At 42.0% G+C, this 1044172-nt stretch overlaps 10 protein-coding genes and 1 pseudogene across 11 annotated transcripts; 4 read left to right on the forward strand and 7 right to left on the reverse strand.

The window, feature by feature from the left end:
* Positions 1 to 28997: 28997 nt before the first annotated feature.
* C10H15orf40 (chromosome 10 C15orf40 homolog) lies at positions 28998 to 36744 on the reverse strand. Its single transcript, XM_065411753.1, has 4 exons — positions 36598 to 36744; positions 35962 to 36088; positions 33763 to 33890; positions 28998 to 30578 (listed from the first exon to the last, which is right to left on the reverse strand). The coding sequence occupies exons 1-4, from the start codon at positions 36694 to 36696 to the stop codon at positions 30486 to 30488; spliced, it is 447 nt and encodes a 148-aa protein (XP_065267825.1). The 5' UTR covers positions 36697 to 36744; the 3' UTR covers positions 28998 to 30485.
* Positions 36745 to 39861: 3117 nt separating this feature from the next.
* On the reverse strand, positions 39862 to 66685 carry BTBD1 (BTB domain containing 1). Its single transcript, XM_065411754.1, has 8 exons — positions 66333 to 66685; positions 55303 to 55459; positions 54558 to 54663; positions 49088 to 49285; positions 48622 to 48814; positions 47950 to 48037; positions 45755 to 45901; positions 39862 to 43238 (listed from the first exon to the last, which is right to left on the reverse strand). Exons 1-8 carry the CDS (start codon positions 66683 to 66685, stop codon positions 43080 to 43082), a joined length of 1401 nt encoding a protein of 466 aa, XP_065267826.1. The 3' UTR covers positions 39862 to 43079.
* Positions 47390 to 47469, reverse strand: LOC135885211 (U4 spliceosomal RNA; annotated as a pseudogene).
* Positions 66686 to 83458: 16773 nt separating the features above from the next.
* TM6SF1 (transmembrane 6 superfamily member 1) lies at positions 83459 to 116634 on the forward strand. Its single transcript, XM_065412159.1, has 10 exons — positions 83459 to 83586; positions 88629 to 88732; positions 90334 to 90431; positions 94902 to 95005; positions 96108 to 96190; positions 97594 to 97715; positions 103015 to 103119; positions 105958 to 106050; positions 107561 to 107680; positions 116267 to 116634. Exons 1-10 carry the CDS (start codon positions 83495 to 83497, stop codon positions 116456 to 116458), a joined length of 1113 nt encoding a protein of 370 aa, XP_065268231.1. The 5' UTR covers positions 83459 to 83494; the 3' UTR covers positions 116459 to 116634.
* Positions 116635 to 120154: 3520 nt separating this feature from the next.
* On the reverse strand, positions 120155 to 171563 carry HDGFL3 (HDGF like 3). The gene is made up of 6 exons (XM_065412221.1): positions 171480 to 171563; positions 139049 to 139125; positions 134651 to 134789; positions 131153 to 131311; positions 128962 to 129108; positions 120155 to 121488 (listed from the first exon to the last, which is right to left on the reverse strand). Exons 1-6 carry the CDS (start codon positions 171561 to 171563, stop codon positions 121483 to 121485), a joined length of 612 nt encoding a protein of 203 aa, XP_065268293.1. The 3' UTR covers positions 120155 to 121482.
* Positions 171564 to 217604: 46041 nt separating this feature from the next.
* On the reverse strand, positions 217605 to 311220 carry BNC1 (basonuclin zinc finger protein 1). Its single transcript, XM_065412383.1, is given in 6 exon segments — positions 217605 to 218289; positions 221340 to 223264; positions 224490 to 224725; positions 224882 to 224984; positions 311060 to 311082; positions 311085 to 311220. Coding segments are annotated over 6 exon segments (3108 nt in total).
* Positions 311221 to 379037: 67817 nt separating this feature from the next.
* On the forward strand, positions 379038 to 459812 carry SH3GL3 (SH3 domain containing GRB2 like 3, endophilin A3). Its single transcript, XM_065412119.1, has 9 exons — positions 379038 to 379083; positions 442142 to 442210; positions 443520 to 443592; positions 444808 to 444951; positions 447604 to 447737; positions 449822 to 449980; positions 451693 to 451796; positions 452783 to 452910; positions 459607 to 459812. The coding sequence occupies exons 1-9, from the start codon at positions 379039 to 379041 to the stop codon at positions 459810 to 459812; spliced, it is 1062 nt and encodes a 353-aa protein (XP_065268191.1). The 5' UTR covers position 379038.
* An 8279-nt stretch (positions 459813 to 468091) lies between these two features.
* Positions 468092 to 486770, reverse strand: LOC135884374 (lamin-B3-like). Of its 2 annotated transcripts, none has more exons than XM_065411698.1 (11): positions 486403 to 486770; positions 481847 to 482003; positions 480375 to 480500; positions 479059 to 479229; positions 477395 to 477520; positions 477008 to 477228; positions 476096 to 476324; positions 473435 to 473542; positions 472034 to 472150; positions 471819 to 471932; positions 468092 to 468133 (listed from the first exon to the last, which is right to left on the reverse strand). In XM_065411698.1, the coding sequence occupies exons 1-11, from the start codon at positions 486768 to 486770 to the stop codon at positions 468092 to 468094; spliced, it is 1779 nt and encodes a 592-aa protein (XP_065267770.1). The 2 variants fall into 2 exon arrangements, with proteins under 2 accessions (XP_065267770.1, XP_065267771.1); XM_065411699.1 differs by lacking the exon at positions 468092 to 468133 and adding an exon at positions 471641 to 471679.
* Positions 486771 to 500289: 13519 nt separating this feature from the next.
* On the forward strand, positions 500290 to 779448 carry ADAMTSL3 (ADAMTS like 3). Its single transcript, XM_065412052.1, has 30 exons — positions 500290 to 500364; positions 541426 to 541545; positions 618789 to 618916; positions 623171 to 623216; positions 630349 to 630585; positions 653779 to 653905; positions 672412 to 672486; positions 681856 to 682013; positions 685792 to 685903; positions 689309 to 689447; positions 691437 to 691487; positions 695508 to 695712; positions 696969 to 697116; positions 699669 to 699753; positions 707298 to 707584; positions 716380 to 716509; positions 717869 to 718061; positions 718737 to 718916; positions 720172 to 720325; positions 724773 to 725865; positions 730228 to 730355; positions 730680 to 730808; positions 758352 to 758534; positions 760833 to 760952; positions 762709 to 762921; positions 766368 to 766551; positions 770393 to 770597; positions 771912 to 772021; positions 778588 to 778802; positions 779339 to 779448. The coding sequence occupies exons 1-30, from the start codon at positions 500290 to 500292 to the stop codon at positions 779446 to 779448; spliced, it is 5340 nt and encodes a 1779-aa protein (XP_065268124.1).
* Positions 779449 to 787095: 7647 nt separating this feature from the next.
* Positions 787096 to 791147, reverse strand: SAXO2 (stabilizer of axonemal microtubules 2). The gene is made up of 4 exons (XM_065412719.1): positions 791143 to 791147; positions 790726 to 790905; positions 789765 to 789967; positions 787096 to 788087 (listed from the first exon to the last, which is right to left on the reverse strand). The coding sequence occupies exons 1-4, from the start codon at positions 791145 to 791147 to the stop codon at positions 787096 to 787098; spliced, it is 1380 nt and encodes a 459-aa protein (XP_065268791.1).
* A 15390-nt stretch (positions 791148 to 806537) lies between these two features.
* Positions 806538 to 973958, forward strand: EFL1 (elongation factor like GTPase 1). Its single transcript, XM_065411755.1, has 20 exons — positions 806538 to 806588; positions 807895 to 807997; positions 809546 to 809613; positions 809765 to 809849; positions 814815 to 814948; positions 815631 to 815768; positions 816715 to 816929; positions 822946 to 823069; positions 824133 to 824209; positions 824351 to 824487; positions 825956 to 826078; positions 836116 to 836215; positions 862167 to 862318; positions 863409 to 863584; positions 867262 to 867397; positions 919056 to 919187; positions 925121 to 925268; positions 934378 to 935390; positions 950976 to 951160; positions 973770 to 973958. The coding sequence occupies exons 2-20, from the start codon at positions 807907 to 807909 to the stop codon at positions 973956 to 973958; spliced, it is 3423 nt and encodes a 1140-aa protein (XP_065267827.1). The 5' UTR covers positions 806538 to 806588; positions 807895 to 807906.
* The last annotated feature ends 70214 nt before the right edge of the window (positions 973959 to 1044172 follow it).

Raw genomic sequence — 1044172 nt, forward strand, 5'->3', positions numbered from 1 at the left:
CAAGTCAATGGGAACTAAGATGCCCCTCACCTGGCAGGACCAGGCCCACATAGTGCAACTTATGCAGAGGAAGCCAGGCTACTCTTCCATTTCATAGCCTGGAGTGGCGTGTCAAGGGGGATACTCTGCAGCCTGAGTGGAGGGAGTGGATTTTGCATTGTCTATTTGTCTGAGGCCCATCCACTTTATTAGGTAGATTTATCCAATTTCACCCATAGTGAATAAAAAATTTGGGTAGGGAAAACTAGATAGCTATGATGCAGTTGTAGATGTAATTAGCTCAACCTATTATTATTTTATTTTAGTGGAAGTCTGTTTTGATTTTGAAAGATTAGTAATCCTTTTAGTAACAATTTTAAACCAGTAGTTATTTGGTTGAAAAGTGTTTTAATAAACCCCTTTACTGGATTCAAGTGCTAGTAACTTTTTTTTCCATTTTATAGAATGGTTCTGCCAATAATCCCTACACACATGAACAGCCAGTCTGTAAACATGTTTAAATATTTCAAACTTGACTCAGTGTGTCATACCAGCTAAGACCTCAGCCCAAACAGCCTTGGCGGAGTTAAATGGATGTCCTGATACCACAGTTAGGTTAGGAAAGGGCAGGTACTTTCCACCAAACTCTGGTCGCTTTTGAACCTTGTACTCACCATTTATCCTGCAGTTCTTCCTCTTAAAGAGAGGCAGGTTCACAAGATTTTAAGTTTTTCTAAAAGATATGCTCAAAACGTGATCCCTTCTGGCCATGGAAACTATGTAGAAAATCCAGCAAGGCCCAGAGTCATCTTCTACTCCATACAATTCTCTCTTCACAACTGACAGTTATGATCTACTCCCTGAGTAAATAGTAGGCAAATTTTCTGAGGGGAGCTGATAAAGTCTCCATTGTTTTTCTGGGTGCTTCCCCCCACACTGTAAGAATTAGCTGGATTGATTTCAGCTAGACTTCATTCAAGCAACACTCATTTTGATGTAATTTGAAAATATCAATCCTTAGTTCTAGGTGCTTGTTTAATTAAAAAACACAGAACTATCCCATGTAACCTCCTTGGTCCAGTGATCAGGTTGTCAATATAGAATGCTTTGAAGAACTGATAGTGCTTTACATCTTCAAACTGCTATACAACAGTTAACCCTCACAATATTTAGGTAGGTAGGTAGCTGCTGTTACCCTATTTTATAAATGGGGAAACAGACAGAGACTTGGTTAAAAATCACACAGTAAACCACTGGCTGAGCTCAGGAGTTCCTGGGCATAGGACTGAGATCCAATCCTCTAGATCCTGCTGTCTCCTTGTTCTTGTTTTTACAGATCTGAATAGTGTTATTCATATAACTTGCTTCAGCATTAAAGCTCTTGCTGTGTTTCAGAAGTCAGAGTAGAGAGTAAATGTCTGTGTGCTTTGAAAAGCTTCTGTAGAATAATAGTGCTGAAATCCAATTTTGTGCATGAATAAAACATTTCAGAACAAATACAGGCCAGCCTCACACTGGACTGAAATATAATTGGGCCTCATCTAGGCCTTAGCATCTTGAGATTAGTTTATTGGCAGCAGGGCCCCTAACATGAGTGAACGTTTGTGACAGAATGCAGTCTCTCATTGTTTTCTTTCTCTATCACATTAGATACATCTAGGAAGTTTGCATTGTGACAAGAGCATTTCTTCCCCCTCTGCTTAGGTTATGTTACTGCAGATGAAACTCGGTACTGGCATTTTTTAACATGTCTGGCAACTTCAGATACTAAAGATAAATAGTGATAATTAGTGTTTGTATAACACATTGCCTTAACTATGCCATAGGGTAAACCTGAGATACCAGTGTCTGGAATCTAATTTTCAGAGAGGCCTGCCTTATAGACCTTTGTTCAGATGTCTGGGAGGAAAGTAAATAAAAACTTGTGCAAAAGAAATAAAGAAAAAGCAAACACGTATACGTAAATGTATATGTTTAGTGCAAGTGACCTAATGCCATATTATACTCAAGAATTTAGACACAATAGGCTGGAAGTTCAAACTATGGCTCCTACAGCAGTTACACCTCTACCCCAAGATATAATACGAATTTGGATATAACATGGTAAAGCAGCGCTCCGGGGGGGGACTGCGCCCTCCGGCGGATCAAAGCAAGTTTGATATAACGTGGTTTCACCTATAACGCAGTAAGATTTTTTGGCTACCGAGGACAGCGTTATAGCGGGGTAGAGGTGTATAACTGCCCCTTTGCACATATGTAATAATTGGAAAATATTTATTCTCCAAAATATTGTATAATTGCAATGGTGCCCTATTATAGGCACTGAGAGAACTATAACATTGACTTCTCTGTTTTTTGTACATTTCAGTTGTTGACTGTAATATTAAAGATGAAAAATGCCTTCAAAGCTCTTCCAAGCTGGAAGAAACCGAAAGGCGAGAGAAGGCTTGTAGATGCTTTGAGAGCTACAATTATACAAGTGTTCTTTGCTATTTAGCCTCTGTTGCTTTTATATTCTTTGGATAAACTGCAAGTGGCTGTGATAATATGCAGACATGCCTGGGAAGTTTAGCTAGGAGTTGACATACATTTTTGTGGACTAGAAGTTGAAGTGTACCCTTACATAGAAACTATGAGTGGAACAAAAATGACTTCCAGCATCCATATCTGAAATCTTTGCTAATGTGCCTCTTAAAAGTATTTGAATTGTACGCTGGAATCATTAGCTTGCTGATTAAGTGTTCTCTTGTCAGTGAGTTTATTGGTTAGCTTACTATCCAGAAAGTTTTACTGTCTTTCATTGGACTGGTTGGGGGAGGAGGACTATTTGTTTATATTAAGTTGAAGTTACTTTAAGAAAAATTGTGCTGTTTTTCTAGTTCGTTTATTTATTAAAGGGATTCCCTGGATGTTTTTAAAGGCTCTTCAAAAATATTCTAAGTCCCAGATAAAATTAATTTTCATGTAAAATATCCTATAAGCCAGCATGCAACTACTGATCTACAAATAACTGTTTCCTGGCTACTCACAAACAGAAGGCTTTTAGTCTTCGTGAAAAAGTTGCAATGCTACTTCTAGGAATAAGTATAGGAAATTCTGTGGTGAATGAAATCCTTAATTTGTGTCATTCTTCAGAGTGAGAAGTTGCGTGATGCCTATGCAGTTTAGAATTTGCATAATGAAATTAACAGTGACACCAAAATTACCTTCATTGTGGAAAAACGGAATAAAGAGTTTATGAAAATTAATTTGACTTGCCAATAGACAAATGAACACGTAGTTCTTGTATTCAAAGGTGTAGCTGAAATTAAGCAGTATGTAAATCAGCCGACCACTATCATCATTAGTGCTGTATTACAGTTCTAACTATGCAGGTTCAGTGGATAATAACTTAACTTTCCTTGATGATCAAGAAAACATGCTATATCCTGCCCTCATGTCCCTGTTTTAAAGCAGAGAGCTGCATAACCCTCCGTTTAAATTATGCATATCTGTTATTCTGCCAGTCACCAAATAAGAAAGATTATAGGGCAGATTAGGTGTCCTTCAGAGTGCCTAGGAAATATGCAGCCTGATCCAGGACACAGGCACATAAATCCAAGAGATCAAAACAAGGTCCAATGGCTCTGGAATTGTCACTTAAGTACAGTGATGCATAATGGTCTTTTTCCTCTCAAGTGGATTATTTTTTCATTATGCCTTGCAGACCTGAATTTATTTTAATATTTACCATAGAATAAAAAACATGCCAAAGCATTGACTCTTGGTTGTCAGTACTCATTTTGTTCCACTTAATGTAGATGCCAAAATGCTATTTTTATACAACTGATCCCTTGACTTCTGTTCTATTAAATGCAAATTTACTAAAAAGGATGGTGAAAATTGTTCAAACACATTTGTCTTTTGTCTGCTCATAGCACAAACTAGTATAAACCAGCATTTTCTCTATCTGGTAACATTTTATTTTAGATTCCTCTTTTGGAAGAGGAATATAAATTTTATGCTGTGTTTTCCTTAAAGTACACTTTGTTAATTTTGTCTTAATAATTCAGCTACATGACATTTTTCCATAAATAGTCTCCTTTTATTTTTCATAATTTGCCTAAATAATCCCAAACTTTCTTCACTAATTAAAATAAAAGATGACATAGTACTTCAGCACCTACTCTTGTTCATCGTAATATGAGAAAGATAAGCTAATTATTTAAATAAAGTGAAATTTTAAAAAATTAAAAGTAACTGCTGAGTTATTTCATAGAGAAACCCAAAGAATAAACTCTACAGATTAAAAAAAACCACTTGTAACAAAACAAGTAAGGGGATTGAAGTGGGGAAGGAGAGAGAGGATTTCAACTAAAATACAATGCAAGATAGACTACTAATTAGGATATTAATCTCTTTCAAGGGGAAACATCTTGTCAATTACATATACAGCAAGACAATGAATTAAATTAAATACAGTATTTAAATAAGATTTAAATTTGTGTTTGGATAAGGATTAATACAAGACATTCAAACAAATATACTATATGATTTGTTTATATAACTGTGGAACATCACCCTCCAAATGTTGAAGTGTACAACAAATATTAGAGCTGGTTAAAAAATGGATATTTTTCTCATAGAAAGTTGAGAGTTTTAATTTGAAAAGTTAATGTTTTGTTTTGTGTTTGGCTGACAATCTACTTTTTTTTTTAAATTAAAAGTCTACATTTTCTGCAGAAAGCAGACACTTTCTGTGAAAACTTGTTTAATTAAAAAAAATTCAACCAGCCCATATAAATATATAAAACACCTATTTTACAGGTTAAAAATATTTAATATAACATTTCCCCCCTATTTTTAAAGAGTCCTTTATTAGGGGAAAACGAAGCTGTTGAACCAAAATGAGTTTGCATGTCCAAGTTTTAGAATGCATTTTCAGGATGCATTTGGTAAACATACATTAATTTTAAAGCTACTACCTGATTTCTTTTCAATTTGGCTTGATTTATAGATCTCATTGATACCTAAAAATTAAGTTAAGTCTAAGAATATTGTTTCAGCAGTTTTATTGGCATGACCATTTAAATTCATCAAATGGAAACCGTTGGGTGCTTAAATCTGCACTGCGGGGGCTGTAGCTAAACTGCTCTAAGAGGCTTAACCTTGAACTGCTATCAAGGGCAAATCATATTTCTCCCACCTTGTGGTTGCAGAGGGCACTCCCTGCAACAGAATGATGGTAGTTCTGTTTAGGGGTCATGGCACTCAACTGGGTTTGGGAGACCCAGGGTCTAGTCCAGAGGTGGGCAAACTACGGCCCGTGGGCCACATCCGGCTCATGGGACTGTCCTTCCCGGCCCCGAGCTCCTGGCCCAGGAGGCTAGCCCTGGCTCCTCCCCCACTGTTCCCCTTGCCCCACAGCCTCAGCTCGCCCGCTCCGGCGCAATGCTCTGGGCGGTGGGGCTGTGAGCTCCTGGGACAGCGCAGAGCCCGGCCTGACCCGGCGGCGGCGTGGCCCAGCTCCAGCCTGGCGGCGCGACTGTAGTGCCACCAGCCACTGGTGCTCCAGGCAGCGCGGTAAGGGGACAGGGAGCAGCGGGGGTTGGATAGAGGGCAGGGGAGTTCAGGGTGGTGGTCAGGGGAACAGGGGATTGAATGGGGGCAGGGGTCCTGGGGGGGCAGTCAGGAAGGAGTGGGGGTTGGATGGGGTGGCAGGGGGCAGTCAGGGGACAGGGAGAAGGGGTGGTTGGATGGGGCAGGGTCGGGGGGCCGTCAGGAATGAGAAGAGGGGTTGGATGGGGCGGTGGAGGTCCGGGGGCGGTCAGGTGACAGGAAGCGGGGTGTGTGTGGATGGGGCAGGGGTCCTGGGGGGGGGCTGTCAGGGAACGGGGGGGGGGGGATGGGGCAGAGCAAGGACTAGACCGGGGTGGGCAAACTTTTTGGCCTGAGGGCCGCATCAGGTTTCGTAAATTGTATGGAGGGCCATGACCCCCTCCCCTAACCGGCCCTCCATACAATTTACGAAACCTGATGCGGCCCTCAGGCCAAAAAGTTTGCCCACCCCTGGTCTAGTCCTTGCTCTGCCCAGTTTGGAGTAGGGATTTGAACCTGGCTCTCCTACATCCCACTGGGCTATAGAAACAGTGGAGCTGTTCCACTTTGTATAAAAAGTCATTGGGACAGAGAGAAAAAGAGAGACTGACTCTATAGGCCAGCAGTTAGGGCACTTGCCTACCATGAGGAAGACCCAGGTTCAAGCCCCTGTTCCAAATCAGGTAGAGCAGGGCCTAGAGCTTGAGTGTTTCCCAGCTCAGGGGAGTGCCCTAATCACTGAGCTATTGGCTATTCTGGACAGAGGTGCATTTGCTCTGTCATCCCTATCCTGGACCTGAGAGATGTCCAGCAAAAGTTTCAGCAGTGTGGAGATAAAGAGGAGTTATAAAGTTCATGCAAGTGCTTTGTTCTCCCTGCATGGTGTGCAGCCCAGCTAAGTGAGAATTTTTGGGGCAGAGGGACAGGAAAAGGAGCTATTGCTTCACAGATCCAGTGGCCATTTCTTCCGGCACCCTGAGCCCTTCACAAGAGTGCAGCCTCGGAAACGGGGTTAGTGGCCATCAAGTGACTTTACTGCCACTCCACAGCCTGTGGGAGGAAGGAGAGATTACTTTCCGCTCCACAGACTCCAAGGAAATCCCTAACCTGCCGCCCATCTCTGCACTGAGGGCAGGATTTGGGCCTAAAGACTTTGGAGCAGTTAAGCAGGGAGCTTTTCTGTTTGACTTGCAGAGTTTACAAGGTCTTACATAAGGGTGGATGGGCTCAGGGGATGGATAGCAAATAGCTACAGATCACAGAACTTAAAAGCTCTCCAATGTGAATAGGTCCAATTGAAAGACTCTCCATAAGTTTCACTAGCAGAGCTTGTGAGCTCTGCACGCAACATAATTAGAATGTGGCCTATTTACCCCTTTAAAAAATAGGGGAATTAATTGCACCAAACTTGTCAGTGAAACATTATGGCTGGGAAGGGGGGAGTCCACTAATGATGTAATGAATGCTCAGCTTAACCCTGCCTTCCTTGTGTACATGCTTTAAAATATATTGGGCTATTTTAAAACTCTAAAAAGACTTCATAATACTACAAGTTGTTGGGATATAGATATTCAGGCCTGCCTGTAAAGACCTATACTTTAAGAACTTGGGTGTATTTTTATCACTTAGCTGGTTATAGAGGTATAAAACAAAGAATCAAAATCACAGTCCGCCTGTGTATGGGCCTTCTCTCACTAGGATAGTCTGAGGCCTGGTTCTTAGCCGAAGGCCTTGCTTAAACAGCAGAGGCAGCCATAAGCTGGGAAGCGTACGGTCACATCCTCACATTCCAAACTAGTCACATTGAAATAAGGTGGTATTGGGCTGTTAGGAATACAATCCTGTCCTGATAATGCCTATCACCTCCAGATAAAGATGGTTAAAGAAAACTTAGTTTGATAGCATCCTGTCTGGCAAGAAATCACTTCTCAATAGTTGTGGTTGTGAAACCCTCATTTCTATATATTTTATCTTTATGGCCCCCACTTTTCTACTGTTAATCTGTCTGGTTCTCTAATTGCTTCTGCCTGCTGTATAATTAATTTTGCTAGGTGTAAGTTAATTAGGGTAGTGGGATATAATTGGTTAGAGCAGAGGTCGGCAACGTTCGGCACGCGGCTCGCCAGGGTAAGCACCCTGGCAGGCCGGGCCAGTTTTATTTACCTGCTGACGCGGCAAGTTCGGCCGATCGCGGCCCCCACTGGCCGCGGTTCACCATCCCGGGCCAATGGGGGCGGCGAGAAGCAGCGCGGGCGAGCGATGTGCTGGCCGTGGCTTCTCGCCGCCCCCATTGGCCCGGGACGGCGAATCGCGGCCAGTGGGAGCCGCGATCGGCCGAACCTGCCGCGTCAGCAGGTAAATAAAACTGGCCCGGCCCGCCAGGGTGCTTACCCTGGCGAGCTGTGTGCCGAACGTTGCCGACCCCTGGGTTAGAGAATTATGTTACAATATGTTAGGATTGGTTACATAGATTTCAGTAAAATGATTGGCTAAGGTATAGCTGAGAATATTACTATATAAATTAGGGGCAAACAGGAAGTAAGTTGGGATTTGAAAATAAGGAAAAAGGAACTTGGAATTAAGCTTGCTGGAAGTTCACCCCAATAAACATCTAATTGTTTGCACCTTCAGACTTCGGGTATTGTTGCTCTCTGTTCACGCGAGAAGGACCAGGGAGGTGGAAGGGTGAAGGAATAAGCTCTCTAACACAAGTTATCCCTATTGTATAAAAGACTCAAATAGAAAGAATGATCCTGTGGATAAAGCACTGGACTGGGGATCTGGGTTTAATTCAGTTCAGCCATAGACTTCCTGTATGACCTTGGGCAGGTCACGTAATGCCTTTGTGTCTCAGCTTCCCATCTGTAAAACGTTGATGATAATCCTTCTTTTCTCCCACCCTTTGTCTGTCTTCTCTACTTAGACTGTCAGCTCTTTGGGATAACGACTGTCCCAAAGGTACATGTACAGAGCCTACTACAATTGGTCTCTAATGCTAATTAGGGCCTTTAGGCTCCACCATAATACTAGGAGGGAAATTTTGGGGGGGGGGAAATTGCTACTCTATATTTCTCAACCCCTACCTGAATGCAAAACAATGCTTTGATCTAAATGCAGTCTGTCTTACACTGTAGTATAGCATGTAATTTACAGCATGTGCATGGCAGATAAGGGCTTGTGCATCTATGATTCTGTAGCCAGTGAATTTATTGCCGAATGCATCACTTCCTGCAGAACTGTGCCACCGAACTAGGCTTTCATTAAAAAATAACTGTGAAAATAACTTTAAAACCACAGAGTGTAAATCAGTGCAGTGCTGTCTCCAGGCATCTGCAGACAGCTTAAACAGTAGCTGAGAGGCGGGAACGGACACATTGGTGATTAACTGAAAACTAAAGCTAGGGATTTGTGTCAACATTGACTATATTTCACTGCTGGTCATTTTAGCAGAAACATCATAGTAGTGTGAATATCCCATAAACCCAAATGGTCCCCTCCCCCCCCCTGGTGCTAAAAGTCCCAAACTGCCAATCCTCTACCTTAGCTTCTCCTCTTCATTCCCTCAATGAAGAGGCGAAGGTATAGTGGCCACTCAGATTCATTTCAGCATTGTCAATACAAACAAGTGTGGCATAATGCAGACTGAAAATGTGACCGGCATAAACAAACTGAAATTAATAGCAATGGAAATAACAGAGCTTATTGAATCGATTCTATTATTCATTTAAAATTTATATGACGCTGCTGCAGACGCTACAGTTCTTGCCACTGAGTTTAGTTCCAGCTTGTTGCAGAGTTCATGGGTCCTTGACTGTAATATTGTATATAATTTCCTGCCTGTATTGCATTATTATGACAATTTTAGATAACTAGATGCAAAAAAGCATGCTAATGCAACATGTTAAGTTTGCACAGTTAAGCACTCAGGCGTCAGCAGTGTGAAAATTAAGACTGACCTTTGTCTCCTTGGCAAGTAGAGGGAAGAGTTAAGCTGGTGGGTGAGGGAAGACTTGGTTAGAGAAGAGGGGAGGGAAATGAAAAACAGGAGAAGAGAAGGAGAGAGAGAAGGGTGATGGAGATCCAGCACAGCAGAAAAACAGCCTCTTGCCAGAAAGATAAAAAGCCCTGTCTCTGGGAGAGGCTATTGCAAGGTCAAAGACGTGTCAGGAGCAGTGGGGAACATGGAATCATCTGACTGAATGTAAAATACAAATCTGTTTAAAAGCCAGATATGAAAGAGGGATGGTGTCATATTGCCTTGGCATGAAAACCCTTCCAGATTGCATCTATTTTTCATGAATGCTCTGGGGGAGGTTCCTAGACTTCCCACCCGTTCCCACTGTGACTTGGGATTCAAAACCATCCACAAATTCTGCTGCTCTTTGGCACATCTCCACTTTCATCTCTCTCTCTCTCACCTCATTACACACATACACAGCACATGGCAGTGACACAGGACAGTTAAGGTTGCTCAAATGACAAATGTCCATTTCCATATTTGCAGACTCTACACATTTTTAAAGGCAGTAGCCTGTGAGTATTCCTGGGGCTTCGTGGCTATGATGTGAGTCTCTCAGTGCATGCCTCAGGGAGCCTGCTGGGGACTAAGCAGGGCTCCTAGAGTTTGTATAAACACTGCAGTTAATAACTAGAAAAAGTTCACAAAAAAGGAAGCTTCAACAAGCTGATATTTTGGATTCATGTGTCCCAAATTATGTCTCAAGCTCTCCAGAAAATTTCTAACCTGGAGTAAAATACAACCGGTAAATTTCAGGTGCCTTCATTTAGTTTGGCAAAGGTAGTGCAGGGATTTTCTTTCTTTTTTTCTCATTTAAAAGAAGCTTATATTTGAAAGATTGCTGGACACACAGAGAGAGACTAATGAGTCCGTAATTTCTAGTCAATGATGGACTGGGCTAATTGGCTCACTCACTAACACAAAATTTAAGTCAGCTTAAAGGTGTGACTTTAAAACAATTTAGTTCAACCACTGCAAAAGGCTGAGTGTAGGCTATTATTTTGTTTTAAACCAAATTTCTCTCGTCCTCCAGTGGATTTCACTTTTTAAAAAACGAGGTTTACGTCCTTGCAGTTACAAATTACTGGTGTTCTAACCCCTGCAGCAGACCGCTTTGGAGTGAAAAGGCATTTTCATAGTTCTGGGTTTTTTTCTCCCAGTGTACAGGGGCCACAATATGACACAGTATTGTCCTCTGTCTGACCGCTCCTCCCAGACACATCATATTCACTGCTTCATAAATACAGAATAGTCTTTATTTGCTGCAGCTGGGTCCAGTTTTCCCTTTTGCATTCTCCGCAATAAAATAAGCCTCTGAAGTAAAGTACTGCTTGCATCTCAGGTTGGCTCTATTGCAGAACTCTTCAGACAGGGAAGAAGCAGGTGTTCATAGGTTCTCGCAGTTGTATAGCTCTAAATCTAAAGTTGCTGGGCATAGCAATAAAACTAAAAAAACCAAACCAAACAAAAAAAAAAAAATTGAAGCTACAGAAACTTGAAGAAGCTACTGAAGCCTAAAGAAAAAAAAAAACTCTTCTGCCTAAAATTTTCCTCTCTCTTTTTAATGTTCTTAAGCACCTTAGTTTCCTGAGCCTAAAGGTGTTTGTTTAAAGTCAAACAAAAATGTCTGAAGAAAATGCCACTTCAGATTTGTCTGAATTCACATTGGTGGCAGCTGAAAAATCCTCTGTTTCTAATGTGCCCATCACAATGGTGTCTGTGTGTCAAGAAAACCCAGAGTGGTCTAAGTAACCCAAAAGTAGCCAATTTGCCTTCACTATGCTCTCCATTACTGCAGGAACATTGTGCTCATGTTCCCAACTATTTGTTTCCTCACTACACAGTCCCGGTTTCTTCAATCTTTCCTCAGAGGGAAGGCTCTTCCTGCCTCTTATTTTTGTTGCCAGTGTCAGCAACATAGAATTAGAAGGGGTGCAAAGTGCAGAATTTTATTATTTTAATTCTGATGATGGGTTAAATTGCTACATGACATTTTTCAGGAAGGCTAGAACTTAAATATATAATACTGAAGCCAATCAGCCCAACGCGGCCAGCTGGATACCTAAATGAACATTACAATGCACACGATTACAACAGTGCCCACCACTGCTCTAGACCCATCACTCTTGCCTGGCTTCCAGGCTGCACTCAGATTGCCCCATCCCCAACTTCATCATGAAGCTGTAGGACTACAACCAGACTGGCTGCCTGTCTGCCTTGTTCGACCATCTCCCAATATGCTCAGCCCTTCAGCAAACCACTTGATCACACTGTCAGGCTACCTTGTACCGCCATTCACTCTGGGCAGCTTGGAATTTAATCTTAAGAGTGTTATTGAAGGGAAAATGGCCTGGCTCATGGAGCGAGGCTACAAGCATCTTACAAAACATATGTTCAAGGCTTTGGCCTAGTTCATCAGTCTTGGGTCCAGGCAAAACAATTTCCACTCCATTCATATGGAGTCTCTTGTGTATTTCATATAACAGCTGCATCACAGAGTTGGGAAGTGCCGTGGTGGCACTACCCTCTTGCTCAGACCAGTGATGTCCTTGCTCACCTGTCTGATGCTGATGGCTGGGAGGCAGCACTGTTGACTGAAGAATTATATAATGGGGCCAATTATCTGCGAGATGAAGCTAAATGCAGAATTCCAACACAATAAGGGCAACTCCTTATATTTTAAGTTTATGGTCTAGAAAAACATTTTAATAGAATGATGTTTATTTTTATGATTTTATTTAATGAAAGAATTTATACTTCATTTTGTGTCCTTGACTTACCCAGTTTCAGCTTCCTTTTATTGTATTACATCACCTGTGTTACAGCCTGAATACTGGTAAGTGCTCGAATGGGGTTAAATTAATAAATGACTTTTCAGTTCCTCTCCGTTGGCCCAATGCCATGAAACTCAACTGTAAAAAATTGAAGAGGAGGGGAACTAAAACTCAGCAATATTTAAAAAAACAAAACCCTACACCACATGTTTGGAGGAGCCATTATAATGGGCATTTTTAATGAATAGAGGTAACCTTCAGGGAACCTTAAAGCAGTATGGGCTTTAAATAATATTTGTTTTGACCAACAGTCTTTTCTCCTTAGGAAGTGTATTAATAGGCAACTAAAAAAATAGAAGGAAAATAAAATAGCATTTTTCATGTTTGCCATGAGGCTGCACTTTAACTGTGCAGTGCAAGACGTGTGCAACATTTATAACATGCTGCTGTCCTATAGAAACTGTTTGAACTTGTGCATTAGAGCAGTGGTTCCCAAACTGGGGTTCGTGAACCAATGTTACAGGGGGTTCTCGGGGAAAAAATTCCCTAATAGCAGGACAGACCTGTCCGTAGGGACCCCGGGTAGCACGGGCCAGCAGCCTGGAGTCTTGGGGACTTCCAAGAGCTAAGCCGGGGGTCGGCAACGTTCGGCACGCGGCTCGCCAGGGTAAGCACCCTGGCAGGCCGGGCCAGTTTTATTTACCTGCTGACGCGGCAGGTTAGGCCGATCGCAGCCCCCACTGGCCGCAGTTCGCCGTCCCGGGCCAATGGGGGCGGCGAGAAGCCGCGGCCAGCACATCGCTCGCCCGCGCCGCTTCTCGCCTCCTCGCACTGTTTGCCTGGACTGCTCCAGATCTGAATGCTTGTGTAGCAGGAACTCTTTGAGTTGGCTTCTTAAATACCTTCATGCTGTTTCACATCAGATACTCCTTGATGAAACATAGGAGCCAGAGGTGCCAATGTGGGGGGGCAATGAGGGTCAAGTGCCGCCCTCATGTCAGCACGCCCCCCTGTGGGTCCCTGACCTTTTTTTCCAGTGGCCCCCGTGGGGCCCCCCCTTTTCTGGCAGTACCCCCCCAAGCCCCAGCGTGCATGGGGGGCCTTGCCCCTGCCCCCTTTTTTCTACTGGCACCTCTGATAGGAGCCTTGTCTTATAACAGGCTTAATTCATAATGATCTGGACAAATTGGAGAAATGGTCTGAGTTAAACAGGATGAAGTTTAACAAAGACAAATGCAAAGTGCTCCACTTAGGAAGAAAAAATCAGTTTCACACATACAGAATGGGAAGAGACTGTCTAGGAAGGAGTACGGCAGAAAGGGATCTAGGGGTTATAGTGGACCACAAGCTAAATATGAGTCAACAGTGTGATGCTGTTGCAAAAAAAGCAAACATGATTCTGGGATGTATTAACAGGTGTGTTGTGAGCAAGACACGAGAAGTCATTCTTCCGCTCTACTCTGCTCTGGTTAGGCCTCAGCTGGAGTATTGTGTCCAGTTCTGGGCACCGCATTTCAAGAAAGATGTGGAGAAATTGGAGAGGGTCCAGAGAAGAGCAACAAGAATGATTAAAGGTCTTGAGAACATGACCTATGAAGGAAGACTGAAAGAATTGGGTTTGTTTAGTTTGGAAAAGAGAAGACTGAGAGGAGACATGATAGCAGTTTTCAGGTATCTAAAAGGGTGTCATAAGGAGGAGGGAGAAAACTTGTTCACCTTAGCCTCTGAGGATAGAACAAGAAGCAATGGGCTTAAACTGCAGCAAGGGAGGTCTAGGTTGGACATTAGGAAAAAGTTCCTAACTGTCAGGGTGGTTAAACACTGGAATAAATTGCCTAGGGAGGTTGTGGAATCTCCATCTCTGGAGATATTTAAGAGTAGGTTAGATAAATGTCTATCAGGGATGGTCTAGACAGTATTTGGTCCTGCCATGCGGGCAGGGGACTGGACTCGATGACCTCTCGAGGTCCCTTCCAGTCCTAGAATCTATGAATCTATAATCAAAAGTAATACAAGCTACAGAAGTGAGATCTTGGAAGAGTGTTGCCGTTTTCATAATGTAATACAAATACTGTCATGATAAATAATAATTAATAAATAGTGTGTAATAAGCATGCCATAAAAACAAATTTTATATGTCCAAGATCACTGCTTTTATAATTTATGCTGAGGTAAGGGAGAAAATCCATGGAAATATTTATTTTTGGGGGGGGGGGTTCATGAGACTTGACATTTTAGTGAAAGGGGTTCGCGGGTTGTTAAAGTTTGGGAACCACTGCATTAGAGAATCAGGTATCCAAATTTTGGTTCTTATAATAAGCCTTTCTCATAGATGGAGGTGGGAAGCATTTCACTGCATGTTCTGTAGAACAAGGGCCTGATCTAGGCTATACAGTTCGGATGGCCTGTGGCCCACTCAAGATAGGCCCTGTAGGATGATTCTAGTTTTGAAATGGGCTGAACTGTCCAAGGAAAATCTCATATTTAGAGTATACCACCCATAGAAACCCACCACTTCCATAAAAGAGGTGCAGAGGGAAAGGATGCAGCAGTTACTGCTGATTTTCAGACATCTGCCTCCTGGCACCAAATCTGGGAGTGCATGTCCTGCAGGAATTGCATTGCCTCTAGCACTCCACAACAGGCCTGAGTGGCATGCTGGGGAGTTCCTGCTGAGCGTTGGAGCCAGTAGTTTCTTTCATTTTAAAGAAGGGGGAAATCCCCTTTCTGGGTGTGCATGTGAATTTAAAACTCATGACAGACTTACCAGACTGAACTGCTGCCATGGAAGGAACACCCCTGGTACGAAAAGCAGTTCAGTGACATCAAACCCCAACCATTCCTTGGCTCCTCTTGTGTGATTGCAAACAAGGGTGCCAATTAATTAATCTTTTCTGGAGCAACAGGTTTTGCAAGGTAGACACCGAGAACTGGATGGAGACCAAAAAACCATTGCAGTGGCCCATATGGACAGCTACCAAGAGAAATGATTTTGGTCATTGCCAGCTCAGGATGTATTTGAATTGGAGCCTTGAGGTAAAAGGCTTTATATCCTATTACCAGCTACTTGAACTGGCCAGTCCCCCAGGTTAGAAACCACCCACTTTAATATCTGGCTTCTCTCATCCAGGAACACCAGCCTGTGTGTATTGGGGGTTGGGTGAAGCTGCTGTTGTACTGTGGAAAGGAAAGGTCACCAGTCATGTCTATCAACAGGTAGTCCAGAAGGAACCACTTCCCAACTTTGCTGTTTCACGTGGTGGAGTGAACAGGCTGGCACTCAGCCTGACAAGCTGCTTCCATCCAGTCCCTGGTTGGGAGGCACAGATGTTCCAGCCAGGGTAAACCTGAGTTTCTCTGACTGACCATTGTTTAGGGAGCTAATAAAGAACTCCCCTCTAATGAGGGCAGAGGGAGTGGGAGGGTCCCTTTGACTTTTCAAATAATCATATTTGGCTCTCAGGCTAGATGGAGGGAGAGTCCACCACTTAAAAGGGGACAATTAAAAGGATGCTATTTAATAATACTGCTCTACAGCAGCTACATACACCTTGAAATGAGAAGCAGTTTCACATCTGTGGTTCTTTCTCAACTCAGCAGCTCCATGATCTTGTTCTGGCTGTGTTTGACACCGCTTTAGCTTAGACAGTGACAGGACTCTGACTGTCAACATACAACTGAAAAAAGCCAGCCTCCATTTAACTTTTAGCCTACAATTAAAGAGTTACTCTTGTTTTTTCCGCACCAAAGTCTAATCTCGTGAATGGTTTTATTAACTCTAAATCAAAGGAGACATTGAATTGACAAAGGAATTAAGATGAACATCAGGAAGGATGTTACACGCTGCAGGAACATTTTGTTCTATCTGATGCTTTACTACACACAAACAATTTGAACGACAATTGGCTTATTTTTCTGTAATATACACTTCCTTTCCCTGCTAGTTCTACAGTATAAATACCAGCTTGTTGGGGCCACCAAGCCCTCCAACGAAAACTGAATGGTGTGAAAGGCTACAACACAGGGTACACAAATTCCATGAGGTAACTTGGTATAAGCACCCAAGACAAGCTCAGACGAACACAACAGAATCTGCATAGAATTAAACTACGCACAAGCCCTCTTAGACTAGAACTTAGTAGGATCACAGTCTTTTAGTACCTGACTTCTAGGTGTTTACCTTCCTTACTCTCAACACATGCAATGAGTCTCTAATTCACAACATAGCTTTTGTACAAGTCAGCACATTTTAAAAACCTTGTTCAAGGGTCGGGAGAAAAGCAACCTCAATGTGTGATGGCTTTGGGCTGGCTTACACATGGCCCAGGGGCAGGCCAGTGGTCTTCAGTATCAAAACAGCCAAGTCAGTCAAATTTTGTAATGAAGACATGGCCCTAGCTGTGTAATGTCAATGGTTACACAGAAGTCTTCCCATGTTCAAAATGATTTTTACCTGGGCACTACTAAATGCGGAGACAACGGCTTCCAAAAATGCTGAGAACTAGGAAGACATTTTTGAGTCTGTAATCCCTTCTTGTTAGAACAGCTTAATATCTCCCAAGTGAATAACTAGCTATGTTATGTGTGGTCCCCTTGGCCCAGAACACAGAACAGCTGATCTAGGCCCCAACCTTTTGAAAATGATTCAAGGTTGTTTTCCATGCCATGCAGCCAATGTTTGTGTAATAGAAGAATGCCAAGAAGGAATTTCAGCTCCTTCCTAGAGTCCTATGATTTGCATTTACTTATTTTCAAATGACTTAATGGCATTATAATTACTGTAAGTCCCTAATGTTCAGCATCAACACAAAACTAATACAGCCTTGATTATGGTCTTATTATTAATAATTATTTGTATTACAGTTGTACCTAGAGACTTCAAGGCCGTGCTGTACACAAAAAGAATAAGAGCGCGTGTCTCAAAGTGCTTATAATCTAATTAAGGACGAGACACCATACGGGGGTATAAAACTGTAGAGAGGAACAAGGGTGGGAGGTCAAAGTGGGCAGTGAGTTGCCATCCATTTTATATGCTCTGATCCTCTCACTGCTGACTTTTAAAATCCTGCTGTGGGAACAATTCCATCCTTCATGAGGTTGGGGACAAAGCTGATCAACAGTTCCGGTCTCTGAAACCTGCTTGGAATGCATGGTTTAAAACAAGCTCTCCTTCAAGGTGCATAAATGAAGAGTAATCGCCCTTGCCGCCAATTCAACAGTTTATAGTAGACTCACAGCTCACAGTCTGCTGCCCGTTCTGCCAGCTATCCTCATTGTAGCTCAGCTGGTCAGACCCTTTTCTTGTAGCCAAAAAGTCACGGCTTAATTTCCCATACACAGATGTGGACTCCTACCGAGAGCGACACTGAACCATAGAATGAGGACAGGGACTGCACTAGGGGATGAGCAGCGTTTTGGATGAGGCACTAAACCAGTGTCGTTCCTGCTTAATACTGTCCAGGTGGAAAACAACGTGAAAGAAAACTGGTCTCTGATCTACTCTAGGGCAACTGGGATTATTTCAGGAAGCAAATTCATCCCAAGACCTGAGGTTACCATTCCTCAGGGACTTCACCTTAACTGTGGAGTGTAGTCACCTTTTGCTATTTACTCTTGTGGTAAAGGGGAGGGGGGAGATTGATATAGTAGAAGGGTGGGTCCAAAACTGGTTGAAGAAGTCAGTTTCGTAGTAAGATTCCCAGTGCTCTGCTTTATGATGAGAGCCGGGAGGCTGCCTTTTCTGACGCAGGCTCTGAACTGAGGGATGCTCCCGTTCTATAGCAATTTTTTTTGGAACGTAGTCCAAGGCTACGTGCCCCCTGCCGAAAGGGCTCTCACTGCGCCCACTGAACTAAATCAGCACTTCGGGAGGCAGCTCTTCCCTCTGCCAATGGCTGGAGGCACTTCTGCCAGAGCTGCCAATTTAGCACAATGGGAATCTGCAGAAGCTTTCGCAACACTTTGCGGGCAGCGAGACGAGACCCTAGAGATGCAGTGGGCTGGCTTGAGCGGCAGTGGGATGCGCCAGCCTCTCACAGCAATTACAGGGTGTTAGACTTGCCTCGCTGTGCAAGATAATAGTTGAGCCAGGAAAAAAAAAATGGGAAAAACAGTAGGCCGTAGCAAACAGCAGCCACCTTGCACGAATCAAGCAATTTAGATTGGGGGGGGGGGTGGGAACTATATCTGAGGGGTCACAAACCTTTCCCCCCACCCTTGTAGTTTAAACCACATACTCCTATACTAGGCCAGCACAAGGAGATGGCCTTTTATTGGTATATGTACATTGCCCCAGATTGTCCTCCTCCCCCCTGCCCAGGAGCTGCACCCAGATTTCCCCCTGCGAAAGGGTGGGCCATAGGCAGTGGAAGGGCCAGAGGGGACTCTCATCCTTCTCCCCTCCAACCCTGTGGAGTTTAGACAGAAAAGTGGCAACACACCCTTGGGCTATATTACGTTTTCCACAGAACACCCCTTGCAAGGTCTCAAGGGCTGCCACAGCTAAGGGGACCCCAGTAGAACTGCACTGCCAGGGAGAGTGCAGAGGCATACAGCCAGTGCTGACAGCCTTGGGGAGCTACTGGGTCTGCAAAGACACAGCTGTGGCTACATCTACACTACAGGGGGGGGTCGATTTAAGATACGCAAATTCAGCTACGCAAATAGCGTAGCTGAATTCGACGTATCGCAGCCAACTTACCCCGCTGTGAGGACGGCGGCAAAATCGACCTCCGCGGCTTCCCGTCGACGGCTCTTACTCCCACCTTCGCTGGTGGAGTAAGAGCGTCGATTCGGGGATCGATTGTCGCGTCCTGACGGGACGCGATAAATCGATCCCCGAGAGGTCGATTTCTACCCGCCGATTCAGGCGGGTAGTGTAGACCAGGCCTTAGGTTTCCGGGGGATCACAGGTGCTGTAACAGGCCACATGGAAACAGAACATAAAACTTCATACAAAACACCTCCATTGATGTCCCTGCATTGCGCCCACTTACTCCTGCAGAGAATTCGGCCCTTAGACTGGAGATTAACAACAGCTGTTGAAATTGGAAAGTTTTTTTCAAATTGCGCTTGTATGGTTCTCTCACTTTCTTTCCACAGATGCCTATACTATGGGCATAGGGTAATAGGCACCTATATAAGACAAAGGCCCAAATATTGGGACTGTCCCTATAAAATCGGGACATCTGGTCACCCTATATGGGCAAGGCTGATAGCACTGCCTCTCATTAAGGTGGCCAACACTTCCCATTATAATACCCTGTTTTCAGTTGCTTATAACTTGGTCAAATTTTAAATGTTTGCATTGAAATTTCCCAAGCCGGGTGTCTGCCTCAGGCTGAATTCTTTTGGCAAATTTCAGAACAAATGATTCAACCATTTCTGAGAACGTGGCTAGGCTAAAATACATTGTTTTGTCCGGGTTAAACAATTATGGAGATCTTTTCTGAGAAGATCTAGTGCCTCCATTCTTTGGAGCAGGGACTTGAGATTTGGCAGGACATGGGCTTTGTTTCAGGGATGTGCCTTTTGCTGTCCCTGTGAAAATCCGCCCAAATCCAGCCAATTTATCAGCCTTTGAAAAAAAACAAACCAGAGTTTCCACAGACTCAATAGAGACCGGTTACACCTTCACAGCTAAATTCTCCAAAATTTATGTCCACACTGGGGATGCTCCAGCCAGGGGCTGAGCAGGATTTTCTCTGCAATTGCAGGTCTGGGCTGCTGCAGGCCACACAACAGAACTGAGAGGATGGAGCCGGTCTGTCCTGCTCATGAAACAAATGACTGTATCAGAATGCCTATGTTGCCTAAAGGGGGCCAAATTAAGGTTGCAGAGGCAACCTTACTTTTGTTTTTCCTAACTTTTGAGGGCTTGACTTTGCAACCCTGATCATATTCTTTTGTATATGCAATAAACAATTGCACTGTAAGTCTGACAGAAAATATTTCCTAATAAGATCTTATACCCCAGAAGATGCCTGTCCATATATCTGTCAATCAAAAAGTTAATCTAGTGTTTTTCCATATTTCTGAGTTCAATGTCAACCACTGTTTGAAAGTCAAAGGCATTTAGATATGACATAGTGTGAGCAGAGTGTTATGTCCATTTGGTTATATAAATGGGATATTAGCATTCTAATCACATATCCATAAAGCCAGTTGATCAAGCACTATAATCAGCACAGAGTTGACTGACACAAATGGTCATTATCCTTTTTAAATGGAGAATATGTATAAAAGCAACCTACTTGATGCTGAAGTGAGTTACTAGATTTACAAGGCCACTGAAAACATGACTAGAAACATGTTATTCCCGTGACATGTTCTCTTTCTCCCACTCTGACTTTACTGTCAAACAGTAACTCGGATACTATAAAACATTTATTTACATTCTATCATGTCACCTGTACTGGGCAGATTTCCCTCTGGCACAGTGCAGACAGAGCAACATGCAGCCAATGCAGTAAAATGACCTCCAACAAGCCAACCAGAATTGCTAGTAGCCCAATCAGCTGGGAGCTAGGAAAAATTCTAGCCACCCTAGTAAGGTGTTACGTTTCTTTAAAGTTTAAACCACACACTCCTACACTAGGCTAGCACAAGTAGATATCCAAAATCAGATTCTCGTGGCTTGCTATAAAGCCTAATGAAGTTAACCCTTGCTGGGTACGATGTATTGCAACAGGAGCCTGGAAATCACTAAGATTTCATCTAAAGAATGAAGAAAGATGAGCATCTTTAATTTAGCTTGGAGCTGCAAGTTCTTATCCCTGTGAGCAATTATTACTCAAAAAAGGTGACATCAGTTGGCCTGCTTAATGCCTGGGGACTACTTAAATGAGCCCAGTGAGTAACGGTTTGCAGCTCTCGACCTAAATTATCCGTGTTAGCAACACAAACATATGCAATGGACAGAGCAAGTGTCTCCATGTTCAGATGAATATTCTTCTGTATTAGTTATTGATAAAGTGGAGCATCCAACTTAATATGGAAAATTTGTGATTGTGTATATATAAGCACTTCTTAGATGGCTTTGGTAGGATATAATTTGAACCATTTATTTTAAAACCTTTAGGCTGCCAGTTTGTGAGAGTTAGTTAAACACTAACTATAATAGCAAATCAAACCACCTGAGAACTTTTAGACTGGAGCTAAGATTCTTAGCCTGAAATCTGGAAATTCTCCAGAACAGTGTTTCCAAAAACCACATTTCAAGGCGGTATAGAGTTTTGATGATACCTGATTGTTTTAAAGTGGATTTTAGCTCTTGTGAAAGGGATTTGACAGTCTGGAGCTGTAAAATGGGAATAATAGTTATCTTCTAAGAGAGGCTTCTGACATCTAAAATCCAGTGGTTTTTTTTTTCCTCCAGATTTCACCTCTGGTAAATCTCATCATCCCCATTTTCCAGATGGAAAGACAGAGGCTCAAGGAGGTTAATTGCCTTGGCTAGGGAGCGCTAATGGATTATACATAGGGATGGAAGCCAGAATTAACCCTTGTTCTGACAAGAACCTTGGACACACACAAATGCTCTGACCTTGTTTCCCCATCTTTAAAATGGGGATAGTGATATTTACCTACCTTGGGTGTCACGACACCTAACATTTGTAGGGGCTAAGTGTAAATCATTCCAAAGGCCAATGAATGGCAGAGAAGAGCTCCCAGCCCTATGCTTTTCTGCTAGACCACGTGGGCGCTAGGGAGCTCCTACCACCTTCTCAAGCCTCAAGGGTGTGGTTTCTTAGCAACGGTGGTCTTTCAGTTCTTCCGGCAAGAGAGCAGAAAATATTTCACATGAAATTTAATCACCATTTTTTAAAAATTTGCTCCAATTTCCAGGAAGATTTGAGAACAGGCCAATTTAAAAAGGGGCCTAATCTTTTGCAGGAAATTTTTGCCCAACCATAGTAGCATTCGCATAGATTGTCTTTATCACAAGTGTAACTTTTTGCTAACTGACATTTGCTCTTTAAAGTAGAGGTAGTTATGGTATTTTTCCCCATTCCCAGTTTGGTTTCCTAAAGAAAATACATAACAACATTGCTTTGTTGAAAGCTAGAGACAGAAACGAAGATCTCCCAGACACAAAGGGAGTAGTTTCACAGCCGTAAAGGTAAGTATTAGTAACTAGTTCATTTCACAAGTTTCCTCCCTTTGCACTAACTGCTTTAAAAAGACTGTAATAAACATAAGATTAAAACTCCCTGAGGAATATAATGTTATGGTCTGATGACATCTCAGCATGGCACCACCCAATGAACATCTGCTTGAAAGCCAAGCTTCCTGGCTTTTATTTTAAATAATTCAAAGGACACCTTCTAACCTCAAAACCACATTGGCCTGAAGATTTTTTTTACCTGCTATTGTTACACATAATGTTTAAAGAAACTACAAGTGAAAGACAGTAGAAAAAAATATGTCTTTCTTACACTTTGTTCCTTTGCAGACACTTTGTAGGCTGTCTCACTCTTCTTGATGTATAATAGAGATGGTCAGAAAATTGTTTCTCCCTGCAGAAAATTTCTGCTTTACACTGAAAAACAAAAAATGTTTTTGTTTTCAGTTGTTTTGACTAAAAGGCAAATTTTCCCATGGACAGGAGATACTTTTGGGGGGGGAGGAAATTATTGTGTAGGAAAAACAACAATTTTCCATCCAAAATGGTTTCAATGGTGATATTTCAGCCAGTCTGGCTGTAAAGCTAGTGAGTTAGTCAGTTTCCCGTGTTGTCTGAGTGCATCTCTCTGATAGTAACGGGGAGAAAAACCAATAAAAAATAAATAAAAAGAAAACGTGATAGCAAATCCACAAGAATTGGCAGAAAGGCTTGCAGGGAGGTCTGGTACTTGGACAATAAAATACAATGCAATAAAATAAAGAGTTTAAAAAGAGTTCCATGTCTCTTTAGCAGCATACACCCACACACACCGAGCAAGTGCTTTCACGGAAATCTTAGAAATATATTCAAACCACTACTGAGCTGCATGTAAATTAGATATTAGAGCCCTTCCCTGCTTATTGCACGCACAGATATTTGGATACTGAATGACTGGCCTTAACTGTACACAGCTTATTAAATTGACAGCTATAATCAAATTAATGTTTTCAAATGCTCTAATTTCACACTGGAGACCCTTTAACTCTGGTTGTCAATAATGTTGCATGTCATTACCATGTATGGAAAGTGAGTCAGATTTGAACTGATACGAGAGGAACAATCACCAAGACATTACAGAATCAGGCAGGCTGAAGACATCATTATAATTTGCTAATTATCTTTTTAAAATGTTCTACTCAAAACTCTTGGGTTCCTTGGGTCTGCTTTAGCTTCAGTAGCTTAAACTGAACTTGGTGATGAGGGGACTGAGCAGAATGAGACATCCTTATTAAACAGAAATTACCTAAGTAAAATTTGCCTAACTGGTCCCATATGAATATTAGTGCTGATGCTTTTTCAATCAGTGATGTGCTCACTTATGGTCTTCAAGCTAAATGAAAATCCATCAAATTTATTAAGAACAGACTTGCATTTTCACTATAAAAAGGCAGCCATGAACCAGCTAAGATACGGAAGAAAATTCTCTGCTAAGAAGTAAGTGAATCATAGTAGCTAATAGCAATTTTTCTCACAGCGGGAAACTGACCTCACATGCGCTCAGGATTATGGCTGTGAGAATTGCTGAAGGAGGCATTTTATTAAAAGGGCAAACGCTAAGGGGCTGCAGATCCTCTACATGAAACCCTGCCAAAAGGAATGAGGCTGCCCTGTGTTTGCAAGGAATACATTGTATGGCGATGTCTTCCTTCCACAGGCAGAGCATTTCAAAATGCTGTTGGGCCTAGAAAACTGGATAGCAAAAATAGGCTTTACAAATATGTAAACATTTAGAGGGCACGAGCACCACCTGTAACACTGAAAAGATAGCAAAGGATGGGAAGGGCTATAGCAGCTTACAATGCAGTAATCAGGCAGGCCCTGTCAGAGGGTGTTTTTACCTGTAGCAGCAGGAACAACTCTAAGAGGCAGCAGGCAGGTAGGTATGTGCACAGAGGAAGCGGAGATGGCAGGAAGAGGGAGGGTTAGCTAGCCATGTCTGGCATTGTTGCTATCAAGTTTATGCTTCCGAGCTCAGCAGCTGACCAGCCAACCCTCAGAGATTTTAAGTCCTGCCATTTATAAGGGGGCCCAATTAGAAAATGAAGCTTTTTCAAATTCGTTGCTTTTTAAAAATTCAGGCTGATGGTGCTTCTTTAAAGTAGGCCACATTTGGGACCTAATTCACTGACACTGTTTCTCTAGAAAGTGAACAGTGTCAGTGAATTAAGTCCCTCTTCTGGTGCCTTGACTCCTGCTGACTTACCCCTCCCTCCTCTATGGTAAGTAATGGGGAGTGGGAGGCGTAGAACCAACTGTGCCAGATTTATACCAGGAGACCCTTGCTGTTCCTTTAGGGTAACTTTCCTGCTGTCTTACCTGAGCAGCACAAAACAAGGTTCTTGCCCTTTCTTTTTAACCTCCCTGTCACCCCACAAAGCGTTATCAATTGTCACAGTGCATCTATAGAGACTGAATGCTGAGAGGAAAATCACCACATTTGCATTACACTTTCTGGCTGTTTTATTTGGGTCTAGGATAGCAGTGAAAAGCCAATATATCATTTAAACAATGTTCCAGAAAGCAAGCCCCAAATTACAGCTGCCTGGCAGTTTTAGAAGTAGCCCATGGTGGGCTCCTTTAAGAATCTCCCTCTCAAACCACTTCACTCAAGGTCTCCCAGCTTTTACACAGACATACCGATTAAAGGGAAACCTTGCGGTGGCTTTTTAAAGACTCCCTGAACAACTGAAAACCAAAGGTGGGAGAGGAAAGGACTTCACAACAGCAGTCTCAGACTCCCACGTACAGCAAGTGTTTTTTTTCTTAAATGCTGCTGTTAGTGCTTACAATGCTGGGGTGAAGGACTCTGATATTAGCAGCACTTTCTGAAAGGCTGCTGCACTTTGTAGCAGAGAGTAATGAGCAGCACATGCTTTACAAGCAAGTAAGGCACTATGCTCCCAGAGGGAGACTGAGTGGTGCATTTCCATACTGACTAATATGGCAATGGATCATCCTACTGAGATAAAGGTTAAAAACAGTAAGAGGGGAGATACAGTAGGTAGGGATAAACAATTGGGTCTCAGCTGGTTCAGGTTTTACATACACACCAAAGCAGCATGAGAGGGGAAATAATGAGGGCAAGAGGAGTGTGAAGTAATGAGGAGAACGATCAGGTGTATCTATCTTCCTGGAGGCTAGAAGAAGGAAGATATTAAACTGCACTTTCTGGTAAATTGCCACTGCCAGTTATTGACAAAGCTGTCAATTATACAAGACTATTTAGATTGATGAAGGCAGAGGGAATGTGGATTTAGAGACACATGGGACTATGGGAAGAGTAGAAATGAGTTGCAGATGATAAATGGACTGGACTTGAAAGGAAAAGAGCAAACAGGCCAGCTAGAGAACGTATAATTAAATATCCTTAATTAGCAGGTTAGAGCAGGATAATATAACTACACACACCCCTTCAAAGTCAGATTCCAGAAAGTAAATCTTATAGACTCAGAAAACTGAGAGCATATGGCATGGAAGACAGAGTTCTAGAGAAAGCAAGACAGTTGTATGTAGTAGGGCTGCTGGCATGGTACTCACTCAGGGAATATAGTCCTTACATTACATCCATGTTTAAATAACTTTGAAAATGCCATTCTGCAGTAGCTAGTCAGCTCTATAACTGCTAAAATACTATTTGGCTCATGATTGTGTGACAAATATCTGATATTTGTCAAACAATGTTAGGAAAAAAATGACTATTTATTTAAGTGCATGCCTAACTTTAAGCAGGTATTCAGTCCTACTGCTTAAACCCTCAACTGAATGGCATCCAGGCATTGTTAACCCTGAATAGTAGCTGCTGTACAAATTTTACAAGTTGCTTCAAAGACAGGTTGAGACACAATATTTATAAGGTGCTTTGAAGTCCTTGGATGAACAATTGTTCAAGTGTTACCCTACTGAAGAATTTACCCTGGTGGAAGCTTAGGGAATGTTTGCTGCTGGTTTCTCCCCTCCCCATATGATGGAAGATGTTTAATTCTGGTAAAGTGAGTATGTTCTTCTATTTCATGCAAAAAGTTTGATACTGCAAGAGGCTTTCTTATATTAGACAAGACGACACACTCTCAATGTTATGTATTCTATTGATTTCTAAAAACATGTAATTTCATTTACTGGTGCCAAATAAATCTTCTATTCACAGAACAAGTACAGGGTGGGTAGCCACATTACAAGCTCTCCCACACTCTCATCATGGGCATCTCAATCTCGGGCAGGAGAAAGCAGTCTTAAGGACAAGAAGAGAATTTAGTTTCATGTCTCTGCTGAGACGGTGCCATTTGTCATGGCTCTGAGACACCAGGACCTGCCCTCAGGCCATCAAACAGCCTGGATTTGAGCAGTAGGAGCTTGGGCCTAGCATACAGCCTGATCTTTTCTTCTTGCTAAGAGTGGTGTGAATTGTGGGGTGAACCTTGTCTCTGATACTGTGTCACTATAGCAATGATTCCCAAACTTTAACAGCCTGTGACCCCCTTTCAATAAAATGTCAAGTCTTGTGAACCCCCTCCTAAAAATGAATATTTCCAGGGATTTTCTCCTTTACCTGAGTATAAATTATAAAAGCAGTGATCTTGGAATATAAAATTTGTTTTTATGATATGCTTATTACACACTATTATTAATTATTTATCATTAGAGTATTTTTATTACATTATGAAAACGGCAACACTCTTCCGAGATCCCACTTTCGTAGCTTGTATCACGTTGAATAAGCCTGTTATAAGACAAGGCTCCTATGTTTCATCAAAGAGCATCAGATGTGAAACAGCATGAAGGTATTTAAGAAGCCAACTCAGAGTTCCTCCTACACAAGCATTCAGGTCTTGAGCAGTTCAGGCAAACAATGCATGTTACAACAAAGCTTAAACTTGTTCTTCATAATTTTAAAAACAATCCTAGCTGCCTATTTAATTTAAAAACAGCAAAAAATGTCCACCTCCCTTTCCATTTCTTATGAGTCTTGAAGTTTAAATCTCCTCCATGTGATAGATATGCTTGCTTTGATCTGCTTACCTCTTGGAAATCCAGGGGCTCCGGGTTGCTGTCCCCGGGCCCCTGGGGACAGCTCTGTCTGCCATTATGGAATTTTCCCCTGAGAACCCCATGTAACCCCAGGGGTATCATAGTGACCTGACTAATTAAACTGATTCTCATACAGTGGTACAAAAACAGTGTACAGTGGTACAAATACACACTAACTAGAGCTTTTGAAAAAATGGTTTACGAAATCCTGTTACTATATCATACAACGGAGAACAAACAGTATGTCACACCAGGCATGTCTACACTAGGAACATAAGTCGACATAGGTTAGGTCAACTTACAATCACCGCAGTGGTTCAGGTCCATGCTACCCTCTTGTCAGTGGTGCATGTCCTCACCAGGAGCGCTACCACTGACTTAAAAGGGACAGTGTGTGGGGCTGAGAGCTTGGTAGGTGAGAACAAGGAGCTGCATAAGGAAAGGGGAAAATGGAACAGAGAGCAGGGCGGAATGCTCATTTCCCAAGGACTAATAATCTTCCCTGCTGGATAGTGCAAGTCTGACTGACATCAGTGATCAACATGATATCATGTGTCAGACCCACCTTACATAAACTGGAGAGTGTGATACCTAAGGCACCTTTGCTGTATTCAAGTCACAGAAGACAGAGCCTGACTGATTGGAAAGAAGCAATCCAGAATGCCAGCTTGAGTTCAGGAAACATTAATTCTCCCCAGCAGAAGCTGCTGAAGCTCTTGGACAGAATAGATCACTTTCAGAAAAAAGAGGGGTGGAGGCTCGTGTTGGTTAACGCTGCAGTGGGAGAACTGTTAAAAGATTAATCTCATTATACATTACTTGAGTTGGTCTCCTTCCAAGACTAGATACAGCTTTGGGGTCATAAAAGTGGTGGAAAAATGTAACATGTTAAACGAGGAGTTTGAAATAATGGTGTATAGCTGCTGCCCGGGAGATTTTGGTCACTCTTTATAAAATAGTGTGTAGGTGCCCATACTGGATAAATTCATATATTCAAGCTGTAAGTCACTACTGGAGTGTTCCTTGTGTTTCTTCCTCTTCTGGGAAACTCAGACATAATATATTTAGCAAGATAAGTAGTTGAGAGTTAGGCAGAGGGAACCTCCTAATTTTTTTCTGGCTAGGGCATTTCCACTTCACCCTCGGCAAATGCTGAGCAGCTGAATGAACACTCCACCCAGAACACGAGTATGTAGCACTAAGGACTACAAATGAAAGCAAACATGCATGTTTTTAGTTTCCCCTTGATCAAGAGAGTGAAGCCCTCTGCTGGGCAAACCAGTTGGAACAGTGAGAAGCATCAACGTAAAGCTAAGGAGTAGAATGCCAACTGGGCTAGGAGAAAAGCAATTGATAGCCAAAATGTCAGCGTGTCAGGACTGTGAAGTGGGAAATGAGGAGATGCCCATACACTGCTTTATGTGTATCAGCCTGAGGAAGCAAAACATGACCTAAGCAGCAAATATTTACAGCCTTTATTCCTCTAGCAATTAACCTTATTAGCACATAGCTAGTAGAGAGAAACATCCTGATAGAACCATTAGCAACATCTTTTTGCATAGCTGAAAATGGAAGGGATGGGAGAGACCTGTTTATTGACTTTTAGGCATTAAAATTATAAAATCACATTTACACATTACAGCTGTTGGATAGAAACAACGTAGAAAGTAACACAATCTAACCCGTAACAGCTGCAACCTAAGAGGATAGCTGAAACAGCCGAATATAGTGACATCACATATATTAGTGGGGAACACAAGTGTGCATTCCAGTACTTTGTCAAGAGCGATTAAGACAAATACATCTACTTCTCCCATTTCCTCTCATGTACAATCTTTGCACTCTTTTTAACACCACTCCATGTATTACTTCACTTTGCTCACTTTTCTATGGCTGGAAACTGATTCTTGACCACAACTCATTTATTTAGATCAACAGAATGTCACCAAGAACAAACAAAATTGCTGCTAAGACTGTCTAAAAACAAATTAATTTTGTTTTACTAGTCAAGTCACAGCTAGAAATAATCCGTTCTCATTGAAAATACAAGAACTGTGGATGAAACTTAGTGCTGTGTTTTTATTAAACAAAACAAATTGCTACATTTGGCATGTAAGGTGAAGATACTTTTGACCACTCTATAAGAAACTCTACCTTTATTAGGCAACTCCGATTATAGGCTTCCTAGTGAATCAAAGCAAGCTTTTGTGTACTTGCTGCTTAAGGACTGTATCAATTTCTCATATTGCAGACTCAATTCTTTTGACTGCTTAAGGGAAAAGTTCTGCTCCTATGTAAATCCAGGGCAATGCCACTGGCTTCAAAAGCCACTGGCATTACTCTGGATTTAAAGTGGTGTAGACAAGAGTAGAATTGGACCCTGCGCATGCCACTATATATTACACTGATTGCTCTTTTAGGCTCTCACTTCTAAATTGATTTTTCCTTCTGCATCATATTTCTCTTGACATTGTTCAAGTGCTTTATCAGAAGCCTGTCACTCCAAGCCTTTTACTTTGTGAACCAAAAATAATTATGCCTGCATTCAAAAACATTGCCCAAATACTCATCAGGACTGGGTTTACGCTTAGGAGACTATTTTGAAAATAACTATAGAAAAGGAGCCCTGTCATGCTGAATTCATGATGTAGATTCAGGGTTTTAGCTTTCCTATCCAGCGATAAATCCTGCTTCCACTTCTAGCTTGGGCCTTAGTTCTGTGGGATTATTTAAACGAAACGTTTCGAGTATGGAAGAATAGGGAAGAGATTTGTAATTTACAATGTACTTAAATTTATCTACACATTTACACAAAATAATCTTTGTTTCTCGTAAGTGACCCACAGCCTGCATTTGTGTGCTCTCATTGACGAATGTCCCTCCTCCTCTTTACATCCAATGAAAGATTTTCAAGACACATTGTTCCATTTCCTGCTTTTGTTTGGTCTCAACTGGTAGCTTCTTTTTTCAGTTTCTCTAAAACCTCATCTGGAGTCATCGACACCAAAATCTTCACCACTTTTTCACGAGATTTACCACCCTGTTTCAACACAAAAAAGAATTCAGAGAATTATTTCTTTACTTCTAAGTACACATTTTAAAAACGAATCATGGTGCCAATAGAGTGGGTACTTTGTAAATAGTACTAAGGTTACATACAACCAACAGTAGTGAAAAAAGGTTAGTCACCAGTAACTCTAACCAGAGTTATTTCCTCTGCATAGTCAAATTTGGGAGAAAACATCCTCTAGTGCCATGGTGCTTCAGAGACCGCATGGAAAGTACTGTGCATAGGGATTCTGTGAGCACCCTCTTGTGGCACCACACATTCTAAGTTGAGGTTATAAGACGGCCATGGAGCTGAAGCAGTCACAATTGCTTCCACCATACCACAGAGGACGATGGGCAGCTAGTATAAAAACACAGACACCACCCTCAAAGTTCTAGGTTTACTGTTAAGTAACATTTTTCTTCTTCGAGATGCTTTTGTCTGACTTGTGCAAGTCTAACAAGAGGTAGAGCTCCTGAGAAGGCAGACTGGGGTGTGCAATTAAGCAAGAACTGCAGAATTACTCTTCTCTTCTGAAACAAACATTGAATCTAGATGAGAAGAGGACTCTGAGTAAATGTGTGAATGAGCTGCAGATAGCAGCCCTGCAATGTCTAAGATTTCTCTAATGTTCCAGAAGCAGGCCCTGGATGCCAGCTTGGCCATAGCAGAGTGAGCCTTAAGACAGGCCTTAAAAACCCACTTACCCACTCATGTGCTTACCCAGGAAGAAAATAATCTCTCCCTGGATAAGTGGGCTGAGTGGGGCCAGGGACCCAATATCATCACTAGTTATTCCTGGGGTGGGAGGGAGCAGAGTCACTGGATCTGCTACATATTTCAAAGTAGGCAGGCAGGTTTTAGTGCATGCCCTGAGCTGCTGCTCTTTCCATCAGCTGGGAGGGGGAGTGAGCAGCAGGATGCTCCCCAAGCTCAGCAATGCATCCTGCACGTGGGACTATGCAGATGTCACGTACAGATGTTACCATCTCTACTTTATTGAAATCAAGGCATTCTTTAAACAATAGTTTGGCCAACTGATGTTTACTTCTTATAAGGATGCGCTAACAAAATGTTTCCTCTCACGTAAGAGTCCAGTAGCTACATTTCTAGATTGAATTAAGATCCCAAATCTAGAATTACATTTACAGTACATACATAAAAGTTCCATTGAAAGCACAAATTAGCAGCTTTCCATCTTAAGAGGCTGCCCCACAGTATCCCAAAATCTACTGAGTACAATTTCTCCACCTTTATTAGAAGATAACCACTGTTAAGAAACTGCTTTCAGTTTCTCAAGTTGTGGCTTAGTCACGTTGCACTGTATTACAGGATTAACATTCTGTAAGGCAAGATAAATAAGACCAACAAATGTAGTTCTGCATTTTCAATTTTAGCTTGGCTCTCCTTTCCCAGCTGAGAATTGATTATATAGCAGCTGGGAGGCAAGGGAGAATGCTAGGTAGCAGTTAGCATATGGTATTAGCCTTGTACACCTAGGTTGAAAATCTGGCTGGAGTCACAAAACAGACCCACTTCACAATTGAGGCACAGTTCAGAATGATTGAAGGTCTGTGGTTGACAAGTCCTAATATAAAATAGCCTGGGTGCTGCAGGTCAGACTAGAATTACCAGAGCTGACTAGAAAAGGTTGAACAGTGCTGCTCCTCATTATGCCTGATGCTGCTTAGCAATTATATAGTGCTTTTCAAGAGCAATCTAATTAATTCTCAACATGACTGTGAGGTAAGTAAGCAAGCGTTACCCTTGTTTTATAGATGGGATAAACTGAAATAAAGGTTAAGTACATTGTTCAGTCTGCAGCAAAGCCAAGATATAAATCTTTGAGTTCCTGTCTACCAGCCAAATAGTGCTCAGTCCATTAGACAACGTAGCCTCTAATAGCTGTTTTTTAAAATGTATGTATTTAGATTTATGTACAACATAAAAAAGCATCCATCCCAAGCACTCTTCTTATCTTCCTGGCCCTATAAACGAATACATTTAGTAGATGGCTCAGACTTCATCCACTTTTCATATATGTCATACAAACATGATAGTAACATAAGCCAAAGACTAACTGGTAGCCTTCCCAAAACAGGACACAGACTGTTCTATTTCCTCTCAATGTCCCTTCTGCTGTTGCTGCCACCCTAAATGAACAGACCACTGTTGGGTAGCAGAATGCTGACTTCCCAGTGTGACTGTGACAGAAGTTAACCCCACTTCTGCTACTTGCTGTTCTCTTAATTTGCTTGTATACTGAAGTTCTATTGGCTTCAATGGGTTAAGATTTAATACTTGTTTTTTAAAAGGATAATGAATTTAATCTTTTCAATCACAAACATCTACATAAACATGTAATTCATAGAAGTTGTCATTGTCCAAATCTGATCTTAATTGTAAAAGAGAGATATTGGAGAAAACGGACTTTAAACAAAAAGACACGAGAAGAAATAAATGCAATTTCCACCTGTTTAATCATGCAGAGTAATCATTAATGGAGATATCCTATCTCCTAGAACTGGAAGGGACCTTGAAAGGTCATCGAGTCCAGCCCCCTGCCTTCACTAGCAGGACCAAGTACTGATTTTCCCCAGATCCCTAAGTGGCCCCCTCAAGGATTGAACTCACAACCCTGGGTTTAGCAGGCCAATGCTCAAACCACTGAGCTATCCCTCCCCCCTTTGTAGGAGTTCTGATGTTACTACTGTTTTCGCAATAGAAGCAAAGCTATCTAGGAATTGATATGCTCATCACTGTGTATTCGAGTGACCCAACAGAGATCTTTTACTCAAATATAAAAATTTCTAAAGAAAGTCACTTGTAAGGTGTTTTGTGCAAGATATTCTAACTTCTTAGAAAATGAGACTCAGTATGAAGAATACTTTAAAGGTCACAGAGGACATGAACCAAACACTGACTTAGAAAATACCAAGAAAAAGTAGCAGCACATTTGATTTGGGCCACTGAGAAACAGATTATTTTGAGTTAGTAATTCAAAGACTAAAATACGTTATTTTTCCATAACTGAGGTTACACAACTTAATATATCTTCATACTAGTATTTTGAAAAATAGAAACTTGGTCTGCTGTATGTGGAAAGTGGTCTCTATTACAATGTAAGTTTCAGAAATCTAACTGTAGCAGAGCAGAAAAAGAAAAAGTATTGTACCTTATCTAAAACAACTTCGCTCTTCTTCACTTCTAGAACCTTAGAAAGGTAACGACACAGCTCTGCATTTGCCTCCCCTTCTGATGGAGGTGCAGCAATAGCTACACCTACTGCCTCAGTTGTCACATCTATAACAAATATTTTAGGATTTTTATTTTCAAAGCATTAACAGTGCCTAGTTTTTTACTTTCATATTTTTAAAGAATGGTTTATTTGAAACCAAGTAGACAACTCCTGGAACAGTCCAGCTGATGATAGATCTTATGACTTTTACTGCATCAAGAACATCCACTTAATTCTACCACTTGTTTTTTCCACTTTACCAACAAGGCTAGTCAATTCCTCAGATGTATGCATTAATAGATAGTCCTTATAAATAGGGAAGAGTGGGCCTTAGATTCTAGAATGTGATGCTTTTAAGAATTAACAAGTTTCATTCTGTAGTTATCTGGATCCTGTTCCATGAGTTTGGTGGATACAGTGAGGCTTTGTCAGGCTGCAGACTCTGCATACTTTTCTCCCAAGTGTCAATGTGAGGTACTGGGCCCTTCACATCCACTTCTACTACCGTCCCTGCTTCCAGACGTGAGGTTAATCTACAATTTGATTTTGAAATTGTGGTTAATGTCCCAGTAGTTTTTATGCAGTTTTGATTATCATCTCTTTTGTAACAATGCCCACTAATGTCCCTTTAAGATGAAATATGTGCTGAACTATCCTACAGATAACAGACCCATCTAATTAGTGTAGTGCGCATACCTACATAATGAATGCTTCTTGTTTGCATATAAACATGAAGATGATGGCACCATCCAGACTTGTATTAGTTGCTTCTTGGTTTAAAGCATTTGTAGATTTTAAAAACATTCTGTCTATGAGCATTTAAATTGTGTTTATCACCATAATAACTAAGCACAAACAAGGCATCAAAAGTGATCTGCAAAGGAAAAGTTTGTCTTTTGTTTATTTTAAAGAAAGCCTGAAGGATATTTTTGTTTGTTTGTAATTCCCTGCTTGTTTCACTATAGAAGTTCAAGTTTTGACTACCTTGGGGGACTTTCCAATTCAGATTATCACAAGTCTCTCATGCTGAGTTTTACTACTTTATTTATATCTGACTCTTCCTGTATCTACAGTGGAAGGAAAGAGAACGTGTGTGTATACCAGGGATCGGCAACGTTTGGCACGCGGCTCGCCAGGGTAAGCACCCTGGCGGGCCGGGCCAGTTTTATTTACCTGCTGACGCGGCAGGTTCGGCCGATCGCGGCTCCCACTGGCCGCAGTTCGCCGTCCCGGGCCAATGGGGGCGGCGAGAAGCGGCGCACGCGAGTGATGTGCTGGCCGCGGCTTCCCGCCACCCCCATTGGCCCGGGACGGCGAACCGCGGCCAGTGGGGGCCGCGATCGGCCGAACCTGCCGCGTCAGCAGGTAAATAAAACTGGCCCGGCCTGCCAGGGTGCTTACCCTGGCGAGCCGCGCGCCGAACGTTGCCGACCCCTGGTGTATACCATTCATAATAAGGATCACAAAGCTTGTAGTTTTATAACAAAGGATGGTTCACTACAAAGAGATCAGATTTGACTGAGCTTTTTGTCATAAATGGTAAATAGGCTCCCCCTGCTGAACAGAAAAGAAATTTTCCTTTGTCTTTACATAAATGCCTGTACTGTTCATAAGAGGATGGAACAAATTATATATACACAGATGTGTAAAATAGATTATTTCTTGCTATTCAATCAACATACTTGCTACACAGGTCAGCTTTAAAAAAACCCAACAACACTGGATCCTGTCCACTATAACAAGTCTTTTGCTTTGCACTCATCTGAAGATAGACTGCAGCATTGGAATATTTCACATAAGCAGTTATATTGGAATATAGCTAAAATCAAGAGATTACCCAGGATTACTCTCCCTGCTTGCAAAAAGGTGGATTTACTCCAACACATCTTTCCAGTTTTACCAGTGCAATCAACTACACCTAGTCAAATGGAGCACAAGGAACATCAGGTCATTTTGATATAATGAAGGTTGTGAGGCCACATTTCACTATCACTTGGACCTCTCTGCAGGACCATAAACTTGTGCAAAGAAATGGGTGCAGGGAGAGGAGGAAAAAAACTTGCCTTCCCAAATAGCTTTGTTTGTTTAATTACATGAACTATTTCCCTCATACTTACACTTTTCATTGGGATATACCTGTTATAGCATTTTGTTTGGATCCAGGTTTGGCATGAATAGCAATAGTGACGGAACCACGTTTGTCAGTTACAACCGGACCTGACGGAACAGGAGGTTTTACTGGGTCTTTACACTTTTCTTTTCCCTGAACAAAAACAAACAAACAAAAACAAAAAACCCAGCAGCTGTTAAAGTGACATTGCAAATCTGAAATCTAGCCAACCAATGCGAAGATTAAAACTAGTTCCAGCCTCTACTCTTGCTTCTGAGTCTCCCCTCCGCTCCCAAGCAACGAGAATGGTTTTAGAATCACTGTTTTCCCCTCCTGGTGCCGTGTGACCGACCCAACCACCAGGTGTGGGGGTGTGTGTGTGTGGGGGGGGGGCTCCCCACGGCGCCGGTGTCGCAGCACGAAGCCGCCCGGCAAACGCCCGGGGTAGCAGACGGGGCGAACAGGAAAGGCCGTTTCTCTCCTGCCCCTCGGCGGCGCAGGAACCCAGACCGCTGCGGTAGTTTAATGGCGCCAGGCCAGGGCCCGCTGACCCGGCTTACAAGGGCTTCACCCCAGCGGAGGCGAGGCGAGGCGCTCTCTTCCTTCCCCGCTGCCGCCCAACGTGCTCCGCAGAGCGAGCGGCCCCGGCCCAAGTCACTGACCCTCCGTGGCATGGCCCGGCTCCAGCTCCGCACGCAGGCACTGACGGGACCCTGCTCCCAGCCGCCCCGCCGACGGAAGCCGGCCAGGGCCACCAGCATCACACAGACCGAACCGTGGGCGACTCTGATCCGCACTTCCGGCAACACCAGAACACCCCGCCCCGCGGGGCCTGCAGGGAAACCGTCCGGCTTCCCAGTTCCGGGGCCAGGCAGAGTGCTGCGCACGCGCAGGTTGAACAGGCGCTAATTCATTCGATTCCATTCTAATCCAGGCGGCGAGCGAGGGGCAGAGCCGCCAGCCAGGTGTCCTCGTGCTTGGTCTGGTCCCGACCTTACCGTGGGCTGCAACCCCCGCCCCCCACTGTCCTCGCCGGCATCGAGGGCCCGTCCCTGCTACGGCACCCGCCCGCCCCTGGCTTTTGCGCACTCCCGTCCTGCAGCTAGGGGGCCAGCTCCGCGGCACAGCGGGGTACTAGGGCCAACATCAGCTGTACGGCCCGGCGCGGCCCAGCACGCCGCGTCCGAAGGGCCGGTGGCTACACCGGTCCTGCCTCGTGCAGAGCACAGCTGAGGCCTTCCCATGAGTTACATTAGTGCGGGGTTTATGCAGTTTGTAGCAGGAATAAAATGTGTAGCGCTTTTTTTGGACTGGATGGAAAGGGTAAATACGCCTCCCCCAAATTGATGCGAGGGACGCAGCGTTGATCCGTAGTGTTGAAGTATTTAGTCTAAAAAACGTGCACCCGGCCTGTGACCCTGAACAGTAATAGGAATAAACAAGCAAGCAGAGAGATCTGGCAGCAGCCCCCCACTCCAGATCTTCGCCCAAAAAGCAACTATCCATGGGTCTGTTGGCATCACTAGGCATAGCTACCAGGTAACGCGGGGGGGTGGGGGGGGGTGTGGAAGGCCGTAAGTGCCGATGAAACTCCCCTGTTCTAGGTCTAAGTGAGCCACAGTAACTCCATCTTGTGAACTTTAACCAGCCTCCATGCTAACCAGCCTAAAAGCAGAATATGTAACGGTCAGCTTTTCTAGCAGACAGCTGCTGTTTCGCTCACACTAGCAAACGTAGTGATGGGGGGGGGGGGGGAAGACTGCGTGCGCACAGGCCTACAAGGCCGAAGATAAGCATGCGGACGAGAACTTTTCTAACATGCCACAATGGAATGCCTGCTGTAACTGCTGTCAGGAAGGGAGGGGTAGGGGAGGAACAGAACAAAGGCTTGTACACAAACAGCTTGGAATATAAAATGGGAAACTTGCTTCTATTTGCTGTGCTTGATTTAAGACATGCTGGTCTCCTAGTGCCTATTCAGAGCTCTGGAATAAATCTGGTTTGCTTCTCCACGCTGGTGTGTCTATTGGTACGACACACACTGGGCAACGAACCCTGTTGCCCCCTTTGGGCCCGCAACAGGTCTGTGCTGCTTTTCAGTATCACAGTACAACTGATTGCCCACTCCTACAGCATGGAGCTAGGGCCTGGCCCCTGCATTCAGAATCTCCCATAAATTGGGTAGCTGTACCACTGCATGCGCTGTTAGAGCTAGCTAGATAAACCACTCCATTAGCCTTATGCTTCCCCTTTAACCAATGCTGGTTACCTTCTTGTAACCACTCTTTACACAGAATTTTCCCTCTCTTAACACACCTTACTGACAGACAGTTACAACAGCATAAGGGCTGCCCCTGAAATTAGTTTTATCCCCATATTTTAGCAATAATTACATGAAGCAGCTAATACACAGGGGCACTTGCAAACCATAAGTAAAATATGCTGGGTAGCTGCTGCTGCAACAAAGCTTTGTCCTTTTTAAAAATTTATGTGTTTACTATAGCCCTGAGACTCCCTAGTCCAGTATTTTTTATATCCTTGCAAGACTGGTAGCTAGTGGAGTGGCCTGCTCTTTATTAGTCCTACCTAGAGTCCCCACTCAAGGATCAGGTCCCCATTCTGCTAAGCATGATACAGACATAAAGTAAGTCCCTATTGCAAAAAGTTCTCACTCAAATTGGCATGGGGGAAAGGGGGGAGAATACATGCAAACTTTGCATAGAAAACAAAAGTCACACTTTGAAACCTAAGTAATCTGAAAAAGGATGGAGTAGTAGGAAAAGGTGTGCAGAATGCACCGTTGGTCTGTGGTAATTTTTTATGACTATATGACTAAACTATTAAGATAGTTAATACATAGCTATGTGGAGTTATTGGACTGTATTAATGTATTGGTGCAGTTTAAGGGGAAGGCAAAATAATAACCTAGATAAAGGAACAGCAAAACAAACAGCTCAGTTATTTTATCAGCTATGAAAAGGCAACAGCCAGGTTCCAGAACCAAGAGAAGAAAAGGACTTAATATGGTTAAAAGGACACGTGAAGAACCAGGTTACATAGAATTTACTAAAACTTGAACAAAAATTACGTTTACTTAAAATCAGATGGATTTTAGACTTAATTTTCTGCTTGCTGTGTACCTTTGGCTGAATAAACAATACATTTGATTTGAAGAAACGAATTGGTTTTGAGTCACTTTATTCAGCCACTGGTCACAGAGGGAAAGTTTCTTGTAGGTGCTAAATACAGTCAGGCCTGTCAACTTATCACTGTTGGAAGATGGTCTATAACTCAGGGAATCTAGTCTACAAGTGGCTAAATCAGGGACCAGGGGAAGGGAATTAAACAAAACTTATTAAAAGGTGCATTTGAAAAAGATTGCCAAGGGAAAAAGTGTAAACATTTTTCAGAGAAGCTGATTATTAGGTGGTAAGAAACGGAATGATAGTTGAGCACAGGTAGTAGTCACAATAAGTTAACAGAGGAAGGAGGTGGAGCACAGCCAACTCATGAAGGAACTCAAATGTAGACAAGCTGTTGGACAAAAGAAGACAGTGGAATGGGCGGAAGGTGACAGAGTAACAGACAGAAAGGAAGTAGAAGCATTCTAAATAGACGTGAGGGGGGCAAGATTACAGTAGCCAGGATAGAAAGGAAGAGGTGGCTACAGAAGTGAAGACATGAGATGAGCCATGGTGTGCAGCATAATAAATACAAAGCTGGCAGGAGTTTGCTATACTTAATACTACCCAAGTGGTTGTGCACCAGTTTACCCATTTGTAAAACTGGCATATAGCATCTGTGACAAAAGCAGAAAGAGGCTGAATTAATTAACATTTCTAAAGCACTTTATCAGATGAAAGACACTTTGGAAGTGCACTAAAGCCTGGTGCCCACCCCAAGAATTATCTCATACCAAATGAGCACAGGTGGAAAACAGATTTTAATTACCAGGTAGCAGTAATCATAGGCTTAAACATGTTTTAATTTTCTACTGTAATGCCTATATGGTGCAGGCATTAAGTTATATTAGTCACAGAAGAACCACTGCAAAACTTACTAACAGTCCTCAACAAATCATCCAGAAGATCACTAGCAATAGTCTTTATCCTACTCACCAGCTAAGCCTTGAAGATTTGGAAAGAATAAAAGGAAAGATGACTCCCTCTACACCAAAGGCTTCCTCTAGAATACATAAGCACAACTTTGCTATTGCATTCTACATGCATGATCATTTAACTCACAAAATAGATGCAAGTGGATTTGTCAAAGTTGGCACAAAGATACTCAGGTGGGTAACTAAGAGGTATTTACTATTTCAGTAGCAGACCATGACAAGCATTAGAATAAAGGTATGAGAAACAGTACTTGTGACTGGCATACATGGATTTATTTTTAATTCAATACTTAACCCTCTATTTTGCATTAACTTTTAAGGTTTTTTTTCTTTTCTTTGTTTTTGCGATCTTCAGCTAGGAACCACAAGAAGATACATACACTTAAGAGTTGGGGCAATAGAACAAAGAATACTGAAAACTTTAGTAACCCACTTTACAAGATGTTTTGGTCAGGTTTTTTAAGCTAACTAATGACTCATAGGAGAAATGACACATTAGCTCTTATATTTAATTTCAGTGCCAAATAATGTACTTAAGTAATTCATCACTTGCCAGACAGGAAAATAGAAATAATTCAGCTAATAGATTATCAGAGAAATAGGTATTGACGAAAATACATTTTTTAAGTAGTTACTGTCAGCATGATAGAACTAGATGAGATTTCTTAGCACTTCTCAGTGATTCATCTTTCAATAGCTTATTACGTTTCAAGGTAGGCTAATGCTGAATATTCAACATTATCCTATGGTTCTACTCTAGATGCATTTTCTCCAGTCCTGAACTGTACATATTAATGACTTATCTTTGTAAGTAATAAGAGTAACACTAAGGAGGAAGGGAAATTTCCAACCTGATAATTAGGCTTCTGTGAGTTCTTCTATATCAGCCTAACATTTTTCCATCCAGCAGCTAGAGAAGGAAACCCCACTTTTGTTAATGTCTCTGCCTCTACATAGCAGGCTGGCTGCTTGCATGTTACCAATTATATTCACCACTGCTAAAAATATTATGATTTAAAGGACAATTAAAAGGAGATCTAATAGACACTCACCGTTTTCCATACCCTAGCATAGGAAGTCTGAAAGAAAACTGATGTGGTCCATTCTTATTACTCACCACCAAACTAAAGAACTACCAAGTCAATACCAGCTCCTTGGCTCAGCAGAGCTTTGTAGTAATGATCAAGGACTGAATATAGTAAGTCTCAGCTCAGGTGTATTTATCAGTACACCAATTATTTTTAAAAGACAGTATAATTTGAAAGCAACTGTAGAATGCTCTCCCCAGCTCTAGCTGTCAGGCCTGTAAATACAGGTTAGACCAAAAAAGGTGAAATTCAAGAGCACAAAGGTAACAGAAGTCATGGTTCACACAGTTACTGTTGCATTTCTCTTTTCGCCTAATATAGATTGGCTAAGGCAGTGACAACTGTTTATTAGTATGTCACAGGACTTCAGTGACTTCAAATATCTATATCTAGACATATGGCACTAGGAACAGCAATCTAAAGGAAGTTTTTCTTTTAAGTTCAACTGACATGCATTTCACTTAACCACAAAAAAGCTTATTTAAACTAAAGAACTGAACGTTTTTTGAAGAACCTTTATTTACACTACATAGTTTAACTGAAGTCCTCTTACATTGCTATTAATGCCATTTCAACTTTAAAGCTGCTCTAATTCTACCTCAGTGGTTACTGTATGTATTTTAAAAAAATTACAAGACTTTTGTGCAAGCAAAAAATGATACAGTATTTCACTTATTCTAAGCTCACTTTAAAATAAACATACTATATGATCTAAATACTCCTTATTTATCTGCTCAGATAACATTAGTGGCATTATAAATAAAGTCAAAAGTAAGTGTACACTGTACCATACCTATGCTAGTAATGAGAACATTAGGGAAACAGTCATTGCTTTCAACTACATACTAATTTCTTGTGGTATGGTTTGTAGGAGTGTACAGGATCCTGTGGAGTGAATGGGAATTTTCACACTCTGGCTGTTTAAACAACTGCAGAGAATGCTGCAGAGTATACTGACTGATCATCTATGTACATTTATTGCACCTTTCAATTGGCTGCACTGCCTCATACCCACTTGTAGATATTCTCTGGAACTAAATGCACAAACAGATAACGTTAAATCAGATCAAGATTTTAGTGTTGGTTAATGCTTGAGCATCCAGGTCCTAGAATACTATGAATAGAAGTCTTATATTTTCATATCTTCACATTATACATTTTTGCAGGCATATTTATATACAATAGTCATCACCATACCAACTTACACGCTCCAGTACATTACTATAAAATACACATTTATGAATGAAACCAAGACCACTGAAGTATTGTACATTGCAGATCTCAGCTATAAGTATGTGCTATATTTCTTTAATACAATTCTAGATACTGTTTACAGTGTTAACCCAGGTATTTCTTCATGGCTCTTTTTTTTTTTTTTTTTTTTAAATTAAAAGTATAAATCCAGTTTTGTTGCTGTAATTAAAAAAAAAAAAAAGTTGTCACTTGAGTCCATAATGGTCATTGCAAGAGTATTTTAGAGGGAAATGCAAGTTTGGGACAAAGTAATATAGCTATTGCATTTTTAAAGAAGAAAAATAATATACCAAAATTCCATAACAAACAAGGAGATCAAGGGAGAATTTCACCAAATGCTGAAGACAATGTAAGGAGTCAGGAAGTAAATAAACCAACAAAACACAAAGATAATGTTTAAAATACCTTTACAATATAGAGTACTTCTTACTTTCAATGTTTTGTGAAGGTAAAAAGGAACTACATCTGTTAACTTATTGATATCCTGCCAATAATCATGGCGAGAAAAATAGATTTTTCTGGTACCTCCTATAAGAAATGTTCTAGTTTCATAGTACACATGAAGAGATTATATATTTATGTAATTTCTTAGAATTTAATCATTGCCACCAATAGCAAGTACTTTATGTCAATGTCAGTCTATACATTGCTACTTGTATTATCTGAGATGAACTATTCTGTGTAATTATGTATAAAATATTATTTCCGGTATTTGTCCATCTTCTATCGATGTACCATTGTTGTTACCGGGTGAACTAGAGAAGGAAAAGCAGGTTTTGCTAGCAGTGGGAGATTCATGGATTACTTTCTTCAATCCTTTCGTACCATAATGGGAATCAGGACCCTAATATAAACAACAAAAGTAGTTAAGTGAATTGGAGAAAATGTAGCTATTTATTGAGCAGAAAGATTTAATTTATATATATATATATATAAATATATATATATATATATATATATATATATATATATATATATATATATATATATATATATATATATATATATATATATATAAATATAAATATAAATATAAAGGTTATAACAAGCTCTAGCATTCCTTTAGTCTGTGGTACCTCTGGAGAACCTTGAATTGTATTAGTCTAGCATGTATTACCTAATACAATTCAAGGTTCTCCAGAGGTACCACAGACTAAAGGAATGCTGGAGTTTGTTATTACCTTTGAAAGGAGAATTCAGACACCAACTTGTCTGCTCTTCATCTGGCAACTAATATGCCAGAATGTTTTTACTGTGTGTATTTACTATGTAAGCCTATACTAATATTTAAAGTGTTTGAAATTTCTGGTATGCAGATTTGTGAAATTTCATACAGTAACTCCTCACTTAATGTTGTAGTTATGTTCCTGAAAAATGCAACTTTAAGTGAAACAATGTTAAACTAATCCAATTTTCCCATAAGATTTAATGTAAATGCGGGGGCGGGGGGATTAGGTTCCAAGGAAATTTTTTTGGGGCAGACAAAAGGCATTATATACTGTACAGTACTGTACTGTGGTGGGGAGGTGCCCCTGGCTTACCCCACACAGGCACTGCCCGCTGCAGACAATGAGGCAGGCAAGGACGCTAGGAAGCACCTTGCGCAGCAGCAGCTTCCCCCCAGAAGAATACGTGCTGACTTTGCCAGGGGATGCTCCAGGCCTGCCTCTTCCCACCGCCACTCCACCTCCTCCATGGAGCATGCCGCGTCCCCACTCCCCCCCCTTCCTCCCAGCGCTTCCCTGCCACCAAACAGCTGTTTGGCAGCACCTAGGACTTCTCTCTGTCCAGCTTTGAAGGGGAAAGCGCCGCTTCTCTCCGGACGCTGGCTGCATGGCTGCCCCTGCTCCTCCTGAGTCCTCCGGCCCGTGCTCGCAGGACGGCATTCCGAAAGAGGATTTAGAGCTGCAGGCCAGGTCCTGGGGCCCCCTTAGCCCAGGGCCCTGCAGCCCCTAAAGCCCCTGCGTTCCGGGTGGCCCTGCCTGCCGGGGAGGGGGGCAGCTTCCCCGCTCCCTCCCTCCCAGAAAGTCCTAAGAGCCGCCAAATAGCTGTTTGGCGGCAGGGGAAGCGCTGGGAGGGAGGAAGGGAGGAGGCGGAGAAGAGGAACTTGTGCAATGCTCCCTTGTAAAGTCAGCCAAACGACGTTATAAGGGAGCATTGCACAACTTTAAATGAGCATGTTCCCTAATGGAGCAGCGACTGAACTTCGAAACAACATTAAGCGGGAGGACGTTAAGTGAGGAGTTACTGTATTTGATTTTTGGATAGAGAATTAGATTAGCCCCCCCCAACATGAACTCTTAGTAATGGACAAAGCAGCCGATTATGTTTAATGGAGGACTTTTAGACGAGATAATACGCATAACAGCTAAACCTGAGCTTAAGAAAATTTAAAACATTTTTTGAAGTATATCATTGATTAGAAGGAAGAAAAATACAGTTAACACAAAGGATAGATTCGAGTTTTGATGCAAATTTCCACTAATACTATATTACAAATGCACATTTTCACCTCTGCAAGTAAACTAATAGCTTCAAAATTGCATCCAAAGTAACATTTTTAAACAATAAGTCACAACTAAACCGCCCCCCCCCCCGCAAAAAAAAAAAAAAAAAAAAAGGTGCACCTCCTAGGAGATTCCCACCTTTATTCCAGCCCCAGTACGTCAAGTACAGAGTTGTGTAGAAATCCCAGGTCTGGCTTAGGGAAGAAATTCCCCAATGCAGGCACTGAGGAAGACAGATGCAGGCTGTCTTCCAAGAGCTCTCTCACAAACCATGATGTAGGGGGCATGCCACGGATGGGCTGGGAGCAGGAGAGAGGAGCTGCAATGCTGAGAACGTAGGTCAATGGTTCTCAAACTTTTGTACTGGTGACCCCTTTCACATAGAAAGCCTCTGAGTGCGACCCCTTTTTATAAATTAAAAACACTTTTTATATATTTAACACCATTATAAATGCTGGAGGCAAAGCGGGGTTTGGGGTGGAGGCTGACAGTTCGAGACCCCCCCATGTAAGAACCTTGTGACCCCCTGAGGGGTCCCGGTCCCCAGTTTGAGAACCCCTGATGTAGGTAGTGCTGCTGCCCATAGGCAGTAGGTGATAGTTACATTGGGATCTGCTCTGGTTCCTGGATCAGCTCAGCTTTGGGAAAGCATAAAGCCACAACAGCTCCACCACCCCCTTGAAAGCCAATTCAAAAACAAGCACTTCAAAAGCAAAACTAGACAATTAAGAAAAAGAGAGAGTGAGAGACTTAGAGGATGTTTCCCTACCAGATAGTTTAAAATTTGGGTAAAATATTGGTTCCAAACAACTTTCCATTATGTTCATTTCTACGCTCTCTTAAGCATGCTTACTTTGAGTGTTGCACAAGCTGTGTAGGAGACCGTTGGCAAAATTTCTATAGGTTCTTTGAACATAACTCTGAATGTATTAGCAGTTCCATCACAACTAAATCCAGTATCATTTTGTCCCAGTGTTTGATTTTTTTCATATTCAATTATCTGCATAAAAAAAAAAAAAAAGTGTCTTTTTACCTGTTAATTAGTTTACAATTTTGAAGAAAACTCTAGTCACAAAAAACCCAACCAAGCATCAACATATATAAGTGTCACATTCTTGGGTACTATTCAGACCAGTGAAGGGTTTTGTCGCTGCCTGCCCTGTAATCCTGGGTGCCTCACAATGCTTTGCTGCTGTAGTTCCCAACTTGGGCCGCTCACAACCAGCCTACCAACATGCAGGTCACACCCTCAGTGTCTGTGTATAGCTGCAGTCCTGGTCCAGCAGCTCTGACCCCAGCTGCTTACCAGCAAAATGCCAGTCACACACTGGCTTCCACCAGCCTTGGTTACTACTGGCAGGATGACCCCAACGAACTCCCAAGTCCCAGATTTTTCCCAAAAATGTGCATTCTGTAATGTCCAGCCCTTTCCTGGACAATTCAGATATTAAGGTTTGTTGCTCCTGTAAGGAGTTAATATTCAACAGTTTTGTTACTTTAACTGGAGTTATCAAACAGTCTTGGAATAAAACAAAAAACAAGATAGGATTTTAAGTGAATTCAAGTATAAGTGATAAAGCTAGAAATGGATACAAGCAAATAAAAATGAAAACGTGTCTAAAGGCCTAAATCTTAATCTAGCAAGTTTGGTTCAAGGCTTTTGTTCAAGATGGCCTTTCTCACTCACTAGTTTGCAGCATGATGGTAACTGACCCTGTCCTCGGTCACGTTCTCTCCTAGTGGCCCACAGGTGCTGGCGCCTTTGTCTTCTTAGGTGAAAGAGAGAACTTCGCGTTCTCTGCCCCTTTCTTTTATATTTCAATGAACGTTGGAAGTAGATTCTTCTGAAGGTTACCATTCAGTGTAAAGTTTATCCAAGCAGTAAGGAAGGCGACATGGGAGTTCAATGGTGAAGGAGGCTCCATGCTTTCTCCCCCGCCCCCACTTGTTTTTTGCTGAAATGCAAATTGTTCTGTTTCCTGCCACCTCTTCCCCCTGCTGTTGAGGACCCTGATTGCTACTTGTATGTAAACTGAGGTAAACACACATTCCTTCCTTTATGATAGGCCTATTTAACAACTTTGGCCTAGACAGGCTATCATCATCATACAGGGGGAATTCATAACTTCACATATACTGTTAACTAGATACATTTCACCATGATATTATTGACCAGTGAGTTATTAGTTTTCCCATGGTACCCACAAAGCACATTTTGTACAAAGATTATTACAATGGTGTGTCAGGTGTGAATACAAAGTTGCTTTCAGTCACAATAGGACTACTTACATTAGAATAAGCATTACAGATAACAACAGTTCCCTGTTCCATCCAATTTAACACAAAGGGTAGTACAACCTCAGTAGGGGAAGGCGTGTACCATCTGCTTGTGACACAATTAACATCTGGAATTTTAATGAATGGGAATTCACCCCATCATGCACTGGAAGTAAGAACCAGGAGTGTTGCTCTATTACAAAAAAATACCTCCTGGAGAAATTTTCAACTAGCAATAATCACGCCTCAGAATAACTTCATTAGCTATGATACTGCCACTAACTTTTAAGTAAACCTATACTGCTGTCCAAGACACCTTTAAAGAATAAATATCTTCATAAACAAACAGGTGCTCACTGAAAGATCTAAAAAACACATCACTGAATTCTTCCAAGAATGTAGCAATACCTATAGAACTTTATGACTACACAATTCTGTTTTATGTTCATTTTACCGATTATACTCCGACTACAGATTCTATTAATCTCACCGTTCCCATGTTAATTTTAAGGGGAGAATAGGAATAGCTTGCTAAAAATAAGAAAGTAGGACTCAGAAGTTTAACTTTCTATCTCAGTCACACCCAAGGGACAAACAATAGAATCATATTGTTGAAGTTAATTCACATTTTTATATGCAAATGTGTCATGATCTATCTGGACTGAATAATTGCTCCATCCCAAATCAAATTCATAGTAAGCCTTATTTAAGTATTGTTCCTTGTACCAAATTTAGTTTCTACTAAGCGGTTTAATTAAAAATATACTATACCTGTATATTGACTTGATAATCTGTGGGTCCATGAATAGATCCATACAATCCAAATCCCACTATGGAAATTCTTCTATTAACTGTGAACCTGACACAGGAGAAAGGCGAGTTATAAATATCACATTTCAACAATAGTCACAGGGCCCTGATCTTGCTCCCACTCAAGTCAGTGGAAAGACTCCCATTGATTTAAAAGGTGCTGGATCAAGCTCAGGATATAGTACTATATACAATTTAATAAAGCAAACCAGGCTTACTGTAAAATGAAGTTTTACTAATGAGATCGCATCCTAAGACCTCAATTTTACAACTAAAGGCCCCAGTATTCCACAAGGATCATTCTGAAGGACTCAGTATACTGAATAACAAAAATACCTCTATTTTGACCAGCTCTGAAAGGAAACATTTTAACGGATCCAATTTTAAATGTGGCAATACATGTTATCATTAATAAGCTATACTCTAGAATCCACCTAAACTATTTTTCCAGAATTTCCCTTTATTCTCTTTATTTTAAATGCTTTTATCTATGAGTGGTGCGCACAGTCTACTTTTTAAATAGACAGTGCAAATGTTGTATCCGTGGTAAATCAGTATGTTACTGCTTTCAGTACTACGAAGCAGCATTTGAGTCACATGTTTTTTTCTCCTTGGACAACTCATGACCAATACCTGATTCGGTCACTTGTTCCGCTGTACCCCCAACGGCTCTCCACTTGCTGGAACCTGTTTATGCTGCATTCTTTTCCTCGGAGGCAGCATCTCGGTCGGTCAATATAATCAACTCTAGGTTTAGGATTGACCGTAAAATGCAAAAAGAGATTTACCACTTCCCGATCTGACAAAATTCCAGACTGAGCAGGACCTAGGAATAGAAGAAGCATGTTTCTGAGAATATGATATGCTTTAACATTTTAATTCTAAATTGTTGTATTTAAATAAACAGTGTAAAGTCCATCATGATTTGTCTCAGACCAGCACAACTTTTGCAAGGTGACTGTTTTGATAGGAAGGAGTGAAATGCATTTGTTACTAACAGGGTAGTTGTGAAAGGTTTGTAAAGTTAGTCCATTATTAGCATAGTGTGTTTCTCTGAATTACATTAACATATTAGTAAGATAAAGTAACCCACAGTTACCTGCTGCAAACTCTTCAATAGTCATTAGTGGAAAACGGATTAGAGATAGAGCTTTTCCAAGCACTTTCTGTTTGTTTCCTGACGTCACAGGCAGCTGCTGTCTTTGACACTCTGCTTCTGCCCAGCGAACAACAGCTCCAAAGAGTCTACTTTCTCGAATACTAAGTGTGTCTCTTTCTAGTACTGCACACAGTGTGTCTAAAAAAAAAAAAAAAAAAAGTTACTAAAATGTAGGTCAATTTTCTCCTTTCATAGCAATTTCTGTCTTTACATATGTTAAGTCATCTTAAAGTAGTTTTTAAATTATACAACTTCAGTTAAGAATAAACTATTTGATTAAAGAGCCCAAACTACTTTAATATAATAGTAAGAGATTGAATATACATGTAAGAGATCTGTTTAAGGACTAAATAAATTTATTGCAAAAAAACCCACCACAGATAAGACAGTTTTGTCTTACGTGTAAATCAGTCTTCTGGAACAGTGTACAGCATCCAATCCAACAGGTTTTGTCCTGCCCGCCTCCTTCTATAAAACAGCATATGAACTTTCTTCTTGATTCCTAAGACTAGGACTATATATAGGTATAGATATATAGTGCCAAACTGCTGCTCTCATGTCCCAAAGAGTATTTCCAAAGCTAGAGCAAGATCAAGAAAGGAAGTGATCAAGCAGATTGGTGAATGTACAACTATGGGAAAGCCAAATTACTCATAATATAAAGTTGTCCTCATTTGAGTGTCCATCTGCCAATCTGGATCAACTATTGAAATGCAACAACCAGCAGAATGCACAAAAAGAAAAAAGTGACAGTGTAAGGATATATTAAAGTGATCTTTTAAACAGATAGACATATGGCATCCAAAAAATTAAAAGCAGTACTAAGTATTCCAACTCTTTTTATATACACATCTCAGATTTAGTGAAGATCAGTGGGACAATTTAACTCCTGGCTTTGCAGACCTCTCCACATGAAAGTCTGTTGTTCTTCACATAGGACCTATTAAAATAGATTTGTGCCTATGTCAGGAATCTTGCTGATACTAGAAAAAGCTGCTCTGATTGCCATCTAACATGTGACCATAGATAACTTGTCCTTTTTTTGTAATCTCTGTAAATGAGACCACATCCAATTTCCTAAAGAAAAAACTGTTTCTGTGGAAAAGGGTAATCACTTGACATCCAGAGAATGTAGTTGCATCTACTTAGACTGGAAGAATGTCCTGATTTAGTTGGAAAGGCACATTATTTATTATTTATACTGTAGTAGAACCTGGTAATGGACCAGGCCCCCATTGTGCTAGGCGCTGTACAAACACAGAACAGTTCTGTAGAGAATTTCAAGAAACATTTTCCTGTAGTCTTGATATGATTTAAGGTTTATATGAACCTAGCCCCACCAAGAATAGCAGCAGTAGTTGAGATTCCAGAACCTAAAGATGACTAGAGGTGTTCCCAACTGAGATTCTTCCTTCTAGTCTACTAACTAGTCATCCAAAGTAGGGATTTCACGATCCAATCGGGAAGGAAGGATTACCTGGAGAGGGACTCCTAGCGTTCACAGCTGAGCCCACAAAGACTTGAAGAGGGTGCAGAACAGATAACTGGACAATATCTAAACCTGAGAACATAAGACTGAATAGTTGAAGGCCCTGACAGTTATGTATATACTATGTAGGAGTTCTCAAACAAACTAGAATGATTGAAACAGCTCTGTCTAGAGAAGAGAATGAGGGAGACAATGATATGAAAACCAACCCCTGGGTGAGAAAGCCCTGCCATAAAACAAGGGAGTTTTTTTTCCTAAAGTAATTTACACAAAGAAATTTACGATTTTTTAAAGAAGTTAAACAAATTTTCTTCATTGTTTACCCAGCTTTGCACTTTATGAATAGGACCTGTGAATTTTTTCTAATAAACTATTTGAAAATTTACCCAGCTCTCCTCCCCGTTTATCAAAAAAGACACACCAGGTATGTAGAACTGATGTTTTGAACAAGATTTATTGGAGCTGTTTCTAACTGTTTGGACTTGAAAGAAGTGGAAAAATCAGATTACCTTCCTCCTTAAGGGCTGTTATTACAATACCCTGAGTACGGAGAAAACATTGTAGGTGCTAGATGGAAAGGATCATGTATTGGAAACAGTCCCCGTCCAGGTAGAATGAAAGAAACTTGTGAGAAGTTGGAATGAGCACAAGCAAGCAGTTGCACAAATCCAAACACAAGAAGTTTAAGGAGAGGGTGGTGCAATTTTCTTTTTCTTTTTTTTAAAAATAAGGCCAGACTATCCATCCTCAATCTGAACTTTCTTCTTTGCATTCTAGCTGGTTTTGAAACAAGTCTTGGACATAAATTCCATCATGACTGTCTCTCAAACTGGATTGACAAAGCAGCTGGATCCTGAGTGAATACCGATATAACTCATCTCTGGCCAGATCATGCCTGCACATGGGAGACTGTAGGCCACAAAGGGTATGTTTAAACCACAATGTACGCCCTGGATTAGCAGAACTTGAGTCAGCAGACTTTGGCTTTGTTAACCTAGGGCTTGAGCATCTACACACTCATTTGTAACCCCAGATTAAGAACAGTTGAACCCTGGGTCTCCAGCATCTATGCTGCATTATGTGGGTTTGAGTCCAGCCATCCATATCCCAGACTTCCTAGCAGGGCAGGAAGTATAAGGGCCGGGCCCTGCAGCTCAGCTGGGTTCAGACCAGGGAAGGAGCCAGATGTCCTTTCCAGGGAGCTGAACTACCTGTGGAGCCCATGGTTAGCTGCAGCAGACGATGATGACATTTCTAAGCCAGCCTGGAGAAAAGGCAAGCCATAGTCCCAGGAGATGGAGGAACCGGGAGAGGAAGCACAGAGTGAGCCGCCTGGCACAGAGAGGGGGAACCAGGTCCCAGTCACTGCAGAGAACAACCCAACCAGACGCCAGTAGGAAGCAGCCCAGGAAAACGAGACTTTGGGTCTGTTGTGTTGCCGGGAGACGAGGCAGTGACCTCATGTTTCCCTGGTGGCCCCACGATGGGATCACCGGTTGCTCCAAGGGTCCTGGGCTGGGATCCGGTGGAGCAGGGTGGGCTGGGATCCCCCTACCCCCAGCCACGCACTCAGGGCTGGGCAAGCACTAATCCCTAGGCCAAGGGGCCTAAGCCATTGCCTGCTTGTTTGCTCACCCTATGCCCAGAAGGCCTGAGTCCTTGTCTATTTAACAGTTTAGCCCTCAGGCAGGAGCCCCAAGCCACAGACTTCTTACTGGCCCAGCCCCCATCCTGGAGACTGGAGCTACCATGTGCCAAGGGACTCAGCTGCAAACCAGGATGACTGGTTGCCCGCATTCAAGTTTGAGCACCAATTCCCCACCGCCAAAAGGGTACCCTGGAAGAGATCCAAGGAATCTTACGCCACCAAACTCGACTGTCCAAGGAACAAAAAGTCAGCGTTTGGGATTGTGGAATACTTTTGGCAGACTCCCAGAGCATTAGTCCAGGGGGGCTGCGTCTACATTGCAACGCAATAGGGCTGGAACCCAGGGTCCCAGCTTGATTTAGGCTCTAACTCTCCACCCCTGTGGGGTCCAGGACCCTCAGTCAGAGCCCTGAATTAGGGCAATTTGCATGTAGATGGACGGATGTTAGGTTTCAGCCTGAGTTCGAACCATGAGCTTACATTGCAATTAGATGCATTTCAAATGTAGGGCAGAGAAAGAGGCAATTAGTAAGAGAGGAAACCCTGTAGTTGAAAGTTAGCAATTTTCAGCAGTAGTAAGTCAAAGTCTGAGAAAGCATGCAGCTGCACTAGCTGCAAAGGCAGGATTGTATTTATACAGCACTCAAAGGCATGCTGTGTGCTTTACAGACAGAAAAGAGGAAAGGTTCCTGTTCCAGACAGTCTGCATGCTAGACAGACAACATATAAACTATGGCCAGCAGGATAAAAAGATGCAGACAAGAGTGTTATGTTCTTAGCACTTATTTTCTTGTTTATAAATGTATCCCTTAGTTTTATATGCAAGTGTAATCTGAATCAATTTGAACCTCATTTACTCACTGTTTAATCTTTTTCTGAATTCCAATTAATCATCTATTCCCCCACTCCAAGAAAAATACATGAGTTAATCTTAGTATAGAGTCCCATTTGTTTCTTCCTTCCCTGGCCTCTAGCAAAATAAGCTTTAGTCCCATCTTTTTCTTGTGTACCTCATACACCATGGTTATTTCCTCTCCCTTACCTCTACACAGACACTCTTCTTAACGCTTTGCTGAGGTTGGTTGTGATGAAGTCAATGGTGTCAGGTAATGTACTGCTTCTCCTGCCAATAGTCTGTTCCCTCCTGGGAGTCTAGGCTCGAGCCCACTCATAGGTTGGAAGCTGATGTCAGTCTGGGCTATTTACAGTACTAAGTTTAGTCAAGAAGAATATACATATGCTGCTTTCATAGCTGAAAGTAGGCAGGACCAGCCCAGTAGTTGAGCGGGATTGGCAAATGGACACTCGAAGAAGAGTAATTTAACCATAATGCTTCAACTAAAACTGAACATGCAGCAAAGGTATTTACAAAACCAATTTCTCTTTTTTTGCCATATTGGCAGCAATTTTTTGGTAAATCCAATGATGGGCAGTACTAAATCACAGTAGTGACCTAAAGCAAAATTAGAGACAGTACTATAAATATGGCATATATAGTTAAACAGGACCAAACCAGATAGAAATCTGGAGTGTTTTCAAGTCAACAGACACTCAAGCTTTTTTTAGTATTTTCTCAGATTTAATCAGACATCACACACAAAGTATTATTGTAACAGAAATGTATAGTGAAAATTCAGAAAAATTCTTCAAAGATACCTGAAGATGCAAAAGTAACAACATTCGCAATAAGGTAAAACTGATTTTTTTTATGCATTTAGATCTTGTATTCAAACTTATGTTACTCAGTGTTTCTTCTGCAGCGATAAAAAAAAATGAGTGCATTACAGTGGCCAAAATAATACTGTACCACTAAAATTCCTACACTAATTAGACAATATAGACTAGCATATAAAAATGTTTGCTTCATCTTTCAAAATGGTATTGAGGTAAAATCCTTGTACTTTTAATAAAGTTCTAACTAGTTCTAATCAATGTGAGCATAGATTTTTAAACCAAAAATCTGATCCTAAACCTGTCAAGTTAAAACACCAGTTTCAACATTATGTGATACCTGTAAACCACTATGTTACAAGAGGGTCAACTATTAAAATGGTCAAGTTAAACAAGTCAATTGGGACTAATTTATTTGTTTAGATGGCTAAGCCTTTTAGCAGAGTACTCTAATGTGATGATTTTTATATATGGGAATCTTTTAGAGCCTATATATTGTACATGTTTCAGTGCAAGCTTTGGGTACACCGTTTAACAATGCAAATCAATACAGTTCTTTTACAAAGTTTAAATACATATTCTGGTAATAGAAGGCAACTTACCTATGTCAATATCAGTAAAACCTTCTGCACTTATTGCATCCATTGTACTTTTGTCTATAGTGTCAAGACAAAGACTAGCAAGCTGAGGTTCATCAAATAATCGAGCCTATGGAGATAATATATTGTTAAACAGACAAATGGTATGACTGTGGTGTTGCAACCAACAGATTTATGAAGTAACCCAAACAAACAAGTTTTTACTCCAGAATAATGGATACATTCTATTTAGACAGCCTCAATTTACCTTTCAAGTATTCCTTGAGTTTGTGTCAAACAGCCCTTGAATGATGTACTTCATTAAGAGTTTTTGTATCAGATTTCTCCAATTCTCCTTCCTGAATAATATTATTACACTGCCAAAGATAAATCTCTATATTTGAAATTGCAAGTCAAAACTACAATACTGGATCAAAATAGACGATGTTCTCAAAGAGCCTCAGATTAATTCATTAGAATATTAATATTAATAGCACTGAAGAGAGAACAGACCTCATGTTTATATGATGTTCCAATAACTATATAAAAATACGTTTATTTACAAAGCCCTTTTCCTTTATATTATTTCATACTCAAGAAGCTGAGTGACAAAGCTGCAATAAGATGCTTGCAAAAAGACTGATATGCTGCACAGATATTTCTACCACAGACTAAACTACCTAGACATCTAACATTGTGTAAAATATTAGCTCTTGGGGGGTGATTTATTAAACAATATTTTCATAAGCCAACATTTTATTCAGGTTACCTGGGTAAGAAGCATAAAGGCATTATCTGCTCTAAGGTGTTTAGTGAGAAATTCCACACAATGTGCTTCCAAGGCTGGGACTGCATACTTCTTGGCAGTGTAGAGAGTAGTCATAACTGTTTCAGGACCAATCTGAACTTCATCTGAATAAAGAAACCTGGAAATAATACAAAAATACAGAAGGATAAAAGGGATATAACTGAGGCAGAGCTGAACATACCAACTAAATTTAAGAACATGATTAACAGCCTCTTTGTACTGACAAAACAAATTAAAGAAGTGCACTAAAAAAGTTTGGTACTAGTTAAGATGTGGCAGCATGTTAGTTTATGAAAGGCTAATGCCATTAGATCTGCATAAGAAGTGTAACACTCCCTAAAACTAATCTTGCTGTACTGGTTTATTAGATATGTACAGCCAGTGAAGAGTAGCTGAGCTGGCAAAATTACTTTTAATTCAGATCTGGCTCAATAGCAAGAACATCTTCAATTTGAATATCAATACCTCTATTCCTATACCACTGCTCTCAATTCAAAGAAATTGCACACTATCCATCCAGCCACGAGGGGACACAAATCAAGGACTTCCACTGCGATAACATCTTAATTCTAAGTCAGCATTTTCCCTCTGCAGGAAACTAATATTTCAGCTAATGACCTCTATTTTTTCGACAGAGACTGCCACAGGCTGAAACTCTGACCTGCCTCCATTGTTTTTGAGAATGCAGGATAGATTGGTGTTTTAATGGTAGCAATGAATCAAGAGACAAAAAGTATGCACCAAAGGCAGCAAAGCCAGCTTTCCTGAAAGCTGTTACTTGTTGAGATGAGACAGGAGTATTGATTCTAAGATACCAATCACTGGGGGTGGGAATTGTTTGTTTTTTAAAATCTGTTATTGACCTGAAGAAAGTATTTCCAAGTCTGTCACTACTGCATCTCTAATTTCCAGGAAAGTTAATCAAAACTGCTCTATTGGTTACAGAAATACACAAAAAAGATTTCTGTATATTACAAGTTATTAAAAAACCCACCAATATTGGTTTAAACATAATAATTAAGAGGCATACTAACAGAGGCAGGAATTCCTACGTCAAGACTGAAGACTAGTCTGCACTAGAAGTGCTACAGCAGCGCAGCTGCACCGATGCAGCCATGCCACTGTAGTGTGTCCGGTGAAGATGCTCTATGCCAACAGGAGAGCGCACCATCAATATAACAAAACCACCTTTTGACTGGTGGTAGCAATGTCTCCTGCCAACATAGCGCTGTCCACAGTGGCGCTTAGGTCGGTGTAATTTACATCACTCATGGGCTTGGCTTATTCACACCCTTGGGAAACAAATTATACCGACATAACCTGTAGTGTAGACAAGCCCTAAGCCTCCTTTTTCCCCTCGTTATTTTGGTTTCATTAAATATCCATTATTTTACCTCACGCACTATTCTGAGACTCCTGCAACAATGAGGCACAACAAGGTGCTAAACCTAGAACGTAAGCAGGTAACGTAATTCCCAGGCTTTGTCACAACCATAATAATCTAATCTCCTTGTTTAAAAACCAACATTTTGTCCCTCTTAACATATTTTTCAATGTACTTAAAAATATACAATGCTTTTCTGGTGCTTACTTTAATATAAAAAGTGTGAGAAAGAAGCAGATAGGTTCCTATATTGTGTATACAAACCTGAAAGTCTATGGGGCCTATGAAAAAGTAGTTGAGAACTGTTGGCACTCATGAAACTAACGTAGCTGCTACCATGTTCTAGATCTGTAATTTGATAATTTCTTCATGGGTAAAAGGTGTCAAAGGGATCAACAGGTTACCCCATTTCATACTGGTTTTAGGTCAACATGTAGCAACTGCTAAAAAATCCAGACTCTCCAACAGTAGGCAGCTATCTAGTAATACCATTTGATTAATAAACTTAAAAAAGGAGACTGCAGAATTGATGGCCCCATACTATAGCCACAGAGCTAATGAAAAATGGACAGCACACATCTTAGCTCGTCCTTTCATGTCTGCTTATATGCTTTTAATAGGTACTAATAAAAGCATGATTTGAATTAGTCCGTAACATAGGCCATGTAGGGCTAGTCTACACTACCCGCACGGATTGGCGGGTAGAAATCGATCTCTTGGGGATCAATTTATCGCGTCTCAACAAGATGGATAAATCCATCCCCAAATCGACGCGCATACTCCCACTTCGTCAGGAGGAGTAAGCGCCGTCGACGGGGGAGCCGCGGCGGTCGATTTGCCACCGTCCTAACAGCGGGGTAAGTCGAATAGGATATGTCAAATTCAGCTACGCTATTTGCGTAGCTGAATTTGCGTATCTTAAATCGATTCCCTTCCCCCTCCCCCAGTGTAGACCTAGCCGTAATAAAACTTTGGAGTTATTTCATAAGCACTGTAGACAGATACTTTTGTATATATGATAAAGATTTGGCAAGCCAGTTGCCAGGAATGGTGGAGAGGAAGGGGATGATTGGAACAAACGGTTTGCTGTGCTGTGCAAAGGGGGAAGATAGCGGGAGCAAGGTAGCAACCTGGAATTTCCCCGTGTCATGGATATATTTCGTTACTGGGACTCAGGGCCCTAGGCTAGTACCCTGGTTGAGGGATTATGTCAGAAGGAAAGGGAAACAGCTGGAAACAAAGAACAGCTGAAAATGATTTTGGGAAACAGTTTGACTGATTTTGTACAGGAGCAGGATAATGGTCTCTGGAAGCCTGAGAGCTTTACTGGTCCTGGAGCATTCCTGCAGCTTTGTAAGGAGATGGTAGTGATGGTAATAAATAAAGAGAAAGATCAGTTAAAGGCAGAAAGAGAGGAGTTAAAGAAAGATAAAATTGAGAAAGACAAAGACATCCAGGCTGAGTCAGACACCTTCTGTGCTCAGATAGTGGCATGGCAGACGCAGGGGTGTGACAGTGAGCAAGAGAGTAACAGGCTGGAGCAGGAAGTGTCTGGATTGAAACAGCAGACAATGGAGAGTGATAATAAGAAGATTTTAAACTACAAATTAAGCAGCTGATTTTTTAATTTAAAAATAAAATAGCTCATTTTGAAAAATCCTTCTAATAGGATGTGGATTTTTTTTAAATGACTAATATCAAGCTTATACAAAAGATTTTAAACTTTAGCAGATTTAAATATTGTGGTGTTAGTGAGCATTACTGTAACAGAAAAAACATTTTGGGTTACTCATTTAGTACAGCTTCTATAAGCACATTCATTAAGTCATGGCTGGCTTGGGTGTATATTTTTTAACTTTACTGCTTAGAGCTTTATCCACATAACACAAGAGTAAGAGTTTCATATCAGCTTGGTAGACTTGGGCCGCTCTGAGAATATACTCCTAAGAATCAGCCACCATAGTCCAAAAAAGAATTCAGCAACTTGTAGCAATGAAGCATCCAATATAACCAAATACTTTTAGAGTGAGGAAATTTAATCCACACTAGGATAGAAATGTCAACATGCCAATATATGATTTATGCTTCTTTGTCTTGTCTATATTAGGAAAAGTTGGGTGCATAATTGCTTATCTGAATGTTTCTAGTGTGCACATATCCCTTTATATCTAGAAAGTCTTTTTTTCCCCCATCACAATGCCTTTTGTGGGATTTTCCTGAGACAAGCAATAAAGCATTTTGAATAAATTCTTAATGTTCAAAAATGCTGAGTTAGAGAATAAAGAGGCAGGCACAAGAACTATTAAAAAATTGCAAAACAATGAGTCACTTGAAGATATGGGTCAATGATCCTGGAGCATTTCCACAGTACCCCTCCTTTTCCAGAATGGGAAAATCTGTCTGAGTGGCTTGCTTCTGAAGAATCCCTCTGCTTGTGTGTGTAGGGCAGTAGTTCTGAAACTTTGTATGTTGCAGCCTTCTGTTTGTTACAGGTCTGAACTTGCCCTCTGCATATCCTTTTCTGCCTCTCACCTGTCTATAAATATCTTTCTTTTTCTATCCATTTTCTACGTACAAAAAATTTTCAGAGAAAATTGTATTTCCTCAATACCTCTACTTTTCTCTGCCTCCAGTTTTCAGCCTCTCTCTCGCAAAGTTCTCTCCTCATTTGCCCTCTCTTCCCCAGGTCCTGCATTCTCTCATTCCCTCTTTCCCGGTTTATACCTTATTGTCTCTTCCTGTAAGGCTTCAATGTCAATTTTCTCTCCCCCAGTGTATAGGTAAGAATGTGAGAAAATGTTCAGAGGCAATTATTTTATAAAGGAAGCAATTGAGATCACTAAGTCCCCCAGACCAGATCATTTCCTTAAAGAGAACCTCCCCCGAAAATTTTTCAAGGGAGTTTATTAGGCCCCCAGCAATCAGTTCTGTGGACACTGGTGAATTTTATCTTCTTAGAACGCAAGAAAAAAAGCAGAGAACCCTACCTAAACTCACCAAGATGCACACAAAATCATCCCAATGGTCCCCCAACCACTGTAGTTGCTTTGCAAGAACTCTTTTGGTCCCTGTTTAAAAAACCCTACAGTCAAGAGAAATATTGGATGGTAAGTCAACAAACAAAGAGCAAATCTACACTACAGTGCTACATTGGTACAGCTGCACCGTTGCTCTCCCCTTTGGCATAGGTATTCCACCTCCGTGAGAGGTGGAAGCTATGTCGGCGGGAGAGCATCTCCAGCCGACACAGCATTGGTGTGGACAGTGCTTAGGTTGCTGTAACTTTTTCACACCCCTGAGCAACGTAACTTACATTGACTTAAGCCAGGGGTCGGCAACGTTCGGCACGCGGCTCGCCAGGGTAAGCACCCCGGCGGGCCGGGCCAGTTTTATTTACCTGCTGACGCGGCAGGTTCGGCCGATCGCGGCCCCCACTGGCCGCGGTTCGCCGTCCCAGGCCAATGGGGGCGGCGAGAAGCCGCGGCCAGCACATCGCTCGCCCGCGCCGCTTCTCGCCGCCCCCATTGGCCCGGGACGGCGAACCGCGGCCAGTGGGGGCCGCGATCTGCCGAACCTGCCGCGTCAGCAGGTAAATAAAACTGGCCCGGCCCGCCGGGGTGCTTACCCTGGCGAGCCGCGTGCCGAACGTTGCCGACCCCTGACTTAAGCAGTAGTGTAGGCCAGCCCAAAAAACAGTTATTTTATTCCTTAAACCACTGTTTCCCAAACTTGGGACGCCGCTTGTGTAGGGAAAGCCCCTGGAGGGCCGGGCCGGTTTGTTTGCCTGCCGCGTCCGCAGGTTCGGACGATCGCGGCTCCCACTGGCCGCGGTTCGCTGCTCCAGGCCAATGGGAGCTGCTGGAAGCGGCGGCCAGTACGTCCCTCAGCCCACGCCGCTTCCAGCAGCTCCCATTGGCCTGGAGCAGCGAACCGCGGCCAGTGGGAGCCGCGATCGGCCGAACCTGCGGACGCGGCAGGCAAACAAACCGGCCCGGCCCGCCAGGGGCTTTCCCTACACAAGCGGCGTCCCAAGTTTGGGAAACACTGCCTTAAACCTTTGAGCTCAACCAATAATAGGTTGTTTTTTTTCCCAGAATGGTTTTTCCCTCAGAGATAAGTCCTCAGTCTCCTCCTTTATCTATTTGGTTATAATCTTGATTGCAAAAAGTAACCCACAATAAAATCATATTTTAAAAAGTTATTACTGAAGGAATAATTCTATTTATTTATATATTTTAAAGTAATACTTTAAATGTAAGCTTGAATGTCAATACCTTCCTTCCAACATCTCTAAGCCATTTTCTAAATACCTTAATACTTTTAGGGTTTGGCTTTTTGAACCATCTATCAAAGATCAACAACTCTAATAACCAATATAAGCAGTTTTCATTTAGACAAAAATAAATTTTCACAAAGGAACAGGAAAATACTTAATTACTGCATAAAATACCTAATGAGCAATTGTTTACACTGTTCGATTACTTATGGGTAAGGCTACGATTTAGTCACGGAGGTTGTGGAAGTCACAGAATCCATGACTTCCAGCAACCTCCATGACTTCAGCCTGCTGTGATCGGGAGCTACACAGTCCCCTGACGCCTGCAGGGGCAGGGAGCTGCAGGGTACCCCCGCCATCTCTGGCGGCCCCCTGAGCTCCAAGTCTCTGCAGGTGGTGGGGTACCCCGCAGCTCCCAGCGGCAGGGGAACCCCCAAGCTCCTGTCAGCTGCGGGTCCCTGGTGCTGCGAGCGGCGGCGGCATCCCGCAGCTCCCAGCCCACACGCTGCAGGTATACTTTGCAGCCCCCAGCTGCTGCAGGCAGCTCCTCGCCCCTGCTCTGCTGCCCCGCTTCAGGCGCTGTGGGGACCCACAGATCCCCATTTTGTCAGGGATATTTTTAGTAAAAGTCATGGACAGGTCACGGCTTCCGTGCCTTTTTCTTTTTTGCCTCTGACCTGTCCGTGACTTTTACTAAAAATATCCCTGACAAAATCTTAGCCTTACTGATGGGCATTATGTTCTTAGTAATCTCTACACTTTTTCCAGAAAACAGAGCTAAAAATAGACTGTTTCAAATGGAATGGACTAACCTTCATGCTGCTTATTTCCTCTGCTTAAATTTGTTATATGTAAATATGTTTAAATTTTGTATTTTAATAACTCTCTTTCCGCTCCCCCCCATATTAAAAGCAAGCAGAAAAGTTAGAGGCAGACTTTCTTAAATTCTAGAAACTGATGTAGATTCCAGTTGCACATGTAGACCTCCAACAAATAGCATTTTAGGAAAAGGGAGAACTGACTTCTTGTTTTTAATCTGATTTCAGAGTTCAGTAATCTGTACTTCTGCAGGAAGCAGTAAAGAAGAGTGCCTTACAAAACACAGACAAACTCCAGTCTCTGTAGGTAGATAAGAGGGAATTAATTTCCAAGTTCTTTGTTTGAAATACTACTTGTAATTTAAGTCCTGTACATTTCCCCAACAAAAAATAACTAACTTCAACCTTACAGTGGTAGGGGGAAGAAGCACAGTTCAGACTGATTTGGGGACTTGACGTGAGAATTTTCTAAAGGCTTGGTATATACCTGGAAAGTTTTGCTGGCATAGTGTATGTCAGTTAGAGATAGTTTGGTTGGTTGGGGTGGGGGGGTTGGTCAACATAGCTATGGTAGCAAAACTTCAATGCAGATGTAGTTATACCGTCAAAAAAAAAAAAATCCTTTTGCTGGTAACAGCTTATTTCACTTGGAGATCTGGTATAAGCTGTTCCAGCAAAAGGACTTTTTTTGCTGGTGTAACTGCATCTACATTAAGGTTTGCCAGTAGAGCTTAACAGGGAGACTTTCCACGACACAAAAGTGTAGGCTGGTGCCCAATATCAAATAGTCACTTAAGGTCTCAACAACAACCTCTTCTTCACCCAGCAACTCATTTGCTTTACATAGGCAGGAGATCACTACCCGCTTCATCCCCTGCCACTCCAGTTTCATTTTTGTCCTCTTGGATATTTATTACAATGCAGGCTTGTAAAAGAACACTAATTTTAGTAAATTTGCCAATAAATGTAATATTACGTACAATCATTGCAGTCTCTTCCAGTATGCATTGGGAAATGGGGTCATTTTAACTTTTGTATTCTCAGTTATAATACTGAAATCAATTTTCAAAAAGTGTATAGTAGGAAGAAAGAAATGTCAAGTATTTGTTTGTATTAAAGTTTTCAGTAGGATGGGTGTTTTTTTAAAAACATACTGAATTTATATTTTGTGCTTATGTTGGCATATATAGAATTCAGGCACATTCTAATGGCGTAGGTGTATATTTCCAGACCAAATGGCTTCCAAGATATGGTAACCTTTAAAATATCACGAACCCCTTAGTCTGCCAGTGCTTTTATATATATATTTATATGAGCTAATATAGTAATGCCTTGGATCATTATATATTTTTTCTTACTATAATACTCAAGGGCCCCAAGCAGCCCACTGTGCTAGTAGCTCTACAAATACACAATGGCTTCTATCACATTCTAAGGCCCCTATCCTTCGTCCATTTTCCCCCCCATAATGTTCAAACTGTAGCCTCTTTTTTAACACATATTCTTAATTTTTTAAAGTTAAGAAATTAGCTTAAGAATTTAAACGTAAGTCTTTAATCCTAAACTTTTTCTACTTAAATTTGACCTCTAACTATGGCTGTTGCTCTTTTAAAAAAACCTTGCATATACATCTTTTTCCATTCTCTTAACATGAGAACCAACATTTTGTCTGCAACATACACCTTTACCTATTCCCTGTACACTAGCGCCTACCCAGTTTTGCCATTCCCTCATGACTAAGGCTAAGATTTTGTCACAGATATTTTTAGTAAAAGTCACAGACAGGTCATGGGCAAAAAAGGAAAATTCACAGAAGCCCGTGACCTGTTCCTGACTTTTACTAAAAATATCCATCACAAAATGGGGAACTGCTAGGCAGCTGCGGGGACTGGCTGGGAGCTCCAGGGGCCCCAACCACCCATGGGGGCTTGAAGCTCCAGGGGCCCCCTCCCCCGCTGCCCTGAGCTGCGGGGTCCCCCGCCACCAGAGGCCGGGAGCTGGAGGGGGGCCCGGCCAGGAGCTTTGGGGTCCCCCCCATGGCCACTTAGAGCTCCCCAGTGCCCAGGAGCTGCAGGAGCTCCCCCCCCCCCCGCCCACTGCGGCTGGGAGCTGCGGGGTACTCCCGTCACCTCAGAGCCCGGAGGCTCCGCTGTCTTGGGCGGCAGTGGGACCCTGCAGCTCCCAGCCACCTGTGGGCTGAAGTCATGGAGGTCTTTGGAAGTCATGGATTCTGTGACTTCCGTGACCTCCATGATAAAATCGTAGCCTTACTCGTGACTGGAGTTTAGGGCTATAAGCCCAAGTCACTTATGGAGCAGGAAGGGGATCTGCTACTAATATCCTCAAGTGAATGAGGAGAGCAAAGGTCAGCTGTTGCTCTACTCTGCTGTTCCTCCCAGGAGATGGGGCTTTTAAAAGTCCACACCTGGCAGAAGGAAACTCCTGGCTAAGAGTATGGGCAGGTGCCCCATTCTCTTCACCCTTCATGGCTTGTCTCTATTGGTTCCTAGTGTAAAAGGCAGGATGTCCCCACTCTACTCTAGAGGTCTTGTACTACTTCAATGGAGAAGTCTCTGGAGGGTCCTAAATCAATAACTTTCTCTCCAAAACCTTGACTGTGAAGGAGGACCTACACCAGCTCCACTGTATTCCATTACAAATAGATTGAGGGAGGACCTGAAAACACTCTCAAAATTCTTAAGGGCTCTTACAAAGCAACAGTAATTGATTTCTCCACATCTACTGAAGGACAAGAAGTAATGGAATTAATCTGCAGCAAGGGAGACTTAGGTTAGATCAGGGGTGGGCAAACTCGGGGACCGTCCTGCCCGGCCCCCGAGCTCCTGGCCCGGGAGGCTAGCCCCTGGCCTCTCCCCTGCTGTCCCCACTCCCCCACAGCCTCAGCTTGCTCGCTCTGCCGCCGGCACAATGCTCTGGGCCGTGCGGCTGTAAGCACCAAGGGCAGCACAGCGGCAGAGCCCGGCCTGACCCGGTGCTCTGTGCAGCGTGGTGGTGGCAGCAGCCGGGCTAGCATTGCCAGACACCAGTGCTCCAGGCAGCGCGGTAAGGGGGCAGGGAGTGGGGTGTTGGATAGAGGGCAAGGGAGGTCACGGTGGTGGTCAGGGGATGGGGGTGTGGATGGTGGTTGGGGGGGGAAACAGGGGGTTGAATGGGGGCAGAGGTCCCGGGGGGCAGTCAGGAAGGAGGGGGGCCATCAGGAACGAGAGGAGGGGTTGGATGGGGTGGCGGGGGTTCGGGGGCAGTCAGGGGACAAGGAGCGGGGGTGTGTGGATGGGGCAGGGGTCCCAGAGGGGTCTTCAGGGAACGGGGCGGTTGGATGGGGCACGAGTCCCGGGGGGGGGGGTAGATAGGAGGTGGGGGCCGGCCCACAACCCCCCATACAATTTATGAAACCCAATACGGCCCTCAGGCCAAAAAGTTTGCCCACCCCTGGGTTAGATCATAGGAAAAGCTTTCCAACAATTAAGGATGGTTAAACTCTGGAATAGGCTTCCAAGGGAGGTGTGAAATTCCCATCATTGGAGGTTTTTTTAAAAACAGGTTGGACAAACAACTGTCATGGATGGTTTAAGTGTACTAGAGATCATAGACAGCGTATGGGTGAATAACCACTTAATAAACAAGAATAGCAGCAAGAAAAATGATGATCTGACACCAAGAAGCATTTTTTTTACTTGACCCAAGAAGAATCAAATCAATGAATCAAATCAATAAACAACACAGTATAGCAGACTCAATTCTTCCTTTATGCATTATTTAGAAATAAGTAATTGCAACACACACAGAAGAGATCTATTATTAAACTACATCTCCCACTGTCTTGCTTCAAAGGCAATCCCTTTGTAAGGACACGTAATTCTCTTGAAGTGAGCATTTTCTTCGTGGGGACGGTATAAGAATAATTTGCACAACGGGCAACTCCAAATAAAGCCTAAGGAGGGTCCAAAACTAAAGACGAGTCCAAAACCACAAAGTTCTTGTGCAGGGAACTGACAGTTTGACCTTGTTTGCCAGACCACACGATGGCTGTGCCTGGTTTCTATCTGTTTTGTGCCAGGTACAAACAGGTCACGAATACATTAAGCATGCTGAATCAGTGACAAGAGAACAAAGGTGTGTGTGGGGGGGGGCTGTGGAGGGCGAAGGAAAATGCAGCAGCAAGCAGGCATAGGTGCAAGATGGAGAGAGGGCAAGAGGGCCAGGCACCAGCAGCCATGAGGGGATATAATTAGGGCTTCTGCAGCCGGCTGGTTTACAAGCAATGTCACTCACTCCTCAGCCCCACACAGCGATCAGAGAGGGGCGTGGGCCAGTGCAAGGACACACGCATCAACCCGCCAGCTGCTGTCGGCGCTCAGGGCAGCAGCATAAGATGAAGACGCAACGCCAGCGGCTAACCCGCTCCAACCCGGCACTAGGGCAGCCCCCCGCCTTTCTCCTCAGCCCCCGGTCCCACCCCCGCCGGGTCTCTCCCACCCCGCCCCGGCCTGACCTGAGCAGCGCCAGGAAGGCGGCGGGCTCTACGTCGGGCAGCTCGATCTCGGCCGAGGTGGTGGCCATGCCACCGTTGAACATGGCGTCGAAGACGGCGCTGCCGGCGGCCAGCAAGAAGCGGTGGGCGGGGATGCGCTGCTGGCCGGGCCCGGGGGGCCCCCCGCCGCCGGGCTGCCGCGGGCCGCCCTTGCCCACCACGAAGCGCACGTCGCTGAGCAGCTCGTTGGTGAAGAGGAAGGCGAAGCGCTCCTGCAGGGAGCCCTTGGTGGCCTGCCAGTTATACACGGGCTCCCGCTGCAGCGCCGCGGGGGCCGCCTCCGGGGGCCCGCCCGAACCCCCCGCCGTCGCCATCGCCGCCCCGCGGGCCGCTCACTCCGCCCCAGGCACGCGCATCCCCGCCGCCGGGCCTCCTACACTCGTCAGTGTCACAAACGGCCTTCCGTCAGCGCAGCGGGCGCTACTGCGCATGCCGCTCCAGCGATCTGCGCATGCCCGGTGCGATCGGCTGAAGGCCTTGCCCTGACGTTGCCCTTCCTTGCCGTCACGATCTGCTTTGGGAGCTGCGAGGGGGCAGCACGGGTCCAGGGGCCAATGGAGATGGAGGGGGCGGGAGGAGAGGAGGGGGGAGATAGGCGACGGCAGGGACAGGGTGCGAGAGGGTGTTGAGAAGGGGGAGAGGGCTGCCAGGGGGTGGCAGAGGAGAGAGACCCCAGGAGAGAGAGGGGCAGAGCGGGTAAAAGTTACTGTACATGGGGTGAGCCCTCTGCAGTGGTGGCCAGGATAAGGCGCATCGGCGCAGGTGGCAGAGGGGCTGCGTTCCTCATTGCATGGTGCATCCCACCCAGGGCTTAAGAGCTGTCCCGAGCGGAGCTCCAGGAAATATTTTCAACCTTCCTGGAGGGTTTTTTTTGGTAGCATGTTGGGGGCGGGGGCGCTCTGGGAAATTCTCTATAAGAATTTAAGCCCTGATGTCAGCATTCCCTTCTTACAGCTGTGTGGGAAAGGCACAGTGTAGTGTAAAGCCCAGATGAGGCTGCCCTTCTCTATCTGAAACAATGCACTGAGATGTTGAAAGAAACTTGATTCAGTGAAATATTTCACACACACCTCTCCTAATGTTGGAGGGGCTGATGGTAAGAAAGGGAAAAAGGAGAATACACCCCCCCACACACACATATAATAGAGCTGTTAAGGAAACATAAAATGACTTCCTAGATTAAAAACAAATATGATGGTCAGTAACATATAGACACGGTGGAATAACCTGGATAAGGATCAGGCTTGTGGTAATATCACCACACGAATAAATACCTCACATACATCTGTAAGAACCATAATGTGATTACAGGTTATAGCCATCTAGAAAGTGAAATTCATAGAAATTAATTCTAGCCAATGTTCAGTAAAATAATATTATTTTATACTCATGTATGAATTAAGTTAAATGTTTTTTTGAATAATTAATAAATTAAAATGACTGACATTGCACTCCATATGCTTTATGGAAATATGCTTATGAATATGACATAACTGGAATATGCTTTTTGTATGGTGTCATTAGAAAGCTTGTAATCTACTAAGTGTGTTCATCCTATTTGTTTGCATGTATTATTTCTATATCTGGAGTTAGGAGAATAAGATATAAACTTGTACCACTGATATAAACATATTAAGTGGAGGCCATTAAGGATGCTGCAGAAACAATCAGTTGTAAATGGCCTTAGTTACTTGAAAGCCTTCCTGTGTACATGTGGGCCAGCCCAGGGGGAATGGAGACTAGGGATCTTACAGTGACATGTGACTATGTCACCTGATAATGAAATCCATTTTAAATCTGGTACTTTTCCATTTAGAAGGAGGGGTGGGGACCCAGAGACACAAAATATTCCCGCCTTGTGCCAAAGCTATAAAAGGGGGTGGAGCAGGACAAATAGGTGGCAGTCATGAGAAAACCCCTGCTTACCACCTGAGATCTTAGATGCCGACTCCGCCCTGGAGCACCCACGGGGGTGTGTGTGGGGGGGGAATTAGCAGGTGCTTAGCACCCACCGGCAGCCAAGCTCCCCTCACCCCCTCCTTGCCTCCTCCTCCCCCGAGCGTGCCACGCTCCACTCCTCCCCCTCCCTCCCTGTTTGGTGGTGCTTTGGACTTTGGGGGAGGAAGGAGGAGGAGCAGGGACGGGGCACGCTCAGGGGAGGAGGCGGAGAAGAGGCAGGGCAGGGTGGGGATTTGGGGGAAGGTGGTGGAATGGGGGCGGGGACTTGGGGGAAGGGGCGGAATGGGAGCGGGGCAAGGGCTGTGCGGGGGCGGGAAGAGGCAGAGAAGGGGTGGGGTCGAGTGCCCACCGGGCAAAGGGGAAGATGGCACCTATGCCTGAGATGTCTGCTGGATCTAACAAAGACTGTACTGGGGGGAAAGGATTGGGCCCAGACTAGGAAGGAGTCTAGTCTGTGAAAAGCTTATTGGAAAATCTCTGAGAGTGAGATATTACCTGTAATTAGTTTCTTAATGTAGTAGGCTTAGACTTGTGTGGTTTTGCTTTATTTTGCTTGGTGACTTACTTTGTTCTGTCTGTTATTACTTTGAAACCACTTAAATCCTACCTTTTATACTTCATAAAATCACTTTTGTTTATTAATGAACCCAGAGTAAGTGATTAATACCTGGGGGAGCAAACAGCTGTGCATATCTCTCTATCAGTGTTATAGAGGGCGGACAATTTATGAATTTACCCTGTATAAGCTTTATACAGAGTAAAACGGATTTATTTGGGGTTTGGGTGCCATTGGGAGCTGGGTGTCTGGGTGCTGGAGATAGGTAACTTGCTGAGCAGTTTTTAGTTAAAGTCTGCAGCTTTGGGGGCGTGGACCACACCTGGGTCTGTGTTGCAGCAGGTTAGTGTGTCTGGCTCAACGAGGCAGGGTTCTGGAGTCCCAAGCTGGCAGGGAAAACAGGCTCAGAGGTAATTTCAGCACGTCAGGTGACAGTCCCAAGGGGATCTCTGTGTCCGAACCCGTCACAATGACACCTGACTACTTTTCTAAGGTAGTGTATGAATCCTGCAATTGGGCACATGTCCTGTCTTCTGGAGAGAAACACTCAAAATATCACCTTAAATAATAAGTGGAAAAAGTACAACTGCACAAAGTGTACAGAGTTGTGATAGCTATAGAAATGTATATTGTAATACACATGGGACTGAACAACTCAAATTTACTGTTTAATAATTTTAAGATAAATATTTTTTCAGTTTCTTGAAATTCTGCACTTGAAATATAAATTAATGTTTACCAAATTTATATTTTAATGTACCTGTGACAAACAACATAAAACTTTAAGTTTAATAATTATTTTAGTTAAAATATTTTGTACATTTTTTAAATATTGAAATAGAAAATATTATGCACTTCTGAAATTAAAATCCAGTGAATACAGCTGAGGGTTGCAAATGCTGGCACGGAAGCTACCATCCAACAGGATTTGCAACCCCTGGATCAGCGATATGGAAAGATGAGGTACAGCAAATTCTGACATTTACTTAATTTACTACCCTTATGCCCATGAAAAAAGGAATGCATGTTTTGATTGGGAGACAAAAAATGGTACATTCTCAGTGTCAATTTCTGATGGGAAGCCGTTTCTGACACATCCTGTGCTCACTGTACTCTAGTTCAGCCGCACGCCACAATGCAGCTGTAATGGACAGGAAGGCGAGGGGTAATTATATTCTGCCTACCTACCATTCCCCACATAAATTCAGTTCGATAAAATGTCCTTTACAAGATGCCCAACTAGAAAGATATATATCAGTAAGAATATGGAATAAATTGTTTGGAAGAAGCTATATTAATTCAAGATCATTAGCACAATAGTCTGGCATAGAAGTATCAGGTGAGAAATAATCTGGATCCTTTTGCCATCTGCTGGAGTTTTGCTGTAAGTACAACAGCAATCTTAAATTACTTGTGGCACTTGATACCATTTATCATCTCTCATGGCTTGGCAGGCTTTGTGGGAGCATGTGCTTATCAGAGGAAAATAATATGTCACCATCCTGTGTGCAGGTTTATAATTAGGACAAAACTAAGACAGAACAAGAATGGACTATTCCACTGAACAGAAGACCCTGGAAAAGGCAGAGGCAATTTCAATGTGATAGGCAAAAGCAGGAAAGGACACAAGGAGAAATAGCATAGCAGTCACTGGCCAGAAGTAGCACTGGACAGGGAATCTATGTTGAAAATGCAATCACTCTACTCACTTAAGAGAATACAGCTAGAGAAATCATCACCTCTGTGCTTCTCCTGATCTGTGGTGCAGCTGGATGGCACATGGGTCCTCAGTTACACTTAGAGTAGGGCTGTAAATGCAACTTTTAACAGGAGTATGCCCCCAAAGATCAAGAGGGTGAGGATCCCCCCTACCCCACTCCATCCCACCAGAACCATTCTAGTGGAACTGAAGGCACCAATACTGTGCCCTTATTTGACAATTCATTTGTGGGAGTCAAGAGCCAGATTTAAAGGGGAAAAAGGAGTTAGTTGCCATGGAGAAATGGTACAAGCCATGGAGAGAAAGAAGGAAGCTGCAAATGAGAGCTATGAGGCTATACAGGAGACCAATCTTTATTTTCTAGGGATGCTTTTTCAAATCAACAGGTGATCTGGGCATCACTTGGGGGAGGGGTTATGGGCATTTTTATTTCCCCCTCTTCCCTTTTAAAAAGAAAATAACCTAAAATTCACCAGAGCACCTGCAGAACTGTCCATCAGCTGGGTGCCCTAGCAGCCTCCAGACCTCCTGCTTATTAAAATAATTCTCCCTGGTAAAATGTATGCAAATTGCCAGTTATGCACCAGGAAGAGAGGAGAAAGGAGATGGGAGGGGGGAGGAGAAGAGAAAGCAAAGATAGGGCAGTGAACTAGGGGAAAGGAGAGACGGAGGGAAAGGAGAGAAAAATGCGGCTGGGGCTGGAAGATAGAGAAGCAGAGACAAGGTGGGTAACTGCAGAGAGAGAGGGAAGGATGTGCAGGAGAGACAGAAGGGAAAATAACTTTGAGACAAGCGCAGAAGGAAAGAAAATTGATAAGGAAAAAGAGGGGAGAAAGGAATGAGAATGAAAATAATGTAAAAAAAATCACAAATACACAGGAGACAACAAAGGAGAAGAGAGACATAGAAAGGGAGAGAAAACATAGGTATATGCAGCAGCAATCCACAGGGCTAAGAAAGAGAACTGTTATCACAGCTGTCTTTGTCAAACTTGGCTTCCCTGTATGTGAACACTGAGGATCAGACATTTGTTTTACCTTGTAATCTTTGTGCCAGCTCCCTGGTTCAAAAATGTTGGCCAGTTTTCTTTGGCAGTATCAGCATGTGGATCACAGCCATTTTTAAAGGTGATGTCATGGGATTGTACTTACCCTGCACAAATCAGAAATAGCACACAACACATTTCCCAAAAGGGGTACAAGTAAACGTTACTAAACCCTCTTCTGTTCTTTGCTTTCTTAGTACACTCAGTTTCTATCTAGGAAGTGCAACAGAAATTAATAAAGAGGAAAGTGTTTATATGAAACATACAGTATTAATTGACCAAGAGCAACTTTTCATTTGTTTTCATTATGTATATGGAATGGCTCAGCTACAGATAAAAGACTACAGACAAAGTTCAACTGGGTTATATCATATGGATGAGGTGGTTTTGCTGATCACTAGCAAGCACTACAGAAGGTCAAAGTGTGACAGAGCGTTTGAGATACAAGCTTCTGAAGTTTGAACAGTAGCTTAAGCCAGCACAGGCTGACCACGGTGCCTTTCTTGTTAAAGAAACCGTTGGGAGTAGGTCTGACATTACCCTGCTGTTATCTGGACCGGTGATCCGCTAGGTCACTCCAATCCTCGACTCTGGGAGCCAGCCTTACTCTGCTTTGCTGTGAGAACCCCCACTCCTGGGTTGTTCACGCACAGCCTCTAGGATGTAAGCTGCTCTCAGCACGTGAGTGAGCACTTTTGGCCAGCCACTGCTTGGATTCTGCAACCGAATGACCAGGGCCGGCTTTAGCAGGTGCGGGGCCCCACGCCGGGACGCGAATTGTCTCGCGCCTCCCCCCCCCCAACTCCACCCCGACTCCGCCCCCTCTCTGCCCCATTGGATCCCTCCCCAAATCCCCGCCCTGGCCCCGCCCCCAGCCCCGCCCCCTCACTGCCCCATTGGATCTCTCCCCAAATCCCCGCCCTGGCCCTGCCTCTTCCCCAAGCACGCCGCATTCCTCCTCCTCACCCCTCCCTCCCAGGCTTGTGCTGATCAGCTGTATGGCGGCGCAAGCGCTGGAGGGAGGGGGGGGAGAAGCTGGACGCGGCTTTTTTTTTTTTTTTTTTTTTCGCTCCGCCGGCAGCCCCGGACGTTGCGGGGCCCCCTTAGGCGCGGGGCCCCATTCCGGGGAATCGGCTGAATCATCTTAAAGCCAGCTCTGCGACTGACACTAGCCAATATCTCCGGTTCCAGACACAACCCTGGGAACCTCCACCTTGCAGTGTCCAGTTATGCCTGCTGGACGCTGCATGATTGATGTACCAGGCTTGTTATCCCAAGGGGAGTCTCTGACATGCTTCAAACCAAATGCACTGCTTCAGGAATAAACAAACAAATTTATTAATCACAAAAGATAGATTTTAAGTGATTGTAAGTCAAAGCAAAAGTCAGATTTGGACAAATGAAATAAAAGCAAAACGCGTTCTAAGCTGATCTTAACACTTTCAATGCCCTTACAAACTTAGATGCGTCTCACCATAGGCTGGCTGGTTGCCCTTCAGCCAGGCTCTCCCTTTTGATCAGCGCTTCAGTCGCTTGGTGGTGGTGTCTGTAGATGTAGGTGGAAGAGCATAGCAAATGTCTCTCCCTTTTATCATGTTCTTTCTTCCCTCTTGGCTTTGCTCCCCCGCTTCAGGGTCAGGTGAGCATTACCTCATCATAGTCCCAAACTGACCAAGGGAAGGGGGGTGACTCACTGGAGAGTCCAACAGATCCTTTGTTGCTGCCTAGACCAGTGTCCTTTGTTCCTGTGAGGCTGGGCTGGGTTTGTCCCATACATGCCCTGATCAGGTGTGAACTGCCCCTCTGTTCCTGGAGAGTTTTGCCTGGGCTTGTTTTAAGCCATGAGGACACATTTTCAGCCTCATAACTATATACATGAAATTACAACCTATAACATCTCTATAACATTACTATAACAACAATGCTCAGTACATCATGAGCCTTCCGAAGACACCCAACATGACAAACGTTGCATTGGATACCACACAATCATATTATAAGGATGAACATGGGGGTGCAGGGTGTTCCCCTGAGATACAGAGTGTCACAGTGGGACATTCCCATGATGGGCTTTCCTTTGATTCCTATCAGGGTTGGGGTGGAGGAGGAGGTCTATTTGCACATGATACAGAAGAAGCAGAAGATTCAGCTCTCATGCCTCACAGATTCCTGAGATACGCACGATTCTTGGGGATCTACCAGAAGCACAAAGATGTCTGCCAAGTGGCCTTGTTCCACTTTACTGGCAAGTCAAGCCAGCTCTGTAACTGAGATCTCAGAAGGTTTCTGTTGAAAGAGGGTATTGTTTTCAGCCATTTGTTCCTGGAATTATTTCATTCTCCTCTCTTATGGATCTTCTCAGCGCCTCGCTTTCCCCACAAGGGTTCAATTTTGTGTGCGTGTACTCAGTCAATGTTTGCTGTTCTGATGCGAGTTTTGGAACTGGCACATATTTTTAAAATGATTACAGATTGTTCCGATAAGCAGTCAGCATCCTTCTCCCACTACCGAAACAGAGAGAATGCTTCATAGCAAATAATGTATTTGTACTTTATTGTGTTCCATGGTTAGGAATAATATTAATAAACCTAGCTTTTATATAGTGTCATTCATCAGTAGAGCTGAAAGCGCTTTACAAAGGAGGTCAGTATAATTGCAAAGGAGGTCAGTATCTGGAACCATTTGATGGAGAGTCCTTTCCTTTTCATATTCAGTTAGATGTTTATAAACATCTATGTATCTGATGGATGTGATTGTTGTAACTGGCAAAGGAAGACATTCATGTTGCCATCCTAACAACTCTTACATTACACAATTCCCACAAGTTGTCAGTTTACAATAACAATAATTTTTAAAAATGATAAAGTTATCCCTTCCTTTAGAACTCTCTGTGTGTCCTCTCTTCTCTGAGGCACTGCTCTTCCACTAGAGTCCAGCCAGGCAGCCCTCTGCAGCTGCATGGAGCCTACATTAATTAGTGGGGTTCTAAGACTTCTGCTTGTGAAGAGCCAAATGCAGAATCAGGGCCTTAGATTCAGGGCTCTTAGGGCAGGGACTGATTTTATCTTTGTGTCTTGAAGAACGCCAAGCACAGTGTCAGTACAAAAAAATTAATTGTGCTTGGATCCTGTTTCCCTGGGCAGCCCTGCTGTAACTGTATTGAGTGGAGCTGTGGCCAGTCTGGGTTACTGCAGCCACACTGCAGGTGGATTTTCTGCTACTAGACCAGGGGTGGGCAAACTACGGCCCGGGGGCTGCATCCGGCCCTCCAAATGTTTTAATCCGGCCCGTGAGTCCCTGCCAGGGAGTGGGGTCAGGGGCTTGCCCCACTCCGCACGGCTCCCAGAAGCAGCAGTATGTCCTACGCATAGGGGCAGCCAAGGGGCTCTGTATGCTTCCCCCGCAGCTCCCATTGGCCAGGAACCGTGGCCCATGGGAGCAGCAAGGATGGCGCCTGCAGACAGGGCAGCGCGCAGGGCCGCCTGGCTGTGCCTCCTCATAGAAGCCAGAGGGGGGACATGTCGCTGCTTCTGGGAACTACTTGAGGTAAGCGCTGCCTGGAGCCTGCACCCCAACCCCCTCCTGCACCTGAACCCCCTGCCCCAGCCCTGATCCCCCTCCCTCCCTCCAAACCCCTCAGTCCCAGCCCGGAGCACCCTCCTGCACCCCCAGCCCTCACCCCCCCCCCATATCCCTACCCCCAATTTTGTGAGCATTCATGGCCCACCATACAATTTCCATACCCAGATGTGGCCCTCGGGCCAAAAAGTTTGCCCACCCCTGTACTAGACAGACAGGCAATGAAACTGCTCCCTACTCTTTAGTGGATATTTGCTCACCACACTGTTTCCCATGATTGGGACTTTCTGCTCTAGGGTTGGAAGAGGGCTGGAACAGCAAGGGGTGTCGCTTGACAGTATTAAGATGCCTTGGCAGAGCAGTGATGGGAACTCTTGCCTGCACTGAATCTGGCTCTAGCCCATCCACCAAAAGTCACACAATTTAAAATAAAAAAAAAGCTATAGAGAGATTTATTTGTACATGATGATGAAAGCCAAAGAAATTCTTCTGACCCACAAAAATCTATCTGTTCTCTGGCTCTAAATGGTCAACAGCTTAAGAACATAAGAATGGGCATACTGGGTATGACCAATGGTCCATCTATCTCAGTATCCTGTCTTCTGACAGTGGCCTATGACAGTTGCTTCAGAGGAAATGAACAGGATATGGCAGTTATCGAGTGATCCGTCCCCTTGTTGTCTAGTTCCAACTTCTGGCAATCATAGGTTTAAAGAAACCCAGAGCATGCGGTCGCATCCCTGACCCTCTTGGCTGATTGCCATTGATAGACCTATCTTCCATGAACATATCTAATTCTTTTTTTGAAACCAGTTATATTTTCAGACTTCACAACATCCCCTGGCAATGAGTTTCACAGGTTGACTTTGCATTGCGTGAAGTACTTATGTTTGTTTTAAACCTGCTGCCTATTAATTTCATTGGATGACCCCTCATTCTTGTGTTTTGTGAAGGTGTAAATAACTTTCTTATGCACTTTCTCCACACCATTCATGATTTTATAGACCTCTATCATATCCCCCTTTAGTAGTCTCTTCCAAACTGAACACTCCCAATCTTTTTAATCACTCCTCATATGAAAACTGTTGCATAACCCTAATAATTTTTGTTGCCCTTCTCTCTATTTTTTCCCATTCTAATAGGGCTTTCTTGAGATGTGGTTACCAGAACTGCACACAGTATTCAAGGTGTGGGCATACCATGGATTTATATAATGGTATTATGATATTTAATGTCTTATTTTCTATCCTTTTCTTAATGGTTCCTAATATTCTGCTAACTTTTTTAACAGCCACTGCACATTGAGCAGATGTTTTCAGAGAATTATCCACGATGACTCCAAAATCTCTTTCTTGAGTGGTAACAGCGAACTTAGACCCCATCATATTGTATGCATAGTTGGGATTATGTTTTCAAATGTGCATTACTTTGCCTTTCATCAACACTGAAATTCAAGTGCCAGTTTGTTGCCCAGTCACCAATTTTTGTGAGATCCTGTTGTAACTCTTCACAGTCAGAGTTGGACTTAACTGTCTTTAGTAATTTAGTATCATCTGCAAACTTTGATACCTTACTGTCTATCCCTTTTTCTAGATAATTTATGACTATGTTGAACAGCACTGGTCCCAGTACAGATCCTTGGTGGATCCCCCTCTCTCCACTGTGAAAACTGACCATGTATTTCTACCCTTTGTTTTCTTTCTTTTAACCAGTTACTGATCCATGACAAGATCTTGCCTCTTATCCCATGACTGCTTACTTTGCTTAAGAACTTTTGGTGCGGGACCTTAAGCAATAATATTTTCCCTTGAACTGGTAATTTGCTATATATGTTATGACCCACCCTTTACCTTGGTTTGCAGCTTTGAGAGCTGTGTGTGGCTGAAGTTTCTCATGCATGTAAAAGTATTTTCTGGCTTATGCATTACTTTATTTTGGGACAAACTAAATATATTTTGTTTAAAACAAGTTTTCCACACTTAAAGGGAAAGTATCAGGTTATAAAACAATTCAAAATATAAATTTCCTTATCTATTTTGCCTAATAAGATGATTGATTGCTAAAACATAAAGACTTTTAGAACTCTCATTTACTTTTCACCATTCTTACCATTTGTTGAACATAGGAATTGCCAGACTGGATCAGACCAGTAGCCAATCTAGTCAAGTATCTTCTCACCAACATGGCTGCTTCAGAGGAAAATGCAGAAAATCCTGTATGATACAGTTATGAAATAACCTACTCACAGGAAAAGTTTCCTCCTTATGCCATTACTAGCGATTGCCATATATCCTGAAATAAAGAATTTTGGGGTTTTTTTTATCCTTGCTATTATAACTCTGGTTATAATCTATATAACCTTCCCATGATCCTTTCTTGAATCCTGCTAAGCTCTTGGCCTCAATGACTTCTAGTGGCAATGAGTTCCATAGGCTAAATGTCCCGTGGACAGAATATTCCTTACCAGTTTTAAATATGCTGCCTTTCAATATAATTGTCTAGTCCCTTTGACTTTGGCCTGGTCTACACTAGGAGCTTATATCGAATTTAGCGCCGTTACATCGAATTAACCCTGCACCCGTCCACACCAGGAAGCTACTTAGTTCGAAATAGAGCTCTTTTAAATTCGACTTCTGTAATCCTCGAAAACGAGAGGAGTAGCGCTAAATTCGAAATGGCAATATCGAATTAGGCTAGGTGTGGATGGAAATCGACGGTAATAGCTCCGGGAGCTATCCCACAGTGCACCACTCTGTTGACGCTCTGGACAGCAGTCTGAGCTCGGATGCTCTGACCAGCCACACAGGAAAAGCCCCGGGAAAATTTGAATTCCTTTTCCTGTCTGGCCACTTTGAATCTCATTTTCTGTTTGGACAGCGTGGAGAGCTCAGCAGCACTAGCAACGATGCAGAGCTCTCCAGCAGAGTTGGCCGTGCAATCTAATAGAAAGAGGGCCCCAGCATGGACTGATCGGGAGGTCTTGGATCTCATCGCTGTGTGGGGCGATGAGTCCGTGCTTTCAGAGCTGCGCTCCAAAAGAAGGAATGCAAAGATCTATGAGAAGATCTCTAAAGCCATGGCAGAGAGAGGATACAGCCGGGATGCAACGCAGTGCCGCGTGAAAATCAAGGAGCTGAGACAAGGCTACCAAAAAACCAAAGAGGCAAACCGACGCTCCGGATCCCAGCCCCACACATCACGTTTCTACGAGGCACTGCATTCCATCCTAGGTGCGGCCGCCACCACTACCCCACCAGTGACCGTGGACTCCGAGGATGGGATATTGTCCACGGCCGGTTCCTCCTCGGAAATGTTAGGTGACGGGGAAGATGAGGAAGGAGATGAGGAGGACGAGGCAGTCGACAGCGCTTGCACCACTGATTTCAACGACAGCCAGGAGCTCTTCATCACCCTTACCGAGATCCCCTACCAACCGTCCACAGCCCTTACCCCGGACACCGAATCAGGGGAAGGATCAAGCAGTGAGTGCTTTAAACATCTAAACATTTCATTTTAACATAAGTGGAATATTTATATTGTTAAGAATGGGCTTTTCAGTCACTCAGTTAAACATAGAAACTTTTATTAATAACAAAACAGGAATAATAACTATATCAGTAATTTATTGTTCATGATTTAGTTGGCTTAGTAAACTTTTTTCTACTAACTATGTATAGAAAATCAAGTACTGTCCGGATATTCATGATTAGTCCACAACACGGCCCCTCCACTCTGTAGTCCGTTATGCTCAACTTAAAGGAAAAGGCGGTCAATGTGCCCGGGAATGGACAGACAGTCCTCCTGTGATAGCTCCGCATAGCTCTCCTGGAGGTACCGCTCCAGCATGCGCACGAGGTTCAACGGCAGGGCAATCTTGTTTGGTCCCCCGTGGTAGCACACGTTCCCACGCCATGAGTCCATGAGGTAGTCGGGGATCAGTGCGCGGCACAGCATGGCGGCATATGGCCCAGGCCTCTGCATGCATTCACGCAGCATCCTTCCCCTCTCGGTCTCCGAGATCCTCATGAGGGTTATGTCACACATGACGCCCTGCTTTAAATTAGGGAGGGGAATGTTAGTATTTGGACTGCTTTACAGCCACGCGGTGGAGGCGGCAGAGGGGCAGCATACAGGGATCTTTCCCGGGGACAGCCGCGAGGTGGTGGGACAGGGGCAGAGCTCATGCTTCCCTGATTGCTGCCAGCAGAGAGTGGCCTTGCATTCAGTGCGAAAGGAGCCCAGTGCTACTATTACATGTTTAAGCTGCCACAAGTCTACGGCTTACCATGTTTTCCCGCAGCAGAAGTAGAGGTGTCCTGCAACGCTTCTCTGATTGCAACTGCAGGACCCCAGACACATAAGGCGAGGGCCGAAAATTCGACCTTGTCCTGAGTGCGCATGTGAAAGGTGCAGTGCATGGTGTTGTTCACAGAGAAAGACTATGCTCTTTGTTAGCAACTTCATTTATCTGTCTCAGGAATTTACTCCCTTTTTCCCATTCCAACAGACACATCTGCGACTGTCTCCCAACCCAGCCTGGCATCACACTCCCAGAGGCTAGCGCAGATTAGAAGAAGGAAGAGAAAAACTCGTGAAGACATGTTTTATGAACTTATGGAGTGCTCACGAGAGCAGGCAGCCCAGACGACACAGTGGAGGGAGAACTTGTCACAAATGCACAGAGCAGTCATGGAACGGGAGGAGAGGTGGCGCCAGGAGGACCAGCAGGCTACTCAAACCCTGCTTGGACTAATGAGGGAGCAAACGGAGACGCTCCGGCGCCTAGTGGATGTTCTGCAAGACCGGAGGCAGGAGGACAGAGCACTGCTGCTGTCTATCTCTAACCGCCCTCCCCCGCCACCAAGTCCCACACCCCCCTCACCAAAAGTACAAAGAAGGAGGGGCGGCAAGGGCCGTTAAAACTGTCAGTCGGCCACTGCACACTGCTGCAGCAATGGAAGGCTCTCGTTCCAAAGTTTGAAAAGTCCTTTCCTACCCATCTCACACTAGCCCATGTCCAAGTTTCCTTCCCCCCCCCCCCTTTTCATGTGCGGTTCGTAATAAAACATCGGTTTCTGTTAAGTACTGTTTCCGAGAGTGTCTTTTGGAGGGGATTCTGTCTGAAGGGGGGGAAGGGGTTTGTTACTTGGACAGGACAGTCACCTGTAGCAGGCTACAGAGGCAGGGGCAGGTCCAGCATCAGGACACATACACAGCACAGTCACCAGTTACCCTGGTCAGTCTGGGAGGCGGTTTTCTTGTTCTGGGGTGCGAGGGGGTTGATCTGTGACTTTGTGTCGGGGGAGGGCAGTTAGAGATCCTATGCCGCGGTCCTTATCCTGGATCACAGAGCCACGCAGCAGGGGATCTGTTACCCTCCGCCCCCTGCCAGAAAGTCACTTGGCCGACACATACATCCAGTCCCGCCCAGGACTGCTGGCAGGCTGCGTTGAAACAACCAATGCAGCACTGCGGAGCCTGTCATTCCCGGACTTTAGAAGCATCATTTGCATCAAAACAGTAAGCCCGCCCCCCGCCACAGTCTGCGTCCCCGGTTTAAAACATTCCCGCGAAAACAGTAAAAAAGAGAACCTTGTTCATTAACAGAACAGAACAGATTTTATTTGTTGGGAAGGTGGGGAAGGGGGTATGTAACTTGGAAGGATAGTCAACAGTAACTGGGTAAAGAAACGGGGGCAGGTTCAGCATCTGTGTCCACAAAGTAAAAAGTCACTGGAGACCCTGTTCAGTCAGGAACCTGGCTTTCAAAGCCTCCCTGATGCACAGTGCGTCCCGCTGTGATCTTCTAATCGCCCTGCTGTCTGGCTGGACGTAATCAGAAGCCAGGCTATTTGCCTCAACCTCCCACCCCGACATATAGGTCTCCCCCTTGCTCTCACACAAATTGTGGAGCACACAGCAAGCAGCTATCACAATGGGGATATTGGTCTCGCTGAGATCACAGCGAGTGAGTAGGCTTCTCCATCTGCCCTTGAGACGGCCAAAAGCACACTCCACCACCATTCTGCACTTGCTGAGCCGGTAGTTGAATAGTTCTTTCCCTGAGTCCAGTGCGCCAGTGTAGGGCTTCATGAGCCAGGGCATTAGCGGGTATGCAGGGTCCCCGAGGATGACTGTAGGCATCTCCACATCCCCAACAGTTACTTTGTGGTCCGGGAAGTAAATACCTTCCTGCAGCCGTCTACACAGACCAGAGTTCCTGAACACCCTAGCGTCATGAACCTTGCCAGGCCATCCAACGTAGATATTGGTAAAACGTCCCCGATGGTCCACCAGTGCTTGCAGCACCATGGAAAAGTAGCCCTTCCGGTTGATGTACTGGCTAGCCTGGTGGTCCGGTGCCAGGATAGGGATGTGAGTCCCATCTATAGCCCCACCGCAGTTTGGGAATCCCATCTCGGCAAAGCCATCTCTGATGAGCTCCACGTTTCCCAGGGTCACTACCTTAGATAGCAGTAGCTTGACGATTGCCCTGGCTACTTGCATAACAGCAACCCCCACGGTAGACTTGCCCACGCCAAACTGGTTAGCGACGGACCGGTAGCTGTCTGGCGTTGCGAGCTTCCAGAGGGCTATGGCCACTCGCTTCTGGACAGTCAGGGCTGCCCGCATCCGGGTGTCCTTTCGCTTCAGGGCAGGGGACAGCAACTCACACAGTTCGAGGAAAGTCCCCTTCCGCATGCGAAAGTTGCGCAGCCACTGGGATTCATCCCAGACCTGCAGCACTATGCGGTCCCACCATTCCGTGCTGGTTTCACGGGCCCAGAATCGCCGTTCAACAGTATCAACAAGACCCAGTGACAGCGAGATGTCCTGGGCGCTGGGTCTCATGTTCTCAGAGAGGTCGGAGCTAGTGTCCGACTTCATGCCGTCACGGTAGTGCCGTAGCCTCCTCTCATGATTGATCTGCAGCTGCCTCTGGTACAGGTGGAGGAGAAGCTGCGAGGCGTTGAGAACTGCCACAACTGCAGCGATGGTCGCAGCGGGATCCATGCTCGCACTGCTGTGGCGTCCGCGCTGTCAGTAATCAGAAAAGCGCGCGAACTGATTTCCCGCCGGCGCTTTCAGGGAGGGAGGGAGGGAGGGCTTGAGTGACGGACGGATGACGACAGGCGCCCAAAAGCACCCTCGACACATTTTTTTACCCAGAAGGCATTTGGGGCTCGACCCAGAATTCCAATGGGCAGGGGGGACTGCGGGAACTGTGGGATAGCTGCCCACAGTGCACCGCTTCCAATGTCGACGCTTGCCCCGTTAGTGTGGACTCACAAAGTCTCACAAAGTCGAATTACTGTCCTTAGTGTGGACACACACGTTCGACTTAGTAATATCGATTCCACATAGTCGAATTAACTAAAATCGAAGTACTCTCGTAGTGTAGACAAGGCCTTTGTGTGCTTCACTCAACTTGCTGGAAGAAAACAGGCAAGTCGGTTTCACTTTTGTTTCTAGTCCAGTCAGAGAGCTTGCTTGTGAGTTTCCTGTATTCAGTGCTTCAACGAGAACACTGCTGAAGTCCAAGCCCAAGTCTGGTTTTACTCACATTTTGTTAAAAAAAAAAAAAGAACGTGAAAAGATTTCTATACCGATTGTTACAAACATGGGGAGAAAGGGGAAGAGGGCTCTGTTCTAAGTGGCTCTTTAACCACGACAGCTGGAACAACTGCCTTGCACACTCACTTTCTCCTTGGGGACTCCTTGCTCCAGCCCACTGAGCTAATAACGCCCCGCAGTAGTTCGCAAGGGCAGCCAGCCCGGGACGATGAAGACCAGTGACGTTTCCAGGCGTCCCCGCCTTGATCCCCCAGAGCCCGGCCTCCCTGCCGTAGGGGACCATGTGCAGCAGGGGGTGATGATGGCTCTTGGCTCGCTCGTGCCAGCCTGGTCACAATAGATCTCATGCCGCTGGCTCCGGGCGGAGGGAGAGTCCCGGGCGGGCGGCTGTGGAATGAAGCGAGGCAGCCGCAGTTGTCAGTCCCGTCACTGCTGCTGGAAGAACAACGGGGGGCTCCAGTTTCTGCCGCGGCGGGCGGCGTTAACCTTTGCGGCGCGCAGCCTGCCAGCGACGGGGGCTTTTGCCCACCAGCAGCGGGCGATGAGCGGCGCAGCCGGGCTGAGCCGCGGCCGCGCAGGGCAGGTCTAAGGGGCAGAGAGCGGCGCTCGGCCGGGGACCGCTGAGCTGGGCCATTGTCTCTGACCATGCGAAGCGCCCTGTGAGCGGAGCTGCTGCGGCCGCTGCTGGGATGAGCGCCTCGGCTGCCACCGGGGTCTTCGTCCTGTCCCTCACCGCCATCCCCGTCACTTACTTCTTCAACTTCTTAGCCGCCAGCAGCAGGTGAGCCGCGGGGGGGGGGGGGGTCCCCCGTGCGCCCGGGCTGGGCTGGGAGTGGGGAGCCGAGCGCCCGGGGGGGCAGTCAGGGCGCGCTCCCAGGCGTCTCACTGCGCAGCGTATTTTTAGAAGTTGGGCATGGAAAGGACAAACGTGGACCCGAGCGAGGTACAACAATAACCGGCGCCAAGGGAGTGGGCGGGCGAGGCCGCCCGGGCTGGGAGCTGAGGCCCCGGGGGGAGCTGAGTCCAGGAGGGTTGGAGGCTGAGAGCTTGGGGGTGGGAGGTGGGGTTAAGCTGGGACCAGGACAAGTGATTTAGGCCGGAAATGGGTGCAAAAGGCTGAGAGCTGGGATCTGGGTTTGGGCCTGGGGAGCTGACCACTGGGGCCCTGGAGCGGGCTGGGGTGGTGGAGCAAGAAGTTGTCCTTTGTTGGGGCAAAATATCTCAGGTAAAGCAAAAACAACGAGGAGTCCTTGTGGCACCTTAGAGACTAACACATTTATTTGAGCATAAGCTTTTGTGGGCTAGAACCCACTTCATCAGATGCATGGAGTGGAAAATACATGAAAGGATGAGAGTTGCCTTACCAACGGTGAGGTCAGTCTAACCAGACAATTCATTTAATAGCAAGACATCAAGGGAGGAAAAATAACTTTTGAAGTGGTAATGAGAGTGGCCCATTTCAGACAGTTGACAAGAAGGTGTGAGTAACAGTAGGGGGAAATTAGTATTAGGGAAATTAAGTTTAGGTTTTGTAATGACCCAACCACTCTCAGTCTTTATTCAGGCCTAATCTGATGGTGTCCAGTTTGCAAATTAATTCCAGTTCTGCAGTTTCATGTTGGAGTCTGTTTTTGAAGTTTTTTTGTTGAAACTGCAGAACTGGAATTAATTTGCAAACTGGACACCATCAGATTAGGAGTGGTTGGGTCATTACAAAACCTAAACCTAATTTCCCCAATACTAATTTCCCCCTACTGTTACTTACACCTTCTTCAGAGGGGTAGCCGTGTTAGTCTGGATCCGCATGCGTCTGAGGAAGTGGGTATTCACCCACGAAAGCTTATGCTCCAATACATCTGTTAGTCTTAAAGGTGCCACAGGACTCTCTGTTGCTTTTCACACCTTCTTGTCAACTGTCTGAAATGGGCCACTCTCATTACCACTTCAAAAGTTATTTTTCCTCCCTTGATATCCTGCTATTAAATGAATTGTCTCGTTAGACTGACCTCACACTTGGTAAGGCAACTCCCATCCTTCCATGTATTTATATCTGCTCCTGTATTTTCCACTCCATGCATCTGATGAAGTGGGTTCTAGCCCACGAAAGCTTATGCCCAAATAAATTTGTTCGTCTCTAAGGCACCACAAGGACTCCTCGTGGTTTTTGCTGATACAGACTAACACGGCTACCACTCTGAAACCTGTCATCAGGTAAAGCAGTGAGATTAAACAAGAGGCATGGGATGACATAGAAATCCTATATCAAGTTCTCAGGTATCAGCACTGTGGCTGTGGGAAGGGGTGGAGGAGAGATCTTGGGTGGAATTCTCTTTGGAAACTGCAGATCCAAAGCCAGACTGGATACGTTCTTAATGGGTTTTTGTGCCCAGCCACAAAAATCCTTCAGGGTTTTTCCCTTTCAAAACTGTGGAAGTCACCACACCATTCATAGTCAGTTCCAGAGTCATCAGAGCCTACGGTCACCCCATAGAAGTCAGTTAAGGGTTTTGCTATTGACATCAGTGGGTGAAGAATCAGGTCCTAAGTCTTACTGCACTGGAGTAGTTTCAATTTTTCTGTATCTCATCATCCAAGGGAGAGTTTCCTCAACTGTGCCCAATAAGAGGTCCCTGAAGACTTTCCAGTGTTTTACAAAGTTCTACAAAAACTTGAGATAAACTTTTGATTTAAAATGTAGAAAAGGATCTTAAGAGTCGCCTCTCTCTTAAGAAACTTCAGGACTAAAGGAGTGTAGGGATCCAGTTAGCATCAGACATGTCTGTATGCTCCACTGCCTAAAAGTTTTTCAAAAAGTCAGTGCACGTAATAGACTGTGTTGCTGGTTTGGGTTGGAAGGGTCCAGGTACTTCAGAGGTTTTTGTAAATATTCAGTGAGCAGATTTCTAAAAAGTTAGTGCATGTTTGATTCATTGCCAATATTTCTTTCTAGTAGGTACACACCATTGTGCAGAAAGTCTGCATTTTATACAACTGAAGTACTCAATCCTTCAATCTTTACTCAGTAAATAGATCTAATGCAAGATCCACTAAGGCTGAATAGCAGAATTAAGATTGAAGGATCAAATCTGAAATGTAAAACAATTTTTAATTTCTTGTCAGTTTTCATATTGTTTAAATATAACTATCTAATTTATTTTCTTGAGGAGAAAAATCAGACTTGTAATTAGTGTATCTTCTGAAACCATATCCGGATGTCTCCAATATTCAAAATACGTTTTTTGCAAAACCTTATGGTCAGGGCCGGCTCTAGCTTTTTTGCCGCCCCAAGAGGCGGAAAAAAAAAAAAAGAGAAAGAAGAAAAAACGGATTGAGATGCCGCCGAAGAGGAAGAGAGGGACTGAAGGACCCGCCGCTGAATTGCCACTGCAGACCCAGACGTGCCGCCCCAATAACGGACGGAGTGCCGCCCCTTTCTATTGGCTGCCCCAGGCACCTGCTTCCTTCGCTGATGCCTGGAGCCGGCCCTGCTTATGGTTTACCGAATTCTCCCCATATTATTTTGTATATAAGTGCAAAGGGGATGGATGGATCTCAAGAATCTGTCCTAAAGTGAATTTAGCACAATTTGCCAATCTAGAGATGTAAATAGATTTTAAATGAATTCTATTGAAATATTTTTTTTTCTTGGGGAGGCTAATGTTTTCCTCTTTTCTCTCTGCGCCTTGAGTATTCCATCATTTTCCCACCAGCACTTTACACACCCTTTAATATGCATCCTCCAGGCCTTGTATTACGGCCCCCATCCTTATGGAAAAGGAGGTCCTCCCTGCAGAACCCATCAACTCTATTTGCAAAGCATTCACAATGAGTCACACATAGCACTTCTCTCCAGAGCCTGAGAACACTTCTATAGCATTTCCTGTCCCTGGCAATCAGAAATTGAACCCAGAGCTATCATAGATTCATAGATTCTAGGACTGGAAGGGACCTCGAGAGGTCATCGAGTCCAGTCCCCTGCCCGCATGGCAGGACCAAATACTGTCTAGACCATCCCTGATAGACATTTATCTAACCATCTCAGAGATGGAGATTCCACAACCTCCCTAGGCAATTTATTCCAGTGTTTAACCACCCTGACAGTTAGGAACTTTTTCCTAATGTCCAACCTAGACCTCCCTTGCTGCAGTTTAAGCCCATTGCTTCTTGTTCTATCCTCAGAGGCTAAGGTGAACAAGTTTTCTCCCTCCTCCTTATGACACCCTTTTAGATACCTGAAAACTGCTATCACGTCCCCTCTCAGTCTTCTCTTTTCCAAACTAAACAAACCCAATTCTTTCAGCCTTCCTTCATAGGTCATGTTCTCAAGACCTTTAATCATTCTTGTTGCTCTTCTCTGGACCCTTTCCAATTTCTCCACATCTTTCTTGAAATGCAGTGCCCAGAACTGGACACAATACTCCAGCTGAGGCCTAACCAGAGCAGAGTAGAGCGGAAGAATGACTTCTCGTGTCTTGCTCACAACACACCTGTTAATACATCCCAGAATCATGTTTGCTTTTTTTGCAACAGCATCACACTGTTGACTCATATTTAGCTTGTGGTCCACTATAACCCCTAGATCCCTTTCTGCCTTACTCCTTCCTAGACAGTCTCTTCCCATTCTCTATGTGTGAAACTGATTTTTTCTTCCTAAGTGGAGCACTTTGCATTTGTCTTTGTTAAACTTCATCCTGTTTAACTCAGACCATTTCTCCAATTTGTCCAGATCATTTTGAATTATGACCCTGTCCTCCAAAGCAGTTGCAATCCCTCCCAGTTTGGTATCATCCGCAAACTTAATAAGCATACTTTCTATGCCAATATCTAAGTCGTTAATGAAGATATTGAACAGAGCCGGTCCCAAAACAGACCCCTGCGGAACCCCACTCGTTATGCCTTTCCAGCAGGATTGGGAACCATTAATAACAACTCTCTTAGTACGGTTATCCAGCCAGTTATGCACCCACCTTATAGTAGCCCCATCTAAATTGTATTTGCCTAGTTTGTCGATAAGAATATCATACGAGACCGTATCAAATGCCTTACTAAAGTCTAGGTATATCACATCCACAGCTTCTCCCTTATCCACAAGACTCGTTATCCTATCGAAGAAAGCTATCAGATTGGTTTGACATGATTTGTTCTTTACAAATCCATGCTGGCTGTTCCCTATCACCTTACCACCTTCCAAGTGTTTGCAGATGATTTCCTTAATTACTTGCTCCATTATCTTCCCTGGCACAGAAGTTAAACTAACTGGTCTGTAGTTTCCTGGGTTGTTTTTATTTCCCTTTTTATAGATGGGCACTGCACTATGCTACCCCTAGTTCCGGGCCAGCTGATCAATTTGTTTTTTTGTAATTTTACTTTGCAAACATGTCCTTTCACAGATAGGTACTTTTCTGTGGCATGTTCATAATGGTCCTTTCTGACCTAAAAATCTATGCATATATGACTTTCACAGCCTATTTGTCTTAGTTTTTGCTAATGTCAGCATGGAAACTGAATTTAGTCTGACAAGCTAGCTTTCTGGACTAGTTGTTTATAAAGCTATTTTAGTATTTTCTTTTTATAGATGATCACATGTAACAAGAAGGCATGGAAGTGCTGAGAAACAGTAAAAATGTATAATATTGTAAACTCTGCAAGGATTTTAAAAAGCAAAATTTGTCATTAGTAATTGCATTTAATTTAAGATTAAGGGGGTACACTTTTGCTTTTGAAAAGTGATCCTTTTGAGGTTAGCTGATAAGAAAAACTGCAGAGTTGAAGGGGGCAAGTGAGCGCTTGTTTTTAATTCCTTATTTTTTTTAATAATTTCAGTTCCTGGGCAATTGTAGCTGTTGGATTCCTGATTCTGATTTTCGTTGCTCTAGTAGCCCGTACTCTGGTCAAAAGAAAACCTCCAAAAGACCCACTTTTTTATGGTATGTATTAGTATAATCAAAGCTAATTAAGCATTTATTCATTGGTTTGAAAGTTACATCTCACGTGGACATACTTTATGGCTGTTACCATTTGTGTCTATAGAAAGGTAACATGCCTTTAACCTGATAGAAACCTCTTAATGACTTTGGGCCCGATGATGTAGGGTGCTAAGTGGATTTCAACTTCCACTGGAAGTTGAATGAGCTCAGCAGGGGTTGAAATAGGGGATGAGGGGAAAGGTAGTGCTAATCTTCAGCCTCTGCCAACAAACCAACTCCACCACTTGAAAGCCAAAATGAGATACTCACAGTGGACTGTAGAAAGGTTAAAAATATGCTCTGCTGGGCCCATTCAGTTTTGTTCCCCCTTGGTGGAGCTCAGGCGACACAGTGGACCTTACTGAACATGTCAGGCCTGGCTCTTCCTCATTGGGACCCATTCTCCTACTCAGCTCAGTGGGCTTCTTTGGGGTTTGTGCCCCTGCAGGGGGTTTGGATTCCCCATTGGGCTCCATAGGGTTGGCTGCCCCTAGATAATACAGATTGTCATAATCTGATCATCTCTCTTCATTCTTACACAATAAATATTCCACTAATAATATCTAATAACCATCACTAGGCTTCAGCGTTAACACCGAAGTGTGATGAACGGGGTCGTTCTCACCTCTCAGTGCTATCATTTTAGGCTGTCCAAAGACTCAGGCAAGCATCTCGGCATCAATACACTCTTTTCATATTTGAAGGTTATTGTCACAACCATAAGGCCGGGGAGATGTAATTGTTTTTTAAGTGAAATCTTATATTCTGGAGCACCATATGGCAACCTACAGGAAAAACTACTGGCTCATTTAGCTGCCTCAAGTTCCAGCCCTAGACCCCTCCACAACTTGCAGGCAGAGCCCATAGCCCATACCTACTGTGTATTTTTACCCTCTGCTACTCATCCCATACCCATACACTTTTATCCTCCAAGGTGCTGCGTATGTTGCGTGGTGCTGACAACTCTTAATTCATAAAAGGCACTCCCTATGGAGTCACTGAGCACCTTGCAGACTAGGTTTCCTACGTGGTCATGGCTCATGATGGCAAAGCAGGTTCACCTTGCTCCACCCCAGAAAGGGCAAGTCACATTTTCCTTCCTTTTTCTGCCAGCCCCTCCCCTTCTTTCTTCTGAGTATAACTGGAATGTTCAGTTTTCCTCAAGGAAGAGCAGATGTTTGCAATTGAGGTTGTCTACATTATATGATAGTTTCTAAGGGCTGTCCAGTCCTCTTCATGTGATGCCGATCACCCACTGAGGTCAATAGGAGCTGTGCATGTGGATGTATGGAGTACATGTCATTAAGTATAGCTATCTTGAAGAGTACACTTTGTGGCAAAATATTGGTATCTTAAAATATTTAAACTAGGTATTGCTAAGTAACAAGTTATATTGTCCCTTAGATATCTATCTGGATGTTTTCCTCACAACAGATAAATCTCCCCCCAGTTAGATGTTAATCTCTTAACAGTTTAATATTTCAGACTATATATTGACAGTCTGTGATTTGCAAGCCTTTTTATATACAGTAATTTCTTCTTTTCTTTTCATATTACTACAGTTTATGCCGTATTCGCTTTTACCAGTGTAGTGAACCTTATAATAGGACTTGAACAGGATGGAATTATTGATGGATTCATGACCTACTACTTGAAAGAGGTAAACAATCATTTAGCTTATGAATTTAAAATCTTTACTATTGATGATTGAATAAAAGCTTTATTATAAAAATGCCCCTGGCAGAAAAAAGCCATTAGAAAGTTAACAGGATATGAAGTTCAGTATTATAATTTATTTCATATGCCTTGGACATTGAAGAGGAAGATACTGTAATTTATTTGTTTTCATATAGGCTATGAAGTACCACTGCAATTTGGCTTTTCTCTTAATAATATAAATAAGAGTACTTAATGTGTCCAAAAGAATCTTCTTGGGTTTGATTTTACTCTCATTAAAGTCACTGATAAAGCTTTCATTGACTTCAAGCCCCAGTTTATTATTTCATTTAGTTGCAATAATACTGTTATAGTGGACTTCTATGACATTAGTGTAGTTAATGCATACATTTCTACTGAACTAGTTAATGCATGCATTTCTGCAGAACTCAATAGAAATTCAGCAGTCATTAATGGAGAGTTAAAGTGAAATATTACAAAACCTGTAAGCTTAGCCTAGAAGAAAAATAATGAATCTTGTGTTTTTGCTTAATCCTTTTAATAAAAGGAACCAAATAAAAGGAACTTCAAAATAGAGTGAAAAACCTGATAGTGCCAGATATCAAGTTAGCAGAATCTGTTCCCTGCTGAATCTCAGTGTCCACCAAAAATAGCACAATGAGGGCCTGATCCAACATTCACTGGTGTAATTGAAAAGACTATAGACTTCAGAGAAATTAGTTGGGCCCTATGAGCTTAAATATCACCATCATTAATGTGCTCAACACTATTGTTGGATCTCTAGATTGTTAAATATATCTTTCTTAATTAAATCAAACTGTCTTTACATTTCATCACTGATATATATGTCATAACTTCAGATTTTTGAACATCATTTTTTTTTAGAAACAGGAATTTCCCATAACGTTGCAGAGCAATGATTGCTGTTTCAGTACTGTGTCCCCAAATACTGAAGAGCAAGGCATACCCTCCCCACCAGAATGCACCTAATTTTGCAATACTATAAAGCAGGGATCAGCATCCTATGGCATGCGGCCCGTCAGGGAAATCCACTGGCGGGTCAGGACGGTTTCTTTACCTGCAGCATCTGCAGGTTCGGCCGATCGTGGCTCCCACTGGCCGCGGTTCACTGTTCCAGGCCAATGGGAGCTGTGGCAAGCGGCGGCCAGCACATCCCTCAGCCCGCGCCGCTTCGCACAGCCCCCGTTAGCCTGGAACGGCAAACCGCGGCCAGTGGGAACTGCGATTGTCCAAACCTGCGGACACTGCAGGTAAACAAACCGTCCTGGCCCGCCAGCGGATTTTCCTGATGGGCCGGGTACCAAAGGTTGCCGATCCCTGCTCTAAAGGGTGTGTCTATATGGAAGTTATTTCATCCTAACTCCAGATAATGATATGGATGCCTTGAAACATAGAATCATAGAATATCAGGGTTGGAAGGGACCTCAGGAGGTCATCTAGTCCACCCCCTGCTCAAAGCAGGACCTAATCCCCAACTAAATCATCCCAGCCAGGGCTTTGTCAAGCCTGACCTTAAAAACCTCTAAGGAAGGAGATTCCACCACCTCCCTAGGTAACCCATTCTAGTGCTTCACCACCCTCCTAGTGAAAAAGTTTTTCCTAATATCCAACCTAAACCTCCCCCACTGCAACTTGAGACCATTGCTCCTTGTTCTGTCATCTGGTACCACTGAGAACAGTCTAGATCCATCCTCTTTGGAACCCCCTTTCAGGTAGTTGAAAGCAGCTATCAAATCCCCCCTCATTCTTCTCTTCTGCAGACTAAATAATCCCAGTTCCCTCATCTTCTCCTCATAAGTCATGTGCTCCAGCCCCCTAATCATTTTTGTTGCCCTCTGCTGGACTCTTTCCAATTTTTCCACATCCTTCTTGTAGTGTGGGGCCCAAAACTGGACACAGTACTCCAGATGAGGCCTCACCAATGCCAAATAGAGGGGAATGATCATGTCCCTCGATCTGCTGGCAATGCTTCTACTTATACAGCCCAAAATGCTGTTAGCCTTCTTGGCAACAAGGGCACACTGTTGACTCATATCCAGCTTCTCGTCTACTGTAACCCCTAGGTCCTTTTCCGCAGAACTGCTGCCTAGCCACTCGGTCCCTAGTCTTTGCAGTGCACTTGTCCTTGCTGAACCTCATCAGATTTCTTTTTGCCCAATCCTCTAATTTGTCTAAATCCCTCTATATCCTATCCCTACCCTCCAGCGTATCTACCACTCCTCCCAGTTTAGTGTCATCTGCAAACTTGCTGAGGGCGCAATCCACGCCATCCTCCAGATCAGGGGCGGGCAAACTTTTTGGTCTGAGGGCCGCATCTGGTTTCGGAAATTGTATGGAGGGCCGGTTAGGGGCGGGGGTCGTGGCCCGGCCCCCACCTGCTATCTGCCCCCCCCCCGGGACTCCTGCCCCATCCAACCCCCCCTGTTCCCAGACGCCCCCCCCAGGACTCCTGCCCCATCCACACACCCCCACTCCCTGTCCCCTGACCGCCCCCGGACTCCCGTCCCTGACTGCCCCCTGCCGCCCCATCCAACCCCTGGTCTCATTCCTGATGGCCTCCCCGGGACCCCTACCCCATCCACCCGCCCCTGCTCCCTGTCCCCTGACTGCCCCAGGAACACCTGACCCTGACTGCCCCCGGCCGCACCATCCAACCCCCACTCCTTCCTGACTGCCCCCCCGGGACCCCTGCCCCCATTCAACCCCCTATTTCCCTCACCCCGACCCTATCCACACCCCCGCCCCCTGACCACCACCCCGAACTCCCCTGCCCTCTATCCAACCCCCCCTGCTCCCTGCCCCCCTACCGCATTGCCTGGAGCACCAGTGGCTGGCAGCGCTACAGCCGCACCAGCCGGCTGGAGCCGGGCCATGCCACCGCCCCCACAACCACCACCACGCAGCTCAGAGCACTGGGTCAGGCCCGGCTCTGCAGCTGCGCTGCCCCAGGAGCTCACAGCCCCGCCACCCAGAGCATTGCGCTGGCGGCGGAGCAAGTGAGCTGAGGCTGCGGGGGAGGGGGAACAGCAGGGGAGGAGCCGGGGGCTAGCCTCCCGGGTCAGGAGCTCAGGGGCCAGGCAGGACGGTCCCGCAGGCCGGATGTGGCCCATGGGCCATAGTTTGCCCATCTCTGCTCCAGATCATTAATGAAGATATTGAATAAAACCGGCCCCAGGACCGACCCTTGGGGCACTCCGCTTGATACCGGCTGCCAACTAGACATGGAGCCATTGATCACTACCCGTTGAGCCTGATGATCTAGCCAGCTTTCTATCCACCTTATAGTCCATTCATCCAGCCCATACTTCTTTAACTTGCTGGCAAGAATACTGTGGGAGACATTATCAAAAGCTTTGCTAAAGTCAAGGAATAACACGTCCACTGCTTTCCCCTCATCCACAGAGCCACTTATCTCATCATAGAAGGCAATTAGGTTAGTTAGGCATGACTTGCCCTTGGTGAATCCCTGCTGACTGTTCCCGATCACTTTCCTCTCCTCGAAGTGCTTCAAAATTGATTCCTTGAGGACCTGCTCCATGATTTTTCCAGGGACTGAGGTGAGGCTGACTGGCCTGTAGTTCCCCAGATCCTCTTTCTTCCCCTTTTTAAAGGAGTCCAGGAGAGCTGGCTGTATTTTAAAGAAGCCTTATTGAGATTGCAGGAACAAATCATCCTGATGTGTAGAAAGAATAGTAAATATGGCAGGCAACCAGCCTGGCTTAACAGTGAAATCCTTGCTTATCTTAAACACAAAAAAGAAGCTTACAAGAAGTGGAAGATTGGACAAATGACCAGGGAGGGACAAATATTGCTCAGGCATGCAGGAGTGAAATCAGGAAGGCCAAATCACACTTGGAGTTGCAGCTAGCAAGAGATGTTAAGAGTAACAAGAAGGGTTTCTACAGGTATGTTAGCAAGAAGAAGAAGATCAGGGAAAGTGTGGGACCCTTACTGAATGGGGGAGGCAACCTAGTGACAGAGGATGTGGAAAAAGCTAAGGTACTTAATGCTTTTTTCCCTCTGTCTTCACGAACAAGGTCAGCTCCCAGACTACTACACTGGGCTGCACTGTATGGGGAGGAGGTGACCAGCCCTCTGTGGAGAAAGAAGTGGTTCAGGACTGTTTAGAAAAGCTGGACGAGCACAAGTCCATGGGGACAGATGCACTGCATCCGAGGGTGCTAAAGGAGTTGGTGGATGTGATTGCAGAGCCATTGGCCATTATCTTTGAAAACTCATGGCGATCGGGCGAGGTCCCGAATGACTGGAAAAAGGCTAACATGAGAGTTGACAGCCAGGAAAAAATGGATCCCTAGACTGAATGAACACCAGTCACTTTACTCCAGCCTGTTTACCTGCTATTCTTAATACACTTCTAAGGTTTATTGAATCTCCTTTGCCATTGCACTGTTTTAAAATCCATTTTCTTTAGGGCGAGCCTCATCTGAACACTGCTTATGGCCATGTGATCTGCTATTGGGATGGCTCTGTGCATTATCTGATGTATCTCTTAATGGTGGCAGCTATTTCGTGGGAGTAAGTCAGTCTGATGTTTGTGTACCATTTGTTTAGCTTTCCACACCCCTGTGTAAGCCACAAAGGAAATTCATTTCCTGTGGTTTTGCAATGTTTAGATGTTTGAGTTTTTTAAATAGTATTTTGTGCTGTGTAAATTCCTTGGGCCAAATTAAGCCCTACTGAAATTCCATTACTCTCTGCAGAGTTAGATCACAACTGGATTTGGCCCTTGTTTCAGATGCACAAGGGGGAGCCAATAAAGAACCTGGGTTCTCTCGCCTTTGCACTATAATTCAAAATGGACACAGTTAACTAGTTTGGTTAATGAGTGTTTTGTTGATGGTGTTGGTTTTATTAATTATTGCTGAACTTGATGTAGGCAGCAGAATAAAAATTCTACCATGACTTTTATCTGGAAGATTTACTGTACAGAGCAAAACACAGTGCATTTGTACAATTTATATTAGCTAACCAGAAAGTGGAAATCCTAAAGAGAATGCATGTTCAGACTCCATGGTATCATTATTTCAAGAGAGCAGAACAGTGTCTTGGTCAAGACTACATGGTCTTCTTTCTTTCATTTCTACCTGGAAGTACTGTGTAGATAAAGAGGTAGTAATAATTTCTGGAATATAAGAGTCTTATGTTGCTTACTCTTGTGGAAAGAGTTAAAGAAAATAATTATTTAAATGCACATTGCAGGGGAAAATATTTCAAAATATACTGTTTTGAAACATCAACCTTCTGGTAACACAAGCATTAAAGCAAATTATTTTCAAAGCCTTGTGCAACAGGTGCCCACTCAGCCCTTCTGTGAGTAACACCTCCCACAAAACAGGGAATTAAACATACAATCCCATATTGCTCATATAATTATCTTGTTTATACACAAAAATGCAGAGTTTCCCCCCATAGGTTTGTTTCTATCACTCCTCTGTGTCCACCATTCACCACCACATTAGGCCCAGATCTTCAAAGGGTGCTAGGCACCTAAATACCTTTGAGGATCTCAGCCTTCTCTCTTAAGATGCTACCAGCAGAAATCAGTATAATCTCTGAGGGCAGTTTTTGACAGTAATGTTCTAGGGATGGTGCATTAAATCAATTATTTCTGTTTCAGAGAAAGTTACAGAACCATTGGCCTATACTGGTTAGGATCCATTGTCATGAGCATTATTGTCTTTATGCCTGGAACTATTGTGGGTAAGGAGATAATTCATATAAGCAACTTTCCCATGTGAAGCATGAAAATTGTTTTGTTTTCTACTTCCTATACGGGGTTAATAAAAAATAAGGCTACCTAATCTCATAACCAAAATATAGTATATTGCTCCTTACTTTAATATAACTTTGGAGGGACTTCAGGAATATAAACAGATCAGTTAACCAGATACCAAGGATTTTTTTACTTTGGGAAGTGTGTGGATTTACCATTCCATGCCGACAAGAAAAAGTTTATCATCTTATTTTGCTATCGGCAATAAGGCCCTGATCCAAAGCACACAAGTCAATAGAAAGATTCTCATTGACTTAATGTGGTTTATTTTGGGATATGAGAAAACAACTATATCTGTTTGTTATTAGTGTTTAAAAATTGTTCATTTACGGATTAGCATAAAGCGCACTTGTTGCTTTACAGTACCGATGTCAAGGGTCAGGCAAAAGGCATCCAAAGGCACTTTTGGACAAATGAATTTACAGCTGCTGGGGCTTGAGAAGTTGTTATTAAATCATGTTTATGTCATGCAATTGTTAACTTGAAGTGCTTTAAACTTTTCTTACATAAATAAATGATTTCCTTCTGGCAAAAAGCCTAACATTATGATTTTTCAAAGATGAATGGGGGAGAGGGAGGTTAGACACACTACTGCCATAAATTAATGTTAATGTGTTTACAACCATTAGTTGGCTTTGAAAATCTCAGCTCAGGTATTTATAGCTAGGATGGAGCATTCATGGTTCAGCCTGATCAGTCCACACAGAAGCTCTTCACCTCTCTCCTATACAAGCTCAAGATCTCTGATTTTCAGGGAGTCCTCTCTGACACTGATTTTGACCAGATCCTCAGCTGATATAAAAAGCACAGTCTCCCCTGATTTATAGCAGCTGAGGATCTGGGCCAGAATTTTTTGGGGTTTTTTTTGTGACCCTTTTTCCAAGCATTGTCACTGCCCTGCATTAGAAACCAAGATTTAGTAAGCAGAGCATAATATCAGACTTAAAAGTGTCAGTTTTTCTTTTGTGGAAGATGCCTTTATCTAGAGCAGGTTGTATTAACAGCGTTCGGAGCTCTTCCATCCCTGTGGGTATGTAGCAAAGAGGTCAGTGGCTGAGGCAGCTGGCTGTCACAAACAGAAAATCTCATCTTTGAAACAACACACCATACTGTATCTAGTTGTTACCTGCTTGTGTGTGGCTCTTCCATTTGCCAGCACAGGCTTTTCCACCAGATTTGTATGCTGGGTTGCAAGCATTTAAAAAGCTTTTTACATCCAGCATTATCGTAGCTGTTTGGTGTGGATGCTCCATCAGATATGCTGTAATTTTCTCCATATAGAGTTAGTATACAAATTCTTCACATGTTTTATGATTATTTCTTTTAATAGGTAAATATGGAGCAAGAATGTGTCCTGCTTCTTTCTTAAATGTACCATATATTTGTCTTCCTATATGGGCTGGGTTCAGAATCTATAATCATCCTTCAGTGACTTACAATACTCCCGTCAAGGTAATGTTACTGTATTAAATGTAAACTACTGTACTAATAGCATTAAAAAGACTAAAAATGTGCTCATTATTCCTGCAGAGTTTTAGTGGAGTGCACTGTAATGATTTATTATGTTTGTAATGGAGATTGATGGAGGATCATGCAGGCACAACAAAAACATCCCTGCCACATTCTTCATATAAGATAATATTTTAGTTAGTTTAATTGTGGAGTGCAGAGGGAAGCAAGTTGATTAGGTGGTTAGAGTGAAGGACTACGGGTGAGGATGTGTATATTCTGTTCCTGACTACCATTTACTCAGGGCAGATCTACGCTTAAAACGCAGCAGTGGTGCACGGTAGTGCTTCAGTGAAGGTGCTACTACGCTGACGGGAGAGCACGTCCTGTCAGTATAGTTAATCCACCTCTGCCAGAGACAGTAGCTATGTCAATAGGAGAAGCCCTCCTGCTGACATAGTGCTGTCCACACCAGGGTTTAGGTAGGTATGACTGTATCGCTCAGGGGTATGGATTTTTTTTACATAGTTTTACTGACGTAAGTTTGTAACATAGACTTGGCCTCAATGTATGACCTTTATAGTCCCAGTGCCTCAGTTTCCCCATCTATAAAACATGGATAGTGATACTTCCCCAGCTTTGTAAAGCTCCTTATGATATTAAGATAAAGGTGCTATATAACTACAGATATTATGTAGATATTGTGAGATTTCATATCATTGAACACCTGCTTGCTTTTTAAAATCTTTGCATTGCTTGCTATTGCGTTTTATAGCTGAGATATATTATCATGTTAGGTAGTAAGGAAGTGATTTTGTGTTACCCACCTTACACCTATCCAAAGCTCATTTTTACAATCATCTTCATCTGCAGGAATGGTGTCTACTCACAAACTAGCTAGACCTTTTCCCTAGGACTCTGTAATTGGGCAACAATAGGATTAGTTGGGCAGCCACAATATGCAACATTTGTTTATGCACAATTTCATGCATTGAGAAAAAAGGTTATCTGAAAAGTAGAGCAAAGAATGACATGATGTTTAGCTATTTGTGGCTAGAGGGAGCCAGGCTTACTGCCAGAGCACATTCCAAACCCATTCTGAGCGTCAACATATAATGTATTAATAGTATTTGTATTACAAAAGCATCCTGAGGCCTCAGACAGGTCCATTTTGTGGTAGGCACCATATATATGGATAATAGGAGACAGGTCCTACCTCTGAACATTCAGAAATCTAACAGGCTCTCTGTGTACAGGTGATCTTGCAGGACACAATAGTTGAAGAAGATGCACTGGAAGATTTTCAAGAAGCTTGTGAAAGACCCATCAATAATGGTTCTATTGCAGTAAAGGAGGCACTTCTGAATAGCTTTTGCCTTATAAATTAGGATTCATTTCCATGGAAGCCAGATAGGGGAAAGCTCAGTGAATCATCCAAACTGAAACTGTAGAGAGGATTTGAGTAATATGTAAACAGAACCCTCAGAAATCTAATGAAAGGCATAAAAATGGGATAGAGTCAAGCTATCTGGACCAAAGTGCTGTTTGGTCATGTTGATGGTTGCTTCTTATGTAACAACATGTATTAGTATGGTGTTTGCGTAGAGATGGATAAAGGTTTCGATTTGCCCTCCTAGCCCCAAGAACTGTACAGAAATTGCTGCCTATAGCTAAAATATGGTAGCTCATTTGCAGAAGCATGGCCAAGCTTCTTATGTTTATGAGATTGGTAATCACTACTACTTTGTTAACCAGATTTAATGTGTCACATTAATGCATGTTTCAATCAAGCTTAACTTTTAAAAAATTTTGTTCAAAAAAGGCAAATGCATGGAAAGCAGGTGTTCTAAACACTTTTTTTAATTTCAGGTTTTACTGAACAGCTCTTTTGTATGTAAAAATTGAGCCTTTTAGTTTCTATTCTCTGAAGGTCATCATAAGTCCTCAGTGTAATTCTAAATATAGAATCTTTTCATCCATGCTTTAGATTTTTTTCATGAAATTGCCTTTCCTGTGGGAAAATAGAACTACATCTTCATAGCTAATTTATGATCTGTAGAAGACAAGAATAGTTGAGAATCTAGCACACATACTTATGTTTAGTAACTGTGTACTTCAAAATTCTGTAGAAAATGAAATAAAACCAATTGTAATATTTTAGGCAATCCTAAATGCAATCTAGTTTTCAGAAAATAGTTGTGTGTTATTAATACTGATTTGTTTAATTAACAATTAACCATACTAAATCCTACAAGGATTTGGCCCCTTTTCAGCAGATCTTTTAAATATTTACAATCAGCTTGAAAATCCAATTTTAATTTTTGAACTAGCGTTATATAGAGACAATAAGGGAGTTAGGAAACAAATGGCATGATAGTTCTTAAAAATGTACAAATATATACAAAGTACTTACATGAAAACATTATTGGAATCAATTTATATAGTGTCGCGTAAGCCATTCATTGTTATAGACTTACTACAAACCAGTTAAATACATACACTTGGATAACAGACAAGCTTCAGTTGTTTTCAAAGCATAGAGGCATGGGGGCGTTATGCCACAGTTTAGAATCAAACTGAGCTGTAATACGGTATTTACAGGGCTTGGTGGATAGGTCTATAAATGTACTAGTAACTCAGGGAACAGTCTCAAGTAATTTAAGTTCAGGAAAAGTTAATGAGATGGAGGGCAAAGCATAAATTCAGCTTTGCACACGAATTCTGGTGGGACCGGTTTTGTTGCATTCAGCCTGTTGACACTAGTAGATTGTTCTGAGCCCTTAGAGCCTGAGCCTGGGAGGTGCCCCAAACAAGGCACTCAGCATGGATTAGGGAATTGGGAGAAAATTCTAATTGCACCTGCAGACTCTCTTCTGACATACAAAACAGCAGCGCCAGCAAGACTTGTGAGGAGTTGGTTTGTTGTTTTCAGCAGAAGGGAAGCCAGCAGTGGATCAACTTTGACCTGACAGGAGCTGTTGTTGCATTTAATTCATGTCAGGGTACATTGGTATGACTTTGCTGTATTAAAAAGAGAAAGATGGGCACAATAACTCAGTAGACAAGGTATTTCAGTCCAGCACTAAGCCTTTGCACAATGTGTTGGCCTATCTTTCTACTTTCTTTAGAGCTTTACATTTGCATTGCCTTTATGTAAATATATACATACTGTACAGAAAAGGCATGAGTTCTCAGTATCCCTATAGAAACTTAACAGACAAGTTCTATTGGGTAGGTTTGTCCTCATTGTCACCTTGGCTAATCATTCTAACTGCTCTGTATATAACACAGGGCTGTGGTTTCGTGTCACTCATAAATATGTATGTCAGGTTACTGTTTCCTTTTAGAAAAAGGTGTAACATATACATTTAAAGTTCAGCCTTTGCGCAGTAGTAAAATGGAAACAATCCATTGACTTTACAATTATTCTTTTATAGTTCCACCTTAAAAGTATTTGTAACATTACTCCCTTGTTTTTCCCATTAATACTATTGGGTTAAACACATTCTTTGCCTGTGACATTGTAAACACTCCTATAGTAGCAGGCTTTGATACCTTAAATATTATAGAGCAGTGTTTCCCAAACTTAGAACGCTGCTTGTGTAGGGAAAGCCCCTGGCGGGCCGGGCCGGTTTGTTTACCTGCCGCGTCCGCAGGTCCGGCCGAGCGCGGCTCCCACTGGCCGCGGTTCGCTGCTCCAGGCCGATGAGAGCTGTTGGAAGCGGCGGCCAGTACGTCCCTCGGCCCGCGTCGCTTCCAGCAGCTCCCATTGGCCTGGAGCAGCGAACCGCGGCCAGTAGGAGCCGCGATCGGCCGGACCTGCGGACGCGGCAGGTAAACAAACCGGCCCGGCCCGCCAGGGGCTTTTCCTACACAAGCGGCGTCCCAGGTTTGGGAAACACTGTTGTAGTGTAACACAGGTCTAAATCATACTTGTCTTACTCACATGAGCCTACCTAGTGATCTAGCATGAGGAAGCAAGAAGAGGACACAGCAGAACTGCCTCAGAGATCTGTTTCTGAAAATTTACTCGTTTTAACAATTTTATGAAGTAAACAGCCCTACATATAGGAAGTGTTTTTAATTTTTGTTAAACTATGAGCCAAATTCTGTAGTCCTTGCTTAGGAGTTTTGCCTGGAAAATACTTTCTTCTGTTCTGTCATTTGAACATGAATATTTATAATTATGTCATTGTACAACATATTTTGAGACAGTAATGCAATAATATATAATAAGGAAATCCGTTTTGTAGGAGGTCTTTTTGTTGTGTGCCTATCAATGCATGGATTATCATTCAAAAGGGAAGTGGAAATGAGTGAGTCATATAAATGCAGTGCTTTTAAATGAAGAAGATGACTTGTTCGCTCAATTGCAAGGAGATTGCATCTGGTGTGTATGTTGGGCAAGAGTGCATAATGGTGAAAAAAAAATGCATCCCGGAATGAAGGTTTGAGTGAAAACTCTGCAGTGAGTGAGCTCTCGCAATTGCCCCAAACCATTTTTTAATCTGAGGTACTTATACAGCTTCCATTACATCAGCATGCCTCACATATTTACCCCCACAACATTCCTCTGAGGGAGGGATCATCTCAGTTTTATAGCAAGAGAACAGAGGCTTATGACAACGAAGCAACTTGCCCAGCATCTCATAGGAAGTCTGTGTCAGAATAGGGAAATGAAACTGGGTCTCCAGTGTCCTAGGCTACCACTTTAGCCACTGGGCCATCCTTCCTCTCTTAGTCAGCCACTTGATAAGTAAATATTGGATATGTATTTATGATTATATAATACATTTTCTTATGAGCCCACGTAAATGGGTATGCGCTATGGTTTTTAGAAATAAAATGGGCATATGTAAAATACTCAGTGGAGCTAGTGTGGGTATGAGGAAGCCATTTTATTATCTTTGTGTAAATGACCATGTAAAGTGTCACTGACTGATGAAAGATAAGCCATTCAACATGAAGATTGACACTGATCCTCACTCAGGTGGACCATTAGAGAATCTTCTTAAAGTGTGGGTTAGCTTTAACTTTGAATGGTAGGGGCCTGATTCTGCTTTCTGTTATATCATTGTAACATTGTTACATCATTATATACAGAAATGCTGCTGCTCCCACTTATACACTCAAATCAATAGAGTGACTCTGCATTTACATTACAGTAGCTGAGAGCAGATGTTGTCCAACTGGCTCCTATCAGGGTGTTTCACCACCTTAACTTTCTTTAGAGACAGATTTGAAATTAAATACATTTAATGTAGAATTTATGATCTACTCTTAACCCTATATTGTATTGTAGGTGGTTCAGAAAGTCCAGAAGAAAGGACTCCTGAGAAGACCACTAGATCTAATGCTGGCTATATATCTCATCCTTGCAACTGGGTTTTGCATATTTAGGGGCATGGTAAGTGTAAGGGGCAATAAGAACCTGGGATCTCTGAGTTTTAGTCACAAAGCTTTTACATCTGTTGCTTTTCAAAAGGAAGAATTTTTGTGTGTGAGAAAACATATGTACTATATGCAAACCAAGGGCCCAGTCAGCTCCCAAGTAAATGGAAAACTTCTCACTGGGAGCAGGACTGGGCCCTAAGAATATGAAGGAGAAATGAAGTGTCTGTGGCATTATTAGAGAGACAAGGTGGATGAGGTAATACCTTTTATTGGACCAACTTCTGTTGGTGAAAGAGATAAGCTTTAGAGCTTACACAGAGCTCTTCTGTAAGCTCCTCTCTCTAACCAACAGAAATTGGTCCAATTAAAGATATTACCTCACCCCCCTTATCTCTGTAATATCCTGGGGCCAACACAGCTACAGCACTGCATGTGGCATTATTGCAATTACTGTAGCTTTGCCTCTCCGTTTGCATTGTGTGAAATTGGTTTTCTGAAAGGGACTAGCTATATGACCCCCAAAGAGCTCAAATGACCTAAAAAGCATGTCATTCGTTGTTTTTCTGGTGGTCAATAGCATGGATGCACACAAGCTAAATTAAATCTGCATTCATGTCTTTCTAAAACATAGACACGTAACTAAACTCACATAGAAAAACATGCAGCTTGCATTATGAGTGAGAGAGTAGAATCTTTTTATCTGAGAACTATGTTGGGTTTATCCCAAGTCTCCTGAAACTGTAAATGTCTCCTTCTTGCCTATCAAGTATAGATTGTTTTAAATTAACTTTATCTATGGATTTATAGCACATTTGATAGCTTTGAAATTTCAGAGGGAATCACACAGAATTTAAAATACTTGCTTCTTGGAGCAGTGGTAAACCTACTCCCAGTGTCAGCTTTGAAGTATTTGCTGCCCTAGGCAAAATGGAAATTGCACATCACTGAGTAAACAATCACTAAACATTTTGGTGCCCAAGACAACTGCCTGGTCTGCATATTTGGTAGAGCTGACCCTGTCTAGACCTTAATTCATATATTAGGTGATCAGAAGTAACTTTAGCAGCAATTTGTTCTACTTAGTGCATGTCACTCTTTTGTAGGTCTGCTGGCTTGTATTACTGCTTTATTTCTGCTCTCTAGTCATATTTCTGAGAAAATTTGCCTTCAGAAATCTTTTAATTTTTGTTTACTTCTGTCTTGTTACTGGCATCTTCATTTGTTGCAGCTCGGGGCACTCCCTAGTACTGTTGGTGCTGGCTAACTGAATAAATCAAAGCAATGTGGAAAGAGATGACACATTTTTCATAATGTAATCTCTTGCCCAAGCACCCAGCTACAGGCTGCAATGCCATTTCCTCATTTTTTCTGAGCTTCTTTTCCTATCCCATTTCACTACCCGGTTCCTCTCCCATTGTCGGAACTGTTTCAGTGACATCATTTTCTCAACCCTGGATGGAATGAACAGCTTTCTGTTAAGCTCCAGTAATTGTGGCAATATGTTATTGGCCAATAAACTGTGGTTCCTTAGTACAGACATACACCTGTTTCTCAGATGTTTCTCCCTCTCCAAGATGTGCCATTGGCATGTACAGTGGGAATCTTTGTATTCTTCCCAAACCCAGACTTACAAATGCCAGTGCAGTTGGCTGCTGCAATACACCCAGCTGGACCTTGTCAGTAATTTAGACACCAGCAATGCCTCGTGGGAAAGCTCTTGTTAAGCTGCTGTTGAAACTGATGAATCGTTTTAGAAAAGTATTGCGTACTTTGTAGTCATTGCTTGTTATCATGAATTCAGTTCCTTGACATAGTAGTTGGGTCACCATGGAGTTTATTGGCAAGTTTATTCTTTACAGGAGATAAACATCCAACAATCTCTTTTTTCCTCATTACATTTTTTTATAGTAGCTGGTTTTGGAGTTCGCATCATTCTCCACTATTACCTTATTGCAACACAGCTCTTGTTTAAATCCCTATATAAACTCTACAGTATATGCTTACCTGATTTTTCTACTATTGGGTGAATTTCCATTAGGCATTATGGATTGGGTCAAAGCCATTAGTTGTCAGCACAAATAAAAGAATGTTATACATTTATCACAGTGTGGACCACACATACCTGGTATACTAGCTTAATTACTTTCCAGTGAAAAACTAAGACTGCTAATGTTGGCCTAGTAGCTAGAGCACTAAACTAGGACTCAGAAGACCTACGTTCTATTCTAGCCTCGGTCATTGGTCTGCTGGGTGACCTTGGGTAAGTCATTACCCCTCTGTGTCCCAGTTTTCTCATCTGTATAATGGGGATAATGATGCTCACCTTCCTTTATAAAGTGCCTTTGAGATCTATTGATGAAAAATGGTATATAACAGTTAGATATTATAGTCTTGCTCTATGAACCGTTCAAGGGACCTGTGAGGCAGGCAAAGGGAAGACTACATTTCAACAGTGACATCAGCCCATTTCTATAGTGGTGACCAAGTGGATTTTTTTTTTTTTTTAAATGGAGATATCCTATCTCCTAGAGCTGAAAGGGACCCTGAAAGGTCATTGAGTCCAGCCCCCTGCCTTCACTAGCAGGACCAAGTACTGATTTTGCCCCAGATCCCTAAGTGGCCCCCTCAAGGATTGAATTCCCAACCCTGGGTTTAGCAGGCCAATGCTCAAACCACTGAGCTATCCCTCCCCCCCCGGATCACCTTGGCAAAGGATCCAGTCCCTTCTGGCCTGTAAGCAAGCCTGTATGGCAACAGCGAGCACAGTTGTAGAGCCCACAATAGCAAGGGTCAGGTTAATTTGTTTTAGAGTGACTTCTTTCATCACACGCAATTTTTAACATCTCTGTAGATTGCTTTGGATTGCCCTGCTGAACTCTGCCGGTTATATATTCAACTTCACGAGCCCTATATCAAGGATCCTGCTGCTTATCCTAAACTTCAGGTAAAGAACTATTAAGTATGGGATGTTATAAAATGATGGGTGAACAGGCACAAATATGAAGCCATAGGTTTCACTGGGCCTACCAATGAGGGTGCTAACTGTGATGTGGCATCTGTCCACTGGGAGTGAGACTGAGACCATCGTGCATTTCACATAGGCCTCTGAATAGGGTGACCAGATGTCCTAGTTTTAAAGGGACAGTCCCATTTTTTGGGACTTTTTCTTATATAGGCACCTATTACCCCCCACCCCCTGTCCCGTTTTTTCACAGTTGCTATCTGGCCACCCTACCTCTGAACAGCCATGACAAGATAACATTTCTTTATCATTGAGCTGGGTTGGATTCAGACTGGGGACCTAGCAGTGATGGGTTACATATTTTATCACTTGACCACCCAGCCTCCTTTTCATATATTCCCCAGGCCAGATCCTTAGACCCTCTTTAGTCCCCTTTGTGCTGCTCTGGGTGTGCAAAGTGGACTTAAAGTTGCTTTTAAGGCACCAAAATGAGGATTCCCCTAGTACAGGGGTGGCCAACCTGTGGCTCCAGAGCCACATGCGGCTCTTCAGAAGTTAATAAGCAGCTCCTTGTATAGGCACCGACTCCGGGGCTGGAGCTACAGGCGCCAACTTTCCAATGTGCCGGGGGGTGCTGACTGCTCAAGCTCTGGCTCTGCCACAGGCCCTTCCTCCACACCACCCCTTCCCGGCCCCTCCCCTGAGCCTGCCATGACCTTGCTCCTCCCCCCCAGAGCCTCCTGCACACCACGAAACAGCTGATTGGGAGGTGCAGGGAGCGAGAGGGAGGCGCTGATTGGCGGGGCTGCTGATGAGTGGGAGACACTGGGAGTGGGTGGGGGAAGCTGCTGGGGGGCTGCTGACGTATTACTGTGGCTCTTTGGCAATGTACATTAGTAAATTCTGGCTCCTTCTCAGGCTCAGGTTGGCCACCCCGCCCTAGTGTAATACCATCCTCAACAGGTCAAAGGGTGGTATAGATAGGAAATCTAGCCCTATATTTACCATTTCTCTTCTGTATCACCACTGACACATTCCTCTTTCCTGTAAAACCACACAGCATCCTTTGCCAAGCCTGTTTACTTGAGCATCGCACGAGGGTTGACCTGAGGGTTCTTAATACCCACAATATTTCTTTTTTTTAAAAATGACAAACATTGAGATGCATAGTGTCATTTACGGGGAGGCAACCAAATGAGTAAACCTCAAATGAAGAATTGACCTTTTCTGTGAGAAATACATTCTGGCAACAAGTTGAACGAAGAAACTTCACTCTGGAAAGTGGTGGGGTTCTGGAGTATTATGATTTCACTATTTGGAGAATCTATGTGGAGTGTTCTGTTCATCTACAGGGATATCTTTCATCATCTGCAAACATCCCTGGAGAGCATAATCTTGAAATATTCCAATTTCTCAGTCAGCAATTGGCTGATTCCTAAATAGACCTCTCTCTGAAAACACAAAACAGCTAATGTTTTTGTTTAAAATGCAGATGCTGACATACATGTTCTACTCTGTGCCTTATTATACGATCGCACTGTATGGCCTATTGGTGCCTGGTTGTTCTTGGATGCCTGACTTAACCCTTATACATGCTGGAGGACTAGCCCAGGTATTATAGTTATTTCTTTGTAAAAATGTTCATTGGTGAATTTCTAGTTGAAAATGCTGTAACTAGAGAAATATCATATAGGTAAGGAGCTCCAATTCACCCCCAATCCACAACCTTATGCTGGTTTTATGCCAAAGTAATTCAGTTGACTTCAACAATTACACTAGCATAAAACCACCATCAGGGAGTGGAGAATCAGGTTCAATACATGCGTCTCAGATGTTACATCATTGCCTTGGAAGACAGTTTTTTCTTTAGCTGCATATTTTATCTGGCTTGTTTGTATTATTTAAGCCTTATTAAATGCTGTGCATTTCCCAAAAGAAATCAAATATTTGGGGTAGCATGGGGTGGGGGTGTTAAGCCATAGCATCTACCCACTTTTTAAAAAGACAGTTAAATACTCTCATTGAGCCACTCAATGTTTTGGTCAAGTGGATGGTTTAAAAAGAGTCTCATTGGTAAGAATAGCTGTTAGTCGCATGGTGGACAATATCGGTTATTTTCTTAGCATTACAGCTACTTCTACAGCACAGGGGAGCTTCCAGTGTCATTTCTAACATATATTCACGTTCATCTCCAAACTTTCATGTTCTTCCCAAGGCCCCACACTTGCACAACTCATTCCATCCTGATTTTGTTAAATAAACAGTTATGATTAAATGGTGACCTATATAACGATGTGCAATAATAATTCATGAACACTGGTGACACAAACTGTAAGACAAAATAATTTACCAAAAAACAAAAAATTCCACACAGGTAAATTGCCCTGGCCTAGAGTGCACGTATGGAGCTATTTACCATTTGAGACAGGACATTTATAGAAAGTCTAATATGACACATCTAATTGATTTGCCCTATATGTGGCAAAATGAAGGACCCCTAAACATTTAGAGGATGCAGAACATTTGGGTGTGAAGCTGTAACAACAACTCAAGGATAGTGTGAGATACAAAGGTATACAAAGATAAATGTCATGCTGTTGGGCTAATTGAGATTCTTGAATGGCCTGGTGCATCTGGGCCACAGATGAATATCTGTGATTACACGTTTAGATTATACATGCTTATATATTATTATATGTGCAGATTACAACACAATTTAACTACCTAATATGGTGATAAGAATTGTCTTTAGCAACAGAGTAGTAAGACTTTGTCTCAACTACAAGCAGTTAGTATACAGTCCAAGATTACCTGCCTGAGCCCTGCTGCGCCGGGGCCCCCCTTAGCCCAGAGCCCTGGGCTGCAGCCCCTAAAGCCTCCGTGTTAATCCAGCCCTGCTCATAGGTCATGTTTTCTAGACCTTTAATCATTTTTGTTGCTCTTCTCTGGACTCTCTCCAATTTGTCCACATCCTTCCTGAAATGTGTTCTCTTTTTTTGCAACAGCATTACACTGTTGACTCATATTTAGCTTGTGGTCCACTATGACCCCCAGACTCATATTTAGCTTGTGGTCCACTATGATCCCCCAGTACTCCTCCCTAGGCAGCCAACTGATTGTTCCTTTCTAAATGGAGTACTTTGCATTTGTCCTTATTGAATTTCATCCTATTTACTTCAGACCATTTCTCCAGTTTGTCCAGATCATTTTGAATTTTAATCCTATCCTCCAAAGCACTTGCAACCCCTCCCAGCTTGCTATCGTCTGCAAACTTTATAAGTGTACTCTGTAAGCCATTATCTAAATCATTGATGAAGATATTGAACAGAACCGGACCCAGAACCGATCCCTGCAGGACCCCACTCGTATGTCCTTCCAGCATGACTGTGAACCACTGATGATTACTTTCTGGGAACGGTTTTCTAACGAGTTTTGCACCCACCTTCTAGTAGCTCCATCTAGGTTGCATTTCCCTAGTTTGTTTATGAGAAGGTCATGCGAGACAGTATGAAAAGCTTTACTAAAGTCAAGATATACCACGTCTACCACTTCCCCCCATCCACAAAGCTTGTTACCATGTCAAAGAAAGCTATCAGGTTAGTTTGACATGATTTGTTCTTGCAAATCCACGCTGACTGTTACTTATCACCTTATTATCGTCTAGATGTTTGCAAATTGATTGCTTAATTATTTGCTCCATTATTTTTCCGGGTACAGAAGTTAAACTGACTGGTCTGTAATTCCCCGGGTTATCCTCATTTCCCTTTTTATAGATTGGCACTATATTTGCCCTTTTCTAGTCTTCTGGAATCTCTGCTGTCGGGGAGAGGGCTGGGGGGAGTTCTCCTCTCTGCCCCCCCCAGCCCTGGGGCAGCCTGCCTGCTGTACCCCAAACTCCTCATCCCCGGCCCAGTGCCACGCCCCGCACCCCCTCCCACACTCCAACCCTCTGTCCCAGCCCAGAACTCGCACCCAGCACCCAAACCCCCTCCTGCACCCAGCACCCTAAACTCCCTCCCAGAGTCCGCACCCCTCCCACACCCAAACTCTCTCCCAGAGCCTGCACCCCAAACCCTCTGCTGTACCCAAACTCCCTCCCAGATCCTGCACCCCTCCCACACCCAAACTCTCTCACAGAGCCTGCACCCCAAACCCGTCCTGCACCCAAACTCCCTCCCAGAGTCCACACCCCCTCCTACACCCCAACCCCCTGCCCCAGCCCAGAGCCTGCACCTAGCACCCAAACTCCGTCACAGAGTCTGCACCCCAAGTCCCCTCCCACACCCAAACTCCCTCCCAGCGCCTTAGGCGAGAGGGCGGGACTTGGATCTGTTCTGGGCACCATCAAAAATTATACAAGCCTGCCGCCCCTGTCCTGGTTAGGTAGACTGTAGTAGACCCCTACCATGACATCACCCTTGTTTTTTACCCCTTTTATCCTTACCCAGAGACTTTCAACAAGTCTGTCTCCTATTTCCATCTCAACCTCAGTCCAGGTATATACATTTTTAATATATAAGGCAACACCTCCTCCCCTTTTCCCCTGCCTGTCCTTCCTGAGCAAGCTGTACCCTTCTATACCAATATTCCAGTCATGCATATTATCCCACCAGGTCTCTGTGATGCCAACTATGTCATAGTTGTGTTTATTTACTAGCATTTCGAGTTCTTCCTGCTTATTCCCAGAGATATACCAGAGATATATGACAGCCACGTATATCGTAACTCATATATCAGAGTGGAATTTAGCAAGATTTGTAAATGGAAAGAACCAGAGAATCAAAAGAATTGATGTTATATGCTTGACCTGCCACAGCGACTGCATTAGGTAAAACATAACATCAAAAACCACAAGCAAGTTAATATACCGAAGCCAGTGTCAACACATCTAGCAAAAGCGTATCAGTAACGTGGATGTGGATCTTTTAACAGATTACTCAGGTTTCACCCATTCTTGGGGAAGAAACAACTTCTTCAAACCTTATTTACCATGAGGAAAACGAAATCAAAAGTCAAAACACACGTTGTGTCTTACTATCATAGCTCTCCATCAACTTCGCCAACATGTGCAGACATCAGAGTGAAACATCACCATATGTTTCTCACAGCAAATATAACTTCTGTATGTATCTGTGTTATTAAGTCATGTGCAACATTTTCTTGCTGAAGTCCGAAGAACATTGTTTAATCTCACTTGTGGTCTGGCCAAAGGACACGGCTGATTTATAAATGGAGAAAGAAGAGGGAAAGCCACTTGCAGCCCAGAACTGAGACTTACAGATTTCCTTTTTAGTCTTTTAAACAAATCTGGGACCCGAGAAAAATTCTGCTGATTGATAGCAGTAGCTAAACCATTTGTCAAAAGTGATACACATTGTAGCATAGCTCCCAAACTCTTCCTTTCCCTACCCAAGAACGAGAACACATGTACTAGCTTGCACAGCATTTAAGCAGTAGTTTGCAGTTGCCAATACACAAAGGCATTTCCTCTAAATGGTTTAGTGCACTGCAGAGTGAACTCAAATCATTGTCCAACTAAAAGCAATTACTTTGATTTAGTCTAGTGCCCATACATGTTAATTACTCAGGAAGAAAATGAGAGAGACAGGTTGTCTTTTAAAGGAAGTTGGGGGGAGGGGGCAGAAAGGGGTGTCATCTTCCATCTTTTTTGGTCTTTTTAATACAAGTGACTATTTCAAGAATTGTATTTGCTAAATTTAAAACACCTGTAATTATTAATTAAAACTTATGGTTTGTGTTCTGTTATGGACAAAGAGCCCCTCATCCCCCCCCCACCCCAAAGTAGAAAACTAAAGATGGCAAGCCAAAGCATTTTATCCCATGGGAATCTCCCTGGTGAGAACTCACACGCTGCTACTAAGTAGGAGACTTTTTTATTTCTGTCCTTTTGCAACGTATGTGTTTTTGCAAACGTAAATCTCAGAATAGTGTCTCCTGCATTTAAAAAAAAAAAAAAAAAAAAGGGAAAAAAACTTCTGAAAGGGCCTAGCCATTAGCATGGGAGAGGAGACATCTTTCTCAGAACCCTGTCATTTTAAAAGTTATGTAATGGCCCTCAGACTCCAAATATGGGTTATGACCTTCTGGGGTCACTGATCCTGTGACGCTACTTAACATTCACAAGAGTAGCACTTTAGGAGCCTTGATTTTACAAAGACTGTAGTTATCCTCTAAGACTTTACTAAAACAGTTATCTATATGAGAAACTGAAGACAGGACTTACATGTCAAGTGATGAAAGGTTCAACTTCTGTGCTGCAGCAAAACCGTTCCCCTCCCCACCCATACAGACATAGCCCAAGTAATTCTCCCTCCCCAGATCTGAGCTGCAGGAAGTTTCTCTACAGGTTGCTAACCAGGCCCAGCTGAGGAGTCTAGAGGCCAGGCCACATCCTCCTTCCTCCCTCAGCCTGTCTAGCTCACTGAGACATAGAAAAACCTGGCCCACTCAACCCCCACTGCTTCAGTGGCTAGTCTATAGGTTCTTACCTAAATGAGAACACAGGTGCTCAGAAGGGTTCGCTTGGTTGCCACATATCTCCAGTCTTTCCCTGCTGACTTTCCTTGGCCTCACAGAGCTCAAAGAGCCTGATGCAACCCCCTTGGAAATCAGTGACAGTGTTTCACTTATTTTAGTTGGCTTTAGATCAGGCCCAGGATGGTGGGAGACCTGCCCCTTCCCCTTGTCCAGCCCAGCCCAGCCCTCTTTTCCTGTCTCAGACTGCTTTGTTGGCTGCAGAACAATACAAACACCGAGACACCCTCCAAGCAGCATTCGTAATAGGTCTGCAGCCAAAATGTGGGTGAAAAGGTGAGACGCTTTATTTGTGACTGACACCTGCATCCCTGGCATTTAGCAGCTTAGAAGTTGCTGTGAGCTTCAGTGACCAGCAGATTAGTAAAGGCTGAGATATGGCCCTCTTGGTAATAGGGTGACCAGATGCCCCGATTTTATAGGGATAGTCCCGACATTTGGGGCTTTTTCTTATATAAGTGCCTATTACCCCCACCCCCGTCCCGATTTTTCACACTTCCTATCTGGGCACCCTAATGGTCCAGCGTGGGCTTCAGCTCTAAAGGGGTCTCCATGTTAAACTCCTACATTCCCCATTCTAAAGGTTCGATATAAGAGGGTTCCTAGGAATGGCTTATTCCCTGATGGCATATGATTATAGAAATCCTACATAGCAAGGCAGATCTTGCTCTCAGTTATAGGAGTGCCAGCCCATTGGCAAGACATGCACATCTGCTGGATGTCCCTGCTAATGCACTGCGTACAAGGGGAGAGCTAAATTTTCATCATCTCTATTGGAAATACATCCTACACACAAAAAGGACATGTTATTACCCTCTACGGGGACATGACATGTTCATGAGGGGAAATCCTTTGTGCGCATGAATGTACCCCATAAAAAATGGGACATGGCACAATGGCACTCTTAAATTTACACAATCGCCCCTCCTCTCTGCTCCTTCTCACTTGTCCAAATCCCTTCCCCATCTAAAGGATTTTTCCCCATCCAGTCACTCACAATTCCTCTGTCACCCACCCCTCCACAGAACCTTCACCTTGTGTGGCATAGATTTGCCAGCATTATATGAAAACCCTTAGCCATAAATGGAAATCTGGCCCAAGCAGCCCTAGATTTTCTTGCCAGCTTGGTGCTAATGCAGTTGTCAATGCAGTATTTAACGCCCCACCCCCAACCCCTGCCCCTGTTTCTAGTTAGAGAGCATGGGTGAACTCTGGACCCCAATGGAGTGAAATCTCCCTTCCTGCAAACTGGGCTTCTGCAAAACAGATACAGTAATCTGGATTGACACATTTCTTGTCATCTGAGCACTAATCTGGCTCCCAGTTGAAATCAATGGGATTCTGCCCATTGCCTGTAATGACAGCTAGATCAGGCTCTTGGTGCCTGACAGGCAAATAGAGCGATGTGATTTTTTTTTTAAAGGAGAATTCCACTATCTGAATTGATAGCAGAAATAGAAAAGGTCCAGAGCAGAGCAATGCAAATGATTAGAGGTATGAGACAGCTTCCAGACGAGGAGAGCGTATAAAAGCTGGGAGGAAGATGAGTAAGTGACACAGTGGAGGCACGTAGAGTAATAGGGAGAGCAGAGCTGTCGGGTGCGCCCGTTGATCCTCTCTGCTAATACAAGAAACAGAGGAGCCACAATGAAATTGAAAGACCACAAACCTAAGACTGAGAGAAATAATTCATTTTACATGATGCATAATTAGTCAGTGAAACTCAGTCCATGGAGATAGAAATGAAGCCAAAGATAGGATCCAAATTCTATTTTTGCGAATAATAAAAATAGCCAAAGTTTCATTAAGCTCGGATAAAAATGTAGAAGGGTTATAAACCCTTGTGTGTCAAGCACTCACTGCCTGAGATGAAGAGGAATATTCTCCCATAGACGTGAGTGCATAGCTGTTCATTACAGAGACCATACACTGTGAAGCATTGGGTACTAGCACTGTCAGAGACAGGATATTGGATTAGTGGGCTCATTGGGCCAACCTAGCATGGCAATTTGTAGGATACCCTTTCCACCTCCAATGTTCTTCTCTGGACCCCTAGATACTTCGGAGTGGCCATAAGTGCCTACACAGACAGGCCCACGCTAGATAGCAGAGAGCCTTCTGCTCCTTACCTCTGCTGCTGGTGTTTTCAGCACCTTGCCCCTGGCCTTTGCTGCCTGCCCCAGTGCAGTTACCAGTGTGAAGTAGGAAGTGGGGGTGGCGATCCCAGGAACAATGGGAGGTTGAGCCATGTTCCCAGCAGTGGTGAGCTGCCACCGGTGGGAGCTAGGAGTGTGGAGGAGACAGAATGAGTTGCTAGGCTGTTAAAAAAATGCAATATATGGAATGCCCCTGAGCGTTGCTTGCTGGGTAACAAATACTTAGGGAAATACCAAGAGCCACTCTGCTAACGTGGGTTTGCATTTGATTTCTTTGATTACTCTGCTTCCTGACTAGGGCTTTCTAGAGCAGCTCTCCCATCAGCTGGGGTGGTTAAACATACTGAAACCACTAGTTCCTTTTCTGTTTTAATGCACATTCTCTAGGTAACCTCCTTGCAGAAGATGGTGTATTAGAACAAGCACACAGACTGTATGCGTCTTGTGCCCTTCTGCTTTGGTAGCCAAAGGCAAAATTCTCTGCTTTGGGACTCCTGGATAACTCCTACTGACACCAGCAGAGAGCAGGGTTTGGCCCATAGTCTACTACTACATTAGGTTCTGGTGTGCCTTTCCCCCACTGTCCCCTCAAAATCAAGCTGATGTTTATCTTCCCCAGTTCCTCCTGCTGCCAAATCATCAATTTGGGCAGACGATAGTTAATTTAAATGAGATGTTGCTTGATATAGCAGATAACAGATGGAGACAAAAGACAGCAACTATCCGAAGTGCTTCTCTATTGCTTCTATCTATAAATGTTTCTTTATGCGAAAAATATGTTTCAGTGCAGTGAGCTCTCACCTGGATATAACCGTAGCTGTACATTTAAGCTATACTCCAACAACTCCCAGCTCAGTAGCCCTTTCGGGCCCGATTTTGCAGAACTACAGAAATCAACAGGAGTTTTACCAAAGTCAGGTGTGCAGGCCTGGGCCAAAACATATTTTAGTGAGACTTACTTAGCTCCTTAGTTTTCTTATTTTCTAACATTTTTATACAAACTAAGGGTCAGATCCCGCACACATTGGTGTCAACAGCAATATTACCATTGATTCCTATGGGTGTGAGGCAAAATCTATAGGCTTGATACTGCATTGGGATCTATTAGCACAGACCTCTGTGTCCATGAGGACTTCACTGGTACTTTGCGTAGGTCCACGTCAGCGGCCCCTGCTGAATGAATAGGGTCTAAGACATATGGGAGACTGGCAGAGAATACTGAATGTTCACAAAATACAGCTGCTACTATCACATGGGAGGTACCATTTATTTTTATTATATCAAAGCAAAAATGACATCAGATCAGAGAGTATTTTTATACTGCAGTCCTAAAGAATGATGGAGAATTGGGATTCAGGCATAAAGTGGGTTGCTCAAAAAATGTTATTGGTAATGTGTGCATGTGAATATAGTAATGCAGATTATGCTGTCATTCCAAAATGTACATCATGCTTACCCATTCTTTTATATATATTTATCTGCCACAGGCTCAGTTTTCCCATATTGGTGCTTCTCTTCATGCTCGAACGCCTTACATCTACAGAGTCCCCGAAGAGGCAAAATTCTATTTTCTAGTACTGAACATAGTGTATGGAATCCTTCCCCAACTGCTGGCTTATAGGTGTGTCAACAAACCAGAGTTTTTTATGAGAGCAAAAGAAGAAGAAAAAGCTCAATAGAAAGATTGCTTCCACCTCTTCTTTTTTGCTATGTATATAATTGGTTTTTGAGGTAACTGGACTCTCTTATAGACTCCAAATGACATGTGGTTTATCAAAAATGTGTAAGATTGCCCAGTCCGCTTTGTGTATCATTACTGTAAAGAGAGAAAATAAAGGCAACTTCAGTTAACACTTCTCAACATTTTGCTTTTACTCTGTCATGGAGATAATTTCTAAAGCTATTCTTGAGTAAGTAAGCGGTTTGAGTTTTTTTATTAATACCACATGGAGTGAAGTAATAATTATTTCAATGTTCTGCCTGCACAGACTACTCCTGGGGGAATTCTGCGCAATGCAGAATTTTGCAGAAATTAATGTTGTGCGTGCAGAATTTCCTTTCTTCCCCACAGAAATGGACTGCAGAGCTGTTGGCCGTCACTAGGGTTCGCTGAACCTGGCAGAGCCCCGCTCACAAACAGAAGACAAGGCTGGGGGAGAGGAAGGGAACTGGAGGGTTCCCAGCAGCTGCAATTCCCAGCATGCCCTGAAGGAAAGAAGCGGTGGCACGCAAGAAACTCCGTGCAAGACCGGGACCCAGCATCAGGCTTTTTCTCCCTCTGTATCCCTAGCCTTTGGGGGGGAGAGGGGGTGTGAGTGTCTGGGCTGGGGAGGCATGGCTGGGTTCTGGAGGGGGACAGAGGGTGAGAGTATTTGGCCCCCCAGTTGGGCTCTGGGGGAAGCGGGCAGAGTAACAGGAACCAGGTTGTCATAGGCGTTTCTTTAATTCTCTACTCCTGTTACAGACATACTTGCTAACAGGTATTTTGAAATAAATTACCAAAATAATTGAAACTGGTGTGATTATATAGTATTATTTTGACCAATAAAATTTGCAGAATTTTTAATGTGTTGGTGCAGAATTCCCCCAGGAGTAACAGACTGGATTGTTTCAGCATTACCAACTCTCATCAAACTAGGGTGGATTGTTTGGGTTAATATTTGGAAGTGTGAACAATTCACATACATCACTTGGTTACGTACATGTTTTATTGATCAAAAAGTATTTCTTGCAGGTCAGTCCTGTTAAAAATCCTGAGAAATCTTGTAGAGAAGACTCTCTACATGTGAAAGGCAAATCATGTGGTTGTGGAAATGCTGTTTAAGCGTTCAGTCCTGTTCAGTGCTGAGCCCTCCAGGTCTCATCCAGCAAAGCATGTATGCACATGCTTACTCATTGAAATTGACAGGACTGTTCACATGCTTAACGTTAAGCACATGGTTAACTGCATTGGTGTAGGGGTGGGGGTCAGAGAGCTCAGCACTTTGGAGAATCCAGGCCTTAAACATTTCCGGGTGTTTTCAGAATGGAGTTTTTCCACTGAACTTCTCTACACAGCTGCTTTTGTTACTGATATTTTGCCATAAACAAGTAGCAGCTAATATAGAATTTAGTAAGGTCTTGGCTGGTGGGGCTTACGTTTCTATTTGCAGTTAGAAGTATTTCTATTACATCTGAATATCTTTATACTAAAATAGTACAATTCTGTCTCATTTATGGATGAAAATAGAGGATAAACTTAACTGGAAACATTTCATGCTTGGGTATTTTAGAAGTTCTAAATTTGGAGGGTTCTTTTTTCTTTTTTATAGTCTAAACACAGATTCGGCTCATCCATGTGCATGTTTCAACCTATACGGGGGGATTTTCAAAACAGGAAGAGATTCATACAGTAACTCCTCACTTAAAGTCATCCCGGTTAACGTTGTTTCGTTGTTATGTTGCTGATCAATTAGGGAACATGTTCGTTTAAAGTTGTGCAATGCTCCCTTCTAACGTCGTTTGGCAGCCGCCTGCTTTGTCCACTGCTTGCAGGAAGAGCAGCCCGTTGCAGCTAGCTGGTGGGGGCTTGGAACCAGGGTGGACCGGCAGCCCCCCCATCAGCTCCCTGCTCCCCTAAGTTCCCTGTGCAGCAGCTGCCCAGCAGGCTAGCAATTGCAGCTGTTCCTCCCCCACTGCCATGTGCTGCTCCTGCCCTCTGCCTTGGAGCTGTTCCCCCAGACTCCTTCTTGCTGTCTGGTGGGGAGGGGAGGAAAAGGGGGGCTAATGTCAGGGTGTCCCCCTCCCCCCTGCACCCCGCTTACCCCATCTTCCATAGAGCAGGGGGGACACACGGCAGGGCTCAGGACGGAGGGAGCTTGTTGGCAGCAGCTGCAGCTGAGGTCTCAGCAAGCTGATCTAATTAACAAGGCAGTGTACTTAAAGGGGAAATGCGCATCTCTCTCTCTCACACACACACTGTGTGTGTCTCTGTCTCTGTCTGCGATGCTGTCTCCCCTTCCTCCATTCCTGCTGCCTTCTAGAGTGTGAGAGTTAACCCTTGAGGGCTCAGCCAATTGCTAGTTCATCATTTAGCAGTAAGGCATTCCCTGGAAATATCCCACCCTCTGACTCCTCCACCTCAACCAAGCTTCACAATCATCATTAGCGTGTACCAGTATTAAATTGTTTGTTTAAAACTTATACTGTGTGTGTGTGTGTGTGTATATATATATATATATATATATATATGTAGTCTTTGGTGAAAAAAAAGTCCCTGGAACCTAACCCCTTTATTTACATTAATTCTTATGGGGAAATTGGATTTGCTTAACATCATTTCGCTTCAAGTCGCATTTTTCAGGAACATAACTACAACGTTAAGTGAGGAGTTACTGTACTTTAACAGGAGAATGTCAAACTCTGAGGGGAAGTTCACAGCCGTGGTCAGAAGAGGGCATCTGTGCTTTAGAACTCTAGCCAAAAGGGCAGGATTCAAGACTCCCAGAGTATGTGTTGGTTGCAGTGTTGTTGTAGCTGTGTTGGTCCCAGGGTACGAGAGAGACAAGATGGGTGAGAAGCTCTGTGGAGCTTCAAAGCTTGCCTCTTTCTCCAATAGAAGTTGGTCAAATAAAAGATATTACCCCAGCCACTTTGTCTCTACCGTAGCACGTCAGTCACATAGGCACCGACTCCATGGGTGCTCCAGGGCTGGAGCACCCACAGGGAAAAATTAGTGGGTGCTCTGCACCCACTGACAGCCAAGCTCCCCATACCTCCCGCCCCACCTCCTCCTCCACCCGAGTGTGCCGCGTCCTCGCTCCTCCGCCTACCTCCCAGCGCGTTCCGCCCATTAGCATGCTCCGGGAGGTGGGAGGGGGAGGAGCGGGAATGTGGCGCGCTCAGGGGAGGAGGTGGGGCCGGGGTAGGGATTTGGGGAAGGAGTTGGAATAGGGGCAGGGAGGGGGTGGAGTTGGTGCAGGGACTTTGGGGAAGGGGTTGGAATGGGGGCGGGGAGGGGGTGGGGCCTCATGGAAGGGGTGGAGTGGGGGCAGGGCTGGGGGCAGAGGGCGGGGGGGTTGAGCACCCACAGGAAAGCGGGGAAGTCGGTGCCTATGGTCAGTCAATGTTTGACTGGCACAAAGGAGCTCAAAACATTTATTTCCTCCAGAACCCAAACTTCCTGGGTGTGGAGTCCTCCCTTATATATTTGAATTCAGGTCAGCTCCATCCCAGCACATTCTCCCCAAGAAAACAAAAAAAGAGCTGTTCAGCCGTCGTAGGATATACTGTCTCACAAACAGGTATCACGCCCCCAATGTTTCCTCTAGTGCTTTCAAAGAAACTTTGAATATGGTCAAGGTGAATTTAATAACCTCCTGTTAGCCAGGAAAAAAAAAAGCAATGTACAGAAAAAAAAAATCTCACCTGGACTTGTATCTATTATTGTCAACTCAGTGTTAACAGAATGTTTTGCTTTAATACTTGAGTTACATTAATACCTCACATTATTACACGTATGAAGCCAAATATGACGCTAACTTAGTTGCTTACAACCTCAAACCTTACTCCCAATACACATTCCAATAAATTTATTCTGTAAAAACAATACATTTTTTTGTTTTTGTTTTTTTGTTTGTTTTTTTGTTTTGTTTTTTACAGTAAACTTGTCAACTACAAACCTTGAATACGCAAAAGATGTTCCAAGGACAAGCATAACAAGGATTGATAAAACCAGACTAAATATGTTTTCACAATAAAAGCTGGCATAAAAATAAATAAAATTCTCTATTATCACAATAGCAACAATAATGTACACAGAATAATGGTTTTGGAATGTTTACTTCCTAGTCTAGATCTATTTCCAAAATTAAAAACAAAAAAACAAAAACCAAAAACAGAAGAATGACAGGATCCTTTTTTTAAGCCTTTCAATACTGAAAATTCGATGTTTTGGTTTGGTTTCATAGGGTTTCTGTATCACAATAAGCTTAGAAATGGAACGCATCCAAATGAATGAGCTCAAATTGTGTTGGCATTGGAAAAAATCCTTGTATTAATCTAAAGAAACACAAAAAGACTTTCACTAACTCCACATATAGGTACTAAGCCAGATAGTGTACATTACATCGTGATTTTGAGAAATATTAACGAGTATAACTAGCTAGGTACTTCTAATAAGGAAAGATATTTTATTACAGTATTGACCTTTGCAATGATCTCAGCTGAAGAAGGATTTTTCTTTTATTTTGTAAACGGATCAAAAAACAAGAAAAGATGGATACGGCGTAATTTAAAGTTATGTTTGTAGGTGGAATAGATTCTTGTGGTCTTGTATGTAGGGGACTAATTCCTAAGGTTTGCTTGTTTTACAAAAATGCAGATTTTGAACGATTTAATTTGGAGTTTCTGCCTTTTCTCTTTAGAAAAGGCTTCTACCACATGTACAACTCTGCAACGTCTCCATAAACCTCAGTCACTGGAAAAGGGCAACTCCATGCAACCAAATAATATGAAAATCAAAAGATATCCCTTAGAAAAAGGGTAAAATGTCATTTCTGCAAACACAACAGATAGGAATGTGAATAATGTGCATACAAACTGGGATGCTGTTGATGATACCAATGAATAGATGTGCTGACTCATATCAAATCCAAGAATATTAGACAACCAAACACGTAACCTTCTTGTGTTTTCCCTTCATGTCCAGCAGTCATTATGTTGGTTAAGTCTGAAAGAGAGAAAAAAAAATTGTATTTAATGTAAGATTTAATGCATCAAGCTGCAGAGAACAAGATTCAAATGAATGCCTTATCTTTACATTTCAGAGCTACAGTTACACTAACTTCATGGTACATTGCAATGGCAAGATTTTTTTTTTTTTAAGGAAACAGTTTGTGTTGCATCATAAACACACACTATCACATTAAAGAACCTGGCTTGAGCACTTAGGGCTTTATTCAAATAAAACGCTTTGTTCCATTTATGTTGGTAGATTTTGTCATCCCGCCCCATAATATCATTATGAAAGGTACAGGATACACCAAACACAACCAAGTTCTGTAGTTTTCTGTTTCATCAAACCTTTGGTATGCATCACGCAAAAGGTTAGACCACTGCTCTGTCCACAGGAGCTCCTGGGCCTTGCAAGAAGTCACTAGAAATGGCTGTGTGTTCTGCTCAAGCAAATGAACACTTGCCCACAACGAAAGAAATACAAAAACGGAGGGTGTGTATGTTATTGCTGAAGATATAGCCTGGCTTGGAGCTCTCCGTGGGATGAAAAACATAGGAGGAAGAAACTCCCATGTTACTACTGAGTCAAGGCCAGCTCTTGCGCCCATTAACATTAATAGGAGCATAATCCGTCCCTTTCTGTGTGGTCATGGCAAGTCTCTTGTCTTCATGTCTCAGTTTCTCCATGTAAAACAGAGTTACCTACCTCACAGGGATCCATTAATTTTTGTCTTTCACACGGAAGATGCTGTATGAGCACTGCACACTCAGGTGGGGTTTCCCTTTGGGGACTGTTCTAGAAATCACTTGTCAAGAAAGGATTCGGAGCATTACCTGGCCTATCCACCCACCCACAAATTACTGACGGAAAGAACCACACCACACACAATCAATGTGAAGCAATCAACAATATCTTTGTTTTTGTTCATTCTGAAAAAAACAACATCAGGAAAAAGGGGGACAGAGGGTGAATCCACAGGGAATAGTGCGGTTTTCATTTTACACAGGATCTGGAAGAGAATAGGAGAAAGAAAACATTTTAACACTGTAGCACTAGCAGCTCCCTTCCTGAGCTCTCGCCCTGTACAACCCCCTGCGGCAGTGTTATTCATCAATCACACCATGGCTGGGGGTGAGCATGTCTCTCTGACCCAAGCAGTTCAGCTGACTACTGCTGCCAGCTAAGGGAGCTCACTAGCACAATCGACCCCCAGTCCGGTTGTGGCCTGTAGCTGCTTATGGCTCTTCAGGACAAGGACCGTCTTTTTGTTCTGGGTTTATACAACAGCTAGCACGGTGAGGGCCAGGTCTGTGACCAGGGCTCCTAGGCACTCTGCAATACCAATCTAATTAGTAGAGCGCTGTGCTTTTGTTCCTGGTTTCCGTCCCCTATCCATGGTAGGGGTTGTTACAAAATACGTCCCATACCGCATGCCCAATGTCCTTCACGGCCCTTCCCCATCCAGTTCCCAGGGCAGTGATGCTTTGCTCTCCAAAGCTCCCACACTAACTCTCTGCTCTCTCCTGTTTATGCGTCGCTCGCTAAGGTTATACTTACAGGTGCTTCGGAGCCTTTGCCTGGAGAAGCTCTCACTGCTGTTTTGCTTCCTTCCGGAGGGAGGTGCAGACACCCGTTAAAACAATTAAAGACCAATTGGTCAACCAAATCCCGGTTGCCTTTTACTACAAATCCCTACTGACATGTCGTTCTCCCGCATTAACAAGAGAGGCGGGGGCTGCACTGGTCAGTCCCTACAATAAAAACGTTACATTAACTATACAAACCTATCCCACCGTAGTGTTAAGGCTTTGCTCTTGCCAAGGCTAACGTGCCCATGGGGTTGAACTGAAGGGGCAGTGGTGGCAGCCACTACTTGCTAGGGCTCAGTTGCACGTTAACGCTGCAACTCCTCCTCACTGCCCAGAATTACAACTTAAGTGCTGGGCCATAGCTTAGCACATGAGATGGATAAAGACGAAGGGGTCAGATCATCCCCTACCTGGCTGCTGCTGCACAGGCGACAGAAATGCAGTCGGATACAGCCCCCCGCCCATCACAGGGCACGTCCTGCCTACTCGAAAATGTAGCAGGGGGTTTGGCCCCCAAGCCAGCAGCTCCCCCGATGGTCCACACTGCCCTCAAGAAATCTGCAGGGACCCTGTGCCTCTGCTCGGGTTCCTTGATCTACCCACCGCTCCTGCTGAAGCCATGCTGCCAGGCTCCCCCACTGGCTGCTGCCCCAGAATCCGCCTTCCAGAGCCACTCCACTGCATTGATGGGGCAGAGGTTACGTTAATGCTGATGCTAGCAGTGTTTACATACTTGCTAATGTCCTATGGGTAGGGCCCTCAAATTCACGGCCATGAAAAACACGTCACAAACCATGAAATCTGGTCTCCCCCCCCCATGAAATCTGGTTGTTTGTGTGCCTTTACCCTATACTATACAGATTTCACATGGGAGACCAGCGTTTCTCAAATTGGGGGTCCTGACCCAAAAGGCAGTTGCAGGGGGGTCGCAACGTTATTTTAGGAGGGTTGTGGTATTGCCACCCTTACTTCTGCGCTGCCTTCAGAGCTGGGCTGCCAGAGAGTGGCGGCTGTTGGCCAGGCGCCCAGCTCTGAAGACAGCGCCTCTCTAGCAGCAGCGCAGAAATAATCATGGCAATGGCATCCCATGCCATCCTTACTTCTGTGCTGCTGCTGGCGGCGGCTCTGCCTTCAGAACTGGGCTCCGGGCCAGCAGCCACCGCTCTCCAGCTGCCCAGCTCTGAAGGCAGTGCCGTAAGGCAGAAGTAAGCGTAGCAGTACCACAACCCTCCCTACAATAACCTTGCGACCCCCCCTCCCCCACAACTCCTTTTTGGGGTCAGGACCTGTACAATTACAAAACTGTGAAATTTCAGATTTAAATTGAAATCATGAAATTTATGATTTTTAAAATCCCATGACTGTGAAATTGACCAACATGGATTGTGAATTTCGTAGGGCCCTACCTATGGGACTTGCGGGTAGTGGTGGTCATGATGCTGCAGGGAGCAGCCAGCACCACAGATCTGATCAGAGAGCCCCATCCCCATGGAACTGATGAACAGAGGATTATGATGCTGGGAGGATGGCTATCCCCCTGCTACCCTACCCTGGTATCCACCCTGCCCCAGATCAGCAAGGGTTTCATTCCTTCAACAAGACGGTGTCCACACAATGACAGCGACAACTTTGAGTGCCTTTATTTGTGTTGCTTTGAGTCAATCACTCATCTTGCTAGTAGACTGCAAAACCACCCTGGCACTGAAGCAAACAAAACTGGCCTGAAAATCAGGGAGCTGAAACCAGCTCCCTGCTGCACCACCATTCCTGTTGCACCTACTGGAAACTGGGCACAAGAGAATCTGGCCTCCTGTAGGTAAAAAATATGTGTGGAGTCAGGAAAGTTGCACATGTAAGTACGGCAGGAGAATAGAGAATCCCGTCACAGAGGCTCTAGTGGCCTGGGCGTAGGACTACTGCCAAGTTTAAATCACAGTGCTGACACTTCCTCCCTGTGTGGTGTTAGGCAAGTCACTTAATCTCTCCGGGCCTTAGTTTCTCTACTTGTAAGATGGGAATAGTGACATTTGTTTACCTTCTTCATACACGTGTTGTGACAAATAATTGCGCATCAATTTTGAGGTCACAATGATTGCAGAATCCAACCCTTAATAAACATGCTGCGACACAAGGTTATTATTGTAGTAGGAAGAGCTCCTGGCAGCTATTACTGAAGTCTACGGATTTGTTATATTTCACAGGAGTCACTAGAAATGTTGGTCTTCCACAAAAACACCACCGTTAACAAATGTCTCAGCCACCAGCTCTTTTGAATATGCTCTCTCAGTAGTAATGGTATCAGATGATAATCACTCTGGACTGGATTGTAACTACTTACCTCACACTAGCATGAGCAGTTACTCCCATGAGTAGTTCCACTGCCTTCAATCACAGTCTCTGATCACCACTGTGAGTAAGGAAAGCACCTTTAAACCTGAGAGTCCCTGGGCTGTATCAGGGGAAACCCCAGCTGTTTTACTTCACACTAATGCATTATTTTTCAGAGTCCATAGAACTGTCCACCCCCTGAATGGTGACTATATTCATCCTCACACAAATGAAAGGATGCAAAGCCTGTGCCTTGCTTTTGATTAAAATCAATTCCATATATCAGTACGTAGTCTAAAGTCCATCACACAAGCCAAGCAGTGGCACTGACATTCAAATACATCCCGCCACAAAACATTTAGGAGTGTGCTTCACAAGAGTCTCCAGAGTAGTAAAATGGAAAAAAAAAATGTATGTCTCCAGTTACATTTAAGAGTCATAGCAGCCGAAAACCAAAAACACAACTCACAGGAGGTTTAGATATGCAATGTGAATCTGCTTTCATGGATTCACTCATTTACCAGCTCGTTTTATACTGTAAAAGCTAAATGCAATGAGAAATGTTACACAGGAATATTCTGCTTAGAAGGTATTTTGAGGAAGCCTAAGCATAGGTACGCAGCTGAGTATTTAAAAGCAAAGGACTCTCTATCCAATGGGCAAGCAGTCTCAGTGGCTGCTAGCTTATAGAAGCTCTGTTAAGATCCATATTAGCCAATAGACTTTTGAGGTTCAGGTACAAGATGCAGTAATTCTGGGGTACCGTTTTGGAGAGGCAGCCATGCTAACAGCAGCAGCCAGGCAGGGGAGCCAGAGGACCCTGGGAATAGCTAGGAGGCTAGTATGAATTTAGCAGCAAGCCTACACGAGGAGCTGAACCTCTGGGCTGGTGTGATAGCCAGCAAGCCTGGCTTATGTTCTAACATCAGGGTGGTGTTTCTCTGGCTAAACAAGGATCAGTCAGATGGCGAAGGTTTTTAAAGGGCGCTATGATCCAAAGGGACATGTTGATCTCCTACCTCTCAGTCAAAGCAATGATGATTAAAAGACAAACCCTGTCCCCTTTGAAGATGGGAGAGGTGCCTTCAGCACACTGGAAAAGCATCCGGGCACTATATAAATGGAGTGACTACTGTGCTATTATGGGTTACTCATGCATGGCCACAGGAGGATGCATGCTGGGAGCACCAGAGATATGGGGTCTCATCTGCAAAAGCTCTCCTCCCCTGGGCAGTGCTGCAGTTAAGTTGAGATGACTGTTTTTAGGCCTCCCACCATTCTAGCAGGTTTCCATGGCCTTCCAAAGCTTGGGAAGCCATGAGGCTAGGCAGGGATCCCTGCATGGATCCAAAATGGCGGGGCTGACCACGCACATTCCAGAGAGCAGCGTTAAAGGGGCCGTTTGTTATGTATAATTAGAGGTGCCAAAGTCAGCATCTTTTCCACACTGAAAACTGTAACAAAACAACTAATTTTCTAATTCCAGTCTTGCACAGGACCCTGAGCTTCCCTGTGATGAAAAGAGCAGCTTAAGGTATATTTTTGTATTATGTTCCTGGCACCTTCTTATGACCAGATAAACCCACTGAGCTTGATTTTCCTCCCCACATAAACCAGGTTTAAGTTCACTGAGGTAAAGAAAGTTGCATTGGGGTAAGTGAGAAGAGGAGCAGGCCCACTCTGTTCAAGTTGCGCATTACTGTTCAAATGTTCTTTCATAGATTTTAAGGCCAGATCATTAGGTCAGCTAGTGTCACCTCTGGGTGAAATTCTTCGGTCTGTGATATATCAGTTCCCTTGCCTTGAGCTCTGTAACTTGTGTTTGACTAAAGTACATCTTCTAGAAAGGCATCCAGTCTTGATCTGAAGACATCAAGAGATGAAGACTCCATCACTTCCTTGAAACAGAACTTTAAGAGCTACTGGAAAGCTCCAAAGAGAAATCCCAAGGAGGACTGAGGGTGAAATTTACTCAGTGTACAGGGGCGCAGAAGTCCCTTAGCACAGCAGAACCACAGTGGTTCCACTACATATGAGGTGGGCTGCCACTAAGTAAGCATGACTGGGGACGCCATGCCCCCAGTGCTCTTTATCAGCCCCTCAGAAACTGTGGAGTGGCAGTGTCTGTAGTGGCCTGGGGACAGCTGTGAGTGAGTGATTACAGTGCTTATAAATCCCCATGGAGGAGGTGTGCTGGGATTGTGGACCCTATTTCAGCACAGGGCTTGGAAGTGCTGCAGGACAGCGCCTCTCCCTGTGTGTAGGTTAGGGTGGTGGATTCCATCCCACTCCAACCTCCACGGAGTTATAACTCTCTCACACATTTTATGCCATAGTTACTCACTGAAACTGGTCCTTAAGTATTTCAACCCTGACCAAGAGAGACTAGGTACCCAATCCTGAAATTTGAAAATTCATCCGGTCTTATTACTACGAGCAGGCAAAACTCCATGCATGGTAGCACCTTCCGACCATACTCTGAAAATGGGATGTAGCCTACCGCCATGTTACTCTCACAAGTATGTGTCTTGGAGTCTGACCCAAGCATTTGGCATACGCTTTGCACCAATCACCACCCCTAGGATCAATGCTGACTTAGTGTTCCGTATGCAAGTGACAGAGCCAGCCCCAGTGTACCGGAGAGCATGCCCAGTGGTTAAAGGGTATAACCATGACAAACCCCACACAATCATAAAGAACTCTGAAGGGGGAGGTCGGAAGATACATTTGAGTGTGCGGTGTCCCACTGCATCGTTCCCCACAACCAGGCCTGTTACCTGTGCAGTGTGAACGGCTTAGGACAATACAGAGCAGGAGTAATTGTTTTTTTAAAGGTGGCTGCTGTTCGCCCATTTGGACAGGCCAAGATATGATATAAACACATCAAGACACATCCGTTCTCCTGACCAACACTCTCCCTGTCTGTTGCTGGGCTCATAGTAACAATGCGAGGGAGTGCAGCGGGCACAAGTGTATGTGGATAAAGCTTGTGAGGGATGTGCAGGTTATTTTTTTGTGCCAGCTGCCGTGCTGCTCCGGGGCACAATGCCATTATATGCCCCCTTCAGCATAGTGAAACCCAAAGCAGGATCAGCCCAGGAACCTGCATGCACACGGCCTGATTCTCCTCTGACTTACGCCTGTGTGAATCAGAAGCAGCTCCAAAGAAACTGGCAGAATTATGTAGGTGTAAATCACGTGAGAGAACAAGCAAGCCCACTGCATTTAGTAAGTCACAGTACGGCATGCACAGGCCCCGATTCTGCTCTCACCTCAGTTTTATATCAGTGCAACTTCACTGGAGCTACTCCTGATTTACGCTAGGGTCAGTGAGAGGCGAAATCATGCCCACAGTGTTTGCTAAGGCTCGCCCACTCATATAGGTTGAAATTCATCCCCGTGCAGGGCCAACGCCACTTACACCCTCACAGCAGGAGTTGAGCAGGACTTATGCAGTGTGTATATGCCTCTGCACAGGGTGCACTTCACCGCTGAGTCTGGGATCTGTGGTAACAAACTGCACACAAAGGGAATGTGAACGGAAGATTACCCCTTCACTGGTTTTCTGCAAATCTGAAGAAGTGTTTCTTGTGTCATTGCCTGCGTCTCCCGCATCAGAGCTGCTCTTATTTTCTTCCTCTTTGCAGTCCTTATCATCTTCATCTCCGGGAGATTTCCGTGACTGCTTGGAGGATTTCTAAACAGATCAACAACACAGTTAACAAACAAAAAACAAACTTCAGAGCGAGAAAGACGTAGCTTGTGTTTTACAATGCACGTGCGAGTCCATTCTTCTTGTCCTAGCTCATGGGCCCCTGTTTGAAGCTCTTCCTAGATACAGTCAATGGGGGTGGAAAGCATAGGTTGGTTTCAGTGTTCAGAGTTACAGCAACCGATGAAACAAGAGGCGAAATTAACAGCTGACATAGGTGGGTAGCACTGCTAATCAGAGGTAGAGATGGTAACAGGAGAAGGGTCATCTGTAGGTTTGGTAGTTAATGAAATTATGGTGCCAGATTGACAAAAGTTTTGATTAAACACAGAGGTGCAAAACGAGAGCAGAACTGACAGAGCTGCTTTCCATACTTTCTTAGTGCTGTCAGTTTTAATATATTAACATTAAAGCCACATGGAACCAATACATCTTTCCTCTTCCCTTTATGTTATGCAATTCTCCAGCACAAAGGGATAGATTGTGGTTTTAAGCCACCATCCTACTAATTCTCCATTCGTCCAGAGTCTTCCGGAAAAAAAAGAGGGTAGATAAGACCTGAATTTCTAACGTGAAACACACACCGGGGGGGGGGGGGGGGGGGGAATCTTTGTATGTGTTTTTTTTTAAACCTACAAGTTCCTGAGTGCTGAGATCTAAGGTTTTTGTTCAGGTCCCAGCCCATCTCTAATGCAAAGCTCAGCAAATCTGAAACTAGCCCCCAAATAATTAATGGAATATTTTTCAGTGACATTGTAAGAGGCCAGATTAATAAGACAAAATAAATCAAGCACTAATTCTTATAGGGGATTCTTTCCCTTGATTTCAGTGGGCTTCAGATCAGGCTCGTGATTAAACCAGGTTTAAAAAAGAAGAAGAAGAAGAAGAGCAAAGCCATCTTGAGCTGTTCTTGAGAGCACATTAATCAAAACATGACTGTTCTGGCAGTTTCATCTTACACGCGATTATAATCAGTGCCCATGTATTCCACAATTCTACAGTCATAGATTTTTGCTGTGGAATCCAGCCCTTGTTGCAGAGTCATACTCCAGAACCCAAGATTTCATTAAAAGAAAAATATGGGCCATATTGTGCTACCGATTTTTAACTCTCTGGGAGCTCTGCTTAAAACCGATGGCATGATATGGCCCTATGTTTCTAGTTCTTATGGTTGTGAAAATAACCTTGAAATGTGAACTGAGTGTAAATCAAAGCAGACAGCTTAAAATAAGAGCTCAGAGAAGGGTGAACTGCCTCATTCATCCCAGTGCAGAGTTAGTTCTGAAAACTGAACATGACAATTCAAACGTTGACCTTGTTAAATGTTTCCCTCATCTTTATCCTTATTTATATTTACCTTATATAAATGTGCTTGTCCCACAACCCCAGCTGCCTCGGTCCCAACTCAGCTGCCAATGCCTGAAATGCCCATTACACAGCTGCCAACCATCCAGCTTCCCTTCACCACCACGAATTTCTCTGATCTAATAAAAATAATAATCCGGGAAGTGTGTAAAATATGTTGGGGCAGATCCACAGCTGGTGTAAACTGGCATTGCTCTGTTGGCTTCCATGGAGATGTGCTGATTTAAACCAGCTGACAATCTGCCCCACTGAACAATACACTGTGCTGACAGACAGACAGAAATATGAAAATGAATTATAGGATCTCAAATACTTACGTGGCTCCCATTACCACAGTGCCTGAGTCCCTGGCAAGCTTTAATGTATTTATCCTCCCAGCACCCCTGTGAGGTAGGGAAATGCTATTAACCCCATTTTACAGATGGGGAAGTGAGATGCAGAGAGACCAAGTGACTTGCCCAAAGTCATACAGTAAGTCTGTGGCAGAGCAGGAAATTGAATCCAGGTCTCCCAAATACCAGGATAGAGCCCTAACCTCTAGACCAACTGTCCTCTCTAGTTCAATAAACCCCACTATTTTGGAACAGAAATCTCGACACTGCAGAAGGCAGGGCTAAACTGCCATTACAATGCACAAGTGACAATGGAAAAGCTCCTGGATCACCTTTGAAGTGTAGGATTTTTTTCGTTTTGAGCCTGCTTTTTCATTCTTTCTTTTGCCTTTTCCATCCTCTTCTACCCGATCACCTTCCTCCTCGCTGCTCGCATCGGCCGTATTTCCTCCTTCTCCCTCAGTTTCTGACGAGCTCTGTTGCTGGATTGCCTTTGAAATAATAAATAATAATAATTATTATTAACTAAAACTCCTCCCAAATAATTAATTTTTGCCATGTCCCATGTTGCACAGGGAGATCCTAAGAAGAGAGAGCTTGCACTTTAATCATTTTACTCAGGAATAAATTAGCCTGATCTTACAACCATCAAAATAGAGGGCTGGCAGGGGCAATTTCCTCAGTAGCCACTTGAAAACAGTTATCAGATGCATTTTCTGAGATGACACGCTCAGAAAGGTTTACAGTAGGGCTGTCAAGTGATTAAAAAAATTAATCGTGATTAATCACATTGCTAAACATTAATAGAATACCATTTATTTAAATATCTTTGGATGTTTTCTATATTTTCAAATATATTGATTTCAATTACAACACATAATAAAAAGTCTAGAGCGCTCAGTTTATATTTATTTTTGTTTACAAGTATTTGCACTGTAAAAAACCAAAAGAAATAATATTTGTCATGTACTGCAGTGCAATCTCTTTATCATGAAAGTTGAACTTACAAATGTAGAATTGTGTAAAAAAAAAAAACTGCATTCATAAATAAAACAATGTAAAATTTTAGAGCCTGCAAGTCCACTCAGTCCTACTTCTTGTTCAGCTAATCGCTCAGACAAACAAGTTTGTTTACATTTGCAGGAGATAATGATGCCTGCTTCTTGTTTACAATGTCACCAGAAAGTGAGAACAGGCGTTTTCATGGCACTGTTGCAGCCAGCGTCGCAAGATATTTACATGCCAGATGCGGTAAAGATTCATACGTCCTTTCATGCTTCAACCACCAATCCAGGGGACATGCGTCCATGCTGATGACTGATTCCGCTCGATAACAATCCAAAGCAGCGTGGACCGACGCATGTTCATTTTCATTATCTGAGTCAGATGCCACAGCAGAAGGTTGATTTTCTTTTTTGGTGGTTCGGGTTCTGTAGTTTCCGCATCGGAGTGTTGCTCTTTTAAGACTTCTGAAAGTATGCTCCACACCTCATCCCTCTCAGATTTTGGAAGGCACTTCAGATTCTTAAACCTTGGGTTGAGTGCTGTAGCTAATTTTAGAAATCTCACATTGGTACCTTCTTTGCATTTTGTCAGATCTGCAGTGAAAGTGTTCTTAAAATGAACAACATGTGCTGGGTCATCATCCGAGACTGCTATAACATGAAATATATGGCAGAATGCGGGTAAAACTGAACAGGGGACATACAATTCTCCCCCAAAGAGTTCAGTCACAAATTTAATTAATGCATTATTTTTTAATGAGCATCATCAGCATGGAAGCATGTTCTCTGGAATGGTGGCCGAAGCATGAAGGGGCGTACAAATGTTTAGCATATCTGGCATGTAAATACCTTGCGACGCAGCTACAAAAGTGCCATGAAAATGCCTGTTCTCACTTTCTGGTGACATTGTAAATAAGAAGAGGGCAGCATTATCTCCTGTAAATGTAAACAAACTTGTTTCTCTTAGTGACTGGCAGAACAAGAAGTAGGACTGTGTGGACTTGTAGGCTCTAAAGTTTTACATTGTTTTGGTTTTGAGTGTAGTTATATAACAACAAAAAAATCTACATTTGTAAGTTGCTCTTTCACGACAAAGAGATTGGACTACAGTACTTGTATGAAGTGAATTGAAGAATACTATTTCTCTTGTTTAACATTTTTACAGGGCAAATATTTGTAATAAAAATAATATACACTTTGATTTCAATTACAACACAGAATACAATATATATGAAAATGTAGAAAAACATCCAAAATATTTAATACATTTCAATTGGTATTCTATTGTTTAACAGTGTGATTAAAACTGCGATTAATTGCAATTAATTTTTTGAGTTAATCGCGTGAGTTAACTGCGATTAATCGACAGCCCTAGTTTACAGAGTCGAGGGCGACTGCGGAGATCCCAGCGGCGGCTTGCCTCTGGAGTGTGGGGCCAACATTGGCGGTGCTCCTGGTACTGGCATGGACATGATGTCCCAGGCCGCCTGCAGGGCCTCCGGCATGGAGAGCATCCGGACATCCGGGGAAGCCTGCTCTGACTGGGCCGGGCTACTCTGCTCGACTTGAGTCAGAGGCCTAGAGGCCGATGGGGATCGAGGACTGCCCAACACGGGTCTAGTCTCTGCCCCAGATTTACTACGGTACCACGGCGGCGTAGGCCTCATCTTAGCCTTCTTGGCGTGCCCCGTGAACGGGGAGCAGTGCCAATTAGTAGATGGCGCCCGGGAGTTACCGCACACCGACATAGCGGTGCCCAGTGCCGACTTGGAGCGGCGCACTGAAGTCGGGGTCAACGCCGACTCCAAGAGGATAGCCCGGGGCCTAATGTCTCTCTCTCTCTTGGTCCGAGGCTTAAACGACTTGCAAATCTTGCAGCGATCGCTGAGATGAGTTTCACCCAAACAGCTTAGGCAGTCCGCATGCGGATCACTCACTGGCATCGGGCACCTACAAGTGTCGCACGACTTTAAACCCGGGGTGCGGGGCCTGCCCCGGCCCGGGCGCACAACTAAACTAAACTAAAACGAATTGAGTACTAACTACAGGTCACATACACTGAACAAACAAGAGTTCTGGGGACAAGCTACAGCAAAGCTGGAGCAGAGCAGTTCCAAAGCACCTTCCCTGGCGGCAAGAAGGAACTGAGGGGGGGGGGGGGGAGAGCGCGCAGCGCCCCTTATACCGCGCCATGGAGGCGCTACTCCAGGGGTCGCGAGGGGCGCTCCCCTACGGGTACTGCTAGGGGAAAAACTTCCGACACCGATGCACGTGGCGAGCACGCACACCTATTGTGGAATACACATGAGCAATCACTCGAAGAAGAACATATGATAGGGACAACTGTTAAATGCAGTCACCGCTCCTATCAAAATCTCCTGCTCTGCCTTCTCCCCTCCCCAAACTTCTATAATGCTGTTAATCATTGTCAATGCAAAAATCCTCAGCCCATTGTCAAGTTAGAGGGCAGCACAGTGCTATAAAAATAAACAACAAAAGGAACTGCGCACCAAATATTCATGTTTACATAGAATTCAATAAACACACTCTATTTTTTAATTCACCTATACCTGCTGCAGAATTTTCCAGACTACTGCACAGACCGAGGGGCTGTGCTGTATAATTAAGATTCCATTTGTTACAGAGTATGGGATCATGCTTATCTTTATGTTATTCAGTTACATTCCCATCACCAGCTCAGAAACCCTTCAATACTATCCAAACCACGGCCTTCTAGCACCAGCTACCCAGTTGTTACACGGATAAGACACCCTCAAAAGGAATATAAGTAAGATAAGGAGGAATGGAAGGGAAGCTGTCATTTACCTGGTATCCAGTAAACTTGACTCCAGGGTTGTTTTCTATTTCCCACAGTCCTTCGTTAAATCCTTTTCGTTTGTTCGACTTCCCAAATTTATCTTTATATTCTTTATATGGGAAGAGGTCTTTGGGCCCCAGGAATGCACTGCATTTTAACAAAATTGACATTCAAAAAATATTGTTAGGATTTTTTCCCTGCAAGTTAAACACATATTGTAGATGTGATGCCTATTCTTTTGTTCATCGCATTAAATCATTACACTCTGGCTGATTTTGTGTTAGTGCTGTGAATCTGAATTTACAGATTTTACAGTCTTGATTCAGGACCTCAACTTTTGAAGTTTTGAAATCATGCTGTGCATCTCTAAAAACAATTATTACTTAGTCTCATGTATTATATTAATTACTGATGAGAATTCTGCAAATCGGGAACAGACTAAAAATAATATTGTATAAAAAATTTAAGTGCATGGAGAAATGCTAGAACCCATGAGCCAAAACCTACCCCTTTGTTATGTGGTCATAATGGCTGTAGTATTTATTATTATTACCTTAGGAGCTCCATTGTGCTAGGCAGTGTACGAACACAGAACAAAAAGATGGTTCCTACCCACAAACGCTTACAACTAAGTATAACAAGAGACAACAGATAGGGGATACAAGAAAATAATGGGACGATATTGGTCGGCATTACTAGCAGTGCCATCAACACATCAGGTGCCTAACTGTTGCCAGGGCCGGCTCCAGGCACCAGGCAACCAAGCACATGCTTGGGGCGGCACCTGGTAAGGGGCGGCGGGGAGAGCGCGGCGCGGCATTCCGCGGGGGGGGGGGGGGGGGTGTGCTCCGGCGGCGCGGGGCTTGGCGGGGGGGGCGGCGCGGGCGCGGCGCGGGGGGGGGGGTGTTCCGGCGGCGCTCGGCGGGGGTGGGCTCCGGTGGCGCGGCGCTCGGCAGGGGGGCGGCACGGGGCTCGGCGCTCGGGGGGGTTCCGGCGGCGCTCGGCAGGGGGGCGGCGGGCTCCGGCGGCGCGGCGCTCGGCGGGGGGGGCGGCGCGGGGCACGGCGCGGGAGGGGGGGGCGGCACGGCGCTCGGCGGGGGGCGGCACTTTTTTTTGCTGCTTGGGGCAGCAAAAAAGTTAGAGCCGGCCCTGACTGTTGCCAAGTTATTTTGTAGGCATCGCAGCTAAGAGACTTAGCACTACCCCCTTTCATAAAGCAGCTCTGCCGCAGGTCAACCAGTCCCAAAAATGGACATCACGATGCAGGGAGGAAGAAATAAAATTAGCAAGAATTTACCTACAAAAACTATGGCTATAATTTGATTAGAAAATCCTACTCACATTCTAGGCGATTCCTGGCATAAACAAACTTTGGAAAATAAACCAATAATTTCATACATAAAACCTAAAACAACCATCATTTCTTCTTCGCTGACTATTTCTCGAAGACTGGTATTTTTACACTTCCATGGCCAATCATAATTTGTATTAAGCATGATGGGGCAGAAGCTATGAGCTTCACCATTAGAGAAGCTTCTGCCCCATCAAAATAAGCTCATAGCTACGCAACCACTTTATCTTTTACTGTAACCCTTTTCCTACCTCCTACGCACTTTTATGGCGCCCATCACTATAGAGTCTCAGAGCTTCACAATCTTTCATGTGTTTATCCCCACCACACCCCTGTGAGGTAAGGCAGTGCTAATATCCCCACTTCACAGATGGGGAATGGAGGCAGAGAGAGACTAAAAGACTTGCCTAAGGTGGCAGAGGGGGTCTGTGACAGAGAAAGGAATTAAACGAAGATCTTCATCGTCCCATGCTAGTACCTTGACTGTTGGACCATCCTTCTTCCGACTTGAGCAGCTTCAGTTGAATTCAGCCTTGATCCTTTTAGCACTTATACATGTGAGTAACTTTATTGACAAGTGGTCCCATTCCCTCAGGGGCCTGAGAGCATGGAGACAGCTGCTGTACCGAGGCCTTAAACTGTAAGCTCTTTGGGGCAAGGACTTGCTCTTACTATGTGTCTCTAGATCATCTAGTACAGAGGTGGGCAAACTACAGCCCGCGGGCCACATCCGGCCTGCGGGACCGTCTTGCCCGGCCCTTGAGCTTCCGGCCGGGGAGGCTAGTCCCCGGCCCCTCCCCTGCTGTCCCCCCACCCCCGCAGCCATGCCGCTGTGCGGGCAGCACTCTGGGCAGCGTGGCTGCGCGCTCCTGCAGGGCAGCGCGTCTGGCTCCGGCCGAGCGGCGCGGCTGCCAGACATGCTGCTCTGAGTGGCACGATAAGGGGGCCGGGTGTGTGTGTGTGTGTGGATAAGGGGCAGGAGGTTCCGGGGGGCAGTCAGGGGACAGGGAGCAGGGGGTTTGGATGGGGCAGAGTTTTTGGGGGGGCAGTCAGGGGACAGGAAGCAGGGGGGGTTGGATAGGCATGGGAGTCCCAAGGGGCCTGTCAGGGGACGGGGGTGTGGATAGGGGTAGGGGCAGTCAGGGGACGGGGGGGGGGTTGGATGGGGGTGGGGTCCTGGGGGGGCAGTTAGGATTGGGGGGTCCCGGGAGGGGGTGGTCAGGGGACAAGGAGCAGGGGGGGTTGGATGGGTCGGGGGTTCTGAGGGGGCAGTCAGGGGACTGGAAGTGGGAGGGGGCGGGGGCCAGGCTGTCTGGGAAGGCACAGCCTTCCCTACCCGGCCCTCCATACAGTTTTGCAACCCTGATGTGGCCCTCGGGCCAAAAAGTTTCCCCACCACTGATCTAGCACAATGGCACCCCGATCTGATGTGGTCTCTGAGAAATCCACACTTATACAATACTACTACTACTGTGGAGAATGTACATTTACTTAAAAGCTAACGAGTGATCTCCCAACATACACATGATAAAAGTGACATCAGAGCAAAGAACTCCAAGAAGTTAACTTTCCTTTATCTCTAAGAAAGTATTCCCTAATTTTGCTGCTACTGAGAGATGTCTCTTCATATGGCCAAGGGCTCACACCAAAGCTATACGGAAAACAATTACAGAGCATCATGTGAAACTCACCCTGACACATCTGAATTTATCTCATCCATAACATATGGAAATTTTAGTTCAGTTTTTACACACAAGGTAAAAAATAAAAATCATCCCAACCTGGGTTTGAGATCTTTGCAATGTCCTTCGTGGAGGAGGATAGTTTTCACTGCTCTGCCGTAACAGAGCTAACGAGACGCACTCTGCAGTTTATTATTAGTTATTCTGTATAAAATATGGAGATAACTGCAGAATGCGTTTCTGTTCCTGAGGTAAAAATCAGATCACAGGCTAATAATAACTCTGAGGCAAATGAGGTCATTAGCCCAAAATTAAGCCACTGCAGAGTTAACAGTAAGCAACGTCTAATTAATATTATTCTTATTCTAAGATGTGGTAATTAACTATTTAGAGACTCTTTACTCGCACCCATTTCCCCCCCCATGGCCCGACCCAGCTCAGTTCTTCCACCATCCCTTCTGTTCCACCTCCTCCACCCCGCAACATAGAAGAATATTTATTTTAAGCACTAAGTGGAAATAGCGTGAGACTCCTGATTCAGCGTAGCTCTTTTTCCATTTGCCCACCACCAACCTTCTCACCCTGTCCTGTTCTATGTTGATGCAGAAATACAAGCTTACAAGGCCAGATTATTAAAAGTATTTAGGTACCTCATAGGATTTTCAAATGCATCTAGACGCCTAAGGTCCCACTGATTTCAATGGGTTTTAGGTGCTGACAGGCTTTTGAAAATCCCACCAGGTGCCTAAATACCTTTGAAAATCTGGCCCATAGTCAAGAGAAAATCCTTGCTCTTTCACTGACTTTGAGTCAGTTACTCCCCCCAAATTAATATTAACTTGAGCTAAAAATTAGAGCCACTCAAATTTCAATTAAGAAAAAACACTTTCTAAACCCCTCTTTATTGCTGAAGGGACAAATTCTGACCCCAGTGAAGTCAATGGGAGTTTTGGTACCAGCTTCAATGGGATCGGACTGAGCCCAAAAAGGTGTTTGAATATAATACATTCATCTTGGTTAGCTCAAGTATAATGTACTTTTATCATAGATCTGGCTCCTGGTGATCCATTAACATAGTCATGTCAAAATGTGTACATGCAAGAAACATGGGCCCTGATTCCCATTGACATGCAGGCCCCGATGCACCACCCTGGCCCTGTAGGGTGGCATTCACAATCACACCCACGTTAAGGCTCCTTTACCCTACTAGAGCCATATTCAGGCCCATAGTATCTACTTCTAGTCTTACACTGGTTTCAATCAAGATTTACTCCATTAATGTCAATGGAGAGACACAGGAATAAGAACAGTTTGAGTGAAAGGAGATTCAGGCCCACACATTTCAAAAGAAACCACCATGTTCATTCACTTACGTTTCATGAGTCCCAAAAAAGAAGATAGGGTACTTATTTGCTGGAGGCTTCACAGCTCCCTCAGGGAGTTCATCAATCTGTGGGATAGAAAGGGACAAAGGACTGTTACCATGTTCCAGCCAATCTCAGAAGCCAGACAAACCACAAAGGTGTGATTGGAGATTTCACGACTTCTTGGAGGTCCCATTCTGTGCTTGGGGCTTGTTTATTTTAATTAGTTTATATTTTATAACAAGTGTATGTGTCTGCGAAGCACCTCAATGGCAAACCTGAAGAGTCAATTCCTCCATTTAGCCACAGAACAGGTACGTTAGGGGAAGCCATATGGCAACCTTCTACCACCCTGCACTACCAATGTATCTACCTATGGTACTTATCTGGCCCCCATAACCACAGTATCTGAGGGCCTCTCAATCGTTAATGTATTTATCCCCACAACACCCCTGTGAGCTAGGGAAGCACCATTATCCCCATTTTACAGATGAGGACCAGACAGACTAACTAACTTGCCTGAGGTCACACAGGAAATCTATGGCAGTGGAGGGACTAGCACATAGGTCTCCTGAGTTCTAAGCTAGCACCCTAACCACCGGACCAGCCTTCCTCTCAACCCTCTTCCAGAGAAGCCATATCTCCTGTTCACCTGCACTGGGAATGATAACTTCATCTCCATGCTCATTTGGCCCCTGGTCTCTGCTGAGGCTACCAACAAGGCTACCAAGGAATGCTCCTTGTGCTGGGGGGTCTTGTGAGGTGTGAGCTTATCTCCCAAGAACTGGACAGAGACCACCAAGCTCATGTCACACAGGTCACCAAGCAGACAGATGGCAACAATTTTCAATACAGAACTAGGGCCAGATCCTCAGCTGATGTAAATCAGAGTAGCTCCACTGACTTCAGCCCAGTGGTGCCACATTACATCAGCTGATGATCTGGCTTCTGAGCTAGCAAGGAACCTGACTGTCTAAGACATTTCATGAAAACTTTTCAAAATTGTATCTACGCTAATGTAAGTGTTAGGGATCTTATCTAAACTCATATAAAGGAAGAGCAAAGAGTGACTGAGAGTCCAGACTAGTAGCAAGTCCTTAGCTGAACTCAGTATGGCCACAGGCAAGAACTTCACGGCTATTCTGTGCATTCTTCAGTACCAGAAACAGATGGAGGGAAGGTTGTCCAGGATGTTACCTGAGCCCCCGTTTTCAATGAAATTCATAATATGTTTTAAATGAGCGCCCACCAATCAGATTATTTCCTGGTTAATTCCTATTTTAAATACAGGTACCCGACTGTAACTGCAGGAAAAAGAATGTGGAGGGAAACATTCAGACCCTGCCACTCACTCACAAATGCAGATTGGTAGCAAGTCAGGGTTTCCATGGCTTTCAGACTGCAACAAATGTTATGCCACTTAAAGCTAGAAGTGTCTAAACTTCATAGTAACAAGGTCTATGATGATAGTTTACCAGGAGCCTGGGGGATGCACCCAATTTGCAGGAATGGGTCTAGGGTGACCAGATGTCCCGATTTTATAGAGACAGTCCCAATTTTGGGGTCTTTTTCTTATATAGGCTCCTGTTACCCCCCACCCCCATCCCGATTGTTCACACTTGCTGTCTGGTCACCCTAAATGGGTCATACTGCAGTCACCCTCATCTTCAGTATGACCAGGAGAGAAACTAGGTCCAGGATGGGCCAGACAACGCGGCTAAAGGGATCACTGAACATGGAATCACAGTGGCAGTCTCTGTGGGCTACAGCTCCATATTAAATTTGAAGTCCAGCCAGGGCCGGCTCCAGGGTTTTGGCCGCCCCAAGCAGCCAAAACAAAACAAAACAAAAGCCGCGATCGCGATCTGCGGCGGCAATTTGGCGGGAGGTCCTTCGCTCCGAGAGGGAGTGAGGGACCGTCCGCCGAATTGCCACCGAATAGCTGGACCTGCCACCCCTCTCCGGAGCGGCCGCCCCAAGCACCTGCTTGCCAGGCTGGTGCCTGGAGCTGGCCCTGAGTCCAGCCATGGACTGCACTGTAGAAAGATGTGGTGTACAGTGCCAGTGGAGTTTCTCATGGAATGAAACTAACAACTGCAAATCATCTGAGGAGTGAAGACTGATACTGGGGAGTGAAGAGATGCTTAGTGTGGAACGCTGACCAGGAGGAACATTTCTTACACGGAATCCCAAGGAAGGATATTCACATGACCCTGAGACTAGGGGATGGGGTGTTATATCAGATGATGTTCTGGACTCTGCAGGAGTAAGGATCCTCCCTCCAGCACTGTCTGCAGTGCAGTCAGACCACTTGCCCTGGCAGGTTCTGTTGCCAGCTGTGAATAGCAGCAAGGAGGTGTTGAGTTCTCTCTCTGTCTTGCTGCTCACCTGTTGTCTATTCCTCAGTAAGTTCATCCATTGACTGACCACCCCACTGCCTTTGTGTCATTTGAGGAAGTCATCAAAGTGCTTTTCACTGCTCTAGAAAATTGTGCACACCATAATCTTTGTGAAAGTTATTAAACATAAATCTGCACTGGACAGCTCCAGGATGGGCTTGTGAAGCTCCCACTGCATTACATGTACACTCCAACCTCCCATTGTGTTGCCGAGGACCAGACACTTCCTACCTTCACTGACAGGGCTGTGACCCACACCCTTCAGATTAATGTCTCTAGATACCTATGGGGGTGGAGTCAATCTCTAAGGGTATGTCTACACTGTGATAAAAAACCTGCAGTACCGAGTTTCAGAGCCCAGCTCAGGTGACTTGGGCTCGCAAGGCTCAGGTTGCAGGGCTACAGAATTGCAGGGTAGACGTCTGGGCTTGGGTTGGAGCCCGAGCTCTGAGACCGCGCAAGGGGGGAAGGTCTCAGAGCCCAGGCTCTGGCCCAAGTCTGAACGTCTACAGTGCAATTTTACAGCCACACAGCCCGAGCCCTGCGACCTGAGTCAGCTGACCAGAGTCAGCCGTGGCCATGCCACGGGTCTTTTAGCGCAATACAGGCATGTCCTTAGTGTCATCCTGTTACTGCTGAACTCAAAGGCAAAATCTCCATTGAGGTTAGGGCGAGCGGAGCACAGTAATACAGAAGGTTCTCTGTTCTTTTTCTGTTCGATAAGACTCTGTGCAGCCTGCCCACATGAGACTATTAGGGGAAAACCTGCATGACCTACCATACAAAAGAGAAACATGTCGGGCCACTTTTGATTGACTGCTGAAGTGTAAATGCTGATTATTTAACTAACTGAATAACCTCAGCGCTCCCTGAAAACGACTACTATTTTCCACAAAGGGATACTTAGGAGGACAGCAGCCACGCTGCCAGCTCCCTGCTGCTGAGCTCAGCTCCAAATCACTGCCATCCTCCAGGATGTTTTGGTTAAATCCACTAAAATTTGGATCTGATACTTCCCTCAGTGCCAGCAAGATCAAAGCAAGGGGGGGAAACCCTGAGTAGCTCAAACCAGGAACAAAAGAGATAAGTGCACCCAGGCTAAGATAGTGGGCTATAGTCACAGAAACATAGCGACCGACTGGGGCATCTGTCTCCTACACCGCCTAACTGCTGCTTCGTTTTGCTTCTAAAAGGAAACAGACAGATTTTAAAGTGCCTGGTATAACCTGCAATCAGATCGGTGGGGTTTTCTGAAGCAAAACAGATGGCGCGCTGGATCTTGAGCCACCCTGTGTGTGAATCTGATCTGTGCATCGATCACATCATAAACATTCATTTCAATTACCCCTAAAATAAAGCAGGTGGTTTCAGATTTCCAGTTTCCTCTCCTTTACTTCTGTTGCTTTCATCTGCTTAATGAAGAACAACTGCTTTCTATATAATATAACTAAACTATTGTCGTATGTAAAGTAAACAAGGTTTTCAAAATGTTTAAGAAGCTTCATTTAAAATTAAATTAAAATGCTAATCTTATGCCGCCGGCCCGCTCAGCCCACTGCCAGCCTGGGGTTCCATTCACCTAGGCCGGCAGCGGGCTGAGCGGGGCCTGCAGCCGGGACTCCGGCTGGCATGTGGCTGGGAGCCAAAACCCCAGACTGGAAGCAGGCTGAGCGGGACCAGCAGCCGGGGGACCCCAGACTGGCTCAGCCCGCTGCCGCTCAGCCCGCTGCCAGTTTGGGGTTCCGTCTGCCGGCTCCTGCCAGCCAGGGTCCCGGCTGCTGGCCCCGCTCAGCCCGCTGCCGGTCTGGGGTCCCGGCCCTGCCCACATAGACTGGGTACCTACCTTCTCCCTGGTTTTAGCCCATTCTCTTCCTCTCTCTCTGCACTGAGCTGACGGTGGGAGTGCACTGAGCACAGGGCTGGGGGTGAAGGAGTAGGCTGGGGGTTGGGGTGTAGGGTCTGGCCAGGAGCTAGAATGAGGGAGGGGGCTCAGGGTTGGGGCAGAAAGTTTGGATGTGGAGCGCTTACCTGGGCAGCTCCCATTTGGTGTGAGGGGTGCAGGTGGGAATGTGTGTGTGGGAGGGTGCAGGAGCTTCTGTTTGGTGCTCAGGGTGGGGGTGGGGATGTGGGGGGTGCAAGAGTCAGGGCATGGAGTGGGGGGGCTGGGTATGTGTGGGGGGTGCAGGAGTCAGGGCAGAGGGCTGGGGGCATGTGAGGGGGGTGCAGGAGTCAGGGCTGGGGTCATGGGGGGAGGGTTCAGGGGTCAGGGCAGGGGGTTGGGGGTGTGGGCTGGAGTCGTGGGGATGCTCCCAGCCCCCTGCCCTGAGTGGCTCAGGCGGCCGGGACCCCGGCAGGCAGCAGTGTGCCATTAAAAATTGGCTCGCGTGCCATAGGTTGCTGACCCGACATAGAATATCAGAGTTAGAAGGGACCTCAAAAGGTCATCTAGTCCAACCCCTTGCTTAAAGCAGGACCAATCCCCAGACAGATCTTTGCTCCAGATCCCTAAATAGCCCCCTCAGGAATTGAGCTCATAACCTTGGGTTTAGCAGGCCAATGCTCAAACCACTGAGCTATCCGTCCCCCCCAATGTCTAATACCATGCCTTTCTTCCCAGAGGATCCCAAAGTACTTCACAAATCATGAACATATTGCTTTAGTGAAATGCAATCACCACTACAGCTTCACCAAATGTCGCCTTCCTTGCATCTTGTGCTATGGAGGGCAAGTCTAAGTAATCATGCAAATACCAGTTTTGCATGGATATAATTTGTATGTAGCATACTTTGCATGCAGACCTCCATCTCCATTATTTGAAACTTTGGTCCAACAAATGTTTTCCATCGCTAGTTTCTATTATCCTAATTCTGTGGTATTTAAATCAAGCCAAACTTCCACAGAAATTGCCTAAGAACTGCAGAATTTGGCCCGTGATTTTCAAGACTGCATGTCACTTTAACCACAGACTAATTCTTCCTCTGCTGTAGTTCATACCCTAAAACTACAAGTGGGCGATGCTGACACATGCACATTTTTCACCAATTTAAAAAAAAAAAAACTTCACAAAAGGGTGGGACTAGAAACAGAATCTAACAATAAAAAATAATTGCTCTGCTCTAAAGGTGGGGAAAAAAATGACTCTAGGCACGTGAAAGTAGAATCAGCAAAAAAAAAAAAAAAGATGAAAAAAGAGCAGTGGCATCTCTGCTGCTGGAAGTGACTGAAGGCTACTGTACAGACAGCAAGAAATGACAATATAAAGGCATCCATCCTTCCTTTGCTTCTGTGCACGCTCAGGACCACGACAAGATTTAAAGAAGACAATGAAGGGTTAAAGGAAGCCCAAATAATCCAGGCGGGCATGGCCTTGCTAAGCAGGAGCAGCAGTCCTGCAGTTGCATACGTCTCTAATTAGCATCATATTTACAAAAAACCCAAAAGTTAAAACTTATTTATGGCTGGGTTGCCTTTGTCTTCAATATGAAGCTTGGACCCAGGAGCTTATGACTCTGATCCAACAAACGACTTAAGCACATATGTAACTTCAAAGCCAACAAGACTATTTATGTGCTTAAAATTATGCACATGCTTAATTTTTTTGCTGGATCAGGACCCAGCAAATTACTACGTTGATCCAGATGGTCACGTAAAGGCAGCTGCAAATTGCTCCATTTTCTGCTATCCCCAGCAAGCTCTCAATGATGTTTTTGCAATATTACTGTTAGCCACCAGGTGGCGCGATTGCTAGGTCTGTTTCTTTGAACGTATAGGAGTTGATTTTAGAGAAATCTTATTGCCAACTTTGCAGGTTGGTTAAAACAACAAGTAAGCAGAGTAGAGTTTGTTGTGCCTGAATTTCTCTGTCTGACTGAATCGCTTCTTAGATGCAGACACATGGCCTGCAGGTTATATCGACCCAAGCAAACCAAACTTTACATGTTCAGTGGTTTGAGCATTGGCCTGCTAAACCCAGGGTTGTGAGTTCAATCCTTGAAGGGGCCATTTAGGGATTTGGGACAAAAATCTGTCTGGGGATTGGTCCTGCTTTGAACAGGGGATTGGACTAGATGACCTCCTGAGGTCCCTTCCAACCCTGGTATTCTATTTTGCCAAAACAGGAGGGTCCTTGACTGGGCAAAATTTGGCTACCCTGGTTTGTGGTCTTACCCCTAAAATATAAATGTTTGTGAATCCTGAGTAAAGGATTAACGAACTTGGTACTGGCCCACACAGAAAATAAAAACCAATTCAATTGGTTCAAAGTTGTTGAAACAACAACAAATGAGAAATTTTAGGGGCTGCATGAGCACAACTACCTCCATTCTCTCCTGCTAGCTTCATTCTCATGAGCCAATGGGAGATTAAAACTGACAAAAGTCCTGCTCTCTGCTATGCTTAGAGATCAAAAATTCTGCCACGTTCTACATCATGTCTGCCCATAGCTGTCGGGAAGGGTGGCCTGAAGGCATGACATGCTCATTCACAATACTGGGTTTGTTATTGTTGGGTTTTACAGTGTTGAAACTGCGATTTTATTACTTTACTGCGGGGGCAGGGATAAAGTGGGAAATGTCAAATCAGGCTGAATCAAATATTTGGGCTTGTCCGCTCAATCATAACCCTTTCATCTACATGAAGAGTGCTTAGAGGGTGGACCTTTGGCCAAACACATCCAACCAAATTCTTTAACCAGAGCCTCATGCGTTCCACACCCCTGTGCTCCAGAATCCAAGCTTTCATTAAAAAAAAAACCAAACCCAAAAACAAAAAAAACATTGCTAGCCCTTACAGTTGTGAGGGTAACCTCGAAAACGTGAACGGAGTGTAAACAGGTTCTGTGCTGCGATCTGCGGACTGACTTTTACTAATCATTTTCAGATTTAATTCATTTTAAAAAATCCCTCCATTTTTTAATATGGGCCTGCCACACCATTTCCAATCTGCCACAGCCGATGTCGGGAGTCTTGCTGCAGAGTTTCAGTTCAGCTTACCGCAGAATACACAAAGCCTTGTATATCATATGGCCCGGAACCAGCCCTATTTGAGAAGGCAATGGGACCTGGGGAGACTGCAGGTACCAGAATGCCGAATGGAGCTGGCAGATCCTAAAAGATGTAATATTAGAGGCTCAACATCAAGCTATTCTGACGCAGAGGAAAGATAAGAAGAGCCACAGGAGAACAATATGGCTGCACTAGAAGCTTTTTAGCTATCTAAAAACCAAAAGGGATACATACAGGAAATGGAAGGAGGAAGTTTACATGGGAATAGTGCAAGCGTGCAGGGAAAGAATCAGGAAAGCTAAGGCAAAGAATAAGTTACAGCTGGCAAGAAAGGTTAGAGACAACAGGAAGGGGTTCTACAAATATGTCAGACAAAAAAGAAAGATCAAGGATGGTGCAGGTCCGCTGCTCAATGGAGAAGGTGAGCTGGTAACAGAAGATGATAGGAAGGCAGAGATGCTCAATGCCTACTTTGCTTCAGTCTTCTCACAAAAAATAACATGTGACTGGATGACTAGCGAAGTTACCATAGACAATAAAGGGGAAGGGATGCAGATCAGGATAAGTAAAGAACAAGCCAGAGATCTCCTGACTAATTTGAATGAATTCAAGTCAGCAGGGCTTGATGCTACTCACCCCAGGTGCTGAAGGAATTAGCTGAAGATATTTCAGAGCCATTGGCAATAATATTTGCAAACTCATGGATGACAGGAGAGATCCCAGAACGCTGGAAAAGGGCTAACGTAGTGCCCATCTTTGGAAAAGGAGGAGCCGAGGAACTACAGACCAGTCAGCCTGACTTCGATACCTGGGAAGCTACTAGAGCAATGTATAAAACATTCAGTTTGCAAATACCTGGAGGATGAAGGGTGATCATGCATTTACTAAGAACCAACCATGCCAAACCAGCTTGATTTCCTTCTTTGACAAGGTAACTGGTTTGGTGGATAGGGGGAATTTGGTGGACATAATATACCTGGACTTTAACAAGGCTTTTGACAGTCCCACATGACATTCTCATAAGTAAGTTGGGGAAATGCAGGCTTGGTAGAACTATCATTAAATGATACATAATTGGTTAAACAACTGCAAACAAAGAGTGACTATTAATGGAATGATGTCAGATTGGAAGGAGGTCTCAAGTGGGGTTCCACAGGGATGTGTTCTGGGTCCGGTGTTATTTAACATCTTTATTAATGACCTGGATGTAGGAATAGAGAGCATACTGATCAAATCTGCAGATGACACAAAGCTGGGAGGGGGGTTGCAAACACTTTGGAGGATAGAGCTAAAATTCAAAAGGATCTGCATAAATTGGAGAACTGGGCTATCAACAACAAAATGAAATTCAACAAAGACAAATAAAAGGTAGAAAAACCAAATGCACAAATACAGAATGGGAGATAACTGGCTTGCTACTGAAAGCACTGCTGAAAAGGATCTGGGAGTTGTGGTGGATCACAACCTCAACATGAGTCAACAATGTGATGCTGCTGCAAAAAAAGCAAATGCAATTTTAGGTTGCATTAACAGAGGTGTAACATGCAAGTCACGGGAAGCGATAGTACTGCTCTATTTGCCCTCGTTAGGCCTCAGTTGGAGTGCTGCGTGCAATTCTGATCACCGCTGTATTAGAAAGAATGCAGAGAAACTGGAAAGGATCCAGAGGTGAGCGACAAAGATGATCAAAGGGATGAAATGCAAGCCATATGAGCAAAGGCTGAAGGAACTGGAGATGTTTAGTTGGGAAAAAAGGCGAGTAAGAGGGGACATGGTAGCAGTCTTCAAATACTTGAAAGGCTGTCATAAAAAAAGATGGAGAAAAATTGTTCTCTCTTGTCAGGCAGGAAAAGGGAAAATAGGTTCAAACTACAGCATAGCAGATTTAGATTAAATCTCAGGAAAAACTTTCTAACTGTAAGAACAGCTGGACAATGGAACAGACTGCCTAGGAAGGCTGTGGATGCTCCTTCACTGGAGGTTTTCAAAAGGAGGCTAGATAGTTGGTTGGTTGGTTTAGACACAACAAATCCTGTATCTTAGCAGGGAGTTGAACTAGATGACCCTCAGGTCCCTTCTAACCCTATGGCTCTATGATTCTAATGCGATGCTCCACTTAGTTGTGAATGGACATGAACATACTAAAGACAAGGGACGGTGCAATCTGCTCCATTTTCTGCAAATTAAATGCAGCCCCAAGGCTCCAGCCAGTGTGGCTCCCAGATTGACACTCTTGTTGTATCAGATGCTATTTGGGGCTTTGGTCACACACTTAATTTTATTCCTTAAGGAAGGTGTAACACAAAATATGCCTGCTCGCCCCTCACTTGCCTGGGTCTTTAGTGCACGCCGTATAGCTATAGAGAATGCTGCTGGGATTACTGAAACACTCTTTTTAACTGCTTGCAGTTGAAGAAAATGCTCCTACCTTGAAAAAGAACATACAATTTCTGTCCCTCAAAAGCACTGATTACAAGAAAGACCCACGATAATGGAGCGTTTCATTCTTCAGTGCATCTCCCTAGAGGTGGATTCAATACTCAGCGTCGAGCAAGCAGACTTTCTGAGAGGTTGGAGCACCTAAGATCAAGTGTTAGCTTTGACAACATTAATCGAAAATGGTTTTCAAAAAAACCTGAAGATGGGAGCCATATTTCTGGACCCGACAGCAGCATATGACAGTTTGGCACATGGGGCTCTTAGTCAAATTGTCAAGAGCACTCCTAGCATGGGTAGTCATTGACCTTCTCCGCAGCAGACATTTCTGAGTGCGCACAGGAGACAGAGTTAGTGTGTGGAAAAGACAAACCAATGGTCTACCTCAAGGCTCTGTGCTGCCACTGACCCCTTTCAGCCTGTACACAAACAACCTTCCGCTTACCGAGTCCTGCAAGTTCACGTACACAGATGGCATTTGCCTTAGGTGACCAAGCACCATCACTCCCAGAACTTGAAGATGCCTTAAACGCTGACTTGATTAAGATGGCTGAATTCTGTAGTCAGTGGCATTTACAACCAAGTATAACCAAGACAGTTTTGAGTGGGTTCCACCTTTACAACTCCAGAGCAGCCCAAGAACTGGATATCTTTCTCAATGGACATCGCTTGAAACACAAATCCCACCCAGTTTAACACAGAGCAACCCCTAGATAGATCTCTTACATGTTTAAGCACCTGAGGAAAACTGCAGCTAAGGTGAGGTTTCATAACAACCTTCTAGGCAAATTGGCCAGCACTTCTTGGGAAGTAATTGCTCAAACTCTCCAATTATCCAGTTTAGCCTTCTGTTACTCTGCAGCAGAATACTGTACTCCGTTCTGGCTCCATTCTTCTCACATCAAGTTGGTTGACAGACAACTATATTCAACCATGAGCATCAAAACTGGGACAATTCGACCCACACTAGTCCTGTGGCTCCCCATGTCAAGCAACATCACTCCCCCACACATCCCCCATGAGGATGCTACAGCCAGAATGGCTGAAAAGTTCAGGCCAAACCCAAGCCTACCACTATACACAGACCTCTTCTATCACCCCAAAACATGCCTATCATCGAGGCACCCATTGTGGGCCTACTCGCCCTACCTAGATTTCTCAGTGACATCGATGTGGCAAGAAGAATGGTCCGCAGCTGATGTCAGAAACCAGTCTCTTATAACTGACCCAACTATGCGTGTCCCAGGTTTTGATGTGCCATAGTGCTCATGGGCCCTTCTGAACTGATTTTGAATGGGTCAGGGTCAGTGTGCAGGCAGTCTTCACACGTGGGGCCAACAAAAAGATCCCACGTGCGTCTATGGCCAAAGGTAGTCATTGTCTCACATCACTGAGCACTGCCCTTTGACCAGATCTGATAGTGGGCTGAGGCCTGTGCATTTCGCTAATGAGTCTACCACAAATTGGCTTGACAAGCTCTGATCCAATAAGATGACAATGAATTACAACATTTTTAGTGCCTTGCAATGCAATAGTGTTTTGATATCAATTCTACTTCAACACTACAGTGTATTCCAGGGGTGTATTTGTCATTCCAACAGGAGTGGACAGACACCTAACAGACATACGATGGGTATCAGTGTTTTGCAAGGGCCGGTGTAGAGCCTACTGATTTAAAAGCACAGGTGCAAATGACCACACCAATGTAGCTGTTTGCAAGATCTGGGCTATTGTTAGTTTCACAGTTCAGTCACTTGGGTCACATTCTTTATACTCCTATTTACTAATTTGTGTAATACCTTTAACGAATAAAGGTGTTAGTAGCCAAGGGTGAAATTCACTCTGGAGACAAAGGCACTCTGCACCAGATGGAGCAGTGCGGAGTCAGTCGAGTGGCCATGTAAAGGGGTGGCTTCTTCAGCCCCTGGATGTTATGGAGAAAGTCTTTGCACTGCCCCGTACAGACTTGTGTTGAAGACAGGCTGGGGGAGGGGCCACAGGATTCACAATGACATGGCTCTCATGGTCCTAGTGTCCAGTGTGGATGGTGTGGATGGCCTGCAGCTGTTATTCCATCCCAAAGGTTGGAGTAGTGACTCCAGGGGAGGGAGGAGCCATGTATTGTAGTCTTGCGTTCTAGCCTGGGGGGGGCAGGGGTTGCAGAATGGATTTTGCCTCCCAAATTAAAGTCTCCCCATAAAGCCCAGTTACTCTTGTTTATTTGCAAGTAAAGTGAATTGCCCCAACATGAACCCAACCTGGAGGGAAAATTATAAACTCTAACTGAATAACAATGAAATTGTAGAGTGAAGTGTGATTACGTTTAGCTTAGATCCAATGATTCCTTCTTAGCCTCACGGTAAACTCGAGTGGTAAAATTAAGCATATGCTTAATGGTTTGGAAGATTGGGATCTTAATTTGCAGTCCTCCTCCCCTCTAAAAACATTAATATATTTATATTTTCCTACATAAAATACATGTTATGTTATATTTATGCAACCTGACTTCATACAGCCTTAACTCAATCTAATTTGTTGTTTTTCCATGCATGTTAATATTAAATATTATAATTATTTTCCCTTTAAAATAGAAATGACATACATAGTATGCAAGAGAGCTTGGTTTTCACCATGCTGCTACCATAGTAGCTGATCAAAAACATGTTTTACATCAGTTTACTATTTCGTTTTCTACAGCAGCTGTGAAGAAACAGCATATTACACTGACTCATCTTGTGCAAAGGACTAGGCAAAGGCAAATACATAGAGAAGAGGGCATGGTTACGAAGATATATGTTTGGAGCTAAGAACATCAGGGAACACTAAACGTATATAATTCATGCTGGGGTCCAAGTACTATGCTGAATTAGACCTCATGCATCTCTATGGAGTTCAAAAGTGGGCCTGTATGTCTCCTTTTACCATTTTAATCCCCAGTGTCTCTCATTTTGCTACTGTAACCCACTGGTGAGTGTGTGTTACAGGTCCTCCTCTGTGCCTTTACAGAGAGTATACAGAGCCAGGGGCACGTTAGCTCAAGCTGTAACAAATTATGCTTTTTAGCTCTGGAGATCCCCAGTTCAATTCTCCGTGTGTTGGACAAGATGGCGACCATCTCATTATGTTGGTTTTCCAGACTATAAACTTTGGGGCAGAGATTATATTGATATTTATGTCATGTACAAGGCCAACCCTATTGTTGGTGCGTGACAGGTAACTAACAATAACAATAATCATCATCTAGCTGCAACTGTCGTAGAAACTAACTTCCAATTGAACCAACTCTTTCAATACCTCTAAGGGTATTGCCACTCTGGAAGATGAGATGTAAGTTGAGCAATGGCACAGTGGTTCATCTCTCTAAAGAGACTGACCTCTCGTCATCACCATCTTCTTCTAGCCTTAGTCCCATCTATATGGGGATGGCTCTTTGAGGGGTTGGTTCCTTCTCCATTCCAGTCTGTCTTGAAAAAGTTCCTTGGAAAATCCACAGCAAATCAGATCCTATTGTATAACATCCATCCATCTAGTTTGGGGTCTTCCTACCCATCATATTATTATTATTACTATTTATTTGCATTACTGTTGTGCCTAAGAGCCCCAAGCATGGATCAGGAACTCCTCACAATATATTGTCCCTAAAATATTTATTGTCTTGGTGTAGCGGGGTGAACGCCCGCTCCAGCCCTGAAGGGGTTGGAAAAGCCCTGCAGAGGGCTGGGGCTGGGTAAAAAGGAGCAAAACCCCGGCTGATTGGGGAACTGGCTGCAGCTGGGGCCATGCCCCAAACTGAGCCACTTAGCCTTATAAGAAGGCCAGGGTAGTCAGAGCAGAGGAGTCTCCCTCTGACTGTAGAGAGAGGCAGGCCTGGCCGCAGGGAGCTCACCGGGGACCTAGAGTAAGGCAGGGCTGGGGAAAGGCCTTGGAGGGCTGGGAAGCCATAGGCCAGCAACTCCCCAGGCTGCAGGGCCTGGTCCCAGGTCCATATAGGTATTGGGGTTGCAGAGAGGCAACCTGAGGGTGGGTAAAGGCAGCCAGGCCAAACCCCTTGTTGCCGGTGATGATTGGCTGATAGACTGCAGTCTGCCCCAGGGCGCGGGGGCTAGATGGTGACTGGCAGTAGCCACAACTGAGGCGACATTGGGATAGGGGGTGGGGGTTCCCCTGGGAGGGGAGACCCAGAGAAAGAGTGGGGTACTGCCAGGGGGGCAGCACCTAAGCCAAGGGCACCGGGGTCTGGGAGGGACATGGGGCCAACAACAGGCGGAGCACAGGCCTGCAGAGGGCGCTCCAGAGGCTGGAGAGCTAATTCCCTGGATGACCAGCAGGAGGCGCCGCAGGGGTGAGTCCACGCCTGATTACACTTGGCTTTCGAAATCCTTACAAGCACTGCTGAGCACAGGGCTTCATAGTATGCACCAAAGTGATAGTAAGTATTTGCAGGATCAGATCCCCTCCAGAATAATAATGTGGCAATCATAGCAAGAGAATGGATTAATTCATGAGGCATGATATTGTATAAGAGGCCTTGCAAAATATCGGCACAAAATGTTAACAGTGTTTTAATGAAGAGACGATGTCTGATAAATACATTCTTTCTAATGTTTTCACCTCTTAATGTAGGAATTTGTGTCATTTCGACAGAAGCGCCCATTTAAAAAAATCTCCTCCTTCAGAAACCTGACCCAAATCCTCCACAAAAACAAAAGCTCCAGGACAGACTCATTCGAACAAATGCAGGTAAATCAAAATCTTTTTAACCTACAAAAGAAGCTTGTTATCAGTGATACATAATTGCCATTTCTTAGTTTTCAACCACAAGGCTTAATAACTTTCTTCAAGCTATGAGCATATGGCAAAGAAACGTTTGCATTTGCCATCAACAGGGCAAATAGAAATAAGAAGTGTTAACAACTGGTAAAGAAGGAAGACCCTGGAAAAATAACTATTGTTAAAGAGCTGGTAAGGGAATACCTGAACAATGTGAACATGTATGAATCAGTTGGTCCGGATGATACACAAAGGGAACCACCATCTATTGAGTTTGCTGGACCACTGACAATTATTTCTGAAAAATCATGGGTAGTTGGAGAGGTACTGGAATAAGCAAATGTCATACTGATTTTCAGGAAAGGAAAGAAGAATGGGTCCCTTTTAGGCTCCAACTCTGCAATACATATGCAGAGCCTGGCACCTGCATGCAGCTCCATTGACTTCAATGGAGCTCTACACAGGCAGTGCGGTCTGCTTCCACAGGCAGCATTGCAGGATCAGGTCCTTAGACTATAAATTCCCTGGGATAAGCACTGTGTTCCTTCCTCCGTATGGCTCACAGTGCCTAGCACACTAGGGCCCCTCTCCTGCAAACGGATCTGCCCCGACTGAGCACTATGCATGCATGAAGGTCTGGGTAAAATAATGGAAGAGGTAAAAAAAATCAACAAACATCTGGTGGGATAATGGAAAAATGAATAATAGGAAGCATAGGACTATGAAAAGCAAGACAAACATGAGCCCCTGATATTGCAAACACTTCCACATATGAGTAATCCATGAATGGATGTAATCTAATTTGACTTTAGATAACAGCACCTCATAAAATCCTCAGTGAAAAATGAATTCACATTGGCTCAGATAGAAACAGTGGCATCTGGACTGAAAACTGACTAATAACTGATTGATTTACGAGAATGATAATGATAAAAAATAAAATAATATATTACTCAGAGGAAGTGTCTGCCTTGGGTGGGTTCACTGTTAGGACCAGTCTCCTTTAATAGCTTTACCCAGTTCTGGAAGAGGGAGTAAGTGATAGTACACTTGGAAAGTTTGCAAACACCAGTGAGGACAAAGACTTGATTCAGTTCTCACACCAGCATAAACATGGAGAAACTCCACTGAGGCCAATGGCATTAGCAATAGTGTGAGAGTAGACTCAGGGCTCTTGACCAATCAGAACTGTGGGCTGAAAACAACAAAACAGAAATGTTGTTTCGAAAAGTGAAAGTGAAGGCAATCGGACACCATGCGAGGGAGATATCTGGGAAGCAGCAATGCTGAAAGGGGCTTAGCAAAGATAGCAGAGTGCAGGTTAGACATGAACTGGCAACGTGATATGGCTACAAAAGAGGCCAGCGCAATCTGGGCTCATTGTGCAGACACACAACCTGTCACAGAGCAGGGAGTGTGACAGGGTGTATCAACCCCACACTGGTGAGGCGAGGGTTAAGGAGCTGCTCTGGACGAAGGAAGCCACGCCCCCTCATCTCTGCTGGGCATGCTCCCAGTAGTGGGAGCATTCAAAAGGGAGCAGCTCAGCTCAGTCTGGGCTGACCGAGGAGGGCAGTTGGATGCAGCAGCCTCCTGCCGAGATGCCGCTGAGACGCCAAGCTGCCGGGACCAAGCCTACTAGCCAAATTGCCGGAAGCCTATCAACTATGGGAGCCAAGGGCGACGACTCGCTATCGCCAGGGGAAGGGGCTCCAGAGATGAAACAGGGAGGGAGCCAGGAGGGATCCTAAGACCGAGCCGTGGCATCAATGGATGTACAGGAAACGGGTAGGAAGTGACCCAGGGAGCATGAGTAAGGATACCAGACCGTATGCTATGTATATGGCCTACTGCTTTGTAGCACCCTGGGTTGAAACCTGGTGGTGTAGGGTGGGCCCGGGTTCCCCCCGCCCCCCATTGGGACAATAGCCCCTAGGCAGAGCAGCCCTGGACTCTCACCGTTGGGTGACGCTACCGTGAAATGTAGCTGCTAGGCAAGTGGCCCTGGACACTCACCACTAAGTGGTACTGCCAGCCTGGGGCACACAGGCTGCTCCCAGCAGGGAGATGACAGTTATGCTCTCTGTGGCCTTGCTGTGACCACACCTAGTACACTGTTCCAGCTCTGCACCACAACAAATTGAAGGGAATTTACAGAGCAGCAGCAAAAGCAATGCAGGGGCTGAAGAAATTGATAAACATGCAATAATTAAGGGTGATCGTTATCCCAGTGCAGAGGGACCACGTACGGTTGTCTGCATCACTTCCGCTCTTGGGGGCAAACCGCACCTCTGCTTTCATAGCCTGGAGGCTTCCTTGGCAGAACTGGGGTGGTCTCATGGTATAAACTGAAAGGAGGGGAGGGGATAAATCATATATCTCCCCTGTAAGGCAGAGACCAAAGCTTCTTGGGAGCATCATCCCTACGTCTAGAGTTTTCCCCAAATGTCCCAACAAACCAATTTATAGGTAACATTAGGTCTAACATATTCTCCTAGCTCCTCAAGATCCATTTGCAACCCCCCCCCTTCCCCCATTTACTGCTTTTCTTAGCTTATCACCATCTCCAGCCTTGCCCAGACACCTGCGCAGGGTCATAAGAACATAAGAAAGGCCGTACTGGGTCAGACCAAAGGTCCATCTAGCCCAGTATCTGTCTACCGACAGTGGCCAATGCCAGGTGCCCCAGAGGGAGTGAACCTAACAGGCAATGATCAAGTGATCTCTCTCCTGCCATCCATCTCCATCCTCTGACGAACAGAGGCTAGGGACACCATTCTTACCCATCTAATCAGACTAGGGTATGTCTGACTCAAAGCACTTTCACACTTGAACTTTCATTTTGGGTTAGGATTCATACATATTTATGAATGCATTTTTCTCTCAAAACAATACCCATGCTATTTATACTTGGGGAGCTATACAGTGTCCTGGCTAGTAATAATAGAGACCTTGAAAACCCACCCCACACACTGGAGCACTAGAGTGCGAGGTATTCATGGAAACAAAATGGTGTCCACGGTTGTCCAGTCCATGAGCAGCCAGAGACCCAGGCACAATCCCAGTGTGACACAACACCCCATATTCTTCACAGTAATATTATTATACGAGTATGGTATAATTATGATGTATTTCATGCAATATAAGGCATGTGAGATATCATTGAAAAGGTTATGATTTACTGAATCTGATTATCTTATTTGTATGCATGTATCATTTTTGTATCTGGAGTTAGGAATATTGACTGTGTATCTGCAGTACAAATATGTTTACACCTGGGGAACGCCCACCAGCCAGAATGCACTCAGTCTAGGTGGTTGGCTGGGAAGGGCCATTAGCTTCTTCTAAGGCCTATTGTTTTCTCTAATCTCCCACCAGGGAGCCTTCCTGAGGATGCTACAAATAGCCTCCAAGACATGGCTGCTATGACTCTACAGGGGCATGTGACCAGATCACCTGGTACTGGACTCCATCTTGGAATACCAGTGTTTTTCCACTGACTGGGTGTGGGAACCAAGCTCGGAGACAAAGGGTTCCTGCCCTATGCAAAAGCTATTTAAGGCAGGGGAGTGACATCATCGTGGTTCTTCACTGACTCCCCACCCAAAGGAGATTCTTGGAAAGACCTGAGGAACAAAGACTGAACTGGGGGGAAGTGCTGGACCCAGGCTAGAGGGATTTCTAGCCTGTGAAAGGAATACCTGGGGTTTTAAGCTGAAAGCAAGTGCAGCTTGCCCCTTAAGAGCCTGCAGCAGCTTAAATCATCATTTAGGATGCAAATTTGCTACTCATATCCAATCTCTTTAGTATATTAAGCTTAGATTGTGTTTTTGTTTATTTGCTAGGTAACCTGCTTTGATCTGTTGCTATCCCTTATAATCACTTAAAATCTATCTTTTGTAGTTAATAGATTTATTTTTGCCTTGTCTAAAATCAGTCATAACCTGGGGCAAAAAGCTGTTGTACATTTCCTCTCCCCGTTGAGGGAGGGGGCAAATTTCACGAGCTTACACTGTACAGATCTCTGTGCAGCACAAGACGGTATAATTTTGAGTTTACCCTCCAGAGCAGGGTGTGCACTTGAGTAGTTGAGCAGTTCCTTAGCTGAAGCCTTCCCATGCAGAGCTGATCTCAGCGACTGTATGTAGCTGCAGCTGGGTGAGTTGCTGCCTGTATGTGTGCTGGAGGGGGCTTGAGGGCCTGTCACAGCAGTACTGTGTAAAGGGAGCCCAGGTGGGCTCAGTGGTACCCCAGTTCCAGGTGGCACCCCAGGGGGAACCTTTAGTAAAACAAAGGTATCCATGGTTCACCAGAATACTCCACATACTTTGTGCTGCTCCAGTGACACAGATCAACTGCAAACCCGACTTACCTGGCCAGCTAAGCTGAGTGATGGCTGCTGTGTGTCACAGAGCAATGCAAAACTGCCAGAGCTTACCAGTTAATCAGGGCCAGTGTGTGGATCTCCTCAATAATGGACTCTGACAACCCTCAGCCCATTAGCATCTCTTCTGTCTTTTCTGAACGGAGCCTCTCAGCCCATTTGTTCTCATTTAAGGCCCTCTGTCGGTGAGCGACTGAAAGCAGACTGACTGCACTGTCCTGGTGTGATTCAAAGGAATCAAAAGCTGCTAGCCATGAAAATATGGATGGACCTGGTAGCCCAAACTGTCTCACTGCCTTGCCAGTTGGCCTCTTGAGTAGAGCAGGTGTGGGGACAGAAAACAACTCATCACAAGACAGCCTATGGGGCAAATGTGCAATTGCCCCAACACCATCCTCTGGGATCTCTCTGACAGGAAAAAATATAGAAAGTGGTCTTGGTTATAGATAGATGGGAATTTGTAGAAGAGACAGCCTAAGAACACCTGTCCTCAGGCCAGAAGCTCCCTGTGCTATCTCATTGACTTCACTGGCACTTCATGGGGGAGAGGGGGGAACTGAAGGAAGAGTTTTGCCTACTGAGATTGTTTCTTTTGTGTCCCTTGCATGTTTTTCTGTTTAACTAGCTACACTGGTGCAAGCTGGAAATTAGCTGTACCTTTTGGTAGGCTGAGAGTCCTCTGCCCCATAACGTGATATCTGAGTCTGTCGGTTGCTGATGTGTTCCCATGCATTTCTGAAGTACTATTGCTTGCTTGCTTTTCACCTACCCCACACTGTCTGGCAATACGTTCTTAGGTTTTTGACAAAAATCTCCTGCAGTTCCCAGTACATGCTACTCCATCACTTTGGCCCTGATCCTGCAAACATTTATGCATATGCTTAAATTTAAGCACGTGAGTAGTCCCTTCAAAGTGAATTCATAAGGATCTGTAGGATAAAGGCCTTTGCTTGCTGGCTGTAGCTAATATGTATTTATTTTTGGTAAATGTAGTAACAAACTCTGATATGGGTCTGCTCCCCATTGCTGTTTGCATTAACTGCGTGTCTCTTACATTTTCTTTTACCCACTGCCTCCATGGGTTTTTTTTCTGCAATTGCATTTGTAAGTAGGCATGCATTACCAGGTCCTAAGAGCGAATGCAAGTGTACTGGCTTCCTGGGTTCAAACATCCTTTTATGATTAGCAGCACTGGCTTCCCAGCAGTCCCAACCAGGTCACTGCAGTCTGGTACCTTTTCTCCATCTCATGGTTCATCTGACTTTTTTCCCTTTCTTCCCTCACTGCTCACTCACTCTGGCTGTGTGTTATATATATACACACATTGCTTTGTTAACTTATGGTCTTAAGGAAATTCCTTGGTGTATATAACATTCACGGTTTGGCTTTTTCTCTCTGGTGTTATATGGTGCCTTCAGTTCAAGCTGCTAAACTGAAGCTGGCAGCTAGCTTCTCTCTAGGCTTTTACATGCTGCTGCAAGGCAAAATAACCTGTTTCCAGTCTGTATTTTTAGGGCTGCAGCTGTACGCTAATTCTCTCTCCACGCTGGTGTAAGAGGCTATTTAAAGGGATTTAGGGATATAATACATTTTCATAAACCATGAGACATATTCTCCAGACTTATACCCCTTCAACCTTGGGGGTTTGTATTGAACATAACACTGCAGCATGTTGTCTCCAATCTTTTATACCAGCGTTTCCCAAACTTGGGACACTGCTTGCGTAAGGAAAGCCCCTTGCGGGCCGGGCCGGGCCGGTTTGTTTACCTGCCACATCCACAGGTCCGGCCGATCGCGGCTCCCACTGGCCACGGTTCGCTGCTCCAGGCCAATGGGAGCTGCGGGAAGCGGTGTGGGCCGAGGGATGTACTGGCCGCCACTTCCTGCAGCTCCCATTGGCCTGGAGCAGCGAACCATGGCCAGTGGGAGCCGCGCTCGGCCGGACCTGCGGACGCGGCAGGTAAACAAACTGGCCCTGCCCACCAGGGGCTTTCCCTAAACAAGCCGCGTCCCAAGTTTGGGAAACACTGTTTTATACTGACTTCTGAAGGCATTTCTAGACTTTACGGAGCTCTTACAAAGGGCTGGGAGATGAGTATTAAATCTTGCTGAAATCCAAGAACGTTCTGTGTCGTTTGGGATCAGCAGTGATGCAAAAGATAATATTTGGGTTGACCCCGGATCATTTGGAGTATGTGGGACTTTGGAATGGAGAAATGGCCATGGAAGTCTGCTATTTTATGTTGCTGTAGTATTTATTCTAATTAGTTACTTTCTTTTTGTTTGTTTTCAGTACAAGGAAAAAAAAAAACAGGTTTATGCGGGTCCTTCAGCTTCCCAGTCAGACAGTAAGAGGAAAAAAAACAAAGCAAGACTGGAAATGAATCTGCACTTTATTTCCAATTTCTGTATCAGGTTTAGAACTAACCGTTACAAAAAATTATGTAAAACACTCTGAAAAATCCAAAGCCAGTAATACAGAGCCTTTTCTGTGAGTAGGAAATGAGGGGAGGCTGGATCGATTTCCTCCTTTAAGTTTTAGAAGGTTTACCTCATGAAACTACCTCTTCTGCCAAGTATTTCTTGGACTCCTTTAAAATACTGTTTATTCTAGTTGCTCCTCTTGTGAATCATCCAAACTACTGGAGCCTTTTTTGTTGATGCTGCCTCTGGTCGGAGTGCACAGTTAAATGGTGTGCTTTCATTGCAATGTGCACCACCTAGATTTTAGGCTTCTGTCTCTGGTATATGTCACTAAAATATTTTTCATAGACCCATAGAGGTTAGAGACGTAAAGGACCCATTAAGTCATCTAGGGCTAGATCTGTAAAGGTATTTTGGTGCCTAGAGATGCAAATAGGCTTCCAGGTACTTTTGAAAACCTCACTAGGTGCCTATCTGCATCCTTAGGCATGTAAATATCTTTAAAAATACGGTCCCTAGTCAACATTTTGCCAGTGAAGGAGTGTTCCATATAGTGTATTTTCTAGTTGTTGTTACCATTTATTATGCATATTCAAGTAGCACTTACAGGCCACTGTTCTAGCCCACATGTAGAAAAGGTCTCTGCCACAAAAGGGCTTAAAGTTCAAATTAAGATTTAAATCTCCAAAGCGAGTTGCTTCTCCATCACTGATTAATCCATATCACTGTCAGGAAGCCCTCCTGATCTTTGTTCAAAGGACAGTCATATATCGGTTGAAAGTGTTCATTATTACCAGTTTTATTGTTGCAAGCTATTATAAACATATGTTTCTATATGTTAACACTCGTCTTTCTACATTTAGTGTAACACAACATTAAGGTTGGGAAATCAAGCACTCACTAGCAGGAAATGCAAAGTTAAAGTTGAAAGCACAAACCTTAGCGTTGTTCCCTGCGTTTATATCAGTTTGTACGGCAGTTAGTGCCATGGAGGCTAATCTCAGTTGGAGCCTCTAAAAACTACTTTAATGCAAATAAAATACACTAAGAAGAGGAACTTATACTCTGCCAGTATCATCATACATTATTTGTCAATTAATAGAGCATATGTCAATTATAATATAAACTAGCAATTTTTATATTTCTGTGGAATGAGTTATAATTAAGTACATACAGTTTTGAGAACCTTATTCACTGCAAGTTTCACTTAGGAGACAGATTCACCACTAGCATAAGCAAGATTTCCATGGGATTGTGTCCACTTACAATAATAATGGCTTTGACCTGAAATCCATAAAACAAGCAATGATTGATGAACACCTGTTCAGTAGCTTTAAAGTTATGAGGAAAAAAATAAGTCCAACAGAAAAACTTAGTGCTCATGTGCAAAAAACTTTCAATACTCAGAGCTTCAAAATTACTGAACCAATATCCTGCATTCTTGCCTATTCCTTAAATTCACTCAGATTTACAAAAAAACATTCCATGGTTAAACAAAATACATTCAGCTACTGTTATTTGTGTACAAAACTCTCACCTGAGCACTTGGAGATGGTTGTTTAATATAACAACAAGCCATTGAATTAAAAAAAAAAATGATGAATTTTGCTGAAATTTCCCTGGAACAGTTATGTCTGGGCTGAGTCTAAGCATGGAACATTTCAGCCCAAAAGGGAATTTGTCTGTCAAAAGTTAAAAGCAATTTGAAAATGGGGTTTATCATGAACGTTACATTAAACCTTAATTATAACAGTCACTGCAGTCCCTGCCATGACCCTCAGATGAATTCTGTTTTAAAGCATGCTTCCAAACAGAGCACAAGATAAAGAGCGTGAGATGAGAGGAGATCCCAAACCCCCCAAATACAGGGAAATTTACACTTACATTTCTCATTATTACTTTTGGAAAATGAAGGAAATAGTACATGATGTATTCAGCTAACAATATTAACTATCAATACAATGAGCCACTGAAGTCAATAAAAGAGCATCCTCTTACATCTGCTCCAATATCTGCAAATAAGGCTTAAATTCAGATTATCTAAGCAAAATGTGCAAAAAGTCTTGAAGGTAAGAAAGGGTTCCATGACGGGAACTATATTTCACATGTAGAACATCGGGTGTAGCCACAGGAGTTTTGCATGCAGAACCCCTTATAAAGCAGGAGCTTAGTAGCTGATCATGAAATCATGGCACAGATTGATCCAATATGACAAACTAATGGAGAAAGCCTACCAGGGAATACTATTTGCACAATTCTGATAGTGACAAAAGCATAAGATAGTGTGACAGGGTACTATTAGCAGCACCCTGGACACTGGGTTTGCTGCAGCACAGGGAAGAGTACAAGCTCAGTTGAAGCATTAATACACTTTTTGTTGAGGGGCTGTGAGCACCTAGATCAGGGGTCGGCAACGTTCGGCACGCGGCTCGCCGTCCCGGGCCAATGGGGGCGGCGAGAAGCCACGGCCAGCACATCGCTCGCCCGCGCCGCTTCTCGCCGCCCCCATTGGCCCGGGACGGCGAACCGCGGCCAGTGGGGGCCGCGATCGGCCGAACCCGCCGCGTCAGCAGGTAAATAAAACTGGCCCGGCCCGCCAGGGTGCTTACCCTGGCGAGCCGCGTGCCGAACGTTGCCGACCCCTGACCTAGATGATCATCACTGAGCTAATGAGGTATTTGGAAGGATCAGGATACAAGTGGGAGGAACAGGAAGCAAGGAGCAGCTCAGAAGGTGAGCCTAGCCGGAGGAGTGAAGGTGGCATGGACGCCTCTCCTTGCTGTAAACCTGCATGGTCTTAATCTGGAAGAAAAGAACACACACACACACACGTTGGTGAAAGATAACAACCTGGTGTGTGTTTGTGACCATGAGTCCATGCAAATTGGCCAGGCAGTGGAGTACGCTGAGTAGTGGCAGAGGCGCCCTGTGATGCGTGGGGGTTGGTCCAGGATTAATAATTCCCTCAGCTGATAAGGAGCCTTGAGGGAGACCTGTGCGAAGGCAGGAGATCCTGATGCTGTGCTGGTTAGTGGAACAACAACAGGAGATGCAGAAGACCCAGCAGGCAGGGATGCAAGCACTTCTGAGTTGGCAGGTGCAGCCCCAGCAAACGATGCTAGCACTCATCAAGGAGCAGGCCCAGGTAGAGGAACAGCTCCTTTAGAGTTTGGTGAGCTCCAGTGAGGGGACTGGAAATTGAAATGTGGGCCTGGGACTGTGTAAGACAGTCCCGGGGGATGACCCCGATGCCTTTTTACTACCCTTTGAGCAGGTGGCTACTAGCCCCAAATACAACAAGGGTGCATGGGCACTTGGGCCAACCCCTTATCTAGGCAGTGAGGCTCAGGTAGCCTATATGGCCCTAAGCAAATACACTAGGCCAAAGACTATGATACACTGAAGACTGCTATTTCAGACAGGGTCGGCCTGTCTGAATACCGCCAAATATTGATAAATAATGCCAAATATTCAGGGCAGCCAGCTGGAACAGTGGGATATGTCCCAGGGCCTTTGCATATAAATGATCAGACTAGGCCACTGGATGGTTGCATACAGCTGGATAGACAGCTCAATCGAGACCCCAATGGACTCCATTATTCTGGAGCAATTTAAACAGCACCTCCCTGCAACTACCTGGGTCTGAGTTTGGAGGAACCAGCCAGAATCATTACAGGTGGCGGTAAAATTAACAGAGGAGTCTGTGGAGGCAAACTTTCCACAGAAAGAGCTCCGTACCCCCTATAATCAAGGGTGGGGGGGGAAAGGCTGAAGAACCTCATACAGCAAAGCCTGCGAAGGGGATGCAAAGGGCAAACAATGATGCCCCAGCCGCCCGCGCAGTAGTCTGCTACCAGTACAAGGGCCAAGAACACATAAAGAGAGACTGCCCCTGCATGGACTGTGGGTTTGTGGAGTTCTGTGGGTGGACAGGCCTAAAAAGGGGACCTGAGATAAGAACAATTCCAGCTGAAGTAGGCAGAAGAACGACAAGGGGTGTTATGAAATCAGCTGCAATGTGTTCCCTCATACGGAATACCTTGGTTAGGCTGCAGTGGCAACAAGAGAGGTTGATGATAACTATTTATTGTATATGTGGGGAAAAGAGACCTTATCCCTTGGCGGTTATCCCATTGGAAGTAGAAGGAAAGTGTAGATGGCAGTGAGTAGGGCTAGTAAAGTCTTTGCCTTACTCAGCAATGTTAAGAACAGACTGGATCCCATTCCTTTTATGTAAAAAGAGTTGATGATGGGGGGAAGGGACCCCAACCAGTGGGTCTGTGCAAAAAGCTCACGAGTGTCGATCCTTCCAGGTCCAGTATGTGACAAGCTTAGAAAGACGAAACACACTGGAGGACTTGAGGGGAGGAGGAAAAGTTGAGAAGGGGAAAACGAAGCAGGGAATGCTAGACCAGGGACACCTAGAGAAGGAGGATGGAGGCTCAGCCAACTTCCAGCAGGAACAAGTCCTGGGCAAGGCTCAGGATGGAGAACAAGCTGAAGAGAGAGGGGGGTCCCAACAAGGAAGCCTTGTGAACCTACCCCGACAGTCCCAAATCAGGGCCAAGATAAGTCAGGGGAAGAGAGGGATCCCGAGAATGGGGCTCTAGAGGGACAATTCATGCAGGTAGATATAAACCATGAGCCAAGTAAATTGGAGGAGAGATCAGTGAGGTGTGACTGGTGCAATGACCTATGGGCCGAGGTGGAGATGTGGGGAAAACCTCCACCCTCAAAGTGTCCTTTTTGTTGGTGGAAGGCAGGAGACCATCACCAGTAGTCCATGGAAGGCCAGCTGCAAAAGGAACAGGAACCCCTAGTAGAACCCCAGCCCCACAAAGAGGATGGGGCATGGGCAGCAAAGAAGACCTCTTCCAGAGGCAAGAAATTTCTCAGGAGAAATAAGTGGCTAGGTATGAGACAGGGCACAACTAGTAGCACCCTGGTCACTCGGTTTGCTGCAGCACTGGGAAGAGTACAGGCTTAATTGAAGCCAATTATACACTGTGTTGGGGGACTGAGCACCTGGATAGTAATCACTGGGCTAATGAGGCAATTTGGGCGGATGTAAGTGGGATGAACAGGAAGCAAGGCTCAGCTCAGAAGGTGAGCCTGGGCTGCAGAATGAAGGTGGCACAGAAGTCTCCCATTGCTGCATGCCTGCATTACACTTGTTACTTTGTAAGAAAAGAACAAACACACACCTTGGTGAAAAGGTAACAACCTGGTGTGTGTTTGTGACCGTGACACCACACAAGCTGGACAGGCAGTGGAATACACTGGGTTGCACCAGTGGTCCCCTGTGACAGATAGATAATGAGAGGGAGGAAAAGTAGGAATAGGCTGAGAGTGATGAAGGAGGAGGAGATATGAGAGACTCAGATTTAGCAGCAGGGCAAAAAGTGATAGCAGAAGACCAGAGCAATACCAGGGGAAGGATGGAGAAAAAGCACAGAGTGATCTTTAAGCAAATGGGAAAGGACTGGACAAGTCCCAAATGGCCAAAGAGAAAAGCTCATAGATTGCAACTGGTTTTGGCATGAAAATATAGAGAAAGATCTGCTGTCTGTTTTTGATGGGCTCTTTGAAGTTTTCTGAATCTAAACTGATTTTTGTCTGTCATTCTTTGCCAAAAAGGATAAACTCTGCCAGGGAAACCCTACCTCCTCTTGTCCTTTGTCCAATAAGAAAACAAATGGTCTCTTTAAAATATCAAACACTTTAAAATGTAGAACCGTACTTCCATGATTGTTTGAGGGATCAGTGATATTTCCAAGATGCCATACATACAAATTTCAGTTATAAGTTGTTGTTAGTTAAGTATCTAGCATATTAACTTACTGTGTCAAAACCAGGGCCCTGGTCCTGCTCTGGAATCCATCAGTGAAGACGCTGTGATCATGCACAGTCCTGTAGAAGTTCACATTAGTGGATCCCAATTCAAAATCGGGGTCATAATTTGTTTCTAAAATTTCTGTGCATGTGTCTTAAATGTATTTTTCCACACTGTTCTTCCCTGTTTTATTGAAGAGTGAAAATTAAGACTGCTGGTATTATTTCACACTTTGGTAGGTTATTTTTTTTTTAAGGTTCTTTAATACAGTACCATAGTATTAACAGTGTTACTCTTCTAGGCAACAATCAAACAAAGCACATGGTTAACTTCAACTTAAGTTCCACATTGGGATTACTCAGTGTTTAAAGTTAAACATGTCTTACGGGGGTTGTTAGATTGGGTCACAGTTAACAATAATTTTTAAATGTTTTGGGCTGGAAACTATCAGCCTACCCTTGTATCTTATGTTCAGCTGCAGAAATTATTTTAATATCACAGACAGTGGTCCCCATTACAATGCCAGAGTTTACTAACAGTTACTGGCAAGAGGTATCAGATCACATATTGATTCCCTAAAATATATAAATACCTCAGGAAATCTTTTTGTGGTAATTGCTGGCAAATGTTATCTTCTTTAAGTGTGACTCTTGTACATTTACCAGGCAGCATCACATGTGCTGTCAAACATATCTAACAAATATGACATACAAGGCACTGCCAATATAAAGCTGCAGCAAGGAATTATAAGGGAGAAGGAGCTAGATGTGGGTCTAGAAGAGAAGACATTCAGATTTCCAAGAGACTGTAAACTTTAGATTAGTTAGTGTAACATCATAACTCTAAGGGACATATTTTCACCTGAATGAGAAGTGAAAAGCATCTTTCCAAACCTTTTGAGTGTGGCAAATTAAAGTTCACTGCAATATCTGTTTAGATCTCTTTTGTACTGTTCCAAACCAACTTAACCATCCTTGCACAAGCTATCTGAGTTTACCCAAATCTCGTTCTCTTATCCCAAGCCACATTATGTTACATTTTGTTCGGTGAATTGCATAAATCACTTACCTGGGCAAACTCCTACATTATTCAGGTCATTCAGAATTGTGTTCCTCTCTTTACATTTGCATTAACGGTCTCCTTATTTTTTAATCACCCACACATTGTGTCATCTAATTGCTTATTATTTCTTCAGGGACACTGATGAAATGAACACAATTATTGATTTTTTGTATTCTTCCTTTCATTTAATCTTAAGTGGCTAACCAATGGCCAATATTCACCCCTTCAACAAACTAGAATATAATATCTGGAAGGTGCAATGAATATTTTTCTCTGTTTCTAGGTAATGATATGGCACCCATCTTGGTAGTAGCTGAGCAAGTCACAAACGCTAATGACTTTACTGACACAACACACTTGTTAGGTAGGGAAGTGTTGTTGTTCCTGTTTTACAGACAGTGAACTGAGGCCCAGAAAGACTGCGTAACCCAAGGTCGCACAGGTAGCCTATAGCAGAGCTGGGAACCAAACCTATATTTCCTACTCTCAGCCTAGTACCTCAACCATCCGAGCATGCTTCCTCCATGCATACTAAATGCCTCTTCTGACTATGCAATCAATGTACTGTCAATGGAACTTCACTTGTTTACACCAGCAGGGGTTCTGGCCACTTAGTATTTATCTCATGGCTTTGAAAAGCACCTTTGGATACATGGAGTATCAAAAGTGCTACATGCATCTTACACCAAACTGCTACTCTTCCTTTTGACACAAGATAGTACTTGATCCACTCACATAAGTCACCTTGGATACCAAACTTACAGACTTTGGCCCAATTCCTGCCATCCCTACTTATTAGCCTACATTGGGGCCAATGGGAGTTTTGTCTTTGAGTAAAGACTGCAAGATCAAAACAGAGAGAAGTCAATATGACTTCAATGACATCTTTCATATTCCAAATATCCAAAAGTGCCTAACAAAGACGGGTTTTGTAAAGCGAGTCTTTCCAACAGAGCATGGAAAGACCTGAATGACTGTCAATTGGAGTTTTGACTAAGGACTGCAGGATTTGGCCCTTTGTAAGTTATTAATTTGAGATGATGCTCAATATCATAAGCTAGTGAAGCTCACGAGTCATAGCGTGCCATCTATTTTTAAGCAGCGCTCCCTATTGGTTTCTCTACACATCAGCCACTTTCCACCTCTTCTCTCACTGTTCAGAATGTTGCTCTTGCCCACACAGGGCTCGATCTTCTTCCTGCTGAAGTCAATAGAATTAACGGCAGATTCATATTGGTAAGAAGTGGCTGGCTTAGTGTCAAAGCTGGCTACCCACTTCCTGTCCTGCTTTAATACTGCTCCACTTCACTAAATACAGGTAACTATTTTGCCCTCCTATAGCACTTTCCTGCCAAGGACCACAAAGTCTCAACACGCCCGCTGTGAGGGGCCATTGCAACAATAAATTATTTAAATGCAACAATAAATAAACTCTTTGGATTACTAAACCAGTATTTTTAAAATAAAATATGTTGCTTTTTTTATATGTGAGGTTAAGGATCAAGCATACAAATGGTTTATAAATGTTATATTGCGGTATATACACATCTGAACTTTGATCATACAAATTTCTTCGGCCTAAGCAAAACCTCTTGATAACTGGGGTTCAGTTAATCAGGGGAGCTGACTTGCCGTCTCACCTGCAAAAATCTCTACTTCTCTCCTCATCTACATGCCACAATAGTCTTCTTGGAGCACAATGAAGATTAGTGTAAACCCTGTGGCCTTGTCTTCGCATGGAAAAAAGGTGTGTTAAATTGTGTTCGCTAACACATGGTTCCTGAGGAACCTGTATCCTGAGGAACATACCTTTGACTAGCCTGCTGGACACATAATCAAAGATGTGCCCATCTGCGCTCAGTGTATGATAAAAAATAAATAAAAGTTTGCTGAAACAAAGAGCCCTATCCTATTTTCCATTTACTTCAATTAGTTACCATATGTTAGCTAACATGAGTTAACAACACTCCCTTTTTACTCAAGAGGACAAGGCCACAGGGCTAGTATTCACTATACTCGGAGGAGAATGTTGTTGCATGCAAGTGAGGAGAAGAGTAGTGCTTTTCTTAGTAAAGTCAACAGGAGTTTTGCCATTGACTTCAATGGGAGCAGGATCAAACCCAAAGCTGGAATGATCTGAGTTGTTAAAGTCACTTGCTGATCCATTTTCAGATTAAATTAAACCATTATTGATGTAAGAAAGAAATTGATTTACAATAGACTCCATCGTTCTACTGATGTGAATCATCACCTTTAACATGATGTTGGCCATCACAAGCAGATATAAGAATATAAATGCTGATCAGAGACATTAATTACAAATACAATGTGAAGTTTAGACATGGATCACTTGATAATTACCTGTTCTGTCCATTCCCTCTGAAGCACCTGGCACTGGCCACTATCAGAAGACAGGATATTGAGCTAGATGGACCTTTGGTCTGACCCAGTATGGCCATTCTTATGCTCTATGTTCTTATGCCTATTCACAAATGAATTTCAGCCTGCTCTGCCAAAGCAATTGGGCGTGCTTCCTTATTTCTGTTCCCTTTAATATTTAGCATCCTTTGATTTTTCCCTTCTCTATCAACCTTCATTTAAGCCTCTGATACTGGTTTTCCCTCCTTGTACTGTGTCTGCAGCGCAACACTCACACTCTCAGTCACACTCACAATGCCCCTTGCTTCACTTTTCAGCACTTACACATACCCTTTTCTCATCGCTTTCTCAAGGGCAATGGTAAAGTCCATGGTACCGTGACCCTGCTCTCCTGTACTTTCTTGCACAATGTATACAACACTTTATAATGTTCAAGCTCTCACAGATCATAAACACCAACAACTTTCTTTTACTTGTGAATGAAAACAGAATGTAGCACTGAATAGTTGTAATTTCCCCCCGGGAGGATGGAATGGACAATGAATAAACACAGACTGGCACTGGATGATGCCTGCTGGGTAGATCACACAACAAAGTACACCGTGGTGAACAAAAAAGGGGGAAGAGAAGGCTGTAAGTATGCTGTGGTATCAGGTCGTCCCTGGGAACGCCCTGCTCTCTTTTGGGGCCCTAAAGAATATGGATATTAAATATACACTGGGATGCTGATTTGATTGCCAAATGCCCATGATGCTTTGGGTTTGATGCCATGATCCAACTCAGTTATTTCAAACCAGTTTATAATCAAAGATGGGAAAGGAACAATAATAAAATAAAAAATCCACAACCCCAAACCACCACAAAATAAAAACAGCCACTGTCTCACAAGCCCAGAACTTCTCCACATGATCAGCCCCCCAATGTGCCTGCATTTGGAAGGGTACATGGAAAAATGGAGGCCATGTAGTCCAACTCCTCCTCTCAATTAATAACTTGCATCCCTCAGGACTGTGTCCATGTTTATCACTTATCTCTTTGTAGTAGACCATGCCTCCTCCGCCCACTACAGCCCCAAATATGGTGTATTCTGTGCATCAGGCACCCTGCAAAGAGTTGTTGCCTACATTCTAGGCCTTGCTCTCCTCCCATGTGTGTTTCCCATGCAGTAGACACTTCCTGGGCTGAGAGAGACACAGATCTGGCCTTCTGATGGCTATGCCTGTTTGTCTCTTTCTCTCCCTCTGTGGCTTCATATTGTGGGCAAAGGCAGCTTTTCTGCAACTGCCTGGGAATGTGCATGTGGGAAGGCTGGCGGGAGCCCTCACTACTGGCAGGGGGGGCAGTGAGAGGGGAGGGCGTATAATAAACAGCATCATTATCATGCAGAGCTGCCAACTCCCCATAATAATAATTCAGGTACAATCCCCGCACGCCCCCTCCTTCTCCCGGGAAGGGGGGGGGGGCGCGGAGAAATCTGCACAACCAAGCAAAGATGCACAATAATCCAGCGGGGAACAGACCCCCTGTCTCCCCCCAGCGCTAGGCTCCCCGCCGGGGTAGGCATGAAGGGCTGGGGGGTGGGGCTGTGTCTGCGGCTGGGCTTGCAATGGACCCAGCAGCAGCCGCCACACGCCCCAGGAGAAGCAGAGGAGAAGCAGCGGGGAAATGGTCGGGCCGGGCGCTGTGCTGGGGGGGGGGGGGGGATCGGGCTCCCTGCATTGCCCCCCACCCAGCCCCGGTCCGCACTCACCCTGGCCGGCCAGTGCGGGTAGCCTTTCATCTTGGCGAACACCAGGTCTCCAGCCTTGTACTCTCGGGGCCTCGGACGCGCCATCGGGAGCTTCCCTCCTCCGCCTGCCCCGCGCCCCCTGCACCCAGCTGCCCCTCGCGGGGTGCGATCCGCACAGGCAGCGGCAGCCGCAGCAGGGTCGGGCCCCAGGCACCAGCCTCTGTCCCCGGCGGCGGCAGAGGTGGGGGGCGTGTGTGTAGCGGGGGAGGGGGAGGCCTTGGACTCAGCCCCACCGGCCCCCAATTGCTGGGATCCCACTGCCGGCGGGGCAGCGCCCGGGCCGGGGCCGAGGCCGGAATCCCCCTGCGGGCGGAGCGAGCCTGGCCGAAAGGCAGCCCCTGGGCGAGCCCGCTACACGGCCCGCGCCCCGCGCTCCATCCCCGGCGCCGCAGCCTCGGCAGCAGCAGAAATATGGATCCTTCTCCTCCAAATTATTCCTCGGGCAGCGACCGAAAACAACAGGATCTTCGTGTGTTTTTTTCTCTCCCTGCTTTCCCTTCCTGTTATTTTCTAGGTGCACGGATCCGTTTCTAGGAAAAACAGCAGAGCTCAGAGCGGCTCAGTCTGCTCGCTGCTTGCCTCCCCGGCTGAGGCGCGGGGCTCTCTCTTTATGCACCGTTTCCACGGGGGGCTGAGGAAAAAGGGAAAAGCCGGATCTACATGGATCCTGCCAGATTCTTGCAGCCAACCCTCCCCAAATTCCACCGCTTAAATACAAAACATGTCCAACCCTTTCCTACTGCACTAAAATAATCTGGACAGCCCTCCCCTCCCCCGTGTCACAAAGATCTGGATCTAGGAAATGGAGCCTGTTGGTGGTTGGGCTTGAACCCCCAAATTCCACCTCCCAAGTATAGAACACATGCAACCATTCCTACTGCACCAAAATGTCAGGACCTCAGCGCTGCAAAAACCTGGATCCAGGACATGGAGTATGGCACCCCTGCCCCACACAGACTAAATTCACAAGAAATCCACCCCATTCTAGTGCACCAAAAAATTCCAGACCCCCATGTGTCCCAGCACAATAGCACTACACAGGCCTGGATCTGGGACATGAAGTCTTGGTGGACTCTTCCCCATTTTCACCAAAGCCCCCAAATCCCATAACCTAACTACAAAACACATCCAACCCCTATTAGGGCACACACAAAAATTCTAGACTAGAGGATTCTAACTTTCCAGCATCTTGATGCCACAGAGACCTGCTCTGGGATCCTGCTGGATCTTGCAGACTTTTGTGCTCCGACCCCCAAATTCTATTGTCTGAATACAGAACAAACCAACTGCTCCTACTTCACTATGAAGTTCTGGACAGCAGCATGTCCTAGTGACGCAAGGACCCAGATTGGGACATGGATCTTCATGGATCCTGCTAATTTTTAACTGCAGTATCCTACATTCTACTCTATAAATAGATGCACAATGCACCAGCTCCTAACACATCAAAAAAATTCCAGACCTTATTGCAAACAGACATGGCAGTATCACAAGATCACCAATCTAGCACCTGGATCCTGCAAGTTTTTTTTACCCCAAAATTCTACCAGCTAAGTAGCAATTTGCAGCAATTCCAGTTCCACTTGATTACTGTTGATATTTATTATTTATATTGTGGTGGTGTCTACTTGAGAATCTATAGTAAGGTGTTGCATTTAAAATGAGCTTAAAATGGGTATGAATTGCTGGCCTTCTAAAAATAGATGGCCAGTCAGTGCAAAGTTTCACACAACATTCGTTTTTATGCCCTTTGAATTTTCTACATGGTTTTTGTGTAGTTTCTCTTCAAAACTATTTAACAGGAAGTCTCTGAATTTGGCCTCGGTCTGGAATTTGTTCTTGGCAGTCCTACTTTTGTTTATAGACTCATAAACTTTAAGATCAGAAGGGATCATCATGATCATTTAGTCTGACCTCCTACACATGGCAGGCCACAGAACCTCACCCACCCACTCCTATAATAGACCCCTAACATCTGGCTGAGTTACTGGAAGTCCAATGTCTCCTAAAAATCATTGTCTAATGACTGCACAACACTTGGCAGAGAGGTGAGCTTGAGTAGATCTGGTGCAATAAGTAGTTTGGGGTTGTTTTTAAATGTTAGGGGCAGGGTAATTGAAAGTCATTGTTCATACTAAACAGAAAGTTCATGTGCTGTGCATACCAACTTGATTTATTGAGGCTGGGTGCATATATACTTGATGGCGGGGCAGGGCATATATTAAGCCTTCTGCACTTTTCTGTATTATTTTATTCTAGAGCAGGGAAGGATACATGGACAGCTGTTGGTAGATGGGGGTGCATGTGCAGCGGTTGATGGGTAAAATATTCTCCATCAGCACTTGAATTTCTGTACCCCACTTGGCCAACCCCATGACCAATTAAGCCTTAAAAAAACCATGGAAACTAATACGCAAAAATCTTCATTGTGAAGGTTGCTACATAGATGCCTCAGCGCAGGGGGAAGGACTAGATCAGTGGTTCTCAAAGCCAGTCCGCCGCTTGTTCAGGGAAAGCCCCTGGCGGGCCAGGCCGGTTTGTTTATCTGCCGCGTACGCAGATTTGGCCGATCGCGGCTCCCACTGGCTGCGGTTCGCTGCTCCAGGCCAATGGGAGCTGCGGGAAGCGGCGCAGGCCGAGGGATGTGCTGGCCTCCCTTCCCGCAGCCCCCATTGGCCTGGAGCGGTGAACCATGGCCAATGGGAGCCGCAATTGGCCAAACCTGCGGATGCGGCAGGTAAACAAACTGGCCCGGCCCGCCAGGGGCTTTCCCTGAACAAGCAGCGGACCGGCTTTGAGAACCAATGGACTAGATGATCTCTTGAGGTCCCTTCCAGCTTTATATTTCTATGATTCTATACAAAACATTCCCAACACAAACCCAGAAAATCAAGGAAAGTGAAAAGTTAAGCCACCCAACAAGGCATACTCTCTACTCTTCCATCTATGAGCTCACCCCTTATCATTACTGCAACTACCATACCCACAAACCTCACCACAATCTGAACTCTGCACCCTTTCACCCGTCTGCACACACACATTTGCTAAATCAAAACTACTAGTGTTGGGGGGGAAATAATTTGGTAAAGGGGTACCTGCAGGAGGGCAGTTAAAGAGGACCATAGGAGGCTGGCATCTCTAGGGGGCAGTGTTACGGTTGTGGTATGGAGAATATTTTATCCATCAGAAGCTGTGTATGCTTACATCTCGGTCAGCCTTCTTCAAGCTATGGGTGAGGATGATAAAGTATGAGAAGGACAATTTAAGAAAACAAGCACTCGTCAAACACAATTGATTACAGCATGATGGAGCAAAACTCATTGGTCCCAATGAAGGAAAATCACTATATAAACAGGGTGCCTTGCCATGAAACTTTGGGTTTGTCCTGCCAAGACTTCCCCAGAGCATCGTGTCACGACTGACGGAACCCGGCTCCTCCCTACAGTGGCCACTAGGTTGATCTGGACTCTGGATTGGTAACTATAACATCGACTGGTGGGACAGTGTGTGTGTGTGGTGTGATTGAATGCATATGCTAATTGTTGTATCTTCAATAAACGCGGCATATTGCCTTTTCCCCTGAAAAAGATCCTGTGTGCTTCTTAGAAGCATAACACTACTACATTATAACAGGATACAGATAAGTGAAAACAATGCAGGTAATGTCCCATTAGTTTTCATGAAGTTTAAACACCAACTACATTCTTATATATTTAACAATCACTTTGATCTATACAAATACACAAGTGAATTAGCCTGGGGCTTCAGCATGAGCTGGCACCTGGTCTGCCAGCATCACACTCACAACACAAAACTGGTGTATGAAGGGGTGTACTGACATTTTTCTCAATAAGGCATCAGCCACTACATTCTCCTTTCCCTTGATATGAATTATTTCCGTCAAATTCCTGTAGGGCTAGACTCCAACAAAGTAATTTAGAATTGGTTCCCTTAGCATCCCCCAAAAGGTCCAATAAGTCCTCTATTTGGGGTGCGGAGTACGGGCCAGACTGGGTTATAGCATGTAGTTTCCTGTAATCCACACAAAATCTCATGGTTTTGTACTTTTTAGCTACCATTACAATAGGAGATGCCAAGGGGCTTTTTGACTTAGTGATTACCCCCATTTCAAGCATGCTCTCTACCTCCTCCTGGATTTGCTTCTGCATTTCCCCTTTAGCCCAATATGCTCTGCTAGATGCTGGGTGGGGCCCTGAGGTTTGAACAGAGTGTACAATCTTGTTAGTAAAATACCTGTTTGTGGTGCTTTAAAAGGGCCAGCATTTCTTGCTTTTGGGTAGGATTTAAACCCTCCCCAAACTCAATGCTTCCCAGAGGAGTTTCTTCCCTGCTCTCTTTGACCAAATCAATTAAAGGGGTGGAGAATGTTTCCTCATAAGGATAACAAATCATGTTTTCTGCCATCTCCCTTTCAAGGTAAGCTTTTAATCTATTGATTTGCATGGTTTGGACAGCTCCTGTGCCATTGGGCTTCCTTACATCATGTAACTTTATTCACTCTTTCAATCACCTCAAAAGGTCCTTCCCAAGAATCCTGCATTTTGTTTTTCCTTACATGAATCAGAACTAACACCAATATCAAATGATCTTTCTTCAGTATGCTGATCATACCAAACTTAATACGAATGACGTAGTCCCCTACCAGCTGTCCTGCTTCCTCAATACTGCCCACTCAAGAGCCTCAGATCAAATCTAGGGGTCCCCTCACTTGTATCTCATACAACAGATCAAAGGGGGCAAAGCCAGTAGACTGTCGGGGAATACTTCTGTACGCACATAGAAAATAAGGAAGTAACATGTCCCAGTCATTCTCACTCCTGGAGACATATATTCTTACCATAGCCTTTAAAGTTCCATGTAATCTTTCCACAAGCCCATTAGTTTCTGGGTGATGGGGAGCAGCCTTTATATGCTTCACTCCACATAATTCCCAGAACTTTTTAAAGACTACAGATAAAATTTGCACCAGTCTGTCAAGATTTCTCTGGGAAAACCTACTCTGTTGAAAATGGTGAATAAAGCTGTAGCCATGGTTTCATTTTCAATATTAGACGAGGCTGTGGCTTCAGGGTACCTGGAGGAAAGTATATATCTCTATCCAGTCCTGGAAGGTTTAGTGAGAGGTCCCACAATATCTACAGACACGCTAGCAAATGCCTCTTTAATAATGAGCAAAGGCTGCAGTGGTGCTTTGCAAGGTCCCTTTAATCCCTTACGCTTCTGACTAAAGTCATAACTCTTCCAGTAATCTTTTACTGTCTCAAATATGCGAGGCCAATAGGAATTCTGTTTCAGACTGTCACAGGTTTTTTCCACTCTTAAATGTCCTGCAAATGGACAATCATGAGCTACTTGGAGCAATGCTCTCCTGTATTTCTCAGGCACAACTACCTGCTTGCAAACCTCACCAGGACACCTCTAGGAGCCTCTCTAGACAACAAACCTTCTACAAATAAATAAATAAATAAATAAAAATCTACCTTTTCCTTCCCCGGCTGGGGCATTATTCTCAGCTGCAACCCTCTCTTGCTCCAGAGAAGAGTCAGCTTGTTGGGCAGTCACAAACTCCTTTTGCGTTTCACTTAAGCTCAGAGCAGACTCTGGCATGACAGAAGACTTTGCAAATTCCTCCTCAGAAGGCAAGCTGCTACTGAGGGTCATTTCCCCTCCCCTTCACAGCCTTCCCTGCTGACCACAGACAAAGCAGGTGAATCAGATCCGTACTTTCCCTGGGACCTGGTTATAACATTAATATGCTTAGTCATGGCTAAAATGTTATTACCTATTAAAATATCAGCAGGCAGCAAATTCCTGATGCCAACGATGACATCACCCTTAAAATCTTCCCACTTAAGCTAGAGGTACAGTCACAGAAAATTCAGCAAAAGCTAAAACATTTAGACTTTTCCAGGAAGTCTGTCTTCTTCCCTTACCAAACTTTCTTTAACCAAAGTGACTTGTGATGTACTCTCTCTCCACCCTGTACATTGGATGCCATTCACTCTCACACTCCTGATAAATTCTTCACTACCTTCCCATAGGGTGACCAGAGGGCAAGTGTGAAAAATCGGGATGGGGGTGGGGGGTAATAGGTGCCTATATAAGAAAAAGCCCCCCAAATCGGGACCGTCCCTATAAAATTGGGACATCTGGTCATCCTACCTTCCCAAGACTCAGTCCTAATATTGTTTAGGAGGCCATTCTCCTCCCCCACAATTTCCTTTGGAATCAATGCGGTAGCATTGGCACTCATGGTGGAGGTTGTGGGTGCAGATTGTGGGGTGACCTTAAGTTTTGGGTAATTTGTTTTTTTATGGCCAGGAGCCCCACAGTGATGGCAGACTGACTGCCTTCCCTTCGGGTAAGAGGTTTTAAAATCGCAGGCTCCTTTGAGGTTTTTAAACAAAGTTGGGGTTAGGTTTATTCCTAGACCCCTCATCTCTTTTAACCTGGAGAGCGGAGGGATTGTCCTTCCACTGGGGTTTGTGCCCATCATGAGCCCTTGACAAAATATATTCATCAGCAATTTCTGCTGCCTCCAAAGCTGTGGAAGGTTCTTTGTCACAGATGGCCACTTTTACCTCATCAGTGACTGTTCACGATAATTGCTCTTGTGCCACCAAATCAAATAGCTACTTTCAGCCCCTGCCCCCTACTACCCATTTTTTCCATATAATTTTACATTTTATGCACAAATTCCACATGAGTGACATTGTCAAAGATTTTAAGATTTCTGTACTTCAATAGGACCAGGGGTGATCTTAAACCTCTCCAATATATTTTCTTTACATTTCTTATACACCATAGCATCATCCACCTCCATATCATTAAAAACTTGTCTGGCTTTCCCAATCAACCAGGTTAAGAGGATAGGCATCCATTTATCCTCTGGAATCTTATGGGTCCCACACAGTCTCTCAAAGTTGAACAGGAACGCCTCAATGCAGTCAATCTCTTGATAAATTGGGCAGGCTTTCTCCCACTCCTGGCTGTTGAGAGGAGATGTACTCACAGTCTGAGGCTGCTCCTTTTGCTGCTTCAGGACCTTGAGCTGCAGTGCACGAGTTCTCTCCTGAGCTGCTCCATGCATCTTTGGTGGACTTCCTCCTCAGTTTTAGTGTTGGCTTTGCGTCTTTGGTATGCTCTCACTGCAGCTTCCTCAGTTTCTTTCTTCTCCTTGTTCCAGAATTCCACCATCCTTTTTTCATGCTCACATTCTTTCTCGGCTTCCAGGAGCCTCAGCCGAACTAGTTCTGATGCACGGGTCTCTCTGGCACCTTGGGTATGGGGATGCTCAGACCCTGCTCTTTGGTCAAAGTCTATGAGCAAAGGTCTCAGTTCCTGATCTTGGGCTTTCTTTTAATGGGATAGTCCCCTATTTTTACATAATTTTTCAAGGTCTTTTGTGTCAAGACCTTCATATGACTGTGAGACACTCATTGTAACTAATGGTTAACACTTAAGACTCTCAATATCAAACTTTTGACAGCGTTGGGTTATAATCTTTAAGCCCAATTGACCTTTGGCATGTGAATCCTGTCACAACTACGACAACTGTCATGCTGTCTGAGGTAGGCACTCACACTTGTGAGTTACTCCTGACAGCATGACACCTGCCAAGTCGTAGCGAAGGCTATCTCGCTGCGGCTGGGATCCGTGCTGGCGGACGTGGTCCACCCCGAGCTGACCTACACCATCCCAGGCTGTACCATCTTTGATAATCTGTACTTGGTCCGGGATCTCTTGGAGCTCAGGTGTAGGGATGGTCTGTCGTTCGCCCTTCTGTCCCTGGATCAGGAGAAGGCGTTCAACACGGTGGACCATGGGTATCTCCTGGGCACTCTGCGGGCATTTGGCTTCAGACCCCAGTTCGTGAGTTTTCTCCAGGTGCTGTACGCCTCCGTGGAGTGTGTGGTCAGGCTTAACTGGATCCTGAACGAACCGGTCAGCTTTGGGCGCGGGGTGTGTTGGGGTGTCCGCTGTCAGGCCAGCTGTATGCTCTGGCGATTGAGCCCTTCCTCTGTCTCCTCCGTCGGAGGTTGACGGGGTTGGTGCTCCATGAGCCGGAGTTGTGGCTGGTCCTGTTGGCATACGCTGACAACGTACTCCTTGGGGTCCAGGATTCGGGTGACCTGGTGCAGGTGGAGGCCTGCCAGGCCATCTACTTGGCAGCCTCCTCCGCCTGGGTCAACAGCTCTGGCCTGGTGGTCGAAGACAGCTGGCAGGCAAGCTCCCTCCCACCCATGGTTCAAGCCATCCGGTGGAGCGCGGGTCCACTGCTCTATCTTGGCATTTATCTTTCTGCCATGCATCCTTCTCTGCTGGAGAACTGGCTGGGGTTGGAGGGCACGGTGTCTGAGCAGCTGCAGAGGTGGACGGGACTACTTCGGTGCCTCTCCCTGTGAGGGAGGGCACTGGTGCCTCTCCCTGTGAGGGAGGGCACTGGTGCTCAACCAGCTAGACCTGTCCATGCTCTGGCACCAGCTCAACACCCTGGTCCCGGCCCCGGGTTTCCTGGCTGATATCCAGAAGCTGGTTCTGGGGTTCTTTTGGCCAGGACTGCACTGGGTCTCTGCAGGGGTCCTTTACCTTCCCCTGGAGGAGGAAGGGCAGGGCCTGAAGTGCCTGCGCACTCAGGTACATGCCTTCTGCCTCTAGGCCCTGCCAAGGCTCCTTTAAGGTGCAGGTAGTCCAGCGTGGAGTGCAGCCTTCCTGCGCCGCTTCCGAGGGCTCCGATACGACTGGCAGCTCCTTTATCTCCATCCGAGGGGTCTTCTGCGAGACTCTCCGGGCTGCCGGTCTTCTACCAGGACCTCCTCCAGACCTGGAAACTGGTCTCGGAGACCAGGTCCGTGGCGGCCGCCGAGGGGGCGGATCTCCTTGCGGAGCCCCTGCTACACAACCCCCAGCTTCGTGTGCAGGTGGCGGAGTCCCCCTCGGTGTGACAGAGGCTGGTCCTGGCAGAAGTCACCAGAATCGGAGACCTCCTGGACTACGACCGGGGAGACTGGCTGGATCCCCTGACGCTCGCTCAGCGCATGGGGCTCTCCAGACCTCGTACTCCCCGGTGCGTACTTTAGGAGGTGAGGGCCACTTTACCGCCCACTACTTGGGCCTACCTTGACCGTGTCCTGCGGGAGGGTGCCCCCACCCACCCTACACTCCAGGCCCTCCGGACCTTCTCATCAGGCTCCTGTCCCGTGGCCCCACCCAGCCATCCGACCCCTTCACCGTGAGCCGGCTGCACGAATTGCAGCCAGCCCGTTTCTGGACCATGTCGAGGAAACATCTGTATACGCTCGTGCTTCACACCCTTCATGTCTTCACCCTCACGTCCTGCCCCAGCACGAAGTGGCAGGACCTCCTACCACCTCTGGAGGGTGAAGAACCGTGGTGGGCCAGCCTATATTCCACCCTGATCCCGAAGCCCACCAGGGATATCAGTTGGCGGCTCCTTCATGGAGCCGTGAGCCCGGGCGTGTTCTTGGCGCGGTTCACCCCCATCCTGAACATCTGCCCCTTCTGCGGCGTGAGGGAGACCCTGGCACACATGTATCTGGAGTGCACCAGGTTGCAGCCCTATTCTGGTTCCTCTTAGATAGCCTGTTACATTTTTGGCTGCACTTTTCCCCTTACCTCCTTATCTACGCCCTTCCTATCCATGGCCCCACAAAGTCGCGGGACCTCCTTGTCAACCTCCTCTTAGCACTGGCCAAACTGGCCATCTACAAGACCAGAGAGAGGAGGTTGGCTGATGGGGTTTCCAGTGACTGTGGGGCCTATTTCTGATCCTCCGTCCCCTCACGCATCCAGGCGGAGTTCCTCTGGGCAGCGTCCGCTGGCTCCCTTGACGCCTTCAAGGAGCAGTGGGTGCTATCCGGGGTTCTCTGCTCGGTGTCCCCGTCTGGTTCCCTCCATTTAGCCCTGTGACCTAACTCCTGTCCCTGTTATATCTTTAGTTGTCCCATAATTAATTGAGATCCCGGACCTTGTGGATCCTCCCCTTAGGCTGGGGAAGGGTCCTTTGCAGTGGGTGGGCGGAAGCCCACTTCCAGGATCCCAACAGGACACCTGCCAAGTCATTTTAGTCTCTTGCTGCCTCCTTTTCCCCATCTGTAGAACAGGGATAATAACCACTGTTGTAAAGCTTTTTAGGAAAGGTGTGCAGTAGTACATAAGAACGGCGATACTGGGTCAGACCAAAGGTCCATCTAGCCCAGTATCCGGTCTGCTGACAGTGGCCAATACCAGGTGCCCCAGAGGGAATGAACAGAACAGGTAGTCATCAAGTGATCCATCCCCATTGCCCATTCCTAGCTTCTGGCGAGCAGAGGCTAGGGACATCATCCCTACCAATCCTGGCTAATAGCCATTGATGGAGCTATCTTCCATGAATTTATCTAGTTCTTTTTTGAAAGTAGTTGTGTTTATCATGTCTACACATATATTCTGCTACTGAATTGGGATTAAACTGCTGGATGCAGGGCCGGCGCAACCCATTAGGCGACCTAGGTGGTCGCCTAGGGCGCTACAATTTGGGGGGGCGGTGACCGCAGCGGTATTTCAGCAGCGGGACCTTCTGCCGCCTCTGTGGGGGGCAGCATTTCGGGGCCGGACCTTCCGCCGCCTAGGGCAGCAGAAAAGCTGGCGACGCTGCTGGCGACGCTCCTGGCTGGATGACACCAGAAAATACTCCCCCACCCTCCAAATGCAGGCCAAAGACTATACTTCCTACCCTGGACCCTTCATAGAGCCATGCTCACTGCGATCCCAGAGAAAGCAAAAAGGTCTGCAGCATTGTGTGCCATGTTGCATGCATGTGACTGAGTGCAGGCCACACACCTGCTCTTTGGCTGTAACATGTTTCCTAGGCTGGGCTGTGTCACTGCTGTCTTGTGACATGGCACATCCAAGAAGCAGGTGTGTGACATGCCTGTCACTTCCCAGACATGCATGAACCATGGCACAAAAGGCAGGAGCCTTCTCACACAATGTATGGATGATTTTTTTCCTCTTCTGCTGTTTCATGTCATACAACGTGATACCAGTCAGCTCTGTGTTCTTGGGGAGCCAGGGCACAGTATCCAGCCTGTCTGACTCAGGAAGGACACCCCTCACCCCCAGCCTCTGCTTGAACCAAAATCAATCAGAGAAAAGACTTGCAGAGAGCAGTGAAGGGCAGTGGGAGACACACCTAGACCCCTCCTGACATGAATGACAAGATTAAGGCAACTCCCCTAGTCTCATTTGCCTCAAAGCTGGGACAGGGAGGCATCTCTATTTGCATACAGAATGGAGAACAGAGATTCCAAGGCAAGAACCGCACTGAACTCTGGGACCAGGGAAGCACTGCATGCTGGGGGATCTCTGCTCCAGATGTTAGTGAACCTACGCCTGCACACACCCAGCTCAGCAGTTATCAGACCAATTCTAGTAATAAATCCTCAATTGATAACCAAAATACTGAAGCAGCCTAATTGCATTGTGAGCTCCCTGGAAGGAACACCACCCATAGCTAGGAATGATCAGCCCCTATTGTCTAGCCCAGGGGTCGGCAACCTTTCAGAAGTGGTGTGCCGAGTCTTCATTTATTCACTCTGATTTAAGGTTTCGTGTGCCAGTAATACATTTTAACATTTTTAGAAGGTCTCTTTCTATAAGTCTATAATATATAACTAAACTATTGTTGTATGTAAAGTAAATAAGGTTTTTAAAATGTTTAAGAAGCTTCATTTAAAATTAAATTAAAATGCAGAGCCCCCTGGACTGGTGGCCAGGACCCGGGCAATGTGAGTGCCACTGAAAATCAGCTCGCGTGCCGCCTTTGGCACGCGTGCTATAGGTTGCCTACCCCTGGTCTAGCCTAAAGAAAACCCTTGAGTCATCAGTTTACCCATAAACAAATCTAGTGTTCTCCCTTGAACCATTGTTGTTTCTCTACAAAAACCCCTACCCATGTTCAAGTAAGTGTTCTGATCGAAACTGCATCAATTCCACAGGGATTTCATCTTCTCCTGACTGATCGCGCTGGGGGCTCTGCCTGTCTCCAGCACTCAGGACCCTGAGCTACCACCATCACCTGGGAACCCCAACCAGTTCAAGCTTCATGGAAGTGGTGAGATCCCTCTCTCTCTCTGCTTTCTTTTCTACCTCAGGTATAACTTTCTAACCCTGACTTGTTTGATCAGGTATAGTTTTCTATATATGTCTTTTGTAACCTTTAATTGTAACTTTAGCGCCCTCATGACCAAGATGGAGTCTGCTCTGCACGCAGATCTGGTCAAGAGAGGGCGCGCGCAGGAATGCAGCAGGAAAAATCCCTTCCACCCAGGGGCACCTGGTCCAAACCCCCCAGAGTGAACATACTCACCCACAGAAAAAGTACAATGGATATAAGAAAGGGAGATATTTATTTACAGAGGGATGAGAGGAGAAAAACAACAAGGGGAAATATAGGGGGAGCAGTAGAACAGGGTTGCATCCAAACCAAGGCCCCACAGGCCCAGTGGTAGCACAGTCTGGAAGGACAGACACCGAACAATGTGTCTGCACAGAGTTCAGGAGTCCTGAGCAAAGTTCCAGTCCAGGGGTGAGTCTTGGGTGCTCCTGGTCGTCTTCAGCACCAGTGAACTTTCCCCCAACAAACCCCTCCGGTGCCCTCTTTTGCCGCTCTCTGCAAAGCCACACAGAGCGACCACCTCCCCACTTAACTAGCTAGCAACCTCCCTCCTTCTTCCCAATGCAGAGTCACAAGCCCCAGCACTCACAGCCCCATGCAGCTCTGGGCAGCAGTGGGTCCAGCTCCAGCCTGTCCTTCTCCAGCGATTCCTCCCTGGCACAATGCTCCTCCTGGCTCCTGTCCTGGGGTGTCACCAATTGGCCACCCTGTCCTTCCCAGGCTTCCGGCAGGTTCTCTGCTGCTTCCCTTCCTGAGGGCCTGCGGGCTGCAGCCCTTCTCTCCCCCAGAGCTCCAGAGCCACATCCCCGAGTTTCCCTCCTTTCTCTCACTGCTCCCCCTCCCCCCAGGAAAAAGATTTAAAGGGGCCATGCTCTCTAAACCCCAAAGGGATTACATAATAATGTAACTTATGTTGGTTTAGGCTCTCCTTGTGTAGTTATCACTATTATTCAGTAAATAACTTTTATGGTTAAGCTGGTTGCTTCCCTCTCTCTCTCTGAACTTTACTCTTCTGTGTTTTTAGCTTCCCCATTTACTCTGCAGCAACACTTCTCTTACCCAAGCTAAAGATTCCTGTAGCGCCCAACAATACTGTGGGGTTTGCTCATCAAGTGGATAACATGAAAGTGGGGATAGGAATGTGCTGAACCTGTGACATACGAGGGTGGCAGCTTGGAAGTGCTGCTCGACCCAGACTATTGAGCCCAGGGGCATATAAGGGGTCAGCTTGAAAGTGCTGATTGACCCAGTACACTCAGACTTGCCCTGTTAGTGTGTGTGTGTGTGTGTGTGTTCATCTGGTTCTGGGGCTGGAGGAACCCAGTCCTGGGGAACCTAGGTCCTGCAGGATAGCTCCATTGGGAAGGTACTTGCAGAAGGGATAAGTAGAGCTCCATATGAAAACACAAGTGACACAAGCAGTATATTGATAGAATTACAGAACACCTCTCTCCCCCCTCCCCCAGAAGAGCAACCCTAATAAATGAGCGTACCCGAAAGTAACAGGCAAATCTGGCAACAAAGGGGCCAGATTCACTCTGGGAATTGCACCTCCGTGTGCCAGTCTAGCCCACTGTGCCTTATGGGGCATTCACCCAAGGGAGGGCAGGCAGTGGTCTCACCACCTGCCTTTGTGTAGCATTTCTATTAGGGGAGAGCGGATTTCATCTCAGATTAGGTCTACGTAGGAGTCCTGCTTGTGGAGGCTACCAAGGGAAGCACTGAATTATCACATCCCTGGATGCTCCAGTCACATCTCCCTCCTGACTAGCCAGCTCCACACATTCTTGGGTCTCCAGGAACCCAGGCAGGGAGGTTTACAGAAACCACGGCAGATCCCCTTCCAGGTGGGCATCTGCTGCTGGGGGACCTGGGACAGGATGTTATCGCAGACCCGGAGTGACTCTCACCTGTGGCAATCAAAAATACAAAAGCTGTGCCCATTAGGCTTATCCCAGAAGCCTGCAATTTCACCAGCTGATGCCAAATGGATTTAATTCTACATTTCTGAGTTTATGCTTGCTGGACGATTAGAGTAGCTATTATCACTGATCGCTTAGTGCAGGGGTCGGCAACGTTCGGCACGCGGCTCCCCAGGGTAAACACCCTGGCGGGCTGGGCCAGTTTTATTTACCTGCTGACGCGGCCGGTTCGGCCGATCGCGGCCCCCACTGGCCGCGGTTCGCCGTCCCGGGCCAATGGGGACGGCGAGAAGCCGCGGCCAGCACATCGCTCGCCCGTGCCGCTTCTCGCCGCCCCCATTGGCCCGGGACGGCGAACTGCGACCAGTGGGGGCCGCGATCGGCCGAACCTGCCGCGTCAGCAGGTAAATAAAACTGGCCCGGCCTGCCAGGGTGTTTACCCTGGCGAGCCGCGTGCCGAACGTTGCCGACCCCTGGCTTAGTGAGTCGGTCTGAGGAGAATGAGTACAGTTTCCTTTGAGGTAGTGTGAAACAAATACATGCAGCATCATAACTGCCTCAAGTGGCCCACATTATATTTGTATATTCTTTGCCCTGGGACTAGCCTATTTGCAATGACAATTGTTTATACAGGTCTGTCGCATCTTACGTGAATTTAACATGCGCGATTTCAACTTTACGCGGTCGGCAAAAAAAAAAAAAAAAGAGAGAAAAACAACAATTTTAATACTATACCTGTAGTGCGGGTGATTTTGCCCGCCATTGAACTCAATGGGATTTTGGCTATACGCGGTTTTCGCTTTACGCGCTAACTGCATAACAGAACCCCCGCGTAAGATGAGACAGACCTGTACATCTGTGCAGTCCTGTCTAGTGATACCATATCAGAGGTGGAAGAGGGTGCATGTCAGTTTCCCACAAGGAGGAAAATCTAAATATACACATGTATTTTGCCTGCAATGCCTTACTGTGCAGCCAGTGTCAGGACAGCAGAATCTGAAATATTTGACAAACATCTTTCACCAAAATACACCCCTTTTGGAGATCCACTGTGCCAGTGCAGGTGTGTGCAGGAGGTATAGGAAGCATAAGGTGGATAAATGTTTCTGCGGTGGAGTGAAGATAATCCTTTATTTGAGCTATTTGGACCTGATGAGAAGATGTAGCCCTGATTTGCTTTCATATTTACTGAAATAGGTGGAATTGCCACCAATTTAAGAACTCTACTAACCTTAATTAACTCAAAACAATTCTAAAAACTTTGAAAACCTGTCTTCGTAAGCAAGGCCTCTTTCAACACATTATTAAGAGCATGGGTGGGGATAGGAAGAAAAGGAAGGCAGACACTTCTGATAAGTAAAAACCAGACAAACCATTCAGCAAATATGAAGCACACAAATATTTCTGCTGATGCACGGAAAACCCAGCATAAACAGAAAAGAAGCTCTGTGTGTTTAGCGGCTCCTTAGTTTGTATAATAATATAAGATCTATCATAGGCCACTGACACCACCTTGAGAAGTTTGCAAAACATTCTGCTTAGAGATAATTCTGCTGCTATATCATATATTGTATTTATTTCTCTTATGCTGTTACTAAGGGGACTTTATTTGCTGCTGCCAGGGCACAAGCAAGAGTGGGAAGGAGAGTGAAGGGTGTAAGGAGCAAGGTAGGATCATAAGTGTGCTGGGAAGGGGCACTTGCTAATGCTCTGACCTGACCGTAAGTCCTTTGAAGTTAATGGAGCCTCACCCATTTGCACCTGCAGAGAATTTGGCCCCATAACTGGTTGGACATTTTCATCAAGAAAGATTCCAATTGACTTCATTAGGCTTTGGATCAACCTTAAGAGAAAAGTGTATGGACATCAAAGCCTATCAAAAGCAGCGTCTGAAGTCATGACTGTAATTTTAAGCACACAGATTTTTTGTGCCTGAAACGTTCCATGATCAAGTTTTATCACATACAACTTGGATACTGCATTCAAAGTAGGTGTCTACTAGTGTGACATGGAACTACCTAACCCGGGAGCCCAAGTTCCAATATAGCGTAAGCATGTCAGTAAATATGATCATTTTGTAGAAAGTTAGTGAGTACATGTTATTGCTCCTGGGGAAATTCTGTGCCAAAAATTAAAAATTCTGAACACGATATTTTAAAATTCTGCAAAATTCTGCAGATTTTATCTGCCAAAGTAACGCAATATAATCACGCTGATTTCAATTATTTTGGTAATTCATTTAAACTACAATACAATGGATGGAGAATGGGAGTGGAGAGCATTGGAGAAAATCCCAAAGCCCCCCTCTGTCTAATAGTAATGTAGCTAGGTTTGACCCTTTATTTCTAGTTATTAGTCAACAAATATATACAGCCATATGCTCAGTGTTACATCATAGGCAACTGAAGAGCAAGTGAGGGCTGGGGAATCAAACTCACAATTTATATTGGCTACCTTCCATCTCCAAAAAGGTCAGTAGCGAACAGTTCATGGAGCACATTTTGATAGGAACTATTTTCAGTCCAAAAATTTAGATCAATTCTAATCACTAAAGCACCATAAGTATTTATAAGGCCATACTGTCCTTTACACCACTCTGGCAATGTAAAGGAGCCTTAAAACTTTATACTTGTTTTATACTCCTGGGGAAATTCACAAAGACAATGGGGACAATTCACTACGCAGACAGGCTGCTACATTCTGCTCAGCCTGAGGGGACAGAGCCTGCCCCACGTCCACCTCTTCAGAAACCCGGCCCCTCCATGCCGAGCGTGCTGCAATAGCGAGCAAGAGGGACAGAGTCTCTCTCTCTCTCTCTCTCTCTCTCTCTCTCTCTCTCTCTCTCTCTCTCTCTCACACACACGACTGCCCAGTCCCCTCCTCCCAGTGGTGATTTATGTCTCTACTGGCTGCTTTAGGCACCAGAACTGACCTGCTTGCACTGCCGGGGAGGGGCGCATGACTGCTCTTGTGGCTTCCCTTTGCTTTCCCATCAGAAGTCATTTTTCTGCAGGGAAGCAAAGAAATCTGTGCGGGACATGAATTCTGCGCATGTGCAGAGACGCAGAATTCCCCCAGGAGTAAAATTATACAAATTATTGTTATATTCCTCCCTGAAAGTCTGTCCTTAGCCATCTCTAGTGGTTTGCTACCACTTTTCTGTTTCCCCCTTGAATCCTCTCTGAAATTATGCTGTAAACTCTAGGGCAGGGACCAGGTTTAATGAACCTTTCTGTAAGGTGCTGAAAAACAACAAATATTGATACTTTTATTTTAAAATAATTGATGAGCACCTCTGCCAGAACTGTCTAACCCTGATTTTATTGTCTTTCCCTCTGCACCTCCTTTTCCTGCAGGGAAAAATATGTCTGTAATGACATAGATTGCAATGTTTAGTATTTTGCTTATGTCCACAATAAGTTACTGATTGTCTGATAAATATTTTAATAGGAAATTGTTCTGGACCACAATTGTACCATTCCCTTCTGCAAGGCAAGTCTGAAAGCACTATTTGCAATTACAGAACTACTTCATGTCAGGCAAAAAGAGTTCATGATGTTATATGTCCATCCCAACATGCACAGAAAGGCACTTACAGTGCCCATTAGGATACCCTTAATCACTGGGAAGAGGAAGTTCACCAGGGGATCTCAAATATTCTCTTTCATAAGCTTGGGAGAGAGGAGGGTGCATATCACAGCAGGTGCAAACTACATAGACTCAGGCACCTTTTTATGTTACTAGTGCAATCTACTAGGTACCCTAGAGGTTGATGATAGTGGTTACTTTGCGTGTTACAGATTTTGTGTGTGTGGCTATGTCTGCACTAGGAGCTAGGGACATGATTCCCATGCTCATGCTATTCAATGAGGGCTAGTGTACTAAAAATAGTAGTGTAGCCACGGTAACATCGCAGTGGTGGCATGAGCTATCCATGCCATGTCTATACCCAGGGGGGTCTGGCAGGTTGTACTCAGCTTGGCTAGCACATGCCACTTCTCTCCACTGCCTGTGGTACCATGGAGGGGACAAGAGCAGAGCGGGATAGGAACAGGGGGAATCGGAACAGAAGAGGACAGGCAGAGAGGATCAGGCTAGGGGACAGGGGCAGAAAAGGTAGACAGAAGCAGAAGGGGCTATAACTACTACAACACACTGTCTTTCAGAACCTAGAATACAATCCAGGATTCCTGTGTCCAAACATTTATTTGCTGTCTAGCAAATATCTGTGAAGCCCACTGGCAAAGTGCACATCTCATTCTTGTTTAGTGGCTGCTTCACACAGAGGATAGCAGCCTACTATTCTGCTTACACTTATCCATTAGCTCAAGTGACAGTGGCTCTAAAGGTTCCAGTCCCGCCTATCACTCATGTGGGAATCAGTATGGCTACACACAAGGGAATTTCTGGGTTTCCCAATTTGTTTTTTTTTACAACCTAGGAAAATACATGGAAAAAAAGCTGTGTGCAGAGAATGTTAAGATAGCAAAGTCAAGCACTCAGAAGTTAGGAAATGCCTGGACAAAGGTTGCCTGCGCAACATTACTTCATCCCCTTTGTGAGCATGCATATGGTGCAGACTTTAATTACATGATTATGTATGATTTGGTCCACACACGCTCCTTCCTCATTCAGAGCGCAAGATGGATGGGTGTTCACTGAATGAGCAGGTATTCCATAGCTCTTTTTATCCTCATCAGTCAGCATGTGGCCCCCATGCATCATTCACTGCACACCCTCCAAACCGTGCACTGAATTCAGAATTATTCATTTCCTCATGGGCTTTTCTATTATGCTTATCATTATCATACCTGAGTGCTTCTTACGCTTCACAAATGTATCTTCACAATACTCCTGTGAAGTGAGGGGGTATTATCCCCATTTTACAGATGGCAAACTGAGGCACACAGAGATTGTCCACTAATTTTGGGTGCTCAGTTTGCAATGCCTATGGCTTGATTTTTCAGAGTATTTAGCATTATATTCAAAGCACAGCTCCCATTGAATTCATCTGCAGCTGTGAGTGCGCAGCATGTCTGCAAATCAGATCCCAGGGTCTCAAGTTAGGGCACTCAGAACATGAGGAACACACAATTAGTGACACCTGTGAAAAGTTTGGTTTAAGTGACTTGGCCAGCACGACATAAGAACTCTGTGGCAGGGATAGAATCCAGTTCTCGAGGGCAGCATTCCACTACCTTAACCATGAGACCATGGCCCTTTCTCTTCCTGCAGTGCCATGCCTTATTTATTACACACATTCCAACATCTGCAACAAATGAAGCAAGGGTCCCAAACAGTCTCTGTACTGACTGACACAAGGGTTCTGTGGAAAAAGCAGTATGTGATCATGTAATTAAATACTGCATCATAATTAATATGCACAAAGGGACAAAGTTGCAGAGCCAATATTAATTCCAGCATTTCATAACTTCTGAGTACTTGACTTTGTGAAGTTAATGTTCTTGTAATGTAATTTTTTCTGAATGCAATAGATTTCAGTTTGTCATGATCATTGCAAATATGCTGTGAAGCACATATCACAAACTGGTAGCTTCCGCTAACATAACCTAAATGTAGTCACCTGTGCTACTAGGATTATCTTGTAGGATAGATTTTGTGCAGCCATTCCCTTTAACATCCCTGCTCCCTTCCTTTTAACTTTCTGTTTGGTAGAAGCAGCATTCATTAAATTAAGTATTCTCATCTGTATTTGCTATGCCGATCTATAAAATGCCATGTGACTTTATCTGATAAAATATAACCATGTAGATCATTGTTGCTATCACGGTTATATAATTGCAACAAATCTTGTACAAATTATGTCACGTAAGGTGTCAAGGCTGTATCCCCACTTTGAACTTTAGGGTACAAGAGTGGGGGCCTGCATGAGGACTTCTAAGCTTAACTACCAGCTTAGTTCTGGTCCGCTGCCACCATTCCCTACCCTGGGAAGCTTTTAGAAACCTCTCACCAATTCCCTGGTGAATACAGATCCAAACCCCTTGGATCTTAAACAAGGAGAAATTGACCCTTCCCCCCTCCTTCCTTTCACCAACTCCTGGTGAATACAGATCCAAACCCCCTTGGATCTTAAAACAAGGAGAAATCAATCAGGTTCTTAAAAAGAAGGCTTTTAATTAAAGAAAAAGGTAAAAATCATCTCTGTAAAATCAGTATGGAAAATAACTTTACAGGGTAATCAAACTTAAAGAGCTCAGAGGACCCCCCTCTGTCTTAGGTTCAAAGTACAGCAAACAAAGATAAACACTCTAGTAAAAGGTACATTTACAAGTTGAGAAAATAAAGTAAAACTAAGACGCCTTGCCTGGCTTTTTACTTACAAGTTTGAAATAAGAGAGACTTGTTTAGACAGATGGGGAGAACCTGGATTGATGTCTGGTCCCTCTCAGTCCCAAGAGCGAACAACCCCTTAAAACAAAGAGCACACACAAAAGCCTTCCCCCCCCGAAGATTTGAAAGTATCTTGTCCCCGTATTGGTCCTTTTGGTCAGGTGTCAGCCAGGTTACCCGAGCTTCTTAACCCTTTACAGGTAAAAGGATTTTGGAGTCTCTGGCCAGGAGGGATTTTAGTACTGTACACAGGAGAGCTGTTACCCTTCCCTTTATAGTTATGACATAAGGTGTCTATGGAAAGGTTATGATTTGCGGAATATAATTATGCTATCTGTATGCACGTATCATTTTTGTATTTGACGTTATGAACATTGGCTCTATACCTGGATTTCAAATGTTTGCTCCTGTGGTAACACCCACAAGGTATTTAGCCTGCACATCTTGAAGGGACTATTCAAGTTAAGTGGTCCATCGAAAGAACACTTAACTCACAATGGAAGACACCCATCTACACTGACGGACTTTCCTGTGAACGTTCCTTCTGAAGTATAAGTAATGGCCTCTGTTGTGACTAAGCTAAATCATGCATGGACACGTGACTTGCACATGTGACTCCAAACACTCTCTTGCTACCTGTAATTTTCCACTAGCTGTGCTGAGGGCTTTGTTTGAAACAATGGAGTCCCCTCCACATGGCGGAAGCTATAAAAGGCCCTGGAAACACCTCTTTCCTGCTCAAACCTCTGGACTATGAACTTACACTAATGGGAGCATTCTAACCAAGGGACTGAGGACCATCCAATAATTTGGAAGCAACCAGAGATGTAACAAGCCAGCAGTTTATTCCATCACTGCTACAAGCCTGATCCAAGAACTTTGCCATTACTGTATGTATTTAATTCCTTTAACCAATTTTAACTCTCACCTTTCTTTTTATAAATAAACCTTTAGATTTTAGATACTAAAGGATTTGGCAACAGCATGATTATTGGTTAAGATCTAAGTCAGGGGTGGCCAACTGAGCCTGAGAAGGAGCCAGAATTTAACAATGTACATTGCCAAAGAGCCACAGTAATACGTCAGCAGACCCCCATCAGTTCCCCCCCACCCCGCTCCCAGCGCTTCCCACCCACCAGCAGCCCTGCCGATCAGCGCCTTCCTCTCCCTCCCTCTCCCCCTTCCCCACCTCCTGATCAGCTGTTTTTTTGGGGGGAGGGATTGAGGGCATGGCACACTCAGGGGAGGGGGCGGGAAGTGGGGGGAGTGGGGGCAGGGCCTGTGGCAGAGCCAGGGGTTGAACAGTGATCACCCCCCAGCACATTGGAAAGTTGGCGCCTGTAGCTCCAGCCCCGGAGTCGGTACCTATACAAGGAGCCGCATATTAACTTCTGAAGAATCGCATGTGGCTCCGGAGCCACAGGTTGGCCACCCCTGATCTAAGTTATATATTGACCTGGGTGTGTGGCTGGTCCTTTGGAATCAGAAGAACCTTTTGTTTGATGAAATTGGTTTTAAATAACCACTCATCATTACGTCTAGTGTCTGGGTGTTGAATCCAGGACTGGGATGCCTAAGGAAGCTGCTTTTCTGACTTCTTGTTAGCCAGTGTGGTGAAACAGAAGTTTACCTTTGTTGCTGTTTTGGTATATCTCCTGGGAGAATAACCACCCTGTTTATCAGCAGTTTGTCCTGAATTTGGTCTTCTCAGTTGTGACCCACGGAGGCACGGTTATATGCCTCTTAAAGCATTCCCACTTGCAGCCATGTGACACTCCACCCCTAAAGTTACAAAGCCATAGTGCCTACGAAAGAAAAACTGCAATAGAAGTTTCTCCTCAGAAGAAGAATTTTTAAAATGTGTAATCTAAAGCTATGGAAATTTACTGGGTGAGAAATACGTTGAGAGCTGACAGGAACGGTCATTTAGTGCCAGATGCATGACGCTTGCCCCATCATATGTTCCTCTCATAAATGCTGGAGGAAAGCATTTCTCTACACACCCTATGGTAAATTCATCAAAGTGCCTTTCTAAATGTGACTTAATGAGTACAGTAATTATGTCCTGAAGTGGACAGCAGTACATATATAAGAAGTGCTGTAACTTCACTTTTATGTCACCTGAATGACCATATCAGAAGATGGGGAATAGGAAGAAACTGTGTGATTTGCAGGTAACCCCTTGGATTGTCTTTGTCTCACTTAGACCATAATACCATATTCAGAAATAATGGTCTGGGATATGAATCTAGCTCACCTACATCCATTTCTAGGCCTGCAGCATCCTTCATCCAGTTCTGCATCTCATCATTTGTACAGCACCTAGTCCAAGCTAGTTATGGACTTCAGGAACTGCCACAATATAAACACTAAATTATATTATTATTATTATTATTAATAATAATAATCCAATCTGCTACCTGCTCCTTAATCTCTTGTCATCAGCAAAAATTTAACATGGCCAAAACTGAACGGCTGGAGTGAAATCCTGGCCCCATTGACTTCATCCCAATCTTTCCTTTCAAATCTTCTCCAAGCCCACATTCTCTGTTGTTGCAGACACCAACACCATCCCTCCTTCCAGTAACTCAAGCTTGTCACAAGGGTGTCATCTTCAACTCCTCCCACCCCTGGCCTCACACATCCAGGCCTTGCCCAAATCTTGCTGCTCTTTCTCTCAAAACATTTTAAAGATCCAATCTTTTTCTCTATCGGGACCCTTATTCCCCATTATGAGTACTATAACCTCCTCCTCTGATACTCACATGGCCTCTCTGTAGTTCACACAAACCACAGTTGCTCAGATCATCGCCCATTGTTCTGACCATGACAGTCTTCTTGGAATCCCTCCCCTAGCTCCCCCATAACCACTACATCAAGATCAAGCTTCTTGTGATGCTTTGCAAGGCCCTACATATCGCCACCACTTCCTACTTATCTAACCTTGTCTCTTATCATGTTGCAGCCACATGGTAATCATAGAATATCAGGGTTGAAAGGGACCTCAGGAGATCATCTAGTCTAACCCCCTGCTCAAAGCAGGACCAATCCCCAACTAAATCCCCAAATGGCCCCCTCAAGGATTGAACTCATAACCCTGGGTTTAGCAGGCCAATGCTCAAACCACTGAGCTATCCCATGTTTTTCTCTTCACCAGCAATGCCAGACTCAGCATCCTATTTGTCCACTTCTCCCAGAACCATCTCAGTATTTTCTTCCACACCACCCCTCTACTCAGGGAATGTCCTTTTTGAGCGGCTCCTCAAAATCATCACCTTATCCTCTCTTAAATCCTTCTCAAAGACATGGTTCTTTCATGACACCCATAAGAGATGGCTAAGTTGTCTACTTATCCAGGGTTTAAGTGTTGGTAGGTAAGGGGCGTAAGGACACTGGAATGAGAGCTGGAGGTTAATGGGGCAGGAAGACAAGGAGGATGAATGGGCAATGGTGGATGGGAGGAGGGGAAATTAGTGCATATTGCTAATAACAATTACTACAAACATGTAACTAATATGATATGTATCTATCAGCTCCCTGATCACTTTTCTATACGCTATATCCCTTTCCCTCGCCCGGAATCTGATGTTGTCTTTCTACCCTTTATACACTCTTCAGGGCAGGGATTGTTTTTTTGTTGATGTTTGGAAAGTTACACAATTATAAATAATAAATAAGAGTAATAATAATAAATCAGGGCCACTGCACTTACGAACAAAGGGCCAATAATCACAAAGCCCTTGGAGGTTAATGAGCCCAATGCTCTTCTTGGTTACATCAGTTTAACTCCTTTGGATACAATGAAGTTACTCCTGATTTACATCAATGCGAAGTGAGACAAACCCCCAAACCACTTTCGTAAAGTATTGAGCAGTTAGAATAGAAATGTTACTAAATAATACATACACATTTGAATAGATTTTTCAGACACACTATTACAAGCAGGAATTGTAGATGTTACCAGAGAAGCGGTGGCATTACTTTTTAATTAGACTATAATGAGTTGGTGAGGACACAGCTTGCTGTTAGCTGTGGGTCACTTGTTTAGCTTTTTTCTTCCTTGGTGGTGGTGGATTTGTTTATGATTAAGTGGATCCTTGCTTATCAAAAACAAACATCAGCTCAAACCTTTACAGAAAAGTTCACAGGGCTGTAATGTTTCAGAATAAGCAGCAATGCAATACCCATCTTCACAGTGAGTGGGAGCAAAGGGCTTAGCAAGAGGCTGCAAGGCACGTCTATAAAATATTTAATCTGGTTAGTATTAAGGAAGTCAAAGAGAATATTATGAGATGAAATGTCAGATAGAATTGGCAATGACAGGCCTTGTAATAGGCTGGCATTTATAAACTGCGCCCTCCCATTGGGCCCAATTCTGCAGGCCTTACTTAGGCAAAACTCCCATTGAAGTCTTCAGTGAGAATTTTGCCTGGCTAGACACTGAGTAAAGACTTCAGGATTGGGTTCAATATTTGTACATATCTTAAGCCTACTGCATGCTATTCCAGTACACATCTTAGTTTGTTATTTACTGTCCTGCATCTGCAAGTCCAGGGGAGTTGAAGCACCTTGCAGAATCTGATCCTATGCAAGCTAAAATAGAAGCTGATGGTCTCTCTTCCATAGGAATGCAACTCCTATTGACATGTGCCACATGCTGCCCATACAGAAGAGGATAGAGGTCTAGGTTATGCATTTGGTTATGCACAGTGCAAAAGGGTCCACTGAAAATTTCTACTGGGGTGAGTAACAGGAACTGGAGGTGTAGCACGGAGGTAACAAATGCTGCACCTATTAATGTGTCACCCTTATAAATGAATTATCCCACCTCATATGCTTCCAGTTTAAGCAGAGGGGTGAGCCTAATACAGCCTAGGACTTCTCTGGCATCTTGGAGCAAAAACTGCTCTATGCACCTGTCAGCAGCAGAAAATATGCTCATTTTACATCCTTATGAAAGACAAGCCTCACACGTCTTGTAAGTTGTGTATGTGCAGGCAGTTGAGTTGGTTTATATTGCTTGCATACATGTGGCCTCTCGCCACATTAGCATTTCCTCCCGGGGTACTTTTACACAATTAGCCCGTGGAACTCACTGTCCCAATATATCACTGAAAACAAGAATTTACAAGGATGCAAGAAGGGATTAGGCATTGATCTGGATAATAGGAATATCCACAGCTTCAGCAAAGAGCAGTCACATTTTAAAAAAGGAATATAAACCCTCATGCTTCAGGGCACAAGCCAGCCACTAACTGATAGGGGTGAGGAACAAACTTCCCCTGAAGGCAGATTATTCCATAATTGAAAACTATGGTGTTTCTTGCACCTTCCCCTGACTAGCATGTGGTACTGGCCATTGCTAGAGCCAGAATACTAGATTTGATGAAACACTGGCCCAATCCATACTGGCAGTTCCTCTGTTTCTTGTTTAGAGGATGACTCCTAAATGTGCAAATCACAGACAATTTCATTTAATTTTCATTTCCAAGAGTAATAAAGTGGCAGTGAGTCCAAGCACAGGGGGCTGGGCTAGATGACCTCTTGAGGTCCCTTCCAACTCTACATTTCTATGATTCTTGAAGCATTTACCAAAAAGTTCTGGTTAATCCCCAAACCAGAAGCCTTATTTTTAAGTCCTTGCTCAGTAGTATGATATAGTCTGTGGCTATACTAGTTCTCTTTTCAGTTAATGCGCATATAAACACACATGGGAGTGGAAAAATTCCTATCCTGCATAGAATCCTCCTTCCCAGCAAAATGTCCTGACTCTGATTTTCTGGGCGAAGACTAAGATCATGTTTATTCTGGACAAACCGGAATTTATGGCCATAAAACAGGGGACTATTTTAAAAGTACAATACCACTCATGGAGATCAGTTTCCGTCATGTGCCAAAACTGATCGGTCCAATACATTTAGCATCCCACAGATGTTATTTCCTGTTGCATATAAATAAAACGAACATGTTTCTAACCATTGCTGTGATACTGGATCTTCACTATCCATCAGTGTACTGCTTTCCGCCTCTTTCGTTATGCACACATTTCAAACTATCATAGACAGATTAACCAAACAAACAAACTTTGCTTTAAGGCTAACGTCCCCACTTCCCAAGAAGTCTGTCCCACTCTATCAATCTCATTGAAACTCTAATGATTATTCTTTATACATGTAGCCACCAGCATGTTCTGCTTACGGTTCATTTAACACTGTGGAGAGCTGCTCTGGGGTAACGAGTGGATGTGATGCCCAGATTGGGAGAATGTGTTAAGATGTCATTTACTATATGGGCTGCAAATTATTTGGGAAGTCTTACTTTACTACAGCCACTGGTGATGCTGTTTGGGCCTGATCCAGACACCTCCATTATCATGAACATTTGGGGAAAATAATGAAATGCATCCCATCATCAGGTATGTCAAAGTGGAGCCACCTGAATCCTATTGTCATGAGACAAATATAAGACTCTTTAAGACAGTGGTTCTCAAACTGGGGCCGCCATTTGTGTAGGGAAAGCCCCTGGCGGGCCGGGCCGGTTTATTTACCTGCCCCATGCGCAGGTCCGGCCGATTGCGGCTCCCACTGGCCGCGGTTCGCTGCTCCAGGCCAATGGGAGCTGCTGGAAGCGGCGCGGGCCGAGGGACGTACTGGCCGCCTCTTCCAGCAGCTCCCATTGGCCTGCAGTGGCGAACCGCGGCCAGTGGGAGCCGCGATCGGCCGGACCTGCGGACGGGGCAGGTAAATAAACCGGCCCAGCCAGCCAGGGGCTTTCCCTACACAAGTGGCGGCCCCAGTTTGAGAACCACTGCTTTAAGACTATACCTACTGAACATTAAATAAACCCTAGGAACTCCTGGTGCTCCTGCCCAGGAGCAGAACTTGCTTCTCTCTTATGAGCAAGGACTGCTTCAGAAAGAGGTTTTAAGACAATGCAGTAGATCCCCTGTTTTGTAACCCAATGGGAAAACACAACGGGCCAAATCCTGCTCTCACCTGACACAGCCTGCACTGAGAGGAGAGGCTGGTGACGCATTGCCAGCCATGCATCTGAAACAAAAGGCACTGAATGAACTAACAAACAGAATCAGAAATAAGAATACGGAGGCATCCTGCTTTGCAGGGCAGAATGGCTCAGGGAGGGTGATTGCAGCATATTAATCACTAGTTACTGCAATTTATAGTTCTGAAGCCACCTAGCACACTCTGCTGATAGTAATGTATTAGTCAGCTGGAGGGCTGGACTCACCCTTCTTCTAGGGGACAGACCATGGCCCCAAGGGGGCATGGGTAACTGGCTAGCTCTAGTTACTCACGCCTCCTTGGGGCCATGGTCTGTCCCCTAGAGCAGTGGCCAGGTTTACTTCCCCTGTACTGTTATGTGCCATGAGGGGGGGGGGGAATGTATGCCACACACACAGGGTGGCTTGGATGTGTGAGTTTTTGCCCAGAGGCAGGTGTGTGGGTTCTATTGCCATTGGCTGATTCAAGTGTAGGGTTACAGTGAAATGGAAAAGATAAAGGAAAGTCAATCCAGTCCAATCTGGAGCCTTTACTCTCTGAAAAGAGCAGTTTGAACTCTGACAGCAGAGAGATAGAGAAAGGTCACATGAAGACTGTCTCTACTGCTTTTAATGTAATCCTCCCTAGGCTTGTGCCTTGCTCCCCAGGTGGGGTTCCAAGCCCTTACAGCTCCACTGTAATTGTTAACAGGTATCTCAAATGTCTTGTAGTACCTGACTGTTTCCAGCAGAGGTCTCTGCCTACTAAGAATTAAAGGCTAGTTGGAAGCAGGACACACAAGACGGGCAAAAATCCTGTTAAATCATGCTTAATGCCTCTCACCAGGTTAAGCAGCTTCTGTGAGTTGAATATAATTTACTAGGAGAAGTAAAAACACAATTCCATGACTGCAGATGCCTGTAGTTTAAAGCCAGAAGATAACAATTAACAGTTACATGTCACATCTACTGTGACATCCCTCATTGGGGATGGACGCATTTCAGAATGACTGTGTGTCTAGGTTTGGGCCGGGTGATAGGGCACATGTGTTACTGCATCTGCAGAAAACAATACACAACAAGCAGGCTGGGGTTTAAAAGCACTCTAGTGGCAGTTCTTTTTAGGTTCACAAAGAAAGGGTTAAATTGTAAAGATCACACTCCTCCTGGGTGTCAAGCAAACAGGTTCTTCTCTTCAAAGGAAAAGAAACGATTCCCTCCTTCTCAGAGAAGAAGCAAAACCCCACAACTGGGATTGGAGGCAGCTGCTGAGAAACAGTGACATGAAGGTATGTCTACACAGCAACGAGACACCTGCAGCTGGCCTGTACCAGACGATTTGGGCTTGCGGGGCTTGGGCTGTTTCATTGCTGTGTTGACTTCCGGGCTGGGTCTGGATCCTGGGCTCTGGGACCCTGCGAGGTGGGAGGGTGAACTCCTTAGTTCTAATCCTGGCTTGTTGTCTGGCGATGAGCAAATGATTTGATTTGTGCCTCAGTTTACCCACCTATAAAATTCTACTTACTAATCTACTTCACAGAGCGATTGGGAGGGACTCTGAAAACACAGATTATTACACAGTTCCTCCTCTCTGTCTGATCACTGATTGTTCCTTGCTTCATCCTGATCTGCTAAGAAACCTTAATAACTTTGAAATGATGGTTCTTACCTTTGTCACTGAAGGCTCAGATAACATCGGTGGGGTGGGGCGGGGTCCTTTCCCCTCACACAAGGAAAGAGATTTATTCTCTCAGTGCCAAGCCCTTTGCTGGCTAGATACGCTAGGCTGCAGTCTGGTGTGGAAGTGACCTTCTCTGTTGGATCAGATGAACTGGAACCATAAACTCCCTGAACATTAAATCTCACCAAATGAGGGTCAATCCATCCTCATCATCATATCCACTCATTATACTCCACACCTGAACATAGCCACTCTATGAACTTCATACCCTCATATCTCAATGCCTGTACTTTGACCCATCAACCTTTTACCCCCAAACGGGGATATTGCAGATTATGTATTCCTTATGCCACCTGATCTTAAACCAAATTTTGCACCCTTGATAATTTGTACGTTCTTCCCTGATAACCAGAAACTTCTATGCTCAAACTCTGTTCACTTTTTTTTTTTCTTAACATCATCTTAATAAATGTTTTACATGATGACTCCCACAGTATGGGGAACCAGCTGCCCTGAGAGTCAGGCAGCCCAAGGAGCCAGGTGGTCCAGCTGCAGGGAACCTGGAAACCCTGAGATCCTTGCATCGAGTTGGGGCTCTCAGCTTTCAGGGCTGAGCCAGGAACCTGGGCTCCAGTGCTCCCAGTCTCCAGGCCCCAGCTCCCTAAAAGGGACCGTGGAAAAACCCAGAAAGACCCAACTAAAGCCAGGGCTTCCAGCTCCATAGTAAGTAACTCTAGAAGCCTGGGGTCCCAGCTTCAGGGCAGTTTCCTGCCAGCAATTTGACATTCATTGGACCCGAATTGTTTTCATAAAACATTTCAGGTTCAATGAATCACCATTTTCTGACCAGAAAACCTTATTTTTTTGTCCAAAAATTTCTGACCAGCTATAACTACAAATTCTTCCCAGGCTGTCCTTGGTTGTTTGCTGCCTTCTCTGTGTCTATCTGTGGTGTTTCTCTCTCTCCTACACAGCTGCAAACCATTCAATCCCCTGAGTTTATTAGAGCCAGGGTGGGAACTCTTTAGGCCACATGCGCCAGCTCCTTCTCCAGCCTTGCATGGGGCCTGTGTTTTGGGTGGAGGCTCCTATTGTTGCAGCTCTTTGTTCCACCAAGAAGTTTTTACATTTATCCTTGGTGGCAGCTGTGACACCCACCAGCTTCAAGGAGGTTTTGCCCACCCCCCAGCGTAACAGTAGCAATTAACAGTTGCAGCAGGACAATGGCTGTGCTTTCCCTGGCTAGCAGTATCATTGCACTGCTGTTTTTCTTTATCTAAACTACATCCAAGGTTTTTTTTTTTTTTTTTTTTTTTTGCAATTAAAATATTTAAAGACTATCAAACTGCAGCAACCCCACATGTATTAACATTACACCAATCCTGGTAAAAACAACGAGGAGTACTTGTGGCACCTTAGAGCAGGGGTCGGCAACGTTCGGCACGCGGCTCGCTAGGGTAAGCACCCTGGCGGGCTGGGCCAGTTTTATTTACCTGCTGACGCGGCAGGTTTGGCCAATCGCGGCCCCCACTGGCCACGGTTCGCCGTCCCGGGCCAATGGGAAAAATCTATTGGCTGGAAAAAATCTCTGAAAATTGGATCCCTCCTAGGAACTGATGTCAGCAGGGCTGCAGGAGTTATGTGAGAGGAGAAGCTAGCACTGAAAGGATTCAGAAGCAGAAATTCCCAGTCATATAGAATCCTGACTTTTGAGTTTGGAATGTGATCCTGGATATTAAACTGTACACTACAAAAAGCCAAACTCTCAGAGGAACGTTGCCAACCAATGTGGAGAAAGGGGTAAGTCATGAGTCAAGATAATCCCCTGGTCAGAATTTTTAGAGCTATGGCCATTAAAACTTTTCAGGACTTCAAAACTTGTAAGGAAAGAAGGCCCATATGTATTGCACCTGTCACAGATTTGTTGTAATCCTGCTATTACTTAGCTGTTTTACAAATCTGTGAGTGAGATTAATTCAGTTACATGCACGTGTGTATTCATGGTTTGCAACAGATTAGATGGTATCATACCAGCAGTCACTGTCAATTTTGTGCATGGATAAAGTTGTACAGATAGTTTTATTTTTATCTCTCTAAAGCTACTCAAAATTAATACTTTAAAAACAGGACACTCAGATTTTCAGAGCAAGGGGCTTATGGAAAATGTATAGGGCTTGATCCTGCACTTGTGAGTATCTTTATCCATACCATAGTCTACTGGGCTTGACTAAGGATCCCTTGCATCGGGAAGAGTTTGCCCCATCTGGCCAGGTTTTGGCACTATGAATGCTTGGTCAAAGCCAATAGTTTCTAAACAACATCAATAGCAAATGTAATCATAATTATTTGAATTTTTCAGTGTAATCCAATGTTGGGGTGGGGGTGGAGGAGTAGAATGCTGCATATCCTAGTCCTTGCAAACCTCTTTACTTAAATTATGTTTTTATTGTGATAGTGGTAGCACTCTGCACTGTAAATATTGTGCCAGTCACACTAACATTGCTATGGGTGTGTCTGTTTCCCCACTTTGAATCCCCCTTTACAGCAGGCTCCGGGACAGTTCTCATAACTTGCACTGGTGCGACCACTGCTGGGGTCCACAATTCAAGAGGAATGTTAATAAAGTGGAGAGATTTCAGAGAAGAGCCACAAGAATGAGAAAAGGATTGGAAAATATGTCATATAGTGATAAACACAAGTAGCGCAATTTATTCAGCGTAACAAAGAGAAGGCTAAAGGGTAACTTGATTTCAGTTTATAAGTACCTACTTGGGGAACAAATATTTAATAACGGGCTCTTCTGTCTATCACACAAAGGTAAACCATGGCTGGAAGTTGAAGCTAGACAAATTGAGACCGGAAATAAGGTGTAAATGTTTAACATTGAGAGTAATTAAGCTTTGGAACAATTTACCAAGGGTTGTGGTGGATTCTCAATACTGGCCAGTTTTAAATCAAGATGGGATGTTTTCTAAAAGTTCTGCTCTAGAAATTATTTTGGGGAAGGTCACTGCCCTGTGCTATAGAGATCAGACTGGATGATCACAATGGTCCCTTCTGGCCTTGGAACCTATGAACCTTTGAAATGTGACATACAACGAGCAGGATAGTTTTCTCTTTCCTTTTAATCAAATTATAGTTTAGAAAATACACATTGGAGTAGAGAGGTAGTAATGGCTACTGATTAGAACATAGAACTAGGTAACAGGGATCAGATTTAGGTGCCCAAAGATGCAGATAGGTGCCTAATGGAATTTTCAACATGTCCAGGTGCCTAACTCCCATTGATTTAGGCACCTCCTGCTTTTGAAAATCCCATTAGGTGCTTATCTGCAACTGTAAACATCTAAATCTCTTTAAAAATCATGCCCCAGGACTCCTGGGTTCTATTCTGGGTACTCACTTTGTGACCTTAGAGAACTCATCCAGCCTCTCGCTTCCTTAGTTTATCTAGCTAGAAAATGAGTATAAAAATAGTTATATTGCCTCCTATTAATGTTTGTAAAGTACTTTGTGATTCTTAAATAAAAGGTGCTAAGGTGCTATACACATACTAAAGCAGATCTAAGATGAGACCCAGTGTAAGTGGCTGCAACTCCAATTTCGGGTCTAAACGCTTTTATCTACTTCTAACACCTCCGGCCAACAATTTTTCTTTTAAAGTGAAAATCTGCAACTCAGAATGAGGGGAAAAAAAGAAACCGTTTTCCTGCTGAAGATTTTTTTGCTTGCTAATTTGGTGCATGTGCATGACAGCAGGATTAATTTGAGACCATAACTGTTTGCAATGGCTATAAACAGCAAATTGAGAAGAGCCTCACTTTAAAAATTCCCAGATATATCTATAGATAGATGGATTTCTTTACACAATAGAATAATTCATTAAATATTTTCCTGAATATATCTACCCATATAGTTTCCATGGTATGAACTAATAGGATTAGCCTATTTGTTGATAACTAGGTAAATAACTAGGATTTTTTATAAACCAATTACTTTCACCAAAATACACATTCAAATACCTTTAAAAGCTGAGATGCAAACTGGAAAAAAGCCAGCTTATTCAAACCATATGGGTGTCACATGACTGCATCATCCCTCCCTAAACTTGCTGCGCTCAGGGGTGTGAAAATGCCCCCACCGAGCACAGCGAGTGCAGCGCTGTAAAGCACCAGTGTAATCAGCGCCTGCAGCGCTGCACGCTCGCTCGCAGCGCTGCAAGCTACTCCCCTCGGAGAGGTGGAGTACTTACAGCGCAGCGCTGGCGGCGCGACTACACTTGCGCTTCACAGCGCTGCCACGGCAGCGCTGTGAATTCCCAAGTGTAGCCAAGGCCTGAGACCCTGGAAATAGACATGCTAGTCATTGAAAGTGTTTGGGGCAGATCCTCCACTGGTGTAAATCATCAGAAGTCAATGGAACTGTGACCATTGACACAAGCTGAAAGATCTGCTCCTAACTGGTAGGTATTTTTCCACAGACAATGGCAGCATCTTTGTTTGGACTTCAAAGTATTTCTTTGTGTGCTTTTTCGAGAATTCAGTCCAAAATTAAGCAGAGTTGCTTTGAGCCATTGTTTTTTCAGCTTTGAGAGAAAAGCTGGAGCATCCTCCTGAAGAGTGTCAAATTTGTTGAAGATTACAGAGGTCGTGGATAGGAAATAAAGGTTTACACTGCCCTGAAAATCTCTGTATGATGAAGGTAAATGTCTGGGATTCTCTGCAAGAGGGATCAGATACCACGGTAATGGGATCATATAGTCAGAATTAATTTAGATTACGATCTATCTGATTTTCATATCACGCTCATCACTATGATATCTGATTGCACAATACAGTAATAAAGGGAGTCTAAAATATGGGCATTTTTAACAAATAAGAATGTACTTATGTACAGAAAAACAAAGATGAGGTAAAGGAAGATGATAACCTCCCAGGGTGCAATGCTCTGGGAAAACTCTTTTCCACCATTTGGAATTAGGGCCCTGACATTATCCATCTTGCTTTGTTCATGCGTGTTCATGTGAGGTCACTTATACTGACTGTAGCTAGAGAGGGCTGGTGAGGAGGAGAAAGAAGGAGCATAGGAGTCAATCATTTTATTATTTAGAGGAAAACATACTGATCTGAACAGTTCTTCTGATCTTACAATGAGTGTTGATTCATGTATTGAAGCATGCACGTGCCATGAATATCTGACTATATCTGGGTGTGTCTTCCATACAGTAATGTTCCCACTTAACAGGGCAGCAGACAATAATTTTGGACCAGTAAAGTAAGATTCAAGAAGGTACAATCAATTCTATTTGTGACCAAGTGCTCAGCACTCTGGCCTTTGAGAGGCTGCAGGGCTGGAACATTGGGGAGTTTTCTCTTTCCAGTATGCTTGTTTCACTTGAGGATACTTTTTGTATATTGGATTAAACACTTTTATCTTTTATTTGAAATGCCTTGAGACTCTCCTTTGATGTTGTCATGAGTGCACTCTCTCTCGCTCACTCTCTTTATAAGTTTGTGGAGCTGATTTTTTTTAAAGGAACGACAGCAGTTGCAAGACAAATAATGTTTGCACTTGAGAAATACCTATGGCTAATGACTGTTCACTGACTATTAGAATTTAGATTGTAAGTACAAAAGCGGAAGCTGATTGAAGATCAGAATGGGATTCTCTTGCTCTACCCCTGTGCAGTGGCCAGGTGCATTGTAGGGTGTTTGATTTTCCTTTAAAGAATCTGTTATTATCAGCTGGATACCAGACTAGACGATCGTAATGGTCTGTTCTGCTCAGGCATGTGCTGTAAAGGTTTCAGATGGGCACTTGTACGCTTACTGGTTCTACATTAGAGAATGCACAAGTTGTTAATGTTGTATGTGCTGATGATCTTTTACCCTTATCAGGTATCTTCAATATGTATTTACAATGTTATTAAAACACAGCATTTCAAATCGACTTTGACATGTTTTAGTAAAAGGCTGTGCAGAGTGCTTGAGGTTTGCATTTTGTATTTGAATGCAAACACACATGCCTGATTGCCCCTGGGTGTTGTTAACAGTTGTTATTACTGACCTGGAAATGATTCCACTTTCCTTTATCTTGTATGAGTATTGTCTTTGTCTGGGTTGTACCAGATGTGCAATACTTGAACTCTCTCCGTAACACATTGCTAATCATTACATTGCACATTTCTTTATTTATTTTCCTGGTGCAGCTCCAAGCACGACTACATTAATCTGTGCTGCATGTTTGGGTTGGTTTGTTTAAAAATGACCAACAAATCCAGTAACAGAAAACACACCGCACTGTAACAAATCCATAGTCATCTAGGCACTACACTGGGGTCTTGCATATGAACTTCACCACAACATGGCAATAGAACTTAGATCTCCAAGAACACGGTCATGGAAAGCTCTGATCCTATCCAATAGAGGGGGGGACGGACACACACACACACACACACACACACACACACACACACACACACACACACACACCATTACACTATTATAGACACAGAAGAAAGATTAAGAAACTGTACCCATTCCTGGCTAGTAAAAATGTGACATGACAAAACTATTTAAATGTAAGTTTAATAATGATTGCATTTCCCCCCAATCACTCTATGGTATAATGGGATGGGGTGGGAAGCTAAGATCAAACATTCACTCTTGCTTTTAGTTTTCCCAGTAAAGTTATTTCCCCTGAAAGCATCACCAATTTATACTACCCCTGCACACACAAATCCCCCCCACCCAGTTTTGCTTGTGCCACTCTCACACAGATTCCCACACAGATCCCACACCCCCTATTAATACTTGTGTGCCCCACACATGCCTTCAATTGCTGCTGTTCCCCAGAATGCTGGGACTCAACTTCATCTCCAGCTGTGGCTCCTCTTCCTCACTCCCCTGCTGGTACTGGAGGAGGCTGAGGAGAAGTGTGGCCAGACTGGAGTCTCTTCACACACACACTCCTGGGAGGAGTCAGGAGGCCCAGTGCTGGGAGCTGCAGGAGAGGAGGAGCTGCAGAACCAACTGAGGAACAGGCCTGAACAGCTCCTGTAGCTCTAGCAGCCTTTAGGAGAAGCAGCTCGGCCTGCTTCGTATTCTGAAAGAGGAAGAAATTCCCTCAGCATATGGAGCAGCTCTGATAGGCTGCCCCTTGCCAGGAGGCTGGGGAGCGGGGAAGGGAGCGAACTGGAGGGTGATTTCCACAGGTTCTTCTCTCAGACCTGTAGTAGGGTGTGAAAACTCACAATATAGGAAACCCCCTAGAGTTGTCAGCCGGGCTTAAACATCCACTGAGGAGAGAGAAGAAAGTTTGCAGATGCAGTTATGGAGCCCTGCGCTAGGCTGTGTAGGGGCAAGGATACCTGTAACATTGGAGAGAGCTCATCCAAGCTGCTTGCTGTATGCCAGGTCTATACACACCCGTTGTTTGCAGATGGCCCCTCTATGCTCAGCAATCCTTGGTAAGGTTTATATCATCCCTTGCCAAGATGCAGATGTCGGCTTCCTGGAGCAGCAATAACGTGTCTCTTCTCTAGTAAGTTATGTTGTTTTCCTACACTCTCCTCTGAAGTCATTTTGGCAGCTGCCAATTCTCCCATATTTCCACAGGCCCCACACTCACAGGCTTGTGCGCTGTGAGGATTGTTTTGAAGAACTTTGGCTGGAGACCATTTTAATATAAGAAAAATGGGGCCAGATCTCTGGCTGGTGTAAATTGGCACAGCTTCGTTGAATTCACAGCCGTTATGCCCATTAACACCTAATCTACCCCGTGACATCTTACCAGAAAGGTGTTTTTGGCTTTTGTTCAGGATCTCAAGCCATTTCTTGTAGTGGAAGCTGCTATGCATTTTGGTGCATGGGTCATGGGACGATATAGCCCTAAACCAGCTTTTATATGTGGAATAAAAGATATCACAGTAGAACTTAATTGCACTTTCAAAATGTTATTTTTCACCTGCTTGAGGCCTTGGCTACACTGGCGCTGTACAGTGCTGCAACTTGCTGCGCTCAGGGGTGTGAAAACGCCCCCCCCCCGAGCGCAGCGAGTGCAGCGCTGTAAAGCGCCAGTGTAATCAGCGCCTGCAGCGCTGCACGCTCGCTCACAGCGCTGCAAGCTACTCTCCTCGGAGAGGTGGAGTACTTACAGCACTGCGAGAGAGCTCTCGGAGCGCTGGCGGCGCGACTACACTCACGCTTCACAGCGCTGCCGTGGCAGCGCCGTGAATTCCCAAGTGTAGCCAAGGCCTGAGTGTTTTGGGCCAGTCTGAACATTCTGCATTTAGGGTGAGGAACTAAACAATCCACAGAAACCTGATTCTGATCACATTTTCCCTTTGTTTAAAAAACAAAACAAAACAACAAAAACACAAGTATGACTCTACTGACTTCAGAATAGTTACTCTTAATTTACACCAGTGTAACAGAGAGCAGAATGGAGCTCAATGTGTGTAACCAGCCATGCATATCTGTAGTAAATCTACATGCTAAAAATCCTTGTGAATATTTGTGTAATAATACATGCACATATACTGATCTTGTGCATAAACATGAAAATAATTTCTAGGGTGGAAGCTGACAATTTCAGTTAAAACCCTAACAAAATAACTTTGGTCCCAAAGGAGCAGAAAAAAAGGGAAACAATATAAAGCTTTAATTGTTTTGTTTGAATAGCTATCATTTAAAAATCATCATCATTTTGATATACAAATGGCAAGTCACAGCCAGAACACTAAACAGAGTTTTACTAACCCACAGCAAGTGAAGGTGTACAATGTGGACTGTTTGGTAGTCACTATACATACCATGTGCCAGGTACAACTCATGAACCTCTGTCTCGTATGGAAAGTTAGGCTACTACTACTTACTTACTGCCCAGCAATTTTGTGGGTTAATTAATTAGTTTGAACTAGATTGTACCCTGATCCAAATTGGCCGCATAGAGAAGTGGGGGAGAGGGGCTACGTCTCCCACCCCCCAACACGGTAGCATTACTGTTACCTGGATTGTGACTGAGCAAGGGGGGGAGAGCAAAGGCCCAGGAGTGAGTGGGAAGGGCTATGGCTGGCTAGATGTTGAGGTGAAGGGAGGAAGCATGGTCCACCTCAGAAAGGGATGTAAGGCCTCCATAGCTCACTAAAGTCAAAGACTCCCATTACATAAGAACATAAGAATGGCCGTACTGGGTCAGACCAAAGGTCCATCTAGCCCAGTATCCTGTCTACCGACAGTGGCCAATGCCAGGTGCCCCAGAGGGAGTGAACCTAACAGGTAATGATTAAGTGATCTCTCTTCTGCCATCCATCTCCACCCTCTGACAAACAGAGGCTAGGGACACCATTCCTTACCCATCCTGGCTAATAGCCATTAATTGACTTAACCTCCATGAATTTATCCAGTTCTCTTATAAACGCTGTTATAGTCCTAGCCTTCAGAACCTCCTCAGGCAAGGAGTTCCACAAGTTGACTGTGCACTGTGTGAAGAACTTCCTTTTATTAGTTTTAAACCTGCTGCCCATTAATTTCATTTGGTGGCCCCTAGTTCTTGTATTATGGGAATAAGTAAATAACTTTTCTTTATCTACTTTCTCCACACCAGTCATGATTTTATATACCTCTAGCATATCCCCCCTTAGTCTCCTCTTTTCCAAGCTGAAAAGTCCTAGCCTCTTTAATCTCTCCTCATATGGGACCCGTACCAAACTCCTAATCATTTTAGTTGCCCTTCTCTGAACCTTTTCTAGTGCCAGTATATCTTTTTTGAGATGAGGAGACCACATCTGTACGCAGTATTCAAGATGTGGGCGTACCATCGATTTATATAAGGGCAATAATATATTCTCCGTCTTCTCTATCCCCTTTTTAATGATTCCTAACATCCTGTTTGCTTTTTTGACCGCCTCTGCACACTGCGTGGACATCTTCAGAGAACTATCCATGATGACTCCAAGATCTTTTTCTTGATTTGTTGTAGCTAAATTAGCCCCCAGTCATATTGTATGTATAGTTGGGGTTATTTTTTCCAATGTGCATTACTTTACATTTATCCACATTAAATTTCATTTGCCATTTTGTTGCCCAATCACTTAGTTTTGTGAGATCTTTGTGAAGTTCTTCACAGTCTGCTTTGGTCCTAACTATCTTGAGCAGTTTAGTATCATCTGCAAACTTTGCCACCTCACTTTTTACCCCTTTCTCCAGATCATTTATGAATAAGTTGAATAGGATTGGTCCTAGGACAGACCCTTGGGGTACACCACTAGTTACCCCTCTCCATTCTGAAAATTTACCATTTATTCCTACCCTTTGTTCCCTGTCTTTTAACCAGTTCTCAATCCATGAAAGGACCTTCCTTTTTATCCCATGACACCTTAATTTACCTACGAGCCTTTGGTGAGGGACCTTGTCAAAGGCTTTCTGGAAATCTAAGTACACTATGTCCACTGGATCTCCCTTGTCCACATGTTTGTTGACCCCTTCAAAGAACTCTAATAGATTAGTAAGACACGATTTCCCTTTACAGAAACCATGTTGACTTTTGCCCAACAATTCATGTTCTTCTAGGTGTCTGACAATTTTATTCTTTACTATTGTTTCAACTAATTTGCCTGGTACTGACGTTAGACTTACCGGTCTGTAATTGCCGGGATCACCTCTAGAGCCCTTTTTAAATATTGCGGTTACATTAGCTATCTTCCAGTCATTGGGTACAGAAGCTGATTTAAAGGACAGGTTACAAACCCTAGTTAATAGTTCCACAACTTCACATTTGAGTTCTTTCAGAACTCTTGGATGAATGCCATCTGGTCCCGGTGACTTGTTAATGTTAAGTTTATCAATTAATTCCAAAACCTCCTCTAGTGACACTTCAATCTGTGACAGTTCCTCAGATTGACTTAAATGGACTTTGGATTCAGCCTGAAGTAATTTACTCCCTCCCCCCATGCCCCTGAGGAGCTCCCTCTAAAACACAATGCCTCCTGGGTTTCCTGCCCAGGCAATGTACTGACATGCAATTACTTACTCAGAGTTGTGACTCAATGCTATAACCTCACCCTGAACCTTTGTACAAATGGAAGAGTCACTCCAATATGCAATAAAACCAGGGCCGACTCCAGGCACCAGCATTCCAAGCAGGTGCTTGGGGCGGCAATCTGCAAGGGGCGGCAGTCCGTGTGTTTTTGCCGCCCCAAACAGGGCGCCGAATTGCCGCCGCAGACGGCGGGGGCAGTCCGTGTGCCGTTAGGGCGGCGCACACGTTTCCGTGGCGGCAATTTGGTAGCAGCTTCTATGTTCAGCTGCCCGTGGTGGCAATTCGGCAGCTTCTGTCTTCCGGCTGAAGACAGAAGCTGCCGCCGAATTGCCGCCACCACGGAAACGCATGTGCCGCCCTAACGGCACACAGACAGTGCCCACCATCCGGGGCGGCAATTCGGCGCGCTGCTTGGGGCAGCAAAAACAGTAGAGCCGGCCCTGAATAAAACACTTAGAGCCAGCCCTGGGGACAGGATCAAGTACTATGCAAGTGACACTTACACACCTATGTAGCTGCCTCAGAAAGCGGTATCATGAAGATAGCAGTCTGTTTGTCTACTGAGGCACAATGTAACCAGTTCTCACCTATCTGTGCGTATCTCCAGGGCTGTAAATTGATGCAGAATTAGTTAGCTAAGATCCCTACCAAATAGGCAATGCCAGTTAGGAACACGGATTTTTTAAACAAGCCATTGGCTTTAAAGAACAAACATGAAACTTGTAAGGGCTCCACTGGGCTGATTTGCTTAGAGCTCAGCAAAGATGGGTTTTTAAAGGCATTTCTGCAAGTTAGCAAATCTACTAGTCTAAGGTATGCCAAAGGAAATGACAAAAGAAGAATTAAAAGCCAAAATCTGCCATTGGAATGCCATTAGGTTAGAGCAGTTGTTCCCAAACTTGTTCTGCCGCTTGTGCAGGGAAAGCCCCTGGCGGGCCGGGCTGGTTTGTTTACCTGCCGCGTCCTCAGGTTTGGCCAATCGCGGCTCCCACTGGCTGCGGTTTGCTGCTCCAGGCCAATGGGAGCTACTGGAAGCGGCACCGCTTCCTGCCACCCCCATTGGCCTGGAGCAGCGAACCGCGGCTGGTGGGAGCCGCGATCGGCCGAACCTGCGGACGTGGCAGGCAGGGCCGCCGAGAGTGGGTTCGGGCCCCGGTGAAAAATTTTTTTCGGGCCCCCCAGCAAGAGTGGACTGGCTAAACAGGGCTGACCAGAGTGGGGGGGGAAGCCGGGCCCAGAATTTTTTCGGGCCCCCCAGCAAGGGCGGACCGGCTAAACAGGGCCGACGAGGGGGGGGGGGGGGGAGGGATCTGGGGAAGCCAGGCCCCCTTCCAGACCCCGGTAATTTGTACCAGCTTCCCCCGCTTCTCGTCGGCCCTGGTGGCAGGTAAACAAACCGGCTCGGCCCACCAGGGGCTTTCCCTGCACAAGCTGCAGAACAAGTTTGGGAACCACTGGGTTAGAGAGATCTGAGTGCAACAATGGACCACTTGAAAGAGTTTACAGTATCTTCAAAGACTAAAGCTGGGACTAAAGGAATTGAGAGTCACCGCACTTTACATCACTGCCCCACCCCTGAACCTCCATAATCATACCTGGGAACTCTCCCCCCCCAAACGGACTCTTCCTCCTAGTACTCCTCCAAACATAACCTTTGTCTTGCTTTTCTCCACAGACTCCTTGATCCAGCCTCCCTTCCCCTCTTAAACTGGTGGCCTCTCTCCGATTTTCAGACCCAAACTCACATTTGACTGTTGCAAACAGTGCTTCCCTCTTTAGTACATCAAATTACAACCCTGAGGTTTGCTGCAGTTCTTGTCATGGTACATAAAGTAGTACTGATGGGCCAAATCCTTGGGGTAACTTCCATTGAACTACACCAATCTATACCAGCAGGGGATCTGGCCCACTTACTCCAGGAAGGGCTTTTGCAGTATACTCCTGTGTTCATTAGAGTGCACACTTTGTCACAACTACACCTACTGGTGTAGACATCAGAAACTATAACTCTCCTCCTCCCCCCACAAAAAAAAACCCCTATCCTCTGAGCAGATCAGCTGTTCAAACTTAGAGCTTGGCTATACTGTAGTTTTCCTGAATGCTACCTTCTTGGGAATCCCAGAGTAGTGAAAGGATCCAGTTTAAATAAAAAAATTAAAGGCAGCACCCAGTGGAAACAGATACAGTGGAAGCAGTATTTGTTTTATTAGGGCTAGCGTGTACAGGCCCATTTCAACTCTCATGTAAGGCCTTGATCCTGCAAACGTTTACAACATGCTTATCTTTTCCCATGAGCAGTCTCATTAAAATCAAGGGGACTACTTGTGCATAAATTTAAGCATGTTTGTAAATATTTGCAAGGTTGATTGAGCCCTAGTTCAATGGAAGGATTTTCATTGACTGCAGTGTTACTCTTGGGTCAGGCCCCAAAAGAGCAATATCAATATATAACTTTTATGCGTCTGTGTAACATGCCCTAAAAGTACCAGGGCTATCGCCATGATGTTATTTCCCTGACTTCCATGCTGGATAGGGGATGCAGGCAGTTCTAAGCACCATATATTTCTAAAACTAAAGGACAGCAGTCTTCTTAGCACAGGTGCAATGTGCCTCAGGTGGCACATGACCAGAATTCATCACCGAATTTGGTCTATAGGTTGGGTCATTAGCTTCCCCCACAGGGTACTGACGGGAAGTGCAACATGAACACTGATCCATGCCCCCAAGGCTGGCAGTGTGGATACTAAGGGTATGTCTACACCCAGCCGCTAGTTTGGCGGCTGGGAATCGAAGTTCTGGGTTTGACTTATCGCGTCTTGTCTGGACGCGATAAGTCGAACCAGGAAGTGATCGCCGTCGACTGCGGTACTCCAGCTAGACGAGAGGAGTACCGCGGCGTCGACGGGGGAACCGCGGCATCGACGGGGGAGCCTGCCTGCCGCGTGTGGACCGAGGTAAGTTCGAACTAAGGTACTTCGAACTTCAGCTACGTTATTCACGTAGCTGAAGTTGCGTACCTTAGTTCAAATTGGGGGGTAAGTGTAGACCAAGCCTAAGTGAGTTTAAGAATCTTAGGGGATCTTGCATCTTGTCGAAACTGTGAGAGTAAATAACAAAGAGTCTCAAGAAAGATAAAAACTTTCCCAAGTATAAATATTTAAGGTAAGGCCAAAATATTTAACTCAAACAATATTCAATGCTGAGTGATTTACCTCTGTGTACTGTATGCAACAATATTTAAATAAATTGCTCATTACAGGGTGAAGAATCAATACATGATCTGGTAACAATTGCCTCATTATTGATAATAGCTCGTTAAAGTAATTATGCTTCCTTTTTGTGGCAGCAGTTACTACAACTGTCAAACCAAGGTTCTTTTAGTAGAGAGAATGTGCTTAAAGGATTATTTAAAAATAAAGTGGCAGAATGATAATTTTCCAGTTATAGAAATCTCTTTGCTTTGAATCAAAGACATTATCATATGTTTTTATTAACACATACAAAATTCTTAGGGTATACAAATTGTGTTACCATTTTGGAAACAGTGAAAAACTAAATAACTGGGCATTACAGTATTTGTTTACATCACACTTGGTTTCAAACAGACCCTTAATGATTAAGCCAGCACAAATATATGTAAAAAGCACACCAATAGTTGGTAACAAGTCATTTGTTTGTGCCACCAGAAGACCAGGGTCTTTTGTAGCATCCAAGATTATACCATTGGTTTTTAAGCTAAAATCCCCATCGATATTAATTCCTGCTTAAAAAGTGAGGGCACAATCTGGTCCCAGCCTAACAACATTTTTATCCTAACCGCTTCAAGCCCAAATTGTTTTAGTGAGTGTTTTAATATCACAGAGACCTACTGTAAATATAAAATAAAATTACTGTACACAACATATGAAACCCATTTCTAGTAAGCACAAAAATTTACAACACTGCAAATGTCATGGTTTTTTCTTCTGCGCACACACAACCAGATTTTCAAAAGAATTAATGAAATATTTAGTCCACTTTAGCTTCCTTTATACAATATAAAATGGTTACAATACTGTGGTATATTTTAGAATAAGTTAAACATCAAGACATATGGCAATAGCTTTGTACTAGTCTTCCTAAAACCTAAATCAGAAATTCAGTCTAATCTCGTTCAGTCACAAAAATGGATAAAGACTAAGATCCAGTTACACTGGAAACCCAGACTAGTTCTAGAAACCACAAATACTCTAAGCACTTTGGTATAATATGTACAAATTGTGCTGTCATTATCATGCTTGCCCACTACACTCATGAAAACTTGATTCAAAATGGAAAAGTTTACTAATTTTTTTTTAAAAGTGGTTTTATAAAGCCTGCTTTAGCATTTCTTTCTGCTATTGAAAAATGATTCAGTCAAGTACACTGTTGCACCACATGTACACACACAGCATTGATATGACATAACTACAAATTAAATATTATCAAAGTGGTTTTTTTAAATACAATGCAAACCAGTCTTAAGTGCATAGAACATAATGCAGAATACTGTTAATTACAGTGACAAGTACAAGGATATTAAACATTTTAATAGATCTCAAGCAAGGTTCTAATATCAAAAAAAGTATGTGAATCAGAATAAATACACTCTCTTATTGTTACACAGATCAGTGTGTTCTTCCCATGGATGAGGAAAATCAACAAATCATGAAGGACACCTACTGCACATTTTTTTAAACTGTTTCTTTTTCCATAGCTCCCACAGGTAGAGGGTGACCAGATGAGAGGAAGAAAATATCAGGACATATGGGGGGGGAGGGAGGGGAGGAAGAGGGGGTTTGCCAGCAGAGCAAAAAAAAGAAAAAGAAAGAAAAAAGAAAAAAAAAGGAGTACCGCGAAATATCGGGACTAATTGCGTCCCGACCAAAGATCGGTCGGGACGTGGGACAAACCCCTAAATATCGGGACGTCTGGTCACCCTACCCACAGGTTTGAAACTATACCTTTAAAATTATGAATAATTTGGGGGATTTCCCCCCCAGTATTCCACTTTTCGTGAAAGTAGAGGTAAAAAAAATGCATTAAAAATATAGTATTTACTTTTTTCTACCTCTGGGATGTTTGCTGTGGTTCTGGAACCAACATGCTTAGCTTTCTTCTGCTGATACATGTCATGATCTCTCAGATTTAACCAAGAGACCTTCTTGCATGGAAAGGAATATTTCCTGTTTTAAATCTAGTTCTGGTCTATTCTCAAAGGGCCAGAATCCCGCAGTCTTTATCCAAGTAAAATTCCCATTGAAATCAAGGAGTAAGAGAAATTGCATCATCCTACATTCTCCTAAATTTGTATTTTGGCTTTTGAAATTCAGTGAAAACTAAACTGAAAACACCATAATTTATTTAATACTGCAAGTGAGCCTCTGACAATGGCCTCAGGAATAAAATGACAGTCCCCAAAGCCCCAACCCAACCAAAGGACGCCCCCATCTTTATTGACATCCTAGAATACTACTCCCATTTAACATGTAAACATAACAGGATCCAATGGGATGGAGGTTTCTCCTTTGAACTTCGTTCTGTAAGTGAATAATACTTTGCAAACTGTCAAAAAGACTTCAGTTAATGGTGCCACATTCACCCCAATGCCAATACTGCTTTCTTTTCCTTAAAGAAGTTTCTGTTATTTAACGTCAAACAAAATAATGGTTTAAAAATGATGGCACCACATTTTGCTCAGTGAAGCTGTACGAAAGCATCCGTATAAGTGAGAGCAGAATTTGACCCCATATGTTAAATGGGCCCAGCATCAAATGAGGTTGTTTTTTGGTTTTGTTTAAAAATCTTTCCAACTCTTTCTTATCTGAAATGATTTACGCTTAGCAAAAAGTCAATTGAGATTAGTATGTTGTTACTGGAGGCTATTTGGTGATCTGGTCAGACTTCTGTGCAAGTTGGGATTCTGACTATGCCGGTTTCGACTGCGGACAGATGAAAACATTGTGTTGCAACCTGGGACTTTACATTTGTGGAGCTGGCGGAGATGCACAGTTTTGTAATGGGCCCTGAAGGTTCCTTTATTACTGTAATTTTTTTGGCATATATGACAAGTTATTGGCAAACTGGAAGGTAAATTTGTAAAGCTTTGATTAGCCTTCTCAATTACAGTACAGTCCGGGTAGAGCTCTTCATTGGGTATTAGGCTTGGCCCTTCACAACTTTCATCACTATCATCCAAAGGCATGATGCATTCTTCGCTTCCTCCATCAGAATCCCAAGAGGAATGTGCACTGCTCTCAGACTTAATGCTGGAAGTAGTGCTTAAATCCAGAACAGCACCATCATTCATTGGATCATATCCATAATTCTCAGAACAGGGTTCTCTGATTTTGCTCAGTGGAAAAACCAAGCTGCCTGTTCTGTTCATTCCTTTGAAGATTACAGAAGTCTGTCCAACATGTTGTTTTAAAGTCACATCTTGACAAACCTCCTTAGCCATGTCTTTCAAGAGGTATGTTGCATTGAAATAGTTGTCCTTGAATTCCAGTGTATCTTTGGTCAGAAGCTTATGATGAAGATTTAAATTTGAACTATGTCTAGAAGAACAAAGAGAAGCTTAGCAAAAATGATTTTTTCATCAATACCTAACATCAGTTGTTTGAAAACTATTAACTAAGAAATAGTAACCAATATTTGGTAGTCTACGTGAACTGTGTATGTTTAATCAAGTGCCACTATAAGATTAAAGGAGAAAATTCAAACATCTGTACAAGTATTTGGCTTGACTCGGATCTCACTTGTACACCTGTGTGAATCAAGAGTAACTCCATGGAAGTCAGCAGCCCAGATACTCTCCTGTGGTGTGGCTACCAGGGCCGCCGAGAGCGGGTTCGGGCCCTGGTGAAATTTTTTTTTCGGGCCTCCCAGCAAGGGCGAACCAGCTAAATAGGGCCGACGAGAGGGGGGGAAGCCGGGCCCCGGACCCCCTTCCGGACCGCTGGGCCCCGGTAATTTGTACCGGCTTCCCCCACCTCTCGTCGGCCCTAGTGGCTACTTCATGCTTCACTCACATACTAGACCTAATGCTGGCCTAGAGGGGTTACAGAACAGATTAGATAACCTCTTCTAGCAGGACTCAGGTATCAAGGAGTGGATGGGGTGGGGTTAGATGAGCCAGACAGTGGACTTTGAACCTCTCCCCCCCCCAGGACAAAGAAGTGAAAGAGACTAGCCCCTGGACCTACACCATAGCCAGAAAATAGAGGGCTCAAGTCACTGAAGACTGCTGCCGGATACCATGAAACATGTGCCCTGCTGCAGTTGCACCCATCTGTCCAGTGTGACTCCCTGAAGAGCTCACTTCTGCACTCAACAGAATGTTTTGCTATATCCACAGTGCAATTTTCAAACAGGCATCACTTTGCTCCATCTAAACCAATTTTCTTCACACACGGGCAGTCATTGCTCATCTCTGACTTCCAGCTAACTTCCAGACCTCAGCCATTTTGGATATATAAAAAGAGGGTTTTTCTTTTTACTTGTACCCTTATCTAACTCCAAAAATGGCTGCAAGGGCATCATCCAGACTTTAACAAGAAAAAAAAATTCTTTCAACAGGCATAGTTTCATCCAAAAAAATAGATTATTCAGAACATTATCAGCACATGACAACAGGGGGCTATCGCTGACAACTTTCTGCCCTGTAACTATAGCATTCCTGGTCCAGGCTAGAACAGCATTGCAGGGGAGGTGTAGTTAATTCTTGTCCTGTGTGGAGTTCAGGAACTTTCTTGTGGGATCATTTGGTTTCTTTTTTTAAATGAGGTGCTTGAGGGTAGGGGTACGTCTACACTTACTTCCTGGTTCAGCGGCAGGCAATCGATCTTCTGGGATCGATTTATCGCGTCTTGTCTAGACGCGATAAATCGATCCCGGATGTGCTCGCCGTCGACGCCGGTACTCCAGCTCGGCGAGAGGAGTACGCGGCATCGACGGGGGAGCCTGCCTGCCGCGTCTGGACCCGCGGTAAGTTCGGACTAAGGTACTTCGAATTCAGCTACGTTATTAACCGTTGCGTACCTTAGTCCGAAGTGGGGGGTTAGTGTGGACCAGGCCTAGCAGAATTAAAGTTAAAGCAATAGAATGGTGTGGAAAGGCATTTGCAGTACATGTGTACGAACTGCAGCACAGGGCTTCATTCACCCACCTGTTGTCACAGCTACACTGGAAGGGAATTCACTGCAGGGAAAAGAGAGGAAGCAGCCCTGTCACTGCCCTCAGGGCCGGCGCTTCCATTTAGGCAACCTAGGCGGTTGCCTAGGGCGCCAGGATTTGAGGGGTCGGCAATTCGGCGGCGGGGAGTCCTTCCGCGCTCCAGGTCTTCGGCGGCAATTCTGCGGCGGGTCCTTCACTCGCTCCGGGACCCGCCGCCGAAGTGCCCCGAAGACCGGGAGTGCGGAAGGACCCCCGCCTAGGGCACCAAAAACCCTGGCACCGCTCCTGACTGCCCTCCCTTGGGACTCTGCCACTGGGGAGTAGATTTCATTCCTTGTCAGGACATCACAGAAGCCCTGCCAGCAGCAGATTAATTCAGTGCATCTCCTGACTGTAATGGCCACATCCCTCCCTGACTGTCTCTGCCCACTTCCTGGACTGCATCGACTGGCTTCAGGTCTCCCAACAGAATATGGAGTCCTGGTGAGCTCCATCCAGGCAGACTTTCTACAACCAGAGCCTGCAGCCTGAGTTATAGTGGTGTTAAACAGTGGAACCAATGCAATGAGTCAAGTTCATAATCTTTAACAATGTTACCACCATTTCTCAATAAAAGATACAAAATTGAGGGTTTCAACAGTAAAGCTGCATGTATGGAGCATTTTCAATTCTTGTTTCTCTATTAACAAGACCACACATATCAGACCTGAAATCAATGGATTTACAGTGGCATAAAACAGGAGTACCAGCAGTAACTTGGGCCCATGGTATTTCATTATCTATGAAGTATTATATGATCTTGTTATTAAAGACAGTATCATGACACGTACACACAAGGGATAGTTAACATTGCATGTTCACCTTTAATGTTTGCATATGCTGACCTTGTAATGTGCAATATTAACTTTGTAGTAACTCAAGGGAAAAATCCTGTTGTCCTTATCTATTTTTCCCTCTCCACTTGGTTTAAAATCCTTCAGTGGGACTTGACTTGCGTAAAGCAAGGAAAGAGTGAAAACTGAGTGAAGCGATTATGAGCTGGCCCGATAATGCTTTTTTTAAATGCAAAAACTAAGATACACACAAGTACATATTAAACCCATGAAACCACATGTGCATATGCTGGAAAAGTGTTGAATTCACACCTTGTGCCTTTTCATTGATATTCTAAAGTATTCTTTCAACTATTCCAATCTTTATCAGTTATGAAATTTTCAAGGCTTTATTTAAAACCTTGTAGTCTAATGGAAAGAAAATGTTTCTTTCAATGGATTTTCATTTTATGAACATTCTGATAAGTTATCATACCCGTTATAGGTGGATACACAGAAAATCTTTGCAGCTCCATATTCCTCAAACACTTATTTAAATTTCAAATTAGGCCCCCATTGTGAATGTAAAATAAATATAATTTTGTTTATAATTTTCTTACCTGTCTCGACTTCTACGAGAAGGAAAAGCAGCATTACAACCCTCAACTGTGCAAATATGCATTTCTTTCAGATGTACATTTTTATAATGCATTTTTACACTGTAAGGATTTTTAAATGTCTTCTTACAGATGTCACAATGAAAGCGGCTTTCTGCCTTCTGAATCCCTAGTGCATGTTGACTGATATGATCCATATCTTTAGAGTCTTCTAAACAAGGAATGGCAGCACCCCTGTTTGACAAAGCACTGAAAAGGCCCCCAGTTAGCAAGTGGTGGTGCAGTTCAGTGCAATCATTACTAGGAATCCGGTGCTTTGACTGCTCTTTAATATAAAGAGAGGATGTAGTCACTGGTTTTATAACATCACTGTGGTGTTGTTCTGGATCTTCAGACACGATTTCATGAGAAGCTGTTTTTAATGCTTGGTTTTCTTCTGGCGTAACCTCTCTCTTAGAGTGATCCAATTCATTCTCAGAGGTTTCCTTGATGTATTTGTTATTTGGCTCAATGACAGAATCAAAATATTTTGGGCCCTCTACTCCAGAGAGAGATTTCCATGAATTACCCGAAACGGGGTGCTTTTCTACCCTGTCACTCATCTGCTTTTCAATCCTGTGCTCACAGGTCTCTAGCTCTCCATCGCTTACCACCTGCAGGGGTGTATCATCTTCCGAGCTGGCAAGGTTGCTGTTTTCATTAGCTGTCTCAACAGCTTCTTTCTCTATTTTGATGGGCATGCTCGATTTACGGGATTTTTTCTTGGGTAGTGCATCAAATGGCAATCCTTTAGCAACCAGCTGCTCGGGTATTGATGAAGAAATGAGAGGTAGAGAAGGGAGTATGCCTGGGGTATTAGCAAGCTCAGCTGGTGTGACTGGACTGCGATAAAAAGGAAGAACTGGCTGAACTGTCTTTAAGTTTGGAAAGAGAACACCGTTCTGTCCAATACTGGGAAAACTGGATTGCACCTTTGAATCTGTGCAAGAACTGACATAGCTGGTAATAGGTCTACTATCTGGGGTTAAAATGGTAAAGTCCGTCCTTTTGGTTTCTTCAGGTCCAGCGATAGTCAAACCGTTCCTCAGGTCTTTATCTCTGTTGTTTCTGTTCATTGGCATATGGAGTCTTGGGTTGGGGTTTGCGCTATGACGATTTCGACTTCGCAAAGAACTAAACACCATATTGCAGCCTTCAATTGTGCATTTGTGTTTGATCTTCAGATGAACAGCATTATAGTGGATCTTCAGAGTTCCTTTGTCATAAAATGTCTTTTCACAGGCAGTGCAGAAAACTCGTCCTTTTCTTGGCCCAATGCCATTTTTTTCAACAGATTTCATTTTATTTTCTGGAGATAACTCTGTCCTTTCAAGCTTTGTTATTGTATTATGTGAGCTAGAATCACTTAAAGGGGCATCGTCTTCTGTTTTAGTAGTGGCATCTGGGCTGTTTATGCTCCTCTCATTTTCAACTTGAAATGAAGTAGAACTGGAAATTAAGAAGTTGCTTTCAGAAAATGGTATCTGAACATCTTTAGTTTCATTGCTGTGGTCTTGACCTTGCTCAAGCAAATGTCTTTCTGGTGGTGAACCTATCAAAGGTGGAGGCACTGGACTGAAAAACTGAAAAGGCAGCATGAAAGCCATATTATTTACAATGTTCTCAAAGTGATGAATGTTGGCAGGGCTCATTTTGTCCATGGAAGAAGAAAGATTAGGACTCCTTTGATTGCAACTTTCTATAAATGCCCTAATATCCAAATTAGTCGTTGTTGTAGGTATTATAATGGACTGCCCTTCTTTCTCTTGAATTGCCATTAGCTCTACAATGGATTTAGTCTCTCCAAAGCGAAGAAACTGCTGCAAAGTAGCCAGTTCTTCTTCATTGGTCATTATGCTCCAGTGATCCAGCACCTTTCCTGAAGCATCCTAAAACAGAACATATTTAAAAGAGTGATACGTTCATTTAAACATATTTCAGACTCCCCTTTCTCAGAAATCCTCTCTAGCAAGTCTGTAAAATTACTCTACTTACAGACAGTTTGATGGCAATTTTGTGATATTGTCTTTTGAGTTTCAACACAGTGGTGATCTTCGTTCTTTCTGAACGAATAGTAATACTGTCTAATAAGCTATTTTGTAATTTTTTTCAGAAAAATTAAAACACGTATAATTTGAACAGTTAGCAACATGTAAGTACAAAGAGCAGAGATGGAGCAATCAGACCAATATTTAGCTCCACATTGAAGTCAAGTATTCTTTCACTGCAAGTTTAATAATCTTCCAAGCAACTAAGATCAGAGAACAAATGAACCTGTATTGATCTATCGCCAGTGTTCACAGAGCATAGCTGTAATTACACTAGAGTGTTGGAGTTCTTTCAAACTCTAGCTATGCCTAACTTTTCCCAATAACTACAATAAATATTTTATCACAGAACATGTATTTGATGGCCTACTGAGATTTTTCTCAGTGCATGTAAGAGTTTCTAAGATGATGAAGAACGTAACATCATAAATTTTTCATTTGATAGAGGTTCAAGGTAATTGATTCCATATTTTTAATCCTAACACTAAAAAGCAAGATTATCAAGACCATTAAATATTGATTTGTGTCATAATATAAGATCATAATGCTACTTTACATAAAAGGTAATTTCCAGCCAGTAGCATCTGTATACGCATGTAGGGCCAAATTCATCTTTGGTGTAGCTCCACTGAAGTCAGTGGAGTTACACCGGAGAGGAATATAGGCCCTGGTGTTTAAATGTTGACAGGTTAACTTGTAAATGTATTATCCCACCATACAAAAATAAAATAAAATAAATTGGTAAGCAATACTTTGGGTCAATTCCTGAAGCCTTTACTGAGACAGACTGCTATTGACTTCCTTCCCCTTATGGTGGTCAATGTCAATAGATATTTATCTGAGTAAAAACTAAATAAAAACTGAGTCAGGGCCACATAATTTTGACAAGTGTATAGTTGACTTTTTATCATGCCATCAACTTTTTAAGCAGAATTCCTCATTGAATTCAATTAAAAATAGATGGCTCAATGGAATCCACGGATACCAAGATTCAACTGGACGACATTTTAAATTATTACTTGGGTCAACTATGTTTTCTGTATTGACCAGGCTTTCACTACAATACCTGTAGCACGTATCCACGTATATAATCCTGCAGTGTCCAGTCCAGTGCACGGAGAATCTGTATCACCTCTTCTTGCTTCAGGACACTGAAAAGACGATCTAGCAGGATTTTAAGGCGGACAGGAATGGCTTGGGTTCCATACAGCATGAGGCTACTGATATCGAAGACCACATTGGATTGTACTATCTCTACCTGGCTTGTTGGATACAGGTTGGGGATCCTTAATTTGCTTAGGGCTGAAAATAAAATTAAAACAAAGTAGAAAAGACATGAGTGGCAAGCGTTATACACAACTGAGTGTGATGAACATTAAAAAATCCAAGAGCTGAGATACTATGGTGAGGAGGGCTATACAAGAACCTAGATAAATAGATTTACAAAAGCAATATTACCATGCACTACCCATCCATGTCGACACTGGTCACATTGTCGTTGGTTTATTTTTCCAGGTTTGAAACACAGACAACTACAGTTCACGAGAGTGCATCGGATAACCTGGAAATTAACAAAACAGGTTTATTGGTAACAAGCAACATCTGGAGCATGCACACTAAATTTATATATTCATACAGACTTTTTAATGAAGTATAAAAATACATATGGATAATGCATATAGATCACATATGAATACACATAGATTTAGCTAGGTGGACAGCCCAGTTACCACCTGAGCTGTGAAAGTCAACAGGGCTGCTGCTGTGAACTGGCATTACGGGTCACCCTCTAGAGCAGCAGAATATTATGAGCAGCAAAATATTCAGCAACACTTTCATAGGTGGTTTGGGGCTGGTTGGTGAGCAGCAGTAGAACTTCTAGTGCTGTCCCTAGATGTGTGTCAAATAAATAACTTAAATGCACCATTAAAATAAATTTGCTGTTATCCATTAGAAAATGATGCTATGCTTACATGCAGCTTGCAATCGATTTTCAGCAGAGTTTAAAAAGAGAAATGAGCACAGAGAGATAAAAGTTCCATTCCCTGACATTTTGTTGAAAATACAGCTGGGCCAATCATGGATTTTTTGGTTTGAAAAAAAAAATCATTTAGGGTCAAACGAAACATTTAGTTTAGACCAGTGTTCCCCAAACTTGGAACGCCACTTGTGTAGGGAAAGCACCTGGGGGGCCGGGCCGGTTCGTTTACCTGCCACGTCCGCAGGTCCGGCCAATTGCGGCTCCCAGTGGCCGCAGTTTGCTGCTCCAGGCCAATGGGAGCTGCTGGAAGCGGCGGCCAGTACGTCCACACTTCCAGCAGGTCCCATTGGCCTGGAGCAGCGAACCGTGGCCACTGGGAGCCAAGATCGACCAGACCTGCGGACGCGGCAGGTAAACAAACTGGCCCGGCCCGCCAGGGCTTCCCTACACAAGCAGCGTCCCAAGTTTGGGAAATACTGGTTTAGACCATTTAAAATATTTGTTATTGTTTTATATAATTAAAGGAAATTTTAAAATGAACATTTTATTTCAAACCAAATTTAAATATTTCATTTTAAAAATGTGAAAACAAAATGTTTGGGGCTTTTAAGATTTTTTTTTTTTAATTTTATTTTAACCACAACAATTCAGTGAAACTTAAAGTGAATTCAAGAACAGTTTCAGTGTCACGGTAATTGCATCTTTTGCACACACACACACACACACACACACACACACACACACACACACACACAAAGTTTCAGCTAAAACTTTTCACCCAATTCTAGGTGAAAGTTAATGACATTTAGTGCAATCTAGTGCATCGTATAAGCAACATATTTGCTCAACAGAGCATCTTTAAGATCCAGGGATAAAAGTTATCCCGGGCAGGGTTTGTTTAGCAATATTCACGTGGCGGATGTACTCTCCCAGAGGCAAAAGAAATCCGTCACCCCATTCTCAGTAGCAACACTGCAGTTCAGGATAAGTACTACAAATCCTCATTAATAGAATGGCTTCATTTTGTTTATTCCATGTATTCAATACATTTGGCAGGCATGTTTAATATTAGATAATGTAAGAGAAATTCTTGAAGGGTTATAGATGAAACACAAAGTGCAGATCGATTAGCAACCTGTTGCATGGTTTAACGGGTGTACCACTTTGCTTTCACTGGGGTCATCTATAATACAAATCCAAATTAGTATTCAGATGCTCATATGCAACAGGCCAATGCAGCTGTGTTTCCTGGAATACATACTTCCCTCCTTACAGACCCATCTTGTGCAGGAAGTGAACAGACAACTTTGAGGTGCTGGTTAAATCTCCACAGGGATTGCTACAGAGTACAGCATTTGTACGACCAAGTATTTTCTTAGCTCTGTTATTCTCAGTACAGCACTTAGTGTCCTGAATATACTTTTTACATAAATGAAATATTTATTAAGGAGGAGTTAACGTGAAGGAATTCATGCATCAGAAAGTGCAATGGAATATAAAACACTTCATAGTCACAGGATCTAATCTAAAACATGGCTGAATTACACCTTGTACAGTAAATATAGGGTACACATATTAAAACAAAAAATGTTAATATGAAATAATGAAGAAGGAAAACAGTCATCCCAATGATGTGCACCAAAATAGGACATTAAGAGCTGTAGCAAGAGACACAGGGAACAGGAAGAGATTTAAGAAATTTCTGCAGCTCTTTTAAAGTATGTTCTGATTTTGTTTTTGGGTATGGCTTCTTTAACACCAAATCAGAAACAAACAACCTTTTCCCTCCATCCCAGAAAAATGAAGATCTTATTTATAAAGAGTTATGGAAATTTCTTGCTCCCTGTCTCTTACTCCAATTCTAGCCCTCCTGTATGTATTGTGACAAAGTTCCTCCTCTACCTTGGTGGGTCCTGTGCTTATTGGCGGATTTGCTCGCTTCACAGATTCACCCTGTGGGTCAGGAAACAGTCCAGAGACCTTCCCCTCTGGTAGAAATTATAGTCCAGGTCAATTCCCCCTGTGTTTGATCAGGAGTTGGGAGGTATGGGGGGAACCCGGGCCCGCCCTCTACTCCGGGTTCCAGCCCAGGGCCCTGTGGACTGCAGCTGTTTAGAGTGTCTCCTGGTACAGTTGCACGACACCTACAAATCCCTGGGCTACTTCCCCATGGCCTCCTCCAAACACCTTCTTTGTCCTCCCCACCGGACCTTCCTCCTGATGTCTGATAACGCTTGTACTTCTCAGTCCCCCAGCAGTACACCTACTCACTCTCAACTTCTTGCACACATCTTGCTCCCAGTTCCTCTCTCACACACTTCCACTCCCTGGCTCCCCCTGGCTTGACTGGAGTGAGCCCTTTTATAGCATCAAAGGGGCCTTAATTAGAGTAAGGTGCTTAACTGCCTCACCTGACTCTTAGCAGGTTAATTGGAGTCAGGTGGTCTATCAGCCTGGAGCAGCCCCTGCTCTGGTCACTCAGGGAACAGAAAACTACTTATCCAGTGGCCAGTATATCTCCCTTCTGCTACTCTGCTGTTCCCAACTGGTCTGGGTCTATCACAGTATGTAATGCTTTCAGGCTGCATTTCCTGTTGCAGTTCTCATAAAAGGGATCACCAGGGATTCCACAGCTATCCAATTCATATTAATGCAGATTTTGAAACATTTTCTGAGTTTCATAGTTGAAAATGCTTCTTTTAGAATGGATTCTTCTGTACCCCTCTAAAGTAGTGGTAAAAATTCAAAGCAGTTTTCCTTCAACATATTGAACTTCAAATAAGTTTGGCATTCAGTAGCTGAACTTTTGAAACATTTCTCCTTTCTTATTCTGCTCTTCAGGAGACCCACACCTGAGAAAATATACAAACTGAAAAGCAACCACTTTCATGGGGCCTTCTGTTTCACACACCATCTCCACCTCGAGCCCCAATCCTGTAAAGACATGTAAGTAAAGCTACTCATGTACTAAACCCTTTGCAGGACTGGGGTCTTGGATGTACCTCATCACGGAGGAGCTATTTGTGGCCACCCTCCCAACCTGCATGGTCTCAATAGCCAGAAGCTACTCCCAACCAGCTATGCTGAGTATTATCTGCCATTCAATAGGTCTCAGGGACTGTTCCAGTTTCTTCAAACTTTAGGCAAAATTGGAACTTGCTGTATTTATTAATATATAGTCATAAATGGCCATCAGATTGAGAGGATGGAGAGACCAAATACCTCAGTATGTCAGATATGAAACGGGGCTCTTTGCCATGAGCATTTTCTTCAGCCGTTGAGCCTCATTGAGGGCAGGGGAGAACCCTACCTTAGAAGTTCACGTCCAGGGCACTCCAGCGTAAAGTGCCTTTTGTCGCTAGATTTAGAATTTTAAATTTCATCTGCTTGAGTATCTACAGTATTTATCCTGAAATCTGATGAATATTAGTGTGCACGCAAATGACTAGGTTCTAGTGACTACAAGCTGAGAGTCATTCTGCTTTGAAGGAACAAGTGGCAACATGGCCATTCAGCCGACGGAATCATTTTTTGCTTAATCCCTTAAAGAAACCATCACAAAATGCTAAATTCTTGAGAAAAGTTTTGAGAGCCCTATAAAGTCATAAAATACACATGAGGCATGGTGAATTGCTTCACTTTAGTGCAGGATATATTTTAGCTTGGATGCTGAAATCTTTCAATAGAACAGTAAAAAGCCATACATTTCTTTTATAAGGCTAAAAAAAAGCATGTTGTGCTAGGCAGATGATTCATTTACATCACGAGATGTCAAACTATAAAATGTAGTTCAATTCTTCTACCTCATTGTGCCATAATATACTATAACTTGCATAGATTGCACGTTCTTCCATAAGGCTATTCTGTTAGTCCCATAAGCTAGATCAGAATTTCACAAATGTTTCTTTGGCAGCCCCTCCAAGCAATGTTAAAAAGAGGAATTTCTTTTGCTGCAAGGAATAATAGAAAGATGTACAATAAAAATTGCTGTCATTATAGTAAGTTAATTGAGGTTATTTCACAAGCTTTCACATTCTTTTTTCCTCTGTTGCATTCTGTATGCTACTGACCTCTAAAACTGTTTTTAATTCTTTTTGTATGTAGTTAACTAAGATAGTTGAAGTGCATTTAATTTTGCATTTCAGAGATTTGTATGCACCTTTCCTGTATGATGCATGTATCTGTTTCACTTGTCCTCTTGTCTTTATTGTGTGTGTGTGTGTATATATATATATATATATATATATATATATATATATATAATGTAAAATTTCTTTAATGAAAAAAACTGGACAAAGAAAGAGGGACATTGTTTTTACATGTATGTAAGTAGCTATTAAAAGGGCAAATATAAGTCCCCCCCCCAAATAAATACTGTATTTAAAAAAAAAAAAATCCAGATATTGATTATTATTGGAAGCATGCTTAGATGCAGCTAGCTCATGAATTGGTCTCTCACCAAAGAACAACTCTTAAATCAAATTTTTCTAAACTGACTAAATTTTTAACATTCCAGTTACTGACAGTGCACTAACTGAATAGCATGGCCTGAAATTTGTTTTTAAACATTTCTTTAAACAGGTTTATAAGGGCTTTTCTCCATTCTAGCTGAAGTTTAAAGGCGCTTTTCAGCAAGGAATCTGATTATGGCTCTGTGATGGGGCTCCCCCATCACCTGCTAGAGAAGGGAGAAAACCCCCAATTAGAGACACGTTCAACATCTGTGGGGTGCTTTGGCTGATTGCCTTCTGGCCAGAGAGGGCACAGCTAGATGATGATTCACTGGACACCTGGACATTATAAGTAGACTGAAGGACCTCAATAAGGGGAGGAACTGCAGAAAAGGCAGGAGAGAATCATGAGGGGCAAGGAAGGCTCTTGTGAGGGAAGTCTGGATGGGAGGACTGAGAGGGAAGATGGAAAACTTGTACCTGGGGAGGGCCAGAAGGACCTTTCTGTTTATGGTTGATTGGAACTTATTACATTGGACTTTGGATATCCTGGAAGGGGATGAGAGTGGAGAAGCGAGCAGCTAGGCCAAAGAACACAAAGATTAAGGGCAAGCTGGTGCAGGGCAGAGTAAGCGGCCAAAGCGGATACTAGAGGTGCAGATCAGTGCAATGCCGTGCTCTGATACCAGGAGGCCTACGTCCATGAGAAGGAACAGTGACAGGCCCCAATCTTCCATGTACATAAATGCTCAGCATGCTGGGAAATGCACCAATGTTAAAAAAAAATTACAAACAAACAACCCCCATGAAAAAGAGAAAAATACCACATACTTTTTTCAGTTATAGTCATCTTTGAATTATTTGCAAATACACTAGGAACAGCATTTTCAGAGAGAGGTGATTTTTCAAGTTGTTTCCTTTAATTTGAAATGTTAAAAATATAAATAAATGTGGCAGCTTTACAATATATTTGGTCTGACTTTCTACTCAGGATGTGTACAATAGGTAATTCCTTTCAGTTCTCCACACCAATACACTGCATGTGAATGACCCACTCCAACTTCCCCTAGACACTTTTCTGTGAACCCTCTAAATATCTACAGGGAAGAACAAAATGTAATATGGTCAGTTAGATTTTAACATGATTCAACTGAGAGTCAAGATCTCAAAAGTTTTCATTCATTATTCAATCTAGTAAAGAAATTTATGGAAGCTGTGTTTAGATTAATTCGCAATTAACTAATGTTAACATGGTTTAATGATCAAACAAGTTACCAAGCATCTAGAATAATATGCTATTCTTTTATAAAGAAACAGATAATTACAGAGCTTTAGAATATTTTTGATATATAATTGAGTGATGTGCTTTGTTATCCCACCAACTAGAATGTACACAGAATTTCTTTCTGTAGAACAAAAGAATAATTTTCCACATTTAATACATGTAAAAATTCAGAATCCTAATTAAAGGATTGGAAGTGCAGATGGAATTTAAAATGGAAAAAAAATTAAGTGTAATCCTTTCACTCAGATCTTTAATATTTTGTTCCATTTTCCAGAAACATACAGCAGATGTTTAAAGTCTTCTGGTCTTATCAAGGATATTATCATTGCTTTCCAGTTACTCCCTCTTTCCTAAACGTGTCATTTCCAGAACTATCACCATCCATACAGATACTTTTAAAATTAGTATTGAAGATTTGGGGCCAAATTTGTATCTTGGTTACATCAGCACAACTGAGACAAGAATCTGGCCCATAGCTTTTTAATAAGAATGCATCTTTGCCATTGTCACAAGAGGTATATATTTATTATCAAACTGAATTCTCAAAAGCTAGCTAACTAATCATTGAAAAGGCAGAGATCATTGCCAAAACAGGTTACCTAAATGTAATGACCTCTGACTTTTCTCTCTTGAGATATTGACATGGCTTTGATTATGCTTTGTGAGGTTACACTGAAGATCCCTTTTTATATCCCAGTTTTCAGCCTCTGTAGCTAAAGAACGAGGAGTCCTTGTGGCACAGTCTCTAAGGCACCACAAGGACTCCTCGTTCTTTTTGCTGATACAGACTACCACGGCTACCACTCTGAAACCTGTAGCTAAAGAGAGGCACAAGATAACAAGTTCATCCCAATACTCGGCATACACCTAAGATTTGTTTCCTGAAATTAATACTAGTTGTCTGTGGGCTATGAGTTCACCTTGCAACAGCGGCGAGTTTAAAATAAGAATGACACAAAAATAATAGGAATAAAAAATACCAGTGTGTATATGAATGTAGCTAAGAGGAGATTTTTCATCTGTCTCAAGTCTGATTGCACATTCAGAATTAAAATCTAAAAGGAATCTAATTCAATGAGGTTCAGATTTGGAGTAAAAGGAATTAAATATGTGCAAAAACTGTAATGGTTAAGGGACAGATTCCCAGCCCAACCAGACAGGATATCTGCACTGGGTCACAGTTGCTAGTGCAGGCATAGGGAGAAATAGCAGAATGAGGTCTCTCATTCTCCCTTACAGTTTAGCCTAGTTCATCTCTATAATGCACAGGACAACACATTGGTTTGCTCCCCTCTTAGGGAATCTGTGGACATCCATCAAAGAGATCTTCTCTTTGGTATAAAGCTACACCTTGCAAAGCTACTTTTGGGCTTTTTGCCAATACTTGGGGTGCTCTAGACTTTGGCTCTGTGTCATCACTATTTTGTCACCCAGATCACTAACAAAATGGTGTTGCAGATGAAGTGCCATTGCTTACATGCCATCAATGTCTCTTGCTGCCATGGATGAGTAGCTTCCCCCTTGGTCTAAAGGGAGGTGTCCTGGTGGTTTCTGTATGAACTACACCTAATTTGAAAGAAACTTTCAATACTGTATGTGAAATGTGAATTTCAGATCCAGTTCTCCGTGCACCCTATGTAGGGTCTTCAAGCCACTGGATACAATCCCCCAGAAAAAATCCCACTGGATCCACGTAGCCCCCTGTGGAGCTGGGCTCTATGGGGTACAGGAGATGCACATCATATGTGGGAGCGAATTGAAACTTGCCCAACTTCTGTGCAATAGAACCTCACCAGTTCCGTTGTTAGAGAGACCTCTGCACCTAGGGTGACCAGATCTCCCGATTTTATAGGGACATCCCGATTTTTGGGTCTTTTTCTTATATAGGCTCCTATTACCCCCTACCCCCTGTCCCGAGTTTTCACATTTGCTGTCTGGTCACCCTATCTGCACCTGTGGAGGAGGGGTTGGTATTTACAATAGAGACATGGGTTGACCATTTGGTAAAATATTATCTTTTTGTTCTCCCCTTGGCTAAAATGGAAAGGATTTTATACCTTCATATTAGAAGCTGGATAATAAGGATCCATGGAGATTCGGTTCCCTTTTTTGGTTTGTAAAAAGTAGGATGTGTGCCTGGTTATTAGGAAATATTTTCCTGCTTACACCTGTTAAACGATTTACAATATTAAAGGATGTACTCATTCTAGTGTGCTTTTAAAGTAACACTGTAAAATGCAAAATCAAAGGCCAATTCTGATTCAGATCTGATGTCTCTCTCTCATGGATTTAAATGAGCGCTACACATGGGGACCTGAGGCCAAAATTGGGCCTCCTATCTAATTTTCCTATCCTGTGTTGCTGATAACTCAGGTTATTACCATTGAAACGTTTAAAAATTTGATTTTCTTCCCCTGTTTACAGCCGTTTACTTTTACATGTCACTCACTTTGGACAATCATTGAAATTAGAGGCAAGCACAGCCCTATTAAGTTATTTAGCCCATCTTCTTGCCAGTGCAGGATGGTTCCGTACACCTACAGCACATTTTCCAAAGCTTTGTCTTGTCCAGTTTTAATTTTGCCCAGCAATGAGGGTGAGGCTTCCACCACTTCCCCTGGGAAACTATTTCACAGATTGATAGGTCTCACGGTCAGAAAGCTTTTACAAATACTCAACCTCCATTTTTCTTGTGATACCTATACCTCCTTGTTATTACCCTAGTAACACTGCTCCTCCCAGATAAGATAGAACTCTACAAATATGAGGATATTAATTATCTGCTCTTATTCAAGCTGTATATATTTAATTTTTGCAATCTTTCCTCCAGCACTTAATTTTTGTCGCTCTGCTAAGCTTCCTGCATTTTATCATAACTGACCACAATAGTCTAGGCATTGTCACAAAAGAGCCAGGACTATGGATTTCCCTGCTTTCTTACATGATGATTTTTCTACAGAGCCCAAAACTGCCATATCACATTATAAACTTATGCCTAGAATTGGACAAACTATTTGTAGGGAGTAATGTGAATAGATTAAATTCACCCATTTTCTATTTGTTAACCATCTGAGAACAGACTTTAGTAGTTCAACTTATTGCATATTATTCAGTCAACACTTTGTGTGAAACTGGCCTCTGTGAAGAAGGCCAGAATGAGGACCATGTACTGTTCTCATGCACACTTTAAGTGGTATATAGGTCTTGTGCTGGTCCTCTGCACAGGGGTGAATTTTACCTTGTATTGCAGCCCAGGGGTTGTTTGTGAAATATTTGCTCAATATATGTCATTGACCACTTACTATTTATAGTGTGTGACTGGTCACCTAAGTCACATGCTATTCTTGTTGCTCCCAGACTGGATGGCTGAAACCTTTCTATACAGGAGAAAGAATCAAAAAGATTTTGAGTCCCTCTTCTAGATCATTAATTAAAGGATTTTGAGATGGCTGCAGGAATTAAAGGAATGGGCCAGATTCTCAGCTGATGTAAATTGGCATATCTCCAGAAAGTCCATGGTGTTATGCTGATTTACACTAGCTGAGGACCTGGTCTATTAATTAAGACCAGACTTCATATATTGCTCTGTGGTACTCCTCTGGACACTCAGTGTGCTAGGTCCTTGGTTGAGATTTTCAGAACAATGCCTGGAATTTAGCCACATATCTTCCCTTAATGATAATCTTCTAAACCGCTCTGAAAATCTCTGCACCTAAATCAGTTTTCAGTTCATGGTGTGTTTATATCCAAACACAAGTATGCTTGTCTATTTCAAATTGTAACATTCATGCACTGGTATCATGTTGTTGTATTTAGGTTCACCACTATGCTGAAGAATATTTAGACTAAAATAAATGAAGCTATTTTCATTGGGGGAAAAGAATCCTTAAATTTTCTATTTATATTGGTCCAAATGCTGAGGTTCTAAAGCCCTGCAAGATTTGACACATTATCTTTTTGTTTTATAAACAAAATCTCTCTCCTGGGAAGATATTATGATAAACTGAGAGTACATCTCAAGCATGGACCCTTTAAGAGCCCACAAAAAATGTATCATCAATGCAAAATGAGTACTTTTCTTCTAATAAAAAGAAGACAGAGTAATATAAATTAGCCAGTGAACAAGTTTTATAGTGTTTTGTCCTGAGAATATACACATGGATATTTTGAACATATGCAACTTTTGAGTAACATTCTTTATGATAGGAAAACATTTTTACAAGGACACTAGGATGGATTGCATGACCCAAGAGCTTTATTCTATATTGAACTTCTATGAATATCAGTTCCAGCTGATGCAGGTAATTTCTGCACATTCCTCAGTAGCAAAAGGGTTCAGTGAAATTCTGGTCCCTGCGCAAAGGCCTTTATGCAAGAGACCAGCATGTAGGACAGGGATGGGATAGACTCCTCTTCCCCAAACCAGAGGCAGGCCATGAGGCACATGCAACTTCAACCCCTGACTTCAATGACAGCAGAGTGCCTTTGAAAATCCCACTTACACACAAATATTGTCATACCTGGGTGCTGACACATGGGTTCCTAAATCCATGATTAGGCTCCTAAATAAATGACCGCGATTTCAGAGGTGCTGAGCAGCCAAGCTCCCACTAAAGTCAAAAGGAGCACAAGGTGCTCAGCACCTTTGAAATTCTGAGCAAAAAGCTCACTATGGATTTGGGAGTCTAACTTAAGGCATTCACGTTTGAAAATTTTGGCCAGTCTTGTGACATCACTAAACTCGGCATAAATGTGCATTGTTGGGAGATTACACCTCATAGGCATACACCTTTCATTCACAATGTTTACTAGTTCTGAGTATACTTTATAAAAGAAGACTGCAGAAAACACAGTTAATTATCTGGATCCCTAGTGTATGCATTCAACTATAGACAATATTTTGGATTTAGAGTCAGATAATCAAACCTGACTTCCCTTTATACACCAACAATTTGAGGATACAAGTATATGGAGGTACAATTTCTATAATTTGAATGTCTACAGACCAAGTTCTGATTTACATCTGATGCTATCCCATTGCCTTTTGTTGAACAAGGTATACGTCAGTGCTGAATTTGACCCCAACTATCTCACTTGTGGGTAAAAATTGATACTTAGATACTGAAATGCTTAAATTGTCTCTGCGATATTTTGTGCCCATAAAATTGAGGATGCAAAGGAAGTCCAGTTCAAGATGGAATTAGTACTGTCTATGTATGTTTTCTATATACGAGCCCAATATTAATGACTCTACTCAGTCAAACCACCCACATGCATTAACTTCAAGGGCTGGAATGGACCTCAGACTTACGGGCCTATAGTCCATACACAGTCACTTTGTTAAAAACTTCTCCTGATAAAACATTGCATTGAAAGCAAATGTCTGTGATAGAGGATTATACAAAGTAAAGACTTTTTCAAAATGTAATGCAAGCATTCAGTCTTGCTTAACAGCAACGTTAGGAGCTGACAGATAGGTGTCTAGGACTGAGAGCCTCAGACAGTGCAACTGGGAGAGAAAGCGAATGGAGGAGTTTCTCAAAAAGGTAACATACCAGAAGGCCAGACCTAAATGATAACATAATTTGTGGGATGAAAAACACTCCTCATGCAAGTCATTTACCCTCCAGGGCCCCTCAAGGCAACTTCTGTTAATGGCCACTGTCAAAATAACTACTAAGACAAAAGAAAGCGCACGCACACACACACACTGGGTACTTTTAAAGCAAAACACATTGGACAGTAAAGCCCAAATTTGCTGTTAGACAACACGTTTATAGATACACGATCTTTGCAATTAATTTTACATATTTATAAACAACAGGTGCGCACTTAACGATTGTTTTCTCAAACCAGGAAAAAGATTCATATACTTTTTTATTATCCAATTAGCATAGAACAAAGAGAAGTGGGAATTAGGGCTAGAAACTGTCTCAGGTGTCATCATCTCATGGGTATTATTTAAGCTTGACCCTACAACCAAATTGAAATTATTTTCATACATACTGAATCAGTAACAATGTTACAATGCACCATTACATAACTGCCCACAATGCAGGAATGTATAGACTGTAATACCCTGCAAAATTTAAGGGATTATGCAATACCCATTACATGAAGCAGAGAAGTTTCTTTTAAAGTAAATTTATAAGGCAACCTATTTCTGGTAGCATAGGAAAATTTCCCACTATATATTCAACAATGAATAATAGATCACTGCATACTCATTTGACAAACCACAGCTGTTTAACAGCAACGTTTTTAGTTAAGGATTCTGAGGTAGGGACAGGTCATTGAATTTGAACAATGTGAAAGTTATTAAAATAAACCCGATTGCGTCTCATTTAATGTTATATATAGGATGTTGCACACATACAGTTTGTACATATTTATGTGTACCCTGCATACATACATACACAACACCATGTTACATTGAAGCTAGAGAGCCACTAAAGTTTAATTAAACAAAACCAAAACCCTAGGTTAACACAAATTTTATGTTTCAAATTTACATACAATAGTTAGGAAACGAAAAAAATATAAACAATATTAAGTTACCCACATTGCACATAAATGCACACTTGAAAACGTATGGTAACAGTCTTACCAATATTAAAAAGTTCTATAGATGAGCAATGTAGGTGAGTTAATGTTGCAAAGATAATCTTAACTTTTTCCTCTCTTCACTTCGCTGTTTAAGTCTGCAGCCATAATGTTATATGGACTTAATTTTTTGCATTTAATTTTTTCCCATTCTTTTAAATATTTATATTTTTAAAAAGGAATAAACACTAACATACTCTGCAATAGACGGTTACACAATTTTACTTTACACAATTCCATAATTTTTAAACTCAATCACGCTGCCTGTACACACACACAAGATACAGTCTATGATGCTACAAATTTACGCAATATTTTATGCAAATCCACAGCACTGCAGGCAGATAAACAATTTAAAAATAAGTAATTTTTCCCTCAGCATGAATGACCAATTTTAAAATGACTTCTAACACTGTAATTTAATACCTATTTTCAAATACACACAGTGACTATTTCTCACTGTGGGCTAGTCACATGTGAAATTTGAAGCGTTAAAGTGTGACCATTTTTTCATTATCCATGTGTTTGTTAAAAAAAAATCTTAACGTGATTTTAAGGCATAGAATGGATATTCACTGTTCATAACTCTAAAATATCTATGGAGATTTCTTCCCCCGCCCCAAAAAATCATCTATGGGCAGAGCCTGAGCATGGAAAGTTTTAGTCCCAAGAGAAAATTTTTTGGAGGCAGTTATGGGCAATTAAAAACAGAGGGGGCGGCAATGAAAGTTGTTTTACCATCTTACCTCTTGCACTTGCTAGGACAAAAATGGTGGCTGCAGAGAGAGAACCTAACAGAAATAGAGGACCTGAACCTGCACCAAGCAGCCAATTAGAACAGGATAAGGCCCAAAGGACCAAACTGCAGTCCTTACTTACTGGGTGTTTTGCCTGAGTAAGGACTTCAAGATTCAGTCCTGAATTTCAGCTTGTTGACTGCATGGTAACATTTACCATATACCAGAATATATAAAAACTACTTTTTAAAAAATAAAGCATGTTGCAGAAACCATGTTTTAAAATAAAAAGAACTGAGATCTGCTTGCATATGATGCACTCTTAATTTTATTTAGATGAAATACTGCTACTTTATTGCTGAAAATATCACCTTAATTTGTGGATTATCTGATTGGAAATGAAATGATACACTTGTTGTATGAACAGATTTTTTATAATATTGTTCAGTTTTACTGAGGGTACAAATTTGCTTTATTCAGGACATTTGGTACCAAAAGGTAGGGTGACCAGATAGCAACTGTGAAAAAATGGGACAGGGGGTGGGGGTAATAGGCGCCTATATAAGAAAAAGTCCCAAAAAACAGGACTGTCCCTTTAAAAATGGGACATCTGGTCACCCTACCAAAAGGCCCAAACCTGTTCTTGCTGGAGTAGGGTAAGATTTCACCTCAATTTTCAGTGAGTGCAGAATGTGGCCCAAAACTTGGAGAAAACTTTTCTATGTTATTTTAAAGATGCACATTTCCGGTGGGTATGTATGTATTTGCGTTTATCATTCTTGTTAAGATATGAAGGAAAAGTGCAAGAAGGAAAGGTGCTATAGATTAAAGAATTTGGAAAACAATTAAACATTCTTGTCACGGTTAGTGTTCCTAGGAGTTTTATTTGGGGTCTTCAAGGGAAAAAAAAAGAATTTCCTCATGTATAGGATTAGAAATGCCTTTCACATCTGTTCACCTATTGCTAAAATATAACTCTGTTTATGAAATACTGTATCTGTTCACTAATACCAAAGATTAATTCTAACCAAAATGCACAATTATAGTGTTTGGCAGGGAAAACTTAGTGGCATTATAAACCTAGTGGTATACAGACAACGTAATAATATGGGGTATGCTCTTTGAAAGTCAATTAAATGTACTAATGATCCTTTTCAGCTGGAAAAAAAATGGGTGGGGGGAGCATTCTTCAGCATATACTGTTCTCTTTCTGTCACTATCACTAAAATAAAGAAAAACAACACACATTATTCTCAGCAATTAAAAATATCCCTGGCAGCCTTCATCACACTGGAACCAGAAATAACACTGGGGCTCCCTGAGTCATGTTCCAAGTCATGTTCCCTGAATGTTTGGAACTGAACCCCAGTTTCAATATTTTAAAAATCTGACTATAGAAATATTAAGACTCTTACCTGAATCAAGTGCCTGTGTATTTTTCAGTATGCTGAACTATATTTTTGAAAAGAAGTTAAAAATAGAAAAGTATGATCTTTTTTCCACCTAGAATTTTATTCTTACAATTAAAGGATATTAGCTGGCATCCCCTTTAACCGTCAAACTCAGACAGTGGCAGTTCCATAGCCACAAAGAGAAGCAGTAAATGAGAAGAACATGTTACTACACTGCATTTGAGAAAGTTTGGCTCCAAGCTATGCACTGATTAATATCAGATCTCCTTCTTTACTTGCCTCTTGACAATCTTGTCACATCTGGCTGACAAATCCTTACAAGCTTATCCAAACCAAGGCAACCCAGATCATGCTCCAGGACTAGCTTGAAGGAAGCGGCAACACCAGCCATGCACTGATGTGCCATCATGAAACTAATGAAGCTGACTTCACTTGCAGACTGCAGGAACACGAAGAAACACAACATGCCTGAAGGTTTTGCAACATAACACAGAGCTAGCTCACCAAAAGATAAGACAAACAATCAGCTCCTGAGGTTCAAGAAGCCAAGTAGTTACATGATTTTTTTTAAAGGGATTTATAAAACACTTGAACAGCAAACTCAACCAAATGAACACAGCACAGTCTACCACTCCAGATGAGCTGTGCAATTTAAGTGCTAGTTGCCTTTCAAATGATTTGTTTTAAATTAAAACAATGAAAAATTGTTATTTTTATTTTCTCTTTCCCTCTCAAACCCCAAAATCACAATCACCCATGAGTTCCTAAATTATCCAGTCTAAAAGAAACATTTTTTAAAAGCAGCTGTCATTTATTACCCTCAGCATTTTAAAACAGGATAAACCATAGTCTGTATATATCAGAAACCCTCTCCATGGGTTAGCAATACGCTGACTCTTCATTTTTAAAACAAGCATTTGTTAAACTGGAGGCTAGGGTACTTGACCAATTAATAGAGCTGAAAGTAAAATGCTTTTTCTTTAAACACATCTACCAAAATAGCACTGGGTTAAGCTGACAGTTAATGCCATATTTATTTTTCTTCATGGCGAAAAATCGTAAGAAATAAAATGAGTGTCTTAAATTCTGATTCACTACTTAAGCCTCCTAATTACTTGAAAGTAAAAACTGAAATACAGACATGCAGACTGGATCTCTAAGAAAAAGATTACTGCCTTATTTTTCTGGATGCTGAATAGTGAGCAGTGATTTGTATATAAAGGGCATACATTAGGCTCCACTTTGTGCTAATTCCACTAGAACTTCATAGTGAAATGATATTGTTGTCTGGTCTCCAGTGCATATATACATCATAATAATGATAATGTATTTGCTTAAAGCACTTGGCTCAGAATACATTTAAGTCGCAAATCACAGATTTTATTGCTATTAATGTATATTCAGGACTTGTACAATTAAACATTCTTAAGTATTTATGATTTACGGATGCCACTACTTCAATAGGAAAACAATTATCCAAGCAATGGTTCTGTTTTATTATAGCCTTCTTAAGATTTTGCATTATTTATTTTCATAGAGCCATAGAGCTGTTCACTATGTATTTCAGGATTTTGTAAATAAACTAGCCTAACACTTGCACAGTTTCTTTTAGTAATTAAGGCAGAAACGGAGAGAACAGTTTAAGAATCACTAAAGCCATTATCCAAATCAACACCACCACAGATTTTCGTGTTTCCACAGTACATAGTCACAAGTAGATGTTGTACAGTGAAAATATGCATTCATATACAACTGCAAAGAACTTTCCTTACCTCAGACATTCTTACTGTGCATATGTTTCCAGAGCTATAAAACAGGTTCCCATTCCCTCAGCGAGTTGTACAAAGAAGTACTGGAAACACTCCTGTCTGTACAAGTACTAAGGCAGAATCATCACACGCCTCTTTACTCTTGTCTGAATCTGTGCACCTCCAGGTCTGATGTATGCTCAGACTGTGCACAGGGGAGTGAAATAAGATCCTCCCCCTTGGTGTTCTCCAGACCTACAGTACTAAGTTGTGTCTGCCTCTCACCTCTGCAGCGAGCTCTCACCTCAATGCCCCAGAGTGGTGTGTTCCAGCATGTCCCTCCAGTCACAGGGCAGCCCCCTCACAGCTGGCTTGAAGAGGCCATGACACTCATCTTTCACAGAGATTTGATCAAAAGGAGTCACAGAGGCTTGAGGCACTCCTAATGCAGTGTGAGGAGATTCTACCTCTGCTCTGGCAGCCTAAGTAAATGCATTAAATCAATGCAGCTGATCTAAGGCCTATTACCTTTTTTTTTTTCTAAAAATGTACAACTATCTGCAAATAAGATGTGAGGTATTTATTCTTTAATTTACTTATTTTTAGCACTGACATAACATAGTAGGGGTTTTCCCCCCAGACTTGGAAGTGTGGATTTTTTATTTATTTATTTAGCAATTGCAGGTCTTAAATGTTAATTCATTTTAACTGGAGTCTGTTTTCTTTTTTAAAAAGCTATATTGATTACAATTTCCCCATCAGCTTACAATTCAGGAAGATTAATTGAGTTTTATTTCTTTTTATGAACACAACATAAAGGTTTGAAAGACTTTGATAAAAATACACCAATTGGAGATTTCCTATGGGTAAAAATATGAGTAATAAAGAGGAGCAGAGAATTAATTACCATAATTGGGCCAAAATCTGTTCTCAGTTACTCACATGTGGGGTTGTACGCAGGTGACGTAGAACAGAATTTGGTCCAGGTTCTTTCTCATAGTCATCCCTCATCTGATAAATTTCATTCCTTGAGCTGTTAGGATTCCAATTGCCAAGAAACAGGAAGCAAAAATAAATTTAAATAAAATAAAATAAAATAAATTGTCAATCCCATTCTCTGGGTCCCTGTTCTGCCTCCTTTATATTAGTTAATATTTCCTGTAGAGACAAATTGTGATATACATGGACAAGTCACATTGAACTCAACAGGAATTTTTTATGAGCATCTGAAGATAATATTTGCCCAGGAGGAGATTTGTACCTCCATACTAGAGGCTGGGGAGAGAAGTCAGCTAAGGTAACTAGTTACTGACAGGAATTTTCTTCCTTTAATTGTATTTGTTATTTGCTACAGGTGTGTATGGTGCTTTACAGACAGAACCGGATTCGAATCTCACTTACTACTGGTGTAAATCCAGCATAACCCCATTGCAGTCCATGGAGTATACCAGCATAAAACCAGTGTGAGATCAGAATCAGCCCCAAGATCTCACAGTGTGCACATGTTTCTCTAAGTCTCTGCTTTCCCCACCCCATGATGTTTCTCACACTGAACTTTAACAAGAACAGGAAACAGTGAGGGAGATTTAGCTTCATACCACTGCCTGCCGGTCATTTCTGACAAAGAGTATCTGTGTCTGAACAGTCAACTGCTTAGGGCTACATAGGTACATAAGCTGCTTGTCTTCAATTTCAAGGCACTTAATGATCTATCCCCCTCTACCTATTTTCTCTCATTCACCAGCAAGATTTAGACTTCTGCCTCTGCTTGTCCCATGATGCCATTCTCCATCACCCACTTGTTACATTTTCAAACAAGAACCTTCATGTTTTCTCCCAAGCTGCCCCTCACCCTCGGGAGGAGCTCCTCATAAACATCTGCAAAACGTACACATTATCTTCCTTCACAACCCTCCTCAAAACTCTCCTTTGCCTTGATGCCTATAAAAAAAACTTGACAATAGCTAGGCTGCTGGTGCGCTGATAACATTGCCTGTCATGCTGGCCAGTATGGTCTCATTGGCTAGGTCTACACTGCAATGAAACAACCATGGCTGGTCTATGTAAGTTGATTCGGGCGCGCGGGGCTGCAGGGCTACAAAACTACAGTGTAGATATCTGACCCTGCAATGGGGGAGCGCCCCAGAGACCAGGCTCCACAGCCCGAGTCCAGCTGTCTATGTTGCAATTTTATAGCCTGGCAACCTGAGCCCCATGAGCCCGAGTCAGCTGATGCAGGCTAGCCATGGGTGTTTAACTGCAGTGTAGACATACCCATGGTTGTTTTTTTTTACTCCCCCATCTGTCTGTATCTATCTGTTGTCTCTTGTCTTATTGTAATTTCTTTGGGGCAGGGACTGTCTTCTTCCTCTGTGTTTGTACAGTGCCTAGCACACGACTAGGGCTCCTAGGTACTATGGTTATACAAATAATAATAATAATTAGTCTTGAATTGCCATGGGTCTACATAGAGATTCCACTGGAACTTCAGCCCCTCAGAGAATGCCCTTTGATAGTTACTGTCAATGTCTTTCAGCTTGTAAGCTGTGTGGGAAAATAGTTTCTTAACCAACACAAAACAGCCATCAAAAAATTGTGATCGGCATCCTGTTAGCTAATCTGACTCTTCAACAGCTGTCTTCTAACATGATACAATTCTGTAATGAAGACGAAGCCTAACCACACGCTCACTATTGTGTGAGTTCTTGTAAAGCCAATGGCCTCCCTTATTAGTTAGGCCATATTTCATTCTTAATTTAATAAGCAGCGATGCAGAATGTCATACCAGGGATGTGTCTACCGCATTGACAATTCTTCAACAAAAGCTAGAAGAGTGGTTTAAGTTTATATAAACTGCCAGGTGGCCTGAATTTACTTCAAAATGATAAGTGATTAAAATTTAGATCTGTGGCAAGCTGTTCTCCCCTCTAGTCAGCTCAGAGGAAGAAACTCTTTATTAGCTATCTATCTGCCACTCACCTGGTAGAGATTTAATTCTCATTAGAGAATGGACAAACTAGCTATAGTAAACAATTTATTTGACTAATTTAGCTTTCTCTGTTCATGCATTATCCACAATCAGATTTTGATTTTTTACACATTTTTTTTCATTATTCAAAATTGTTCAATGAACACTCTGTGCGAACATATTCCGGCCCTGTTCTTTGCAAACTATCCACTATGACCAGGTTAGTGGTTCTCCAACTTGTTACTGTCTGGCCCCATTGCAGTCTAAGCAAATGAGCTCTGGCCCCACCTTCACAGGCGCTAGTTACAATATTCATCTTGATATCAACTTCTATTGGAATTATATAATATTAACATATTTATGTTACACATTACACATTTATAATAGTTTTTTTGTCATATGTTTCAGTGAGATGAACAAGCTTGTTTTTGTGCAGCAATTATCCAGCTATGTAACAACTAAGACAAATGGAAACTGGGGAACGCCTTGCAAAGCTCTGCTGAAGAACAGAGATTAAAGGGGATACAGCTGTGGAGGGAAAAAGCGGGGGTATAAGGCAGTGTGGTCTAGGACCTTCATGCTAATCTTGGCTCTGCTACCGACCCACTGTTTAGCCTTGGGCAAGTTATTTCACCTCTTTCCCCTTCTCCAATTTTGACTTGTCTATTTGAATTGTGAGCTCTTTGAGGCAGGGGCGGTCTATTTGTATGCACAAAGCCCAGCCCAGTGGATTGAGGTCTTTAGATGCTCACATAATACAAGGCAGTGATAATAGGTATGTGGAATCAAGGCATAATGGAGGTTCAAGGGGAGCTCCTTTCTTTCCAGCCTAGTCTCCTTGAGTCTCTGCCCCAGCCTATTTCCCCTTGTACCCTACCCTCTTCTCCATCCCATGTCTCAGACTGTACATATGGTGCAGCATAGGAGTGTTTATGAGTAGGTAGGTCAGAAGGTGAAGTGCTTCAACTACTTATTTATAACAAAGAGAAGAGCTCCTATTGGGGAGCTGGCTGGAAGGCTGTTGCTTTTGCTCTAGTTTGGTTGTTTTGTTAAGGACATCATCACTGCTTTTGGGACTGTGTAGGTGCAACACAAAGAAAGACCCATCACAGAACCCCAGACACCAACACCCTGGAACTTGTGGGTGTCTGAGATCAAGATCCAGATCTGAATGTTGTGGCTTCATCCTATTGATAGAAAAAAAATCACTAATGCGTTGATTACACTGAGGGGACAGAACTGGTCTAACTCCTGCAGCTGCTTTTTGTATTCCAGTGAGCACCTATTTGCTCATCTGAGCACTGCCTGTCTTTCATTCCTACTGCTGGGGTTTGCTGCAGTGATGTTGACCTTTGCGTCATGCCTGCTTGACCTAAATTCCACCACATGCCTGGTGTCCCTCTTATTTAACTAAATGGTGGCAAAGATCCTGGCACTTATTTTATGGTCTGCTGACTTGTTGCCTTGGGGAGTTGTGTGGGTTAGACATTTCACTTCACAACAGCCATGAGGACCAGTGGTCAGTCTGCAGAGCAATGGGTCACCTTTAGGTGAGGAAACTATGACAGAGATAAGAGAGTTGTCACACTACAGTATGGTTCAATACTGAGGGAACACAAGAAGTTGGTGAAGAGGAGATATACTATTGTACAGTGAAGGATACAGGAGCATAGACAGTGGAGAGTTTCTTCTGTGACAGGGATCAATAGGAACAATCTGCTGCATAATAAATTTGTCTGCCTCTCTAACCCTCCCCCCTCACCAACAGTACACAAAAGGAACATTTCAAAGATGGCCGTTGTATCACTTTTGCTTGAGATTTTGTGAAATTTCAAGTGAAGAGCAAAACTGAACTGCTTCTCTGAAATGTGGCAGACAGGTGAAATGTCAGGGGTACAAACCTTACCCAAAACAAAATGGCGACAATTTTCAAGCTACATTTTATGTAAAGTGTCTCAGCTCTTTTGCATACCATTTCTCAAACTGTGAACTCCATGCCCTGGGGTCAGTCTGAATGAGGCTGGGGTGAGTTTGTTTTTCAGGTGGGGGGAAGTCAGTGAAATAATCTGCAAAAGGCAGAATAGGACAGAAGGCGTGAGGGGGCTTTGAACCTTGAAACACAGAAAACACATTCACCGTACTGGAATTCTGAAGAAGAGAGGGTGAAAGGTGAGTGAAGGCCCAATAATGGAAGAACTTTTTTTTCTGCACTGATGAGAATTTAGGCTCTTGGCTTTAAACAAGAGCTGGGTAAAAATTTTTAGCCGAAACTTTTTTTGGTAAATTTTTTTTTTTGCAGATTTGTTGACTCTGAAATAGTTCATGTTGTTTCCATGGAATTGTTCAATTTCTGGGGGTGGGGGGGTGGGGGTGGGCAGCACACAAAAACAAACAAAAAAATTCCAAAAAAGTCAAAATGTTTCAATTTTTTGATTTGAAGAAATTTTGTTTCAAAATTTCCTGCAACTTTATTTTTTTTAAGTTAAAAAATACTCAAAATTGAAATGAAATGTTTAGTTTCAGGTCAAACAAAATATTTTTTTTTACCCATAAGGATGTCTTTTTTGGTGTGAACTGCTAGCAAATGAAAAAGTCATTTATTCAAACAGCTTGATTTTAAACCCAGTTAGGGACCCACATTTAAATAGGGTTCCAAACGCAATGGTTCCTAGCAATCAGACTAGTCTGCATGCATTGGGACAAGGACTAACATGCTAGCCTCGGAGAACACACTTTTAAAACCACTGTTTTAACTAGAGATGGGTTCATTTGTGTCACAATGTATGCAGATAGCTCCTAACTTTCTCAAAAGTAAGGAGGGTTCTCCTACTCAGCTCCATCTCTAGTTTTATGATACAATTTTCTAAAGCACCAAACTGATTTAAGAGCCCAAGTCCTATTCTAAAAAGTGTCTTAGGCACTTAAGAAGACTTTCAGTGAGCTATAAGCTCCTAATTCCTACATCACTTTTGACAATGGGACTTGGTTTCCTAAGTCATTTTACATGCGTTTGAAAATTTTGCCTCTAATGTTTGACTCCACATACACAGTGACTGGTCAAACTGTGTTCACAGCTGTTGTAGCTAGAACCACATATAAACTGATCCCTATCTTGCTTTAAAGTCTTGTGTATATGGGGCTCAAGAACATGATGAAAGTAGGGAGCTTGTTTAACATTCAGTTACTCTTGCACCCCGTCCAAGGCTATGGTTTTCAGGCAATTGTTTGGTACGTTAGTTATCTTCACTACTCATTTGTATTTAAAGTAATACTGTAAGTGTGAGTTAGCCATTATGGTATTTAAAGAAGATTCAGATCTGGTGCCCAATGACGGGCTAGTATAGGATTTGAACCCACAGTCCTTTGGGTAATATGAAAAAGTCCTATCAATTAGAGCTGGGTAATCAGTGATTTTTCAGTTCACTGGTAGTTTTGAAAAGAAGAAGAAGAAAAAAAAAGCAGGCTAGCGTGTGATTCTCACGCTCTCTGACTAGTCAAGTACTTTATACAAAGTGGAACAATTTCATCAGGAGAGCCTTGCCACAGGATATCCCATAGCTCAATGGATAGGGTACTCTTCTGCAGTGCAGGAGGCTTAAGTTCAAATCCCTGCTCCACATCGGGCAGAATAGGGAATTGAACACAGGTTTCCCACATCCCAGGTGAATGCTGTTACGTTGTGCAGTCTATATGGTTTTATAAAAACTTGATAATAAGTCAATATAATGTAACTGGGATAGTTTTAGAGAAAATACGGTAATAAGTGAATGTAACGTAACTGGGATAGGCTTCATGCAAAAGGTCTCTTGTAAGGTATCATTACAAAGCTTATAATCTACTGAGTATGATCATCTGATTTGTATAAATGTACCACTCTTGTATCTAAAACTAGAAATATAAAATGTAACTCTGAGGGCCTATTGTAATTATGTAAAGTGTGGGCCATTAATGATGGTTTGGAATCTTGATGACTCCCATTAACCAGGACCATTGTCTGCAGATGGCTGTTTACCTGTGAGTCTCCCTGTATATGTGTGTGCTAGCAAGTGAGTAATGAAGTCTTGCAGTGACATGTGATCATGTCACCTGAACTGGAATCCATCTTTAACCTGGTGCTTTTCCAGTGAGGGGGGGTGGAAACCCAGAGGGACAAAGGGTTCCCGCCTTATGCAAAAGATATATAAAGGGGTGGAACAGAAGAGAGAGGGAGAGGAGCCATCATGGAGAATCCCCTAGCTAACACCTAAGCTGGAACAAGAGCTGTACCAGGGGAAAGAATTGTGCCCAGGCCTGGAAGGTGTCCAGTCTGAGAAAAACTTACTGAAGCATCTCTGAGGGTGAGATTATCTGTATTTAGTTTGATTAGGCATAGATTTGCGCATTTTATTTTATTTTGCTTGTGACTTACTTTGTTCTGTCTGTTACTACTTGGAACTACTTAAATCCTACTGTCTGTATTTAATAAAATCACTTTTTATTTAGTAACTTACTCAGAGTATGTATTAATACCTGGGGGAGCAAACAACTGTGCATATCTCTCTATCAGTGTTATAGAGGGCGAACAATTTATGAGTTTGCCCTGCATAAGCTTTATGCAGGGTAAAACGGATTTATCTGGGTTTAGACCCCATTGGGAGTTGGGCATCTGAGTGCTAAAGACAAGCACACTCCTGTGAGCTGGTTTCAGGTAAACTTGCAGCTTTGGGACAAGTGATTCAGACCCTGGGCCTGTGTTGGAGCCGGACAGGAGTGGCTGGCTCAGCAAGACAGGGTGCTGGAATCCTGAGCTGGCAGGGAAAACAGAAGCAGGGGTAGTCTTTGCACATTGGGTGGCAGCTCCCAAGGGGGTTTCTGTGATCCAACCCGTCACAAATGCCATAACCAATGTACTAAAGGGTATAAGGAATATACCACCTATTCCTCCAGCTGGTTTGTGATGGTGCCTAACTACTGAAAAATGGTGGGCTTTTTTTTTTTTTTTTTTGTGGCAAAAACTGTTTACCCAATTTGTGTCAAATCTGTGAATCGTTTTAGGTCAACCAAACTGCATTTTTCAGCAAGTCAACTGTTCATTTGAAAAATCTACTCAGCTCCACTGTCAATTGAAACACACCATTTTCCATTCTTCTCCACTAGCCCATCAAAAATTATAAGTATTTTCAAAAAAGGCAGGGGAGCAGAAGTTACACAATGGCTTTTTTTTGGGAGGATAGGAAGAGGAAACTAAACTTATGTTTTATACATTTTCCTTTAATGTGCACTTTTAAGAACTGCCTTCTCACAAATCTTGTAACTTAACAATTTACAAAATTTAATTGCTAACAGCATTACAGAAGAATCTACTTTGTTGAGTTGCAGCTTCCAACAACATATGTCTCCTACAACAAATCAATTTTGATACTGACATTTCCCAGAGGCGCGGCATTTAATCCTCAAATTACAACACAAGTTTTAACAGGCAGGATTTGTCTGTCAGTAAGAGTTTAGTAATTAACAAAAAAACTCCCAACTCTAATGGCCTATCAAAAATACCAGTAAGTTAAGTTACACTAAACCAGGCAGGAATACAATTGGGACAGACACTAGCTTGATGATCCTTTTTGCGGTGTCTAATTAAAAGCAGCCTAGACAGAATGCCAGAGACACTGTATTGTCATAAAAGGAAGAGTCACCAACCATGTTTATATCTCTGAGCCAAAAGGTGTGACACTGGGCTAATGGGTGTGCCAAAGTATGGGCAGAAGCTTTCTCACAAAACTGGGAGCAATCAAGGTACAGATCATTAAAAAAAGAAGGGTGGGTAGCATGGTACCCTGAAACCTTAACACTGATATTGCACCAGTAAAGGTGATGCAAGCCCAAATCAATGTAGCTCATATCAGCAGACACCTTGCCCACAGGAACAAGCCTCATTCATTTTCACAGCCTCCAGTGTTTCACTGGGATTTTCACTCTGTTTAGTACCAAGTAGTGGTTTTATTATGTGTTTAAAGCATGGAGTATAATAGCCAGTGAGTAACATGCCAGCAATGCCAATGGTGGCAATTTTGCTTTGTTTCATGGGAGTGTTAGAATATTACACAGATGACTACGAGGTGTCTCAGGGGCAGACTGATAAAATGAACGAGACAAGTATTTTGCCTGCCTAAAGCGTTGCCAACATTTAGTCATAAAGTCATGTAGGTTTTCTTTTAGCTACAGGTTAAGCGTTTGTTATGTAGGTAGCAAACCGTTAAACATTCCTCTTTAAAATGAAAAATTTTGGTTGAAAAGTGTTACTATGAGAAGAACGAACAACAATTTCCTGACTGGGCAAGCCTATCAGCCATTTTAATTTTTTTAAATCAACATTTATTATGGATGGGCATTACCAACTCCCACACGCAATGAACACCAATCTGCTTTCAGATCAGGCTTTGTGCTTGCGCCAGGGCTATAGGTCTTGCTTTCCCTCTCCACAGCAAGTCTCTATCCAGTTACATGCCCTTCTCACTGGTTAGGCTGAAGATGTTTTTGATGGAGTTTTACACGTACCCAGAGCACAATGACATTCAGACTGATTTTCAAAGGAGCCTAAGGGAGTTAGGTGCCTGACTCCCATTGAACAGACTCCTTTGAAACCCCAGAGTCACTAATTCCACATTAAACACCTGCTGCAAGTTGTCTATTTCTGTTTAACTCTAAAATACATGTGGATCTTTTAAGTTTACTCAGTGGTGAAGGAAGAAGGCACAGCACTCTCTTGGTCTACTATCATACGTTACCCTTCAACTGGGAGTCAAATGTCAGTATTATGATGCTTTTCAGGGAGCTGGGTTTTTTTAAATGAACAGCTCCCAGGTGCCACTTGACATTGCTGCAGTAGCCGCAATATCATACATCCTTGACTGAACTTTGATTAATTTTCCAGATTGTCCAGAGCCTGTGGCAATAGGATCCACAGCTGCAGCTACAGCCATAACTCCACCTTTTGTGATTTCCCCTTTTTCATTATGTTTGAGATTTGATTGAGCTTTGTTCCAAGCTAGTAGCTTTTGGCAATGGGCAAGGGAGATAAGAGCACAGAAAGATACTATATGGGAAAATGTGCAGTGATAAAGTTGTATGGTAAGCTGGTGACATCCCTGAACATACCTAGACAATGCAAGTAGTGTTAGCATGCTGTATTGGGCTGGAATCCTGGCTAACTCCAGTCAAAATGACTTAAGCCCACCCACTCACTTTATATGTCAAAATTCAGAATGTTTTTCTAAAATTCTAATGCACATAACTGAGTTTATTTTATTACCATGTTGTACAAATTTGGAATCCCAGCAGCAAGTTATGAACAATGCAGTGACTAAAAATGGCAATAGTCATCTCAGACTCCATGTGGTCAAAACTGAATTCCAGATCTCGCCTCCTAAACTCTCTCTACTCCTCATACTCTCTGTCACTGGCTATACCACCATCAGGTCTGTAACCTGGATGGCATCTTTGACTCCTCCCTCTTTCTTAAACCATGCTTCCAGGCTGACGTTTCTTCTTCCCTAATAATTCTAGAACGTGGCCTTTACTTTCTGTACGAAAGCTCAAACTCTTGTCCTGGTCCTCCTCAGCTCCCATCTTGACTGTTGCAATCCCCTCCCACTGGCCTCCCTGACACCACATCACTCCCCTCCAATCCATACCCGCTAGATCATCTTCCTTTTCCATTGCTAAACATATCATCTCCCTTTCTGAATCATTCCACTGGCTCCCCTCTTCACCACATCAAGTTCAAGCATCTTCTCCTTCAAGTCTCTTCACAACTCTGCCCCTCCCAATCTGTTTACTCGTCTCCTACATGTTGCCCCCTATGTCTCCTCCACCACTGGTGGCAGCCTCAATTACCAGCTTGTCTGCTCCTTCTGTACAAGTCTTCATGCTTTCTTCCACATGCATGAAGCACCCTCCCTGAATGGAACTGTAGAGCAGCAGTATCCTTTTCTCCTTCAAACTCCTTTCTCAAGGCTCACTGCTGTCACCAGCCTGCAAGAAACCAGCTAGTGCCCATCCCTTTTTTGAGCCTTCTCCTTTTGTCTCTTTTTTGATCCATCATAAAATGGCATCTTAATCTTGTCTCCCAGCAACCTCTCTTCATCTTTCCCCAGCAATTCTCACCTGTCCATTCCTGCTTTCCTCTCATGACCCAGGTGCTGCTACTTCACCAAGCACAAATCTGCAATATCATTCTCCATGATTACTTAATACTTCATTGACATTCTAACTTTTTCTAGGTTCTTACCATCTGCTTCTCCTCCTCATAACCAATAATTGCCACACCATGGAATACAAACAAGAATATACCTTGACAGACACAGTAGCTCCAAAGAGGTTAATGGGAACTCAAGACTACTTTTATAGTGCCTTCTTCATTGACTCAGACAAAGCCCCCCTGTAGCAAAGAGTCTCCACAAACTAAAGAACCAGTCCTGCTTCCATATAGGCCAATGGGAGTTTTGCCACTGACTTTAAGAAGAGTAGGATCAAACCCTAGAGCATAACTATGAGACATTTTTATTCGCCTGATTCTATGTCTTATTCCAAAGCCCTTGACTTGTCATAAATTTTCCTACATTAACTACACACCAGGATATTCCTCTATCCTCATTTACCCAAAAGATCACAAAAATCTGTATAGGGTTAAAACATTATACTGTACATAATCATCATTTTGTGCTATCTTCCTTTTCGAATATCCATAATGAAGTTAAGCAACTTCAGATTTAGTCAGAACCCATCTTTATTTAAGTGCATTTGAGGTTTTTAAAAATAGGTATTAAACTAATATTTAGGCTAGATTTTACTTTTTTCTATAGTTAAAAAGTTTTAACTAAAAAAAAAAGTACCTGTTAGAAAATACACGAGGCCAGATCCTCAGCTGGCATAAATCACGGTATCTCCATTTTACAGATTGATAAATTGAGTCCCAGAGAAGTCTGGTGATTTACACAGCAGGTCGGTGACTGAGGTAAGAATAAAACCCAAACAGCCAATCTATCAACATTGTGCTCCAGCCACCTTGCTATGTGTAGCACTTTCACACTGATCACTGATTTGTCAGAAAGGTTACAATAATTATTTCTGTAAATAGCAGAGTCTGAGTACAATCTTTGCCCATATAGACTCTCTCTCTGTGCAGATTTACAACAGTATGTTCTTTAAATATAAAATCACGTTAGTGCAGAACCATCCTATTATATTAGCCAGTAAACAGAAATACTATTTCCTTTGAAATGTATTCACCTATCTTTTTAAAAAATTGGCTTCTTTAGAAAAAGCTCTAAAAAAACCACACCAGTATATACAATTTCTAAGGCGAGAACTGAGTGTTTCCTCTGTATTCCAAACTACCTTATCTGGGCACCATTCACTTGGGAGCATCATCACCACCAAGTGCTTAAGATATGTTTGCAAGGGAGGAGGGATGCAAGATGCTTTTATACAGAGTTTTTGTGATGTAAATAAGCTGTTGCAAAGCCAGACTGTGAAAATGCCAATATTTGGCACTACTTTAGTCTAATTAGAAGCTGCTCTTCACAGCCCCAGCTAGTAGCAGTCGAACATGCTGCTAGTTTTACTTACCAATTAAAATGTTACATCATGACTAGCCAGTCACAGTTGGAAAAACTGCCACAGTGAGCAGTTGTGAGCAAGAGTGTATCAGAAGCCTGCCTGAGCACAGTGTGAATTCTATGTTGTAATCCTCTAAGTGACTAACAATTGTATACAGGGTTTTAAATTATCAATTGGCCTTATACCATCTATTACAAGCTCTGAAAGCTCAGTTAACTTTGAAATGTAGTTGAAAAAAATAAATGATCTGATAAAATAACAGTAATCTTTGGAAAAGACAGACATGCATATTAAAAAAAATTGCTCACACTCTAAAACCACAAGGTTTCTTTACTAAGGACTTTGAGAATGAGTAAAATGCATACATGTCCTAGGCATCTAGGACAACGGGAATACTGAATCGTTAGCCTGCCTCTGATGCAGAAGAAGATAAACCCTGCTCCCACCCATACTGTACATAGCCAGTTGTGCAATGCCACATGGTGTATGCGTGCACATAAGAGTGACTCTTGCACTGGTCCATTTATGCCATGAAATATAAGAATTTGTTACCCTTTTTTAAAATTTGTATCAGTGCATTTTTTAAAATAACTTAATTTTCAAAGGTTTCAAAAAATTATCAAGTTCTTTTTAAAAATCTGATTCTCTGAGCTCCTACAGCAGTGAAATCCACAGGCTGACTGCAGAAAGGGTAAAGAAGTATTTCTTTAAGAAGATTTTATTTTAGTATGAATTTAGTGTATGTGAAATGCACCAAATGGACAGCCCTGGAAACTGAGGTCCCCTGTTTATCACAGAACATGGACAGCATGAGCAGTGACAGTCTACACCAGGGGTTCTCAAACTGGGGGTTGGGACCCCCCAGGGGGTCATGAGGTTATTACATGGGGGGTCGCGAGCTGTCAACCTCCACCCCAAACCCCGCTTTGCCTCCAGCATTTATAATGGTGTTAAATATATTAGCAAAAAGAACAGGAGTACTTGTGGCACCTTAGAGACTAACAAATTTATTAGAGCATAAGCTTTCGTGGGCTACAACCCACTTCTTCGGATGCATATAGAGTAAAACATATATTGAGGAGATATATATACACACATACAGAGAGCATGAACAGGTGGGAGTTGTCTTACCAACTCTGAGAGGCCAATTAAGTAAGAGAAAGAAAAAAAAAAAACTTTTGAAGTGATAATCAAGATAGCTCAGTACAGACAGTTTGATAAGAAGCAAGTGTGAAAATACTTACAAGGGGAGATAGATTCAATGTTTGTAATGGCTCAGCCATTCCCAGTCCTTATTTAGCCCTGAGTTGATTGTGTCTAGTTTGCATATCAATTCCAGCTCAGCAGTCTCTCCTTGGAGTCTGTTTTTGAAGTTTTTCTGTTTTAAGATAGCCACCCGCAGGTCTGTCATAGAATGACCAGACAGGTTAAAGTGTTCTCCCACTGGTTTTTGAGTATTATGATTCCTGATGTCAGATTTGTGTCCATTAATTCTTTTGCGTAGAGACTGTCCTGTTTGGCCAATGTACATGGCAGAGGGGCATTGCTGGTACATGATGGCATATATCACATTGGTAGATGTGCAGGTGAACGATTTCCTGATGGTATGGCTGATGTGATTAGGCCCTATGATGATGTCACTTGAATAGATATGTGGACAGAGTTGGCATCGGGCTTTGTTACAAGGATGGGTTCCTGGGTCAGTGTTTTTGTTCAGTGATGTGTGGTTGCTGGTGAGTATTTGCTTTAGGTTGGGGGGTTGTCTGTAAGCGAGGACAGGTCTGTCTCCCAAGATCTGTGAGAGTAAAGGATCATCTTTCAGGATAGGTTGTAGATCTCTGATGATGCGCTGGAGAGGTTTTAGTTGGGGGCTGAAGGTGACAGCTAGTGGTGTTCTGTTATTTTCTTTGTTGGCCCTGTCTTGTAGGAGGTGACTTCTGGGTACTCGTCTGGCTCTGTCAATCTGTTTTTTCACTTCAGCAGGTGGGTATTGTAGTTTTAAGAATGCTTGATAGAGATCTTGTAGGTGCTTGTCTCTATCTGAGGGATTGGAGCAAATGCGGTTATATCTTAGAGCTTGGCTGTAGACAATGGATCGTGTGGTGTGTCCTGGATGGAAGCTGGAGGCATGTAGGTAAGTGTAGCGGTCAGTAGGTTTCCGGAATAGGGTGGTATTTATGTGACCATCGCTTATTATCACAGTAGTGTCCAGGAAATGGACCGCTTGTGTGGATTGATCTAGGCTGAGGTTGATGGTGGGATGGAAATTATTGAAATCATGGTGGAATTCCTCAAGGGCTTCTTTTCCATGGGTCCAGATGATGAAGATGTCATCAATGTAGCGCAAGTAGAGTAGGGGCGTTAGGGGACGAGAGCTAAGGAAGCGTTCTTCTAAGTCAGTCATAAAAATGTTGGCATACTGTGGGGCCATGCGGGTACCCATAGCAGTGCCGCTGATTTGAAGGTATATATTGTCCCCAAATGTGAAATAGTTGTGGGTGAGGACAAAGTCACAGAGTTCAGCCACCAGGTTAGCTGTGACATTATCGGGGACTGGGAATGGCTGAGCCATTACAAACATTGAATCTATCTCCCCTTGTAAGTATTTTCACACTTGCTTCTTATCAAACTGTCTGTACTGAGCTATCTTGATTATCACTTCAAAAGTTTTTGTTTTTGTTTTTTTTCCTCTTACTTAATTGGCCTCTCAGAGTTGGTAAGACAACTCCCACCTGTTCATGCTCTCTGTATGTGTGTATATATATATCTCCTCAATATATGTTTCACTCTATATGCATCCGAAGAAGTGGGTTGTAGCCCACGAAAGCTTATGCTCTAATAAATTTGTTAGTCTCTAAGGTGCCACAAGTACTCCTGTTCTTTTTGCAGATACAGACTAACACGGCTGCTACTCTGAAACCTGTCATTAAATATATTAAAAAGTGTTCTTAATTTATAAGGGGGGGGTTGCACTCAGAGGCTTGCTATGTGAAAGGGGTCACCAGTAAAAAAGTTTGAGAGCCACTGGTCTACACTTTCCCATGTTGCCTTACCTATGCACTTAAATCCAGATCTGGAGGGACAATTAATAGAACACATGAAAGGGTAGTTCCCGCTCCATGATTCATCCAAATCCTGCCCTTTCTAATGACATGGTGTCATTTATTAAAAATTGTGGCAGTGATTTCTGTGATGTGAACTCCTGTCCAGTGGGAATTAGCCTAAGACCCACCACTATCACTTCTGTACATCAGAACAATTTCCCATCACCAGTGATGTGGACTGGATTTAGGAGACTACTATGAAGAGAAAGAAAGAAAGAAACACACTGTACTCAAATTAAATGTATTAAGACTAGTGAAATTTAATTTTGTCATGTAAGGATCTCATATAGAATAATAATGACCCACAGGTTAAGCACTAACTGCCATATTCTCTCTCTGTGGTGGTTTGTGTTTGCGAAAGATGCATTATATCTCATCATCTACAGCAAGGATCGGCAACCTTTGGCACGCGGCCCATCAGGGAAATCCGCTGGTGGGCCGGGACTGTTTGTTTACCTGCAGCGTCTGCAGGTTCGGCCGATCGCAGCTCCCACTGGCCACGGTCCGCTGTTCCAGGCCAATGGGGGCTACGGGAAGCGGTGGCCAGCACATCCCTCGGCCCAGGATTTGGCATATAACAATACATCAGATGTTTATAGTACCTTACACCACTATCTGCAAGGGAAACCATAGACATCTAACTACCTTAATCACTGTATCACACGTTACCACTGCAAGGGTGAACATCAGATTGGAGTCAACACTGGCCTCCATAGGGCTCTGTCTGTAGCTTGTAGCCTCTGTGAGCATATAACACAACTACTCAGGTCTATTACTGGCTTTCTGTTTACTTCCTGGAGCCATCCAAGGGGTTGTAAAATTCTTTCAAGCCTTGAATGGCCCTGGACCAAATGATCAGAGACAACCTCTGACCATAAACCCTCAGTCACAACAATTAAGATCAACTAGGAAGCTCTTGCTGTCAGGTTTTAAGGTAAAATCCCTTGGGGCTGGCAGTAAGATTCTCTCAACTGATGGCCCCAGCCTTTGGAATTTGCTCCCCTTGGCAGTTTGCCAGAGCCCGAATCTAGTGACCTGAGTGCATGGTGCACAACTTATTTATTTGGTTTTGTTTCTGTTTGATTGTCTTTTCTGGTGGTGTTGGGTGTTTCACAGCTTTTGAAATGTAGCAACTTTAATGCTGCAAATAAGCATCTACCTGTTAAGGAAATAATTTCTCCGCCAAATACTAGATATCAAATACACACCATATTGTCCAACAATGGCTAACTTTTCTGAACAATTCTTCATACAAGTTATAGCAACTCCGAGGACACCAGTTTGGCCCAAATACTTTTGGTTTGTACTGCTGTATCTTCTTGATCGTAGTTTTCCAAGCAGTGTGGCCTAGTGGATAGAACACTAGGCTGGGAGAGCTGGAAGCCATTTCAGCTCTGCCACTAGCCTGCTGGGTGACCTTGGGAAAGCCACTTCACTTCCCTGTGCCTCAGTTTCTTCGTCTGTAAAATGTGGATAATGATACCAACCTTCTATGTAAAGCACTTTGGGATCTACTGATGAAGAAGCACTCTATCAGAGCTAGGTATTCTTCTTCTTCTCCTAGTTAATTTTTATGTTAACCAGTAAATCATTCTTTAAATGAAATAGCAGATGAGTTTAAAAGGCTTCTAAGCTGTTTCCTAACTTCTTGTCTTGATAGTTCAGTGAATTTCCATGTATTCTATAATTCTTTTGCAATACCTTGACAAGTATTGAGTCGGCAGTGTTTTCTTCAGTATGATTATCAATTTAAATTTTCTTCCAAATATAATTAAAACCAGGCCCCAGTAAGCTATCTGTGAGAGAAACAATTACAAATAAAGCAACTTAATGCTGCTGCACAAAAACACACCATGTTTTCCTCAAGGCAAAAATGTAAACAAGGATGCATTCATTTGCCATTATATTGTACTTCAATTTCAATTCCAGATGAAGAGAGATTTTAAAAAATTGTCCTTTTCTAGGAATTCGCACTTTACAACAAACTCACTGTTTCTTCCTGAAAACTTTTCAAGTGAAGATAGAGCCACATCAGATAATTATTCTGTGAACATCTATAAAAGACTACTGTCAGTGAATAAATTCATGGTGCTCTGATTAGGGCTTACATGACTACAATTGGATCTGCAACTGTCATGAGAGATGGGACTTGAACACAATGAAACCAAATGTACCTCACTTAGGCATAGGAAAACAGGAGTGACAATAAACAGGTTTGCAATGTTGTTGTGGCCATGCTGGTCCCAGGATATGAGAGATACAAGGTGGGTGAGGTAATATCTTTTATTGGATCAACTTCTGTTGGTGAAAGGGACAAGTTTGTGAGCTGCACAGAGCTCTTCTTCAGGTAATGTTACATCAGAGTGAACTCCTAATGCTTAAATGTCACCGTCACCGGGAAGAAGTAGTCAGGGATCACCTAAAGTACAGACCCTCCTATCTTCAGCTTCCAAAGTACCTAAAGAGCTCCTCCCTCTAACTCTGTCCAAAATGAAAGGCACTAGCATTTATAAAGGTTACTATTATAATACTGGCTGTTCTGTGGCTTATTTCTGAACTGCAGACATGCTGACACCTTCAGGGTTTATTTTTTCTTTCTAGCCTCAGCTCACCATGCAGGAATCTTTAATGCCAGGTTAAGAAAGGTGCCCTAGCACTGACCAGAAGGAAGCAGGAGGAATTCCTGCCACCCATAAAAACAGGAAGAGAAGACAGTTTTGGTGTCATATGTAACAAAACACACTAGGGATTCTCACTTGTTGACAACAGCCATTTTGTTTGAAAGATCAGATGGTCCATTCAGTTAAGTATCCCTAATGGTATAGGACCACACTGGCTAGTCCTGTCAGGTCATGCAGGTGAGGGCAAAGGAGCCTGAGTAGGGACCAGCCTCAGCCCAGTGTTTGCATAACTGTTATTTCAGCTGTCACCAGGAAATGAATACATCCTCCATAGGTAAGGAGGAGAGCCTCCACAACTTGAACTGGAGGTCTAAATCCCTTGCTTGGCAGCTATAACAGACTTATAGCCTCTATGGATCAGGCACAGAAAGGGGGATGTGTACCATAGACTGAACAGTGGGGTTCCTGGGTCTAACCCTGCCAAGTGCTAAGCACAGTTTACCGTGCTATAAATGTCACCCAACTCTTTGCAGGAGTGGTTCCCAAAAACATGACTGAGGGCTGGTCCCTCTCCCCTTTCCTGATGGCCAGGGGAGTTGATCTAGCAGTGGTGGGTATATACCCACTGCAGCCTGTTAAATGTCCCTTCTCTGGCACGTGTTTCTACAATTCAAATCCATGGTATTTTCAGAGTGACTAATGATTTATTATTAATTGATAGGAATTATATTCTAAAATTTAGAAGGGAGTAAAACTGCACAATCCTCAGTTATCAAGGCTGGTAGCTCGGTAGTTAAAACATAAAAGTCAGAAGCCGTAAGTGGACTGATTTATGCTAATTTTCACAGCTCTGTTCACCAAGGAGAAAAGTTGTGAAAAATGAAAGAAAAAACAGAGAAAAGACATGTGAGCAATCCTTTATCATTAAATCAGCATACAGATTATTAAATCAACCCTAAGGTTGCATAATACCGTAAAGACCTGTGGCAGTGTCATTGGCTCCAGCTGGTTACTGAAGCATTGTAAGCACATTGCAAATTGCAATGAAAACCATGCTAGAAAAAGGTAAAATAAGTGGAAAATTCAGAAATCGTGAGCCAGATCCTCAGTGGGTGGGAAATGGTGTAACTCCATTGACATCAACAGAACTATGCTGGTTTACACCAACTGAGGACTTGTGAAGGAAAGTCATCACAGAGCATTAGCTTGGAAAGTAAAGACCTGGCTGATCTGCTAAGGAGTTTGCTGCTTAACTTTTAGGTTAGCATATGCATTCCATGGCTTTATTTAAAAAAAAAAAAAAAAAAAAAAAAGGGGGGGGGACTGGAAACCCCACCTGGATGCTATCAGTCTTGTCCAAGTAAACAGTACTGACATTAGTGCTAGCCTGCTGACTGGTACAGGTTAGGAAGGGTCATACAGGCAAAATGGTGACCAAACTTGCCTCAAGGTAGAGATGTTCTGGAATCTGTCACAAAAGGACAGAGCTGAAAGTTCATTTTCCTCTAGCAGTCATTTGTTTTTGGAGTTCAAAACAATTAAAGACATTGAAGAAATGTGGATTAGAGCAAGTCTAAATATACAGAAACAAACTTATTTAAAGATGCATACATATGCACTGAGCTAACATCTACATGTGTGAGGAGTCTGAATCCTTGCACTTTGAGATGATAGTGCCTTAGACGCTTAAGACATCAAGAGAATTTACAAGGGGAAAACAGAAAACCAATATAGGAAGCACTTTATCCCCACAGCACCAAATCAAAAAGGGGAGGGGGACTCAGCTGCATGCAAAATGACTCAGAATTATCTCCCTAAAAGAAATAAGCCAACATTTTCATAAAGGCAAATACAATAAAAAAACCAAACAACTTAAACTTAAAAAACACCTACTCTTCAGGTTCCTAGCAGATTCAACAAGCAGAAAAGCACATGACATTGTAATTAAACTCTTCATTTAAATCTGCAGAGAAATTAAAACAGCACTGGGTATTGGTCATCACTCTCAAGTATCCCTGTTGAGGGGAAATATTCAATCACAATGCCTTCATGGCAAGTACTTCTACATTCTAGTGGCTAAATGTAGTGAAGTTATTTCATGAACCCATTGAGAGAAACTCTCTCCTGACTTTCAACCAGTTGTTAAAGTTTCACTAAAATCTGTAAAACAAAGAAATAGCCATTTTACAAATTAATCACCGGGCTTCAACAACACTTTTAGCAAGGATTTTCTTCCCATATCTTTAAACCAATAAAATTTTTACTTAAAAGTAATAGCCTAGAGTAATCAATCACTCGGATTTACCTATCTTTCTTTCCCCTCATATGCAAAAACATCTATAAAAGTTCAGCTGAAAACTGCAATTCCTGAAAACATTCAAACAGCAATATTTTCTGTAAGAATAGTAAACTAGGTTTTTCCAAAATACCACATCTCTCATTTCCCCCCTTTACTCACATGCTTTGCTATGTTCCAGGAAATTGGCTAAATGCTAGATGATATTTGCTGATGGTGTCAGAAAGCGAAAGATTCAACTGTTAATATATTTTTGGAATTGTCCAAGCCTGCAACCATGGTGTGAGGGTGTAACTAACTCAGAAGTAAAATGATTAATAAAATCCTAACTACTGGTCCTTTACTAGGCCTGTTCAAAGAATATAGTAAACAAAATAACTCTAAAGTTTTGAACTAATTTTACTTCTCTTACTGTGTGCCAGGAAGTGTATTACATGCCATTGGCAAGATACCAAACTTGTGACTCTAGGGGGATGACTTAAGGAATCCTCACAATTCTACATCTTGGAAATAAATTCTATGCTAGAAGGAAAACTACCAGATGCCAGCTGGTCCCCTGGCCTTCTTACATGGAAATGAAAGACTACTTCTACATATTTAGATTTAGACACATTGGCCAAATACTGTCAGTAGCAATGGTGTAAACACAGAGTAATTCCACTGATTCCTTCTACTCATAGTTACAGCAGTGTTAAAAACAAATACTGTAACTCGATGCTAATAGAGTTATTTGAGATTTATACAAGTGCAATACTTACAGTGGCATTTGGTCTGTTGACTGCAATAGAATAACGTCTAATTGATTCCAAACAAAAAGCATCGTATCGATGCCATTATACTGCATTCCTTGTACTGTGTTATCAACTATTTACTGCTTTACTTTTTCCTCTTAAGACATTAGTGTTTATCTTTTACTAAAAAAAGGAAAAAATCTTAACTTGCTTTTAAAAATTGAAAAACAGCACCTTATACAATTATTTCCTACCGTTCCAGAACAAGCAAAAGCAAAAGCATAATTGAAGTGCTTTATGTAAGCATATACTGAAGAGGAAATTCAGATTATGAAATATTTCAGAAAGGGTATTTTAACACTCTTTTCAAGAAGAAAGATTTATTCCTCTACAGTAGGTTAAAAATAGTAAAATATTCAGCAAAATAAGTGAAGTGTTGCCATACTAAATTCCCATTAGTCCCAATTCATGTTTGTCATATGGATTCTTTATGGTGTCAGAGCCAGCATAGAAAGGACTATAAAGCAGCTTGATACGGTTCCCGGTGAATTCCCACAGACAGCGACATTTTGGGGGCACAGCTTGAGCATTTCTACCCCTAGCTCTTTCCAGCTGCTGTAATGGCCCAGAGGGGCCATCAGAAGCCAAACGTTGGTTTGGGCAACCCTCAGGCTACTCTAACCTGCAGCAGGGACCAAACTGGCCCCTGTCTGGCCCACGATATAGGAAGCACAAGGGTTACAGAAAGTCAGCTTCATCTGCCCTGGAGCCCTGCATAGAGCTCAGTTCTTGCCCAGGAATTAATTTGGGCTGCTGATTTCAGTCATATGGGATAGGGCCTGTATTAGCTAATGGGAATTTTGGATGCTCAGTGCCTGTTAGGTCAAGAACAGGTCTTGTATTTATAACAATAGGAAATCGCCAGCATGACAAAGTCAATAATTTCTATTGAATTAGGCAGTCCTTGCAGTATTATGGGATCTATTTACTTCAGATTAGGGCAGCAGAGGGTATTAAGTGAGCAGTGTTCTTACATTACACATTTGTATAATTGCTGTATTAAAAAACCCTGTCACAATTCACTCAGTGCAAATATTTAACTCCTATTAACATTAACAAGGGGTTACCCAGCATGTGCTTTAGCAAAAAGCAGAACCCAAAGTCTACTGTTAATCTTGAGTAAGCTTTTCAATTTGAAGGAAACTTTAAAAGAGCCTTGTATTAAAATCTTAATTTACTCTAAATCTGGATTTTGTATGCAGCATCTACATAGATAAAAACAATGCAGTTAAACTCTGGGTTATGCATTTTCTGATGATGGGAAATAATTGTGTGTTATCTTTCTGCAACAATGCATTCACAGAGCAAGTTATGCAGTCCACTGTAGACAACGACAAAATCTTCAAAGAATTCACTACCTATTTCAAAGAAGTCAACAATTATTTCCTGTAACCTGCTTCACTGAAGTAAATGAAAACAAAACATTTCTCCCAATGAAAGTGGCACAAAAGGATATTTTAAAAAAACAACTTTTTTTGGCACTCTGTTTACAATTTTGGGCAATATTGTACCAGCCTTCCTCACATGAGCAGTCTCACTAAGGACATAAGTAAGGCAAGCAGAATTGGACCCTTTGTGATTCTGTGAAAATGCTTTGATCAGGACTCCCTCAAGACATTATTTTAAACTAAAATGTAATTGACCGGTATTGCACCATATGTTCCTTATGTGTGAGCTCTGTCTTGTTCATTAATTTTTATGCCACTACCGTTGGAATTCAGCCAGTGTAATGTGGAGGCAATTAGCAATGTCAGTGTGCTCATGCCAGCATATAATAATGAGACAGAGATTATGCTTCCTGCTACAGGCAAGGGTCCTCTTCAGATTTTTTTTATGCTACTTGCAAAGTGAAAGATGTAATAAAAACAGGCAGGTGACATGAAATAAAAATCTTGTTACAGAAGTCAGATTTACTCACTTAAAAAAAAAACTCTCTATCCTAATGCCCTCTAAAATATTAATTTATTTTTAGAGGATGAAATTACAGGAACTCTGTGGCCCAATGACCTGCTCCACTCATCTAACACCCAAATCTGCTTCTGCTCCTTATTCAATATGCAAAGTTTCGGGATGCCAAGCAGGATTTTAGAACATAAATGTATACTCAATAAAGAATGTTTATATGAAGTAACTTATGTTAAATCAATGATTTTTTTTAAAGCTCCCTTCATAGTTTCGGCCCTCATAGCTGTGAAACATGTGCCATTTTTGTTGCCATTTGTGCTCTTCAGTTCTCCAAGATAAAAGGAACAGAGAAATGCCTGAAGTTGCAAGTTATACTTGAGAGCTCACTAAAGTTTCTCCCTCCACTCCCCCCATCTCCTTTCAATGAGGTTACTAATGTCAGAATGTAACCTCTGTCTTCTTATCTCAGGAAGTCTCATTTAGCATAAAGGCAGCAAAAATCCTGCAGTATAAAAAACATCTGTCTGTAGTTGAATTCTGCTTTTCAGTTTAGATTTAGAATTATGCCAGTCACTGGATTCTCCTATTGAGCTCCCCATTCCCATATACTTCAAGGTATATCCAGGAAACCAAAAATAAAAAACCAAAACCCAAAACCAACCTATATATACACACAGTAATATCCTCACAGTCCAAAACCCTTGATAGAATTTTAAAGTTTCCTTGTTAACAACCCACCTCAAGAAGCTACATGCATGTTTACAACCTGGATTTCTCAAAAGGACTTTGGTTTCTGACAAAGAAATATAACTTTATAGTCTAAAGTAGAAAAGGGACTAGAGTGCAAATTTCAGAGCCACATTCCACCACTTTCCTTCCTATTCCCAAAGTCCTGAGTGAGTCAGATCTCGAGTTTTGGGTCAGTCCATTAAAAAGACAGGACCTGGCTTTAAATTCAGACCAGGGCTCCAATTCTCAATTGTGTAATTGTTTGACCATCTAACTCCTCTCTAATTTTCATGTGAATTCATTATGCGACTTTGTACTAGTTCTGCAAAAATACCGCACAGCAACATCATATTTTAGATATTTAATACAGTAGCATACATGTGCTTGTACTGAGGGGCTGGTGGCCTAATGGATTAATACACCAGCCTTTCCCTCTTTGAAAGCTTGGGTCAAATGTGAAGTGAATTTGATTAACTCCCTTTAGTTCCTAGTGGGAATTTGTCAACATCACAAAATCACCAGTGTCTGAGGCAATTTCAAATCGAGCAGTCTTGTTTAAATAAGCCCAGTCATAGGACAGCAAGACTGCTGCTAGGCTGGACTGAGACATTGAGAGCCTGATCCAAAGCCCACTTTAGTCATGAGAGTGTCTTTTTACTGAACTGAATGGTCTCTGGATCAGGACTTAACAGAGCTGTGTGGAAATCTTTGCACAGTCTGGCAGCGTTTTGTCTTGAACCTAGCCACTATCATTTCTTCTCATTTTCCTGAGCAATAAAATTCAGTCAAAGCGTTTATATATTTTAAAGTATCTGGCTAGAGCTGGCCAAAACCAATTTTCGACAGAATAGTTTTCCTTCGAAAAATGCAATTTAGTCAAAAATCAAATCATTTTGCAGGAACACGTCTATTTCAACTAAATTTTCAATGTGAAGGAGTCGGACAGGTACAGAGTTTAAGGCCAGAATGGACCACTACATTATCTAATCTGATTTCCTGTATATCACAGGCCACCAGCATCACCCAACTCCCACACACTAAACCCAACAACCAAAATTAGACATAAGTATTAAAGCCCACAGAACACTAGACTATTATGTGCCATAGGCAGAGAATAGGAGGGACTAAGGTACACCCATGCCTGAGGTCCCCACAATGAGAAGGAAATGATTAAGTGAGATATATCCAGATAATCATGGCAAGGTGACCTGCACCCACAAGCTGCAGAGGAAGGCAAAACTCCCCCAACATCACTGTCAATCTGACCTGGGGCAAAATTGCTTCCTGACCCCACATATGGCGATCAGTAAGACCCCGAGCATGTGAGGAAGAACAAGTCAGCCAAGCACCTGAGGGAGAGAATACTCAGTAGCACGTCAGAGCCCTAGCCCATCCCATGCTATGCCCCATCTCCAGCTGTGGCCATTCCTAATGCTTCAAAGGAAGGAAAATTAAAAAAAAACCAAAACAATCCCAGAATACATTGGGAGGAAAAAAACCCTTCATGACTCCTGCAGATGTCTGGCTGAAACCTTAAAGGATGAGCTTTTAGGACATAAGTATTATGACACAAACCAAACGTGAGCCCTAGGGCTGTTGAGCCCTGCCCTCTACAATTACGAGCAACTCCATTCTACAATCACATGAATAATTTATCCACCTTTCTCTTGAAACTAATTAAGTTGTTTGTTCCCACAACTCCTGTGGAAGGCTGTTCCAGACCTCACCCCTCTGATGGTTAGGAACCTTCTTCTAATTTCCCGCCTGAATTTGTTCTCTGTCAGTATATACCCATTTGTTCTTGTGCCAGGGTTGTCCTTTAGCTTAAACAGCTCATCACTTTCCCTGGTATTAAACCCCCAATATATTTATAGAGAGCAAGCATATCTCCTCTCAGCCTTCTTTTTGCTAGACAAAAAAAAAAAAGAGCTCTTCCAGGTTTTTTTTTTTTTTTTTTTTTTTTTAATATGGAGATATACCTATCTCATAGAACTGGAAGGGACCTTGAAAGGACATCCAGTCCAGTCCTCTGTCTTCACTAGCAGGACCAATTTTTTGCCTCAGATCCCTAAATGGCTCCTTCAAGGATTGAGCTCACAACCCTGGGTTTAGCAGTCCAATGCTCAAACCACTGAGCTATCCCTCCCCCCTGGTCTATGAGTTTCCTCTCATAAGACAGGATCGCCATACTCCAGCCATCCTAACAGGTCTTCTCTGCACCTGTTCCAAACGCAGTTCATCCTTCTTGAACACAGGCAGCCAAAATTGTACAGAGTATTCCAAATGAGGTCTTACCAGTGGTTTATACAATGTCATTAATACTTCTCCCTCTCTACTGGAAATACCTTGCCTGATACATCCTAGAATTGCATTATCTAAATCAGGGATCGGCAACGTTCGGCACGCGGCTCGCCAGGGTAAGCACCCTGGCTGGCCAGGCCAGTTTTATTTACCTGCTGACGCGGCAGGTTCGGCCGATCACGGCCCCCACTGGCCGCAGTTCACCGTCCCGGGCCAATGGGGGCGGCGAGAAGCCGCGGCCAGCACATCGCTCGCCCGCGCCACTTCTCGCTGCCCCCATTGGCCCGGGACGGCGAACTGCAGCCAGTGGGGGCCGCGATCGGCCGAACCTGCCGCGTCAGCAGGTAAATAAAACTGGCCTGGCCCGCCAGGGTGCTTACCCTGGCGAGCCGCATGCCAACGTTGCCGACCCCTGAGCTAAATCAGTGTTTCCCAAACTTGGGACGCCACTTGTGTAGGGAAAGCCCCTGGTGGGCCGGGCCGGTTTATTTACCTGCCGCGTCCGCAGGTCCGGCCGATCGCGGCTCCCACTGGCCGCGGTTCGCTGCTCCAGGCAATGGGAGCTGCTGGAAGCGGCGCGGGCCGAGGGACGTACTGGCCACCGCTTCCTGTAGCTCCCATTGGCCTGGAGCAGCAATAATTGCAATAATATGCAGAGACATAACAATAATTGGAGGGTAGGACTCCCTGTATCCATCACGAGTACAGTAGTAGTTATTTGCAAACTTGTGACGGGGACAGGTAAACAGATGGGGCAAGTAAACAAATTGGCCCGGCCCGCCAGGGGCTTTCCCTACACAAGCGGCGTCCCAAGTTTGGGAAACACTGACTAAATGAATCATTTCAATAATGTCAAAATATTTCATTTTGATAAGGTCAAAACATTTAGTTTTGACTTCATTATTTCATATAGTTTTAGACTTATTTTAAAATAAATTTTAATGTTAATATATATATATATAAATTTTATATTGTAATATAGAAGTCAAAATGAAACATATTGACATTATTGAAACAATTCAACACTATCAAAACTAAATGATTTGATGGTCCTGCATGAACATTTTTAATTTTTCAGGAAGTTTCAAAATTTTGGTTTTTCATTCCCATTCAGAACAAGTTCTGAAGTTCTGCAATTTCCTACAGAACAGAAATTCCAGTTCCACACTGCTGTATATCTGAATTTGTTGTCTATCCACTTAGAAGAACCCAATAGTGGATCTCAACCTGCTGCCACTGAAGTCAATACCAAACTCTCATTGACTTCAAACAGAAGAAGGATTAGGCCCAGGAAATCTTTACTGGTGTAACTCCATCCTAACCTGAGTAGAGGCTGCCTCATTCACTTTCATGTTGTCTGTAATAATAAAGGACAGTTCCACTGTGACTCCATGGTGGGGAGCAAGGTGACCAGATAGCAAGTGTGAAAAATCGGGACAAGGGGTGGGGGGGGGGGGTAATAGGTAATAGGAGCCTATGTAAGAAAAAGCCCCAAATATCGGGACTGTCCCTATAAAATCGGGACATCTGGTCACCCTAGTGGGGAGGGAGCAGGTTAAATGAAAAAAAATGGCAATCTAGGCAATCTACAGTAGCTGGGTAGCACTTCGGCCAAATATTATTAATGGCATTAATATAATCCCACTGCAAACTGCGACAGTCATTTCAGTTCCCTATAGTCCTTTAAATAGGTTAGCCTATTATAACAAAATATGTGTTAATAGCACCATCAGTATAATGATCTGTATTCTAGTTCTGCAGGAATCATACATCAGCAGTTATATGTTGCTAATGTTCCCACTGATCAAACCGTTTCTCTGCTAGGCAGCATTTACACTGCAGTTTCTACACGATGTAGCAAGTCTATCCCCCCCTCTTTTCTAATAAGCCTAGAACAGATTATGACTCCGTTTTCATTCAGCTTGTGCAGTTGTCTGCCCTGTGGCTCTCCTCCCTAGTACTGACTTCTGAGGCTCTCCTCCTGCAAAGTATGTAATGTGTTCAGACACCGGGGATGCAGGGAGAGACTGCAGTCAACATGAGGCATGGCAGAAATGCCAGCTACAATCACAAACTTGCCCCAACCAATTCTGCTTCCAACATAAATTATGTCAGGCACAGAGTTGGCAGGAAGCGGTTTCCCAGGCAGTTAGCAAGGATGCAGTAAGTGAGCGTGAGCCAGCCAGCCTTATTTAAGAAGGAGAGTGCAATTGTTTTTTAAAAGCAAAATATTTACCTTGTTTCCTCTCTGTCCTTCTCAAAAGCTCTCTGCTAAGCCAATGCATTTCAGTGGTGAGAAAAGGTGTGTCTCTATTTTTCTACCCAAATGTCCCTATTTCTAACTTCCAAACACTGGTGGATACAGAGGGCCAGAGAGCACACAACCTGCTGCAGATGGGCAAGTGGATGGGAGCCTTCCCCTTCTTGTACCCCAGTGGAGGGGCAGGACTCCATCACGGCCAGGTGTGCAGGTGATTCCAGGTGGCAATATGCACCCTTACCACCCCCAGGGCTGGATTAAGGAATCCCAGGCTCAAGGCACACCAGGACATGTGGCCTTGCCTCCTATTTCGAGTGGCAGTGACAGAGGATCCCTCTGCCCCTCCCAAAGAGGCAGGGTAGTGGTATAGCGCTTCCCTTCTGCTCCCAGAGTGGCAGCAGTGGTCCCTCTCTCCCTTCCCTCTGCTGAGAGGCAGGGGCAGCAGCAGTAGCTCCCAGTACATGCCCTAGTAGCCCAGATGTATCTGCCTCAGTGGGTTGGCTAAGCCTGTTACACACTCCTGCCACACACACAGTTCTCTGCTGGGATTGACAGAGCCCCCCAGAGCAATGAGTCTTGGAGTTAACACCCCATTGAATTGCATGGGTACTATCACTCCTCTCAGAGCTATTGTCTCAGGGCTTGTCTCCACTTACCGGGGAGCGACACACAGTGATCGATCCACTGGGGGTCGATTTAGCAGATCAAGACCCGCTAAATTGACTGCCGATTGCTCTCCTGTCGACTGCGGTACTCCACCAGAATGAGAAGCATAAGGAAAGTCGATGGGACAGCGTCTCCTATCGACCCAGCATGGACACCGCAATAAGTTGACCTAAGGTACGTCGACTCCAGCTACATTATTCACGTAGCTGGAATTGCATAACTGAGGTTGACTTAGCCCTGTAGTGTAGACGTGCCCTCAGACTCAGGCAGATATACCTGCATCAGTTGCACTCCAGTCATGTTTTCAAGCTTTTCTTCATAACCACCAAAGATAAAAATTTACTTAAACAAATAATTTAAAAAAAAGAGAGAGAGAGAGAGGGCTGCCATTCTGAGGTAATTGCATGATGCCAGGAGCTGGGCCCTAAGCACAGGCCCATTGGGTCTATGCCTTAATCCAATCTAGACTGCCCCAATGTTGTCCAGTGGCTGAAAAACAATAATTTTGGGACACAGTGGCAGGGTGGGCTCAGTATTCTCTCATTGTCACAGCGGGGAACTAGACTCCAGGTTTTGTCATGGACTTACCAGATGACCTTGGGCAGGTCACTTAAGCCTCTCTGTGCTTTAGTGTCCCCACAGGCGAGACGAATACAACAATCTTACCCACCTCATAGGACTGTTGTAAGGCTTACTTTATTTTTTCTAAATTACCTTGAGATCCTCAGGTGAACAGTGCTGACAGTGTAAATTATTATTATTCCTCTCTAATTACAGCTCTAGTCCATGCTAGGGGACTGAGTACTCACCTTGAATGCTGTTTCACAGAAAAATGAAATTTTAAACATTTGGGAGAGTTTAAAATAATAAGAGAACCAGCTTGTAGTTTTCATGCAACTCAGAGTCAGCTCCCCACAGAAAGCCAGTGGGCTAAATTCACCCCTGAGCTACTATGTTGGCTTCTGTCAATCCAAACCAGGGCACAGGGCTTCTGCCAGGGAGAAGAGAGGTCACACCAGAAGAAAGGACCCACTGCATTCCCTTTGTACCAAAATGAGGCCAATATAGCACTTGGCCAGAGAAGGTTCATTCCCATGGCAGCCCAAGATGCCCTGATCAATGCATCCCTTGTGGCAGCCTCTACTGACAGGGCTGTTCTAGATTTTAAAGCTGTCCTTGGCAGAATCTTCCACAGGGGAAAATGATGGCAGATCCCCTCCGGCAATTCAAGGGGCTTTGTTCAGGCATGGACAGGTCTTTTGCAGGAGTAGAGATGACTCCAGCTAAATGGATGGAATCCATCCTAGATGTTGTCTTTCACGTTTATGGCATTATCTGTGGTTTTGTCTTATGTTCTATTGTAGTGCTTAATGTATGATCAGATTAAGCAGGGTTCCTGTTTTTCAACTGGAAAATAGCTGAATCACTCAAATGCTTTGGAGGTGGAGTAGAGCAGTGTTTTACAGCTAGCTGTCCTCATTTCTCAGTGGTCACAGAGTGACAAAAACATCAATGCATATCCACTATGCCAACTGTATTATTGCTGTGCAGAAGCTCCCATTTGGCAAGATATGAAAAGGAGCTTAGAAATATGCTAATAGTAATTAGGCTTTACTGTGCTCTTAGCACAGTTGTAGATTACTACTAGAGATAGCCCAAAATCAGAATTCTGAATCTAACCCCCTTCAAATTTAAGGGGAGTTTGGATTCAATTCTTCCTCCAAATCCAAACCTCTGGCTTCAGTACTTGACTGGCTCCAAGATTAGAAGGCACCTATTTTTTGGTTCAGATGCAAGGCCGTCTTGGAAGACCTTATAAAATTTCTGCCATTTGCAGCTCAAATATAACAAGAAGACTTTGTGAAGTCTTAGTGACGTCAAATCTGAACCCAAAATCTGATTTGGCTTCATAACTCAGGCCCAAGACCTAAACTAAACCTAATACAGATCTCAATGTTGCCTTGTAGATCACTCTGTAGGTAGTCCTGTGCCAGTGGGAAAAGTAGTCTATAAAACACTAAGCCAAAAGCATCCCTGGTGCAACTCCACTAATTTGATGAATATGGCCCCAAGTTTATTCTGTAGGAATACACAAGGAACTAGTTTTATGGATAGTTAAGATTGTGAGTATGGGTGTAATCATCTCATCTTGGTCCCCATTGGAACAGATCCCAAAACCACCACACACTTTGACACTGTTTATTACATTTGGCAACCTCTGTTGAAGCTAGGTGGGTGCATTGGCAGAACTTGTAAGGAACCTCTCCTCTTTAATTGGTGGGAATATACCTGTAAGCCTAAGCAGTGTTTGGTAAGGCTAAGCATTCCCGCAAGGGAAAACGAAGTGAGACAATTCAGTTGGTGTTTAGACTCTCAAGAGACAGAAGGACTCAGGCACTCTTTCACGTTGCCCAAAAGGCCCTGTTAATACCTTCTGTTGGTTTACTCTGAAACTGTGTCCCTTGTCTCAGTTAAAGCAGAACTTGATGAAACACAAATCCAGCCCAGAGGAGTTCTTCCCAAGCTCTGTAGGGAAAGTTTGGACAAGGCCCAAGTGAGGCTACTGTTATTATACTCTTACTTGCATGAACTTCAAATTCATGCTCAAGCTTCTTTAAAAAAAAGGTTTTGACAAACTCTTTAAAGCAAAGAAATTCAGAGTTACAACTGGCAGTAGCCTGGTATGTATATTCCTTACATCACTCCATATCGGCTAGATAATTGTGCTCAAGAAGTAAAAAATTAAATAGAAATATTTTTGGGATGTTCATTGTGCCTAATGTCTGCCCTGTGCTTTTGTGTATTTGACTCAAAATTTGTGATGGTTATAAATTTTCTAAAATTAAATATAAATTTCACGTGTTGATCTGAGAGCCCACTGGCACACAAGAAGAGTTAAGAATAGAAAATGTGGGAGAGGGAAATTCATTTAGGTTGTATCACAATTTTAACATTAGTAAACCTGTTTTTATCAAGAGTGAAAGGACTGGACACAATTCCCAGTTTCACTTAACTATCCATAGCCACATAAATGCCATTGTGTGGTTGTGTGTAACAGAGCCACGTGAACTCGGATGCTTGAGCTGATGGAGACTCTCACATCTCACCACATTCTGGTCTTCCAGCAACTACAGACTAAGGTTTTTACAAACTGAAACCCCTGAACAGGTGGTACATATACACACAGTCCCCCAACACGTTACACTGGGCGGTAGGTGCCAGGAGTTCTGTGGGAGTAACATGCTCAACTGATGGAACTAAAGATGTATGTAGTTAATGCTTAAGGTCATGTGATTCTACACCCTTTCCTTAACATATGATGGTCTGATCCTGTGAGGGACCACATGCCTTCTGCAAGGTGCTCCTCGTTAAGCCAATGGGAAACGAGGGATCAAGTTCTAATGGCTCCAAAAGGGAGCCAAGCCTGCACCGCCTCATGTACACACAATCTTATCTATCTCCCAGGCCTCCTCACCCTGAAGCAAACTGGTCTCACACCCTGCAGAGTGTGTGTAGGGGTGGTTGTGGGAGGGAGAACAGTTGAGTGAAGGGAAAGAAGTTGGCAAAACATTGTGAATTGTGAACAGGTGATTGATGTTATTAGGGACTCTATAGTGCAGCTGTAACAGAAATAAAAATCATTTAAAATGTGTAGCTGTGAGAGTTTAATCAGGATCTAGATAATGTAAAAGATTGGGGCTTTGAGCCATACCACAATAAAATACTTTTACTAAGTGTATTTCAATGTACAAATATCCTCACTCTTTTTAATAACAGCTAATACTGTCATTTGACATGTTTTGTGAAGTAATTTTTTTGGCTATGATTTGTTCAAAATATTAAGAGAGAGAGAGAGAGAGAGAATATAATCTGGTAGTGACCACTGCAGTTGAGGTTGCATAACAGTTTCAGTTAAAACTATCTGTTTTCACACTGGCCAACAAAATTAACCCTTTGTATTGACATTTTTCATGCCTGGTCAGTGTCCAAAGGTGAGTAATGTTTTTAAAAAGTTGGAGAATTTGTTCCACAAAGGTGAAAAAATTCACCTTTTAAAAGAGTCTGCTTGTTTGAATTTACTAAAAAAATAGCAGAACTTTGGGATGTGGCATGTGAATAGTCGTCAAAGAGGAGGAGGTACATCTGGGAATTAGTTATAAAAATTAGTGTGATGGTTAAAGTTATCAAAGTGACAGAAAAAACACCCCTTGGTACACTCCGGAAGGAGTTTTTAATCAATCTAACGAAGCCCTGCCCACTGTGTAAGATCATAAGAACATAACATAAGAACATAAGAAAGGCCGTACTGGGTCAGACCAAAGGTCCATCTAGCCCAGTATCTGTCTACCGACAGTGGCCAATGCCAGGTGCCCCAGAGGGAGTGAACCTAACAGGCAATGATCAAATGATCTCTCTCCTGCCATCCATCTCCATCCTCTGACTAACAGAGGCTAGGGACACCATTCTTACCCATCCTGGCTAATAGCCATTTATGGACTTAGCCACCATGAATTTATCCAGTCCCCTTTTAAACATTGTTATAGTCCTAGCCTTCACAACCTCCTCAGGTAAGGAGTTCCACATAGTGCATGCACACTATGCATTCTCCATTCCTGGCCCTACCAGGGGAGTTCAGGCAGGTATTAAAACTGACTGCTGATGTCAGGCTGCTGAAGTGATATTTTGCAAGATATTGCGTGTCTCAGCTGAACACACAGCAAAGTTCTCCATAAAATCACTGCCTTAACATCAAGGACAGGAGAAAAAATGGCAGATCAAGAAGGTTAGGATATCTCTACAATATTTGTTTTATTCTGCAAAATCCCATTAATTCTAGGCTCGCTAGTATTTAAAAAGCACACCCCTTTTTACTGCTCAGATACAGCCAAAACAGTGGGCTCAGTCCTGCCCTCATTGACATCAATGGGATTTTTGCCATTGACTTCAATGGCAGAAGGACTAAACTCAATTTGAAGAGGTAGAGCGGCTGCCCTGTTAACCCAATCTTGTAGAAAAAAATTCCAGAAAAACTGCAGTTGTAGCAAAGGTTGTAATTTACCCCTGACCCACACTACTCAACCCCATGAGGTGTGAATTGCCTCCATCTCCTCTATAACCAAGTGGCTCACCCATTAAGGCTGGGGCTAGCCAACCCAGATTACAGAATGAGCCACATTGGGGCAAAAGCAGGATAATTCACAATAAAGGGCAGCACATAGCTGTAGTGAAGGGGGAAGCAAGAAAGGTTTCTGTAGGGAAGACCCTGACAGCAGGGGGTTTGGAGGCAAAAGCCAGAAAGTGAATGCTCCAGCCAGGGGCTGGGAGTGCCCTGCCAAAGCAGGAAGGCCTGGGAGTAGAGTGAATTGGAGACTGCTTGGAATGAGCAAGCTTCAGCAAAAAGTCCTGGAATATGTACAGTGAGACTACAGGGAGTGGGAGTGACCGGACAAGAAGGTAGAACTGATGGACTGTGTTTTTGGACCTTGACTTTCATTTTGGAGCTTTATTTAGGTGAATAATAATTGCCCCTGAAAAAAGGGGGCAAATGGACAAGAGAAGCCTCTGTGGCATTTAAGCCCTTTGAAGGAGCAATTGTTATCAGGGCAGTACAGAGGTGCCCCTGGCCTTGAGTGGGCACACAGGCTGCAGCAGACCCCACTACACCCTCACACATCTCATAAATTAGATGTGTACTACAAAGCTTCCTGCTGATTGTTTCAATGCTGACATTGCTTTGCACAAGCAATATTTTTCACTTCTTCCTTAAAAAAAAAAAAATTCAAGGAAATTAAGTACAACTCCCCCCTACATTATGCAGGCTTAAGGTTACAGTTAAAATTACTTTTCAGGAAATGCAAAATTTAACTTTCCTACAGCAGCATTAACTTGCCCTGATTGCACAGTTTGTATTTTTTATGATATTCATTTTTACTTCAAAATCAGTAACCTGTCAAGCTATGAATTTAGCTAGGAACTACTACGTATGTGCAACATATGTGGGGTGATAGTGATGTACAGACTTAAACCTTACCATTTCTTGACCTTAATATTTTTAACTGTGCAATCTTAAGGTTGCATTTGTATAGGGTTTCTCATCTTTTGTCGTCCCTCTGCTCCCCCGGCCCATTGAACATTATAAGGCTGCCGAACTAATATGTAAGCCAAGTTTAAGCCCAGTGTGAACTTTTATGGCTGGGTTAGAAATACTGAAAGTGGAAATGCTGACATAATCTTAGCTATAGCTGCGTTAGCAGAAGAATATTTAATGGAAAAAATGAAGGAGACAGATTATTTTAGCTACACTTGCTTCATTGCTTTTAGATGAAAATTCTGGGAAGTATATCCTCTGTTTATGTCCTTGATTACTTAGAGGATTCCTTCATATATAGGAAATATTGTGTATATATAAGAAATACTATGATACACACTGAATGACAAGAACCCAATCTTGTAGAAAAAAATTCCAGAAAAACTGCAGTTGTAGCAAAGGTTGTAATTTACCCCTGACCCACACTACTCAACCCCATGAGGTGTGAATTACCTCCATCTCCTCTATAACCAAGTGGCTCACCCATTAAGGCTGGGGCTAGCCAACCCAGATTACAGAATGAGCCACATTGGGGCAAGAGCAGGATAATTCCCAATAAAGGGCAGCACATAGCTGTAGTGAAGGGGGAAGCAAGAAAGGTTTCTGTAGGGAAGACCCTGACAGCAGGGGGTTTGGAGGCAAAAGCCAGAAAGTGATCGCCATATTTGGGGTCGGGAAGGAATTTTCCTCCAGGGTTGATTGGCAAAGGCCCTGGAGGTTTTTCGCCTTCCTCCGCAGCATAGGGCAGGAGTCGCAGGCTGGAAGATTCTGTTGTGGGTGGGTCAGCTTTTGTGGCCTGCATCATGCGGGAGGTCAGACTAGATGACCATATTGGTCCCTTCTGACCTTAAAGTCTATGAGTCTATGAGTCTATAAGTATTGTCAGTACACAGAAACCTCTGTTACCAATAGGCACTATTAAAAAATTAGATGTTAATCACCTTATGCATGATTTCCAGTATATGTTAGTTACTATAACATTTCTAAAGATCAGAAACAGTTGTATTGATTGGGGCGTGGATTGGACATTTTCTACCAGCTCATCCTGATGTATTATTAATTTGCTTACTGCACTGTAAAGCCTTGACAAAATACTCCTCAGAGCCGCGTCTACAGTTTTTTCCTTCCCCACACCTGCCTCCCCTCCACAACTCAGTTGACTTCAGATTTAGCTTAGGCTGTAGTCTTTCCAGATGGCCTATCTATGAGCTCTGGGCTTTATAGCTGTTGAATGACAGTTCCTATCAGCAACTCCCTAATGAAAGAGGGTTACCAAGAGGGTTCAAATGGCACCAATTTATGTTACCCCCCTCCTCCCTCAAGGTCTGTGGAAATATGGATACTTGTAAACAACATTCAATTAAGAGCAGACCCCAAATTTGTAATTTGTTAGAACACTCCAGGCAGTTTTAAATCTTAACAGCAAAGTAAAACCCGAATTCAACTTTCATATAAAGTGTTCTAATACTTGGGCCACATTTGGAATGACACAGTAGCACCTTAACAACTAGCATAAAGGGTTTTTTTGGTGGTTGTTTTTGAATGCACATACAAGTAGAGTAGGTAGGAGTATTTCTTAAACATTTTAAATTACGAACAAATAATACACAAAATGAACAAATTGTAGAACCGTTGAACTTGGCCGAGTATATTTAAGATGCCAACAATGGGTAAATCAAGTTGTCTGATAACTGAAAAAATGAAAATAAACCCAATGGAAAAGATGAATAGAGGGAATGACAGTTCTACAGTTAAATTTAACAGTTCTTTTATCAGCATGCCAAAGAAGCTGCTTGCTAGCAGACTGGGGCAACATTAACTAGAAGGTCATTCTTCCTAAGAGGATACCTGGAGTTCAATTTTTACCTTAAATGATAATGTCTAAGCCCCCATTAGTATGCTAAGTAATATCAATTATTTTGTAAAATATCTTGAAGAAGGAAATATCAAACACTGATGAGACTACTCAGTGACCAGGTGCTTTGTTGTGGTAGCAGTTATCTGCAAGGCCCTGCTCTAGACTCACCACCAAGCCTTTAGGAACAATGTGCCAAGCAAATATTTATGTATTGCCTTGACTCTCCTGGAACAGCAATGCAAGTGTCTCCCAGGCAGTGTAATATGAGCCCCAGCATGGATTTCCTGCTAGGTAGAAGGGAATCTACCACTTTCTCAAAAAAAGCTATAACTTGTAATCTCTGCTTGTCACACGTCCAGCCATCAGGGTGAGATTTGGCACCAGTCAGGATACAGAATGCTCCCACGCACAGCTAGCCTTTGAGGGAAAGTTCACAGAGAGTCCCCATCCCCAAGTACCGCCAACAGGCAAACTGCAGCTGTCTGGGCCAGTCTGGAGCTATGTGAATGGCTCAGGCTTGGTCATCTTGATCTTTCTAATAATCTTGTGCATCAGAAGAATATGTAGATCATTTCAACCAAGGATCTCAAAAGAGCTTAGCAATTACTGACAGCGGAAGGATCCCAAGTGCACTTTAAAATGTAGTGGATCAGATTCTGCCCTCACTACAGTAGTCTTAGTCCAGAGTAATTCCAAGGAAGTCAATAAAGTTACTTTACATTTACACTGGTGTAACCAAGAACAGAATTTAGTCCACTCATTTTTCACTAAAGCCTGTTACCCCTACAGATGTGGCACTTGTACTTTTTTAGTCTTCTAAATGTTTCATGGTCTGACTATTTTTTTCCCCTTTGAGAAAAGGATGTCTCTGTTCTGAGCTGGATGAAAATTGTGGAGGATGCAAAAGAAAGGGAGAGATTTCAAATATATTTTCATCAAAACTTTCATTTCTCTCACTGGCATTGCTGGTGTTAGCCCAGAACCCCCCAAAAGGCAAGCTGCAACCCATCATACATCTCAAGATATGAAGGGGTTAATTTCCTTTCTTGCAGTTTTTTATACCAGACCAGATGCTTGGTTGGGAGGAAATGTAACCCAAGCACCTGGACTAGTACAGCATATTGAATAATGAAAATATTTTTATGCACTATGCTTATAAAATGCCCCGCTCACTGTGCAATACCTGGTATGTTTAGAGCCTTCTTTCAAGGATTTTCATTTCAGACTGAGAAATAGATCCACATGCTCCTTGTTAAAATGCAACTACCCTGTAAAATACCTAAACTTCTTTGTGAACACTGATCCTTAGCTGTTGGTCTGTTGATTTACTGTACCTTAAGCTTGCATATTAAAAATAATAAACCAAGGTGATGGAAATCAGAGTATTTAAAGTGCCACTTTAAACTTCAGTGTAAAGTTTATACATCAAGTGCAGTGCATTCTTCTGTTTCTCAGATGACAAGTTAATGTGGGTGATAAGATGGAAACAAAAAGCAAGGGAATAATCTTGATTCAAAGAGGTTAAACACAAACAGCAGTAGAGAATATTATTCAAGGAATGCACAGGTTCTCTTTACATAACACTTATTTCAGCCAGTTATTACGACTGCTGTCTTAAACCATGACAGATTGTGAAGGGTCAAAGATAATTTTTATCAATCAGCCTCTTTTTGTCTTTGGCAGGTTTAATCATGTCACTTGGAATGTAGCATGAGGGGTCTGATGAAATTGGAAAAGCATGTGGAGATAAAAATCACTCTCAGATGAATTCAGACACTTCCTGCCACTCGGCAGATGCCACAATGCTGCAAGCCACCCTCCCAGGGGAGATGATTCACCTGGAAGGAGGGCCAGCCTCTGCCAGATGTGTAGGAAGCTGCCTGAGACCCACATGCTAACACAGTCTCAATTGTATGAAGCATATGCTTTCAGTCAAGGGTGGAAAATACAGGCACCAGCACATGCCAAAAGTCTTTCAAGCATGGCCCACCAGTCAGCCTGAAGCTTAATGCGCTGATCCATCGACTCAGCAGATGTGTGTCACCACAGTACAAGTTGAGGCTGGTTACAGCTATACAAGAGCTAAGTGACCTAATCCAGATATTTAAATCCTACAAAGAAAACCATCTTGTTGTCACTTGGAAGGCTTAATATGGGACTTCAAGGTTTTCAGTATTTGTGCTTAAAAAAACCCCCCATACATAGCTTTGAAAGTACAAACCCCAACCCAGAGTTATACTTGTATGTATTCAGAGTCAATCTGATCAAGGCATAACATGACATTGCTTTTAAGCATGGCACACACAAAATGAACATCTGCAGAATTTTATTGCTAGAGCCGTAAATGCTCCTTATCCACTTGGTTTGAGGCAGAACTCCAAAAATACCTGAACAGAAAGTTTATTTGCAGTGTACCACCATGTACTTGGTAGAACCAGTGAGTTATACAAGCTATTCTTTCACTCCCAGTGAGTACTGTTTGTGTCAGCAAGGAGTCCAGCAGCAGCAGCTGGCTCCGTGCTGCCTGGGAGCTCCTCCCTCTTTTCCATTTAACAATCTTTTAGTGGGGTACTGTGTTTCCTGGCACACACAGAACAATTTACCACTGAACTATCTGCCTTGTCCACACAGAGGGACTGGTTTAAAGAAATCAAAACTTCTTAGCATCCAAGGATCAACCTAAGACAGTGCAGGAGTGCAGAGCGCCACTTCACAGTCAGCAGCAGTCATTTCAAACAGGTTGTCCAGACATAAGTGATAAGATGTAGCTCTTACTGGGCCAGGGCTGGTGCTACCATTAAGGCAAACTAGGCGGTTGCCTAGGGCGCCAAGATTTGGGGGCACCAAAAAGCGGTGCCTCCAAATTTTTTTTTACAGCGTTCCTAGGCTGGGCTGCCAGCGGCGCGCTGACACGTGCGGCTCAGACTCCCTCTCCCAGTGCAGCGGCCGCTCCATGCAATTATTGTCATTGCTGGCGGGGGTGGCGTGCTCGGGGAGGGGGCGTAGCAGAGGTGAGCTGGGGTGGGGAGCCCTGCGGCAGCTCCCCCTCCACCCTGAGGCACCCCCCCGCGGCAGCACCCCACCCCAACTCATCTCTGCTACGCCCCCTCCCCGAGCACGCGGTCGCCGCTCCACTTCTCCTGCCTCCCAGGCTTGCGGCGCCAATCAGCTGTTTGGCGCCGCAAGCCTGGGAGGGGAGGAGAATTAGAGCGGGGGGCGGCGTGCTCGGGGAGGAGGCGGAGCAGAGGTGAGCTGGGGCGAGGAGCTGCCGCACGGCTTCCCGCGGGGGGGGGGGGGGGAGCTGCCGCGGGGGGGGGGGGGGGCGCAAGGTGGAAGTTTCGCTTAGGGCGGGAAACTTCCTTGCACCGGCCCTGTACTGGGCAAACACAATTAGGCTGATGGAAAGCCTTTTCTTAAAAGAAAGTCTTTTCTATAGATCATCTGGAGTCCAGTTCAGAGAAAGCTTTCTTAAAATGTTTCTGTCTGTAAATACCCAGACCTTTGGAAGAACACTGATGTTTCACAGTCATTTAATTGTGCTTTGACATGGCTCCCCTGTGTCTGTGGCAGTCACACACCTGTTCCATTTATGCCCAAAAGACCACAAAAGGCAGATTTACCTCAATCAGTGTTTAAACTCAAAATAATAAACAGGACTTTTCTGCCTTGGGAAGCGTCAGTCTTGCAATCAGTTCTTTGGAAGGAATACCTGGACATTTAAAAGTTAACTCCTGAGCAGATAAGACCATATCAGATTTAAGAAAATAAAGATTTGTTGGTTTACATAGGAAACTCACTGGACAAACAGAGATTTTTTTCTATCACAAGCCCCACATCTACTCTGCATCCTCAGGCACACCCCCATTCTACACCCCCATAGACCCCCCAATCTCACATTTGCCTCTTGCCCTAACAAACCTCTGCTTCTCCTGCAGCAGTGGCGTTGTTTCACCTCTCCCAGGCTTAACGGAAGCAGCTCCTCTCCCGCTTCCCAAACCTGGTTTTGCAGCACAGGGACTGGGGGAGTGGGGAGGTAGCAGGGAACAGACTGACCCATTTTTCACAGGAGGGGACTGGAGAAGGAGCGAGCAGAGTCACCCTGAGATCTCTCTTCCACTATTTTGAGAATAGTCTTGGCTGCTTCCTGAGACTCCACCCTAAACCTTGTCTCTACTTCTGAAAGTAGGGAGAGGAGCATGCGGTCTACCACCTGCAACAGCTGTAACTGGCTGTTCTTCCCCAGGAGGTGGGGAGTAGGGAAGGCAGCCAATTGAGAGGGCATTTCCTCAGCCCATCGCAAAATTGCTCCAAGGCTGGAGCTTCTTGCATCATGGCAAGATTGGCCCCAGCAGAGGTCAAAATAGCGATAAATTCACGAGAGGGTTGCCAACACTGCAGACAGGGGTGGGGACAAAACAACAGTGACACAAACACAATCCAAAAGGAGGAGAAAATTAAATGGCTTTCTGTTCTAGTTTAGGTTCTAATGCAGCATCAAGCACCCTCCTGTCTAGCTGTCATAGTAACCTGACACTGTAACATTGATGTTTACAGCTTTATATACGTGTTCATTTGTTTTTAAAAGGCAGCATACATTCCAATTATTCCTTGCTTAGAAGATCACCACCAACTTCCTGTTGAATTACACACCCTAGTAAAACCAAAACCTATTCCTTTACTCTATAAAGTGAAGAAATTGTGAGCTCTTCAGGGCAAGAGATGTGTCTTGCTGCATGTTTGGACAGTACTTAGCGTGTTGTTGGTGCTATCAGGATACAACTGCATCAGTACACGCCCAATGATTTTAAAGAAACAGAAATTTTGTGAGGACAACAATATATTGTTAATTTAATTAAATATGTAATGTATTTAAGCAATTGGGAAACATTTGTTTTTATTCAAACAAGCTGTTCTGAAAGAGTTAAGCTACTGAATTATGTGTGGGCGAACTGCTTTCCGTAATTGTTATCTACAACAGATCTGAAGGGAGATGTTTATCTTCTGAAATTAAGTGTGTAGATGCAGGTTTCTGTAAACCTTCTTAATAAAAATACCAACCTATTTTTTTTTGCCATGGATCTTGTGTGTGCAAATTGCTCAAATCCAGATGGAAAATTAAAGACCTCTCCTTAGACAAGCACAGTCATTTGAACTTATGAAAATACATGGCCGCATGCAGAAATCACATCTAAACAAACATGACAAAATGTCCCTTTTGCCCACAGAGGAACTGATCATATGATTCATAGTTGGAGTTTACATGTATGCATATTCAAAAATAATTAGTCATAGCTGCTTTTTCTGCTCCATTGGAGCAGTAACAGGTAGCAGTACAGAATGGCCTCATACACTCACAAACACACTCTTGCTCACCTTTGTACCTTGGAGAACCTCCTCCCCCCAAAATCTTTATTAGTTCCACTAACCCAAATGTTTTATTTTCATGTCTAGAGACAATTAAAAAAAAAAAAAAAAAAAAAAAAAAAGGTCAAACACCCACCCAAAACATGCAATTCTATGAGTCAGCGTGTATACAACTTGTCCGGTATTGGTTGTGGGATACTTTCATTCCAGCAAGTTGGAATTCTAATGGTGAACACAAGGACATGTATGGCAAGATGTATATATTACCGTATAATCTTTCATGCTGCTGGGATTTTATCTTTAAATTCATAGGAGCATTAAAATATTGTATTATTACTGATGCAACCGTTCCCAGAGCCTTGAATAGGAGTCCTTTAATTATTTTAAAGCTAAACAAATAAAAATAATTAAATACAATCTTTGACCATAAAGCATTACTGAATTGCTCCTTTCAAGCAAAGATGAACTCTGAAGCCTAATTATGACTACTAAGATGCCAAAATAGTTAACACTTGTAACAGGATGGCTTGCCCTTTACGGATGTAAAAGGATGGCTTGCCCTTGCCTGGTTACTCAAGAGGCACACCTGAGTTGGATCAGGTAAAGGGCAACAGGTGGCTACAGTGAAGGGGGAAACAGAGGAAACTGCAGAAAGTAGGAAAGGCTTCTGGAGGCAAGATCCTGATATCAGGGGGTCTGGAAACCACAGAGTCCAGCCAGGTAGGGTCATGTGGGGGTAGCCTGCCAAAGCAGGAAAGGCCCCAAGCAGGAACACCTTGGAGTAGGTTGAACTAGAGACTGCTGAGTGTGCACAGGGACCAGCAGAAAGACCTGGAATGCAAGGTTTCCCTGCTGAGACTACAGGCAAGAAAAGCCTGGGAGTGACCTGAGAAGAGGGTAAAACGGATGGACTGTTTTGGTACTTAGTTTTATTTTGGAGCTTTATTTATGTGAATAAACTTGGACCCCTGAGAAGGGGTGGCCAATAGACAAGGAAAGGCTGTGTGGTGTTTAAGAAGGCCTTTTGCTAGAAGGGCACTGCTGAGGCACAGCTGGCCACAAGGGGATGCTCAAGAAGTGGCAGACCCTCTTACAACACTGGTACGCTGCTGAATGACCTACCAGATCCAGTCAGCAAATGCTGGTGTCCAAAGTGGCTGACCAGCCTGGGCATATCTTGGTGTTACATTTGTTTGAAATAAGATTGCATAGGTGACAGATGCCAGCCACCGCAAAGACTGTGAAACAACAAGCTGTGGCAGTTTGGTTTAGAATAAAAAGTTACTATATTTTTATATATAAATAAAATAAAGCCACCAAAAAGGTGATACTCTTGTTAGCTCAGGGCCCAGGGACACACTGTAATAGTAACTCTCCCAATGCCATTTCTAACCATCAACTATATTTATCAGGTCTATTATATTAATTAGTATGTAGTTCAGCTAGTCTGCACCCAATCATTCCCTTTTACAAAATGGAGGGAGTTATTTTTATGCAGGGGGAAAAAAAAGAAAAAGATAAGCCTGTTTCTCCATTGCTTTACAGTAGATCTAGTCATTCCTACCTGTGCAAAGTGAGCATAAAACTTTATGAAAACAGAATGGCATTACTTCTTACTCAGTTTGCATAGGTCATGGAAATGACTACAGAAGGTGCCAGGCAGTAGAGATTCAGGCTCATAAGACTTGCAATATTCTCTACTTTCCTCATAAATATCTGCTTTCTGAAACTAGAAAGAAGATATAGGGCCAGACTAGTTTTAAAGTCACACTGTGACTGCATGAAGTGTTTGCATGAAGAGACACTGTAATTCCTGGAGATGTGCTGCCTGCAGAGAACAAAGAGTAGGCAGAATGCGTGGAAGAGAGCATACAGGAATGGCCATGGCTACACTCAGTAACGTAACAGTGCTTCCTCCAGTATGTACCACCCCAAATCCTCCAGTGGGTCCATACGACCACAAAACCATGTCCCAGTGCAGTGGGCCTCAGCTCTCTTACAGCAATCAGGGAAGGGCAGGGTTGCCATAAACCCTCACACCTGGTTGTGACCCCAGGATTGAGAGAACCGTCCCAGGACTAGAGCCCTATTCAGGGAAAGCAAGCAAATTATACCTCTGTGAGGAATTCAGTTAGGCCCACAGATTTGCAATGGCCTCTATTTACAACACGGGGGCTTACTTCAGTTGTTTTCAGGAGAGCCTATACAAATTACTTCTGTTTACAGTCTTTAATTACTGCACAGATTTAGTTCAATACTAATTTTGAAATGGTGCTTTAAAAAAAAAAAAAAAAGTCATGCCAGATTTGCCCTTAAGTCAAGACTAGTCTTTTTTTCTCTTGGATTGGGTCTTTCTATCCACCTTATGCTGTCAACAAACCTAAAATAGATAAGATATCCAATTTTTAAAAAATCCCTGCAACTTTATTGCCCATCCCCACCCCCAATAATTACCACAACAACATCCTTTATGGCTCCCAAAGAATCCTGCTTTGAAAGGACAAAAACATACAAATCTATTACTTAAATATCCTTTGGATGATTATTTTTGTGTAGAGGTGGAGTTCTTCTAGGGAAGAGGATAGAATCATGGAAACATAGGGCTGCAAGGGACCTTGAGAGGTCATTGAGTCCAGCCCCTTGCACTGAGGCAGGACCAAGTAAACCTAGACCGCCCTGAGAGGTGTTTGTCCAACCTGGATGATCATTCAGTGTGGACTCAAGAACAAAACAGCACCATGTAATTCCTTTTCTTGTCTTACAACACACCTTCTTACACATTTTTCAGTCATGCAGTATCTATTTGATCATTTTTCATGGGGCACGTGAGGGGACTCTTTCTTGCCTTTTAGCACCAGACACAATGAACATCCAGCACTATTCTAGACGCTCAGCACTTTAAACAAGAAATGTATGCATCATCGACACTATTCCAATGCACACAGCATTCATTACATGCACACTTGCTAAAGCTGACCTCTTAGACTGGGTAAATGTCTTCACTCAGGTGATCTTTGAACTTATCCCCTTCTTATGTCTTTCTCTTTCTCTCTCAGATGACACACTTCAAAGACTGGGAGTGTATGATCTTCCTTAGAGGGAAAATTTATATATGGGGAGGGGGGGAATTATGGCACTTTTGTAGCCAAAGATGAATAGGTCAACCAGAGAGGGAAACATTAATAGAAAAATTAAATAGCAGTGGCACTTTTGAGTCATAAAGCCATGCTTGCAACCATTAGGCTTTGTAAGGCAGTGTTTCCCAAACTTGGGATGCCGCTTGTGTAGGGAAAGCCCCCAGTATGTCCCTCGGCCCGCGCTGCTTCCCGCAGCTCCCATTGGCCTGGAGCAGCAAACCGCGGCCAGTGGGAGCCGCGATCGGCTGGACCTGCGGACGCAGCAGGTAAACAAACCGGCCCGGCCCGCCAGGGGCTTTTCCTACACAAGCAGCGTCCCAAGTTTGGGAAACACTGTTGTAAGGGATTAGTTACATAAACTCTCATTTTGAAGTGTCTATAGTTATTTTTTTATGGGGGGTGGGGGTGGGAATAGACATGTCCCTGGGCAACAATTTATTGGGCATGTTAATCTGAAATTTCAAGATTGTTTCTATGGACATCAATTTTTTCTGTTAAAGATTTCACATTTTATTACCTAGTGTTTTGTTGCATTGATGTTAAAAGGGTAAACATCCAGCTATTGGATCAGGGTACTCTGGATGGGGGCCTAAATCCTGTTCCTGTTCTAGGCCTGACCATTTCCTGCTAGAAAAGTCACAGGCAGTGTATGAAGGGGAGGAAATCCATAGTTTTTTTCCTCACAGATTTACCCTGGTTGGTTGGGAGCATGTGTGTGGGTGAGGAAATGAGGTTTGCCCTAACCACAGAACAGACCACAGGAGATGGCCCACAAATTGTGCAGACCCACAAGCATTAGCAGCACACCACGCCCATCCACGTGGAGCCCTGTGCATCCGGTAATCCCTACATCCACTTAGGCTACGTCTTCACTACAGGGGAGGGTCGATTTAAGATACGCAAATTCAGCTACGCGAATAGTGTAGCTGAATTCGACGTATCGCAGCTGACTTACCCCGCTGTAAGGACGGTAGCAAAATCGACCTCCACGGCTTCCCGTCGACGGCGCTTACTCCCACCTCCGCTGGTGGAGTAAGAGCGTCGATTCGGGGATCGATTGTCGCGTCCCGACGAGACGCGATAATTCGATCCCCGAGAGATCGATTTCTACCCGCCGATTCAGGCGGGTAGTGTAGACCTAGCCTTAGAATGCAACTCCATTGGAGTCTTGCTATCAGGGACTCTGCCATTAGGGGCTGCCCCAGGAATCCAACTTAAAGGGAGGATCTCCACTGTGAAGGGGGCCCACTGGAAAGATAATACAGGTTGGGGCTAAATTATCTTTCCTCCATGATTTCCAAAGGCAAGGTGTGTGTAGGGGAGAAATGGTGTCTCCCACAGGCCTAGCACCCTTCCCTATTGTGTGGGCCCACAGAACACCCTCTGTGAGGTCCATGGGAGGTGAATGTGGGGGTATTTGCCATGGAGGAGGCAGAGTCTCCTTTACATATTGGGAGGGTGTGATCCACTCTCAGAGGGTCCTTGTTGGGATCAGAAAGATACGATCAGGCCATTGGTTATTCTAGATTTACACTGATATACTGCACATATGCCAACGGAGTTACTCTGAATTAAAAATGGAGCATCATCTGACCCAATATTAACTAAACATATAACCTCTCTGCCAATATTAACCAAACATATACTATATTAATTTTCTACTCTGTAAAGATAAACACTATATGCACTAAATAATGCCACCTCTATTACAAAAGTACAATTTAGATCCTTCAGAAGAATAATTTTCCTGGCTTAACTTTGAAATATTCTCAGTATTGCTTTAAAGTTGGGCATTAAAATAACTGTTAGAGAAATACATCACTAGAGACTATTGTTGCTTTCAAATGCAGTTTACTAAAAAAAAGTCTAATTGAGTATCAGAATAGTCAGATTTTTTTTTGCTTTGAACTGCTCAGGCAGAGCATGGTTTTGTCATTGTTACTAGTAGACGGCATCTGGTATTTCAGATCAAACACAGTATGTAGTCCAGATGTGTTAACTGTCACTCTAAGAGTAAACATTTCTGATGGACAGTGTGTTAACAACAGATTATTACTCACGATGTTACATAGTTACCAAAAGTTAGTCCAAGAATCAGAGATAACACCACAGAGTACTGCTCCTAGAAACGATGCAGACTGAAATGTTTATGGATATGTTTACTTTTTTTTTTAAACCTACTCTCAGAGGGAGACTGAGACATTACAGTCTTCTGCAAAAACAAGTGACTTTAAACAGCTTGCAGTGACCACATAGGCAGTATGGTACTATTAATTTTGGGGGGCAGAACTGACAATAGACCAATAGCTAGCAAGGAACATTAAGCAGCACAATATTAAATTAACAGTTATCCACTAGAAGTACTCAAAATATGTGTAAGTGTGACTTTAGTGCTAGGCATGTTATTATTTCAGACTCATCTATTTACATTTTAAAGGGAATTTAATGCTTGTGAAGTGTGCCAGATTGGCAGCCCTTTAGAGGCAAAATATTTATCAATCCACACACCAGATACAGCACAAACAATAGTATATGCAGTACAAGTTTCTCCCCACACCAACTGACCTCGATCTTGATGAGAAGAAACCTTTGTGAGGGCAGGACAATTGTTCAGTTTCCATGCCCGTTCAATCCTGGGTTTTTCTTCGGAGACTGCCAACAGTATGTTGTGTTCTGTTATGAGCATGACCTGTACTGAGATAGTCAGCCCATTTCACGTAGTTCACCAACCAGCCATCAATGGCAACAATCTTTGATCACCAGGTTGAACCTGAGCCAATTCTAGATATTTTGTTTTTTGCTTGTAAGGTTATGTGGCTGTTGTCAATCTCAGACAGATGTTACACCATGAGAGAGAATTTCAGGCAGCTAAAGGCTTGTCTACACAGGGAGTTATTCTGGAATAGCTATTCCAGAATAATTTCCTATGTGGAACTTCCTGCGTGGACGACTTCTTCTCAAACAAGAATGCCTTATTCCAAATTATCTTAACCCACATTCAGAGGGCTTATCTAGACAGAAAGTTAGTGTGCAGCAAGCTGGGGAGTAAATCTACAATGCACTACTGTCACCCAGGTAGCCACATTCTGGCCTAAGAACTGTCAGAGAGGCATGGCACTAATTGCTCTCAGCTGTTCGCAGTTTTCATGCTCCTGGGTGCTCTCACACAGAGTATTATGAAACAGATCGAGTACAATATTTAGTGGATCCCAATGCAGGATCAGGGTCTCAAATTCTCAAGTCACCAATTACAGTTTCCCAGGACTAGATACTTTACCTTAGAGAGAATGGACCTTTGCCTGACACTCAAATGTTATGGGAGCTGCCTTGCTTTGCCCATTAGGATAGTTCATATAAGCTGAACTGGCGCTCTGCACACCCATATGCTGAGGGACAGTACAAGGCCTAGGCAGTACTGAAAGGCCCAGCTAAGCACTCGAAATAGGGATTAAGTGGGATTTGTGAATTTCAGCCACACTCAATATTGTTAATTTATGTGGCATTCAATGAAATAAGTTACAGAAATCAACATAATTTACGTTTTGGAGAACCCCAGTTTCCTGTGCACTGCAAACTCTAGCTACTCCTTAAAGTCATCACGCTTTATGCAAATCAACATAACTCCATTGAAGTCAGTGCTATGCTGACCTACTCCATCTGAGGAGATAGCTCATCGGTCCCACCCTACTCATATAATTCATAGATTCTAGAACTGGAAGGGACCTCGAGAGGTCATCGAGTCCAGTCCCCTGCCCGCATGGCAGGACCAAATACTGTCTAGACCATCCCTGATAGACATTTATCTAACCTACTCTTAAATATCTCCAGAGATGGAGATTCCACAACCTCCCTAGGCAATTTATTCCAGTGTTTAACCACCCTGACAGTTAGGAACTTTTTCCTAATGTCCAACCTAGACCTCCCTTGCTGCAGTTTAAGCCCATTGCTTCTTGTTCTATCCTTAGAGGCTAAGGTGAACCCTCCTCCTTATGACACCCTTTTAGATACCTGAAAACTGCTATCATGTCCCCTCTCAGTCTTCTCTTTTCCAAACTAAACAAACCCAATTCTTTCAGTCTTCCTTCATAGGTCATGTTCTCAAGACCTTTAATCATTCTTGTTGCTCTTCTCTGGACCCTTTCCAATTTCTCCACATCTTTCTTGAAATGCGGTGCCCAAAACTGGACACAATACTCCAGCTGAGGCCTAACCAGAGCAGAGTAGAGTGGAAGAATGACTTCCCGTGTCTTGCTCACAACACACCTGTTAATACATCCCAGAATCATGTTTGCTTTTTTTGCAACAGCATCACACTGTTGACTCATATTTAGCTTGTGGTCCACTATAACCCCTAGATCCCTTTCTGCCGTACTCCTTCCTAGACAGTCTCTTCCCATTCTGTATGTGTGAAACTGATTTTTTCTTCCAAAGTGGAGCACTTTGCATTTGTCTTTGTTAAACTTCATCCTGTTTAACTCAGACCATTTCTCCAATAATATTCTTTACAGATTTAAATAGGAAAACATTTTAAATTGAGAAACCATTAGAAAGCATAAAAGTCACTGCTTAGCACAGGAGATATCAACTTTAGTCTTAAAAACTGCAGCAAACATGTGCTTTTGATTACAGGGGTGTACCAGTGGTGTTACAATTAAAGGTGTGCTGTCACTTCAATCATAAGTCCTATTGTTCAGTGTTTATAAAAAACTTGCCGCAGGCTGAAATGTCTTATAGAAGTTCTCAGCTAGGGAACAAACTTATACCCAAGATTTTAAAAGAAAACGAATGAGCCATTTCTTATGTTAGACTTTGAGTGTGTTTTGTGCTTCTAGAAATGAAACATTTAAAAATGTTTTATAGTTCTAAATCTTCAGTGCAGAGAAGGCTGCTTGCTGATTTCTTGCCACAAAACTATGGAGAAATTCAGCTGTAGAAAATGTGTGGGTTTTGTTGTTTGTTTTTGTGTGTAAAAGCATAAAACTTTTGCAAGCCTCTCTGATAACTAGAATTGGTGGACAGAGCCCATCAAAGCAATAAAAGGCAAGGTTGGCAGTCTAGGAGGGCAAGATTGGTAGATTGGGGGGAGGGATAGCTCAGTGGTTTGAGCATTGGCCTACTAAACCCAGGGTTGTGAGTTCAATCCTTGAGGGGACCACTTAGGCATCTGGGGCAAAATCAGTACTTGGTCCTGCTAGTGAAGGCAGGGGGCTGGACTCAGTGGCCTTTCAGGGTCCCTTCCACTTCTAGGAGATAGGTATATCTCCATATATTTATTATTTTATTCTAGGAGAACCAAACCCACTAGTTATCCAGAGAAAAGATACTACTTCCTTGGTCTCTCTACTGAAATTACCAAGCATGCTGGTGATGTGGATGACTGTTCACTCTGAAGTGGACCCATCAATGCAGTACACACAGTTCCTCATTCCTGTGGCATTGGCACACACTGAAGTTCACGTTCCAGCACACATGTTTATGCTACTCTGGCAGTTGCTAGGAAGCAAGAAGAAAATGCTGGCATTGGTTCTGAGACACGTATAGGCAACTTTCCTGTAGCACGGGAAACAGGCAGGAATTCTCAAACAGATTTCCAGGCAGGATATGCGAATTAAAATTAAAAGACTATAACTGCAAGGTTGGGAACGATGGAGTGAGGTAAAGAGGGAGGATACTGATTGTGCATGCCTCAAAGACGTTATTTCTGTGATGAATTTCAAATGGGCACCTTGATGTACTTACTGAGCAGCTGACATTCCAACAAATCTCGCATGAATCTCAGCTCAGGATGATGAGTGATAAAGGGTGATAGATAAGTACAATAAAAAAAAAAAATCTATTGAGGGCAGTACTGGTAGTACACTTCAATAAGATACTCCATATCCAGCACATCTTATTGTGTAAACTGCTGACAGAACCCAACGGCAGAGTTTTCCTGATGGAGGAGACTGAAACCCAACTGCAGGATAATTAGAAAGCTGTAGCGCTAAAGGTGCTCCAATAAATGGGAGAGTTGTGACTGTGGTTGCTATAGGGTTGGGGAAGTCAAAAAACCTGTCCTTACTTGCTAAATTAATTAGAAATCTACCTGGCTGTGGGCCTGGCTGTTTCTGAGTGTCATGGGTTTCACATAACACGAAAGGAACCAAGAGTGGTAGAAAATGACAAGATAATGCTGGATTACAATTTTCTGAAACAATTTGTTTATAAGGCAATGCAGGAACTTGATGGTAATGAGCCTTAATTAAACTGTAGGTCCTGATCCTGCCCATTGAAGTTAATCGCAATATGCCACAATTGTGCATGTATAAAACCTTATTATTGCAAATAAAAGACTAACATCCTACACCTTGATTTGCAGATACAAATCAGATTTGAAGCCATAAAAAACAGAATATGGACATCAGTAAAAAGACTGTACTAGAGGAGAGGCTTTGTATTTGCCCATATAGGAATACAAGTTATATATGGCCCCTTATCTACAGCAGTTTTTGGCTCCTTCTACTTTCGATTTTCCCACAGGGAGGCCCGATTGATTGGTAACTTTCCTCTGGTGCTTTCAGGGGTGGCCAGACGGTTCACCCCCACCACCCAGTCCTTGTTCAGTATGTTTGGTAACAAGGCAGCCTCAGGGATCTGCAGCATTTCTCTTTCCTGTCTCCTCCCCCCCCCACCATGGTACTAACTATTAACAGAACGGGGGATAATGCTGCTGGTGACAGCAGGCAGGAGAAAACAACAGTCATTTCCTCCTCTTGCCACGCATTGCTTCTGTATGTTGTGCACCTAGAAGCGCAGAGCAAGTACCGTATCTGATTTCAAATACAGAATTGATGATGATGTTAAGCTGAAAGCCTGAGTGGCATTAATGTGTATCTGCGATTAGTACTGTATTTTGATATATTCTATATGCACTCATTGTAAACATGTTTTCAAAGGCAATACAATCAAATAAATGATTAACTTAGAAATTACTTACTTTACATTTTAAAAATGCAATAATTGTTAAATATAAATATGATCATGAAACAAATGCACAAATATAGTCCAAAACCCTTTTAATAGGGATCATAGGCAGATTTTCAGCCCTAGCTCCATCTACTCTGCAACTTTCCGCATCAGAGAGGAACCCTGGGATGGCATATAGCCAGCTCTATGCTACCTGCTCTTTCCCACATCCAGCTGTGTAGAAAGCATTCTGGGGTGGAGTTCCTGGAATCTTGCTTGATATCAGGTTGGCACAGTGGTTTCTGTGAGATCACAGCAGATGGCACAATTTAAAGCAGCCCCCACATCTATCAGTAAATTTTTTCTTACTGATTTTCTAAAGCAAAGATGCGTGATCCAACCTTTTCATATTTTAAGACGCACCCAAACTAGATAATGAGTTGAGACATACAAAGATATTGGGCCAGAATCTGCATTCATTTGTATTGGTATAAATCCGAGTGCAGAATCTGGCCCATTGTACACACACACACACACACACACACACACACACACACACACACACACACACACACACACACACACACACACACAAAGAGTGGGTCCAGTGTATGGTGCTGTTCAAAAAGAAAAGAATGTTGTTGTTGTGTAGGCACAATATTGTCCAGCTTTTACTGGCATTTGAGACCAAGCTGCACTAGGCCATTTTAGCAATAACGATCAAAGCCCAAGCCTTCCCTGAAAACTAATGACTGGTTAGGAGGATAGTTTGAGGTCCGTTTACCCCAGCTGGTCCTTAAACTCCGCAAAGGCTTTTCCTGAGAATTATTATTGCTGTAAATTGAAAATGGAGGGAAGGGCGAGGTGGTTTCATCTGTACAGTGCATTTCTGTTATACAATAACATACAAGCCCTGTATATTAGCCAGACTGTTTGAATAATTTAAGCATCTATTCATTTATAAGTAAATAACTCTTTGTGCTTCTAATACCTCTCCTCTGACCCGAAATCCTTTGCAGCCAATTAATTAAGCTGCAGTACCCCTGCAAGGTAAGTGAGGAAAGAGATATATAGGGATCACTTCACTCTTCAGTGAAATGCAACTGAAGTTTGGGTGGAGAGTGATATCTATTTAACAGCTGACAGCAGCCCTACACAACATGTGAAGGCAGAGAGCAAAGAAGGTCATAATCAACTTAAACTACAGCAGGATGTAGGTAGACAGAATGCAATTGCTTGAGCAGAATTTGGCCAGGGAACTGAAGCCAATATCCCTTACTCTTGCAAAAGGTAGCAGTGGTTCTTTAGGGATAGACTGCTGAGCAATTACTCACAGAAATAATTTCACTGAACTTTAATGGGACTACTGCAGGGAGTAAATGCTCACCAGTGTGAGTAAGAGGTTCACAATCTGACCCTTATCACAACAGTCAAGAGTGTATTGGATCATTGGGGTTCCCCAAAGCCTGTATTTTGTGATTAAAAAGTACTAATTCACCCAAATATGTTGGACTATAACAGGAACTGTGTCACTCTTAAGAAAAGTACAGCTAATTAAGTTTAAAAAGTATCAAATACTATATCTTACCCCAAACTTAATTTCACATCAAACTACAGAGCGGGACAGAGATTTTTTTTAAATGAGCACAATGTGGCAACCAACTGACAGGTCAGATTTAAATCTCAGAGGTGTTACTTTTAATTGTACAGAGGTTGGCAATCATGTCAAGACTTGAAGTAGGCTATGTACCACATTTCGCTGTGTATTTTCCCACAGCTTTAATCTAATCATCAACAACAACAAAAACAACTTGTCTTTAGCATTATTATAAAAGACTTCAGGCATTCAAAATTAATCATGTGACTCAGACAGTTCATCTCTTTTTAAAGGCTCAACACAGCAAATAAAGTTAAATAGGCTTAATTTGTGATGAAAACTTTTATGAGAAGGTTTGATCCAAAGCCTTCAAGAATCACAGAAAGAATCCCATTGACTGGAATGGGTTTTGGATCAGACCCAGAGAGATATTCTACAAGGGTTTGATTGTTTTCTCATATACAAATAAACTAGATACTCCATGTGCATAACTGCACATGGACAAGATTTAGGACAAGGGCAATTTTTGCCATTTAAAACACGTCTCTTCTTACCCCCAACTGCATTCTCCATCCCCATCACCATGGCCTAGATCCTTAAAAGATATAGATTTTCTACACTGGCCTCCATTCTACTTGGTGCAAATAATAGTGTAATTATTTGCACCTTCAATTTAGACCTCTTAAATGTTTAAGCCCCTCATTTCCAGGCACAGAGATTTAGTAGCCTAAGTGAACCAAAGTCTGGGAACAAATAACTGTATATTCTAAATTTGACCCACAGTTATTTGCACCCAGAATAATGGAGATCCACTGAAGACAGTGGGAAAATTTGCTCCCAAACATCACTCTCTTTTAGACATAACTTTTTAACAAACTATTTTAAATATAGTGTTGAAAAAATGCAATTTACACTGAAATCTTGAAGTGGTGCACTTTCCTCCAAATATTTTTAAAATTCAGGTTTGAAGTCTACATATAAAGAACTTTGGACTGAAACCATCTTCAAAAGCTGATGAAACTTTACATTCAAAAAGCTATATTCTGAATGTACAAACAAATATCAATGTTTATTACAAATTAATGAAGAGATCTCAATGGAGATATAACTCAGAAACCAAAAGTTTACAGATCTCTTTGCTAGTTGATTTTATATTCACAAACATACATTTCCTTTTATGAAATGTTATTCTGATATAATTGAGTTTATGAAATTTCACACTTTGGGCCAGATTCTGATCTTATTTATGATGTAAATACAGAGTAGGTCCAATGGCATCCAGTTTACACTTGTGTCCCTCATGTCCCAGAATCTGTCCCTTTTTTTCTTTAGACAACCTAGGCTGTAACTTTCTGAAAAATCTGATTCAATGGAAATAGAAGATCGACTATGAAGGAAGTCATTCGTGCTCCTGTACTAAGAATAGCAAACAAGAGTCTTGAGCTCTGAATAATTCTAACATTCCCATTCCCAGGTAGTAAAATAGTGCTTCTGATCTACTTATTTGTCTCCATTAACAAATTAAAACTTTGTCCCTGAAAACTGGGCAAATAGCAGTCTGCGCAAATGTGTGTATTACCATTACCTGACCCTTGCTCCTTTCCTTTGTTTGTTTCACTCAGCTGCTGTGTCTCCTCTTAAAGTAATGACTTGATCCTGCATTCATTAATTTCAATGGAGCAGGATAACGCCCTCACATTGTAAGTTATCTGAGGTAGGGGCAGTTTCTGTGGTTCTACCTCTACCAAATGGAGGATGAAAGAAATGATTTGTAAAACGTCTACCTCAAACACCTCTGATTCTAGGTGAGTGCCTAGACCCCTTACTATAATTATCTGGCCTTGAAAATCATGACCATCCCTCCACCCCCAGGCTTTCTAGAGCAAAGAGAAGAATGAACCTTCTGCTTGATAATAACTTTTAGAGCTTGGTACAGCATATCTCCTTAAACAAGAGAAGCTGATCTCATTTTTGCAGGCAGGTGTGATGCAGAAGGGCACAATCGGATTGTTAGGTGCCCATACAATACTTACAGGGGAAACACTCTTTGGACATTAAAAAGGGACATTGTCTGATCAACATAATTCATAAGAACAGTAATGTGTGGCATTTCCAGTCACATATAGAACCGAGAAGGCACCAGAATAAGCAAAAGTGAACCCTGCTTGTACATGCCTTCCAAACCCATTTTCCTGTATGTACATGGGGAGGCAGCAGAACAACAGAGGTGGGGAAGTTAGTGTGTCTGGCTTGGCTTTGTGTTTATGACAGATAAGCCATGCCAAGACAGAGAGGTTATGCTGACATTATTTATTGGCACTTCACTGTGAGAGCTTATATACTTTACACTTTATTAATTTCCTGTTGTATACATGTATAATAAATTTATGTAGCTCCACTTTTTTTGGCTCATACAGCCAAGCCATATCCCTTGGCTTTAGGCTACTTCCAAATGTCCTGACTTGTCCTGGCTTACATGAAAGAGAACGTCCACACTATTTGGGTTTTGCTTTAATGACATTTTGTGGGATCTAAACATCATTGCTAGAAACAATTTTACTGTATTTACTCAGATACCACTACAATGGGCACAGTACAAGAACCTGGAGAGACAAAGATTAGACTGGATAGATACTATGATCCCAAGTAATATAACAACCAAATTCAAATGAATAGCTGGTAATTTTGGATGTTGTGATTCAGACTTGAAAGCAGTAAGCATCAGAAAGACAACACACTGAATAAACATGTGGTGCCTGATTCTTCACTACCTTGCAGCTTGTATTGTTACCAATATCCATAGAGTGGATGTAAAATGCTTCCAAATCAAACAGTAGCATTTTACTTTCTCCTGAGTAAGTGTAAGTGATGATTGAAGGTGGAAGACAGAGAAGAATCAGGACCTTCATGTGAGAAATTCTTTGTTTCCATACTGAACATTCCATTGTTGATCTCCAAAATGAAACTTGTAACAGAGATTGGGTTCACAAGAAAAAAATATTAGGAAAGTTGCTGATTCTTAACTGTTTAACCTTGCCGAAAGTAGAATTAAAATGTGGTCCTCAATGCAGAGGGGAGGAAGATGGCAACATCCACATGGTTCATGCCACAACGTGGCAGCCGAATACCGATAGATGGCTCCACAATCTAAAAAGCAATGATTTCAAGCAAAATAGCCTTTCGAGGGCAAACATCAAAAGAGAAACAAACTCATACCTATGTCAACTTGTCAACAGGCAGTTAAACGCTGCTATGAGAACTGTCACAGGAGTGCTGAGGTCAACACCGAAAATCTGGCTCCCCATTCTTGTACATATCTTAACACCATTCCTCCAAAGAGAAACAGCAACAGTATGTGAATACGACTGCATGATAATGAACCCAGACTTGTCAGTCTATGACAACCCCTTATCCTGCCCCAGATGCTGCCGTAAATTCAGGAAACCCATCTGGTTAGTGGCCAAAGCTCTGAAAATTTTAGGACAGTCACCAAAAGATAAGAAGTGGAGACTATAGGAAAACAGAGGGATCAAGATCACGGATCCCACAGACCAACCACCCATCTTCACCATGCCACTTAAGATCTGGATCACAGCAAATTGCAACAGAACTTCACAAGGGTGTTGCAATGACCTATTACACAAATAGAAAATGAAGGACAGCCAGATATGTGCATGTAAAGAAGATATCCAAACCATGGAATATCTAGTAAATCTCTGCCCTCTAAGATCCTTCTCCAGGGGGATAGCTGTGAGTGATTCATTCTATGTCACTGGAAGCCATAGAATGGATGGCTAACTGGAACATCAACCTTTTGTGTTGCTTTTTAAGTTGCCATATGAAAGAAGAATGCACAGTATCTCATGAAACAAGACAGTCAGCCATGTTTTAAAGTGCAGTTCTACCTTAAAATGTTGCCACAGCTATGCCTGTGCAATTCTGTTGTCTTCAGATTATATTCTCAGTAATGGCTATACAATTCCATTAGCTCTAAATAAGTGCAAAAAGGTTATCACTAAAGTCAACAGGTTGCACAGGTGTAGCTAAGGGTATAAATTGGCCAGCATAATCTTTGATTCATACAGATGCATGAAATGGAAAGAACCCAGTTTGGCTGTCTGAGCTCATGTTGAGTTTGTGGGTATACTAAATATGGGGATACAAATTTTACTTGTGAACTGAGCAAATTCAATATGGGAATAAGCGAACACATTGCATTTGGAACCTCAAAGACTCATATTTAGAAAAATCATTTTACATTTTTTCCTAAATAAGGATTTAGAGCCTGTTGTTGCTCTTGTTGACATCAATAGTAGTTTTACTATAGAGTTAAGTGAAGTAGGATTGGTTGCTTAGGTCCAATTTCTGCTTCCAGTTACACTGTGCAAACATAGAATAACCCTTAACTTAAATGCAAGAACCCTTGATTTGTACTGGTGTAAAAGTAGAGTTTGGCCTTTAATTTATATTTGAATACATTCAAGCAGACTGCTTATTTGGAACTTGCTCATTCAAGGTCAGTATCTGTTCTCAGTTATACCAGTGTAAATTGGGATTTATTCTGGCAGAAGTGAAAAACAGTATTTACCTCTTAACTTGGAAAATATTCATAAAACAAGCAACGTTTTAGCCATTGGATTCGAAGTGTTACAGTATACGTGCATATGTTCATCTGGTTAACATGCAAGGCATCTAGTAAGACTTATGGAAGTAATGCATGCAGGAGAGAACACAGCCTAATGTGTAAAACTTATGTATGATGACACAGAGGAAGAGATACAGCTGTTACACATAATATTGACATCTGTAAGCATTAAAAGTTTCTATCACCATACATTCATTCTACCACCATGAGTGCACAATCACCATTATGCTTTAACAAAGCAGCAGAAGGAAAGTTATTATGCTGCAGTTGTGAATTAGGTAGGAATAGAACATAAATATTATCTTTTGCATTAAACTTTTAATAGTCAAGGGCTATGCCTTCTTTACTATTTTAGTCCTGAGAAGTAGCTAAAGATATTGGGAAAGCAAAAAATAAAACAATTCATTGAGCATAAGAAAAAAATGTCATTTAATCTACTCTGTCCGAAGAACATGAATTGTTAAGTTTACCTTGCTGGATAGTTTCTCATTATATATGAATCCATTGATAAAAAAAATCATGACACTCATTTTCTGCTCAGTAGCATAACCAGCCATTTATAGTATGTCTTACAGTGACAGGAAATGGGGGGGAAATTAAGACTTACAGGCAAAGTTTAATGCAAGCTAGCATAGCATATTTTCTGCTATCTACAATACAGAAACTTAGTTTCACATAAATTTTACACGCAAACCTGTTATGCTTTCAAGAAGATGTTAAACAACGAACATAATATGCTTATAGCTAAGCTTAATTAATTAGTCAAACTGTTGAAGGAGGAAAATTGATTCACTGTGTAGAAATTGTGTGAGTTATATGTGGTTTCCCCTGCAACACAACAGAGCACAGTTCATTTAATGTGGCATTTACAAGTACTTTCCATGTATTTCCATATTGTCTATTGTAATATATCATCCCTTGATTTAAATTGTTGCCATCATTCACTGTTGTGCACTAATATATGCAGTGTTTCAAATGCCAAAATACCGTAGCCTTTTTGTGCTACATACCAGATTTTGTAAATATGTGGAATTGCCTCCAATGCTTACAAGTTGTGAGCAGAGGCCAAAAATGAGCCTCCCCAGACACACAAAAAAATAATGACGATTATGATTTAGTATTTCACATTCTAGCCACAGTTTCAACATCCCGTACCCCGTGACATTAGGGAAGGATAAATCAACAAGCATGACAGCTCCCTTGTAGAGACTGGTACGGACCTGGGATCTGCCACAGCCAACACCCACACAGCTTCTGCCAGATGTCTTTGTTTTGTGGTATTAACCCCTTCAGGAAGAAGTAGTGTTCTTATGCTGAACTCTTACTAAGCAGAGTACTTTAAAAAAAAAAAAAATGTTTTGACACAAGTTAATTCAGCACAACTAAGCTAACCAAAAGAATAGATATGGGCTAATAATGATAATGAACAATTAAATCTGAGCCATTTAAACTTTATGTAAATACATGAAATACCTAAATAAGTTTTCCTTAGCTTAGACAAATGCAAAAGCTTGGGTGTTAGTGTTACATCTTTTACATTCCATGGTCTGACTTGATTACCATAACATAGTTTATGTAGTTTACTCAACTATAGGATAATAAAAAAATCAGAGTAGTATGTTAGGATCATTACATTTGGGATCCAGTTCTGCGTTCGTTGTGCACACAGAACTTCCATTAATTGGCCTTAAGCTAAACAGTTAGTTCTTTAGGGCCCCAATTCAATAAGGTTTTTGATCCAATGCCCTTTGAAGTCAATGAAAGCACTCACATCGACTTCTCTGGGCTTTGGATCAGGCCCCAAGGCTCTTAAGCATATGCATAATTTAATCATGTGAATAGTCCCATTGGCTTAAAGTTATGCACATGCTTAAATTCTTTGTTGAATGAGGGTCTTAACTCTGGAATGAAATGGAGGTTGTGTAAAGAATAAGCTTTTTTAAAAAAAGCGTTTTCCTCCTGAAATAGCATCTTAATGCAAAATATGCAACAAAATATAAATTCTGCATCTTAAATTGTACAGCGGCTATTCACGAGGAGAAGCCATCAACATTAATGTGTGCTGTTTGACTTAAAAGGGCAGTCAACTTAAAAAAAAAAAAATCAAACGTCCTCTGAAATTCCTTCACTTAGTATTGTAGATAAATGTAACTACAGGTACAGGTAACACCCACGATGACTTAAGTATCAGAAAAAAAAAAGTGGTCCCTCGGTTTCATTTAGTTTACTTTGCGCATTTGACAGCACTTTGTCTAGTCATTTGACTGTCTCTCCTGCATTTCATTTCTTAGTCTCCCCAGTTTGTGTGGTTCTTTTTTACAGCAATAGGGAGAAAAATATAATTAAAAGGAAAATGTGGTACAAACAGCAATATTGGAAAGGGAACTCATGAGCAACGTACTTCATGGAACTGCTTCTAATTCACTTCTTAGATTAACTAGATTTCAAGTTGACAGTATCCCTTTAAAGGATTATAAATGATCCCATAGCAGTTTTTTGCCATTTGTGACAGAAGTTATATTGAGAGAGAGAACTCTTTCAAAACTGTAAGTGCCATGTTTCTGAAAGCAAAAATATTTACAATCATTAGTGTTGGACTCGGTCACAAAAATTAAGTTTAATACTTACTGTAACTATTTTTATTTTCAGTAATGTGCCATTGACTGTGCTAAAACACTCAATATAATTTCATCTACAAAAAGAAGAAAACTTAAGCTGAGATTCATTACAATTGTTTAAATCACACACACCCCACTCCAACACACACTAACACTGGTGGATTCAAGACTAACTTTTAACATCTGATTGGCTATTGTACATTTTAAGTTGCAGAATCTGTATTTCATTGCATGTTCTGCATCAAGTTGATATTTTGAGAGGCAAATGTATTTTTAAAAGTTGTCTCTTTACACATCTTCCATTTCATGCTAAAGGGTTAACTAACTATAATATACTAAAGAGCAAACTGTTTGCGCCTTAGGGCCATCTTCTCCTTGTTCCTGATGAATTGCCTGACACTTCATGCATCATGCATTACTTTTCATTAGGAAGTAACATTTGGTTCCAGTCATGGTATAAGACCTGGCCTTGGTGATGTGAAGCAATAAGGAATGTGCCAGAAAATTAAACTCTTTTAGCGTCTGCTAAACAAGCTGTTCCTAAAGTGTAAACTTATTCATAAATGAATATATTCATTAGTTGTATTTTAAAAGAATATTGACATAACAGTATTTGAAGATTAAGTTCTACATAAGACAAGGCACACAGGAAAACATGAGTTATGCTAATGCACTTCATAGATATTTATGTAATCGCACTATGTTCTTTTGCAGCTATGTGCTCCAGGATGTAAATATCCACCTATAAAGTTATTCAGAATACAAAGCGTAGATTCAGCTAGGCAGGTATGAAATTCCATAAGTTTTCTCCTGTGCAGAACAGTCACATATGCTCCAGGGACTTGAGACCCAGAGAGAGAAAAATAGGATTACAGATGTAATTTTAAAAAGCCCAGACACTAGCTATCAGGGAAGATCATCTGGCTAAGGCACAGGATTTGCGTTTAGGAGATGTAGGTCCTGCTCCAGGCTCTAACATAGCCTGTGTGTGGTGTTACGCAAGTCGCTCATAAGGGCATGGTGTTCAGAAGCACAGAACACTTATAGCTCCCATTGGAGTTGCCAGTGCTTAGTAACTGAAAAAAAATCAGACCCTCAACCTCGTGTGACTTATCTCCTATTTTATGGATAAGACAACTAATACTTCCCTACATCACAGGGGTGTTGCAAAGGTCAAGTCACCACTGTTTATAGAGCACTCTTAGGCAGAAGGTGCTACAGATGTGCAAAATCCCTGGATTACAGGTAGGCTTGGAAGGATTAAATGTTTATCAGTAAATGTTGATTTCATTGTCCACACACACAAACTCCAGACAAAAATATTTCTATCCATAGTAACTGAAATTTACAAATAAGCAAAGTAAGAAAAATGCTGCCTGAGAACTTAGAGACAAAATCCAGTGATTTAGACTTTGAATTTGGCTGGTTACAAATGGACTACCAAATAATAATAAAAACAGATATGATTAGTTGATTTAAGGATATTTGTTTTATATATTTTGACATGTGATGTTGACAATTTGTGTTTTAATGGTTATAAAGCTTTAATTTTCTGAATCTCAGTGTCTACTGTCGTAAATTAATTGTGTGACTCCCCCCACCAAATTTCATGCAACTGTGAAAGTTTAGCACCATGTACAGAACTGAGAGCAGGGAGAGATTCTCTCCTATGCTCTCAATACTCCCCCCTGTTGGTACCTAAGCTGTGTGAAGGAAAAGGAGGAAGCATCTTGACTTGATTGAATGCAGAGAAGTGAGGTGCAGGGGAAGAGGAGGACAGCAGCAGACTGAAGGGCGTGCAGGTCAGGGGAGAAAGGAGCAGAGGAGGACAGGGATAGGCGGTGTATATTTTATATATGTAACCCTTCTGCCCATCTGAGTTGGCAGCAACAAGGGCCGGGTTCAGTATCTATTTCAATAACACAATGCAAAACCGGCTCAAGCCCCCACCCAGTGACCTGGGAGAATTACATACCATCCCCCGGGCGCCTCTAAGAGGCAATACTTCCCCTCTCGCAAGCACGGAGTCTGAGTGTAGCAAAATCCTTTTAATAAAGGAGGGAAACAATGCGGCATTATGTTGGGGAAACACCACAAACAGGATTCATGACACAAACCATGAGCAAAAGACCCACCCCCCTCAGGGTCTTAAGTGCAGCAACCCAAAAAATCACCCAAAGTCCCAAAAGTCCAACACCCCCAAAATCTCTTGAGTCCAGCAACCCAAAAATCACCCAAAAGTCCAACAACCCAAAAGTCTCTGTCCCTGGTCAGTGCAGCCCCAGAGTTCAAAAGTTTATCTGCAGAGTTTTACCTCCCAGCCCGGTGGGGGGGGGGGCACAGCAGTGTTAAGGGGCACCTTACATGGTCCAAGGCCGACTGCCCCGCCTCTCCATGGGGTTCTGCTGCAGCCTTCACCGCAAGCCACTCCATCAGCCACTCCGCTCCACCAGCCATCCCGTGAGCCGCTCCAGCCGTTCCGCAAACTGCTCCGCTCCACCAGCCACCCCGTGAGCCGCTCCAGCCGTTCCGCAAACTGCTCCGCTCCACCAGCCATCCCGTGAGCCGCTCCAGTCATCCCGCAAACTGCTCTGCTCTGCCAGCTGTCCCACAAACCGCTCCAGTTGTCCCGCAAATTGCTCTGCCAGCCGCTCAGCAACATATCTTCAGCCCCCCCCAGCACTCAGTGATTTCAACTCTCAGTAACTTTAGCGATTTCAGCTTGTAGTAGGGGAGCCTCAGTGCTGGTACACCATTGGCCCAAAGTGAATTCAGCTCACCAGCCTGTAACTAGACTCCTAATAGAATTTAGATTAGCTCTGATATTCCACAGGTGGAGATAGTGGTGCAATCAGTATTTCTGGCCCTCAAAGGGGGCCCATACCATCAGGTACAAATACCTACCCCAGCCTCTCTCAATTCACTGGGTTTTGGAACCCATGTCCCTTGTCTAGTGAGTGCTACTTAGTTGATGGCGAGTCCCTCTGTCATAAAACAGTTTCATTGTCCTTGATTCACATAATCAGGGTAACAACACTTTATTCTTCCTGCCCCAGTAACAGAGAAACTGGGGATCCCACAGCAGCCAAAGTGACCATTTGGGCTCATGCTAGGCAGGGTGGGTGTGTCTATGCAAACAAGATCAGCCCCTGAAGTTCTTTTCCACAACTCGCCACAATTCACCACCAGATGTCATGGTAGAGCTCATCCTGACTCTGCTTACATCTATATATATGTATATGTAGGGGGGGGGAAATAGAAGTGGGGCGGGCGGGAGAAAAAGATAGGTAGAACCCAGGATTCCCAACTACCAACACTTCTCTGCTGTACTGTGTAAGGTTCTAAACTAAGTTTTCAACCTTGCTGATGACCCAGGTGTGGGGGATCAAGATGGTTTTTCATTTTGGTTAAAAAACACTTTAGGAAAGAACATTAAAATTATGTTAAACAAAATTAAAGTTGCAACACTGAGCACTCTAAAGTTAAGAAATGCCAGAATGAAGGTTGTCTGTGCAACCTTAATTAGGCCTTCTTTTATACCTGTATTATGATAGTCTTGGATTCATCACACTTTTTGGGGTTTTTTTCTCCACAGGACTCCTGCTTCATTCAGTGCACAGCATGGACAGTGCTGGGTAAAGTTATGGCCTGTATGATCTTGCCTCATTTGTTGCAGAAATTGCGAGATGTACAGTGAATGAGGCAAGGGATTGCAGAAAGAGAAAAGATGGCCTTGTGCTTAAGGCAATGGAATGTAACTCTGGAGATTTGGATTCTATCCTTGCCTCTCCCAAAAAGCATCTGTGTAATGCTGGGTAAGTCATTAAATAAATCTTTTCACAGGTGGCCCCTGTGGCTTCCTTGTTTTCTCAGTGCCTAACTTGAGACACCTGGGGACTGATTTGCAGAACTACTGAGCACTCACAATTGCAACTGGTCAATAAGAGCTGTGTGAATGTACAAAGAGCCATAAATATGCTAAGTACTGTGAAAAAGTCAGGCCCACCTCAATTTAGCATCCAAACTTAATAGATGCTAGATAAGTTCAGCCATAATCATATCAGACTCTTAGATGTAAAATAGAGACAATACCATTATACCTTATAGGGGGGTTGCAAGTAGGGAGACCAGGTGTCCAGTTTTCAACTGGAACATCTGGTCGAAAAGGGATCCTGGTGGGCCGTTGACTGTCCGGTTGGCAGCGCCATGCAGCGGGACTGGCAGGTTCCCTGCTAGCCACCGTCCCGTGCGGCTTCCAGGAAGCAGCCGGCATGTTTGTCCCCCCTCCGGCTCCTACGCCTATGGCAGGGGTGGGGAACCTATGGCCCATGGGCTGGATCTGGCCCCATGGTTCATTTCATCCGGCCCGCAGCACCCGCCCCAAATCCCTCATCCCCAGCCTGACCCCAGAGTCTGCACCCCCAGCCAGAGCCCTCACACCCCCTGCCCTAGCCCAAAGCCCCCTCCCTCACCCTGAGCCCCTCATTTCTGGCCCCACCCTGGAACCCACACCCCCAGCCCAGAACTAGTACCTCCTCCAACCCCCTGCCTCAACCCATAGTGGGGGGGGGGAAATGGAGTGAAGGGGCGTGGTATGGGTGGGGCATCGGACAAGGGGTGGGGCAAGGGTGTTCAGTTTTGTGAGTAGAAAGTTGGCGACCCTAGTTGCAAGGATAAATTCATTCATGTTTGCAAAGCATTCAGATACTACGATGAGTGTTTTAGAAAAGCCAATGAGAAAATGAATAATACTGTATTTAGTAAGAGTTTAAATAGTGTGCAGTAAATAAGGCATGAGGCCACACACTGGATGAGGATAAAAATAAATATTAAATGGTTTCCCCATTCAGTGAACTCTTATCCATTATGTACACTGAATGAAGCTGGGCCCTGTGGAAAAAACTAATACATGATTATGTAATTAAAGTCTGTATCATAATGTACATGCACAATGGGGCTGGATGAAGGCTGCACAGGCATTCTGGCATTTCCTAACTTTTGAGTGCTTAGCTTCACAGTCCTAATGTACTTTTAAAACAGGATTTTTTGTAGGCATTATACAAACATGGTAGTAAATTTCCAAGCAGCCATCAGCCATGACAAGAGCATAGATGTTTGGCCTTCACAGGAAACTGCAAGTGACTCAACCAAACTTACATTGTACATAGTTAAACCCTAGCCTCCTTCCCCAATTGCAGATACTTGTCTAAGAGTCTGATTCTCTGCAGACTGCCAAAGAAGCAATCTTTTGGGGTTTTGACTCTGAACAATGATGTTTTGTGGCCATCCTCCTGTGGTTTGCTACGTTTGCTCTGTAGGGCCAGATCCTGATATTGGCTAAACAGGCCTAAATCCAGACTAACTTCATTGATTTAAAATTAGTTACTCTGAATTTAGACCCAATGATTCAAGATCAGAATGCGGCCCTAATACTTCAACCCTCTACCAGACCTTGGTCCTGTCTCAGTCTGATTGGAGAACTAAAGTAGCATCCCTAAAACTCAAGCACATTTGGATTTTTTGGTTTTGACATCCCCTATTAGAATTATTAAAAAAAAAAATCAAACTGTTTTATAATGACAGCAATTTAAAAAAAGGAGGAAAACACAAAAATAGTGATAACAAATATAAACCCAGAGAGTTATAAAAATACCTTGAAAATACAATAAAAGATCCGGAGGATGGAAGTTAAACAAATAAATGAAATAAAAAACTTTGCCTAATTCAAAACTGCCCTTCAAAGCCGTTACACAGCAATCGGAGAAGTGATCAACAGATGCAAACATCAAATGAAATACTGCAATTAGGACAACCCATTCCACAGATAAGCTTCTCAGTCTTTTTGAAGCCTAACACGTGCTGATTTGGCTGTAAGAAGAGTTACAGCAAGGTTTCAAGGAGAAAATACATTAGGACATAAAGCAAAAAGGATAAAAGCACATTTCCATATCTATGTCCACTTGCTTTAGAGAGGCCTTTCATGTTTTTAGTTTGTAGACTTTTGTACATGAAAAGGTCATATTCATCCATGAGTAATAAATATAATCAGAAAGTCTGTTAGCAAGTGAGAGATCATCCTGGTGCCAGACTCCCTGTAATTGCAGGGGACACTCCCAGCAAGGCGAGATGGAATGTTTTAATACAGTAATTAACTCATAACACGTAGACCTTTGCTGTGACAATGACTTCTTAGAATTTGAGTGTCCAAGGCTAACCTGAGGATATAGCTGGAATAGCAGCCAGTCACTAAAGTGATGTGGAGGATCACTGTGGATTATTACTACTGGCAAATTTATAGCAATTAATGTTGAAATTTTAAAGCATTGTAAGGATTTTTAAACTCTTCTTAATTCATGCACTAGAAAAGTTCCATTTGTCTGTTTCTGAGTGTTCTGAATCTGTTAACAATTAGCCATTATCTAACCACATCATGAGTGTCTAAACATCAGAGGCCAAATCATGCCCTCCTGCAATAAAACCCAAAGAGTAGAAAATTCAATGATCCTGAGGTCAAACAGATTCCACCAAACTACCCTGTGAGGGCCCTGGGGTTGGGAATCTGCCCCTTTAATATTTGTATTGTCCAAGGGTAATATTCCCCCATCTGCCTGTGAATTCTTTAAGGAGCTAAATCCAAATGTGCCCCTCTCCCTCAAGACCCTAGTGCAAGATGATTCTGGGACAGAGAACACAGTTCCACAGTCTAAATAAAGCATATTACCTTTGCCACACAACACAAATGTGGCCTCTTAGAGTAGTATGTGACCATAGTCCTTGAGGTGGTCGGCACACCAGCGATCTCATTCACAGATTCCTCCCCATCCCCTTTGTTTGTACCATAGTGGGAGGGGAACCAGCCCCCCCCCCCCCACACACACACACAGTGGTTTGGAGAAGCTCCAAGAGGAGAGCTTTGTAGTCTGCATCCCCCCCCCCCCCCCAATATGTTTGCAGCTTGTTTATGTATTTTCCCTTTAGTTTTCATTCTTTCCTACCATCGATAATGGCAAGCTATTGAAGTCTCATGGAAGCGCCCTTTGCTCAGAGCGCGATCTGCTACACCACGCCTGACCTCTGCCTATCGGACAACACATTCAGTTTAAAACACCGAGTAGCCAAGAGAGAGTCCTCCGGAGGCCGGTCGCAGCAGCAGCAGAAGCCAAAGGCTGTCTGCAGCCTGAACTGTTATGTTTCGGCTTGTGCCTCCTACGCCCTGGGGAGCAGCTGAGCGCTGTGACTGCAGCCCGTGCTTTCACCTCCTGCTCCCTGAAACTTCCTCATTGGGCTCTGCAGCCTCTCCCCCTGGAGAGCAGCGGGGATTGGGACATCCACCCGTCCAGGCTTCCTTGCGGAGCTCTGCAGGAAGTTCCTGGCAGGGTCCTAGCCTCGGCCGGACCATGCTGCAATGTGTCTGAGCGTGCCCCATTGAGTCCCCGGCTGGGCTGCATTTCCCACGAGGGGGCAGCTGGGACCGGGCCGTGCAGCCGGCTTGTCTCCCCAGCACGTTGCAATCAGACACCAGCTGGGGCGGGGCCGGGAGGCGCTTCCGAGGGCTCCCTGGCTGCAGCCCCCTGCGCGTCTGCTCAGAAGGGGGGTCGATAGCGGTGGCTCTCGGGCCCCGCTCACCCCAGGCTGAAGCGGCTGGCAAAGCTCTCCAGTCCCCCTGACACCCCGCGTCTCCCCCGGCCCACAGCCAGGGGCCGCCCTGAGCCCGCCTTGGGCTGTGCGCCAGGGAGAGACGGGGGTAACCTTACACCTTCCCCTGCCTAGCTCTGTAAGCAACTGGGTTCGAGCCCAGCCCTCCCCCGCTCCGGTGCCCACACGTCTGCCGGTCCCCACGTGCGGAGTCACCCAGCTGGTCCCGCAGCCGGAGCGCGGGGGCTGCGGCTGAGAGAGCCGCCTGCGTGAACCGGTCCGGAAAGTACTTACCGCCTCCATCTCCAGCGGGCCCCGGGGGGACCCAGCGCGGTGCTGAGCCGAGCCTGGCTCAGAGTCCAGCAGCCACCCCCCGTTGTTGCGGGAGAGGAGGGAGAGCGAGCGGCCCCGCCGTTTAATGGCTCTGCCCGGTCAGCGGGGAGGGGGTGACACATGCTGATTGTCACCTGCCCCGCATGTCCCCCGGCGCGGGGGCGAACCTGCCCAGCCACACCTGGGAGCGCTGCGTGGGGGCTGCCGCTTCCCGGGGCGGGGGGGAGCAGCTAAGCGCCAGGCTCACACGCGGTCGGAGCGCGGGCAACTGGCCCAGGCTTCAGTCCCAGCCTGGCCAAGTGCCCCTCCTGGGCAGGGAGGGTCCCGAACTGGGGGTGAGTGTGAGGCATCCTCCCGCGGCTGGGGGAGGAAGGATTAGCTGGGTGGGCTCAAGGAGACCGACGACTGTTTAGCAGCCTCGCTCTCTTAGGGAGCAGGCCGGGGCTTCTCCCTGCACTAAACTGCTCTGGCCCCAACTGCTAGCTTCATCTTCAGCTGTCCTCACCCAGAGAGTGCCAAGGACCTGCTGGTGCTGTGCCACGTGAACCAAAAGGCGAAGACAGGTGGCTGCTGGGGCACCCAACTGCAGTGGCCACATTTGGAAAGTTGGGCTCTGCTCTTGGCTGGAAGGATTTTACAATTTAATCTCCAGGCTCAAGGCAGCCCACAAAGTTCTTCAGCATGGCCCTCAATTCTGCTAAGGAGCTGGACTATCTGCTGGGCTCTTAAATGGTGGCATAGTCTCCTCTCCATCCCCTTATCCCCGGTTATGGAGACTGCGCCTCTCAGGATCAGGCCCCCAATGCCCATTTTATAAGTTATGGTGTAGAGACCCATCTATGCACCTATGCCGTTAACTTCATCCTCTGTATCTGGTTAGAAGTTTCCATCTGAAGCACAGAGCCTAATTCTGTTTTGGAGGCCATCTGTCACTGCTAGTAGCAAATATCCCCAATAGCTGGAGGTGGGATACTAGATGGGGAGGACTCTGAGTTACAGTGAATTCTTTCCCAAGTGTGTGGCTGGTGGGCCTTGCTGACACACTCAGGGTCTAACTGAATGCCATACTTGCAGTCAGGAAGGAATTTTCCCCCAGGTCAGATTGGTAGACGCCATGGAGGTTTTTTGTTTTATTATTTTTGGTTTGGTTTGGTTTTGCCTTCCTCTGGGGCACTTGCTGATTTAAACTAGAATAAATGGTGGATTTTCTGGAACTTGAAGTCTCTACATTATGCTTTGAGGACTTCAATAACTCAGCCAGAGATTATGGGCCTATTACAGTACAGGTCTGTCACATCTTAGGCTCATTTAACATGCGCGATTTCAGCTTTACGCGGTCGGCAAAAACAAAAACAAAAAAAAAGAGAAAAATAACAATTTAAATACTGTTTCTGTAGTGCGGGCGAATCCACCCACCATTACACTCAATGTAATTTTGACTATATGCGATTTTCGCTTTAGGCGCTGACTGTGGAACGTAACCCCAACGTAAGATGAGACAGACCTGTAGTGGGTGGGTGAGGTTCTGTGGCCTACAATGTGCAGGAGGTCAGATTAGATGATCATGATGGTCTCTTATGGCTTAAAGTCTATGACTCTTATCAATATAAATCAGAAGGAATTCTATTTAAATAAATAGAATTACACCAGTATAAAACTAGTGAAAGTGAGAGGAGAATCTGGCCCACAGAGTTTTCACTTTGTCTTTGGGTCTTCCACAGCTATGCAAGGGCCCCAGGATTTAGTCCTATGTGCTCACAGACTGAAATGTAAACAGCTGAATGATTTATATTTGTTTTCCTGAACAGACATGCATATGTGGAAGTACAGGAGTCTAAGTGTGGAACTTTCAACAAACATCAATGACAAAATTAATATAAATACAGCATGGATATTACATATTCCATGAGGATACCCTATATACTGTATGTGTGGGAACATGGAAAAAAATCTATTAACTTTTTATAGCAGTAATAACTAGTAAAGAGAGTCTCAAGAGATTCTAATGTACTTTTCTGGGAGGTAATCTTGTACAGGTGCAGCACTACCATTTCAGTAATACACAGTTATAACGTAAATAGGTTGTAATTTATATGGAACAAGTGTACTGTACATCACAGAGATGATATTTTACTCAACTGCTGACAAATATGATTAAGTACTCTTGCTAGGTCCAAAACTGCAAATGTTTACACGAGTAACTTTATTCATTCTGTGGTCCCATTGACTTTCCAATGGGAATATTCAAGTACGTAAAGTTAATCACATGAAGGAGTGTCTGCAACATCAGAGTATTAATCACACACAAACTAATATTCAGATAATGAATTAACTAAGCAATAAACTAAAAGCAGGTAAACTCAGAGTAATATATGGCTGTTGCTTTAAAAATATCACTGCAGTTTCTTTAGCTATTAGACTTTTTTCTGGTTTGTGCCTTTTTTATTTGCCACATATTTCTCCCAGAGCTACTACAATGAATATAGTTTAGAAAAAAAACTAATGTGTTAAGAATACTTACACTCAAAGTTTAAAAAAAATACTGGTAAAAAATATCACTGCAATTTACTACTGTAATCTAAATTATTACTAATTATATCTTTCTTTAATAAGAATTTTGAAATTAAACACCACCACAAAGACATTTGATAGGACACATTTTTTATTGACGTTTGTGATAATATCAGCAGGACACTGGAATGAGCTAAGCCATGAAATTTCTTCTGCTTAGAGTCTAGAAAATTAAGTCTTGTACAAATATAGTGCATTTAAGGATTTACAAGGGTAGTGGGAAACTTGTAATCAGTTTAATTTTATTGTATAGAAAAGAACAAAGTTCTTTTGGCACCTATGTATTTTTAAAAGTCTCTACACTAATGATTTGAAAAAATCTAAATACACAGACAAATAATGATTCTGAATTGGATAAATATATGAATGAGAGTTTTAAGAATTTGATTATTGCTTCAATTTTGTAAACAGGAGTTTAAAACCCTTTTGTTTTGTTTTGTAAGGTGAATTGATGCTTATGAAAGTAAAGGGCTGAAAGCACTGGTAGACTAGTAGATCAATGAGTACTAGAGAGAAGCCGTTGAATTCAGCTCCTTCATAAGACTGTGCAGTTCCCATTGAATATGGTCAAAGCACTTGAAACTGAATCAGGATCTCCTTCTTGGCAGCTTGCAGGACTAACCCCAGCCTACCAGGCCAGCCTCTTGAGCACTTTTCAGCGCAGTGAGTTTAAGTTCGTGACCATGACCAGCTGTGTGAGATCTTCCACAAAAGGAAAGTCCACAGCAAAATGAGATGATTTGATATGCTCATTTTGCCCATTTCCATTTGTTTCCTAGAGTGCTGGTTTCTGAGTTCTGGAACAAAGTGGAAAGATTTGGGAGCATGTGTGTGTCCTGCATACTTTTCTACACTTTAAAACATGACCATTTGCAAACAGAGGCCGGGATTCTGCTTTGTGCGGGCATGTGTGACTGGAGCGGCTGAGTCTTCTCACACTTGTGCAGCCTGCGTATGAGCTAGGCACAGTTGCAATCCCTGAACTCAGGGAAGCTTCAAGGATGCCTCTTGCTACTCCTCCAGGGGTGCATGACACCCTAAAAGGGGTAGAGAGAAGGCGGCCAGGGTTCTGTTCCTCCCCACCCAGTGCACTAGCCAACAGAGCCAACCAATCACCTGGAGAAATACTGAGCTGCACCCCCCCTCCCAAAGGGAATATGCAAACCCAAGACCCCAGGGAGATATTCTGGGATCTCTGAAGGATACCTCTTGGTTCCCCCATCCCACCATGCTAAATTCAGACTTGCTGTAAGCAGGCAGAATTTCACTGAATAATTATATTCAGTTTCATTGAATAATAGAATGTCATTGAACCCACAGCATCACACAGGGTCTGTAGTGGGTAGCAACATCTGGCCCATAATTTGTTTGGGCTGCCATATTATTTTGTTAGAAAAACACATTGCTATTAAAGTATTACAAAAAACTGCATATTCAGTAGCAGCTGTGTAAGGAATCCAGAGCCAACCTTGTCCTGTAATAATAACTTTTAATACTTCATAATAAATATTACCTAGAGTACTTAAACAAATTTACTAAATCACCTATATTCAAAACTATTTGGAGTAAAGCAGCTTGGAACAAAAGTGATCGCTTCTGATCTAAGCACTGTGAAATGATCAGAGGATCATACCAGGTGCATATAATTATAGAGCCCCTGCTACCATCATAAAAGAGTCCACTGCGTGAGTCTTCAGTAAAAGAATTTGTGTGTAAAGTTTTAACATACAGCAGTGTGTAAATTCCTTAGAATCAAAAATGGCTTAAAGGAAAATGGCATTTGGGCATAAAAAGCAATTTATCCAGTGCCATGATGACTTAACTCACACATGATCATGTATTCTGCTTTTGGTATTTTAGCTCACCCCGGCCGCCAGCAAATGAGTAAGATACATGTCCATTCACAGAAGGACAGTCTAATCATACTTCTGAAAATGATATGGTGCAGCTTCACTTCTGGCTCTTGTTTCTTCTTGTACCTTTATTACGGGTCTAAACTTGCCAGGTTGTGATGACCCTCAACTGAATTTATGGTTACTCATGCCAGCCTAGCTAAAGGCTTGACTCTGCCACCCTTATTCAAGCTGAGTGGTTCCTCATTCTGAGAGACCTGGAATGTGAGTGGTGGTGGCAGAATCGGGTCCTATGTGTTCAAACTCTCGGTTTGTTACTAAAAGGTTGTCAGGTGGCTCTGGGTGTTCACATAGATAGGTTGTCAGATTATATCATAGAGTATAGGAAAGGGGTAGAAAACAGGGAAAGCACTATTGTAGTTTTTAGCCAAAACTTACCGAAGGTTTAATTGTGTCTTGTAGATATAGCTCTGTGTTGTGGGCAGAGCCCAACTGCACTGCCTCAGAGGGAGCACCAGGAGGCATTCTATGCACCCTCTACTCTTCTATTTATGGAGTAGAGCATGCTACCCCACACATGGCTGGCCTGGATGGTGTGGAGGGGGTCATATGTATGTCTCCCTCCCTTCCCCACTGGAGAGCTATGTGCCTGTGGGAGTAGGGAGAGAGGAATCTGGAATTCTGCCTTCAGCAGGCTATGCAAAAGGTGTAGTAAGACTTCTTAAGGTCACCTCTCTGCCCACCCACAGAAGGGTCCAGCAGAATCTGGCCTTAGTTTGGGAGAGATTCCTGAAGGTTGGTCAATGGTCAGTATAATTCTAATATTTAAAAACTGACAAGAAAGTCTGAGTCACTGTGAAATATTGACTCATCTAATCTTTTCTTACGCAAATCAGGACTTTTCTGCCCCTGCTACAGCCGCAAAGGCAGCATAACTGTGAAACCCTCACAAATTATATGTTCTTCTTTGTCATTATTTTCTTTCACTGTGAGCCTTATTTAATAAAGCGCTTAGCATCTGGGATTACAGACCAGTTTGCTTAATTTCAGATGTAGGGAAGATATTAGAAAGTACTTTAACAGATTAAGAGGAGGAGTACCTAGTAAAGGCATCCTTCAGCCTGATTAAGGATAGACAACATACTTTAGGAGGAGAAAGTCACGCTTCAATACCCTTTTGGAATTCTTTGAAGATAACACTGCCAAGAGAGGGTATACAGTGGACATTATATTGTTAGATTTTCAGAAGCTATTTGACAATGTTTTACACAGGAGATTAATGTTTAAGGAGAAGAGGATCAAGGAGCAGGAGAACATTTGGCTCATTAAATTGAAAAGTAGCTATAAGGCAAGAACAATTAGTAGCTGAAAATGAAAATTTTTATACGCTAGAAAAAATATAACTTGTGAGGCCCCCCCAACATATCTATGCTGAGTTAACTTGTTTAAATAAATTATCTGGATGGAGGTACAGTATTGAAACTGAAATGGTATGATTATTTCTTTGTAGTGCCTAGAAGCCCCAAATGAGATCGTGGCCACAGAGTGTTAGGCACTGTACATTCACATACTTAGGCTACATCTACAGTATTCACTAGGGGTGTGATTACCAGCTTGCATAGACATACTAGCACTAGCTCTTATCAAGTTAGCGTGCTAAAAATTGTAGTGTACCCGGGGTAGCAGAGCCGTGGCAAGCAGCAGCACGGGCTAACCATGCCAGCTACATACTCATAGGGTTTAGGCGAGCTTGTAATCAGCACGGCTAGCTTATGCCACCGTTCTCCACTGCCCATGCTACCCTCGCTACACTACTATTTTTAGTGCTCTAGATTGATGAGAGCTAGCACGCGCGTGTCCATGTGAGCTGGGAGTTACCCCCCAGCTCCAAGTGCAGGAATACCCTAAGAGACTGTCCATGCTCCAAAGAGATTAGCATCTGAATAGACAATACAGACCCAGAGTAGGAGAAAGGAACTATTATTTCCCTCATTTACAAAAGAGTTTCTGAGTAGCAGCCATGTTAGTCTGTATCCACAAAAAGAACAGGAGTACTTGTGGCACCTTAGAGACTAACAAATTTATTGGAGCATAAGCTTATGCTCCTGTTCTTTTTAAAGGAGTTTCTGAGGTGCAGAGAGTAAGTGTCTTGTCCAAAGTTGCACAGAAAAATTGTCAGAGCTAGGAATTGAACCAGCTTTCCTGAGTCTCAGTCCAGTGCCTTAGTCACAAAACCATCCCTCCTCTGAATCACAGATGTTATAGTTTGCGGCTGACATTTCATAGGGAACAACAGAAAATTCTAAGGAACAACAAAGCGGCCCAGTGGTGCTGGAACTAGAGGGTTGGAGGTGCTACTGCACCCCCTGGCTTGAAATAGTAATAACAAACACCAAATGCATGTTTTCCATCATCAGCACCCCCACAATCAAAATTGTTCCAGCACCCCTGGCAAAGCTATGCTCCGAAAGGGAAATATCCCCAATTCAACAGATGTCAAATGTATTTCCATACCGATATTTTGAAACATTTTAACCAGGAAAGAGACCTGGGGTTTATTGTAAAAGGATATCTTGCAGTGTCACCCCAATATGCAGCTTCAGCAAAGTCTTTTGAATACATTGAGTGACTTGTGAGAGCACATTAAAATATGTAGTTAGCTCTCTGTGGGGTTAACAATGTTACAAAAAATGATACAACATTCCTAATTAAATCTAGCTTGAATCATATATGACTAAGTTATAACCTGAAGCCTTGTCTTAAATGTCATGCCTGTTTATGTAACCATTGTACAATGAAAGAACCCAACTGTGCACATCACTTATTTTGTCCCATGATATGCAAATGATAGAACAGCACTGACAAAGTGAGCAAGTGTGGGAACTGATATGTCTACAACTTGGGTCTGAAATATAAAACTATGTAAGATGTGAACATGACAGCACACATATTCCAAGAATTTTGCTGTCCCTACTTGTGCCTAATTCCTAGTGTACTATACTTACAATCTAAACTGGGGATCCCGTTTTCAAAGTGGCTGCTTAAATAAAGTGTACAAATCATGCATTTGTATGCACAAATGGATGTTTTAGGCTCAGACAGGCATGCAAAATGGATCCAAGTGTCTTTTACTGGACACAGTTTAGGTGACTACTTTTGAAAACTGAGGCCAGTGTCTTTGATCTAACCCTGCTCTTGTCCTGTCCTTAAGTATCCCATCCATGAATCCCGCCTGATTGTACTACTCTTCTGAGTCTACACCTTACTCGTGTAATTCAGGTGACTTCAGTGGAGATATTTCTGATTTACAATGGTATAAGTAAGATCTGATTCAGGTCTATTGTGTTCAGAAGTGTTGCCACCCCTTGTCTTCCCCCATATTACTGATAGCTATGCCAGCTATCTGACACTGCTTTATTCAACATCTTTGATAGTTGCTGCTCTGCTACTTGCCCATCTGTAATCTACTGGCTTTGCGTGTGCACACATATGTGAATGAGAATGTGATAGTGTTCTCTAGGGCTGCAGCACAGAAAGGATAGTGAGCTGATACAAGCAGCAGCCAAAGGAGTTTTTCTTTAACTCAAGTAGTAGAGGCCAGTGTTTTGGAGCTGAAGGACAAAGGTTCTAATCTCAGTTATGTGTGTGTGATTTATGTAATAACTGTGTCTGTTTTATGCAAACCAGGGATTTGTTACATGTCAGATGAAGCACCCAAACAAGCACTGTTGTAGCTGACATAGGGGCAACTATAAAGCAGTGAAAACACAGTGGATTACCGTAGTTGGCGCTCCAGAGCAGAGAGGGCTTGGTTCATCACTCATTTATGTTGGTGTAAATCAGGAATAAGTCAAGGGAGTTACACTGGAGTGAGAGAAGAATCAGACCCAGAGATTTAATCCAAACAGTGAAATTTATTCTTTGTGCAAGCTTACTGCGTTAGGGTCTTCTAGGAAGACTTCAATATAGAGTGCAGCTGTGCTTAGGTTAGGAGTGCCACACCTTTTATGTGGGCATAAGTATCTGAGCTAGCAAAGCTGTTCAGTGTGCTGTTATTGCTTGTGCTATGTCCTAGAGGAACATGAGTCAATCAATAATTAAGCCATACAGTATTACTTGTTGACATGGCAACATGTTCACAAAAGTGATGTGAACTTAATGTCCTTCTTTCATGTCTCCTATGCAAGTAAGACTCATATATGGAACAACGTGTACAAATGGAACAGGCTCTACTGGGGAAAAGGACATAATGTAAAAATCAGCCACTTTCTTTTACACACACTGATCATTCAGAAATGTGAGGTGTTCTTAACAACTTTTAGAGAGTTGTTGTTGTAAAAATCTGTTATTGCTAATTCCCTTTTGGAAATTTGAAAGGAGCTTCCCTTTGCATTTTTTTTAATGATTTTTTTAACAGCACTTAAATGAACACCATTCCTTTAGTTTACATCTCGTTTTAGGTACCGGATGATGTCAGGAAGAATCTGCGCAGCACAGAGAATGTTAGCTGACAGTGGTTTATGCTAAGTGTTGACAGTTAGTCCCAGATGTGGAATTGTCATCATCATCAGTAGTCTTTTATGCTGAAGACAACAGATTAAGCAGGAGCATTTCTGGAATTGTAGATTTGCTAAAAGACTCCTCAGTTTCCAAAAGTAGGGCAGGAATAAGAGTTCATTTTTGTTGCTTGCATCTGCAACTCCTGTACGCTCTCTCTGCTTGCCATTTACCCTCTTTTTTTGTTGACTTGTCTTGCATCCAAGTGTTCTACACCAGATTTTATTTTGGCTCACCAAAATGATTCATTTGCCACTGCAACTTCACACGTTACTATCTGTGTCACAGTGGGCGAGGTTCTTTTTTCCAGGGCATCTTTGTATTCCTGCTTCTATCAGTCCCTTGATCTTTTACACATTAAGAGTTTCCAGAATTTTTTTTCTTTGGGAGCCTTTTGTCATCTATGCAAAGGACATGTCCAATCCAGTAAAGCTGTGCTTTTATAAGATTGCTTCAATGCTGTTTGTGCAACCTCTTTGCAGAACTTTTTTATTCATGATTTTATCTTGCCACTTGATATGCATAATAGCTCAAAGGTGCCGTTGATTAATTTTTTTCCAGTGCTTTGATGTGCCAGCACTACCATTTCCATGTTTTCCAGCTGTAGAGTAAATTGGAAATCAGTACAGAATGGTAAAGTTTGTTTTTCATCCTTTGGGTGGTACCATGCTGGTTCCAGACTCAGTGGACCTGATTCTCCTTCTCATTTAAAAGTGTATTAATCAGGAATAAATCCACAGAAGTGAGTGAAGTTACATTAGTTTAAAACTAGTATAAAAGAGATGTAGACCCAGCTTTCCAATCTGCCATACTCAAACCCTGCCTTTTTAAAATTCAAGTAACAATTTTTAATCAGTTAAGTCAGTTTTTGACAAAATTCCTCCCAGGTAGGTAAAATTCATTGCCTCGTAGAGTTCATCACTACTGATTGCTATACTCAGTGTGATGCATTTTCCAAGACGTGGGTTGCTACACTGCCTCAGTTGTCTTCAGATTAATGGTAAAGGTCTATAGATTTTACCTACCTCAGCAGATTTTTCAGTGATAAACTAGAGTTCTAATGGAATGTGTGCAACAAGAGCACTGTCATTGGCAAAAGGAATCTTATAACGGCTTTTTGTGGAGGATTCTGTGGCTTTCAGTCTGCCCAGGTTTGAAACCTTGCCAGAAGTTCAGAATGTGAGAACTCCTGGCATAACACCTCTAATCACACCCTGAGTCATTGATCATCACTGCAAAGAAGAGGCTATAGAAAGGGATTCAGTGCAAAAACACACCCTTTCCCAATTCTATTTCATGTTACAAATAGAACCAATAATGTGTCGCCCATAGTTTATATCCAGTATTCTGTTATGCAGGTGATGGATGATTTATTCAAATACCTCTGTAGATTCAAACTTTTAGGGGAATTTCTAAAATCTTAGGCCCTGACCAGCAAAGCACTTAAGCACATGCATAAATTTAAGCATGGGAATAGTCTCATTGACTACACAGGTGCTTAAGAGCCATAGTTAGGGTGACCAGACAGCAAGTGTGAAAAATCGGGACGGGAGAGGGGGGGTAATAGGTGCCTGTCTAAGGGTATGTCTACACTACGAGGGTAGTTCGATTTCTCTTAAATCGAATTTGTGGAATCGATATTGCAAAGTCGAACGTGTGTGTCCACACTAAGGACAGTAATTCGACTTTGTGAGTCCACACTAACGGGGAAAGCGTCGACATTGGAAGCGGTGCACTGTGGGTAGCTATCCCACAGTTCCCGCAGTCCCCGCTGCCCATTGGAATTCTGGGTCGAGCCGCCAATGCCTTCTGGGTAAAAAAAAAGGGTCGAGGGTGCTTTTGGGTAATTGTCGTCATCCGTCCGTCACTACCGCCCTCCCTCCCTCCCTGAAAGCGCCGGCGGGAAATCAGTTCGCGCACTTTTCCGGTCAGTGACAGCGCGGACGCCACAGCACTGCGAGCATGGATCCCGCTGCGACCATCGCTGCAGTTGTGGCCGTTGTCAACGCCTCGCAGCTTATCATCCACCTTTCCCAGAGGCAGATGCAGATGAACCAGGCGAGGAGGCTACGGCACCGCGGTGAGGGCCTGAAGTCTGAGACTGGCACAGACCTGTCACAAAGCACGGGACCCAGCGCCGAGGACATCACGGTGACAATGGGTCATGTGGATGTTGTGGAACGGCGATTCTGGGCACGGGAAACAAGCACGGACTGGTGGGACCGCATAGTGCTGCAGGTCTGGGATGAATCCCAGTGGCTGCGAAACTTTCGCATGCGGAAGGGGACTTTCCTTGAACTTTGTGAGTTGCTGTCCCCTGCCCTGAAGCGCAATGACACCCGGATGTGAGCAGCCCTGACTGTCCAGAAGCGAGTGGCCATAGCCCTCTGGAAGCTTGCAACGCCAGACAGCTACCGGTCTGTCGCGAACCAGTTTGGCGTGGGCAAATCTACCGTCGTTGTGATGCAAGTAGCCAACGCAATCGTTAAGGTACTGCTCTCAAAGGTAGTGACCCTGGGAAACGTGGAGGTCATCATAGATGGCTTCGCCGCGATGGGATTCCCAAACTGCGGTGGGGCTATAGATGGAACTCACATCCCTATCCTGGGACCGGACCACCAGGCCAGCCAGTACATCAACCGAAAGGGCTACTTTTCAATGGTGCTGCAAGCACTGGTGGACCACAGGGGACGTTTTACCAACATCAACGTCAGATGGCCGGGCAAGGTTCATGACGCTCGCGTCTTCAGGAACTCTGGTCTGTTTAGACGGCTGCAGGAAGGTATTTACTTCCCGGACCACAAAATAAGTCTTGGGGATGTGGAGATGCCTACAGTGATCCTTGGGGACCCAGCGTACCCGCTAATGCCCTGGCTCATGAAGCCCTATACTGGCGCCCTGGACACTGAAAAAGAACTGTTCAACTACCGGCTGAGCAAGTGCAGAATGGTTGTGGAGTGTGCTTTTGGCCGTCTCAAGGGGAGATGGAGAAGCTTACTGACTCGCTGTGATCTCAGCGAAACCAATATCCCCATTGTTATAGCAGCTTGCTGTGTGCTCCACAATCTCTGTGAGAGCAAGGGGGAGACCTTTATGGCGGGGTGGGAGGTTGAGGCAAATAGCCTGGCATCTGATTACGCCCAGCCAGACAGCTGGGCAATTGGAAGAGCCCAGCGGGACGCGCTGTGCATCCGGGAGGCTTTGACAGCTAGGTTCCACAGTGAGCAGGGTAACCAGTGACTTTTAAGTTTCTGTACAGAGAAGCTGAACCTGCCCCCGTTTCTTTACCCAGTTACTGTTGACTATCCTCTCCAGTTACAGACCCCCTCCACCCCCTTCCAAAAAAATAAAATCAGTTTTATTTTGTTAATGAACACCGTTGTCTTTATTACTGTTTTCGCGGGAATGTTTTAAACCTGGGACGCAGACTGTGGTGGGGAGCGGGTGTAGTGTACTGATGCAAATGATCCTTCTAAACTCCAGGAATGACAGGATTCGCAGTGGCGGACTGGTTGTTTCAACGGAGCCTGCCAGCCCTCCGGAGCGGGACTGCGTGTATGTGGGGGCTATGTGACTTTATGGCAGGGGGAGGAGGGTTACAGATCCCCTGCTGCGTGGCTCTGTGATCTAGGACAAGGACCACTGCATAAGATCTGTAACTGCCCTCCCCTGCCACAAAGTCACAGAGCAACCCACCCCCCCACGCACAGAACATGAAAACCACCTCCCAGACTGACCAGGGTAACTACTCACTGCACTGTGTGTGTGCCCTGCTGCTGGACCTGCCCCCGCCTGTGTACCCTGCTAAAGGTGACTGTCCTGTCCAATTACCAAGCCCCTTCCCCCCCTTCAGACAGACTGTCCCACAAAAGAACATGATTGAAACACTAATGAACAGAAACGTGTTTTTTATTAACAACCACACATGAAACTGGGGGGTGAAACTTGGACGGGGGCTTGGGTGAGGTGGGCAGGAAAGGACTTTTCAAATTTTGGGGAATGACAGCCTTCTGGTGCTTGAGCAGTCTGCAGGGGTCGAGTGAGAGTTTTCACGGACTCTGCCGCCCCTCCTTCTTTGGACTTTGGGCGAGGGGGGTATGGGACTTGGTGGCGGGGGAGTGCGGTTGCTGATAGACTGCAGCGGGGCTCTGTCCTCCTGCCTCCGTTCCTGCAGAACATCAACAAGGCGCCGGAGCGTGTCCGTTTGCTCCCTCAGAAGTCCAAGCAGCGTTTGAGTCGCCTGCTGGTCTTCCTGCCGCCACCTCTCCTCACGTTCCATGTGTGTCCGGTGCATTTGGGACAAATTCTCCCTCCACTGGTTCTGCTGTGCTGCCTGGGCTCGGGAGCAGCCCATTAGTTCTGAGAACATGTCCTCTCTCGTCTTCTTCTTCCTCCGCCTAATGTGCGTTAGCCTCTGGGAGTGTGATGCCAGGCTGGGTTGGGAGACAGTCGCAGATGTGGCTGTGAGAATGAGGAAAAGGTAGTGAATTCCTCCGAAACATAAATGTAGTTGTGAACAAAGAACATAGTCTTTCTCTGTGAACAAGACCATGCACCGCACCTATCACATGCGCACTCAGGACAAGGTCGAATTTTCGGACCTCGCCTTCAGTGCCTGGGGTTTTGCAGTGCAGATCTGGGAAGCGTGGCAGGACACCGTAATCTCTGTAGCAGGCAAAGATGGTAAGCCGTAGACTTGTGGCTGCTTAAAACTTTAGTAGTACCACTGGCCTCCTTTCACATTGAAAGCAATGCCAGTCTCTGCTGCCAGCAATCGGCCAAGCATGAACTCTGGCCCTGTCCCACCCCCTCGCGGATGTCCCAGGGAAAGATCCCTGTATGCTGCCCCTCTCCCGCATCCACCGCGTGGCTGCAAACCAGCGGTTACAGTTCTGTAAAGGAACTTGCAAGCAGTCCCAATACTAACAGTCCCCTACCTAATTCAAAGCAGGTCATCATGAGCGACATAACTATCCTGAGGATCTCGGACACCGAGAAGGAAAGGATGTTTCGAGAAAGCCTGCAAAGACCAGGGCCCTATGCTGCCATGCTGTGCAAGGCAATGATACCGGAGTACTTGCTCGTCTCCTGGCGCGGGAATGTCTCCTACTTTGGAGGACCCAGTAAGGCCGCTCTCCCCAGGAACCTGATGAACAGGCTTTCCCATTACCTGCAGGAGAGCTTCGTTGAGATGTCAGTGGAGGACTATTGCTCTATCCCCAGACATATAGACCGGATTTTCATATAGCTGCAGTTGCAGGGACTATAGAGTGGAGCAGCTTGGGCAGCAGAATCATGCACAACCGGACACTGTTTGATTTTTTTAAAATAGTTGGAACTGATTACTTAAGCGCCCAGGGTAAAGAAATCATGAAGCACACATTGTTCTTATTCTTACTATTCCAGTTTTGTAAAAAATAAATGTTTAGGTGTTTAAAGCACTTACTGCTTGATCCTTCCCCTGAATCTGTGTCCGGGTTACATGCTGGGGCGGGTTGGTAGGGGATCTCTGTAAGGGTGATGAAGAGCTCCTGGCTGTCGGGGAAATCAGCTTGGTAAGCGCTGTCGACTGCCTCATCCTCCTCATCTCCTTCCTCATCTTCCCCGTCCGCTAACATGTCCAAGGAACCGGCCGTGGACAATATCCCATCCTCAGAGTCCACGGTCAGTGGTGGGGTAGTGGTGGCGGCCGCACCAAGGATGGAATGCAGTGCCTCGTAGAAACGGGATGTGTGGGGCTGGGATCCGGAGCGTCCGTTTGCCTCTTTGGTCTTCTGGTAGCCTTGTCTCAGCTCCTTGATTTTCACGCGGCACTGCGTTGCATCCCGGCTGTATCCTCTCTCTGCCATGGCTTTAGAGATCTTCTCATAGATCTTTGCGTTCCGTCTTTCGGAGCGCAGCTCGGAAAGCACGGACTCATCGCCCCACACAGTGATGAGATCCAAGACTTCCCGATCAGTCCATGCTGGGGCACTCTTTCTATTCTGGGATTGCACGGCCATCTCTGCTGGAGAGCTCTGCATCGTTGCCAGTGCTGCTGAGCTCGCCACGCTGTCCAAACAGGAAATGAGATTCAAACTGCCCAGACAGGAAAAGGAATTCAAATTTTCCCGGGGCTTTTCCTGTGTGGCTGGTCAGAGCATCCGAGCTTGGACTGCTGTCCAGAGCGTCAACAGAGTGGTGCACTGTGGGATAGCTCCCGGAGCTATTAGCGTCGATTTCCATCCACACCAAGCCTAATTTGATATGGCCATGTCAAATTTAGCGCTACTCCCCTCGTTGGGGAGGAGTACAGAAGTCGAATTTAAGAGACCTCTATGTCGAACTAAATAGCCTCGTGGTGTGGACGGGTGCAGGGTTAATTCGATGTAACGGCGCTAAATTCAACATAAACGCCTAGTGTAGACCAGGCCTAAGAAAAAGCCCCAAATATTGGGACTGTCCCTATAAAATCGGGACATCTGGTCACCCTAGCCGTAGTCAGCTGACAGCATAAAAAGTTTTGTTAGTCACTGGGCCTGATGCTGATAATATGAAGTAAATTTTCACATATAGATATGTTCCCTTCCCGGAAGAGTTTAAAATTTAAATAAGAAAAGACAAAATTTACAAGACTGTAAAATACTCAGGGTAAAGGACCAGGTCTTCTCATGTGTACAGCACCTCACACAGCAGGGCTCCCATCCCAACTGGAGACTCTTGGCACTACCGCAGTATAATAGAAAAAGAGCTAGAGGGAGATTCTGCTCTGCTGTGCACGGCAAGATACTGTATAAAGTGCACACCATATACTGCATTAAGATTAATGCCATTCCCTAGCTTGGTTATAGTTTGAATCTGCATTCAAACTATCAACCAAACCTCAGCCATAGGCTGATGCACAGTCTGAATGTTTTGGGGGCTATATTACCTTGCAGTCAGTACTCGTCTTCCCCTTCCAAACATAAGGTATATGAAGAAATAAGACACATACACAGTATTATAAGGAAACAGAAGAGATTGCTAAGACAGCACGATTACTATACATCCTCAGCAAGTCCACCTAAGTGAAGAAATTTCACATACTTTTACCCCACTACTTCATTTTCACCTCCTTTTTCATAAGGAAAAGTGTGTCCCTCTCTTGTTCTTCTCTTTCATTTGTTCTCTGCAGCATCCTCGGCAATTCAGATCCTCGCACACTTGAACTCTTTTTAGGAAAACTTCTTGCTCCTTCTCCTGTCTCTCTGTGCATCAGTTTTGGCCACAAAGTTGCAGTACACCAAATACAACTCAGAACTAGGGTCAGAATGAGATTGAGAACTTCAGGGCCTTAGCTATATTCTTGGTATTAGGTCTGGGCAAGATGTGCAGTTGCATAGTGTATCTCTTGCACCCTTAATAAATAAATTGCCCACTGGCTGCTTTGCAAGAAAACTGGCAACGCTTAGGCAATGCTCATGTGTCCTTGGTAATGTTTGAAAGACAGATTCTATTGAGCTGGAAAAAGTAAAAACCCTAAATGTTCAATTTCAAAGACTGAAATGGCAGTAACAGCTTTGTTATTCATTTAAAAATAATGCTCTAAGATGCCATAGTTCTTGATATGGAATTTTGCTGTGACTTTTGAACACATAAATCAGTATACAAACCATACAATCCAGATAATTTACAAACAAAAACTAAAGACATTTAATGGGATTTCTGCAGGCACCTTATAATTACACCCAAACAACAGTCAGAGAAGGGAGTGATCATAGTCACATTAGGAAAAAAGGAGCATGACTATCTATGCAAGACTTAACTTGATGGAAATCTAAGATATTCCCATGGCAATTCCAAACACTGGAATTATTTGGTTTAGTACTTCGTGCCCAATCATGAAACCTTTACTTTTGTGAGTAGTCCTTATTTGGATGAATAGTACATTGAAGTAAATGGACTGTTTGTATGGATCAGAATGACTCAAGTGAATAAAAGTAGCCCTTATATATTCTAACACATGCAGCTCATCTCAGATCATACTCCAATACACACACACTTTTAAAAAGTGTTTTTGCTAATGATAGTATTTTTCTACTTCATTCATGTAACTTTAATAGCTAACCTAGCAGGAATGACTTAGCACATGCTTCTGAGTGGCTCTGTTTTAACAAGGTTTTTGTTAAACTTGTTACTGAAGGAGTTTTGGTTTCCCACTGAGCGAGACATAAAATAGATATGGCAAGTGAAATCAGGGATACCTATCTCACAAAGTCGTGGAGCTTAATTATTTTGGGTTTGTAAAGTGCTTTGAGATTGTCAGAAGGAAGGTACTTTTTTGGTGATAAGTATAAAATGGGTTTTTGTGGGATGCTGTCTTCCCAAAACATTCCACAAATTTCCACTCAAAGAGAAAAGACAATTTCAAGTAATGAAAACTCAGAAATTCAGACTAAATGTAGCTGGCAATGACCACTGGAAAATAAATTGGAAATGCTTAGGGCAAAGTTTTTCTTTCAGGGGGGAATAGTTCAGTGGTTTGAGCATTGATCTGCTAAACCCAGGGTTGTGAGTTCAATCCCTGAGGGGGCCACTTAGGGATCTAGGGCAAAAGCAGTACTTGGTCCTGCTAGCAAAGGCAGGGGACTGGCCTTTCAAGATCCCTTCCAGCTCTATGAGATAGGTATATCTCCATATATTAATATAGATCAAGTCTGTTATCTGCATTGAGACTCTGTACTGCAGATTCTTTCCTTCTTTCATGCCTAGACCTTCAAAGACACTCAGAAACCACAGGTTTAAATTGTTATGGGGTTGACTTGCCCCATCATCCTTTCAAGGAAATAAATTGAACTCTCCTCAGTATGCTTTGGGGGGTTAGATCTTTCAGATGACACCAGTACAACAGTGGTCCTGCATACTCTAGGTGGACATGAAGGGGCTGATTTTCATTAAGTGATATATATGGTCCACTTGCATTTTTACATACATTGTATATTTGTGTACCTATTTGTGCATGTCCAATCAATGTCATTATGGATGCAAGCTGACCATTTGCAACTGCAAATGTTTGTGAACAAGCACAAGTAAGACAAATATCTAATTTACATCCATGAGCTCAGCAACTGTGCATGTAGACTCAAACAACAACAATGCATGTAGACTCTGAGCACGCCTGTAGGATAATGGTACGTGGCCTTCTTTGTAACGGTAGGGGTTTGTCTCAGTGTCCGTGGCCAAATCTTTCCCATCCCTTCTTCCCATTGTTGTATAGCTTGCAGTGCACCACTAAGATTTTTGCCTCCCAGGCAGCTGCATTTCATTCACGTAGCATCCACATGTTCATTTATTCACCTTTTGACTTAAATGGTTGTTTAGGCTGCCCAATGAATGAAATATAGGGCCAATTTACCAAGTGCTTTGGGAGCCTTCTGGAAGGAAAGTGTTACATAAATAATTATTGTTGACATCAAGGTCAGTTATATGCATGCAATATGCAGCAGAGATCCCCCTGGCTAAGCATGCAGCAATGCAGTTATGAGAGATGTGGTGGTTTAGTGAGTGTGGCTGATAAACTCATATTGATAGAAGAAAAAGCAGATAGGTGGAAGACTTTACAGAGCTTTCCCTTTAGCAGTTGCTCTGAATGATGTAAATGAGTGATAGTAATATGCATTTTTTAATTTGATTCACTACACATTTCATCATTATCATCATCATGTTCCTATTACGCCTCTGGCGTTTAGGACAGTGACGAAGCTCCTCCACTCCTGTCTGTGTCTGGCAAGTCTTTCAGTGGTTCCCCAGCTGTGCTCCAGGTTTTTCAGCTCGGCTTCCACAGCTCTTCGCCATGTTGTTTTTGGGCAGCCTCGTTTTTGCTTGCCTTCAGGTGTCCATCTAATTGCTACTCTGGTGATGGAATCAGTTTCCATCTGAAGCACATGACTGAACCATCTCCAATGCCTTCTGGCAATGATGGTGCTCAGATTCTCTTGGCTGCACTGTGTCAATAGATCTTGGTTTGAGATTGTTCTGGGCCAAAAGATACTGAGGATTTTTCTGAGGCAGGTTGTATGGAATGAAGACAGTTTGGACAGGGGAGTTTGAGAGGGAGTTTGGCAGAGGGAGGCCTACGATGGTTAGGAAGACCCGCAACACCTGTGCCAGCACTGCTTCTGCCTCCTCCACCTGCGCCTGTAGCCAGACAGAGCGCCTGAGCATGGATGCTTCTACCCAGATCCTGGTGTGGTTTTGCAGAGACTGTGATTTGCAATTCCCATTTACTGACATCCAGGCTGGGGGGACCATCCAATGTGAAAGGTGCCTGCTGGTGAAATCTCTCAGGCAGCAGGTGGGGGAGCTACAGGAGGAGGTGGCTAAGTTGAGGAGCATCCGAATCCACGAGCAATTCCTGGACGGTGTCAATGTGGAGACAGCTGAGGACTGCTGACACACCACTGGTGGAGGAGGAGATAGCTCAGGGTGGACACTGGCAGCTGGTTACTTCTGGCAGCAGGCAGTGCACTACCCCTGCTCCGAACCCCCCCACCATGGTAATAGGTAACCATTATTCTCTTCTTGATACAGGAAAGAAGGAATCACCCCCTATAGGAGGAGAAGCCTCATACCCATAAGGCTGGGAGGTCTGCTGCCACCACTGCGAATAGGAAACTTAGGGTAGTGTTGGTCGGAGACTCTCTTCTGAGGGGGACGGAGGCGCCCATCTGTCGCCCGGACATTTCATCTCGGGAGGTATGCTGCCTGAGACGTATCCGAGATGTTACGGAGGCATTGTTGAGGATTATCCAGCCTTCTGACTACTACCCCATGCTACTCATCCATGTGGGCACAAATGATACTGTGAGGTGTGACACTGAGCAGATCAAGAGTGACTATAGGGCTCTGGGAGTACGGGTGAAGGAGTTTGGAGCGCAGGTGGTATTCTCTTTGATTCTTTCTGTCAAAGGTAGGGGCCCGGGCAGAGACAGGTGCATTGCGGATGTGAATGCCTGGCTGCGAAGATGGTGTCACCAGGAGGGCTTTGGCTTCCTCAACCATGGGATGCTATTCGAGGAAGGACTGCTAGGCAGAGATGGCGTTCACCTTTCGAGGAGGGGAAAGACCCTATTTGGACACAGACTGGCTAACCTAGTGAGGAGGGCTTTAAACTAGGTTCGACAGGGACCGGTGTGCAAAGTCCACAGGTAAGTGGGGAACATGAGACCTGGAAGATGGGTAGGAAATAGGAGGGAGCATGGGCTATAATGGCAGAGAGAAAGGAGGGTCAGGGCAAAACTGGAGGCAAGATCAAATCAGTATCTTAGATGCCTATATACAAATGCGAGAAGTATGGGTAATAAGCAGGAAGAACTGGAAGTGCTAATAAATAAATACAACTATGACATTGTTGACATCACCGAAACTTGGTGGGATAATACACAGGATTGGAATGTTGGTGTGGATGGGTACAGCTTGCTCAGGAAGGATAGACAGGGGGAAAAGGGAGGAGGTGTTGCCTTATATATTAAAAATGTACACACTTGGACTGAGGTGGAGATGGACATAGGAGATGGAAGTGTTGAGTCTCTCTGGGTTAGGCTAAAAGGGGTAAAGAAACCAGGGTGATGTCATGCTAGGAGGCTACTACAGGCCACCTAACCAGGTGGAAGAGGTGGATGAGGCTTTTTTTAAACAACAAAATTATCCAAAGCCCAAGATTTGGTGGTGATGGGGGACTTCAACTATCCAGATATATGTTGGGAAAATAACACAGCTCGGCACAGACTATCCAATAAGTTCTTGGACTGCGTTGCAGACAACTTTTTATTTCAGAAGGTTGAAAAAGCTACGAAGCTGTTCTAGATTTGATTTTAACAAATAGGGAGGAACTCGTTGAAAGTAGAAGGCAGCTTGGGTGAAAGTGATCATGAAATCATAGAGTTCGCAATTCTAAGGAAGGGTAGAAGGGAGTACAGCAAAATAGAGACAATGGATTTCAGGAAGGCGGATTTTGGTAAGCTCAGAGAGCTGATAGGTAAGGTCCCATGGGAATCAAGACTGAGGGGAAAAACAACTGAGGAGAGTTGTTTCAGAGTAGCAGCCGTGTTAGTCTGTATCCGCAAAAAGAACAGGAGTACTTGTGGCACCTTAGAGACTAACAAATTTATTAGAGCATAAGCTTTCGTGGGCTACAACCCACTTCTATATGCATCCGAAGAAGTGGGTTGTAGCCCACGAAAGCTTATGCTCTAATAAATTTTTTAGTCTCTAAGGTGCCACAAGTACTCCTGTTCTTTTTGAGGAGAGTTGGCAGTTTTTCAAAGGGACACTATTAACGGCCCAAAAGCAAGCTATTCCGCTGGGTAAGAAAGATAGAAAATGGGAAAAGACCACCTTGGCTTAATCACAAGATCTTGCATGATCTAAAAAATAAAAAGGAGTCATATAAAAAATGGAAACTAGGACAGATTACAAAGGATGAATATAGGCAAACAACACAGGAATGCAGGGGCAAGATTAGAAAGGCAAGGGCAAAAAATGAGCTCAAACTAGCTACAGGAATAAAGGGCAACAAGAAGACTTTTTATCAATACATTAGAAGCAAGAGGAAGACCAAGGACAGGGTAGGCCCACTGCTCAGTGATGAGGGAGAAACAGTAACAGGAAACTTGGAAATGGCAGAGATGCTTAATGACTTCTTTGTTTCGGTCTTCACCGAGAAGTCTGAAGCAATGCCTAACATAGTGAATGCTAATGGGAAGGGGGTAGGTTTAGAAGATTAAAAAAAAAAAAAAAAAAAAAGTTAAAAATCACTTAGAAAAGTTAGATGCCTGCAAGTCACCAGGGCCTGATGAAATGCATCCTAGAATACTCAAGGAGCTAATAGAGGAGGTATCTGAGCCTCTAGCTATTATCTTTGGAAAATCATGGGAGACAGGAGAGATTCCAGAAGACTGGAAAAGGGCAAACATAGTGCCCATCTATAAAAAGGGAAATAAAAACAACCCAGGAAACTACAGACCAGTTAGTTTAACTTCTGTGCCAGGGAAGATAATGGAGCAAGTAATTAAGGAAATCATCTGCAAACACTTGGAAGGTAGTAAGGTGATAGGGAATAGCCAGCATGGATTTGTAAAGAACAAATCATGTCAAACCAATCTGATAGCTTTCTTTGATAGGATAACGAGTCTTGTGGATAAGGGAGAAGCGGTGGATATGGTATACCTAGACTTTAGTAAGGCATTTGATACGGTCTCGCATGATATTCTTATCGATAAACTAGGCAAATACAACTTAGATGGGGCTACTATAAGGTGGGTGCATAACTGGCTGGATAACCATACTCAGAGAGTAGTTATTAATGGTTCCCAATCCCGCTGGAAAGGTGTAACAAGTGGGGTTCCGCAGGGGTCGGTTTTGGGACCGGCTCTGTTCAATATCTTCATCAACGACTTAGATATTGGCATAGAAAGTACGCTTATTAAGTTTGCAAATGATACCAAACTGGAAGGGATTGCAACTGCTTTGGAGGATAGGGTCATAATTCAAAATGATCTGGACAAATTGGAGAAATGGTCTGAGGTAAACAGGATGAAGTTTAACAAAGACAAATGCAAAGTGCTCCACTTAGGAAGGAACAATCAGTTTCACACATACAGAATGGGAAGAGACTGTCTAGGAAGGAGTACGGCAGAAAGGGATCTAGGGGTTATAGTGGACCACAAGCTAAATATGAGTCAACAGTGTGATGCTGTTGCAAAAAAAGCAAACATGATTCCGGGATGCATTAACAGGTGTGTTGTGAGCAAGACACGAGAAGTCATTCTTCCGCTCTACTCTGTGCTGGTTAGGCCTCAACTGGAGTATTGTGTCCAGTTCTGGGCACCGCATTTCAAGAAAGATGTGGAGAAATTGGAGAGGGTCCAGAGAAGAGCAACAAGAATGATTAAAGGTCTTGAGAACATGACCTATGAAGGAAGGCTGAAAGAATTGGGTTTGTTTAGTTTGGAAAAGAGAAGACTGAGAGGGGACATGATAGCAGTTTTCAGGTATCTAAAAGGAGTGTCATAAGGAGGAGGGAGAAAACTTGTTCACCTTAGCTTCTAAGGATAGAACAAGAAGCAATGGGCTTAAACTGCAGCAAGGGAGGTTTAGGTTGGACATTAGGAAAAAGTTCCTAACTGTCAGGGTGGTTAAACACTGGAATAAACTGCCTAGGGAGGTTGTGGAATCTCCATCTCTGGAGATATTTAAGAGTAGGTTAGATAAATGTCTATCAGGGATGGTCTAGACAGTATTTGGTCCTGCCATGAGGGCAGGGGACTGGACTCGGTGACCTCTCGAGGTCCCTTCCAGTCCTAGAATCTATGAATCTATGTCATACTTTCTCATTCCCCAGCATTCTGCACTATAAAGTAGTGTTGAAAGTACGCAGCTCTGATAAATCTTGAGTTTGGTTTTGGTGTTGTATTTTGATGATTTCCCGTCTGTATTTAAGCTCTTGAAGGTGTTCCTGGCTTTAGTGATTCTGTTCCAGATGTCCTGGCTTGTTCCACCTTCTTGGTTGATGGTGCTGCCCAAGAATGTGAATGTTTCTACATGGGTGAGAACATAATCTTGTATCCCAGTGTTTCTCAAACTGGGGCCGCCGCTTGTGTAGGAAAGCCCTTGGCGGGCTGGGCCAGTTTGTTTACCTGCCCCATCCGCAGGTCCAGCCGATCGCGGCTACCACTGGCCGTGGTTCACTGCTCCAGGCCAATGGGGGCTGCTGGAAGCGGCGCAGGCCGAGGGACGTACTCACCGCTGCTTCCAGCAGCTCCCATTGGCCTGGAGCAGCAAACCGCGGCCAGTGGGAGCCGCGATCGGCCGGACCTGCGGACGGGGCAAGTAAACAAACCGGCCCGCCTGCCAGGGGCTTTCCCTACACAAGCGGCAGTCCCAATTTGAGAAACACTGCTCTATCCGTACTGGTGATGGTGAGGCAATATTAAAGGTTATGATATCTGTCTTATTGCGGTTGATTTTCAGTCCAATTTGCTGGCTGACTGCATTGAGTTGAGTTGAGTTTTTTTGTATATGGTGTTGGGTATGTGATAGGAGAGCGACATCATCTGTGAAGTCCAGGTCTTCAAGGCATGAGAAAAGTGACCATTTAATGCCTCTTGGCATGTCTTTTGTTTTACGCCGCATTACCCAGTCGATGGCAATGTTGAAGAGGATTGCAGACATGACACACCCCTGACATACTCCTGTTTTGACTTCAAAACTGAGCTCACTGTGATCAACACAGCATGTAAAGTTGAAATAGAAGCTTTTGATGACATTGATTATACAGAATGGAATTCCATATGCCCGCAGAATGCGCCCTAGGCTGGTCCTGTGAATGCTATCAAAAGCCATCTCAAAGTCTATGAAATTTATGTAGAGTTGCCATTGCCATTCTAAGCACTGTTCTATTATGTTTCGTAGAGTGAAGATCTGGTCTGTGCCTCTACCCCCTTTCTGAAAACCAGCTTTTACTTACACTTTTTACACATTTATTATAGTTAAATAAGTTTCACTACCTAGGATGCTAATAAACCTGGAAACATTTATCTTACACCATGGGAGGAAAAGGGGGAGCCAATCAAGTGGAGGCTTGAAAGCAGCCTATCAGGGCCAGGCTGGGCCCTATAAAAAAGCTGCAGGGCAGAGAGGAGCCAATGATGAGAGTGGCTAAGCCAGACTTCAGTTTGCCCTTGGAGGAAGGGGCTAGACTGAGGACTGCAGTGAGCCACTAAGGTGAGTAATAGAACCAGAAGCTGCTGGTCCCCCGGAAGTGGGGGGAGAGCCAGCGGAGCAGGTACAGGAAGAGGGCAGTGTTCAGAAGCAGATGCTGCGGTCTGGGAGTGACGTGGGTTCGACTGTGAGGACGGTGGAGACCGAGAAAGGAACGGAGGACGAGACACCACTAGCGAAGGCACGCTGCTGAAAGAGCTAATTTCCTAACCAACCATCAGGAGGCGCCGCTGTGGTGAGTCTGCGCCCCATTACAGCTAGGTATAGCTAACATGCAGCAATCCCCTGTAGCATTTCAATTTGAAGGAAGAAAGCCTCTTAAGATATGTCTACACTGCAGTTAAAAACCTGCAGCTGGCCCATGCCAGCCAACTTGGGTTCATGGGGCTCGGGCTGTGGGGCTGTTTAATTGCGATGTAAATGTTTGGGCTTAGGCTGAAGCCTTGGCTATGGGACCTTCCCACCCTACAGGACTTTTAAAATGTGCTAAACAAGTTAGAATCTAACAGAAAGAGAAAAGCATCCCTACAAAAGAGAACCAAAAAGAGAATGAATACATGTAGTGATTCAGTTCCTTGAAGTCCATGGTGTAAGATAAATGTTTCCAACTGTTATGGAGCAAGGATAACAAGTGGTATTTTCAAAAGTGATTACATTACTTCCATCACTAATGAGGAGGTAATTGGCTGAATTCACAACATAATCAGAGTGATACTTGATATCATCAAGATGATCTGATGAAGAAAACTTGAGTTTGCTTAAAAGTTGCTAGGTGAAATTTTCTAAAGGACCTAAGTGACTTAAAAGCATGAGTTTCATTGAAAGTCAATGAGGACTTGTGCGGCTAGGTCTACACTACGGGGGGCGGGTCGACCTAAGATACACAACTTCAGCTACGCGAATAGCGTGGCTGAAGTTGCGTATTCTAGGTCGACTTACCTGGCTGTGAGGACGGCGGCGAGTCGACCACTGCCGCTCCCCCGTTGACTCCGCTTCCGCCTCTCGCTGCGGTGGAGTTCCGGAGTCGACGGCAGAGCGATCGGGGATCGATTTTATCGCGTCTACACTAGACGTGATAAATCGATCCCCGATAGATAGATCGCTACCTGCCGATGCGGCAGGTAGTGAGGACGTGCCCTTGTGCTTCTAAGTAACGTAATCACTTTTGAAAATACCACTTGTGACTTGTTAGCCTTGCTCCATAACAGTTGGCACCTGACTTACAGGGCCACATGATACCTTTCTGCTGAAAATCATGCATAAATACTAAAATACCATGGAAATTTCTGTGCAAATACCAGTGCACAAGATACAACACAGGATATCCTCAAACGATAAAAAAAAAACACACACAAATTATTTTAAAAGAAAACTTGGGAAATACATCAGCCAAATGTACAAGATTATAATTTCCCACTAAATAGCAATGCTCTTGTAATATCTTTGTATGTGTATAAGAAACTTCTCTTTATCCTTCCAAATGAGTTTAACATAGTGGTCCAGGTACCTCTGTCCTGGCGCAGTCATAATTTACCCTGCAGTTCTACTGTTTTCTTTCTTCAGAGATGTTCTGTAATTAACATGGTTTTTGATCATAGGTAGTCCATCATTTTTTGCTTCACTGCATCTCTTTACAGATCTCCCTAAGTTTTAAGAGAGAAGTGGGCATTTATATACAGTGGAAGAATCGGATCCTGCAACAGGATTACTTAGATGATTAAGGATTACTCACGTAACTAAGAGTTTGCAGGATCAGCCTGAAAACAGTACTGTTCAAAGGAGTGAGGGACCATTTGAGCATTGATTGCAATTTTAGAAGTGGTACAGGGAATTTAGTCACACACTAATTTTTAAATTAACGAAAAATGTGTAGCTAAATTTCCTAATCAGCCCTGAAAATCTCAAACATCAACCAGAGTGTTTCCTCAGAAGATACACGAAGATCCTATATTTAGGAGGTAATGGTTATTACCTCCTAAATAATCATGCCACAAAGACAGGTTGAGATGTAGCCATCTGAATAGCAACAGTGAAAAATGGACACTGCAGTTTAGTTTGATGTGATCTGCAGCAGAGCTAACCCAGACCATTTTTACTGCTACACATAGGTCTGGCTATCTCCTTTCCCCAGGCTAATCCATGTTCTCTTCTTCAGGAATAGTACTCGCATCTCTGTGTGTTCACTTGAGGAACAGGTGGCTCAGATCAGCCAAATGTTAATCCTGGCAGACCTTGAACTTACTGGAACGGTATTGCTGTTTCAACAGGCTTAAAAGTTCCCTTTTATTTTCCTGCCATTGCTGTGATTAATGCTCCTTCCATACACACACATGCACACAAATTAGAACTAATATACACAAAATAGAAAACCTAATGGGTTAAGATGCTGAAAAGAGAAATGAATCCAAAGAGCAGAAGCCAACAAGGAATTTGCAGTTGTTGTTTTTTAATGTATGTGTTTGAGGGGTGGGGATGCATATTTTTACTAAAGGAAGGGAGAGTTAGTACTTCAGATAATCTTACAAGTCAGAAACAAATGCTCCTCATTATCCATTGATTAAAGGAAAAACAGTTTCCTAATCTAGATCCACAAACAGCTGGACAAATCACAATACTTTTTAGATAAATTATTGCCAAATGTTTTGAAATATACTATGTCCTGCTTGTCCTGAGCATTCAGACTGAATGTTTATACTATTTGATTATCTGAGATGACCAATTTGTACTTAGACTGGGGCAGAGCCTAAGACAACACATCTCTTATATCTATCCATACTCGGTAATTATTTCCAAAATCTAAACTGCCCACCATGCAGTTGGAGTGCTGAGACCACTTACGGACACTTTTCCAAATTATGACTCATTACATTAAGCCTTCTCTTCATGAAACTATGCTTAACTGTGCATGTGCTGATTGTTTTCTTTGTCATCTGACTTTCAGACTGGTTACTGATCTCCTTTGATATACTGTGTATGACATCCTAACAAAACCAAGTCTTTAATCAAAATGATGAGGATTCAAATGAGTGCCACTGTCAGACGGCAGGCTAAGGCTAACATGCAGCAGATGTGTACTTGCAGGTCAGATGGAATTAATGGATTTAAGACATCCAATTGGTAAAATCGTGAGATTAACCCTAGATCTGATTTTAAAACCCAACTGGGACATTTTTGCAATGCTGCATGATGGTTTTAAGTGTCATTTGGAGAAAGACCTAATAACCATTTTATAAATTTTGTCTGATTTCAGAAGTCTTACAAGTGATAATCTATTAGGGAACAGGAATTTGTCCCTGGGAATGCAAATGCTTTAATGGCTCTGTGACGAAGTGTCTTGCTGCTGGGAATGTATAGATTGACATAAATCATCTATTTTAGTATTATCGCAAAAAATTCTTTTAGTTTTCATATAACTAATCTACAATAGATGGAAGAGGAAAAGAAGCAACCCAAGGACTGTTGTTTCTAACAGACTCTTTATGAAAACAAGTACAAAATACTAGATAGCTGTAGGCTTTATTTAAGCAATAAGCCCCAACATAGCAGTCCCTTATTACTTAAATAAGGACTAGTCAGGGTTAGGAAGTACCCAAGGCAAATATGCGATTATACTCCTCATTATGATGTCATATTCACTGCCGAACGGGGTAATGTAGGGCATGTGGATTTAATCTTTTTTTTAGTTCCTCAGTTGAACATTACATAATGTATCTTCTGCCCCAGGTAAACAATACATTAGGAAGGGGCCAATCCTGCCAATGTGCTAAGCACATCCTCCAACCCTAGCGGGAGTCATTCTAGAAATTGCAGGATCCGTTCCTAAGTGACAGGTTCCAGTGTTTAAGCTTCAGTGTACTGTCTCTTTCTTGAATTCAATACAGATGCAAAGGTTAAAACTGCGTAGAGACTATTTAGAGCACAGTTTTTCATTAAAGAAAATGTCACAAGGTATTTCTTTTACCAGTTTTGATCTGTTCCAGGGAAATACACTAGATATAATTTAATATACTGCAGAAGAAAAAGAAGCAGAATATGCTATATTGATGGCTACAGCAAGATACCAGCTGGGGTAGTGATCTTCGTTTCACACTGATGAGCAGGAACTGAAGAGCGCCCCCTCATTGCTACTGGCATATACCTACAATATGTGAATTCAAGCTTTAATGCGCACCGGTTAATTGTAAATTCACTGAAAGTTCCCCAAGAAATGCTGATGTAATAATAAAATGAATAAGCATTAAACACAATTAAACAAAATATCATGGTGATGAGCATAGTATAAATACCCAGGTACATGGGTAGTTAGATTGTTCTTGGGCTCAATCCTGAGACCTGCTCCGGCCCAGGTGCCACTCTGGTGGCTCAAAGAGGCCAGAAACCTGGCAGATCTTCCCAGCTGGGGATTCCTCTTGAATTAAAACGATGGCACCCTCCTACCCCATCCTTTCTCTGCCCCAGTATAGGAGTATGCCAGTACAACTAGTGGGTATGGCTAGACCACACCGTGTTCTGGTGAGCCCCACCTGGTACACCAGCAACTTGGGGCCCATAGCCAGATAGACATAATTTAGAGCAGCCCTGAGGGTGCTTTGATTTATGCCAAGGGATGAAATGGCCCCTGGGAGTCCTCAGGTTCGGTTCCCCCCTGAGCTGACCCCAGCACTTACTGGGCACAGCTGAGACTTGAGGATTTTCTTTTGTGCCTGATTAACGGCTCAGTGCTGTAACCCTTATGCAAATACTCCTTACGCCTGTAATTAGTCCCAAACCACTGAGGTCAATGAGACTATGCACATGCATAAGGATTGTGGGATCAGGACCAATGCTTGTAGTCGGTTTTATCACATACTGTACTATTTGTATGGTCACAGATTTCCCTGGCTTTAGAGATAATACAACAATATCATTTTTAAAAAGGTTTCATAAGACAAGTGCCCCTGTTGTCTACTCAAATGTTCTATTAGGTCTGCTAAATTGTGAAGCATACATTACAAAAACTACTTTTCAAGTCAATTAATTTCCTAGATTATTCTTACTGCTATAAACACAAAGAAAGGCTTTTGCATCACATGTCTGTGTTGGAAAGATATGAGGCTCAATTCTGGTCTCACCCACCCCATTGTAAATCAGGAGTAACTCTGCTGAAGTCAGTGGAGTTACACTAGAATAAAACCTGTGTGAGAGCAGTATCAGCTGCTTTGTAGCTCCCAGCATACCCCACCCTATGTGCACCCAATGAGCAATGGGCACATCAGACAATCTACTCTACATTTTTCCTATCATAAGGGGAAAATATTATATAAAAGTTTTGTATAATTATGGAAATAAAGGATGAGAACTGAAAATGTACGTTCACACTTGTGATCTTAAGTAGCACATTTTTCTTCAGCATTGTTCAGCAGGCTGTGAAAACTAGCCACTTGAGGTCAAGATGAGAATACACACTGTTGCCAAAGCAAGCATAACATGCCAAGTACAGAATATTGTAACAGTTGAAGGTATTAAATAGAATTCTCTCTGCATGACCATGGCCATTGCGGGTTGGTTATTAAAATAAACTAAATGCTGTATAACTTACGTTGCACATTGCTAGACAGGACTTTACTTGGATGGTTTCTACATGATATCACAAAATATCATGCCATGTCACCAGTGTTAATGAATGAACTTACTCTGGTATGTTATGAACAGTGACCTCAGGTACCTATATAATTTAGCAGTTAACTTGTATCACCACTGTACATGGTATTCACTGACAGTAAAGACTAGTGGGAAGTTTCCCACTGCTGTTGCAAAACACTTTGGGGCCAAATTCTGCCCTGGGATACATACAACCACCCAGTTTTTAATGGGGTGGACAAGGGTGCAGCTAAGGCAGAATTTGTCACTGTAGCCGGCATCATAGCATATTGTCTTTCTATATTATACTGTAAACAGGCTGCAGTAAAGAAACTTCTTAAAAGTGATCTCTACTTTCACCATCCTTGACTAGTAAATCAGTACAGCTCCAGGACTTTGAAAGACCGATACATTTCTTTCTCTAGAAATCAAAGAGCATGAGTATACTTTGTGGTCTGGTTGTCTTCTTTTAAAAAACAAAACAAAAACCCCTCTCTCTCTCTTGTTGTGACAAAGAGGCTTTAGGCAACACAACAATCACAGCATGGTCTCTTCACCATCCCTTCCCAACATACACAATAGAACAGGAGACTGTATTTTATCATGGAAATGGCCACAAGAAGCTTACTTTAATGTTATTAGCAAAGCTTCTTTGTGTCCAAACCTGAGGGATCCAAGTCAGTATGTAAATTTCCACTTTGACTAGTTGAACAAGTGAAAAATGCAGCAATGTTTTCATAGTGCACTGATACCCAATAAATAGACTGAGGATAGTTTCCTAAACGCTGCACATAATGCTGCCCCAGGATTGGGCACAAGAAACCCCACTCATGACCACACTCCCACACCACACCTCTTTCACTGTTTTGCATCATGGCACAAATTCTAAGTGCAGAAGCAGTATACTGGCCTTATGCACCCTTTGTTTTTCTAGACTAATGTAGGCATCTGGGGTGAAATCCTGGACTTATATGAAAATTTTCTTCAATAGGGCCAAGATTTCACCCCTGGTGTCTAAAGGAAGCAGAATTATTCCAAATTTGCCATAACTGGTGTTAGTTGTTCTGCTTAACTCATTGTTGAATCAGGACCAGCTGTGAAGCATTGTCCGTTTAGGATCAAATTAATAGATGTATACCCTTCAAGTAGAAAAAGCACATAGCTTAATTTATTATAAATCCAGAAGTCTTATGTCAACAGGAAAGTAGTAAATCTATGTGGACAAAACAGGTTAAATAAATCTCTGCTGTAAATCTGTTGCAGTCAATGGAGTTACACCAAGGTTGAATTTGGTTCATTATCTTCAGCCATTATTTTGGCATCCTATACATTCTTTGAACCACAGTTTGAAAGTACCCATTAAACTTCTCTTCAGTATCAATACACTAATGTAACATTCCAAGCTTGAATTAATTCAGCTATGTAAATCAATTCAAAGAAAGAGTCCAGCTGTGCATTTCCTTATGTAACTTGTATTTGATGCACTATTTCACCATTATAAGAGTTACCAGTCAATATCTGAGTTACATCACTTTGTCCTTATTACTTTAGTTTATTTTTTGGGTCTGAAAGTCAATATACAGTACAGCATTTCCCACTGAACTACAGTGCCCGTGTGGATTTTTTTTACCAAGAGGGCTAAGCAAACAATGTTTTTATCTCCTTCAATACAAATTCAGTTTGGAGCTAATTGTACATCATTTTTACTAGCTGTAGTGAATCCATACTCTAAACTTACCTGATTTCTGGTGAGAATTCTACTGTGCCTATAATCTTAATGGATCTTTACAGTCTTTAATTAAAAAAAATTTTAAACCTTTATTACTTAAATATCTCTTGGATCAAAAGAACAGCCATAGCTGAAGAAGAGCCTCATCCCAAAAAGCTTGAGAAGATGCAGATTACTTAGGTCTAGACTGTGAACCACTTACATTGATGAGCAGCTAAAAATGCAGGCAGCTTCATTTACTTCAATACTGAGGTCAATACTGAGGTATTTCTCTTTCTGATCCTAGTTCCTTTATTTATCAGGTTTTTATTCCAAACAGGCTGAAACTATGGTCATGTCCATGTTATAACAGATAATTATCTGTCTGGTATCAGAGTTGTTTGCTTGACACCTCCAACACAATCACTCTCAGAATATATAACTATGGCCTGTTTACTTAGAGTCCAGTGGTTCTGATGCATCACTATTTTGAACTAGACTTAGCATAGCTTAGCTTTTCTGTAGTCAAATTTTGTTTCAGTGTTTACGAGAGATAGTAACATTAATGAAATGACTATTCATATCACCTAAAAAACTGAGTGAAGGGAAGAATTCATCAATAAATCCCAAGTTGCTACACTTGTCTTTTAAATTCATTACCATATAATACTTGATATTTTTAGGCTATTGCATGGTTGCACTGTGTCTGTCATAGTATCACAAAAGAGCTTCAGTTTATAGCAGAAATGGTAGAATGCTATTAGCTTAAAAAATTTAAACTAGTAATTAATTAGATTGGTTATGAACAGAGATATTAAAGTCTCATGCTATCATACTGTAATTTATAAAAATCGGTATAATCTGTATTACAGTATCAGTCACATTCCAGTTAGGTGTCCATGCTGGCTTGTTTGTTTAGCTTGTATAATGACTGTACATATATTCATCCCTTTGCCTGTGGGTCTTTAGCCTTTTGCAGTTCATTGTTCAATGAGTGTGTCTCTTTGCTTTTTTCGCTTGCTGAAAAAGAATTTCAGGCCTTGATGTTATCTTAGGATACTTTGTCTATCAGTCATTGATTGAAAAAACTGGAGATAATCTCTAGGAAAATAGAAGAAATGGGGGTGCACACACTGGAATTGCAAAATGCCTCTGGGGCAAGCAAGGGGCATCCATTTCTTCTGCTTAGATTATACAGTCGCGAAGAACTCTCTAACAAGGTAGATATAGATCCAGACTTCACAGCATGGTCCTCTCTGTTGAATAAACCAAATCAAAACTCTCAAGATGATCCAAAACTCCCATGCTTTGGTAGGAATAATGTGCTGGATTTAAATGAAAAATGGTTACCAGTGTGTGTCAGGATCTGGTTTGCTTTACTGTAAATAGGAGGCCACCAACCTAGAAATCTCTTTCTGTATCAACAGCAGGATTTGTTTGGATAACCTGTGGTACACTTCAAACCCTTAGAGTAACCAAATCCTGGGATCAGTGCTACAAGTGCTGCATCTGCAGAAAGAGACATTTAGAGCTGGCATACCAGTCCGGCTGAAGACTTAGAAAAGAAAAGCTTTGTTGGAGCTGAGGGGCAATGGGAGCGACACTGCACTTACATTAGTTTCTGTGGGGCTTTGAGTGATATTTGGAGCGCATGCTTTTATTTTTAAGATTCAAGAAGATTTGCTCATTATTGCTACTGAGAATGTGGAGATGAATTTGGTCCTGTATTGAAATCCATTAGCTCACTAAGTCTGCTTCCACAGCAAAGAGCAGACTGAAAGCCAGTTTAACGGGCCACCTAGGGATTCACTGGATGTAGGAGCATCTCCAAGTGGTGCAGGGCTGATGAAATGACTCCTATATCCCCTACCTTCCAGCTGCACTGTAAGGGGTGTGGCTGGGCAAAAGAGTGTGTGGCCAAGGAACTCCATGGCTTGCCTGATTCCCAGCTGCCAGAAGTGCCCCTTGGGGCCATAGTCCGGTGGTACAAGACTGAACAGTCCTGAGGCTGCTCCATCACATCACATTATTTCCAACTCTCATAGCAAGTCTCATGATATTTGGTGTTTTTCCAAAGCCCCAGCTTCTGAAATCCTGTGAGTAGGTGAAAATTTCAGTTTTCATTTAAAAATACAAAGTTTCTAACCTTCATGATTGCAGAGAAAAACTTGGAAATGTGACCCAAGTGTACTATAAAGGCCCAGAAACCAGAAGGCAAATAAAAAGAACCAAAATTGTAATTTTTTAACAAATAAATTTCATGATTTTTAAAACAATCTTGGGACTTTGGGGAACTTGAATCATGTATTTTGAGCACTTGGGGTTGCCTTTGCTGCTATCTTGTGCTGGGACTGTGGAGCTGGGACTATGGTTTGTCTCCACTGCAATTATAAACCTGCGGCTGGCTTGTACCAGCTGATTCGAGCTCACAGAGGCTAAGAGGCTAAGAGGCTGCTTAATTGCGGTGTAGGCCTTCAGACTCAGGCTGGCACCCAGGCTCTAGGGCCCTGAGAAGTGGGAGGGTCCCAGAGCTCGGGCTGCAGCCTGAGCCTGAACATCCACACTGCAATTAAACAGCTCCTGAGCCCGAGCCCACAAGCCTGAGTCAGCTGGCACAGGCCAGCCGCAGATATCTAATTGCAGTGTAGACATACCCTTAGTGCCATTAGACCGCCCCCACTTGCTCCAGGCAATCAAATGAATCTAGGCCACAGTATTTGGGGGGATGTTTTCATGTGAAAGGTTGACTGAAAAGCTCCTATAAATAAATAAAACACCCGTAAGGGCCCAAATCAGTAACAAAATATGTGCTATCTGCAAACTCAACGTTACAAACATGTTTCTATTCTAAAACAAAATATTGAAAATTAGTTTCCTCTTCACTTACCTGCCTAGGTCTGAGTTTATGGTTCCATGTTTCAGCAGTGGTTGAGGACATGACAGCTATTTACAGGATTATAAATTCCCCATACTTGGATGGGTTTCTTGTTTGTATTAAGACTGCATGATGGTGCTATATAGCAGTGCCGGGAATATAGGGAAAAGATCTGGCTTACGACTTTGTTGCCATCAGTTGTACCAGGAAAAACGACGAGAGACAGATTTGATAAACTTGCCCTCCCTTTTTGCACTTGCAGTTGGTGGGCACAAATGATTGTGGATGTGTTGTTCATTTTGCACCCACAGTTATTTGCTGGGAAAATTTAGACCTCAGAGGACCTAAATGCACCCACAAATCAGACTCTTGGGGCCTTCATCCTGCAAGGTGCTGAATGCTGCGGCCCAGATCCATGGAAGAGCTTAAGCACATGCTTATCTTTAATGAGCAATCCCTCTGAAGTCAAGCATGTGCTTAAGTGCTTTGCTGCATTGGGGCCCTCCATGTCTAAATGGCCTAGTTATTTGCACCCCAATGTTTCAGACACAGAAAGGAAGGCACAGTTAAGACTCAGGTACCAGAAAGGAGGAAAATATTTGGTTTTAAAACATATTTTTCCCCATTTTTATGCTTACAAATAAATATTATTAATGATTTGGGATTTTAAGTAATTTAATTTTTTGAAAGCTTTTCAGCTCATATCATGTGAATTTAGAAACTCCTTCAAATGCCTATTCATGTGTTAAAATGTACTCCGGAGACTTTTATGAGGCTTAGTATGAATTCAACAGACCATAATGACGCCTTCAGAAAAGTTAAGGTCTATCAGAAAAATAAGTATTTAGGGACTTCTTAAAATGCCTATTATTTACTCAACAGACTGTAACTGCTTCTCTAGCATACCAATACTTAGAGACTTATATCCATAGATTATTCAGTTGCCCTGTGTGAGAACAAAGTCTATATGCTAAAAACTTGTTATGAAATTTTGATTGAAAAAATTGTGTATGCACTAACCAGCTTTCAACATGAGATTGCTCAGCCATATATTTTTCTAAAATGCCGACAGGTTTAGTTCACCATTATTTACTAATGACTTGCAACATTTTATTTAAAACACATTAATATTTGTTTAGTTATAAGAGCACAAAACTGTAGGACTTGATGGCTCAGAGAATTAGTAGTGAGATATGGAGCTCTTTACTTCTGTCACCAGTATGAATTTGACCCAGGTCAGTAGTGACTGAGAGCCATTACCAGCTAATGGCTGTTTGGTGGCCTATGTCAAATAAGCTGGTGGTCTCACTCTTGGTGTAATGGTCCAAGGTTTCATACACAGACACCGCAGTCCTGAGCTAAAACATAGGCGTACTGCCTGGAAAAGACCATGTAACTCATGACTGATGTCTTTAAAACACAGGCTGCTACCACTTGAGTCAAAAAAGGCACCTGTGTCAGCAATTAATAGTGGCAAGTCTTCTATTGTGCCAGTCACAGGGGACAAGACAGTCACAAATAGGCAAGTCTGTTTCCTTCTGCTCAGGCAGTGGAATGCATATGTACTAGCTGGAATGTTACATTATACTAAAAAAAACGACTCGACATACTCTACTAAGTATAGTTGTAGCTACCAAGTAAATCCCTAATGCCACCTGGAGTCTGTGAGCAAAAACTCAGTGAACGGGAAGGTAAAGAGATGGAGAACCAAAGTGGGGGCAAGGCAGGAGGGAGCAGTAAGGTGATGGAATGTTGCTGGAGAAGAAGAGAGAGGGAGAGAATAGAAAGTGAGATGGCAAAACTAAGCAAATAGGTTGAGGAGGGAGCTACACTTTCAGAAGGATCTGGTCCCCTTTTGTTTTAATCCATCCCCTGTAATGCAGGTTCTTAGTGCATAGAAACCTGGGCCCAAGTTCAGGAAGATACTAAAGCATGTGCCTAACTTTAAGCATGTGAGTTATCCCATTGACTTTTGTGGGATGACTCACATGCCTCATGTAAGGTATGTACTTCAATACCTCAGTGGATTAGAGCCTTAGTAGGGGTTAGTGACCGCACTATAGGGACTGCCCAAACTAATGGGCTTGGCTATGATTTTGAATGGTGGTTTAACTACACCACCGGGATGTGGGATGACAACCAGGAAGTTGTCAAGGAGCAGCAGAGGAAAATGAAAAGCGCTTCCTGAACTGAAGCTTTTAAAAAGGTTGGGAAGGTTTTTAGAACTGATACATGCTGGGTCAGGAATTTTTCCAAATTGGTTCACCCAATCCTACATTTGCTATTAAATATCTGTGAATACACGGGTTGGTTCAGTAGTGAAAGGCTTAAGGATCAGGCCTGGTTGATATTTTTCTTGTAAGGCTCAATATCATGAAAGCATTTGAAGGGTAAAGTGCTGCAGAACTGGCTAGTTTCACATGTCATACTGATGCTGTGTGGCTTTGTAAAGAACTGATACACTTTGACGCTGTAGGCCTGAAGCAAATACAAAGCAAAGGACTTCAGAGCATGGTTAAGAGACCGTGAAGCAGCAGCACAAAGCACCAGGTAAGATCAGATTCCTGGCTGTCTTCCATTTCCTTGTCACACTGTGTATGCCTAATAAACTGTTTTACAATAGTGATAGGATATGACTGCCACCTGCATGATATGTAATATATATACTCTATGTTGTAAGCACATTTAGCAGCTGCAAGATATTACTAGTTAAACTTAGAATATCTAGGTGTTCTTTGGTGAGTTTGCCGCTCTCTGAGCTGTGAAAATGCTTAATCTGCATGTCACTTTATATTAATCTGCAATCTAATGTTATCAGTGGGTTGGCACAGGGGCATAACCAAGGGCAGAATCAGGCCTATCATTTTTAGTAAGATATGGTTCCTCAACCAAAAATAGTGCCGGCCAATGTGTATATATATTCTGTTTTGTTTTCCACATTTGAAAAGCAGTTAAGAGTGGCTCTTGCTCCTTTCAGAGCTGCAACTGCTAGCCCCTTTAAAAACATAAGAGCTCATTGATGATATGTGATAATCTATAGAGGATAAGAATATGGACTGGTTTCTAAAGAACTATAGGAAAAATAACCAACTATAATTGGTTGTGAGCTGCTTTTTTTGTCTGACTGATATTTAGATTGCAAGCTCTTTGGAGCAGGAACCATCTTTTTATTCTGTGTTAGATGGTGCCCAGTACAATGGGGCCTTAATTCTGATTGGGACATCACGCTTCTACCACAATAATTAATAACAATTAAATGTACTATAAGGCCTTAGACTAGAGTGGCCTCAGGCATTTGGTTTAGGGTAGGGTCCAAGAGACTTATCAATGGCTTTGGTATTAAAGCTCCTTTTCTGTCCTTAATTCTTTCCTCTTTTGTTTCTTATAATTACATTTTTGTCAGCTTCAGTTGTAACACTTCATTCTTTTTATGACTTGCCCTGTAATACCAATAGGTTCTGCTCTGCTCAAAGGCAAAACTTTATGCTAGAGTTATGGCAGAGGATTTTCTTGATGTGTTTAGCCCTTCACTACAAACTTGGTGCTTCCCACGATCAGGTTGGCATGGCAGCCCTAAGACTATTACAACTACATTTTTATCTTCTACACCCCACCATTGCTGAGAACATAAGAAATCCCAGCATCTTTCGAGAGGGGGAAGCATCTCTCTACTTTCCAATAGGTAACTACTGATACTTCATACGTAACTATTGATTTTCTATCCAGGGATATGCAGGAAATTGTACAAAGAGCATGAGTAAGGATGCATCTAATAACATGTCAGACTTTTCCTGTTTCCACACTTGGATGCTCAGTCCAGAATACTGATCCATGCACCAGAGAACAACCACAGTTTACAAAGTCAATATATACTGTATGAAGTAGCTGTATAGTGATGATAGCTACCACAGGGAATGAAACCTAGACTTTTTAGATGCAAGTACAGAGCATGGGCAGGATCTGACTTTCCTCTGAAGTAGGCTCAGCTAGAGGAAAAGTATTGATTTTCACCACAGCCATCCCTCTTTCAAAAGTTATTTCATGTTTGAAAGGAATGTATGTGGTTATGGAGGAAGAGAAAAAGCGTGGAATATTATTTTAATTTTTATAATTATTTTATTTACAGGCCCCAGTCATTTTATTTTTTGTTCCTGAGTAACAAGAAACAAATAATGTGGAGGGTTTTCTTTCACCACAATGCATAGTGCAGCGCTGTAGTGTGAGTAATGAGCATTAGCCATCAGGCCGAGTAGTCTTAGCAGTTAGTGTGTGGGCAGACTTTAGTAGTTATTCTTTCTTCCAACTAGATATTGTGGACAATCATATAAAATGAGAAGTATCAATAAGCAAATCATGAATGGTTTGGGTCCATTTGGATAAGGACCCAAACAATGAGGTTCTTCTCTAAACCATTCCAGACTCTTGAGTCTGCAAAAGAGGATAAGCATTTCTCTAAGGCTCTGTGAAATCTGCCGTTTCAGTTCATGAGGATTTCACAAACGAAAATCAGTAGGTTTGATTCATAGACCTTCAGTTGATACTGGCCACTGTGAGAGGCAGGATACTGGACTAAAGAGTCTGATCCAGAATTGCAGTTCCTTTGTTCCTATGCCTATACTTCCTGTGTGATTGAGGAAAAAATTATAATAATAATTACCATATATACTCGTTCATCAGTCCATTTGTTAATAAGCCGACCCCCCAAGATGGTAGGTAAAAATAGCAAAATCTATATGACCCTTTCATAAGCTGACCCTATATTTCAGGGGTTGGCAAACTTTGGCTCCCGGCCCGTCAGGGTAAGCCACTGGCGGGTCGGGATGTTTTGTTTACCTGGAGCATTCACAGGCATGGAGCCCCTCAGCTCCCAGTGGCCGCGGTTTGCCGTTCCCAGCCAATGGGAGCTGTGGGAAGTGGCGCGCCACTTCCCGCAGCTCCCATTGGCTGGGAATGGCGAACTGCGGCCACAGGGAGCTGAGGGGCTCCATGCCTGTGAATGCTCCAGGTAAACAAAATGACAATGTATTAGATATTCAATTCAGTGATTCCATAGAGTTTAAAATCATCAAATTTTGGTGTAGATCCGTTTATAAGCTGACCCCCGCTCTTTGATGCGTCACTTTTCCCCCCAAAATATTTGGCTTATGAACGAATATATACATTACTTATAAAAGAAACAAAGAGCAATCCACACAACTCTCACATTTTGACATCTTAAGTGGGATAACTGTAATTAACTGGTTTGGAAATATAGCAGAAGAGTTATTGTGTAACTGCCTGTAGCAATATAAAAACAAAAATATAACTGCAGTACATATATTCCGGTCATTTTAATTCTAATATCATTCCTATCCCCTTTATAAAAACTGTAACCCTGATTTTTTTTTTAAATTAAACAGTTTTTTCTTTGTGTTCTCTTTGTACATTTTTCTGAAGTTCTGCCTGAAGCACTACTACCGTATACTCACACAAGATATCAAGATATCAGCATTCTCCTGTATTCCAAACACTCCTAACACTGCAGTGCAAACAGCGGAGGCTGCATTTTTTGAAAAGTGAGACTTGCATATTCTTAAAGAGTTGAAGTATTTTTTAGTTAAAGGGCTCAGCCCTGAACACCCTTCTTGGGCAGAACTCCAGCCAGTAGTTCAATAGGAATGCTACACACAGAAGGTTTACAGGTTCAGGCCCAGAATCTCTCAGATGTTTTTTGTGAAAACAACGACAAACAAACCCACAACTCAACAACAGCAACACCACCCACCCAACAGCCTTGCCTATATTAAATGCAGCTATTCATTTATGAAAGAGTAGATTTTTTAGTATATGAGAAATATCTATGTAATTAAAGTACTGCATTCTAAATCAAAAGCCTGATCCTGCATTCTTTGCCCACTCAAAGCTTCCACTGATTTCACACAGCAACAATGAGGTATATAGGTTTGGTCTACACTACCAACTTATGTCAGTATAACTACATTGCTCAGGAGTGTGGAAAATTCAATGTAGCAATGTAGTTATACTGACCTAACTCCCAGTGTAAGCAGCGCCACGTTGACAGGAGAAGCCCTCCCGTCAATATAGCTACCGCCTCTTGGGGAGGTGGCGTACCTACACCAACGGGAGAGTTTCTCCCATCAGCATAGGTAACATCTTCACAAGCACACTACAGTGGGGCAGCTGTACTGGGGTAGCTGTGCAGTGCTGTAACTATAGACAAGCCCCAAATCTATGTAACTGTTGTGACATTGTTTTTGTCTCCTACAGAAACTAGCAGCCATTTTCTGTTCACTTCAGTGCAGACTGTTGTTACAGAAGAGAACTAGGCACTATATTCTCATGAAAACATCACTTTTGTTCTTTTCTGCTGTCGTTCTCTCAATCTAATATAAAAGTTAGAATGATAGTATGTGTTTGCACTGTGCTCGCGCCGCTTCCAGCAGCTCCCATTGACCTGGAGCAGCGAACCGTGGCCACTGGGAGCCGCGATAGGCCGAACCTGTGGACGCGGCAGGTAAACAAACCAGCCCGGCCCGCCAGGGGCTTTCCCTGCACAAGCGGCGGAACAAGTTCCCTAAACTGCCCTAAATGTTCTTAAAATTTCCTTCTTTATGATAAAGTTCAGCTGTAAAAGAACATACAGGAAACATGAATCACATTAATACAGCAGTTATAAGGAGTTACTAATAATCAGGTAATTATAAATCATATCAAATGTATAACAAAAGGTCATGGACCTCAACTGATATCTACATGAAAATTGAGTGATGGACTTTGGCAGATCCTGCTAAGGAACAGCAAGTTGCAAATTCACTGAGCCCAGCAGAGGGAATTAGATGAACTAAATACAAGATCATTCATTCCTCAGTTGACTCTGAAGTAAAACACTTCTGCATGAAATAGATATACTAAAGCTTTCAGCACTGATACTTACAGTGGCTTATTTAAAACACCAGACATTGGAACATTATGGGAAAATTAGTGAATAGATTCCTACCAGTTTGACAAGCCTTAATACTATTACTTGTGCTCAGAAACAAGGTCCAAAATTCTTGTATGCTGATATATGACAATACGGGAATGTCTGTCATCAAACTGTATTATATAGTAAAATCTGCAGAAATATGTCTTCAATTCTTTTCTGAACAAGGTAAATTTCTTCTGTCAAGCCAGAGCAGTGTGTAAATTCCAAGACAAATTGCAGATGAATGAAGTAATAAAATGAGAAGGGCTTAATTACCTGATAATTTAAAATGTGAAGATGTCTGGGTTTTTTTACTTGTTTAACATTGTTAAAAGAGACTATTTTAATGGAAGCTGTTTTATCTGTGTACTTTAAATATATTTTAAGTAAGGCTATCAACTTTGAGGGAGATTTTCAAAGAACAATGGGGGCCCCACTCCCACTGATTCTCACCTCTTTGTCCTTGGTGCCTTCAAAAATCTCTCCTTTTATGCTATTTCCTTCCACTGAAGTCTCATTGAAATCAGTGGAACATCCAGACATACAAAATGTGGTACTGTAGGTTAATCTACACCATCCAGCAGTCAGCTACTGCATTAAATCAACTTAGATATTTTTCTAACTGTTAACTCTTCCCACAGAACACAGAGTGCAAAACTGGTCGAGAAGTTTTAGAGAATGTTTTAGTGTCTTATGGCATCAACTGAATCCTGCCAGTTGAAAAAATGAGAGGGAAAAACATGGCAACCCAAACTGTTACATCTTCAGAAGGATTCATCCCTGGAAAAATACTGCTTATATTCAGTGAAATCAGGGCCGGCTCCAGCATTTCTGCCGCCCCAAGCAAAAAAAAAAAAAAAAGCCGCGAACGCAATTGCGACCGGCGGTGGCAATTGGGGGGGGGGGGAAGCCATGATCGGCGGCGGCAGTTCGGCGGCAGATCCTTCGCTCCTAGAGGGAGTGAGGGACCTGCCGCCCCCGAATTGCCGCAGGTGCTGCCCCTCTCCCTTGGCCGCCCCAAGCACCTGCTTGTTAAGCTGGTGCCTGGAGCCGGCCCTGAGTGAAATGTCCTCACTGGACACTAGTCACCCCATCTTCTCAGCCTTTCATTCCCCCCTCAAATCCAATCCATCTCTCATATCTGTATGACCCTTGTCTCTTCCCAACACTGAGCACAGCTATTATTATGCTTGGTCACAGGTCCACAGTCCTATGTTAAATTTGGTTCAAAACCCAGCCCTGATTATTTTCAATCCATCAGAAAGTGGATGAGCAAATTTAACAAGATGTTTATATTTAATTGGACAAAAAAGTGGGTTTGTGGAGATGCCCCAGGGGCATACAGAACTGAAGCACTGTGGGAAGAACAACATTCTCATCTGTCAAAACCGAGTAATTTCTAGTCCTGAGGTATTCTTTCACAAAGTGAAAGAAACCCCCACTTTTCTTAAGGCCAATGGTAACAGGTTCCACAATTTGATGACAAAAGACTTTTTATCTATAACTTGTACAGAAGGCTTTCTAGTGCATGGTAGTTTCAATCCCATAATGGAACATAAATTATTAACTGTTCTTTTTGTTTATGCAGTAGAATCTTACTAATTAAACACCAGTGACTGGGAACACCAATATCAATTACTACATTTGCAAATTTGTGAGTTAGCAAATAGTGTTGCCAACTCTTGTGATTTTATGAATCTAATGATAGTTGGTGCTTTTTCTGAAAGCCCCAACTCTGGGAGACGGGATTACATGAGAATCTCTGCTTCCATTAAAAACAAAAACACCTAGGTTTCCAGCACTAGTGAAAGTGCAGTTGCAGAAAGAGTTTGAAAACATGACCCAAGTGAACCCTAAAGACTCAAAAACCAGCAGGCAACTAAAAAGAACGCCAAATGTATTATTTTTTAAAGATATCATGATTATTAAGCCAATCCCTTTATATTTTATGGCCTGATTCATGGTTTTTGAACACTTGTGGTTGGGGCAATACTGAAAACAGCACAATATTCAAACAAACAAACAACACTCCGAGGAACCTATAAGACAAAATTAATTTATTCATTTGCATCCTGAGTCTGCAAGTTGCCAAGCTACTCCCAGTGGGAGCTGAGGGCACTCAGCACCTCTACAATTTGCTCAATACTGTACAGGATTGGGCCCATATTTAGCAAGTGTAGTTAAATAATGTATGAAAATACTTTGTAAATCTCCATGTTATAGTATAGTATAGACTATAAAATCAACAAAGTCTTGGCAATATGAGACTTCAGTACAGCACTCTGGCCCTAATTCAGCATAGCACTTAAGCATGTTTATAAAGTTAAGCAACTGCTTCAGCGTGGTGACTATTCTGTACCTCTCTTTTTTAATCTTTGCTGAGAAGTATAGAGAGGCTGGTGGCTTCTGGATGCACTTTAGAGGGTGCCCAAATTATTTAAATCACATTTTATTTTATTTTATTTTATTCTTCATTTAGTGAAATGAGTCTAGCGCTTTCAAGCAGAGGTATGGGCCACTCTTCATAAACCGTCGGACCTTGTTTTATTCCATGTTGGAGGCACCCAGTTTTCTCAGAATACATCTGCAAGTACACTTGCTTGAGGGCTGAGGAACACCTTTATCTGGATTCCAAATTGTACTGGTAATGAAGTGATGTTTCTAATAAGCATATTTGGGGGTTTGAATTTTTTGACCTGGTAGAATATGGCACGTATTCCTTTAGGATTATTGCAGTCATCTCAGCTAAATCCTTACATCTGCCAGAATACAGGATTAGACAAATTGGTAAGTGGTAATACTGGCCAGCACTACTGGCCAGAAGTTATGAGATTTAGCTGGCCATTATGGTCAGATTACATAGGGTAGCAAGAGGCAAGGAAGGGCGTCATTTAATACACACAGTTGCTTCCTGCACAGCACTGTCTCCCTGCTCCAGATGTGCTTCTGGAAAAAAAATCACTGGGGAGCAAGCAAAATTTGGAAATTATATTACAAATTAAAAGTGCAATCAGAGTTATAGGGAATTTGCTTAATAGACAGATGTTAGTCTGGCATCATACCCCAACACATTCTTGGGCAAGCAGGAGAAGAATCAGGCAGAAATCAGTCATTTTATGAAGCTCAATGAGGATTTATGGTGGGCCTTATGGCAGAGAGCTGGGGTTATTCTGCTGTCCAGTGAAGTGTTCATTTGCGGGTTGATTAAGGGGTCAATTTGATATGTGGGGTGTAGAGATGTGAGGTATATGACAAAATGCATATGCTGGTGGGAACCAGGGCGGAGACAAAAGACCAAGTATGAAATCCTGGCCACACTCAAGTCAATGGCAAAATTCCAAGTTACTTACATGGGGCTAGGAGTTTACCTCAGATTCTTCACAGGTGTAAATCAGTCTAGCTCCACTGAAGTCAACTGAGCGACATCATTTTACACCAGCAGGCCCCAAAAGAGGGATTGGCCTTTATTTTTGACACCTCTGAAGGAAGTTCACAGTCTGTGGGCCTGATCCAATGCCTGTTGAAATCTAGGGGAGTCTTTTCACTAGCATCAGTAGGCATTCGGTTATGCCCTGTATTGGGGAGCCTTGGCCTGATGCTTGCAAAGAACACATTGTGTTATTATCTGTACTTATTGTCATGCTGTCTGGAGTGGTTCAGAACCATGAGTGCCAACCTCAGGACAGATTGTCAAAAAGCAGGGCACAAATCCCAAACTGGGAACGTGTTCTACCTCCAGCTTTGTTGTCAATATCCATTGTGACCTTGGTCTAACCAATTAACGTCTTTGGACCTCGGTTTCTTGATCTGCAAAATGAGGATAGTACTTGCCTATCACAGAAGGTAGTTGTAAGGTTTAATTCATTAACAGTTGTAAAATGTTTGAGATCCTTGGGTGTAAGGTGCTATAGAAGTGCAAAGTGTCATTACATTACATTGGGAATATGGAAGGTCAGAGCTTGCTTTATGTAATGCCAGGAATTCCAGGTATGCCTCATTTGGAGAGGTGAGCACTTCCATCACATACTACTGTACATGGGCTTATGGGCAGGAAGATTTGTTTTCTTTCATTTGAAGTGCATAGTGACCCTGGACTGTAAGGTCTGCTCTCTGGTGAGGCCAGGGTAGTCCCTAGGGAGGTGCAGGGCCCGGGACAACCCCACCCCTGCTCCGGCCCAGGCCCTGCCGCCGCTCCACCCCTTCCCCCAAGTCCCCGCCCCACTTCTTCCCGCCCCTGCTCCGCCCCCATTCCACTAGCTGCTGCTGGCGCCAGGCTCCTCGCTAACCCCCCAGGCCACCCTATACCCTGCTTCCCAAAGCGCGGGGCCCCCCAGAACACGGGGCCCGGGGCAGTTGCCCCAGTCTGTCCTATGGACGTGGCTCTGAGTGAGGCGAATAATATGGATGTTGTGTATGTTAAGCTGATCTACTGTTCATGACTAATGCTTGTTTTTTATGGATAGATATGGCTATTAAAGCTGCAGTATTTATATGCCACTGTTGTGTGGTGGTGTGTTCTTGCAGAATAGACGGGGGGAGAGGTGGTGAACAGGGCAATGTTAACAATACTCCAGGACTTGTGAACTTCTGCATATTTTAAAATATTTTAGTGAGAACCTTTTACAGAAAACTGCCTTTCCCCCCAGATTTTGAGGTTTATTTTTTCTCTAAAAAAAAAAACTTTTTTGTAAGCAGGATAAAAAAGAGAAAAGATTAAAGGGTCAAATTCAGCCCTGCGCTTTGTAGTTTGTTGTTTGCTGCCATGTGGTGCTGTTGTGGGAATGGCGCAAAAGCTAGTTTTGTACAGTTTGGTGGAGTGTGCCCGCAGAACTCACCAGTGTGTTTACAATGGTCATGTCTTGTGTAATATGGTCATTTGAACAGCTAATCCTTTCTTCAGAACATGGCTTTTTTTAGATACTTTAATACCTTTACAATTGATTTGGGTTTATCTGTGTTGTATCTATTCATAGCTTGTGTTCCAATGTCTCTGAAATATATTTTAATATAATTTTTATATCCAAGTTTCACCATTGATCTAGCATATAGTATGAGGTGGGGTCATCTTTCTTCCCAGACCAGTTCTTTCTAAGACTTCGAGTTAGGTCATCTCCCCTCCAGATGACCCTTTTGCTGGTTCTTAAGTGTAGCATTTCACAGGTTGGTGTGTAAATTTCTGCCTTACCCACCATGCTATTGTTTTTGATGGGTGTACTCATCGTCATTGGGAAGCATACCTTCATCTGGCTGGGTGGAATGTTTTCCCCCCATAAATCTTCACCTCCTCACCTTCCTTGGTTATCAGATATCAATTTTTTAATGACCGTAGTTGGTCTGTCACATCCATTTTACCACATTTTTAAAGGAACTTGAAGTCAAAGTTTATTAAGGAGATCTGCCAAAATAAATAAATAAAGAACAAAATCTGTCTGGACATCATTCTAAAAGTACAGGATCTATCATTAAGCCAGAATTTACACAGACAGAAATGTAGAACTCCATACAATTCAACAAGCAATGTTGTTTTAATAGCCACATCGGTAGAAGGCAGAAGATCTGTAGCTCTGTAAATCAGGAGTACGTCTATGGAAGTCAATTGATTTGCACCAGTATAAAACTGGTGTAAAGGAGTTCAGAAGCAGGGCCCATTGTGTATCTGATGTATTCTGTGCAGTTCTTCCTGGTCAATCTAAGGAATGGATGTGTCAGTCAACCGAAGAAGGTTTATAGGAGGGACCATCTGATATTCTTGGCACACATCCCATTTTCATCCCATTTATGGAAAGTGATTTCAGCAGAGATATAGACTACACATTGGATGGGGACTGAATGCCAGACATGGTACTCCAAAGATACCAAAGAGGAAGGGCATTTTTAAATTATCCTGTGGGAACTGTGATTAGCCTCCCTGACTCTGGAGGTCAGGAGACCTGAAAAACTCCCACAGGTGCTACAAAAGCAATTTTGTATTGAATCAAGCCTTTAAAGAAAAGTAGAACTTGAAATAATAGCAGGTACAAATGGGCTTCTGACAACGTACTTTAAATCATGTTTCATTAGTTTGCTCAGCAAACTTTCACCAAAGGTTGCCTGGAATTCTGTATATTGATTCAAGTCATGCTTCAATAAATGTTCAACATGACTTCAATGGATGAGTGAGTTTACATTTGTGGCTGCTCAGTTTACTAGCAGACAATGCTTCTAATCCCTGTGGAGATGCTATTAGCCATTGGTTGACCTGAAATTCACATGAGCTGGCTCAAATTCCAGGGTTGGTCTGCTCTGCATGGTTTGCCTTACATTTTTTTGACCGGTGGCTCAAGTAAGTGTTGTTTGAGTTCAGAAAAAAAGTGGAGGGAACTGAGCATGCTTTTAAAAAGTTTCAGCAGACTCTTCACTAATGAATGGTAGCTTGATGGGGCAGTAAATCTTAAAGGACACTTCGCAAAAGTAAATATTATGGACTTTTTTTCAGACCCATGTTATGCAAATCCATCCCACTGACAGGAATTGAGTTTTGTAACTCATCCAGTCATTTTTGTAGCCTTTGTATTCTCTAAAATTATTAGATATCAATATAAAAAACTCTTTCTTTGCAAAGGAACTGAGGAAAGAGGAAGGTGAGCAAGGCAGACTTCTATTTTTAAATACTAGGGACATGCTCCAATCCTACACTGATGGACCATTGTCACAAACCCCATCTTACATCTTCTGAAAGAAATTTCCTCTCTCTGACCCTTATGGTCAGCCTCTCAGCATTTGCTGCTGTCCCGATAGCAACTCCTTTGCATCCACAGATCTTTCTTATCAAGCCCTTGTGGCTGGGTCAGCTTTTGTGTTCTGACCCAGCTCCCTTGATCTAGGGTAGCTACCTCTCACTTTCCAAACTAATTTTCTCCTGTTACTTATACACACAGTAGGGTTTGGACTCACCATTTTCTCTTGGAGATGGACCATTGAGAGTAAAAAGACCAATTAACAGTGACTAATATATGACTTTCAAAGGCTTAATGATCTACCTCAGATACCGCCTTTCACAGACCACCTTGGTTGATTGTCTGCAGTTTCAGTCAGGCCTCTTGTTGAAATCCCCTAAACAATTTTTCTTTTTCAAAAGAAATTTGAATTAAGGGCTCAGTCCCCAAACCCTCTGCCATAACTATATAAGTACTTAAATAGAAGAGACAGATAGATGTGCTGCTGTGCTGTTAATTTGGCCTTGCAGAAGACAGTCTACAGGCAAATAGCAACAACAGCAAAAGTTGGAGCTTACCACTTCCCCAGTCCTGGTTGTTTCAGTGAGGTGTGACCTTCAAAGTCTAGGGACTTGTCTACACAGGAAAGCTATTGCAAAATAAGCTCGGGTATAAATTTAGAGCGCAATAGCTATTCTGCACTAATTCCCTTGTGGGCTCTCTTATATGTCATTTTGAACTTTAGTTCAGTCCACTTCCCAAGTGGGTTAAGCCCTTCCCAGCTATTGTGGGCTATTTCCCTATGTAGACAAGATCTCAGTGAGATGATTTCAATGCTACATTCACTAAGCAAAAACAATTTCTTTTTTCTCATCTTTCCTTAAAAAAAGGCAACAATGCAGTTTAACGTCTTTTGGGGGCATTCTTTTTTAGTTTTGGGTTGTTTTCTTTTTATATTTAATTACCGGTATTTAAAAATCTAATTTGCGGCAAAATTTCAAATGTAAAAATTATTAACATAGAGAAAATAGACTATTTATATCCTGACATTTGTTACTAGGTGTCTGGACTAATATAAGCTATTCAAAATGGATGATAGTACAAGATACAAAGTGTGACTTACAAGTGTTTTTAACTTTAAATGCCCTGATTTTGCACTCCTTGTACATCAAAAACTCCCTGGTTGGTAATATAAGGGCAGAATTCCAACTCTCTTCCTTGGTATTTCTTCTATAGAATTTTTTAGTCTTGCCATAGATTCAAGAACATGGATGGTATAAACGCCTTTATCCAGAAATTACTTTCTTAAATAAATAAATAAATAAATAAATAAGATGGTAAAATAAGTTCCCAGCACTCACTGCTACATCAGTTTTTGAGAAAAAAGTATTGCCAATTAAAGAGAAAATGAGAATCTTAGTTTTGGTTTAACATGGCCTCGCCATTTTCACTAGCAAATCAAGATCGATAGTCGACTATAGACAAGTGTGTAGTGATTCCACTTATCTTGTACAGGTCCATCCTAAAAAGACACATGGTTACTTACCCCTGAGATGGACAGGAAATAACAGTGAATGGGAAGAAAGTCCTTATCTCATTAATAACATTACATTTTCTATAGTGCATTTTATTCATGTGTAAAAGTTAACAAGACAGTGCTAGCTTACAGTCCTGGAGGAGGGATGTGAGCCTTATAAATAGCATATCTAGAAGTAGCAAGATTTTTCCTAATATATACAAAATAACATTTCAAATATGTCCTGTGTATTTTTGGGTTAAATACACTCTTTGTCAGTTCCTTGTTCTAAGTCTCAAGGGCTGCATCTACACTGGGAAAATTAATCTTATATATACTTGTTACATTATTTATCACAGTGAACTCAGTTAATCACAGTGAGCTCAGTTTTTAAGTCAAAACAGGAGTACGTTGGGGTGTGTCATGTCTGCAATCCTCTTCAACATTGCCATCGACTGAGTAATGCAGCATACAACAGAAGCCATTCCAAGAGGCATTAAATGAACACCCTTCTCATCCCTTGAAAACCTGGACTTCGCAGATGATCTTGCTCTCCTATCACATACACAACACCATATACATAGGGCCGGCTCCAGCTGTTTTACCGCCCCAAGCGGCGAAGAGGAAAAAAAAAGAGATAAAGCTGCAATTGGCGGCACTTCAGCGGCTGCTCTACCGCGCCGCTTCATTCTTCGGTGGCAATTCGGCAGCCGGTCCTTCCCTCCTAGAGGGACTGAGGGATCCGCCGCCGAATTGCCGCCGAAGACCCGGACGTGCCGCCCCTTTCCATTGGCCGCCCCAAGCACCTGCTTCCTGCGCTGGTGCCTGGAGCCGGCCCTGCATATACAAGAAAAAACAACTCGACTCAACGCAGTCAGCCAGCAAATTGGACTGAAAATCAACACCAATAAGACAGATATCATGGCCTTTAATATTTCCTCACCATCACCAGTACGGATAAAGGATTATGTTCTCACCAATGTAGAATCATTCACATACTTGGGCAGCACCATCAGCCAGGAAAGTGGAACAAACTAGGGCATCTGGAACAAAATCAATTAAGCCAGGAACACCTTCAGGAGCTTAAATACAGTCTGGAAATCATCAAAATACAACACCAAACCAAACTCAAGATTTATCAGAGCTGCATACTTTCAACATTACTTTAGTGCAGAATGCTGGGAATGAGAAAGTATGACATGTCCAAACTGTCTTCATTCCATACAACCTGCCTCATAAAAATCCTCCATATCTTTTGGCCCAGAAAATCTCAAACCTAGATCTATTGACACAGTGCAGCCAAGAGGATATGAGCACTATCATTGCCAGGGGGCATTGGAGATGGATTGGCCATCTGCTTCGGATGGAAACTGATTCCATCCCCAGAGTAGCAATAAGATGGACACCTAAAGGCAAGCAAAAACAAGGCAGCCCGAAAACAACATGGCGAAGAGCTGTGGAAGCCGAGCTGAAAAACCTGGGGCACAGCTGGGAACCATTGAAAGACTTGCCAGAAACAGACCGGAGTGGAAGAGCTTCGTCGCTGCCCTAAATGCCAGAGGCATAATGGGAACATGATGATGATGACATTATTTATTACAGAAGCACATAAAGGCCCCAGTTAAAGTTGGGAGCCATTGTACTAGATACTGTACAAATACACGGGAAGACAGTCCTTTCCCAAAAGAGCCCACAGTCCACACTGACAAGACTGACCAAAGAGATTGTCTTTCCATTTTACAGACAGAGAGCTGAGGCAGAGAAAGATTGCCACACAGGACGTGTGTGACTGAGATCTAACACAGTTGAGTCTTTTGGGGGAGCCTATGTTTATCAATACTATAAGTTCTGTGTAGGTGTAGCTATGGGCATACTCTCAATCACAGCTAAGTTTACCATACACATAAAAAGGTACTTTATTGGCATCTTTTACCTATCATTATATCAAAATTACTGTGGACCAGCTGCCATGTTGTTTGCTTCTTCCCATATGTCAACAAAGGGCTGGTTGTAAGAATAGATAAGAACCCATCATACCTTTGGCACTATGTAAAAATACTTAAAAATTCTTGTTCTCTTATAAGTAACCTCTTTGCCTTCTTTCCTTAAGTTTACACACATAACTGGCTGTGGTTCTGCTTACCATGTGTTTTTCCTACTTTTTTGTACAGGTAGGAACTTTTAAATTAACTTTGAATACACCCCAAGAACCATATAATTGGTCAGTTCCTTCTCAGGAACTTTTACAACTCTTTTAAAAATCCTCAATTATTGATCGAATCTGATTTAAGCACAGACACTTAGTAATGAATGTTTTGACTGCAAGTAATACTGATAAAGAAGAATCATTTAGAAAAGTAAAAATGTGAAGTGATACCAATTCATTAAAAATAATAATAATTAATATAGTGATAGTCAAATACAAGAATTGTCTTTCCCCTGTGGTACATGCTCATAACTTTAAGAAAAAAAAATAATCTGAACATTCAGAAGTGGTCTAAACTTTGTATCTGCCCATGGGTGAAATTTTTGGAAGGTTTAGCACAAAATCCCTTAAAATGTTGTGGCCCTGTATGTATTCATGTCTGCTGACACTTTTTACTGCCATTGTCCATGCACAACCAACACACTTAAGAGAGACTGAGTTGCACTCTCCTTCTTACTGTTCATCATCAAACTGCCTTGTAAGCTGTTTTTTAATTATCGTGAAGGTGCAGAATATGACCATGTCCCCAGCCCTATCCCCACTGCATTACATGGTGGTTATCATTATTTTTAATTATTATTATTTATTTGTATTACTGTAGTTCCTAGAAGCCCTAGTCATGGACCAGGACCCACTGTGCTAGTTGCTGTACAAACAGAACAAAAACATGGTCTCTCCCACTAAGAGTTTACAATCTAGAGTCTTGATCCTGCTTCTGTTTACTTCAATGGTTTAGGGTTAGGCTTTGTTTGCTCTAAATTATTGTGTGTTGTAAAAGGAACAAACTGTTGTATGAAGCCTCAGCAGAAAGACTAAGGGTTGCGTGAGCAAAGAAAATGAAGTTCCCTCTGACCCTAAGTTGTCCCTATGGGCCCCAGTTGAATCATATTTGCGGGGTAGCATGGGGAAGTCTGCACTGACGCTGCCTGGGACTGTGTTGTGGACAACCTGGAAACTTCTAGTTAGGTTACAATGCTCTTAGTGCCGAACCATTCATTAGTGCTAAATTCATCTATAATTTACAAAACACTTCCTTGTGCTATATCCACAGGAGGGCTTCTAGAACTTTGACACTGCTTTCCTTAAAAACTGTATAGCTCCTATCCTGACATTGTTTTATACACTTCAGTGGGAATTATGCATGCAGAAGGAATGCAGACTCAGTAAGTATCAATTCCAAAACATATCTGATTTTCACTAGGCCAGGCAGTCTGCGTCTTGAGATTGATGATGAACTGGGGTCTCCTACAGTCCTGACACACTAGCACAAAGGAAAAAGATTACAATCAGCTTCACTCCTTCTGTCCTTTTTGCAACCATGTATGAAATGTAGTAGTAGCAGCGCTACTTGAGATACTTGTTTGCATTAACTTTGGGTGACAAAATTCACTATGAGCCAATTAAACATATTAATTTGTTTATGTTCCAAGAGAGTTGAATTACTTAGATACATTTACTCTGCTTTACATATTTGCTCTTCACTTTTTATACAGCAGCAGCCCATCCCAAGCTGCACAGCTCTTTTCATAGAACAGAATAGGTACTTTGTTACCTATTTCCCCACCACAACTAATAAAATAAACCAGATATCCAAGTGCGCCAAGTTATCCGCATGTGGCGGTTCGCTGCTCCTGGCCAATGGGAGCTGCTGGAAGCGGCGCGGGCCAAGGGACGTACTGGCCAGACCTGCGGACGGGGCAGGTAAACAAACTGGCCCGGCCCGCCAGGGGCTTTCCCTACACAAGCTGCATCCCAAGTTTGGGAAACACTGCGAGAGAATAACGGGAGCATAAGACATCCAAACTACAATTTGCATAAGGCACTGTGTCAGCATTTCAGAATCAAAATATTTCAGTTTTCAATATTTCACTGAAAACGCAAAATTTGACATGAGAAAAAAATCCATTTTCTGATTGGCTCTGAATATAGGGGATAAAGGGTAATTGGAATAAATGATAGCCTATGCTACAGAAGTATCTGAAAGTCCCATTAACTCTCTTGGGGTGTCCATTGTCTAGAAGGACACATCTCATGGAGGCAAGAGATCATACACTGATGGCGAACTGCCAAAATGTTGGAGATTGTAAACTGTAATCTTGAAGTAGGATGGCTAGTCTAGTGGATATGGCACTAGATTGGTATTCAGGAGATCAGAGTTCAGTTCCTGGCTGACCTCTAGACTTCCTCTGTGACCTTAGGCAAGTCACTTAATCTACTCTCTGCCTCAGTTCCCTATTGGATTTATTACTTACTTTGCAGGGATGTTATAAGGATAAAATCCATGAATGATTGTTAGGTGCTCAGTTACTATGTTGAGGAGATCCATAGAAGTACCCAGACAGACAAATCATTGAAGTAGAAAAGTAACTGTAGACTCAGGGCCGGCTCTAGGATTTTTGCCGCCCCAAGCAAAAACAATTTTGCCCCCCCCCCCGTTTTTTAATTACCCCAACCCCCGGCCCCGCCTCAACTCCGCCCCTTCCCCAAATCCCCAGCCCTGCCTCCTCCCCCCCAGGCTCTCACGCCTAGGAGGGAGGGAGGGGGAGAAGCGGCGCCCGCGCCGCGGCCACTTGGAGTCTCCCCCTCCCTTCCAGGCTCTCAAGCCTGGGAGGGAGGAGGAGCAGCGGCGCGCGAAACAGCTGTTTCGCGCGCCGCGGCCGCTCGGGATCTCCCCCTCCCTCCCAGGTTTGAGAGCTTGGGAGGGAGGGGGAGACTCCGAGTGGCCGCGGCGCACGAATCAGCTGTTTCGCGCGCTGCGGCCGCTCGGGATCTCCCCCTCCCTCCCAGGTTTGTGAGCTTGGGAGGGAGGGGGAGACTCCGAGTGGCCGCGGCGCACGAATCAGCTGTTTCGCGCGCTGCGGCCGCTCGGGATCTCCCCCTCCCTCCCAGGTTTGTGAGCCTGGGAGGGAGGGGGAGACTCCGAGTGGCCGCGGCGCGCGAATCAGCTGATTCGCGCGCCGCTGCTCCCCCTCCCTGCCAGGCTTGAGAGCCTGGGAGGGAGGGCGAGTAGCGGCGCGGGAATCAGCTGTTTCGCGCGCCGTGGCGCGCGAGCAGCAGCAGCAGCAGAGGTGAGCTAGGGCGGCCCGGGCACATTTTTAGGGGCGGCATTCTGGCGCTGGCCATGCCGCCCTTAAAAATGTGCCGCCCCAAGCACCAGCTTGTTTTGCTGGTGCCTAGAGCCGGCCCTGTGTAGACTATATTCAAGTGTGTGAATGTATTGTTGTGGAATTAATAAGAAGAGGAAGTGGGAGAATGGAAATGAAAATAAGAAGAATAGGAGAAAGGATAAACAAAAAGAACAGAAGTGTGACAACAGAGAGCATGACAGGGTGCTACATAACTTTATTAGAGACTAAAGGTAATTGTGTGTGTGTGGTATATTTAAAAGGACTCTGGTATATTTAAAAAACAAATTGTTTGAATTAAATGTATCTTAATTAAGATTTTTTGCAAGCTTACAAATTTTACCAGATTGTCCCTCTGAAACGTTCACTGTGTGGCAAAGAGCAGCTCCCAGAGACAGGAGCAGCTGTTGCTTCAATGCCAACTAATGTATGTGTTTTAGGAATGTAGGAAGTTAGTTCATTGAACCTGAAGTAAGTTCTATCTACTACATTAATTTTTTTAGAGATATAGGAAACAATTTGAGTATTTGAGTTAGATTCACTGTGCTTTTTTTTCTTGACCTACAGCATGAGAGAGATTGTGTGTATGTAATTAAAGAGAGAAGTCTATAAAGAAAGGCCCTAATGACTCTCTCCTTGAATGCCCTCTCACATTTTGGGATTTTTTAGGGGGGAAAGGGGTGACTAGGTGCAGTACATCTAGGGAAGATTAAGGGATTACTCTTCTGACAACAAAATGTAAGAGGCAAAATATTCACTATCTCATTAAAAAGCAAATTCTTTTTAAAGAATGTACAAGGTATGTACAAATGAGGTGGTAAATTAGGAGAAAGAAGTGCTGCTGCTTTGCTTGAGTTTTACTTCACATCTCCCATGTTCTTTTGTTTGTAATATATATTAAGGGCATCGGGGCCTTGGATGGGCATGATTTGGTGAGGAATTTGTGTAAGACCAAGCTCTAAATAAATAAGTCCCTTACCAGTAACACATTTTAAGCCCATGTTAACTAAGCACATTAATAACAACACTGAAGTCAATACTAATACAGTGATACTAATTCTGACCTGTACGTGACAGTGACCTCAGTTGAAGTACTCAGGTACTTAAAAAGTTATGCACGTGCTTAAATGTCTTGCTGGGTTGGGGCTTAAGTAAATATATTTAATAAACTAATATTCATTTCAGGGGGAGTATAGAAAGAAAACAGGAAATCCTTTCTTTGTTTTACAGCCTACACTATCTGAAAGGTGTAAACAGTGAGGAAGGAGAAGTTATTTAGCACAGCAAGAGGGGAGGATAACTAAAAGTAACTGATGAAGTGGGCTGTAGCCCTCGAAAGCTTATGCTCAAATAAATTTGTTAGTCTCTAAGGTGCCACAAGTACTCCTGTTCTTTTTGCGGATACAGACTAACACGGCTGCTACTCTGAAACCTAAAAGTAACTGGATGAAATTAAGAAAAGGCAAATGTAGGCTGTGTATCAGGAAAAACCTCAAGATATTGAGATCTCTTAGGCTATGGTAATTGCCAGTGGAAGTGGTAGAAGACACTGTTACTTCAATAGTATGAGAAATGTGAGCCCCCCCTCTACTCTGCCTTATATTGGCTAAAATTCAGCCCTGTGCAGAAAAGTCCTATGCATCATTTAACTCCTACTTAAGCCCTCCAAAACCATCTTAAGTGATGCCCAGATTTTATGCAGGCTCTCTGCATGGGTAATAGTTGGACCTGCATCTGTCAAAACTCCAGTTGACTGCAAAGACTGCAACTTTAAACTTAACTTGTTTTTACAGATCCATTTGACATATTTTCAAGTGTAATTTTTTTCTAATGTAATAGTGGAAGGTCACTGCCACCTATGGATTAGAATTAGTATCTCCATATTAGTATGTACTATAATGAAAAACACATAGCAGTACAAAGGGTCTTTGGCCCAGAGATTCTATCCCATTTCCCTCCCTGCCTCCACCCTCCCCTTCCTCTACTCAGCTCCTCCTTACCCCAAAAAAGCCACTTTCCCTGTTTCCTGAAGTAATACTTTCATCAACTCATCTTGTAGGAAAAGTGCACTGTGTCTATTGTGCCATACTGTATTTAAGAGTCTAGAACCTTGAGACTTTTCATGCTGAGTTTAAAAAGTCACCCATGAATTTTATTGTAGTATGTGAATAAAAGCCATTATGAATGAAATTTTCTGAAGGGCCTCTCAAACAGTGACTGAAAACTGTGGATATTTGTGTATGCGGATTGGGTAAATGGGCACCTAATTACATGCACAAGTGCCTGGTTGTATTTGCAATTGGATACACTTGCAAATGCAAAGGCACTTTTAGAAGCCCTTATAAAAATCAGGAGCTATAGTTTAGATTGAAAAATTAAGTCATAGTCTTCCCTTCTCCCCACTATGATAATTCTAAGGAATTTCTGGAGAAGCCTGGTGCACTTTTAAAATATTGCAATAGAACCATACATATGTACATCAGATAAAAGCCCATTACATTTAATATAGAATCTAAAAGCAATTGTACAGAAAAACAAGAGTAAAAACATAAGGGTTCTTCCATATCTAAATGCAGAAATATGCAGGTGGAAGGTCAGCTTATTTGTCTGCAAAATGTTTTCCTTACACTTTTGTATCAATTATTTTTTGTTATCTGAATACACAGTGGTTGCTAGTACACTAATAGTGACTACTTTAATCACTTCCATTTTTATTTGGTTTCACTGAATCTTTAAACTTAAGGCACATTTATTTGCCAGCTCAGGCATATGAAAATTTTGTTAAAATTTTGCATTATTTAAGGTGACATGAATTGCTAGTTTAGGCCTAAATCCAACAGTATTATACATATGACACACAAAAGAAGTAGCGGGAGAGTATGAGGAAAAAAAAGATGGCTAAACTCCCGTTGATTTATATGGGTGCAGGATTAGGCCCGTTTAAGTTATTTTTCCTTTCCTCTCAGGTTGACAATGACCATCCAATAAGGATAAGAAAAAGTAAATGGTGTTCAAACAATCTGCAAGTGATCACCCAATGAGGATAGCAGGATAAAGAATGTGAAATTAAAAGAGGTTCACATAGTCTGCATGTGCAGGGGAGTTTAGCTGGCCATCTACCCTCATGCTCTCCGAGTACTCCTCTGCTGCTTGCCCAAGTTAGAGAAATTCCCTCTTTTCCCCTCTCCTTGTGCATCAGTATCATATATAGCAGGGTAGGATTGTGTGTTAACTTGGCAACTCATTTCACCTTGATAATACGAATACTTAATAGGCCATATTCAATGGTACGCTCTGTCAGCATAGAGCTGCTCCGGTGGAACAAATCAGCCATAAACCTATTACAGCGCAGAGAAGCCACAGTACAACAGTGAATCTGGCCCAACATCTTTTAATTGTGAATATTGAAAACATCTGCAGTTTCTTGCAGGAACTGCTCAGCACTTTCCAGAACTGGACCTTCAAGATGAGATTTTTGAAAATAATCCTAAAGGAATTAGGCACTACAATCCTATTGAATTGCAATAGGATTTGGGTACCTAACTCCTTTAAGGCCCTTTGAAAATCCCAATCTCAATGCACAAATGCAACTCTCTAAATTTAGAGGGTGAATCTTGGCCCCATTGAAGTCAATGGCAAAACTCCTATTGACATCAGTTGTGCCAGGATTTCACCCATAGTGTTGATTCAGCTGTAACTTTAAAGGACACACTGCAATAGTTCCAGGTTGTTTCTATAAAAAGTCAATGTTAGGTGTGTTTATTTTTAAAACTATCCAATTTCCTTAGGAAAGTAAATATGTTTGGACCTTTAAATTTCAACTAGCAAGCTAGAAAATGCATAGAAATTTGGACATTAAACTTTTGTGAAATATAATTTTACCAATTTTATAATTTTAATTAAATTTAAAAGGATATCTGGTAACTTTTGGATGAAGGCCCTATGTTTTCTTCCAGACTTTAAAAAAACAACAAAAAACACATTTCTCTGTAAAGCCAGAAGGTGGCATTAATAGTTTACTAAATGCCATTTCTTCTTTGCACATCTGTGTGTATAACTAGTCAGAAAAGCATCTGGAAGAAAAATACAGTCTCTAACATAATATAATTTACACAGTTAACTACAGTGGTTAATGTTATGTGCACAGCAACTTCATGTATTTCTTTTTTTCATGTTGTAAGGAGTGGCAGAATTATCCATTAGCAGACAGACCTCATCACCATTTCTATTAAGCAGGGACCTCTAAAATTGTTCTTATCTCACTGTAAAGATTTGATAGTAAAAGTGCTTCAGTAACGTCATTTTGCTCCCCCCAATCCACACATTTTTGAATAATTCATAAACCCCAGTAATCTCCACCATTGTCACAAAGAGGTCTTTCTTTTGCTTGTGTTGCTTATTTGAACTTGATCCAGTCAATGAAGCCTAATGAGATATTGAAAATCTAGTTGTTCCCTTTAGTGATCCAGTGGGTCTATGGACTGTTGCCATATTTAACATCTGTGACCTATCAGGTCTTTCCTGTTGCCTCAATGATCAACAGATAACATGTGTGATTCCCAGATGTTCAAACATGGCAGCTCCCAAAAGACTTATTAAATTACACTGAAAGGAAAACAATGTCCATGCTGTAAAACTTGTTAAAACTAGGCACGTGTGAATATTCACAAACTCCTACCAAGATGCAAGAATGTTTAAAACATCCAGGGCATGCAGATATCCAATTTACTTTCATCAGCATTACAGGTAAAAGATGTTTCCATGTCACATTAAGTTGAATTTATATTATATAAGGTGCTGTCTGTCACAAGAATGATTTTAACCCTGCATCCCGTAGTATGAATTGAAGCCAACTGAAAGAAAATTGAGCATGTATTTTTGTGAGTCTGGTTAAGCCAAAATATTTAATATTTTACCCTTTTCAATTAAAAAAAAATCTTTAAACACATTCCCCCAAAAGATCTTTATTCAAACCTCTGCTGGTTGCAAACCTATTACTGACAAACCTGAACAGATCATTATTACTAAAAAGGTACTGTATATGTATTACCTTTCCTGAGTAGTAATATAAGGTAAGAGCAGATTAATCTTTATTGTATCCCTGCACTTATTTGCTTCTGATTGATTTGTATAGGTTTAAGATATGTAATGTGTACCAATGTACAAATTATTTTTGCATTCAAATGAATGAAGATGGTTTCTGTTAACAGTGTTTCTCAAACTGGGGTCGCCGCATGTGTAGGGAAAGCCCCTGGCAGGCCGGGCTGGTTTGTTTACCTGCCGCGTCCGCAGGTCCAGCCGATCGTGGCTCCCACTGGCCGCAGTTCGCCGCTGCAGGCCAATGGGAGCTGCTGGAAGCGGCGGCCAGTACGTCCCTTGGCCCGCACAGCTTCCAGCAGCTCCCATTGGCCCTGGAGCAGCGAACCGCAGCCAGTGGGAGCCGCGATCGGCCGGACCTGTGGACGCGGCAGGTAAACAAACTGGTCCGGCCCGCCAGGGGCTTTACCTACACAAGCGGCGACCCCAGTTTGAGAAACACTGTGTTAGAACACTTGCCTTAGTCCAGTCACCATTTTCAATTATTAATGTTATTTTTAGAAGGAACTTTTAACACTAGGCTACTTAATAATGTTGAGCAAAAATCAGAATTTTCATCCTGTGGAAAATTCCAATATTTCAACATTTATTTGTGTCCAAAAGTGGGATGAAAAGTTCATGTACTAACATTTTTATGGAATGAAAAATTTAAAAAAAAACAAAAACAAAAAATTCAGTTTGGAAAAGGTGAAATGTTTCATTTTGGAATTTTCAATCAGAAAATGAAACTTTTGGGTATTGTTGAATCAAAATGGTTGAATTCAGTGTTTTGAAATGACATTTTGAGTCAGTTCAACATTAAGCTGCCTCTTCCTAAACTGCTGCAGTACCTCATGGGAGTTGTAGTTTGGATACATGATGCTCCATTCTCCTCTATGGACTGTCCTCCCTGGCTGGACTACATCTTCCATGATGCAAAATAGTCTTCCCTCTGACTGAGCCACATGGTACATTATGGGACTCACATGACTGCAGGTGCATCTTGGGAGATGTAGTTTAGTGAGGGAGCCTGGCCTATAGGGAAAATTTTTTAAATTTTAATTATTTTTTTTTAAATTAATGGAGATATCCTATCTCCTAGAACTGGAAGGGACCTTGAAAGGTCATCGAGTCTAGCCCCCTGCCTTCACTAGCAGAACCAAGTACTGCTTTTGCCCTAGATCCCTAAGTGACCCCGTCAACGATTGAACTCACAACCCTAGGTTTAGCAGGCCAATGCTCAAACCACTGAGCTACCCCTCTCCACATACTGATTTTGCTCCAGATCCCTAAGTGGCCCCCTGAAGGATTGACCTCACAACCCTGGGTTTAGCAGGCCAAAGGGGCATTAGGCACCCAAACTACAACTGGAGAGAGTTGTAGGGGGAGAGAGAAGGCAATCCAAGGAGAAGGGTGTCATGTCATATTTTGTCAGTTTTCTCTTGGATGAAATTTGTGATATATTATGTAGAGAGAGAAATGGAGGGAGGAGGAGGGGAAGGTTTGAGGAGTGGGTCAAAAGTGGTAAAAAGGCAGCTGGGATTGCAGGGATTCAATTAAGCTGGAGAAGTAGAGTTGTTTATCTTGGAAGAGATCAAGAACTGAAGAAGAACAGAACAAATTTGTAGTGGAGGAAGTCAGTCTGGTCATGGGCATTTCACAGAGACACTGTAGCATGAGAGCAGGACCAGAGAAAGCAGATTTTGGGAGTGAATCAGAACTGGGTATTGACAGGGTGGACCTTGCCATAGGAGAGAGGGGCAAAAGAGTCAAGGATGGAAGAGACTGAAGCATGGAGAGAATTCAACAGCTGTATCAATGGAAGAAAGAGCACGGAGGAGAGGCCTGAGGGCAGATGAGAAGGCACAGAAAGGCTGAGTGACAGGGCAAAGGGGGCTAATGGGCAATGCTGAAAGAGACCTGGTGATGGGGGAACTCAACAACAGAGATATCAGAAAGAGAGCAGAGCTCCATGAAGGCAAAGTCAAGTGAACAGCCCTATCGGTGAGTGGGACATTTGAAGCAAGCCTGCAGGTCAAATGAAGGTCTGAGGGTGAGGAAGTGTGCAGCTAGGGGGACAGATGGGTCATCAACATGGAAGCTGGAGTCACTGAGGATGAGTGTGGGAGACTGTGAAGAGGGGAGGAGGGAGAACCAGGTATTGAAATCAGAGAGAAAGGCTGATGAGAAGATGTTGGGTGGATGGTAGATGACAGGAACATGGAGGGGGAGAGGAGAGAAGTGTTGGATGCAGTGCTGCTCAAAAGAGGAGATAATAGGAAGCAGGAGGACTGGGGCTGCAAACAGCAGGGACATGAGAGGAGAAGCCCAACTGCCCCACCATGGTCTGATCTGGGAGGGGAGTGTGAAAGGAGAGGCTTCCATAAGAGAGGGGGCAGCTGCAGAGGCAGTGTCAAATGAAGGGATCTAGTTCTCTGAGAGAGCCAGTGACATATGAAGAGATTGTGACTGGACCAGAGACAACAAGAGAAGGGAAGAGAGTAAGAGGGGGGGATGGACTTCAGGTTAGGAAGGTGGCACAAGGAGTGTTACTTCTGGGGGAATTCTGCACCACTGTGCACGCACAAAATTCATATCCCCTGCAGATTTCTTTGCTTCTCCACAGAAAAATTACTTTCTGATGGGGAAGCAAAGGGAAGCCGCAAGAGTGATCACACGCCCCTCCCCAGCAGAGTGGGCACATCGTTTCAGGCACCCAGAGCAGCTGGCGGAGAGGTAAATCACAGTGGGGAGCGGACCTTAGGATGCCCCGGCTGGTGGCTCAGGATGCTGGGCCCAGCTGCTAGTCCTGGCTGGGCTGGGGGTGGGGGAGGACAGGACTTCCTCTCTCCCTGCAAGGAGCAGCCCGGGTCAGGGCAGACCCACCCCCAGAAACCTCCCACAGCTGCAGGAAGCTCTGCACCCTCCCCTCTTCCTGCCCCATTGCTCCTCAGCTGCGGGGGAAAGGATCACTGTGAGGGGAGCTACTCCCCCTGCCCGCCACCTGTGCATCTGGATACCCCCATACCCAGAGCCCCCCACTGAGCCCCCCCCCCGTATCCGGACCCGCCCTGAACCCAGATAACCCCTCGCTGAGTCCCCCGCACTCCCATCCCACCAAGCCCCACTCCTCCCAGCACCCAGACCCACCCTGCTGAGTCCCCCACAACCAGACCCCCCTGCTGAGCTCCAGCCACCTTCAGCTGGACCCCTCTGCAGAGTCCCATTGCCCTTGCACCTGCAACCCCCCCAAAAGCCTCTGTGCATCCAGATCCCCCCGCACCTGAACCCCCCACTGAGCTGCCTGCACACAGATTGCCCCACACAGAACCCTCTCACTCCACACCTGGATGCCTCCACACTAAATTCCTCCACACTCGGATCCTGCTGGGCTGAACCTGCTTGCCCCACACCTGGTGCAACTGGTGTGGAAGGGAAGGGTCCTGGAGTGTTTCTGGGGCAGGCCTGGCCCTTGCGCTGTGTCAGCGTCAGGTGCAGCCTCAAGGCCGAGTCCATGTCCTTGGGGTGGTGGGGAGGGCTGCAGGGGAATCTCCCACCTCTGTGCAGCCAGTATCCTGTGCTCCCCACTGCCATGCTGGAGTCTCCACATTTATTTATTGACAAATAAAATTTGCAGAATTTTAAAATATTGTGCGCAGATTTTTTATATTTTTGGCACAGAATTCCCTCAGGAGCAGAGGGTGGAGGGGATGGAGAGGGTGGGGATGAAGAATGTTGGGGCAAATGTCACCAGAGGTGAGGATCAAAGGAGAGGAGGCTGGAACCTCGCTAGCACCCACTCAGCTAGCAGTTAGTAGGCCCTTGGCTCCTACTCCCAAACCATCTCTGAACACACAATCCCCAACAGACCACACTGTAAACTTTAAACAAGCTTAAAAAAATACCCAGAGAGACAAACAAGCTCCCCAGTCATGCCAAGAATTAGTGTTCATGACTTCTTCAGCAGGGGATTTCCTGCTCGAAATATCAAGAGCCTTGCAATAAAATCATAAGAGTTGGCAACACTGATTACAGGGGCATGGGATGAGAATGTGGGATTTGAGAGACAGTCTGAATAGGAGCAGAGAGAGACAGAGGGGAATGAAGGGGAATGTGGGGTGCAAGAAGGAGATTGAAGATCAGGAGAAAAAGAGGATAGGTATTTACATTTTTTAGCATACTCAGAGGAGGAGGGCTCCCCAGGCAACAAGGCAATATCTTTAGCCAGGTTCTTTAAATATCAACCTGGTCCTTAATACGTAACATATGGTGTAGTATATTAACATTTTATTGTAACTTTGTCTTAATAAAAAGTTAAAATTAGGAGAAGACTGGGGGAATAAAGGTTGGCAGAGCAAAAATGTGCGGGGAGTGATTGTAGGGGCTGAGCTGGGGACAGGGGACTGACTACAGGAGAGCACGGAAAGTGAATGGGTGAGGAAATTGGGTGAACTAAGGAGGAAAACTGAGGCGAAGGAGACAGGATAGCGATAAGGGAGGAGGCTGGAGAGGGTAGAATGGCAACTGCCCCATTCTAATGGCTAAGAGAAGAGGAGTCCCATTCAGCAGCCAACTGGATCCCTTCATTTGACATCTTTGTGTGTATGTTTCAGATTGAACTTTGAAATACCCTGAAATACACACACTTAGGGGGTGAGTGGCTTCCCCCAAAGGCTCAAACACCTCAAAGCAAATTACGCCCTCCCTCTGAAAAAAATAATATTTAAATCTCATGACTTTTAAGACAGTCTCGTGATTTTGGGGGACCTGACTCATGATTTTTGAAGGCTTTAGATGGACAGTACTACAGTCACACTGCCCATCCCAAGCATTCAAGAATCATGAGTCAGACCCCATCAAATTATTCCTTTGCCATTGGTACTGCTCAATTAAAGAATAGTATTATTACTATAGTGTTACTAATCATTTCTGTTATTATTAAAGGAGGTGAATTTTGAATACATTGAATTTGGAACAGAAATTTTGTTTTTGGCTACAACACAAATAGCCTGATTTGCAAAATTTGGATCCCTGAGTTTGGAGTTTGAAATTTGGGTGAGTTCAGGTGTGGGGTTTTGCTGCTGTCCCATCCCTTGATCATTATTATTAACCAAATCAGTTCAAAACACTCTGGAATTGCCTTGCCTCTTCTTTACTGTATTCATATCTTCCAAGTTCCTTGTAGCAATCAAAATGATCTGGACAAACTGGAGAAATGGTCTGAAGTAAATAGGATGAAATTCAATAAGGACAAACGCAAAGTACTCCACTTAGGAAGGAACAATCTGTTGCACACATACAAAATGGGAAATGACTGCCTAGGAAGGAATACTGCAGAAAGAGATCTGGGGGTCATAGTGGACCACAAGCTAAATATGAGTCAACAGTGTAACACTGTTGCAAAAAAAGTGAACATCATTCTGGGATATATTAGCAGGAGTGTTGTAAGCAAGACACGAAAAGTAATTCTTCTGCTCTGCTCTGCACTGATTAGGCCTCAACTGGAGTATTGGGTCCAGTTCTGGGTGCCACATTTCAGGAAAGATGTGGACAAATTGGAGAAAGTCCAGAGAAGAGCAACAAAAATGACTAAAGGTCTGGAAAACATGACCTATGAGGGAAGATTGAAAAAACTGGGTTTGTTTAGTCTGGAAAAGAGAAGACAGAGGGGACATGATAACAGTTTTCAAGTACATAAAAGGTTGTTACAAGGAGGAGGGAGAAAAATTCTTCTTCTTAACCTCTGAGGATAGGACAAGAAGCAATGGGCTTAAATTGCAGCAAGGGAGGTTTAGGTTGGACATTGGGAAAAACTTCCTAATTGTCAGGGTTGTTAAGCACTGGAATAAATTGCCTAGGGAGGTTGTGGAATCTCCATCATTGGAGATTTTTAAGAGCAGGTTGGACAAACACCTGTCAGGGATGGTCTAGATCAGGGGTTCTCAAACTAGGGGTCGGAACCCCTCAGGGGGTCATGAGGTTATTACATGGGGGGTTGCGAGCTGTCAGCCTCCACCCCAAACCCTGCTTTGCCTCCAGCATTTATAATGGTGTTAAATATATAAACAAGTGTTTTTGATTTATAAGGGGGGTCGCACTCAGAGGCTTGCTATGTGAAAGGGATCACCAGTACAGAAGTTTGAGAACCACTGGTCTAGATAATACTTAGGACTTGTCTACACTGGCAACATTAAAGTGCTGCCGTGGCAGTGCATTAACGTGGCTTCTGTAGTCACGGCTCTCCCAGCGCTCTAAAAAACCCACCTTCATGAGGGGCGTAGCTCCCAGCGCTGGTGCACTGTCTATACTGGCACGTTACAGCGCTGAAACTTAGAGCGCTCAGGGGGGTGTAGACAAGCCCTAAGTCCTGCCATGAATACAGGGGACTGGACTAGATGACCTCTCGAGGTCCCTTCCAATCCTATGATTCTATGAAAATCCTGTGCAAAACACAACAGTGAAATGCACTATATGAATGACATAGGTGTAGTGTAGACAGATAGGCAAGCAGGTCTTGGGGTGTCTGAAGTTGGGTAAATGAAGAAGAGAGAGAGAGAAATTAGATAAAGATTAGATGAAATATAAATATGAGAAAAATAAGATAAGGCTGCTGGTGTACAGCCTATCATGTTGACCAATAGTGTCTCATTGTTTCCTTGCAATCCCCCAACTGTTTTTCTGTCCCCACCTGCAGTCTCTTGTCTTATACTTAGATTTTAAAGGCTTTGGCGTAGGGACTGTCTTTTTGTTCTGTGTTTGTACAGCCCCTAGCACACTGGGGTCCAGGTCCATGACTAGGACTCCCAGGTGCTACAATAAATAACAAGATGTGGGAGAGTGCATGAGCTTGACTGGACAGAGTAATTGGCTAGCGATGAGGTGAGATAAGGAAAGAGAAAGATTAGACAGAGAGGCTGAGAGATTGAAAAGGAAACTGAGTAGGGAGCTGGCCAGACACATGGATAAAGGGATAGGCGGCTCCGGGTGCTTGGCGAAGTGTACAGCGTGGGAATGATGCCCCTGCCTGCATTCAGAGGTTCTTGTGTGTGTTCTCGGGCTGGTAGCAGCCTGGCAGGGACCTCTCCGGCCGACTCAACGCTCCCTCCCTCCCGAGTCGCTGGAACCTCTTCGCTCCCTCCTTCTACCGTCTCCATGCGACACTGTAGCGTGGGCGTCATCTGATTCCCCAATCGGCAGACAGCTGTGGCTCTCTCATTTGCATAGACTTCGCCGGGGGCCAATGGGCTGGTAGCTGGGGAGCCCGTTTGGAAGGCGATGTTTCCACCCGCGCGGGGTTCCAGCGCGGTGTGTGCCCGTGACAGAGCCAGTGGCCGGGCGCTCGGCCTGGGCAGCGCTAGGACCAGCCTATTGTTCGCTGCGGTGCAGGCTCGTGGGAGCGGCTGCTGAGCCCGGAGGAGGGGTCGCCGCGGGGACAGGATGTCTGTGGCGGGGCTGAAGAAGCAGTTCCACAAAGCCAGCCAGGTAAGAGAAGCGGGCCCTGGGGCGGGTGGAATGGCAGTGCCCCCGCAGCCTGGCATTCAAGGGTTACCCCTGCGGGGAATTACCCCCTCTCACGCAGGGGTTTCCCTTCACCTTCTCTGTCCAGCTAGCAGGATTACCCCCTCCCATACAGGGTTACATACATTTAAACCCTCCCCTGCTGGGGGTGGTTACCCACTCACCCGGGGTGTTACCTCCAATCCCTCCCCTTCCAGGGAGAGAGTTGTCAAACTACTCTTATTACCTCCTTGTACCCTGGGATTTATCCCTTTATTCACCCAATCCCTTCCAGGAGGAAGGCCCCCTTGAATCTGCTGTTTCTGAGGCGGGATTCCCCCCCCCCTCCAGGACATTATCTCCCTCCCCCCTTCCAATGCTATTATTAATGTTAATTAATTGGGGCAGAGCCACAAAACAATCAAGGATGTGCTAGGTGCTGTACACAGGTCTCTTTCATCCAAACTATTAGTTACATCATATCCCTCCACATATTGCCCCTTTACTAGCCAGCTGGGGGCCTACCCTGTTGTTCTCCTGGTTTTACTCTTCCATTCTGGGATGTCACCCTCTTGTTTTAAAGGGGTTACCAACCCTTCCAAGGAGTTTCTCCCTTTTCTAGGTGTCATCCATTTCCAGGGGATCATCCATTTCCAGGGGACTTTACCACTCTCAGCTTCCAAGGAATTGCCACGTCTCCTCTTCCCCTCTCCGTGGTTCATCTTTTACCATGATCCTTTCCTCTCCTATTTTCTACCCCCTTTATGTCATGTAAAAAGAACAGGAGTACTTGTGGCACCTTAGAGACTAACAAATTTATTAGAGCATAAGCTTTCATGGGCTACAGCCCACTTCTTCGGATGCATATATATAAATTTGTTAGTCTCTAAGGTGCCACAAGTACTCCTGTTCTTTTTGCGGATACAGACTAACACGGCTGCTACTCTGAAACCTGTCTTTATGTCATGTGACTCTCTTACACACTTTTGCTGATTTTCTCCAGGATATGAAACCCTCTTTGGTAGCAGGTGAATTGATTGCAGTGTATCATGAGCTGACATGAAAAGAATGTATTTTTGCTGATAGTTTCAGCAGCCATTCTCTATAGCTGAAGTGTATAGAAATCTGTTCAATGAAGATGCTGAGAACCAGACACCTGTGTAGGTTAGATTGTTTGTTGGTTCTAAGTCCCAAGAGCTATGTAATTCTGTTTGCTATTATTAATGATAATGGTAACACTGAAATCAGCTGTAACCTGTTGAGTCTAGTTAGGCTCTGCTTGTTCTTGCTGTGAATGGAGAAAATGAGGGTTCACTGCCTGATTGCCTGGCTGTCATTTTGTTGTGTTTTGTTTTTATTTCTAGTATCTGATGGTTTGTGAACAATGCACACACATCAAAAACGTTTGGAAGGGAGTCATGTTCTTATCTTTCCTTGCAATAATGTCTTTTCAAGGCATCTGACTAATGTTTGGATGAAACAGTGTTACGAATTTACGTGCTCTGCTCAACTCTCATCATGCCCATGACAAAATGTGGAGATCCCTAGATAAAGATATTCAGGGGGTAACTTGCAGATAGTTTGGGCTTGTTGTGCACCTTGAGTGTAAGATCTCTTATGATGATAAATGATACAACCTTAAATATGGTGCCTTCATAATACAGAGAACAAAAACCCCATAGCTGAGGAAGTTAGAGATGTAACCACAACAAAAGCAACATATAGTGTAGAAATTGCTAGTGACAGTGTGTTGCAATCTACCCAATCCTCTGGGAGATAATGAGCTAACAGAAACCAAAGTGTTGTATGTCTAGAACAAGCTAATAGAAATGTAGTGAGATGTGATACTGCACTGCTTCCTATATTTAGTACAGCATATAACCAGGAAATTTTAAAAAGCACATCATGACCCAGAGCCTGATCTTGCTCCCATTGTGGTCAAGACAAAGCTCCCATTTCTTTCTGTGGTGCAGGATTGAATCCATAGTATGAAGTAAAGTGACTCAAGACACCTATGATTCTTAAGTAAAAGCACTAGTACAGCTGAAATTCCAAGGTGGGCTGGGAGTGAGGAAGACATATTGCATTGTGTTCTCGAAAATGCTGAAAAAAATCCAAGGCAGTTGTTTTAGAACAAATTTTGGAAGAATTCAGCAGCTAGTATTGGGTGAAATGGAACAGGGTAAAATAGTAGATGGGAAACACACAAGAGAAATAAGGAGTTTATGTATGGTCAGAATGTATGTGCTATCTAACTAATATGACTAATCCTCAGCAATCCATCCTCCCCACACACATACTCATATACTTTAAACTAATTTATAGCAGACAAACAAGGAGAGCAAAAAATAAGCCAGGGCAATAAAGAGGTTATGCCAACTGGAAATATTATGATAGAATTAAATTTAGAGAGTGTACTTATAATAATTACAAGACGAGCAAATGTGGAGTATGAAAGGAATATTGCTCATAAGGGCTTTTTATTTGTAAGTGCATAAAGAATAAGAGATCATTGAAGGAGGCATAAGCATCTCTCTGTATATGGAATGAATAAGAGATGTCAAGGATAACTGTTGACAGAAGAGGTAGGCATTGCTTGGAGGGAATTAAATTAATTCTTTGCCTCAATGTTCCCAAAGGAGGATGGGGGGAGATGACAGAAACAGGCAAATTTCCCAGAGGAGGACAAGGAAATTCTGAAGGGGAATGAGGATCATGCCAGGCATGTGATAAAGAAATGAGAACATTTAAAGACTGATAGAATTTGAAGACAAGAAATCTAAAGAAAGAAGCAAGTCAGATCAGAGTCTACACTTACCAAATGCATTAATCATGTTGAAAATACAGAGATCTTGGCATTTCTTAGGCATTTTATGTTACAAGAGATTCTTATCCTGTTACAACAGGTATGATATTCTGTTCAGCTGGAATAACCCAAAACTCTCTGTTCCAGTCTCTTGAACCTGGAATTTCATCATTATACATCTCCATTTATCGTAAATATAACTTACATTCTATAAAAAGAGAGCGCTTTTTCATTTTCTTTCTGTGCAGTTTTTACATCACCTTTCTACAAGCTTCTTGTCCATTAATTTTACTTCCAAGTTCTGAATGTCAGGAAAAAACATAATTACAAAATGTCTTATACACCACAAATGTTTGAATTGACTATTTGAATAACATGGATCTGACTTAAAAAATTTGAATGTAGTTTGTCAAAACTTGTGATCAAGTAAATTTTGTTTTGTTTGTTTTAAAGGTCCTAAATAAAAGTGGCCAGTTTTTACTGCTTTAAAGGAGTTCACAGAAAGTTAAGGATGACATGGTCTTACTTCTTTGGTCAGGGTACTAAAAGATCCTCTTGCCTGTGGATTTGTAATCATATTTTTGAGTTCATGATAAATGTTTGTTTCCTGAAGTTTTGCCCTATTTGTATCCCCCCCCCCCTTTAGAAGTACAAGTCCACAATGACCCTCATTTCATCAGCCCCACTGTTGGGTAGTAATTTTTGATGGTTAGTGATAGAAAGCCATGAGAATGTCTTTTATTTACTACATGAACTCAGCTCTTCATTGCTATATTAATTGTACTTTTGCCTATTTCAGCTTCTAGGGGGCAAATTCTGCCCTACCTTGTATCCTGTGCAAGCCCATTGACTTCATTCTGGTTTCAGATGGTGTAAGTAAAGTTAGAATTTGGCCTTAAATACATTATAGTTTTTTGGGGTTGGTAGTGGAAGAGTTAAAAGTCTTGAATAAAACTAGAAAGGCAACAACCACTTTATTATATATGTTATTTAGGCTGAATTTAAATACAGACTATGCAAGCAAACTGGAGCCAGGAGCATTCTCATTCCCATGTACCTCCTCTGACTGATAAGACACTTAACCAATGAAGCACAAGATAGAAGCACTGGAACATCAAAATAACTCTCATTGGTCGATCACTGGCTCTGAGGGCAGGACATTTCTGAGAGCTGATTAATTCTATTATGGGCCTCATTTACAACACAGGTTTTCTCCTGTTTATTGATATATTTCCAAATTGAAATAAAAAAAAAAAGCAACCTACAGAGAACTTTCCTTTTGATCAATAGTTTGTCTACCGTCTGTTACCACCATTGTTGTAGCTTCTGTTTCCTGTTTTTTAACTCAAAAACATTTTGCCACAGTAAGTTTGTCTGACTTTTTGGTACTGCTTTTGTAATCCTCTTTCATATCAGAGTTACATGTGTGTGGTAATTTAACCCAAATAGTGGTTGGATTTCATTTTCAGGTGTAAGCTAGGAATGTTTTTTAGAGAGATGTTTCTGTTTTTTAATAAAGCTGTAAACAGAGATGGCGCATCATGCACCGTAACACTTAGGAGCTATTATTACTTATTGAGCTCCAAAACTGTGTAAGGCCCAGTACCTGAATATAAGGAGACATGAGCTGGTATTTTCAAAGGGGCTGGGCACCACTCAGTGGGAGTTGAGTGCCTCATGCCCTTATTCTCCTTTGAGAATTCATGCCATGGTGTCTGACTCAGGGAGCTTTCAGTTGATACATTTTTGGCTTTTTAAAAAATATACTATATAAAACCTGTGGTTGGTGCAGAAGTCCTTATGCAACAACAACTTCTGTATTTACAGCCTACTCAAACAACTCTTCTTAAATAGTTATCAAATATATTCCTTGCATTGGCTTCTGAAAGATAGCAGTAGTTCTCTGTGAGAAACACAGAGATGTTAACAATTGATACCCAAAGACTAACGATGATTTAACTAACAACATAAAAGCAAATATTCTCCTGTGACCTTGTCTCTTTATATGCTCTTAATGACACAGAAGTCTCTCTAGGTAATGTATCTATAGCAAATGCTTTTGAAGGCCTCCTTGAATTGATTGTACTGTTCGCTGTCAGCAATGCCTGCTTTCTGGCCAGAGGCTGATCTCTTTGACATTGTTCTAATTACACTGATTTAAGTGGACTAAATCAGGAGTAACTCTAATGTAAATATGATCAGAATCAAGATCTTAGTTACTTCCTTACGGAAGAATGTGTCTCTGTATGTCTTTTTCCCCCCTCTTTCTTTAATGTGTATATGTCAAAGGTGGATGACATTAGCCTGTGTGTAACACTCCCACCTGTTATATCTTTATTTATATCAGGGCTGACATAGGTTGTCAATGTCCTGATGTTAATCAATTTGTTTTATTTTTACTATAAACTAACTCAGTGCCGTGTTTAAATGGAAGGGTGTATTTACCCCAGTTAAGTTAATAACCTGTGATGTGTTTGTGTGTCTTTAGAGCAGGGTGGGCAAACTTTTTGGCCTGAGGGCCACATCTGGGTATGGAAATTGTATGGCAGGCCATGAATGCTCCTGAAATTGGGGGTTGGGGTGCTGGCTCTGGCTGGCGGTGCAGGCTCTGGGGTGGGGCCAGAAATGAGGAGTTCAGGCTGCAGGAGGGGGCTCTGGGCTGGGGCAGGAGGTTGGGGTGTGTGTGGGGGGTGAGGGCTCCAGCTGGGGGTGTGGGCTCTGGGGTGGGGCTGGGGATGAGAGGTTGGGGGTGCAGGAGGGTGCTCCGGGCTGGGAGTGAGGGGTTTGGAGGGTGGGAAGGGGATCAGGGCTGGGGCAGGGGGTTGGGATGTGGGAGGGGGTCAGGAGTGAAGGCTCTGGGTGGTGCTTACCCCAAGCAACTCCCAGAAGCAGCGGCATGTCCTCCTCCGGCTCCTATGCAGAGGCACGGCCAGGCGGCTCTGCACCCTGCCCTGTCCTCAGGTGCCACCCCGCAGCTCCCATTGGCTGTGGTTCCTGGCCAATGGGAGCTGCAGGGGCAGCACTTGGGGCGGGGGCAGCATGCGGAGCCCCCTGGCTGCCCCTGCATGTAGGAGCCGGAGGGGGGACATGCTTCTGCTTCCAGGAGCCACACAGAGTGGGGCAAGCCCCTGACCTCACTCCCCAGCTGGAGTGCTGGAGTGGGGCAAGCACTCCAGCTGGGGAATGGGGTCAGGGTTGGATGCAGCCCCGGGCCATAGTTTGCCCACCCCTGCTTTAGAGGAACCAACAAATCTTCTTATTTCTCTGTAGTGTCTAGGAGACGGCTGGACACTACAGAGCACACAGTTTCTGGGAAAATTTGGGAGTGGGAGTGTATTGGGGTCACCCTGCAAGAAGTAACTAAGAGACTGGTAGAGACCAGGGAGTGTGACTGATGTTTTGCTGGCAGGCTTCTGGGGTCAGAGTTGCTGCAGTTATACACAGACACTCAGGGTGTGACTTGCATACTTGGTGCTACCTGTGAACGTCCCAGGCAGAGAGTTACAGTAGCAAAGCATTTGGAGCACTCAGGGTTACAGGGTAGGTGGGGATTCAATCCCTCACTGGTCTGGATTACACCCTGAACTCCGTAACATAGGTTAAGTGATGCTAAGCAAAAGGAATAAAATAACAGATATCTCACCCACCTTGTAACTAATATCCTGGGACCAATATGGCTACAACAATGCATACATAAAGTCTTAAGTAAATAAACCATTCCTGTGCATTACCCAGTGTCCACCTTATATTTAGCTGTGACACTCTGAATACATTTCCCAGACTTGAAGAAGATCTCTGTGTAAGCTAAAATGCTTGTCTCTTTCACCAACAGAAGTTGGTTCAGTAAAAGATATTACCTCCCCCACCTTGTATCTCCTAATAAGAGTTTATAAATATTAACAGAAGCAGAGACTGTAGTCCCTGGATAAACCAAAAAGAGGCAAATAATATATGTGAAAGAAACCCTAAGTCTCACTATTGAAATTGAGAGAGAAACTTGTTTTGACTGAACGACACTTATAATTGTGCCAAGTGACCACAACTCTTATCACATAGTCCAGTGTTCCCCAAACTTGGGACGCCGCTTGTGTAGGGAAAACCTCTGGTGGGCCGGGCCGGTTTGTTTACCTACCGCGTCCGCAGGTCTGGCCGATCGCAGCTCTCACTGGCCGCGGTTCGCGGCTCCCACAGGCCGCAGATCGCTGCTGGAAGCAGCAGCCAGTACGTCCCTCGGCCCACGCCGCTTCCAGCAGCTCCCATTGGCCTGGTGCAGCGAACTGCGGTCAGTGGGAGCCGCGATCGGCCAGACCTTAAATACTTGAAGACTGTTATCATTCCACCCCCCAGCCCCCAGTCTTCTCTTCTCTACAAACCCAATTTTTTCAATCACTCCTTGTAAGTCATGAACTTCGAGACCTCGATTCATTTTTTTTTGCTCTCCAATTTGTCCACATTGTTCCTGAAGCATGGTGCCCAGAAATGGACACATTACTCCAGTAGAAGCCTTATCAGTGCTGAGTAGTGTGGAAGAATTATTTCTCATGTCTTGCTTACACTTCTGCTAGTACATCCCAGAATGGTATTCGCTTGTTTTGCAACAGTATTACATTGCTGACTCTCATTTAGTTTGTGATCCACTATAACCCCCAGATCCTTTTCTGCAGTACTCATTCCTAGGCAGTCATTTTCCATTTTGTATTTGTGAAATTAATTATTCCTTCCTAAGTGTAGTACTTTTTGCATTCGTTCTTATTGAATTTCATCCTATTTATTTTAGACTGTTTCTCCAGTTTGTCAAGATCATTTTGAATTCTAATCCTGTTGTCCAAAGTGCTGGCAACCCTTCTCAGCTTGGTATCATCCACAAACTTTATAAATGTACTCTCTATGCCACTACCCAAATTATTTATGAAGATATTGAATAGAACCAGACCCAAGATAAATCCATGTGGGACACCATTTGAATATGCCCTTCCAGCTTGACTATGAACTATTGATAACTACTCTCTGTGTACAGTTTTCAAACCATTTGTGCACCCACCTTATATAGTAGGTTTGTCTGAGGCTATATTTCCATTGTTTGTTTATGAGAGGGTCATGTGAGACAGTATCAAAAGCTTTACTAAAGTCAAGATATCACATCTACTGCTTCATATTTGACCTATCCAAAAGTCTTAGTACCCTGTCAAAGAAGGATATGGGTTTAGTTCCCAGCTCTGTGACAGCTTTCCATGTAACATTGAGCAAATGATGTAATCATCCTGTATCTCAGTTCCCCATCTGTAAAACAGGGATGGTACTTCCCTACTACACAGGTAGTGAGGATAAATCTGTTAACCATTGAGACACTGAAATACTATGGGATGAGTCCTGAGCAAGACAGAATTACTTACACCTGTCATAAAAATGTTTAGCTAGTCTGCACAGCCAGCATGTTAGCAAAATGTTTGCCAAATTTATATGTCTATGGTGGCAGGACAATGAGGGATGAGGGGAAGCCTCCCTAATCTTTAAGGCATTCATTTGCACAGGAGGAAATGGATGTAAAACTTTAAACATCAATAACACTCACAACGAGGGCACAATAAAAGGGCTACAGTCAAGGAAAAAAAGGAAAGAAAGATGAACTCGTGGTTGATCACAGAAGTGAAAACCAGTCTGGAATCTATTCCCAGTATTGCCACGTACCACCTCTGTAATAGAGGACATGTTGCTTAAGTTCTCTGTGTCTCAATTTCTACACTTGTAAACTGGTGATAGTAATATCAGTTGCCCTGGAATATTGTGGGGCTTTCTTACTCAAACATGTAAAATGCATTGTGATCCCCAGATGGAAGGGGCTTTAGAAAATGATTACAGTATTTGAAGTCTGTGCAAGCTTATTCCCAGTTTTCAAATGTCTCTTTAGACTAGACATTTTCTAAAAACTGCCTGCTCTCTAAAATTAGGAGTGCTAGGATGTTTAAATCCCCATGCCAGGAAACCCACACATAAGGGCACGTCTCCAAGAGAAGCAGTTGTGACCATTTCAGCCCCCTTATAGGTCATGAACTAGCAGAAGGCGGTAGTAATATAAACATGCATTTACGATTTCTAGAAATGGAACTCTTAAGGCTTGCAGTAGGTGGGTCACCAAGTCTGGGAGCTGAGAATCTAATATTGACACAGCCTGCAATTTGGAGGGCTTGCAGGTGTGTGTTTAAAAACGATTCTCAGAAAATCATTACAGTAGAGAAAATTTGTTTTGTAATAGAGTCAGATCTGGAACTGTCTTCCTAAAGTTGTGTATCCTTTTAAAATTGTCTTGCTTTATTGGAGCGTGTCACGCAAGCATAATGAAACTCCAGGCTGAAGCTGACACTCCATTCTTAACTCATATTATTGTCTGAGTCACTGCAAAACATACTGTGTGATATATTACAGTATGTTCTCTTGAGAACCTGCAATACTAAGGACAAGTAGACCAGTTAAACACAGTAACAGTATTACTTTTAAATGTCCTTGTATTTATTAGTTTGCATCACTACCTAAATGCTACTTGAATCTATTGTCTTAAATATTACTTATTTGTTAAACATAGCCAAATTCTCTTGTCAGTTACACCAATACGGAATTTAGCCCAGAAGCCGTATTTTAAACACAAAAGGACAGATTCCGCTTTCAGTTACACTGGGGTAAATCTGCAGTGACTCAGTGTAGTTTCTTTTATTGGTACATATGCATACTAACAGTGTAAGCAAGATCAGAATCTGCCCCTCACTGCCTCAATCTATATGCACCATTCCTGTTGACATAAATGGGAGATCCCTGTGTGTTCAAGGGCATGACAGAGTTGCAATTTAAAAACAAAACTAAAGTGAAGAATGAGTTGAAATATATATTCCATCTGCTTATTGTGCGTTCCATGAATCAGGCCCCTCTGTAACTTCCATATAAACATATAAGAAACCTGAGAAGTTAGAAAATATGTCTCCTTCGTCACCCCTTTTGTAACAAAATTGCTGCCTTGATTTGTAATTGTGTTAAAATTATTCTTCTATTAATACCACTTTCATGTTTGTATATTAGGACAGGATAACTCCATATTCTGTACCATTCTTATTATAAATGGATCTCATGCACACACACCACAGAAATGAAGCCACTTCTGGAGATCTCTTATGGTTTAACATTTAGAAAATTGGGAGATGAAGGGCACAAGATACATTTTTTTAATAACACTTTTAACAGGCCCTATTAGAAAGTGGACTGTTGAGCGTTGTCACATTGTATGTTGAATTCTACACTATACAGCCCTGTTCTCTCATCATCATACACATTTTTACTAAAGTTAATATCAGTTACTCGTATGCATTGATGTGAGCATATATCCTTTAATTTCTTACACTGCTGTTGATAATTGAGATACTTTAAGTGAAACACAAAAATAACTTGGCCTTGCATGCTGCCTTTCCAAAGAACAGGGCTTTGAGTCTCTGATGAGAATAAGTTCTGTTTCTGTACTACACTAATTAAACTATATTTTTTTATATTGTACCTAGGTTAATGAAACGTACAAAAGAGCCATCACTGTAGTGACATTAATCTAGTTAGGAAGAGAGTATAACTGTGACTAAGTATGGAGGCTATGACCTTATATGAAATCTAGGGTTTTTTCCCATGAATGACAGTTCCCGTGATCTTTGTGTACATGTTTGTATTAGAGATTTATAGCCAAAAGGAAGGGAAATTTTCCTCTTCTCTTTGTTGAAGCTTAATGAAATAGAATATTATGACTCTAATATAAGCAATGCTTAATAATAATAGTTCTTAACTAGCCCTTTCCTTCCATAGATTTCAAAGTGCTTTACAAAGGAAGGTAGTATCATTGTTCCCATTTTACAGATGGGAAAATTAAGGTACATGGCAGTGAAGTGACTTGTTCAAGGTCATATGGCACGTCAGTGGCAAAGTCAGTATTAGATTTATTGTGTCTTTACTCCAAATCCAGTGCCCTTCAGTGAGAAATACTGCCTTCTGACTTAAATTGGATTTGGGTCAGCGTAGAAAGGTACAATCCACCACTCAGTATATTTCCCCCCCCCTTCATTAAATTTTGCATGCAGTTGCTGGTTGGCATAAAACTGTGGGTATGACCTTCATATAAATATTTTGGCCCAAATTTGTTGCTGGTATCATTGCATTGATTTAATCAGAATTACAGCAGGGATGAATTTGGCCCTTTCCTTTAACATTTCTGATTTTAAAATGATTCTATTACTGTCAAGTGACAATTTAAGAGCTAGGATTTTCAGGTAGTGATTAACCAGAATCTATCTAATTATATAGGAGATCTGTCTCAGGTTGTTGCTCCCATTCACAATTCTATACTTGTTCTTTATTTTCCTGTTGGTAGAAGTAGAAACAGAACTTTGAAAGGTGGTCTCATTGTCTCCTAAGTCACAGAATGCCACCAGTACGCACTTGTTTTCTATCTCCAGAAGAGGATATAACACTTCTCAGTCTGGCTTCTGTCACAGTAAAGAGGAAAGTAAATTATTAATCAAAGCCTAGAACTTTTCATCCACTTCAGCGCTAGCAGTTTCATTTTGCTATCTAGAAATCCCTTCCTAAGAAAGTCATGATAAGATTTTTAAAAGAAAACAGGTCAAATTTTGCTGTCATTTGCAGTGGTGTAAATCCCACAGAAGTCAATAGAAGTGTGTTGTTGTAAACGTGGAGAGAATCTGACTCTCAGAATTTACTCAGCACAGAGTTTGCTAGCTTCTCATTTTGTGATCTTTCAAAAGCTAAATACTCCTCACTTACTATAATTTTCTAAGCAAAATACTAAGAACATTAGCTGATTCAAACTAGATAGCTGTGCAAAAAGTATGAAATATAGTAAAACCAAACAAAATAGCAAAAAATTGGCATTTTCCCTGCAGCCCCAACACACACATGCTATGGCCAAGATCTGCCGTCAGTTACAATGGTGCAACTCAATGGAACTTCGCCCCTCTTATTATGTAATTTACATTCATGCTAGTCTGAATCTCCATGCCTCTCTCCTCAGTGTTTCATTTCCCCTTCTTATTACATTAATGGCGTGTAGTTGGAAAGACAGGCATAGAAACACAAGTGACGTTGATTTGCAGCTTTAGGGTTACAAAAAATATCAATACAAAGTTGACTGAAAGGAATCTGAAGGCTATTTTCTCTCTGTGTTTGGTTGAGTGGGAGGAAGAGGAGTATTTTTATTTAAGCCTTAATTTTAATGCACCATCAAAATAAATTAGTTTCATATTCCCTATACTGTCACTAATCCTAATGCACTCATATTAAGTGGTATTGTAGCCTCTTTTATAAGAGTTCCTTGTAATCCAGCATGAATCTGTCATTCAAATAAAATAGTGCCACATGTTCAGATGAATATTGGAGACTAAGAACTCAATGGGTAATGCTCCATTTTATCAAATTAAAGATGTTTCAGGATCACTTAGAATCTAACTCCACTCCTTGCAGTTGCTTGGAAACATACTCTGGAATATTGCCAAGGTTATCATCACTGGGAAACTCAGGCTATTGAATTAAGCAAGGAAAAAATAAATGGGCAGAAATCTCAATTTCTGAGGAAAATGCAACAGAAGACACACAGAGTGAAATGTGAATTTCTCTAGTGCATGCTTTCGCTAGTCAGAATTGGCCCTCTGTGTCTGTGCCTTCTTATTCCAAATATTTGTTTTGCTCCTCCTTCTTGTGAGCATATTCTGTAGTATCTGAGTACCTCGCTATAAATAACATTTCTTGGTGTATCTGGCCTGATTACTGGATCTGTGGAGGTAAGTGTGATGATCTTTGGGTTTCTTGTATATAGTTGTATATAGCATTCCATTGTTGAAGCATTCCATTGTGTCCAGGAAGTTCATGCTGGTGTGGGAGTGCTCCAGAGAGAATTTGAGCAATGGGTGGTGGTGGTTGAAGTTGTGATGGAAATCTATGAGGGAGTCTAGGTCACCTGTCCAGAGAATGAAAATATCATTGAGGCATTTCAGGTATATCACTAGTTTTGTGGCACATTTGTTCAGAAATTCTTTCTCGAGGTGGTCCATGAAGAGGTTGGCTTATTGAGGAGCCATCCTAGAACCCATGGCTGTTCCCATGGTGGATAAAGTGTTTGTTGTTAAATGTAAAATTGTTATGGGTGAGGATGAAATGGATGAGTTTGGAGAGGATTTCTGAGCAGTGTCCTTTATCTTGTAGATATTTGAGGCTGGCAGTGCTGCCATCATGGTGAGGGATGTTGGCATATAGGGAGGTGTGATGTCCATGGTGGCAAGGAGGTGTCCTGAGGGAGGTTGTTAGTGTTGCACAGTTTTTGGAGGAAACTAGCTGTCTTCTGGAGGAAACTGGCCCTTTGTGTGGTGAGTGGTTTGAGGATGGCTTCTATGAGTCCCGACATTCCTGCAGTAAGAATGCCATGGCCAGATATGAGGGCTGCCTATCTTGGGAAGCATGTAGAAGATACCTGGGGTGGATTCATAGAATCATACAGTTGGAAGGGACCTCAGGAGGTCATCTAGTCCAACCCCCTGCTCAAAGTAGGACCAAATCCCCAGACAGATTTTTACCCCAGTTCCCTAAATGGCCCTCAAGGATTGAACTCACAACCCTGGGTTTAGCAGGCCAATGCTCAAACCACTGAGCTATCCCTCCTCCCCAATTAAGGAGTTTTTCACCCCAGATGGGACTTGAACCCACATTCTCTGGTTTAGGAAGCCAATGTCTTATCCATTAGGCCACTGGGGCATGAGATTGTAGAGTTTCTCTTGGAGTTGTTTGGGAAGGATTTGATTATGTCCTTAAATTCCTGTGTGAATTGTAGTGTGGGAGCTTCTTTAAGTTTGTTATATTATGTGGTTTTGAGGAGTTGTTGGTTGGCCTTGTTGACATAGTCATCACAATTGAGATGATGGCACCCTCTTTGTCTGTTGGTTTGATCACTATGTTGTGATTGGATGTTAGGGACTGTCTTCCGGGTAGTGGAGAGATTGTGGTGGATATGTTTTGTTAAGGATTTCACAGTCAATTCTACCCCACACCCCAAAGTCCCAAGCAATTGATAGAATTTCAAGTTTCAGATTTTCTCATGTATTCAGTGGCTTAAAATGAATGAATTTGCCAAAGTTCCAGATTGTAGACCAACAAAAGCACGCAGTTTTGTCAGTTGATGTTACAAGTGTCTGTATATATACATTAGAAAATGCAGTTTTCTTTTTGCCTTCCTCTGAGGGGCAAAATTGAAGAGGACTGTGTCTCCTTGGTTTTGTTTTAGTGACTCTTTAAGATAAAATTCACTCACATACCCAATGCTACAACAGGTTGCAATGCTTAATTATAAGGCCTGTTTTGTCACAGAGTTCTCTGGGACAATACAATATACATTAATTGGAGGAAAGTGAAAAATGATGCAAAATTGGCAGCCTTAATGATACTTCTGTGTTAGAAGCTGGCTTATTGTCATTAGTACTTTGCTTGTTTTTCTAGCTGTGAGCCTTTTATACCTCCTTAACATGCTGTCTAGCCTATTTGCTCTTCCAGTCATCATTCCATTTTATAAGGTAGTTGCCCCCAGTTTTCTCTGCCCTCAAATACTTTATTTTTATAGAGATTCATTCAAAGTCTTTCCACCAATTATCTCTATTTTGATTACTCTAGGAGTCAAGCTGTATTTCTAGATCAATTAAACTTTTCTAGTTTTGATTGTATATTTTCCTACAGCACATTCAGTGGGAATGTAACCTTTTATCCCTTCAAACGGATAGTCCTTACCAGTTTTTTTAAAGTGAAGTATCTTGACTTTTTAAATCCAATTATAGCTTCAGATATTTTGTATGGTTCATAAGCCATTAATAAATTCACTAGTAGTTATCCTTTGAGGTTTGATGATCCATTTTTATAGAGTCAAACAATACATTTTGATATTATAGTTTGTATTCCTCTTTGAGGACTTTCAATTAGTAAAAAGAATTGGTGGAAACTGCTGCTTATCCACAATAAAAAAAATTGCGATGATCTATAAAAAGAGATTATGGCTCATATTTGGAAATGTTAAAAGCTATTCAAAGGTCTGACCCAACACCCAACTGAAATTAGTTAAAGAACTCCCATTGATTTCAGTGGTTATTGGATCAAGCCCTGAAGGGTGTGATTTACACTCTTTGTAGTTGAGGACAAACTCAGGCTTGTGGGGCTCAGGCCTCGCTAGAGCCTGGGCGCCAGCCCGATCCAAGACATCTACACAGCAATGAAACAGCTCCACAGCCCCAACCCTGTGATCCTGACTTGGCTACCATGGGCCAGCCATGAATATCTAGTTGCTATGTAGACATACCACAGAGCTCTTCTTCAGGTGTGAAGTCTGAACAGAAGTTGTTCCAATAAAAGATACCTGAGAGACAAGGTGGGTGAGGTACTAACTTGTTACATTTTGGCTTTGTAATGTACATCTTGATACAAATAAGTGCTGTATATATTAGAGGTGGGCCTGAACCAAAATCCCACATTCAGAATGCTCCCAAACTGCAGGGAAGTTTGGCTCCAAAGTTAAGCTTTGTGGCTCTCTTTTAAATAACACTTTGTATCTAAAGATCCCAACGTGCTCCACAAACTATAGATATGATATAACTACACCAGTATCTGCAGTCACCACTGGAGAGAGAGGGGGGAAGAGATGGCAGTCTTTAAGCAGTCCTTAGCAATACTCCACAGCGATTCAGCATAAAATACAAGAAGATTAGTTGGAATATTTTGAGTTATGAGCATTTGTCCTGTGTGTGCTAAAATATATAACTAGAAAGCCTAACCCCTTTCTTTGAGTTATTTGAGGTTTAGTGCCAGAGTAAATACTAATATTAGTAGCATGAATAGAAAGAAGACGTGTAAATTGGATTAAGAACTGGCTAATTGACAAAAAGACTACAGAAAGTTGTCATAGGGGATTATCATTGAATGGAGGTGTTTCTAGTGGGGTTCTGCATGGATTGGTACGAAGCCTGACACTATTCAACCTTTTCATCAATGATCTGGAATTAAATATGAAATGAATGCTGATAAAATTTGCAGATGACATGAAGATTGACAGAAAGATAAATATTGATGAGGACAGAGCAGCCATACAGAGCGGTTCACTTGGTATACTGGGCTCATTCAAACAAAATGTGTTTAAATACAATCAAATGCAAAGTTATACATCTGGGAACCAGAAATGTAGGCCAGACATACAGAACAGGGGGCTGTATCTTGGGAAGCAGTGAGTCTGAAAAGGATCTAGTGGACAAGCAGTTCAAAAAGAGAAATGATGTGGCAAAAAGGGCTAATTTAATCGATTCACATGGCATATCTTTTAATTCATTCATACAGCAACCCTAAGGATGTTGCCATTGCATTACAAGATGGAGTATTTTTATATGTTCAGTTTCTCATGTAACATGCTAAATGTATCAAATGAACTGTTTTTTAATAAGTATTCTGACATGCACAAAGCAATAAAACTATAACTCCCCTAACAGTTTCTGGTATTCTAACAGATGAAACTAGAGTAATTCTTATGTTTAACACACCCATACAGTCTAACTGTTCTAAGTTGCATAAAAGTAAGTTAAATTTCTATTGTCTTGGAGTTTTTTAATAAAGTGAATTAATTTTAAGTCTGACAATTACAACTCTCCAACATAGCTTCTCATTCGTGTTGAGTCAGTAGTGCTGTGCAGGAAACCTGCCTGTGCCTGCCTTTTTTTTTTTTTTGCCTTTCTAGTATTCAGTACACATAAAAATTGCAATATGTGCTTAGATTTAATTCGTTTAGAAAAATTCATTCAGGAACAATGACAAATATTGAATGATTTTTGTCATCTTCCACAAAAATATTGAATACCAGGCAAGTATAGCAGACATTGAAAATATATTTGAATAGATGTCTGGGTCAGGAATCAAATTTATATTAAAACAAATACCATGAGGTGATTTAGCAAAGGGACTTGGGTGTTGACTGATCCCAGTTTTTTTTAATTCTTTCATTTATTTTTCCACAAAGACTCTTGAAATCTCAAAACCACTTCATGAGTCAGTTTGTGAACTATCTTAAAGTTGTAAAGATTATTAATAAATGATGAGCTCATTTCCATAGATGTTTTCTGATCACCTTATCATTTGGTCAGAATGTACAAGACCGCATCCATGGCTTCACTATGTGTCTACAATATATCTATCATAAAATTCCCATTGGAAGCAGTTTTGTGAGCTCCAGTGATTTAGATTTAAGTGATCTCTTGAGTTGTGGTTAAATGTTCTTATTTTATATTCCTTCAGCTGTGCTCTATAGCAAAGCACATTTATCCCTTTCTCTCACTGGTCTTCAGTAGGAATCTTTGACTACAAGGCATTGTGCCCGCACAGGGGTTGAAATGCTTCTCGATCTCTTGCACTAACACATTTCAGGGCTGCCTTTCAAAGGGGCCTCAATTACGATTTCTTCTTTGTCCATGCATCGAGCTTTAGCTGGCTACATGTGCAGTTGGTGGACACTCAGGTGTTAAAATCATTTGTCCACCTGTTCAGGAATTAGTGCTGCCAAGTGTGTACCTAGGTGCTCTCACACACAACTTTTCACAAACATAGAAGGAGGTCACTGTTTGAAAATCAGTTTCTGGGTGTCTTATATGCTATGGGCCCGCCTGGCTGCACAGATGTGGAGGAGTAAACAAGAATCTTCCCTACCCCCCACCACTTGCCCCACAGCACAAAAGCGGCACACCACATCAGGGACTGCATGCTCCTGGACCCATTCCCACCCATCCTGAAAGCAGGATACGAAAAAGGAGGCAAAGAGGGATGGAGAAGCAGAACCCTGGCTGGGCAATGCAGATCTGAACCACCCATGCTAAGGCTTAAGAGCCACAAGCCAGGCATACATATGTTTCTGCATGCAGGATTGCATGTAACAAAGTTGTGACAGTTGAACCACGGGCTTGGTTTAGCAATAAAGTAAAGCAAGAAGAAGCAGTGACTTCCTCATCTCAATAGCAGTCGCAACAGTAGCAGCTGAGGTGGGACTGGGGACAGTGATGCAAACAGCAAGCTTACTTGTGTTTTGTTTTGGTTTTTGTTATTGAATTGTGCTGTGGAGTGCATAGAACCCTCAGCAGTCACAGTAATGTTTGAGACTGGAGGTTTTGTTTTTTTTAAATAATACATGAGAACTGTAATTAGCCTCGGGGCGGCATCAGTACAGAGAGCAGACATCCTAGGTTCCTTCCCAATTCACCGAGGCCCTCATCCAACTCACATTAAAGCCAGAGGTGCTGTAAGACTGTCATTGACTTCACTGGGAATTGCATTGGGGTACTGTCAGAGCCTCTCATCTGGATTTTTACTTTCAAAATCTTTGCCTATAAAACAACTTATGTCAATTATTTTGTAAAGGGCACAAGAGCAGAAAGAAGCACTGCTTTATTGTTCGAACATTGTATCCTTGAACTGAAAGGTTATTTTTGGATTCTGAAAAAAGGCCAGCCATTTTTAAAAGAGAAACCGAAGAGACTTCAAGAACTCAAAAGCAAAACAGACAAGGAAGTCTTGATAATTTAAAGGCAGGGTTGGTTCTTTCATTGTAGCAGAACAGGTCGTTGCCTGGGGCAGCAAAATATTAGTGTCAGTAGAATGTTCAGTAACAGTATGAGTGACAGAGGTTAGGTAAGGGGTGTTTTACCAGTACCCTAAAAGCAGCAGAAACCCTAAAGCCAGCCCTGTTCAAAAAGTAAGAAATTATACCTAGGTACTGCTGCCTCAACCAAAATAATGGGGATGAGAAACAATTATCAAGAGAATTAATAAAATTCAAAAGGTAAATAAATGCTGAAACAGTAAGCAACATTTTAAAATACCAGATTATGTTGGGGGGGGGGGGGAGGAGGATCAATAAGCTATTTCTTTAGGGATGAAGCCATCTGCAACTATTTCTTGATTTTTTTTTTTTAAAGAAGGAAATACTTTCTAGAAGAGCAATAAATAGAGTTTGTTGCCAGATAGTTTGTCAACTGATTATCAATTTTTCATGCACACAGAATTAATTTGCTGCTTGTCGCTGAATAGAATATTGGGATAGCACTGGGGGATTAGTGTTTGAATAAAGAGAGAAATTAATTCAAAATCTGTCAAAACTAAAACTAGGATTTTTTTCAATTCCAAGTTAATTCATTGTATTTACTTGTAAATAGCAGTTACAATGGAATTTGTCTCTGTAGAACCAAAGACACTAAAAGGCTGTACTAAGAATCAGACCAAGCTACATGGGCATTTTTTTTATTTTGTTTTAATTAATTTTATTTTAGTTGACAATCTTGCATGGTGAAAGTGTGACACTTCATCTGGGCATATTGGACCTGCCCATCTTGAAGACATTTCTTCAACAATATCACTTAAATGGATGTGATAAAATCATCCCTTTGAGCTACATCTTTATCAAGAAGTTTCTTATTACAGCTTAATAAATAAATGCATGCCGGGGGCACAAGTTCACTTGCACTGGGACTTTCAAAATTAAAAATGTCGCTCTTGATTATTTGCAGTGTTGAAAAAACATCCCTCTGGGTTTACTGTTCTGGAGTACAGACTAAATTAGGCCTTGTCTACACTAGGGAATTCATAAGCTCTGAGCAGAGAGGTAGAGGACAGTGTTAGAAATATATGCATCTTGTCCACAGTAGCCCTCCCACCATTGCTACTACCAACGGAACGGTACTGGTGCAGAAAAACACAACATAAAACGTGTAGGGCTCAATCCTGCTGTCTGTTACATCAAATTTACATTGGAATTACTCCTCTGACTTCAGAGAAGTTGATCCTGATTTACTTTAATTCTGTTTTCCATAATGCCAAACTAGCCCCCTCCCCACAAATGGGTGAAATCATTTGCTCTCTACTCAGCTTTTTTTCAGTCCTTACTCAGGCAAAGTTCCCACTGAAGTCAGTAAGATGTGAAAAGACAGTGTGAAAGGACTTTAGGGTCTGGACACACTGGCATTGGAATGTGTCTGAGGAATAACGCAAAGGAAGAAACAGTGAGTGAGCAAGGTCCTTGGGATATGGTCCAACATTCCCTGTTTCTTTATATATTTTTATTTACAAATATGCTGAGCTGTGCTATTAGACCAGAGCTGATTTTAAATGGCCTTTTAATATTCTGTGAAAGCTGTCCAATAAACAGGAATCTCCTTGCTCATGAAAATCACAGCAGGGAAACTGGGTTTTCATGAATAATGCGCTGCAGTTAGGTGCATTCAAGAATCAATTATGATGTAAATATATTTAAGTATTTTAGCAAAAAGAACAAGGAGTACTTGTGGCACCTTAGAGACTAACAAATTTATTTAGGCATAAGCTTTCATGGGCTAAAACCCACTTCATCGGATGCATGCAGTGGAAAATACAGTAGGAAGATATATATACACAGAGAACATGAAAAAGTGGGTGTTGCCATACCAACTCTAACGAGACTAGTCAATTAAGGTGGGCTATTATCAGCAGGAGGAAAAAAAACTTTTGTAGTGATAATCAGGATGGCAAACAGTTGACAAGAAGGTGTGAGTAACAGTAGGGGAAAAATTAGCATGGGGAAATAGTTTTTACTTTGTGTAATGACCCGTCCACTTCCAGTCTTTATTCAAGCCTAATTTAATGGTGTCCAGTTTGCAAATTAATTCTAGTTCTGCAGTTTCTCGTTGGAGTCTGTTTTTGAAGTTTTTTTGTTGAAGAATTGCAACTTTTAGGTCTGTAATTGAGTGACCAGGGAGGTTGAAGTGTTCTCCGACTGGTTTTTGAATGTTCTAATTCTTGACATCTGATTTGTGTCCATTTATTCTTTTGCGTAGAGACTGTCTGGTTTGGCCAGTGTACATGGCAGAGGGGCATTGCTGGCACATGATGGCATATATCACGTTGGTAGATGTGCAGGTGAACGAGCCTCTGATGGTGTGGCTGATGTGATTAGGTCCTATGATGGGGTCCCTTGAATAGATATGTGGACAGAGTTGGCAACGGGCTTTGTTGCAAGGATAGGTTCCTGGGTTAGATGTTTTGTTGTGTGGTGTGTGGTTGCTGGTGAGTATTCGTTTCAGGTTGGGGGGCTGTCTGTAAGCGAGGACTGGCCTGTCTCCCAAGATCTGAGAGAGTGAGGGATTGTCCTTCAGGATAGGTTGTAGATCCTTGATGATGGCTGGAGAGGTTTTAGTTGGGGGCTGAAGGTGCTGGCTAGTGGCGTTCTGTTGCTTTCTTTGTTGGGCCTGTCCTGTAGTAGGTGACTTCTGGGTATTCTTCTGGCTCTGTGAATCTGTTTCTTCACTTCAGCAGGTGGGTATTGTAGTTTTAAGAACGCTTGATAGAGATCTTGTATGTATTTGTCTCTGTCTGAGGGATTGGAGCAAATGTGGTTGTATCTTAGAGCTTGGCTGTAGACAGTGGATCGTGTGATGTGGTCTGGATGAAAGCTGGAGGCATATAGGTAAGTATAGCGGTCAGTAGGTTTCCAGTATAGGGTGGTGTTTATGTGACCATCACTTATTAGCACTGTAGTGTCCAGGAAGTGGATCTCTTGTGTGAACTGGTCCAGGCTGAGGTTGATGGTGGGATGGAAATTGTTGAAATCATGGTGGAATCCTCAAGGGCTTCTTTTCCATGGGTCAAGATGATGAAGATGTCATCAATGTAGCGCAAGTAGAGTAGGGGCATTAGGGGACGAGAGGTGAGGAAACGTTGTTCTAAGTCAGCCATAAAAATGTTGGCATACTGTGGCACTGCTATGGGTGCCCGCATGGCCCCACAGTATGCCAACATTTTTGTGGCTGATACAGACTAACATGGCTACCACTCTGAAACCTATTAAGTATTTTAGTTACCCATTACACACATGGGCCCTGATTCATATGCTATGTAATATTTCATGTTTAATTAACTATGTTTTTTATTTTTATTTTTACTCTTTGATTTGAAATCCAGCTTATGTTCCTTTAAGCAGAAAAATGTTGCAGGTTAATCACAACTCTCTGAAATGTCCATGTGAGACTTAATGCTACACATCGTATTTGTAGTAGATACCCAGCAGTACACTGGCACATCACTATGGCCTTGATTCAACAAGGTACTAAAAAGCGATGTACCTAGCTTAAAGCATGTGCATAGCCCAACTGAAGTCAATGGGCTTAAAGCTAGGCTATGTCTGCACCCTGAGCTAGCAGTGTGATTTCCCCGCTCGTGTAGGTATATTCACTCTAGATCTCACGGAGCTAGCACAAGTATAAATATTAGTGTAACGGCATTAGCATGGGCATCAACAGCGGTGGCATGGCTAAGTACAAACCCACTTGAAACCAGTGGGTAGGTGCTCAGCATGGCAAAGCCGTGCCTCCACTGGCACTGCCTGTGATACTGCAGCTATACTACTTATACTCGCGCTAGCTCAATGAGAGGTAGCCCAAGTATGTCTGCAAGAGCTGGGAATCACACCCCTAGCTTGTATTGTAGTTGTAGCCTTTGTCATGTACAGGCTCCAATTCAGCAAGGTGCGTTTAGCATTCTATAGTTTAGTCATTAAAATGTGAACTAGCCATCCTGTCCTAATAAAATATGTTGCATGCAGTCTTGTTATGGCCATGTTGGCTCCAGGATACTAGAGAGACAAGGTGGGTGAGGTAATATCTTTTATTGCACCAACTGCTGTTGGTGAGAGAGAGAAATTCTCAAGCTTTCATAAAGCTCTTCTTCTCAAAATTGTGATTGGCATCTACTAGTTTTTTCTAGGACAAAACAGAGCATGAATACTTGCTAGATGGAGGAGGAATTGATAACTGCCCTGTGACAATGACAGAAATGTAGAAACACTGTGCAGGTAAGGTAATATTAATTTATTTTAGACAGTGAGGCACCAACATATAGGAGATAAGCGTCTCAAAAACAGGGTTTTAGGTTACTGTTGTGCCCAATTATTTTTACTATGCAGAAAAGCATTAGGTTTTTTGAATCAGTAAAAATATTTGATCTTAATTTATTAATGACAAGAATAATGAAAGCTTTAACTCGGACTAGAAGAGGCTACAGTATGAGTATAAAACTCTTTGCTGAGTAGAAGGAAACTCTGCTAAAGCTCTAACAATAGACAATTGTCAACTACAGTGCTTTACAATGTGCGCAGAAAGTAAGATCCCTTCTGCAGAGAGCTTACAGTCTAAATGGTATTAATGAATATAATAACTGGAGCAACAACACCGCAGACACAGGAAAATAGGGAAACATTGGTGAGATCAACACATGAAGGCTTTGCAGATAGAGTACGTTTTAAGGTGGCATTTGAGGCCTGATCCATTGTGCACTGAAGTCAACAAGAGTCTTCCAGTTGACTTCAATGGTCAATTGATCAGGCCTTTGAAGAAGGAGGGAAGAGAGAGAATGCTTGGTCCATGGGAAGTGGAACCTGTTTCAGGTGTAAGGGGCAGCATGGAAGGAGATCCTGAGCAGTTAGAATAGAGGATCTGAAGGTGGTGTGGGATGAAATGAGAGCAGAGACTTAGGTGGGGACAGACTTGTAAAGAGACTAGAAAGTAACAAGAGGGAACTGAAACTGATAAATTACTAAGAAATGCCTCCAAAATGACCAGAGACAAAGGTATGTTCATGCAGTATAACCTGCTTTACCCAGTTGTTGAACTTGCTACAACTTTCTGGGCCTGGTGTCTCCAAGATCTGAACCCTCAGTTGATGGACCTGCTGACCAACACAGCCCAGGCCCCCCACCATACTCTCTCTGAGAAGCAACTAAACCTGACTTCCCTTCCACCTACTGAGTGTATTTGCAACACCATGCATGACCCCCTAACCGAAACCTGGAGAAGCAACTTGGTCACCCTCCTAGTAGCATGTGTAATATAGATCTGTGCTCCTTTATCCTTCAGTGCAATGAATATTTAAAGCTTATTCTAGATACTCTTCGGGTAAAATTAAATCTCTTCAGGGACCTATTAATGATGCCTTGCTCCTGTCCATAGAAACAAGCTTCAAGCTGGCTGTTGAGAGCCTTCTCTAATGCAGGGAGATTGAGGTCAAGCAGGAGTTGGAGGAGTTACGAAGATAATATGAAGCGTCCTTGAGTGTACAGGGAGGGGAGCAGAGCGCTATGTGCTTTAAGTGAGGTACTGACCTTAAATAAATGAATGTTGAGGATTGTGGTTATATCACCAAACCAGTCCTTCTCAGTTTCGTTAAAGGACACATAAGAGGATGCCAGAAGAAAGGCAAAACCTACTTATAAGTACAAAGTTACAAGAAAAGTTTGTTTTAAGGCCAAGTTGAGAGTTAGAACCTGTAATTGTGTCCTTGCCAACTGAATTTTTGTTTCAGTAGTTGCTCTAGTATCCCGTAAAAGGAAATATTTAGTATGATAAATCCCAGTGTAATCCCTTGCCCTGTTTTCATAAACCCAACTCTTCTCTGTGGAGAGGAAGAGTATTGGCCATTTGTTCTATCTTTTAAACAAGATATTTGAAAGAAATGCAGAAAACATAGTGCCATGTTACATGCTTAGCATGGACTCTCCCTCTCAATTCTCATTCATCATAATAAATGCTGTGACATGCTGCCTACATGCTTCATTTCAGACCCGATGCATCTTCTTTCTCTTCATAATCATGCTTAGCTTATCAAGGTGGATGAAGTAATATCTTTTATTGGACCAACTTCCGCTGGTGAGAGAGACAAGCTTTTGAGCCACACAGAGCTCTTCTTCAGGTCTGACAGGTGAACCTCAAAAGGCTCACATTTCATAATAAGAATTGAAAAGTACAACTGTCTAGCTGAATTACCTGCTCCTGTAAAGTCTGCAGAACTGAGTGGGAAGTCACTGGAATTCATAAGGAGAAATAAAAGTTAGCTGAACCTGTTGAACCTGTAGCCTATAGGACTAACCTGCTTGCTTGCATATATGTATCTTTTCTTATAGTTTAAGTCAGTGGTTCCCAAACGTGTTCCGCTGCTTGTGCAGGGAAAGCCCCTGGCGGGTCGGGCTGGTTTGTTTACCTGCTGCGTCCGCAGGTTCGGCCGATCGCGGCTCCCTGTGGCCGCGGTTCGCTGCTCCAGGCCAATGGGAGCTGCAGGAAACGGCGGCCAGTACATACCTCAGCCTTTGCCGCTTCCAGCAGCTCCCATTGGCCTGGAGCAGTGAACCACGGCCACTGGGAGCCGCGATCGGCCGAACCTGCGGACGCGGCAGGTAAACAAACCGGCCTGGCCTGCCAGGGGCTTTCCCTGCACAAGCGGCGGAACAAGTTTGGGAACCACTGATTTAAGTATTTGGTTTATTGTAATAGGTTTATAGATTTATATTAAAGTAAGTTTGGCTGTAATGCAAGAGACCTACAGGCCATATCCTGTATGTTAAGCTAAGGCAAAGTTAGCATATTTATATTAAGACCGTTTACTCAGAAAGTAAAGTTGATCTATACCTTGTTACCTAAATAGATAAGTACCCACGCCTACGTCTGACCTTTTATCTAGACTAATAGACAATGGAGAATGGCATAAGGGGTTTTTCAATGTTGTACCCACAGACTTAACAGATACACCACAAGGAAACATATGTGCATAGGTACATGTCATCAATATGCACATACATACTAGCTTATGGGATAAGCGTACCCTAACATTTTGTGGGTGAGGAATGAAATTTGGGCATAGGAGGAAGGATTTCCAGAACTTTGTCCTATAAAAGAGGTGACCCACCTCGATAGAGTACTCCATTCTCACTTACTTCCTCCACTCTCTCTATCTATTCTATCTATCTATGATGACTGCTACTATTAGTAAGCTGTACTTGTTCTTCTTAAACGTTAAGTTTCAAGGGAACTAGGCTAAGCTTGGTTTCCCTACATTTTATTCTTAGTTTTGTTTATTAGGTTTTGATTTTAAGTTTAAGTTAGTCAAGTAAACCCTAATTTAGTTTTGATAGCTCTTAGCATTAGATTTTTCTAAGCACTGCATCCCTCACTCAAGAATTGAGAAACCTGAACTGCAAGGCTGGTCCTGTGTCTCTTACCACCAGGTTATCAAGGAAGGGTGTGAGTATATTAACCAAAGCGTTGTTGCATATAATACTATTTTATCATATGTATCTTTTGAATAGCAGTAATGCAATTGTAAATTTGTAACTCTGATTATTTTACCATTTACTTACTATTATTGTTTTTAATAAAAAGTCTTTTAGGCTATATCTGTCTCAGTGTGAGCTTCCTGTCATACCCCCGAGGGTCCTTGCAAATTCTGTGGAGCCTGATTCGGGACAAGAACTTTTATCTTCTGATCAAACAGATTGGCGAGCCTAAGACTCATACTAATTAATATTAATAATTTAGTATTAATAAATTAAATTAAATAAGAATTAAATTAATACATTAAATTAATATTATCCGTATACCCTAAATCAGGGTACAAACCTCAAAAAAGGTTAGGTTCAAGATTCAGGTGACCATTTTAAACTTATTTATTTTACCCAAACCAGTTAACCCAATCCTCATATTAATATTCATTACCAGTCTCTGATACTGCCTAGAAGGCCTTTGCTTTTTTAGGTAGCAGGTTTCTCATTCATGTAGCTCATTCTAAAGCTCTACATAAAGGGTTAGAAATACGAATCCATTCCTTTAATGTTTTGTCAAAGCAAGTGGAGCAGGTGATTCCCTTGTTTAATTGGAGGTTCAGCCTCTAGTGAGGAGACCTCAAAATAATTATAAAACAAATGACCACTTCCTAGTCATTGTTCATGTGTATCTCCTTAGAATGACAAAATTTCTAGGGGCAGAAAGTCGGCTGCAGGTGAGGAGTGTTCTGCACAACTTGGGAGGGGTGAATGTGACTTTAAACCACCTTCTTGATACCCGGTTCCTGGGGCCATCCCAGTGCTGCATGTCAGGAATCAGCTGGGTGCAAAGGAGCCCCAGGCCCACCGCTTTTCCTTGACTATGACAGTAGCTATGAAGGGGGAAACCATATGGTGACCGTATACGAACTAAGGGCTTCCCATGCCAAAAGCATCCACCATTGCCTTGCTATGCCAACTTTGCATCAGCAGCAGGGCCGGCTCCAGGCACCAGCCCACCAAGCATGTGCTTGAGGCAGCACCTGGAGGGGGGCGGCGCGGCGCTCCAGCCCGAGAGCGGGGCCGCGACTGGGCTCGCCGCCCTACCCCGGCGCTCCGGCCGGTCGGGGAGAGCGGGGCCCCGGCCGGGCTCTCCGCCCTCCCCCCGGCGCTCTGGCCGCTGGGGAGAGCGGAGCCCTGGCCGGGCTCGCCGCCCTCCTCTCAGCGCTCCGGCCGCCGGGGAAAGCGGAGCCCCAGCCGGGCTCTCCGCCCTCCCCCCGGCGCTCCGGCCGGTCGGGAGAGCGGCCGGGCTCAGCGCCCTCCCCTGCCGTGCTCCCCGCCGGGGCCGGGGAGCGGCGGGAGGCTTTTTTCCCTGGGGCGGCAAAAAAGCCAGAGCCGGCCCTGATCGGCAGAGTAGAATGTATATGTATGCAATGTCCAGTTCCTCAGTTACAGCATGGCTACAATTCTTAGCAGGTATGCAGGGTATGGAAAACTTATATAATCAGTGAAATGGGAGTTGATGGGTGCCTTTTAAAAACGTCCTGTGTGATATGTTCAGTTACAAATGCATCAAGATTTTAAAGAGATTCCTAGAACAATCCTGTGATGATTTGCAAAGAGTGGCTATGAAATGAAAAAGTACTTCTGGCTCTTGGGAGCCTATAATTTACTGTGTGCCACTGTTCCTGGGCAGGTGGAATATCAGACTGTCTATTATAAGCCCTAAGGGTGAAATCCTGCTCCATTGATGTCAGTGGGAGTTTTGCCATTGATTTTCAGCAGGGCCAGGATTTCACCCTAAAACTACTGCTGATTCCACGTTAGAGCAGGAAGCAAATGCTTTTTCTTTAGGAGCAGAAGGATTTCAGTTCTGTCCCTTATTATGACCATGAAGTCCACAGTGGCTGCTGATCCAACATTATAAAGGAACAATGGGCATACGTCTGAGTATATATTTCGTGTGTCTGATATGTCAGATTTGTTTGCTTGATTTGAGGTTTTAGCCAGACACTTTCCTTTTGGGACATCTGCCATGAGTGATGATTTTAATTTATAAATTCATGTTTAGGCCCCAGTGCATATTCTTTAGGGAAGATTTGTACAAGTCTTGAAAGTTTTGGAATACTAAGTACTTTTTGTTGTACAATGAATGTGCTAAAGAATAGCTTTAGCAGACAGATTTGACTAGGAGGCACAGTAATGCTGTGACGTGTCACTGCCTGGTGCGAAATGACTCACTCTGTGCAGAAATGCAAAATCACATTGTGTAGTCCAAAATCTTTTATTTTATTCACATATGGACAAAAAGTTTCTTTCTCCATGGTATTAAGTTTTGCTTCAGTAACTGCATGCATTTAAACTAAACCCATATAGAGTCTAGGACAACTGGATTGAGGTATCCCATGCCTGAAGGAAGGGCATCAGACAAGGTCTGAGACTTGGGTGTTTGCCCTAGAGTCGAGAGCTAGAATTAGTGACTAGATTCTACCCAGACCTATGGGCTTGATTAGGTCCACTGACAACAGAATGGTGACTTTACTGGTTACTGGACCGGTTTGTAACAAGGAGACCATTACTCATGAGTAATCCAATTGATTTCAATGGGATTATTTGATACGTATGATATGACTCTACATGAGGACCAGGGGCGGCAGGTTTGTAGAAATTTTGGTGATGCCCAGAAAGCCCAGAGCCCGCCCCCCCCAAACTCCGCCCCCCACCTGCCTAAGGCTCTGGTACGGAGTTTGTGTGGGGGGAGGAGGGCTGGGGTGCAGGCACTGGGCTGGGGCATGGGATTGGGGTGCAGGATCTGGGAAGGAGTTTGGGTGCAGAAGGGGTGAGAGTTTGGGTGGGGGAGGGGGTCTAGGGTGCAGGCTCTGGGCTGGGGCAGGAGGTGAGGGTGCAGGAGGGGGTGAGGGGTGCAGGCTCTGGGATGGAGTTTGGGTGTAGGCTCTAGGCTGGAGCAAGGGGTGGGGGTGTAGAAGGGGGTAAGGGGTGCAGGCTCTGGGATGGAGTTTGGGTGCAGGCTCTGGGAGGGAGTGTGGAGGGCTGGGGTGTGGGCTCTGGGAGGGAGTTTGGGGGCACGAGAGGGTGTGTGGGAAGGGGGTGGGGGTGCAGGCTCTGGGATGGAGTTTGGGTGCTGGGTGCAGGCTCCGGGCTGGAGGTGGGGATGCAGGAGGGGTTGAGGGGTGCAGGCTCTGGGACAGAGTTTGGGTGCAGGCTCTGGGGTGGGGCTGGGGGTGCAAGCTCTGGGAAGGAGTTTGGGGGCAGGAGGGTGTGTGTGGAAAGGGGGTGCAGGCTCTGGGAGGGAGTTTGGGAGGGTGTGTGTGGGAAAGGGGTGGGGATGCAAGCTCTGGGAGGAAGTGTGGGGGATGCAGCGCTTACCTGGGGCTCCTAGGCAGGGCAGGCCGGGGGGCCTCTGCGCGCTGCTACCCCCAGGCACTGACCCTGCAGCTTCCTAATGGCCGCAGGGGCACTTGGGGTGGGAGCAGTGTGCGTGGACAGAAACCTGACCCACCCCGCCCAGGGGCCGCAGGGAGGGGCCGGCAGCCACGTGGAGCAAGCAGGCAGGAAGCCACTCAGCTTTGCTGCGCTGCCAGTGGTGGGTGGGGTCCCTGGGCCATTTTAAATCACCTGGGAGACGCGGGGGGGGGGGGGGGGAGCACCTGGGAGCGGAAGGCGGGGACGAAGGAAAGACCCGGCCTCAAACATTGCCAGAGCTGGGCACCGGGCCAGGAATATTCCTGGTGCCCAGGCACCATGGGCCCATAGAACTCGCCGCCCATAATGAGTACAGGTAATAAAATCTAGCCTAAAGGGATTGGGTTTGGCTCAGGGCTGGTCTGATGTCTGTGTGCTCAGATGTTAGCGAGACAAGGTGGGTGAGATAATATCTTTTATTGGACCTCACCCACTTTGTCTGTCTAATATCCTCGGACCAACATGGCTACAACTATACTGCATGCTCAGATGTTCTCCTAATTTAATTGAAATCAGGTTGGTTCTTTTGCTTAGTGATGATATTTTGCCTCCTACATAAGGGAACTGAATTTTTTTAAATAATTTTTTTAGGATAGATGAAAGCATATAATTTTGTTCAAATAGCAAATTACTCTTCTCTTTTAGCAGAGTGTAACTCGTGTGGCCAAAATAGGTTGGATTAGCTAAAGCTGATCATCTCAGTTGAGACATTCTCTTAGTTCTCTTTATTGGGAATCTAGCTTCTGCTTGATGACAGCTGATCTTTTTCTTCTAGTGTATAATCCATATTTTTTCACATTATTCAACAGCTAGTGTTTAAATTCTGTGGTGCTGTTTAAAAAGAATAAAGGATGTATGTCATTATGAAGCTGGAGAAGCTGTTATATATTAATGGGGAAGAAATAAAAGACAGCACTTTTACAGCTATAGCACACTGTCTTGCCAGAGATATCTATGTAGAGTTACTGATTGCTTAATAGTTTGCAACAAATACAGATTAATAAATGGAAATATTGTGCCGCATGTACAGTGTGCAGGATAAGAAAAACATTTAATCTCTTTAAGCTACAGATGGCAGAATAGACTCCTTTAAACATAGTTAATAGTTTCATGTTAGAATAACATTAAGCATTTCACATGCTCTTCAAACTATAAATTTGTCTTGTAATCTTATCTGACAGAATTTCAGGGCCTGACCTGCTGCAGCTGAAGTCAAAGGAAATTTTGCCATTGACTTCAGAGAAAGCAGGATAAGACCCTAAGGAACAAGTTTTTCATGCTCAGAGTTAAAGGTTTTGTCCATTTAATAGCTACTGATGGTATTTTTGTCCAAGTGACTGAACTCTATAGGAATCCTCTACTCTAGTTAGATGATTGAGGCATGAGAATGCGATCTTTTCCTGAACCCTGCATTACAGTAACAGAATAGGCATCCTAATAGCTAGCTACTTCCAGTGAGCAACAAGAGGGTGGCGGTAATCTGTTGTGGCTCAAGTTTAAGTGTCAGTGTGTTTGTGGGAAAGTGCTTTGGCAATTTAAAGTCGGTAAGGCCAGAGTAATCAAACAAAGAATCGTAAACAGAGCATATCATTGTGATAGAGGTTAAAGCTGAGAGCAAGTAGCTTTTCCATACAAAGTTTTATTCTTCTTCTCCTTGAAAGCAGAAAAGCAACATTATATTTCTTTCTACCTCTTCTTTCCCCCTCTCCCCTCATTATTATCTGTTTCTCAAAATAATAGCAAGTACATTTTCTTCTCTGGTCTGTTTGCTACAGTATTTGTCTCCTAGGACTTTTTATTCTTTCAGCCTTGAGTTTGAGGCAGCATAAATCAATAATATAAACTAGTCTCCTAGTTTGATAGAAAAGCACAGGTGAGCCAATAAACATCTGCTGAGCAGAGCCTGGAAAAAAAAAAAAAAAAAAAAAGCAATGCTACATGTAGCCTATTTTTATAGTCTCGGTACAGAGGAAGGAGAGAGAGGGCGTATTGGTGGTTGAGAAAGAAGGCTGCACAAACTAACAATCATAAATAGAATCACTAATTAACTCACAGACTCTAAAAACATCACATTTCTGGTGTGAATATAACAAAGCTGCCTCCTGTAGATGCATCAACCAAAATGCTGTTGGCAGTGGAGTTTTTTCTTGACACTAAGGGTATGTCTAGACAGCAAAGAAAAACCTGCGGTTGGTCCATGCTAGCCAATTTGGGCTGTTTCATTGCTGTGTAGCCTTCTGGGCTCAGGCTGGAGCCCAGGCTCTGGGACACTTCCACCCCACAGGGCTCTAGAACCCAGGCTTCAGCCTGAACCCGGAAGTCTACACAGCAATGAAACAGCCCCACAGCCTAAGCACTGCAAGCCCAAGTTGGCTAGGATGGGTGTTTAGTTGCTGTATAGACATACCCTAAGTGTGAAATTCATCATTGTGCAGAGAGCCAGAACAAAAAGTGTTGGCACCACTTAGGCCCTCAAGATAGCATATAAGTGAGACTTAAATGGCACATAGACCTTGTGCTGGTGCTCTGCAGAGGGGCAAATTTCATTCTAAGTGAAGCTTAATTTTGAATTGGTACTTAGCATAGTGAATTCTGACACATAGTGTCAAAGGCTAAAGGATTTGCATATGACAGTGGTTCCCAAACTTGTTCCGCCGCTTGTGTAGGGAAAGCCCCTGGCTGGAGGGGCCGGTTTGTTTACCTGCCGTGTCCGCAGGTCCGGCCGATCGCGGCTCCCAGTGGCCGCGGTTCACTTCTCCAGGCCAATGGGAGCTGCTGGAAGTGGCGCGGGCCAAGGGACGTACTGGCCGCCGCTCCCAGCAGCTCCCATTGGCCTGGAGCAGTGAACCGCGGCCACTGGAAGCCGCAATCGGCCGAACCTGCGGATGTGGCTGGTAAAAAAAACAAACAAACAAACAAAAAACTGGCCCGGCCCGCCAGGGGCTTTCCCTGCACAAGCAGCGGAACAAGTTTGGGAACCACTGGCATATGAGGCTCTGGAACAATTTTTTGAACCTCGGTAAAAAGGAGGTGGATTGGAAATTTGGGGACAATCTCGCAATTACTTGCATGAATAATCTCTTGGTTTTTAATTGGTCTACTCTGGTGAGTAAGGACTACTTTTGTAAGTAAAGGCCAGAAAGCTGGTGCCCTTGGATTGCAAACCTCAGAACTATTTTGGAAGCAAGTGGTTTAGATGGTTTACACCAAGCAGTAAATGAACGATGGACATTTGTTGTTGGTGAGTACAGGAGAAGCCAGGGCATTTGAAAATGCCAGTAAATTGAATTAATCCCCACAGTGTTGTGTAAATCATATTGAATAGGCTATTCTTGACTTTCATAGTGTGTTTCTATCTCTGCCCCTGTGCTTGCACTTGTTTTCATTTTTATTTTAAATCTTTTCCTTGTGATTCCAATAAAAATGTATTATGGCTTGCATGCAGTCATAGAAATCTCGTGGGGCAGAAGACAGCAATAGCCACCTGACCAAGTTTGACAGTCTGTTGGGAAGAAAAAGGAGAATGAAGTTTCTTTAGGGCAGTCATGATAAGTCTCTGGCATTATATAGTGTTGGTTTATCAGAGGAGTATTTAATTGTTATTGGTGTTACTCTCATCCTAAGGATAAGGGAATAGGGAAGTAAGTGGTGTTTGAACTAAGTCCAAAGTAAATCTCTCTACCAGATTTGCCTGCTGGACAAATTGCCAAGGGCTGTAATGCCACATAGAACAGATCCCCAATCAATACTTTTGTTATGCAGCCCCTTTCTTGATAGATATAATGGGTTACAGATCACACAAAACCTCTGTAAACCCTATAATTTGTAGCTTCAGAAATATCCTACTCTCATGCCATAATCTATCAAATAGAAAATAGAAAACATAAGTTTTCAACAGATTTTCTGAGAGCTTTTGTTATTCTTATACACTATTTTGTCCATGCAGCTGAAGCAAGCTAACTGTAGGTGGTGGCACCACTCTCAACTCTGAGGTTTGTTGGCTTGTAATACTTGTCTCATATTTCCAACTCTTGGGAATAGCAGGGTTGGCACATCTAGATAACAGCTGTATTAGTTTCAGCTTCTATCACTCAACAATAATTGAAACGTTAGGCCCCAAAGTAATATTCTGCTATTCTATCATACTTCGGGAAAAATACATTCTACACAATGACTTAAGAATAGGTTGGGCATAGATAGAACTGGCTTCATCCATATCGCCTTAGCAATCCCCAGAACTAACCTCTCACCTGAGTATTATAACATTGTCTTGTTTGTGTTAGCATTTGTTGAGTTTACTGTACCACAGTGTTTCTTCTATCACAACCAGGGAGCATATGTCAGCACTCAGAACTTGCTGATAGACTATATGGGAAAATAAAAAAGCACACTACAACACCAGGAGATCTTTCTCATAAAGGGACACCATCAGTTTGAAATGTGGATACTTTAAAAATAGTTGTATTAGTTTCAGATACTGCTGTTGCCGTGGCTTTGAAGAGAAAACAGTGGAAATGACTGGACAGAAGGAGCTGTCAATTGCACAAAATCAACTGAAAAAAGAGATTCCATCCCTGCTCACCACCCGCTTCCTCCCAGAAGTGGCTAGTTTTGTAACAATAGTAAGAGAACATTTTTCAGGCAAACATGTCATTTTGAAGTTGATAGCATCTCTGTAAACTGAATCCCTCGAGGACCAGTTGAAGTAGAAGTTAAAATTACTGACTTTATCATAAGATAGTAAATAAGGTGTGGATAGCATTGCAATACTTATACACACACACAAACACAGATATCATTGTGTTCTGAGAAACAAGCTACTCAAGTATGGTTTAGCCCATCTCTGCTTATACCAGATAAGAACATATATAAGTACATAAATGCCAGACTCTGGCACAGAGTCTGTTGCAAAATGTACAGACTATTAAAAACTCAGACTAACCTTGAAGTCCTACTGAAAAAATTAACAGAAGGCAATCTTCCTTCCCTAAGATACAAATTGAAAATATAAGAAACCATATTTAAGGCCGGTTAGGATTAATAGTGACAATGTAATAGCATCAAAACAAAGGGGCTTCTTCTTCTTTTTTTGTTTATGCATCACCCCATTATGATCACTGAGTGCTACCTGCATGTGTCGGGAAAAGAATATATCCCTAAGGGTATGTCTACACTACGAGAGTAGTTCGATTTTAGTTAAATCGAATATGTGGAATCGATATTACAAAGTCGAACGTGTGTGTCCACACTAAGGACAGTAATTCGACTTTGTCAGTCCACACTAACGGGGCAAGCGTCGACATTGGAAGCGGTGCACTGTGGGCAGCTATCCCACAGTTCCCGCAGTCCCCGTTGCCCATTGGAATTCTGGGTCGAGCCGCCATTGCCTTCTGGGTAAAAAAATGTGTCGAGGGTGCTTTTGGGTAACTGTCGTCATCCAACCGTCACTCCCGCCCTCCCTCCCTGAAAGCGCCGGCGGGAAATCAGTTCGCGCACTTTTCTGGTCAGTGACAGCGCGGACGCCACAGCACTGTGAGCATGGATCCCGCTGTGACCATCGCTGCAGTTGTGGCCGTTGTCAACGCATCGCAGCTCATCATCGACCTTTCACTGAGGCAGATAGAGAGAAATCAGGCGAGGAGGCTACGGCACCGGGGTCAGGACCTGAACTCCGAGAGTAGCACACGCCTGTCTGAAACCACGACACCCAGTGCCGAGGACATCACGGTGGCAATGGGTCTTGTGGATACTGTGGAACGGCGATTCTGGGCCCGTGAAACAAGCACGGACTGGTGGGACCGCATAGTGCTTCAGGTCTGGGATGAATCCCAGTGGCTGCGAAACTTTCGCATGCGGAAGGGGACTTTCCTCGAACTTTGTGAGTTGCTGTCCCCTGCCCTGAAGCGCAAGGACACCCGGATGCGAGCAGCCCTGACTGTCCAGAAGCGAGTGGCCATAGCCCTCTGGAAGCTTGCAACGCCGGACAGCTACCGGTCAGTCGCGAACCAGTTTGGCGTGGGCAAGTCTACCGTGGGGGTTGTTGTCATGCAAGTAGCCAAGGCAATCGTGAAGGTACTGCTGTCAAAGGTAGTGACCCTGGGAAACGCGCAGGCCATCATAGATGGCTTCGCCGCGATGGGATTCCCAAACTGCGGTGGGGCTATAGATGGGACTCACATCCCTATCCTGGGACCGGACCACCAGGCCAGCCAGTACATCAACCGAAAGGGCTACTTTTCAATGGTGCTGCAAGCACTGGTGGACCATAAGGGACGTTTTACTAACATCAACGTTGGATGGCCGGGCAAGGTTCATGACGCTCGCGTGTTCAGGAACTCTGGTCTGTTTAGAAGGCTGCAGGAAGGTATTTACTTCCCGGACCACAAAATAACTCTTGGGGATGTGGAGATGCCTACAGTGATCCTCGGGGACCCAGCATACCCGCTACTGCCCTGGCTCATGAAGCCCTATACTGGCGCCCTGGACACAGAAAAAGAACTGTTCAACTACCGGCTCAGCAAGTGCAGAATGGTGGTGGAGTGTGCTTTTGGCCGTCTCAAGGGGAGATGGAGAAGCTTACTGACTCGTTGTGATCTCAGCGAAACCAATATCCCCATTGTTATTGCAGCTTGCTGTGTGCTCCACAATCTCTGTGAGAGCAAGGGGGAGACCTTTATGGTGGGGTGGGAGGTTGAGGCAAATCGCCTGGCTGCTGATTACTCCCAGCCAGACAGCCGGGAGATTAGAAGAGCCCAGCGGGACGCACTGTGCATCCGGGAGGCTTTGAAAGACAGTTTCCAGACTGAGCAGGGTCACCAGTGAATTTTAAGTTTGTGGACTCAGAACCTGAACTTGCCACCGTTTCTTTACCCAGTTACCGTTGACTATCCTCTCCAGTTACATACCCCCTTCACCCCCTTCCCAAAAAATAAAATCTGTTCTGTTTTGTTAATGAACACCGTTGTCTTTATTACTGTTTTCGCGGGAATGTTTTAAACCTGGGACGCAGACTGTGGCGGGGTGCGGGTTTACTGTTGTGATGCAAATGATGCTTCTAAACTCCAGGAATGACGGGTTCCGCAGTGGTGGACTGGTTGTTTCAACAGAGCCTGCCAGCCCTCCTGGGCGGGACAGCGTGTATGTGTCGGCTATGTGACTGTCTGGCAGGGGGAGGAGGGTTACAGCTCCCCTGCTGCGGGGCTCTGTGATGCATTAGATCTGTAACTGCCCTCCCCCGCCACAAAGTCACAGAGCAACCCCCCCCCCCAGAACACGAAAACCACCTCCCAGATTGAACAGGGTCACTAGTCACTGCACTGGGTATGTGTCCTGATCCTGGACCTGACCCCGCCTCTGTACCCTGGTAAAGGTGACTGTCCTGTCCAATTACCATGCCCCTTCCCCTCGTTCAGACAGACTCTCCTCCAAAATAAAATCATGGAAACAGTAATTAACAGAAACGAATATTTTATTATGAACCAGACATGAAACGTGGGGGTTGAAACTTGCACGGGGGCTTCTGTGAGGTGTGTAGGAAAGGACTTTTAAAATTTTGGGGAATGAGAGCCTTCTAGTGCTAGAGCAGTCTGCAGGGGTTGACTGAAAGTTTTAACGGCCCTTGCCGCCCCTCCTTCTTTGTACTTTGGGTGAGGGGGGTGTGGGACTTGGTGGCGGGGGAGGGCGGTTAGAGATAGACCGCAGCGGGGCTCTGTCCTCCTGCCTCCGGTCTTGCAGAACATCCACAAGGCGCCGGAGCGTGTCCGTTTGCTCCCTCAGAAGTCCAAGCAGCTTTTCAGTAGCCTGCTGGTCCTCCTGACGCCACCTCTCCTCCCGTTCCATGACTGCTCGGTGCATTTGGGACAAGTTCTCCCTCCACTGTGTCTGCTGGGCTGCCTGGGCTCGGGAACAGCTCATTAGTTCTGAGAACATGTCCTCCCGCGTCTTCTTCTTCCTCCTCCTAATCTGCGCTAGCCTCTGGGAGTGTGCTGACAGGCTGGGTTGGGAGACAGTCGCAGATGTGTCTGTGTGAATGGGAAAAATGGAGTGAATTCCTGAGACAGATAAATGAAGTTGTGTACAAAGAACCTAGTCTTTCTCTGTGAACAAGACCATGCACTGCACCTCTCACATGCGCACTCAGGACAAGGTCGAATTTTCGGCCATCGCCTTCAGTGCCTGGGGTCCTGCAGTGGTCTTGCAGTTATCTGAGAAGCGTGGCAGGACACCTGAACTTCTGTAGCGTGCAATCATGGTAAGCCGTAGACTTCTGGCTGCTTAAAACTGTACTAGTAGCACTGGCCTCCTTTCACATTGAAAGCAATGCCAGTCTCTGCTGCCAGCAATCAGGACAGCATGAACTATGCCCCTGTCCCACCCCCTCGCGGCTGTTCCAGGGAAAGATCCCTGTATGCTGCCCCTCTCCCTCCACCGCGTGGCTGTAAAGCAGTCCCAATACTAACATTCCCCTCCCTAATTCAAAGCAGGGCGTAATGAGCGACATCACCCTGCTGAGGATCTCGGAGTCCCAGAGGGAAAGGATGTTTCGAGAAAGCCTTCAGAAACCAGGGCCGTTTGCCGCTATGCTCTGCAGGGCGATGATACCAGACTATCTGATGGTGTCGTGGCGCGGTAACGTGTCCTACCACGGAGGGCCCACTAAGATCGCCCTACCCAGGAACCTGATGAACAGGCTGGAAATGTACCTTCTTGAGACCTACGAGGAGTTCTCCTATGAGGATTTCGCCTCCATCCCCGGCCATATTGACCGGATTTTCGCGTAGGTGCACTGGGACTAAAGAGTGGAGCGTCTTGGGCAGCATAATCATGACTTACCGGACATTGTAAAAAAAATTTTAAATACTTGGGACTAAATTGTGAAGAGCCTAAGGCAGACAAATCATGAAAAACCCTTTGTTACGATTGTAAATATTCCAGTTTTTTTGCAGTTAATTGTTTACATGTTTAAGCACTTTAATAAACAGCCATTGTTAATATTATAAATATTCTAGTTCTTGTAAAAATAAATGTTTAGATATTTAAAGCACTCACTGCTTGATCCTTCCCCTGATTCTGTCTCCGGGGTAAGGGATGGGGACGGTTGGTAGGGGATCTCGGTAAGGGTGATGAAGAGCTCCTGGCTGTCGGGGAAATCAGCGGTGCCAGCGCTGTCGACTGCCTCGTCCTCCTCATCTCCTTCTTCATCTTCCCCGTCCGCTAACATGTCCGACGAGGAACCTGCCGCGGACAATATCCCATCCTCAGAGTCCACGGTCAGTGGTGGGGTAGTGGTGGCGGCCGCACCTAGGATGGAATGCAGTGCCTCGTAGAAACGGGATGTGTGGGGATGGGATCCGGAGCGTCCGTTTGCCTCTTTGGTTTTTTGGTAGCCTTGTCTCAGCTCCTTGATTTTCACGCGGCACTGCGTTGCATCCCGGCTGTATCCTCTCTCTGCCATGGCTTTAGAGATCTTCTCGTAGATCTTTGCATTCCGTCTTTTGGAGCGCAGCTCTGAAAGCACGGACTCATCGCCCCACACAGCGATGAGATCCAAGACTTCCCGATCAGTCCATGCTGGGGCCCTCCTTCTATTAGATTGCATGGCCATCTCTGCTGGAGAGCTCTGCATCGTTGCCAGTGCTGCTGAGCTCGCCACGCTGTCCAAACAGGGAATGAGATTCAAACTGGCCAGACAGGAAAAGGAATTCAAATTTTCCCGGGGCTTTTCCTGTGTGGCTGATCAGAGCATCCGAGCTCGGACTGCTGTCCAGAGCGTCAACAGAGTGGTGCACTGTGGGATAGCTCCCGGAGCTATTACCGTCGATTTCCATCCACACCTAGCCTAATTCGATATGGCCATTTCGAATTTAGCGCTACTCCTCTCGTTTTGGAGGAGTACAGAAGTCGAATTTAAGAGAGCTCTATGTCGAACTAAATAGCTTCGTGGTGTGGACGGGTGCAGGGTTAATTCGATGTAACGGCGCTAAATTCGACATAAAAGCCTAGTGTAGACCAGGCCTAAGTTTGCAGTATCAGTACTGTGTATAATGGGGAAGTGACCCCCTCAAATCAACAATAAATATGTAAAACAATTTAGATTTAAATACTAATTTTGCTCATAGTTCCATGCATCTGAGAAATATTTAATTTTTTTTCAGTTTATGTACATTTTAAAAAAACACATATTCAATTGTTCCAGGGCCTAGGTGCTTTTGGAAACTTCTTGAAAAACATAACCATTCAAAAACAAGTCAACTACAGAAACAGTGGATCTAGCCACCCACGCTCTATGTGGGGGGAAAAACATGGTTTCTAGAATCAATTTTGAAGCTCACTCTGGAGTGGGAATAAAGATGCCTATTTCCCATTCTAACTCTAGAGAATTCCCTTTTATCCAACCTCTGAAGCCTCTGGTAAATCAGCAGGGTGTGTTGCTAGAGTAATATGGTACTATGGCAGAGAATTTGGCCCATAAACATGATGATGAAATTTCTGTATGAAATATAGATAGATAGATAGATAAATAATGATATGATCAAGTAGCCTACTCTGATGACAGCCAACACTGTTTTAGCTTACACGGGTGTCCATGACACCCATCATTATGTCACTGACCGGAAGTGCAACAGAAAGCTTTGCAATCTATTCCTTTTGTTGTCTTAAGCTTTTGCAGTGCAGCAGTGCCAATACTTTTTATGTTTAGCATGAATGGAAAATCACCTTAGGTGGATTTAAATTTAAAACCACAACAGACTGAAGATTATTCCATAGATAGTTCTGCTCATGTAGGGGTTTTACAATAGGAAATTGCAGGGGCTAGGGGAAATGCCCCATGCACCCTGGGCATGTCCTTTCTGACTGTGTGCCATCTCTTGTTTGCTAGTGTGGGATTCTACAGCACCCCCTGTACTAGATTTGTACCAGATCTGAAATAGTGCCTTTTTGTCCAGGAAAAGCATATTTATACTCTTTAGGTGAGGAGAGGAAAGTGAGACAAAAGGAAAAGAGAGAGAGGAAATGAAGAGGAGAGTAAACAACGAGAGCGAGAGAGAGAAAATCACAAGGTGTGAGGCAACTGAGAGCAGACTACATGGAGATAAAGTGCAAGAGAGAGAAGAGAATAAACTGCAAGGCAAGGAGGTGAGATTAAGAGGTAAATAGTTTTATCATGAGGCAAAAAATGTGTACACATTATCAAAAATATTGAAAGGAGATGGGAATTCTGCCTATTTAGGTGGAGGTGGTCGGAGAATGCAGAGCAGGTGAAATCTAAAGCTTACAATGGGTTAAACGATATACCAGTAATTTAGGGTACTTGGCAGCCATTTCACATTCCTGAAACTTAAAGTATCAGAAAGCTACAGCGCTTGGTAGAAATACTCGAGAGATCTGAGAGAGTGACAGCTCTCTGATTATGTTCTACAGTGTAGTTAAGCATGCAAATAGGACTGCCAAGAAAAACTGCCATAGCTCAATCAGTTAACTCAACTGAGTGCCATTGAAATATAGCTGCAGCTAATACAATAGTTGTCAATGAAGAAGTATGAAGAATGTAGCTAGGGCTATATAAGAACCCTGCTACCAGAGGCTGCCTTGGGAATATTCTGAGTGCACCCCTGTCTGCCTGACTCATGCTTCATCCTTTGTCACTTCTGCTCGCTTTTCGATCTGTTGACTAGTTAATGGTCACTTGTACAACAACAGCCCTCCTAGGGATGGACTTTCTGCAAGCTGATGCCCTGACCCCTGGGTTATGCTGGCAGAAGTTGGTATAATCCTGGGATGAACTGAGCCAATTACCTTTCATTTAAAAGTAATAGGTCCAAATTCTTTCTATGGGAGTTGCATAAGTGAAATGGAAGGTAGAATTTGAGCCACATAGTTTTAGGATAGTAAATAAATATAATTTTAAGCCATTTATTTCAAGGTACCAAGTATACTGCTCTTTCATAGAAACATTTTCCATCTCTGCAGTTTCCTTTAAAGTTTTTCTGATTTTGCTAGTGCTCTCACTAATTATACAGATTGGAAAGTTGGCTGGGAAATCTTTCCGACTCTGAAAATATCCAGTTGGTCAAGCTGTACTAACATAACAGAGAATGCTAATGGTTGGGAAGTAGTAGGTAAGGCAGAATGGAAAATTCCTAAAAGAAATAAATGAGTCCATTACAGAAAGAATAATAATTACAATAATAATAATTAATTAATTAATTTAACATTATTATCTGTGCCATTTTTGTCCGAGGAGAAATTTACATTAGTTTGGATGCAAGTGTGTAATGTCTTATTCTATTCTATATAGGTTTTTATACTGCGCTCATCACCGTAGTATCTGATTTACTTTACAAAACTTTATCCATTTATAATTATTATTGCTGTAGACTGTAGGAGCCTTAGTCATAGACCAGGACCTCATTGTGGTAGGTGCAGTACAAATTCCTTCCTTTTAAAAAATATTTATCAACTTCCATACTGTACTGTAGTTTTAAACGTGAGATTTATCCTGCTGGAAAAAAGTTAGGTGTTGTTCTCAGGTCCTGTACTCCAAAATTTTGAGGCTATTTGAAGTATGTTAGATGCTCTTTTGTAGACCTTGACACATAACATAGTTTACAAATGAAATAGTGGGTACAAATGTACATGTTTGTCCACATATCTTTGTGGTCAAGCATTGGTGTGACTATGGATCATCTCTGGAGTGGTTTTCTTCATGATCGTTTGGAACCAGGCCGGGAGATGGTTGTTCAAACTGCCTACACTGGACAGCACAAATGATTGTGTTTCTCTTTTGCTCTCTCTCATTTTGCATTTATCCAGATGGCATGGTGATGTGTGTGCGTATGAATAAGATTAGTTAAATAAAGAGACACTTAGACCCAGATCCTCAAAGGTATTTAGGCTCATAACTTCCACTGAAATCAGTGAAAGTAAGGAGCCTAAATACCTTTCAAGACTGGGCCTGTGTACCTACCCACTCCTTTTTTGTAAACAAAATCTGTTCTGCTTTGAGGTCTTAAGGACTTTTTCCTGTGCAGAAACAACAGTGTCTGGAAGAAAATGCTGCTTGAAAAAAATACGGTGCTATGTGTGACAGACCCAGACCAGTGGGGTACAGGCGTCTGGTAGAGGGCAAATATACTGGTCACTGGATGAGTAGTTTTCTGTTTCCTGAATGACCAGAGCAGGGGCTGCACTAGAGTAATCAGGAACCTGCTAGAACCAGTTAAGGCAGGCAGGCTAATTAGGACACCTGGAGCCAATTAAGAAGAAGCTGCTAGAATCAATTAAGGCAGGCTAACCAGGGCACCTGCGTTTTAAAAGGAGCTCACTTCAGTTTGTGGTGAGAGTGTGAGGAGCTGGGAGCAAGAGGCGCAGGGAGCTGAGAGTGAGAGGGTGTGCTGCTGGAGGACTGAGGAGCACAAGTGTTATCAGACACCAGGAGGAAGGTCCTGTGGTGAGAATAAGGAAGGTGTTTGGAGGAGGCCATGGGGAAGTAGCCCAGGGAGTTGTAGCTGTCATGCAGCTGTTACAGGAGGCACTATAGACAGCTGCAGTCCACAGGGCCCTGGGCTGGAACCCGGAGTAGAGGGCGGGCCTGGGTTCCCCCCAAACCTCCCAGTTGACCTGGACTGTAGGCTGTTCCAGAGGGGAAGGTCTCTGGGCTGTTCCCCAACCCACATGGTGAATTTCTGAGGCAAGAAAATCTGCCAATAAGCGCAGGACCCACCAAGAGAGAGGAGGAACTTTGTCACATATGGTAGAAGCTAATTAAGCCTATGCTAGGTGTTTATGGCTGGAATAGGAAATAAAACAGACATCTGTTACCCTGGAACTGTTATTTGTGTACACGTTTCTAATATGTCTCTCTGAGCCAGATTTTCAAAGATATTTAGGTGCTTAAAGATGCAGATAGGTGCCTAGTGGGATTTTCAAAAACACCTAGGAGCCTAACTCCCATTAATTTCATACGTGTTTGAAACAAAGCAAATGGAGATCATATTTGCCAATGTATTGCTTGCAAACTGTATATATGTTCAAATTACTAAGTGAAATTAGTGTTTGTGAAAGATACCAGATTCACAGCCTAGCACAGAAATCCTATCCTTATCCACAAAATAGAAGTAACAAAAGTAACAGCAAAGCAGTCTTCCCACACTGCCCTGCCAATGTGTCTCAATCTCATTTTTCAGAGAGACCAACTTTAGGCGCAAGAAAGTAGTTCAGTCTCACTGCTAGTGAAATATTTAGCTTCTTTCCTGAGGCCTCCAGCTCATTTCCCATAGTGAACAAAACGGCCAACAGATAATGTATTCAATTACTACCTCTCCTAGCTCACATTTGAACTAGTGAGCTATGAAGAGGTGAAACGCTCAATAGTCCAACACCAATTTATTGAGTCACTTCATAAATATACATATTGAAGTTGAGTAACTTCCAGTCTTCCTTTTTCTTACCATTTTTTTGTTTGTTTGTTTTCTTCTCCTTCCCCTTTGTTTGATTATTTCATTTTCAAACTGGAGCAGAATCTCCCTAATCCTTACTCCTGGTGGCTCACATGAAAAGTGGCAGTCTTTCCCCACACATTTAATCACACAATGCCGCAATAGGGTCTTTTATTTATTTCTAAGATGTCAGTTTTTTTACAGGGCATTTTTATTAGTGCATTATGAGGGATTTATATGTAAAGAGCTAAAACGAAAATACATGTGTAAGAATTAATGAACAACGAATATTTTGTAGTGCATTGTCCTTCTGTTTCTGCTAATTTTTCATGGTTCTCCTGGTCAGAACGAGTGAGAGACTGTTGTATTTACTTGGCTAATCAGTACTGAATAAGAAGAAAAATGTAATTGCAACTTTTATAAGCACACATTACAACCCTTCATGCTTTATTATTTATTATTTATTTTATTTTAAAAGATAGCGTTGTTAGTTTGTATGATTCTTTACAAAATGTATAACAATGGGCTTGAGTTGTAACTTTACTCAGGTGAGTGGTTCCATTGATTTCAGTAGGACTATTTATGTGGATAACAAGTTACTTGTGATCCATCGCTGCCCATCCTGGCTAATCGCCATTGATGGACCTATCCTCCATGAATGTATCTAGTTTTTTTTGAAGACTGTTATCAGGTCACCCCTAGTCTTTCTTCTTGTCTCAAGATGAAACGTGTCCAACTTTTTAAACCTTTTTTAACCTTTCCTCAAAGGTCAGGTTTTCTAAACCTTTGATCATTTTTGTTGCTCTCCTTTGGATTTTCTCCAATTTGTCCACATCTTTCCTAAAGCTGAAAATTGGACACAGTACTCCAGCTGAGGCCTCATCAGTGCCAAATAGAGCAGGATAGTGACCTCCTGTGTTTTATCTATGACACTTCTGTTAATACACCCCAGAATGATATTCACCTTTTTCACAACTGCATCTCATTGTTGACTCTCCTTCAATTTGTGATCCACTATAACCTCCAGATCCTTTTTAGCAATACTACTACCTAGCCAGTTATTCCCTATTTGTAGTTGTGCATTTGATTTTTCCCCCCTTCCTAAGTGAAGTACTTTCCACTTGTCTTTATTATATTTCATCTTATTGATTTCAGACCAATTCTTCAATTTGTTGAAGTCATTTTGAATTCTAATCCTACCTTCAAAGTGCTTGCAACCACTCCCAGCTTGGTGTCACCCACAGATTTTATAAGCAAAATCTCCTATCCATTATCCAAGTAATTAATGAAGATATTGAATAGTACCAGACCCAGGACTGACCCCTGTAAGTCACCACTAGATATATCTTCTTAGTTTGACAGTGAACCATTGATAACTGCTCTTTGAGAATGGTCTTGCAACCAGTTACTCACTTACCTTTTATAGTAATTTCATCTAGAGCACATTTCCCTAGTTTGCTTGTGATAATGTCATGTGGGACGTTGTCAAAAGCCTTACTAAAATCAAGATCTATCCTGTCCCCTGCTTCCCTCTACATCCACTAAGCCAGTAACCCTATCAAAGATGGAAATTAGGTTGGTTGGCATGATTTATTTTTGACAAATCCATGCTGGCTATTCCTTATAACCCTATTATCCTCCAGGTGCTTACAAATTGATTGTTTAATAACACTGCTCTACAGCCAAAATGCTTCTGAAATAAATGTAGTCAAACTTTAGTAATTCTGGGTCACTGAGAACGAAAATGATGCTTAAAATTGTTGATTGGATCTAGTTTTCAAGATATGCTATTGGGTCAGTATATACGACCCTTGACTTGGGAATGGCGGAGGATAAGTGAGTTATAAAGGGAAGGGATCTCAATTTAAACCAGAAATGACTAAAATACATCTTTGACTGAATCTATGAATAAATCTATGACTGGGTTTGGACAGTACTTGCTTTTTAGGCAAAACAATGAATGATGCAATCTGAAGCTGGTATTGCGTCATACATTATATGAATTGCATCATGTTATTCCTAGAAGTCATGGATGATGCAATCATAACGAAGCTTACATCACTCTGCTGAACAAATTGCCCTATATCAGCTCTAGAAATCATACAGTGTCATGCTCTCTTATTTGTCAGTGTTTGATTTTGCAAAGGGACACATTTCTGTTTAGCCAAAGTGAGCAGAGATGCCTCGTACTTGTGTGAACAGTGCAGATAACTTCTGCTATGTTTGTGGTGAAGTGACTTTTGCATCACAAAAGCGCAGTATAACCACTATGGTTAAGAAAGCCTATCACCTTTATTTTGGCTGCAAAATTGGAGATCAGGGCAAGAGGTGGGCCCCACACATATGCTGCAACACTTGTGCAACAAATCTTCGCCAGTGGTTGAACACGAAAAGGAAATCTATGCCTTTTGCAGTGCCAATGATTTGGAGAGAGCCAACAGATCATACCAGCAATTGTTACTTCTGCATGGTGCCTCCAGTTGGGAAAGGTGTGTCAAAGAAGAAAAAGTGGACTGTGCATTATTCAAACATTCCATCAGCTATACGCCCAGTACCCCACGGAGAAGGACTGCCAGTTCCTGATGCACCAGAATCATTCTCACTTGAGTCAGACGAGGAAGAGGAAGAGGATGAAACTTCTGGTCCTGAAGCATCAATGTCACAGGACCCACATTTTCTCCCATCCTCCTCCTCTGAACCACACCTCATAACACAAGGTGAACTGAATGACCTTGTCAGGGATTTGGAACTACCCAAGAGTAAGGCAGAGCTGTTGGGCTCCAGACTACAGCAGTGGAATCTCCTGGCAGGTGATGTTAGGGTTTCCATGTTCCGTGACCGTCAAAAGGATCTTGTCCCATTCTTCTTAATGGAAGGTGATCTTGTAGCCTGCAACAACATCGATGGTGTGATGGCAGCCCTCAACATCGTTCACGATCCAGATGAGTGGAGACTGTTCATTGATTCATCGAAGACGAGTCTTAAAGCTGTTTTACTGCAGAATGGCAATGTTTTGCCATCAATTCCAGTTGGTCATGCAGTCCATATGAAGGAAACCTATGACATCATGAAACAACTTTTGAGGTGCATAAACTATGACCAACATCAGTGGCAGCTTTGTGGCGATTTGAAGGTTGTTGCTCTCTTGCTTGGTCTGCAGAATGGATACACAAAGTACTGCTGTTTTCTCTGCGAATGGGATAGTCGTGCAAGAGATTCCCACTACATCAAGAAAGATTGGCCACTCCGACAGTCATTGGAGCCTGGGAGGGAAAGTGTTCAGCATCCACCACTTGTTGAATCAAGGAAGATTTTGTTACCACCCTTACACATCAAGCTGGGTCTGATGAAGAACTTTGTCAAGGCCATTGACAAAACACAAGCAGCTTTCAAGTACCTCCGTGGAAAATTTCCAAGGTTAAGTGAAGCTAAGATAAAGGAAGGTGTCTTTGTTGGTCCTCAGATTCGTGAACTTCTTCGAGATGATGCATTTGACCATGCACTGCGTGGCAAGGAAAAGACGGCATGGAAAGCCTTCCAGTTAGTGGCAATAAATTTTCTCGGAAACAACAAGGCAGACAACTACAGGTTGTTGGTGGAAAACCTCCTCAAGGCATACAAAAGCCTTGGTTGCAACATGTCACTAAAGATACATTTTTTTGCACTCTCATCTATATTTTTTTTTCACCGAACTGCGGAGCAGTGAGCGACGAGCACGGCGAGCGATTTCACCAGGACATTGCAACAATGGAGAAACGCTATCAGGGCAAATGGAGCCCATCAATGCTTGCAGACTATTGCTGGACAGTGACAAGAGATGCTCCATTTAATGAATACAAGAGACAAGCCAAGAAGCGCCGAGTAGACACTGAATAGGACTAAACTATGTACAGAATAGTTTTTTGCCTTTTGTTTCATAATAAATTTTATTTATATAATCCTTTTGCTGATTTTTAAAGTGTTACATAAACAGGACAGGTGAAATATTATCATGTAAAGCAACCATAAACACATGAAAAGACCTAGGTTTATAATTTATGATTAAAACTCTACTATCTAGACAATATACATAGACATAAAATGTAAAAACTTAAATATCTTAGAAACAGTAGCCAATCAGTTGTTTTAATTGTCATATTTGAATTCAGCACATCAAAATACATAATAAATAGCACATTTTATCTCTGAAGCAGACGACTTCTCAAAAATTGTAGACCAGTGTAATTTGTTGCAGTATCTTTCCAGGTATCGAAGTTAGGCTGACAGGTCTATAATTCCCCTTTTTAAAGATAAGTGCTATGTTTGCCCTTCTCCAGTCCTCTGGGAGCTCGTCCTCCATGAGTTCTCAAAGATAATTGTTAACAGTTCCAAGATTGGTTGAGCTAATATCTTAAGAACCTTATGATGGATTTCATCAGGCCCTGCCAACTTGAATACATCTAACTTATCTAAATATTCTTTAACTTGTTCTTTCCCTATTTTGGCATGCGTTCCTTCCCCCCCTTCTCATTAATATTAATAGTGTTGAGTATCACCATTAACATTTTTAGTGAAGACTGAAGCAAAATAGGCACTAAACCCTTCAGCTTTCTTGATGTTATCAGTTATCAGCTCTCCTTCACTGCTAAATAGAGAACCTGCACTTTCCTTCATCATCTTCTTGCTACTAATGTATTTAGAAAGCCTTATTTCCTTTTACGTCCCTTGCTAGGCATAGCATCCTTTTTGCTTTTTAGGTCTGTGACGTTATCTGATTAAAATATGACCATATAGATCGGGGTGGACAAACGTTTTGACCCAAGGGCCACATCTGGGTGGGGAAATTGTATGCAGGGCCATGAATGTAGGGCTGGGGTTGGGGTGTGGAAGGGGGTGCAGGGTGTGGGAGGGGGTTCGCTGTGCAGGAAGGGTGCAGCGTGTGGCAGGGGGTTGGGGTGAAAGAGGGGGGTGTGGAGTGTGGGAGGGGGCTCAGACCAGGGGGTTGGGGTGCGGCTGGGGGCTCAAGGCAGGGGGTTAGGGGGCTCAGGGCAGGGGGTAGGGGTGTGTGGTGCAGGAGGGGTTCAGGGTGCGGGCTCTGGCCCGGCGCCGCTTACCTCGAGTGGCTCCAGAGTGGCAGTGGGGCTAAGGCAGGCTCCCTGCCTTCCCTGGCCCCACACCGCTCCCAGAAGTGGCCAGCATGTCTGGCAGTGGCTCCTGGGGGTGGGGTGGGGCAGGCGGTTCCACCATGCTCTGCCCTCACCTGTGGATACAACCCCCGAAGCTCCCATTGGCCGCGGTTCCCCGTTCCCGGCCAATGGGAGCTGCGCGGGGTGGTGCCTGCAGGCGATGGCAGTGCACGGAGCCCTCTGCTCCCCTCTCCCCCAGGGGCCGCAGGGACGTGGTGCTGGCTGCTTCCAGGAGTGGTGCGGGGCCGGGGCAGGCAGGGAGCCTGCCTTAGCACCACTGCTCCACGGGGCTGACTATCCCGCAGGCCAGATTGAAAGACCTGCGGGCCGTAGTTTGCCCTCCCCCGCTATAGATGATTGTTGCAACCACTGTTATATATTTGCAACAAATCTTGTACAAAATGTGGCATGTAAGATGTCTGTAAAAAGGTTATGATTTTCTGGTTATGATTATGCTATTTGTCTGCATGTATCATTTTTGTATTTGAAGTTTTGAGTATTGGCGCTATCCCTGTATTTCAAATGTTTGCTCCTGGGGTAACTAACAAGGTATTTAGCCAGCACATCTTGGAGGGACTATTCAAATTGAGTGGCCCACCAAAAGGACATTAATTCACAATGGACCATGGGAGACGTCCATCTATACTGAGTGGACTGTCCTGTAAACGTGCTGTCTGGAATATAGGTAATGGCTTCCTGCAATGTCTGAGCGAAATTGGGCATGGACATGTGATTCCAAACGCCCATATTTTACCTGTAATTTTCCACTAGCTGTGCAGAAGATATAAAAGGCCCTGAAAACCCCTGCACCAGCCTCTATCCTGCTCCAGCCTCTGGACTATGGACTATACTGCTGGGAGTATTCTAACCAATGGACTGAGGACTTTCCAATGATTTGCAAGCAGCCAGAGACTTGACTTAAACCAGCAGTTTATTCCATCACTGCTACAAGCCTGAACCAAGAACTTTGCCATTCTTGTATGTATTTGATTTCTTTCTTTAAACCTTTAGATTTTAGATACTAAAGGATTGGCATCAGCATGATTTTTGGGTAAGATCTAAGTTATATATTGACCTGGGTGTGCGGCTGGTCCTTTGGGATCAGAAGAACCTTTTATTTGATGAGACTGGTTGTAAAGAACCACTCACGACTTTTAAATCCAGTGTTTTCGGTGGTAATACAAGGAATGGAATGCTGGAGGAAACTGCTTTTATGACTTCTTGTTAGCCAGTGTGGTGAAACAGAAGTTTTTACTTTTGTTGCTAGTTTGGTATATACTATGGGGGATTAGCCACAAGTCTTGGGGTGTATCTGCCCTATTTCTCAGCAGTTTGGCATCCTCAGTTGTGGCCCACTGAGGCATGGTTACAGGGTCATTAAAGATCTCCTGATGGAGTGTAGTTGTAGTTATATTGGCAAAGTTGTGCTTTTACCAGGATAGTTTATTTTGTTCAGGACTAGTGAAGTAAGCTACACCAGTGAAAGCGCAACATTGCTGGTGTAAAACGATCCTTCATAAACTGAGTGGTCTTAGCATGCAACTTATGCACAACGTGTTTTCCACTGTGATGTCCTTACAACTCTTCTTCCCATTACTTGTCATTAGTTTGATTCCACAGCTGCACTTTACAGATGAACATTAAGTTCAAAGGTTATTCTCTGAATTATTTTGGGATCTCAATCTTGTATTGGTTTAAAAGTGACCTTTTCATAATTACAGTTGATGTTTTGCCATTTTTCTTCCCCCTCAGATTTAAAAAAAAATTCAATTTTCTGTGTTGGTGTTCTGCACTAATGACGGGAACACATCTATAGTTATTCTTTGGATTCCATTCAAGAACATCTTCCTTTTGCACTGGGTGTAGAAAGCTCATGTTCATTTTGTGGTTTCATTAATTGTTTAACAGTGGCTATCAAATGACAGGGATTGATGTTTCAGTTAGTCACTTTTAAAATGATTGTTAATTTTTGGCAGTTTAAAAGATATTATAAAATCCAATGTGATTTAGGTGGACATATCTGCAAAGTGTTAAGCTAGACAAGGAGCTTAGATGTTCTGATATTTCTCCTTTTCACTCCTGCACCTAGCAATAAGGCTCTGAGGAATTACAGAGTTTTCTGTTTCAACTCTCAAAGATACAGAAGTGGCAAATATTTAAAAAAAAACCAGTCTAACAAAAATTATATGGCTCCTAAGTAGTTGCATACTTTCCAATACAAAGTGTCCTAGTATAGCTGCTTACTTTCTCTTTTCCTCTTTCTCACTAAGTTATTTTTGCAGTTCTCATTTTTATGCCATAGTCATGACTTCTTAAATATTGTGTACTTGCAATTTCTGGTTTCACCTCAGTGCTACTTATGCACAGGGTAAATTTTTTCAGTACAGCTCCCAGTATTTTTGATGGGAGTTGCATGCCTAGTTTCCCCTGTTGTTGGAATTGTGCTTCTAGGACAAAAAATGAATTTCTGCTACATTTTGTAAGTTTCACTTGTAGATGTCATGTTTGACAGTTTCATTCTAATTAGTCACAGATAAGGCATGCATTTCTAAGAACTGCAGCCATGAGAACCAGACTAAAGAAAGTTTCTCAAAATGTGTACATGTTTGCAATTATTTAGAAAATAGAACTATTTGGAAGTCTGGAATTATTTAAAATCTGATTACATAGGTCAGCACTGTAAACCATCATCATTTTGCAGATCTCAGATCTTAATAAAAGTGTTATCATTCCAAATCTGAAAATCCAGATGACAGAGGAAACATCTGGCCAGATTAGTTTAATCATGGAAAACAAGTATAACATCATTTTCAATTTCAGTTTTTCAATAGACTGTACTATGCATACACTGTGTGTGTTTTAATCTTGTTTCCTGATAAAATCTGGAATTCTTGTAATTAATTTTGTCACTGTCAGTTATTGCACTGTCACTACTTTTTTCCTAATAAATATAACTTAGATTTTATTTACACTACATAAAAGTACATAAACAGAATAGCATATGAGAGGAAGCATGGAACTCCCAGGGAATTGGGAGTCAGGATTCTTGGGTTCTAGTCCCAGATCTGCTCTTTACTGGCAGACCAGCTAAACTCTTTCTGCCTAGGTTTCCCCTTCTGTAAACAAGTGGCATTAATACGTACATTACTGGGAAACTTCAGTTAATGTTTGTAAAGTACTTCAAGATCTGCCTTCATAAATTGGAAGTATTGTTATTCATATTCAGAATACCTTCTCTTCTATTAATACTTCCCATTCAGAATGCAGAGCTCAGAATGGAACTCAGAAGCTGAGCAGGGAATATCAGAAGTAGAATTTACTGATCAGGGCATGGTATTCCTCTTATGATATATCCAGGGCTCTGAGAATTCCATATGAATTGCCAAACCAACTGTACCTTCATGCACGGTGAAGATAAAATATTCTGAAATATGTTAAGAGTTCAAGAGAATGGCATCTGAAAGGGAATATCTTAGAAGAGGAGGAGTTAGCATAATTCCCAAAGGTCTAAATTGCGCAACCTTTACTTACATTGTCTTCAGTGGGACTGTTCTTGTGAGTAAGTGATTGATCTAGACTATAGAATCCTTTCTTATGTTGGCAAAGAGAGCTTTGTAACGCAATGTATATACTGTAAAATGTATGTAGTTTAGGCAAACACCTAATTAGTAAAATCTACTTCATAATAAGGTAGACTGCTGAAAATGATTCATTTAAAAGACTGCATCTGGATTCATTTGAGGCTTGATCATGCATCCACTGGACCGCAGGATTGGGACCTTTGATCTGATTGTGAGAGAGGCTGAGTGCTCACAACCCCTTTACAAGTCAATCTTGGGATCAGACCCTTTGTGTTCAGCTTCCTGCAGAACAACTTGAAACGGAATCACTGCCACAGTATAACTTCTCTTGATAATGTTCCCAAGACCAAAAAAGCAGCTTCTGTAAAAAGTTACATATGTGGAATATGCTAGAAAGAATATAGGTATAATACAGAGGCAAAGCTTAAAGCATTGTTGCCAGAGAAAACAAAACTCAGCATTAATTTATTTCACAGCTATGGTGCATAACACATTGAGTCATAAATAACACTTCATTAAAAATCATCATTGACTTTCATAAACCATAGGTCCATGACTGGCACAATGTGGTGTTTTTACTGCTGATTAAACAGTTAATGTTGGACATTTCAAGTTACCTGTGTAGTTATTGATCTTCTTTAGAGCAACCAGAAGTCAAGTGCATTGTTTCCCAGTTAGTTCAAACCTTTGGAACTTCAAAAGCACCTACACAGAGTCTCCAAAAATATTTCCAGGCCTTTTGTGTACTTTTGTCCTATTCTTATTTTAAAAAGCGGGAATCAAAGTTTCAGGCACGTGCTGATTATGTCAGTAGAAATAATTGCAAAGCTGCTAGGAACATTCAAAAGTGGTCAAACACCCACATCTCATGTATCACATACCAGCTGATGTTACCATAAAAAAATCCTTATCTTTGTCAAAACAGTTTGCAGTTATATCTCCTAATACTTTCTTTACAAATAATACTAATATGCAAAACAGAAATCTTTGGTTTTAACTGTGCAAAATATATCTTTTTAATTATTTTTTAAAAATCTTATTGAAAGAATTAAATGAACTTCTATCGCTAACCTAATGTAACTAACCTAGTACATTTCTATTCCTAACCTAATGTGTCTCACTTCTTGAATTCCCTTCCCCCCCCCCCTTTTTTTTTTGTTTGATGTGGCTTCTAAAGCCCAGGCCACTAGATAAAATAAATGTCAAAGCTATTATTTTAGCACTTGAATTTGCAACCCATAGTCACCCAAGCTTACTGTAGCTTACTCCTGGAGAATTCTGCACCTCTGTGCATGCACAAAATTCATGCCCCCCTCAGATTTCTTTTTCTCCACAGAAAATCCGTTCTGCTGGAGAGGCACTGCAGTTATGCCTTTTCCCCACCAGAGGCTGCTGTGGCACCAGAACAGAGGGCAGCCACTCCTGGGTGGGAGCAGCCCTCTGTGGATAGGGAGGAAAAGAGGCTGCATTCCTCACAGCACCCTGACCTTGGAGCCAATGAGGAGGCATGGGCTATGGGCACAGGGGACTACTGGGGGGGTCCTAGATTAGGGTTCAGAAGGGCTAGTTGGGGGACAGACTGGGGAGGGGCCTGAATGGTAGTGGGGATGCAGGGCCACATGGGGATGGGGGAAGAGGGGTGGCTGAGTGAGGGTGCGGGGCCACATGGAGATGGGGGGAGGGGTGGATGAGTGGTGGTGTAGGGCCACATGGGGATGGGGGGAGGGTGGCTGAGTGTGGGGGTGCAGGGACACATGGGGACAGGGGTAGACGTGACTGACTAAATGAGAGAGGCTGGGGTCAGCCAGAGTCTGCATAGGCAAGGCTCCCCAGCTTCTTAACAATCTTCCACCGAACCTCTCAAAATAACCTGTTCCATACTTCTCCTGCCCACACCCAACAACCCTACAGGTTCGCTCCCAGGCTTCTTCCGGACAATTATTCCCTTTCCCTCAGCTCCTCCATTACTCCTGTCTCCCCCAAGCCTTTGCGCTGCTTCTGAGGAGTGCAAGAAATGCATTTCTATATAGTGGTTTAAATGAATTATTACTCAACATTCTGTATTAATATGCCTAGTAAGGAATGTATTCATCAAAAAACATTTCCTGAATCTTTTTTCTTGTCTTTATTGTTACAGACATACTTGCTGACCGGTATTTTGAAATAAATTATCAAAATAATTGAAACTGGCTTGATTATATTGTGGTGTTATGACAAATAAGATATGCACAATTTTAAAATATCATGCACAGAATTTTTAATTTTTTGCCGCAGAATTCCCCCAGGAGTTGTAGTTACAAGGAGTCACGCTGAAGTGAGTGGGAAGATCTGCTGAAAATGTAATAGCAAAATAGGACTCTACTTAGGGAATTGAAATCAGTGGTCTCCTTGTGCGAGTAGGATTGGGACTTTAATAGAGGTCTTATCATGCCATTGGTTTGGAAGCAAGAACTCCCCATTGACTTCATTAGGGAGTTTTGCTGAATAACAAATGTCATGGTAATGGCCCGTGATTATGTTGTGAGAGTTTACATAGATACGTCTGGTTTGCAAAAAAGAATTTGGCCCTGAGCTCCATGTATTTAAAGGCACATGTAGAGACTTTGTCAGTCCAGCATGGACTGGTCACACAATTTGGGCTTCCTTTCTAAATAAAACCTAACTGCCAGTTCTGACTTTCTGCCAGGACTGTGCTCCTGCAGCTCAACAGCTGTAAGCTGTTCATTGATTGAATTTGGTAGCTACAGCCCTAGCATTCCAAGATCTGATTTTTCCCCCCCTCCTTTACTAGCATATGGGGTTTTTGTTGGACTGAGTCCACCCTTGTTGATGCTGGCAGCTGTAGAATTGACTCTAGTTGGTCTCAGCTGATTGCCTGGCTGGACTGCCTTAGCTTTTGGATCATGCTTAGCTGTGAAAGATTTGCTCCTTGTTATAATGTACGTTTAATAATAATGATTTATGTAGATCCATATGCAACCCATTACCAGTAAAAATGTTTTAGGCTAACAGTGGTGTAGTAGTAGCTCACACAATATCACTATGCAGGAAACATGCACATGGGGACAGCCTTGGATCCCTGCTCCCGAGGCAAGTGGAGACCAGTCACATTGCAAACAGATTTTTTCCACTGTTCCTCGTCATAAGGCTCATTACTGTACACCCATCTTCTGGGCCTAAATTTACCTCTGACCTTTTTTGGTCTCACTTGTATTGTTGTAGACTGTTTGCATTAGAAATACTGAATTAAGAAATGAAGCATTTATAAAGGGTAGGTAGACAGACTAAAGCACAGATAGGAAATAAATCCAATACTCCCTGCTCTGTTTCTTGCAGGAGGCTGGGGGGAGGTGGGGCGTGTTTGTGTCCCTCAGATTCAGAGCTATCTGGGCAGAGAAGACATGTTTGGTATCTTGGGAAGTGAGGCCCTCAGTATTCTTTAAATAGGATCTTAACTTCACTGGGCTATAGGTCAGGGTTTGCAGGTGGATCCACTGAAATGCAGCAATGAATACCTTGGGGCACAAGCTGCTCTTTCTACATTCTCAAACAGAAATACAGTATTGCGGTGGCAGCTGCCTCAGTCTTTGTAGGGTCCCTGTGCATATATATATGCCTAATATGCCTAAAATTTTCATTTCAGTGGTAATAGGATCAGGTCCCTTGTGGGAATCAAGGGGCCCTTGGATGTGTAGGGTATATTTTTAGAGCTTAATCTTACTGACTCCATTTGTAGTATGTAGAATTAAGGCTTAGTAAATTACAAGAAGAACCATGCATTATATAACCATCCTATTGTATTTAATAATTGTTTGCCTATATCCTCATACATCCCTATGAAAATTTACCTCTGAACATACTGTCCAAGAAGTCGACATTGCTCTTTATACGCTTTAGTATTTAAAAAAAAAACTGAAAAAGTTTTGATATAAAATGGCACACTAGTCCCCTAAATATCCATGCATAAGGCATTGTTTGTATCAGAAATATTTCACCCCTCCTGGGAAAAAAAGAGCCATATTTGTTTTTTGCACCTTATAATTCTGCCTCCACAGAGGTACAGACAGCCATAAATCAGAGATTTCTGAAAAAAATCAAACATGTAACACACAGCTTGACACAGAAAGCAAATATTTGGAGAAACTTGATGGCAGCACAGGATATTTTAAAAAATAGTTTTCCACGTGAAGAGGCTTAAGGCACCTGGATTTCAAAAACAAATTTCCACTGCTCTGAGGCACATGTTTTAAAGAGGTGTGGCAAAACTAGCAAATTTAGAAATAAGAACAAATGTGGTTTGGTGTGTTTGTTAATTTTTGCAATGGGAAGCAGCATAAAACACAAGATGGGAACAGAAAATAGATCTGTACATATGAATGGACCCAGTTCAATTACTTGTTCAGTTTTTTTTTTTTTTAAACAAAAGGTTCTACTTCCTTGTGGAGAAATAATGTGGGCTACTCCCATACATGTTAGTGAGAGTTAGTACTACAGTTGGCCAAGTGTTTAGTAGGAGTATTCAATATACAGGTGATGCCCATTGCAGGCTTGGTCCTGCAAGGAGCTGAGCACTCTGATCTTGATCCATTAAAGCACTTAAGCACATGATTAAATGCTTTACTGGGTAAAGATCAGAGGACTCAGTACCTTGCAGGACTAAAACAGATCCTCTATTTTAGAAAAGAGAGAGAGAGAGAGAGAGAGATCTGTCATGCAGAGCAGGATAAATCTATCCTCTTTCAAACAAATCAAAGCATGGTAGCCCTGTTTTCTTTTGAAGGTACATGTTATTGCAGCAACTTCAGCACTGAAGAGGTTTCACTGTATTTTGGTGCTTAACCTCTACAAAGCAGGTTGTTGGTTTTCTTCATAGCACTGGAATAATATAGATTCTTCGGTGTTGGTGATTTAGGTTAATTAAAACAACACCCTCAAATACTGGTACATTTTTTGGTTTGACTGTTTTGATCTCCACTGTTTATAATTGACTCTCACAATCTTGAAAATCTTTCTGCATATTTTGCCCATTTTCATTTGCAGATAATTATTCCCCTGTTTTTGTTTTCCCCCATAAAGCAGGGAATGATGGGTGGGTGGGTGGATGGGTGTGTGCGGCAGCACACCCTGGCTTTGAAGTAGTAATAACAACTAAATACATAGTTTCTGCTTTCAGCACCCCCACTATAAAAATTGTTCCACCATCCCTGCCATAGAGATTCCTATAAAACTTCCTGGTTCTGTTTATTCCTTTGCATCAGCTAGTGTAAACTGGGGGCCTAACCCTGTATTCGTTGGGAATTTTAGACGCACAAAGAGTGCATAGCCCTAGTTAGTGGAGCTCTGAAGTTTGGCTTTGTTTGTTTGTTTCCACGCCCTCTGCTGGAACTTCTGCTGCAAAGTACCATGCAAGTGGCTTACATAAATAGGAGCCTTTTATTTAGGTTCATATTTTCAGATGTATTAATTCTGGACACTCAGTTTGAGACACCTACAGCCTGATTTTTGTAGAGGTGCTGAGCACTCAGAAATTCCATGGAGTGCTGGAAATCCGGCGTTAGTTGTCTTAAGTTGAGCACCCAAAATTAGTGGATGCTTCTGACAATGATCTCAATAATGCATGGACCGACTTTCCACCACACTAGATATTCTTGGGCAGGCAGACCCTTAACTGGTGTAAATTGTCACAGCTCCATTGAGGATCTGCCCCTTCGTCTCCTAAGTACATTCTAAGTTACACCTTTTTAAGGCAAATTGTATTGAAGATTCAATTGGTTGCTAGGGGATAGTCTGCTCAGTTACACCATTATAAATCTAGAGTGTCTCCAGTAACAATTACCCGATTTTTCCAGTATATCAACTAACCTATGTGCAATACAAGAGCTAGGAAGAAGGAAGAGCAAACAGTGGTACATCATAACACAGTAGTTAGCACTGAAGGGACGAAGCAGCATTACCGGAAGGTGTAGATAAGAATTTTTTGTTTTGGAAATTTCTAATGCTCCGTAACCTCCATTAGCAGAGTTTGAAGAAGGAGCATGCTTTGAAATTGTGATTACTTGGTATATCTGATATTATAAATAGTTTTTGCAAGACAAGGTTCTCTAAAATTCATATTACAATATATATGATGGTGGAAAAGTAACTGCACCTCCTTGTGCAACATAGATTATAATTCTTTAGATAGCTCTGGTTAAATGTTGAAAGGAAACTAATCTATTTAAAAAGCTAGATGGAAGGTAGGTCCTGTTGACTGCAAATAGCTAGTTAGCTGTAGATCTTATTTCAAACTATCAATGATCATTATAATCTGGGCCTGATTCTGATTTTGTTTAGAACATGTATATCAGAATTCTAATGAAATTGGTAAAATTACACTTATGTAAAACTGGTATGAGATCAGAATTGAGCCCTGTGTATCTTTGAGTTTATGGAAGAGTATTTTTCCACACAGCAAAAGCCAGAGGATGTTGGAGGTGTAAATTCTTTAGAAGATGGATGTTTACAGTGCTGCATGAAGCTGTACTACAGAAATGTCTTTTATATTTTCAACATTAATTGCGCATATGGAGTTAGCTAAAGCATGACAATGTTTTGTTTCTTTTCAAATCCCAGTTGAATATTTTCTCCACATCTGTCAGTCAGGCACATTCCAGAGAAAGGCTTTTAGCTTGTGTGTCTGCTACATTGTATTTAATGTTTCAATATGAAAAAGAACAGCATGGTCTGGGAAGTGATTGGAGCCAAGACGTGTTTATGCATATGGAAGTACAGTATTTCTTCATGCAGAAACTATACCCTTGTATGCTAGACAGAATACTGGCTCTATTAATAAACTGTGACTTGGTAGCTTGCAGTAGTATGTAATTATGAATAAGAACTAAACAGAACAGTAACAGAGATGGTAAAAAGAGTTTTATTGCAGTAGTGTAATTGGGCTCAACTCTGTGCTCTAATGCAGCCACTGATTTCAGTCAGGCCCTAGTGTACAAGCATATACGGTGTATTATCCAAGTGGGCTCTTGCTAGCTTGTGGAATTTGTATACTATAATATTACAGTTTTTCACTATTATTTTCAGCCTACTGTATAAGAGAAAATAAAAAAAAGTTCTAAGCAGTGAACCCTTCTCTGCTGCCCTCATCTAGTACAGGAGAATTATTGTGGGAAGTGAATAAAGGCTCTATTCACTTTCCTCCCTGACCAAGTGAGTAGCTAGATTTGGTGCATGGGGGTTCCACAGAGGTTTAAGAGGAAGGAATCTTCCCCCATTCCCACACTGTGGAGCTCCTCTCTAGTCATCAGTGTAGTAGATTACAGCCAGATTACAGCCCTATTTAGGTCTGAAACTGCATTAGCTCCACCAGCAGAATGGCCAGTGAATCCATAGCTCCAGCCACTGAGGATGGATGTGCAGGGAGGCCCTGCAATGGTCTCATACAGTTAGTTAGACTCCCAAATGCTGGCCCCTGCACCATGCAGTGGAATTGCACTGATTCCACTGCATCTGAGGGAGGGGTCAGGATTTGCCCCATACAAATAATTCTAAATGGTTGCAGTGCACAGGCCCATATAAATTGTAGTTGTGGGTTCTGCACTTGACTGGCCGACTCATCAAAACCGATATATGTAGCCGTATAATTACCCAGGTCCACAGTCAACCATGTTCCTGTTTAAATCCAAACCATTATGTTGCATACATGTAAATGATGCTTGTAAGATAGTCATATAACTAACACTCCGCAGTCATTTCCACGGTGCAGCCATTCTCAATAATTCATTGGGTATCCTGTGACTTTTCATTGTCAGACTAGCAGTGCCGCTCTTACAACTGTTAACATCAGTATGATCAGAGCAGAAGCAGCAGAAGAATTTACGTTTCTTAATGTGAGAGTAGTAAAACTGATCCTGAGCCAATGTGAAATTAATTGTAATTGTAAAATTTAATAATAATAATAACACCGCTATAGCTGAGGGGCTTGAAGGAATTCACAGGCATTAAAGGAATAAGCCATGCAGCATCTCTGTGAGGTAATGAAGCATTTAACCCCATTTTACAGCTAAGGAAACTAAGGCTCAGAGCAGCTGTACAACTTCTCTAAGGTTACACAGGAAGTATGCAGCAGAGCCAGGAATTGCCTGACTGGTTGATGTTTGTACAGCACTTTGAAGCTGTACAGCTGGATTATTTTTTTTAATCTGGCCAATTCTTTTGCGCCTGGAATCAGTTGAGAGCATGATGTAGGTCATTTAGATGTTTTAAGTATGTGCCTGTGCCTACAAATCTAGTATTTATATGTGGATTCAATTTATATAATTTAGACAACTAATTTTGAATGCAAAATTGCTCCTTTATTATCTGCAAATAGTAGATGATGGATAAATATCTCTCCAAGGCCCTCTTGGATGAAGATTGATGCAAAGAAATCACTTAACTCTTTTGCAGCATCTTGGTCTTCCTTAATCGCTCTCTTTACTCTCTGGCAGTCCAGCAGGCCTATTGATTCCCTCATATTCAGTGACTCATTGTCACTGTAAATTTTCCATTCTTGTATCAGTGGGATCAAACTGCAACTGTACAAAAGAACACTGAAAAGTGTTTTGCTGTGCTTCAGAAATGAAAGCAAAATTGAATCTGAAAAGGTAATATGTAAATCGAGTGATGCATTTTACACATGCATAAGATAATCTGAGTTACTACACTGCGTATATCTGATGTCACTGAAGATATAACACATAAGAATGGCCACACTGGGACAGACCAAAGGTCCATCTAGCCCAGTATCCTGTCTTCCAACAGTGGCCAATGGCATGTACCCCAGAGGGAATGAACAGAACAGGTAATCATCAAGTGATCCATGCCCTATTCCCAGCTTCTGGCAAACAGAGGCTAGGGCTACTATCCCTGCCCATCCTGGCTAATAGCCATTGATGGACCTATCCTCCATGAATTTATCTAGTTCTTTTTTGAACCCTGTTATAGTTTGGCCTTCACAACATCCTCTGGCAAAGAATTCCACTGATTGACTGTGCATTGTGTGAAGAAATACTTCCTTTTGTTCGTTTTAAACCTGCTGCCTATTAATTTCATTTGATGACCCCTAGTTCTTGTGTTATGAGAAGCAATAAATAACACTTCCTTATTTACTTTCTCCACACCAGTCCTGATTTTATAGACTTCTTATTGTGCTCTGTTTTTAACATTTTATTGTTGCTGTTTTCAAATGATCGCAAAGAGCTCACTGGTAAAAACCTTTGAGCAAATTTCATGTGAAAAAACTTCCTGTTTTTTTGGAAGATGTATTAAAACACTGTCCAAAGTACAGTGATACTCAGCTATGCCAGTTTACACCAGCAAAGGATCTTGCCCTTTGTGATTTTCCATCCTATTAGTAACATAGTGCTGAGATCTTAAATTACAAGAAGCAATGACTTGCGTATGATGTCAGACGGGATTTTTTTTAAGCACCTAAGTGAATTAGGAGCACAAGTCTCTTGACAATATTTTTTTTTTTGTGAAGACCAAAAATAACACTGATGGGCTGATGTATCCTGCATACAAAAGATGAGGTGACATTTCTGGTATCTTAGAATGGTTCAAGTTGCTGGCTGGAATCCTGCAATTAAAGTTGCCTTCTATGAGATGCATAGTTTTGAAGGCAGTATGCTTTCCACCCTCCCACCCCTTTAAATAGCATAAAAGGTAGTGGATTGTTGTTAAGTCTGCTATCTGATTGGAGTGTGCATGCATAGCTCCCATTAGTGTTAAAGGGAGTTTTATGAATGCACTTACAGGAATCCAGGGCCGGCGCTTCCATTAGGCGACCCTAGGCAGTCGCCTAGGGCGGCAGAATTTGGGGGGCGGCATTTTGCCACCCTCGGCGGAAATTCGGCGGTGGGGGGGTCCTTCTGCTCTGGGTCTTCGGCGGAAATTTGGCGGCGGGTCCTTCACTCGCTCCGGGACCCGCTGCCGAATGCTCAGAGGAGGAGCGCTGCCGCCTAGGGCGGCAAAAACCCTGGCGCCGCTCCTGCCAGAATCTAATCTCATTCTAAACTGGAGTAACACCATTGACTTGAAAGAATTACTCTGGATTTGCACTAATTTAAATGTGATCTGGCCAGTAGACTTCTATAACTGAAACCTACAGTGTAGCTTCTTAGAGTACAAATGATTCAAGAATGAGAAATCCTTTTTTGTTCTTCTAGATCACTTTGGTGATTTCCTAAAAACCCCTGTTGGGCATTTCCCCCTCCCTACAGATGGTATTTCCCTTGAAGAGAAAGGAATGTTTCTTTCTTTCCTCCTGTACTTACTACAGACGCATGGCTAATGTTTTCCAATCTCTAATAACTTTCTTTTGTCTCTCAGGTGTATGTGTTCTTTTGTAAAGTAACAATACTTCATTTTGTTTTTTGCAGTTGTTCAGTGAAAAAATTAGTGGAGCAGAAGGAACAAAACTAGATGAAGAATTTCAAGAGATGGAAAGGGTAAGGAAGCCAACATAAGCTTTTCAAGGTTACACCACTGATGAAATATTTTTTTTCATTCATTCCTTAGCATAAACAAAATATGTAATCCAAAAAATAAGTATGTAAAAAAATCCATAGATATTATATGATCCAGTCCTGTCCTACTTGAAGTCCATAAGGGACAAATTCTTCTTACAGTAACACAAGAATATTGAACTCAATGAAATCACACTCTTGTAACTGAGAGAAGAATTTGACCCTGAAAGTTTTGTCTATGACTTTATCAGGAACAACATTGGGCTCTAAGAACTTAATTTGTTAGCATGAACAGTAAAGTATTTGTGTTGCAGATATAATCTCGGTAGAAGTGCAAGAATTTAAAAACGATAAGAATTGCCCACTGTGTAAGCACTGCAGTATGGCAGTTGGAACAATGTTACTCTCAGCTTTTTTTTGTTCCTGCTCTCTGGTTCTCAGTCCTTCACTCTGGGTCTTTGTCAGATATATTTATTACATATATTACGGACCCCTCTCCATGGGCATAGTTTAACTTCTATATTTGGGGAACAACTCCAGTCAGGCCAATGGAGCCATGGGGAGTGGGGGGGTGGAATGGGCAAATTCTTCGCCTGTCTGAAGCTTGCAATTTTGGGGGGGGGGGGGAGGGCAAACAGCCCCCTGCCCCTCCTCCCCCATAACTCTTTCTGAGATTTTGTTATTGGCGGATTAAGAAAAATGTTCTGCATAACTTGTTTTTTTTTTCAACATACTTATTTTGTATCTATAAACATGTTTAAGCTTCAATTTTCTTTGGTTCCAAAATAATCATCTGTTTTATAAGAAGAAAACACTGTGTGAGTCATAGAATAGAAAAGAGGAGAGAGAGTAGTATACTGTATTTGAGATACTATTGACTGGAGATGCAATATGGGCTCATGCAATGAAGTACACAGAACATAGGACAGGGAGGTAGGAATTCCTGAATCTGCTTCCCAGGTAGATGGTTGATATAGTAGTGACAAGAGGGCAGGGGAGGAAATTGTGATTCCAAAATGTAAAAGTGTTATTCATGAAGAATAACTCCAACCCCTGACACATCTTCACTTCAATGATGGCAACTGGGCTTACTCAACACTACACTCAACTTCATTTCTTTTCAGCATCCATAATGAAAGCTTTGGCACCACAAAAATTAATATGATAATGTTTTGTACTGATTTTAATTAACATTTCTTAGTTTGCCAGAATAATACATTGTATCTAGTCAGAGGATAAAGACTCAATAAAGGATTGTGGAATTTAATGTCCTGTTACATTTCTCTTCCAGAAAATTGATGTCACCAGCAAAGCTGTAGCAGAGCTTCTGTCAAAATCCACAGAGTATCTTCAGCCAAATCCGGGTAAACTGAACTCCTACAGTTTCTCTGTCATACTTAGCCTATGAGTTGAACTTGAACAAGGGGATATACTGAACCCCTGTGGGTTACTAATATTTTTAGGGAATATGAAACATATCAGTGAAACGTAAGGATATCTCTCTCTCTCTCCCTTTTTCAATGACTTCATCTCCTTTTCTGAGGACTCCTACGTCTCCATAACAGACATTGGGAAGTTCATTTACAGGATTTTTCAAATTTCAATTTGAGAACAGAGAAAGGAGGGACATTGATGCTGGTCATTGGCTTGATTTAATGTGATCAAGACACAGGGCATTAAGAGACTGATCCACTGTCCACTCAGTTCAATGGAAAGACCTCCATTGTCTTCATTAGAACAGAGGCTGATCCTGGATTCCTTATGCAATGACTTCAGTGAGATATCTACCCAGCGTGGGTGCATTATGAGACTCATGGCCAGAGGGAGATTTCAATGGATTTCCCTGAGTAAGGAGTGTAGGATTAGGCCTTATCAAAGCTTAATGGTTGTCTGGGAGGCTCCAGATGAAGCCAGAGACCATGGCTGTTAATCTGATGAATGTCCAGCACAAGTTCACTCTTGTATTATGAGGCTATTGTGTGACGAAAATTAAGAGTGGAGTGGGAAAAACTCTTTAAAAATAATTGTCTGCTTTTGACACTGCATGCACAGAACATCGATGAAATCAGCATTATTCAACATTAGAGCCGTTCTAAAAAATTAATTCACGGTGTCTTGGCCAGTGGAGCTGAGCAGATGCTCCAGGGGAAAGTAGTTCTGCACATGTTAACTGAAATAAGACCATGAAGTTGACTTTGGTGGCATTCATATCCCTTTTGTGTTTGCTTTGTGTAAAAATTCTAGTAAAGGAGTTTACTAGTCGGAATCTTCCTGGGAATAGTGAATATTAGTATATATCGATTGAAGGTGATTATGGAACTCTTCAGTGCAAGTATTCACGCCATAAACCTATAAGAGCTAAGCTTATCCAATCAGGGAACGGAACAGTATCATATGACCTATATGAAAACATCCCGCACATTTTGATTAATGAGCATTTTGTTGCGGGAATTCAATAATCTACAGACTAACTGTCACTCACTGAAATTATTTGTCAAATAATTTAAAGTAACTTAGCATGATTTTCTGTAATTGGTATAAATGGATGCTTTTTTCATACGGTTTGTAATACTTCTAAGCATACAGAGCCAAGCTGGGAATGCTGAACACTATGTCGAAGATCAGGGGACAAGTTAAAACCACAGGATATTCCCAGACAGAAGGGCTATTAGGGGATTGTATGCTACGGTATGGCAGAGAACTTGGGGAGGATTCTACATTTGGTGAGTTTGTATAGCTCCCCTCTGCATGTCTCAGCATATGTTGTACGTGGAGTAACTATGTGATTATTGCTTACAAGATGGAAGCCTACATGCCTAACGTATAGTGATTAGATATTGATAGATACAATATATGACGCCTTTAAGCATTTTTTGTTCCATCATATTACAGGTGGTACTGGCAGTATGGCCTATTGCCTGATAATTCCCGTTATAAGACTTTGTGTTCAGTTGCTTGTAACTTTTCCGAAGTTCAACCATTTGGGCTGAAATTTTTCAGACTGTCTGCTTCCGGCTGATTTTGGTAAATTTCAGACAAAACAGTTCAGTCATTTCTGAGAACAAAGCTGGGTGGAAATATGTTCTGCCCGTGTTAAAAAATCATAGTAACCTTTTCCGTTAAATGCTGTAGGGCTCTCGTGCTTTGGAGCAGGGACCTGGAATTTGGCAGGGTGGTAGCCTTTGTTTCAGGGTTGTGACTCTCGCCATCCCCAGGAAAATCCAACCTACGTTTGGCCAAGTTATCAGGCTTTGAAAAATTGCAGTTTGCACATGCTCAGTAGAGAACTGCTGAGCATGCTCAAGCCTCTGGCAGCACCTAGGGCTGACCAGTCTGCACATGTACCATCCCCACAGAGCAACTGAGCATGCTCCATCCCCTCACAGCTTCTACATGTGAACAGACTGCACATGCAGTACAGAGTGTCTGAGCATATTCCAACCCAGGGCTACGGGGGCTTAGAAGGAGTTTCCTTGTAATGGCTGCTCCAGGCTGGGGTGGGGCTGGGCATTGGAACTGAGAGCAGATAGCAAGTCTCTGCTGTGGTCTGTGACCGCTTCCCTGCTGGTGCCCACGCAGCGTGAAGGGGGAAGCTGGTATTACATTATGTACGTTTGTATCTGTAGTGCCGCATAAGAAGGTCTTGCTGAAAGAGCAACAGCAAGATAGGCACTGGAGACCTAGGACTCAAGATAAGGCTTAGCTTTCCAGGTTGTGAGACATGTTGTGGAGGACACCGTTATTCTCTTGGAGTTTGTTTATTCTCTCAGGAATGAGTGAGTGGTGCAGTGCCAGTCATGAGCTGTGTATATTTGTGCATTTGCAGGTGCCATGGGGATACAAATTGGAACCAAGGCCAGGGGAAAAGAAATGTCAAACAAAATGTTTTGCATGGGCACACTTGAGCATGTTCTGCGTGTTTAACAAATAATCAGCTACACTACTAACATGCTTAGTTTTTTTTAATCCATATTAAAAAAAAAAAAATTTAACAATAGCAGCTTTGGCCAAAACCTGGGACAAATGAAAAGTAATTGTGATGAATCTGAGATACTGTGAAATTACATTTTGGAGCTAAAAGATATTCATATTTTGGGGCACTTTGAACCCAAATTAGCCATTTTGGTTTCCAGCTTGTAAAATGTAAAAGATCACTTACTGTCTTCATGTTGTTCTGTCTGCACATCTGTTGCCCTGAGAACAAGAGTTCTCAGACTTGCAGGTACTAATTGTGACACTTATTGCGACCGCATGCAGTATCTTTGGGGGCACATATTGTATTAAGGTTATGAATGGTTTATGTATCCCTGTGGGCCAAGGATTCTATGCGATTCTGGGGGGAGAGTGGCACTTAGCTTCTCCAGGAACTGAAAACAGTGGGGGGTGATTTGAGTGACTCACCTTAGTTGTAAACATGTCCAGAGAGGCACCACCTGCTGGGGATGCTTGCATATACTGGGTTTTCCAGAGACCAACAAACAAAGAAAAGGCTTTTGGCATAAAAAGGCTGCATTTAAACTGACTCGGGGTCTTCTTTCTGATCCAACAAATGGACAGCACCTTCTCTGTCCAGGGAGGCTCCAACCCTTGTGGGAGGGTTGGAAAGACTTTGGCCTACTAGGGCTCCATAAGACTGATTGGTGACCTCTGGTAAGTTTTTAGCATGTGTTAAAGGAACTTTTCTTGTTTTCAGTGTTTTCTCTGTAATGCTTTTACCTTAAGAATAAATATGCTTGCTTAGAAAGAACTGTGTGGTAACTTGTAACACCTAGCAATGCACTCTTCATAGCGCTCCGAGAGAAAGCAAGGTGCAGGCACTGGCCTTTAGGCAGACTGGCTTGCAGGGGGTATCACTGTGTACAGCAGGGAGCTGTGCAGCCTCCAATCCCCCAGAGAGGAGGGAGAGGGAAGCGGGTCTCCACCCAAGAGAGGTGATAGGTGGGAACTTGAAACCCTAAGTGGGCCCTTTGAGGGGGAATACCAAGTGCAGTTGCCCTAAAACTGTGACACTAGTCATGTTAAAGTGACATATGGTATCTTTTGGCCTTGTGATATTTCTGGGGCCCTACCACCTGGAGAAGCAGCTACAGAAGAAACTGTGTATCCCATTTTGAATAATCCAAGAGTGGAGACAATAATGCAAGCCAACAATAGTTTTCTTGGAGGGGTAGTGGATAAGGATGGAAAACAGGACAAAATTCTTTCTAGTTCTGGAAACTCTAGGAGAAGAGGGCAAGAGTGTTGACTTATATTCTGCATTCTACATCTTAAAGGGCCTGCAGCCAACATTTTTAAGAGTTACCTAATAAAAAATGTCTCCTGTTTTTACATAAAGTGCTATCTACTGTGTATAAATATTATGTTCTTCCCTGTAGGCAATGCACTGCTGGATGTTGGTGAAAGCATGAAGCAGATGGCAGAGGTGAAGGACTCTCTCGATATTAACGTCAAGCAAAACTTCATTGATCCTCTACAGTTATTACAGGACAAAGACTTAAAAGAGATTGGGGTGAGTTTTTGAGGTTAAAAATTAGCCCTATGACATTGAAAATATATGAATAAACAAAGTCATTAGAAACCTAATCCACAGTATATATAATCCATATACTTTTTATGCAGTATATTCCGCCATCAAATTTTAAGCAGAACTCTCCTGTGAAATCAGTGATGAAATCTACTTAAAAACTAGTGTCAGGATATATAGCTCATGGGCACACCTATTTTACTCTATTTACAATATAATAAAGTTGAATACAGTAAAGGACAGTGTAGCAGGGTGGTTACCCACTCCAGCCCTGACAGGGTAGAAGCCAGCCCTGGGAGAGGGTGAGGGGCTAGGAGAAAAAGCCCAAGCTGATTGGGGAAGGAGCTACACCTGGGCCACGCCCCAATCAGAGCAGCTGGGCCTTATAAGAAGGCCAGGGCAGCCAGAAGCTGAGCAGAGTCTCTCCTCTAGCGGTGGAGGGAGACTGGCCTGGCTGCAGGGGAGTAAGAAGGTACCTGGGAGTGAAGCAGGGCTGGGGAGTTCCAGTCTGGTGACTCCCCAGGCTGCAGGGCCTGGTTCCAGGCCCATAGAGGTACTGGGTGGTAGAAGAAGGCAGCAGGTCAAACCCCCTTGCCTGTGATGAGTGGTTTTTATACTGCAGTCAGCCCCAGTTAGCGGGGGCTAGGTAAGCACTGGCAGTAGCCCAGACTGAGGCGAGGTGGGGGTAGTGGGTGGGGGCTCCCTGGGGAAGGGAGACCCACAGAGATTGTTGGGGTATTGCCAAGGGGCAGCACCCCAGAGAAAATGGGCACTGGAGTCTGGGAGGGACACGGGGGCCAAGCTGTGGCGGATCATCGGCCTGCAGAGGGTGCTCCGGGCTGAAAATCGAGCTAATTCCCTGAGAGACCAGCAGGAGGCACCACAGGGGTGAGGCCGCACGCTTACAGACAGTAAAGAAAATGAATATTAATATTTTCTGTTGCTTATTTTAATATAACATTTCATTAATTGTTATTAGCATGGTGGGTGCCAATTATTTCAGTTTAGTTCTGGTTGATTTTGAGTTGCCTGATTTATTCTATTATTGAGTTGCCTGCCTCTAGCTCTCACATGCTGGAGTTAGCTCTAAAAAGGAGTCAAATAAGATTACTAATATAGGCTGTTTAGGGCAACAACAGTGAGGCACATATGAGACCAAAGAGCAGCACGACAAATAACATGAACCCCATTGTGGCAAAAAATAGGAAACTGGGGAATTAATTTTTAGCCTTCAGAAGAATGTTTTTCATTGCATTTGCTTATGACAGAACAACTGTCCAGAAAGCCAGGCACAGTTTAAATCTAATCTGGGCCTCTAGATTCCTATAGACTTGGATAATAAGAAAGTTAAAACCCTGATGAAACACAGAAATTGAAGTTATATTTACTTATACAAAAAATGGATTTAGAAACCTGTGCCCAAATTAAAGAGCAGAGAGACAGTAATCTCTCAATGGCTGCAGATTTCTCATGTGCTGGATGACTCTATTCTCAGTTATTGAGGTTCTGAATCGATGAAAAGAGAAAAAACCATGTAACGTGTTTTAATAAGCACCGTGTGCAGTTGCTTTCACTCCATTTTGAGAGTTTGTCAAGTGCAGGATTTTTGGGGGCAGGAAAGCTTTGTGCAATTTGCTCATCTAGGAATGTCAGATTAATTCCTGACAAAGAATTCAGGAACGAAGGGGTTAGTTGGAGTTCTGCTCCTGTAATGGGAGCAGAAAATAGCCCTTTAAATTTTAGCTGTCACACTACAAATAATACAACCGCTAGAACTGAATTACCGCCAGACTGTAAAGGAAAAGCACATTTAGTCTGGATCCTGCTTCTAATTTAGACAATCTGCTAAACATGCAAAAGCTGCAAAGTTCATGAGGTGGATGTCTTGTATAGCAAATTTAGGTAGCCAATTCTCAAAATGTTCATAGATGGTGCTTCTTGATGTCTGTACAATTTTAAATTTCATATATGAATAATTGTATCCATAATGAAAACCTACTTACAATCACAACATGCTTGTTTGGGTTTGTCTCCATTTGATCTAATGGGAAACATTTTCTCTAATTTAGCATCATCTGAAGAAGCTAGAAGGCCGTCGTTTGGATTATGACTATAAAAAGAAGCGTTTAGGGAAGATCCCAGATGAAGAAGTTAAACAAGCAGTAGAAAAATTTGAAGAGTCAAAGGAGCTGGCAGAAAGAAGCATGTTCAACTTTTTAGAAAATGATGTAAGTCTGTTGTGCTGCTGCAAGTCCTGCAGCGCACTCGGAAGGGAGAGTGTGTATGTGTGATAGGACAAATCATCTCCTCTCCTTCCCAGATGTGCAAGGACTAAAAAGTAGAGAAGCAGCTATGGATCTGTGGCTCAGAAAGGGATGTGCTGCAGAGCCATGTAAGGGTACTCCACAACCCTGCACTATGGAGCAGCACACTGGGGCTGTGAATGTGGAAAGTTTGTGGGAGGGAGGAAACTGCCAGGGTCATGACCCCCATGCTCACAACTAGGCAGAGCCCATGTGCAGGGGTACATGCACTGTTACAGACAGCTGGCAGTAACAGCAGTCATGGAGTAGCTGAGCTCATACTGAGTATCTTGCTGCTGATTTAGAAGGGAGGGTTCTGTCCCCACCAGCCCCATGCATGTCCCCTGAACAAAATTTGTTCATCTGGGCCTTACTCAGGGTCAGAGTTTGCTTAGCATGCAGGTACATCATCAAACTATGTCTAAATTAATGCAGCAGCTGTGGCCATTTAGGTTAGTGTTTGAACCATAGTGGGAGGGACTGGCAGGAATGTCTATATATGTATTGAAATGCATATGTGAAGTCTTGTAACATTAAATTTTTTTGTGCCAGATCTTCAGCTGGTGTTGGTCTCTTGACTTCAGTGGAGCTACGTCAGTTTACACCAGCGAGGATCTGGCCCCATGTATTTAAATTATGTATATTGTGTGGCAATGTTTTGCTTCATTAGGGTTCTAGCAGAGTTTTCAGTAAACACTTGGAGTAGGAAAAAGCAGATAAAATATTCAACACAAACCAATAATTTAATCTTAACAAATCTACCCACCTTCTCCTGATCAGATCCAGTAGAGGCATGAGAGTGTGATATGTTGCATTTCACTTTGTTGGGGCTCATTGTCTAAATGTCATGTTTAAAAAAAAAAAAAAAAGAATGAGAGAAGACGAAATAAAGACTACTTTATCAGAGAGCTATCCTTGGATTGGCCAGATTGTGCTGTGGGGCAGAGAGGACTTTTACCATTTTTAAAAATATTTTTGTGACTGCTTGAGAGAATGGTGTTTCCCTCTTTCCTCCCCCATTTCAATAGACAGATTCTGGAACAATTAGCTGCAATTTTTAAATCTGAGCCGATAAATAACATTTTATTTATCAGTTTATAAATGCTGCCACCTAGTGAGATAAGTCTGGACCTTTTTAGGACTGCAGTTTGTGGGCTAAAGCAATTACACAACCCATTAATATTGTTTTGTAATAAGATATGGCATAACCTCACTTAGCCAGACCTCATTGATCTGAAAACCACTGCTACCAGAAATGGCATCTTGTCCTTGTCTGTTTCAGAATCGTTCCCAGTTAAGTTAGGGGAAAATATACATGTATTTGATCAAGTTACTTTGTTTGAATAAGCCCCATTATGGACACAAGAACATGCCCTGTATTATGGTCCTGATCCTGCAGTAAGCCCCACTGGGGCTCAGCACAGTCACTGGGCTCTGCCCACATACAGCTCATTGCAGGCTATGTCAAATCCTTACTATATAGAAATATCACCCTGTAAGATCTCAGAACTTATGAGATACCTGGTCTATTTTGAGTGTTTTTAACTGGGTTTATTATTGTCTGTTTATAACCCTTATAGTTGATTCCATAGCTGGCACGCAGACTCCTTAAAGTCCTTTTCTACTTTCTACTTTAGGTAGAGCAAGTTAGCCAGTTGGCAGTATTTATAGAAGCAGCATTAAACTACCATAAACAGTCCACAGAAATTCTGGAGGAACTGCAGAGCATACTGCAAAACCGGTAAGAATAAACCTGATCAGAGAATTCTCAACATCTTTTGGAGCTAACGTTCAGGAGTATGAGAAGACGTTGCTTCTGAACCGCAACTCAGCAGCATCTCACAGATACCTCACGGTTGCATCTTTTTATATTCATAGTCATTTGTTACATCTCTGTATCTCAATGGACTTAACCACCTTAAATTCTTGCTAGCTGTCACTTCTTAATGCACTGTAGGCCTTTAAGAGTTCACACCCCTCTGTATAATGAAATCTGACCACAAAACTTATGGATACATCCTTTTGTGCTCATGCCAAACCCCACACCCACATATACAGGAATTAATCAGGAGCTTCTCCATTTACCGGTGGGTTTTGTGCATACAAACAGATCTGGCCGTAAGTTTTTTAACAAGGCTTCCAAAAATGTGTCTCAGAAAACAGACATATTTATCGTACTGATGGTTGTACACACACAATCCTACAATGCATCATGAAATTGCCAGCTAGGAGCACAGTTCTGGTGTGATGTGTTGATGACTGGCCACAGAGACTGTGTGTGATACTAATGGAGCAGAAAGGAAAAAAAATTACCACTAGTAGTTATGCTTTATGCTCTCATAGTTAGAACCAACAAGGATCTGGATTCTAAATGGTCTGACTCATCATTGGCTTCCTGGCTGCATTGTCATTTTGTAGCCTGAGTTTCAGGAGTGTTTATCACCCAGAGCATCCACTGAACTCAATGGTAGCTGTGGGTGCTCAGCACTTCTGAAAGTCAGGCTATTAATCTTTGTGCCTCAGTCAACACAGCTATAAAACGGGGTAAAAGTAGAGACTTTCTGAAATGTTACATTGGAGTCAAGCAGTTCTGGGTGAATAAATTACAAACTATTTTTTTAAACTATCTGTCCTTCAGTTGTTAAAGCACTGAATCCAAGTAGAAGCTCCAAAGCTCCCGTTGCCTTCCAGAATTAAATCTCGTGCCAATCTTTCTCTGTGTTTCAGAATAAATGGAGCATCTAGTCGTCCTAAGCATGAATTCAAGCCAAAACCTGTAATAACTTCAGCTCTGGAAATCAGTGATAATCAGCAGCACAATGGGATATCGTACATTTCTTCAATAAAATCATCAGGTGAGCCCATGCTTGTGGAATCAGCCTGTTGATGTATGCATTTTATGGAAGAATTATAATTACTGGAGTTGAAGTATTGCTCATATAATGCTAGTTGAAAACCCATAGAGTCCCACTGTTGTCTATGCAACTAGGCTGCCTATGCCTACAGTTAGCCACCCACACTTGGAAAATGGTCTCCTTTGTGTTTTTATTAACTTTTAAAACAGTTAAAGGTAAAACTTTAGGTATAACACAGAAAATTAAATATGAACACAGCTTATTTTGTTAGCATGTAACCCCTTCTGGTTCCACAAAGGCAGATCAATAAAATGTGCAAACTTATTCTGTGTAGGAGAGACTGCTGTACCTATTAACCTGTATCTGTTACCACTTCACATGCATAGACCCTGATCTCGTGAAAAAAATTATGGTCACCTTTTTTGAAATTCTCTTCAAGGTATTTAATATTACGAATCTTGTCACTGGTCAGTGGAGAAGCTAAATGTAATAACTGATTTAAATGTTGGATCAGACCCTTTATTTCTCATCTTACTGATCAGAGGCACTTTTCCTCTGTCTCTCTTATACCCTTAGTGAGCTATATGCAAAGGCAAATAATGAAACACAAAAGACAAACAATAATAAGGCAAAAGGAAAAGAGTAAGAAGCCACCAGCACTTTTTCCATAACCAGGATAGGCGAGGATCTGAAAGGAAAGCACCAAGGGGAAAAAATGATCCAGAGGGTCCATCCTTCCCTTGGCTTGAGAATTAGGAGCTGGCTGTTGACTCCAAGACACCGTTACTCTCTGAGCTACTTTTCTACCCTCTGGCTTTATTCACTCTTTCCAGTTTCTGTTTTCCTCCTGTCTTGTTTCTTTTTACAGAGAGCTGGGAGGGAAACAAAGAGAGAGAATTAGAAGTGGAGGAGGATGGAAATATGGGGCTATACTTCATGCTCTCAGCTTGAAGAGAGAAAAAAAGGCTGAGGGTATATCTACACCAGGCTGGGAATGTGCCTTGTGCCCTGGATAGATTCACTAGCTCTGCTTGAGCTAGTGCCCTAAAAATAGCAGTGGGGATGTTGCAAAGAGAAGGATTGAGGGAAATATTTTGTATTCTGTTCTACAGACTCTCTAATGACACCAAAAAGGTACATATTGTGGTTACCTATTCTAGCACTCTGAATTTCCCCCCCCAAAGAACTTGAGGACTTGGTTGCTGTTCTTACCTCTCCCAGCAGATGTTATCATCAGTAAAGTCATGGGTAATTCTCCTCCTTCCCTGCATTAGAAAGCGAGCACTAACACTATTGAGTTCTGTGCCAGGGATAAACATGGCTCTGGCAGTATAACCCGGGAAGCTTGCTGTGCTTATTTTATATTTAAATAAGACTGCTGGAAACAGATTTGACTTATACTATATGATTTAGAAAATACTGTTCAGACAGTTTATGCAAAATGGTGCCAAGTGTTTTAGATGTTAGGAGCTGGGGAAGCTTGACAATACGTTCAGCACTCTCACCTCATTCAGATCACTCCTATAAACTCTCTTCTACTTTCTACAAAAGCGAGCATTTTCACACTTCACTTCTCTGCCCATCCCTGCTGACACTATCAAAATGTGTGTCTGGCATCCCTCTGGTCACTTGAACTAGATCCTTTATCGGGGGTAGCCGTGTTAGTCTGTATCCACAAAAACAACAAGGAGTCTGGTGGCACCTTAAAGACTAACAGATTTATTTGGGCATAAGCTTTCGTGGGTAAAAAACCTCACTTCTTCAGATGCATGGAGTGAAAATTACAGATGCAGGCATTATGTACTGCATGGGGTAGGCAACCTATGGCAGTCATGCCGAAGGCGGCACGCGAGCTGATTTTCAGTGGCACTCACACTGCCTGGGTCCTGGCCACCGGTCCGGGGGGCTCTGCATTTTAATTTAATTTTAAATTAAGCTTCTTAAACATTTTAAAAACCTTTATTTACTTTACATACAACAATAGTTTAGTTATATATTATAGAAAGAGATCTTCTAAAAACGTTAAAATGTATTACTGGCACGTGAAACCTTAAATTAGAGTGAATAAATGAAGACTTGGCACAGCACTTCTGAAAGGTTGCTGACCCCTGGTATACTGACACAACTAGATCCTGACACTTTCTCATACTAAATAGAACCTTCCTCAAATATATCCATTGAATTCAATGGGACTTCTTGCAAAGTAAGTTACTCCCCGTTAAGTGTAACAGCTATCATAGTCTAGTCCTTTGCTTGTATTTTGGAATGCTTTATTCCATATTTCACCATATTGTGCCTTGTACATTGTAAGCTCTTTGGAATAGGGGTGGTGTTTTCCTTTGTACAGTTCCTAGTACAGTGGGACTACTTACAGGAGTGACATGCAAACATAGTGAAGTATCAGGTCCTGAGAAACATTATTCCATGGAAAAAAGTCCTGGATGATTTAACTGCTTTACTGATTAAGTGCAGATGACAAATCTATGTTTTGTTCTAATTCGCTGTTGTCGTAATTAATCAGCAGAAGCTGAGAGTGTCATCTGGCTCATTATGAAACAGTTTAAATGCAGAGTCACATCTTGCCTCATTCATTTTGCTCATCAAAGGAAAGTAGTTGTGGTTAGCTGTCCTATGTTTGAATTCAATGGGACTAACTCATGGGAGTAAAGTTACTTATGTGCTTAAGTGTTTACAGACTCATGCTGTAAGAGGGCTAGAATAATATCCTCAGGCACATCTAGGATGTGATTCTTTCTTTACTATATATTTTGCTACCGTATGTGTACTTCAATGTGCGGCAAACAGAGGAGCAACACCTGCCAGAAGTTTCTTTTGAGGAAAAGTGGCATTTTTAGATGGTCATCTGGCATCAGATAGGACAGTCCCAAAAGTACATTCAGCCTCATGCTTACCAATACTTTCTCCATGTTCTTTCATTATAAATTCAATCTGCATTTGGGGAGTCCAATAGGTCAGCATAAACAGTCTTTCGATATGTTTGTTTATTATGTTTGTTTATGGTGCATTCGCGTAGCACCAAGGAGCTTTGTCATGGACCAGGACCCGTTGTGCAAAGTGCTAGACAAGCGTAGAGCAAAAAGACAGTTGTTGCCCCAAGAGCTCTCCATCTAAATCCATGAACTCAGCAACTACAGTAGGCAGCATGTTGCTTCAGCTACAATTGGAGAAGCAGGCGCAGTACTAGAAATTAACAGAAATGCTGCTGCAGTTTCCTTAGCTTCTTAAATCTCTGCAACAGCCTTCAGATAGTTTGCACAGTGGAGAAGGATGGAGCCATGTGACCCCTTTGTGTTTGTTAAATGGTGTGTTTTAAAACTAGCAACCAGCGCTGCCTCTGCTCTGTTCAGCTGGGAAGCTCTGTTTTGCCGGACTGTACAGTAGTGACACCAGATGCAGTAGATTAGCAGCAGCTGCATTACTCTAACGAAGACCTTGACTGATGTTAGGCTCTGGAGTAGCTGTAGCCATTACTTTAAGATCCTTCTGTGTTGCCTGAGATTACCCTCCTCCCCCACGTGTTTGGAGCTTAAAAGGCAAAAAGTTCCTTCCCCACTCCCAATCTTTTTATCCCTCCTCTCTTTAAGAAAAACAAAACCAATGCAATATACTGTGTAGTTATGATCCTAAAAGACTCACGCTTTAAAAAAAATACATTCTGCACCCAGCATTCTCAGTGTAACATCACATATCTTGCTGTGTCAGAAATAAACTGATTGGTGGAATAAAAGTTGTATGTCAAGCCCCTGGCCAGAACAGCTGATGAAAACCAGAAATGTTTTCAATTATTCAGAGAGGCTTCTTCTGCTGTTGGAACTTCATACGAGCAGATACAGCTTCCACATTTTATACTGAGGAAGCTGTTTGTTTGAAAACACTCGATTAGTTTAAAAAAATAGTCACCTTATTTCCGTGGAAGACTATGGCCCAGATCCTGGTGTGGTCCGAGCTGGGCTCAGCACAGGTCAGGAAGAGAGTACAAAAGTAGCTTTGAAGAACCATCTGACCTGATTTGCTATTGTGGCTGTGAGTGAAAATAGCCAGAGCACAGCACATTCTGGCCACACCCCATTATGTGCTCTAGTGCAGGGCTGTGAAGGGAATGGCATAAAAGCACTCCATCTTTTCTACAAGCTCTAAGAGAACCCCCTTTTGCTGAGGGAATTCCCTGGGGGCCATTTCTACTGTGTTTATTGCCCTTTTACATTGCTAGAGTGGTGTAAGCAGGCTGGAAAGGAATGGGGAATCCATCCACGAAGCATAATGTTAAAATTTTGGGGCAAAAAAATCTAACATTGTGTCCCTACTCTTGTCATCATTGCTTTAAACATCCCTTGATAGTGTTCGTCCACAGATACAAGAGAAGCATTTACTGGTTGAGTAGTTTTGCTTGCTCAAGATACTCTTTCTGCTTCTCGTTGCTAGAAAATTTGTCTGAGCAGCTACTTTTTAATAGTTTCCTTTCCTTACATTTTATAACAATAGCACTGATTAGCAGACTTAAAAACTAATTTTAATGAGTGACATGGAATTTTTAAAAGCTTAATTGGGTTTTGAAAATCTGCGTGCGTATTGCAATACTTAACAGAATGTATAGACTATTCCAGACAGAAATTAGACCTCAATCTGATTGCTTGATTAGCATGCTAGATAATTTGGAGACAGACAAGATCAGAATATTTGAGAATAGTGCAGATTTTGAGCAAAAAGAGTAGCTAGAATAATTTAATATTAAAGAGCCTCATTAGCTGTTTTGCTGTAAGTATTAAAGAGAGCATTAAAAACGTCTTTGTCTTGATATAATGCACTTTCCTACTGTAAATTAGCAAGAGGCAGCATGAAACCTTTTCCCCCCATTTCCCTTTTGTGAATAGACTTTATTCAAAATCACTGGATTTTTCTTTTAGTAAGATAGGTAAAAGTGTGGTGGTTTTTTTTTTTTAAATCAATGTCATAGAAAACAAATGAATCTCAGCTGAACCTATGGGTAGCCCTCTGCCCATGGAACCAATCTCTAGAATATGAATAGCGGAGGAATGCTGTTAGAATAATTTACTGTTCAGAGGTTGAATGAATGACTATAATAATGTATTATTCACATATCCCTAGCTGGCTTGGATATATGCTAACCATCCATACATGAGAATGTCTATAACACTGAAAAGATTACATTTGCAAAGTTAGCCACTTTGGCTAGCTGTGAAAATCTCTTGTACTTTATTAATCATACATGTACAATAATTATCCATGTTGACTTTTCCTCATAAGTTTAAGTACTGGTTTTAGTATTATGTATATAATGCCACTAATATTTAAACACAAAAGAAGGTTTGGAGTGAACATCTTACAGTGTAACTAAGCCAAACACAATATACTAAAATCACAAAGAAAGTCAGATACTGTGTGAGTGGGGCTGCAATTAATCATCATCCAAAAAATAGTTTTACAAACTTTAAGAGGCACTGTTGTTCCTAATATAACTGTTGATCTAATTGAGGTAAAGGGCAGATGCAGTGAGTGGTTTGAACACAAGAGCTGCCCTACAAAAGCAGCTATCTGTAAATACAAGTTAGAGATAGGTTTCAGAGTAGCAGCCGTGTTAGTCTGTATCCGCAAAAATAACAGGAGTACTTGTGGCACCTTAGAGACTAAGGTTAGTCTCTAAGGTGCCACAAGTACTCCTGTTATTTTTAAGTTAGAGATAATTGTCTCTCTTCATGTGGCAAAGAGGATAGAACCTCATATCCCCATTTGGCAATTAAGGTCCCGGTCCTGAAAACATTTTCATATAAGAGGGATGCTGCTGAAATCAGTAGGGCCATTCTCACGCATGCATGTTTGTAGGATTGGATCTTTAAACTGTTTATAGTTCTGGTGTATAGTGTTCTTGTTAGATTCTATGCAGCCCAGTCCCTAGCTTTATAGATTGAATAGACATTTGTTCAGCTGTTGCCATCATGCCTGTCCACTCACCTCTTTTTTAAAAAAAACCCATGGTAATAGAATTCATGACCACCCCAAATGTTAGTGATTCAGGTTTCCCAAATAAATTAAATTAAATAAGGACTGGGAATGGCTGAGCCATTACAAACATTGAATCTATCTCCCCTTGTAAGTATTCTCACACTTCTTATCAAACTGTCTGTACTGGGCTAGCTTGATTATCACTTCAAAAGTTTTTTTTTCACTTACTTAATTGGCCTCTCAGAGTTGGTAAGACAACTCCCACCTGTTCATGCTCTTTGTATGTGAGTGTATATATATCTCCTCAATATATGTTCCATTCTATGCATCCGAAGAAGTGGGCTGTAGCCCACGAAAGCTTATGCTCTAATAAATTTGTTAGTCTCTAAGGTGCCACAAGTACTCCTGTTCTTTTTGCAGGTTTCCCAAGGGAATTCAAATGGCAGTAAAAATATATTTGCTTTTAAGGGGAGGAAAAAAGAGCTACCCTGTATGCAGTTCATTACCCTTTATGCTGTACATGACATTACATGGCAGGAACAGACTTTCTGTAGGTGGAAGTGGTGGAAAACTAACAGCACCCACAATCTGGGCCCATTTAGCCCATTGCTGCTTATAGTAGGGCTAAGTTTGTCTCCTTGTTTTCATGCTCAATAGGTAAGTGGAGTACTTTAAAGCTATTATTAAATATTTTCTTTTCTGTCACTGGGGCAGGTTCTTCAGTGCACGTGGATCAGCCTTGCTGCCAAGCTCTGTATGACTTTGAGCCAGAAAATGAAGGCGAGCTTGGATTTAAGGAAGGCGACATCATTACTTTGACCAATCAGATCGATGAGAATTGGTACGAAGGGATGTTAAATGGAGAGTCTGGCTTCTTCCCCATTAATTATGTCGAAGTGATGGTACCTTTGCCTCAGTGAACATCTCATTCAAACTGTGAACATAATTTCATGATTGAAATGGATTCACAATTGTTTCATCAATGTGGCATTCTGTGAAAGCCTTGCTATTTGACTGACAGATTTTTGTATGCATCTTTTAAAAATGTATTTATTTTGTATTCCTTTAGTTTGTATACAAAAAAACTCCCCAACCCTTCCTTGGCTACGTGAAAATGCAAAAAACCCAACCTCCACTTTTTTTGCTTTGTGCCTGGAAGATTACTGTCTGAGGTGTTTACTGGTAGCTCAGTGTTGCTCCAAAAATGCATTCCTTTGCTCTTACTGTATGTGGAGCATTTTTTAAATAATCCTCTGGCTGCAATGATTTTACTGTTGAAAACTATTTTTGAAAATACTGAGTAAAGCTAACTGTAACCAGTTAAGAATTACTAATGTCACTAAGCCTTTTTCATCCATCGCAATGTAATTTACTGTGATCAACCTAATCTGTGCTTCACATTGAATGTTGACAAAAGGCTAAGATGTTCGTGTACTAAGTACAAAGTCTTAGAATTGAATATTCCTCTAATTTACTGACTATACTTAATAAATATTACTGTGGGGAAAGTGTAAAAACTGCTGCTTACACAGTTGGATTTCTGGAACTTGTTTTCAAGCAGTGTTTTTAATGCTGTGGACGAGCACGTTCCTCTATAGATGCACCTCCATTTTCAGAAGGCGTTTATGACATTGTACAAAATGAACTGTCAGGACCAATTCCCTGAATCTTCGATGGCTGCATTTGTAACATTGTGGTCTCACTTAAAATAGAATCCTAGAATTGTAGCTCACTCACATTCATTCATAATGCCTGTTTATATTATCTTTTATTGACAGGATAGGAGAAAAGCAGCCTCTCTCTTCATATTCATTTGAGCCAAGTACAAACTGGTGCTAGATCATGTCTGCTGTGGACAGAGCTGTAGAAGATAACTTGATTGAGATGAATGGGGAAGTGTATTTCTAGAGACTGGCTTGTAGCCAATTGAAATGACAATGCTAATTGTCTTTCTTTTTTAAGGGGGAGGGAGGAAGAGGAGCACCAGAGAATGTGCAGAATAAGATGCAAGCCATTTCATAGCCCAGGAGGCACAAATCAAGGCAGGGTATGAGACTTGGCCTATTTCTGCAATGGAGGTATATAGCCCAGTGGTTCTCAAACTAGGGCCACCGCTTGTGTAGGGAAAGCCTCTGGCGGGCCGGGCCCGTTTGTTTACCTGCCCTGTCCACAGGTTCAGCCGATCGCAGCTCCCACAGGCTGCGGTGCGCTGCTCCAGGCCAATGGGGGCTGCGGGAAGCGGCGCGGGACAAGGGATTTGCTGGCCGTCGCTTCCCGCAGCCCCCATTGGCCTGGAGCGGCGAACCACAGCCAGTGGGAGCCGCGATTGGCCGAACCTGCGGACGCGGCAGGTAAACAAACCGGCCCGGACCGCCAGGGGCTTTCCCTGAACAAGTGGCGGACCGGCTTTGAGAAGCACTGCTCTAGGGCACCCTTTCCAGCCAGAGGCCTGCACCTTCGCTTCTTCCACTATGGAATCCTATAATTCACTTCCACTCTTTGACTAGCTCACCAGCTGACTGTACTCCTTTACCAACTATAGTACCGCTGCAGCCCTAACTAGGTTTGGACCTTGCTACAAAATTATCTCCAGGAGCTTGTAACCAGTATAAAACTGCAGAGACTTAGGGCAGCTTCTTTTTCAAAGAGTATGATTTATGTTCATAAAAATTATAACATGCAGCGAGAAACCAGTTAAAATAATGAGTCTAAACACATTCTTACCTAAACTTAACATTTACCTCATAAAAATGGGCACCAGGATTAAGCAGGGGTCTGCCTCAGTATCTAAGCACTGGAGCCCTATCTGTTTCTCTGCAGACCCTTTTTCTCTTTCCCCCCCCCCCCCCCCCCCGGCTCCGCTTTTAAACTACTTTCAAGCTCTTCATTTGCAAGTTACCACCTTGAAATGCTGGGAGTTTCAAACTAGGTTCCCCCCACCCAGTTCCTAGTCTGCAACAGTCGAGGTGAATGTCAAATAAATTGTCTGCTTGAGTATTCCCAGTTGCACTAGTCATTGTCTGGTTCCTGTGCGTGTGAGGAAAAGCTCCAGTGGGAATGAACTCGTTCCACAGCTATTATGCTTTGATTATTATATGTAACTCCCCCATTCTTCATCAGAGGTAAGTGATACTATTTCAAGAGGAAAATGCATATTTTAAATGCTTAAAGCCTTCACCGATACCTTTGGGTAGGCTAACCTAGGTCTAGACCAGAGAATGAATAGTCTCCTCCTGCTGAGTGCAGTCAACAAGGGATGGAAACTTGTACAGGAACAGAACAATACCAAGGGCACAAGCCACAGGCTGAGGGCAGTGTGGGGGAAAAACCAGGATGCTCCACAACTGATTTGTTCTAGCAAAAAGAAGCTTCCAAAATTGACAGCAAAACAAAGTCAAAGTGATACTTCCTTGACCTTAATGCCCACTTCAGCCAATTAATAGCTATAGCAGCACAACATATAGCAACACAGTGAAAATCCTTATCTCTGCTGTTGATGGATGCTTTCCAGGGGCATTTAATTGGTAAATGGGGAGCTTTTACTTAAATAGCTTCCAGCTTGTTTATTGGCAGTGCCTAAGGCTAGAAAAGGAGTACTTGTGGCACCTTAGAGACTAACAAATTTATCTGAGCATAAGCTTTCGTGGGCTACAGCCCACTTCAGCAGATGCATAGACTAAAACATATAGTAAGAATATATATATATATATACATATACACACACACACAGAGAACATGAAAAGGTGGAAGTTGCCATATCAACTAAGAGGCTAATTAATTAAGATGAGCTATTATCAGCACGAGAAAAAAAAACTTTTGTAGTGATAATCAAGATGGCCCATTCCAGACAGTTGACAAGGTGTGAGGATACTTAACATGGGGAAATAGATTCAATTTGTTACATACACTGCTCTTACTTATCCTATGCCCCTCATGACACAGCTTGTCTTAAGTACAAGACATCAAGAAGATCTAGCAAAGGTGGGTAGGTATAGCTTCCAGAGATGGGCCCTAGAGAAGCCAGTATTAAACACGTGGTTAGGATTTATTATTTTGCCTAGAGCTAGTACATGTTATTTTTGCCTGTTGTATACCTGTAGAACTATCAGTGCAGGACCTAGTACTTTCAGAATAGGTTAGCTTTCGTGTCTATTAACCAACAGTTAGCCCCAGACCACCATTGAGTGTCCTATGACCCACTGTGGGAGGATGTGAGCTGATTTTATGTCACCTGGGAGTTACCCTAGGGAAAGCACTTTAAGCAAGCTTTTGATGTCTTGGTGCCAAGGGGACAGCAGAGATGAGAATATGGAATACATCTCTGATAGCCTAAAACAGAGCTGCTATTGTGTGTTAAGGCAGCCTGGTTTACCAACAACTATTACAAGCTATACAGCAAGTGGTGAGTAACATTTGCCTTTTTGGGATCTTGAGAAACAGCTCCCCAAAACTGGCTGCAACTGCCTAGCTGAGTCTGTTTTTAGAACCCCAATCAGTGATAGAAGCTACAAGGCCAGGTTGACATGCTAAGACAGCCCAGACCTGTGCTCTCCACCCAGATAGATAGTATTCAGGGGAAGGGAGTTGGCTACTGGGTACCAGCAGAATGAAACTGAGCTGCTCCCTGCAGGGGTAGGCAGAGAACTCCATTTTGCCTCTCACCTGAGTGGCCCAGCTGACCAGGAGCACTGAGCTAAGGGGGACGCACCTTGTGACGCAAACTACCTCTGAAACAGCAGAGTTGTTGAAAGCACTGGACAGGGAGGAAAACCTGTCAGCCTGACTGAGCAGGAAAGGATTTTCTGTTGACCTCACCAGTTAGGCCACCTTTGCCCCAGAAGTCCAGAGCTTGAGCCACTTGGGAACTGTTCCATCCAGTGAAAGATCTGCCTTGCAGCTTTAACTGTAAGTATTGGGGATACTTTACCTAACTAGAAAGGAAAGGGCTCCAGGTAGAGGGCCACAGGCACATCAAAGGGGGAGGAGGGTACCTCCATTGTAAATCAGCAATAGGCCTATAGCCTCATTTTTATATAGATCCCTGCTGTTCAGGCAGCCCTCTAGAACTCCACCACAAGAACTGTGTACACAGCAGCTGTGTCTGGGCCAGATTGGGGTTGTATCCATCTGATTTTTTTATTCTGAAGGGATATTTTGAAGATATTTCTTCTAAGCTGGGTCTGTGCATTAGGTGCAGGGTTTAACCTGTTCATCTAGCTGTTCCTTGGCTTTTTCCCCATGTGCCTTTTATGTCCTAGGGGTTGCATTTTAATTTATTAACCCAGTCCCCCAATAGAGATACTGTGCATTGAGAACAGAGTTTAACTCCAGCAACCAACAAGGTAAGGGTAAGACTCAGCAGCCCACTAGTCCTCAGGAGGGACAGAGCCATACAGAGGGAAGTGGATAGTCTTAAGGGGTTCAGGAGGAGTCTACATTTTGAGACAGGGCATGGAGGTGAAGTCCTTACTCTAGTGGAAAAGACAGATGGAGTGATTATTTAAAGTTCTGGCTCTATTTTTTAAGATGTACAAGGGGCAGTTTGTCTTCCTGGAACTGTTTTGAAAAAGGAGTGCAAAGACAGCAGGAAGACTCATCTTGCTTTCAGAATTTCCTCCACATGAGGGCAAAGTCCTCATTAGTTGATAAAACATGAGCCCTTGACCTAGGGACTATGGTCTCTTCCAAAGATGTAACCAAAACTGGTGTTCACTTAATTTTATCTAGGCCTGAGGTGGGCAAACTACAGCCTGTGGGCCACATCCAGCCTGCAGGACCCTCCTGCTCAGCACCTGAGCTCCAGGCTCAGGAGGCTAGCCCTCCTCCCCCGTAGCCTCAGTGCGCTGCACCGCCGGTGCAATGCTCTGGGCGGCGCACTGCAGAGCCTGGCCTGGTGCTCTGCAGCTGTGCTGTGGTGTGGCTGCCAGCCACCGGTGCTCCAGGCAGTGGGGTAAGGGGGTGGGATAGAGGGCAGGGGAGTTCAGGGTGGTGGTCAGGGCAGTCAGAGGGCAGGGAATGGGGGGGTTGAATGGGTGCAGGGGTCCTGGGGGGCAGTCAGGAAGGAGGGGGGTTGGATGGGGCAATCAGGGGTGGGTGTTCCAGGGGTGGTCAGGAGACAGGGAGTGTGTGTGGGTGTGGGGGGGGGGTTGGATGGGGCAGGAGGCAAGGGCTGGGCAATGCCACACCTGGCCTAAGCAGCCCTCTATACAATTTCTGAAACCTGATGCGGCCCTCAGACCGAAAAGTTTGCCCGCCCCTGGTCTAGACCGAGAAGAAATAGAACCCACTTTTTTCTCTTTATGCCTTTCCTCTGCTTATAGATAGAACTATTGGGAAGTGTCTGCTCTAAGTTACTTAAATTAGGGTTGACTACAGTAGGACTGGAGTGGCTGGAACATTTGCTGTGGAATGAATTCAAGATAGGGGCATGTGATATTTGCTATCTTGAATACTTCATGCAGATGTGGTCACCCCATAAAAAAAAATTCAGAAAAGAGCAACAAATGATTAGGGGTATGGAACTGCTTCCATACAAGCAGAGATTAATAAGACTGGGACATTCCAGGTTGGAAAGGAGATGATGGGGGAGGGGGAAGAGAAGAAAGATATGATTAATCTAAACTCATAACTAGTGTGGAGAAAGTAAATAAGTGTTATTTACTCCTTCTTAACACAACTAGGGGTCACCAAATGACATTAATAGGCAGGTTTAAAAAACACAAAAAGGAAGTGTTCCCCCCCCCACAATGTACAGTCAGTGGAACTCTTTGCCAGAGGATGTTGTGAAGGTCAAGACTATCACAGGGTTTAACCCCCCCGGCAAGTTCATGAAGGATAGGTCCATCAAGGGCTATTAGCCAGGATGGGCACAGATGGTAGCCCTCGCCTCTGTTTGCCAAAAGCTAGGAATAGGGGATGGATCACTTGATTACCTGTTCTTTTCATTCCCTCTATGGCACCTGGCACTAGTCAATGTCAGCAGACAGGATACTGGGCAAGATGGACCTCTGGTCTGATACAGTATGGCTGTTTTTATGTAATTTATATTTAAGCACTGCTGACTGGGCTTTATTAGCTTAATAGTAAAAAAAAAGTGGGGTGATTTAATTTTTATGGTGTGGTTCACATCTTTCCAGAAGACTGGCTATTTGAAAATAAATTACTAGCAGTTTGAACACAATTTGATTCAAACTGTTGCAGCTTCTCTAATTAAACATTGCCAGCATTTCATCCTCACATACCTATAGCATAGTATACCATTAACTCCTGTTACTATTTGGTATGTAAAAAACCACTTTTCTTTGTACAGTAGGTTCATTGCAATGTCAGCTTTATTCAGAAAGTGTACTAATGTGAATAGTGTGCAATAGTTTCTAGAGCAGATTAGTCTATTGTTGAAAGACTTGCTTATTAAGGGAAAGGAGACTCAGTTCTTTAGGTGTATTTGTTTTTCTTAGCTACAATTAGAATTCAAACAATACAGATGTTAAAATAACTAAATCTGTCTAGCAGTGAGCATAAGTTTAAACATTAAAGCCCAAGAATGAGAATGTACATAGAAAATATCTTTAATAGTAAAAATCAGTTGAACAGCCCAAGATTATAAACACAGCAAGATCATAAACAGAGCTTATTTTAAATTCTTCTAAAGTGACAAGGTGCAACAGAACGAAGGATTTGGGTCTGCTAAAATATGAAAGGCCAAATTCACTCACCCTTTAGGTGTCCAGTGTCTTAAAATGCTATATTTTTTTAATCAGTCTAACTGAAGGGAACTCTAAAGCACTCTAAAATGCACAGTCCTAACATGGGCCAGATCTTAAAATTCAGACATACTATACAGTAGAGACTTTTGGAAAGGCAACAAAATTCTGAAAGCTGCTCCAGTGCTCAGATGGGGCTGCATTATCAGCTAACTTTTTAGCAAGGGAACAGACTTGTGTTGCTTAACTAGGGACTCTTGCTGGGCTATTTCCCCTCTTTTCAGTATAGCCACTAGGTAAACAAAACAAAGAAACACGCTACAGTGGCTAACTGGAGTGGCTACTCATGACCAACCCCTCTGTCTGCTAGACATTTTAGCTGTACCTTGTTACAATGCTGTATATTAATCCACTTGAACCCAGTGCTGTAATAGAGAATGTATCTAGCTATTTGACAAAATAGAAGTTGTCCTCACCTCAACTATGAATACAGAAGTACACATCCTTATTTCAGATGTTTAATAAACACAGAAACTTTCTTTAAAAGGTATCAAAACTTAATCATTGGAGTGTGTGTGATCTCTAGCTATACCAAACTATTCAATTAAGTTAGTTCTGTCCCCATTAATGTTTTGCCAAGTAAGCAGTTAACTTAGGTACTGATGTATTTAACCAAGTATTGCTATGTTGGCATCAGACTTTAGTTCACATTTATAGTACAAAGCTACTCACCTCAAAGTTTCAAACACTTTACTGTACATAGTTTAATAGACATTTTGAGTTTAACAGGTACTAGGCTATAGAAACAGTATAATGGTTGGTTTATTTAACTGCAAGTTAAAAATACATGTTTTACAAATAGCTTGCTCATTTAAAAAAACTTTACACCAGTAGATTATATCATTTGGCTTAGACCAATCAAGGGAACTTTAGTATCAGACTCAAACATAAAATGAGTTTTGGGGTGTTTTTTTTTTTTTTTCCCCCCCAAAAGATAATTTGCTCTGACTTTCAATTCAGTGGAGCTGCAGAAGGTATAAGTCGAGACAGTATTTGGTCCACCTAAATTTCAGTCAGGCTTGAAACAGTTCTTAAGTCTGCTTTTGAGAAAATATTTTGAATAATCAGGAGTTCAGAAAGCTGAAGCCATTAAATTTGTGAGCATTTACCATCCCTGGCTAGGACGAGACATGCCCAGCAGGAAGTTACTGTAAACTTTAGGGCAAGTAGTTGTGGGTGAATAAATCACAATTCTTCTATTTGTCATGGAAAGACTTGGAAAAGGAAATGTGCACTTGGATCTAGTTTCATTGAAGGCAGGGCCCAATATCTACAAATAGCATCCTCCAGAATGTGAAACTTCCTCTCTCCAAACAGGTCTGACAGGGGAAAAAAATCCAAGATTCACATGTTCCAGAAGCTGCTGAAAATTCATGCAGTCTGAAGGGTCACTTTGGTTTAAGGAGTGGTTTTAGGTAGTCACTACCTTGGTTTAGTTACATGACAGAGCAGCTAGGATCTTCATTTTGCTGGAGACACTATAAAGAGAAATTAAATAGGTTAAGCCCGATGAACTACTGAGTATACACAATTTAGCATCCCTATTGTAATCAAGATTAATAAGAGAAAGAATGGAGAGGAATGCATGATTAGAGGTTAATTATTTACCTTCTAACCAATTCCCATGTGGTTTATTCTTTGTTCTAGAGAAAATTTTTGAAGGTTAAATTTCTGCATTAAAGGAAAGCTTAAGCCATAACATAGGAGATAGCTTCTGAATTGCAAACTGCTCAAAGCAAGCAAGACAGTCTAATGAATTCAAAGCTTGTCTTACATACATGCAAAAATCATGTATTAACTAAAATGGCATAGGGCAGAAGCAATAGGAAAAAGTTGTGCTGTAGTTGAAAAGAACATGTAAGATGCCTTGTTAACCTACACAATGAATGAGGAATTATTACACATCTCTTCACTACTCTTCTGGCCTTTCCCGCTTGTAATATACTATAGGACCATATGGCTCTCAGTATGGAGTCTTGCTAGTTAAACCATGTTTTGTTAACAAAAATATCTATTTTGCAAGTTAGACATTCTTATTACACTGTCAATAGTACCTTCAAAGTTTGTTTTAGGCTGCTAGCAAAGGTGGGTGTTGGTATTTTAACACAGGATTATTTTTAAAAAAAAAAAAAAGTGTCCTATTTAGTATGTGCTGTATTTGAATTTCAACCTGGTTTAAGAGCTTAAGCAGAGCCATCTTGCCCACAGGGCTGGCTATATCAATAAAAGTTGTTTAGTGATGTATTAGGATGAGCCCCAAGAAACTTACTAGATTCAAAACTGATTGCAGCAGACAGAGGGGGTTAGTTTTCCTTCCTCAGCCTGAAGTGAGGCTAATGAAAGCAAAGCTGTCAGTCTCAGGGTTGAGTACTGGGTGCTCAATTAAAGAACATATAGAGCTGGACTGAAAAATGGGAACGTGTTTTCACAGAAAGTTTCTATTTTGTTAAAGTTTTTGAAATTTTCCAACCCCGCATGAGTTAAGTGAATCGTGGGATTGTGGATGGGCACGAACTTGTGAGTTTACATAGCAAAAAACAGCTGAAAGATGTTTAGTCCCTGCATATCCCTGGACTTCTATCCCATTTTGCGGATCCTGCTAAGACAATGTCACTTGGGATAGGGAGTCATTTTAGTTTAATTATTATTTTAGACTAATTAAGCAACCTGTCTCAATCTAGTTTCAGTCAGAGTTCATAATGTTTAATATGAAGTCTAAGTGTTGTCTTCCAAAATAGCTTAGGAGTGTAGAATTGCACTATTTGCATTCCTTTAAGGAATGGCAAAATGTGTGTCTCTCCAGTTTCTATTCAGGAGCTCACCTACATGACACCACAAGCCACTCATGAAAGTTAAACAGATGTTTTGGACTCAAGCTTATTAACAAACTTTACCAAGTTAAGTCAGTTTTATTAGAGAACAATGATTCAGTATCAATTTGTTCTTTAAACCACAGCTTCCAAACACTTATGAGCAGAACGTTCTCTTCAAACTAGCCAGTGTCCAGTTTCTTTGTGTAGACACATAGGTCATTATCTACACCAGCAGTTCTCAACTGGAGGGTGAGGGACACAATGAGCCTTCCTACTCATTCATGGATCCTGCAATGCCACTCACTCACTGAAGTTTGTCCCAGCCACCTCTCCATGATAGAGGTGAGTTATGTTGTGACCTGGTGCATGGGGGTCACAAGGCCCACTAGCACTCTGATACCCACAAAGATCTCAGGGTATTAATACACTTAAATAGGTTGCCTAGCCTATGCAGTTAGACAGCAGGATCAAAAGGTCTGATTTATTTAAAGTAGATTCTACATGTGTGTGTATGGGGAGTTCCAAGTTAGAAGAGATTAGGGGTACAGGATTCTTAAAGAATAGAATCCCTGATCTACAGCAACATTTCAGAAAGTTCTGTACCTTAGTTCTGCACTGTAAGGTTGTCACCAACTAACATCAGGAAGAAGTTATCCTTCCAAGAGCCTAGTACTGTAGTTCGCTAGGTGCCTGGTATTTTCCCTTCTAAAGCACCTGGATATATATTGAACAAGAGGGACAATTGGTTCATTCTATGTGGCATCTCCTGTATCCCTTGTATGTGTGACTTGGAACAAGAACTGGTTAAGTACAGCCAATCATTTTCTAGGATGCGAGAGACTGTAGACACCCTTAAGACCCATGGCTGCAAAAGTCAGCGCTCTATAATAGATCCCTGTAGTAGAAGGTGCAACTCCAAAGGCCAATTTTATTCTAATGTTTGACTTTTTTGGGAAGGTAAGAGCTCTGAAGTTGGGAGGGATACCTAGGTAATCCCTCTCAGTTAGTATAAAGCAGCACTTAGAGTAGAGTCTACTGGCTTGCATGACTGTTCCAGCCAGACTGGGATGTCCTATTGGAGTCAGCACTTCCACAGTCAGAACACTGAAAGTTGTTTGAAGTCTTCACAACCGTGAATAAGTGATGCAATAAGAAAGTCTTGGTACCAAACTTTTAATTTAGAATTCAGTTTTAAGTGATTTAAGTGACCAACACAAATCGAATACACCAATTAATCTTCATCACTAAATTTTGTAATCCACAACTCAAGCCCCATTTGGAGGGTGTGTGGTAGGTCTTTCACATGACACGATGATCCAGAAAGTGGCCAAAAAAGACACTAGGTAAGTTAAATAGCCAGAACATGTTTTGGCTTCAAGTGGGCTTACTCTAACACTATGGCCTGCATCTGTTCTCTGATCCCACCTGGAAAGTAAACTCAAGGGAAGAGACACTAGTGGGAGGTGGGGATTAAGCTGCAAGTAAGTAGATAACTATATACAGTGGATAAATTTCAAAAGCACCTATTAATAATGGCCTTAGGAGCCTAAGGCACTTATGAAAGTGTATCCAAGGGCTTTTAGTACATTTCAGTGGAAATATTTTCCTTCTATAGTCCAGATTTGAAGTTGCTATTATGAAACAATAGAAAGGACACACTGAAATCTGATATTCCAAATGAAGGAAGTCACTCCCTATTCCCTCTTCTGCTTGGTTTCCACGATTGTGCAAGCAACAAAAGATTTAACTAGGTTACAGTACACAAGATTTCTAGTTGCAATAAGCTAGATGCACAATATTGGTATGAGTATTTTGTCATCATTTCTGTCTTATACTACAGTTAGCTAGTGAATTTGTTCCTGGCATGAACAAACAGTAAAAAGGCTCTGCTAGTTGTAGTTGTAGTTTCAGTTAATCAATCTTTTACTGGTCAGAATGTTAATTAAAATGTGAACCTCTAACTACAGCAATGTTGTGCTCCGAGATTGGATATGTGAAGCATTGATTTCAGCTCACATGCAAAGCCATGCAGAGACTACACAGAGGCAAGAGATTTCAGCACTACTGATGAATCAAACATTTCTGCAAGAAAACAAGCACAATGTGCACTCTGAAACAAGCATCATGCTCACTCTGGTCTCACCTATTTTGTGATGCTCACAGGAAACACAATCATGACACCAAACAACATTTCTTTTTTCTTCTTTTGGTCTGACATCAGGGAGAAAAATGGCAAGAGTTGTAGGCCATGGGCAAGACTTTGGGGCATGTTTTTAGTACTGTTTACTACAAAAGAAAGCCACTGATTACTTCTGTTGCTACTATGTTCTGAATGCAGAAAGATTCTTACCCGACGATGAAACTCCATTTCGCTCCCTGTTATTTCTTCTTCATCAAACTCATCTTCCAGTTCACCACCTTCTTCTCCTCTGGATACATGTATGACCTTCCGTTCTGCAGTCTCCTGCAATAAGTTGTGTCCCCCCCACCCAAATTAAATAAGCTTGTTTGTTCTTAAGCAAATTGAAGACTAGAAAAGGTGCAACTGGTTATTGCTTCACTTACCTCTCCATCAGCATTGATGAGTGTAACACCAATGTTATCCCCAGTTCCCCAAGACTGCTGGGATTTCCAGACCAGATCACTAGGACTCTGGTTTACACCAGCATCAGCACCCCAGATCTAGAGAGAGAGAGAGAGAGATTTAACTGATGAGCTTTAAAAAAAAAAAAAAAAAAAAAAACCATCTTCATTTTAAATAGTCAGTAGACTGGTATTGGAACATTAAAGACCAAATTCAGTTTGGAGTAAGTGTCTATAGCTCCCATGTAAAACACTAGACACACTTCGTCTAGCAGAAACGTGGCTGTGAGGGGCTCAGAAACAGGTCTAAGTGGTAAATTAGGGCAGATTCCATGAATTGCCTTTGGAGTTGGTGGAACACTTAGTCTACCCACTAGGGCGGTGGCATGGAAGAAGTGCAGCAGGAAGAGCTGCTAATGGGAGGCTCTACCCTCTGAATGTAGAGTTCTTGTTCCTGGCCAACCATTTTGTCCCACTAAGCCAACAGACTTTTGAGGTCATTTATTTAGTGCTGGCAAGTCTGTTTAGTGTTCAATAGTGCCTTATCTATGCTAGTCTAATTGCACAGGTTTTCTACTGGGCAGAAAGATCTGTTCTGAGCAGGGTCTGAAAGATGTAATCAGGCTTAAGTACTGCACTTGCTTAGCGTAGGTCTAACAAATATTGTGCTTAACATGCTGCCACCAGCATGGGCTCAACATTGCTACCACTAGAGCAGCTGAACCACCAGCACTAAAACAACCCCCCCGCCCCCAAACAAACCACTTAGTACAGAGCAATGCACAGGTTCAAGTTCACTACCAGGCAAGTGGCCTGCACTACTTCAATTGCCCTTGAGCAAAGTGCTAGGGAGACGACTTGGATTGAACAGCCCCCTTTCCAGGCCATGGAGCCGCTCTACAACTGCCACTCCAATCTATTAGCCTCCACAGCCCTTGCTGTGCTAATCAGTTGTGAGAGAAGGTGACAGGAAGAATTGTACAGCTTAGAAAGTGAACTGCACAGCATTTATGTTCCCCCCAGCCCATTCCCTACTGGCCCATTCTTAGCTTGTAAATGAAGAAAACTAAACCTCTTCGGCTCAGAATATGCCCCACTTCAACAATTGCAAGTGAGATCACTCCTCTAAGGTTTTGATCAGGCCTCAACTATTAAGATGGTGCTAAGTCATTCCATTCCTAAAGTTGCACTGAAGTTTACCAGTCAGGCCATCTCAGTCTTGCCAAAATTGTCAGGGGAAAAAAGTTTCCCCAGCATAGGCACTAAGTATACTTGCCTTCTTTACATGATGGTAACAATAAAAAACCCAAATGTGACTTTTAAAGTCAATTAGAATTACTTGCTTGGCAAGTCAGATTGGCAGGGCAGTGTTAAGTTACTTACCGTAACTACTTGGCCTGCTCGAAGGACAAACCGAGCAGGGAATTTGTATATTATTTCAGACAAGCTTCCAAGTCGTCGTCTTAGTACCCATCCATTTAGTGATTGATCCTGCAGTTAGGAAGGCAAGATACCATTACAAGAGGATATGAAATTGTAACTAGATGGACATCCTAAAGAGATCACACCTATGTGCTGTCATAATTTGTTAGTCTAGGCCATTTTACATTTCCTACATTCTGGTTTGCAAGGTACTGTTCCTTTCAAGACAGGGGCCATTCTTAAAGTATAAATTTAGTTTAACACTGTTCCATGTTAGCACTGAAGATTCTGGCAGCAGTGGTGGATCCCATAAGAGTTCCTGAAACAGTGATCAGACTAAGTAAGTATTAGACTTAGTAACTATATAGGTTTGTCTCAGCCTCACCATTCACTAGAAGCATTCAGGATAGCAGGCATCAATAGCACTTTTTCTTTTGGTTTAAGAGTGTTTGGAGATTCATAACCACTATCCTGGAGTAATGCAAGTCAGACTGGATCATCTTCTCCAATGAAGAATGGCCATAAACTATTTAGGCTGAAGGATACCACCTCGACCAGGCTTCTTCATACCATTTCAGTCTACATGTATTCTCAACTAGGGTTAAGCTGACTGATTTGTGACGTTTCATAACATCAATTTTTAATTCAACTTTTTCCATACTAAGACTCCCCTTCTTAGTTTCAAGTTATTCATTAGTTCAGAAGACCGCTCTTTAACAATCCCAGTCAATAAGGCAGAGAGGGGATTCCAGACAGACACTTAGGTAGAGAACTTTAGAACCATTCTAAGGTAAGAACTCTGAGACTAAGATGGATGGTCTGAGAATCTAACCTCTATCCAATTCTGCAGCTGTCGTTTTACAGCAGAATGAGAACTACCATTGTTCATATAGGCTTGTTTGGCTGCAGTGTTACAAGTTCAGACACATTTGAATTGCAGAGCTTTTCTATAGTCCAGTTGCCATTTTAAGAACTAATCAGGTCATACCCTCTGCTTTAGAGCAAAAGCTACCCTTGTAATGCAGCATTTCCCTCCGGTCCCTGTTAGCATCTAGGGTTCTGCAATGTTGGGGGAATAGGACCAAACCACTTATTTGCAGAATCATCCCTTCAAACCTGTGACTATTTCCCTGTTTAAGACATTCTTGTACACAATATCCTGTCCATCCCATCCCAAAGGAAGTAGAAAGCCTGCCCTGGGAAGGGCGTCTAATGGCATTATTGTACCTTCTTCAGGAGCCAAGTTCTCATGGGGTAAGGGCAGGGTCGGCTCTAGGATTTTTGCCGCCCAAGGCAAAAACAATTTTGGCCGCGCCCCCCCCCCCCCCCGTTTTTTAATTACCCCACCCCCGGCCCCGCCTCAACTCCGCCCCTTCCCCAAATCCCCAGCCCTGCCTCCTCCCCCCAGCTCTCAAGCCTGGGAGGGAGGGGGAGCAGCGGCGCGCGAAACAGCTATTTCACGCGCCGCGGCCGCTCGGGATCTCCCCCTCCCTCCCAGGTTTGAGAGCCTGGGAGGGAGGGCGAGTAGTGGCGCGCGAGCGGCAGCGGAGGTGAGCTAGGGCGGCCGGGGCACATTTTTAGGGGCGGCATTCTGGCGCCGGCCATGCCGCCCCTAAAAATGTGCCGCCCCAAGCACCAGCTTGTTTTGCTGGTGCCTAGAGCCGGCCCTGGGTAAGGGTGTCGTGCCAAGACCCATAGCCTCTGTGCAAACAGATATCATGGGAGTTTGTTAGAAGTCATATGCCCCTGAATTTTCCTCAGTCAGAGCAGCAGTACAAGTACTACCCATTCCATTTGTGAAAGCCCTAAAGAGTTTGTAGCAGTCAGAAGTTGAAAGTTTCCTGGCCTGTCTGACCAGTGCCTTCTCCTGGGTATTCTGCTCTGAACCCCCTCCACAAAACTCAATTAACTCCCAGCACTAGTGAAGCAGGGATTGTGGGCAGCTTGGGCTACTAAAGTCTACCCAGAGGCAGCTTTTCTTCTGCCCTGGTTCAGCAAGTCATGTTTAGAACATACCAGAGTGACTTAGAGAGCTGTGGATGTTGTCCAGCCTTTGACGGGTAGCCAGCCTAAAGCTAACCACTAACTGCCCAGGGTTGGGAGAACCTACTTCAGACTACTACCACCTAGTTTGGTAGGGTACTTTGCATGTTCTTAACATGCCAGTTGAAGAATACAAGGATACCACTCTTGACTGTGGCTTGTGCCAGACTTCCCAGCAGAGAAACAGTTAACTGAGTAAGTAGACCCCCCCCCCCCCCCAACACCAAGCAGTTGATAGTTGCAGACTGGATAGATTGGGTAAAAGCTATCTGATTAATTGGCTGCAGAGTAGGAGCCCTGCCACAGCTAAAACAATAAGCTACAAGGGATCTAAACAGCTATTGGTATTATCTGACATACTAAGCACCTTATATGCTTTTATCCTTGATTAAACTGGACTGATTGTCTTTCTGCATCCACAGACACACCTATAGCTTTCAATAAAATGGTATCGGTTTCCCACAAACAAACAGTCTTGTGGCTTCTCTAACCAGCAACAGCTACTATTGACCATTTCTTGAACAATATGGAGATGGGTATATTAATTTAAACTGGTTCTTGACGGCAGGGAAGGAGTACCTCGTCCGAGTTGTTTTTAAGCTTGACAAAATTCCCTTCTGTGTCAATTTCTTCTATAGACACATTTCCTGAACATGATGCATGCTGAACAATTTTAAAGCTGACACTGTGCTCTCCCTTTTTGGATTCTTTCAGTTTTCTCTTTTTTCCATGCAGGAAGCGATGCCCATGGCTGGTTGTTGCCTGGGTTGCAACACTTTGGGAAGATGGACTAGATGACAGTTTTAGCCTAAAAAGAGCCAAGTGACCATGTTAGGTATGCAAGTTGTGCCAACCCCATTGTGCCCAGACCTAGTATAGCTTCCCCTCTGCCCATACCAGCTTAATTGTAGTCTGGAGAGTGGTATTTTATTTTATGGCAAGGAGTCTCCCAGTGAACAATGTGCGAAAGCTTATGGCCTGCTTTCCAATTTTTGCAAGAAGAGTTCAGAGCAAGTTATGGAATTTCCACCTCCTCTCCCCCTGTCCCTCAGCTGTTGCATTAGTTTCTTTTTCTCTTATGGACACTGCAGGAATTAAGATCTCCATGAACAAACCCTCTATGGTAAGTGGTTAGACAGCCAATTGACTTGAAAATGCATTGAGGATTAACATTACTATAAGGTCTATAGGAAAGTTTGGCAGCCAAGGGATTAATTTTGTCACTTCCTAATGTTACTAATTGCTGTTTCAGGGTACATGATGTTTCAATCAATGCATTTATCATTTAGAAGAGATTGCATATACTACAGTATAAAGCCCATCTTCAGTATTTTGCATACCAAAGCCAGTAGTCTGATGAGTTCTCCCAGTAGCCAACTGGGAACAAGATTAACTTCAGATTTCTCCCCTCCCACTCAGTACATAGACTTATAGAATGAAGGTATGTTGGAGGAAGAAAGTCTTCTTGTATTGCTCAATATTGTATCCTACCTCTGTTCTTCTCCTTCCAGCATCTTTCTGTAGGCATTTATTTCCAGATCTAGAGCCAGTTTCACATCTAGTAGATGCTCGTATTCTTCCAACTGTGCTTGCATCTGCCGCCGCGTTTGTGCCATTTCTTTATCTTTTTCAGCCATACGTCTTCGATGCATCTCACGGTCATAATCCAGGGTCTCCTGTAACTCTCTTATTCTGTTCTCCAATGCACAGTTCTTAGATTTAATTAAATAGGTTTAGTTGTCAGTGAGTATTTTGAATAAGATGCTAAAAATAGAGCTCAGTCAAGAGCAATTTTGGGGAGGGGGGGAAGCAGATATGTCTAGAAAATACAAATGTCACTAAGGAAAAAAATCCAATGATCTCACTGAAGAATGGTACCTGGCTTTGATAATGATTAAGCTGGGATGTCAAAGTGTCAACTCTCATCTTTGTTTCCATCAGCTCCTCCCGAGCAGCATTGGCAAAGTCGCTATTTTTTGCGGCAGAAAGTTGGGCATTCTCCATCTATGAAGAAATAGTTGTCAATAACTGATTAGGACTCCGGTGACCCTTTGTTCTAGTAAAAAGGGTTACCAAGTGATTTAGACATACAGATTTAGTTGCATATGTATGAAGACTTAGAGTATCTTAAGTTTGTTTACAGTGGAAATTGATTTACCAAGACATAATTCAACATCACAACCCTAATCCAGCTCTCCACCACTGCCTAAACTATGGAATATTTCCTGTTACACAGATTTGTTGAAAATGCACAGAAATGACACCACTAGAGAAGAAACTCAAGTTCACTAGCGGTACCATGGCTAATGGGGTAGGAAGCTGCCTTGAGACAGTACAGGATACTAGATAGTTTCTTTGAGTGTCAGTAATCAAATGCTCTTTCACACCAATACTGGTACCAGAGCTCTGTGAACAAACAAGCATAGCCATGTTTAACAGTGTATTCAGGAATTTAACTAGTCATAGAGCAAGCAGAGATTGAGGTGATGTTCCTTTAAGAAAGGGGAAAAAGCTGGAGGAAACTAATGCAGTAACAGCAGCAGGACCCCTACTGAGAAAAGAACAATCAGGGCAAAGGAGTTAATACAGCAGGGTAAAGGGAATGTTAGTGAGTTGAAGACTAAATAGACAAACGGGAAGGAAGTGAGAACAGAGATCAAGGAATCCACTCAGAAAGTACGATCACATGTCTCTGCAGATAGTACAGAGGGCTTGTAATACTATAAGTGTCTCCATTAATAAAATTCTTGGATCATATTCCAATCTCAGTCACAGGTGAAAAAACTGGAGTATCTCTGGTATTTCAGTGACATTACCTATTGTAACTGGACTCAGTTCTGGGCTGGGGGTGACACCATTAGTATCAAGGTACTTTTGTAATCCTGTCTTGGTAGGAGGGTTGCAATTACATCAGCTACCAAAACTGGTAGATTAAGTTAATTCACCTTCATTACACGTGTGCACTCATTTCTGTTAGAGGAAGAATTAATCCTGCTGTAACTGGTATACAGTTTCAAACTTTTAGTACCATATTTCCTAGGAATTAAGATAATATTGGCAATAGACTAAATTCTGCTCTATTATACCACATTAATTTTTGGTGTGATTGACCTGGCCCTATGCATATAACATCTATGCAAAAAGTTTAGATATTTGTAATAAGCACGTCAGAACCAAGATTGAAATTTGCTGATGGGAATGTTTAAAGTTTGATAATTCATACCAACTACTCCTGTTATGGAGGATAGTATATATTTATGCATCTCGACTAATTTTATTGGACAGTGAAGTGACAGCAGATAGCAAGTTCTATTGGCAGATCTTGGAGAGACTGTTCAGAGATTAAATGATTCAGGATAGTGGCTCCTACTGCAGAACAATCTTCAATTAATGGGTCTCTACTATTTGAAGCAAATGGACCATACTCTGTGTCAAATACATTAGTCGGCTAGTTCAAGGAAGGGTCAAATGCTTCCTTGTCATATGAAGATGCAGAAAGCATGACCGCTTGTTCATTTGATTTGCAACTTTTGAAGACTCACTTTGGCACTGAATGTGCGCTCCAAGTCATCTTTGTATTCTTGAATTTGTTCTTCATGCTCCTTTCTGAGTCCTTGCAGAGCATCTGAAAGTTTGCTCTCAAATTCCCTCTGACGGCCAGATTCTATTTCCGCTATCCTGCTCTCATGGAATCTTTTTGTTTCCTTGAGCTCCTAGAGGAGGAGGAGGAGAAAAAGAAAAAGTATATGGCTTAAAGGTCAAATGAAATACCACCATTTAGCTTGAGTAACTGATCTTATGCAACTGCTTTAACAATCAACCAGTGTAGCAAGTCAATCACGCAATACTAAAGCAGATGTTTACTGTCAAGTATTTGGTCATTTGTTTTTGAATCATAGGGGATTTAGAGATGGAAAGGTCCATTAGGTCATCTGACCCTGCTGGGTTATTTTCCCCTAAGTAAAAAAAAAAAAAGAATGGAAAGTAATAGATTTAAAGATCTCCAATGGGGTTCTCACTAGCTGAAAGTATATTCCCCTGCCTGTTGGATTATGCTGTCAACACATTTTTCTAGTTACCAGTCTAGCTAGAAAAGACAATTTTTTTTTTTTTTAAATAAATGAAATCAGAAATGTCTTTTCCCCGATCCTTGTCTTTATTTGAAATTCAGTGGGATTTTGGCTCTTAAGTCACTTAGACATTTTTGAAAATTTCATCCTAAAAGTTCCATTCTAAAGCTGAATGGAGACTAAATTTAATTAACCCTATAGTATATAGAACCTGATTATGCAGCGGTCACCATGAAAGATACAAAAGGAAATCGCTTAGAAACAAGAACCTGTGAAGTTAGTGGTTTTGTTTGTTTTTTAAATTAGACATCCAAGTAGTATTAGGACTGTAGTTATCTTAGCAGGTGTAATTTGAGAGAAAGCTAAAACGTAACAGTCAAAATTGCAAAGGTTTCCAGGTGTTTGCAGAAAGCCTAAAGTAAACCAAATCTCATACTCCAGCAGGTAACACCTCCCCCCCCCCCATATTAGAAAAACAACTTAAACTTTACAGGTGATTTACAGTAGCATAATAGAATAGTAACTACTGGATTTCAATGAAGCTTGAGGTGGAAGGAGAGAAACATGCTCAAATATATTAGGAGATACTGATGTTACCTAAATTTGTGCACATCCCTGGAGTTTACCCACCTAGGTGGCTTTTGCTGGCTGGCAGAGGGTCATAAGGTTGATTCAGCTAGTTACCTTTTTAGGAATCAAGTGCATTTTAACATTGATTTTGTAAGGGTATCCAGGGGCAATGGCAATTGGCATCTAGGAAATCCTTGCTAAAATTAACTTAGACATACATCTTCATGAAGGCGTTTCTGGAATGTCATTTGTTCCTGCACAGTTTTCATTTGGTTTTCCAGGTCCACTCTCTTCAACATTTCTCCATGGAGATGCTTTTTGGTATCTTCCAATGCCAACTTAAGCTAGGAAAGAAAAGATTTTTGTGGTAGATCAGAATGCAAGGAAAGTGACATTTTTACACTAACAGCTAAAGATTAGATTTCAGAGTTACTCCTATAGTCAACAACTTTAAGGGAAGGAACCTTTCTGATTTAGTTCACTATCAATAAGGTCCAGAATATGTTTGGTGTTCTTCACATGGAAGACACTTGCAGTCCTGCCCCCAAAAAGCTTAACGGAACAGGGCTGCTTTCTGCTCCCAAAGTGATCAGATCTCCAGAATGAACTAGGCTACTTAACAAACCAAGTATACAGAAGCCTCATTAATCACTGACCAGCTAAGTTGTAGAACTACTGTTTTCTAACCCTACCCAGCTAAGGAACCCAGTTATGCTAGGATTATCAGTTGTACAAGACCATTATCATTTTCCCACCATAATACTAAATGATGCAAGCCTCAATTTGAGATAAGAATTATGAAAATCCAAAGGCCTGAAACCAATAGATGGTGTGCATTTATTGTAAATAAGTCTTCCTTCTAAAACTCAATTATATCCTGCAAGTGTAATTCTTACACTAAGCCAACACGTCTACATTTTATGGCAGCATTTTAAGCCATCCTAGTGAAACAGACACACTTACCTCATATCTAACAGACCCCAAATTGCAGTATTCTATTAATCTCCTCCAACCCCTAAAGAACTCAAAACTGAATAGTATCCTAAACCCAAAATGCAATACATTTCAGGCAATTTTTTACAGTAAGAGGAAGAGCTTTTCACAAAAAAAAATAATTCATTAAATCAAATGGGTAGAGGGTTTCTCTTAAAGTTAGGGTAAAGCACTTAAAGATACAGTAAGAAAGTCCTTCAATCCAGGTGAATAGGTAGACATTAATTTTTCCCTCCCTAGTATCTGCCATTTCAGGGGAGGTTACACAGGCTGTAACTAGCATGTTAAGAGCAAAGTTTAGTCTCAGCTACATGGACAGGACCAAAGAGTGTCATTCAATTATATGAAGTCAAACTAGATGATCACAATGGCCCTTCTGGCTTTATAATTTATTAATTCATGTGATGAAGCAGGATTACAAGCCTCACAACATGGTTCCCTGACCCAATATTTTGGTCAGCATAGATGGGTGACCAGGACATGTGCTTTTATCAAAATTCTGCAAGTTCTTCTCTCCCAATCCTTACCTATTAAGTACAAGGAACTTCATGAGTTTTTAAAACTTTAATCTTATTTTCCCCAAAAAGTTTATAAACAGCAACAGAGGCAAAATAGAGAGAGTCCAGTGTGGGAAGTCATAATTGAACTTCTGGTATCACCAACCATGAAATAATGTAGATTCTATGCAACATCTTACAGTGACTATTTGATCCTTTAACTCTTGAAGGTCGCCCTCCAAACTTCTTTTTCCACTCAAAGCTGTTGCTAAGTCAGCCTCCTTGGAGTTCAGCTGAGCATCAAGGTCTCTGATACGAGCCTGTGCCAGGTTTAAGTCAGCTTCTTTTTTAGAATTCCTGCAAGTGAAAGTTTTACATTCATAAGAATTTACTGCTGGTGGGGAGGGAACAATATATTTAATCTTGCTTACATTTTTATAGTTTCTACCACAGCCAGCCATTTCTTGTCTATTTATAAATGGTTAAGGAGTAGCACTGGAGTATAATTCACTATCCACCATCACCCAAAAGATAAAACTATACAAAAAAAACCTGCATGCAAACATTAACACCTGTATTATTTCATTGTACCCTCGAGTCACCAGTTCATTCTGTACATGCTCTTACAGTGCCCACTGCAGTAGCATTGACCCCCACCCACCCATCTAAAGTAAGATTTCAGTATCTCCCCTTGAGTGTTTTCTGAATGGACAGCAGCTAGAAGCTCTTGTAGCAGTGATCGTGACAAGGGTGAGAAAGAGCAATTCTCCTTTCAAGTAGCTAGAAGACAGATCTTTAAAATTTAACGTCTGCTAGCCAGAGAGGGGGGGGAAAAAGGAGTCCTACGAAAGGGCAGCAGTGGTAGAAATGCCAACAATCTTCTTTTCTCATAAGCTGGGAGTAAAAGTGGGCATTGCCCCTTTGACCTTCAAATGGGACCCTCAAAACCTTTCCTTTCACATCTTCCTCTGAGCTAGGTGATTTACTTCTCTGACTAGCACATGTCTGGCAAGTTTTTCAAGCCCAGGTTTAACATGTAATGCCGGGACAGAAGGGGAATTTCAGTCAGCTGAGCGGCTAGTTCAGTTGCATCCCCGTGTCACATCAGGCATGTGCTTAGCATCTTTCTTGGCTCAGGCGGACACTAACATTAGGGATGTTTAACTGTTTCCTCAAACTTTAGCCAAATCCCTGGTAAAGCAGCTCCAGGCTGGCAGAAAACATTTCTGGGGCCATCCACTAATCCAAGTGCCAGCAGCCTGTAATGGCGCCACCCATGAGAGAGGGAGGAGTTTTGGCCCCAAGAGGCCACCATCCTGGCTGTGATCAGAGTAGGGCACAACCCTGAGCATGCTCACTAGGAAAGCAACTCAGTCACTGGCCTCCTGGAGCATAGGGCTTAATAGTGTGGGGTTATGTGGTAACATGGAGGGGGAGAGGAGAGATGAGCCAGGAGAATGGTATCGGACGGCCAGTAGGCCTCTGCCTCAGGACTAGATGGGCTGCCAGGCTCACCCACCTCCACTTTATTCTCAGAGGGAGATCGGACCTTGGCATCCAGGACAGGATTCTGGTAAAGTGATTTTTATGTGGAAAAAACAGGACACAGTAGGAAGTTTGGTGGGCCAAGAAGGTATGCACTGGAAAGTATGGCATGCCCACCTCTTTCCCCAAGCAAAAGATCAGAGGTGGGCAAACTACTGCCTGTGGGCAACATCCGGCCCACGGGACCGTCCTGCCTGGCCCTCGAGCTCCCGACTGGGGAGGCTAGTCCCTGGCCCCTCTCTCGCTGTTCCCCCTCCCCGGCAGCTACGCCGCCGCGTGGGCAGCAGGGTTGCACGCTCCTGCCAAGCAGCGTGTCTGGCTCCGGCCGGGTGGCGAGGCTGCCAGACATGCTGCTCTGAGTGGCATGGTAAGGGGGCCAGGGGGTTGGATAAGGGGCAGGAGGTCCCAGGGGGCAGAGGTCCTGAGGGGGCCTGTCAGGGGATGAGGGAGAGTTGGATACGTGTGGGAGTGCCAGGGGGCCTGTCAGGGGACTGGGGTGTGGATAGGACTCAGGGGACAGGGAACATGGGGGGGTTGGATAGGCATGGGATCCTGGGGGGCCTATCAAAGGGCAGGGGTGTGGGGTCCCGGGGGCGGTTAGGTCCCAGGAGGGGGCAATCAGGGGACAAGGAGCAGGGGGGTTGGATGGGTCAGGGATTCTGAGGTGGGCAGTCAGGGGGCAGGAAGTGGGAGGGGTCGGATAGGGGGCAGGGGCCAGACTGTTTGGGGAGGCACAGCCTTCCCTACCCAGCCCTCTATACAGTTTTGTAACCCCAATGTAGCTCTCGGGCCAAAACGTTTGCCCACCCCTGCAATAGAAAGTGCTAGGGAACAGCATGGGACTCATTCAAAAGGCACTATAATGTTTCTGGCCTCAAACAGCTATGACAGACACGGATTTGTTAGAACGGATACTGGAAAGTGACATTCCTGATTATCAGACAGTCCTTTGCTGAGATTTTAAGGAGCAATCCCTATTTTCTCATGGTGAAATCAACAATCTGGGAAGTGGATGAATTGTGAGTTTGAGCCAGGGTTTCCAATTGGTCACTGAGTTTGTCCTCTCTCCCCTATCCCACAGTACAATTTAATTGTGCATTATTGCTGTTAATACAAAAAGTTAAGACAATTATTGGTTCCCCTGCCAACAGCTACTATAAAATTCAAATACGTCTTTACTCTGTGTGGTTATGAGTAAGAGGACAGACATTGTAGGTCATCTGTTCCCATTCATGTGGAATTCTTATTCTGCAGGTTTGAATTTTATTAGACACATTTTCCCTTTGTGGACATGTGCTGCAAGATTCCTGCCATCTAAAAGTCTACATTACTCCTTAACATAGCTGTTGAATGACTGTCTATGCTGGCTTTTAGAAGTGTATAAACTATTTCATAGTTCGCAGGACTGCCTTAGTGGTTGGCTACTAGGAATAGTGGATGCCACCCCAAAGTACAAAGTTATTTTTATTCTTCCTCCAGTCCTCAAACCAAGATATGGATCTCAGATTGACTAGAAGAGCTTAAACCAGTATCAGGGGGTAGCCGTGTTAGTCTGTATCCTCAAAAACAACAAGGTATCCGGTAGCACCTTAAAGGCTAACAGATTGATTTGGGCATATGCTTTTGTGGGTAAAACACCTCACTTCTTCAGATGCATCAGTATTAATAACCAGTATTTTCAAAGTCCGTTTCTTACTAAAGAAAGATTGGTGTTTACCTATATGTGTCTAAGATCTGAGGACATCCAAACAGTCATAAGATTCACTTATGACGTCCCATTTTGCATCACTGAACTACACATTGAGGTGGAACCATCATATTTGTATATTCAGAGTTATTTGTATCTCTAAAACCAGTTAGACCAAGTATCTTCCTGTTTATTACTTGTATTCTCGTCCTGTGCCCTTACTCCTGTTCTGATCCTTCTCCTGCAAATGTGATGAGATGAGAGAGCTGGTGTGACTATGCCAGTCATTCTTTTCAAGCATCCTACAACTGGCTCTTCAGTTACCACTACTGAAGTAAGTATGCACTTGCATCTCACTTCTTTATACTTTAAGAGTGTACGAAGCACTGTGTAGTAAACCAAGTTGAACAACTAATGGTTATTGCTTGCAGGAAGAGTGTTGGATACTGTTCACCCCATACGAGTTCTAAGCTGTTTAAAGGATATATCAAGTTCATGACATCCAGGAAGATAAGGTTGTTCCAAGTCATCGGAGACACTTGCAGTTAGACTGCACAGAAACAAACACCTCTAAATATTAGGACTTCGATCTAGTACATCTTTTGCTGAACATACTGCGTATGTAAGCCCTTTACCATTTTCAGGAGGCTGTAAAGTCAGTCATTTCTAAAGCCTAGCTGTTTCAGAAAGCAAAAAACACCAATTCTCAGGACTACAGATCAGCCAAGTCTAAGGTTCTATAAACAAAGACTGGAGTTATCAAAACACTAAAAGTAGTTGAAAAATTTCAGAACTGGCACCAGTCCTTTCCTTGCTCTCCAATCACAAAATGAGAGATTAGGTTTTTATGAAGCTTAAACTTCTGAACCAAAACCAAGCATGCAAGACATAAGTCCAAGAGTTGTAAGCCGCTGAAAGTAGGTCAGTAGAGAAAGCATTTGCTCCAGTCTAGGAACACCCACAGGCTTTATTCCTGTACAGGTTTGGAATGGGAATACTTTAGAGACCTACGCAACAGCTAAACCCTAGCAATAGATATCGGCATGTAAGGGCCACATTAGGGTAGGATTCTTAACGTAACAGGCACCTCTCGACAGGGGTCAGTTAAATCGGGCATCGATAAGCCACACCCCACACGGGTAATCCATTAAGGCCAGGCTCCCCCATAACATAGCTGAGGCCTGTCATTTGTTTACAGGTGAGCGATCCCCCTATACTTTTATTAGCTGCAGCAGATTCGGTTGTCCCTGGGTGCTAAGCACCTGTTCCCGGGAAATCCCAGTACCACGCACCAATCTGCGAGCTGCCTGCAGGAGCAGTGACCAGCAGGGAATTTCGAGAGGCATTTAGCTATTGGAAGAAAGGAGGAGGGAGGGCCAGGGACACAGAAGAGGGGGGGCGGGGTGCGCTAATAGTAGCCGCTGGAGCCAGAGGCTACTCCCCCTGCCATGTGACAGGGGCCAGGCCGTGAAGAGCAGCCTCTCGCAGCCCGGCTAGCGCAGAGGGAAGGGAGGAGACACCGACCTGGCGTGCAGCTGCCGGTGCTCCTCGCTGAGCTTGCCCAGCTCCACCTGCAGCGTGGCCCGCTCGATGGCGATGCAGTCCAGCGCCTTGCGGGCATCAGCCAGCTCGGTCTCGTAGCGGAGCCGCAGGTTGCCCAGCTCCCGGCTGCTCCCTTCCTCCTGCTCCGCCAGCCGCAGCTGCAGCGTGGATTTATCGGCCTCCAGGGCCCGCACCCGGTCGATGTAGGCGGCCAGGCGGTCATTGAGCTGCTGCAGCTCCTCCTTCTCCTGCAGCCGGCTGAGCCGGGTCGGGCTGAGCGGGGAGAATGCGGCCGAGCGACCGAGAGCTCGCCCGCTGCCTCCCGGGGTGGAGGACACCGCCGTGGCCATGGCCGCGTCTCTACGGACACGATCCTCGGGGCTAGCGCGGCCGCCGCCCGGGGCGCCTCGGGCTGGGCAGGCACCTTCAGGCCCTTGCTACATCTATGGCAGGAAGGAAACGCCCCTTTGTAGGTCACCCCCAGCCCCTGCACAACCAAGCCGACGCCTCAAGGAGACATGGAATCCCGGCGCCCACCCCCTGCGCGCCGCGGCCTTTCTCTGCCCACGCTGTCACTGAGAGGCACAGTCCGGCTCCCACTGCTCCAGCCCGGGTATAAATAGCCACCACCAGCTGCAGTTCCAGGGTCCTTCCGGCACGGGCTGCGGCACCGGCGGCAATTTAAAGGGATAGAGCCGCTGGATGGAGGAGGAAGCTGTACCAGCTCGGGAATGAGAGCCTGTTGGGATCCCAGCCCCGGGTGGGGTCTCCCCCCTTTAGAAAATGGGGAGGGAGGATTTTGTTGTTCGCTTTTCAGTAGGGCAGTGAGTAAACGCCACACTCCGCTTCCTTTTCCAGTCTCCCCGTTCAGATTAGCACGGCTGGAGAAGATATAGTCCTGGTCAAGAGGTGCGAGAAAAGACATGCCACTGATGGGCGTGGGGTGTGCCCATTAATACAGTTGCTAATTCTGAGTTTATATTCAGCACCCTAAAGGGACAGATTGAAAATGTCATATTTAGAAAAGCATCCTTCCTTGTGTTCGCGTTCCAGTGCTTAATTTGTGCCAGGGCTGAGACCCCCCTCACCTCTAGGTTTAGCAGTTCATATCCCTGGCACCTAATTGCTTGAGCCAGACCCCCCTCCCCGCCCCCCATCTGCTGTGTTCAGATTATTACAAACAAAGAATCTTTCAAATCTCACTTACCTTTTCCGATTGGTGCTTTGCCCTTTGTTTACTTTTATTTTATTTTAACATTTTATTCAGACTAGTCAGTGAAAAGTAATTTAGTTTTTTCCATTGTTTGTTTCTAGCCATTTTTAGCTTTCAGGTCAGTTTCTGGTTCTCATCCATGCACCACAATGTGCAATGTTTAGGATGCAAATTGCTGGGGGGATTTTTACATCCAAACAAAAATGTTGTCACTTACATTTGAAGCCATCGTGAAAACAATTCTATCAATTATAGGTTTGATCAAATTGATTTTTTAACAACACTCTATTTTTGTAATGTCCCTTTCATAAGGAAGTTCACTGGCAGTTGTAAATTTCCTTTATTCTCATTTGAGATTGTAATTTCCATGGATGACTCTTACTGTTTGGAGGGCAGAGCCTGTGTTCTTTGCATACTCAAACCTTAGGCAAACTCCCACAGATTTTATTGGGAGTTTGCCTGAGTAAAATTGCAGGGAGGATTTCAGAATGTTGTTGTTAACATTATTTATCATTTGTATTGCAGTAGTTCCAAGATGCCTCAATCAAGATCAGGGACCCCATGTGCTAACTGCTGTCTCTACACAAAGTAAGAGAGAGTTCTCTGCACTCAAAGAGCTTGCAGTCTAAATATGCAAGACAGATAAAGGAGTGGAAACAGAAAGGTGAAGTGGATTTCCCAAAATTCATAGAGCAGGTTAAAGGCAAAGCTGAGAATAGAACCCAGGCCTCCTAGGCCAGTGCCCTATGCATACCATGGTGCTTCCCACTAGATTGGGCCCCAGGTGCATAAAAAACAGATAATATTTTAACACAAATAAGTGCCATCTATCCATTTTAATGTGGTTCCATCACGAGACTGCATCATAGTCTTTGAAGAAAAATATTTCTACATCTGTTTTCTTTACTAATAATATGACATAGGTGACTCTGAGAAGCTTTAGGTGTAGTTTGTGACTGTGGTACTTTCAGCCGTGCTGGCCCATGAAGAAGCTACACTACTTTGAATGGGGTATAGCGAGCTGCCTATTCTGCCCCTAATCGGCATGCTGGTCCGGTACTGTGCTGGGGAGAAGCTCTCACAACTGTGCTCTCACCGAGGCTGAAATACTGACTCCACTGAAGTCAATGGCAAAACTTTGATGGACTTCAGTGGCGCCAGGATTTTACTCCGAGGCTCAGACCCACAAAGGTATTTATGGTCTTAAGTTTTATTTTAGGAGCCTAAATACCTTTGTGGATCTGGGCCTTAGTTTTCACAGAGTTGGTAGGAAGGAGCAGAGATTGCAGTGTCAGTAGTGTTGTAGGTGGCCACTGTGTGGAGTGCGTCTTGCGCCCTCTCTATTTTATTCACCCTACTGCTACATGCCCATGACATTCTGGTCCTTTATGTACAAATTAATTAAGCCCTACCCTACAGTTTACAATGTATGAGTAGTCTGCATGCATTGTAAATTGCAAGAGTGGGGCCCTTAAAAGTCTTAAAATGCCTTAAAGGAAAAGTCAGGGTTTTAGTAAATTTATGGAGGCAAATTATAACTTGTATTCTTCATTGTTATTATTTATTCATGACAGCCACTTCACAGGCTGCTAGGCACTTAACAGAACATACCAAAAGACACAATCCCTGGAGTGAAGAGCTTGCTATCTAATCATATCCACTATACATAATAAAACTACTAAGAGTTACATACAATAGATGGGGTAATAGAAGAATGAGTGACTCAGGGTTTATTCTACTCTTCTTAATTTGGTCAAATAACAGCTGTAAAAAAACAAAAGCATAAGATTGTTTTGAAGTGGCACACAGTTCATGCAACCATATGCAACATGACTGACATATGACCATCTAGTTCTTATTCCTGTAAAAATAACAGGAACTTCTTCCTCTTCTTTTCTGCAAATCAGCTTAATTTCTTACTTTAATAATGTTATTATTTGCCAATAGAAAGATTGACTCAAGAAAACTATTGATGACAACCTAATTCTGAACATGTGCCTTCAGGAGCTACATGAGTACATGTGAGGGCAGACTTTGGCTCTGAATCCTCAGTGTCCTACAAAGGCACAGTATGGATCATATGGCATGATCATGTTTGAGGGTTGTGTTTACTATCTAGCTGTTCAAATGCAATCTTGTGCATTTGGAACAAATATAGAAGCAAGTAGTCTGCTGTTCTAAGAATCTTCACTTTGCTTCCCAAAACTTCTGTAATAGATCAAACAAAAAGTGCTATAAGAGAGGGTTCAAAAATAGACACAATCAGTTTTATCTGTTGTATTCCTCATCTAACCCCCCATGCAAGAATAGGAGAAGACAGCAGACGGTACATTATGAGTGGGTAATGGAAATCAAGAGCTGATTCTAATTTTCTGCCCTAACCACGCTTATTCAGGATTGCAGTCTGGGCTCTTTACACCACTTGGGTGGAGTAAAGGGGCTGGAGTCCAGATGGAGCTCCTCATTGGGGATTCTCCACAGATTAACTGTATGCCACATTCCCATATAGCCCTCAGCACAGAGGCATGTCAGGAGTGTCTCAGGAGCAGGAAAAGGTGCACTGGACTATGGCTATTCTGGGCTCCAGTGTGTTCCACAGGCAGCCATTCCAATCTATTTAACACCTACGTAGGCAGATGCCATAATTTAGAGCAGACCTTGGAACTGCTCAAAGTTATGCCCTGGGCTCCACCGGATCAGGCCAGAATTCAGAAGGTGCAAAGATGGCATAAACCCCCTTTGTTCTTCTCCCTCTTGGGCAACAATACAGATTCTGGCCCATGGTTGTTTTCTGGATTCATGTTCTTTCAGCCATTGAACCCCAGTGTTTTTTTTTTTTTTTTTAAGGATTGTATATTGTATTGTACCATCCCAGTTCCACTTGTGCATTTCCACTGTCAGCTCTCTGGGACAGGGATTGGGTATACATTGGCACAGTTCTTCTGTTGTACAGAGCTGGTTAACTTGAGGTGCTACAAAAATGTGGCCAGATTCTGACACTTTTACTGGGGTGGAGTAGCACTTTCCTCCATGTGTGATAGCATTGGCTGCAGTGGGGCTACTCATGGAGTAAGGTAGTATTCAACATGAGTGAATGAATTTGACCCATAATAAATAGAGCTGCATAGAAAAATTCAAAATTACAATGAAATATAGCGAAACCAAAAACCTTCTGAAATGTTTGTGGGTTTTCCCCCCTATTTCTTTTACCAGATCTAGAGCTGGTGAAAGAAAATGAAAAATGTGAATGAAAATCAGGGGGGAAAACTCCAAGTAAACTATTTGCAGGTTCCTCCCCACATTTTCTGACCAACCCTATCAATAATAATCATGAACTGACAAGCTTCTAGAAGTTCCTGCTCTCTAGACGGACATATCCCCTTGAGATATGACTGATCTGAACATGTTTGCAGACTGGTATAGTTTACGAATATTGTTTAAACAAAAATGTTTGAGGCTACAGACAGTAGGCAGGCTGGGTTCATTAATATAAAAATAATGAGATCTGCACTGGCAAATTCTAGGAGTGGATGCAGAGTTTACATAGTTAGCAGAGGTTTTCACAACGTATCAGCAGTTTCCATTCTCTTACATCCTCTCTCCTTTTTCATTCAAGAGGAACCTTTCCTAAACCAGCTTTTGGAGACAAAACAGGACAATGGACAGCCTCCAGAATTGTACTGTAACAATAAAAAAACCCAAAACAGTTTACAAACCACTACTACTTTCTTGTATTAAATGAAGAATGATATTAAGTGGATGCATTTGAATATATGAATAAACATTTCTCTTAACGATCAGTTTATGGACAGGACACTCTCAAATCAGCCTGTAAACATTCTAATGCTTGTGGCTCATGCATTAGTCCTCAATGCTTCTGTCTCTGTACCGAGCCTCACTGAAGTGGGATTGTGAGACCTGACAGCTTGATAATGGTTGTGCTAATGTATTACTAATAATAACTGGATGGGAGATGGAAACTCCTTGAGAAAGTCAAGAGTCTCCCACCAGGAAATTAGAGCAATAGAAGTTAGAAAAGTAGTACCGGTATATATCACAGTTAAATACCAGACTAGAGTTGTGTGGCCTATAAAATGGATTCGGAACACACCTCACTTCAAGGGGTGAAAAGGCAATTACAGTCTTCATGTCACTGATTGTAATATACACAAATAGGGATTTAACCCCCTTCTTTGCCTTTGAATCATACAAAATATCCACAAATGAAATTTCTATGTAGTATTGTACACATAATACTTGACATGTCTGTCTAAATAAATCAGGGCGAGTTTCATAGTGCTTGCTGTGTTTTTAGTCTTCTGTCAGCACTACAGGCTTCTTTTTAAAAATTGCCTTATTTCATAATGGTCAGCACTAAACAAAGAAACAAACTAACAGCCATACCATGTGAACTATTTATAAAATCTTTATTTGCCTCATGATCGGTTCTCTTCCATTATATTGCAGAATTGATGGCTCAGTGTCAGCTAGACATCACATATTTTTACTAATAGATGGTAATAGTTAAGCAGTCAGGAAAAAATGAGATTTTGGAACTGAAAAATGACTAAAACATTTAAAAGTCGTTATTTTAAAATAAAATGACTTTCAAAAGTTACTTTTGGACCCAGAGTTGTGGCACTTTATACTACTTCTTTATACACACAATTATTCTTGTGTACATTTCCCCCATCCCTATATATGTTTTATATTTTGAAGATTCTTTTAGTTTTTTGAATTTTAGAAATTTTAGCACTGATTTTTATCAATTTATGAGCCAAGTGTAAAAATAAAACAATTGATTTTTTTCCTGACAAAATCTGAAGTAAGATGTGTGTACCTGATAGCAGTGTTTGGTCATTGATGTCTTTTTTTTCTGATATAGTGTCATATTATTTCTTTACTTATCAGTGTATTAGACTATTCTGCTCTCAGTTACAAATACAGAATAACTCTATCCACATGATGACAGTCTAGAAGGCTATCTACCTCTTCATACTCTCACCCCCTGACATTTGCCAAGAACACACATTGATATCCATACAAGATCCCTGTGTGGAATAAGAAAGTGGGCCGAAATTCTGCTCTCAGTTACTCCAGATTTATAACTGTACTGACTTAAACAGAGATACTGTGGATCCATTCCAGGATAACAGCAGGCTTCAATATTAGGTTATATTTGAATCTGTGTTTTCACTTTGAGGAAAAATGGCCCAGGTTATAAAGCAGAGGAAGTCCCAGTGCTGATAGGAAAATTGCTATCAAAGAAAAATTTTGACAATTGGAAAACAGAAACATTCACACTTCTTTTCCTACCAGCTGTATTTGATATCCTCAAAGTCTGAATCTCCAGAATTTCCAAGTAGTCTGCGTTTAATTTTTTAACCTTACTAAACCTCCTCTACTCACACTGCTTTTCTTTCCTCACAGGTCCCAATGACCCCTCAATTATTCCTTCCCTCTCCTTCATTATTTACCCCTCTCCCTCCCTTAACCACTCCATGCTTCTGGTACCCTCCCCTCTGGTTCACTCTTCATTTCCCTCTCCCCCTTTCATCTGCATTTCAGTAATTTGCATGGTGACAGGACAAGTAAAACTACCTCAGACTTGGGGCACCCATTCCCCTCATGCCCTTCCCATCACCATCACTGCAGAGTTTCAGTGAGCAAAAGTAAGTAATACTCTTTACCTACTGTTGAGTTTTGTTTATCTGCTGTTGTCCATGGCTTGCAACAACACTGATGTCCCCAGAGCTCCTGGGCCAACGTATTTACCGTTACCTGATGTAGCACTGATGTAGATCAGTGACACATTTGCAGGAGGACAGAAAACACAAGCTCAGAAATTCAAACTTGGCAAGTTCCTAGTCCTCAGTAGGGATGAATTTTTTGCAAAGTTTGAAAAAAATCGGTTAAGGAATACAGACATTATGAGTAAGTAAACATAACATACTTTGCCTCTGCAGTATACTTCCCTTTGATTTATCTGCATACAGATCTTCATCTGTGCATGTTTACACATTTTCAAATTATGCACACAATAATCACCTCAATCCCTCTGTAAAAAGATATGCCACAAAACCACATAACAATCATGTAAATATGTTAAAAAATGAGCTCCAAATGTCAGTACTAACATTTTATTGAGGGCTTTGACCATTACAGTACAATAAAAACTAAAATGTATGCCCTCTGAATCAAGTTGTGCTTATTTTGGAGAGGAAAGTAGTGGCATTTAAGACATCTGCTACTACTGTACAGGATCATAAATACGCAAATGTGTCACAGATTGTTTCAGTTCAGGCTGAAAAGGAATTTGATCAGAAAAGATGGACAATTTTTATTAAAATACTTGAAACAGTGATGAGTTGCATTCTTGGTGGGAGTTAATATTATACTTATTTAACCATAAACAAAAAAGTTCAAACTAAAGGCACTGTTTCCTACCTGCTTTTCTGGCCATATACTAATAGCACTGGATAAGGGGCGATGTGGAGCACAATGCCTTCCACAGCTCCTGGGGATCAAGGCTACACAACCATACTTGAGCTGCACCGACTTACACCAGCAAAGAATTTGGTCCTTATATAGCATTGTACACTTGTGAGGTCTGTCAGTGTATGATCCCTGCCTCAAAGAGCTTGTCATTTAAAGGCAAACACCTGTACAATACAAAACCACAGAACAAGTTATACAATATAGGGGTGCATGTGATATTGGTTACGTGAAACTAAATATTTTATTTTTACTAGTCTGTCAGGTGTTGCGCTTATTGATAATTTAGGGATCTGAAGCCAAAATTCAGTTTCTGCAGTTGCGACACTTGCAGCTTGGTACTCATTAAATTTAATCTTGACTTAGGAGACAAAAGCTGTTCTGCATTGTTTCAATGGAGCTCAGACTTGTAGCTTTGCCAAATACTCCCTGACTACTGTAGATTTTCCCTATGTAGTGAAAATGGCCCTCATGAACATCCGATTGATTCAGTTGAGCATGCTTTAAGAGAACTGTGTCATAAATGGGTTGAAGTATCTCAAAGAGAGTGATAGTTTGCTCCTGCTCTTGAATATGATGATGACATATAAAAAAATGCTTAATTTTCCTTTTTAGGCTTGCACATCCTCTGCTGGCACACACCTAGGGGCTGAATTTTGATGGTCACAACTCACTTAAACTGCGCTATTGTAAACTCCAGTAGACTACCTAAAATCAGATTTTTTTTCCTCTTTGATTTTGCCTTTGGTTATGCCCCACAAAAAAACCTCTTTTCTCATGTCTTTCCTATTTGCACTGTTCAGTCTCATTTGGAAATTTCAGTAGTTAAAATCAAGCCTAAGTGTGGGTGTGAGAAAGTGTTTCAATGCTGGGATCAGTTGCAAAGGCCCATGGTCTTAAGCTAACTCAAAATAAATAAAGGATAATGCTATCATAGTTCCAACCAACTTCCTTGTGGGAACATGCCAGCTGCACAGATGGACAGGATCATAGTTGCAATAGTTCAATGAAATAAGCATAAATCTTCATATTTCTCAGTTTTATGAACAACGGGGCTTCACAATTGCCATGTTTAATATTAATCTAAATTATACATATTTTACAGTCCAGCAAAAAGAAAGAATATGTATAATGAAAAACATAACTACTGACAACAGATTAATAAAGAAATTATGCATGTGAACTTTGGAGTCTACCAGCATATCAGAATTGTTTCCCACTACAAAGAGTACATCTAAATCCCACATACCCAATGTGGGATAACTCTGAATTAAGATTTGGGATATACAAGAGAATTATCTATGCAGTATATGTGCCAAATACGTTATTGTTTCATGATTTTTTATGGGACTTTACAAGAAGCAACAGTCTAATCCAAGAGAGTCAAAAACAGACCAAAAGGGGTGGGGTGGAATGGAAGAAACAAACAAAAATCATGTCACTTGGATGGTTTAGGTCAGGAGCACTTCCTTTCAACTATTAATTATAATAGATGTATTGTTTACAAAATACCTGTATGAGACTGCACCAATCCATCAAGTACTAGTAGTGTTTATTATGGATACAATGTATAGTGCTCAGAGGTCACAATCAAGATCATGCTTCCATTGTGCTAGGTGCTATGAAAACACTAAGGGAGACATGGTCTCTTTCCCAAATAATTTGCAGTCTAAGGCCCTGCAAAGATTTAAGCATCTGTGTAACTTTATGCACATGAGTAGCTTAACCGAAGCCAGTGGATCAATTCACTTGCATAAAGCTAGAATTTGGGACTTAGAATCCATGTTTATTTTTCTGTTTTTAACACTCCGCTGGTGGTTGATGTCTATAATTTATTTTACTGGCTATTACAATACTTTTCTCCCATTTCACAACTGTGTTGAAGATGAACCAAAATTTCCAGGAGTCATATTTTGGGTTGATCATTTCCTCTGATATGCAGGCACATGGTGCCACTATATTTTGTAGAAAACGGGTATAATGTGCAATAGCTGATTGTGCCTACCAGTCTGGAAATGGGTGTCAGAAGCAAATGATTATCCTTAGAGAAAGAATTTGGTTGGGTTGGGAGGACAGAGAAAGAACATTGAAAAGCATAGAGTTGGAGAGGGAAAAGAAACAATAAAAAAAAACTTGGACAAGCACTCAAATGGAAAATATTTATTAGAACCACATCTCCAAACCTTTTGAGTTTCTTCACTAATTTCAATTCTCTTCTCGAAATTGAGAGCAAACAGGCACCACTAAATCTTCATGCAGATCACATTGCTCTCTAAATATGCCCTTTTTGGAAAACAAACTGTGTATTCAGTCAGTTATTTACTGTAGGATAGCACAGCAAAGTGTTTTTTCCTACTCTGCAGCCTTTATTCTGGGGAACAGAGAGATTTTAGGATCTCAAGAGTGCTACACATTTTTAACATGTAGTTCTGCTCTAAAAAGTGATTATGTAACTAGGGCACTTTCTTATACAGCAGATGCTGAGTTGTCTGCATTCAGAGTCAGATTTGCTTACTTTAGTGAAAACACGTTTTATTGTTAGCCCTTCAGAACCAACATAGTTCTGGGACAGTGAACTATATCTTTTTTCTGGTTCCTGACTCAACAGAACTGTTAACTAAATTCCAATGTTGGGCCACCTGTGTAACCTGATTGGCTTCAACGTATATCCTAGTTACACCTGTGCAACCTCACTAATAGTAGTAGTGTTGTACAAAGTCTAACTGAAAACATAAGTTAAGGACAATGTGGTTGCCTTGTAAGTTGCAGTTTAACTGAAGTCACTGGATAGTGAACTCTGTCATAAAACAGATGTACTAACCTTCTAGTCCCATGTCAGGTGACTAGGACAGGCCAACCTCTTAGTTTTAGTTATAATTCCTGTTATAACACAAGCCTATTACTCATGGTAATGCATGAACAGGAAAGGAGACAGCTTTTCCGATGAGTTTGCTGGGCTGACATTTAGATAGACATCTTTACTTGAAAACTGAGCACGTTTGATAAGGGAACGATTGAGACATAAATAAGCCGGGACCCCGTAAAGCTATTTGTACAAAGCCAGTAAAGTTCATTAGAACTTTCACTGTAAAAGACGTTATAGTTGTGTTTGAGGACCTCCCCCAACATGACCCTTCAACTCACCTTCCTAACTTCCATCTTCTCTTTGGTTCTCTTCTCAAACTAGTTGTTTCACTAGAGGGCGCTCCGGTCCTAACTATGGAAGAGAAAATTTTTTAGCTTGCTTTCGAGAAGTCTAAACAAATTGGAAAAGTTTCCCTTGCAACGTATTTGAACAAACCTTTCATCGGTTATCTTTAGTTCACTGGTGTATATTTTTAATTTCAGTGGCACAGATAAAATAATAGACCTTTTTACTGTCTGTTGAGTATTGATGCTATGTAACTGGAAATTTCCTTTGGCCCATGAGTGGGAAGCAACAGTGCAAAGGTAAAAGGATTTTGCAATGTTATATATCGTTCATCAGTCTCAAGTAAGGGGATAAAACGTTACCAAGTGTTGTTTGGGGCATACACATTTGGAGACCTAAAATATCTTAAAAGACAGAGTGATTAAAGTCTTTAGTGTGTAAAGAGATTTGCAGCTGTATTGAGAGTTATCAGGATTGTTGTGGTTTGGGAATTGATGCTGGCTAAATTACACTGGGGAAGAAGAACTGCCTGCTACTGCAGGTCCCTTTGTCCCGGCAGGGCACATGGGCTAGGCAGTGGGGGAGAGTCGGCTTTTGCTAACTGGCTGAGAGTTTTCCAGGACAGGGTGAGTGTGTAACTACCTGCACAAGCTGGGACTCCTGTAGCTCGAGGATCGGTCTGCATTGGCCTGGGGCTGCAGGTGGGGGCGCTGAGGCGGGATCTTGTGCGTTGCTGCAAGAAGCTGGACGGCGGCAGCCCCGTGAGTTGGGGCGGAGGAGCTGGAAGGTGGGGGTACCTGATGCACGGATGCGGTGGCTCCACCCGGGGTAGTGGCCTGGGGCGCTGGATACCAGATGCCCGGCGTAGTGGTGCTGGGGCCGCGGAGCTAGAAGCCAGACGTCCCGCCGCAGGGCAGTTGGAAGCGGGGCTTAGAGGCCAGTGGCACCGAGGAGGGGGTGGCTGGCAGGCAGCCGCGCGCCCGGGGCAGGGGCGGGGAGCCCCAGCGCTGCAGGTGGAGGCGCGCGCGCTCTCCCGACTCCCGCCGGCGGGGTGCAGGGGGGCGGCTCGGCTGTCACAGGAGGGGGGCGGCCCGTTTCCAGCAGCCGGCGGTGGGCTGGGGCCTGGCGCGAGGGAGGGGCAGGCGCGTTTAATTCGGGATGCTGTAGCCCGGGGGCGCTGACAGGAGAGGTGGGAAGCAGCGTCCCGCAGAGCCTGAGCCGCCTGCCCCTGCACACGCTGCCCGAGGAGCCGGGGGCGCTCGGCCCTGCACAAGGTGGGTGAGGTCGCGGCTGCTGCTGAGCGAAGGAAGCTCCCTGGACCAGAGCGGCCACTGCTGCCAGTTACGCGGGGCTGTTGCCTGCCCCGGGAGGGAGGCGCCCCTGGTTGTTACGGGGCTCCCGTTGCTGCCGTCCGGGGGCTACTGAAATCTGGGGGGGGGGCACGGAAGAGGGGGGGGCTCATACTCGGGGGCCGTGCATTAGCTCCCTGGCGCAGGAGAGAGCGAGAGGCGAGGCATTGGCTCTGTGGCTGGCACGGTGCAAGGAGGGGAGGACGGGGGGGGGGGGGAGCCTAGCTCAGCGCCTGGGGTAGCGCTAGCTTCAGGGGAGGGCAAGAGGGTGCAGAACACGGGGCTGTGCCCAGGGACCCCCACGCCAAGGCGCTTTGACCCAGCCCTCAGCTGGCCCGAGGCTGGAACATTTGCGGATTCCATTACCCCCCCCCCTTTGTAACTCATTTGCCAGATTGGACAAAGCGATCCACCAAAATAGGCAGGTCATGTTCATTGTAAACAGAGGCGCCCTGCACTTCGCTTGTTGTGCATCGCAGGGCTTCATTTGCTACACCGCGGCAGATCGCTTTAAAAAAAAGCCTAATGGGAATCTATATCTACCAAAGCCTGTCACATAGACAGCTTGGCTCAGTTGTGTCAATCGCAGGCAGGGGCAATAATGCATGGGGGGCGGGGGGAGGGGGAGGTAATCTTCATTCTTGAAATGTTGAGGTTGATTAAAACTTTTGAATGACAAAAGCATACGGCAGCCCTGCCGAATGGTAAGGAAATAAACAGCCTGATTTCCGTAAGGAATCTTAATTAGAGTTAGTTGACAGGTGCAAGGACGGGGCTGTTTGGATAGGTACTGTAGTTTTCCTTTGGGACATCTGGCCTATTTAAAAAGGAGAAGTGTGTGTGTGTGTGGGGGGGGGGGGGTGTTTTTGTTTTAAGACTAGATTTGCATTCAGACTACTTTGGGGCTTTGCACAGTGTCCCTGGAAGGAGGAGGGTGGCGGTGGGGAAGCGTGCGGTAACCTTTCTGATGAGATCACTTTGGTAATGACGGTATAGCCCACTCCAGCTTTAAGTCCGAGGCGAAAAGGTTTATTTACATTAAAGGTCAGTAACAATTAGTGGGCTTATGACATGATTCCTTTGGTGGGTTTAAATGAAAGTTTTCAGTAAAAACGGCAGACAGCTGGATGTAGCCTTCAAACTGAGGGTGATCGCTACTAAATTGATGGGCTTAGTTTTCCTTTCTTGACCACTTGTCTATGAGCTGCGTGGAGCTAGCAGGGTTGGAAGCGGTGGAAATGAATGGCGACGTCCCGGGGCTGGCCCCTTAGCTCTGAGTGGGCGAGGATGCTGAAGAAAGAGCTCATCAGACATCCTCTTCTCTGAGGACTGGGATGGGAGGCGTTGCTGATTTGATAACTTAACTCACACGTAGGAGAGACTCTAACTCGCCCCCTGTTGCCAGCTTCCCCAAACGTATTTGTTTCCCGTTCTGTTCCCTAACTGGAACTACCTCACCCTGCAGGCTGTGCCTATGGCGTAAGCTGCGAGTCTGCTTTGCTGGCCAGCACAAACCTCGGGTGTTTGGGTTGCATTCCTTCCAAAGCCCAGTTCCCTGCCCTTGCCCAGTTTGTTTTAGTCACCGAGACTCTGGCAGGAGGCACTTGACTTTGTTTAATTATAACTGAAACCACCTCTCTCAGCAGAGCCAGGGCAGGAGGATGGCCAACCCCCAAACCACAGGGCTCTCCTGGGAAATCACTTGGCTTGCAGTTGTCATCTGTACCCATCTACAGGTAGGTGATGATCATGTTGCTGTGTTAACAGCCAGACATTGGTCTGCTGAGCATTTTAGACACTTCCATTTATTATTTTAAATGGAAAATTGTTGAGGCAACTGTGTGCCCCAGGCTCCAGTGATGCCATGAACAAGACTTTCCTGTCATTGAAGCTAGAGTCAAAGGAATCGATGCAGGAAATTGGTATTTTCCTTTTTGCTAGTAATGTTCTACCTGCCTTTACAATTTGGGACTCTCTTGCTAGGTGTCAGGGGGCTGGTCTGCTTCAATGTGATGCAGCTGCCTCTTGCCCCCAGGAGACTTAGGAACAGAGAGTGCTCAATTATTATGGTGATGAGGGCCATATAAGTATGTGGGTAGCTAGAGCCAAAACCCTTTGAAGCCAGTGGAAGTCTTTCTACTGACTTCAGAATGGGATTTGGATCAGGTCCTTAGTGCATTCAGGATCCATGGAGGAAAGCCTTGGCTGCCAACTGATCTATTGCCTGACACATAAGTCTAATCAGTTCCAAGAAATGAGTAGTTTTAAAAATTGAGTGCTTCCATACAGCATAATGTCATCACAGTATGTCATTCTCTGCACTAATATTTCCCATAGTGCAGTAAATGTGAAGTGCTCTTTGAAGTTTTAAATCCCCACAAATCAAGAAATCTTTAGAAGAAGAAAGCAAAGTGAGTTTGACAACATTGCTGAAACAATATTTTACCAGTCTCTGAAAATCATACTGTGGTGAAACTTTTTAAAAATAAATACCTGATAAAACAATGATTTTGAAGTAAGCAACCATAGATAATGTCATTGCTATTCATATTATTATTATTTATTTATTATTTGTGTTGTGGTAGTACTGAGGGCCCACAGTCACTGACCAGAGCCCCATTGTGCTGTTTACAAACAGGTCCTGAAGAGTTTACAATCTAATTAGATAGGAGTAGTGGGGCAGACTGCCTGGCTAATTATAAGATTAATAAGGCCTGGTCTACACACACAACTTAGCTTGCTCTAGCTATGTCGCTCAGGGGTGTGAAAAAGTCACTTCCTGGGAGACGTAGTAAGACAACCTAAGCCTCGGTATAGACATCGCTAGGTTGATAGAGGAATTCTTCCATCAGCCAAGCTATCACCTCTCAAGGGGGTGGATTAACTACAGCGATGGAAAACCCCCTTATGTTGCTGAAGCAAATATCTACACTATGATGCTACAGTGGCATAGTTGCAGCTGTAGTGCCTGTAGTGTAGAGAAGCCCAGAGCTTGATAAATTTATGAATGGGATTATAAAATGAGGTTCTTTGAGGAGTGTCCCTAGGGGTGCTCAACTTCAGATTTTCCACTTCAAGTGCACATGGGCTGCTGTGCCTTTGATCAGAATTTTTTGATCGCAGTGCCTGTTTGACCTGCACATGCACCCTACACATCCTTGTGCCCAGTAATGAAGATATATATAGGACTATGCGGGCAAACCGCCCTCAGTTCCTCACCAACTGCCTTCTGCCTGAGATGAAGCATAGAGCGTGCCTGTTCCCGTCACACTTAGTTTTTGTATAGTTAGTATTGTTAGCGTTAGTTGGGACTGTTTCCCCTTTTTGTTTTTTACCCCCTTAAAGGGGTTGTTCTGGAGTTTGTTCTGGGGTATGTCAAGATTCCTGGGCTTTAAGAGGTGTCTTTCCTGTTGGGAAGCTATCCTGGTCAGCGACGGGCATCCTTGGTACCTCGGCTGTTTGGGAGGCACTGATATCCCTAGCAAGTGTAAAATCTGAAACTCCTTTAAAAGTAGATCTCGAAAAAATAGGGACATCAAGCTTAAATTATTATTCATAATGGAGCAAGCCTTAAGTCTGGCTTCTGACCTGCGTGCTGAAAACTCCCCTGAATGCAAGCCTGTGAGTACTGCTAGTGCCCATCTACCTCGAGATCCTGGTCACCAAGAGCCTCAAGGAACGTATGTGCTGCTGCACCATCCATGACTGGGTCTTGGTCACCGAAAGCATCAGGGCAGACAGCTTCTGCATCGATGTCCATGGTAAAGAGCGATGTGTTATCTACGTTTCTGTATATTAATCTTGTGATTATGGACAGAACCTAAGTCTTAGGGTTTTTTTTCTCTTCACTGTAGAATTGAAGCCAGTATTGGCACAGTTCCCTCATCCCCACAAATGGTTTTGGCATTGCTTCACTTGTCTCTGTCTGTCTGTCTCTCTCTCTTTTTTTAAAGAACACATTGAAGTAATCAATAGTCCGTTGTGAGTAGCTTCATGAACATTTTAAGCCAGGTCAAATTTTGGTCTTGACCATCCTTTTAAATATTCTAATCTATTTGCCATGATTTGGGGCAGTATAAGGCATGGACGCTAAACCCAACCTTGCAGGATGCCCTTTATGCTCCTAAGTTTTAGCTGTTTTATTACACTTTTAGTGACATTAAAGCTATTTTACATTATTTAACATAACATTTCTGGTTTCTAATAACCATTAATTATTTAATTGGTTGCTTAGGGCCATACTTTGTGGGCCACACATGGCCATTCTATCCTCATATTGTACCATAACTTACAATTGTGTTGTTTTTGGCTATTAAAATGCTTGTGTGGAGCTCATCAATTTGAAACAATTGGATGCTGGGTAAGGTCAGAAGTCTGTGCCATGCCACTTGTGTGAAATTGATTAATTTTATCCTGCTTGAAGCAGGTATTGAATCAAATAATGACCAGGTTAAAAGAATCTGCTGGAAATATGGTATGAATGTAATGGAAAGAAAACTGCAGCATGAGTTGTCAAAAGGAGGTAGTTATTATTGAGAAGAAATATAATGAACTTGGGTTATAAGAGCTCATTCTGATTCTTGGATGCCATGGTGATGAGCACTGCATAAATGTCTAGATAGATTCTGACTCTGGAATTGCATTCCATAGGTTTTCAGTTTCTGTCTCAAGTTGCGGCAAGTCTAGTTTGTCATGTGCAGATTAATCATTATAACGCAGTCGATATTGCTGGCAATCACTCCACCTACATAGGATAATCCAGTAAATATTTTACCAATGAATGCTTTAGTGTGGGCTTCCTCTTGAAGAAATCCATGTTGTGATCAAGGGTTGCAGCACAAATTTGACTCTTTGGGACCATAGAAATGATCAACTGATCATTTATAGGCAAGACCTTGGATTTTTTTTTTTTATATATATATATAGGTGCGACGTCTTAAGTCACGAGTGACTCTAATGAAGTTAGTGGAACTACACCAATATGAAACTGGTGTAAATCAGAGCAGAAACAGGTCTGTACAGTTTTCTTCAGCCATTTTAAGTGAAAAAGATAGCAGAAGTGTCATTAAAGCATTAATTATTTTCAGAGATCCAGGATGATGAATCTGTATCTACAGTGACTTCTGTACTCCCACTGTCCCAGAATCAGTACTTGAATTTCTGGCCATTCACTAAATATTTCTGTGAGCTCACACTTGCCCTTGACTTGGTTTTAAACACTCACTTATATATGTTTCTGAGTATGCAAACAATGTTCTAGCACAAAAATGAGCTGTTCCTTTGTGTTGCTAGATGGCAATGGTACAAAGGATATGTTGTAGATATGATGGAGGCTGAAAAGACAAATAGTTTGAAAATTAATATACATAATAGAAGTACTTAAATGCAGTTTTGTTATTTTTATATTTATTTCTTAAGGAGACCTGATTCTGCATGGTGATAATGGAGACAGCCTCTCCCTCTCATCATGGGATCGTTTTCCTGATTAACATCACGGGATACCATTTAGCTAAGGTAGTTTTGTTAGGTACACACACTTTTCATGAAATATGTTAATTTATATCCTTAATAATGGACTAGCTGTGGTTATTAGTGATCGCTAGCAAATTTAAATAGACAAAATATTTATTTCCATCAATAATTTTCACACCCAGATTTCATACTGTGCACTCAGTTACTCTTTGCTGTGTGGTTTTCAAAGCACAGATACAATGACTGTTTAAGATAAGCCCGCTCTGAACAGGGTGACCAGATGTCCCATTTTTATAGGGACAGTCCCATTTTTTGGACTTTTTCTTATATAGGTGCCTATTACTCCCCACCCCCGTCCCGTTTTTTCACAGTTGATATCTGGTCACCCTATCTCTGAATCTGTTCATTTTATCTTCTGAGAAATGGAATTGCTAATATCTGAGGATAGAATAACAACAAATACCCTTTTCATGTCCAGACAAGGTGTATTAAACCAGGCTTTCTTTGGAAAAGTGAGTTTCATAGTCCACATGTAATTGGAACTAGTGTTGGTTGCTGCCTTAATTTGTGTTTCTGCAATCCCTACATGTATTCTGTTCCTTTTTCTAATCTGTAATATTATGGATTCAAAAGATATACATGCTGAAAACATTATCTTGCTCAAATTGATTCTGCCAAAAACTACCAACGTAGTCAATGTCTTTAAAGTTAGGTTGATGTTGCAAGTCCAAAAATCTGATGTCCATTATATGACATACTGAACTTGGAGACCATATTCATGGAAAACTTTTGGAATACTGTTTTACAGTAACTGAGTGTATTGTATACTAATGTTCAGAAAGTAGATTATGATCCACATACCATACGAGAGTCAGGATGCATAACCCACTCAATAATCTTCATGAAAAAATGTCATGATGAGATTTGCAAATCCTGAGCCAAAGCTAGAACAGTTAAATTGTTTCTGTGCAGGTTTAAGACAGTAGGGGTAAAATCCTGGCCCCACTGAAGTCGATAGGAGTGTTGCCATTGACCTCAGTGGGTACAGGATTTCATCCTGTATGTTTTGAAGATAGAAACCTGCCCTTCCCCCTCCCTCAGACAAGCAGCACTTAAGAGACTCTGCAGAATGTACTTTATCTTGAAGTATCTGTTATCACTGACAAACTTGTTATTCAGTGACAACTTTGTAAGCTTATGTAAATTCCTGTAGTGAATTTATGACTAATAGTGGTTGCTCAACTAATATTCACGGGATTTGAACTGCTGCTGCCCCCAATTTGCAATCCAAAAGAATTGGATTGCCAGAATATTTCTCTATGAATTTGAGTCTGTGACTCAAGTCACAAACTGTGAGGATGAATGCTCATTTTTTTCCAAGTTTACTCTGATCAAAACTAGACTAAAATCAACACTGGAAGATGACCAAGGGACTGGGTTGTCACCAGTATCAATTAAGTGATTTGCTTTAATATTTTAGGAAGAACTATCAATGGTTTGCTGTCAAACTGGGAGGGCATATCTAGTGGGGTCACACAGGGATCAGTCCTGGGACTGGTATTAGTCAATATTTTCATTAATGACTTGGATAATGGAGTGGAGTGCAATGCTTATAAAATTTGCAGATGATGCCAAACTGGAAGGAGTTGCAAGCACTTTGGAGGATTGGATTAGAATTCAAAATGACCTTGATAAATTGGAGAATTGGTTTGAAATCAACCAGATGCAATTCAATAAAGATAAATGCCAAGTATTTTAATTAGGAAGGAAAAATCAAATGCACAATTACAATATGGGGAATAACTGGCTATTTGTTAGTACTGCTGAAGAGGATCTGTGGGTTACAGTACACCGCAAATTGAATATGAGTCAACAATGTGATAAAGTTGTGAAAAAGGCTAGTACAATTCTGGGGTGAAGTAACAGGAGTGTTGTATGTAAGAAATGGGAGGTAATTGTTCCATTCTACTTGGCACTGGTGAGGCTGGAATACTGTGTCCAATTCTGGGCTCGACTCTTTAGGAAAGATGTGGACAAATTGGAGAGAGTCCAGAGAAGAACAACAATGATAAAAGGTTTAGAAAACCTGACCTGTAAGGAAAGATTTAAAAAATTGGGTATGTTTAGTCTTGAGAAAAGGAGACTGAGGGGGGCCTGATAACAGTCTTCAAATGTGTTAAGGGTTATTATAATGGAGAAGGTGATCAATTGTTCTCCATGTTCACTGAAGGTAGGACAAGAAGTAATGGGTTTAATCTGCAGCAGGGGAGATTTACATCAGTTGATTAGGAAAAACTTTTTAAGTATAAAGGCAGTTAAGCTCTGGAATCAGCTTCTAAGGGAGGTTGTGGAGTCCCCATCATTGGAAGTTTTCAAAACCAGGTTGATCTAGATGATGGTTGGGAATGGGGTAGATTTACTTGATCCTGCCTCAGTGCAGGGGGCTGGACTTGATGACTGACTTTTCAAGGTCCCTTCCAGCCCTACGTTTCTATGATTTTATTTTTTCATTTTTTTGCATGAATGTTTCCATTGTAGTGATTGTGAGTGGTGTCACATACATGTCTTGTAATGGCACTGTCCAGGCAAGTAAAGCTTACTTATACTGTCTCACAAATGTGTCTTAAAATTGCCTTAGAGAGACCACCCCAGTGGGGAAAAGGTGATTCAGTCTCCATCACCGTTTTGACCTTGAGTTTCCTGAGACTTCCAACAACAGTGCCAGTTAGTACTAATTTTGTTGGTAGTTTTATGATGTGGTCAAACAAAGAATTGCACTGAGATCACCCAACTAGTTATGCATTGACCTCCTGCCAACCAGTATAGTAGCTGGGCTACCAAGATATCAAAAACTTGCCTAGGAGCCTCAGTGTAGGAATAATCTTTTGTAAATGAATAACATAACTTTGACAAAATAAATTAGGTAAACAAACCTAAGAATAGCTCTGGTTTGATATTTCCCCCTTTAGTAGATATGTGAAGGCTTTATCACAGATAATTGCTCCTTCAGCCTATATTCTGTGCAAATGGATATTTCATGCTCCTTTCCAAATCAGTCTGGTACTGAGGCTGCAGTTTTGCATAGCACACCAAATTCCATTCCTGCCCTTGTCGCACAGAAAACCTGAGGGCACGATTCTGCTCCTATTAAAGCAGTATTGCTAACGTCAGCTGATCAAAAATCTTGAGTTAGGCCCCCCAAAATCATGAGATTAGCTTAAATGTCATAATTTAAAAAATAATTATTTAATTTTAATTTTTAAAATTTGCCTTCTGGTTTCTGAGCCACTTTCAAGTCTTCCTTTGCAACTGTGTGGTCTAGAATCTTGCTTTTTTATTTAAAAAAAATAGTGAAAACTGAAATTCTTATATAGTCACTTGACTGTAGGCACTGGGGCTTTAAAAAACACCAGCTATCATGAAGGTTGCAATAAAATCACAAGAGTTGGCAACATTCTACAGTCAATTGTAAAACTCCTATTAACTTCAGTGGGAGCAGGTATTTAATTGGGCTCTCTATTTGTGCTTGTTTCATAAGAATACTGTAAAAAATCTCTGGAGATGGAATAGTGTTGCATTAATGCTATGCAAATTTTGGACATGACAACAGCGCAAATGTGCCATTAAATCAATGGCTGCCAAAATTTTGTATAGCTGATAAATTGTGCATGGCCACAATACATTATTTTCCATCCAATACAGTCTTAATGGAACAGTTGCAGTGTAATTCTTATGATGCAAAATCCTTCTGAAATAGTTTGTGTATAGTGAAAGAGTTAGTTTGTTTTTGGAGTGCAGTTCATTAGTGTTCTTAGTGAGCTCAGCATTCCAGAATAGACATTGGGTATAGCCACGGCAACTCCAGAAACCACTGAGTAAGGGTAGCCTGGTTCTGAAGGAAGGCCTTAGAAAGGAAAAGCAGAGAACTGGTGGAACTGGAGTTGGCATTCAAAGGAGTGAGGCTGGAGTGGGTCTTAGGTCACCTTCTGCATGCAGCTTGACATTAGAGGGGTCTCATTTTGAAGGCAGGACTGTTCAATAATCTGGTCACTCAATTATTACTTAAGCCTGTTCTACACTTAAAATTTAGGCTATGTCTATACTACAGACCTTACAGTGGCACAATTGTACCACTGCAGCTGCACTGCTGTAGGGTCTCCCATGTAGCTGCTGTATGCCAGCGGGACAGACCTCTCCCACCGGCATAACTAAACCACCCCCAACGAGCGGCGGTAGCTATGTTGGCAGGAGAGTGTCTCCTGCTGACATAGTGCTGTCCACACCGGTGCTTTTGTCAGTGAAACTTATGTTGGTCAGGGTGTGTTTTTTCACATCTCTGACTGACAAAAGTTTTACTGACAAAAGTGCTAGTGTAGACTGATTCTTAGGTTGACCGAGCTATGTTGCTCAGGGGTGTGAAAAATTCACTGCCCTGACAGATGTTGTTAAGCTGACCTAAGCCCTAGTATAGAAACCACTAAGTCTGTGGAAGAATTCTTCCATCAACCTTGCTACTGCCTCTTGGAAAGTTGGATTTACTACAGTAATGGAAGAACTTCCATCTCTGTAGTAAGTGACTCCACTATAGCATGCAGCTGCAGCACGGCCGTTGTGTGCCACTATAGTGTTTCTAGTGTAGACATACCCTTACTGTGTGCATGTGTCCTGAAAGAGGTTTTAAATCTTCGTCAGTTCAGGGATCAGAGTATTGTTTCTGTTTCTCTTTTTGCAACATTTCCTTTGAACATATATTAGGAATGGATATCAAAAGCTTATAAAATTGAAAATACAGGCTTTATTTGTGTCTGTGTATTTGTTTTGAATGTGGTCTCACTCCTTAGCTGTGCAGTAATGCACTGGAATCCTGTGAATCTTGTGTGTTGTTCAGATCAACCTATCACACTTGTACAAATATCCATATACAAATGAAATTCTCCTTTGTGCAGAGGATCCACAAAAGTAATGTGCACTACTTAAGATCTACCATCCTTCTTCACAGGACTGCATGTGAATTATCCAGTTTAGGTTCTAGAACAGGGGTGGACAAACTTTTTGGCCCGAGGGCCACATCGTGGTGGGGAAATTGTATGCAGGGCCATGAATGTAGGGCTGGGGCAGGGGTGCGGGAGGGGGTGCTGTGTGCAGTAAGGGGCTTAATACAAGGGCTCGGGGTGCAGGAGGGGGCTCAGGGCAGGGGGTTGGGGTGCAGGAGGGGTGTGGGGTGCAGGAGGGAGCTCAAGGCAGGGGGTTGGGGTGCAGGAGAGGGTGCGGAGTGTGGGAGGGGGCTCAGGGCAGGGGGTGGGGTGCAGGAGGGGTGCGGGGTGCGACGGGGGATCAGGGCAGGGGGTTGGGGTGCAGGAGGGGGCTCAGGGCAGGGGTGCAAGAGCGATGCAGGGTGCTCAGGGCAGGGGGTTGGGGTGCAGGAGGGGTTCGGCAGGGGGCTCAAGATGGAGTTAGGGGGCTCAGGGCAGGAGGTTGGGGTGCAGGGTGCAGGAGGGGTTTGGGGTGTGGGCTCTGGCTTGGCGCTCCTTACCTCAAGCGGCTCCAGGGTGATGTGCAGTGAGACTAAGGCAGGCCCTGTGCCACTCCCGGAAGTGGCCAGCATGTCCAGCAGTGGCTCCTGGGGGTGGTGTGGGGCAGGCGGCTCTGCCATGTGCTGCCTTCACCTGTGGGTACCACCCCAGAAGCTCCCATTGGCAACGGTTCCCCGTTCCTGGCCAATGGGAGCTGCAGGGGGCGGTGCCTGCAGGCGAGGGCAGCGCACGGAGCCCTCTGCCCCCGCCCTGCTTTCCCAGGGGCCGTAGGGACGTGGTGCCGGCCGCTTCCGGGAGCAGTACGGGGCCAGGTCAGGCAGGGAGCCTGCCTTAGCCCCGCTGCGCCACGGGGCTGGCAATCCCACGGGCCAAATTGAAAGCCCTGATGAGCCAGATCCGGCCCGTGGGCCGTAGTTTGCCCTCCCCTGGTCTAGAAGCATGTCTATGAATACATTTTCCTCTGCACTCTTCCCGTCAGAATGAGGGTTTTCAAAAATATCTGCTAAAATCTGTATATTGTCAGCTGCTATTGAATTCCAGAGCCACATTTTCAAAACAGCTTCAGTCTATTTTTATATGCAATTTTGCATGCTCACTTTTTGACCACTGTCACCTGCACACGCACACAGGTGATAAAATTATGCACTTAACCTGCTTAGGCACTTCTGTAAATTTTACTTTGTGCTTATTTCCTAGGAATTCAATAGGAGTAAGGCACTTAATCTGCTTAGGTGCCTACTGGGATTTTCAAAAACATATATCTTCATCTGTAGGCACCTCAATACATTTGAAAATCTGGCTTCAAGAGCCTAAATCACTTTTGAATTGAGACTTCAGCTCCTAAGTCATTTAGGCACTTTTGATAATTTTACTCTTAAATCTGAAAAATAGGTTTGTGATGTGTGCAGATATCGGCCAGTGCTTGAAAATTGCATGTGCAAACGTTACATGTGCACAAAAGGAAAATTTGGACTGAAATATCACTTCCAGACATCATGTTATATAAATTATTGTTTTGGAATGGTGTTATTTCTGTTTCTAATTTATATTTATTAGATTTAACATCATTATGGAAAGAAAATGAAAACAGTACTCCCAGTCTGTTTTGAGTAATGTGGTTTCCAGGAATTGTCAGTTTGTCATACTTCTGGATTCACTAGAAAAACGGTGAACACAAGTCAACTTGATTGAAATGTAAAACAATGTTAAAAATGCACTTAAGGGTGTAATTACTAGATTGCTGCTGTATGCTAACTGTTGTCATTACTGTCACAGTGGGAGATCTCCATTGTTTATCAATGCTATTTTATAGAACTAAGTAAGTGGAGCATTTATTTTTTTGGGGAAACAATGTCTTGTTTCTCTCTTTGTACAATGTTCTTTCTGTCGTCAGTTGGTTTGTCAAAAACTTAGATTGCTGTCAAAAACCTAGATTGGTTAAGATTTATGGGATACATTCTCCTGTCGGTACATGCAAGCTGCTTGGAGTATGTACTGTGTATGTGTATGTTGGATGACCTACAGTGGTTGGCTGTCTGGGCCACGGCAAACTGCAGGAGAGTTTTAAATACATGGTCTGTACATTTATTACTTAATACAAAGTAAAATTGAGCTGATACTGACATACCTGCACTTCCATGTAATGGAGGAGTAAGGCAGGGTATCCCTCTGTTCGGTAATAAATGTTTCCTGGCCTGCACCTTGCAGGAGAAGCCCTTGCAAGTTTGCAGAAATTGGCTTCACTCCGAGCTTGCTGATTCAGTGAGAAATTAGCTAGCTCCTAAAAGAACTTGTTTTTTTCTTTTGGTTATTGTTATTTTACTTGTGTATTTGTTTGTGGATACTGCAGGCCATATACTGGCATGCAGAGGAGATGTGAAACGCTAATGCAAATAATGGCCTGTTTTAAAACATGATTTGGCTTCCTGACTTGGGGAGAGTCCCTTTTTATAAAAGGTCTTGAAGCACTCATTCATTTGGAGACTCAAAAAACACCCCAATTAATTTTAAACTGTTCCCTGGTTGATTGACATGGCTACTGGCTGAGATCAGCCAGTTGTGTAGTATTGTCTTTAGTATAGACTGCTTATGCTTGATTAATAAACAACTCTTTTTATTTATTTCATATTTTTTTTCTCTTTGTGTTCTACTCAGAAACTCTATAGACCAGGGGTCGGCAACCTTTCAGAAGTGATGTGCCGAGTCTTCATTTATTCACTCTAATTTAAGGTTTCACGTGCCAGTAATACATTTTAACGTTTTTAGAAGATCTCTTTCTATAAGTCTATAATATATAACTAAACTATTGTTGTATGTAAAGTAAATAAGGTTTTTAAAATGTTTAATAAACTTCATTTAAAATTAAATTAAGATGCAGAGCCCCCCGGACCGGTGGCCAGGACCTGGGCAGTGTGAGTGCCACTGAAAATCAGCTCACGTGCCGCCTTCGGCACGCGTGCCATAGGTTGCCTACCCCTGCTATAGACCGTTCTTTTAGGTTTGCAGAGAGACTGGCTATGCTGACTGATTGCTGTGGTGTTCTGTTTGTCAGTCCCTTGCTAACATTTCCTTGCTACTGAGGGAGCACGGCAAAGTAATGGCTACTGATATTTTACTAAATAAGTCTTGACATAATGTGCACTTTCACCATGTGATCAGTCCTGTGAGCAAGATGCACATATTCCAGACTCCTTCCCTGCATGACTGCGTGTTTTGCTTAACCTCAGTGTGATATCGGGCACTCAAACTTTACATTTTCCTTTCCGACCCCTTTGAATTAGATTTTAGAATACAATAGGCTGGTTTAATACTATAACAAAAGTTCCAGAATGCCATCTTAATGTATAGTTTTGTACTGTGTAGCTGTTTGTCTTATGCTAAGAGGAAGCTATAAATGTATTTTTAATGCCAAGAGTTAGACTTAAAATGCATTACTCACCCTGTGGGAATAGCTTGAAAATTAGTAAGCAATTAGATTACTAGGAAAACACATTTTACTTAGTTTAGTGAGTCTCATGGGCCTTTCGAATATCCTGTTAATATTACCTTTTTAAATCACAACCTGTTAAATCTTTACATAGTTTTAAATAACAGTTGTTCTTTGAAAGTGAAAATTATCCATATTTTTATTTAATGGGTCTAAGTTTCCTCATGGAAACATGATTAATATGTAATAGGAAATATGATTGGTTGTATCCTGAGCCAGTGTAGGCTAAATGTAATACTTTTTAAAAGTTACACAGTTTCTGTAGGGATAACAGAGATGTATTCAGAAAAACTAAACTTTCAGAGGTGACACACCCCTTTGCAGAGGGCCAGCACAGGAACTGTATATTGCTATGGCTTCAATTAAGCCCTTAAGTATAGTGGGGACATATGTAATACATAGTCTTGTTCTGATCCTCTGCACAGGGGAGAATTTCACCCTCAATGGCCACCTGTGAAATGTTAATAACAAAAATGCTTATTTTTGTGGCAGACTTTAGAATTTTGTGAGCCAGCCATCATTTAGAAACCATTATTTAAAAAAAAAGTTGCAAAAAAGTAGAAGAATTTATAAGCCAACATTGCTCATTTTTTCAACGTGTAATGCCAATACTCCAACAGGGTAGTGCACAAAGGAAGTCGCTGCTCTCTTTGACTGTAATGTAGGAGTGGCAAATAAGGGCCTGATCATTCATTATCTGGGCAAAATTCCCATTAATTGACTTCAGCAGTAGTTTTGCCTGTGTGTGGACTCCAGGCCTGGCCACATATTCCCAGATCCTAGAATCAGATCCATGTTTGCAGAGCCCCATGGCATACGCTTCGGTGGGGCTGTGTGCAGGCATAAACTCCAGATGAGTGGGCCAGTTCCAGGACTGGGATTTAAATTTATAAAGTTCAGGATTTCTACTTCAGTAGGACTGTACTGTGAATGCTGTGCACAGGCAAAACTGCCAGTGAAGTCAATGGGAGCTTTGCCTGAAACATAAGTGGGAGTTTTTCCTGAGTAAGGCCTACACATAAGAAGCAAATCTAAGCTGAATTTCATTAGTGTTAACTAGTTGGTTATGATATCCGATCCTCTTGGATGGTGTGAATCATTTTATCTTTTCTTCATTTTACTACAAAGGATAGATGACATTTAAAGCTGTTTCCACAGCTGTTAGTTTTCTTAGAAATTGGCTCTGTTTATTCTTTTTTGGGAAGAAGAAAAAAAGATCTTCAGAAAGATAATTTGCGTATTGCTTATAACCCTTGCAAAATTTGAAGCGATTCCCGTTTTCTACAGTCACTTTTTATTGTGTCATTGAGGAGCGTTTTATCAGGTGTTCCAGACCATCTCTGTTGGCAGGGATTTCCCTGAATTACTGCAGAGGGAAACATCAGAAATGGTCCTTAGTGCATGTATGCTATTTTTCAAAAGAATTGAAGCAGAACATGGAAATTCACTTTTAAAAATCTATGTGGCTTTTTGCCATATAACCTGTATTTAAAAGATTCTTTTGAACCCTTTAAGTGGTTGTACTCTCCACTGCACAGTGCATTTGTTCTGATGTAAGTAAAGAGGAAAACATGAGCCCATCATAAATAAAGAAGATCTGATATAGAGTTGAATTCTACATATAGCATTTTGTCCATGCATATGAAAATTGACATCATTGTGCTGGAATGTTGACCGTGTTTTGCATTTTGCAAGCTGCTTTTACTGGAAAGCATGTGTTTCAAAGGGAGTTTTTGATTTTTATAAGTCTTTGTCTCCATAATAGCCCAGTATTATTTTGAATGTGGAATTCAACTATGAATAAAATTTAACTCCTGAAATAAGAGATGCTCCAGCATAAAATAATATTTGCATAATTCATTCATAACTGGTAACATGCATGCCCTCATCAGAAAAATCAAAGATAATGATTAACTAGATTCTAGCACCCTTACTCAAGTTGAGTAGTACTTTACGCTGCGTACTGTCTTTGATTTCAATGGGGCTACTCATGAAAGAGAGATCTCAACATGATTCAGGTGTAGGGGCATAATCTGGCCCCTAGAATTTAGGAGTAATTGTACAGAAAAATCAATCCTTTTAGAGAGCTTTCAATATTATGGAAACTGTGCATTATTATGATCTAGATTAAAGCTGTAAATCAACACTGGGAAAACATTTAGGGCCTAATGCAAATCTAAACTATATATGTTTTACACCAGGGGTCGGCAACGTTTGGCACGCGGCTCGCCAGGGTAAGCACCCTAACGGGCCAGGCCAGTTTATTTACCTGCTGACGCAGCAGGTTCGGCCGATCGTGGCCCCCACTGGCCGCGGTTCGCCGTCCCGGGCCAATGGGACGCCCGCCAGGGCCACTCTCGCCTTCCCCATTGGCCCGGGATGGCGAACCGCAGCGAGTGGGGGCCGCGATCGGCCGAACCTGCCGCGTCAGCAGGTAAATAAACTGGCCCGGCCCGCCAGGGTGCTTACCCTGGCGAGCCGCGTGCCAAATGTTGCCAACCCCTGAACTATTTCCTCTTCCAACCCATAGCACTGTGTACATCCATAGACTACTAGCTCTTTAATCCCCCTAGCTTGCTTCCACCCACATGGCCCCTGTGCATCCCTACTAACCTCACCTTCTCCTCATATGTTTCTCAATCCCTCATGACCCCCAAAGCTTCCCTATTTACCACGCTGAGTACTGTGTCTCCCCTAGAGCTCTCTCCATTTCTCCTACAGCCTATCTTGCCTCCTTGGATCCACATGCTCTCCATGAGGAAGGCAGCTGGGAAGTCAAGAAGGCAGGCTTGTAGCACTGGAAAATGGAAGTAGCCAATGAACTTGATAGTTCAATTAGATGATACTGTCAAAACTCAATTAGACTCTCCCTAAGTAGAGGACTGTAAACTGCTGGCCTGTCTCTCCAGCCCAGGAAGGATAGTCACCATGAATGGAGTCTGGCTCAGACCTGGTTCTAGCCCCTTTTCTCAAGTCTTCAGCTTTATTTCTTCCACGTAAAACTGGTAACACAAATTCCACATCCCAAACCTGTTCCTTCCCCTGACTCAGGGGCTTCCTGCCACAGCTTCTCTGCTTCTAGAAGCTCTTCCTCAGTCCTTCTAAAGGCTGTCTGATTGGGAGTCAGACTGCCACAGGCACCGACCTGCTTCCTGCAGCTCTCCCATCCAACTGTGAGTACGTCTACACTTTGAGCTGTGAGTATAATTCCCATCTTGAGGAGATAGACATGAAGTAGCTCTCATCGAGCTTGCGTGCTAAAAATAGAATGTAGTTACCACAGTGCAAAAGGCAGGAGAGGCAAGCCACCCTGAGTATGTGCGTGGTGTCTCTGACAGGCATGCACTCAGGGCTGTGAGCCCCTCCCGCCATTTGTGCTTCCATTACTATGTTCTGATATTAATGCTGCTGTGAGGACGTGTCTTTGAGCGGGGATTGTGATTCCCTGCTCAAAGTGTAGATGTACCCAGAGTTACTCACTAGCTTTTAAAATCACCTGATTCTCAGCTAGGAGGTAGCTGATAAGTCACAGGTGAATGTGGGTCCAGCTTCCCATAAGGGACTTGCAATCCTGTGAAAGGGTTTAAGAACCAGATCCTCAAAGGTATTTAGCTACCTAACTCCCAGGCATTATGTACCTAAATATCTTTGAGGATCTGGCTTCAGTCCTAGTCACAGGGTTGTAAGCCTGAAGGCCCAGATCCTCAAAGGTATTTAGGTGCCTAATTCTTTATATGTTTAGTTTTAACATTTCAAAAGTGACTTATGTCCAGTAAATCCTTGGGGATGAGGGGGAAGAGAAAGAGAAAGTGTTTCTTTGCAGTCTGTGTAGTCAAAAAAAAAAAAAAAAGTGAGGGGGGGGGGAAAGGGAAAATTTCAAAAATGGAGCATTTAAAAAATCATTAAAAAATTTATTCTCCCTTTGAAGTATTATTATGTCAAATTTGGAGACTGAGTTCATCATTAAAGTGTGAAACAAAGGGATTATAGTCCTGTTTGTGCAAAATTTCAGTGCAACCTTAGCTATGGAGTCAGTACCAAAGCCTCTGTTATATTCTTCTCAAAGTATACAAAACAACATAGAATCAGGTACAGCATTCACCTGAACTTAGAGACACTATATCAGAAGTGCGCATCTTGATGATAGATTCTTATCTGCAGTTAAGCTTCAAGACTGCCATGCAAGAACAACATGTATGTGGTTTTGTGGTTACACTCTGGAATAATTTTAAATAGAGAAAGTGGACACAATCAGATGTCCTGGCATGTTTAAACAACTGCAGCTAAAAAATGGGGATCGAAAAGGAGTTTCATGCTCCAGGCAGCTTGAATATTTGTTCTGATTTGTGGCTTCATACTGAGGAATGACAGGTTTTGTAAGAAGATAGGCCTGCTTGCTAAACTTGAATGTTGAATTAGAATGAGCTCTTATGGTGCACTTGTATAAGTGGGGGGAAAAAATCTCTTCACTCCGGATAACGTTTTATAGCAATTTCATTAGATTTCAGTAAAATATATTAGGAACTTGTTAGAGGAGGCATATTCTAAGACAAATATTATATATTTAGTCCTGAGGAGGTACTTTAAATATGAAATTTAGAATGTACTAAAACACATATGAGCATGACAGATTATCATGCATCCTGCTTTCACAGACCTCTAATATTCTCTGCAGAGGCATCTGCTGTATCAATATTTTTCAGCTCTGTTCAGCAAATTAATTTTTTTATTTATAACACAGCAGGTAAATTAAGTGCTTCTGTGATACTCTAGTGCCCTTTGACCCACATTTAAAAGTACATTGGAAGGCCCTGATCCTCCAATCGCTTACATGCATGAGTAACTTTATGCAGATGTATAGCTCTAATGAGTTCAAGCACATGTGTAAAGTTAATCATGGACATAAGCATTTGTGGAATTGAGGCCCAACCTTGCAGTTTTGTATACATAGTTTACTGTCTCTTTTTTGTCTCATTTGATTATTTTTTTCCAGAATTTTATTCAGCTAGGATGACATTTAGTTTGTCTGCCTAAAGCCAGCACCACAAGCTGTATGTGATGAAGTGGCCGGGGGCTAGGGGGTTAAAATCTATTCCCTCAACCCAAAATGAGATTGTGGCACAGCCCATCTGTGGTCACTACACCATTCTTGGGCTGCCATGACAGCTGCGGCCTCTTACATGAAGAGTTAAGACCAGTGGATTTCTGTAATTGCAATAGCCGTTTTACTGCCCTCCGCTGCTCTGTAAGGGACTAGCACAGTGCTGAGCTACCCCAGGATGTACAGGAGTTGTGGAGCCCCCTCTGTTGGACAGTTCTGCTTGCGCTGCCCTATGGAAGGTAATCCTGGAGCTCTAGTGGTTCTTAGGGCCATATGTGAACCCAGTACACCCATGGGAATTTCACCCTTTGTTGTTCTTGGGTTTTTGTTTTTTTTCCCCCCCTTTGGATTCTCCAGCAGAGATCTTTGAATTAAAAGATGGGGAAATGACACTCTTTTAAAAAATATGTAATTTAAAAAATAACTTTGATGCATGATTATTGTTGATTTTCAATCATAACAGGTAAAATTCTGCCAGCTAATTTTACATCCCCAGCGTCCAATTAATATTGCCATTTTAGCTGCCTAAGACTTCTTTTATAGGTTAGTTCTAGACTCCTATTTCAAGCATAGCAAGCTTTGTACAAGCTTTATTGTTAAGAATGAAATTTAAGCTTTATTAGGATTAAGTGTTTAATAGCATAATTTGCTGCATATGTTGCAAATACAAACTGCTATGAATAGATTCTCTGTAACAAAAAAGTATTTAATATGTTATATATGGACTTAAATCCAATATGTTATCTTTAAATAAAGGAAATTTATAAAAAGAGCTTTACAGAGGGGGGTTTATTCTATCAACTTCAACTTCTTTAAAACTTTTCAGAACTGAAATTGAATTGGGTTGGGTTTTTTAAATTCTTTTTTTTTTTAAAGAAGTGGTGCTACCATCACTTCTTTTATTTCCTGAATAATAATCCAAGTAATAGTACAGGATTGCCTGTGTTTTACGTTTGACAGGAGAAAAATATTGGTAGGGTGGTACGTAAGTATTTAGTATAGTGAATTACCACAGAGTTCTGTCAACTTGTAGCTTCATTGAAGATTTAGATGTGCAGTTTACCTTAATGCTAGTGGGAGTTTTGCATGTAAATATCATATGTATTAATGGGGTGAAAATAAAGACTCCTGTATGCTGCTTACCCAGGAAACAGAGGAATTCAAGCCTGTTAATTAAGAATGAGTGTCGTTTTGGCTTGGGGCTGAGGCTCAAGGAACCTAGTATTCCCCAGTCTACATAAAATGTTCATTAATCTGCATAATGCAAGTGACTGGTTTGGAGATCTCAGTGGTTTTATGCAAGCCAGGATGTTTCCTTGTTTGTAAATAGTAGTGATGAATGGCTTTGTCTTATTTTGGGATTTAGAAACCTTATTAGGTTATCTCAACAGAGAGCTTTGACTTCTTGCAGAAATTTGGAGATTTTATTACTGCTTCACACTTCCTTCTAAAGTATTCAGCTCCTTTTTATTCCAGGAAGTAATTTTATATAGGTGAGTAAATTTCCATTTTTAGCCTTCTGTTTTTTGAATTTGCTATGTTACATTATTTAGTGTTCTATAAAATATGTTCCTGCTGCCATTATTAAAGCTGGAATAAAATAGAAGATAAGGAAAATAGATGCCTGCAGGAACCTTAAGAGAAGAGAGAAATCAGGAGTAAGGGACAAATCCTGCTCAGCTTATTCTCAAAAGTTAACAGGGTGGCAGATGTCAGTACCCTATGTGTAGGTGCAGGAATCTTCTGAGTCCTTTGGATGTCAGGTGCTTGACCCTGCATGAAAGTGCAGTGTAGTTATGCTGAGCCAGAATAGCAGATGGGTTTTGTATTCTCCAGCCAGGATAAAATGGATTGGAGTATCTTTCTGGATAGAGGGAACTAAGATCTGGGACAGACAGGTCCAGCATTGATAATCCTAGGTACAGCCAAGCTTTGGAAGAAAATGTGGGTTGAGATTTACGTTTGGCTGCTGTTTGAGTCACTAAATCCCAGGGAGTGTGTATGTTTGGATTGTATGTAATGTGTTTACTTTGTTCAGAGTAGGGTGGGAGCTCCACTGTTTACATAGCCCTAATGAAGTCAACAGGATTACTTACATGATTAAGGCCTGCAGGATTTGGCTATGAAAGTAAGAGCATTTTATAGCATTTTTACCTGTAAGGCAACAAAAGATGTGGAGCACCATATAGTTAGGCAGAGTAAGATCAGCACAAGTATTTGGTGGCATAAAATTCTGCAGTCTTGTTTGCAAGGATAATTGATTACACTGTACAAGTCATAGCTTCAACAGCTTCTGGTGATGTGAGCTCCTCCTACATGAGGTTCGAGATAGGATTAAATTAATCGGTGGTGTAACTTCATTGGAGTTAAAACGGATGAATTTGGCTCCTTAATGTTTTCATGATCCATCACTTGTGGGTAAATTCTGGATTTTGAAAAGTTTGAGAAGGCTAAGTGATAAATATAAGAATCTGGAACCACACTAGAACTGTAGACTTGAGTTCCTGTGTATCTGGTCTCATGGTTAAATCTAGCTTGTGTTAGTAAACCAAGCACTGGCTATGGATAAGGAAATCCTGGGTAAGTTATTGCCACTGGTTGATCCAAACATACTAAAGAAGAGCTATTAAAAAGTTTCCTGTGGGAAATGTGGGGGTAAAGCTACTTTTTTGTTAACTTGTTAAATTAAACTCTACTGTCAACAATTCTATTTAACTTTATGTGCAAGTACAAGCAAGAGAGGCTGTAGAGACACAAGAATAGTCCCTTATATGCTATTGGTTAGATGTCCTGTACATATTCACAGAACTGCACAATTCTCAATGCCCCTGCTGTGTTGGGCAGTTCGAAGGGTGTGCCATATCATATAGGATATGTCTATGCTGCAATTCAACACCCATGTCAGCTGACTTGTGCTAGCGGGGCTCAAGCTACAGGGCTGTTCAGTTGCAATGTAGACATTCGGGCTCAGGCAGGGTCTCTGGGCTCCAGCCTGAGCTCAAATGTCTACACCGCAGTTGAACAGGCCCGTGAGCCTGAGTCAGCTGCCATGGGCCAGCTGTGGGTGTCTAATTGCAGCATAGATATACGCATAGGGACATATGTAAAATCTTTCCAAAATACAAAAATAAGGTGGGCAAATGAAAACTATATGCACTACTTTAGTGGGATGAAAGAAGTGATTCGGCAGTTAGCCTCAGTGTATATAAAGCTGCTTCTGAACAGCCATCCACCTGTTAGGTGCTACCTCTGAGAAGCACAATTACAATCTCAATGTGGTTGAAGCAACTGAGAATGTCAAACCAGGGGTGGTGTCTAAAAGATGCATTTCTCAACCTTGCTGAAGGACAAATGTGACAAAGAGACCAATTTGATTTCTTCCAGCAGTAATAAGGACATAGAGAAAGTCAGCCCAGCAACACCTTAACTGTAATGATCAAAGTAAGATACTCAAGGATGTGTATAACTTTCAACATGTCAGTAATCCATCAGTCCCACTGATGTGAATGGGACTACTTGCATACCTAAAATTAAGTACCTTGCTGTATTGAGACCTATAACAGCCTGACAAAGGGAGACTAGAGACAATTTAGCTTACTAGCCATCTGCCATGCCATCATAAACTTCACTGTGCTAGTCTGAAGAAGTAAAATCATATTAACATTCCCATAGAAAGACAACACTAATGGGAAACAATGCATGACTTATGACATGTCTCAGTTCAGTTGTCCTGGGAGCTATCAATTGTACGTACACATCTGCTTCTAAACACCCACGCAGGATGAGGAGCTTTTCAGCAACAGGAAGTCTTCAGTTCCCTCAACATGCAGGTTGTATGTGTTGCCAAATCACAGATCGCGGACATGGTAACCAAGTTCCCAGGATTGTATCATGTTGCGTAGGTATTGAGGCAATTTGTCCTACATCAGCTCTTTGAATTAGGCTAGTGTTTCCCAAACTTGGGACGTCGCTTGTGTAGGGAAAGCCCCTGGCGGGCCAGGCCGGTTTGTTTACCTGTCGCGTCCGCAGGTTCGGCCGATCGCGGCTCCCACTGGCAGCGGTTTGCTGCTCCAGGCCAATGGGAGCTGCTGGAAGTGGCGGCCAGTACGTCCCTTGGCCCACGCCGCTTCCAGCAGCTCCCATTGGCCTGGAGCAGTGAACTGCGGCCAGTGGGAGTCGCGATCGGCCGAACCTGCGGCCGCAGCAGGTAAACAAACCAACCCGGCCCACCAGGGGCTTTCCCTACACAAGCGGCGTCCCAAGTTTGGGAAACACTGAATTAGACTAAAAAGTGGGTGGCTAATTAGTAAGTAACACAATCTGATAGCTATTCTTTTAGTGTTCTCAATTAAGATCTTAGAAAGAACACCTAACTCTGTCTTTTGCCACCTGCTGTTACTGTTGGCAGACCGTTGCTTGGGTAGGGAGAATCAGGGCGACTGCTCGGGGGCCCCAAGCTTTGGGAGCCCTGCAGGCCAGTGCGATTGGCCGGTCCCAGAAGAGACGAATCCGTCACTTCTGCCCCGTGCCCCCACAGGGATGGCCCTGACTGTTGGTCACCCTCTGAAGATGTGGCTTATGATATAATTTCTTAATCCCCAAACACCTACAGAGTTGAAGTATAAAGATACAATGAGGCTTATAAGATCACCATATCGGTTTTAGTACAGACAGTGGTACTTAAAGCAGCTTAGGTGCCTGGATAGATCAGGAGCCACATTGCTCTGAACTGCTCAAAGTTCCTTGAGTGTTGTTCTGCATGCTAATGAATAACCTATCGCATATTCTGAGATGAAGGAGGGAATTCAAGTTAAGATGAGACAGAGGTGGAAACACTTCCTCTTTCACTCTATGGAAAATGATTTGAGATGTGAAAAGTCAGGCAAGGTTATTTGGATGTAATTTTTGCTGCTAAATTCTCATCAGTGTTCAATGGACATCATAAACGTGGACATTGATCAGTTACAAGAAGACAGTGCCTGCTCTCTGGATCCTTAGGTACCAAAACAAATACCATAAAATTAAGTATGAGCTGGCACATCAATTTCATATGTAGACATGGGTTTAAATCAGTTTCATGCTCCATACACATTACAAAACAGCAAACAGGGCATCAGTGTATTTAAAACACAATGGGTTCTCTACCATGTTCTGTTACAGCTCAGCTTCTACTGCTCTCCCTGGTACTGAGACACTGGATAATTCCTCATCCATGGATTATATACTATAAGGTGGCACTGCCACATTAATAGGTTCTCCATCCTTCTTCCTCCTCATTCATCACATTCATTGCCTTATGTCTGTAGTCACCTGGGCATCAGATTTAGAATCAATTAGTTATTAACCTTTCATTGCTGGCCACTGAAGATGAGTGGTGTGATAATTAGGTTCAGATCACTCTGATTATCATTCCGGCAGTCATCTTGTTTTGAATCAATAGACTGTTTCCATTTTACATATAACTGCTCAACTGGTAAGCACCTTGGCGGGCTGGGACGGTTTGTTTACCTACCGCATCAGCAGGTTTGGCCGATCGTGGCTCCCACTGGCCGCGGTTCGCTGCTCCAGGCCAATGGGGGCTGCAGGAAGCCACGGCCAGCACATCCCTCAGCCTGCACCGCTTCCTGCCGCCCCCATTGGCCTGGAGCGGTGAACCGTGGCCAGTGGGAGCCGCGATCGGCCGAATCTGAGGACGCGGCAGGTAAACAAACCGTCCCGGCCCACCAGGGTGCTTACCCTGGCAAGCCATATGCCAAAGGTTGCCGACCCCTGCACTTCCTATTCACTCCCAAGGTCTATTTACTTACTCTTTCCAGTAGGAGAGCCCATAGCTATCTTTAGCCTCTTCCTGTAAGGGCCCCCCTCCTTTTCATTCTGACTGTGATTTCCTCCTATGTTTCTGTTCTGGGTTTGTCAGGCCCATTTCATTCTTCGAAGTGTCTATCCCTTCTGGATCTCTGAGTCCACCTTCCTCAGACTTCTGGTCCTTAGCAGCAGAAGTGTTAGTCCCTGATATGTTAAAGTACCTTCCACCAAATCCCTGAGATGAGGAACTAGAATGGAGAGCACGCTCATTCTGAATTTGCTAAGTGGCCAGCAGCTGGGTTCATTCCTCTTCCTTGAGTTCCTGCATACATCCTTGAGAGAAGAAAAATCAACAGCCCATTAAGCTAATGACCATTACTACTAATGGCTGCCAGTGAACAGATGATTGCAATACCTTCCAGTGAAGTCTTTCTGCACAGATACTACATACTCACCTACATATTGGCTTGTTATTAAGCATATGCATTAATTATTGTAACCTAATTCCAGCTCATCAGCTGTGACCAGAAACAGCCATAGGATTGATGATAGATCCCCTTTCATATTGGGAAACATGAATCTTTTTTAGGGTGTTGGGTTTGGGATATTATTTCTTTTGGGGCTTCTGCACATTTTGCTCACAAATCTGTGTTCATCTATATTCTCTCTAGCCCTTTTGTGCAAATCCCACCATCTCTTTTTGTTTGATGTGTGGTCCATATTTTTCTGCCATAGGGAATGTATTTTGGTCACTATTTGTGTTTTCTATATTGTCCATTAACATAAACAAAAAGCAGGCATTTTCCCAAGCAACTGTCTTTGTTAAAGCTTACCTCTGTGCTTGGTGCAATAAAAGACACACAAATTAAAAACAGTGTCCCCCTGAGGCATGTACCCAGTAAAAGACACAGAGAAGAAAAGTTGCAGTGGAAGATCCAGAGGAGAGTGTTAACTTAGCTTATTTTAAAACTCACTTAATCTCTTTGTGAAGTTGGAGAGGAGAAGGTGTTTGTGGCTTAGTGTTACTTGGCTATGCAGAAGTGAGACTTTAGGAGGGATTTGTTTCAGGAGAGGGTTGGGGCCTGGAGTTGAGCTCATATCATATATATGGGTCAGTGTGGTAGAGGAATGGAAACAAATTGGAGAGGAGAATGGAATGGGCTACTGAGACTGTCCTCATTGGTGCAGGAAAGGGTCTGAGGGGAGATCAGAGATACTGGCCAAGAGAGTTATGCAAAACCTTGAAGTTGAGGATGAGAAGTTTAAATGTTGAACAATGGGAAAGGTGTTTGCGGAGGGGAGTGACAATGTCTGATCAATGGGCCAGAACGATAATTTTAGCAGTAACAGATAAGATGGGGATTATCTGGTTGTCAGGACCCGGGGGAGGGTAGGCATTGATAGAAGAAGGAAATGATGAGGGAATGAACAAACTTATGACATTAACATCATACGATCATCTCCACCTAGGGGGGGAAATAGCTTACTTGGAACTAGCATGCTTCTTAAGTCTCTTGGTGTGTTAGCATTTCTTTGGGACAGCACAGTCTAAAAAAGAGTAGATGAGTGGAGTATTTGTAAATATGCTTATGAGACCTATAGTGGGGCTGGATGGGTAATGGGTTGCGTGTTGTGCACAGAGTTTCTTTGGGAAATGTCTCTTTTAAAAAATCATGCTGAAACAGGTGTGCCTGAGTGAAGGGTGCATGGCTGGGAGGCATTCACCTCACATGCCTCATTACTAGTCTTAAACCAACATTCCTACAGCAGAGCCATGACCAGTTAACTGCTTATTTTATTGTGAAAACGTGGCTGGTTGAGTCGGTGTGCTAGGCTGCTCAGACCATAATCCCTATAAAATACTTACTGACAATAGAACAATAGAGAGACAGAGGAATGGACAAAGAACAAGGGGACTCTTATTAATACAAAAATAATTATTAGGGGTGATGGAACATTAGCAGTGGGGAAAATTGAGACTGTCCTCTTTGTGTTAGATGTAGTCATGATTTGAGCTGGCCATGAGTTAGGATGGAGTGAACATTGGGCTGGGACATTCTCTACTCCCCACTTTCTATCTGGTAAGAAGACATCTGCTAGAATTAACAGGAGGAAGAGCTATATTATTTAAGCTATTTATCTTAACGAGGAGGAGCTTAAGAGGTAACTTGATCGTGGTCTAGAAGTACTTACAAAGGGAAAAGATTTCTGATAGCAGAACACTCTTTAATATAACAGACAAAGGCACAATAAGGTTCAAAGTCTGAAACAGAAGCTAGACAAAATCAATAGAAATGAGGTGAAATTTTTCAACAAGGAAGGTAATTAACCATTGGAACAACATATCTAGGGATGTGATAGATCCTCCATTACATGGAAATCTTTCAATCAAGATGGGATGTCTTTCTAAATGGAACACTTGAGTTCAACCTGAAATTAAGGTATTGATGCAGGAATCACTTGGTGAAATTCCATGGCCTGTGTTGTGCACGAGTCATAGTGGTCCCTTTTGGAATCTATAGGTGAAATCCTGCCCCATTTGAAGTCAGTGGAAAATTCCCATTGACTTCACTGGGGCCAGGATTTCATTCTGTGAATCTGTGCTTATTAGCCTGTACTTAGTCCTATCTGCATATGTTCGCTCCTGGTGAAACTTCCTGAAGTAGGCCAACAAGCAATCTAGATTTTACTCACTTCCTACACCGTTTAGCCTTGATGACTTGGCCATCTTTGCACGTTTGCCAGAAGCATATTCTTTGGGTCCAGTTGTGAGCTGATATGACTTGACCAAAACTGCAAGTCCCAGTGACCTAGCAGAGGTGATAAATGATTATTTGCTTTCTGTGCTATATTAGCTGCCATTTCCTGAAAATAGCATGCTTGGTTGTTACATGAACTACAGCTGATCATGTGATATTTATAGGAGTTACTGAAGGTGTCATTTATGGAGCAATTTTAGTGTATCTATGACATTAGGTGTTGACTGCCAAACAGCTCTTCTTTTCTTCTTGAGATCTCTGTTACCCGGCTGCATCTGTGCAGGATTTAGGCTCCATATTTGATTATTATTATTTTTATAGAAGGTAAGTGTTGTCTTTCCTGCCCCAAAGGATATTTTTTTCTTTTGAAGGAGTGTCTCAGTTTCTCAGGACTGAAAGTTTGCCTTGCACTTGGGTTGATATCTTTTATTAGAATTTGAATTCTTCCATTGTAGCTGTGCCACTTCATGCACTTCTTCACCTACACATTGAGTTAGTGACAAATAACATCTTATTGCTAGTGACAACACTGCATATGTAGTTTAATTAAAACCAGTAGTGCCTCTGGCTGGTCTTCCGTTGTGGTTGGAATATTTTCCATTCCCCCCGCCATCTATATTTGTACCCATGAAAGTTTGCATTACCTAGCTCTGTAGTGTCTCATGGTGACAGGACTTTTCTTTCCCTAACTGCTGTGGTTGCACTACCATTCCCTAGCCTCACACTTTTCCCTCCGTTCTTTCGTTATGCAACAGGAATCCTCTTAAAAATCTGGATCCTCCCGTAGACATAGCAGGTGTTTGGCAGCTAATGCTGTGGCATTTTTGCTTGCACGGCTTATGGATGAGAATTTCAGTGCTCTAGGGCACAATTTCAACCCAAGTATATGAAAAGCATATTCCTATGTCAATTCAAATTATATCACTATTAAAGGGGAAAAAACGCCAAAGGAAATTAAATACAAATAATTACACTAACATAACATTAATAACATTAAGGTTATAATTTAATTTAAAAAGTATAAGGATATTGAGTCAGGTTTCCCATGTCAGTTTTAGCCGGACTTTCTTGAGACTACTTACTGTAAAATGAGATAATGACACCTTGAGCTCTGATGAATAGCACTATATAAGAGCTAAGTACTTATTTTTGTGTGTGTGTTCTGTTACCTCTCATCAGGGAATAATATATCTATTGGTAGTTAGTTACTTCTACAGTGCCCAGAACTGTGCTAGGACCTTTACAGTAAACATACAAAACATTACTTGCTTGCTTTTTGTGTAACTTTTAGTATTATATTTATACCTGCATGTGGACGTATGGCTGGTACGAACTTCAAGATGTTGCTGGTTAAAGCCTTGATCCTGCAATCACATCTGTGTGGGTGAGTCCCTGTGCCCATTCCACACCCCGTTGAAATCAAAGGGATACCTTGTGAGTGCAAGAGTCGACCTGTGCACATCTGATTCCAAGACTGTGGTGTAAAGTCTCTCATGCTCAACACCTGACATTTATTTATTTTTAGCTGGTTTCCCAGTTCCAGCAAAGTTTTTGGTTATTTGGCATATACATATCTTTTCATTTCCCCCTCCCTTCAGCTTCACTGGAGCAGTTACCCACAGCTGATTTGCTGGTGGCGCAGAATTATACTCCGGTCAGCTAGAAAAGGGTGGGATTGCTTTTCAGGACTATTTTTCCCACTAGAGATTCCCACCAGATTGTTTTGTTCTCCTCTTTCTTGTACCACTTAAACTACTGGGCTGTATTCATTCCAGAGCATGTACTCATTCATAGGATTTTATTATTCAGCTACCTCTGATAGTAATCCGACATTACTTTAGCTGCTTTCCTTTCTTGCCTTTCAAAAATAAATCTGCTGTTCCCCAAGTATACTTACAGAATATCACAGAGCAAACTGCAGTCACAAACTTGCCCATAGATAAACAAGCAAGATGGTCTGTTTGTTTTCTATAAATTAGTCTGTTCAATCTGTAGCAGTTTGCCAATGTGGCAAGAAGAAATTCTTTCACCGTATAACATTAGACATTAAAGGGCAATTTAACATATCTTTAAAAAATATTTTAGATTATCCTGATTCTGCTAAAGGCGCTGACAAAATATCCCTTTATAATATATTTTTTCTGCAGAGACTATAAAGACCCTTAGAAAATATCATTGTGTAAGAGATAACTAGATTTCCATGAGAACATGCTGCTAATGATGCTGAAGGGGCTTGATTTATGAGAAGTATTTTGCCAATTATTAGGTTACTAAATAAATAATAAAAAGGTGGTTTCTGTTTGGAAAGGGGCTGAACATATGGTGTGGGGAGGGAAAAAAAAACACCTCTTCAGAAGACTTTAGTTACCTCTGTCTGTGTCTCGCTCACAAGATTTCTTTTTTTTTTTATAGAGAAAATACATGAGTTTTAATGAAATAGTATTTTCTGTCTCATTTCCAGACTTTTTACAAGAGATTTCTTCCCTTTTACTGTTTTAAGAGTTGAGGTGCTTTCCATGGAGAGAATTTTCATCCAAGACTTTGAGAGAACCTAAACTTGAACTTTTAAATGAAATTTAGCAAGAAAATATGCTGGTAGGTGGAATTTCTCTTCCTCCTCCCCCCCTCGCCCCCCGCCCTTTCTCATTCAAAATAATGTGCTTTATTACACTTTCACAATACAGAAGGTAAATACTTTATTTAAAATACATTCTTTGAAAAAGATTGGTTTGTGTGAATATATTTTTTCTCCTGTGCGGAGGCAACACAATAAAATTATATGTCAGAGTACTCAAGTGACTAATATGGAAGATAAAAATCTGCACTCTAGTTCTTGAAGAGTACACTTTTTGGATGCCTTTTGGTTAGACAGAGAAAATTTTGTCCTCAGATGAGCAGTAATAATACTTGGTTCCTATATTGCACTTTTCATCCATAGAGCTGAAAGCATTTTCAAATGGAGGTAAATATCACTAGTCCCATTTTACACTTGAAACTGATGCACTAAGAATATGCATGCAGGGCCGGCTCTAGGATTTTTGCCGCCCCAAGCAAAAACAATTTTGGCCGCCCCGTTTTTTAATTACCCCACCCCCGGCCCCGCCTCAACTCCGCCCCTTCCCCAAATCCCCAGCCCTGCCTCCTCCCCCCAGGCTCTCAAGCCTAGGAAGGAGGGAGGGAGGGAAGGAGGGGGAGAAGCGGCGCCCGCGCCGCGGCCACTTGGAGTCTCCCCCTCCCTCCCAGGTTTGAGAGCCTGGGAGGGAGGGGGAGACTCCGAGCGGCCGCGGCGCACGAATCAGCTGTTTCGCGCGCTGCGGCCGCTCGGGATCTCCCCCTCCCTCCCAGGTTTGTGAGCCTGGGAGGGAGGGGGAGACTCCGAGTGGCCGGGGCGCGCGAAACAGCTGATTCGCGCACCGCTGCTCAACCTCCCTGCCAGGCTTGAGAGCCTGGGAGGGAGGGCGAGTAGCGGCGCGGGAATCAGCTGTTTCGCGCGCCATGGCGCGCGAGCGGCAGCAGCAGCAGAGGTGAGCTAGGGCGGCCGGGGCACATTTTTAGGGGCGGCATTCTGGCGCCGGCCATGCTGCCCCTAAAAATGTGCCGCCCCAAGCACCAGCTTGTTTTGCTGGTGCCTAGAGCCGGCCCTGTATGCATGGGAGTTGTTTGCATGTTTTTAAGGGCAGAATCTGATCCACAGCCATTTACTTTCTGACACTGATATGAAGTGATCTATTCCAGGGCCAGCTTTTCTCTTGGAGATTACTCCAGGGGTACTGGAACAATTTGTTTAGTGGGGGTGCTAAGAGCATTGAACCAAACTGTAAACCCTGGATATGATGGAAACCACTTCAAGCCAGGGGGTGCGACATCACCCCCAGCACCTCTAGTTCCAGCACCTGTGGATTACTCCATATTTTTCACCTTCACTTTTATCTATGTAGAGTTGAAATGCATTGGGTAACCAGTACCAATCACAGTAGTAATGAATGAACAGTTTATTTTATGTAGTAGTGTACTGTTGAAAATGTAATGCCTACATTTAGGCCCAGATTCTGCACCACTGAAGTCAATGGGAACATTGCCATTGACTTAGTGAGAGCAGGGTCAATTCAAGCCCCTCATGCAGGTGATTTAAATATAAGCATGTCACTAAGATGACCATACATTCTGATTTGGCCGGGACAGTCCCCTTTTTAAGCCGTGTCCCTGGTGTCCTGACTTTTTTGGGGCAAAACTAGGCATTTGTCCTGTTTGCTCTTGCCAATCAGTTGCCAAAAGCAAATGGGACAAATGCCCAGATTTGCCAAAAAAGTGGGGTGTACCCTGCTAGTGGGGTGTGGAGGAACATTGAGGGTGGGGGGAGCAGCGATGTTTAGGGGAGGGAGGACAAGAGTTTGGCCGATTGTGTCTCTGTTATGCTCTGCCCCTCCAGTCGGGGAGTGATGGGGTGTCACGTGTCACTCTGCAGCCCAATCAGAGGGCAGCGCGGTTAGGGGCCTAATTCAAACTCTTCTCCGGCCAAGTCATGGAGCTGTGACTCGTGGGCCCGGGCCCTACCCCACAACCCAACTGGTAAGTGCCCAACGGAGTCCTGCAGCGTCCGCTTGTGCCAGGGCACTGAGCATGGTCTGGCCCTACGAGTGGTCCCTGGAGCCCCCATCCTGGCCTCGTGTCCTTCTCACCCACCATCCTTCAGGGCTGATCTCCAGAGTCCTCTCCAGCCCACCCCACCCCAACTTGTTTCTTTCCCTCCCCAGTCTGCCTCCAGTCATCTGTTTCTGTCACATCCTGGCAGGGGTGCCATTTAGGGAGGGAAATGGAGGGCACCTGCCCTGTCCCCTAAGTTTCATACCACCAGCTGCGAGCAACCCTCCACTGGTCCCTTGTCGCTCGCTCCTCTCCCCCATCCCCTCACCAGCTGGAAGTTGGCCCCTCCCCATACCAACATCTGAAATGGTAGCCCTGCATACTGGCCTCCCCTCATCTCCCCAGGGCTGCTCTCTGGAATGTCCTTGGTCCCTCCCACTACCCGGAGCTTCCTTCCTGCCCCTCTGCTATCCCAGCCCCCAACGGGGCATCACACTGCTTTCTGGATCATAGTCCAATAGCTTCAACTCCTGGCTCCAAGCCCAAAAGTTCTCACACTTGCACACTTACACCCTACTTTGCTGCCCAGATCCCAGCCTATACCCATTCCTCTTCCCCTTGCCCCCATCTCTGCTACTTGGCACAATTGGGGGTGCAGAGGAATGGGGGGATGAGCGGCAACTCCAGGTGACTCGGGACAGCCCCATGTGTGCAGTTTTCAGTTTACGGGAAAATGATCACCCTACATATCGCCCCAGTCATGTGGAGAAGAAGTAGACTCTACCTAACTCAATGTTCAGAGGAAGCTCAACTGGGGAAAAGACATATAAAATTCTAGAATTCATTTCTTTTCGAAATGTGAAGCAGAGTTGAGAGTTAAGCTGGATTTTGAAACTAAATAGTATTTTGGCTAAGCACTACTGAAGCATTTCAGTGAAAAGTTAAATCTCTTAGCCAAACTATTTCAAGAGAAAACACAATTAGTTGTTGATAAATATCCAAAAGCTTAATCACTAGGATAAATTTTAAAAAGCACAGGAAAAATGTTGCAATTTATTTTACCTACAGCCTGCAGCAAAAGTTTCGCCAAAAGAAATGTATTTATATTTAATCAAGATGAATTTTGGAGAAAATAGGCTTGTTTTAAAAGAGCCTGAAATAATGACAGCACCATATTTTTAAAAACAAAATGATCTGGATTGTCCTTCTCTCTTTCAGTTTTGGCTTCAAGTGAGCAAACCTAGGGCAATGGAAAAAATCACTCTAAGCCCTATATTCTGGGTGCTCTGGATCTGCTCTAGGGCCCATTCAAGGCCAGGGAAAGGCTCCCATTGGCTTGAATGGGCTTTGGATCAGGCCATATTTGAGCAGCAGAACTTGTATCAAATGTTGCCTTCTCACAAACATGGATCTGGCTGTAGGACTGGTTTGTAAATATGTTCTTCAGAAATAGTCAGTATCCATCTATGACTATAAGAGTTGTTCACGAATGGTGCCTCACTCTCCTTTCAAAACCAAATGGGCTCCGTGAAATACCTCTCAGTAGTCTTTCAGATACCTACACATGACTCTCTAGAGCCACTGGGACATTTCCCTAGGGCACATTCCATTTACATTTGGACTAAGGGAGTCTAGAATAGGAGTTAGTTGACAAGGGGAAAACATTAGGGCTTCTAGTTGAACCAGAGAGGTTTGAAGTCTGCTTTCAGCAAGGTCAGAGTGAGCACTAGGGAGAGGGATTGGAAAGTCTCACACTCAAAGTACTGTTGATCGTGTCACTGTATGTCTGTCATGACCCTGGTTTTTATGACAAAAAATGACTTTTTTTTTTTTTTTTTTAAATAAAACTGCTTGGTCTCTGTTACTGTAGTCAGCTGCTGAGCAAGACTCCTCCATGAATATTTTACAGATACAGACCTATAAGTGTTAATTGTAGTAGATATTTATAAAGTGAACTTTCAAGGATTTAACTATGAATTGAATATTACTCAATATTTTAAATAAGTGGCCTTGTTTTCATAAGTGCAGTGCACCTGGCAGCTCTCATGGAAAAATCAGCTCACTTATTTAGGTGCCTAAATGTAGATTTAGAGGCCTAAGTTTAGGAACTGTGTAGGGTGGAGGCCACTCCAGCGTGCTCCCTTTCGGTCAGGTGTGGTGCCGCTGGTGAGCCCTGCCTCACTTCCATTCACCTAGGTTATAAACAAGCCCAGACAGACCTTTTAAATCAAGGAGTGCCCCTTTTCCAAGGGTCTCATTTATTATCAAGAGCCATAAACCTAAGTAGGAGCTCACTCGGATACATCCGGGGACATTTGTCATCTTTGGCTTAGTCCAACTAGTGGTCTCTGGCTCCGTCTGTCAGGAAATTGTTCTTTCTTCCTCTTGTAAATAATCTCTATTTCTGGAACCGCTCCTAGTACCATCCCTGGGTTACTCCTTTTCAGTCCCTCTAAGCAGGAGTCCGCAGTTCTCCTTTTTGGAGCTGGGCTGTATTGATTTAGTCTTTTGTTCTCACCTTAAACAGGATCCCCCTTCCCCTCCGTTCTCCTCTCTGGAGCTAGGTTCTATTAATCCAATCCTCTGTTTCTCCTTAAGCAGGAGCGCTTAGCTCTCTTCCCTGGAGCGGAGTTGTGGCTTAGCCCAGTTTTTCCCTCCGCTGACCCCTTTCCTTAATTAGGCTTCAGGGTGCTCGCAAGCCCAGCCTTTCTCTGATGATGTTTCCTGGTGTCTACCCTGCTACGAGAGAGGAGGCAGCTTTTGTCTTGGTCCCCTTCTCCCAGCTTATCCTCCAGTTGGCTGCGTGAGAGGAGAGCCTTGCCCTGCCCTCTCTGGAAGGCTCCTGGCCCCAGGTCATCAAAGAAGCAGTAACAGGATTTCCTCCCAAACGCTTCTCACTCCTGGGACTGCTTCCCCTTTCCCAATGTCTCTTGGGAGACAGGTTCTTATATATACAATCAGACCTTTCAGCCTCTTAAAGGGCCATGCTACATGATGGGCTGGGCTGACCATTAGGCCCCACTAGCCTTAAGAGACATCACCCCGTCACAAACCCATTTTTGAAAATATTGGCCATGACAAATAGCTAGTCTTAGTCATGGTTACTTTGATATTTGATCATAATTATTAACCATAGAAATGCCATGAAACTATGGACCTTTTAGTGTGATTTTCTTTATTTATCTGATACCTCACAACTGGATGATTTGTGATAAAGTCTAGTGACATAGCCCACCCAACTTTTTTGTGCTAGATTCCTTGAAAGTGCATTAAAATTAGCTGCTTGTTAGCTGGTATATTTCTTCCCTAGGGCACAAATCATATGCTACTACAGTTTAACAGACTGGAAGATATTTAACTGTAAGAATCAAATCAAAGGTTCACACTTTTTTGATATATGATTGGACTTGCAGTGCATAGTAATCTGACAAACATGTATTTGCAAGTCAATAAGAATGTGAGTCCAATTCTTTTCTATTTGCCATCTGTTCGTTTGTTCTTTCTTTTAAAAAAAAAAATCTTTGGACTCATTTTGGAGACTAACTAACTATTTCTTCCTCCTCATCTCCAATTTTCTTCCAAGTTACCCTTTCCAGCCACTGCCAGTTCAAGACTTATCAAGCCACAGGGAACTTGCTGCATTCTCTTAGGCTGTTGTTTCATCATAGGATTAGAGATGGAAGAGACTTCATAGTTCATCCAGTCCTTTTCCTTGATAATAATGAAGGATTATTTCCTACTGTACATTTTCTAGTGTATGAGGCCATGATTCAGCAAAGCACATATATATATATATGTGTGTGACAAAGTTCCTCCTCTATCTTGGTGGGTCCTGTGCTTATTGGCGGATTTTCTTGCCTCAGAGATTCACCATGTGTGTTGGGGAACAGCCCAGAGACCTTCCCCTCTGGAAGAACCCACAGTCCAGGTCAATTGGGAGGTTTGGGGGGAACCCAGGCCCGCTCTCTACTCCGGGTTCCAGCCCAGCGCCCTGTGGACTGCAGCTGTCTATAGTGCCTCCTGTAACAGCTGCATGACAGCTACAACTCCCTGGGCTACTTCTCCATGGCCTCCTCCAAATACCTTCCTTATTCTCACCACAGGACCTTCCTCCTGGTGTCTGATAACGCTTGTGCTCCTCAGTCCTCCAGCAGCACACCCTCTCACTCTCAGCTCCTTGCGCCTCTTGCTCCCAGCTCCTCACACTCACACCACAAACTGAAGTAAGCTCCTTTTAAAACGCAGGTGCCCTGATTAGCCTGCCTTAATTGATTCTAGCAGCTTCTTCTTAATTGGCTCCAGGTGTCCTAATTAGCCTGCCTGCCTTAACTGGTTCTAGCAGGTTCCTGTTTACTCTAGTGCAGCCCCTGCTCTGGTCACTCAGGGAACAGAAAACTACTCATCCAGTGACCAGTATATTTGCCCTCTACCAGACGCCTGTACCCCACTGGTCTGGGTCTGTCACAATAAGTATTTTGCTGGCTTGGGGCCTTGCTGCTACTTTAGTAGTAGACTGAATAGGCTGAGTGCCTTTTACCCTCGCATGTAGAGGATTAAACTTTATTGCCAAGAGAGGGCTGGGAAGGAATTTACTTTGTGGCATAGACCTTGGGGCTTTTTAACCTTCACTTGGAACACTAAACACCAGTTACCTGTTAGGCTCAGGTGGGTGTTATTGTGCATTAACAGTGTTGCATGAAGGTGAGAGAAAGGTAGATATTGGTGAACCTCAGTCTAGCCTGTTGTCTTCTTTTTTGTTCTTAAGTATGCTCTCCCCCTATAGTGTATCCCTGACTGAATGTTACATAATCAACGTAGACAATATTTTTTACGGTAGTGCTTTGAATTTGTAGTCTTCTGGTTATAGCAAGATATTGGGAACCAGGAGTATCTTGGAGCTAATGCTGCTCGAACCACTGAGTGACTCTTTGATTTTTGGCAAGTCACTTGGCTTCCTTGTACGTCAGTCAACCCAAATATAAATTAGGTAAAATACAGGACCTCTTTGAAAACCTGTTGCTACTTTTGAACTGAGCTTTTCTTGGAAAATAATGTAACCTTGTGTAATTGTTTATACTATATCTTGGTCTCTCAAACTTTTGGAGCTACTAACCCCCTTCTGGACTAAAAAGTATTTTGCAACACCCTACCTTAAAATCTCAAACCTCGAACATGAGCAAGTTATTTGTTGTAACCATACCAGAAATTATTAACTATAGATTCATAGATTCTAGGACTGGAAGGGACCTTGAGAGGTCATCGAGTCCAGTCTCCTGCCCTCATGGCAGGACCAAATACTGTCTAGACCATCCCTGATAGACATTTATCTAACCTACTCTTAAATATCTCCAGAGATGGAGATTCTACAACCTCCATAGGCAATTTATTCCAGTGTTTAACCACCCTGACAGTTAGGAACTTTTTCCTAATGTCCAACCTAAACCTCCCTTGCTGCAGTTTAAGCCCATTGCTTCTTGTTCTATCCTTAGAGGCTAAGGTGAACAAGTTCTCTCCCTCCTCCTTATGACACCCTTTTAGATGCCTGAAAACTGCTATCATGTCCCCTCTCAGTCTTCTCTTTTCCAAACTAAACAAACCCAATTCTTTCAGCCTTCCTTCATAGGTCATGTTCTCAAGACCTTTAATCATTCTTGTTGCTCTTCTCTGGACCCTCTCCAATTTCTCCACATCTTTCTTGAAATGCGGTGCCCAGAACTGGACACAATACTCCAGTTGAGGCCTAACCAGCGCAGAGTAGAGCGGAAGAAGATGTCAGACAGCAAATTTGAATTACAAAGGTGGTCCAAAATTTTAGCTGAGGCAGGGAGGTATAAATTATACTCTGCAAGTTTGAGTGAATCTGGCCTTTTGTCTCCAAATCAGGCTTTGTTTTTAAGCATTTAAGAAGCTCCAGTAAAATGTATAGTATTTTATAATCTTTGGCATTTTTAAAATCTGTTTGATTTTTCTTATTATCTTTTCATTATTACTTAGTAATGTAGTACAGTTTGTTTTGAGCAGAGTACGCCTTGCTTATGCTTCCCCCTTGTTAGCTAACACACCACGTAGGCTTAGAGGGGGAATAGCTGATTTATCTTAGGTAATGTAGGTTTGTGTGAAGGGCAAATGTACTTATTGGTACATTCATTTTCTTTTAATGAGTGTTTGGCTCTCAGAAACCTGTGCTAAAGGTCTAGAACTTGTCACCATACCCATGTCATAGGCATGAAAGAATTCAGTGAGTTGTGCTCAAGTCATTTTTTTGAGATATTCCACCTCCATTTTCTCATCTTCTTGACCTTTCATCAGTAAGAATTAACAGAAGTTAAATCCTAGTGCTGCTGTTTTGATTCTAAACCTCAAATTAATACCAGAAGACATGTTTATATATAAATATGAAACAATTACTTTAGATGTCCAGTGGTTATAGTAAAATAGAATGGAGGCATGTTATGTAATGTTCAGTTGAACTTTGTAAAAACCTTCATATCAAACTGACTACAACAGCTTTAAACTAAACTGCATCTTTCAATTTAATTAGGAATCTGAAATCTTACTAATAGTTATGGATTATAATACTTGGATGAATTCCTCAACATATAGTGTCTAATATGCTGCTGAAGACTAATATTTATATAAGAGTACTGTAACATTTAGGGTTAGGGAAAATCCACCCTTCTGGATTAATCAGATATGACTAATATGTATCAGTTGAATATTGATACTAAATATGAATCCTGAATAGCAGGAAAAGTGAATGGAGAAGAGTCAAACCGATATGGGGAGGGAGTCACTGCAGTAAGGAATGAATGGGGCTGGGACTAGACTTTGTGAACACGGTTGGAGGAAGCCATTTTATATATCCAATATCCAGAGTGAATTTTAGAATCAGACTTGTATGAATATGAATCCAGCAAAATGGGCAGATTTGCATGCAAACTGATTGTGGCTTAGGGAATTTTCACATCCCTAACATACTTGCACAATGAGGAAGGATCATTACTTGAAAGATTTCCTGTGTGAACTTGAGGAGTATTCTTATGGAACTCTTTAAAACTGATTTGTTAATTCAAGAGTTTTAAAATCTACTGGCCAATGGTTAGTAGGAAACTTTCCCTGGCAAGTTAAGGAGGAAATGTCTCCTGACATCAGTTTTTTGCATAATTTAAGCCTTCATTTAAAAAAAAAAAAAAAGTCAGGTTTCCAGCTTTTGTGGTGGCAAAGAAGACATTTTGAATAGAACTGCTGTGGTGTTGTCTGACTGAGTCTGCAGACAGACCGCTCCATTACTTCGGCTGCAGCACATAGCTTTTCCAGGCAGCCACAGAGTGAAATTAACCAGACTCTGGAAGATTTCATACAGTCTACTAGGGGCTATGTAGATCTAATTTATCTGCAAAGCCCTTAGCATTCATTGCTGTAGTAGCTATAGAAAACCCTAAAACAGATAGATGGCTTTACTGCTGCTGCTCAGAACCCTAGCAATGAAATTGACAAAAATCATATCTCTGTTGCTCTACAGTAGAAGCGGAGGCAGTCTCTAGGAGAACTGCAAGAATGGGGATTTGGGTATTGGCTGTTGATTTCCTCCTCTCCCATAATCAGAAACCAGAAGTTTGGAGAAGTGAGAATAGTTTAATCCCTCACCAGTCAAGTGGTTCAGGGATAAGGGGAGAAGAGGATTAAAAATAGGGAGAGCTTTCCCTTCCATCAGTCAAGGGGCTGGTGAAGTTCGGTTTGAGCAAGTATCTACCGACCACAGGCTGATACCAAGCTTGGTTCAGGAAGATGAGCACCTTAATAGAAATCCTACCATCTTCCCATTCTCAGCAGTCAGAGGTGCGAACTGGTCATCTCATCATGTCTCCTGGACCTCACTGGTGGGATGGAATGGAGTTGAAGGGCAAGGGAGACCTCCATTGTTTGTTTGGTCACTGGCTAGCAGGTATCTGGGAAATTTTTCAAACTAATGTTTATCTATTTCTTCCCTGACTTTAAATCTTCTTGCCAGGTATGGTAATGTCTATGCCATATTTCCTCCTTTAATGGCAATCTGACATTTATTTTAAATTTATTTTTTAAATATTTTACGCAATTACTATTTTTTTGTGGTTGCCTACCTAAATTATCACCTACCACCTTTCCACTTCATCACAATAATATTTAAGAACAGCATAAAATCTGGTTTAAAATGACTGTTCTAAATCTGAAGTACATTTATAATCCACTTGACATGTTTAACTTGAAGCTAATAGCATTAAACTGTCTTGTTAAGTGTTCTTAAAACGCCAGGATGATGTGTAATTGTTTTCTGAAAGTAGAGGCACTTTAAATCTTAAGCTCTCATTTAAGTAATGAGTGTACTGCAGACTAGCCAAGCCATTAAAATTGATGCCATCAACTAAAAAATGTGGTGAACTCTCACAAAGTTCTGAAATTTGAATTACTATCTAAGCTAAATATTCATAATAATAAAAGCTTTATAAAGAATCCTGAAAGATCCCACATGTTAAAAAAATGGACCATGGAACAAACTAGGACATACTGTATTCAAATAAATACAGTGTAGGAATGAATGCACATTAAAGCTGTTCAAATGTTATTAGTAGAACGGGTTGAAAAAATGTCTAAATTTAGATGATTTTTGGTGAACTTTTTTCTATTTTTTGACTAGCTGGTAGACTTGTTGAGACTTTTTTGAAATTCTTTTGAAAACTATTCATGAATTTTTGTGTGTGTTTTGAACAGAGCTCAGTCAATTAGATCTCAGCATTGGCTTGCCATGACAATTGACTTATATTAGATTCTAGTAGATTATTATTTTTGATCCCAATCTTTGCTATCTATCTCTGTCCTTCAGTTCTATTCGGTACTTAGTAGCACCCACAATAGTTAAGCAAACTAGTTTCTCTTATAATCCCCACACATAACTTTCTAAAACACTCACCTCTTGGGTTGAAATTTTCCATGATTGTGGCCAAAGTTTGCTTGCCTTAATCTAGCCAGTAGTCTTGTATTTCACCCAGTGGCTAACTGCTCATTAGCTTTTGACACTTAAATAAATGTTTTGTGTGAAACATATTTCAATTTTTCTTGTAACACTTATTAAATTGTTATTTCAGCTTCAAATGTTGGCATCTTATATATTCAAAGCTTAATGATATATGTCTGAATGCTTTGTAGTTTAAATATTTACCTTATAAAGATGGGAAACACAAGTTAGTTAATCACTGCATATCCTTCTGGCAAACTTGTTTATGGGAAATTAAGCAACAGTATGTTATAGGCCTTTTTCTGTGAAGTGTGGTGGAATAATTTGGATTCTCTTCTATCCCTGAGCTCAGCAACTCTTTCCAAAATGTTAGCGATTTATAACAACACTTAGCACTGCTCACTTTCAAAGCATTTTACAAATATAATTAACCTCCACAACACTGTTGTAAAGTAGGTCAGTGAATGTCGTTATCCACAGTTTAAACCTGGGGAAATTGAGGTAGAAATGTTAAGTAATTTATCCAAGAGCACTGTTCTTAGCCACCAATACTTTGCTCACATCACTAGATTACACTCTTCTCCTTTATTCCTATATTCTCATATAAGATGGATCAATGGAAAATCTATCAGCGACTTCAAGAAATTTAGGATCAGGGTCATACTAAACATGTCAAAGGTTGTGACTGCTGTGGGCATATTGGAGCCAGCACAAGCAGACCTTCAAAAGTAGCTGGCTTGCCTGAAGCATTACTGAAAACTATGCTTATTTGTATGATGGACTTTAGTGGGAACCCTGAGTTGACCATGACCAGCTAACACACACATAATCATGTCTTGCCCTATCTACATGAGGTCTGAAGCCCTGTTTAAAATCCTGTTTACTAACACTCTTTTAAAGCACTACCATTGTCCCTATTCTAGACATGCTTTTTACAAACAATTTCTAGTTATATGGTTCCTTAATTTAAAACAATTAAATTAACTTAGTGCTCTTGATATGTGATGGGGTTTATAGCCTGAGCAACTGTCATCCCCTCTTCACTGCAGAATGGGTTCATGGAAAGCAGTAGCAATGTAAGGTTCTCCAGAGTCCAGACCACTTTGCCAGTGATGTGGTCACAGCACTGCTATGAGACAGGTTGCAGGCTTCAGCCTCTTTGCAAAGGATCATGGCTCTCTTCCATTCAGTCCAGAGAATTAGTGTTAGAACTCTGTGGAATGTTTTCGAAATTTTGTAGACCATTACTATATGTTGGGTGTCTATTTCTGATAGGTTACGGTTAAGGTCATTAAGGTTACTTACCCTATAATTGATAATTCCATTTCAAGTCAACAGTCGAAAAATCAAGCTGGTAGCAACTATCAGCCTGTTTGTAACATTCTCATCACATATACTCAGGACTAAATGTTCAAAATCCTGTGCGCAAAATTGTGCGTAAAATACATCACGTAATTTGCTCATGCGCGGGCATGCGATCACCATAATTGTGTGCATGTCGTGTTTGAAAGTTTTGGTGCTTGTCACCAGAAGCCATAAAGTGACCTCTTTGTATCTCTTACAGATAAACGCAGAGCAGGCGCAAGGTGCATACTTCTTGCCTGAGTTTGCACTTTCTCCACAGGGGAGTTTTCTTGAAGATACAACAGGAGAACAATTCCTCATTTACCGCTATGATGATCAGGTCAGTATTGCTGTATGTAAAAACAAAAGAGCTTTGTCGTATTCACCCCAGAGTGAATTGTTTGAATGTTCCTGTGAAACAAATCAGTCATTCATTTTGTATTGCCTTGGGATGGTGCATCAGGTTGGAATACAGTGAATCAAATGATAACACATTAAACAAGAAGCAAAATTAGAGCAGTTAATTGTAGAAATTAAACAACACTTTGTAGAAATAAAACAAAACTTATGGAAAAGTCTTAGAGTTTAATAGAGAGGATCTCTATAATGTTGTGAGGATATTTAATAGATTACTATAGAAGTATTCTAAAATACATGCAACTAATAACAATTGGTATCCTTTCTGTGGGTCATTTGGACTATCTAAAAGAATTCTATAGCAGGGATATAAATTTCTATTAAGGAAGATGTCTACTGAGATATTTAAAAAACCTACTGAAATCATATTTCATTAAATTCTACATGACTTTTCACAGGGGAAACTTGTTTGTATGTTAATGCTTTACAATTGTATAACAGCATATGGACAATAAGTGATTTTCATAACACCTCTGTGACAATTTTTCTAAGGCCTGGTCTACACTAACCCCCAAATTCAAACTAAGGTACGCAACTTCAGCTACGTGAATAACGTAGCTGAAGTCGACATACCTTAGTTCGAACTTACCGCGGTTCAGACGCGGTCCACACGCGGCAGGCAGGCTCCCCGTTGACTCCGCGGTACTCCTCTCGCCGAGCTGGAGTACCGCAGTCGACGGCGAGCACTTCCGGGATCGATTTATCGCGTCCAGACCAGACGCGATAAATCGAACCCGGAAGTTCGATTGCCAGCCGTCGAACTACCGCGGTAGTGTAGACCTGGCCTTAGTTTACACAGTCAATTGTAGAGCCAATATTAGAACTCAGAAGTTTCTGGTTCTGTGCTTAGTTGCCCAAAACTTGCTGCTACTTTTCATGTCACTTTAAAAAGAAATAGAAAATATTTATTGTTTAGAAAGTCTATTTTTATAAAGAAAGATTAGTGAATGCAGTTTATATTTTCTAAATGACCAAAAGAACTGAATTAACATAATGGGCTGAATTATACTGGGATATGAAGTTTTGTATCTTATAAATTGTTTGAATGTTACTTGGTATTTTGTATTTCTAGCTTATTTAAGAGGTCAGTGACCTAGCATGTTTTAAAAGTGAATTGCAAAGGAACAAATACAGGGAGCATCGTAATGGATGAAGCAGGGTATCTGGAAAGTAACAAATTTTGTATCTTAATTAAAAAACAGTAATGCTTTCTCCAGACCCTATAGATAAATTATACTAAACATGGAATACAGATATAAATGTACAGAAAGTACATAAAGAAACCCTGTTAATCTTGGCAAAAGATCTAAAGTAAACCTAGGAAGTGTATGGCATGCTGTGGAAATTTACTCATAACACAATGTGTTCCAGAAGCCCACTGAACTCCATATCAAAACTGTCTGAGTTGCATTTGTAGACCTACAGAGTACATTTTTTAATGTAAGCGAAATAGGAAGATTCTTAGAAAACAATGCATGTAAAGTGAAAGAAGAGCAGTTCTTGCCCTCAGGTCTGGGTATGCTGTCTGCAATTGATTGCCAGTTTTATTGTGAAGGGTGGTCTCATCACAGTATCTAATTTGAGGGAAAATATTGTGATGTTTAACCGCTGACTCTAAGGGCAAAGACTGAGATGGGCTTTGTAGCCTCTTCTTGCCTAAAACTGTGTATCTGTTTACGAAGAGTTAAAGGAGCAGTTAGAATCTGAAAACATGCTGAACTACTGTAAATTATTTGTTTGAATACTGTTGAAATATATGTACAGTAATTCATACTTCTGTTACCCTGGAGGCTTTTGATTGATCTATAGAGAAGGTACCTAGATGAGATGTCCCCTGGACTCAACACCTGGGAAAGCAATAACTTACAGAATAGTAAAACACAGCTGCAGCACAGGCTGCATTTAATGACAAACTTGTAAAAAACCCAATAAAGATTATACACTTTTTGATGAAAATAGCTTCCATTGAATGGAGCAATATTTAGAAAAGAAGACAATAAATCCAAACATAATTGAGTGCATTTTGGAGACTTTTAATCAATCACAGTATATGGTGAATACTATAGCTCATTTCTGAAAATGCCTGTTCCAAGGCCCATTGCAGTCAGTGGAAAGATTCCTATTAACTTCAATGCGGTCTGGATCAAATCCTGCCAGTGAACAACCTGAGTAGTTCTTCCACAGACGACGTGTAACTCTGGAGCTTGTTTGCAGGAAAGGGCTTGGTTTTAGAATTAGTCTGATGCTATACTACTTACAGCTCCTCCCAAGAAATTAAAATTAGTCATCTTGAAAATAACTTTGGATTCCTGGAACTCTTAAAATAGTAGACCTACAAATGAAGAACTCAAAAGTCAATACAAATAATAGTACTAGTGCTTTAGAATGGGAATTCAGTCCTATAGGATTTTTTAATATAATATCAAACTGTTGAATGCAAACAGTAATTGCTACAGCTCTATGCTTGAGCCTCCTGAGAGTAAATTAAGAACCCTTTCATGATTGGGAAAACTCTTTGGCTGAATTGGTTGGTGATATAAATAAAATAATTTATAATAATTAAAGCTACTGTTACTATCACTTATGAAGGTGTAGACACCTGTGTGAGATAAAAGATATATATATATATATATATATATATGTGTGTGTGTGTGTGTATGTAATACAGAATTTACCATATGCCTCTTGGTAAGCTGGAAACTTGAATGTACTAATTCTCTATATTTAATTCTGGAATGGAAGAAACTCTAAAGGCAGAATATGAAATTCTTCACAAGGTAATTCTCTTTGAATTCTCTGGGCTAGATCCTCAGCTGGTACAAATCAACATCAATAGAAATACACCAGTGTAGGATCTGAACCATGATTATATTGGTCAGATTCTTGATATGGTTGCATTGTTGGCTGACCTGGGGAGCACCATTTCCCACCCTTCCCAACTATCTGTGAAATAGTCTGTATCTTGAGTTGTATTTATTTTGTATTCAGTTTTAATGCTTAGACAATACGGACAAGTTCAGCAATCAGTTGTTTTAGCATCATCATCGTCGTCATGATCCAAGATTAGTTTCCTTATGTTCTCCAAACACAGGAATGTTTAAAAGAAATTTTCTTTGGCTGTTGTGTGTGATATTTTTCAAGCAGTGAGCCAGTGTAATCTGGATCATTCATTCCTTTGTTAGTAAGTAATCTTTGTAAAATAGAGCTGTTACTTAAATATTCAATAGTATTTGCCATCTTAAAGGACAAGCTTAAAGCAAGTAAGTATTAATGGGAACACATTGTACTCTGTTCTAGCCCGACAGAATTACATATGGATATACAACATAGTACGTTTTGTTCTGGTTTGGTCTGGCAAGAGTGTGCTGAAATTTTTCTACAAGATTACACTAAACCTTTCACATGTTGGGTTGCTCTGAGTATACTAAGGAATTACAAGCAGATGAAGTACTTTTTTTAGATGGCTTCTAAGACCACTGTTAAATACGTTTGATCAAATGGTTTTTCTAAGGAAATCTATGATTGCAGAAGAAACTGTGTCCATAGTTAGATATTTTTGTGAATGTCTGTATAAAAATAGTACGTAACATGGTTTCTAGCACATTTTCTCTTTTATCTTCAGGGAAAAATAAAGACCACAAAGTAAAACCAGTACATTCAAGGGTTCCCCAAGAGCAGAAACTTGCTAAAACATAGAAGGATGCATTTTCTAATAGCTCCTGGAATGTTAAATAAGCTACATCTTGCATTGGTACATTGTGTACCACAGTTCCAAAATTCTATTGAGTCAATGTCATTTAAATATAACTTAGTATGAAATAAATTTTGGTATGTGGCCAAAGATCTTGCTTGCCCTGAGACATGCCAGACCAGAAAGAAAACTTTACTTCTTCCCCCTCACTCTGAATTTGCTTTTGCTTTTTTTTTTTTTTTTTAACACATCCCATTTTGAGATGCTAGTTGTACTTTGCCATAAGGAATAGTTTACTTTGCTGGGGTTTTTTTTGGCTTCTCACCTTTTAATCTACTACAAGGAAATATTTTTTTCCAAAATACTAGTAGTACTGGAAAGTTTTCTTTCAGAAATAAAATGTTCTTGTTTTCTGACACTTGAGGTACTGCTTCCAAGTATTAAAACCATTCCATATGACAGACCACCAACAAAGACAGCAGTGAGAATTTGGTTGGTCAAAAACTATTTGAAGCACCTTCCCACTTTGGTTGGTTGGGTAAGACAGATTTTGAAGAAAGAGGGTATCTTCCCTTGTTAAGTGAGAAAAGGCTTTCTTGACTTCTTTGCCTCTAGTGGATCTTGCATCTTCTAAGTTTTTGATATGTGTCATCTTAAACTCCTAACGAGAGTCATGATTTTGGCATCAGACATGGAGCTAAACTGTCAAATCTTGGCAAGGAAATAGTGTTTCTAAAAAAATCTTTAAAAACTTTGAGCAGAAAATATGGTAAATATTAGATTCTTGAGAAATCACCCAGCAAGAAATCAGTATAATGGAAATCTTCACTTGGAGAGTTCAGAGAGTGTGTTTGGATGCTCCAGGTGAAATGGAGGCCAGCGTGTCTGTTTCCAGTATATGTTGCAATATACAAGTTGGATTTGCAAGCAAAAGAAATCCGCCATGAGGTGCAGGTCGCACTAGGGAGACTGAAATATGCCTATGTATGCCTGGTCCTCCAAGAGGACACACATCCTGGCTGACTTGTAAAATAAAACTTTTGGAATGATATTAAAAAGATGGTGCAAAAAGGCCATGCAACCCAGGACCTGGAGGACCTCAAGGATGTCAAGAGAAGAATATCTGAGCTCCTTTTACTCTTCCAAGTACATATTAAGCTAAGGTTCATGTAATAACACAATGCTTTTGAGATGCTGTAATCCATAGTAAAACACAGAAAACAATGTGATAGGTCTCACTTGCAGTGGGGTAAAATTGGAGTAACTTCATAAGAGTTATTCTGGATTTTCACTGGTGCAACTGAGATCAGAATCTGAGATCAGTGACCACAGCTTGTTCAATAAGAATAGGTGAAATTGGATTATCTCTCGGTTGGACTCATATTCTCTCCAGTGAAACCATGGGCCCCACTTCTGTGTTTATAGTGCATTAGTACATGTTTTCAAACACGTTTCGAAGCTAGCTATATACCTTTGGCCTTAACATGAAATTTAATGAACTGATGTAAATCCTCATTTGCCAGCTCTTACTTCTAATGTGTCCATGGGCAGTTAGCAACAGATTTGTATTTACTGTATAACATACAAGGTTATATGTATGCAGTGTTGTTGTAGCTGTGTCCGTCCCAAGATATTAGAGAGACAAGGTGGATGAGATGTCTTTTACTGGACCAACTTCTGGTGGTGAGAGAGACAAGCTTTTGAGCTTACACAGAGCCCTTCTTCAGGTCTAGGAAACTTACTCAGAGTGTCACAGCTAAACAGATTGTTTAGCATACATAATTAACACATTTCAATGGACCGTTCAAGGTGAAGTGACCCATTAACACGCCTTCAGTGATGGGGGGGAAAGGGGCAGAGGTTATTATTGGGTTATATATTGTTGTAATAAACCATAAATCCAGTGTCTCTATTCAGTCCATGATTTTTAGCATCTAGCAAAGTTATGAATTTAAGCTCCCAGGCTCATCTTTTGAAAGCGGTGTGCAGGTTAACTTTGAGGATGAAGGCTGATAGGTCAGATACAGAGTGTTCACCCATAGGTGATATAGTGTGTTTTGTCTTTTATCATTTTCCTGGGTGAGTTCATTCAAGAGCATAGTGATTGTCTGTCTGGTTTCACCCTGGAGTTGCTATTGGGGCATTTAGACCGCTGGATGAGGTATACCACATGTGATAGGCATGTGTAGGATCCGTGGATTGGATAAGGTGTGTTGTCGGGGGTGCTGATCATTGTAGTAGTGGAGATACGTCTGCAGGTTTTGCATCGGTTGTTCTGCAGGGTCTGGTGCCGCTTTGAGTTGGTGTGTCCTGGTCAGTAGGGAGCTTGCCTCTGATGATGAGGTTGGGGGGTTGTTTGAAGGTCAGAAGAGGAGGTTCAGGAAAGATTTCTTTCAGGATGGAGTCCCCATTGAGTATGGCTTGTAGTTGTTTGATATCCGGTATGGGTTCCAGTTTGGGGTGGTAGATGACAACTAAGGGTGTCTGGTTGGAGGGGGGTTTACTTCTGTATTGAATCAGGTTCTCTCAGGGTATTTGTGGCCCGTTCCATGATGCGATGTACTTCTCAGGTGGCATGTTCTTGTTTGGTGAAAGCAGTTCTGAGTGTGTTGAGGTATATATCCTGGACTTTCTCCTCTGAGCATATTCTGTGGTATCTGAGTGCCTGGCTGTAGATAACAGATCTCTTGGTTTGTTTGGAGTGATTACTGGATCTATGAAGGTAGGTGTGTTGATCCGTGGGTTTCTTGTATATGATTGTCTGGAGGGTTCCATTGTTGAAGCTGATTGTGGTGTCCAGGAAGTTGATGCTAGTGTGGCAGTGTTCCACAGAGAGTTTAATGGATGGGTGGTGGTTGTTGAAGTTGTGGTGGAAATCTGAGGGAGTTTAAGTTGTCTGTCCAGACAATGAAAATATCTTTGATGTATCTCAGATACAGCATTGGTTTCCTGGTGCATTTTTCCAGAAATTCTTCTTCAAGGTGGCTTATGAAGAGATTGGCATATTGATGGCTCCTCAGACTTCAAAGGGAGTTGAATAAATTCATATGTTGGTAAAGCTGTGTAAATATATAAACATGAATAGGTGTTTCGTGGTTTGTGAAATTTAACGAAGGATGATTTTAGGTGCTCATTTATATTGACTTCTCTTTTCCCTTTCCTTTTACTCTCTGTTTTTTTAGGTTTGTTTTCTGTTTGTTTGTCACTAGTGTTTTTGTGAATTTAAAGAAAATCATTTAAATATTTGAATAAAGAATTTTAGTTCCTTAATCAGCTGAAATGTGTTTTTGATTTGGGGAGTAAGGAGTTGGGGCTGGGAGGCATCGATGAAAGACAAATGGAAATTACTTACAGTTCAAGGCAGATCTTGTCTCATGAGTTGATATACTATAAATCAAACATGATAGCTTTATTTGAAATTTTAGATGTGTTTATGTTTGTTTAGGTTAACTGGTTGGCTGCATTTCAGTTACCCAGTTGTAGGTAGTTTGTAGCTAGCTTATACTTGAGTAATTAAAGCAGTAGTAGTATATTCTTTGCATGATAGATTGATGAGCTAAATACTCATTTGTTTAAAAAAAAAAAAAAAAAAGTTAGTTCTTTTGGCAAAGTGGATTGTGGATTGGTAACTCCTTAAGCTCTGACTAACATGTTTAGGTTCAAGGGTTTTGTTGTTTGCAGTTTATACTATAAATGCCACATATAGTAAGCAGAGACTTTTCTTGGTTTGGTTTTGTTCATGTTACTTAGGCTTGGCAGAATTCAATTGTAATTTTAAAAAAATGTTGACAGATAATATTGGTGTTTATTTTTAAGCATAATTTTCAATTTTTATTAATTTTAAATTTTCACCGCTGTGGGAAGTTATAGGGGGTCAGACAATGGAGGGGAGGGAAGGGCTTCCAAACCTAGTGTTACTGTATAAGTTCTCACTCTGGAAAAAGATCAGTGCAGGTGGACCCTTATGCGCTGCAGCCAGTGGGCCTCTGCACAGGTCCCTTTGCAAGATCAGTGCCTTAACATAGAGTTTGAAAATTATAATGTAATTTGATCAGGAAAACCCTATGCCTGCTTGAAAACATAGTTAGCCAGTTATAAACTATATTATTTAAGGTTTGGTTAATTAAATACCTGCCACAAACAGCAAGTAAGAGTTTGTTCCTGTTTGAAGTCAGTTTTGGATCAGAAACTTGGCCTTATTGTGGTTGAGATAATTCTGTCTTTACCCAGCTAGTGGAGGAGGTTCCCCATAGCATGAAGCTGCCAGAGCAGCTCCTGCATTAACTTTCTCCAGGTGCTTCCCAGAGAGGGCTTGTCTGGGAAGAAAGGAGCATGGCCAAGACTTCCCTGCTCTGTAACAGTTCTTGGATGCTGGAAGGGCTCACTGGGTCTCTGAGGCTGCTCTAATTTACACAAGGGACCAACTGACTCCAGCTGGTTCCAGGATCAGGGGAGGGGGGGGAAGAAGAAGAATGAGGGTGGTATAAAGTTAGCTTTTTTTTTTTTCTCGATATGCCATATCCTGCACGGTGCTTAGAACATCTTGGGCACAGCCCAGGATTTGGTCATTGGCTTGAGCGGGAATAGGATCAGGCCCTAAAATGAGAAGAAACATTTTAGTTATGACAGCTGATTTAGATTTATTTTTTAATAGGGGGAACACAATTGGATTATTAAAACATATTATTTTCTGATCTTTTTGTCCATTTTAGTATTTTCCTTGTTTGGTTAATTATATTTTCAACAATAAATTGTATTTCTGGGTTGTATTTGAGGTCTAATTTTATTTTGAAAATATATGTTTGTGTGTGTGTGTGTGTGTGTGTGTGTGTGTCTCTCTCTCTCTCTCTCTTTTGCTCTGTCTCTCTCCCCGAATGGGTTGATCCTGCAGATCTCTACTCATGCTAGTAATGTCACTGAAACACATGAGTTACATGAGAAGAGAATCTGGAGGATCCACCCATGAATGTGCATGCGTCAGGACTATTCTCATAAGTAGGGTCTGCAGTAGGACAGAACCCTTCATCTCTTGTCTGTCTGTTTATGTCTCCATCCTCTTCTGTGCTTACTGTGAATTTTTCACTTTTTTTTTTTAAATCCACTTTACTAATTTTTTTTCCAATTTCAAGGCTTTCTATTTATAACTCACAAATTGTTTTTAAATTCCTAGTTGTATTTTTAGATTAGCACTTTAATTCTCTAAGAGCTACCAGAAAATGGTCCACATGAAAATAAATCCATCTTGAAGTTTTTTATTTGTTTCTGTTATAATCAATTAGTAACAAAGAAAACATCTGATTTAAATTAACAACGTATATACCAGACCTTTTACATGACCTCGTTGACTGAAAGATGAATAAATAGAGTGAAATGTAAAAATTGTTAAACCCTCTTTAGCATTGCACAGAAGCATTATTTTCAGATTTGTACAAGGTAATTAGCACATTTTCCCCTAATACCTCCCAGTTGGCTCATGTACTTATCCAAGAATTGTGACATTGATGAAGGTTTAGCCTTTGCCTTCTAAATTAAGATGCTAAAAAGGCTGGAGCTAGCTGAAGAGATCCCTTGCTTAAACAGTTCTGACACAACACTGTTCTCATCTATCACTGAGAGTTTATTGAAATACAGTAGCACAGGGATGCTTCTAATTCAGAAAAGATATACTTCAAGTACTGCAGGAAACATGTCATTTGAAGCTGTATTTGTATCTCAAGGAAAGCCATTCTTTGGGCTCTGCATGGAGAGGAGACATTAATATGTCAATGGACTTTATCTGCCTATAATCAACTTATTAGCACAGTTCTGTTACTAAAGTGGTATAGATACATTTTGTAGCAATAGCTTTGCACAGGTTTGTTTTTGGCTATTTTTTCTCAGTTATGAAAAACATAGATTACATTTTATTTTTAAAAAATAAGGATAAACTGTTTAAAAGCTGTCTGAAAAATTACACAAATTATCAAGTAAAATAATTATTTAATGGTTGAGTGTTTTAACAAAAATATGTATGTTTAATTTGATTTTTTTTCTGGTCTGTTCTCATCACAGACAACATTTAGAGTTGCTGTGAGATTCTGTAGTAGCTACTGTATGTTAGCGACGTGCTAAACCTATAAATACTTAGTGTAAAAACAACTCTGAAGATGCTTTGGTTAATTTGGCTCAAGAAGGATTCTGAGTGCAATGGTGGCCTTACAGAATTCACCATGCTGAAGAAGTTTAATCTGATATAATCTCATCGCTTTGCAAGATAGTCTGGATAATTTAAATAAAATAGTGTGTATGGTTATGTGGAAAAATTTCCTTACATTCACATTGAATCTGCAATTATCCTTTCAATGTCTCTCCATCATGGTGTAACCCTTCTGCCAGGCTGAGTTGATAGCAGCAAGGGCTGGGTTCAGTACATTGGGGTCCCCTCCCAACAGCGTAACACAAAACCAGCTCGAGTCCCCACCCAGTGACCTGGGAAAATCTTATACACACCCCTGGGCGCCTCAAAAAGGCAATACTTCCCCTCTCACAAGCACAGAGTCTCGGTGTAGCAGAAAATTTTTAATAACATGAGGTAAACGACATCAGCATTAAATTGGGAAAACACCACAACTAGGGTTCATTGGGACGTGTCCTTTCCCTTTGGTTCTTAAGTCCAGCAACCCAAAAATCACCCAAAGTCCCAAAAGTCCAAACACCCCAAAAGTCTCTGTCCCTGGTCAGTACAGCCCCAGAGTTCAAAAGTTTATCTGCAGAGTTTTACCCCCCAGCCTGGGTGGAAATGGGGGAGGGGTGCGGGGTGTTAAGGGGCACCTTACGTGGTCTGAGGCCGACTGCCCTGCCTCTCCGTGGGGTTCTGCTGCAGCCTTCACCGCGAGCCGCTCCACTCCACCAGCCATCCCGTGAGCCGCTCCAGCCGTCTCACAAACTGCTCTCCTCTGCCAGCCGCTCCGCTCCACTCGACCAGCCGTCCCGTGAGCTGCTCCAGCCATCCCACAAACTCTTAGCAATATATCTTCAGGCCCCCCACTAGTTAACTCAGCACTCAGTGATTTCAGCTTGTAGAAGGGGAGCCCCAGTGCTGGTGCACCATTGGCCCAAAATGAATTCAGCTTAGCAGCCTGCAACTAGATTCCTAATGGATTCAAAATTAGCTCTGATATTCAACAGTGGAGAGATGAGACGGTGGAATGAGTGTTTCAGGCTCTCAAAAGGGGCCCACCCCACCAGGTACAAATACCTGTCCCCAGCCTCTCTCAATTCACTGGGTTTTGGAACCCATGTCCCTTGTCTAGCGAGTGCTACTTAGTTGATGGCGAGTCCCTCTGTCATAAAACAGTTCCACTGGCCTTGATTCACATAATCAGGGTAACAACACTTTATTTTTCATGCCCCAATAACAGAGAAACTGGGGATCCCACAGCAGCCAAAGTGACCATTTGAGCTGCTGTGGGCTCATGCTAGGCAGGGTGGGTGTGCCCATGCAAACAAGATCAGCCCCTGAAGTTCTTTTGCACAGCTCACCACAATTCACCACCAGATGTCAGGGTAGAGCTCATCCTGACTCTGCTTACATCGGCAAGTAAATTTATGGTACATATTGCATGTCATGTTGATTTCCAAATGCTAGAAGCTAAACAAAGTCCTGTTTAATTTATATGTGCTACTAATTCTGCAGATACATTCTTTTATTAATCTGCATTCATTGACTATTTCTAGAAATAGTTAAAGTGGCAGATATTGTTAATACCTGTATAATGAACCAGCCATGGGACAGACCCATTAATTCCAACTAACGTATGGTAGTTTTGCCACTTAAAACATTTATTTTACTCCACACTATCATAAAAATAATTGTCAACATTGACAGTGATTTTGATTTATTTACACTGGCTCAGAGTCTTCAAAAGCTGTTTGGCCAGAAGGAGGATTACATACACTAGTTAAAGATTTTGGTGGAAATAGCCAAAACACTAAATGTAGATATCTGAGTGGATCTTCTTATTGGATTAATTTTAGTAGTTGTTGACATCTGTCTTTCTTATTATTATTTTCAACATTTACCAAGGATTACACGTTGTGATACATGTCAACATAGACTAAGAGGCATTCTGAGCCTTTTAATGCTCTTAATATCAACCATAAACTGTACTAGGCTTTGTAACATGAAATACTAAAGTGCTGCTAATATAAGAGTAAAAAGGGGATTGCATTCTTTATTTCCAAGCTCTCAGCAGCTGCCGTGTTACCTATTAATACTGTAATAATATGTCTTTGTGAATGTAACTAGTGATCCAGTCACAATGTGATTTAAGGCAGCCACTCCCTTCCTTTCCTCATAATTCCATACATGCTAAAATGTTCAGTTGCTTTATAAACAAGTTTCTCAGTTTGAGACAACACTCCTGTTATGTGGTGTCTAAAGCCCCTACCTATTGTTTGACAGATGCTCAGAGAGAGGGTCAAAAAGTCCCTTTCTGAGCACAGGAAAAGACTACAGTTGACTGTTCCCACTGCAAAAATTGTAATGGGACCCATCCATGGGGTGGGTTGGAGGATCGGCAACTGCTTTCCCAGTTTATGAAGGACGGGCAAGATAATTTGTGACTGATTAGGCTCAATAGCAAAAATTTGCTGAAGTGTAGCTTTTAAATTAACCTGCAGGAGATGGTTGTGAGTGTAGTCAGAAATCTATAGGTTTCTCTTTGCTTGCTGATTTAGGCCTTGATCCAAAAACTCCCATTTATTTTAATGGGCTTTGGTTCAGGCCCTACACCATTAAAGTCAATGGGAGTTTTGCCACTGACTTCAGTGGGGTCAGGATCAGGCACTGAGGTGTTACAGATACACCAACAGAAATATTGTCTAATGCCAGGTTAAGCAGTTAGTGAAAAATTGGATAAATACTAGAGAACATGAACACCCCTGTTGTTTCATTACTCTTCAGGGAAAGACCCTTAGCTATTTTCAAATCTGATGTAATAAATGCAAAAAGCTGTAGGAAAAACACATCACATAGAAAAACCTCACTAAGTTGCACCAATGATGGACAGATTCCTTGACAATAATAGAATTTTCTGAATTAGCAAGTAAGTGACCAAACACGCACAAATCATGAAATGTACTAAGTTTTGACAATGTTAGTTCTAATGATTTGCTACTTCATTATTTGCATGGTATGCCACAGCACATTATGAAGTCTTAGCAAAATGGACCTCTCTTTAGTAATCTCCTATTGCATCTTGAGTGAAACTGAATAATGTTTTGTATTATTTATGTATCCTGTGGATCAGTGAAGTTCTTCTGAGTGCTTTTAATTTTGATAATTTTGTATGCAGTTAAGCTGTTGTAACAAACCCCACTCCCTCAGCCAACTCTTCTAACTTCAGTACAAGGCACTGTAACAAAATACTTCTTGTTGTTACACCACCTACAAAAATAGACTTGCTTCACATATTGCTTACACTGCAAAAATTAAATTCTTAAAAATATATGTCAATATTTGTAATAGGATGCACTGGCTTAAAGGCAGTTTTTTTGTAATTTGGCCTTTTGGATAGTAATAGTAGACGGTACAAAATGTATTCTCTTATGAGTAAATATTATGTTCTGAAACCCCAATTCTGCCACCTTAAATGTTGATTTGTATGTGTGGAGGGGAGGTGTCTATTTGCAATAGCAAGGTAATATTCTAGGTGAATATACATAACCGAACTGGTTCCTAAAGAGCAAATTTTACTATTTGGGCTAAATCAAAGCCTGCCGTTCCCTTTTTATCATTCCAATTCAAAGAGAAGTTTTGTTCCTTCTGCAATTTTTTTTTATACTTTTTGCCATGAACCTGCCAGTTAATGTTCATTCTTCTCTGCTGCTTTAATGTTAAGGCTAGAAAATGTTCTGTTTTTCTCATATTTTCAGCTCTGTGTTCTAATGAATATGAAGGGAGTGAGTGAAAGTCTTGTCTATCCAATGTTCCTGTCAAATTGACTTGCTGTATTTTAGTAGACTACATCACAGAATTGGTTTAAAAGTAGGGTTGCCACCCGTCCTGTTTTCACCCAGACAGTCCGGGTTTCGGCTTGTGTGTCCAGATGCCATTTGACAAGCCCAGATGTCCTGTTTTTATTGATCTGTTGAAAAGATGGCAACCCTAAGCAGAAGGAAGGAGGTGTCGCAACAGCAGCAGCCACTCCACCTCTGGGGCCAGACTACCTGTGCAGCTCACGGTGGCGCGTGGCCCTGTGCAGCCTGCAGGTAGTGGGCAAGGCAGCCTCGGCTGTGCTGATGAAGACCTTGTGAGTGATGGGGGTGGTGCCTTGGGGGGGAAGAAGCAGAGCGGGGTGGGGCCTTCGGGGTCCAGTTACCAGCCATTAGAAAGGTGGCAACCCTATTTAAAAGATTGGGCCCAATCTTCAGGTACAAAGAGACAGTGTAAAAATTGTCCCAAAGCAGGGTATAGAGCTCTGCAGTTTTGAATCACATCCCAAATCATCCTCTTATATATGCTGCAAGGCAGACTTAAAGTACTACATAGGGCACAAAGTTTTTGCTGAAGTCTGTCAGAAGATTCATTCTGCATGGTTTTGTTAAGTACTTCTGTGAGTGTGGACAGAATGTTTTTAGGATTGTATACAGAGCATATAGAACAGATGGTCCCTGCCCCCAAAACCTGACTGTCTACGACCTGACCCTGAAAATACTTTTATGCACATGTATAACTTAATTCATGTGAGTAGTCCCATTGACATCAGTGGGACTGTTCACATAAGTTACACACTTGGAGAAGTGATTCAGGGATCAAGGTGTAGTTCTCAATTCAGTCCTTTTGAAGTACATGGCAAAACTCCCATCAGATCCATTCCTGATGTTAGCAAGCATCTCCTGGGAGGAACCAAGCACCTTCCACTCACGTTGTAGTGAGTGAAAGTTGAAATAACTCATCTTGCGTGATTATGTCCATCATGCTTTCTTTTACACACAATACAGCAATGCACAAGACTAGTTTAATAATGTATGGTTATTTAAGCATTCTCATAAAGCTTATAGTGAATCACAGTCATTCAAGTCTACATTTTACATTTTATGCTCCTTTTGTTTTTTTAGAATGAGGGATATAAATTTCTTTCTGTGCATTGACAACATCAGAGGTTTTCTCCAACTTAATGAAAAAATCCAAATGACTGTGTAATATTTTCAAAGAACAGACTGATGGAGACTGGCCTGTTGTCAAAAAAGCACTGTAAGAATTAAGTTTACTGTGTTATGATTTAATTTTAAATTAACTTATGGTTGTTGACAAAATTCATATTTCATAAAATAGGTGTGGGTGCAAGTTTTCTGTATTTCCTACCACTAAGAAAAAAACATTAATTCTGACATCTGTTTTTAACACTTTCCCTCATATTTTTGGAAGAATGCCTGGCAAAAGCTGGAAAGTGACTAAGAGATCAACTAAGATGGCCTAAGGGCCTGTTCCCAGCTGGTACAACATCTGGAATGTTACATATAGTGGATAAATTCAGAGTTGTAGTTTAATAAGATTGGTATTCAAGATTTCGGCCTACAGCATAGGAAAGGACAGTGAAACTGACCATACACAATATATCAACATATCTGAAATACTATTTGCTAGGTTTTTGCTTTCATTTTGGCAGATGCCTCATACTTTATATATAAACTTTCTTCTAGTATTGTTTTGGAGCTTTACAAGATATTCAATGAAGTCATATGGGTATTATATCCAGAATCTTATCTTTTCAGTGAGCTTAAGGTATGTCCAGGTTTCTTTTCTTTTAGTTTTTTTTTTCTTTTAGGAAAGAAGTGCTAAAGACAGATTTTCTGAGTTGACTAGAAACAACTTAAGTTGCTACATTTGGAACTTGTTGACAGGAGATGTTGTGAAGGCCAAAAGCGTGACTGGGTTCAAAAAAGAATCAGATAAGTTCATGGAGGACAGGTCCATCAATGGCTATTAGTAGAGCCCTGCGCAGAATCAAATTTATATCCGTGGATGTGGATAGCCGTGGATATAAATCGGTAGCTGTGGAACCGCAGGACTCTCCAGAGAACCACAGCGGCGAAAAGAGCAGAATGTGGGGCTGCTGCTCCCAGGAGCAACGCCCGGCACCGGGAGCTCCTCTGACGCGGCTGTAATGCCGCAGCCCTGCCCCCAGCTCTTCCACACAGGCGTATGCATCTCCTGTCTTGGGGCGTGTGCGCCGCTTGAACACAAGAGAGTGACCAGGGACAGCTGCCTGGTACCCACCCCAGTGGGAGGGGCTGGGGGCCGTACAGCCGCACCGGAGGAGCTGACGGCGTGGGGCGATGGCTCCTGGGAGCAGCGGCCCCACGTTCTGCTCCTTTCGCTGCTGTGGTTCCCGGGAGAGCCCTGTGGTTCCATGGATATAAATTGGTATCCGCGCAGGGATCTAGCTATTAGCCAAGATGGTCAGGAACACCACCCCATGCTCTGAGTGTCCCTAAACTTCTCACTGCCAGAAACTGGGAGTGGATGCCAGAGAATGGATTGCTCAATAGTTGCCCTGTAGTGTTCATTCCCTCTGAAGCATCTGGCACTGGCCAGGCCACTGTTGTAAAACAGGATACTGAACGAGATGGGCCATTGGTCTGATCCAGTATGGTTATTCTTATGTTCTTATAAGAGTTGGGAGACCATAAGATCAGATCTCAAATGGTTACAACAGACAAGGAAGGAGCTGGTTTCTTCAAAAAAGGATCATGTGCTCCATGCCCTGGTTTTTACGCCACATTCTTAAGTAAGCATTCTTTTTGTTTGTTTCATGTTGAAATGCTGTTGGCCATTGACTGAGGCACTTCCTGTATGACACGTGAGCCCTAAAAATTATGGGGCTTTGGTAAAATATTCAGAAGTGTCTAAGTGACTTAGGAATGTAAGTATAGCTGGCCAGGAAGCCTGATTTCAACTTCATGAAAGTTTTTGAGGTTTTGGAAATATTTGTTCTCCCAAACTGGGACAAAAAGCCAAAAACATGAACATTTTCAAGTCAAGTTAACAAGTCTGGTCAGTTTCATCACTGCTATTCAGTGGTGAGTGGCTGTGAAATTAACACGATTCATGTAAATTTCAGTCATCTGTTTCTAGGGCTTCTAGTCAGCTCAGGTAAAACATTCTTCCATCTCTGCAAGCTAGTTGTTCTTCTATTCAGAATAATTCACTTCTTTAGAGACTATAAATGAGGTGCATTTAGAAAAACAACATTTCTGCCTGAATCATAACATTATTTTAAGGAAGAACATGATGTCAACTAACTATAAGGCACTTCCACATGGCTTTGGGCTTAAGTAATGTATTCTTGAGCCTTATGCAAGTATCTGTTAAGTACAAACTGAAATGAATTGGCTGGAGGAAAAGAGAGGCAGCAGTGGAACTGAGTGCAAAGGGGACCGAGGAACTGGGATATTTTTAAAAGCAAGACAGACTCATTGTGTGTTTCTGTCAGGTTTTTCACTGTAGGGATCTGATCCTGTGTTCTTGATACAGACAGAACTCCCAGTCGGGCCCTATGTTATCTGAACAGCATGCGATTATGTGGATTAAGTTAAACCGTACAGAGCAACTTTATTTTATTTTGTTACTAATACCGAGGACTTGCTTAGAAGAGTAGTTTCAGATTGAAAATAAAGGATGTGTGTTTTGATTCTCAGTTGGAATTTAATAATCATGTTGTACTTGATGTAGAACCACTGAAGGAAACCTGTAGTTAGTGTCAACACCTTATCTATTAAAGACCATTTTGTATAAAAATTAATAACAAATTCTGTGATGTCCTGCAAAAACCAGTTGTGTACTTGAATTTATAAATTGTTTAGTCAATGAATAGCTATTGCAGGGCGGAATAATCCCTTGCAATTTAAGAGTCTGGGATAGTCCACCCACAACTTTTAGTTGGGTTATATAGTGTTTTATGTTAGCTATGTGAATAATAATGTTTATATATTTGGAAAGTTTTAAAAATAGGGTAGAGCAGTGTTTCCCAAACTTGGGACACCGCTTGTGTAGGGAAAGCCCCTGGCGGGCCGGGCCGGGTTTGTTTACCTGCCGCGTCCGCAGGTCCGGCCGATCACGGCTCCCACTGGCCACGATTCGCTGCTCCAGGCCAATGGGAGCTGCTGGAAGCGGCACGGGCCGAGGGACATGCTGTCTGCCCCTTCCAGCAGCTCCCATTGGCCTGGAGCAGCGAACCGCGGCCAATGGAAGCCGCGATCGGCCAAACCTGCGGACACGGCAGGTAAACAAACCGGCCCAGCCCGCCAGGTGCTTTCCCTCACAAGCGGCGTCCCAAGTTTGGGAAACACTGGGGTAGAGGAATGTAATGACTTGTCCCTTTAAACGTTTGAGCACAAACACTTCTCCAGTGCAAAACCTCACTTTCATGTTGGTTTCAGTTTTGCTGCCTGAACAAAAAAACAGCAGCCAACAGCTGTGTTTCTGTCTTATCTGTTGTGTCCAGATATAACAAATTCTAATGTAGGTGTAAAATACTTGTGCCAGGAGCAAAATGATTTACTCTCTTTCATATTGTACTCTCTATATTACTTATTTAGTAGAAAGGTAATACAATACAACATGAGATATGTTTCTGAATCTGCATTTACTGTGAACAGTAAACTTTTAGAGTATCATGTAGCCCACTTTTCTGCTTGTTACTTGCAGCTATGTAGTTATATTTTAAAGTGGAAATATTTTCTGGTTTACTGCATTTTAAAAAAATAAAACATAATTGCTACTTATCATTTATACAGAGCCATGAATAGGATACATTTCATGTCTTGAAGAGAATTAATTGTAGTAATTGTTAGAAAAGAATGAAAATAATAATGTTAAATAAAATGCACACTATAAAGAATAAACTAGATTTTTTTTTGCCTTCAGCTTGCAGCAGCATTTCACATTTTATAATGTATGAATTAATTAGCTACCACTTCATGAAGGAACGATGAGTTAAATAGTTTTCAGTGATAGTTATACAGGGACCATCAAGTTTCATTATACACTGGGCCACGATATAAATTGCCTCTTTAAAAAAAAATTCTAACTATTTTTTTGCAATACATTTCAAATTAAAAGTGAAAAGATACACATAAAAAACTAGATTTAGGAGCATTCCTGGCCTGTTGTTAGGTGTTAGTACTCCATGTACTACTTACAAAGATTTATGTCCCCGTGTTACTACAGTTTATCTTATTACCCTTATAATTATTAACCTTTTTGTTTAAAGTCAAATTCTTTCCGCTAAACTAACATACCATAGGTGATATGTAGTGAAGAATACATTTCCAGCAGATTTTTTGCCAATGAGTAGTAACCGAAATGCATCCAGATACTATTTAAGTTTGTTTGGCAATAGTACTGACATTTTCTAGGTATATGTGCCTTCGAGTAGGATGGCTCCAGCTGATTTTAAGTACTGTCTAGAGAGTAGATTCTTGTCATATGAAAAACTGCCTGAAACCATTTGTTTTCGTGTATAATAAGCAAAGGTATTACTTACCTGCTTTCTGTTATTACTCATATGGAATGGCAAATGGAATGCACTTCCAAACCTGCATGACTTGGTTAAGCTCTGATCGCCCATGCAAGTTTGCATATCAAGCCAGGGTTTTGCTTTCCTATTCAGTGGCGCTACCTTTGGTTCATGCAACAGACACAAAAGCTAGTTAAATCATGATAAGATTAGGGTGCTTCAGGTCAGAATGAGAACCATGTATTGGGCCAAGTTGTTCAGCACATTATATGTTTCTTACCAAGTCAACAGGTAGCATTGTTAAAATGTTGATGCTGAAATGTGTACTTGGTTCCTTCCTTCCTTTTGTCTTGGCTTTGTGCCTCACATGTACCCCGCCCTGCTGCTTAAGGACCTGATCCAAAGCCATTGAAGTCCTTGCTCTACTGATGTCAATCACCAAACTCCCACTCTCTTTACTGGGACCAAGATTTCACTGTGGGAGTCTTTCCATTGACTTAATTGGGTATTGGATCTGGCTCCAAGCCATCATGCACGATTTTGTTGTTAGACTTTTGCATTAGGATGTGATATCATAGTGTTAATATGTTGTATGTTCTTTCCTTGAGATTTTGGTGTAGTTATGACTGGATTGTACCATCAGAGAAAATTTGGGGTTCAATATGTTTTAAGTTTAGGACTCAGTTATGGCTCTGAAGCCTGAACTACTCTGGGGAAGGAGGAAAGATCATTAAATGGTAGTGCTTGGAAATACTGTGTCTTTTGAGAGGCCTCATGGGGAGATGTGCTTTTCTTAACAGATGTAGCAAGAGGTGTGTCCAGAGCTCCCTCAGTACAGTCCAAGGGGCAATCATCTGCCCTCACCCAGAAACGTGGACAGTGCTAGCTGTCATCCACTGTGCTCTTGGAGACAGATTTTGCACGGGCTTGCATTCCCTGCTGCTTAGTGCTCTGATGAAGAGAGCTGTGTAGTTCAGACATTAATGTGAAACTGATGTACAGGTGGTTCTTAGTGCATGCCACTGCATCTATGCTTCTGTTCAGGATTCTGAGCTAAAATCTAAAGCAAAAGCATGGAAGGAAAATAATCTGTGAGGTGGAAAGTGTAATTTTAAATGGCTGCAGCCATGTAATTTTATTTTAAAAATTACTAAAACACTTAGTCCAGAGAAACAGGAAATGGCTGGCCAACTCTTACTAATGGTTCGTCTTACTGCCAATTTAGGGAAAACCAGAATTAAAAGATGGAATTATTGATACAGGCTATTCCCAAGACTATCTCAGGGCATATAACTCCTACTGTTTTAGTCCTGGGTTCTTTTACGTACCTTAGGGGACACCATGATCAAAACCAAGCAAAATAGCCCTGGTTAATAATTGTGGTTATTTTATTTTTAAAGAAAGGAGAAGAAAACATTAAATAAAACAACACAAATGACAGTCAATAAATAATAAACTGGTTACTTCCATTACAACCTTTTCTGTATACTTCTCTGTGGAGAGCTTTAAGCAGAGATTACATCTTTTGAGAGTGGACACCTGTGGGATGTTGTTCATTTGGTAAGTTAAGACCAAAGTATATTGTTTCCCAAAATTATTGTGAATTCAATCTTAGTATCTTATTATAAACAGTTGAAAACTCTTTACATATGATCAAAATATTTTTTAAGGACAAGTGGATCCCAATTATTATTGGAGTTATTACCAATAATTATTAATCAGTGAGAATAATAACTGGACATCATAACTGTTTGTTTTTTAAATCTAATCTCTTGGCAGTGTTTTGGTAACATTCTCCCACCAATCCGTGTTGCGGGGTTTTTCTTGGGCTGGTCTCTTCTTGAGTCTTTTCTGTTCTTCTTAGCTGTCATGGCAGGTGATTGTGTAGAGATGGGCAGGATGAGTTGTGGAGTGCTTGCTTTTAAGCAGGGTGTGTGTGTCTGTGTGAGAGATGCTCACTTCAGAGGTTTTTTTTATGCTCTTCTCCTTCCTATTTCTATGAAAGTATAGGAAAACACACCTCTTTCAGGGAAGATTAATCTTTTATTAGCTCCATGCTTTCAGAGTTGGCCTTGGTGACACCTTCAGTTCCTGAATATGCAGTCTGCTTAACGAATATGCCACACTCTTCTACTTGCCTTTGTTCTTCTCATGGCGGGAAAACATCAGATAACTTTTAAAGTTTATTTTAACTTTTTTTTATTCAGTCCATTTTCTGAGATAAATTTTTCAATTTTATTATTTTGACAGAAAATGCAGTTCTGTTGTCAAAAAGTCCAAAAGCTCCTGTTCTTTATATAAAAGAGTGCCTGAGTTGGGTGAGAGAATTGCTTGAGCTCTACCAGTAATTAATTAATTCCCAATTAATATAAATATTCTACTTAAATGGCTTCTTAGTAATTAGTTTAATAAGGTCATAGATTCATGTTGGTACATAAAGCACTGTACTCTTAGTGATTTGTTATCTCTTGATGCAAGCTCCTTACAATTACAATGTGTTACAGCAATTAGACGTCATACAAAATACTTAATAAAAGCACAAATTTCAGTAACAAATACATCTTTTAAACATAGCACAAAAGAAATTAGAACAAAGTTAAAGCAATGTGAAGTTTAAAATGCAGCTTTCCTGAGTTTGTATAACACTTTTAGGGGTAATAAACATGGTTTTATGTTCATAGAATATCAGTGTTGGAAGGGACCTCAGGAGGTCATCTAGTCCAACCCCCTGCTTAAAGCAGGACCAATCCCCAGGCAAATTTTTGCCCCAAATCCGTAAATGGCTCCCTCAAGTAGGGTGACCAGTCAGCAAATGTGAAAAATCAGGACAAGGGGTGGGGGATAATAGGAGCCTATATAAGAAAAAGACCCAAAAATCGGGACTGTTCCTATAAAATCGGGACATCTGGTCACCCTACCCTCAAGGATTGAACTTACAACTCTGGGTTTAGCAGGCCAGTGCTCAAACCACTTTATGGTTAAGGACTGTTTATCTTCCAGATATTTTGTTTGTCAGGAGACAAAGTAGAAGCCTCCTGGAATTCCTTTGTTTGACCTGAATATTTCATATAATTACATAAACAAAATTATATGTATGTGAGGTACATTTTCTCCACCACCCTATATATCAGGGGTCGGCAACGTTCGGCACGCGGCTCGCCAGGGTAAGCACCCTGGCGGGCCGGGCCAGTTTTATTTACCTGCTGACGCGGCAGGTTCAGCCGATCGCGGCCCCCACTGGCCGCGGTTTGCTGTCCCGGGCCAATGGGGGCGGCGAGAAGCTGCGGCCAGCACATCGCTCGCCCGCGCCGCTTCTCGCCGCCCCCATTGGCCCGGGACGGCGAACCGCAGCCAGTGGGGGCCGCGATCGGCCGAACCTGCCACGTCAGCAGGTAAATAAAAGTGGCCCGGCCCGCCAGGGTACTTACCCTGGCGAGCCACGTGCCGAACGTTGCCAACCCCTGCTATATATGAAAGTAATAATAAATATATTGTAAGCTTCAGTAAAGGTGCACACAAGTTTAATGTCAAAAAAGTTATAACAGTTTTATTAATATCACTTTTGCATTAGTATTGAGGTGTGTCTCCATCTCTGATCAGTCATTCTTGCATTTTATGTGTTTGCCTTAGAAACACTAATAGCTGCTTAAATACTGCCATCAATTTCCTTGTGGTAGTTCTGACCAGTTATGGGGAGCGATTATGTTATCCCACATTTCTGCCAAGCAGAGAATCCTATGAAAACCAACAGGCTTTACCACTCTTGGTGTTGTAATATATCCATTGGGCTTTAGAAGTTGCACTTGTAAACTTGGCTGAAAATAATTTAATTTGGTACCTGATTGCAAGGCACGTGGAACATTTGGCCTTTCAGATAAAAAAGGACCCACTTGACACCAGCAGCACAGCTCCTCTGCACAGCCTTAAAAACCTCTTCTCTATAGATAAGGTCATTTGAGAATATTCTTTAAGCCTGATAAGTGTTTGTCAGTCATAAAATGGATGGCTGAAAGAATGGCCACCTTTCTTTGGCTGTGATCTGAGAGAGGAATATGTTTGTTCAAAAGCATGCCCAGAATGCCTCAGTGCTGGATACTGTCACAGTTATCAGCTTTGAGCCTGCATAGGTAGGAACTGAGTGCTCCTCTTCTAACTTGTGTTTGGGTTGCTATTGTGACTCTAAATATAAAAACGAAGAGCTAGTCACGAGCTTCTTTTTTATATAGGAGATGGTGTATTTATTACAGTAGCATGAATCAAATGCAAAGGCTGCTTTCATGCCCCCTGGGGATACAACCTGATGAGGCTTGTGAATTAAGCTGGCTTCCTTAAACTTATTTTTTCAGCATGCAAATATATATTGTTAGAGACAAAACTAAACTTGTTGGCTCTTGTATTTATTTCTTCACATGTGTGAGAGAACTGCCACTGTCATTAGAGATCTAGAATGCTGAATGAGGCCATCAAAGCAAGAAAAAACATCTCCATGCCCATCTCTCTCACCCTGTTTAAGTCACAAGATCAAAAATCTGTTGCTGTTGTTTCATTTTTTTTAAAATTAAGAATATTGTGTTTTAACAGACCAAAAGAAGGTAAAGTATGTTCTTGTGGTTAAGGCACAGAAGTGGGGATCAGATTTTGGGATATATTCTAGATTTTGCCACAGGCTTCCTGTGAGATCATACAAGGTGCTGAGCGCCTTGCAGGATACGGCTTGATCTTCAAAGCCTTAGTCACTTGAGTTGGCCTCATAGTGGGACTTCTGGCATAGAAAAGGATTTGATGGGTCAGACACACATCCTCTCTGTGATATGGAACTATATTTGTTTGTAAAGCACTTTGAGATCCGTGGATTGAAGGTGCTACATAGTTAGTGACAATACACCTCTACCCCATATAACACGAATTCGGATATAAGGTGGTAAAGCAGTGCTCCGGGGGTGGGGGGGGGACTGCGCACTCCGGTGGATCAAAGCAAGTTCGATATAATGCGGTTTCACCTATAACGCAGTAAGATTTTTTGGCTCCCGAGGACAGCGTTATATCGAGGTAGAGGTGTACTGTTACTATTATGAACCTAAAAACTGCATCACTTTAAACACTAGCATGTGAAGAGAAATCATTAAAGAAAAATACAGATGTCAAGAAATGGGTTTGTATTTCTTTTTAATTGAAACCAGGATGTGTTTAACTCTTCTGGTGTTGATATTTTAATAAAATTAAAAGCCTTGTTAATGTTTTATTGTGGGCAGCATTAATGAAACCACTGCCAGGTTGGTACTGGGAGTCAGTATGAAAACGAATCTGTCAATTACAAAGAAAAAACAAATGTAAAATATTTATAATACAATAACTGATGAATTAAGGGCACACTTGAAAGTACTTGAACTGACATTGATTTACCCTTAAAATGGGACAGATGTGGAGGGAACTTTTCTGTTGGCGTGTTCTTTCCAGATTTGTGGTAGGAGGCTGGATGGGAGTTGGGGGCAAAATAATAAACAGGATACAGTGCTAGGTACTAAAATAGTGCTCTGCATTCCCAGAGTGCTCTGCAAATCTTAATGACTTTTTTCTGTTGAGGAAGCTAACATCTGAAAGAGGAGATGAAGTCAGAGACAGAAAGTTACTTACCCCACAAGAGGTAAATAATAATTCTACATTACTGTCACTTAAAATTGATTTTTCTTGGCACATGTCAATTGTGAATAGGACCCTTACTTTATAAAGTGTATAGTTTGCTATTTATTAAACCCTTTTTATAGAAGTAGATATCCTCCAACTAAGCATCCAAAGAACATGCAACGGCAGAAAAAGCACTTAAAAGGAGTGCGTTGCCTGTTCTCTCTGACACTAATAATGGAGCACATGATATACAATCTATCTGGGTGATTCATTGTAGCAGAGATGGCCTCTAGGAGATGCTCATCATTGTATCAGATCTGTAGCAATGAAAGAGTCTTCAGAAAAGTCTGAAGGTTCAGCTTTTAGGGAAACCCCTAAACATTCAGTTTACTTAATCTATAAGTAACTCTTTTAAAGGGTTTCTTTCCTTCTTGCAGGCAAATAAGAAATCCTCTGAATGGGACATACCTGCCCTACCTGTAGTCACCCCTGTCTTTTTGGTAGGAACATCTCTTTAGTGTGTGTGCATAGTTACTGTGTAACACTTCTCTCTCTCCCTGCTGAGAGTAACAAAGTCTAATTATGGGGCTTTGCTAGTGGAGAACATCTTCAGCAGAGGCGGGAAGCGAGATGTTTCCCAAAAGTACCTCCTGTCTCCCCAACATCACCTGGCATGGTGTTGGGGCCTGTCAGCCTCTCAGCCAGGCCCTGCTGTTGTTCTATTTTATTTTTAGTGGCTCTCCAGGACATTCAGGTTGAGCTCTAGAACTTGCAGGGCACTTTCAGAAAGCCTCAGAGTAAGCAAAGACCTCATACCATTTCTTGCCAGAGCCAGCGTTCATGTGGAGGTGGATCTTGAGCCGTTGATATCAAAGACTGTTCTTAGCACCAACCCTCTCCTGCATGCTGATTCTGCTATTTTTGAAAAAATAATTCTTCATTGGAGCAGAGGCTTCCTATCTTCTGGTCTGTTGGGAAAGCTGTAGCTGTTAACTAGGGAATGCTGGAAGTAAAATGCTTAGTAGATAATAGTCAGGTACAACACTGAAAACCAAATGTCTTTACCCACCTGAGTGTCTTGTGTAACTGCACTTCCTAAATGGCTGTCTTTGTAGAGCTTTTCTGTTTGCATTTTTGCAACAGCTGGCTAATGAATTGGGACTTGTGCAGTTAGGTCAGATTCCTACACAACCAATCGTCAGCCAATTGGATTAATAACTTCACAATGGCAATTTTGTAAACAATGTTTACATACCAAATATCTATGTCACCCCCTAATACCAATTCCAATAAGACAAAACTGAGAAAAAATCTCATTATGTAGCTTTGCTTATATGTTTATACAGATCAGATCAGAATATATAAACAACTGATCATACAGTTCATGCTTTGTTTTCATCTCAAACTTCCACAGCCCTAAAGAAACTTTTTTTTTTTTTACAACCTATATAGATATATATAGGTTGTAAAAAAATATATATATATACAGTACATTCTTGTGTAACAAGGGTATAAAATCAGTGGTCACTTTATTTATTTCATATGGCATACAATTTTTGGTGTAAAATAATATTAGGTGAAAAGTCCTATTTATTTTATTCAAAACTCCCTTACATTATCTACTTATAATTCCTTAAATTATTAAAAGAAGAAATACTTTAAAAATCAAAGTCAGTTTTCACTGTTCATGCTGTTTGTTTAGTTTTTGAGTTTCATTTTCTTGGAACGGGGAAGTAAACTAGTCAGTCTCTCTGATTGATTCTCTTGCATTCACACAATGCTGCAATGTTTGGGTTGTAAATGTTGTGGGGGGAACAAATTTAATTTCTCATGATTTTTTTTTAAATTAAACATTTCTTTAGTAGGCTCTGCATAACAAAAAAATGGAACCCAATTTTTGTGCCTCTTTTACCTTGATGTATCCCTTAGAGATATTCCGGCTACATTTTACGTTAGAAATCTTTGCATTGTTTTGGAAAATTAACTTTGTTTTGACTTTCCTAACAACAAAGACAGTTTTATAGTACACGTGGTTTAAAAAAAATCCCCCAAAAGTGATGCCCTTTTGAGGGCTTAAGTTATCAGTAAATTGTTTTCTAATGCAGACTTTAAAAGCAAGCTTAGTTATTCACCAAGGACTGAGAGAGCGTTAGGTCAGTTTTCACTGAGACAAAATTACTGAAATAACAGAACGAACAGGCCATGACTGTGAACAGTGCCTTAAACATAAATGTTGTGATTGTGCCAGGACTAATGTTTGAATTTATGAAAGAATTTAGATAAGCAATATGATGCAATGCTTTCAGTATTTAGAAAAAAATAATTGGTTCCTTTGAAGCAGGGGAAACTTTCCAGATTCTAAACCATTGGTTTCAATATATCAACAGGAGCGTATATGCAGAGTTTGCTTTACCATGACCTAGTGTTGCAAGTTTACATATAGAGGAAATGGTGCTCATTTAGTACAATTAATGAAGTTCGCAATCCTGAATTCCTATTGGTTCCTTATTTACTCCTGGATGTCCTGATGATGGTAGTGCCAAGAGTCCCATCTTTATTGGGAAGAATGTTGCAACTTCTCCTTTTCATGTGCAGACCTCACCATTCTTACCTGTGCCTTTGCATCATCCAAATTGGCTTTTGCAATATGTTTTAATAGGGTGAGCCTTCAAGATTACATGGGAACTTCAGTTAGTGCACAGTGAAGCCGCCCACTTACTTTAACTGTGTTTCTCACAATGGAGCATATTACGCTTGGAACACCATCGACAGCACTGGCCGACAGTTTGTTTCCAGGTGACTGATATAAAGCCATTTGTGGTTCATTTCCAGTGTACTTTAGAGTGTCATCTCCTTGTTTCTGTCTGGCAGTTGAGATTAACTGGAAAAGTGTTGGTGGCTGTCCTTTAGTTAGTACACATAGGGGCCTGGAGTTCTCAATGGAAGGCTTTGAACTCTGCTTCTCCCCTATTTTTCTGAGGGCGTGGCATGAAGCTGGTGTGTGATCTAAGTAGTTTTTTGTTTGAGTAGTTCTTATTGGAAGACCAGAGGCCAATTTATAGTGATATTTGTACTTCATTTATTTTTGGACATGTTCCTATAGGATATGATACGCACATTTTAGACTGGGGGGAAAGCAGTAAAAGAATATCATAAGCCAATGCCTATAGGTAGCCCAGTTCTCTCTTCTATTTAGAAGAGTCAATTAAATACTTAACGCGACACTGGTAACCTTTGTAAACATTGTGAAATTACCTGAATTCAACTCACTTATTATTCTGGCATTAATTATCATTATTTCTAATTGGTCAGAGAATTGGTCCCCTTCTTCCAAAGATAGCAGTAGACTACTTGTGGGTTCTGAAGAAACATGTTTTCTGTCTGGGTGCTACGGTCAGGGTTCCAGTGGGCAATCTAGGATGAAGTAGGAAAGAGAGAGAGGGACAGCACCTTTCTGTGCACTTCAGACTGTATCCAGTTACATCCACTTGCACTGAAAGGAGGTTAAGTTCTTGCTGCATGCAGATGGAATGCCTTTATCTAAGTTTCTATTTAAGTAGGTACTGAAAAGAGGATTAACACAGGCAGGATTTAAATGTGCAGCATATGGCACGTCTTCCTCTGAGATTAGGGAGACTGCCTCTTCTAGACAACTGGGTATGCTAGTGCCATGTTTCTCAAACTGGGGGCCAAACTTCTACCATCCTTAATTGACCAGAACTTCCTTTGAAGTTAGAGTTGCTTGATTAAGAATTGCAGAGTACATTCCTTTGTTTTGTAACACATCAGAACGGACAAGGCATGCCCAGAGGCAGATTGGAAGGAAGGTGGTCCCTGAGGGCTGTTTCTGTCCACAGAATGAGAATTTGGAGAACCTCTGTGTTAGTGCACAAGTAATAAAACGTTGAACAAAAACACATCGGGACGTGTTCTCCCAAAATAAATGAGTTATGTGCATACATCTTAATTAAGTCAAAATATATATTTAATTTTATGCTTTATTTGTTTTGTTTTTTTTAAAGTGGGGGTTATTATTTTTTCCCTGCAGAGGTGCTGAAGTTCTTTTTTTTTTTTTTTAATTTCTTACAGAATATGGAATGATCCAAGCAGTCGGTGATAGGTGGGGGTCAAACTAACTGGTTCAAAGTCAGCCTAGGTTAGTAGTGAATGGAAGCTGCTACAATCCCCAAAGCTTCAACTGAAATGAGTCAGTGTTGTGAAAAATCAACATGATAAAAAAAAATATGGAGATATACCTATCTCATAGAACTGGAAGGGACCCTGAAAGGTCATTGAGTCCAGCCCCCTGCCTTCACTAGCAGGACCAAGTACTGATTTTGCCCCAGATCCCTAAGTGGCCCCCTCAAGGATTGAACTCACAACCCTGGGTTTAGTAGGCCACTGCTCAAACCACTGAGCTATCCCTCCCCCCCAACTGAACTTTAAAATGACTTATTGAATAAATGCTTTTAGAAATGCTAATTAAAAACAACATTAACAAATGCTTCACTTTGGAATTGCCAGAATTCTGTAATACCATGTATGTGTGGTGCTGGTATTTGAGGAGAATGGGGCAGGATAATTGAGTTCATTTTGTGGCATAAAAGTTTTCTCTTTATGTCTCTTCCTTTTGAGAAGAATTTATGGTTGGTCTGTGTCTGAGAGACATAGCCATATAAAAATAGTAATGATATTTGTTTCATTTTACAGAGCACATATGCTAATAGACACATACTTGCTAAAGGTATTGTATACCAGCTTCCCACTCAGACTATCGGTTCCCATTTAGACAAAGATACACACCAGTACACTGGTAATACATATCTCTAACAAGACAGACAGACAAACTGTACTTCTGAGTTCTACCTGCATAAGTGTGGAAAGTTTGTGTGTATCTTTATGGCACAAACACTGCAAATTACTTGTTATTCAGTTCTTGCTTTTCAGATAATCCTTGTTGGCAGGCCTGGCAGTGGGCAAGGCTGAGTAGTTTATATCACATCACCAGAACTCTCTGATGAAATTTTTTTCACTATTTCATTACTGCTTTACTTTTATATATGACAGTTGATTCAAGGGAGAAACCACACCATGAAAGATTATTGAAAAACTTCATCATATAGAATCCTACAGTCAGATTTTTTACAATATTTTTGTTGTGATAGTTTATGGTTTTTAAAAACAGATTTAAAAACTGTTAAGAAAAGTCTTTTTTCTGACATCTGATCAGTGAAATTATGACTGTGACTTTTAAAAGGATAGTTTATGAGCTAGTAATTACCATTAACCCTATATTACATTTTGCTATATCAAATTCTGAAGCAAAGGCATTCCTTATGCTTAATGGAACAAACAATTGCAGTACTGACTTGGCACAGATTTGCTCCTTTGGCTAATCTTAACTGCTGGCTCCTAAATTGGCTGCAAAACAGCCTATGGGTCTGATGCATAATCAGTCGTCTGTTGGCACGTGGTTCTGGACATTTTTCCTTTGACTCATCTGTGATTGCAGGGAATTTGCTATTGGCTACAATGCATTTGAGAATAAGGCTATATACAAATTCCTTATATGAGCTGAAGGCAAAGCCCCTTTTATGGTAAAAGCAAATTGTTTCACTACTGTATAATGTGAAAATATCCATCATCCCTGTTTATTATATTATTCCTGGAGTGTTGTTCTTGAATTAAGAAGTGTTATACCCTTTTTCCATATAAATGAACACTTTCTAGTGCTTGAGATCCAAAAGTCTTTGTAACTGAGCTGTGCCAACCAGTACCTCTGCTGTGCTTCGATACCATGCTGCAATAATTAAGAATGAGCTGCATTCAAGGGCAAAAAATTTCCTTATAGTTACAGTTCTATGACTAAAATAGTATCAGCTTCTCTGAACATTTGCTATGGAGTTGGTGGGTCCTGATGGGTGGGAATGGGAGTGGACAGGACAGTGTCATAGATACAGCTTACCCCTTTCCACGAGGGAGGTGTAAAAGGACATTTGCATGCGGAGGGTTCCATTTATGTGCAGACTCTGGAGCCCTAATCTGTTGCCATTTTGGTTATTAAATGTTGGCTCAATGCTTCGTATCAACACTGATGAAGTTATGTAACACTTAGCAATGTTGCTGTTCTACAATTTAGGGAGACAAGGTGGGTGAGGTAATATCTTCTATTGGATCAACTTCTGTGAGTGAGATATACAAGCTTACACAGAGCTCTTCTTCAGGTCAAAAGCTTGACTCACCAACAGAAGTTGGTTCAATAAAAGATATTACCTCTCCTACCTTGTCTCTTTAATATCCTAGGACCAACATGGCTACAACACCGTACAGTTTGACTATCTGAGTATCATTTGAAGATAACTTTCTAAAAATAAGATACTGCCTGCTTAGACCAATTTATCTTTGAGTTAGTTTTGTATGTACACCTCTACCCCAATATAACGCTGTCCTCTGGAACCAAAAAATCTTACTGCGTTATAGGTGAAACCACGTTATATTGAACTTGCTTTGATCGGCTGGAGTGCGCAGCCCCGCCCCCCCAGAGCGCTGCTTTACCGAGTTATATCCAAATTCGTGTTATATCGGGTCACATTATATCGGGGTAGAGGTGTATTATTAATATATAACATTGTTCCTTCTCACAGTTCTAGCCCAAACTCTGTAGATTCCTGATAATTCAGTAGTGTACAAAATAAATAAAATGCTATTTTCTTGGGTGGTTTGTGACATCTAGGGCTGACTTCTGGTCATGTGTTATGCCTAAATGAGACTAGACTAGAGTGCCCTATATTGAGTCAGAGGTGGCAGAGTTTAATAGCAGAGGTTTCCTCTTAATTAATAGTGAAAGGTACAATATTTTCCTTCATTTTAAAGGAAAGATGCCAAATAGAAGCACAGTCTGTGTTTATGCTGAGGGAGGTTGTAATACAATTGGTGCGCATATGTAAAAAGTCTGGAATTCTGCTTCTGTATTGTTAACATCAGTGGTTTATGAACTTAAAGGAGCTAGCCAAGGAAATAGGACATTATTGTGGAAGACAGAGGGATAATTCTGTCAATTCTTACTCAAACAAAATTCCAAGTCACTTCAGTGAAAGCTTTGCCTGAGCAAGGCCTGCTAGAGTTGCCCGTTTTGTGCGTTTCAACTTGACTGTTCTGCCTGGGGTGCTGATAATGTTTAAAAGACTGGGTGATATCAGTGGAGGAGCAGCTCAAAAATTCTCATTGACCTACCAAGGGGTCAGCCCTTCTTGTTGTATTTCCATCTCTGTTAATATTTGTTAATGCTAATGATTTTTTAAATGTTTTAATACTGTTTCCTGTACTTTTAACATGGTTAAAAGGAGTGAAATATTCTTCACCTTTTATTTGCATTAAGTAGCTTGCCAGCTTTTTCCATTATAACCCCCCCCCCCCTTTTTTTTCCCTTGAAGTTTTCACTTGGCTGTAAAAACATGCTCAGAACTGAAACTTGCCCTACCTTGGGCCTGGCACTATGGCTCTTTTCCTTTCTACTCTTTTAAGTTTCAGAGGCTTTAAAAAAATCTATTCGGTCACTATTTTAAAATTATAGGAATTTTAAATTGTTTCTTGACTTATTTTTATTTTAATGGTTGTTGTAAAATTTAATCCCCAAACACTCTCTTGTTTTTCAAAAAATATACAGTTAGTTTTTACTGATGCCCATCACAGAAAGGCATCACTAAAATCAGTCAGTTACACTAAAACCCTTTGAATCTGAAATCTATAATTCTATTCCTAGCTCTGCCTCTAACGTGCTGTGTGATACAGAGCATGGGTCATTTATTCCAAAGGAAAGGTGCCAGTAGAAGTCTTGTAATTAATTAATGAAGCCTCACAATACCCCTGTGAATAGTATGTATCTCATTGTCCCTTACTTTTAACCGATGAGGTAAATGACACATACCTACCTCCCAGGGGGTTGTGAGAGTTAGTAAGTGCTTTGAGATCCATGGATGGAAAGCACTGTAAAAGGTCAAAGTGGTAGCAATCATTATTTTATTTGGACTGGGCCCATTGGCATTAAAAGTGAAATTTGTTGAGTTAATGAGACAGTACAGCTTGTTTAGACAGCCACATAATGTCTGAAGCAGAGCTGTGAGGTGTGCCCGTTCCAAAAGCATCTTTTTATGAAGTGCCTAAACAGAGTTATGATAAACCAGAATGGCCCCGAAGGAAAGGCGCTGCTGCTGCCAAACACAGAGATAGGCATTGAAAATTGGTTGGGCTGATATTTCAATGAGCATGACAGACTGATTTGTGAAGGCGCCTGTTACCTTTGAGTACATGCTGTAAGAGGCACTGTTGGTAAACCCCATAGTATAGTATCAAACAGCCCATTGTATTCACTTTCTTTTGAGTAGGAAACAGTTCAAGCACCTAATCCTGTCTATCTTGATTCACACAAATAATCCCATTGATTTCAGATGTGGGGAACTACATTGGAGTAATTTGGATTTGTCCTCCATTTAGGGTAGTATCATCTGGATCAGGTTACTGTTGGGTGGTGCAGGAGTAAGGACCACAGACACCTGTTAAATATTTCATTGGCAATTACCTGGAAGTAACAGAGGAATCAGCATTTCTGATGATTGCCTTCACCTTTAACTCTTTAAAGTACTTTCCAGCCTATGCACCGCTTCCAATATTAAATCAAGCCACATATTGGATCAATGGCTACTTTGCGTGCTGCAGTGGGTTCTGTTGGTCTGTCTAGGTAGGTACTTACATAGCTCCTGTTATGTATGGTTTTTTCACCTCTCATCCACCCCCACGCAGCCCCTGTCTATCTTGCTTGAGAATGGAGAGGCAATGCAGTATTTTCAACCTCAAAGATCACAGGCCAAGTTGCAAAAAAATCATGAGATTCTAAAAAATAATATTTTTTTCCCCTGGGAATCTTTTCAAGCTTTTCTCTACAGCCACGAGGGCTAGAAACATATTTGTATTTTTTTCTTTTAAACTAAAGCTGAGACTGATGTATTAACATGACTCCAGGAGCTGGGGCTTTCAGAAACCACCAAATATAGAGATACTGATGATAAAATCACAAGAGTTGGCAATACTACACTGTATTGGGTTCTTCCCCACTTTGTATGCCAGGTGCCCAGAATAGCTACCCTCTCATGTCAAGTCACAGCTCTGAGGCTGATGCTAAGGGAAAATTACATTATTTGCAGAGTCATTCTGTATCCCCTGCCACCTGAAGATCCTTCCCATAACACACAAGGAGTTTTTTAAATTGCTAGCATGAGGGCTAGGGCCTATCATGGTTAGGATTTTTTGTGTTATTGTTCTATGTGCAGGATCAGGCCTGTTTCTGGTTGCTCCTTTCATCTGTGCTTTTTCCATCTTCCCTGATGAAGCAGTCTATAGTTGGAACAGTATTTCTGTCTGGAATGCTGTTTAATTAGAATGAATGATCGTGTGTGTATATATAACGTTTATTTTTCTTTAATAAATCTTTTCTCCACACGTATACTCTATGACCAAATTAATTAGAAACGACAAACTTAACATGTAATTCAATAGGCTAGAGGAAAAACTATTTTAGTACCTTCTGTACTACTGCTTCATAACCAAATCATAGACACTGTGGGCTCTTTGTTTGCTTTGTCACCTTGAAGTTTGTCTCACCAAATTTAGTTCAGCCTCACAAATTCTAGTGTTCTTTTAGCTTATGCTGTTAGCCATCTCTGGGTTATTATTTCAATTAAATTTCTATTGCACTGATACTTTTTATTAAGTTGTCCAGCTTATAAAAATTCACTTTATTTAACTCTAGCAACAAAATAGTCATTAAATTTAAATTACCTTTTCTCAATTACAAACTTTTCTCCAAAACAGGCATTTAAATGAATGGAAAGTTTGTAAGTTTTGCTGTTTTAATTAAGAGTTTAAAATCTGCTAGGTTAAATGTAGTTATGGGGGCAAGTTACTGAAAGAATTTTTGAAAAGAAATGTATTTAAGAGAGCTAATTTTAAGCGCTTTCCACCCTGTTCTTCCATTTGTTTGCACAATGACCTTTTTATGTGGGGTTTAATTCTGGATTTTTGTTGCTGTCTGAAATGATGCTTCACATCTGCTCCTAAAGCCTGCAGACTATTGCTTCCATCTGCTCATTTTTAGGGCACAGATCCTGCTCACATTGAAGTCAGTGGCAAAACTCACATTGACTTAAATGTTGCAAAATCAGACTTTGTCTGCTTCACTCATTCACTCTTTCCCAGTGAAAGCTTCAGATTCCCAGGTGCTCCCTAACCCCCATTAGACAGTAGCCCCACCAGGCACTCTCCTTCTGTGATATACTCAGACCCTAGCCACCCTTGCTTCTCAAAGGCCTGGTCCACACTAACCCCCCACTTCGGACTAAGGTACGCAAATTCAGCTACGTTAATAACATAGCTGAATTCGAAGTACCTTAGTCCGAACTTACCGCGGGTCCAGACGCGGCAGGCAGGCTCCCCCGTCGATGCCGCGTACTCCTCTCGCTGAGCTGGAGTACCGGCGTCGACGGCGAGCACTTCCGGGATCGATCCCAGAAGATCGATTGCCTGCCGCCGAACCAGGAAGTAAGTGTAGACGTACCCTTATGTAGGCACCAGACAACTTTCCTTTATTCCTTATTCAGCAAGACTTACCTTTTTCCCAATTGGGAGAAAGCTCAGCTTTTTAAAATAATGGTATTTGATGTTAATATCAATGATAATATCAATATCTGTTTGTTTCCCATATTTGGCATATGAATGTTGTATGAAAATATGGCTGTCCATTGTTGTAGGCGGAACCAGTTGTCCCAGTGGGAAGGCATTGTGTTACAGGGTGGGCAGGAAGAGCACGGCCACTGACGGGGGTGTGACACCTGCTCTTGTCTGTCCCAGCAACAGTGCTAGCTTTGAGCAGTACTTGTGTTCCCTCCACACAAAGCTTGTTGTTATACTGCATCCCTGTGCTCCTTGGACCTTTCCTCCCCTTTATAGAAGGACTGAGTATAGTCCTGCCCTGTGAATTTACTGTAAGTACCACAAAACTGTTTTTCAGAAACAGGTCTAATCTAAACCTATCTTAAATCCACATGAAGACACTAAATCAATTGAGAAACCCAAGTGAATTTTTCTTCTTATGGCCAAGGGAATAAACATGCTTTATAATGTTTCAAAATATATAGAGAGAGCTTTTTTCTTTAACTTGGTGATTTACTTCTATTCATCGTTGGCTTCTTAATATAGAGAAACATTGTTTTTTGTGCCAAAAATCATTGGGAACATAACCCAGATCAATTTTTTTAGGGCACTGTTTTTAAACAAGCTTCTGGAAGAAACATTATTTGACAGCCCAGAAATGAAATAACCCAGTTTGTTATTTTTATCTCACATCTCCACTTCTGGTGTTTTGTCTTGTGGAAAGTTTGCACTCAACAGGAGCTTTGGTTGATGGGTACCATAAATGGCTTAAAAAAGATTGCATCCATTTATGTAAACTAAGGCTATGTCTACACTACAGCGACATAGCTGCATCTCTGTAAGATCCCTAGTGTAGCCGCTCTATGCTGATGGGAGAGAGCTCTCCTGTCAACATAACTAATCCACCCCCAAAGCGTGACGGTAGCTCTCCCGCCAACCTAGTGCTGTCCACACTGGTGCTTATGTCAATGTAATTTACGTTGCTCGGGGTTGGGGGAAGTGTTATTCAGACTCCTGAATGACATAAATTATACTGACATAAGTGGTAGCGGAGACATAGCTTAAATATTGTGTATCTTTGGCACAAAGCCTGGGTAGTACTTTGAAAAATCTCCCTTCACCTGATGAGACTTGGGGGTGACTTTCCCCTGCAATATGATAATTGTCTTCTTTTATACCCTAACTGTAAAATGACAGTTGTAGTTTCCCAACAAGGATGTGTTGCCTGGTGCTCAGGCAGACTCTAATGCTGGGTCTGAGGTTTTAACATTCTATTTCAAAAACTTGTTGTTAGCTGCACCAGCATTCTTTAATTTCTTTATCTGGACAGCAATGAAAGAAATGTGTTAATTGCCACAGGGCTAGCTTATTCTTTTCTAAGGCTTTGTTGATTGTAGGAAGGTACTTGCCTCTTCATAGTTAAGGTTGCAACTGATTTTCTGTGTAAAGCCACATTTTCACGTCCCATCCAAGATCTATTTCCCGCCCCCCGCCCCAAACAAACATACAAACAAACAAAACTCGGATCAGCCTGAAAGGTGGAAAGTTTCATCCAAGGCTGAGGTGGACTTCTGAGGCAGGGTCCGGGGCCTGGGACAAATTGGCCCACTTGCCCCCCCACCCCCCGGATGGCCCTGATCTGGAGTCATCAGCATTTAGGGGCAAACATAAATTAGATTTGTGGACCTCTATAAAATCTGGGACCAGGCAGTGTTTCCAAATAGAAGGCTCTCCTTTGGAGACCTTGTGATATGACTTGCTATTTGAAGTGGCAAAGGTCAAAACTTCTCATTCTAAGGTAGTCTAAGCCTTGCCTTGATTAATATAGAAGAATAATAATCTCACCTTAGCTCTAAGGAGTATATTGTAGTAACATTACCTAGCATTTAATAGCATCTTCCTCTCTGAGGCTCACAAAGTGCTTCTCAAACATTCTCAAATATTAACCAGGATGGGCAGGGATTGTGTCCCTAGCCTCTGTTTGCCAGAAGCTGGCAATGGGCAACAGGGGATGGATTGTTTGTTGATTACCTGTTCTGTTCATTCCCTCTGAAGCACTTGACATTGGCCACTGTCAGAAGGCAGGATACTGGGCTAGATGGACCTTTGGTCTGACCCAGTATGGCCATTCTTATGTATTAACCTGATAGTCAGAAGTGTTGTGAATCTTCAGTATCCATTGACTAAAGCGGAGGCTGCAAGCACTTGGCATCTCTGAAAATCAGGCCTTCATTTACTAAGACTGACAACACCCTTGTGAGCTAGTTAGGGTAAATTTTATTTAATCCCATTTAAATGATGGGGAAACTGAGTCAGAGGGAGGCTTAGTGATTTATTCACGGTCACACAGCATGTCGCTGTCAGAGCAGAATTAGAATCCAGGTCTCCTGATTCTGAATCCTGTGTTCTAACCATTAGATCATTTTCTATGAGAGTGATATCGGCAGCTCCTTTTCTCCAGAACAACATTTGGGCTTTACTATATTTCAGTGCCCTCTACTGCTCTATTAAATAGTGCTATTTTCTTGCTTTTTTAAAAAGCCATAGTCTCTTTAATTTTGTTTTACTTTCTCTTTTGGGCTAATGCCGCTACACTGTGAAATTCCTAGTGATAATCATGGGTGTCTCTGCATATGTATTGTGCTGAAAAACTATATGCGTTGTGCTAAAAATTCACCTCTCTGAAGAGATGTTTTTTTCTTTCTGTGAATACTACAACATGATTCAGATTGAGAGCATTGGTGTGTTTATTTGTGTCAACTTGCTTATAGCAAGAGAGTGGAGAAAGGATTAGACATTTTCACAAATGTTTTCTAATGGTGGGGGCCTCAGTTTTTGGATCTCAAACTGGAGATGTTTAGGGCCTGATTTTCAGAGGTGCTAAGCACCCACCGCTTCCACTGAAGTGGGTGTCCATAACCTGAAATTGAAAATCAGGGTTAGAGCTTTAATTTGGGTGCTTATCTGATCCAGACTACCTGAATACATGGAGACCCATACCATGCCCTTGACCCTCCATCCTTCCAATAGGTACTATGATAGACCCTCCCTCAGATTAGTATTGTCACATTGGGTTATGGTTTGGTGGCTTGCAACACCCTTTCCAGAATCTTTGATGGATGGTAGGCCAGTAGCTGCCATGCAGACTGAGCTTAGATAGTCTTTGTAGGAAGGTGGAAAGTATCCTTATAGTCATTCTTTCAGGGAACAGTGTGGAAACATAACTCTGTAATCTTCTGTATTCTGTTTTCCAAACAAAATGGTCCAAGTGTTTGGGAATCTCTCCTGTTATGGAAACCACTGCCTCAATAATTTCTGTTCACTTGCTTTGCACCTTTTCTGGCTTTCCTATGGCATTCTTGAGATGAAGTGACCAACAGTGAATGCTGTAAACTGAGATGATGAAATAATATTTTTGAGGTTATTCTGGAATTCATAAATTCCCCTGCCACCACCTATCCCTTCCAGATTAACCTAAATTGTTTTGTGTCATCAGCAAAATGTGTGATTTGGAAACGTAAAATATCCTTAGACAACATTGTGAAACCAGTTTGCCACCCTGATGATCCAAGAGTTGTGGCACAGAGTTCTGGCTTCTTGTGGCTGCTCCCTCTCTTCTGCCTGTGTGGTTTATTCTGCAGCCACACTGCAGTCGGCTCTGTCCCAGCCCCTGTGCTCCGCCCAACCCATCCAACACCCCACAGGAGATAGGAGGCTCAGACGGTGAGTTAATGCTTCTTTGGCCCAGAATTACCCTCTAGGTTAATTACCACTGAGAAATCCAACTGGCTCAGCAGAGAACATTCCACATACTCTAGTCGTTCCCCTTGCTCTGCCCCTCCACTTCTACTGACCTTCAACTTTGAAAGGGTTTCCATGGACTCCACACAATGGAGTCACACAGCAGAGTGGGTGCTGCTGCCTTAGATGACACCCTGAGCTCCCCACCCCCAGTTCCTCCATCTGTAGCTCTCTCCCTCCAGGGCAAGCAAAGCTAGGGGAGCTTAGCACCTCTTGTGTAATTATATATGCACCAGGCCACACATTCCATTTCATTCAGCATTTTAAATGTACAATTTGCTGTTAGGCTCCCTGACAGCCGGCCATGCAGGTTGCCAGTTAATTCTGAATTCCTCAGGAGATTGAATTAGTGTGGTGGCAGCTTGGAATTTTAGTCCGCTATGTTTCATTTCGGTACTTGTGTGAATGACGAAGAGCACACTTCAGAAGTACTTGATTACTGCTTCACACCCAAATGATCATATGGAATATATTCTCTCTCTTTCAGGAAATGTACAGATAGGGAGTTGGCAAATTTCATTCTTCATTTCCTAACTTTTGAGTGCTTGACTTTTCAACCTTAGTAGCATTCTTTTAATGAGCAGTCTTTGTATCTATTTATACACCGCTATATAGAGACAAAACAAACACTTGTATTCTCTTTTAATATTCCTAAGCTATTTGCCTATCTCTTCTCTCTCTCTCTCTCTTTCTCTGTCTTGCATACCCTTAATAAATAATCACATTAACCTTAATTTTTCCCAATTTTCATAGAGATTAAAGCCAGAAGGGAACATTAGATCATCTGGCCTGACCTTCTTTATATCACAGGCCATTAAATTTCACCGAGTTACCCCTGTATTAAGCCAAATAACTTGGGTTTGGCTAAAGCATATCTTTCAGAAAGGCTTCCAGTCTTGAGTTGAAGACAAAAAGTGATGGGGAATCTGCCACTTCCCTTGGTAGTTTGTTCTAGTGATTAATCACCTTCCCTGTTTTTTTTTTTTTTTAATTCTGCATTATTTCTAATTTGTAGTTGTCTGGCTTCAGCTTTCAGCCATTGCTACTTCTTATGCCTTTCTCTGCTAGATTAAAGAGCCCTTTAGTACTTGGTATATTCTCCTCTTAAAGATACTGATATGCAGTAATCAAGTCACCTCTCAATTTTATTTTTTTATACACTAAACAGATTGAGCTCTTTAAGTCTTCCACTGTAAGGCATTTTCTCCAGCCCAGCCCTTGAATTATTTTTGTGGATCTCTTCTGCACATTCTCCAGTTTTTCAATGTTCTTTTTAAAATCTGGACTCCAGAACTGTACACAGTATTCCAGTATGTCTCACCAATGCTGTACACAGAGGTAAAATCAGCTCCCTACTCCTAGTCAGTACTGGACTGTTTATTTTCATTTTATTCATCCAAGGATCGCATTAGTCTTTTTTGCCACAGCATTACAAAGGGAGATCTTGTTTAGTGGCTTGTTTTCTTTGACACCCCCCTCCCCAATGCTTTTGTTTTCCAGTATATGGCGCTCCCTTTTCTCATTCTGTAGGTATGGCCTGCATTCCTCTTTCCTAGATGTATAACTTTGCATTTGGCTGTGTTCAAACAAAATGTGTTTTAATGGGCCCAGCTTATTGAGTGATCCATATTGCTCTGTTTCAGTGATTTTATATTTACTTCCAGATCATCAATGAAAATATTTAAATAGCTTTGGGCCTAGTACTGATCCCTGCAAAACCCTACTAGAAACACCCCCATTCAATGATTCCCTACTGCCAGCTGTTTTTTGAGATCTGTCTGTTAGCCAGTTCTTAATCCATTTAATGTGTGCTTTGTTGATATTGTATGGGGCTAATTTTTAACTGGAATATTGTGCAGTACTGAAGCCTTAGACTTTTGTAAGGCTTTACTAAGTACACTACATGTATACAGTTACCTTTTTCAACCACACTTGTAATCTCATCAAAGAATAAAATTGTTTGTTAAGACCTATTTTCCATCAGCATACATAACAAAATGTTCTTTGATTCTATGTTCACTCTTGGCTGTTTGCAGAAAGCACATGATTTCTCTTATCTATATGAAACCATTAAATTGGCCCAGAAAGCAAATGCAATGTATTACTTGGTTTTTAAAATGTGTTGTCAGCAAATCTTGTCCTGATCACTCTTGTGAGTATCATATACAAGAAAATAATTGTTCCTATATTTGTGATTAATGTAGCACAGCTGATAAAAGTTACATTGTTTAAATAAGTTTATAAATCACCCTGTCCATATGCTCATTTCCTGTAATCTGTCATTATGTTTCAAATATAATTGTGAGAGACACAAAACTGGCTGAGATCACAACACTCTGGAAGAAGTCGTGCTTCCATTTCCTTATTCATTGAAAGGAGGCTCAGAGCAAAATTAAATTAATGGAAGATAATACATGGTATGAAAGGATACCTTTGCTTTGTGGTTTTGAACAACTAAGGAGTGTGGTCTTTTTCCCCGGTACGTGAACTATTCTCTTAGCATCACTGGGATTTATGCAAGTGTACTGAGCAGAGTGTTACAGTCCCTGCATGACTGTGGGGATCACATGGCTTTTCAAAGTTCTCAAGTGGAGGTTATTACTAGGCAAGAATGGGTCTGGAGTCAGTGTTGAACAGGGGCTGTGGCTCTGCTTGACAATTACTGGACTGCTGGATCTGTGGTATGTGACAGCTTCCGAGTTCTTCTGCTTCAGTGCCCACCAGTTCTGAGAAGGGTAGAAGGAGATGAAGTCCCCACTCGCCAGCTACTGTGCCAGAACAAGGAGTGTGGCTTAAAGCCTCTCCTTCCCCCACTGCCTTCTGCAATACAAAGGGTGTGGAAGATTTTTGCTGAGCAGCAGCAGGAACTATATCCCCATTCAGCTCTTTAATTAATTGGGGCAGAAAGGTGGTGGTGGCAGAGGCTTCCTACAGCTCTATTACAGAAAAGCTGCTCTAGCAGCTCACTGTAGTCGGGGGCAGGGAACTGTGAAAAGGGGAACTGAACTACATTTAATACGGTTGCCAACCCCTCTCCTCCCCCCTGATTGTCCTGGAGTCTCTAGGAATTAAAGATTATGTCAAGTGATGAAACCTCCAGGAATACCTCCAACCAAAATTGGCAACCCTAACCCTTAAGGAAGCAGGAATGGCCCGAGAAAGTGGGGGAAATAAAAGCAAACCTTCACAGGGTCGAGAGGTGATGATATCAGAGTTCCTTTCGGCTATCAGTCCCAACTAGCCATCATTGCTCCCTGGGTTGGTGGGAGAGAGTTAGAATAAAATTCTCTCTAATCTTTTGGTTCTTCCTCTCCACACCCACAATCTGAGGCACTCCCCATTTGAGAGGGTTCAGCATCAAGATCCCTTAACAGACAACAATAAAATTAAAATCTTAATGCGGGGGATCCCTAGAGCTAAATCCTGCCCTCATATGCATGAATATAATTTGCACTGAAGTCTTGCAAACCTTCACCCATTTGAGGGCAGGATTTGACCCCTTTTGTTCCGCATGATTGGAAAGCATCCTTATGTATTGGTTTTAGTTTTAGCTCTGAGATACCCTAGTTTTTCCAGACCCCTACTAATCTGATATTCATAGTAACCCTCTATTGCTACTAGTGAGGGTTGATCATCTCACTGTAGAATTTTGCTGTTCCATCCCATTTTTTTAAGACTCTACCTTTAAATAAGAACTATAAACTATAGAATACCATCCTGTGAAGCCTGCACTCCTTTCCCTGAAAGAAACAGCACCCACCACCTCGGTGACCCATTTTGTCTTCCTTGGACGTATATGTATTTGACATGGAGTCTGTTCTCTTGCTCAGCTCCATCGCATAGGATGCGTTGTGCCATCTCCACAGCCAGTCTGCCTGACACTTGCATGTAGTAGTGGAAGAATGGGACCCACTGAATATTTTGTGTTGTCCATCTTCACCTTATGCTCACCACTTTGCTGTTTCCCCCAGAAGCAGTCTTTCACCTTTATCATTTTATAGAAAAGGACTTGTATTAACATTACAATATCTCATTCATTGGCTTTCATGGGCAGCCAAATGTGCCAGTTAAGTGAGAGTCCCCTTTATTGGAAGTTATTTAGAAGAACGGAACTAGTGCGTAGGTTTGTTCGCCTTAACTCTTATTTTTCAAGGAAGGTAATAGATCAGTCACTCAGGTGTGGCAGCCCACTGGTTAACAGTTTTCTCCACTTTTATTACTGTTGTTATTATAAGTAGTAATAGTACTGTAGAGTTCTCATAGAATCATACTATATCAGGGTTGGAAGGGACCTCAGGAGGTCATCTAGTCCAACCCCCTGCTCAAAGCAGCACCAATCCCCAATTTTTGCCCCAGATCCCTAAATGGCACCTTCAAGGATTGAGCCCTAGTCATGGATCAGGACCCCACTGGGCTAGGTGCTGTACAAACAGAGAACAAAGAGACAAGCCCTGCCCCAAAGAGTGTACAATCTAAGTATAAGGCAAGAGGCACCAGCTGTAAACAGGCGAACAGATGGGGGAAGTACAAGTCAGTGTATTAGGCTTAGCTACCATCAGCCTAATCATTGTCCTGTGGCTAATTAATGGCTTTTGCATCAACACTGGTCCAGAAATCCTAGTTTCTTCGGCTTGACATCTTCCACTTCAACACATTGTCCCATCTTCCTGTCATTTATATTGCAAACTAACATTTTTATGACCCTGAAATAAGATTCCTGCATGAGGTGTAATTCTCCGAGACAGGCACTTTGAAATATTAAAATTCCTTACTAATGAGGAGGGCAACTTGAGGGGAGGTTCAGGTGTATCAAGCACTGTAGTCTTATCAGGTTGCTTTGATTAGCAATGCAGCAGGAAGAAAGCAAGTTATTAACAAGTCCAAATAGATGGAAATTACCAATACACCATCACTGATAATGCAGAAGAATATTTTCTTGAATGCATATGGATCAATGTCTTAACAGATAAAGCACAAGATGTGGGTATTAGCTGGTGTCAGCTACAGACCAATAAATCACACTAGGGAATAGGATGATCACCTCCTTATGCACATTATAGCGGGGGGGAAACTGTGTGATCATGGGGAGACTTCAGTTTGAGTGACATATGGTGGAGGTCTCATGCAGCCAGTACTAAAATAGGCTTGGAATTTCTAAACATTATATATCAGAATTTCCTAACTCAAAAAGTGCTGCAGCCAACATGGGGCATTCTTTTATTAGACCTTGTTTTAACAGATAAAGAGGAACTGATCACAGAATTAAAAATTAATGGTAGCTAAGGGACAAGTGATCATGACTTATCATATTTATAAAGTGCAAGCAGAATAAAGTCCAGACAAGGAATATATATATATATATATATATATATATATATACTTGGAGCTTTAATGGGGCCAGTTTCACAAAGCTGAAAACAATTATGAGCCAAATCAGCTGGGAGGAAAAATTTAATCAGAAAAATTTGAATGATAATTGGGAAAAGAAATGGAAGAAAGGGGAAGCTGACAGCAGTGAATACAAATCCGAAGTTAGGAATTGTAGAAATTGATAAGAGAAGCAAAGGGACACAAGTTGAAATCTATGGCCAGCAGTGTTGAGGATAATAAGGAGTTTTTTAAATACATTAGAAACAAAAAAGAAATCCTGACAATGATATTGGTCATAACTAGATGGAAATGGCAGAATTATCAATAATAATGCAGAATATGCATAAGTGTTCAATTGAGACCCTTGTTCTGCATTTCGTGAATAAACAAATGATATAGTCTCATAATGTGGTGATAACACTTTTTGTATTCCACTAGTATCTCTGGAGGATGCTAGAAGCTACTAAAGTTAGACATTTTTAACTCAGCAGGTCCAGATAACTGGCATCCAAGAATTTTAGAAAAATTGGCTGAGGAGCTCATTGGGCCATTAATATTGATATTCAATAAGTCTTGGAGCACTGAGAAATTTCCGGAAGATTGGAAGAAAACTATTGTGCCAATTTAAAAAGGTTAAATGGGATGACCTGGGTAATTTTGGTCAGCCTGACATCAATCCCAGACAAGATAATGGAGAGGCTGATATGGGACTTGATTAATAAAGAATTAAAGGGGGGTAATGTAATTAATGCAAATCAGCACGAGTTTATGGAAAATAGATACCATCAAACTAACTTGATATCTTTTTTTGATGAGATTACAAGTTGGGTTGATTAAGGTAATAGTATTAACATAATAAACTTAGACTTCTGAAAGGTGTTTGACTAGGTACTGCATGAGATTTTGATGTAAAAAACTAGAGCAACATAAAATGAACATGGCACATGTTAAATGGATTAAAAGCTGGATAACTGATAGGTCTCAAAATGTATTTGTAAATGGGGAATACCCACTCAATGACTATGTTTCCAGTGGGATCCCGCAGAGATTGGTTCTTGGCCCTATGCTATTTTACATTTTATTCAATGACCTGGAAAAACGGATAAAATCATCACTGATAAAGTTTGTAGATGAGACACAATTGTGTGAGTGGTAAATAATGAAAAGCACAGGTCAGTGATTCAGAGCGCGCTGGATCACTTGGTAAACTGGGTGCAAGCAAACAATGTGTTTTTAATATGGCTAAATGTTTACATCTAGGAACTAAGAATATAGGCCATACTTACAGGACGGGGGACTATCCTGGGAAGCAGTGACTCTGAAAAAGATTTGGGGGTTGTGGTGGATAACCAGCTGAACATGAGCTCTCAGTGTGACACAGTAGCCAAAAGAGCTAATATGATCCTGAGATACATAAATGAGAATCTCAGGTAGGAGTACAGGGGTTATTTTACCTCTCTACTTATATTATATTTATATATTATATATTAGCACTAGTGTGACCACTGCCGGAATACCGTGCCCAGTTCTGGTGCCCACAATTGAAGAAGGATGTTGATAAATTGGAGAGGGTTCAGAGAAGAGCCACAAGAATGAATAAAGGATTAGAAAACATGCCTAAGAGTGATAGACTCAAAGAGCTCAATCTATTTATCTTAACAAAGGGAAGGTTAAGGGGTGACTTGATTAGAGTCTATATGTATCTACAAAGGGAACTAATATTTAATAATGGGCTTTTCATTCTAACAGAGAAAAGTATAACAGGATGCAATGGCTGGAAGTTGAAGCTAGACAAATTCAGACTGAAGTAAGGTGTACATTTTTAACAGTGATATTAACTTACCATTGGAACAATTTACCAAGAATTGTGGATTCTCCATCACTGACAATTTTAAAATCAAGTTTGAATGTTTTTCTAAAAGATCTGCTCTAGGAATTTATTTTGGGAAGTTCAATGACCTGTGTTATTCTGGAATCAGACTAGATTATCACAGTGGTCCCTTCTGGCCTTTGAATCTATAAATCCACTATAAAAAGGTTCAGTTGTGTCAATTGAGAGCCAAATTCTTTAGTCAAAATTTATATTGAAGGACTGAGAAAGGATTGCAGGATTTGGCTATAAGTGGCTAATTAGGCAAGCCTATATCAATTAACCATAAAATTGTCTTCTAAGATAACATCAAGAGCTATTAGGATTCCCCAGCAAGCATCCCAATTAACCAGTCATCCCATTTAACGGCTTTCTGATTAAGTGGATTTTACTACATGTTGTAGTCATGAAGTGATTGGATTGATTATAATCCTTTGTATTATTTAGTTTAATGTCTGAACTAGTTTTCAATAGAATAAGTATTTCATTAGGTGGTATTTGTGCTGCTCTCTCATTGAGCTGTGGTTTGATGCAAACTGACTTGCTCTTATCCTTGAGTTGTTATCCAGGCTGCCATGTTCTCCATTTTGGAGAGCAAATGAAAGTAATATGTTGAGTCTGTTTATAAAAAAAAAAAAAAAAAAAAGGTTGTGTAACTTTTAGGAAGCAGATGCACAGTATCATCCTATGCAGGCAGCATAAGCTTCATTCTAACAAATTAGCAGGTGCTAAACTATAACTCCCTTGGTCTACCCTAGAGTTTTAGAACATGTTAATTAGAGAAGGCTAGCTAACATCATCTAAAATAATGCCTTTTATCCTAGTCAAGAAAAACTCTGTGTCTCATTTTTTCCCATATGAAAAACTGGGAAATGTTGTTATACTTATTCCGGTATTGGGCTCAGTACGGGAGAAACTGGATTAAATGGCCTGTGCTATACAGGAATCCGACTAGACGTTCACAGTGGTCCCTTCTGGCCTTGAAATCTATGAATCCCCTATAAAAAGGTGCAGCTGTGCCAGTTGAGGGCCAAATTCTTCAGTATGTTATAGGTCAAACTGGATGACATAATGGCCTCTTCTGGCCTTAAAATCTGTGAATCCACAAAATTATTCCCATTTCACAGGAGTGCCTGAGGTTTAATTTATTAATGATTTAAGCATATTAGTATCCGGAGCTTGTTAAGGTGCTATATAAATACAAATTATGTGTTATTTTATTATTATACTTTGTACCAGAACCAAGGTTAATTTGACTGGACCTTGCTATGCCCTATTGCTTGTCATTCAGTTTAGAAAAATCTTTTCGGTAGCTGTAATTTTAGGGAAACTTTTTTGAGACCATAAGGAGTTTTACTGTTAACTTAGGAAATGTATTTTATTTGGTGATATCCATTGCATGTCTGAGGGGCCTTATGCCAGCAGAACCTTACTTTCCTTTGGAGCATCTTTGACTCTGGGATATTTATGTATTTTTTCCCCATATGAACAGACACACTTGAAATCTGTCTTTAATTACAGGATAGGACCTACATGTAAATGTGGCTCAAGCATACAGTGCTGTTTATCATACTGTAGGTCACATTTAGAAAACTGTCCAGGAAACACATTTTTAGATGTCTTACTTGTATGGAAAAGTAATGCAATAATTGTGTCAGTTTTTATGAGATTATGAACACTCTTAAACTGAAAATATTCTTGGATTTAGCCAAGACTATAAAAAGGCATTGTTTCCTTATTATATACTACTTTTTGTTGTTCTCTAGTGAGAACTAGACTTTAAAAACCCATGTGATTGCCTATGAATAGATCGTCTTGTAACTTGATAACTTTAGCCAAATTACACAAAGTAAGTTAACTTCCCTGTCATGTTTTTATAGTTTTATTTTTAAAACCCTGTATTGACATCCTATGAATTTTGTTCCTGTGTTTGTAAACTCCTGGCTAGGATATAGATGTGCAAAATTGTATTTGCCACCTTGTTAGTGTAACCCACACACCTTCTGGGTGTGTGGGTTACATTAGCAGTATATGTAATAGCTGAGAGAGACCGTAATTAACAGTAGGGAGATCAACAATCTTGATTGAATGAGATGACTTAAACAGGGATTGAAAACCGTGAGACTGATTCTGCCTTGCATTCATGCCCTTATACACCTCTGTGCATAGGGGATCTACAGGAGATGCCCGGGACTCGGGAGAATTCACTTGGCATGAGAAGTATAGGGTTATTGTGGGCCGCACCATGCTGCCCTCTTTTAACAGCATAAAGGGAGTTCCATGGGAAAGAGAGGGTGTGCCTGTAGAGTTGAGTGCTACCGAGATTCTGGGCTGCAGTAAAGCCCATAGACACATAGCTGTGGGGAAGCTGCTGTAAGCTGCTGGGGATGCTATAACTTATACCAGGGGGCATTTTGACCTCTGCAGCAGCCCAGAATCCAGATGGGGCAAAGGTGTTCTAAAACTCACTCTGCACCCATTCCTTCCCCTCTCCCATGCCTTCTGTATTTCCTTTCTTAGGAGTTGCAGCACAGAATCCAGCCCAGTACATTACATGAGGGTGAGAATGATCCAAATGGTAGTAACTTGATTCATTCTAAGCTCTGGGTGCCTGAATCCCAGCTGCCCCACCAGAGTCACTACATTTTATTCATCCTCCCCCTTCCCCCCTCCGCCCCTGAAGTATAACTCAAATATAAACCTAGGGGAAACGTTCTACAAGTGGGGGGCAGGGAGTGGGAGTGAGAAAACAGTAGAATTCTGGATAGATTCTGTGGTGTAATCTGAAAAGAAGTCAGCATCTTGCTCCCTGCTCAGGCTAAAAGAGATGAGGGGAAGGATGCAAAAGAGTCTGCACATCGTGCAAACCGAGTATAAACAGTATCTGAAATGTTAATGGATGTCAAGGAATGGACTACTTAAAATAAAGAACGGATGCTGAACTATGGATGGGAAATGTAGTAGCTTGGCAAGATCTCTGCCTCTACCTAGCTAAGTAAAAAGAACACTGAACTTAAGACTGTCTGATAATATGGAAGATCCTGCAGATCAGTTACAGACTGCTTGGATAAACAGAATGGGAGATGGAATAGTCACATCCTTCCATTTAACTCTTTGCTAAAGGGGATTTTTTTCCACAAAAAATACTGCTCCTGGAACGGACTCGTAGAAACTTACAGCCAAATCTACCCCTGAGATATAGAACTTGTGCAGATGTAATTAAAATATTAGGATAAGGGAAACATTCCTATGGCTAACATGAGATGGATTCTGTACAATATAATGGAAATCATTAAGTGTTTTTTCCTGACTTCAATGCAGAAACCCAGAGGAAGAATTTATTCCCATGCTTCCACAGAAAAAAGAAGGGGAAAAAAGCATAAGCACTTGGGCATGCAATTTGCACTCTAGTATCTGGCACAACTGTACTATTATAGTCACAATAGAATGTCCAAATTCTTGACAATGTCAGAGGAAGCCAAAACATTTCTTGACATCCTAGAATATGTTCATAGGCAGGATAGCCTCACCCCCTTATAGAAACTAAACTACCCTCTGGGCCATGCAACAAATTTCCAATAAGGCATCAGATACCCTGGCAAATAAAGTTTGAAGTTTCTGTAATTACTACTGGAATTTTTCCCTGGATGGGGGAGAAAAAAGTGTTTGATTTATCTACATTTGCTAACTACGTTAGATTGGAAGAAGGAAAAAAGTCTTAAGCTGTTAACAGTATGAGCACACAGGAGACAAAATGGGGGGGAAAGAAAAGGTTTTATTTCTTTATCCTTTATTCTTATATGGATTCTGCTCTGACTGTGCTGGATACACAAAGAAAAAGGAGATCAAGAACACAAACTAAGTATTATTTTTTTTCACTTTCACAATTATCTCTCTCTTTAGAGATACAGATAAGTCTCTCTTTAATGTGTAACTGAATGAGATGTTGTGGTGTTACTATTACACAGATATTTTCTTGTAGATATGTATGGTATGTGGCTTTGTATATGAGAGAAGAAATTGTTAGTTAGAAGCACCATGACACTGTAAAGAGAAAAACTGTGGATGTTGGTCTCCATGCTCGGTTAAGTGTCAATGTAATTGAAGTGATCACTATATTGATAGGGAGTGAAATGCAGATCTTTATTTGTGGGGGAAAGATATGCACCTGGAAGCTTTGAAGAAGGAGACTTGTCTTAAGATATTAAAGATTCAGAAAGATTAGACAATACTATGGTGAACTTTGGTAAAATCCCTTACCTGGTGTGTTTAATAAAATGGATAGCTAATTAAAACCTATTATCTTTCTGGAAAATCTTGCTGAAGAAAAGGATTATAAGGAAGAAGAAGAAAAGTTTGAAATGATTACAGAGATCCAAAGATCATTAGGCAAATTTTCAAGATTTGAAAACAAAATTGCACATATCCCATTATAATAAAATAAAAACAGGTCCACCTGATTTTGATCATTTTGAAAAAGAAGCACAACAAGAGCTTTTCTGTCTATTTAAAGTAGTGGAGAAGTCCTTTGTTAGCTTAAAATTGGAGCAAAACCTGTGGCTACATTTCTTTTAGGTTGCTTAGAAGCATATCAGACTTTGATTGTGAAAAGTCTCCAGTCACACGTTACTCAAGAGGAAGATTTCTGATTGTTATGGGTCAATCACACTTTTCAACATGGATGTGAAGATCTCTGCAGATATACTAGAAATGAGGCTTGAGATTAACCATAAATTGGTTAATAACTATCAACTGGGCTTTATTATTGGAGGGCAATCCTTGATAATATGAGGCGTACCTTGAACTGCATCCTTTTGGGCTGATTAAGTAACAACTGATCCTTTCTCTTGAGACAAATAAAGCATTTGACTGGGTTAAGTGTTCCTTTCTTTTTGGATGTTTGGAGAGATATCGTTTTGGACTCAGATTTAGATACTGGATGTCTTACTTTATAGCAGGATCCTTATAAATGTGGAACTGGCAAAAGAACTACATTTTAGGGGAGCAATTAAACAGGGGTTTTCCCTCTCCCCTTTGACCTTCATCTAGCAATACAAGTATGAAATGAAATATGAATCTCTGGTTATATATCAAATAGAGCACAAATTTCAACTCTTCTTTTAGGACCTGAGACAAAGCCCTCTAAAGGGAATGAGAGGCTTTCCATTGGCTTCAGTAGGCTTTGGATCAGGCTCTATTTGCCAACTCAGAAATGTCTTGTCAACTCTTATTTCTGTTTTAAATTAATTTAGTTTATCAAGGTATAAAGTTTAGCTATAGAATTTGGGAGCTTTGCTGGTAGGTTTGTCTCAAACACATCAAAACCATAATACTAATGTCCGTTTTAATGAAGAGGGGAAAAACCAAAAAAACTTCACGTACTGGCAACCTATCAGAATTATATAAATAGAAACTCTTACCATTGCTATAGAAAATTAATACGGAAGTCCTATCTTGGAATAAGCTATTCATTAGTTGGCTTGGCAGAAGGAACTCAATCCAAATGAATAGCCTGCCAAGAGCACTTTTAGTATTTTTATATGTTGTCCATTCAAATCTTGGAAAAATTCTTTAGAAATTGGACAAACTGACCACTCATTTTTATGGGCTTTTGCAAGACCTAGAAGTAAAAAACAAATTTTTGTATTTAGCATCTGTTAATGGAGGTTTCGGGCTACAGAACTTCAGACAGTATTGCCGGGCAGCTAATATAGTAACCATAACATATTGGACTAATAATAGGAAACAGTGCCACTGGATAGGTATGGAGATAGCCTATGCTAATATTCCTTATTCCTATTTGTTACCCTGGGCCAGTACTAAAGATGCTGTAATTAGGTATATACAGTTGTAGAGATCTGGAATAAAGTCAAGATGAAGACTCAAGATAAAATAATCTCTCTTCCCCGATCATGCATAATTAGGACTAGAAATTTTTGTGCTCAGGGAATAAGAACAGGGAAGCCAGACACAAAATAATATAAACTAGCTTACTTTCTAACTTTTTTCAGAACAGAGAATGTATTGCATTACACAAAATATGTAGTATGGCCTTTGTCCTGCTTCAATTGAAGTCAGTGGGAGTTTTGTTAATAACTTAATTGGGAATTGAATCAAACCCTAAGATTCATGTGCAACTTTTCCCATGATACCTATTTTTTAAGTTAGGAGCTAGGAAATCAATAAAGGAAAATATTATTCTCCCGATAGCAAGTAAGTTACACTAGACTGCATTTTATTTGTAGCAATAAAATAGAAAGAAATAACAGGAGAAATATATAGATGTCACAGCTCACCATGAACAAGGAGTTTCATGCTGCATGCCCCTTGCTACTCCCGTAACAGCTGAAATTTAGCTACAAAATGGCTGCCTGGCCTTTTAATGCCACAACAGAAATAAACAGTTTGTTGTACAGTTTAACAAAGTGCAGTCAGGTTGTGAGGCACTGTCCCAGGGCTTGTTGCTTGGTTCTCCTCTCCTGCCTAAGCTCCACCCAGCAGTCCTCCAGGAGAATCAGGCAAGCCTTCTTATTTCATTTGGTAGATCCTGATTGGTTATTGCCTCCTTCGGCCCTTCTAGCCACTGGAAGACCAAGTCTTGGTGGTTCTTTTGGCACAAGAGTCCGGGTGGCTTCTCTAGGTGCTGCTTGGAGGTCAAAACTCACTGCCTCTCTTTCCCAGATGACAGTTTTCCTTCTGGTGAGTGTGTCATGGCAGGGGACAGAGAAAGCCTGGTACACCTCCTCACACAAGAATTTTAAAAAAGTGAACAGTACAGAGTTTAAGCATAGAAGTTTCTGGTTATCAGAGAATAACGTACAGTATTTATATTTTTTTAAATCCCAAATAACAAGACTATTCTATAAAACTGTAAGCTTTGAGTATAGGCCTTAATTCTGCAATTTTTGCTCAACAAATCTCCCCATTGCAATCTACACAGAGTTGCCATCACAGATCTGCACACCAAGGACGTTGTTTTGCCTTGACACCTTCATATCTTAGACTTCTCCGTCTGAAAAATAGCTAGAGACAGGTAGTTTTTGCACTTAAATTACATGAAAGGTGTATGCTTCCTCCAAAACTTTGGTGTGTGTCTTGCTGTATGCTCTGAGGTAGATATGTGTGCAAATCTAAAGGAGGATGGAGACAGTAGAATGGATGCAAGCCTTTGAGTATGGATTGGAACTGGCAGAGTATGGAAAGGTACATCTTTCAAGCATTAGATATGCAGTGTTGTAGCTATGTCAGTCCCAGGATATTAGAGCGATAAGGTGGGTGGGTAGTATATTTTATTGGAACAACTTCTGTTGGTGAGAGAGATTCAAAAGCTTTTCTCTCTCAGTAACAGAAGTTGGTCCAATAAAAGATATTCCCTCACCCACCTTGTCTCTCTCAGCATTATATATGGCAGTATCGGGGCCATCAGCATAGACAGAAGCAATTCATACATTAATTTTCCTTGGCTGAAAGTAATTTGTCATTCTTGCACATTTAACCACTGATAAAGGCTCACAACCCCTTCGAGTCAGAGTACCGTTGTGTAAAGGGTAATCTTCACAGTAAGGCCCAAATCCATACCTGGGTTAAGTAGCAGAAAATCCAGGGAAGGCAGTGGAGCTGAGCATGCTTGTTCTAGAGGTGAATTTGGCCCTAAGACATAGGCTGCTGCCAAATGAGGTTAATAAAGAGAATCCCTAAAACTATGTTTAGATTCTGAATCAATCATACCACATTGACCGATAGGATAGCCTGCAGTTAAAGTGTCAATTTCTGCTCTTTCTTACATAAATGTAAACTGAGTTACTTCACGAAAGTTGGTAGAGTTACTCCGGATTTATACTGGTATAAATGGCAGCATAATGGGGTTCACAAATCTTAGATTTACTTTGGGTAACATAAAGTACACTCAAACCACTACTCAGATGAGGGAAAAAACAAAATTATGCTGAAGTTTATTAATTAACAAAAGCCCCATACAATTCAGTAGTTGCCACCACAAATTAGGACAAAGCTGCTATGAAATAAATGATTGCCTTGAAAGTCTGTAATAGATTTTCTGTAATCTGAATTTGGTTAATTTTTTTTTACCTTTATGGAAAGGAGAATTAGATTCTTAAAATTGCTGTCAGCGAACAATATGGCTTTAATTTTTTTCCCGATTGACAGATTTGTTCAGTTGCCAGGAGTATCTGCTATATATTCTATGATCTGTTTTGCATTACTTTTATAGAAATATTACTATTTAAAATTCTATATATAGTATTAAATAGCAGGGTGAGTCAGGAGAGATGGGTCAAATCTCTATTTAGGTCAGAAATGAAGAAGATGTTGAAAGTCTCATTTGAGCGATGTGGTATAAAAACATGTAATGAAACTATCAAAACAATTTGGCACAACAATCTCTGCATTAGACAGAGGCAAGATTGGAATACCAGAGTTTCACAGGTTATGAATAGGCAAAAATGTATGGAGAAGTCTTTTCTATAGCAGCTAGTTCTGCAACAGTTTATTCTCATGTTCATGTTTCCCCTATAAATTCCCATATTCATGGGTTTGGAATTTAGCCATAAATTTTTGCTTCTAGCTAAATTTGGCAGACATCATCTCAAGCCAGGAAAATTATTGTTAACAAATTTTAAATATCTATGTTGTAATATAGAAGTGAGCATTTTACGTTTTTAAATATGTTTTAAATGTATTGTTTTCAATCCTTTTTCATTTTAATTCCTGTTACTCAAATGTTTAATCTATACAAATCTAATTATTAATATTAATTATTATTTGTATTATCGTAGAGCCTGGGAGCCTCAGTCATAGACCAAGCCCCCACTGAGCTAGGTGTTGTACAAGCCCAGAACAAAAAGACAGTCCCTGCCTGTCACGTCCGGGATGCAATCCAGACCAGTGAGAGGTTGTGTTATTGCCTGCCCCGCAACCTCATTTTTATAATCGTTACCTTTTGAAATGCATTTTCCTAAGGATTACCCCCAGATAAAGTTCATTCCATCTCTGAGGAAGGAGAGGTGGGGTCTAGTGGTGAAAGAGGTTCCATGTTGTTTGCCAAAATGCACATCAATCTGTTCCTGCCCCCCCTTCATTGCCAAAGAATAGCCACTTGACAGGTGATTGACAGTCAGCTTTGATGACACCTGGCTAAGGTGTCAGCTTGTCCTTTGTCTTTGAGAAACCGGTTTACCCCATCCCCAGACTTGTCTGGTAAACACATTGTAGTCATAATTTCAGTTTACGTTAATAACTCTTAATATGCATTTTGTACATACATTACACAAGAATATTGATGAGCTGTGTGTTAGTTTTTAAATGATACTTCACAAGGCATATTTTGCACAAAGATTATTGGTGTGTAGGGTGTGAATTTAGCCATAAATTTAAAGGGGAATTTAGCTCATTAGTTAATATGGACTAGGCACTTTCTTAACTACTGTGTATTTGAATAAGTATAGTAGCAAAATTTCAGTCATTAATAGTTCACCTACTGCAAAGTAATTTGGTTTTAGAATAACATTATAAGTTAAACTTTACACATACATGCTGATGTTGTAACATGAGTCATCATAGACTGATAACACCTTTTTATGTGTCCAAAGAAGCTGTTATAAACTGTCAGGTAAATAATATGTAGCTTAAGTTATCTAAATACCTACACTCTCAGTTGTCATGTTATTTACAAACCTATAATTGAAATGCAAATTCTGTACACAAGAGCAGAGGCTAAACCAGTGATTAAACAAACTGAGCACACGACAGACTCTTTGCCAGATATTATGGGTGAAGTGTCAGTTATATAATATTGTTTTAAATCCATTAATAGGTTTTGGGTCCAAACCTGCTCAGATTGCACCTGAATTCCATGGAAGAAGGATCAGCCTTTAATCCATATTGTTCTTTATTAGGTTGCATTTATCACTTTACAGTGTTATTCATGTAACTCATTTTACCAAGCATGTCTTGAATAAGCCACAGCCTAATAGGTCCCCACTTTGAGGCAAGTGTCACTGTTCTCATAATCAGTAGTAGTTGTTTTCCCTCCACTGTGTTCAGGACTGTGATGTAGTTTGTAACTTTTGGGCCCAGGTTATGAAACTGAGAGATAAACTGAAAGTAACTTTACCCAGTTATTAGCAAATATATCAGTGACATGAGTTAGAAGAAATAATGCCAGACATGTTTCTGAAACGGGAATCCCTTTTACTGTTACGCTTCTGAGGAATGCTGCATATTGCACTCCCCCATACACACATTTATGCTGGATGAGGACCATGCAGTGCACAGTGTGGAAGTGTGTGTGTTTGGGGGCGGGTGGGGGGGGGGGGGGGAGAGGGGAAGTGTATCCAACTGGAGCTCTAGAAGAAGCATTCAATAAGACATGGATGAATTTTATTATTTTTATGGACTCCAGGTTAGACAGGGCATGTTGTTAATGCAGATTTTATTGATGGACTGAGAGTTAATCATATCCATAAGGTCATAAAGAATGTTATTATTCCCCTTCACATTTTGTATTCATTATCATAGATTCAGTATTATGGGGGAGAATGATTGTATTCACAGTGTGGAAGGCAGTGTGGTCTGATGGATAGCACACTGGAATGGAATGCAGGAGACATGGGTGCTATTCCTACCTCTGCCACTAGCATGCTATTGAAGAGAAGTGCAAAGATTGCTGCAGTTCATTTTATTCTCTTGCTTTCCGTTCCCCTTCAGAAACTGCATGTTTCCCAGGCCTTGTGGCTTTTAGATTAAGTTTGCCAACTGCACGTACAAATCTTTATTTCATAGTTCTCTAAGCAGCTTAGCTCTGTGGATGGAGAGAAATTGAGTGACGCTCAGAACTTTCTCAGTGTAATTTCTACTTTGGATGTGGAGTGAACATATTATTGGACTTCAGATATATATTCCCAGTCATGTAGCCATGTTGTGCTAGTGCTTTTAAATCTTGAAAGGGATAAAGTACTGGCAGCCAGTAGAGGAGTTCCTGGGATCTCTTGCTCCTGGTCAACTGTCTTGGATGATAGTACCTAAAAGCAATAGTGGAGCATTGGCTTCTCTGAAATGGATACCACCAAGGCTGTAGATGAGGCGGGCTACTAGTCTTTCTCACACACCCCAGAAGATTAAACCTGTTCTCAAATATTACACTGATGAATGTGGAATAAATACTTAGATGGATAGGATGGATGCAAGGTCTGTTGGAAATGGTGAGGGAATGAGTGTATGAAATCCTGGCCCCATTGAAGTAAATGACAAAACTCCCATTGACTTCAGTGGGACCAAGATATCACTCTGGGTGTGTATGCGGACAGTTAACGGAGTTACAGTTTGTAGGAGGATTAGGTTTCCATCTTAGAGAGCTTGGACAAGCATCGGATGGACACCCCTGACACTTAGGTAATTATCCAAACGAACTCTGAAAAGTTCCAACTTCGCTCATCACTCTGCTCAACCTACATAAAATTACATTTTTCTTTTGACTGTTTTTTTCTGTAATCTTTTCCTAAGGCTGAATCAGCCAGAGGGCATGAAGCTTGACTGCTCTTAGAGTTGGTTACCAGTTTAATTGAACAGTGCATGCAAATAGTAGGCGTTGTAGGCAAAGGGTGTAGCATCAGAAATAAAATTGCCCAGAAATAAAATCCAGTCAGTTAGTTAAATCCTGAGGTCCTTGCTCCGTTTGTACTCAGTCCATTGAATTCAATGGCAGTTTGCCTGAGTAAGGGCCTAGAGATTGGTTCAATGTTATCATGAACCTGGTAGTCTTTTACATTTGGCATACAGCCACATCCATTGTCTTACTGTGGTTTTAGCTAACATTTTCTTCTGTTGCACAAATGCTTAAACACAGTAACTCATCTGAAAAACAAGACTACACTCTAATGGAGTTTTCATCACCTCGTACTATCACATGAGAATTGCATCATATTTCCATGGAATTTTCTTTTCAGTCAGAAAATTTGACATGGCTGTATTGTCACGTAGAGGTCTATCTATATTTGTAGACTGCCTGTGTTGTATGACTAGTGGGAAACACCTGTTTTCATCACAAAATTTGCATATATAGCAGGTTTTTAAAAAATTGAACTTTCTCTTTGTTAAACATATGTTGTATGAAATGTCGTGATTTACAGAATATCATTTAGGAAAATAAGATTGACTGTCTTGATCCAGAGAAGCAAGATCTCAGTAGAATGAGGAGCAGAGGCAAATACGGTATCCATAAAAATCTATCCGGTAATTAAAAGGTACCCTGTGTTTTGGCTTAAATCGGGTGGCCAGCCTGAGAAGGAGCCAGAATTTACCAATGTACATTGCCAAAGAGCTACAGTAATACATCAGCAGCCCCCCCTCAGCTCCCGCCTCCCGCCCACCGGCAGCCTCGCCGATCAGCACCTCCCCCTCCCTCCCTGCACCTCCTGATCAGCTGTTTTGTGGCGTGCAGGAGGCTCTGGGGGGGGAGGGAGGAGGAGTAAGGGGGCGGGAAGGGGAGAAGTGGGGGCAGGGCCTGTGGCAGAGCCAGGGATTGAGCAGTGAGCACCCCCCCGGCACATTGGAAAGTTGGCGCCTGTAGCTCCAGCCCCGGAGTCGGTGCCTATACAAGGAGCCGCATATTAACCTCTGAAGAGCTGCATGTGGCTCTGGAGCCACAGGTTGGCCACCCCTGGCTTAAATAATCAGAATTGTGTGCTTCTCAGTGATGGACAACCTCAAGGTGTGGAGGTTTTCTTCACCTAAGTATCTGAAAGATTTTTACTCCTGGTTCAGTGAATTTATTAGGGTTTGTCTAGAGTGAAGATATATTAGAGTATTGAGTTTGTTTGTGAATTATTTGTGAATCTGTAGGTGAAATCGGCAGAATCCACCCCTTATTATAGAAACTAAGATGTTTTTCTTTAAAGATTGAAATGTTCAGTTCTGTATGTCTCATGTTAGTTGCTTAGATCCATATTTAGACATTTAAATAAGTGGCCTGATATTCAGGTTTGAAATTTTTGGCCTAAGTTTCTTTGCCTAATGATTGTGAACTGAATGTAACCAGTGCAGTATTGGCAGCCTAGAGTGAGTGAACTATTTAAGACTGGAAGGGACCATTATGATCATCTAGTCCAGAGGTCCCCAAACTGTGGGGTGTGCCCCCATAGGGGAGCGTGGAGGAACATCTGGGAGTGTGTGGCAAGGCCTAGGCCAGCCCCCATGGGGGCAAGGAGGGAGCACCACTCAGCACTGCTCTGCTCCCAGCTCTGTTCCGGTCTTGCCCCCAGCTGCGTCCCTGGCTCCCGTCTCTGCACCTGGCTTGTCCCCAGCATCAGCACAGCTCCACCCCCACCGCTGGCCACAGCTCTTCCCGCTGCCCCCACCGCGGCCTGGCTGTGGCTCTGCTCCTTCCCCCAGCCTTGGCCCCTGGCTGTGGCCCCACTCCCGGCCCCAGACCCACCCCCAGCTGGAGCCCTAGCCTCAGTCCCCTTACCCTTGCCCATGTCCTGTCCCCCCCGAGCCCCATCTCTGTGAGGGGGAGGGGCTGGGGGCACAGATGGGGTAAGGGGGGGGGAACATGACCCTCAAAAGTTTGGGGACAGCTGATCTAGTCTAGTCTGACCACCTGCATAATACAGGCCTGAAAATCTCACCCAGAAACTCTTTATCAAGCCCATAACTTCTGTTTGAGCTATACCATATTTTCTTTCATCCATCTCAATAGGCTTGCTATCTCATGAACTTACTGACACTAATTTAAATGTCAATATTTTATTAACTACATCACTGCTGATCATTTTAGTAGAAACACGCGGGTAATGTGTTACCCATTGTGTTGGACACAGTGATATATTTTGGGGTGGGATAGAGTTGCATTTCTTTGCTGTCACAGGTTGTTGGAGTGGGAACCAGGCATTCAACACCTGCATGCCCACAGATTCCAATTCCCCTCCATTGCTGCTCATCAGTGCCAAAAGCCTTGGCTGATTCCTAGATGCCAAACTACGTTTCATCCCTTTCCGGATACCAAAAGCCTCAAGTAGCCCAGGTCTAGCTGCCAAAACATCCATCTGACAACTCTTATGGTGCAGTTCTGTGTTGTCAGTATGAAATTCTGCAGCACATTGACAAATGAAAATTCGGGTACAGTATAACATTAAAAAGCATTCCAATATAGAGATTTGCCTTCAATTTAATATCAAAATAGAATTACCCAGTGAATACTATCCTGGGTGCATGAGTCATTTGCATATTTAATTCCACAAAAGCCTAGTTTTCAATGCACTGTGCTCAAAGCTGCTGTGGAAATGTCCGTGTGCTGCAGGATTGAGCACTAAAAGTCCCACACTACGTGGGGCCCTACATGTATTCTCCTGTGCTGCTTGGCAGAGCTACCCTTTGTTTCTGCAGCTCATTTAGTATTTAGTGCTCATTTACTATTGGTACTTCCCCTTGGCTGATAGCTTCACCGGGTTGGTTTTTAAAAATGTTCTTTTCTACACCCAATTAAGGACACTGTCCTGCACCTGGATTCATGTTAAGGGATCCCTGTGTACAATTGCCGGGCAAAGCCTGAAACAATGAATTAATAATACCGTAAGCGTACAAAAGTTAGTGTTAGTAACATTAAAATGATTTCCTTATAATTGGTAGCTAAAAATGTTAAATCAGTTTAAAGCAGGTAAAATTATTTCCAAGTATAGACGTCATAATTTACCTTTATCAGAAGTGGGCATATCTCCATCCCCGCCCACCACCACCACCTGGTTTCCTGTTCAGTAACTTATAATTCCAGGTGCGACCCTCTTAAGGTAAAACAAAAAACCCTAACCCTTTGTTATCAAGAGGTAAAATAAGGTCAACAATATTAATTAAATGGCATTTACATTAGCAAACAGCTCAGTATAATGCATGAACGATGGCACAAAAATATAAGCATATGGGATGAAAACCTAACCCCGCTGAAGTCAAGTGGGAGTTTTGTCATTAATTTCAATGCACCCAGGATTTCACTAGTTATTCCTACTTGTCTGGAAATACGTTTTGACTGTTCGCCTATTTAGTTGCTGCAATAAATCAAATCATTCCTTTCAAATATGTAATCTACATTTTACACCTGATTTAAATTGTATTAAACCTATAGGAATAAATCATTTTCATGTGATCATAGCATGTAGTCAAAATTCTAGTATAGACTATTGTGAAGCCATAGACATAACAGCCCAAAAAAGATGTGATTGTACAGCCGAACGGCATTTCCACCAATTATCCACAAGTAAATACTGGTTCTTCCAAATACCAGCTCTGCTCATGGATACACTCAACAGTGCAATTTGATATCTTTCCCATTAAGTAGAGTGTCTGGAAAGAAGAATCTGGGAATCACATCACAGAGGCACTCAGGAAGCAGATTTTTCCTGCAATGTTGTAATTCCTTGAGCTACCTCTGTTTGGAGGCACCATAAGTGTGACCAAAAGAAATTGCAGTGTGTTGTGCTATGCATAAAGGTCAGTGAATGCCAAAATACCCTTCTGTTTCGGAAGACTCTGAATGTTGGGATGGAATTAATATTTATGGGTGGCCAGAATGAAAAGAATTAATAAAAATGAAATGGTTTAATCTCTATTCAAAATACCATCAAGGGATGAAATTCATCTCATTGCAAAAGGCCAGCACCAGGCCCTATGTACCACTTATCTCCATAGCTTAGAGCTTCAACAGGGTTTAAATGGTTCTCGTACCCTTGAGTGGGTCCTCTAAAGTGGGGTGAATTTCACCTAATGTGTTGAAGGGCCTCATCCTATAAACTCTTAGAGCTTGTCAAAGGGGATTACTGGCATAGTCATACCAGTATAATTGTCCGGCATAGGTAGAGTGGTATAATATCCTTTGTAATTTAGAGTGCCTTTTTTCAGTTTAGAATAAACCACTTCTAAAGAGACATAAGGTGAAACGAAAGAAAGACACTCTAAATCCTGAGAGGGTCCACATGAAGAGTTATACCGGCATAATTATAGCTATTCCAGTAAATTTCCCCATGTAGACAAGCCCTTACTCCCATGACTATTCTTCGCGCATGAGCCCTGTCCCACTGAGTACCAGTTCCGCTGGACAAAGGCATCTTTAAAATCCATTCAGGGCTCCACAGCACCTCACATGCACAGGCTGCCAGGAAGTTGCAGTGAATCTGCTCTTACAAATTTGTAGATTCCAAGGCCAGAAGGGACAATTGTGTTCATCTAGACTGACTTCTTGCATAACACATGCCATAGAACTTCGCTAAAATAATTCCTAGAGCATATCTCTTAGGAAACATCCAATCTTGATTTAAAAATTATCAACAATGGAGAATCCACCACAACTCTTGGTAAATTGTTCCAAAGGTTAATTACTCTCACAGTTAAAAGTTTTACCCTTTCTTTCCTGTCTGAATTTGTCTAGCTTCATAAGAACATAAGAACGGCCGTACCGGGTCAGACCAAAGGACCATCTAGCCCAGTATCCTGTCTACCGACAGTGGCCAATACCAGGTGCCCCAGAGGGAGTGGACCTAACAGGCAATGATCAAGTGATCTCTCTCCTGCCATCCATCTCCATCCTCTGACAAACTTCCAGACACTGGATCCTGTTTTATCTTTCTCTGCTAGATTGAAGAAGAACCCATTATTAAATATTTGTTCCCCATATAGGTAGTTGTAGATTGTAATCAACTCACTTCTTAACTTTCTCTTTGTTTAGCTAAACAGATTGAGCTCTTGGAATCTATCATTCTAAGGCACGTTTTTTAATCCTTTAAACATTCTCATGGCTCTTTTCTGAACCCTCTCTAATTTATCAACATCCCTTTCAAATTGCAGACACCAGGACTGAACACCATATTCTCGCAATGATCACACTAGTGCCGAGTACAGAGGTAAAATAACCTCTTTACTCCTACCGTTTATGCATCCAAGGATTGCATTAGCTCTTTTGGTCACAGTGTCACACAGGGAGCTCATTTGCAGCTGATTAGCTACCACAATCCCCAAATCTTTTTCGGTCACTGCTTCCCAGGATAGAGCCTCCCTCCTCCCCCGCCCCATCCTTTAATTATGGTCTACACTCTTTGTTCCTAGATTGATGCATATTACATTTAGCTGTATTAAAACACAAGGTTTGCTTGCGACCACCGTACCAAGCAATCCAGATTGCTCTACATCAGTGACCATTTCTCTTCATAATTTACCACTCCCCCAATTTATGTCAGTTTTGAGGCAGGATGTTGAAAGGGGGACTGGATTTTTCCAGAGGAAAAAAAATCAGGAACATGTGGCAAAGTGACAGAGTTGCAGCCCAAAACCCCAGCTCCAAACATCCTCTAGCCCCACCAACATACCCTAAACAAGCCGCGTCAGACATTTCCCCTCACAGCTTCCCCAGGTCTAACTCCCAACGTACCCAAAGTGCTGGGTCTGGACATGGTCTCCCCAAAACACCACCTCTGAAGCCACCCACGCACCATTATGCCCCAAAGTTCCAGCGTCAAAGAGCCACCCACAATTCCCAGCTCCAGCTATATCTTCTGCACCAGAGCTGCAGCTCTGACCTCCTTCCCCTACCCTGACATATCCACCCCACAGCTATGACCATCTCCTCACTCTCTGAGGGATCAGCTTGGGCTCCAAGTTCTGCAGCAGGAGCTGGGCTCTAGTTCCATCCTGCAGCTCTTGGCCCAGCTGCTCCCTGGTTAATTCACACTGACCCTGCAGCAGGAGTTGTTACATGCAAGGTAGCAGAGGATGGTAATTCTGGCTGATCTGGCCCTTCCTTTTCCCAGGCCAGTCCTGTCCACTTTGAGGCTATCCCCACTGGCTCTTGGGCTTCTGGTGGACTGGGAGTTTGGGGCAGCTTGCATTGTTGCACATGGATTTATCACTGTCAGGGCCCAGGAAGTGAATCTGGCCTCTTGTCTCTCTCATTTATTTTAGTTTCAGTTGCAACTCTTTCTATGTGTTGCACCAATTCAAACATATAAAAACTATTCAGAACCCGAACGTGAGGCACAGAATAAAATTTTTGTACTTGTCTTCTTTGTATGTATATGGTTAAAGTTAAATTATGTATAAAAATTGTGAAAAGACAAACAATGTACCAGGGCATTTGTGTTAAGAAGCGGAATCTTTGTTCCACTGAATGCTAAACATTCACATATCCAAACCTTATGGAATGGATGTTTGAATAATACTAAAACTACATGAACTGACCTTCATTCTTTGGCATCATATCTCCTTTGAAGTCTGCATGACCAAATTCAATACAATTATGTCATTCTTCATAATGGCCAAACAAAAGTTTGTCCAAATAACCATTTTTCTGCCACATTACAGCTTTGTATATGACACTGTAATATATGTCAATGTAGCTCTTATGATTGACTGATTACCGGGGGTAACACTCTACAAAACAATATCACTTTGTTTTATGTTGAGCTGCAGCCCTGGAAACATTGGGCTTTTATTTGCTTTTTCAAGGGCCTGCTTCTGCCATGGTTAGTCACTTTGAGTAGCACATTACAATGCAAGTAGTCCCATCAAAATAAACGAGGTTGCTTTCAGAAAAAGGTGCTGCTAAACATGAGCTAAGGTAACAAAGGCAGAGGGGCCCCAAAACAGAGAGAGAGAGAGAGAGAGGTGGTGAGAATGAGCTTTTCTTTCCTTCATACAAATTCACATTTGATAGTGTGACACTTTCAGTAAAATTTGTCAAGGGCAAGGCCCTCTTCACTACTTAAGGGCCATATTAGGGGCTCAGGTTATACCTAACTGGGCCTCATACCTGCAAGATATTTGGCACCCTCAACTCCTGTTACAGGATGCGTCTATGCTGCAATCACGGGGTGAGACTGAAGGTTGGGTAGACATACCTGAGCTAGCTTTAATGTATCTATCTCGAGTATGGGGGCGGTGAAGCCACAGCAGCACAGGCATTAACAAAGGCAGTACAAACCCTACTGGAACCCTGGGTACTTACTTGTGGGGCTAGACCATGCTGAAGCTTGTGCTGCTGCCACAACTTTACTCCTCCCAGTACCTGAGTTTACCAGATTAAAATTCGCTTGGGTATGCCTACATGAGCTACAATCACATCTCATGATTGCCATGCAGACATAGCCATCGTTTTTGGGAGTTGAGGGCACTTAGCACCTCCCAGCAGCTGCTCAGATACTTTCAGGATTGTGGAAAGCCGTGCACAGACCCTCTGCACTGGGATGGATTGTTGTCTTGTTTTTTAAAGAATTGGTTATAGATGAAGTGCAAATTGTGATGAAATATTAAAAAAAAAAAAAACTATTGCCTATAAGTAGGAGTGACTTTTTTGTGACATACTGCACGGGTTTTTGAAGTAAAATTCTGTTAAATGCAATGAATGTATCCTAATCCTGATTTCATATAAAGTACATTGGGAATGGATACAATCCCATCTAGACTAGCTGGACTAAATGGAAGTGTGATGGCATGGGACCCAACTGCCATCAAACTCTATATAAAGAACCAGCAAATTACCCAACTTTCCCACCGAATTACATTTGTAGCCCTTCTCAGTTATTGTGTCTGGATTCGCTACAGCTGCAGTGATGTTATTCAATCTCTCTCTCGCTCTCTCTCTTTCTCACACACACACACACACACACACACACACACACACACACACACACACACACACTTCTATACATAACACTTCATCATTTAAAAAAAATTGAAAGGAAAATCACACAAAACCTTCATTACCAAAGCGTATTAGAATCATGTCTTAAACTCTCAGAAGCATGAAAACTCAGAGTTCAGAAGCAAAGTATGAATATGGTCCCTATGCACAATACAGCTCTTCTGTGCCCTATTGTAATTAGCTCTTGATTTAATTCCTAACTGTGAACTTTCAAGCTCTTTTTAATATAAATCATACCTTTGGTAATCTTTTCTTTCTTATACTTGAATTTGGTACCACCGTGTAGACAAATGTAATATATAGAGTTTATGAAAGCTGACAGCTAGTAAATCAATATTATTTTGCTAGTAAATTACCAGGCCAGCTCAAGCTGCTTTTAACTCTTTCCCATGGGATAAATGATTTGAACTGGCTGAAGTTTAAGTCAACACTCTGGGCACTGATTAGGTTGGTGATTATGAAGAAGGCTTTGTTGGCACAAACCTGTGCTTTGATCATCCTAGTAGTTGGAGTTTTTGAATTAGTTACAGTTCAGAACAATAGTTTTATCTAAGCCATTTAGTAAGTGAACAACTGTACATTGTTTAGAGGTCTAGATGACATTCTGTCTGCTAGCATCACGTGACTGGTTTTAATACAAATAATGAAGTTATGATGACTAGGTTAGATGTTATCACTGCACTGTCCAAAGAAGCCAGTTATTCTGAAAGCGAGAGACTGGTTTGACCGGTCATCTTCGGTATCATGAGGTTCTTCACTTTTCTGGTTTCTTTGTAATAGGATAAAAATATTATTTATCTTTGGATTGGATGAGGTAATTATACATTCTGAGTTAGCGCATAGATTTTAAATGATCTGATTCTTGTGTTCCTTTTGTCTTTCATTTGCTTTTGGGCCTGATCTTATGTGATTTCCTGAGAGGTGCTGAGCGCCTTCTACTCTCATTGAGTCATAGAGTTGAAGGACAGAAGGAACCAGATCATCTAGACCAACCTCCTCTATATCACAGGCCACCAATACTACCCACATACTAAACAACTGAAATTAGACCCAAGTATTGCAGCCCACAGGAGCCTAAACTATAATATATGCTACCGGCAGAGACTAGCAGAGACTGACGTGCATCAGTGCGTAAGGCCCCTGCAGTGGCAAGGAATTAAGTGAGATATACCCAGATAAGACAGCAAGTGACCTGTGTCCCAGGCTGCAGAGAAAGGTAACCCCTCCCCCGCCCCAGGTCACTGCCAATCTGACCTGAGAGAAAGTTATTTCCCAACCCCACCGAACAGTTAAAGCCTGAGCATGTGAGCAAGAACCAGTTTGCCAAGCACACGAGAGAAAGAATGCTCGGTGCCACCTCAGAGCAATGGCCCACCCTGTTTAGTTTGCTATCTTCAGCCGCAGCCATCTCTGATGCTTTAGTGGAAAAAACAAAAAAACAACCCAGAATACCTACCTTGCAAGTAGTAGGTAGGTACCCAGGGCTGCTGAATCCTGCCCCCTACCATCAGAAGCAACTCTAGCATACACCACCACTCACCAATTTGTCCAGCTTTCTCTTCAAACTAATTAAGTTGTTTGTCCTCACAACTCCTACTGAGAGCTGTTCCAGAACCTCACTCCTCTGATGGTTCGAAGTCTTTTAATTTCCAGCCTGAATTTGGTCAGGGCTAGTTTATACTCATTTATTCTGGTGCCAACATTGTCTTTTAGCTTAAATAGCTCTTCCCTCTCCCTGGTGTTTACCCCTCCACCCGTTGTGTTTACAAAGCACAATCATATTCCCCTCAGCCTTCTTTTTGCTAGGCTTAATAAGTCAAGCTCTTCCAGTCTCCTCTCATAAGATAAGCCCTCCATTCCCCTGATCATCCTAGAAGTTTTTCTCTGCACCTGTTCCAGTGTGAATTCATCTTTCTTGAACATGTGTGATCAGAATTGTACACAGTATTCCAAATGAGGTCTTACCAGTGCCTTGTGCAATGGCATTAATACTGCTCTATCTCTACTGGAGATGCCTTGCCTGGTACATCCTGGGATTGCATTTGCCTTTTTTGCATCATCATCACATTGGTGGCTCATTGTCATACTTTGATCGACCAACACACACAGGTGTCTCTCCTCCTCTGTTGCTTCTAGCTGAGGAGTCCCCAGCTGGTAGCAGAGATTCTTATTATTAGACCGTAAGTACATGACCTTGCACTCTGTGCTACTGAATTTCATTCTGTTTCTGTTACCCCTGTCTTCAATGTCATCTAGCTCTTCCTGTATAATATCCCAATCCTACTGTGCAGTGATGATGCCCCCCAACTTTGCATCATCAGCAAATTTCATTAGCCTGCTCCTGCTTTTTGTGCCAAGGTCATTCATAACAATATTGAATCAGATTGATCCCAAGACTGATCTTTGAGGAACTCCCCTGGTAACCTCCCTCCAGTCCAATCACCTTTCAATACAACCCGTTGCCATCTCCTCTTTAGCCAGTTCCTTATCCACCTGACAGTTCTTATACATCTTCTACATCTAATAATTTCCCATGTGGTACCATGTCAAACGCTTTATTGAAGTCCAAGTATATTAGATGTACAGCATTTCTCTCATCTAAAAAATCTAGTTATTTTCTCAAAGAAGGAAATAAGATTATTCTTGCATGATGTACCTTTCGGAAACCCATATTGCTTCACATCCCCTTTTCAGTTTACCTCCATTATTTTTTCTTTGCATACTACTGAGGTCAGACTAACAGGTATGTCATTGCCTAGCAGGGCCGCCCAGAGGATTCAGGGGGCCTGGGGTCTTTGGCAGCAGGGGGCCCCCGCTGCCGAATTGCTGCTGAAGACCCGGCACTTCGGCGGCGGGTCCCGGAGCGGAAGGACCCCCGCCGCCGAAGACCCGGAGCGGAAGAAGCTCCGGGGCCAGGCCCCACGAGAGTTTTCAGGGGCCCCCGGAGCGAGTGAAGGACCCCGCTCCAGGGGCCCCGAAAAACTCTCGTGGGGCCCCCTGTGGGGCCCGGGGCCTGGGGCAAATTGCCCCACTTGCCCCCCCCCTCTGGGCGGCCCTGTTGCCTAGAGCACGTTTTTTCCTCCTTTCTTAAGTATAAGTACGATGTTAGCTATTCTCCAGTTGGTACTACCCCCAAATAGCTAGATTTATTAAAAATCCTTGCTACTGGACTAGCAATCTCATGTGCCATTTCTTCAGTATTCTGGAATGCAAATTATCCAGTCCCCTGATTTGAATTCATTAAGATTTTAAAGTTTTACTTCCACATCAGATGTGGTAATTGCCATATCTGAATACTCATTTCCATCAGCCATTCTGGCTTCATACCTGTGTTCCATATTATCATCCTTATTGAAATCCAAGGCAAAGTATTCATTTAGTTTTGGGGCCATATCTAGATTAACTTTTCTCCTCCCCATCCAGACAGCATAGTAGCCCAACCTAATCCTTCCTTATTCTCCTTTTATTTATATAACTAAAAACCCTCTTGTTATTTATTTTTTAATTTCCTTGGTAAGAGCTAATTCAGCTTGACTCTTAGCAATTTTCACTTTATTCTTGTATTTTCTAACCTCCAAAATGTAGCTTTCTTTGCTGATCAATCCCTTTTTCCATTTCTTGTAGAATCTTTGTTTACTCCTAATAACCTTTTTGATATGCTTATTCATCCAGTTGGGTCTGGAGCCTTTCCCTACAAGTTGTTTCCTCTTGCTCAGGATGCAGATAGTTTTGGGGGTTTTTTAATAGTTGATTTAAAGAAACTCGAAGCCTCCTCCGCGTTTAAATCCTTGAGCCTTTCAGTCCAGTTAAGTAATTCCTGTAATTTCCCAAAGTCTTTTTCCCCTATCACAAACCATAGTTGTCAATCTGGTTTGGGGTTTTTTTTTGTTTTTTTTGAGATATCTTATCTCCTAGAACTGGAAGGGACCTTGAAAGGTCATTGAGTCCATCCCCCTGTCTTCACTGGCGGGACCAAGTACTGGTTTTGCCCCAGATCCCTAAGTGGCCCCCTCAAGGATTGAACTCACAACCCTGGGTTTAACAGGCCAATGCTCAAACCACTGAGCTATCCTTCCCCCCTTTGTTTATTGTTCCATTTAATTTAAACTGAATCAACTCATGACCACTTGATCCAAGGTTATTTCTTATGGCCAGCTCTTCTATGATGTCATAGAATTGTAGGACTGGAAGGGACCTTGAGAGGTGGTCTAGTCCAGTCCCTTGCACTCCAGGCAGCACTAAGTATTATGTCTTCACTACTCACCAAAACCAAGTCTAAAATTTCATCGTGTCAGTGATGATTTGATAAAGACAACTATTATCTATCACATTCAGGGATAGCTGGGCCTTACCTGTATTAGTAGCATTTATTCTCCAATCTATATTTGAGAAGTTAGTCTCTCATTATGACATGATTCCCAGTAGTATTAAAGAGCTCTCCATCCATATCTGAACTCAGTTGGTTGAGTTGTCTGTGTCAGGCATTTCAAGACTGGCCTTGCTTCTGATGTGAAAGTAAACCCAATGCAGATTCTAAAATTCCTAGGGGATCTTGGCAGAGCAAGGCTCTATCATTTCTGGAACAGTAGGATGGCCTGAGTGTATTTTTAAAGTTTACAGTAAGTGCTTCTTAAACTTTAACCTTTGGGAGCAAGAAAGTAAGGAAGCTGCTAATTTAAATGTTTAGACCAAGTTCTGCAGTTTATTATTGCTCAAATGGGGATTGCTCAGTCCATGTTTTATATAATAAATTTGGTGACAAGAGATTTGTTCTTTTATTTTTCTGGAACCTATGTATCCATTTGTGGCTAGGAATATACTTTAAAATTGGGAATGCTTCTATTGCAGTAGATCTGACTGCTTTTATTGAAGTTTCTAAATAATTGTCTGAATTGTCCTTAACTTTATTTGTGTAAGGCAAGCTTATTAAATTTTTGTTCTTTGGATATCTAGAATGCTGCTTGGTTCAACAGTCACTCCTTACAATAGCAGTGAGAGAAAAAGATCAGTGAGGCGGAGGTAAAGTAACATAGTGTTGGCTAAATGTAACAGACTAGACATTTACTTACATTCTGCATTACAGGATTACTTTACATTTTGTCAGTAGCAGGATGATAATCCATTTAAACATAACTGTTATCTAACCAATGGAATATTGCTGGTATGGTGTTGTTTTAAACAATACTTTCGTGATTTTGTCTCTTTTGGCTCAGAAGTCCCTGGGTTTTCTGTCTTGGTTCAGCTTTCACAGGGCTTGCAATGGAGCTAAGTGTACCAGCACTGCTCTGATTTAAGAGGAGTTTACAGTGACCTTTGTATATGTTACCATTTTTCTTTTTCTTACGCCATAACAATTGAATTACAATACCTAAGATTCCTTTTAAATGATTGATTTGGGGCATACCCTTGGAAGAAAATAAGATCAGATCTTCATCTCTTCTGAGCTCAGTTAACTTGGTTCTTAAGAATCATCTGGATTTGTAAATGAGGGGAAGAAAGGAGATGACCATCGAAATAATTAATGCAAACTTTTAAGGCTACTGCTCAGTGAGGTTTATCCCCAGCAGCTTGAATCAGGTGATCCAACAATGATATTGCTTATTTTTAAAATAAGTTTAATGCTAGCGCAAAGTGTCATATTGACAGGAGTGAAGAAAGAAGTCCTTTGTGTATCCATAGAACAAGTGTAAAATTCGCAGCAGCAGTGTAAGCATCCCAGCCCGGGTCTGTCTGTCTGTCTGTCTGCCTATTTAAAGGTATCCTCTAGGAACAGGACAGTGACAACCAACACATTTCCCATATAGTAAGCCACTGATCATCAGTTGGTAATAGCTTTTGGTCACTAGTGAACTGGTTTAAACGTAAACTATTTACGTAGAGCAGGGGTCGGCAACCAGGGGCAGCTCTATGTATTTTGCCACCCCAAGCACAGCAGCCTTCGGCAGCATGCCTGCAGGAGGTCCGCTGGTAACGCGGATTCGGCGGCATGCCTGCGGGAGGTCCGCTGGTCCCGCGCCTTCAGCGTACCCGCCGCCGAATTGCCGCCGAAACTGCGGGTCCAGCGGACCTCCCACAGGCATGCCGCCGAAGGCAGCCTGACTGCTGCCCTCACAGCGACCGGCAGGCCACCCCCCGCAGCTTGCTGCCCCAGGCATGTGCTTGCTGTGCTGGTGCCTGGAGCCGCCCCTGTCGGCAACCTTTAGCACGTGGCTCGCCAGGGTAAGCACTCTGGCGGGCCGGGCCCGTTTGTTTACCTGACGCGTCTGCAGGTTCGACCGATCGTGGCTGCCACTGGTCGCGGTTCACTGCTCCAGGCCAATGGGAGCGGTGGGAAGTGGCGCAGGCCGAGGATGTGCTGGCCACCGCTTCCCGTCACCCCCATTGGCCTGGGATGGCGAAATGCAGCCATTGGGAGCCGTGATCAGCCGAACCTGCGGACGGGGCAGGTAAACAAACTGGCCCGGCCCACCAGGGTACTTACCCTGGCGAGCCGTGTGCCAAAGGTTGCCGACCCCGGACGTAGAGGTAAAAGGTCCATTCTCAGAACCATCTAGTTTCAGAAAAACTTAAAAGTTCTCTGCAGAGAACTTTCCCTAATATCCAGTTGATCTCAGCAGTGCTGTGTAAATGGACTAGGTAAGGATCCAGGAAATCTTGTTTGATATATGGAGCAAACAGATGGTTACATGTTCACTAGTTTTGGTGTTAAGACATGGCCTAATTTCTTGAAATTGCCTGCGTTTATTCATATAGCTGAGATCAAGGTAAATATTTTTATTTGTCTATTTTAAAGGCGCTTCTAAACTGGAGTGGAGGTTCGTGTAGTTTTTAATTTGTCTCATGGTGTTTACTGGCAAATATATTCATCCTCTTACTGGTGTGTGTGTGTGTGTGTGTGTGTGAGAGAGAGAGGATGAGTGATTGGTTCGAGTTCTGCAGCACCTTTTGATAAGATGCACCATTCTTACATGAGATTGTATGCTCTTATTTAGCTACACCTCTACCCCGATATAACGCGACCCGATATAACACGAATTCGGACATAACGTGGTAAAGCAGTGCTCGGGGGGTGGAGGGGGCTGCACACTCCGGCGTATCAAAGCAAGTTCAATATAACTTTCACCTATAATGCAGTAAGATTTTTTGGCTCCCGAGGACAGCGTTATATCGGGGTAGAGGTGTATTTGAGGCCTAATTCTATGCCCACTGAAATCAATGGGAGTATCTCCACCGACTTCATAGAGCACTGAATCAGGTCCTTAGTTTCTAGTACAGAGATTTAAGGTTCTTAATTATATAAATGGCTTTGCTATGGGCTGATTGGTTGAAACGAAATGCTGTTGAGATAACTGACTGTATATATAATCATTTCAAGAAAGCTTTGATGAATACTTTCTGAGTTCGGTCAATCTGTGATTGTACTGAGGCAGATGTTGGTTCATGTTCTGTATCATTTTAGGGAAGCTATTTCTTTTACTTCATTTTATCCACAATATATCTTTAATTCTTTAGTGACATTAGTAGCATATTTTCATTATGAGTTTACAGTAGGTTATAACTAAGCATTAGCTTTGTGGAACACAGAAATCACCTGATTGTGATGTTCTCACTCCATGTGTAACCAATGGCTGCTGTTCCTCACAGAGTGTAGTTTGTTTATAAAAATTCTGATTTCCTTAGGATAGCAGTCCCATCATGTAAATGCACTAGCAACTATGGATTTGTCATCATTTGCCTCTTGGTTACAGAAGATCTGCACAGCATGTCTTTTTTCTTTTTCTTTCAAGGAAAAGTTTTTTAGACATTTCAAACATGGAATGGTAAAAGTAGGATGTAAATAGAACAGCCATTAAAGAATTGTACTGAAAACAGAAGGGAATGCTTGAGAAAATTGCTATTCGATTTTCCCATTCTTTCATCATGGAGCACAGGCTGGATCTAGATTCAGAATAATGAACAATTCTTTTAAACAGGATACAGTTAGCCCTTAATTCTGATTTTATTACATTTTAACTGTGGCCTATTTGGATTAAGGAGTTGCCACATTCCAAAATATTGCTTTTTGGGGATTTTGGATAATTCTGTGAAATGGAAAGGCAGCATGTTTTATAAAGCAGGGGATAGGGAGGGACATAATTGTATTAATTTTTTGAAGAGATCAAAGTTTGTTGTGGGGAAGTCTACTCTGCTCCTCTTGAAGTCTGTGGGAGGAGCCTCAGGCTCCCTAATTAAGTGGTTCCATTTTCAAATAGCTTTAAAATTACTTCTTAGGTCTTTAGTCTTGGTCCTCTTTTAAAAGTTCCTGGAATAATTCCAAGTGACTTCACTGCAACCAGAATTTGGTTGTAAAACTCAAGACTTGATTCACCTCCAAGATTGCAGTGCTTGGGGGGTGTAATTTGCAAATGCTCATGAGACGTCCTGATGGTATGGTAATGGTGACCACATAAGTACCTCAAAAAGATGTCTAGAGAGAAACCTAGTGGTGTCTAAGCTCATACAACAATTTGATAGACCGCAGTGTGATCAAAAAGGCAAATTTTTCACAGGCTGCCCTATGTCTAGATATGCATTTTATTTTGCTTCTGGTATTGTTTCTTCTTACCTTCTACTTTTCTCTCTCCCATTTTCACATTTGGGGGTTGGTCGTAGCACTTATGAAAGAGATGGGTCTTGCATAGAGACCTGAAAATGATCAGAATCTCACTCTGCCTGATTTCCTTTGGAAAAGTATCCCACAGAGCCACACCACAGTAACAGAAATGCATCCATATATTTAAACACTCTTCTGAATGATAAAAAGCTGCTCGGTCTTTGATGTGTCGTGCTCATTTTCAACAAAACCATGGAACCATTCACAATGGCCCTGATCCTGATAGGTGCTGAGCCTCTGCAGATCCCTGTGACCTCAGTGAGAACTGTGGATAATCAGCAGTTCTTGAGGTGTCTTTGTTTGTATAGGAAACGAGTAGTGATAATACGATGTGTTTTTAATTGTATCTACGAGAAATTGTTAAAAGTAACCAAATGGGAATGCATACAATAACTTATGCAAAAGTCAAAATACTGTTGTTTTGCCAATGAAAACAGTTTAAGATTCTTCTCCTACCAAATGGACTAATGTGCAGACTGATAGATTTCTCGACAGTCTGTAGTACTGGGAAGTACATTTCTTGTGCAGGGATTATCATTTGTGTAACCTGCTAGGACAAAATATAATGTGTTCATCTGCAAAATTTCAGACTATGAACAACTGTGAATTATGTTTTAAATTCACTTGGCAGCAGCTCCAGCTTGGGGGCATTTAATATTAATATTATGGGGGAAGAAAAAAGATTCTGCTTGAAATTTTGAATGATAAGCTAGGATTACTGTCTTTTTCTTTGTACCTTATATCATCTTCAATAATTCCTTCAGAGTCTTCTTAGCACCTTGTCTCTAGTTAAAGAAACTATTCATGCTGCTGTGTTAATGGACATGGCAGCTTTTTTACATTGGACTACTTCCCTTTTACTGATGTTTATTATTGTTGTTAGTTGCATTTATTATCATACATTATTTATAATAATTTATTACCATTCTGTTTGCATTACAGTAGCTCCCAGAGGCCCTAGCTGAGTTAAGGGCTAATTTTTATGCTTATAACTTAGTCAGAGACAGTCCCTGCCCCCAAAGATTTTACAGGACAGGTAATGGGTAGGACAGAGGAAGTATTATTATCTCCAGTTTACAGAGAGGGAACTGAGGCACAAAACGTAAATGACTTGCCAAAGTACATTGGAAGTATGTATCAAAGCCAGGACTTAAACCCAGCTTTCCTAGTCCCAGTCCAGTGACTTAATCACAGAACCCAACCTGCCTCTCAAGTCTTCCCTTTCTTTCCTAGAAACAGTTTGCTGGACATCCAGACTTCTCCAGTAAATAAGGGGGCTGCCAGAGATCCAGTCCAAGACTGGCTGAATTGTGGGGTCCCACTCTTTGGGAGAGATGCAAGGAGCCAGGCTTGTCATCTGAAGGGTGCACTTTAGTGGGACTGAACGGTGTCTAAAGCACGACCTGCCCTGTAACCATGACACCACCACATCCCCGTTCTGGCATTTGAGTATTGAATATAAGCGTCTGATACCTAGGCTTGGCAGGATTCATTATTTTAAATTTTGACGGATAATATATATGTTTGTTTTAAGCATATTTTTAGATTTAAATAAATAAATAATGTTCATAGTTGTGGAATATTATGGGAGGAGCTCAGACAATAATTATTTAATGACAGGTGTTGAGATTCAATAAGTTAAAGCTTTATAACCATTAAAATACAGATTGTCACCATCATCTGTCAAAATATACAAAGTCAGTATCTTTAAATTAAACTCAAGCAGCATTTTTCTTTGCCTATCTGTACATTTTGATTCTTATGGATGGAAATTTTGTCATTGGTTTGTGTGTGAACAGTGACATTGATGTTTACCAACATTTACTGATAAAAATCGAATCCTTCCATCCCTATTAGTACTACAGAAAATGTAGGAAATAGTAAGATGGCACAGAAAAAACATGCACACTTTCTTTGTGCTCTCTTGAGAGCTACGTTCTGAAGCATGCAATAAAGGGGGAAGTGGATAACGGACTTCAGTGTGGGGTTGGACAGCGCAAACCAATAGCCGTAAAACAATGAGCCTGGTACTGTTCAAGTAGTCTGTTTCTTTTCTCATTGTAACTATCACATCTTTTTCATTAAAATATGAACTTAATCTGAAACATAAATCTTTGAATATGAATCTTGTTGCCCTGTACCAGAGCAGTAATCTTCCAAAGGTAAATAATCAGCAAAAGAATGTAAAATACTCCAAGCAAATTCAGTGACGTTTTTGTTTTGTTTTGTGTTTTTTTTCCCTTCCATTTACAGACCTCCAGAATTGCACGTTCTGATGAAGATAAAGAAGGGGCCTGGGATGCGTGGGGAGCATGGAGCGATTGCTCGCGGACTTGTGGAGGGGGAGCATCATATTCTCTAAGGAGATGTTTAAATGGCAGGTTAGCCCCATACCTACAGCTATGGTTCTACTCCTCATCAGCTATGCTGTGATTTCCTCTCCTCCCATGCTATGTTGGGAAGTATTGTTGTATTCTCTTTGTGAACCAATTACTGTGCAGTATATGAAATTTAGTGTTTTTGATAAATCTCTACGAGTAGTCAGATAAATAATTTAGGCCCCAATTCAGGAAAAAAATTAAGCATATGGTTAACTGCTGTGCTGAATAGGGAGGCTTTATTGAGTCGGGGCCTTAAATGTTTTTTTATACCATTAAGCAAGTCATTCTTGCTATTTAAGGCCCCGATTCAAGAAAGCCTCCCTACTCAGTGCAGCAGAAAAGCCCCCTCCAGTAGGAAAAGGGATATGCAAGTCCATGTCAAACTAGCTGTGTACTTTAGCCCAGTGTGTAAAGGGAAGATCACCTGTGACCACCTTATTATCAAAAACAACTCATTCCACATGCAGGTGATGTGTCACACTGCTTCTCTCCCTTGTGGCTCCTGTCCTCTTTGCCTTGCTGGGGCTATGAAGACCTCAGAAGTTACAATAGTCCTATAGGCTGGAGTGACTCCCATGAGCAGCTGTCTCCTGTGGCTTTCTCATCTCCCGTCACTGTAGATGAGTAATGATGGGGGCTTTGCCCCATTTAGTAGTGATGGGCTTCAAATTCTCCCAACCCTCCCATGCAGTTGTAGGGGGTTTCAGTCCATCCATCCCTTGCTAACAACTGCAGTATCTCCTGTCCCTATCCCTGGATGAGCTATGGTGGACTGAACTCTTCATCACAGTGGCCTCAGATCTCTCTCTCTCTCTCTCTCTCTCTGGCTATACTTTGTAAAGGAAGTATAGAGAACAAAGACTTCAGATACATAGTGCATTTAAATTTTACCTAGCTCAGACTGCTACGGAACAGCCTGTCCCCAGTAGTCCCTGGATATCTTCCCCCAAGTTTAACATTGTGTGATCAGACTGCATGGCGAAGGGGGTATCTGTGGAATGCGTAGTAAGCAGGGTGGATTGATTTAAATCAAAGCAATTAAAATTGCTGATTTTAAGCATTATTTAAATCTGAAAGCAGGAAACCTTCATTAAAATTGATTATTTTAACTTTGTTTTGCATTTGTACCTTTTAGTTATTTTCCTAAAGGAAAGGTTGATTCTCATTCGTTGGTAACCATTAGAACACATTCATTTGCAACTAAATGTAGCCATTACACTAAATTTTGGGGCTTCATTTTGATAGCCAGAAGGATACACTATATTTATTTAAGCAATTATGTAACTTAACGTATATTTATTCAGATTCTTAATTTTTATATTTATATTATATTAGAAAACAGTGAATGATGCATTTCTTATTTACTAGAGGATGATTATTTTTTACTTGTGATTTGTATTAAGCTGCATTTGGATGGGAATTCAAATACAATTATAAATGCACAAAACCAGCATTTTAATGTGTTTTTAAAGCTATTTTTAAAAGTGCTGGATATGTAAGAAAAAATGGTTTTTGAAACATTTTAAATTTTAAAACAAACTGATATATTAAACAAAGGAAGTATCTCTAGTTAATGAATTGAACTGATTGTTTCTGGCCACCATGTCCTCCAAGATTCTAAAACCGTCTCACTTTCTCACACCTTGCCTTTATTCACAGATTGGAAGAAGAAAACAAACTTTCCTACCTTGACAGCTCCCAATTGCTTTTTAAACTTTGAATTAGTCAGCCATTGAACTGGACTAGTTGAATTAACTGAAGACAGTATTCTCTCTGCACCTGCAGAAGAGTCAACTGCTGTCAAAAGCTGTTTTAGTTCTTAGACAAATTCTGTTGCCAGGTGCTTAGCCAGTGACTTCCTCCATTCGGGGATTTGACTTTCTTTAAAACTTGGCAGCAAACGTGTACTGCTTAATAATGTTTTAGTATTTAATTTAAATGATTTTAATAGACTAGTCCTTAACATAGGTTGTCAATTACAACACTAATTTTAAATAGGTTTATTGTTTTAAATAAACCTGCACTAAATTTAATTTTTATTTAAATTAAAATAAAAGAAATCCATTTTTTTTAAATCATTGATTTTTATCCACCCTGCTAATATAGCATTCCACATCTATGAAAGAAGGGGTACTTGCCCATAACCGTGCAGCCCAGAAAGCTCACACAACTCTCACAAAGAAGCCTTGATTGGGTCTGGGAGGAAACTGCCCCCAGTAAATAGTCTGTAAAACAAAACAATCAGAAAACCAAACCAACCACCGAACAGTCAAAAGTATTTGACTGTAACCCTTTAAATTCAATATTCCTAGAAGTGTAAAGATGGATTAATATAGGTCCTGACCCTGTGGTCCTTTCACCCATGAGTAATCCAGTGGGTCTGTTACTATAAGAAAGGATTACGGACATGTTTAAGGGTTTCACCATTCAGTCCATAATTGCTTTTGTTATTGAATTCCTGCTGATTTACGTTGTTCAAAACCTTTATCGGTTGTATTTAAATTCCCATTTTGTTATGATTGCACAATATATGGTATGACAGCCAGAAAGTCAATTTCTCTTAATGAAGGCTTGTAATGTGATATGCCAGTCAAGTCCCAGGATTATGAAATACATGGCTAAAGCTGACCATTATTAAAACGGTTCCCATTTCCCAGTGTGCATTTTGCACAGGGATCTTTGAATGTACTAACATTTGCAGAAAATAGCCACAATACTCTATCAATGTGTTAGTAACTGTGAAATGAGTGCAATAAATTGTTGCAATATAAATTCCAGTGTGGTTTCATTAATATTTTTAATATATTCCCCTGTGGGAAAAACACATGTTTTCTATACTTTTGACAAATTTATAGTTTCCAAGCTTTTTTTGTGTATTTTTTTTATTATTGTTATGTCCAGGAAATACACATTGTGAAACAACATTTTCACATTTTTATATGCTGAAAACATAATTAACACACACCGTCTCTGTGCAAGGTAGGGAATTGGAGGCAACAAAGCAGTGCTATCTTGAGGTAGGGGAGTCTCCTCTTCAGCACAGCTGGCTTTGCGCTTGCTCCAGCTTCCACTGACCATTCTTTTTATAGGAATATTTTTTTCCGTTTCATATACATTTTATTGGATATTTTTCTAATTTTTTTTAATGGAAATAATGCAAAAAGAAGGAAATTTAGCACACTAGATGCAAATTACTAGGTATCACTCATTTTCTCTCCATGGAAAGCAGTTCTTTATCAACACTAAAACTATTCTAAGTTTTAGAAACTATGTTAATTTTAACTAATTACTTATCAAGTCATTTAAAATCTGAATTTAGGATTTAGGGCTAGATTCAATCACCTGTACTCATGATGGGTAGTGCCTTATTCCATGAAAAGTTCCAGCCACTGGGGCTGCTTATGAATTAAGTGCTCTGTGTAAGGGTGGCAAACCTATTTAACCTAGCCCTTAATCAGTGGCGTGTAAGCCTCCAGTGATACATATATAAATACAAAGAGGTTACAGTGCTTAAATGACAGGGCAGTTATAGGACAATTCCTTTTTTAAATTGGTGCCATTTCAGCTTCCAACAGAAGACTACAAAAGACTTGAATAGTCTAGGCTACATGCATTTCATTTTATGATCCCTGGAGAAATACATACGTTACATTTATAGTATTTCAGTTCAAATAAGACTGGTATGAGTCTAGAGGAAGTTTTTCTAATGCATTCTGCTCATTTGGCTATGGGCCAGGAGAACTGCACACACCACTGGAGAAAAATGGGAGAGAAAAGGAAGAAGTTTGGGTTGAAATGCAGGCAGCTGTTTCTTTGTGAAAACAAAAATGATCAAAATGAAATCAATACACATTAATTATGTGCAGAATGTAGATTCTTCTCTGACTTGCCCCACATACATCAGAAGAAATTCTGTTGAAGTCCATTGAATTAGGCTCAGAATCAGGCATAGAGTACACTGTGAAACCTTCTCACAAAGTCAATTTATCTTTCATAAACTTTGCAATAGGTTAGGATCACAATATAAATGAAACCTAACAGGAAAAGCCAAACTGTGTTTCATAAGGTGGACAGCAATGTAACCTATTCAGTTCCCAAAACCTATGGTGGAAGTTTGTGTTTAAACCTTGCATTTTGGGGACAGATTATGCAAGAGCTATAGTAATAAAATTCCAGTTTTCAAGAGAATAACTAGTTGTAAAACATGCTATTTTTTTAACTATTACTTCTAGTCAAAGCCCTTGTGTTTTTCAGGAATTGTGAAGGTCGGAATATTCGATACAAAACCTGCAGCAATAACGTGAGTCTGGCCTGTAATTTAGTTTTACTACTTTTCTTATTTCTTCAAATCAAATAATATGTAAAGTTTCATACATTCTAATTCTTGTTTGAAATCTAATGGATTTTCTTCCCACTCTATATTATTGCCCACTGATAAAGATTTGACTCTTTGCCTAATTGACACCATCAGGTTTTGAATTTACATTTCCTGAACGGACATTATCTTGTGGAATTTTATGCCAGTTATGATTGAGAATGTTTTATTTGAATTATTAGGCTAATCTATTTTCGTCCTAAACTAGCTAGTGCCTTTCCTGGGGAGTCATCTCTCAGATGAGGCATAAAACTGAGTTCTTGACAACTTGTTGTCATAAAAGATCCCATGGCACTCTTCACAAGAGCAAGGACACTAACCCCCGTGCCCTTTTCAAATTTCAAATTGGGTAATTACTACCAGTATTTCCTCTGCACTGTCAGGCCCAGATTTTCTTACTTATAATATGCAAAATTGTGTGTTTATTTCATGCACAATTCCCACAATTGTGTAAGCAGTTTCAGTAAATGCATATATGAGTTGACATGTGAGTATGCTGTTGTCATAACTGCGATAATTGCATGTGGAAATTTTACGTGCATTTTTGCACACGTTTATGAAAATCAGTTGCATATGGCATACTTCATGTGTTGTGCTAAATTGTCTTGTTGTGTTGTTTTGTGCTGTTAAATAGCTGTCACATTTCTCCCAGAAGGTGCTGCATTTCTTTGGTTTGTAGTTAGTAAAGCACTTTGTGATCCCTCTGAATAAAAGCCTATGTGTAAATGTACTGTAAATTGTTATAGGTTGGTTTCACGACAAGCAGCCAATTCCTATCATGGTTTACCTCCCAGAGTAATAGGACACTGGGGTAATCCCATTCAAGAGAGGAGGGAAGGTGGCTAAAAAGTTAAGACAGAAGCATATAGTTTTATTATTTAAAATGATCCCCATTTATGTTTTATTGTGAACTTGATTCAGCCCCACTGGTTCTGGGGAAGGAGCAACTATTGTCATACAAGCACCCCTTAACCCGTGAGGCTTGCAGTGCAATGTTACCCAGTAAAGTGCAGGTGCTGTTTGCATCACTGCCAGCGTCAGCAGTGGGCAGCAGTAAAGTGTGACTATCAGAGGCCTGATATTGGCGGCTACACAGGAGATATGTTGAATCACTACATCTCCAGGGAGCCCTGGCTACACCCAATACTCAACCCACCACACCTACTTTCTCTGCTGTGCCATCTGGCTATCAGGGTCTGTGGAAGACTGGTACTAGTGACAGGGACTTGGGCGTTCTGACCTGGTGGGCAGTGTGGTGTTTAGGAACCAGAAGTAAATGGATAGGTCCAGAGTCAGAAGTCGGCTGTTGGAACCAGGGTCAGACAGGAAACAGGAGCCAAAGCCAAGGATCAGCGCTGAGTTGGAAGCCAAAGGGCCTTAGCCTAGGGTTGGCACCGGAGCAGTCAGTCACCAAGGTGACAGGGTTCAGGAACAGAACAAGGCTGAGGGCAGGAACTGGGATGGGTCAAAGTCAGGAAACCGGATGAGGTGGGGAGTCAGGTTGCATATGGCAGAGTCTGTATCAGCAGCAAGCCAGGTTCCACTTGTTTCACAGATAACTTCCTATGTCTCTCTCTTAAATAATGCACCCAGCTCAATCAGGGACTCCAAAGATCCTCCAGTCAGGTCTCTTTAGTGGAGCGTGAGGCCTTAGGGTTCCCAATTCTCCAGTCAATAGTAGAGCCCTGCAGAATGGGGCACATAAGCACCTTGAATTGCTTTGACACCACACACCCCAGCTTGGGCTTAACTTTCCACCACTGGGTCCAGAAGCCCAGGTGTCTGCTGGCAGAAGCTAGTGGAAACCATTAGAGTCAAGCCCAATGCATGCAAACATTGGATTCTGGAAATAAATTCAGTCACTCACCCTTTCAAGAGTAAAAGGGTAATATCAGTGCTACAACAGCCGTGACCCCAAAATGAAAATGCCATGTACAAAGAAATAACATAAGCAGTTTAAACTGTCATAAACAAATATGCAGCCAGCAAGTACTCAGGCAGTAAAATAAACAAGCCACTATATAAATTATACATTTGGTGCATTCCTGATCTGGATAAACTCTGTGCAGTTTATAAAGAAATAATGCCTAGGCTCATTTGAACATATGTACTGAAACTCTACCTTCACACTAATACAAAAAATTAAACATAAAATCTGTGACTCATCTTGCAAAAGCAACAACAGAAAAAAAAAATACACATGCAGCATATAGAAAAAGGGAAGAAACATTTGAGACCCATCTGTGCGCATCTTTATGTAATAAACTGAGGGCTGCATTTTCGAAAGCTTAAGCAATCACAAAGTTAGAGCTATTGCAGTCACTCAGGATTTAAAGGATGATGCATTTAAAGGATCAATTTTGAGAATTAACACTCTTGTTTATAAAATTGAAGTAGGTAGAGATTCAGGGTGAATTCCTAGTCCCACTGAAATCAATAGGTGTTTGAATTTTATATTTTAAAGTGACTGGTGGCCCAAAACTGGAACCTTGAATCTGAATCCCTTTGAATATTGTGGTAGTTCAGACTTGGATTGAGGTCTGAACCTGCCTTTACAGTTCTGGTTCTGTGCCATGTCTGGAAGGAGCCTAGTTTCCAATTTCAGTTCAGATGTGGTCAGAATCTCTCAAGGACCACTGTTCTCCTGAGCTTTCAGCATAGATGATGGGAAAACTCCTGAGAAAAGTTGCGGTGGTGAGATTACCACTTATTGTGGCTGAAATCTCAAGAGAAGAGCTCATGAAATTTTGGCCCCACTGAATTAAAACCTGAACTCTAGTCCTGATTTTACCTTGAATGCAACCCTCCAGCCTACATCTAATCCAGATCTGACCAATCCAGCCTGACTTTATTTAAAATGAATTGTTATACCTATAGTATTATTTTAAAAGAATACTTCTCCTTCTATGAGTACAATTTTAGTTTGAAAATTAGGATTTTATACCAGCTTCTTTCTGTGTTAGTAGGTGTTATTGTTAACCATATGAGAAATTCAGTATATATACTGCATAAAACTGATTGTCTGCAAATGTAATTTTGCTACATGATACATTGCACCACTAAAATCTATATTGAGGAGTACAAATGAAGCCCAACTTAATATGTATGTGATTTTAATGAAAAGAACAAGAATCATTTTACCAGAAAATTGGTTTCATCTGGATTTCTAATAAAATAGTAGTAAGTTCACAAAACTCAAGCACAGTATGGAGGTCCCAGAGTAATATTAATGATATTTCAATCAGAAAATGAGTTTGAACAAAAGAAATCTACATTATAAACCTACATTAATCTACATTATAAACCTGCTTACCTTTTTTGATCATAACTCCGATACCAGTTACATACATTTTTAAAGAATCAAGTATGCGTCAAACCTTTTTATGGGTACTTCAGAGAAATAAACTATATAGGCTGTTCATTATACACTACCCAGTGAGATTTTCAATCTTTCTTAAGCCCTCTGTTTTATATTTCCATTTTCATATATACTGTTAAATTCTAATGCTATGATGTGCAGTATGTGGAAGTGTTAAAGATAATCCCTTAGGGTCCTATTCATAGAACAAGTTATTTGGTCCATTTCTGCATAAATTGTGTGTTCTTACGTGCTAGAAAGTCACTTTTATTTGCCAGAGTGACTTCCCCGAGTCAGAAATAACAAGATGTAGTAACAGAGATTTGCCCACACAAACTCCATTATCAACTTCCATTATGCACAGATAATTCTTACACCTGTTCAAAATACAGTGCATTCAAATCCTCTCCTTAGCTTTCACATATTAATCACTAAGTAATGTTAACCTCATTGTACCCCACTCTGAGCATCTTGGCTGACCTAGAAATATTTTTAGTCCAATAATATTTCTATCTGTATATCTCTATGTGCCTGTATCTCTAACCTTTATTTTAGTTGTAGCAATCATGCCACTGATGCACTCATCACCGTAGAACCTATGGCTCTCAGCCACATGTAGCTGATTAGTTGTATACGCCTGTACAATCACTTCCCTTCAGGCCACCTTTCACGCCTGCATTCTGAACTTTTGAACCTCTTTCCATTCACATCTCCTCTCCTTTCCTTTCTGTTTATCTAATCGCCCTCTTCCCCCAAAATTGGAACTAACATTTGCAAACCATCATATTTTTCGCAAACCATCCTATTGTTCATTCTGCTTGTATCCTCTACATTCCTTTCTTCCCACCTCTTGTCTGTCTTTTCTGTTTAGATGGTAAGTTCTGCTCTCTCCATATATTTGTACTGTACATAGCCCAACAGGGCCCTGATCTTGGTTGGTCGCTAGGTGCTGCTATAATACAAATACTAAATAATAAAAATACAGTTCTTTGGGGTCACTCATGGGGCGCTTGTTGAGTTTCTATGTTTGAGTAAAGCTAGGGTGACCAGATGAGAGGAAGAAAATATCGGGACACACTGGGGGGGAGGGCGCCGGTGGAGCAAAAAAAGAAAAAAAAAAAAAAAAAAAAGTGTGAAATATCAGGACAAATTGCGTCCTGACCAAAGCAGTCCCGATTTTATTGGGACGTCTGGTCACCCTAGAGTAAAGCTGAAATGTGAGGCAGGTGGGATGAGCAAAGAAACAAGAGCTGCTCTGGTTCCTTCATGTCCTTCCAAGTAGCCAAGAGAGAATAGGGAAAAAAGAGAAATTTCTCTCCTTTCAAACAGCAAGAAGTGAGTGGGAAGAAAAAGTATCTGTTGTGTAGTATTGAGCTGGTGGGAGCTGCAAAATAACCAGTGAGTGATGTCTTGACATTATGATGTTTATGTCCTGACATTGCATCAGCACCTGGTGATAATGAGTTGTAACAACATCATGTCACGATCCTGTCTAATGACATCACTCCCTAGTTCTTTTGTGGGTGGCTGTCTATGCTTGTCTGTGTGATGGAAAGGTGGCTCTGCAGGTGCTTAGAGTTGAGTGACACTGCTCTATAGTCTGACATGCAACTTCTAACTTGACTCAGAACTAACTTCCATAAGTTATTCTTATCCTCTAGCTGCAACTTCATTTACTGTGACAGAAGAGAACCATGCAGTGCCCATAAAAACTTTTGGGTCTCTTGACTCCTCTCTGCTCTTTAGGTTCTCTTCCGTGGAAGATCAGAGACAGTCAAATTCTGTTCTCAATTATAACAGTGAAAGTCCTGTGAATTTCTCTGAAGTGGGAGTGCTGCACATGAGAGAAGAATTTGGTGCAGCATATGTATGATGTTATTTGAGGTAGCCTCTGCATATTCCCATTTGTAGGAATGTGCAGAGGCAACACTCTCAAAGAGTTACAGTAATTGTTAAGTAACTTCTCTTTTTCACTCACTGTGTATTTTCTAAACAAATCTGACTCATAACTGGCAAATGGAATTGCCCTACGTTAAATACAATAATAATGCAACGTAGTAACATCATTTTGAGCTACTTTCACTGTTAAGAGTTAGCACTGGATGAAGTTTCAAAGCACTGGCAGGGGTTTTACTGCATGGGTCCCATTGACTTATAGAAGATGTTTGGATAAAACTCCGCACACCAGTCTGAAACATTAAGGATTATTGTTTTAATAAAATATTTTACATGTTGTACAAATAAGCCAGTAACATAATTTGATTACTACTTCGTACCAAAACTAAAATAAACAAGGTAGAGCATTGAAAAGGGGTGTAGGCTAATGCAATGGCTTCTCTGCAGTTCGTCCTGCTGTGTGCATGTGGTTGAGGTGGCAGCAAGAGGATGCCTTTAAAAGGGACTAATAGAGTGGAACTCTTACCCTTATCATATAAATCTCTCTTCCAACTACTGCAAGTTGTAGCCAGTGCTGTGAAATGTAGTTGTAAATGCATTAGCATTTTCCAGGGAGGATTTAAATCCATCAATCTGAATGGCATTGATGCATTGTTCAGGTGCAGCACTGCTAGCTGACACTTAGTAACAAGTTCCTTGAATTTAGTTTACATGTCACAGTCTTTCATTTTTATGTCCAATGAAAATAAAACTTTGTTTGTTGGAAGCACTCTCACATATGGTATATATGTGTGGTTGGAATTCTTGGAAGAATATGCATTCAGTCTAGCATATAGACTTTTTGACACTGGCCATACTTTTAAATGGAGTCTTTAGTGAGAGATTGTTTGACACACTAATTCTTTTGTCAGATCCTTCCCAAAGTTCTTTTCATATTAATCTATGTATGCCTTCACTGCTGCTGCTATAATTTTATATTATGTTTGGGTTAAATGCTTACATGTACTAAACCTTTAAAAATTGTTTATTTAAATGTTTGTAAATAAGAAATTCCATATATTTAATAATTCAGCAGTATGTGCTTGGGGAACAAAGAAATTGAGTTCTCTAAATAAAACTTAAATTACATGATCAATTATGACAAACTTGAGGTATGTTTTATTTTTAAAACAGTTTTCCCATGAAAAGGAGCATGTCTTTGTGTAAGATTATAGGACCGGGAATCCGAAGTTCTGGGCTCTACCCCTGACTCTGCCACTTGCTCCCTGTGTGACAGCGGGCAGCCACTTCACTTCTCTGTGTTTCTGTTTCTCTATCAGTAAAATGGGGCTAGCAAGCCATACCTTGTATGAAACTTCTTGAATGATTGTAAAACACTTTGAGATCCTGAGATGAAAGGAGCTATGAAAGTATAAAGTATTAAATATATTGGAGACCTCATTTTAGTGATTCAAAAATATGTATCCTTTTGAAGCCAATTTTTACACAGAACCCAATTTGAAAAACAATTTATTTACTGTACAAACCATTGTAAAAAAGCTAGGGATATGAACTTGTGCTCGTGGGGTCACTATTATGGTAACATGCTTTACATTACACTGTAACCTTCACAGCTAATAGTGGATTAAGCAAAATACAGTGTTTTAATCCTTAAAGTAGGACCTATAATATGGGCTGTCTGTTAGGTTGGGCCAATCCTTCTCCAAGCCAACTTGGGTAGTTTCTATATAATTCATCAGACACAATGATCCCAAATGAGAGGTGGTTTCTTTTTTTAAATGATTTCCTATGATTTGTTTTTAGGACTGCCCTTCAGATGTTGGTGACTTCAGAGCACAACAGTGTTCAGCCTACAATGATGTCAAGTACCAAGGACATTTTTATGAGTGGCTTCCTGTGTATAATGATCCCAGTGCACCCTGTGCCTTAAAGTGTCAAGCTTTGGGGAAACAATTGGTTGTGGAGCTTGCCCCAAAAGTACTAGATGGTACTCGCTGTAATATTGAATCCCTGGATATGTGTATCAGTGGAATATGTCAGGTATGTCAGTATTGTCTATCTAAAGTGTCCTTTGAGAGACATTTTTCTTTTATTATAGAATATTAAGGCATGATGGAAAGTACATTTGTTTGGGTTTTCCATATAAAATTGTTTTGTTCTGTTCTTGTTTATCTTTATACCCAAGAACATGGCTACTAACATTTCTGTAGGCACTAGCAATTATTCTTAAATACAACCCATTGTAGAAAGCTTTGTCTTCTACTTTTATTCATAAGCACCTAGCTGTCATGGCCAGAGATATTGTATAGGTTAATAATATTAAATAGCATCCGTATTCAGAGCTTCGTTCTCAGACATCTAGCCAACTATAATCTGTGCAATCTATCAAAACTAGCTAGTTTGCTGCTCTCTAGTATGCCCATCACTCTGGCATCTGAGTAAATTGGATAAAATAACACTTGTTCTGAAGGGGTGTATTCTTCACTCTAGCCTTGTATTTGATTAAGGCCTCGCTCCTGTCCCCACTGAAGCAATAACAGGCTTGCTAGTAACTTCTGTGGCTGCAGGATTGGGGTAGTGTGTGTGTTACTCCTATTATTTATTTCTAGGGAAGCATTCCTAGCCTGTGCACCAAGTCTTCTTATTGTGGGAAGGCTTTCACAAAGAGATGCTTCTGTATAGTAAGATCCAGGGCACTTCTCATTTATGGACAGAAATTCTATACGAGAAGACCTGGCACTAAGAGAGCTTTACCCACAGCACCAAGAACCATATGCAAGGCTCTGTCAGTCACCAAATTCCTGCTTAACATGGCTGCTGTGGTGTGCCTTGAAGAGACAGCCAACGCCTGGCTGTCAGGGCCCAGCCCAGGGAGTGTTCTGTAGACTAGGAGCAAGACTAACATTGGAGTGAATCTAGTATTGGTTTGGGAATGAGTGTAGCACCCACTGTATCAGAGTGAATTTTTGCTGTTGGTCTGTATTAGCTGGCAGGTGGTCCACTGCTTGTAGAGCCAAATGAAACTTTCTTGTGGCTTTTACTTTCATACCCAGGTTTAGCCCATTGCAGTACTGGAGCCTGGTGGTGATGAATGCTTGGATCTCCATGGCTAGGCCTGGAACCCAAAGATGTACACAGCATTTCTGGCTACTGTTATTATGTGGGTGCTCTGGAATAGCAAGACATCCAGCAGGCCCCCATTACTGTGTGCTACCTTGATAATCCAGGGACAAATATGCATGATCAAAGGGGATGTCTGCACAGTTCTTTAAAAAACTTCCCTCTTACCTTAATCTCTTCTCCTCTCAGCTTTTGTTTTAGCCGGCTGATACTCATTCAGGTGTGCAACCTTCCTAGCTCCACTCATGTTCCACCCACTGCTCCCTCTAGCCTGCCCAGTATACACCCCTTCTCCTTACTTGGAAACTGCCCAGGCTGAGAGGTTTCTGAAAGTGGGTGGGGGATGGTGCTACACGGGCAAGTGAGCTTCACTTGTGCATGGAAGGGGTGAAATAAACATACAAAAGGTGCCCTGCAAGCATGGCTATATGAGGCATTATTTGGGCCTCTGTGGGCAAAACTTCTTAGTGGCTCAACCAGAATTACTTCTTGAACCTACTCCCCTATGATACTTAGGACAATGTTGAGAATAACGTCTCTTATTGTGTACTGTAGAACTAGCTGTTCCAAGAAGCAATCATGCCAGGTGTTGAGAATCATTGTAGAAGGGATAGTCAGTATGTGCTGTGCCTAGGCTAATAGATTTTTAGGATAATTTTACTAGGCATATATATATACTTACTTATTATTGGAATTATATCATCCATGCAAGCAAGTACAGAAGAAGAAAAGAATGGTCATATTTGAGGCTTGCCAGCCTTACCAGTTTCCCATTAGCAAAGGAATATTGTGCCTGTGGTTTAATGTACAGTACACATTTATATAGCATGGATATGGTATTGCAATTAAACTCCTTCTCTCTGCAAGTGGCTATTGCTCTATTAAATGTCTAAAACGTGTGTGACTCAGAAATGCATGACATGGCCTGATGAGTGAAGTAGTTCTGTTATAGGGGAAAATTTGACACATTTGGCAAAAGACTGGTGCATGGATTACAGCAACCCTAGTATGTGATCTGGACCTTACTGTTGGTTTTATGTGACTTTTATGTATTCCGTACTCCCAATACCAGTCATGCCAACACATAATGCATCTGCTGCCTCTGAAATAGAAAAACAATCTTATACAGTGATCCCATTAAAGAGTCAGCATTTGCCAACAGAACCACACAGTGGTCTCTGATACTGCCCCATTTCCCCTTATCTTTAAAATAGAAGATGACCATAGGAACTGTGGGAGCAGTTGGCAAATACTGACTTTTTTTTTTTTTTAGTGGTATCTCCAGTATTTAGAGCAACTTTCAGCTGGGAGGATGACAAAGTGCTTCACAGCATATCACTGATATGCCCAGAGTATCATTTAAACACAACCACTGCTATTGGGGTGCAGAGTGGCAGGCATGTGGGCTATAACACATTGCAAGCAGCACAGCAGGATTTTGGGGCTCTTACAAAGAATGCTATGGGACTTCCATTGTCTACTATAAAGTCCTACCCTCCCGCCAAGTATGCTGCATGGAGTTTGTATATCTGAGACGTTTGAATCCAGTCTGCCAGTATTTGAACTTGTGGAGAACAATTTAAATGTATATTTATAAGGGCTTCCCTCAGTGTCTCTTTCGAGTATCATGAGGTGCTCCTATGCTCTTTATGGCTGATACCAAGTACTTTGAGCTATATGTATTCAGTTATTAGAATAGCCCAAATAGTAGTAACAACAATGAGGAGTCCTTGTGGCACCTTAGAGACTAACACATTTATTTGGGCATAAGCTTTCGTGGGCTAGAACCCACTTCATCAGATGCATGGAGTGGAAAATACAGTAGCAGGTATACATGTGCTGTGTATTTATACCTGCTACTGTATTTTCCACTCCATGCATCTGATGAAGTGGCTTCTAACCCACGAAAGCTTATGCCCAAATACATTTGCTAGTCTCTAAGATGCCACAAGGACTCCTCGTTGTTTTTTTTGGATACAGACTAACACGGCTACCACTCTGAAACCTGTCACCAAATAGTAGTGTTAGCTTAATTCCTGAGACAGGCAGGGGGAGCCCTGTTACATAGTTAAAGATAATGGAATGACCCAAGAACTCTTCTTCATCGTGCCTCTTTTCATTGTTGTTTCTACTAACTTACAGGCAAAGTTTCTACAGCATCTGTTGGGGGGAAAATAGGTGCTTAGAACATTAGTGTGCCCTGTGCTATGACTTGTGCGTTTGGGTCCAGTGCTTCATAATTTCATCCAACCTCAATAAACTGTTAGACACTTTTTTTCTCTGATCCGTATTTGTGCACAAACATAAGATTCCTTCTTTAGCCTGCTCTTGCTGCTGAAATCCTTCTGAAATCCAGTATGGGCTTTTGCTCCATAGAGAGAATAAAAATTAAAAAAATCAATTTAATTGGGAATTGGTCCTGCTTTGAGCAGGGGGTTGGACTAGATGACCTCCTGAGGTCCCTTCCAACCCTGATATTCTATGATTCTATGATTCTATTACTAAAATGTATTATACTTGGGTGAGGTATTGAATGAATAGTTTAAAGCAGTGGTTCTCAACCCGGGGCCCCATGGGGGCCCGCAAGCAGATTTCAGGGGGTCTGCCAAGCAGGGCCAGCATTAGCCGAAGCCCCACAACATGGAGCTGAAGCCTGGGGCCCCAAACCCCGCCATCCAGGGCTGAAGCCAAAGCCTAAGAAACTTAGCTTTGTGGGTTCCCCTGTGGTATGGGGCCCTAAGCAACTGCCCTGCTTGCTACCCACTAATATGTGCCCTGGCTTTTATATGCAGAAAAACAGTTGTTGTGACACAGGTGGGCCTTGGAGTTTTTATAGCATGGGGGGGGGCTCAGAAATAAAAAGGTTGAGAACCCCTGGTTTAAAGGATTTATTAACTTGTAGTTCTTGTTTCATTAGTACTTGAACTCTCTTATTAAAGAAGTGTGACTAATTGATATCATGACTTCTTAAATCTTGAATCATATTGAATGACAGTACATTGCATTTATTATGTAATAATATCAATTGCTGTAAAAGTTGGGAGTGGAATATTTTTTGGTATGAGGCAAAAGGGAGGTCACTCTAGTAAAAAGTAATATTTGGAGACTTCCTCAGAAGCTGACACAAATGTTTCTCAATACCTCTACTTAAGCAGGAAAAATAAACAAATTGATATATAATCTTTCCTGCAAAATGTGGTTGCGTAGTCAACAGCTGTTAAGGAGAGAGACAGCACAAGTTGTGATTCTCCACAGTTGTTGCTATAAGATCAGTCTGCTGAGTCCTGACATATACTTGGCATAGACTGCAAATACCTTGGCAAGTGTTTTTACAGTTAACTCATCTAAATAAACATGTCACACTGCTGATGTGGAGATCTTTGCTTTTGTGCCTGGGAGCACCAAAAAACTAATATGAGGAGATTGGCCTGCCTGATTCTCTTCTCCAACTATTCCTGTTTTTGCTCATTTAGTGTCTTAAAATGTTGGCAAGTTTTAGAAGATCTCAGCCTTGTTAACATAAGCATGATTTCACTTCCATCTGTTTTCATATTCTTAGTAGGGTTGATCTGGTTCACTAATTCTCTCATTCAACCCAGATCCTAGTATACTCTCCTTAGTATAGTACTTATTTACTGTAGCATTAAATCAGTGTTGTCCAGCTTGATTTCTCATTCACTATATGTACTTCACTTAACAGATGGATTCAAACTAAATAAAGCCCCTTATCAAACAAAAATATGAACCACAAAACTGCTCTCTGGATAAGAGAGGTTTGGTACTTCTGGGAGAGTAAAATCTGAGGAGAATGCAGCAAGGAAAAGCTTCTTGAGAAAACCATTAAGTTATTTTGGGGGCTGCTTGAGGCTCACCTCAGCCAAACCATTCAATCATATCTTAGTTTGCCACTGCCTTTCTCCTGCTACCAAAGAAAATATCTGGAGCTCCTATGTTAAACAGGAATGAGTCAAAGGTCTGCTGTCAAGAAGATTTTCACACTTAACTTCTGATATTTAGCTGGTCCCTGTACATGAGCACAGCAGCATAACTCCTACCTTACTTCTCCCTATAATGTGTTCCTGCTGTGTCCATCTGGGTGCAGGAGGTCTGTGGGCAGGGAGGTTTAAAAAAAATCTGCATGTCAGAAACATGTGGGCATCATTTAACCAGTGACAAACCCTGTATCAGAGCCAACCCTTCAGTTTGGTTTTTGTGTGTGTGTGTGTGTGTGTGTGTGTGTTTTGTTTTTTTTTTAACTCATGTAGCCGTATTTTGTCTGCCAAACATAGAATGGACTCCTTATTCATTTCACCACCTGGAACTGATAATCTTCCTAACCTGGAACAATGCTTTTGGAAGCATGTATGTGCATCTGCTGAAAAACTGGAGTCCTAATGAATAACCGGGCAGTTTTGTCACAGACTGGTCAAAACTGATATAAACTCTCAGCTGAACTTTCCATCAAGTGTCAGCCAGTCTGTGGTCTAAAAGAAAGACCGTTACTGTGCTATATTTTGTAGCATATGGTATAAATTTAGCTGTCATGTGGAGTGCCATCAACTTCTGCCATGATTAGTTCTGCACTGGTATGTCATATACTTTGTGATGTTCCAAGTAGGTACCTTTCACACTTCCCACATAATAATAATAATTAATAATAAAACACACTCTGACCCAGGTGTAAATATTTCTTGGTTTGATCTCTTAAATATGGTAGTCATAAGCTGTTAGAAGTCTGTCCTGCCTGTTTTCTATGTTTAATTCTTAAAATCAGATTGAATTAGTCATCTGATCTGAACCTGACTTCCTTCATTCTGAATGTTATTTCTTCAGAGTGCTAGTCTGAGGTATTTTGTGTACTTTCCCTTTGGGTTTGTTTGTTTAATGTGCAACTATTTTCACTAAGGGATTGTTCAATTTCAGATGTAACTTTCAAGAAATATTTTGAAAAAGGGCTTGTTTCCTATTTTGCTTTCTTATGATGTCTAAAGAAGCACAGAAAATATTTTTGATTTAATTTGTTTTTAATAGTTTTTTTGTTTTTGTTTTTTTTAACCTTAAAATATCAAGTATCTCCAGTCTGTTCTTTACTGGGTTTGCTGGAACACTTGATTGGAATCTGAGTTTGTATATATTATTATTCTCACACTGTAATTGAAGGGGAAGTAGTGTTGAGGTTTCCCCCAAAATGTCCTTTTCCCAAAATATTAATTGGTCTTAGTACTTAATTGCTAACAAAAATAAATAAAGTTGCTCTTGGCTTTTGTGATGCTACTGGTTCTCCAGTCCTCCTAGACACTTGTAGGCTATAGAGAAGCTGAATTTCTAATTAAGAAAAACAGCAGGAAATAAAACCTTTCAGGTCTTTATGCTGCAGAAAGAAGCAAAAAAAGGCACAAGTCCTCTTCCCCATCCTCTTAGCAGTTCAACTTAAAGCAAGTTACTGATGGGAAGAATTGATTTCATGGTGCTTTGTGCTAAGATAGCCTTTATGCCAAAATCATATTCTCTTCGTGAGCTCCATTAGCAAATGTGGGTCAGGAGCTAACCACATGTTTTGGTATAAAGAATCCCAAAGAGAATCAGTTAAATGGATTGGTCCATAACAGACCTCAGTTAAAATATGTTTCAGATATAAGTTTATGTGAATCTGGTAGGAAAATGTTGCCACTAATATGCGTGGAAATAACATCTATGTATTCCTTATCTTTGTTATTATTTATTTTAATCACAAATAGAAGTGTCAACTGTGATCAGGGCCCCCATTGTTCTAAGTACTATACATCCACGTAGTAAGACAAAGTCTCTGCCCTGAAGAATTTACAATCTAAATAGACAAGAAAGGCAAAAGCTGGCTGAAGATTTATTAACTTCATTTTAATGACTGGGATCTGAGGCACTTGCGTATTGCCACACAGGAAGTCTATGGCAGAGTTAAGAATTCAACCCAAATCTGTTGAATCCCACCCCAGTGCTTTAATCACAAGACCATCCTTCCTCTCATTTCTTTCTTTCTTTTCATAGTGTGTAAAGGTTTGCGGCATGTTCAATTAAGAATGTTCTCTGTGGTGCTGCTTGGAATTGTCTCAAAATATAACCACTTCCCATGGTGGGTCTGTCTACACTGGAGCTGGAGGTGTAATTCCTGCTTGGGTACATGTACACATGCCAGCTTTGATCAAGCTAGCGTGCTAGCATAGTGTCGCGGCAGCAGGGCAGGTGGAGGATGGATTGGCCATCCGAATAAGAAACTAGGCTCTTGGATGGAATTGTACTTGGTGCAGCTAGCCTTTCCCGCCACCCATCCTGCAGGGGCCGCACAGCTATTTGTAGTTCGCTGAAGCAGTCCAAGTTAGTGTATGTAGGCTTACCGGAACCGGAAGCTAGATCTCCAGCTCCCGTGTAGACATAACTGGGTCTGTGAGGAAATAGCATCTTTTGATTGAAGTATATTATCTTTTGAACGGAACTCGGACCTCTAAATTCAGGCAGTTTCTTTGTATTCTCAGCCTGAATTTTTATACACACAACAATAAAATAATACATTACCGTGTGTGTGTGTAAATACTTTATTAACATCCAAAAGTGCCTGCAATGTGAACTCCCTGGGGTGTGTATAGATAATGATTCACATCAGACACCGTTCACCGAGCATCAGAAGGAGCTTATGGTGAAGGCACTTTAAAGTGTTAAAAAGGCATTTATAAAGGTCTTTCAGAAGCCCTTATTTATATTTTGTGCCTAGTAACTTTCTACTTTTGCTTGAAATTGTAACTTTTTGCCAGATACCTTGTTTTTCAAACTACTGTTGCTAATGCTGGAGTATTGCCTGCAGGGACTTTTACTTCCTACCTCTTTAGCCCTTCTTTCTATAAAGCTGTCAAATCTGTAGGGGATTCCCTCTGATCTCTAATTTGTCTTATCCACACTCTTTTCTTATCTAAGCGACTGCTAGTACTCAGATTGCTGTGTTTTATTTTGTTGTGGGGGTGGGGGGTTGTTAGCTTTGCACAGATGTGATTGTAGGTCCCAATTCAGCGAGGTACTTAAGCATATGGGTAGTGACATTTCCTTCAGTGGCACAATTCAGATGCTTAAAGTTAGGTACGTGCTTAAGTATATTGCTGAATTGGGATCTTAATCACCTTCAAATCTCTCTAAGCCAAATTTGCCTTAATATAAAGTAAAAGTGTATGCACCCAATCAGAAAAGCAGGTGACAGAGTAATCTGATTCTGTATATTTAATTAATTCATTTTATTTATTTGACAGCATTCTGATAGATTAACCACATCAGGCCAAAACCCACTCTCACTGAGTTCAATGGGATCCTATTGTACTATCCTGTATATTTTTGAACTGGAAACAGTGGTGTGTGGGAAGGGGCACTTGCTCCAATAGTGGGTGGTCCTGTAATCTCAGAGCTGCCCCAGTGCTTTAATATGTTCTTTCATAAAAATTGAATAGTTTTGAAACACTCTGTTTTATTTGATGGAAGTGGATTTACTGTTCTGGAACACATTCTTTAGCTTCTTGCTTTCATATATAAAATGTTGCAAAATATGTGGGAAGTCTTTTGAGGACCCCCTTAGTATGCAGTGAATATTTGGTATTGTATTCTTTTTCTTCTGTTTTCTTCGTTGCTTAACATTCCTTTCCCCGGTATTGAGGACAGAGGGATTTGGGCATCTGATTATGTCTCTTGATGGTAAACCATTAATTTGGTTTATGTTATGCTCCTATTCCCCAAGCCTCAAACCTCATTTTTTCTTTCCCTCCCTTCTTTACCTCTCAACCCCCAACTTCCTTGCCCCGTACATACATGTCAGGCCACATTCACTCCGGGGAAATTTTCTTAACATTTCCCGCTGCCGCTAATATCAGTCTAGTTCCACAGGTGGGAGCCCTAGAATAGACAGCCCATTGGTAGCTGCAGCCTTGTTAATGCTGTGTCATGTATTCATGCCCAAAGCAGTATGGCATGACTGAAGGGTACTGATTTCTGAAAACAGTGTATTAACCTTGTGTCTCTAACCGAGTTACATCTCCAGTGAAGCCAAAACCAAAATTTTAAAAGGTCTCTGGCAGCTAATGAGCCATCCAAGCTAGGGATAACACTGGTGGAGGTGATCTGCTAGTAGTGATGGCAGTAAATGATTAGATATTTTCCTTAATGTATGCAGGTCCTGTTATCTGTCCATCTTTTGCATGGGACTGAGTTGCTGATCTTCAGTGTGGAGAAGGAGCTTTGTGAGCCTTTTCTCCATGCTCTACTTGACTTTTCTTTCAACCGTTTTAGAAATAAGCTATCCGCTGATTCCACCATAATTCAGAAGGTTGAGCATGGGTTACGTTGTGAGTGAAGAGAGACGCTTTATATGATAGACTCTGCAATTTACAACAGGGCAAAGATACATGGGAAATGTTAGAGTAAGATGCAGTATAAATTCCCCATGATGGATTTTATAATCATGCTTGTGTGGTCATAAAAAGGAATTCCCATGACCATATTTAAAATTCACTATCTGTTGTATAGATGCCAAAATCCTTAACATCTGCCTGTCATGTGGTTTTGTTGTCAGACAAATAAGGCGGAGAAAGTACAGTAGGTAACTGTCATTCATGGAATAAGAGCTGTGCAGTGTGTGAACATATGTGAGCATAAATTCCAATATAGCTTTACTTTTCAATTTTGTGGCTTACAAAAAATAAAAATAAAAATTACGTCCTTTTTCTCTGAAAGTCCTGAGGATTTTAATCAGGCATAAGCTGGCAAACTCCAATCGATTTAAAAGGAAATTTGCCTGAGTAAGCACTTAGGGATTTGCCACACTCTTTCTTTTAACGTTTGTAGTTAAAAAAGAAAACAAAATGTTATGGCCCTTTTCAGCCTATTCAATGCTTGAAGGAGAGATTTCTGCCAGAGACTGCTGAGGAAATGTTTATCTCACACAGTGCTTGTTGCCTTTTGCAATATGTGGCTATTTTTCTGAGCTCAGTTTTAATTCCTACTATTGTAAAGCTGAAGATAGAAAATTAAATGTCATATCTTGGTTTCCCCCATTCAAAGCCCAGTTAAAAATACTTTGGGTGGGGAAACTGTTGTGAGGCAACCTGGAGATAGCTGAAGGATTAAAGCAGCAGCTACTGCTCTTTGTAATCACCACCTCCTGTGGGGTTTTGTGGCTTGATGGATCCATAGTGTGGGCAAATCCATTGACTGCCTCCCTTCCACATTCTGTCCACCCAGAATATAGGAACATGGAACTTGCCATCCTGGATCAGACAAGTGGTTCAGCTAATCAGGGCTGCCCAGAGGATTCAGGGGGCCTGGGGGCAATTTTGGGGCACCCCTTCCATAAAAAAAGTTGCAATATTATAGAATACTATAGTCTCGTGGGGGCCCCTCCAGGGCTAGGGGCCTGGGGCAAATTGCCCCACTTGCCCCCCACCCTGGGCAGCCCTGCAGCTAATACAGCATTCTTTCACCAAGAGTGGCTAGTACTAGGTATAGTATTTCAGAAGAAGGTTTAAAAAAAAAAAAGCAAACAAACCCTACAATAGACAGTTATGGGATACCTGCCATCAGAGAAAATTTATTCCTACCCCCTGATAGCTAGAGGTTGGCTTATGCCCTGAAACAAAATGTCTTCTGCCATGTTCCTATGTACAATACTTCTAAAGAGCTCATTTGAAGGGGAATCATATATTACCCCAGGGGTGTGCAAACTTCCAATCACGCCCTCCCTTACTGTTCATGGAATTTGTCACGCCCCTCCCCCCCCTTACTTGTTAACGGAAGTAATCCTTTACTTCTGTGCTGCTGCTGGCAGTGGCACTGCCTTCAGAGCTGGGTGGCCGGAGAGTGGTGGCTGCTGGCCTGGGCGTTCATGTTGTTTGCGGAGCAGGAGGACTATTTTTTTTAATCCTGCCCCACAATACCCACTCCGTTTTTATCCCACTCCCGCTATTATGGCCACAAATCCTGTGGGACCCACAAGATCCCAGGTTCTTCACACACCCCCAGGAGAATCACTTGCACACACCCCCTGGGGGGGGAAGGGTGTGCCCCCAGTTTGCGCACCACTGGACTACCCCCTACCCAGCCTGTCTGTGGACTGTCTTCTTGCTCAGCAGAAATGTGGTGTTTCTTTTGTATTTCAACCCTTATGTGCCAGTGGAGAGGAAGCCAAGACTTTTCCCTAACTTAATTTTTTGGTTTTTGTTTTGCTTTGGGAGATTTTCACTGCATTTTCACTTACATTTTCATGTTTCTATTTCTCATTTCCTTGCCAGCATTTTGCATGGGTGCAAACATTTATGCAGCTTTCAAAATTAGCTTTGCAAGTGGAAACTCAAAGGTGCTAATGTACAGGGAGCAGATTGAAATTTGATTTCGGAATGCATTGTTTGGCTTGCCATACATCACTAGTGAGTAGGGTGATAATTGTGTCATTGTAAGATAAGGCTGAATTGGTTTTCTATTTCTGTTCTATTTAAAAAATCATCATGCTAAGAAAGAGCAATTCCCACTGACATTCACTGCTTCTGGCCCACTGGAATATAGACTATTGAAAAGCACAATTAATTAGAGTGTCAATTTTTTAATGAAACAGGACATGAATAATTGACAGGCAGATCCATTAAATTAGAGCACTATAGAACATCAAAGAAAGTTCAGGGCAGTAATTATTATTTATTGTATATAACGTCTTCAGTCCTGAAGTGTTCTGAAAAGTCAAGTTGTCCCTGGGCCAAGGAGCTTAGGCCTGGTCTACACTAGGAGCTTAGGTCTGGTCTACACTAGGAGCTTATATCGAATTTAGCGCCGTTACATCGAATTAACCCTGCACCCGTCCACACCAGGAAGCTACTTAGTTCGAAATAGAGCTCTTTTAAATTCGACTTCTGTAATCCTCGAAAACGAGAGGAGTAGCGCTAAATTCGAAATGGCAATATCGAATTAGGCTAGGTGTGGATGGAAATCGACGGTAATAGCTCCGGGAGCTATCCCACAGTGCACCACTCTGTTGACGCTCTGGACAGCACTTCGAGCTCGGATGCTCTGACCAGCCACACAGGAAAAGCCCCGGGAAAATTTGAATTCCTTTTCCTGTCTGGCCAGTTTGAATCTCATTTTCTGTTTGGACAGCGTGGAGAGCTCAGCAGCACTAGCAACGATGCAGAGCTCTCCAGCAGAGTTGGCCGTGCAATCTAATAGAAAGAGGGCCCCAGCATGGACTGATCGGGAGGTGTTGGATCTCATCGCTGTCTGGGGCGATGAGTCCGTGCTTTCAGAGCTGCGCTCCAAAAGAAGGAATGCAAAGATCTATGAGAAGATCTCTAAAGCCATGGCAGAGAGAGGATACAGCCGGGATGCAACGCAGTGCCGCGTGAAAATCAAGGAGCTGAGACAAGGCTACCAAAAAACCAAAGAGGCAAACCGACGCTCCGGATCCCAGCCCCACACATCACGTTTCTACGAGGCACTGCATTCCATCCTAGGTGCGGCCGCCACCACTACCCCACCAGTGACCGTGGACTCCGAGGATGGGATATTGTCCACGACCGGTTCCTCCTCGGAAATGTTAGGTGACGGGGAAGATGAGGAAGGAGATGAGGAGGACGAGGCAGTCGACAGCGCTTGCACCGCTGATTTCAACGACAGCCAGGAGCTCTTCATCACCCTTACCGAGATCCCCTACCAACCGTCCACAGCCCTTACCCCGGACACCGAATCAGGGGAAGGATCAAGCAGTGAGTGCTTTAAACATCTAAACATTTCATTTTAACATAAGTGGAATATTTATATTGTTAAGAATGGGCTTTTCAGTCACTCAGTTAAACATAGAAACTTTTATTTATAACAAAACAGGAATAATAACGATTTCAGTAATTTGTTGTTCATGATTTATTTGGCTTAGTAAACTTTTTACTACTAACTATGTATAGAAAATCAAGTACTGTCCGGATATTCATGATTAGTCCACAACACGGCCCCTCCACTCTGTAGTCCGTTATGCTCAACTTAAAGGAAAAGGCGGTCAATGTGCCCGGGAATGGACAGACAGTCCTCCTGGGATAGCTCCGCATAGCTCTCCTGGAGGTACCGCTCCAGCATGCGCACGAGGTTCAACGGCAGGGCAATCTTGTTTGGTCCCCCGTGGTAGCACACGTTCCCACGCCATGAGTCCATGAGGTAGTCGGGGATCAGTGCGCGGCACAGCATGGCGGCATATGGCCCAGGCCTCTGCATGCATTCACGCAGCATCCTTCCCCTCTCGGTCTCCGAGATCCTCATGAGGGTTATGTCACACATGACGCCCTGCTTTAAATTAGGGAGGGGAATGTTAGTATTTGGACTGCTTTACAGCCACGCGGTGGAGGCGGCAGAGGGGCAGCATACAGGGATCTTTCCCGGGGACAGCCGCGAGGTGGTGGGACAGGGGCAGAGCTCATGCTTCCCTGATTGCTGCCAGCAGAGAGTGGCCTTGCATTCAGTGCGAAAGGAGCCCAGTGCTACTATTACATGTTTAAGCTGCCACAAGTCTACGGCTTACCATGTTTGCCCGCAGCAGAAGTAGAGGTGTCCTGCAACGCTTCTCTGATCGCAACTGCAGGACCCCAGACACATAAGGCGAGGGCCGAAAATTCGACCTTGTCCTGAGTGCGCATGTGAAAGGTGCAGTGCATGGTGTTGTTCACAGAGAAAGACTATGCTCTTTGTTAGCAACTTCATTTATCTGTCTCAGGAATTTACTCCCTTTTTCCCATTCCCACAGACACATCTGCGACTGTCTCCCAACCCAGCCTGGCATCACACTCCCAGAGGCTAGCGCAGATTAGAAGAAGGAAGAGAAAAACTCGTGAAGACATGTTTTATGAACTTATGGAGTGCTCACGAGAGCAGGCAGCCCAGACGACACAGTGGAGGGAGAACTTGTCACAAATGCACAGAGCAGTCATGGAACGGGAGGAGAGGTGGCGCCAGGAGGACCAGCAGGCTACTCAAACCCTGCTTGGACTAATGAGGGAGCAAACGGAGACGCTCCGGCGCCTAGTGGATGTTCTGCAAGACCGGAGGCAGGAGGACAGAGCACTGCTGCTGTCTATCTCTAACCGCCCTCCCCCGCCACCAAGTCCCACACCCCCCTCACCAAAAGTACAAAGAAGGAGGGGCGGCAAGGTCCGTTAAAACTGTCAGTCGGCCACTGCACACTGCTGCAGCAATGGAAGGCTCTCGTTCCAAAGTTTGAAAAGTCCTTTCCTACCCATCTCACACTAGCCCATGTGCAAGTTTCCTTCCCCCCCCCCCCTTTTCATGTGCGGTTCGTAATAAAACATCGGTTTCTGTTAAGTACTGTTTCCGAGAGTGTCTTTTGGAGGGGATTCTGTCTGAAGGGGGGGAAGGGGTTTGTTACTTGGACAGGACAGTCACCTGTAGCAGGCTACAGAGGCGGGGGCAGGTCCAGCATCAGGACACATACACAGCACAGTCACCAGTTACCCTGGTCAGTCTGGGAGGCGGTTTTCTTGTTCTGGGGTGCGAGGGGGATTGATCTGTGACTTTGTGTCGGGGGAGGGCAGTTAGAGATCCTATGCCGCGGTCCTTATCCTGGATCACAGAGCCACGCAGCAGGGGATCTGTTACCCTCCGCCCCCTGCCAGAAAGTCACTTGGCCGACACATACATCCAGTCCCGCCCAGGACTGCTGGCAGGCTGCGTTGAAACAACCAATGCAGCACTGCGGAGCCTGTCATTCCCGGACTTTAGAAGCATCATTTGCATCAAAACAGTAAGCCCGCCCCCCGCCACAGTCTGCGTCCCCGGTTTAAAACATTCCCGCGAAAACAGTAAAAAAGAGAACCTTGTTCATTAACAGAACAGAACAGATTTTATTTGTTGGGAAGGTGGGGAAGGGGGTATGTAACTTGGAAGGATAGTCAACAGTAACTGGGTAAAGAAACGGGGGCAGGTTCAGCATCTGTGTCCACAAAGTAAAAAGTCACTGGAGACCCTGTTCAGTCAGGAACCTGGCTTTCAAAGCCTCCCTGATGCACAGTGCGTCCCGCTGTGATCTTCTAATCGCCCTGCTGTCTGGCTGGACGTAATCAGAAGCCAGGCTATTTGCCTCAACCTCCCACCCCGACATATAGGTCTCCCCCTTGCTCTCACACAAATTGTGGAGCACACAGCAAGCAGCTATCACAATGGGGATATTGGTCTCGCTGAGATCACAGCGAGTGAGTAGGCTTCTCCATCTGCCCTTGAGACGGCCAAAAGCACACTCCACCACCATTCTGCACTTGCTGAGCCGGTAGTTGAATAGTTCTTTCCCTGAGTCCAGTGCGCCAGTGTAGGGCTTCATGAGCCAGGGCATTAGCGGGTATGCAGGGTCCCCGAGGATGACTGTAGGCATCTCCACATCCCCAACAGTTACTTTGTGGTCCGGGAAGTAAATACCTTCCTGCAGCCGTCTACACAGACCAGAGTTCCTGAACACCCTAGCGTCATGAACCTTGCCCGGCCATCCAACGTAGATATTGGTAAAACGTCCCCGATGGTCCACCAGTGCTTGCAGCACCATGGAAAAGTAGCCCTTCCGGTTGATGTACTGGCTGGCCTGGTGGTCCGGTCCCAGGATAGGGATGTGAGTCCCATCTATAGCCCCACCGCAGTTTGGGAATCCCATCTCGGCAAAGCCATCTCTGATGAGCTCCACGTTTCCCAGGGTCACTACCTTAGATAGCAGTAGCTTGACGATTGCCCTGGCTACTTGCATAACAGCAACCCCCACGGTAGACTTGCCCACGCCAAACTGGTTAGCGACGGACCGGTAGCTGTCTGGCGTTGCGAGCTTCCAGAGGGCTATGGCCACTCGCTTCTGGACAGTCAGGGCTGCCCGCATCCGGGTGTCCTTTCGCTTCAGGGCAGGGGACAGCAACTCACACAGTTCGAGGAAAGTCCCCTTCCGCATGCGAAAGTTGCGCAGCCACTGGGATTCATCCCAGACCTGCAGCACTATGCGGTCCCACCATTCCGTGCTGGTTTCACGGGCCCAGAATCGCCGTTCAACAGTATCAACAAGACCCAGTGACAGCGAGATGTCCTGGGCGCTGGGTCTCATGTTCTCAGAGAGGTCGGAGCTAGTGTCCGACTTCATGCCGTCACGGTAGTGCCGTAGCCTCCTCTCATGATTGATCTGCAGCTGCCTCTGGTACAGGTGGAGGAGAAGCTGCGAGGCGTTGAGAACTGCCACAACTGCAGCGATGGTCGCAGCGGGATCCATGCTCGCACTGCTGTGGCGTCCGCGCTGTCAGTAATCAGAAAAGCGCGCGAAATTATTTCCCGCCGGCGCTTTCAGGGAGGGAGGGAGGGAGGGAGGGCTTGAGTGACGGACGGATGACGACAGGCGCCCAAAAGCACCCTCGACACATTTTTTTACCCAGAAGGCATTTGGGGCTCGACCCAGAATTCCAAAGGGCAGGGGGGACTGCGGGAACTGTGGGATAGCTGCCCACAGTGCACCGCTTCCAATGTCGACGCTTGCCCCGTTAGTGTGGACTCACAAAGTCTCACAAAGTCGAATTACTGTCCTTAGTGTGGACACACACGTTCGACTTAGTAATATCGATTCCACATAGTCGAATTAACTAAAATCGAAGTACTCTCGTAGTGTAGACAAGGCCTAAGACAACACAGTCATAAAACAAACTCAGAATGGAATTAGTGCATTTTAACTCCAATGGTTCATGGAATGTATGTATCCATGACTCTCGAGTGCCCAAGAAGCATTAATATTCCACACCAAAAAAGAGCATAATTCATATTTTCAAGGAAACTGGATGTGTCTGTGGGTGGGTGATTGGGAAGCTGGAGGGGAAAAGTAAGATTAAGCAGCCCTAAGAAATGCAGCTCTGACAACCTTTCAAATGCCCAAAGATTTGAAGCTTGTGACCTGATCCTGCACTGAGCTCTGCATGGGCAAACCCAAGTGCTTGCATGGAGTCCTGTTGACTAAAAGGGGGTTTGGCATGGGGATGGGGTCCACCAGCATGATTCTCCTTGCAGGATTGGGGCCTTAATTAATAATGCTATTGCTTTCTAGTCCTGTCCATTTTCTCATTATAATTAAATCTAAGCATCTGTTTAAAAAATGAAAATTCTTGAATTTGACAGATTGTATGTTAACCTTCACAAATCAGAATTAAATATCCTATGTTCGTGTTTTTCATTTAAATCTACTTCCTCAGTTGAAACGAAACTAGGAGGAATAAGAACCATAGGAACAGCTCTTGAAATATCTGAGTGATTTCTGGATTCACAGCTGTGAAATATTTATGAAGTTACATAGTCAGCTCTAATATACCAATTTCATCTTTCTCCTACATTTGTATTATTGTATTTTATACCCTGGCCTAATGCTGCTCCTGTGCTTCCTGAACTCAGTTGAAATATTTCCAGTATTTCCACAGAAAATGTAGTATGTTTGAGTTGTATCTTATCTAATAACAATAGAACATAACAATATTCAGCTTATATTAAATTTTGGAAAAGCAGTTGAAGATTTGGGCTCTATTCATTGTTAGCATAAGCGTGTGCTACTCTGCCTATTTATACCAACAGACAATCGGGTCCTCTGCATATTTTTCGAGTACCTTTCTATTTAAGAGAGCACAGTAACAAAATAATTTATTCAGATCCAGCCCTAAAATATTTTCTTGTTGAAACATTTTCTGAAAATAATGGCAGTCTATCCAAATTCGCAGGTGCCCAATCAATGCAGTTATTGTAAAAACTTTATTAGATACACTGTGCACTCATTTCTCAAAACCCTCTTTATTTTAAATTTCCAGTTATGTTACATTACATTATATTGGCCACTGATTCTCTCTGAAAACATACCAGTTCAATTTATCTGTTTGGGGAAATTTACTTACAACCCAGTCATTATAGTATTTTTATCACTTTTTATAATTATGTCATGTTGGTTCTTTTATAACTTAATATGGTCCCTATTCTTACATTACACAGCTTATATTGTCACTTGTTTCATTTATGCAATCTATGTTAAAATCACCTAATATAATTATTTCTGAATATGCCCCGAAAGCCTGCAGATGTTCTCCCAGTCTGCCTATAACATTTATAGTTGATCCCTTTGCTCTATAAATAGCCAACAATATGGGGTAGATTAACCCTAACAAATGCCTTAATCATTAAAATCTTCAGACCTTTCTGGCTGGCTGACATGGAGTGTCAAGCTGAGGAAGGTAATTCATTATTGCATATTGCTGGATTCCAACCTGAATTTCTTTCCTGAAACAAAATATAACACTAACTGTTTTAAATGTTTTTCTCAAATTAGTGATTTTTGACTATTTTTCAATAAAACCCTTGGCCAGAATTTTCAAACCTGCGTGTCTAAAGTTAGGCTCCAAAATGCATATTTTGTCACTCAAGTAGAAGTGGCCTGACTTTCAAAGATGCCAAGCAACCTGCAGCTTCTATTGGCTTCAGTGGGATTAGTTCGTGCTCAGCAACTCTGAAAGTCAGGCCAGCTCTATATAGGTATCAAAATACAGATCTAAGAGGCTAACTTCAGGCATCCACGTTGGAAAATATTGACCTATTGTGTATGCCATATTCATTAAGGCCTCGATCCAGCAAAACATGTACACGTATGCTTAACTGTAATCTTGTGAGTAGCAGTGCTGACCGGACACTAAAAGTCTGGTTACAGGAGTAACTGCAATCAGCCTCCCTGCCAGGGGGGGTGGGAAGAGCAGCTGCTGCTACCTGGAGGAGCTGCAGCTCAGCTCAAGAGAGGACTGGCTCTCAAGGATCCAGCTCCAGCGGAGAGAGGTAGGTACTGGCTTCGTGCTGCCCCGGGGCGGGGGCAGGAATCCTCTCCCCCCGCCCTCCCATTGTGCTTTTCCCTGGCCCCTGCCTTGCTCGAGGAACTGATCCCCACCCTCGTCCCACTGTGCTTTTCCCCCAACCTCTGCCTCGCTCTGGGGACTATTCCTGCCCCTTTGTCCTGCTGTGCTCTTGCCCCCGGCCCTTCCCTCGCCATGGTGGCCCACAAATGTGTTTGGCACTGGGCCCACAAACGGTTGATCAAGCCCTGATGGCCCCCATCACTGTAGTACCTGAGAGCCTCACAACCTTTAGTGTATTTATCCTCACAACATACCGGTGAGGTAGGGAAGTGTTGTTATCCCATTTTACAGATGAGGAACTGAGGCCCAAAGGGTAAGTCTACCTGTGATAGAAGACCCATGGCTGGCCTGGGTCAGTTGACTTAGGCTCACAAGGCTCAGGCTGTGGAGCTATAAAACTACAGTGTAGAAATTCAGGATCATGGTGGAGCCCGGACTCTGATATGTCTCAGAGGCTGGGTTCCAGCAAAAGCTCAAACACTGCAATTTTTAGCCCCGCAGCCCATGGCCCATAAGGCCAAGTCCACTAGCCCAGGCTCTGAGACTCGATATAGCAGTATAGATATACCCCAAAAGACTATATGATTTGCCCAAGGTCATACAGGAAGTCTGTGGTGGAGCAGGGAATTGAACCTAAGTTGCAGCCCTGTGCCCTGACCACTGGATCATTCTCCTTCTCAAGAACATACCCCTTCTCTGCCTTATAAAGTATATGCAAATATAACATGTTAACACACTGTGGCTCTTTGTCCCCCTCTAGTGGCTGGACCAAGTATTGAAGGTTCTGACTCTGATTCTACCTCTGAGCTAATGGACCTGAGGTAAAATTTCCAAAGGGACTAAGGGCCAGATTTTCAAACATATTTAGGCACCTAAAGATGCAGATGGGCACTTAGTGGAATTTATAAAAGCATTCTAGGCTCTGTAAAATTTTACATCTGGTCTTTTACCTCAGGTGGTAGATTAATGGTATAAGATCTGAGGTCCTGGCTTTTATATTCTTATACCTGACTTTTAAATCCTTAACCCAGTCCTGAAGTATAATGTTGGCAGCATTTGTCGTCTTCTACAACTGTTCATGTGTTAAGCTGTTTATGGGCAACATTGTCTAAATTGTTCTGCACCCTCTCACAGACCTGTGCATAATTGCTCAAGATTGGTACTTATTTCTTTTTAAAATTAATACTCTGTTTAAACCTCTCAGGTTAGCACACACCAAAGCCCTTCATACTTGCAGAAAAAGAAGAGTTTCCTCTTGTAAATGTATTATTCTGCAGCAATTCTTACCATGATACTAAAGCCACTTCCTTTTAAGTAAGCACCTTCCTGGTAAACCTAAACTAAGTTTTTCTTTCTATCTTGATATCACAGTATATAAAATAGTGTCTAGATTAGAGAAAACCAATTCAGAAACCATCTGACCCTTGGGTTAAGAATTGACAAGATTTGTTTCTTAAAACAGTTAATGAGGAAATCAAAGATCAGAGCCTAAGGGGCAGGCATTTGGAAGTCTGCTTTCTTTGCTTTGCATATTCATACCCTCTTCTGCTAGTCAACTTCATATGTACCTAGAGGAGCATATATTCCATAGAATGACAAGGAAAATGCCTTGATCAGTTGAAGAGTTGCCCCCCAAAATGTGCCCAAAATTGCAATGTGTCATGCTCCATACTGTTTAGAGGTCATAAACACTCTGTAGTTGCAGATCAATTGAGAGTTTGCTTTGTTTTTGTTTGTTTTTCTGCCACCTGTTCAGCTCTCTCTGAAACTAATAGTAAATCTCCCACTGACCTAAGTAGGAACAGTATTGAGCCCTTCATACTGAACCCTAGTTTTGCCATTCACCTTAATTCAGAACTCAGCTAATTGTATGCATCTTCCATTGAAGCCAATGGGGCAAATCCTGATCCCTTGGAATTGGTGGAATTCTGCCACTGACTTCAGGGGGACTGTCCTTTGTCTCAGGAGGACTTCAAGCCACTTTGAGGATAGAATCTAGTCCAGTAACTTCTGGCCTTCCTATCATTTTGTTCCAGTTCTGGAGCTGCTTCCTTTCAGCTGTGGATGATTTCAGATTCAGAGCAGGCTGATAAGTCTCCTGGAGACAGGAATAACAAAGCTGAAACACTGATTGTTTCTTTAACAGTAAAATGCTGAATTAATGGGTATTGTCCTGAGAAGCTTGCATCTCCCTACAATCTCCTCCTTTCTCTTTTTTCAAAATGCTTCCTTCTCCCTTATTTCTTGTATCTTATCTTTCACTTGTTTTTTGATCTTCAAAAGCAAGTTAATGCTGATTCTGCTACTCATTAATTATATAGCAATGCCAAACAGGCCTGCTTGGTTTAAGCAATAAACCACAGCTGAGTAATCAGAATCTCAAATATCATCTGTTACCCAGCTATCTAATAAAATATTTGTGGTCTCCTTCAAAGCAAAAGTCTAAGGGTCCAAATTTGTGGTGAGGTAACCACTGCATCCCCTCAACACTCAGGATCCAGCCATGAGGCTACAGTTCCCCCAGATGGCCCTTTTGGGGGGAGTGGGGAGGTGGAAGCTGGCTAGCCCAAGAGGGTTCCTTGGTTGCATCCTTTAAATTCCTGCCACTCAGCAAGTTGTGACACATTACCCAGTTCTGAACTACCAAGCAGAATGTGCTATATTTGCCTCTCTGTCATGTAGCACGGGGGGAGCAAAATCATAGACCTGGAGCAGCTCCACCTCTTCATGTCTGGTTATGGATCTGCCTGCAGTGGTGCTGGAACAATTTGTATTGTGGGGGTGCTGGGAGCCATTGAACCAAAGTGTAAATCATGTATTTGATGGAAACCACGTCAAGCCAGGAGGTGCAGCAGCACCCCTAGTTCCAGCACCTGTCTGCATGATTTGGGCCTTCTATGTCCATGGATCTCTGGCTTACACAGAAATTGTAGGACTCTGCCTTTTGGGTGCTGACTCCATCCCTAATTCTCCAAGGAAAGCATGTGTCATTTCTTGGCAGCTAACCTTGCCCCTTCCATGCATTTTTATATGGCAAAGGGAACGTATGGGGCCAATTTCACAGTTTTAACTCAGCTGTAAGTTGTGAGTTTCCACGGCATTTTTCACTGATTGTCACTTCTGGGTTTGTAAAGAATTTCTCTCCATAATGGATTAGCTGCACCTTTGGGGGATACTTGCTTAGAGCAGCTTGTCATACAAGGCAGTCTTAGGGCTGCAAGATAGTACTTAACATGTTACTTAATATTTGACGCCACCTGCACATATCGTGGTACAAAATCTCAGGTTAAAAATATGTGGGACAAAATATTGATCTCCCTTTCAACAAATAGACATTTTTAATAAATTCTGTGTACTGCTCTTAAACTGTTTTCCCTCCTGAGCCCCATATTTTTATGAAGAAACTGATTCAAATAAAAATGGACAGATATAACATCTGTGTGCTTTATAGTTTGGAGGGTTTTCATTGAACATTTTTTCAAAGAGCCTGCTTAACACTTCGCTTTTCTGAAGATACTTTTTCCATAGGTAGAATTTGCATCAGCATTAAGAAGTTTAGTTTGGAGACGGGGCACACAAAATAAACTCAAATAAAACAGAATTGAAACCTTTAGGGTTTTCTAAATCCAAAATAGCTGATGTGAACTAACTAACTGGAAAAAAAAACTTATCTGGTGATCAGGGCCCATATCAGTTAAATTTTGAAAAACAAAGATATTAGATCATGAAAACTGCCAAGCGTTTCTTAACCATGGATCTAAAACCAATGTGCTGCTTTAATATTTAGCTTTGGTTGTTTACATGCTTTTCTTCGCTCAGACTGAATTTAGCAGGTGATGAAAGACAAATTCTAAATAACAAAGTAACAGTTGACCCTTGTATGTTGTAGCGAATAACACCCAGCTTTATACATTTGGAAAAATAGTGGGAAAGTGACTCCTGTATTTCTATGCTTGGATATCTTAATGTATTTAATTGTTGTAACTCATCATTAAAATCATAGAAATTGCTTTTAAGACCCTATGTAGCTTAAATTTGAAAAGCAAGGTATGCTTTGAAAGAATGAGGCCAGCTCATAAAATCAAAAGGATAACATAAATAAAATTCCAGAAACCTGAGCATGTCTACTATAGCTTTGCCCTCCTTCTGACTGTGGTGTTGATGTTGGCAGGCAGTAGGCTGTGATCGACAACTTGGGAGTAATGCCAAGGAAGACAACTGTGGAATCTGTGCAGGAGATGGTTCAACATGCAGGCTTGTGAGGGGACAAGCTAAGGCACATGTTTCATCAGAAAAAAGTAGGTTGCAAATTGATCCTATGTTGATTTATCCTTGACTATGTTTTCTGCTTATATATTAACACAACCTATTGCAGAGTCTGACCTTTTCACTATATACTTGTTTGCAGTTATCCAAAGCTACTTATTATAAAGTCTGTGCTAGATTAGTCTATTGAAATTCCATGAGGGATACCACACATTAGAGTATAGCTAGGAAAGAATTTGAGATATGCTTTTTTTCTCCATTTTTTTTAAAGAGCAATTCAATTTATTCTATCAGGAATAACCATCAAGATATGCATCTCATTTTATAGGGTATCCTCATGTTGCAATATATGTGACACTGGCAACATTTTCAAATCATGGAAACATCTTATGGATGGTCTTATGGAAATTGTTGCATGTGGTTGAAAATGCCTGGTTTTTAAGTTAACTCTACTCCCTTTTTAAGCTTCTAAGACAATTGTGGTTCAGAGGCAAGTTAACTACTTGCATGATGCAGGACATACAAGGTTTAAAGAATTAGGACATACAAGGTTTAAAGACACATTAAGATTGTGTCTGCTCATTGTGTGTTTGAGTCAATCTGTACATTTTGTGGCAGATTCTGCCACCTTTACTCATGGTGAGTAGTACCTTACTCTATCAGTAGTTCTGTCGACCTCAGTAACACTATTCATGGGTTAAGGTACTTTCCAGAGTGAGAAGGAAGCAGAATTGGGCCCTTTGGGTTAGAATTGAGTAGAGGGCGGCATGTAATTGTGCTGCCCCAGGCGGAGCCACAGGAAAGATTTGCGATTCGGAGGTACCACTCTGACCGTTTCGCCACAGCTCATATTTTGCTTCTCCTGTTCAACTGGCTCTGCTAGTAGGTGTTGGGGTGAACAGAGCTGTGGCTTTGCCGGCTCTCCAATCCTCACAACTCCCTCTCTGTCTCCATCCTCACCTCCTCCCTTCCCACTTACTCACAGTGGGTGAGTAGCAGCTGCATAGAGCCTGTTCTCCCCGCAACTGTTCCTGGACTCACAATGTGGATAAATCCTGTACCATGCAGTGGAATGGGACCCTATTGGCTCCTTACTCCCCTGCAGAGCCGCATAGGGCGGAGTGACAGTCTAGCCCCTCTGAAGTCAGAGAGATCAGTGCAAGTATGAACAGACATTTTAGCAATGATCGAGAGTGGAGTAACTGCCATTTTGGAGGGCTGCACCAATTGTAGCACTTTGGGGTTAATCATTGTAATTCAGCCTCTGAACCATTCACTATCAATAAGATTTGGAAAGAGCTGTTGTACATAAAGTCATACGTAATACCTGTTGCAGTATCTCTAAATATTTTCATGCTGTTTCTGTGTCATAGCTTGTATATTACATTTTGTTTAAATGTGAACGTAATTTGAAATACATTACAGTTTGTCTTGGTGATGCACGTTACATTACATTGTGATGACGTAGACTCGGCTGTAAAATTTCATGCCAGAACTTCCCCAACACTGTAATTTATATTTCTTGTTATTTGACAATTATGTATAGCTAATGTAACCAAATTTTTAAAAGGGACACGTTTGTTGCAATACTTTTTAGGATCAAGAAATTCTTTTCTAGAAGACAAAAGCACATAATTTATTTGATCTGCACTAGTGTTGCTAGTGCTACCTTCTGACTCAGTAGTGACACAGGCATATTTCTTGGAGTGGAGGTTTTTATCGAGTAATTTAGTATTCTGAATGTGTTCATCATAAAACATTGACCAGGTGTGATTAATGTTCATGTAGAGCAAAACAGCAGCTCACTTGACTGTTCTCTTCACTCTACACATACTCATTTCAATAGACTGTTTGCCCCCAATAAACAGAGCAAATTCTATTTAATTTAGCAGGAAGAAAAATTGTAATTATTACAAAACCAAATGTTTTTAATGTAATCAAAACAGGACATTTCAGGTGTCCCCAAACAAGTTCTTGGGACATCTAGACATCAAATGAAAAATCAGGACATACGGCCTCTTTATGCATGGTCAAACATTATTCTCAGTTGTACCTCTCCAACTCCATACACTTCCATGGGATTTGCAATGGATGTAACTGAGAATAGAATGTGGCCCAACATGTCTAAGTAAAGTCTATTTTTGATTCTCTGCTGCATCCAAGCACAGCTCTGACATAGTGAACAGTGGCAGCCACAAGGTGTAGGGTGCGGCTTCCTGACCCCCAGCCTCTTAGCCGCAGTGCAAGTCAGAGTGGCAGGAGGCCTACTCTATGCTGCTGGCATAAGCTCTGTAATGGGAGATCAGGTGTAATGTATCTCTGTTCCACCATGCCCCCTCCCATTCCAGCCTTGTGCACAACATACCTGCCTCTGTGTTATCTCCTCCCATTATGCCAGGGATGGAGGACAGCTGGCGTAGGAGGTGGCTACGCCACATTTAAACCAGCAGAGATTCCCCTACACAGTGAGAATTGTCTAGGGGTAAAACCCAGGTGGTTTAAATGCACTTTGTGCCACCTCTGTAGCACACAGTAAATTTGTCAGACCGAGGAATGTGGCCAGTGTGTGATGATTGAAGTAGAGTTTCAGGTTATATTTAGTAATAATAACACTGCTCTACAGCCAAAATGCTTCTGAAATAAATGTAGTCAAACTTTACTAATTCTGGGTCACTGAGAACGAAAATGATGCTTAAAATTGTTGATTGGATCTAGTTTTCAAGATATGCTATTGGGTCAGTATATACGACCCTTGACTTGGGAATGGCGGAGGATAAGTGAGTTATAAAGGGAAGGGATCTCAATTTAAACCAGAAATGACTAAAATACATCTTTGACTGGATCTATGAATAAATCTATGACTGGGTTTGGACAGTACTTGCTTTTTAGGCAAAACAATGAATGATGCAATCTGAAGCTGGTATTGCGTCATACATGATATGAATTGCATCATGTTATTCCTAGAAGTCATGGATGATGCAATCATAACGAAGCTTACATCACTCTGCTGAACAAATTGCCCTATATCAGCTCTAGAAATCATACAGTGTCGTGCTCTCTTATTTGTCAGTGTTTGATTTTGCAAAGGGACACATTTCTGTTTAGCCAAAGTGAGCAGAGATGCCTCGTACTTGTGTGAACAGTGCAGATAACTTCTGCTATGTTTGTGGTGAAGTGACTTTTGCATCACAAAAGCGCAGTATAACCACTATGGCTAAGAAAGCCTATCACCTTTATTTTGGCTGCAAAATTGGAGATCAGGACAAGAGGTGGGCCCCACACATATGCAGCAACACTTGTGCAACAAATCTTCGCCAGTGGTTGAACAGGAAAAGGAAATCTATGCCTTTTGCAGTGCCAATGATTTGGAGAAAGCCAACAGCTCATACCAGCAATGGTTACTTCTGCATGGTGCCTCCAGTTCGGAAAGGTGTGTCAAAGAAGAAAAAGTGGACTGGACTGTGCATTATCCAAACATTCCATCAGCTATACGCCCAGTACCCCACGGAGAAGGACTGCAGGTTCCTGATGCACCAGAATCATTCTCACTTGAGTCAGACGAGGAAGAGGAAGAGGATGAAACTTCTGGTCCTGAACCATCAATGTCACAGGACCCACATTTTCTCCCATCCTCCTCCTCTGAACCACACCTCATAACACAAGGTGAACTGAATGACCTTGTCAGGAATTTGGAACTACCCAAGAGTAAGGCAGAGCTGTTGGGCTCCAGACTACAGCAGTGGAATCTCCTGGCAGGTGATGTTAGGGTTTCCATGTTCCGTGACCATCAAAAGGATCTTGTCCCATTCTTCTTCATGGAAGGTGATCTTGTAGCCTGCAACAACATCGATGGTGTGATGGCAGCCCTCAACATCGTTCACGATCCAGATGAGTGGAGACTGTTCATTGATTCATCGAAGACGAGTCTTCAAGCTGTTTTACTGCATAATGGCAATGTTTTGCCATCAATTCCAGTTGGTCATGCAGTCCATATGAAGGAAACCTATGACAACATGAAACAACTTTTGAGGTGCATAAACTATGACCAATATCAGTGGCAGCTTTGTGGCGATTTGAAGGTTGTTGCTCTCTTGCTTGGTCTGCAGACTGGATACACAAAGTACTGCTGTTTTCTCTGCGAATGGGATAGTCGTGCAAGAGATTCCCACTACATCAAGAAAGATTGGCCACTCCGACAGTCCTTGGAGCCTGGGAGGAAAAGTGTTCAGCATCCACCACTTGTTGAATCAAGGAAGATTTTGTTACCACCCTTACACATCAAGCTGGTTCTGATGAAGAACTTTGTCAAGGCCATTGACAAAACACAAGCAGCTTTCAAGTACCTCCGTGGAAAATTTCCAAGGTTAAGTGAAGCTAAGATAAAGGAAGGTGTCTTTGTTGGTCCTCAGATTCGTGAACTTCTTCGAGATGATGCATTTGACCATTTACTGCGTGGCAAGGAAAAGACGGCATGGAAAGCCTTCCAGTTAGTGGCAATAAATTTTCTCGGAAACAACAAGGCAGACAACTACAGGTTGTTGGTGGAAAACCTCCTCAAGACATACAAAAGCCTTGGTTGCAACATGTCACTAAAGATACATTTTTTGCACTCTCATCTAGATTTTTTTCCACCGAACTGCAGAGCAGTGAGCGACGAGCACGGCGAGCGATTTCACCAGGACATTGCAACAATGGAGAAACGCTATCAGGGCAAATGGAGCCCATCAATGCTTGCAGACTATTGCTGGACAGTGACAAGAGATGCTCCATTTAATGAATACAAGAGACAAGCCAAGAAGCGCCGAGTAGACACTGAATAGGCCTAAACTATGTACATAATAGTTTTTTGCCTTTTGTTTCATAATAAATTTTATTTATATAACCCTTTTGCTGATTTTTAAAGTGTTACATAAACAGGACAGGTGAAATATTATCATGTAAAGCAACCATAAACACATGAAAAGACCTAGGTTTACAATTTATGATTAAAACTCTACTATCTAGACAATATACATAGACATAAAATGTAAAAACTTAAATATCTTAGAAACAGTAGCCAATCAGTTGTTTTAATTGTCATATTTGAATTCAGCACATCAAAATACATAATAAATAGCACATTTTATCTCTGAAGCAGACGACTTCTCAAAAATTGTAGACCAGTGTAATAGAAAGAGCTTATAAATAGGAGCAGAGTTCCAGGTTTTTGGAACTGTAGTGGTAAGATAGTTGGCAAATGGTCCAAGTAAATACTAGTTCAGTTCTTGTGATCTTGCAGCATGGCTAAGGATTGGGGGCCTGATCTAAAGTCCTTATGAAGTCAGTGGAAAGACTCCTCCATTGTCTTTGACATCTTTGGATTAGATTCATAGCTCATTGTTTTCTCTGTTCTGCTGTGACAGTTTCTTAATAAGGATTTGATTTGAGAGCAGCAGACAAACAAAAGCTTTTCTCTTTGGCTGTTTTCTCTCTCCTAAATTTTATATTTCATTGTGGTAGGTTTGGTTATAAAAATGAATATATCAGACACATAAGCAATACAACACACACACAGACGTCACTCTTGCCTTGGCCTTATTGCTGTGATACTAGCAGACTTAAAACATTTTTTTGGCTTTGATTGTTCACATACCATATGGAAGTAGTTCCATATAATCATCCTGTGTGTGAATGAAATGTGGAAATAAAGCCATGTTTCTTTTGCGATAGTGTATCAGTAAAGGCGTACATAATAAGTGAAGCCCTTAAGAAAACTTTGCCAAGAGAGTGTTTGTATCTAGGAATGTTGTGGGATTAGTGTTGAGATGCACGACATTGGCATGCTGATGTCTCTCTATTAAAGAGATAGCATGCAAGGTTGTGAATGAGATGTAAAATCCATTATACAGTGAAGCAAATTAAAGATTTGGGGAGAGGACGAGAGCCAAAGGCTTTATTATGGAAAAAGGAGACATTTATCCAGAGACAATATTTAAATGACATTTTGAAAAAGAGAATTGGTATTAAAATTTAAGAGAAAAATAAGTCTCTAGATATGTTGGATCTGACACTAGCAGGAAATGGAATTTGAAATGTGGAGTTAATGAAATCTGGCCTTACTCAGGTCATGAAAAGTCTTTGCTAGCTGCAGATTTTTGATTTTTGTCATTTTTTCACTGAACACTTTATACAAAAGATTTTAGATGCAAACTATTTTAATTTAATTTTCTCATTATTTATTATTTCTTACTGTCAATGTGTAATTTACCATTGGTCACTAATTGTCACTTTACAATTTCATCCCAAAACATAATTTATTTAATCACAAAACTAATTTAAATTTGATCATAATATAGGTGGGACTGGTAGGTACCGCCTAATATTAAGGTTGCCTGATACTTCCCATTACAAGACCTTGTTTTTGGTCGTTTATAACTTTGCCAAACTTTGACCATTAGAGCTGAAATTTTCCATCCAAGATGTCTTTGAAATGCTCTAGTTCCTCCATGCTTTGAAGCAGGGACTTTACATAAGTCAGAGAGGGGGCCTTTGCATCAGGGATCCCTTTTGCCATCCCTGTGAAAAAGTGCCCAAATTTGGCAATTTTACAAGCAGGGCCGTCCCTACCCATACGCAAAGTACGCAGCTGCATAGGGCACCAGGAAATTTGGGGCACCAAATTCCCTGGTGCCCTATGCAGCTGCGTGCTGCTCCAGCACCTGCCCCGCCTCTTCCCACCCCTGCTCCGCTCCAGCCCCGCCCCCACTCCCCGGAGGACTGAAGCAGGGCCGGGCCTGCACTCACCGGCAGCGGGAAGTGCAGCAACCCGGCCCCAGCCGCACCGCCGGTGAGTGCTGGGGGGCGGTTCCCTCCTGCCCCCCCCCAGCCAGCCTTGCCCCCCCCCACGGAGGCCTGCCCCCCCCCACCCCAACCGGGGGGGCTGCGTATGGCCCCAGAATAGCTAGGGATGGCCCTGTTTACAAGCCATTGAAAAATTGCAGTTTGCACAGAAGAAGTAGAGAATTCTTTGATTTTTAGCAGCATGGTCCACGCATCACAGCTCCTAGTGCTGACCCCTCTGTGCATGGACCAGCCCCACAGAGCGCCTTAGCATGCTCCAGCCCAAGGCTGCAGTGGATCAGAAGGATTTTTCCTGTAATTGCTGCTTCCAGGCGCTCCAGGACAGGGTGGGCCTGGGCACTGGAATTGAGAGCAGAAAGTCTGTCTCTGTTGTACTCTTAATGACCCCTCCTCCCCTCCCGCCCCGGGGACAAAAGCCAGAGTGGAGGGAGGGAAAGGAGTAGAGTGGGACAAGAGTCTAGTAAAACTGGGATGGGAGAAGGAAGAGAGAAACTCGTCCTGGGTGCTGGAGGAAGAGGAAAGTCTGGGAGCCTATGAGGGAAATATGGGGGGACTGGGACCCAGTTGGCTTGTTGTGGGGAGAACAATGAGATTTGATGTAGAGCCGGGGAGAGAGGGGGAGATTGGGGCTGGGTGGACAAGGAGACTGGGACTATGAACTAATAGGAAGAACAGGGCCAGGAGTGTAGGGGGAGAGACAGATCAGACAAGGAGCTGGGGAGACCTGTGGGTGGCTGGGCAAAGAGACTGGGAAAAGGAGGCACAGAGGGTTTGGTGGGGAGACTGAGATTGGATAAGGAGTCTGGGGATAGAGACCAGGACTGTGAGCCACTGGTGGGGAGGGGAGAGACAGATTGGACAAAGAGTTGGGAGGAAAAAACTGGGAATGGCTGGACAAGGAGACTTGGGCTGGGTGTGGCAAGGGGGAGAAACTAGGAATCAGACAGTGAGCCTGGAGGGGAAGAATAGAACTAGCTGGGTAAAGAGACTAGTACTGGGATGAGACGCTAGAGGAGTGGAGACTGGGACTGGATCAGCAAGAGGACTTGGGACAAAGAGACAGGTGTGAGGAAGCGACAGGACTGGGTCAGGGAAGAGGACAAGGCAGAAGGAGTTAAGCTTAGAGGAAATGGCCAGAAGATGCCATGCCCACTAGAGCACACTTCCCTCCAGAGCTTGGAATGGAAGATTCCTAAGTCTCACCATTCCTCTTCTGTCAGCAGATATCTGTGAAACCCTCTGGCAAAGTATCTCATCCCCCATGCTGTTCCACATGGAGCATGGTGGCCTATTACAGTCCTGCAATTAGTTACTCCTTTAAAGGCTGAAGTCTGTGCAATAGATCTAAAGATTCCACCCCTCTGATGACCCACATGGGTATCAATATGATGCCACCTAATTAGTGCCCTGCCAAATTCACGGTCCATTCTGGTCAATTTCACGGTCATAGGATTTTAAAATTTGTAAATGTCATGATTTCAGCTATTTAAATCTGAAATTTCATGGTGTTGTAATTGTAGGGGTCCTGACCCAAAAAGGAGTTGGGGGGGGGTCACAAGGTTATTGTAGGGAGGATTGTGGTACTGCTACCCTTACTTCTGTGCTGCTGCTGCTGGCAGTGGCGCTGCCTTCCGAGCTGGGCAGCTGGAGAGTGGCAGCTGCTGGCCGTGAGCCCAGCTCTGAAGGCAGAGCTGCCGTCAGCACACGCACAGAAGTAAGGATGGCATGGTATGGTATTGCCACCCTTACTTCTGCATTGCTGTCTGCAGAGCTGGGCCCTCAGCCAGCAGCCGCCTCTCTCTGGCCACCCAGCTCTGAAGGCAGCAGCGCAGAAGTGATAGTGGCATGGTATTGCCACGCTTATTTCTGTGCTGCTGCTGGCTAGGAGCTGCCTTAGGAGCTGGACGCCTGGCCAACAGCTGCCACTCTCCGACTGCCCAGCTCTGAAAGCAGTGTAGAAGTAAGGTGGCAATACCACAACCCCCCTAAAAGAACCTTGTTACCCCCCCTGCAACTCCCTTTTGGGTCAGGACCCCCAATTTGAGAAACACTGGTCTCCCCCCATGAAATCTGTATAGTATAGGGTAAAAGCACACAAAAGACCAGATTTCATGGGGGGAGACCAGATTTCATGGTCCGTGACATGTTTTTCATGGGGGGTTTTCATTGGCGTTTTTCATGGGTGTGGAATTTTTTTCAGTTTCCTTTTTTAAAAACCTAGGAAATTAAACATACAAAAACTGTGTTATAGGAGCATAATTAGGTTGCAAATTCAAGCACTCAAAAGTTACGAAATGCCAGAAGTATCAATTTCCTCCTAGGGAGTTCCTTCAGAGCAGGTTTGATTAGTGTACAGCAAATAAGACATGGAACAATGAGGAGTAAACAAAAGTAAGTGAGCCACTGTCCATTGTGTGCACTGAATGAAGAAGGGAACCTGGGGGGGAAATAGTATGTGATAATGTAATTAAACACAATATCATAATGCATAATCTCAAGGGGGGCAAATTAAGAAAACATTAATTCTGGCATTTCCTAACTTTTGAGTTCTTGACTCATACAAAAGAAATAATTGGCTTGGAAACATTGTGCCCCAGAATTCATTATGTATTTCACTTAGTAGCTCACAAAAAATGGTCAGTACTATTTGATCAGCTCTCATTACGTAGTCTGTTATGCAGAGAAACTTTGTGTTTCTGTAAGTGGTTGGCTGAAGAAGAGTGTGTGTGTTTGCGTGTGTGTGTGTAACACATTTTAGAATGTAAGGCTTGTTCATTATGTATAATGCATGAGCTGTTTTCTTCTCTTCTTTATTCCCTCCCCAAATGGAGAATGAACCAGTAACTCTACAGAGTGAAATCCATGCAGTCTTTTCTAAACACCGATAGTTCTGTGAAGGAAGAACAGTCTACTACTTTATCTTCATGGGAGTTCGTTTGGTTGGTTGGTTTGGAATTACTCTTGGACTTACGAGACTTGCTTGCTTTCCTGATCTGTCTTGGCTTGTGTAGGAAAACTCTGGTTTATGGACATTGGCTGTCCCATTGTGTATTGTATATTTCATTTCCCTGAGATCCATTTGCCTGACAGGCTGCTAATTGTATGTCTTTATTCATAAAAATCAGTGAAAGAGTTTTGTTGATTTAAGTGACAGCCTGAGTCGTTCTGTTCCAAATTTTAACTGGAAAAAATTCTTACTCCTAAGCTAAAATTCCCTATAAAAGAGGCTGATGATACTTCTGATAGATCTAAAACAAAACTTGATCTCAAACTCAACAGTGTATGTCCTGTTTTTAAAATGTGTCTCTGTGTTGTATAGTACAGAAGCTTAGTATATAATAAGTAATTTCATGTGTAGTGTTAGGCCAGGGGTCGGCAACCTTTGGCACGTGGCTAAGCACCCTGGCGGACCGGGCCAGTTTGTTTACCTGCCCCGTCCGCAGGTTCGGCTGATCACGGCTCCCACTGGCCACAGTTCACCGCTCCAGGCCAATGGGAGCGGTGGGAAGCGGCGCGGGCCGAGGGACGTACTGGCCGCCACTTCCCACCACCCCCATTGGCCTGGGACGGCGAACTGCAGCCAGTGGGAGCTGCGATCAGCCGAACCTGCGGAGGCGGCAGGTAAACAAACTGGCCCGGCCCGCCAGGGTGCTTACCCTGACGAGCCATGTGCCAAAGGTTGCCGACCCCTGTCTTAGGCAATGAGGTCAGTGCAAGCAGACCCCTGCGTCAATTAAATTCACCATGGGTGCAAGGATCTACCTATGCAGAGTTCATTGCAGGCTCAGAGCCTGAGCTCACATGCCAAGCTAGTTACTTGCCACAGAATACCAGAAAGCAAGAATGCTATAGAGACCCACTGTTTTATGTTATTTGAGTATGATTTATGCTGTATATTCTGTTTGTAGATCAGCTTTTAATAATAATAATTAATAATCTCAATGTGAAGGCTATATCATAATATAATTCATTTTAATTCAGATCAGTGGTCTTTATTCTTGTATCATTTATAATACTGCACCGATGGGTGATTATCAAACATTTAGAAATAGCAATAAAAAAGAATACTGAATAATAACCTGTCTTTGAATTAAGAGCTACACCAAAAGTTGTCTGCTTATGCTGAATATCTGATACATTGCTTGAACTGAAAATAAAGGGCCAAATCATGGCTGGTTCTTGTGAGTAGTCCCACATAAGTTAGTGGCACTACTCACGTAAGTAAGCTGAACAGGATATGGTCTAGAAAGTAAGTCAATGAGGGGAAGCAAACACTTCTATATTTGTCCAGCTTGCCTCTGTAAAGACATGTCATGTACTCGAGTGGTAATCAGACACAATCAGAACAGTGTAGAAGGCATCATGTAACTTGCTCTGCTAATGTAATGCCCTCACTGCCCCTGCAAAGTAAAGTGTGATCCAAGCTAGGGCATCACTTAGAATACAGGGGTGAGAGCCAGGACTGATAACAAGTTGGATAGCGCCCAGCAACAGCTTGTATCAAGAGAAAGTTGTTAGGAAAGTACTGGGGGCTAGTGTATTTTATTGCAATGGGAGCTGATAGGAAGCTCTTACACAACTATTAATTTAGGTTAGGGCAACTGGATTAAACCCTGCCACAAAGGGACCATTTTTTTACTCATCTTTGGTTTTGATTTTGGTTAAGATAATGGTACCCCAACATGCCATACCAAGGTCCCAAGTGGTGTTGGCCATGATTGCACAGCGATGTAATATTTCCGTTAGACTATCTTCTTCTGTTAATTATTATTATTATAGTAGCACACAAAGGCCTCAGTCAGGCGCAGGCACCCTTAATGTGTTAGGCTCTGTACAAACACATAGGATGTTGTGGCCCCTGCCCCAGTGAGCTTTCTATCTAATTTAAGACAAGATGCAACATGAAAGTGAAATGATGACAATAACAGTAATAAGCGCACAGTAACGTGGGCTAGTGATGTGCGCACTGGTCACTGGCTAGAGCCTGGCTATAAATTGCTTGTTGGTTGACATAACTGGCAGTGATACTGTGAAGTGGGTTATCTTTGCCTTCATACTGTAGTTACAGGGAATAATTGCAGGTGTTTTTATAGCATAGGACAGTGTTTCCCAAACTTGGGACGCCGCTTGTGTAGGGAAAGCCCCTGGCGGGCCGGGCCGGTTTGTTTACCTGCCGCATCTGCAGGTTCGGCCGATCGCGGCGCCCACTGGCCACAGTTCGCTGCTCCAGGCCAATGGGAGCTGCTGGAAGTGGCGGCCAGTATGTCCCTCGGCCTGCGCTGCTTCCAGCAGCTCCCATTTTTGCCTGGAGCAGCAAACCACAGCCAGTGGGAGCCGCGATCGGCCGAACCTGCGGATGCGGCAGGTAAACAAACTGGCCCAGCCTGCCAGGGGCTTTCCCTACACAAGCGGCGTCCCAAGTTTGGGAAACACTGGCATAGGAGGATAATGTGATCTATAAAAACTTATAAGTATACAAAAAGCTCAAGATATCCAGAGAGCTACTAGAGGGGGAAAGCATACTTGCAGTCTGTGCTGTTCAAATCATTTGACTCCAGAGATCGCACCTTCATAGTACCACAGATGTGGTGAAGTACTGGCATTCATAGGCAATACACAGTTTGGATGTGCATAGCAATAAGATACTTAATATTCATATTGTCGAGCTATTTAAATAAGATACACCCTAAACAATGAAGGTAGGGTTTAGTAAAACAAACACTTGCAATGCTTTCATTTGTTAAATTTATCAGGTTCTGATAAGACAAAGATAGAAGAAATAAACCTTTGATATTTATTTCTCTCAGACTTGGATGCAGGAACTGGGAGTCAGGACACCTGGGGTTTGTTCCCATCTCTTCCAATGACTTGCAGCAAGTATCTTAACCTCTCTCTGCCTCAGTTTCTCCATTAGTGAAAAATGGGATTAATAGTTACCTAATTATTGCAAAATGCTATATAAATGTAAAAGATTATACATATGTGAAAGAGGAGAGATTGCAGAAGTGGTCAGTATTCTCCAGTACACAATTGACAGCCAGTTCCAGTCTTGCTCATGATTCATGGCTTACTTGATGTGGAGTTATTGCCAGTGACATTAGAGCTTCCATTCATGAGCTCATAGGAGTTATGGAGTCTCATTTATCTAGTGTCCTTTATAGGAAAAATATTTTTAATAATTTCAGCAACTATTCAACAGTCTAGTCACTGTCCAAAAGTAGCATGAGAATCATCTGGATTTTTGCCTTAAACCAGTCATATGTGTTTGACTCAAAGTCTGTATTCTAACAAGTACCCTAAAGCTAAAATAACTTTAGCTTTCTGCGGCAGGCTATGCAAATATAACCGCATTCCTAAATGTTGGTGCTATCCTGTGATTTATCTAATTTCACCCCATCCCCTACTCTAGGACATCTCTGGGGATTCTGCTTGGAGATCGGACATTAGCTTCGAATAAGTGTCAGCAACTGATATTTCATCGTGTTGAGTGGCAGCAGTCTCAGCTGTTTTTTATCTCCCTAATGATTCATTATCCTTTTTATTTTATAAAACTTGCCATGAATGTTTCAATATTAAGGCTTGTCTGCACAGAAAGTTATTGTGAAAAAGCTAGGTTGTGATTTTAAAGTCCAATAGCTACTCATGAACTCCCTGTGTGGACACTCTCTTATTCTGCACTGAGAGAGCCTTTTTGCAGTTTAGCTTAATACACTTTAAAGTGGACTAGGCTCAATGGCACAAAGGCATTTTTAGTGTGGAATACGAGTGTCCACATAGGGAGTTAGTGCCAAATAGCTGTTGTGCTTTAAATTTACAACACTATCTTCCCCTGTAGACAAGCCTTTAGTGAGTTCACTTTTCCACTCACAGTGTACTTAACTTTTAACTATACTGGGCTGGACCAACTTAAATCGAGCAGCTTTACTGCATTGTGTCATGCCACCCTTTCTGTGCTCCAGTCTTAAGGTTTGTAATAAGAGTGTTTCATGCAACTCCCTTTGGAAAGCATGAATATTCTAGGAGCCTTTTGTAAGTCTGCTTTATAATTAGACAGGAGAGAGACTACATTGTTCCATCACATATATTGGGAAGCTGATGAAGATAAGGATGTATTTTAGTCTCACTTGTATTTGCATAACAGTTTCAGAGGGGGCTCAGGAATGTGGCTCCCCCATTTTCAGTCCCAGGAATCTGGGTGTGATCTGACTGTCGCTGGGGCTCTCTCTGAAATCCAATGTCCAAACTCCCACAATTCTCATCTAAAATTGAAATGATCCAATACGCTGAAAAGTGAGTGCCATATTTATTACGTGCATCTGAATGTTGTGTGTGTTTGAGATATTTGACAGAGCATAGTGACCAGTCCTTGAGCTACGACAGAAGGTGGAATATTACTCCAACACAGCAAAATGCAGGATAATGATGATTTTAAAAAAACAGGAGTCCATAAAATAAGCAGCCTCAGGCGGGAGATACAAGATGCTAGTCATGTGTGCCTTGGCTTTTAATGGGAACGGCGGTGACCTAATGCCAGGCATTTCCTTCCAGCTTTCGTGCATGGTAGTGTTATGATTTTTGGCTCGTTTGATTTTCAGCTATAGATAAAAGCTAGCAATTAACCTTCAAAGATATAGAAATAGTATAAAAATGGTTTTGGAATCTCTAAGTACAGAACCTGGAGTAGCCACTTCCTCTTAAATTTTTATAGGCGTTTGTATGCTTTTAACAATATGAGTCCCATTGATTTAATGGGAACTGTGCCATTTAAAAACCACTGCACACCACTTTGGAAATACAAGGGCTCGTGTTCCAGTAAGCATGTGGAGCATGTACTTTCCAGGGAGAACCAGAGACCTTTTAAATTGTTAGATTGGGAGCGAGAGGCTGGCTCATGTTAAGCCCCCTTTGCACTGATATAAAGCTCCCCTAAAGGCAGGGGTAGCTAAGGGTTCCCATGGCATGGGGAATGCTCAGTTGATGTGGAGCTAGCTAGGATAACTCTTTCCATTTCCCCTCATCCCCTCCGTTATTAATGTTACTGTAGTGCCTAAGAGCCCTAGTCATGTCGTGCTGTATAAACCCAGAACACACAAGATGGTCCTGTCCCCAGAGAGCTTACAATCCAAAAGCCCACACTGCAATGCCTTGCCAGCATTATTGTCCATGATCATAATATGAATTGGGAAGCCAATTATAAACTGCCCATTTCCTGAGGGCTTTCTCTGACTAATTCATTTGTTGGCTGGATACAGGGCAACCACTGGTGTAGGAAGGCTCCCAACACCAGGAAAAGCAGCCCTGTTTGTGCATACAAGCATTACACTTGGCCCAGTGATATCCATGTGTAGCTCAGGCCCAGTAGAGAAGCAGCGGATGATCAGCATCATGTTCTTTCCCTTCATTTGCCACAGAAACACTGATTGACCTTGTTGCTCATCCTGAAATTTGCCTCTGTTACTGGTAAGAATGACCATTTGCCTGAGTTTCTGAATGCTGTCTCAGCTCATCATTGCCTCTGGGAGTGTCCCATTTTCAAACTCCTGAGTTTTTCTTTGGCAGCTGGAAATATTGTTCTGAGCAACATTAGTGGCCGGGCTGGTCCAGACACATTGTTGTACATGCCCACTTTGTCTCCCTTGAGACAAGGAAAATCCTGTTGTGGTGCCAGCCTTACCAAATAGCGTGATAGCAAACTTCGCACCCCCACCAGAACTTTGGGCCTACCAGGGAATATTGCAGCGAGTGTGGAATATGTCAGAGGTTCTGCTGAAGGAATGTGAAATGGGAGCTTTCAGGACTACTAAGATTGAACTAGACTAGTGAAGTGGGGGAAGAACGGCAGAAGTCATAGGGTGGCAACAACCCTCTTGCTTCCAGACTTGGCTTCTTCTGACCAAGCTGGATCTTCCCGTTTGCCTTGGGGCCACTGCCCAAGCCTCCTGCTCAGCAGCGGTCCCTAGCTTTGGTCAGTTTTTACCAACAGCTTCCTCCAAGCTCCTCACAAGCAACTCAGTAACAGCTCTGCTTCCAAACTCAGCCCCCTGCCAAGTAACTCCTGGCAGCTCTTCCTTGCTGCTTCTCTCCCCTTTGGGTTGCAAGCACCTCTCACCTACGCCTTCCTGGTTCCCTCAGGCTGTGATTTGCTAGGTCTCTGACTAACCAGGTATCCTCCTTTCTAGGGTCCCCAGGCCCTCTTTTGAGCCTGTTACAGTCACCCCTACCACACAACCCTACAAATTTGCCACTTTGAGGCACTTCACAGATGGGGCCCAAAGTCTCACTGAAACCAATGGCTCAGGGTGCTCAGTGCTCTCCAGGATCAAACCCTTCTTAGAGGCTGTGTGCCCTGGCCAGGGTCTGTTTGGCTTACAAGGAGAGGTAGAGTCATTGATTAAGTGGGGTCAGACAGGTCCCTGGAAACCTGTCTTGTCTCTAATGCTGGAGGGCACTTATTATTATTTGTTTATTATTTGTATCATCGTAATGACTAGTCCTGAATTCAGCAGTTATTTCATTGTACTTAATGAATAGTCATTCATTACCTTTTGGCTATTGATTGCAATTCAGCTGATGAAAAACCAAGAAGCAAAGAGATATTAAGTGGCTGAGTAGTTAATGTGTTTTCCAGGTCTCCTTAGCTGTATTATGGTTCTGACTGTAGTATTTTGCATGCTGATGGAATACTTATATATGAAATTAACAAGGATCACATTTCATTATGTCCAAAATAAATGGTTATATTTAAATAACTTTCCTAGAGATTGGAAATATAAAAACTGTAATGTAAGAAGGTGATTATTTCAGAAGAAAATAATTGCAGTGTTTGTTTGAAGTATCCTGAACATTTGGCAGTATTTTATACTTATGCTAAGGAGAGGTAAACCAGAAGCTGATAATTTAGCATCTACTGTAAAAAGGCCTTGTTTCACATGGAAAGAAAGAATTCTTCAACTATTTTAGTTAAAAATTATAACCCAAATATTCTCAAAATATTGTATGAGTATTTCTGAAGCAATGTATCGCTAAACTTCAGTTAACAGGTTACGGTTACTTTCTTGAACCCACTACAGTGAAATCCACCACAACAAACACATAGCATAAGGATAGACTTATCTACAGAATCAAGTGGTTGAATATGAGACTTTACTGTTCCTATGGGTACTTGGCAATACCAGGGCAGTTTGCTAGGAGAAATGTAAAATGTGTTTATCCTACATTATGTTCATGGTTTTGTGATTACTTTGTAGGATTTGTTCTTCTTTTGCACTGCCAGTGAGAAAAAGAAAAGTTATATTGTTTTGTTTTTGTTTTTTTGGTCTCTCAAGGCACCGGGCTAGCAAGCCTTATCAGATTTTCACCATTCCTTTAGCCTCAGCTACATTATTTTTAACTTTCCGAGGGGCTGATGATGTTTACATTGAATCAAATGGCAAACTTCCTATTGAATTAAATGAAATTAGGATTAATCTTATCTTCCATCTTTCTCTCTACATTTCTTCATGGACTTCGGATGTAGTAACCTACTTCGAGGCAACCTAATAGCACCTGGGTGTTATTGTTAGGTAATTTAAAATACAGATTAACCTGTATGGGATATGCCTGCAGAGAGTGTCTCTGTGTAGATATTGGCCAATGTGGTTGATATGTGCAGAATTGGGTTTGCAGCTTTATGATGTTTGGGTTGGAACATGATGGATGTGGGAAGGGGCAAGGTCAAGGGGCTGTCAGGTCTCTGTGGCATCAACCCCCTCCCCTCCAGAACCTATGGGGATTTAGAACTCAGGACAATGCTGATCCCTTTTGCACACTAACTCTTCCCCCTTCCGAGGGTGTGGCACATGATGGAGTGGAGAGGCCCTGAATCCAGAATCTTTAGACCCCAGCGTCTATTGGCTTCTCCATTGATTTGCCATTGGACCTTCGCTAAGTCTCAGGTTGCCCATCTATAAAATGGAGGCAGTAATACCCACCCACCTTTTTAAAGCACTCTGAGATCTACAGATAAAAATAGGTATATATAAGTTAAGTATGATTATTGTTAAGGGGTATTTCAGGCAAGCAAAAGCTTTTTTGTTGTTGGATTGTCCTGTTTGATGCTGGTTTGGTTTATAGTTTTAACTTGGGACTGTTCCTGGAAGGAATAATCTTATATTGTAAGTTACAAGCAGACTTTGTTATAATTTGCCCTTAACTGGTCTGTAATTGGTTAAGGGTTAGTGTTATGTAGATGATTTATTTCCTGTAAATCCTGCCACTTATTAAAGTTGTGACCTACCCTAGAAAATGAGGTGTGGGCAAAATGAAACTGAACAGCTGGGGGTACTGGGGGGTTGCAAGGGGAAACACTACTTAAGGGATTTGCTAAGTCTGTCCAGTGATTAGGAAATAAAACTAGGACAACAAAGTATAAATATGCACCTAATGTACTACTGACATTTTAGTTGTTTTTGTTGTTAGAAAATAATTTACCAATAGCAGGAAAGATTTACATGTCCATATGTAGGTCTTAATAGCTGCATAGCTTAGCAAATAGACTTGGTGTATTATACTTAATAAAATAACATATTATTTTAATAGAAAAATTGTGGAACCTGTTAAATATTTTCTGAGACACATTTGACAGTTTTCAGTCTAGTTACGTGATGTGATAATTCCCTGGTGCAAGATCATTTCTAAAACAGTTTCTTAATTTTCCTAGGGGAAGAAATTGTGATTGCTATACCTCATGGGAGCCGCAGTGTGAGACTTACACTGAAAGGACCAGCACACCTTGGTATGAACAATTTTTTATATATTATTACTAGGCAGAGAATAAAACCAGAACCTTTTATCTGAGTGCATCCAAACTTTAAGTGTTTTGGCAAGATCAAAGCTTTGATTCCTCTTCCCATTTTTAATTTTCAACCCAAACTGTTCGTACAGAATATTAACATTACATTGATTTTGGCTTGTTTTCAAATAAGTCGGTTTAAAAATCACAATGGTATGAATATATGTGTAGTTATGGTTTCTTTATAATGCTGAACTGTACAAGAATTCTTGTATAGAGTATCTAAAATAAAGTACACTGTTCACGAGACTTGGAAAACCTTCCATCAAAACTATGTTCAGTGGAGGACTGAATGGGCTTTAGATCAACAACACGTATATACACCAGTGATAGGGACTATTTACAGATCTTTGAGAGAGAGAACTGGTAATTGGACTTAGAGCCCAAGTAACCAGTTCAAATCCAGAAAAGGCTGATAATGACCCAAAATGGGTTCCATGGCCTGTGTGAAATGAGTAATGTGGTCTCAGTCTAGTTCCCCATGGATTTGTGTTACAAAACCTACCATTATTACAACTGGGATTAATAGGTACCTCTCTTGGTAGTCTTAGTATAGAGGCCAAAGAATGACTGACCATGGAGTTTTGAGGGCTTGATCCTGCTAAAGGTGTTAAGCATTCTTCCCTTGATTCATCAAAGCACTTATGCACATGCTTAACTCTTAAGTGTATGAGCAGTGTCACAGAAATCAATCCCTAAATCTGCTGCTCAGTAAAATAAATAAATGAAAAAACAAAGTCTGAGCAAAGTTAAAGGATGCAAAGAAAACTAGTAAAGTAACCTACAAAAAGCCAATGCTGGAACAAAGCCAAAGGAGGCTCCATGTGGCTCCCGCGCCGGGTTTAATCCTGGGAAATGGGAAACGCTAGTCAATGAGCACCCTCTCCCGCAGCTGGCCAGTGGGTGCCAGAGACTCCCAGGAGGAGAAGCTACCTATTGTCCCTTGGTGAGTGTCTCCCTCACTTGCTACTGTGACTGTCCCTCTTTCACCACCGGCCTCAACAGGTTCTGCAAACAGTTGATGCAGGTGTGTGGTACTTCCTCTCTAGCTACTGGATGTGTAAAATCTGTGTGTCTTTCCCACCTTTCATCAAGAGTTTTGTGCCTTTGTGAAGCATTTATTTCCAAATGTTTTCCAGTGGCTCTTGGTTACGTTTGTGGTTATTACTTAGAATTCATTTCTTTACTAATGAGCAGATTTTCCATATAGAACTTATCATTTAAATGGAAAGTGTGAACATCCTCACAGACAATGAAATAAACTTTTTAATCTGATATTTCAAACAATATTTTATTAGTGAAATTAAAATATTTTAGGGCTATTAGTCTGAATCATGATGATAAAAAGGACTTTTATTGCTGTGAGAAGTGTAAGCAGCGAGAATGAAACATATTTTGCTTCCATGTATCATACGTTTCTTCTAAGACAATGTCATCATGGTTTTATTTAAAAGAACTTTGAATGACATTAGGTTTAAATTTTAAGCTGAGAACATTAATGTAACCACTGAGTGTAACATTGAAAGGTTCCATTAATGTATAAAATAAGCTATTCTTCCTCCCATACTAATTGTCTACAAAAGAGAAACTTCTATCAACGTAAATGATATTGCTTTTAAAAAATGTTGCAAGAGCTATTTAAAGCAGTGGTCATGATTAGTTCATAGCAGAACTATTGTTCTCTGACTTTGTTTTAGCCTGTTTTAATTATTAGTACTTGTAGAAGGGAGATGATTGTTGCCTCAGCTTCAATGAATCCAGTGGAGCCAGTGTTCCCCAGCAACATTGCTATTGTTAGCACGCTAGCTCCAGTAGAGCTAGCCTGTGTCTGTCTACTCATGCTGAGAAGCGCACTCCCAGCTGCAGACATACCCTTGGGGTAGAAAGCTTAAGAGAGGCTCCTTTTTTCCTCTTACCCTCTCCCCAACCAATCCCTCTGCAAATCTGGGAGGAGTCAGACACATTCATTTCGCACTCCAAATTCATTTAACCTATAATCTTAAAAATGACAAAAGTGAAAAAAGTGAGTGCTGGGCAGAAACAACAGTTTTTCTCACTCTATGGTCAAATCTTAACAGTAGAGACACATGGAAATGTACTACTGGACAATCTGCCTGACCCCCTCCTATGACTGAAGTGTGTTGATGTTGTAAAGGTCATTTAATGACAGAGCCAAATGCTACTCTGTTATTCTCATGCAACTCCATTGACTTCAGTGAGAGTGTGTTGGCATAGTTATGGGCAGAATTTAGGAAGACTTATTTAAAATACCAGACACTGTTCTGGTTGTTAGAGGCTCTCTTGTTGGTTTGTTTTGGGGTAGATTCTCTCTCTTTCTCACAGTTTTATTGCCACCCATGTCGGAGTATCTGAGCACCTTCTATGTAACATCAATAGCAGTAGCCATGTTTCTAGTGGACTTCATAGAGCAGGGGTCGGCAACGTTCGGCACGCGGCTCGCCAGGGTAAGCACCCTGGCGGGCCGGGCCAGTTTTATTTACCTGCTGACGTGGCAGGTTCGGCCGATCGTGGCCCCCACTGGCCGCGGTTCGCCGTCCCGGGCCAATGGGGGCGGTGGGAAGCGGCGCAAGCGAGGGATGTGCTGGCCGCGGCTTCCCGCCGCCCCCATTGGCCCGGGACGGCGAACCGCGGCCAGTGGGGGCCGCGATCGGCCGAACCTGCCACGTCAGCAGGTAAATAAAACTGGCCCGGCCCGCCAGGGTGCTTACCCTGGCGAGCCGCGTGCCAAACGTTGCTGACCCCTGTCATAGAGTCTGGCATTTCTCCCTTTTAGGGCTACATTTTTGTGCAGAGAGGGGAGAGGAAAAGAATTGTGAGAGGTTTGGGAATAAAAGGGGGTTTTGAATTGTGATAGCCACTTATGGTGGAAAGACTTTCTCAGAGAAGAAGGCTTTGCAGTATTTCATAAAGATGATCAGACTTTGGATTTCTCTGATCTCCTCTGGAAGATAGTTCCACAGCTGGGTCTCCTTGACAGAGAATGTTATGTCCCAGCTTTCACGCGTTTCATCCTGGTCTTTGTGATCTGCATTGTCCCAGAATAGCACAGCTGTCATGGTGATTCATAGATTTAAATTTGGTCTTTCATGTAGCAGGTAGCAGATTCCAAACAAAGAAGTGCTCCACAAAATTGGTTTCGTCAGTATTTAAGCATGCTGGAAAGATTCCACTTTTTTTGTGTATTTTGTGGACAGTTTAAGATGTATGACATATTATTAAGCAATCAGGAGGGAGCTCCATTACGCTAGTCTCTTTACTAACACATAAGAAACCCTAGTCCCTGTCCCTGGGAGCTTACAGTTCTCATAGTCTAGCTTTATAATGCCTGTGTTTTGTGAATAATGCAACAGGCAACAGCATTGTCACTTTGTACCTAATTGGTTTATGAAACAAAGTGTTTTGTTTTGGAATAAATTACGGGTTTTCTAATAGTTATTTAAAAAGCTTTAGAATCAAAAGTAAGACAGAGTCCTCTGAAAATAATCCTCCTGCAGAAGAAACAGGAAAACCAGAAGCTAATATTTTTACAAGTGGCTAATGCTAGATAACTGAGTTCATGAACTTTGGGAGAGTGAGCTTAACTAGAAGAAACTGAAAGAAGCTGTATCTTTTTCCCCTTATGTGAATTTCTACTTTAGATGATGCTACTTGCATTAGTTGAGCTATTAAGTATTTAGCCATACATACAAATACTTGTTTTTCTTCTTGGCTAGTATTAAAAGAAGTAGCATGCAGTTTATAATTGGAAAAGAATAACTGCTTTTATTCCAGGGTCTCATTTTCCCCTATGTGAAAATAATCTATGCATGAATTTAACATGCAGAATGTCCTGCACATTCTTACGCTGGGCATGGAATAGCTATCACCTATGGATTTCCCCCCATTTAACCAACATATTCTCCCAATATCTACGCAGAAGATGGGAGGTCACACAGGGCTTCCTCGTGAACGTCCCAAGCCGCTGCAGAGCAGTACTGGCTCCTGTGCTGCTGAGCCCTATGGGCTGCAGCCTGCCTCTGAAAGCATAGGGATCCATTTTTTCCAGGGGATCCCTCAACCACAAATTCCCCTCTGGAAAGAGAGGTTCTACATTGTGAAGGGGAAAACAGCACAAGATAATACAGCCCTGGGTCCTCAGCATAGTTGATAACCCTGAAGGCACCAAAACAGGTTAACTCAGCCTTAGCCTGTATAAACTTGGTCTGCTTTCCTCAGGGGTGTGTCAAGGAGAGAATCTGTAGGGGCCCAGCTGGGTTTCCTACCCCATCTGACTCTGTGAAGTTGGAACCCTCCGTTCCCCACCCCGAAAGGCTTCCACGGGTCAGGGCTGGGGAGCATGCTCTGGAGGTATAGCTTCTCACTTCTGCAGGAGCACAGGGCTCAGAGTTCTTTTGAGTTCTGGGTGAGTGTTTGGTGAACTCTTTTCCTACCATTCCCGTGGGCCAGGCTGTGGACTCCTTTCTCAGCTAGCAGTTACTTACTGCATTTAAATCAGTGGGAGCACTTGGGTAGGTAATTGTTTCCCAATAGGAATAAGGGGTTCCCAATCCAGGTCTGTGTGGGTAGTAACTTTATATATATACATACAGCTCTCTAGATGTGAGTGGTAAAAGTAGGGTTAGTCTAAATATTTTTTTTTTCAGAGAACCATTTGCTGAAGCCCCCTGGAAGGTTATTTGTAGATATTTCCAGATGCCTAGATGGTAGCCTGCACAAAAGAAAAAAAAATCCTCAGTGTCTTACCTATGTATTTTCAAAAGTAACTTTATAATGTTACATGTCAGTTGTTTGATTTTACTCTGTATGGGACGCTTAAGATGACAGGCAGCGGCTTAGGCTGAGTGAGAATATATTGCAGCAAAGGTTATCTATTGTGCTGTGGAACAGTTCTTCATCTCACTCGGTTACACATTTCCTTGGAAAATCTGAGTAGCTGGTTCTAAGTTCAGCAGAGATCTCTCCCTGAAATACAGACTGTCTCTACACAGCTGTATCTTACAAATTGTTAAACACATTGAATTCCTCCCTGGTGTAGCTCTGTAGACTTTAATTACACTTGCTGGCATTGCACCAAGGATGAATTTGACCCACTGTATTTTCAGATTGTCAGTTCCTAGCCAGTATTCTCAGTTTGACCTTTTTTGTAAATTTTGTTTAATTACTTTATTAAGAAAAGCTTAGAGATTGGAAACGTTAACATATCGATTTGGCTCAGCTCCCGGGATGGATTAACCTTCAAGTGTCTCGCTCCCGTCTCTGATACTCAGGTGTCTTTTTTCATGCTCTTATAGGGCCAGATTCTGAGAGGTGCTAAACACCTGCAGTTCCCATTGACTAGATCTGGAGTTGCAAGTGCTCAGCAATTTCCCTTCATGAATTTCTCTATTGTAGCCATGTATTCAGTTCCTGTAAAATAAAAGTCACTGCTGCCCATAAATAATGTTTTGTCTTTTTCTTAGCAGAAGTGAACCTCAAAATGTACCAGTCTCTCTGAAGCCTGTGGCACACAGTGTTTTCACGAAATTATAGGAAAAATACTCAAATAAAAATAATAGAAGGGAAAAGACATGAGAGAGAAACTAAAATAAGAGTTAAAGTACTATAAAATATTTGTTGCTTTCTCTGTGGCTATTTCTGATCTGTTCCTGGTTGTAATTGCTTAGAAAATGGGGCATTTTAATTTCTGATTCTTTTGAGAGCCATCAAAAAAGTAATTATATTCGACTTCATGCTAGATTTCCAACCCATGACCATGCTGGAATTATTTTTTGGAGGAGTTTCTTTTACTGAAATTTCGATCAAAGCATGTACAGGATCCCCTCACTGTTCTATCCATTAGAAGAGTAGAAGACAATCTTTAGAAAGCATTTGGTGGGCACTAGTTAGATTAATACAGATTTTACACAGTTTTACACCTGTAATTGTTCAAGGAAATGACTGCTTCTTCTAAAGTGACAACTGTATGTCTCCTTTTTTGGTTAGGGATACAACAAGCTACTTTTGTGTCTAAAAAGAGATTAGAAAATGTCAGAGGCTGCTTCAGGAATGCATCTCTTACATGAAAAGGAGTGTCCAATAGCCATTTTCCTTACTTTTATTTATGATCTAGGTAATTCTCTAGTGTTAACAGTCCAAGAGCATCACTGCCACAGAAATTAAGTTGAAATTTACAGCTAGCCTATTAGTCAACTCCTAGCTTGGTTTTAGAAGTTTGGCTTCTGCAGGAAATTCCTCTGAGACAGTGTTGGGTCACATGATCCGGGTAAGTATGAGCAAAATAGTAACTCTTTTTTTAAATAATTTGAGTATAATAAGTACAGTAATGAAAAGTTTTATTGTATGATACAGTATAGGATTTATTGCACCAAATGACTACACTTTCCTGCCTTGTGCCTAGATAGCCATCAAAATTCCACAATCTGTAAAATTGCCAGTATTTTAGACTAACCTTTTAAAATCTAATTTAATATAACCCTGTATTTTAAGGCAAGTTTAGCATAATTTCAGTTTTCCTTGCTCCTGTACAGTCTCTGAGAGTAATTTAACACCCTTGGATCTTATTTCAGTAATGGGATTAGGAATTAAGGGCCTGCTCCTGCTCCTTTTGAAGTGAATGGCAAAACTCAAACCACTTCAATGGAAGCAGGATCCAGACCCTATCTATATCCATACTGAAGAAAACAAACCAAAATGCTTGGATCTGGTAATATTTTAAAGTGCCTTAACAGGTTACCTTTAATCCCTCTTGAACATAGGTATGTATTTTGTAAAGTCTCCTTTTTATTATCCATCACTTTTTTTTTGCCATTTTTGTATGACTTGTGGGAATCAGTCATGCCATAGGCAGTCTCTGATTTAAAAAAAACCTCCTTACACAGATCTATGTACTTCATTCCTAACCTAGACACCACTGCATTCCAGGTCATTCTAAAACAGAATCTGAAAATGGCTATGGATCATAGGGTTTTTTTTTAACTAGGTAAATTAAGGAGTAGGTTAATTTCTCCACACTCATTTCCTCTTGGGATTTATTCAGGATTTTAATCCAAGGCTCCAGATTGGGAAGGGTTAGTGTATTTACTGTGCCATATAAACTACATCTCTTCTTGAAGGGTATAGGCTCTTGTCACCAAGAGACCTTTTAAAATATTATTTTAAAGAGTTAATTGTTATCATATAAAATATATCTGCTAACCCCCAAAGTAAACATAGAATTTAACATCTATTTCAAATTAAGGCTTGAAGTTTTGTTTGCATGTCCACCAAGTCCCCAAAAGGGCAGATTCTATTATCTCATTAAGACTTAGAATGGCTCAAAAAGCTATTTAAATTATGTCAATTCTTTTTAAAGAAATCTAACAAATTAATTATATCCCTTAAGCAAATATTTTTATTTTACTTTTAATAGCTGCATATAGTCAGCCTGCCTGTGATCTGGGCAGTCCAATAACTAATAACCAGTGCTGCCTAGATGTAGTGAGCCAAATTCTTCCCTGTTCTAACTCCACTGCTTTCAGTGGACCAGTGATTAATTTGGCCCACTGTACCTTATCCAGATTTTTGCAAATGCCTCCTTCCTAGATATTTTGTAAGACTCTATCTTGGGCTGCTAGTAGCACCTTCACAAGGCATTATGGGAGACACTTCACAGAATCCATACAGTGTCAGAGATTACAAAGCCAGTTCCTCAGCTACACTGACCCATAGTCCCTTTGCTGCTGATACTCTTAATTATTCAGTTGGTTGATAAACCAACTCATGAGTGCTGAGGAGTGAATTATATAAATTCAGTTACTCATCATTAAACAATTGCCTTTTCTTTTCCCTTAAACATTTAGTATCCACCAATTTGCTCTTTCCTATGACTACTTCTTTTACTCTGTCATAACTGGACTGAAAAGACGCTTTTGTCAGGACCCTTCTAGCCTGGTTAAGGGCCTACTTTCACCAGTAAACTTAGGTCACTAAAGAAAAGAAACAGGCACTCCATCAAATGTACAAATATGTGACAAAAATGTGGTTTACAAATGTTAATTGTCCTATGCATATTTCTTGAAAAAACACAAATTTCTATGTTGCAAAATAATTGCTTTATCCTTTAAAATGTTGGGAGTGAAGGAGAGAAGTTGGCACTTTGGACAGAGAAAAATGAGAGGTGATTAATCCAAAGTCATTTAAAAAAAGATAGTAGGGAGAAATGACTGAGATCCCTTAATTCCTCCAGTCTGATCTCTTGGGGCTTGTCTACACACAAAAGTTGTACTGCTTTAACTGTAATGTTATCTCTAAGGCAGTACAACTTCCCCATTTGTGGACATAGTTATAAAGGTATAAATGTTCTTACATTGATATAGCTATTCCTGTATGGGAAGAGGAATAAACTTTATTGATATAAGGCACCTTAAACTAGTATAACTGCATCAATGCTAGGGGTTGTTCTGGTATAACTATATCATTACAAATCACTCCCATAACCGACATAGTTATGCAGTACAAAATCTGTGCGTAGACCATGCCTTACTCTGAAACACCCCTTCAATAAGACTGTAACCAACCCCTCATTCCAACGCACGCATTCAATATTGCCTTTCAGCACTGGGCACATACCATGTTATGGAGTGCCCAGAGGTTTTCCTTCCTTAATATCTTCTTCATCCAGTTTCGGACAACATAGGGCAGTCGATATGTGGGAGGTTATCCCATACTAAGTTTTTTCTATCTTTTGGAAATTGTAGTCTACTCTGTTTCTTTCCATTGCTATTTTGCATTCCTAAGGTTTTCATCATCACCTATTCCAAGAATATGACATCCCTACTCACCTAACTCTTTGTTAACATAGTAAATATTCAGAATTACGTTATGGCTTCCAGATGCTTAGAAGGATAAAGATATTGAGGTGGTTGTCCATTGATAGTGGGAACTTCAAGAAATAAATGCGTGTATCAACACCTGCAGTTTGTCATACTGAAGCTATTGCTTGATACATAATATTGAGGCAATTGATTTGGGTTAAATGGTATTAACAGTATTTCTCTTTATATCCCATGTAAAAGAGTGGTGTGATCAGGCAGATAGTTATTGTGTCCAAAGAATGCTGAGCAAACTACTTCATGAATGTATATATCATCCTACAATACAAAAGCTGAAGTGTTCTCTGCTCATGCAGTTTTCCTATGCACAAACCCTGCTACTTCTTGCAAGTCATGATTTGTTCAAATTGCTTTCTGACTTACTTGAAAATAAAAAATATACTCTGTTTGACCTAATTAAATTATATGTTTTCTTTGTTAGTTATTGAGTCAAAGACACTACAGGGAGACCAGGGAGAACACAGCTTTAATGTCCCTGGAATATTTGTCATAGAAAACACAACTGTTGAATTTCAGAAGAGTTCAGATAGAGAAACTATAAAGATTCAAGGACCTCTGGGAGCAGATTTCATTATCAAGGTAGGATATGTGTTTAGGCATGCTGTAAGCTGTGTCTGCCAATATATTTGAAGTATATTGGAATTTAAAGTAAAGGAGAGTGAACATGTTATACTTAAGTGTATGAAACTGTGCCATAGTTACAAGGCAATTTGTATATTCCCTTGTTCTTTATATGTATGTTCTAATGGACCACTGCATATACCACTGAACTATGGCCTTGATAGATCAGTCAGATCCACATGGGCACACTCTTGTACTCATTTCCATTGACTTCAGTGGAGGTCTGCGTAAGTGCAGCAGTCTGTGTGCACAAACCTGATTTGATTACAGAGTCGGAACCTTATCAGCTTTGAATAAGCCACTGAGAATCATGAAGGATTTTACACAGTTTTCACACAAGGAAAGATGCAACCAATTTCTTCCAGTCATTATAGGAACCTTGGCCATTTCTAAGGATCTTCACCATTATTTACAATGGCATAAGCTGCGGTAAACACTTGTTCTGGCATTCACTTTGGTGGTAAATTTAGTGCTCTATCTTAAAAGTAGATATATGTGTATTAAAAGGGGGGATTGAATGGTGCAACAGATATCAGAAAGGCAAGATTGAGATGAACTGGAAGAGGCAGGCTAGTTGGCGCTAATCTTTTTAGCTTTCTAGGACCTGCTTATCTCACAAGTGAAAGGAAGAGAAGGGAGCACACATCTTAGTTTTTGTTTTACATTTAAAAGTTTGAATAAACTTGAATTATCAAAGTGAAATTCACTTGAAACTGGTGAAATTCACATGATTTCATTTCAAAGCCATGTTACAGCCCTGGAAAGGTTTGTAACTCTTAACAAAACCTCCAGTGATCCTGATATGAGTTTCAAGTTAATAAAGGAACCCCAGGATAGGTGAGTTTCCCCTCCCCAAAATAATATGAAACAATCCTAGCCTCATTCTCTTAAGAGACTGAATTTTGTTCCTGAAGATTCCCAGGATCATCAGATTTCCAAGTTCAGGTAGGTGCAAATCAGGAGATTAAAGACTATATTTTTAGGAGTGTGGGCAAGATTTTTCCTATAGGAACTAAGTGTGTAAAGAACATTCTATGTGCATTTGTGCACTGGGTGAAAGCGTGCCTTATTGTAAATATTGGTTCAATCAGGGGACTATGAAGATTGTGATAAATGTACATGCATATTTGCGCACACATTATTTGTACATTCTTATTTGGTATGCTCAAACACATGAGTCTGTATTTTTAGTCATGGACTCTGATTTTAATTGCCCGTTTTGAAAATGGAAGTTATTAGCATTTCTAAACATTTCCTCTCTATAGTGGTTTGAGCTCTATGCTTGTCTAGATTGAGTTAATTGCAAGGTAAATTATCCTAATTATTAATGGTATGCGGTGGTGTTGTAGCCATGTATATCCCAGGATATTAGCGAGACAAGGTGGGTGAAGTTAATAAAAGATATTACCTCACTCACCTTGTCTCCCTAATTATTAAAATATTCCAAATTTAAGATACACTGTAAAATGTTTTTTTTCCCCTGAATTGTTTTCTTTCACTACACCCTCAAATAATTTCTGTATAAGTTGCCATTGGTTAATTGGTTCCTGAAAATTTTCTCTCCCCTTTTGGGTAATATATATAAGGAATGAAATGCCTTTCTGAGTTTAAAATAATGTTTTATTTGAAGAAGATGCCAAAAGTTATATGTGCATAACACGTAACTCCCAGGAGGTAAGCAAAATTACTAAGCTTTAATACAGTTCATTTATGGCTTCCAATTATTTTTATTGTTATTACTATGTTTTTTTTACACACTAATCACAATGGCATATGCACCTCTTGAAAAAAACCAAACAGTTTACATTAAACTATCCACTAACATAAAAATTATAAGATTTTCCCCAGGAACCATCCATAATCAAACAAATGTCTAATCTGAAAGATGTGCCTTCTCCCAGGCTCTGAAGATTTTTCAACTCTGTCTTTGGTGGATCATGCAAGGGAAGTCAGGGACCCTGCACTGAAATTTCCTGGCCTCCATCCTTGACAGCAGAAAGAAATTGTGATTTTTTTTTTTAAAGCTACTTTTCAAATAAGAGTGTTGCTAACACGGGTATAGATAATTTAGCTCTCACCATTGGTGACAAAGCCTGACTCCTATTAGCTTGATACTTTCATCTCTTTGTGAAGATTCTGAGGGTATTATTCCTGTGTGCATATGGGCCCAGATAGAACTCAGCATTCTGATCTTTCTAATGCAGCCTGAGAAAAGCATTTGGTAGCTAAAGTGAATGACTGGAGCCTGTCATGTTTTAATTTATAAATAATGTCTTACATTTATAGGCCACACTTCATCCCCAAGATACCAAAGTACAGTACAAATTATATGTAGAAGTCCTTTCACCTCCTTTAGGGTAGAAAGTGGAAGCTGTTTTACAGCATGCAGCAACACAACAACAGAATTTAGGAGGCAAAGAGAAGGAGAAATTCTGTCTAATTAAAGCTGCTGAGGTAATTTAGATGGGCAGAATATAACTAGCCAAACTGAAATTTGGCCAGACTCTTGGGCTAACAGCCTTACTGTAGCGAAAAGCACCATGGGATCATTACTGACCCAAGCAACCAGGATCTCTGTTTTACATTTCATCCAAAGGATAGTGTTACAATGCTCCCTGGCAAAATGATGTAGCATTGGTTCAGTGTTAAATCAAAGGGAAGATTGCCACCTCCTGAATCAACAGCCTCACTTTCGGCAGCACCCTAGGTTTCCCTTAGGGTATGTTTACATTGAAATAAAAACCCCGATACCAATTCTCACAGCGTGGGTCAGCTGATTTGAGCTTGCAGAGTGTGGGCTAAAGATTGCAGTGTAGATGTGCGGGCTCCCACCTTGTGCAGTTTTATAGCCCCGCCGTCTGAGCCCTGCAAGCCCAAGTCAGCTCACGCAGGACACCCACAGCCATGCCGTGGGTCTGTTATCAAGCACAGATGTACCCTTTGGAGTTGCCCATCCAAGTACTGATCACACCTGGTTATTAGTTATTGATCTGCCCAGGTCACAGGCTGACAATATGCAGCTATTAAACGTGCACAAAAATATCAATAATTTGTCTGTACCCAAGGGAAGGTACTCATCGTTTTTTCCATTGAAAACAAATGATCTTACAAGGTAGTATCTTTTATGGGACCAACTTCTGTTCATGAAAGAGACAGGGTTTCAAGCACCACAGAACTCTTCTTCAGGTCTCTCTCTCATATCCTGGGACCAATACGGCTACAACAACACCACAGCCAAATGATCCTATGTCATAACTGCACTTCGATGCAGGCCATTGGTTTTGCATGACATAGAAATACACTAATGCACAATATTTTACACCTCAGATATTGTGTGCACATCCAATTTGATCCATGTCTTATCCGAACATGAATCTGTATGCCCTGTACTCAGTTCAAGTTCTAGACCCATATATTCGCTACGGAATTTTGAAAATTTAGCCGATAGTGTTATAAAGCAGCAGGGCACTTCCAGGAGCTTTGCCAGCAAGGGAAGAAAAATCACCAGAGGGACTTCTCAGCACTGTTACATAATTACAGGAGAATAATTTGAAAAAGGCAACATACAAATGTTTTATTATTAGAAACTTCTGTTTGTATTGCTCCAGATTTCTGTGTGGTTTTCTGCCTATTGCCATATAGCTCTCTGCATTATGATTACATATGAGTTATGTTGTGAAATGTCATGAATATTGGCATACAGTATACAAATGTGTTGTAATGGAAATCTCTTTAGACCAGGTATACTGCCCCAAAAGACAGTGTGGTTCAATTCTTTTTCTATCAACCCATAAGTCATCAATGGCGACAGACAGAGTTCTTCCCGTGTACTGTAACATGTGGAGGAGGTAAGTAATGGCTGTGGCTCAGGAGTGTTTACAACTCTGGATTATAAATGCCTGATTTATAATTTTAATACAGTGTTGTTTTTGAAATCAATTAAATAAGTTTATGCTGCTTTGCACGTTAGTGGTTGGTCAGCTAAATAAGTGACTGAGTACAAGGGTAATATCTGCAGTTAATAAAAACATATTAGTCATATTTTATTGTTTTACATACTATCGAATGTCAGTGTGTACATCTAATGAATTACCTTATGAGAAAGAGATCCAGAAAAATAAAGAGAGGAGAGTCCAAGTGATGTGGGGCTAGAAGTGAGAAAGAATGGATTGCAGTATGAAGATCGCAGGAAGATGAACAAAGAGATCAAATGGGAAGATAGAGATTAAGAGAGAGAAGGGAGGAAGGAGGCATTTCTGGCTATAGATTTAAATGTTAGAGTGAGAATGTTAGAGCAGTGCTAATAGATAGGAAAGTCAGTGGAGTGAAGAAAAGAGAGATGAGCTAGGTGAACAATGAGGCAAAAAATTGTAGACTTGGTACATGGTATTGGACCAAGTGAAGTGGCCAAAGAGAGGATTTTTGACAAACTAGCATACTCATCTTTGCAGAAATAGAGGTAAGTTCCTAAGCACATGGGCAGTATTTTTGCTGTATCAAAAGTATGAAACTTGTGGATATGTGAAGTGTTTAGAAGGTGAAATTTCTAATATTTAGCAACATGAGAAATGTGTATGGAGAAAGGAAGTAACAAAGGTAACATCAGAGTTTCTAGTGGAGCCACCTGGAAAGACAGGAACATCATAGACAATAAAAAGCTGGGAAAGAGGAAAGAGTAAGGGATAGAAATGGAGTGATGCAAAAGAAATGGCATAGTGTTTAAGATCCACTTTTAAAGCTTATTCACTTGACTACAATTTTAATTGCTTTGCCCCTGATTCTCCACTACTAGCGGATGAGGTAGACAGTGGTAGCTGCAGTGACCCCCATAGGGCACTCTGAACCCCAGCTGGTTGGTCCTGGTAAAAGTCAGACCAGCAGGGGGCCTACTCCAACTTCCACTGTTGGTTTAAACTCTAGTTTATACAACCAGGGGATTAAGATAGTGCAGCTCAGTTCCACCATACCCCCCTCCTGCCTCAGCCCTGCACTTGTGATGTCCCATCTTCTCCTGATGCAGAGGTGGTGGTTGGAGAAGCAGTTGGCATAGGAAATGATTATACCGCCTATACCTGCTTTACACCGGTGCAGATTCATCTGATACGGAAGTTCTCCAGGGGGAGTCTGATAATAATGCTCCTTTACTCATTCTCTTAGAGAACACACTAGTATTATTCATGTAGACTAAAAAAAGCAAAATAATCTAAATAATTGCCCCACTATTGCAGGACCTATTAAAATGTTGTTTTTCAAAGAATGGCTCATGTGTGTTTGTTTTTTAAAAAATAAGAGAGCCTTGTCAAGTGAAGAGTCTGGTTCTCTTCCCAGCTGTCTCAAACCAGTCACATCTCTTTGTGCCTCAGTTTCCCCACCATAAAAATGGAAATAACGTACACTCACGATTACTATTCCTATGTCCCATGCCTCTAGCCAGAGTCACGGTGGGAAACTCCTCTATCTCTGAAGATTTTTGGCCCTCTGAGACATGACTCTCATTGGAAATGTGAATGGTAATCCTGTGGGATGGTATCGTCCAAGAAATAGAATTGCAAGCCTAAGTGTTTTTCCTTTATGTTCCTCACCGGGGAAGAAGTGTACAGTATAATAATTTTTATTGTGAACATTGCAAACACTGGATAGCTCAATAGACACCTTCCCTTCTAGGCTGATGGCTCAAATCCAATCTAAGACAGTGTTGTCTTGAAAATTATTACCATCTGATGGCTGCTTATTCTCTTTGAAATTAGCTGGTAGCTTCAGTGCAATTCCTTGTGGATGGATGTCCATATTAGGAAATCACCATCTTTATCAACAAAGCTTGGTGTTCTTGTTGGCAGTCCTGAGAGAAAGGCCAGTAAATAAATGAACCTGGAGACTAAGCTACACACGGACCCCAGATAGAAGCAGTGTTGAGGACTGTATGTTACTGGGGAAATTTGCACTGCTGCTGCCCAGCCTGAACCTATTATCTCATAGAAGATTTGGTCTCCAGATGCCGTCTGAGCTCTTTCACCAGCACTAAAATGACTCAGACCTTTCAGATAGAAAAAGTTCCACACAACAAAAAATTAGAATCAGCTGCTTCACCAGTATATCATTTCTCAGTTGGATCACTCCATATTCAGTTCTGTAATCTTTGTGTGGGTTAGGGAGAGGCTTGGGAGTGCAGAGAGGAGAGGTGTGGTTGAGAGTGGCTCATCGAATACAATCAAATACAAATAAAAAGGAAAGTTTTAAAAACCTGAATTTTGTTTGCAACTGGTAATTCTTCTGGGTCTGCTGGGTGCTCACAAGAACTGGCACATGCATGCTTAAGGTGCTGGAACTGCTTAGTTTTTCTTTATGGTTATCACTCTCATGCATGATGACACTTTGGATCAGCCAAGAGACACATAAGTGAAGCTATTGATATATGATACTTTAGCATTTTCAGTAGACACAGTTATGCTATTAGTTTATTGACTCCATTTGGATTTTCATTCTTGTGGTTTCTTCCCTTTTCTTTTTTTAGCACATGCCAGAACATCCTTCTTGTCTTCTCTGTTTCAGTGAAAGACAATTCCTGTGAATAAGCCTTTTTTTTCTTAGCCAAGAAAGCAACCTAGTGGTTTATTAAACTCAGATCTTTTTTGTTAACGAGTCCTTTTATGCAGATATTTGCACCAAGTAGTTACTTCCGGTTTTCTTTTCTTGGCTCTTTAACACAGAATGTTCTTGAAAATATTTCTTGGTTTTCTAAAGTTTAACTTAACACGGTCTTTGGACCTCATCTTCAATTCCTCTGGCTTTCTGTTTTAAGTATTTTTCTTACCACACATGACCACCTAATAGACCTCTCAGTAGTGCACTCAGTAAACCCTTCTGTGTGGGTTTTATAAATGTGGACGTACAACACGGCCATCCGATTGTGCACCTCAAGAAAGTGATAGGTGAGGTGTCCCAGTAGGTGTATAACTGCATCTGTTAAAATTTTGTTATTTTTAGTGTCTTCCTAAAACACTACCAGAACAAAGGGCCAGACTCTCAGTTGATGTTAATCAATATAACTTCCTTGACTTCAGTTGCTGACTTATACCAGGTGAAGACCTGGCCCTATATGTCTGAGTAAAGCATCTCCTTACTAAAACAACAACAACACAAAAATCATTGCATTTAACTGGATGTATAGTTCAGTATTTGAGAAAAGAAAGCCGTTTGAATTTATCTCCCTTCATCACAAGCATTAGCATGTTCATCTTTTGCTCCCATGTTAGGTTATCAGCTTAACTCCGCTGAATGTGTGGATATTCGTTTGAAGCGAGTTGTTCCTGATCACTACTGTCACTACTACCCAGAAAATAAGAAACCAAAGCCTAAACTAAAGGAATGCAACATGGATCCCTGTCCTTCTAGGTCTGTATGACAAATATGTAAGTGGGATGGTATTTTTAGTTACTAAGGCGCAAATAACCATATTTATTTGACTTTTGACACACTTTGATCTTAAGGCTGTTTAATCTTAATTGCTCAGGACATTAAAGAAAGTCTGGCAGTTGGCACCAACACAAACAGGCTTGTAGCACTTCCTCAATCTTATACAATAGAATGACAACTTGCTATGTACAGAGATGGTTTCAATAGTCCATTTGTTTTTGTTTGTGGCCTACCTTTGCTGCAGATTTCTTGGAGAGCACTATGGCTATGTCTACCCTGCCATCAGAACAGCACATGTAGAAATATTCAAGCTAGCTTTGGTTGAACTAACTCACTAAACGTAGCAGTATGGCTGTTGTGGCACAAACAACAGTACGGGCCAGCCACCCCAAGTATGTGCCTACGGTCCCAGGTGAAATTGTACTCACATGGCTAGCCTGGGCCACTGCAGCTACATCTCTATTTTTAGCAAGCTGCCTTAATCAAAGCTAGCTTGGATATGTCTACACAGGCTGTACTTGTGCCTCCTGATTGCAGTGTAAACATACCCTATGGCACCAGTGCATACATTTTGTAGGATTATGTGAACATGAGGGACTGTATGTCTGCTTTTGGATTTATCGATGCTGTCATACGTTATTCAGGATTTCTCATTAAAGGCAGGTAGTAGCTCCATTCCTCATTCAGCATAAAGTTCTTGCACGTGGTTTATCCTGGTTTGTCCATCTGTCTGGTATAAAAATTTCATTCACCATTTTCACTCTACAATTGGTCACATAATATTTAAAGTTTTGGGGGGATTTTTTTAAAGTTACAAGAGAGTCAGAAAAAAATCAGTTCAAATAAAAGTACTTCTGGTGCAAATACCACCGAATATTATTGCCAAATTATAAAGGCTACAGTAGACATAAACTGTATTGAATTGCTCAGTGGTATTTAAAACTAACTTACTTTTGGATTGTCTGGTGAGGTTTCCTGGCTGTGCTGAAGTATCTTAAAATACTTCACAGTGTCAAGTCCCAGAACCTCACATTAATATGCCATCTGGCTGGACTAGAGTTATATATAAGAAGAGGAGGAAACACTCTGAATGGATTTCATTTCCTATAGCTAAACTGTCCATTTCCTTTAATCCGTGTTAAACATAATCATTGATGGTGACCTCTACTAAGTATAGATGCACAGACTTTAAAAGCTCTTTTCTAAAATGCCAGTTGATAGACAGAATGGCAAGACTTTAATACAGTTTATCTGAAAAAACTGTGGAATATTACAATGCTGGGACGGGAGCACGACAGGTAGGAAAGTAGAAATTATGAGCTCTTGCTATACAGATTTACCCTACAAAGACAGACCAGGGGGTGAGGGGAAATAATGTCATATTTCACTTCTCCTTGCAGACCTGAGGAATAGACCTTCCCTTAATCTCGGAGCCTACTCCTGCTAGGTGCTGAGCAACTTCTGTAATTCAAGTAAGCAGCAGTTGAGGGTGCTGAGCACCTTCCAGGAAGTGCTCAGCACCTCCATAGATTGAACCCTTATCATGCATTATTTCAGTTGCATGCGCCTTCCACAGATCCCTTCATTACAGATTTCTCTGTGGTGTCCAGTTCTTTGTTAAGAAATGACTGTGCATCCCGGGGAAGTGGCACAACCTGGGAGGAGTCGCACATAGGAGGATTACGTAGAACTGTTTAGTAGTCATTCATTTCCTTTTGAGGAGAAATTGCTTTTTCCATTTTTGTGGAATGAATTAAGGAGTTTATACACCGAGTGTTTCCAGCAGCTTCAGAAATGATGGGTACATAATGGGTGATCTTGTTCCACAGGAAGATCCTGTAATTGGTCTCACATTTCCTGATCTCATGGTGGGATTTGTTCACTTTTAAATATGATTGTGCATAACATGTAGAGCAAATAACATCTAGGATATGAGAAATAATGATGCCATATTTATTTTATTGACAGTGATGGATTTAAAGAAATCATGCCCTATGATCACTTCCAGCCTCTTCCTCGGTATGTATGGGGACTATAACATGTAGGTCAGCATTAGGATGAGATTTCTGTGGGAATTTAATATTCAAATACAAAGACTCAAATCACTGTATAGCTTAGAACATTATCTACTGTCTTTGCATACTATCGTAGTAGTTGATCTTCCAAGTTATACTGAAGAGAGTAAATCCTGGGCTCAATCCTGCAAACACTGTACATGTGAGTGACTTGAATGGAACTATTCCTAAGTAAAGTGTTCCAGGATTGGGCCCCCTGTTACTGCAGTAAAAACCTGTTAAGTGCATAACTGTTTAGTGCAGAAGTAATAGTCTGTCAAAATTTCTCTAAAATGCATGTATTTATTCATTCTTTTCTGTGAAGGTATATTTTGGTTGGATTAATAAAAAATGTGTGCATTCAGTGTAACTATTCATGTAATGGGCACTCTGGGAATGAAGTCTTTGCTTGTTAAAATATATTTCTCTTCTATTCTTTTTGTTGTTTATTCCTACATGCTGCTTGTTCATATACACACTGCTTTAATACTTTGCAGATATGGAATTTTCTGTGCTTCTTCATTACCTAAGTGGTTTGAGAACATTTTTTCACCGGAGACAGTCAGAAAATTAATTTAATGCTTCTCTGAAACGTGCTAGATGTTTTTTTTTTTTTTTTATAAAGAAGTTAGGGACTTCAATTTAAAAACAGTGGGTCAGATCTGCAGCTGGTTTAAATCAGTGTAGTCAGTGGCGGTAAGCAGATTTACACCATCTGAGGATCTGGCCAGTTTAATGAAAAACTAAAATTAAAAATATATTTTTCTGAATAAACAGAATATGGTGGGAGAAGAGTGAACTTGCAGACTCACTCGACTGAGTGGAACTCCTCGGATTCCATCAACTCGCATAAATTATCATAGCTCCATTGACTTGACAATTGACACAGCTGAAGATATGCTGCTCTTTGATGTTTTTTGGCTTTGTTAGATAGGTGGAGATGTTTTCGCCTGTGGCTTAGTACTGGAGTTTTGCAATTATCCTGCTCCTATCTTTCCCCTTTCCTCTTTTCCTTCTGCTGCCAGACTCTGCAGATTTCTCTGTGTTGACCTCAACACAATTTCTTTATATCAATGCTTCGTGTTCTGAGTGGTTCAGGAAACCAGTTGGAATTAAGGTTTAGTTTCCCTTCTGTGCTGTACTGTGCCTGTAGAGTCTGTACAGCACTGTCCATGGTAAAGGAGATCATAAGGAGGGTGAAGTCATGGACAACTGCTCTCGTTGCAAGCATTAAGAACGGCAGATAAGGGCTCCATGTCTGTGCCAGCAGATACTGGCCTGATCCCCATGTGTGAAAGCTCACTGGGGGCTGTGTTGGTTTTGTTGGTCTAAAGCAGTCACGATCACCCCATCCACTCAGAGACCAGCCAGCACACACCCAAAAGTTGGTGGCATTGACTAAGGAAGGGGCGAGAACAAGGCAGGCTGATTCAATGTATTGCTGCTCTAGCCTTCAGTGGGAGAGGAAAGCTGCCCTTCTCTAACAGAACTAGAAGAGGCAGTGGTGGAAACACCTGGCCACTTTGCACATTCTGGTGAATCTGGCCCAGTCAGGAGCTAAATACTGCAGCAATTCTAGCATATATACACTCTGCGCTTATTGGCTGTAAAGTTGTTGCAGATACTCCACATTAATTCTGCTTTTTACCTGTTCAAGTGCTGAGCATGGCTGTTCACACATAACAGGCATAAAACAAAGTGCTGTAGATGCTCTTCACCAAAGCTTTACGAGCTCGCTCTTCTTGAGCAGCCGTCACCTCCCATGTAACACAAAGGCCACGTGCAGGGCTGCTTTGCAATCCTGTGGCATTCACCACCATTTTCTCATTCAAATGAGGAAGTTGTGGGAAAGTCACGATGCACACTGCAGGCTCTTGAAAGAGTTCTCTTGCGGCTGGAGCTGTAAACGTCCTACTGAAATATTTCTACAGATGGAGATCTTTGAAATAAACAGAAAAATTTCCCAGGATAAAAATTTTCTTTTAAGGCTTTTGGAACACCTCCATATATCTCAGACTTGTTGGACTGTTGAGGATCCCTTGACAGTTGCGGGTTCTGGAAAGTGTCTCCTTGACTGCCTGCCCACGACACTTCCCCTCCTCCCCCCAGTAGCCCTGGACCTCACTCCATCTTGAAAATGCTCATGGGAATATGGGAACTGGAGTGTGTTCGAAACTGATGAGATAAAGAAAAACAACTATAAAACTTTATGCTATAAACACTTCTAAGAGTAGTATTACATCTAGTACAGTCAGCCTTACACATATGAATCCATGAGCTGCTAACTCATTGAACAGCTAATTGCTCTTTAGTTCCTGATATTTTCAAAGAAAATGAGTTGATTTTAACACTGGCCATTTGTTTAGGTAAAATAGTGAAAAGTATAACTGTGACTTTTTAATGCCTTTTTCTCTGGTAATATGAAATGAGTATTGAGTCAGTCAGCTATATGTTGTCTGCTTTTGAGCATATATCCTACGTTTAAAGTTCAAAGGAGGTTTTTGTATGTTTAAAATTGACTCTGTGCTATAGTGTTTGAACATGATTGATATGTTTCTTGTAGACAGCTTAATGAATTATTTAAAATAGGAAGTATTCTTGAGTTACCTTCTGTATCATAGGGAGTAGGTAGTACTTACTGACGTCTGCCTTTGATTTATAGGCTTCTGCTCCATCTACTCTGATATTATGACTTCCTTTACAAAACCTATATTACTCTTGATGAATTGATTTAGGTGGGATATTGCTATACTTGCTGAGTCTATCATTCATAAATGATGTAATTTTTTTCACAGTTCTTTTCTGAGCCACTGCAATTGTAATATTTAAAGGTTTTAGACTGGCTATAGTAAAGTCTTCTTACTCACTTCCTGCCTTGATTTGCCAAAGCTAAGATGTGACGAGCTTTTAAGACCAGGTGCAGGACCCAACTATTTCCCCAGGTTTCTTTGTGGGGGCAGGTGGATGGGGCAATGAGGGATTGAGTAGGGCTGTGTGAGAACCAAAGGAGGAGACCAGGATAGAGGCCTTGTAGTTTGTAATTGTGAATGATACACTTACATCAGGAAGATCCTTGAGTATGTCTTCAATATTTATTTACTGTCTTTTGTGAAAGAGTAGATGCCTAAATGTGTGGTTTGTGCTTAGAGTATGAGATAAAGCCCCTGAAAATGTATAACTTTACTGTCATCCCCACTTCAGATGTCACAGCAAGTTTGATCTTCAGTATGTTTATATCTGGGGCTGTAAGCTTTTCAGAGCAGGGGCTTTTATTTTTATGCAGCCTCAAGCACATTGTTGGTGCTAACCAAATAATGATGAAAAATTACATATAGTCATGTAAAGTAGTAGCCTAAGCGTGGAACACGCTTCATTATGTTGTCAAGTATCAGAGGGGTAGCTGTGTTAGTCTGAATCTGTAAAAAGCAACAGAGGGTCCTGTGGCACCTTTAAGACCAACAGAAGTATTGGAGCATAAGCTTTCGTGGGTGAATGCCCACTTCATCAGGCTTGCGTCTGATGAAGTGGGCATTCACCCACGAAAGCTTATGCTCCAATACTTCTGTTAGTCTTAAAGGTGCCACAGGACCCTCTGTTGCGTTTCCGTTATGTTGATTCATTCTAGACATTATTCAAATAATCGAATATATTGTATTCCTGCTTTAACTCCTCAAAATGTATACAAGAGAATCAGGTTATTCCAAACACTTCAGGAAACTTACCTGGGCACTTTAGTCCATTTATTTGTGTGTTCATTTTGGCACATAGCAGAAAGAGAGCCTGAAACAAAGGCACAATATGTTTCTGATTCTATATAGATTTTTGTACAAATGTCAGAAAATAGACCTGATTCTGCTCCCTTTAGAAGTCTGTGGCAAAATTTCCATTGACCTCAGTGGAAGTAAGATTGGGTTCAATATTTTGCTATGCTTTATAGATGGCATTATTTTTAATGTATTTGGGATTTGGTTGTTTTTCCCCCTAGCTGGGAGCATAATCCTTGGACTGCATGTTCTGTTTCCTGTGGAGGTGGAATTCAGAGGAGGAGCTTTGTTTGTGTAGAGGAGACCATACATGGAGAGATACTGCAAGTAGAGGAATGGAAATGCATGTATGCCCCCAAGCCCAAGGTCATGCAAACCTGTAATCTATTTGATTGTCCTAAGTGGGTAGCTATGGAATGGTCTCAGGTAAGTTGAAAAATTATTTGTACTTAATTTTGAAAGGCAGCCTCTAATTGTGTGCAGTCATATAATTGTGGACAAAAATAATTGCAGGCACATTTTGTAGCACTTAGCAGTAGATATTTGTCTACCTGATTTAGCCTACAATTCATGATGTAAGATATCTCTGTGGAATAAAATGCATGCACATTTTCTTTTGCCTGCAGAACTGTGCTTGCAACTTTATGTGGAGGCAAAATTATAGCCACAAAATCAGAGTGAGAAGCTCTTTAAAAATCAGGACTTTTGTCTCCCATTTCTTGATAGATGTAATCAGGGGTGAAAGTAACTTAAGGGACTTACCGGTACGCAGGGCGGCTGGGGTCCTGAGCAAGGTGGGGGGGCGGCTCAACTGGAAGAGGCGGGCTTCAGGCGGAAGGGGCGGGACTGGGGCCAGGGGCTCCCGGCTGCTGCCACTACCCTGGGGCTCTGGTGGCGATTTAAAGGGCTCGGCCACTGCCGGGAGCCCTGGGCCCTTTTAAATTGCCGGGCCCTGGGGAAGCTGCCCCAGTACACCGGACCTGACCGGCTTACTTTCACCTCTGGATTTAATCCTCCACTGTGGATAATTTGCCAAGAACATGGCTGTTTGGGGATTGAGAGGTATCTGTATGGATGATTTTCCTAGCATTCTTCTTACCTTTCATTATAGTAACAGGAATATAGAGCCAAATTATCTTGGCTCTGGTTATCTGACATGGACAGATAACACTTCTATGTTTCCTAAGTTCATCCAAATAAGATCACTGAAATGCAGTTGGAGAAGCATTCTGATGTTTTTTCTGACCCAAATTAAACCAAAAACCACTAAACATGTCATGAGAGAGCTTATTCTCAGTAGATTCCCAGTTCCGTTATAGACTGTAGCTGTTCAGATAAGCTTTGCAGAACCCAGGAAGACACCCCACACACACACACACATCTTTAGAGGTTTGTCCATCAGTAGCCATCACTAATATACTTTAGTCACTTGGCAATGCAAGGTTATATTTCAATAACGTTTATCTGAAATCTGATGGAACAGCTATTATAGTTTTCACTTAAAGTTTTCACTTAAGGCCTGATGCCACGCCCACTGAAGTCAATGGAAAGACTCCATTTTACTTCAGTGGGCTTTGGGTAAGGACTTAAAGCTTCCAAATTCATATTTATGAATGGCAATATTTTTGAAAAATATTTTTAAAAGAATCTGTGGAGTAATGTTATTGTATTGTCTCCCTTAGTGCACGGTGACCTGTGGCCGAGGCTTACGTTACCGAGTGGTATTGTGTATTGACCATCGTGGCCAGCATGTCGGGGGCTGTAATCCACAACTTAAGCTACACATAAAAGAAGAGTGCATCGTGCCAGTACCATGTTGCAAACCAAAAGGTAACTGGAACTTTGTCTGCGTGTGTTATTGTTTTGCAATTTTGTTAACAGAAGTAAAGGGTCCCTAGTCACCTCTCCCAGAAGTGGCAGAAGCTCAAATTTGCCAGGACTTGTTCCAGTGTTGGCAAAAGGAAGTGCTGTTGCCATTGGTGGTAAGAAAGGTATATGTGTGATATTTTTTGCTGATAACATGATATCATGTAATGAAAACAACAAGCGCTCTACATTAAAATACATAACTTAAGTTAAATAGCGGAAAAGTGGGAGCAATACATTAGGTGCTGGGGGATTGCTCAATAACATTTTCAATGGGAAGAGTAATATGTAATCGTGCTAATGGTACATATAACCATGGCCCTTGTTCCTCTATATTGACAGCTCGAACTACAGAATTCTGCATGCAACATGGAAAAACCTTAAATAATGTCCATGCTGATTTCCCTCTCCTCTTCTTTTCCACTTCATTTCTTTTAAAATAATCTTTAGTGCTTAATGACATGGATTAACAAATGTCCTTTAAAAATTGATTGAGGAATAAAAGGTAGATGAGGGATGTGGGGAAATAAGAGGAAACAAAGAGCAAGAGGTATGAGAAGATATAAAAGTGACATTTTCTATTCCGTTCTTATCTCATATGTACAATAGATAGGTAGGTAGATAGATAGGTAGGCTTCTCTGTCTCCTGTCCCAGTCCTGGTCCCTCAATCTTAGGGTTGGAAGTCTTTTCAGTCTTTTCATATTTATTGGAAAAACTTGTTGGGAATATTCACAACTCAACAGTAAGATTTACGTAGTAAAATGAATAGCAAATGTAGTTAAGAGCTATTGAAACCCAATGACTTACCACAAATAAGTTGGTAGGGCAGGATATTTTGAGGTTTTAGGGAGTTCTCCAGGCAAAAAATCATCAAGGGACAAATACAACAGAATTCTCTAAGCCTTGCAGCAAAAATGGTAACGAAAGTATTATGGAACTTCAGGGGACCTGCAAGGAGAAGAACTTGGTATGAATGTGCTTGTATCTGCACACTCCAAAAGGAGTTTAGATAAAGTTCTTTGAAGTTTCATTCTTTTCAGTACATGGAGAATATTTTGGAAGACTTCAGAGCTTAGGCCAGTGTTTCTCAACATTTTTGTGCTGGCTACTCCTTTTGGACTTTAAAAAAAAGTTGTGACCCCCACTACCAGAAAAAATTGTGACCCCTTACCATCAGCCCCAGGGGATGTGGGGCTCCAGTCCCTCCTTGGGCCACAGGGTTTCAGCCCTGCGCAGGGCTGAAACATGTAAATTAGCTTTATGCGGCCCCAGGCAATTTCCCTGCTTCCTACCCCCTTAAGCCAGCCCGGCTTGAAATCCCCCCCCCCAAAACAAAAACAAAACAAAACCTTGATCCCGGTTGAGATATACTGGCTTAGGCAATCAAGAGAGAAAGTGTTTCACATCCAAGTCTCTAGTTTGAATCCAGCCCATCTGTATAATGATTGAAATTTGTTACCCTTTGACAATTCTTCTAACCATATATGGTGAGCTGGCATTGCCAATCTATTACTTCAAGATTTGGGTGTCCACAAATAACATCATTGCAATTGGCACTAACCAGCTGCACTTTTGGGAAACTCAGAAAAGAAGCCAAAGATTGAATGGACATGGAGACTGAATTTCTGGTACCTTCTCACCCACAGAGGTATTCCTGCAGGTCAGGGTTTAGTAACAATGTCATAACGATATGGCGGAAGTTGTATTACTGAATAAAAGATTTGCAGTGCTGCCTATCTGGTACATTTCTCAAATAGTAAATGAATATTACAAGGCAAACAAAATGTAAAAAGAGAAGAGTTTCCTTATCTGAATTATAAATTTTACCCTATAAAGAATTCTAAGATGTTTTATGCTCAAAATTGCAGATTGAGAAATATTGTTGCATTTTGTTTAGTTTTGTTGGAATAAGGAAAAGGCCAGGAATAGAAATTGTGGTAAGTCGCATTCAATTTGCCATAAATACTCATTCACTTTCCTGTTTAAGTTCTTCCTTTCCATACATAGTGACACTGAAGTGAGTAATAATACAAAATTTGCATTTAAAATGCCAAAAATTATTAATAAAACAAAGCAATGCCAAATTTGTTCTTGCTGCAGTTTTCTCACCTCTTGATGTGAGACCTGCCAAGCAAAATGCCTGCCCAGGTGCAGACAAATCAAATGGAATATTATATAAACACTTAATGAATAGAGATTAAGGCAGTTGTCAGTCTCAAAAAGTAACAGCAAATACTTCAGCTGTAATATGTGTCACTAGTATTAATTTCCAAAATCACAGTGTGGGATAACAGTAGAAGAAAAAGTGGTTTCAATAGCAGAGATGGGCCTGTGGGCAGATTCAGTTCCAAACTTCTCTAGAGTTCAGACGAGGCTTTTTGGATCTGGGCATTTGTTTTGGACTCAACTTTACTCAATGCACTATGTAGACACTAATGTGCTGAAGTGAATAATGCAATATGTATTAAATGCTTCTGAATTTGATGGAATGAATTATGTTTTTTTTCCCTACCAGAAAAAATTCCTGTAGAAGCTAAGCTCCCCTGGTTCAAACAAGCACAAGAAATAGAAGAGACCAGAACAGCATCAGAAGAACCAATGTAAGTTCCCCTTTCTGGGTGGAAAAAATATTGCTGATATATTGTACAAGTCAAGCCTGTTGTCACATAGATGGATTTGGCATTTGATGCTCTGTGGGACTGGGCTACCTTGTGGGCTATTATTCCTGGTTTTATATCTTGACTGCCTGGCTTTTGGAACAGCTGTCTTGAGTGGCATAGAATATATGGGCCAGATTGATGGCTCCCTATGCATCAATGGAGCAGTGCCAGGGGACCTTAATTTAGCCTTGAGAGCTGTTGAGGATTTCCCCAGTGTGGGAGAATCCTCAGCTGATGTAAAGCAAGTGTAGACTGCTTTAAGCCAAACATTCCCTCCCTCTCAATAATGTAATGATTGTGTTGGAGATGGAGAGGGGCACATTGCTGGAAAGAGAAATACCTCTATGCCCCCCCCCCCCCCAAAAATACACACTATGCTAGTGAATTGAGGGGAGTTACTTATAATTATCTGAGCCATTCAGAAGATGTTGCTTGGGCCACCCACCACTTTGGCCCTGGGGCTGAGAAATAGTTGTGTTCACAGCATGTGCATAACTGACATTTCCTTGAGTCCAGCTCTATTCACACCCCTTTAGTTCAGTTCAGATCTCCGATGCAATGAACATTCATAGAATCACCTGTGTGGAGAATAACTGCAAGTGGTGCTTATCTCCTTCATATATTTTAACTCCAGCAGGTGTTTACATGGGTTTCCAAGGCATTCACTGTAATGTGTTGTGTTTGGGCCAAATTCGGCTCTTATTTATAATTATGTAAATCTGAAGTTACTCAGATGAGCTCAAGATTTACACCACTGTACCTGAGAGCAAGAATATGGGCTCCTAATATTTTATTTTTCTTCTGCTGCTTAGCTATTCTTTATTTTGGCTCATACGTATTAACAGGTGCCATTAAGAGTAATAAAGCATTTGACACCTGCACTGGCTCACAAAGGACACCTCCTGCCAAACAGGTGTTACTTGCACTATTATGCTAGCTGCCATTGGAAATTTTTCATTGACTGGCACCTATGGCCAAGAGTTGACTATTTGTGAGTGGTTACCCTGCTCTCTAAATTGGTGGCCATGAATGCAGAGGCCATGTGAGAACAAGGCCATGACAGAACAAGGAGTAATGGTCTCAAGTTGCGGTGGGGGAGGTTTAGGTTGGATATTAGGAAAAGCTTTTTCACTAGGAGGGTGGTGAAACACTGGAATGGGTTACCTAGGGAGGTGGTGGAATCTCCTTTCTTAGAGGTTTTTAAGGTCAGGCTTGACAAAGCCCTGGCTGGGATGATTTAGTTGGGGATTAGGTCCTGCTTTGAACAGGGGGTTGGACTAGATGACCTCCTGAGGTCCCTTCCAACCCTGATATACTATGATTCTATGTCTGAATGTGAACTATGATTGTTGAGGACAGTAATGCTAGCTGAATGAGCCTCTTCATGTTGAGTGTCTGCATCTGGGAATGGACAGATGTGAAATCGCCTCTAAAGAGGATTCAGCCTGAAAAAATAAAGAGATGTTTCTTTGGCCATGCAAAATCAGGTGTGGTGGTGTATGCTGGTGGGAAGCATGAACTAATGTATTCTCCAGGCCCTTGGGGTTCTCAGTGATATCTCTACAGAACAAGCAAAGCACAAACTATTGGTACAGGTCATCCCAGCTTAGCAGTCTGAATGTCTTAAAATGACAGTGGAACCATAAACTTTCTAATGGGTTTACTTTTATCCTTAACTTACAACCACACCAGATATACACTTTAATATGGCTGAATTACTGTACTGATGCCTTTTCTCTCAGGTGCCCCGCATTCTGAAAGACACCATGCATTTGGCTAGGTTTTCAGTGCATGCCCTGTCACATCTCCTCATTCTCCTGCCTTTGGTCCTCCCTTCTGAGCAATCCTTATTCCCACCTTGGAGACCTAACTTCTGCTCACCTTTCAACCACTCTACCCTGTCCCACCTTCAAGGATCTGACTTTACCATTGTCATAGCAAAAATATCTGGACCTGGGTCCAAAAGGCCCCTTCAGCCACTCATCACTAGTGAGTCCATGACACCCCTTTTCTCTACTAATTTTCATGGTGTCCTCAGGTCTTCCTACTCTGGGTACTCTGTGCTCCCCTGGGACCCAGCTCTATTACCCCAGCCAGATCCCTCATTCACCTACATAAGTTGCTGCTGTCTTCTCCTACCACCACTGGGATGCTAGACCTGCTCTTACCCTATTCTTCTGAGGAGGCTGGCAGGTAAGGGGAATTCAAAAGCCATTAAATAGATCTACAAGTGAAGCTGACCTTGAACAAAAGTAGATGAACTAGAGTAGGACACTTCCCAGCTAACCTCCTTATTAACAGTAGAATATGGATTCAAATTCATTACAGTCCTTGGGACTGGTTACTGAGGCCTCCATTTTCCAGCAAAATGGAAGGATTCTGCCTTCATTCTCTCTCTCAGCTTGCCCTTCAGTTACATGAACAGTGCTTTGCAATTACAACGATTTGTCACAGCACCTTTTGAGTCTTGTATTCTATCTGATCTGGCCATTTCCAGCTGGAATAAGCTTTTTTTGGGTCAGAGCATAGGGTCTAAAGGAAAACTGTAACACACGGTTGTTACTTCCCCCAGAGTGAACAGTAACAATAATTCCCTCCTGCTTGGAGTATGTTTAACTTTGCTTTTGTAGTTTATACGTGACACAGTATGACAATTTCTAGCCCACCTCTGGCTAGCATAGGGTTTACAGTTTCCTTGGTACGTTGCCACTTTTAACTTTATTTATTCTTTTGTCATCCAAACTAAAACCGCAACATGAAATCTCAGCTCCTAGTTCATCCTTTTATTACAGCTGTCTTTTGTGCCTTCAGGCGATATTTTAGTTGATAATGAATAAGGGAATAAATGCAGCTGTGTTTTCAAACCCGACAAACAGGGGATTTGCCAAACCAGGAAGACAAATACCTCTGCCGCTGTGGTCTACCACGGCTGGTGTCCTGAATTTACATAGAGGGTGAATGTTCAAAAGCCTTTTTTTATTATTATTAGGAAAATTTAAAAATGACTGCTTGTAAAGCAAGGCCAAGAAAAATGTAGGTTTGACCTTTTTAGTTTTTAGTTGTGGAATGTGATGACAGTTGATACCCATCATTATTTTAAATGTTCCTCCCTTGAGCCTTCTTAGTTACAGTAGGATTCACAATGAGGCTTCAGCAAAATTTTACAACCTTTTCTTTTAATAATAAGTTAAAGAAATAGACACCTCTGCTGCCTTTTCCTTTAATAACTTAGAGAAATAGAGGATAAATTTAGAATGCTTTCAAAAGCTAGTATGTTTTCTCAGCAACATGAGAACATCAAAAATAATTGTTCACTAGGTTTGTACAGAATTGCATTTACTAAAACTGAAATGTGGTGGGGTCTTTAAGGTTCCTATTCATTGCATTTAAAAAAATTCTCCCATTTGTGCCCTTTTTATTTTAAGTACATGTATTTCAGGCTTTCTTGCAGCCTCTCCACAGAAAGGTGGTCATATATTTTGCCCAATATGTAACCACTCAACATGATAAAATCTGTGGCTCTGGATTTTAAAGAGGTGGTTCAGTGATGGGCAGGACTCCAATGTTTTAGAGGTTCTATTCAGATAAGCACCCAAACATTTAGATGCTTCTGCAAATCTTATCCAGTCTCCTTGGATCTGCAAAGTTGGACTGGAAATATCAAAAGAACAGCCTTTCTTGAGGGATTTTGGCATTTCCCAAACCAGAAAGTGCAGGCATGGGAAAACTTAATAATAATGAGAGAAGTTAAGTTTTCCAGATCTTCTGAAACACAGAGAAGGTTGAGTTTGAGCAAAGGTTTGAGTTGACTGTTGCCTTATCTTTACCAATTTTCTCATCAGTAGTTTAGATCACTGCTTCTTTTTCCCAGCCATCCCAACATGGCCCTACTGAACACCCACTTTCCTCCTCATTAGATCATGATTGGTGGGCCTGGTCTCCACTGCATTGCACCTTGTGTTTGGTCATTTACACATGTGCAAAGTGTGCCAAATCATAATGATAGCATTTTACCCCCACTTTGCACAGATGAAAGTGATTGCACGAGGTGGTGAGACAGTGGAGAATCAGGCCTCCTGTGACTTGCATAAATAGCTTTTTCGATTTGATTTGGTTGATTGTTTTGTTAAGCATTCATGCAAATCACTATGAACACATCTTAAAAACTGGAGCCTTCTCTATGAAATTCATTAAAGGCCTCAAAAAACCTTCAGAATCCTAAACATTCCATTATAAACTACCTAACAACTTGCAAGGGACAATAACTTGAGAGCTGCTTTGATGCTACTTAATCCTGATCTAAACTCAGTCTGGGCCTGTTCCCATTGAAGTCAAAGACAAAGTTGCCAATGACTTCAATGAAGAAATATCAGGCTCAATATGTTGCCAAGCGAATGCTGTATATGCCACACAATGAAAAATATAGATCCTCTGATGTTGGTGGATTATTCCTTTTTATTATCTCAGTCAAACACTGAAGGCAAAGGACCATAATTTCTGCTTCAGGTTGTGGATTTAGCTAATTAATACAAAACTGGCACCTGATCCAAATTCATGATTTAGACAGAGTACTGTCCTGTCTCCAGAGCTCTGCATGCTGCCCAATCAGCTATATGCACTCATTTTGTATTAGTAGTCTCCGTTGGCTTTTGCTTAATTTTAGCTATTTCAACTACAGCTTACCTTTGATGAGGTCATCAACTTGAAAAGAATTGCTGTAATATGGGGTTGTTCTAATTAACCCTACAGTCATGTGATTTGGTTTAGCAAATGACAAAGTAGAAATTCAAAACCCATGTTTTAATTTTTTTAATCTTGAACTTTGCTATGAAATCCCATGCACGAATATTCAACAGGAAACCCGCTAGTACAATATAGGTCTGGTGTAAGTCAAGGAATAATTGCCTAGAATTTTCTGAGTTTCTTTATAAATTCTATGTATGTAGAATATTACCCAGATATGGTTCTTTTTATGGAGAGAAGATCAGAATTTTGTCAAAGCATTATGCACAATTGCCCTGATCCAGCAAAGCACATAAGCATGTGTTTAACTCTAAGCATTTTACCGTCACACTGATTTCAAGGGACTACTGAAGTGCATAACGATAACCACATGCTTATTGTTTTGGAGGATCAGGGCCATTTTTGACATAACTATCTAGACATTTTATGTGGCTCCCTTTGGACCTTAACCTAGCCTCTATTGAGGTTATGAGGTAGCTTTCTTTGTTAGCAGGTTTTCCCATTGCTGTGTACTTCAGGGTTTCTCACTCATAAGCAGCTGGCTGCTGTCAAACAAGTTGCTGGACTAGATGGACAACTAGTCTGTCCCAGTATGGCATTTCCTATGTTTCCTGTCACTGCAGTATAGGAGCACCTGTAGTTTGTTTCTGGCAATACTCTTCCAATGTAGAAGATTCTTTTAGTGCACTTCAAATGTTGTCAAACCTGTGATATGCTGAACACTTTCAGTTCCTGTTGACTTCAGTAGGAGGTGAAGGCCCTCAGCACCTTTCTGGATGCATTCAGCACCCTCCAAAATCAGGCCAAAGTTTGGGATGTTTCCATTCAGGTAAAAGTAAAAAAAAAAGCCAAATCTTGACAAATTTGGAAATCATTGTTGGGCAGAACTTGTCGGGGAAGTTCAGCAGCAGCTCCTCAGGGGTGATCAGCTTCTTCCTAACCCGTATTAGCTAGTGCTGTTTAGAGAAGGGGAAAGACTCACTCTTCCCTCTTCTCCACAGCAGGTGCTCTTTGGAAAGTAGCCCAGAGGCCTAGTGGGAATATATCTATAGCATAACTACTGTGTTATCTCCTGCTCATGTCGTCTCATGCCTCTCTGCAGTCGCAGAAGGCAGTTGGCTTGACATAGTAGTCTGTCCACAAACTCTATTCTTCAAATTTAGCAACATTCTGAGTTTGAGCTCAGAGTATCAACCATGCTGTGTAGGTGTTGTTTACACTTAGAATAAGCACAGAGGGCAAAACGATGGCTTTGTCTCAGTCTTACATAACTGGCTGCTTTTAAATTTTAATAAATATTTCTCTGCAACAGAGCAATGGATTTTTTAATTGCAGAAAGGGGAGGAAAAGCTGTTGGAACAAATAGATGTCTAATTTGGATCCTAAAGAGGTGTCCTTTGCTGATATTTTAGGAGATAATAAAGAAATGTTTTTATTTCCTCTGACTGTTTCATGTAGATCTGCTCCAGTTGGAAAATTTAAAAAAAATCTGTATATTTCTTTCACCAAAGTGTTTGAAACCTTAAGAAAATGATCTATGCAGTTACGTATTTAACTTGTCAAATTATCCACAAATCCACCCAAGATGATTTGTGGAATTCCGCCCTATTGTAATGGTCTAATTTTGAACATTAGTATCTGACATAATAAAGGCCCTTGAAGTAATAGAAGATTACACATTTTTTTAAAAATATTACCTCTAGTTCATATATTAATGAGATGTGTACAATAAGATTTAATTCTAGTTACTCAGGAGCATAAAGACACACTGATGAAAGTGATAGTCCACCGAGCAAGTTAATCTCTTCATCGAAGTTAGGCCTCCTATAAGATGAAATCTAAATAGCATCCTGTAATGTTCTGCATTGGAGGTGGCTACATTTCAAAAAGTACCTTTCACTAGGTCTATTAAATGTCATTACAATGATGTCCTGTGGTAGCCCTTCTGGGAAATGTGAATAGAGTGCAGATGTGCTTTTGGCATATGTATGACATTGCGTGCTTTGAGAGCTATTGTAACTCGATGTGTAGACCTATATATACAGCTTGGCCTTCTGAGTGCTCCAGGAGTTTTGAGCTACCTTTGGGTATTGTCTTTTTTCCCAGAAAGGTGAGTTGCTTTTCATTGCTCCGTCTGACTTTTCTTCCTCTCCCCACAATCTTGTCTGTTGTCTTTGTTTAGTTATGTGGAATTGTGGGTAGGGGGAAAGTGAAGAGGATGTATTCTTGGGGCTTAATGATAGGATTTGGGTACGTTATGAAACTGTATCTCAGGGCAGGTCTTCACTACGGGGGGGGGTGTCGATTTAAGATACGCAAATTCAGCTACGCGAATAGCGTAGCTGAATTCGACGTATCAGAGCCGACTTACCCCGCTGTGAGGACGGCGGCAAAATCGACCTCCGCGGCTCCCCATCGACGGCGCTTACTCCTACCTCTGCTGGTGGAGTAAGCGCGTGGATTCGGGGATCGATTGTCGCGTCCCGACGAGACGCGATAATTCGATCCCCGAGAGATCGATTTCTACCCGCCGATTCAGGCGTGTAGTGTAGACCTAGCCTCAGTATAACCCATATTATTCATCATGTGCTTTGCTAGTATGTTGGCCATATTTGCATTGTTATATTACATTAACTTTTTGTAGCAATATTTTAACTCTCCACATACATGCAAACTCATATCGAGTGCAAATTTCTCCTCCTTCAGTTTTCTTTAAGTTGCTGCACTATGATTATTTGCAGGTTTATTCCAGAACCCTGGTCTCCATGCAGTACTACTTGTGGTCGTGGCATTCAGATGCGAGATGTGAAGTGCCGTGTTCTTCTCACATTTACTCAGACTGAAATGGATCTGCCTGATGAGGAATGTGAAGACCCCAAACCAGCAACAGAACGAATATGCCACCAGCCATCCTGCGACAGTGATCCTGTCCCATACACCCCAGAATTTTCACGTGCGGAAGATAGCAGTTTGATTTATGATTGGGAATACATTGGTTTTACTCCATGTTCGGCCACATGTGTTGGAGGTAGTTTAAACATATTTTCATCTATGGTGTTTAAATTTGACATTGTCAAATAACTGTTTGATATTATTCCAAATTAGTTACATTGACATGTAAAAACAAATTCTGAACTTTTAACTTGTGTTAATTCTTTTTACCTTTGATGATAGCATCTAAATGTCCCTTGCTTCCACATGCCTCACAAGGTTGTAATGGAGATAAAATTGGTTTTCTATAAATCTTTGAATGAGAAACTGGTCTGTATTCAGTCAACCAAGTTATGGAAAGTTTCTGTCAACGTTGATGCAGCAGTTAGTCTTGTATTATCAAAAGATAAGTTACAAGGAATCACTTCAGACTATCAGCCGGTTTATGGGTTTAGATAAATGAAAATATATGTAACAAATCAATGACAAATGTGCCTAAATGTTCATTTTTCTCCTAGGAATTTATATGTGCAGTTTCTGAACTAAAATGTGCATATTAACTATTCGCTGTCTTCAAAATGCTGTCATTTTTTATGGTACTGTAGATCTGTGATATGGTAGCACAGGGAGACATCTCTCCAGACATGGCTGGGAAGGAGCTCAAATAGGATGTTGTTTAGGATTTGGTCCAGCGTATCCTTCTGTAGGAAGCCTGTGCCATACATCTGTCTGCAAGTAGTTAGGCACATTCCTCCTTTAGATGTAATCTAATCTCTCAGCCATCTGAACTACATATTGCTAGACAATGTTGCTACTATGTACTGTACTTTGGAACTGACCATAGAAGTGAGTTATGAAGTGCAAAGTGGAAGCAGTGGAATTGTGAACACACCTGTATGTGACAGGAATGATGACATCAATGGGAAGTGAAGACAGTTGTACCCACAGAAGAAATATAATAAGTAGAAAAGGGCTGAGCAGCAACAGTTTGGAAGTCAAGAGCCAATCTAGAGCTCATAGAAAGTGGCCTCCTTTGTAGTGGTCACCATCTGGAAGTTTGAAGACAGGAGAAGTTGGGAAAGATGCCCAGATAACTATCCGCATGATGGTAAGTGACCAATATAAAAGCCTCCCTTATCATTTAACATTCTTGTTTTATTGATGGCACTGATCCCTAATAATGACAATGTACCTGATCATGGAAAGTGTTGCTTTCTGCCATTCCTCACTTGTTTCATTGGGCATTACAGGAGCTTAGCCTCAGGAGGATATGACTTATATGTATGTATGATTTGTTTGCAGTTTTGACAATGACTATTGTGATCGATTATTTTATCTATCTGCTTTAAAAAATTGAGAAAATATTTAAAACCAATAAGAGAAATGGTATTTTAAATTAGGAACAAGGCTTTCACTAGCTATAAGTTTTTTCAGTTCTCTTGATTTTACTATCCAAATTTATTTTTGTAACATTTAGTCATTTTATCTCCATCTTTAATCCATTTTACCAGTGCTTCTGGAGGACTTCTCAACCAACGTGTTTTCAAAAGGTGTTGAATTCTCTCTGGTAGTTTTGAATTTTGAGCATAGAATGGAGGACACATAAGCCAAATTTTCAAAAACAGACTCTCAAATTTTACCTCCTATATAGTCAGTGTAAAAACTTACATGTGAAAAATTGTACCTGCAAGTTGACAATTAAATTTTGGAGGCTGTGTTGAGGCCCATAATTTCACATACCAGAAACAAAAACCTTTTTTTTTTTTTTTTTAAATGGTTAATAATCAGAATCAGGGCGTGATTCTGCTCCTGTTATAGCCAAATGGGAGTTTGGGCATTGACTTCATTGAGAGCAATATTGGTCCTTTGTGATTTAAAGAGGCAGTTCAACCAAACATTTGCCTCTGGGTATTCATGAATTGAAACTACTACTTCGGCATATAATGCAGAATGTTTGAAATGAAGAGACTTTTCATATGTGTTCTTGAGTCTTCAGTAGAACCTGTAGCACCACATGTCTAGATGTTCTTCATATGTGCTACTCCCAGGAAATGTGGGAAGTTTTTGAGACTATTTCATCAAAGTTGAACAGCAATATCTTTCCTGTTATGTTAGTTAGATAATCATGACTTTGTTCTCCTATCAACGCTGTTCATCTAGCTGTCTTGGCAAACACTTTCAAACAGACTAAAAATTACCTGTGGATAAATTGTTTTAAGAAACCAGACTTCTCTTGTGTTTCCAACTTATTGCAGTGTACTAACTAATGATCTCACTATGTCTATTTTTTTCCATTGTGTAGTTCAAAGGATCTGATCAATTTCAGCTCAGTTTTAAATCCGTATCTCATTTCAGTAAGATGAACTTTTTAGTTATAAGGAAAGAAATATGATCTTTTAAGTTAGGAATATCAAAATGTTATGTAAAGTGTGAGAGCTTCTGCGTCTCTAACATGCATGTATCTATCAAGAGCTTTTAAAATACATTCCTTAAGATTTCTATTTACTTGGAACTTTTCTCTTAGTTTCTTAATGCCTGCTTTTCCCTGACCAAGAGGAGGCCTGCTCAGTCTAAGCAAGCTGCAGACTTTATTGTCACTATGTCATATACTGCTTGAGCAAGGACTGAATCTGTGTTGCAGTGCTTGTCATCTTTATGATACATTACCCCTAAATCCTCATGTGGACCATGCATAAGATTCCGTGTTTGTCACAGAGTCATGGAAATCGTGGATTCTGTGACTTTCCGTGACTTCTGCAGCGGCTGGTGTGCCTGGCCCGGGGGCCACCTGAGCAACTCAGGCACCCCCTGGGCCAGGCGCACCAGCTATTGCTGGTGCAATCTCACTCCCCACTCACCCCACAGCAGCAGGAGTTTGGGTGTGGGGGGGGGGGGACTCAGGGCTGGGGGTTGGGGTGCAGGGTGGTGCTTACCTAGGGCAGGCTCCCTGGAAAGGAGACAGGAACGCCCCTTCCTCAGCTCCTAGCTCCATGTGCTGCCTCTGTTGGCAGGCACCGCCCCTGCAACTCCTATTGGCCGCAGTTCCCAGCCAATGGGAACTGCAGAACCGGGGCTTGGGGTGGAGCAGAGGCAGCACGTGGAGCTCAGGAGCCGGGTAGGGAGCCTATCCCAGCCCTGCCAACCCTCCCCCATGAGCACCCCCTCAGGCTGGCCCCCTCCCCAAGCACCTGGGGAGCCCCCCCCAGCACCCGCAGCACCCCTGGGCTGTCCCTCCAAGCCATTCCCACCCCCAAGTTTTAGTTAGGGGTATATAGTAAAAGTCATGGACACGTCATGGGCCGTGAAGTTTTGTTTACTGTTCGTGACCTGTCCATGACTTTTCCTAAAAATAACCGTGACTAAAACGTAGCCTTAACCATGCATTCAATGTAAACTCGCTCAGCCCCTCTCCTAAAAAGAGGTAAAAATGCACGCAGTAACATCCTTTTTTATTAGATATATGAAGAAAGACCTGTCTGCAATTCATTATCCAACAGCTTCTTTCTCTTCAAATTAATTATTTTAGCCAGGCTTTTTATTGTGTTAGACTGTGTGCACTCTGAGGAACAGACCATCTTTTGGTCTCTCTTTGTACAGCACCTAACACAATGGGTCCTGGTCTATGACTAGAGCTCCTACACACTATAGTAATACAAGTAATAATAATTATAATAGTGCTGTTGACAAGAACTCTTTGGCTATTCTTCATGATTATTCTGCACAGCATCTATATAAACCGTTACGGCCCATGATGCAGCAGCAATTTGGGTGTCATAAAAGTCACTGCCTTCTGACCATTAGCCTATGTTATGTCACTTATCATAATTATTACTTCTGTCATCAGTCTTTCCATGAATGCAAGTAAGAGGTCTTCCATGTTAATTAATTATGAAGTAGGCATCATTTTAAAGATCCCTAGTGAGACAGAAATGTCCAGAAATTTGAAGAATTGTCTATATTTTCCTTAGTACCTGAAGAAAGTCCACACACCACAAAAATCATGGGTCAAATCCCAAGGACTTTGCTCATATGAGCCCATAATCAGACCAACTCCCTTTGATTTATTTAGGGTTTTGCTTGAGTAAAAATTGTGTTGGGAACTCAAGGTTTTGCCTCATTTGTCCAAAGAAAGTGTGTGTGTTTTTTCACTGTTTGAAGAACTATGGCCCTGATGCAAGCACATGGGATGTATGCATAAAATTGATATGCATGATACTGTCTGCAAGAAATAATGCCAGTACTTGTTATGTGCCTGGTTATCAGATCATTTTTTGTTTTGTTTTAAATCTGCAGTATTTCTTCAGTCTTTATGTCAATTAGTTAATGGAATATGTAGTATTCTAAACAGATTCTCTCTATTTCAAAATTATACAGTCTAATTTAAAAAAACAGATTTCTTTACCTACTTTCCTAATAATGCTTTTGTTTATGAAAGAAAAATTGACAATCCAATGTACTTGTCATTATTAATGCTCTGAATACTTCTTTGAATTTCTTTCTACTTGGACAATAAGAATGAGTTAACTCTATTTCACTTTCAGTAATTACCAGTTTCATTTTAAGATTCCTAAAACTGCAATATTTGGGTTTCCAACATGGAAGGGGAATGTGTGTTTATCAACTGTTTTCACTTTAAATTGTGGGAAAGTTTATTTTAGAATCATAGAATATCAGGGTTGGAAGGGACCTCAGGAGGTCATCTAGTCCAACCCCCTGCTTGAAGCAGGACTAATCCCCAGACAGATTTTTACCCCAGTTCCCTAAATGGCCCCCTCAAGGATTGAACTCACAACCCTGGGTTTAGCAGGCTCAAACCACAGAGCTATCATTTTTTAATTGACTAGATTTTAAATTGACAATTTCTCTTTTAGTTGACAGCAAGGCAAAAGTAATCTGAAATAAGTAAATTTTTTTTTTCCTTTTCTAGGTGTAAGGTTGAGTGAAGAGACCATCCTTCTGCCACTCACATTTAGCATCTTCTGTCCTAACTCTTTACGGTTTTCCCTTTCTAGAGTTAAAGTAAAGTATGCATTTTGCAAACACTCTGATCTTTTAACACAACTTTGTGCACTGTATATTTCTTCCCACAGCAAAGTTGTCAAAAACTGTGAGTTTGTGAGGGTTGTATGCTGGGTTAAAATAGAAAATATTCTGTTGCACTGATTAGTAGAATAATTACTATAATAGCACATCAAAATACTGTAAAAATACTTAGTGCTCTATCGAGACCTGCCTGAGTAACTTATCTTATACTTGGGGGGGTGGGGGGGAGATGGTTAAATGTTCTACTATGTTAGCATCACAAGGCAAGAACTTCACACATATGACACTCTGTTTGTCTGAAGGTTTTATGACTTTTATGGTTTGCAAGATGCTTCCCAAACCCTGCAATATAAGAAGTTTTATCACTGATTCATGTTACAAGCCAATATTAAATTGTGGTTGCAAACAAATTTATAATTAAGATCAATCTCTTACACATTTTATAAGTAAATTATAAGGAAATGCTGCATCAATGGAGTGTAACTGTTTATTGGAAAGCAGCATAGATCTGAAAAACAAGTCTGCTTTACAAACTTTTTACAGTATCTCTTCTGTTATACCTTAAAACACCAAAACACTATAGCTTTTATTTTCTTAAAGCATTTGGAGTAGAGAATTGTAGCAGTTTGTGGCACTCTGATGCGTGAAATGAAAGACACCTCATACACCGGCTAAACCAAGGTGGCATGTCACAGCCAAAATTAAAAAAAAGGTGTGACATGCTTTTTTCCCCCCTCATGGATATACTCACCACAACATTGTAATATAAACTGCTGATGACAGAAATACTGACTTGCAGAAGGCTCAATATAGGAGTCTCCTATCATACCACCCTCTCCGTGCGAGAAGTTTAGAAAATATTATCCAGCTTAACCCATTGCAAAATAACTCTTTTTCTGATCAGCTTTGACTATTTTTTGTTTTTGCACAAACGTGAATGTTTCCATTCTAATCCCTGTAAAAGAGATGTAATTTAAGTCTGTTCTAAAGGCAAAATTTGGCCTAAAATAACAACTAAGAAGCCAATTTTGTCTTGCTAGCCAGAACAAGGCACTTGAAGCAGAAACAAACCCTTAACACTATGCCCAGTGCAGGCATGGGCCTTGCAACTGGATGAATGATGAATATATGTTTGAGTGCTCATCTGATAACCTCTTCCACAGCTCTACCTCAGCAAAATTCTACATCTGGATCTTTGTTTCTGAATTGTACATTAGAAGCAACATATTTCTTATTCAGGGAAACTGAAGGAAACCAAAATGTTTGAATGAATTCTTCTGAAGGTGTGTCAATCATTTAGGAGGTGCTGCAGTATCCATGGTACCCTGGTCTTTAGTTCTGGGATAGAACCTTGGAGTTCTGTAAAACTCATGGTGTGTGGTGATTTGCTTTGATTTGGCATTTTCACCCTTGGATCATGTTGTGTGGACATTTGATGTAAAGGATATAATCTAGTCCCTAGTGTGAAAGAACATTTTATTAAATGTATGTGTTGCAGGTAATGCAATTTTCAACACTTAATGACTTTTATTTAATATAAGTGACTAGGCGGTCAGTTATGCATAAGGTCAGTGCTCCTGTTACATAAAAACTCAGCACTGTGCAGACATAGTCAAAACAATTACACAGCAAAGGCTTCCTGGAATGAACATCAGCCCCAAATTGGATTAAGATGGATCCCAGTGAAAGTCTAAAAGAAATCTAGAATCCATAGTGTTGTATACATACATACATACATACTCCTGCTACACATATGGTTTGTATTATGCTTGAAATGGTTAGATTGGTAGCTGTATCATCACAATGAAGACTTGCAGCCTTGTCTTGAAAGAATAAATATGCTGGATTGTATCAAGATAATTCATAGATGGAGGCAACATTGATTTGTGATAGGAATTGCCAGTGTTCAGGAATGGATTGTACTAGCTCTTGACAGAGAGACAATTGCAATAATGATTAACAGAGTAACTTCAAATGCTGGGCACCTGCTACTAAATTATAATAATGAAGAAAAATATGTTTTCTGCCTAAAGTGCATGAGGCAGTTCAGTTTGTTCTTCTACATACCATTATGATGGCCACTGGTTGAACAAGTGCAAAGTCTGAGATGATAGTGGCAGATGGAAGCACTTGAGAGCACATTATAAAATCATTTGTCACTCTCACTAGGAAAGAAAAAGACCAGTTATTACCTGAAAGTCATAAAACATGCACCACTAACCTTAGGCAGAAAATTTTCCAACACAGAATATTTCATGGAGTCAGCTGAAATCAAATGGACTATTAAATAACCAACAAGTGTCAAGAAACAATTAATGGCGTACAAATTTATCTAAAGCAAGGGTATTTATAACAATCATTGTCTAGTGATAATTGGATAAAACAGAAAAATATGTGATGTTTTAATGTACCATACATAAATAACAAGAGGAATTCCAGTTAAAAATACAAACATATTAGAAACCTTTCAAGCTTTTACACATAAGACAAAGAATATAACCTACTACGGAAAACACATTTGTAGCCCTAGGAGATTTCTTGGGGGGAAAAGTAAATTTAGAAGGAAGGAAGCAGATTCTCTGAACTGTGACCATGTTACCTGTTGTGTATTACATTAGCCATTTTCACATGGTACCAACAAAAGTGCATGTGAGTGCATTTCAATGCTGTTCTGTTCAATAGGTCAATGATAATGACTGTTGTTTCTATTGCATAGATACAGAAGATTTCCAAAGCACTTTACTAAGTTTTGTGTCCTTTATTTCTATGTGCATTTCTCCATTAAGTGAATAGAGTTTGCACATTGAAGACATAATACTGCCTTGTAGAATAATAGTATATGTGAAACGGAATACACCATGCAACTTTAAAATGAACAATAAAGCTCACTAATTGACAAGTGTTCACCGAGTTGTGTTGATCTAAACCAGATTTATCGGCCATCATTTTTTCTGACTGATAAAAGTTTAATTATTATTGTTCTTTCATGTCTCAGCATAACTATAATTAGAGCTGCATTTTGGAGAGAAGCGGAGGGGAAACCTGTGTAAGGGAACGCTGTATACACTGGGCCTAGATCCTTAGCTGGAGCTGAGGAGCCATTGGCTTTATGGAGCTACCCCAGTGTCCATCAGCTGAGGATCTGGCCCAGCAGGGATCTCTACATGCCGAGTCAGCCATTTTCTTGGCTGTAGTTTAGAAACTTTATGTAATTTTTGTCTCTTCAAATACTTAGCTCATTGAAATCCCATTTAAATCAGTAGGAATAAAACAGCATTCTGCTCCTACGGGGTGAGTCCAGCTCTTTGAAAAGGCATTTATTATACACTGACTGCTGACCAAATCACTCTAATTGCCTTGGGGTAGCACTATTAAATAGAGGGAACTTTCCAAAATCAGTGTCATCGGGGTGCCAGTCATGGTGTCTTATTTTCTTGGTGTTACAGAGAGAGAGGCAGACAAAATCACTACTCGCCAATTTTCTGTTTTTCTGAAGGGCACAATGACAAACTGGCACCTATCAATATTGTTTATTTGTATCCACTCCAAGAGCTGATTTGAATCTAGAAAAAAAATCCTACATTGGGGCATTGCTGGCTGTGAATAAGAAATCCCAGAAATGTTGCACTGTAACTCGGTTTTTAATTTAAAAACGCCTTCTGAGTTTCAAACATATTTTAAAATATTGCCAGTGCTGTTATGAGTCAAATTGTTAATTTTAAATCTGCCGTCTAATTTGGCATCCAGAATTAGTTCTGATTGAGACTGGGGGGAAGAGAGTGGAGGTTATAAAAATTGTTCATCTGTCCATAGAGCATCTCATGTGTGTGTTTTTATTTTTAAATCCAGGGACACAAGAAGCTATTGCAGTGTGCCTGCATGTGCAGACAAAACAAGCTGTCAATGACACCCTGTGTGACAACGCCATGCGACCACCAGCAATGACTCGCACTTGCAACATGAAACTGTGCCCACCACGGTACGCTTTAATAATGAAATCAAATTGTGGAAAAGAAATGGCTAATATGACATAAATAACCATACATTGTCTACTGACTTTATCAGACAAGGATCAGGTTTAGGGTTGCCAGGAGCCCGTTTTTTTTACCAGAACACCCGGTCGAAAAGGGATCCTGGTGACTCCGGTCAGCACCGCTGACTGGGCCGTTAAAAGTCTGGAAGCAGCAGCATGTCCCCCCTTCGGCTCTTGGGCGTAGGGGCCGCCCGGGGGCTCCGTGCGCTGTCCCCAACCCAAGCACCAACTCTGCAGCTCCCATTGGCCGGGAATCACGGCCAACGGGAGCTGTGGAGGCGGCGCCTGCGGACGGGGCAGCATGCAGACCCACCTGGCCGTACCTCCACGTAGGAGCCAGAGGGGGGATATGCCACTGCTTCCAGGAGCTGCCTGAGGTAAGCGCCGCCTGTTTGGAAAATATTTAAATTCAATTTACTGTTTGGAAAATATAGTCATCTCAGAAAGGCAGGGCAGGATTTAACAACTACATCAGCTAAAGAGCCTTTTTTATTCACCTAAGAAAACAGAATGAAGATATTATTATATACTGTGGTGTAATTTTTTAGCTTCACAATGCAGAGGTCTTTGTGGAAACCACTTTGATATGAAGCTCTTCAATAGACCTTGCATTAACCCTTCAGAGAGATTCCTTTTCCCAAGGGCCCAGTGTTAAATAGTAATTGCATAGAGTTAAAGAGAATAGCCTTAGTGATGTATGTTTTGTGAAGGGAACTCTGATGCCCCCTTTTAATTGTAAAATATAATTAAACTATCAAAAACTTAGAATATTGCATTCAGTGAGAAAATTATGGTTCAGAGGAAAAGGTCAAAGCCAAAACAATAGTATGTTTACAGAAACTTTCTCCTGAAAAACATGTGGACTGAAAGTTAACAGGAGCAGGATGTTTGATAGAAAATGTATATAAATGTAATAAAAATGTAGTAGATATTAGAAAAGTCCCCTTAAACCATATAAATGTCAGCATGAAGCGAACAGGAGGCTGATTATTCTATGAGGAATGTTCTAAATGTGAATTCTGGAATCACATACATTTATTTGGATTAGCTCTTTACAACTTTAGTATTTATAGTAAATAAAATACATATCTTCCTTACATTCAAGCTTATAAATGTAATTCATATTTTTTGTTATTGCAAATGTAGATGATAGTCTGACCCTCGCAATATAAATATGCCTTTGCTTCTACTTTGTTTTGCTCTGTGTGGGTATAATTTGTGTCCAGATAATCCCTCCTCCACATGCCATTCTTCTGCATTGTTTAATTAGAGTGAATTTTTTTGCCAATGAGTTTTTTGGCACAGGTGGGAAACTGGCCCCTGGAGACCGTGTTCTGCTACTTGTGGAGTTGGGATACAGACAAGAGATGTGTACTGCCAGCAACCTGAGGGATCCATTGTCACTAATGAAGACTGCAAAGATGAAAAGCCTCATGCTTTACAAGCGTGTAACCAGATTGACTGCCCCCCTGCTTGGCATGTTGAAGAATGGCAGCAGGTACAACAGATTATGGAAATAGTTTAGTTGTAAGCATTTTTCTTCTGGTTAGTTACCTAATGTGCTCTAATTAGAGTAACCTGGAAGGTCACTCAGAAGTTTGTTATTGTAGCATGGTTCCAGCTGACATCGAACTTATTACACCTGTAGTCTCCATTCTTCACTTCACTTCTGGGTGAAATTCAAGGTGCTAGTTAACATCTTGGAAGTCCGGAAAGGCCTAGATCCCAGTTAGTCCAGAGATCACCTCTCTCTCCATACCCCACAAGTGAGAGAACCTGCATTTGGAAGCAAGGCTTAACTTACCTGTCCCAAAGGTGAAACTTCCTAAGCTCATGCCAGATATGCACCTGAGCCTTAACTTGGCCAGTTCTAGATGTAAAGTGCACATCTTTTTCTAGGTTTTCCACTAGCTACTTGCACTGCAGTTGTCTGGCACTGAGCTCATTAGTTAGGTTTTCCTGGCTCGTGGCCCATTAGCTAAATCAATGCTACCAGGAGCATATGCTGCTTGGTTTTGGAAAATGCTGCTCACTTTTTAATCTAAACCAGTAAAGTGTTCAAAGAAAACATGGTGATAGCTGCCTTATAAATGCCTGTATAAAATAAGAGTATAAATGAGTGAAGACAAGTGTGTGTGTGGCTATGCTTTCCACATTCTTATCTTCATCTTAGTGTTCCCGTACCTGTGGCGGAGGGACTCAGAGTCGCAAAGTTCACTGTAAGCAGTTGTTGACAGATGGAAGCTTTCTGAAACTCTCTGATGAGATCTGCCAGGAGCCTAGATTGTCTGCTCATAAATTGTGTGCCAAAGTTGATTGTCCCCCTCAGCTAGTTGCAGGGGAATGGTCCAAGGTGAGTGGTCCAGAGTAAGAGCTCACTAAACCTCCCGATACAAAGGGAACTCAAGGGATTTCTAGCTGGGAGACTACCAGATAATCATTAAAGTACATAGAGTAGTGTGGGCTCCAGAGGGAATGCAATTAGGCAAAAGGCCCTACCCACCCAGTTGTGGGGAGGAAGGAGGTAGAATGCTTCAAGAGGCCTGCTACAACAGATGATCCGGGTGCACCCAGCCCCAAAACATAGCTGCCTACCCTTTCTGCCCGCATGTTTAAACTGAAAAACAAGAGGCCATAATGCTTCTTGTTCGTTTCCAGTATGGTTGCATCAGGTTGGAGCATGTTTAGCTTCCAACCACTCAGATTTATTCCCTAGTTCAAGGGTGGCCAACCTGAGCCTAAGAAGGAGCCAGAATTTACCAATGTACGTTGCCAAAGAGCCACAGTAATACGTCAGCAGCCCCCCCCCCATCACTTCCCCCCTCCTCCCAGCAGCCTCGCCGATCAGCGCCTCCCCCTCACTCCCCGCACCTCCTGATCAGCTATTTTGAGGGGAGGGGAGGGGGAGGAGCGAGGGCACAGCTGGCTCAGGGGAGGGGGCAGGAAGGGGTAGAGTGGGGGCAGGGCCAGTGGCAGAGCCAGGGGTTGAGAAGTGAGCACCTCCTGGCACATTGGAAAGTTGGCGCCTGTAGCTCCAGTCCCGGAGTCGGTGCCTATACAAGAAGCCGCATACTAACTTCTGAAGAGCTGCATGTGGCTCCGGAGCCACAGGCTGGCCACCCGTGCCCTAGTTGAATTTCTGAAAGGCAAAATAGTGCATTGAATGCTATTTTTCTCCCTCTCCTTTAATCCAAGCCTCCAGTCTCCTCCTAAAAAAGATCCACCGAAAGGCATAAATATAGTTAAAGATTACAATTAAAAATCCTGTCCAAATGCAATATGAACATGCAGAGTGACTTGAGAGACTTGGCCCAGGCAATTTAGAACTTGTTGAATTATACATCTGAGAATAACAAGTCTCATTCTGCATTACATCCACAGTGGGGCAGTAAGAAATACTGTCATTTTCCTATAATTGTTTCTGAGCTGTTTGGTGGAAAGGGTTAGTCACTTTATATTCATATTGACTTAAAGCCTGGAGAGCGCTTAGAGCTTTGGATAGCATGGGGATCCATATGAAACAGCATCCTTTAAAAAAAATCACTTTAAAAGTAGCATGTATGAGACAGGACACAAAATTCACTCTGACTACATCCTTCCTTTTGCAGTGCTCTCTAAGCTGTGGTGTTGGAATCCAGAGAAGGAAACTTGCCTGCCAAAAGCTAACAGCAAAGGGCCAAAATGTCACATTAAATGTATCAATGTGTAGCAGTCTCCCTACTTCCTCACTTGTAAGGTCCTGTCACGTGAATGACTGTAACAGTAAGTGTGTTACTTTACCTAGTGCCCTGCTGATTTGAAATTATCAAGTAAAACCTGTGTATGTGCTGCTAAATTAATTCATTTCTCTATCCTTGCTACATTTCATAATGTTACTGATCTGAGAGCAACTTAGGCATTGTGGTCACAAGACCAACAATAATAGGATTGTTTTAATTTTATGAAATTTATATCTTCTCAGCCCAAACCAATGGTTCCAGTTTAATTTTTTTTAAATGTAATATATGAATACATGTTAAGAGTTTGGGGGTTTTTTTGGTCTCTCTATATACTTAAATGTATTTGGCCTGGTTCTTATTTACCCTTTACACCATTCTGATGGTATAAAGGTGCCTTTGAGTGGTATACATTATTTTTATACCTGCTACAGACCCCATTTACACTGCCAGAGCAGTAAAAGGGGGCCTTCGTGTAAATGAGAATTGGGCCCACTGTATATCTGTTCAGTGTGTGTTCTTAGAACACTGGGCGTTACATTCCCGTCAGTGTTAAAAGTTACAAAACTCCCACTCCAGTGGCAGGTGCAGTGCCTAAGGGAGTGTGAAACCTATTCCCTTTGGCTTCACAAGGTGTTTTGAGGGCACAGTCGTAGCAGGAGTAGACACCTTTTAAAAAAAATACAATATTTGGCTCATTACTTCTAGAAATGTTCCCACAAAAATGCATGTTTTGTAATTTGAGCATGATCTTGTCATGATAATGATTGTAATTGTGCTAACGGCACATGCGAAATAGTCAGGTAGACAATTGTGCTAACTGCACATGTAAAATAGCCAGGTAGATGTCTCTTTTAGGTACAGTTATAGTGAATGCATGTGCAAACATTCCCTCAATGTGGGCCTCTGTTTTTCTTCCTTTAGAAAGGAGGATATAAATTTGTGTCTTTTTAAAAAAAGGCTCTTATGAATGGCCTAAATGTCAGATACAATTTGATAAAAGTCTACTGAACACAATATATTTAATGACAACTATTCAATTGAAAACATTCACTCTAGGTTTGGAAGAATTGAAAGTTTTGCATCATACAGATCTGTAAATATCCGGTAATATGTGCAGGCTTTTTGGTTTTGATCCAGTTAATGGTCTTGTCCAGAAATAGCTACTTCGTTATGTATTTTCTAGCTTTGTATAAATGGTTATTCACAACACAAAATAATAGTGCAATTCTGATTCATACATAATATGAAACTTCTTTTCCTGGACTTCATTTCAGATTAACATGCCAGAATCCTGAGGTTCAAAACACCACTTAAATAAAGCCCCATGGACTTTCAGGAATGTCCTTGGCATAAGGTTTAATAAAATATTTTGAGCTGCATATCTATCTGAATTTAATTAATTGTGGATAGTTGAATGGCAATGTGGCCTGCAATGTGGTCTGCAAATTGCTTAGTGGAGAGTGATGTTAAAGTAACATTGTCAGCTTCCATTGTAGTAAGAAGGGAGCAACGTATGAAGACATACAGTAGTTATTAGGGCAGGCAATGGGGTGCAGACCGAAATGATGAAAGAGGGCTAGTGACCGGCCTCTCCCTTCAAGTTCTCAAACTGTTCAGGACAAGGTTTTAAATTCATTAGCCTCTAAGGCTGGATTCTGCCTGGCATTTACATGAGTACACAAAGGGTGAGAGAGGAGAGCATACTCCAGATTCTCACTTTGCTTCTTGCATCAGGGGCCAGGGACAGTAGCAATCCTGGGATTCATAGGAACATTCAGGGACTGTTTCCTCCTACTACATCCAGGGACTCAGCACAAGTCACCTGAAGGGAGTGGGTGGGAGACAGGAACTTGGCATCACCCCAAAAAGTAGAGCTCGAGGCTACAAAGAGGAGAGCAGGCTGCACTGTTCTAAGGGATGGTGCACCATGCACACTGTCACCAAAGCAGGGCTGCTTTGGGAGAGGTGGTACCTCCCAGAGCTTGCACTGAAATGGCATTCTTCAGTGCCCCTTCCTCAGGACTCAGTCTTCAGGGCACAATTGAGCGCTTAATTTTTACTATCTGCTTATGATGATGGGGCTTGTTAGTCTAAGCCTGACTCCCTAGACACAGTATCTGGGCATGCTCTTTACTTTATGAAGGCCCAATCCAGGCAGAAATATCTCTGGCTTCCTAGGTCCTGGGAAATAGCTTACAAGCTTACAGTTTACGAGCCAGATTGCCAGTTGGTAAAAATGTGTGTAGCTCCATTGGAGGCAACAGAGCTACACCAGTTTACACCAGCTGAGGATCAGGCCCTGTGGCATTAGTGCAGGCTAATGTATTCAGCAGGTTTACCTTTCGTGGAATCCCGCCCAAAAAGCCCACCCCTTCCAAAGCTGCAAATTATGATGCTTCCAGGGATCCAGAAAGTTCATTGTGGACTATTCTCCTGCAGTCCACAAAACTGAATGCTCTCTCACTTCTAACTCTGCCCCCCCCCCCCCCACACACACACACCCTCTGTTGCTGCAATGCTAAGAAGAATTGATGCAGTCTTTCTTTAAAAAAAGTGAAATTGATCAGTCAGACTTGAACGTATTTATAAACACGCACTGGGTTTAATTCTGTATTGGAATAACTAATGTAAACATAGCATAGCACAAAGTATTTTGTGTGTATAAAGTTACACTAGCTGTGTAAGTATGCTGGGTTTTGGAAATTGAAGCTTTAATACTGGAACATTTTCATTAAAACAAATATTTTGGGCCCAATAGTTATTAAAAACAGGACACTCTTTTAATGAACTTAGTCATAAAATGGTTGGTTGAGGGAACCATGTATCTGGATAACAAATACTGATTTAAGAGCTATGTAATTATGAAACCAGGATATCCACATTGGTCAGAACTCATTAGCCAAAATATCGAAAATAACTACAGTATTCTGTTTTATAAGCATAAGAATGTACTCTGGGGTGTAGTTCATACAGTGTGCACACTTTCTGAATGCTTGAAGCATTTAACTTTTTACCTCTTCCTTTACAATATATCCAAAGCATATGTATATGATATCTGAAGCACTCAAATTTTTGCAATAACTTGCTGTCAAGATTTGTCTTTTTTTTTTTTTATGTTCTCACCAAATGGTATAGTAGTAATGATTTTAGATTCAACCAAATGCAGGAATGTTTGATTAATTTGTCTATTTCTCTGACTCATTCAAGTCATTCTGCAGCTTGCTGGGTTTTGTTCTCTGTCACATACCAACAGAATGGGTCACTATTAAAAACTGAGGGTTCTCTAGCACCCGTCTAGGGAGTTTCCTGACTCCCCTGGCTGGCCAGTTTCACCTTGCCTTGCACAAAGTGAATAGCCGGGGTGTATGCTTCTGCTACTTTCCTTCTGCATTGTTCTGTTTCTCAGCTACCTAATGTTTTCTTAGTAAGATTAGTTCTGCTGATCAGAAAGGGGCAGAGTAGTTACCAGTAATGAGTCAACAAAATGGTATCTGAAATACTGCAGTCATTTTCACACTGTGTTCCTCTGTCTATCCGGCCACTGCTGGGAAGGCCTGTCTTTGGCTATAGTCATGGAGGCAGCTCTCCAGAAACCTTGTTGGGTTCAAATTCCTGCTGTGTAATGCAGGAGGTGCCTCACCATACTCAGCGTTCTGCCTCCGCACCTTCCTGCATGAAGCTCGTCTCAGTTTTCTCTTCAGCTTGTCCACAGGCATCTTCTGACTTACCAGCCCTCTCCAGGATCTGACTTTTTTCTCTCTTTCTCTCCCCCTTCCTTTCTGTATTCCTGACCCCGGCTAACAGCAGGACTCTGTGACCAAAGCCTCTTCTAGCCAAAAAAGTGACCACCAGTCCAATGATAGTAGCATGGCCTTCTCTGTTCCCTCACTGCACATTCATTGACTCCTGTTCTCATCTCCTGGCTGCTGTCAACTTGATCTCAATCTGCCTGCCAGCCAGTAAGGCCAGCCAGCCAGCAGGTCTAACAGCCATAGAAAAGAGACTCCTGCTTTTTCTAATGGACTTTGTGTTATCCAGGCGCCCTACACTCGCTGCAGTGCCCAGATGTTGGAAAAGTGATGTTGCGCTCCACCTTTTATTTGCCTTTTCCTCTTCCTTTACCCCCTTTCTTTCCCCTTCAACTGGCAGCAATAAGAATAGCAGATATAGCATGCCTACCTTATTGCACTCTTCCTCCTCTTCCAAATATTGCCCTCTATACAGATATGTGTTATATGTGCCTTCTCATTGATATGATAGCTGCTGGAGGTTTAGAGAGAAGCAGGAGAATGCCTAAATTGGGGCCAGAAAATTTGACCATATCATTATTCCTGTTTGTGTGTATGTGACACAGATAAAAAGTCAGCAAGTTGGGAGCTGACCTGAACCAAATCAGAGAAAATGCTATGACCAACATTCTCAGAAAAGCAGAATTTGTTAGGGAGAGTGCCAGTGATTCAATCTTTTTCAACACTTGATTGCTGTTTCAGAGATTAAACAAGAAATTAAACCCAAGCGTCCAGAGAAGCATGCTGCCCATGGACCTCAGATTGTCAGTATACACCGAGTCTACATACAGACACGGCAAGAGAAACGCATTAATTTTACCATTGGAAGCCGAGCCTATCTGCTTCCAAAAACATCTGTTGTAATTAAGTGCCCAGTACGAAGATTTCAAAAGTCACTTATCCAATGGGAGAAAGATGGACAACATCTACAAAACTCTAAAAGACTTGGCATCACTAAGTCAGGATCACTGAAAATACATAGCCTTGGGGCTGCAGATATCGGAGTATACAAGTGTATTGCAGGCTCTGTGCATAAAACATTTGTTCTGAAACTTATTGGCACTGACAACCGGCTAATAGAACCTCCAACTTTTAGAAAACATTCAAGTGAGACCAGTGGTACAGATCACAATGAAGCCAACAGTTTTGGAGCCAAATGGCATAAAATGAGCAAAATGTGGCAAATATGGAGTAAAAAGAATGAGCTGTATCTCGGTGATGGACAAGTTAATGATCAACCATTTCTGAGAAATTTTGAAACCCATGTGAGTAATTCAGCAGAAGAATACAGCCCTCCTGAGTTCAAGAACAAACGTCTGGAGGCAGCAATTCTTCAAGGTGCTTACAGCATGGATACTGTACAGTTTGAAGAACTGATAAAGAACATGAGTCAACTCATTGAAGCTGGAGAGGTCAGTGATGATTTAGCATCCCAAGTCATATATCAATTAGTTGCTGAATTATCTAGACCACTACAACTTACTACTGAAAAATGGAAAGGCTTGCATGAAGAAAAGTTAGCCTCGAAGCTCACTGGTAAATCACCAAACGTATCTGAACGTTTCAGCACAAAAACCCTAGGCAAGCTGATGTTCAATCAAAAAGGACCTGGTATTATAAGGCAAAAACAAGTTCCCAGAATTTCCTTTAATAAAACAATAACTGCACGAATTGGAAATACAGTTTTTCTGACCAAGAGTACTAGCGCTGTCAATTTACTGTGTGAAACTACAGACATTAGTGAGCCAAAATATACTTGGACAAAAGATGGAGAAGCATTAAAATCCTCTGAGAAGTAAGTAAATATGGTTTCTTTTGGTTTTATATGGATCTTGTTATGTTATTGGCAAAAACTAAAATCTAGTGTGTTGTGTAATGTTAAAAATGCATTATTGTGAAAATGAAGTTAATGTGAGCACTGTGCTTTTCATCTCCTTCTTACAAAATTTATACTTTTATTTGAAATGTGTGTCAGATTGTCTCACAAATCATTTCATTAAAGAAACAGTGCACATATAATTCTATGATATTATATGGCAGGATTAATTTTTATATCACAAAGGAGGCTATACTGTATGTGTTTTATACATTCTGCCTAAAGTAACTTATCTGCATTAGAGAATAAATAGACGTATACTAAACTAAATATAAAGGGAAAAATGTGTGATAGCATTTTTGATATACCATAGAGTAGAGAGAGTAGTTTCCAGAGAGTAGTTATCAATGGTTCACAGTCAATCTGGAAGGGCATATCAGTGGGTCCTGCAGGGATCAGTTCTGGGTCCGGTTCAGTTCAATATCTCCATCAATGATTTAGATAATGGCCTAGAGCAGGGATTCTCAAACTTCATTGCATCGTGACCTCCTTCTGACAATAAAAATTACTACACAACCCCAGGAGGGACTGAAGTCTGAGCCCTACCGAGCCCTGCCGCCCCAGGTGGGGGGCAAAGCCTGAGCCCCACCACCTCAGGCAGGGGGGCCAAAGCCCAATCTGAGCCTCGCTGCCCAGGTTTGAAGTCCTCAGGCTTTGGCTTCAGCCCCAGGTCCCAGCAAATCTAAGCCAGCCCTGGTGACCCCATTAAAACAGGGTCATGACCCACTTTGGGGTCCCAACCCACAGTTTGAGAACCGTTAGCATAGAGAGTATACTTATAAAGTTTGTGGACGATACCAAGCTGGGAGGGGTTGCAAGTGCTTTGGAGGATAGGATTAAAATTCAAAATGCTCTAGACCAGTGGTTCTCAAACTTTTGTACTGGTGACCCCTTTCACATAGCAAGCCTCTGAGTGCAACCCCCCTTGTACATTAAAAACATTATTTTTATATATTTAACACCATTATAAATGCGGGAGACAAAGTGGGGTTTGGGGTGGAGGCTGACAGCTCATGACCCCCCCATGTAATAACCTCGTGACCCCCCCAGTTTGAGAACCCCTGATCTAGACAAACTGGAGAAATGATCTGAAGTAAATATGATGAAATTCAATAAGGACAAATGCAAAGTACTTCACTTAGGCAGCAACAATCAGTTGTGCACTTACAAAATGGGAAATGACTGTCTAGGAAGCAGTACTGCAGAAAGGGATCTGGAGGTCATTGTGTATCACAAGCTAAATATGAGTCAACAGTGTAAAGCTGTTGCAAAAAAAGCAAACATAATTCTGGGATGTATTAGCAGGAGTGTTGTAAGCAAGATATGAGAAGTAATTCTTCCACTCGACTCAGTGCTGATTAGGCCTCAACTGGAGTATTGTGTCCAGTTCTGGGCACCACATTTCAGGAAAGATGTGGACAAATTGGAGAAAGTCCAGAGAAGAGCAACAAAAATGATTAAAGGTCTAAAAAAACATGACCTATGAGGGAAGTTTGGGGAAATTGGGTTGGTTTAGCCTGGAGAACACAAGACAGAGAGGCAACATAACAGTTTTCAAGTACATATAAAGTTGTTACAAAGGAGGAGGGAGAAAAATTGTTCTCCTTAATCTCTGAGGATAGGACAAGAAGCAGTGGGCTTAAATTGCAGCAAGAGATAAGCCAGCTGAACATTAGGAAAAACTTCCTGTCAGGGTAGTTAAGCACTGGAATAAATTGCCTACGGAGGTTTGGAATCTCCATCATTGGAGATTTTTAGGAGCAGGTTAGGCAAACACCTGTCAGGAATGGTCTAGATAATACTTAGTCCTGCCATGAGTGCAGGGGACTGGACTAGATGACCTCTTGAGGTCCCTTCCAGTCCTACGATTCTATGTCAGATAGGGGGATCATTTTAAAAGTTCCTTCCAGTTCTAGAGATATTACCAATTCTAGTATTATTCACCATTTTATGTATAGGAAACATCTCTGAAAATTTTACTTTCTCTAAAACTAGAATGAACTTTTAGATGCGCCCACTGTGCATAATTTGTACAACGTAATATTGTCTTAGAAAGAAACCACAAATCCTTATGATTTTTTTAAATCCTTCATTACCTACAGATCTTTCTATTAAAGATAATGGAATGTCAAAATTTAAAAGGACCCTATATTACAACCACAGTTTGGAAATATACTTGGAGAAAAGGTAGAGCAATGTGTATTATCAGATATTTGCTCAGTTTTGAGCAAATACTTTTACTCCACTGCTGGTAATTGAGAAACTCAACTGATAATATTAACATTAGCTTAATGGTTTAGCCTGTTGAAATTATAACTAGCCTTTGAGTAATGAAGAAATGATTCTGAAATGATAAAGGCATATTTGGATATTTCTCAACATACTTAACTGATTAACCCAATTGCCAAGAAAAATATAATTCTGTAGGGCTATCAGTTAAAGCAGGGATGCCAAAAATAAGATTTTTTTAAGAATGAAAATGTTTTTGAAGCATGATGCTCCTGCCAATTGTTCTTTAGTTTGTGGGACATTTGTAATTTCCCATTTATTTGTTGCAACTGATGTTTTCATTTTTAGTATATGTTTTGTTGATATGTAAGTATCTTTTTTTTATTTCTAATACCTACAATTATAAATTGCACTTTCTAACATAGAGATCCTTACCATTTTAGGGTTTCACTAGCAACTGGGTCTCCATTCCCCTCTTTTTTGTAGTAAGATAAATAATATATATATATATATATATATATATAAATGTATGAGACAAATACTAATGTCTCTTCAAAATATGTTGTAGGTGTGGGTGCTGTGCTATACAAGTATTAATTTGCCCCAGAGGTGGGGGAAAACCAGGTTTTGTCCCATACGTGAAGCAGGACTTCATTTGTAACATAGTTTTGTGTTTCCCACATAATGTAGCTTTATCTTTGTACATTTAGCCAATCAAGTAGGATGTCAGATCAACAATTTATTTATGTATGCATTGGTGCACACTGTAGCTGAAGTTACTAAGTGCCGGGAAATCTAACAAGGGGAAAAAGTATAAATACACCAGGTTGGCATTCTCAGAATCTTCCCACATGGTTTTGGGTCATGTACCTTGCCGCTGAGATACTAGGAAAGGGGTTCAGATGGAAGACAGTATTTTGTGGAAAGCTGCAGCTTTATTGCTAATGGAAAAAATAATTACAAACTATATCAATACACAAAGTCAGGTAGCCCTTAAAATTGTAAATCCTTGATCCTTATTTCCTCCCCCTGCTGAGAACCCAAGGTCCCACCATGTGCCAGGCCTAAGACTTTCCATAAGTCATATCCCAGCCACCTTGCACGTGTTGTTCCCCAAACTGCTGGTCTGAGGTGACAAGCCCACTGTGCTCTAGACTGCTTTCGATGGGACATAAAGTATTTTTTTCTAAAAATTGCTCATAATTTTTTATTATTGTCCCACAGAAACTTGTTCATTTCAGGTCCAATCCTGCCACTTCCTCTGTGGGTATGGGGGGGGGAGGGGTATCTCTTGGCAGCAAAAGCAGGGTTGTGCTGCTGCACAGTGAGGAGGAAGGGTTTGGAGATGCTATCCATCTCCTGCATGGCCCAGACTGCAGCTCCACATTGCTGTTTGAGAGGAGAGGATGAGTTGGAGGAGCCATCGCTGCACATATCCTTCAGTGCTTCTCCTTGCCACCAGAAAGGGGGCACACTGGAGGCATGGAGGCTGCTCTCCTCATTGGACTAGAGTAGCTTCTACAGGGCAGTTCTGCTTCTGCTCTGTCAGGGCGGGCTTTAGGCAGTGCGGGGCCCGATTCGAACAGTTTCGACGGGGCCCCGGCAGGAATGACTAAAAAAAACACATAACAAAACCCACATGGGGCTTGTACTCACCGGGCCACGCTCCTAGTCTTTGGCGGCGGGTCCTTCACTCGCTCCGGGTCTTCGGCATCACTGAAGGACCCGCCGCCAAAGTGCCACCAAAGACCCGGAGCGCCGCCGGGTGAGTAAAAGTTAAAAAGGTGCCTCTAGCCAGGGAAGGGATTCTCTGCCACTTGCCCCCCACTCTGGGCGGCCCTGCCACTGGGCGCGGGGCCCTCTTAGGCGTGGGGCCCGATTCGGGGGAATTGGTGGAATTGGCCTAAAGCCGGCCCTGTCTGTATCCTTGATGGGAAGATTCTTCCTCCTGTGTTCTTGAAGGGAGACTTGGTTTACAGCTGAGATATGTAACTGGGCACAGGATTTGTTCCTACATGAATAAACCCTTTTTTCCCCTTAAACATTCTTCAGGGTGGTTTTGGATGTCACTGGAAAAGTACAGATTCTCAATCCTACCCGAAAGGAACTTGGCATGTATGGATGCATGGTGGTCAACGACTTTGGTTCTGATATGGAAACTTCTTCGCTGTTGTATGCAGGTAATGCTGATCATGGCAGCTATAGTATCATGAGTAGCATTTCTTTGTTTAGCACTAACACCCATCCTCTACTCCCAAATCTGGATTGAGTTTGACTGAATTAGTAACTAGAAATAAGGATTTCTGATTGCTGTTAAATTGTATTTCAACTAAAACCATGCCAGCCATGAGCCAAGTTAGCTGATTCACCCTACTATCAGTATGTTTCTTTTCAACCTTAATTCTGCTTAAATGATGATAATTTTAAATACAAGGTCTATAAAGTACATAAATCTTAAAATAAATATATTTTAAATTGATAATTCCTTTCCTTTTCTTTTGAAGAGGCTCCTGTCATTTTGTCCCCTGGAATAAATGTCACAAATCTGGAAGTTAGTAATCTCTCTGTAACTGTTGGAGGTGTGATAGTGGCAAGAATTGGAGCAAACATTACAATTGAATGTCCAGTGACAGGTAAGCAAGAACACCATTGGAGTTCCTTGTAGTGTTGGAATAAGAAGCTCACCTGGAGTCTCGAAAAATGTTACCGATAGCAGCAGAACATGATTCCTTTTTACTAGGCATGTCAACCTTGGTCACTCTATTTCATCTCTCTCTATTTGTTTTCTTGAGACAGACAAACAGACGTACACACAAACACTGTCTCTTTCGCTTTGAAAATTCTTTCTTCCATGAGATGGTCTGTGACCCAGCACAGTGTTTAAGGACCACAAAACTGATGCCCATCTTAGGTACTGGCTCCACAGCCAGCTGACTTGCTCATCAGAAAATTTGCTGCACCATTGTAGTCTCTTGCCCTCATAGGAAATGCTCACATGTCTGGGCCATATAGAACTGCAAATAAAATCTCCAGTCTCACCTTCACAGAACTTTAAATTTGATGGTAAAATAAGTGTGTCTATTACAACCAGCATTTTGCTGCTGCAGGAAAGAGACAAAGAGGATGAGGCTCATAGATTCCAAGTCACAAAAGTCTGTAGAGTTTCTTTAGGTCAACACCTCTGGAGCAGCACTTATGGCGAATAGAAGCTACATATATTAAGTACCGTATATACTTGTTCATAGGCCGAATTTTTTTTAGTAAAAAAGGGAAGCACCAGAGAAGGGGGTCGGCTTATGAACGGGTACAGAGAGGGAGAGGTGGGACACAGCCCCTCCCCCCAACAGAGGGAGCAAGGAGAGGCAGCACAGCCAGCAGCGCCAGAAGGGAAGACGGGGCCAGAGTCTCTCCGCTTCTGGCCACGCTGCTCTCCCCCCAGCCTCCGAAGCAGCTGCAGCTCCGGGGCTGGCAGGCTGCAGCCGTGCCGCTCGGCCCCACCCCTCAGAGCAGGCTGTGGCCGCACTGGCCTGGCGCCGGAGCACGCTGCAGCTGTGCCGCCCGGCCCAGCCCGCTGGAACATGCTGCGGCTGCGCCGCCTGGTCTGGCCCGCCGGAGCAGGGGGAAGGGATGAATGGGGAGAGTGTGGGGGTCCCGGGCTAGGGGTGGGGTCATGTGGGGGATGGTCACAGGGGTTACTCCCCTGACTCCCAGCTTCTCCCCCACAAAAAGTTTCCCCACCAGTTGCTGTCCCGGCCCGTCAGGATTAGCAGCTGGCGTGCCGGGACACTTTGTTTACTTAGGTTTACCTCCGTGCCCGCAGACGCACAAGGTAAACAAACCATCTCGGCCCACCAGCGGCTTATCCTGATGGCCCGGGAGCCAAAGTTTACTGACTCCTGAATTATAGGGTTGGCTTATGAATGGGTTATAAAAATTTTCCATTTTTACTTATGCATCTTGGGGGAGTCGGCTTATAAACTAACCGGCTTATGATCGAGTATATACGGTAATTCTGTGTCTTGTCTTATTTTCTTTATCTCAGTTTGTGCAGGCAAGGTAGATATTTTACCTGTTAATCTCTTCATCGCTGTATTTTAAACTAATCACCTTAAAAGTTAATTCACCATAACAATAGAACCCTGCCAATTATTTTAATAAAATATGCATCAATATTTGGTGTCTTGTTTAATCAAGAACATGAAGGTGAATGTTCAGCTAGCACATTGCCAATAAGTTTGCACTAGTACTTGGAAACAATGAGCGTTACAACTAATTGAAAATAAATGGTTAGACAAGTCAGTGTGCCATTTCCATTTTTATTGTTTTGGGGAAACTCTATTTGCAGTTTTCCAGAAGAAAGATGTTGATATTAGACCAAAATAGCGATAGAAATATATGAATGTAAATAGTTCTACAAATAGCTTTAAATAATAGTGGTGCCAGACAGATGAATATTGGGCCATGTGGCCCCGCTATTCGCTGTTTGTACCAAGGCTGTTGCTTTGGGGAAGTAATATTTTCCAACTATATTTTGGCAACTCTTTGTACAACTGACCTGCATCTCAGGTTCAGCAGAGTTTAAGTCACACTGTTAGTATTAATTTTGTTAGGATGGGTGAGCATTTAGTAATCTAAATATCAATTAATATTCACACCTGGGACTTTTAATTTCCACACACTTTGGAGTTGTGTATGTTGGTGGGGCAGGCTTTAGTTATGCTAAAACTGACACCACTGTTGACTTAAAAATGATTTATCTTATTGCTTTATTTCCTGTAATTGCTGAGGAAGTAGAAGTTATTATTTTTGAATTAGAAATGTAGCTTGCACTTTTTAAAACTTCTATCAAACTAATAGCAGAAAAATGAGCTTAGAAAATGAGGTAAGGACACTTTTTCTGTCTTCCTTTCATTAATCAAAAATAGTGCACCACTGAATTGCTCCAAGAGTAGAGAGTTAAATAGCCTTATTAATCTGTTTTACTTAAAGAGAGGGGAACAAATCTGCCAGAGTTTGCTTTTTAGCAAAAATGATAACTTTTTTTAAGAATGCTAGTAACACATTGTTTACAGATTTCTTCGAACCCTGGTGAAAATGCAGGACACTTTAGGGCTTGATCTCTGAAAAAGTGCACTGGAAAAGAATTAACTATGTCTCTGTACTCTATAAGGACAGCACATTTAAATCCGGATCCTCCAGACACTTATGCATATGCATAACTTTGCTCATGTGAGTAGTCCCCATGGGGATTACATCATGTGCTGAAAGTTGAGCATGTCCTAAGTGCTGTGTTGAATCGGGGCCTACCTGAGGAATAAGCAATTTTTGACTAAAATTGCAGTTTCCAAACTGCGTAGTCCATATATGCAGGAAAAGGAAATAGTGTACTATGTTATGTTATTGGCCCCATCTTTCGTGTCCTATTTGTGAATAGTTTAACTGAAGCTCATGTAGTAAATAAAACATATTCAATACTTTTGATAAAATAATGGCTTTGCTTTTCATGTAGAATCTTCATAGTTTCATGATTACAAGTGGACTGCCAGCCAGGAGACCTGGGTTCTGTTCCTGATTCTGCCATTGACTTGCTGTGTAACTAACTTGTGTCTGAGTTACTTCACTTGCAAACTGGGGATGTCGATATCTTCCCCTATTTGCTGAGTGATTTTGAGACTTTAGGATGAAAAGTGATAAGCACGTGTTGTTGTTACTTTTGTATTTACTTAGTTATTCATTCATCCCTCAGGAAATTCATTTGAAGGAGTATCCAATGTATATGATATCAAATATAGGTCTGTAGGATTAATGGGTTTATGGTGTTCCTAGCCTCTGTATGGTGTCCCTAGCCTCTGTTTGCCAGAAGCTGGGAACGAGCGACAGGGGACGGATCACTTGATGATTACCTGTTCTATTCATTCCCTCTGGCCACTGTTGGAAGACAGCATACTGGGCTAGGTGGACTCTTGGTCTGACCTAGTAGGGCCATTCTTATGTTCTTCTTATGTTCTTATGGGTTTACACATTCTTCCTCCTCCTCATCAGTACCTACAGATAATGTTGATTAGAAGGTAGGCTTCTTCTTTTAGTATTCAGGAGACCCTGATTAGACCTGGAGGTGTTTTTCCCCCACTGTCCTTTCTCATAAGTAGGCAAAAAGAAGGATAGATCAGCTCAGCTGCAATGTCCGACTTCTTTTCTGTGAATGACAGCCTGCCTGTTTCTGTACATTAAGTATTACCAGACAAGGCTCAGCAGGGTATGCTGAGGTGTGCTCAGCAAGGGCCCTATTCTGCAGATCTTATTCATGCAGCTGTCCCATTGATGTTGAGCGACTATGGTTGCCATTTAGATGCTTGCCATGCCACAAAAAAGGATGTATGTAGGGAGGACCACAAGGTGTCTGTATGTGCGTGCCATGGCATAGTTTATGTAGTTGGCAGAATTTTTAAATTTTTAAATTTGTTGGCTTTGGTGGTTTTTAAGTTGAACCAAATTCTACTTTCAGTTACAGCTGTGTAACCCAGGGGTTTCTCTCTAGGAAATTCTTTACATACTGTACTTTTGCACTCTGTGTCCCGCTGTGCACACACTTCCCTCTCTCTTGCCAGTACAGTCCATGTAGCAATTTTCTTACTGCAACATACAGAAAATATTAGTTAGGAGCCGTACAAAAATGACACCTTAGTGGTTCATTCAACAGAACACTGTTCCACAGTGCAGAATTGCTGGGACTAGGAGCAGCCTGCCACGCAAACTGGCAGAGAGTATGCTGAGAGCTGCAGATGTGAGGATGGGGGGAAGGATGAACTTTCTAGCATCCCCTAGTGGCCAGCTAGTGGCTGTACAGTGTACTGTGTAATTGAATTACTCATGACCAACAAGCCTACAAAAATAATGCCTCTGAACAGAATGCTTTGGGATGCTAGGTTTATTAGACTGTGTTACATGGAGCAATTTAAGTATCCATTAACATCATCAAACAAAAAGGTTTAATATTATGTGATATGTGCCACATTTTTTTTCCTGTCTCACTGTTTCATTTATTTGATTTTTCCCTCTCTCCAAAAGACTTTCTCTCATGCGCTAATCATCAGTTTCGAATTACAAAAATAGAGAGATATCGTGTAAAGCATATACTCTAATAAGTAACAGACCATCAGGGCAAGGGCTAAGAAAGTTATTTCTACTGATTTGCTGAAGCTAATAGTGTAAATTTCTATTTTCCTTTCAATTTATAATAAAAATATTTTCCCACTAATTGTAATAAACTCACTCTTATATGTCCCACACCACGTATGTTAGGAGATATTTATAACATTCTGGAGAGATTCATATTCCACTGTTATAGCCAACTACTTTTCAATCAACATATATGGTATAAATATCAATAGCACTTGCTCCAAATTGCTTCTGGATAACATTTATTGTATTTGCAGAAAGGATCTTTTGTGATTATTACACAAAATAAACTAAACCTGTCACAGACTCTATTTATTCTAAAAGGCTGAAAGTTCTAAGCTGAAGTAAAATGGGGGGTGGAAATGGACAAATACGTATAAACTGTGCATTGTATGCCACCTTCTGGTGAGAAAATAGAAAGGAAAACTGCTGAGTATTAAGTGGTATAGACTACATACATTTTATTGCACCTCTGAACTTATTTCGTATTGAAAGCTTCTCAGAGTAGGGGACTGCATTGTAATCCATATTTTGTATAGCGCTGAATATACTTTTGCTGCTCTACATATAGTAATATAGTGTTAAAATCCATTAATGATACAAAACATATTGAACCACTGTGTTAGCTTGTTAGAAGTTCTCATTTACACACATTAAACAGATATGTACCATCAGTATCAGATAAGCAATTTTACACAGTTGAAATTGTTGCAGATGAAGCCAACAATTTGATCTTCCATCTGTCCTTTTCATTTACCTACATTATGCTAAATGTGCCTTTGATGTTGTCATTCTATCCTTTATATTTTATTTTTCACTTCAGAAAAATCGGGGCGGGGGGTGAAAAGGATATAATAGTAAAATCCCTGGGCTTATGAATCATTCATGTTGTTTAGCTTCCCTTTTGTGTTTCTAAATGCAAATTAATAGTGGGTTTCAAAAGTCTGTAGAGGGAAGCACTATAGTATTTTGTAAAAACATCAAATATAGTAGCAGGAATACAGGACAAAATGTTCCTATTCCTAATTAGCTTAATGAAGGGAAAGTGTCTTAATCTTATCTCTCTGTCCTTTATATGGACTGATTGTAAAAAGTGACCTGTTCACATTGTTGCATTTTTTCTTTTTTGTGCTCCCTCCCCCACCTCATTTTCCTGAACTCCCTTCAGCAGACAACACACTCCAGTCAAGGAATCTAATTTCTGGCATGTTTCTCTTTCCCAAGTCTTTATATTTACTTCCCTTTGTGACCATAGATATATTGGTCATTAGTGATTGAGCCAGACTAGCCTCTCCTACTGAAAAATCCACTGCAGGGTACAAGGGAATGAAAAGTTGGTGAGGTTTTCACATGGAGATTGCAGTAATTATTGTAGCAGTGGGAGAGGGCTGGGAAGGGGAATTCCCCTCCACCATTATCACTACCTCCACGAAGAATGGCTAAGAGTTACAAACCCAGAACACACAGGTCCCCAGAAATTTGCCTGGATCTTGGTGGATGCCCAGTTAGTTCATAGTCAGCTTTATGCTGACTCCTGGACACCTGTGGCTCACCAGCCCTCTCCACTTCCTGTGGACGGGATGCCTCCTGCAGACCATTGCCACTGGAGCCTCCCTAAAAAAGGGCCTGGGGAAATTATTCCATGACACTGAGGGGCGCTCCATCCTGAGGCTGCATGACCTTTTCAAGACAAAAGCAACATGAATTGAGGCAATGTTAATCTTGATCAAGGAGGAGGCCTGGTGAGGGACAATTACACTTTAGAAACTAAAGGCCATTGATGTGGACACAAAGGCAAAGTAAGGCCAGACAAATGCATAAAATTAAGTGGCAGGCTGCAACTTTTATTAAACTTTAACTCGGGAGGGGCGTCACCAATATTTTCCTATATCAGGCATTTAATTGGTTCCAGTGTATGCATTACAGGGCTCCTTACCATACAACCCATAACTGGCACGAGGTTTACAGGGCTCCTAAACATATAACCTATAATGTGCGGATGGCTCTCCTCAGCCTACCCCCAGGACCCAGCTCTCCCTTAATCCTAGCATCCTTCCCCATGCAAGGGGGACAGAGGGTGCAGCACAGTGGGGACCTTGGCCTGCAAAGGCCGCAAGGTCTCGCCCTATCACATGAACCCAAGGTCCATCACTGAAATCTCAGGTATTTTACCTCTGGGAACCATTCATTTTATACTCTTAACCGCACTGGAAACTGGCTGCAAGTTGCGACGAATAAACAACACTACCTTAGTACCTCAGTTAGGCACTAAGCACCTTCCTACTTAAACCACAGTGGCTTGTAGGTGCTGCGAGGAAGGCAAAAAACCTCTCTGGTCCTTTGCCATTTGCCCAAGGGGAGAGAAAATTCCGACTGATCCCCTAATCACATGATTGGCTCAACCCACAGCATCTGTCAGGCGGGTTCCCATTCCTAGTTCAGGTGGGTAGGGTGAGCTGCTGGAACAGAGCTGAAAGAAGCTCCACATGACCGCTTCACTGGGCTGAATCCTGGGAGCAGGAGAATGCTGGCCAGTCAGCACCCCTGTCTTCCAGCTGGCCAATTGGTGCCAGAGACTTCCAGAAGAAGGAGCTTACCTATTGACCCTTGGCAAGTATCTTCCTCCCTTGCTACCGAAACTCTCACCCTTTCACCACATGCCCCATCAATTTTCCCTACACATTGATGCATGTGGGTGTCATTTTTCCCTGTAGTTTTTGCTCAGGCAAAACTCTCTGAAGTCAAGGGTATATTGCAGGATTGCAGTGTTTGGTTCCACCAAAATCTTTGTCAGTGGTATTACTTGCACTTGCAGCTCACAGGTATAGAGGCAAGATAATTCAACAATTGTCTGAACTACTGTTGCTGTGATTATTTTGGTTTGTAGGAACATTAGTCAGACACTATGAATTCTTATGTCATCCCTTAGAAATAGATCATGATTTTCAAAAATAATGCTAGGCTCCTAAATCAATATTTAGGTGTCTGAATAAGTGATCCGACTTAAAAGCTGAGCACTAAGCAGCCCCCATTGACTTCAGAGGGAGCTAATGAGAACTTAGCACTTTTGAAAGTGAATCCACTTATTTGGATGCCTAAATAGGGATTTAGGAGCCTTATTTTAGGCACCTATTTTTAAAAATCTTGGCCTTAAATTTCAGTAGATGGAGCAGAGATTGCAGGGCCGGCCCACAACATTTTGGTACCTGAGGCGGGGAGCTCAAATGATGCCCCCATGCCCTCTCGCTTGGGCCAAAACTTTTAAAGGTCTCAATTCTGCCTTCTTCCTGTTCTACTCTTCTCATGGTACTGCTCTGCTACCTACCCCAATAAAGGAGAACTAACAACTTAAAATGCCTTGTTCAAAAAATTTTAAAGTAACACTTACATTTGCTGTTCAGGCATTTGAAAGTTAACTTTTCTTGTCTGCATAGTAAACACTGGCATTTTTATCTGTTTGAATAATCAAAGTGGTGCTTTCCATGCCTTCTTGGTTGCAAAGATTTGAACTGCTTGCTGAAGGTCCACAGTCTGGGCCAGCTCATGCTCTATTGAGATGGTTGCAAGGCCGACCAGCCTCCTTGTGTCATTGTGGAGCGTAGATGTGTTTTTATTAACTTCAGCTTGGAGAAGCTGCATTCTCCACTGGCAACTGTTACAGGAAGTGTTAGAAGTATGCGCAGAGGAACAAAAGCATTTAGAAAGAGGGTGGTCATCTTATTTGTGCACATATATTCCAGAACAGCCTTTGGAGTTGATCCTGCTGAAATGTATCTTGAAAGGGCTTTCAGTTCATCATGTGTCAACACTGTCTCTAGTGCCCTGCATTGCTGGTATAGGTCTTCATCAGGTATATTGAGGAGTTTTGGAATATCATACAACATCCCTAATATACTGCTGTGTTCCTTGAGCTGCATGAAATGTTCTTCAACTGACTGTATTGCACAATTTAGCACCTGGTTAAAGAATTCAACTTTGAATTGTTGTTTGGGGTCTCTTATGGGATTATCCCGTGCCTTGTAATCAAAATGTCGTCTTCTTCGGTGACTCTTGTATTCTTGAATGGGTGGGAAAATAGCTTCAGTGTGAAGTTCCTCTGCCAACCTCTGTGCACTCTTCAGAACGTTTTGAAATCCCTCATCTGACCGGTAAGACTGTAGGTATGACTTTGCTTTGTCCAGTTGTTCCATTGCTCCAGATATATCAAGGTCAACACCTTGGAGTCTCTTGCTTACAACATTTATTCTTCTTCAAGTGATTGCTCATATCGATTCCAATTAGGTGTGCGCGCGTTGCGTGCATGATCGTCGGAGAATTTTCTACCCTAGCAACACCTGGTGGGTCGGCTGTGGAGCCCCCTGGAGTGGCGCCTTCATGGCGCTGGATATATACCCCAGCCGACCCAGCGCCCCCTCAGTTCCTTCTTACCGCCCGTGACGGTCGTTGGAACTGTGGAGCGCGAAATAGCTGTTCTCCACTCTCCCTAGCTTTACTCGTTAGTTCTTGTAGATAGTTGTTGGTTATATTCTTTAAATTTAAAGAGTTGGTCCCCCAGGACTCGAGGGAAGAGTTCGGGGCCCTAGAGGAGGAAGGTAAAAAGGTGGCTAGGACCTCCTTGTAGGCCTCCCTGGACATAGCGGACTCGGCCGCCAGGACACTAGCGTCTGGGATAGCCATGAGACGCGTCTTCTGGCTCCAGGTTTCGGGGTTACCGCCAGAACTGCAGCAGACCCTGCAAGATCTGCCGTTCGAGGGCCAGGGGTTGTTCTCGGACAAGACGGACTATCGGTTGCAGAGCCTCAAGGACTCCAGAACCATCATGCGCTCCCTGGGGATGCATGTCCCAGGACCCCAGCGCAGGCCCTTTAGGCCCCAGCCACAAAGGTTCTACCCTCCTCCTCCTCGTCCGAGACAGGCCTTCCCCAGAAGGCGGGGACGAGGTGGTAGACGGAGGTCGACCGGCCCCCAACCCGGTCAGAACCAAGGCCCTCCTAGACCACCTTCAGGACCTAGGCAAAACTTTTGAAGGTGCGCTCGAGGACGGCGTGCCAGCCACTACCCAGGATCCATTTCCTTTCTTTCGGGATCGCCTCTCCCGTTTCTACTGTGCTTGGTCCCTTATAACCTCGGACCGTTGGGTCCTTCGCACGGTGGAGAGGGGATACGCTCTCCAGTTTTCTTCTTTCCCCCCCTCCCCTACCCCCTCCCCCTCCCTCTTCAGGGACGCTTCTCACGAGCATCTCCTTACAGAGGAGGTTTTTGGGCTCCTCTCTATGGGGGCCATAGAGGAGGTTCCCCCAGAGTTAAGGGGCAAGGGGTTTTACTCCCGCTACTTCCTGATCCCCAAAGCAAAAGGGGGTCTGCGACCCATTTTAGACTTACGCGGACTCAACAAATTCATAGTAAAGTTGAAGTTCCGCATGGTCTCCTTGGGGACCATCATCCCTTCCCTGGATCCTGGAGACTGGTACGCCGCCCTCTACATGAAGGACGCATATTTTCATATAGCAATCTACCCCCCACACAGGTGCTTCCTTCGATTCGTAGTAAACAATGTGCACTACCAATTTGCCGTCCTTCCCTTCGGCTTGTCCGTGGCTCCGAGAGTGTTCACCAAATGTATGGCTGTCGTGGCAGCATACCTTCGTCGACAAAGGATACAGGTGTTCCCGTATCTAGACGACTGGCTGGTGCGCGGCCGCACCAGGGAGCAAGTTCAAGCTCACATCCAGATAATACTACAAACATTCCATGAGTTAGGCATTCTACTCAACAAAGAAAAGTCCACTCTGGAGCCAACCCAGAGAATAGAGTTTATCAGGGCAGTTTTAGACTCCAGACTCGCCCGAGTTCTTCTGCCAGACACTCGGTTTCACACCATCACAAACATCATCCATGGACTCCAGGTCTTCCTGATCACCACAATAAGGACGTGCCTCGGCCTGTTGGGACACATGGCCTCTTGCACTTACGTAACCAGGCATGCCAGACTTCGGCTTCGCCCACTTCAGGCCTGGGTATCGACGGTGTACCGTCCTTATCGGGACAACCTGAACATGGTGGTCACGGTTCCGAACTTGGTCTTGACCTCTCTCATCTGGTGGCTGGATCACAAGGCGGTTTGCGCAGGAGTGCCATTTCACGCCCCACAACCCTCCCTGCACCTGGTCACGGACGCTTCATCTCTAGGTTGGGGCGCTCACCTCGGGGAGCACCATACCCAGGGCTTGTGGACCGCATCCCAACTAGCTCTGCACATCAATGTTCGAGAGCTGATGGCAGTGCGCCTAGCCTGTCAGGCATTTCTCGGTCTCCTACATGGCCGTTGCGTGTCAGTCCTCACAGACAACACCACGGCCATGTTCTACATCAACAAGCAAGGAGGAGCCCGGTCGTCTCTCCTATGCCAAGAGGCCATTCGCCTGTGGGAGTTCTGCATTGCCCACTCGATATATCTCATGGCATCGTTCCTCCCTGGAGTCCAGAACACTCTAATGGACCGTCTCAGCAGATCCTTCCAGACGCACGAGTGGTCAATTCGCCCGGATATCATCCATTCCATCTTCCAGAGGTGGGGATTTCCCCAGGTCGACCTGTTCGCCTCACGAGCCAACAGGAAGTGCCACGTGTTCTGCTCCCTCCAAGGGCGGTCTCTGGGCCCCCTGTCGGACGCTTTCCTCCTATTGTGGAGAGACCAGCTGTTCTACGCTTTCCCTCCATTCCCACTGGTCCACAGGGTGCTGCTCAAGCTACGCAGAGACAAGGCACGTTTGATTCTAGTCGCTCCAGCTTGGCCAAGACAGCACTGGTACACCACGCTTCTGGAGCTATCGGTACAAACTCCGATCACGCTTCCCTTGTGCCCAGACTTGATCTCTCAGGACCACGGCCGACTCTGTCACCCCGATCTGCAATCGCTTCACCTTACAGCGTGGATGCTCCATGGCTGAATCGGACAGAGCTACGATGCTCACATCCTGTGCAACAGATTCTGCTGGGAAGTAGAAAGCCCTCTACACGGACCACTTACTTAGCCAAGTGGAAACGGTTCTCCTGTTGGTGCGAGCAGCGGGCCACGCCCCCCTTTGCAGGCATCTATTCCTCTTATACTTGAATATCTCCTATCCCTAAAACAGCAGGGCTTGGCGATATCTTCGGTCAGGGTTCACCTGGCCGCTATATCGGCGTTCCACCCAGGAGAACACGCTTCCTCGGTCTTCTCTAACCCGATGGTCGTCAGATTCCTCAAGGGCTTAGACCGGCTATACCCACAGCAACGCCAACCCATTCCGGCGTGGGATCTTAACCTGGTTCTCTCCAAGCTCACAGAGCCCCCATTCAAGCCATTGGCTACCTGCTCACTCCTTTACCTATCTTGGAAGACAGCCTTCCTTGTAGCCATCACTTCAGCAAGGCGTGTTTCTGAAATCAGGGCGCTCACGTCTGAGCCTCCATACACAGTCTTCCATAAAGACAAGGTGCAGCTTCGCCCCCACCCTGCCTTTCTTCCCAAGGTGGTATCAGCTTTTCATGTGAACCAAGATATATTTCTCCCGGTCTTCCATCCTAAGCTGCACGCCACCCGTCAAGACCAGCGTATGCACTCCTTGGACGTACGCAGGGCCCTTGCTTTCTATATTGAGCGTACGAAACCGTTTAGGAAGACGACGCAACTCTTCGTTGCAGTGACCGACCGGATGAAAGGCTTACCGGTCTCCTCGCAACGTCTCTCCTCTTGGATCACGTCCTGCATTCGTGCTTGCTATGACCTGGCCAGTGCCCCAACGTCGCGCCTCACCGCCCACTCCACGAGGGCCCAAGCCTCCTCGACTGCCTTCCTGGCTCATGTCCCGATCCAGGACATTTGTAGAGCGGCGGTTTGGTCATCGGTCCACACCTTCGCCGCTCACTATGCGCTTGTACAGCAGTCCAGAGACGATGCTGCATTCGGATCAGCGGTTTTGCACACAGCAATGTCTCACTCCGACCCCACCACCTAGGTAAGGCTTTGTAGTCACCTAATTGGAATCGATATGAACAAGCACTCGAAGAAGAAAAAACGGTTACTCACCTTTGTAACTGTTGTTCTTCGAGATGTGTTGCTCATATCCATTCCAAACCCGCCCCCCTTCCCCACTGTCGGAGTAGCCGGCAAGAAGGAACTGAGGGGGCGCTGGGTCGGCTGGGGTATATATCCAGCGCCATGAAGGCGCCACTCCAGGGGGCTCCACAGCCGACCCACCAGGTGTTGCTAGGGTAGAAAATTCTCCGACGATCGTGCACGCGGCGCGCGCACACCTAATTGGAATGGATATGAGCAACACATCTCGAAGAACAACAGTTACAAAGGTGAGTAACCATTTTTTTCAAACAGTATGTCATGCCACAACACTAAGCCACACAGAAATTTGAAGTTATGTATGTTTCTGGTGATTCCATTTCCCTCTGCCACTGTTCTCCCATGAACAGTTCCTGTCATAGCATTATCCTCCAGAATGGCAACTATGGCATCATCTAACTTCCCAATTTGGTGTTTGATAGGCTTTATCGCCTCCACTCAACTTTCCCATCATGTGGCAGTCAGTGGTTTCAGTGTCTGAGAGGATGTTCCCAGATGTTGCTTCAAAATTTGCCATCGATGAGTTGATGCAGAGAAAAATACATAGATGCTTTGAATTACATTAAAAAATTCAGCAGCCTCACTAGAAGATGATGCTGCATCACTGACCACCCAGTTCAATGAATGAGAACTGCATGGGACAAAAAAAGCTCGAGGGTTTAACTCTCGGATCCGTGTCTGCACTCCTCTGTTCTTTCCTCTCATGTTGGTACCATTATCGTAGCCCTGACCACTTATGTCAGCTATTGCAACTCCCGTATCTTCCAGCTTTTTAAGAAGCACATTTGTCACACCAGCTCCTGTAGTATCATCAATGTCAATAAATTCTAGAAAATGCTCTCTGACAGTCACCATTGTAGGGACATTTTCACTAGGTTCTGTTGTTACGAAACACACCATTAAAGACATTTGTTCCGTATGGCTGATGTCAGGTGTGCAGTCCAGAATAACAGAGTAATATCTTGCTGACTTCAGATCTGCCACAATCTTCTGTTTGACTTTTGTTGCCAGTAACTGTATGATCTCATTTTGAATTGTTTTTCCAAGGTAGTGGTGTGTGTACATTTCTTGGGTGGTGACTCTTCTTAGATGCTCCTGGAGTACAGCATCTCAGCCATCAGCTCCACAATTTTAAGGAAGTTTCCATTGTTTGGCACATACAGCTGGTCTGAAGTGCCATGCAGTACTAGGGTTTTGGGTAGCAAGCATTCTCAAAATGGCAATGAGCCTTTTCAGAACATTTTGCCAGTAAAGAGACTCTGATGCAATCTCTTGATGCTGATCATCTATGGTGGCCTTTAACCTTAGTCTCATCTCAAGCTCTTTCCACCTATGGAATGCTCTCTGGTGATTTGCTGCCTTCTCATGGCATGCCAGATTTCTAGCCAGATTTTTCCAGTCCTTTATTCCTGTAGAACCCAATGTGGCTGGAACATTAGACTGGAGAGTTTGCAACAAAAACAGTATGCAGTATTCTGAGTTTTTGAGTACATAAGCCATGGCCTCTCCACTTTGTCACCACTGGGGATTTCACACCAGTAATGTGTTGGATGGAAACTTCTATTTTCATTGTCTTTGGGGAAAATGAAGTTTTTCACTTGCTGTGGCCCATGCAGTACAAGGAAGTCTCTCAGGCTACTGCTCAAGTGGGTCCACAGTCCTGGATCATCTAGACTTAAGGAACTAAACTCAGCAGCAGCTGTTTCTTGCGCCTCCACCACACTCTTCTCTGATATACACTTTTCTTCAGGAATGTGTATGGTTACAGCCATCTGAGATGGAGATGTGGATGCTGCAGTAGCTGCCAAGTCACCTGCACTCTGACTAACTGGAAGATCAGGCATCTCCTCACCACTCACATCCTCACTGGGGCTGGAAGGCTCACCGTGAACATTTGTGTCTATGTATCTCAGGAGACCTCCTTCCTGCTTAGATAGAAAAGCTTCCTTTGCTTTCTTTTTCTGAATGCTGCCCCAGAGGGGCGTTTTCTTCTTTCACTCATGACTGCTGTTCTGTGCCAGCTATAGTGGCTCTCAACACTCAATTGAAGGGGACAAATAAGCAGGCTGGTAGCAGGGCCTGAGTGAGGGAAGATATCAGCATCTTAAGGGCCTAACTGGCTCCTACTACTTCAGTTGACTGCCTGTTCTCCTCAAGTGGGTTCAAGGGAGCAGCAGGAAACAAGAAGCTCCCTGAGAAGCTGGTGTTAATCAGTCCAGGCTCCTGGGGGTGCCAGAGAGGTACATAAGAGGCTCCTCCTCCTCTCTCTCCCTTCAACTCCTGCTGTTTTATTCCCTCTCACCTTTTCTCCTGCCTGCCTGTTATGTCTCTTGTGCCCTCCTTCCTCCAGCACAGCATTTCACCATCTCTGTGCATCTAGAGCAGAGAGAATACATATGCACCAGCAGCAGACACAATTTTCTACACTCTGGTCCTAGTGGCGCCCCCTCCCCCCCCAGTCTGGCACCTGAGGCGGTCGCCTCAGTTCACCTCATGGTAAGGCCAGCCTTGAGAGATTGAGTTCTCCTTGAGTGGCAGCTAGAGAACCAAAGGGCGGCACAGATTCTGCGCCTTGTGAAGTCTGTGCTAGCTTGCAATGAACTTCAATAGGATCAATTATTGGGTCCATAGAAGGTTTGTGACCCAGCATTGCTCCCTATGAGATAATTCAGGTGAGTACAGAAGGATTTAAGTCACTTCTGCTAGAGAGAAGAATGTTTGAAATGAGCTCAAAAAGTTTATCAGAAATAAAAGTTTGACTCTGCTGTAGATATGTGTTTGTAGGATAAGCAATATTCAGGTGACTTTCATGGAGTAAGTTACTGATCCATAGTATTTTCCTCTTAAAAAAGACATGCTAGCTTAGCTTCTAAAGTTAAGTAAACTTTTGGAAAAAGAAAGTGTTCAGCAAAACGTGATTTGTACCAGCACAATTCTGCCTTGCTCTTGAATGGGAAATACAGGATACGTTATGAGACTCTACATGGCTGGGGGAAAAAGTTCTTAAGAAATATCTAATGTTTTAGAGTAACCATTTAATAGGCCAAGATTTTTATAGCGTGTAATAATTCATGGGGCTTTCAAGGTTGGAGGAAATTTGTTTTTGAACACTGAATATTTTAAGCAACAGAGGGTCCTGTGGCACCTTTAAGACTAACAGAAGTATTGGGAGCATAAGCTTTCGTGGGTAAGAACCTCACTTCTTCAGATGCAAGATGTCTTGCATCTGAAGAAGTGAGGTTCTTACCCACGAAAGCTTATGCTCCCAATACTTCTGTTAGTCTTAAAGGACCCTCTGTTGCTTTTTACAGATTCAGACTAACACGGCTACCCCTCTGATACTGAATATTTTAAGGATACCCTATAGTGCATACTTTTTTTTAAATGCTTGTTTCACAGTCCCTCCAGAGCTGGAATATTTTTCCATAATATTTGCTGTCCCAGGGTCACTCATTGTAGAAAATAACTTTCTTTCTTCTTCGAGTGATTGTTCATGTCCATTCCAAGCAGGTGTGTGCGCGCCGCGTGCACGCCAGCCGGAAGATTTTACTATAGCAGCATCCGTAGGGTCGGCTTCGGCGACCCCTGGAGTGGCGCCTTCATGGTGCTGTATATAGGGGCCAGCCGACCCTCCACCCCCTCAGTTCCTTCTTACCGCCGGTGACGGCTAGCTGGAACTTCACTTGCTCTTCAGCAATCATCGCAGTGTTCCGTCTTAGTTGTAAATAGTTAGTCAGTTTGTTAGTTTAGATAGATAGTTGTTGGGGGGGGTTCCCCAATGGTTCGTCGCCCCACTGGGGCATGCCCGGGTCCCCAGGGTTCAAACTCTGCAGGGACTGCGGGAAATTCATGCCAAAGAGTGACCCGCACTCGTCATGCTTAAGGTGCCTCGGGGAGAGCCACCAAAGAGACAGGTGCAGTATCTGCAGGGCATTTTGCCCCAGGACTCTCAAAGATAGGGAGCAGAGACTTAAAGTCCTCCTAATGGAAGCGGCCCTGCGGCCACAATCGGACCCTGGACCTACCGACCCGACTCCCAGCACTTCGTCCTCGGTGCGCAGTGCCCCGGCACCGGCGATAAGTCGTGAGGCCAAAGCCTCCAAGCCCCGGCACCGGAGAGAGTCGGCACACAAGAAATCGGCCTCGGTGAGACATCGTTCACCATCGCCAGTGCCGGTTAAAAAGAAGAGGCCAGTGAGGGAACATTTCCCCCCACCAGGACCCTAAGGGGCCGGCGCCGTCCACGAGTGCTGCAGGACAGGCCGCGCCGCAGACTCATTCTGCTATCCCGTTGACTCCCGCCCCGGACAGGGTGCGGTTGAGTCCGGACAGGCCTAGATCCCCGGACATTTTAGAGGAAGTGCGCCTCCCATCGACGCCGGAGGCGTTTGAGGCTGCCTCAGACCTCTTGAGCCTCCCAGTGCCGGCGTCGCCGCACCGACAGAGAGAAACTCCGGCTACTGCTCGACCCCAGTTACAATCTCGGGGCAAACCGGCAATGCTTTCGCCGTGCTCCCCACACCACACCACCCCAGCGGCACCGGGGCAGAGGGAGTTTTCTCCGGTTCGGCGGCACCGGTCCCCGGCGGCAGTGGGTACTGCCCCTCCTATGTCCTCGTACTCTGAGACCTCTGACTCGGAGGCGGACTCGTATCGCTCCAATAGATCGAGGAGCAGACGATCGTCCTCGCGTGCGAGTGCCCAGCCTTACCCACCGCAGTGGCAGCAACAGTGGCAACTGCCCCGCCAGTGGCCGTTCTGGACGCCATGGGCCTACCACCAGTTAGTGGGTCAGGCATATGGACCCCGCTCACGGGCCGCATCGGTCTCCTCGACGTCGGTGGCCCCGCCGCTAATGCCCCCGCCGCTAATGCCCCCGCCACCGGCACCGCCGTCTGACAGGAGTGTGCCACAACGAGACACGGCAGCGCCTAGTCAGGCACCGGCACTGACAGGGACCATGTTCCCAATGCCGCAGGCACCGCCCAGCACGCCTCGTCGTTCGGTGTCAACCCTGGTACCGGCCGCGGTGCTGCATCCTGAACCTGCACCGGCCACGCAGCCTGAGTACCGTGTGCCGCAGGCCCTGGTAGAGGTAGAGGTTATAGATGAAGGCCCTCTTCAGGGGATCTCCTCCTCTTCCTCGCCAGATGAGGCAGTGGCAGGAACGTCAGCGGCACCGGCTCTGGAGAACAATAGGATCCTCCAACAGCTGCTTACGCGAGCAGCCCAGAGCCTCTCGATCCAAACGGAGGAGATCAAGGTGGATACTGATCCGGTGGTGGACATCCTGACCCCGTCGGGCCCATCCTGGGTAGCCCTGCCTCTCATAAAGACCATTGCGGACACAACCCGCACCTTGTGTCAGACGCCAGCCTCATTGGCCCCCACGGCTAAAAGGACTGAGAGGCGATATTTTGTTCCATCCAAGGGCTATGAACATCTTTATACACACCCTCCCCCGGATTCCCTAGTAGTAGATGCTGCCAACCAGAGGGAGCGCCAAGGGTTCCAGGGAGCTACACCAAAAAATAGAGAGGCCAAGAAGTTGGACCTGTTTGGGCGTAAGGTGTATTTGACAGGGGGTCTGCAGTTGCGCATAGCCAATCAGCAAGCCATAGTAAGCCGGTATGGACACAACACGTGCTCGGCTTTGTCTCGGTTCGCTGAACTCCTTCCCCAGGAATCGCGAACCGAGTTTTCAGCCCTGGTCGAAGAGGGAAAATTGATTACCCGAGCTTCCCTCCAGGCAGCCTTGGACGCGGCCAATTCAGCCTCGCGCACGCTGGCGACGGGTCTGGTCATGAGGCAGGGGGCCTGGCTTCAGGTCTCAGGCCTCCCACATGAGGTCCAACAGACCATCCAGGATCTCCCCTTTGAAGGGCCCATGCTCTTCTCCGAAAAGACAGATAAGAGGCTGCATAGCCTAAAGGACTCGAGGGCTACCCTTCGATCGCTGGACTTACACACCCCAGTTACCCAACGTAGGCAGTTCAGGCCCCGCAGCCGTACCAGCCTCAGAACCGCGCGGACGCTTTGCGCAGGCGGGCCAGGACCGGCAGAAGGAGGCAGCAACAACAGCCCTCCGGCCCGTCATCTGCCCAACCAAGGCCTCCACAGGGGCCTAGACCACCATTTTGATGGCCCAGTCGAGGACGACCTACTCTGGATCCTACCAACCTTACCTTTTCGTCACGTCTGTCCCCCTTCTATCGTGCGTGGGCCCGGATCACATCGGACAGTTGGGTGCTTCGCACGGTAGAGAGGGGATATGCTATCCAGTTCTCCTCCCTCCCGCCCCACCAGCTCCTCTCCCCGTCCCTCTTCAGGGACCCCTCTCATGAGCAACTTCTAATTCAGGAAGTGCAGTCCCTCCTCGCAGCAGGGGCAGTAGAGGAGGTTCCTCAGGAGGTCAGGGGCAGGGGCTTCTATTCCCGCTATTTTCTAATACCGAAAGCGAAAGGGGGCCTCAGACCTATTCTGGACTTGCGGTGTCTAAACAAGTTTGTAAAAAAGCTCAAGTTCCGCATGGTCTCCCTATCCTCCATCATACCTTCCATGGATCCTGGAGACTGGTATGCCGCCCTCGACTTAAAGGACGCATACTTTCATATCACAATAATTCCTCAGCACAGGCGTTACCTCAGATTTGTTGTAGGCAATGCCCATCTTCAGTTTATAGTTCTACCCTTCGGACTGTCAGCAGCCCCGAGGGTCTTCACGAAGTGCATGGCAGTCGTGGCAGCCTTCCTGCGCAAGCAGGGTATTCAGGTGTTTCCCTACCTGGACAATTGGCTCATCAAGGGCCGTGTCAAGGCACAGGTGGAGGCTCAGGTGGTCTTCATCAGGCAGACCTTCCTCGAACTCGGCCTCTTGCTGAACGAGGCCAAGTCCACACTGTCTCCAACCCAAAGAATTGAATTTATAGGGGTGGTTCTGGACTCGACACACGCCAGAGCATACTTCCCAGAGGCCAGGTTCCAGACTATGTCCAACATTATTCTTGGCCTCCAACGTTACCCGACCACCACAGCAAGAAATTGCTTCAAGTTACAAGGCCACATGGTGGCATGTACCTATGTGGTGAGCCATGCCAGACTCAGACTGCGCCCGCTCCAGTCCTGGTTGGCAGGGGTGTATCGGCCGGTCAGGGACTCCCTAGAATCAGTGGTGACACTACCTCGGCCAGTGTTGGACTCCCTCCAATGGTGGCTCGACCCGCGGAAGGTCTGCGCAGGAGTGCCTTTCCTCGGCCCCAAGCCCTCCCTATCCCTGGTAACGGACGCATTGGATATGGGATGGGGTGCACATCTGGGCGACCTCAGGACCCAAGGCCTTTGGTCACGACGAGACCTTTCGTTACACATCAATGTCAGGGAATTACGAGCGGTGCGCCTCGCATGCATAGCCTTCAAATCCCAGCTGGCGGGCAGGTGCGTTTCTGTCCTCACGGACAACACGCCAACGATGTTCTATATCAACAAACAGGGTGGTGCTCGCTCCTCTCCCCTGTGCCAGGAAGCCCTCGCATTATGGGACTTTTGCATATAGAACGTAATTCACCTGACAGCATCCTACCTACCGGGGACGCAGAACGGGCTTGCAGACGCCCTCAGTCGCTCGTTCCAAGGTCACGAGTGGTCTATCCGCTGGGATATAGTACTCTCAATTTTCCGGCTCTGGGGTCATCCCCAGGTGGACCTGTTTGTCTCCAGAGAGAACAGGAAGTGTCGCCAATTCTGCTCCCTCATGGGATGCTGTCCGGGGTCTCTAACGGATGCCTTCCTCCTCTCTTGGGCGGACGGCCTATTTTACGCCTTTCCCCCGATTCCTATGGTTCACAGAGTAATCCTCAAGGCCCGCAGCGATCACGCTCGGGTCATCCTGATAGTGGTGGCGTGGCCGTGCCAGCACTGGTACACGTCGCTCCTGCATATGTCTATACAGGTGCCCCTCAGGTTGCCCCTACTCCCGGACTTGATCACACAGGATCGGGGTCGCCTGCGTCACCCGAACCTGGAGTCGCTCCACCTCACAGCCTGGATGCTCCATGGCTAAACCCTGTGGAGATGCAATGTTCTCATCAGGTCAGGCAGGTCCTTCTTGGTAGCAGGAAGCCCTCAACAAGGACCACGTACTTGGCCAAGTGGAAGCGCTTCTCCCTCTGGGCCACACAACGGGGTCAGGCTCCCTTGCTCGCCCCGGTCCCTCTCATATTGGACTATTTGTTACATCTGAGACACCTGGGACTCTCCCTCTCTTCTGTTCGAGTACACCTTGCTGCAATCTCGGCGTTCCACCCTGGAGCGGGGAGTACCTCAGTGTTTGCGGACCCACTCGTTGGTCGCTTCCTCAAGGGCCTTGACAGGTTGTTCCAGCACATTCATCAACCTGTCCCTGCTTGGGACCCCAATTTGGTCCTGTCCATCCTCACAGGGCCCCCCTTCGAGCCACTGGCCTCGTGCTCGCTGTTATATCTTTCATATAAGGTCGCGTTCTTGGTGGCTATCACATCAGCCCGGAGGGTGTCGGAACTCAGAGCACTGACATCTGAACCTCCATACACCATCTTCCACAAAGACAAGGTCCAACTCAGGCTGCACCCAGCGTTCCTTCCTAAGGTGGTTTCCCCATTTCACATGGGCCAAGACATTTTTCTCCCGGTGTTCTATCCGAAACCACACTCCTCGGCTAAGGAGCGTAGGCTACATTCCCTGGACGTTCGCAGGGCCCTCGCGTTCTACATTGAAAGGACAAGACCCTTCAGGAAATCGACACAACTTTTTGTTGCCGTGGCCGACAGGATGAAGGGGCTCCCTGTCTCGTCACAGCGGATCTCCTCTTGGATCAAAACCTGCATCCGGGAATGCTACAGTCGGGCTAACATACCAGCCCCGCATATCACGGCCCACTCCACAAGAGCACAGGCCTCTTCCGCTGCGTTCCTGGCCCAGGTCCTGACGCAGGAAATTTGTAGAGCGGCCACGTGGTCCTCAATCCACACTTTTACGGCACACTATGCCATCACGCACCAGGCTAGAGATGATGCAGCCTTTGGCCGCGCAGTACTCCAGTCTGCAGTGACCTCCGACCCCACCGCCTAGGTTCAGGCTTGTGAGTCACCTGCTTGGAATGGGCATGAACAATCACTCGAAGAAGAAAAAATAGTTACTCACCTTTTTGTAACTGTTGTTCTTCGAGATGCGTTGTTCATGTCCATTCCAATACCCACCCTCCTGCCCCTCTGTCGGAGTGTCGGCAAGAAGGAACTGAGGGGGTGGAGGGTCGGCTGGCCCCTATATACAGCGCCATGAAGGCGCCATTCCAGGGGGCGCCGAAGCCGACCCTACGGATTCTGCTATAGTAAAATCTTCCGGCTGGCGTGCACACACCTGCTTGGAATGGACATGAACAACACATCTCGAAGAACAACAGTTACAAAAAGGTGAGTAACCGTTTTTTTTCCTCCATGGAACATTGAGTGTTTTAGAGCTGCTCTGGTGCTGGTGGAAAGTAAGCAGAGTAGCTTGGGGTAGCATCGGTGGTGACTCAGGTTAGCAGCATAAATATGTACCCAACAGGTCCAGGCAAGTTTGCACTCAGGTAGCTAGCCTGAGCCGCCACCCATGCTACTCCCAGCTGCACGGCTATTTTTAGCATGCTAGCTTGAGCAGAACTAGCACATGTCTGTCTGCTCAAGCTGCAAAGCATGCTTTGATCTGCAGTGCAGACAGACCCTTACACTAAGTACACTTTACACCATTCTGGGAATGTAAAGAGGCCCTAAAACGTGAGGAAATATAATTTATGCTTTTTTAAAGGCCGAGTTAATGGCCCTTCGTGGAAATGAGAATCAGATCCACGGGGTGAAATTCACTCCTGTGCAGAAGGCTAGGTACCACTGAAGTCCTACTTAAGCAAATAGGATTAAATAACAATTTTGGCTTCTGTTCAGGGGGAAACCCGCCATATAGTCCTATTACTAGTTTGGCAAAGAAACCTTCTTAATATTTATAATAACTTTTAAAGCTTATTTACATGAGCTTTTAAAGGGTAAAACACAAGCCTTAACTATTCTTTCTAGGAAAGGCAGCTCTTGATTTCTATGCCATGCTGTGTACCACATCCTGAGTATGTGAGCAAGTCCTCTGGGCAGCTGATTCAGTGCTTCTTAAAGTCATACTGTAAGAGCCCTGTCACAGGAGGAATGGGAGAAAACAGTATGCCTTGCCCCAGCTGTTCACAAGACCTGATCGTTCATTCGTTATGTAGCAAAAAAACAAAAATAAAAATAAAAGTAATATCTCAGCTCATGAGTATTAAATACGGGGTAGTTTTTAAAGCCAAATTAGATGGAAGCTACATAATGAAAGGCTAATCAACAAAAGTGTAAAAATGAGGTTTGTGAATTGGCTCTGGCACTGTGTGTAATCTTGAGAGAAAGGGTTGTATGTGAAGCACTGCTGAATGTAGGCTTCGTGCAAAAGGTAAATGCACTTCTAAAAATAGTTTTTCTAGAGTATTTCCAAAAGTCAGAGTTTCTGCTGATAGGAATTTGAGAAATGACAGTGTGTGTGCAAGAACTCAGTGTCTTGAGTGAGAGTCAGGGCAGAAATAGATCTGTCATTGGAAGCATGAACATACAGATAAACGGAAGGGGGTGCAAAACAGCTTGAAATGTGCATGCTTCCATATCCAAGAGCAAAGAGTGGCCAGGGGACCCTATGAGAGAAAGTAAAGGAGTAGTTCAAAGGGTTACTTTATATTTTTCTTTTGCCTCTTTTGTTTCTTTAATCCATTTGTAGGATGCATATCTCCAGACCTTAAAGCACCATACAATAAAAAACAATTTCTGGACAGACTGCTTCATGTCTCTGGATACACACCTCATAAGGCACAGCCTGGAAAGCTTTACGCCACCTTTATGCTTCCCAGATTCTGGGCTGCTCCAAGGAATGGAGTATGGGGCTGCTCTAATTTACAGCAACCTGACATGGCTGCCTCTGGGCTGCTCTGAATGGTGGAACACGGCAGCATACACTGCCCTGCCCTGCCCCATGGCCTCTGTTCACTGCCAGAATAGTGTGACAGAGAGATAGCAGGATTTGGAAACTAGAGTCTGGGCTCCAGCCTGAGCCCAGAAGTCTACATAGCAATGAAACAGTCCCACAGCCTGAGCCCCACGAGCCCGAGTTGGCTGGCACAGGCCATCCACATGTTTTTCTTTGCTGTGTAGCTTACCCTAATGCAGTGATTCTCAACCTATTTACCATTGTAGGCTACATATGCAGCTCTCTATGTGTTATGTGGGCCACATCCACACACTATATAGACTACCTGTATGGCCCTGAGGATGTCTCATGGGCCATAGCTGTGTGCTGATTGAGCCACAAGCAGCCCATAGGTTGAGAACCACTGCCCTAAGGGAATGTCTTTACTGCAGTTAGCTTGGCTGTAATCCAGGTGCTGCCACTCAATGTTTAAAAGAAGAACTAGAAAGACAGCCCAAGGGCAAATCCAACCATCCTTAACCAAATAGCCCAGTAGCCCTCAGCCCCACTCACAAAAGGATCATTTTTCAGTTAAGAAGAAGATTGGGGGGGAATCAAATGCAAAAACTAGGGGAAGATCCCCAAAATGGTCACAAGGAGGCCAACTGAACTAAATGTAATGTAAACCCACTCTGTATCAGACGTAAGCTTAATTATTATCAATTTCCAGATAGATACTTGTGTGCATGTTGTGTTTTTATCAGTAATTTAAGGTAAAATACATTATAGGGATGTTGCAGTTATCTGCAAAACCATTATCATCATCTCAGGAAATTCAGAGTTAGCGTTAACCTTAAAAGAAATCCAAACATATTGAGGCATGGAAATGAACAGTAAAGGAATTCAAACAACCTCAACTCTGCATTGTAGTGGTACCATGTAATAACCATACAATTATGATTAGTGCATAATAGTGTTCGTTGTCCCAGATTAGATTAAATTTTTTAAGACGTTAGATTTCCCCCCCCCCCCCCATATTTTTCCCCTCATGGTGACGCTACACAGCAGATTTAAGGATAATTGTGCATTTCTATTGGGGGTAAACTGCAAAACAGCCATTTGCAGTTCTGTTTACTCCTTAGCCCCATCCTCCTTGTCAGGGGCAGGGTTTGAAAAATCAGTGCTTCAATCTTTATTCACTTGAGGAACTTGGCCCACCTCCCAGCATGGGCAGTCCTGCTTGCTATTCTTCGCCAAGCAGAAATTCACAGAGGCTGTTGAAGCAGAAAGAAAGATTATTTACTAATCATTCCAATTGACTCACAAAGTGGGTGTGACCGGTGGCGGGGTTTGGGACCTTCAAGGAGAGGCAGGACCGTTCTTCAGACTCCTTGTTTATTCTGGAGCCCAGGCCAGGGGAGCTCACTAGCTCCAGCACAGGCCCCAAAAGGCTTAGATGTTGTGGCTTGGGCTCTGAAACCCACCCCCCTCCCTAGGCTTCAAAGCCCACGCTGCAACAAATCCACAGCTATTTTTAGCACGGTAGCCCAAGTCAGTCAACCTGGCTCTGAGACTTGCTGCCGCAGGCTACCACTCTATGTAGATGTACCCAAAGAGGGTCAGAAAGAACGAGAAGCAGGGAGAGAGCTACCTCGCAGGGAGAAACCCTAGGAATACGACAACCTTGTAAGAAAGCTTAGACTGTGCTTTGTGGTTTATATTTTATTTAAATTAACAATACAGATAAATCCTAGGAATTGGGTACATTTTGGACACTGGGTGTGCATGCTGTGTTGAGAACAATGTCCCATAGGGCTTAGTGAATCAAACAAATAACACTATCTCTGATGTAAACTGGCCCATTACTCTCTGAGAAGGATTCATGTTAGCCAGAAAGTTTGGGTTAATTACAAAAGGGACACTTAAAACAAGAGCTCTTCCTAATCCCAGCAGGATTTCTCAAAATGGTATAAAGCTTCTTCTGGAAAAGTTGAAAGATAACTTCTGATTTTGGACTCTTGTGCACGCTACAGACGAGCACTTGTTTGAGGTGGGAGGGATAGCTCAGTGGTTTGAGCATTGGCCTGTTAAACCCACGGTTGTGAGTTCAATCCTTGAGGGGGCCACTTAGGGATCTGGGGCAAAAATCAGTACTTGGTCCTGCTAGTGAAGGCAGGGGGCTGGACTCAATGACTTTCAGGGTCCTTTCCAGTTCTATGAGATAGGTATATCTCCATACATTTTTAATTTTTTTGTGCTATTTTGGTCAGTGGTACACAATCTTTTGAACCTAAAAACACCTTTACTAGTTGCTAAATTGTCTAGTTTAAATCTTTGATAATGTGGTAGGGTGTTTCTGTCTGGTGGCTTTCTAGACAAATTGGTGTGAGGAACATTTTCCTTCAGTGAAATAGCTGAATCCAAAAAATATATCTGGTTCCTATTATACTGAAGGGAAAATGAGAGGTGTGCATTGAAAGTACTAAGCCAGTGATTGAATTGTTAAAGTTCTTCTTAAGGGCCATTCCACATCATGAAGACATAATCTGTAAAGCAATACCACACAATGATCTGTGAAGAAAGGGGACTGAATTAGCATTCAATATGGTTAATATTTCCAAATGTCCCACATAATCAGGTAGGTCCACCCATTATAATATCCTTAAATGGCCAATGATAAGTGTTTTTAGGCAAGAAAACACTGTGCAGAAGACAATTTAGCTTTTTCATGCCTGCTTCATATGCATAATGCCCCTCTCGGGTTGGCCACTGTGCCAGATATGACAGAGTGATTCAGTGTGATTTCAATGGACCTTTGGGACTTCAGAAGAATGCCCCTGATCCAGCAGCTGGCATGAAGGGCCAGCAATAAAGTGCTTTTAATGTGCTGGAATTAATGGCTTGTAAAATTTCCCTGTAAAGGCAGATGTTTGGGGATAAGAGCAACTTTAGAAAGCATCCAGTATTGCTAATGCTGTTTGATTGACAAACATCACGCCTTTAAAAGAAAAAAATATTCATAGTTTGACACTTAGGATGTCAAGTATCGGACAAAAGTGAATTCTTGGAAGTTAATGGTTATAATAGGAAAGATGACAGAATTTTAATTAAAAAGCAACTAGAATACAGTTAGCCTTCTGCAGCACAACAAATAAGAGTGTTAATGATTGAGGCTCTGTGTCAGACTATTCCCCTCTCTATCCCTTCATGTGCTGCTGATACAAGTAATCTCTGCAGCTCCTGTCATATGGAACAGCCTTCTTGTATTCTTTGCACACATTGACGCCATCTATTCTCAAATCTCATGTGCATATTTCCCCCCAGGTGTATACTATGCCCCCTAATTACTCTCTTTCTCTGCTTTTGTTTTAAGAATTTTGTAACTTTATTTTTTATCCTGTGATGTGTTCTAGGATGTAGTTTGTATAAAGGATGCTATTGGAAATAAGGACCTGATCCTGAAAGCCTTTACATGAGTTGTCCTTATTCATGTGAGCAGTCTCATGTCATCCAGTGGGATAAATCACTTGAACATTGATATAGAGCTTAGGCCCTTAAATTGTAATATATTACTTTCTGAGGATTGACAGTCATTTGTAAAGCCATTCTATTAGCTTCCCACAGAGTGCTTAACCTTTTATCACTGCTCTGTGCTGAAGTACTACTAAAGCTGAGTATTATAAATGAGAACTACCCATTTGAGGATATTTTGTTGTGAATGCAAAAATGTGCTTATTTTGTTAAAACTGCTGCTGTTTTATTGCGCTGTCTGAAAAATGACATTAGAACTCAAGGCACTCAATACCACAGTGATGGGCAGCAGTGCAAAAGATAAAACCCAAGGTTTATATAAGGTGGTCAGCATTTTTATTATTTGCCTTTTTAAGGTGTTCCCCAACCAAAAGTAACTTGGCTTAAGAAGAGAGAATCCCTACGAAACAATTCTTTCTTGCTTTTGAATGGGTCCTTATTTCTGCAGAATGTTTCATTTGAAAATGCAGGAACATATACTTGCACAGCAACCAGTGCTCTTGGAAAAGCAGTAGCCACATCTGTCCTACACTTATTCGGTAAGTGTAAAATCATAGTTCATCATTCATAAGCAATGACAAACCATTTTGGTTATAAAGTGTTGTTCTTAGAATGGATAGGGATGTGTTTGGAGAAATATTTAATCCTCTAATTGACATGGGTTTAGAATTTCCTGATGGAACCTGGCCCTTTGAAATATGTTTTTCATTCCATACTGTCTGCTTGTGCTAACTTTGAGCACAGAGAATTTGAGTTCTGATGCCTCTTTCTTGGGCTCCATCCACTTGCCCCTGGGCAACTGTGCCATCTTCTTGGCAACAGCCAATAGCCTTTAAGCAAGAGACCTGGGTCTTCTAGAGCCTTGTTGACACTCTGTAGGAAATAAATCCAGATGAAAGAATGCATGGTGCTTTCACCTGGGGACAGAGGACAGGATTTACAAGGAAATCCAGAGCAACCCACTTCCCCTAGTGAGAGTTGTACTTCTGATCTCAGAGGGCAATAAAACATACACAAGTGAAGAATAAAAATTAAAGAACCTGGGCAGCCCACCCTGAATGTCTTTATTTACCCTAGTAAGGGGTAAGAAGCTGAAAATGGAAAACTAAAAATGGCTGGTTAATCAACTCTACTGTAAATAGATTAGTCTTGTAAAATCCCACAATGCATCCTTGACCCCCGAGTATCGACAGTGAATGGATCTTCTATCTGTAAAGACTAACTCCCCAAACACTTTGTGCTAGCTAAGCATACTGAGTTCTGTTACAAACCCTCACTGTTAAGCACACAAACATTAGCTGGCTTATAGATGATGAGGCCTATTTCCGCAGGTAAGAAATTTGGGGGGATATGAGTCTCTTTGTAAGAGTGAGGGTGTGGCGCCTACTATAAACAGTGGCAATAGGATACACTCATGGTTTCCAGCTTCCTGGCTGAAGCAGAGGAGCCAGATGCTTCTGAGGAGGGCAGTGTAATTAAAGATGTGTCACAGGACTGCTGGTCAGAGCCTGAACTTTATTTCTGGTCCCAGTCACCTGACACTGGTTTAAGTGAATCTGAAGTGGGTAGTAGGGGCCAAATCCTGCAATTCTTAGTCTATGCTCAAGCAAAACTCCCACTGATTTCAATGGGGAGGAAGTTTTGTCAGTCAGGACTTGAGGACTGGGCTATTTTGGGTCTTTGAAGCTCCTACCTATTTTAGAGGGGCCAAGAATGATCAGGAGCCCCACAGAGCATTGTAGGTCAGGCAGTGGTCCTGCCCCTCTCTGGCAAGTTATGTGGCAGCATTATATATATATTTATTTATATTTAGGTCTTTTATTGCTTTTTTACTACTTTCTCAGGCTTGCTCCCATTAATTGAACTCTTCTGCATTTTTTATTACGTAGAATAACAAAGTAACATCTGATGCATTTGTGTGCATGGTGGTATGTACAGTATGTATATATATAGTCTTTATACTCAGGGAATATAAGGACTAAAGATTTGACTGGCCACTACTGAGGAGGGATGGAAATGAGTGCACCCAGTCTCCTCTTTATGTCAGTGCAGGGTTAGTCACAGTCGGCTGTACATACCACCATGCACGCAAATGCATCAGATGCTTCTTTGTTATTCTACATAATAAAAAATGCAGAAGAGTTCAATTAATGGGAGCAAAGCCTGAGAAAGTAGTAAAAAAGCAATAAAAGACCTAAACCACAGAAGGAGGCAGGATCATGTATAATATGTACATTCACTAAAAATAAACTTTGACAAAGTGGTAAGAACTATGTGTATTGACAGATTGACCATGTTTTTGGCAGTTATTCTGGCATTAATGTGAAAAAAGAAGTTACTATAGTGACAGGCATATAATTTTATCCATATTATGCAACCTCTACCATGCAGAGCAGATTTTTAAGAGATTTCTTTTTATTATTTTAGCAATTTGTCATATTTCCATCAGAAGGAAGCAAGGAGTCGAGCTGACTCCAATGAGAGGGTTTTTAAAAATTGCTTCATATGAATGTTTGATAATGAAATGATAAATGACATTGTCATCAGAAACAGTAAACAAGGGCAAAGATTTGGTAAATTTTTTATTACAGTAGAAGGATAACAGGGTTGTAAAGATGAAATTTTGAATGACGGTCAGTAACAAATGTTACTCTGAAAAACCTTTTAAAGAAAGAGATGTTTTTTGTGTTCTGGTGCATTAATGTACAAGATGATGATCCTAAAGAGTTCCAAAATACTGTAATTCTTCTGTTTCATAAATAGAACATTGGACAATTTGATCAAAATCATCCTTGTAAATATCTTTTCATCAAGTATTATAATGCATTGTTTTCCAGAACAAAAGTTTCCAGAGACTAACACTGTATCAACAAAAAGTAGCAGGAGGAAGCGTGTCCTGATGGCATCTGGAATTGGTACAAATATTAGTGTGATACGTGGTGATCTGCTAAGGATAGGTATGTTGCTTTGGCATCATTCTTGTTAGAATTAAAAGTTTTGTTAGTAATAATTTTATTTAAATGGAAAGGACATGATTAGGATGGCCCCACCACAAAGACTAATCCCCAAGGAATATCTATTTTTATCTCTTGAGAAACATAGATTCATAGATTCTAGGACTGGAAGGGACCTCGAGAGGTCATCGAGTCCAGTCCCCTGCCCTCATGGGGACTAGACCAAATACTGTCTAGACCATCCCTGGTACACATGTATCTAACCTACTCTTAAATATCTCCAGAGATGGAGATTCCACAACCTCCCTAGGCAATTTATTCCAGTGTTTAACCACCCTGACAGTTAGGAACTTTTTCCTAATGTCCAACCTAAACCTCCCTTGCTGCAGTTTAAGCCCATTGCTTCTTGCTCTATCCTTAGAGGCTAAGGTGAACAAGTTTTCTCCCTCCTCCTTATGACACCCTTTTAGATACCCGAAACCTGCTATCATGTCCCCTCTCAGTCTTCTCTTTTCCAAACTAAACAAACCCAATTCTTTCAGCCTTCCTTCATCATCAATCAGCAATCAGGAACTGGTCCCAAAACTCTGCCTAGTCACCGCAGTCTACACTGCCCCAACTGTGGTGCATTGTGATGGAACAAGCAATGGTGCTGTGTTATGGTCTGCAGTGAATTCTCCAACATTATCATTAACTGCTGTTAAAAATTGTACCATCTGACAAACAATTGCGCTAGTAATTCAGGACTTATTTTAATATTTAAAAATATAGAAACAAAACTGAAGAAGAAACAATAAATATATAACAGCCATATGAGCGATTTTATTTTGTTGGTTCTTAGTTGCTCACAACCATCTTGCTATTTAGTGTAGTCCTGCATATTAATATAGCTGTGCCAATATATCATGATTGCATGCTAAACTGATTTATTGTTTTCAGCCAAATTTTGTCATTCTGAGGGGTTCACCACATTCCTGTTGAAATATTGAGGGTTCTTCCAATTTTCCTATGGGCCATCATCTTTACTTTTGCCTTGGTTTGTCAGAGCCCTGATTTGTTAGCCTTCAGGACATGCTATCTGCTTTCTCAGATTTTTACTGAGGAGGGAGAAAATAAGAAATGATGGAGTCTAATTTTTATATAAGGAATTTTTCAAAAACCGTTTTAAAAACGGTAATTCTGCGTATCACAGGGTCGATCTAAATGAATCATCATTGGACTGAATAGTGAAGTTTCTCTTTGAGCTGCCCTTGAAAACTGTGAGAGATCCACCTGGACTGTAGACTTGATTTTGAATTCTCCATCTAAACTAATATGTCAGTTCCCATTCTTGTCTGTTTCTATAAAGTGGTATGCAGCAACATGTAAGCCACATTTAAACATGGTTCACAGTCTTGGAGTGAAATCCTGACTCTGTCAAAGTCAATGGGAGTTTTACCATTGACTTCAGTGGGGTCAGGATTTCACCTTTGGTTCATAAAGAACATAATAAACTCTCACTTAAAGTGGAGGGAGAATGTAAATTATTGTGGCAGATACACAAAAGAGCCTCCACTTTAGCTAAGTGGAAGATAGCTCACCTGGGAGCACTTGAGACTAGTTTTGCCTTACCTCAGACTTCTGTAAATTAATACATACCCCTCTTTTTACTTATACTACTGCGAGAAGCTTCCACACATCTATGCACAAATAGAAAACACAGATATCACAATATATACATTAAACTTAGAAAAAATACTAAAATGCCATTGATTTCTAGGTTGTCCAGTGCATCCTAATCACGGAAACATGATTCGTTGGTTCTTCAGAAATCGTCCCGTTGAGGAAGTTAAAGGCTTGGTATATAGAGCCTTGGTTGGGGGACGTATCCTAGAGGTGAACACTGTGTCTGGTCAATTTGCTGGACAATACCGATGTCGGACTTCAACTAGTGTAAAACCATTGTCTGTTTGGGTAAATGTCAAGAAGGAAGGTTTGTTGAAAATTCTATGACAAATTCTTACTTTTTAATAATATTTCTCCCTAATGTTTTGAGAATTTTATTGCTCTATTGCTTATTTTTACATATAAAGTATTAAGCCCCCAGTTCTGTAAACACTAATGTGTATACTCAACTTTATGTATGTGAGTAGTTCCATTTCAATCAGTTAAAATTAAGCAGGCGCATACATGTTTGCAGGATCAAGGCCTTGAATTTTATGTGAACGCTCATTTTATTCATTTATTTTATAATATGTTATCAAGAAGCTAAAATAATACTCCTCAATTCAGTGACTTGATATGTTACACCGATATTAAATCAGGCCAATCATACACAAACTTCTGCTTCAACAGGCCATATATATTATCATTGTGATAGTACTGTCTGACTAACAAAATTGTCTTTGGGATAAAGATTGAAAATATTAGATTCTTTAGAATGTGTATGAAAATTTATTAATTATAATATTAACATTTCATTGGTATTACAATGTTAAATCTATTCCAGTGGTTGCCCTTAAATTTACCAGTTTACCTTTAATAAATAGATAGGGTAAACTGGCTGTATTACTATACTACTCTGTATTTACTATAGGTCCTACCTGGAAGGTACTGCAGATACCAAGGCAATGTTAATTTTAAAGCTATTTTAAATTTTTAAGAGTAACCAGTATGCCCCTGATCCTGCATTGTGATATGTGCATGTACAGAGCCCCATTAGCTTCATTCGGCTACACAGTGTAAGAATGGGGCCTGAGAGAGAGAGAGAGAGAGAGAGATACCTTACATATGTGCTTACAGGAGAGTAGACCCCATCTGCAAACACTTTGTTGTGAAGGTCATAAGTCTTCAATGTGCCCTATAATTCATTTATATTAAATAATAAGAGTGGGGAGTGTGATTTTGAAAAGTGCCTAAGAAATCTATGTACCCAAGTCCCACTGAAAGTTTCGGAGTTAGGCGCCTGCCTCCCTTAGACATTTTTGAAATTCTCACCCAATAACTCAATATCAGGAGAATTCTAAAGGGATTTTAAAAGCAAATGTTTTTGAAAATTGGAATCAATTACTTATCATATATCTCATGTACAAGGCCTTTCATTTTCAGTTTTTACTGATTTTTTTAACCAAAAAACCCCAGGGTTTACAAAAGTTATTATGCATTTTTTACCAATTTTCACCTGAATTTTGGACCACTCAAGAACATGAGAATACTGATTATGTTAAAAAAAAAATCCAGTACATTACAGTAGGTAGAGATATGTATATATATAGGCATACGTATGTATACGTCAGTGCTCAGCTCCTCAAAAAAAGAAGGGCTGGAACTTGCCAGACCCGGCTCCCTGCTCCAGAAGGAAAGATGGTGGCTCTGTAACCTGAGCAGTCCATGTAATTCCGGGCTGCCAGTTCTCCTTCTGGAGTGGGCCTGAAAGCAGAAGAGGTGGAGAAGGCAGTGTGAGATGGCACCCTTGCCTCCTCCACCTCTTCCATTTCTGGGCCTGCTCTGGAAGGAGAGATGGCAGGTCGGTTATCTGGGCCACACAGGTTACCAGTCCGCCATCTCTCCCTCTGGAGTGGGGAGCCAAGTCTGGGGATCCCTGGGTCCACCCAAGTTTCCAAGCTGCCATCTCTCATTCTGGAGTGAGGAGCTGGCTCTGGGGATCCCTGGGTTCCATACAGGTTACCAAGCAGCCATCTCTCATTCTGGAGTGGGAAGCTGGGTTGGAAATACTCTTACTTTTCTCCATTTGTTGCTGTTTTGTTGTCCTCTTGCCCCCCTAATAATTCTGATATTTATGCAGAAAACTGTGAAGTTAATTTTTTGCACTGATTTTCACCCGTTTTTAAATTTTTATTATGAACACTGATAAATTTTAAACCACATAAAAATCAAAAATAAAGGGCCTTGCTCATATTTTACAGATAGCAATATGATTTGGCTTACTGTTTATTGACAAAAGATCAACAGAAGATATAATGTGTGATCCTGCAATCCTTTACTTCGATAAGTATGAGTAGTCCAATGACTGCCACTAGACTATGTATGTGAATGAGGACTACTTTAGTATGTAAGGGCTTTCAGGATCAGAGCCCGAGTTATCTGATTACTACAATGTAGTAATTTTACTAGAAATGTATCCATGGTCAAAATATGACCTACTGATGACAAATCTGAAATTAAAAGTAAAGCTAAGTATTAATTTATTAAAACTATTAGAAAACATTACATGTGAGGGTCTCACTCCATGAGTGTGTATGTCATTGAAGCTAGTGGAGTTCTGCATATAGCTCTAGTTAAGTATATGGCAGATATCTGGTGTCTTTCATCTGCCTGCATTTTGTTTGTTTACCAATACATTTCATGTTGATATTGGTCAGTATTTTTACTGGGGATTTTTTTTTCCAATCATGAGCTTTGATTTTGAGAATTGCACATGTAAATGGTTCATCATTTAGATATCCAAACCTTTTAAAAATGCAAGGACTTCTTTGGTGGTTTTTGTACAGTAGGCATACTGAGGACACTGCTGCACAGTGGCATCATAGTTAAACAAACAATACAGTTTCTCCATCACTGTTGCAGCCAGTAAATTTAACCATTTCTGCTTTGATATTATTTTAAGAAACCCAGAAGTAATTAGGAAACACTGAAAAACAATAAGTTAAAGAATTCAGTATGTGCTGTAGGATTGAGGCTGTGGACACAGCTGGTAGCTATCAATTATTCTTGGTTATTACAGAAAAATCTGACTCCTTCTGTAATCACATAAAAATCTGTCAACATTGCATCATACTTCATCTTATACCAAGTGTCAAAAAAAGGGGGGAGTGTGTGGAAAGGAAATCATTTGGAATTGTGACCAAATATAAGGGCTATAATTGTTGGAGATGACCAGTCTTTAATATAGTGGGTTCTTTAAAAAAAAAATAAATCCTTTTTCATCTTGCCAAATGCTTTAGTGGCAAATTATTTATGCATTAGGTGCATTTTCTATAGTTTATACCAGGCAAGATTCTCTTAAATCTTGAAATTATGCAAGAGGTCTGAAGTAATGATAAGATCTATACAGAATAGGCTCTTTACAGCACAGCAAGAAACATGGAGAGCATTATTTACCGTTTCCTTTTTTAATGCTCACTGTATAAAGAATGCTATGAAAGCCTTTAAAGAGATTCATCAGTTCCGACTGTGAGCAAATTCTATCCTTCTGCACAGACGCTGATCCTATTGACTTCCTTGGGAGGTTCATGTACATACCTGATGGCAGAATTTGACCTTACATGTTAGACAGGAACTAAGATTTTTTTCCACAACAAGCGTGGTAGCTATCTGTCTTACAGAAACTGCTGTATCACAAATACATTTGCTACACAATTACTATTTATAATGGTTTCTCACACTAATTTTCATTTGCATTTCTTCTCCTATTGACAGACTATAAATGGGAATATGCTGAGTGGAGTCCTTGCTCTGCTACCTGTGGGAATTCAGGAACTCACTTCAGAAGGCTGCAGTGTGTGAATTCCGAAGAACAAAAAGTGAATGAATCATTATGTGAAGACCGTCAGAAGCCAGTGGTTAGTTATCAGTCCTGCAACATACATGACTGCCCTGCCAGGTAAACCCCTTCCTGTTGTGTTTCGATCTGTATTAATACTGCCTTTTAAAATATGCTCATGAACCCCTGAAATTGTTTCCATGTGTTCTACTGTGACCAGGGCCGGCTCTAGGATTTTTGCCGCCCAAGGCAAAAACAATTTTGGCCGCCCCCCCCCCCGTTTTTTAATTACCCCACCCCTGGCCCCGCCTCAACTCCGCCCCTTCCCTGCCTCCTCCCCCCAGGCTCTCAAACCTGGGAGGGAGGGGGAGATCCCGAGAGGCCGCGGCGCGCGAAACAGCCGATTTGCGCGCCGCTGCTCCCCCTCCCTCCCAGGCTTGAGAGCCTGGGAGGGAGGGCGAATAGCGGCGCGCGAGCGGCAGCAGCAGCGGAGGTGAGCTAGGGCGGCCGGGGCACATTTTTAGGGGCGGCATTCTGGCGCCGGCCATGCCGCCCCTAAAAATGTGCCGCCCCAAGCACCAGCTTGTTTTGCTGGTGCCTAGAGCCGGCCCTGACTGTGACTCTGAAATATACTAATTTTTGTACAGTGATGAGTCCTAAGGCAAGGGAGATGTGAAGTGCTGCCATCAGCAATTACAGGGATACTAATTCTTCTAGCGACAGGGCCGCATTCAGTCAGAATTTTAAGCAACTTGATATTGGAACAGCAAGGTTCAGAGCTCTAAATTTCAAAGTAAATTTCAGAGGGGTCATCCTGACGTCATTTTTAACACCAAAGTGGACTCTCAAGATGGAACAGTTCATATTTGTGGATTAGATGGTAAAATCCTTGTAAAACGTACTTGCTTAAGGAAGTGTTAATGGTAATGAATCAAACAGCTGAAATATCGATATACTTGCATATTACTTTTAGATTTAGATATATTTTGGCCATGCATCCTGTCTTAGATAGACTTGAGACCTTCCCAAAATTTCTGCCAGTTTCCGAGTGGAATGGGGTCATCCCCAGGGCTGGCTAATCTGTCCATGACTTAGATCGTGTCTAGCTCTGCTTGGGTTCACAAGGTGTTTGGAAGAGAGTGGTGCAAGGTGTTTTTTCTCTTCCTTGTGCACTTGCACAGGAGCCAGAGTCTTGGTGTTTGCACTTGCAGAGGACAAAGTTAGAGTGTGTTTAGCATCAGCAGTGGTGCTAGACAGCGGAGCTTGCCATGGACCATTGTTACACACCGCCTAGCAGAACAGGGTTGATGCAGAGGGGGAATATGTACTGTAACTGCTTATCTGTATGATCTACCTATCGTGTTCCTATAGGACCTATCACAATAGTATCTCAGCCTTTCAGACTGTGTTGCAGCTCCCTTTCTAGCATGCAGTTCCTCACCAATCTTGTTGGCCTTCTGGCTAAGTCAACTAGAATGCCTCTGGGGACTGCTCTTGGGACATGTCCATGCACGTGATGCAGACACACCAAAAGCTTTAGCTGTAACTGCCAAGAACTCAACTCCAGTTTTACCACTCACCACGCCACTGCTTGTGAGGAACTTTCCTCCCTGTCAAAGTTCTGTTCCCAGCCTGCAGCAGGAACACTTGCTGCCACATGAATACAAGCACTCTGCATCTCCTGTTAGGAAAGGGCGTCTCCTAACTGCCAGCAATGTGAAATTCACAAGGGAGAGAAAACTCATGCACATGTGTTGGAGTTGCTGGTCATTGGAAAATTGTTGGAGGGAAGTGTTAAGTCATTAACTGACATTGTGGAAGTACAATTGCCAGTATGTTCTAAAAACTTTGTATTCTAAATATATAAAAAAACAAAACATAGCAACAGATAAATATAAGAAGAGATGTCTTTATATTTCAATATTGGCAGCCAAAAAACAGATCACTCTAAATTGTGAGTCTGAACTCAAGCCATCCCATAACAAGTGAATTTCCTGCCAATGGAAAAATACTAAAATAGCAATAATAATCTGAAGGAGTTTGAGAAGCATGGACTCCACTGCAAGCTTTCTTCTAAAATCAGGCTAGTCAACTGAGGTGAAAGAAAGAAGGAGAGAGTAATGTAAATACTTAGGGCATTAATGCACCTCTGAGAATTCCAAATATGTATGTAGTGAACTCTGGCACACAACTTGGCAAACTCTATTAAACTGGTTTGAGAGCAATTACATCAAAATTCTCACAGTTAATTCATATGACAAAATATACTAATACCTAAGTTCTCTCTGACCTAAAATATTCACTAAAGTGCTTTAACTTACTGTTTTACTTGTATTGTGTATTTTGCATAGAATTATTAGAATTTTAAAATATATCTATTAATATGCGTATAGTTAATTAGAATTAGAATTTTGCATTTGTTCGCATGAATTGAAATGTTTGTTTCCATATCGACAGTACTTAAATTTTTCTATATTTATATTGGTATTTTGTATTAGAGAAGAATGAAAATATTTGAGTATATTTCCTTAATAAAAACATTTCCTTTTATAAAAGAACCCTGTGTCTCTTACATAAAAAGGGCCTGCTGATCCCTAAGAAATGGGTCTATCAGGAGCTGCTAGTGACTGGCACAGACTCTCCCTTTTCCTGTTGCCTCCAGTATGGTCACTCACAGGGAAGTCGAAAGCATTTGAACCTCCAACTCCATTCCCCACATAAGTGGCCTGTGCACTGCTGTTAACCCACTGTGCCACTCCCAGGATGACTCATAGAAGTATATGTAATTTAAATGTAAAGTAAAAGTCATAGGCACCAATTCAGCAAAGTATTTCAGCGTATGCTTATCTTTAAGCTCATGCTGAGACTTCAGCACATGCTTAGCATGTACTAAGTACTTGCTGAACTGGGGCCTTACTGACCTATTGTACAAATACTGTAAATTTGTACAGTACTTGAAAGAAAACTGAAATGAAGCAAAGAACGGGTGTCCCATTTTTAAAGGCAGTAATCCATCCTGAGTGGACAAACTACTCGGCCACAAGGGAACTAGATAATTGCTGATTAGAATAGCATATCCCTCCTATTTTCACAGTTATGCTACATGTAATTTCCCAATTCCTATTTTTAGGTTGGATTTAGAAAAATATTAAATAGAATAAATTGAACCACCTCTTGCTTCTTCTGTTGTGCCTGTTGTTCCTAGCTGTTCAGATAAACACTAAATTATTCAACATATCATCGATAGAAAAATGTTCAGGTCAGTCCTTTATATAACAAGTTCTTTACCTAGCAAATTTTGGTGACCTGTGACACCTGTTACTTTAATTACATTTGGGTCACTACATGTCATCTTATAATATAAGCTGCGAAAGAGCGGGTCTGTTATCAGTTCTGAAAGAATCTCTTAGATTCATAGGTTTTTAAAGCCAGAAGGGACCATTATGATCAATGGTGGATTCTCTGTAACTTGAAGTCTTTAAACCATGATTTGAGGACTTCAGTATCTCAGCCAGAGGTTAGGGGTCTATCAGAGAAGTGGGTGGATGAGGTTCTGTGGCCTGCAATGTGCAGGAGGTAAGACTAGATGATCATGATGGTCCCTTCTAACCTTAAAGTCTATGAGTAATCATGTAGCCTGACATCCAGGATAATACAGGCCAAAGAAATTCACCCAATAGTTTCTGCATAAAGTCCATAACTTCTGTATGGCATATTTTCTTAAAAGGATGTCTTCTGAAAATCATCCCTATCAGTCCTGGCTCAGAAGAAACATTGCTTAGGAGGTCATAATACTGGCTCATATTTTTCTCATGTTAAGGAGCTGACTTTAGGCAAACGTCTATAACTTGCAGCTACGATAGTAAGTTCCTGTAGTTTTTATTTTTAGAGAATTTGCTGTGATATACTATTGTGTTTGCATTACTTTCCTATTTACTGTCTGTTTATCTTACATCCTCAGATGGGTAACTAGTCCATGGTCTGAGTGCTCTGCTTCTTGTGGTAATGGATTTCGGCAACGACAAGTAACTTGTCAACAAGCAAAAGCAAATGGCACTACATTGATGTTATCACCAGACGCCTGTGTCGACAAGGATAGTCCACTGGGAAAGAAAATGTGCACAGTTCATTCATGTACAGAGTGGATGATTCAGTCATGGGGACAGGTAATCTATCCTTTGAAAATCTTGACTGGAAACTCACTGTAAATACAGCTATGCCATCATACTGCGATCTTCAAATTAATGTTCTGACCTCCATGCTTGGTAGTTCTGTTACTGTTGGGAATCTTTGTAGATATTTGTTTATATTATAGTAGTTAATATTATTTGTTTTGTACCTAGAAGGCCTTAATTGGCATTAGGGTCTGTTGTGCTAGGTGCTGTCCACAGGCATATAGGAAGAGCCCCAAAGGTGTAGTTAATGTCAGCTTTCAGACAATGTTTTACAAGTCTTGGCTCCTTTATTTTGCTATGTCTAGTAAGTTTATTTTATCAGTCAAAGAAAAGATATTCTATGGAGATGTAGGCTGGGTATATGCAAGTTTTATCTGACAAGTGAGTCCTGCACAGACAACAAAACATATGCTTTGAAAACCTAACGTTAGCATCACTTTATTTTACAACCTGGTCCGTTTCTCTCTCCCTTCCTCCCCAATACTGGTACAGTGCTTTTATTGCACTTGTACTGGAATCGTAGCTGAATCTGTGAAAAGGCAGGTATGTGGATGTGCTTTAGCAGTAGATGACACAATATTTTAACAAGAGGAATTGTGCTTTTTACTTTCATGTTACAAATTGCAATAGCTTTTGAATTTATTATATTTTTTCAAGAGGACTGGTATGGTGTTTACTATTTGACCTTAATAAACATTTCAGAAACATTTCCCTGAATATTCACTCAAATAGAATTGATTTGGGTTCAGCTATGATTATTTCCCTTTAATGTCCATCTTCAGCAGCTCTTTTAACAAAGGCATTTACCAGAAGAACTTGCTTGAAGAAATGGTTAATTTTAAGTGAATTTTAGAAACTATTTGTAAAACGCAGATTTTGAACTTGTACATGCAAGTATTCATATTGAAAGCCTGATTCTAAGTGATACATATAACCAATCATGAAACAGATTCTGTTCCATGTGCCCAATCAAAATTAACAAATACAGTTTGAATTTTAAATATCAAATACTCACAAGAAACTGCTTGTGAGTAATCTACAGACCAAGAATTATTGACAAATAATTTCAAGTAATAATTTCAAAAGCTTCTCATGGACAATTCACAAACAAAAAAAAGGATATATTGGCAAGTTACGTTTTCACTGTGAATTATTTTCTTAGCTCTGTTTACTACAGTATAACAAAGAAACAATATTTTAATGGACCATGCACTAATATCAAAACAAGCAGGTAACTTACATTTTATGTGGACATACATAAAGATTATATTTGCTAACAGAAGATTTTTTAAATTTTATTTTTAGTGTTCTGGTCACTGTGTAGGCCATGCTGTGGGTTTACAGCACCGTCACATTATATGTCAACATCGCAATGGATCTCTTGTTCCAGACTCTTATTGTGATGAAAGAAAAAGGTACGCAGTTTGAAGCAGTACAGAAACTGTCCTGTTTTAGATAATACTTTTTACTTTATAGTGTCTTTCATCCAATATTTCAGTGCACTTTTATAAACCATGAATTAGGAAATAGATAATTATTATTATTCCAGTACTACAGATTGAGTAAACTCCAGGCCTAGAGAAGTTAACTGACTTCCCAAGTGTCACTCAGGGTATGTCTACACTACCCTCCGGATCGGCAGGCAGCGATCGATCCAGCGGGGATCGATTTCTAGACGCGATAAATCGACTCCCACGCGCTCTCCCGTCGACTCCTGTACTCCAGCGCCACAAGAGGCACAGGCAGAGTCGACGGGGGAATGGCAGCAGTCGACTCACTGCGGTGAAGACACCACGGTAACTCGATCTAAGTACATCGACTTCAGCTACGTTATTCACGTCGCTGAAGTTGCATAACTTAGATCGATCTTCCCCCTCCCCCCCCCCAGTATAAACCAGGGCTCAGTATGTTAGTGGCAAAGCCAGGAATAGAACCATGAAGTCTTGAGTCCCAGTCCCATGTTCAAAGTACACTAGACAACATTAACCACACAAAGGACAATGTTAGTCCAGGATAGGGAGCAGGGTCCAGAAAAATCTAAGGAGGATAGACAGGAAAGAGAGAGATGGAGAGAAAATATAGAATCAAGATGCTTAATTTTAGGTTAGAGATTGTATATGAGGTTTTTTTTGGCATCACTTGAATTAATTATCACTGTTAATTGTAATGGAAGCTGAAAAAAATCAGAAATAAAACACCTCATCCTTGCATTGAATCCCCCTCATCCTTGCATTGAACCCCTCCCCTGCTGAAAGAGAGGGTAAGGGCACTACTTGTCAAACACCACAATACAATCCAAGCCCTACATTCCTCTAGCACAGAAAAGTCACTTGCCTTTTTACTGTTTGATTCCTAAATGGGCCACAGTGTGTGTTTTTGACTTAGAACAACTTAATGACTGAACAGGCCAAGAGAAATGGGGTATTTTTTGCTCTGTGACACACATATATTGTATATGATAGATTTTTACTTTTTTTAATATCCTACTGTATGTTTGGGTCTAGTAAAAAATTAAAATTAAATAGGTCTACTTTCTTGTAGAGGCCTGCCATCGTTTTCTTGTCATTGTTGAATTGGGCCTCTACTGATAATCCTGATCTCAGAGTACTGTGCTGAAGATTAAGTTCATTAGAAATGTAGATAGCTGGGTTTGTGATGACCGGGAGAACCGTATGGTGACTTGCCTGCCTGGTGCGAAGGTTGCGGATCTCTCGAGGCATCTAGACAGACTTATGTGTAGTGCTGGGGAGGAGCCAGTGGTCATGGTACATGTAGGTACCAATGACGTAGGGAAGGGTAGGAGAGATGTCCTGGAGGCCAAATTTAGGCTGCTAGGGAAGAGACTGAAATCCAGGACCTCTATGGTGGCATTCTCAGAAATGCTCCCAGTTCCACGCACAGGGCCAGGTAGGCAGGCAGAGCTTCAGAGTCTCAATGCGTGGATGAGACGATGGTGTAGAGAGGAGGGGTTTACATTCATTAGGAACTGGGGAAACTTCTGGAATGGGGGGAGCCTATACAGGAAGGATGGGCTCCACCTAAACCAAAGTGGAACCAGACTGCTGGCACTAAACATTAAAAAGGTTGTAGAGCAGTTTTTAAACTAGGAGATGGGGGAAAGCCGACTGCTGCAGAGGAGCATGTGGATCGGACAGAGACTTCTCTTAGGGGAGAGTCTAATGATAGAAAGAACAGGAGTACTTGTGGCACCTTAGAGACTAACAAATTTATTAGAGCATAAGCTTTCGTGGGCTACAACCCACTAATGATAGAGAATCTCCAGGTTATAGTCAGGAGCAGAGGATGGAAGAGGATAATGTAAGGGCCAGATCAGATGATAAACATTCACATAAAAAAGAATCTGATACATCAGAAAAGGGCAGACAAATAAATAGTGACAAGTTTTTAAAGTGCTTGTACACAAATGCTAGAAGTCTAAATAATAAGATGGGTGAACTAGAGTGCCTTGTGATAAAGGAGGATATTGATATAATAGGCATCACAGAAACCTGGTGGACTGAGAGCAATCAATGGGACACAATCATTCCGGGGTACAAAATATATCGGAAGGACAGAACAGGTCGTGCGGGGGGGGAGTGGCACTATATGTGAAAGAAAATGTACAAACAAATGAAGTAAAAATCTTAAGCAAATCCGCATGTTCCATAGAATCCCTATGGATAGAAATTTCATGCTCTAATAAGAATATAACATTAGGGATCTATTATTGACCACCTGACCAGGACAGTGATAGTCATGATGAAATGCTAAGGGAAATTAGAGAGGCTATCAAAATTAAGAACTCAATAATAGTGGGGGATTTCAATTATCCCCATATTGACTGGGAACATTTCACTTCAGGACGAAATGCAGAGATAAAATTTCTCGATACTTTAAATGACTGCTTCACGGAGCAGCTGGTACGGGAACCCACAAGGGGAGAGGCAACTCTAGATTAAGTCCTGAGTGGAGCGCAGGAGCTGGTCCAAGAGGTAACTATAGCAGGACCGCTTGGAAATAGTGACCATAATACAATAGCATTCAATATCCCTGTGGTGGGAAGAACATCTCAACAGCCCAACACTGTGGCATTTAATTTGAAAAGGGGGAACTATGCAAAAATGAGGGGGTTAGTTAAACAGAAGTTAAAAGGTACAGTGACTAAAGTGAAATCCCTGCAAGCTGCATGGGTGCTTTTTAAAGACACCATAATAGAGGCCCAACTTCAATGTATACCCCAAATTAAGAAACACAGTAAAAGAACTAAAAAAGAGCCATCGTGGCTTAACAACCATGTAAAAGAAGCAGTGAGAGATAAAAAGTCTTCCTTTAAAAAGTGGAAGTCAAATCCTAGTGAGGCAAATAGAAAGGAGCATAAACGCTGCCAAATTAAGTGCAAGAATGTAATAAGAAAAGCCAAAGAGGAGTTTGAAGAACGGCTAGCCAAAAACTCCAAAGGTAATAATAAAATGTTTTTTAAGTACATCAGAAGCAGGAAGCCTGCTAAACAACCAGTGGGGCCCCTTGATGATCGAGATACAAAAGGAGCGCTTAAAGACGATAAAGTCAGTGCGGAGAAACTAAATGGATTCTTTGCTTCAGTCTTCACGGCTGAGGATGTTAGGGAGATTCCCAAACCTGAGCTGGCTTTTGTAGGTGACAAATCTGAGGAACTGTCACGGATTGAAGTGTCACGAGAGGAGGTTTTGGAATTAATTGATAAACTTAACAATAACAAGTCACCGGGACCAGATGGCATTCACCCAAGAGTTCTGAAAGAACTCAAATGTGAAGTTGCAGAACTGTTAACTAAGGTTTGTAACCTGTCCTTTAAATCAGCTTCTGTACCCAATGACTGGAAGTTAGCTAATGTAACGCCAATATTTAAAAAGGTCTCTAGAGGTGATCCCGGCAATTACAGACCGGTAAGTCTAACGTCTGTACCGGGCAAATTAGTCGAAACAATAGTTAAGAATAAAATTGTCCGACACATAGAAAAACATAAACTGTTGAGCAATAGTCAACATGGTTTCTGTAAAGGGAAATCGTGTCTTACTAATCTATTAGAATTCTTTGAAGGGGTCAACAAACATGTGGACAAGGGGGATCCAGTGGACATAGTGTACTTAGATTTCCAGAAAGCCTTTGACAAGGTCCCTCACCAAAGGCTCTTATGTAAATTAAGCTGCCATGGGATAAAAGGGAAGGTCCTTTCATGGATTGAGAACTGGTTAAAAGACAGGGAACAAAGGGTAGGAATTAATGGTAAATTCTCAGAATGGAGAGGAGTAACTAGTGGTGTTCCCCAAGGGTCAGTCCTCGGACCGATCCTATTCAACTTATTCATAAATGATCTGGAGAAAGGGGTAAACAGTGAGGTGGCAAAGTTTGCAGATGATACTAAACTGCTAAAGATAGTTAAGTCCAAAGCAGACTGTGAAGAACTTCAAAAAGATCTCTCAAAACTAAGTGATTGGGCAACAAAATGGCAAATGAAATTTAATGTGGATAAATGTAAAGTAATGCACATTGGAAAAAATAACCCCAACTATACATACAATATGATGGGGGCTAATTTAGCTACAACAAGTCAGGAAAAAGATCTTGGAGTCATCGTGGATAGTTCTCTGAAAATGTCCACGCAGTGTGCAGAGGCGGTCAAAAAAGCAAACAGGATGTTAGGAATCATTAAAAAGGGGATAGAGAATAAGACTGAGAATATATTATTACCCTTATATAAATCGATGGTACGCCCTCATCTCGAATACTGCGTACAGATGTGGTCTCCTCATCTCAAAAAAGATATACTGGCACTAGAAAAGGTTCAGAAAAGGGCAACTAAAATGATTAAGGGTTTGGAACGGGTCCCATATGAGGAGAGATTAAAGAGGCTAGGACTCTTCAGCTTGGAAAAGAGGAGACTAAGGGGGGATATGATAGAGGTATATAAAATCATGAGTGATGTGGAGAAAGTGGATAAGGAAAAGTTATTTACTTATTCCCATAATACAAGAACTAGGGGTCATCAAATGAAATTAATAGGCAGCAGGTTTAAAACAAATAAAAGGAAGTTCTTCTTCACGCAGCGCACAGTCAACTTGTGGAACTCCTTACCTGAGGAGGTTGTGAAGGCTAGGACTATAACAGAGTTTAAAAGAGAACTGGATAAATTCATGGTGGTTAAGTCCATTAATGGCTATTAGCCAGGACGTGTAAGGAATGGTGTCCCTAGCCTCTGTCTGTCAGAGGGTGGAGATGGATGGCAGGAGAGAGATCACTTGATCATTGCCTGTTAGGTTCACTCCCTCTGGGGCACCTGGCATTGGCCACTGTCTGTAGACAGGATACTGGGCTAGATGGACCTTTGGTCTGACCCGGTACGGCCTTTCTTATGTTCTTATGTTCTAAGTTTTGTAAAATTACCAAATTCTTCTGGGCATCATAATATGCAGCATATGGATCAATTTGATGTTTTGTGAGCACTGAAATAAGGCAGGTGTTTCTTTGAAAGCACACACTATGCTTCCTCTAAGTGTATGATGCCAAAGCTATGCACCATTTTACATTTAGGCCAAGGAATATAAAATTGAACAAAGATGAGCATATGACTCTGATGATCTGTTCTCCAGAGCCGTGTTCTTTCTAGGCAACCTTTTGTTTTGTTTTTAGCTTCTAAGTAGCTCCCTGTTAAAGGAAAACTACAGCTTTGACATCACAACAAGATCTTAATTCCAGCAGATTCTGTTGGCGTATGTAGGATTTTTTGGCATGTGCCTAAGCGTTTTACTGAATCAGGGCCTACATAGGGTGGGCATAACCTCAAAAATTAATAAGACAATTTGCCTAATAATGACTGACTTAAATTGACCTGTGGGAGGAAAAGTTTGTCCCATATGGGATCAAATGTCTAGGTGAGTAGGTGAACAGATAATGAAAAGTATGGGAAGAACATGTAATCTGCACATATACATTTGACTTTTTATCATGTTTTTAGATTAATTAGACCTGAATCCGTGAATATTTCTCTCATAAAAGTGTTTCTAAATTGTGGTATGTAGGGTAATTGTAGCCATGTTGGTCGCAGGATATTAGAGAGACAAGGTGGGTGATGTGATATCCAGTATCTTTTATTGGACCAACTTCTGTTGATGAGAGAGACAAGCTTCAATCAGTAAAAGAAATTACCTCACCCACCTTGTCCTTCTAAATTGTGAGCATTTTAAAGGCATTTTCACTAAACATTAGGGCTGAAATCTTTGCCCCATAAAGTAAATGTCAAAAGTCCCCCTTATCTTCAACAGGCCAGGATTTCACCCCAGAAGGTAAAAATGTTTGAGAAGTTTTAGTATCAGTGGGAGGATGCTATTCTGTATTGAAGAGAGTGCTTATGTATAAAGCATCTATAGCAGTGGTTCTCAAACTGGGGCCGCCGCTTGTGTAGGGAAAGCCCCTGGCAGGCCGGGCCGGTATGTTTACCTGCCGGGTCCGCAGGTTCGGCCGATCGCGGCTCCCACTGGCCACAGTTCGCCGCTCCAGGCCAATGGGGGCTGCGGGAAGCTGCAGCCAGCAAATCCCTTGTCCCGCGCCACTTCCTGCAGCCCCCATTGGCCTGGAGCGGCGAACCGCAGCCAGTGGGAGCCGCGATCAGCTGGACCTGCGGACCTGGCAGGTAAACAAACTGGCCCGGCCCGCCAAGGGCTTTCCCTACACAAGCGGCGGCCCCAGTTTGAGAACCACTGATCTATAGTATTCAATATGTTAAATGGTGAATTTACTTTAAAATGGGGTTTTGTTTTCTAACTAAAAACTTTCTTGTCGATATTTTGCATAAACACCAACAATTTCTTCTGTCCCAAGGTAAAGGAGCAGTAGTTAAAATAAACTGGGACACATTTCTTCTTATTTTGTGATGACTGATGTATAACAAATAACTCTGTGCTAAGAAGCAGAAATCTTGAACTATCATGTTTTTTCTCCACAGATCAGCTGTCAGAAGAAACTGTTCTTCAGAGATGTGTGATGTGTATTGGCGGACAGGTCCATGGAGGCCCTGCAGCGTAGACTGTGGAAGTGGATTCCAGTCACGACGAGTAAACTGTGTACACAGGAAGAATAATAAACCTGTGGCTGATCAGTACTGTGGGTGGAGGAAGAGACCAATGACCTGGCAACATTGCAATGTCACTTCCTGTGGCAGTACGTAAACATTTATTTATATCTGAGCATAGTCATAGTTTGTAGTAGTAATACTTAGAGAGCAACTCCAAACTGTACCCTAATGATTTTGCAAGCATCTGATTGCACACCAGAGGTAAAACTATTTTCTCCAACAAACACTTCATTATCCCTGCTATACTTTTCTCCAGTTCTGGGTCACTTTGATATTTAAGAATTAAAAGCACCAGTTAGAATCAGGCATGTTATAGGTTAATCATATACAGGTTTCCCCTACACAGCCGTGCCAGTACAACTCATTTATGAATCTCTGAGCACATTGCTGATTTTACCAAATTGTGGGGTAGTTTTGTGAAATGGACAATAGATAAGTGGATATGATGAGATTACCAGTCATTTTATTAGTGACAGTGTTTGAACCCCTGTTGCTAGAGATGAAATGCTAGCATAGTAACTGTTACCATCAAACCATTGTTTGTGTGAAACTATGATGATTAGTTTTACTATTAATCCCTTATTCATTATAAAGCCTTTTAATGTTTAAATATATTTTTCAGAAGGCGAATGCAAGGATACAACTCACTACTGTACATTTGTAAAACATCTAAAGTTATGCTTAATAGACCTCTACAAACAAAGGTGTTGTCAGTCATGTCAAGAAGTGTAATTCTTCTGTGGAAAGTTCATGATGCTGCAGTGAAGAGATGAGAAAACAGGTTCATTAAATCTAGACTGTTCAAAGAATATACTTGTAAATAAGACAGTAGGCATAATAGTTAAATGGATACATGGGACTGATGAAAAATAGCATTGTAGATTGATATGCTTGAGAGGAAATTTTGCTGGAAGCGTACATTGGCCACTTTACTGCAGTGGAACTGGTAATGTTTTAAACATTTTCATGTCTGGATTAAGAGGAGAATATCATGGCACATCATCTGTAGAACTTCACAGGTCATCATAGTACAATTTTATTGAGGAAAAATAACATTATCTAAAAAGGACCGGGTAATGCTTACTTCCCTTTACTTATAAGAAAGTCTAAGTCACAAAATCCTTTGAAGAATTTTGGAATGCAGCAACTGATGTCACTTTTTATTTTCATTGTGTTATCAAATTTAACAAGATATTTAAATTGATAGAAGCATTGGCTTGTAGCTATACAGTTTTTGGCAGTGATTACATTTTCATAAACAGCCTGAGCTTAAACTATGAATAAGGGTCAATCTCACAGGACAATATTATTGAGATTAGCGGTCAGCTGGATACACAGCAGTACATTTCATTTTTCATTCCTGTAGTTATGAATATGCATTATAGATGCTGTTATGATTTTCAAAACAGCAATGGATCTGTTTTTGAATAAATGAGGTGTCGTTTTCCTTTGCTCCTATTCTCCAGTCTCACTGAAATATGATCAAAGTTGAGGCATGATTAATCTTCTCTACTGATTTTAAATCAGACTCAAGACTTCCTTATAAGAGCTGTGAATGAAGTGTTCATGAGCGCTATTGTCTTGCACATAGTCAAATGGGGAACTAAAGCCAATAACGGGCCAAATGTGCCTGTCCAACTCTATCCCTTCAATAAATATTTTATATTTTCCAGTCATGGAAAAAAGTAAGAGGAAAGAGTTGTTAAATATGAAGATAAATGTGTAAGAAATCAATTTCATTCAAGTTGATTTTTCATCATGACCATTATCCATTCAAGTCTTTTGTGTGTTAGTAAATTCTGACCATGACATTCTTAAGTAAATCTTTTTCTGGATTGCAAATTATATGCCTGATAGGGCTAAACATTTTGCTTTATCCCAGAGAAGCTGGCACAAGGCTGAAGATGGCATTTTTTTTCTTTTGCAGCTTCCAACTGTTGCACAAATTGGAAGCCTGAATGCATATCTTGAATTGGACCCTGCGTTAGTAGATTACTAGACTGCAATGAATTGTGATTAGTAGGCATGCTGTAAGAACAATTTTAGAAACAGTATTCCTATACCATGGGTTTGCATCACTGAAAATTAGACTAGCACTACTGTATAGAAAGTGTTTAAAGTGGGCAGTTGTGTCCTTGCTGACTGCAAAGGGAGGATATTCCTGGTCATTACCTTTTTAATCAATAATGGGTCTTGATTGCTTAAGCAGTTTTTTAAATTAAAAGAAAACACTTGTAAAATACTTTTGTATATATTTATTGTCTGATTTTAAAGTGCAATATTTTGTTTTGTACAGTGTGTAATAAAGATTTTGGGACATATATTTTTCTTATTACCAAAATTTGTTATTCATGTTTTTCCTTTGTATTTAAAGTTTTTAAATGTTAACACATAGCACTCCTTTGCTGCTGTTATTTTATCTTTGGTTAAGTATGCATGCTGTTTGGAGGCAGTGCTGTAAATGATTGTTATTGCAATTGGCATGACATTCCTCTAGGTTATTTTTACTGCTACTTCAGTAACCAAGGAGGCTAACATTTATTTTTCATTGATATTTCTGAAATAAACTCTACTTTAGTTATTCATCTGCATTATTACACAGAGATTGTTTATTAAGGTCATTTTCATAGAAGCTGTGTGGCTGTCACCAGTCTTACGTTACCATTCTGTTCCTTCCCTATTTTTAACTTCTCAAAAACAGCGATATTTCTTTCATTTTGCTGGTTTCTGGACCAGATCTTCAGCCCCACTACAGTCTGCCTGGCACTGCTCTAGAGATGTGATGCAGATGTAAAACTGCCTTACAGAGGTAGGAGACTCTTCCAGTACCAAAAAACGCTTGTGAGCAGCTCTATAATACACTCTCACTCTTTCTCTCATTCACACCTTGTAACTCCTGGCATATGGAACATGTCTGGGGGTAGAGGGGAGGAGATAGCCAAAATGCTGCTGTGCGCTAGCAACCCCAGCTGCTGAAACAGCTCCTTGGACGCCATTGCAGATGGGTGTGAATTAGAACACATCTGAGGCTGTTGTAAATTGCAATGAGTACTGAACCAGTTCCAGAATCAGGATTGCATGTAAATGTGGAGTACAGCCCTTCCGCTGTTCCCTGCTATGCTGAGGAAATAATGGTGTTTGAAGAGTAATCCTAGATGTTAATAATGAAATACTATACATGGAATCCTATTTTACAGTATCCTTTCTGTGCTGCCAACTCGCTCTTTTTCTGAGTATCCTTTAGAGATAAGGAATTCTGCATGACCATTATACAGACCATTTTGGTGGCCTGGTGTATAAAATGTCTTAGAATTGTGATTGAGCCTGTTTCAGTAATTTTTCTGCTTTTTCATCTTTGAATACTGGGGCACTGTAAAATCTTGATTTTAACGGTCAAGAAGGATATTTCACTGGGAATATTAGTATTCCAACCTATTTATTCTGACATTTTTAATACCAATTTGTATAGAGAAGAATTGACATGAAAACTTGAAAATGTCTGTTGCTGTAGGAATCTTTATAATACCAAAACTATCTGCAGCACTGTGGGGCTGCTGTGCTTTTGATGTTGTTATTCCTAGAAGCATCACCTCCAGTATTTTGGGGGGAGGGATAGCTCAGTGGTTTTAGCATTGGCCTGCTAAACCCAGGGTTGTGAGTTCAATCCTTGAGGGGGCCACTTAGGGATCTGGGGTAAAATCAGTACTTGGTCCTGCTAGTGAAGGCAGGGGGCTGGACTTGATGACCTTTCAAGGTCCCTTCCAGTTCTAGGAGATAGGATATCTCCATTTAAAAAAAAAAAAAAAAAATTTCAATAGTAACAGCAGAAAGGCATAGGGTTGCCAACTTTCTAATTGCTGAAAACCAAACAGCCTTGCCCCACCCCTTTCCCTACCCCTTCCCTGAGGCCCTGCCTCTGCCCCCGAGGCCCCGCCCCTACTCACTCCTGTCCCCCCTCCCTCTGTAACTCGCTCTCCACTCCCCTCTCTCCCGGGGCTCACCTGCTGCCTGCAGAACCCAGCTGGGAGGAGCTGACGCAGAGCCTGCCTGCCTGCCCAATTGGGGCATAGCGGTCGGGCTCTGGCTCAGAAAAGGAGCACAGTTAGCAACGGGGTAGTCAATTATTTTTTGTCAAGGTCCACATTTCTTGGTCAAGGTATTGTCGAGATCCAGACGCCAGAGAAAACAATAATTAAAAAAATGATGATGATGATGATGATAAAAAGATTTCGGGGTCTGTTCAAAAGTGTCTGGCAGTCTGGATTTGGCCTGCAGTCTGCCTATTGATTACCCTGGTTAGCACACTGCAGCCTTTTAACACTCAACTTTCCTATTCTTTCTATTTCAATGTACAACTGTATTGAGCTTTTCCTGATTTCATGTAATCGCCTCATTGATTTATAATTAAATTAGAGCCTGGTAACATAGTGAAAATGATGGTGAGATTTTATTGTTTGATTTGATCTGATCTGTGCGATAGTATTTGCATAAACCCAAGGTGGATATTTAATTACAATTTTTCTGTTTTCAGTGGAGCTAAAGTTAACGTAGGTATTTTGACCAGCTTGTGTAACATCCAATTCTGCAAGGCCATCTCTGTAAATTTCCATTGGTTCAATTAGCACCACCCTGGGAAGAGCACTAACTGCTGCAGCTAGCACATCAAACATAAAACTGCATGCTCACAGTTTCACCATTTTTCATGTTTAGTAGAGTATTAGTAAGCCATGACAAAATGATGTGATGACTATAAGATAATATAATTTACATTTGATACCAGCTATCTCAAGGTTAACAAAACAAGGCACTAATATATATGGATATATACCTATCTCATAGAACTGGAAGGGACCTTGAAAAGTCATTGAGTCCAGTCCCCTGCCTTCACTAGCAGGACCAAGTACTGTCCCTGACAGTTTTTGTTTGTTTGCTTGCCCCAGATACCTAAATGGCCCCCCCTCAAGGATTGAACTCACAACCCTGGGTTTAGCAGGCCAATGCTCAAACCACTGAGCTATCCCTCCTCCCCTCAACACTAACATGTTGATATCAGACGTGCCAACCCGGCAAAAAAACCCACAGAAATTTGGCTTGTTTTTGGCTTAATTGGCTTGTGAGTTGCTTGTTGGCTAGTTTTTTGGCTTGTAGCTTGTTTGGCTTGTAGCTTGGTGTAGCTTGTTGCTTCTTTTTTTTTTTTTTTTTTTTTTTTGATCAGCTCCTGGCAAGCAGGGGCAAGGGGTAGAGAGAGTCAGGGATGCAAAGCGGGCCCACCACAGTCCCAGACTGCACGCCAGGGGGATCTAGTCACCTAGAGTGTTGGGGTTCTTAGGGATTGGCTTGTTTTGGCCTTGTTTTGAAATGGGATTAGCTTGATTTTTGCCTTACTGTGAAAGTCGGGTGCTTATTTACCATGTGAAAGTTGGCAACTGTGGTTAATATATTAAGTCAACTATATTAAGATAATATATTCTGAATTTTGTTTCTACCTTTATGACCATAAAAAACCCCACCCAGAAGAGAGCAGGCAGAGAATTTAGTTCATAATCCAACATGACATCCCCATCACAGAAAATGTTTGTTTACATTTCAGTTACCAGTTAGTGTCAGGGCATTGGTGTGCAGAGGGACAGCCCGGTCTCTCCTCTGCCCTGCCTGCGGCACAGACACTCTTCTCTGGGCTCAGACTGCACTCAGTGGGGTGAGCTGAGGCCCAAGGGGCCTGCAGTAGGCAGCGAGCAAGATCTGGAGGGTGCAAATGATACTGGGGGTTCCTATTGGTAGTGGGTCCCCGCACTAGTGTTATAGCTTCTATGGGTATGGGTCCCTGCCCTTGGGTTAGGGTTCCTATTTTAGGGGATTTGGGGCTAGGTTTAAGGTTCCTATGGATGGGGTCCCGTCCCTAGGCTTAAGGTTCCTATGGATAAGGGACTTGGGGCTTGGGTTAGGACTCCTAAGGGTAGGGGCCCCACTGTAGGATTAGGGTTTGTGTGGGTATGGGATTTGGGGCTAGGCTTAAGTTTCCTATGGGTAGAGGTCCCTGCCTTAGGGCTAGAGTTCCTATGGGTATGGAATTTGGGGCTAGGCTTAAGATTCATATGGGTAGGGGAATTGGGGATAGGGTTAGGGTTCCTGTGGATAGGGGTCCCTGCTCTAGGGTTAGGGTTCCTATGTGTAGGGGTCCCGCCCTAAGTTTAATGTTCCTATGGGTAGGGGAATTGGGGCTATGGCTCCTGTGGATAGGGATCCCCTCCCTAGGGTTAGGGTTCCTATGGGTACGGATCCCTGCCTTAGAGTTAGAGTTCCTATGGGTAGGGGTCCCCACTCTAGGGTTAGGGTTGATATGGGTAGGAGACTTGGGGCTATGGTTAGGGCTCTCAAGGGTAGGGGTCCTTGCCCTAGGGTTTGGGTTCCTATGGGTAGGGGTCCCCCCCTAGGCACTCCATCCTTAAAATAATGAGTTTACAGGTAGTATTCAGGACCATAAGAGAGAGAGAGAAAAAATCCCCCAAAATACCTGATCTCCAAATACACCTGCTTCAAACTCTATTACACCTGTTTGAGTTTGCTCTTCTGTTTCCCCTCAGTATTTATCATTACATTTTTGTATCTGTGAGTAGCTGGTAGAGTCAGTATATGAGTTTCCTTAAATTATTTAGGCAAGAAAAGAAAATGCATATCGGGACAATAGGTCTATAATGGGGCTAAGAAATTTGAGATCTGCTAAATAAAAATGAAAAGGACTCAGTGGTCAGACACTGATTCAGGGAAGTGGCCGGTCAGGGAAGCAAAGCACTTAAATACCTCCCAGGGACGTAATTGCAACTAAATCAGAATTCAGTCCCTGCCCCGCTCCTGGGACAGTACTGCTATATGGTGCTACTTGCTCAGGCTAGTCCAGCCTTAAACATTTAATGAAAAATCCAATCCAAAACACCTCGTTACAAACTGGAAAACATGTATGAACTTCAAAAAAAAATTTTATTAACCTGATTTTTCAATTAGAGTAAAGCAAATTGACGTATCACAAAGAGAAATAAGAAAATTTAAAAACAACCACTCTTGTAATAACAGCAGGAGCCTCATGTAACAGTTACACGAAACAAGCATTTCCAGCAGTCCAGGTCTCTCTACGTTTCTGAGGGGAGCTCATGTGATTCAGTTCCTGCTTTCAACATCATACTGTACTTGATTTCAGTCCTTTTATTGGTGATTTGGTATACATACAAATACATGACACTTCAAAGCTAAAATGGCTTTCCTATAGTAATGAGTAAAAGATAATATATTGATAAGTTACTGATACTCCTCATACTGAAAGTGATAAGACAACATATTATTAAATAAGTATTGTAAGAAGGGATCACTATAAATCCTGCACACGTTGACTGAAACTGAGATAAGAATACTTTGAAATAACGCTTAACATCTCCTATATGAACACACACATTATCTTAATAAATCATTCATTCCATCTACTTATTTGAAACATGTTAAAATTCTTTAGCTGGGAAACTAAGGACCAAAGTCAAACCAGCTCTGTTTTGTGTCTCAGAAAAAAATCTGCTATTGCATTTGTATGCAAAAGTTAGCAGATTATCTTTTTTATTACATGATCAATATGCACCAGGCATCAGAAGTTAGAATCTCACCATTAGGATCTGGCCATAATAGGCTTAAACTGTATTAATAATAGCAAAGTTAACGACTATTGTTAGCAGTGTCCTAGCATAGTTTCCTGGACCAGCATAAAAAGGGTATTTGTTTTCTGAAGTCGATTTTATGATTATGTTATAGGCTACGTGGGAGGCTAGTTTGTAATGCAGTTTGGCTATCAAGATTTCCAGAGGAAAAAATCCTTTTCCATACTGGTCACAGAAGCCATGTTAAAACAACGTTTCAAAAGTAGTGCGGGCAGGGTCTACTCATTTAGATTATTATAGTTTCATTTGCTGTGCAGTGAGAATTAAATAGAGCTCAAGCTACATTTAAGACATCTAATTGCTACTGTACAGATTCAGTGATTCCAAAATGATTTCCAGCAAGTCATAATCTCATTTAAATGTACACAGTATGTGCTTGGGCTGGAAGACAGTGAAAACTGAAAAGCACAGTAATTGTAAGATGCACAATTAGAGAGAACAGATTCCACACAAAATGTTCAGATGCATCTTAAGGCTGCTTAATCTTCATCAATCTTGTAACAAAGTCATTCCCAGTTTTTTTTTTAAGCTGATTTTTAAATCAGTTTAAGTGATTTAACAATTTTAAAATTACAATAATCACTTGTACTTGCCAACTGTCATTGAGGCTTAGCCTGGAAAAAATTAAGCTATGGCTTCTAAATATTTTTTAAAGTATGTAAACTACTAAAATTAAAAGTTATGAAGTAACAGCTACTTCTTTTGGAATATGATTACCATTTGACTGGGAAAATGTATTGATTTCTGGAATAACTCTGCGGAAGAACTTGTGACCACGAGAATCTGTGTTTACAAAGACGTATCCTGGAGGAGATGGATAGTTTGCTGGGCAGATCTCTTGTTTCTTTGGAGTATACTCTGTACGATACATGGTTCCATCTTCAAAACGAGCTGAACTAGGGACTACAACACGCAGAGGTTTGAAACTCTGAACTGGAATTATCTCATGTGGTATATAGTGAGACTTGAATGTGGTCAATCCATCAAATTTTCCAGTAGGTTTTGGAATTTCCTGATGTCTTTTAATAATTTCTTGCCGACAGCTGGCCCAAGCTTGAAAGTCTTCCTTCATTGTGGTGTTCCCCTGGAAAGGGACCTTACTTCTTCTTCCATAAGAAACTGGTCTTATGGGGGCAACAGGACAGATCACGTGCGGAACATAATCAAGATGGCTTGTGGAGTGTAAATCCATATTACCTGGAGGAGGAACATAATCTCTTATCTTGCGAGCCTCAGGCAAGGAGACTGACCATGGTTGAAAACGATCCTGGAATTCAGTGCATCCATCAAAGTGACCATTAGACCCAACTTTAGTGTATTCAGGCTTGCAGCTTTTTGTAAACTCTCCAAGTAGCCCTTTAAAATCATTCCGGTGGGTTGTGAGATCTTCAAAGGGTTGGCTGCTTGGCTTGTATTCTTCCTTTGGTCTTACAAATTTTGGTTCCAGTTGATGAGTGATGTAAGAACTGCGATGATTAGTAACACCATCAAAAGGTACATCTGAAAGTTTGGCCACACCTAGAGGCTTAAAGCTTTGTCTGGGGTTCAGCTCCCTAGGAACAAAGTCATCTTGAAATGTAGTAGAATTCCCAAACTTTTCTGTAGGAGGATGATAGGTGTGGTCCAATTTATTTGGCTCCCTTCTTTGAACTTCCCATGATCTATAGTCATCTTTAAGACAAAAACAATACTTGATAGAAAGATTATAGGTTTTATTATTGATTTGTGGCTGTCCCATATTAAAAAAAATCTAATTTCTTCCCCCACCAACCCTTTTGATCAAAAGAGTTGTGTTTGAGTAACAAAGATAATTCTGTTTTACTATTAGATACAGGAGTTCTGCTTACCTGCTACTATGGGAATACACCAAACAGCCAATAAAATGCCACTTAGTACCACAAGATGATTATTTCTTTTAGAAAATATAAATATTTTCTATGTACATATTTGATTTCTGTTTTCTATTGCATACAAATATTTGTATAGAGGATATGTCTGCAAAATTCTACATTTTATCTCAGGACTGTGGATGAAATACATATAAACAAAAGGTGACTGAATTAATGACTATAATTTTCGTGACGGATGCTGGTAACATCTTAAACTACAAGTGTACAGAAGCTGGTGAATAATAATATTGTTATCAAAGATGTTCTTTCCCCCCAGGCCCAATGCTGCCCAATTCTTTCTACTACCTCTACTTTTGCCACTACGCGCTCTTCGCTTCTACCTACTCTACCCCAGTTCTTCTAACTTCCTACCCTCAATGGCCTCACCTGATCTTCAGCATCTTAAGTATCTTTCCCTTCTAATCCAGTGGCCTTGGTCTTTACCATCAGAGCATCTCTTGTCTTTCATGCAGGCAGTTCCAATAGGTCATAGCTCATACTCCACATTCAGATATTTTTAATCTGGATTGCAGAGCAGATGTGCTACAATCAAATTATTAAGTACAACATCGCATATGTAAAAGATTATTTGTATACCAAGGTAACCTGTCAGGATAATCTGCAGGGAGGCAGTTTAGGAACTGTTGCATCAATGAGTAACAGAAGATCATCTTGTTGAAACAGGTCATCAGCAGAATGCTATACCAAGTATATAGTAAAGACGAATCTGAAATCAAGTTTGTTTCATCAGTCTATGTAGAAAAACAGTAATTGTTTTTCTAAGCTAAGGTATGCTTGGACCTCGTAGTGGAGGCGGTGATGGTCTTAAACTAAGGTTTATTGTCCTTCCAGCAAGCTCCAGTCCCATTCTAATGACTGGATTCAGAAGGTGCCCATCACCATGCCGAGTCTGAAAACACCTGGGTTGTACCAAATTATGGTTCTTCACAAAGCATTGTTAAATATTATTGATATCCAAAGCTTCAATTAAGTCCAGCAGCAAAGCAGGAAAGCGAGACTCTTGGCACATTGTGTCCATAATAATATTAACATGTTTCTGTTTGACATTGTTTAATAATCTTTCTTACCAAAGGAATTACAATTTTCTCCAAATGTATCTTGAAGATGTGCTTGGATTATAACTAGCATTAGAACCCAAAGTTTCTTTCTCCTTCCCTTAGCTGGTTTCCTATATTTCTGCCACAATCTAACAGCTGCCCTCCTTCCAGTTGGGAAAACCTGGAGAGGGCTTCTCTTTCAGAGCCTATTAATGTTAATTCTTAAATTAATAGAATCCATTGCTGAGAAACACAGGGTATTCCCTCTTCACTACTGTCACCTATTGGGCCAGAGAGTGAGAGACCAAAGTCAGAAATCAAACCTCAACTCCACTATGGCAGTTCAGAATACTACCATCATTGTGGCTGTTTCTCTCTTTAAAAATGGCATATGTAATTACCTTGATAGGTTGGTATGGTGTCTAATTTTCCTCCCTTAATGTGTTTTCTTTCTAAAGGTCTTACTAATGTCACTGGTTGTATTTTATGAGGATTATAATCTCTCCTGTATGTAGTTCCAAGATCAATCTCTCCGGGTTTTGGTTTATACTCTTCTTGTACCCGAAGAGGTCGATTTACAACATCGTATGGAAGATAATCAGACCTGAAAAAGAGAAACATGCAGTACTGCTTCACAATGTTATCTTTTTCTGACTGAGACATTTGTGACATTTCCCCCCATATATAGAAACTTAACAAAAACTACATTGTATCAATTGTGGAAGGACTAAAATGTTAACTCTTTGAAAGGAATTGCTGATTTAGGATCAGCATCATCAACATCACAGGATGAACAATGAGAAAACAATCATTCAACAGATATTTGGTGTCTGACATATGGTATATTCTTTGTACTTAGTAAGGTGGTGGAATCCCTTTTTCAAACCTGACAGCAATTTACCTTTCAGCAGGGCCGGCTCTACCATTTTTGCCGCCCCAAGCAAAAAAAGCCGCTCGGACTACCCCCGAACTGCTGAAGCAAAAAAGAGCCGCCCGGACTGTGCCGCCCCAAAAATAGACAGAATGCCGCCTCTTACCATGTGCCGCCCCAGACACGTGCTTCCTCCGCTGGTGCCTGGAGCCGGCCCTGCCTTTCAGATCTTCTTTAGAGATAAAAATGAATCCCCAAAAGACAAAAAAAAAAAATTCCTTTGCATGTCATCTGCCAACTCTAAAACATGATTGACTTGTGCTATCTATACTCAAACTTTATGCATATATATCCTTGAAGAGAATGAATAATCAAATTATTTCACAATGGAAAATGATTCCAATAAACAGAGCTGTCTTCCCTAAATGAAAAAATTTGAGGACACTGTAGAATAACATCAGCTCCAAAACACATTGCTTCAAAATATTTACTTAAATGTAGTGATTCCTTCCATTCTTCCATGATGTGCGTGGTACTCCTCCTTTGGCTTAAGACTCTGGCGTGGAGGGACATTGCCATACTGGAGATATTTGTCCTCGTATTCCGTCATGAGGGAAGGTTGTCCTCCAGTATCATAAATCCTTGTGGATTTATGAGGGCAATGATGGCGCCTGTATAAGAAATTGAAACGAGATCATTTCAAATAATTTTATCTATGGGGAACACATCTCAAATATTCTATGAGTGTATAACAAGAGAAATAGGATTGTCATCACAGGTACCTTGCACCTAGAACACTTCCTGAGTGTGAAAGGGAAACAAATTATTTTGTTCTGTAGTTATGAAGGATGTTACCATTTAAATAGCACTGCATAAGCCACAATAGCACAGGAAGAAAGAATACTTACTGCATCCTTAGTACAGAATAGGGAGAATGAATATAGCTGTCAGTCTTCTAAATGTTAATCTGTCACCCACCCAACTCACTCTTTCTTCACATTCTTTTCTCTGCCAAGCATTGGCTTCCTTCTTTCATGCTATTATTTCCCTAATCTGTAACAATAACTCTCTACCTCTCTCTACTTCTCTGGTATCTTGCCCTTTCTCTTTTCCTCATTCCTTTTTCCCTGGGTATTTCAATACATCTTTCACCATTTCTCATAACAGCACTGGTCACCTCCCTACTTTACACAATCTCATCACAGTTGGTGTTATGGCCTTCTGATCTGCAGCTCCAGATCTCTAGAATAAATTTCCTGAATCTATCCCTCCTCAGTTCTTGTCTCAATTTATTTTTTTCACACCCATATCTCTGAAATTCTCTATCCCCCAAAAGTACTGGCTTTATTTTTGTTATTAGGTGTATATACTGTATTATGTCTTGTACTATTTAACCATAATAATTTTGGGATATGATTTGCAAGAAATTATAATATACAGGTTAAGGTTTTCAAAGTCATCTAAGGGATTTAGACACATTGGGCCTAACTGTCATTTACATGGAGCTTCTCCACACCTTGCTAGCAGGATAAAGGAGCTTAGTTTAAATGTGATTCAGAATCATCTTCATTTAATCTCAACCACAGTTTATATACAAAATGCAGCCAGATTGTATAGAACAGTATTACAGGAACTAGTGGGTGCTTTCTGTCTCTTGAAGTATTTATTAAAAAATACTTCTTCAGATTTGATTGAATGAACCATTGGCAAAGAGAAGACTCATTAAACAAGAATGAATGGTCAGAATTTCTTAATTTGCTTTGTGTAGTGTGCACTGGAATTATGCTAGCCTCTCTCCCCTTTAGAAGACAGACTAAATGAAAGTAGGTCCTCCTATATCTGCTAGCTCAATTCCAGCACTGGTTCAGGTACAAGCTAATGAGAGGTTACCAAAATATAAAATGTTACTTGGTGAATAAGTGAACTTCATGAAAGACTGTACAAGAATCGCAGACACAGTGACAAGACCTGGAAGGGCAAAAGTGTATGTCAATTACTAGATAAAAATACATTTCAACCTCAGGAAACTAGACATTCAAAGAACCAGAGTGAAGACCTGCAGAAAAATTGGGCTAGCAGTGAATACTAAGAAGAAAAAACTGAATCAAAGTGAAATAAAAAATTAAATAGACTAAAGCAGTGTTTCCCAAACTTGGGACGCCGCTTGTGTAGGGAAAGCCCCTGGCGGGCCAGGCCGGTTTGTTTACCTGCCCCGTCCGCAGGTCCGGCCGATCGCGGCTCCCACTGGCCGCGGTTCGCTGCTCCAGGCCAATGGAAGCTGCTGGAAGCGGCAGCCAGTACATCCCTCGGCCTGCGCCGCTTCCAGCAGCTCCCATTGGCCTGGAGCAGCGAACCGTGGCCAGTGGGAGCCGCGATCGGCCGGACCTGCAGACGGGGCAGGTAAACAAACTGGCCCGGCCCGACAGGGGCTTTCCCTACACAAGCGGCGTCCCAAGTTTGGGAAACACTGGACTAAAGTAAAAAAGGAAAACAGAGAAAGGAATTATCTGTGATTGGAAATCCCTAAAGCTAGTTTTAGTTGCACTTTTGGGCCATGTGATTTTGGAGCTCACTAGTTAGATTAAATGGTAAATTAAATAACCCTACATAACAAGTCAGTCTCAGTAGATGTCTCATGTGGAGTGTATGGTGTGTTGGAGCCTCAAGCTGCCAATTCATTTTCAATCAAACTGGTCTACCAGAGGGATAACGATAACAACTGAAAATTGCACAGTAAAGTAGAAGGCTCCGTAAAAGATAATACTCCCATGTCACCTATTTACCACTAATGCCCCAATCCCACCATTAACTGTGACCTGATGGCAGGGCAGCAGCAGAGAAAAATGGGAGGGAGAGAAGAGAGGGCTGAGTTACCTCTAATGTCACAATCCCACCACTTAACAATGAACTGAGCAGTTTGAAAAGCACTAGGGGAGGGAAGGAAAAACAGGAAGAGAAGAGATTAAAAGGGAAATGAGAAGGTGCTACTTCTGATCACATAGTTCCACCCACCCTGAATTTTCCCAGGGATTCATCTATGCTGTATAATATTCATTCACAGAGTACAGCATGTACTCCAGATTTCACAACTAAAAACGTCATCTTAAGCAGAAAATAGAAAAACACTAAATATAACTATCAAAAGCTAGTTAACAAAACAGGCTATCAGATTAATACATGCCATCAGAAATTGTTTATTCCAAGAGGCACTTATCACATTGATTTTAAGCATACAGCCCAAGAGAGATTGAAACAAACAGCATAATATTCACACAAACAGCAGCTTCATTTTTGCATCCTCATACCTTTTCCATCAGCTCATTTCAGAAAACCATGCACCAACCACAATACCTATTCCTAGGGCCCTATCAAATTCACAGCCATGAAAAACGTATCACGGATTGTGAAATCTGGTCTTCCCCCATGAAATCTCGTCTTTTGTGTGCTTTTACCCTATACTATACAGATTTCACAGGGGAGACCAATGTTTCTCAAGTTGGGGGTCCTGACCCAAAAGGGAGTTGCAGGGGAGTTGCGGAATTGCCACCCTTACTTCTGTGCTGCCTTCAGAGCTGGGTGGCTGGAGAGCGGTGGCTGTTGGCCACCCTCATCATAGTGCAGGCGATATAACAATCATACTTGCTACAAGCAGAAACAACATCCATTAGAAAAATACTTTGCTCCTGAAGGACCCTGAAGATTATAATGAATTAAATTTAAATGGAGTCCATCAGTGTTTGAACAATCAAAATGTGTCATGACATTTTATTTTTGTCAAAGAGAGCCAAAGCATCTCTAGCAAAAAGTAATTATGCAGGACTGCGTAAGACTCCGTTATTTCTGATGAGTCAAAATTGTTAACTCAGATTGAATAATCCCATGACATACAAATAGTTACATTGATTTTAATGGGACTATTCAGGAGTATGGTACTATCAATGTGAGTAATGGTAACAGAATAGCGCTTACAAATTGTGAAATACGAAAGATCTACACCAAAAAACATACAAGGCCTGATTCTCTGGCAGTGTAAAGAGGACTTAAAGTGGGAGTAAATGGCAGTGTAAAGAGGACTTAAAGTGGGAGTAAATGGCAGGGTCAAGGAGGCCTTAATGCAAATGGGAATCCGCCTCAGAGAGTATATTTCATGGCTTTGGATAACTGACAAATCCAGTTTGGGGTTTAAACCAAATGATAAAAGAATTATCATTAAGAGAATATCTTTCTAGAAATGATTACAACTAAATCACAACTTTCAGGAGAGAGAGTGGAGAATGAGATCTGAATTCTAAATATCTGTTGAGAATCATCAAAGGGTGGGACATGACTAATGAAATATGTTGCTTATAATTTGGCTAATTGAGAACTATTTGAGTCTCTGATTTATGTGTGTTACCTACAAATGTGTTACTACACTTCATCATTATCTTTTATGCCAGAGTTATTGATCTTTTAATGTATTTTGAAGTGCATGTGTTCCTGACTCATGAATGATTGATGTCTGCTCTGGGAGGTTATGTTTTCTTTCTTCCATGAGCAAGACTGATAATTTATTGCTTAGATAATATGTTAACAGATAAATCTCAAAAAATTTAAATAGACACCATTTGGGTGAGCGCCTCAGCTGGTATAAATTGGTGTAGCTCTGTTGACTTAACAGAGCTATGCTGACTTACACCAGCCAAAGATCTGGCACATAATTAGTTTTCTCATGCCAACAAGATTCATCCTTGAGAGCTTTCTAGAGCATTCCCTCCCATAGAATAAGATTTATTATGAGAAAAGTCTCCTTTAGGAGACTTTAAATCATTAAGAGTTTATAAACAAAATAAATATCTCAATAAGGTTTTTAATTGCCAAGGTAAACATCACCATCTGAGTGAAAGAAGTTATATTTGGACACTTTATTACTGAAACTATTCTGCTGCTTAAACGACCTGAGTTCCCTAGTGTTGACAGGAAAAATAATTCTGGGGGGAACATACATGATTTATAGACAAAGAAAAGTCTCATTGAAACTCTTTTTAAGTAGAACTAGTAAACTGAGGAATGTGGAAATCCAGTCTTCATGACAAAAGCAAAATTAATCTTTAGTAAGTAGTTATTCTCTTATGTGAATGTGCAAAGAGAATGTCTGTTTTCGCTGATTCCTCAGAGTCCTTTATGATTGTGTCATGGATTGACTACTATTGAGAGAGAAATACTGTATATTTGCCCACCAAAGGACAACACCTTGAAACATTAACACCAATGAGAGTTATACACATAGACTGAGGGGACAACAGATCTATAAAGAGAATTTTTGTGACGGTCACACCTCATCTATGATATTTACATACAGTTAGATTCTTGCAAATATCTCAAAGTGCTTCATATAGCTAGATGGAGCTGAATACCTGCACAGTCAGAAGAAATGTAACCTTCTTTCCTGCCTGCATTTGCCTCTGGTGCTGCTAGATGATCAGTTTGATGTTGTGTTGGATTGTAACGTCAAAGGTAAGTCAGCATGTCATCCTCCTCCTTGTCTTCCTCTTTCCTCCTTTCCCTTTTCCCTTCATCCTTTCACACACTGCAAGCCTCTATCTGAAAGTGTTTAAAGTCCTAAATCTTATTTTTTAAATAGAAGGCTGCAAGTGAAATTTTCCTACCTTGCTAATTATTTTCCATTATGGGAGGAGCACAACAGTATGGACATTCATCCAGGATGCTCTGGGCAAAATGGCTAGATAAATTAAGTAGTGTAGGCTTCCCATTATTTTTCTTCAGTTCTGGAATGTCACTGGAGAAGCCTGCCAGCACACCAGAAGGAGGAGAAACTGTGGTATGAAAATCCCCTGGCAATCCCTTGACTGACTGACTGACAGAAGGGGACTCCTCATTCATGCATCTGGAGGGTAGCCACGACATGGAAGGACACGAACATGTCATGTGGTCAATCATCATAAGCCAATGCGACTGGAGGTAGGGTGGGTAGGAGAAAACATGATTTGTTTTCTCTACTGAGTCAGCTGCAGACTATCCTTCAAGGGAGAATAAATAGTTGTGTACCTGGCTCCCTGTTATCTTTGTCTCAGGCCTATTCTTTGCTTGGTGCTAGCACACTAGCAGATAGATACAAAAAGTTAAATAAAAACACTCAATAAAGATAGCTAAAATGTAATATATAGTGTCTTTGAGATGTCAGGGCGGATAAAAGTCTCTAAAACTTCCTAATGTTTCTAAAAGTGAGGAACCATGGGCCTTGCTGCCTCCCTTGCTAATGAGCATAAAAATCCTCAAACTAACTGCCTGTTCCCTTCACCTAGAGATGAACCTATTGCTTTGTATCCTAAGTGCCTATCTTTTCTGACATCACTGATCTGATCTCCCCTTGTATCCTTATGGATTTTCCCTTCCACCATTTTATTGTGCTTTCTCTTGGTTTCCTATTGCTTTTCTTGTTTTTTCTGTATAAATAATAATATCAGACAAATCCAATTCACCAATATTAACCAGGCATTCACTTCTCTTTAACATCAAGATTTCTTTACCTGAGGAGTTAATCAGGACTGAAAAAAAATGCTTGTTATCTTGAGGAACAATAAATGTTTATATTTACTGAAATATGTAGTCATGATCAGTATATTGTTACATACATTCTGAAATTCCTCATCAGAAATATCTGGACAGTTTTTTGGTATGAATATACAGCTCCACATGTAACAATTTTTTTTAAAGTTGCATTCTAAGTGGGAGATTGAATTACAAGTCCGGAAAGAAATCTATTATTTGTAGTGCCAATCAAAATGCATATATTGTCTGACTGATGCCAAGGTTATTAAGAGTTTTCATCAAAGTCAGTTGTAGCCAATCAGGAGGCACCTTTAGTATGCATTATGATTGGTTAACATTGCTTTGAACTGCTGTATTAGTCACTTCAGAAGTCCTGCTCCTGGGAGACAAAACTTCCATTGACTTCAGCAGAGACTATGGGCCATATTTTTTAAGGTATTTGGAGCCTAAAGAAGCAGATAGGCACTTAGTGGGTTTTTCAAAAGCACCTCAGTGCCTAACTGCTACACTCCCAGTCCTCCCCAGGTGCATGTCCCAGTCCCCCACTCTCCCTTAACTCTTTGGCTCAGCCCCCATAACTCCTCCTCAGTCCTCTTCCCATTTCTGTCTGGACACTTTGTCTCACTCTCCCTGACTCACCACCTTTATAGGCTCAGCTTCTCAGCCTCTTTGCATTCCAATCAACCTATTTCTCCTTGCCGTCTGAGCGCCAACAGTGGGAAGTTTGAGAATACTGGGGAGACGGTCTCCCTGCCCTCAGTTCTTGTACCTGTCACCACAGCAGTCTCTGTCTGCCAGTAGGAGCTATTTCAGGGAAAGTCCTGCTCAGCCATTGTAGCCCTGGAATGGAGCATGCTCAGTACAAATGGAATATTTGGAGAATTTAGCTGCCAAACGCTAACAAGTCTCTACTAAGCATATGTGAACTCATATTTTGGCCAAATTTTCAATGATTTTCACAGGGATAGCAAAAGGTATATCCCTGACACCAGAGTGACCCTCCTGCCAAATTTCAAGACCTTGCTCTAAAGCATGGACGTGCTAGAACGTCTCGACAAAATGGTTGTAAGAATTTTTTAACATGGGAAAATAACTTATTTTTTCCTAACCTCATTCTGAAAAAAAAAAATTAATGGAGATATCCCATCTCCTAGAACTGGAAAGGACCCCGAAAGGTCATCGAGTCCAGCCCCCTGCCTTCACTAGCAGGACAAAGTACTGATTTTGCCCCAGATCCCTAAGTGGCCCCCTCAAGGATTGAACTTACAACCAACCCTGGGTTTAGCAGGCCAATGCTCAAACCACTGAGCTATCCCTCCCCATAGCTAAACTGTTCTTGATTAAATTAAACAAACAAACAAAAAACAAACAACAATCTGCCCGAGGCAGACACCCAGCATGGAAACTTTCAATCCAAACAATTAAATTTTGGCAAAGTTATATCTCACTGAAAACAGAGTTTTGTAAAAGAAAGTGTCAGGAAACCTATAATAAAAACTAAAAGACTGCATAATTTACAGTATGTGTGAAGGTTATTTAGGCCTCAGTCCTGCAAGGAATTCTGCACTAGCAGATATTTGTGCCTGAGCAGAGCTCCACTGAAGTCAATGAGGCTGTGTCTGCAGGGATCCTCCCCTAAGGCACTCCTCACTGCAGTGAGGCCTGTTTTGTTTTCTTTTTAACTGTTTGGAATGTCTATTTTTTAAGGTTTCAGAGTAGCAGCCGTGTTAGTCTGTATCCGCAAAAATAACAGGAGTACTTGTGGCACCTTAGAGACTAACAAATTTATTAGAGCATAAGCTTTCGTGGGCTACAACCCACTTCTTCGGATGCATATAGAGTGAACCATATATTGAGGAGATATATATACACACACATACAGAGAGCATGAACAGGTGGGAGTTGTCTTACCAACTCTGAGAGGCCAATTAAGTAAGAGAAAAAAAACTTTTGAAGTGATAATCAAGATGGCTCAGTACAGACAGTTTGATAAGAAGCAAGTGTGAAAATACTTACAAGGGGAGATAGATTCAATGTTTGTAATGGCTCAGCCATTCCCAATCCCTATTTAGCCCTGAGTTGATTGTGTCTAGTTTGCATATCAATTCCAGCTCAGCAGTCTCTCGTTGGAGTCTGTTTTTGAAGTTTTTCTGTTTTAAGATAGCCACCCGCAGGTCTGCCAAAGAATGGCCAGACAGGTTAAAGTGTTCTCCCACTGGTTTTTGAGTATTATGATTCCTGATGTCAGATTTGTGTCCATTAATTCTTTTGCGTAGAGACTGTCCGGTTTGGCCAATGTACATGGCAGAGGGGCATTGCTGGCACATGATGGCATATATCACATTGGTAGATGTGCAGGTGAACGAGCCACCGATGGTATGGCTGATGTGATTAGGCCCTATGATGGTGTCACTTGAATAGATATGTGGACAGAGTTGGCATCGGGCTTTGTTACAAGGATAGGTTCCTGGGTCAGTGTTTTTGTTCAGTGATGTGTGGTTGCTGGTGAGTATTTGCTTTAGGTTGGGGGGTTGTCTGTAAGCGAGGACAGGTCTGTCTCCCAAGATCTGTGAGAGTAAAGGATCATCTTTCAGGATAGGTTGTAGATCTCTGATGATGCGCTGGAGAGGTTTTAGTTGGGGGCTGAAGGTGACAGCTAGTGGTGTTCTGTTATGTTCTTTGTTGGCCCTGTCTTGTAGGAGGTGACTTCTGGGTACTCGTCTGGCTCTGTCAATCTGTTTTTTCACTTCAGCAGGTGGGTATTGTAGTTTTAAGAATGCTTGATAGAGATCTTGTAGGTGCTTGTCTCTATCTGAGGGATTGGAGCAAATGCGGTTATATCTTAGAGCTTGGCTGTAGACAATGGATCGTGTGGTGTGTCCTGGATGGAAGCTGGAGGCATGTAGGTAAGTGTAGCGGTCAGTAGGTTTCCGGTACAGGGTGGTATTTATGTGACCATCGCTTATTAGCACAGTAGTGTCCAGGAAATGGACCGCTTGTGTGGATTGATCTAGGCTGAGGTTGATGGTGGGATGGAAATTATTGAAATCATGGTGGAATTCCTCAAGGGCTTCTTTTCCATGGGTCCAGATGATGAAGATGTCATCAATGTAGCGCAAGTAGAGTAGGGGCGTTAGGGGACGAGAGCTAAGGAAGCGTTGTTCTAAGTCAGCCATAAAAATGTTGGCATACTGCGGGGCCATGCGGGTACCCATAGCAGTGCCGCTGACTTGAAGGTATATATTGTCCCCAAATGTGAAATAGTTGTGGGTGAGGACAAAGTCACAGAGTTCAGCCACCAGGTTAGCTGTGACATTATCGGGGATACTGTTCCTGATAGCTTGTAGTCCATCTGTGTGTGGAATATTGGTGTAGAGGGCTTCTACGTCCATAGTGGCCAGGATGGTGTTTTCTGGAAGATCACCGATGGATTCTAGTTTCCTCAGGAAGTCAGTAGTATCTCGAAGATAGCTAGGAGTGCTGGTAGCGTAGGGTCTGAGGAGAGAGTCCACATAACCAGACAAGCCTGATGTTAGGGTGCCAATGCCTGAGATGATGGGGCGTCCAGGATTTCCAGGTTTATGGATCTTGGGTAGCAAATAGAATGTCCCTGGTCGGGGTTCTAGCCATGTGTCTGTACAGATTTGTTCCTGTGCTTTGTCAGGGAGTTTTTTTAGCAGATGGTGTAGTTTCTTTAGGTAATCCTCAGTGGGATCAGAGGATAATGGCCTCTGATACTCAAAAACCAGTGGGAGAACACTTTAACCTGTCTGGCCATTCTTTGGCAGACCTGCGGGTGGCTATCTTAAAACAGAAAAACTTCAAAAACAGACTCCAACGAGAGACTGCTGAGCTGGAATTGATATGCAAACTAGACACAATCAACTCAGGGCTAAATAGGGATTGGGAATGGCTGAGCCATTACAAACATTGAATCTATCTCCCCTTGTAAGTATTTTCACACTTGCTTCTTATCAAACTGTCTGTACTGAGCCATCTTGATTATCACTTCAAAAGTTTTTTTTCTCTTACTTAATTGGCCTCTCAGAGTTGGTAAGACAACTCCCACCTGTTCATGCTCTCTGTATGTGTGTGTATATATATCTCCTCAATATATGGTTCACTCTATATGCATCCGAAGAAGTGGGTTGTAGCCCACGAAAGCTTATGCTCTAATAAATTTGTTAGTCTCTAAGGTGCCACAAGTACTTCTATTTTTTAAATTGTTCTGATTATTTTAACTAAATATATATATTTAAATTCTCCATTTACCTGCTGAATGAAGAGCTCCTGGGACTTTCTTGCTTATTCCATTTTCTTGTCAACTGTTCTGTAGTGTTCCATTTGATTAATCTTTCCTGTTTTCTTTTCCGTCAGTGGATGGACTTCCTAACAAAGACTAAACATTCTCTTCCAGAGTTGCTCTAGTACTCCCTAATTCCATCCTTAATTTTCTGTTGGGTTTGCAAGCATTTAGATGTATTGAGTATTAAGTATCTCACATTTCATTCAAACTTCCCCTTTCCTTTTATCTATCATTTATTGAGAAATTATGATCTTCTTCAGGAAATTATAACAAGCATGAGGGGAATGTGGAAGGACTGGGAGATTGACTAACAGAATAAGTTTTAGTAAACAGTTCTATATCTTTATATACCAAAATGAAGATAAGTATACGGAGAAACTCTTGTATATGGGCAACTTTCTTGTTATTACTCTTAGATATAGTCTGGGAGGTCATCTAACTACTGCACAGCTGTTCTCTGCTCCTGAAGGCCAGAATTTACATCTTGTGTTTGCCAACTGTTAGACTTCTATATCAAGCAAGCAATCTGAATCCTGACTCTGTTCACAGGCAGGGGTTCATTTTCTTTAATATTAATGTAGCTCGTTTGCAACCCATGGGAAATAAGGAAATAAAAATGTTTGCTTCTTATTATGGAAATATCCCAAGAACGGTTGGTAGTTGATACCTGGTCCATTCTCAAAAAGTATCACTTGGAAACTGGGAAGTGGGTCTGGGGATATACTCCAGGGATACCAATAAAGGATCTAATCATTATTCTGAACAAATGCAGTTACAAGAACATTTTTGTGGTTTAAAAAATAACAACCAAAACTTGCCTTTTAAGCAAAGCAACTGGAAGATGATCATTTGTACACTTTGGCACAATCTTATATTACTGTTAGACACATCCTAAACTTGCGAAGCTAGGAACTTTAGTAGTGACTGGTATACAGAAACATCCCTAGCACTGACTCTGACCCTGAGAAGTGTTAAGCATTTACAAGCTGATGGGAGCTGACTGTGCTCAGCCCCTGCAGACACCCAGTCTTTTTGGCAGCACAATTATTTGTTGGGAAAAGTTGTTGAAAGCATATATTTTTAATTGGCACTGAAAAGGGCATTCAGCTTAGGGAGAAGGGTGTCTACTCTCCATATTCTTAAAATACTCACAGTAACGTTCAACAAATAGGGGCCAGATCCTACCACCCTTATGTGAGTAAGTGCTAATCACTATACCTGAGAAGTCCCACTGCGCACTACAGTGAGGTGGTTACACACTTCCCCTAGGGAGGGAAGCTTTTCCTGAACTTCAGAGATTCACCACCCAAGCTCAATTCCCTATATGGGCCACCATTTGTAACCCTATACCCCAGACTGTATTGCTGGCGGTGGGGATTGAACCTAGAACCTCTGGATATAAATGCCCAAGACTTTGCTACCTGAGTGAAAAGGGACTATTCATGAGTAAATGCTGTTCAGTACAGGCAATGGCTGCAGAATCTAGCCTTAAATGCACTGTCTATTCTGAGACACAGAAACACCTTCTGGCTGACATTTTTTACAGTATTTGTTCCCAGGACCAAACTACAGGTAGAAGAATTATTCCCTCTGTTTTAATATTCAGAATGAAATATAAATATATCTAAAGTAATTCAGAATTACAGTATGTAAGACTCAAGCAGATTGCTAAGTAGAACTTGTGCAATATAATCACAGTTTTCTTGTGTGTACATCACAATGCCCAGGTAACACTGCCAAGCAACTAATCTTCCCGTAAAAACAGAAACACTGTAGTACTACACCAAAGCAAACTCAATGAGCTGCCTAAAACAATAACCTATTGAGAATTTATTGACTGCAAAACCTTCAGCAATGTCAATGAGGAGTACTTGTGGCACCTTAGAGACTAAAATTTATTTGGGCATAAGCTTTTGTGGGCTAAACCCACTTCATCAGATGCATGGAGTGGAAAATACAGTAGGAAGATATATATACAGAGTACATGAAAAGATGGGGGTTGCCGTACCAATTATAACGAGACAATTCAATTAAAGTGGGCTATTATCAGCAGGAGGAAAAATCACTTTTGTAGTGGTAATCAGGGTGGCCCATTTCAAAGAGTTGACAAGAAGGTGTGAGTAACAGTAGGGGGAAAATTAGCATGGGGAAATCTGAAACCTTCAGCAATGTGTATTTTAACCCAGTAGTTCTCAACCAGGGATTCAGGGCCCCTAGGAGGTTTCACGGGTCCACCAAGCAGGACCAGCATTAGACTCGCTTGCGGCTTAGGGCAGAAAGCCAAAGCCCCACCACATGGGGCTGAAGCCGAAGTCTGAGCAATGTAGCTTTGTGGTGGCCCCTGTGGCATGGGGCCCCAGGAAATTGCCCTGCTTGCTACCCCCTAATGCCAGCCCTGGCTTTTATATGCAGAAAACCAGTTATTGTGCACAGGTGGGCTGTGGAGTTTTTATAGCATGTTAGGAGGGGCTCGGAAAAAAGGTTGAGAACCCCTGTTTTAACCAATTTCTTTTCTGTATTTTACAGTATTTATTATTAATAATAATTATTATATTATACAATGTCATGTCTTTGAGTTTAGAGACATATTTTTTCACTTGGGATGAACATGGTTTCCCTTCTCCACAATGTCATATCACACCATCTTTATATTTGATTCTAGGCTGCATAGCTCTGATTTCTCCTCATGGAAACAATCAGTTCGCTATCTCATGATTAAGCCCAGAGATACAATTCTGTGGGACAGATTATAGCTAGGAGGCAGAGCAAGAGAATGCAAGTACCCTCACACTGCCCCTCTTTTACTCTTCACCATGGGCCAACCACAACGTAGCTGGTGAAGAAATGGACAGAATTGCCCATACAGTCAAGGACAGAGGACAGGGAACTCCTGTCTCTGCTATTCAGGAGCTGCTAGGGGAAGGCTTGGCCCTGGATGAAGTAGACTTCAGGACTGTCCTAACTTGTAACCATAATACAGTGGTCACTTGCAAGGACACAGAATCATCAGGGCATTTGAATGCCCCAGCCCTTTGATGACCCCTCCACTCCCCTCCCCAGTTAATCTGGCCTGTCCTATTTGTCCCACCCTGGAACCTGGAATGCCCCTTGTATATGGGAGAGGTGGTAGAGAGTTGGGAAAGCTGGTTCTGTGCCTCCTGTACAAAGTGATGCCAACTCTCATGGTTTTATTTCACAAGTCTCACAATACTTGATGTTTTTCTTAAAGGCAGAGATCCAGGATTTCTGTGATTATGTGAGAATCTCAGCTTGCTTGCTTTCTTTGTAAGCTCTTAGCTCTTGTAATTGAATGAGGGCTAAAATGTGAACCCTAACCGTTGCAATATTGAATGCAAATAAAAATACCCCACATTTTATTATTTTTTAAATCTCATAAATTTTAAGCCAATCATATGATTTTTTGTAGTCTGAGTCATGATTCTAAAATTTCCTGAGGTAGGTAATACTGCATTCAGGTGTACTACCGCCCCAGCGAGAGGAGGTAGTTTTCCCTGTAGGAAGCCTTTTTCCTGACCTAGCCTTTTGCACCAGCCTCGCTGGCTCGAACAGGCCATAGGACAATAAGGAATTGTTCCAAAAGACATGGTTGAAAGTAAGACAATGGCCAATCTCCGCTCCATAATAGTGAGCAGAGCTGGCTGTGAGCAGGGGAAGGAATAGCATGTTGCACTTATTTAAAAAGGATGAAGAGCTGGTGTGGCAGTGTTTTCTACCCAGGACGAATTCTAGATGAGTTAGCCAGAATTGCTCCCACTGCTGTGCAGCCCGTCTGCCAACACATTAAAGTAGGGCCGTGCTTTAAGGCACAATCTAACCTTAAGACCCAGTCTAGACTACATAAAAAGGTTTAAAAAAAAAAAACATGAATTAACATTTTAAAACCACCTTTTCTTAGTCTAGACAAAGCCTAAGTGTGTTCATTTCTACTAAGAACCCACATTCTTTTCCTTTTTCAGAACAGTACTCCAAAGAGAGTTGAAACCTGTCTCTGTATTCCCTTTTCTAAAGAAACCAGATACTTTCTAAAAAAGCTGTTTTTATTTCTCCAGACTTAATCAGGTCATAGTGGTAGATGTATATTAGGGCTGTAAAATGTGGTTACAGTTCACAGAGCTTAAAACAAAAGTCAAGGGCAGGAATTCATAGTTGTATTGTGTCCCCTTTATGCCAACTCTGCTAGTGACTACGAAACAGCTGTAAGTTCTTCTCCACTGGGTTTCAGAAGTCCTTCTGGGCAGAGCCAGAACTGGCATAACTGGTTCCAAGACACCTCCTTTCCCGTGGAGCCCTTGGAACAAGGGTGTACTAGGCCATGTTGAGATGAGGCATATACAGGCGTGTGAGTAGCAGTATACAAACTGGTTAATCCCCAGTAAAACAATGTTCTGTAGATTCTCTCCCCCCCCCCCCCCCCCGCTTTGGCTGTATCTACATTCAGAAATGTTGGGAAATCTTCCACCTCAGGTCTAGATGAGAAAAATGATGGTAAAATGCATATGACCTTAGACAGGGTCAGGATGAAACTGCCCTTGAACAGTATCAGAGTGTTTGAAGGGAAGTAGGGACAGTTTGAGCTGCTTGGAAAATGCAGATTTGGGGCCCCAAAGGTTCAGTCTTCAGAACCAGGGGATTTGGGGGGGGGGAGTTCATGTTTAGGACAGGGGGAGGCGTGTGCTCACCAAGGTTTGACCCAGGGCTAAGGGGGTTTGGGCTGCGGCCGCAGGGCAGTTTGGTCCCAAAAAGTTTGGTTCTCGGGAGGGGGGTGTTTGGATCCAGATGGGATTTGCTGATTCGGGTCCTGGGGCAGAACGGTGCTGGAACAATTTGTAAGAGCCATTGAACCAAACTGTAAACCCTGGTAACGTTAACCACTTTCAGCCAAGGGTCGCGACAGCACCTGTGCTGGGGCAGGAGGTTTTGGATCCCGGGAAGTTCGTGCTCAGGGAGGCTGGGGCGGTCCCGGGGCGGAGGAAGTCCGGGTCCTGTTACAGGGGTGGCGTTCGGGTTCTGGTCCGGAGGCGATGGGTGCTGGCCCACGAGCGGCTCCGGGACAGGGGGAGGAGGGCGCGGTTTGAGGTTCCCTGGGAAGGGGGTTCGGCCCTCGGGAGGGCGGGTCCCTGTGGGGGGATTTAGGTCTCGCGGTGGATCAGACTTAGGGGACTCGGGGAAGTGGCCGCTCTTCGGGGGTCCCCTTTGCTTCTTACCCGCAGGTACAAATCTCGCACAGGCACCGCTTCTCCTTCATCCTCCCGCTGTCGCTGCCTGCCCGGCTCTCCTGTCCCGCCCCTCGGAGCCACGGTAACCAGGGAAGCGCCCGGTCGCCTGGCAACCGCCGCGGCGTCCCTAGAATAGCCCTCTCCCGGCTTCCGTAAGTCGTCACAAAGGGGGTGGAGACAAAAGGTGCGCGCAGTAGTAGCGACTTCCGGCCGTGGGCAGTTGGCTGTGCTGTCACGAGGAGAGGGGGGAATTCGCGGGGTGAGTGACTAGCCGGGCCCTGTCCTTCCCCTGGGGGCCCGGCCTGTGTCTCCTGCCCCCAGTAGAAGGGAGCTGCGGGGTTTCTCAATTGCCTCATACCAGGCTGAGGTCATTTCCGGATCAGCCGGGGTGGGTGGCAGCCGGCTCTGCCTTCAGGGGTCCCCTCGGCTGGCTCTTCATCCCCCTCCTCCACACCCACGGTACAGAGGGCGGGGCCCGCGGTGACTCCTGCGTTGGGTGGGCCCGGCCAGTTGTACTAAGAGTTGCGGTGTCCCCACTGTACGCACCCACGCTCTGTTGGGCAGTATCTTGTCTACCTGGCGGTTGCGTTGCCCTCGTCTCTAGAGGGGTTTGTATGAAAGGGGCACCATTAATCGCGTGAACTGTAAACAGTTAACATAAATAAATATCAAATACCTGCGGGTACTGCACATGTGCTCCCCAAGCCCCCCGACAGTCATTGTGGTTTTACAATCCGCCTTTCCTCTTTAAAAATGATTTTCTCTACTTTGTTGCTCTGCAAGACGCGCATGATGAAACTTACAAGCATCTAAGCACGTGTTGCTTTACTCATAAGTGTTCCCACTGATGTCAATGGGACTACTCGTGTGAGTAAAGTTACACGCTTGTTTAATTGTTTGCAGGATCAGGGCCAGCATAACTATCTGGGGAAACAGTCAAACGTATTATGTATGCGGAGTGCTGTCAAACACACAAAGTGAGCGGGGCGGGGGAAAGAACCGTGATTCAATTATAGTCACCACAGGGATTGTTTTACCTGTCTTTGAAAGAATGGTGGCTGCCAAATTTACACTGTCCCTTTAAATTATGTGTGTGGTTCTGCCCAGTTTAAATGGACAGATTTCCACTGTGTATTTTGTTGTGTTTATAAACAAATACATGAAAAATTTATATGATCAAAACCGGAAAATTTGTCCTTCTGTTTGTAAATCTCTTTGGTATCTGATCTGGAGTGCTTGGTGCTATAGAAACATAATTTATTAGGTTTCAGAGTAGCAGCCGTGTTAGTCTGTATCCGTGGGCTACAACCCACTTCTTCGGAAGAAGTGGGTTGTAGCCCACGAAAGCTTATGCTCTAATAAATTTGTTAGTCTCTAAGGTGCCACAAGTACTCCTGTTCTTTTTGATAATTTATTAGCTATCTAAGTACTGCCCGTGGATGGGTTTAGGTTTAGTTGATATTTATATATAAGCTAAACTATAAACACTTGTGTGTGCATTTAAAAAAATTCAGATGTTTCTTGAGTTATGATGCTAGTATAAAATGCTTTTTCCTAATTTGCAGAAATAGGTAATCATGGTTCTCACTAGTTTGGAGAAGATGATTGGACTCCAGAAAAAGCCGGCCAGTATCAGGAATATCTGTATACTGGCTCATGTGGACCACGGTAAGAGGGACTTTTTGCTATAAGCAGTCATTTAGAGATATGTTCTTGTGTGTTCAGATTAAATTATAAAAGGATATTTCTGTCATCTTGCTGAAGATACGTGTTTCAGACCATTGATTTTTCATGTGTTTAAATTCATGGGTTCAGTTCAGGGCTGATTTGACCCCGGGCACAGGGCCACTGATAGTGAGAAGTCCTCCTAGAAGGCACCCCTGCTCTCAGTGTCCTATGGTGTTGGTGGGGGTGTAGGCAACATAGCCCCTAAAGTGGACAGTAATGGCCAATAACAGGGCATTTCAACAACTGCTGGGTGATATGCTATTCATATTCCCCCACCCCCTTACTTAAATAGCTGGCTATGGAACTCTGGCTGTAACTTAAACCTTTAGTGGAGTGTGAATCTGCTATAGGGTGCAGCATTGATCCCTGGTGAAAGGTGGTATAAATTGCCCCCTGACCTCACAGCGCACTAGTGGGCAGTGGTATTACTTGTCAAACCTGTGCTCATCCATACTATTTGAAAAAATAAAATGAAAAGGAAAGGAAAGTAAAATGCAGTCAAGTGACGTCTCTTCACTCGTGGGATCAGCATACTTGTTTGAAATCTGAAAAGTCCCTTTCTTCCCTTGGTACAGACTAACTGCTTTGCATTTTTGAGGCGAGGCAGGGTGGCATTACTGGGCTTGGGAGGGCTGCTACAATATCTGGCTTCTAAATGGGGAGAGTAGACTATAAAAAAAAAAAAAAACACTCCTCCCAAGCCACATTGTAATAAAAGTAATCAAAACATGTGTGTACATGGAAGTAGGTTGTGTATGTGCATGTGCACATTAAATAATATATATGTTCCAGAAAATTAAGAACTTTGTTTAAAATTGGTTAAGGTTACTCAAGTGCACATATGACCAACACAACCATATAAAAGCCAGGAAATCCCTAGTTAAGCCGACAGCTGTGAATTTACCTTTTCCACTGTACCTATCTTGCTTTCACTGCCCATCTAAGTTGTCTTTTCCTGTGGCTTCTACACAAAACATGGAACTTTGATCATGTGGAGTGCTTAGAAATTAATGTTTTCTAATTGTTTAGAATCTTTAATTGGTAGTGTGTTGTAGTAAATGGTTAGTGTCTATGTAGTTTTTTTTTAGTTGATTTTTTTTTAATTGTGTTGTGCTAGATGGTTAATGGAAGAAATATTTTGGTGTTTAAGTGGAAATAATTTGAAATAGTGTTTATTGTTTTGGGAGGTTATTGTTTAATGTCGTAATTACGAGTTATGGTGGGGTTTTTGTTGTTGTTTCAACATATTGTTTTGGTCACAGTTAAGGTTGCATGCTTTTTGTGGAGCTGGAGAAGAGAGTCATATCTTGTGAGAGGCAGATGTAGGTGATGTTGAGTAACCTTCGCTGGTTTTTAATAAAGTATTTTTATTAGTTTTTTTTAAGAAACCTGTGTGCCTGTTGATAGTTACTAGCTTGTAGCAATATCAAGTTTGATAACCCATTGGTGTGTGTGTATTTAAACAAAGTCACTTATTTTTCTTTAAAGGCAAAACCACTCTAGCTGACTGTCTGATATCTAGCAATGGAATAATCTCCAATCGATTGGCAGGAAAGGTACAGTTATAATCTAATATAATTAATGAGTGGAGTTTTTAAGAGTTCCTATACATTTTGTTCCAGACATACCCTTTCACATTTAAAAGAATAGCTTAGGAAAATAGCTATATACAAATGTATCACCTCTTTTTGTGGTCTTTTATTTCAGCTGAGATATCTAGACAGTAGAGAAGATGAGCAGATCCGAGGAATTACTATGAAATCTAGTGCTATATCACTGCACTTTGAAAAAGGTAAGGTAGAGATGCTACACAAAAATGTACAGACCATTGAGATTTTTTTTCTTTGCTTTTCCTTCTATTAATTATCACTTTCAAGTTTTTTCCTGCAGTTAACTCCTGGATCTCTCCCTTAGGCCTTGGCTCTGCAGAGATTTACATTTTGCAACCTTGTCTTTTTAATCATTCTAATTAAAAAACAAAACCACGGTTTTACTTCTCTGTGGTACACATGCATTCATGAATTCAGTGGGACCCACTTGTGCTTAAAGTTCAGGATGTGAGAAAGTCTTTGAAGGATCAAGGCCTAAATGAGCCAGATGTAGACATTTATGAGTGATAACATCGTATGACTATTGTGCAGCACATCTTTCTTCATCTTGGAATCTGCTTTACAAGTGAATTGTGGTGGACAGGATCTTTTTTTCAATAGCCCTTCATGCAAAAAAGGCCATTGTATGCAAATATGTAACACATAACCAGTTTTCAACAAATTTATGCTAAGTGTTCTTCACTAAAATCCCCCTTAAAATGGACATCTTTTCTCTGCTGAGTATTCCAAGAAGAATCATGTGGAAATTAAGTGTCCTTTCCATTCTTACATGGTGGAAGCATGTTGGCTGGAACAGTATTTGGGAAGTTTCTACTTCTATTGTAAATGTTCTGTGGATGATTGGAACTTCAGTTTTCATGCTACCTTTTAGAGGTGGAAGTGATGGGGAGGATGATTCTGTCTCTTTTTCCCAAAGTTGAGGAAACTTTCCATCATATGCACAGAAATAGTTTTTAATTAACATTTTTATTTATCTAAGATTGCCGAACTCAGAAATAACATCAGTTTTTCAATAACTTGGCCACAATTTAGAACAATTAACTTCTTGATAGAATGATCCTAGGCAAATGCTGCATGAGTACTAAACCTTTGTTGAGTAACTTCTTCTATATCATGGATCGGCAAGTATGGGAGCGATTGGGCAGAGTAGATTTCTACCAGGCTGATATAATAGCACTAACTCTGAGAGATAAAATAAACACATGTGCACTAATAACCTATGTGTACACCTTTCCGTTTCAGTTACATTGTGATTATAAAGTAGTTGAGGGCACTGTGGGGTATGCAAGCATTGGAAGACATGGCTAGCTTTATGCTTGAATAGAATTGCCTTGCTTTTAATTTTTTTCACTATCTTTATGCACTTTAGCTTTTGTGGTGACATTTAGATTAATTCTTTTATTGCTTCTTTAACACAGAAGTGGTTAGATTTTTATAAAACTGCATGCATCTTTTTCATGAATATTTGTGATGTTTTGAAAATAGAAATGTTGAACTCTCCACTTTAATTTCCTATTCAGTTAGGGAGTAGTTTTAAACTGAGCTTTCAATGTCTCCATGAGGTATTTACTGGTGTCTCTGTAAAACAAGATAACTTTTCTGGGGAAAGTGGGAGACTGTTGTATTTACTTATTTTTGAATGACAAACAGAGAACTTCCAGACTGTGATTATTATTTCTTCATCTTTCTAGTTTGTTTAACCACTTGGTTAAGGTGTTGGGGAATTGGCTCACTTGTGCTTAGATTATCCATTTGGAAAAGACTAGCCATGAAAGAAATAAAATACATTTCCATGTATGTTGGTGTTAGGCTCCTGGCGTGTTTCCCCTAGCCCAGGAAGGACTATGCCAGGGGTCGGCAACGTTCGGTACGCGGCTCGCCAGGGTAAGCACCCTGGCGGGCTGGGCCAGTTTTATTTACCTGCTGACGCAGCAGGTTCGGCCGATCGCGGCCCCCACTGGCTGCAGTTCGCCATCCCGGGCCAATGGGGGCGGCGAGAAGCGGCGCGGGCGAGCGATGTGCTGGCCCCCATTGGCCCGGGACGGCGAACCGCGGCCAGTGGGGGCCGCGATCGGCCGAACCTGCTGCGTCAGCAGGTAAATAAAACTGGCCCGGCCCGCCAGGGTGCTTACCCTGGCGAGCCGCGTGCCGAACGTTGCCAACCCCTGGACTATGCCATGCCCCCAATCTGTTCAGGCTCCTCCTGGGCACAGCTTTATTCTTCACACCTAAAACTCATGAAGCTATTTCCCTGACCAAAGCAGGCTTCAGGGGTCTAGAGGCCTTTCTTCTTGTCTCTGTCATTGCAGCTCTAGGGCTAGCCATAGGGGGCCCATCTACTTCCAGTAGCTCACCTAACCCACTAGCTGGCTTTTATAATCAATTGATTATAATGATATCAGTATCAGTTGGAAGGTAGCTGATCAGTCTCAGGTAAGGCAGGGCTCAACTCCCCTTAGAGGGCCAGCCATCCTGTGACAGTTGGTTTGAGCATTGTGAGACTTTGTGGATCTGTTACACAAAACAAGCTTTAAGATTACAGTTTCATATGAAATTTAAAGAATCTCGATGTATCTAACTCACAAAACTAATGAAGAAGAATACATGAATTTGCTGCTAGCCTGCTGCAGAATTTTGAAATTTTGTTGGTAATTTTATGTTTTGTAATAATTGAACATTTAGGGTTCTGGCTCAAACTTGTCTTTTTAAAAGTTATTGAAAACTGTTGTTTTTAAAGTAAGGGAAATTCAGTTTTGAATTTGGGATATGAGTGCAGTTTATCCCCATAAGTGATAGCTACTTGTGTTTATCTTTACATGCTGAAGTACCTACTCTCTTGACTCAGTTACAGAGTATAATTTTTGTTCCATTAATTATAATTTAATGCAATAATAGTTAATATACATCACTTTTTATCAAAACATGTTCTTAAATACACAATCTATTCTGTCCTAAACACATTTCTACAATTTTGGCCAAGCTAAAAAACTGGTTAGGAAATTCCTGTAATTAAGTCATAGTATATAAAGAATAAACAGCTAAAAGCCACTGAAACTAATTATGTTTATTCTTTCAACTTGCAGTAAATATGTTCAGGAGTAAAAGTGATAGATAAACTAATTTTTTTGACTTATCAAGGCATGATGAAGATTCCTGGCTAACACATCTTGTTTTAAGTGGTGTTGTGGCTGTTGTTAGTCTCTCTTGGCTTATCTAGGAGTATTGCCTAACTAATTTTGTTGCATACTTGGATGTTGTCTTTAGAGACACATCTTCTGCTGGAGCCACTGTCTTAGAGTGTGAATTTTTCTTGTTTGTTTAGGCCAGGGGTCGGCAACCTTTGGCACGTGACTCGCCAGGGTAAGCACCCTGGTGGGCCGGGCCGGTTTGTTTACCTGCCGCGCCGGCAGGTTTGGCCGATCGTAGCTCCCACTGACTGCGGTTCGCCGTCCCAGGCCAATGGGGGCAGCGGGAAGCGGCGGCCCGCACATCCCTCGGCCCGTGCCGCTTCCCGCCGCCCCCATTGGCCTGGAGCGGCGAACCGGAGCCAGTGAGAGCCACAATCAGCCGAACCTGCGGATGCGGCAGGTAAACAAACCGGCCCAGCCCACCAGGGTGCTTACCCTGGTGAGCCGCGTGCCAAAGGTTGCCGACCCCTGGTTTAGGCATTAGCTGTTTGCTGAGAAGTGTGGTTTGGATTTCTGATTAACAAATGTAGATTTGTGATTTAAAAAAAATATATATTTATTTTTTGGTGGTCTTGATTCATCTTGTGTAGTATTGGTTGTATATTTTTGTTTTTGAGTGTATGTTCTCTTTCAACACAACAGCAGTTCTTCAGCAAACTCATCTCTCTCCTCCACTTGTCCCATCCAACAGCGGTAGAGTGGGATGGGGAAAGGGTTCATGAGTCCTCAATTAAAAAACATTCTTTCTAGCTCAAGTTAAGTGTGCCATTCGTATCAGGGTAAATGTCCTGACTGGGAGATCTGTTAGGCTGTGTAATAGTCTCCCAAGGGTTGTAGTAGAGAAGACTTATCCTCCCAAGGTTAGTGTTAGAAGCTTTTCACTTGTGATGTGTAAAATTAAGTTGGACAAAACACTAGTGGTGAACAAGCCCATGCTAATAGGGGGGTTGGATTAGATGGCATAAGTCTTTATTTCTTTTTTCTACCTAGTAGGTATATTAGAAATTAAAACTGCTGGTTAGAATATTCTACTATATTTGTTTTCTTTCAGACTTTATTAAAGGAAGGTGTTACAATATTAAATATATTACTATATCTGAAATAAAAATTTTGGGTGGCTAGGTATGGAAGTTGTTCAATGTTCAGGTATGTATTTTTAAAGGGCAACTTTCAATAGCGAATGACCGAAATCTACATTTTGTGTAAAAAAAAAAAAAAAAAAAAAAAAAAAAGTCTAACAGCATCATGCAAATGTTTTCTTTAAGCTTGAGGAAAACTTCTTTCAACTATTATTATAGAAACATTCTCCTCCAGTGTTTGCAGACACAACATTTTAACTTTGTGACTATACATGAAAATTATAAATTGAAACTGACTAGACCATATTGTCATTTCTAAGCTGAGTAGAGTGCAAAAATGAACAAATGATGACCGTAGATTTAAAAAATTCTTCCATTTTTTGATAATCTAAAGGTACATGCTAGTAATACAGATAATGAAAATTGTTTTAAAAAATGTAACTTCTACCTTAAGTGATACTTCAACAATTTATCTTTTAAGAGTAAAGGATTGACTTTCATGGTGAGCTATTCTTAGTGTCTTTTAAACACAGATTTTAATATGGTTGTCTGGCATTTTGGCTATTGGCATTCCAAAAGCTAGATAGGGACAGATTTTCAAAGGTACTTAATGCCTAAAGATGTAGCTAGGCATCAATTGTGATTTGCAAAAGCACCTAAGCAGGAATCATTGGGAGTTAAGTGCCTAACCTGCTTAGGCACTTTTGAAAATTCCACTATCTACATTATTAGTTGTTACATTATTAGTTGTCTAAATATGTTTGACAATCAGGTTCCTGGTGTCCATACTAATACTAATGTCTATATCTAAGTGATGGACGTAGAAACTTTTATAACAGTCACTTTGTGTATTTAAAAGTAAATTGTTGTTTGATTCTAGGTGATCAGGAGTATCTCATTAATCTGATAGACTCCCCAGGGCATGTGGATTTCTCTTCAGAAGTATCAACTGCTGTTCGACTCTGTGATGGTTGTATCATAGTGCTGGATGCTGTGGAAGGAGTCTGTCCACAGGTGATATTTAAAAAAATTGATTGAGAAAGGATGGAGCTGAGAGAATAGATAAAAATGTTACTGTTTAGCTGTTTTAAATACATTAAACAGAAGAGACATACAAACCAATGGTCAGAAGTTCTGTAAAATGTTACGCTCTTTTAATAAATTGTGTGTTGCATATGAAGTCTGATTTACTGCTGAGTGATTGAGAGATTAACCATAGAATGTGTTCATGAATATGTGGTTGAGATACTGTTGCCTTGGTGTTGGAGATACAAGTGCATGCTCTCACTGGCAATGGAATATTATTACACAGAAGAGATAAAAGTAAAGGGGAGTATAGATGTTTTTTTAAAGGTTACATATTTTTCTAATTTCGCTCTTTAAATATACTAAAATATCCCAAATAACAGAATATCTCTAGTATATTTATCCTCTTATGATTGTAAGATTTTTTTTTTTGTAAGAAATCTACATTGCTATGAAAATGCTTTCTAGGGCATAATTCTGTAATAACTAACTCCATGTATTTTGGTATACAATCCAGAGATGTTTAGAACCAGAAGTCGATAATGTATTTATTTAAATTTTGCTTCTAAACTTAGTGGCTTTCTCTTTAACATTGTAAGTATTAATTTTGTGATGTTAGAGTTTCCTTAACTGTTTCACGCCTTTTTTAACACTTTCTTTTCCCTGCTAGACTCAAGCAGTTCTGCGACAGGCATGGCTAGAAAATATCCGTCCAGTCTTGGTGATTAATAAAATTGACCGTTTGATAGTGGAGCTCAAGTTAACTCCTCAGGAAGCCTATTCTCACCTTAAGAATATCTTAGAACAGGTATGAGGCTTTACAGTGCAACATTAAGACAACACATTTTGCAGTTTTCCCCCCTTTTTCTCAGTGCTCTAATTGAGGGATGCTGCCACTTTCTGCCCTTTTTATTTGGATAGAAGCAGTGCAAAATGTAGTGTGAGGTAACCAGTTTTCCCTACCTTCTGATAGTCATGCACTGTTGTGTCTATTTTAATTAAACCTTCTTAATTATTTAATACCTATTCCTCTTTAACTTTCTGGGCATTTATAATGTACACAGCTCTGAAAAGAATACTGAGTTCTTCTCTACAAGCCAGCAGGAGGCATTCTCACAGTGTTAATGGCATATCTCAGAGATTTGATAGATATAATACTATTTTTAAAACCCATGTTTACTATGTATTGTTTGAGTTCTTTGGAGGTAGAAATAATACTATATTTATAATCTCAGAAATACTGACTGCCTGATTTGGGGTTGGAATTGTTAAACAGTAGTCTTTAAATATTTAATTATAAATTGATTTCTCATTAATAGTTTGAGATAGCTGTAAATATAGTTATTTCCCTATATGTCATATCCTACTTTCTGTTTTTATTTATTTTACTTATTGGAAATAATAATTCACCATTTCTCATAGTGAAAAAGGATACTTTTTTTTTTTTTAAAGCTGAGAACTAAATCCCATTAAGACTAGATATGATTTGTGAAGTATTACAGACATGGGGTGAAATCCTGGCCCCACTGAAGTCAATGGGACAACTCCCATTGACTTCAGTGGGGCCAGGATTTCATCCACAATGTCTGTATATTAACTTTTTTGCTAAGCTTAAGCAAGCTGCCTTTGGATGTTTAAGCAACAGTCCTATCATTAGATAATTGAAATCTTCTTTGTGAAAAGATTTCACAGGTTGGTTGCAGAGTTTTAGAGCACTAACTATAATTTTCTGTGGTTTTACGTATGCTTCCTAGGTTAATGCAATCACTGGAGCTCTTTTCACTTCTAAAGTCCTAGAAGAAAGAGCTGAGAAAGAAACAGAAACTCAAGGGATTTCAGATTCTGTACATGGAGATCAAGTTTATGACTGGAGTGCTGGCTTGGAAGATACTGATGATTCACATCTTTATTTCTCGCCAGACCAGGGGAATGTGGTATTTGCCAGTGCAATTGATGGCTGGGGCTTCGGGTAAGTAAATAAGTGTACGATTTCATTAAAGTATCGTTTATCATATTTACTACGAAGGCAGCTGAAAAATCTTTTGAATTGGTTTAAATACTTTTTAGAGGTAACCATTTTGCATTTTCCCGTACATCCAATTGCATGTGAAAGTTGAATAGTCTTTTTCTTCCAAAGTTTCGATTCATGTTCTTGAAAAAAATCACTGTTTTGGTTCTTGACTGTTACAGTTTCGAGGATTTTATGTTCTTCCAAAAATATTTTCTTATACTATGATGTTTAGTTGCTGTCATTCTTTTAGGTTTCTGCATGCACACAAATTTCATATTTGTTTTCTTGTGACTTTCTATGAAGTTTCTTTTGTATTTCAGCAGATATTTGCACATCAGTTACACAGCGATGGCAGAGGTATTACATTAAATCATAAGAAATCAAGCATAAAACAGCTACAGAAAACCTTATAGAATTCCATATTTTATAGTGTGTTATTAAGGTCATATGTTTTTTGAATTTCTTTGCTTACATTCTTATTTTAAGTGCCTGTTTTTAGCTTTTTGTTTCAGAAAGGGTAGGTAGGTTGTAATAAAGATTTGTAAACATTCTGATTATTTACCACAAGGTGGAGTGCTTGTCTTTGTCTTTAACATGTACTTAAAGGGATACAGCCCATTAATTTAGGTTCAAATTTTATATTTTTTATTGATGATTTGACAAAATTAAATTCTTTCTTTTAAAAAAAAAAAAAAAAGTTAAAATTGGTCTTTTGTTTGGATTTAACTATTTCCCTGTGGAGTTTGTAACCCAAACATAACAGCTTTATGCCAGTGCATAAGAATCAGAAAGCAAAATTGATTGCTTTAGTTTCATTATCTACTCAGAATAGCACATAAGAAGTAAACTAAATGTATAAATAGTGCAAAGGAAATTAGATTTTAAAAATGCTTTCAGTTCTAAATAATCTAAGGTTGTGCTAGCCACACAATTTGTCCATTATTTTTAATCTGACAGTATCCCTCTAACACTCACTATACAATGGAAGTAACTGTTTTAGTAGTAGTACTGCAATTCCAGCGTTTAATGCTAGGATTCTGGTGTTATGCCTCTTCTCTCTACCTAGTCTGACTCCTTCAACCTGGAAAGGTTCAGTTAAAACAGTTGCAATGCAATTTAGGTTCAAGATGAAATTAGTTATAATATTTGAAGGTGAGAGAACTAGATTCTCTGTCTTAGCAATTTTTTTAAACATAAGCAGAGATGAGAGGGTAGCCCTCGGAAGTTTGAGGTGTGTCTGTCACTTACCCTTTCTTTCCAACTTCAGCAGTAGTAGGAGTGTGGGAGAGAGAATTTTGGGTGAGGATGCATACACAATTGTAACATGATCCTAGGAGTGACTGCATGATGATAAATGCAGTCAAATGTAATAGTTTTATATAAAAATATTTAACCAAACTTTAAATATAAATCAAATTATTTTTTCAGCAGAATTTATGGGGCTGCTTTCTCTAATTTCACCTTTGTCAATAATTGTTTGTTATCCCTCTTTGAGGCAATGACAAACCACCAATAAGCTTTTAAAAGGTTTAAAAGATGGTGTGAAAAACATATTTTTATTGCCACTGAAATTTAAAAGGAAGTATATCCTTTCTCATAGCAAGAAAAATAGATTGATGCTATCCCAGACTAGTAATTAGCAAACCTATGTTGTTTGAGAGTCACTTGAAACACCACTGGTCTTAAAAAATATTTATAGTGTAGAAGTCTATTTGGATATATTATAGCAAATGTTTGTTCAGTCTGTTGGCTTCCATGTGTTAAATGTGTTTCTGATTTTTACAGTCTTTAATTTATCCTGACTGTAACTGTTATGCTAGAAATCTCCTGAAAAAGTTAATGGTGGCAGATTAACAATAAATCTATCATGCCAGGGTCCAGTTGCTTGAACTTTTCAAGGTTTTTTTTTATGGACTCTGACAATAGCAATACTCTAGTCAGTAGACTGAGAAAATAATATAGTTATAATAATCTCATACTTAGTATTTCTGTATCTTTCTTCAGCAGTTCTCAAAATGCTTTGTGATTATTAACCGAGCCCCCTGACAACATATCTGTTTTTATACCAAAGTAATTAAACAATTTGCAGCTTAAGTGGTTATAATATTAGCAAGAATTGAGAAGAAATAAATTTAAAGAGTAAAAAAATCAGGTTTCAGGTTTTGAGAAGAGAAATTATAAGTAAACATAATTATATAGTATAAATATGTTCTAAGTATTTGTAAATAATCTTCTCAACCACTGACTGGTAAATAGCTATGTAAAAATCTGTTCCTTAAAAAAGATGCTACAGTGGAACTCTGTAACGAAATATAAAGCTGAAAGCTTAAGAACCACTTAAGAGCTTTCTCTTTAGCTCAGACTGCTTGATGTTCCTAACTAGAACAATGTTTGCTAATATCTTGTAAATTATATAGCCACTTTTCTGAAGCTGACTGTGATCATAAAGTCACTACAACTGCCTTATTAAATGGAAAGATGAACATATCTTGTTCATAAATGTTGGGTGAATGTCATGCTTTTTGGTAAAAGTGATGCTATATATGGTCTGATTGGCCGACTTCTTTTTTTGTCACTTCTGTTCCCCTGATAGTCCCTTTGCAGATGGTTTGTATGCAAACATGTCAGAAAATATATTTATTTTTCTAACACAAAGAACTAGATTAAAAGAATATGGGAGTACCTCAGTCTTGAGAGTTTGACACAGGTGAAAACTCCCTGATATACTTTCAGGGAGCACTTGTCATATATCATTCTTGATGTAGGTTTGATTCATACACAGAGAATTGTGTAGAACAAAGTTTATTTGACATGATGGGAAAGTGTTCATAACAATCATTTATGTGGGAATTTTTAAGGCTACATTGGATGGAAGTAGTTGAAAGGGGCACTGATTGAGATTGGAGCTGCAATGCATAATGAGCTCTCAAATATTTTTTCTTGGACACTGACTTTGTTTATGGGGTTTTTGTTTTGCTTTGTTTCAAATCAGTTAACGTTTGATATGTAGCGGTAACAAAATAGTATTTCTGTATAGTAGAAAGTTTGATGGGTTTTTAAGCTTTATTGGTCACATGACTGGTGATTAAGTGTGGTAAGGTAGGGAGTTGTGTTGGTCTGTTTTTACTTAAATGTTTACTTTGTATCTGTTATGGGCTGGTTCTTGTGTGTTAAAAATATAAGCTGGGGTGCCCAGAGCTTCGAATGTGAAGCTTGTGAAAGACTGAAATCTAAATAAATAATCACAAGCTGATTTATTGTTATTTAAGCTTCCCATGGTAAAAGGATTTTAAGAATATGACCTGAGCTCATTTGTGCATTTGATACCTTGGTGTGCTAGAGAGGATAGAAAAGCTTTTTGATTATATAATATGGCAGTACAATACAGACATAAGAAAAAGTTTGAAAATAGGTTCAAGTTTGTTTGCAAAAGACAATACAACTCAATGTTAAGGTTCCCCCCAGGTTAATTTGATGGATTACTAAAATGTAGAAGCTTTTTCTTTCCGTTTTAAGACTTGAAATTCTTAGTGAATTGTATTATTTTAGGTTCTTCATGTGCAGGACAGTATCTCAGCCAAGGGAGCACTCCTGGAGCTCATGAGTCTCGTGTTGGAATCTTATTTGACTTAAGTCAACTTTTTTCTTTCTTGAATCTATATATAAGTAATAGAATAGCTTCTGTTACTCTGTTTTCTGAAGTATACAACTTCCTACAGCTTAAACAGAACAGTGATGGTGTTGTCTGTAGTAGTTTCCTGATGCTGCTTATTCTGGATCTTTTTCCTGTGTCATCAGAAAAATGCTTTAATGTTTTTGCTAAAGTTGGATGAAAACTATTTGGTCGAAGGGACCATTTATTTATTTATTTATTTTAAGTAGCTGGCATCGTCTGGTTTAGTGATGGCAGTGGTAGAAGTTCCTTTAAATGAAAAAAGGAGCATTTTCTTCTTAATTAATCTCAGGAGGATCTGTCCAGGCTGCCAGCATGACCATCTGGTGAAATGTGGATCAATGAAGCATTTGCCTTAATCAAGGCAGGTTCTGGCTGTTATAATGTTTTGTAGTACTATTCCTAAGGAGATTCCATGTTTTCATGGTAGAGTAAATGAAGTCATTACATAGTGTTAGCCAGATCCAGTCCTGTGAATGGCGCATCTGCTTTTCTCATCAAGTCCAGGTGTTGAAAGGATGCAGTAAATCTATATACAGCAGTCACTGACATACAACAAATCATGAGGGTTTTTTCCCTTCTAAAGCCTTAGGGTAAGCTGCTGAAAAAAATACATTTTTGAATTTTTTTCAGAGGCATAATTTATATGTCGCTGACTTGGACAGGTTATTAATGTCTTTCGTTAGGAGTGTGAAGTCCTAACTAGAAGACTTTACAGGTTCCGAAGATAGATTATCAGATACCAGTGTGGTATAAATATCATTGCCCTAATCTGATACACATGTATATATCTGTCTGTGTCTCCTCTCTGTATAAAGTCTCACTTTTATTTCCTTTCTTTACAAGGGATAATGTACAAATTACAATATGTAGAAATAAATGTTTTACAATGATTATTTCTCTCTCCCTTCTTACTGTTTAAAGATAAATCCTTTTGGATTGAAAAGATAGCTTTTTTGTGTACAGTGAATCAAATTAGAAGTCAATTAGCAAGACTTGTTTGACTCAAAATAGATATATCCTTCTTGTTTGAATATATTGGATAATTAAGTCATATAGATACCAAGAAAAACTGCCAAAAGTGTCAGGTAAAATGTTTTATTTTATAAAACATAACATACTTTGCTTTTGGCCTTTTTCCATGAATGCATTTTTTGTATGGCCAGACAGTACAATAGTAGTGTGTATTCTAAAAAATTGGAAACATATTCTATAATAAGTTCCAAAAGCAATATTGAAGAATATATGATCATGAAATCTATACTTAGAGAGATGTTTTCATTTTATGGCTGACACAACTTAACAAGATTTACGTAGATCTTCCCGTGAGTATATTACTCAGGTGATCTATGATCTGTAGTAGCTATTGATTGATTTCTGGGTGGGAGTTAGGCCATTTAGGGCTAACATCTTAAGATCTACCTGTCTGAAAGAGTGCCTCTATTCCCTTTTGATATTACTGTACTGCAGTCATGATGAGCAGAGGAGCTCAAGTTGGAGACCTCATGATATAAAAGAAAGGGAATTGCTGGTAGAGTGTTCTCAGCAAGGGGTTTTTAGAACTCACTCTCTTCCCTTGGTCTGAAATAGCCTGCATTTGTTGTCTTTCAGTGTCCACTGTAAAGCTCATTAATTCTCCCTTGCTGTTGGAACCATGTGAAGGAACCATTAGGCAGGTGTTAGGGTTTTTATTTCATTCTTTATTTTTCCCTTGATATTGATGTGTATGGGAGTTAGGAGGAATTTTTCGAGTAGTTACAGCAGGTAATAGATTTGTTATAATTGTATCTATAAATATTGGCAAAGTCACTGGGAGCTGTGGATAGGCGTTCTTTCTTTTCTGTGTATATATAATCAGTAGCATATCATAATCCTAGCGTGGCTTTAGGTTTTATCTTTGCAATCTGGCCATAGACCCTAATTAAAAAACATAACATGGTCCTCTCCACAGAATGAATTTGAAATTCCTGACTTAATATGAATAATGTTTTATGTTGTATCCCGTCGTGTTGCAATGACATTATATAAACATCAGTTACTTTAGTTAGGATAAGGTTCAGACTTCAAGTTGGCCTTTATGTTTAAAAAAAAAAAAAATCAAACTAATACAGATGTATATTAAATATTACTTTTAAAATTAAGTGCCCTGAACTAAAGAGAAAACAGTAGAAACTGTGGGAGTAAAATAAGAATGCAAGACTACTTAAATATGAATATCACATAAGTTGACACATGCTTACATTGATAAGTGTAATGTTGTGCATACAAATTTGTATCAAGATAGATTTTTCTTTCTTTTAGCATTGAGCATTTTGCAAAACTGTATAGCCAAAAGATTGGGATCAAACATGCAGTACTTTTGAAGACCTTGTGGGGAGATTATTATCTAAATACAAAGGCAAAGAAGATAATGAAGGGTGACCAGGTAATATTGCTGGGATACATGTTACTTTGAAGCTCCTTGTTGACCTTTTTATCTTTGTTGAAAAGAAATTATAAGGTTTTCTGTCAAATATCCATGGGTAATACATTATTTGACCTGAAGCCTGATATTCTCTAATTCCGTTCCTCACAGTATGGTATGAAAATTCTGACCTCAATATTTTTTTTAAATTCATATTGCATAAATAGAATTAATAGCCTCTCAGATTTGCCTCAGGAGATTGGTGGTGAATCTGGCTATTGGAGGGATTCCTCTTGCACAAAGGAACCCTCAGGTATCTTAGAGCCAGCATACCACCTCCTACATGCCTCATTTCCATGCCAAACATACGGGGCATACCAGCAGCCAGGCATCAGGGAGCAGAGATGCTAGCCATGCCTCTATAGTGAAAGATGAGAGCTGGTGGGAGAGGAAGGGTCTGTAGGAGCCATTAAGGCAGTTCTGTACTATCTGTGGATTCTTCCAGTTCTAGAGCAGTTTTGCTCCAGGAGAGTATCATAAATGTGCCCTCCCAGACTAGAGATTATTGCCTCATTAGTAACTTCATTGCTTCATGGAGTGAATATGGTATTTTTAGCCTATGAAGACCATGGCTGGGAATCTTCCGTTCTCTTGTATGAAGTATTTCCACTTTGGAGAGCAGAGCAGTTTCTCTCTCTGTCTTCATTTAGTATAGTTTTTCTTCTGTCTGTAGAAGTGAGAATTAATATTTATAAAATAGCTGATACCCAGACTCAGGACAGCCATGATCAGTATTGATAAGTCTCTCTTATTAAAAATTAAATCTTTGTCCTTTGACTTTTTTGATGGCATGTGGTCCAGTAACTTACTCCATCCAAATTTGATTAGGGCTGCTGATTTACCTCACTTTATATACAGACAGATTAACAACAGATTTAATCTAATATGACTAGTTTTAAACACTACTTATGGAGGTTGGTCGTTCAATCATGCAGGACTATTCATTGTGAAACTGATCAATGCTAAGCTATCGGCTATGTAATGTTTATTCAATCTCCTAAATATTGTGTGTGTGCTCTTCTAGTCAAAAGGAAAGAAACCTCTGTTTGTGCAATTGGTGTTAGACAACATCTGGAGTCTATATGAAGCTGTTCTGAAAAGGTAGGAGAAGTCCCAATGTTCTCTTTGAATCCTTTTCACATGCTTTTTGCAGAGATGAAGATGCTTGATATATGCTGATTATTACAATCAGATACTGTAAATGCTTGTTACATATCATTCTGCTGCTGTTTTTTTCCATAGAGACAAAGAGAAAATAGATAAAATTGTCACCTCTTTGGGATTGAAAATTGGTGCACGTGAGTCACGTCATGCGGATCCTAAAGTTCATCTCAATGCCATTTGCAGTCAGTGGTTACCCATATCCCAGGCAGTCCTCTGTATCCTTAAGAAAAAAGCTATTTGGTGGTTTACTAGCAGTTTTTAGACTTCAAAGGGTTACCTATGTATTTTTGTATAATTTGTGTAAAATGTTGGTTTTTTTTAAATGTATCCCCTATATTTCTAGTTTTATACCTCTGTCTTTTTAACTAATATATGTGATTATAAAAATGTAGCTCTCCCAAAGGCATTTCCCTCCCATCCCCTTCTTCCAAGATAGCTGTTCTTTATAGCTTTTCTCTTGAGTACCTGCACAAGGGGAGAGGGAAACTGCACTGAAGTTAACTCTGTTTAATGGGCCCAGATAGTTTTCCTGCACTTATCACAACATGGAATATGTGTAGTACCAGAATCACTGCACAGTGGGAAATAGAGAGTTTGTAATGGTACCCATTGTATATCGAACAGTTGACTAATTATTTGAAAAGAAGCTAATAAGTTAATCAAGCTGGTGTTTATGTAAAAAAAAAAAAAGTAATTTTTTCCCCAAAAGCGAGAATGTTTAGCCATATGTTGCAAATTAAACACTTATGCTTTCTGATGCTGGGAGGATTTACTGATGTCAAAAACTGCTCCAGTCTACCAAGAACTTGTTTCGGTGGTGATTATGTTGGTCATGGAGGATGTCTTGGCACTGCAATAAATTCCCGTTAGTTTCATCTGCTAATTTAGTCTACTTTATCAATTCAATATCCTCTTAATTCTTTCTTTTCCTGCTACTTTTTTCTAATAAGCTGCATTTTTGTCAAGTCACTTTGTAGACCTTGTCCATTAATTATCAATATAAAATTTTTCTAAATTCTTACTGTATCTGTTGTGGACTAGTTAGCGAGGCATGTGAACATGGCCTCTCTGCATGGAGTCATCTTTCCCTGCATGTCTTCCATTTCTGATTCAACTTCTCACCAGGGTTACACTCAGTATCAATTCTATTTTCAATTCTATTTTGTTACCGTTGGAAGTGGTTTTGTTCCTTTCTAATCTAATGTTTGCTGATCTAGTCCTAATGAATTTCAAAAAATCTTACCTGTTATGTTTTCACTCTGTTTCCCTTATTGATAAAATGATTGAGATTTAAATTTAAAGCAGTTTATACCATCCACATAAGTATACTGATGGACCTATTTTCTCTGTTCTAATATGCAGTTACATTTAAGTAATTAATCTCTGATTTCCACCATCTTGGTGTTCCTGCATGTATGCATGCATTTAAAAGAGAGAATTTTATGAAGTCTTTTGAGGTCAGATGGGCTTACAATAGGCTTCTATTTTGTAGTTTATTTGATCATAAATATATATTTTAGAAAGTCTTTTTTGAAGGATTACTACATTGGCAGTTGGTACACACAAATGGTAACGTATTTGATAAATACAATATCTGATGCATATACTATATGCATATACTATATACTAGTTAATAAAGAACTGTATATGAGGTTTCTATACATCCTTAACAATGTGCTTTAGCTATGGTGTGTAGTAAACTCCCCAGTCCTCTTGATATTACTGCTGAGAGGGTAGAGAAGTTGATGTGTGTTGGAGCTAGAACTTTTGATTCGCTACCCCCAGAAACTCAAGAACTGAAAAAGAGTAAGTAAATGTTCTCTCAACAGCTTGAAAATAATGTCAGGTGTTTTTTGTTTGTTTGTTTGTTTGTTTTTTTTTAATGCACTCACCATATCTGTCTTTAGGTCATGAGTATCTGTATAACCTCTGCTTTGCTGTTTAGTGTCCATGCTGTCATTCACCAGATCTTTGATTATGCTGTGCTAGAATATTAGGCATCTTATTTTATTGTTCAGTATGTTTCTGAGACCTTGTGCGTTGCATTGCTTTTAGACCTCTCAAGTTGCAAATAGAATACAGTAACTCCTCGCTTAACGTCCTCCCGCTTAATGTTGTTTCGAAGTTACGTCGCTGCTCCATTAGGGAACATACTCGTTTAAAGTTGTGCAATGCTCCCTTATAACGTCGTTTGGCTGACTTTACAAGGGAGCATTGCACAAGTTCCTCTTCTCCGCCTCCTCCCTCTCCCTTCCTCCCTCCCTCCCTCCCTCCCTCCCAGCACTTCCCCCCCCTCACCAAACAGCTGTTTGGCAGCGCTTAGGACTTTCTAGGAGGGAGGGAGCGAGCGGGGAAGCTGCCTCCCCCCGGCAGGCAGGGCCACCTGGAACGCAGGGACTTTAGGGGCTGCAGGGCCCTGGGCTAAGGGGGCAGCGGGCCTCTGGCCTGCAGCTCTAAAGCCCCTTTCGGAATGCGGCCCTGCGAGTACGGGCCGGAGGACTCAGGAGGAGCAGGGGCAGCCGCGCAGCCAGCGGCTGGAGAGAAGCGGCGCTTTCCCCTTCAAAGCCGGCCAGAGAGAAGCGGCGCTTTGAAGCGGAAAGCGCTGCTTCTCTCTGGCCGCTGGTTGCACGTCTGCCCCTGCTCCTCCTGAGTCCTCCGGCCCGTGTTCGCAGGGCTGTATTCTGAAAGGGGCTTTAGAGCTGTAGGCCAGGGCCCAGGGTCCTGCAGCCCCTAAAGCCCCTGCGTTCCGGGTGGCCCTGCCGGGGGCGGGGGGGCAGCTCCCGGAATCACGGCCATGGGGGCGGTGCCGCACTGCGCAGAGCCACCTGCACACCCCCTGCACCAAACAGGAGCTGCCCCAGGTAAGTGCTCTGCACCTCCTGCCTGCCCCAGCCCTGAGCCTCCTCCCGCACCCCCACCCTGAGTGCCCTCCCACACCTTAACTCCCTCCCAGACTCTGCATCCCCAGCCCTGAGCCCCAGGGGTAAGCCAGGGGCACCTCCCCACCACAGTACAGTACTGTACAGTATATAATGCCTTTTGTCTGCCCCCAAAAAATTTCCTTGGAACCTAACTCCCCGCATTTACATTAAATCTTATGGGAAAATTGGATTCATTTAACATCGTTTCACTTAAAGTTGCATTTTTCAGGAACATAACTATAACGTTAAGTGAGGAGTTACTGTATATTAATGGCTTGAAATTATGTGTACAGGGTTTTGAGAGAAGGGTAGGAAGTAAGAATTGTCTCCTGTTGTCTAGAACTAAATGCAAATGTAATGAAGAGGGAATTGAATGCTATGCCAAGTTAAATATATAGTCACTAGGTGTTTAAACTTGGATCTCTGATGGTTATAGGTATATTGATCAGCTATGCCCATCTGATGGTATCATAGTGTAAAATTCATGTTCAGTTGAATTGGCTGTGTCTTTAAATAATCATTAAGTCTGTGTTAGAACAAATTAGTCTAGTGTACCCTAGTAATGCATGGAAAGGTAGTCTAGCAGGCTCATCTTCACTTATTTCCATGGGAAACTGCTGTTCATAACAAAGAAAGCTGTTCCGTTGAGTCTGTACAGGCAGTAAATTCATAGTAGAAAGCTTGAAGATAGCATTAAGAATTTAAACCATGATTACATATGGATTTATTATTGAGAAAATGCTTCATTATTTATTTTAAAAATAGTGTGGAAATTAATTCCGGCATTTGAATGGGAAACCTGTTTTGTACTGAGTGCTGTAGATGTCCATTAAGAATAGTTATGACTTATCTGTATAGGAAAAAATTTGATCAGTTAATAGTTTAACTGTCATTTCTAGGTGTGTGTGTGTCTTTTTTAAACTTTTTGGTTTTGTGACAATCTGCTGTGGTATAATATCTAAAAAATACAGCAACACTCTCACTGTTTTCATTTTCAGCCAAACAAAATAATTATAAAATATTCTACTTGAGTGCAATCTGATCACAGAAGTTCAGAAAATTAGGCAAAAAAACCAAAACAAACAGAAAAAATGAGGGCTTTATGCATAATTCGCTTTCCTACATCTTAAACATTGTATATAACAGGCCTGCACAACATACGGCCCGCGGGCCGCATGCGGCCCGCGGGGGCTCACTGTGCGGCCCGCAGGGGCTCACTCTCAAGCCTGGGAGGGAGGGGGAGCAGCGGCGCGCGAATCAGCTGTTTCGCGCGCCGCGGCCGCTCGGGGTCTCCCCCTCCCTCCCAGGCTCTCAAACCTGGGAGGGAGGGGGAGATCCCGAGCGGCTGCGACGCGCGAAACAGCCGTTTTGCGCGCCGCTGCTCCCCGTCCCTCCCAGGTTTGAGAGCCTGGGAGGGAGGGGGAGAAGCGGCGCCCGCGCCGCGGCCGCTCAGGGTCTCCCCCTCCCTCCCAGGCTCTCAAACCTGGGAGGGAGGGGGAGATCCTGAGCGGCCGCGGCGCGCGAAACAGCTGTTTCGCGCGCCGCTGCTCCCCCTCCCTCAGAGCCTGGGAGGGAGGGGGAGAAGCGGCGCCCGCGCCGCAGCCACTCGGAGTCTCCCCCTCCCTCCCAGGCTCTCAAACCTGGGAGGGAGGGAGGGGGGGGGGAGATCCCGAGCGGCTGCGGCGCGCGAAACCGGCCCCCCTGCCCCAAGCGGGACACGGGGATGGAGCCCTCGCGCACTGCCGCGCCTCCACCCCCCGCCCCAAGCGGGACACGGAGCCCGCGTGCGGCGCTGCACCCCGCAGGCCTCAAGCAGGACACGGAGCCCTCGCGCGCCGCTGCCCCTCCCCACTGCCCCAAGCGGGACACGGGCACGGAGCCCTCGCCGCCCCCCCCCCCCCAGCAGGGACACGGGGCTCAGCCACCGCCCCCGTCCTGAGCGCTTTTTGGCCCCCCCCCCGGGACTCCTGCCCCATCCACCCCCCTGTGTTCCTTGATGCGCCCCCCCCCGGGACCCCTGCCCCATCCACCCCCTTCCCTGTCCCCTGACTGCCCTCCGCCGCCCCATCCAACTACTCTCCTGATTCCCTATCCAACCACCCCTTCTCCCTGTCCCCTGACCACCCTTGGAACCCCTGCCCCTGACTGCCTCCCACCGCCCCATCCAACCCCTGCTCCTTCCTGACTGCCCCCTGGGACCCTTGCCCCCATTCAATCCCCCTGTTCCCTGCCATCTGACCGCCCCGACCCCTATCCACCCCCCCACCCCCCCCGAACTCCCCTGCCCTCTATCCAACACCCCCTCCCTGCTCCCTTACCGCGCTGCCTGGAGGTGGCTGGCGGCGCTACAGCCACGCCGCTCGGCTGGAGCCGGGCCACGCCGCCACCGTGCAGTGCCTGGAGCACCGGGTCAGGCTGAGCTTGCAGCCCCCCTGCTTCCCGCGAATCAGCTGTTCACGCAGGAAGCCTGGGAGGGCTGAGAAGCAAGCGGCGGCTTCGCGCTCAGGCCCAGGGAGGCGGAGCAGAGGTGAGCTGGGGCGGGGAGCGGTTCCCCTCCGCGCCCCTCCCCCCGGGTTACCTGCTGTGGCGCGGGCGGCTCCCCCCACCCCAGCTCACCTCCGCTCCGGCTCCCTGGGCTTGAGCGCGAAGCCACCGCTTGCTTCTCTGCCCTCCCAGGCTTCCCGCGCGAACAGCTGATTCGCGGGAAGCGGGGGGGGGGGGGGAAGGGGAGAAGCGGGGCAGAGTGTTCAGAGGCGGAGGCGAGCTGGGGCCGGGGAGCGGGGCGGAGAGCTGGAGCACCCATGGGGTCGGCTCCTAAGGCGCCACTTTTGGATAATGTGCTCAGGGGGAGCAGCCGCTCCCTCTGCTCCCCCCCAGCTACGGTCCTGGTCACTTCAACTTACCAGTTGTTAAATTTAGAAGCCCTTTTAGAACCGGTTGTCCCGCGCAGGACAACTGGTTCTAAAAGGGCTTCTAAATTTAACAACTGGTTCCCGCGAACCGGTGCGAACCGGCTCCCGCTCACCACTGGAGACTCCCCTTGCCGCTCTCACCCTAGGAGCCAGAGACCTCCCAGCAGGGCTGGTGAGTACGGCCAGGGAAGGGGGAAGGGTGTGGTGGAGTGAGTGTCTGGGAGATGTGCGGGGGGTGCTGGGCTGTGAGGGTGTGGAGGGCGCTGGGCAGTGGGGGAGGTTTGTGTGTTTTGGGGTGCTAGGCAGTGGGGGCCTGTTGGGGGGGTGCTGGGCAGTGAGGGAGATCTGTGTGTGTCAGGGCACTGGGGGTCTGTGTGGGGCATTGTTTAGTTGTGGTGGGGCTGTGGGGAAGGGCACTGGGAGGGAGGGAGGAGAAATCTGTGTGTATTGGGAAACTAGCGAGTGGGGGGTTCTATGTGGGGTGCTGATGTGTATTAAGAGTTACCAGCTGGATTGAGGACTGATAGATCTGGACAGAGTTTATATTGAATGGGCAAATGAAAAAGATCGCAGGGAAAAACAGTAAGGTTAGTTTAGCCGTCTTTGACATTTCGACCAATAAGGAAATTAAAATGCATTTGTAATTACATATCTTATTCTTGGCTGATAATCATTTATTGATATTTTTTAGGAAAATTTTCAATTTAAAACACAAACTTTTGTTTTTCTTTTTTTACTTATGATGTCTATCTGAAAACCCATATAAATTGACACAAATTGCAAATTAAAACTTTTTAAATGTATAAGCATTTTACTCACTTGGGCGCATTTGCCTCATGGCACACAAATTTGAACTCTGCTTCAAAAATTTGCACAGAAGAAATTTTTCTTTTACCTTAATTATACTATCTTAGGAGCCCGCTATAACATAGTACCAAAGTTCAATACAAAGTCATATAAAAGTTATACAAAAATGCATAATGCAGAGATATATCTACAACTGCATTGATTGACTGCCGTGTGCAGTAATATAGTGACCCCTGGACCTACAGGCTTCCACACACCGTCAGTGCCTTGCTAGTGTGCCATGCACCGTGAGATATCTCTTCTCTTTGTGTGTGACTGTGAGTGTTTCCCTTGTGTGTGAATTTATTCAACAAAATCTTGAGCTTCATAATGGATACCATGAGTGAAAAGAAAAAGAGAAAAATAGAATCAGAGCACAGAGTTTTCAACACTGAATGGACGAATAAATACTTATATACTATTTCCAAAGACAAAATACTGTGCCTCGTGTGTCGCGAAACGTTAGCCGTTCCGAAAGAATACAACCTTCGGTGGCACTTTGAAACTAAGCATCCCAATCTCGCCAAATTGAGCCCAAATGAAAAAATAATTAAAGCAGCCAGTTTAGCGAAAAACCTTAGTAGAGAACAGCAAATTTTCAAGAAAGTGAGCACTGAGAACGATACAGTTACTAAAGTAAGCTTTAAAATTTCTAAGGAAATTGCTGCTGCTGGGAAATGCTTGACAGAAGGCGAGTTATTAAAAAAGTGTATGTTGATTGCTGTATCTGAGTTATGTCCAGAAAAGAGGGGAATATTTGAGAATGTCAGTCTATCACACATGACTGTACGGAGAAGAATAGCTGACATTTCTACCAATTTAAGTGATCAGTTAAAGCAGAGAGTCAGTGAATTCTGCTTTTACTCCCTAGCTATGGATGAAAGCACCGATTTAAAAGACACCGCCCAACTTCTTTTTTTTATTAGAGGTATTGATAAAAACTTTGAAATTACTGAAGAACTTGCTGGCATGTGCTCCATGACGGGTCGCACAACCGGAAAAGAAATTTCCAGTGAAGTGATAAAGTTCACGAATGATAAATCGGGATTAGATTTCACAAACTTGGTGGCCATTTGTACTGATGGTGCTCCAGCTATGTGCCAAAAAAATGTTGGAGCAGTTACTCTTCTTGAAGAATTTATCGGGAGAGAAATAACCAAACATCACTTCATTATGCATCAGCAGGTTTTGTGTAGCAAAGTCTTAAAATTTGAGCATGTAATGTCAGTGGTAGTTTCCATTGTAAACTACATCCGTTCTAGAGGACTAAAACATAGGACATTTCGAGCCTTTCTTGAAGGGGTAGACACCGAGTGCAATGACTTAATCTACCATACAGAAGTGAGGTGGTTGAGTCGAGGAAGAGTGCTCCAGCGTTTTGTTGCTTTGAAAGAGGAGGTAGCAAAATTCCTAGAAAATGGGCCAATAAAATTCCCAGAGCTTGAAAATGAGTCCTGGAATCAAGATCTCTTTTTCTTTTGTGATATTAGAGCACACCTGAATGATCTCAACATTCAACTTCAGGGAAAAAAATCAACTTATATTTCAAATGTGTGCAGCAGTGAAAGCTTTCAAAATGAAATTGAAACTTTTCAGAAGTCAGCTGTCAAAAGGTGAAATGTGTCACTTTCCCACTTGTGCACAGCGTATCCCTCAGCACAAACACCCCGAGTTAGGAGAAAAATACGCAAAGCACATCATTCTTTTGATTGAAGAATTTGACAGAAGATTTACTTTGTCTAAAGAAGAAGACGTCCAGTTGAAGCTGATTGAAGATCCCTTTTCTGTGGATCCAGAGGAAGTGCCACTAGATTTGCAGTTGGAGGTTATTGAACTTCAGTGTTCAGCAGTTTACCGAAATAAGCACAGAGAAAGCAGCTTGCGGGACTTCTACAAAAGTCTGGACAATGAAGTTGCACTGAAAACGTTCAGCATTTTTGGACGCACTTACATATGTGAACAAACATTTTCCATCATGAACATGAATAAAAACAAGCAACGTTCTTCTCTGACTGACGACCATTTGGAAGACATTATGAAAATATCCACTTCAAATATGACCCCCAAATGCGACAAGCTTGTTGCCGAAAAGAGATGTAATATTTCTCATTAAATTTCCAAGGTAATTATGAAAAGTACAAATGTTTTCTTTCAACGGAACAGATGTTTTTAATTTTTCCATGATTAATAAAAAAATTTAAAAGAATTTAAAAAATTGTTTGATTTAATTGAAAAATTCTTAATAAAGTATCACACACCCTTCCCCGCAAACCTTAGCTGTTTCGGCGGGGCGGTGCTGGGGAAGGAGGGTTTGTTTCCGCGGGGCTGGGCGGTGCTGGGGGGGGGGGGTGTTTCCGCGGGGCCGGGAGGTTTCGGCCCTCAGCTGTTTTCTTTGGAGTAATATGGCCCTCGCCGATTTACGAGTTGTGCAGGCCTGGTATATAACATTGGCGAAATACTTACATAACTTCATTTCTTAAGATGTAATCTAGATTTCATAATTTTACTATTTTGGCAGAATGACCAGAAAGATTACTAAATGAAAGATTAACTGGGCAACAATTTAGTTTCCCTTCCTTGTGAGAGAGTCCAGAGCAGTTGGAAATCCTGATCCCATTGAAGTCAATGGGAGTTTTGCCATAAACTTCAATGGGGCAAGGATTTCACCTCAGGTTCTGGCAGCACTACCAGCCTCAACCAAATTTTCTTCTTTGAAGAACCATATCACCAATAACCACAGATCTTACTAATGGATGGAACAGATGTTGGGTTTCTGAAGCTCTGTAAGCAAAGTATGTCAAGACTGATATACAGCACTGAGTTCAAAGCTATTAAAAATAACAGGAACTAGAATGACCCAAGTTCAATAATTACAATCAGATGCAGGCAGTAATAGAAGAGCTATTAAGAGCTATACATGATTTTAAGCTTACAGACTAATCATGAGTTCACATATGAACAAGCACATAGTGGTCCTAATCCTGCAAGTGCCTCTGCATGTACAGATCCTCATGTCTGTTCATAGCCACAATGAAGTCAGTGGGGCTCTGCGTTTGTACGAGATCACATACATGGAAGCTCTTGCAGACTTGGGGCTTGATAGTGAGGCAATCCTAAAATTATTTTGTACAGATAACATATTGACTGCATGCTGTTTTTCTTTGAGAATTGGAAGCCGTGCTGATTCTGTTAAATATGAGAGAGCTCTTTCCATGTGATTATTTTTCTTCTCTTCTTCTATCCTCTACCCTCACAAATGGTGGGCATCTGTGAATGTTAGTGCTTTACCCAAAAATAGACATTGCTAATGATCCACCAGTTTTCAAATTAACAATCAAAAATAGTTTAATGGGAAGAAAATATGTTTCTCTAGGTTACTGCTTGCTAATCTGTGGTCAAAAGAATTTATCCTGGAGAAAACCGATTTCCACATATTTATACTTCACACCTAAACTACATTACTAAATTTTGAAATGAAATTGAAGGGGTATAACTCACTCTTAATACATGTTTGAATTAAAGATACGACAGAAATTATGGATGTCTTGAAAGGGTAATTAACAAATAATCTTTGTTTTTCTGATAGAGCTGGAGATGGTGAAGTTGTATTAAATATTGAACAGAATTGAAAATCAAAGTTGATAAATATTAAAAATGACATTGGTTAGATATAATGCCCAGTACATATGTGACTGTGCCCTCTCCAGGAAGAGAATTTCAGTAGAAAACTTCTTATTTTCCCCCTACATCCTGGTAATCCTAAAGAAAATGTAATCAGATTTTTCAGCTTTCTGTAGGAAAGGATGTGATCAAATAGGAAACCACACATTTTTGGGTTGTGTGAAAAGTTCAGTTTGCACTGGATTCATGTTTATTACAGAATGCAATCGTAATACAATGTAATAAAAAGAGCCCCTCTGTTCTGCTTTAGGAAGTATTCAAGTAGAACTAACAATAGAGGGAAGATATTTGTTTAAAATGCTAATAACAGCTAACGTATATATCTGAACATTGGCTACCTAAATATTTCTATAGTAATGACATTATGTTTGAGAGAACTTCAAGAAATTCATGGGGATGGAGCTTATCATTATCCAATTGACAGTCCTTCAGTTTTGTTTTCTCATCTAGTGGGAACTGTTTAATCCATTCCTTAACGAAGCAAGACAATCAAATATATTGACCTCCATAAACCACATTGAAAATTATGGCAATAAAAGTTAATCAGAGGAAATCTCCTACTTGTTATGTCTCTTGATTGTTCTCAGTTATGAACATATAATTATATTCCTTGCTATTTTAGTGAGTGTCTTATTGCTTCACAGTAATAGTCCTGTAGGTTGTTTGGCCAAATAATGTACAGGGTGTTTTCTGACTATATTAGATCAAGAGAAGAGTTAGTTTTCTATTTTTATAAGAAATTCCTCTGAACAACTTATTTTGTTTAGCATTTGACATTGTTTTTTACCAGTTAAAGAAAAAATATTGTAGATATACAAAATGTGCTCAGAGATGTACAAAAATAAATGTAAAGGCAGTTGTAGTGTAATGGAACTCATATACAATGGTCTCAAAAGTACAGAATTTGAAAAGAGGGAAATAACATACAAACACCTCGTATTGAGATTTTTAGGTCAGTCATCCTGCAAGGAGCTCCATGTTTGCGGGACTCCTATTTAAAATCAGTGGAGATTCATGCAGGCACTGACATCCAGTTCATTTACAGCTACTTGGAGGATCATGCCTTACTTTTGAAAGAAAGAAAAGAACTAGAGACAGTAGGCTAGATGATTCAGCATTCTAGCGTTAAATTGTGCCTTACTTTTCAGTCTAATCTAAATCAAGGTCCTAAATGTTATTTTGATATTTTAAAATTATTTCATTTTATTTGAGTGTTTGTAATTTGTTATCCATTACTAAGAATTTTCATTTTCACAAATTGTCTCCCCTTCTGATTTCATGGTTGTGGAACAGACTTGAAGGTATAAGCAAACTTATTGATTATTAATGCTAAATCAGTGTCCCCTGCTCCTGTTAATTTACCCTTTGACATGTTTTATACAAAACAGAAAGAAAAAGTATGTATAATGCATAAAAAACAATAGACAGCTTGTTTCCACAGTTTTGGAAAATTGCATCATCATTTCCTTTCATATTTGTTTAGTGTTCATGAAATGCAGCAGTGAAGACACAGCCCCAGTCATTGTCTTTGTTTCCAAAATGTTTGCAATTGATGCTAAAACATTACCACGCAACAAACCAAGGTAAGAAAAATGTGCCATTTGACCATCATCCACATTGATAACACTAGATAGCTACAGCTAAGGTTCCATCACTCCAGTGTAACTAAGTTATAGTGAAAGTTTCGATAGATTGCTTTTGGTGTAAGGAAGTTATTCATTATTCTTTGAAATAATATCAAGTGGTTTAAACAAGGAGAAAGATCACTAAATAAATTTAAGACTGACTCTTTTGCTTCATGTTTCATTTTGAAAATTTAGTGTACAAGTTGAAGATTAACTTAAATCTTTTGTCAAAATCTAAAAAGTACTCTTATTTGGAAAACAACATTATTACTCAAAATGCCATCCTGATACATATTGCTCATTATTATTCAAAGATCACTGTTTCATAACATGTTTCTCTGACACCCTTTTGTTGTGACAGTGAAGTGCTTTAGATGAAACTGTCTCAAATAATTTATCAGATTCTATTAAGAGGAAATAAATTTCCTTGAGACGTTCATAATAATGGGTTTAGTTGTAACCTTTAATCTCTGTAAATCTCTAGGGTATTTTAAATAGTTTACAACTCTATTAAGTAACCTCTTCATAGCTGTATGATTGTGAATAATACTAGGACTGCTTTTTTCAGAATGAATGAATATAGATGTGGAAAAGCATTTAAGAAAATACTTGTCCTCTTACTATATTAGATCTTTGCCTATTACTGTTTCACTTAGTCTTCATATGCTGAAACTTGTTTACTGACTGAAATTGGTATGGCTAATTGCCATATTTAATATTTGAAAATAGGGCTACTATTTCTATAGTTTTACACACAGACAATTCACTGATGCTAAAATCTCACATGAATTTTCTTTCCTTTATATTGTGATCTAACAAAAATCTTCTAGACAACATTTTAAGTCTGTATATACACCTCTACCCCAATATAACGCGGTCCTCGGGAGCCAAAAAATCTTACCGCGTTATAGGTGAAACCGTGTTATATTGGGTAGGGAAGGCTGTGCTTCCCCAAACAGCCTGGCCCCGCCCCCTGACTGACCCCTCAGAACTCCCGACCCATCCAACCCCCCCTGCTCCTGGTCCTCTGACCGCCCCCCAAGATTCTCTGCCCCTTATCCAACCCCTCGGCCCCGGCCCAGCACCCTTAACACGCCGTTCAGAGCAGCGTGTCGGAGCCGTCCCTAGAGGGGTGCAGGGCCCAGGACAAATCCGCCTGCCTGCTAGTCTCCTCACCATCTGCCCAGCGCTCCTGCCCGCTTGGCCGCTGCTCGTCTCCTCACCCCACCTACCTGCCCGCCACTCGCCTCCACGCTAGTCTCCTCACCGTCTGTCTGGCGCGCCGCCGCTCATCGTCTTCCTGCCCGCCTGCCTCCTCACCCCCCTCCTGCCTGCCGCTCACCTCCCCATTTGCCTCCTCACCCCGCTTGCCCACCCGCCTCCTGCCGCCTCCCACCCTTAACACGCCACTCAGAGCAGCGTGTCGGAGCGCGCAGCCTCACCCCCCAGAGCGCTGCTTTACTGCGTTGTATGCAAACCCATGTTATATTGGGTTGCGTTATATCGGGGTAGAGGTGTATTTTGTGAGTGTTTTATGGTATATTTTCCTAGTTGGAGATGATTTTAAATCTGCATTTGAGTCTGATTTGGCAATGAAATTGTTTGTTGTAACCACAGTTTTGTAATTCTGTAATTAAATATTTTTATTTTGTCCACATGTTCATTTGTAAACACTGATAAAGAATTCAGTACACAGTTTTGTAATTTGCAATCTCTACATTTTCATTTTTGCCCTATCCAGCTTAAAGAAGAGGTATAATAGCAGTGAATTAAGCAAACCATTTTTCTCTTGTCATATTTATTTTTCAAGGAGGCCCTAAAAACTTCAGTTTGATCATAAAGTTTATTATTTCTAAATGTGTTTTGCATTTCTAACATTGTGAGATGCAGAAACATCACAGTTGTAATATATAGTATTTGAATGATCATTTTAATATATTACATTGAGCTTTAGACTTAATATAGCTATAGATTTAATATAGTTACCTGGATATTATGCAAAAAGATTTGTTTGATAGACTGCTGAGAGATTCGGAACCTTATAAGAAAAAAATACTTGGTTTTAAGCAGTATTTTTGGTTGTGAGAATACCAATTAGCACAATTGCCTTTAAACTGATTACACAGTTGATTTTCAAGAACTCAAATGCTTAATTGCAAAATAACCTCCAGATGAAGGCAATATAGAATCTTCCCTTTCCAGCACACAGATACTTTTCCTTTCCTGAAAATAGGTACATTTTCTGAAACAAGTTTGAGATGAGATGTTTGACTACATTTTTTTAAAATGCATTATTGGCTGGTGATGTGCAAAGAGAGCTATGCTATTAGCTTCTTTGGTTTTTTTCAGGTCTTACGCTTATAAAGTATTTTCCTTTAGATTATGTCAATTTGAATAGTCATTCACAAATGGGAATGATGTATTGGATTTATGGAGAATGAATTTGAACACTAGATGGTGCTGTTCTATTTATTATTTCATTGTTTACAAATCATATCTAGTGCATGTTTTTTTCATGTCTGTGATTTACCAACTTTGTCTTATTCTTAGTCTTAACTTTTAAAATTTCATTGTGACTATTTTGTCTTCCATTCCATGAGCAAGTACCTATCTCAGCCTGCTTTACAAATACAGCCCACACACTATGTAGAGTCCAAACCTTAGAAATTTTCTCCCTAGTGAGCCACTTGTGCTACTCCAAATTCTGAGTGGAATAATTAGAAAGAAGAGCCAATTTTACTCTTTCACAGCAGGATCAAAACCTGTTTACGGAATGGGGGTGCTTCAGACGAATGCTGTCTGCTTTTATGCAAGTTGAACACAAAAGGCCAAAACATTAATAAACTAGTTTTAATTTCAAATTTCTGGCCAAAATTACATGGTAATAATTGTCAGTCCTATGCTGCAAGTGGAATCTGGGCTCCTAAAAAACAGGATGCATTTGATATTGACTTTGCAAAACTAATGGATTCCTCAGACGCCAGCATTCATCTATGTTGTTCTTCCCCTTACTTCTTCCACTGCCCATTAGAATTCACTCTTAATCTCCTACCCCCATTCTCCCTGGGTATTGAGCCTACATTTTCTTTGTCTATTTTACTCTCCTTAGCCATTCATCTCCTTCTTTGATGCTTTACATATTTCAGATATTTGTAGACACTTGTATCCCACTTTTTATTCTTTAGGGTATGTATTTTTTTTTTTTAAAAAGTCATGTTTCCAAAACAAACCCATCTGCCTTTTAATGAATGATTTGTAACATGAAGACATGCACGACTGACTGTAGTTTGTGAAAATGGCACTTATGTGCAAAATATATTTTGTCACATTTTCTCTTTAGTTGAATAAATTCCGCTAGTATTAGTTGAATACGGGTAGTCTCAAATAGGATTACGCTTTTGTACTCTGCTAGGTATTTTGAAACATAAATCCATAGTTCTGAGTATCACTGACCTGCTTTAAAAAACCTCTAAGAATGCATCTGTGCTGAGTAAGCTACTTCCATAAATCTGGAGAAACCTGCAGCTATCTGGCAGTTTTTAAGTAATGTATTACTGGTGCAGAAACTCTCTGATCTAATCTTTTTTGGTATCTGGATTATTTCATCAAAAGTTAGGGTTTCAGAACTTTCATCAAAAGCAGGTGTTGTAATTGACTTCTTCCTGGAAGACTTTAGACATATTCATGATTGTGAAGATTAAAAAAAAAAAAAAGTTCCCCCCCATTTTAAATACATTTTATTATTCATGTTTTCATTCACATCGAAAGTATTTTAATAGACGATTAGCTTTAACTAGCCAATTAAAGTGTTTAAATTGGTTGATAATTGAATAGTATTGTTAAATTACACCTTTGTTTTTGCCAAGACTTCTTCTCATTATCAAAACCATAGAGGTTTAGTGATTAGACAGTTCTATTAATTTCACATTGAAATAACTGATCTGATTATACACTGAATCCCATTATGAAAGTCAGTGACTTAACCAATTATAAATTCTTTTGTATTTTGTCTTAGAGTTTAAAGCTAAACAATTCCTAAACAATCCACAAATGTATGCGATTCATTTTTTAAGAGGAAAAAAAAAACCTCAGTGAAGCAAAGTATGGTCCTTATTTAAAAAAAAGATAATTTTGCAGATATATTTAAGTGTTTGTAATTACAGCAGTCAGTGTGTTCTATATACATAGTTAACAGCAAAAATAGCTGTAAGGCAGTATTAACTGCAAGATCAAGAAGTCAGATCAAGCATTTTCAGCAATCTTAACTTGGCCACAGTGCACGCAGTTTTTATTCTTTGTGTGTGTCTGTCTATCTATATCTGTCTCTCTATATATATAAAAAAAGAAGAGCAATTTAATTTTGCAACTTTACATTTAACAATTTTAGAAGAATAGAAAACACTAAATATATGTAATGGAAGAATGTTAATGTTGGAACATCCTTACCTTAACTTGATGGTTGGCTGCTGGATCTTACAGCCTTAATATTGCATTAATGCTAGGCTTTTTGCATTTAATTTCCCAGGTGTTTTTAAATGGTGGAGAATTTCTTAGATTTTACCCAAATGTTCCCATTAGGGAAATAGGGTTGGTACTTTCCTAACTTCTATGGAAAAAAGGTGGAATCCTTCTACCAGCAACTCTTCTGTGGCCATGACAGTTCCCCAGAGTGGGGGAAGGGTTATGTGCATAAGTTCTGTAGATCAGTGGTCTCCAAAGTGGGGTGCGCAAGAGGATCCTTGGGGATGCGCGGCAGGAGGAGCGCTTTTTTTTTTTTTTTTTGCTTCGGCAGTTCGGGCGGGAGTCCGAGCGGCTTTTTATTTATTTATTTATTTATTTATTTTTGCTTCGGCAAAAATGGTAGAGCCGGCACGGCAGGGGGTGCATGCTCAAAAATTTTTTACTGATGGGGTGCGCGATCAAAAAAGTTTGGAGACCACTGCTGTAGATGGTGGAGGGGAGACAATTTGCAATCTCTTGCCATCCGCTTTTCCTCCTGGCCTGCCCAGTCTCCATTCCCTGCTCCCTGCACTAATTCCAGTACCAGGTGGAGAAGGCTATTCTGGGTCCAGGGTACAACAGTGCTGCAGGGGTGGTTAACCTTCCCATCCTGTGCAGAAGGGGAGTGATTAACATTGAGAGGACATGGTCCTGCTCAACAGTAGGAAGAAACGGGGATAGGGAAATACTTTAGATCTTTTAAATAAAAAATTATATATATAGAAATAAGCATTAAAATTAATCTAATGTTAGAGCATTAGTTATAATAAGAACAAAACCAAACTGAAATAATAAATTGAAGAAATTAAATGATTAGAACAGGATTTATATAGGCTGGAAATAGATTAGACTAATTTGGGTGTCCATCTCTCTTCCAGCGAAGGTTTGTTCCCTGCTCAACACTTTGCCTTTGTCCTGTGTGGGTAAACTTCAAAGCAAAAAATAGTATTTTTTTTTCCTTTCCTTTTCCTTTTCATGACTGTTGGGTCCATATATAACAGAATATTCCTACTCTCATACATTCTGTATAATTTCAGAATAGGAGATAATTAAATTTTGAATCTGTCAAATAGCAATGGACTTGGCAGGTTAGTCTGTGGAAGAGGCTCAGCCTGTTAAGGAACCTTTTGCTAGTGTTTTGTAAGTCAGCAACCAGTTGTCCACAGCTAGTGACATGTAATTGCCTTGAATTGCTTTCTGGGATGACATTTCCTATCTTTTTCTCTGCTGTAAAATCAGCCACTGGAAAAAAGAGTCAGGTCTGGGAGATGAGCATCTACTGTATTTTGCCTGCATATCTATAATAAACAACTGCATTTAGTAGTTTAGAACTTAAAGGTAAAATATGCTTTCTTCTACAACTTGACATGACTTGGGCATAAAAGTGATTATTCTTGGCTCAGCTTTTGTCATAAGTCTGCTCTATAACATTCTGTCCTAAATTCTTAAAATGGCAGGGAGGAGGAGAAGAGAGAGGAGGCAGACTCTTCTTTAGGAGGGGAATATGGCTATTCAAACATACATGAATAGTAGGATTTTTTTTCTTGTTTGGGCCACAGAAATTTTTTACCATAGTAAAGGGTAGGCGGATGACCGATATGAAGCCCTGAAACTGAAGAAAAGCATGTTTGTGCCTAGTAGAGAAGAAGAAAACAGTAGTTCATCAGAGTGAAAATATTATTGCATTGTGGAAGATCACTGTCAATGTAGGTTACCTACCAGGCATCTGTCTCTCAAAGTAGACTTGTCTAATTTTGTAACCTATTTTTTTTTTTTTTTTAAGTCACATTACTTTCATTCATGAAACTGTTTTCTGGGCCAGTCACTGCTTTTTTTAAAATTATTATTACCTGCTTCCTTTTTAGCTTGTGAACTCCCCATCATAAACCAGATTAGAGTCTCGGTGCCAGAAAAGTAGTACTGAATACTAATTTCATAAACCTGATGTATAAGGAGAACATTACATAATTTTTCATGTTATATACACAAAATTGAAATTCACTAACAAACCCTTCAGTTTCATGTGAGAAGTGGCTCAGACATAGTATTCTGTTGACTTGAAATCTTCTAATTTGATAAACCTCAAGTACCACAAATATCTACATCATATTTAGATCATATCTATATCATATTTAGATTCAAAATGCATTTTCATGAGATATTCAGTAGCGAGAGGATGACTTCACAAAACTGAAGAACTTCCTCCTTTTGATGTGTACTGCCTTCTAGGAAAAGAAAACATTGAAAGAGGACCTCGCCCATTTTACTCTAGTAGAGTATTTTAGAAACTGAGTAATTAAAAAGTATCTATTACTAAGTACTGTATAAACATGTTTTGTAATGGAGGTGGGGGCAGGGGGGGATTTTAGGTAAAATTCCCTCTTCTGAGTCTGCTATTAGAAGTCTTTATCTTGCTGAAAGGTTGTGAAATTAACAAGTAATGTCTTCTACCTGCAGACGGTTAAATGATAAGATTAAATGTGTTTGTAATCAGAAAAATTATGTTAATCTCTTACTATAGAAACAAATAGTTCTTCTGCTATTAAGCCATTAGTGCAAGATGGAAAATGCTTGGGATCTGCCCAGGCTATACCTGGTTAGCAGGTATTATCCACCTAACTTGGGAGAGATTTGAATTCTTCCTTTTATTCTGTATTTGGCTCCAGTATAATCCTGATTACTTTTTTGATGTTGGTTTTCCAATCCAGGAGTTCAGTGGGACTTTTCCCATGAATCTATTACTCACATGCTTAATTGTTTGCAGAACTGGGTGCTTACTCTGTTATAGTTGATTGTAACTCAGTACAGTACGTGCTTATTTCTTACCTTCTTCCTTTTAGCATTTTAAGTTAATTTTTTCCCTGATTAATGGTAAATGGGGTTACACAGATGTCAGTGAAGGCAGAATTTGGCTTACTATACATAATATGCTGGCTCTTGCTGTTTTGTGGGTTGTATTTTTGGAACTTTGAGTTACTTTATAACAATATAAGCGGGGAGTATTTACAGACTATTGTGATTGCTTTCTTTACTTGTACTTTTGAACTTACTATTGTATAGTATAAAATCTTGATAACATGTAAAGTCTAGCAAGAAGAGTTTGCCATGACCCACTCCTAAAGTCACTTTGTAGAATCTGACGTATGAATAATATTTTAAAATGTGAAACAATGTATTTAAATATATAAAAGTTCCAAAGCTCCATTTACCTTGAACTGATTACAGTGTTACCTACAGAACACATACACTGGCCACATAAAAGCTATATGGGGTTCTTCCTTTTTTATGACTATTGCAGGTGGTATGGATCCCATAATATCCCTACCACTTTCCTCTGAATGATATGAAAGATACTTTCTGCTCCATCTGCCTGAAATCGGCATTTTTCCTTAGATATCACCATTAAATTGGCACTTCCCCAACAATTCTCCATGAAATTACTATGGTAATTGCCTTTTTCTGCTAGCTGCTTGTTTGCATGTCTTAAACCAACAGGTTGGTGTATATTTCAACTGTTAAGGCACTCACTTTCCTTTCTGATATTCCCTAAAGGTTATATTTAAAGAAATATAAACAGTTACAATTTGCTACACTTTAACTAACAACATTGCGAATGTATTTAATCAAAATAAGTGAATATTTATAAAGTTCTAAACTGTGTGAAAACTCACCATCTTCTTGCAGGTAAATTTACACTTGCATTTAAAGGGCTCTGTGCCTTGTAATGCAGCTACATTTATTGCTCTGAGCGGATCTGTTCCTGGATTGCATTTGTGGTTTGCACTGAACCTTATTTAAGTAATCTGTAACAGTGAACACTGACACTATTCAATTGAACATCCTGTCAGAATTACATGCCAACATTTGGTATGACATCTACTTAGGTAATTAACAAAGTAAAATATGGTCTCAGAAAAGGAGAAAACCTATTTAATGTGTTTGCTTTGAAATGCATTCTTCATTTATATGGAAACATGCTACATTTGGGTTCAACTAAAACATATGGAACTGATTGAAGGTACAGTTTGTATTCATGGGTGAAATTTGGATCTCTCTTTGAGTATTCGTGAGATTACAAAGGAATAGCTTACAGCATCCTACAAAAGTATCACAGCAAACATTGATTTTATTTTATTTATCACTGTGACGTTCTGTTCAGGACACCCAGAACAGTAAACCACTGTGTTATCCCTCTGCCTCAGATGGAGATTAGACTGTGTGTCAGCTTCCTGTCACACAGGTCTGTCTACCAGCAAACTCCTCAAGGTTCTGCCAGATTAACCTCTCCTTGCAGGTAACAATCAGTGAACCTGACTCCCCCAGAGACATCTTTCTCCAGTGTCCAATCCCTCTTACTGTGACACTCACAGAAATTGTTAAATTTTTGCTGCCTCCAAAGAGACAGTGTACACTCTAGCCTGTTAAGTTAGCTGAAGATTCATACTTCACAATAATCCACAGCACTTGAGAGGGTTTTATAATAAAACAAGAATAAGTTCATTAATAAAGAACAGACATTAAGTGATACTAAGCAAGAGAAACACAAACAGGTATGCTTACAAACAAAACAAATAAAGCATGCTGTCTGGTGTCTAAAGTTTAACACATTACAATCTTGACCTCAGGCAGTTCCTCACCTGTAGTCATTTCTCAGAGACTTCAGCCCACATAGTTGGAGGATCTACCTTTCACAGATTCCAAGAGGTCTGGTCTCTTTTGTCCCTTAAGTGATGGGAAACTCAAATGTCTTTTTCTCCACTTATATTATCCAAAATCCATTGTCTCTGCTTCAAGAGCCAGGAAGTTGTCCTGGAGTGCTGACTCTGTCATCCAGCATGCTTACTAAGCTGTCTCCTCTGCCACTTGTTAACTTTGTTTACCTTATATGTAAATGTACCTGTCTTGTTTTCTGCCTGTAATCAAGTTGGTCAGACAGGTAAATCAACATTCCTTTGTCAGGCTTGGTGTATACACACTGCCTCCCAAACCAATTTTAAGAACATATTTCCAGCGCAAATATATAACTCTTTGTACCCAGTCTGTACATAGATCACTGTAGCAGATTGCGCACTCGCTGCTGCGGCGCCTCCTGCTTGTTGCTTCGGGAATTAGCTCAATTCCAGCATTCAGAGTGCCTCCTGCTGGCCGGCATCTCTCTCTTTCCTTGGGGTGCTGCCCCACAGCAGTGCCCCCACACTCTGGGTCTCCCTTCCCAGGGGACCCCCCTCTCCCTATGCCCACCTTGCCTCAGTGGCTACTGCCAGTCGTCATCTAGCCCCCTTTCTCTGGGGCAAACTGCAGTCTGTAATTGCCATTCATCATTGGCAAGGGGGTTGGACCAGCTGCCTCTGCCTATCCTCGGGCTGCACCTCTGCAGCCCCAGTACCTCCTTGGGCCTTAACAAGGCCTCAGCCTGGGGAGTTGCCAGGCTGGAGCTCCCCAGCTCCTCTTGCCCTTCCCCAGCACTGCTCTGCTTTAGGTACCATGTGCTCCCAGGCAGCTAGGTCCTTCCCACTCCAAGGCTGGAGTGAGACTGACCCAGCTCCTCCCTTATCCCTTATATCAGGGCCAGCTGTGGCCTGATTGAGTGTGGCCACAGCTGTGGCAGCCTCACCCAGTCAGCCTACCTTTTTCCCCAGGAGCGGGGTAACTGCCTCGCTACAATCACTCAGTGATTTTTGTGACCATCGTGTCACCAATTTACATACGATACCTTACATGACAACTTCTACATACGTATTATGACAACAGTATGTTGGCAGTAATGAGGGTGTCAGGCCTGATATGAGTTACAGTATGGTGGGCCCTCTACCAGTTGGCATTGAGGGGCTCTAACGGTCACACTCACACATTTATAGTTGCTCTTGCATACTAATTGTAGTTCAGATATGGAGCATACTCGAACTTTTCTTTTTGCCTCATCTTTATAAGACCTCTGTGGTTTTATGTTTTCTTATATATTGATTGTAGTTATTTTCAGTTGGTTGGTTTATTGCTATACCACATTTATCTCTACTACGAGCTGTCTAGAATTTCTAGTTGTCTCTAGCAGGGGCAGAAAAATATTTTTTTCATTACTCTGTTCTAAATTATTATGAATGGAAATTGCTCTTATAAGTTCAGCTTTTTAAGGTGCTGCTGAACACAAAGTCAGTTTTCTGGGTATTAATTCATGGTTGGGATTTGAGCATTGTGTCATCTTGGACTCCCTGTATTTCTTGGATTGGACTCAGACTGACAAACATGTTTTGAAGTTAAGAAGGGGTAGGAAGACCATTTGGTCATATCTGTGCACTAAATTCCAATGAATAGAATCTGCTCTTGTGAGTTTTGTGTTAAGGATGCAATTCAACGAATATTTATTGTGCCTCTTACCAGGCAGAAAAGCCTGTATGGGTTGGACTTAATCACAAAGAGCATAATCATGAAGCACTCTATATGGCATTAGCTCATAGGACTCTATGGAATTTGCTCAGGTTTAAGGCTTTTAATAGATGGCAGATTCCTACTTAGTTTGACAGCTAGGAGTTTGCTTGTGACCATGACTTCATGGAAGTTAAGCAACTGGAAAAGATAAATTGGAGACATATTTCCCTCAGACTTTGTTGTTAAAGTACAGTTTTGACCACAAGGCCTCTTTAGCCATTCATGAGTACATAGGGAAGGTATCTCTAGACATTTGCTGAAAGAACTATCAGTGTCTGAAATTATGGAGGTGCCTGTTAACTTCATCCTTAGGATTGCTATTTTAAAAGATCTTAAAATGGGGCAAAAATTCCTGTTTACATCTAAAAGTAGATGGTCAATTGGTATGAAATTTCACGCAGTGTTAATTTTTATGCCCTTTGAGTTTTTTTTAATTTTTTTTTGTTTTTTCTTCATAAGTTATTAATGCCAAGACTGATATTGGGTTGTGTCTGAAATTTGTCCATATTAGTCCTACTTTTCATTGACTGAAATCTTTTTAAAAAAGAGGAATGTCTTGAGTAAATTTGGTCCAACTAACTGCTCTTTTTTTTTTTTTTTTTTTTTTAAATATTTGGATTTAGGGTAATTTTTTAGCCATTTTTCATTCAGTAACTATAACTGAATGTTGTGTTGGGAGAGGGAACTTTAGTAAAGGAGTTTGTGCAGAAGAGGAAGGACTGACCCTTGTGCACCTTCTCTGTTTTACAGTAATATCTGACATGAAAGAGTAGCTCCTGATGGAGAAAGTTTCATCTGACAGTTTTTGTGTGCGCCCACGAGCCTTTAATCAGGTATATGTAAGCTCAGTCCCAATCAATTGCATTTGTAAGCACTGTGCAGAACCAACTGCTACACCAAACATCCACAGCTACTGCGGGAGGGGAAAAATAATTTGGTAAACGGGTGTATGTAGACGGACCAAAGGATGGCAGAGTTAAGGTTACATTTATCTCTTGAGGGGAGTGCAGCTTCAAATGACCATATCTAATTGTCAGTAGCTAATACTAAAGATTCAGTCCCACACACGCTCTAGTAGAAATACCAGCACCCTCCCCTTTCCCAGAAGCTGGACTAGATTTCTCACCAAGACATTGCCCAGGTCTACTAGTGGATCAGCCAGTCCTTGGTGCAATTGAATGGAAACAGAGTCAGAGGACCATTATAAGCTATCATAAGTAAGAACTACCCTAACTTTAGCTAGAAGTGGTCCCATAGGGGATATTTTGTTGTCAAGGAACAGCCAGAAAACAGAGCATGCTGATCCCACACTCTCTAAAACTGGGTTTTGGGAATTGATTGTTTGGTGCCAGCTATACCAGCTTTAAGCAACCCAGAGATTCCCCTTAGTGCAGCATTCTGGCCAGTCTGTTGCCTCAGCATCACAAAGCAGTAAGGCTGGCCAGAAAAAAAATTACATTTCAGGAAAAACTTTAAAGTTTTGAAACTTTTTGTTCTTGTGTTTTCAATCCCCATCAGATTTTTTAAAAATTTTTGTGAAAACCCCTAAGGAAGAGTGAGATCCAGATCTGGTCAGAATAGCCAGTAGCTTGATGGTAAGGGCACTCACCTGGGATGCTGGTTCAAGTCCCTGCTCTTCCTGATTCAGAACAGCAATTTGACCCTGGGTGTTACATGTTCCAGGTGAGAGCCCTAACCCCCAGGCTGTTGGCTTTTGAGGGGGTGGGGTCATGGTGCAGGTTGTGTATGTCTGTGTGTGTGTGTGTGTGTGTGTCTCTCTCTCTCTCTCTCTCTCTCTGACCAGAAATTCCATCCTGGATCTGAGAGACCTTTCATGGAAATGTATTGGTTTTGATGAAAATTTCATCAGGAACATTTTGGCATTCTCAAAATTATTTTGACCAGTTTTGCAAAGCAGCCATAAGTTGGACTGAAGATGTAGCTCTTTGTCTTTGTTTTATAGTTCCCCAGTGACCAGGTGTCTGGTATGGTGTTTCAAGCCCCAAGAAAGAAACATGAGTAATATTTTATTACCTAAAAGTTTATGTTGTACAATTAAGTTTCAAAATATAACAAGAAAATGTAGCGCCCCACTCTTCCTCTACTAATTTCCCACATTACAGAAGAAAGAAGACTTTTAGGGAGTCAACTGGCCACTCTTATAATAGAGATGTGAGAGCTTACATCTTCAGAGACATTCCAGAGACTCCTTCAGGAAAACCACAGGAAACTAGTGTTGACGCTCCTGGTATTTCTAAGGTAAAAAAACAAATAGGGAAAAATTTTAAAAATCAAAACTTTCTTTGTATACCATAAATGAACAAACATGCTCAACTTTATTTAATCCTTTTCAGATAACTTTTAAGTAATTATAACATCTTAATATATTAAACATTAACTTTGAGATATGTAGAAACTAGGGCTGTCAAGCGATTAAAAAAATTAATCGTGTTGTTGTTAATAGAATACCATTTAAATATTTTTGGATGTTTTCTACATTTTCAAATATATTGATTTAAATTACAACACAGAATACAAAGTGTACAGTGCTCAGTTTATATTTATTTTTGATTGCAAATATTTGCACCGTAAAAAACAAAAGAAATAGTATTTTTCAGTTCACCTAATACAAGTACTGTAGTGCAATCTCTTTATCATGAAAGTTGAACTTACAAATGTAGAATTATGTACAAAAAAACCTGCATTCAAAAATAGAACAATGTAAGACTTTCAAGCCTAAAAGTCAACTCAGTCCTACTTCTTGTTGAATAAGTCGCTCAGACAAACAAGTTTGGTTAGAATTTGCAGGAGATCATGTTGCCCGCTTCTTGTTTACAGTGTCACCTGGAAGTGAGAACAGGCATTCGCCTGGCACTGTTGTAGCTGCTGTCTCAAGTTATTTACGTGCCAGATGCGCTAAAGATTCATATGTCCCTTCATGCTTCAACCACCATTCCAGAGGACATGTGTCCATGCTGATGATGGGTTCTGCTCGATAACGATCCAAAGCAGAGCGGACTGACACAAGTTCATTTTCATCATCTGAGTCAGATGCCACCAGCAGAAGGTTGATTTTCTTTTTTGGTGTTTCGAGTTCTGTAGTTTCTGCATCGGAGTATTGCTCTTTTAAGACTTCTGAAAACATGCTCCACACCTCATGCCTCTCGGATTTTGGAAGGCATTTCAGATTCTTAAATCTTGGGTCGAGTGCTGTAGCTATTTTTAGAAATCTCACATTGGTACCTTCTTTGCGTTTTGTCAAATCTGCTGTGAAAGTGTTCTTAAAACGAATGTGTGCTGGGTCATCATCCAAGACTGCTATAACATGAAATATATGGCAGAATGCGGGTAAAACAGAACAGGAGACATACAATTCTCCCCCAAGGAGTTCAGTCACAAATTTAATTAATGCATTATTTTTTTAACGACCATCATCAGCATGGAATCATGTCCTCTGGAATGGTGGCTGAAGCATGAAGGGGCATCCGAATGTTTAGCATATCTGGCATGTAAATACCTTGCGACGCAGCTACAAAAGTGCCATAGAAACGCCTTTTCTCACTTTCAGGTGACATTATAAATAAGAAACAGGCAGCAGTATCTCCCGTAAATGTAAACAAACTTGTTTGTCTTAGCGATTGGCTGAACAAGAAGTAGGACTGAGTGAACTTGTAGGCTTTAAAGTTTTACATTGTTTTCTTTTGAGTGCAGTTATGTAACAAAAAAAAAATCTACATTTGTAAGTTACACTTTCACGATAAAGAGATTGCACTACAGTACTTGTATGAGGTGAATTGAAAAATACTATTTTTGTTTATCATTTTTACAGTGCAAATATTTGTAATAAAAAATAGTGTGCAATGTGCACTTTGTATTCTGTGTTGTAATAGAAATCAATATATTTGAAAATGTAGAAAAAGATTCAAAAATATTTAATAAATTTCAATTGGTATCCTATTGTTTAACAGTGCGATTATTTTTTTTTGAGTTAATGGCATGAGTTAACTGCGATTAATCAACAGCCCTAGTGGAAACTCAAAAATTTAGAAAAATATTTTCAATTAGTGTTTGAGTTTTCAGAGTGGGAAATAGTTCATAAACAAATGTTGCTCAAACTTTTTTTAAACCCCTTTAAGGCTGAGATCAAGCATGGAAAATTTTAGTCAAAGAGAAAAGTTAAGGAACTCATAAGTGCCTTTGCAACCTAAAGAATACTACTGACTACCTATTATTTCTACATAGGTAATCTAATTAATCCTTTTAAATCTAATATTTACTCATTTCTTGATTAATATGTCAGACAAGGTCAATAGTTCCTTCAAGTTTATTTTGAAAAATCATAACTATATTAACCTGTAATATGTGAGTTTTTCTTTTATTCAGTTTGAAATACCTGTCCTTAATACGGTAGTACAATGGCTTAATCCTAGCGTAGAATGCCTTTTTCCACAGCACTGAGGTCCAGAGAGGAGGAAAGGAGAATCTGAAGAGGCTGAAAGGTCATAAAAAAAGCAGAAGTTGGAGAGAGAGAGAGGTTGATTTTCCTCTCAGCCCCTCTTCACAAACACTCTGCAGCTGGAAGTCTGTGGATTGCTTCTGAGCTGCCTGCAAGAGAATAAGCAAAGCAGTGGGTTTTTTTGCTTTGCCCCAAAAAATCGATGGATTTCCAAGCTAAAACCTACTTGATAGTAATTCAGTGAATGCTTGATGTTGGTTGTACACATTGCAACATTGTTTTTCATGGCTTCTGTTTACCTTGCAATGGAGCTAGTATGCAGCCACAGAGGAGTCAGTGACAGCATGAAAGCCCTATTAAGTGAGCAGTGCTACTTATGCTACCTGAGCAGTGCGTAGTCTTTGGCCTGGTCCACACTAACCCCCCCACTTCGAACTAAGATACACAACTTCAGCTACGTTAATAACGTAGCTGAAGTCGAAGTACCTTAGTTCGAACTTACCGCGGGTCCAGACGCGGCAGGCAGGCTCCCCCGTCGACTCCGCGTACTCCTCTCGCGGAGCAGGAGTACCGGCGTCGACGGCGAGCACTTCCGGGATCGATCCCAGAAGATCGATTGCTTACCGCCGGACCCGGAGGTAAGTATAGACGTACTGTTTGTGTCATGAGGATTCTCTGTGATTGGTGGGATTGGGACCTAAGGCTCCTCGTCCTGCTCTACTTCCCTCTTTCAGTCTTTCCTGTGTAATTTCAATTATCTTTGCCTGACCACTCCATTTAGCTGCAGATCCCTCTTCCTTGAGAGTTGAAAGTCTGAGGTTGTCTGTGTGGGTGACCCAGGAGTTGTTCAAGTTTGCTTTCACCTCTCCTTGATTTTGCCAGCTGGGGAGAACATAGACTTTAAAATCAAAATATGAACTGTCATTAGTATGTTTATATATCCAGTGCCTGATGTGCATTAATCTTGTGTTGTGTTCTGCTCCTTATGCTATAACATATATAAACTTTATTTGAAAGCATTATTTTTTCAATATAATTTCTAATAATAGTACTTGGAATGACCAGTCATGTCGGAATTGACATTGAGAGAAGCCAGGATAAAATCCAGATTGAACCTACTGGCTAAACAACAACCCTAACTGAATGGACTACATGTTAGACCAGGAGAATAATTATTTTAAATCAGCTCACGCAAGATATCTTCTAGTTCTTCCTTTAACAGTTGGAATCAGAGCTGTTTTACATCAAACTATACACTATTTAAAGTACACATTTTGCTTTTTTCCCCTATAAATCTCAGGGTTCATTTATCCAAAGGAAAATGGTTGGATATGTTTTTTAAGGTGTAATGAGGTGAGGTGTGTGGGTGCATGCACATGTATATACTGTATATTTATGGCACCACATGTAGTAAATTGTATTAATTGCACACTCCTGTCCCTATAGCCCTCCTTGGGCTTAGGTCCTTAATTAGTCCTGTAGTCTATTAATGGTCTCAGCCCTGCCCACCACTCCGCCCTGCCCACCACTCCGCGTCCCAGCCCAGAGACCCTGTAGATAGGAGCTATTGCCATGTCTCTTTATCTAAGCCATGCTGCTGCTCTAATTCCCTGGGACCCCACCTCAGGGACGTGTCCTGATGGAGTCCCAGCAACCAGTCAAGAGCTCCTTCTCACTCTGCCCGGTTTCTGCCAGCACTGTCCTTTCTGAGGTCCTGCAGCGCTCTCAGCCAGCCACACACCATTCACAGTCCTCCAGCTCCAGCAAGGAACTGAACTCACTCTGGCCCTGCAGCTCTTCTTATACTAGCCTGCTGGGCCCTGATTGACTGTGTCCCAAGGCAGCTTGGAGGACCCTCTCCATGGCCCTTTTCTGGGGTGGGGTGTGGCAGGGCAATGAGGCCTCTGGCAGGGGGCCTCAGAGGATCTGGTACACCCCAGCACACAGCCTTTCAAGTATCTGAAGACTGTAATCATATCTCCTCTTTCCAAACTAAATGTACCCAGTTCCTTCAGCTTTTGCTCTGTCTTGCATTCCATCCCTTTGATCATCTTTGTCACTCACCTCCGGATCCTTTCCAGTTTCTCTCCATCCTTTCTATACATTGGTGACCAAAATTGGACACAGTACTCCAGCTGAGGCCTAACCAGCACTGTGTCGAGTGGTACTGTCACCTCCCGTGACTTGCATGCTGTGCCTCTGTTAATGCAACCTAAAATTGCATTTCCTTTTTTTTTTTTTTTTTTTTTTTTGGCAGTAGCATCGCATTACTGGTTCATGTTGAGGTTGTGATATGCCACAACTCCCAGATCCTTCTCAGCAGTGCTGCTGCCAAGCCAATTTCCCCCCATTCTGTAGCTGTGCATTTGTTTTTTCTTTTTAAATGTAGCACTTTACATTTGTCTTTAATTTCATTTTGTTGTCTATCACCCAGCTCTCCAATTTATTAAGACCCCTCTGAATTTTAGCTCTATTCTCCAAGGTATTGGCAACGCCCTGTAGCTTTGTGTCATCTGCAAACTTGATCAGTATGCTCTCAATACCTATATCCAGGTCATTAATAAAGATGTTAAACAACACTGGCCCAGAACATATCCCAGTGGAACCCCACTTGAGACTTCCCTCCAATCAGACATCATTCCATTAAAAGTTACTCTTTGGTTGCGGTTGTTTAACCAATTATGTATCCACTTAATGGTAGTTCTGTTGAGCCCAAATTTCTCCAGCTTACTTATCAGAATGTCATGTGGGAGACTGTGTCTAAAGCCTTGCTGAAATCCAGGTATATTATGTCCACTTCATTCCCCCTATCCATCAAATCAGTTACCCTGTCACAGAAGGTAATCAAACTGGTTTGGCAAGATTTGTTCTTGGTAAATCCATGCTGGCTGCTGGTGATTACCCCTCATCCTCCAGGTATTCCCAAATGGAATGTTTTATGCATTGCTCTAGTAGCTTGCCAGCTATCAAAATCAGGCTGACTGGTCTATAGTTTCTGAGCTCCTCCTTTTTAAAGATGGGCGCTACGTTAGCCCTTCTCCAGTCTTCTGTGACCTTTCCTGTCATGAATGAGTCTGTTAATATTATTGCTAGTGGCTCCAAGATTTCTTCAGCTAATTAATCCGGCCTCGCTGATTTAAATTCATTCAGATTGGTTAGAGGATCTCTGATGTGTTCTTTACTTATCCCTATCTGCATCCCTTTCCCTTTATTGTCTATGGTAACTTTGCTAGTTGTCCGATCACATGTTGTTTTTTGTGCGAAGACTGAAGCAAAGTAAGCATTGAGCATCTCTGCTTTCCTATCATCTTCCGTTACCAGCTCATCTTCTCCATTGAGCAGCAAACCCGCACCATCCTTGATCTTTCTTTTATTATTATTAATTATTATTTTATTTTATTTTATTTTATTATTTGAACAACCCCTTCCTGTTGTCTCTGACATTTCTTGCCAGCTGTAACTCATTCTTTGCCTTGGCTTTCCTGATTTTGTACCTACATGCTCGCGCTATTCCTGTGTAAACTTCCTTGATGACATGCTCCTCCTTCCATTTCCTGTATGTATCCCTTTTGTTTTTTAGATAGCTAAAAAGCTCCTTGTGCAGCCACATTGGCCATCTGTGGCTCTTCTTATCTTCCCTCTGCATCAGAATAGCTTGATGTTGAGCCTTTAATATTACATCTTTTAAGAACTGCCAGTCACATTTCAACTCCTTTTCTTCCTAACTGGCCTTTCCAGTTAGGCACAATGTATACAAATAGCTCTTTCTCTTTGTGTTCTTCTACCTATTACATACTAAATAGAAAAAGTAGAGTCCTAAATAGCCATCATCACTTCTTTTATTTTTAGCATTCATTTTGATCTCAAAATTTTGTTTTTGTTCACACCAAATATTTTTTTCTTCAATTTATCATAATTGAACTTAAAAGGAGTCTCTCTCCTGTTGAACTGAAGAGATCTGATCTGCATTAGACTGAATGACTCTCTACCTGAGGAGTGCAGTAAGTGCTCTGTGTTCCATGGCTTAAAGCCTGACCTTAAAACGGGTCGGCAACGTTCGGCACGCGGCTCGCCAGGGTTCGGCCGATCGCGGCCCCCACTGGCCGCGGTTCGCCGTCCTGGGCCAATGGGGGCGGCGAGAAGCCGCGGCCAACACATCGCTCGCCCGCGCCACTTCTTGCCACCCCCATTGGCCCAGGACGGCGAACCGCGGCCAGTGGGGGCCGCGATCGGCCGAACCTGCCGCATCAGCAGGTAAATGAAACTGGCCCGGCCCGCCAGGGTGCTTACCCTGGCGAGCCGCGTGCCGAACGTTGCCGACCCCTGCCTTAGAAGAATTCAGGACGCTGGCAGATGATGATGGAGGCTTTCTTTTTCTGATTTTTTGGTCAGCTTGCTTTAAAAAGGAAGGTGTGATACTGGATGATAACAAGCAAGAAGACCAGCATCAAGTGATTTGTTTCTTGGACCATTATTTTAAAGTAACTAGAAAAAACAAGAGAACAAAATAAGACTAAGAGAAAGAAAGGAAACCGCAAACTGATCTGCATTGTTTACTCCTACTTTATCATCTCTGTTTTTGGTTTCATCTTTTCAGACAAACTGACTTTTCTTTTCATATTGTTAACCACTCTGGCTTTTGACTTTGAACATTTGACTGTTTAAATCCTCTTCCCATAAACTTAAAAACAGAACTATGCTGATAAATATCAGCATACTGTGATTTTCACTTTGTGCAAAGGTTACTAAGGAGTTCTGTATAAAATCTGGTATATGTTTTCAAATGGACTCGAATCTGTCCATTTTTAATACTTTATAATCACCCTATATAGGAATTTTAGTTCAGAAGAAATGTTCTTTGATCAGTCATGCTTATGTTTCTTAGCTTAGCTAAAGCTGGGCCTATTTAGGGCATTACTTCAGGATGATAGAGAAAGCATGGCAAATAAAATTTTATACAGGAAAATCCAGGAGTGGAAAATGACAAATTTATTTATAGGAACCCCTCATCATTTTGTCTGAAAAGTTACATTAGAAGAAATATGCAATTCAGATGTGATTGCACTCCATACCACCCCACCCCAAAATGGTTTGCTAACCAAAAATGGTTAATGTACCCAAAAAGTTATGTATCTTACGTAAATTTTGTCTGACAGCTAAAAACGTGAACTTCTTAAAAATAGAAAAAGTACCGCTTCCATTAGAAAACAATATGCCTTGCATAAATTTACCAGTGCTCTGTCTTTTAGAGCACAGGAGTAGAGTCTTTTTAAAAAAATTATGCACTTGACAATACATCATATAAGCAGTGATGGAAAGTGAAATTGTTTAATCAGTTGAGATGACTACTTAATTCTTGAGATAGAATAATGAATAATAATGCCACGTCATCTCTGTAATCTGATGACCGCTCATAAACTAAATATTGTTGGGCGTAGGCAGTACTTTTGGAAGACCTCCAAAGATATCCAGATGTTTCAGGGAGTGTTGCTAGTGACCCATTAGATTTCATTCTTCTCTTGGAGTCTGTAGTAAAGCTCTGCTCCAGCACTGTGCTAATGAAGGTGACAACTTGTTCTTGGGTCAAACCAATTTTTTGTGTATGTATCCAGTGGAGATTAGATATAAGAAAAATCTTTAAAATGTAGTTGAAGTTGTAAATATCTATTAAAGTGTCAGAAGCCTTAATATTACATGTTTGGTTGAGAACACAACAGTAGTCAGCTTGGAAATTCAAATATGGGCTGGGGGGAGACACACACAACAAAGTTTATTTGAAGAGTGATCTCTACATGGACAGATTGGAGGGAGAAGGAAAACTTTTCTTCTAAGCTGCCCCCCATATGGGAACACTCCTTTCCCAACTGCCCTATGAAGTGCTCTCTTCTCACTTTCTCAGAATAGGCTTTCTACTTCTCTCCAGATCCATAAAGCAGGCAGAAATGCTTTAAGTGCTTTCTGAATTGGAGCCTAAAGCATGTACTTAAGTCCATCTCTATTCAGGACAGCACTTAATTGAAGTCATGATTGAAGCACATGCTATCCTGAATAGGGATGGACTTACGCACATGCTTAAGTGTTTTTCTGAAGTGGGGGGTCTCACTAGCTAAATTCTAGTAAATCCTAAAATGTTACCCAAACAAAACAAAATGAGTTAGGGGCATATGTGATATCAAGATTTGTTATGACCTACTTTGGTCAAGTACCATTATGGCTTTGAAGTGATTCTTCATGATGCACAGCTTGGCACCAAAACATTAATAGAATTGTGCGTGTGTGTTGCCCCTTAAATTTTAACTAGATATTATTATTTGTTTCAGAATTGAAATATAATTGGAAGTATTCCACTTCTTTGTTTTGTCGGTTCTTTCCTTTTTTCCCCTTTACTACCAACACTGACCATAGTTTCTCTCCAGTTTTGCAGCATTATGATGGGATATATTTCTAATAAATAATTGGTAATTATCATCATTGCATAACATTAAAGATTTGCCTACAGTGAGAGAGTAAATGAACCTTAAATATATAAACAATATCACTAATAGTATATTACTTCACTAATCTGAATTTTAGGGGAAAATCTTTACGATGTAGTTAAAGCTGTAAATATCTATTAAAGTATAAAAATCCGTAAGGTTGCTGTTTGATTGAGAAGATGACCGCAGTTGTCAGCTTAAGAATTAAGAAGGGGGACATCAAAGTGGATTTATTTGGGCAGTGATAGTTGTTGAGCTATGCGTTCTCTCAGAAAGTACTGCTAACATTTAGTCAGTATTTATTTTAAAAAGAAAGTTACATGTGAGGATTTAATAGTTGAAACACATGAGCAAAAAGTAATCTCCTCATAAGGCTTGAATACCAATTTGGATGGACCCTTCATCCATTTTTCATGGAAAAGGCAATTCCTTAAAGTAATGATCCCGAACCTTAGGATCCCGGGCATGATATTAGGGCCTGCAAAGTTTTAAACCACCTCTTTGTGCCTATTGAAACATCTGTGTTACAGATTTCTGGTGTGTCATGACCTTCATTTGTCATTTTCCTCTTCTTTTTAGCACTATAAAGAGAGGGGATTATTAGGTTCCCGACTTTCACCATACTGGTCCTGTAAAATTTTTGCTTATTGTCTAGTTATTCTTAACACTGTGTGTGACCTATCTGTCAGTGAAGAGAAGTTGGTGGAGAGAGAATTGGGGGTGGGAGAAAAATCTGAACAGGTTTTAAGGCGACTAGGAGAGTCTTGAGCACCTTTTGCTCAAGTTTCCTTGTGGCTTTTGCTTTATTTTTTTAACATCAGATATAACCGTTAGAAATCTTCTCTTAACAACAATGTATTTTGCAGCATTAAATTTCAAAGCCATTCACCACCACACATGGAGGACCTGGTATACACATGGTGGTAATATTAAAAGCCATTTATATAATTCCATAAAAGTACAGGTTTACAAAACATGTTTACAAAATGCCCTAAACATGTTTACATTACAATTTACATGTTTGCAAAATGCCTTAAAGAGATTTTTCTTGGGAAAAACCAAGACAAGACATGCCTCAATAGTTGAGGAAAGGGAACGATTTATGAGGACAATATTGGAAGTACTATCAGAAGCTGTGAAGAAGAGGAAAGGTAATTGGTGGACAAGAGGAGGGATAAACTTCCCAGTCTATGGGGTAGCAGGAGAAAAACTGAACCACAAAGGAAGAGAAAAAAAGGAAAGAAAGGCAATAGGATTTGAAGATGTACAGACTAAGAGGAAATGAGAGCAGAGATCTAGGTGGAGGCAAAATCATGTGGGGTCTTGAATGTGAGGAGGACTTTGAACTGAATGTCGTCATATAATATGGAGGATGAGGGAGTTCTGTAGTGTTTTCTATTACTATTATGTGTCTCAGTTTACCTGTTTGATATATTTTTTTTGTCTGACTTCGTGGAGTTAAATCAAAGAAGGCTATTAGCTGAAAACAAGGAGGAATTGAAACAATAACAGAGATAAGATACCCCCTGGGGAAAATACCAGCAGTCCATAACAGGACAGTGGGATAGTTGTTCATTGGGAAATATCTACCTACCTACCTGCCTGTTTCCAGCAGGTTAATCTGGCTGATTTTTTCCAGAGTCAGATCCTAAAATCAGATGAACACTAATCCCTTAAATAACCCTGCCAAGAGAATGAAGGAGGTGGAGCTCAACCAGCAGCTGCTCAGGGGGAGGGACTGAGAGTGAGTGCAGGAGGGCAGCCTGTCTCTCCCTGCCCAGAAATAGTTCTATACCTTGCTGCATGTTCTAGGGATGTGGAAGTAAGGTAGAGACTCTGTGGGTTTGTCTACATTACCTGCTAGCTTGACGGGCAGTGATCGATCCAGTGGGGGTCGATTTATCGTGTCTAGTCTAGACGCGATGAATTGACCGCCGAGCACTCTGCCGTCGACTCCAGTACTGCACCAAGGCAAGAGGCACAGGTGGAGTCGACGGGAGAGTGTCAGCCGTTGACTTACCACAGTGAAGACACTGTGGTAAGTAGATCTAAGTACATTGACTTCAGCTACGTTATTCATGTAGCTGAAGTTGCGTAACTTAGATCGATTTCCTTCCCCCCCCCCTCCCAGTGTAGACCAGGCCACAGTGATGTGTCTGAGGTAACTGGGCAGCTCACCTAAGCTTTGAGAGTTTGAGTTTTGGGTGGGACCCAGACATGTAGATCTTTTGTGTCTTCACCCTTTTCTCTGTTTGCCATGGACCTCTGAGCATATGGACTATACATCTGTTTGGAAGGAGCTGTTTTGAGTCACTCTAATCAGCCACTGGTCACATGCTCCTGGAGAGAAGCATCTGGCAGTTAACAACTAAAGTTGGGCCAGCCCTGTTAACACAATTGGAAACAGTGGGACTGCTATCCCATGATCCAGTTGGAGACTGGTAGAACTGTGGGTTCTACCCTAAAAGAGGTGAAGGTAGCAAAACCTGTCATCTGAGGATGCCCTCATGAGAGATTACAAGGGGATATAAAGTACCACTTACCCTGTAACTCTGGTGGTACAGTGGGAATAGAGGTGGTTATAGCCTAATGAACTGCAGAGTTCCACTCTGGAAGGAGTTCAGGCAGAGGCCTGTCACTTGGAAACAGTGCCCATGAAAGAGATCACAGGTACAGCTCACTGATGAGCCATCATAGAGAGGAAGCTAATGGAAGGTATTCGGGGAGCGACTGTGGTTGGACTGAAATTAAGTGTTTATATGGCCTCCACATATTTGAGTGCCTCATATCACAAGTTTTATTTATGGCCAGATTTTGAAAAATGCACAGATAATTTAAAAGTAAATTTAAAATAAGCCATTGATATGCAATGAAAATGTCTGAGAAAAATTGTATAATTGTATTTAGAAACAGTTCTACCTATATTACCTTTTGGAAGGAATTATGCTGCTAAGGAAAATAAAAACGATAAAAATTCCCTCAGGGCTAGCTATCCTTGTGGTTAACTTCTTTAAATCTAGTTTTTTCTGGTCATTCTGCTTGTGACTTAGTACATTTGTTTTTGTTTGTAATATAGTTTTTTTGTTTTGTTTTTTAAGGAAAGGGGGACTATGGACTAATGAGAAGTAGTACCAGAATATTAAAATTCTTTTTGGCTGTTTAAACGCAATTCCTTTGCTCCGCAAGACACAGAAGATGCAGTTATTTTGGATAGGAATTAATTTGGATTAGTGTAAGGTAGAAGTATCCAGTGAACTGATGTATGAAAGAAATGTAAATACAGGAAGTAAAATCCTGGTTCCATTGATGTCAGTGGCAAAACTGCCATTGACTTCAGTGAAGCCAGGATTTCACTCAGAGTATTCATTAGGAATTTTTTTTTTTTTTTTTTTTTTTTTTTTTTTTGAAGCTGTTCCTTCACTGTTTCCTGTTCAGCTCACTAAAGTAACGGTTTCACATGCTATTTAGGGTAGATACCTGCCCTCTAAGCTGGTGAGTAAACCAAACAAAACCTTTTCTCCGCTCTGGGTAGCTTCCAATCTTGGCTGAGAAATAAATTTGAATGCCAAAATAGTACAAGCAATCTAAAATGAATGTATTCACTGATAGTTGGTTAGAAAATAATTTTTCTTGCAATTTGTTCAAAGTTAGTGTGATATAAATATTTCTAAACTGCACACTTACTCCATTTTATTCTCCGCTATTACTGTAATAGCACTAGCTTGTGATTCTAATTATCATGACTGTTATCAAGTCACTATTCACCAAAAGAGTGATAATTCTCAGAACAATTACACATGCGATGGGTTTATTTTAACACCACAAGTATCAGCAGAAATGTAGCACAATAGATTCCTCCTGGATGTAGCAGAAGAATAGGATATTTTATTACTGCCTTAAAAACTGCTGGAAATACTTCACTAATAAACCTTGAAATTTTTTTGGAAATTTAAGTTCAGTTTTGTCTGTCCGACATAATATTTCAGTTCCTTTGTATTTATTGGAAAATGAATGGTATTTCCAAATGTTAATGATTTTAAATGGAATATAGGCCTTTAACACAAGAAGTAATTGCTCAAAGACGTGAGCTTGCAAGACAAAGACATGCAGAAAAATTGATAGCCAGTCAAGGACAAGAGCTACCAGAACACGCCCTTTCTGGAAATGAATCTGAACTGACTGTGAAGACTGGTGAGACAAAAGGTACGGTATTTCTCAGGACTGTCTTTTGTCATCCATTTTGCTCATGGGGAAATACTTTGCTTTTATTACAGTAGTGCTTAGGGGTCAGCTGAGAACAGGACCTGATTGTGCTGGGTATGCACCGTACAAACATAGAATAAGAAAGACTACCTTCCCGAAGAGTTTGCAATCTAAATAGACAAGACAAAGGGATAGTATACACAAACAGAGTGATACCATATTCGTGCCAGAAATTTTTGTTTGGTTATTTAAATGGTCTAGATGTGGTTTGGTGAAGTGGGATTAACTAGATGGAAAGACAAGGGAAGTGGATAAGAGGGTAGGGCAGGGATAAAAAGGGAGGGAAGGAAAGAGGAGCCTAGAGGCCAGGTGGAGTGAGAGTAAGGTGAAGAGAGTGTAAGGGAAAGGGAGGGAGGGGTTGGCACAAATAGCCAATCAAATTAGTCGATCAGTATCACTATGATCTTTAACCTGAATGTCATTATATGTAAATAGCCTGTTAAGTGTGCATGATTACAGTAAACTGGACTTTTAAATAAGTGAAAAGGTTAATCCCTAATGGTAGTGGCGTTACTTACAGATTGTCTCCACCAACCTCCTTCACCTCCTAAAAGCATTTAATTTGTCTATTTAAAAGAACATCTGGTAGGGACATTTGGCTCTGTGGTTCTTAGTAATGCTTTGTCTGAGGACTTGTCTACACATACACATTGTACGCCTTCACCCCCAGTACAACCCCCCTGGTGTGGGCGCAGTTATGTCAGTGCTTCATACCTGCAGAGATATTCCTGTGTGGGAGGGGAATAAGCTATGGTAGTGTTAGGCACCTTTGTACTAATATAATTCTGTTCACCATAGGGGTTAGGCTGCTAAAACTATATTTTGATACCAAAATCTTGCCCCTAACCTAAATGGTTACACCAGTACAAAAAATGTGTGGATAAGGCCTGACTCTTGAGTCATAACAGCAGTTCCTTGCTTTCTCCTAATATTTCTTCGCAAGTGATTGGGCGCTGTGATTCATTATTATTTTTTCTCAAGATGCTACAGAAACTGTTTTTACACTTCATTATTGTTTAACTTTGATTAGGTGATGAGCAGGAGCTCACTAGTCAAACAGAGAGCATGACCCTAAAAACTGTGAAACAAGAAGCAGACAAGGAGTCTTTCATTGCTTTTGCTAGAGTGTTCAGTGGTGTGGTGCGAAGAGGGCAAAAAATCTTCGTTCTGGGACCAAAATATGATCCTGCTGAATCTTTGAACAAGGTAAGAGGTGATAGTAAAATGTTAACCTCGTTTGGGATTGTTTCACAGCATTGATAACAAACAACAAACAGCTTTTCAAATGCTGTTCACCAATTAATAATTTTGGGTAATTTTTTTTCCAGAAATGTCAAAGTGACTTAGGAAACTAATTGCCAAAATTTTACTTAGTATTTTTTATTATAACAAAACTAAGCATTATGTGCCTAATCATAGATTGTAAAATGAGGGACTATCAGTCTCACTTGCATTGCAGCTCCAAGTGGAAATTTAATGAAGTAAGTATTGGTGGTTTTGTATGTCGTGTATCCTGTTCTTAAGAGTGTGTATAAAATCTATGTATAGTGTGTGTTACATTAGCTATTTTTCATGTGACTTGTAATACTCCTGTGTGACTATTTTAATCAATTGGCTTGTATCTGAATGTTGTTGTATGTTGTCTAACTGCCAGCTCATTGCTATCACTTAAGTTTTGGAGGCTTTTAAATCAAGATTTCTGAACATTAATCTATGAAAGATAGGATTTTGCCTAGTATGTAAGAGATGCCTTTTTATGGATATGTGATTGATTGGGCCCTTGTTCTTATGGGAGACACAGACTACGCTCTAGGGTAGGGTTTATATAGTTATTCCACAGGGTTACAGCTGTGATTTTTTTTTTTTTTTTTTTTTTTTTTTTTTTTTTTGAGAGCTGATCAATTCATAATGGATCATCCTTTGATTTTACTGGAAAAAATCTGATAATAAACCTTAGCTTGATGACTATAACAGTTAGCCTTTTCCAAATGTTAGAACTAAGCCAATAGGGTAGCTTAAAGATGACCTGCAAAGGATTTCAAAGAATTTAGGCCTGTGCCCTTTTTAGCTGCTTCATAATGATAAAGAGAGCCTGAAAGTTTTTGTGTAACGTTTTCATTTTTGGTGTGTTTTACCTTAGGAATATCAGACAATTCACTTCTCATCATATTGAGTTTTGCTCTAGCTAAAAATTATTTTCTCAGTTACTCAACTTCCACTCTTTTGACTCTGGTAAGGTCATTAGTTCACTAGTTCTGCAGACATCTCAGAGTCTTTCAAGCTAGACAGAACCTGAATTTCTAATGTAAAATATAAGCAGGAAGAAAAAAGTTGTGGGAGGTGAATAGTCTGAACTTTCTCTGCTTCTTTATAAAGATAGAACTCAAGTCCAAGTTCTTTTTTCTTTGCAGGTCACTTTTATGAGGAGGAAGGGACAGCTGACTATTTAAAACTTAATGTGCACAAAGTATCTTGGTTTAATTTCAGGCTAGTGAAGGGTGCTCAGTTCTGTGCTTTCAGATAAATGCATACAGATTTCTGATAAATGCATTTCAATAAATTTTGGTTGAATTTAATTTGAAATTTGGAAAGGTAAAAATAGAATTTGATGTAGATATCATCATACAGAACACACACAGGCACTGTCTGAAAACACACTTGCACATACACAGAATTTACTTAAAACATATTTATTTACTGTTAGCTTCAGTGAATTGCTAGTATCAGTATTTCGGTGTGCAGATTCATATTTTATAATTGGATTGTGACACACAAGCACAGACAGAAGTTTTGAATTCAGAATAAATAAATAAAACTACTTTGTAATGATTAGCATCTGTTGGGGGATTTTTTTTGGATGCTGTAGCAGGAGGTTTTAAGTTCGTGCTTATACTCAGTAGGTATGAGGAAGGTTACTGTGACGTTTCTAAATTCCTTTTTCTGTTAAATTATGCCAAATTGTTTTTATTGCTGCTTTTTCATCTAAGGTATTTTTTTAAGAGGATCACCTTTTTGGGTTTGGAAATCCCATAATGAGCAGCTAACTAAGCTTTGCGGGAGGTATGAATGGCTTTCAGGTCATCAGTGCTGTGATCCTCCTTCAGTGGCATAGATCCTCCCTTCATTGGGTGGAAACTAGAGGAGTCTCCCACACTTGCATTCTTTCTTGTTTTCCTTCCAGCTCTCCACCTTTCAAAGCCAAACTGTGCTCCATTTCCTCTCACCCCTCCACCCTGTTTGCTCATTAGCACTTCCCCATCTCCTAGCAGGGAGCATGATGACATGTTCCTTAGAAGGCATTCCGAGAGGCTTTGAAATTCTGGAAGGGATCCCAGTTGATTTGTCAGAGTTTTGTTTCTAATAGATGTCTGCTCAGCTAGACAAGTTAGTGAACTTTAATGCCTGTGCTGCAATCATATTTTTTACTTTGGATAAAGTAGTGCGGGGATTCTTCCACACTCTCACCAAAAGTCAATTCCTTGTATTTCAGTCATGACAAGGCTTTTTACCCTATTTTGTCCTATCCGAGTAACACTTAGGAAGCCAGGAAGGTTTGTACATTACTAGAGCATGATTTATCTTAGGAAGGTTCAAGACCGTAAATGTCAGAAAGTATATTCATTCTGCACAAGGGCTCTGCCAAGTTTATTTTACCTAATTGGATAAAACAATTCCTCCGAGAGGCTTACTGCATTAGTGGAAAGGAAATACTAAAATCTTTGAGATCAGTCTACTAGATCAATGGTCTCTTCTAGAACAGAGAAAATGGACACATCTTTTTTGATATTTAATGTAACTACTTGAGCTTCACTTTATGCTTTAATGCATTATAGAATTAGGCCTGAATTTTCAAAAGTGACAGCTAATTTTGGTTGTCCAGTTCCAGACAGCTATGGCCTAATTTTCAGAATTGCTGAGCTTTTGAAACTCGTACTGACTTTAGTTAAAGTTGGAATTGGTAGTGCTCTGAACTTATAAAACACAGGCTCTACATGACTGAAGTTAGACACCCAAAATTAGAGGTCAGTTGAAAATTTAGCTTCTGTGGACATGGCGTTCAGACAGAACATCTTGCAGTGCATTGTTAACACTAATCCTTCCCTTCTATTTCATAAATACTGTCTGGACTGACACAGAAGATTGAAGAGAAAATGTGAAACTTTTCCTATTTGGTAACTTTCTTCTCCAAGATCTTCTATTCCAGCCCAGACTCTATTACTCTCAGACCCTCTATCTCCTTATATTCTAATATCTTTCAAATATGCTGCTGTGAAGGTGTTCTTTGACTGTTTTTGAAATTTCAGATGACTGTGTTGAGCCCACAATCTCGTTACATATATTCAGAGTTAACATCGTCAAAATAGTTTGAGTACTGTCTCCACTGCTAACTCCAATATCTAGACCATTAGACGATCTCAAGAAAATGATTAGGAAGAAAATGTTTCCCTTTGCGGGGGAAAATACTAGTTAATGAATTGTGTTAAATTTTGGCTTTTGGTATTTTGGAACTGTGTTCATATAAGCTAATTTATTACTTATGAAAATATTTGTGTTACCCTTAAAATAAAAAATGTTCTGAGATAAATATGCTCTCTAAAAATTAACAAAAGTAACAAATTACATTATACTCTTGCTACTATGTCATTCTAACAGTAATTTTTCATGGGTTCCCTGTATGAACCCTGTTTCCCCACAAGTTTGATTTAGAAATCAGTGTTAAATTATTTTATCAGAATTTCTTCTGACAGATAATTTTGTTAAACTAAAAATGCTGTAGGTATGTATTTTTTCAGTTTTGGAAGTCTAGAGTCATCTCAGAACCAAGTTAATAGCAGTTACTTAGAGATAAATATCCAACATTGATTATTTTTCTCTGTGCCTAGCTACCGTCAGGTTGTTCTGCTGCAGATTATCTGCCATCAATACCTCACATGGCTTGCTGTACATTAGAGAATCTCTATTTGCTGATGGGAAGAGGACTGGAGGATCTAGAAGAAGTGCCTTCAGGCAATGTTCTAGGTAGGACTGTGTTAATGGTTCAGTTCATAGAGCCTTGAATCCTGAGGTCATTAAGTATATAAAAGATGTAGAAATCCTTCAGATCTGATTAAAATCAATAAGAAATCAAAGTTTTAAGCTAATATTTAACTTCATGGTTTAAGTGGATTGAAGATGGAAAAAGGACTAGGCCATTTTAATTGCAATATTTGTGACCCTTCAATCAGGAAGGGGGGAAAATGCATCAGTGGGAGAAATCAGCGATTGAAAGTTAAACTGGTCTGAGTCCCTGTTTATATTAGATCCTGGACCACTGCCAGGAAAGCATCACCATCAGGAGGGACTAATGGCAATGTTAGGGTCCAGTGTTTCGTGAACTGCAAGGATTAGAAATGCTTTCCCCACAGTGGAAAACTTGTAATCCCAGTTTTCTTGTGGTGTGGTTTTTATCATCATTATTATTATTATTATGAACTATTTGTGTTGTGGTTTGGTAGCATCGAGAGGCCCTTATCAGGATTGGGGTCCATTGCGTTAGGTTTTGTATAAAATCATAAAATTACATATCTCTGCCCCAAAGTGCTTACAAGCATATTGTAATGTCTGTTTGATATTGGTTGCTAAAATCATATCATAGTTGACTTTTTTGAGGGGGTAGAAGGGTAGTTAATCAAAGTGGTATTTGGAAATTATTGTGATTTTGAAGGTTGATTATCTCTCAACCTGTCAAGACCGGAAATACTTTAGAGCAATACAGATTCTTTCCCAACCAATAAACTTTTCCAAATCCTCATCTCAGACCAGTGATAGCTAAGAACCATTCTTATGCCTGTGACAAATTCCCACACTCCCCCCACACACATATACTTACTTATTTGAAGGATAAATAAGTTGCCCTAATCCTTTTGTTCTGTTCTATTCTGAATGTTCAGTGCTGAACATTTTGCTTTGGTGCTTCAGTTACTGACCATTTCCTGTTACTTATTTCTTTTATTAATTATCTTTTTACCTCAAAAACAGCATTATGTTCTTATGATCCTTGCCTTAATTTGACATTATATTTATGGTTTTCCTTCAAAATTTGCCTGCATTATAGTAAAACTTAGCATTTTAAAATCTATAAATTGATTCATATGAAATGTAAAAATAGGTTGCATATTGTGAATATAACAGACAGCAATCTGGTATGGTCTTTCATCTGTATGTATTACTAAAGGGCTGTATTTTTAAAACAAAGGTATTAATTGATATGTCAGAGCACTTGCATGTTTAAACTGTTATGTAGTATTATTGATTCAACTAACTTTTCATTATTTTGTAACTCTTGTATTAACCAGCATCAGTAAAATATCAAAAGTCATATTTTTGTAATAGAAGGCTTAAAGAAAAATAGAAACCAGTTTATAAAAATACCCATATGATACTTAAGAGTGTGGCTTATAAATTCCAGATGTAAAATTCTGTCAGAAAAACAGATAAATACAACATATGGCTAGCGTGAACAATTCATGATTGTTTGGTGACTGTATTTTGTATAAAAAGTACAAGGTTCACTTTGTGTGACTCATGAAGCTCAGTCAATATAGCACTTCTCACATTTGACCTCAGCTACAGAAAGTAGGAGGTCTTGAAGTGATTTAGTATAAAAACAGCTCATGCTCTAGAAGTGAAACTGTTGATAATCTAGCATTTAATGCCAGCCAATGTTAATCTAACTATGGTTGAAAGTGGTGAAATTAGAAGTGGCTAACGATCTCTTAATACACATCAGCTTTTTGTGAAAGCACACATGTATTTCTAAAAATAGATGTTTGCTAGCGCCTCATAAAATCTGCAGGAAATTAAATTAAGTTTCCAAATCTTTAGACCTATCATGGAAACTTAAATCAGTTCCAGATGTTTTTAAGTCATTCTCCTTTAAAGTGCTGCAGAAACATCCTCAGACACAATATGATATTAATCTTTTGTCAGTGTTGAGAAATTAATGAATACCAATAAACTGCATTTTTGTCCATACTTTTCATGATTATGTATTTTGAGGACCATTTAGTGTAGTGCTAGTAAGTAACTTTCCTATGTTGTGTAGATATTTAGTCATATAGTAATGTAAAGATGGTGTGTTAACTGTTTCGACTAAGGGTGTATTTCAAGGAATAAATGTGTCCTACTAAGTGTAAAAAGCTTCTTTCGTGTAAGGCATTGATCCTGTTCCCTTTCTTATTAGAACATTTCCTAAGTATCAGATTTCTCTAGTAAATGATAGCTAAAATCCATCATTTGTAGAAGACATTAGCTAATCCTGTTTAATACTGCATATTTTTGTCCTTTGCAGAAATGTGGTGATAGAGTTAATTATTTGTCTTTATTCCATTCAAATGGACATTGTAGTTATGGCTTGCACGTCATGGTATATGACACCTTCTTACCAAAACCTACACAATACCCCATGGATATATAGTTAAGAACAGCATATTTTTAATACATTTAGTGTAAAACAAATTATTCAAAACTGCATGAATCCAGTGCATTTGAATAAAGCACCATCATCTAAATGAGAACATAGACTGAAGTAGCTTATGTTATATGCCATATTTTACTCCATACTTCCCCCCAAAACTGACTCTTTTGAGCTGAAGACAAAGGGAAGGCAGGTGTGAACTGACTGCTCTTCAGATTGCTGCTGGGAACAAAGACTTAGAGTGGACAGAGAGAGCAAAAATGGAGGTCAGAGAATCAGGGCAAGGTGAAGTCATGGTTTCTGCCAATATGAATTCTGTCATAAACTTACCTCTCTCATGCTAACCTAAAGACTTCCAGATGTTGTATTACAGTGACTGTTAAATGCTTCCCAGTTTTTGAAAAGGAAAAAAACAAACCTCTGTTCATATTGGGTCAGGTGCTAGAAGAAATAACCCCTGCTCCAACTTTTTGTACTGCAGTGTGTTCCTTTTTAAAAATTAAAGAAAGGTTAGTATATACTGGCTCAAGATTGGGTTCCAGTAATCTAGGCATTTAACCATGCTCATCACTTAGTATCACATTCTAATCACTGTGTATTGCCTACTACTGTGTCTAGAGCCTCAGCAGCTGGTGAATGTGAGGCTATGTCTACACTATGGACCTTATAACAGCACAGCTGTACCGCTGTAAGGTCTCCCATGTAGCCACTCTTTGTTAGCAGGAGAGAGAGAGCTCTCCTGCTGGCATAATTAAAGCACCCCCAACGAGCGGCGTTAGCTATGTCAGCAGGAGAGCCTCTCAGGCTGACATAGCGTGTCCACACCAGCACTTTTGCCGGTGAAACTTATGTCGGTCATGGGGTGTGGTTTTTTTCACACCCCTGACTGACAAAAGTGGTAGTGTAGACAAAGCCTGAGTTTATTTGCAATCGTCTTATGTTAGAGCTTTGTACCGGATCTTAGTTTGAATATGGTAGGTTGCCGTTTTTTAGTTAAAAATAAGTGAATAAATATACACACAAAGTAAACACAATGAGTATGAAATATTTAAAAGAACAAAACCAGCTCTTTCAGTGTTGATCTGACCCATAAAAAATGGTTGATTATAACTGTCATTGCTACTTACCTTTGTGCAGTAGGCACCCTTAGAAAGGTTTGCTGGTCTGAAAGTCTTCTGTTTCCAGAAAATTCCTAATTTTTTTTTTTTTAAGGAATATTTCTGGAACCAAAAGAATCTTTCAAAATGATGGAACTTTATTAAGTTCACCCATTGTATAATGCGCATCCAGATATGCTGTTTTTTAATTTAACTGAAGTGTAGATCCTTTCAGAAATCTGAAACATCCCAAGCTTTGTCTGGATTTTATGAGCAAAATTATTCTTTAGTAGCATAAGATCAGAATTGGCACTAAAGCAATTAAGGCTGTTAGCCAAAATATATTTACTATTTCACACTTTTAGCACACTTACATCTGATCTCTGAGTATATTGACAAATGGGGTTGAATTAATACTTATCTAGAACATGCAAACTGAAGCATCATTAATAATCTGATGTCATTTTAAGCATTTTCAAAAGAGTTAAAAGCCCTATCTGTCTTCTAGTTTATTTGTTTCTTTTCTCTTCCCATAAAGGGACATTGTTAATTTATGTAGCTTGAACAAACACCTTTTCTGACTTCTCAATGACAGAATGCAATATCTTCCATATCAAAGGGAACTTGTAATAATTGCTGGTGCTCGGCTTTTATGACTGCAGTTAGTAACAGTGATTTCTGTTTCAAAGCCAATTTATCTTTCAGCTTCAAAGGATGCATAAGTGCTTTCTCTCCAGCCATATAAGGAAATTACTTGTAAATTATCTAGTAAATTAAGGAAGCTGAGTTTTACCCTTTGTAATTAAATTATTGCCATATGGAATATGCAGTTAATCATGACTGCCTGTTTCTCTTTTTAAAATTTACTGTATAGTTTTTACTTTTTCTGCTATAGGTTGTATATAATCGAACTCTAACAAGTCACAATCTCTGCCAGGTCCTAATGAGCAGCCTTGCATTGCCTTTTGGTTTCTATTCAGATGTAATGGCCAAAGAAATTGTTTGATGTGAAGGCTATATAAATGAAGCTGGAGAAAGTGTTCACCTATTGGTCATTGCATTCAACTAACTTTTCCTTGACAAATTAATCTTTTTATAAGTGTTTAAGAATCTGAGAAATTTGGGGTTGATGTCTGTAATGTGCAAAAACTTCTTCCTAGTACTACTGCAAGGAACTTTGCTAACAAGACAAACTTGTATTTAAATAATAGTAAGGTTATGGGTTACAACACAGACAAACAAAATCAAAGAGATTTCAGAGTTAGGACTGAAACTCCATTCTCAATCCTTCCCTAATATCCATAAGTGTTGCAGGGAATTTCATGAGGTGGGTAACGTATTTTCTTATGCTATTACGTAGAAGTAGAAGGGTATAAGGAGCGAGATCCCACTTTGGTTTTGTTAATTTGTATGAAAACCTTACTGTCAAGAATGTTCTTCTGTGTATATTTACCATTTTTCATAGACCCTTTCTTAAAAACTCTTACAGTAGACCTATTTCCATGCATAATCTATCCTGATAGAAGCAAAATACCGTTTCACTCAGTGTATCCACCTGCAATTTGCAATTTCAGTTCTCCAAAATCTATTGGATGAATTATCGATTTCTGCATTGTTTCTGGTTAAGAAGTTAGTTATATCTTACAGTGAGAGTAAATAAAAATGTTTGAGGTCTCTTGGATAAGAGTGTGGTCATTTTGAACTACTTGCTTATCAGGAGCTCTGCTTTCTTATGTGGAATGCTCTTTCTCTGGTGACAAAAGCATTTGACTTATTAACTCTGTGGGCTTGTCTATATAGTGCAGGGGTCGGCAACCTTTGGCACGTGGCTCGCCAGGGTAAAGACCCTGGCGGGCCGGGCCAGTTTGTTTACCTGCCGCGTCCGCAGGTTCGGCCGATCGCGGCTCCCACTGGCCGCGGTTCGCTGCTCCAGGCCAATGGGGGCGGCGGGAAGCGGCGCGGGCCGAGGGATGTGCTGGCCGCCGCTTCCCGCCGCCCCCATTGGCCTGGAGCAGCGAACCGCGGCCAGTGGGAGCCGCGATCGGCCGAATCTGCGAATGCGGCAGGTAAACAAACCGGCCCGGCCCGCCAGGGTGCTTACCCTGGCAAGCCGTGTGCCAAAGGTTGCCGACCCCTGATATAGTGTGTTAGTGTGCACCAGCTGGGGTATAAATTCCTGTGCATGCCAGTGTGTTGAACACTAACTGGCCATGTGGACCCTGCTGGAACATACTAAAAGTTCCCTAATGTGCATTGATGATTGCTTGTTTCAAACAGGGCTACATCGATGCTCATTAAGCAACTTTGTACGCCGGCAGGATCCATGCAGCCAGTTGGTGTGCAACATGCTGATGTGCACTAACGTACTATGTAGACAAACCCGGAGATTTATATGCACTAATGATAGTATTAGGTTTACAACAACAAATGTGTATGTGTGAAAAATTTATTTTGTCAATAGTGTGAGTGCTACCGTAATCAGCTAATTACTTTTCAGCTTTCTCCTCTGCATTTACTTCCAGGAGAGGCCCTGTGCCAGCAGTTAGATATTAAGATCCTACTTGTACTCTCTTGAATTGACAAAGTCCTCAGAAAAGACTTGGAAAAATGCACTTAGGAGTTATCACTGTATTAGAATACATATGTTTTCAGGGCTATTGTAGCAGTATGCATTTAGTTGAGACTGTTGGCTGAAAAAAACTAAGAGCCATTGAACTGAAGTATGGAAAAAAAATTTAAGTTGGGCTGAAAAAAAGCCTTGACCGGAATCCTAAGACACTGAAAAATATCTAAAAACCAATCATATAACTCTCAAAGTATTGTCTTATGAGCAAGAGGTAGAGTGTTTTGGATTCTAAATCGGTCTCTTATAAATCATTATTCAGTACAAGATGTTTTAAGGTCCGTCCTGTACCCCTTTTTGTTATAGCCACTTTTCCACAGATATTTCTTGATTACCTCTCTTCCTTAGCCCCTAATTTTTAAAGGACAGGGCAGTGTTTACCTGACTGCACATATGCCCTGTGCTTATCATTGTAGTATGTGTTTTCCACTTCCCAGAAATTTCTTCTGAAGGTTAATTCTTATTTCCACATAACAAATCTTTTGACTTGCCTTCTTGGTGCTCTGAGCCTTCTTCTTAGGAAAGAGCTGTCCATATCTCTTCTACGTAAAGCATGCCCTAAAGTTCTATCTGACCCACAAATAGGGAGGGAGTTAAAACATTATTTTATATTTTGATTGTTGCAGCAACAGGTGTCTCTAAGACCACTGTAAGTAGATGAAAAAATTGTATTTTTTGCCACATCACTTGGCCAAACACCCCCATCCTAAATGTGTTTAAATGTCACTTTGGCAGGAGCGTAATAACTTCTTGATGTGGGGCACCAGTCATTCAAATCGACAAGGTCTTCTGGATGTGGATTTATCCAGCGTTATCAGTTGGACCTGTCAGCTTCCAAGAACTTAATTTAGCTGGAAAATGTTTCAAGTGGCACATTAAGGTTCGTCCACCTTCTTTGGTACGCTGCTTGCTACATCACTTGTCAGTCCCTACTGTCTCTGATAGAATGGGAGAGCCATAAAACAAGGGTGATAACTCTGTTTGTTAGTTTTTCTAATGCTGCATTCTTCCCTTCCCCTTTAAGACATGCTGCTTATTGAGAGAGATTTAATGGACTCGTTTATTACTTTCGAAGTTCTCTGACAGGAAGTGGGTCAGCTGGTACTTATCCTTGATAGATATTTTCCTTTCTGGTAGATGAAGTAATTACCATTGTCAGTCTTCTCTGTCTCTTCTAGGATGGGAGAAAAGAGACCTGTGACAAACAAACAATCACTTATAAGCAAGGTTCCCTTCTGGGTCTTTGACCTTGCAGAGTTGCATATAGAAAACTATGTTTATGCATAGTTGTTTTGAATAGGCCATTTCTGCATCATCTTAGAAGGCTTTTGTTTAATGGTATTTAAACATTTATTTATTTTTTGTCTGGAAAGCTGATGTGCATATTCACCCAGTGAGAGGGAGACTGAGGCTTCCTTTGGGACCCCCATTAATTTCAGTGATTTATTTCTCATAGGTAAGGTTAAGATCTAGTCATACGTATTGTTAGTAAAAGTCATAGACAGGTCATGGGCAGTAAACAAAAATTCACAGCCCGTGACCTGTCCATGACTTGTACTATATACCCCTGACTAAATCTTGGGTGCTCTGGGGTAGGGGCTCCAGGGGTGATGCAGGTGCTCTGGGGTGGGGGCGACGCAGGTACTGTGGGGCAGGAGTTCCCGGGGGCGCCGTGGGTGCTCTGGGACGGGGCGGCAGCGCGTGGCCTGGGGGCACCGCTGGTGCTCGGGGGGTAGGGGACACACACACAAATGTGCAGTCCAAGACTGTCGCTGGTGCTCTGGGGGGTTGGGGGGGGGGAAGGCGCATGGTGGTCGGCGCATGGTGGTCCTGGAAAGTCACGGAATCCGTGACTTCTGTGACAGAGTCGCAGCCTTACTCATATGCAAAAGAGGAGGATAGTTTTGTGGTTAAAAGCACTGGACAGGAACTTGGGAGATCTGAGTCCAGTTCCTGGTTCTGCCATAGGCTGTGTAAATTTAGGCAGGTCTCATAATCTTTCTGTTCCTGAGTTCCTAAAATGTAAAATGAAGTTAATAATGCTACTTTTCCTCATGTTGTAGGGATACTGTACACTCATGAAAGTTTTTAGGGGTTGAGTCACTGTAGTGATGAATGCCATAGAGAAGACTATTAATAAATTAAATTGAAATAAAAATTTAAGGATCAAAACATTAGTCAAGCCTATTTGCTTTTTGTACTTACCAAAGGTAAATGTGCATTTTTGAGAATTTTAGAATTTCTATATCACTTTATAGACATGTGGCTAGAGGTTATATTGGTGGTTCAGTGGAGGTGTTGACTCAGCTTCTGAAAACAAACTAGGAGCTTGTTGCAGCCATAGAACTATCAACAGCTGTGTAGATGGCGTACCCTGAAATAGTCATAGGGGTTGGGATTTGCAAAGGAGCCTAAGAGAGTTCAGCTCCTAAAGCTGGGATTTTAGTCCCACTTCCCTTAGGCTCCTATGTAAATCCCACCCAGAATGGTCTGATTTTTCCCAAATATTGAGGGAGTTTGGCAATGAGTTAAAAGGAAAATTAGCCCTCCAATGCCCAGATCCCCAAAATCCTAGGTGGGAAAGGTGAATGGGATGGGCAGGCTCCAAAGATCAGCTTTATTTTCTACATTAATATTTTTTTATTATATTGTGAAAAGTGACTATGAAATGGCATCTCAGGTTTCCTGTTTGAATCACCAATTCAATTGCATATTTATGCATTTTACAAAAAAAATGTTTTCTTTCAAACTGCCAGTCTTGCAGGCTCAGTCTGGAACTTGAAAGTCCAAATATTCAGAAAATTTAGGTATGCTATTGTGCGCCTAATTTTGCATGCAATTAGTGGTTGCATGTACAGATGGCTAAATGAGCTCAAAACTGGATACTTAGCTGCCCTTGTGTATATAATGTGTGCAGTCTCAATAACTGAATGAATAAATTAAACATGTGTCCTGATACTTACACCTTTAAATATTGCTTTTTTAAATATTTGCAGGTAATCTTTTAGATCTGTATGCCTAAATTCATCCTGAACTGACTTTCTGCAAATGTCATTTTATGCTCCTGCATATTATAGTGTAGGATAGAAGTGATGAAGTATCTTGAACTATATTTTCACAAATGGTGGCAATATACAGGTAATGCAAAAGAAAAAAGGGTGTTTGAAGATCCTAGAACATGAAACTGTTCTCTTAAAAATCTAGACAGAAAAACTGTAATTTCTACCAAATACAAAAACATTATTTTAGAATAAAACTGTAAAATTCAAGAACCACTGGCATTTCATCTTGATAAGTTTCATATTAAAACAACTGGAGAGCAGAATCCGGGACACTAGTAATCAAATATTTACTATCACAGTACTATCATTTACACTGGCATCATCTGGTTGCATGAATTTAGTGAGTTCATTCAGTCCTGGTGTCTTAAAATTCCTCCTGTCCTGTAGGGCAGTGTGAAGCGGCGGCCAGTATGTCCCTCGGCCCGTGCCGCTTCCAGCAGCTCCCATTGGCCTGGAGCAGCGAACTGCGGCCAGTGGGAGCCGCGATCGGCTGATTTAAAAATGTCTAACTTTAGTAACTGCAGTTTAACATCCTCCTGAGGTACTAGTGGAATGGAAAGAGTGTTCTAATATGATATGACTACATCATCTGTTTTTTCCCCCCCAAGCATGGACTCAGAGAGAGAGAAGACACAGCCACGCCCCAGAATAGCCAGTAGCCTGGGCACACTGCCTGATTCAGAGCAGGGACTTGAACCTGGGTTTCCCACATCCCAGGTGAGTGCCAAAACCATAATGCTACTGGCCATTTCTGGGGTGGGAGGCTTTCATGTTTTTTCCAAAACATTTTGAAAGGTCTCGTTTTTGTACTGATGTAAAATGGAAACAGATCTTGAAATCACAGGGTTTTTTTTCCACAAAACAGAAATCTGGTTTTCCAGCCGGCTCTATTTGTAGCTTTTTCTGAAAATGGTCAGAATCTGGGATTGTCGAAGCTCCTCTGGAAGTTAGTTCCACAGCCAGATCCTTTCAACTGATAATACTTTGCACAAGCACAAAGTCAAATGGAAAGAAACTACATTGTTTTCATTATACTCTTCCTCAACTATATTGATACAAACAAACTTTGGAAAACATTGTAAGGCAAAATAATTAACCAATAACTTAAACATAGTTAATTTTGTTTTAATTTTAGATACTTTCATTGGCTTTGCTCTAAAACTGTAGATATCTAAATCTTTTCAGTCATGTTTTCTTGCCTATAATTTTACTATATACTTCAGCATCTTGAAGGGCTGCCCATTTCTTTATTTTTATTACACAAATAACTTTCTTACTGGAAAAATAGGCCTTTAAAAATGCAAAAAAGTTTAATTTGAGAATCATAAGCATATGCCAGCTATATAGTAACTGTGCAAACAGTAACTCTTTATAGAATATGATGCCAAGACATCTTTTGCTTGAGGTAAATGTGTGGATTAAATTAGACTAGCAAATAATGATTTAAAAAGAAAAATAGTTAGCCAGAAAACTTCCTGATTCAGTATGGAGTCTTAAATATAAACATTTGTTTTACATTATGTTGTCATATAACATGTATTCACCATTGTCTATGAAGCTAGCCAATCTAGAAAGTGTATTTTTATTTAATTTCATCATTAAGCATCTTGCTGCATTTGAGGCATTTGCAACACAAGAGGGCTTCATTGTACCCCTGTCACATTCCGAGAACCCATACAGGTGTTGCCCTATCTTGTATGGAATTATCAACTGATTCCGCACCATACCTGACCATTTTCTGGTCCTCCTCTGGTCTGGTAATCAGTATAGGAGAGAGGTCCCTCTCTTGTCAAGAGATCAGCATGTGAGGAAGATAGCTGTGCTATGTTTCATTCTAGCTGCAAGAGGCAGCGAATTTGCAGAAAAGTTAATGCAGCCTGAGACTCTAGTAAATTTTGATGATAATACTACCATAAAATATAGACTGCATAAAACAGTACAAAATGTTTCCTTTAAATTGCAGGAATCATGAAATTGGGGCTTGGGCATGGCTGCTCATGTTTTCATTTTTTCTCATCCTGATAGTTAGTGTTGAGCTAGCAGGTATTAGTTAAATTTTTCAAGCCCTTTATGGTTGGCACTTGGTGGAAAATAGTTTATTAGTAGCCATCTTACACCTTCTGAAAACAATATATTGTCAACCCTGCCCTCAGAGTTATAAAGGAGATCCCTGATTCCTGGACTATATTCCAGTTGCATTATAAATTTGAGTTAAAACGTACACACTTTATGGGTCTAACTCCAAGACAAATGCCCTTACTGTCAACGCTAATTTACAGGAGTTGTGGATTATCCCATTGTGCCTGCTCATGGCCCCAGTAGTCAAATCCGAGCCCCAGAGCATAATTACGTAACTTTCTTTCTCCTCTGTTGTTTTGCCTGTTGTTGGGGAAGATGATAGCATTAGTCTTAAAAATCAGAAATGCTCTTGAGCTGGTGAGAACATCGACTAATTGATGTCTGTGGTCGCACCCATTGTTCTTTGCAAAGAGATAGTGGCCAGATTTCCCAGGCCTATGGTCACCTTCTCAGGAAAAACAGAGGATGGCTTATCTACCTCTGTTATGTTCTCTAGTTCATCCTTGAGAATATCACACCGATTTGGCATCTTGGCTGATTTTGTACCCCTGTATGGTCTCCAGCTCTGAGAACTCCAGAAAGTTTTGGCACAGCTGGTAGACGCTGTTAAAAAGATAAGAGCATTTCCTCCTCCTCCTTCAGCTTCCTTAGAATGTAGAGGCACAGTTTATAGGTTGTTCCTTGGCCTCTTCCTCTACTCCCACTCTCTACCACAAAGCAACCCAAACCCTGACTCTGTGTACTATCTTGCACATTGTCCATCTACCTGTCCCTAAGCTTGCCCCTTCCACCTCTTTCTGATCCTGCCTTTTGTGTATGTGTGGCCTTTTTGTAGCTGTGCTATAGTCTCATCAGCCAATGAGGAGTTGAATATAAGCTGTACCTAATGAGTTATGTATATCCTGTCTATGCCTAACTTTCAAGTGTTCCTTGGCTTCCCCACATCAAATTTGAAAATTCCACTTCGATTCTTAAACCCTTGGCCAGGTTTCCCAAAAATAGGCATGATCATTTATGGATGCCCATAGGTCCTGGGCATATAGGGCCCATCATTTGAAAAATCACTGAAGCACCCAAATAGAAGTCAGGTGATTTATTAGGCACCTAGATGGTCATTGAGGTGCTTAAATTGTTTTGAAAATGTTGGCCTTATTTCTTAAAAAGAGGAAACAACTAATACTTTATAATAAACCCAGAAATGGTATTTAAGTAACTTCTCACCACACCTTTTAGATTTTTGTAACTGACTGATATTCTTTCCTAGTGCCCTGAAAATAGTAGTACATTAGGATAGCCCCTACTTTTTAAAAAATCTGTTTGTCTCTCCCTGTTTTGGCAGGAGAGAAAGAAAGGTAACAAGGGAATAGGTGTGGATAGGCTGATGGTTGCCCTAACGTGCCATTCTGGCTACAATAACCGCTATACAACAGCCAGGCATCTCCCACCCTGGAAACATCTGCTGTACTAGGGTCTTGTGCTACCACTGAAGCTTCTACACCAGAGGTATTTGCCAGGAGGGCCTTATGGCTACAGAGTCAATCCCTTTGAATTCCTCCTCTTTGGTCACTAGGACTGTTAAACTCAGCACCTATTAATAGTGCTTAAATTCACTCACAAAAAGGTGAAACAGAAAATGGTATAAATGAATAATTCATTACTGAAAGGTTAATAGATTTAATTTAAATCTCTTATGCAAAACATGTAAGTTATCCTGTTGGCTGGGCAATCTTTATTAAATAAATATAACTGGACTGATGATGCAAGTGCACAAATAAAGACATTAACATACAACTAAATTTAATTTCTATTATGAACACAGGGCAGTGAATTAGTTTTAAAAGCAATATTTGCCAGGTAGGAAAAGATCTTTAGTGAATGAAGAAATTTTGCTTCCATGAGAGTAGGGAAAACAAAGGAGAGTACGATTTTTTTGTTTTTAATTACACAAAGTAGATGATCACAAACATTTATAGTTGGAGTTAGTTACAAGTATTTTTAAGAAGGGTTTGTCCAAATCACAAATTGCTGCTATAACAGGGTTAATATGAATTATAAAGCAATAGTAAGTTCTTTTTGGAGGAACGTGGTTGGAGAAGCAGGGAAGGATAATTGGTTGGTTTCCATGTCAAAACATGTTTGTTTCTCAGCAAGACAGAAGAAAAGTACAAATACAAATAAAACCTGGAAGTTTTGTAACCCTTGTTTTGATATTTTTGTGATTTGAGGAGCATAAAAATAATTTAGTCAGCTGCCCCCTAGGTGACAGTTAAAAATTAGATTTTGATGTTGGAAGAGAAAATAAATTTGGCTCACAAGCTAAGAGGTTGTGCAAGGGCATGCCCACATGAGGAAAAACAGGAAGCTACCATGTACATCTGCTTCTTAAAAGCATTTTGGCCTGGAGTTTATTTTTCTTGTTGCTGTCCTTTAATTGGAAGCAAAATGCATTTTTTTTCTTCTTTGATGGAAGAAAATAAGTTAGTCATCTTTTTGATTCAGAAACAGTTTTGTTTGTGGTGATGCATAGGATTTATTTTAAGCAGGCAAAAAAAAGTGATGACTTGGTATTTTTGTGGTGAATATGGAAGTCACAGTAATGCTTCATAGACTTCAGAATGCATGCTATATTGCCAAGTGATTTAGGCTAAAGGCTGATTAGAAACAAAATAACATATTTCTGAAAACAAAACTTAACACTTGTAAATCACTACCAAATATTCAGAACCTCATTGCTATCTATATATCTGTCTCATTGTTGATCTTTTTAACTTGTATATGTACCTCATGCTAGCAATTTTTGCTCATACAGTTAGCTCACAACAAATATTAATTCAAGGAGCAATAACTTAAATACTTAGTGTGACTTTGTTTTCCAGGGGAAAGTGAGTCACTTCTCTCAGTTGCAGCATGTATATCAGCATACATAAATTGAAGGGCTTGCTGTTTACAGTTCAGAGCAGCTTTTGCAGCCTGGAATTCAGAGAAGTACGTGTACTGTATTTCCTGGCTGATATACCACAGTCAGGTTCTGCTATATGCTGACATACTCCGAGATAATCAGTACATTCTTATAGCTGTTTATGGATGTGGGGTTGGTATATTGCTGAGTAAGTTTAAGAGGAAAACTCTTGCTAACTTCTAGAATTGTGAGACGTGTTACCTAACTAAGATCTGTTTTAGACACTCGTAACAGGCCAGGTGATTTTCTGATTCTTTCATGTGCAGTTATTTGGGCATGTGAATTTTTTCGAACTGTTCTGAAAAACAAACAGAGTTTATTTCTTTAACTTGCTATAACTGGGGGAAGGGTCCTGTTAAAAGCAGAGGACTAGAAGTCACTTCTATTCCCATTTCTGCCACAGACTTTCTGTATGACTGTGGGCAAGTCACTTGACCTTTCCGTGCCCCAGTTTCCCCCATGTGAAACATAGTCATCCTTGCTTCTCTCATGTAGCTTTGCAAGGTTTACTTGTTTTGTAAAGCACTTTAAGATTCTGGAATTAAAAGCCCTTTAGAATTGCACATTACTAAGAAATCTGGAGTTCCCATAATTCTAGATATACCTTATTGGATGGCCAGTTTTTTTGTTGTTGTTTAAAGGTAGGCACAGGATGCTATAGGCAGTACGTAGAGTAGTATGGCTATGTTCATTGCAGGGTGTCTAGCGAGTATTTTATCCCTTTGGGATTTCTTCTAACAATTTGGGAGCTTTTCATAAGTAGCCTTTGCTTAGAACAAAGAGCAGCTGCAAGCCGTGATGCCATTTTAAAGGCCCAGAAAGGCTTTCCAGGATCAGTGCCAACTAGCAAGTGTTACCACCTTCTGTGAAAGCCCTAGGAACAGTCCTGCTGTCACACCAGCCTTTTATTCCTGTGCAAACGTTTGGTGGACTAATTTTGCTCTCTGAATTGGTAATGTGATTGTAAAAAGTAGCCAGCTTAAAGTGATTCCGACTGTATGGAGTATCTTGACTCAGCCTCGATTAATGAACACATGAGGGCAGTCTTTCTCAAGAATGTTATTGAACAGAGGGGAAAACAGTAAAGGAAACAAAGAAAGCTGAAACCTTTGTCTTTATTTCTATAATATTGGCAATTTTTGCTAGTAGCTGCTTGCTGATTACAAAAACAAGAGGCATAGCATTTTGAAGAGGTGTATAACATTGATAATATTACTGGGTTAAAGATACATAATTGAATAGGTTTTGTTATTGAATGGGCTGTATCTCTGTTAAGTATCAGGGTTATCCAGTATCTTTCTGTGACTGTTAGCCTCCCATCTGAGTGCAGTTTTATATAAATGTCATGAAACACTAAATTGGTCAAACTGTAATATATTCAAATTGCTGTTTTGAACCAAAGGAATAATCATAAACCTATCATTTGAATCCAGTTTGCCTTTTTCTTAGGGCTTTATATTAATGCCATTGTCTCAGTTGTATATTTCTAGTGCAGTGTGCTCAGTCTTTGCTCAGTTAAATTATTGTTCTTTGGGTGCTGATAGTTCCAACAAGCAGGCATGTCACGTGTGTTGCTTATTGGGCATTGTAGCATAGTATAGTACATTGGTAATAAACTGGTATCCAGTGCAATTAGAAATGCATTATGCTTATCACTTATTAAGTTTTATGCTTCCAAGCAACTGTCTGCTTCTACCATTGCTGCATATTATTGTATTGATAATCAAAATTCAAAGGGTTTTATTTTATAGATTCCATTGAAAAAATGAAGAAACAAGTGTTTTATTACCTTGTGGTTGTACCTAATGTTGACATATTATTTGAATATAAGACTTCAGAGAGGAGGAAATGTAAGAGGTCTTGAAAGTCAGAGGCATAATGTCTCTAATAGTCTATTTTTTCTATATCTTTTGTACAGTAACAATGTTAGTATAACTTATTTTACACTAACATTTTTGAAAGTTATCTTCAGCAGATGTAAGTTGCTGACTTTAAAAAAAACTTAATTAAGATTAAGTAAGGTTGTGTATCACATTTTGAGAGCTTTTAGGAAATTGTGTAGTTTTTCTACAGTCATGGGCCTTGCCTGTTTAAGATTACCAAAGAAAATACCACGTCAGTTTAGTAACTTTTTTGTGAATAAATGTTCATATAAGTTGTTTCATTTTGTTAGCCCCCTGGAATATTCTAGTTTTGCAATTTACAACTATCCAAGTTTTTATAAGCACTGCTCTAATTTTCCAGGCTCTTGTGATGAGGTCATAAAAACTTGTTATATTTCAGCTCGGGGAAAGCTTTTTATGCATTACTGTTTTTTTAAATAAAAAAGCTGTGTAGGATCATTATAAACTTAAGGAATATTACTGTTCAAATGGCCAAAGAACTTTTAAATTAGTTCTTGCTGACCGTTAGATTATAATGTGCAAAAGTTAAAGTTAGTAACTTTTAAACTAACATAAAAATACCACAAAATATACAGTGGCAAAAAATTGTTAAAGCTAAGGATGCACATTTTTATTATTATGTAATACTGTAATGTAAGTAGGATTTGAAAGATCAACTTGCCTAGGGCAAGTAGTAATCTTTCCGGGGCAAGTGCTATCATCTTGTGCTAGGGTTACCATATTTTAACTGTCCAAAAAGAGGACACTCCACGGGGCCCTGGCCCCGTCCCAACTCCGCCCCTCCCCTGAACGCTTCGCTCCCCTGCTTCCCGCGAACATTTGATTCGCGGGAAGCCTGAAGCAGGCGGGCAGCAGGTAAGCTGGGGCTGGGGCGGGGGGGGAGGGGGTGCGAGGAGGCGCGGCCCAGTCTGCCCCCCCCCCCCCCCCCCAGCCAGGCCCCCGTAGCCGAGTGGCTCCCTCCGGCAGCCGCCTCTGGCCCCAGCATCTCCGGCCCGGCTCGGCTCGGGCCCTGGGGCGCCGGCCCCGGTTCCAGCTGAGCGCGCCGGCCCCGGGCGAGCGGTGCCGGCTGGCGGCCGAGCATCCCCGGTCCCAGCGGTGCCGGCCGGCTCGGCTTGGGCCCCGGTTCCGGCCGACCAGCTTCGGCCCGGCCCCGGCCCCGGCCGTGGGCGAGCAGCGCCGGCCGGCGGCCGAGCAGCCCCGGTCCCAGCGGCTCTGGCCGGCTCAGGTCGGGCTCGGGCTCCGGCTCCGGCCCGGCCCTGGCAGAGCGAGCGGCGCCGGCCGGCAGAGCGAGCACCCACCGGCCCCAGCGGCTCCAGCCCAGACCCAAGCCCCACGACCCCTCCCTCCCTATTTTCCCGGACATGTCTGACTTTTTGGCAATTCCCCCCGGACGGGGATTTGAGGACCAAAAAGCCGGACATGTCCGGGAAAATCCGGACGTATGGTAACCCTATCTTGTGCAGAATTTGAGCTTTCATTTAAAATAATATATTTCTAGGTAACCTTCCAAATACGAACCAAGTGCAACTGATATTGTGGAGTCTGTGTGCAAACAGCTCTAATGCAATACTGATTTGAGCTTTTCCTAGCAGCAGCAGCAGCAGAGTGAAAACTGCCTGGGCTTGCCACTGTTCACTGCTGTTATTCATATGCCTCTGGGCAGCAGTGACACTAACAAGAATCCGCTCAATTTCACACCATTGCTGCTTAGGCAAGCTGGCAGGAGACAGCACTGCAGCTATTGCGGTGGAGAGGAGGACTCAAAAACTAGACTTGTGGGAGGTTAGAGTAGCAGACACTCCCTCTGCCCATCTTGCAGCAGCAAGAGCAGGTTTTGGAGAATTGGGCCTTCAGATTCTCAGACTCCTACTAGTCAAAGACCACAAAAGATGGAGTCCTGAGCAGGACTCGGGGACAACCCCTACAAAGGAATCCCAGTACACTATCCTTTCCCAGCAACTGCGGAGTGAGATTTTCAAAAGCACTCAGCATTAGCCTAACTCTGTTTCCACTGAAATCAAATAGGAGCATTATCATTGACTTTAGTGGTAGCAGAGATGGGCCAGCGCTGAATGTTTTGAAAATCCCACCCTTAGTTTCTAAAGCAGCTTATAAAACACATTCTTGAGAGGTACAGATTATTTCATTGTTGAATTTTTCTGTTTAGAATGTCAATTTTTAATAGTGTTTTCTTTAAAGAAAACTATATCTTCATTCTGTTGCATTGTGATATAAGTATATTTATTCCTGTGCAATATACTTTACATGCAAGAAAAAATTAGGATGACTGTCCAGAGAATTTTCTAATGAATCTTTTAGGCTGTAAAGAGATCTGCCAAGTGATGGAAGCGCCGTTGCTTTTGGACGTTTGAAAAATGCACTGGAAAAAGCATTGCTTGAATGTGGACTATAGTCATTAATCTGTGTTTGCAGGAGATGGGCTAGGTAACCTAGTAGGTCATTCCTATCTCTATTATAACTTGCTGTGCCTGGTCCACACCAAGACCTTGTTTACACAAGGATTTTTTACAAAGGATCCCACCATTGTTATCACTAGTGTCGTTCCACCAATGAGAGTGGCAGTGTATGTATACAGAGTGCTGGTAGCTGTTGGCATCTTAACCACTGTATTGTCTAGACCTGTTCTGAGCAGCATTAAATTACCTGGGCAGGAACGAACACACACGCTTTTCTGCTTCTTCCATTGTTATCGGGGGTAGGGGGGTGCACCCAACTGTAGCAGCAGTGGACATATTTAAGAAAAAAATAATATGGTAGCTACTGGGTGAACAGTGTTAAAACCATGTCAGCCTGTACAGTCTTAAAACTTTATTTTGAATCACGGGCTAATCCTAGTTATGGAAAAGACTATTAAAAAGTATATAGAAATTCCACACCTTTGTACTTGACCAAAGGAAGGAAGTTGTTTTGTGGCATATTTTTTCATCATGGTTTAACAAAAATAGTTAATAATGAGAAAATACAGAAGCAAGTTATAGATAAAGGAACAGAAACTAGTTTAACTGGCTAATTTTATTTTCTTATTTAATTTTTTTTCAAATGTATCCTGTTATGTGTAATTCTGGGTTTAGCCTCTTCTTATTCTTTCCCCAAAATACACACAGACGCCTTTTGTTAGGACCTCACTATAATTAGCATTTTAAATCTTTTAATATCTACCTTTTTATCATTGGCTAGTTCCATTAAATCAAAGGCAGGTTCAAAAGGCCTTATTCTAAAGAAGAGGGGTCACTGCTGAAAAACAAAATCGGTTACTTCATAGGCTTTTTGCTAACAAGCTTAAATACAGCTGCTGGAAGAATATAATCCCCACTAAAGATCAGTATAGACAACCACCATACAGCAAAGATGGGGGAATGGTGTAATATAGTGGGTTTAAACAGAACCTTACGAAAGCCACCTTGAGAATGTTCAAATTACTTGTCCAGTGACCTATAGATGAGGATGTAAATTTTGATGGTTTTTCATAGTGGCTCTCAAAAGTCCATAAACTTAGTAGCAGATCTTTTGAATATTGAAAGAGATACAACTTCCATGACGACACCTGGTACTTAATAATTTGAGGAAAACATTAATTTTTAAGCAGAAGTAGACAGTGCTTGTTGCCTTATATTTAAGAACTCCTCTGAGACTAGCCAACCAAGTTTATGCTGATTACATATTCTAAATGCTCACAAGTGTTATAGAAGTCATTGTCATTGTTTTCAATAATTTTGACAGTAGTAAAAATAGAGCCATTTACAGCAGTGTTGGCCGTGGAAATGAATATACTCCTGTTAAGGAGAAAAATGCAAGTTGAAGCCTTCTTGCTTGTAGAGAAGAGGCTCACTACAATGCAGTCTTGAATGCTTTTAGATTATTTTGATATTTCAGACTGTTTTATTTAAAAGTTTCATTTAAAGGAGTGCAATTTTCAGAATCTCTGAGGAGTATCCTAAATCTATATGTGAAATAAATTCCACAGTAGTTTTCTGGCTTCAGTAATATCACTTGTTTTTTCCTTGAGTGAAATGTTAGTACTGCTATTCAATAAATGAGTCTTCTGTGTAGCCATGTGTTCACTACATTCTTGTGATGCAGTTCTGAAGGCTTCCGTCTGACTTATCTTAGATGTTTGAAAGTTTCAGGACTATATCTACCTCTAAAACTGGAAAGCATTTATCAGTGATTGGTGAACCTCACTTATTTCAGTTCTGGATTCAAGGGCATCAACTAGAATCTCACGTAACTATATCCTGCCTGTTGGTGCAGCTGAGAAATATTGCATGATGAACTGGGAGACCTCAATTTAGTAAGGAACCTGGATTTTCAGGCCTCAGAGCGAGCAAATTAAGCATAGGTAATCTGAGGAATTAGTGTACAATGTTCAGTCTTGAGCACAGAAGCATACTGCTGGTTTAACAAGGATCCCCCTGTAGGTTATGCAGCTGGATCTTTTTATTCTTCTGGGGAGAGAGGCATTAGGATTGTTTTCCTTCATTTTAAATAACCCACCAACCTGGAAGATTTGCTTTGCAGAAGTATTTTGCTGTAAAAATTTGACTAACAAAACTCAGAAAGCTGTTTGAAGAAGTATTTCTGAACTTTTCCTTTGTTACATATGGCTAAACGTCTTCTAATATTCAAAATCTGAACATACTATGAACATTCCAGATATAGACACAAAATAAGTGCCAAAATGTTTGAAATAATAATAATGTTTTTGGTCTTTTATTTTAGTTTTAAGTTGAAGATCTGAAGAGAAGCTTACAAGAGCAAGGGGATGTGTGGAGTGTGTAATGGGATATTTGAAGTCTTAACGGAATTATTCATGGTCTTAAAATTAGGCACACATAAGTACCTAGCTGAATCAGAACCTATTTGCTGAATATTTTCTATAAATTATTCTTGGTCTGTAGATTATTAGCAAGCAGTGATTTAAATATCCCATATGTGACATTCAAGCTGTGCTGCTTAGTTTGATTGGACAAACAGTATTTTTTCTTTCCCAGCATGGTTGAGCTTAAATCTTAGTCATGTTTCCAGTCTAACTACTTGCATGTACAGGCATAAAATCTTCTTTCAGTGAATATTTTTGAATGTTTGCTGTTTCTGTGAATATTTCTGCCTACAAACTTGTTTAGCAGAAATAGCCTGGGAAATGAACAGACCAGGAGTATGAACACAGGCAATCTAGTTTTTCAATGGAAAAATACTTGCAGAACATTTGAAGTATTTGCCCAACTGTATTCCATAGTAACCGATCTCTGCCATGCCCCCTCCTGCCCTTTACATACATCTACATCCTCCATAATGTATTCATGTGCATCTGACATCCAGGTAAGCACAGTGATTTTAACTCGACCCTATCACACTTGAGCCATTAACCTTCTATTTTTCAGTGAGGCTGGCACACTTAAATGTTTGGAGAAAACATTGTTATGCATCGAGAATTCTAGTGTTCTGTGTAGAATAAACAAACTGGTTAAAATGATTAATAAATTATTCTATCTCTATTTCATATGCGGCAAGTTAAAAGGTGCTTTAATACTAATGTGCGAGTGTTTCATTTTAATAATGGCTTTTTTAAATCTAAGTGAATAAATGAAAATTGTACCAATATATATGTTTTCCTTTTTATTTTTATTTTAAACTAGCCAGCTCAATTCAATTTGTTATATACTCGTGGTGGTTATTCCAAACCCTTACTGACAGATGATTTAGTTGGAACTATATCATCCAAATGAAACATGGAAAAAAGGCACATTTGTGAACATTAATGACAAAACTCAACTCTGGTGTACTGCGATTGATGTCAATGTAGCCACACAATGGAATGAGTTTGGACCAATGTGTCTATTTAAAAAAAAAAAAAAAAAACCCTCAACAAATATGAAATAAGAGACACCATGAATCCACTTAATTTTATCTTAAATGTGTGAATGTTACTGAAAGAAAATCCTTGTAGACTAGAATTCCTCTTCTGCTTTATATTTAACAACTATGAAAAATGCAACTTTATTTTTATAGTCTTATTTTAGAAGTGCTTTTTATTTTAATCAGATGGTGACATCTTTACAAACGTCATCTACAGTTCTAATCCGCTAGTGCTGCTACATCTGTTCCAATTCAGATATGGTTTAATTTCTATCAGAGGAAGTAAGGCCTTTACTTTCATTGCAGAGGTAATCAAGTGATGTATGGTAAGGTGGTTATAAAGTGTAAATATCTACTATATTATAGTGCCTGGCCTAGTTAGTAATTTCTTTTTTGTTTTTTTCCCTTCACTGAATAACCCAGAGAGAGAAACCGCATACTTACTTAGTACTTGTCAGCCGAGGCATTTAGTAAGACATGGGAATGGAAAGGCAAAATTCAAAGTGGAGACTTCCTTTGATTAGGTCCTGGAATTGGTCAATTTAAATAACTTGTGGTCTCTACATCTCAGTCACCTTTTTATATTCCTGTCCATCCTCCTACCTGCAGTTATGTTTTATCTTGCTACGTAGAGTGTTCCTTCTCTTCTTCTTCAACTTGAAAGAAAAGAATGTGCTTTTCCCAAAACATCTCTAAACTACATTAACCATCTGCTCTACTCTCCAATGTATTTTTGGCTAATCAAAGCAAATGCAAAGAGCAATTTGTCTCTAATTTCTGATGTTTAGGCAGTATCCCTTTATTTTGAAAGATGCCACATTTTAATTTGCTCGGCAAATTGGGAGAGGTTGGATGCAAAAATTAAAGTGTTTGATCACCTCAATATGCTATTCTCACTCCATGCATGTAAGCAGGCAGTGCACCTGTAGTGCAGAAAAATAACTTCTGGGAATGGCCAGCCTAAATTTTGAAGGTTTTATGCAGTTTGCCCTTTAGGTGGCTCAGTTCATGCCTCTTAACTAATTTCTCCGTAACCTTCCTCCCTTTCCTAGTCCTTCATTTATCCTGAAATCTGTCTCCGCTTATGCAGTTCTTCATGAATCAGGAGTTAAATTATTGGTCTTTAATTGCTAAAATTCTGTATTCCCTTCTAAGTCCCTGGTTTTCAGGTATACACAAAACTCAAACTCTTGAAGACAGTTGTATGTTGAGCCCTAGTTGCATAAATAATACTGCTCCCTGTCTTTGTGCTTTTAAGTTTTTGAATATAAAACTAAAGCTGAAGAGGAACTTTTTGACTAAACGTTTTTAAATGCCAAATTTATGAAAACCAAAACTGTTTAATAAAAGGTATCAGTTTTACAAAAATTTCATTGGGAAGATTTTTCTAGTCCAGGATGGAATTTTTGGTAAAAATGACCCCACCTCAGTCAGCCAGTAGCTCAGTGGTTGGGGCACTAACCTGGGATGTGGATGTGCTCTGCCTGACCAGAAGTGAGCCCCAGGGCTGCTGAGCCCTGCCCCCTACCACCACAAGCAAGCCCAGCATACAATCGTAGTCATAAATTAGTCCAGCTCTCTCTCAAAGCTAATTAAGTTGTTTGTCCCCACGACTACTGTTGAGAGGCTGTTCCAGAACTTCACTTCTCTGATGGTTAAAAACTTTCTGATTTCCAGCCTGAAACGGTTCATGGCCAGTTTATATCCTTTGTTCTTCTGCCAACATTGTCATTTCGCTTAAATGGCTCTTCACCTTCACAGGTGTTAACCCACCTGATGTATTTATGGACTGCAGTCATAGGGGGGTACTAGTTTTCGTAAAATGAAAGCATGTCTAATTATCTCAATCATGGATAAAGTTATAAAGATAGGCTCAGGATGCTTTTGATATCATACTGACTCCAGATCCATTTTTTTAAAACTATGTGCATATGTGCGCACACAGCCTCCTAATCATGATAATTTTAAATTAAATAAATAAATTTAAATAAATAAAAGCCTAGGAGCCTAAAATCTGCAGTGTGTGTGGCACTTGGTTTTCTACTTTAGCCCAAATCATGAATACTATAATGGCTTCAGAGACAACATGGCTGAGGCTGAAGCCACTATCATTACCAGAAGAAGTATAGGAATGAGAAACTTGTTTTTAAAGCTGCCACTTTATCTGGCCTGAGAAAAGCTGCCACAAATATTTCAGTGGCAGGTGGTGCTACTGCCTTCTCCAGGGCATCTCCGAACTTTGATGTGTCTGCATGAGCTCCTCTCTGCACAAAATAACAGGCAGATTGTGGAAATTAGGCTTCAATTCTTGTCAGCCTGTCTGTGTAGTGTTGATGTGGCTTTGAAATCCCTCCACCCCCATTTCCCCCATGTTTTCTCCATTTTTAATGTTAACCAAATCTTCCTCTTGTGACTCCTCCATCTACTCCTCCTTTTCACATGCTGGTCCCTCTTGTGCCCTTGCTTTTCTTTTTGATGACTCTCAAGTTATTCCATGTTAATGAGGTATTGTCTGAGAGAATTTTAGCCAATTACAGCTTAGCAAACTCAAATACTATCCCCTCTTCACTTACACTACTTATGCATTTTAAACCACTAATTGATAAGGGACATTCCCTTGAATCCCTTTTAAATTCTCCTAGAAGAGTTCCTACCTTATCCATGCCTCCTTTGTAACTGATAGCGCATCATATACACTTTCAGACCCTCAGATGTGAAGAAATGTTTGTTTTGTTTTAAATTTGTATCTTGTGTAATAGGTCTAGTGTTCATATGTGGGACATTGTTGTAATGTGGTTGTGAAATGCCTCTGTCTACTTCAGCATTTTAACTAACCACAAAAGCCATTTATTGCTTTGCTTACTTCTGCATAATTTTCATTATCCTTTGTTACTACCATTTCTAAAATTTGCTGAAGGAGTTGCAACAGAATAGAGAAAAATATATTTGCTACCAGTTTTGGATTCCTTTCTGCAGCTAATCCTGATGTATATTAGCACAGAGGTGAGATGATTGAGATCCTATTTGTTAAAAGTGGAAGTTGTAAGTCAAAAGGTTTATATAAAAGGCTACATTTAATGAGATATTTTTGAAGTATTTTGCTGAGATTTCCATTTTGTTTCATGCGGCACGGTAAATTGCAAAAGTGTTTTTGAGGGTTGTTTTGGCCTGAAGAAGGGTGTGAGTCATAAAGTTGGCTTTGTCTGGTTTGTGAACTGTGGGGGGAGTTAAGGCCAAGCTATATTTAGGAATATCAAGTGATGTCAAACTCTGTGGAACACTGCAAAAATCAGCGATGTTAAAGGGACACCATCAGATAGTTTAGACCCCAAATTTAGATGTTGTGTGGGTGTGTTATTAAAGAAAAGGGAATTATAAAAGCTAATAGAAATGCTTTCATGAAAGCAAAAGTAAAATTAAATCCAAACAAAAATGTTTTTAGTTGACACATTTTGCTGTAGATCTCACAGCCCAAATAGTGTGACTAACAGCTAAGTGAAAACAAAGTTGAAATTAACTATTCTAGTTTCATGAAAATGAAACTGCAAATCGCAATCCACATAAATAAAACATGATTTTTATTTGTCAACTATTTTAATTATTTAAATTTGGTAACAAAAGTAAAGGAACTTCATTTTTTTAATGAAAACCTCTCTCTGTACACAGGCTTTTAGGGAAGAAAGGCCATAAGGGCTGAGGTTTGGTGGGAGGGTTATTTGTTTTTGGATATTTTTTGGCTTAAGAAGAGGAGCAGCTGCTGGCTTTACTCTTAATCTGATTGTATTTTACATTTTTGGCAGACACCTAGAACCAAGGATAGAAGCTTTTTTCTATGTAATATAAATTGAAATACATACAGTCTACTTCCCTCTGTTGTGATGTGCTATGGATCTGGACCTGCCATAGGAGTTATGGACTTTGATTTCTGATTTTTGTTTTTTATGTTATGATGTTTGGTAATTTTTTTTTGTAGTGAGGGGGATGTGAGTGTAAATTGTTCAACCAATTTAATTTTGAATTTTGATCCTGAGCTGAATTGGAGGGTAAGAGATAGTGGGAAGTCCACAGTAACCCTGTAATGACATAAAGGACCAGGCTAGGGATTTTTTAGTGAAAGCTTTCCTTCAGGGCTTGTGAGGTTCCTCTCCTAAAAATAGATTTGAAAAGTGAGTTTCTCAAAAGCACTTAACTTTGACTTAATCCTGCCCCCGTTGACTTCAGTGGGAACAGAGTTAAGCCAGCACTGTGTACTTTTTAAAAATCTTACACTCAAAATATGTATAATTTATAAAATTGGAGAGTTTGGTTAAAATTTTGGTGGCTAAGTAAAGCTTTCATTTAATAATCTTGTCTTTATCATTATAAATGGAGGAGGGTAAAGCTTTGCCATTTCTGTTTTTAATGAAAGGTGATCTACATTCTTTACTATTATATTTAAAGTTCTAACTTATTGAGCACTGCTCTTTGAGATACTCACTTGAAAAGTGCTATGGAAATGCAGCATTTTGAGATTTGTATTAATAATTTATGCAATATTAAATTATTGAGTCATCCTTTGGCAGTTGCATAATTTCAAATCCTTTAAATGGGTAACATGAACCTAAGTTTGTTTAATTCTTACAAAGAAATAATATCAATATAAAATCCAAGGTTAGAGTCTTAAAAATTGGGTTCCTGTTTTTAACCAATTAGTGGGTACATGTAATTGTAAGGACAAATGATGTGTTCTGATGACAAACTATCTGACTTTTGGATGCAATGAGTTATGTCTGGACATAATTCTGGGAACAACATTGTACCTTCTATTGTAGACCCATTCAAAACCAGACCCCAAAAGTTTTGAGTCTGAATTAATGGTTAAATGTTCCTGAAGTCTAAGAAACTTTTCAGAGTTTTTCCACAAGAAGCTAATTGTTTTGGGGTTTCTGTACAATTTTTATAGACTTTTTTTTTTTTTTTTTTTTTTTAAGGGAACCTGTTCTATCCCAGTGGGGAGGCATGGCATTGTGTTACAGGCATTTCTTCGCAACTGATAGACTTTAAAGTAATCAAATACCACATGAACCATTTTTGTGGAAATGTAAGGCGCCCGAGTTGTACTTTTACACAATATATTAAGCTGATATTTAGCAGTAGCAAATGGTCAAATTTCTGTTGTTCAGAAAAGCAGCTGACATTCTGAGTTTTAAGGTTTTACTTTGTCTTGAAGAGGCAGCCCAGCCACGGTTGTTGCTTGTGGGTGATATGTGATACTGTGCTTGTGAAGCACTCTGTTTAGTCAGCAGAATATTAGCTAGACCAATCTAGTTTCTGAGGGGCCTTTGGTGTCAGGGAGACACTGAGAGAAATTAGCTTGTTTCAATATCATGAGGTGTTTGCTCCACATGCTGCTAGGATAAAAGGAAAGGAGGTCTCCTAACTAGTTATAGGATGGACTGATTGTTAAAGCAACACTGCAGGTTGCTGTTGCTTCTTCCTGTTGGCTTTCTCACCCTCTAGGTCTTTTGCTGTAATAATTGTAATTTGCTTTTCTTATTACTCTTAAGAAGTGAACACACTTTTGGCTACAGGCTTTGTTTCTCAACTGCACTCAGACAGTTACTCTTTTCTCCTCCCACCTCTCCTTTAGTCAATCAATTTTTTAAAGTATATAAGCCTTTCAAATGTTTATGAAAAAAATATTCACAGACTAGATGATATTGGGGATAAAATCTTTTTGATCCCTGAAAAATTATATTTAGAACAGCTTACTGGTTTGGATAGTATATTTACAGGCCCAGCAACTAATTGCTTTTGCAGCTATCATTTCACTTGATTTTACCGTTCTTTATCTCATAAGCCAGGAGATAGTGATACTGTTTTATAGCATTGGAATACTGAAATGCTATTGTTTGTGAGAGATCAGGCCTTAAAACTGTCAAGCCTCTCCAGGGGTGAAATACTGGCTCTACTGAAGTCAGTGGGGCTAGAATTTTACCCTCTGGTGTTTATGCTAGAAGTGCCTGTTTGAGTGCTGGCCCAGGACTGAATATAGAAGACCCTGGACCTCAGACCAATTTTCAATTAGTGATTATAAAATAGTTGGTATTTTAAACATTTCCTCTCTCTCTCTCTCTCTCTCTCTCTCTGTGTGTGTGTGTGTGTGTGTGTGTGTGTGTGTGCGCCTGCACATGTAAAGGTTTTTAGCAATTGATGGAACATGCTTTGGGAGGTAATTATTTCATATAGGAAGACTTGTGGGGCACAGATAATACAATTTCCTTTTTTTTTTTTTCTTTAGAAATTCTAAAGGACATTAAGAATCATAGAACAGGTCCATTCTAGACAATTTCTCCCCAGTCCTTGGAAATAGGAACATAAATTAAGTCTTTGGGTATTCCATTTATATGGATTCACATACTATTGTAGACTACTCTGATACCTTAGGAAGGAGCACGACATAAACACAGAAGATGCATTTTGAGATTTGAAGTTAGGAACTCAAGGTTACCTCACCTACTTTGTCTCTCAAGTGTATTTAAGGCATTCTCCATGTTCCATTTCAAGCCATCGCTTGACACACCCACTGTGTAAAAGGCTTTATATCAAAGGAGTTGGAAAGGTAGTTACCTTTGTTAGAATATTTCTTGTCGTTGCTGATACTCCATGATATTGACTGAAGGTACAGATTAGTTATCTAAAGCCTTCTTTAGCTTCTGATCATGTATTTGATTTTTCTTCTTGCTTTCATAGTACTCTAAAATATTTTGATTACAAATAAACACTTATTTCTATAGGACATACATTGATACTATCCGTTATTCATGGTACTTTAGAACACATCCATCCACATTTGCCAGCGCAACAAAATAATCACTCTGAAATCATTTGTATGCAACTGAAACTTGGAGGAAAATTGCCTATAAAGGAAAACATTAGGCAGTGTGAATAATATAAGCTCAGTTCTGAGTAAGTTGAATGTTAACTAGTTACAGTAGAACCTCAAACATACGTACACCAGAGTTCTGGAATTACCGGTCAACCGGATACCCTGTGGAACTGGAAGTAATCAATCAGGCAGCAAAAAACAAAAAAACAAACCCAAGCAAATACTGTACTGCCTAGGGGCTTCAGCCATTGGGGTTGTGGGGGACAGCTACAGGTGGGGGTGGGGGGCTCAGGGCTTATGACCCTCGGGAGCATTGGGGCTCAGATCTTTAGATGGGGGGAGTGCTGTGGCTTGGCGGCTTCAGTCTCACGGGGGGGTGCCGAGGCTCAGGGCTTCAGCCACAGGAGGTTGAGACTGCAACCGCAGGGTAGGGGACGGGGCTCAGGGTGGAGTGGGGGGCTCAGGGCTTCTGACCCTCAGGAACACCGGGACTCAGGGCTTTAGACTGGGGGGAGCACTGAGGCTTTGAGGTTCAGCCCTGCGACTCTGCTCCCGACTTCAGCCCCACTGATGGCACCGGGCTGAAGCTCAGCGCTTCAGCCCCGCAGCTCCGTTGTCAGCTTCAGCCCTGCAGGGGGCCGTTAGGGCTTGGGGCTTTAGCTACGACGGGAGCGTTGGTTTCAGCCCCAGCACTCCACCCGTAGCTAAAGCCCCGAGCGCCAGCACCGCTGTCCCTCCGCCCTGCCCCCACTGAAGCCAGGAATGGAGCCATGGGGAGACCGGGAGCCCCCTGTGGGGTAGAAGCCAGGAACAGAGCTCTGGGGCTGGAGCTCCTGCACCCCCTACAAGGCTGAAACTGGGAGCGAAGCCTTGTGGCTGAAGCCATGAGCCCTGGTGCTCCTGTGGAGCAGAAACCCTGAGCCACCTGCCAGGAGTCCTGACACCCTCGCCCACTACACAGCTGCTGCCCCAACGTCCCCTTGGCTGAAGTCTGTAACCTTTTGTTCAGAGTTACGGGCAACCTCCATTCCCGAGGTGTCCGTAACTATGAGGTTCTTCTGTACTTGCATGTCTTGAAAGTTAACAGGATAAATGGTTAAATACTATTAGTAAGACATTTCCCACAGGATATTATACATATATGTTAATTTATATGCTTCTTTATAATGTTTAAAACATATTAGTAATTGACTATTCTATTCTTGCAGTCACCTAGCATTTGAATGGAATGTGATTTATAATCTAAAAGGAATATTTTTAACAACTAATGCAAATCAGCCAAATTTGGACCCTTAATCTAGACAATTTATAAATCTACCATGTGAGAACAGAGACTTTTAGCAAGTTTTTGAATTACCTAGTTTATTTTGTCTTCCTGCCTTCCCACCTATATTTTAAATAGGAATTAGCTAATTTCTAAGTCCCAAAGATTCCCTGTTTCTCCAATGGCAGAATTTGTAGCAATATGTTCCTGTAGCCCTTTCTAAGCAAACAAGACAAAATCTTCAAGACTCCTACAGATTACCACAAATTTTTTGCTCAGTGCCTGAAGGCCTCATTAATTTTAACACCATTTATAATCGACATCTGGCAAGTAACAGATGCTACTTGTCTTTTTAAATCTACAAATTAAGAAAACAGTATCTAAATTCAGTCTGCCCATGTTTGGGGCATAGCGCTAAGGGTAAAAACAAGGAAAACGGCAGTCCCTCCCAATGTTCTGCAGATGGTTAGACCACATTTGCTCTTGTCTAACTGTAAGAGAAGTCCTTTCGTGTTACTAATATGTGACCTGAAATTAATGAGTTTGTTTACTTGTAGGAAATATTTGGATCAAAAAATTTAAAATTTAGTGCACTGTAGTGTCTAGAGTCTCTGCTGTATAATATGTTACTATACTCTTACTCTTAACACTTACCTACATCCTGCTTCCAACACTGTATGGCTTTTTAAAAAAAATAACACGAGTCAATATAGAAATGAAAATAGAGCATGATTCTGCTGTAATATGAATTTTCCATTCCTTTCTAATATTTGCAGGAAAAAAAATTAAACTTTATTTTCTCAGAAGTGCTGAGCAGCTCCTTCTAACTTCAGTACCATTTAAAATCAGACTTTGGTGTTTAAAATAACAGAATTGAGGGGAAAAGGGACTTAACTTTTGGTCTCTTCTGATACGGGAAGCCTGTTAGTGGGAAGCCCAACAGGCTTTTGGGCTTCCCACTAACTTCTTTCCTTTTAATATCTTTAAATATGTAAAGCACACTTTCCATTTGAAGCATCAAGAATAGAACCGTTTTGAAAACAGGCCCGCACAGGCTGGTTCATGCCTAACTGAGTATGAGTGTTGTAGTATGCTGACACCATGAGGATCATTATTTTGAAGGGGAAATTAAGAAAAATATATAACTGTAGGGTTCCTGCAATCCTTAGTAATGCAATCTGTCCACTGAGTATTGTATTCAGTGTGATCATTATATTATCAGGAAGATACTGACAAATTTCAGGAACTTCAAAGAGGAGTGCTGGAAGGATTGATAGCTGACAAAAGACCAAGGGGTATATTTTCAAAAGGGCCTCTTAAAAACAAATAGATAATTTAAAAAAAATCTAAACTTCAAGGAGAAAAAAGGCACTGTGATGAATCTTCTGGAGTGAGTAGGGAACTAGAAGACTTAGTGGGCCAAATCTAATCCTAGCATAAACAGGCACATCTTCAGTGAAGCCAGTGAGTTTACACCAGGATTGAATTTCACACAGTAGTTATTTCTCTAATTTGTATGATTTTTGCAGTGCTTTGGTTTTCAGCTAAAGCCTCTGTCACTCTTGCTACCATTTAGTTTGACAGACATGGATATTATGGCAGCACTATGCTTGCATTTTATTTTATTCTAATAAGCCATGTATTAGCTAACACTTTTATTCTTGGCCTTTAGAGATTTCCATCTGTATGTAAACATACAAGGAAGATAATGCTGATGCTTTTTTAAATCCACAAACAAATTTTGGATCAGAAAGTTTCTTCCCTCCTCACAATCTTACCCTTATCAGATTCATTAAAAAACAGCACACTGTGTGTGCGTGTGTGTGTCTGTATCTGACAAAATCATGTGAGATCCAAATTTATCTGTTATGTTTCCAGAACTAAACCAATCTGTGGCTTTATAGTCACTTTGCTTTCTGTACGGGAGAGGGAAATGTTAAAGGAGATCAGCAAAGGATTTTGCAAAATTGGGCCTATTCATTTGTTTGGGGAAGGTTTTTTTGGGGGGTGCGGGGTTGTTTTGTGGTGTTTGTTTTTGTTTTGTTTGGGGTTGTTTTTTGCTTCGTATGATGTATGAAATGGCCCTGAAAAGTTTATTTAAAAAAAAAAGTTTTGATTTCCCCCCCCCCTCCTTTTTTTTTTTTTTTTTTTTTACCTTGAAAATTTAATGAATGTACTGTCTGGTCTTGCCTGGCTTTATTGGAGGACCATTGAAAAGTATGGGAGATTTATTTTGAGCTCCTGGCACTTTAACTGAAGGTTGATGAAGTTGGATCGTTAACAGAAGCTGTCTTTAGTCACAGTGTTAATTAGCTATTGGAATCAAATAGATGTGAACAACCCCAAAAAAGAGTTGTAGTCTGTCTGACTAAAAATGTCTTTTCCTCTGACCAGCTCAACTTTCACTTGTTTATTTCTTGTGGTGATTTTCACAAGCTCTCCAGACATCATAGATTCTTCCAGTCTAGATGGGACTTGAATTTCTAATGTAGAAAAATAGTAATCATCCTTTAAAGCAGCAGCAACAACAACAAAAAATCTTTCAGGTCTTTTTTAATGTGATAAAATTCCTTTCAAAGTCACTTTTAAAAATATATTCATGCTCTGGTAGCACAGAAAGCATACTTTTAGTGGATACACCTGAACACCTTTTTTGTCATTGTATCTAATGTGGGGGTTAGAAAAGTTGTTCCAATTTCCCCTTTATCATAGAAGTGTGTCAGGAACTGAATCTTCCCTCCTCACCAAGAGGCGTGGCACACTGAGCTATTGCAAAGCATGGCCATAATAATTACTATATGAGTGGTAGTAGCAGCCACACCCTACCCCCGTACATACATGCATCTTAGTGTTCCGAGAATTTCTCTAGTTAATGGATGCACTTGTAACAGTCTTCTACTTTCCACACCCACCTACAATAGCCTTCCCAAATCCCAGCATGGGCCCACGAAAAAAGCCACCATGTAGCATAGTTCTTTTAGGTATAGTGGATGGAGTGGAGTCCCCACACAGTGCCTCTGCTCTGAATGTTTCCTGCTGTAATTTTGATCTTCTGTAGCCACCCTGGAGGGTCCTCAAGATTTGACCCTAAGGCTGAAGACTGAATTTGCATGCTTGAAGTACTTAATTTTCCTACAGTAGATGTAATTATTGAATGTAAACAGAGCAGCATGGTGGTACATTGCATGTGTGCTCATTTCCATATGACTGTGGCATAGTTGAAAAAGAGCAATATTTATGTTGGGCAATCAGAGAAGTACATTAATGACAGATCTTCTAGGTTAGTTTTTTAATATTTAAAAAACTAACCTTGAGGGCAGATGGCCACAAATTTCAGTCATTCTAGGGCTTCTTTTTGGCCTATTTTCCATCTTTGATCATTTCAATATTAACAGGATAGGCGTTAATTTCAGATTAGTGGTAGGCAATTTTTTTTCACAATTCTTTTCTCTCTTGGTTTCTTGTTGTAAGGCTTATTCGTGTAAATAAAAGATCAAGATAAAACAAGTTAAAAACCTCAAGCTTTCAAAAATCATAAATACACAGGTTCAAGGCTGCAGAACCAGATTGTTTTGCCAATTTTGAAGAAATTACCCAGAAACACAGCTGAAAGGGACGAACAGCTGCCAAATATACACAGAAAAATCTTTCTTTATATAACTTGTGTGTAGGCCAAGTATAATCGTGGTTTTGTGGAAATATCTCTGAGCTTGCATCATATTCATCTCTTTTTGTGGTTATCACCAATCCTGTATTGGAAAATTTTTTGTGGGATTGGATAAATTTAAATTTTCGCAACTGCAATTTTAAGAGTATTAATGTTTATATCTTACAATTTGTGCAGAGCAGTCTTGTGAAGTATCACTGATGATCAGTTAATGTTCTTTGTTCAGATTCTAGCGGGCAGGTGTCCACATTGTAACTGGAACCTTTGTTGATGGTGTCAGCATAGGGGCCAAGGAAGGAACATTTTTGACTGAATTACTCTCGCCTCAGGCCTAAAGGTGATTATCTCCAGGTGAGCCCTGAGACAGTGGTGCAGCAGTAAGGAAGTTTCTCGGCAATTTCCAGTTCTGTCAGTGTGACACCCTTAGAAAAGCACTGTTATCATGCTGAAAGGAAAAATGATGACCTTGTTAGTCAGAAAGTTGAGTATCTCCACAGTTTTATGGAAGGTTTTCTTCATTTTTATCTTAGATGTCTTTTAGGCAAAGTTATTTCCTTTATCTATGGTTACTCAATTCAAATGGAACATCTGTTTTTTTAGTAACATGCAGTTTCATGGGTTCCCTCAGGCACAGTGAAATGAAAGATACTAGTTCAGGATTTCAACGTGATTTCAGGCTGACTGTATTGAAACAAACTTTCCTACATCTTAGTTGTTTGCCACAGCAAGCACACTAAATTGCCTCTAAAGTTCTGATGGTCATTTCCCCCCCCAAGTCTTAAGTAAGTTCAGATGTATCCCTGTCAGGTCAAATTAAAATAATTTACTCAAAGTAATTATCACTAAAATTTGGTTTATGTTTCAGAGAGCGTTTAGCATTAAGATGTTTTGGATGGTGTTAAACACATTCCACATATAATAATGGGAACTATTAATTTAATGGACAGGTTACCTATTAAGATTTAAACTTTCATACTAAATGATTTGTTGTGTCCTTAATCTATTTTACAGTGGGCATGTGATCACATTACAAAAACCACCACTGCAGTACACTTACTATGTATTCGCATATATGTGCAGCTGAAATGGCTTTAACTGCTTCTTCTCCTGAATTGCGCCTAAAGCCGATTGCGCTGCTTATCAGAAAGAAAATATATAGTATGTGGACTCTGACAGAATTGTTAGATATATACCTTAGAGAGAAGAGAAGTTAATATATTATACAAAAAGACATCAAGTCATGCTGATAAAAATAATAAGTATAAAATATATAAATATAAAAAGTTACATGTAATCGTATTTAAAATATGTCAGTGCATATTAATAAGGGGACAGAGCTAAAGTTATGAACACAAACCTGAACTTTATAATTTCGTGGCTTTTTAGTGCTTAATTGTGCAGTCTTAACACTCTCTTAAATGCAGATTTTTTAAGAATGTTAGATTAAAATGAAGTTTAACTGGAGCTATTTGAAAATCAGGTTCATTTACTTTGTTTCTGAGCCACAGAGATTAGCTCAGCATGGCACATGGAATGTTTACATAGGCTCCTTGAATGTGTTTGTCAGTATAGGGGAAACATTATTCAAAATATAATTGGACTGTTTTTATGTATTTTATTAGTAATATTTAGCAAGCTAAATGTAATATAATATATGTTAAAACTTTTGAATTATATATTAATTTTGGCTTCACCCGTTTGTGAAATCCAATAAACCTATATGGACTATCAAGTAATGTTGGCCTCAGATTTTACACTCTTCAAAGTAAATTTGTATATTTTAGAAAAGAACCTCCTGACTACATCAGCATGTCTTTTGAGGTCTGCTTTCCATATTTGTCTGCCATATATTCATTTTATCACTTAAAAGTATTTTAACCTAGAGTTTTAAGAAATATTCATATTTCTATATACACCTCTACCCCAATATAACGTGACCCGATATAACACGAATTTGGATATAACGCGTTAAAGCAGCGCTCCGGGGAGGCAGGGCTGTGCACTCTGGTGGAGCAAAGCAAGTTCGATATAACGCGGTTTCACCTATAACTCGGTAAGATTTTTTGGCTCCCAAGGACAGCGTTATATCGAGGTAGAGGTGTAATTTTACTAAAAAACATTTGCTTCCCTAGTTCTTATTCTAATCCTGAAAAGGATTTATATAGAATTAAGCACCAAAAACACTATGCTAAAAGAACATTCATGTTGCGAAGTCAAGCACTCAGAAGTTAGGCTATGGCAAAAGTAAGATTTCCTGTGCAACCTTAATTCAGCCCCTTGTGTTTATGCATTATGATATAGTCTTCGATTACGTGATCATATACTATTTTTCAACAGCATCACTGCCTTACTGAGTGCACAGAATAGCTCTGTTCTGGGGATGAATCAGTGCTTTGTAGTAGAGGAGGCTGTTGGCCATAGGACCTTGCCTCCTTCGTTGCAGAAGATGGAAGGTGGATAGTGAATGAAGCAGGGGATTGCAGGAAGAGGAAGGATGTCTCATGATTAAGACACATTAAATAACACCCTGGACAAATGGATTCTGTTCTGGCCTCTGCCACAGAGTTCCTATGTGATGCTAGTCAAGTCACTTACACCAAACTTTTCTAAAGTGATCACTAATTGTGTTCTTCATTTTCTGGGTGCCCAACTTAATACAATGGGGTCTGATTTGCCAAAATGTTGAGCACTCAGAGCTGCAGCTGAAGTCAATGGGAGCTGTGCTATATGATGCCAAGTACTTGGAGAAATCAGATCCTAGGTGTTTCAAACTGGGTACCCAGAATTGGTGGATACTTAATCTTAATCTCTCTGCCTCAGACCCCTCCCCTCAGCATTCAAATCAGACCGTTTCCTTCCTCAGTGGTGCCTTGGTGCCAGCAAAGGGGGGGGGGGGGTTGTCATTGAGAGCACAAGAGAGAGGGACTCTGTCATTTCCAGTGCTCAGCCCCACCCTGGAACATCTGGTAGAACCCATTACAGGGAAAGTCCAACTTCACCCTTGTAACCCAGGGCTGGATGAAGTATGCTTATTTGGTCTGTGTCTGACGCACAGTCTGTTCAGCACTAAGAGGTGTGAGAAGTTTGAGCATGGTTAGTGAGGACAGACTCTGGAGATTTTAGCTGCTAAAATCAAAGTCTCTACTGAGCATGTGCGAATTGCAATTTTTCAAAGACCTATAACTTGACCAAATTTAGCTGGATTTTTCATGGGGACTGCAGGAGGCACATTACACAAGTCCACCCTGTGACGAGTTGGACCCCCCTTTTGGGATTCCACCTGATGTACTGGGGTTTCACTAAGCCTGCCTGCTCCACTAGCCTAGGCTCCCTCTCCCTGTTTTGCTGAACCAGGCTCTCTGGCAGCACACACACAGGTAGGGATGCACCAGCTGTAGAATCACACAGAGTCTGCAAATAGCTCGCTATGGGAATTGCCCAGCACTCAAGTGCAGCTCCCCTCTGGAAAGTACACCCAAAATAATATTGTCTTGCGCTGTAAAGAAATATATACAACATAAGCTCATAAATTCGCCCCCTCCCTCAATGTGGAGGAAGATATGCACAACTTCTTGCCATCCCCACCAGTTATAAATTGCACAAACTGGGTTTTATAATAAACAAAAACAAGTTTATTAACTACAAAAGGCAGATTTTAAGTGATTATAAGGGATAGCAAACAGAACAAAGCAGATTACTAAGCAAATAAAACAAAACATGCATACTAAGTTTAAGATCTTAGAGACTGGGTTTAAGAAGTAATTTCTCACCCTAAATGTTGCTTTGGGGCAGGATGCAGAAATTCTTGAAGGTTAGCTACCCTGCTGGCAGCTTAAATCTTCAGACACCATATTCACAGAACAGATCCCTTTTCCAGCCTGAGCTCAACTCTTCTCCCCACCCTTCCCCCGTTTTTTTATTTCTCAGATCTTTCCAGCTGTCATCCTTGGTGGGGATTCAGTGAGGAGTCTACCCAGATCAACTTACTGCCCAGCCTTAAATAAAATGTACATAAGGAGGGAACCCTTTGTTTCCCAGTCTTGACCTCTCCCTCCTTTTAGTGGAAAAGCATTAGAAGTCCAAGATGGCGTTTAGTACCAGGTGACATGACCACCTGACTTTGTAGTGTCAAAGCAATGTCCCAGGTTCTCAGGAAGGAAAGTGATTGGTATCTTCAAAGTCTTATTGTTTCTTCTTAATGGCCCATCAAGGCTGATGGCCTGCTGTCCGGTGGGTGTTTCCCAAGTACACACACAGTTGTAATTGTTACATAGTCAATATTCCTAATTTTAGATACAGAAAGGATACATGCATACAGATTCGATAATCACATTAGGTAAATCATAACCTTTCCAATGATATCTCACATGACCCGTCTTGCATAAAATATATCTTAGTTATGTCATATTCATATCATAACAATATTTCTATTAAGAATATAGAGTGTAACATCACACACCCCATGCCAAAGTTAAAGTCCCTGCTAACGGGGCACCAGATCTGTTCCAAGGAAGAGTCACCATAACTTTTTAACATGGGCAAAATGTATTCTTCTCTATCCTCTTCCTTGGAAATGAAAACCATTTTATCTGAAATTTTCCAAAAAAAAATTTAGGCTGAGGCAGATACCCAGCATGGAAAATTTCAGCCTTAGTGTTAAAATTTGTCAAAAATTACAAAACAACTGAATAAAGGGCTTTATGTAAATTGTCAGGGAACCTTAATAGTTGGCGATACTAGCTCCGCCTATAATATTCCATTTTAAAAACTCTCATTTTTATCTGGAACCTACATAGCTCTTTAGAAAGCACATATACTTTTTTGGTTTTTGAACTGTCAATTTTTTTTCTATAAGAACTTAGATGTCTGTCTTCGTGCATTGCTGTGTCTTATTTCTCATTACTTCAATAAAAATCAAGCAACTGCATTTGCTTTCTGCATTTAGTGCACCATCACAGTATCAAAATCCTTAAGGGGGGAATATATTATGCCTGAGCTAATGTCTTGGTTGATAGTTCTCGCCTCCCTGGCCAGACGGTCATATGTTCAAGTCCCACCTCAAATGTAGTTCAGTCCTGGGTGTCTTTTGTATGACTTAAAGCCGTAGTTCCTAAACATTTTAGTAAGGTGACCCACCAACTGCATGTTGTCTGTTTTTGCAACTCACTTAGAATTTTTTTATGTGACCCACTAGTAGGTTATGGCCCACCATTAGGGAGACACTGACTTAAAGCTTCTTTAGAGTGAGAGATTGAACTCAAGTTTCTGCTTGCCAGTCTCTATGGATGTTGAGATAGAAATCAGTTTTCTTGAAAGACTTTAGGGCAAAGGTTTCTAAAGCTGTGGTCTGTGGTGATTTTAAGAGACCTGGCTTGGATACACGATATGGGCTCTACATTTTTCTTGCTGAGAGAAATAGAACTGATGGGAAAAGGAAATGAAGAATAAAAAAATAATGTGGTTAACTTTTTTATTCGGAAAGACCAAAGCAGTTATGCTGAAAACAGCTATGAACACATAAATAATTTCCTAATATTGCTTTTCTATGTTAGCAATTGCTGAAGTTGCTGCAGGGATCATATGATCATGATTGATTAGGGAGGTGGTCCAGACAATCACAAGTAGGAGTAAAGGTGTCCACATTGAAAAAGGTTGATAAAATCTCTACTAGGAGATAGCCTTTGTGTCTTGACTAATGTACCCTCCCACCCCCGCCTTAGTAAAACAGATTCTAATGCAGTGGTTCTCAAACTTTTGTACTGGTGACCCCTTTCACGTGGCAAGCCTCTGAGTGTGACCCCCCCCCCCCTTAGAAATTAAAAACACTTTTTTTGTATATTTAATGCCATTATAAATGCTGGAGGCAAAGCAGGATTGGTGTGGAGGCTGACAGCTTGCAACCCCCCATCTAATAACCTCACGACCCCCTGAGGGGTCCCGACCCCCAGTTTGAGAACCCCTGTTCTAATGTATAAGGGATAAATTCTCCCCTCAGATGTCCAAAATGCAACCCTTATTGGATTCACTGGAGTCCATGGTGAATCTGAGGACATAATAAGTGTCCAAGGCTGTATGTGAACTATTATTATGCAGTAATAGCTACTTGACTTGCCTAAAGTCACTTCACTTAGCATTATTTAACTCTCTGCTTTGTAAAATACTTTGAGATACACCTCTACCCCAGTATAACGTGACCCGATATAACACAAATTCTGATATAACGTGGTAAAGCAGTGCTCCGGGGGGGCGGGGCTGCGCACTCCAGCGGATCAAAGCAAGTTCGATATAACGCGGTTTCACCTATAACGCGGTAAGATTTTTTTTGCTCCCGAGGACAGCATTATATCGAGGTACAGGTGTACCTGGAATATGAAAGGCAGATCCTTAAACCAAATTCTACTCTTTTACCAAAAGCATTCTTCTCCCTGGAAAAAGGTCTCTTAAAATGACAGTGGAGTTCCTCCCCTATGATCATCACTTTGGAAGTTAAATGAAATAGGTAAAATGGTTGTAAATTAAGTGCACTGAGGTGGACTGTGTTAACACAGTTACTGCTTTGTGTATGGAAAATACAGAAATAGGTGTCTTGCACTGTAGTCTGCAAGAAGTGGGGATTTGGAGGAAATCCTGTTCTCCAAAAAGAGAGGAGGCAAGTAGTTGGGCAGTTTATTGTAGACATTATGGCAAAGGAGAGTTTTAAGAAGGGATTTAAAGGAGAATAATGAGGTAGATTTGTGGATGTTTATAGGGAAAGCCTCATAAATATATTATTTCCAAATATATGAATATTAGCTGATATTAGCAGTATTGGGCAAACTAATACTATGCATAAGTAAGTTTATTTACAGTGTGCTTTGAAAAGAGGTTAGGAACTTCCAAGAGTCAATTACAGTTTTTCAACCCAGATTTGCTTGAATTGTAAGTCTCCTGCTGACAGTTGTAATCGTGGATGTTTCTAATTATAGCTCTTTACAAGATGTTTCTTTGCAAATAAATCACTTATATTTTAGAAAATAATACTGACTTTGGGCTTTTTTGTACTGTATTAAAGAGTTATAAAAGCCTTTATTTTTAAACACCCTTCAAAATGAGGTATAAATACTAGTTTTAAGATTTTGTGCATTTACAGAAAATCTTATCATGTCTCCATTTACATTAACCAAGTATTAGTACTCAGTCTTTCTTCACTGACCAGAGTGGTATGCCTGGAGCATTTCAATCCCAAGGCTTTGTGTGTCATAAAGCCTTAATCTTTCTAAACAAACAGCATAGATAAGAAGTGATACATTTGAGTGGAGACAGTATCTCATTGGGAAGCTTATTCCATTAGCTCTTTGTTTTACTCAGTTCACTTAAAGTGTTAGTCCAAAACATGACAGGTCTCCATTCCAAAGCAGTCAAGGATCCTTAAGTGGTGATATCATCCCTGAGAGTAGATAAAGATCCTCTGAACTGATGTGCTGAGACTAATAACAATGTGATAGAGGTTAACATTTAAACAGCCCTTATTTTGTTTTGTTTGGTTTTCACACAGCAAAGTAAATGATTTCCTTATCTGACTGAAATAGTTTTCTAACAGTGTTGTGCTTTGCTGCATTTTCTTGCATCTAGAAGGAACATACTAATTCTTTTCACCTCAAGAGAGATTAATTACTTGTATCCTGTAATATATCTATCATGTGTCCATATCTTGACAATTGAGTTCTGTTGAAAAGGTGTACTTTACCTTTAAAGGTCACAATTGTTTTGTGTAAAGTGTGATGGGTGACAGCTAAATACAGAACCAAAAAGCAAATAAAGATATGTCCTAAACATCCTAGACCACTTTGAAAATTTCAACCATAATATCTTGGCACTTCTATTTACCTTTGTTGTTAACCACATCATTATTTATTTTTCATACTTTGGCCAGAACATAAGTGATGCAGCTACACACATCGTTGATTTGTTGTTCGAAGCTACTAATACAAATAGTTACAATAGTCTAGAAATAGATTAGATTAACCAAGGTCTTTCCTATTCCTATCAGTGCAGGTTTGCTCCCTATTGCACATTTGCTTGTGATTTGTTCAGACTAGTTTTAAATGTACAAGTGATTGGGCTTCCAGCATTTTCCTTAACCCTATTCCATGGTCTGTATAGTAGGGCAGTTACATTAATCCAGTGTTTCTTTTGAACTCACAGGTTGGTAACCGCTATAGAGATACTATCTCTAATGATCATTAAAATTCACTTTCTCAGGACAATGTGAACAGTTTGCCAAACCAATCTGAACAGAGCCTATGTAAAAGATGAGGTTTTAGTTACACTTTTATGTGGATTGTATTCTGAATATGTAACTGCTTTAAAATCAAAATGATCCAATCCCAAAAGAAAACGACCTTAGTTTGTATCCTCTTTAAACATTCTCCCTTCCCTATTTTCTGTATGGTTCTCTTTGTAGCATGGTCAGCCTTCTGAGTTCAGTTGGTTGAAAAATCTATTTTATTTTCCACTAAGCATTTTTGAAGAAAACAGGATTTTTTGTTTTCATCAAAAACTTTTGCTGTCTTGATTCTGTTTTGGTTGAAAAGCTGAAAACCATTGAAAAAAATCCATTTTAAAAACAGCCAAAAATGTGTAGGACTTTCAGCTAGCGGTTCTGGAGAGGATTGATTTCAGTGGGACAAGAGTGAGGCCACTGTTAAGCATTTTTGAAATCTCACCCTTTATGCCAGGTATTAAAAAGCCTGGATGTATTTGTTATGGATGATGTCACAGTTGCTAGGCCAACATGTACCAAGTCCCCTTTCTGGACTCTCTGTATGAATCCCTTCAGGTGTGATGCCTCTTACCTTTAACTAACCTGGGGTAGAATTCCACAGTTCTACCACTCTTATTGTCTCACTGTTTCCTTGTACTCCCCCTTCTGTCTATCCATCTGTTGTCTCCCCTCTTATGCTTAAATTGTAAGTTCTTTGAGACAGGAACCATCTTTTAGTTTTGTGTTTGTACGGCACCTAACACAAGGGGAAGGGGGGGCTTTGTCCATGACTGGGGTGCCTAAAGCAGCAATATTACAAATAAATAATAATAACTCTTACACCATGTGCTGAAATACCCTGTGCATCAACCATTCTTACTCTGCAGGTCCAACTGAATTTGTACATCTGAAGTTCTTTGAGCATCTGTGATCAGTGGTACATAGTGATCATACAGTCTTTTTAACACAAAAGCATTTTTTGTTTTTCAGTTGGAACAAAGCATTTGGAGAAGAAGGATTTTAAAACCCTAGATGTTAACACACATGCCTATCTTACCTACAGGCTTCCTATCCCCTGATGCGAGGAGTACTTGTGGCACCTCATTCTTTTTGCTGATACAGACTAACACTGCTATCACTCTGAAACCTATCCCCTGATGGTAACCTAGGCAGACCTCATTTCTTCAGACTCTCCCAGTAGGGTTTCATGTATCTCAGTCTAGTTCCCCCAAACAACTCCTCTGATCTCTTGAGGGTATTTTTCTTTTTAAATGTGCCACAGTTCTTCTCATATCTTGTGTTTCCAAGAGTCTTAACAACTCTCAAGTGTTTCCTGAGAAGTGGCTTGTCTTGAGCCATCCGTTCCCATCCTGCTTGTTTTTCCCCATAGCTCCCTAATTCAGTGGTCTCCAAACTTTTTTGATCGCGCACCCCTATCAGTAAAAAAAAATTTGAGCACACACCCCCTGCCACGCCGGCTCTACCATTTTTGCCAAAGCAAAAAAAAAAAAAAAAGCCACTCCGACTCCCGCCCAAGCTGCCGAAGCAAGAAAGAAAACAAAAAAGCACTCCTCCTGCTGCGCACCCCCGAGGATCCTCTTGTGCACCCCACTTTGGAGACCACTGCCCTAATTAAACTAAAACAGTATATTAATAAAAATAAATATCCCAATAACCAGTTCAACATAACGTATAGTATTCACAAATTATTATGGAGCAGCTCTGCTATGGTCAGAGATGACATTTAAGATACAGTGCATTTCAGAAGGCATCAATATGTCTTATTTTGCATAAGAAGTTGGGTTATCCTTTACAAATATTTTTTCCTGATTTTTGCACAGGTAAATTCTTAAATAGTTTTGTATGTGGTAAATATAACAGGTTTCAGAGTGGTAGCTGTGTTAGTCTGTATCAGCAAAACCAACGAGGAGTAAATTTGTTAGTAAATATAACAGTAATACTTTTGCACTGTGGTCTACTCTTGTTTGCCTTCCCAGACCTGCTCCTTAGACTTCATCAATTTGGGAACGGCCCCCAATTTCAGCAACCAGTGGCCAGCCACCAGCTTAGCTGAACTAGTGCAAATCTCTAGTAAAAAGGCCAGTATAAGCCATAGAGGGTCCTGTGGCACCTTTAAGACTAACAGAAGTATTGGTCTTAAAGGTGCCACAGGACCCTCTGTTGCTTTTTACAGATTCAGACTAACACGGCTACCCCTCTGATACTATAAGCCATAGTTTACATTGATGTAGCTTACCCAGGTTTCAAGCAGGGGTCAGTTGTACCAGAGCAAAGGCAGCTTATAGTGGTTTTCCCTACCTTCAGCAGATGTTTGCATTAGTGCAGCTGCACCAGTAGGTGACCTCCGATGGTTGAAATATCTAGTGTAAACAAGACCTCAGAGTAGAAGGCAGAGAGTGAGGGAAGTGACTGTTCTGTTGTAGTGACTGTTCTGTTGTAGTGTCCTCACATAACCGCCTGTTTGGACACTTCCTGTCCGATCCCTTGGTACCACTCTTCAACACAGGGGCCAGATCCTACAAACAGTACCATGTATATCCTTACTCCCCACTGTAGTTATTTTAACATCAGTGGGACTATGCACAGGAGAAAAGATATGGACAATAATAACAGTTTGCTGAATAGGGCTCTTTGCCATCAGAACTGGACTTTGAGCCCTTGCTTTCAGCTAGAAAATAAAATGTGGATGTGTTACATTAATATAATCCAGTGGGGTGAGAAAAAATGCTTAATCTAGATGTCGCCCAGTCTAATAGGGTAGAGAGTTTAGCAGGGCCGTAGCAACAAAGAATGTGGCCCACTCCGAACGGTGGCCCCCTCCAAACATATGTCCGGGCGGGGCCCCTTACAATGCAGAAACTGGAATGCGGTATTTATTTTGCCACTTTTAGGGGCCCCCTTCCTTGCGGGGCCCCCTCCGGTCGGAGGGTACGGAGGGTGCTCGCTACGCCTCTGGAGTTTAGACTGTGTGCTTATATTTTCTTTTCTTTTGGTAACCACTCTGACTTTTTGCTTATCACTTAATATCACTTAAAATCTATCTTTGTAGTTAATAAATGTTTGTTTATTCTACCTGAAGCAGTATGTTTGGTTTGAAGCGTGTCAGAGACTCCCCTTGGGATAACAAGCCTGGTCCATATCAATTTCTTTGTTAAATTTACAAACTCATATAAGCTTGCAGTGTCCAGCGGACATAACTGGACACTGCAAGACGGAGGTTCCTAGGGTTGTGTCTCGGACCGGAGATATTGGCTAGTATCATTCGGTTGCACAATCCAAGGAGCACCTTATATGCCAGAGGCTGTGTGAGAACAGCCTAAGAATGGGGGTTCTCACAGCAGAGCCGGGTAAGGCCGGCTCCCAGAGTCAAGGATTGGAGTGACCTAGCAGATCACCAGTCCGGATAACACCAGAGGGGAATGTCACACCATGACCTAAGTGACACACACTAGTCCTGCAGAGTTTATAAACTACAACACGCTGCCTGACCTTGCTGACTGGAGTGATATAAAAAAATCATACCAAATAATTTGATAATTAACCATAAAACTTCCTAAAGGCATAATTCTTCATTGAATTAACCAAATTTAGATTTTGTAGACTGTTTGTTTTTGAGAGCTGACTATTCAAAATAATTTAGTGAGCATTTTTAAAAGGAAAATACCAATAATTTTTCAAACTCTTATCTCTCAAACAGTTTATCTTTTTTCTGTCAAATTCTGTCTTCCCTCTGGTCCCCAAAAATCTTCCTCTGCAAGATGATCACATCACAAATAAGAATTGTCAGGCAAAATGGCCTTGTTTTAATGAAGTTAGGTGCTGGAGGGAACAAAAACAGTCTTACAATGCAAAGCCAATTGCCGACTTAACTAAGGAGTAGCTGCTACGTATCCATAATGCAAATAGAACAGGAGTACTTGTGGCACCTTAGAGACTAACAAATTTATTAGAGCATAAGCTTTCGTGGGCTACAACCCACTTCTTCGGATGCATCCGAAGAAGTGGGTTGTAGCCCACGAAAGCTTATGCTCTAATAAATTTGTTAGTCTCTAAGGTGCCACAAGTACTCCTGTTCTTTTTGCGGATACAGACTAACACGGCTGCTACTCTGAAACCTGTCATAATGCAAATAGTTGTTAATATATTGAGTATTGTTGTTTAGAATAACTGAAATAAGTTATCTTTATAGACTTTGCAGTGGTTTAAACGTAATGATTAAATGTTTAAGGTATTTTCACGATGGCTATGTAACTACTATAATCCCTTTATTCCCATTTTATCTGGTAAATTGGAATTATTTATATTCTCCCGTCATCAAAATTTTGTGTATTAAAATATTATGCATCGAAAACGATACTTTCATGATCACCTTATTGGTACACATAAATTTCACCTGTAAATCTGCAAAGTCCTATTGAAATCTATTAGGCATGCAAAACATATGAAGCCCCTGTATCTTTATAGGTTTTGCACAGATTTACATCAAAATTGGCCACACTAAATAAATTAAAACTCACATCTGGGTTGGGAGTAGGCTATTCTAATTGCTTCATCTGTAATTTAGCATGCAAAGCTAGAAACCTCTCATACTGGGATTTTGATGGAAACACTGACAGGTTTTGACTGCATTGCCAGATGCCAATATAATACACATTCACTCTGTGTCTTGTTAGTTTTTTTACTTGATTCTTTTTTATACTCTAATATACATCAGCAAAGAGGTACGTTTAATCTGAAATAACAGATTTGGTAACTTGATTCCTCTGGTTCATATAGTGCTGTGAAAAGAAGCAGCTCACTTCCCTGTACATCACTATTTCTTTACCAGCTGAAGAACAGAATAAACTGACGATCCGTTGACTCAGTTCTTGGCTATGATGAAGGTCCAGTGTTTGTTTTTCATTTCATGAGCAAAAAGAAGTGATGTATGCAGGTCATAGGTCAGGTGCAGGATCTGTTTATGAAGAAGTTTTTCCTTCATAGCATCTGCTGTGCTATTTTTAAACTTTTGGATTTTCTATTACTTCCAGTTATTCTGAGGCAGGTTTTTCCCAAGTAGTAACATTTCCAGTTACAATCTACCCAGTTGGCCAAAAAATGAAGCCTTCTGAGCTGTAGAAGCAGCCTAATGCTGCAGATGCTGACTCCACGATAGGTTGGCTTTTCTAGAGATGCAATAGCTCAGGCCAAGGTGGTGGTGTGAGAATAGAGCAACTCTGGGCCTGGCCTCAAGTCTACCAGACTAATTAAAAAAAAAAAAAAAGTATAAGTGTGTTGTGGCATTGAAGGCTCAAGGAGAGAATTGCTCTGCTCATACTTGGTTGCTGGTCTGTTGTAAAGGGGAGCACACACTCATCCTACACATTCAAATTAATATCCTACACTTGCTTAAAATTGAGAACTTCAAGTTTAAGAGGTTTGCTTCTGAAATGCTTAGTTATTAAGGGTATGTGCATTATTAATGTTCCCTCTCATCTTCAGATATGTTTCCAATTTCAAAATTTCAATGAGCATTTGTTGTAAAACCAGTAAAAATGGTTGCATTTATCTATATAATCTTTGCCATTTTGTACTATGTCAGGTTGTCATTGGTACAGCTATAACTAGTGAGTTATAAATAATGTCCATATGTGCTGGGTGGTTTGCGCCTCATATTTATAATTTGAAGGCAGCAGGCATGAACCAGCCATACTGTACCTGGCAGCCAAAACTAAATGTGTATTTACAACAGCTATTTTACATAAGTACAACTGTTATTCATTTGTCTCCTCTGTGGTTTTTCTGTTTTTTTTTAAATCACTAAATGTTGGGCTAATTCCCTTCATCCTCTCCAACAGGACTAAATGTTTTAGGTTAAGACCTTGTGACTCACTGACTCAGTGTCAAGTTACATCAAGTATTTCATGTTGCAAAGTCAAACCACCACAGAATAACTTCACATAAAGGGAAAAAATTGGAATATTAGAGGAAAAAGTCTTCATCCTTTTTTTAGCATGTATCACTGTGTTTAAAAACCTGCCTTTCTTAATCTGTATCTAATATACATTGTTCATTCAAAAAATAAAAAGGGAAGTCAGTGTGTATTGACTCACTCTCACTCATGCCCGTCACCCCAATCGGGGTATGGGCCGCCAACCACAGATCTCCAGAGTCCTTTATCCTGGGCCATTTGCTCTAGCTGGTTCCAGGTATAGCCCATTTTTATGCTATCAGCCTGAAGGTCGCGTCGCCAGGTGTTTCTTGGACGGCCTCTTTTCCGCTTGCCTTGGGGGTTCCACCACAATGCCTGTCTAGTGATGTTGGTTGGCTGCTTGCGTAGTGTGTGTCCTATCCAACCCCACCTTCTCCTTCTAATTTCTTCCTCTGCTGGAAGTTGACGGGTCCTCTCCAAGAGGTAGATGTTGCTGATGGTGTCTGGCCAGCGGATCTGGAGAATCCTTCTAAGGCAACTATTTATGAAGGTCTGGATCTTCCTGGTGGTTGTTTTAGTTATCCTCCAGGTTTCAGCTCCATACAATAAGACTGATTTCATGTTGGAGTTGAACAGTCTAATCTTTGTTGCCAAAGACAGCTCTCTAGAGCTCCAGATGTTCTTGAGCTGTAAGAAAGCTGCTCTTGCCTTACCGATCCTTGCTTTGATGTCTGCGTCCGTGCCACCCTGTTGGTCGATGATGCTGCCTAGGTAGGTGAAGGACTGCACTTCTTCCAGAGGGCTTCCATTCAGTGTGACTGGGTTATTACTGATGGAGTTAATCTTGAGGATCTTGGTCTTGTCCTTGTGGATGTTGAGGCCAACCTGTGATGACGTGGCTGCCACTACGTTGGTCTTCTCTTGCATCTGCTGTTTGCTATGCGAAAGGAGTGCAGGGTCATCGGCAAAGTCCAGGTCATCAAGCTGGGTCCACAACGTCCACTGGATTCCATTCCTACGCTCATAAGTGGATGTCTTCATAATCCAATCAATGACAAGGAGAAAGAAAAATGGTGACAACAAGCATCCTTGTCTGACTCTGGTTCGCACCTGGAAGCTGTTTGTAAGCTGCCCTCCATGGATCACTCTACAGTGTGTGCCGTCATATAAGTTCTTAATCAGGTTGACCATCTTTGCTGGGATGCCATAGTGCCGAAGGAGCTTCCAGAGAGTCTCTCGATCCACGCTATCGAATGCTTTCTCATAGTCAACAAAATTGATGTACAACGAGGAGTTCCACTCCATAGACTGCTCGACTATGATGCGGAGCGTTGCTATCTGGTCCGTGCATGATCTATTTTGCCAGAAACCTGCTTGCTCATCTCGTAGCTGTGGATCGACGGCATCCTTCATTCTCTCTAAGAGGACTCGGTTGAAGACCTTCCCTGGCACCGACAGAAGTGTGATTCCTCTGTAGTTGGCACAATTGCTGAGGTCTCCTTTCTTGGGGATTTTAATAAGATATCCCTCTTTCCAGTCCGCCGGAATCACTTCTTCTTCCCATATCTTCTCAAAGACGGGGTACAGCATTTCCACTGAAACATCCAGATCTACTTTCAGGGCCTCTGCTGGAATATCGTCAGGTCCAGCCGCCTTCCTATTCTTCATCATAGTGATGGCTTTTCTGATCTCATCTCTGGTTGGTCTGTCACAATTGATTGGAAGGTCTTCGTTGGCTGGGTCAATGTCTGGTGGATTTAATGGTGCTGTTCTATTCAGGAGTTCCTCAAAGTGCTCCGCCCATCTATTCATCTGTTGTTCTATTTCTGTTATAGACTTCCCCTGCTTGTCTTTGACGGGACGCTCTGGCTTGCTGAACTTTCCAGACAGTCGCTTAGTGATGTCATACAGCTGTTTCATATTACCATTGTATGCTGCCTGCTCCGCTTCTGCTGCCAGTCCATCCACATAATCTCTCTTATCCTTCCTAATATTCCTCTTCACTACTCTATGGGCTTCAGCATACTCTTTTTGCGCTTTAGCCTTTGCTGCTCTAGTCCTGCTGTTATTAACTACTGCCTTCTTCTTCTTTCTATCTTCTATCTTAGTCAAGGTCTCTACTGTGATCCACTCTTTCTGCTGGTATTTCTTAATTCCAAGCACTTCCTGACATGCTGACCTAAGTGTCTCTCTCACTTTCTGCCATCTGTTGGATACACTGTCTTCCTCTTCCTCAGACCGATCCTGTAGTACTGAAAACTTATTCTTCAGCGTCAGTCCAAAATCTTCCTTGATCTTATGATCCTTCAAAAGGCTGATGTTGTACTTCGCTCTTCTATCTAACGCGTCTCTCCAGTTCTTCTTCAGCTTCAATCTGGCCACCACTAAGTGATGGTCGGGTGCTACGTCTGCTCCTCTTCTAACTCTAACATCCTGCAAAGATCTTCTGAACTTCTTGCTAATACAGACATGATCGATCTGGTTTTCTATCGTGCCTGCTGGCGATACCCAGGTACTCTTGTGGATCCGCTTGTGAGGAAAGATGCTACCTCCTATGACCAGGTTGTTAAGTGCACACAGATCCACAAATCTCTCTCCATTCTCACTCATCGCTCCCAGAGCGTGGGTCCCCATGACTTCTTCATATCCTGTGTTGTCAGGTCCAATTTTGGCATTAAAATCTCCCATAAGGATGGTAATGTCTTTGTCTGGGAGAATCTCTAATATTTTCTGAAGTCTGTTGTAAAAATAGTCTTTGTCTCCCTCTTCACTGTCATTGGTTGGAGCATAGCACTGTACAACATTCATCTTAATCCTCTTCATTTTAGTTCTGAAGGATGCTGTGATGATCCTGGAACCATGTGCCTCCCAACCAATCAGTGCTCTCTGTGCCTGCTTGGACAACATGAAGCCTACTCCCTGTGTGTGGGGTGCGTCGCTCTCTTCATGTCCGGAATACAGCAACAGCTCTCCTGGCAACAGTCATCTCTGTCCAGCTTGCGTCCATCTTGCCTCGCTAATGCCTATTAGGGTCAGGTTGTTGCTCCTCATCTCTGCTGCGACCTGCAACGTCTTTCTTGACTCATACATGGTCCTCACGTTCCATGTACCGATGGTAATCCTCCTGGTTGCAAGAAGGGTAATCGGCTTAGTGTCTTCCTCATGACTTTCACCACCCAGCATCATGCGTCTTCGAGTTGAAGACCCTTCTTTTTCCAGGCTAAAAGTCTCTGTCATCTCTATTGTTGGCGTTTCTGTAGCAAGTTGATTTCTTACGGAGTGGAGTTGCTAGCCCCACGCCCAACCCTCCTCCTTTATCCTGACTTGGGACAGGCAGATGGCCCCAAAGGACCTCTCTGGTGGAGTTGTGTGTATTGAGGCCAGAAAATATGATCTCCCTACCCCAAACTGAATCTTTTCATATCCAAATTGTGTAAAGGTAGCTTAGCAAATGTCTTGTAAGAACAGTGAGAACTTTTTTAAGACTCTTGTTGCCACATCCTTGTAGTAATCGGAGTGTTTTTTGTCTAGTATTGCTTTGAGAGGGTAAGGTAATTTTTATTCGATTTTGATAAAATATACTGTACTTTATTATGGTAACTTTTCCTCTTTTATACATGCAAACTTCTGTTTTCTGTGCTTATTAGGAATAGGAGGTTTGCAAGAGTTTGTACTGAAGTCAGCAACTTTATCAACATCACCAGCTTGCCCACCATTTACACCTCTCAACTTTGAAGCTACCCCTATTGTGCGAGTTGCTGTTGAACCAAAACATCCAAGTAAGAGTTTAGTTTTTCTCTTTTATAAGTGAAACTCATTTTTGAAGAATAGCTTTATAAGTGAAGTTTTGACATGGTGGTCTTTGAATATTAACTTTTTCCTTAAGCAGGAAAGGGAGTATCATGTTTTTCAGTATAAAATGTGGTGTTATTCATGGCCCCAGTCCTACAGGAGGCATTGATACTGATATACGTTTCTGGAAACGGCTATAATAAATGATTGTTTTTATCATATGCATATATTACATGTGCATACATACTGCCAGAAGCTTTCCTTGGAGGGAAGACCTTCTCTCCAGCTCACAGATATTTCTGAACAGTAAATTTTGTCTTTACCAAATAGCAGTTTATTTACATTTCAAGAGAAAATATCCTTGTACAAGGGTTTTCATCCCATTAACTTCCTCATCTGTCTAAGTATTTACAGGATTGCCCCATAATCAGGACACATTATTTTCAACAATTTTTAAAAATTGCATTGGAACTATGGGACATAGGACTCATCTTTTTAAAATATCACTTTTAGTCATAATTATGCTATACTAAAAAGGAATATAAACCAAATTCCTCTAGTTTCTATGGAATCAGAAGGGGAAAAAATCTTTTCAGAAGGCTACTGTATGATGTATGTATAACTTTTTTATTTGTTAAAGTTACACTTTTTACTGGAAATCCAAATCAACCCCTTCAGTAACAGAATAAATGTCACAGCTACTGGAAAAAAATTGTGATTACCAAGCTAAAGCTGAGTTAAAGGACTTCAAACAAATACACCCCAAAATAAATGTAGGGACAAATTGGGGGGTGGGAGAGAAAAACCTAAAGAATTAATTAAACTCCCGCTAAAATCCATATGGTTCATGAGTTTCATCCTAAGTTTACATATTGAAAATATAATGCATAGAACCAGACAATTGTACTTCACTTTTATAGCATCATGCACTCACCAAAATTAATGGTAACTGGAGAAGTTTTTAACTTGTGAAGTATTTTTGTGAACTTGTGTTTTATTCGTTTTATTAATGTGGGGGGGACATGTTTCTTACTGCTGTGAAGCAAAGTTTTGGAGAAAAGTGCTGTGACAAAAAGATTAAGAAAGACAGTCATTGGATCACAAAGGGATTAAATATGTTATTACATGGAAACAAAGAAGAACTATCTGCTTGAAAGACTTTTTTCTGTCTCCCCTCAGTACCCTCATTTGTACTCATCATTGTGATTCAGACATATAGCCTCAGACACTCAGGAGTAAATACAATTTACAAGACTAGTAAATACAATTCCCTTCTGTATAACACTCTGAGATTGTAGGCTGACAATGTTAAGTTTGATAGTTCCTCTCTTTAGGCATACCATATTTGGTACCTTTCTCAGACCTGAAGAAGAGCTTTGTGTGGCTTGAAAGCTTGTCTCCCTCACCAACAGAAGTTGGTCCAATAAAAGATAATGTTTTCACCCCTCAGCTCCTCACCCACTTGTCTCTCATATTTGGATTCAGTCATAGACTGTTAGCATTTATTTTACAGATATTTATGAAAATGAGGTTAAAACATTGCACACAAAGAAATAAGTCTAAACAAACAGAATCCTTCACCTGTGTCGATCTTAAAATAATGACTATTGCAGTAAGGAAAACAAGAAAATGTAAATGCTAAGCTAAATAACCTTAAGGTCTTATTGTGATTTACCTGTCATTGTCATTGCCTGACATAACTCCCATTACACCAGGGATCGGCAACCTTTGGCACGCAGCCCGTCAGGGAAAGCTGCTGGCGGGCCAGGCCGGTTTGTTTACCTGCAGCGTCTGCAGGTTCGGCCGATCGCAGCTCCCACTGGCACCATTCCAGGCCAATGGGGGCTGCGGGAAGCGGCGCGGGGCGAGGGATGTGCTGACCGCCCTTTCGTTCATGCTTTTTTAATATACTTTAAAACTGTTGTTAACTTTCAAATTAGACATTGCTGGTGTATTTTCAGCTCAAATATGAAATCTGATTAGTAACAGAATTATTTAGCGATGACTCTGTGCTGATACTAGAACTCCGACAACATACCAGCGACCTAAAAAGAGAAGTATGCTATCAGATCCTCTGGGAGGACTACATCATCGAATATACCAAAGAGGATAACTGTGTTTTTGTACATGTAAAACTTACGTTGGCGGGGGGGAAGGAAAACTTGTGAACCATAAGCCTGATCTTTGAAACTCCTGCATTATCATTAGACAGAGGGTATATTGCTTTTAAATTGAATAAAGAAATAGTTACTAACTGCATATCAAACAAAAATTCATGCATAAAGCTGAGTGGAGCTAGTGGGCCAGATTCACACCATATCAGCTTCCTCCCCCTACCCCTCCCACAATTTGCTTGGGGGAAGAGGGCAATAGCTTTCAAGTCTGACCATTGCAATCCTGTCAGGAGAGGTTGACATGACGTGCTGAATCAGCATATCTCCTGAATGGCCTGGCCTCACCCTCTCTTTGTGGACTGTGTGAGCCGGTCATCTCTGGTCCCCAATAGATTGGCAGTTACAGGTAACTTGCGATCGTGTACCCCTGCTCCTGATGAACTTTCTATCCTCAGAGTTCCACAGTTGTGGAACCACCTAATATCTGGATTTTTTTATTTCTATTCTTTGAAAATTCTCATGTTTCGTTAAATGTAAACATGCCTGGCTTTGACTTTTTAACACTGCAGTGGTTTTTTTATGGTATATCATTAGTCTATTGATACATATTGACAACCTTACTTCCAACTGAATAACTTCTTTGCTGAAGAATACTTTTATTGTAATCTCATCATATTTCAATTTGTCCAGTTTCCATTTGTTGCTGAAATGTTGACAGAATCAAAGTAACTGTCTTTCTGTTCAATTACAAAACTTTCTGTAACATTAAAACTACATGTTCTGCAGATTAGGGTTGGACTGTGTTACTGGATAGTTAGAGAGACAAGGAGGGTGAGGTAATATCTTTTATTGGACCAACTTCTGTTGCTGAGAGAGACAAGCTTTTGAGCTACATAGAGCTCTTCTTCAGGTCTGAGAAAGATACTGAGAGGATCACAGCTAAATACAAGATCGAACAAATAGTTCAGCATAAGTAGTTAGCACATATTCTAAGGGACCATTCAAGGTGAAGTGGCCCATTAATACCCCTGTAGTCATAGGACAAAAAGGGAGCTTAGTGGGTTACAAATTACTGGTCAGTGTACCATTGACTGTTCCAGTGTTTTGAGTAATGCAGGGGTGGGGAACCTATGGCCCGCGGGCCGGATCTGGCCCCTTGCTCATTTTCATCCACACACTTCAACTCACCTGAGGGGTGGGGGGGGAACGAAGGCTCGGGGTTTCCCCCCACAGCGGGGCGAGCTGGCACTCGCGGATCCAGCCCTGGGGTGCCGAGGCTTGGGGCTTCCCACCCGCGGGGCTGGAGCCGTGAGCATTGGCTCTCCCCACCACGGGTGGAGGGGGTGGCTTCTGAATCTTGGTGCCCCACTTCCCTCCCCCACTCCCCCGCGGGGCTGCACAAGTGCCATCTCGCCATGCCGTGGGCAGGAGGCTGAGTCTCGGCGCCCTCCCCAGCAGGTGAGTTTAACATGCATGGCCCACCATTTATATTTTCAGTTGGTCTATGGCCTTGATACAAAAAAGGTTCCCCATTCCTGGAGTAATAGATAAGAACATCTCATGCAACCTGCAGTTGTTCATGCAATTTTGGAAGTGTTCTGAATTGAAATTTTCTAGATCCACTGAGTTTAGGGATGGGTCCATCGTTAATCCATTTATACTAACACATTAAGACTTTATCTTGTGTAAAACTCTTACTTAATTGAAAACATTAAGTAAATGTGATTGTGGCACTGCAAAGTATTTTTGGTAGGAAGATGTTCAAATCAATTTCAGTAATGTTGTCTACCTCTAGCAGTTACCACTCAGATGTTTTTAGAAAGAAGTTTCCTTTTAATCTGCTCTGAAATGGCATCTGTTTTTTAATTTGGATAAAATTATTGTTAATAATAAATATAATTATTGATAACAGTCCCTGTAATTGTTTGCACTGGGTGCAAGTCCTGCACATCGTGTCAAAATCTTCATGTAGAATTTCCATCAGCTCTCAAAACAAGCCCACCTACTTATCTATTCCTGAGGAGTCAACTGCTGAAGACGCTGAACAAAAACCTGCAAACCTGCATATGGCCTGAAGAAACTCCTCCTCATTTTTTTTGTTTTCATTTTTGCCGTTTATCCAGCTTCCCACGTTGTCTTGTACATTTATGAACTTAGCATAAATGAGTAAAGTCATATTTATTTTAATAACCTCTGGGAGCAAACAACAAACAGGGTGTCAAACTCTTCCTTGGAATATGAACATTTGATCATAGAAAATCGGTGTGTATTCTCTGCCTTGTATGTCAAGTAAGAAAAGAGAAAAACAAGTCAAGCTTTCAAATTGTGTTAATTACATTATGAAAATCTACTTACATATGAAGTACTGATTTAAAAAAATTCTCCACACAACTGCAGCATACACATGCCACATGTCACTCATCTGGAGGGTTATTCCCTAATTTTCCATTAATTTTAAGACAGTTCTGTTCTTAAAGTATCTTCCTCTTAAAAATTTTGTTATGTATTTCATACAGAATAATGAAAATCTCATAGTTGGGGGAGTTTTCCCTTTTTCGGATTATCACAGCTCGATAGCTCTCAGTATTTTCCAGTTTGTGTATTTAAATCCGTTCTGTGCTTCATTCAACCTTAGGCTAGATCTACACTACCCGCCTGAATCGGCGGGTAGAAATCGATCTCTCGGGGATCGAATTATCGCGTCTCGTCGGGACGCGACAATCGATCCCCGAATCGACGCTCTTACTACACCAGCGGAGGTGGGAGTAAGCGCCGTCGACTGGGAGCCGCGGAGGTCGATTTTGCCGCCGTCCTCACAGCGGGGTAAGTCGGCTCCGATACGTCGAATTCAGCTACGCTATTCGCGTAGCTGAATTTGCGTATCTTAAATCGACCCCCCCCTGTAGTGAAGACCTGCCCTTACTCCCTTTCAGTAGTGCTTTTGGAAGATTTCTGTTTGGATATTAGTAATAATGGTACAGTATTATTTAAATCTGTTGAGTACTTTTCGTAGCATCATATAGGTTTGCAAGTACAGTTTTTTGCAAATCATTTTGTGTGTGTATGTGCAATAGGAATAAAAATAGTTTAAATTAGCTTTTAGTAAATAAAGTGGTGGTGTTACTTTTGACAAATAAAAATGTATCTATTTAGCATTGTATATATTATCTTTTGACAATCAGTACAAATAAGGGGCCAAATCCTGAGGTTCTTGATCAGTTTTTACTTCATAATCAGTGGTAAGTAAGAACCTCAGGACTGAGTTCAGGGTATTTAAGTGTTGCTAAACTTGGCTAGGGTAGAAATTAATTTCTATTTTTTTTTAATTTCAACAGATAATATTGATGTTTATTTTTAAGTATTTTTTATTTTTATTTAAATTTTCACAGTTGCGGGAAATTATAGGTAGGACATGCTATAATTTAATGACAGTAAATATTCAGATTCAAAAAGTTAAAGCTTTATAACAATCAAAGCACAAACTGTCAACATATACAAAGTAAATATCCTTAAATCAAACTCTAAGTTTTCAAGCAGCATTTTTCTTACATTGTCTGTCTGTAAATTTTGATCATCATCATCATATTTTTTCATCAGTTTGAATGCATACAGTGAAATCAACTGTTACCAGCATTTACTGATAAAAAGAATTCTAATCCTCCCCTAATTAGACTTATTCTGTTATCTGTTGGTGCTGTCTTAAAAAGTATCCTACATTTTTCTCTTTACCCTAAAATATGTCCTGATACAAATATTTGTTTCTTCAATAGTAGTTTATTAAGAGTGGTTTATTTCTATCTTCCTAGGTGAGATGCCTCAGTTGGTCAGAGGAATGAAGCTTTTAAACCAAGCTGATCCATGTGTCCAAGTTTTAATCCAGGAGACAGGAGAGCATGTATTAGTTACAGCAGGAGAAGTCCATCTCCAGCGCTGCTTGGATGACTTGAAAGAAAGGTTAGGAGGGGAAAAAAGAAATATTTCAGGTTCAAGGGCTTTGTGTGGTATTTCTCAGTCAGTTAACTGTGATTTATTTTCTGGTGAGGCTGAAGCCTCCTCAGCCAAGACTTTTTGCACTACTGTTGGATCATAAATATAAATTTTAATAGCTATAAAATTATCTGCAGCTGAAAATGCCACTGACTTCCTACTCATGCATGGCTTAAACACCTTTTTGGCAGGTTATTTCTCTATAGAAGTCATAAATTGCAATCGTTTGAGTTTCATTTTGAATTGTGGTAAACATTCTGTACCCAAAAAAATAGTTAGGAAAATGGTTAGGTTCAGAGTTCAGCTCTCTAGAGTCAAGAAATAACAAAGCCCGGGGCTGCACATGCACCCTTAACTCTGCTCTCAGTTTTTAATTGCATTAACCTATGCTATTTCTCATATACTATATGTCACTGAACTTTCTCCAGTCTTCGAGACATATGTTTAGAATCTTGTTTTATTTCCTCTTTTTTTTTTACTCTAACGCTATTTTCATTCTCGGTATACCTTAACTGACTCAGACTTTTTCTCTAAGGCTATGTCTAGACTTACGGTGATGTGTAGTGTCCGTACACTGCACAGCTCCCCTAGCACCGGTATAAATAACAGTGTAGATGGTGAGGCACTGCTTAGGCAAGTAGAGTAAAGGCATGCCAGAACCTTAGGATATATACCCTACATGGCTGTCTGCCCACCCAACCCCTGCTTCCACATCTATGTTGCTAGTTTTAGCAGTGTAGTGTCCCGTTGTCTGAGTCCTTCCCCACTGCAGGGAAAGGTTCCAACAGCAGGAGCTGACCAAGCCTTTGCCTGTTGCAGTGAAAGACTCAGGCAGCGGGGAGAGGCAGCAGGAAAAGGCTCCAGCAGCTCTCCGCAGCCAGAGCCTTTCACTGCCACTTGAGGCTGCACACAACAGTGTGGACGCAGCCTGTTTTTCACTGTGGCATGTAGCTACACATATCGGACATGCCGCCGCCAGTGTAGACAAGGCCTACAGTGTGTTTTATTAGTAATGTTGTTAGCACCCACATACTTGCGCTTCCTTTTCTTTTAAACCAGCAGCTCAACCTGCCTTAGGTGCAGTTCAGGAAATGAGGCTATTACTATGATGCTAATTTAGGGCCCTGGGCCCATTCCGACTCCTATCAAAGCCAATTCCCCTTTGATTCCTATGGAAGTTGGAGTGGCCCATAGTTATAAAATTAGGTAATATATACACATTTTTACTATTACTCTCTATTATACAGCTTGAGTTGTAGGTTATAGATAAGTATGATTCAGTATGCTCTTTTCACCAGATCACCCAAAGGGGCCTTCAGTGAGGGCTATTCATGAACATTCAACATTCTGAACAGCCAAAATAGCTAGAGGTAGTTAAGTCTCAAGAATTTTTTTTGTAATGGGGAAAGTTTTTACTTGTGCTTGTGTTAAACTTTATTCTGCTACTGAAAATAGGCTAAACTGTTTTTGCTGAATATCAAAAGAAGATGAAAATCACCTTTTGAGCAAAAAACAAGCCTGGGAAAGTTTAACTAGAAAGTTTCTAGTTTCCTTCTAGAAAGTTTCAGAAAGTTTCTGATCTGGATGATGGGATGGATTGCACCTTCAGCAAGTTTGTGGATGACACTAAACTGGGGGGAGAGGTAGATATGCTGGAGGGCAGGGATAGTGTCCAGAGTGACCTAGACAAATTTGGAGGATTGGGCCAAAAGAATTTTGATGAGGTTCAACAAGGACAAGTGCAGAGTCCTGCACTTAAGATGGAAGAATCCCATGCACTGCTACAGGCTGGGGACTGACTGGCTAATCGGCAGTTTTGCAGAAAAGGAGCTTGGGGATTACAGTGGTCGAGAAGCTGTATCTGAGTCAACAATGTGTCTTTGTTGCCAAGAAGGCTAACGGCATATTGGGCACATTAGTAGGAGCATTGTCAGCAGATCGAGAGAAGTGATTATTCCCCTCTATTCGGCACTGATGAGGCCACATCTGGAGTATTGCATCGAGTTTTGGGCCTCCCACTACAGAAATTGGACAAATTGGAGACAGTCCAGCAAAGAGCAACGAAAATTATTAGGGGGCTGGAGCACATGATTTATGAGGAGAGGCTGAGGGAACTGGGCTTATTTAGCCTGCAGAAGAGAAGCATGAGGGGGGATTTGATAGCAGCCTTCAACTACCTGAAGGGGGGTTCCAAAGAGGATGGAGCTAGGCTGTTCTCAGTTGTGGCAGATGACAGAACAAGGAGCAATGGTCTCAAGTAGCAGTCGGGGAGGTCTAGGTTGGATATTAGGAAAAACTATTTCACTACAAGGGAGGTGAAGCACTGGAATGGGTTACCTAGAGAGGTGGTGGAATCGCCATCTTTAGAGGTTTTTAAGGCCTGGCTTGACAAAGCCCTGGCTGGGATGATTTAGTTGGGGTTGGTCCTGCTTTGAGCAGGGGGTTGGACTAGATGACTTCCTGAGGTTTCTTCCAACCCTAAACTTCTATGATTCTATGAAAGATAAAAGTTTTATGAATGACTGAAAAAAAGTCAAAATAGAAACATTCATGTAATGTTAACTGCAGCAGTAACTTTCATTCTTACTATTATTCATGGCTAAGGTTCTAATTAAAAAGCAATGTGTAGAAGATAACACTAGGAAAAAATAATCCCTATTTATTTTGGATTTTGTTTGTGTTAATTTCTTTCTTATTACATAATCCAAATTAATATGTACGGTAGATGAAAAATAAACTTTAGGATGAAAGCTTCAGCATCAAAACATTTTTATAGCTTTTTCAACTCTTTCCACTCTTTTTATTCTTTCTAATATTTCAGAGCCTTACAGCTATAAGGGCTCAGTCTTGTAGTCACTTACACACAAGTATTTTACTTTCTTATTCACGTGTGTTGGTAGGATCAGGTTAATATTTCCAAAGCTGATTTCCTATCTGACAAACAGTATTTAATTTGTAAAACAGAGATGTTTGCCAACCTCAGAAGGTTGATGTGAGGATCAGTGATTTTAAGTGTACAATATTTTCAAAATATAAGTGTTATAGTATTTTCCCCTCCCACATCACCCCAATATGCAGAAAGGAGCAAAAATTATCTTGACTGTTTTCTCCTACAGTTTTGTAGTACTTTCCTTTTTTAAGATATTCTGTCTGTCTTTTTTATCAATGTTGAACTCTGGGAACAATTTCTTTAAGAAAATTGCTACTGTACAACCAGGAGAATTTAGGATAAGTCCCATTGCCTTTCAATGAGACTTAGCCTCCTAAGTACCTGTGCAATTTTTGAAAATAGGATTTAGGCTCCTAAGTCACCTAGTCACTTTTGAAACCTTACCCTATATATTGATTGCAGTAAGTATGGATCTAAAAGGAAATTGGCCTATATCTGTGGGAATGTACAGAAAAGAGATTTAAAAGTCTGGAGATTAAAAGGAAGTTCTGAGTGACTGAGTCTCACAGAACAGAATCTCCATCATGGAGGCTATGATGTAACATTGTTAGTCGAACTTTTCAAATCTGGAAAACAAAATTTACTTTTCTAATTATATATTTAGAGACCCAGATAAAAAGGGCACTAATTTTCAAAGATGCTAAACTTTCATGGAAGCCAATGAGAGCTCAGCATCTTTGAAAATCAAGCCACTTTTGTTCAAGTGCTTAAATATGTATTCAGGAGCCTAATTTTAAGAATCCATGTTTCAAAGTTTTAGTAATTGCTTTTATTTTCTTTCCTATTTAGCTGAGTTTATAGACTAACATATCAGATCTTTCCAGGAGACTCACTATTGCAGTTAATGTTTAACATTTTTTTCTCTCTATTTTATGGTGGTTTCATTTCTGTAGCACTTTTCAAGTCTCTTAAAGCACTTTACAAACAGTAAAAAGTTAAGCCTCACATCATCCTTAAGATGTAATTATCCCCATTTTACAGATGGGAAGCTGAGGCATAGATTGGGTATTACCCATTGTGACGCAGGAAGTCTATGAAAAAGATTGGAAATAAAATCTCGATTTTTCTGGCTTTTAGTCCTGTGCTTTATATTGTCTCTCCTCTTTTATTTTAACCTAGTTGTTGATGAAATTTCTAGAAAGGCCTAGTGATGAAAACGCAGTGCCAGGAATTAGACTGGATTTTATCCCTAAATCTAATACAGATTAGGAGAGAGGCCTCCATCTCTGCCTCAAAGAGGTGCAAGTGCTAGAAAGCACTTAAAGACTTGGCTGTGGCCACATTAGAGAGCTTACAGCGGTGCAGCTGCACCGCTCTAAGCTCTCTAGTGTAGCCACTCTAAGCCAATGGAAGAGAGCTCTCCCATCAGTTTAATTATGCCAGCCCCTCGCGAACGGCAATAGTTATGTCAGTGGGAGAAGCTCTCTCGCCAGCATAGTGTTGTCCACACCGGTGTTTAAGTCGGCGTAAGTATGTTGCTCAGGGGAGTGGCTAATTCACACCTGAGCGACATAACTTATGTTGACTTAAGCTGTAGTGTAGCCATAGCCTTAATGTTGTATGTTTCACTACATCTGGAGGTAGTATTGACCCATCTGTGTTTCTTTACAGTTATCATTTATAAAGCATTTGTCTCAGATGCAAACAGATGTGTGTCTCTGTTCTCCTTGATTCTTCCTACCATGCAACAGGGACCCAAACTGAGAATGGTTGCTGGAGTGTTGCGATTCCTGTCATTTTATATGATTTAAAGGTTAACTATTGTAAGTGCTCTAAAATCCAAATGGTTACTCTGATTGCTTTGAAATTTGGTGTACCTGTTGTGGTAGCATTAGTGATCCAAATTTGGGGTTATTTGACTGAGTTGTTCATGAGTTGTAGGGCTCCCCCCAAAATCAGTTTCACTTTGCTACCTTGTACAGTTAACCTCATAGGTACTAATGACCAGATGAATCACATACCTCTAGATGGCTGTGAAATCATCCTTCAATTAACATAACTAAGGAGAAGTTAATCACAAGCCCTGACCTAGGAGAGAAGGAGTTTTGGACTGAGTGGCTACAATTTGAGAGTCATGGGTGGCAATTTCATTTCAGGGGAATGTAATCAAAGACTTTGGGGAGAAATAATTAGACATGTGAATGCTTTCTGGAAGAGGCGGGACATTAGATGGTAGAGAAAGGGATACTAGAGGGAGAGGGATTTGGGGTTACAATGAGGGGAGGAAGACAAATGGGATGTTAGGGGAGCTGAGAGGGGTTAGGGACTCGGGTGAGGGAGGCATGGCACCCCATGCTTTGCTAGTGCACCCCAACCACCCTGTACCCCAGCTCTGCCAGTGCACCCCAACCCTCTGCCCCGCTAGTACACCCCAAGCATTCTTCTTTGCACAGCTCTGCCAGGGCACCCCAACCACTTTGCATTGCATAACTCTGCCAGTTGTACCTCAACCATCTTGCCCCCCAACTCTCTGTACCCTCCAGGTCTGCCAATGCATCCCATCATCCATGCATCCTAATCAACCTGCACCCCTAGCTCTGCCAGTGCGCCCCAACCTACCTGCACCACCAGCTTTGCCAGTGAGCTCCAAGCCATACACTCCAAAGCTCTGCCAGGGCACCCCAACCACCCTGCACGCACTACCCTGCTCCCCAACCTGCCTCGAACCCCACAGCTCTGCCAGTGCACCCCCCACTATGCTTCACGCCACAGCTCTGCAGTGCATCCCACCCCTCCCTGCACCCCCAGTTCTGCCAATATACCTCAACCTTCCTGTACCCCCGGCATTGCCAGAGCACCACAGCCCCCCACACCACCATCTTTAATAGTTTTCAATGGAGCCCTGTGGGTAAGAGTGAACCGTAAAAGAAAGTGAAGAGCTTGTACAGCTGTTGAGTTGGCAGAGTAAAGGTATGATATACACCTCTACCCCGATATAACGCTGTCCTTGGGAGCCAAAAAATCTTACCCCGTTATAGGTGAAACCGCGTTATATCAAACTTGCTTTGATCCACCGGAGTGCGCAGTCCCACGCCCGCCCCCCCTCCCCCCCCCCGGGACGCTGCTTTACCACGTTATATCCGAATTCGTGTTACATCAGGTCGCGTTATATCGGGGTAGAGGTGTATATTAAAGGGGCAAGTTGGAGTATTGCTGAAAGGGGACAGAGGTAAGATTGCATGAGGAACCTTAACTGCATTTCTAAGTTTTCAAGAATTTGAGTTTTGCTCAACTCAACATTCTGCAAAGGCAGAGCAACCTTAACTCTCCATTGACATAGTTGTTTGCCATTGATTGTTTCCTTCATATGAAAACTCTTTTGGAAACTTCTTTGACAACTACAGTAACATAGAAGATTAAGGAGTCCATAGAAGTACCATTTAAAATTGCATGTGTTTTTTCACTTGCAACTTGTTTTTCATTAAACCAAAATCAGGAAATCTTGGCTAGTCCTCTTGCTACCCTTTTAATGAACCTATATAAACCTCCTGGGTGTTTGAGAGTGATGTTCAGCTCTGTGCTCTAGAGCCTTATTAGGGGAATGTAAAAAGTATGCTCTTTCCTGTGATAGCATTTGCCTCATACCACCACATCCAGTGTTTTGTAAGCTTAGAATCTTTTCATCTGACTTAAATTAAGGCATTATCACCTTGAGTGAGAAAGCATTATAATGGAAGTCCTTAGACCGAAGGTAAAAATATTGAATTTAGTGCTGGTTGCCTCAGTGATGCTATGCTTCATTTCAGGTTCCACTGAAGCAACCATTCTGGCACTTTCTATTCATGCTTGGAAGCAGAGCAAACTCAAACACAATCCTGGTCAGACTCTTTTTTTTCCAAGAGATCCTCACCCCTGTGGATTTCTGACTTTTGGCAGATGCCAGTTGTTTCTGAAAGAATCTATTTCAAAACAACTTCCAACGCAAGGAATTACACCCTATGTGAAGGTTCAGTACAAGACCTAATAAAAAATTTAAACACACCACCATTGCCGGTCGCAGGGAAACAGAGCCAATATTCATTAAGGATAAAACTCTCTGTCCTCAAGGCTTGGCTATGTTTATTTGGAGTAAGCTGTCTCAGAGCCCCAAAATGTATATAATCCACACAGAGTAAAATGGAGGAGTCAACTGTCACTCAAAGTGGTCAAAATTGATAATTTAACTGTGACCCTTCTTTTTGGGTATACCTTATTTAGTGCAGAGTCCTACCTTAATTTACTTGCATTGTGACTATTGGGTACCGGTCAGTAGTGGGGTTACTGACTGGATGCAGAGGGTTGGTCTGTCTGGGACTTTGATGCTGAAGCATGTTTTCTTTCTGATCATTGAACTAGAATCAAGGATTAGAAAAGTTTCTACTGGTCCTGAAAGCATTAGTACTAGTCCCACCAAAGTGCATTTATGCCAAGGCAAATCATAACCCATTGGGTCTTTAAATTTTGCATATCGTCTAATACATTATTTTTTCATTATCTTGTTGAATATTATGTATATAATATTTCTTAGTAGTTTAATGAAATTTTGTTAATTTAAGTATAATTTCTTGTCTGAGAAATTTACAAGTGGCAGTTTGAGTCCCATGATGCTTCTGACATTATAAGCATTTTTTGTTTATGCCTTCAAAAGCTGCTACAAGCACCCAAGACTGAAAAGAGATGATGAAGGTCTTCCTGCAGAATACTCACTTTGAGAAAATGAATTAATGGAAGCTAAATCTGAAAAGAAATGTCCATTCATTATTATTTTGGTGATGAACAATATATTGACACTTCAATAATCATGCTTATAAATGTTTTATGGCATACTGTGATGTTGCTGAAATTTCTTGAACTCAGAGTAGTTGTGTCCTGCTTTGCCCTTGCTCTGTTCTGTTTGTCTTTTGTTTACAAAATAGCTTTTTTGAGCTGTATACAGCACCTCTTGTCAATTTATAAAAAGTCCTTTTCAGAGCATATCTTCAAATTATTACCCTAAAATAATTACTTGTATGAAGATTTCTGAGATGCTGAGTAGCAGAGAAGAACAGAAACGGCATAATGGGCAGATGGAAGCTGAGCTGATGGGTTCAGATGATTTTTCCTTTCTTTGATATCTGTTTGGAAAGGTCAATCAATACTTTAAATAGATTTTAATTATGATTAATTAATAAACGAATAATTAATCAACACCCTGACCCACTGTATCCCTACCCTTGCTGCTCTGTTTTTCTATGGCCTGATGAAGACAATGATAAAAACTTGCCTTTTTTCACTTAGTCTAATAAAGGGGTTCACCAACAGCTTGGTGGTATTTTTATTGTGTTTTGATTCTTAGAACCTCTTTAATAACCTTTCCCTTTTTTAACATTATGGATTCTTATTTTATGAGCTGCAGTAATAGGTCATTGGCATTCCTGCTGCTGTGTAACGGTTTAGTATTTTTCTGTAGTGTGTCAAATTTATTTTAATTATTTCCCCTAGTTACATTTTATGTTATTGTGTCTGACTATCTTGTGTGGTACAGTCTTCTTGCTTATACAAGAAGGCCTCTTGAAACCAATTATTCGCTTTCAGATGTCGTCCATTTAGAGCTACTGTATAATGTAATGTTTTTCACTTGAGATGTATTAGTTAAGGGATTTTTGGATAACCAAACAAATAAGCATAGAAGAGATTGTTACTAACTTCTAGCATCAGAGCAGTGCTTTATGCAATATGTTTTGGACTAGATTATGATCTGATCTATGGGTCTGCAAGAGGGAGGGGTAGCTAAGAAGCCTTCCGTTTCCTAATCATAGTCCTTGCACGCAGAGAACAAGGCTAATACCAACAGTGGTAATCACCTCCCAAAATGGCGTAGGGACATGACCTCACGCCTCTCCACAAGAGCTAATTAAGCTTGCCCAATACTGCGCTCTTTCAAAAGATATCACAGTGGCCATGCTTTCTTTTTGAAGTGCAGTGCCTTCGGACACTCCCATCGAGGGTGTGCTTTTGCACCAATTCTACAGTAGCCAGAAGCTAAAATGCCACAATCTGGCCCTTTTTTTCCCCCTGGTAATTGGGTTTATTTATGGATACTCGCTTCACAATATAGGGTATTATTTTAGGAAGTTTATAAACTAATATTTTTATAATTTTTTATAGGTTTGCAAAGATACAAATTAGTGTATCAGAACCAATTATCCCATTCAGGGAGACAATAACAAGACCCCCAAAAGTTGACATGGTGAATGAGGAAATAGGAAAACAGCAGAAAGTTGCAGTCATACACCAGGCTAAAGAGGACCAGAATAAAATCCCTGAAGGAGTTCAGGTTGATTCTGATGGCCTCATAACAATGTCTACACCAAATAAATATGCCACTCTCAGTGTAAGAGCCATGCCACTTCCAGAAGAGGTAACTCAACTCCTTGAAGAAAACAGTGACTTAATTCGTACTATGGAGCAGTTCAACTCATCTTTGAATGAGGATAAAAAAATGCATGAAATTAATCAAAAGATCCTTGACAGGATCCAGGAATTTAAACAAAAATTAGAGCAAAATCTGCAAGGAAGAAAGTGGAGAAATGCTGTTGATCAGATCTGGTCATTTGGCCCACGAAAATGTGGGCCAAATATTTTGTTAAGTAAATTTGAAGGCTACAAAAAAACGGTGTGGCAGTGCCTTGATAAGACTAATAAAGAAGTGAGTAAATATCGAGATTTTGACAACAGCATAGTAAGTGGATTTCAGTTGGCTACGCTTTCAGGTCCCATGTGTGAAGAACCTCTCATGGGTGTCTGTTTTATAGTGGAGAAATGGGACATGAGTAAAGCAGAAGAGCAAATGTCAGCTAATAGGCAGGATTCTGAGGAATTGGATGCTACAGAACGGACAAAAAATGAAGACCAAGTCACCTCTCTGTCAAGTAATTATCCCACTGAATCATCCAGCGAAAATAAAAAACTCCAAGATGGCAGTCAAGGTAGTCCAAATTCATCTGAGAAATCAAGTAAACGCAAGGGGGAAACTTTGCTTGCAGATTGTTATGGCCCTTTCTCTGGACAACTAATTGCCACCATGAAGGAAGCTTGTCGTTACGCATTACAAGTGAAACCACAGAGACTTATGGCAGCCATGTACACGTGTGAAATTATGGCCACTGCAGAAGTTCTAGGTAAGAAAGAAAATATAATTCCATTGCTAAATGTTAAATCATGTAGTTTTATGCATTAGATTGTCAGAGAGCTTAACTTAATTAAATGTTTTACCAGAAGTATTTTATAATTGTCCAGTTGATGACTACCATGAATCTCTGGTTCTCTAGTAGAGATATCATACTAAAAAATAACAAAAGATCTTTATGCATTTGCATCATATAGAAATAGGAATATAATATGCTTCTGGAGACACCAGGTGAAAGCATTCATTGCCTGACAAGAATTAAATTGCATCTTTAATAGGCACACAAATATTAAAATACTGTTCCACAATTTAAACATTTATGCTTTTGTGGTATCCAAGAGGCATTGAGCATTAAATATAAAGCCGAAATCATGCTGCAAAAGATTGAAAGGAAATCTCTTCTTCCTGTAGCCAAGTCTTGGTTGTAGGTCCCAGGTTCCCATTGATTTAAGAAGTTAAAATAATCAGTGGTGTATTCAAGTAGGATAGCAGGAAAAGTAAGATAAAAAGGGAATCCTAAGCCCTTCTTCACATCCAGTTAATAGCTTTTTCTGCTTTTTTTTTAAACCTTCACTTTTCTCCCACTAACATGTAAATTACTCATTTGGCAAACCCATTGAATGCCAAACCTGTGTAATTTACATTACTTTATTACTTACACCTACTTAAACCCATTTTATGACCTACTTTCATCACCATTTGTGCTTCTGATTTTGACCCAGAGATTTCCATGGGAGTTTCAGCCACTTACTGATGCAATGAATTTGGCCCAGTACATTGAGGTTATATTTAAACTAACTTTCCAAAGCCACAAATATATTTACTTTGACTTAGTACAAACTACTGCTCACAACTGAAGCCATAGTGTATCCCACACACAATACTTTAAAATAGAGCTAAGGCTGTAAATAGATATAGGTTGGTAGCAGTTATACAAAACAAGAAACTCATTTCATGAGCAAAACATGAGATTGAATGTGTGTGGTAGTAGTTACTGAAGAGAGATGCTTTGGATTTAGGTAGTGCTTTGTATACCTTTCATACTTCCGTTTGATGCGAGAGACACTCTGAGATCCAAAAGCCTGGAATAGGTCTCATACACGGGCTGAGGAGGGAGGCACACAACAAACTTAACCTAAATGTGTTTCTCTCCATAAAAGTGTATCATGAAATATGACTTTCATATCTAATAAAGTAGCTTTTATAACTTAATCTATTCTGTGCATTTAAGACCTCACATCAAAGCAAGAGATACTTATGAACATAAATGGGTAACTTCAACCACCCATCTTCCTCTACTGCAGACTGCCCATGTACAGCAGAGCTGGTATAGTCCTGCTGGATGCTGAGGTGCACCCACCTGCCCAGCAGTGCATCCTGCTCTGTGCAAGCTCCCTGTGCAGCAGAATGCAGCATGTGGGTGAGACTGGGGCATCTGCGACCGTTGCTGATTCAGATCCTCCTGTCATTCACCCCATGGCATCCCCCACTTCCACCCTGACAGCTTCCTGCTTGCGTATCTCCTCAGTGTCCATTTTGTCTACTTGAGTTGAGTGCTAGATTATGGAAATTGGCCAAAATGGACTGAAATGGCTAATAATGCTATTAAGAAAGATGGGAAAGTTGGAGAAAAGAGTGGGTGAGTTTTAAAAATGAGATGAAACTACTCCTGACGTGTTATGTAAGAGCAATTTTATATTTTTCAGTGTAGCCCTGGAAATAATGTCAGACTTTTCCAACATCCAGCAAATGCATGTTTTAGAAGTATTCCCCATTACTGCTTCAGCAATATATATTACCTTTTAAAACTTCCTGGTTCCCTAACTACATAAGATTTTAAGTAAATACACCAATTCTGAAACTATAAATTCAGTGTAATTTACTGCTGCTTAAGGCTATGTTTTCACTGCCAAAAAAGGTGAGGTTTTTACAGTGAGATAACTAATATATGTGACGGGTTGGGTCACAGAAACCCCCTTGGGAACTGCCAACTGATGTGCCAAGACTACTTCTGCCCCTGCTTTCCCTGCCAGCTTGGGACTCCAGCACCATGTCTTGTTGAGCCAGACACGCCAGTCTGCTCCAACACAGACCCAGGGTCTGAACCACGTGCCCCAAAGCTGCAGACTTAACTGAAAGCAACTTAAGAAGTGTTCCTGTCTTTAATACTCAGATGCCCAACTCCCAATGGGGTCCAAACCCCAAATAAATCTGTTTTCCCCTGTATAAAGCTTATACAGGGTAAACTCATAAATTGTTTGCCCTCTATAACACTGATAGAGAGATATGCACAGCTGTTTGCCCCTCCCCCCCAGGTATTAATACATACTCTGGGTTAATTATTAAGTAAAAGGTGATTTTATTAAATACAGAAAGTAGGATTTAAGTGGTTCAAAGTAATAGCAAACAGAACAAAGTGAATTACCAAGCAAAATAAAATAAAACACGCAACTCTAAACCTAATACAGTAAGAAAACTGAATACAGATAAAATCTCACCCTCTGAGATGTTTCAATAAGCTTCGATCACAGACTGGACACCTTCCTAGTCTGGGCACAATCCTTTCCCCTGGTACAGTCCTTCTTCTGTAAAAGCCCACTGTTTTTGGCAGTGAAGACATTATAAAAATGGGAGGAGGGGCAGAAATATGTTGTAAGCTTGCATATGTCTAATTGAATGGGACTTCTTTTTAAATTAGATACATGGATCTCACAAACACCTTCAAACTTTCCCACAAGCACCTGCTCCTTTCCAGTAGATTTAATGTTTGATTCCTTTACGTCATTCACTAAAAAACTCCTTCTATACCCACTTCTTCTCCTGTTTTCTTAAACAGTTCTCTCTTCTGGAAAGCTCCAAATACATCGTGAACCTTCTGAATATCAGATGCTCAATGATTATTTAACTGGTGCTCCCTGTTGATATTGCTGTCTTTCTGTTGCACAGCTTCTCTCCTCATTCGTTACTAATGGGGTAATGCTCCCCACCTGTGGAGAATTTGGAGGCGGTCCAGTGTTTTTGCTGGAAACCCCAGGACTAAGCTCCGCCTTTCAGCTCAGGCCACCAGATTTGCTGCCTCTGGCCTGGAACAAGTTCGTGGTTCAGTTTCTCTTGACCATTTTGTTGTAAAATCTTTATTTTTATATATTTTCATGCAATTGCAACTTAGAATCTTCCTCCTCCCCTGGATTGGATAAATAGCAGCATGGAGATTTCAACCACCTGGATCTGCTGCTACCGCACCTCCTTGCTGGACTCCTCTGCTCCCACTCAGGCATGGCAGAGCTGTCCTGCAAACACCTGCCTTAAATCTAAGTAGTGTTCCCTATGTGAGACAGCATTTACAAGCACTACAGAGAGTGAATTGTTCCCAGCCAGCCAATCCTCACACTGCCAGAGCACAGGAGTCTGAGTCAAACGAGCATGTCAGGTCCCCACCCTGCACCGAGGAGCTGCCACTCCATTGCAGAAAAGCCCAATGAGGAGCCTTCTGAGCTTTTGGGGCAAGAGTCTAAGGACCAGGAGCAAGCTATCCCGCCAGCTCAGGTGATAAATCCCACAACTGACCTGAGCTGGAGGGGGAAGAAACCCTGAACGGATCCAGAGGTTCCTCCCCTCCCGCCCCCCCACCCCTGATACTAACGTGGATTCCCACCTCTTTGCGGAAAGAATCAGAACTCCTACACAGCTATCCTTCCTCCCACTGTGAACCAGGGGATTCTCATGATAATCAAGAGTAAGCCCTGAAAACTCGAGGTCTCAAAAAGGCAAAAGCAAATTTGTCCTTCCCAAGGCAGCGATTAATATTGTTAATGAAGAGGTGGGATGAAAATTAGGGGTTAAAACCCTTCTCCTTTGCCTTCTCCCTGGGGGAGTGTTTGGAATTTCTCCTACAAGTTCTCTCTTCTGTATCACACTCACTGTCTCTCCCCCACCTTGCAGCATGCCTGTGTAGCCCTGCATCAGGCTGCAGCCTACTGGAAATTTTGCCTGTCTGGTTTTCAGCCCAAAGGCCCTCACTCTGCCAGGGAAAGGGGCTCAGATTTCAGGCAGAAGCAGAATGGGAATTGTGCCTTATCAGCCATAAACCCTTGCTCTGGCAGGGAAATGCACTTGAGATGCTGAATGGTGGGAAACGGTCTCTCCTGCATACCACTGCTCCACATGCTGACCCCACATGAAAGCCTTAGGAGCCCTTCAGGCCATTTGTGACCAGAACAGAGGCACATGCGGATCCAGTCCCCATGAAGCTGCGCCTTCATGAGATACAGACAGGTCAATCCCTTCCGACGTTCAAAATGACACTGATTTACTGAGTAAAGCTCCGAGTAGTACTAGGTTGCTCCTACCATACTTATTTGGGTGCTAGATGTCCCTGTGACCCTGAAAGGCTGCTTGCCATAATCCACAGATGTGTACCAGCACCCCTCTTCTGCTGTGTGATCCTGGTGTCATGATGGGTAGTGTACTATCCTCCCACCTGTGAACAGCTGCGGAAAGAAGTACCACACATGCATTCAAAACAAAACAAAACAAAAAACCTTACATAACGTTTCCAGAACAGGATGGCAGTCAGTGGCTTGCAAGGAACTCATTAATATTAATCAAATATCTTCCCTGTTAAGCCTTATTAGATACATGTTTTCTCATTGATGCCTTGTGAGGGAGTCATAAGATCCAAATGAGGACACCTGATTAAACTAAATGTTAAACTAAACCATTTTATGAAATTTATTTGTTTTTATATAATTTGGGGAGCCAAATTCTGATACAGCAGTAGCTCCACTAGTGAAAGACATAGTCACACCTTCAGAAAGGGACTTCCTTCCAAAAGACCCCATAGACCATAAAAGTGATGACACACTGCACAGCTGTAGTTATTCAGACCAAAGGTTTTTCATATATTTAATAAGGAAAGCCTACTTTGTGGCAAACAAGCGGCTTATCTTCTAGGAGTATGAACTTTGGCCTGGTCTACACTACACCTTTAATTCGGATTTAGTGGCTTTAATTCGAATTAACTCTGGAACCGTCCACACAACGAAGCCATTTAATTCGAATTAAAGGGCCCTTTAATTCGATTTCTGTACTCCACCCCGACGAGCGGAGTAGCGCCAAAATCGAATTTGTCAATTCGAATTAGCGTTAGTGTGGCCGCAATTCGATGTTATTGGCCTCCAGGAGCTATCCCACAGTGCACCATTGTGACCGCTCTGGCCAGCAATCTGAACTCGCATGCACTGGCCAGGTGGACAGGAAAAGCCCCGGGAACATTTGAATTTCATTTCCTGTTTGCACAGCGTGGAGAGCACAGGTGACCACAGAGAGCTCATCAGCACAGGTAACCATGCAGGCTGATAATCGAAAAAGAGCACCAGCATGGACCGTACAGGAGGTACTGGATTTGATCTCTATATGGGGAGAGGATTCAGTGCTAGCTGAACTGCGTTCGAAAAGACGAAATGCCAAAACTTATGAAAAAATTTCCAAGGGCATGATGGAGAGAGGCCACAATAGGGACACAGATCAGTGCCGCGTGAAAGTCAAGGAGCTCAGACAAGCCTATCAAAAAGCAAAGGAGGCAAACGGTCGCTCCGGGTCAGAGCCGCGGACATGCCGCTTCTACGCTGAGCTAAATGCATTTCTAGGGGGGGCCGCCACCACTACCCCACCTCTGACTGTGGATTCCGAGCTGGGGATAATCTCATCAGGGACACCTGATGATTCCGCGGAAGGGGAAGAGGAGGAGGAGGAGGACGAGCTGGCAGAGAGCACCCAGCTCTCCGTTCTCCCCAACAGCCAGGAACTGTTTCTCACCCTGACTGAAGTACCCTCCCAAGCCTCCCAAGCCAGCACCCAAGACCATGACCCCATGGAAGGGACCTCAGGTGAGTTTACCTTTTAAAATATAAAACATGGTTTAAAAGCAAGCATTTTTAATGATTAATTTGCCCTGAGCACTTGGGATGCATTCGCAGCCAGTACAGCTACTGGAAAAGTCTGTTAACATGTCTGGGGATGGAGCGGAAATCCTCCAGGGACATCTCCATGAAGCTCTCCTGGAGGTACTCCAAAAGCCTTGCCACAAGGTTTCTGGGCAGTGCAGCCTTATTCCGTCCTCCATGGTAGGACACTTGACCACGCCATGCTAGTAGCAAGTAATCTGGTATCATTGCCTGACAGAGCCTGGCAGCGTATGGTCCCGGTGTTTGCTGGCATTCAAGCAACATCCGTTCTTTATCTTGCTGTGTAATCCTCAGGAGAGTGATATCGCTTAGGGTAACCTGGTTGAAATAAGGGAATTTAATTAAGGGGACTGAGGTGGCCGTTCCTACTGGGCTGTTTGCCTGTGGCTGAAAAGAAATCCTTCCCTGCATTTAGCCAAGTGCAAGGGGGGGGGGGAGGATTGGCCCAGAGCTTTTCGCGTTTTGCTAGCAGGGATCTTCCCTGATACCAGCCAGGCGGTGGGGGGAGGGATAAAGCACTCATCCCAGAGAATTCATGGCGGGTGGGGGGGGGGGTGTTAGTTTGGTTCCTGCAGGGATCTTCCCTGATACCAGCCACGCGGTGGGGGGAGGGAGAAAGCACTCATCCCAGAGAATTCATGGCGGGTGGGGGGGGGGTGTTAGTTTGGTTCCTGCAGGGATGTTCCCTGATACCAGCCACGCGGTGGGGGGAGGGATAAAGCACTCATCCCAGAGAATTCATGGCGGGTGGGGGGGGGGGTGTTAGTTTGGTTCCTGCAGGGATCTTCCCTGATACCAGCCACGCGGTGGGGGGAGGGAGAAAGCACTCATCCCAGAGAATTCATGGCGGGTGGGGGGGGGGTGTTAGTTTGGTTCCTGCTGGGATCTTCCCTGATACCAGCCAGGCGGTGGGGGGAGGGATAAAGCACTCATCCCAGAGAATTCATGGCGGGTGGGGGGGGGGTGTTAGTTTGGTTCCTGCAGGGATCTTCCCTGATACCAGCCACGCGGTGGGGGGAGGGAGAAAGCACTCATCCCAGAGAATTCATGGCGGGTGGGGGGGGGTGTTAGTTTGGTTCCTGCTGGGATCTTCCCTGATACCAGCCAGGCGGTGGGGGGAGGGATAAAGCACTCATCCCAGAGAATTGGATGGGGGGGGGGGGTGTTAACCTTCAGCAGCAGAAAACAAGCTAACAGGAAAACTGCAGCACAACGGGCTTTGCTTGGTATGTGGGAAAGCAGGGCGCAGAAGCCTAAAGACAGTGGCTTACCATGGCAGCATGCAAGGTGAATTCTGTTGCCCCGACCTGCGTCTGTGATCTCTAGCAGCAAAGCCACAGGCACTCAATATTAAGAGGCAAAATGCGACCTTGCACAGAAATCACATGTGCTATGTAATGTGAATAGTATACACCGTGAAAGAGTATAAGCATTGTTCTGAAAAATGTATCTTTTAAAAAAATTCTCTCCTTTTTTCACTCCCTCCAGCAGGTGCAAATGTTTCAAGCCTCCCTCCTCCTTCCCGAAGGCTATCCCAGATAAGGCGTCGTAAAAAAAAAACGAGAGAAGAGATGTTTTCCGAAATCATGCAATCCACCAGGAATGAAAGAGCTCATCTGAATGAGTGGAAGGAGACGGTTTGCAAGTATAGGAAAGAAGCCAGTGACCGTGAGGACAGGAGGGACCAACGTGAGGACATGAGGGACCAACGTGAGGACATGAGGGACCAACGTGAGGACAGAAGGGACCAACGTGAGGAGAGGAGAGACGCTCGAGATGAGAGGTGGCGGCAGGAAGATCAGAGGAGTCGGGAAGCAACGCTGGGGCTGCTGCGTGAGCAAACAGACATGCTCCGGTGTCTGGTGGAGCTTCAGGAACGGCTGCTGGAGAACCGAGTGCCGCTACAGCCCCTGTATAACCCCCCTACCTCCTCACCATGTTCCATAGCCTCCACACCCAGACGTGTAAGAACACGGGGGGGGAGGCTCCATACACCCTCCCATTCCACCCCAGTGGACAGCCCAAGCAAAAGGCTGCCATTTTTTTAACCTTTTTTTACTGGGCTTTTCCTTCCCGCTGATCCTCCTCCCAAACCCCACTCAGGTTCTGTGCCGCTACAGCCCCTGTATAACCCCCCTACCTCCTCACCATTTTCCATAGCCTCCCCACCCAGATGTGTAAGAACACGGGGGGGGAGGCTCCGTACACCCTCCCATTCCACCCCAGTGGACAGCCCAAGCAAAAGGCTGCCATTTTCTTAACCTTTTTTTACTGGGCTTTTCCTTCCCGCTGATCCTCCTCCCAAACCCCACTCAGGTTCTCTCCCTCTTTTTATAATCAATTCATAAAGAATAAATGATTTTTAAACAATGGTGACTTTATTTCCTTTGAAAGCAAGCTGGGGGAAGGGGGAGGGTGGGTTCCTTACAGAGAATGAGTCAATAAAGGGGGCGGGTTTTCAGGAAGGATAAACAAACATAAATTTCACACTGTAGCCTGGCCAGTCATGAAACTGGTTTTCAAAGCTTCCCTAATGCGCAGCGCTTCATCGTGTGCTCTTCTAATCGCCCTGGTGTCTGGCTGCGAGTAATCAGCAGCCAGGCGATTTGCCTCAGCCTCCCACCCTGCCATAAAGGTCTCCCCCTTGCTCTCACAGAGATTGTGAAGCACACAGCAAGCAGTAATAACAATGGGGATATTGGTTTGGCTGAGGTCTGAGCGAGTCAATAAGGATCGCCAGCGACCTTTTAAACGGCCAAATGCACATTCTACCACCATTCTGCACTTGCTCAGCCTGTAGTTGAACAACTCCTGACTCCTGTCCAGGCTGCCTGTGTATGGCTTCATGAGCCATGGCATTAAGGGGTAGGCTGGGTCCCCAAGAATAACAATTGGCATTTCAACATCCCCCACGGTTATTTTCTGGTCCGGAAAGTAAGTCCCTTGCTGCAGCCGTTTAAACAGATTGGTGTTCCTGAAGACGCGAGCGTCATGAACCCTTCCCGGCCAGCCCACATGGATGTTGGTGAAACGTCCCTTGTGATCCACAAGTGCTTGCAGCACCATTGAGAAGTACCCCTTGCGGTTTATGTACTGGGTACCCTGGTGCTCCGGTGCCAAGATAGGAATATGGGTTCCATCTATTGCCCCACCACAGTTAGGGAATCCCATTGCAGCAAAGCCATCCACTATGACCTGCACATTTCCCAGAGTCACTACCTTTCGTAGCAGCACCTCCGTGATTGCTTTGGCTACTTGCATCACAGCAGCCCCCACAGTAGATTTGCCCACTCCAAATTGATTCCCGACTGACCGGTAGCTGTCTGGCGTTGCAAGCTTCCACAGGGCTATCGCCACTCGCTTCTCAACTGTGAGGGCTGCTCTCATCTTGGTATTCTGGCGCTTCAGGGCAGGGGAAAGCAAGTCACAAAGTTCCATGAAAGTGCCCTTACGCATGCGAAAGTTTCTCAGCCACTGGGAATCGTCCCACACCTGCAACACTATGCGGTCCCACCAGTCTGTGCTTGTTTCCCGGGCCCAGAATCGGCGTTCAAAGCCTATAACCTGGCCCATTAACATCATAATCTCCAAAGCACCGGGGCCCGCGGTCTCAGAGAATTCTGTGTCCGTGTCCATGTCCTCATCACGCTGGTCGCTGCGCTGCAATCGCCGCCTCCTCCTCCTCCTCGCCTCTTTTTTCTGGTCCTGTGTAAGCATAAACTCCACGAGAAAGCGCGAGGTGTTTATAATGTTCAAGACTGCGTTCTGGAGCACAACGGGATCCATGCTTGATGCAGAATGGAGTCTGCAGAGTTCACTCAGGAAAAAAGGCGCGAAATGGTTGTCTGCCGTTGCTTTCAGGGAGGGAGGGGGAGGCTGTACCCAGAACTACCTGCGACAATGTTTTTTGCCCCATCATGCACTGGGGTCTCAACCCAGAATTCCAAGGGGGGTGGAGACTGCGGGAACTATGGGATAGCTATGTAAAAGCTACCCACAATGCAACGCTCTGGAAATCGATGCTACTATGGTAGCTTGGACGCACACCACCGAATTAATGGTGCCTAGTGTGGCCGAATACATTCGAATTTATAAAATCGGTTTCCTAAATTCGAATTATATAAATTCGAATTAATCCTGTAGTGTAGACATACCCTTTGCTTGGAGCGAGATGTCTCAGGTTCTGTCTTGGTCAAACCCTTGATGTGATTTGTGACGAGCAGTGGATTCTAACCTGATGGCTATAAGGCAGCTATGTTGCACCCAGGAATAGCTCATCCTAAATGGATATCTTGTGCATGCAAGGAGGAGCTATTGGAGAAACATTAGAGAGACTAGTAGCTGAGACTGCAGAGAGGCCTCTATCCTCGCTGTCAAAGCCACCATAGCAATTCGCTGGTTACTACCGACACCCAGGGCATCCGAGAAGGATCTCCTCCTCTGACAGAGGGAAAAATCTGGAGCAGAAGTTTCCAAGGATGCCTAGATAAATTTCCTCCAAACCAAGAAAATCCTCAGCACAACACAGACAAAAAGAGCATTTGTGTACAAGACCCCACGATCTACCAGCTGTACCCAGAGTATAAAGTGGCTGCTGTAGTCAGAGCAAGGCACTGGCTGCATCTTATGCACCTATATCCATGCATGGACAATAAGTGAACAGCTGCTGGAAAGGATCCATAGTGACCAGTTCATCAAAATCAAGAAGAGCTTTTGATCCTAATGCAGAGAATTGCTAATCCATAGGTCAAAACAGATATGGCTCTGGGCATAATTACAATAATGGTAAGTATTTGCAAAGATCCAAAACTTCATTGCATCCCTCATTTCCTGAGATGTCATCAGTCCTCAATTCTCTCCAATGCCTAGGATTGCTGGTGCCATGCAAAAGCTTCATCCGCTGCATGGTTTTCTCAAAATGTACCTGCTGAAATTTCTTCTTTGGGCATAGAACTATGCACTTTATGCAGTGCGAAGTTAGGTGTCATTTTCAGATCACATCTGAATGCCCCTTTGTAGGCAGGTAGGTATAAACAACATGCTGAGAGCCAGCTCAACTTTCATTCTAGACCTTTGCATACTGTACTCGCAATGGAAGCATTGGAAAAACAAATTTCCAAAATCCGATAGTACACATCCTGTTGTTTCATTTTTACACCTCTTTGAGTGTCTCTTAAAAAATACAAACATGGCTATATGGGATCCGATCAGTGGTCCATTGAGCCCAGTATCCTGTCTGTGACAGTGATCAGTACCAGCTGCATCAGGAGAAGGTGTAAGAAACAATGTGGGTACTCACAGAGGAAACCTCCTCCTACCTCCTGTTGAGGTTGGCTTATGACTGAGGTGTGAGTGTTTATATCCGTTCCGAAACCAGGGAATAACCAGAGACCAAAGCTTCTTCATGGCAATGGAAATAATGTCCTGGATAGAGAAGAATCTGCTACCTTTCAAGTCAGTTCACATAAAGGATACAGGAAAGAGGAAAAGGGAGTTGTAGTCCTCCTCCTGGTCCTCCACTGATCCAGAAGGCACTTGGGACTTGCTAGGTAACCAAGGATCTCGCATTGCCCTTGCAGAAAACAGACCTCTTGAAGCAGGAACTCCTTCATTCAGACTGGGAACACCTAAAGCTAACAGCGTGGGCATCGGAGGAGTTCGGAGGAGAACTGTAGTTCGTTACAGATTCTCCATTAGCCTCTCATACAGTTTGGTATCCAGAACTCAACCAGAATATTTTATTCATTGATATGGGCAAATGTATGTTTTTGGTGTGGGGGGAAACAGAAAGCTCTTTGGGGCATAGATGGTTGCCTCTTTCTTTGTGCAGAGTCAAGCACAGTGGGTCCCTGACCTCTGGATGCTGTTGTGATACAGATATTATAATAATCCCAAAGTTCTGTGGTGATCTCAGCTACACTAGCGTTTCTCTAGGCAGTCTGTTTGGATCCTACAGAGAAGCACCTTAAAAACATGGATATCAGCCCTAGCAATATTTTGTAGACAAGTACATTGGATCCTCCTTTTGAGTATCAGCTGCTAAGTTTAATCACAATGACAAATTAGGCAAGCCTGTGGCTGTCCTTTCTAGTCACCATTATCTCCAAAAGGCAAATTTTGCAATTAGCTGCCATAACTATGCAAGAACCATCCTGCGTTAGTCAGAGGAAAAGGTTATCCATATAGCTCCAGTAACCTTTCAATTCAAGGTAAGCTCCTCTGCCACAATTCCTGGGGAAAACTTCTCTCGTCACTTTGTTCTGACCCTTGGAAAGTTGTGGCATAAATGGGCGTACCTAGAGCTCTAAAGATGTATCTCAAGCATATGGATTACATATGCCAGTTGTACCCTGTTCATCTCATTGTATCCAAACTGCCAATGCCTTAGGGCCTCAAGGTTGCTGCAGGCAAGATGTAAAAATCCTGCAGCAGTTGGTGTGCTGTGCATCTGGAAAACTATTCACAGAAGTCCAGAGAGAGAGTGGGGGGGAAAGTGTGAGAGCCTCATCTGAGAAAGATTTGCAAAGTATGTTTCCATTCCTCTGCAGAGGCATCCTTTGGCAAGTGCTACTGGGTTGGTTCTCAAATAACTCCTTAGTTTATAAAGCACTTGCTTTATCTGGGGTGAACTTCCATTCCTGTCTGTTTTTCTACTATAATAATTAAACTCTGCTTATCCTTCCCCTTCTTACTTCTGGGATTCACTGCTCACTACTTCCCATTAGTAATGAATGAGGAGAGATGCAACAGAATGAGAAATGTCTTACCTGATAATTTTCTTTGTTAGCAGCTCCTCTTCAAATTCAATGACCAGAATATAAATTGAATTTTTAATCGAAAGGGAGAGGTTAATTTAATATGTTATCTCAAGTTGTCTCAATGCTAATTGGCTGCTGAAGTGTTTCTACAGCTGTAGAAAAACTCTTCTGGTGGCCTGAGCTGAAGGGCAGAGCTTAGTCTCGGAACCTCCAGCAAAAACACTGGACCACTTCTGAATTCCACAGGTGGGTGAGGGGGCATTAGCCCATTAGTAATGAATAGCAAGAAAATGATCAGGTAAGAAATTTATCATTTAGGCTGTTGATCTTTCTTTCTTTTTTTTTTTTTTTTCCTTTTTCCTCTGGCAAGTTTCTGTCTTGGATTTTGCTGACATGAGTGAAATTTTGATGAAATGCCTTTTACCATAGCACTGTTCTACTGATAACATAAACATTGATACTGTTCTTTACAGCTCTAGCTTGTATATAGCTATATAGGATGCAATTCTGTTCACTTCATAGAGCCTGAGTAGTCAGTTTCTTGTTAATTTCATATTTACTGTACATATAGCTATGAATAGATACCTTAGAACTTTCGTTTGCATCTTTATTTTTAAAGAGTTGAACTTCATTAAGAGCAGATGCATAAGTAAATTACATCTTATTCAGGCTTTTTGGTATATTGCAGCATCAAAATATTGCTCTACTTTTGAGGTACTGTCATGACTTCAGAATAAATTTCCTTTTCAGGTATTTAGAGATGAAAAAAGGTGCTTCCAGCATACATACAAGCACATGCGCATACACAACCAGTCGGGGGAGGATAGCTCAGTGGTTTGAGCATTGGCCTGCTAAACCCAGGGTTGTGAGTTCAATCCTTGAGGGGGCCACTTAGGGATCTGGGGCAAAATCAGTACTTGGTCCTGCTAGTGAAAGCAGGGGGCTGGACTCGATGACCTTTCAAGGTCCCTTCCAGTTCTAGGAGATAAGATATCTCCATTAATTTAAATTTAAAAAGATAATTTGGCATGGGTTAGAAACCCGTTGGGCATGGAGCTATGATCAGACCCTCTGTGGCCAGTATTTAACCTATTAGATAAAACAATGTACTAGTCAAGCCTACCCTCAGCACCTCTTCCAGTGATTCAGATTCCCACTCCTCCCCTCAAGGACTAGGCTCTGCAGCATTCAGAGCATTGACACACAAACCCCTGTGGCTTCTAAGATCCTGACTCCCACACCCACCCCAGTTCTCCACTCCAGTGTAGTCCAAAAGGGGGTGGAGAGTGGGTGGATTTCAGGATTTATCCCAAAGAACAGTTATACTTTTTAGACTCAGATCCTCATATAACTTCTTTCTGGTAGCAATGACTGAAGCAACAATCCAAACTACTTGGATGAAATACATATAATTGAAAAACCTTTATTGAGATGAAAAAAAATCTCTACTAGCTTGTATGTTTTGGGGAAACAGACTTCAATAACAGAATAGCTCAACATGTGTCTCTCCAGTAGGTTTGACAGATTCTTTGGTTCTTTGTAATAAATGGTGCTGATAATATCTGGTGTATCTGTATGCAAGGTTTCAGCTCTGCTATTAAACATAAGGAATACAATGAATATTTTAAAATATAATCTTAATATCCTGTAATGTAGTTTGGAACTTATTTGCCTTAACAATTTTAATAAATTCTGTATATTACCATGAATATTTCCAGTGACCTTGATAATGCTCTTGTGCAATGTATGTCTAAGCTTGTGTTTTAAAGTAATGTACATTTGTACAATAAATCAGCAGTTGAGAGCTGTATAAAAATATAACCTTTTGGTGTTTCAGAATTCCCTACATGCTCTCAAGGATTCCTTAGGCTTGCAGTTGTTTAGCTTATATCAACAAATCTCATACATGCACGCCACATCCAGTACATTTGTCTTGAAAATGCTCTGACTTTTGTGTCTGATTTCACAGTTTAGAACCTAAAACACTTTTTTCAAATTTCGTAAGTAACAAGAAGACAGGGTACACAGAAAAGGTGAAATTCACCCACATGCAGAGGACCACATGAGGGATGGGTTAGGAGGGGGTGTGTCCTGGCAAGAGCAGAAAATGTCATTGGAGGTGATAGGCAAGAGCTGTTGGATCCACACTTATTTGAATCTACTGGCCTGCAGTGAGGCTGCAAAGATGCAGTAGCTATTGTTCTCATTCGTTATGGCCTGCCTGTGGGTTAGATTCCATCACCTCACATCCTCTGCAGAGTTCCCCACAGAAAGCCCAACTCACTGGCCTTAAAGGATTTAATTTCACTTGATAATAATTACTCTTTACATTTATATCTTTATGTGTGTGGAATGTTTATAGTGTGTGAGAATAGGTAATAAGTAGTGGGGAGTGACAGATAATAACTTTCAAATATCAAAGCCAAGTTGATTGACAATGGGGATATTTACAAATAAAATATGTCTAACAGCACACTCCCACATTCTTTTCAGATAATACAATTTAAAATATTCAAGCTTAATGGATATTTATACAAATGTTTTCTTTGCTGCAGTATGCCTTTGAGAAATATACATCGTATTGTCATAAAATGTACACAGTGTAACAACCACACAGTAGTAGTGATTTATTAAACATGTATATACTGTGGATTTGCATGTTTTACTAACTGACAAATGTATGCCTTGTATGATTTTAATTAGTCCACCCACAATCTTACAGGGAAGATACTGAGTCATAGAAAGTATACCCTATATTCAATACTTAGCTTTCCTAAATAAATAATTATGTATTTGCCTTAAAGCAAAGGAAGTGAAAGGCTCAGCAAACTAATAAGACTTATGCCTTTGCAGGTCGTGTATACGCTGTCTTGTCCAAAAGAGAAGGCCGAGTGTTACAAGAGGAGATGAAAGAGGGGACTGACATGTTTATTATTAAGGCAGTGCTGCCCGTAGCAGAAAGCTTTGGGTTTGCTGATGAAATCAGGAAGAGAACAAGTGGCCTGGCCAGTCCGCAGCTGGTGTTCAGCCACTGGGAGGTAAAAGATCTATTCATTCCATCTGTTTTGGTGATCTATTTCCTGTAGATGTGGCAGGAAAAAAAATAAGGGGGAAAAGGTTACATTTTGGTCAAGACATGCATTTGATTCATTCTTTTCAAAATCAAGGTGAAAAAGTACCTTTTTATGCTCTTCAGAAATAAATATTTCTATCCTGTTTGGATAGTTTTAGATTGTTCTGAAAAGTAAAAGAAGTGTTTTGATCCCCCGTCCGGGGGGAATTGCCAAAAAGCCGAACATGTCCGGGAAAAATACCGGCCGGGCACTTCCTCTCCCGTGGCTGCTCTGCTCCTCCCCTGACTCAGACTTCGGCTCTGTTTAAGAGCCAAGCTGCCCGAGCCAGCGCTACCGGCTTCGGGCAGCCCCCTTGCCTCTGGACCCCGATCCGCCGGCCGGGCACTTCCCCTCCCGGGCTCCAGCTGCTCTGCTCCTCCCCTGACTCTTCGGCTCTGTTTAAGAGCCAAGCTGCCCGAGCCAGCGCTACCGGCTTCGGGCAGCCCCCGTGCCTCCGGACCCCGACTCGCCGGCCGGGCACTTCCCTTCCCGGGCTCCAGCTGCTCTGCTCCGGCGGCTCGGGGTCCAGAGGCATGGGGGCTGCCCGAAGCCAGTAGCGCTGGCTCGGGCAGCTTGGCTCTTAAACAGAGCCGAAGTCTGAGTCCGGGGAGGAGCAGAGCAGCTGGAGCTGGGGAGGAGAAGTGCCCGGCCGGGGGCGCAGGGTCCGGAGGCATGGGGGCTGCCCGAAGCCCGAGCGCTACCAGATTCATGGTTTGCCGAGCAGCCTCCAGACCCTGCGCCCCTGGCTGGGCGCTTCCCCTCCCGGGCTCCAGCTGCGCTGGGGAAGTGCCGGCCGGGGGCGCAGGGTCTGGAGGCTGCCCGGCAAACCGTGAAGCCGGTAGCACACGGGCAGCCCTTTTCGCATGGCTGGGAGGGAGGGGGGGGGAGTTAGGGCGGGGACTGTGGGGAAGGGGTGGGGCCAGGGCCCGTGGAGTGTCCTCTTTTTTTATTTTTTAAATATGGTAACCCTAAGTAGTTATAAGGCACTAATCAACATATATTTAGGTACTAGAAAGCAGAAGAAATAGGTTTGGATAATTCCAAGCCAGGATTGGCGGGGGATGTTTTCAATACCCTTTCCTTTGGAAAGGAAATGGTGTCTGTATTTGGCACTTCAGAAAGAAATGGGGAGATGAAAGTGATGCCTCTACATAGGGACAGATGTCGGTGGGGAAACTTCTAAGAAATGAAATCAGTTCAGAGACATGCTACTCTTTTCCCATCATAGGGATAGTTGATCTTGAAGTACAGAAGGCAGGGCAAGCTTTCAGTTTCAGTTCTTTGTTCAAGAGGAACAAAAGTGAATAGTAAAAAGGCTCAACAGACCCGTCAAAGGAGCTAAAAACAGGTTCATGAGTAACAACAGTCAGTAGGTCTGCACTATCCATTTCAACTGTATATTTTAAAATAATGCTTAGCTGCAGTTTAACTTTTTTGGTCACTTTTTAACATCTGTTTTCAAAGTGAGAAATCAGACTTTGAAAAATCAATTAAAAATCAAATTTGTATTATCTTTCTCTTCTATTGAGTTGCTATGTTGTGATTTCATAAATCAATTCTCCCCAGTGCGTCTGAGATCTGTTTCTTACAGTGATAGTATAGAACAGAGGTTGCTAACTATGGTCTGTAGAGCACTCTTTGTCAATGAAATGCTTGCTGGTGATCCACAGAGAAATGCCTGGTCACATGATGCTGGCTCCTCTTCCTTATTTCCAGCTCCTAAATTGCACTAAAAGAGCGCTAAAAATACATTCTTAATATTATTTCTATGTGAACTATTGCTGTAGTCACAACAGGAATATTATGTGATCACTAATGGTGGAAAGGAAGAAGGGTCTATGCAGTCATAACGGAGAGATCCACACTGTGAAAGAGTGTGGGAACACCCGATGTAGTACACTTAGGAAACTACTTTTTGTTCTTTCTCAGTGGTGGTACCATACACCAGTATTACAGAATGTGGTGTGCCAAGTGCTTACCCTTCTCAGGCAGTAATAATACTGTAGCTTGCTCATCTTCTTCCAGCATTATGTAATTTTAGCTCAGTATACATACAGGTCATGCAATGAACTGTAAGAGGAAGGGGAAAAGACCGAGAACTCAGGCTTCACAGAAGGGCAATGAAGGGGAGAGGAGATTTGGGGAAACAATGGGGTAGAAAGAAAACAAAGTTTAAAAAAATGAGGAGCAAAACCTCAAAAGTACTTAGAAAGGAAAAAGGAGACCTTAAAAAACAGACCAGAAAGAAAGGAGAGAAAATGGACCGAAAATAGATGAGATTCAGTGACAGCTTTAGGAATATTGGGGAGGAGGGGTGTTTACATTCAAATTCATTACAAATGAGATGCTCCAAACCAAAAAAAGGGGTAGGAACCACTGTGTTAAGTGGTTCTACGGCTTTGGGAGTACTCATCTGGAGAGCAACTAATGGGGGGTGGCTTATCTCCAGAGCATCTTTGTAACAAATCTAAAGTGCCTCCAGTATCAGTGCCCAGCAGGTAAATCAATCAGGGGGGTGTTAATTCCAGATAGGAAGTTACCAGATAATGAATTTTCCTTGTGAGTTTCTTTAGGATTCACAACTACTATGCTCCCACTAAATGAACCCGTATGTATGTAAACACCCAGATTTTCTCAGGAGGATGGGAAGAATATGTTCATGTGTAGTACTATATCACCGTTTCTGCAACTGAGCCATAGTTTCAGTAACTGCTTGAGCAAATTTCCAGTTCCAAAAATGTAATTGCTACTGTTACGGAAATGTGGGCAAATTTGTTTCTGACAACTACTCTCTAGCATCATAGGTGCCTTTTGTACAATCTATCTGTTTGTCATGGGATTTTCTAGATTTGAGTGAAATGATATCCTGATTCATTTGTCAAGGCAGAAGAAATATGTGACTAGAGCTGGGCGAATAACTGATTTTTTTAATTAGCTGGCAGTTCTGTAAAATTGGAAGGGAAAAATTGGTTCACATTGAACCAAATCCGAAAATGCCAACATTTTCCAGCAAACATAAAAAGTCCCATTTGGGTCAAATGAAATGTAATTCAACACAAAACATTTTCTTTCTGGGCATTTTTAAAGGGCTAGATTCACAAAACAGCCAGAAGGGCAGCATAGTGGGGGTCGTCCCCACTTGTAACTCTTAGCCCAGTGCAGGGGTCGGCAACGTTCGGCACGCGGCTCGCCAGGGTAAGCACCCTGGCGGGCCGGGCCAGTTTTATTTACCTGCTGACGCGGCAGGTTCGGCCGATCGCGGCCCCCACTGGCCGCGGTTCGCCGTCCCGGGCCAATGGGGGCGGCGAGAAGCCGTGGCCAGCACATCGCTCGCCCGCACCGCTTCTCGCTGCCCCCATTGGCCCGGGACGGCGAACCGCGGCCAGTGGGGGCCGCGATCGGCCGAACCTGCCGCGTCAGCAGGTAAATAAAACTGGCCCGGCCCGCCAGGGTGCTTTCCCTGGCGAGCCGCGTGCCGAACGTTGCCGACCCCTGGCCCAGTGGTTAGTGCACTCACTCAGGCTGTGGGAGATGCAGGCTGAAGTCTCTGCTCTGCCAGATGTACAGTAGGGATATGAACTTGGTCTCCTTCCTCCCAAGAAATCTCCCTAACTAACTACTGGGGCATGGGGTATTCTGGGGCATACTCTCCTGTTGAAGCTAATTTACACATTCCAAATTGGGTAATGATTAGCTATTATTTTACTGTTTTAATTAGTTCAAGGTAAAAGAAACATATTTCAAAAGTAAATATGTGACTTTGTCCAAATTCTTTAGAGTAGTGTTAGATAAATATTAGAATAATCTCCACAATTTACTGTAAATTTCTAGGAAAAGTTAGAGAAAAGAAGGTTCAGTGTGGTAGATGGTGGATTATTCTTCATCTGAAGACTTTAAATCAAGACTACATCTTTTACAAATTTATAACGCAAACAGAAATGGGCTTGATTTGGAAATTATTGGGTGAGGTTCTTTGGTCTGTGGTATACAGGTGGTCAGACAAGGGGTGACATAACAGTTCTTTTGGCCTTAAAATCTATTAATCAGTAATCAGACTGAGCTCCAAATGAATCATCATCTTCATGGTAGTCCTGACACTTAAGTAATTCTTAGAAGTCATCTGGAACCTTTCAAACCTGTCTCCACATAGTAGGCCTCTTAAATGGTGGCTATTTAATTAGCCAGAACAATTGTGGGGTTTTTAAATAAATAAAAATGACAAGAGGGTGCCTTGAGCCGATTTTGTGATATTAGTGTTTTAGGTCATTAAAATGTGGCTATAATGTTCTTTTCCTTCCACTCACACTTGTTAAATATTTGGAAAAAAATTATAATACACATTTTCTAACTTCTTCAACAAATAAGTCAGAGCTACTACAGACAAGTCTCCTTCACTAAACAACCTTGATTCATTCCCAGAGCAAGTCCATCCTGTGCACTGAAAGAGGAAGGGTCCTGTAGAAAAATTAGTATGTGGTCATATAATCGAAGACTATCACAATGCTTACACACAAGGAGCCTGAACTAGGGTTGCCTGGGCAACATTTATTTTGGCATTCCTGTCTTTTGAGCACTTGACTTTGCAACCTCAATGTTCTTTTAATGCAGTTTTTGTGAGTGTAAAATATAAATTGATAGATAAATATTTCACTCTGTGTAATTAAGATTGAAAAATATTACCCTTCACCATCCTGTAAAAAGCTGTGTTTTTGCAAAACATTAAGACTGTGTGATGAGTTCCTCCAGAGAAACTTCCATCTTTATATAGAGGCTTCTACTTTCACACTTGCTACATAAGCCCCCTGTACTGCAAAGGGCGGCATTAAGGGTCCACCTTCACAGATCCATTTGTGGGACTGGAGCTAGGGTGACCATAGGTCCTGACTTTATAGGGACAGTCCTGGTATTCGGGCTTTGTCTTATATAGGTGCCTATTATCCCCCACCCTCCTGTCCCAATTTTTCACAGTTGCTATCTGGTCACACTAACAGGAGCTAAAGAACTTTGATTAGGGAAATTTTCTGAAGTCTTGAAATGTCGTATGTCTCCAAAGAGAATTTTAATGTTTACATAAGACGATAGATAATTTTAATATTCAAAACAGAGAAAGAACAAAGCAGTGAATTTTCTGTCTCTAAAGACAAGTCATATTAAGGAATACCAAATTCAGGTTTTTTCCCCACACACTAAAACGTCTTTAAAAAATAATGTAATGTGAGTCTGCCTAGGCGAGTTAATAAATTTCATTTTTTTTGGTTAACTTTTTTTAAATCTCTGATGCACCTGGTCGGTTTGTAGTTCACAACTTACAAATGCAAGTACACCTCTACCCCGATATAACGTGACCCGATAGAACATAAATTCCTTTATAACGCAGTAAATCAGTGCTTCAGGTGGGCGGGGCTGCGCACTCCAGTGGATCAAAGCAAGTTCGATATAACGCGGTTTCACCGATAACGCGGTAAGATTTTTTTGGCTCCTGAGGACAGCGTTGTATGGAGGTAGAGGTGTATGTGCGCCTGGCATTTACAAACAAAGGTTCTCAATTCCACTTTTGGATGCAAGTAACATAAACCCCACACAAATGCATACTTGGTCATATGCTTTATTTTGCACACACAAGGGATCTCGTTGATTTCATGGCGACTACTCCTATGTCAAAGTGCAGGATCAGGGTCTAACACTTCATGAAAAGACTGTAATGTTATGAGTAACACTGAGCTGAAAAACTGGGCTGTTCTTAATTCAGTACTATAAACACAAGCAACTGTATGCCCTAGTTCACTTACTGCAGTTTTGTGGTAGGGCAATTCCATAACTGAAGAACACATTTTAAAATTTAAATATCTTGCCAAGCTGGCTTTGAAACATATACTGGTGAACTGCCAAACAATCTAATCATTTTCAGACAGCTATGTAACCTGCCAAGGTTTTATGCTATCATTTTTTCCTAAAAATTGTGGAATAAGTGAAGTCAAAGGAGTAGAAAAATAAAATTTGCCACTGTTGCTACCACCAAAGGATTGCACTAGTGGTAACTATGGTGGGAAATCCTATAGAAAAAATCCTTATGTTGACATAAGTTTTGAGGCAGAAAGGTGCTACACAAATGTAAATCATTATTCTTAGTCATTGTTTTCATTAAACAAACTGATTTGTGACTTTTAGCTACAAATCCCATTGGCTGCTAGCTCCTGTTTTAGATTTGTAACCACCTTTTCAGAGCATTGAGTGATCAGTTACCTCAAGTGTTGGTCTGATAACCATAAGGTGCTGCATGGTCTATGCAGATATTAACCCTGGTTGACCCCCAAGAAAATTTTAGAAATTTAAAAATTATCTATCACTCCCCTGTGAGGATGTTAAGAGCTACAGCGTACTCCAAAATGTCACTTTTGCTCTTTGGTGTGGGGGAAAAACTGTAGTAAAAATGTAAACTTTTTCCATAACGTATTCGATGGGAGAGTAGGAATCTTTTGAAATTTCCAGCCACTGAAAGAGAATTAAATATCATGGATCAAAATACTTCTTTGGTCTGTAAAGGCTTTTGGAAGTTGGTTTTAGAATTTAAATAAATGATCTTTGCTACCCAGTTTCTGACTTCTGTCACTTTTTCAATTGTATTCTACCAAACCTGTGTAATTTCCAATTGAGCTTTTGAGGGAAAATAGTTTAAGTAGTAGAAAGCAGAAATAAAATTACATACCTTTCCCAGGTTAAAAGCAACAGAGGGTCCTGTGGCACCTTTAAGACTAACAGAAGTATTGGGAGCATAAGCTTTCGTGGGTAAGAACCTCACTTCTTCAGATGCAAGTAATGGAAATCTCCAGAGGCAGGTATAAATCAGTGTGGAGATAACGAGGTTAGTTCAATCAGGGAGGGTGAGGTGCTCTGCTAGCAGTAGAGGTGTGAACACCAAGGGAGGAGAAACTGCTTCTGTAGTTGGATAGCCATTCACAGTCTTTGTTTAATCCTGATCTGATGGTGTCAAATTTGCAAATGAACTGGAGCTCAGCAGTTTCTCTTTGGAGTCTGGTCCTGAAGTTTTTTTGCTGTAAGATGGCTACCTTAACATCTGCTATTGTGTGGCCAGGGAGGTTAAAGTGTTCTCCTACAGGTTTTTGTATATTGCCATTCCTGATATCTGACTTGTGTCCATTTATCCTCTTGCGTAGTGACTGTCCAGTTTGGCCAATGTACATAGCAGAGGGGCACTGCTGGCACATGATGGCATATATAACATTGGTGGACGTGCAGGTGAATGAGCCGGTGATGTTGTAGCTGATCTGGTTAGGTCCTGTGATAGTGCTGCTGGTGTAGATATGTGGGCAGAGTTGGCATCGAGGTTTGTTGCATGGGTTGGTTCCTGAGTTAGAGTTGTTATGGTGCGGTGCGTGGTTGCTGGTGAGAATATGCTTAAGGTTGGCAGGTTGTCTGTGGGCGAGGACAGGCCTGCCTCCCAAGGTCTGTGAAAGTGAGGGGTCATTGTCCAGGATGGGTTGTAGATCACTGATGATGCGTTGGAGAGGTTTAAGCTGAGGGCTGTAGGTGATGGCCAGTGGAGTTCTGTTGGTTTCTTTTTTGGGCCTGTCTTGTAGCAGGAGGCTTCTGGGTACACGTCTGGCTCTGTTGATTTGTTCCTTTATTTCCTTGTGTGGGTATCGTAGTTTTGAGAATGCTTGGTGAAGATCTTGTAGGTGTTGGTCTCTGTCTGAGGGGTTGGAGCAGATGCGGTTGTACCTCAGTGCTTGGCTGTAAACGATGGATCGTGTGGTGTGTCCGGGGTGGAAGCTGGAGGCATGAAGGTAGGCATAGCGGTCGGTGGGTTTTCGGTATAGGGTGGTGTTAACGTGGCCATTGCTTATTTGTACTGTGGTGTCCAGGAAGTGGACCTCCCGTGTAGATTGGTCCAGGCTGAGGTTGATGGTGGGGTGGAAGCGGTGCCACTGGTCTGGAGGTATATATTGTCACCAAATTTGAAATAATTGTGCGTGAGGATAAAGTCACAGAGCTCGGCAATAAGTTGTGCTGTGTCATCATCAGGGATACTGTTCCTGACAGCTTGTATTCCATCTGTGTGTGGGATGTTTGTGTAGAGAGCCTCTACATCCATGGTGGCTAGGATGGTGTTTTCTGGGAGGTCACCAATGCATTGTAGTTTTCTCAGGAAATCTGTGGTGTCACGGAGATAGCTGGGAGTGCTAGTGGCGTAGGGTCTGAGTAGGGAGTCCACATATCCAGACAGTCCTTCAGTGAGAGTGCCAATGCCCGAGATGATGGGGCGTCCAGGATTTCCAGGTTTGTGGATCTTGGGTAGTAGATAGAATAACCCCGGTCGGGGCTCTAAGGGTATGTTGATTTGTTCCTGTGTTAGTGTAGGGAGTGTCCTGAGTAGATGGTGCAGTTTCTTAGTGTATTCCTCAGTGGGATCTGAGGAAAGTGGCCTGTAGAATTTGGTATTGGAGAGTTGTCTGGCGGCCTCCTTCTGGTAGTCAGACCTGTTCATGATGACAACAGCACCTCCTTTATCAGCCTCTTTGATGATAATGTCAGGGTGGTTTCTGAGGCTGTGGATGGCATTGCGTTCTGCACGACTTAGGTTATGAGGCAAGCGACAGCACCCGCATGGCCCCACAATATGCCAACATCTTTATGGCTGACCTGGAACAACGCTTCCTCAGCTCTCGTCCACTCACGCCCCTTCTCTACCTACGCTACATTGATGACATCTTCATCATCTGGACCCATGGGAAGGAGACCCTGGAAGAATTCCACCATGATTTCAACAGCTTCCACCCCACCATCAACCTCAGCCTGGACCAATCTACACGGGAGGTCCACTTCCTGGACACCACAGTACAAATAAGCAATGGCCACGTTAACACCACCCTATACCGAAAACCCACCGACCGCTATGCCTACCTTCATGCCTCCAGCTTCCACCCCGGACACACCACACGATCCATCGTTTACAGCCAAGCACTGAGGTACAACCGCATCTGCTCCAACCCCTCAGACAGAGACCAACACCTACAAGATCTTCACCAAGCATTCTCAAAACTACGATACCCACACAAGGAAATAAAGGAACAAATCAACAGAGCCAGACGTGTACCCAGAAGCCTCCTGCTACAAGACAGGCCCAAAAAAGAAACCAACAGAACTCCACTGGCCATCACCTACAGCCCTCAGCTTAAACCTCTCCAACGCATCATCAGTGATCTACAACCCATCCTGGACAATGACCCCTCACTTTCACAGACCTTGGGAGGCAGGCCTGTCCTCGCCCACAGACAACCTGCCAACCTTAAGCATATTCTCACCAGCAACCACGCACCGCACCATAACAACTCTAACTCAGGAACCAACCCATGCAACAAACCTCGATGCCAACTCTGCCCACATATCTACACCAGCAGCACTATCACAGGACCTAACCAGATCAGCTACAACATCACCGGCTCATTCACCTGCACGTCCACCAATGTTATATATGCCATCATGTGCCAGCAATGCCCCTCTGCTATGTACATTGGCCAAACTGGACAGTCACTACGCAAGAGGATAAATGGACACAAGTCAGATATCAGGAATGGCAATATACAAAAACCTGTAGGAGAACACTTTAACCTCCCTGGCCACACAATAGCAGATGTTAAGGTAGCCATCTTACAGCAAAAAAACTTCAGGACCAGACTCCAAAGAGAAACTGCTGAGCTCCAGTTCATTTGCAAATTTGACACCATCAGATCAGGATTAAACAAAGACTGTGAATGGCTATCCAACTACAGAAGCAGTTTCTCCTCCCTTGGTGTTCACACCTCTACTGCTAGCAGAGCACCTCACCCTCCCTGATTGAACTAACCTCGTTATCTCCACACTGATTTATACCTGCCTCTGGAGATTTCCATTACTTGCATCTGAAGAAGTGAGGTTCTTACCCACGAAAGCTTATGCTCCCAATACTTCTGTTAGTCTTAAAGGTGCCACAGGACCCTCTGTTGCTTTTTACAGATTCAGACTAACACGGCTACCCCTCTGATACTTTCCCAGGTTAGTCATTGAAGTCAGCAATCTATTTTTACAGTTTCTCTCTTCAGATACCTGTATGAAATTATATGTAATAGATTTCAAAAGAAAATGTACTGTTTATAATTCTTTGGTTCATAACTTGTTATAGTTGTATGTTAACCCATTCCATATCTGCAGCAATACAAAGTGATATAATTCTTTAACAGAGCAATATTGAACCAGGACCTTTACTTTTTCCAAATAATTGGAACAAGTGGGATCACAGTCATTAAAGATCTTGTATTCTGATGTCTTACACAAAACATCTGGTTGGGGATGAGGATAAGTGGTGAAGAGTGCGAGTCAATATGGAAAAGATCCTCCACATTTGTAGCCAGCAGTGCTTTACTCTTATTTCCTCACTCTGGGCATAGAATAAATTTGGAGAGAAATCACTTATTGGGTATACCAGGGGTCGGCAACCTACGGCATGCGTGCCGATTTTTGATGGCACGCGGCGGTGGGCTGAGCCGCTCAGCCTGCCGCTGCTCTGGGGTTCATGCTGCTGGCCCCTTGCCAGCCTGGGTCCCGCTGCCGGTCCCACTCAGCACCCGCTGCTGGCTTGGGTGAAGGAACCCCAGGCTGGCAGCGGGCTGAGACCCCAGCTGGCAGGAGCCGGCGGCCGGAACCCCAGAGCGGCGGCGGGCTGAGCCGCTCAGTCGCTGCTCTGGGGTTCTAGTTGCTGGCCCCTTGCCAGCCAGGGTCCCTGCCGCAGCCCCACTCACCTTGCTTCCGGTTGGAGTTCCAGCGCAGGCCCCCTGCCAGACAGGGTCCAGGCCTCCGGCCCTGCTCAGCCCTACCAGCCACCAGCTCCACTCACCTCAGCTGCCGATCTGGGGTTCCAGCCGCTGACCTCCTGCCAGCCGGTTAACAACTGATCACTCAGAAGCCGGTGTGCAGCTTACGGTATCCAAATACATGCCAGACATTGGAAAACTCAGCAAGGAAAAGCAAGGGCAAGGATCACACTAAACTGATAAGATCTGCATTTTAATTTAATTTTAAATAAAGCTTCTGAAACATTTTGAAAACCTTGTTTACATATAACAGTAGTTTGGTTATATAATATATAGACTTATAGAGAGACCTTCTAAAACACGTTAAAATGTATTACTGGCACGCAAAGCCTTAAATTAGAGTGTATAAATGAAGACACGGCACACCACTTCTGAAAGGTTGCCGACCCCTGGGGTATACCCTTTCCTTTTAAAGATGACTCTAATAGTAGTGAAGAGATTTCTGTTTTGTTCTGCTTATGTTCCACGCTCCTCACCATGGCATTTGATGAATGGCCCTAAAAACAACCATATATCTAGTTCATATATTAGGGCATGGGACAGTTACTATCTGGCAAGCAGTTACTTTTTTTGGCTGGGAATAAAACTGGGTATCAATTAATGTTACAGTAAAACTTTAACCTTTGGATTTTGTATGACTTGTGTGCTACATTTTTCATCCTTAAAACTGCATTAACACTAGCTTTTTGGTTCAAAAATTCCTGTTTGGATTTCCTTCCTTTTGGAAGGTAGAAATAATGAAAAAAGACTGCTAAACTGTAGTGCACCTTTAACTGTAAGGGGATCCTTCAAAGCCAAAACAGAAACAGTTTAATGGGCATATACAGAACTGCTGAGGTTAAACATACACAACTTTAAAACTGCTGACCCCAATTTTCTTCAAATGTGGATTCTTCATTTTTGTTTTAGTCTCGATGAGGACTATAAAAGAAGTCAGGTTTGAAGTTTTTAATCTCAGCCATTTAAAAAAGATATGCAAGAACAGACACCCCAATCAGAACATATAGGGAAAGTATTTCCCCTCCACTCACAACTCAAAAATGGAATGGACTTTGCTCAAACTTTCCAGAAATAACTTTGGGCCAGCACAAAGCATGGAAAATAATTTCAAAGGAATTTGCTTGAGGAACCAAAAAAAAGCATGTGTGTATGAGAAAGAGAGTGCATGTTTGTGAGGATACAAGTTGCAAATTAACTGTATCTGAATAAGATTCGAAGATGGCTTCAGATGGGATAAGGCAGAAGCAATATCTGTCACTGAGACACTGTAGGGTATGTCCCCATTAGATGCCAGACAGTGACCTTCCAACTCAGGAGACTAAGGAGGGGAGAGCTATCTTTGTTTTTTAAATAGCACCTATCACTATAACATATAAGTGCTGTCTTCTTAATGGACTCAGAAAATGGAGGTGTCTGGTCATTTTTGTCTTGTCTGATTAGCCTGTAAGGCTCAGGGAATGTCTCTTGCCATACATTGCTACAGTGCCCTATACAATGGGGCCTATAGTGCTACTGGAATACACATAAATCACCATCATCAAAACCAGGCTAATATAATTCAAGTATTATTAGAATTGGAATGAATCCTTATTAATATCCAGTGTTAAACACTTTATATACTGTATTTATATATAAGCATGTTATATACCTGTTTGTAGGATTTAAGAAAAAAATCCATGCTCAATAGTACTTAAATAGCAATTAACATTTTTAGGAGTTAATTATTAGAGACTGTGTCTCTAGTAAGGAGTTGTGTCTGTGTTAAAGTCACAAAGACATTTTTTCCTTGAATGGTTAACATGTAGATAATTAGATTAAAAGAAAATTAAGCTTGTTTTTCTTTTAGTGTTCAGCTTGCTATAGTAAATGAGTTGTGTGTGCTTTCTTTTGAGGATTCGTTTAGGAAATTTGGTATTTAAGGTTGTTGATTCTGTGTAGTTAAATCTTTCTATGCTTTACAATTATTTTTTCTCAAGAATACCCTACAGTATTTGAGTTAATGTGTTCACCTACTAAAAATACATCACCCCCTGGCTGATGTTGTTATAAACACCATTTTATTTACACCTTCAATTGGCTTATACTTTTGTAAGGGAGTTGGTGAACACAAGAGGTTAGCCATTATTCTGTCAGAATTTTCAGCATGTATTTCATTGATGTATTTAATTATAATGGAATTTTAGTAGTGTCTTGCTTGTAGTCTAATCTTAGATAAAGAGAAAATATAAATTCCAAAAGCTTTATATAAAGTAGATCAGTGAAATAATTATTACATGGCAGAATAAAAACACTTCCATCATAAACAGATTGCTTTGCATTTATGAGATCCCATTCTCAAAATCTGTTATCAGCAAAAGTGTGCTCTTGTTCATTTTATTGTATCGTTTTATATTGATGCGTTTAGAAAAGTACTTCACCTGTAATGAAGAAAATTGTTTTAATGATCCATTACCTAAATGCTCGATCAAAATATACTTTTTAAAAGCCACAATTTTTAATTAGCTTTGCAAATCAATTTTAAAAACATTTTTTCTTCTAATTATAACGTACGCCCTTTCGAGAAGTAGCCATTTTCCACTCTGAGATGATATTTGCATAGCTGTGGATTGCCATTGTCCTCCCTACTACTTGTTTTGAACATTGACCAGATTATCTAGTGGTTGGGTCATGCTACTGTAAAAATGAGCTCATATATACTAATGAGAACTCTTAGTTGCGTAAAGAAAAGAAAAATGTTTATTTCTGTAACTCTGTCAAATTGCATCCACTGTAGTGGCATTTTAAAATATGCTTCTGGATTTCTTGCTATTCTGTCAAAAGCATTTATTCCATAATGGCAGGAAAACCATAATCACAAAGATTGAAAAAAATTCAAGTGAAGTTTACATTTTCAATTACAATGTTTATTATTTCTCTCTATACTTTATATATAGTGCCTCCCAGCAATGTCTCTTAGACAATATTAGAATTACAAGTGTGAATAGTTTCATGTGGCCTCTGGTCAGCATTTTCAATCCCCAAGTGGAGGATGGGCATAGAAAACAGGGCAGAGTAAAGGTTGTTAGATTGTTAACTGAATTTCCTGTTTTTTTTTTTAACTGTAACGTTCTATTGTTTTAGGGCAGTATATTCTCAACCCTAATTCTGTTTTGACAGAGGTTTTTGTGTGGGAATATAACAAAATTTTCCATTGCAAAAAGCAATGTTAATAAACTGTCATATTTAACATGTATGTGCAGTATAGTTTGGCATGTCGGTTTTTAAAATGTATTGTAAGTTCTATTTTTATCTTCTATTTTAAAGTTTTGCACTGCAACAAAAAGTATTTGGAAACTTACAAAGGAATGTTAAGTGAAAATGACTTGGAGCATAAGATAAATAACATTTGTGGATGTCTTTTTTTTTTTTTTTTTTTTTCTCCAAGATCAACCTTTGCTTTCTCTTAAGCAGCTCAGACTATCCCAAAAGGATTGTTCCATTGAGAATATAATGAATCATTTAGGGTTCTGTTTTGACAAAAATTCCATTTCAGCCACATAGACATCGAGGGCTTTTTCTTGTGTGGCCCCCAAATATACAAACAGTAGTTCAGGAGCCAAAAACTTACTCAGCACTGCTCCCATGGAACCTATGCCCAATGTTCTGACAGCTCCCCAATGGAAGCAAACTGATGAGAACTGCTCTGCAGTATTATAGGGAAGTGTTTCATCCTTATGCCTGCCTGCACTCTGTGAACAGGGTATGGATCATGATGGTCACCACCTGATACATTCATCTGCTTCGGTCCATTGGCTGACTGTGACTAAGAAATAGATGATCTCTCTTCTGTGCTCTTGCCTTCACCCCACTGAGTCAGGGATATTTCACAGACGGACAATGTAAAGTTTTCCTTTTCTGTGCCTCACACAAGAGTTCTGCACACTGTTAGGGTCATGTTTCTGTGGCTGCTTTGGTGACTTCTCAGGGCAAATGCACAATTTGTTTCCTGAATTCCAGTAGATTCTTTCTAGTTGTATCTTCTTTGCTATAATTTAGCATGATATTATCTAACATGCCCAGGCCAGTCATGCCTTTTCGTAACCTATTGTTAACTGGTACTACAATGTGGTTATTTTTTCTTGGAGCCTGTTCCGACGCAGTCTACTTTGCTGAGAGCTAGAAATGCCTTTGAAGTCCATAGCATCCATTCCTTCATCAACAGAAGAGGCATCCAGGCATAACATTTTAGTTAATGTTAGTGAAATAACTTCTTCTTACATTAATGGAAAAATGTGTCTGTCTTAGGTTTTTCCCAAGCACCCATCAACATAGTATCTAAACATTTCCCAATTAAATTAGATCTGTATAATGAGGTTTCTAATAGTCTCCATAGAGTGTTCTGTCATATCCCTTCCTTGGTCAGAGGAGGTTTTTCTTGAGGCATATTGTGTGTTCACGTGCATGTGTGCGTGCCTGGGTTAATCTTCCTGCTATGATGGGGAAGCTTCAGCATAGTAGAGCAATTAGCAACATGTCTTATAAGTGGCCCGAGTCTAGATCATTCTAATCTGTTTTGGAAGTTCTTTGTGCAGCCAAATTCCCATACTTATAAGCATAAACAAGAGACCGTCTTTGTGTTTTAAGTATAGATTATGAGAGTATGAGTTCTTGTTCAAAATATCAGAATGGCTATGCATCATGAGCTTGTGAGCCTTGGTTAATCAGATGTGCCACTGCCAGAGACAGTAGAAATGTGCAGATTTAGGTTATTTTCACAGATGTTCCTGTGGTCAGTCAATCACAAATGTGCATATTAAAAAAAAATCTAGTCCTGTTTGGGAAGCTAATTTTCATATTAATATATTATAGTGCACTGATTTTTTTCCTTGGTCTTCCGCCAAACCACCATGGGAGCATGTTCGGTTTCCACCAACATAAGTGGGAGTTTGGGTATAACTTTGTGTATGAGTCGCCCCATTTATTTCACTGGGATTATGCACGCGCTTAATTTTAAGCACATGTTTCAGCACTTTGATGGCTCAGGGTCAGTGGGCCCAGCTCTTTGCACGGTGCACTTTTAAGTCACCTTGTCCAAAATAGCCATTCCCAGCGTTAGTCAGTGTAACCTCATTAAGAAACAGATACTGCATGATTTACAGTGCAATGTAATTTCTTACTTTTGAATGACACTAAGCTTCATAATTTACAAATATGTCAGCAAAATTGGGCTTTCTAAAACCTGGGGGGTTAAATTAATAGTTTATAAAATGTTACGCTTTTAGGGAATTTTTCTTCATATTTTTCCAATTTTAAGTCAATATCTCCTTATCCTATTTTTGTTAGTTCAATTTAAATAGTTTTAAATGGCCCTCCTTGTCTTAAAATGTCATATGGCAGTTAAAAAAAAGGGTCAAGTACAATAAATACAATAAGACTCCTTCACCCCCCCCCCCTCACTTAAAAATTCCAGATTTGGGGGTAAAACTGCCTAAAATGGGAAGTGCCTGGTCTTTTTGTCTGAGTGCTACGACAGCTCTAACCTTGTATTTCAAAAATCCATTTAAAATAACGTCCTTGATTATTGTGAGAAAAATAATGTGTAAAACACAATTGATATTTACCTATACTACTGTTCTCAGTAATTCTTGGGATTTAATTAAAGAAACAGACTCCAGATTACCTTTGTCTTTTATAAAAAGTATTGATTACCCCAACAGAAATTAATGCAGTGCTTTGATGATTATTAGAAACTTAACATATGATTTTGAAACTTATCAACTGAATAACCTAAACTGACATTCATGGTCAAATTTATCATTCAGTATTCGCATCTAACATTCTTGCAAGGTGACCTCGTTAATTGTAACTATAAGTTCCTCAATGCCTTATTAATTCCAGTTACTTTTAGGCTCCTTCTTAGATAATAGTCCACTAATGGAAAGGAAAAGTTGAATCTCAGGACTAAAGCCCCATACAATTTTGGTTAATTACCCAAACATCAATTCACCAAGGACCATTTCCCAGATTTGATTACACACACATTTTATATGAGCCTAAGATTTGATGAACACTCTTAATGATTTAGGACTAATTCCTTGAACCTATGATAAAGTTTACTAAGTAAGAATAAATCTAAAGTGGATTCTTAAATTTAATCCTTAGAACATTCATATATACATCTATAACTTCTAAATTCAGTATGATAGCCGCTAACGGTAGTAAAATCAAAAGAGTTTCATTATTGCATCAAGTATCAGGGGGTAGCCGTGTTAGTCTGTATCCACAAAAACAACAAGGAGTCCAGTGGCACTTTAAAGACTAACAGATTTATTTGGGCATAAGCTTTCGTGGGTAAAAACCCCACTTCTTCAGATTCATGGAGTGAAAATTACAGATGCAGGCATTATTATACTGACACATGAAGAGAAGGGAGTTACCTTTCAAGTGGAGAACCAGTGTTGACCGGGCCAATTCAATCAGGGTGGATGTGGTCCTCTCTGTGACGGGTTGGATCACAGAAACCCCCTTGGGAGCTGCCACCCGATGTGCAAAGACTACCCCTGCTTCTGTTTTCCCTGCCAGCTCAGTACTCCAGCACCCTGTCTTGCTGAGCCAGACACTCCCGTCTGGCTCCAGACACAGACCCAGGGTCTGAATCACTTGTCCCAAAGCTGCAAGTTTACCTGAAAACAGCTCACAGTAGTGTGCTTGTCTTTAGCACTCAGATGCCCAACTCCCAATGGGGTCTAAACCCAGATAAATCCGTTTTACCCTGCATAAAGCTTATGCAGGGCAAACTCATAAATTGTTCGACCTCTATAACACTGATAGAGAGAGATGCACAGTTGTTTGCTCCCTCAGGTATTAATACATACTCTGAGTAAATTACTAAATAAAAAGTGATTTTGTTAAATACAGACAGTAGGATTTAAGTGGTTCCAAGTAGTAACAGACAGAACAAAGTAAGTCACCAAGCAAAATAAAATAAAATGCGCAAATCTATGTCTAATCAAGCTAAATACAGATAATCTCACCCTCAGAGATGCTTCAGTAAGTTTTTCTCAGACTGGACACCTTCCAGGCCTGGGCACAATTCTTTCCCCTGGTACAGCTCTTGTTCCAGCTCAGGTGATAGCTAGGGGATTCTTCATGATGGCTCCTCTCTCCCCTTTGTTCTGTTCCACCCCTTTATATATCTTTTGCATAAGGCGGGAACCCATTGTCCCTCTGGGTTTCCACCCCCCCTCACTGGAAAAGCACCAGGTTAAAGATGGATTCCAGTTCAGGTGACATGATCACATGTCACTGCAAGACTTCATTGCCCACTTGCCAGCACACACATATACAGGAAGACTAACAGGTAAACACAACCATCTGCAGACAATGGTCCTGGTTAATGGGAGTCATCAAGATTCCAAACCATCATTAATGGCCCACACTTTACATAATTACAATAGGCCCTCAGAGTTACATTTTATATTTCTAGTTTTAGATACAAGAGTGGTACATTTATACAAATCAGATGATCATACTCAGTAGATTATAAGCTTTGTAATGATACCTTACAAGAGACCTTTTGCATGAAGCATATCCCAGTTACGTTATATTCACTTATTACCGTATTTTCTCTAAAACTATCCCAGTTACATTATATTGACTTGTTATCAAGTTTTTATAAAACCATATAGACTGCACAACATCACTCTCTCCCAATAATGGATGAGGAGCTGTCAATTCCAGGAGAGGCAAAGTTATTTTTGTAGTGAGCCAGCCACTCCCAGTCCCTATTCAAGCCCAAATTAATGGTGTTGAATTTGCAAATGAATTTTAGTTCTGCAGTTTCTCTTTGAAGTCTGTTTCTGAAGTTTTTTTGTTCAAGTATGGCTACTTTTAAATGTATTATAGAATGTCCAGGAAGATTGAAGTGTTCTCCTACTGGCTTTTGTATGTTACCATTCCTGATGTCCGATTTGTGTCCATCTATTCTTTTACGTAGAGACTGTCCGGTTTGGCCAATGTACATGGCAGAGGGGCATTGCTGGCACATGATGGTATATATAACATTAGTAGATGTGCAGGTGAATGAGTCCCTGATGGTGTTGCTGATGTGGTTGGGTCCTCTGATGGTGTCGCTAGAGCAGATATGGGGACAGAGTAGGCAACGAGGTTTGTTACAGGGATTGGTTCCTGGGTTAGTGTTTCTGTGGTCTGATGTGTAGTTGCTGGTGAGTATTTGCTTCAGGTTGGGGGGCTGTCTGTAAGCGAGGACTGGCCTGCCTCCCAAGGTCTGTGAGAGTGAGGGATTGTTTTCCAGGATAGGTTGTAGATTGTTGATGATGTGCCGGAGAGGTTTTAGCTGGGGGCTGTATGTGATGGCCAGTGGTGTTCTGTTATTTTCCTTGTTGGGCCTGTCCTGAAGTAGGTGACTTCTGGGTACCCGTCTCTCTCTGTCAATCTGTTGCATACCTTATTGCATACTCATTCAGTGCACAGAATTCCACAATCTCAGCTGATGATAGCACTGTACTAACTCAAAGTTCAAACACAGTAGTCTGAGTAGTACTTGTCTGTATTTGGGCTTGAATGTAACTGGATCTTTCATTCACACATACAAACACAGAGTTATTGATTTAAGTACTTGTATTCAGGACATGATTAACAAAAAATTGCATCGTTATCTAGTGGAAAAAGATCTGTGTTACCTATTACAAGTTCTTGCTCATTTGTCCACATTTAGCTGAACTTATAGTTCAGCAATTGACAGTTAAAAATTGTATTATAAATGTAAATGAAGGAGCTAACTGTAATCTTTAGTCTAGGGTTCTAGCAGGCATTCCTTATAGCAGTGTTTCCCAAACTTGGGACGCCGCTTGTGTAGGGAAAGCCCCTGGCGGGCTGGGCCGGTTTGTTTACCTGCCGCTTCCGCAGGTCCAGCCGATTGTGGCTCCCACTGGCTGCGGTTCGCCGCTCCAGGCCAATGGGGGCTGCGGGAAGCGGCGTGGGCCGAGGGACGTACTGGCCGCCGCTTCGAGCAGCTCCCATTGGCCTGGAGCAGCGAACCGCGGCCAGTGGGAGCCGCGATCAGCCGAACCTGCGGACACAGCGGGTAAACATACCGGCCCGGCCCGCCAGGGGCTTTCCCTACACAAGCAGCATCCCAAGTTTGGGAAACACTGCCTTATAGAATTTAACAGGTAGCTGTATTCATGATAAATCTTATGATGTTTCCATTAAGGATTTCTTCGTGACTTCAATCTAGGATAATCAAGTTTTCTCCAATCTCCTGTCCAAATATGTTCTTCAGCTTAAGAAAAGCAATTAATTGGAACCAGCAGCCCTGTTCTGTTTTGAGGGGTACATCCCCCATGCTATGTCTCTTCCAAGAAAAGATCTTTAATGAGTCAGTGTAGAAGACGTGTTTAAAGTGTCTTTGTACAAGAATCCAACAGCAACAAAGGGCACCTACAGGCTACCAGACCTTCATGTTATCAGGTGTTTATTTCTTGGCTTTTTGGACTTCCAAGAACTCAACAATAATTGCTCTGACCATCCAGCATAAAAGTCAACATAGAGGCCTATTGTGGGATTCACAAGGAGGTCTTAGGCACTGCAACACCTCACTTTTAGGCACCATGCCTGCCTAGTGGAATCTACAGTCCCAAGTTCTGCACCTCGGCTCCCTCTACAATGCATGGGGAGAGTTAGGCACCCAAAAAGGGATTCACAAAAGCCAGCACATTGAACAGAGAGCTGCTTGAGTTAGCTAGTAAGAAAAGCTAAGGACAGGGATGTGGCCTGCCTAAGCCCTGCCCCTCAAATGGAGGTCATGCCTAACTTCAGGGAAGAAGACACCTAGCTCCACTCAGGATTCACAACTGTGAACCCTCTCCTAGAGTTAGGCACCTAAGCTGAGTCAATCCGTAAAAAAAGAGTTGGTGACAAGGCTGCCCCCCTTATAACCTTTAGCCTACTGGTTAGAGCATTCACCCAGGAGATGGGAGGCTTGGTTTGAATCCCCATGTCAGGGACTTGAACTTGGTTCTCCCACCTCCTAGGAGGGTTCCCTAACTACTGGGCGGAAGGTGGGTATAGGTGTGCTCAAAGCATGCAACCCGGATCCAGACCCAGAGACAAGATAGGCAGGGAAACATAGTTTGTGAATCCTGCTGGGGCTTAGGCATGATTTAGATGGGCAGTGTCCAGACTGAAGTGTCCAGACTGCTGGGCAGTGTCAAGACTGAAGTGTCTATGCGCATGCCCAGCCACCAAAATTGAGGCACCTTAAGTACTTCAGCAGTGGCAAGTTAGGTGCGTAGAGACTTTACATCCCTGCAGGGTTACGCAGCAGCTGAGTGGTGGTTTTGTGAATGACAGTGGTGCCTAAAAGTTGAATGGTGGTCCCTAAGTCCCCTTTGTGAATCTGGGCTGTACAGACCCAGCCTGTGGTTTGCTTCATTCAGTTAGGGAGTTAAAAGTTGTCCATTCAACTCTTTTCTGTAATGTGTTCTTTAAAAAAAATATGAATTCAAATTATAAGATCCAATATTACTTGTTTCTTCACACACAAAACATTCCATTTGTTCTGACCTAATAAAGAGAAATGAAAATACTTTGTCAGACCCTATTTACCTTTTAAATTCGTAATATTAACACTGCTTACTGTAGTTAATATCCATAGGTTGTGTGTGTCATTTTTACACTGTGTAAGGAAGCATACTGGACCATGGCTATCCCTGGTAGCCCACCATTGAATGGATGGTGAATATGAATACCATGTATCATTATATGATAAAAAGAGTCTCCCAGTCTCTGCCCGGGGTGAAGTGGGGAAGGCTTCAAGGAGTATGCAGGGGGACTCTACACCTCTGCCACTCTTTCCATGCTGAGTATTGGGGTTCTGGTAGGGTGACCAGACAGCAAGTGTGAAAAATCGGAACAGGGGGTGGAGGGTAATAGGAGCCTATATAAGAAAAAACCCAAATATCGGGACTGTCCCTACAAAATCGGGACATCTGGTCACCCTAGGTTCTGGTCAAAGGCTGGGATAAGGGCATGTCTGTTTAGTCCATGACTAAGTAGATCCACCAACCAAAACCTCCTATAGAGGAGGCGTCACAAGGTCCACACGGACTTTAGGCTACAAGAGCAGCTCCAGCGGCAAGCTTTAGCTCCAGGAATGAGGAATTCATCTCTCCCCAGGCCTTGCCAAGAACCCCGGCTGGTTTTACTAAGGTTTTGCGCAGGGATAGAGGAATCTGAGACATAGAAATGAGTGTGTTTTCTCAGTGCAACGCCAGTAAAATCACAGGCAGGGCAAATCCAACAAAAATCTAAATGAGAAGTGGCTTTTAGAATGAGTTTTTTAGTTTGATTTTAATGCCTCTATGGTAGTTTTGCCACATCTCTGCTTTTTTGGGCTATCCAAGAACAAATGCATAAAGCTAAGTTACAAAAAGTGAGTACTTCACTCATTGAACATGTTAAAGAAGCTTAAATGTATTTGGCTTGAATAGCTTATTGTATGCCACCTAGGAAGCCATACCTACCTTTTTCTTTTTTTTTTTTTTTCTTCAAATTTGTCACTTCTAAAAAAATGGTCATTTAGAACACAAAAACGTACCTGAAATGCTCTAATATGCTTTTTAAAAAATTAATGTACCCCTTTCTACAATTTTCTCTTTTTTTAGATAATTTCAGGTGACCCATTCTGGGTACCAACTACTGAGGAGGAATATTTGCACTTTGGGGAAAAGGCAGACTCTGAGAACCAGGCCCGCAAATACATGAATGCAGTGAGAAAGCGAAAAGGACTTTACATAGAAGAAAAAATCGTGGAGCATGCTGAGAAGCAAAGAACTCTCAGTAGAAATAAGTAACTCCCTCTACTTTCAGTTCTACACTAACTCAGCTAAGTGCAGGTGGATTGTTTTCTGTACAGCAGATTCAAAATGCCATCTTGGACTTGCTGTTTTACCCAAGATTTCTTATATGCTGTAATTTGTCTGTGGCTTCAGTTTGAATAAACGTGAGCCTTTCCAACCTTTTATAAAGAGACGACAGTTTGTGTAATTTATTTGAATGAGACGTAACAAGAAATTCAATGGAATTATTCTCTCCAATTTTAAGACTCTACCCCAGCTGCTGTCCTAGGATTGCAAGTAATTTGCTTAAACTTTTTTCTAATTTACCTGATGTAATCAAAACTAGACCTGGTCCAGTTATTTATTGCAAATAAATTAGGCAATGAATTTAGCTCTTTTCTTCTGTTCTTGACTGTGTTGCAAACTGATCCTGATTTCTCTTAATGCGTTTATTGTTCACAAGTATTTGCCATAACTACAAATTTCAGCCTGTGTGATGTTCATGAACTGTTTACTCTGCACTATTCATGGTGTGTGAGTTGTCATCTAAATCATATGGTATTCTTTCTGCTCCCAGATTGGATTATTTAAACTCTTCCAAGAGTATAGCAAATAGGAAAGAGTGAATACGCCTGTTAGCGCGTGGATACCCCTGTTACTCACTTGAATACTATTGTTTGTACAAAGAACAGCTATTCACCAAATATTTGTGTCAACAAAACCTCATTCATATACATGTTTGCAAATAGTCGTAGTTCACCAGCACTCTTTTTGCAGCTAATCACAATAAAGTTGCACAGTTCATTAGCCTGTTTTGCAGGTAACTTAATAAAAATTCTTAAGTTATATGTTCTGAATAACCCATGCTGACAGGGAAAACAATTATAAAGTAGGCTTTGTTTTTAAAAAACAAGCGTTTTTTTGAAGGGGGGAAATATTCAAAATCAGATTTTTCAGTTTTTAACTACTGTAACCAATTGAACTTTGGGATCAGTACAAGATGACAGACTTGCCAATGTCACCCGTTCTTCACTCCAAAAATTATAAACAAATTTTGAGCTAATGTGAAAGCGTGGAACTAATAGCACTGGCTTGGTAGTGTTGTGTGAGCTTCCTCATAGCTCTGCTCAAACACCTCAAACTTTACCGGTTACACCCTTGTTATGATGTGACTCTGAACTGTAATTATTACTATTTATTTATTTGTATTGCGATATCAACTAGGAGCCTGTCGTGGATTAGGATTCCCTTGTGGTAGGCACTGTATAAACACATAGCAAAAAGATGGTCCCTGGACCTACCTTGAACAACTGCTGTTTGTGCTGACCACTGAATTCATTGTAATTTGTGATTTAATTTGGATTTAGATTTCTGCTTTCTGGAGGTGAAAGGCTGGTGCATTAATGTACCACATCACCTAGAGCCAAACATGATAAATACTCATTAATCTGAAATTTCAGCTCTGTTGGATTTACAAACTGCTTCCGTTCCACAGCAAAAGATTCCCACCACTGTTCAAAAGTCCTAATATTTTGCAACAGTGGCTACATGAAACTCTGCTTTGTCTTATTTTATACTGTTCCCCAGCATAGATCCATCAAAAATCTCAAATAATTAAGTTTAGGCAGCTGGTCTCTCTGAATTAACTATTAGCTTGAGATGTGCACTCTCTCACTCATTTATACATACTCACACTTACAATAAAAGAATTTCTGCCCACTCAGCATTAGAGTAGAAAATATTTCAAACACAGTGAACCTTGAATCCAGTGAAGGTGACTCCCTTTAGGAAAGTATACAAGATGTTTTGCTATTTGATTCAGGCATCTGTGTGGTAGTCAGAAGGCTCTAATATGGGTCAGAACTAAATTAACATGAAAAGAAATTCTTCAGTGGCTGTAACTTGCTGTTGAATGAAATAGAAAGCTGAAAAGACGAGGGAAAACATACTACATAAGGTATCCACTCATTTAATTGTTAAATGTTTAGAACTCTGCAGCTAAGGGGAGACGAGTGTTGTGTATTCAGGAGGATTTAAGGCTAAATAATCCAGATAAGTATCCTTGGAAGGCTGTTGATATTTCATAAAGCTGAAGGGGGATAAGTTCTTTAGAGTCTTCTGCCAACTATTTTTAGAACCTTACTGCAAATAGTGAAGAAGAGGGCGGTATGTATCAGTTTCAAACAACCATAAAACCATAGTTGTCAAGGTTATTTTCTTCCCAGAGTATCTCCACATTTTTAATACGCTACTACCAGGCACTATTCCTTTAGCACCTACCTGGCATTTCCATGTATAAATTCTGAGTGGCAATTAGAGAAAGTAGTCAGAAGTAATTTATATGGCCAGTGCTCCCTAAGGTAAAGGCAACTGTTACTTGTTGCACAAGTGTATCATTGATGTAATGTTTAACTTTTACTGAAATAGTAACCCTTTTTCTTTTCCAACCTCTTTGCTTTCATTATAGAAATATGTTTCACCTTAAGATTGGACTGAAACCTAATTCAAGCAGATGAAACATTACCCTCTCTAGAAGGTTGATCCATAAATTATTTGTCTTCTGAGCAGTGCCTACATGAGAGATGGGTGGGTAAAACCTCTCATTTTACCCATGTTCCGCAACTCTTCAGGTGTGATTTTAGAATATTTCAATGGTTTTGAGCTATTCAACTTGAATAACCAGGGAGAGGCTGTTTAAATATTTTATTTTGCCGTAATTTTCATATTTTGCCATGGTCTGTCTTCAAGTGCATCAAAAAATGGTAGCATGAGGGTAATGTAAGATGCTGCTATACTGCATGTTTGTAAATGATCATGTAATGAATAAAGTTGAGTAACTTTCTTGGACACCTGCTCAGTCTAAATAGTTTTTAAATAAAATGTATTGAAATAAGTAACCTAACTGAGAAAATGGAACTAACCTGGAAACACTCTAGCAACTTTATCAAGGATCTGTTTTCTTTAGTAACAGCCACTGGGGGGGCGGGGAGAATCTGATTGCCTATGAAGCATGAATCCCAAACCACACTTCTCTTTTTTGTTCCAAAAGCAACTCCGTGGAGCAGTTTTTCCCTGCTTGTTACATGCATATGACAATATGACAGAGTTTTGGAAACTCTCTGCTAAGCGTGACAAATAACTTGCTGATGAAGCAAACCATGGTAAGGTTTAATTGGGAGAGCTCAACCATTAAATCAACTGATCCTCCATTGCCAGCTTGATTGCTAAATGTAATGCTTGATTCAAATAAATACAAGCCGCTTTTAAGATGTATTTCTCAGCCTTTATTTTTCCAGGCATTTTTAAGTTTTCAGTAGCAGATCCTCAGCTGATGTAAATTGGCATAGCTCCAATGACTTCAGTAGAGCTGTGACAACTTGAACCAGCTGAGGGTCTGCCCCTTAGTGTGCAAAAACACATCAAGCTTCTGCAGAGCTGTGCAGTTATAACCCTTCGCAGAGCAATAACCATTCCTGATGCCCCAGATTATTTTGCATCATGATGTGAACAAGCAGAAGTAAGAGTTGGGTTTACTTGGAAAAAACAAGGCCCATCCAGTGGCAATCAAATCCCTTATCATGGTTGTCTATAGGGTCCTCCTTTTATCTTCTTACATTAGGAAACCTTTCCGTTTCTCAAACACTAATAATTTAGTAGATGAACCTGTCTTTTTGTTTTACCGCAGAGTGCAGCAAACTTCACTTTCAGCTAAAAGACTAGAACACTAGGTTAATAGTAATCAAAGCATGGCAGGCATGTTGGGCAGTATGGTCTTTTTCCTGCTTCTCATTTTTCTGTATTAGCTTAGGAACTAGGCAGTCCCTAGAGTGTTACAACAGGGGAGGTGGGGAAGGGAGAAGACATATGGGCAAGAAGCAGACTTCTTCTGCACCAAAATGTATAATTCCCAAAACAGCTCTGGTTAAATAACCATCAAGCCCCCTGGTTCTTGAGGACTAACCCACCCTTTTTTTCAGGGTACAGGATAGTATATTATACTTGGAATCATACTCTGAGAGAAATAGAGCACCTCACTCATTCACGGGGTCTGTAGTGCTTGTCATTGGACCTAATGAGAAGAGAGAAATATTGAGCTATACACTGCATAAGACAATTTTGAGCCCTGAATGGCAGTTTTGGATGTAGCTGATTTGGGATTCTCCCCTTAATTTGGTCAAGTTTTTATTTTGATAGCACAGATGGATTTTCAAAGTATTTGGACTCCAAACGTTAACTGGTTTGGGGTGAACCTCAGATTTGCAAATTGGGTTTGGCTAAGCATCCAAAAGTTTGGATGTCCTCTGAATTTGTTGCAATGTATAGTAGATCCATGTGCTCTTCCCTGATTGTCCATGATGGAAAGTAACCAATATGCCAAGAGAGCTGCAGTGGGCGCGTGTGTTGGGGGGTGAAAGTAGCACAGTTTAGGCACCTTGCCATTTTGTCAAAACATCTGTGTTGGCTCCTGGGGCAGGTGGAAAAAGTGGGTGGGGGTCAGGGATCGGAGTAGATGACACACTAAGCAACATGATTTCCCCCACCTCCCATGAAAATTTGTGGGCTTGATCCACTGAAAAAGTGGCAGGGTTACTGCTTGAGGGAATATTAATGTTACTGGTGATGTTCTGTCAGTCCTACTCAGATTTAAAGGGAGCAGTGAGTTAAGTGCTTTGCTGCTTCTGGACCTACCATGCTGCCATATCGAGGAAAAAGGGTGTGCTGCCTGGAAGCAAGAAGCCACCCACTGCCTGAGATCAGTAAGACTGAGGGTGCAGTTCTCTACAGGGCATCAACCTTTACTGTCTTTTTTTAAGCTCCACTCCTGTATGTTCCTCAGTCCCAGAGACTGGTGAGGGATGGGGGGAGTAAGATATGTGGACTCCACATCTCCAGTGGAGCCATGGAATTCAAGCATTAATTTGTTCCCCTTGCATGTTTTTGTGCAGAAGGAAAATATGACCGGTAGTTTGCACTTGTGCACATAAAAGTAGCTGCTTTCATCAGAGACCTTTGAAGTGCTTTAGAAACATTAATGAATTATGCTTCACGTATAATCTCTTCATGGCAGGAAAGTATCTTCTCACAGAAGAGAAAATGGAGGCACAGTTGGGTAACTGCTCAAAGTCTCTATCAGTGATCTGGTGCCATCGCTGGGAATAGAACCAAAGCTTCTTTCAGGCAAAATGCTTTGAACTGAAAGTATTGAGATTATGCTTTTTCATGAGGTGTCCACCTATTTCTCATTGTGACCTCGTTAAAAATACTGAGAGTCTTTCTTGTCACTTCCTGGTTTTCTTTAAAAACAGAAGTGGAAGTGCAGGGAAGATGTGAATGAACTGACTTATTTTTCCAGTGGAGGGCAACATAAATGATTAGGGGGCTGGTGCACATGACTTATGAGGAGAGGGTGAGGGAACTGGGCTTATTTAGTCTGCAGAAGAGAAGAGTGAGGGGGAATTTGATAGCAGCCTTCAACTATCTGAAGGGGGGTTCCAAAGAGGATGGAGCTAAGCTGTTCTCAGTGGTGGCAGATGACAGAACAAGGAGCAATGGTCTCAAGTTGCAGTGGGGAAGGTCTAGGTTGGATATTAGGAAAAACTATTTCACTAGGAGGGTGGTGAAGCACTGAAATGGGTTACCTAGGGAGGTGGTGGAATCTCCATCCTTAGAGGTTTTTAAGACCCGGCTTGACAAAGCCATGTTGGGATGATTTAGTTGGGGTTGGTCCTGAGTACTGGCTTGGCCGCAGGTTGGTTCAGAGATTGTTCAAACCAGTTTATCCATCCTTACTGTTAAAAAACATAGGTCTAGGGCAGGGATCTCAAACACGCGGCCCGGGGGCTGCATGCGGCCCGCAGAGCTCTTCCCTGCAGCCCGCCAAGCTCCCCGTGCCCCCCCCCCCCCTCAGTTACTTCCGGTCACAGCCAAACTCCCCTCACCCCCCCCCCCGAGTTATTTTATGTGGCAGCTAAGCTCCCTGCTCGCTGCTCCCCAATGTTTGGGGCCGGGTCTCTCCCCCGGCCCCGCCTGCTGCCCCCACGCACCTCCCCCGAGTGTCCCCTGGCCTCACCTCTGCACCCTCTCCTAACCCCAAACTCCATCTCAGAGCCTGCACCCTCACCCCCTGCCCCAGCCCGGAGCCTTCACCCAGCACCCAAACTCCATCCCACAGTCTGCACCCCCACCCCCAGCCCGAAGCCTGCACCCAGCATCCAAATTCCATCCCAGAGCCTGCACCCCAGACCCCCCCCCCCCAAACTCCCTCCCAGAGCCTTAGGCAGGTGGGAGTGGAGTTTGGGGGGGCAGGTTCTGAGCACCACCAAAATTTTTACAAACCTGCCAACCCTGGAAGAGGCAGAACAGTGGTTGGAGTGGTGGTGCAGCCCAGTGCAGTGGGGGGGCTTTAACAAAAGTAAATCTAACTAAGTGCATGTTTTGTCCTTTGAGTGAGGTGCATTACTGATTGTATATATTTTATTAAAACCGCTTGGAAATGACTTCTTGTAGGAGCAGCAGTGATCTGTATGCTCTGTATAATGCTTAGCACTTTCCAGGAGGGAGGGGGGAGGAGCACGCTCGGGGGAGGGGGAGAAGAGACGGGGCAGGGGCGGGACCTCATGGAAGGGGTGGAGTGGGGGTGGAGCCGGGGCCAGTGCGGGGGGGTGTCAGTGATGCGGCCCTCGGGCCAATGCACTAGTCCTCATGTGGCCCTTGTGGTCATTTGAGTTTGAGACCCCTGGTCTAGGGGGAGTGAGAAGAAGCACAATCTAGTGGTTAAAATGTAGGAGAGGGAGTTGAGATTTGGATTCCAGTCTAGCATCATTGTGTGACACTGGCAAATAGCTTAATCTGTCTGTGCCTTTGTTGCCCGTTCTGTAGAATAATGATAAAAGCAAAGGGGGACCCCAAAACCCTTCACTGTCTGTACCTGAGATGGGTGTTGAACCATCAGTATTTGCAAAGTGATTTGAGAGTCTTTCATGGAAGGTGCTATAGAAGTGCAAAATATCATTAGTATTTATTCATTACCTACTATTGAACACACATTCACAGCATACTTACAAGAGAGCTCAATCAACTGTCATCCCCTTTGATATGTAAAATCCATGGGAATGAAAACCTCTCTGAAATGTGTGATTCTGGAGATCAAATATTTATATAAACTTTTAAGGTGGTGGTGTTCTATCATTGCTGAGCTATCAATGGAATGTTGTACTCTACTATAAACTTAAACTCAGTGGAGCCAAAACTTTGATTATGAATCAAAAAGTCATTTTACATGGATATGGCTTTTCACTTGCAGCATACTTGGTTTTCTTATTTAAAAACAAAAATTACTTCAAAACAAACATGGTCCCTGTACCGGTGAAGCGTTGTAGTAAAGCATGGCTGACCCAATATTTTTATTTTTATACTGGTATATTTTTCCATAGTGGTTTTTTTCCCTCCCCTCACCTCTCTGTCGGCTTTTAATCATGTTTAAATGAGGGGGAAATAGAGTATTTATTCTCGTTTGAACTAGCTTTATTTTGCTTGTAATTTGAGTGGGCAGACATCTTGGGATTTGCTTGTTGCACATCAGCTTTGTTACTGATACCTGTCAACATATATATTTATTTTTTACACTATTACCAGGCAGAAAGTTGCTTTTATGAAGAGTTGATGCCAGTTATTCATCCTAGCACTCACCTATTGGGAGTTTTCTGCAGAACTGGGTTCAAAGTTTGGGGAGGAGAGCCAATGCCCAGCCAAATTAAGTTTTATTTATTTTAAAGCCTGCATATATATATATATATATATATATATATATATATAAAAATAATGTATACAACTGTTTCTTGTTACTTCTGTCTTTACCAGTTTGATAATGTAACTCCTTCCACAATTACATTATCAGGGAGCTTGTTGCTGTCGTCAGCAAATTCACGAGTGCATCTGACTTATTTAGCCATGATGGTTCTGATTCAGGAACGCACCGAAGTATGTGCTTAATTTTAAGCATGTGCTTAAGCCCAGTTGATTTCAGTAGCACTTTAGCGTATATTTAAGCACATGCTTAAGTGCTGTTCTGATTAGGTTGCTTTCTTGACCGGTGGCCCAATTCCCTATAATGTAGTTCAATTCTGCCAGTCTGTTTTACAGTATCAACAATGTTGTGAACGTTTGCTTTTATTTATGTTCTGGGTTGGTTTGTGTTTACTGAAAAGAGAATGGGAGAAAACTCTAGTTTGACAAAAACAATTTCTATTAATAAAGAGGGTAGTCAGTATTGATTGGCATACTCCTGCTATTGAGAGAGCCAATTTGGGATTATTGCTCTGTTACAGCTGTATCACTTCATGATTATAAAAATCTCTCAAACCCTGACAAACAAGAGGAAAAAAAACAGACGCCATGAAATGGTGTGGTTTGGGCTGTTTGGCAAGGAGATCGCTGTTTCAACAGATGCTGTTTTTCTACAGAAGCTTTTTTCTTTTCTTTTCTTTTTTTTTTTTACTTCTGTTTAGCCTTTTTTCCCATTTCTCCAGGGAGCTGACCCCCCTACCCTTTGTCTTACTCTTTACAGGGATTTTTTTATATAGGAACTGCATGTCTTTATAAGAGTTACTGATACTGAATTCTGAACAAAAGAAAGCAAAATTCAATAGTGTTTTCCTGTTAGCATTTCTGACAGCCATATAAAAGGCTTGTCCTTCACCCTTATGAAATTGGGATGTCTCACTATTCTCTAGTGAGATTTCTAGGTACATTTCCCCCCAGAAAAGCTGATAGGATAAAAGGTTAACAATCAATAATCATCTGCACAGGAAGCAGAAATGTACTTTTGTCAAAAGAATCTACAGTCTCTTTAACCCCCACATTTCCTAAATCTGCACAAACACCTTTCCCCCTCGTCAGGAACATTATGCTGCTTTTTTGTGAGATGGGCACAAAGCCCATCTAAAATATGCAGATCCTTAAGTGGAACTACAAATGGAAGGCAAATTGGTCGTCATCACCAATTCAGTGCCCATTTTTCCCATCTGTGGAGAGCTCTTCCAGAATTTTTCATATGGTCCTATGCACTGTAATAACAAATGAAATCAGGTAATGAATCACTCACGTTTCACTGCATCTCCAAATGACTTAGACCTGTGTAAACTACCTAGGAATATTCTGTAATTCTGTTGCTGTAGTAGAAAGCCTCAGAACCAGAGACAGGACTTAATGAGCATGTAGCTTCCTCTTTAGCTTGTGTAATGTTTGTGTGTACCAGACTCTCCTCTGTCACACACTCCTGTAGATGTTTTTTTTCTGAAATCTAGCTTGCAAAAAATAGCCTTTGTCTATACGGTGTTCAAAAGAGAATCCCAGTGCTTTCATTTTAATAAGGTGTCTGTACAGAAAGCAATAGGCAGCATTTTAGAAAAGGATATGGCAAAATTATTACTAGCTTCAAAACCAGTTGTATGTTATAGTAGCACTTAACACATGTTACAGTGTGGAATCGTCCATTGTAAGGTGTGTGTATTCCGTAGAGTGGCCTTATACACAAGTTCAAGAAAATAATTTGGAATGCCCAATATGCAGTCAGTGCAGACTAGGAGGAAATTAAAGAGGGTTAATGAACCTGATCAAGTATGTTTTCACTTGGAAATACATCTGTAATTGTGTCCTAAGATTAGAACTACAGGGAGAGGTGATGTGCATCATGCTAATGAAAGAGTTTTGCACATACTGCACATTGTCCCAGAGAATTATATATGTGGGTCTCTAGTTACACAGTGAGATGTTAATTATGGGTGGGGAGGCACCTAACCTAGCTGAAATGCAGAACCAGACCAGAAGGCGACAGCATACTGCTGCTGACAAAGAGAGATGTATGTTTTTTTCAACTCGTTTAACTGTTAGATTGCATTTGTGGTCAGGCCTTAGCTACTACCTATGTTTTCCATAGATTTACTCTAGCTAGGCTTCATTCTGCTGTGTTATTTTGTGATTTTTCTCTTTATTTTTAATCCCATGCCAAGGTGTCTGGAACTGTGTGGGATAGACTGTCTGCAGAAAAGCATTGCTGGCTGCTCTCAAAAGAAGACAATAATTTGGCATTAAGGGAGGTGTAAGCAGTGTAATGGGCTGCTGTCAAATGCCAGCGGAAGCCCTGCCCCTAAAAGGAACTGCAAGGAGGCTGACAATGGCATGGAGAGAACCAATAATACTAGATAATACTTAGTCCTGCCATGAGTGCAGGGGACTGGACTAGATCAGTGGCTCTCAACCTTTCCAGACAACTGTGCCCCTTTCAGGAGTCTGATTTGTCTTGTGTGCCCCTAAGTTTCACCTCACTTAAAAACTACTTGCTCACAAAATCAGACATAAAAATACAAAAGTATCACAGCCACACTATTACTGAAAAATTGCTTTCTCATTTTTACCATATAATTATAAAATAAATCAATTGGAAAATAAATATTGTGCTTACATTTCAGTGTATAGTCTATAGAGCAGTATAAACAAGTCACTATCTGTATGAAATTTTAGTGTGTACTGATTTCACTAGTGTTTTTTATGTAGCCTGAACTAGGCAAATATCTAGATGAGTTGATGTACCCCTGGTTGAGACCCACTGGACTAGATGACCTCTGGAAGTCCCTTCCAGTCCTACGATATTATTATTCTATGATTCCATGAATGAAGCCTAAGGAGCACTTAGCATGGTCCCACAGTTGCATGGGAATTTCTGTGAGTGTAAAATATTATTCTTTTAAAAGTTAGATCTAAAGACAAAGTACTGCTTGGTCAAATTGCTGCTTTGTTCTTCCCAGATTTTAGTCCATCTTTGCTCAAGAGGGGAAAAAATCATTTGACAACAGGGGCAAAAATGTGCAGCTTGAAATGGGTCTTTGGGTTGCAGTATCCTTAATGAATGGAAATTAATTAGACTGGGGAGATCACTATATATAAAGCAGTAAGTCAGAGAACTTTACAATATAGTGAAATAGACTGGATGATTCAAAGATGAAAAGACAAGATCAGTCATCTAGGGACGGGGACAGGGACTATGATATTTGATCAAAAACAACAGTAGTTTGCATGGTATAAATACTGATGTAATAGATTAATGGGTTCTGGCTGCCTTTGCTGTGTTTGCTTGATTGTTTTTTTTTTCATGATCCTTAAGATGAGGTGGTTTAGAACAGCCACCTAACTCCAAGGGTTGATTTTTGGTTCATTGATATAGAGAGATATATCCAGAACCAACTCATAATGTAATACTGTAGCAGGCTATGAGCATATTACTAAGCACACTGTTTAGTTAATTCTCTGCCTTTCGTCTCTTGTCACAGCAGCACTTACCTTTAGGAGGTCAGGTGACTGACTCTTCAGAAGAAAAAGTCAGTATTGCTTCATGGATTAACTAACAGAAGGAGCTGCATACATGACAGCTGAAGATGCACTTTCCCTGGGGACTAAGTGCAGTATGTTCATGACAAGTGCAGCTATCGCTGGTTGGGGGCTTGAAAGCTGATCTTGTTTCTGAACCCAAGACTTCTCATTGGTAATGCTGCTGTCATGCAATATGGATCTTTTAGATTATTTTAAATTAACCTTTATATATTAAAACAACATCCAGTCAATTCCTATCATACTCAAATGTTATGAGCATGGAGTCCAGTGAGTAGTGTAACTGTGGCTGCTGAAAAAGGGGTAGGTCTGAAATACTTGGCTGTAAAAATCCGGTGAAAAAAGAATACATTGCACTTGTTTGGTGCTTTTATTCTGAGGATCCTGTGTATTAACTACTTCGGTAAATTATGTAATAGGGATAACTTAGTCCCTTCCTTACTTTTGGGTGAAATGTACACTGTTTAAGAGTGCAAAAATAATGCTACACAGGTTTGAAATAGAGAAGGTTATTGTACTCAGTTGAAACTGTATGGTGGAATTTAGGAGGCAGAACATAATTATCTGGGCTCAGAGAATCTCTTCCGTGGGTGGATATCTTCATATCGGTGTGAAAGGAAACTGCCTGACCTGCATGTCTACTCCCACGCCTCTAGGTTTCACAGAAGCCCCTCCACTGGAACTCTTTGGGGTTATGGTTCCAGTTAACGTGATGGGAAGGGGCAGAGCAAGGGGCAGGAGGCTCTCTGAAGTACCATCTCCTGCAGAGCAGTCCAACTTCTGCAGGGACGTTTAAAACAGCTCACAGCTGTATCAAAATAACTCTGTGGGCAAGCCCCTCTGCGCAGACCCAGGCAATGACACCATGGCTCCTGTTGGACCATGCTGCTGGAGGTTGGGAGCCAGTGGGACCTAAAGAACAGTAGCTGTCCATGTAAAAGACTCCTGGCAGCTACATGGATCTGCGAAAGGGGTCCCTCCCCATGGATCCACAGGTTCTGTGAGGTTGGGAGTCCTCACCTCTCCAAGTCCAGACCCTTCTTCCTGGAGGGAATGATGTGTAGGAAACTCCATGAAGGGAACTTCCTAATTTTCCTGTCCCTGTGGTCCTTGTTTGCAGGTGTCTCATCAGAGTAGCCTGGACCCCTGAACGAACTCATAATAGAATATTGCTATGTTCCATGAAGACCATTCTGTTTTCTGGGACAGTGAAGACCAGGCCTATAGAAGAGGAGAACTGCAATAACTGCACAGCTGTATGAACATTCCCTGCTAGCTGTCAGTTGCGCTTGAGGTCTGCATACCACAATCCAAGCCAAAGAGAAAGTGCTCTAGTTGCATTTGGCAGAGGGGAACTGAGGAATTATAGAGATGAGAGAATTGACAGCTACCAAAATGATGGAGTGGACTTAGCTTTTCCTCTAAAGCCTGCAGGTGACAGACTCTGCTGGCCAAAGCAAAACAACAGTATGTATCCGGTCATAACTGACAGAAGAACTTGAAAACAGCAGCATCTTTCAAACATGATATAAAGATCATGTCATTTTCAGGTAGGTTCGCTTATTATTGTTCTATAAACAGATTTATTATTCATTATTTGCAGTATTTGGACTTTGATGAGGTTGTTGTCATATTACATGTGGTTTACTTTTAGAGAGAAAGATTGGGTAATTGATAATACACTTCTTTCTCCAGCTTTAAGCCGTTATTTGGATTTGGATGATCTGAAACTAAAGGGCTAGAGGCTAGTAGTAGATCTTCAGCTAAAATATTGACAGAGAACAACAGAGAAGAAAATATTGGTCTTGATTCCCCTCTCACACTGGTTTTACACTGAATTTACTCCTGATTTACACCAGTGCAAGTGACAGGAGGATCAGAACTATTGGCTTTAACTTTTGTCCTTCATTGGTGCTTTATGATAAAGACTTTTTCAAAGTTTTTTTCCAATACCCCTCCAAAAAAGAAACAAAAACAAACAAAACCCCCTACCCAAACAACTGTTTGTGTTGTGCTTGTGGTTTCATGTGGAAATATCAGATCTTCACTTCCTTGACTTTGCTGGAGGACTTTGGCAAGGTGTTTGGGGGACCTGAGAAGGGATATCCCATGATACTAGCAATTGTAATGCGGCTCTCCTGCCCTTTGCTGATTTTTATGAGTCAGCATTCCTTCGTCACTCAGAGAGACAGACACTTAAGATTATAGCCCCGTGTGATGACATTATCCAGGAGGCAAAGTCTGACCACAAAGGGGAAGGAAGTGATGACTTGGTATGTTTAGGGTGACCAGATGTCCCATTTTTAAAGGGACAGTCCTGTTTTTTGCGACTTTTTCTTATATAGGCACCTATTACCCCCCCATCCCCTGTCCCGTTTTTTCACAGTTGCTGTCTGGTAACCCTAGATATGTTTGATATTTCAGATATTTTAAAATCATGTCAAAATGTTCTAAAAATATTTCAGTGCATCAGTATTCATCATAAATGAGCAATAAAAGGACAAAATCCCAACTTTTTCTTTTCATTTCACCTTTTTTTTTTTTAGTAATAAACGCTTTGTGGATGCAGCATTAATCATAACCACAAAAGAGGGACAGTTGTGTAAACAGACAAACTTTAGTTTAGAAAGTTTTGGGACTAGAAGTAAGCATATTGGAAGAAATTACGGATCACACAGAAGGGGGAAGAAGAATTTGGTCTTGATATAAACAGCTCAAAGGACTTTTGGCAATTACAAATGGCATTTTGGAGTGGCTGATGGAGCATGCTGAAGAGAGTTTGTGGGATAATAACTTCTATTCTTGATCATAACAGAGGAGAATCCTGTAGCTTTTGAGAATGTGCCAAAAGAGAGAACATTCTTCAATGATTTCTGAGCTACATTAGAGGAGTTCTGCATTATTGTCCATTTTAAACTATCGCTTGAAGTTAGTGGGAAAGTGAGGGGAGTCTGATATGTTCTGTCCCTTTGTTCTGTGGGTGGAAAAAGTCAGCTGCCTCTTGACTTTTTTTAAAAGAAATCTATCGAATATCTTATATATTCTCAGTGTTTCAGGACAAAGGTGGGGGATTTCCCTGCTACTGATGGATTTCCTCCTACTCTTTAGATGCTGCCAAACCATCCCTCCCAGTGGTGACTTTTATCTCTCGCTCATGATAGCTCCCAAGAGCATGTTTTTTGCCTTTGGGTTGTACCAGAATGCACAAAATAAAGGAGGATGCCCCAGAAATGCCTTTTGCTGCCAAAATGGCTGTATCCTTCTCCCTAGCCTTTGCAAATTTCTCTTTGAACACTGAATACTTTTATATGTGTGTATTATTTTTAAAAGAGCGAAATGCATACTTGTGGGAAGTAAAATGAATGACTTGTGGATTTTACAGTAAAGATTCCAAGAGCTGAGAGGGTTTTTTATACGCTGCCTATTCACGGTTATATTATAATATCCCATCAGAAGTTAATGCTGCTTTAAGCAGCATGGCTTCTCAATGTACCATATTGTCTAAGGGACTCTTCCAAGATGTGCTGGTTTGGTAGCACTGTATCCCCTCCCCCTGTTCTTCAAGGAAGGCAAACACTCTACTCCCAAACAAAATTAATCCACAACTGTGAGTTTCCACTCATAACAGTTTCTGCTTCCTCCAAAAGAATGACTTTTGTAGGATAGATTACAGCCTCCTGGTAGGTAAACTCAAAGATACTCAGAGGTGGCATATTTGAAGAAAAAGTCTCTCACCTCATGACATGAACTTTACTAGTGCGACAATATATTAATCTGTAATGGAATGACCTGATTTTGGAAACTCTGTGGGCTGTGCTGTCAGGAGGGAATGAAATAAGTGAGGAGAATGTGTGCAAAGCAGAAAAAAGCACCTGGTGCTTGAGGGAAAAATGACTTTATGGTCTGAATGTGTTGTTACAATGGTGTATATACATACATTCAAAGAGTTAGCAATAAGTGTAACTCTTGGTTTTAATTCTAAAGATTGGGCATGTGGGAAGGTGGGAGGAGTTGGTAATAGTAGACAGAAGGGCCAGGGTAGCTATGCTTTTAATAATGTATATTTGGCTCTGACAGCATCCCAATGCAAGAGGGCCAGAGGCTCCCTGGTATCAGGTAGTGAGTTTTAGCTTTTTGGACCAGGTCAGTGCATCCCAATTCATTTATGTTATAAACGGCATCTGATATGTGCTATGTAAGGTATCATTGGAAAACTAATAACACACTGATGATTAATATTTTCGCATGGTGCATGTATAGTAAACGCTCAAAGGACTACAAATACGAAGAAATTATGGAACTAAAATGTGTTTACCAGACAAGTCTGGGAAGTGGATAAACAGGTCTCTCCCAGACAAAGGACAGGCTGAAGCCTCTAGCCAAGTGTCATCAGAGTCAATTAGCAATCACATGTCAAGTGGCCATTCATTTGCATGCGAGAGGGCAAGGACAGATCAATTTGCATTTTATCAAACAACAGCGAGGGAAGAAACCAGCATGGAACTTCCTTCACCATGAGACTCCATGTCTCCTTCTGCACAACTTCAATGAACTTTACTTTGGGGGTAACCCTCAGCGGAATCCATTTCAGATGTTCACTGGACTATAAAAGGGAAAGACAAAGAACCCCAAGTTATCGGTCACCTATGATGACAAAGGACCTGAGCACTTTGAACTTTGTGGGAGATCCTGACCAGAGAGATGATCAGCCATATTGCTGGAAGGTAACGTGGTAAAAATCTTACCCTGAACCAAGACTGTGGTTTTGTTATGTCTTAGTCTCTAGAATGCATTTTTCACTTTGATTTGCTTGTAGTCATTTCTGGCTCTATCATTTATACCTGAACTCTCTCAAAATCCTATCTACTCTGGTAGGGCTACCATATGTCTGGATTTCCCCGGACATGTCCGGCTTTTCGGTCTATAAATAGCCGTCCAGGGGGGATTTTTAAAAATCTAAAAATGTCCGGGATTTCCCCCCGGTCGGCTATTTATAAATAGAAAAGCGGCGGCAAAGCGCCGCTGGGCACCCAAAGCCCCTTCCCGGCTCCCCCCATCCCCTGCAGCCTTACCATGCTGTCTGGCCCGCAGCTGTCTTCCCCCTCCTCCCCTCCCCTGAACGCTCCGCCCCCCTGCTCCTCCCCCTCCCCTGCTTCCCGCGAGCGGGAAGTCTGAAAAGAAGCAGGGGCAAGCGGGAGGCAGCAGCAGGTAAGCTGGGGCGGGGAGGCGCGAGGAGGAGAGCTCCGGGGAGGCGCGGCCCTGGCCGAGCGGCTCCCTCTGGCCCGGGCCGAGCGGCGCCCGGCTGCCCCAGTGGCTCCGGCCCGGCTCGGGCCCCAGCACCCTCGGCCCGGACCCGGCCCGGCTCGGGCCCCAGCAGCGCCGGCCGAGCACCTCCGGCCCGTCCCCAAGCCCCGCAACCCCGGCCGGAGCGCAGCCCGATTCCTGGGCTCTTTAAAGCCGGCCCTGGTCAGGGGACAGGGAGGGGGGGTTGGATGGGTCGGGAGTTTGGGCGGGGGGCTGTCAGGGGGGCAAGGGTGTGGAGAGGGGTTGGGACAGTCAGGGACAGGGAGTGGGGGGGTTAGATGGGTCTGGGGGGGGCTGTCAGGGGGGCAGGGGTGTGGAGAGGGGTTGGGACAGTCAGGGACAGGGAGTAGGGGGGGTTAGATGGGTCTGGGGTTCTGGGGGGGCTGTCAGGGGGCAGGGGTGTGGAGAGGGGTCGAGGCAGGCAGGTAGCAGAGGGGGTTGGATGGGTCAGGAGTTCTGGGGGTCCTGTCGGGGGCGGGGAGCAGTTGGATAGGGCATGGGACTCCCCGGGGGTCTGTCTGGGGGCGGGGGTGTGAATATGGGGTGGGGGTGTGGATAAGGGTCGGGGCAGTCAGGGGACAGGTAGGGTCGTAGGGCGTTCTCAGGAGGGGGCAGTCAGGGGACAAGAAGCAGGGCGGCTTAGATAAGCGGTGGGGTCCTAGGGGGCAGTTAGTGGCAGGGGTCCCAGGAGGGGGCAGTCAGGGGACAAGGAGCGGGGGGGTTTGCGAGTTCTGAGGGGGGCAATCAGGGGGTGGGAAGTGGGAGGGAGTGGATGGGGGTGGGGCAGGGCAGGGCTCGAGCGGGGCTCCTCCCCCCCCCCCAGTGTCCTCTTTTTTGCTTGTGGAAATATGGTAACCCTATACTCTGGTTAATGAACTCATTTTACTTCTAATCCAAACCAACCCAGGGCTGTGTTTTGAACTGAAATGGTAACTCCAGTTAAAGTGATAAGCTGTGCATTTTGTTTCTTTAGAGGAGGAAATGAACATTATTATTCCTCTGAATGGCCCAGGAAAGAGCTGGGGGCGCTGAAAGCAGAAACCATGTATTTGATTGTTGTTACTACTTCATAGCAGGGGGTGCTGCTGCACCCTCAGCACCCCTAGTTCCAGCACCCCTGTTGCAGAGCACACGGTTTGGGAAAATTCAGGAATGGGGGGCATTGGGGACATCTCGCCCAGTGTAACCAAAAAGCTGGTGGATACCAGTGTGTGGCTGGAGTGTAACAAGCAGGCTGCTGGAATCGTGGTTACTAGTCCGAGGTTGCTTATCACATGGACACTCAGTGCATGCTTGTCTGCTGGCTGGCGCATCTAGACAAGGGAGCTACAGCAGGAGAGCAATTTAAAGCACCCAGGGTTACATGACAGGCAGTGACACAACCCTCACTAGTCTGGATTGTACCCCAGAACGTGACATTGGTCTGGCTGAACCAGCATTTCCACACAGCTTGCTATTTTAACTGAGGCTTACACTTTAAGCCCTGAGGAAACAGCCCACTGAGGAGCCTTGGAGCTGTAAGAGAAGGAAGTCCTAGAAAAAGAGAAGGAAAGGCAATATAACCTAATCATGATGGAGCAACATGGACAGATTCCACAGACACCAGGTATTCCCTCCCACAAGGAATATCCAACTGGGAGAAACTATACCCTGCACACAGAGACTGTACTGAGGAATATTTCACTACTTTTGAAAGGCTATGCGAATTGCATAAAATTCCAGAAGACAAGTCCCCACACTGATTGGAAAGCTGTCTGGTAAAGCACTGAATGTGTTTAATGAAAAGCCAATTGAACAGGCTTTGAAATAAGGGTTTTAATGCAAAGGTTTTAAATTACCCTTGAAGTATATAGAATGAAATTTAGAGGTCTCAATATGCATGAGAGAATGAGTCATAGAGAATATGTATACAAATTCTGTGAAGACAAAATGGGCCAAGGCAAAGGTGGCAGAGAGTTGCGATCAGTTGCTTGATTTTTGTGCACAAGAGCAATTCCTGAGAATATGTTCTGAAGAAATCAGACAAACTATGTGGGATTAAACCCCTGGATTTGATCCAAAATGCTATGGCTCTTGCTGATGCATATATGCAAGCTAAAGCATGCAGTGACTGCAAGCCACAGAGGGCAGGGCAGCAGACCAGTGTTACGGAAGAGCCCCATTTTGTCCTTGGGAACGAAGAGAACAATTGGGAGTCCCCATATTCTCCTCCCTAGAATAGATCCTCCCTGTGGAATCTTCCTTGCAGGAGAACAATCCAAGAAGGTGTTTCATCTGTTTCCCCGAACACCTGAGGAATAATTACCCTAAAATTAAAGAAGCTGAGCCCACACCCCATCCAGCCCAACTAAATGCAGCTGTCCTTAACCTAGGATCCCAAGTGTTTGGGGGGAGGGATAGCTCAGTGGTTTGAGCATTGGCCTGCTAAACCCAGGGTTGTGAGTTCTATCCTTGAGGGTGCCACTTACAGATCTGGGGCAAAATCAGTACTTGGTCCTGCTAGTGAAGGCAGGGGTCTGGACTCAATGGCCCTTCAGGGTCCTTTCCAGTTCTATGAGATAGGATATTAGTATTAAAAAAGAGTTACCTGTAGGTCATAGGATTAATTTTGTGATGATTGATCCATGGGGGGGTAGACAAGGCATTTGTTAAAGCTGCCAAGGTACATGGCAAAGAATGTGTGGATGGAGATTACTCTGATCAGGGGAGGCATAGTTAAACAGTCAGACATGATCCCTGGCGAGAAAGCAGAACCTAGCATTGGGACTATATGAAATCACTGTAGCTTTGGCTAAAGTACATGTAGAATGGGAAGATCTGGAGGGAACTTTGAAAGTTGGTGTGCTGGATAGTATTCCCTAGTTTGGCTTTGTCCTATGCAGTAAATGTAGTAACTCGCAGGAAAATGGACTGTTGTTCTGTGATCTCAGGAGAGAATTATACAGACAAAATGCTGTTGGGGGGGGATTGCCCCAGCTCAGCAAGAGAAAGCAATGAGCTTTCAGGTGTGGGAGGGGCCAAGTTCAGCTCCTTCATAGCAGAGGAGGGTAGCAAGCATACCAAGCTAGAGGGGAAGGAGTCTTCCCCTGTGACTGCAGAAGCTGTTCAGGTTGTCTGCTGCCAAGGTTTTGCAAATGAACGGAGAGCAGACCCCACACTAGAAAGCATCCTTGGGAACATCCTTGAAGGAACCACAGGAAGGGAAATAGGGAAAGGTTTTTTGAAGAGGAAGGAAAGCTGCACAGAGAAGCACCCTGGGGAAGTATGAAAGCCCTGGGTGACCTCACAAACAGCGAGTTGTGCCTGCCCAGCACAGTGGGGAGTTAATGTTGCTAGCCCACAATTGCCCTTTTGCTGGTCACTTGGGAGCACAAGGAACCTATGATAGGTTAAAGAAGAATTTGTTCTGGCCAGGGATACAGAATAATGTGAGAATCTTGCACATCTTGTGACTTATTGTCAGAAGAGGAAAAGACCTGCAGGACCCCAAAAAGTCCCTCTACCCCTCTTGCCTGTGAGATGAGAGGCATTTTATAGGGTAGCAATGGGCATTGTGGGCCTTATGCCTGGTCCTACCCAAATGGGAAAAGTATATCTTGGTGGTAGTGGATTTTGCCACTAGATACCTAGAAGCTGATTCTGTAGCCAAAGCCCTTTTCCCTATTTTTAGCGGAGTGGGTTTCCCTAAAAAGATTTTATCTGATCGTGGGTCAAATTTCATGTTTCAGCTATTCAGTGAGTTATGGAAGTTGTGTGCGGTGAACAAGTAAAAGCTGCTCTATATCACACAGAGACAAATGGTCTGGTGGAGAGGTTTAATGGGCCACTAAAATCAATGCTGAGGATGTCTGCCAACAGGTGGGGACCTGGATTGGGATGAAATGTTACCCTAGCTATTGGCTTATAAGGAAGTGCCCCCAAGAATCTACAGGGTTTGCGCATTTGATCTTTTGTACAGAAGGAAAATGAGGGGACCCCTGGATCTTATCAGAGACTCCTGGGAAAGGGCCACTGAGGCAGAAAGGAAGCCTGTGACTGAATATGTACAAAGGTTCAGGCAAGAGTTAAAGGACATGATAAAGGCGGTTCAGACTAACCTCAGGGACAGTCAGGCATGGTATGATCAACATACTGATAAACACTCTTTGGAAGTAGGGGAATTGGTATTGATACTTATCCCTGTGAAAAAATACAAAATGCAAAGCTCATGGGAGGGACCTTTTGAAATGATGGAAGAGGTGACAATATACATATAGTTCAAAAGGCCTCACAGTTATGCTGCCCCACAGCTTTTACATACAAACAGGCTTAAAGCATACCATAGAGAAGCAATGATAAACATGATTTGTTGTGTTGAAGGGGAAACTGAGGTATCCCACCTCATAGATTTGATGGCTGAATGCCAAAATGACTTGTCACTTGAAGGCATTAAGATATGCAAAGTATTAACACAGACTGAGAAGAAAGCTATTTTGTGTCTACTGAAGAGCCACAGACAAGTTTTCTCCAGCAATGCTAGGAAGACCTATGTGATCACCCATAAAACTGGCACAGGAGGTCTTCAGCCTGCACCCAGCTAGGCTTATTGGACCACTGGCACAGTGCAAGAGCAAATCTGTATTGCAATACTGAGCATGCTGACCTTGAGGGTAATTAAAGACTGTGATAGCTCTTGGACATCACCCATTGTATTGGTCCCTAAGAAAGATGACAGTAAGATTTTGTGTGGAGTGCAGAAAACTCAATGCTATCAGTGTGCCAGATGTTTATACTATGTTCAGAATTGATGACATGCTGGATATCTTGAGCAAAGCTAAATATCTTGGCATGTTTGACCTTGTGAAAGGTTACTGGTGGATTCCTTTGGCCCCTGATGCAAAGAAAAATTCTGCTTTTATTGCTGTTATGGATTAATTCAAAATGTTACATTTGGGTTAATTAATGCAGGAACCACTTTTCAGAGGCTGGTCAATGAAGCGTTAAACAGATTGCAGGACTTTGTATAATGGCCTTTGTCAGTGATATAGCCACGTTTAGCAGCTTTTGATCTCATCACAAGAAAGGCTTGGCGATTGTGCTGGTTACATTGCCTATCCTTCTCTCTTTCTATGGCTTCTTTCTCTTGTAGAGCCAATGCTCATGAGTGTCTGTGTGATAAGCAACCCTGGACTAGCAACTCTGATTCCAGCAGCCTGCTTGTTACACTCCAGCCGCACTCTGGTATCCACCAGCTTTTTGGTTACATCGGGCAAGATGACGCCAATGCCCCTCACTCCTGAACTTTCCCCAAACTGAGTGCTCTGCAGTGTCCTTTCTTGGGCCATTCAGAGGAATAATAAAGTTCATTTGCTCCTCTAAAGAGAAAAAATGCACAGTTTATCACTTTAATTGGAGTTAACAATCACTTCAATTCAAACACAGCACTGGGTTGGTTTAGATTAAATGTAAAATGAGTTCATTAACCAGAGTAGATGGCATTTTCAGAGAGTGCAGGTATAAAGGATCGAGTCACAAATGGTTACAAGCAAATAAGAGTGAAAAATGCTTTCTAGAGACTGAGATATAACAAACTACAGTCTTCATTCAAGATAAGATTTTTACCACACTACCTTCCAGCAAGATGGCTGACCACCCCTTTTCTCAGGATCTCCCACAAAGTCCAAAGTGCTCAGTTCCTTTGTCATTTTAGGTGAATGATAACTTGGGGTTCTTCGTCCCTCTCTTTTATAGCCCAGTGAACCTTTGAGATGGATTCTTCTGAAGGTTCCCTCCCAAAGTAAAGTTAATTCAAGCTGTACAGAAGGAGACATGGAGTCTCATGATGATGGAAATTCCCCCACTGTTGTTTGATAAAATGCAAATCGATCTGTCCTTGCCCTCTCTGATGCAAATGAATGGCCACTTGACGTTTGACTCTGACACCTGGCTGAAGGCATTGGCCTGTTCTTTTTCTGGGAGAGACCTGTGTACCCACTTCTCAGACTTGTCTGGTCAATACATTCTAATACCATATTTCCTTCATATTTGTATGGTCCTGTGGGTGTTTACCATACGTACACAATGCAAGAATATTAATGATCGGTGTGTTGTTAGTTTTCCAATGATACCTTACATGACACATATCAGATGCAGTTGATGACATAAATGAATTGGGGTGCCCTGATCTGGTCCAACCAGCTGAAACTCGCTACCAGATACTAGTGAGCCTGTTGCCCTCTTGCAATTGGATGCTGTTAGGGTCACAGTATATAAACAAGATTATAATATAAGTTACTAATTCTTTTTCTGAAGGAAGGATGTTTAGAGAAGTGAGAAAATCCTTCCCCACAGCTGTAGGATACATTTAAATCTCCCAGCGGAAGCAATGATCTATATTCATGTAAATGTGTTTTGATGTCCTCTTCAAAGTTTAAATGAAACACCCACATCCAGGAAGCTAGTCAGCTTAAGCAGAAACACAATTGTAATTCTTTATAAAACACTCTATGTAGGTCTTTGCTTTCACTTCAGTAGCACCAAGTTTTGGCAATTTGTTTGTTTAGCTTTCTTGTCTTGGTCTCAGATAATTTCAAATGTATCATTTCCAAGAGGTATATAAAATCTCTTGGATAGACAAACCAATTTTATAAAGCTTTCTTTTTAAACATTCAGTTTTAATCTGTGAATGAGTGAATTAATAAACTAGCTGGATCACTCGTGTTTCAGATGATCAGTGTATCTCCTGCTATGTACTGACAGTTTTTCCTTTTCAATAAAAAAATCTTACTTTTTCTCCTTTATAGAAAGGAGCTATAGAATTTATGGGGATTAAGCCAGTAGGGATCTATAGAAATCACTTTTTTAAAAAAAATACACCACCAATATAAAAAAAAAACCTTATGAGCCTATTTCATAATAGTGTACATAATAGTGTACTACATGTATTTACATAATAGTGTACATAATAGTGTACTACATGTATTTACATGTAGTGTAAATACATGTAGCTGTGTTGAAGTCTCTAGAGTTAACATATAGTTAACATTGTAGCACATTTTAGTCAATGGAGCTATGCTAAATTGTGCCAGTTGAGGACCTGACCTGAATTTTATAGACCGTTTTATACTTTCTGTAGGTTTGAGTTTTTTTAACCAGCCTATATAATTTTATTGCTGGGACATACATTTCTATAAAATTCTACAGTAAGATTCAAATAATGTATAGACTGGTTATTCTCCATTAAGCCCCATAGAACTGTTCCATACACATCCCAACATTCACAGATGAAATTAGAGCTTCTACTTAACATTGTCTTTGGGATGTTTTAACTAAAGTAAATATAATGTTAACTACATGTGAACTGCTGGGAAAACAAAACCCTCATAACTTCAACGAATTGCCCGAGAACACTTTCCTTCTTTACGACGTTTTGTATTAAGGGATGTGGTGCAATTAATCTGTAAAGGTTGTGTAATTTTGAGTTCACATTTTTACCTTTTTTAAAAAAAACTACATATATTAAAAATGTGTTTCTCTGCATCAGGGGCCACATCCTGTGATGTGCTAAGGGTGTCCTGTGGCAGACCTCAGGGTCTGATCCAGCTCCTCGGGAAATCTCCGATTGACTTCTCATTGACTTGAGTGGGAGTTGGATTGGGCCCTTGCTGAGCAAGCTTTTTGATGAGTGAAGCTCGGAACGAAATCTACAGCACTCTACTGTATTACGTTAGACTAAATGCTGCCTCTATGGATTTTGACTAATGCTCAGCACAGTTTTTACATTTAAGTCTGCTTGATTATTTTCCCTTGGAGCAGACAAGTATATGGTATGATCTCATCCTATTGTCAGGGTAATGTGTCTTTGGGGACTCTGACCTTGTTCACATTACAATGACATCATCTTTTCTACAGACTGTAAATCACAACCGTTGACTCCTTGCTTTACTAATAAAACCTGCAGAGATACAGCCTGCAGCTACAACGTGCTTGTTTGAAATTGTTAGACGGCCATGCAATTTATTTATTTTTAACTACTTGAGGCAACATTTTTAAGACGCTAGTAATGAGGGAGGTGTGCAATCTCATTTAACATTCCGATCTTATTCTTGCTGAGTTCTAACATGGATTTTTTTTTTTATTCTATGATCTAAATAGATTTATCAGCACAGTCTGAAACATAAGAACCAAGAGAAAAAGTATTTTCCATTCGGATTCACCTTTTACATTTCCATCCTAGCAAAGTACTCAGAATGTATCCATTTACCTTCTGCAACTTGCAGTACAAAAAGCAGGCTTCCATGTGAACTAAAAAATGGATTTACAACAAAACACAACACAATTTTCTCATTTAAAATAACTTATCTTCAGTTGGGTTTCTTGAAAATGGTTCATTTAAGATCTCTGTAATGATGTATATCCACTTCCTTCCTACACACCTCCACGTTGTACTCCAGAACATTTAATGTGGCTCAGACTTCTGTAAACCTCAAGTGAGCAGTTGAGGATGAATGATTTTTGAGAGTCCTAAGAACTGAGTTTTGTGTACAGCCAATTACTGGGTTGGAACAAGAAAATACTTCCCTTATGGCTCCTTTTCTTTGTTTATTTTAAATTGTGCTTGTATTTTGCCCTTTGGAGCTGGCCCTGTAATATTATATTAGATGCTGTAAACTCGAGGGCCCAAAATAATCCCTGGTGTAATTTCATTTAAGTCAACCAAGTTAACAGAGTTACACCAGAGATTAAATTGGCCTCTGGAATATTACCTGAAATCATACTGTCATGGAGCCCTGGTAGAGCTCCCCCTCTGACTGGACACTTCCCAGGCTGTTGTCTTTGGAGCCCCTTTCATCCTTTGAGCCCATACAACTTCAGCATCTGAACAGAGCCCCAGGCACGATCTCAGGCTGCAGAGCCTCTGTCTAGCACCCCCTCCTGAGAGCTGGGACCCCACGATCCAACTCTCTAGCCCCCTACTGCTGACACCTCAGGCTGTCCACAGCTTAAACACACCCTTTCCCAGAACACCGGCCATGGAGGCACTCCAGGTTTGCAGTTTAACTCTTAAGGGCCCCCAAGAGTGAAAGTCAATGGACAGACTTTGCACATGATTCTAAACACTATTACTCTTTACTGAGATAGCATGAAGAATACACAGCTCTATACAGAGTAATAGACATCCATGTGTTTCCCTGCCTCAGGTTCCTCACTATTCTGGAGAGTTCTTTGGGCTTGGCCATGGATGTCCTGGATCCTTCCCCCACAATTCATGGTGGTTTTTCAGAATTATGGAGCCTTTCTAGGTCAACTAGCTTTCTCTGACCTTGTCTGGTCACAACGTTAAACAAGACCCCCTGCTACAAAAGCATGCCCCTCTCTTCCTCTCTCCTGCCCAAAGCTTCCTGTCTTGCTCTGTGAGTCCCTCAAGTTTATATGTCCCCCTACCAACACCTGGTTTCTTTGTTCTGCTGCTGGGGATTTTTCAGTCTCCCCTTCACCAGGCCCCTGCAGAGCAACTTGGTTGAACTGGTTTCCTTATTTAGGCAACCTTCTTAGTATACTAATTATTCAGTCAGAGCACAGTCATTCAGGTTAACGACACTCTATTGTCCTGTCCCTAGTCTGTGGTAGGCACCTGCTACAGCCTCTGTCAGCAAATGGTGGATTCCCCAGAGAGGCATTCCCTGATGTAACAATTTCATAAAAACAGCTTTGCAACACCAACCAGAATTCATAAATTGTACGTAGACAGATTCCCCAAATCACGCCTCACATGTATTGGGATTAAACAGTAAATGCTTAAAGTGGCGATGTCAATTTAGAAATGTCTGTGTAGTTGTCTGTTTACTGACCTACGTAAATGGGTCTCATTAGCATAGTATCTGAGCGTCTCGTGCTTATGTCAGAAAATGTTTTTCCTACTATTGTTACAACAACTGAGACTACTATAACTGAAAGAGATTAGAGGAAACAAACTTTTTTTCTCTTCCGTTTTCAAGTCACTTTGTGCATTTGACAGCACTTTATGTATAGTCAGTTTCACTGCTTCCTCTGAATATTCAGTCAGTTCCTGTTTTGTTTGTATGGGTTTTTCACATGCCACAAGGAAGAGAAAAGCATTTTAAAAAATAGGAAAATGAGATTGCAAGCCGCTATAACTTGACAGAGAGAGACTCAGGAGCAGGTGTACAGTTTATAACTACTTTTAACTGTTTTTTAACTAGATTTCAGGCTGACTTCTATCCCTTTAAGTTTATTAACATGATCTAGTTCCTGTTCAAAATGAAGGGAAAATGGGCAAAAATTAAATATATACTGTAAGCAGATGCCTGTATGTACGCTGATGGTGTAATTGTGGACTCGCCCAGTGTGCTTTAATGTTACTGCGTGAAGTGTGGAAGTTCCCATCTCTGGGGCTGGTGTGCATTGGCTATGTGGGATTAAAGAATTGTGATGCCTTACTATGGAAATTAGGGGGGCGGGGAAGCCCTCATCTTGGCTCACATTTGGCCTGGCTGCCCACCCCTGTCATGATGAAGGGGTGCCAGGCCAAACCTGAGTGGCACTGAAAGACCGTGCACCAGGTCACAATGCACTCACTGAAATTTGGCTTGGTCACCCCTCTGTTGTGGGGGGGCAGGGCAGCCAGGCCAAACCTGAGTGGCGTTGCAACCGTATGTGCCAGTTTGCAATGCTACCCACCCAGATCCGGTGGCCAAGGGACCCCTGAGATGAGGACCCTGTGTAAGTGCATCAAGTGCACATTGGCTAATCTGGGCCTATGCACTGGTAGTGCTGGGTAAACGTGAACTCACAACACCAGATTTTGGTTAAAAGTGATCACAGGTGCCCAGTTCTTCCTGGTTTTCACCCCCAAGCCATAAATCAGTTTCAAGTTTGGTGATTTCATTAACCTTTTGATAAACCTGGTTTGAGTTTGAGGATGTAATGAAACCTGAAACCAAATGAGATTTCTTTTCCCATCTTGTCCTTTCTCCCCTTTCTGCTTGTCCTTTTTTTCCTCTTCCCTCATTTCAGCCACGGCTCCATCATTCCATTGAGGATCTTAAGAACAGTTGTAGAGAATAAATCAAAGAAAAGTAAGTTCACTTTTTCTTTTCTTTTTTTTTGGCTATGAGTCTGTGTGCACTGAATTGATCTGTTAACTTATTCTGCAATACCCCAAAACCAGAACTACACCTAGATCTGCAACCATTGTTATTCACTATTCACTTTGCATCATTTTCACTGCCCACCCCCTTGCTTAAAACGGCTTCATCTGGTATTTGATATATTAAACATTCTTTTCATATTCTTAAGGAAATAACAGTAGGTACCCCCCCCAAAAAAAATTAGTATAAAGCAAACTGAATGAGATTTTCCTAATGAATGCAGACATTTTCATTCAAAACTGTATTCCCCTTTCCCCCAGGTCAGATAAAAGGATCTGTGCCATTTTTATTTGTTCTACTTGTGCATCCAGGGGTAAAGCTAAAGATGAAGGCTTTTTAGAACACCACATTTGCAGGAAAATGGGAGAATGCTCTGGAAAAATAACCAGACCAAAAATAACCAAATATGGCTACCTATTCTCTCTCCAGCTAGTTTTACTTTTAATCTTTAGCATTTCTCAAGGGGGTTATATGCAAGTTAACATGTCAGATTTCTTATATAATAAAGAGGAGACAAAAGAAATAGGTAAAAGAAAACAGTAAATTGTGAGATCAGGAAATGTGGCTTTGTGTCCTTATCCCAAGTTTGAACACAGAGATTTAAATAAGAAAGAAACTGGGCTGGAGAGTTTTAAGCGCAGAGTTAATACGCAGACTGCATCATCTTTCTTGCTTAAGTACTGTACTGTTTTTCTCTTTGCCATACAACAGCTACCATATGTGCTGAGCTTCAGCTAGACAACTACTAAATTACAAACACTCTTTTGACTGTGAATTGAATAGAAAAGGATGTCAGTTATTGCTTTCCTCCTGTGGCCACACCACAAGTGCACCTGCAGTAAGAAACTGGCATTCATCCTCTGAAAAGCACCACATGCTTCTATTGTTAGCCAGAGCAGAATTCTAACCTTGACTTTGTTTACCCAACTCTTAGCACAGTTAGAAGATTATGAAGATAAGAGCCTCACTCTTATGCATATGAGTTTACCCAGTCTTGTGTTTCAGCACTCATCCACAGTTTTTTGTGTTTTCACTGAAGGAAGCAAAAATAGGGGTAGGAAGATTGCAATCTGTGGTGTCCTTCAGTCAAAGAGTGCTCTTTTCCTTGTGCACGTTTACCATTTAGAAATGAATATGAAGCTTGTTATCAAATCATAACGGCTTTCACTGAAAGTTCTGAATTGTGATCCGTTAAGATCACCTATAGGATTATCTGATTTCAAATTTGAGTGCCAGAACAAAAGGATGTTGTTTCTAGCCTGTGCAGAGATAGTCCGGAATTTGACCATTTCTTTATCCCCCAAGGCAGGTTTGAACTAGAAACCACACTGAAGTGTGCAAAGAGGATTTAAGTAGGAAAAAATTGATGATGTCTGGAAGCAGTGAACTGGGCAATCCATTAAATGAGACAGCTGTTAGGCTAGCAGAGGTTCCTTGTCTCCCAGCATGTAATGTGACAGCTGAGCTAGGGATCAGACTGCAAGCTAGCCTGCAGCTGCTGCTGTCAAAGGCCTACCAGCCGTTGTATTCTAGGAAGGTTGGTGAAATATTCTCCATCATCTGTTATGTCAATTAACTATTTCTTTCCTAGATGTATATGTCATTAAGCCGGTGGCCAAAATGTTTATTCAATCTCTGATTGAAATACATTAGGACGACGGAGTGGTTTAGCACTTAGGGAATTAGTCTTGTATCTTCTGAAGCCTTGCTTCAGCTACATAGCTGGCTGAAGTGTTAGTGGCTTGAATTCAGTTCCCTGGTGGATTGTTAGTTGTATTACATATTTGTCTTATTATGGCCTGCGTTCAACGGAGTCCTTAAAGTTCAATCCCCATAAATATAAGCTATGCTCTCAGACCACTAGAGGGTAATCGTTAGGTCAAGGCTTAAATGCACTGGCAGAAATCATTACAGCAACAAGGAATTTATGGAGTGACTGCAAGGCACTCAGCATATTAATTAATTATTACTGCATTTGATTTATAACAACAAGTGTCCAACTGATGCTGTGGACACTTTTACAAATATTAAAACTCAGGATACTTAAATACAATAAACAATTCCACTATGGTATGTCATCTATATGATTCTAATAAGTACCTGATAATCAGTACCATTTAAGAGAGCCCTCATGTATAGCCTATATCCCATGGTCACCGCCTTTCCAATGTCTGGGGGAAAGACAAGACACATTTTTGAAATATGAGCTCACCTCACTCTGAACAAAATCGATTCAGGAATCCACCTTCAAAAACACGTCAGGTACCACTTTTGGGAGAGTGCTCTATATCTTTAATGTAATTGAGTTGCTAGATGACACCTTACATAATGAACATGACACCTAAGTATAGTTTATCCTTGGTCTGTCTCCCAGTCCTGGCCCTTATTTTAGCAGTCATGAATGCAGTGACTTTCCCTTAACAAGCATGCCTGGAAAGCCATTCCATATATTCATTATGCTCAGAGTGGGGGAAAATAATCAAATCTCTGTTTATGCATTTTTGTAATATCCATTTGTGGCCTTGTCTCTCACCATCTGTGCAGAGCTGAAAATTAAAGCCCAGGCTGACATTATCTGTATCATTTATGAATTTTTATCTCTCACTCTCCTTTTTTTTTTTTTTTTGCAATACATAAAATGTCTGAGATTCATAATTTTATAACTGAATCTTGAGCCTTCAGAGTTGTATGCTCTTTACCATCTAAAAGAGTTACATATTTGTAATGCTGTATTCTGCATAATTGGCGACCAGAAATGCATATTTGCGGAATGGTGGTAAATGCGCCGGGGTTAAGGTTGAAACTAGCTTCCCAAGCTAAACCTAGTTTTCAAACCTCTCTTCCACAACTTCTTCAAAAAGAAGTCAGTCCCTCTAAATGGAACATGTCACATCTCACCCCGGGTTAGAATTTTTCGGGGAAGCTCAGAAAAAAATCAGCAAATGGGTTTAAAAGATGTGGTGCTTGAAATACATTCCTGTCATTGACTTTTCAAAGTTTTCCTAATGATTATTTGGCTCACCGATCTCCCAGCTGCCTTGGGCTACAAACTCCACATATGTTCCTCAGGAGAAGTGCCTTTTTAATGTTATTGGGCGGAGGGAGAAGTGCAAATGTATATAATACATACAGTTGTGATCGGTGCACATACCCCATATACTACTGTAAACAGGGAAGGGAATTAACTAGATGCTTATTAGAGCAGAGATATATAAAGAGGGGGCAAGGGAAAGCTGAACAAAGGGAAGAGGAGGAGCTTGGGCTTGAATTTGCCCAGTCTGTAGTAAGGCCAGAAAGTAAGGAGGAAATGGGAAAGTGACGGTCAATACTGCTTAAAACTCTGTAAACTAATGGTTGCTTTTTTCACCCTGGCTGAAGCAAACCATCCTTTGTTTATGGTTTTGTTCTTTTCTTGGACCATCTTGTAAAGAGCTCTGGTTCTGACTCCCTGTTTGACCAGGGTGGAGAAATGCCCTGTGTGGTGGTTGTGCATTCCTTGTGTTGACAGGACACAGTATTACTTTTATTTCTCCTTGCTTTTCCTCCTTTTCCTGTTGCCTGTAGTTAACGCTGGGGCCTTAACTCATACCGAGCTATTTTCACATGTATATGCAGCCATGTTTAAAATGTGTTTATAAACATGCTTTGCCCTTCTACTGACTCTGTGCTGCTGCAGCTTCTGGAGTGAGCTGGAGGTGGAGAAGTATGGATGGAAGCCAGGAAATTGGAGGGAGGGAATATGTGGAGAGGTGGGTGTCTTGGGGGTAGAGAGCATTGAGAAATGTGCAGTAGACCAGGAGGGACATGGACTGGTAATTGGGTAGCATAGAGCTGTGCTAACTGTCTTGGGATGGTGGGACAGAGGTGGGGGAGTAGGAGGAGCAGGCACATAGATGGGGGACAGGAGACTGGGTGTGGGGACAAATATAAGAGGGTAGAGCAAACGGGGTGGAGCATGGAGGGAACTGGGAAAAGCAGAATCTTGAACTATGTTACACTTCAAACACTTAAAACTTTCTACATTATATATGATAGGTGTTCCAAATATTCAGTGTTGATAAAACATGTTTCTACCCCTCCAGTCCTTGTCACTTTCCACTGCCCCCATACCCCAATCCTGGTTGTGCCCTCACTTTCATGCACATGCCTCCAATAGACTTGTCAAAGTCTTGAGGAAGGGAACCCAACCTAGATTCTTAGGATGTGTTAGAGCAGAGCACCCCTTCCTGTGGATCTTATATGCCAACCTGATTTAAACTTTTAACACTTCTTCAAAATACCTGGGAAGTTCCTAAACAAGAAACTTTGTTAAAAAGTTAAGGTTGAAACATGTGTTTCAGTGAAGGCCAGCTAACAGGTTTTGAAATATAAGCCCACTGCACTCTGAACAATATCTGAGATTCAGGAATCCATCTTTAAAAACATTTCAGATGCTACCTTCTGGAGAGTGCTCTATATCTCTGGCAATTGAGTTGTTAGATGACACCTTACAGAATGAACACAACACCTCTGAATAGTTTATCACAATACCATACTTCCTTTACAAAAATTCTACACCTTTTAAAAAAGCCAAACGTTAAAAATGCACAGAGAAGTTCCAAAATGACTGTTCATTCCCTGTTATCATATAGCCCTTCAGTGTTTTTATCCCCCAAACCATTTGCATGCCAGGAATAGTCAGGGTCTCCTATAACATCCATATTCAAGCTGTATAGCTTAGAATTGTATTGTAGTTGTTGTCATCTTCTTTTTGTTTTATGGTGAGATGTCAGCTTGTTTCTCTGCTGGAAACTGACAATTGATTGCTTATTAGTTTCTTCACATGCCATATATTGGACATTTGAAAGAAGAGTCCCACTCTTCCTGTGCCTCTCAATAGCTCAACATGAGCTCTCTTTTAGCTCTACTGATTCTGGATTTATTTCTCTTTAGAAGTACTTTGGAGTATTTGTACGCTTTCACATTTCACTCTGAGGTGCTCTTTCACATTCATTTATTATGTGCTATGTGTTGCCATAACACCCCATAAGCTAAACTTAACCTGGCTACCTCTTCGTTCCCGTTTTCAGACTCTTGCTAGCTGCATGCCTGCTATTGCATTTATCAGTTCAGCATTCTGTTTAAGAGATTTTATATAACTAAAGAAGAAATGGTCTGAGTTCCACACTCCTTGAGACTTGATGAAAGTGGCACTGACAAGTAGTAGGGACTGAGCTGACAATTTCCATTGTAAACATTTCTTATTAAAACATGACAATCACAGAGGTTTGAAATCACATCAGGAATACCATGTGCAATTCTGGTCTTCATGTTTACAGTAGATGAATTTAAACTGGAACAGGGGCAGACAAGGGCTACTAGGTTTTCCATTCCTCTGATCATCCTACCTTATAAGAGGAGACTTAAGGAGCATGGCTTGTTTAGCATTAACAAAAAGGTTGAGGGGAGATATGATTGCTCTTTATAAATACATCAGAGGGATAAACACCAGGGAGGAAGAGGAGTTATTTAAGTTAAGGGACAATGTTGGCACATGAACAAATACATTTAGGCTTGAAATTAGACAGAGGTTTCTAACCATCAGAGGAGTGACGCTCTGGAACAGCCTTCCCAGGGGAGTAGTGGGGACAAATCACCTAACTTGTTTTAAGAATGAGATTGAGAAGTTTATGGAGGGGATGGTGTGACGAGACTGCCTACAATGGCATGTGCACCCCCTGCAACTGCTATTAGCAAATATTTCCAGTGGCTAGAGATGGGACATTAAAGGAGGAGGGCTCTGGGTTACTACAGAGAATTCTTTCCCAGGTGTCTGCCTGGTGGGTCTTGCCCATATGCTCAGGGTCCAACTGATCGCCATATTTGAAGTCGGGAATGATTTTTTCTCCAGATCAAATTGGCAGAGACCCTGATGGGGGGGGGGGGGAGGGTTTTGTCTTCCACTGCAGCATGGGACATGGGTCAATTGCTGGTTTTAACTAGAGTAATTGGTGCATTTTCTGTAATCTGAAGTCTTTAAATGAGGATTTGAGGACTTCAGTAACTCAGCCAGATACTATGAGCCTAGTACAGAAGTGGATGAGTGAGGTTCTGTAGCCTGTGATGTGAAGGAGGTCAGACTAGAGATTGTGATGGTCCCTTCTGGCCTTAAAGTCGATAAGGCTATAGTCTATGAAAGATTATCATTGCTTTAAATATCTAAATTTGGGAAGCTTTGTGACTTCGCTGATTATTTACTGGGGTGGTTTTTTTAAGCAAATATTTTTAAATGGATGGCTTCTTTGGTATATTGGAAGAACAGAAATCTATTCCAAAGGGCCAAGATTTTTAACTGTGAAGGAAAAACATAGCTACAGAAGCCCTTGTAGCTACTCTTCAGATCTTTTTGTTTGACAGGTTCAGCATTGTTTCACCATTCACTTTATTGGCACTTAGAATTGTCATAACGTTTTTTAAGATCTTGTCAGGGCTAGTCTGTGGAGTTGAGATACAACAACAAAATAATACCAGGACAAGATTTGAATGTCAGAATGATACTGATATGCAAGCTCCGCTACCATGGGGAAAGGAAAGCAAAGATGAACAAGCTACACACAAACCAAAACAGCCCCGGAGGCTCTGCTTCTGCTCCTTGGTCTGATTGCACTGGGAGTTTCCTTGTCTTCCAGTAACAAGTCCACACCTGTTCTTTCTCCCTGATTCCCACAAAGCACCTGCCATGCCTCTCCCAATGACTCCTATCTCTGCTAGGGAACTTCAGAAAACCATTCCTACGAAGGCTACCACTGGCTCAGGTGCACTGATCTTAGCACTGGTGGCGGGCCCTACTGTGGACAAGCTTTCAGCATCTCCTGGCATGTTTACCACTATGTTAACTAAACTTGCTCAGCTCCCCCAGAAGCTATATAGCCCCAATGCCATTTTCTTAAACCAATACAACTGACCGGTGGATTCTGGAGTGAGTACAGGAATGGGGTGGCTGAAATTATTCTTATTTAGTGACTTGGTCTGGGTTTTACAGCACAGTGAAGAGCAATTCCTGACTCCAAGCTGCATACATTGTCCCATGAGCCACTGACGTGAATCGGAGACCTGGACAGGGGAAAGAAAGTAGCAAGGGATTTGGAAAAGGGGGGGTATCGTGGAGGGGAGTTCACCAAAAGGCAAACATTGCATGGTTCTGCTTGCGTGGTTCTGTCTCTGTCAAAGAAATGGCTAGATATTTTTGTCTCTGGGTTGGAGGAGGAAGGGGCATGGAAAGGACCAAGGAGGGTAAATGACTGAGGTCCATTGTGCTTCCACATTCCTCACAAGCTATTCCACAGTCACATACGTACCCACAATTAGAACAGCCAGTTTGCCTGTCAGCCAAAGGCTCCCTGCGAACGCTTACTGACACAACTGGTCTTGCGAATGTTAAAGCTTTTTGAATCAGGATCGTAATGTAAAATTTTCATTGGGGCAATTCTGGTGTTTCTGGGTTGCCTTTCAAATGTCTCTGACACTCTTCAATCCTGTCGTGGCTATTGTTTCAATACTCCTTCCTTATTGCTGCACTGTTTTTATTGAAATGGATGGGCATAATCCAACACTTTTGGAAATCAATGGGTGTCTTTCCATTGACCTTTAGATCGGGGGGGGGGGGAATATGACTGAGGTTTACTTTCCCCCTTTTTCCTCTATACATACACTTTTCCCTTTTTAAAAGGTGAGAGTGAGGGTGTGTGGGGAAGGGTGTGAGTAAAACTAAACGACACTTTGCTGCTGTCTTAAATTTAATGTGGTGTCTCCTTTTCAAATCCTTTGTGCCTCGTGTATTGGTTACAGCTTCCTTCTCACTCCACCACTGTTGTCTTAAGCAGAGAACTGCATTTCTGTGACATTTGGCTCAGGCTTTGATTGCTCATGCCTGCTCACACTGTGGTCACTGTCACTGGTTACAATTCTATGTAGCCATGAACCTGTCCTGGTGCCATTCTTGTCACAGAAATGTAGGGGGGGAAAGTGTGTGTCTTACAAGGGATTAGATGAGACCCTTCCATGTCCTCTGGGTCCCCCCCCCAATTTGGGTAAGTAGGGTGAGGGAGCTAATGTGACATGGTAATCCTTTCATTGTGTGATTTCATAGTATCCATATAAAAAACTGGTGGCACTTGAAAGTTGCTTGAGCAGATGTTAGGCACTGCTGCTCTGTTCACCCATCAGTCATGTTCTAAATTCCCTTATCTCGCTCTCTGTCCCAGGATGTTCAGAGGCTACATTATCATCTCTGTGTTGTGCCAGCAAGCAAGCTGTGACATCCCTACTTTCAATTTTTGGCTGTTTCTACCAGTTCCGGTCAGGCTGGGTTACTCTCAGGAACTAACCCTCCACATTCCTAGCAGGAAGCCAGTATCCTCTCTAGTGACACCAGTTAGGCCATTGTTTTCTTATATCCTCTTCCCTTTGTGTTTACAATTTCTCTCCTCTTACCTACCAATGAGCACATTTCCAGTGGCTCAGGGTTTTCAGCAGCACCCAACAGTCTGGCACCTTACCTTGACCTCTGGAGTCTGCAAAACTGACCTGGAAACACTCTCATGAGAGTTCTGATTCCTCCTCCTCTTGGCTGGGCCTGAAATGCTGTGAGAACAGACAGATTTCCTTGCAGCATTTTGGCACTTTTTCATCCAGATCCAGCCAAAACCAAAAAGTGCAAAAATTATAGGAGGAAAAAAATGAATTGTATGTTTTTGAAACTCAAACCCTATCTGAATTTTGCAAAATAGGTTTGGGGTCACTTACTTCATCTGAACTGGCTTATCCTCCCCACTAATAATCCCAGCGTTTATTGCAGAGCTTTGTGGTTTCCTTTTTCCTGTCCCTGTGTGCATCTTGTCTGGTTGGCACAAAGCCTCAGGCTCTGCTCCCTTCCCCTACCTGCCCCCTCAACCTCTGCATCCCCAACCACTGGATACGTCAAAAATCAAATCTTAATCCTTCAGACACTTGACTTCTTAGAGCTCTGCAGCTGCTCAGGGATGGCCCTTTTCAGACTTCTGTGCTGAACCTTCCTTGCTTGCATTCATGTTGGACTGTGGCTTTTTGGCTGTGCTGAACTATTTAGAGAGCTGCTGACAACCCATGGAAAACTCAGCAAAACATTCCATTTAGAGACCATTCTGCTTTGGTGTCATTTTCTGTGCCCTGCTCCTTATTATTAGGAAGACTTGCTGAAAACAGGATCTTTGTTTTTGAGCTCATCTGACCCTGCTGTTTGTATTCCTCACTTGCAGCGCTGATGTGTAGGTCTGGACACACCATCATAGTAGAACCAGCTTGAACATAGTTTTTCTCCGACCTCTGGAGAGGACCTCTGACCTGTAAGGCTCAGGATTGGTTCCATTGGTTCCTTACTAGGCCTCAGGCTTCCTCTTTACAATCCACACAGTCGTCTGCTTCCAGCTCTCATTTACCCTCTCACCTGTTCTCCAGACAATTGATCCTCCCCTTCCAAGTTCAGCTCCTTCTCAGTTTGATGGCTGGCTGGTCTACGTGCCGGCCTCTCGCTCCCCCATTCACCTACCTGGAAAGATACAGTGGTCCCTGGTATTTCCAGATCCAGATATTTCTAATGTAATCTGGAGCTTGGTATTAGTAGTACCTATAAAGCACTGAGCCTTAGCTAGCTATACCCTCATCTGCACTGTGAACCATAATGTAGTGAGGCATCACATAGCTCAGAGGAGACAGAGCTGGATCCTGATCTGCACAGAGGTGGGGGGGGGGAGGGGCTGGAAGCCTATCCTGCAAGCTGAGGGTATCATGTCACAGGCCTGGAAGAGAGAGAAATGGGAAACTCCACAGGCTTCTCTCCAAGACTGAATAAGCATCCAAGTTGAACCAAACCTGTGAAGCTTTAGAAGCTTGTTGGCCCATCTGTAATTATGATCTGTCTGTCACCTCTCAGCTGGTTGCTTTAGTCATGATTATATCACAAATGACCTCAGGCAACAGGAGCACAAGAACACTTAAACCAACATGCTTTCATGCAAATATTTCACAAAGGGCAGAATATGTAATCTGCAAATGAGCAGCAGAATTCCCTATGGACAGAATACTTTTAAATGTTTCTTTGACATCTCTGCAGGTCCTTTTAAGGCCCAAGTTCAGGATCCCAGCACACATCCTAAATGTGAGATAGAGGATGTCCTCCATTCAGGACCCCAACTTATGTGTAGCACTGCAGGAGTAGATGGCCCAGGAGAGCCACATAGTTCTAGATCGTCTGATCCCATCACTTTCAAATCCTTCCTTTGACATACCTAGAATGTCTTTGGGTGGGATTTTCAAAAGTGCTCAGTGTTGGCCTGACTCTGTTCCCATGGGAGTCAATGTGAGTTTTACCAGTGAACAGTTAGGCCAATGATGAGCACTTTTGAAAATTCTATCCCTTGTGTCTTGGAATTATCTAGATTTTGCAGCTAGCTGGGGATGGAAAGCTGCACCATATCACTTCTCCCTTAGGCGTATGACTATGAGTCGGCAATGTGACGTGGCTGTGAAAAAAGCTAATGCGATTTTGGGATGCGTTAGGCAAGGTATTTCTAGTAGGGACAGGGAGGTGCTGCTTCCGTTATACAAGGCGCTGGTGAGACCTCATTTGGAGTACTGTGTGCAGTTCTGGTCTCCTATGTTTAAAAAGGATGAACTCAAACTGGAACGGGTACAGAGAAGGGCCACTAGGATGATCCGAGGAATGGAAAACCTTTCCTATGAAAGGAGACTCGAGGAGCTCGGTTTGTTTAGCCTAACCAAAAGAAGGCTGAGGGGGGATATGATTGCTCTCTTTAAATGTATCAAAGGGATTAATACCAAGGAGGGAGAGGAATTATTTCAGCTTAGTAGTAATGTGGATACGAGAACGAATGGATATAAACTGGCCGTGGGGAAGTTTAGGCTTGAAATTAGAAGAAGGTTTCTAACCGTCAGAGGGGTGAAATTTTGGAACAGCCTTCCGAGGGAAACGGTGGGGGCGAAAGACCTTTCTGGCTTCAAGATTAGGCTTGATAAGTTTATGGAGGGAATGGTTTGAAGGGATAACGTGATTTTAGTCAATTAGGCATTAACGTGCCATCGCGGGTAAAATGAGGGTCCGGCTGTAGAATCTTGCCTGTATGCTCGGGGTTCTGCTGATCGCCATATTTGGGGTCGGGAAGGAATTTTCCTCCAGGGTAGATTGGCAGAGGCCCTGGAGGTTTTTCGCCTTCCTCCGCAGCATAGGGCAGGGGTCGCAGGCTGGAAGATTCTGTTGTGGGTGGGTTAGCTTTTGTGGCCTGCATCATGCGGGAGGTCAGACTAGATGACCATATTGGTCCCTTCTGACCTTAAAGTCTATGAGTCTATGAGTATCACCTTAATATAAGACATATGCAATGTCTTTTTTTTGCTTCAATTCTGCACTGACCTAAGAAGCTTCTTGAAGCAGCAATGAAGGAGATGAAGGCTTAGTTAAAAGTCACACTTTTGATTATTTTAATTATGGTAGGCTCCTTAGCTTTGAAAGCTTTTTTGGTGTTTTAAATAACAAACTTGCTCACCGGGTGGCTTTTTCTAAGCTCTCCTTCTATTCCTAATTACCACACCTAGTCTCTCTCCTAGCTAGTCCTACAATGGAATCATTCTCTTGCATTCTGCAAGTCTTGTTGTTAAAGTTTCCTAAATGCCTCTTTCATTTAGCCCAGCATTAAAAACTACATCCGTTTTTCTTTGAAAAATCCCCCTCCTCATATTCCTCTCACTTTCTTTTTACATACAGTACTGCTGCCTCACCAACCCGATCCCAGTCCCTCCCTGCAGGAGTCCCCATAGCTCTGATGGCTACATCTCACTACAACAGACTCTTCAGTGTTGTTGACAAGTCTGTGTTCTCTTGAAGATTAAGACGCTGGCACAAACTAGAAAACAATTTCCCTATTACTCAATAGCCAGCCCAACTAACTTCCTAATATTGCAGTGGAAAATTTGACTCCCAGAGGCCAGCGATACCTAAGCATGTTACAAGAAGCATTATGCAAGACTAAATGAACGTATTTTCCTCAGACTATTCTGCATGATTCACTTAATACTTTAATCATCTTTTTAAACATTTACTCTTCAAAAAGCCAGAAGTAGCCTAAAAGAGTCCCTATCTGAGGGCTGCTCACTAGCTGTGAAATCTGGTTCCCAGGAGACAGATTTTCATGTTGCAAATCCACAGCCACATCAGCACTAATTGGCATGCTAGTGGATAGAATCATACAGAAGCCCAAGACTTGAATGCATGCAGGGCCGGCTCCAGGCACCAGCCCAGCAAGCAGGTGCTTGGGGCGGCCAAGGGGAAGGGGCGGCACGTCGGGCTCTTCGGTGGCAATCCGCAGCTGGTCCCTTGGTCCCTCTCGGAGGGAAGGACCTGCCGCTGAAGTGCCGCGGAAGAAGAAAGCGGCGCAGTGGAGCTGCTGCCGATCGCGATTGAGCTGCCGCCGATCGCGATCATGGATTTTTTTTTTTTTTTCCCCCCCCGCCGCTTGGGGCGGCAAAAACCCTGGAGCCGGCCCTGAATGCATGCTCTTGTCTATTTACACTGTAAGTGCTTCAGGGCAGGGATTCTCTCATACTATGTGCACATACAATGCTTAGCACAATGGGGCCTCAAAATTGGTTGGAGCCTCTAGGTCAGTGATACTCAGACTCAGGCTCGTGAGGCACAAGCGGCTCTTTGCAGCATATGATACTAAAACATTGTGTGATTTTTCTTATTAACCAATCAGGATGCTTTTACTATGTTACTAACCAATGGTAGTTGATAAAATAATAATACTTGGTCAATCATTTTGCTGAGAGAATAATATATATAATTATTTATTATTCTATAAACTACATATTTCCTGTCATTCTGTTTAAGTAGGAATATACAGAACTATAGTAAATGAAACAGTGAATTCACACTACTGTGGCTCTTTTGGGTAATGTTGATCACTAATTTGGCTCCTGAAACCCTGAGGTCTGAGTATCACTGCTCTAGGTGTTACTGTAATACTACTACTAATAGACTTGAATAGAGATGGATACCAAACTACTTTTGCACTTCTAGATGTGATACCAGAATAAGAGTGAGGTGTAACAGGCAGCTCTTACTGCTCAGATTGCAGCTGCTAGGTGGCTATAAAGAAGATTTTATTCTCCAGGTTTATCCATCTGTCCCCATTATTAAGTACAATAAATTCACTTTAAAAATGTATTTTGATCTTTAAATAGTGGGATCGTTATTTTTAAATATCAAGCTTTATGCCTGCAATGAGTGTTCTGATTTGCTGCTGACTTTTAGTAGAGAGTGGTATAAACAATAGTGCTGTTAAGTGTTATGTTCATACTAAGCTCAGGATCAGACTTAAAACCACTAGCTGAGCCAGATCTATTCACAGGAAATGAAGTTCGTCTCTTGTTCTTGAGACTAAAGAATAAAAAAACATGGTGTTTGAGCAGGACACACAGGAGAAACCGGATTATAGACACACCAGGCTCCAGCTTTATAAACTTTAATGTTAAGGGAGTGGGGACTAACTCCGTCTCCCCAAACTGCCAGCCGTTACTTGGGTCCAGTGAAGGGGAGAAGGGCCTCATGCCATACCAGTGGGGAATGAAGGTTGTCTCTTTTACCCAAACTCTGGCAATGAATGATTCAGCACATTGCTAAATCCCACCAGTCTCTCCTTGCAGGGAGTGATGATGGGGAGCTGGGTCTACAAAGACTTAAGGCTTGCTCTTCCTTACAGGCAAACAGGGTCCAGCGGACCCTCTTGTGCCCCCTTCTCAGGCTTACCCCAGGAGCTGGCCCAGGAAGCCTCTTGCCAACACTACATGACACTTATTGCCCCCAAGCCGATTTTTAAGATGCTCTCTCTTATCTTTACTATCCTCATCTCTCGGGCCTCTAGGATGCTGTGTGGAAGGTGACACCTTGTTAATCTTTCCTGGAAGGAAAAATTCCTTCCTGGCCCCATAAGATGTTGGGGTTACATTCACAGCAAACTTGCAAACCTTGCTGTGATACCCACACCACCCATCAGATGAGGCAGCCTTCAGTAGCAAGAATGGCTGCTATGTGCCCAGGAATGTTAAAATACAAAAGGGGCGTGGTGGTTTGCTGCAATTAATCAGCTCCCTCATCCCCCCTGATTTGGCCAATGGGTGGCTAGGGGAGGTGGAGTTCAGGTCTTGCCTATGTCTGATCCTCATGTGCACTCGAGGCAGGGGCTTAGGGAAGGGAGAGGGCACTGGTGCCAGAAGTTATGTGCCCAGCACCTTCAACCAGGTCAATCAAACACCCCCACCACTGAGAAAGACAGGGCATTGTCAGGAGGAAGCGCTAACAAGAATTGGTTTGTAAGCAGGCGTTCTACTTCAACCATTGCTGCAAAGGAGTTAAAATGGGCAGGCAGGGGAATCACTTTATGCTACTCTGCCAGTCACATGGCTCCACCAGAAAAGCCGGTCTAGCCAGCAACAAGTATCTGAAAAGAGAATGGGTATGTGCGGAAAAGAGATGCTCCACTGAGGCAGTGGTTAAATGACACTTTATCCTGGCTTTACACAGGTCTTATCTAGATGAGGGAAGCAGGTCATGTTTGAAAACACGCTAGTTAACATGATTTAACGCCATTTTCAACATGACTTTGTCCCTAGTCTTAATACATTTTAGCACTTCTCAAAATGTGTCATCTGGTCATGGCTGCCCCTAAGCTCCTTTCTCTCGGCTCCAGTGATGATCATGACCCGCCAAAGCTTTTTGAGAGGTGTTAAAATATGTCTACACTAGGCAAAGTCATGTTTTAAATTGTTCTCACTAACACATTTTCAAACATGACCTACTCTCCTAGTCTAGCCAAGGCCACAGTGGAAATGAAGCCTAAAGATGGTACCTTTTACTACTGAATGACTGTTTGACATTCTTCCTCTGTGTGGGAGTTGTACTCTAGCCCGCATGCAGACACTTCTGCAGGGGCAGGAAGTAGCTCCATCTAAAAGAAAAAAGATAGGACTCATTGATACACATCTAAATAAACATTTCCTTTGATAACCCGAACGTCACTGGAGCAGGTCAGTGCATCAGTCATCATTGCGCTCTACTAATCTAGAGCTGTAGATGAAAAGCTTTTAAAATTCATGCAACTTCTAATTTGCCTTGGGCCGGACAGCCTTCAATTACTCTCACTCCTGAGTTTCCCTTTGGATGTGCTATGGTTAACCCATTCTCTCCATTTTTGCAGGTGGCAACTGTGCCAGTGATTTTGTACACCTGCTATGAACAGAACAGTTTACACCAGAGCAATTCTCTAGCCATGGCCTCAACCACCCACTCTGTTTTTATTGCTGTTAGTGAGGCATGAAACCATTTTTTCAAAGAGGTATTCCAGTGGGATTCACCATGTTCTCTTCTATTTTTCCTGTTTAAAATTAAACTTTTGTTTTTGTTTTGTTTAACAATATAAGTAGATGAAAATGTTTGCAAAAGGCCTGAGAGATGGGGACAGGGTAAAGATTATATGGTCGTATTTATGATACCTAATCATCTTTGCTGGGATCGGTGGTGGAAGCAATTTAAGGAGCAAACTGCTGATTAAAATGGCTTGCTGCATTTTGTTACTGGTAATTAATGCTGATTAGCCAGTAGCTAGATAACAGATTAATCCATGAAAGCCGAGGTCTTTTCTTGAAGTCCTGCTGCAGCTGAAGACTCAGGAGCAGCTCAGCCCATGAGTCTGTACTCAGTAGCGCAAGGCTTATGGGGCTCTGCTCCCCCATACAATGCACCTCTTACTTAAAGGAACAGTGCATACAAAAAATCCTCTTAAAAATGCATACAACATGTAACCACAATGTCCTGTTTTTAATCCTCTAAATCAAACCCAAGCAATAATGGCATAAGAGACCAGGCTTAAAAAAATACTACTAATTGCAAACAATGACCAACTTGGATCAAAGTGGAACTAGTAAAATAATTTGAATTCACATGATCATGTACTGTACTCAGAGAAAGCAATGGGCAGCATGCACTGAAGAATTGTTTCTTACCTGGTTTAGTATATTATCAAACAATTTAGATGTGTACAAATGTAATTTTTTTCTTAAAAATGCACACATGCACCAGTAGAGGGCATGCACATCTCATTAAATGGAGACACACACCTACTAATTAATAAATCTCACAGGTAGGTGGAACTACACCTATGTCCACAACATTCCCAAACAAAGTGCTCATTCAGAAGTAGCATGGAAACAACTCACACCAGCAGACTCATGTTATCTACTCTTTCTTGTAATAGGCAGGAAATTGGGGAAGCGGGGGTGGGGGGGTATAAAGCACATTTTTGGAAGTACATAATCCATAGTCAAAATGATTATCTTTCATGTTCATGCGTTGTCAGATTGTGGCAATGATTAGAGTTGACTAGACAGTTATTGTACTTCTAGTTTTCCCATCAGACTGTATCTGCTAGTTCTGTTGATCACTAAAATCTCATCCTAGGCAAGTGGCTTGCATTACAGATCAGACCCATAATAAACTGGAGGAAATGAAGGAGGGAGAGTCAGCAGTTTTTATAATATGTTAGCACAGCGTTATTGGGAAAAGGGAGGCTATTTGCATTTGATAAACTAAATCAAAGATAAACTATACAGTAGAATCTCCTGTTTTATTGTGTCCAATACACTTGCAGTACATTTCATAATCTTCATAAAGGAGAAAATGAATTGGAGAAATAGGCTGCTTTATGATAATATCCCATATGTTATCAAATTCATGCAGGCAGAATCACACTAATGAAGAGAAATGATCATTTATGTAGGGCTTGCAGGCCTTGCTTAGGCAGATTAACAGGGGATGGGGTAGGAGGCAGCAAACAGCAATGGCAGGCTGCCCGAGAACCAATCAATGCCGACTGGAGTCAAAGGGACGGTGAGTCTGATTCCCAACACAATAGGAATGATTGGTATCAGTCAGTAGTAGTTGATAATCCATAATTTAGGATCACAGTAAGAATGAACCCATTTTGGAAGGCCCCAAACTGAGCCCAACCAAAAGCAGCGATTCCACATGCTGTACAGGGGAGAGGTGGGTAGTTAATTTTAGCTGCTGACCTGATTCCATGCTGAATGACAAATATCTACAGCAATCCTCAAGGACCAATCAGTTGCTGCATTAGTCAAGCTTTCAGAATACTCAAGTACATTTAATTTTACACAGGGTGCTGCCTTTAGGAATGCAATTATGATTTTAGCTCTCCAAAAAGCTCTGACTGCTTCAGGTTGATTTCAATTAGTGCAAGGCTGAAACGCCTCTTCTTTAAATGTTGCTGAAATTGAGGTATATTGTATATTTAACATGGCACGGTCTGGTGTTCTGAATCATCCTGATTCTCTCAGCAGTGTTCAATATTTCTACCACTAGGAAAGCAGAGTTGGTGCAGAATTCAAATGACTGAAGTCATCTTCCACCTGCAGATATAAAGCCAAGATCAGGAAATGAAGTGACTGCACACACATTTTCTCTCTTACTGAAGGATCTGCTTCACAAAGTATTATCAGTCTGATGCGTCTGTGGGGAGAATAACTTGGCAAAAGTGCACTTTGGCTGATTTTATAAAACACATTCTCTTTTCAGGAGAAAGGATGGTCTTGTGATTAGGGCCTTGGAATAGGAGAGAGGATCTGAGTTCAGTTCCCAGCTCTGCTACAGTCTTCCTGTGTGACCTTAGCTCTGATTCAACAAAGCTCTTGAGCATGCACATCAGCCCCATTTTAACTTCAAGCACGTGCTTCGGTACTTTGCTGGATCAGGGCCTTAATCACGCGCTGCTTCAGTTTCTCGTCTGTAAAATGTGGGTAATAATATTTCCTTTCTCTAACCCTTTGGCTTTTTCATCTGTTTTGATTGTAAATTTTTTGAGGCAGAGAGTGTCTCTCATGGTGTATTTGTTCCATGCCAGCACCATCAAGCCCTAATCTCAGTTGAAGCCTTTACCTGCTACTGTAATACAAATAATAAATCATCACCATGAGCTTAAATTGCAGCAAAGGAGATTTACATTAGACGTTAAGAAAAACTTCCTAACTATAAGGACAGTTAAGCATTGGAACAAATTACCTAGGGAGTTTGTGGAATCTCCATCATTGGAGGAGGTGTTTAAGAACAGATTCGACAAACACCTGTCCGGGATGATCTAGATAATACATAGTCCTGCCTCAGTGCAGGGGACTGAACTAGATGACCTATTGGGGTCCCTGCCCATCCTACGTTTCTATGATTACCTTTGTCAAGTGGAGGCTGGAGTGCATCTTAAACCAAGGGTCTGTGTTGAAGCTACACACATGCAAAACTTGTGATCATCCATGGTACCCTTCACTGCTCTGGTCAAAGCACTAGAGATTGGAGTAGTGGCAATAAAGTTAATTTTCCTTTTCTGTAGAGGAAGTTGGTAGAAGTTTGTAGGTGTGTGTGTGTGTGTGTGTGTGTGTGTGTGTGTGTGTGAGAGGCTCCAATTGGGGAAAGATGGGAATAAGGGAGGGGAGGAGTGAAGAAACTGGTGCTCCCAGCTTCTGGCTAGCACTGGACACAGTGGTCAGTCTGAGGGTTAGCCACTCAGAAGAGAAAATCCATAGAACAATAGGGCTTTAATTAAGGCTGCTGTCAGACAGGGACTAAACATCAAATTGTCCTGCATCAGCCAGGGTTTAAATTTAAAAAGGGTAGAGCGTCCTCCAGTTCTAAATGGCATGTGGTAGCACATCCGCTCACACTTGGCTTTGCTGCTGGCGGATGCAGGAGGTATTTGAATATAGGACTTTGGCTTGGGCTCATCTCTCCATGATCATATTGATTGATTTAAAAGGTCATTGTTGGAAGATCATTTTGCATTGTCACTGCTCTGCTTCCCCCTCTAGACAGAAATGGCTGGATCCAAATGCCATGCTGTGCGGAGGGGATTTGTGTTTTCTATCACAGGCATCTGTCTGAAGGCTCATCTGCACGTTTGTATTGGCTTTTTATTTTCAGTTGTTTCTGAATCCGTCCAGTGATTAGTTTGTTGACAGATGGCTTTTCTCTTGAAAAAGATACAGTGACTAGACTTTCTGCATGTCCCAGAAGGGTCTTGGCACTTGGCCTCAGGACAGTGAAAAATACCCTGGCATTTTCTGCCTTCACTGAATCAGTCTTTCATTTGTGTATTTTATGGCTTTCTCATAGAGAGAAGAGAGACAAAAATGTTAAAGTGTGATCCTACTTGGAAAAGTTACTATGTAAAAATGGAACCTTCTTACTCCGCAGCCCTGCTGCTCCTGTGTGTTCAGAGTCATATTTGCTTGCTTTAGTGAGTAAAATATTTGTACTGCTGTTTACAACTGACATAGCAGAGAAAGAAAGAGATTCCATGTGCATCAGAAAGTTTACTGAATTCTAATCACTTACACCTGTGCAAACTATTGGAAGCAGTGAGGTTGTACAACTGACACTGAGAGAATGATGTGAAGATAACAGAGTTGCACATGTGTAGATTATGGCCTGCAGAACTTTTAACTGGTGCGATGTGCAATAAGGAAATAACTTCATTGGACACTTGGATTCCAGGCTGAGTTTGCAGGGCTGGCAACGAGAAAAAACAACTTTGCTATGTAAATTGAGCACACTTGAAATGGGATCCTTGAAACACAATAAATGAGATGCTATTCTTTTCCCTTTCCAGAAAGAGAGTTCATCTAAAGATCACAATAATTTAAAGGTGCTGTTAATTACCCCCTACTGAAGAAAACTTTCCAAGAAGAGCATCCTCTCTTGATGGAGTTTTTGAATGGAATCATGTCCTATTTCAGGCAATGTTATAGCTGCAATAAGGCTCATCTGAATAATTCCTTAACACAACTGTAGACTGACATAGCTAGGCACAAGGAATAAATTCCCATTTCCCCCCCCACTGATAGCAATTTTTCACAAACCCACACTGCACCCTTTTTCCACCAAATTCTTTAGCTTTTCAGCCTGTGAATGGATTGCTTTGTACTTCAGCTTCTAAGCTGACTCATAGGCCCATTCCGGCTTTCATGAATTGGAAACCCAATTAAAATACTATTTGTAATGCACATATTGAAGAGAGAGCAGAGCGTCTGCTACTGGGTGTCATCCATCGGCATAGCACATCTGAAGACCACTGTATAGCTAGTCAAATATTTGCCAGAAGGAATATCTTCGTATAACGTAAGAGCTGGGTGGATAATGAAAGAAATAATTTTGCAAATATTTCATTTTTAAAAATCATACATTAATATACCATTGGGAGTTATTCAGTCAGCTCTTAAAATTGGGTGAGTAGTAGTAATAAAAAGATTAAAATAAAATGCTAAAATCTTTGGATAAATTGTTTAGAGCTGGTAGAATAATAACAGTCAAAGTATATGGTTGCTTTTTCATCAGGATTTCATATCTGGAAATCAACTTTTGAAATTGGTGGTCCGATTTTTAATACCGTTTGTCTTATTACATTTAATTAATCCTTGCTTATTTGTGTGTGAGCACAGGGATATAGAGTATATGTTCTTGTATATGTGCTTCAGATGTAAATTTTAGGTGACTAGGTGATGCTGTGAATTAATGTCAGATTGAAATCTGGTTTAGTTCCTAGCCTGCAACCATAAAACCATCACATAAGGCGTCTTGATTGGCAGTCTCTGCTCAGTAATGGGTCGGTAGAGAGTATTGTGGGTCAGAACTGCTGCCATCTGGAAAACTGAACTTAGATGAAGGGAGAGAGCTTGCAGAGTGTTTGCTCAAGATGTGTTTCAGTGTGGAAAAGAAGCTCTCATCTCAAATGTTGTTAGGCTTTTGAGGAGCCACTACTGTGTCACAACATCCCCTTGGAATCTGGGAGCTAGTGTGGGTGCCCAAGGGACAGAGGATGCAAGGTCAAAGTTGGATGGTGCAGATGGTGAAAACTGTGTCAAAGGGCTTTGGCATCCACATGTAGCCCCTTACCCTACACTACCTCCTGGCAGCAGCGAGAGAGTCTGTCAGTTGCTTTACCACCGGTAGTTCTTTAGCAGTAGAAATACTCATGTGATCTGACCTTGTGCAGGTCAGAGGACACAGAGGTAGATGCAGTGCTTCTTGGAACAGCAATAAATTGAGCAGCAAATAGCAGTGTTCCATCCACCACATGCAGAGTGGAATGTGCTGCCTAGAGTGATTGTTCCCATGTGCTGGCCCCCTCCCGGGGCCATTTCCTATTTCAGATGGTGCTGCATAGTTAGTGGAGAAAAAATGTTGTGCCTACAAGTGTGCTGGAACAGAGGAGAGTATAAAGCCCACTATGTCTGACCCTGAACCCTGTTGCCAACTTTCTGTTGTTAAGCACAGTAATTCACCACAACCCAAAAATGGCTTTAAATTGTAAATTATATGTTCCACTGATCCATTCATGAAAGAGGCTACCTTACACGTGAAATAGCTTCAAAATAAACTATTATTATTCTGTGCAGTGTTGTAGCCGTGTTGGTCCCAGGATATTAGAGTGACAAGGTGGATGAGGTCATATCTTGTTGAAACTAATTTTTGTACTTATACAGAGTTCTAAGAGCTCAGTCTCTCTTGCCAACAGAAGTTGGTCCAATAAGAGATATTACTTTGCCTGCCCTTTCTCTATACTATTTTTCTGTAAGTTTCCATATAAAATAGGCTCCATTAAAAATATATCTATTTTGTTACAATATGTGGAAGCCACATGCACAGGAATACATTTATGTACAAAAATAATAATGTAAAAATAAAGCTTGCTCTTTAGGTCATATCAATTTTAATGCACCTTTGTGTGTGTGTATCTGGCTATCTATCTATATAAATAATTTATATTAATAATTGCCAGTAGGTGGTGGTGTGTATTTTTCAGAGATGTTTTTAAGTCAGTAATGCCAAATGTTTAAAGTTTGAGGTGATTTATAACGATTCTGTGATCTTTAATGTATGATCTCAAAAACATCCTGGCTTTCAATTCAGTCCCCGATCTCATGCAAGTTAGCAGTTCTGTTTCACAAGCATCACTTTGAGAGGCATATTTTGATTTGCTTTTTGAAGCTTGTGGACAAACCTAACTGGAAACATTTTAAACAGTTCCAACTAGCATGAGCCCTGAGGTTTCAAATACATACGTTCACTAGAATGATTGGATTTGCTCTCTAGCCAGACAATGGCTTTATTTTGGGGTGGCCAACGTTCGATAAATAAATGCATTGTTTTAATGATTTATAAACTTAGAATTGTTCTGTCTCACAGAAGCAGTGCTGAGAGTTGTAGCAACCGCTCTCAGGAAATGGGACAATACAGCTACTGGAAATCCGATTTCGCGCGCGCACACGTGTGTGTGTGTGAGAGAGAGAGAGAGAGAGAGATCGTCCTTTATAATGGAAGAAAAGAAGTGAGCATCTGTTGTAAACCAGGCCCTTGTGGTCAAATCCGTCACTCCCTCACCCCCAGCGCTGTTGCTCACTGAAAGCAACATCTATAAAGTTGTTGCTGTTTCCCCATCTCATCAGACAAAAACAGTCATACATTTTTTCTTCTGCCTGTGAGAGGTTACAGGGTCTCCTATGAACATGTTTCTCTTTCCCTCTGATTGGACCCCCCACCCTTCCCTGACTAACATCAAAACAATTGTTCCAGCTCAGTTAGTCTCCATTACTGCTTTAGTTGTGCCTTTGTTGGTTGTTGCTAGATGTTTTTTTGTTTTTTGTTTTTGGTGGGGGAGGGGAGGGAGGGGATTCTTTTTGTGGTATAGTCTGTGTTCCCTGAAACAAGAGGACAGGCGTGACTACCAATAGGTTTGATGCATATTTATGGAGGAACCCATTACTGCTAACGACACTTTTTAGTTGGGGTGCATAGGAGCAATCTCTCATTTGGGGCTCCCCTGATCCATGGCTTGTGTTCACTCTGATTCATTTGGGGCCATCCCTGTTCTTTTTTGTTCCTGCTTGTTTACTTAGGGTCTGATTCTGCAGTTGTTACTTGTGCTGAGTAGCACTTTTACTCACACAAACAGTCCCATTGAATCCAAATAGACTCTTTATGCAAATACTGCCCAACATGAATGATTGAGGAATTAGGCCTTCTGCTGCTTTTAATCAGTCCCTTCCAGGTTTCTCTCTAATTGTTTTTCCTTTCAGCATGTCTGTGTGCTGTTAAAGGAAGCAAATTAGCAGAGAGGGAGATGGGTGGGGGGAAGGTGTGTCTCTCAACTGCGAATCCGAATACCTGCACAACTTGAACTTCTTCAGCAGATTAGACTCTTCGTGGCACACTTATGGTTGTGTCCCCACTGACTTCAAGCCACAGTGGCATGGGCTGTAGTGAAAGTAGGGGGAGGGAGGGAGGAGCTCTGGGGCCTTCCCAGAAGTACAATTAACATAGCTCAGAAGAGCTTTGAGGAAGAGATTTCTGTCTCTCATTCATAGATTCGCAGATTCTGAGGCCGTAAGGGATCATTATGATCATCTAGTCTGACCTCCTGTATATCACAGGCCCAAATAATTCCTAGAAAAGATCTTTTAGAAAAATACCCAATCTCGATTTAAAAATTGTCAGTGATGGAGAATCCACCATGACCCTTGGTAAATTGTTCCAATGGTTAATTACTCTCACCATTAAAAATTTACGTCTTATTTCCAGTCTAAATTTGTCAAGCTTCAACTTCCAGCCATGGGATTGTATTATACCTTTCTCTGCTAGATTGAAGAGCACATTATTAAATATTTGTTCCCCATTAGATACTTATAGATTGTAATCGAGTCACCCCTTAACCTTCTCATTGTTAAACTAAACAGATGTATAAGGCATGTTTTCTAATCCTTTAATCATTCTTGTGACTCTTCTTTGAACCCTCTCCAATTTAGTTTAAGCAGGTTGCCCTTAGACGCAGGGATCTGCAATCCCAGTGAAAAGGGAAAGTTCAGGAATATTGATTAACTTAACTGGGAAAAAAAAGTCTAAAATCTTCAGTGGGGAAGATTTTTGTCCTGTCCTGTCATTTGGCTTGTCTGAAACCACATATATATGCAAGGCCAGCAACCTAGAGCAGAATTTTGTCCCTGAAATATAATACTTTCAAGGGGATGTTGGACAGAGCTCTGGTCCCTGCTTAAGGGGATTTTTTCTGATATCATTTTTTTGCAGATTGGATGTGGGTTGTGGTTGGGATTGGATTGGTTTCTGGTATAGTGGTGATTTTGCCCTCAGTTGATGCAATAAAATTTAACAGTAGGTAGAATAGGGCATGGATGTCATATCTGACTGCATGGGCCTGTGGCCTGCTTCTGACCCCACCCAGCTATGTATCTGAGGTCTGAGCTTTTCTGGGCAACCAATAAAGGGTGTACATTGAGTGTGTGTGTGTGTGTGTGTGTGTGTGTGTGTCTGTTTCTGTGGTGAAATATGGAATTGAATTTGGTGGGGCTAGAGCCTCTGAAAACCAAGACCATCAGTGTCTCAAGTTGGGCACCCAAAATCAGAGGCCACTTTTGAAAATTTTGGCCTTAATCTCTCTGTCTTTCTATTTCTCATCTATAAAATGGGGATAACACTTCTATCTCACAGAACTATTGCGAGGATCCATTCATTAATCCACACGAGGGACTTGGGATATTACAGTGATATAATAGAAAAGAAAATCTACACACATATTTAATCATTAAACAAATGAGATCAATGGTGAGATGTTTCACAGAAGAAGTGGTTTTTGAGGAGGGGTTTGCACGAAGTACTGGATGGTGCACAGGAAGTGGAAAAACTTTCCCAAACAAAGGAAGTGATGAAGAAAAATGGTGTGAAGTGAAGAATAGAGGAGACAAAGCCAGGACAGTGTAGGATTAAATGTGAAAGGGATGTTAAATGAGCAATGTGGAATTTGGCTATGCTAAATTTATGGATTTTTTGTGTATAAATAAATTATCCATTCTTAAGTGATAGCATCTCTGTTTAACATGTACATGTACATCAGTGGGCGGGGCATTCATACAGGCCAGGGCTTTATAAAGCAGCACACAAGCGACCAGGGAGCTTTTGCGAACAGGGGCTGCTAACAGGGAGTTTCGCAAGGGAGTTTGGAAGGGGAGCGGGAAGGGGGTGAGGGTCCCTTGCCGGTTCTATCTGTTTTCCCTTTATTCCCCTTAAAACCTAAAACTTCTTGCTTAAACAACCCTTTCAGCGGACAGGGGGCTGCAGACGGGAGTTTGACAGAGGGAGGCTTACGATGGTTAGGAAGACCCGCAACACCTGTGCCAGCACTGCTTCTGTCTCCTCCACCTGCGCCTGTAGCCAGACAGAGCGCCTGAGCATGGATGCTTCTACCCAGATCCTGGTGTGGTTTTGCAGAGACTGTAACTTGCAATTTCCACTTACTGATATCCAGGCTGGGGGGACCATCTAATGTGAAAGGTGCCTGCTGGTGGAATCTCTCAGGCAGCAGGTGGGAGAGCTACAGGAGGAGGTGGCTAGGTTGAGAAGCATCCGAATCCACGAGCAGTTCCTGGACAGTGTCCATGTGGAGACAGCTGAGGTAGCTGTCCCAGTACACAGGACTGCTGATACACCACTGGTGGAGGAGGAGATGGCTCAGGGTGGACACTGGCAGCTGGTTACTTCTGGCAGCAGGCAGTGCTCCACCCCTGCTCTGAACCCTTCCGCTGTGGTAATAGGTAACCGTTATGCTCTTCTTGATACAGGAAAGAAGGCATCACCCCCTACAGTAAAGGAGGAGAAGCCTCGTACCCCTAAGGCTGGGAGGTCTGCTGCCACCACTGCGAATAGGAAACGTAGGGTAGTGGTGGTCGGAGACTCTCTGCTGAGGGGGACGGAGGTGCCCATCTGTCGCCCTGACATTTCATCTCGGGAGGTATGCTGCCTGCCGGGAGCCCGTATCCGAGACGTTACGGAGGCATTGTCGAGGATTATCCAGCCCTCTGACTACTACCCCATGCTACTCATCCATGTGGGCACAAATGATACTGCGCGGTGTGACACTGAGCGGATCAAGAGTGACTACAGGGCTCTGGGAGTACGGGTGAAGGAGTTTGGAGCGCAGGTGGTATTCTCTTCGATTCTTCCTGTCAAAGGTAGGGGCCCGGGCAGAGACAGATGCATCATGGAGGTGAATGCCTGGCTGCGAAGATGGTGTCGCCAGGAGGGCTTTGGCTTCCTAGACCACGGGATGCTATTTGAGGAAGGACTGCTAGGCAGAGATGGCGTTCACCTTTCGAGGAGGGGAAAGACCCTATTTGGACACAGACTGGCTAACCTAGTGAGGAGGGCTTTAAACTAGGTTCGACGGGGACAGGTGAGCAAAGCCCGCAGGTAAGTGGGGAACATGGAGACCTGGGAGATGGGTCGGAAACGAGAGGGAGTGTGGGCTATACTGGCAGAGAGAAAGGAGGGTCAGGACAAAACTGGGAGGAAAGATCAAACCAGTATCTTAGATGCCTATATACAAATGCGAGAAGTATGGGTAATAAGCAGGAAGAACTGGAAGTGCTAATAAATAAATACAACTATGACATTGTTGGCATCACTGAAACTTGGTGGGATAATACACATGATTGGAATGTTGGTGTGGATGGATACAGCTTGCTCAGGAAGGATAGACAGGGGAAAAAGGGAGGAGGTGTTGCCTTATATATTAAAAATGTACACACTTGGACTGAGGTGGAGATGGACATAGGAGATGGAAGTGTTGAAAGTCTCTGGGTTAGGCTAAAAGGGGTAAAAAACAAGGGTGATGTCATGCTAGGAGTCTACTACAGGCCACCTAACCAGGTGGAAGAGGTGGATGAGGCTTTTTTTAAACAACTAACAAAATCATCCAAAGCCCAAGATTTGGTGGTGATGGGGGACTTCAACTATCCGGATATATGTTGGGAAAATAACACAGCGGGGCACAGACTATCCAACAAATTCTTGGACTGCATTGCAGACAACTTTTTATTTCAGAAGGTTGAAAAAGCTACTAGGGGGGAAGCTGTTCTAGACTTGATTTTAACAAATAGGGAGGAACTCGTTGAGAATTTGAAAGTAGAAGGCAGCTTGGGTGAAAGTGATCATGAAATCATAGAGTTTGCAATTCTAAGGAAGGGTAGAAGGGAGAACAGCAAAATAGAGACAATGGATTTCAGGAAGGCGGATTTTGGTAAGCTCAGAGAGCTGATAGGTAAGGTCCCATGGGAATCAAGACTGAGGGGAAAAACAACTGAGGAGAGTTGGCAGTTTTTCAAAGGGACACTATTAAGGGCCCAAAAGCAAGCTATTCCGCTGGTTAGGAAAGATAGAAAATGTGGCAAAAGACCACCTTGGCTTAACCACGAGATCTTGCATGATCTAAAAAATAAAAAGGAGTCATACAAAAAATGGAAACTAGGACAGATTACAAAGGATGAATATAGGCAAACAACACAGGAATGCAGGGGCAAGATTAGAAAGGCAAAGGCACAAAATGAGCTCAAACTAGCTACGGGAATAAAGGGGAACAAGAAGACTTTTTATCAATACATTAGAAGCAAGAGGAAGACCAAAGACAGGGTAGGCCCACTGCTTAGTGAAGAGGGAGAAACAGTAACAGGAAACTTGGAAATGGCAGAGATGCTTAATGACTTCTTTGTTTCGGTCTTCACCGAGAAGTCTGAAGGAATGCCTAACATAGTGAATGCTAATGGGAAGGGGGTAGGTTTAGCAGATAAAATAAAAAAAGAACAAGTTAAAAATCACTTAGAAAAGTTAGATGCCTGCAAGTCACCAGGGCCTGATGAAATGCATCCTAGAATACTCAAGGAGCTAATAGAGGAGGTATCTGAGCCTCTAGCTATTATCTTTGGAAAATCATGGGAGACGGGAGAGATTCCAGAAGACTGGAAAAGGGCAAATATAGTGCCCATCTATAAAAAGGGAAATAAAAACAACCCAGGAAACTACAGACCAGTTAGTTTAACTTCTGTGCCAGGGAAGATAATGGAGCAAGTAATTAAGGAAATCATCTGCAAACACTTGGAAGGTGGTAAGGTGATAGGGAACAGCCAGCATGGATTTGTAAAGAACAAATCATGTCAAACCAATCTGATAGCTTTCTTTGATAGGATAACGAGCCCTGTGGATAAGGGAGAAGCTGTGGATGTGGTATACCTAGACTTTAGTAAGGCATTTGATACGGTCTCGCATGATATTCTTATCGACAAACTAGGCAAATACAATTTAGATGGGGCTACTATAAGGTGGGTGCATAACTGGCTGGATAACGGTACTCAGAGAGTTGTTATTAATGGTTCCCAATCCTGCTGGAAAGGCATAACAGTGGGGTCTGTTTTGGGACCGGCTCTGTTCAATATCTTCATTAACAACTTAGATATTGGCATAGAAAGTACGCTTATTAAGTTTGCGGATGATACCAAACTGGGAGGGATTGCAACTGCTTTGGAGGACAGGGTCATAATTCAAAATGATCTGGACAAATTGGAGAAATGGTCTGAGTTAAACAGGATGAAGTTTAACAAAGACAAATGCAAAGTGCTCCACTTAGGAAGAAAAAATCAGTTTCACACATACAGAATGGGAAGAGACTGTCTAGGAAGGAGTATGGCAGAAAGGGATCTAGGGGTTATAGTGGACCACAAGCTAAATATGAGTCAACAGTGTGATGCTGTTGCAAAAAAAGCAAACATGATTCTGGGATGTATTAACAGGTGTGTTGTGAGCAAGACACGAGAAGTCATTCTTCCGCTCTACTCTGCTCTGGTTAGGCCTCAGCTGGAGTATTGTGTCCAGTTCTGGGCACCGCATTTCAAGAAAGATGTGGAGAAATTGGAAAGGGTCCAGAGAAGAGCAACAAGAATGATTAAAGGTCTTGAGAACATGACCTATGAAGGAAGGCTGAAAGAATTGGGTTTGTTTAGTTTGGAAAAGAGAAGACTGAGAGGGGACATGATAGCAGTTTTCAGGTATCTAAAAGGGTGTCATAAGGAGGAGGGAGAAAACTTGTTCACCTTTCTGCCGGATGTCCACAGCACTCTCCCTCCCAAATGCCTCTGAGGATAGAACAAGAAGCAATGGGCTTAAACTGCAGCAAGGGAGGTCTAGGTTGGACATTAGGAAAAAGTTCCTAACTGTCAGGGTGGTTAAACACTGGAATAAATTGCCTAGGGAGGTTGTGGAATCTCCATCTCTGGAGATATTTAAGAGTAGGTTAGATAAATGTCTATCAGGGATGGTCTAGACAGTATTTGGTCCTGCCATGCGGGCAGGGGACTGGACTCGATGACCTCTCGAGGTCCCTTCCAGTCCTAGAATCTATGAATCTATGAATCTATGTGTTCTTAACACCTAATTCATCTGAGACATTATGCTTTAGAGTGACATGACACAACATGTACAGTACACTTCATACCTCCCTATCTGGATTAATGATATGCATGGGAGAGAGCGGTGGTGACGTCATCTAAATTTCTACAAAGTACAGAAAGTAAAATCTGAACCAGGCGGGGCATTATTCCTGTAACAGAAACAATGTGTCAACAAGCAGCATCGCAGTAATTAACTGCAGTATTTTAAAAAGGAGATGTTCTTCCAGGACTAGATCTAAAGTGGGATTATGGTCAGAAAAGTAGGTTTGATGTGATCCCTGCATGTAAACGAGAAGATGGGTTGACCCAATGGTGTCCCCAACAGGATGCTGCCAGCACTGGAATATGGTGCTGAGATTTTTGTCTGGATGTAGATCTTTGTTCTGAACCAAAATGGTCAAAAATGTCATGGCAACATACATCATTGTGATATATCCACCTTCCCCCCGCATTGTCTTTCTGCCGGATGTCCACAGCACTCTCCCTCCCAAATGCCTCACCCACCATTGCTGTTTTTTGGGAGGGGGACCTTCAGACCTTCAACCTCCCACTAAGCTCTTCAGGGTGCCAGTTGTTTATTCCCTTCCACTGCCTTTTGACAGGTGCCATCAGGTCAGGCTACTGCCCTCTGAATTCATACCACCTTGCACAGGAAGCAATGGGGAGTGTAACAATCCATTTCCCACTCCTAGCTTCTCCTGCTGGAACTGTGGCTACCAGGAGTCCTAGTTCAGGCAGATTTAAGAAGTACAAGTCAGCTATGCTTTGATTACAGACTCTTCAGCCCTGATGGTGATGCATGAGCCAGAAAGAACTTAGCCTGACTTCTAGATCACAGGGCATTTGCCGTGCTAGCAATTACGATAAACATCTCTGTGCGACCTCTCCTTTGAGGTGCTGAGCACCCCCAGCTCCTGTTGTAGTCAGTGTAAACTGGTGTGGGTGGGCGGGTACTTTGCAGGTTTCAACTCTTTATACTGTAAAGTGAGCAAGTCTGAGTTATTGAAAGGCAATAAAAATGAAAGCCTCCAATGCCATTTTCAGAGTCACTTCTCAGTGACTGCCTTTAGTTGTGCCATGCTGCACAAACCTGGATGGCAGCCGTTCCTTGTTACTGGGATTGGAAATTAAAACAGAGATCTACTCAAATCATCTGACAATTCCAGCAAGCTTTAAAATGCTTTAAAATCTAACAAAAAACATAACCAGGGCCCACAGGTCAGTACCATTTTTTTCAAAATAATCTTTAATTACTTAGTGTCTTTATTTGCTTCTTTCCCCTCCCCTGAGCTGTGTTACTTTGGTGTGCTCAAATCTCTATTGACAGGTGTGGGAAATTATTAGACCAGAAGGGACTTACTCCTGCCCTCATTACATCCACATAAGCCTGTTAAAGTCAATGAGGTGGCAGGAGTGTAAAAGGACAAAATCCTAGACCAGAAAATTTCAAAATTTCTAGTTTGTTATGGTGATAAATATTTGCAAAAATACTTAAACTGTGCTAACATGAACAAGGAAATGGCTTACCTGCCTCTCTTCTTTTCCATAACTATGGCTTTTGTTTAAATCTTCTCATTATTTTCTTCAGCTAGAGACTAAAGGAAAGTGGATTCGACTGTATCTTCAGACGGTTATGAGACTTCTTAGCATAGGAATCTGTACTGATCATAGCTTACGTGTCAACACACAGTCCACTATGCAAGACTTGACCCCACCGAGGCTGCCATAGTAACACTTATTCCATAATGCTTGGAAAACCTGCATTTCATCATAAAGGAAAAAAATCAAAACTTGTATGATTCTGAACCTAATTTCAGGAAGTAGAAATGAAACTTTGTCTCCTTCATTTGTTGGTACAAAGAAATGCCATTTAAAAACACATTTTTATTCAGTATTTCATTATCAGGACACTATTTTATAAGGACACTATTTCTTCTCTGAAGTCGGAGAAGATTTTTCTTTCTGGGTGAGATTCACCTACTCTGGATTGCACAAAGCTCAAGTGAATATGTGCTAGAATCCACCCTTAATACTCACTCTAACTCAATAACTCCTCAGTGGCTTCTGTTCCAGCCCAGGGCTCCACACATCCTGGAATGAAGACAACATTATCATCTCTCTCTAAATCCCATCTGTTTTTATTTTTTTCAGGAGAGAGGGGGGAAATACTAAGGGTTCAGTGGGCATTGGAAAGAGCCAATTCCTTAGTATGCACTATTGATGAAATTGTTCTCTAAATGAACTCTGGTAAAGATAGCATTTCCAAAATTCTAAATGAAATAATGTGCATACAAGCAACGCAAGATGAGTGCACATTGGGATGATAGGGCCAAATAAACAAACACTCCTTAAATGAAGCATGTGATTATCGGACTTCCAGTAAAACGGAATTAATCACACATGAGACCATTGCCACTAACCAGTAGGACATGAGATCTGAAAAAAATAGCGCAGGCAAGTAAATGACAAGGTTTAAAATGTCATTTGCTTTGGCAGAATAACCAAAATCTTAACACTTTCCCACAATCAGTTCCAAAGGAGCATAGGATTTGCTGTGCTGTATCAGACTATTGCTCAGTTACAGCTGGTATTCTTCCCCTGGCAGTTGAAAATTCCTGATGCCTCAGAGGAAGGTTTAAAAAAAAAAAAAAAATTAATTAAGGGCAAGAACACCCCAAAGAGAGAATTCTGAGATTCCTTTTGCAACATTTCTTCAAATTATTGTATTGGGGAGTAGGGTTTGCCCACTGGCCTCCTGCAAAACGAATAGGGGATTTTACCCCCAAACCACATCAATCTCCGGGGATCTGCTCAAGGCCCAGGACTAAAAATACAGAGGACTGGAGCTCTCTCCAGCTCCCTGAGGGGAGGGAGCAGGCCATGATAATGTTGGGCTAAAATAAATCATAACTCCTCTTTATTACTGTTGTCTTTCACCAGTGCAATGAGGGATCAAATTCATCTGAAGTGCATAAATACAAGAAGGCCCAAATTTGTTCCCATCTTAAGCATGTAAAATCATTAAAGGAGGCACATTGTGTATTTGTCCCGTTAAAATGGACATGTGCGAAAGGCACAGGTGTGTTTGAGAGTCTGGACCTAAGTATTATGGTCCTCACTAACCCCCCACTTCTCCCTACACAATTGGAAGCATCTGTTCAGAAAAAAGCTGGGAATGAGCTAGCGCAGGTGACGTGTACGTGTAGCATGGGGTTAAAGTTAACATAATAGTGATGGAGAAGCTTGTATTTCTGCTGCTTTGGCACATAAAAAAGGCTTCAGGTATTTGTTCCTTCAATGCTTTTCAGAATAAATGTTCACTTTTAAAAACTTGCAAACATGTGGTTAAAAACAATTCCCCCCCCCCCCCCGAAGGATAGAGCCATTGATTCTAATGAGCAGGCAGATTTGGTATTGGGGTTCTAGGTTCTCTGCATTATTGTTTCATTGGCTGATTTTGTTTCCTCCCTATCAGTAGTGCATGGCTTTAGTGATCAGCAGGGATAGTAGTGTTCGTGGCAATTTAATTCCTTGCAGATGTGGATCTGTGGTGACAGAAATTGCCTGTCGTTCTTGCAGTCTCTCAACATCTGCTGGGGTAGAAGAGTATGTGGAACAATAACTCTCCAGCAGATGCAGAACTGTAGGGACAGTAGTGTCTGTGGTACGAAAATTTTACCAAAAAATACAGATTTGTGGGGACAGTAGTGTCTGTGTCACACAAAACTTTCCAGCATCTGCTGGGACAGTAATGTCTGTGTTATGTAAACGCGCTCTGCATCTGCTGGGCCAGTGAGAGAGAGAGACGTATTGTATATGTCCAATTTTAGATGTGCAAATCTCCTAGTGCCAGTTTCTTGTTCAGTTACTTATGCAGAGCTAAAACGAATCATCTAGTGTAGGAAGAGTTACAGGTACGGTGAAATCTTTATACAGGAAAAACATTATCTTTCAACTACCCAGAAATACTGCTCAATTTTCTACTAGTAAAGTATTAATTATTAATGGCATCATTCCCCTGAGCAGCCTGCTTAATGCCAATGATATTCTTGCTGCCATAAATGCTTTGGGGCATTGAGAGTTTCACAAAAGAAGTACATTTCTTTAGAACTGACGTGTGCCCATACCCAGCATTCTGACCTAGATCCACATTTCAAACACTCCTAAATTCAGGGCCGCACAGATATAGGGTTTGGGTTCAGGCCCACATCTACTTCAGACCTGGAAAAGTGTCAAGAAGGACCAGTCCCAGTAGAGAGAAACTCAATTCAGAATTGAGGGAGGTCATGCGGACATAAGAAAGAGTGGCATTATAGTTGGATACACACAGGCTCAGGGGCTTCCTGCCCCCACCCCCTGATTATATATTGTTCAGTACGTTACCTAGGCTTTTTAAAATAATTTTTTGTGTGGACACCGTAACTGATGAACAAATCTTCTCAATTAACATATAATCCTTCCCCACCTATATATGACTGAACTTCAACCTAAAGGGCAGTACTATGACAAGAATTAGATCCTATCAGGGCAGTACTGGAATTAGGGTCACTGTCACAGCATCCTCTTACTATCAGTAGTAGTGCAGTGTGCCTAAAGAGCTAGGCACTGTACAAACATATAACAAAAAGATGGTCTTTGCTGCCAAGCGCTTGCACTCTAAGCAGGAATAAAGGCACCATTATATTCTGCATTTCTTGACAGACTCTTAAAAGTGGTGGGGAGGAGGGAAGAAAGCAAGCAAAGGTTTTTGCATGTGATATCACCATAAGTGTGACCTACAATTCCAGAGATTAAAACTGAGGAAAAGACTGAGCTGTGCATAAAAACACAAAGACAATTCTTTTATTTTTCTGTTAAAGCAAAATCTATTATTACTTATTGTACAATGCCCAAGAATGTGGTAGGTGCTCTACAGATTTGGGCCCAAATCCTGCACTAGGAGAGGTTAGTGTAGACCCTCCTATGCCTTTGGGGAGCCCCAGAGCTTTCAGTGGGACTTCCTAAGGGCACAGGGGCCCACGCTGGCAGCTCCAAACACAAGAGCAGGGTCTTAGAATTGTGACATTCCCCAGGGGTATCCAGGGTTGTGAGAGGCACCTCACCACTACCTGCTCTTGGCTGTGCTTTCTGTGGATCAGCTTCCTAAAACCAACAGCCTCTGGCAACACAAGCACGACCTTCCAGGTCTTCCCAGGCCTTGCTCCCTCTGTGCAGTTAGTGAAAGGCACCTGCCAATTCCAGAGCCCTCTCTGAGCGTTCTTTGTCTATTCCCTTAATCACTGAATACTCACAGAACTACACAGGCCAGCAGTTCCCAAAGGAACAATATATACACCAGCTTGTAAGATTCAGCTCAGGACCAGCACTTGGCTTAACACCACAGCACTGAGATATATTTATAGTGAAAACAAGAATAAGTTTATCATCAAATACTGGATGCAGGAGATAAAAAGGGATATTGGAAACTAAAGGTTACCTATAAAACAAAATCATAACACGCTTTCTAGAGACTAAACGTAACTAACAGGTTAACCTTCTGTCTAAAAAAGTTTGTTACTCAGAGTCCACTTCAGCATTTTCAACCAAGGCTGGTTGAAAGCCCATTTTTGTGAATGCAAGCACTCTGTCCATTTACTTCCTAAGTGCAGGATACCAGGGTGTCTGCTTTGACTTCCAGAAATACCCCCAAAGTTTAGTGTCTGTACTCTTAGACGGGATAACTCCCTGTGGTTTGCTTTTTCCTGTGTGCTGCTTTCCTTTTGACTTCACATCTCTTTAACATTTGACTTTGTATATAAATGGGCATCTGTTGTGTTAGCTTACAATGCTTAATTTACATCCTGACATAGAGATACACATTTTTTATTTCCTGTTTGGAGAAAAACTGGTTTTTCACCTTTGTCTGTGACTAATAACTGGATACAGACTTTAAAACATAATTCCAGTCTCTATATATATCTCCTTACATAGTATCTGTATATACATTTCACAACGATATTAATGATCAGTGTAACACTGGCTTTGAGACCTCACATAACATTCTTTGGTGAATTAGAATGTACACACCAGACTCGTTAGATGTCTGTAACCTCTCTGAACCCCTTTGCCAGTTGGCATTCAGAGGTTCTTGGGTCCCAAGAATAAACCAGATTCTTTGCCCAAGGAACTTGGAAGCTAAGTGCCTGATCCTGCATCCCTGATGTACATGAGTGCTGCCATTGATTTCAACAGGACCACACACAGGAGTAGGGGTCTGCAGTTATGGGCCCTAAATAGACAATATACAAAGAGGGGCAGAGGGGATTCCCCCTCCCCTAGTTTTTAACCCCTTGCCAATATTGTTGTTACATTCTCCTTTACTTAAATTTACTATGCATTAATTTACTACGTTCTTCTGCTTAAACTACAATGTTCAAAGTGAAAAATGAGGAAAATGTTACATGATGGAGGCCTTTTGAAACTTGGAGAGAGTTTAAAGTAAGCAGGCAATCTGGGTTGCTCGTTTATGTGTTATTGTAAAGGTGCATTTATCCTTTCAGAATTGGTTTTCATGTATTTTCATGTATAATCATATTAAGCAAAACTGTAAGTTTACAAGGCAATTACAAAACCCTGACCGTTGCTCTTAGCCATGTAATGGAAAATGCATATAAAGGAAAATACAGTATATGATTCTTTTTTTAAAGTGTGTGTCTCAGCTTCAATCTTCTGAAACCAAATCCATGCAGGAAAACTGTTAACCTGAAGACGTTTATATATAACATATCCACATATCTATGGCAGGAGGAGGAGGAGGGACACAGCTCTATTTTGTTTAATGTGATTCCAAACTGATAATGTGGTAGTGTGACCATTACCAGCCCACCGCCTTTCTATGGTTTGGGGATTATTTTTGCTCTTTCAGAAATTGTCCTAAAGGGTTACTTTTAATTTGGAAAAAGAGTTCTGAAAATTAAAGGAAAGCGAATTATGTAAATAGGGAATTCACAAAACTGAAGCAACTGCTCCGTTTCCAGTTGCTTTCTTATAGTTTATTTCCACAACAGTATAGTTTGAAAAATCTCTGCACAAACCACAGTATAAAGTGTTTGGAACCCTAAGAATAACTTGTGGATAAATGACTTGATCAACATTTACAGTTGCAGTTAGTTAGATTCTGGGATGAGCTGTTTGTAAATATCTAGAACTGTCAAAGGGTGGAGTTAACATCATTAAAAGAAAATAAATTCAGACCCAATAATATTCTGTGATTTCACTGTCACTGAATGTAGGTTAATATGGTATTCAATAATAATCCTGACATACATATTATTGCATATTTTAAGAAATGGTGTAACTTGTTAGACTACAGATTGCTAATTGTTGCAAGTTCCTTTGTATGTGTTATGGAACTGCATACACAAATTATGAACAAAACTCGTAAATTGACTATCTGGCCCACAGTGCTTTGGATATTAATTTGCAAGATTATTGCAAAAAGACTTTTTCAGTAATTGCACTAGCATAAAATACAATATACATGTAGTGTTGTCTTAATATACATGGAGTCAGAGGGGATGGTTTAGAGGTGTAAATCTGGGCTTTATTGGTTAATACCTATTGGTTAAAATGCCTGCATTGCGATACGGTACTGTACTCTTTAAGATGAGACTTTAAAAAACGGGATGGACATTAGATCCTAATGTTATTAATGATTTGTATTTATAGGAGTACCCAGATGAATTCAAGGCTCCATTGTGCTAGGTGCTGTACATTTGCATAGCAAGAGACAACTGCTGCCTCAAAGAGCTTACCATCTAACTAGACAAGACAAACAGCTGGAGAAAGCAAGTATTAACTCATCTTACAGATGGGAAATGGAAGCACAGAGAAGCTAAAAGGGCTGAGAATGACATTCTGCCCCCCGCACTCCCTACTCACCAATGTGCTTGACCAAAATGCATCCTCCCCTCTTGTAAACTGGTTGGTTGCTGCATTTACCCCAGAGGTAGGTGCTTCCCAGTATTTCTGTATGAATAGAGTTTTTAAGTGCTTTAGAATTTTATGGAATGAAATAAGCTATGCACATCAAAAATATTTTAATTTGGTGTCTTTGGTTATTTTAAGGGACAGAATCCCTTGCAGAGTTCCTTGCATTCATAGAAGAATGAGGATCCACGTTAATCTTATGTATTTTGGTCACTACCATACAAGCACACGACCGCGTGAATTCCAGATTCCATAGAACCCTGTTGAATCTCCCCACTCTCTCCGTGTATGCCATGTTCTAATGCACGTCAGCGTAACTTTTTTCTCCCTTAGTAGTTTACTCTCAAACGTTTCCTACAACAGTATAAAAGAAATAATGATCAAGATCCAGGATCTTTCCCTGGGATTCATGGCAGGCGAGAAGCACCACCTCATAATTAGTCCCCAGAAAAATGCCCTGTATTAGATGTATCAAATTCATTCTGCAGAGAAGGCTGAACTACATTTTAAATTTGAGTTTGTGGACTAAGGATAAAAAATAAAATTAAAGCCTACTTTGACTGACAGTAGAATATGCCCTTTAGAGGGGGTGAGTAAGCCTAGAGTTGACTTGTTTCTCTTTTCCCTATTATGTGGGGCAGGAAAGGATAGTAACAAAGCATTTCTCTCTCACCTTTGGGCAGGAGCCTGGTCAGAGAGCAGGCTGAGCCCATGCTGGCAAAAATGCAAGGATTACACAAGAATGGTGAATGAAATCAGACAAAAATGCAAGGAACAGGTGGCATCCCAGGCACAAGTCTAGTATCTTTTCATGAGTGATCCTTGTGCTTATGCTACTATGTGAAACCTTAAAAGTCAGGGAGAAGGAACAGCACTGCAGGATTTCACTGCTAATACCAATTCACTCTTTTGAACTGACTGCTGTCCCACCCTCTTCTATTTAGCCCCCGGTATGTGGAGAATCATTTCACCTCCGTACTTTCAGTTTGTGTTTCAGTTTTGCTATCTATAAAATAGGGATAATACTTCCCTACCTCACAGAGATACTAATCTTTCATCTATGTAAAGCACTTTGAGCTCCTTGGGTGAAGAGCCCTACAGAAGAGCGGAGTATTGTTTTTATTTGTTATTACTAGGAAATGTCTGGTTCATCCTGTTTATCTCACGGAGTCTAAAAAGATGTCCAATACTGAAATAGCTAAGAAGTTTAGGAAACCTTGAGGAAATCTTATAAGAAATGTCTTTATCTATGTATTTTTCCCTATGGAACCCATCACTGCTATCTATAGAAGTGAATAACAAATGTGTAAAATAAGCAATCTCTTAAATGGGAGTGTTTCTAGCATGCCATGAAACCCAGGGAAAGGTGCTGGATCCTGATCATTGTTGTCAATAAAACTGATTGTTAATCAATCAGGCCATGGAAGTGGGACAGGCACTGTAGAAGGTCCATCTCCAAAGTATGTCCTTGCTAGAAAACAGCCCATTGGAGCTTTGCTATAAAACATGCAAACATCCTGAGGAAATGACAGCAATTTGCAATAAACACTAGGTGTAAACAATTACCTGTGACTTGTTACACTTATTTGTACAGGCAGCTGGCTAAACAGACACACTACTCACACGTCTGTCCCCATCAAACTCGACACTGGAAAACAATTACTAGTCAATTTCCCTGAAGAAAAAAGTCAGTCTTATGGTACATGACAGCTGGCAAGGAAACTGAGTGAGCAAATGTGAGTGCCTATAGATGTATTTTACAAAAATTGAAGGATAAAAATAAGTAAGTGAATGGTGGCATTTTTCTGAGAACAGTGACACTTTTCTGGCCATCCACCATCAGATCTTGAAGTCTAATAAGGTACTAGGTGGATATGGTGCTTTAGTGACTGGTCAGGGTGAGACCCTAGGGCAGGACTTGAGCACAAAGCAACAAAATCAAACAGGGAGTCAATGAAAGAGATAATACAAATGTGTCTCTAGCAATTCCAATTGATCATCGTACAAGGGGCAGGCAGACACAATTTGCTTTGCCTTCAATTTGCCTTTCCAGCATTATTTTACCTATTTGCATTTTGCCATGTTTGGTGTTTTCCTTCCAATTTGATTCTATTAAATAGAAATGTTAAAGTTACAGGGCCAAGCCACTTCATAAATATTTACCAGTCACATTATAGACCTTAAATGATTGGCTTTACCCCTGCATGATAATGAACAAGTAGAAGGATGATTGATGAGGAAAGCTTGGCTTTATTTGTGTCTCATACAGCACACACTGACACTTGTATAACAATAATCTCATAAAGTACAAAATGCACAAACTCCATGGGATTGTCAGGCCAGGCCAGGATGGGGTCTTGGAGAAGCAGCTATTCCTTTGAAATGCTGTACCAGCAAGGCATTTTTTTGTGCTTGTTGTGCTGTTCTATTCCAAGGGGTATTTGCTCTTAAACCTCATGATCCAACTCATTAAGATGGAAAAGAGGCCTTTTGCAGGCACTGCGGCCCATTCCTGGGTGAGGTCTATCTCCACATGGGCCATATGCCTCCTCCTAGGAGCCATCTCACTGCATACGTTGCAGCCCTTTCCCCTCCATAGGGCATATGGCTTTGGACAATAATCCACTTCTCCTCAGGTGGCTCTTATTGTGGGCGCTGCACTCCTTCCCTCTGTTGCACTGAGGTCACTGCAAATAAACATCCTTTTTAAAAATTGTACTTTGAACAAGTGTCCAATAGAACCACAATAATGTGTAAACGGGTCAAGTTTGCAGACCAGCAAGTGTCAGGTGGCCAGCTCTTTGCCCTTCCTAAAGCGATGCACCCCAGGGCCACTGGGGGAGCTCTCGCTGCAGGTGTCCTCAGGAGCATCGCCAGCTTTTCCACCCCGAAAGGCTGCCCCCCTCTACAAACGCGGCGGAAGGTTCCGCCGCCGAAATACCGCCGCGGTCGCCACCCCCCAAATCGCAGCGCCCTAGGCGACTGCCTAGGTTACCTAATGGGTTGTGCCGGCCCTGGGTAGGCAGTATGCACGGGGGCTGGAGTACTCCCTCCCCAGGAAGGCTGTGACTGGGTATGGTCCCCATTTGCCTTCCCCAGGGGCTCTGGGGAACCTATCCTCCTCCATGGGGGCTCTAGCTCAGGGGAGGCGCTGCACTCCTGCCCTGTCAGTACTACTCACCCCATGCGGAGGGGTATGTCTCTTGTGGGTGCTTTGCCCCCTCCCTGGGGTGTGTGGCTGGTGGGTGTTCTACCTCCTTCCTGGGGGGGGGGGGTGTCTCCGTCTCTTTTAGGGTACTATCTATGCCCTGCAACCCCTCCAACCCTGAATCGCCCTAAGATGCTGTGATCCCTCCCTGGGGGGCTCTCACTTCAGGTGCTGCGCCCGCTCTGTGGGGAATCTCGCGGGAGGCGCCTTGTTCCCACCCTGGGGAGCGCGGGGGGCCCCTCCCGGAGAGGGGCACGCTCAGCATCAGCACTGGAGGAGCAGCGCCGCGCGGACAGCTCCTCACTCGGCGCCGGCTCGCGCTGTCTGCAGGGAGCTAGCGCGGCCGGAGACCGCTCAACCCTAACCCTATCGTGGAAGCCCAGTGCGCATGGCGGAGCAGCTCCAGCCGAGCCGGGGGGCGCAGGCGCAAAGCCAGCCTTTCCAAGCAAGCACCGGGCTCGGCTCTTGTGTCTGCTCCGCACATTCACAGCAGCGCTGGGAATCTTTGTCCTGAAACGACCGGCAAATCAGACCTACCTGGGAATTTGGGCTGCAGCTCTGTTGCAATGGGACTTTTCTGCCGTGAGATGTTGCTGCACCGGGGCTGTTCCTATTAACTAGCCCGGAGTGCAATGCAATATATTTCCCCTCCGGTGCGAAATCGACCGTTGTCTCTTTCCTCTGTGGTTGTTGCATTGCAGTATGATTCTGTTGTGTGTTTAGTACCCGTTTAGCAGCCAGCGCACGGTGTAAAGGACGGTTGCATTGTTCTCCTTACGGGCTGGCTTTCAGATTTTGCTATCACACCCCCTTGCCCTGAGTCTCTCTGCCATTGACGAGTATGAAAGTCACTCAGTGGCTGCTTTCTGCCCAGGGAAACGTTGCATCAACCAATGCAATGCACACAACTGGCTGCTGTACAATAACCCACCCCCGCCAAGAAGCACCTTTAACTTAGTGATTTATGACCAGAAAAAAAAAAAGTGGGTTCCTTTTTGGAAGGCGGGTGTGTGGAAGATGGTCCATTAGGTTAATTGACCTCCGGGCCAGCCTTTTGTACAATCGATTAAAAATAAAATCGGTCTCTTTAATAAAATAATTAACACACAGGAAAGGGAAATGTGGGGAAAGTGATGCATGCAAGGTTGATCCATACAAACCAGTGTCTAGAGTCTTTATTGTTCTGCATTAGACAACAAAGAGAGGAGTTTGCCTGGAGGGGCGGGGGAAGAAGAGGGAGTGGGTCAACCAGCCTAATGCCGGCCCCTCTGCACTGTGCCTGTCCAATCGCCTCACACAGCGATAGTGTCAGTAGCATTGTGCTGTCAGCTCTTGCCGCTTACGCGGCGGCTCCCTGATTCCCCCCCCCCCCCCCAAGTGCTGTCTGGCTGCAGCAGTAGGTCAGACCGAGGAGGGGAGAAGAGGAAAAAACGCTGAGTGAGTGGAGTGGAGTCTGGGAGGGGCTCCTTAAAGAAACGCTGCCATCGCTTGGCATTGTGGCCAGCAAGGAACTCAAGGGGGGGAAATCATCGGAGCTCCTCTCGCTGTTCTTCCCCCCCACCCCACCCCCAGCCAAAAAAACTTCGGGGGGGAGTCGTGGGGGGGTGCTGAAAACATCTTATAAACCGGATTGCACTGAAAAAAAAAAGATACAAAATATACAAGCAAAAGGCAACTGATCCCCGGTCTCCAGCACTCGCCTTCCCTCCCTTTCCTCCTCTCCTGCTGGCCATCTGCCTTGGGTTTTCCTTTGTGTCTGATCTTTTACTACTGAACCG

This window comes from Emys orbicularis, chromosome 10, assembly GCF_028017835.1.
Source record: "Emys orbicularis isolate rEmyOrb1 chromosome 10, rEmyOrb1.hap1, whole genome shotgun sequence".
Taxonomy (NCBI): domain Eukaryota; kingdom Metazoa; phylum Chordata; order Testudines; family Emydidae; genus Emys; species Emys orbicularis.

Excerpts from the sequence above, each read along its gene's own strand:
- HDGFL3 (XM_065412221.1), bottom strand. The coding sequence starts at position 171,563 with ATGGCGCGTCCGAGGCCCCGAGAGTACAAGGCTGGAGACCTGGTGTTC. Across the intron at positions 139,126-171,479 it reads ACCCGCACTGGCCGGCCAGG|ATTGATGAACTCCCTGAGGG; the intron begins GTGAGTGCGGAC and ends TCTATCCCACAG. Across the intron at positions 129,109-131,152 it reads AAAAATCCTACACTTCAAAG|AAATCCTCCAAGCAGTCACG; the intron begins GTGATCCAGGAG and ends TGATCTGTTTAG.
- EFL1 (XM_065411755.1), top strand. The coding sequence starts at position 807,907 with ATGGTTCTCACTAGTTTGGAGAAGATGATTGGACTCCAGAAAAAGCCG. Across the intron at positions 815,769-816,714 it reads TTAAGAATATCTTAGAACAG|GTTAATGCAATCACTGGAGC; the intron begins GTATGAGGCTTT and ends TATGCTTCCTAG. Across the intron at positions 867,398-919,055 it reads GCCTTCAGGCAATGTTCTAG|GAATAGGAGGTTTGCAAGAG; the intron begins GTAGGACTGTGT and ends TGTGCTTATTAG.
- C10H15orf40 (XM_065411753.1), bottom strand. The coding sequence starts at position 36,696 with ATGCTGGTGGCCCTGGCCGGCTTCCGTCGGCGGGGCGGCTGGGAGCAG. Across the intron at positions 33,891-35,961 it reads CAAACAAAATGCTATAACAG|ATGTGACAACTGAGGCAGTA; the intron begins GTATATCCCAAT and ends TATTTGTTATAG. Across the intron at positions 30,579-33,762 it reads GCGAAGTTGTTTTAGATAAG|GGTGGTAAATCTCGTGAAAA; the intron begins GTACAATACTTT and ends GTGTTGAAACAG.
- TM6SF1 (XM_065412159.1), top strand. The coding sequence starts at position 83,495 with ATGAGCGCCTCGGCTGCCACCGGGGTCTTCGTCCTGTCCCTCACCGCC. Across the intron at positions 95,006-96,107 it reads GTGGCAGCTATTTCGTGGGA|AGAAAGTTACAGAACCATTG; the intron begins GTAAGTCAGTCT and ends TTTCTGTTTCAG. Across the intron at positions 107,681-116,266 it reads ATGCTGGAGGACTAGCCCAG|GCTCAGTTTTCCCATATTGG; the intron begins GTATTATAGTTA and ends TATCTGCCACAG.
- SH3GL3 (XM_065412119.1), top strand. The coding sequence starts at position 379,039 with ATGTCTGTGGCGGGGCTGAAGAAGCAGTTCCACAAAGCCAGCCAG. Across the intron at positions 379,084-442,141 it reads AGTTCCACAAAGCCAGCCAG|TTGTTCAGTGAAAAAATTAG; the intron begins GTAAGAGAAGCG and ends TGTTTTTTGCAG. Across the intron at positions 443,593-444,807 it reads GTATCTTCAGCCAAATCCGG|CATACAGAGCCAAGCTGGGA; the intron begins GTAAACTGAACT and ends AATACTTCTAAG.
- ADAMTSL3 (XM_065412052.1), top strand. The coding sequence starts at position 500,290 with ATGGCCAACCCCCAAACCACAGGGCTCTCCTGGGAAATCACTTGGCTT. Across the intron at positions 630,586-653,778 it reads GTATCAGTGGAATATGTCAG|GCAGTAGGCTGTGATCGACA; the intron begins GTATGTCAGTAT and ends TGATGTTGGCAG. Across the intron at positions 772,022-778,587 it reads TATTGTGATGAAAGAAAAAG|ATCAGCTGTCAGAAGAAACT; the intron begins GTACGCAGTTTG and ends TTTTCTCCACAG.
- LOC135884374 (XM_065411698.1), bottom strand. The coding sequence starts at position 486,770 with ATGGCCACGGCGGTGTCCTCCACCCCGGGAGGCAGCGGGCGAGCTCTC. Across the intron at positions 477,229-477,394 it reads TTAATCATTATCAAAGCCAG|AACTGTGCATTGGAGAACAG; the intron begins GTACCATTCTTC and ends ATTAAATCTAAG. Across the intron at positions 471,933-472,033 it reads TCATCAATGCTGATGGAGAG|GAGACTGCAGAACGGAAGGT; the intron begins GTAAGTGAAGCA and ends AACTTATTGCAG.
- SAXO2 (XM_065412719.1), bottom strand. Across the intron at positions 789,968-790,725 it reads GAAGGAATCACTACATTTAA|GTCTGATTATCTTCCATACG; the intron begins GTAAATATTTTG and ends TCTCTTTTTCAG. Across the intron at positions 788,088-789,764 it reads CACCATACCAACCTATCAAG|ATGACTATAGATCATGGGAA; the intron begins GTAATTACATAT and ends TTTGTCTTAAAG.
- BTBD1 (XM_065411754.1), bottom strand. The coding sequence starts at position 66,685 with ATGGCGACGGCGGGGGGTTCGGGCGGGCCCCCGGAGGCGGCCCCCGCG. Across the intron at positions 48,815-49,087 it reads TATTGAAGAGTTTGCAGCAG|GTCCTGCTCAGTCTGGAATT; the intron begins GTAACTGTGGGT and ends TTCTATTCCTAG. Across the intron at positions 43,239-45,754 it reads CAGCTTGTGCAACACTCAAA|GGTCCTGATTCCCATTATGG; the intron begins GTAAGCATGCTT and ends TGTTTATATTAG.